This window comes from Leptidea sinapis, chromosome 17 (genome assembly GCF_905404315.1).
Source record: "Leptidea sinapis chromosome 17, ilLepSina1.1, whole genome shotgun sequence".
Lineage (NCBI taxonomy): Eukaryota > Metazoa > Arthropoda > Insecta > Lepidoptera > Pieridae > Leptidea > Leptidea sinapis.
The window spans coordinates 2737718-3891150 of NC_066281.1; the positions used below are offsets into that span (position 1 = coordinate 2737718).

The 1153433-nt window shown below is 34.8% G+C and overlaps 9 protein-coding genes, 1 long non-coding RNA gene, 1 other non-coding gene and 1 pseudogene across 15 annotated transcripts in view; 7 read left to right on the plus strand and 5 right to left on the minus strand.

The window, feature by feature from the left end:
* The first annotated feature begins 3409 nt into the window (after positions 1-3409).
* Trnag-gcc (transfer RNA glycine (anticodon GCC)) lies at positions 3410-3480 on the plus strand. The gene has a single exon. It is a non-coding gene; the product is annotated as a tRNA-Gly (tRNA).
* An 89733-nt stretch (positions 3481-93213) lies between these two features.
* LOC126969156 (nephrin-like) lies at positions 93214-663269 on the plus strand. Its single transcript, XM_050814479.1, has 13 exons — positions 93214-93388; positions 205119-205265; positions 339613-339748; positions 492271-492479; positions 505349-505462; positions 515783-515986; positions 519051-519211; positions 601942-602086; positions 603064-603194; positions 644277-644436; positions 661313-661508; positions 662606-662709; positions 663202-663269. Exons 2-13 carry the CDS (start codon positions 205187-205189, stop codon positions 663267-663269), a joined length of 1707 nt encoding a protein of 568 aa, XP_050670436.1. The 5' UTR covers positions 93214-93388; positions 205119-205186.
* On the plus strand, positions 358959-360890 carry LOC126969102 (uncharacterized). Its single transcript, XR_007730345.1, has 5 exons — positions 358959-359593; positions 359699-359899; positions 359987-360061; positions 360159-360230; positions 360659-360890. It is a non-coding gene; the product is annotated as an uncharacterized LOC126969102 (long non-coding RNA).
* LOC126969097 (putative nuclease HARBI1) lies at positions 361015-362539 on the minus strand (annotated as a pseudogene).
* On the minus strand, positions 393431-398038 carry LOC126969090 (mucin-5AC-like). Its single transcript, XM_050814391.1, has 2 exons — positions 397720-398038; positions 393431-396901 (listed from the first exon to the last, which is right to left on the minus strand). Exons 1-2 carry the CDS (start codon positions 398012-398014, stop codon positions 395046-395048), a joined length of 2151 nt encoding a protein of 716 aa, XP_050670348.1. The 5' UTR covers positions 398015-398038; the 3' UTR covers positions 393431-395045.
* Positions 663270-761676: 98407 nt separating the features above from the next.
* LOC126968878 (arrestin homolog) lies at positions 761677-779419 on the minus strand. Its single transcript, XM_050813999.1, has 8 exons — positions 779283-779419; positions 774491-774681; positions 769690-769868; positions 768123-768258; positions 765755-765912; positions 764362-764505; positions 763394-763523; positions 761677-762029 (listed from the first exon to the last, which is right to left on the minus strand). Exons 1-8 carry the CDS (start codon positions 779389-779391, stop codon positions 761931-761933), a joined length of 1146 nt encoding a protein of 381 aa, XP_050669956.1. The 5' UTR covers positions 779392-779419; the 3' UTR covers positions 761677-761930.
* Positions 779420-789710: 10291 nt separating this feature from the next.
* Positions 789711-814043, plus strand: LOC126969245 (glutathione hydrolase 6-like). Of its 2 annotated transcripts, XM_050814614.1 has the most exons (10): positions 789711-789825; positions 790732-791012; positions 796570-796727; positions 797804-797955; positions 800178-800378; positions 803555-803691; positions 805893-806061; positions 809658-809771; positions 810063-810178; positions 811022-814043. In XM_050814614.1, the coding sequence occupies exons 2-10, from the start codon at positions 790979-790981 to the stop codon at positions 811327-811329; spliced, it is 1389 nt and encodes a 462-aa protein (XP_050670571.1). In that variant the 5' UTR covers positions 789711-789825; positions 790732-790978; the 3' UTR covers positions 811330-814043. The 2 variants fall into 2 exon arrangements, with proteins under 2 accessions (XP_050670571.1, XP_050670572.1); XM_050814615.1 differs by lacking the exons at positions 789711-789825; positions 790732-791012 and having other exon boundaries at positions 796596-796740.
* Positions 814044-864998: 50955 nt separating this feature from the next.
* Positions 864999-909430, plus strand: LOC126969201 (uncharacterized). Its single transcript, XM_050814519.1, has 12 exons — positions 864999-865322; positions 873931-874019; positions 886224-886270; positions 887020-887479; positions 888363-888984; positions 892108-892327; positions 892886-893079; positions 895414-895677; positions 897434-897645; positions 901695-902900; positions 903520-903697; positions 905007-909430. Exons 2-12 carry the CDS (start codon positions 874015-874017, stop codon positions 905103-905105), a joined length of 3507 nt encoding a protein of 1168 aa, XP_050670476.1. The 5' UTR covers positions 864999-865322; positions 873931-874014; the 3' UTR covers positions 905106-909430.
* Positions 909431-913344: 3914 nt separating this feature from the next.
* LOC126969204 (putative neurotrophin receptor LTRK 1) lies at positions 913345-924141 on the plus strand. 3 transcript variants are annotated; one of them, XM_050814525.1, is made up of 7 exons: positions 913345-913505; positions 916787-916967; positions 918640-918870; positions 919067-920297; positions 920337-920551; positions 921122-922324; positions 923426-924141. In XM_050814525.1, exons 1-7 carry the CDS (start codon positions 913415-913417, stop codon positions 923583-923585), a joined length of 3312 nt encoding a protein of 1103 aa, XP_050670482.1. In that variant the 5' UTR covers positions 913345-913414; the 3' UTR covers positions 923586-924141. The 3 variants fall into 3 exon arrangements, with proteins under 3 accessions (XP_050670482.1, XP_050670483.1, XP_050670484.1); XM_050814526.1 differs by lacking the exon at positions 918640-918870; XM_050814527.1 differs by lacking the exons at positions 918640-918870; positions 919067-920297; positions 920337-920551.
* Positions 924142-928099: 3958 nt separating this feature from the next.
* LOC126969251 (signal transducing adapter molecule 1) lies at positions 928100-940538 on the minus strand. Its single transcript, XM_050814621.1, has 6 exons — positions 940194-940538; positions 936105-936523; positions 935040-935277; positions 933222-933332; positions 929262-929685; positions 928100-928245 (listed from the first exon to the last, which is right to left on the minus strand). The coding sequence occupies exons 1-6, from the start codon at positions 940240-940242 to the stop codon at positions 928239-928241; spliced, it is 1248 nt and encodes a 415-aa protein (XP_050670578.1). The 5' UTR covers positions 940243-940538; the 3' UTR covers positions 928100-928238.
* Positions 940539-1029533: 88995 nt separating this feature from the next.
* LOC126969247 (zinc finger protein chinmo-like) lies at positions 1029534-1124854 on the plus strand. 2 transcript variants are annotated; one of them, XM_050814618.1, is made up of 7 exons: positions 1029534-1029643; positions 1084450-1084595; positions 1109774-1109997; positions 1111744-1112060; positions 1113977-1114173; positions 1115954-1116142; positions 1120154-1124854. In XM_050814618.1, the coding sequence occupies exons 2-7, from the start codon at positions 1084475-1084477 to the stop codon at positions 1120372-1120374; spliced, it is 1269 nt and encodes a 422-aa protein (XP_050670575.1). In that variant the 5' UTR covers positions 1029534-1029643; positions 1084450-1084474; the 3' UTR covers positions 1120375-1124854. The 2 variants fall into 2 exon arrangements, with proteins under 2 accessions (XP_050670575.1, XP_050670574.1); XM_050814617.1 differs by lacking the exon at positions 1029534-1029643 and adding an exon at positions 1052906-1053170 and having other exon boundaries at positions 1084447-1084595.
* A 28405-nt stretch (positions 1124855-1153259) lies between these two features.
* Positions 1153260-1153433, minus strand: part of LOC126969269 (cuticle protein 16.5-like) — a 1179-nt gene continuing 1005 nt past the window's right edge. Inside the window, exon 2 of the mRNA XM_050814652.1 lies at positions 1153260-1153433. This exon is cut by the window's right edge and continues 773 nt beyond it. Coding sequence (XP_050670609.1) covers positions 1153352-1153433 — 82 coding nt within the window. The 3' untranslated portion in view covers positions 1153260-1153351.

The following is a 1153433-nucleotide window of genomic DNA, read 5'->3' on the forward strand; positions in this document are numbered from 1 at the left end:
AAGGTGCGTGTTACTTCCTCTTAGCTTGTGTAGAAAATGGGATTTTGCTTGGCGTTACACCGAGAACTTAACGATTAGGTCTTTTAAAGAATTTGCTTAAAATATTAAGCTTATATATATGCGTATATTGCGGTTATGCGTGAAAACTATGTTGCTCGATGATAAGTCATTCTTATCGCCTTATATTGGGACGCGTGAATTGCAATTTCCATACAAACTTCTATTGCTGGTAAGCTATTCGTCGTCCCATTGACAGGCGGCGTGTACGGATAAGGTGAGTTACCGTCGATAAGCTTATTGGGACAGAAAAGTCCACAATATTTATGATTTTTTATCTCAAGTAAGCCACAACCGGAGATAGACTGAATATTGGGAACAGCCGTTTGGCGACGCAAGAGACAACTGTCATACATTTCGCCTCTCAGATGACATCCGTCTGTTGTGTATGGTATTTCTATATCTACAGAAATCTTCGGCGCTATAAATTGCCAAAATAAAGAAATAATAGTGGCGCATCCAAAGCTGCTGAAAGCTTATAAGATGGACCAAAAAAATAATCACATTTACGATAATTGATTTATAATCCTCTCACACAAATATTAATCACGTTCGATATTTGAATATGCACCGGGATCAAAACCTCGCTGACTCGTTAATCCATAATTCGATCAGGAGCGTGCACTAATCACCGGTTCATTTACATACTATTCATTTGTTTTCCGACGCGAGTCGCGCCAACGACCGAACCCTACAATCCACCCGCCGATTGTTTGACTGCGCCATTTTAGTGGTTTATGAGTTAGGCTGCAGACACATATGGTGGGATATTTCATGTACAGCGTCGTAAAGTAATAATAAGTCAAGTGTTCCGATCGGTTATCGGTTCATCGTAGTATAGCCGAACCGAACGAACTTTACCAGTGGGAGGCTCGTTTGCACCGGATGCCGGCTAGATTATGGGTACGGCGCCTTTTTGCTTCACGGCAGAGATAGGCATGTGTAAGCATTACTATGTTTCGGTCTGGAGGGCGCCGTAGCTAGTAAAATTACTGGGCAAATGAGACATGACATCTCATGTGTCAAGGTGACGAGAGCAGTTGTACTCAATCAGAATTTTTGGGTTTTTAATAATCCTGAGCGGCACTGATTGTATGGGCAGGGCGTTCAGTCGATGGTAATGGTAATTACCATCGACTGAACGTCCTGCTCGTCTATCCCTTATTTTCATAAAAAATACCGCTATCCGTTTATTAATATAGAAAACTCCAAATTTTACAATATCATCATTAATATTTATATATTACTAGCTGACCCAGCAAACGTTGTATTGCCGATATAAAAATCGCGATACAAAAGTAACTGTTGATCGTAGATAGGTGAAAATTTGAAGTTGTATGTACTTTTAAATATCAAACATAATCAAACAGATTTAAAAAATAATGTAAAAAAAATTAAATAAATAAATTTCGTGTGGACTACCCTTAACATTTAGGGGGATGAAAAATAGATGTTGTCCGATTCTCAGACCTACTCAATATGCACTCAAAATTTCATGAGAATCGGTCAAGCCGTTTCGGAGGAGTTCAAAGTTTAACACCATGACACGAGAATTTTATATATTAGATATATGTGTGTTAATGATCAATATGTTCATAACATTACCGCAACTGTTTCTTTGCTTATTTGCTTGAATATTATATAACCAAGATATTTGCCGAGTACCTACCTACTTATGTTGGTGCAAAAGTAACATGGCCTTTATAATATAATCCTTACGACTTTCTAGGTGGTCGAACGTGATCAATCCGTATATGATTATATCTAATACATAAAATTCTCATGTCGCGGTGTTTGTAGTTAAAGTCTTACGAAACGGCTTGACCGATTCTCATGAAATTTTCAGTGCATATTGGGTAGGTCTGAGAATCGGACAACATCTATTTTTCAACCCCCTAAATGTTAAGGGTGGTCCACGCCATTTTTTTTTTAATTTGTTTGATCATGAGTCAGCATTAAAAAATACATACAACTTCAAATTTTCACCCATCTACGATCAACTCAACTATTTTTGTATCGCGATTTTAATATCGGCAATAGAACGTTTGCTGGGTCAGCTAGTTTGTATATATAAAAACATTTTTGAATAACTATTTTTACCGGCTTTTAAGGACAGTGAACGCCCTTTTTTGAAGGCACCCATGTGGTATTGTCCTGGAAACACTGCACTAGCAATCCCATTCCATAGTTTGATTGTACGTCGAAGAAAGTGCCTTGAAAATCGTAGAAAAATGCAAGATATCCAGATGGTGGTGTCTGGGGATAATAGCGGCAGGAAGCAGGTTAAACAGAACTTTGAAATTAATAATAATAATAATTAAAAGGTTTATTTGGTATATAAATGATTTGTGTTTTCTTTAGTGTTAATTTGAGTCTCGTGCTAGATTTTGGCGAAACAACACGTCCTGAGGTTGCCTCGTGTAGAGGCGAAACACGTGTCAAATTGTTTAAACTCAAATCATTTATATAATTATGGGTTTCCGCAAATGAACACCTCCTTCAATAAATTTTCTAGGTTTATTTAGTTCAAAAATACAGTAATCTTATGAATAATAACTATTATATTATGGACATTACAGAACCAAAATGGTGTCTAGTCAGCATTATGTTGGGAAGTTTACTTCTCAATGCTGGTATTCTCTAGATACCGTAGAAGCCAGATTTATTCAATAAAATAGATATCCAATTCCCCAAGTCTACTGATACCATAAACATTGGCAATGAAAATAATCTAATATACAAAGTTCTCATGTCGCGGTGTTTGTAGTTAAACTCCTTCGAAACGGCTTGACTGATGCTCATGAAATTTTGAGTGCATATTGGGTAGGTCTGTGAATCGGACAACATCTATTTTTCATCCCCCAAATGTAAAGGGTGGTCCACGCTATTTTATTTTTTTGACATTTTTTTTTAAATTTGTTTGATTATGAGTCAGCATTAAAAATACATACAACTTCAAATTTTCACCCATCTACGATCAACAGTTACTTTTGTATCGCGATTTTAAAATCGGCAATACAACGTTTGCTGGGTCAGCTGGTAAAATTATATAATATAAAAAATATATAATGTAAAAAGAACATTGCCAGTGATACATTCGATAGAATACATACAACGAAACGTCTACTGTACGCAACCCTGAGTGATCGAGCGGTTCGGAGCACTGGATCTCTAAGAATTCGAGCCAAATATACAGAGTGCAGAGTAATGTCTCTCGTGTGTATGAGTATATTTGTATATGTGTACATATTATGTCTCCGTGTGTGGATTTATGTATACACAAGTGTTAAAATCAACTGAATAACATCGTCATGTATTTAAATTTATTACATAAATTAACCTACCAACACAAGCATCGGTGGTTCAGTGGTAGAATGCTCGCCTGCCACGCGGGCGGCCCGGGTTCGATTCCCGGCCGATGCAGGTTATTTTTTAATAGAATTGTAATGGCATTTAAATTTTTGCTTGAAACTATAACTCCAACTTCTCATAAAAATAACTAAGAAGTAACCTACATTTACTTTTTTACATAAAATCGGTCCGAGTCATTTATTATGACATAAATTACTTTAATATTTTAAGCAATCCGGAGATCAGCCGCAAAAAAAATGCAAACAGACATAATGAAAACGCTTTTTTGAGACATAACCGAAGTTAATTAGTTGTTGTTTTGACATCATTACAAACATGTACCTCATAAACCTCCTCCTTTTGAAATCGGTTGATAAACGGACTTGATGAACGATAAAAAAAATTAACAAAAAAAACAACCGACTTCAAAAACACTATTCCAAAACAAAAGATATAATATGCACTAAAAAGTATAAAAATAATTGCGAATTTTTTTACAATCTTATTAATTAATCTAATTCTAGTTACAATTATTGTAATTTTTGGAGTCCAACTAGAATAGAAGTTCTTAGGATTCGACTAAGTTTTTTTAATTTATTGTATCTTGCTCATGTACATTATATTCTTCGATAATCACATTAAGCACGAGCAGAAAACATAAACTTATACCTACTACCCAGGAAAATTGGTAGTGGTAGTGGAAAATGGTGTTTCCAGTTCTATACATCATGGGTATCTTCAAATAAACGCGTACACTAAAAAGGCCGGCAACGCTCTTGTGATTCTTCTGGTGTTGCAAGAGAATGTGGGCGGCGGTGATCACTTAACACCAGGTGACCCAGGCGATTGTTCTCTCTTCTATAAAAAAAGTTGATTTTCAGTTTGAACCCTATGTACTTACTAAATACTAGCTTTAAAAACATGCTGGCGAAAAAATATCTCTAAAGAAAACTATTGCTACTGTAACTGATTTTGATTCACAAGTAGTAACAGTCAGCCACCCTTCGCATTAGCACAAAGAGGAGGTAAATACTATGTAATAAGCGGCGGGACTGCCCTAGTAAAAATTGAAATTTAGTTTAGTATGAAACGTGCAGTGAGTTTGAAATAGTAGATAGTAATAACAGTATAGCGATTGGCGATGAAGAATAATGTGGTAAGTGGATGTCGGCTTTGTCCGTTTTTTAAAAGATTATGGCCGTCATATTCTATCAATCTAGCAATGTGCAGTACATTTGACATTTAAATATTATGACTGTTCATTGTCAGTACATTTATGAAAATTTAATATACGTTCACAAAAATCGTCACCTTTTTGCTCTTAATAGTGATTTTCATTATTATAACACTAGAAATAAGGGATTGCTTGTAACTAATTCTAGTGGGCTTCATAAGATACATAATAGCTTTAAGGATAAATGTATACACTTCTATAATAAAGTCCCAGCCACTGTTCAGGCATTATCTATAAATAAATTTAAATATTTTATAAAAAATGGCTCTGTCGTAAATCCTATTACTCCACTGCTGAATATCTAAATGATCGGACAGCCTGGGACTAGATTGTGATTATTTTATAGCGATAGAAATGACTGTAAAATATTGTATATTTTTATTGAAAAGAGCGCAAAAAAGAATGCTGGGAGAGTTTCTTGCGCCCCTTCTTCTCTCTCAGAGCGCCTTTTTTTTCCGAAGCGGTAGTAGTATCTAGTAGTTATTAGAAATGACATCAAAAAGAATTCTAAAGGAATCAATTTTGAGAAAATAAATGCCTTTTTTGCCTTTTTTATGCCTTTCATACAATCGCTTTTTTCTTAGAGAGTATCGCTAGACTGGGGATTAGCTTCATAGTTTTTTGAATATTAATATAGCCAACGTAATTTGACAAATCAAAATTGGGCACGAATAATTGAGCTCTCAGGTCGTCTAAATACTCTATATGCTAGTATATTCTGTGTCTATGGCTTAAGCTAGTTCACTTTAGTTATTTCCATAGTATTATGGCCCATGGTATATTGTAATGTGGCAACGCTGCCGTTATTAATACAATATTTGTACTGTAGAAGAGGGCTATTCGCGTTATTTATAACCTAGGCCCTAAAGAATCATTAAGAGAAAAATTAAAATAAATTAATATCGTGGCTGTTGCTTTTGAATATATTATTCATCATAATGTTCAGTATGTACATATAAGTGAATTTGCTAGAAACTGTCATGACCCTAATGTTAACACCGGGAACAGACATAAACTTATAATGCCTACTACTTGGCTAAATCGAGTTAGGAAGTCTTTTGTAGGGCGATGTATATGCTTTTACTACAAGATCCCAGAAGATGTTCAAAACAAAACTATTACGATATTCAAAAACGTTTGTATGGTAAAGATTACTATAACATAAATGTCTTTCTCACTGATACCACAGATTGGGAATGGAGCAACCACGCTAAGGCTATTAAATAATAAAAGTAATTTTAATTCTACGATATTACTTTGCAACAATTTTTTTTTATAAATAAAAGCCCGCTGAGTTTGTTGCGCCCGTTCTTCTCACGTCTGGGGCATTCTTTTTGGAATGGGTTTTTGACTTTCAATAAGTGATGTCACTTCCTATTTTGAATAAAAATAACTGAATTTGAATTTGAACGTTTGTGGCATCTCTATCAGTAAAATCTAATTGGCAAAACAGGTTAAGTGTGACACGACCCTTACTGATTAACGCTGTGTTATGTTCTCCGTGAGTTGTATAGATAAGTTTGGTAAATATCAGCCTTCATTTGCTTCGGGAGGGGTTGTTGATTTGAAATATTTGTCAGGCAAATTATTATATTTAACGTAATAATTAACATTCATTTAGTAATTAGTTATTCATATAATTATTAACACCACTAATCCGAGCTGGGGTAGTATTAATAACATCTTCGTTATTATTTTTATTTAGAAATTTAAATTACTATCTAATCCGACAGAATTTTGTTCAACGCAGTTATTAGAGATATTGTGATGATTTCATTAAATTGGTCAAAAGTTATTGGTAATTTATTGAAAAGTGTGGCCGTAAAGTTTCTTGTATGTTCTTATTACTAGCTCTACTTTTTCCGAACATAATATAGAAGATTCAGTACTTAATTCAAATGACCTAAATAATAATAATAATATTGACACTTACACAAATAATTATCTTTCCCCAAACTAGGCAAAGCTATGGGTGCAAGACAACGATATATTTAATACAATATATTTACTTACAGATACATAAATACGTTTAAACATACATGACTTGGAAACAAACATTGATGTTCATCATCGAGTGCACTGCCGGGATTCGAACACGGGATCTCTGAGTAGGCAGGGTCACTAACCACGGGGCTATAAGTCTCACCAGTTAGTTTTGTATATATTTGAATTAAACTAACAAGCTCTTGCTGTTTGATTCCATTCGATAGCAAAAAAAAACCTTCAAAGCTTCTATTCCATTGAATACTGAGCGATTTTAGCGCGCGACTTTTACTTACTTATTTGACTTTGACTTTGACTTTAAATTTTCATGTTTATCAATAGCTATATCAATACTGTAACCTTTTCTATGTTCGACAAGGGCATGCGTTAAAGCACAGTAAACAGCGCACGTGAGAAGTTAAGGCGACACTAAATGCCAGCGACCTTGAGCGATATGAGTTCACGGCTGCCGGCCCGCCATCTATGTAACAAAGCCAATATTTTAAAAATTCTTGCGTGGAAAACAGTTTATATGCTTACAATCCTCGTTATTCACTACTAATCTGAATAAATGAACCTACACAAAAAAGTACAAGCTATAAGAATAACTTATCTGAGAGAAGTACCAAAAAAATGCGTCACGCCATGCCAAAAAACTTGTTTAATTTCAAAGAAAAGTGGTAGTTCAAAAAGGCTCGGCAGTGTTAACTATAACCAACAGCAAGCATTAGCAACCTACAAATAAGACTTAAGGATATGTGTAACAGGATTAAGTAATGTTCATAGCTCGAAATGCTATACTTTCACCACAAAACTTGCCTAAAAACACCATGTTTGCGTGTTTTCTGCTTACTCTTCGCCTTAAGGGTAATCCTTGTACGATGTACGCGAAGGGTGCGGTGTGATCTTGTGTGGGTCTTGCTCCAAAGTACACCACAGGAATGTTCTGAACTTCTGGAAGGAAGGCTGGGCTTGTTGGAATAACTCGCCAATACTGCGCGCAAAATGGATCCAACCTTTTTTGATTGCGGAAACAGGAGCCCCTATACCAAACGAGTACCATATATATCAAATTTTTACATTCTATTCATCCTACTGTGGCTTCTGTGGAAGGTATACCACAAGTTAGGCAATATCACGTTAAGGTAGACCTTGGTGGTCTACCTTATAAGCTTAGAGTATTTGTTTTCTAATTTTAATGGTAGTGATCGGTGCTTAAGATTGAAACAAGTTTTATTTTCTACTGTTATGTTTTGTTTTCTATGAAACATCATAACATAAAAACAGTCTAACAAGACTATACAAGACATACACAAATATAATTACTTAAATTATTAAATATTATCTAGATAGAGTGTGACAGCTGTGAAAACGTCGAAAATAATTGAGGTTTACAGTTAACTTTTATTTTGAGCAATGCACGCACACTAACATAAATTGACATACAAATCGCGAATGTAAGACATAGCTTGTCGCACACTAAAGTAAAAAACTTGGCCTATTTTCATCGGTTGTCTAGCAACAAGAAGCTCTATCTAGACGTACAAAATGTCTTAGTACTAAGCAAATATTATAGTCCAATGCTATCTGTCAATAGGTTGTTGAAATATAACTAAGCGTAAAAGGATAGATTTGTCTTTCTCTAGTAAGTTAAACTAAGGATAGATACGTTATTGAAAACGGCCGTATATTGAGTCTCTTGCTGTTAGACAACCGATAAAAACAGACCAGGAATATTAGTTTAGTGTGCGTGACAAGCTACGTCTTAGACCCGCGATTTTTATGACATTTTGTATTAGTGTACGTGCATTGCTCAATGTAGAAGTTAATTCTAAACTCAATTTATGTCAACGTTTTCACAGCTGTCATAGTCTACCTAGAGTCTAGACGTATTAATGATCTAAGTACTCAAGTATACTTATAAAACAATTATTGAAACAGAATCATAAATAACACAACTAATTGCCACAGTGCAGTAATTTTAAAGCTCAAAATTTGCCGCTTCGGTAAAATTCTTTTAGTGCGATTCTTCCGAAGTTTTCATTGCTGTTTTTAAAAGTTTAACTAAGGCGAGTAATATAAAATACTGCGGGTTAATGAGTTCAACTTAGTGTGAGTTTAGTCTGCGAAATTTTTACTTTGGAGTGAATATTTTTAAGTTGCTCACTTGTTTTAGCATCTGGATAATTTTGTTTAAGTGTATAAACAGCGAAAGTTGAAGTGTTTTTTCATTAGATTTTTTGAAATGTATGTAGAATTAGAATTACGAGCGTATTTGTATTTTAAGTAGAGGAATGAAGAAAATAAAGAAAAATGATGAAAGAATTAAAAATGATTGAGTGTGGGTAGCGAGAGCCATGTTTTTCCATAATATAACAACTGTATATTTTGTTAAAAAGAAGGCAAAAAAATATTCTGGGAGAGATTCTTGTGCCACTTCTTCTCTCTCAGTTTGCAATTTGATTCCGAAGCTGTATCTAGTATAAGCGGTGTCTAGAATCTAGTATATTAGAAATGACATCAAAAAGAATTGTAAAGGAATTAATTTGAAAAAATTCATTCCTTTACAAGACTTTCATCACCTATATTACACTCTTAGTGGTTGAGTTTTATAAAACGCTGAAAGAAGTAACTCATTATTTTTGCCGTACACAATTCATACGAAATTTCCTGCAAATATATTCAAGGAATAATAAGTTTTATACAAACTCTCATTCCCTATTTCACGAGACGAGACGGAACGAGCAGGACATTCATCTGATGGTAATTGATACGCCCTGCCCATTACAATGCAGTCCCGATCAGGATTCTTTAGAAACCCAAAAATTCTGAGTGGCACTACAATTGCGCTCATCACCTAGAGACTTAAGATGTTAGGTTTCATTTGCCCAGTAATTTCACTAGCTACGGCGCCCTTGAGACCGAAATACAGTAATGTTTACTACTGCTTACATTACTGCTTCACGGCAGAAATAGGCGCCGTTGTGGTACCCATAATATAGCTGGCATCCTGTGCATAGGAGCCTCCCACTGGTTAAACTTTTTCTCACTAAACACTTTGTCATTGCGTAGCGTTGTATTCAAAACGCTTTCAAAAACAACTGAACTAAAACTCTGCCTAGTAGACGCGTAGGCAGAGTTTTGCTTCAAAAAATACGAGAGTTAGATACTTTCTAGGTAAAACGTAAATGGAACGCAAGTGGGAGATATAATGTTATATTTAATCACTAATTATTATTTTGACAAAACACAGTGATTTATAATGCATAATTAAAATGAATTCAAATTAAATATCAAAGATTAGATTCCTGTAGATATTTTATAGAGTTGTTATAACGATATTACATTAATTAAGCAAAGTTTACAATGATCATAAAATAATAGCGATATACTAAAGTTAATTGATGTTGTGTTTTAATTATAGCAAATATTTTTTCAAATTAACTTTGCGTGGGACAGCCCACGCAAACACCATTTTGTTAGACGGGCCTGTGCCCGTGTATTGACTTTTCAACTGTTTAGGATTTCAATAACATTAACCATTTAATGAAAATAAGGGACGAGAAATACGTTCAACTGATGGTAATTGATACGCCCTGCCCATTACAATGCAGTGCCGCTCAGGTTTTCTAGAAAAACCCAAAAATTCTGAGCGGCACTACAATTTCGCTCGTCACCTTGAGACATAAGATGTTAAGTTTCATTTGCCCAGTAATTTCACTAGCTACGGCACCCTTCAGACCGAAACACAGTATTTACATATTACTGCTTCATGACAGAAATAGGCACCATTGTGGTACCCATAATCTAGCCGGCATCCTGTGCAAAGGACCCTCCCACAGGGATATTAATTTCGCTGAAAAGAAAAAACAAATAGCTTGTATAACTTCGAGGTATACAAAATCCAATAATAGGTATAATATCATTCGCTGCCTAATGGCATATCTGCGTACAACTCTATAGCGACTCCATTATTTGAGTGCCAAGTTAATGAGTCCTTTTGAAGCTCCCTTTTGTTTGAGTTTTGTAGCAGACGTTAGAATTAACTGCGCACCGTCGCTAATTTTGCACTGTACGTACGCCAATTAGATAACGTTCGGTTTGCTCTAAGATTTTATGTCAATCGTTTCCTTGTTTCGTATTTAATTGAAGGCCTCTCTGTTTACCTTATTGTATCTTTGTATATCTCTTTTAGGTTAAATATATCTGTAAATTAAATACTATTACTTTTAAAAGGCATAAAAGGCATTTATTTTCTCAAAATTGATTCCTTTAGAATTATTTTTGATGTCATTTCTAATACACTAGATACTACTACCGCTTCGGAAACAAATGGCGCTCTGAGAGAGCTCTCTCCCAGTATTCTTTTTTGCGCTCTTTTCAATAAAAACATACAATATTGTACAGTCGTTTCTATCACTATAAAATATCATTATCTAGTCCCAGGCTGTCCGATCACTTAGATACTCAGCTGTGGAGTAATAGGATTTATGACAGAGCCATTTTTTTTTATAAAACATTTAAATGTGTGAAATGACTGAACAGTGGCTGGGACTTTATTATAAAAGTGTATACATTTATTATAAGACTTAAGACTTAAGCGGCGGTGATCACTTAACAACAGGTGACCCATACGCTCGTTTGTCATCCTATTCCATAAAAAAAAAACGACTTAGTTACAAGCAATCCCTTATTTCTAGTGTTATAATAATGAAAATCACTATTAAGATCAAAAAGGTGACGATTTTTGTGAACGTATATTAAATTTTCATAAATGTACTGACAAGTAATAGTCATAATATTTATTTCTTTAAATTTTTCTGTGAGAGACTGTCTATTTTAAAAGTTTTTATCATAAAAAAAGACTTCACATATTGCCTATAATCAAGGACCCAGTGCTCTGTGAACGGCTGGATCACTTGGCGTTGCGTAGAGATTTCGCTTCATTGTGACTTCTACCGAATTATCACGGGAAGTGTTTCCAAGAGCTGTTAGACCTCATTCCTGCCACCGAATTCCATCTCTGCAAGATACGCCACAAATTAGGATATCAACCCCACTGACTAGATGTGTAGAGTTTCTCCACAGTGTGGTTTTTAAGGAACTTTATTCCACGTACAACCAAGCTGCGAAATGAGCTTCCTGTGCGGTGTTTCCGGGACGATACGACATGGGTACCTTCCATAACAGCGCTTACACCTTCCTCCAGAGCCGTTAACGCTCCTGTGATTCCTCTGATATTGCAAGAGAATGTGGGCGGCAGTGATCACTTAACACCAGGTGACCCACACGCTCGTTTGCCCTCCTCTTCCATAAAATAAGGAATCCTGCGGGCGGTACTGCGTTATATTGGGCAGAGCGTCACTTACCAACATGTGAAATTATTGGTTGTCTCACCACTTTTTACTAATAAAATAAATATATTAAAATGAAAGCTGATCTTGAACTCTCTTTAATAATGGTTCTAAAATCAGAGTAACCTTTATTCAATTTGGTTTTCGTCCACTATAAATACTTATTATAATTTACTAAATCTACCATATATTCGGAAAAGGAAGAGTTTGAGAGAAGAACTTACAAGAAACTCAACGGCCACTCATTTTAATCAAATATAGTATTTTACAATTGCTGAAATATACAAAACAAATTAGTTTGTGGGGTACTGCATCCAATATATGAATCATTTTCATAGTTAAAAGCGTTTTTAATATCAAATATTTCATTAAAAGTAAAAAAAATCAACTGTGTAGATATGCATTATCGTATGTTGGATGCACCAACCCTGAGAACATGATTTCATTGTTTGTATGAGGGTGTTCCATGAACACAGAACAGATAAAGTGTTCGTGAACATGATATGTGTTTATAGATTGTAATGCTTAGTGATCTAAAAAAAACCTACTTTCATCTTTAACTTCAACTAAAAATAATTTGGTATCTCAAATTCTTTCGAAAAGAAGACTGAATCGTTAGATCATTTATACGTCTAGATAATCTATGGCAGCTGTAAAATGTCGAAAAAAATTGCGTTAAGAATGAACCTCTATTTTGAGCAATTCACGCGTACTATCACAAAGTGTCATACAAATCGCGAGTGTAAGACGTAGCTTGTCACGCACACTAAACTTATATTCCTGGTCTGTTTTTATCGGTTGTCTAACAGCAAGATACTCTATCTAGACGCATAAATTATCTAAGACTGAATCAGTTATAAATCTAAGATTGTTCTTGATTGAAATTTGTTTTATAGAGGAGAAGGAACAGCGATCCATCAGGTCAAATAATGTTAATTGATCACGGCAGACCACATTTTCCTGCAAAATCAGAGGAATCACAGGAGCCTTGCCAGCCTTTAAGGATTCGGCGGCAAGATTGAGGGCATACAGCTCTACAGCTCTTTGGAATTGAATTAAGTTATGAATGCATTTTAAATAAGATATCTTAGATTAAGGTGACATGGGTATCTCCAAAAAAGATCGAACGAACCCCTTATCGGCTTTACAAATAAGCTTGCTATTATGATTATTTTATAGCAATAGCATTGGCAGTATAAAATTGTATATTTGACTAAAAAGAGCGCAAAAAAAATGCTGAGAGAGTTTCTTGCGCCGCTTCGTCCCTCTCAGAGCGCCATTTCTTTCCGAAGCGGTAGTAGTGTCAAGTATTTATTAGAAATGATATCTAAAATAATTCTAAAGGAATCAATTTCAAGGCATAAAAGGCATTTTATGCCTTTTATGCCATGGTATAATATTCTAACTGAGAATAGACGAAGAATATGCAAAATGTTGACTAACGGCCGTTCCCAATATTCAGTCTATCTCTTACTTGAGATAAAAATCTAAACTATCTTTGGCTTTTCTATCCCAATAAACTTATCGTCGGTAACTCACCTTATCCGTGCACGCTGTCTGTCAATGGGACGACGTATAGCTTACCAGCGATATAAAGTTTGTATGGAAATTGCAATTCACGCGTCCCAATATAAGGCGATAAGAATGACTTATCGGTTATATTAGGACAGCTTCAGATTACTGACAGTAGAAGGTAGTAATAATCTCTATCTGTAGATAGTATATTGGGAACGGCCGTATATCGATGACAACACTGTCAGTACAATGATAAATCTGAAGTTCTCCGAATGTCAAGCGGCTTTTTAAAAAGTAATTTATTTAAACGCTCGCCTTAATCAATGAAAAATACTATAAACCTAACGCTTTCTAAAATAAAATGGAATTATATCTAATATCTATGATAATAAATAATTCAAATTGTAAACATAAAACTAAAGTTCAGTTCTGAAGGCAAACAAGCATTGTAAAGTTTTGCAAAGTATGGCATGTTTATAGTGTTAGGATAGATTTGTGATGCACCTGCATTGAAAGGCGGTTGGCTAAGGGGCTATCGCTTACCGCTCCGACAACAAGGATCTACGAAAATATGGTGGATGTGTGGATATACTTTAAAAGGTATATTACGGCGCCTATTTCTAAAGCAGTAACGTGTAAGCATCACTATGTTTCTGAAGGGCCGTAGCTAGTGAAATTACTGGGCAAATGAGACTTAACATCTTATGTCTCAAGGTGACCTGTGTCGGGTCACACCGAACAATAAGACAAATTATAATGCTGTTAGATAAGACACCTTAGCTATTAATAAAAATGTGTAAAAGTTTGGAATGAAAAGGCTTTATTATTATTAATGGGCTTCTCGCTCCAAGTCCTGAATGGATGTGGTGGTATTATTAAGAAAGTCATCAATTTATTCAGACAGTCAGTCATCATTTTATAGTAACTTTTACCATTAGAACAAATGTTATTTAGACGTATAAATATACGTCTTAATAGAGACTATGACAGCTATGAAAACGTCCACAAAAAAGGGTTGATAGTTTTCTCTATTACTCTATTCTCTATTACTCTACTCACAAAGTGACATATTAATCGCGAGTGTAAGACTTAGCTTGTCACGCATACCAAAGGAATAAACATGGCCTGTTTTTATTGGTTGTGTAACATCAATATACCTAAACGAATATAGTGTTTTTTTACCTTTAAATTATTAGCACATCCAAATTCTTATAGTTCGTAGTTCACCAGCACAATGCTTATACAACTCCGCCCATTGAAAACGGCCAGCGATGAATATCTTATATCGCACAGATAATATTTCACTCATTCTACATGTTATTCAAATAATACGCTGGAACTTTGGAAGATTTTATGAAAATATTTTAAAAAATTATTAGTTATGAAATATTTAATGAGATGGCAACAACTCACTTTGAAAAATGCCTAAAATAATTTACGGTAAGTTTAAATACTTGGTCTCTGATTTTTATTTTAATAATAATCTTTATTTTATACCATCTGTCAATCAGTCCATATTTATTTCCGAATCCATCTAGAAAAAGCTCAACTGTCACATTCACGCAAATACTAATATTATGTCATTTCATCAAAGACGTTCTATACATATGGACATATCATTCGCAGTCTTAAAGACAATGTAAGCACACTTTTCTATTTAGTCGTGTCTCAACTGTGTATCAATCAACAAGCCTAAGTGTGCTATAAAAAGTGCTTAAATAATACATTAACGAATCAAAAAAAAGATTGTCTGAGTTATCATCGGTAAGGTTATTTTATTTATATAAGATTGATATGCAAAAAGCTTAAGTAATTTAATAAAATGAATAATTTTTCATTTAATATAGTATTAATTATTGACAAGTCCCCAGACAAGACCCGCTTGTCAGAATGAGACAGATGAACGGATACAGTCAGAAATGAAAACAATAGAGTCGCTCTTTTTAACTTACTTCAAAAAAGTTGGAGGTTCTCAATTCGTCGGTATGTTTTTTTATGTTTGTGACTTTCGACTGGGTGAACCGATTTTGATAATTATTTTTTTATTTGAAAGCTGATGCTTGCATGTTCTATGTTACTAGAATTAGATCTTTTAATTAGATTGTATAAAAATACGCAATTATTTTTATACTTTTTAGTGTTTATTATATCTATTGGTTTGGAATAGTGTTCTTGAAGTCGGTTGTTTATTTGTTAAATTTTTTTAAAGGGCTAGTGAACAATGAGTGCTATTTACACGTTATCACGGAAGTATCGTTACCTAGTGATAATTGATACATATTAGCATCGCAAATATGTAAAAGATAATATTTTTCAGCTTTCCCGTACACGAGATAATTAAAGAAAATTGGCGCCAGTTGGTAGCAAGAGAGAGATTTCAAGAAATTAACAAGCTAAATAAGCATATTTATATATCACCACTAAACGATTTAAGTTTATTGGATTTAACTTCATTTAAAATTTGAGAATAGCTGTCATACATACAAATGTTGATGATTGATTACGCTACATATAATAAAAAGATACACTAGAAAAGATATCGAAGTCTAAACGACAAATTAATTTAATTCAAGGAACTCAACATTTAAATAACCAGTTTACCAATTATTTTATGTAAACCTTACCTTAACTTATTAAATCCAAATGCATTTAGAACGTAAAGAAGTAACAAATATAAACTCAAGCCAATAAATAAACATACAAACTTTCCCCTTAATAATATCAGGGTTATGTTTGATTAAAAACGTAAAAAGCCTCCGACTGAACAGATCTTGATCGGACAATGCGCAGACTGACGAACGTAAAACTTATAGCAATCCACTTTTTTGTCTGAATTTAAAAAAAATACCTAAATGCTACTCCACTGATGTCACTGTCCAAATCGGGTTCTAACTTCAAAATACGCAGCTGAAATAGTGTTTACATTGCTGCCTATTGACCAATTATATTTTAAACAACTGGAGTAAACGCAGAAATGTATAGACAAAGCAGTCGAAGGTTATTAAGGTGTCATTCGTGGCATGTGCCATATTTCGGCTTTGATTTTGTATGAGGTGCATTGTCTATATGTATAGAACGTCATTGCATTTCATACATGTTTTACAAAAACAATTCGGTTATTGGAGTTAAAAATAATCGAAACTAATTATCTCCCAACACCATTTCAAGGATTTCGAATGAATGCACAAAACACGTCGTCCATAAATTTTGATTCAACTTAAATTTGTACATTTTAATACCAGAAAAGAGGGATATCACTTAAAAAAATCCACTAGAAATGAAACATGGCTTCACTATTATGAATATGAGTCTCTAAAGTCTTAGCAAATGTAGTGGCATAGAGAATATCCTACACCCTAGGATGTCCAATGAGTCGTAGTTCATCAGAAAATTCATGGAGACTGTTTTCTGGGATAGTGAACCTACTATGATTTTTAGAGTAAGGGCGAGGAAAATAAATAGAAAGTGTCTTGCGATTACACTATAATGCACGACAATTCTCCAAAGCCGCATCGGCTTGACTGCCTGATCTTAATTGTCTGGATGTCAATATTGTTTTTTGCATATTATGACATTTACCTGTGGGAGGTTCCTTTGCACAGGATGCCGGCTAGATAATGGGTACCACAATGGCACCTATTTCTGCTCTGAAGCAGTAATGTGTAAGCATTATTGTGTTTCGGTGTGGAGGGCGCCGTAGCTTGTGAAATTACTGGGATACAAATGAGACTCAACATCTTATGTCTCAAGGTGAGAAGCGCAATTGTAGTAATGGGCAGGGCGTATCAAATACCATCAGCTAAACATCCTGCTCGTTTCGTCACTCATTATCATAAAAAAATTACATCTTGCACTTAAAATGGTATTTTATTTCAAAATAATTTTATTCATCAGTCAATCTGTGGTTCACATCTTGTAAAATAGATAAATATATAGACACTTTACAACAATAATACAAAATGTAACGACACTTTATAAATAAATTTAAAATATATGTTAACATTTTCCTCACAAATAAAATTGTAACATTATTCGTTAGTGTTCGTAACGTTCAAAACTTTTCCAATTCGTGCGTCTAAAATGCAACCATTAAAATACAGTAGCTTAGTTGAGTTTTGTTATTCAAACAAGTGGAAGGACAGTTTGTTAACATTTAGGTGTTTCAGCGGGCCAGCAAGTCTAATAAACTGAGAGGAGCGATAAAGCTGGGAGCGTGCTGTCGTCTCCCAATTTACACTACTACGGCACTATGGCGATAAGGCTTGAGACACACCGAGGTCTTTTAATAAATTATTTAAAAATCAGTCAGTCTAAGTGAGCGACTGATTTTTTAATTTTATCATTATTTTTTTTTACTTTAATTAAAAAATAATAATTATTCCCAATTATTTGCGCAATATGCATACAGAGTTAAGAGGCCGACTCACGCTATATGTGAATGAGATAATCTTAAATATGTATTTTTATTAATCCCACTCTAAATGGATCATTTCTAAAGTACAATTGTTCCTGTATATGGGCGCCGTAATTTTGGAAGCTACAATAGATTTAAAGGAATAGATACACAAAAATTAGTACTCTTAAAATTCTTATTTTGCTTAAACTCCCATTTTTTGAGGAATACGACTCATCTTATTAAAAAAAACTTTCCCATACTTTTAATGGTGCGCCTCATCTCTATGGGTACTATTACCGCGGTACCGGTCTTTAACATACTTCCACTAGTTTGGTTACTGGTCGTTTGTGGGTCACAGATCCGATCGTAATCCCCATTAACCTTAATCACAAAATATAATGTTGAATGAATTATATTAAGTGCGTAACACAGTGCCCTTTTTCTCGACATAAAACAATTATTTGCAAGCATAATTGAGTTTCGGTTAGAAGAGTGCCATATCTAGTATAATTACCGGGCCGATGAGACTCAACGTCTTAAGTCGCAAAACAGACGAGCGAAATACCACTCAGGTTTTTGGATTCAATCAAGAATACTAAGCAGCACTGCATTGTAATGTGCAAGACTTTCCATTAGGTGAGCGTCTTGCTTGTTTCGATACTTTTGCTTATAAAAACATAACTACTTTTTTTTTTCATAGTTATGTCATAAAATTACTACTACTAGATACTATACACTACTATCGCTTCGAAAACAAATAGCGTTCTGAGAGGGAAGAAGCGGCGCAAGAAACTCTTCCAGCATTATCTTTTTGCGCTCTTGTTAATGAAATAACAACAATTTTTAATGAAACAACAAGCCAACGCAGTAGATTCAAAACTCAATACTAGGTTCACCTGAACCGTGTGCCTCGTAAAGCAGATGTTCGCACTGTGTCCACACCCTAAGTAACCGGACAGTTTCATCTGGGGCGGAAAATGGGGCGATTCTTAGCGCTAAGTTGGAAATGAGATGGGAATCCTAATTCAATCCTCTTCCTCCACAACATATATTAAACTTTGTTTCACTAACGCTTATGCTGTTCTATGCCAGCCATTTTGTTTACTAACTTTGACGCATATGCAGTGAATTTATAAAATCATTATCAGTATTTTTACGATTATGGCTTGGTTTTTCCTCTATACCAGAGATAGTTTAAATAAAAAATATATAAAAATAACTACACAGATTAAGATAAAATCTAGCCAAGCAAGCCAGTTAAGTTTGATTGCATCCAAATATATATAAAAAAATGTTTTTCGAATTACTTCAATACCGTACAACTAACCGCGATGAAAATTGGCGTGGTTTTTCGTAATTGACATTTTTTGTGCAAATTTCTTGAAGTAGGCGTTACTTTGCGGCAATCCATAATTATCCAAATGATTTGAGTTTTCTTTAGTGTTAATTACTGCCAAAATCTACCACCGTTCAACGTATTTTTAATCCACACCCCCCTAGGAGATTCCACAAGATAGCTGCTTCTATACATATTATCTTTGATACATGATTCATATATTGGATGCAGAACCTTACAAACTAATTTGTTATATAAAGCTTGGCCCAACCAAAACGCACGATGTTAATCGTACATAAAAAAAAGTTTTCGATTGTGGACACATCTGATCGATTATGCTGTCCAAAAAAATCAAAAAGTGCACGAAATGCATTTTGATTTGAACACTCATTTTCTTAAAAGGCTTCAACAATTTTAACGCGCTCCTTAATTGTGTACCTCTCTGGTTGCGTTTGTCAAACACCGAAACAAAGAAATGAAGTCAAGTTGGGCAAAATCTTTAAGATGTTAAGATGTGACTCACACTTAACATCGTGCACTATGGTTGAGCTTTCTCAACCAACGTCTGCGTATCGTAAGTCACACTGAAACACACACTGGTTCAGAAAAATAAACCTTCGTCTTCAGACTCTGTGGTATTTGGGACGAGAACATTCTACGGAGCTTTTAAAACTCTGCCCATCAATGATGCAATGATTGCGACACTGAAGTGGTATTGGGTAGGGCACATAGTTCGACGGATGGCCATTGGGGCAGTAAAGTCCTCGAATGGAGACCACGTACCGGAAGACGCAGTGTTGGTAGGACCAATCTTAGTGGAAATCTTTGAGGGAGGCCGTTGTCCAGCAGTGGACGTCTTCCGGGTAATAATGATGATGATGGTGACTATGGTTGAACCACCCGTTATGTCAGAGCCATTATAAAATACTGTATTTGATTGAAAAAAGTGGAAGAGTGGCCATTGAAGTTCTTGTATAAAAAAAAATACTTATATGGATGATTCAAAAGCGCTTAGTTTAAGCCAAATTGAGTGACGTTTATTCGAATTAAACTTTGACTATATGTCTCTTAGCCGTTCGTTTATTAGAACAGGGCGAATCTATTTGCTGTATTCATAACTGGTAGAACAAGTCTGCCAAGTTCGACTAGTAATATTAAGAAACTGAAAGTGAGTTTGTTTCCGTTTTATGAAAATAAGGGATGAGACGAGCAGGACGTTCAGCTGACGGTAATCAATTACCTGAACGACCTGCTCGTCTCGTACATTATTTTCATTATAAAAAAAATCTAGTAGGCGCCATACAGGAACTGACAATTTGATATTTGGATTTATCGCTTTTCTCCTGAGGCTTAACAGAAATGCATTCTATATTTACATTTGGCAAGTACGTGAAATGCCTCCATCTTCTGTTAACCATTTTTCGTACATCAACGTACAATGTTTGTCTTGAGGCTGCTTTTATTATTTGATCTCAATGATTACTTAGAATCCAGATATCATGTCAACCGTCAATTAAATCGAAATCTGTATTTCAATATGTCAATCTTGGTCACTATAATGTTCCAAATATATCGGTAATTGAGATGTCAATAGCAGGAAAAAAAATATCACTTTCGGATAACAAAATTAATATAAAATCATAAGATTGAGACATAAGATGTTAAGTCTCGCTTGTCTGGAGACGAGCGCAATTGTAGTGCCACTCAGAAGTTTTGGATTTTTGATCCTGAGCGGCACTGCATTGTAATGGGCAGGGTGTATCAAATACCATTGATCAGCTAAACAGGATGCTCATCTTGTAGCATGAGGTAAACAAAACTAAAATTGTAATTTCATTTCCTACTTTAACCTAGTTTTATAGCATACACAGTAATTTATATCAATAATTATGATACGCCATGCCCATTACAATGCAGCGCCGCTCAGGATTCTTGAAAAACCCAAAAATTCTGAACGGCATTACAATTGCGCTCGTCACCTTGAGACATAAGATATGAAGTCTCATTTGCCCAGTAATAGCTGCGGCGCCCTTTAGACCGAAATACAGCAATGGTTATACATTACTGCTTCATGGCAGAAATAGGCGCCGTTGTGGTACCCATAATCTAGCCGGCATCCTGTGCAAAGGAGCCTCCCCCTGGTAATAATAATAAGCAATGCCTTATTTCTAAAGTTGGTACTAAAATTGATGAATTTTGTGATCGAAACACTAATACCTCCATATTATCATCAGTTTTTATGATGGATATTATGTTATTATTATACCTGAGATATATTTCTTTAATTACAGAAAATTGTATATTTGAAAGTTTGTATATTTGTTACACAAGTTCGCCAAAGCTAAATTAATCTTAATAAATAAACACGCACGTGGATATAGCTTGATTAACAAAAATAAAATGTATTATCACTCGATACGTTTAGGAATATTCGCCAACATTTTTTGTAAATTGACGCCACTGAAATGGCTGTAAATTTGCGGCCATTACCTACAAAGCTAAAACATAGAATTTTTGACGAGCACTTGGGTCGGATGTTCTACGTGAAATATGTTTTTCAAACAAATGGTACGAATTTGAAACATTATATTTAATATTAGGTAGGTTTTCTTGTCGTTATTCAAGTATGCTTCGGGTGGTACGATTGTCTTATAAATAAATTTCGACGGGTATCGAACCCTCATTTTCAAATATGAATTGCAGTGTTCTTCTTTTGTTCTAATCTTTGAAGTCTCAAAATCCGTCAATGACTGACAAAAAAGTCCAACCTACTGCAATGATAAAAAGACTTTAAGAGACATAGCTTTTTAAATTGATTTCTTTAAATTACTATTTGATGTCAATTAAAACATTAGCATTATTTTGATAATCATTTCCCAGGCTGTTCGTCATCACTTAAATACATATTTTTTTTTATCTGAGTGACCGTTTACAACTAAGTTTATTAGTTATTTATGCAACTGTTGTGTAATAAGGGGTATTGTTGGTATTCGAATGTGGGTGCTAATATTATCACATGAGTTAACACATTATTATAACTAATACCTAATAATCAACAGTTGCATACAAGACGTTATCTACATCCATAATACGAATACTCTATAAAAGATTCTGAAATATTTAGCTTACTGCTAACATTAAAAAAGCCAGTCATAGTAACCATTACATCACCCAAACGAGTGTTGTAATGTTCTACTGAATGTCACTACAACACTCATTTAGATGATGTAATGGTTATTAGGACATTGGATGCTTCAACGTTCGCAATAAGCTAAATGTTTAAGAATATTTAATAAAGGGTTTAAATCATGGGTCTAGATAAAAATTATAACGTGAACAGCTCTCTTCTATTGCAGCACCCAGCAGTATGACCATAAGTTATGAAGCTGTCAAAATACACTGCATTTGGCTGTAGCATTATGTATGTGTGTTTGCTCATCATTCTGACATATGGATATATGCTAGACGTATACAGTAGTAGTACGCCATTTGTAATTGTGCGGCCACGGTGGATCTTTTTAATAAAGTACCGCAAGTAACCTTATTTTTTTACATCACACATTACGTTATTAAGTACGTTGGCTTGTACTTTTACCGTGTTTGGTGTAAAAAACCGTTAACCCTTTGTATATTTGCTAACACCGTCGTCAATATCTGCAAGTCATTTCACTTTGAAAATAAGAGAATTATCGCGAACCCACTACGCTCACCCTGATAAAGGTCCTCCTGGTAACCTCCGAATGGTCCGACCTTAGTTGGTGCCCACACCGACAAATCGTGAGTTTATTTTTAATTAACTAAAGACCGTATTACTAAATAAGAGAATTATCATCAGCTAACAAAATAATCTCATTGCTATTCTTTTATTTATTTTATGTAAATAAGGGACGATACGAGCAGGACGTTCAGCTGATGGTAATTGATACGCCCTGCCCATTACAATGCAGGCATTATCTACCACAAAGATAAGTAGTTAATATATGAAATAAATAAGAAAGGACCGAGAATAGAACCCTGTCAAACACCACTTAAAGCTTTAAGGGGGTATTTTATTTTCATCAGGGAAGCCTATTGTCCATGTTCTTCATTTTATAAAAAATATATACATAGATTAAGAGCTGCATTTAATACTTAATAATGCATTATTTTTATAAACGTAATTTTTTTGGTCTGATTTTACCCAAATTTATAGCTTTTTACGTAATATTATGTGAATTTGCCCGGAATTGAGACACATTATTATCATTTGAATTTTTAATCTAACTCCTAGCACATTTCTTAAAACACAAACCAACTGGCCCATCATGCAGTATTCAAACGATTTATGCTGAACCTTGAATTCACAGATGTAGCACACTTGTCCGGCGACTCCAATATTATTTACGGCCAGAACAAATCGCTTTCAATGTCAAAACGTATAGCCCCTATTTCCAGTTGATGACAGTGTCCTGTGACGAACGAGGGGATACGGCGAAATAGATTGATCTGGTTTTACCTAGCTGTTTCCGCTTTGCACCAAAAATGATGGCAGTGTATAAAAATATTTAGTAAGCCATTTCGAGCGGAATACAACAATATTTATGTTTAAAATGTATAGGTTTGACAGTATTTATCAATAAGCATGAAATTCGCCTTAATTTATGTAAAATACTTTTCAAAATAATTGAAACGCGTGTAAACCTGCCTTATTTATTTATACTGACATTTCGTTGTTTTTCAAATGAAACGGAAATAAATATACTTACTCTAACCAGGGTTTTAGTTATATTTTTCGGCAGTGACTGACATAATAGGCGTCCACTAAAGTAAGTGCCACGGTTGTAATTGGGTAGCTTCCATATTTTGAAAGCTTGGAGTTAGTGTTAAATGTTAGTCGGATGGGTTTCCGCAAGAGTGCCTGACAGTGCCCTATTAATTCTTAGGGCCTGTTTCGCAATGTGCATATTATAAATTATCTATTGGTATATATCTAAATACACATGGATACATGTATGACTCACATACGCAAGCCAAACATAGGTGCACAGAATGAAAATTAAACATAACACAACATACTTATAACACAACCTGCCATGGAGAAAAGTATCTTGAGGCTCAGAAAGATACATAAAATCCGAAACAAAATTATCAGGAAAAAAGCCAACCTAATAGATGTCTTTGAACATGCATTTAAAATGAAATGGTAATGGGCAGGACATGTGGCTAGGTTCCCAGATCAAAGATGGGCTTTAAAAGCGACAACATGGAGTGGTTAGGTCAGGTAACAGATACTGAGGCAGACCCACAATGAGGTGGAGTGATGACCTTCTTACAGTGGCAGGTAAAAACTGGCTGGAGAAACGAAAAACTAGAGAGTTGTGGAAGAAGATGGAGGAGGCATATACCCGGATGGGATCAAGATTATAATTTTAGTAGTAACATTAGCGTCAGATATAAGTTATGAACATAATATTAAAATCTATAATCTATATCTTGAATAAATATGCTTATTATTATATTTCTAAACTATTAGCACTTCTACAACTACTTTTCCAATAAAATCAATTGTTTTGCACTTAAGTATAATGTATTTGTGAAAATCAACTAATAAAATGTCATGAGCCTCTAATAGTTTTCTTAAGTCCAGAGGCGTGCATTGGTTTTTCTAGCAAGGTAGGCACTGTGGATCTAACTAGTAGTAGTTGAGCTTTGTAATAAGCAAATATTGCTTACCGTAGGTATTTAGTATCTAGTGTAAGGATAAATTTTATATGGTTTTATGGTGTTCAATAGAAGTTTTTCTAATTAAACTAAATAAACTTTGAACACTAGTGCAATCTATATTTATGTAGGTTCATAACGAGGTAGGCACTGCCTAATTGCTTATAATATGATATGCACGCCCCTGCTTAAGTCATAATATTTCTGGCACATAAGTATGTTGTTCGTAACAAGATCGATCTTATAATTTAATAGGCTCTTCAGTTGCTCGTTAATTCTTTTGTACATTGTAAACGCAAGTGATTTCCGTATTCGATAGATGAGTCGCCAGTAAAATATCGTAACTTTACTTGTACATTATGAAACAGGGCAATTCCTAATGCTTAATGCTTCGTGAAATTATTGGAATATGTTCATGTTACAGTTAGCATAAAATTGACCATTTCTTTCATTAAAATTTGTGTTACTTATGATGGTATTTGTACTATTTATCAGTATCCATCGTTATCTAATTAAAATGATTATAATTATTGTTTGGCACATTTTGTGAATTTTTTTTTAGAAAAAAAAATATTTTTGAAAGAAATGAGATCACATTACTATTACTAATTACTATGGTAAAAATTTATAATATTTTTGACTATTTAGCAAAATAGTCACAATTTCTCGTACAAATCTGAAAAAGCTGCGATATCACAAATCACGTTGTTTGTTTACAATAACCAAGCTAGTTTATCAAGCAATCCGTAACATAAACGGCATAATGATACCGCGGCTAATATAAACACAAGTGGCTATAGCATCTCAAGCAGCCGCGCCGGGTTTGGCGCCAAAACAGCTGAGCGGGAGGCGTCTACGGGCGGGCTGGACGTGAGAGCATATCTTAGGTTAAATGTGGATTATAATTATGTGTAAAAATATATTATCATTTTAATTAATAATTTTAATTATGTCAAATGTTAGGAAAACAATGACTTTCAAAGGACTTAGGCTGAGATCTAAAGAGCGTACTTAGACTTTGCTCAGACTTTAATTACGTTAAACTTAGCTCAGTGTTAGCTTAGCATAAGCTTTGATTTCGTTTTTATAGTCATTTGACAGCTGAAATTATACTGAGAATAAGGTAATGCAAAAAATAATTAAGTTCGTGTTTTATCACACTTAGCTAAATTTTACTTTTTTTTATGAAAATAAGGGACGAGACGAGCAGCACGTTCAGTTGATGGTAATTGATATGCCCTGCCCATTATAATGCAGTGCCGCTCAGGATTCTTGAAAATCCCTAAAATTCTGAGTGGCACTACAATTGCGCTCGTCACCTTGAGATGTAAGATGTTAAGTCTCATTTGCCCAGTAATTTCACCAGCTACGGCGCCCTTCAGACCGATGTTATGTTTACACATTACTGCTTAACGGCACAAATAGGCGCCGTTGTGGTCTTCATAATCTAGCCGGCATCCTGTGCAAAGGAGCCTCCCACGTGAGTAAAGTCTGACAAAGGTCTAAGCTAGTCTACGATCTCAACCTTTGAATAGACTGTTTAGTGCTTCTGCTTTAGTGCAATAGACAGGCTATACGCGGCTCTTTCGCATGGCAATTTCAAGCATTCGTGTTGAGTGATGAAAAGTCAGCTAACACAAAAACTTTGTCTAGCCTACATATAACATCTTATATCTTCAAACGAGCAATTCTTGTACATATATATATATACATACAGGTGAAGCTTATAAAGAGTGTGTAAAAAATGTCCGACGTGCCTAAGAAATTTTCACTTCAAAAATTACTCGCCGTCACAATAGAACTGTACACTGTCAGAGCTATTTTGCAGAGCTTATAAATTTTAACCTCGATTTCAACAATTTAATTACGCCAAAGATATCACAAACAGACTAAGCTCTAGTTAATTGAGAGGATTGTCTCGAAGTCATTGGGAAAGTTTAAAGAATGTCTGCATCCAGCTGCGATTAGTGGCAAGGGTTAATGCTGAGTAATTAAACTTGTTCATCCCACTTCCCACTTTACTCCGATACATAAATGGAAACTCAATCCAAGCTATTAAGACTTGTCTTATTGCTTTTGCAATGCGATCTAAGTTACTCCATTGTTTTAATACTATGCTTGCATATCCCCGGGTCTTTCAGTTAATCAATTCTAGATTTATAAATATAGCTATATATCCAACTTTCTTGGCGTGCGTTCGTGCAGAATGGGATGTCGCTATGCCAACTTAATGGCTGACAGGCTTGCCCTGCATGTGTCAGCATGACAACTCTCTCTGTTATCCCTACTTAAACATTTTACTAAGATAAAACCTTTAGTTGCGAATGCAATAGGCAACTTCTAGTAAAGTATAATAAAGTATTTCGTTTTAGAAAAAAAATCAAATAACATAATTAAGGAATGTTGGCGTAAGACTAAACTTGATATTAAGTTATGAGAAAGTTCACAGTTACTTAGAGGGTGATATAGAGGGCAATGCTCGGAATTTCCCTGCTAAATCAAATGAGAAATAAGGAGATCCGTAGGAGAACCAAAGTCACCGACAAGAGCCCGGATAATTGTGAAACTGAAGTGGCAATGGGCAGGGCACATAGTTGGAAGATGAAAAAGGCTCTGGGGCAGTAAAGTCCTCAAATGGCAACCACAGATTGGAAGATGCAATGTTGGTAGGCCCCATACAATTTGATCTGTTCAAGATCACCGGAAAAGGTTGGATGAGGGCAGCGCAGGACTGATCGATAAAGAGGTCTTTGGTGGAGGCCTTAGTCCAGCAGTGGATTTCGGCTGGTAAGTAATACACACACTATATAAAGACATTAAGAAAGTAAATTAAGGTTGTTATTTTTATATTACAGTGTTAAAATAAATAAATAATAGTAATAAAAAATAAAGAATATCATATATAAATGTCGGTGTGCACTAAAATTCAGTAAAACTATTATATGAATCTCATTCGCGCCATTCTGTGTTAATTATTATTGTGATATTAAAATAGCGTGAGGTACTAAATATAATCTACTTTATGTGATAGCATTACACAAAGTAGGTATGGAGCTACATGCACTTTTTTAATTCTTCATCTGCTTGGTATTTCTCAAAAGTCTGTTTATGAAAACCTTCCCAATTTGAAGCAAATCATGAGATGAATACAGCCTATTGATTATCAATTCAAAACGAAGAAAATTCCAAATAAGGGTTGAAAGTGTATAAGTTCAACGGTTTTAGCCAAAATTAATAACCAACTAGTATTTAGGTTATTTGTTATAATAAAACAGAAAAAGCAATAAATATTAAAAATTATCATAGTTGTTATTGCAAATTCATCATAATTCAGCACTACTCATTGCCTCGAAGATCGTATTTGCTGTAATAGTACATATTTTGTGTATATATTTCTTTATCACTGGCTAACATCAAATGTTAACGTTTTTGTCAAACTCATGACCCACTTTCGATCATGTTTCTAATCTAGTTAAGCCCTCAATTCTTAATTGCCTTAATTATATTTATTACAAGTGATTGGATTTAGAATTTCCTTATGCAGGCTATCGGTGTAAGTATGAAATGCCGTTTTTGTGGAATTTTAAAATGTACAACATTAGAATGATATTGACTTTCACTTGATTTTCATTCAGTTTCAAAAGTTGAAAATATGATTAATTCTTAAATACGAGTTTTGGCATGGAACTAACGCAGTAGAAACAGCTTGCAATATCAATGCTGTGTTTGAAGAAGTTACCCTTATAAACGCACGGGTCGTTTTTCAAACAAAAATGAAACAAATATAAGGAAGTTCAATGAAATATATAAATCAAATCTAGTTACGACAAGTATCGAAGTAGTAATTACTATTTTTTTTTCTTTTTTATCGTCTAGGTGAATCCACAAATCCAGAATTTTTATTCTGTTGAGGAGAATTTTTAATATTTTGATGAGAGAATTAGCTTAATTTATCGTCTTTCATAAAGCAATATGCACCTCTTGCCGTTGCACGGGTAAAAATTGAAACATTTCGAATACTATATTCAAACGACAAAGTTGTATTAGTTAGGTATTCATATTAATAATTCGATTAAATTGAATGAGAAAAAAGTCCAGATGAATAATTACATTGAGAGCAAAGTACTTTATATGAATTCCTTATCAAGAACTTTCCTTTACATTTAAAGTATTTAAATTGTAGATCTTTCTTAGCGCTTTTTCTTCGCGGAGAATTTTAATAAAACTGCATAATACTTTTAACATTAACTTTGCGGCAGGCTATTAATGATTGCATATTATTAATTTCTGATTAGTTTTATCGACTTTGTGCCATAAGTATATATTATAACTTGTCTGTTGGTCTCTATCATAGGGGGTATATGTGTATTATGAGTTGCGGTTATAAAGTAAACAAATTATATTATGTTAGAAGTTGAGTATGCAAGTGTATTATTATGATGTTGAGATTGGGTTGTTTTAAGCTAAGATAAAGATGAACAGGTGCATAGGGGCCATTCTAATGATTATTGAAGTAATTTAGTTTTTTGAACTTTTCATTTTATCCCATTCCGCGACCTTTTCAAGAGAGGACTCTATATAAGACACAAGTTTGTTCCAGCACTGATTGACATTTCGTGAAACAGACCTGCATAGTCCGTGTATTAAGCATCACCAGTACTGTCACCCGCTCAGCAATGCAATTTGCTGACTATTCGAGTTCAAAATAAACATTAATTCATCATCATATTATTTCTGTTGGAAGACTTTCACTTCTAGAAAAAGGCTTCCCCTAAGAACTGCACGATGATCGGTCTTGTTTGAGGTCATCCAACCTATTCAGTGTACGTTATTACTTCTGGTGTACCCCAAGGTACCCATTTGGGCCCGATAGTTTTCTTAATTTGCATTAAACAAATAAAAGGCATTGTTGATGTGGAATTATTTGTACTGCCATTAATATTATATCGTAGTCTCTCGCGCTTATATTACTGTTTTATACAAAAAGTGATGATAGCTTTGCTAATACAAAAAATAATTAAGTTATACAGCGGCAATTGTCTGAGGCTTCAGAATGACCTTCTTATATTCGTATTATTATTCTTGGTTCTAAAGTAAAACTAGATATTATTGTAAAAATAAATCTGAATGTAATATTTCGCATACATTTCTTCGATTATGCTATTACAGGATTTGCATAGATTACTGAATTCGCATCATTTTAATGAAGTTTTTCCAAAAATATTTGTATTAAAGACTACTATCATTAAAACGTGAAGAAGAAGAAGATATTCAAACTTTATACACTAAACTGGTCAATATTATCAACACCAGCCTTGTACGTAATTCAAAAAATAAAGAATCAAAAACCACCCACAAAATACTTAGTGAATCTACTCGAACCCTCCTCACAAGACGAACTGAACTTTTAAAAACAAAACAAAAGTCGAAAGAAATGAAGGAAGAATTGAGCAGATTATTTAAAGCTACAAGCAGGGCTATTGATAAAGACTACAAAAACCATAGGAACAAAATAATTGAGACTAGTCTAAAATAATACAGAAGCACAAAGAAAGCCTATAAGAAACTGACCACGCACAAAAATTGGATTACAAACTTAAAAACAAAATCAGAAGAAACCAAGAGTAGACTAGACATCATAAACGTTGCCACAAATTTCTATAAGAAATTATATGAAACATCATCAAACTCAGCATATTGTACCACTACAATCGATAAAACAATAGGATATCATCCAGAGAGAAGCAACCCAACGCCAGTAAATATTACGGAAGTCACCAAACACATCCTAAAACTCAAGGCAAATAAAAGCCCTGGTCCCGACGGTATACAAAATGAAGTCTTAAAAACTGGAGCTACCCTGCTAGCCCACCCACTTACATACCTATTCAACAAAATTCTTGACACCGGTAAGGTACCAGATCAGTGGAAGAGATCAGACATAATACTTCTATACAAGAAGGGAGATCCCCGAGATATAGCTAACTATCGCCCTATAAGCCTTTTATCATGTGTGTATAAACTGTTCACGTCAATCTTACAAAGTCGATTAAGTCCGGCAATCGATAAGCTCCAGCCGATAGAACAAGCGGGATTTAGGTCCGGATTTTCAACAACGGACCACATACAAGTAATGCAACAAGTGTTAGAGAAATACAAGGAGTTCAACAGGCCACTATATATCGCTTTTGTCGATTACGCCAAAGCATTTGACACGATTTCCCACGACTCTATTTGGGAAGCTCTGTATAAATGTCACATAGACGAAAAGTATATACGAGTGCTAAAGAGCATCTATAAGGGTAGCGTAAGCCAAGTCAAATTAGAGACACGTCAAGTCAAATTAAAAGGAGAATTTCCCCTCCACCTAAAGAAAACCGTTTTAGATACTTGTGTTTTACCTACTCTCACATACGGATGCCAAACGTGGACGTATAATACAAAAATTAAAACTAAACTTGTCTCATGTCAGAAAGCAATGGAAAGGAGCGTACTGAAAATAAAAAGAATACATAAAGTAAAATGTGAAGGGATACGACGAGAAACAAAGGTTGTAGATGCCTTACATTACGCTCTGAAACAGAAGTGGAAGTGGGCTGGACATATAGCAAGATGTAGAGACAATAGATGGACCTCAGAGGCAACTATGTGGGAAGGGCCAATAGGAAAAAGGAAAATAGGACGTCCTAGGAAAAGGTGGATAGAGAACATTCAAGCGACAGCAGGACACTTATGGAAAAAGATAGCAATGGACAGAGAGGCAAGGAACAAGCTGGAGGAGGCCTATACCCAAGAAGGGGTTCCAATCAATAATGATGATGACAGTACATAACAACAGTAATGAATACAAATAAAAATTATATATATATTTTTCTTATCTATGTAAATAATGCTAACAATAAGTAATATTTATTATAATAGATGTAATCATAGACATAACTGTAATATAACTGTAAGAATGTAATTTAATAGTAGATTGGAAATAAATAGGTTTTATTATATTATATTTATTATTATCATTAAAACGATAGAAAAATTAATGGATACAACAAAATTTATACGTTTGGAAATATTATTACTTTCATAGTATAGACCGGAAAGTGTATGTAGGCTTGTATGACTTTATTATATATTATTAGATAAATTATTTCCTTATAATGATCCCAAATTAAATATTTAATGTTTTTATGAATTATGGCAATATCTGCGGAAGCAAAGTGACGTCATATATAGTATGATTGTAGCGTTAAAACGCAGTTGAGGCTAAAATAATATGTTAAGGAAACCTTCATTTATAATACTCACGGGGCTATCAAACCAGCCCTTATGCAATTTTCTGTAATACGATGGCATAATAATTATATGTTATTCGTCAGGCTTTAATGTGACTTTATAGTAATTGCAGCAAAAATAAGCTCTATTCATTTTCTTCGGAAACATGATTTTGATTTTAGTTTTGAGCCAACTATTAAATGTTATGCAATATCTAAAGCTGCACTTTTAATGAACCCTTTACTTATTCGATTAAGTAGTATTGAAGTAGGTATTATATATGTATAATATGTGTGTACATATTATACATATATAATACCTACTTATATACTTAATACCTACTATAATATGTACACACATATTATACATATATAATACCCCGTGTATATGGGACGTGTTATGTGGAGGCTGTATGGCCCTAAAACAGCTTAAAACAACACGGCGCCGGGTGATGATGGAATCTTAGTTGAGCTTCTGAGAGCTGGTGGTACTCCTGCACATAACATCCGCCAGAAGCTATTCAATTCCATCCTCGAGGGCAAAACAACGCAAGCATGGCTAGAAGTATAGTGGTGCTGTTCTTCAAAAATGGCGATAAAACGCTTTTGAAGAATTTTAAACCTATATCACTTCTGAGCCATGTAAATAAGCTGTTTTTTAGGGTTCTCCCGAACAAGCCGGATTCCGAAAAGGCTTTTGTACCATAGTCACATACATGCGCTGCGATAGGTTATACAGAAGACGGAGGAGTATACTTGACCAGCCACTACGCTTGGCGTTCGTGGACTATGAGAAAGCTTTTGATTCGATCGAGATCTGGGTGGTGCTTCAGCCTCTCGGGAGGTTCCACATTGATTATCAGTATATCGATGCGTTGAAGTATTTGAATGAAAACGTCGCTATGCCAGTCCGTCTCTAGGAACAGATCTCAAAGCCTATTCAACTGCAGCGGGGAGTCAGAGAAGCTGATATCATATCGCCAAAGCTATTCACCGCTGCGTTAGAGGATGTCTTTAAGCTGCTGGACTTGACCTCAATATTAATGGTGAATACATCACATATATTTGATTCGTAGGCGATCATGGCTAAGACCATGGAAGACTGAAGCCATAATTTGCTCGATTGCCTGAATACAGCTTCCCATGGAGTAGGTCTCAAAATGAACATGGGCAGTACGAAGATCATGTCGGAGTTTCCCTGCGAGATCGAATAAGAAATGAGGAGATCCGTAGGAGAACCAAAAATCACCCATTTAGCCCGAATGATTACGAAACTGAAGTGGCAGTTGACGGAGCACATAGATGGACGGACAGATGGCCTGACCGATCGCCGTGGAGATCTTTGACGGAGGCCTTTGTCCAGCAGTGGATGTCTTCTGGCTAATAGATGTATCTAAAATGTTTGAAGAATTGCTCTTCCCAAAGTGATGGTATATTTACGCATTAAAGGACCACATTCAAAGAGGATGTATTTCATCTGCATGATTACATAATCTACACGCTCTGCAATATCTGAGACCTAAGATTGAGAGGTGTTTGTTTAATCTGCAGTGCTCCGTTAGTGTCCTGGTTAGAATGCGTAAGTTTTGCCTACATAGCCTTACTGACTCATGCACATATATATTATAATATAATAAAAATAAATCTAATAAAATTTATTTTAAAATCACGGGAATACACATAATAAAATTATTAGATTAAATTTTGGAATAATAATATGAATTAAATACGAAACGTTATTTAGCAGTTTCGATAGTTCGAACACTCAACACACTCATTTCACCCAATTAAATACATATATTGACTTAGTGATCATTAAGTTCGTAGTTCAGTAGCGTCGTATTGCCTTGGGATAAACTACTAACTTGTACTTGAAACATTTAACTAAACCGATGTTAGAGAAAGCCTGTTATACCTGAATACAACCATGTTAATTAAATATTAATTAAGGGTTTAAGTATGAAATTGCGAAATTGCCTATTTCGCGTTCTGGCATGTATTTAAGAGGGGACGCTAGCAGCGTTATTCCATACAAACGTATTCCCCTTTTTACTCCTTGGATAATTCTTCTAGGGAGGAGATGTTTTGTCAAAAAATCTAGATATGGTAAAGCTGTGTTTGATTTTGATCATTGAACATTGAACATTTTGATTTTTTCAATCAACTAACGACATAAGACGACCGATATAGCCAAATAGTTAGTAACCCTGACTACTAAGCTAGAGGTCCCGGGTTCGTATCCCGGTAGGTGCAATCATTTATATAATGAATATGGATGTTTGTTTCCGAGTCATGGATGTTGTTTATGTATTTATGTATGTTTAAGTAAGTATATTGTATTAAATATATCGTTGTCTTGTACCCATAGTACAGACTATGCCTAGTTTGGGACAAGATAATTTGTGTAAGAGTGTGTCAATATAAAATAAGAAAATATGACTCTTCAAACAGCGTGGAAAATAGCATTTTTATACCGCCCTGTTCAGATGACAATTTTGAAAGGTTTTTAAGAAAAGGAAATCGTACGGACATATACTCGTTCTTCCTGAAAATATTGTATCAAAAATTTTTTTGGTTGGTTCAGTATTCTATTGGAAAACAGGGGAATACGAAACTAATTTCTATCATTGATATCACCTTGTTATAATACGATGTTATTAAAATCATCAAAGAGTCACATCTTTGAATCTATTATATGAATATTTTTTTTTAAATTTATAAACTAAGGAAGATTAAGTTAAAAAATAAATTGCAATGCAAATAAACAATTTTAATCGAGGATAGAAACATACCCAACAGTATCAAGAGTAAGTTTATGGCGAAAACAATAAAAGTTAAAGGAAAAATGCATGTATTACCCAGAGTTATAATTTTATTTAAATCAATTAGTTTAATATAGGTTTGTTTTATAAATATGATAGGGTTATAAGTGGGTGATTGGGTCGTATAGCGTACGATTGATCAAACTTATCGCCTATTTTTGCTGTGAAGCAGTAATGTGTAAACATTACTGTGTTTCGGACTAAAGAGCGCCGTAGCTAGTGATATTACTGGGCAAATGAGACTTAACATCTTATGTCTCAAAGTGACGAGCGCAATTGTAGTGCCGCTCACAAAATTTTGGTTTTTTCAAGAATCATGAGCGGCACTACATCGTAATGGGCAGGGCGTATAAATTACCATTAGCTGAACGTCCTGCTCGTCTCGTACCTTATTTTAATAAAAAAAGAAAATGCGAATTTTTAACATAAAGCTTATATCGACGATTTTTGATTTTAATTGATGAGATTGTTAATTTAATTTAGTGAATGTCATAATCTAATGCTAGAAGCAGGTCAAAAGGTATTAATTTGAATATTTAAAATACTTTTCGAAGTTTTGTTCAGTTAAATTAAGTAACCAAATTGTTAATTCGATTATATCGAATTAGATTTAAGTTCAAACGAACAAGTTCACTGTGAAAAAAAACTGTAAATGAATTCTTCATCAGGAACTTTCCTTTAATTTAAAGTACTCAAATTGTCGATCTTTCATATCGTTTCCTGATGGAAGCAATTTTTAATAAAACTGCACAATCATTTTTACACTAATAAGTATATTCACCGTTGGGTATTATAAATTGCTTAGTATTACTTGGTAATACAATATTGGATTAGTATTATCGAATATTTAGTTAGTCTTATAGCACTATTAAGTGAGCACATTAATGAATAAAACACACATTTCTATTCACAAAAAGGAGGAGGTTCTCAATTCGTCGGTATTTTAATTGGTGTCCTCCCGCCACGGCCCCACCCTCACATCTCGTCTTGTTACGTTGCGCGTGCGACACAAGCGCATCTCACTTACAACCTTCCTACAACTATTTATATAGTTATAAGTCTACCGTGGCTGACACCTACTACAATAATAACAATAATTGTAACTAGAATTAGATATTAAAATTGTATAAAAATACGCAATATTTTTTTTATAATGCATATTATATCTATTGTTTTGAAATAGTTTTTTTTTAAAGTCGGTTGCTTTTTTATTTTTTTTATAAGTAGAGTATCTCCCATTTGCACAGTAATTTTACTAGCTACGGCGTCTTTCAGACCGCAACACAATAATGCTAACACATTACTGCTTCACGGCAGAAAAAGGCGCTTGTTGTACCCATAATCTAGCCGGCATCCCGTACAAAGGAGCCTCCCACTATCGTGGTATACATAGAAGGCTTTGGCTGATTCCTCTTAAATAAGTTAAGGTCACTTGATTTTCACTAGAGCTCAGAACAGCACAAACTAAATATTGTAAAGTGTTGACTCGTTTACAGTAAATGTTATGTCAATTAGTTTGAGTGCCATTAATATCTATCGTAGGAGGGTCCTCGTGCGATTCGCAACTGCTCACTTATATTGAGTGATTGTTATGTAAGCTGGGTGTTAACAGAGAGAATTTATAATAACTAAATAATGTTTTTAAAGTGAAACTTTTGTTACATCGTCTCAAACTTGTTCGTCTGTGTGTTGCATGTGGCGTAACGGTCGGGCGGCGCCTATAGTTTGCAGCAGCTGACCGTGTAGTGTATTGACAATTTACTCATTTATGCCAGTGCTCCACGCTATTTTGTTTGTTTTTGTCTATTTTGTTGTTTGTGTTTGAATATTGTTCCAAAAAATTTTAGTTAAATGTCTATAATGTGAAAAAAAAGATTCACTTTTACCGTGGTTTCATAAAACCACACAATCCTTTTTTTTGAAGTTATATTCCTTAAAAAATTATGAGAGTGAAATTTAAAGATGCGCGCGCATCACTGTAACACATTAGCAACAGGGTGAAGTTGGTTCCTAAAATTTTCTAACGTTTGCGTCATTCGTTTTTTTTTTGGTTTCCTCGTCCATTATTAGGACAGGCAAAGGGTTCAAGCCTATACAGCCGTATTCATTATTAAATGTCAAAGCTTCTTTGCAAGATTTTTACAAATCTGGTCTTTCTAAAAACGTGGAATAGCATGAGGAATAAATCATTTTAGTGATTTTTGCTTCGTTAAGCCAAAGAAGTATAACTTCTTACGTGCATACATAAGTACACACATACTTTTTTTATTTATCAATCATGTAGTTCAATGAGGTAGAAAAATATTTTTAAGTAGTTTATACTGACTGCTTATGGCAGAATCGTGTGCCGAGTCATCTCCTTACCTCAAATGTATGCGGCCTAAGCGATGGCTGGTCCATGCGTCAACTCGTGGACCAATGTTGCACGGTCGACCTGGTATAGTTAATAATTCAATGTATTTGTTTGATGTTATTACTAATTAAGTCAACAAACAATGAATTTAAGGCCTCCAATATACGATTTTTTATATTCGAACAGTAATTTATTCTTTATGACTTCTTATATAATGTTAAAATATTATATAATGTTAAATATATTATTTATGATTTTTTATTTATTTATGAAAATACGGAATGAGACGAGCTGGACGTTCAGATGATCGTAATTGATACGCCCTGCCCATTACAATGCAGTGCCACTCATGAATCTTTAAAAGCCCAAAAATTCTGAGCGGCACTACAATTGCGGTCGTCACCTTGAGACATAAGATGTTAAGTCTCATTTGCCCAGTAATTTCACTAGCTACGGCGCCCTTCAGACCGAATCACAGTAATGTTTATACATTACTGCTTCACGGCAGAATTAGGCACCGTTGTGGTACCATTAATCCAGCCGGAATCCTTTGCAAAGGAGCCTCCCACTGCTACATATTAGTTTAGTTACCATCTTATTTGAAAACTTTAAACACGATTCATATATTGGATGCAGCACCTTACTAACTAATTTGTTATATAGTTACCTATATTACAACTATTGTAAAATACTGTTTAAAAGACTTGCCCTTGCTTTTCTTGTATATTCTTCTGACGAGCCCTACATTTTCCGAACTGTATGGAATAGTAATAATAATATGGAAGATTCAATAATTGAAGTTGGAACCATCTGGCGGTCCTCCACAGTGCGGTTTTCAAGGAGCTTTCTTCCTCGTACTACAAAGCTGTGGAATGAGCTTCCTTGTGCGGTGGTTCCGGGACGATATGAAATGGGTACCTTCAAAAAAAGCGCGTACACCTTCCTTAAAGGCCGGCAACGCTCTTGTGATTCCTCTGTTGTTGCACGAGAATGTGGGCGGCGGTGATCACTTAACACCAGGTGACCCGTACGCTCGTTTGTCCTCCTTTTCCATAAAAAAAAAGTTAAATAGTGACAATTCAAAAGCGCTTAGTTTAAGCCTATTTGAATAAAGTTTATTTGACGTTGAAATTGAACAGCGAACCGTATTTTAAAACATTCTTTTCTGTTCAAATTTAATTTTAAAATATTACATTTTAAAATTAGGCAATACCTCGCTATATCGATCTGATTCCCAAATCTTAAATAAAATATATTTTATGTAGATAAAAATTTTTGCAAACATCTACTTAACAATTAAGTCAGTGATACATATTATGCTTATGATGATAATTCATATTAAAGTCCCCTCAATAGACAACTGGTTTAATAACCTAATAACTTTGATCAACGGTAGGCTTTAAAAGTAAGCCCGATCTCATGTTGGCTGTCCAACTTATGGATCCCAGATAATTTGATCAATAATCCAATCGAGGTTGCGTTTAAAAGTTTTTTTTTATGAAAATAAGGGACGAGACGAGTAAGACTGATGGTATTAATACGCCCCGCCCATTACAATGCAATGCCGATCAGGATTCTTAAAAAACCCAGAAATTCAGAGTGGCACTACAATTGCGCTCGTCACCTTGAGATACAAGATGTTAAGTCTCATTTGCTCAGTAATTTCACTAGCTACGGCGCCCTTCACACCGAAACACAGTAATGACATTACTGCCTCATGGCAGAAATAGGCTTCGTTGTGGTACCCATAATCTAAACGGCATTATGTGCAAAGGAGCCTCCCAATGTTAATTCTCTGACTAAAACATTTAAATAAAACACTATTCAAAGGATTAAAACGCGTGTCTCCCTGTGTCGTGTGTTCTGAACAGGTCATGAAACGACGTTACCTAAAATAATAATAAAAATATAACTTTTACGCAAAAACTATTGTAAAAATATAGTTACGAGCGTTTAATACACGCGTCTTTATCCTTTAAAAAATGTGTTATTTAAAATCTGCGTCTTTTATGCGTATGTGTACTTATATTCTTAAAATTAATATATTATTCATGGATGTAATCAATCTTATGATTAATTAGTGTAATTTTAGGAAATCCAATTGGATTATTCTCTTAACATAGAAGTCATTATCATACATTAATAATACAAAGATCGCCAAAAATTGCACTTCATTGAGTTTTCATGTTATATTTGCCTAATTGTAAGTTATTAATATAGACTCTCGGGTATCTCGAGAATCCTAGCAACTATTCCACTGTAAAAAATGTTTTATTTTAAAAAACTCTGCTTACTGAAACATCTTCTAACTGAGTAAATAATTCAACAAATCATTGCTAAGTAACTTTTAAATATGCAAAAATGTTAATTAAATTGGAAGAAAGTCCTTAAAATTTTTCCACCTTCGCACGACACGCCAAAAGTTAGGATATCATCCCCACCATCTGGATGTGTGGCGGTCGTCCACAGTGGGGTTTACAAGGAGCTTTCTTCCACGTACTACAAAGCTGTGGAATGAACTTCCTTGTGCGGTGTTTCCGGGACGATACGACATGGGTACCTTCAAAAAAAGCGTGTACACCTTCCTTAAAGGCCGGCAACGCTCCTGTGATTCCTGTGGTGTTGCAAGAGATTGTGGACGGTGATCACTTAACAACAGGTCACCCGTACGTTTGTCCTCCTATTCCATAAAATAAAGTATTTAAATGATCGTATAAAGAATAATATTTACTGTGCTTCGTCTATGGATAGAGGGCGACCATTAATTTGAGCGTGGCGGAATGTCGATACAAATATTGATAAAAGGCTCTCGCTAAACGTCGACGTGTCAAAACCGGCGCAATGCCTGCAGCCGTTTCATTACGTGCATAGCCTGCTGACGAGCACTACACACAGGTGTCAACAATGTTCTGTTAGCAAAAAAAAAATTTATTTCGTTTTGTTTTAAATTTTTATATTTTATTTCTCACAGTAAAGTCAGTGATTTCTGGACTTGGTTTATTATAATCATATCGATTACAATGATAAAAACTAATATTATAAAGAGGAAAGATTTGATTGTTTGTTGGTTGCTTTAAAAACGCTCCGAAACTACTGCACTGATTTGAAAATTTTTTTCACTGTTGGGAAGCTACACTATTGCATTATTATTATATTATATTTAAAAACTTAGGGATCTTTACTAACTGTCCAATAACCTGAGATAAGATGTAAAAAAATACCCTAAATATTCGTTACATCGCGTGAACTGCGAAAACTATTGATGATAGAATAAAATAATGTACCGACTTTTCAGAACACATAATGATTTACAAAAAAGTTTCGCAACAGTTATAATATTATGTTATTGTTCTTTTCAAATTCAAATATTTTTATTCAAAATAGTATTCAAAATCACTTACTGAACGTCAAAAACTACCATCCATTAAAAAAAGACTGCCTCAGACCTGAGAAGAATGGGCGCAAGAAACTCAGCGGGCCTTTTTTAATTAATCAATTTTATTTTAATTTAAAAATTCAAATTGAAATGTAGCTACTACGAGTACGTGAGGAGTCCTGTGTATACACGGGCAAAGCCGCGGGGTATTTTATAAGTATACCTGATATCACGTTACATCCATGTCTACCAATAATTTTAAGGAAACTTCTGAAGGTTTAAATAATTTATTCATGTATCTTGTATTTTTTTTGGTTACCTAGAAGATATCGCTTCAAAAGATAACTAAAATAACCATTGCGTAAGTATCACTTCAAATATTTCCTTTTTCCTAGGGTTATTTTTTTAATATATCGTCTTCCCATCTAGATTATGGGTTGGGAGCTTTATATAACCTTAATATATATAAATTACGTGACACGTTGTTTGTCCGCGATGGACTCTTAAACTAATGAACGGATTTTAATAATAATTTTTAATAATTACTTCATGGAGTGCAGTTTGGTCCAGCTTGAGAGATAGGATCATTTTTATTTTGATTTGGGACCCATAATTATTTTTATTTTCAATATTTGTTTTGTATGCATATCTTTTCCATGAGAGAATCAAGTGACGCACGGTTTGACAGTTCCACTGTGCAACGATTTCATTATAACAACAGGGAGCATTTTTTACGAAATAACTCTTGATGTTTTGAAATATTATTGGCAAATTCCCATAAAACAGTATTTTATTTATTATCTACACAACAACATCTGTCGGGTCAGCTAGTATAATATAAAAATCAAACGAGCATAATAATTTTACAAGTGAAAGAACATTGTCTATTATTTTCAACCCAAAGCTATGTTTGTGTCCGAGTGAACACTTGGTGTAACATGACAGTGTGACCGGGTGCTTGCATAAATCATCCCCTATCATAAATGTGAGAATAACAAAACACTTATTCATGAATGTTTATAAACTCCGTAATTTAATATATTGATTATTTTATGTTGAAATAGTTTTCTAATATTATATATTAAATATTTTTTTATCAATTAACATACAAAAATACGTACAAAAGTACCCAGATTTGAGATTTTTCGAACCTTTAAAAATTCATATCTCTAAAAATATTTACTATATCTATCTATATAAAAATATTGTCCGTTAAAAAAATAACAATTCCTTGCAGTTGTTTAAACAGTATGGCACGGGGTTGGCCCATGGCTATATGCATTAATATCATCAGTAATTGTCATACAATCTTTTTCGTGCAAATAGAAACCTTAAAAATTTTATCATTTAAAGAAATATAAACAAAGTCGGTCATGAATCAATTCATGTAGATGGTACATACGGATTAGGCGAATGTTTGAGCATACTTGGCTGTATCTGAAACAGTAAAACAAAACAACTTAATAAAATGTATTTAATTCATTATTATTTATTTAAATAACATATTTAAATAATTACCTTCATAGATCCTATTTCCGACTTATATAAGAACACTGTGTATTAGTAGTACTATGACAAAATATATCCCAATAAATAATAATATTAAAATACAGTTAAAACAAATAATGAACTTTTAAATGCTTTTTTATATATATTGCATAATATATATATTTTTTATATATATTATATAACATTGCTAATTTTATATATAAATTTGATAATTTTAAAATTAAACAAAATATTTAGTTAAAGTTAAGAAAAAATGCATCACGCGACAAAGCAGTGTGTATTAAAATGTAAGGACGCGAGTGACGTCGGCCGAGTGACTCTGAAGCAGAACGAGGGCAGAAAATTAACGAGCCACCGTGAACACGACTTAATTGTACACCTGGTTACTTGATTAGCTTGTGTATTTATTTACTTACGTTCATTACCTGACGTGATTCAGTTTGTGGGCTTACATCAGTCGTGTACTATTGATGAATTGGTTTTGTTTGTTTATTTAAATTTTACTAACAAACATTTCCTGTTTGTATCCATCCAGTAAGAAGAAAATACTTTGCTTCCTTCTCTTTTAAATCAATTAGTAACGACCCTTCTAATAATGCTTTTGCTAAAAGTAGGGATAATTAGTAAAATTATAATAATATTTTATGAATTATTTTCAGAAAATTTTAGATGATTGATATAAGATTATTAATGACGAAATAATTGACCTCACCCTGCAATCTAGAATGCAAAAGTTCTGTTCCGCTATATTCCTAGACACTAGCCAAGCCTTTGGTAAAGTGTAGCGTGATGGGCTCCTTTCAAAATTAAACTGACATGCGTCTTTATTGATTAATTCTGATGCTTAACATCATCAAATCTTGAAGGTATTTTCTTTGGGGTGCCACAAGGTAGACTATTTGGTCCCGTTTTAAATATCTAATATATATTGCTGACCTGCTAACACATAGAAGATAATAATATAACATATATGCAGATGTCACGACCTATCGCCTCTCTGTCCATGAAAACCTAACCATAGCTACACACAAGTTACAACCGCATGTCTATAAAGATGAATAAAGCAAATAACAGTAAATCGACTCATGTTACATGAGATCACACCCAGAGAAAACATATCTGTCCCCGAATAAACCTCTAAATAAGGATATTTCTCAAACTGAGGACGCCAATTATTGAATGAATCTCGATCGAAGGCTCACCCAATGAAAACTCATCAAGGAAAAAGTGTAAACTTGACTAGATGAAATATTTCTCGTGAAAAGAAAATAACAGTTTAAAACTAAAACTAAATGGACTATAGTAAAACTAATCTGGACATACGGGATACAATTGTAGGGTACTGCTAGACACAGCAACATCAAATTACTTAAAATATTTGGATACAAACCTATCTTTGTGAGCAATAAATACATACAAGAGAATCCAAACATCAGTACCAAAATAAGCTAATAAAAATCCTTGAAATTTATACTTACGTTTGGGCGGAACGCTAGGGTTTGCTACATATAAAGAGATTGAGACTGTGGTTAATAGTTCTGTCTTCCCAAGATTGCTTAGTGGTCGTGTAAATCGGGTGTATTCGTATGCGTGCATCGATTCGGGCACTCTAGTATGAAGTTACTATCAAACAAGAGATCGCTAAACATAGTAAATGTAACCGTGACTATAATATGAACTCACATAAATCAAACAACGAAGTGGCGCGCTCAGCCAACCCTCGCTATCTACGAGGTATGTATATAAACAATCAAAGGTTGTGCGAAAAAAATTGAAAAAATTCTTGTGAGAACACAGTTTGCCATGTCACTGATTTGAATGATTCACATGACTTAAAATTAATTGTATTTAAATTTGACTCCTTTGTGAATAAATAATACTATCATGAGATAGATACCTTGCGTACCTTAAGGTAGCCAATGAAAATGCCGAGAATTTAATCTGACTTCAAAAGAACATAAAAATTAAATCCTTCAACATTTTAAAGTGATATTCACCGGATTGATAAGGGGAATTCGTAATGATGGGGTGAGGTACCGAGTAGTAAAGTGGAAGAGGTGATCCTGGATTAAATAATTAAGAATACGACCCAAAGTTTCCGAGATGTGGATTGATGGTTGCCTCGAGAATAATCGTAAGCTGTTTGGAGTTGGCTGTTTAGATTTGTGATTAATTTGAGTTTATTGTTATATATGTTCTATATTCGTAAATATAATAGAAACTTAGGATGGCGGCTCGTTTGAGCGAGTGTAAACATTGACTTAGTGTTTAAAAATTGAAATAAAAAGAAGTAGTGTACATACATAACTGAATTATGTTTTAAAATATAATTTCCACTCCAATAAAAAATATGTATTATTCGCAAAACCTAATAATCTTTAAATAACGTAAAAAGTGCAGTTAAAATTTAGTGATGTTGTGCTCGGAACTATTGCATCATCCTACATCCTCAATTACTGACTTAATTAAATTAAGTATCTATATAGGATCCGACGCAAGTTCCGAAACTTACGCGAGAGCTGATCGCCGATATAATTAAACCAAATAAAATAATTATTTTCGTATTTTCTTAAATGTATGTGCAATATGTTTATCTGACTATAAATCATCAGGTATTATTGTTATAATAACTATAGTGTAAAAACTTGAACTTACTGGCTGAATTTCGCATTTTGTGTATATAAACTAGTTTCGAGCCTTGCTAAAAGTTAGACAATCTTGCAATTTTTTTAAACTCATAATATAATATAAAATATATGCTTGAGGTTGATCACATTTAGAAGCACATTTGTAAATTATAAAAAATACAAGGTGAAAAAGGACAATTTAACTCATAATAAATAATAAAACAAAACACAAGCATCAGAATTAGTCTATCAATCGATCCGTGGAGACTACTTGTTATGATTTTTCCTCTTATGACTAGAGGGCACTAAAACGAAACTACAAACGAATTAAATAAAAATTCGAGTCAAATATTTCTGTATTATAATAATAATATTCTAGATTATTATTAAATAATGGAATATTATTTTACGATGTCTTCCATCACCGCTAGAAAGCTTACATCTCGACAGCTGGAGAGCAAATTAGGGCAAACGCTAGACGAACTAAAAAAATACAAAAGTCAATGTGAACAACTTTTATTAGAAAGAGAAGACAGCGAAAGAGAATTTTTAAAAATTCTGGATCAAAATAAAGCTTTGAAAATAGAAATGGCAGACATATATAAAAAATCGACTGAAATTGAAGAACAAAGAGATAATTTACAGAAGCTGTTAAATAAGATGGACCAAGAAAGCAATTTATTTGACAACACTTTACAACGCTGTAATTTTCTAGAGCCAGAGCTGGGCAATGCCCGTAGGCACATATTGGCGCTTGAGGCTCAAAACGAGGATTACCAATCCTCACGAAGACAATCATTATTTGATGAGCTAGTTAATACCGGAAATATTGTAAATAATATTAGTTGGGGCAAACCTTTGGGGCAAACATTCAACAATGACAACTGCTTATAGAGCTATTTAATACTTAGCAAAAATAAACTGAGAAAATACTCTAGAATTAATAGATATATTAAAAAAAACAAATAGATTAATAAGAAAAAATAAAATTTTCTGTAATAACACAGTATTACGCAAGGAACGCTTGCAATTATTAAATTTAATTGAAAAACATGAAAAACAATTACAACTGCACAAAGAGAATAGCCAACACATTATACTACAACTTGAAGAAAAACTAAATACTATGTCGGAAGATTATGAGATTCTAAAAAGTAGATATGAGCAAGCTCAACTGGAGACCGAAGAACATATTCTTAAAATGACTGAACTTTGCGATCTCAGTAAATATAACTACGATAGGTTCGAATCCTTGACAAATAACTACATATGTAACTGTAAGAATTCCTCTACCACACAGCCTACGCAGCCTGTTGACAGCTCGTCGGTATCCAGACAGCCGGTGAATGCGTCACCCATTACTAATGATGAATCCATATGTAAACCTATTAGATGTAAGGACCAAGTCAAAAAGCATAATTCAAATAATCAGTATTCTCAACAAAATAATAGTTGTAATGTTGTTATGTTTAGTGACGAAGTTGGAAGACATATGTGTCATCCACTGAATAAATATTTGAATTATCAGATAACTAACTACTGTATGCCTGCCTGTTCTTACCAGGGCATTGTTAAGAATATTTGTAATTTTAAATTTTCTCCTAACAGCATTGTAATTGTATTTATAGGAGAGACAAGGAATATGAACAAAAAAATGTACAAAAACTGAGTTTATTAAATGTTAGGCAATTAGTATTGTTCACTTTTCCATATAGTAGAAACTTGTCCTATGAACAAAATTATACAACATATGCATTAAATTTATCACTGCATATGATGACCCAATATAATAGCAAATTACATGTAATTGACATCAATAATTATATAAATAATAACTATTTTATAGAAAAGTACAATTGTATTTCCAAATTTCACAAAAACAGAATAGCTGTTGCATTATAATACTATATAAATAACTCAACCAAAAATTTGGTTAGCCTGACTGCCTCTTTTGGGCAACATACTAGTTGTAGTTTACAGACATGTATGGAAAATTGTCCAACTAATGATTGCCAAATTGCCTCTATTGGGCAAGCAAATAGTTTGAAGACTTTGGAAAGCATTCCAAACATTTTTTTTTAGATAAGTGTACAATAGAGAATGCCTCTAGCTCAGCCTTGTTGTTAAATAATTATTCTTTTAAACATTCAAATGTTAAACAAAATACAAAAAATGTTATATTTATAAACTTAGTTCACCAAAATATACAGGGTATGCTAGGTAAAGATTTAGAAATAGAGTTATTCTTGAACTGTGACAACATAGACATACTGTGCATTACAGAACATTGGCTGTAATTCTGAAAAAACAAACATTGGTTGAAATGTCATCAGTTAATTTTTAATTTAAATAGTCACCAGATTGGTAGTTCATTCAGTAGAGAACAGGCCATACATGGTGGCTCTTTAATACTGATCAGTAATGAACTGAAATATAAGGAGCGGAAAGACATTGTCAGACTCTCAATAGATCGCTAAACATAGTAAATGTAACCGTGACTATAATATGAACTCACATAAATCAAACAACGAAGTGGCGCGCTCAGCCAACCCTCGCTATCTACGAGGTATGTATATAAACAAAGGTTGTGCGAAAAAAATTGAAAAAATTCTTGTGAGAACACAGTTTGCCATGTCACTGATTTGAATGATTCACATGACTTAAAATTAATTGTATTTAAATTTGACTCTTTTGTGAATAAATAATACTATCATGAGATAGATACCTTACGTACCTTAAGGTAGCCAATGAAAATGCCGAGAATTTAATCTGACTTCAAAAGAACATAAAAATTAAATCCTTCAACATTTTAAAGTGATATTCACCGGATTGATAAGGGGAATTCGTAATGATGGGGTGAGGTACCGAGTAGTAAAGTGGAAGAGGTGATCCTGGATTAAATAATTAAGAATACGACCCAAAGTTTCCGAGATGTGGATTGATGGTTGCCTCGAGAGTAATCGTAAGCTGTTTGGGGTTGGCTGTTTAAATTTGTGATTAATTTGAGTTTATTGTTATATTTGTTCTTATGACGTGAGCGACTCATTCTATTCGTAAATATTATAAATATATTTACGAATAGAATGAGTCGCTCTATATTCGTAAATATAATAGAAACTTAGGATGGCGGCTCGTTTGAGCGAGTGTAAACATTGACTTAGTGTTTAAAAATTGAAATAAAAAGAAGTAGTGTACATACATAACTGAATTATGTTTTAAAATATAATTTCCACTCCAATAAAAAATATGTATTATTCGCAAAACCTAATAATCTTTAAATAACGTAAAAAGTGCAGTTAAAATTTAGTGATGTTGTGCTCGGAACTATTGCATCATCCTACATCCTCAATTACTGACTTAATTAAATTAAGTATCTACATAGGATCCAACGCAAGTTCCGAAACTTACGCGAGAGCTGATCGCCGATATAATTAAATCAAATAAAATAATTATTTTCGTATTTTCTTAAATGTATGTGCAATATGTTTATCTGACTATAAATCATCAGGTATTATTGTTATAATAACTATAGTGTAAAAACTTGAACTTACTGGCTGAATTTCGCATTTTGTGTATATAAACTAGTTTCGAGCCTTGCTAAAAGTTAGACAATCTTGCAATTTTTTTAAACTCATAATATAATATAAAACATATGCTTGAGGTTGATCACATTTAGAAGCACATTTGTAAATTATAAAAAATACAAGGTGAAAAAGGACAATTTAACTCATAATAAATAATAAAACAAAACACAAGCATCAGAATTAGTCTATCAATCGATCCGTGGAGACTACTTGTTATGATTTTTCCTCTTATGACTAGAGGGCACTAAAACGAAACTACAAACGAATTTAATAAAAATTCGAGTCAAACATTTCTGTATTATAATAATAATATTCTAGATTACTATTAAATAATGGAATATTATTTTACGATGTCTTCCATCACCGCTAGAAAGCTTACATCTCGACAGCTGGAGAGCAAATTAGGGCAAACGCTAGACGAACTAAAAAAATACAAAAGTCAATGTGAACAACTTTTATTAGAAAGAGAAGACAGCGAAAGAGAATTTTTAAAAATTCTGGATCAAAATAAAGCTTTGAAAATAGAAATGACAGACATATATAAAAAATCGACTGAAATTGAAGAACAAAGAGATAATTTACAGAAGCTGTTAAATAAGATGGACCAAGAAAGCAATTTATTTGACAACACTTTACAACGCTGTAATTTTCTAGAGCCAGAGCTGGGCAATGCCCGTAGGCACATATTGGCGCTTGAGGCTCAAAACGAGGATTACCAATCCTCACGAAGACAATCATTATTTGATGAGCTAGTTAATACCGGAAATATTGCAAATAATATTAGTTGGGGCAAACCTTTGGGGCAAACATCCAACAATTACAACTGCTTATAGAGCTATTTAATACTTAGCAAAAATAAACTGAGAAAATACTCTAGAATTAATAGATATATTAAAAAAACAAATAGATTAATAAGAAAAAATAAAATTTTCAGTAATAACACAGTATTACGCAAGGAACGCTTGCAATTATTAAATTTAATTGAAAAACATGAAAAACAATTACAACTGCACAAAGAGAATAGCCAACACATTATACTACAACTTGAAGAAAAACTAAATACTATGTCGGAAGATTATGAGATTCTAAAAAGTAGATATGAGCAAGCTCAACTGGAGACCGAAGAACATATTCTTAAAATGACTGAACTTTGCGATCTCAGTAAATATAACTACGATAGGTTCGAATCCTTGACAAATAACTACATATGTAACTGTAAGAATTCCTCTACCACACAGCCTACGCAGCCTGTTGACAGCTCGTCGGTATCCAGACAGCCGGTGAATGCGTCACCCATTACTAATGATGAATCCATATGTAAACCTATTAGATGTAAGGACCAAGTCAAAAAGCATAATTCAAATAATCAGTATTCTCAACAAAATAATAGTTGTAATGTTGTTATGTTTAGTGACGAAGTTGGAAGACATATGTGTCATCCACTGAATAAATATTTGAATTATCAGATAACTAACTACTGTATGCCTGCCTGTTCTTACCAGGGCATTGTTAAGAATATTTGTAATTTTAAATTTTCTCCTAACAGCATTGTAATTGTATTTATAGGAGAGACAAGGAATATGAACAAAAAAATGTACAAAAACTGAGTTTATTAAATGTTAGGCAATTAGTATTGTTCACTTTTCCATATAGTAGAAACTTGTCCTATGAACAAAATTATACAACATATGCATTAAATTTATCACTGCATATGATGACCCAATATAATAGCAAATTACATGTAATTGACATCAATAATTATATAAATAATAACTATTTTATAGAAAAGTACAATTGTATTTCCAAATTTCACAAAAACAGAATAGCTGTTGCATTATAATACTATATAAATAACTCAACCAAAAATTTGGTTAGCCTGACTGCCTCTTTTGGACAACATACTAGTTGTAGTTTACAGACATGTATGGAAAATTGTCCAACTAATGATTGCCAAATTGCCTCTATTGGGCAAGCAAATAGTTTGAAGACTTTGGAAAGCATTCCAAACATTTTTTTTTAGATAAGTGTACAATAGAGAATGCCTCTAGCTCAGCCTTGTTGTTAAATAATTATTCTTTTAAACATTCAAATGTTAAACAAAATACAAAAAATGTTATATTTATAAACTTAGTTCACCAAAATATACAGGGTATGCTAGGTAAAGATTTAGAAATAGAGTTATTCTTGAACTGTGACAACATAGACATACTGTGCATTACAGAACATTGGCTGTAATTCTGAAAAAACAAACATTGGTTGAAATGTCATCAGTTAATTTTTAATTTAAATAGTCACCAGATTGGTAGTTCATTCAGTAGAGAACAGGCCATACATGGTGGCTCTTTAATACTGATCAGTAATGAACTGAAATATAAGGAGCGGAAAGACATTGTCAGACTCTCAATAGATCGCTAAACATAGTAAATGTAACCGTGACTATAATATGAACTCACATAAATCAAACAACGAAGTGGCGCGCTCAGCCAACCCTCGCTATCTACGAGGTATGTATATAAACAAAGGTTGTGCGAAAAAAATTGAAAAAATTCTTGTGAGAACACAGTTTGCCATGTCACTGATTTGAATGATTCACATGACTTAAAATTAATTGTATTTAAATTTGACTCTTTTGTGAATAAATAATACTATCATGAGATAGATACCTTACGTACCTTAAGGTAGCCAATGAAAATGCCGAGAATTTAATCTGACTTCAAAAGAACATAAAAATTAAATCCTTCAACATTTTAAAGTGATATTCACCGGATTGATAAGGGGAATTCGTAATGATGGGGTGAGGTACCGAGTAGTAAAGTGGAAGAGGTGATCCTGGATTAAATAATTAAGAATACGACCCAAAGTTTCCGAGATGTGGATTGATGGTTGCCTCGAGAGTAATCGTAAGCTGTTTGGGGTTGGCTGTTTAAATTTGTGATTAATTTGAGTTTATTGTTATATTTGTTCTTATGACGTGAGCGACTCATTCTATTCGTAAATATTATAAATATATTTACGAATAGAATGAGTCGCTCTATATTCGTAAATATAATAGAAACTTAGGATGGCGGCTCGTTTGAGCGAGTGTAAACATTGACTTAGTGTTTAAAAATTGAAATAAAAAGAAGTAGTGTACATACATAACTGAATTATGTTTTAAAATATAATTTCCACTCCAATAAAAAATATGTATTATTCGCAAAACCTAATAATCTTTAAATAACGTAAAAAGTGCAGTTAAAATTTAGTGATGTTGTGCTCGGAACTATTGCATCATCCTACATCCTCAATTACTGACTTAATTAAATTAAGTATCTACATAGGATCCGACGCAAGTTCCGAAACTTACGCGAGAGCTGATCGCCGATATAATTAAATCAAATAAAATAATTATTTTCGTATTTTCTTAAATGTATGTGCAATATGTTTATCTGACTATAAATCATCAGGTATTATTGTTATAATAACTATAGTGTAAAAACTTGAACTTACTGGCTGAATTTCGCATTTTGTGTATATAAACTAGTTTCGAGCCTTGCTAAAAGTTAGACAATCTTGCAATTGTTTTAAACTCATAATATAATATAAAACATATGCTTGACGTTGATCACATTTAGAAGCACATTTGTAAATTAAAAAAAATACAAGGTGAAAAAGGACAATTTAACTTATAATAAATAATAAAACAAAACACAAGCATCAGAATATTGCAAGTACCTTCATATTAGTCTATCAATCGATCCGTGGAGACTACTTGTTATGATTTTTCCTCTTATGACTAGAGGGCACTAAAACGAAACTACAAACGAATTTAATAAAAATTCGAGTCAAACATTTCTGTATTATAATAATAATATTCTAGATTACTATTAAATAATGGAATATTATTTTACGATGTCTTCCATCACCGCTAGAAAGCTTACATCTCGACAGCTGGAGAGCAAATTAGGGCAAACGCTAGACGAACTAAAAAAATACAAAAGTCAATGTGAACAACTTTTATTAGAAAGAGAAGACAGCGAAAGAGAATTTTTAAAAATTCTGGATCAAAATAAAGCTTTGAAAATAGAAATGGCAGACATATATAAAAAATCGACTGAAATTGAAGAACAAAGAGATAATTTACAGAAGCTGTTAAATAAGATGGACCAAGAAAGCAATTTATTTGACAACACTTTACAACGCTGTAATTTTCTAGAGCCAGAGCTGGGCAATGCCCGTAGGCACATATTGGCGCTTGAGGTTCAAAACGAGGATTACCAATCCTCACGAAGACAATCATTATTTGATGAGCTAGTTAATACCGGAAATATTGCAAATAATATTAGTTGGGGCAAACCTTTGGGGCAAACATCCAACAATTACAACTGCTTATAGAGCTATTTAATACTTAGCAAAAATGAACTGAGAAAATACTCTAGAATTAATAGATATATTAAAAAAACAAATAGATTAATAAGAAAAAATAAAATTTTCAGTAATAACACAGTATTACGCAAGGAACGCTTGCAATTATTAAATTTAATTGAAAAACATGAAGAATAATTACAACTGCACAAAGAGAATAGCCAACACATTATACTACAACTTGAAGAAAAACTAAATACTATGTCGGAAGATTATGAGATCCTAAAAAGTAGATATGAGCAAGCTCAACTGGAGACCGAAGAACATATTCTTAAAATGACTGAACTTTGCGATCTCAGTAAATATAACTACGATAGGTTCGAATCCTTGACAAATAACTACATATGTAACTGTAAGAATTCCTCTACCACACAGCCTACGCAGCCTGTTGACAGCTCGTCGGTATCCAGACAGCCGGTGAATGCGTCACCCATTACTAATGATGAATCCATATGTAAACCTATTAGATGTAAGGACCAAGTCAAAAAGCATAATTCAAATAATCAGTATTCTCAACAAAATAATAGTTGTAATGTTGTTATGTTTAGTGACGAAGTTGGAAGACATATGTGTCATCCACTGAATAAATATTTGAATTATCAGATAACTAACTACTGTATGCCTGCCTGTTCTTACCAGGGCATTGTTAAGAATATTTGTAATTTTAAATTTTCTCCTAACAGCATTGTAATTGTATTTATAGGAGAGACAAGGAATATGAACAAAAAAGAACTACAAAAAAATGTACAAAAACTGAGTTTATTAAATGTTAGGCAATTAGTATTGTTCACTTTTCCATATAGTAGAAACTTGTCCTATGAACAAAATTATACAACATATGCATTAAATTTATCACTGCATATGATGACCCAATATAATAGCAAATTACATGTAATTGACATCAATAATTATATAAATAATAACTATTTTATAGAAAAGTACAATTGTATTTCCAAATTTCACAAAAACAGAATAGCTGTTGCATTATAATACTATATAAATAACTCAACCAAAAATTTGGTTAGCCTGACTGCCTCTTTTGGGCAACATACTAGTTGTAGTTTACAGACATGTATGGAAAATTGTCCAACTAATGATTGCCAAATTGCCTCTATTGGGCAAGCAAATAGTTTGAAGACTTTGGAAAGCATTCCAAACATTTTTTTTTAGATAAGTGTACAATAGAGAATGCCTCTAGCTCAGCCTTGTTGTTAAATAATTATTCTTTTAAACATTCAAATGTTAAACAAAATACAAAAAATGTTATATTTATAAACTTAGTTCACCAAAATATACAGGGTATGCTAGGTAAAGATTTAGAAATAGAGTTATTCTTGAACTGTGACAACATAGACATACTGTGCATTACAGAACATTGGCTGTAATTCTGAAAAAACAAACATTGGTTGAAATGTCATCAGTTAATTTTTAATTTAAATAGTCACCAGATTGGTAGTTCATTCAGTAGAGAACAGGCCATACATGGTGGCTCTTTAATACTGATCAGTAATGAACTGAAATATAAGGAGCGGAAAGACATTGTCAGACTCTCAATAGATCGCTAAACATAGTAAATGTAACCGTGACTATAATATGAACTCACATAAATCAAACAACGAAGTGGCGCGCTCAGCCAACCCTCGCTATCTACGAGGTATGTATATAAACAAAGGTTGTGCGAAAAAAATTGAAAAAATTCTTGTGAGAACACAGTTTGCCATGTCACTGATTTGAATGATTCACATGACTTAAAATTAATTGTATTTAAATTTGACTCTTTTGTGAATAAATAATACTATCATGAGATAGATACCTTACGTACCTTAAGGTAGCCAATGAAAATGCCGAGAATTTAATCTGACTTCAAAAGAACATAAAAATTAAATCCTTCAACATTTTAAAGTGATATTCACCGGATTGATAAGGGGAATTCGTAATGATGGGGTGAGGTACCGAGTAGAAAAGTGGAAGAGGTGATCCTGGATTAAATAATTAAGAATACGACCCAAAGTTTCCGAGATGTGGATTGATGGTTGCCTCGAGAGTAATCGTAAGCTGTTTGGAGTTGGCTGTTTAAATTTGTGATTAATTTGAGTTTATTGTTATATTTGTTCTTATGACGTGAGCGACTCATTCTATTCGTAAATATTATAAATATATTTACGAATAGAATGAGTCGCTCTATATTCGTAAATATAATAGAAACTTAGGATGGCGGCTCGTTTGAGCGAGTGTAAACATTGACTTAGTGTTTAAAAATTGAAATAAAAAGAAGTAGTGTACATACATAACTGAATTATGTTTTAAAATATAATTTCCACTCCAATAAAAATATGTATTATTGGCAAAACCTAATAATCTTTAAATAACGTAAAAAGTGCAGTTAAAATTGAGTGATGTTGTGCTCGGAACTATTGCATCATCCTACATCCTCAATTACTGACTTAATTAAATTAAGTATCTATATAGGATCCGACGCAAGTTCCGAAACTTACGCGAGAGCTGATCGCCGATATAATTAAATCAAATAATACTAAATACTATGTCGGAAGATTATGAGATCCTAAAAAGTAGATATGAGCAAGCTCAACTGGAGACCGAAGAACATATTCTTAAAATGACTGAACTTTGCGATCTCAGTAAATATAACTACGATAGGTTCGAATCCTTGACAAATAACTACATATGTAACTGTAAGAATTCCTCTACCACACAGCCTACGCAGCCTGTTGACAGCTCGTCGGTATCCAGACAGCCGGTGAATGCGTCACCCATTACTAATGATGAATCCATATGTAAACCTATTAGATGTAAGGACCAAGTCAAAAAGCAAAATTCAAATAATCAGTATTCTCAACAAAATAATAGTTGTAATGTTGTTATGTTTAGTGACGAAGTTGGAAGACATATGTGTCATCCACTGAATAAATATTTGAATTATCAGATAACTAACTACTGTATGCCTGCCTGTTCTTACCAGGGCATTGTTAAGAATATTTGTAATTTTAAATTTTCTCCTAACAGCATTGTAATTGTATTTATAGGAGAGACAAGGAATATGAACAAAAAAGAACTACAAAAAAATGTACAAAAACTGAGTTTATTAAATGTTAGGCAATTAGTATTGTTCACTTTTCCATATAGTAGAAACTTGTCCTATGAACAAAATTATACAATATATGCATTAAATTTATCACTGCATATGATGACCCAATATAATAGCAAATTACATGTAATTGACATCAATAATTATATAAATAATAACTATTTTATAGAAAAGTACAATTGTATTTCCAAATTTCACAAAAACAGAATAGCTGTTGCATTATAATACTATATAAATAACTCAACCAAAAATTTGGTTAGCCTGACTGCCTCTTTTGGGCAACATACTAGTTGTAGTTTACAGACATGTATGGAAAATTGTCCAACTAATGATTGCCAAATTGCCTCTATTGGGCAAGCAAATAGTTTGAAGACTTTGGAAAGCATTCCAAACATTTTTTTTTAGATAAGTGTACAATAGAGAATGCCTCTAGCTCAGCCTTGTTGTTAAATAATTATTCTTTTAAACATTCAAATGTTAAACAAAATACAAAAAATGTTAAATTTATAAACTTAGTTCACCAAAATATACAGGGTATGCTAGGTAAAGATTTAGAAATAGAGTTATTCTTGAATTGTGACAACATAGACATACTGTGCATTACAGAACATTGGCTAAAATGTCATCAGTTAATTTTTAATTTAAATAGTCACCAGATTGGTAGTTCATTCAGTAGAGAACAGGCCATACATGGTGGCTCTTTAATACTGATCAGTAATGAACTGAAATATAAGGAGCGGAAAGACATTGTCAGACTCTCAATAGAACGGATTATTGAAATAGCCTGTGTTGAATTGGAGCAATTAATTATTATGAGCATATACAGACCACCCTCGGCACTATATGACAGTTTTGAAAATGTAATGGAGAAAGGTCTATCAATGATTTGTAATAAAAACAAAAAAATATTCATATGTGGAGACTTCAATGTAGATTTATTATTGGAAAATTCCTCTTTGTGCATCAAATTAAAAAGTTTGTTTCAATCAGTTAACTGTAAAAATATATTTTTAGAACCTACTAGACTTACATCTTTTTCAGCAACATGCATAGACAATATTTTTACAGATTGTAATACAATAACTAATAAGTATATTATAAGTAAGCTTACTTCTGACCACTGTGGTCAGCAAGTACAATTTAAATTGCCTAGTATTACAAATAAATCTAAAGAAGAATGTACTGTAATAAAAAAAACCACAAAACGCTTTGAAATGTTTAAACATAACTTGATGTTAAAACTTCCACCACTTAAGGTATGTGAAAACCCTAATACACATTATAATGCATTTTTTAAAATTGTTAGTGAGGAATATAACTCAGTATTTACACCCAAGACTAATTTTATAAATAAAAGGCCATGCTTTAGTGACTGGGCTACTGTAGGCATCCATAAAAGTAGAAAACGACTGTATGAATTATATACTTAGTGAGAAAAAATTTAACACAAGTGTTAAATTCATTACTTATGTTAAAAAATATTCCAAAATATTTAAAATAGTATGTAGAACGGCTAAATCTTGTTTTTTAAGTGAAAAGATTAAGAATAGCAATGATAAAATAAAAACCACATGCAGCATTATTAATGCTGAGACAGGAAAGTCTAAATCACATAAGACTGATTATTGCCTACAATATAACGGGAAAACGGTTAAATCGGAAACTGAAATAGCTTCATTATTTGACAATTTATTTTTGAATATTCCAATGTCAACAACTGAGTCCCTAAATTCTTCACTAGCTGAAACTATGTTGAAAGAAAATGTCGAAGAATGTTCTAAATATTTTAAATTTCAATATGTGCACTATGCTGAGGTCGTTTAAGTATTTAGCTCTTTAAAATTAAAAAATACAATTGACCTCTGGGGTCATTCTGTCAGTTTAATTAAAACTATAATCTCTGTCATAGCTACACAATTAGCAATAATATTTAATAAATGTATTGACTGTGGTACCTTTCCTGATCTGATGAAATACAGTAAGACAATACCTGTTTTTAAATCAGGTAATACTAGTGATCTCTCAAATTTTAGACCTATATCTGTTTTGAAAAACTTATTTTAAATTAAATTCAGACACACTTTAGTACTTTGCTGACGTGTAAACAGTTTGGATTTACGAAAGGTCGCTCAACAACTGATGCGGGTGTTGAGCTTATTCATCATATCTATGATGCCTGGCAGGATTCAATGGATGCTCTCGGTGTTTTTTGTGACCTATCTAAGGCATTCGATTGCGGCCAACACGAGACTCTTATCAGGAAATTACAACACTATGGCATCAGAAACAATGCGCTGATACTTATTAGTTCTTATTTAGAAAATAGAATTCAGACTGTTGATATCAATGGAAAGCGCGCTCCTGGATCAACCATAAAAATGGGTGTCTCACAGGGTTCAATTCTTGGTCCATTTCTATTCTTGATCTATATAAATGATTTGCCATATGTTGTTAAGGATAATCATGAAATTGTTCTATTCGCTGATGACACATCCCTTTTATTTAAGATTAAAAGACGTGAATCAGTCTTGGATGATGTAAACAATGCTTTGTCCAAAATTGTTCATTGGTTCAATGCTAATAATTTGCTTTTGAATAGTAAGAAAACTAAATGTAATAAATTCATAACCCCAAATGTCAGTCAGGTGAATTCAAATGTACTTGTGAATGGGGAGTACTTGGAACTCGTAGACACCACAGTTTTTTTGGGTACTTTAGACGCAAAACTCCAATGGCGTCCACATATAGCTGGTTTGGCGAATAGACTTAGTTCTGCAGCATTTGCTGTAAGGAAAAGTCGCCAGCTCACAAACGAAGACACGGCACGTGTCGTATATTTTAGTTATTTCCATACTGTTATGTCTTACGGTATATTACTGTGGGGACACGTTAGTGATATTCAAACGATTTTGTGCTGCAGAAAAGAGCTGTTCGAGCAATCTACAATCTGTCCAGTAGACATTCGTTCAGAGATAAATTTAAGGAGATCAACATATTAACAGTACCATGTCAATACATATTTGAAAACCTAATATTTGTGCATAAAAATATAGATCGTTTTAAAAAAAACAGTGACATTCATAACTGTTTAGAGACTGAGCGTTTGGCAATTAAATAAAACAACTGCTTGACTGTGAGGAATATGTGGAAGATATATGGAAGATATGATTTATTAAAAAGTTACACGATATATATACAAAATCCTTAAAACTAGTTACCCAATTACAATCGTTACTTAAAAAATATTTACAAGTTCAGAAAATACACACCAATACACCCTTACATTTTAACCAATAGTAAAACGTTTCATTCAATAAGAATTGAGAATAATATTATGTGTTCTATCTCGGTCTAAAACCAATGCTATCACAGTTTGTGTAAACTCGCGTCTAAGCTCGATCATACGATGTCAATGAGCATTCCACACCTACGCTATTGCTCATTGATTAAAATTGCATAAATAGCGATCGAGTCCCGATGCTTCACTCGTCAGTCGAGTCAGCTCGGCCTTGCTGTGCGGTTGTGTAACGCGGAGCATATGACTGATCACGTGAGTATATCTGCGATCGTCGAGAGAAAGTACGATGCTCGAAACTTCACAGAGATGATGATTCTACTGGTGATCTGTATGATTCTATGAGTTGATGTACAGCATTATGAAATGGTTCTTATCAGAGCTAATATTACGTTACATAAAATAAAATGTTCTTGTCACAGCTAATATTACGTTATATAAAATAAAATGTCCTTGTCAGAACGAATCTTTCGGCATACGCTTATTACAGTTATTATGCACGATTACTATTTCTACGATCTATAATGCTACGTTACAAGTTAGATATTAAACATTTGTATTAATTGATATTATTGGTTGCAGGTACAGCTACAGGAGAATACTAGAAATAAACATAATCTTGCTCTGATTCACACAAGGCTAACGAAAATAGACAAATCATTCAGAGGACAATGTGTCCGTTTTTATAATAAAATCCCTGAAGAAATTTGCAAACTACAATCTGTCAGAATCTCTCAACAAGCGCGCGTGTGCCGCCGAAGTTTTTATGTCTATTTAATTTTAAAAGTTCATTATTTACAATAATAACGTTTGTTAAATAAAATTATAATATTGATTAACTTGTACAAGTATTATCAAAGTGAAAGAAAATATAATTTGATTAAATTCAGTGCAAAGAAGTTCATACGTATTTAAAATATTTTTTTTTTCTACCCTCATTAAATAAACTAGATTTTTTTTTTAGTGTTGTTGAGGCATCTGATAATGCTTCAATAATTGCTATACATCCTGTTAACTGACCAGTTATATTCCTTTCGTGTTTCTCAAATTTGTTTGGGCCGGTGCAGTAGTTGTATCAATGTCTATTGATTCACTTCAAAAATCGTTGGTCGATATGACCACAGCTTTCGCCACAAGATTCGAGCAGTTCGAGAATAACCTCCAAAACATTAAAAACACAGCAGCTGCTTCAAATAATAATTCAAACGTCAACGACGTAGTCGGGGACTTTTACGCTTTTCGGTCATTTGTAATTGCGTCACTGTCGACGCTTCACAGGCAAGTAGAATTACTTCAGAAAATATCTGACCAAGCGGAGATGAGGTCCAGACGTAAAATGCTACTGGTGCACGGAATACCAGAGCATAGTAAAGAGGAAACATCGGCAGCTGTCGTTAAGAACCTAACCCAACATCTTAAAACCCCCAAGCTGGATGTGACTTCCATTAGTAGGTCACATCGTGTTGGTAAAAATAAAAGTGATAAGCCTCGGCCCATACTTGTAAAATTTGAAGACGTGGATTTAAAAAAATCAATATGGTTTAGTAAAACTGCCCTAAAAGGGTCTGGAATTACTCTGTCTGAGTTTCTTACCAAATCTAGACATGAGACTTTTATGACTGCCCGTCGAAAATTTGGGGTGAACAAAACCTGGACAAGTAATGGTACTATTTTCATACTTGATTCAAAGGGATCGAAACACAGTGTGAATTCTGTCGCTGAATTAGATGCTATTACCACCGACACAACGCACGAACAATTGAGAGCTGGAGAGTGTGGTGCTGATCAGAAGCAGGAGGCTGCAGGTAACACCAGGCCAAAGAGAACTAACAGGAATAAGTAAATAAGCATAAACTAAACTAAAGTAATAATTACACAAATCAAATCCTAAGTTCTTTTTCATTTAAATTACTTGAATTAAACTCCTTGATCTAGTGTTTCTATAATGATTTGCAGTATGTATGGCTAGGAATTTGTTAAATCTAAGTATCAATCTCCATCTAATTCTATTTTGTTTAATGTCTCCCTACTCCTCAACTTGTATGTCTACTTTATAAGGCTAGCAACATTTTGTAACAAACTATTTGTTATTATTAAACACTGGACTCTTGTTTATAATACTAATCTCAATTTATTCAATGTTAAATTGATATCTAATTTCTAACTTAGACTTCACTTATTTGATAGAACTGAAACTGAAACTGTGAATCTTGAAATAAGTTTGTACTTTAAAGTAGTATATGATAAAATTTGTACAATATGTAAGCATTACTTGATTATATGTGCCTAGTCAACATAATATAATATTAGGTAATATTGTTTACATTTTTGTGTCACTATTTACCTACAAGAAATTTAATTAACTATATATTTAATAAACTTAAAATCAAATATTAAGTTTAGAGTTAAACTATATACTTACTTTATACTACTTTTTGGTGAACAATAAACTGCATTAAACTTTATTTATAGTTTCTAATTGTTTGGTTCATAATATAATATATCAGTTAATCCAATTTAATAACTTCTATTCATAAAACATATGCATAAATTGACAATCTTTGTAAGTCTGTTTTGTATCTTCATTTATATTTACTATACATTTCATTGTAAAATTATATACATTTGATATTCTAATACTCTTGGTGTAACATTGTAATTATAAAACATAATAATACTAATACATTGACAATGTTTGTAAGTCGGTTCTGTAATTGTATCATCATTTTACTATACATTTCATTGTAAAATAATATCAATTTGATATTCAAAATACTCTTGGTGTAACATTGCATATCATTATATAGCAACATAATCTATAAATTTTATAATGTTATTGTTAATTTGATTAGTTGTAATAATTTGCGCTAGTAATTTCTGTTCAATTAATTCATGCGAGACTGGCGTTAACAGGATACAGTTTTTTTGAATAAAACCACTAATATATTAATTTCAAACACATTAATATAACTTGAAAACGCAATATAATATATACATATATTTTTCGTTGGATTTAGATACATAACATTTGTTATAATTAATCTAAGTATTATTGTTTAGTTAGTTAGTTTAGTTATAATTGATCTAAGTATTATTGTAACATATCTACTTATTAATTATTATTTATTTGTTCTGTACTTTTTAATCTTGATAAATTGTAGCTGGTAATGGCAGATACTAGTGATAGCAGTGAAGTTGATTTTTTGTCCTTGAATTCCTCAAGCAGCCAAAGCTGCGCTGATGAAAGCTACTACAGCATCTCACCTACCTTCTCTCTTCGTAGTGAACTTGAGAAAGCTTTTATAGATTGTGTTAATAATTTCAATGTTTTACATATAAATGCTCAGAGTGTGCCTTCTAGCTACACTGATATGCTTGCTTCATTTGATTGTAATAATATTCATGCAATTCTAGTGTCTGAGAGAAAAAAACATTATCTGTCCTCTATTTGATAGAATCTATCTGTATGTATCCACCAATATAATTCAACAATTCTGAAATGTTAATTATTGTTCCTACTTTTTACATATTTTACTTTCTTATAAACGTATCTATATTTTAGTATAGTATATATTATGTGTGTCTATATTTTTGACACTTCTTACCCTTTTAATGTTCTGCCTTTCTCTTTAATTGTATTACAAATGGTTGCCTGGAAGAGATCACTATATAGTGATAAGGCCGCCATTTGCACCATATCATGTAATTATGTATGTTAGTAATTAAGTTATATTTTGTTAATGTGGTGTCAAAAAAGTGTAATAAATAAATAAAAGTTTTAAATATTTGTTAAACAGAAACTTTTAAAAAAAGCTTATTATACAATTAAAGATTATATAACAGATAAAAGTGCATGGGATTAAAGCAATGTAAATAATTTTAAGGTCTGCATACTATTTAAATTTATAAGCAGTACGACTGTATTATTCTATTATTTGTATATTTTCTTGACTTCAAAAAGTGATGCGGTTATCCTATTTTGAGAAATAAACAAACTTCTAAACTTCTAAAACTTCTATAGTATATTGTAATTGACGTACAATAAAAAAAACTAAACTCACAGTCACGCTCATAAATTTTCTGCAGCAAAACTCTGCCTACAAGTCTATTAGGCAGAGTTTTCGTTCAGTTGTGTTTAAGCGGTTCTTTGAATACAACGGCACGCAATGATAAAAATAGTTGTTCTGTAAAATACAGAAGGTTTATGCTCGATTACATCAGGTAAACTATTAGTTTTTATTGCTTTATATTGCAAAATATTAAATAAGCATTTTTAGTAGTAGTATGGGTAGCTCCACGAAAGGTGTCGCGCGAGTCAAGGAATAACTGAATGGTTACTTTATAAAAAAATAACTTTATTCAATAAACCCGATTAACAATGTTTACGGAGCTAAGACTAAACACAGAATACTTAATTTTATGGAAACTTACATTATATAGCTTATTCTAACAAAGAGAGTCATATTTCTGTGGGAAAGTAATTTGGTACATCAGCAATAATTTCTGTGGGAAAGTAATTTGGTACATCAGCAATATTGTTTCCAGAAGGTTCTACACGTGTAAAGTAAATGTACCTACGACTTGTTGCTATGCTCTACTTTGACTGACAAAGCATAAATCTATAGGGTTAGCACCCTTAACTCCTCCCCCCTTAAGAGAGAAATCAGCTGGAGACGAATCTTTTGGTTCCAGATGATTGCGACGTATCTGAAGGATTTTCTTAAACAACTTTAATTTAACAATTACAAAGGCTATTAAAAACAGAAACATTATTACTATAATACTTATTGTCCATACACTTATATCCTGGGTCACTGAAATTTTATTTTTATCACCACTTTCACTATTGTATTTTGCACTATTGAGAATATCTTTGATATTGTTAAGGTCTACACCGCGAAGGTCGACCTGGCTGTCTTCTATTCTGATTTCTTGTTGTAGCTTTGGCATCGTTACAGGATTTAGCAGCAATTTCACCTCGGGTGTCCTTGTTTCAGCTACTTTACTGATAATCTTGTCGCCAATTTGTGTTTCACAGCTTCCATTGGGAATTACCAAAAATGTTCCTTTTAGGTTGTATTTTCTGGCTTCCTCTTTGCAGGTCTCAGTAAGAATTACGTTTTTCCTTGTGAAAAGTAACCATATTCTATTTGCTACTAGTGACTTCTAAGGTCCTCTATTTGTACAACATTCTTATGACATGAAGAATAGTTTTTAAGAAGCATTATTTGTTCTATGCACGTAGTGTCAGCGTATTGCACGATGTTATCTTCCTTACAAAGTACTCGATCATTCTCTATTTGCTGGCATGGAGTTGACACGGGTCTGTATTTCAATTCATTCACTATGAGGTAAGGATACTCGGGAATTATAACAGATGTTATTAAAGAAATAGGATTATATATAGGTATCGGGATAATTTTGTGATCGTGTCTAACAGGGGAACTTCCAACACAAAAACTAACTTATTATTATCAGAATACGATTTAAGAACTATAGTACTTTCTAATTTCATTAGGTTGTCTTTACCTACAGTATACACTAATCTATGATATTTTTCTATTTCTAATAATATATTAAATAATTCTGTAGAATTGATTATAGATTGGTGAAGTATATGTATTTTACTAAAGGCTATTGCTGTTTCTTTTTGTTGTATTACATTATAGATAGTTCGAAAGTTATTTGAGATTTGATAAAGAGTATTCATTTGACTGACTATATTATGTATTGTTGACTGATTATACTGCAATGTTCGTAGCTGCGAAGTTTTAATATTCAGTCGAAGTAAGTTATGTTTTAAATCATCTGAAACATTAACAAGCTTATCGAAAGCCTTTTGCATAAGTGACAGTTTTCTTTCTACCGAATGTTCTCTGTCCTTGAGATGAGTAATCTCAGAATTATATCTAATAGCATCATCATTGTCTAAATTGCCTGAAATTAATTTAATAATAGAACCTAACGGGTTTATTAAGCCTCTTTTTAACCTTTTACTGGGCATAATTTGTTTAAATCTATCTTTTGTAAGTTGCATAAAAGATTCAATCTGTGAAGCTAATCCTACAAGTTCATTATGATACTCATTTTGCGAGTAAATCATATCTTTTAATCTAAAATATTGGTTTATATTAGTTTCTAAGTATTTAGCTAAAGTTTCTAAATCAAACGTCTTAAAAATAGTCCACTGGCTATTCTGAATCACTGCTGTACTTATCTGTAACGGCGCTATTCCCGGATTCTGATTCATATCTTGCAGGTTTACGCTGCTTGCTGATTCCACTAGGACCAGGAGCGTCAAGACTGCTTGCCACCACCTGTGGAGGGCGTTTTACGTTTTTTATTGCTACTTTTGTATTCCTTTTCCCTAATTTTACCGGTACAATATTCCTATCAATTTTCCCTATAACTTTGGCTTTTTCGTACCGTGGCATTTCCTTGCCTTTTCGATTCCTAGTTGTTTTCATGAAAACTTCGTTTCCTTCCTGTATCTCTGGAGGCTTTTCACCGCCTTTTTTCTCTACCACTTTACTTTTATTCTCTATAATCTTTTCGCTTACATATTCATATAATACCTTGAGTCTTTTTCTATGATCCTGAACTAATTTCTGTAATAAATTTTTATCTCTATCTATATCAAACGCATTTCCTGATTCTGTATGTCCAAATACTATTTCAAAAGGTGTGAAATTCGTTACGCTATGAATAGTGTTGTTATATGCCATAATAGCATATGTCATTACTGATGCTGCATCTTGGTCGCTTTTTTCATATTTTGCTAACCTATAAATTTCAAGAATTGTCGAATGAAAACGTTCAACAATACCCATTGAATTGGGGTTGTTTGGTGTCCCTACATGCATTTCAATTTTGTACAAGTTCAGTAATTCTTTAATTAGATTATTATTGAATTCAGTGCCGGGGTCGCTATTTATCTTTTTTGGGACTCCATAGATACTAAAGTACTTAATTAATGCTTTAACAATGTCCGGCGTACTTCTATTGGGTACATTAAATGCTTGCGCTATCTTACTAAACGCGTCCACTATAGTTAAATAATAATAATTTTCTATATACAAAAGATCCATAAAAACTTCTTCAAATGGCATACACTGTGTTTGAGTGATTTGTATTGGGGGCTTAATAGGTTTTCTATCATATTTCATTTTCCTACACTGCTCGCATGCATTTATTATGGCAGAAATCATAACTTTCATGTTAGACCACCAATAGTGTCTTCTAAGCTTTGTGAATGTTTCTCGTATACCTCGATAAACAGTTTTGCCCTCATGATATTTAATAACAATCTCTCTTTGCTCTTCTTCATTTATTACATTAACTACTCTCTCTGTACATTCTATTAAATTTTGAGAGCCTTATTTATATAAAGCTGTTACTACTTTATTAAAGATTTTCCTAAATATTTCCTCTTCGAAATAAATGAAATACTTTTGTTTAAAGTCTATATACTCTTTTAAAAACTGTTTAACTAAATGTTCATTATTAATAGCAGGCATGTGAACCTCAATAATTTTTTGGCTATTATTAGAAATGTCTTTTACACTGATGTCATTTTTATACCAAATGTAGATAAGTATTTGTCTAGGTTTGGTATCAATGGCTTCATTTAAAATTGGTATGCCTTCATGTTCCCTATTCGTTATTGAGTGAGCAGTAGCTCTGTCGTCTGATTCCGATATCTCTATGACAGGAATCTCTTTTCTATCTATACTCATCCTATCTGAGTCCGATTCTGATAAGCAAATTGTTACTTCACTTTCAATTTTATCTTCTAAAGTTCTAGTAGTTTCTTTATCATCTATATTAACTTGCATTGATTCGCTGTCATTATCTAATATATTAACCTTTATTTCCCTAATTTGTCTACCATTTAAACTAACTACGATATTATTACTATCCGCTCTTAAGCTGTTTATTTTTATACGAGATAAAGCATCTGCATTTGAGTTCTGTGACCCTTTTTTATAATTAATTTCAAAATCATATTCCTCAAGTCTAAGGCGCCATCTAGTGAGTTTACTATTTGGTTCGTTAAGTGAATAAAGCCAGGCTAAGGGCCTATGGTCTGTATAAATGTGGAACTTCTTACCCCACAAATTCGGTCTGAAATGCTTTACTGCCCAGATGACTGCTAAAAGTTCCTTCTCTATGGTGCTATACCTAGACTCTGTTTCACTCAAAGTTCGGCTAGCATATGCCACAGGTTTGTCTGAGCCTATAGTGCCTTGTGAAAGTACTGCCCCGATTGCATAGTTTGATGCATCGGTGGTCAAAATAAAAGGCTTATTGAAATCTGGGAATTGCAATAATGGAGCATTTGTGAGAAGTTTTTTACAAGTTTCAAAGCTTTCTATATAATCAGCATTTAAATCGATACTTTTACCTTTTTTCAAACAGACTGTTAGCGGCCTTGTAATTTTCGCAAAGTCTTTAATAAATTTCCTATAATATCCTATAAGGCCAAGAAAACTTTTGATTTCCGTTGTGGTTTTCGGTATAGGATATTTTAATACGGCTTCTATTTTATCATTATTAGGTTTTAAGCCCTCGCTAGTTATCGTGTGCCCTAAATATAACACTTCCTTACGTAAAAAATTCGATTTATCTAGTTGCACTTTTAAGTTGGTTTCGCGAAATCTTTCAAATACAGCCCTAAGTTTTTCGTTATGCTCTTGAATACTTTTAGCAAAGATTATTACGTCATCAAGGTATACGAGGCAATGTATACCTTGTAATCCCCTTAGAACGTTGTCCACTGCTCGCTGGAATGTAGCCGGTGCGGTTTTTAGGCCAAATGGCATTCTATTAAATTCGTAGTGACCAAAAGGGGTCCTAAATCCTGTCTTGGCTTTATCCTCATTTTCCACCTCTATTTGATGGTATCCACTCGCTAAATCTAAAGTTGTGAAATATGTACTCTTGCGTAACATATCAAAAAGATCATTGATGTTCGGAAGAGGGTATTTATCGTCAATAGCTATTTCATTAAGGCGTCTGTAGTCTATGACCATTCTCCATTTCTTTATGCCTGAATTATCTACTTTCTTGGGTACCAGATGAACTGGTGCACTCCAAGGTGAAAAAAAAATTTTGAATCACGTTATCTTTGAGCATTTTCTCTACTTGGTTCCTAATTTCTGCTGTTTGTGTAGGCGGTAACCTATGGGCTTTAATATGTATTGGATCTTCATTTTTAGTCCTAGTTTTGTGCTTTACCTCATTAGTAAAAGAAAGAGGTACGTCCTCACAATAAAAAATATCTTTAAATTCTTTGCAAATATTAATTACTGATTGCTTTTCCTCCTCATTCATATGATCTACTCTTAACTTTGAGAGATTATCTGTTAACAGCTGATCTATGTTATAATTAAACTTATCAGTAAAATTTAAATTTACCCTATCAAATTCTAAATTCGTTCCTGAGTACTGTTCGACTTTAAAAGAAGAAGTCACTGTTAATTCCATTTGCTCGGATCTGGAATTTTGAATAACAGTTGTCGCGTAACCATGTATACAGTTTACTAAAGCTGTTGGCATTCTAACACCTTTAGTAAATTCTGTGAAGTTTAATATGCCCTCACCATGTAACAAATTTACTGGAAGTTTGACCCTTAATTCGCTACGTAGAGGTAATACATAAATTTCACGTATTGGCGGACTATAAATAATCGGTATGCAAATGCCCTTTGTAAATAATTTTTTATTTTTCATATCGATATTTGCGTGAAGTTGAGTCAATAAATCACTACCAATTAAGCCGTCATACCTATCATCAACACAGTAAATATAAAATTTGTGCCATTCATCACTTTTAAATAATCTAGGTAAAGGTATAAACACTACGTCATTATGCTTACTACTAGCATGAGTACTAACTACTTCAAAATTTTCGTTTCGCTTGAAGTCGCAAAAATATTGATTCGCTAACTTTGGGCTTATAAACGAGCGTTGACTACCGGTATCAATCATAAAGATAGCATTAATTTCTGGTATACGTATATGCGGGAGATTTTAATATATTACAATTTAATTTTATCCGTTCTCGTGTGTAGGGGACCTTATGTAAAAATTTCCTACTTGTTCATTATCATTAAAAGTACTTGGTAACACATTATTTTCATTATCATTATAATCAGTATAGTTCACACGTCTCGAACTTGCTGTTCTCATGGTTACATCGGTATTGCAACCTGATCCCGTCGCCGGCGTTGGCTGTACGTGTTGCGAGCCGCGACGAGCGTTTCAGCATTTTGCCGATGTGGGAACTGCGGCCTCGCTTGTTCCAATGTATTATAATTATTATAGGATGGATTATTTTGATTCAAAGGATTATTCTGGTTCCTGTTATTGTTTCTTAATTGTAATGAATTATGCGGAGAAAAGTTATTACGGGGCCTATTCCCATTTTCTGTTTGAAATGCATAATGTGGTGAATTATTACGATGAGAGGTGAAATTATTAATAGACCGTTGCAATTTCGGCGAGTTATTGTATGTTCTTGTCGATGCTTGTTGATTAAAATTATATTGGTGAATGTTTCGCCGTTGAAAGTTTTGATTAATTTGACCTTGTTTGTTTTTGATCATAAACTTCTTGAAAATATTGTTCCTCTAGAACAGCTTTTAATGCGTCTTCTAATGTTGAGACATTTTTCAATCGCACTAACCTTACTAAATATTTCGGCAAATTAAACAAGAAAATTTTCATAGAAAGATCCGTGTATATATTTTGTTAAGATAACCTAACAGCTGCATCATCGACAGTTTCATTAATTTTGGCTATTAAAATACTCCTTATTTGTTGTATTCGGTTACAAAAATCTAAATAACTTTCGCCTCTATTTATTTTCAAACTTTCTAACTCAAGGACAAGGCAATCCTCCGTCCTTGGATCCCCAAAATGATCCTGTAATATTTGTTTTAATTCAACCCAAGTCTGTATTGATTCTCTTTCACCAATTAAGTTAGCTGCTTCCCCGCCTAATCTACTAGTAATTGCATTAAAAAGATATTCATTTTGTACTTCAGTTCCTCTATATAAACTAATAATGTATTCTGTTTTGCGGATGAACAACGATAAGAGTCTTGTCTCTCCACTGAATACTGGAATTATTTTCAAAACTTCCGAAGGTACAACTACGATTCCTTCCATTTTTATTTATTAAATAAATTCAAATACAAAATAAGTAACTAACGTGAGATTTTAATCACTTTACTAACTAAATTATATATGCAACGTGCTGGACGGGCTTTTTCTAATCCCTATTATTACACGAAACACATATAAAGATCACCAGGAAAATATAAAAGGAAATTTGACAGGATAGTGAAAAGATTTACTCACATAACCCGCTTCTCCGCTCTCCTTCTGTGATCAGTGATTCTGGTCAGCTTGCTCCGCGCCGTGTCTTCTCTTGACAAATTTATTTTTGGTTCATTGATCCGATTAATCGTTAAAACGAACGTTAGGAGTCTGCTTTGTTGCCCGAAAATTTTTATTCGCGATGCCACAGAGGACCCAAACGACAAGGTCACTTACCGGCTGCGCCAGTCAAGGAATAACTGAATGGTTACTTTATAAAAAAATAACTTTATTCAATAAACCCGATTTACAATGTTTACGGAGCTAAGACTAAACACAGAATACTTAATTTTACGGAAACTTACATTATATAGCTTATTCTAACAAAGAGAGTCATATTTCTGTGGGAAAGTAATTTGGTACATCAGCAATAATTTCTGTGGGAAAGTAATTTGGTACATCAGCAATATTGTTTCCAGAAGGTTCTACACGTGTAAAGTAAATGTACCTAAGACTTGTTGCTATGCTCTACTTTGGCTGACAAAGCATAAATCTATAGGGTTAGCACCCTTAACTCGCGCCTTAAACAATATAAAAACTACCACCCATACCTCAGACCTGAGAAATGTTAATTTTATTGTTTTGGTAATATTGTCTTATACTCATACCTAATTATATATTTAGATCATTAGAAGTCTAGAGTATTAAAAAGATTTTAATTCATTCACAAATTTACATTTTTTCATTTAAATTCCCGTTCCGAACATACGAGTGCAATATTTTGGGAATTTCAGCATGATATTAAAATCCAATTGGCAAACAAGAAAAACGGGCCAAAATAGTAACAGAATGGTATCCTAAAGAAGGAAAAAGACAGAGAGGGAGATCGAGTCGTAGATGGAGCGACGATTTAAAACATGCCGCTGGTGTGACGTGGAGCAGATCATGTCATGACCGACAACCAGGAACAGCCTGGAGGAGGCCTATGCGAAAGCAAAACAATCTGTGCTGATGTCTACTGCAAACTAAATGTAAATCTAAAACTATGTAAAGATTAAAGATATTATTATACAAAAATTATTAAAGGCTATTATTATTATTATATTATTATCCGAATTCGTGTGTTTGTAGCCTTAGAACGAGCTAGAGGCGAAAATAATATAACTTCCCTTTTATAACACTCACGGGACTATCAAATCGACTGTTATGTAATTTTCTGTAATACAATTGCTTAAAAATTATATGTTGTTACTTGCGGTTCGATGTATATTTATAGTAATTGCAGGTGATGTGCATTGTGTTATTAATTCAAATGTTCAAATTAAAGATTGTTGGGAAATTAAAAAACTGGCTTTTAGGAAGGCCTATTTTTAAGGGTACTCTTGTCGTCACGTCCTGGAAAGATGATGTCCTAGAAGCTCATTACATACTTTAATTGCACGTGGTAAAATTAATATCATCATAATCATTTCAACCGGAATATGTCCACTGCTGGACAAAGGCCTCCCCCAAAGACCGTCATGACGATCGGTCCAGAGCTACCTTCATCCAACGTATTCAGGCGACCATGACCAGATCGTCGGTCCAACTATAAGTTTAATATAATCAATGAGAATATATTTCTTATTAATTCAAATGTTCAAATTAAAGATACTACATTTTTTTGTAGCAAATATTGCGTTACAAAAACAAAAGAGGAAGTTATTAAATAATTAGTTTAATTGTACAATGTTACTTTGTAATATTTGTTACTTTGTAAATGTTACTTTAATTGTAAAACATATTTTTGATGAAAAAAAAAGCCCGCTGAGTTTGTTGCGCCCATTCTTCTCAGGCCTGAGGCATTCACTTTGGAATGGGTGGTAGTTTTTTTGACTTTCAATAAGTGATTTCACATCCTATTTTGAATAAAAATATTTGAATTTGAATTTATGTTATAAATATTGTGAATATACTTATATTATTATTTGTTGAAACTTGACTACATAAAATTAAGACTCGTTACGGGGAAGTGTACCACGAATACTGACAGCATTTCCGCGTTGGATAGACAAGACTGATCCGTTGACGTAGTTATAAATTGATTTTAGAATGTTTTAAATTAATGTCAAGATTACCTCCCAAGTTTGATATTAATTAATTACAGATTAAATAATGATAGGCCCTTTTATGTTATGAATACCACGACCAATTAAGCTCAAAACGGCTTGCTGTCCAAAATGTGTCACGGACACAACAACACTCTCTGTAACGTTAGTAATATCAAATTAATAATATCACACAAATAAACCTAAATCAAAATTTTGTGAACTATGCGGGACTCGAACCCGCGACCCGTCACGTTCCGAACTATATATCGTGAGTACCCATTACCCATACCCAGTATTATGATTATAATGTTAAACTTCTGCGATGATAAAAGTTTAAAAATGTAATTATAAAGGAATTCCTTTTATTCTAGGTAGAGAAATGACAACGCTGCTCAAAATATATATGTTGATATATGTGGTTATATCGACAGCGTTTGCGATAAAAATTTAATAAATATATATCACACATATATATATTTATTATTTTCATTTCAATAACAAAAATAAAGTAATATAGTTTATTTTTAAACTTATACTTTGCCAGCCTCCCACGAGCGTAGCCGGGGCCAGATTATTATTTGTCGAATGACGTTCTTTTTTTGTAATTGTAATAAAAATAACACCTAAAATGTATTTTCAAAATAATACAATAGAGTTTCAGCCGTTTGCTCAACTAAGTAAGCGTGCTTTAATTATTTAGAATTATAATAAATTAAAATACGAATCGTTGGTAAATATCAGTTTAGCGAAACACATTACTCAGTCATTTGACTCAAGTAAATACACAATTTCTAATTCGGGAATCACAAACTTCGTAGTCGCGTAGCATCGTAGTACCTTCACCAAACATCGGTAATGTTACATATCTTAAGGTGCGTACAGACTGGTGAAACGTAGCATGAAATGTATCATTCTACCTTTCATTGCATGTTCGCTGCAAGCCGCTCTCATACCGCGCGTTCACTTCAAACCTCCCGTGTACGTCTGTTTGCCATTCAGCCGCGAACGCGCCCCTTTGTGTTCGTTCGAAAAACCGACAAATCACGGGTTGGTCCGCCCATGGCTTGTAATGCTCGTAGTGTGCGCGTGAAATGCTCATTTTGTGCGCACAAGACTTCCAAGTTATGAGAAATTGATACAAAGCGTTACCTTTCATGATACATTGCACCAATGTGTGCGGCGAATTCAATAATTGCATGATACATTTAATGTAACGTTTGACCAGTCTACACGCACCCTTAGAGAAAACCTTTATTAAATTTAATCAGACGACTTAGTAAGAATAATATTATGAAATTGTATAAAACGATTTTTGTTTTCAAGTTAAGAACACACAGGATGCACTTGATGTTAAGTCATCACCGCCGCTCACGTTCTCCTGCAATAAAAAGATTGTTGGGGAATTAAAAGGCTGGCTTTTAGGAAGGCCTATTTTTAAGGGTACTCCTGTCATAACGTCCTGGAAAGATGATGTCCTAGAAGCTCATTACAAACTTTGATTGTACTTGGTAGAAAGTTTAATATCATCAAAAACATTTCATCCGGAATATGTATTTAAACTTAAGATCGCATACCTAAATTTAAAAAATAATCTACATAATGGAAGTGCAGTAAAAATTTTACGATCGACAGCAATTTGTTTAGACTTAAATTATTCTCAAAATATCTTATAAAATTATGAATACCAAAGTTATTGGCTTGATAAAGAACTTTATGAGCTTCTAATAATTGTTACACGATTCCGGAAGGATTTCCATGATCGTAAAGTTTAATTGGCTTTGACTATAAAGTAGGTAGGCAAATCTTTTGACTGGCTTAATTTCTTACAATAATAAAAATTAGTAAAATTAATTTTATTATTATTAAAATATAAAAAGCAACCCACCGCGGCTTTGTACAGGTTAGTTAGAAAGAAGTACTGATTTTGTTGTCACTGTGTTCATAATCTTGGAGTTCTTTGGACATATCGCCAGAAAAGATGGCCACAACCTCGAACAACTGATGGTCACTGGGAAGGTAGACGAACGACGCCACAGAGGTCGCAGCCCTATAAGATGGTCTGACCAAAACCACACATCTCTGGATACCTTACTTCATGTCAGTGCGTGCAGTGGCACGTAGCCAAAAATAGACACAGATGGCGAACTATTGTCAAAATGTCGAAACCTCAGAGAAATCACTACCCTCAGCAATAAGGATTGCGACGCGAGGAGGAGGAGGTATTTACAGTCCTTGTTTTCGTTTAATAAATTTCAAAATCTTCATAATCTTCCACAGGTGTGTTTCTGTCCTCACATTTTCCTGCTAGCCCTTAAAGTTCGGTTCGGCATTCTTGGAAGTGTTGCACGGACCATATTAGATAGTCTTCATAGAAACGAAATTGATAGTCAATAAATAATTAAAGACCATTGAGAGAAATCGATGTCCATTGCTTTGATGTCATTCTCGTGTAAAACTGTTAAGGATGACTGATTTTGTTTATTTAACCTTTTCGTATTTTTGTTTCTTTTACCACATCCCTATTGGCCAATAGTGTGCTCTTCTCTCTTTTTTTTTCTTCTTTTATTTCGGAAACATACAGTATTTAACAAATATGACAATAAGTATATGAAAACAAATAGACGTAGAGTTCCACATTTTGTAACAGAAATTATAAATTGTATAGTGCTCGAAAAAGCTAGCAACTAAAATACTTATATTAGACCAATTCACATAAACCGAAAAATGAGTCAAGTTTACATAATTTGCCGATACAATCAATTAACTTGTGAAGGGTATTATTACACGAAAGGATATAAATTGTGTGTACAAAAATGTACAAAAAAGTTAGCAATAGATCATATTTTTATATAAAATGCGGCAGCATAATACAAAGAATAATAAAAATAAAGATTACTTTCATTATAAAACAAATCTTATTACTATATTTACAATAACTGCGACTACATAAAATTAAAACTATCATTACGTGGAAGCGTACCAAGAATTCTGGCAGCATTACCGCGTTGGATAGCAAGGCTGATCCGTTGACCGAAATATCTGCCAGCGCTTGGGTTTCCAGTAGCCTTATTGAGGCGCGAAGATAGTATTTTGAACATTCTCCGCGCGTCTGGGCCCCACGGGCCAAGTGTCTCGACACCAAACGGCACAAAGATGTATGACTCACTGAGAACAACATATCTGCAACGCTTGCTATCTTCGGCAGTCGAAGCAGCAGCCCCAGCACCAACTGACGTAACTTGGACATGAGAAGTAGCCAGAGTGTCAACGCAAGAAGCGTCCCACACCAGCGCCCTTCCCCGTGCCCAAGCCACCAGCGTCATTCCATCAGGCCGCTTGCCATCGCGGCGGGTAATACCATTTGGCTCTAAAACAGCTGGTATATTAAGAGCGGCACATGCCCTGAGGATGACTTCATTAATGCTGGCGTGACAACTGATACGGCCTGCCGATTTTAGGCAGGATAACCCGTGGCGTCCAAGAACATCTACCTGAACGCCACATCTACATTGATGTGGCGTTTATTATAATATATTCTATTTATAATTCAGTTCATTATTCATTTGCACATTTTAAAATGTTCACTCATTAATAAAGTAATTGATAATAAGAAATTGAAGGTTATATGTTATAGGTTATCAGCACATATGACTTTGTTTTTGAATATTAACAAATATGGCTGTATAGGCTTGAACCCTTTGCCTATCCTAATAATATGAACGAAAAACAAAAACCAAGAACAAATTAATGAATGTCAGAAAATTCCTGAAAGCTTATATTATATTATTTATTGCAATTTTAGTAATACTAATAAGCAATAAAAACACTTGGAGATTTAAAAAAAATACTACTAGGCAATTTGAAATATTTTTTTAAATCATTAAATTATAACGGATACAAAAATTCTTTCAATTGACTGCTGAACGTTACTTCCGTCAGAAAAAAATTCTGAGAATCAGAAAATTCAATAATTGATTGTATAAAAATATGCAATTATGGTTTTGGAATAGTTTTTTTTAAATCGATTTTTTTTTGGTGTGTGCGCTTATTTTGACTGTTTTTCATACCTATTATAATAGAATAATTATGCTGGGATGTATCGTCTCTGTTAGCACTAGGAGCTTGTCAAAAATATTTTTTTTTAAGATAAAAATGAATAACTTGAATCTTCGAATCATAAATATTTTCTGAAATCTAAAACTATGTAAAGTTTATTTATATTCAATTTATCTGATCGTTATAACAGAATTTTTATGTTAAGGTCTGTCATATAACTCGACCTACGAATTAAAATTGTCTTTCACTATTAACAGTCATGACTATAGGTTAAGTCTAACCTCGGCAAGGCAATCAAAGAGAAGTACAAATTCGTGTATCAAGACTTCATTTCATTTACGTTCGGCAGGTCACTTTTTATAGCAATGGATTGTATTAGAGTGAAAATAGGATATATGCTACTAGTCACGACATATTTAGTCGTAAATGGTATACTATCGGTTAATGATTTTTTTTGGTATACAACGATAACAAGCCTTTCCGTTCCAGGAAACTCTGAGCGCAGCGTATGCCTCAGATCGGCGTGATATTGGCGCTCGAGCAGCGTTGCGTCAATGTGTATTATTTTACGTGTATCAACAGATTGCATATACTTATGATTTGAGTGTATCAGAAAGCTAATCAAACAGGCTTTAAGACCATGCAAAATAAACCATCTTATAAACAAAATAAGGGTCAGAGCTTGGTGAAATATTGTGCCGTGCGGCTCTCTCTCAGAGACGTGGACATTGCGACAAGCCGAGAAAAAGAAAATTGATGCTCTGGAGATGTGGTGCTGGAGGAGAATGCTAGGAGTTTCATGGACCGAGTTTCGCACCGACGTCTCCATTCTCCAAGATCTTGGTATAAAACAACGCCTTTCGGTGTTAATACAGAGTCGCATTCTTAAGTTCTTCGCACACGTCTCCCGGCGCGAGAGTGAATGCATTGAGCGCCTTGTCGTTCAGGGCAAAGTGGAGGGTACCAGAGGGCGGGGACGGTCACCCATGCGTTGGATCGACCAAATTAAGTCCGCTGTGGGCGGTCCATTGAATGAGTGCACAAGACTGTCGGCCAGCAGGGAAAAGTGGCGAAGTCTCGTGGGGCGCATCACATCTGCCCCAAAAGATTCCACTTCGTGATGACCACGACCGCTCTGTCAAGAGTGTAACGACGAAGAAGACGGCTCTCTCGGCATTGGTGTATTTGAAAAATCTAGCGCCTAGAAGGAAAGTGAGATATTATTGTTGTATTTTTGTTTATATTATACTAGTTGTTGACCAGTTTACTTCGCTTCATTTGTAAATTTGAATTTACAAAATTTGTAGAAGTTCTATCATTACAATATTATTTAGTTTTTAATTATATCAAAGCCTTCCAAAGAAATATCAAATTTCCTTAAGAATTTTCCCTTCACATTTTTTCTTTCTTTTTATGAAAAAGCCTGCAATACCAGAGGACTCACAGATTCACAGGAGTATTGCCAGCCTATAAGGAAGGGTTACGAACTTTTTTTAAGGTAAGCGAGGTGGTGGCGAAGAGCGGTGACACGGGGGTTAAATTGGACAAGGTACATTTTACCCCATTCTGCGACCTTCTCAAGAGAGGACTCGATAGAAGACAAGTTTAATCTGGAATATTTAACTACGCTGTTTTGTTTTCTATAAGCTCTGGTTAGTTTTATTTTTATAACAAATTCAAATATTTTTATTCAAATAGGATTTCAATAGAAAACATATCAGTGTAGTTAAATATTCCGGATGAAACTTGTGTCTTCCATCGAGTCCTCTCTTGAGAAGGTCGCGGAATAGGCTAAAATGTACCTTGTCCAACTTAACCCCAAGAAGACTCAAATTTTGCCACAAAGAAAATCAAATTTTTCGAATCACCGCTCTTTGTTAACGCCTCCCTTACATTCAAAAAGCGCGAAAACCTCCCTTTTAGGCTGGCAATACTACTGTGATTCTGTGATTCCTCTGAGAGTGTATACGACGGTGATCACTTACCATCAGGTGACCAGTATGCTCGTTTGTCTTACCCTTCTATAAAAAAGCAAAACTTGTTTTCAAATTTAATTTGTGTTATTATTCCCAGAAGTGAGGGTTATCAATTTAAAAAACAGAAAATATAGTTATTTATGCAACTTTTGTATAATAAGGGGTATTAAAACACAAATGTGGGGTTGATAATATGTACATGAGTGTTTTAATACCTAATTATCAACATTTGCATACAAGACTTTATCTACACCCATAATATGAATCCTCAATAAAAGATTCTCAAAGAGTTAGCTTACTGCTAACATTAAAAAAGCCAGTCCTAGTAACTATAATATCATCCAAAGGAGTGTTATTATGAAAACGGATGATGTAATGTTGTACCGAATCTCATTACAACACTCTTTTGGATAATGTAATGTTTATTGGGACATTGGGTGTTTTAATTTTGGCAATAACCTAACTGTCTTAGAATCTTTAATAGAGGATTTAAAGCATTGGTGTAGTAAAATTGTTTAAAAAGCAAAACATTTTTGAAAAGACGACGTTAAAATCAGCTACCCATAAATAGAAAATGAGAACATATATCTAAGTAACTAAAAATAGGTCAACAATGTAATAAATTGGAGAGTTAAGAAGTTTCCTCGGACCGGTAATATTTCCCAAAGGGTTAGGTTTGAAAAATAAGTCGTCCAGCTTCCTAAGCAAGGGTGAATATATTATGTACCTTGGATTTAAAATACGTGACTCGTTCTAGTCACTTCTATTAAATTTATTTTAAGACATTTTTAAGACTTAATATCAGTATAGAAGGCTTTCAATTAATTATCACGTGCTTGCACATTTTTTTTTATGAAAGTAAGGGACGAGACGAGCTGGACGTTCAGGTGATGGTAATTGATATGCCCATATATTACAATGCAGTGCCGCTAAGGATTCTTGAAAGACCCAAAAATTCTGAGTGGCATTAAAACTGCGATCGTTACCTTGACACTAGATGCTAATTCTCATTTGCCCAATAATGTCACTAGCGACGGCACCTTCACTGCTGAAATAGGCGCCGTTGTGGTACCCATAATGTAGCCGGCATCCTGTGCAAAGGAGACGGGGTTTTAAAAGTCCCGAGTGGCATTGTAATACAGCTGAACGTCTTGCTCGTCTCTTCCCTTATTGTCATAAAAAAACGAGAAGAGGTAGATTACGTCATTGAGTAGCTGCCGCCGAACGGCGCGGACGCACATGAGCTGTGACGTAGACACTTACCATCTACAAACTTATGACGGAGATGTTATCCCACGTCACAGGTCACATAAAAATATTGTGTGCAGGGGAAACCTATTTTATATATTTTACAAAAACTTTGTAAAGTTCTTAATATTAAGATAAGAAAAAATACTGAGCCTGAGCGGCACTGCATTGTAATGGGCAGGGCGCAATAAGTACCATCAGATGAACATCCTGCTCGTCTCGTCCATAATTGTAATAAAAAAAATTAATTCGGAAAAACTGCGCAAATAAAGAATTACTGCTAAAGAGAAACTACAAAGGGGAAAATATCAAAGTGTACGCTTATTGATATTACTAAAGAACCTTCAACAATTTGGTCAGAGAAGGGTAACTTGGGCATCGAATGTAGTTCAAATGCAAAAAATTTTTCCACATCATTATATTGCTATATTTTAACCGTTTGAAATCTTTCAAACAATCAATAATTTGTTTTGATAAAAACCTATGTATGAGCTGTCGAATATAAATTTTCAAAGTTAAACAATTTGTTATTTATTAAACTGATAACCCTGACTTCTGGGATTAATTCCACAAATTTAATTTGAAAACAAATTTTAATTTCTGTAAAATTTGTGTCTAGATTTTGTTTCAAATTTAATTTGTGTAATTTTCAAAGTTATTTTGACTAAGTTCCAGACGTCAGATTTACTTCATTTGCACATGAATCAAGTAATGATGGCTAGAGATATGATGGCATTGCATCTCTTGATCTTTGGTGCCATAGATGTCTATAGCGGGCTGGTTATTGAGCCACCTTTTGCCACCTATAATTTAAAAATGTAAGTCAATTTAAAAATCATCACGATTATAAAAAAATATTGACAAACAAACGATATAAAGATAAATCTTTAAATCATTTATACGTCTAGATAGACTATGACAGCTGTGAAAACGTCGAAAACAATTGAGTTTACAACTAACCCTTATTTTGACCAATGCACGCACACTAACACAAAGTGTTATACAAATCGCGAGTGTAAGACGTTGTCTGTCACGCTCATTAAAGTATCAAACCTGGCCTGTTGCTATCGGTTGTCTAACAGCAAGAGAAATCCAGTCTTGTTAGTAAATTTCATTCTGCTATGGGGCTTACTTAAAAAAATATCATCTAAAAACAATGAAGTTCTATACATATGGACATATCATTCGCAGTCTGATAACGGAACGGCAAAAGTGTGCTTAAAGTCAATGTAAGCACACTTTTCTCCTTAGTCGTGTGTCAAATGTGTGTCAATCAACAAGCCTAAATGTCCTATAAAAAGTGCTTAAATAATACATTAATGACTCAAAAAAAAAGTGTGTGTGCAAAAAGCGTATGTAATTTAATAAAAACGAATATTTTATCATTAAGTCTTCTCAGAATGGGACAGATAAAAGGACACAGTCAGAAATGAAAACAATAGAGTCGCTCTTTTTAACCGACTTTAAAAAAGGAGGAGGCTCTCAATTCTTTGGTATGTTTTTTTATGTTGGTCACCTCAGAACTTTCGATTGGGTAAACCGATTTTGATAATTCTTTTTTAGCCACGAGAAAGCCATAAAATTCTTAAGTTTGCTATAAGTATGTGCGCAACAAATTTACGAATAACTTAATATCGCGCAAACCGATTTCAATTATTCTTTTTTTATTGGAAAGGATATACTTCAAAGGTAGTTTGGTAATAGTTTGGTTAGGTTCTGCTTACTGCTTCTGGTTAGATTCCGTTACTTTATCATGGATCCCATGACAAAGTAACGGAACTTTTCAATTCTTAGGATCAACGATACTAGGCCGAATTTATCCGGATATTTGAATCAGCTACCGTAACGTCGCTATGGTCAAGTAATTGTCGTAGTAAAATATGATGATCAATGAAACTCCTTAACGACTTACAGTAAGGGTGTGATCTGTGGCCGAATTTCTTACAGGCTGTAATAATATTGCAATGCGCTTAAGTTCATTGCTGCATTGCAACATTTAGTAGATCTACACAAATTTAGTAAAATCATTAGTTAGTTTAGTTCAAATTCACTAGAAATCAAAAATAAAAAAAAATTAACAAAATCCAACCAACTTCAAAAACACTATTCCAAAACAATAGATATCCACTAAAAAGTATAAAATAATTCAGTATTTTTATACAATCTAAATCTAATAATGATTATTGTTATTTTTGGAGTTGGTGTCAGCTAAGGTAGGTTTGTACATACATAGTTATAGGTTACAAGTCACTTACGCGACGTGAGGAGGCAAGAGGTGAGAGCGGAGCCGCGGCGGGAGGACACCGATTCAAAAATAACAATAATCATTCATAGATTACTAAGCTAGGCTAACAAGAACGTGAAAATTCTAGTGCTATTAACACGTTACCACGGAAGTATCGTTACCAAATATTGATCGATACGTAGTTACATCGCAAATATTATGTAAAAGCTAATATTTTTCTGCTTTCCCGTACACGAGATAATGAAATAGAATTGTCACCAGTTGGTAGCAAGAGTGAGATGAGACAAACCAAATATGCATATTTATATTTCACGACTAATTTAAACACTTTTAAAATATTATATTTGAGTATTAGTTTCTCTCATTAAAGGTTACCTTAACTTATTAAAACCAAATCCCTTTAGAACTTAAAGAAGTAACAAATATAAACACAAGCCAATAAATAAATACAAACTTTGCCCTTTATAATATGAAAGTTATTTATGATTAAAAAAGGCGCCTATTTCTGCCGTGAAGCTGTAATGTGTAAATATTACTGTGTTTAGGTCTGAAGGTCGCCGTAGCTAGTGAAATTACTGGGCAAAAGAGAGTTAACATCTTTTGCCTCAAGGTGATGAGCGCAATAATTGTAGTGCCGCTCAGAATTTTTGGGGTTTTTCAAGAATCCTGAGCGGTACTGCACTGTCATTACAATGCAGTGCACGCTCTGCCCGTTGGCAGGGCGTATCAATTACTATCAGCTGAACGTCCTGCTCATCCCGTCCTTTAATTTTATTAAAAAAATATACAAATTATCTCGCCCCAAACTAGGCAAAGCCTGTGCTATGTGTTGCGAGCCAACGATATAATTAATACAATATACTTACTTAAACGTACATAAATACAAATAAACATCGATGACTCGCAAACAAACATTCATATCCATCATATAAATGATTGCACCTACCGGCATTCGATCCCGGGACCTCTAGCTCAGTAGGCAAGGTCACTAACCATTCCGCTATATGGGTTGCCAATATGCAATAAATTAAAACAATAACCCCCTTATTAGTCTGCTAACTTAAAGCATTGCTAATTCTTTATCTGACCATACTCAGAAGGAGAAAAAACACTCCTTAGCGGCTGTTTTAAGTTAGCGGATCATTATGAATAAAGGGGTAAAACTTTTTATAAAAGTTACCTACGTTATGAAAAGGCTAAAAATTATTTCAACTCCAATATTAAGTTTATGTAACTTATTGTTTCAAAACAAAAAATAAACCTCTATTCATTTTATTCAGTGAGTACAAATTAATGATGCGGTACATATTGAGTTAAATATTACAAGTGACAGAACTCGTGCTAAAATAAGACTCGCGAGAGAATTGTGTACGTTTATGTGGCAGGACAAACACGTATAGTGTTTGCTCTGCAAAAGAGAGCTGTTCGTGCTATATATCAGCTTGGTTATAGACAGTCTCTCAAAGAAAAATTTCAAGAAATAAATATTATGACTGTTCATTGTCAGTACATTTATGAAAATTTAATATACGTTCACAAAAATCGCCACCTTTTTGCTCTTAATAGTGATTTTTCATTATTATAACACTAGAAATAAGAGATTGCTTGTAACTAATACTAGTAGGCTTCATAAGATACATAATACCTTTAAGGGTAAATGTATACACTTCTATAATGAAGTTTCCAGCCACTGTTCAGGCATTATCTATAAATAAATTTAAATGTTTTATAAAAAAATGGCGCTGTCGTAAACCCTATTACTTCACAGCTGATTATCTAAATGATCGGACAGCCTGGGACTAGATTGTGATTATTTTATAGCGAAAGAAATGACTGTACAATATTGTATATTTTTATTGAAAAGAGCGCCAAAAATTAATGCTGGCGAGTTTCTTGCGCCGCTTCTTCTCTCTCCATTTGTTTCCGAAGCGGTTGTAGTATATTAGAAATGATATCAAAAAGAATTCTATAGAAATAAATTTTGAGAAAATAGATACCCTTTATGCCTTTATTTTAATATTATTATTAAAACGCCAAAATTTAAATTCAGTATTTAATATAACTCAGGAACAATAAAATTTATAATATATTTTATGGAAAAATTCGATTTAGTAATCTGTGTTGAGTCTAATATTATGAAATAAAATAGAATTTTAGAAGCCAGAAAAAATACACACAGCCAAACATTTCCAATCTTAATATATATAAATCCAGTGTCTTGATGTTTGTTTCCAGTGAACTCCTAAACTAAGTAACGGATTTTAATGGGTATTTCGTCATGGAGTGCAGTTTAGTCCAACTTGAGAGATGGGATAGTATTTATTTCGATTTGGGTAAAAAACTGTAGACAAAAAGATTTGTCTTAGGCCTTAGAATAACGTTTGCCAGAAATTCAGCAAGACCTATGCACCTAAAATTGTATAAATATGAATTCTTACTTACAGTATTTTCCAAAAAAATCACATTGATGAACAATGTAAAAAAGTCGGTAATTAATTTGGTAATGCCTGTACGGAAAACAAATTAAAATCAAATTTTCCTATTTCAACATACCGAGATATTTATAATTTTATTTTTTTAATGGTTTTGAAAGAAATTTGAAGCCATATAAATTTTGAACGTTACGCTTTTTGTTACGCTATTTTCTAGTGCGAAATGGTAATCAAATGAGTATATTAATTAAATCAAGTGGTCCCGCCATTCCAACGTTCTCGTTTAACTTCCAACCTTCTTCCCAGGAGAATCCGATGGTCTTTTTAAATATGCTTACGATGTCTCCTATACAGGAACACTGTAATATTATAATATTATTACATGTGACACATACCTTATATCTTTAAACGAGCAGTTCTTGTATATAAATATCTATATAATCTGAATCTCGGTTACGGCTCCAAAGATTTTAATAAAATTTAGTATACAGGTAGTTTCGGGGGCGAGAAATCGATCAATTTTAACAGATGCAGTTTTAGCCGTGTTTACAAAGGTAAATTTCGCCACTATATACAAGACTATAATAGCTCAAATGGGACATTGGGTGATCCGGAAAGCAGAAGACCCCGGTTCGAATTCAGATGTCCTATTAGTTTTTTTTTGTTCAAGTTTTAGACCTTCATAAAAATCCAAGCAAGGATCGGTCGTCCAGGTACTATAATTATATTATCTCTTTATGTTCACTTAACTTCTTGATCCTTTGTGAATGTGATTACTTAATATCAGATGAACCGTACGCTCTTTTTTCGTCCTCAATAAGAAATACTAGTTTTTTGATGTTAAATATTTTATTTACATTATTGGGTGGTGGTGCGACATATATTTCCTTAAATTTAATTTTTTATATTATCATTACATCCGCAAAGATAATATGAATAAAAAAAATTTAAACAAATCAAAAACCTGGAAGGATTATTTATAAAAACGATCGGCAAATCGTAGCCTGAAAAACATTAATGTTACCAGAGGTGGTAAAACTGTGTTAAAGTCAATCTCATAAAAGGCACATGCAGAATCAATGAATAGATTGTGTGGAGTTGTATCGCGAAAATACAGAAAAATATTCAGTTCGTACGGAGACATGAGATTGAGAGAAATGTTTGAGAGGTTTACATCTTGCAGAAGAGGTCCTCTAGTCTCGATCTTGGACTCGGGGGCTCTAGTATGGATGACGTTCTTCTTATCTCCCATCAAGTACATTTGGAATTTAACATAGTCGAAGCGAAATATTCTACTTAATCAAATTCAAATTACTATCAACTTATTTATTTGAATGTGAAAATTATTTTTTTTACCATATTTTACCATCACTTCGAGAAAGGTGCGAGCTTTAATAAGAAGAAGTAGCAAAAAACTCTTTGCGATTCTTTTAAATCAATATTTACAGTTAGTTGCAACAATCCAAATACTTACAGTGTACATCAATGAAGGTAATATGCCTGCACGATGATTAATAAACGAACTATTATTAAGAAAAATTTAACTATAGATATATACCATAACTTAAATTATATGTATTCAAACAAAACAAATCATAAAACTATATTTTCAATACAATGATTACATAAAATTAAAACTATCAGCAACCAGACAAACAAGAATACTGGCAGCGTTTCCACGTTGGATTCTGGGGACGCGCCGCGGACTTTGAACGAGTTTGTCGCCTACAAAGGCGAGCCGTTCGCATACTAGCTGGTATACCGTCGGACCAATGCGTAATACCTTTCTTCGCTTCACTAAATATATTAACAATACCAAGCCTCCTGATACTACAGATAGGCTTATACGCCCGAGCGCACTTACACCAGTATAAAAAAAGAGGCGACACCAGCCAGTACTAGCTGCGACACACGAATCGCCTAAATGCAGTCCCACATAGCCTGGAAAAAGGTTCCCGCACAATACACGCTATGAGCCCTCGGGTTTATAATAAACTCCCGGACTATATCATAAGCGTGTTTGTAAGTGTTTGTAAACTAATTTTAACACTTTTAAATATAAACTCAAATGGTCATTGAGCGCTCGTTCTACTCATATAATGAATTTATAAATTAATAATTGAATTATTATCTTAAGTATGTATGACGTGTAATAGTATTTACGAATAAAAACTTGAACTTGAACTTGTTGGATAGCAAAGCTGATCTGTTGACCGAAATAGCGGCCAGCGCTCGGGTTGCTTATAGAGTAGAGAAGAAAGTACTTTGTACATTCTCTCATTCTCCATCCTCCAACATCTTCTTTAATTTGTATAATTACTGGCAGAAGTGAGGGATATCACTTTAAATAACAAATTGTTTAGATTTATAAGTGTGACATCTCAAGTCAATTTTAAGGGATGGCCTCCGGTCCTCGACACTAACCTATGCGAAACATAGCGGCGCTAGGCCGTTACTTCACGCCGGTATTCTATGCGAGTGTGGTAAGTAACCGGGACGAGTCGAGCCCGATTGTGCTGACGTCATAAGACGGCAGCGTGACTCTCCCACTTTCAAAAAGCCCGTAGTCGCCTCTTACGACACCCTTGGGCCTGGGACTGACCTATTCTTTTTACGCCCCGGGGAAGCACAGGGCGCTTTCCAAGGAGCTTTCTTCCACGTACTACAAACTGTGGAATGAGCTTGCTTGTGCGGTGTTTCCAGGACAATACGACATGGGTACCCTAAAAAAAGCACGTACACCGTCCTTAAGCCGGCAACGCTCCTGTGATTCCTCTGGTGTTCCAAGCGGCGGTGACCGCTTAACAACAGGTGACCCGTACGCTCGTTTGTCCTCCTTTTTCCATAAAAAAAAACGAATCTCTGAATAGGTGTACGCGGTTTTCATAATCGCGACACAGGTGAATTGATCCCCAAAATATGCTTCTCTGTGAGTGTATAGGAGATTCGGAGATGACTATCTGTATCAGATACAATGTTTTATGCGAACGAAGTCGCAAAGCACGAGTTGTTAATGATAAATGTGAATAAGCTCGGTAATCCGCTAGCAATCGCGTGCTCAAAGGAAGCTCTGTCAAGAAGTGATAAGGTCAGCTGTCTGTGCGGCTAATATTACCTTCTAAAGAATTTAACTTGAATTTCTTAACGTTAACCCTGTTGTTTTCACCATTTGACTACAGTTTTCAGAGAGAATGGAAATAAAGAAAGAAAATACATTAGGTCAAAATATAGTAAGACGTAATTCCATGTACTGGAAGACGTAGTGTTGGTAGGCCCCCCACAAGATGGACCGACGATCTGGTGAAGATCGCCGGAATAGGTTGGATGAGGGCAGCGCAGAACCAATCGCCATCGGATCTTTGTGAGAGGCATTTTTCCAGCATAGGACGTATTTTAATTAATTTTATTTAAATTTAGTTATGAGATTTGTTGTTTGAATAAATTTTTACAAATAATTGTACCAAAAAAATTAAAATTATACTTTTATGTTTTATTTCAAGCACAATCGGTCATGCGCTTTCCTCGTACAAACAATCATTTAATTAATTTTAATTGTTTAACATAAGTGATTGCGAAACTGAAGTGGCAGTGGGCTGGGCACATAGTTTGACGGACTGATGGCCGGTGCGGAAGTAAATTCCTCGAATGGCGACCACGTACCGGAAAACGCGGTGTTAGTAGGCCCCCCACAAGATGGACCGAAGATCTGGTCAAGATCGCCGGAATAGGTTGGACGAGGGCAGCCCAGGACCGATCGTCATGGAGATCTTTGGCGGAGGCCTTTGTCCAGGAGTGGACATCTTCCGGCTGATAATGATGAATTCTTTAAAACATTATTTAATTATTTTTATAAAAAGTGTTTTTATCGAGTCAAGTCTATCTATTCAAAAACGCATATGACATAATTTGGTACTAACCAACAACATTAGATCCTTTAATCGTTTATTATTTAAAAGATATATTACTTACAAATAGTACACAAAATCTCGTCTCACACGTTGACTTATATTAAAGCTTTGAAGGAAAATATAAATAAGTTGACACCTCATTCAAAACACCGAAGTATTTACTAAAACCCGAGACCTCGCTAATTTTCCATTCACTAAGAGACACTGCTATCTCTATTTGCATCCTATTTAGGGCTGCAACGGGCAGATAAAAAGGAGTCAAAGAAAGCCTATCTTTTCCGTTTGCACGTCGCTGTGCTAACTTTGCTAAATAAACATCACTGAATGCTCGAGCTTCCTACTGTCTATGTGTGTGTACTATACTAGACGCTGATTGGTCAGATGTGTGTGAGCGTGTGTGGAATGCTTTGTAAATACGAGGGTCATCATAAAATTTTCATTTGTCAATCTGTTTGTTGGGTCTAAAGCGTTGGTAGAAATGATATTGAAGTGTGATATTTTAAGCTGTGACCTACTCATTTGAATTTGGAATAAAACGTTGTACATATCATCATTTCAGCCGCATACGACCACTGCTGGACAAAGATCGCCACGACGATCTTCCCTGTACTGCCCACATCTATTCTATTCTGGCGATCTTGACCAGATCCTTGGATTTTTCTTACGGAAGGGCCTACCAACACTACGTCTTCCGGTACATGGTCGCCATTCGAGGACTTTACTGCCCTAACGGCCATCTGACTGTCGAGCTATGTGTCCTGCCCACTGCCACTCCAGTTTTGCAACCAACTGGGCTATGTTGATAACTTTGTTTCTCCTACGGATCTCCTCATTTCTGATTCAATCTCACAGATCGTCTAAACTAAACGTAAACTTTACACAATATACGAATGCAATAAATAGCTCAAGAGCTGCACGTAAAGATTTTATTTCGTGAAGAATTTTTTGGATCATTAAATTTCCTTCTTTTTAAGAATACGATGTTAATCGAGCTGGTCACATGATGATGAGATCGAAATAAAATCACTTATTACTTGATAAAAAGCAGTTAAATTGCAAATGCATAATAGGAGAACAGTTCGTATTTTATTAATAATCAATATAAAATCTTATTTGGCTACTATTATTAATCATAATAATATGTTAGTACCAAGGCTTTATAATTCTATCCAGTCAAATTTAAGGTATTTTTTACTGACATCTGACAGTTTTATTTTAATGATTTGGTTGATCCGAATAATAAAATATTCAGATCAGGAGGGGGATCTGTCGTTACACATGTAAAAGCCAGATAAAGTTAAGTGCGGTTTACTCGTTTTCGAGTTGGTTAGTGAATGTCATCATTCGAAACATATCTGATAAATAGTAAGACAACAACAATATTTAATTCTTGACTACAGGATACCTTTAATTGCAGTTTTTTTTAATGGAAAAGAAGGACAAACGAGCGTACGGGTCATCTGGTGTTAAGCGATCACCGCAGCCCACATTCTCTTGCAACACCAGGAATCACAGGAGCGTTGCCGACCTTTACGCGCTTTTATTGAAGGTACCCATGTCGTATCGTCCCGGAAACACCGCATGAGGAAGTTCGTTGCACAGCTTTGTAGTACCTGGTAGATAGCTCCTTGAAAAACGCACAGTGGAGGACCGCCACACATCCAGATGATATCCTAATGAGTTACTTGTACAAAATGATCCCAGAAAATGTACATAACAAATATGTTACCATATGCAACAGAATTGTTAAGAATAGTTTCTGCGGTATTCGTTACTACAACATAAATGATTTTCTTAGTGATACAACAGCGACTATTCCTATAGTGAAGCAGTAATTTGTAAGCATTACTGAAAAGGACATAGCTATTGGGATTATAAAGTGGGAGGCTTCTTTGCACGAGATGCTTACTTAATGAGTAGCACATAAGCACCTTTTTCTGCCGTAAAGCGGTAGTTTTATTGTGTTTCTGTTTGTAGGGCACCGTAGCTAGTGAAATTATTGGGCAAATGAGACTTAACATCTTATGTCTCAAGGTGACGAGCGCAATTGAAGTGCCGCTCAGAATTTTTGGGTTTTTCAAGAATCCTGAGCGGTACTCCATTGTAATGGGTAGGGCGTATCAATTACAACCAGCTGAACTTCCTGCTCGTCTGATCCCTTATTTTCATTAAAAATATACTCTTGATTGCAGTTGCTTGTACAACATGATCCCAGAAAATGTACGGAACCAATTTCAATAGGCTTCATAAGATACATAATAGCTTTAAGGGTAAATGTATACACTTTTATAATAAACAGCCCAGCCATTAATAAATTTAAATGTTTTATAAAAAAATGTCTGTGCCGTAAATCCTATTACTCAACAGCTGAATATCTTAGTGATCGGACAGCCTGGGACTAGATTATGATGATTTTATAGGTAATAGAAATGACTCTACAATATTCTATAATTTTATTAAAAAGAGCCTTATTGTTTCCGAAGCGGTAGTAGTATATAGTATATTAGAAATGACATCAAAAAGAATTCTAAAGGAATAAATTTTGAGAAATTTGTGTGGTATTATTTATAATGTGGTATTATTATTGATACAACATAAATTATTTTCTAAATAATACCATAGACTGGGAATGGAGCAAACGACTTCGGTCTATTTAATTATAAATTTTATCGTACGATACTGCATAATATATTGGGTTGATACCGCAGGCGTACTCGAAAAGTTCGGCAACCAATAAATACAACGCCCAAGAGGACATACTCGAGCCAGTCACGAACAATGTGTGACGTTGACATGCCACATGTTCTGTTAAACTTTGATAATTATTGAAACTAAAATGCCGGGTTGTGTAGTAAAACTTTGTAAAAATAATACTACAAGAAATAAGAAAGACACTGAGATCACATATGATCAGTGAGTATTTTGTATTTTATTAATTTGAATGTAAAATAACACGAAGCGTATGTTACAAAATTTTAAAGATGCCATTGATTGTCAAGATACCACGCACACAAGCATCTAGTAGTTGCCGTAATAAAAAGCTATTGTTCTTAGGTGGTGCAGTATCTAGTTAGAGCGCAGCGGAGACCAATACTAAATCTAAGATTAATTAATTATTATTGGTCTCTTAAATTAAACTCTTAACAATAGTAAAATAATAATAATAAAACTTTTTCATTCCAAACTTTTACACATTTTTCTTAATAACTAAGGTGGCTCATCTAACGGCATTATAATATTATGTTTCTTTGTTTGGTGTGTCACCCCACATCCAACTCAAATATCTTCCACTGTTTCCTATCCATCACCCCCCAAAGGGTATCTTAAGTCATTTAAAACTTATTTTCGATAATATCATAATCAAACAAAAACACTATTTCACCAATAACTCTTTTTTAGTTTGTTAAGTTAAGAATTTTGTTTTAGAGTTAATGTACTTAGATTATTATGGAGCTGACATGTACATACATATAAAACCCCTAAATAAATAAAGAAAAAAAAGAAACAATGCACATTATATACACACACAAACTTTTCACTAAATCCATTCTATCTCACTTATAAGATATACACAGCACTAATGTTGCAAAATACGTCAGCTGTATAGCTACAGATACACTGCTATAGCTATTATTATTACGGTGACGTGAATTCACGAGATTTCACCCATCCAAAAAGTAACCGTATATATATATATATATATATATATATATATATATATATATATATATAATTAATATTTGAGGCTCAATCACGCCTAAGCCACTGATCGTATTGACATGAAACTACCACCATTCGATGTGAAATTTATCCTAGTTGGCTTATCGCTGATTTTTCAAATTCCAATGTTCCTTTAATTTATTTCCTTTTAAAATTCGTCCAGTGAAGTGGGCGGAAACGGCTAGTATAATAATAATAATAATAATAAAGCCTTTATTAATGATTTTCCATTTGATTTCTACATTTTAGTGTTAGTATGTTAGTACGGTTAGTCGACAAACATGATTATTTTATTATTAACTTTTATGTTAGTAAGTTATAATGCATGCACTATGTTAGTTTTCTTGATTATTTTCAAATGGATCCCAGTTGGGTAAAGGCCTCCTCCATTCCTTTCTATTTTTTCCTTTTTCGAGCCAGTTAGTTCCGCCAATCTCTCTAATCTCATCGGTCCACCTTTTATGTGGTCTGCCCACATTTCTCTTTCCTACAGGTCCCTTCCATGTTGTGGTCTGAATGGTCCATCTAGCGTCTGTTAGTCTGAGTTGTAGTAGTCACTACATTCAGACCTGTAGTATATTCATATTTATTTTTAATTATTTATTTTTCGTAGCGCGCCTTAAGCATGTCTGTGACGCAAACCAATAAGATTAACCTACTATAAAGTGTCCACCGCGACTAAAGAAGTTTTCACCGCAAAAATATTTTATCAAATTCGAAAGTCATTTTGCTTAACTTCAATAAATCTATGACAATTCGACTCTATTCAAAGATGCTTAAATTACAGCGAACTTGAAACAACATTGGACCACGATAAGATTGTAAGGTCCTTAATATCTTATGAAAATGCTCTTGGTGCTAGCGTCCGAGACTATCTGAAAAGCGTGAAACTCAAAGTCAGAGAGGCTTGCGCTGTGAAGGCTTAGTTGTAATCGAGGTTTCGGGGCGGGCGGACGTTCGTCAGTTGCTCCATATTACCGTGTCGCGAGTATATAACATAAATTTGTGTAGTGTTTCGTGTTGTGACTCAGTGTTATCAGAAATTATCATCTAATTATATTAACAACACAGATGATTTCAATAGTGATTTGTGCGTAAAAGGAAAAAATCTAAGATTGGTAAGTGTGTGAGCCAATAAAACATTAAGAATATTATATTAATATAGATTTAATAAATATCTCAAGTAATGATATTGAATAAACACAATTTAAGAAAACTAACAATTTACTAGTAGCTACGAAATGCTACGCGGCTACTCATTAGATTTTTTATTTGCGCGTGTTAAATAAATGTATTTATTACTAACATCATGATAAAATTAATTGTTGCAAAAAATTATTAACCAATTCGACACGTGTTTCGCCTTTATACAAGGCATCCTCAGGAGACGTTGACTCGCCAAATTCTGGCATGAGAAGTGGTTAAGACTTGAGCTAAGACACGAAATTAACACTCTATAAAACAACCATGGACTATCACCAAATATGATAATCAAATTAATACGAGTGTAATTGTAACTGTGTTTTTACATTAGATTTTTGCGTAAAAGTTACATTTTTATTATTATTTTAATTAACCCGACGTTTCAAGACCTTTCTAGATCTCATGTGTAGGAAGACTACAGATGTAATGAGTCGAAATGCTACACTCATAAGGTTTTTTATTAGCGCGTGTAAAATAAAAGTATAGATTTATTTTTAACACCATGATAAAATTAATACTTGAAAATATTGATTTGTTATTTTTAAATAATCAAAAATATCTGTAACTATTCGTGGATCTTTAATATTTGTTGATTATAGTGTAATTATAATAGAAAGTAAGTAAATTAAGATATTTCATCAATATTTAACTTGTTAAAGCACCAACACGTGCAAATATTAGGACTCCGGTCAAATTATTTATGCTATGGGTATAGGGGAATACGAGCAATCCATGAATATGCGAGAGTTTGGCCTTCGGGCAGCCCAAAACAGTAAATAACAGAATATTTTATGCACTAATCGTAGATTAAAGGCAGCTGCTGCCAACCAAACCTTTTATTTTTTTTACTAATTTAGATTGTGAAATCTGCGTGATTTTATAGAAATTACTAGCTGACCCGACAGACGTTGTTCTGTACATAATAAATTAAATACTGTATTTAAATATCAATAATATTTCATAAACATCAAGAATTATAATGTTGTTATAGTTGTTATAATGAAATTGTTTTACGTCAGAACTGTTAAACCGTGCGTCAATAAATTCTCTTATAGAAAATAATATGTCCATACAAAACATATATTGGATATAAAAATAGTTATGGATCCTAAATCGAAATAAAAATCTTTACTATCTCTCAAGTTGGACTAAGCTACACTCCATGAAGTAATCACCATCAAAATCCGTTCATAAGTTTAGGACTTCACTGGAAACAAAAGTCAGGATACTGGATTTATTAAATTAAGATTAAATTAAAAGAAATACCTAATAATTATTGTCATTGTTGATTTTGAAGACATTTTAAGCTGCTAGATGGTCATTAGAACGAAATGATTAGAATCTATAGTTTATGAGCTATGCTACGTAAAGAAAAAATACGAGAACTTAAGGTTTTCAATATTAATGAAAAACAAAACAACTTATTGTTTCTTAATTCTTACATTGCTGAATAACTCTTAACTTCATTTCTCAGAAGAATATTATTGAGTACTTATAGAGAAAATATATTCTAGTTACTATGTTATAGTATTTGACCCGTGAGAATATAACAATATCTATATATCGATAATTTTTCTTGTTTAAATAGGAATAATATCGCTGTTCATTTTGGATTTTTTAAGATCACTAGAAGAGTTTCATAACATAATATGAATATAGCAACTAGAAAATTATTATCCAAATATATTTTTTTTTGTGTTTATAACTCTAAGATTTGTATTTAACCAATTCGACACGTGTTTCGGCTCTAGACAAGGCATCTTCAGGTGACGTTGACTCGCCGAATTCCGGCACGCGAATTATAATACGCGAATAATAAGATACGGAATTAACACTCTAGAAAACCTATCATTTGGATTATCGACAAAATATGACAATCAAATTAAAACGCGTGTAACAATAATTGTAACTTTGTTTTTCATATTCGATTTTTGCGTAAAAGTTACATTTTTATTATTATTTTAGTTAACCCAACGTTTCAAGATCATTCCAGATCTCGTTTTTAGGGGGACTCCAGATGAAATGAGTCAAGATAGGACTTTTATGCAAAAATCTAATTTAAAAACAAAGTTACAATTACACACGTTTTAATCCTTTAAAAAGTGTTTTATTTAAATGATGATCTTTACCTATTTAAAAATTTATTCTAGGTTTAGTCTATAATAGTCATACATATTGCCTCAATGGTGCAATAGGTAAGCTCTCATCACATAGCCCTCAGTTCAATCCTCAATTTTCGTTTTCGACTTCAAATGTACGTTTATGCGACTATTTATAAGATCGGCAACGATTTTGTCATTCCTATTATAGAATATTTATTGAAGTAGGCGTTACTTTGCGGAAATCCATAATAATTCAAATATTTTAAGTTTTCTTTAGTGTTAATTCCGCCAATATTTGTCTTTAAACAATTCGACACGTGTTTCGCCTCTACGCGAGGCATCCTTAGGACATGTTGACTCGCCAAACTCTGGCACGAGACTCAAGTGCAACATTTGGATTCCTATTGTATTCCAATAGAGAAAGGGTCGCGGTGATTACATACAATCATATCACGCATTTTCTATCCCTAACATACTAGGACTTACAAAGCACAAATTCAAGAAATATATTAATGTATCATTGACAAACAAGACTTACTATAGTATAGTAGATTATATAGAGGATAATGATGCAAGGTTCTTGTATGGTTCTGTGCAGGCCACCTAAAATTGTATAACATTACTAGCTGACCCAGCAAACTTGTATTGCCGATATTAAAATCGCGATACAAAAGTAACTGTTAATCGTAGATGGGTGAAAATTTGAAGTTGTGTGTATTTTTTAATGCTGACTCATAATCAAAGCTTAACACCATGACACCAGAATTTTATATATTAGATATTAAGTAGGTAAAGTTGTTATATTATCATGTAAAAGATGGGCTAGGGGTTTCTTAGATAGTTCTTCTCCTTTTATCAAAGCCCCTTTACGAACTTTATTAATGTAATACTTACCAGTGGGAGGCTCCTTTGCATAGGAAGCCGGCTAGATAGAAGCAGTACTGTGTAAGCATTACTGTGTTTCGGTCTGAAGGGCATAGCTAGTGAAATTACTGGGCAAATGCAACTTAACATCTTATGTCTCAAGGTGACGAGCGCAATTGTAGTGCCGCTCAGAATTTTTGGGTTTTTCAAGAATCCTGAGTGGCACTACATTGTTATGGGCAGGGCGTATCAATTACCATCAGCTGAACGTCCTGCTCGTCTCGTCCCTTATTTTAATAAAAAAAAATGTATCAATATTTTATGTTATAGGAAGTGATCCTATGGTAAATATATTTTTTTCTATTCTATTCTAACAATACTGATCCAAATTATATCAAATAAAAACACTGAGTTATTTTTAATTTAAATTTTAATTCGCAAAAGAAATACCACGGTAAAATTTAAATTATATAATACAACAAAAGTGAAAACAACAAACGAAACAAACAGATTCGTTTGAGATGTAAAACTTTTCTATTTTCAATCGTTATAAAGCTTGAGGCTCCGATAATTTCCCATTGATATTACCTTTTGAAGCACTTCAAGCTGAAAGAAGTTGAAAATGTTCCGGGAAAGTTTCGTTATGAAGAAAGTATGTTCAAGTAACTCTTCAAAAAATTTATTGTTACTGCGCTCATATTTCCAAGTTGAATAAGATTAAAAATGTAGTTTCCATTTATATTGAACTTGATAGCTACCTGTTTAAAAGTCTATCGTGTTTTCTTTTTAAATTATTACTTAAATTTAAGATTTTTTTAAATTTTCTTCTTTTATCTTATATTAAATCGTTTTAGATAGTACCGAAACATTTAAGGGAAGAAATATATTCTAACACGAAAACTTCTGAAACTGTGCTCTACAAAAGTGCTCTACAAAATTGCCTTTTTAACATTCTTAAATATTTAAATGCTTGAAATGAAATGAAATGAAATATATTTATTGCGTCGAATACAATATAGATCTTAAATTTACTGTTGTGTCTTCTACATGCAAGAAGTTTACTTAAAATCTAAAAAAAATCCTTAAGGTTAGTCTCAAATACACCTTATATCCTAATCTGATTTAGACCTTACATATTATTATAATATCCGGACGACCGAGCCTTGCTCGGATTTTTAAGAATGTACAAAACTTGAACCAAAAAAAAAACTAATAGGACTTCTGGATTCGAACCGGGGTCTTCTGCTTTCCGGATCACCCAATGTCCCATCTGAGCTATAATAGTCTTGTATATAGTGGCAAAATTTACCTTTGTATTCTAATGTTATTGTAGCTATTTCTGGTTAAAACACGGATAAAACTACATTTTTTAAAATTGAAAACTAGCTAGATCGCTTTCTCGCCCCCGAAACTACCCGTATACTAAATTTCATTAAAATCGTTGGAGCCGTTTCCGAGATTCAGATTATATATATATAAGAATTGCTCGTTTAAAGATATAAGATATGCAAATATTTCTTTATGTCAGAAATTATTCTAACAAAATTAGATTTATCTTTCACAAAACATTAATAATTCTGTAGAAAATTTTTACAAAATATTTATTGAATTAGTCGCTATTTTTGTGCAAGTCTATAATTATCGAAATGTATTTTTGAAGTAAAACTTCTTTAGGTGCAACTTACAATTAACTTAGAATTTTTTTCTGACGGAAGTAACACTCAGTAAATTGAATCAAATTTTGAAATTAAATGTATTTATTGCGTCGAATACAGTATATATTATAGATCTTAAATTTATTATAGTGTCTTCTATTCGGCTAATTTAAATTAGCATGCAAAAAGTTTACTTAAAATTAAAAGAAAAATCCTTAACACTAAAAAAATTTTGTCGATTAACTATTTAAACAGGAGTCCAGTAAATCGTTTTTTATTTCTAGAGGTAGTTGATTAAATAATTTTATTTTTTACTTAAGAGTCAAATATTTGTCCTGCAATAATTTCATTAATTACTTCTTGCTTATCTTTTATTATTAATTTCATCTAGAAATTACCAGATTATTGCATAACCGAAGTCGTGAAATCTTTTTTATAAATTTCAATTTTTTTTAAACTATCTATATTTTTATGTTGATCGCCTTAAATTTATCTCTCAGTGAATGTCTATTGGATAGATTATAGATTGATTGAACAGCTCTTTTCTGCAGCAAAAAAAATTGGAATATCAGTTATATTTTTTTATATATAATATAGTTTTTGTCATGAATTATATTTTGTACTATGTGGAATCCCATACGCAAACATTTCTTCCAAACAGTAGAAAGATAATAGAGAATTTATTTGCAAGCATAGTACAGTATGAAAATCCTCATCCAACTAATCCCTTACTATATAAGGTTTTATAAGAATATATCCCATCTCCTTTCAATGTGTGTGTCACATCGTGCTCTCAGACCAGCCAAGGGTCTCTATTGAAGCGGTTATAAGCGCCTCTCAACTACACCCGTCTAGCATTTTCTAAGATTTAATTCCTGTGTGTAATTCCGCTTTCATTCTCTGATTGAAGTTGCAGACTTGTAGGTAAGTTTGAAGTTTTTCGCGTGCGAATTTCATTTTAACATTATATTAAGGATTATACGTTTATGTGATAATAAAATCCTAAAATCTTTTGTTCACTGCTCACATTTCATTTCTTTTATTTTTGAAAATTTAAACTTTAAGTTTTTATTTATGTTTATTTTATTCATGTAAATGCAGGTTTCTGTCAAAGCCGTGATATTACAATTTCACTAGTGATAATATTATAATGAAACGGTAATTGTCAATCGACTTACGGCCGTTTTCAATAACCTATCTATCCTTAGTTTTACTTACTAGACGTAGACAAATCTATCCTTTTACGCTTACTTACATTTCAATTATATATTGACATATAGCATTGGACATAACTATGGATAGATAAGATCTTGTCATTAAACGGTAACAGCAATGTATCCGTAACTTTAACTAAGGGTAGATAGGTTATTGAAAACGGCCGTTATTTTTTTATTATTTAACGGCCTGGTTTTAGTGATATTGTAATGTCACGGGTACGGTACGCAAGGTAATATCTCTACACTGTACGGTGTACAGTGTAGTCGTGCGAAGGTCGGATTCGGCGGCAGGAATCATGTTAAACATCTCTTCGGAACACTCCCCGTGATAAATGCGGTAGAAGACACACAATGAAGCGACGTCTCTACGCAACGCCAAGTGATCCAGCCGTTCACAGAGCACTGAGTCCCCGACAATTCGAGATGCTCTGCGTTGCACGCGGTCAAATGTATTAACTTATTACCGAAAAAAAACATCACAATGAAATATATATAATTATTTCGTATTTCCCTGTTCATGTAATGAAATAATAATAATAACAGTTCTACTGAACTGTGAAACAGTGCTTCAAAAATCTTATAGAATTATCAAACAGAAACCGAAATTAAAATTGTGATATCTATTCATTCGTTTACGGTTCATTAGTTTAGGAGTTCATCGCGGACAAAGAACTTGACGGAAATGTTTATATATATAATATCCGTTCCCACCCTCTTCGCTGGACGAATTTTAAAAATAAATAAATAAAATTTTATTCATTTTTATTACAAATACAAAAAAACATAAGTAGCCATCCAGGATAAATTTCGCATTGCATGTAATGGTAGTTTCATGTCGATACGATCAAAGACGTGAGCCTCAAACAAAGACCATTTTCATTATACACTACCATATATATATATATATAGACATGCCCGAACAGTGTAAGATAAAAGAAGAGGAAAGAGAATTTTGTTTTTTTATTGATTTAAAAGATTTTGATAAATTGAAAGAAGAAGAAGAAAGAGATTGTTTCTTAACAGTTTTTAATAAACTAGCTGACCCGACTGACACTCGGGAATAATGTAGTATGAAGCCATCGGAAATGTGTAATAAAGTAAAAGTTAGAAATGAAACAAAACGTATTCCCGAATTATTTTATAATATAATAGTATGTAGTAATAAAATAATAAGGTTTAATATCGTATTTGTGTAAATAGCTTTTATATAACAGCTTTATACTTGCCAATTTTTTTTAAAGTATTAAAATGGATAAAGTATGTTTTCCTCAATAGATAGAAATATACCATCGCGGGCTTTTCTGAAGACTTATATAAGATACACAATTCAAGCATACATTATTGCTGAAAGCTCCCGGATGGCGTAAGTTTTTCCGACATCTCTAACAAAAACAAATATTGAGTATCGTGCCAGATTTTGGCGACTCAACATGTCCTGAGGAAGCCTCGTCTAGAGGCGAAACACGTGCCGAATTGTTTAAAGACAAATATTGGCGGAATTAACACTAAAGAAAACTCAAATCATTTGGATAATTATGGATTTCCGCAAAGTAACGCCTACTTCAATAAATTTTCAAAAACAAATATCGTTAATATATACAAGAATGTACACAAAACAAATTAAATTCCAAAACCTAACTCGAGAACCACGCTATTCATTGCTGAAAACACTATGAAAATCGGTGCAGTAATTTTTGAGTTTATCGCGAACAGATAGACCGACTCGGTGGAGGATTTTGTTTTATAATATTAAGGCGCGGACTGACCAGGATTGTAAACGCTAAAACCAATAGTACAAAATTTGTGTTGATCATGTGGCTAAGCTGCAAATGGGCATTTATTTTACGGGTTTTCTTTTGTTTATTCAAAATGTAAATATTAAATTTAATAATTGTCCGGTTTAAGTTTTAGACATAGACTAATTCTATTAAATTCTTCAACAAAAGAATGTTGTTATCGTTGAAAATTCAGAGGATTTTTAACTCCAATGATTATTTTTGGGAAGCAACTTCCAAATTTTTTTTTAATATTTGAAATTATATATAAATACTATATTCGGTTAAAATTTTTCCTTAAGTCCTTTTTTTGTAATGTTTTTTTTGCGTCGAAATATTTTAATTGCGTTATGTTGTAATCGACTCTCTAAGACACCAATTTTTTTGGATATTGACTTATGACCGCGTCTTAAGTAGGGATATTTATAGGAGACAACAACTTAGTGCTCCCTATTTGTTTTTTTTTGCAGAAAGTTGAAGTGTTGATTGAGTCCACCCAGAGCTCAAAATAAGATTCCGTACCTTTGCAAATTATGAATAGCGAACTGGGATACCTGCAAATGTATCCTATTCATGACAAATAAGCGGAAAAAGTAACAAAGAGATAAAAAACCATTCAATCACATATATGGTTGCATCGGCAACTAACACAATCGTCATAATTAACTGCTCTGATTAATATACTACCTGAAGATATTTTCTGCAGTGAGGAAAGTATATTATGGACATACCAAGCAAATATTATTTTACGTCAAACCGATTGTACTTGGTTATGAATCGTGAATTAAAAAAAATTTTTTTTAATGATATTATTAAAGTATGAATAAAGGTATATCTTAAATAAATGCATTTTATTATTTTTTTTCTGATAATGTCCTGCCATAACTGGCTTATTGACAAATATTTTGACTATATTATTCAAATATTAAATACTTACTACTTATTATATTATTTAAACGACAAATAAAATTTGAAAAACAAAATTTTATGAACGATGCGGGATTCGAACCCACGTCCTCCGGCGTTCCGTGCCGGTGCACTAAACCACTGAGCTAACCGTTCTCGCCTCGTTATAAAATTCTGTTTGCTTTGTTCAACTCTCAGGTTGTGGCTTCATGTACAGGATCTACTTTACAGTTGATAACCTTCGCATCGTTCATAAAATTTTGTTTTTCAAATTTTATTTGTGTATTAATCCTAGAAGTGAGGGTTATCACTTTAAAAAAAACGTTATAAATTGTTTATTAAAACGAGTAAAATAATCTATATATATATAAAAATTAATTGCTGTTCGTTAATCTCGCTAACACTCGATAACGACTGGACCGATTTGGCTAATTTTGGTCTTGAATTATTTGTGGAAGTCCAGAGAAGGTTTAAAAGGTGAAAAAGGTTAAATATGAAAACGTTCTGAATTAAACAACAATTTTGTTTTCACTTTGATGTGTCCCCCGTCGTTCAGAAATCAAATTGAAAGAATAGCATAAAATAAATAACTAATTAGAATCTTTATATCTTTCTCAGGAGGTAAAATACAATCTAAATTTTAGCTATCTATAGTCAGTAGATTAACTACAATTGTTAACTATGATGGCAATACAACGTTTACTGAGTCAGCTAGTATTTTTATAAAAATAAACACTATACTCTTACGCCACGATTTTAGAGTATTACTTTGTTATTTTTACTAAAAATTGAAGCCAAATGGGTAATTTATATGTTACAAGGATAGTAATTATCAGGCGCTAGGCGGTTATGTAATAACCATCGCACCATCTTCCTCACCAAGTCTTGGGGTAAAAGAGATTAATATTAATTTAATAGATTAAGCAGGTAAGTCAGTCAACCTCAATCAATTCTCTATTGGCTCAATTTATTTGAATGTAGGCCAGAAGTTGATTTAAATTTTTAAAAAGAATAAAAAAATATAATTATAATCATATCCACATTAAAACTGTCATAATATTAACATGAGTATTGCCTATTACCCTCTGACCTACATAATAGTAATCTATAGCTTACATGGAACGTATACTAATGCTCTTATTGTTACTTTGTTGCTGTTTCTGTCTCAGATTTTACAAAAGAAAATGTTTTGTAGTTGGCGGATTTAAAAATGTCGTTCATTATTATAAATTAGTGTATTTTTATATGTAAGATACACAGTGTTCATAATAATGGTATGTTACTGATCAAGTAAAGACTTTCTGAAAATGTTCGTTTTTAACGGACATAACATTGAGTAATGTGATTTAACCCACTGGAATGCATTATACTGAGACAGATTGCACCAAGAATTTAAGTATTCCATTTAAAAGATTTTTGGATTTTCAACAAACGCACAAAACCACTTCTACCTCATCCGGCTTAGTTGTGATATTTTATTAATATAAAATAAACTACATCTCACCAGTGGGAGCTCCTTTGCACAGGATGCCGGCTAGATAGATTATGGGTACCACAACGGCGCCTATTTCTGCCGTGAAGCAGTAATGTGCAAGAATTATTGCTTCGGTCTTAAGGGCACCATAGCTAGAGAAATAACTGGGCAAATGAGACTTAACACCTTATGTCTCAAGGGGACGAGTGCAATTTTAGTGCCGCACAGAATTTTTGGAAAGAATCCTGAGCGTTACTGCGTTATAATTGGCAGGTTGTATCAATTACCATCAGCTGAACGTCCTGCTTGTCTCGTCCCTTCTTGTCATAAAAAAAATCGTTTATCGATACTTTTGATATATTCAAGATTTACTTGAAATTGACATACACTTCGATAGCTAATGGAAGTACTGTTGTCTTTTTATGGCGATTATTATTGCGATCCTCATGTTATAGTACTTTTGATGATATTTTGATACGTTATTATATGAAAGTAAAGTACAACTTAAAAAAAAAACGCTTGAATGTGAAGCCCAGTGAAAAGATCGAAAGTTGTTTTTTTAATATAGAGAGATCATTCTGAGGCAAAACTTTTATGGTCTTTGATGTTTGTTTTAACCAATTATTCATTTACATAAAAGTATCAGGGGTAAAATGTACCCTACTTACTTTGCTTTGACAAATATCAAAATGACAGCGTAAAAAACAAACTAACATTTATAAATAAAAATATTATTTAGGTCTAGATAAAGTCTCTAGCTGTTAGACAACCGATAAAAACAGGCCAGGATTTTTTCGATGTTTTCACAACTGCGATAGTCTATCTAGACGTATAAATGATCTAAGAGTTATGTTTCCAAAAAATATGTGAAAATGTGACGAGGCTAGCAAGATGGTAATTGGTACGCCTTGCCCATTGAAATTATTGATTGAACCTAAAGTTCAAATCGCAATTACGCGCGTCTTATTGAGACAAATGATGTATACTGTCATTAAAATAGTAATTTCTCAATTCACAGCTGAGATAGGCGCCACTGTCGTTACCGACATTCTGTGTTAATTAGCCTCCCACTGGAAAATTTATTAACTGCGCATACATACACGGGTACACGGGACTAATTATTTCTCTTATCTAGTTTAGACTGTCACGATCTAAAAAAATAATAAAAAAAAAACTAAGTTTGAAAATACCGACTCCAAAAACCGAAAAGTATTAAACAACTAAAAATTTAATTTAATACACCTCTTATGTACAACTTTACCTTTAATATTAATAAAATACTGTTATTTATATGTGCTACATATTGATAGGTTTTAAGTCGGTGCCAAGCCACCTGGTATCTACACTATCATTTATACTTTTCAGGTTATTGAAGTCGGTTTTTTTAAGCATTGTTTTTTTTTTTAATTTTTACTTTTTGTGCCAGTGTATAATAATAATATACAATCAACAGGATCGAAAACTCCTAAAAAAGCCGTACACAAAAAATTATTATATCATCGAGGTAAATAAAAATTTTTCATACAAAGTGCTCATAAAATGAGAACTATTGGGCCAAACTATGTAAAATTTTTATGTGACCAAATGGCATTTGTTCCACATCTAACTAAAAAAATACGTAAATCGGATCATAAATCTGAGAGTAATCGGTGAACATACATAAAAAGAAATATCGATCGAATTGAGAACCTTCTCCTTTTTGAAGTCGGTTAAAAAGGTAAACGAGCACCTGAATAAAATAATATCAACAATATTCCTTAACAAAACATTTATGACAAAGCTCCTAGTCTATTGACAAACAAATTTCCGTTAGTTATAATTAAAATGTGTTATGGAAAATTCCACGCGACAGATACGTAATTCAACTTGTTAAAACTTCGCCATGTAAACTTTTAATTGGAATAATACCAGATATTGACGCTGTAGTTTCAAAAACATTTTTGTAATTTATTTTCGGTTTACTCGACCAAGTTTTCTAGAATGCTTTGAATAAAATGCTAGTGCATTGCAACGTACTAACATTTTGTGATGAGAAATTTCTCATATAATTAGAAGAAAGCATTATGAGCCAGAATACATTCAAGTAAGGTAAAAAAAGTGTGTCTGTACTTATGTATGCATGCAAGAAGTTATATTTCTTTGGCCTAATGAAGCAAAAATAATTGAAATGACTTATTCTCGTGCTATTCTTCGTTTTTAGAAAGAACAATTTTGTAAAAATCTTTCAATTGTCAAAGCCATTTGACAATTAATTATTAAATAATGAATACGGCTGTATGGGCTTGAACCCTTTGCCTATCCTAGTTATGGACGAAGAAATAAAAAAAAATAACTAATAAAGCAAACGTCAGAAAATTTTAGGAACCAACTTCAACCTGTTAATTTTTTGTTACAGTGATGCGCCCGCATCTTAAAATTTCACAATCATCATTTTCATAACGCGCCTAAAGAAGTATAATTTCAAAACATTTTCTTCTGAGTGATAACATAGTGCTTCATATTACGCCCTTGAAGAATTGAAAAGAGGATAATTTTTAAAATATATAAATTTTCCAAATTAAACTGATACAGTTGGATACTTGTACCAGTCGGCGTATCTCCTCGGTGGTCTCGGATACAACACTCTAGAAACCAACCCTTTCTTTGTCCACTAAGACCCATTGAAAAAATCCATTGATGGATATTTTTCCACTTTTATGTCCAATTTGGATCCATTTATCAAAACCGTTGAATACAATGGATTTTTAAGCACAAATGAGTGTCAAAAAATCCATTGCACATGTATGGGTAGTGATATACTAAACTCCAATAATTTCTTCAGACTTTTGCACCATTTGAAATTCTAGGAATTTGCATTTTCCCCATGCTAGCATACATTAAATTGATTTTTAGAGCGATCAATGGATTTTTTTAAATTGAACTTAGTCGAGTTAGGATAAAGGGGAATCCAGACGGGCTGTCGACCAAGCAACTACCTTACTTAAAGTAATCCGGGCCTTAATAGATGCCCCTGATATTCATAATGAGCTGATTCGATTGTATACACCTGACAATTATAGTCGTAGCAGAAATCACCGTTTTCTGGCGGTACTCGCGTGTCGCACGGTAGCACGTACTGCGGCGCCCTTGCCACGAGTCTTGAAATTGTTTAATCGCCTCGTAGAAGCCCGCCCTGATTGTGATCTATTTACTAACAGAGTTGAAGTGTTGGTGCAGTTGCTGCCCCAACTTTGTGAGCCCTCGCAAGTGTCTAGCAATAGCAATGAACTTGATTAATATTATTGGTCCTGTAACCGTTTTAATAAATAAAAAAATAGTAAACAAAATGAATTTTTTTAAGAAAAGTTAGAGCTGTCACTTTACTTTAACCAATGTGTTGCTTCTTTGAACCACATCGGTGACTTTGTCTGTCGTGAAGCAGTAATTTGCAAGCATTGCAGTGTTTGTTTTTGGATTCGCACGCATGATTGCTCTCCAAGAACGTCCATAATTTCAACCTATCCACACTAAACCTGTTCAAAAAACTGCCACCTTAAGTTGTATACATAATTAAATTTTACCCAACTTTTTCGTCATACTCCTGGCCTTGTGCCTAATCAAAAGAATATGTCTAACATCGAGGATGAGGTACTCCCGCAGGGCTCAATAATTGGTCCCATACTATTCTCTACAAAATATTTACAAAAGCTTACCTACATTAGATAATATTCCTGTCTCTTCATATGAGGACAACATTGCCTGCCTCTTATGGCCTATTTTTATAATTAATTATTATCTACCTAGTACAAAACAGCACGTTGTTTAATAAAATGGCGGATTAAAATCAATTCAATTCATTCCAGTATCTGCCCTCTCAGTAACTAGGTAATAATATCTTGCCTTTATGAAATAATATCAAAGAGATTAATAGACATTCAATGAACAGATGGGCTATGAAATGGGCCAGATCAAAAATTTCAAGAAAAATAAACCTTTAATCGTATTTAAACTTGGAGCCTTTATTTTAACCGTCTCACCAAAAACCGCAGAAGTAACAAAGGTAAGGAAAATATAAAATCAGTCACAATATATATTGTTCAAGGAGTTGGTAATTGGTGTAACCAAATGCTTATAGGGCGTATCGAGTTTCTGAAAGCTGAATAGTGTAGAGGCAAGTATAATGATGCATCGGGCATGTCTGTCAGAACTTGAGCGATTGAGAGCCATTTATAATGTTCTGTGTGCTGTAAGTTTCAAATTCAGCATGAGATTGAATTTTCGAACAAGATGCTGAAATTCATATTACTTTCTCAACATGGACTGCTCTCACTTGGACTTTGAAATTTGTAGATTTTTGTTTTCAATTCAAATTCAAATATTTTTATTCAAAATATGTGAAATCACTTATTGAAAGTCAAAAAAAAATACCACCCATTCCAAAATGAATGCCTTCGGCCTGAGAAGAATGGGCGCAACATACTCAGCGGGCCTTTTCTTTTTTCATCAAAAATATGTTTTACAATTAAAGTAACATTTACAAAGTAACATTGTACAATTGCATTTATTATTTAATAGCCTGAGGGCGGTCGCTCCATTCCCAATCTGTGGTATCATTAAGAAAGTCATTTATGTTATAGTAGCCTTTACCAGACAAACGTTTTTAAACAATTTTTTTGAATAACGTTGTACTTTTGCTTTGAACATTTTCTGGGATCTTGTTGTAAAAGCATATACATCGCCCCACAAAAGACTAGCTAACTCAACTTAGTCGAGTAGTTGGCATTATAAGCTTATGTCTGTTCCTGATGTTAACATTATGGTTATGACAGTTTCTGGCAAATTCATTTATGTGCCTATGAACAAACATTCCATTATAAAGAATATATTGAGAAGCAACAGTCAAGATGTTAATTTCTTTGAATTTTGCTCTCAATGATTCCTCAGAGCCTAGGTTATAAATAGCGCGAATAGCCCTCTTCTGTAGAACTGTGTCGGCAGCGCTGCCCCACAGCAATACCCAAATCAATAAGATTACAGAAGTAAATCAATTGTCAATAATAATGCTTGATACAGGTAGTTAATTATTGTGAATATTGATTTAATGTTTCTGAATTCTATTGTTAATTAGATAATAAGAATAGCTTTATCAATACCGGAATATATTTAAAAACATTGATAGCACCTTGAATCTAGAGAGAATGTAAGGTGAAGAACAACCAACTTTTACACTTTCTCCTATAGCAAACATATTGTTGCCAGAAAAAGCGGTACAACATATGTTATAAGTAAAGATTTTTTAAGTTTCTATTTTTATTTCATTAATATGATCTATTGCTTTATGAACAGAGATTTATTTCAAACGTGCTTACATAATAATTATTGTTCCAGTTATGGAGATGATAACTAACCGGAAATTTAATTATGGATGGAAATGGATTAAATAGCACTCCTACGTTTACGTAGAAGTTCAGTTCACAACAGTGATTTCTTAGTACCATCTGTCTGCTTTTGCTATTATTTATTTTATTATAAGCTTAAAGAAATGTATCCACTATATTTTGTTTTATTACATTGATAAAGTACCAAGTTAAGTAAAAATTATATAATATTATAATTTGCAACTAATGTTTAGGTTGTCGGAGATAAAAACATAATAATATAATGAAGTGGGAATCCAATGTTCTGCGAATTCTTACATGCCAATAAATTAACTTGCCGCCGAAAATAATCACAATTTGCTGTAAAAGCTTTCCTCTAAATCGGCCCCTCAATGCTGAGGATCGTGACGCCGTTTGCTCATTTTCCCAATTACCACACTCCACAACCCTCTGTTTGTTTTTAGTGGAAACCGATACTAAGAAGGATCTCCTTCTAGGTTTTCTAGACACACTTGACAGTTGAGCTTCTTCCTTTAGGGCTGATTTCGTATGTTTTTCCCATCACCATAAGAGGGTCTTTTAAAGTATTGCATTATATTTCTCAGTTGGTTTCCAGTATGAGCTTTCGCCCCACCCACATGTCGAAAGTATCAAATTTTTCCAAAGAGTCGCTTTAAGAGAATCTACGTTGCATTATCCTAATTGCGTGATTTAAATTGTTCCAATCCCACCATATCTTCTTCAACTACGACATAGCTAATTCATCCATGCCAGTTCTTCATCAAATATCAGCTTCACATCCACCCTTGTTACTCAAAACTGCACCCTGCTAGTACATGAAGTGTTCCACGGTTTCATAGTTATCAATGGTATCAGTTTGCTGACGATTGTTAAACCTATAATTATCATTATTTTCATCTTCGTCTTTTTTATGTTTTGCGAATATTCCAGGCCAAGTTTTTCTGGGTGGTCTAATAATGCTCTCCTTTCGCATTGTGGAGGTTTGATATCTTTTGTACTTTTACTGTAGCACCACCCTTCCAGATTTCCCACGTCTCTTGATGTGTTCTCATAGTGTAGAAAGGTCATAGTGCTTTCTAACTTGACTAGTTCCGTACCATAATTCTACAGAAAAAGGGATTCATACAGAAAAACCCTAAGTAAAATAAAAATATGCAAGCAATCATTGAAAGAAATACCATACAAAAAAAGATAATAAAGTATTTAAAGAAAATGTTGAAGTATAAAAAAACAAGCAAAATTAAATTTAAAAATAGTTTCAGGATTGGTAAACTTAAAACATCCTCACAGCAAAGTCATCCATTATCCTCACATTCGGCTAAGGTAACGAATGAGTTTTTGAAGGCTGCTAATACTGATGTATTCACATTGTGTTTTTTATTTCCGCAAACTAAAGAAATCTCATCATTTTTAAATGCATGTTTAGAACTACTTCTTTATACAGTGGTTCCAAGAAATAAAAGTGTGTAAATATTGAAGGAATATACTTATAATAACAACAATAAAAATATCATTAACATAATATGTGTCTCTATAAACGAGATTGCAAGATGGTACAATATCACCTAAGTTTTCATTAAAATCTCATTCATTTTATAATTCTCGAAATTGTCGAGGAGTCTTCCTCGGACAAACAATCCAGTTAGGCAGGTCCAATTTCGCGAAAGAGGTCACTCGTCGAATCCAACTCGGATCGGCAGCGTTTGAGAAATCTTCTGCTCCGTAAAACCTCACCACGTTAGAAGATAACCCATTACTATCCCAAATACCGGTACGGTACTGAAGGTACCAAATATGGTGTCTGAAGATGAAGGTTTTCAACCAGTGTGTGTTGCCAGACTTACGGTATGCAGACGACGCTAACTATGGGCCTTATGAGAAAGCTCATGGTCGCTCAGAGGGCAATGGAGAGGGCTATGCTCGGTGTTTCCCTGCGAGATCGAATCAGAAATAAGGAGATCCGAAGGAGAACCAAAGTTACCAAAATAGTCCAAATGATTGCGATACTGAAGTGGCAGTGGGCAGGGCACATAGTTCGACGGACAGATGGCCGTTGGGGCAGTAAAGTCCTTGAATGGTGACCACATACCGGAAGACGCAGTGTTAGTAGGCCCTCCACAAGATGTTATGTGATTACGGTGGCAAAACGCAAGCAAAACGACAATGAACTATATTGCTTAAGTTTTTTTTATCTTAAGGTACGAAATTCTAATCAGACACAAACAAAAACAATATATTTGAAGGGTATAACAAGGTGAACAATAATTGAGGTGAAGGGAAACTTTGAAAATGAATCAGTTAACAAAAATTATTCGCGTGATTAAAATTAATAAAGTTTCACAAAAGTATAAGCTGTACAATAAACAATCTCTAACAAATTTTAACTCTTAAACCTATAACGAAATTTGTTATGAATATAATCGAAGATTGTATTAACAAATTTAGAATCATCATCATCATCAGCTGGAAGACGTTCACTGCTGGACAAAGGCCTCCCTCAAAGATTTCCACGACGATCGGTCCTGCGCTGCCCTCGTGCAACATATACTGGCGATCTTGACCAGATCGTCGGTCTATCTTGTGGGGGGCCTACCAACACTACGTCGTCTGGTACCATTAGAGAACTTAATCGCCCCAACGGCCATCTGTCAGTCGTGCTATGTGCCCTGTCCACTACCCCTTGAGTTTCGGAACCATCTGTGCTATGTTGGTGACTTTGATTCTCTTATGAATCTCCTCATTTCTAAATCTCTGAGCATAGCCTTCTCCATATCCCTCTGAGCGGCACTCAGCTTCCTCATACGGCCCGTAATAAGCGACCACGGCTGCGTTCCGTCATGTCATTACTGGCAACACACACTGGTTTAAAAAAAGAAACAAGACTTTTATATAATTATATCATGTAGCGCGTGAGTCCTCCCTCACACGCGGGATCGTTGTACAATAAAACATTCTTCTTCTAAAACTGTACGATCCGTAGTCAAATCACTGCAAAGTAAACTATAGGCCAGTATCGACCGGCAGTTTTTCTTACTTGGCGTCATTACTCGTATACCTTCGGGCTGCTTAGGTGATTTGTGTCGTACGAATGCCGGGGTGCCGATAAATCATTGATATAATAACCATTACCCTTCCTAAGGCTTGAATTACTATTTTTAATACTATACGCCGCTCCCAAAGGATAAAAGATCATAATATAATATTTTCTTTATATTATAATTATGTTTCATATTATGATTAACTAGTGGTCGCACTGAGATCGAAATTCGACCATAATTTACTTAATTTTTAATGACTTTACTAGGGTTTATTTATCAAAGATCTCTATAAATTATCTATGTGTTTGTTATCTGACATTCAATCAAAAGTGTGTAAAATATTCATTTAACATTGAATATATTTATAAAGCATTTTATATAAAGAATATTTTAATTTTTATTTTATTTTATTTATTTGGAAAACCAACAGCTTTAAAAACTAAAACGATACTTAAGATAATTACAGAGAGCCAATTATAGGTTTCCATAATTAGTGCGAGAGTAGAAAAATTTTACTGACAACGTGAGCATATACAATTCGAAAATTACAATTTACATTATCATTAAAGTTAAAGTTAATGTAACAACTTAAGAAGATATAGGGTTATTAGTAAAGAATTTGTTGGGTAAGGCACGTCTTACAGAGTCTACGCTTGAACAGGAGAGATCTAAATTATTATCACTACTTGACAGATTGTTGAAGCTATTACTTGCTCGCCAAGTGAAAGTATTTCTTTAATAGTTTAGGTTAGTGTGATAAAGTCTTAGTAAATCATGCTGTCGCAGTAATCTAACAGGGGTATTGAACTGAAGCTTAGCAAGAAGGTCTTGACAGTCAATTAGCCCTTGGGCTATTTTTAAAAGGAGAGTAATATCGGCCATTTCGCGACGATTCTTTAAAGGCAGGAGGTGATGTTTACTGCAAAGATTGAGGTAGTCATCAGAGCGGTATGTGACTTTCACACGATAACAAAGATGTTTGAGGAATTTCCTTTGAATATTTTCGATGCGGTTAACATACTTCAAGTATAATCGGTTCCAGGCCTGAGAGGCGTACTCTAGATTGCTCCTGACAAATGAACAGCACAGAATTTTTAAAGTTTTGATATTTTTGAAGTCTTTTGAGTTACGTATGATGAAACCAAGAGCTCTAGAGGCTTTATTAACTATTGTATCAATTTGAGTGTCAAAAAGTAACTTTGAGTCATGGTGATACATGACCTTTAAGCAAATAATCATACAATAGGACATTACGTTTACGAGTGAATGTCAGAATGTTGCACTTAGACGCGTTCAATTCTAACTGATTTTGAAGGCAATAGTGTTCAAGGCGTTTCAAATCAGATTGCAAAGACAAAGCAACAGATCCTTATCTGATGCTTTGTCTTTGCAAAGTGATTTTCATGTATATTTTCATGTCATCCGCAAAGCATAGAAGCTGTGAGTGATGTAGGCACCTGTATATGTCGTTTACAAATATTACAAAGAGCAAAGGGCCCAAAAGGGAACCTTGTGGGACGCCACTAGGGATAGGAACCCAACTAGATATATAGTTGTTAATGACCACTGCTTGAGTTCGGTTATGAACATATGATGTGAACCACCGCAATAAATCACCGCTGATGCCTATTTTTTTGAGTTTATCAATAAGTATACGATGCTGTATCCTGTCAAAGGCTTTACTGTAATCAGTGTAAACTACATCCAACTGGTGACCATCAGCCATAGCATCGGTAATACAGGAATTAAAGAGAATTAAATTTGTTGTAGTTGACCTATTTTTTAAAAATCCGTGTTGTTGGGAGTTGAAAGATTGTTTTAAGGCAAGACTGACCTGAGAATAAATTATTTGTTCGAAAACTTTACATAATTTGGAATACTATACATAATTTGGAAATAGGACGGTAATTTTCAATATTGTTTTTGGAACCCTTTTTATGAATAGGTGTAATAAAGGCGCGTTTCCAGATGGTAGGGACAATGCCATCAGCTAGTTAGATCGTTGGAACAGAATTGCCAGAGGGACGGCTAAAGTACTAGCACAATTAATTAAAAAGATAGCTGGCACAATGTCTGTACCTGCAGATTTAGAGGGATCCAAATTTAAAAGAAGATTTGTTATTCTACGAGCGTCTACCTCAATATTTGATATGGATGAAACATTTTGATTATCTGAGGTATTTAGAGAAGTAGCAGTAGAACCTGCAATAAAATTACTTAGGAAGAAGTCAGAAAAACCATTACATATATTTTCATTTAGATTTTGATTTATTTTTAAAAAATGACCAAAAGTTTTTTGGGCTAGAAGCTTCAACTGACGAAATATATTTACTATAACATTCTTCTTCTACACTTCTATCTCGAGTCCGTAAATAGCTTGTTCATCGGCCTTATTTCCATATAGTCTTAATTTTTTTAGATGTTTATGTTTCTCTTTGATTAGTTTTTTAAGACTCGAGGAGTACCACTTCGGGAATCGACCATATGAAACAATTTTAGAAGGAATGTGCTCGCTGATCACTTTACTACATGCTTCATAGAAATAATTAACTGCGTCATCGATACTCCTAGAGTTTAGTTCGTAATACCAGACCGTGTACTCTAATTCACAGTTTATTGAGGTATAGTCCCCTTTATTGAAAAACGTCTTAGTAAATGGATTAGTAAGCAGAGGTTTGTATACTAAAAAAAATATTTATATTAAGAGAGCACCATGATGGTTGTCTATGGGCACAAGAGGATCATGACTAAAATCAGCCACCTGTACTGAGTCGTTTGACAAAACTAAGTCCAGGGTACGGCCGAAGCAGTAACGCACACCATTGAATTGATTAAGCCCAAGAGAGATCATCTCGTCAGTCAATAAGTACTCGTCATCAGATGATACGTTGGTAGGCACCAATGAACCATCGGGACCCGGTAGCCAGATAATATTGCTAAGGTTGAAATCACCTACTAATAAATATTTATCGTCCGGATGGGCAGCAATAATATTGTTAAGATTGTTTAAATAATTTGATAATTGCAGAGAGAATGAGTTTCCCAGGTTTTGAGTGCAAATATAGACCACACAAACATGTAGATTAACAAATTTGTTACTTGAAGCTAGTTTTACAGCTAGTGTAATCCATAAGTCTTCTGCCGAAGAGCAGAATGCGGGCTGTGGCCGGGCTTGTAAATCTTTCCGCGTTGCTATTAGGACGCCGCCACCAAGGGTCTGACCCGTACTCGAATAGTCACGGTCACGGCGCCATACTGAATACCTGGTATCGAATAATTCACCGTCACATATACTATCCAGAAGCCAAGACTCAGTTATGATAACAATATCGAATTCCTGTGCACATACGTTTCTGTAAAACAAATTAGTCTTAGTCCGTAAACCCCTTGCGTTTTGATAATAGATAGACATGTCGTTCAACACGTCTTTAGCTATTACTTTAGTATTCAACATTTATAAAAAATGAAGCAAAAACAATCAAAATACATGCTATATAAACAAAACGATAATAAACTTCCCACATATCGTTATAAACAATGCAAGTGAATAAATAAAGTAATCAAGCTATAACGTTGAACAGGGTAATTAGCGAGCCGTAGGTAATATAAAATACTTAATACGCACAAGCAAAGTAGTAACATCACAAATGAAATACTAGTGCGAAGCGCGGTCACTCGGTATAAAAACTGTTTTGATTGCGACGACGCAAGACGTGCTAGCCAGGAATGACAAACATTTCAAAGCAGCGAACATTTTCTAATAACAAGAATTGATTAAACTGAAAAATAGAAGTAATGAGTGCGTTCATGTAAACCGAAAGCAACACAGATTTAAAATAGGCTATGAATATTTGTTTAAATCAGTATCTTTGGTTATAACTTTGACAGGTGACTCGTCGTTTTTGCGTATATGGATCTTGCAGAACTTCACCCACACATATAGATATCCTTTCTCTTTGGCATATTGTTTAACTTTATTGAGCAGTGTTTTGCTATCAGCTGTTAAGTGATCGTTAATAAATATTCGCTTCTGGATGTACTCACCGCGATAGCCTAGCACCTGCAACTATAATTTTTTTCAATCTTGCCGCAGCTATAACATCTTCCTTTATATATCGGTTTAAGAAGTTAATCACAATATTTTTTTCTGAAGAATTAGGTGTTGGAACCCTAGAAATATAGTTAATCTGTGTTTTCGGAACACTGTAATTTACAGTACTACACAGGCTCTCAACAATAGTGTAAAGGTTCTCACTTTTGTTTACCGGCACGCCCTTTACCTCGACATTATTGAGTCGTGCCCACTGATCTCTATTGGCAAGGTCTTGCTTTGCTTTGCCGATTTCCAGTAGTGTAGCATTTAGGGTATCTTGAAGTATTTGCACCTGTTTTGAAGTTTTTTCGGACTCTTGTAATCTGCTTTCTAAGTCCTCCAATTTAGCATTGTTAAATTCACATGCTTTTTTCAATTCCGCAAAGTCGGATTTAATGGATTTAATTTCCTCGACTAGTTTTGGTAGAACAGTGAGTTTTTGTTTTACCTAGCTTAACTCGTTCAAAATAGCGTCTAACTTCTCGTCTCTACCTGGCGACGATAAATCTTCTGATTTACATTGACATCGAACACCTTCACCGACACTAGCCTTACATATTTTGCACTTCATTTCAAAAGAAAATGTTAGGCACCTCTGATAACTTTACGATCGGTAATTTCGTTTAGCGACGTCGTACAAACGTTTGCTCTGTGTGACTTTTGTCATATCCGTATAAATTTTAAGTGTGTTAAATTTTACGTTCATTCGTTCACGGCACAATGTTTTTGCTTTACGTATTAATATATAGTTTATCAGATTAATAATATTCTATCATTCATGATTATTCATAATATTTAATCATAATAAGCTATGTATTATAGTGTAAATAATAATTTACTTTTTCAGTTATGTCACAATCTAAGACTTCAAGTCTTCTACATGGGGCTAAAATAAAAATATTGTCGAGAGGCATTTTAATATCGTATAAGCATCGCATTAATATGAAAATACTTTCAGATAATATGCGTTTGAAAACAATATTCCTATAGATTTATCAGAATGCATTGTCTGTAGAAAACAAAAGAAAAAACTTTACACGAAATGGTTTCATACCATGATCTTTTTTTTAATAAGACTAACTGCCGATGCTATTTTGTTTTTCAATATCTTCGACAAAGCCTCTCAACTATTTTGTGGCCAGTTAAATACGAACCCGTTAAAGTTAACTTAACCTTTCTGTTTTGCTCCCTAATTGTCTTGAGCAGAATTTATTTTTATATTTGCATTGCGGTCCATTAGGAATTTGAAATTTATAAGAAATTTGTAGGTATTAAATGAGATTGAGCCATATGAAACGCTCCTTCGGGAAAGGCAGATCGGTTTGACTAATGAAGTCTCGCTGAGCGTGCATAGTTGTGTTGCGTACCGATTACGACAGTGACAGACACACAAGTGTACAACAAAGTGATCCTGTAAGGATTCCGTTTTTATACGCTTTATATTAGCTTCACCTGTATGTTTGTAACCGACTTCTTTGGGCGCGATTTTGACCCACTTTAAAGGGCTAGATTTCGATAAAACTTTGTAGATTTATTGAGGGCCGATGACATTACACTAATTTGAACTAAAAAAAGAAAAATAAATAATAATTAAAAAAAAACTAAAAAGCACGCTTTATACAAAATTCAACTAAAAAATAGAAAGTAAATTTAAATTGAAAATACTGTAAAAAAATATATATAAAAAATATATAAAAAAAGCGTGGGGTGCTTTTATGATATTATTAAAATAATAATTCGTACACCCCACGCTTTTTTTACAATAAAATATATTTTTTACACTATTTTCAATTTAAATTTATTTTCTATTTTTAGTTGAATTTTATATAAAGCGTACTTTTTGTTTTTTTTTAAACTATTATTTTTTCAACACTTAATCCTATAAAGAAGCAAAATATAATACTAACGCAATTTTGCCTTTAAAGTTATTGTAGTGTCTTGACATCTAGTTTGAATTAAATATGTGTTAACAATCATTGTCACTGTCATGACATCGACAGTGACATTAAATGCTATATAAAGAATGCACAGCATAACGGGAGGAGTTCTAATTGGCCATCGGATGAGAGCGGACGTCCCTGGGTGTAGTGCCATTTACAGAACAATGGTTGTTTTAACCGTGACCAAACGTGGGCATTACAGTTATCAAACTCGTTAAATACATAAATAATATTCACAAATAATTTTATTTAACACAAAATTTAATGAACGATGCGGGTCTCGTTCATAAAATCGAACCCACGACCACTCGCGTTCCGTGTGAGTGCTCTTCCAACTGAGCTATCCATTTGAGTGACGTATTGTCATAAAATCTTGTATGCTTTGTTCAACTCTCAGGTTGTGGCTTCATCTACAGGATCCTAATTTACAGTTGATAACCTACTCTACCCCAATATTTGTAGATTAGGAAATTGACTTGAGATGTCGCTCTTGTAAATCTAAACATTTTGTTATATTTTTACATTGATATCGCTCTCTTCTGGGATTAATTAACAAATAAAATTTGAAAACAAATTTTTCGCATTGTTCATAAAATTTTGTTTCCAAATTTTATTCGTGTATTAATCCTAATTAAATATTTTTGTATAATAATAGTATTGAAGATTTATTAATGTATATTAATAATAATATATAGATGCCAATATACGGATTTGAATTTAGATCACAAAACTTTATTGTATAAATAACTTATCTTTCCTACGACGACATTATTGACATGATTATAAACGGAATAATATCCTGCTAATTAAAACTTTATCGCAAACTCATCCAGATGTATAATTTGCAAAAAACTTCAAAGTGCTCAAGATTCTTTTAATGAGGACTATTTCCGAGAAATCCCTAGCACGATTTATTTACATGTTAATACTTATTTGAGTATTATTGAGTGGGTTTCAAAATGTTACGTATGCAGTTATTATAACATTTATAAAGTTATGTGAGGACCCATATAGCCTAACGGCTAGTGACCCTGCCTACTGAGCTTAGAGGTCCCGGGTTTGAATCCCGGTAGGTGCAAATATCTATATGATGAATATGGATGTTTATTTCAGACTCATGGATGTTTTTATGTATCTTAATATATATATATATATATATATATATTTCTTTAGTGCGTCTGTTGTAACTGAATAATCCTCCTAAACGGCTGGACTGATTTTGATCATTTTTGTGTGTTCCAGTGATTGGTTTAGATGCTCTATTCCGTCCATATAATATATTCCTCCTGCTCATGTGTATGTTAGTGAACTCCTCTAACGGCTGGACCGACTTTTTATTTAAATTTAAGACGTGTGTACAGGACAACATCTGTCGGGTTCACTAGTTTATGTATATTTAAGTATGTATATTGTGTTAAATATACTGTTGTCTTGGTATACATAGTACAGGCTATGCCTAGTTTGGGAAAAGATAATTTGTGTAAAAGTTTATTTATTAACAAGCTGACCCGACAGACGTTGTTCTGTGCATAATAAATAAAATACTGTTTTTTATGAATATGTCAATAATATTTCATAACATCAAGATTTATTTCGTAAAATATGCTCCCTGTTGTTATAATGAAATTGTTTCACAGCACAACTGTCAAACCGTGCGTCAATAATAAAAACTATCCTATCTCTCAAGTTGGACTAAACTTTTTAACATTGACAGAATTAAAATTTTCTTATGTCGTTGCAAAATATCTGAAACCTTCAAACATTTTGTAACATTAAAGGTTAAAATTAATCCAAAATATTTCTCTAACGAGTGTCATGATACCATAAATTTGACTCATATGAGATTTTGGGTACAATTTTATTAAGGACACGAGTTATGGCTTTTGTACATCGAAACCCTACATATTTGAGATTGCATGGAATATTAGATACCTAAACAAAACTTTAGATATGACATTTTTGCTATTCCTTGTAAATCCTATTTCAATTGCTGAAATTAATGAAGTAAACTTAGATTAAGGATTGGCTCCGCTGCGATATAACTAGATACCGCGTTACCTAAGAAAAATAACTTTTTTATGACGGCAACTATTAGATACCTTTGTGCGTGGCATCTTTGACACTCAATGGCATCTTTTAAGTTTTGTAACACACGGTTCGTGTTATTTTACATTGAAATTAATAAAATAAATCTTACATATTATTTCTTGTAGTATTATTTTTACAAAGTTTTACTACGCAACCCGCCATTTTGGATTCAATTATTAACAAAGTTTAACGGTTTAAGTTTAAGTCGGTATTTTTTTTTATTTTTGTTACCTCAGATTTTGATCATTTATTTTCTATTTGATAGCTGGTGCTTCCCGTGTGGCCTCATTATAATTTGGTTAAAAATAATAACGTATTCTCAGACAATCTAATTAATAAATCAATTCTAGTTACGATTATTGTTAGTTTTGGAGTCTGTGTCAGCCAAGGTAGCTTTGTAACTACATAGATATAGGTTAGATGTGCTTGTGTCGTACGCGCGACGTGAGGAAGCGAGAGGCGAGAGCGGGGCCGCGTCGGTAGGACACTGATTCCAAAAGTAGCAATAATCGTAACTAGAATTGATTAATTTTTATACTTTTTAGTGTATATTATATCCATTGTTTTAGAATAGTGTTTTTGAAGTCGGCTATTTTTATGTTACATTTTTTTGTATTTAAACTATTATTTTCTAAATCAATTTATATTACATTTAGATACTTCAGAGTACTCATAATTTTCATTATTTGTATCATGGTTAAATACATTCGACAGAAAAGCGACCAACACAATATTTGCTGAATCTAAATAATGTTTGTTTACATATTCATGCAATACAATTACTTATTCAAACATATCGATATGAAAAAGAGACATTCACAAACAATTTACATGAAATAAGAATTGAGCATTTCAGATACAGTTCGTAAATTATTCCTGCATTATGTAACTAACTATATGACTTACTTTATCTTTTTGTTTTTAATAGTGATTTTCATTATTATAACACTAGAAATAAGGGATTGCTTGTAACTAATTCTAGTAGGCTTCATAAGATACATAATAGCTTTAAGGGTAAATGTATACACTTCTATAATAAAGTCCCAGCCACTGTTCAGGCATTATCTATAAATAAATTTAAGTGTTTTATAAAAAAATGGCTCTGTCGTAAATCCTATTACTCCACTGCTGAATATCTAAATGATCGGACAACCTGGGACTAGATTGTGATTATTTTATAGCAATAGAAATGACTGTACAATATTGTATATTTTTATTGAAAAGAGCGCAAAAAGAGAGAGTTTCTTGCACCGCTTCTTCTCTCTCAGAGCGCCATTTGTTTCCGAAGCGGTAGTAGTATCTAGAAGTATAAATGACATCAAAAATAATTCTAAAGGAATCAATTTTGAGAAAATAAATGCCTTTTATGCCTTTTTATGCCTTTTATCGTCTTATACTAAAGTTAATGATCAACAATGAGTTTTTCTTTTTAATGAAAATAAGAGACGAGACGAGCAGGACGTTCAGCTGATGGTAATTGATACGCCCTGCCCATTACAATACAATGCCGCTCAATATTCTTGAAACAACCCAAAAATTCTGAGCGGCAGTACAATTGAGCGTTACCTTGAGATATAAGATGTCAAGTCTCATTTCCCCAGTAATTTCACTAGCTACGGCGCTTCAGACCGAAACACAATAATGTTTACACATCACTGCTTCACGGCAGAAATAGGCGCCGTTGTGGTAGCCATAATCTAGCCGCCATCCTGTGCAAAGGAGCCTCCCACTGGTAAAGTCACTTTTGTATTCAAAATGTTATTTCCTAATTTGCTCTTTACTGCACTAACATTATTATTTACTTCCGAATACTTATAATTTTCAGAGTCAAACTTTTTATTTGCATCAACATGTTAGATTGATGTTACATAAATATTAATAAGTACATGTTTGCCACATATATGACGTGCAAATTTTACAAAATACATTTCTAAATCATTACTTACAATGATATCAATATAACAAAAGTTTAGTAGATTAGTATTATATAGTATATAGTCAAGTTTTTAATTTAAAATATTCGCCTAGTGAATATAAGCAGTTTTTAAAAAGGTATATTTTCAATTTAGATGAGAAATTCCTATATGACGATAGCTCTCTTATTATCTTTGAGATGTGATTATAGATTTTTATGCACATACATAAACAGCTTCTCTGAAATAATGTAGTTCTACAGCAAGGTACTTGTAGTTAATGTTTACATACATTCGACACAAAATCGATTACCTGATGATTAATTGATCTAACTATATAATTTGTTTACATATTCATGAAACACAATTACTATTACAAACATACTGACAAACACAAATAAAAATTTGAAAACAAAATTTTATGAAGAATGCGGGACTCGAACCCACGACCTCTTGTGTTCCGTGCGAGTGCTCTGCCAACTGAGATGTCAGATTTACAAGAGCGACATCTCAAGTCCATTTCCTAATATGCAAATATTGGGCTTGAGTAGGTTATCAACTGTAAAGTAGATCCTGTAGATGAAGCCACAACCTGAGAATTGAACAAAGCATACAAGATTTTATGACGGTACGTCACTCGAACTGCTGGCTCAGTTGGCAGAGCACTCGCACGGAAGGCGAGAGGTCGTGCTTTCCAGTCCCGTATCGTTCATAAAATGTTTTTATCAAATTTTATTTGTGTATTAATCCTAGAAATGAGGGTTATCACTTTAAAAACATAACAAATTGTTAACATACGAACATTAACAAAAAAGCATAGTTACCGGGTTCGAATCCCGGTAGGTGCAAGCATTTATATGATGAATATGGTTGTTTCCATACCATGGATGTTTAAATGTATTTATGTATGTTTATATGTATTTATGTATGTTTAAGTAAGTATATTGTATCAAATATATAGTTGTCTTACAACCCATAACACAGGCTATATATGCTTAATTTGGGGCAAGATAATTTGTGTAAAAAGTGTGTCATTATTATTATTAATATAGTTAGAAACAATTTAGAAATATATTATTTTACTAGAAAAGGTAATAATAATATATCCCCGTATAATTCCATAAAAAAGCTTTCCGCTGATAAGAGCGAGTTGTTTCTCGATTGACGTGCGTGATAGATCGGCTCAATCAATTTTATTGCGTCACCATGTCATGGGAGACGACAATGTCTCCCAAGAATTCCTCCATGCTTTATATTCCTAATATACTTTACACAGTGTGGGTTCATAAATATTTTCGTTGCGGAGTTCTATTATTTTTTCGCTACAGGATAAATCTCTTTATAGCTTCATAGGTTTTGTATTGAAAATATTCAGTTTGGAATTATTAACAAGTTATCAATATTTTTTTTCCACTAAAGTACATAATAGTATAGTTATTATAATTCAAATATTTTTTATTCAAAATAGGATTTAAAACCACTTGTTGAACTTCAAAAACTACCACCCATTCAAACTAGACTGCCTCAGACCTGAGAAGAACGGGCGCAAGAAACTCAGCGTGCTTTTTTTTAGAAAAATATGGATTACAATGTAATATCGTACCATAAACATTATAATTAAATAGCCTGAGAGTGTTTGCTTCATTCGCAGTCTGTGGTATCATTAAGAAAATCATTTGTGCTATAGTAACCTTTCCCATAAAAACGATTTTTAACAATTCTTTTAAATTCCGCAACACATTTGTTTTGTACATTTTCTGGGATAATATTGTAGAAGCATATAGAAGGCCCAATAAAAGACTTACTAACTCGACTTAACCGAGTAGTAGGCATAACAAGTTTACGTTTGTTCCCCGTGTTAGCATTATGATTACAGTTTCATGCAAATTCCTCAATGTGCTTATGAACATATTACAGAACATTTAGAATGTTGCCCTACTTGCATTATAATCTAACATTAACTTACGTTTATAAGTAATTCTTTTAAACTTAAACAGCTAGATAGATTAAACTAAGAATGTGTCCATTAACACATTTTTTAATGTCTCTATTAAGAGGAAGCCACTTTTTTGACCACGTGCATCGCAGAGCAGCTCGAATTGTCGGGGACCTAGCGCTCTGTGAACGGCTGGATCACTTGGCGTTGCGTAGAGACGTCGCTTCATTGTGTGTCTTCTACCGCATTTATCACGGGGAGTGTTCCGAAGAGCTGTTCAACCTGATTCCTGCCGCTAAATTTCACCTTCTCACGACATGCCACAAGTTACGATATCATCCCCACCATCTGGATGTGTGGCGGTCCTCCACAGTGCGGTTTTCAAGGAGCTTTCTTCCACGTATTACAAAGCTGTGGAATGAACTATCTTGTTCAGGGACGATACGACATGGGTACCTTAAAAAAAAGCGCGAAAGGCCGGCAACGCTCCTGTGATTCCTTTGGTGTTGCATGAGATTGTGGACGGCGATGATCACTTAACACCAGGTGAACCGTACGCTCGTATGTCCTCCTTTTCCATAAAAAAAGTCTATGTTGATCAACTTCAGCGTATTTTTGGATAATTTAGTCATCGAATTCGATTTTAAGGCCCCGATAGAGATCGCTGTATCGAATATATCAAGGTGCGTTCCCTATTTTCCTTAATACTTTATTGAAGGAAGCATTGTATGATTTGAATATTTATTTGTTTGGGGCAGTCTCACAGCTGGATCCCATAAGCCCACACAGGCATAAGGACTTGCTTGTACAAACAAACTTTATTTTGTAGTGACATGGATCTTGGTGTGTCTTCTTAGAAGCCAGTACATAATTATGAAAACGAAGTTCTAATTGTTCTCTTATGTGCAATTTACTTTTGCATATGAGTGCATACTATTAGCTTCAACTATATTGAACAATATTATGAAAAATATTAATGCATGCCTTGAAGCCTCCTTTGAGGTCTGATCACTGCTTCGTGTGCTTTCGTGGTCATTACTTATAATAATAAAATAATTAGTTAAATTAATATTTGCCTCTAAAATATCTGCATGATATCATTTATTTCTATCCCGGTTCAACATGGTTAGAAAAGCTTGAACATGTGCTTCTCCCTATAAGTCATTTAATTAAATATGGGGCATCAAGCACGGACTAGTAAAAAAATAAGGACTCCGTGTCACCTTATATAACAGTGTAGCACCAAAACATGCCGATAAACGAGTAAATACATAGCCCCACGCACACACTTACACTACTACAGGCCGATAGGCGGCCATTATGAGAATTGTCATCGTCTGTGACAGATCAGTTTGCGTCTCAATAAAATATTTTAAAAAATGCCGTCGTGCGTTGTAAAAACGATACTTTATAAGTATTTGTGGCCATATATGATTATTTAAGGGAGAAAAAATTGTGTAACTAGTATCCCCCGTAACCACACACACACTAGCATAACGGTGCTTCACTTGCTAATATCACGGCGCGGAGTCCTTCTTTTTTACTCGTCCATGGCACCAAGCTATTTTGAAAATTATGGGTATATTCACATCAAATTATGAAATGAAATTATTTATTTTTCCAAAGAATAGGGTACGTCCAGGTCGTTTAAATTACAATGAGTCCTTTATCCAGCTTATATTAAAAGCATGCAAAAACTTATCACTAATTTAAATATTTATTTAAACTATAAAAATTATTTTCAATCAGCCATTTAAAGAGTTTTGGAATAAACATTTTATTTGACAGTATTTTCAAGTCCTCAGGCATTTTTTTATATAATTTTATACACATATTATGACTGTTTTTAAGAAAAAGTGTTGTTTTAGAACAATGTTTCAACACCAGTCTATGTGGCTGTTTTGTTGCTCTAGCATTTACATCACCAGTTAACGGGAATAGATATCTGTGGTTACGCACAAATTTACAAGCCTCGAAAATGTACATACATGATAGATTTAATGCAAACATCAAATTATGCCGCTAAACCCTTGGTAGTTTGGTAGGAATCGGCTTCGGTTATCGCTCTCATCATTATTTACCTGAGTGTCTGATCTTCCTCAGGTAGCATTGATCATTATTCATGTCAGTTGCATGGACGGAAGCCGGACCAAAAATACCCGTTGCGTTTATTAATTGTCAAAGTCAAAGACATATATTTTATTGACTGAAATCAACAGATTGCTCGTCAACGTTAATCACCAAAAATACAATTCAAATACATGCATCAGCATGTTTTTTTGTGTAATTATACACAAAAGTTTAAACATATATTTATACATAATGCAATCCAGTAAAACAATACAAGGCTGAACCATAGAATCCATAAAAATAATAACTATAATAAATACTATTCAATTCCACATTGTAATATCGTTTACGTAATCTTCAATATTGTAATAAAACCTTCAACATAAGTCTGCGTTTAACATAAGATTTAAATATATTTCTTGTTAATTCAGATACATTTATTGTAAAAGTTAATATCATTGCATACAAATGAATTTTTATTAATGTATCCTCGTAGAAAATGGAGGTCTAACTTGTAATTTAACTTACCTGTAACCGATTCTATTGAAAAGTGATTAAAATATTCACCTTATGGTCTAAAAAATAGGTCTCATGTATAAGAAGTTCAAGTATTACAAAAACTACGAAATCTCATAGCCAGGAGGTTTTAAATCGTTAGCATATCCGTGATAATTTCCGGAATTAAAATTACATAGCCTCACGCACACACTTACACTACTACAGGCAGATAGGCGGCCATTATGAGAATTGTCATCGTCTGTGACAGATCAGTTTGCGTCTCAATAAAATATTTTAAAAATGCCGTCGTGCGTTGTTAAAAAGTATAAAAACGATACTTTATAAGTATTTGTGGCCATATATGATTATTTAAGGGAGAAAAAATTGTGTAACTAGTATCACCCGTAACACACTAGCTTAACGGTTTAAATATATTTCTTGTTAATTCAGATACATTTATTGTAAAAGTTAATATCATTGCATACAAATGAATTTTTATTAATGTATCCTCGTAGAAAATGGAGGTCTAACTTGTAATTTAACTTACCTGTAACCGATTCTATTGAAAAGTGATTAAAATATTCACCTTATGGTCTAAAAAATAGGTCTTATGTATAAGAAGTTCAAGTATTACAAAAACTACGAAATCTCATAGCCAGGGTTTTAAATCGTTAGCATTTCCGTGATAATTTCCGGAATTAAAATTACATAGCCTCACGCACACACTTACACTACTACAGGCAGATAGGCGGCCATTATGAGAATTGTCATCGTCTGTGACAGATCAGTTTGCGTCTCAATAAAATATTTTAAAAATGCCGTCGTGCGTTGTTAAAAAGTATAAAAACGATACTTTATAAGCATTTGTGGCCATATATGATTATTTAAGGGAGAAAAAATTGTGTAACTAGTATCCCCCGTAACCACACACACACTAGCTTAACGGTTTAAATTTATTTCTTGTTAATTCAGATACATTTATTGTAAAAGTTAATATCATTGCATACAAATGAATTTTTATTAATGTATCCTCGTAGAAAATGGAGGTCTAACTTGTAATTTAACTTACCTGTAACCGATTCTATTGAAAAGTGATTAAAATATTCACCTTATGGTCTAAAAAATAGGTCTTATGTATAAGAAGTTCAAGTATTACAAAAACTACGAAATCTCATAGCCAGGGTTTTAAATCATTAGCATTTCCGTGATAATTTCCGCAATGAAAGCAAATAAAACATGACCAAAAGAACCATTAAGATGTATATTTTCCGATTTTATCAAAGCAAGTTCGGAATGAAGAAAAATATTGTTTTATAACCATTAAACACTACAAGTGCGATATTAGATTAAGGTTTCGCGTGTACTGGCTAAGTGTTTATTAAGAACCTAACCTAAATTAATAGTTTTATGCGTTACGTTCAACGCTTTAGATTTCTCAAGGCTAGTTATTGTACCGACTCATTATGATACTAATGGTTTTGGGCTATTTTTATGAAATAAATTCTCGTTTGGAAGTTTTAAGGGTGTTGTATGTAAGATTAAACGTAGTCTTCCTACTTGTGTTTAGAGATCATTCTAGTTTGAGGCTTACGATTTATTATTTTTGTCCGATGTGTTATTTTTTTACATAATGACATCAAAAACAATTCTAAAGTAATCAATTTTGAGAAAATAAATGCCTTTTATGCCTTTTACCTAACTGGTAAACTTATTTCACAAATGAGGAAACAGTATAATATGATAAACACAAAAAAACTTGAATACCATAATAAAGATGTTTATTAAAAATTTAAAAGTGCTTTATTTATGTATCAATCTCACAAAAAAGCGAAGAGGGATTCGACAGGCCTACATCAGACAACTAATTGATAGAAAAGACATTGAAATACCGTAATTAATATGTATCACTTGAATGGCATAGACCCAACTGGCAGGAACCTATTCTCATGTGATTTAGCCTATCATAGACATTTGTCGTAGAATGTAACATTATTCCTAAAAAAACCTGTGGGTTGGTGTTTTCTGAAATATTTAGTATTACCTAAATACAACTATTATAAATTCAGAATGATAATCATCGAAAAATACATTGTTTTGCACCAATAATTGAAAATAATATCTTTATTAAAAACACTTTTCACAATAAATTTAACGCATGCCGCAAATGTCTCCTTTAGAATTTCGTCATACCAAACTACAATAATGTGAATAAATGGTCACCCCTGTCAGTCAAACAAAACTAAAATATTATTGATTTTTTTATAGGTGAGATTATTACGAAATCTAATAACATCAATACTAAGAAGTAATCAATCTTGTTATTTTTGTAATAATTCTTTGTAAAAGCTGGGTTATAATTTATATATATTTCAAAATTAACGTGCACCATTAAAATATTTCATACATAATATTGCTACTTTTTTGGAATAAACTAAATTTCAATTGAATATCTACGATTTGAGAGTCGCAACTCTTTTAGTATAAATCAATGTCTAGGTAAGCTAGCGAACATTCCAGCAAAAAACTTTCTACATCTCTTTTCGGCCGTCGATCGGCACGCGAAAAGACTATCTAATATTTATAAAGCAGCCACGGATGTGTCACATTGCGAATGGTTCGTGCTTTTAAGCTGAACCTTATTGCATTAAATCATCATGCTTTTAAGCTGAACCTTATTTAAATAGCAGACAATATAACTATTTCATGTGCTTGTTATTGTAAGCTTGATGATCATGAAAGCCCAAAGAGAGATGCTTTTGAATATATTTCGTAAAGAGGGAAATATTTTTCTCAAGGGCATACTTATGTATGAAAAGCAAAATGGTAGTACGTACATTCTAGATCGTGCTACTGCCGTTGTTTAGACCTGAAAACCACACTCATAAAACGTATATAAGGTTCACGAGTTTTTTATTACTTTTAGCTCCGGTCGGGCCTCCTTATGTTGTTATAAACCGTTCACCAGGCCGCGCCACAGGTAGGTAATTGGAAAGAAACAAAAAAGGTGGAAAATTTAAGGTCGGATAGTTTGCATGTCCATACAGTGTGTTTACATTAATTAGGATCAACGAGCGTACAGGTCACCTGGTGTTAAGTGATCACCGCTGTCCACATTCTCTTGTCGCACCAGAGGAATCACAAGAGCGTTGCCAGCCTTTAGGCGTACGCGTTTTAAAAGTACCCACAATGTATCGTCCTGGAAACACCACACAAGGATGCTCATTTTACAGCTTTGTAGTACGTGGAAGAAGGCTCCATGAAAACCGCACTGTGGAGGATCACACACGCCCAGATGGTGGGGATGTTATCCTAATTTGTGACGTGTCGTATGAAGGTGGAATTCGGCAGCAATGTTGAAGTTGTTGTTGAATGCTCATGGCAAACAGTAGTACTTTCAAAATAACAATTTACACTAAAGGTTGAAGGGCTCCTCTGATTGATCTTGTATTGTAAAAGATCTTGAGTGTACACTTTTTTATGAGACATAATGTCTTAGATAGTTTTTGCATCCCATTAAAAATCTACTATACACATATATATATATATAATAAATCACATATTAACGCGCGTCTAGTTTAGTTATTTTCAAATTTAATTTGTGTAATTAATCCCAGAAGTGGAGGTTATCACTTTAAAAATAACAATTTGTTTAGATTTGAAAGAGCGACATCTCAAGTCAATTTCCTAAAAAGTTTTTAATTTGAATTGTATCAAACGACCATTTTGTTTTTCACACTTAATTACAATAACAATATTCAGAGAAGAGCACCAATTTATCATGTTGTCTCCAGCTAGGCTCCATTATAATCCTGCGGTATTCAGAAACCGCTGACCAGCTTAGACACCCCTTCAAATATTTCGTATTGCTTACGTGTAAACGAGCTCACATATACTCGTATGCGTGTCCTGTCTCATTTGCCATACAATGTTGGTATAACGTTACAAATGGTTGCTATTAGTTTTCTGAGACGCGGACCCTTCATCTTGGTTGTGTTGTTACGACGTATGCCACATAGTGTTGGCAAATGGGTTATGCAATATTTGCAGGTAGTGGAAATTCTACTACATCTTATTAAATTAAGTAAAATTATGCCGCACGTATAAAACAACAAATTTAAATTGACTTTTAAATATATATTTATTTTAGTCTAAAAAAAATGACATCTTATAATCTATATATATATATATATATAATGAAAATGGTCTTTGTTTTTGGCTATTTTAAGTCTAAACCACTGATCGTATCGACATGCAACTACCACCATTCGATGCAAAATTTATCCTAGATTCCTTTTTATACGCTTTATATTAGCATCACCTGTATGTTTGTAATCGACTTCTTTGGGTGCGATTTTGACCCACTTTAAACGGCTAGATTTCGTTCAAACTTTGTAGATTTATCGAGGACCGATGACATTACACAAATTTGATAAAATTATTCAATTTTTCAATTTGCAAAATATGATTTTTGTTAATTTATATAGTTTTCATCTATATTCGATACGGCAGGCATTGATGTTAAAGTACTTAATAGTTTCAAAAATACGCTTTTATAGAAAATTTAACTAAAAAATGAAAAATAAATACTAGTTAAAAAAACTAAAAAGCATGCTTTATATAAAATTCAACTAAAAATAGAAAATAAATTTACATTGAAAATAGTGTAAAAAATATATTTTATTGTAAAAAAAGTGTGGGGTGCTTTTTAAGATATTATTAAAATTATAATTCTTCTGCACCCCACGCTTTTTTTATAATAAAATATATTTTTTTATTGTATTTGTAATAAGATGAATAAAATTTAAATAATATCCTTTTAAAATTCGCCCAGCGAAACGGGCTTAAATTCTTTTAAATGAAATTTAAATTGACCTAAGTACATGTTAATATAGAGCTAATTAATGTTAAATGAATTATAATAATAAATAGAATTTCATAATGAAAAATGAATTAATACTTAATAATAATTTCACATCCCAGAAATGGCCAATTACATTTGAATTGTTTACATACCTTTGAATTGTTTACACCCATTTTTACATGTTTTCTGGCAAAATAAAGGATATATATGTTTATAATAATAAAGGATTTATATGTTTGTACGAGTAAACCTAGATAATTTATACGTCTAGAAAGAGTATCTTGCTGTTAGACAATCGATAAAAAGAGGCCAGGAATAGTAGTTAAGAGTGCGTCATCCTACGTCTTACACTGGTACGAAAGAACCTGGCAGTGGAGTCACTCTATTTACTAATTGATGCTTATAGATCATGAACATTCGAAAATGATTAAAGGATAGCAGTGTTACAATTAAAACTTATATTAATTTGATCAATCGGCTCAATTTTTATATAAATATATAGCTGACCCAGCAAACGTTGTATTGCCGATATTAAAGTCGCGATACAAAAGCAACTGTTGATCGTAGATGGGTGAAAATTTTAAGTTGTATGTATTTTTTAATGCTGACTCATATATATATATATATATATATATATATATATATACTCAGATATATATATCAAATAAATTTAAAAAAAAAAATAAAAAAAAATGTGTGGACCACCCTTGACATTTAAGGGGATGAAAAATAGATGTTTTCCGATTCTAAGACCTACCCAATATGCACTCAAAATTTCATGAGACGAGAAGTTTAACACCATGATACGAGAATTTTATATACGAGTATTAGAAATAGCAAGTGCTAATTTAGAATACATTTGTATATCATGTTTGTTTTTAATAATAATGATTGAATCATGTCGAAATTCAAAATTATGTCTCGACAATAACCTAGGAAATTTCGAAAGCTTTCTATAAATTATTTTTTTTTTAAATCGGTCCAGAAATGGCCGAGAAACTATTTAACACAGAAATCAATTGCAGTCACCCGGTGGCAGATCCGCTAAGCTTCGCTTCGCTTCGCTCAATTAAATTATTGTAATACTGTTTTTTATAGTATATACTCATATCATTAATTTATTTTTTTCAATTAATACAATATTTACTATACTTAATATGATAACAGTATGAAGTTGAATACTATAACTACGAAGTATACACAGAATACTGTCAGCATTTCCCCGTTGGATAACTATGCTGATCCGTTGACCGAAATAGCTGCTTGCGCTTGGGTTTGCAATAGCACTATTGCGGCGCTTAGATAGTACATTGTACATTTTCTGCGCCCCATTTATATATTATAACAAAAGAGGAATCGAAAGAGCGTTGACAGCTTTATAAGGCATGGGATAAACGTTTAAATTATGAATTCCATAACCACAGATGGGAACGTGACGAGCGAGGATGGAACCGAGGCACTGTTGTAAGAGTCAACAGTTCTAACTATTGAACCACTGGTTATATCTATAAGAATTAATAAATATCTAAAGCGATGAGCATGCTCTTCCTTATTTCTAGTTTATGCAATTGTTATGTTTTTCTTTAAACCTGAGAGTTAAACAAAGCATACAAGATTTTATAAACGATACGCACTCAAACGGTTGGTTCAGATGGAAAGAGCGCTCGCACGGAACGCGAGAGGTCGCGGGTGCGAGTCCCTCATCGTTCATAAAATTCTGTTTTCATATTTTATTTGTGTATTAATCCCAGAATTGAGAGTTATCACTTTAAAAAAAATAGCAATCGTTTAGATTTACAAGAGCGACATCTCAAGTCAATTTTCTAATATGCAATAATTAGGGTTTAGCAGGTCAACTGTAAAGTACATTCTGTAGATGAAGCCACAACTTAAGGGTTGAACAAAGCATACAAGATTTTATAAACAATACGTCACTCGAACGGTTGGCTCAGTTGGAAAGAGCGCTCGCACGGAATGCGAAAGGTCGCGGGTTCGAGTCCCGCATCGTTCATAAAACTTTGTTTTCAAAATTCATTTGTGTATTTCTAGCCCTACCTTTAACTTCACATCGCTTGAACATAATAAATTAATGAGTCAGCGAAGGCGAAAAGTTACAAGAAAACACATTCATCTTTCGATACTAAGAAAGTTAGACAACTAACTTGTGTTAAAAACTTGATCCAAACTCGTTTATCTTTAGTGTTGAAAACTTAACTTATATAGGATAGTAACGATGCTATATTTATCAGTGTGAATAATGGAAAGTTTTGCATTTCATTACTTAAAGTAGTTTTGTTGTAGCTCAAGATATTAAAGAAACAATTTGAAAGTAAGTTCAATAGTTATTTAAGTGATTTTCGTTTCATATATTCGCCATTGTCTGGTTTTTCTTTGCGCTCTAGATATTTTGGTGATATTGCGTATGTCATGTTCCTCAGATCTTTTTATTGGATTCACTGTCCATCAGTCACTGTCTTTCTGTCAGCTGTCTGTATCAAATTAACTCCAATAGTTAGACAGCATAAGATTTGACAGCGTATATATTATAATTGTAGCTATATATTTATATATTTTATACTATAATAAAACAGCGTGAGCCAATTACAATATTAAAGTAAGTACCTAATTATTTTCAAACAAACAAATTAAACATTTTACACAAATAATAGAAAATAAAGATAAAATTTTACTGTTTTTAAGTAACAATTAATAAACATCCAAATACCGTTCATCCAATCCTCTCACAATAACACAAGCACTCTGTTTAAATCTTCTGCTATCCATCCGCAAATATATCACAAAAATAGTATTATATTATTACTAGCCGCTCCCGCCCGCTTCGCTGGGCGAATTTTAAAAGGAAATAAAATAAACAATAAAAAAACAAGTAGCCATAAATCATCTGGGATAAATTTTGCACCGAATGGTGGTAGACTCATGTCGATGCGATCAGTGGTTTAAGCGTGAAAGAGCCTCAAACAAAGACCATTTTCATTATATATATAGATAAGTTTATTATGAATTTATGCAACACGGGACGGATGTATTTCAAATCGCGTGGCATTTTGCTTTTTGAGATGACCTTATCCACTCCAAGACTGCGTATACTATTTTTTTTCGCATCTGTAACGGAAAGTTCACTTTTTTAACAGGAAAACATCCGGGAGGAAAGTGGCACTTGAAGACAAACCCTCTAAAGTTGATGTATTGTTTCGACGCATGCGTTAACAAATTCAGAGGGCCGAAAGGTTCAAGCAGGGTAAAAAATCAAACTTTCCGCGGTACAGTGCCTACTCTTTCATATTTGTTTTTTTTTTATGAGCGATAGTACGGAAACTTTTTATTAAGGTTCCGACTTGTAATTGACCGTTATTTTTTTGTCTTTTGGTAAGCTCATTATTAGATATGGAACTCGAATATTAGTCACAACAAAATATAGCCACAGTATCATTTAATACGTAGGGTCTTTGTTACACAGCTGATGTATTTTGCGTTTAGATTTTTCTATTAGTAGCGAGTAAAGTATCGCTAAGGATTACAGGGATTGAAAGAACTAAACATGAAATCTTAACCATTTTTTTTTTAAGTTAATTGAAGGTATATGCTTATCAACTTAATATTATGAATGTAGAAGTTTCACTATAATTTCTAAAATAGTTGTGAATTCATGCTTAAAATCTAATCGCCAGCAGCGGTGGTGTCTGCATATTTTGACACGGAGGCGTACAAAACCAACCTAAGTCATATATTTTTATGACAATATGGGATTTGACGAGCAGAATGTTCAGCTGATGGTAAGTAGTAGTTCAGTAATTTCTCTAGCTACGACGCCCTCCAGACCAAAACACAATAATGCTTACACATTACTGGTTTATGGCAGAAATAGGCGTCGTTGTGTTACCCATAATCTAGCCGGCATCCTTTGCAAAAGAGCCTCCCACTGGTAGGGTGGTATTCTGGTGTAACAATATTATAATATTAAAAATGAACTTATTATTTATAGTCAAGATAAGAAATAGATATTTAAAGTCTAGAGAATAGATGCAGATAGAGTATTTTAAGGTACATTCGCTAGCGTTTTATAATATGTAACCTATACGTTTTCTCGAGCTACTCGTATTATTAATATTAGTGCAAAATTATAATCTCAATATATATAAATTACGTGACACTTTGTTTGTCCGCGATGGACTCCTAAACTAATTTAATGCCGCACGGTTTGACAGTTGCACTGTGAAACAATTTCATTATAACAACAGGGAGCATTTTTTACGAATTAATTATTATAAAAAAACAGTATTTTATTTATTATGTACAGAACAACGTTTGCATGGTCAGCATAATCATTTTCTGTTTCATACAGTCATACATATTATATGTTTGACTGTATGAAACAGAAAATAATTGTACAAAGTGTTTTCGAGTCGATATTATTTTTAAAACACACAGCTTCTTTATTACTTAATAAAATATTCGGTGTTCATACAATTTTTAATTTCGTATGATTTTATTATATGTAGGTATATAAAATATTTGTCAACTTTCGTGTTCATTTTAACATTAAGCAATACTTATTTTTCAAAACGGTGGCGGTTTGTTTTTCATCGTTATTTATTCGCTTAACTTTCCTACCATTTATAATAAAAACAAATATCAATATATTATTTAAAAAAGTTTAAAAAGGTTTTTAGCGTTTGAAATAAAGAGCGAAAATAACTTAAACTATTATGCAATATACTCCCAAATTGATTCTTGTTTTAAAATCTTGAACTATCACAAAACTACTTGAAGTAAAAGGCAGAACTTTCCATTATTCACACTGATAAATATAGCATCGTTACTATCCTATATAAGTTAAGTTTTCAACACTAAAGATAAACGAGTTTGGATCAAGTTTTTAACACAAGTTAGTTGTCTAACTTTCTTACTATCGAAAGATGAATGTGTTTTCTTGTAACTTTTCGCCTTCGCTGACTCATTAATTTATTATGTTGAAGCGGTGTGAACTTAAAGATACTAGGAATTAATTCTAGGCTCAACGTTTCAGGTATTCATTAATTTTGTCAGTCGAATTGATACATTAAAATCGTAGGTGACGCAGTCGGTAATACCACCAGTGGGAGGCTCCTTTGCACAGGAAGCCGGCTAGATTATGGGCACCACAACGGCACATATTTCTGCCTTGAAGGAGTAATGTGTCAGCGTTTCTGTGTTTCGGTCTGAAGCGCACCGTAGCTAGTGAAATTACCGGGCAAATGAGACTTAACATCTTATGTCTCAAGGTGACGAACACAATTGTAGTGCTGCTCAGAATTTTTGGCGTTTTCAAGAATCCCGAGCGGCACTGCATTGTAATGGGTAGGGCGTATCAATTACCATCAGCTGAGCGTCCCGCTTATTTCGTCCCTTATTTTCATTAAAAAAACCGTTGATATTGTAAACAATGTGTGTTCGGTTGTCAAATTAATAATATGCAGGTACAGATATCGCGTAGATAGAATAGAGTCGAATGCTGTCGGGGCCTGAAGTAAAGGGCGGGAGTATCATTTAATAATTATTGGGAATGGAGTGACCGCCCTCAGGCTATTATATAATAAGTTTAATTGTACAATATTACTTTGCAAACATATTTTTGAAATCACTAGGAACACTCGGCGACAAATCACCAGGAATATGAGGATTTCCTGGACTTATGATTAAAAGTTCTGGTGTTCCAACTTTGCGTGCTGTTACTCGACACAATGTGTTCAAAGCCATCATCGAACCGCGACCATAAATGTCGCGGTTTGCAAATTATTCTTTAGTTGTACCGGCTAAGTTGGCAATGATGAAGGTGTTATGGGTTAGAGAATAGGTTTTATCTTATGTGTGCAACTGGCGCTACCAATTATCGAACTACATCTTTTTGACATACACGTCAAATTGACCAAGTATGAACATATTTTAAATAATAGGACAGTAATACTTATATTCGCGCCTTATACGTCCATCCTAACAAGAGCTGCCACGCTTTTTTCATCCTGCTTTCACTGGGAGCTCGATGTCGCCTCAAATCTAATAAATAATAATGAAAACTTAAACCAGCATAACGTCTAGAATGTTCAAATCTAAGAATGTTTAAACGCAATTTAGGTCAACGTGGAGTCTGTAACTAAAACAAGGAAAAAAATATTATCTCCATTATCCCAGCCCTACTTTTTAATGATAATACTTGAAAATCCATTAAAGTGTCCCCGTGTGTGAGTGCACTCGGGTCAGCTCGTACCGTTAAATTCGGGGCGTGTATCGCATACTAACTGAACGACCTTGTCCCAACCGACCCTCACGTGAACGCATTAGTTAGACCTGAGTATATTAGGTTATGTTAAAGGAGCTTGTTATATGCTTAAAGAGGGAACAGGGGAAAGTGAGTTTTGTAGAACAGAAAATATTTGTTACAGTTAAAAATAAAATACTTGAATCATTATTTTATAGATAAAAGTTATTGTAGTGGTATTGACCACTGGTATTTCGGTCTGAAGGGCACCGTAGCCAATGAAATTACTGGGCAAATGAGACTTAACATCTTATGTCTCAAGTTGACGAGCGCAATTTTAGTGCCGCTCAGAATTTTTGGGTTTTACAAGGATCCTGGGTGGCACTGCATTGTAATGGGCATGGCGTATCAAAAACTTACTTATGTTAATTCTTGAGCCACAAACACAGTTAAATACACAATTGCAACGATGGTATGGAAGGCATCGTGTGCAAGTCTGTCTTGATCAGGTTTTTCTTTTGAATAATAAAACTCTAAGATTTTAATTTAATTGAACATTTTAATGAAGAATTGTAGACGTGAACAACTAGTCTTGAACTGGTGACCTGAATGAGAGAATTGAACGTTTCCACTTCAACATCAGGTGAATTTTAATGCCCATTTAAGAGTTAAGAGTGTGCTGACAGCTCGAGATTAAAATCGTAGTAAGTGATTTTTAATTTCACTCGACTTGGATTGAAAGTAGTACTTAATAATTTAAGCTTAGGAGATGGAAGATTTGAATGGATAGTTGTTCTGTCTTGATTAGTAACATTAATCTGATTTCTACAATGAAGTTCTATTATATATAGATATATAGACAATGCACCTCATACAAAATCAAAGCCGAAATATGGCACATGCCACATATGACACCATAATAACCTTCGACTCATATCAATCATCTTCGACGACATATTTTCGTGCTCCCCTGCTGTGTTCAGACACAGTTTAGAATTAAAATTAAAGTCGTTGTTATCGTTGCCCCAAGTTTAATTAATTTCATTTTTCTTCATCTTTTGTATCAATGTGCATAATCAAATTAGTTACTTCTGTGAATGTTTGCGTTTGTGACTGTATACCTTTGATTTTTCTTTTTGTTATTATTGTATTTGTGAAACTACTATATTTTGTATCTCTTTCCTATATTGTTCAGTTCTTGTGATGTGTTTGTTATGTTTCCTTGCAATAATAAATAAGTAAATAAATAAATAGACTGCTATGTCTATACATTTCTGATTGTGTCCTTTCACCAGTCCCATTCTGACAAGCGGGTCTTGTCTGGGGACTTGTCAATAATATTGTACCATATTTAATCAAAAAAATATTCGTTTTATTAAATTACTTCCGCTTTTTGCATATCAATTTTGTATAATAAAATAATCTTACCGATGATAAGTCAAACCATCTTTTTTTGAGTCGTTAATGTATTATTTGAGCATTTTTTATAGCACACTTAGGCTTGTTGATTGACACACAGTTGACACACGACTAAGGAGAAAAGTGTGCTTACATTAGCTTTAAGCACACTTTTGCTGTTCCGTTATCAGACTGCGAATGATATGTCCATATGTATAGAACGTCATTGTATTTCTAGATTATACTTACTAATATCTTGTTAATAAAATGTTTGTTCCGTCATTTCTATTATAATACCAAAGTTGATATCAAAAAGGAGCAGTTTATCATTCATAATTTCAGCCGAAAGACGTTCTGTGCTGCACAAAGACTTCCTTCCACCAAACATCTCCACGACAATCGGTTCTGCGCTGCCTTCATTCAACTTATTCCGATGATCTTGACCAGATCATTAGTCCATCTTTTGGGGGGCCTACAAACACTGTGTCTTCAGGTACATGGTCGCTGCTCGATGACTGTATTACCCGTCGAGCTTGTGCCCTGCCCACTGCCACTTTAGTTTCACAATCACCTGGGCTATCCCAGGGTTCTCTATCTATCACTTTGGTTCTCCTACGGATCTCTCAATTTTATAATTATGTAATTGGATTGGTTTCGAGTCCCACATCGTTCATAAATTTTGTTTTCAATTTTAATTTGTGTAATTATAGAAGCTTCGCAATCTATGTGTATTGTAAAAAAATATTTTCTCACACTTTTGCACAAAAAAGTTTATATGAATGTGGAATATCGATTGTTTTACAAACTATTAATGCTCTACACTCACAAACTATTTATCTTTGACATCGGCTCTGTTTGGGTGTGATTGTCTCTTATACATTGTGTTTTTACGGAGTTAATTGTATATTACAAACTGAAAATTTCTTTGAAGGTGGGATTAATTAAACAAAATACATTTTTTTTAGTATACAGTGATATTAAATAAGCGCACAAATAGAAGGTAAAGCTATTTAACTGTCATCATAAAATCAAAAATAAAAATACATAAATCACTTTAATAATATAATAATTTTAACAACAGCAACCTGTAAGTAATCTAGAAAACGTGTGCTATCGTAGGCGTAGCGTAGCATAGCGTAGCGTTGCCTAGCGTTACTGACACCTACTTGTCCCACGCCGGTCCATAGCCGTTCCGAACTCGTAGGTGAGTAGTGTCCATGGAGGCAAGATTAAAATCTTGTTTCTTAAATGTATTAATTTTTTACTTTATTATAAGAAAATATGATTTATTTATTCTTTACTTGTTGTTATTCTACATACTTGTTCGATATGTTTTTATGAATACAGTAAAGTTCTACCCATGAGTTCATTTAATTTCGCAATTGCAGCACCATGCTCTTTTATTACTAAAGTAATAATATATGAAATATAATATCTTAATATATATAAATCCAGTGTCCTGATGTTTATTTCCAGTGAATTCCTACACTAATTCGAATTCAAATTAAAAAAAAATCTTTATTCACTTTATTAAACTTTATAAGTTATTTAGTGCCACTCAGGATGAAGTACAAAAGTAACAATAGCATTTAAATGAGTATAACAATATTCATTAACAAAATGTAGAAACATTAATCCCAACTATCTTTATCATTCAAATAATCTTTCACATTATAATAGGCCTTAGATGTTAATTTATTTTTTACGATACAATTAATTTTTTAATAGGTAACATTAAAGATCATTTGGGAGTTTATTATTATAAAAGATTTGGCAGTTTTACGGAGCCTAGTAGATAGAATTGCGAGTTTATGATTGTTTCGAGTATTGACATTACGTACATCACTATTCGTTTTAAATTGGCTAATATGTTTATGAGCTTACAGGAGGTTCTCGTATATGTACGTAGGCAGTGTACTGTCATAATATTAATTTCACTAAAGTTTTCTCTCAATGAATCATTTAAACGCATTTTATAGACTGCTCGAGTTGCCCTTTTCTGCAGCACAAATATGTTATCAATATCTGCGGCCCTACCCCACAATAAATTTTGAATTAATAATGAAAGGATTTTAATGAGGTTTACTTCATAGAGTGCAGTTTAGTCCAACGTGAGAGATAGGATAGTTTTTATTTCGATTTGGGACCCATAATTATTTTTATTTCCAATATTTGTTTTGTATGGACATATTTTCAATAAGATAATTTATTGACGCACTGTTTGACAGTTCTGATGTAAAACAATTGGACAGCAGGGAGTATATCTTACGAAATTATTCATGACGTTATGAAATATTATTGACAAATTCATAAAAACGGTATTTTTTTTATTATGTAACAACGTCTGTCGAGACAGCTAGTATTCAATATATGATTATAATTGTGTATACAAATTATTGTGGTACATTCTTCTGTGATTGATCGCACTTTCCTTAGCCGACTCGAGCCGTATTTACCCGAGTGAGCGTAACTAACCGAGCGTGACAGCTCAGTCATTCAATACCCACGAAATGAAGGCTTTACTTCAATAACTTCCGCGTATAACAGAGCTGAAACTTTAATATTAACGGTTGCGTGATTTTAGCACGCAGTCTGTTTGCAAACGATACTTTTTATTGGTGTTTTTTGAAGTGTAAGCTTGGCGTCACTATGACGCAAGCAAGATGGCGGCTTGACCCATTTTCAATTTGCGGGGATTTATTAAGATTTTTTTTATCAAAATTAGGGATGAGACGAGCAGGACGTTCAGCTGATGGTAATTGATACTCTCTGCCCATTACAATGCATTGCTGCTCAGGATTCTTGAAAATCCCAAAAATTCTAAGCAGCACTTCGTCACCTTGAGACATACGATGGTTAGTCACGTTTGCTTATTAATTTACGGCACCCTGCAGACCAAAACACAGTAATGCTTACACAGTACTGCTTCACGGCAGAAAAAATCGCCGTTGTGATACCCATAATCTAGCCGGCATCATGTGCAAAGGAGCCTCCCTCTGGTGATGTATGTAAGTATGATACATATTATGATATTTCGTAGAGTTATCACAGAAGCGTCACATTTAAGGTCAATTTTCATACACTTATAAATGAATAAGTTTCATTTAGTCAGATATCAGAATAATGTATGGCTTCTTATGAACAATCTTAATTCATAATAAGAAGAAAACGCTTTAGCAATTTCTTCAATAATGTGAGTATCAAAAACTATGATAAAGTGCATTTTAAAAGATAAAATACCCATTTATTATATATTTCTATCGGTATATTATAATAATTTGAACATTAATTATTATAAAGTGATTTTTTTTTATACGGTCAATACACTGACTATTAATATGTTTACATACGTCTGAGTCTGTTATATAGGCGTTTAGTAATTTTTTTATTCTTATGTTATGAGATGAAAAGAGTACGCACGAAAAGTGTATGTGATTCCTGTCCATTATAATTTAGTTCCGATGATGATTATATATTTGGAATTCTTGTAAAATCCAAAATTCTGCGCAGAGTTTGCACTCATCTAATTGAGACATAAGATATTACTTAGTCTCAGTAGTTCATTAATTTCACTAACGCACTTCAAACCGACCAACCCTTAGAACTCAAATAATGCCCGAATACAACTGTTTGACGGCTGAAAAAGCTGTTACTCTGGTACTCACCTAGCTGGCATTGTAAGTTAAAAAAGTGTTGCAATTATTAAATCAAATCAAAAATATTATTATTTCGGAGGTAAATTGCATTTTACTTAAAATATCTCATTTTTTCATACAGATCGTTCGGAAGGCAGATTTCCTTAGAGAAGAACGAGCAAGAAACTCTAAGGTTGCTTTTTTCAAAACAGAATTATATTGCAAGTGCTTATTTTCAATAAAATTCATAAATCATTTTAATTACAATATATGCAAAGTGATGCAACAATAATACTCAAACTTCAATTACCAAATACCTTACACGAGGAAGTCAAAAAAATGTAAACTAATAAGTAAAAACATAGTTATAGATATTGGGTGCATAAAGGCATTATGTGATTTATCTAAATAATAATAATCAAAGGAAAAATAAATGAATCAGATAAAAAGTTAACCCGTCACTGGCTAAGCTGCCACAAAGCGCGTGGCGCACATGCCCGTCTTAAGCCGCCGCGCGTTACCGACGCCAATTTCAACGGGCTCGTGTTACAATAAAATTTATTGCTTTTGAAGTGTTTCGGCTTGTTTATAAAAACGAACGTCAATGCTTTTGTTATTAAACAAACTAGCGCTTTGTTAGATTACATAAACAATAGATATTGCGTAATTTAAACAAATTTCGTTTAAAGTAAGGCTAAACGGCTCACCGCATTTTGACGGCTTGTCGTATTTACACAGATAAAATTTTAAAATTAAATATTCTTACTTTTATAGTCTGTTAAATTACCTTTCTTGTGGTATATCGTGTACTTGTCTTACTCTGTGTATATTTAACGAAAAAATATCTGCTATCGTTGTGTGCCAAGCAGACGTACGACGTCTGGTTTGGCACTTAACGGTAGTTGTGATAGCAGACGTCAGGCGTCTGATTGGCACCTCGCGGGTTAAATGCGTTATCATATGCAAATACTATAACATCTAGATTCAGTTAAGCTAAATAAAACTTTAATAAAAACGTATAAGTTCATCTGCCCTTCGCCGGGTCAAGCGTCTGACAATCGTAGGAACTAGGTCAACTCATAGCGACGCCACGTGACAGAAATGTGGAAATTAATACTTTTCTATACAAGAGTGTCTAGTGAAATAAATTTCACCGTAGTTCTTCGGCTAATTAATTCACGTGAAAATATTTCACAATTCAAATAATGTAACGCTGTCGTTTATAAGGTAAAGAATAGCACGAAACAATTCGACTTATTAAATTATATTCTGTAGTTCAACAAAACACACTTAATGTACTTGTGCTCTACAGAACTCATATAATATGTGACGCAGCAAATATGAGTAACGATGTCATGGCATCAAACTTCATTATAATTAAAAGTTTCACTAACGAGATAGTGAGTTGGATGTTTTCTAGTGTGGCAGTACGTATGACAAATGTAGAGTTACTTTTCATTAGAGTAATAAACAAATTATGAATTCATCATTGAATTTCTTAAGCTTGTTGGAATTATTTGCGTAAATCTTTAGTGGTTGTGTAATCCTATAAAATATGGCAGTAAGTATAAGTGGGGTAGGAGATAAACATGAAACATTTTAATATAAACGTTTAGAAGTTGTAAGAGCTTAGAAATACCTCTTAATTATCTATGCAACTGTTGTGTAATAAGGGGTATTAAAACACGAATGTGAGTGATAATTTTTCATTGCCTCATTGAAAAATTTAGTATATCTATACATATTTAGACAAATTGTTGGTTAGTGTACTTCAAATTCACAAAAAATCATAAAATAAAAATATTTCAACCGACTTCAAAAACACTATTCCAAAACAATACATATAATATTCAAAAGTATAAAAATAATTGCGTATTTTAATACAATTAAATTAATTAATCTAATTCTAGTTACGATCATTGTAATTCTTGGAGTTGGATTCATCCAAGATAGGTTTCTAACTACATATATAGTTATAGGTGAGATGTGCTTGAGTCGTGAGGAGGCGAGAGGCGAGAGCGGGACCCGGCGGAAGTAGGAAGTACATCCCTAGAAAAGTGCTCAACTCAAGAAGTTTTCACTTCAAAAATATTTTAATTCAGCTATTTCACTTTCATTCCTAAACCCAAAAGGAAAATAACTCTTCCAATTCTGTTATCAAAAAACTTATAAACATTTTCTACTCAGCAAAATATTCTTAGGTACACCGATTCCAAAAATAACAATATTCGTGATGACTTGCGTAATAGTAGTGCCGCTCAGAATTTTTGGGTTGAAAAACCCAAAAATTCTTGAAAAAGAATCCAGAACGGCATTGTATTACTGTTCAACTTTTGCAATTTAAGCATTACTGTTTCACGGAAGAAATAGGCGCCTTTGTGATATCCATAATCTAGCCGGCATCCTGTGCAAAGGAACCTCCCACTGGAGAGAAAAGTCTAGACTATGAATCCAATAACAAAGATTATATTCACATATTTTGTCATAGTCATATTTCTTTACGAGATACATTGTCCAACAAAGAAAACCTACAAGAATATTAAGCCTGAGTCCAAAAGGATTTACCTACATTCAAAGATGTAATTCAGATAGACCTATTCAAAATGAAATCAGTCATAACAGATTTTTATATGCTTAGAGTAAATTTGGAAAGATTTCTTCAAAATTCTGCAGTAATTTTATATAGCAGATTTAATTTTATTAATGAAACCCGCGTATTATAGAGAATTTCAGTGGTCCGGCGTTAAAAGTTCCACAACTTCTTTAATTTCAGTTCACGGATAAAGGTTGGCGATGAATGTGGTTCAATTTATGCAGGTATATAAAGTTTTAGATGATTCTTTTGAGTGATGCTTCAGTTTATAATTTTCCTAACATTCTTTTTATAATTCGTGAGGAAGAAAATCAAAAGCGAAGATCAAATTAAACTTTGGAATAAGCTTTGAGTTTTAGGGCTCAAGCCATTGGTCAACCACGTGTTATAATAACGCAGTAGGTATGATAAAATAAAATATGTTTGCGAGAGCGATAGTAACCGGCTTTTTAGCAATAGTTCTTATTAGACACTTAAGGAATGGACTTTTGACGGATGACTCTAAAAATTATGAAAATTATATTTAAAAAAGATACAGTGAATAGAAAATTGTTTTGTATAGTACTCAATTAGATTAGTAAGATACTCTTGGGCATCACGTGTTATCTTGCCTAAAATCGGCAGGCCGTATCAGTCGCGACGCCAGCATTAAGGAAGTCATCCGCAGGGCATTTGCCGCTCTTAATAAACCAGCTGTTTTAGATCCATATGGTATTATCCGCCGCAATTGCAATGCCCCTGGTGGTTTTACACGGGGAAGGACGCTGTTGTTGGATGTAATTGTGTCCACACTTAGGCTCCTTCCCATGTCAAGGTTGCGTCAGTTGGTGCTGGGGCTTCTGCTTCGACTGCCAAAGACAGCACAAAACGCAAATATGTCGGTCTCTGTGAGTCTTGAGCATTTGTGCCGCTTAGTGTGGACACTTTTCTCGTGGGGCCAGAAGCGCGGAGAATGTACAAAGTACTATCTACGCACATCAATAGGGCTAGTGGAAACCGAAGCGCTGGCAGCTATTTCGGTCAACGGATCAGCCTTGCTATCCAACGCGGAAATGCTGCTAGTATTCTTGGTATACCTCCCCGACATGATAGTTTTGATTTAATATTGATAAAATATTATAGTTATAAGATTTGTTTTGTTTGAATAAATATAGCTCTATATACATATACGTACTCAATTAACTATATACAAGTTACAAATATGACGTTTGAGTATTTTTGTTACATTATTTTACATTTAACTATAATTAAATTAATTTGTAAGACGAAGTTGATGAAGATGAAGCTACAAATGCTGCTTAATAAGAGTGGAAATTAGGTTCTCGCCACTTTTTCACATTGAAACTTTTCCGAAGTGGTGGCAACTGGTAAAAAGAAAAAACACATAAAAAATCATATGCGTCATTTCCTCAACCTAGGTGAATAAAGTCATTTTGATTTGATTTGATTCATTTTACTTTTGTCTAAATAAGTTCATTTTGATATTTCATAATAAGTAAGTAAAAGTCCTTGAAAATTATTGTACTGTGGACTAACGCCAGTCATTCAACTCAACACAATAAAAAAAAAACATTTAATCACACTCCGGATTTCGAGAAAAAGGATGCATAAACGTTGAGTTAATTATCGAGCCTTCTGGTCACTCTAATGGTACAGGAGGTTAATTATTGTTGAAACAGCCTTCTAAGTAGGACACTCTACGGCCTTACTAGGAAAGCTTTCCACTTTAATATTAACATTTAAGTTGATAAAGTTACGTTAGCGTTTATGAGTAATAAAGTTACTTACTATACTTCAGTATGTTTAATATAACAGTTTTTTTCTGCGATGTTATTATTCATCACCAAATAATCAGTACGTGTTTCTCACATGATCACTTACTGTTATAATTAACTAGTTATTTGCTAAATTTAAATAACATTTAAGTTGATAAACTCAGAATTACTTTAGCGTTTATGAGTTACCGCTCTAATATTTTAATATGTTAACAGTTATTTTTTCTGCGATGTTATTATTCATCACCAAATAATAAATACTTGTATCTTATATGAAGAACTGTAAGAATTAACTAACTATTTGCTAAATTAGAATAACTGGTCGATGCTTGCAACATGTACTAAATAAATAATAAATGATAAAAAAATAAAATTCTTTATAGGTTATGTTAGGTAATAGGTACACACATTTATACTTTTTTCTACAATATTAAATTTTATTCCAATACTCTCAGTAGAAGAATTGAAACTTTTATTTATTTTACAAAGATTAATGCGATTAATTTAATTTAATCCGTATAAACATTTGAGGAAACAACATCTCACCTATTCAATGAACGCTTTACAATATAATATGACCCAGTATTAACAAGAGATTTTCCTTTGAATTAAATTCGTTTACATTTTCATCCAGTGCTCCCTGTCAAAAGCCTCTGGCTAATTTTACCTTGTAATGTAGGTTTACTTTGAGAAATGTTCTCATAAGATTTGCGAGTGGCAAAGATTAGGAATGTGAATATTATGTAAACGTAAAGGTAGGCCATAAAATTACTTAGACTGGATACTTATTCACCATAAAATATTGAATTTTCTATTTTTTATGGAAGAGGAGTTAATTGATCATCGCCGCCCACATTCTTTTGATACACCAGAGGTATGACAGGACCGTTGCCAACCTTTTAGAAAGGTATATGCGCTTTTTTGAAGGTAACAATAGTCTTGAAAACACCGCACAAGAAAGCTCATTCCACAGCTTGGTTGTGCGTGGAAGAAAGTTCCTTAAAAACCACACTGCGTAGGAACGCTATACATCCAGAAGGTGGTGGTGATATCATGATTTGTGGCGTGTTGTAGAATCAGGTTTGCTTGAGGCTAGTAAACAATAACGATTTTAATAAATATTACAGTTACCGATCACTATGCTGTGTATTCTATGGGATTCATGGTATTTTAGAGAATACTGCTGATGCATGAAACAGTGGATAGTGATGAATATGTATGAATTGAATAGAAGTATATTTATTACCATAAGGAGTGACAAAAACATAACATATTGCAACAACACTTGGTACGTCATGAAGCAACATCAGTTGGTAAAGGGGCTATCACATGCAGAGAAAAACTGATAAGAAACTCCCAGCCCATCTTTAAATAACATTACAACTTAGCCTAAAATGATTTTATACAATTTAAGGTGGCTTGCGCAAAACCAGACAATGACAATGCATCATATTCATTGTGCAAGAAACCTTAATATATATATATATATATGGTTTTGTGAATTTTTATTTGAATTTGCGATCAGCGAGTCCTAGTATTTATGGCTGAATATTCCCTGTGAAGTCTTTTAATGTATAACAAACGGAGGACGTAGACTTATATTATTTATTTATATACTGCCAGTTTCACATCTACCAGTGTGGGAGGAGAGATAAGGTATATGTACCAGCGGTCTAGTTTAATGGGGAAAAATTATGGGCCTTGACATTATCCCTATGTCTCAGTGTAACGAGAATTCTGAGCGGCACTGCATTGTAACGGCCAGCGAGTTTCACTTACCATGAGGAGATCATTTTCCTCCGATTCGAAAGAAGAAGAATTGATATGATTGATTAAACATAATAAGAAAAAAAAAGAAAAAAATAATAATATGAACACTATGTTGAATTACCATATTTATAACTTTTGTAAGAACCATAACTTTATAAATGCTGTTGACTTTTGATTGATTCGTTGCCACCTCATCATTATTAAGATCAATATTTAGCGGGATTATACAAGAAAAGCTTTCATTGAAATATTACATTAACATTAAGTTTAGTCTTATTATTTCTAAATTTGTCGGGGCTAATAATAGGTATATTTACTTGTCTGTCTCTTAGGACACTATTTCAGAGGTATCGAGTTCAATTTAACCAATACCTGACGCTGGTGTGGGACGCGACTTGCGTCGACACTCTGGCTCCTTCTCATGTCCAAGTTACATCAGTTGGTGCTGGGGCTGCTGCTTCGACTGCCGAAAACAGCGTCGTAAATATGTCGGTCTCAGTGAGTCTTATATCTTTGTGCCGTTTGATGTCGAGACCCTTGCCCTGTTTTGCTCAGAGGCCGAGAATGTACTATCCACGCGCCTCAATAGGGCCAATGGAAACCCAAGCGCCTGCAGCTATTTCGGTGAACGGATCAGCCTAGCTATCCAACGTGAAAATTCTGCCAGTATTCTTGGTACATCCCCGCCATGATAGTTTTAATTTAATGTAGTTTTAGTATTGTAAACATTGTTTGAATAAAATATATAGTAAATACTAACACTCAAATATTTGATAGTTTAAAACTGGAAAAACTATTTCGAATTCAAAGTATTAGTGCAATTTATGCGTCATTGTTACATAAAGGGATTGATTATTTGAATCACGTTTAGCAATCTTTGACATAAGCAGCACAAGTTGAAAGTCTCATCCAAAATCTCAAACGACGGTTTTGGTTATTCTCATCCGATAATACAAAGAACCGCGGTGTTTGGTTCGCTCGGTTTTCTATTGTCCATAAGTTACAATCCATAAGTGATTACTACTAGCTCAATAATTATATATATATTATATATTAATATTATCTAAATAAACTATTGCAGCACGGTATGGAGTCCAGGGTTTCAAGTTCATTCCGATAGAATAGAACGAATTCAAAAACGGTTTCTACACCATCTATCTTACAAAGACTTCAAATGTAATAAATTGTTTTCGTACGACTCTCGTCTCTCTTACTATAAAAAGAAATCACTTAAAGACGGCAGAAAGATTGCAGATGTTATTTTCTTGGCAAAGCTAATGAAGGGACACATTGACGCGCCTGAATTACTTGAACGCTTAAAGTTCGTTGTGCCTCTTGATTGTAGCCGCTTACATAATCGCAAGACTTTCTGTTTGCCACAAAGCAGAACCAAACTCGGTGATCATAGTCCGCTATATAGAATGCAATTTTTTGCAAATTATTACAGAGATGCTATACATATCTTCTGTGACAATACACCCAAAATAAAAAATAAATTAAGTACATAGATAAGTTAGCAAGTAAGTAATCTATTAATTTTTTTTTATTCTTGTTATTGGCTGTTAGAATTAGTCCTGTTTTTATCAAGCTTGTTTGTTAATCGTGTTTTGTTGTGTTGTAGTTACTACTTTGCAATCCATACAGTTGAAGTCAGTTTTGTGGACTAAATAAGAAAAAACTCGCAATTCCATCTACTAGGCTCCGTAAAATTACTAAATCTTTTAAAGTGGATTGTGTTATATTATATAATAAACTCCCAAATGATATTAAGACATTACCAATTCAAAAATTTAAATGTATCGTAAAAAGTAATTATCATCTAAGGCCTATTATAATGTGAAGGATTATTTGAATGATAAAGATAGTTGGAATTAATGTTTCTAAATTTATTGTTAATGAATATTGTTACACTCATGTGAATGCTATTGTAACTTTTGTACTTCATCCTGACTGGCCTTAAATGACCTATAAAGTTTTACAGTGAATAATGTTAAATAATATTATAAATTCAATTACTAAGAAAATAACAAAATACACAGCTACATGTATTAATTTGAAGAGCATTTGTTTTGAATGAACACCTAGATGATTATATTTTTCATGATGCAGATTTTAGGAGGTTGGTCTTACATAATAAATTCCTAATTTTTCTTTATAAAATATAGGCCAATATTAAAATAAGAATTACGTGCAAAACAGATATTTATTTTTTTAAATATTTACTATAAGCCACAGTTTCATCAGGAAATAACCATTTTCGTATTATTTCAATAATTTTTTTTATCACCTCGAATATAAATTTTATAAATCGAATTGTAAGAAACCGCTTTTTTCTAATAAGAGTATGACCTGAAAAAATGTCTTGATCTCCCCTTCTTATTCCTTGTTCACCTGGAAAATCATCTAGGTCTCGCCTTATTATTTCCAGATCATCTGGAAAATCATCTACGCTTCGCCTTTTTATTTCTGTAACATCTGCAAAGTTATCTTGATCTTGTATTTTATGATTATCTAAACCATTTTGCTCCCTCTTATCTTCAGTGTTGATCAGTGGATGATATAGCATCCTTTTTTCTCGCGTGTTTTCACTATGCGGTGTTTTAACATCGTTGCTCGGTTCAATATGATTCAATAAATTCATAAGATCTCCGATATTCGTTTCATATCCCATAGTAAAATCATGATGTAATCCTAACAGTATAGGAACAAATATGAATAAAATTCTTACCATGACGTGAATGTACAAGGAAATTGTCTATGTAAGAAAAGTTTTAAAATAATAAATCTATAAACTATTTCTATTTCGATTGAAAAGAAAACTAAACAAGTACTAACTAATTCCTTACCAATATAAAATATATTGTGAAATCTATGTTATAACTGTTCTTTTATATATGTATAGGTAAATCATACCTAATTGTTCGATCATGTATTTCTTATTACATGCCTATATTGCATGGTAATGTATACTAGGGCTGCTACTTATTAGCGATACACTTTTAAATGTGGGACAGTCACGCTGCCGTGATATGACGTCAGCACAATCGGGCCAGACTCGTCCGGTAGGCCGATTCACGTATATTCTAACGATCCAAAAATCGTTGTAGTTCAGAAGTCGTCCTATTGAAACTTGGTCCAAAATTGGTATTCACGTACTGATTCGATAGGACGACAACTCAATAGGACTGAAACTCAGCGACTTATCGACGACTTGCGATAGGACATTGCCAGTCTAATTCTACTATTCCTTTATTTTCTACCTTATTCTTTTAAATATGTTTATTATGATATCAGAGTCTTTTACTCAGTTACTAGTACTCAACATAACAATATTTGAAGCCTTAGAGCAGTAAAAAGGTAAGGTATAATTATTTTTATACAGAAATTAATCGCCCTAGTGTAGGTAACTCTTTCTCGTCTCGTTTTGTTCGATTAAACAAAACGAGCTTGAAGAAGATTGTAACCGTGCGTAAGCTTGAATTACTTACTGAGTTATTTTAGTTTTTTCATAAAAGCTGTAATAAGTACCTACAATATTTAATAAATAATTAAGTAGGGTATTTAATTAGTCCAATAACATAGGTAAAGGTAAATGAATACCTTCTCTTTATTCTATCTCTCCCATCCCGAGTAAGAGGAAAATAAATATGTTTTTTTGAATAACTCAACATCATTGAGTGCTTTAGTCACCTGTCACACTGCTGACTGCTCTAGAGTCTAGATACTGTAGGTTGAGATACCTACTGAGTTGAAATTACTCTGACCAACAATGGTTTAGTAAGATACTGTAGCATAAAATGCTAGTGCTATTAATACCTATAATGTAAAAAAGCACATTTTATAATTTATTTAATTAGTCTTAAATATAGTAAATATCTAGTCAGTTAAGTACCTACTAAGATCTTTCTTGGTAACTACTAACCTAAATAGGAAACAGTAAGTACAGTATTACGCTTTCCTGGAATTAGAGGAACGAGGTCTTTAATAAGACCAAGGACTAAATCCTTGGTAAAGCGAAATGTTTTCACGAACTCCGTATCTGTCATTTCGAAAGCATGATATTTGTTGATCCTCATATTATTTCGGCGTCGACGTTCTCTTCGCCGGTCTTCCCTTTCGGAAAGATCCAAAAGTAGCCAAGACAAGCTGATATTTATGTTTATGAAAAAACTTTCAACAGCCAACAACTGCAAATTACTAACTTCAGTTCAGCGACTTCTCGGACGTTCGATTTGACATTAAATCGTTTGTAACCGATTGTAAAAATATAGCAGAATACCACTGACACAACGATTGAAGTCCGTCTAGCTGACGTGAATACGCTTTAGCGATTTTTGGATAGGATCGTTTCTCGAACGTGCGATTGAAATCACGTGAATACGAATCGTAGGTGAACGAAAGATGTCGCTGCGATATTGCTCGTGTAAAATTATACGGCCTAGTGCCGCTATGTTTCGCATATGTTAGTGTCGAGGACCGGATCCCCCCCCTCTACCAAAATATGACAGCGGTACTCAAAGACTCGGGCTGCCCGTCGTATTCTGGGAAAGGCAAGGGAACAGACCTTCAAAAAAAGCGCGTACACCTTCCTTAAAGGCCGGCAACGCTCTTGTGATTCCTCTGGTATTGCAAGAGAATGTGGGCGGCGGTGATCACTTAACACCAGGTGACCCGTACCTACGCTCGTTTGTCGTCCTATTCCATAAAAAAATGTTAATGTTTAGTAGGGCTGATGGTTTTATTTCTATATTTTCTTTATAACAGTGATACACTTTTTTCTATAAGTTGTACCTATAGTGCGCTGGTCTACTGGCTGCCTAGAAAAGGAAAATCAAATCATTTAATGAAATAATGACGAGATTATAAAACTTAACTCTCGTGAGCATATTTCAGTGGTAGCCCTAAAAGTGACGTTAATTTAAATATAACCCAGCGTGCAATTTAATTTATGTCAGTTATAGAATATTTTACAGTTACACTTTTGATATGGTGAGAGGTATAAATAAATAATAATTTTTCATTGGATCAAGAATGTCTAGAAACGAATTTTGCATTTTTTTATGAGAAACGTTACGAGATGAGTAAAACTTTGACCAGATGGTCAATTATATGTATTGTCAATACAGCCGTGCAAGATTTTTGCAAATCCCAAAATTCTTAACGACATGGTAATTGTGCTCATCATCTTGAGAAATGAGATATAAAAAATTGGCAGTTGTAGAGACTGCTGGTAGAAGTACTCACTTAGAACTTTTAGTATTAAAATTTGAAATTTCTTAATATTTAAAAACAATTAAATTATTAATATCAATTTATTTTTGAAAACTTATTTTCAATAATATCTTAATCAAACAGAAACACTTTGTCAACAATGCAGAGTACATACATATTAAACTTTTCACTAAATCCGGTCAATTTTACTAATAAGATATACACAGAACTAATGTTGCACAATACGTCAACTATATAACGACAGATACATTGCTAAAAATAAGCATTTCGGTGACGCGAACTCAAGAGATTGCACCAATCCAAAAAAATATGTTACTATATATATTTACATTTATTTTAATTATATATTTAACGCGTACGCCAGTCATGAGCATGTTGGTGACGCGAGCCTATAAGATTCCCCTACCAAAAAGTTTTTACTTCAAAAATTCAATAGTTTATTTTGTCATGTGATATACTCGTATGCGTTCTCTTTTACACTTGCCATATATTAATGAAAGAAATAAATAATTTCAATATCGTTCCCAAATACGAGCTTAATATTAAAATATATTTTCATTAGATTAAAATTTTAACATCATTACATCTTATTACATTCGTTTAGCAAGACTCAGGGTTCAGCGAAACGCGAAGATATTGACTACTGCTTATGCAAAGATGGTAATAAAAATCTTAACGGTAACTGGGATTTCACCGGTAAGTGAAAACGGTTTAAGGCGTGCAGGAAATATTGCAAATTGCATTACCGTTTAAAATGCGGTGTTGCCAGGCGCTGAGCACAAAAAGTGCCCCGGGAAAGAGCATTGTAGCGAAAAAATCACATTTCTAGCGAGTAATATTAAAAGTCAAGATCGTGCAAGTGGAAAAACGGATTTCTTGCCTTTACATAATATTGTCGTACTGGGAACGAGAAGATAAGGATTTGTTTTCCTTTTCTATGTTATTATTATATTGAGTACAAGTTTCAATATCGTTTTAAGTTTTCGAATTGTGATAAATGTGATTAATGTTGCACCGAGCGAGGTAACATTTAGTATAATCCAGGCATATATTTTTAATGTCCTGCTAAAAAAATTGTCAATTTTCGTAAATTCGGGACGAAAACCGAGTTTTCAACAGATCTCGACGTTTTAAGGTCCTAGGAAGGTCCTTTTTTTTTCTCTGAGGGGAAAATACTTTTACGTATCATAAGCTCGTGATCGTATTGATCTGAAGAGCAATACCGACTAAAAAACCGCCTCTTCTTCTATCTCCCTAGCCCCCTGGAATCGCCGCAAGGCATTCCTTCACGGGGGGAGAATCTAGCTTTTGCTATTTCCAACTAAAAACTATAAGTTTACTGTAGTGGCTTTTTTTGCCCTCTCTTACCTACGTAAGTCTTATGTGTGTGTGTATGTGTGTGTTTAAACCTCTTATACCTTTTGAACAGCTTGAGCAATTTCATCGCGGTTGGTACCATTCGAGTAGGCTTTACAATTCGGATAGATTTTAGTAAATTTCAAAAAAATACGTGTTCCATAAGTGGTTGTTTTGGAATAACTTTTAAACCGCTTTGCCTTTTGTTGATTCCAAAAATGAATCAGCTCATTACATCAAAAAACCACGTCGATTGCCGTTCAAAATCGGTTGATTCTTTTGTGAGTTATCGTTGACAAAAAAAAACGGTGTTTTTTCGGAATTACTTCTAAATTCCGAGTTCAAAAAACTGCTTCGACCGACTGCTACCGCCAACCGCGTGAAAAAAAAAATAGGTATGAAATTGTAGGGATGGCCTTTAGGGTCAACCGTTTTCCTATATTTTAAGACGTATTGATAAGGTTCTCATAATTAATCTAATTTTTGTTTATTGTTGTATTTTTCTTTACTTTTTGGTAATTTAACTTATGGACCAGCTAGTACATCGGCTGAAGCACACCATACGATGTTGCGTTTATTGATTTATATACTTTAAATATTAGGATATTTACATGTTCAGACTTGAAGTCAATGGTACCAAATACCCGGGAGGCTCCTTTATACAGGATGCCGGCTAGGTTATGGGTAGCACATCAGTGCTTTTTTCTGCCGTGAGGCAGTAATGTGTAAACATTACTGCCTTGGTATTTGCCTATGTGTATTTAGTGAAATTACTAGGCAAATGAGACTTAACATCTTATGTCCCAAGGTGACAAGCGCAATTGATGTGCCGCTCAGAATTTTTGGGTTTTTCAATAATCCTGAGGGGCACTACATTGTAATGATCAGGGCGTTTCAATTTCCATCAGATGCTCGTCAAGCTCGTCTCGTCCCTTTTTCCATAAAGAAAAACATGTTTGGACTTAGGTTCCGTGCTTTAGAATAGTCGTTATCTTGACCCATCTTTATTTTTACTGTAAAGATTCTGGAAAATTATCGTCTTTAAATATTGGCTTTAAATGTGGTAAAATAACAATTATTTTGGGTGGCCTGCGCCAAACCAGACAAAAGTCACATACTATACTATAGCACGCCTTCTTTGTCAAAGAAGCTTCAATATTATATTTCTAATGCAGAAATAAAAAAAAAATATGATTGATGCAAATAAAAATGGTAAAATAATTAACATGAATACAAACTTATGTGACTCGATTGCTTCGGCTTATTTATAACTTTTGTAAAAGCCATAACATTCTATAGTGCTTTTGAATTTTGATTGATTCGTTACCATTTCATAATTATGACATCGTTTCGATCTATATTTAGCAGAATTATATACGAAATGGTATCTTTCAAATATAACATCGTAATAACGTTTAGTCCTATTCGTTTTAAAAGGTCACGGGGCAATAATAGGCACATTTAATTTATAATAATAACTTTTTTTTCTCACCATCAACCAAAATTACAATATAGCGAAAACTTAAGAAAATACAGGGGACACATAAGTTTTGGTCGTGCATCGCAGGTGCCTGTGGTAGGTAATAAAATACCTGTATTACTGGTCACCAGGATTCCACTTACACAGTGACTAAAAAGCTTGAAATTCCAAAGGATAGAGGTAAATGTGTGTGTGTTTGTGTATGTGTATGTGTGTGTGTGTGTGTGAGAGAGAGAGAGAGAGTATGTGCAAACATGCGTACGATAGGGTGTTCTCGGTGTATAGGTGTGTTAACTATCTAAGACCTCCAGAAGTCTCTCTATGTGACAGTAGTCTTGCAAAAGGAGCCATTCATGTGCAGTTGACCGACATTTGTACATGTTTAGACCATACAAATATTATAATACCTTGTGTAGCTTATTATAAAGGTACGGTCCCAGAAACAGAAATTGAGCAACAGAACAAAAATTGTTTGTCTCTCAACATGCTTATTCAGAGTATTGATTTCTAATTAACTATCACTATATCTTTGATAGATTAGAACAGTAAAAATAAATTCTAATTTATATTATTAGCATAACTAATATGCCATTGTTAGTTAAGTATATAGAGATATTTTATATTTAAATCATGCTTAACAATTCTTGACACAGGGAGTATAAATTATAAGACATATACAGGAATACTTGTAACTCTCAATCAACGGTAGTAATTTTAGTATTTCCTTTGATTAACGCGAGTGTTACACATTTAAATAAAACACTTTTAAAGGATTAAAACGCGTGCAATTATTGTCTCCCTGAAAACGAGATCTGGAAAGGTCTTGAAACGTCGTGTTAACTAAAATAAAAATGTAACTCTTACGCAAAAATCTAATGAAAAACTGTTTCAATTCCACGCGTTTTAATCCTTTAAAAGTATTTTATTTAGATAGTAATTTTTCTCGACAGATAAGACAAAAAATCGCGGTGTTTTGTTTACTCAGTTCACTATTAAAAAGCTTTATAAAGAATAAAACAGTTACATCCATTTATCATCCATTATATGATTACGACCAGCTTTATTATATAATTCTATCATTTTATAATTTTCATTACTACATATTGATATATTTTTATTATTTCTTTAAATTTTACTATTGCAATTACAATTTGTTGAATCTTAGTACTAAAATCGTGTAAATAAGTATTTTTTAGTAAAGAAAATTTGCTTATCAAGAAAAATAAACAAAAAAAGGATTGTGTGGTTTTATGAAACCACGGTAAAACTGAAACTTTTTTTCACATTATAGACTTTTAACTAAAAATTTTTGGAATTATATTCCATTAAGGGTATAAAAATCGCTTTATCAATCTTAATTTTATACCTGGAAAATTGGAATGATAATTCAAAGTCATTTATTTTTGCACTATTCTTTGCTTTTTCCTCGTTGATCAATTTTTTGGACTCTACTAGCTGTGTCGTTGTTTACCAAAAGCAAATAAAAGTTTCACTTTTATAAATAACAACATTTATATTAACCACTTACAAACAACATTTACATTAAACACTGACAAAAACAAACAAAATAGCGTGGCGCAAATGAGTTATAGTGTATACACTACACGGTCAGCTGCTGCGAACTATAGGCGCCGCCCGACCGTCACGGGACATGCAACACACAGATGAAAAAGTTTGAGACGATGTAATAAAAGTTTCACTTTAATAAACAGCTACACACTGTCTTAAGTTAAACAGCATTCGTTATAAAAGCACATCTAGATGAACATATTTTACATGATGTAATTTTTGGAAGGTTAATGCTTCATAATCAATTAATATTTATGAATAATTAATATAATATGACACTTAAATATCATTAAACTACAACTATACAATCAAAATGGGAATGATGTTATACACTGGCCTTCAAAAGTAAGTATCACACTTTTAAAATTGGGATAACGTTTTAAGTTCACAAGATATACTTTCGAAATAAAAAAGACTCCAAAGAAAATTTAATTTTGTACATAAAAACTTTATAGTCGCTAACCTACTTTTAAGAATTGGCTGAAAAAAGACATCAAAAACAAAACCATTCCTTTTTCAAAGTAGACGTTTCCGAATTACAATTTTACCATTCACATTTTTCTTCCTGTTTTAAATTTTTTTCAAGATCGATGGGTCTTGTTTTAAAAATTTATGCTAAAAAGCACATAACATTTATTTATCATGCCTCTTTCAGTTGAAGAATGTGCTAGGATCATGGCTTTTCTGGAACTAGGCATCAGTATGCGTCGCACTGCAAGAATGGTGGGTGTGACGGTACGAACGGTCCAGAAGGTAAAGCGAAGGTACGAAGAGACTGGACACCATCTGAGGAGACCTTGTAATGGCAGACCCAGGTGTACCAGTACCCGAGAAGATCGTTATATTATTTCCACTGTGTTAAGACATCGCCACCAAAATGCAGTTGAAGTCCAGCAACAGCTACTTTAGACCCGGAGGGACTACATTAGTAACAGAACAGTGAGAAGAAGACTTGCTGAAGCAAATTTGAAACCCCGAAGATCAGCGAGTGGCCCAAAACTCGAGAGACAGCATCGAGTAGCGAGACTGCGATACGCCCGTGAACACATGCAGTGGGATGAAGAAGAATGGTCAAGAATTCTGTTAGCAGATGAGTCTCGATTCTCCCTTTACACTTCTGATGGAAGGCGAAGTGTTAACAGGCGACCTGGTGAGCGATACTTTCAAGCCTGCATCTCAGAAAGAGTCCAATACGGTGGAGGCAGTGTACATGTATGGGCTGGCATATCTTCAGAAGATCGCACTGAGCATAGAAAATGGCACTCTCACTGGGCAAAGATATGCTCAAGAGATTCTCAATGAGTATGCAGGGGCGTATTTACCAAATATCGATGCTGATGCATGATAATGCCCGGCCACACACGGCTCATATCGTATAAGAGTATATTCAGGAGGTCGGTATCAGCGTGATGGCTTGGCCATCAAGGAGTCCTGATTTCAACCCGATTGAACACGCCTGGGATGAGCTTGGGAGGCTAGTCAGAAATCGCAGACCACCACCCTACCCTCAGGGCACTAAAGCAGGCCCTGGTAGAAGAATGGGAGAATATTCCCCAACATCGGCTCCAAAACCTAGTGTTCAGTATGCCAAACCGGCTCGAAGCTGTAATCACAGCTTGAGGAGGCAATACCATTTATTAAAAATTAAATAACATGTAATATATTTTAGTTGAATTTTTTTACACTAAACTAAAAACGTCTATTTTCATTGTTTTATCTTTTTTAAATTAAAAATGTTACAAATGTATAATTTTAGTTTCTAAGAATTAAAGCCTATAAAATTTGCAACAAAACATTTTTAATCTTAAATCTCTACCTTCTATAGTTAAGAAAAAAAAATTAATTTGAAAAGTGTGATACTTACTTTTGCAGGCCAGTGTATATAGAAAAAATAAAAATACAGATATTTTTTTTAATATTTACTATTATGCCACAGTTTCATCAGGAAATAAGCATTTTAGGATCATACCAATAATATTTCTTATCACGTTGAATATAAATTTTATAAATTTAATTGTAAGAAACCGCTTTTTTCTAATAAGAGTATGACCTGAAAAATTTTCTTGATCTCCCCTTCTTATTCCTTGTTCACCTGGAAAATCATCTAGGTATCGCCTTATTATTTCCAGATCATCTGGAAAATCATCTACGCTTCGCCTTTTTATTTCTGTAACATCTGCAAAGTCATCTTGATCTTGTATTTTATAATTATCTAAACCATATTGCTCCCTCTTATCTTCAGTGTTGGTCACTGGATGATATAGCATCCTTTTTTCTCGCGCGTTTTCACTATGCGGTGTTTTAACATCGTTGCTGGGTTCAATATTATTCAATAAATTGATAAGATCTCCGATATTCCTTTCATAACCCATAGTAAAATCATAATGTAATCCTAACAGAATAGGAAAAAATATGCATAAAATTCTTACCATGACGTGAATGTACAAATAAATTGTCTATGTAGGAAACTTTTTGAAATAATAAATCTATAAATTATTTCGATTGAAAAGAAAACTGAACAAGTACCAAGTACTTCGACACCCATATAAAATAAATTGTGAAATCTATATTATAATTGTTCTAATATATATAATATATATATATATATATATAAAGGTAAATCAAACCTAATTACATGCCTATATTGCATGGTAATGCTTAGTAGGGCTGATGGTTCTATTTCTATATTTTCTTATGACAGCGATAAACTTTGTGTTACCTAGTGCGCTGTACAGAAGTAAGCTGCCAAGAAAAATTCTGATGATGAACCCCCAGTATATTCCAGTCGAAAATAAAAATCAATAAATTATATATTGTCATAAATAACATTACATAAATGAAATGTAAAAAAAAGCGATGAAGAACGAGATAAAAGGAGTAGGCTCAGCTTCATCTGACTTGGATTCATGTTTTTCAGCCATCCCCTCCTCCCTAAAGTATTGAGTGGATGTGGATGTATATAGCTTCGCCTTATAAATTCATGCAATTCCAGACGCGAAGTTTAGAAGATTGTCTTAGTGACTTTGAACTCTTCACGGCTCTCACCTCCCCTACTAGAGGGAGGCATCTTTGCACAGTATTCCGCTTGATTATGGATACCACAGCGGCGCTTATTTCTGCCGTGAAGCAGTAATGAGTAAGCATTATTGTGTTTCGGTCCGAAGGGCGCCGTAGCTAGTGAATTTCCTGGGCAAATAAGACTTAAGATCTAATGTCTCAAAGTGACGAGCGCAATTGTAGTGCCGCACAGCAAAAAAGCGGTTTTTCATTAATCCTGAGCGGCACTGTATTGTAATGGGCAGGGCGTATCAATTACCAGCCGCTGAACGTTCTGCTAGTCTCATCCCATACTGTCATAAAAAAACATCGTTTCATTTAATGGCATACTGACGAGATTATAAAAATTAACTCTCGCGAGCATTATCAGTGGTAGCCCTAAAAGTGACGTTAATTTAAATATAACCCAGCGTGCAATTTAATTTATGTCAGTTATAGAATATTTTACAGTTACACTTTTGATATGGTGAGAGGTATAAATAAATAATAATTTTTCATAGGATCAAGAATGTCTTGAAACGAATTTTGCATTTTTATATGAGATATATTACGAGATGAGTCGAACTTGGTCAAAGTTCGACTCGATGGTCAATTATATGCATTGAGAATACAGCCGTGCAAGATTTTTGCAAATCCCAAAATTCTTAACGACATGGTAATTGTGCTCACCATTTTGAGAAATGAGATATAAAAAAATTGGCAGTTATAGAGACTGCTGGTAGAAGTACTAACTTAGAACTTTTAGTATTAAAATTAGAAATTTCTTAATATTTAAAAACAATTAAATTATTAATATCAATTTATTTTTGAAAACTTATTATTATTTCATTATATTATTTCACCAATCCAAAAAATGTCTTACTAAATATATTTACATTTACAATTAAATTAATATATAATTAACGCGTACGCCAGCCATGAGCATGTCGGTGGCGCGAACCTATAAGATTCCCCTACCAAAAAGTTTTCACGTCAAAAATTCAATAGATTACATTGTCATGTCATATATACGGTCTCTTTTACACTTGCCAGATATTAATGAAAGGAAAAAATAATTTTAATATTGATCCCAAATACGAGCTTATTATATATTTTCATTAGATTGAAATTTTAGCAGCACTACATCGTATTACATTCGTTTAGCAAGACTCAGGGTTCAGCGAATCGCGAAGATATTGACTACTGCTTATGCAAAGATGGTAATAAAAATCTTAACGGGAACTGGGATTTCACCGGTAAGTGAAAACGGTTTAAAGCGTGCAGGAAATATTGCAAATTGCATTACCGTTTAAAATGCGGTGTTGCCAGGCGCTGAGCACAAAAAGTGCCCCGGGAAAGAGCATTGTAGCGAAAAAATCACATTTCTAGCGAGTTATATTAAAAGTCAAGATCGCGCAAGTGGAAAAACGGATTTCTCGCCTTTACATAATATTGTCGTACTGGGAACAAGAAGATAACGGTTTTGTTTTCCTTTTTTATGTCATTATTATATTGAGTACTACTTTCAATATCGTATAAAGATTTCGAGTTTTTTTTATAATTGTTATTTATTTTGTGATAATTGTGATTAATGTTGCACCCAGCGAGATTGCATTAAGTGTAATCCATGCATATATTTTTTACTTCCCGCTAAGAAAATTGAAAATTTTTCGTTAGTTCGGCAAGTTATTGGTTTTACCCCGTTTTTCGAAAATCGAGCTTTCGTCAGATATCGTCGTTTTAAGGTACTAGGAAGCTTCCCTGACTATTTTCGTTATGGTGTCCGTACATTTGTATGTGTGTATATATATGTGGGTGTGTGTGTGTGTGTGTGTGTGTGTGCATGTATGTAAACCTGTTATAACTTTTGAACGGCTCGACCGATTTCATTGCGGCATTTTAAGAAATCTCCAAAAAACTACGATTTTTTTTGTCATCTGTGGTTTTTTTGGAATAACTTTCAATATTCTTTTATATTCAGTTTTTCAATTCTGATACAACTTATTAATCTTGCACTACCATAGTGCGATTGCATTAAGTTTATTCCATGCCTGGATTAAACTTAATCGCAATCTTGATTCATTTTTACAGTTTCAACATTAACATATTTTGTCATGCCCGTCTTCTAGCTTTTGCGGTAAAGCAGATAATATTGTAATTAACATTATAAATATAATTTTGAAAACATCAATTATTGTGATGCCGATTCTTCTTAACATAATCAGCTTTACGAATCGGAGATAAGGTTCCAAATTTAATTAACATTTTAATAGTGTTTTTTGAGTTCACCTCAATGACGTTCTTTACACATATAAGGACATATCATTTGCTGTCTGATAGTGGAACGGCAAAATTGTACTTAAAGACAATGTAAGCACACTTTTCTCCTTAGTCGTGTGTCAACTGTCACTGTCCGAATGAAAACTGAACTGAATAAATGTTTTACACTGCTGCTTATTAACCAAGAATATTTTAAATAACTGGAGTAAATGCAGCAATGAGTCGATAAAGCAGTCAAAGCTTGTTAAGGTGTTATTTTAGTTATGCTTCATATTTTGTCTTTGTTTATAAGATGTTATTTGTCTGAATGTATAGAACGTCATTGGCCAACTTGGAAAGAATAATTTGACATTGACAGTCCGCTGACAGAAGAACGAATGATCAGACTGTTAACAGAGTCTCAGTAATATAATTCCCATGTAACATTTATTCGTTAGATTAAGGATTTTTCTCCGCTGCGCTCCCAACTAGATACGGCAGGCGTAGCCGCAAAGTGCTGCAACTAATACTATGCCGAAGTGAGCGTTGTCGAACCAGTCTCAAACAATGTGTGACGTTGATGTGTCACATGTTCTGTTAAACTTTGCTAATAACTGAAACTTAAATGCCGGGTTGCAAAGTAAAACTTTATAAAAATATTACTACAAGAAATAAGAAAGACACTGGGATTACATATTATCATCAATAAGCATTTTGTATTTTATTAATTTCAATGTAAAATAACACGACGCATATGTTACAAAATTTGAAAGATGCCATTGAGTTTCAAGATGCCACGCACACAAGTATCTAATAGTTGCCGTAATAAAAAAGCTATTATTCTTGGGTAGTGCGGTATCTAGTTGAAGCGCAGCGAAGACCAATCCTTAATCTAAGACTAATCCCGTGAAAAAAATTTCGGAATGGAATCCTTAAATAAAATAAAAAAAGTAATTTTTGAAAAAGGGAAGATATATATAAATCTAAGTTGGTATGCCTCCAAATGAAGTCCTGTTAGAGTAATGTATTAAAAAAAGTGATTGAACTTGTTTTGTATGGTAGGGATATGCCATGGGCCGCGGTGATCATTTACTTTCCGCAAACATTCCGTTGTTTTATATATTCTCAAAATAAAATAAAAAAAAAACATAAGTCAATCAATCATTTATTTTTCATTGAAACGCAAAAGTGAAATCAGAACCTTTACGTATTAAAAAGAGCATGACTTGTGTTGCCTTACAAATTTGTTGAATAAATGGAACATGATTGAGCAAAAATATTTTAAAAGGTAACTGCAGAAGTCAAAACTGTCATTATTGAAAATAAATTACAGTGTAGGAAAATTTTATCAATGTTCATGAATTATTTTAGCCACTTCTTCTTTTATGTAAAATACTGATATGTTTGAGAATACAATATGATGGTAAATATTATGTTGACGAGCCTGCCAAATGAGCTACAGGTCCCGGGTTCGAATTTCGGTAGGTGCAACTATTTATAATGAATTTGGATGTTTGTTCAGTCATATATTAACTATATTATTATGAAAAGTTTTTATAAAATTACTCAATCGTTTTGGCTTACTTAACAAAGTAATATAATAAAAAATAAACCAAAAATATCGAGTATGTACAGCAGATGTATCAATAGTTTAAAATATAATATCGCTTTTATAATAAAAATAAAAATATAGTAACCTGTGTATAGGTTCAAAAATTGTCTGAGACAAAACTTTGCCTAAGCGTCTATTAGGCAGAGTTTTTGTTCAGTTGTGTTTCGACCGCGCTTTGAATTCAATGCCACGCAATGACAAAGTGCTCAGTGAAAAACTGTTCAAATAACAGCATAATATCCAATCTTAAAATGTATGGAGTGTCGTATTTCAGGTAAGTCCCCTTTAAATTAACACAATTATGTAACTAAATTGAATTTTAAATCATTTTCCTAAATAATTACATTTTAATTGCTTAAAAAAAATGTTTCTGCCTAGATATCGCGTCCGAGCTTCTAATGATCGTCCAGAACAGATTTTGAACATAACTGCCACGAAATAAGGTGCTAATTTGAATGAATGTTTTAATGTCATCTATAAAACTTAATATATACAGATATACAACACCGCTCGGTAAATTTTTGACGACCTTTTAATAGGCGATTGGGAGTCTAGTTGATTATTTTATGTCAATGTTCACGGCAGTAAAGAAAATAGCCATTGCATATAAGTTTTTTTTGGCACGCCAATTTTCATTGAATATGACAACCATTTCCCTGTAAAAAATATGTAAATACTTATGTGACAATGTGTTAGATGCTTTATGCTTCTTCATATTTGACGCAGTGACAAAGAGATCAACACACCGTGACAGACGTATGTCAAAAACTATTAGTTGTGCGGATAGTAAAAGAATAATATAATCTTTAATTCTTAGATTGAGGATTGATCTCCGCTGCGCTCCAACAAGATACCGCGGGCGTGGTCGCAAAGTGGGGCAACTAATACTGCGCCCAAGTGGGCGTATTCGAGCCAGACTCAAAGAGTGTGTGACGTTGACGTGCCACATAATATTCTGTTAAACTTTGCTAATAATTGAAACTAAAATGCCAGGTTGCGTAATAGAACTCTGTAAGAATTATGCTGCAAGAAATAAGAAAGACACTGGGATTATATATCATTAGTTAGAATTTGTTTTTTATTATTTTCATTGTAAAATAACATGAAGCGTATCTTACAAAATTTGAAAGATGCCATTGATTGTCAAGATGCCATGCATGTGTGCGTGGCATCTAATAGTTGCTCAATAAAGAAGCTATTGTTCTTAAGTAGTAAGGTATCTAGTTGTAGCGCAGGGGAGACTTATCCTTTAAGGCAATTCCATCGTGAAAATTGACCCTTGAATATACGATTTACTCTCAATATAAGTCGTAAATAAAATCGAGACTTAATCGAGTACTTATTTACGAGAACGTATCGAAATTCAGTTCAGGTAAGCCTAGAAAGGTAACAATAGCCTTACAAATAGACTGAAATTTGTTTTAGCGCTTTCTAAAAAGCTCTTGAGTGATGTACTCAGTCGGCCGAGCGTTCTAGTGATGTCTGTCGATTAACTCGAGACCCCAATTAGAGTCGATTTAGCTCGATTTTATTGGACGTAAACAAATTGATGAGATGGCTTCTCGATTCTTCGGCTTGAATAATGGCTTTATATTTTATTGTTGCTGGTTATTTTTAGTACAAAAGGCTATTTTGTTTTGAAATTGGCTAGTTAGGTATGAAATGTTACTGTCTTATTAATAAACCCAGTATAAAGTTACTACAAGTATTACCAGTGGGCGGCTCCTTTGCACAGGATGCCGGTTAGATTATGGGTATCACAACGGCGCCTATTTCTGCCTTGAAGCAGTAATGTGTAAACATTACTGTGTTACAGTCTGAAAGATGCCGTAGCTAGTGATACATCTGGGCAAATGAGACTTAACTTCTTACGTCTCAAGGTTACGAGCGCAATTATAGTGCCGCTCAGAATGTTTGGGTTTTTCAAGAATCCTGAGCGGCACTGCATTTTAATGGACAGGGCGTGTCAATTACCATCAGCTGAACGTGCTGCTCGTCACGTCCCTTATTTTCATAAAATAAAAAAATACATAGTAAGTTTAAAATTACTGTCTCCCTGTCATGTAGTTCTGTTATGATGAAGGTAAGATAAAGATTTTAAAGAGGTTTTGAACTTAACTTTGCTTTTATTAATAACTATATTAGAATATTAATCACTTTGTTTGTCTGTTTGTACGACAATTTTTGTTCATATCATATTTAGGATCATAAAAATTTGATAATTATTTTAATTATGTCGCCCTAATATTACAATCTAAATATAACTTAGGCTAAATAGTAATTTCACTTTGACTTCAACTGCTTGACTGCCAGACTAAACAGAGAATGTGTCCATTAACACTTTTCTTAATGTCTCTGTTAAGGGGAAATCACTTTGTTAATGTCTCTCTGAGCGATCATAAGCTTTCTCATTAGGCCCATAGTTAGCGACCACGTCTGTGTACCGTAAGTCATCACTGGCAACACACACTGGTTGAAAACCTTCGTCTTCATCACACTGTGGTATTTGGAACGAGAAGATTTTACAGATTTTCCTGAATGCTGCCCACACACACACACAAACATACTCACGCCTTGTTCCCGTCGGGGTAGGCAGAGACAATAGAATGCCATTTGCTTCTATCCTTACAAACCTCACGCGCTTCCTCTACATTCATTACTCTTTTCATACATGCTCGCTGGTTGCGGGTGCTTCGGACCTCTCCTTTTCTCAAAACGTCCCCAATTTGATCGACGAATGTTCTACGAGGTCTCCCGTGACCGGCTTGCCCACACACACTTGCCTTATATATTTGATGCGTCATTCTTTCTTCACTCATTCGCTCCACGTGTCCAAACCATTTAAGCATTCCTTTTTCAGTCCTTGTCACAACGTCCTCTTTCAAATCACAGCGCGCTCGTATTACCGCATTCGGAATTCTATCAGTCAGTCTTACCCCACACATACTACGCAGTGATCGCATCTCAACTGCGTTAATTCTGCTTTTATGCTTCTTCTGCCATACCCAACTCTCACTTCCATACATTATGCTGCCCACCCGAGTTGAATTCGACGAGTGACCTCATTCGCTAAATTGGTCCTGCCTAACTGGATTGATTGTCCAAGGTAGACGTACTCGTCAACAATTTCGAGAGTACAGTTCCTAATTGTTACGGGATTTTGACATTTGACATGAACTTTGTCTTATCCATGTTAAATTTGAGACCTACTTCTTGGGAAGCTATATTGAAGCTATCGAGCATATTATGGCTTTAGTCTTCCATGGTCTCAGCGATGATTATGATATCTTCTACGAATCGAACATGAGCGATATATTTGCCGTTGATATTGATGCCCGAAAACTAAGCTATGCCAAGCAATCTAGGCTAAGCTAAGCTAGAAATAAATAGCGTGCACACCAACAGCTAAGCCAAAGCTCAGTCAGTGTCTACTAAACGACCGTGCGAACAACAAAGAACACTGGACAGCACTGGCGAAGGATGTGCAAAGGGTGTGCGGGGTAGCGGGAGGGGCTTAGCTTAGCTCGTGTAGCTGCGCATTGGCATACATAGCTAACTTAGCTTCGCATATTTTGCTGCAACCCGTATTAAGATATCTTCCAAGAGTTGGTATCAGTACTTTCGACTTGTAAAATCATTATTTCTCATAAAATTTCACAAAAAAAAATTACAGCGGAGGCTACAGTAAATAGATACACAAACACACAGACAAACAGACAAAAATTAAAAGTCGTAGAATCGAAATTTGTCGTAATATAATGTGCATTACATTAACTTTATTTGTTTTTTACTTTATTAAGCATTATAAAAATATATACCTACAAAGTAATATAATATATTAAGATTATGTAACGAAAATTGAGCTGCTTTTTTAAACATTTATACGTATTTGTCTTATACCTATTTAAAACATCAAACAGCACTGGAAAATCTATTAAATCAATTTAAACGCCTCAATTTAACTGGTACTATTACCTCAAAGCAAACAATCCACCTTTTGGTCTGGAACTAAAATAGTATTTTCAACTTACTAGCCTAACTATGCGCATGTCAAGAGCGTACTTCAGGAGTCGTTGATCCGCAAACCAGCTCTGACCTCGGAACACTATTATAAAATTTAAATCTAAAAATAGTGAATTTTTCATAGTGCCCAGAAATGTTTGTAAATAATTACAGCTATTTGAAAAATCCCTACTAATATTATAAATGTGTATTTCAGTTTGTTTGTTACGTTTTTACGCCAAATCACTGAACCAATTTTGATGAAATTCAGTACAGAGATAAGAAAGCAGAAAGAACATAGGCTATTTATCGCAAAAAAAGTCATGGACGGGTTGAAATAGGGGATGTAAAATTGTATGGAAGTTAGTCATTATCGAAGATGATACCATGAATCTTTGTATTCAGGCACTTGATAAGAAATAATAAATTTATGGTCTAGCGTTATTGAAATTTCGACCTGTGTGGGAATGAAAAAGACAGTTGAAAGTTCTTTAATTGGTAGTTAATAAAAATGCGTTACACAAATAAAATTTGAAAAACAAAATCTTATGAACGATGTGGGATTCGAACCCACGACCTCTGGCGTTCCGTACCAGTGCTCTCCCAACTGAGCTAACCGATCGAGCGACGTATGGTCATAAAATCTAGTATGCTTTGTTCAACTCTCAAGTTGTGGCTTCATGAGATATAAAGATAGATATTATCTATAAGATATCACGAATATATATACGAATTATCACTTTAAAAACATAACAAATTGTTTAAAAATGCATTAATCACAGTAGTTTGTATGTATATTATTTGCAATGACAGTATATGAAAAATTGCATTGCTCCCCAAAGTAACTATTCCACGCAGACAAAGACGCGAGTAAAAGCGAGTATAATATTGACATATTTTTACATAAATTATCTTGCCTTATACTAGGCATTGTACTATGGATATAAAGACAACGTTGTATTTAATATAATAAACCAGGTATTTGATATGCCCTTCCCCTTTATAATGCAGTGCCGCTCAGGATTCTTCACAAACCCAAAAATTCTGAGTGGTACTACAATTGTGCTTATCACCTTGAAAATGAGACATAAGATGTTAAGTCTCATTTGCCCAGTAATTTCACTAGTTACGGCACCTTTCAGACTGAAACACAGTAATGCTTAAACATTACTGCTTCACGCCAGAAATAGTTGTAATATCCATAATCTAGCCGGCATCCTGTGCAAAGGAGCCTCCCACTGGTTAATTAACGTTTGTTTATTCTAAGTTTGGTCAAGGCCTTTCTAATGTTGCGATGAAGTCGGTCGAGCCGTTCAAAAGCTATAAGAGGTTTACATACATTCATACAGACACACACATACATACCCACACACATACATACAGACGTACGGACACAATCGCGGGAATTGTCAGGGAAGCATACTAGGACCTTAAAACAACGCGATCTGATGAAAACTCGATCTTAGAAAAACGGAGTAAAACCAACCGATTTTTGAAAATTTTCAAGAGTAAAGTTAAGAATATATACCGATTTTATATCACCATTAAGTTTACCTCAAGTGAAAACATAAAAGCAATTCACATAATTAATGTAAGGAAGATTGCTTGTTTTAATAATTAATATAATGTGTTAAAAAGCCTGCGGTGGCTTATAACGCTGTAAATCGAATTTTCGTACGAGAATAATTTGATAATGGGCTCTCATTTTACGTACGCGAAGATCAGATTTATGATCTATTTTGAAAATATCACGACGCGTACTTTGTTTATCATTCAACTTGCAAAGGAGACAATTTTTTTTGTTCGACGAATAGGCCCACTTCGAAGTGTTTTCTATAGAATTCAAACATATATTGATATATTCCTTACTAGCTGAGCCGATAGACGTTGTTCTGTTCATATTTAAAAAAACTCTTGCGGGTGGAATTTTGCAAATGGAATCTTAGCTGACCTCTACTCGGCGAAAGGAATATTCCTACCAAATTTCAAGTCTCTACGCCTAATGGTTCCAGAGATATCGTGATGAGTGACTATATACGTGGAAATCTCTTATATATATATATATATAGATAATCTCTAAATTACAACGGTATATTTAGTTACAAATGATCTAACCGGAATACGGAGAAATACGACAAAAAATTAAATGTCAAAATAACATTAAAATCATAAAGATATTTTAAAAATAAGATATTATGTTATATCTTGGGAAAGCACAAACGGTCGAGTCGGTTGAGCTACTTCTTCTCATTAGCTCAACCCTTTACGAAGTAGCGGTAGATTCAATAAGAAAATACTTTTTTGACATTTATAAGTGTCATTTCCGTGACCTACATGAATAAAGTTATTTTGATTTGATTTGGTCATAATTAATTAGGGGCTTTCTGATATCAAAATAAACAGAGCCTATAGGAAGAGTAAAGATACAGCTGATAAAAGATGGTTCACAATGATGCACAGAACAAAAATATTCATCACACAAGTATGCATAGTCCCAGGCTTGTGTACACTGACACCCCAATTCCAGATATAGTCTTTGTCTTTGTGACTTTATTCCATTGCACGGTAATATTAAACTAAGTACTTATTGTTAAATTAGTTTACCCTCTAAAAAAATAAATTAAATGAGGTTCATGGATCCAATAGATATTTGTTACTTTACAAAAACCGATAATCACTGTTATCACCACGTTTTGCAGTAATACCTATGTTACAAAGGTTTCATTATATTTTTTGTCATGGTGACCATAACTGAACACAGGAAATGTTTCAAGTGTTTACCTTATTATAATTTCATGATCCCTGTTAGATTTTACAAAAAAACATGGCCTGCTGACAATAATACATTTTATTAGTTACAATATTAATAGCATAATACGATTAATAGACATCACTATATCTAGTGGGCCCAAAAAAAAATTGTCTCTTTTGTTCGTTAACCACTAAAAATCACCTCCTCTTGTGTCATGAGCTGCTCGAATTGTCGGGGACCGAGTACTCTGTGAACGGCCAGATCACTTGGAGTTGCGTAGAGACATCGCTTATATGTTTTGTGTTCCGAAGGGCTGTTTGACCTTATCCCTGAAACCAAATTCCACCGTCACAAAAAAAGTTGTTAAGAAAGAAAGAAAATGTTTGTTTGTCAGTCGTCAAAATTTGTAAGTCGTAATAAATAAAAAACAGAAAGACAAATTTATTTTCAAAGATATTCTAGTCTATTTTGTTATTATACTTCCGCGACCACATAATGTGTTATCGACTTTAAGTGAGTTGCAGTTAAGGCGCGGTCATACCTCAATATTCAAAAAAATTGTGTGTTAGAGAGTCGATTACAACATATCGCAATGAAAATATTTCGACGCAAAAAATACATTACAAAAAGAAGGACTTAAGGAAAAATTTGAACCGAATAGAATATTTATATGTAATTTCAAATATTCAAAAAAAAATTTCTGAAGTTTTTTCCCAAAAATAAACTTTGGAGTTAAAAATCTCTGAATTTTCAGCGATAACAACATTCTTTTGTTAAAGAATTTAATAGAATTAGTCTATGTCCAAAACTTAAACCGAACAATTATTAAATTTATATGTACATTTTGAATAAACAAAAGAAATCCCGTAAAATAAATGCCCATTAACAGTTTAGCCACATGATCAACACAAATATTGTACTATTGGTTGTAGCGTTTACAATCCTAGTCAGTCCGCGCCTTAACATAAATTTATTTTCGACGTAATTGGTGGAAGTTAATTAGCCTACGATATCACTAGCTTAACCGACTCATGCATTGAATATGAATTCATATTTAGCTGTTAAATTACTATTTATTTATTTACTTATATATTTATTAGGAAGCCAACAAGAAAAATAAATAATAACTACGACAATGACTAACCATCTTGCAATACTTTCATTATTTTTTTGACTACTTTTTTGAAACATGGGGCAGAGGGCCGAAAAATATCTATGCCAGCTCTTTTAACCAAATTGTTGTAGGTGACAACTATTCTACTCATGGGAGCGGATCTGCCTAGATTTGATCTAGCTAATCTAGGCCTGAACGTTAGTTTGTTCAAAATAACCTACTCAACAGATTTGAGCAATCGACCCCTCCATCTATAATATTTTTCAGGAAAGAGAGATCATTAAAGTCCCTGCGATCAGACAGTGACGACGCTTTGTAAAATTTTAGAAGATCGGTATAGGTGTTAACCTTTTAAAATTTTATCCTTGTATGCTAGGTGCTGGAAAAACTTCTTCTGGACTCTCTCTACTCTATTCTTATGTATTTGATAATATGGATTCCATGCAATAGAACAGTATTCTAGTCTGTTTCAAACAAGCGAATTAAAAAGTGTCAGTCTCATAGAAGACTTTCTAAAGGCATTTGTATTCCTGATGATGAATCCCAATAATTTCAGCGAATTTTTAATTATATATACCCTTAGGCTTCGAAACATGAATGCTTAATGTCTTATAAATTATAAAGTCTATTACGAATAGAGCTTAAGGCAACCTTGGAACTAAAACAAGGACATTTGGTAGACTGGCTTTGAGCTCCTTAACATAATAATAACAGGAATAATCCTTATTCTAATCGTGGCCTGACTAAGAAAAGATAAAACAAAGTAAAGCCTATGCAAAAGATAAAGTAAAGCCTGTTTCAAATTATTAGTAATTGAACAAGTATTTTATTTTTATGATGAAGCTAAAAAAATATAACAAAGTAACGTAATAAAGTAATGATAATTTATTACATTCTGGACAACTGGAGTTGTACCTCATAAAAATTCATTCTATCAATCTAGATAAAGCTTTATCTTATAAACTTCAAGGTTATGAAATTGGAGTTGAAAAATGTTTAGGTATAAAAAAATAAGATTAATAATACTTGTGTGCTTTTTATGTTAACTATCAGTTACTTGATCGAATAGGTTCAATATTAAAAAATCACAAATAACATATTATAAAATAGTACAGGTTTGCAATTAATCAGAAAACGAAGGATTTCCGATCTAACAAATAAAATTGGTATAAAGTTACTCCTGAGAATAAACCAAGAAATAAGCAAAATGTTGACTATATTGCTGACAACACTGTCAATACAATGATAATTCTGAATTTTTTGCGAATGTCAAACAGCCTTGCAAATAAACCCGGGAAACGTTATACGTTCGCATAAACCAATAACTAAAATGTTTATTTGTAAACATTTTACAGATACTTGATTTATTCTCAGGTATAACTTTATACCAAGTTGAATTGTAAGGCCAGGAAAACAAAATAACAAATTTCAGTGATGTTACAAGAAAACAAAATTTGTGCCAAACGGGCCACACCATTTTTCGTGTAAGTAAATTTTGTAAATCTATCAGCATCCCAGTTAGGTATCTAAAAAGAAAACTAGAAGGACAAGACTAGCTATAATATAATAGCTGGGCGGATGAAGTTTTCATGCTACCTATCAAATTCTAAATTCAAATAAATTTGTTCAAAATTGGATATAAAAATCAAAAACTGCCCATTCCAAAAGTATGCTTCAGACCTGAGAAGAACGAGCGCAACAAACTCGGCGGGCTTCTTTTCTTTTTACAGTTTACAACTTTTACCACAAAAAGATTTACAAAAGTTCTTTTGAATTTCGTAATACATGTGTCTTGAACATATTCGGGGATCTTGTTGTAAAAGCATATTATACATCGCCCCACAAAAACTTACTAACTCGACTTAGCCTAGCAATAGGCATTATAATTTTATGTCTGTTCATGGTGTTAACATTATGTTTACGACAGTTTCTAGCAAATTCACTTACGTGCCTATGTACATACATAACATTATAAAGAATATATTGAGAGTAAAAGTCTCTTGAATACTAATTGTATCTAATATATTAAAAAAGATACGCGCTATTTCCATGTTACTTTATCAGGAGAGTACCGAAGCCAATTACATTAATGATTGCGAGAAATAGGATTGATATTTTCATTCTTCATCTCAACTGCATCGAAGTAAACCACTAGGGAAATCGGGAACTGTAATTGGAACATCATTTAACCGTTGAAAACCTCATACTTTACAGGTTGTTACATTTTTCAGTGAATATTTTTAGTTGCGGAAAATGATAAAATTATGCTACAGATGTTTAATAAAATTTTAATTTACATTCAATATTATGGGTACTACAACTGTGCTTATTATTTTGCTTCGGTCAGAAGGGCGCCGTTGCTAGTGAGATTACTGGGCAAATGAGACTTAATATCTTATGTCTCAAGGTGAGGAGCTAAATAGTAGTGACTCACGCTCAGAATTTTTGGGTTTTTCAAGAATCCTGAGCGACATGTATTGTAATGGCCTGGGTTTATCAATTACCATCTACTCAACGTCCTGCTCGTATTGTCCCTTATTTTCATAAAAAAATATTATTTCATGTTGTCTTGATATGAATTAAAATTTTAGCAATTTACCTTAGACTATATAGAAGCATGTTGCATGACACTATCCTTGTCACTGTTAACAAGCACAAAAATTATAGTTTACGTGATTTCATGATAAAATTTATTAACTTTTGGACGAATGATTATAGAACTCAAAATAACGGGGGTCTCATAAGAGTGCCCGATTTAAATTTGACGTAATTTTTTTTCTGTGCAAGTGGCAGCTCTGAAACTTGACAGCTGTCATCTATGATTATTCCGTTTATTAAATATGGGGCGTTCCATAAAAGAACAACGCGTTATCATTGTGAAACCCCATTACAAAAATGGGGAAAGCTACGCTGAAACTGCTCGCAGACTTCGCGTAATTTTCGGTCGTGAAAGTGCACGCGATATTTCGAGAGACTGACCGGTACGCCAACGCACAGGAGACTTGCCATCGATAATCAACCCAGTTTTCTCAAATTTATTGATCACTCATGGAATTGTTGACACATTTCAAAAATTACGCGTAGTCTGCGAGCGGTTTCAGCGTAGTTTTCCCCATTTTTGTAATGGGTCTTCACAATGATAACGCGTTGTTCTTTTGTGGAACGCTCCATATTTAATAAAAGGAACAATCATAGATGACAGCTGTCAATTTTCAGAGCTGCCACTTTCACGGAAAAAACATGCTGCCAAATTTAAATCGGGCACTCTTATTGGGACACCCGTTTGGGCTTGGGCTGCTGCTACGATTGCGAAGATTGCTACGATAGCCTCGCAAATTTATCAGCCTCTAAGATTCCAATATTGTCGGTTGGTGTCAACACTTGGCCCGTGGAGCCCAGAGGGGCGGGAATGTACAAAGTACTATATATAAGCCTCAATAAGTCTACTGGAAACCCAAGCGCTGGCAGCTATTTCGGTCAACTGATCAGCCTAGCTATCCAACGCGGAAATGCTGCCAGTATTCTTGGGACACTTCCTCGTTGTCATAGTTTTTACTATATATATACATATGAAGTTATAAATGTTTTCAACTGTAAAATCATCAATAAGTAAGAATAATACCCCCACAATACACGGTGGAAAAAGAAGGAATTCAGTGGTCTGCCGTACCAAAAACTCGTCAGCAACAGATATACTTGTTCATACTAAAAACTTTTTCAAAAAGCAAATAATTTTAAATATATTGTAAACGAGTAGTTGATAATTACTTTAGACATACGTACATATACATAAACATTCACCAACATACACAACATAGTTTTGTAATGAGTTTACTTCTAAAGAATAAAAAACAAATCACACCCGTAAAGAGAACTTAACTGCTCTAGCAACAGATCCTCAAACACACTTGCAGGGTTTTCAGTTAAATAAGAAAGAAAAAAACAATTATTTCAAATCGCTCTGCAAGTTAGGTATTTATAGATCTACAATTGGAACATGAACAGTGTATCAGGCTGTATATAAAGTAACACGAAACCATTCACACTTTACGGTATCTCACTCAATTTATCTAGAGGCCTGATAAAATGGAGTACACGTCAAAATTGAGTTTACGTCTAAAAACCAATTTGGATTATCTGATTTGCAAGTATACGTAAAAATGGAATTTCCTCTGTGTATTGGAGTTAGTTTTGAGGTAATATTTATGGATAAAACATTAATTTGGGTAAGAGATGCCTAGATAATATTTATTTAATACGAATAATATCATTTTAATAGGGAGGATGGGCTAAGACTAGCGCAAATATGGAATCCCGTGGTCTTACTCTGCAGTACAAATGCAACAAAAATACCCGAAAGTATGGACGTCGTTAGTAGTGTGTGTCGTGAATTAGGGAATCAAAGATCAAAACGAATTAGACACCACGTGGACAGTTTGATGTACTATTAGTGTCAAGTGTCAATGTGTCAAGAGTTTCTCGCCGCCTCCGTAGTTCCGCCGCGACCACGATTCATGCAATTGCATTGAAATATAGGCACCAAATTAATAAAATATATATCGTGAGTACTCGTCGTAATAATTACAATGTTAAAGTACCGTAATGATAAAAGTTTAAAAACATAGATTACATTAATAATAAATGTTTTATAGTGGCTTCGCGTTTGTGTGTCTTCTCCCCTTTCGAATCGATTCACCATTATTGCTCCATCATAACGTGAGACCTCATACAGCATCAGAAACTGTTTTAACTCCACAGTAACGGCAATTAAAAACTATTCGTCACCCTCCATATTCACCAGACGTTGCTCCAACGGTCTACCATTTTTTTCGTGATTTGGACAATTTTCTACGTGATAAAAATTTTTCTTCTCAGAAGGCAGTACAAAATGCTTTCAAACAGTTTGTCGAATCTAGATCACTACAGTTCTATTGCAAAGGCATAAATGACCTTCCTATTTGATGGCAGTAATGTAAAGATAATAATGGTAATTATTTTGAATAAAAATAATATATATAGATATATCATTTTACATTAAACAAAACGAATTAAAATTTTTCAGTACAAATCGGCAATTTCATACTTAACCCCTAATATTTAAACACGATTCGTATATTGGATGCAACACCTTACTAACTAATTTGTTATAATTACAGCCATTGTATATAGGCAATATATTTATGGAATAATTTCAAGATTTCATGTAAAAAGTAATATAAACTCTAATGATAATAACAGAATAACCACATTTCGTACCCCAATCACTAAAACAGGCTTTGCTCAGTCACAATATGAATTTAATTCGGCATACGCTTATAAGTACTTCAGTAAATATAATAAAAAATATAAGTAAAATAAATAAATACTCTTTAACAAAATCCTTAAAATCATGGCTAGCAGTATTATAATACGACGATACAGAAAACGTTCTTAAAATTAAAACTTAAGCATCAATTACTAACATTTATATAATCTTATACACAGTTTGACACACTAACAAAGACTTAATAAAAATAAAAAACAAACACACATACACGCAAACACAAAAACACACACACTTACACACATACCTCTTTTTAGTGAGTTTGCTAATTATGTTTAATAATGTATTTTATATGCCTTTCGGAAGGACCTAGCCTCTGCAACTCAGGGTATCCTATCGCAGAGGGTAGGGCACAAAACAATCTGTACCACATATTATTAGTTGAATAATTAATGATTATTATAATTATTATTATTGTTAAATACTCTATTTTATTGAAAAGAGTGGCCGTTGACTTTCTTATATGTGCTTCTCACCAGCTCAACTTTTTCCGAACATATGGTTAATCAGTATTTTCTTCATGAAAATTTTCATATTCAGTTATTCGAAAGAAATATTTACAGTGACTATTCAAAAGCGCTTAGTTTAAGCATAATTGAATAAAGTTTATTTGACTGTGAAAAATAATAGTCCAAACTCTTCATCACAGTACTCTACCAGCATTAGGGGATTACAAAGTGTAAGACAGTTATAGCAAGGTCACCAAGATGTGGGTAAGGAAACGCGTTCCTTTTCTATACGTAACCACACTTGGTCTTCTACCACGACATGCTGGAAAGAGTTTAACAGCCAGCGATAAAGTATATTCGAAAAAAAGACGTGTGGCACTCGGGGACTGCCGCGGTGAAGCTATTGCTTAGCATTTTTTATCAACTTATGCAATTATAATTATTTATTTATTTTATTTATGCAGTATTTTTTTTAATAAAATTAATTTTAAAAAAGCAAACGGGAACTGAGAACAATTTAACTTGCAAGTTTTGATTACAGACAGACAACGGGACAGGTGAAACTAAATAAAAATGCTTGTCAAAATAATAAAAATTAAAAAAACGTGATTAAGAAATAAAAAAAATCAAGATGTACCCCAGGCTCGAACCTGGGACCTTCTGCCCAACAGCATACGTGATAGCCACTGTTCCGCGGCAACTGTAACAAGCTTGCCGAAATATCTATGTAAATGTAGTAAGTAAGTGTTTGGTTATTTTCGTTACGGAATTTCTGGATTCGGTCCCCACGCTCAAAGCTATGCAATAGCTTAAAAATGTCTTCGTCCAGTGGTTTATGACATTTCAAATTCAGGTAGGTGCAATTTCAGGTGCATTTGAATGATGAATTTGATCCTATTATTTATTTCCAAAAAATGAGATTAATGGCACCCCATAGTTCAGTCCTCAGAATAATAACGCTCAGAAGGTGAGTAGGCCCAAGCGAAATGAAGCAATGTGGCCTTTTAAGGCTACATACGTTTCTCGCCGCGTCAGTGGCACACCAACTAGCGTCGCGTGCTGATTGTCAAGGAACTTGACTTGAAAGATTGAAAAATTACTTACTGTTCAGTGAAAGGGTCACAACGCATCTCATAATAAAAAAAAAAAACTATAATAAAATCACATTTCACACCTGTACGGTACAGTACGTGATGCTCACGTACACATTAATTATAATGTTACTTCTATATTGACAGGAACTATGAATGAAACTATCGTTCTGAGCGTTGTTATTCTAAGGTTCAATCTATGCATAGAATACCTGATTTAGGGTTGCATAAATTAACCGAAAGTCATTCATAATTATTTATTTCTTTATCATAATTTAAATATTTTCTTATTATATAATCATTAATTATTATTGTATATTTTATTATAAAGAGCTTGGGTTAGGAGCTAAAGAGCTTAGGTTAGGAGCTAGTGCAATTACTAGGCAAATGAGACTTAACATATTCTAACTCAAGGTGACGAAACCAGTTGTAGTGTCGCTCAGAATATTTGGAATTTTCAAGAATCCTAAGTGGCACTGCATTGTAATGACCAAGGCGTATCAGTTACCATCACCTAAACGTCCTGCTCGTCTCGTCCCTTATTTTCATAAAAATATTTTCATAAAATAAAGACGATTCGTTTTTACGTATTTGAACAGACATCAAAAATAATTCTAGATGAATCAATTTTAAGAAAATAAATGCCTTTTATGCATTTTATTATAAACGAGATCCTAGTACTTGTTTATTTTCTAGTGAAGTAACAAGCTTCATAATATATTAGATGTGAAAATTGTGCGCAAGTAGATTGGGTCCAGGATTGAACTCGCTTCCAGCATCGTCCGTCACTAAGTAATACTCCGCTTTAGCAAACCAAGTCACGTTTTAAATAGCGTAACCAACATCTCAACGCTTCTTTCGATTTTATGTTTTAATGAAACCAAACATGTTTTACCAAATAATACTTCCTCTGAAAAGTATCATCGTTAATAATATTTTTCGCTGTTTTTTCATTACAATAAGAGACGAGACAAGCAAGACTTTCAGCTGATGGTAATTTATACGCCCTCCAAAAATTCTGAACGCCACTACAATTACGCTCGTCACCTTGCGACATAAGATATTAAGTCTCATTTGCCCAGTAATCTCACTTGCTATGGCGCCCTTATGGCTGTAACACAATAATGCTTACATTACTGCTTCACGGCAGAAACAGGCGCCGTTGTGGTACCCATAATCTAGCCGGCATCCTGTGTAAAGGAGCTTCCCACTGGTCATTTTTATATCTCTTGTTACTATCTCATCGTCATCATAATTTACTATAATACCACTATTTCGTAACAAAATTAACGACGAAATTCTAGGCAAAGTGAAACATCCCAAAAAAATATTTTTAGTAAAATCCAAGAACTATTAGAAAGTGTTATGTGATCACCACAACCCACATTATCTATCAACACCAGAGGAGTCACAGGAGCGTTCAAGGTATCCATGTGGTATTGTCCCGGAATCACTGCACAAGGAAGCTGATTCCACAGCTTTGTAGTACGTGGAAGAAAGCTCCTTGAAAGCCGCACTATACACAGAAACAGATGGAGAAAAGCTGTGTAACTTAAGCGGAGTCACGATCGTCAGCAATGGGGGAACGACTGTGAAGAGAGAATACTTGTACCATATGATACAACGTGTTTTGGAGAAGGTTTTTGTTTATAATTTATGGTAATTTCTTATCCGGAGCCTGTATTTTTTTACTTATAAATTCCTATATATTCCCAATACAAATAAGTCAATAACACTTCATTACATATGACAATTCATACAATGGGCGGGCGCGGGGTGCTTAATTTATTTCAAAGCAACGATTGCCGGGTCAGCAGATGAATGAATAGCATTTTTTCGCTCAGAATTTTTGGGTTTTTCAAGAATCCTGAGTGGCACTGCATTGCAATGGGCAAGGCGTATCAGTTACCAGCAACAGAACGTCCTGCTCGTCTCGTCCCTTATTTTCATTAAAATAAGTCAGCAAAATGCTAAGCTGCAATAATGGTACCTTTTATTTTTTGAATGATTGAACTTTAATCAACTCATAGTTTTACATATTCTCTATCTGTAATCAGATTCTCTTTGGCTCAGTCTTCGGCTAAGACAATATTTCTTTTCTTTCTTTATTAAACTAAGGAATTCTTTTCATTGGGCCACCAAATGTCGTCTTTTGAGTTGAGAGAGTAGTTTTTGGCTTGCCTTCACATACATCTAAATAGTAATAGATAGATTGATGGTAAATAGTAATAGGCAACGAGGATTTAAAATTAATTATAGAAATAATTGAAAATTAATTTTCGAACAATTGAATGTGTAATCAGACAAATGAAATACAATCAATCATGTGTAATCAATTGTTAACATTACTTTATTAATGCAGATGATATTCAAAATCAAAGTATTAGCCACATTAAAATCTTTCTTATTACTCAAATTTTCCCATTTATAATAAACTAATCTATAGATATATTTAAAAAAAGCGGCCAAGTGTGAGTCGGATTCGCCCATGAAGGGTTCCGTACCAGCAAATAAGAGAATATAAAAGTTCTTGTTTTATTATTAGAGTATTTTTTTCAATTAAGTTACGATAGTTATAGTACGATTTATGACGTATTAAAAAAATACTATCTAGATCTCGTTCTAACCAATTTTCGGTGTAAGTTGGCATGGGAATGTTCATTACATATTTTTTTTTTGGTTTATCATTCTCTTATTTTAGAAGTGAAAGGGGGGGATATATTCAGTTTTGAAAAAAATGATATAGAAACATCAATATCATTTTTGAAGACCTATCCATAAACACTCCATACGTAACATGGGCTTGATGAAAAATAACTTTTGAGTTTCAGTTCTAAGTACCTATGTTACGTAAAGTTACGTTACGTAAATCCCCAAAATTTATTGTTTTCTTTTTCTTAGCTTACCCAGTTTCAGCAGTATAGTTCTAACAGTTTCGGTAAAAACTGTGGCTGTGACATACGGATAGACAGACAGGCAGACATGACGAATCTATAAGGGCTCCGTTTTTTGCCATTTTACTACTGAACCCTAAAAAACCATGCAATGCTAAAATTATCTTGTAATTTTGATGATATTCAAATATCAAAGAAAGCGGCACATTAAAACATTTCGTATTTGTAGTTAATGTATCTAAAGATATAATATATCAAAAAACCATCCAATATTTTCAATACCATTCTGAATGTCGACGCGGTATCAGTTGTACACGATGCAATAAAATTTGTCATGAGAATTTAGTTTCTGGCTTTGATTTCACAGTTTTGTATTCATATTGTGAGCCTCTCAATTTTTGTTATTGTTCTATTTGTTAAAACTAGCGTTTTTAATTCGACGTCCATTGTATTTTTCAATGGACTGGCGTAGGGATTGAATTGGCGGTGACTGAATTGTTTCATCAGTATTTGAATGAATTGAGGAGTGACTTTATTGATCATTTCAGAAGTTTTAGTGAGCTAGGTTACTTTAAATTAAAGATATTTCCATTGCGAGTCAAACATACTTAACAATCTATTTTGAAAAGAGTTTAGTTATACAAATAAAATTTTATGAACGATGCGGGACTCGAATCCACGACCTCCGGCGTTCCGTGCCGGTGCTCTAACCATACTGAGCTAACCGTTCGTGTGACGTATCGTCATAAAATCTTGTATGCTTTGTTCAACCCTCAGGTTGTGGCTTCATCTAAAGGATCTACTATACAGTTGATAACCTGCTCAACCCCAATATTTGCATATTAGGAAATTGACTTGAGATCGCTCTTGTAAATCTATACAATTTGTTTTGTTTTTAAAGTGATAACTCACACTTCTAGGATTAATACACAAATGAAGTTAGAGTTTAGAGTATAGTTATTAAATTCATTATTTACTAGTCACCAGTCTTAGATTAAGGATTGGTCTCCGCTGCGTTCCAACTACACCACACTACCGAAGAACAATAGCTTTTTTATTATGGTAAGTGATAGATGCTTATGTGCGTGGCATCTTGATACTCAATGGCATCTTTCAAAATTTGTAACATTCGCTTCGAGTTATTTTACATTGAAATTAATAAAATACAAAATACTTACTGATGGTATGTGATCCCAGTGTCTTACTTATTTCTTGTAGTATTATTATTTTAACAAAGTTTTACTACGCAACCCGGCATATTAGTTTCAATTATTAGCGAAGTTTAACAGAACATGTGGCACGTCAACGTCACATTGTTTTAGACTGACTTGAGTACGCCCACTTGGGCGTAGTATTAGTTGCCGCACTTTGTGACTACGTCTGCGGTATCTAGTTGGAGCGCAGCGGAGACCAATCCTTAATTTAAGTTAACATTAACTTATTAAGTACATAGGTATCATTGCCGGATATTTTTATCCACATTGCATAAGATTTAAGCAAAGGAAAACCACACTTCAAGTTTCTATTGCTAGAAAATGATGTAATTTTACCTCCAAACCAGAGGAGGGTACTAATATAAACCTTATTTGAACTAATGAAGCAACTTTAACTCTTTGTGTGGCGAAACTTATCCTTTGACAGAAAATAGGAAAATAGTAACGACCTTGTCCTGCTATTCCATAAAAAAAAAAAGAAAAAAAAACGACCCACATGATATACAGGGTTGCAATACCAAAAAGTGTTTGTCAGTTTATTTACATTCAGCTATAACAAAAAAAAATATTTTTTTGTGTATGTTATCTAGATACATATTCAGTATCAAATTAAATTTGTAACCAAAATGTATGTAACGATGCGGTACTCGAACCCGCGACCTCTTGGATTTCGTCCGAGCACTCTTGCATTGAGCTAACCATTCGAGTGACTGAATTTCGAGTGAATTTAATTTAATAAGTCCCGGAATCGAGGGATATAGGACGCAGCAACACAAGATGCATGTCGCCGAGATGAAAATGCTCAGATGTGGCTCAGTCTGGTGGCGTCACGTGCTTGGACAAAGTGAGGAATGAGCACATCCGCGGCACTTTTAGAGTCAGGCCAATCCCAGAAAAGCTGTTGGAGACTAGATTGTGGTGGTATGGGCATGTCACGAGGCGTCCAAATGATCATATGACCAAAAGAGTTGATATTAACACCGGCTCAAGAGGACGCGGAAGACCCCGATTAACATAGAAATCAGTTATAGACAAAGATCTACAAAGAGCCCAAATAGATCCGGAGACCACCCAGGATAGAACGTCCAGGCGAAGGCTGATTAGGAGAGCCGACCTCAACTAAAATGGGATAAAGAAAAAGAAGAAGAAGAAGAGGGATATAGGACGAAGGACGTAGCTTGTCACGCTCACTAAAGTTATAAACCTGGCCTGTTTACATCGGTTGTCTAGCAGTAAGAGGCTATATCTAGACGTAAAAATTACCTAAGCAGCCTCTTTATTATAGCAAACCTGACATTTTACTGTTTAATTACTATTTTTATTTTAATACTAGCTGACCCGACAGACGTTGTTCTGTATATAATAAATAATATAATGTTTTTTATGAATTTGTAAATAATATGTGACAACATCAAGAATTACTTCGTAAAATATGCATCCTGCTGTCGTAATGAAATTGTTTCACAGCAGAACTGTCAAACCGTGCGTCAATAAATTATCTCATAGAAATTATGTATGGAACACACACATCAAAGGAAAAACATTTTTTTTTATTTAATTCCGATCATTTTCCTATTTATTCACCTTTTAAACCTTCTCTTGACTTCCACAAATAATTGAAGACCTAAATTTTCCAAATCGGTCCAGCCGTTCTCGAGTTTTAGAAAGTCTAACGAACAGCAATTCATTTTTGGATATACATAGATTATTCTATAAACATACGATATTCAAACCAGAATCCTTAGTTTAAAAAAAACAAAAAGCAGTGAAGTATGAAACTTAAAAGGTTGCACGAGTTTGAGCTTTTGCCTCTTCCACGTGGAATGTACCAAGGGAAATACGAGAAAATCCGTCTGAGCCCGCTTTACTTACTGATATGTCAACTGAACAAGTTTCAGCTTTCAGCTAAGAGCTTAGGCAAAAAATAGTTCAAGTGCAAACAACGTATCGTTTACATAGTAAGATTGGATAAAGAAATATCTTCGTATTTGGAGCCCAGATTTTGAATAGTTTTGCTTATATTTTTAACCGAGTTCAAAAATGAGGAGGTTCTCGATTCGTCGGTATGTTTTTTTTATGTTTATTACCTCAAAACTTTGGGAGACTTTTAGACTGGGTGAACCGATTTTGATAATTCTTTTTTTATTTGAAAGCTGGTACTTCTCGTGTGGTCCCATTGTAATTTGATCCAAATATAACAATGGCATCCATGAGAAAATTAATAAAAGTCTTAAAATCAGCGCTGTGTTGGTATTATACCAACGTAGCATGACGCCGAGTCAGCTCCTTTTAATAACAATAACTGCTACACAATACTTTTAAATTAAGATAATTCCTATAATATTATACATAATACTTGTTTTTTTTTGTCATTTGTATTATTTTTATGTTATTAGTTCTTAATTTTTTTTACCTCTGTAAGTTCTTTTTTACTTTTAATATTCTGTGTGGTTTGTGTTTGCTTTTAATAAAGTTTTCATTCATTCATTCATTCATTCGAAATTCTTAAAGTCGGTGTCATCTAAGATACGTTTGTAATTACATACATAGTTGTAGGTGAGATTAGCTTGAGTCATGAGGAGGCGAAGGCACCAGAATAATAATATAAATACCTATATTAGCATTATACAACGGTCAGTTAAATAAAAATAAATATAAGTAATTGTTAAAAAATATTTTTTACAAATCCTACATTAATATAATTTATTACAAATGATTTACATATGACTTAATAATTAATAACACTATTTATATATAAAAAAAATTAAATTAAATAATCTTATAAAATTAATTAATTACAAATAGTAAATATCATTAAGAACGCTGTCGGCAGGTAAGGTGCCCATGAAGCTGGCAACTTTAACTCTTTGTGTGGCCAAACTTATCCTTTGACAGAGGTACGTACCAGATCTGGGGTCACCTGTTAAATCGTTTAGACGCCTGGATAACTCTTTTCTGAGATACCCAGGAGTAAACCATATATTTAATATAATTTTTAAATAGTTTAGTCGATAATTGCGCGAAGGTGGATTTGATCTGTATTTTAGTAACTATATAATAAAATTGAAATTTATTTTTTACTTTTGAAATACTCGTATTTATGTCATTTAATTATAGCGGCTACTTTAAGAAGCTTTTTTGTATATAAAAAAGCTTCTTAAAGGTTTACGTATATTATTGTTGTTGTATTTTAAATTAATTATTTAAAAAAAGTAAGCAACAACACCTACAACCTAGTAAAAGTGTAAAATTTTGATAATATATAACATTGATCAGATTTCCATAGCCGACAGCTGTAACAAAACAAATACTGAAAGGAAAACTTTAAATGGAATTTTGATTTGATTTCTTCGCGAGGAATTATAATTTCAAATTGCAAAGATGAAAAATCTCGATCGGACCATCAAAGTTCCGGAGTTCCGGGACGTGAGCCGTTGTTGGCAGAAACTTTGCAGTTTTTAAATTGTTCTATAATTTTGTCATCAATACTAATCACTTGATTTAGACAAGATAGTTTTTGTGGTATTTGAGATATTAATTCAGTTAACTATTAATACAGCTTTACTCACGTTTTTGTCGGTGTCGATACCGACTAGTTTCGGACCATTCGGAGGTCTTTCATCAGGGTGAGTGTGGTGGGTTCGCGATAACGTCCCACCTCCTACTGACACCGACAAAAACGTGAGTAAAGCCGTATTTATAGATAATTTAATAATGACTCACGAAAGATTTAATTATTTAATTAATTCAGGTTTCAGAAACTTTATTTATCTCAAAAAGAATAATTACAAAATTCACTTACTGAGCTATATATATGCTACATAAATTAAAAATAGAAGATACATTCAAAATATTATAGTTATTTATGCAAAAGTTGTGTAATAAGGGGTATTAAAAGATGAATGTGGGTTTTGTTTTGATGATAGTATCACTTGAGTGTTTTAATATCTAATTATCAACAGTTGGATACAAGACTTTATCTACTCCCATAATATGAATCCTCTTTATAAGATTCTGAAACAGTTAGCTTACTGCTAACATTAAAAAAGCCAATCCTAGTAACCATAATATCATTCAAAGGAGTGTTATTATGAAAACGGATGTTATTATGGTGTACTGAATTTCATTACAATGGATGATGTAATGGTTATTAGGACATTGGAAATTTTCACCTGTGGGAGGCTCCTTTACACAGGATGCCGGCTTTACATTATGGCGATTATGGGTACCACAACGGTGTCTATTTCTGCCGTGAAGCAGTAATGTGTAAACACTATTGAGTTTCAGTCTGACGGACGCCGCAGCTAATCAAATTTCTAGGCAAATGAGACTTAACACCTTATGTCTCTAGGTGACGAGCACAATTGTAGTGCCGCTCAGAATTTTTGGGGTTTTTCAAGAATCCTGAGCGGCATTGCATTGTAATGGGCAGGGCGTGGCATGGGCGTAACGTCCTGCTCGTCTCGTCCCTTATCTTCATAAAAAACATTGGGTGTTTTACTAATAATAATCTTTAATAGAGCACTTAAAGCATGGGTGTAGATAAAGATAGACATATTGTATCGTGTAATTCTATAACTAAACTCTATCGTTGAACATCATGTGTGTTAGTTCTGCCACTTCTCAACAAATTATCATAAGGGAGCACTTAAACTTCACGATACCGTGCTGCTTCAGTATATGATGCCATTAGCTGCACTTTGCACCAAAGCAATCAAACTGCACTGTACATTTTATGAGGTACATGCTAGTTTTAGGTGTTTTATGTGCGCCTGTCAGTTGTGAAATTGTAAATACATTTCAGCAGTTGTCATAAATGCCTCGAGTAATTTTTTTATTTGTTTTTGACAATCTTATAACTTTAAACGAGCAATTCTTGTATATAAATATATAATCTGAATCCTGGAAACGGCTCCAACGATTTTTTTTTCTGGAGAAGGTGGACAAACGAGCGTACTGGTCACCTGGTGTTAAGTGATCACCACCGCCCACATTCTCTTGCAACACCAGAGAAATCAGAGGAGCGTTGCCGGCCTTCCACATCTTTGTAGAACGTGGAAGAAAGCTCCTTGAAAACCGCAGTGTGGAGGATCGCCACATATCCAGATGGTGGCGATGATATCCTAACTTGTGGCGTGTCGCGCGAAGGTGGAATTCGGTGGCAGGAATCAGGTGAAACAGCTCTTCAGAAATGATGAAATTTGGTATACAGGTGGTTTTGGGGGCGAGAAATCGATCTAGCTAGATTTCAATTTAAAAAAATGTAATTTTATCCGTGTCCTATTAGTTTTTTTGTTCAAGTTTTGTACCTTCTTAAAAATCCGAGCAAGGCTCGGTCGTGCAGGTACCAATAATTATGTTGCGAATTGAAACGAAAACGAATGAATACAAATTAAACAGGGCTGCTCCACCAGCTTTTTTTTATCGAAAAAGACGACAAACTAGTGTTCGAGTGATCTGGTGTTAAGTGATCACCGCCGCCCATCTCTTACAACATCAAAGAAATTACTGGACCTTTGCCGGTTTTAGAAAGGTGCACATGCTGTTTTTGAAGGTACCCATGTCATTTCTTAAAGGACATGGGTACCCTAAAAAGTACCTTAAAAGGAAGCTCAACCTTGGTAGTACGTGGAAGAAAGCTCCTTAGAAACCGCACTGTGGAGGACCGCCACACATCCAGATGGTGCAGGTGATATCCTAACTTGTGGCGTGTCGAAGGTGGAATTAGGTACAGAAATTATATAGAAAGTTATTAAGTTATGCTGTTTTATTTTATATCTATTTTTTATGGAAGGGAGGACAAACGAGCGTACAGGTTACCTGATGGTACTGAATTAAAATAGACTATACCTAAATGAAATTTATGAACGATGCGGGACTCGAACCCGCGTCCTCTCGCGTTCCGTGTTTCTATAATATTTAAACTAGTGCTTGAAATGAGATATTCTACTAGAAGATATTACAGCAATGACAAAAAAAAAAAGAATGAAGAAATAATTTTCTTACATAAAAATATAAACAGAGCCTACGTTTAATTCAAACATTCCCTTCGAATTACAAAACAAAAGCCAACAAGACAATAGCTAACAAAAGAAATCACTCGGAACGCAACTAAATGAAACCGGAGATGAAGAGAAACAATTAAGAGTTAGCAAAGTTGAGAATGAAAGTTTCGGCAATTCACGTAAACTCAAAACCCGTTAAAATCTTAACAAATTATGAGTTGGATGGTTTGATCAATTAAATTCGATTGACGTTAATGATCGCTGGATGGATAGAACGCGCCCTTCAATATAATAACTTTTAAGAAGTTTGTATCGTCTAATATTTGATTAAGATTTTTGGCAATAAAATAACTTCAGAGACTTACAGCAATTTGTTAAGTTACGCGTTCAGTGCTTACTTTTAGCTAGCGATAATTGTAATAAAAGAAAGAAAAGATACTCAATGTAATGCTGGTCATCCATTTCCCATTAAAAGCTAGATTTTTTTCTAATATGACACTTTATAGATTACCTGTTCAGAGCACGTTTTAGGGGGACTGTGGCTAACAATAGTTGAGATTGAGTAGGTTCATCTAGTCAAAAGTTCTGAGATAACAAACAAAAAAAAATATAAAACATACCGCCGAATTGATAACCTCGTCCTTTTTTGAAGTCGGTTAAAAAACAAACTGAATATGAGTGGAAATATATATCAATATAAAATATATATAAATATCTGTATTAGACCCACACACATTGCGGATATCCATTACTTAACTCGCAAATTGAAAGGTACTCACTCACTCATGTCGATCGATTTTTTTTTGCCATATACAAACAGACTCACAGATTGTAGATAAAACTGTACTTTTTTATTGTAATATTTTTATGATACAACTAACTCGTTCCTGTGGCTTCACTCACGCACGTTTATTTTTTAAGAACTTCAAAAAGACACCTACGTCATAAGTAGAATACGCGTGTGCGAAATTTTAAATTTATAGCCCTTAGAGCTAGAAATTTAAAATTCCTGTTTGACCTGTGTGTTTATTAAGAACTACCTCCTATTTTACCCCCTGAGGGGTTGAATTTGGGAAAACGCTGAAATACATAACTTATTATTTTTGTCGAGGAGTTGCAGGAGATGGTAACTGCTATGAATGGAGCTTTTGGTAGAAAGGGAATGAAGATGAATGTTAAGAAGACAAAAGTGATGGTGCTTGAAAGAGATGAGGTAGTGACAGACTGCAATATCGTAATTGGAGATGAAAAAATTGAACAGGTGAATGGGTTTGTGTATCTGGGTTCTAAATTTACAAGAGATAGAAGAGTGATATTGAAAGAAGAGTGAATGCAGGATAAATGGTGAATGGAGCTTTGCACTCCTTTATGAGCAGGCAGAAGGTGTCTAATAAGGCTCCCTTGGCTGTGCATGAGGGGGTGTTGGTTCCAACAATCATGTACGGAAGTGAAAGTTGGGTATGGCAGAAGAAACATGAAAGCAGAATAAATGCAGTTGAGAATAGAGCGTTAAGAAGTATGATAATTTAATTAAACTGAGTGACAGAATAAGAAATAGTGAGATAAGGAAACGTTGTAGTCTGAAAGAAGATGTTGTGACAAAAATTGAGAAAGGTATGCTGAGATGGTTTCGACATGTCGAGAGAATGAATGAAGAACGATTGACGAACCATCAAATTTCATCAAAATCAGTTCAGTAGCTCCAGCGTACAAGCGTAATAAACGAACCTTCATTTGCATATATAATATTAGTAGGGATTATATACAGATAAGTATGTAAATATAGTTTTAGGGCCTAGTCTTTTCGTAATATCGTTGTCCCTCACAAACTCTACTCGAGTGAGGAAAGCCCCAATAACATAGATGCGTGTTGAATGCTAATGCCAAGGTTAACACTTTATTTCATCTTTTACACAAATTTACTTTAAAAATGATGAAAAATTTCTACAAACACATTTACACGTATACAAAACCTCACGGTTTTTGAGATGCCTTTTCTCAAGATTTGTACTACGCATGCGCGCACAAACACGTATTAACACACGTAAAACGCTGAGGCCCAAGCAAACTGTGGGAGTTTGCCTCGATAAACACGAGTGGAGGGGGACCAAGGAACAACGAGAACCGTGTTTACACCAGTGTAATAATTTTAAGATGTGCATTGTGCATGAACCTCTAAGCTGCATATAAGGTCCTGGTACATGTTGCTAGGATGACACATGATTTCATTACTATCACCGCTACCGTATTGGTGTTCTCGTGTCTATGTAGTGATAAGTCGTGCGCATGAAGTCACAATATTAAGGTATACTCGCGTCATACATAAGACAATCTCTTTTTAAATTATGATCGCTTGGTATCAAAACACTTAGCTTTCTATCTCATTTTCTCCCACGTTAAATCTGATGAATTTATGTGTCTGTCCCATTCTCTCGCCGGCTGAATACTATACATTTACCTGTTTATGTCTCTATCGTCTCACTTTTTCGTTTCATCGAGTTTCAAATCACAACGATTCTAAAGAATTTTCACTTTAAAAAAAATATTTACAATATGAATGTACTTCTTTTTCTATTTAACGAATAGAATATGATATAATATGTATAACATGTTGGTTTATAGCAGTTTTCTATAACAAATAGTGAAGCCTTTATTTTTATATCAAATTCAGCCAGAGACACTTAAATAAAACGTATTTGCTTAACGATAAAACAGAGATGAAAAGTAATATAAGATTCAGGTCGTATTGTTGCGGATTGCTCAGGAAAAGTCAACAGTAATTATGTATGATGAAACGAATATATAGCCATATTATCGTGTTTTCTCTTAAAAAAGTCAGCTTAACGGCTTCCAAAAATATCGGTAAAGATACCACAATATGGACATAATAAGATACATAGGGGTGACTTAGGGCATTTATCAGACATCTTTGTACAGGATGCCGGTTAGATTATTAGTACCACAAATGTTTTTTTTTCTGCCGTGGGGCAGTAATCAGTAAGCATTATTGCGTTTCGGTCTGAAGGGCGCCGTAGCTAGTGAAATAACTGGGTAAATGAGACTTAACATCTTATGTCTCAAATTGACGAGTGAAATAGTAGCGCCGCTCTGAAATTTTAGGTTTTTCAAGAATCCTGAGAGGCACTGCATTGTAACAGCCAGGGCGTATCTATTCCATCAGCTGAACGTCCTGCTCATCTCGTCCATTATTGCCATAAAAAATTGCTTTAAAATTAATGCGTTAAAAGATGTATATTTTTCAAAGTAAATAAAATAATTATAGTCATATTATATTCTCGACTAACTACTTATTTTAGTCAGATATAAGTGGTGTTAACTTAGCATGAACTTACAAGCGTAATAAACTGAGTTAGCGAGTGTACTGGCTGTACTCTATTAGATTATCGTAGCGAGGGTTCAAAGAATATTTTGAAAAGATGATTTATTGACGTCACGGAGTAGTTTGATGAATTTCCTGCCAATATGTCTATTCACGGGCATCAAGCGCGTCGATTTGATACCGTATCCATTGTGATGGGTTTTTAAATGACTTCCGGGTAATTTAGTGTACGTATTGATGCATTTTCGTTTATCAATTTCGACAAACGCTTTGCTCGAAAGAGCTGAAACATTCTGTTTTGTTTGGGGTAAATTAGAAAGTTTTAATTTAGCCCTGAAGTATGAATTTGATTTTATAGTTTTTGTTAATTGCTCCTTTCATACATTCCTTTTGAGGACTTTTTAACAAATGTACCAGTTTACCAGTGGGCTCCTTTGGCTCCTTTGTAAGGCATGCCGGCTAGATTATGGGTGCCACAACGGCGCCTATTTCTGCCGTGAAGCAGTAATGTGTAATCATTATTGTGTTCCTGTCTAAGCCGCGCCGTAGCTAGTGAAATTACTGGGCAAATGAGACTTAACATCTTATGTTTCAAGCTGACAGCGCAAGTGTAGTGCCGCTCAGAATTTTTTGGTTTTTCAAGAATCCTGAGCCGCACTTTCAATCAATTTCAATCAGCTGAACGTCCGGCTCTTCTCGTACTACCTACCTTACAGTCAAAAAAAAAATTACAGAAAAGTAAAAGAACATAGATGAAATGTAGGTTGGTTTGACTTAAATTAACAATCGTTCGCTATCCTTGAATCGAGCTGTGTGTTCACTTCCTTCCATGTTATGACCAAGAAGCCACTACTAGACTCCGTATTGGACATACAAATTAAAGTTCTTCTTCTTCGTCGAATGACGAAACATTCTACGCCAGTTATCCCTGGCTGTTGCTTCTCTGGCACATGTGTTGAGGGGAGTTAAGTTACATTAAATTACATACGAAATCTGAAAGAAACAAATATAATAAATTGCTTGTTAGTTGAGTGTAATTCTTATTCTAATGTTAAAAGTAATTGAAATACATAATATAAAAGATCGCTCAAGTATAGATGAATTTGAACACTTGAATTTTTCCAAATTATAGATCTATGATATAAACATTTGTAAAACAGTGTGGTCAATAATGAACCCCCAAGTTAAAAAGCGACATCAAATAGATGAATAAAAATGTAGTATCGTAGAATAAAATTTATAATATAATATCTTGAGGGCGATCGCTCCATTCCTAATCTCTGATATCATTAATGTCATTTACGTTAGGTAAAGGTATCCAGTACAAATCATAATTTTCAGATAAAATACATATGGTACACTATTTATTATATTATTGCTATAAATACATTTAGAAAGTATACTATAATATGAGATCAACAGAATTCAGGAGGGTTTTTGATAGAAGTAGGGATTCGTATTTGTTTAATGTTTTAAGAGAGGTTGACGTTTGACGTTTTCCGTCACAAAATTAATATAAAAGGGAGAAATGACAAACCCACGGGACATTTGGTACTGATCAGTCCTGATTGATTATCGCTTAATTGCAATCTAAATAGAAGATAGACAGACCGACAGAGATCGGATTGATGCCTTTGCGATGTGGTGCTGGAGGAAAATGCTTCAAATCCCTCTAGCGCTCTAAAAAGCGTAGGTCCAGCCACACATGCAGTATTGCTATCATCTCTGGTCTGGCGCACCCTAGTATTAGCTTGACTCATTTGACCGCGTGCAACGTAGAGCAGCTCGAATTGTCGGGGACCCAGTGCTATGTGAACGGCTGGATCACTTGGTGTTGCGTAGAGACATCGCTTTATTGTGTGTCTTCTACCGCGTTGTGTTATCACGGAGAATGTTCCGAAGAGCTGTTTAACCTGATTCCTGCCGCCGAATTCCACCTCCGCACGACACGCCACAAGTTAGGATATCATCCCCACCATCTGGATGTGTGGGGGTCTTCCACAGTGCGGTTTTCAAGGAGCTTTCTTCCACGTACTACAAAGCTGTAGAATGAGCTTCCTTGTGCGGTGTTTCCGGGACGATACAACATGGGTACCTTCAAAAAAAGCGCATACTCCTTCCTCAAAGGCCGGCAACGCTCCTGTGATTCCTTTGGTGTTGCAAGAGATTTTTGGCGGCTATGATTAATTAACACCAGGTGACCCGTACGCTCGTATGTCCTCCTATTCCAAAAAAAAAAATTGCACAGCATTCCGCACCAACCAATCCATCCTTAACACTCTGGGTGTAAAAACCAGACTTTCATCAATCTGCCTCCGTAGAATCTTACAGTTCTTTGTACATATCGCCAGAAAAGATGGCCACAACCTCGAACAACTCATGGTTACTGGGAAGGTAGACGGACGACGCCCCAGAAGTCGCAGCCCTTTAAGACGGTCTGACCAAATCTGTACATCTCTGGATACCGGACTTCATGACGAACTGCACGTAGCCAAAGACAGGCACAGATGGGGAACTTTTGTCAAAAAGTTGAATCCTCAGAGAAATCACGACCCTCAGCAATGAGGAAGTAGGAATATGTTTAAGAGTTTAAGTTTTCAAGGTAAATCAATTGAAGAAGTCCCTGCTATAAAATTCCTTGGTATCAGATAAAAATTTAGATTGGAAGGCTCATATAGAATCACTAGTTAAAAGGACAAATAAATTTGTCTTTGCTCTTAGGCGAACCAGAAATACTATATCTAAAGAAGCTGCAATCATTGCCTATCACGACTATATAGCATCTAGTCGTGATATAAATAACGATCCTCAGCAATGAGGAACACGACGCGAGGAGGAGGAGAAGATAGAAGTGTACTAGTATACTATCAGTTTTAAGCTAGGTTAGCAGTATTGTGCATTTAACTTACTCAAACAAGTAGTGAACGTGTTTAATTGTTCTACCATTTTACATCTAATAATCTCATTTCAACATCTAATTATTATGTATACATATAAATAAAATTGGAGTGTCTGTTTGTAATATTGAAATAACAGTTTTTTACTAGATGTATGTGAATATATATACGGTATACCAAAATAACATTATTTACATTTTTTTCTGTCTGCCGGTCTGTTTGTTCCGGCTAATCTCTGAAATGTCTGGACTGATTTTGACGGGACTTTTATTATCAGGTAGCTGATGTAATAAAGTGTAACTTAGGCTACGTTTGTTTAAGAAAATTAATTTATATGGCAATACAATGTTTGCCGGTTCAGCTAGTATTGATATAATAATAATAATAATATTGACATATTTTTTACACAAATAATCTTACCTACAAACTAGGCAAAGCCTGTACTATGAATACAAGACAACGATATATTTAATACAAAATACTTACTTAAACATACATAAATACAAATTAACATCCATGGCTCGTAAACAAACATCCATATTGATCATTTAAATGATTGCACCTACCAGGATTCAAACCCGGGACCCCTAGCTTAGTCGTCAGGGTCACTAAACATTCATATGGGTCGTCTTAATTATTTCTTAATTATAAGAACTGTGAACTATAGTCCGGTCAATTTAGACCAAAAAATGAGAGTGAAGTTACATAAAGTCCCAACAAGCTGAAAATCAGTGAAATTGTTCAAAACATAATTATAAACAATGTTTAAAAGTTCCCCATCATTCCCGTGTATGGAAAATTTTTTATTCTAGGTCAAAGGTAAAAAAAATAGTTTTTCGCGATTTTCAGCAAAACGGTAAGTTTTATCATAAAAGTACCTCGTACAAAAATTGTAGATCATAAAATTTTCTATAAAAATGTATCAATACTTTTTTTCTTACGAGCCACCGTTTCTGAGATATAACGATTCAAAAAGTTATAAAAAAACGCGCTAAGTACACTACCTGGTCGCGTGGAAACGTGTGCATATTATGACGATAACAACTTTTATAGCTTATTAAATCGTTATATCTCAGAAACGGTGGCTCCTAAGAAAAAAAGTATCTATACATTTTTTATAGATAATTTTATGATCTACAATTTTTGTCATAGGTACTTTTATGATAAAACTTACCGTTTTGCTGAAAAACGCGAAAAATTCATTTTTTTGAACTTTGACCTTGAATAAAAAAAAATCCATACACGGGAATTATGGGGAACTTTTGAACATTGTTTATAATTATGTTTTGAACAATTTCACTGATTTTCAGATTGTTGGTACTTTATGTAACTTCGAATGTCTAAATTGACTGGACTACTACGTAATTTCAAAACTCGTTTTGATTTTAAACTCGTTTTGAATTTGATACGAAAAATTCTTCGTGAGAAAAGGACTGATAGAACGCGAGCTAAACGCATCCGTTCCACGTCATTTGTTTTGTAAACTACTGTAGGGTAACGTTCGGTGGCCGAATGGACATTGCATGCTAGTTAATTCAGCTCAAAAGCCTTGATGGCCCACATATATACGATTTTTGGTAAAGTTTTAGACCCAGTTTCATGTTTAGAATAGTTACAGTTGACTTTTAGTGTTCCCACCAAATGTTGTTAATCTGTTAGTTTGTAAATATTTTTAATGTGCATTTACACAAATTAAATTTGAAAATAAAATTAATGAAAGGTGTGGGACTCGAATCCGCAACCTCTCGCGTTTCGTGCGAGTGCTCTTCCACTAAGACAACCGTTTGAGTGACGTATCCATGATAAATCTTGTATATCTTGTTGAACTCTCAGGTTCAGGGTTACGGGTTCGAGTTCCGCATCGTTCATAAATTTATTTTGTGTAATTTAAGCCAGAAGTGAGGGTCATCACTTTAAAAAATAATGTGTGCATTTAGTTAACAGCATTCAATTTCACATAACAAAAAGATATTACTAAGTAAATTTAATATTTATGTAATATGTGGAAAAATATGAAACATGGAAATGGAAGTAGATCTGCGGCTTACACTCAGAATACTAGCGTAATAGACGAACCCTGTGTAAGAGTGATAACTATTCTTACATAAATAACTAGGTGTGAGAAAGAGACGGAATAGATGGACCGTGAAACCGTTCTGAAACTTAACTTAACTTTTCTGTTTTTTTTATGGTTATTGTTTTGTTCACCTATTTCTTAAAACATCATAAATAATTAACTTACAAATTATCCAATATTGGATGCATCAGCCTTTAGAGCTTAAATTCATTGTTTGTGTAAGGATGCTTCGTGAACATGATGGTCGTGATTACTGTGAGTAATTATTAATCGCATCCAACGACTACAAACATTTCGTTAACTATAACTGGTCAAAAGGTAGGACCCGGCACTCGGCGCCCCCGCAAGCAATGCCATTTCAGTCAAGGAACCCGATTGCAGTTTCAATTAGTAGACATTTACTCGTTCATATCTTATCACTATATTCGTGCCATTCATATCATGACAACTTAAACATAACTCAAAAACTTATCAACCAGTGGGAGGCTCTTTTATACAGGATGCCGGCTAGATTATGGGTATCACAACGGCTCCTATTTCTGCCGTGAAGTAGTAATGTGGAAACATTACTATATTGCGGTCCGAAGGGCGCCGTAGCTAGTGCAATTACTGGTCACATGGGACTTAACGCCTTATGTCCCAAGGCGTCGAGCGCAGTTGTAGTTCCGCTAAGAATTTTTGGGTTTTTCAACAATCCTGAGCGGCACTGCATTGTTATGGGCACGGCGTATCAATTACCATCAGCTTCCTGCTCATCTCGTCCTTTATTGTCACAAAAAATACTATTATATTCTCGTCCTTATAATCTGCAAATAGGTTAATGTATAAATCGATATATTCTGTACAATATACACAAAATTTCAATCCAATAAAAGTTATTTTGAACCAAATCAACAATAAAACCACTTGCCTGGTATTCAGCTCATTTTAAACGTTTGCTTCTAAAACCTTTTAGCGTAATAAATTAATTTGGAGTTCCATGTATATCCACCCTAAGTCGGTGGCCGAGCCCGGACGTTGTTACTCCAGTTTAGCTTAACCGTAGCTTAATTTAACTTTGTTAAATAACTGTATCGCTGTATCGAAATTTAGTAATTGTAGTCGCTCAACCATTCTGCTTAAATTTATAATATAACTTAAACTATTCACTGCATTATGAATAAATAATTCTGCTGAATTTTCCACATACTATCTTGTATCGAGTTTTAAGTGACTTCCGGACAGAAAATAATAGTTATTGATCCTTTGTCCCTTATACAGTTTGTTACAAATATATTGTGGTTTTTATGGAAGAGCAGGATAAACTGCCACAGGTATCACAGTAGCGTTAAACAAAGGTGTACGCGCTTAGAAAGTTCCTTGAAAACCTGAAACTAAAGTGGAACGCCAGGCATCCAGATGAGTTTTATTTATGACAAAAAGGGACGAGACGAGCAGGACATTCAGCTGATGGTAAATTGATACTCCCTGCCCATTACAATGCAGTGCCGCTCTACTACAATTTAGCTCGTCACCTGAGACATAAGATGTTAAGTCTCATTTGCCCAGTTAATTTACATCAGACCGATACATAATAATGCATACACATTACTGCTTCATGGCAGAAAAAGGCGCCGTTGTGGTACCCACAACCTAGCCTGTGCAAAGGAGCCTCCCACTGGTGGTGGGTATGATATCCTAATTTGTGCCATATCAGGACTCAGGTCAAGCAGTTCTTCGGAAGACTCCATATTTTAAATGCGGTAGATGACAAGGAGCGACGTCTCTACGCAACGCTAAGTTTATTTTTTATTTTTTGTTCAAAATATACAAAAAACGAACTACAAAATAATTTAAGCCATACTCATGAAACTTAAGTGGAATAGCCGTTCATATTCGCATTCATAAGATTGGTTAAGGGACCACTGTTTCCTAAAAATTATCTTTTATTTTTTTGTAATACTTAAAACATATTAAATCATAAAATTTTGCTGTGTTCTACAGAGTCTACAATGTCACAGGGGCGTGTATATCATACAGACAATTAGGCGTTTGCCTGCCTCGTTATCAACCTAAATGAACACGAGTATAGCACTAGTGTTAAAGGTAATTTACTACCTAAAGCAGGCAGTCATACAACTTGTACTGTCGACTAGTTAGATCTACAGTGCCTTCCCTGCTAGAAAACCATTGCACGCCCCTGAAATGGCAGTATAACTTACGATATACCACAATAACTATTATAATGCCACTGTAGAAAAATATATTGAGCACAATAAATAAATTGAATATTAAGATATTCAGATAGAACTATATAAGTACAAAATTTCGACCTTCAGACACTACAAAGAATTGCCACGCGCCATTGCTACTGGAAATGTCATTTTATGTTTTTTTTTAATTCATAACCTAACTTAACCTATCTATCCTTACTTTAACTTACTAGAGGTAGACAAATCTTGACATAAAGCATTGGACTGTAACTATATTAGACATAACTATGGATAGATAAGATCTTGTAATTAAACTGTGAGAGCAATGTATATGAAAACGGCCGTTAGTGTGCGTGACAAGCTACGTCTTACACTCGCGATTTGTATGACACTTTGTGTTAGTGTGCGTGAATTGCTCAAAATAGAGGTTAGTTCTAAACTCTATATTTTTCGATGTTTTTACAGCTGTCATAGTCTATACAGACGTATAAATGATCTAAGCTAGAATATTTATACGTTATTTATGAGGGAGAATTATTTTATCAATACGCATATGTCATTGAAATACATATGAAACAGAGGTGCTCTAAAAAATTAATATTTCACGCTCATATTTATAAGCATTGTATTTGTATGGCTTGAATTTGAATACTGTAACAAAAAGCAAAAAGATTTGAATATAATGAAATATATTCTATTGGGTTGAAAACTTTGATTAAAATGATCACACAAATTCTATCAATGCCGCGTTTACATACACGTAATTGGTAGGAAGAGGATCAACTCCATTGGCGAAAAGTTTTTAACAGATGTCGATGAGATGGTAGACTTTGTTTATACTTTAATTATAATTAACAAATTCATAAATATTGGAATTAACAGTTTCTAAATTAATAATACCGATTTATAAAGAGAATTATGATTACAGAGTTCGAGACAGTACAATATTGTACATTTTATTAAAAAGTGCACAAAAATAGAATTCTGGCAGAGTTTCTTGTGCCGCTTCTTCTCTCTCAGTGCGCCATTTGTTTGCGAAGCGGTAGTAGTATCTACTATTTTAGAAATGACATCAAAAAGAATTCTAAGGAAATTTTGAGAAAATTCATGCCTTTATGCCTTTTATATGATGTGAATAGTAATTACTCCTGAATTTAGAAATCTGTTTATAGATTAGATTTACTTTGAAAACTATTGTTACTTGACAGTCTTATTTATAGTCAGTAGACCATTAAAGTTCAGCAAATAATTTATTACTCGTTCCAGCTCACAGTAAATAGCATCTTACTGAGTACCAACTACTCGTAAGACTAAATAATAAACAACAAAGACGAGAGAATAAACATGTAAACAGGTTGCTTACGAAACAGTTACGGATATGATACTCGACTTTAAAGTTTGAGACGTAAGGTCGAGAATCCGTTACGCTGGTATCTATCGAAATTTAAACTCTCGCTAAAATTCAATGTGACCTTCGTGATGAAATTTCGCAACAATAGCCAAAAATTCGTAAGCATTAAAGGTCAAAATTTTTTTAAATTTCTTATATAGCAAGGGAGCCATGGCAGCGCCAATAATTTGCCATCAGATGACTACAAGTACTTTCCTGTCGTCCGATTACATAAAACATTCGACAATAAGGAGATTGATGGCTTCTTCGGTGCAAAGTACATAGATTAAACCGAATAGCATGAAAGAACTAAACATTATATTTTTTCTCTGAAATCATACGATGCATAGAATGGCTTGTGCTCTGAGTGCAAATTTTGTGTTTTATGCAATTTGACAGTTGATTAGTTTGATACCTTACCAGATCATCTACTCTAGCCCCCTTATTCATAATAGTCTGCTAACTTAAAGCATTGCTAATTCTCACCCTGTCTTCTTCTATTGACCTAAGTCAGAATGAGAAAAAACACTCCTTAGCGGCTGTTTAAAGTAAGCGGACCATTATGAATAAGGGGGTAGACATTTAGCTCCTAGTAATACAATTATTAGTATCAATGGGATGGAAGTAAAATTTGCATTAGATTACCATGAGTGATTTTATAACGCAGGACGTTCAACTGATGGTAATTGATACTCTCTGCCTATTTCAATCCAGTGCCGCTCGGGATTCTTGAAAAACCCAAAAATTCTGAGTGGCACTACAATTGTGCTCGTCACATTGAGACATGAGATGTTAAGTCTCATTTGGCCAGTAATTTCTCTAGCTACGGCACCCTTCAGACTTAAACAAAATAATGCTTACTCATTACTGCTTCACAGCAGAAAAAGACGCCGTTGTGCTACCCATAGTCTAGCCAACATCCTGTGCAAAGGAGCCTCCCACTGGTAAATGCTCTTAGTCGCCTCTTACGACACCCTTGGCCCTGGGACTTCCCTAGTATTTCACATTTTCAAACTTTTAAGAATATTGTCCTTATCATATCTAAGTATGGCACCAAAAGTGTTGAACCGATACTTCAGCTGTTATAAGTTTTGATATATTCCTACATTTTGCCAAAAATATTTTTACAAGTGTAAACATTTCCTTTTTTTTTATGAATAATGTGTGAAAATATCCTGCCATCATATTAGCATTTACAATTTCGCCTATAGTTGGAATTTGTACTATCAAATGTGGCCAATCAGTTCGTGTATATTTTTTGGTCCTTTTTTGATTTTGGACCCAAGTTAGTACGAAATTTGAATGGTCTCCTTTAGAATCGAAATGTTAGAATATCATACATAAGAATATCCGAAGATAGCCTCTATTCTATAGATAGATCTGTTTGGATGCATTAATGCAGATTACCTTGATGACGTAGAAGATGCAAAATATGCAACAGCCATGAAATCCCCCAATAGCTCATGACTAGGGCGTGACCGCTCGTAAACAGTGAAATAAACATGTAACTTTCACATAAACAAGGTTCTAAAAGATAAGGAATAACAAAATTTTATAATATAAAGGACGCTGTAAACTTTTACGTACCAAGTTAGCTTCAAACGATACGATATATGGTGGTTTCATTTTGCTCGTCATTCGTTGCTGGGTAGCCACTACACCCGCTTAAACCATAACGTGTTAAAGCATCACAGTAAATCGTCGTGAAACATGGTTATAATATACGAGGTGCGATCCGACGTCCCAGTGGTAAAATTTATTCATGGTTGTAATAAAATCTGTCGCGCGACAGTCCCGGGGAGTCTGCCTGACCAGGTTAATTCCTTTTTGAAATTTAGCTCGAGATACGACTTGGCAACGTACAGGGTAATAAATAAGGTAGTAAATATACCCGGAAAGATGCAATGCTTTTGGTCTGTTGTTTTGTGTACGATTATAAAGAGAAATGTTGTTGGTTTCTTAATGCAATGCAGTGCATTAGGTTCTTTATAACATTACTTCTCATTATGTTTGTTTGAAGAATTTTTGTACTCGAATTGTGGGTAAGACTCGCTTAAATAAAGATGTCCGATTAACTTAAAAGTTTGCAGAGGTTTTATTTTTAGTGAGGAGTTTTTTTTATCAAAATAAGGGACGAGACAAGCAGGACGTTAAGCTGATGGTTATTGATACGCCCTGCACATAACAATGCTGTGCCGCTCAGGATTCTCGAAAAACCCAAAATTTCTGAGCGGCACTACAATTGCGCTCTCACCTTAAAACGATGCTAAGTCTCATTTGCCCAGTAATTTCACTAGCTACGACTCCCTTCAGACCGAAACACAGTAATGTTTACACATTACTGCTTCACGGCAGAAATAGGCGCCTTTGTGGTACCCATAATCTAGCCGGCATCCTGTGCAAAAGAGCCTCCCACTGGTAAAAACTGATTACCAGGACATTAAAATGTATATGTATGTAACGTTATCATTGAACATGATTATGACCCTACGAACAAACTTACAATTATAAATTTTTATATTATAAAATATGATTAACCATACGTATTGATACATACATTATATTCCTATACTTAATATTCCCAGCTCTTTTTCTTTATATTACCTCCAATTTCAGCTTATTAATTTAAATCTAATATTTTATTACGCCTAGTAATATTGTTTGTTTCAATAGTACATCGTGAATTAGTTTTCCCTGCTACCCGTATTATTCCTACAATGATACACTTTTATAAATAATGTCTTCTATTTTAGGCATTTCATTTTTATATTAATGAATCCTGTAACAGTATTCAATACTGATAGCATATTTACAATCATTTTACTATTCTACATCGCCAAAAGTACTTATTTAGATAATTTACGAGGGCTTTATGTGTAGATCAATATACACGTAAATAATGAAATATTTACAATAATAGATCTCGTTTTAACATTATACTTGAAATATAAATTTAATTTGTACCAAGATTCGAACCCACGCCTCTCAGGTTTCGTCCAAAAGCTCTTACCAACTGAGCCAACGTTTGTTACAAATTAAATTTGTATATAAAATTTCAGAAGTGTGGAATATCACTAAAATATCAAACTGTTAATATTATAATTGATATACATTTTAATTTTACAGGAACACCAGAACATGTGCCGTTCGTGGCGAAGGCATGTGGCGTGGTACACTTGAGTGGTGTGACCATCATGGCGTGGCAAGTTGGCCTGTTCCTTCTGCTGTGTCTAGTTCACTGCGACACCAAGACCGTGCTGCAAGATAAACTTGGTAAGTGTTTAAATTCCACTAACTCTTTTACCACCAAAACTCGTAACAAAGATATATTATGACGTCTTCCGGCTGATGATGATGACAGCAGTGAAAGTGGCAGTAGCAGTGCGGCAACAGAGCTATACAGGAGCCTGGCCAATTTGACAGATGATCTAAGGTCTGGTACTTACCTCTGTCAGACGATAAGTTTGGCCATACAAAGAGGTAACGCTGCCAGCTTAATGGGCACCCTACCTGCCGACTGTGACAGTGTTCATAATTAGAAAATTTACTATACATAATTAGAAGATGTTAAAAATAATTTTGAATGGTGTGAATCTAATTTAAAAAAACCTTCGTTTATTTTTTGACAAAACCATTGGTAGAAAAATTGCCTAAGCAGGAATCAACAAAAAAATTAAGAAATGTCATAATAAGAATCAAATTAATATAATAAATAAACCAATAAGAGCATGATTTAAATATATTATTAATTGCATAAAATTTGAATTTGGATCATTAATATAATATTATAACGAACAATTACGTATCATAAGAATAATAAAAGTTACATCCTACCGTCCTAAGAACATTGCTTTTAGTTCTTACGACTTCACATTAACAATCTGGAACGAACTTGTGTCGTTTATATAGAATCTTCATATTTAAAACAATTATTAACTGTAATGCGTGAGTCCTCCCTCACACGTGGGATCGTTGCGGAATCACACAATATAATTCTTCTATTAATTTATTCTTTCTTATATTACTTTATTCTTATTAAACATCTGTTCTTATCTCACTTCATGATCTATTCTCTTCTCTCTATTCGACTGTTCGTTCTTCTTCTTTGCGTCAGTTCAATCTATTTAAATTATATTTTTAATACACAAATAAAATTTTAAAAACAAATTTTATGAACGATGCGGGATTCGAAGCCACGACCTCCGGCGTTCCGTGCCGGTGCTCTAGCCAATTGAGCTAACCGTTCGAGTACCGCCTCGTTATAAAATTCTGTTTGCTTTGTTCAACTCTCAGGTTGTGGCTTCATCTACAGGATATACTTTACAGTTGATAACCTGCTCAACCCCAATATTTGCATATTAGGAAATTGACTTGAGATGTCGCTCTTGCAAATCTAAACAATATGTTATGTTTTTTTTTAAAGTGATAACCCTCACTTCTAGGATTAATACACAAATAAAATATGAAAAACAAAATTTTATGAACGATGCGGGATTCGAACCCACGACCTCCGGCGTTCCGAGCCGGTGCTCTAGCCAATTGAGCTAACCGTTCGAGTACCGCCTCGTTATAAAATTCTGTTTGCTTTGTTCATATATATTTTTAATCTTTACGGTCAACCGCATAACATTGAGTTCTTATGTACGAATAAGAATTTCTTGTTTCAATACTATCTTCGCGCCTCAATAGCGCTACTAGGAAACCCAAGCGCTGGCAGCTATTCCGGTCAACAGATCATCCTAGGTACCCAACGTGGAAATGCTGCTAGTATTCTTGGTACACTTCCCCGTTCTGAGAGCTTTAATTTAACATTATCCTAGTATTGTTAATATAGCTATCAGCATTATTTAGTTTAAATAATACTTATAGAATAAACTAAAATTTACGATGGAATGACAATGCAACGTCTTGAATTTTTATGTCTTAAATACAACATCGTAACACGTTACACCGTCCCAACTATAACATGTGCAACTAAATAGCGTTGTAAAACGGGACCTTTTTCAGAAACACGCGATACTTGTACGTGATATATTTACCTTGATGATTAATTGACTTTTTTTCTATATGAAAAAAAGGGACGAGACGAGCAGGACTTTCAGCTGATGGTAATTGATACGCCCTACCCATTACAATGCAGTGCCGCTCAGGATTCTTGAAAAACATCTGAGTGGTACTACAATTGCGATCGTCACCTTGAGACATAAGATGTTAAGTCTCGTTTGCCCAGTAATTTCACTAGCTACGGCTTCACGGCAGAAATAGGTGCCGTTATGGTAGCCATAATTTAGCCGGCTTCCTGTGCAAAGGAGCCTCCCACTGGTCGATAAATAATGACTAATTGATTAATTAAACTGATTTCGTTTGATATGTAACACAGTTGTATTGTATATTTATTTGGGTACACTTACAACAATGCATATCAGAACTTTGACAATATAATATTTTAACTCAGGCCTTAAAAATAAAAGGCATGAAAAGCAATTATTTTCTCAAAATTGATTCCATTAGAATTCTTTTTGATGTCATTTCTAATATACTAGATACTACAACCGTTTCGGAAACAAATGACGCTCTGAGAGAGAAGTAGCGGCGCAAGTAACTCTCCTAGCCGCATGCCTGCCTATTACAAGTATACACCGCATTTACATATAAAGACAATCTATTTTTTTACATTTCTATGAGATCTTGAATATAAGTATCTAAATTAATGCTATTATATATAAAATTAACAAATGAAAGCATTAGAATTGTACAATAAAGAACAGGTATTTATTAAACAATATGAAAATTATTGTTTAGATTTGAAAGAGCACCATCTCAAGTCAATTTCCTAATAAGTATGCAAATATATTGGGGTTGAGCAGGTTATCAGCTGTTATGTACTAATTTAAGCAAAGATTTGGAATATTTTCCAAAAAATTAAACAATAAGACAATAGGGGACTCCTCTAGCAGTGTAAAAACACAATGTAATATAACAAGTACTAGAATAAGTAATAATTGTAAAATTGCAAACCTGATGCACCAAAAAATGCAAGGATTATTAGGTAAAGAACTTGAACTGGAGTTATTTATAAATCATAAAGATTTATACATATTTTATGTTTAACAGAGCACTGGCTCAGAAAATATGAGCTCATATTTAACTTCAGTGGTCATCAGGTGGCAAGTGCGTTTAGTAGAGAAAAAGCTACACGTGGCGGCTCTCTTATTCTTGTAAGTAAATTATTTAAATTCAAAGAACGAGAAGATGTTGTGGGCCTCTCTGTTGAACGTACAATTGAAATAGCCTGTGCAGAGCTCAAGTGCGCCATTGTTGTTAGTATATACAGACCCCCAGATGCAGTATATGAATTATTTGAAAGTGTATGATTTAACCAATATTTTCTTAGAGCCTACTAGAGTAACTGGCACCTCCAAAAGCTGTATTGATAACATATTTACCAATTATAAACCCATTTCTCAGGCAATAATTAACAAACTGAGTTCAGACCACTTTGGTCAGTTAGCCTCTTTTAATATTGAGGTCAATAAATGTACTAAAATTAACAAGTTTACGTTTGTTCCTGTGAATAATAGGCGAATGGAGAAATATAGAGGCAATGTGTTAGTTAAACTCTCAAATTTGGATTTATTCAAATATAATATTAATCCAAATTTAATGTATGATATGTAATTTAAAATAATTAAAACAGAGTTTGCTTCTATATTTACTTCTAAGACAGTCAAATCAGGTGGTTTCCTGTCATTTAATGATTGGGCAACAGCTGGCATTCATAGGAGCAGACAAAGGCTATATGAACTGTATAGTGAGAGATCATTGTATAATCATGATACATCTTTTCTGGAGTATGTTAAAAAATACTCTAAATTATTTAAAAGTGTTTGTTCGATTGCAAAGTCTATGCATATCAGACAAATAATTAAAAATGCACCAAATAAAATAAAGATGACTTGGAATGTTATTAACTGGGAATCTGGAAGATTGAAAGACCGCAACATTGAATATAATCTATCAATAAACAATACAATAATTCAATCTCAGCAGGAAGTTGCTACTGCTTTTGAGAATTTTTTTTCTGGGATTCCAGTTTCTATCACAAACACTCTTGTCTCCTCCACCAGTGTTGCTGAGTCACTTCTTCTGGAACAAAGTCAACAAAGTTTCAATTTTAGTTTTGTTAGCCCTGGAGAAATAATTAAAACTTTTAAATCTCTAGACATGAAAAAAACTGCTGATATATGGGGCATTTCTGTTAAAGTAATAAGTTCAATAATTGATGTCATAGCACCATATCTTGCAATAGTATTTAATAATTGTATTAATCGTGGCGTGTTTCCTGACCTTCTGAAACATAGTAAAATGACACCAATATTTAAGTCGGGATGCTCTTCTGACCCGAACAACTATCGTCCTGTGTTGGTTTTGCCGACCCTTAATAAAATTTTTGCAAAAATAATTTTAAGCCAAATGCTTACTTACTTTAACTCTCATAAGTTACTTCATTTGAAACAATTTGGCTTTACTAGGGGACGTTCAACAACGGATGCAGGTGTTGAGCTGATCAAGAATATTTTTGATGCCTGGGAGGAATTGCAGAATGCACTTGGCATCTTCTGTGATTTATCTAAGGCTTTTGATTGTGTTCAACATACAACGCTGGTCAGGAAGCTATACCACTATGGCATAAAAGGAAATGCGCTCGATCTTCTGACTTCATATCTAAACAATAGAATTCAGAGGGTCGACGTGAATGGCAGGAGATCTCCTGGGACTCCTCACAGTATGGGGTACCACAAGGGTCTATTCTTGGACCGTTCCTCTTCCTTATCTATATAAATGATCTTCCTAATGTTATAGAGAAAAAACATAAGGTAGTATTGTTTGCGGACGACACTTCACTGATTTTCAAAGTGAAAAGAAACCAAGCTATGTATGACGAAGTGAACGATATTTTATCTGACATCGTGTACTGGTTTAGCGCTAATAACCTATTGTTAAATAGCAAGAAAACTAAATTCATTAAATTTACCGTACCAAATGTCAAAAATGTAAATGCAAATGTTTTGTTAAACGGAGAGGTGATAGAACCGGTGGAATCTGCTATATTTCTTGGCATAACTCTAGATTCCAAATTAAAATGGGGCCCCCATATTGAAGGATTGGCGAACAGACTTATTTCTGCAGCATACGCGGTTAAAAAAATTAGACAATTAACTGACATAGATACGGGGCGACTAGTATACTTTAGTTATTTCCATAGTATTATGTCCTATGGTATATTGCTATGGGGCAACGCTGCTGATATTAATACAATATTTGTGCTGCAGAAGAGGGCTATTCGCGCTATTTATAACCTAGGTCCTAGAGAATCATTGAGAGCAAAATTCAAAGAAATTAACATCTTGACTGTTGCTTCTCAGTATATTCTTGATAATGTAATGTATGTTCATAGGCACATAAGTGAATTTGCCAGAAACTGTCATAACCATAATGTTAACACCAGGAACAGACATAAACTGATGATGCCTACTACTCGGCTTAGTCGAGTTAGTAAGTCTTTTGTGGGGCGATGTATATGCTTTTACAACAAGATCCCAGAAAATGTTCAAAACAAAGCTGTTACGTTATTCAAAAGAATTGTTAAAAAACGTTTGTGTGGTAAAGGTTACTATAACATAAATGACTTTCTTAATGATACCACAGATTGGGAATAGAGCGACCGCCCTCAGGCTATTAAATAATAAGTTTAATTGTACAATGTTACTTTGTAAATGTTACTTTAATTGTAAAACATATTTTTGATGAAAAAAAAAGCCCGCTGAGTTTGTTGCGCCCATTCTTCTCAGGCCTGAGGCATTCACTTTGGAATGGGTGGTAGTTTTTTTTTTGACTTTCAATAAGTGATATCACATCCTATTTTGAATAAAAATATTTGAATTTGAATATGTAGATCCTGTAGATGAAGCCACAATCTGAGAGTTGAACAAGACAAACAAGATTTATCAAAGATACGTCACGAGAAGGGAAGAGCGGAAGAGCGCTCAAACGGAACGTGAGAGGTCGCGTGCTCGAGTCCTGCATCGTTCATAAATAATGTTAATAACCATCTTGTAAACAAAATAAGGCTCAAAACTTGATAAAGGAAAAGTGTGCCATACGGCGTTTTCATATGTGTCATATGACTCTTTCCATTTCGGAAGGTTAAACATAATGGTGAATGGGTTATTCTTATTGTCTGGTGAATCCCGGGTAGTCAAAAGTAATAAATAGTAATAGTAAGTCCCAGGCTCATCAGTTTCATACAAGGTAATTGTATTAGTATTGCGACGACAGCCAGGACCAGACTTGACACTTTTGCACTGAAACCCTCACTTTAAGGATGCGTAGTGCGTTCTTTTTTTGCCAACCAAGTAGTATTTGGCATAAAAGGCATTTATTTACTCAAAATGAGATTCCTTTAGAATTCCTTGTGATGTCATTTCTAAGACTACCAGCGCTTCGGAAACAAATGGCGCTCTGAGATAGAAGACGCGACGTAAGAAAATCTGCCAGCATTCATTTTTTGTACTCTTTTCAATAAATTAAACAATTATTGTTCTGTCATTGTTATTGCTATATAATAATCATAATCTTGTCCCAGGCTGTCCGATCACTTAGATATTCAGCTGTGGTGTTGTAGGATTTACGACAGAGCCATTTTTTAATAAAACATTTAAATTTATTTATAGATAATACCTGAACAGTGGCTGGCCCTTTACTATAAAAGTGCTTATATTTACCCTTATAACTATTATGTATCTTATGAAGCCTACGAGAATTAGTTACAAGCAATCCCTTATTTCTAGTGCTGTTTGTTTCCTTTCTGACGATACGAGTGCTATTGAGCCGTAAGTTAGTATTACGTTCATATTTAACAACAAAGCCAGCATTTTCTGGACTCCTCCATTTTTATTTGATTTGAATAACAATCACAACAATTTTAACTTTGGATAAGAAAAATGTACATTCAGACGGCCATGTACCAAAGCATCAAATGGCACCAACCAATCCCTGATATAAAATAAAACCCCGCCATTGTCTCTCTATTCAAACATATAATATTATTCGGGTGCAGAATTCAATAGGATTCTACTCTGGTTACGGTTTCATTATGAAAGAATATTTATGTGGTAACCTACTTAACTCGGCCGATTTTCTGTTCCACGAATGCTTTCATGTTTTTAAATTTATGGGGAAGCACGTCATTCATTGATAAATGAAATGTGGCTGTCACGGTAAACAAAGCGTATGGATTACGGACTTATTATTTAGATCAAACCGTCTGTGTAGCTTCATGGATGAATGAATTAGTAATATTTTGTTTGTAAGCCGGAATGGATTAGTATGTAATGTTATCATAAAATTAGGTGGAGTATTTTTAATACACAACATTTTGTAATCCTCTTATATAAGCAAGGCATGTTATAATATTAATTATGAATAGGATACAGGATGCCTAGATTATGGGTACCATAGCGGCGCCTATTTCTGCAGTGAAGCAGTAATATGTATTGTGGTTTGGTAAGAAGGGCGCCGTAGCTAGTAAAGTTACTGGGCAAAGAATCCTGAGCGGCACTGCTTTGTAATGGGCAGGGCGTATCAATTACCATCAGCTGTAAGTACTGCATGTTTTGAACTTTATTTTCATTTAAAAAAATACTATTTCAATGCTGATACTTCGACTCCCTCCAAATTAAACTTAAGTCACTTTGATACGACATACGATACGAATTTGTATTATTGTCAGCTGTAAGCTGATGCAGAAATCGAACATGCAACCTGACATAATTAATACGTAAAGATAGAGCCTCTTGCTGCTAGACAACCGATGAAAACGTGCCAGGTTTATTACTTTAGAATGCGAGCTACAACTTACACTCGCGATTTGTGTGTCACTTTGTGTTAGTGTGCGTGCATTGCTCAAAATACACGTCACCTCTTATCTCAATTTTTCCGACGTTTTTCCACGTCACAGTCTCTACAGCACAGAATACCGGCGTGAAGTAGCGGCCTAGTGCCACTATGTTTCGCATAGGTTAGTCTCGAGGACCGGTGGCCATTCCCCCCCTCCCCCTCCACCCGAATATGACAGCGGAACTAAAAAAGATTTTACCCCAGGAGGGTACCGGCTCTACCAGAGTTGGAGAATCCCTCCCCGGGCACTCTTGCTCGGGCTGCCCTTCGTATTCTGGGGAGGGCACAGAAACGCGCATGACCAAGGACAAACGAGGCAGTATCACCACGGCACCCCGCTCCACACTCAACGTGGACTTTTGCAATATCAGGGGAATTCACTCCATTTAAACGCCGTCCACCACCTCCTTGAGACGGCGCAGCCGGCCTTGTGTTTCCTTACTGAGACGCAGATATCTCGACCTAGCGATACGTCATATTTAACGTATCCCGGGTATAAAATTGAGCACAATTTTTTGCCTCATACCGGGGTATGTGTGTACGTTAGGGAGGATATCTGCTGTCGCCGTCTCGGCAATTTTGAGGGTAGGGACCTGTCCACTCTCTGGCTCCGCGTAGATTTAGAGGACCGCGTCCGCATCTATGCGTGTGTCTACAGGTCCCATAGTGGTAACGCAGAAACCGATCATCTCATGGGCTGCGTTCAAGCGGCAATTGACGACGTACTTGCACAGATCCCCTCCGCTGAAATCGTAGTCTTGGGTGATTTCAACGGGCACAATGCCGAATGGCTTGGATCACGTACCACAGACTACGCAGGGCGATCTGTGCATAATTTTGCATTGGCGTATGGTCTGTCCCAATTGGTTGAGTCGCCAACGCGGCTCCCGGATGTGGATAGCCACATGCCGTCCTTATTGGATCTTCTGCTGACTACACATCCCGATGGTTACCAGGTAATTGTCGACGCCCCTCTGGGAACGTCCGACCATTGCCTGGTCAGGAGTGTAGTGCCTATCCGACGCCAACGTCGCAGACCACCAGCGACCCGCCACGTTTTGCACTACAAGTCAGCAGATTGGGATAGGATGCGTTCCTTTTTTGCATCCTACCCTTGGGGCAGGGTTTGTTTCCCTTCGGATGATCCTAGTGCCTGCGCCGTTGCAGTAGCCGATGTGATACTACAGAGTATGGATATTTTTATACCAAACTCTGTAGTTCCCATCGGTGGCAGATCACAGCCCTGGTTCGATGCGTCAGTTAAAGCAGCATCTGACTGCAAAAAACAGGCGTATCGAACTTGGGTTGCGGCGCTGAGCACAAAGGATCCGAACTGCACAGTTCTTAAGAGGAAATACAACCGTGCCTCCAGATTTTTTAAGCGGCAAAACGCCCGTGCAAAGTCAAAACACGTCGTCAAAATCGGCGAACAGCTTTCCAGTTACCCGAACGGAACACGCAAGTTCTGGTCGTTGTCGAAAGCTGCTCTTCGTAACTACAGCCAGCCGTCCATGCCGCCGTTGCACATGAGGAATGACACCCTGGCCCATACGGCAAAAGAAAAAGCCGATCTCGATCTTGTGCACTCTTTTCGCCTCTAACTCGACTCTTGACCACAACGGAAAAACACCGCCGACCATCCCGCGGTGTCAGAGCTCTATGCCTGAAGTACAGTTCAGACAGAAAACTGTTAGGCGAGCTCTGTTTTCGTTGGACGTCAGGAAGTCGTGCTTAGAACGTGTGCCCCTGAGTTGACGCCAGTGCTAACGCGTTTATTTCGGCACTCTTATTCTAAAGGCGTAGTCCCTGACTCATGGAAGTCTGCCCTTGTCCATCCGATCCAAAAAAAGGAGACAGTTCGGATCCGGCAAACTACAGGCCTATTGCTATTACCTCCCTGCTCTCCAAAATCATGGAGAGCATAATTAGCCGTCAGCTCTTGGTAAACCTAGAGGGTCTCCAGTTGATCAACGACCGACAATACGGGTTTCGCCATGGTCGGTCGGCAGGTGATCTTCTGGTATACCTGACACATAGATGGGCTGCGGCTATTGAAAGCTAGGGGGAAGGCTATAGCGAAGGCCTTTGATCGTGTATGGCACAAGGCGCTCCTCTCCAAACTTCCATCATTTGGGCTTCCCGAGAGCTTATGCATAAACGATTTTCTTAATGACACCACGGACTGGGATTAAAGCGAACACCCTCAGGCTCTTTAACTATTAATGTTTATTGTACGATATTACATTGTAATCCATATTTTATATAAAAAAAAAGCCCGCTGAGTTTCTTGCACCCATTCTTCTCAGGTCTGAGGCAGTCTCTTTTGAATGGGTGGTAGATTTTGGTAGATTTTGACGTTCAATAAGTGATTATAAATCCTATTTTGAATAAAAATATTTATATATTGGATATTGCTCGAACCCGAAGCCCGTGAATTCAGGAGTGCCCCAAGGTTGTGTGCTGTCTCCCACGCTGTTTCTTCTGCATATCAATGATATGTTGGACACCTCCAACATTCATTGCTATGCAGACGATAGCACTGGTGATGCCGTATACACTGGCCATGCAGGTCTCTCTCGGGAAATCGTCGACCAGTGCCGGGAGAAACTTGTGTCTTCTATCGAGTCCTCTCTTGAGAAGGTTGCGGAATGGGGAAAATTGAACCTTGTCCAATTTAACCCCCAGAAGACTCAAGTTTGCGCGTTTACCACTAAAAAAACCTCATTTGTCGTATCACCGCTCTTCGACAACACTTCCCTCAAAGCCTCGCCTAGTATCGGAATACTGGGTCTCGAAATCTCGAGCGATTGCCAATTTCGTGGTCATCTGGAAGGCAAAGCCAAATTGGCTTCAAAGAAACTGGGCGTCATTAATAGAGCACGGCAATACTTCAAGCCGGCCCACATACTAGCGCTCTACAAAGCGCAGGTCCGGCCACACATGGAGTATTGCTGTCATCTCTGGTCTGGCGCACCCCAGTATGAGCTCGATCCATTTGACCGCGTGCAACGCAGAGCAGCTCGAATTGTCAGGGACCCAGTGCTCTGTGAACGGCTGGATCACTTGGCGTTGCGTAGAGACGTCGCTTCATTGTGTGTCTTCTACCGCATTTATCATGGGGAGTGTTCCGAAGAGCTGTTTAACCTGATTCCTGTCGCCGAATTCCACCTTCGCACGACACGCCACAAGTTAGGATATCATCCTCACCATCTGGATGTGTGGCGGTCCTCCACAGTGCGGTTTTCAAGGAGCTTTCTTCCACGTACTACAAAGCTGTGGAATGAGCTTCCTTGTGCGGTGTTTCAGGGACGATACGACATGGGTACCTTCAAAAAAAGCGCGTACACCTTCCTTAAAGGCCGGCAACGCTCCTGTGACTCCTCTGGTGTTGTAAGAGATTGTGGGCAGCGGTGATCACTTAACAACAGGTGACCCGTACCCTCGTTTGTCCTCCTATTCCATAAAAAAAATATCTAGATCTAAGAATTCAACCTATTTCTTGCAAACACTCTTTCCTTATATCGAAAAAGGAATGTAATGGAATAATATAAAATGGTTGCCTTTCTTTGAGCTAATAACTGTCGGCCTCGTATGTAAAGTTTGCTCGTGAACCGGACCGTATAGGGGTATGTAATTTATGCATTTCTTGGACGAGCGCCAATCCCTTGTGTTGATATCTCTTCACTTATGATGACGTCATATCTTAATAACGCTGTGATTAAGTCCCGGTCTCTTTGTGAGTTTAAAAAGATACCCTCAGAGATATTAATGAACTGGGTATCGATACTAAGATATATATATTTTAGCAAATAATATTAGGGTTGCAAATGCTGGTAAAGATAGGTGTAACCTTAGATAGTTTATACGTCTAGGTAGAGTCTCTTGCTGTTAGACAACCGATGAAAACAGGCCAGGAATAGTAGTTTAGTGTGCGTGACAAGCTACGTCTTACATTCGTGATTTATATGATGCTTTGTGTTAGTGTGCGTGCATCGCTCAAAATAGAGGTTAGTTCTGAAGTCTATTGATTTCGACGTTTATGAAATTAATAAGACTAATATTTAAAAATTTGTTTTAGGCATTTATTGCATATTGGGTGGGTCTGAGAATCGGACAACATCTATTTTTCGCGCCAATTTTTTTTTGACATTTTTTTAAATTTTATTGATTATGAGTCCGCATTAAAAAATACATACCTACAACTTCACATTTTCACCCATCTACGATTAACAGTTACTTTTGTATCGCGATTTTAATATCGGCAATACAACGTTTACTGGGTCAGCTAGTAATATATTATAATTGAAAGTATTTGTAAAACGGTGAAGCTGAAAATGTTGAAAGTGGCAATGAATTTTTTGCCACTTCTTTTCATTAAAGTTCAACCTTTTTCGAAAAGGTGGTAACTTAAAAAATATTAAACTAAACCTATGACATTCATAAGTGTCACTGCCTTGATCTATATGAATAAAGTGATTTTGATTTGATTTAATTACTAACAACTTGTTTCTTATATTCGGCGTAAAATTATCTCCTTTTGTCATATTTTTATCCTGTGGAGGCTTCTAAGATTTAACCTGATGAATGTTATTTATATATATTATATTTTAATGCATACACAACAAACCTTTATACAATATTTTAATTGGATTTGTACGCAAAATAGAGGGTCCGATACAAACTAATGTTGTCTTTGAAGTAGAGGTGCCAATGGAGAGAACTCTTAATTAAACTTTCAAGTTATAGTTGGATTAACTATTAGTCAGCCGTTTGAGTGGTTGATTAGAGGACTGAGCAGTTATTTATTACATGAATATATTACCATAATTAACGGCACGCATACATGGTCGCTTACTATAGGCCTTATGAGGAAGCTCATGGTCGCTCAGAAGGCTATAGAACCACAGTCACTGATATAGCCCAGTTAGTTGCGACACTGAAGTGGCAGTGGGCAGGGCATATAGCTCGGCGGACAGATGGCCGTTTGGGCAGTAAAGTCCTCGAATGGCAGCCACTTATGATGCAGTGTTGGTGGGCCCCCCATAAGATGGACCGACGATCTGGAATAGGTTGGATGAGGACAGCTCAGGACCGATCGTCATGGCGATATTTGGGAGAGGCCTTTCTGGACGTCTTCCGGCTGAAATGAATGGAGTGGTTATTTTCACAAGTAGTCATATACATCATAATTTGATCTTAACACTCGGAAACAGTAATTTAGTAAGCAAATGATTCGAGTGTTTTATATTCATGGGTATCTTCAAAAGACGTGCACGTGTGTTCACGTATGCCTTTAGAAGGCCGGGAAAGCTCCTGTGATCCCTCTGCTATATACTCGCTCGTTTGTCCCCCTATCTTATTAATAAACAAATAAAACCATTTCCATACACATTTATGGATATTTAGATATATTTTCAGGAAGAGAACTAAGGTTACAGAACTCTACATTATAATATAAATAAGTAAGAACTGTTTACTATATCTGGCGCCACAGAATACCCAAGCATCTGTTCGCATAAAATCTCGCGTCTATCACAAACTGTTTCGAAAATAACATAAAAATATTTTCTATCTTGTCGATACATAAAATAGGTATCACAGAATAAAATGCCATTGTGAAACCGTGTCAAAATCCTACACTCGAAATGTATTGTGGCCCGAACATGAATACCCCTTCACATCCACAATAGCCTATGCGCCTTTGACTGCTCGCTCGGAATACCACAGCGATGCCTGCATTAATATTATTATTTATTTTACAGTTTCCGGCAAATATTTCAATAATATTCTATTAATGTTTTACTTGGCGACCCGTGTAGGCTAGTGGTTAGTGACCCCGCCTACTGAGCTTCAAGGTTCAAATCCCGGTTGGTGCAAACATTTATATGATGAATGGTGGAATGGTGTTTATATGTATGTTAAAGTTAGGTATACAGGGTCCCAAAGTTATGGGACATGAAGGGAAAGTACCTTAAATATCGAAGATAGGCTATTTTACTGAAAGAAGACTTTATGTTATTTTTAAAAGTTAGTTAGTACTTCTGCATTCAAAGATTTTCTAAAAATTACTTGCCTCGTCTGGGAATCGAACCGATTGAAATGTAAAAAAAAACATCCCTGCTTTTATAATGCCAATCGAAAGAATGGCCAAAAACTAATAACTGTTCTTAAGTAACGTAGTATTTTAAAAGAAAGGAACAACGTAAAACGAATGTTTTACTTGGATTGGTGCGAATGGACCGATTAGATGGCCGGCCAGATCCCCGGACCTTACACCATTAGATTTCTTCTTTATTTATTTATTTATTAAAGCACACCACATCATATACAATACAATTTTCTTAATCTAATGTTACAATTAGTAGTTCTAAAGTATACGACAATTATGGTGAACATAAAAATACAAAAAATACTCCCCAATTACTTCTGAAAAATAGAACTAAAAATACTATCTAAGCTATAATAAAAACAAAATAAAAAAATTAAAGTACAAATTATAACTTTAACTTATTAAAATAATGAAGACGAAAAAAAAAAAGAATTATTTAAGACTATTTGATTATAACACTTATTTGACAAATGCAGATTGAGTACCAGCTAAGTGTTTAACAACACTTTCTTTAAACCTGACCAGCCCACCACCGAATATATCAAGTTCTGAATTGGTATCGTTTAACTTATTGTACTCGCGAAGAATTCGAGCGAGAGGTGCCTGAACTCCCAGGTTGGTTTTTACAGAAGGAACTTGGAAGATTCTCTTGATTTTGAACCTTGGGAATAAATATGGGACAGCAAGGTTAATATTCTGTAAGAGGTTACTACATTGTATTTGACCGTTAAAGAGTTTGTACAAAAATATTTCTCCGGCAAGAGATCTCCGATCGAGCAATGAAATCATATTAAATTTCCTGAGGCGCTGGTGGTACGGGTGTCTATGAGAGAATCCAGTACTAATGGATGCAAGGTGTCGTGTGAATGCTCTTTGAATACTCTCGATGCGTTGCGAATGGATCGTATATAGGGGATTCCATATAATGCTACCATATTCGATATGACTGCGCACTAGAGCGTTATATAAAATTGTTTTCGTTTTGGAGCCGAAACAATTCGAGTATCGCTTTAGAAATCCTAACATTCGTGCGGATGTGGTAACTACTTTATTAACTTGTGCAATAAACGTTAGTTTGCTATCATAGTTACCCCCAAGTCACGAATTTCCTGCACTTCTTTTAATGGTGCGCCATCGAGCTCATACACTGTAACAACCGGTTTTTTTTCTAGTGTACTTAATATGAAAACATTTGCTTGCATTTAGGATCATACCATTTAATAGGCACCAATCTTTTATACCATTGAGATCACTTTGAACAAAAGCAGCCTCATAGGCAGAATTGATAACTTTATAAATTTTTAAATCATCGGCAAAGAGAGATGCTTTACAATATTTGATATGATTCCTAACGTTATTCACAAATATCAAAAAGAGCAACGGTCCTAGGTGGGATCCCTGGGGAACACCAGATTGCGCAATGTATGAAGTAGATTCAGTGCCTCCAACAACTACTGACTGTAGTCTATTATGAAGATATGACTCGAACAATTTCAGTAAGTTTCCTCCAATTCCATAATTACTTAGCTTCTGAATCAATAAAGGGTGACTGACTTTATCGAAGGCATTACTAAAGTCTGTATATATTGCATCAATCTGGCGCCCATTGTCCAATTCTTGACATACTTCGGTGAGGTTCGTTTGAATTGAACGGCCCTTTCTGAAACCATGTTGTTCATCGGAGATCAGACTGTCAATATTTTTGGAGTTAATAGGATGGAGGACGGATTCAAAAAGCTTGGAAAAACAAGACAAAATGCATATAGGACGGTAATTTTTTACGTCGGTAGCATCTCCCTTTTTATATCCTCTTTTGGGGATACGTGAAAGACATGCTATACAAAAAACGATACGAGAACGTGGGCGAGTTACAAACAGAATTGTGCCATATCATATCGAGTATTCACCATAAAATGATAAGAAAATCAACAAAAGTGGACTCCTTAAAAGATTGGCGATTTGCGTAAGACAAGAGAGATCACATTTTGAGCATTTAATTAATTAATTTACAAAAAAAAAAACACTTAATTGACTACTTTCTTTTAAAATACTATGTTACTTACGAAGAGTTATTAGTTTTTGGCCATTCTTTCGATTGGCATCATAAGCGTAGGGGTGTTTTTTTTTTTACATTTAAGTCGGTTCGATTCCCAGACGAGGCAAGTTGTTTTTAGAAAATCTTTGAATGCAGAAGTACTAACTTTTAAAAATAACATAAAGTCTTGTTTCAGTAAAATAGCCTATCTTCGATATTTAAGGTACTTTCCCTTCATTTCTCATAACTTTAGGACATCCTGTATTGTATTAAATATATCATTGTCTTGTACCCATAGTACAGGCAATGCCTAGTTTGTGGCAAGATAATTTTTGTAAGAGTGTGTCAATATTATTAAAATGTTTTTCTATAATTCTATTAAATCATAAAAATTTCTTATTATACATAACAATAAATACAATACAATATATTTGGGAATAATTTAAAGTACTTTTGTTTTAAAGAAAATATTGTTACGAGCTAGGGGTTTGTGTGTATGAAAGCAGTTAAACTCTAAGTATTTATTTAAAATAAATATAAGAATCGCTTGGTCTAGAACGTTCGTTCCAGCTTCTAGAAAGCGTTTATCTTCCTTCTCTTTCGCACATCATGCCATCCTAGCCATTCTAGAGCATTCACTTTAGAGTGTTCCTTGACCATAAGGGGAATGAGCAGTGCTGAAATTGCCTGGTTTTCCGAAACCGGTTTCTTGAAAATCATTGTAGGTAATAATAGGCTTGATCTAAAACTGCATGAAAAACAGAGGAAAACAATGAATAATTTTCAATTTTCAAGTATGTGTTGGAGCCTCTTTCGAAATCATGTTTCAGCTTGCTGAAAACCTTGAAGTTCTAGAAAAGTCGAGAAAATATTTCGGCTAACCCGTTTCCGTAACAATATTATTATAATACAGAAGTTATCTTGAAAATATATAATATCTACCATGTACTGGTGGGAAATAGAAGATTAATGTTTATATCTTAATAGTACTTAGGTAGGTAATATACTTAATAGGTGGCTTACTTTGATTTTAAAAAAGCATTCGATACGGTCGACAACGATGTTCTGTTACATAAGCTGGCGTGTGTAGGCTGCACTCCTCATACCCTGGAGTTTTTTGCAAACTATTTACGTGACAGAAGTCAGTACGTTGACTGTAACGGATATTATTCAGAGCCCTATGCCACAAACTCAGGTGTCAGTCAGGGTAGTAATTTAGGGCCATTACTATTTATTTTGATGATAAATGTTATCTTGTTATCTATATGATAAATGTGAATCTACCCCAAGTAGTTACAAAGTCAACACCATTGATATTCACAGATGATTTAAAATTAGTTTACAAAATTGAAAACAAATACTATAAGCCCCTTCAACAGGATATAAACAACGTTCTAAAGTGGAGCATAGAAAATAAACTATATTTTAACACAAGTAAATGTTCAATATTATCATTTAGCAGATCACATATTCCACATCATCATCTAGATCATATGGGAGGAAACTTAATTGAAAGGGTGACTGAGGTCAGAGACTTAGGAATGTGCTTTACAGCTGACTTGAACTTTAGGACCCATATTAATGATATTTGTAAGAAAGCATATCGTAACTTAGGTTTAATGTTACGGCTAGCAAACCAATTTACAAATATCGGGGCTTTGAGAGCATTGTACGATGCACTGGTTAGAAGCCACTTGGAATGTAATTCTGCAATCTGGTCTCCCCATGAGGCTAAATATAAATTTATGCTTGAACGTATACAGAATAAGTTCCTTAGATTCATGTATCTCAAGCAATTTGGGGTATATCCGGGCTACCCATTATTGTATCCTACTTTGTTTCTGTTAGGCATGGTGGGTTATTACAAAATTGAGGTTAGAAGAGAAGTCGCTTTAGCTATGTATTTACTAAAAGTAATAAGAGGTAAGATACACAGTCCTAGGCTCCTGGAGTCAGTACTGCTGTGTGTCCCTGACGAGTACGTAGGACGGCGGCGGCGACCACCACTGCAATTGGTGCCTCGTGCACGCACCAACCTTCTGCAGCGCGCACCGCACACGCGTGCTCTGCGGGTGCTCAACGCGATGTCAGAACACTTAGACCTGTTCTCTTGTTCGATAAGTGAACTCACTAGAGCTGCGTATTGTATAGTTTGTAATCTATTAGAGTAACATTATCTAGTTAATTAAGTTTTTCTTTTACGAAATATGTTTTACAATTATAGTATTGTTATAGCTTTATTTGTTCATTACTCTGTCGCATTAGGTTAAACCTGTAATGATGGATGTAGTGTGGTTATAAAAATAAAAATAAAAAGAATGACCATTTATCTTCCCTTAAAGTACGCAGTACTTACGAACTATATCATTATCTTTGTTTCTTCATAGAATAAAATAGAAATATACCATATATATACCATACATAGGGACTGACAATAACATAACATATTACAAGAATACTTAGTAAACTACATAAAGCTACATCAGTTTGTAAAGGGTCTATGATATGGGGAGAAGAACTGATAAGGAACTCCCAGCCCATCTTTTAAATGATATAAAAACTTAGCCTTGAAATAATTTAATCTCGTAAAAATAAAAATTGTTAAAAATTTTAATAGCCCAAATAAATAACAAAACAGGTGCACGTACATTATTATATTGAAAGAATTAAAAATGTAACATCACTTATACTGCTCATAAACGTGAGCTTTCAAGCAGATGTTCGAAGGAGAAGTTTAGAAAAAATTCAGACTTAAATTACGATTGTAAACGTCTGTTTTTATGACTAAGGACACGTTTGCAGCACTTACTTGATGGCTTTACGACGTCTGCAACCGCGTTGTAAAATTTGCCGATATTTTCCGCGTCTCTAAACGTTATTGTTCAAATTTTATGGACTCTTGGATAAATCATAACTCAGCTCCTTAGAGGTAGTTGTGATAATTTTAGCAAATGATTATTTTAAAATTTAAACTTATTCTTCTTGTAATTGTTTAGGAAATGGCTTTAACTGTCGTTAATTTTTTAAATTACACTTGTATATTTACTATTTGATAATATTTACTTAATCTAAATTACTAAATTAGTAAATATTAAAAAATAATTAATAGTAATAGTTTAATTAGTAATTTACTAATTACTTACAGTGCCATCAGAATATAGCTATCAAAATATTATGTATACTAGGAAAAATATGCATAAATATGTTAAAGAGTGTGAACAACATAACTTTGATACCAGACATAAACATAAAATTGCTATACCCAGTTTTCGAACCACTAAGGCAAATAAGTCATTTTTGCGAAATTCTGTTAGATTCTATAATAAGCTCCCCACGACCATAACAGAATTGCCTGATAAAATATTCAAGACATATATATATATATAAAGTAAACTAAACTAAATATAAATATATATATATATATATAAACTGTATATAAATATATTGAGGATAAAGAAGTTTGTAGTACGGTACCATGCATATCGCGAGTCTCTGCGACCCTGTAGAATCTACTGGCGTAGTAATTTTATGACTATTTACAGATGCTTTTTGTAAGTTTACGTAAATATTTTTTTTCATTTTCATCTACTGTATCTGTGAATAATTACTAAATTGCAGCTATTAAATTTTATGCATTTATTGATAATTATTTATAATCTAGATGGAAAATTCCAAAATGGCTAACATGAAAATTAAAAAAATATTATTGTATTATATGTATTGAATCTAACAGAGTAAGTATTATTGTTGCAACAACAATTAGTACCAATCTAGATTGCAAATTCCATAGGTAATAGCAGTATTTAAAATAATATAAAAATATATTTTTGCAAATAGTTTTAATTTCACAGAGTATAAAACAAAAAAGTTGTTTTTATGTAACTGTATATAATTAGTACATTATTAATTTTATTAATAGTTTAAAAAATATGTCAGTAAATGAAACTTTGTAATTTTTTTAAATATTTTGTGCTTTTGGAATATGAGTTAAAACGATCGCACCACAAGGTTACCTAATGTAGAAATACAATGTAATATTCTGTGCAAAGTTTGTTGCACGGTGCGCACATAAAGTTCTTGCACGTAAAATCCTGGCCAGGGAATGTGCCTTATGCTTAAATATGCTAAATTTGCTTCTAAATAATACGGGGCTTAAGAGTTTAAGTGTAGCCATATTGCTCACTATGTTGAATAATTTGAGATATATTACTAAAGACGAACATTTAAGAGAAATAGAAACATGATTTTGATTATATTAATAATATTATTTTTTTTAATCGTCTTTGCTCAATCCGTGCTTTTCGGCTATACATAATATTATTAGATAACAGATAATATATTAAAAGTGCATTAATAAAGAAAAGAAATATTTAAATCTTCTTCTTCTTGGTCGCATTCTTCATATTTTCTGAAGGTCATCTTCAAAGTTTTTGTAAGTTGTTCACTAAAGCCTTTCTTCTTCTTTCTACTCCTTTCAGTCCTCGGCTTTCCTTATTGCGATCGTAAGTAAGGTAGGTCAGTGAATGTCTGGTCTGACCAGCGGCTGGGTGATCGTTTGCGTGGTCTTTTGCCCTCCACCTTGCCCATGACTATCAGTTTTTCTAAATTACTGGAAAGGTGAAGGCATTGGCCAATATAGCCCAAGATCTTTTGATAGCAGACTGTGGACCATCTAGTGCCAATGCGAGGTGGCTCTAGGATAGAGTTGTTTGTTGTTTTAGGCATCCATGGTATGCAAATCATCCTACTCCAACACCACATCTCAAACGCGTCAATCTATTTCCTCTCCGCCGCTTGGATCGTCCACGCGTCAAATCCATAGAGGAAGATTGAGAAGGCTAAGGTATTCACGAGTCTCTTTTTGGTTGTATTAGAGATCTTCCTGATTTGCCAAATTCTGATCAATTTACTCATCGCGCTTTTCGCCATTTGAATTCATCTTTTGACATCTAGTTCACTCCCTTCTTTGTCCGAAAGTAAAGATCCGAGGTACGCAAACTCGCTTACAAATTCAAGGTCCGAAAGATCCTATATCCACCAGTCCTAGCAATTTCACCGGCCCTGTCGATTTGCATAACTTTTGTTTTTGACTTGTTGATACTAAGACCAATCAGTTCACTCTCCAGTTTTAGTCTGCGGTTTCTTTTGCAAATTCTCGTATCTGCGGTATTTTAGCACCTCCAATGATAATTCCTCTATCCCATCCATCTTGTGCTTATCTCATGATATATTCTCCATATATAATAAAAAGAATGGGCGAGAGAATACATCCCTGCCGTACTCCCTTTTTCAGCTGGAAAGGTCCAGAGATGACGTCGTTAACTCTGATCACGGACTCGCTTTCTTGGTATAGGTTTGAGACCAGAGCATTGAGATGTTGGGGTACGCCCATTCTCGCGGTATTTTCCATAGAAAATCCCACTGCACGCAATCAAATGCTTTTGAGTAGTTAATGAAGCACATAAACATTGGAACGCTAAATTCTCAGCTCATCTCAAGTATTTGCCTCACGTTCACAATCTGTCCCCTTGTGTGGGAATAAGGGAATATTAAAATAAATCTTTCATATTCAACCTTCAAAACCGTACATTTTTATACAAGGTGGTAAAACTCTCCTGTAATTTCTCTGGTCTTGTAGGAGAGTGTAGGCGGCAATGAACTCATAACCATTTCGGCCTAAATTTTGTTACTTCTTACATATATTAAATATAATTTTGGGTTGGTTAACTTTTAGGTATGGATCGTTGATAGCTCCGTACTGATTTAAATATTTCGGATTAACGGTCTTTCAATAAAACTATATTGGTTACTTATTTTGCGGGGTGGAGATCAAATCTCTGGTGTCACTCATAACCTCGGAGAGAGTCCTCGGTGACCCCAAGTGTTTGGTCCGTTGTGTGGCCACACTCCTACAGTTCAGAACGATGTGTGCGGCCAACTCTTCTGCTTCCTTGCAGACCCTGCACAGTGGTCTGTCAATCAATTATTACATGAGTTATTCTACGCAACCTCGGGCATGAGAGTTTTACCAGCTTACGAGAGAGCCTGAAGTCTATCTGAGGTAGAGCCTCTTTTACTTGTCTGTACCCACTCACTTCCGTCCAGTATTTATTACTAATGTAGTTCCTTGGTGTATTGACGTATGATCATATTATATAGAAATAGTTATTGAATAGTACATCGGGAAACTAGACGAAAAATTTAAATTCCAACAAATAATATACCTATGGGAGGGATGCTTCTTTGTAGAATGCTTATCGGGGTCACATTATTATATGGACAAATGTCTATGTGACTATAGATTAGTCATTGTGTGTTCTGCAAGCTCTGACCAGAAACCTTTTCTTAGAATAATATTATTAAAATCTAATAAACGGCAATTAAAATATTTGATACTAATAATCAACAAACTTAAGCTGAATCTGTATTTCGGTGCCCAATCAATGATAACTAAAAGAGATTCATGTCAATTATACTGCTATTCATATCTCAGTAATAAATTTAAAACAGTCAGTATACAAAACGATTCATTTTGAAAACCAAGCAGCAAATGTAATATGATGTAATATTGCCTGTTAGAAATATATGCAGAAAGAGTAATGATTATATGGCGTGATCATAAGTAATTGAGTTCAATCAGGTTATGGCACTTCAGACAATCTTTAAAAGCGAATGCGCTTAATAAAAAGGCATAAAAGGCATTTATTTTCTCAAAATTGATTCCTTTAGAATTCTTTTTGATGTCATTTCTAATAACTACTAGATACAACTGCCGCTTCGGAAACAAATGGCGCTCTGAGAGAGAATCTCTCCCAGCATTCTTTTTTTGCGCTCTTTTCAATAAAAATATAAAATATTGTACAGTCATTTCTATCGCTATAAAATAATCACAATCTAGTCCTAGGCTGTTCGATCATTTAGATATTTAGCAGTGGAGTAATAGGATTTACGACAGAGCCATTTTTTTATAAAACATTTGAATTTATTTATAGATAATGCCTGAACAGTGGCTGGGACTTCATTATAGAAGTGTATACATTTACCCTTAAAGCTATTATGTATCTTATGAAGCCATAATATTATTAGGGGTTTTGTTTTCATACGTTTGCGAAAATTTCCATTATTGAGTGATTTTGAAGCCCCCTACAAGAATACATAAGAAAAAAAATACGGTTTGCACTCGGGAGTGCCTGCAGAAGTGAAAACTTGAACATTAACGTTGTGCATTTCTGAATATTTTAGAATGGTTAGGGGATCATTTTGCATAAATTGCTTTATTTATCAGTATAAAAGTACTAGCATTTGTGTGGTTAAATGCAATATTAATTTATTGCGCTATTGTACACAAAAATGACAATTTATATTATTTACATAAAAAATTGAACACTTCAGAACTATTAAAATTATTTTAAATTAAAAAGTTTTTCATCCATAGTAAACCATAAAAATATTTCAAGAGAATCTGAGATTTGATCCATTTAGACTTATATTTTAAAAAATATTGCTTTTTAGTTAAGAAATAAATTTTCATAACAAAATTTTTCAGTCAAGTTAAATGTAAAAAATGCGATATTCATTTTATTCAAATGTTATGTTGGTAGGAAATATAAATAGGATATCGTAGAGAAGAATTTCTTAAAGTAATACAGATCCAGTCCACTGAATAATATAAGCATTTGCATAATTATTCAAACAAAACAAATCTTATAACTATATTTACATGACTACATAAAATTAAAACTATCATTACGTGAAAGCGTACCAAGAATACCGCATTACCGCGTTGGATAGCAAGACTGATCCGTTGACCGAGATAGCTGCCAGCACTTGAGTTTCCAGTAGCCTTATTGAGGCGAAGATAGTGCTTAGAACATTCTCCGCGACTCTGGGCCCCACGGACCAAGTGTCCAATGGGCAGAAAAATATATGACTTACTGAGACCAACATATTTGCGACGCTTGCTGTCTTCGGCAGTCGAAGCAGCAGCCCCAGCACCAACTGACGTAACTTGGACATGACAAGGAGCCAGAGTGTCGACGCAAGTAGCGTCCCACACCAGCGCCCTTCCCCGTGCCCAAGCCACCAGCGTCATTCCATCAGGACGCTTGCCATCGCGGCGGATAATTTGCATATTAAATTATTATTAAAAGTAGAGCAAACAAGTGGTAGTGATACGTAGAAATAAAAAATGCTCACATGATAATTTTAATAAGATGACACATAAAGAAATTCTATATGAGTATTTCACTTATATTGATACTATAGCGATATTTGTTATGCCTGAAAAGGTGGCAAGTGAAATGAATTAAGTACTTTATTAAAGTGAAACTTTTATTACATCGTCTCAAACTTTTCTGTCAGTGTGTTGCATGTCGCATGACAGTCGGATGGCGCCTATAGTTCGCATATTCGATGCAATTGCGTTCGGGTGGAAGAGTAGGTTCGAACCCCACACACTTGATAAAGGTTTTTTTATTTTATGAAAATGTAAAGCATAATATATATTTGTTTTTTTTTTCTATGCTGATATTAATACCTACGTTATTTTGTTCAAAAAAGTTTCATTTGCATCGTGGTTTCATAAAACCACACAATTTTTTTTTATTAAATAATTTTTTCTAAAGCTAAAATATTAGCAATATCACCCGAGTGCGCCAGAAGACCAGAAGACCAGCGCTGATCCTACCACCTATTATCTGGATGCTGAGGTGAAACCCAACTTTGTAATTAAACATTAAATAATAACCATAACAAAAAATATAAGATGGGTTAAGTAAACTGCAAAATTAAATATTTTTCGTTCTCTATTTCTTGCAGAATGATCAATGTAACTACTTAGTCCTCCAAATAAATCTTTTGTATCTCGTACTTTAACATCAAGTTATAATTTCTGTATAAAAATGCTTAACCTGCTAAAAAATGCTATAAGTATACCAATAAAATTTGAGGAGCTCTCTCCATTATACATAGATTCAATTGTCAGACAACGGGATCAATTTAGGAGTTGCCTTTCAAACGATTTTTCAAATTGCTTTATAAACGTTGGTGTTATTAGATAACAATATATAAAATATACACACGTATTGATAACCTATTGCTATTATTCATAAACCTTAGAGTACATCCACTCGAATAAAATAAATATATGAATAATGTTTATAACATTTATTTATTTATTATATATTTATTAGCGCCTATTTCTGCCGTGAAGCAGTAATGTGAAAGCATTACTGTGTTTCGGTCTGAAGGGCGCCGTAGCTAGTGAAATTACTGGGCAAATAAGACTTAACTTCATGACGATCGCAATTGTGGTGCCGTTCAAAATTTTTGGGTTTTTCATGAACCCTGAGCGGCACTGCATTGTTATGGGAAAGGCATATCAATCACAATCAGCTGAACGTCCTGCTCGTCTCGTCCCTATCATAAAAAAAAACGTTTACGAGAAACCATAGCTAATACAGCAGAAGGAACGCCTCGATTTGCGTACATTCCAGCATTCTTAGAAAGAAAATTATTACACCGAGGAAACATGGATTGCTGTAGCGAATCTCCGTAAGCACGTCCTAACAGTAAATTTAAACAGTCGTAATAGTAACGTAAATAAAGAAGAATTGTTCCGCTTGCCCGAGCCGCTGGTGCGGTACGCTTGAGTTGTGTGAATTGCCCTAATGAAGTGTTCTTTTAACTGTAATATAAATGCGGGTTTGACGCTATAGTTTTCCATTTAATCGTCTGATACGGATCTCTTCATAGATATAAAATGGATACAATTTAATTAAGTAAAGCTTCATCGCGCTGGCTTTAAGTGAAGATATCGTGTGTGAATAAGTTTATAGAACAAGTGGACTATTAATATGTTCTGACAAGTTAAAAAAACACTTTAATTTTATGGAATAGGAGGACAAACGAGCGTACGGGTCACCTGGTGTTAAGCGATCATCACCGCCCACATTCTCCTGCAACACCAGAGGAATTACAGTAGCGTTGCCGGCGTTTAAGGAAGGTGTATGCGCTTTTATTGAAGCTACCCATGTCGTATCGTCTCGGTAATACCGCACAAGGAAGCTCATTCCACAGCTTTGTAGTACGTGGAAGATAGTTCCTTGAAAACCGCAATGTGGAGGACCACCACACATCCTGGTGGTGGGGATGGAAACCTAACTTGTGGTGCGTCGTACGAAGGTGGAATTCTGCGGCAGGTATCAGGTGACACAGCTCTTCGGAACACTAATGATAAATGCACAACGCCAAGTGATTGTTTGGAAATTTGTGTACTTATGTTTAACATGAATTAAAATGGTGATTATTAGGGGGCCTTTTGTTCCATTCAGGGCTGACATAAGAACAGAGCTGAAGTGAGTGAAATTTAAAATTTTTGTAATTATCTAAAATTCCTTTAAATTCCTAAAAGATGTGGCTAAGAAATAGAAATCATGAATATATAAAATCTTGGTATGGAACTCAAACAGAGAAAACATAATATATATATTAACATACTTAATGATTAAAGAAACAAGATTTTTATATAAAATGGGAAAACTATTCATATTAAATCTAATTATACTTTTATTTATAATCTATCGAAGTAAAACATGTCGTTTTCTGGCAACCAAACACATAGCTAATATATATATTTAATTACTTTTACTAATCATTAATGTTAATATTTGTTAATGTAAAACAGATTTAAAAACAGGAATGAATCTGATTAACTAGCGTTAAAATCAATTTAATTTAAAATCGTATGCTTCCATTCTGTAATCAAACACAAATGTATATTATTTTATATAATGTAGGTGTGTTCATTATAAAGAGGTACCTGGACGACCAAGCCTTGCTTGGATTTTTAAGAAGGTACAAAACTTGAACAAAACACTAATAGGACATCTGGATTCAAACCGGGGTCTTCTGCCTTCCGGATCACCCAATGTTCCATCTGAGCTATAATAGTCTTGTATATAGTGGCGAAAATTACCTTTGTATTCTAATGTTATTGTAGCTGTTTCTCATTAAAACACGGATAAAACTACATTTTTTTAAATTGAAACCTAGCTAGATCGATTTCTCGCCCCCGAAGCTACCTGTATACTTAATTTCATTAAAATCTTTGGAACCATTTCCGAGATTTTTATTATATATATATACAAGAATTGCTCGTTTAAAGATAATATCCGGACGACCGAGCCTTGCTCGGATTTTTAAGAATGTACAAAACTTGAACAAAAAAAAAAACTAATAGGACATCTGGATTCGAACCTTGGTCTTCTGCTTTCCGGATCACCCAATGTCCCATCTGAGCTATAATAGTCTTGTATATAGTGGCAAAATTTACCTTTGTATTCTAATGTTATTGTAGCTGTTTCTCATTCAAACATGGATAAAACCATTTTTTTTTAAATTGAAACCTAGCTAGATCAATTTATCACTTAATTTTATGAAAATCGTTGGAGCCGTTTCCGAGATTCAGATTATATATATATATATATATATATATATATATATACAAGAATTGCTCGTTTAAAGATATAAGATTAAGCGATCTAGTTGTAACTAGTTATAACAACATGTTATTGTGTTACATGTTGTTTGTTGGTCCTAATAAAGTTTTGATTTATATATTTGTACAACCAACAAATTGCTTAGGCCTTGGTTTAAGTTTACATTGAATTATGAATATTATTATTATTTCTAGTGCAAACTTATTAATGTATATTAATGTGGTTCTATACACTGTATGTTTAAATGTATTTATGTATGTTTATATGAATTTATGTATGTTTAAGTAAGTATATTGTATTAAATACATCGATGTCTTGTAACCCATAACACAGGCTATATATGCTTAATTTGAGGCAAGATAATTTGTGTAAAAAGTGTGTCAACATTAATATTATATTATTATTATACACATATAAAGACACATCATTCACAGTCTGATAGCGGAACAGCAAAAGTGTGCTTAAAGTCAATGTAACCACATTTTTTTCATTATTCCAGTGTCAACTGTCAATGTCCGATTCAAATCTGAACCGAATAAATGTATTACATTGCTGCTTATTGACCAATTATACTTCAGAAAACTGGAGTAAGCTTGGCAATGTATGGATATAAAAGATTTTGATATATATGACTCGGTGACAACTCTGAAAAAAAAAATTAACCGCACATTTCTCATCTTATGAAGCCTTCTAGAATTAGTTACAAGCAATCCCTTATTTCTAGTGTTATAATAATGAAAGTAAGTAAGTAAGTAAGATCTTTATTTGTTGACTAGGGTAATACATTATAGATGATTTAAATACATTTTAGCTCTCCAAGTCGTGCCCGTTATTGAGCATACAAATATTTGACATATAGATATTATAATCAAATCATAATAATTATCATAAATTAAAATTGATTACATCATTAAATAAAGTTAAATTAAATTAATTGCATCATGAAGTTAAAGATAAGAGCGACCATATTATCATTATTAAGAAAAATTATTATAAATGTCATAGTTAAATTAAAAATTATGTTCAAAATACGCAGCTACTAAATAATTATTTGTCAATGTTACTTCAAGGCTTCAAAGTCATTTTCTATTAAAGATTCTCTGATAATCACTATTAAGAGTAAAAAGGTGACGATTTTTGTGAACGTATATTAAACTTTCATATTTCGCCTTTATTTCTATAAGTCGTGATTTGTTTAATGTAGAGACCGTCATTGCTATTGTATAATACTAAGGCTGAGTTGCACCATTTAACAAATTTTATTATAATGCCTACTACTTGGCTAAGTTGCGTTAGTAAGTCTTTTGTGGGGCGATGGGGACTCTTTTACAACAAGATCCCAGAAAATGTTCGAAACAAAAGTATAATGTTATTCAAAAGAATTGTTAAAAAACGTTTGTGTGGTACTATAACATAAATGACTTTCTTAATGATACTACAGAATGGGAATGGAGCGACCGCCCTCAAGCTATTAAATAATAAGTTTAATTGTACAATATTACTTTGTAAACATATTTTATGATGAAAAAAAAGCCCGCTGAGTTTGTTGCGCCCATTCTCTCATCTCAAGCCTGAGGCATTCATTTTGGAATGGGTGCTAGTTTTTTTGACTTTCAATAAGTGATGTCATATTCTATTTTGAATAAAAATATTTGATTTTTAATTTTGAATTTAGAAGACGTCATAACTGTTAATTGTAACCTAAAAAGCGACCAGTCAAAAGTTTCAAATAAACATTCGTTATTGACTTGATATTATACTCTTTTACTTTAACTATGCCAAAGAATACGATAGTGCAACACATTCTGCAGTCTATGTTAAAGTTTGTGTTACTGTTAACGTTAAATTTGACTTAAACGTTAACTACAACAGCTAGTATGACGCAACTCAGCCTAAATTACTTATTTATACGCAATCATTCTCTCTCATTGTAAACTTCAAAGCCTTCTAAATATAGTTGACAGATATTGATGATATCCTTTTAGTTGTAGTCAGAAATCGAAAATGCCTCTATTTGAAACATGAAAGTCGGCATGTGCCTGAGGCTATCCAGAATCCATCGCCAGAGATAATAGAATAGTAATACACATCAACCTCAATGTAAGGTAAAATAAATATCTAAAAGAAAATGTATGTTTTTTCTTGGTAGGAACAAAGAAGATATTATACAAATTAATAAATTGAAACTATACTACATACTGTAAAGACTTTGAGACACATAATATTATTTGTTGAAATTTTTATGCTATATTTATTTTTAATAGATATAATAAAAAAATACGGCCTATTTTTAATAAAATCCTTAACCAATAGAAATCTATAATTGTACTAGTGAACCCGACAGACGTTGTCCTGTACACACGTCCTAAATTTGAATAATCGGTCTAGCCGCTAGGAGGAGTTCACATACACATGAGCAGGAGAATTGTATTATATGGACGGAATTGAGAATCCAAGCCAATCACACACAAAAAATCATCAAAATCGGTCCAGCCGTTTAGGAGGTAGTTCAAATGTGAATCCAAACCGTTCTCGAATGCACCTGAAGACACACAGAAAATTTCATTAAAATCGGTCCAGCCGTTTATGAGGAGTTCAGTTACAACAGACTCTCAAAAGAAATATATGTATTAAGATGTAATCTATAAGTGAGAAAAATTACGAAACTTACATTAATATAATGTCCGACCCTATGTATTAAAAATTTACCTATAAAATTCTTTATTGGGCCTACGTTCTAAAAACTATTGATGATAAATAAAATAAAGTGCCTAAACCATTTGTTACGTTTTTAAAGTGATATCCCTCACTTCTAGAATTAATACACAAATAAAATTTTAAAAATAATTTTAATAATATGAATGATGGTAGATGAAGCCACAACCTGAGAGTGGAACAAAGCATACAAGATTTTATGACGTTACGTCACTCGAACGGTTAGCTCTGTTGAAAGAGCACTCGCACAGAACGCAAGAGGACGTGGGTTCAAGTCCTGCATCGTTCATAAAATTTTGTTTTCATATTTTATTTGTGTATAAAGTACCTAGTTCATATTTATAGTGATATGTACGAGAACATTAACTACATTATAAATTCATTGAAATGTGTAAATAAAAATGTAACTGTCATCGATTTTGATCAACGAGTCGTAAACAATTGCGCTGTGACTTAGCTCGTTAATATTTTGATAATTAAACTAGCCAAAACACACGTTGATAAATCAAAATTGGTTACACATTGTCAGGTGGTATATCCGACAGTATATTCTTAGTCTACTGTAACTATCAGCTATCTATATAACTATCTTCCTCAAAGATCTCCATGACGATCGGTCCTGCGCTGCCCTCATCAAACCTATTCCGGCGGTACTGACCAGATCGTCGGTCCATCTTATGGGGGGCCTACCAACCTGGGGGTTTTCCGATACGTGGTCGCCATTCGAGGGTTTTACTGACCCAAAGGCCATCTGTCCGTCAAGCTATGTGCCATTTCAGTTTCGCAACTATCTGAGCTATGTCGGTGAATTATAATAAGTATGACTATTTACTCAGATTTTTTTATTAAAATAAGGGACGAGACGAGCAGGACGTTCAGCTGATGGTAATGATACGCCCTGCCTATTACAATGCAGTGCCGCTCAAGATTCTTGAAAAACCCCAAAAACTCTGAGCGGCACTACAACTGCGCTCATCACCTTGAAGAAGTTGTCTCATTTACCCAGTAATTTCACTAGCTACGGTGGCCTTCAGACCGAATCACAATAATGCTTAAACATTACTGCTTCAAGGCAGAAATAGGCGGCGTTGTGGTGTCCATGACCTGGCCGGTACCCTGTGCAAAGGAGCTTCCCACTGGTGATTTACCGAACTCAACCGGTTTCTGTTGTATTAATGACACTGAAAGCAGTTTCAAACAATTATAGTTTCCACTAACGCCTCTATAGATTCATTTCACACAATATCTCTCTTAAACGCTGATGCATGGTAAAGTTATATTAACTTGTTTGTTTGCGACGATAAATCTAAACACAGTTATATGAAAGGCAAGCTCTTAAATAAATTAAATTGAAATTCAGCGACTAAATTGAAACGTCCGAGCTAAGAATAGGAACACTTTGACTATTTCAGCTCACCTGCAGTGAAAACTTTACTATACGAAACAAATTTCAGACACTTTTGTTTTGCTGTAAATGTCGCTAAGCTTGGACGCGGGATAAATTGGATTAAATTTTTGGAATAAGGTGCGATATTGTTTACGATAACAATTTTGTTAAGCGTATTAATTACGTATTAAAGCTCGGCTTAACATTTAAAGTAAACTGTATTTTTTTTGTTCGTTAAAGTTTACCAGTGGGAGGCTCCTTTGCACAGGAAGCCAGCTAGATGGGTACCACAACGGCGTCTATTTCTTTCCTAAGCATTACTGTGTTTCGGTCTGAAGGGCGCCGTAGTTGTAAAATTATTGGGCAAATGAGATTACCATCTTATGTCTCAAGGTGACGAGTGTAATTGTAGTGCCGCTCAGAATTTTTGGGCTTTTTGAGAATCCTGGGCAGCACAGCATTGTAATGGGCATGGGGTATCAATTACCATCAGCTGAACGTCCTGCTCGTCGAAAAATTTCGATTGAGACTTTTCATGTACGATCAATCATGCAGGGAGATCTTTTCACGTCTTTGCCTTAGTTAATATGGTGTGACAAAACTAGTTATTGTGCCAACGTGAATCCCAGATGTGGAAGATCATACACCTTCACTGTTGGACCTTCTGTTGACCTCATCCGGACGGCTTCCTTCTTTCCGTTGACGTTGAATCTGGATAAAATTTTTGGAATAAAGTGCGATATTGTTTACAGAAACAGCTTCGTATGGCGTATTATTGACGCATTAAGACTCGTCTTAACATTTAAAATAAACTGTATTTTTTTTTCGGATATTTTTCAAATGCTATAAGATTAAAAGTTCCTTTCTTGATAGAAATCAAGTCCTCCCATTTCAATTTTGTGAAATTTATTACTTATAATATCAGAGCATAGGATATTTGAAAAATACGTATTGATTAATAATATACGACCCTTAGCTTGTCTCCCTATGCACTACTTTGAAGAAAAAAATATGTATGGAGCTGTTACTTAAAAACTTGGTTTTCAAAGAATTTTATTTTAATAAAAACATGTCGTTTTTTATTTCATGAAATATATGAACGATCGAAAACTCTACCAAGCCACACAAAACCGTTCGAGTGACGTAAAGCTTATAAATCTTGAACTACAGGATCTACTTTACAGTTGATAACCTGCTCAACCCCAATATTTGCATATTATGAAATTGACTTGAGATGTCGCTCTTTCAAATCTAAACGGTTGGCTCAGTGGTAGAGCGCTCACATGGAACGCGAGAGGTAACGGATTTGACTCCCACATCATTCATAAATATTGTTTTTAAATTTAATTTGTGTAATTAATCCCAGAAGTGAGGGTTATTAATTTAAAAACATAACAAATTGTCCACCAAACCATTTGGTTTGTAATTAAACAACGGAATTTCTGAATAAAGACAACGGCTAAATAGCTATTTAGCCGTTGTCTTTATTCAGAAATTCAGCCTATTCATCATAAGTAGCCATAAAAAAATGTTTTTGAATTTTATTATTCAGAAATTTTGTTCCTGAGAACTTGAACAAGCAAGAGATTATTCGCGTCAGAAAATATTCGCGAGGAAAATCCTTGTAAAAATATAACTTTATTAAGAACGATTTTCCTACATCCGTAATATTCTCAGCTAGTCATATCCTGGATCTCAAAATGCTAAGAATCAACGGATATGACCTCTCATCACAACGTATATTGCATTCGTCGCGAATTTCAACTCTAACGGCATATCGAGATGAGAGGAAATTGGTATGATTCCGTAAAGATGTCCCGAATAATTGAGATTAGTTTTTCTGCTTCACTGGAGATCACGTCAGCTTGACGAGTGTGATAATCCGGATTTTCCATTTGAATCCTGGATAATTCATGTTAAGACATTTTCCAAACGCAAACGTCAAGATGGGATTCGCCCGTTTTTTGTGTCTATTGAGAATTTGTTAGACATCTGGTAACAATAAATTGCCATTAATTTACCTAATTGGTTTCTTTACGTTAATTAAGTAAAAAAATATAAACACTTATATTTTCTTGTTTTTCTGACAAACCATAAAGATCTGTCATATACTCAGTCACTAAAATTTTTGGACGAATCCGCACCTCAATTTTTTGACAACTTTAGTCTCAAAATATTTTAGAACGCAGCGTTGCTCATTTGCATTGTACTTAAAGTCATTAAGTCTAGGTATCAGCAAGGTCTCAATTAATATAATATTTAATATTTTCTCAAATAAGCCCTGCAGCAGATATAATAATAATAATAATAAACTTTATTGGCAACATAATTACACTGCTAAAATAGGTCATAGTTTATAATATAATAACTTTAACAAACAAGTAATTTTAACATAAAATATTAGATTAAAATTATAAGTTAACAAAATTATGAACTTAAACTATAAAACCACAAAAAAATAATAAAAACAGACCTAGTAAAATTAAAATAAATAAAACAATTAGATTGAGGAGGCCCACTCAGTATACGTCGAGCCTTCAGAGACTCGACACTGATTTTCAGTAGGCACCGTGTTACGCAGCACGGACAGCGACTGCGGTATACAAATACTTCCTACATCTTCAATTACAATTTAAATACATATTTCTACACTAAAAGCAAAATTTTATAACTATATTAGCAAAATAAATAATAAATTTTTATAACACAGCTACAGTCATAGTTTATTGTTGAAAAATGTAAACTTCGCGATGTGAAGATATGTAATATGACTTTAATTACTAAAATATTTTAAACAAAGTCTAGAACATATTTTACAAATAATGCAAAAATAAGTATCACATGACAAGTGAAACATTTTGAATTATAATATCATAAGATTCTCTAAAACTTACGTTACCAAGCACGCCATTTGTTCAAACAGAATTTGAAATATTCAATTCAGGTCTGTCTAAGTAAATAAGACAGTGCGGTCGCCAACTCCCCGGGAACATTTGTGAAAAAGATTCATTCAAAATCAAATCTGGATTCCATTGGACCACAGCCAACCTCACCTTTGCCCTGTGTGTTCAATAAAGTCAAGTTAAAGCATCGATCTTCCTCGTATCTTTTGTTATAAGTTATTCATATACTCAATAGAAAATCTACAGAAATTTTATTACAAAGATATCTATGTGACGATGTGTGTGTTTGTGAGTAAGTAAGTATATGGATGTGCTTAAAAACATTACATACATACATTTCAGCCTGATGTTGATTACTAGCTGTTTGCTAGGACAAATCCATCGTAATTTAAATAAATATGTTTTTTTTTTATTTAACCCTGTAACTATATAATTATAAGAAAATTAAAATTATAAGTAGTTATAGTACTTTTTGTTTATCTAGTTGGTAAGACTTTTTAATAAACCTTAAAAAAATTATCCTAACTAGCTGAAACATCTGTATGTTTTTTTATGAATTTGTCAATAATATTTCATAACATCAATAATTAATTAGTAAAATAAATCCCGGTTGTTAAAATAAAATTGCTTTACAGCGGAACTGTCAAACCGTGGGTCAATAAATACTGTCATAGAAAATATGTCCATACAAAACAAATATTGGACATAAAAATAATTATGAGTCCCAAATCGAAATAAAAGCTATCCTATGTCTCAAGCTGGACTAAACTGCACTCCATGAAGTAATCCCCATCAAAATACGGTCATTAGTTTAGGAGTTCACTGGAAACAAACATCAGGACAGTAGATTTATAAGTATATATATTATTCTAAACAACAAACGCAAGCGAGCTTGAATGAATTGGAAATCTCAATTGAAAACTCTTTAATAGCCTAATATTTTGTTTCTAAAAGCATCCCTAAGCCTTGAGTTATAAATTCAAATTGATATTTTATGCATTTTACGAGCGTTAATAATGCGTTAATGGTGGGTGTTTACCAGGACATTAAATAACAAACGGTTAAAGGATTTCAATTAAATAAAACGGTAACAGACACTTATTAACTCAATAAAGGCCAAGTAACCGTCCAATTATTATCAAAGCTATGTTCTTAACGAGCTCATTAATTACACATCTAGCACGACTCTGATGCTCTTTATTGGGAATAATAATTTAAATACAAGCTTATGCTGTGACTATACCTATGTATTTTTTGAAGTGAAGACTTCTTTAGTGGCGTTGAGCAGAGAGGGAGGTTGGCACATACGAGGCTGACACTGAAAGTTTATAAAACCGGCCACTTGTAAATAAAATGATAAAAATAAGCTTACATTTTGAAAATGGAACTGTTTGCCAATATAGTTTAGTATGAGTTATTGATTTGTCATAATTTTTACGATTTTGTCAGACTAGCGAAACTCTCTAAGAAAAATCTTAGGGTGGGTATAAAATGTTAAACTCGCGTCCGGATGTGGTGATCGAAAATTCGTAAGACGCTCGTTGAAATTATGTATTAAATATTTGTACTTGTAACTAATAATTATAGTTCGTATATTTCAATTTACCGATCATACGGTCATTGGACCAGTGGTTGAATTATTGTGATTGGGAAGCCGAAACACCGCGAGGTCGAGGGACCGAATCTCAGCCATGAAATATTGTTACCGATTATAATGGATAAAAGTTGATTTTGTTAGAGAGATACATTTTTTAATGTAATAGTTCTGGAGTAATAATTTTTTGTTGTTAGTTAGTCTTAGCCTTAGCCTTAGCCTTGTCATTTAGGGGTGTGAAAAATAGATGTTGGTCGATTCTCAGACACAAAATTTTATACAAAATCACCTTGGCCGTTTCGAAGGAGCTTGGCAAACACCGCGACACCAGAATTTTATATATAAGATGATAATAATTATTTAGCAGATTTGTGCTAACTTTAACAAGCAACATAAATTATGCGCCGAAAAAACTCAACACGATATTTAAAAAAAAAAGACCAGCAATTTCACCTCCATGCAGAAACAGAGCGGATAAAGATTGGAAAACAACACGGCGTTATAAAGGCTCGAAACACCCGGACAATGCATATTGCGACCGACTAAATCCGCGACCGAGGGGCCTGACTTAAATAGACATTTGAAATATTACAATTGTTATTATAATAATTAAAGTTTGTATTTCATTTTGTCACGCTCAAAATTAAAAATGCTGCAATGAATGGTCCATTGTGAGAGATCATTCAATTTAGGCATTTAGTTTTTTGAAAGGATTATTGTTTGATCAGAAATAATTGGGTGGAACATACGAGGGTGACACTGAAAATTTTTAGAACAGGCTACTTGTAAACAAAGCATAAAAAAATAAGTTTAAATTTTGAAAATGGAACACTTTGCAATATAGTTGAGTAATAATTCATTTGTCATTAGTTTTACGATTTGACGGGGAGCTGAAAATTGTGTGTCACGTCCGCATGAATTTAACGCGAGATTTTTTTTCTGCAATGATCTTTTATTACTTTCAATGTCAACAAAACAAATATTTTTGCGCCGTGTATTCTCTCTCAAAGCGTTTTTGTAGCGGTGGAAGTGACATCAAAAAAAGTTCAAATGGAATCAATTTTGAGAGAATAAATGCCTTTTATGCCTTTAGGGCATCGGTCAAATTATGAGGTATCCATTGGACACAATATCCTGACCACTGAAATGTTCATGGAGGATTTTGTACACTTGACTAATACCGATGACTTAGCTTGTACGATCTTCTGATGGCTCACAATGATATTATAGTATTAAAAGAGGTTAGATTACTTATAAATATCATTGATGGCTCACTGATTTATGTAAAAACAAAATTCGCATATTGACGAGCGCATCCGCCAGTAGAATGCGCCGTGAAATGTACGCGCCCGCTCGCACTCCGGACAAACATGTCGAACATTCGTTTAAGGCTGGGGACCGAGCCAAAGGCCTTGAGGAAACGAGCAGAGCTAGGTTACCTCTCTCGCACAAGATCGCCATAGTGTTATTCAGATTTTTAATTTATTACAAAAATAATACAATTTTCTTTACAAAACTATGTCATGTTAAATAGTATTGTTGTACAATTAATAAGTTTTTGTACAATTTTTATCTAGATTGAAAGATTAGCATGGCTCCATCTGTAAAAGTTAGGGGTAGTTTGGTGATTTTATGTCGCACTGTCTATAAAAAATAGAATTAATGTAAAGAAAAAATGAATTTTCGTCTCATATTGTGTAGATAATTTAAAATTTGTAAAAATGTAAACTTTATATAAACCGTCAAGTAATATCTTCCATTATGAGCGATTAGCGATTTCTTGGGATTCCACATACGCGAAGCGCTGCCACTTAGGACGGAACCGTAGTGAGTACCGTACGCGCTGACCATGTTGTGTTTAGTGCTCAGTTGACAACAAACTTGAATGGGCGTGTAAAATTGCGAAGAAAAATGAATCCATTTTAAATCTCTTTATATTTGCGTACTACTTACGCAAACGATTACGGAATAAAAGACGGATAAGATATTATCATGTTTACCCAATTATTATAGAGCGTCAAATTCAAGGAGAAATTTATACAATAATATATTCGACCATGGTAGAACACGAATTTTTGTTAACGATGTTACACGCGCGTACGGTCGGTCGCTCGGTCAGCGTTGCACTGAACGCACTAATTTATCGCCATAGCTCGTCAGCGAACCGATGTACGCCAGACCGACGATTATCATCAGCGCAATGTAGCTCTACGCGCGTAGCAATTCATCAGCGCTGGACTGAACGCGTTCATATGTATTCATAGGAATAGCTACGCTCGACCGACGTCAGCGCTGACCGTCGGTCGAGCAAAAATGCTGCCGTAAGCTCTTCCAACTTAAATTAAAAGTAAAATGTAACACATATTTCTAAATAAGAGTATTAAGAAGCGTTATTCTCAGTAATAAGTTTAATAACCTCAAAGTATTCACTCGAGTACGTCAAATACTGATTAGCGACACAGCAAAATGAAACTTCGTATTTCAAACGCAGCTTGTTTGCAATGAAAATAACTAATAACATCTTATTTGCGACCGCATCCTCTGAACCGACATAACGAAATTGCATTCTGATTGTGCTTGACGCTGAACACGTGGTTGGACGCAATACTTAAATATTATTACATTTTATCACAACTCCGAATGAAATTTCATTACATTTATTACATTTCTCTCGCTGGAATACTTAGGGCTTTACTTTAAGGCGATTACAGTTCGTTCGTTTGTACAATGTTGTTATATTATATTGGTATTTCTTTATAATATTTTGTGGAATTTCATTTAATGAGTTGATTTTTTTATTTACTATGGGGTATGTATTTAAAAAAATATCAATGCTATTTTTGACAAAGAGGATGTAAATACTACGTAAGTAGAGGCGAGACTGCCTAAGTAAAATTTAAATTTAGTTTAGTATGAAACGTGCATGAAATATGTTTAAAATAGTAGTAGTTACAGTTTGCCGCTTTGCGACGAATTATAATCCGGCTAAGTTTCAAAGCGAACACTTGCTTAAAACTTAGTGCATTTTTTTTATGGAATAGGAGGACAAACGAGCGTACGGGTCACCTGGTGTTAAGTGATCACCGCCGCCCACATTCTCTTGCAATACCAGAGAAATCACAAGAGCGTTGCCGGCCTTTAAGGAAGGTGTACGCGCTTTTTTTGAAGGTACCCATGTCTTATCGTCCCGGAAACACCGCACAAGGAAGCTCATTCCACAGCTTTGTAGTACGAGGGAGAAAGCTCCTTAAAAACCGCACTGTAGAGGACCGCCACACATCCAGATGGTGGGGATGATATGCTAACTTGTGGCGTGTCGTGCGAAGGTGGAATTTGGCGGCAGAAATCAGTTAAAACAGCTCTTCGGAACACTCCCGTGATAAATGCGGTAGATACACACAATGAAGCGACGTCTCTACGCAACGCCAAGTGATCCAGCCGTTCATAGAGCACTGAGTCCCCGACAATTCGAGCTGCTCTACGTTGCACGCGGTCAAATGGATCGAGCAGATACTGTGGTGCGCCAGACCAGAGATGACAGCAATACTCCATGTGTGGCCGGACCTGCGCTTTGTAGAGCGCTAGAATGTAGGCCGGCTTGAAGTATTGCAATTTGGCTATCTCCGTTTTTTATAAGATTATAGCCGTCATTTGTCAATCTATCAATGACTGCACGTTACATACAATCGAGTGAATCGCTTTTTTCTTAGAGAGTTTCGCTAGGCTAATTTATGAAATCATTGAACAATACAATACGGGACCCGCTCAATGAAATAAAAATTAACGTTTTGTACGTTTCCTGTGCAGAAAAACCGAAACCTCGCTCAAAAAAAGAGGAGAAATCCTTTAATTTAAAGTATTTTTCACGCACATATATACAAAATATATTATTATTTCATTTTATTAAAAAAACAAACATAAAATAAATAGGTAATTAAATATACGTTTATGCATAAAATATTGTTTAAAAATCAGTTGTTTTTAATAAAAAAAAGTATCATAAACTTCTTTAATTAGTATCAATTTTAAATGAGAAAAAATTAAAAATATGTTGGTTTGACCTACCTAGTCGGATCTGGTGTATAGAAGTGTCCCACTGGGTTATAATAGGTAGGTTACTTCACAAAGTTTTCGAAATTCGAAAAGTCATTAAAACCTGGCAGGCTGGGATTGAACTGGCACCTCCTGGATGAGAGGCATTTTTAAACATATTAATTTCGAAAATTTTGCTCATAATTTTGGGTATTTTAAGAATCCCGAGCGGCCCATCAATTAGTGGTACTTGTTCGTCACTTGTAATATTAAAAAAAAAAATGTGTGCTCTTATGTAGAAAACAAAAAATCCTGAATATAAAATATTTCTCGTGCGGTTTTAAGTTTGTAGAAAACAATATTATAATAAGGAAGGTATTACATGCAACCAATGAAAGTATTATTAATACCGCATTTTTTAGTCTGAAATATGATACAAATGGTGTAGTTGACCTACTAACGTTAGGTTGCCGAAATTGCCGAACAGTAAAAGCGCGCATCGTAAAAATTAACTCTGATAATTTTTCACTAACGCGCCTTAATAAGTATAACTGAAAAAATCTTCGACTCTGCAGTATTCGCACAGTAGGTATTGGAACAGACATAAACTTATAATATCTACTACTCGGCTAAGTCGAGTTAGTAAGTCTTTTGTGGGGCGATGTATATGCTTTTACAACAAGATCCCAGAAAATGTTCAAAAAAAAAACTATTACGATATTTAAAAGAATTGTTTAGAAACATTTGTGTGGTAAAGGTTACTATAACATAAATTACTCTCTTAATGATAGACACAGATTGGGAATAGAGCGACCGCCCTCGGCTATTAAATAATAAGTTTCATTGTACAATATTACTTTGTAAACACATTTTTTGGTGAAAAAAAAGACCGCTGAGTTTGTTGTGCCCATTCTTCTCAGGTCTGAAGTATTCGTTTTGGAAGTGGGTAGCTTTTGACTTTCAATAAGTGATGTCACATCCTATTTTGAATAAAAATAATTGAATTTGAATTTACACAGTGAAACATCAACTAATTTGCTAAATATACGCGAAGACATTTATTTATAACGTAACCACTCACCACGTTTGCGGTATTTTTACGATTCCCAACGGAATCATCAATTATGTCTGTTACAAGAGCAATTTGTTTTACACGAAAACATTTACCATTCATTCGTTATGTGCTAATATTATAACAATTATGTATCTATATGTCTTTCAAATGTGGCTGGATGAATTTATTGAATTTAAATTCAAATGTTTTTAATCAAAATAGCAATTAAAATCGATTGTTGAGCGTCATATTCTACCACCCGTACAAAATAAAATACCTCAGAAGTGAGAAGAACGGCTGCAAGAATCTCAGTGGTTTTTTTTATAAAATAATAGAATAAAATGTACAATAAGAAATTGTAATTTAAGAGCTCAGAGGGTGTTCGCTCCAGTCTGTGGTGTCATGGAAATGTCAGTCGGTGGAAAAACATTTATGATATAATAAGCTTTCCCAAACAAACGTTTTGTAACAATTATTTTAAAGTAATTTCGAGCATAATTTCACGGGTTTGCCGTGAGTCTCTATGTTTATGGGAAAGGAGGAATAAGTAAATACCATCGCCTTTTTGCACGTTTGCAAAAAAAATAACGTTACCTGCTTTGTAGCCTATCGCTTTCGCCCTCGTTCATATTGCACTGCGCCCATCTGAAACTTACAATGGAAAATATGATTTACAGAAGAGTTCTTGTAGAACACATACAAGTAGGAGGCTCCTTTGCACAGGATGCCGGCTAGATTATGGGTACCACAACGACGTCTATTTCTGCCGTGAAGTAGTAATGTGTATGCATTAAGTCTGAAGGGCGCCGTAGCTAGTGAAATTATTGGGCAAATGATCCTGAACATCTTATGTCTCAAGGTGACGAGCGCAATTGTTGTGCCGCTCAGAATTATTAATTTTTTCAAGAATTCTGAGCGGCACTGCATTGTAATGAGCAGGGCGTATCAGTTACTGTCCGCTGAATGTCCTGCTCGTCTCGTCCCTTATTATCATAAACAAAGGACATACGCATGAATATTTTTCATCTAAATACATACTTTGGGTATATTTTAAACAAAATTCTTGCGGAAATCTCGAAGCTTTGGTCTTACCTCGAAGTCGTAAATTATATTTATGTTTAACATGATTGTACGTGCATCTGCAGTCTCAGAACTCATTTGAAATTCATGGGGAGTTGTTTGCACCGATTCAGATTACTTTGCTTCCCTCATCTATCAGCTGTTTGTCTTCGGGCTTACAAGACACTACAGTAACTTACTACACACTCTGTTTTTTCCAAACTTTTTGAAGCCAAAATTATTTAATGAGCCATTCATATTTAGTTTTTTTTTATTTCATGCATTGTTGTATTGCCCAAAATATTTATTTTAATGGTTATCCTCAAGAAATTCTGTATAGAATGGAAATTACTATGTAAAGTCGCAAATATGTTGGTCTCAGTGAGTCTTACATCTTTGTGCCGTTTGGTGTTGAGACACTTGGCCCGTGGGGCCCAGAGGCGCGGAGAATGTACAAAGTACTATCTTCTCGCCTCAACAGGGTTACTGGAATCATCCCGGTAATGATAGTTTTAATTTATTGTAATCGTAGTTTTGTTAATATTGTTATAAGATTTGTGTTTTTTGTGATTAGATTATATAAGTTTTGATAAAGAACCTTATAATTATAATTGTAATATATCTAAGAGAATTCCACCTATGTTCTCATCGCGATATCTCTGGAAATATATGGCCCAGAGAATTGAAGTTTGTAAAAAAATTTTATTTTCGTCGAGAATTAGAAAGTACGTAATTTCAACCAAATTAAAAAAAATATAATTACTCAAGGTCGTGATGACGTCATATAGACTAAAATATATTATCGAGCTAAAAACAGGCAAAATATTCTATATTTTATAATTTTCAGCTTGACGAAATTGCAGGCAGTAGTATTCTAATAATATACTAGCTGACCCAGCAAACGTTATATTGCCATATAAAGTAATAAAATAAAAACAATAATCAAATTTTTTCGGGTATAAATGGGGGACCAATTCTCAGACCTACCATTAATTCGATTGCCATCTTGCAACTCTATTGCGTATCTGTGGATGGAATTGAATGATATTAAAATCATTAGTTGATCGTAGTTGGGTGAAAATTTTAAGTTGTATGTATTTTTTAATACTGAATCATAATAAAATAAAATAGAAAAATGTCAACAAAAATAAAAATAATATTTAAAGGTGGTACTTATCATTTAGGGATATGAAAAGAAGATGTAGGCCAATTCTCAGACCTACCCGATATGCACAATTTTTTTTAAACAAATTTGTTCAGCCGTTTCGGAGGAGTTTGGTAACAAACACCGAGACACGAGGATAATATAAAATAGTAGTATCTCTCAACCCATTTTATCTCTTTTAATTAATAAATATTAATCATATTTTTGTAGTGGCAATAAAGTTATTTTATAGGCGATATTTTAACAAAGCCTTTTGAATAAATAAATTTCGATCTACTTATAACACCACGATTCTGTTTCCTAGTACCCATAAACGCTGAAACAAACGCGCCCATTTGTAAGCAACGAACAGAAGCATAAATAATAAATCTCTGTGGGCGAATAAAAGATATGGACATGAATAAGAATGGACAGATGTTATAACAATATAGAATTAATACAGACTAAAGCGGGTCTCGATGTTACATATGCCTTTGTATCTTATGTGTCGTCATATTTTTGTATTATTCAATGAATTTCGAGATTTTTACTTTATGGCAGAAGGATGTTGTTATGTGATCATCGCCGCCTACATTCTCATGCAGATTAACACCAGAGAAATCACAGAAGCGTTGCCTTTTAGAAAGAAAGTTGCCTTTTTATCGTATAGTCTTGGAAACACCGCACAAGGAAGCTCATTGATCAGCTTAGTTGAGCGTGGAGGAGAGTTCCTTCAAAACCGCACTGTGGAGCGCCACTCATTACCTAGATGATGGGGAGTTTTTTTTTGAAAATAAGGGACGAGACGTGCAAGATGTTCAGCTGATGGTAATTGATACGCCCTGCCCATTACAATGCAGTGCCACTCAGGATTTTGGAAAAACCCCAAAAATTCTGAGCAGCATTACAACTGCGCTCGTCACCTTGAGACGTAAGATGTTAAGACTCATTTGCCTAGTAATTTCACTAGCTACGGCGACCAATAGACCAAAACACTGTAATGCTTACACATTACTGCTTCACGGCAGAAATAGGTGCCGTTGTGGTACTTATAATCTAGCCGGCCTCTGTGCAAGGAGCCTCCCAGTGGTAGAAGTTATTTGGTGCTAATTTGACTCCAAGTTTTGCGGATGTCCATGGTGCACCTCCAACTCTGGAGGGGAACTCTGGGAACTCTCCCATCACGTGGGTCTGTTACCCGTTTGCCCCTCTTATATAAAAAACTACAATAGGTATTATATGATAAAACAATTCAGTGACACCGGGCTTGCTATGCGTTTAATTGTCTTTTGCCATAGCAAATATTAAAACAACCCTACTAATATTACAAATGTGAATCTTTGTTTGTTTGTTACGCTTTTGAGCCGGAGCTACAGAACCAATTTTGAAGAAATAACTGTACCAATAGTAGATTTAGTTTCCCATAGCAATCTTCCTCGAAATAGATTGGATGAGATTCCTAGATTCATATAATATTTTGGTACATGGTATAATCTTCAATTCCAAACTTCCCTATTATTTTTTAAAACCTTTTATCCACGTGGGCGAAGTCGCGGGCAACAGCTAGTTAAATTATATGACTGTCTTAACTTCACTGTCTAAAATCGAATTTGCCAATATCAGTTCTATTCTCTCAATAAAGCGGTTCATGTGATGTGATTAAACGTTTAGGAACTAAAGGTCGGTGTCTAAGTTAAAAACTGTATTATTTAATTTAATTTAATTTGATTTGTACAATATTTCTTCTTCTCTTGACATCAGTTTAATATAATAATAATAATAATAAATTTCGTTTATTTCAAAGATTACATATACATTTTTAGTGGTTGAGACTTCCCAATAAGTTGTCTTAGGACACTTGTATTTGGAATATCTCGCAAATTCCTTAAAATATTATTTAATAAACTATATAGAAATAAACATAAATGATTAAAAACTAAATGTCACAATTATCACACAGTGAAAACAAGTCGGAAAACTCTGTGTGTGTGTGTGTATGTGTGAGTGTGTGCATGTGGGTTTTTGTTTGGACCTTTATTTTGGGTCCATCCATATAGAATGCGTGTGTTTGTCATGTCTGTCTGATCAGAAGATTTTCCACTTCATCAAGCAAGACAACTTAGCCAATAATTTTAAGCTTTTCTTCATAGATGTAAAGTCATAGGATATATATTTATTTATGTCAATAGTAAAAATTAATGAACCCGTTGAAGTAGGTACCTAGAAAAACAACGTGGTCCTTTGATATCGTTCAAATACTTTTATGTTATTTTTACCTATATGGAGTATTGCTGTTATCTCTGGTCTGGCAACATCAGTATCAGCTCGATCCATTTGACCTCGTGCAACGCAGAGCTGCTCGAATTGTCGGGGACCCAGTGCTCTGTAAACGGCTTCAATCACTTGGCATTGCGTAGTCGTGAGCTTCCTTGTGTGGTGTTTCCGGGACGATACGATATGGGTAACGCTCCTGTGATTCCTCTTGTATTACAAGATAGTGTGGGCGGCGCTGTTCACTTAACACCAGGTGCGCTCGTTTGTCCACCTTTCCCATAAAAAATATCTATGGAAGGATTAAAAAGCTGAAAAAAAAAGTTCAAAGTAACTTTAATTGGATACAATTTGTGCGATGATACGTTGCTAATTTTTTTTTATTTATTATTGAACAAAAGGCTGCTCACATGAAATGCCAGAAATCACCAGAAAACCACTCGAAAGAAAGCTTCATATTATTTATCGAAAACACGAATTTGTTCCTACGAAGTGGCTGCTGCGTAAACATACAAACAAACCATCAAAATGGCAAAAATTAAAAAGATTTTGAAGTTATATTCCATTACTTACTATTTGCTGCCTCCAGATAAAGTAGTCTCCAGTCCAAGTAGATAAAATAATAATAAAAATGTAACTTTTACACAAAAAAATAATGTAAAAACATAGTTACAATTAGCTGGCTAAGGATGGAGCTTCATCTCCCTTCATAGGCCCAGAACCCTTTTGTGGAGCCAGTGGATCTCTTATCCGCAATGCCCTAAGGAATAAATAAATGCTAGAAGCAGCCTGTCAATGGGTCCTCGCTACCAGGCCATCGGTAAGCTAAGTTGCTCCTAGGCAACTATCAACGTAACCATGCCAAACAATGGATAAGCTAGGAGAGGAGACAACTAAGAGCCCTCACGGGGTTCTTATCCGGCCATTGCAGGCTGAGTGGGCACCTAGCCAAAATGGGTCTGAGTGAATCAAATCTGTGCAGATTCTGCTGCGAAGCCGCTGAAGACCCCAAAACACATCCTTCTGGAATGCGAGTCCATTGCCAGAATGAGACTAGGGTGTCTTAAAACACCCTCACTCAATTTTTTTTTCCTTTTCTAGTCAGTAGCCTCAATTTTCGCTCATTGTTTTTTTAGACATAGGAAGTCGAGGGTAGGCGCGCTAGCAGGGGACACAATAGATCCTAGGATTTAAATGCATCTAAATCCCCTATTTATAAAAAATAAAAATAGTTACAATTACACGCGTCTTAATCATTTAAAAAGATATAATTAAATAAATAAAATCTTATAACTATATTTACAATGCTATGATTACATAAAATTAAAACTATCATTACGTGGAAGTGTACCAAGAATATTGGCAGCGTTGTCGCGTTGGATAGATAGGCTGATCTGTTTACCGAAATAGCTGCCAGCACTTGGTTCGGCCATTCGGCCATACATAGTACTTTGTACTTTCTCCGCCCCTCTGGGCCCCACTCGCAAAGTGGCTCGACACCAAGCGGCACAAAGATGTAAGACTAATTGAGACCGACATATTTGCGACATACTCGTATATATATAAGTGTGTGTCTACTTATGTATGCACGCAAGAAGGTATATTTTTTGGCCTAAAAAAGCAAAAATCCTTCAAATTATTTATTCCTCGTGCTATTCTACGTTTGTAGAAAGAATAATATTGTAAAAATCTTGCAACGATGGCTTTGACAATTAATTATTAAATAACGTATACAGCTGTACGGGCTTAAACCCTTTGCCTATCCTAATAATGGACGAAGAGATCAAAATAAAAATAACCAATGTCGCAAACGTCAGAAAATTTTAGGAACCAACTTCAAGCTGTTACTTTTGTGTTACAGTGATGCGCGCGCATCTTAAAATTTCACTCTCATCATTTTTTCATAACGCGCCTAAAGAAGTATAACTTCAAAACTGTTTTGTTTAAAAGAAGTAAGAAAATCAAATTCCACTCAACACACAGCGAGATGACGACACAAGACTCATGTGATTGCTCTAACTAGCTGCTCTAATCACCGCCTATCACTTAGACCGCTCGTGTGGCTAGCCTTGCGCCCAACACTCGCACGAGATAATTAAACGGGTAGCAAAATGACCTCCTGTTTGATTTGACTGAGCTTTGTGGGGCCACGCCTCAGACATTCTGTATAGATTGCAATTTCATTCCACACAGTCTCCCATTTGTTATAACTAGATTTCCTTCTCACGGGATAAGAAGCTTAGAATGAAAAAAATACGGGTTACACACCGGGAGAAGTGAAAACTTGAACATTAACGTTGTTTTTTTGAATATTTTGGAATGGTTAGGGAATAAGTTCGCATGAATTGTTTTTTTTTTAATGGTCACATGGTTAAGACGTGATCACCGCCGCCCAAAATCTCTTGCAACACCAGAGGAATAACACGTTGTCGGCCTTTAAGGAGGGTGTACGCGCTTTTTTTGAAGGTTTGATATTTTTTTTTTGATTTATTTATCAGTATAAAAGTACTAGGCATTTATGTAGTTAATTACAAGATTCATTTATTGTGCTATCTTACACAAAAATGATAATTTATATTACATAGAAAATTTAACACTTTAAAACTATTACAATTATTTTACATTAAAAAGTTTATCTCTCAGTAAAATCAACTTTCATAATTTCAAAGACTGTCTTACGAATTTTCGATCAGGTCACGTGTCCTGACGTGAGTTTAACATTTTATACCCATCACAAGAAAAGTGCTCAATGCCGTTATCACTTTAATAAAGTGATTGAAGAATCATGTTCTACTCGTATATGTTCATAAGCACATTAAGGAATTTGCTAGAAACTACGATAATCTTAATGTCAACACGAGGAACTAACACAAACTTGTTATTCCTACTACTCAGTTAAGTCGAGTTAGTAAGTCTTTTCAATAAAATCCCAATGGCGATGTATATGCTTTTACAACATCCCATAAAATGCACAAAACAAATGTGATACAAAATTTAAAAGAATTGTTTAAAAACGTCCGAGTGGTGAAGGTAATGATTTTCTTAATGATACCACAGACTGGGAATGGAGTGAATTCCCTCGGGCTTTCTGATTATAAATGTTTATTGTAGCACAATACATTGTGACCATATTATTTTTATGAAAAAAAGTCCGCTGAGTTTCTTGCGCCCGTTCTTCTCAGGGCTGAGGCACACTATTAAGAATGGGTGAGTAGTTTTTGACGCTCAATATGTTATTTAAAATACTATTTTGAAAAACACAAATCAAATTTGAAAAGCCAAGGTATTAAAGGTTGATCCACATATGCCCGGCGGCACTCAAAAAAGCCGCCGTAAAAATATTACTCGCCGTTCGAACGGTCATTTTGCTCGCGGCTTCGGATATCCTTCAGATAATCACAGTGATACTGCGGCTTCTGTGGCCTACAGAGGCAATGCTATAAAAATTGGCTCCATACCGCCGGATAGCAAAGTGTGGATCCACCTTAACATAAAATGTAGATGGAGGATCGCTTTCAGATATGTGTCAAACACAAAATTAAATAACTTTATATCATACTTGAATGACGTGTACTAAGAGAAAATATATTGCATATAACAATAACAGTCATTGAAAATGGAATGTTGAGAACATAGACTCAGAATATACAATAGTATAGTACTATATAATAATATAGACAATCTGACAGCATGATGATGCGTAAACAATTTTGATTTGTCAAAGTGTGCGTTAGATAATAATAAGGACATTTATTAAAGAAACAAATCGACACGTTTTTCGCATCTACACGAGGCATCCTCAGGAGACGTGTACTCGCCAAACTCTGGCACGAGACCCAAACACTAAAGTAAACTAAAAACATTTGAATACTAAGGAACTTGTGTTAGGGGTGGGTGACGTCTTAAGACTTGTCAATCGAAATTGGTAACAGTAACAAAAGATTCGCTTTCCAAATCTATCTATCTCCTGAGAGATATTCAACTCTCTGGCACGCTTTGTTACTCTATACGCTAGTATATATTAAGTCTTTGATTACGGCGAAGAGTAAGCAGAAAACACGAAAACAAGGTTTTTTTAGACAAGTTTAATGGTGGAAATATAGCATTTGGAGCTATGAACACTACTTTATTATTATATTAAATAATATATTAAATAACAAGGATAAATCTCGCATCGAATAGTTATAAGTCGATACGATCAGTGGCTTAGGCGTGAAAGAGCCTCAAACAAAGACCATTTTCATTATACTGGGTGGCCGAGAAGTTGACGTCCAAAGCTAAAATTTGAATTTGACTCATTTTATTGGCCAATGTTCTGGGAAGTTTTTAAAAATAGTTAGAAGCCATAGGCTCCCCATTTTTTTTTGATACCTTGAACATTTTCATGAATTTAGCTGGAGCAGTTATCTTGAACTTACAACTCAATTCTAAACTAGTTCCGCATTGTCTAAACTATTCATAGTTTCTTATGTGGTTATTGCAGCTGCAGTTAATAATTATCAACAATAAAATTAAATAATAGTGTTCAAAAAAATTAGAAAAAAGTCCTAAACCACAAATAGGTGAAAAAAGCGGATAAAAGGGGAAATAATTATTATCTACTAAACTACGCAAAATCGTAGAACATACATAGGGGTGATTCGGATACTCATCACCATAAGGCTTTCAAATTTTAGCTTTGGACGTCAACTTCTCGGCCATCCTGTATATATGTAGATTAGATTATACTAAAAACGACGGCTAAATATCGTTTCAAATCACCAAACATTATTTTATATAATCTAAAACAACGCAAATGAGCCTTATCATCAAACATCATACAATAGTAACAACATTTCGGTAATAAAATAACAATTCATCGGCATTCTGATAATATTTCGATATTTGCAGTAATGTATGCGCGGTCACGCGGCGGTTGTTGCATCGCCGATGGCTTTGCGAAGCAATAGCAACTCTGTCAGGATTACTACAATGGCCCCTTCCTTTTGTTTACACGACGCTAAAGCTACGGATTTGTCGAAGCTGGCTTATTTTCATTTTACTGCAGGGAACGGCGATGATTTAGAATGTCTCTTTCCTTGGACAGATATATTTATACCAATTGGTCGATTCATCGCCCGTGACATTGTAGGTTGTAAAGATATTGAAAATCCTGATAGACTTATAATATAAATTTAGTGTGTGCTTTAATCCTGTTATAAATATTTATGTAAAATTTCTCCGAATTCCTGGGAGTTTTTGTCCAATCCAATACTGGACAAAGGCCACCCCCAGAGATCTCCACGACGATCAAGGCTGCACCATCCTCATCCAATCTATTCTGGAAAGCTTGACCAGATCATCGGTCCTCCTAGTGGGGGGCCTACCAACGCTACGTCTTCCGGTACTTGGTCCCTTCGAAGAATTTACTGCCCCATTGGTCATCTGTCCCTCTAAACTATGTGCCCTGCCCACTGCCACTTTAGTTTCGCAATCATCCGTCATTGAATAAATATTTTGATAGTTCAAAAGTTAGGACTTAATGAAACCTGATTTCATTCTGATATAAAACAAGGTGATTTGGTATGCTCAATTTTGGACTGAAAATTTGAAATACAAAAGCATACCAAATATTCGTATAAGCCCGCCTCAAACGCAGAAACAATACAGAACGCTCGGTTTTACTTTTTCTTTTATGAGCGACAGCCGCAGAGTTGCAAATCCCGGTCATATTTCAGGCGGGCTTTATCGGGAGCACTCGTAAAAAACAAACCTTTGAACATGCTCAACTCGAACGTGATTGAGCGATGTTTGCGTAGGCAAAGTCGATTTATACGTACCTTTATTGGCGTTTATGACCACATCGAAGATCTTTCGTGACACTACAGATGTTTAAAGCGTAATAATGGAATGTTGACAAATAATCTACTATGATTCCTTCAAACTTACCTTGAGTCTTGAAAAGTTGTTAATTGAATTGAAAACTCCTTTTGCCGTGTTGGACACTTTTTGGTACGAGAAAATCTCGTGAGTCGTGCGTCGTGCGTCACCGAAATGCTTATAGCGGTATATCTGTAGCTATACAGCTGAAGTATTGTGCAACATTACTGCTATGTATATATGAGTAAAATTGAATGGATTAAGTGAAAACTTCGATGTGTATATATTGTGCATTGTTGAAATAGTGTTTTTTTTTTATAGAATAGGAGGACAAGCGAGCGCACGGGTCACCTGGTGTTAAGTGATCACCCCCGCCCACATTCTCTTGCAACACCAGAGGAATCACAAGAGCGTTGGCGGCCTTTAAGGAAGGTGTACGCGCTTTTTTGAAGGTACCCATGTCGTATTGTCCCGGAAACACCGCACAAGGAAGCTCATTCCACAGCGTTGCAGTACGCAGAAAAAAGCTCCTTGAAAACCACACTGTGGAGGACACACATCCAGATGGTGTGGATGATATCTTAACTTGTGGCGAGTCGTGCGAAGGTGGAATTCGGCGGCAGGAATCAGGTTAAACAGCTCTTCGGAACACTTCCCGTGATAAATGCGGTAGAACACACACAATGAAGCGACGTTTCTACGCAACGCCAAGTGATCCAGCCGTTCGCAGAGCACTGGGTCCCCGACAATTCGAGCTGCTCTGCGTTGCACGCGGTCAAATGGATCGCGCTGATACTGGGGTGCGCCAGACCAGAGATGACAGCAATACTCCATGTATGGCCGGACCTGCTCTTTGTAGAGCGCTAGAATATGGGCCAGCTTGAAGTATTGCCGTGCTCTATTGATGACGCCCAGCTTCTTCTAAGCCAATTTAGCTTTGCCCTCTAGATGGCGACGAAATTGGCAATCGCTCGAGATTTCGAGACCCAGTATTCCGATACTAGGCGAGGCTTTAAGGGAAGTGTTGTCGAAGAGCGGTGATACGACAAATGGGTTTTTTTTTAGTGGCAAACTCGCAAACTTGAGTCTTCTGGGTGTTAAATTGGACAAGGTTCAATTTACCCCATTCCGCGACCTTCTCGAGAGAGGACTTGATAGAAGACACAAGTTTCTCCCGGCACTGGTCGACGATTTCCCGAGAGAGACCTGCATGGCCCGTGTATACGGCATCACCAGTGCTGTCGTCTGCATAGCAATGTATGTTGGAGGTGTCCAACATATCATTGATATGCAGAAAAAACAGCGTGGGAGACAGCACACAGCCTTGAGGCACTCCAGCATTCACGGGCTTCGGGTTCGAGCAGTATCCGTCGACAACGACCTGTATGCTGTGCCCAGTGAGGAAGCTGGAGGTCCACTTGCACAAGCTCTCGGGAAGCCCAAATGATGGAAGTTTTGAGAGGAGCGCCTTGTGCCATACACGATCAAAGGCCTTCGCTATATATAGGCTAACTGCCAGGCCTTCCCCCTAGCTTTCAATAGCCGCAGCCCGTCTCGGTCGTTGATCAACTGGTGACCTTCTAGATATACCAAGAGCTGGAGGCTGATTATGCTCTCCATGATTTTGGAGAGCAGGGAGGTAATAGCAATAGGCCTGTAGTTTGCCGGATCCGAACTGTCTCCTTTTTTGTTTGATTAATATAATATTATTGAAAATATGATTTTTAAATAGATTGAAATTAATAATTTAGTTGTTTTTTAATTTTTTGTTTTTAATTTTCACTTCTATCGGCAGTATCTACAACTGCCATTTTTTTTATTGTTGAAGCCATAATATGAGCGTACATAGATACGGGTCACGGTTCAAGGCTCCGCGGATTTGTAATGCCATGCAATTTGAGATTTGCCGACTTTAATTACAAAGCGTCAATTAAGTGTCCATATGAATTCTAAAACTGAAAACATATTGGTACCATCGACAAAATTGAATCATGACTTTGCTGATAATTCTTTTAAAGTAATAAAAACAGGTATATATATGCTCGAAAAAGATGACAATTGTTGGACTCTCACGGCCGTTCCCAATATTCAGTAAATCTCTTACTTGAGATAAAAATCGTAACTAACGTTGACTTTTCTGTCCAAATAAATGCAATAAGTGCATGCTGTCTGTTAATGAGACGCCGTATAGCTTAACAGCGATATAAAGTTTGTATGTAAATTGCAATTCACGCGTCCCAATATAAGGCGATAAGAATGACTTATCGTGTATATTGGGACAGCTTCAGATTATTGACAGCTAATTTACTGACAGTAGATCTCTATCTGTAGATAGTATATAAGGAACGGCCGTTAGTTTCTAATAAAATGATAACAGTTACTTAATAAATGTAGGTTCAAACGAAACCTACTTGTTTATTACGACTGCAGGAAATTGGCATTAGTTGGTCACATTTAAATTTTGTTGATAATAAATACATGGCGGGAGATGAGCCTACCTGTAACACTATCAAAGCTTTTAAGTACTTTGCTTAGTTTCTAATTTTAAAGTAAAGTGCTAACAATGTGCGCAATATTTTTGCTTTGCTCTGATCTATAACTTTCATAATGTTATAAACGTTTTCCTAAGAAAAATAATTGATGTCAACCGAAGGGTTCCCATAAGGGTCCCTTTCAAATTTCACGCTACGCAACCCTTGCAAAAGGTTTCAAGTTTAATTGTAAAAATATTGAAAATGGAAGAAAAGCAATGGTTAAATTATCTCGGGACCTGATGTCGATGACGTCACATAGTCGCTTTGTTACGGTGTGCAAAACAAGCATCACTAGGATTATTAATAAATAAACTACGATTTATTTGTGGGTATTAATGATTGAAGTAAAAGTGTTGTGTTATGATGATGATTATTATTATTATAACGATGAAGCATCTAATAAAGAATCTGGGTTAAGGACACAATATATTTATTTGTCTGACAGAATTGAGACAGAACAACAGAAACTACAGAACTTTTAACAACAAAAATAAAAAAAAGCAGTGATAGCACGAAAATATCACAACATGTACCTAACGGTAATGAAACTGCAAACCGTACTGACGCAACAGGATGAGCATGAGGGGGTGAAACGGGAACGGGAGAGGATTCACGTTCCAGCGAGTTCCAGAGATTATGTGGCCGTTTAGTGTGTATTGTTTAAATAATATATATATTATTACAATTATCATAGACTTAAAAGTCTTTTTTTTAATGAAAATAAGGGACGAGTCGAGCAGGACGTTTAGTTGATGAAAATTGATCGATATAATGGAGTCCCACTCAGGATTCTTGAAAAACACAAAAATTATGAGCGACAATGCAATTGCGCTCGTCACCTTGAGACATAGCACCCTTCAAACTGAAACACAATAATGCTTACACATTACTGCTTCACAGCAGAAATTGGCGCCGTTGTGGTACCCATAATCTAGTCGGCATCCTGTACAAAGGAGCCTCCCACTGGTATAAATAATATATTATAGAATTTATTATATATTATTTAATTTATTCATTAAATTAAATAAAAGTAAAAAATTTAGGACAAAGAAAATCAATCATCGAAATTCATAGATAGTTAAACCTTTTGTCTTCGAGAACAATTCTTGCAATTATAATATCTACAATGCCACAAAAGCCGGGAATTTCATTTTTCAAAGTGAAGGTTTTGAATATTTTAATTATACCTCCAATCCACGTATGAAGCGATGCACAATAATGATGCACAAAGTCATATACTCTCTCATTATCCGTCATAAATATGATATGACAAGTTCCACTCCAAAGAGACCTCATTATTTCGATTTTCGCGTTGTTTTTATCTCACGCCTACTCTGCTTCAGAGAGATTTTCTCAAAGCTTTATGGGGGAACATTAAATTTTGTCGTAATGCTATGTTTGTGATTTCGCATCAGTGCGAAATCCCTTTTTATCGATGGTGTGTTTATAAAAGTGCCTTCCTCTGATATAGGCAATGTTTCTTTGAATCAAACTCGTAGTGTGTTTTAGTATAAATGGTGCATCAGAATTTTGTACCATTAACACAGTTTGCGGTTTTAGTAGGGGCAGGCCTGTCTCACTTCCCGTGTAGGTGTCAAAATCGTAAGTACGTGCGGCGGCCACTACACAGTAGGCCAGTGAGTAGGGACTCACAAGCGGGAAGTTAGCTGTGTTGACTTCACAGATCTGACCAATATTTAAAAAATGGAGAAACATAAATAAAGCAAAGCATATTAAAGGTCATTGCGATAAAAATTTAAATTTTTTAAGCTTTCTAAAAGAGCTGAAACAATCTAATTTAAAGTGATTATTATTATGATAAAATTACCATTCATGATAGCTTCCTATTTATTTCCTATATAATAAGAAGATTTGACTGTGTCGTGATTTCCAACGCATACGTTACAGATGTAGGCTTGACAATGAAAGAATATTGATTTAAAATTACGATTACATACCTATTTTTATTATAGGTAAAGTTTTAGGTAAAAATGTCAACCCTACTGTCGCCAGAAGAGTTAAGAGTCACGCGATAGAAAGAGAGGCAACTTCTAGGTGAATAAAAATGTAGGTTAGTAGCGCTGTGCCATCTGAATTACACCTTATTGTACGACGATAAGAGTCCCTATTTCTTTAATTGATTTTTCGGAGTGAGACTTCCGTACTTGTACTATTACGTCATATTCTTTGGTAGGGTTGGCAATTTTGATTTATACATAGTGCTCCTTGTTTTATTAATATACTAGCTGACCCGACAGACGTTGTTCTGTTCATAATAAAAAAAAACTCTTACGGATGGAATTTTGGAAAATCCGTTCTTAGCTGACCTCTACTTGGTGAAAAGAATATTCCTACCAAATTTCAAGTCTTTCGCTCTAGTGGTTCCAGAGATATCGTGATGAGTGACTATATACGTGGAAATCTCTTATATAGGTTGAACTTCGGAAATAGATTGTCTTGATTCATACCACAAACTTTCAAGGATTGGCCTTAAGATTTGAATGGTCAGGGCGAATGCGAGACGGATCGGAAATTAAAGATTTGCGGGCTAACTCATCATGCAAAATGTTCATTAAGTAGTTGCTGCAGATCTGAAGAATTGCTATTATCATTGCTGCATTGATCTCTTGACATCGATCAAGTTATTTGTCCATGTTGCCCATGAAGTATAAATTGTAAAAATTTAAGCTGTGTGCATCTTCGAGAGGTTGCAGTGATCCAATACGATGGTGAACCTGTCCTTATATCTACAATATCAAAAGCAAAACCCGTATTACTGATTTATAAACCCTTTTTTTAGAATTAGCATACACAATACATAGGAATAAGTATACATAGTACGTATGTTATTCTTTTACTGTATTGTGTGTAAGTATTTAAATAAATAAATACCTTGAATGTCGGATTAAATCCTCGTTCTAAGATGTCTGCCCCAAATGAGATCATTTGGAAACAAACACTGTATTTTTGAGTCTTTTCTAGAACATGGCAGCACGATTCTTGCGTTTCTCCGCAGAATACTCGCAAACAACGTCCATCGGCCCAATGCGAAAACTAGTATGCAAGCAGTACTACAGTACAGTATAAGTACTGCAATCGTATCGAAACGCTGCTCGATTCAAATCAGTACTTCATAAACTTCTTCTTGTGCGTCGAAAATTATCTATGAGTTGTTGATCTCTGAGGTTTTACTGGATGATTTCGTATTGCCAGCCGATCCGTTTTACGGGCTGCTACGCTTTGCTCTTGTGATTCATAGAACGAAGACGATCCATACTAACGCGGTTCTTTTCACCTGCAATTTCTTGTTCTTCTTCAGTCCTTTCATTCGCAATATTTCGAATCCTAGTTGCATTACGTCTTTGTCAGGAATAATTTGATCGTCTTGGACGTGACATTGTTAATGATAATATCGGCACAATAAGCTAATACAAACTCGAAACAAACACTCCAACCGGTCAACTTGAATAACATGACGTGCACTGTCAGTTGTATTTTATAACTCATGTAGCGTGAAACTAACAAAAAACTTTATTGAATTGTTTCTATTCTCGAGATGTCATCAAAATCCATACAAAATGTATCAGAAAATAATTATTTTTATAATAATATTTTTTCGTATTTTTTTGATATTTTATGACTTCTTATATCCTATGTCCATCGCCTGGCTCTAAGCTACCTCCTCACCAATTTTCAGCCATATCGGTAAAGCTGTTCTTGAGTTATAAATAGTGTAACTAACACGACTTTCTTTTATATATATATATAGATAGTGGACTGTAAGTAAAACTTCGATTTATTTTTTCTATCTGTACGATGAGGCTATGGACTATGAGCAGCGCAAGCGATCAGTGATAAAACAAGATAAGTCCATCCGCAGTAGTCGGTTTCTTGAATGCCCCCCGCGATTCTTCTCGAAACCGGTCATACTACCTATCGTTTGAGCTCAGCACCATACACGTCCACATGATGCAAATGTTTTAATTTTCATTGTAACTGTTACAATTAAATAGTATTATTAATTATTACAATTTATAATATTGTCGTGCACACATGGTTCAATGGAAATTCAGAATGTAAGAACTAAAACATTCAAATATTATGTAAGTTATCATTATTATATCTACAACAATAATGTATTTTTATTCAAATATTTGCAACGTTTACATAAATATTTTACATAATATTCCATTTTAACCCCACGTCTATTTAAGCACTGATTATATTATAACGAGCTGTATTTCCTTACATAATTCATTTTCGCATTAGTCGGGTGGGCGACCCTTGTCCGTCGCTAAACTGGCCAGTCACTCCCCAAATATATGAATCTTGAGATTGTGGAACTTTCCAGAAAAGAAACTTGCGTAAATGTGACTATATATCTGAGAGTTTTTTCTTAATTTATGGAAGAGGAAAACTAACGAACATACTTATATGGTCACTTGATGGTACGAGTCACTTGGTGATCACCGCCCCCCATACTCTCTTGTATCACCACAGGAATCACAGGAGCGGTGCTGACTGATGATATTTATTTCCGAGTCATGGATGTTTAAATGTATTTATGTATGTTTATATGAATTTATGTAGGTTTAAGTAAGTATATTGTATTAAATATATCAATGTCTTGTAACTCATAACACAGGCTATAATATATGCTTAACTTGGGGCAAGATAATTTATGTAAAAAGTGGGACAATATTATTATTATTATTATGCAAGTCCAATAAACGTACATAATATGAATTCGAAAACCGACAACACATTTGTACGAGGCGTACTAGGATAACAGATCATGGCCTTGTAAATTAAGTTTTACATAGATGCAGTAAGGTTTATTTTAATTTAAGCGTAAATTTTATATAGATATGTGTTGTATCTTAGGTATTTTATCATAATATATTGACGATTCGAAGTTAAAGAATTTTGAAAATATTTTATTCCGAAATAATGTACCTTTGAGAAATCTATAATAATAAATGGAGAGCCGGTTTCTTCCTTCGATTTTACGGCGTATTTGAAGAAAGCTTTACTATGTAATAGGTTGGTGATTACTTTTCCGCAACCTATATTTTTTGGCATAGAAATACCAGTGGGAGGCTTCTTTGCACAGGATGCCGGCTAGATTACAGGTACCACAACGGCACCTATTTTTACCGTTAGCCAGTAATGTGTAAACATTATTGTGTTTTGGTCTGAAGGGCGCCGTAGCTGGTAAAATTACTGGGCAAATGAGACTTGACATCTTATGTCTCAAGGTGACGATCGCAATTGTAGTGCCGCTCAAAATTTTTAGGTTCTTCAAGAATGCTGAGTGGCACTGCATTGTAATAGGCAGGGCGTATCAATAACCATCAGCTAAACGTCCTCCTGGTCAAGTCTCTTATTTTCATAAAAAAAACTACGTGATTCACAAGAGCGTTGCCGACCACATGAGGCCTCGAATATATATGAATTCGAAAACCCAACACATTTCTACGTGGTGGATGAGGATTACCTATAGCGATCATAGTTTTAATCATGGCATTGTCATTTGTGTTTAACATTAATGCAGTAAGGTATAATTTACCAGTGGGGGCTCCTCTGCACAGGATGTCGGCTAGATTATGGGTACCACAATGGCGCCTATTTCTGCCGTAAAGCAGTAATGTGTAAGTATTACTGTCTTAAGGTCTGATGGGCGCCGTAGCTAGTGAAATTTCTAGGCAAACGAGACTTAATATCTTAAGGTGACGAGCGCAATTGTAGTGCCACTCAAAATTTTTGTGTTTTTCAAGCAACCTCAGCGGCACTGCATTGTAATGGGCAGGGCGTATAAATTACAATCAGCAGAACGTCTTGCTCGTCTCGTCCTTACTGTTATAAAAAAAAAATCTAAAGGTATTTTTTATATGGATATGTGTATCTTGGATATTTTAAATATATTTATGTTAATAATATACTTTGAGTAATCTATGCTATATAAATGGAGAGCCGGATTTTTCCTTCTACTATACGGGAAAACTAATCAACGGATCGGAATAATACTTATACAAATGATTTGAGTTTTCTTTAGTGTTAATTCCGCCAATATTTGTCTTTAAACAATTCGACACGTGTTTCGCCTCTACACGAGGCATCCTCAGGACGTGTTGTCTCGCAAAAATCTGGCACGAGACTGAATGAAATGAGCCGGAAGCCGCTCTTTTATACCCTCGTCCCATGAAATGACGCGATGTGATTGGTCGGCTGTTGTGACGTATTACCCCCGGAAGAGATACGTAACAAAGGTGATGGGACTAAATTTGTTTGTTCATTCAACAATGTAAACATGTTATTTTTGTGTTTTATTATTTCTAATTGCTCTACCACATTTAAGCTTAATCCTTTTTCACATGTATGTAAAATATTAAAATTATTATTGTTTCCGAGTGAGTGACCGGTATCAATTAAATGTTTCGAGAAGTGTGATTTTTCGGGATGATTATTCCTAAATGCGGCAATATGTTACTTTAATCTAATAAATAATGCTACTTTATTTTAACTTAATAATTAATAATAATTATACTATAAGATGCAGCGTGTTGCGGAGAAGGTTTTGGTATATATTATAACATTTGAATGATAAAGATAGTTGGGATTAATGTTTCTAAATTTATTGTTAATGAATATTGTTATACTCATTTGATTGTTATTGTAACTTTTGTAGTTCATCCTGACTTGCACTAAATGACTTATAAAGATTTACAGCGAATAAAGATTTCTTTTAATTTAAATTTGAATTGATATGTTTGCGATTACTCGTATTCTATATTTTTTGACAAAGAAATACCTTTATATTTGTACTAGCCGTTCCCGCCCGCTTCGCTGCGGCGTATTTTACAAGGAATAAAATTAAATTTTATTCATCTTATTACACATACAATAAAAAAAATAAGTAGCCATAAACCCTAGGATAAATTTCGCATAGAATGGTGGTAGTTTCATGGCGATACGATCGGTGGTTTAGGCTTGAAAGAGCCTCAAACAATGACCATCTTCATTATATAATATATATATAATACTAAATCATAATTGATAATGATAATTTATACAATGAGAAGGTATGTAATTTATATAGCAAAACATCGTTTGCCGGGTCAGGTTGTAAAATACTATAGAAATTGACTAAGAAACCTTGTACATTAGACGGTAATTTATTCGTACTTTATTTTTCACATTCATTAATGTTTAACAAATACTAGGATGTATTATTATAGGCACTTTATTTTGTAATTCATTAAATTCCTGTATCCCCTAGCTGGGGCAGAGGGTATCCACAGTGCATCTCCATCGCGATCGGTCCTGAGCATCTCTCTTAATTTCACTCCAGGTCTTTCCGATGTCTTTTGCTTCGTCAATGACAGTCCGCCGCCAGGTTTGCTTTGGACGGCCACGTCTGCGTTTTCCTGAGGGTTTCAATCTAGGGCTTGCCTCGGTATATGGTTGGGATCCCTCCAGAGTGCCTATCCAGCTCCATTTGCGGCGTTTTATTTGCGGTTAAACATGATATTTTATAATATAATGTTGTATTTATTATAATGTTTTCTCGTGTAAAGTTTACTCAAGTCAATGAAGGAAGCGCGATCTTTCAGAGCAAAAAGAGATATGCACCAAAAGTGATTATAAATAAATGTGTTAAAAGGAATATTTAAAAAAAGTTAATTTTTTTTAGATATCTACTAGCTGACGTACAGGCATTGTTCTGTACATAATTAATATATAATACTGTTATGAATTTGTCGATAATATTTCATAACATCAAGAATTATTTCGTAAAATATGCTCGATGCTGTTAGCATAATGAAATTGCTTCACAGCAGAACCTACAAATCGTGCGTCAATAAATTCTCTCATAGAAAATGTATCTATATAAAAAAAATATTGGAAATAAAATAATTATGGGTCCTAAATCGAAATAAAAACTATTCTTTGATCCATGAAGTAATACCCATTAAAATCCGTTCATTAGTTTAGCAGTTAACTGGAAACGAACATCAGGACACTGGATTTATTAATATTAAGATTAAATTCACTGTACCAAATGCTGAACAATAACTCTTAATAAAAAGTATTTATCTGTTTGATTTTACTCATAAACTGTTGTGTATACAGTTTGTTCACATATTATAATATTAACCAAGAACAGAACAGGGAAAAAGTAACTAAGTTCAAACACCTAAAATGTAAACTATTCATAGCTTACTGTGACTTAATATTTAATACATTATTATAATTTTTTTTATGTATTTTAATCAAGAAATCAACAAAATAATTATATTTGGTATTGTTTACCTCACTCCGATATATCTTTCATTTCTGTCATACAGTCAAATCAAATCAAAGTCACGGAAATGACACTTATGAATGTCAAAAATTTTTTTTTCTTACTTAATCTACTGCTTCTTCGTAAAGGGTTGAGCTTGTGAGAAGAAGTAACGAGAAAGTCATTGCCACTCTTGTAAACCATAATTTACACTTTCATCGATTTACAAATAATTTCAATTACTATATAATATAATATGTAAAGTGATGCAACAAACGTAATCAAACGTCTAATAGTCAATACCTTACACTCGTTTTAACTTTACTCCATTTTTTATATTAAGCATAAGCAAAGTAAATTAAGTATTTGAGAACTTTTAGCAGGTTTTGAGGTAAAATCTGCAATAATGAAGTACCAGTTATTAAATTGAAAATTGTGATGTCAAGTTGTAACTTCACTACTTTGACGTCATTTATGTGGAAAGGACATGTTTATAATTTTATTAACAGAAACAAAAATACATATAAAATTTTAAAATTTAACTTTATATCACGATTTTATCAACCACAGTTAACAAAAACTTCATCTAATAGGTCCGATACGCGTATATAGAATAGCGCGTATTATTTTTAACCGACTTCAAAAAGGAGGAGGTTCTCAATTCGATCAGTATTTCTAATGTATGTACACCGATTACGCTGAGATTTATGATTCGATTTACGTGATTGTTCTTTAGCTTGATGCGGAATATTGCCATTTAGTCCGATAAAAATTTTACATAGTTTGGCCCAGCAGTGGCATTTAGTGTCAAGTATCCTGTATTTAAAAAATTGCCATAATAAATAGGTTTTTCGGGTACTAGGTTTGGCGTTAACAGATACACACAAAAAAAAAATCTAGTTAAAAGGAATATCTAAAAATATACAGAAAGATATTCTTACAATTGCATTGTATTGTCTTTTTATCGTAATTCTTAGGTTAATATATATATTTCTGTCACGGACTAGTAAAAAAATAAGGACTCCGTGTCACCTTTCATAACTGTGTAGCACCAAAATCGTCTTGATTAACGTGAAAATACATAGCCCCACGCACACACTTACACTACTACAAGCCGATAGGCGGCCATTATGAGAATTTTCATCGTCTGTGACAGATCAGTTTGTGTCTCAATAAAATATTTTAAAAATGCCGTCGTGCGATGTGAAAAAGTGTAAAAACGATACTATATAAGAATTTGTGGCCATATAATGATTATTTAAGGGAGAAAAAATTGTGTAACTAGTATCCCCCGTAACCGCACACACACTAGCATAACGGTGCTTCACTTGCTAATATCACGGCGCGGAGTCCTTCTTTTTTTACTCGTCCGTGATTTCTGTAATGTAATATATATCTACACAAATCATCAAAACGTCGCTAATCTGACAGTCTGTAGAGATACCTTCGTACTTATCAAAGATATCAGAGCCCTCGATTTGATTGATCTCATAAACGTCCCCAAATACATAACGATTTAATTTACGACCGAAGATATTCCGTGACAAAAAAATATGGCCTCAATCCTTATTAACAGCGATTGAATATTCTAGAAATCGCTATCAGTTTAAAAAAGAACGCCAAAACGGATCGCATAAATTTGCATGACAAACGTTCGCCGCTGGGGGACATTACTTTTTTTAAGAAAAATATGACGACCTCCCTCGATGGAGTTTCCAGGTCTATTTCCATAAATAATAAATAACGGGCGACGATTCAACGAGTATACGATATTTATTCTGTTCGCAAATTTTCATCCACTTATCAACTTCTGTGAGTTGTGATATTGGTTCAGGTTTTGAAATACAGAAATTCGATCTTTTATTTGTAAATATTGATGGTAAATGTTATGACTGAATTTGGCCGCCCATTTGGACTATATTCCAGTGGTTAGTGAACCTGTGTATTGTGCGCTAGATGTCCCGGATTCAATTATTGGTGCAAACTTATTTAATATGAATATTATGGCCAAATTGCGATACTGCTTATAACTTGTGGGAGGGAGTGGGAGGCTCCTTTGTACAGGATGCCGGCTAGATTATGGGTACCACAACGGAAACTTCTGCCGTGAAGCAGTAATGTGTAAGCATTACTGTGTTTCGGTCTGAAGGGCGCCGTAGCTAGTGAAATTACTGGGCAAATGAGACTTAATCTCTCATGTCTCAAGGTGACGAGCGCAGTTGTAGTGCCGCTTAGAATTTTTGGGGTTTTTCAAGAATCCTGAGTGGTACTGCATATTAATGGGCAGCTGAATGTCCTGCTCGTGTCATCCATTTTTCATTAAAAAAAACTGTGCAAAGAAGCCTTCCACTGGTAAATAACCTTAGTTGCCTCTTACGACACCCTTGGGCCTGGGACTTCACTATTCTTTTTATACCCCAGTAAAGCACAGGGCTATAAAATCTATAAAAAAGATCACATAATATAAGATAAGAACCCTAGGTGTTTTAACGTTTGTACATAATCCTTCAACTAGCCCGGTATTGTTTCATTGGCTCAATTCAAATTCATATATTTTTATTATAAAATAGTCAAAAACTACCACCCATGCGAAAAAGAATGCCTCACACCTGAGAAGAATGGGCGCAACAAACTCAGTGGGCTTTTTTTATCAAAATATATGTTAAAAAAGTAATATTGTACAATTTAACTGATTATTTAATAGCCTGAGGGCAGTCTCTCCATTCCCAATCTGTGGAATCATTAAGGAAGTCATTTATATTATTATCTATTATATTTTACCACATAAACACTTCTTAACAATTAAAGTCATGTTTCACTTCTAAATCGACACAACTGTAATCCTTTTATGTCAAAAGCCTTTCTTACGCCTTCTATGTCACCCGAGTGCCTCTGACGTTTCAATTATTTACTTGTATACTTTGTGAGAGTCCCATCAACAACTCAATTTAAATATTTAACGATGCATGTTTGATGGAAATATAATTTAGATTACTTATACACGAACCGTATTTGCTCTTCTAGCTTGCCAAAGAGAGATATAAGACCAAATTAGATTATGATTATTCGTGAAGTTATATTATTTAATAGGTTATATTATTTGAAACACATTTTCAGGGGTTCAAAATATTTTCATCAATATCTTTGAATATTGAAAAGAATTCATATATTTCGAAGGTCTTCTAGAGATACCAGGCAACAATAACAGCAAAATTCAACAAGAAACAGCAAAACTAACATTAACGGATTAATAATAGCAAAAAAAATCGAATTAAATACGGAAACGAAAACATAATATTATGTATATACAAACAGGAATCAAAGAGGATGTAAATACTACGTAATAAGAGGCCCCGCCTCTTAAAATTGTAATTTAGTGTATGAAACATGTAGTGGGATTTGACATAAGTTTGAAATAGTAATTACATTATGGCGACGAAGTATAATACGGTTAAGTTTGAAAGCGAGAGTTGCTTTAAACGTAGTGGATTTTGGCTATCTCCGTTTTTTACAAGATTGGAGCCGTCATCTGTCATAAATAAATAAATAAATAAAAATCTCTCATTGACTGCACGTTTCATACAATCGAGAATACTTTTTTCTTAGAGTGTTTCGCTAGGCTGACAGGAATGAACTTCTTGATGAAATGGCAGACCAAATGTTGAAAACTGCTGTACTGACTGCTGCCCTGTACCACGAAACACGCAACGACAGCTATCGTCGACTAATTGACGCTTACGTGTGATAAGGATATAGACAATAATCATTCGCTATCGCAATTTATCTCAGTAACGATCCGTTTGTTTACATTATTTATCACCTCTTGTTGGCCTTAGTATAGTTAGCTACTTTGAACTGAGACGTAAAACACCAAGGTACACAATATATTGTGAGTTCTGTTGCGTTACAACTGTGTGACGATGTCATGCCTTCATCTGACCCAGTTTGGTGTAACTGTGATCAAACTTCCTGGTTTATTGTTGCGGCATTGTTTACGTGAGGATTACGATCCGGAATTAAAATTATTGTATTCACAAAAACTGTGTAACGTAGTGTTTGGTAACTTTCAGACCTTAAAAAAAATATTGAGTAGAAACAAAAAAAGGTTTACCTTATTGGCAATGTGAGTTACAATATTATTTAACATATTCAGTCAAATTAAATAGTTTTTATTTAAACATGTGTCTTCTGCTGATGAACAAACTTATTTAATATTCTGAATGGTATGGATGTTAAACACAATCTGACTGACCTACAAACTAAGTCTTTTTTATAAATATAAAAAGCCTAGCCTTTCCCAGTGGGAGGCTCCTTTGCACAGGATACCGGCTAGATTATGGAAGCATTACTCTGTTTCTGTCTAAAGGGCACCATCACTATTGAAATTACTGGGCAAATAGGACTTAACATCTTATGTTTCAAGGTGACGAGTGCAGTTGTAGTTCCACTCAGAATTATTGAGTTTTTCAATAATCCTGCATTGTTATGAAGGGCGTATCAATTACAATCAGCTGAATGTCCTGCTCGTTTCTTCCCTTATTTACTTAAGAAAAGGCTGTCAATACTCGTGATGTTAAGTAATGATTTAAGTGGTAAGTGGTGATTTCCTTACATCAAGTGAGCCCCTTGCATGAGTTCACCAATCAGTTTATTCTTTCTTTCTTATTACGAAATATTAGATATTTAAAACGATTTTTGCTTAAAATAGGATTTATATATTGGATGCAGCACCTTACAAACTATTTTTTTGTGTATTACTGCCATTGTAAAATACGCTATTGATTGAAAGAGCCCATTAAGTTTCTTGTATGTACTTCTCACGAGCTATTTTTCCCGAACCTGATATGGCAGATTCAGTGATTTAAATGAAGTACTTATAGTGACGATTCAAAAGCACGTAGTTTCAGCTTAATTGAATAAAGTTTATTTGACTTTGACTATGCAATGAGCTTTCTTGTGCGACGTTTGTGTTATGGGTACCTTCAAAAAAAGCGCTTTTTTCAAATGCAATTATCCTGGGATACCTCTAGTGCTTCAGTAGAATTTGGGCGTCTGTGATCACTTGAAATAAATTAACACTCGTTTATTCTCTTCCCTAAAAAAAGATTAACAGTAAAATAACTTCTAAATGATCGTCGAAAATAAAGATAAATATACCAGCGAAACGATTATTTAAGCTTCAGAAACGTAAATCCGACTACAAGACTAATTAAAGTTTACAAGAATTGAGTACTGAGCCGACGCGGACGTAGGAAAAGCAATTCGGTGCGCGCAGTTCTGAACTTAAATCAGAGCGGCACTGATACTAAATACCATTCATCTGTTAGAGTATATTGCTTGTTTGTCAAGTCGGAAAGCTTTGTATCGAATGAAACATGGAGTGTTGAGTATGTTTTGAAAATAGCAGTTTTCAAATTGCAAAATTATTGTAGACATTTCCTTTCAGTTACTAAAAAAATGGGGTAAAATGCTCGAAATTCGTGATTCGGTAAAAGTTATACTCTTGAAAGTATTAACTCTACTTTTAGCTGCATGAATTGATTTTTAAATATTTTATTTTGCATTAGGCATTTCCTCGACCTAATATTAATTTAATTTGATTGGATTTAATTCGATTGAATTTAATATGATTGGATTTAATTAGATTTGATTTAATAATTTAAATTCTATAATTTAATATTAATATAGTATTAATTCCGCTAAGTTTTTTCAAATCTACATGTGGAATGCAACATCCGTTCGCCCCTACGCGACTGCTTAGACTTTGGGGTTAAGCGCGCCCTCCGCCGAAGGATCGGTAGGCCCACTGAACGCTTGAATGAACGAACGGGTCAGTTGGTAATATGAAGCCCTGATAAAACAATTCAGCTCGTATTTCACGACTACACGAGGCATCCTTTTTGCTGCTTGCGAGCTGTTGACTTGTTACGTTATCACAAAAGATATTTATTTATTCATAACATTGAAATAGAAACAGACAAATTAAAAAAAATACTTTGAAATAAGGTTACTTACTAAAAATTTAAATCAAATCACTATTCTTTTTAACATTGAAACTTAGCTTGCCTTAGACCAAAAAACATTACATAAGCGCATAGAAATGCATAACATCCTCCTTTTAAAGAAGATGGTTCAAATGGGCATCTGACACCTTATAATATTTATGGAGCACTAAATTTCTTAGTTTCACACTCCAATATTATCCGTTTAATATTACAAATCTTAATGTTTGTTTGTGTGTTACGCTTTTACGCTGGAAGTACTGAACCGATTTTGATGAAATTTGGTACAGCGACAGACTAAAGCTTGGAAAAGGTTAAAGTTACATTTTGTCCCGGAAAATCCATGGCAATTCACGTCGATTAGCTATAACTACAGCAAGAGAAGATTTATTTTGCCATAGCAATCTTCCTAGAAATAAGATTCATATAATATGTTGAGAACAACCCTTCATCTACGCGGACGAAGTCGCGGGCATCAGCTTGCATAAAAATTAATTAAAGCAATTCGTAAGTTGTACTGTAATACTTTGTATACGTAGTAATATTTCATTTAAACATATCAGGGATCCGTACTGTCGTTTGTCTTCCATAGTCATGTCTTATAGAGAAATACGTTATAGATAAATGGAGATTTGACAGCAATTTCATTAAATTAAAATTGCCAATTCCAGTGTATATTGTTCCGTGATCTGGGATCTTCCTAGAGTTCTAATTGCTGCCCGAGGCGATGACTTACACTACAGCCCTTACCCCGACAAAACGTTTTAAATTCCGTTTGTTACAACATCTCAAATTTTATGTTTGGTTGTAATTCTACGGAATAGAAATTTACATCCATTTTAATTACTGCTATGATTAGATTAGCAAAATTTATTATTATTGTTGTTAAAGTTCTGATTTACGTGTTTTGACACGAGCAAAGTGATATTTTTACAATTTGTAGGAATTTGTAATTCTTTGATCATATTGTGTAAAATATACAATGCATAAAACAAAATGAAGTCAACCATAAACTTAAGAATATATATTGGCTTATGGGACGGAACTCAATTCTCTCCCTAGTAAATAAATTACTTATATACAATGCAGTCATCAACCCCGTGGGGACTATATATATATATATAATATATATGGCACTCAACTACGGTGAACTGCCGGTGACAGCAACATATGTCTGCAAAGAGCACAATTCGTTTTAGTACGGAAAATCGAAAAAGTACTCTGATTTGCTCACAGTGTCTACTAAAAGAGGAAATAAAAAAACACTAGAAACTACTTCGAACAGTTAGCCACTCATCCAAATCCCTTGACTACCAACCTGCTTGACTCCTCTTAAGCCGGGAGAAGACTAAAAAGAGCAAGTCTCATTCGATAAGGGCTGGTTGAGGCGATGCCCTCCAAAACCCAAATATTTTCATGAAACCTTACTTATTATAGTCGTTATCAACTGATGGCAGTTATACATATACAATGCTAAGTATCTGTTTATTACATAATTATTTAGAGCAAATTACAACTAAAATTTCACCACCGAATATTTTAAGAAAATGCGGAAGTTTACTAGCATCACGATGGTGTCTGGCATTCTTGTGTAGTTTTCTTCCTCGCTCAGCCACTTAATGGACTCATATAGCCTCTCAAGTATTCAACAGTCTTCAGCACCTTCAAGCGTAGAGCATACTTTGACTCTATAGGATGGTAGAACATATCTCTTAATCTTCAAATCATATCCAATCCAATCATATAAAATAAAAATCCAATCCAATCAAATCATATAAAATCAAATCACTTAATACATGTAGATCAAGGAGATCGTATAGAGACGTCGCTTCATTGTGTGTCTTTACCGCTTTTATCACGGGGAGTGTTCCGAAGAGCTGTTTCACCTGTTTTCTGCCGCCAAATTCCACCGTCGCACGATACGCCACAAATTAGAATATCTTCCCCACCATCTGTATGTGTGGCGGTCCTCCACAGTCGAGTTTTAAAGGAACGTTCTTCCACGTATTACAAAGCTGTGAATGAACTCCCTTGTGTTTTGTTTTCGGGACTATCGACATGGGTATTTCCAAAAAACATCGCCACTTGGCGTACATCTTCCTTAAAGGCCAGAGGAATTACAGGAACGTTGCCCGTCCTGTAATTCCTCTGGCGTTGCAAGAGACTGAGGGCGGCGGTGATCACTTAACACCAGGTGACCGTACGCTCGTTTGTCCTGCTTTTCCAAAAAAAAATGTAGATGAATGAAGATTTATTGCACAATTATTCTACATAATTAATAAAGTAAATTCTACATAATTATGAAAGTGTAAGAATAGGTCTTCCTAGGCGTACCTACGTTGCACTCTATAGTACAGTTGAGCTTAAAAAGGTTTGTAAAGCAATAATTCTTCATCGAAAATATAATAAGATGCCTTAAATTTGACTAAAGCATTAAATTTAACAAAAAACAGCACATGTTCCACCATCTGAATCATCTTATGTAAACAGCTTACGCAATCAATTTACTAGGAAATTGCTTCCCCAAAAAGTGTCATCAACCTGAGTTTCGAGACATTTATTTTAGGAGCAAAAAAGGTTGGTCTCTCGAGCAAAATATTTTAGCATCCGCGCGGCTTGTCCCTCGCTCACAAATCTATTTTCAGATACTTTGCTGTGTTCTGGATTCAATATTCTCGTCTGATCTTAGAAATCTCTAATCCTAGCGAGGACTGAGCTTTCATTAAATAAAGAGTAGTTAAAAAGAAACTAAAAAATTCGCTTTTTATAGAAAACCGAACTAAACAATTGAAAATTTATTTTTAATTTAAAAATTAACACAATTCCTGCCTCATATGAAAATTATATAAATTAACAAAAATCTTATTTTGCAAATTGACACATGAAATTTAACTTTATCAAATTAATGTATTGTCATCGTTCGTCGATAGATCTACGAATTTTCAACGAAATTAGGCCGTTATAAGGGGGTCAAAATCGCGCTCAAATGAGTCGGTTACAAACAAACAAACATACAGATGAAGCTAACAAAAAGCGTGTAAATAAAGTCACTGACTGTTAAACTATTACCGGTTAAAATAGAAAATCACTTAGAGGCTTACAGAACCGATATTGTCACGTTAGATTATGAGTGATTGTTGTCACGCGACACTCGTCACGGCTGACACGGTAATCGATGACGTGACTCGTTAATTTTACACAACATTAATGTATGAGATATGTGGTGAGTGACGTGAAATATTATCATTTAAGTGACAGAGTTACTGTTTCGTTTATAATGTCTATTATGATTCGGTTTGATAATAGGGTTGTGCTAAGTTATACTTATTGAAAACTATTAACTTACATATTAAAATTCATCAATATTTGTCTGTGTATAGCTTATTATCGTCTTTAATATAATTTTAATAAAATAGTTAGCCTTAATTACTCACTAAATCGTATTGAACCATGACCGTGCCAGAACCCTTTCAGACAAGAAATTTTTCATTGTAACTAACGTAAGCGTAACGTAAACGTAACGTAAACGTAACGTAATCGTAACGTAAACGTAACGTAAACGTGACGTAACGTGACGTAAACGTAACGTAAACGTAACGTAAGCGTAACGTACCCGTAACGTAGTAAACTGTTTCTGTGTGTGCTTATGTGCCGTTCTCTAAACCTAAATCCCGAAAGTAACCACTTTGGTTGAGCAATGGCTTGATAAAAACTCTAAATGGTAAGCAAAAACTCTGGTGTCGTCCCAAGACCTATAAAAACTTGTGAAACTACCAGGAGTTCTCTTTACTAAGAGCACGTGTGAAAAGTCTTATGAAACTTTGCTATTATCTATACAAAGAAGGTATTGAATTTTCGCTAAAAACAAATATCAAACATTTTTGGAAATACACTAACCCAGGATACCCTAAACTTATGAAATATGGTACTATGTACGGTATTACATCTGACAACCTTAAACAAACAGCAGACATGTTTTAAAATTATTTTCAGTTAGTTTTAAATCTCAGACTCGCTCAAGTCGAGACACTGGTTACACCGTTGATGAGAGTAATTCCAGTGACTCGCATATCCTTATAAATAATTTATGTTTTTGTAAAGAGGGAAATTGGCAAAGAATTGCTAATAAATATGCTTGACTCTAATAAAGGCCCTGGCCCAGATCAAGTTAGGCCAGGTTTTTCTCAAGCGCACATATCGGTCAATATGTATCCCTTCACAAATTATATTCAATAAGTGTCTCTCCAGTGGTGATTTTCCTCATCAATGGAATTCCTCTTATATAACGCATATGTTTAAGTCAGGTACTAAGAGTGATGTTGAAAATTACCGCCCAATCTCAATCCTTTCCGCAATTCCTAAGGTCCTTGAAAGATTAGTGCACCTAAGCATTTATTCCTGCCTAAATCATTTTATTATAGACCAACAGGATGGCTTTGTAACGGGTAAATCTACTCTATCTAATCTCATTGTTTTTATTAATTATATTTTTAGTAGTTTTGATAGAAAACATCATATAATGCTTTAACAAAAGTTGTCTGTTAATGGTAGGTATTAAAGGAAATCTTTTGCGATGGCTTACAGCTTACCTACATAATCGTGTTCAATCAGTGATTTTAAATAGGTTTACTTCATCTCAAGTATTAGTGACATCCGGCGTCCCGTAAGTATATAAAGATAATTTATTGTATAGGAAATTTATTTTGGTAAATTTTGCTCTGACTGGTCGCGGACCCTTAGTCTTGAAGATTTTGAGCATTACAGGTTAGTCTTATTAAATACCTACAAAATATAGTGCTCAGTATGCTTAACTAAATTTCACTTCAAAAATAACGCTAACAACATACTCAAGTTATCGCATCAAATTTATCCTTACGATATTCTAAGTGCATACGTAATTAATTTGAGAAACGAGTAGCACCCATCTATATTCCATACACCTATTTAAATTTTAATTGTACATATCTCCACTTCAAATTACATAATTTATATTCAAATTTGATATAACATTCAAATAGACGTGTGTCTCATGAAGCGTAAACATTTCTACGTGGGGCTAATAAACATGAAACGTAATACAAATATATTTCAAATTGTTGCGTCGCGTTTGTTTAGGGTTGTCACTTTGACAAAACTCCCTTTTGCGATGCTAATTTACACGGAACTCGTGTTGCTTCATATTATTATTAATCATCCTGTTAGTTAATTGCAATCTTATTATATTGAAATAGTTGAAGTAGAAACCACGTGTATATAATTGACATATATATTGACACACCTTTTACACGAATTATCTTGCCCCAAGTTAAGCATTTTTGCCTGTGTTATGGGTTACAAGATAATGATATATTTAATACAATATACTTACTGAAACATATATAAATTCATATAAACATACATAAATACATTTAAACATCCATGACTCGGAAACAAACATCCATATTCATCATATAATTGATTGCCCCTACCGGGATTCGAACCCGGGACCTCTAGCTTAGTAGGTAGGACTGCTAACCACTCGGCTAAACAGGTCGTCAAAATTTTGAATATCTATAATTATAAAATTGACTGTCGATTATGCGTCATAACTTTTTGAGTTAGGATTATGCCCGATTGTGGAATACAATAATTAGTTTTTGAGGAAACTTAACCCTTTTATATCATAGATTATTTTAGCAGTTATTGCGTGGGAATAGAACAAATACGCAATATGTGCTATGTAGATGTAGAAGAATTAAAAAGATTTATGAACAATATTCATTGCGCTATTCCATTTTTATATTAATCTGTGGAGAGTTTCAATTTGAATTAATGCTTTGTATAGTTAGCTAAAATGCCGATAAACAGCTCAAAAACCGATCTCAACCAGATTATACACATTCCGGGGGTAATGAAGTATTTAGTTTCATGGGTGTTTGACCTTAAAATGTCTCTGCTATTACTAAAAATCGCTTAAAATACCGTGACTCTTGGGTCACTTTGACGTAAGGTTTTTTTGACTGCTCACATGATATGTATATTAGTGGCATTTTTATTGATGTGGTACTACAATCTTTTATGTATTTTTGTAAAATATTTTAAGTACTATTCGTTTCCCAAAAATAAATAATTTTTCGGATATAGGAAAATATTCAAATTAGTGGCAACCCTGCAAGCTGTTCAACTGTACACACATGCACATTCAATATGTATAACTAAATGCATAGCAAAATAAGCTGCCTGCGTTTAGCCTCAAAATTCAAAATGGCGTGTGCTTTTAGTGAATATTTACTATACGGTTGTAGATTTATTTTAAAGTACAGTCGCAAGCAAATTAGATTGATTTGCAAGTGCTAAATGCGTGGCCTTTAATATTTCCCGTTACCTTTTTTCCAAGAATAGTGCACGTACAGAGAAGGAACATTTTCACCGTATTAGTTTTATATTGACAGATTTCATTTGCTTGTTTATAATCTTGTATATTTGCTATGCCATTTTTGGAAGAGCAAAATTTTACTTAAATTCTAATTGCAGTAATAATAATTGGTCACCATATAATTTTTTCAAGAGAGGGTTTGATACAAGAAACAAGATTTTTATCCGCTCATTTTAGAGATACCTGCTTGGTGTATACGAAATCTCTCGTGCTATCATCGGTAGAATAATGTGTGATGAAGATATTGAAAATATCAGTGATATAGACATGAAACTGTACACGGATAGCATAGAGCGATCACGAGCGTTCACAGACTTAAGGGCTAGAAGAAAGCTGGCTGGAAGAATCCTGTTTCAATATTTTCAGGGAGCTCAAATTTTTTATTTTTTTTTATTTTTATGGGATAGGAGGACAACCGAGCGTACGGGTTATCTGGTGTTAAGTGATCACAGCCGCCCACATTCTCTTGCAACACCAGAGGAATCACAAGAGCGTTGCCGCCCTTTAAGAAAGGTATACGCGCTTTTTTTGAAGGTACCCATGTCGTATCATCCCGGAAACACCGCACAAGGAAGCTCACTCCACAGCTTTGTAGTACGTGGAAGAAAGCTCTCTTTATTTGAAATATTTATAAACTTTAAAAATTATTTAAGTTTGGATAGAAGAGCTTGTGCCATACATGTATATACATCGTAGGCATTCTATAGAGAAAGGTTAGGTTTGGAAGTAAGTCCGCATAAAGATGTGGACTCACCACACCAAATCTACTCTATGTATGATATCTATATGTTATATATTATTATATCTATATTTATATGATGAATATGGATGTTTGTTTCCGAGTCATGGATGTTTAAATGTATTTATGTATGTTTAAGTAAGTATTAATATATATTAATTATAATAATTGTAGTATTAATATATATAATTGTATTAATATATATCATTGTCTTGTAACCCATAACACAGGCTATATATACTTAACTTGAGGCAAGATAATTTGTGTAAAAAGTGTGTCAATATTATATTATTATATCAATATTATTATATACTTATATGTATACTAGAAGATCATCATACTTAGGATTGTGGATCTAATGGTAGCCATACCTCGAGCTTGTGTAATAATTTTGATTCATGTAAGTAAGAAAGGAATTATATTTTTTTTATTACTATTATTTATTATTTAGATTTTATTCATCGTGTCTTACTAATCAGACTCTACAGAACAGAATGATTTTCGAATTGAATGAAGAATAATGGCCACCACAGATTAGCTAACCCAAAACAATTTAACTTGATAAACACAGATCTCCATGATTTTGCAGAATATAGAGGTTATAGTTCGAACCTGTTTTGGAATCAGTTTTACATGCTTACTTCTATGAGATTCAAATCCTTACACGAGTAAGTAAAAAAAAAAATTTAATGTAAATTATTACGTAAAAATAAAAGTTATTGAGTAAATGCATCAACTCACACACACCGTAAATAAATAAAGGTATTTGGCGAGCATTTTATTATACATATTACCTTTCTTACTTGTATATAATATTATAAGATAAATGTATAGAAGAATAAATTCCATTATAATATGCCCATAAATAAAATTTTAAAACAATTTTTTATGAACGATGCGGGACTCAAATCACGACCTCTCGCGTTCCGTGCGAGTGCTCTTCCATCTGAGCTAACCATTCGAGTGACGTATCGTCATAAAATCTTGTATGTTTTGTTCAACTCTCAGGTTGTGGCTTCATCTACAGGATCTACTTTAGAGTTGATAACCTGCTCAACCCCAAATTTCGCTAATAATCCTAGAAGTGAGGGTTATCACTTAAAAAAAATGTTTAGATAATATGCCCATTTGTAATTCTACACAAAGGAAGCTGCGGGCAGAAGCTAGTATCGAAATAAAAGTAGGAGTGATGTTAAATTGGCGTGACAATCAAACATCACGTGCATACCAAATTGCATCCACTCAGACATCCACTCAGCCGACATTAAAGCTCGCATACGATTTCTTAAGAGCTACAGTTATTCGTGTATTCGCTGAGAAATGAAAGAAAGTTATAATTTAAAAGTTTGATGTAAATTTAATCTCGACCTTAAGTATTTTTTAGTAAATTTTTTGTTATATTTCAAATCATGTCTTACATTACATCTTCACATTTCCATTATTGCAGGCCTCGAACGCGAAGCGGCGAGGTTGTGCTTTATAACCGACCTGTGAAAGTCACACGATTTCCACTCTTTAAACTGAATATTTTTTTTTCTATTACTCTTACACATTACAAGAAGCACGTCAATATAAAGCTGAGATACTAATAAATAATCCTGATACTTTTTTTAAGTTATCGAATACGCATTTATATAAAAAAAATCATTCATTTTTTATTATTATTATTTCAAAAAAACGGCGTGGTACGGATATCTCAAGAACGACGTGACGAAATGACTTATTTTTTTTTTTCACAATTTTCAGAATTACGCAGAGAAGGTTCCTTTTGAAAAACTCTACTGTAGGCCTTCTCAATTTTCTTAAAAATACGCAGGTGGTTCGATTTTATTCGAAATTTAACTTTAAAAAAAATATATCATGAGCGTTCGAGGCGTGCACTTTTGTATTTTCCATTTTTTTTTTAATTTATTATTATATTAATTATTTATCAAACAACTATAATATCTAAGCTCGTCTTAGATTACATACGACAGAAATAATTATAGTAATTACATTATTTTCCTCAATATTTTATTCTGTAAGTATTAACTTTTGTTAAGTTAGCATATTAAGTTGAAATCAAAGGAGTTAAATTATACTAGATAAGAGGTAACCTGATAGGTGGCAATAGAAAATATACAGTTACTATACATAAACGTGTGTATATCACAACCATTGTAAAATACTCTATTTGATTGCAAAGAGTGGCGGTAGAGTTTCTTGTATGTTCTTCTCACGAACTCTACTTGTTATGACCATAATTCTAATTCAAATTAAAATAAATTCAAATTCAAATATTTTTATTCAAAATTGGAAGTGACAGCACTTATTGAAAGTCAAAAAAAAAAACTACCACCCATTTCAAAATGAATGCCTCAGGCCTGAGAAGAACAGGCACAACAAATCATAATATCATAATATTTTACCTTAAAAAAAAGAGTGTACACCTCCCTTAAAGGCCGGCAACGCTCCCGTGTTCGTCCTCTGGTGTTGCAAGAGAATGTGGGCGGCGGTGATCACTTAACAACAGATGACCAGTACGCTCGTTTGTGCTCCTTTTCACATAAAAAAGACAGATTTTAAAATATATTAAGCCTACTATTCACTAAATATCATCTACGTACTTCGCAAAATAATATCACTAAGTCATTCTTGACTACACTTGCCTTAAGTAAGCGTGCCTACATCAAACAGGTCATTAATACGAGCGCAAATTTTCAAGTAAATTAGTCTTCCACAAGTGAGTAAATATTACCTTTATAGATTCCGCTACATACGTAGATACAAACAGACGTAGCTCATGTAAAGCGCTTAAAAATGAAAATAACCAACTGGCGAAAGAAACAGTACATTACTGGCCTTAACATCTTACAAAATAATTCGTAAAAAATTCGAGGATCGCCCCAACTATAAATGAAATGACCTGCCGATTTACATACAAATGATCTCACAAAATGTGGAAAGCGGCGTAACAGGCACTGCGAGCGATAATATCGCTACCAACCACTTAATTGTACCAACCTAACATCCATATTTCTTTGCGGATATTTTTATGTTTATGACTTCTTAAAGTCAAAATGTGTGGATATTATTTCGTTCGTTTGCGTGATAGTAGTAAAATGTTTAATTATTTTTAAATAGCACAAACGGCCATATGAACATTCCAACTACTAAACCAGGGAGGCTTCTTAGCACAGAGTGCCATTATTTTTTATGGAAGAATAGGGCAAAGGGCGTAAGGTTCACTTGATGTTTATAAATCTCCGGTAATGCCATAGGAATCAGCGTTGCAGGCTTTTTAAAAAATGTACACCTTTTTTTGGATGAGTATAAAATGTTAAACTCTCGTCAGCACACGTGGCCTGATCGAAAATCCGTAAGACAGTCGTTGAAATTATGGATGAAAGATACTTGTAACTAATTAAAGTTTAGCAATTTCAACTTCATGATCATACGGTCATTGGACCAGTGGTTGAATTATTGTGATTGCGAAGCCGAAACACCGCGAGGTCGAGAAATCTAATCTCAGCCGTGAAATATTTTTACAGTTTATCATGGATGAAAGTTCTGAGAAATAAACTTTTTAATATAAAGTAAATGTATTAATTCTTAAGTGTTACATTTTTAATGTAATATAAATTGTCATTTTTGTGTACGATAGCGCAATAAATGGATATTATATTTAACCATAGTACTTTTATACTGATAAATAAAGCAATTCGTGCGAAATTATTCCCAAACCATTCCAAAATATTCAAATCATTACGCACGTCGTCCGTTTCCATAGTCATCCCTCGCCATGTTTTAGTAAAACTAATCCCGCGCTACGATAACGCCACAGACTGAGGGCGAGGTATTCCCAACACTTTAGGCAAAAAGCGCTCGAACCTATATTGTAGCATTAGATAGGTACACATAAACGTACCGAGCGATGCGGGTCAACGACCCCCATTCCGGAAGGACTGCGTAATATTTTTTAAAACTTATAGTTGCGCAAGAGTACGAAATGCTGTGATATTTTTATGCATTTTTTACTAAAATGATATATAAATAATAATTCAATAACTTAGTTAAAGAAATGAAAATAGACATGTCAAAAAACTGGAACCGTAGTATTTGTAGAAGTATTTTGAGTAAATTTTCAATAATGTTAGTTTTTAAGACTATAGTGCCTTAATCCCTTTATCCCTTAGCTCCCGCTAGTTAACCGTACAGAACATCCAAAAGCTCGAATTATACTTAACCAAGCTTTGAAATCTGGTATAAATCGTGGACACGACGCAAACAGCAATATCAAAGAACGTCTAAACACAGTAAGCGTCTGTAATTGGTTTTGTTTCTTAATCCGACTCTCGTTTCAAGGAAATGTTACGGAGATAAAAACCGGATGTATTACGCTGTGTCGTTAGTGCCACTTGGGTGCTGTCTAATGGGAGACGCCTCCAATTTGTATGAGTAACGAGCAAATATTATGTATACTGAGGAGCTTAAAACGTAAGAAATATGAGTATAATTTTATTATTATATTTTTTTTATATATTCACTTTGATGTGATTAATTTATAAATGCGGTTTGGTAGATCGTATTATTGCGGCTATTTTTTTTATGAAAATAAGGGACGAGACGAGCTCTTCCTCATGTTCAGCTGATGATAATTGATACGCCCTGCCTATTACAATTCAAATTGCACTAAATAACTTATAAAGTTTTATAGTGAGTTAAGATTTTATTGAATTTGAATTAATATGTTGGTGACCACTTATCCGGATTCTATATTTTTTGACATAGAAATACCTTTATATTCGTATACAAATAATTGGGTCAACGAGATTTCATTACATGTGACAATTCATACAATGAGCGGGCATATAATTGATTCTTTTTTATGAAAATAAGAGACAAGACGAGCAGGACGTTCTGCTGATGGTAATTGATAGGCCCTGCCCATTACAATGCAGAGGCGCTCAGTATTCTTGAAAAACCCACTAGAATTGCGCTCGTCTCCTTGAGACATAAGATGTCAAGTCTCATTTGCTTAGCAATTTGACATGTTACGGCACGGCACCCGTCAGACTGAAACACAATAATGTTAACACATTACTGCTTCATGTCAGAAATAGGCGCCGTTGTGATTGATACCAATAATCTAGCCGGCGTCCTGTGCAAAGGAGCCTCCCACTGGTAAAGCCAACACAACTTAAATATTATACTATTGTAATTTTATAAAACTTGATAATAGGATTAGATAAATATACTTATTATATTTTAAATATCTTTTTGTCTAAATAAATATTTATTTATTTATATAATTAAAAGAATACCTTAATTAGCATTAAAACCCGAGTACTACTAAATATTAATACTGTGTTTCAGTGTTTACTACTAATTAGTATTGACATTCACAAAGCTGTATGGTAACTAAGTCAGTATGGAAAAAAGTTATCAAATGTTATTTTGCCTAAATAAAAATCATATAAATTCTAGGTTACACATCAGTCATGTATCCCACAACGACCACATTCTTATTTCGGTACTAATTGGAACAAAAAAAAACATGCACAAAAAGTAGCTGTAGGCTTAAACTGGACCATAAGGCAAATTTTGTCTTTAATTTGTTTCTTTACCATGTATACATTCCGATATGAAATAATAATATGCAAATACTATGGAATTTTTAAGTTAACTGTGATTAGAACTTTTCCTATTAAATATGCTTTGTTGAATTCTTTTTTTTTATGTGGGTATGCCCGTGTATTGTTTCATTATTTGCTACACGAGAATGCGTGAAAAATTGGAAATATGAAATATTATCCATATGAGCAATGCATCTCAGGCATGTTCGTAGCTTAGACGTAGCACTGTTATGTTCAATCGTAGCCATCACTTGGTTGATTTGTAGCCGGTAGCCGAAGTTTTTATTTGATACGGCTGTCTGAAACTTCACTCGCATAAATTTACGCGATACGATTTCGGGTGCGTTTACATTGTAGTCTGTATGCTGAAACGTTAATATATTTATATTTTTGTGCCCATTATTTCTTTTTTTATTATTCAAATAATCTTAAGTTATCGAACCTCAGTGTATGAGATAACTGTAAAATTTTCGTCGAAATAGGTCGAGCTATTCTGTAAATTAGATCGGAGAAAACAGATAAGTAGACACAAATGCAAGCCCGATTTATGCTGTTAATATATGTGGGGTATAGGACGAATTTAATAGTATTTGTTCGTTTTAAAACTTTTATCATTGTGAAATTTTAACATAGGTATTATTATTATGGGTAGTTGAAGTAAGACCAGAATGATTAAGATGCGACAAGGACTGATTGATGTACTATTAGTGTCTAAATATCAAGACCTTCTCGCCGCCTTAGAAGTTCCGCTGTGACCACAATTCAGGCATTTTAGTCAAAATATCGGCTTCAAATAAATCTTAATATTATATATTTAAATCCAATGTTTTTTTTCCAGTGAATTCCTAAACTGATGGATGGATGTTAATTACTTAATGTACTGCAGTTTAGTCCAACTTGAGAAATAGGATTGTTTTTATTTCGATTTGAGACCCATAATTATTTTTATTTCCAATATTTGTTTTGTGTTGACATATTTTCTATGAAGGAATTTACTGACGCACGGTTTGACAGTTCTGCTGTGAAACAATTAGAATACCAGGGAGCATAGTTTACGAAATAGTTCTTGATATTATGAAATATAAACTATAGTATTAACAAATTCATAAAAACAGTATTTTATGTAATAAGTACAGAACAACATCAGCTGTCGGGTCAGCTAGTATAAACGTGAGTATTTTTACAATAATAACTTTAAGTCTATTATGTTTGCAACCAAACCTTTTCCTTCCGCCGAGTTCCACCTTCGCACGACACGCCACAAGTAAGGATTTCATCCCCACCATCTGGAAGTGTGGCGGTCCACTACAGTGCGGTTTTCAAGCTTTCATCCACGTGCTAAAAAGCTGTGGAATGAACTTCCTTGTGCGGTGTTTCAGGGACGATACGTCATGGGTACTTTCAAAAAAAGCGCGTAGACCTTCCTTAACGGCCGGCAACGCTCCTGTGATTCCTCTGGGGTTGCAAGAGAATGTGGGCGGCAGTGATCACTTAACACCAGGTACGCTCGTTTGTCCTCCTTTTTCCATAAAAAAAAATCATATCAAGAATGACAAGTTTATGATCTATCTGTAAAGAAATGTAGTTTTATGATCCTGTTTTTTCTAGTTTTCTGAAATAGTAAACATATTCCGCTTCTACAGTAGATTGGGTACTAAATCACCGTAAGTAACAACAATATTGTGCAAAAAGTCAAAGCGAAATGGAAGAATGACTGAACAATTTGAATGTGAAAAATTCCGAGTATAAGGCTTTCGCTTATTTTGAAAAATTGGCAGTTGTAAAGACTGTGTAATAGAAGTGAAAACTTAGAACTTTTAGAATTTAAAGCTGTTTTAAACAATTTAATTATTAATTTCAATTTATTTTTAAAACTTGTTTTCTATGATATATATATCAAACAAAAAAATACTATTTGAACAATGCACAGTATATACACATTGAACTTTTCACTAAATCCATTCAATTTCACTTATAAGATATACACAGCACTAATGTTGCAAAACACGTCAGCCGTATAGCAACAGATATACTGCTACAAGCATTTCAGTGACACGAACACACGAGATTTCACTCATCCAAAAATTGTCTAACTTCATATTATATATTTTTTTTTATTATTTATTTATCCCGTACGCCAGTAACGAGCATGTCGGTGACGCGACCCATAAGATTTTCCCCTAGCAAAAACTTCCGAACGCGGCTAAAGAAGTTTTCACTTTAAAAATAGCAAAATATCAGATGTATTGAAATTAAAAAAGTAATTCTTTCGATTAACTTAAATATATAACTCTGAAGTCATTTTCACAAATATATAGTTAAATAATAGATTACATTAAGCCAGTTCCCATCGAGTCAATACCAACGCATCCCATAACTAGAAATAGGCTAATAGAGTCTCGACAGTATCATCGTAAATATCCACTAACTGCCGTCCCTCGACCCGCGTAACGATCGTTTTAGGGATCCCAGAGTTAACAAAGGTGAAAACGAAAAACAACGTGATCTATTTTTATATTATAATAGAATTACAGCTCATAAAATACACTGAGAAAAGATAATATCATTGTACTGGCTACTTAAGATTTCACCTCAATAATGTTTGTTTTGTACCGAATAGAAAATTCAAATTAAGTCAAATTTCATATATTCATTCGGATCGAAAATTACACTTATGAATGTCAAAATCATATCAAGCGATAAGAGGCTTATGGTAACTAAACTATGAATTAAATACTTTGTTCTTAAATTGTCCAAATATCTTTGGAATACTGCGTCAATTATTGTTTTAGGTCTTGTTGTTGATACACTGTGACTGATGCACATTTTCAAATTTAATTTGACGTCTTAAACCTCAATCAACGGAATTGCTGAATCCTATGCATAGTTTTCATTAAATATCTAAACTGCATATGAAGTCCTGGTGCATGTTGCTAGGGTGCAACATCATTTCAACCGTTATGAAAGACATTACTATCTCTGCTACCATATTTATGTTCTTCTGGTGTCTATGCAGTAATAGGTTGAGTGCATGACGTCAGAATATATTAAGGTATACTCGCGTCATACTTAAGAAAATCTGTTCTTAAACTATGATCGCCTGGTACAAAAACACTGTACAATATTTCCTATCTCATTCTCTTGCCGGATGAACCCTATACTTCTTATATTCTTTATCGTCTCGCTTTTTCTTAACTAAACATCAGATTGCTATAATCTTAACATTAAATTTTATACCTACATACAATTATAAATATCATTAGTAAGAAACAATCGGCTACAAGTACGCTACTTACATACTTATACCTACAAGAAATCAACTACATATAATATGTACCTTACTAATATTAATTTAATAATAATATTAAGTTAAATAATTAACTTTGTGAAGTGAATATTGGATTTAGTAATTGTACTAAAATTTCATGCAAATAAATAATAAATATTGTACTTGCACGGAACCCAATTCAAAATAGACTGAACTCACTTTTTAAACGTATATTGTGATTTTTGCTAGGCACGTTGAAAATAATGGCTTGTGACGTTAATGGCTCTTGTTTTTTTTTCAAAAACAGGCGCATTCAAAAAGATGCTGTATATTTTGTATTTAAAATGTTTTATTTCAACTTTACCAAGCCCATTAGTGTAATGGTCAGATTCCCGTTTTTGACTGACCAGGGGTAATTTCACCCGAGTTTAATTAATAACGTTTTTATTTTTTTTTATTTGAGATTGTAGGAATAATAATATAGCCAATAAACTAGATTTAGAAGTTATATCGTCTTACTAATATTGTAATTATATTCGATAATTATTAATGTAGTGAATTCAATTATTTTAAGCAGTAAATTAATATTGACGCGTTGCAGATTGAGATTCAAACTTTGCAGTAACAGTATTTTAAAAGAATAAACTGTAAATGGATTGCATCTTTTAAAAATATTTTTAAAGAATCTCCAGAAATCAGAGGAGTTTTTCGGGAAGCCTTAACTTCAACGCAAATCTTCATCTAAATTGATGATTCAAAGACCATATTTTATGATTGCCATCAAAAAAGTAAAAATGATAAGTCAACAGTGCTATATTAAATTGATCGCCTACTAAACTAATATTGTGTAGTGTTAAATAAGAATTATGCGCATAGACAATTGTAGAATGCTGTAGTAAAGGATACTAGGATATGTCTACATATAATAATTTTGTTAAAAATTTGTACTTTAAAATTTAAATATTACCCAAGTGAACCCCAGTCAACTAGTTGAATAATAATTGTATTTATATAATTATAATACATATATTTAAAGGACTAATAATATACGAAGCATCATGAAGAGAGGCCAGAATAGCTCATAATAAACATTTAAATAAGTTTGTTAGAATATTAGTATCGAAACCGAATTTTGGTTCCAACAACTTTTTAAATTATTTAAAATTCGCTAGATGTTACGATCTTGCTCTACATTTTCAACATTTCATATGCAAAACTATACGAATTCCAGTTTCTTGAATCGAAGAATATATTCGCCTTGCACATGTCGCATACTTTCATGAACTCTGCTCCAGACGGGTGTCTAAAATGTGTATGCACTGACATTTATATCACCGACTGCAGAATAGGGTTCAACGAGAATAGACGCGAGAAATTCCCACGACAATATTACCTTGCATAGCGAACATTGTTATAGGTTTGGAGATGTTACATCTTAATACAACTATAGGAGAAATGTCAAGTCAAATTCATATTTGTCTCCGATGAAATTTAGAATATTTATCGAAGTTTTTGGTGTATTTTCAATAAGCGTTCAAATATGAGAAATCATTGAATACAAATAAATTTTGTGGTGTTTTCCTCGAGTCTAGTAACTAAAGCTTTCTGTCTGTAATTCCTATCTGTGATAATTTTTTTCGAGGATTTACTTAAAAAAATAATGTTAGTGAATAAGAATTTAAGTAAATTGGTGTGCAGCGGCATCCACTTTTTAGAAAAGGGACACCGATGGATCCAGAAAGATATTCAGGAGAGTTTTGGTGCTGTTAATTATATACATTTATAATAAATAATGGTCAATCATTTTGTTAGTTATGTAATATTATTTTTGAAGTTTCTTATGGGAGGGTGAATCGTTTCGTAACGTAACGCGTTACGATGCCAGTATGTCTTTTCTTCCAGCATACGGCAGCGATAGTCTCTTTCTCTCTCACTCTAACCAATTGTTTATTTTATTGGATTGAATAATTATATTAATAATGTACACAATATATGATATTCTAAAATAACATATTCAAGAATTTTAACTATAAATAAAACAAATTTCATAATTTATAAAATAATTTATTATTAAATTACCTTTTCTTACATTATGATATTAATAAACATAAAATTTGAGTAACCTAAGCTTTTCTCAAGTTTAACAATTTCAATATTAAATAGTTAAACTTAGATTAACCTAAGCTATGCTCTCACGACCCGCGCGCCCGCAGACGCCTCCCGCTCAGCTGTTTAGGCGCCAAACCCGGCGCAGCCACTTGAGATTCTATAGCCACTTGTGCTTACATTAGCCGAGGTATCATTATGCGGTTAACGTTACGGATTGCTAGATAAACAAGCTTAGTTATTGTAAACAAAAAACGTGATTTCTGATAGATTCGGGCTGTGATATCGCCGCTCTTTCAGAATTGTACAAGAAATTGTGACTATTTTGCTAAACGCGTCATAATAAAAATAACGCAATTGAATTATTTGAATTATTATTTAGTATGGCGGACACGTTATAATATGATCTTATGATTTCTTAAAAAAAAAATCTCAAAATAATGTTTTTAAGTTATCACTTCTACCTTGAAGACTTAAAGAAGACTTTTGTTACGAGACACATACTTTTTTGTCTGTTTTGTATTGAACTTTATGAAAACCACAAGATAGAAATTAAAAATTTACAGCGCTAAGTCTACCCTGCATCAGATTCTAGCATTGGTGTCAATAGTTTACGGTGTTGTTTAAGGTGTCTATTAATAATTTATTGGGACTGTGTTCGCCTGGTTGTTTCAGTCCTTCGTTAAACTGCTCAGAATGATTTTTGCGTGTTTTATTCGTATTATTTGAGCTTTGTTTTCAAATTAAAGACCAAAGAAACGGTATACATGTGAGCCTGAGTGTGATAAGTAATAAAAATCATCATCATCATCAGTTGGAAGACGTCCACTGTTGGACAAAAGCCTCTCCCAAAGAGCTCCACGACGATCGGTCTTACGCTGCCTTGACCAGATCGTCAGTCCATCTTATGGAGGGCCTACCAACACTGTGTCTTCCGGAACGTGGTCGCCATTTGAGGACTTTTCTGCCCCACTGGCCATCTGTCCGTCGAACTATGTGCCCTGCCCACTGCCACTTCAGTTTCGCAATCATTTGGGCAATGTTGATGACTTTTGTTCAGGAGAAGATCTTCTCATTTTTGATTCAATCCCGCAGGGAAACTCCGAACATAGCCCTTTCCATTGCCCTCTGGGCGACCATGAGCTTTCTCATCAGGCCCATAGTTAGCGACCACGTCTGTGTACCGTAAGTCAAATAAAGTAATAAATAAAAGAGATGTTAAATGAAATATTTTTTCATAAAGAAGAAAACAAACGAGCTGATAGTATATAATCACTGCAGCTCATACTCTATTGTATTAAGAGAGGAATCACAAGAGCGTTGCTCAACTTATGAAACTTCAAATAAACGTACACAAAAATTTGACAATCGAATCACATTAGTTCGTGGTGGGTGAGGATCGAACCGGGAGCGTCGTGGTGAGAGTCAATGGTTGAACATATTTATAAATTATTTAACATATTACATATTATATTTTTACATATTTAATTACACACCAGGGAGGCTCCTTTGCACAGGATGCCGGCTAGATTATGGGTACCACAACGGAGCTTATTTTTGCCGTGAAGCAGTAATGTGTTTCGGTCTGAATGGTAACGTAGCTAGTGATATTACTAGGCAAATCAGACTTAACATGTTATGTCTCAAGGTGAAGAGTGCAATTGTAGTGCCGCTCAGAATTTTTGGGGTTTTTCAAGAATCCTGAGCGGAACTGCATTGTAATGGGCAGGGCGTATCAATTACCATCAGCTGACGTCCTGCTCGTCTTGTCCCTTATTTTCATAAAAAAAAACATTTACAAATAGACATTTTGCATTTGATTGGCTTATTCGGACGTATACCGTTTCCCGCGTTCGCAAGACTTCTTGACATTTGGAAAACTTCAGAATTATCCTTGTACTAGCTATTACCCGCGACTTCGTCCTCGTTGAATAGTTGCTTTGGGCATTTTTGTTTATTTTTAGGATACTTTTCAAATGATACACATACAAACTGCTCTTCTATGATAAAGCGCATCATCGTGTCATTATGGACAGTCTCTTTAATAGTATTTCCCTGTGAACTTCAATCCTCTATTTCAAACCGATAATGACGAATTTCCATACAACATGCCATCCCCTATTGCAACCCTTCCATTTATTTTTTTGCAATAAAAGGTAGCCTATGTCCTTTTTCAAGCTCTTGTCTATCTCTGTACAAAATGTTATCATAGTCGGTTCGGTAGCTTAGGCGTGAAAGCGTAACAAACAAATTTACATTTACATTTATAATATTAGCAAGGATTGTCAACAGCTAGCTTGATAGCGATAAAGTCAACACTTAGCGTATTCTTAGTTTATTCTAAGGTATAACTTTTTACCAAGTTTATTAATTATAAGGCCGCTCAAGTACGGTGACGTAGAAAGCGACCGTACGTCAATCAAATAGAAGTGTTTGTCTTACAAGATATAGTTGTAAATTTTGATATTTATTGCTGTACTTATTCCGTGGGCCGTTAAAAAGTTCGCGATACAAGGGCCCCTTACAAGATGTAACAGAACCTCTTAGAATCCCGAAACAATTTATGGTTATATCGATAAGATGCGAAGGCAAACGTGTTCTACAAAGTTGATCTCGATACGGTAAAAATATATGCCGCCTCCACGCATAAATTACTCCACGTCTCACCGTTTATTCTATTTGTATGGTAATAATATACTACTACGCTGTTTTTACATAGTCTGGCCATGTTGTTGAAATGGCTGTTAATGGTTTTCAATATTAGTTAACTTAAGGCGACACTAAATGCCAGCGACCTTGAGCGATATGAGTTCACGGCTGCCGGCCCGCCATCTATGTAACAAAGCCAATATTTTAAAAATTCTTGCGTGGAAAACAGTTTATATGCTTACAATCCTCGTTATTCTGTACGAATCTGAATAAATGAACCTACACAAAAAAGTACAAGCTCTAAGAATAACTTTTCTGAGAGAAGTACCAAAAAAATGTGTCACGCCATGCCAAAAAACTTGTTTAACTTCAAAGAAATGTGGTAGTTCAAAAAGGCTCGGCAGTGTTATCTATAACCAACAGCAAGCATTAGCAACCTACAAATAAGACTTAAGAATATGTGTAACAGGATTAAGTAGTGTTCATAGCTCGAAATGCTATACATTCACCACAAAACTTGTCTAAAAACACCATGTTTGCGTGTTTTCTGCTTACTCTTCGCCTTAAAGTGTTAAACTTAGATTAGTTTAAGTTATCACTTCTGTCGGACGCCCCGAGACACATACTTTTTCAAAACTACAAGACAAAAAAAACTACATGATAAAAATCTACGGCTCTGAGTCTAGCCTGCAGTTGATTCTTGCATTGGTGTTAATAGTATACAGCCAGATGATGGTTTTACTTTATAATAAGGTCTATTTATAATTTATTGGGACTGTTTTCGGCTGGTTACTTGAGTCCTTCGTTACACTGCTCACCAAGTTTTTTGAGTGTTTTATCCGTATTGTTTGAGCTTTGTTTACAAACTAAAGACCAAAAAATAATAGTTAAAACCGTGCTTTTTACCTTCTTTTAACTATTATTTATTTTTCATTTTTTAATCAAATTAGTGTAATGTCATCGGTCCTCGATAAATCTACAAAGTTTGAACGAAATCTAGCCGTTTAAAGTGGGTCAAAATCGCGTCTTAAGAAGTCGGTTACAAACATACAAACATACAGGTGAAGCTAATATAAAGCATATAAAAAGAAGGCTGAGTGTGAAAAGTAATATATATCATCACCATCATCAGCTTGAAGACGTCCACTGCTGGTCAAAGTCCTCTCCCAATGGTCTCCACGACGATCGGTTCTGCGCTGCCTTCACCATGACTAGATTGTTCATTGAGTTTTCTCATTTTGGCGCCGATACATTGTACAATATTTTGCGATATTAAAATGGAGTGGGGTGTAAAGAGAACCGAATCGCTGTGACTGCATTACACAAAGTAGGTTTGGAGCCAAATGCAATTTGAAAACTCTCCATACGCTTGGTGTAAAGTAATTAGCAGTTCTATTCCCATATTTATTATTTATTTTTGGTAAAACATACCAACAGAATGTATTACATTCTTGTAAAACAGGCTAAGTGCTTTATATAACACTCCCATAAATAACCCGAGTCTTGAAATTGGTCGAAAGTCATGGGTTTTATATGAGGGTTAAGGGTTTTATATGAAGGTCCACTCAACCTACAGCATCAATGATGCACAATCTCCCAAATTTATGTGTAGCTTGAACAACTGCGAACAAATAAATTTAATAGAAATATATGAGGTTACCAAGACTAGTATGAGCTGAATTTTAAAGATAATAAAATAGATATGTAATAAATAAATAAAAACTATATAAAAAACAAGTCCGAGTCCTAATTACAAATATTATTTTGTAATCTTAACTAAAAATAATTTAAATTTGTCGAGATAGAAAATGTGAATTTAAAAACACCTTATTGACTTATGATTGCTACCGGTAGGTTTATTTTTCATCCTAACTTGTTTTATATAAACAGTTTGTTATTTTTTAAATGAATCCCTCTAGGATTAAATAATCAAATTTAATTTGTACTAAAATGTAAGATGATGTGGGATTCGAACCCGCGCCTCTCGTTTCCGTGCGAGCGCTCTTACCACCCAAGCTACCCGTCCCAGTGACGCATCGATCGTAAATCTTGGTATGTCTTGTTTGACTATCAACAACATTAATTTTGGTACAAATTTAATTTAATCGGAATAACTTTAAGTACGGAAAGTATATGATAAAATACTTTAAAATGTATGATAATCCTCATAATCGAAAATCCTCAATAATACAGAACTACTTCTTAGACCGTATTTTCGAGATTTTCACGCTTAATATTTCGGTGCACTTAAAATTGAATAGTCACAACAACAAAAATCAAAATAAAAAATTGTTTTCTTCTACTTATAATACTATTACCTACTGTTTATTAATTAAGGCGCGGTCATACTACATAAAAATTGGTTTGTTAGAGAGTCGATTACAACAAAACGCAATGAAAAGAAGAAGAAGAAAGAAGAAAAAAAGTTTATTCATGACGATATAGTACAATAGAACATAAAACAAAATTGAGAAATATTATTTTCTATTCGTCACAAAGAGTTCCCAACTCAGCATATTTGCTGGTTTGAAAACCATCGCTGGTCTTCCGTTGGGCTATTTGGTGACGTCGCCTAAAAGATAATTATATAGTAACTAATGCGTAGACTGAGTAAACAAGAGATGAAGATACTCCGACGCAAAAAATACAGTGCACAAAGAAGCACTTAAATAAAATTTTGAACCGAATGAAATATTTATATATAATTTGAAATATCCAATAAAAAAATTGGAAGTTGCTTCCCAAAAATATACTTTGGAGTCAAAAAAACTCTGAATTTTCAGCGATAAGAACATTCTTTTTATAAATAATTTTAAAGATTTTGTACTTTTCTAAAACTTAAACCGAACAATTATTCAACTTATTATGTAAATTTTGAATAAACAAAAGAAATTCACTAAAATAAATGCCTCATTTGCAACTTATCCACATGATTAACACAAATATTGTAGCGTTTACAATAATTCTAGTCAGTCCGCGCGTTAACCTAATTCATTTATTTTTTACTCATTGAAAGATTTATTCCTACTTATATTATGAATGTGAATGTAAGTTTGTTTGTTACGTTTTTATGCCTAGCTACTGAACCGATTTTGATGAAATTCAGTACAGAGATAAACTAGAGCTTGGAAAAGGACATTATCTAGGACTATCAAAGGCTTTTATCGCTAATAAATCTTGGGGATGTAGAAATAGGGAATGGAAAATTGTATGGAAGTTCGGCACTATCGAAGATGATACCATGAAACTTTGTATTTAGGCACTTGATAAGGAATAAATAAATATTTGTTCTAGCGTTTTTGAAATTTGACCTGTGTGGGGATGAAAGTTCGATAATGTTTCTATAGGGTAGTTAATAAGCAAAGCAGTTTGTATTTGCAAAGTAAGTATATTAAAAAATAAAAAAATGCTGCCCAAAGTAACTATTCTACGAGGACGAAGTCGCGAGTAACAGCTAGTATTATATAATTCAAAATATTGTACAGAATAGGTATTATTCAAAATATTTACTTGTGTTCGAATGTTTCATTCATGCCTTTTTGTGGCGTTGAATAGAATCGATTGAATTAGTTAAAAGATAACTTGAATTAATGCAAAACATTGACAAAATTTGAGAAATCACTCGACTTCCTACTTTACTACTCCAAAAGATTGTGACCGCTTTAAAATATGGAGCGTCCTCGCAAAATGACAGATAAAAATTGCCGAGATAATGTAGGAGCTTTCAGCGTAAAATATATTAAAATGATACTCTGGTCCACAGATTCAATTTTACTGATGAATCTCAGCGGTATTGTAAGAATATTTTCCCAGTGATATCTCTTATCCCTTTCAGTCTTGTAGTAATCTGCATTTTCTTGACGAACCATGCTCTATGGTAAAATCAAAGTAATGAAAAAGATTTGCTGCTTTCTCAGGAAAATTTCTATTCTATTTAGCAGATACCGGTATAAATAAAGGTGGCAACTTTTAGCATTACTGCCTACAGTTTTGTCGGCTGAAGACCAACTATTTCTTTAAATTTATATTATACAAAATATTATATTAATCCCGATGGACATACAAATAAAAACCTATTGTTTTAAGTGTATATAATATATATAATGTTGAAATTGCTTTCAGATAATATCTCTAACTTTTACAGTCGATGGATTAATATATCTACTAAACTCAATTACTCTGGCATTTTAAATTAAATAACAATAATTAATTTTTCAACTCATTCGTGTAAATCATGCTTTTGAGTATTTTTACATAACTATGCATATATTGTAATTAAAATAATTAGTAAAATGATAATGATGTAAATATTTATTTAAAAGAGTGGCATAAGTTTCTGACACTTCTTCTCACTAAGGCCTAATCATTTTCGGAAGTGATAAAGTTAATTTCCATTAACACCAAGCAATTTTTATAAATTGGTATATCCGATTTTCATATATTTAACTTTTAACTATTTTACATATTATGTCATTGCTTATTACCAAAGTTGGTTTATTTTGATCTAGTTAATTGCTTTTATACGTTCTAACTTCTACGACACTAGAAAAAAGGCCATAGCTTGCTATTCAACTAGAAAAGTATCGTTGTTAGCGATAGAAGCACAACTTTTGGACAATCTTCCAGCAAAACATTCTGGGCACGTGACATGATAAAATTGCAACTGAGATTAGAAAAGTAGAAGGCATTTGGGTATCTCAGAAGAAAATATTCTGAAAACACAAAAAAAGTTACAGGTATAGGAATTAAGAGCCCATGCTGGCATGCATGGACCTCACTGCACTCAGTTTTTTTTTATGGAAAAGTAGGACAAAAGTTTTAATTGATCACCGCCCATATTCTCATGCATCACAAGAGGAATCAGAGGAGCATAGTAATCCCTTAAGGACGGTGTACGCGCTTTTTCAGTATAGAAATTTTCATTAAAATTCATTTGGTTTCGGAATTCATCTCCAACAAATATAGTGACACGATATTTTTATATATATAAGATAATATAAGCAATTCAACTTTAAAAAGTAACCATTAAAATTAAAACTTATGTCATAAATTTTAATGCAACATTATATGCTTTCTAATCAAATTTTAAATAACAAAACATTACTTAACGTGAATATTATTATAATACAAATATCATAATGTACAGAACGCAATGAGAAAGCTATTATGATACCAGACTCAATTATTTGGATACGTCCATCACAGAACACGTGCATAATTTACACAAAGGAATTTTGTTGACAGCTAATGGGTTTTCATAAAACAATATTGGCCGGTAAATTTAGGTTTCGCTTCAGAGACTTAGCTGGAAGCGCAGAGCTGCTATAGTGTGCATTAATGTAAAGTAGTTTAACTTTAGAGCTCTGTTTTAGATATTTGAATATATTTCGTGTGAGCGCAACAGACTTAAATGACGGGTAAAGGTCTGCCATATGATTTGGAGTGTTCTCGAAAGATCTAAAAATAAACAAAGTCGCATCACAAGAAGCTCATACTCTTTCATGCAATGGCTTAAAACTCTCTGTGGCTGAAGTGGCAGCGATGCCACTGTCTACCAGGCGTGGCCTAAGAGATAATAGCAATGAGACCTAACTTTTCTGCAAAACTGATAAAACAAAAGGCATAAAGGGGAAATTATTTTCTCAAAATTGATTCCTTTAGATTTTTTTAGTTGGTGTTATTCAGATAGGTGTGTAACTACATACATAGTTATAGGTGAGATGTGCTTGAGTCGTGAGGAGGCGTGAGGCGAGAGCGAGTCGCGGCGGAAGGACACCAATTCCAAATATAACAATAATCGTAACTAGAAATAGATTGTATTAAGATGTGCAATTATTTTTATACTTTTTAGTGCATATTATATCTATTGTTTTGGAATAGTGTTTTTGAAGTCGTATGTTTTTTTGTTATTTGTTTTTTGCGCTCTTTTCAATGAAATATACTATATTGTACTGTCATTGCTATAAAATAATCATAATCTAGTCTCAGGCTGTCGGATCACGTAAATATTCAGCTGTGGAGTAGTAAGAATGACGACAGAGCCATTTTTTAATAAAACATTTAAATTTATTTATAGATACTTGAATAGTGGGACTTTATTATAAAAGTATCCATTTACCTTGAAAGCTATTATGTATCTTATGAAGCCAACTAGAATTACTTACAAGTAATCCCTTATTTGTAGTGTTACAAGGCGTACAATAAATATATCGTTAAATAATTATCCGAGAAAATAACATAAATAAAAAATCGTCATGCTGCAAGAATACACAAAAAGGAAGTTATATAAAATACAAAGAATAACAAGCTACGTCATTCCCCTGGAGACGCAACACGATCAATTTCATAAAATAATCACAATGAAATCTAAAACAAAGCATCGCTTTGTAAACGACTGTTCTTTGATCTAAGTCTTTATCAGTGGTCTATCATAGTGATTGACATACCGCGCCTGGAAAAACCAAGAAAAATATGGCTTTCAACCATTTATTAAGATTGATGGCGCCGCGCCCTGCGTATCAACCGTATTTGCTTTTAGCTTGCGAATTATGTTTATTTTTAGTAAGTGATATCCGCAGTAGTGGAACATATTTAAAATGATTGTAATACCTCAGTTTATAAGTGGATGAGTTTAGGAATATTTGTAAACGCCTAGAACAGCAAAAGCTACTCATTCCCGCTTCTTTCATTCGCGTTTTCACTGTTCGTGAATTAAAAAAATGCCACCCAATTCCAATATTCGCGGCTAAGGATTTCTTTATGCTCTTTTAATCGGTACAGCGGTACATACATATTAATAAAAAGGATTCCGATAGGCATCTAACCCAATACCATTTATAAACGCGTCGTGAAATGGACTAGTAAAAAAGAAAAACAAACCTTATTACAACCAATTGAAGGGTGTTTAAAAAACTACCAGGCAAGAAAAAATTAGAATATTATTTAAACCATTAAGGTATATACCAGTTTTAGACCAATATGGTCATAAACTTCAATAAAATTTACATTTACCATATCCCCTATAATCCCACATAAATTCCATTACCATTCTATGTATGTTACGGTTTCTGTATTCAAGGCATATTTATGGAACATTTTATACTCCGCGAATAAACAGGCTTTACTGTACATTAATATTAATTATTAATTGGTAGAGTATACTTAATCGATACAGTAAGGCTCTTTATTTCTCTTCACTGAATACAATAATTGTTTGTGTATTAAAAGTATATAGATCTTTTTGACAAAGATTCAAATCTAATCCCCGTTCAGTCAAGGAAAAGCTAGAAGAAGAAAAATTATTCTACTTATTCTAATTATTCTACAGCGGAATGAACAATATATTACGTCGTTATTAAATCTACGTCTGGGCGGAGCGCTAGGGTTGGTACATACAAAAAGATTGACGATGCGGACGGCGCGGCGCAGCTAATTTAACTCGGACAGCGACCAGTCTCTGTGGCGAACGGCGTGGCACTCAATAGTTTTATCTTCCCAAGATTTCTTAGCGGCTGTATAAGCCGTGTGTATGTGTGCGTGCGACGATACGGGCGCTCTAGTATGAAGACGAAGAGAAAGTACTGTTCTATTACAGTATTCTGCTTATAGTGAAGATTAAGGTAAGTTAAGACGACTTACTTATTCTTCTTCATATGCACCTACCTCTATCACCACACGCAAAATATTTCGCGTTTTTTATTATTTAAGAGCGCTCGAACGCGAGAGGTTGCAGGATCGAGTTCCGCATTGTTCATAAATTTTGTTTTCAAATTTTATTTGTGTAATTAATCCAGAAGTGAGGGTTATAACCTTAAAAAAAGTGTGTGCGTGTAATCTTTACGCGCGATTGAAATAAAACTTAATTATAATTAACTTTAGTAATATTTAACAGATACATATTCATATTTATATATTTTTTGCTTCTCTGAAAGTTCATAGACAAAATATGTTATTTTAGTTTACCCTTGTTTGTCCCACCTATTCTAGGACATTCAGTATATAACAAATATTCTTAAAAAGTTGAAAGACAAGAAGATTTAATTTATACCATTAAATATATACTTACATTAATTAAAGCCGTGTTATTAAATAAATAATGGAATAAAAATAATTAAATTATTAATATCCCACATATTAATATAACGTTGTTATTGAATATTAACGAATATGGTTCTATGGGCTTGGGCCTTTTGCCTGTCCAATGGACGAAGAAAAAGTAAAAAATAACGAATGTCGTAAACGTCAGACTGAGAACTTTTACACTTGGAGATTTTCAAAAAATATGACTGAGCAATTTGAAACAATTTTTTAAACCATTAAAATATAATGGTTAAATATTCTGACGGAAGTAACGTTAGTACTTCCGTCAGAAAAATATTCTGAGTCACCCCCAAGCCACGCCCAAAGAAGTTTTACTTCAATCTCTATTATTCGGACATATCACTTCTCCTCCCCTTTGTGGTACGATTTTTGACAGTAACGTATTTGTTTATACAGAGATGTAACAGCCCATCACAATTTATATTTGTATCATCAACAAAATTTATTCATGACCCACCTTAGGTAAACACTGTAAGCTTTCTATTTGCAAGAAAAATATTGTATGGCAGTTGGTGGACTGGCAGTGTCTAATAAAATAATAACAGTTACTTAGAAAATGTATGCTCAAGCGAATATCGACCTACTTGTTAATTACGACTGTGGGAAAATGACCTTAAGGCGTGTCGCGATTGTCGATAGTACGAATATTTCTATTAATTTATATAACCTACAGAAGCCTTGCAAATAACTTCTTTTTTTTATGGAATAGGAGGACAAACGAGCGTACGGGTCACCTGGTGTTAAGTGATCACCGCCGCCCACATTCTCTTGCAACACCAGAGAAATCACAAGAGCGTTGCCGGTCTTTAAGGAAGGTGTACGCGCTTTTTTTGAAGGAACCTCTGTCGTATCGTCCCGGAAACACCACACAAGGAAGCTCATTCCACAGCTTTTTAGAACGTGGAAGAAAGCTCCTTGAAAACCGCACTGTGGAGGACCGCCACACATCCAGATGGTGGGGATGATATCCTAATTAGTGGAGTGTCGAGCGAAGGTGGAATTACTTACTTCGTTCGGAACTTCTTACTTCGTTTTCGTATAAATTTTAGTACATACTTATATGCTGCTAAAATAGTATCTTATTATATTTACGAAAATAAACGTAACCTCAATAACATAATTAATACAAAGCCAAAAGAATACTCAACAGATTACAACAATAACGAAATGAAATCAGTCGAAAATATAAATGACAATTATGATGAAGGGCGAATATTTATAAGACAAGCCGTGCTTTATCTCCTATCTTGATGTGAGGGTCCTTGAATTGTCCTCCTGTAATAATTTTGCTTTTGCTCTAAATATGAGCGCCTTTTACATTCACAAGGATGCTATTTGAGAAATGTTTATTGTTACGGAAATCATTTTGATTCAAACTTAGTAAATTATGCATTGTTTTTTTGCAGAGCTTTTTGAGCTTTAGCGTGACGCCACCAAATAGCCCAACGGCAGACCAGTATTGGTTTTCACACCAACAAACATGCTGAGTTGGGACCATTTTTGTATCGTATAGGTAGTATTTATATTTCAGATTTTGTTGGTTTCTTTTATCGTCTTTTTGAAAAGTTATTTGTATTTATATATACCCGTTTACTATACGTTTCAAATAAACATTATTTCATTTCATTTCATTTTTATGGTTCCGCGGCCAAATGGCAAAAAACAGAACCCTTATAGATTCTTCATGTTGAAACTTGATAAGTAGATGTATTCTGTGAATCGCATTAACATTTTCATACAATAATAGAAAAAAAAAAATTTGGGGGTCACTAACTAAAACACTTAAAACTAAAACTCAAAATTGTTTTTTATGTATTTATATTATTTACCCAACGTGGGTATCTATTGATAGGTCTTTAAAATAATATTGAGGTTTCTAATATCGTTTTTTTCCAAACTTCATAGTTTGCGCGAGAGACACTTCCTATGTGGTAAAATGGGTGTCCCCTCTGTAACTTCTAAAATAAGACAATGACAAAACTAAAAAAAATAGCATGCACATTCCCGTGCAAAATTGGTTTGAACGAGATCTAGTAAGTAGTTTCTTTTAATACGTATAAATGATGAGAGCTCATTTTGCACTGTATGATTTTGAGCAAAGATTTTTTGCATTTTCATTTTAATAATTTAATATCATTTTCCTTTCTATATTACTTTTATATAATGTTACTTGGTGCTACATTCCTACAATAAATACATTCATGGGCGAGTCGCACTTGGCCGCTTTTTCATTCATTTTTTGAAATCGTGAAAAAGTTTTTCTTACGAAATTTATTTATTTTCATTTATTCATAACATTGCTTTTAAATTAAAATACAACTATTGTTATAACTAAGTGCCATTCTGAATGCAAATACTTATTTAGTTTCGTATTTTGCATCGCATTTCGAGAACAATTTCCAAATGTCTAAGTGAGTTTGTGACTGTGACAGTTTCTATTTACTCCTTTTAGCATAGCCTTTGTTGTTGGTGATCTAAAGTTGAATGTTATGACTGCTATATATATATATAGCTATATATATATATATATATATATATATATATATATATATATACATATATTTATTTATATATATATATATATATATATATATATATATATACATATATTAATATATATACATATATATATTTCTTTTGTGCGTCTGTTGTTTGTAACTTAGGTGGATTCGGTAATGTTTTAGATTCACAATTGAAACTCCTAAACGGCTGGAACAATTTTGATGATTTTTTTCTGTGTTCCCGAGAATTAGAGATTGGTGTGTGTCTTCAGGTGGATTCGAGAATGGTTGAGATTCACAATTGAACTACTTCCTAAACGGCTGAACCGATTTTGATGAATTTTTTGTGTGTTCCTGTGAATTTGAGATTGGTTTAGATTCTCAATCCCGTCCATATAATATAATTCTCCTGCTTATATGTATGTTAATGAACTCCTCCTTACGTCTGGACCGTGTATATATATATATATATATATATATTATGTATGTACAAATATGACTAAACATCTGATGACGAATTTTGGGTTTAGAAATTATTAGGTAAATTTGAAAAAAAAAATTGTGTAATGAGCTTCCTTGTGCGCTGTTTCCGGGAGATACGACATGACTTAGAAAGGAGCGCGTACACCATTCTTAAAGGCTGGCTGGCTGGTCTGGTGTTGAAAGAGAATGTGGGTGGCGGTGATCACTTAACATCAGGTGACCCGTACGCTCGTTTGTCCTTCTATTCCATTATTTTGGGAGGATTGTCACATTAAACAATTAAAATGAATTCTGACTCTATTGTGAAATTCTAGTAGACAGTGGCTCAACTCTGGTAAACCTTGTCTGACACTTTGGTAAATATATTTAGTGAGCATTTCGAAAAGTTGTATTTAAGTTTCTGCCAGTTTCATGAACACGATGTTAATTACTATCGTGTTTACAGAATAAATTTCAAGAAACTTTCACAGTGGAAAGATAAACGAGAACTGAATTTAATAAGGTTAACTTTTTAAAGTGGAGTACCATAGTAACCAACGCAACTCTGCGATGAGTTTGACTGTCGGTGCTTCATAGAAGTTAGTATGGTAAAATTCTGTTGAGGCTTAGGCCCGGTTTCCACCGAAGCGGAGAAGAGAGGAGATGCGTTTTGACAACCAATCAGATTTCGTTATTAACATCTTTGATTTCTAGCTCACACAGCTCACATCTCCGCTATGCAGAGCTCACATCTCCTCCTAGCTACACATCTCCTCTCCGCTTTGTTGGAAACTGGGCCTTAGTCATGCTAGCTTAAATGTCACTGTCATATGGTCGAGGGAGGCGATGGCTGGCCCATGCGTCATGCTCGAGAACGGGCGCTACTTGTGGTGGCAGGATGATCCTCTTACCAGAAACTCTGCTTTATGTTCTTAAAATTAAAGTTATTGTATATTATTATAGCCGCTAATAAAATGCTCGCAAAATACCTTTATTTACTTCCGCTGTGTGTGGATGACGCAACAAATGTACTTATTAACTTTTGTTTTGTATTAATATACATTTACTTTTTTGACTTTCCCGTGTAAGGCATTGACTATTTACCGTTTGAGTATTTTTGTAGCATCACTTGACATATAATTGTAATTGAAATTATTTGTAAAATGATGACAGTGTAAATGTTGATTTAACAGAGTGACAATGACTTTCTTGCCACTTCTTCTCATTAAAACTGAACCTTTTGCGAAGTGGCGGTAAATTTAAAATAAAAAATTAACTTTTGACATTCATAAGTGTCATTTCCGTGACCTACATGAACAAAGTGATTTTGATTTGATTTGATTTGATTGAGTCAAAAGCTGGTCGTTGAAAAGAAATCTGGTAATGCTTAAGTCCCTTTTGACAATTTAAAATGCATTGTATGCTTTTACAACAAGATCACTTAAAATGTGCAAACAAATATTTTACGAAATTCAAAGTAATTGTTTTAAAACGTTTGTGTGTGTATTATTACAAATAACTATGTTAATGGTAACGTCCTCAGATTATTTAATGAATAATAGTAATGAAACTCTTTTTCAAAATTCTCTTTTTGCCGCCCGTTGAGTTACCTACGCCCGGTAGTAGAAATTAACGTTCGATAAATGATTTATATAATCCTTCATTGAATTTTAATTACAACAGAAACCGACCAGATTCATATAAAAACTAATAAACAAGTACATTGTCATTTCAAAAGACTAAAGAAATAATACGATTACAAAAATTCTCCTTTATGCAAATAATTCACAAACAACTACGAAATGTCTACTTGCAGGAAATCCACTTGAACTTTATACATGAAAGATTTTTAACAAACAGTAACTCACATGAAAGGATGTAAAGGAAACAGAAACCTTAAGACCCTATTGTGAAACTTAGTGACCTACAAAACAAAACTAATCCAACGGATGTCGTTAGTAACGGATATACTTATAACGAAGCTGGAAATGTTTTGATGTAAACTTTCATCATTATTCTTTGGACATTGTGTGTTTCTTTGAGCTTTTACATAAAGAGTTTCTAGATGATGTTTACACATTATTAATGTATTTTGCCGTGGATACTATTATTTACTTTTCTAGAAATTTTTGGAGTAAGACTTCTTTAGGTGCGACTACGAGGTAACTGGATGACAATGCAACGGAAGTCCGTTACGTCAAGATGGCGTCACGTTTCTGTACCATCCGGTTTTTGGTTTCTTTGTCCATTATTAGGACTAGCAAAGGGTTCGAGTCCATACAGCCATATTCATTAATATTCAATAACAACAATAAAAATTGATATGTGGTCATGAATAACCTATCCTTCGTTACCATACCTTCAATTTTCAATTATTTTATTTAATGAGTGAAATTTTCAAAATAGAGATATAAAATTATGTTGACTCTATTCATGTCACCATCTACAAATTATGTTTTAATTCGCACAGATATAAAATATTATTAGTTAACAAAAAATACACTCTGTATTAAAAGCAATAAAAATCAAATAAACCGTCAGAAAACTTAAGACGCAAAGATACATAACGGCAAATGATAACAAGAGACGGACATATTATATGCAGTATTATACTTTTATTGTTAACATTGAGGGTATTCGTAAATTCTTTAGTTTGTAATGTTGTTTTTATGTCTTAGCACTTAATGTTTAAATGCTTTTTTTTACCAACTTCGAAAAGCAGGAGGTTCTCAATTCGATTTGTTTCTTACGCTGAGATTTATGATCCTATTTTCGTTGTTCTTCTTTAGTTTGATGTTGCCATTTAGTCCCATAAAAATTGTATGTGCTACCTATTGATAGGTTTGAAGTCGGTGCCAAGCCAAATTTATAAATAGCAGGTACTTAGACTCGCCACGCGTGACTTTGAGAGGGATAGCTCCGTCTTGAACCAAACAACCCAAGCAGGCAGGCACCGACTAATAATAGTATTTTATTAATATTAAAGATATAAGAATTGCATAAAAGGTGTAATAAATTAAATCTATATTAAATTATATGATCTCCTCAGTTTTTCAAGTCGGTTTTTTTAAACGTATTTTTTTTTAATATTTTTTATATTAAGTGGTTTTAAGTTAAGGAAACCTTTTTCTTTGACATTACACTTAAAATTTAAATAATATTGTGTATTATAACGATATTTGTACACGGTAAATCTCGAATGAGTTTATATTTTTACATTCTTTAATCAAATCAAATCAAAATCACTTTATTCATGTAGATCACGGCAATAACACTTACGAATGTGTAAAAAAAATATTCTTATTGAATTTACCGCCACTTCGTAAAGGGTTGAGCTAATGAGAGAAGAAGTAGCAAGAAACTCATTGCCACACTTTTAAATAAACATTAACATTTTCATACAAAAGATTTGAGTTTTCTTTAGTGTTCATTCCGCCAATAAGTCTTTAAATAATTCGACAAAATCTGCCACGAGACGTGGTCTCATGCCAGATTTTGGCGAGACAACACGTCCTGAGGATGCGTCGTGTAGAGGCGAAACACGTGTCGGATAGTTTAAAGACAAATATTGGCGGAATTAACACTAAAGAAAACTCAAATCATTTGTATAATTATGGATTTCCGCAAAGTAACGCCTACTTCAATAAATTTACATTTTCATCGTTTTACAAATCATTTCAATTACAACATATGTAAGTTTATGATATATTATGTAGTTTACAATAAATGAACAAATGTATTTTCGAAATTAAATCCAGGATTAAATTGCGAAGTAATAATGACCCAACGAATCAAACAATAGGAATTAAGTCTCCGGATGTTTTCAAGCGATATCATAACAATTAATTACTCAGAAAATTGCTGTATCATAAAGCATCGATTCTTTAACCGGTATGAATATTAATTACTGGAACAAAAGCAGCGCTTGAATTGTCTAAATATTTCGAGAATTATGTCTTTCACAGATGTTCTGCCCGGGAAATGATTAAACGCTCACCTTCTATGTCTTGTTCCCGTATTTTGTGTTACGGTGATTTATTCGTGTATTACTCTGGGGGATTGAATTATTTGATTGTAATTTCTATCTATGTTTTGAAATATTAAATTTGTTATATATCTCTACAGTTACTAGCTGACCCTACAGACGTTGTTAAAATTGGAGTGTCTGTTTGTTATATTGAAGTAACCGTTCTTTACTACATGTATATTTATTTATTTATTACTCCAACAGTGTGAACACCAACACAATTCCTTAATAACTAACACAGATTATTTCAGTGACAATTATAGGTGCAAAATCGAGAACAATTAACAAACGAACACAAACAGAGTTTTAACAAAATTAATAAGCAATATATATTAAAAAAAATAGTATTTCAAAATTTTAAATTAATTAAAACTATGAGAAATTAAATTTAAATTAAAATAAATTAAATTCGTCCTATGGAAAAAGAGCTCATCAAATAAATTGTTAATACATTAGAAGTAAAACGATTACAATTGCAAAATTAGACATATTACACAAATTAGCGAAAGCTAGTACATAACAGAGTGTGAGGACATAACAGAGTGCTGTATTTTTCTTTTGTAGCTATGAAGGTTATCAGAGAAGATATCAATAGCTTGGCCACCCTTCGCCATTAACAGTGCAGTTATGAACAGCGTTGTAAGTATTGTAATTCTGTTCAAAGGAGAATTGAGGCCCAGATTAGACCGTGCTGGACTCATTATAAATAGGGTGTATTTCTTGGACCTGGGCAGTCTTCTTGGAACAAAAATGTTTAATTTTGAAATTAGATAAGGACTGTCGATTGTGCTGTTGACCAGTTTGTGCAAACATACAACATCATGCATTTTTCTGCGGTTATTTAAGGAAACTAAACCGAAGCATCGCAAACGATCTTTATAGTTTGGGAGTTTCTTGGCCAAATTACACGAATAAGATAGGTGCCATAAAAATCTCTTTTGTACACTCTCCAAGCCCATATTGAAAACATCGTAGTGAGGGTTCCATACGACACTGCAATACTCCAGAGAGCTACGCACTAAACAGTTGTATAATAATATTTTAGTGCTGGGTAACTTAAACTCCCTGATGCTTCTTATGACAAATCCAAGAGTCTTGCAGCTTCTCTTTACAATGTTATCAATATGTACATTGAATCTCAGCTCACAGTCAAGGGTGACTTTGGGAGTCACCCTATATCGCAAATATGATCGACCTCAGCCAACGGTGCGCAGTTGATGTAGTATGACCTGGGTATTTTTGTTTTCTTTCTCGTGAAGCTTATAACATAACATTTCTGATTATTTAGGGACATGCAATTTATACTACACCATCTACATCTATCTTTTTTACTGCAAAAATGGACGGTATTTCATCCGATCCGGCGCCCTTACCAGAGTCAAGTCTTTTTAATAATCTGTAAACCTGATTCTTAGTAACAGATATTGACACCAAAAAATTTGAGGTGAGAGGTGTATTAGGGTCAACAAAAGTATGTAATTGGTCTCTGTTGTAAACTGATGAGAACTGAGTGGCAAAGAGATCACAAATTTCAGGTCCATTTCTTGCAGTGCTGTCAGTGTTAGAGTAATTTGACCTGGAAAATATGTATTGTATATATATACACTGGCCTGCAAAAGTAAGTATCACACTTTTCAAATTAATTTTTTTTCTTAACTATAAAAGGTAGAGATTTAAGATTAAAAATGTTTTGTTGCAAATTTTATAGGCTTAAATTCTTAGAAACTAAAGTTATACATTAGTAACATTTTAAACTTAAAAAAGAGAAAACAATGAAAATAGACATTTTTAGTTTAGTGTAAAAAAAATCAACTAAAATGTATTACATGTTATTTAATTTTTCATAACTGGTATTGCCTCCCCGAGCTCTGATTACAGCTTCGAGCCGGTTTGGCATACTGAACACTAGGTTTCGGAGCCGATGTTGGGGAATATTCTCCCATTCTTCTACCAGGGCCTGCTTTCGTGCCCTGAGGGTAGTAGGTGTTGGTCTGCGATTTCTGTCTAGCCTCCCAAGCTCATCCCAGGCGTGTTCAATCGGGTTGAGATCAGGACTTCTTGATGGCCAAGCCATCACGCTGATACCGACCTCCTGAATATACTCTTGTACGATATGAGCCGTGTGTGGCCGGGCATTGTCATGCATCAGCATCGATCCATCACCCATATTTGCTAAATACGGCCCTGTATACTCATTGAGAATCTCTTGAGCATATCTTTGCCCAGTGAGGGTGCCATTTTCTATGGCTAATAGCTCTGTGCGATCTTCTGAAGATATGCCAGCCCATACATATACACTGCCTCCACCGTATTGGACTCTTTCTGAGATGCAGGCTTGAAGGTATCGCTTACCAGGTTGCCTGTTAAAACTTCGCCTTCCATCAGAAGTGTAAAGGGAGAATCGAGACTCATCTGCAAACAAAATTCTTGACCATTCTTCTTCATCCCACTGCACGTGTTCACGGGCGTATCGCAGTCTCGCTACTCAATGCTGTCTCTCGAGTTTTGGGCCACACGCTGGTATTCGGGGTTTCAAATTTGCTTCAGCAAGTCTTCTTCTCACTGTACTGTCACTAATGTAGTCCTTCCGGGTCTGAAGTAGCTGTTGCTGGGCTTCAACTGCATTTTGGTGGCGATTTCTTAACACAGTGGAAATAATATAACGATCTTCTCGGGCACTGGTACACCTGGGTCTGCCATTACAAGGTCTCCTCAGATGGTATCCAGTCTCTTCGTACCTTCGCTTTACCTTCTGGACCGTTCATACCGTCACACCCACCTTTCTTGCAGTGCGACGCATACTGATGCCTAGTTCCAGAAAAGCCATGATCCTAGCACATTCTTCAACTGAAAGAGGCATGATAAATAAATGTTATGCGCTTTTTAGCATAAATTTTTAGTACAAGACCAATCGATCTTGAAAAAAATTTAAAACAGAAAGAAAAATGTGAATGGTAAAATTGTAACTCGGAAACGTCCACTTTGAAAAAGGAATGGTTTTGTTTTTGAAGTTTTTTTTCAGCCAATTCTTAAAAGAAGGTTAGCGACTATAAAGTTTTTATGTACAAAATTAAATTCTCTTTGGAGTCCTTTTTATTTCGAAAGTATATCTTGTGAACTTAAAACGTTATCCCAATTTGAAAAGTGTGATACTTACTTTTGAAGGCCAGTGTATATATAATACTAGCTGATCCAGCAAACGTTGTATTGCCGATATTAAAATAGCGATACAAAAGTAACTGTTAATCGTAGATGGGTGAAAATTTGTATTTTTTAATGCTGACTCATAAACAAACAAATTTACAAAAAAATGTCCAAAAAATTTAAAAAAAAATTTGGCGTTTACCACTCTTAATATAAATCATTAAGGGGATGAATAATAGATGTTGTCCTATTCTCATACTTACCCAATATGCACTCAAAATTTCATGAGAATCGGTCAAGCCGTTTCGAAGGAGTTTAACTACAAACACTGCGACATGAGAATTTTATATATTAGATACGGTACATACACCAAAATAACAATTTTACATTTTCGTCTGTCTGTCTGACTGTTCCGGCTAATCGTGAAATGGCAGGTCCGATTTTGACTGGACTTTTATAGGCAGGTAACTGATATTGTAATAAATAACTAAGGCTACAGTTATTTAAGAAAAATTCATTTATTTTAGAAAAATAAAGTGATGTTGCAATGTCCAAGAAACGGTTTAACTCTAAAAATAATTTATGCCATATAAAACAACGCTTGCCGGGTCAGATAGTAATAAATAAAATACTGTTTTTATGAATTTGTCAATAATATTTCATAACATCAAGAATTATTTCGTAAAATATGCTCCCTGTTGTAATAATGAAATTGTTTCACAGCAGAACTGTCAAACCTTGCGTCAATAAATTCTCTCATAGTAAATATGTCCAAACAAAACAAATATTAGAAATAAAAATAATTTTGGGTCCCAAATTGAAATAAAAACTACCCTATCTCTCAAGTTGGACTAAACTGGACTCCACGAAGTAATCCTCATTAAAATCCATTCATTTGTTTAGGAGTTAACTGGAAACAAACATCAGTACACTGGATTTTATATATTTAGGATAGGAATAACAATTCTAAGATTGATAAAGCGATTATGCGGTAATCGAACCTCACTGAGAGCTTTCTCTCCCAGCGCTCTAACCCTAAGGTAAGCTAATTATGCGTGTCTAATAATATATCATAGATAATATATAAAAGATAATAACCGTAAGTCTTTATTTAGGCCAAATTAAAAAAAGGTCTCCTCCTCCTCGCGTCGTTTTCCTCATTACTGAGGGTCGTGACTCCCCCGCTGCATCAGTTTCTCCCGTACGATTCCCCTCCATCTGTTGCGATCCTTAGCCTTATGAAGGGCATCATGGAAGTTGATGTTTAGAGCAGATCGTATTTGGTCCGACCATCTCGTGGGACTGCGTCCTCTGGAACGCCTGCCATCTACCTTGCCTGTCACCATCAGCTGTTCCAAGTTCCAAAAAAAGGTCTCAACTGTTACTTATTATAAATTAAAAAATAAATAACTCAAACTGTCGTGATGACATGTACCAATACTGTAGATATTAAAAAAATACAGGTCTAATTTGCAACAGCAGACATCTCGTTACAGGTAAATTGCTTTCGAGACGTTTTTACATTTGTATATTTACCAGGAAATCCAAACTTGAAATTTAAATTTCTTTGTACAGTCAGAAAAAAGGTTCGCTACATTTTGAAGGAGTAAATATTATGTTGACAATCAATGGTGAAATGGTGAATGCAAAATAAATAATAATTATATTTATAAACAGTGCTAATTGTTTAAGGTCTCACTATTTGGTTTTATATAACAAACAAACAAACAAAAATGTCTAAATTGATTTTATTTAATGTTTATTTTTATAATGGCTTATAACATTTATTTTTAGGGGTTATTATTGTTAAGTACGATGAGTGCGAAATGTATGGAAGAACGATAAATTTAAAAATTATGTTAATTATTAATATTCACTATTTTAATATCTTTTTATATTATTAGTTCCGTGTGATGTACCTGGCTATAAATTAAAAAAATATATATAAAAGTATTGCTTTTTTATGCTGACCATACACGTACACACACAAATACAAAAACGTCTCGAAAGTAATTTACTTCTAACATTAAATGACAGCGCTTCATCGCCCTCTAAAAATGTCAATACATAAATGTGATAAATCCTTATATTATTATGCTTAAAAATATCAACAGATAAAGTATTTACAAATTCACAAAAGGCCCCAACGAAAAGTAAAATAATAAATGGCTTTATTTAACGCCGTGTTATTGACTTTACGAGTTTTATTTATGCATTGAACAAAATTATAATTTGCTTAATTGGAAAATAAGTTGACAGGTAGTATTATTACGTTAATTAAAGAGATAAAACTGTAGTTATTTTTGTAATAATAACTGCATTTCACCTGGTTAAATGTGGCTTTAAATTAATTATTGAGATTGTAAGCACAGCATGACTCGTGGCATTTACTCCTAGTGCGTTAATTATAATGTTTGTCAGATGTACTTACTGAGAGCAAAATTTAAAAGAAAAAATTGCGTGCGTACAAAGTACACATGTCAAAAGTGAAACCTGCATTGTGTATAAACCTCTAAACTGTATATGAAGTCCTGGTACATGTCGCTAGGGTGACACATGATTTTAACCGCTATGAACGAACGACATTACTATCACCGCTACCATATTTATGTTTGCCTGGTGTCTATTTAGTAGTATATGTCGTGCGCATGACGCCAGAATTTAATAATTATTAAGGTATACTCGCGTATTACATAAGACAATCTCTTCTTCAACCATGATCGCCTGGTACGAAAACACTGTATAATGCTCCCTATCTAATTTTCTCCCACGTTAAATATTTTTTTTTATGGAATAGGAGGACAAACTAGCGTACGGCTCACTGGGTACGGGTTAAGTGATCACCGACGCCCACATTATCTTGAACCACCAGATTAATCACAAGAGCGTTGCCACCCTTTAAGGTAGGTGTACGCGCTTTTTTTGAAGGTACCCTTGTCGTATCGTCAGGGAAACACCGCACAAGGAAGCTCATTCCACAGCTTTGTAGTACGTGGAAGAATCATATAAATTTATGTGTTTGTCTCAAATATCTCGCTTTTTCGTTTCATCGACTTTCAAATCACAACGATGCTAAAGATTTTTACACTCCAAAAAACGTTTTAACTTTAATATTGTTTAATACTGTTTCTTAATTTTAATATTGAGAGGCAACAGTTATATTGCTAAATATATTTCAGTTTTAAATGACATTTGTCATGTTCTAGACCACCGTCTATCGAAATAGGCCCTATCCGCAAAGTGTCACCAAACACAAATCAACCTCAAATAAGGAGTAAGACAAACCTGCCACTGCTTAAACCAATTCAAGTTATAAAGGAATTAATGAAGATTGATGTTGGTGATTACGAGTTTAGATTAAACACGGTGATATCTTTCCTCCTTTGAAGTTGATATTGTCCTATGTGGGCGCAAAACGCAATTATAAAAAGAAATAAATTAATTTCTAAAATATTTGTTTATTCACTGCATGATTTCAAAGAACAACTTTAAAACAATCTGTACTGCCCCTTATAAGCAATTACACAAATAAAATTTGAAAACATTTTTTTTAACGATGCGGGTCTCGAACCGGTGATATCTCGCTTTCCGTTCGAGCGCTCTACCAACAAAGCCAACCGTTCGAGTGAACTATCGTAGATAAATCTTGTATGTCTTTTTCAAATCTCAGGTTATGTCTTCAGAATCTACTTTACATTGGATAACCTGCTCAACACCAATATTTGTATATCAGGAAATTGACTTGAAATGTCGCTTTTGCAAATCTAAAAATTTAGATTTGGTCTAATGGTTGGCTCAGTGGAAGAGCACTCGCACGGAACGCGAGAGGTTGCACTTATAGTTAACCTCGCTTATGCCACGAATGTTACAGTAACTATTAAAGTACGAAGAAAGAAACTTCTGGAAAAGGCTTGCTTTGGCTGCTATTACCATCAAAGTGATAATTTTTAAACGACTTCAAAAAAGGAGGAGATTCTCAATTCGTCGGTATGTAAAAAACATATGTTACAAACCTATTTTGGATGACACCGACTCCAAAAATAACAATAATCGTAACTAGAATTAGATTAATAAATTAGATTGTATAAAAATACGCAATTATTTTTATAGTTTTTAGTGCATATTATATCTATTGTTTTGGAATAGTGTTTTTGAAGTCGGTTGTTTTTTATGAAAAACTATGAGAAATTAAATTTAAATTAAAATAAATTAAATTCGTCCTATGGAAAAAGAGCTCATCAAATAAATTGTTAATACATTAGAAGTAAAACGATTACAATTGCAAAATTAGACATATTACACAAATTAGCGAAAGCTAGTACATAACAGAGTGTGAGGACATAACAGAGTGCTGTATTTTTCTTTTGTAGCTATGAAGGTTATCAGAGAAGATATCAATAGCTTGGCCACCCTTCGCCATTAACAGTGCAGTTATGAACAGCGTTGTAAGTATTGTAATTCTGTTCAAAGGAGAATTGAGGCCCAGATTAGACCGTGCTGGACTCATTATAAATAGGGTGTATTTCTTGGACCTGGGCAGTCTTCTTGGAACAAAAATGTTTAATTTTGAAATTAGATAAGGACTGTCGATTGTGCTGTTGACCAGTTTGTGCAAACATACAACATCATGCATTTTTCTGCGGTTATTTAAGGAAACTAAACCGAAGCATCGCAAACGATCTTTATAGTTTGGGAGTTTCTTGGCCAAATTACACGAATAAGATAGGTGCCATAAAAATCTCTTTTGTACACTCTCCAAGCCCATATTGAAAACATCGTAGTGAGGGTTCCATACGACACTGCAATACTCCAGAGAGCTACGCACTAAACAGTTGTATAATAATATTTTAGTGCTGGGTAACTTAAACTCCCTGATGCTTCTTATGACAAATCCAAGAGTCTTGCAGCTTCTCTTTACAATGTTATCAATATGTACATTGAATCTCAGCTCACAGTCAAGGGTGACTTTGGGAGTCACCCTATATCGCAAATATGATCGACCTCAGCCAACGGTGCGCAGTTGATGTAGTATGACCTGGGTATTTTTGTTTTCTTTCTCGTGAAGCTTATAACATAACATTTCTGATTATTTAGGGACATGCAATTTATACTACACCATCTACATCTATCTTTTTTACTGCAAAAATGGACGGTATTTCATCCGATCCGGCGCCCTTACCAGAGTCAAGTCTTTTTAATAATCTGTAAACCTGATTCTTAGTAACAGATATTGACACCAAAAAATTTGAGGTGAGAGGTGTATTAGGGTCAACAAAAGTATGTAATTGGTCTCTGTTGTAAACTGATGAGAACTGAGTGGCAAAGAGATCACAAATTTCAGGTCCATTTCTTGCAGTGCTGTCAGTGTTAGAGTAATTTGACCTGGAAAATATGTATTGTATATATATACACTGGCCTGCAAAAGTAAGTATCACACTTTTCAAATTAATTTTTTTTCTTAACTATAAAAGGTAGAGATTTAAGATTAAAAATGTTTTGTTGCAAATTTTATAGGCTTAAATTCTTAGAAACTAAAGTTATACATTAGTAACATTTTAAACTTAAAAAAGAGAAAACAATGAAAATAGACATTTTTAGTTTAGTGTAAAAAAAATCAACTAAAATGTATTACATGTTATTTAATTTTTCATAACTGGTATTGCCTCCCCGAGCTCTGATTACAGCTTCGAGCCGGTTTGGCATACTGAACACTAGGTTTCGGAGCCGATGTTGGGGAATATTCTCCCATTCTTCTACCAGGGCCTGCTTTCGTGCCCTGAGGGTAGTAGGTGTTGGTCTGCGATTTCTGTCTAGCCTCCCAAGCTCATCCCAGGCGTGTTCAATCGGGTTGAGATCAGGACTTCTTGATGGCCAAGCCATCACGCTGATACCGACCTCCTGAATATACTCTTGTACGATATGAGCCGTGTGTGGCCGGGCATTGTCATGCATCAGCATCGATCCATCACCCATATTTGCTAAATACGGCCCTGTATACTCATTGAGAATCTCTTGAGCATATCTTTGCCCAGTGAGGGTGCCATTTTCTATGGCTAATAGCTCTGTGCGATCTTCTGAAGATATGCCAGCCCATACATATACACTGCCTCCACCGTATTGGACTCTTTCTGAGATGCAGGCTTGAAGGTATCGCTTACCAGGTTGCCTGTTAAAACTTCGCCTTCCATCAGAAGTGTAAAGGGAGAATCGAGACTCATCTGCAAACAAAATTCTTGACCATTCTTCTTCATCCCACTGCACGTGTTCACGGGCGTATCGCAGTCTCGCTACTCAATGCTGTCTCTCGAGTTTTGGGCCACACGCTGGTATTCGGGGTTTCAAATTTGCTTCAGCAAGTCTTCTTCTCACTGTACTGTCACTAATGTAGTCCTTCCGGGTCTGAAGTAGCTGTTGCTGGGCTTCAACTGCATTTTGGTGGCGATTTCTTAACACAGTGGAAATAATATAACGATCTTCTCGGGCACTGGTACACCTGGGTCTGCCATTACAAGGTCTCCTCAGATGGTATCCAGTCTCTTCGTACCTTCGCTTTACCTTCTGGACCGTTCATACCGTCACACCCACCTTTCTTGCAGTGCGACGCATACTGATGCCTAGTTCCAGAAAAGCCATGATCCTAGCACATTCTTCAACTGAAAGAGGCATGATAAATAAATGTTATGCGCTTTTTAGCATAAATTTTTAGTACAAGACCAATCGATCTTGAAAAAAATTTAAAACAGAAAGAAAAATGTGAATGGTAAAATTGTAACTCGGAAACGTCCACTTTGAAAAAGGAATGGTTTTGTTTTTGAAGTTTTTTTTCAGCCAATTCTTAAAAGAAGGTTAGCGACTATAAAGTTTTTATGTACAAAATTAAATTCTCTTTGGAGTCCTTTTTATTTCGAAAGTATATCTTGTGAACTTAAAACGTTATCCCAATTTGAAAAGTGTGATACTTACTTTTGAAGGCCAGTGTATATATAATACTAGCTGATCCAGCAAACGTTGTATTGCCGATATTAAAATAGCGATACAAAAGTAACTGTTAATCGTAGATGGGTGAAAATTTGTATTTTTTAATGCTGACTCATAAACAAACAAATTTACAAAAAAATGTCCAAAAAATTTAAAAAAAAATTTGGCGTTTACCACTCTTAATATAAATCATTAAGGGGATGAATAATAGATGTTGTCCTATTCTCATACTTACCCAATATGCACTCAAAATTTCATGAGAATCGGTCAAGCCGTTTCGAAGGAGTTTAACTACAAACACTGCGACATGAGAATTTTATATATTAGATACGGTACATACACCAAAATAACAATTTTACATTTTCGTCTGTCTGTCTGACTGTTCCGGCTAATCGTGAAATGGCAGGTCCGATTTTGACTGGACTTTTATAGGCAGGTAACTGATATTGTAATAAATAACTAAGGCTACAGTTATTTAAGAAAAATTCATTTATTTTAGAAAAATAAAGTGATGTTGCAATGTCCAAGAAACGGTTTAACTCTAAAAATAATTTATGCCATATAAAACAACGCTTGCCGGGTCAGATAGTAATAAATAAAATACTGTTTTTATGAATTTGTCAATAATATTTCATAACATCAAGAATTATTTCGTAAAATATGCTCCCTGTTGTAATAATGAAATTGTTTCACAGCAGAACTGTCAAACCTTGCGTCAATAAATTCTCTCATAGTAAATATGTCCAAACAAAACAAATATTAGAAATAAAAATAATTTTGGGTCCCAAATTGAAATAAAAACTACCCTATCTCTCAAGTTGGACTAAACTGGACTCCACGAAGTAATCCTCATTAAAATCCATTCATTTGTTTAGGAGTTAACTGGAAACAAACATCAGTACACTGGATTTTATATATTTAGGATAGGAATAACAATTCTAAGATTGATAAAGCGATTATGCGGTAATCGAACCTCACTGAGAGCTTTCTCTCCCAGCGCTCTAACCCTAAGGTAAGCTAATTATGCGTGTCTAATAATATATCATAGATAATATATAAAAGATAATAACCGTAAGTCTTTATTTAGGCCAAATTAAAAAAAGGTCTCCTCCTCCTCGCGTCGTTTTCCTCATTACTGAGGGTCGTGACTCCCCCGCTGCATCAGTTTCTCCCGTACGATTCCCCTCCATCTGTTGCGATCCTTAGCCTTATGAAGGGCATCATGGAAGTTGATGTTTAGAGCAGATCGTATTTGGTCCGACCATCTCGTGGGACTGCGTCCTCTGGAACGCCTGCCATCTACCTTGCCTGTCACCATCAGCTGTTCCAAGTTCCAAAAAAAGGTCTCAACTGTTACTTATTATAAATTAAAAAATAAATAACTCAAACTGTCGTGATGACATGTACCAATACTGTAGATATTAAAAAAATACAGGTCTAATTTGCAACAGCAGACATCTCGTTACAGGTAAATTGCTTTCGAGACGTTTTTACATTTGTATATTTACCAGGAAATCCAAACTTGAAATTTAAATTTCTTTGTACAGTCAGAAAAAAGGTTCGCTACATTTTGAAGGAGTAAATATTATGTTGACAATCAATGGTGAAATGGTGAATGCAAAATAAATAATAATTATATTTATAAACAGTGCTAATTGTTTAAGGTCTCACTATTTGGTTTTATATAACAAACAAACAAACAAAAATGTCTAAATTGATTTTATTTAATGTTTATTTTTATAATGGCTTATAACATTTATTTTTAGGGGTTATTATTGTTAAGTACGATGAGTGCGAAATGTATGGAAGAACGATAAATTTAAAAATTATGTTAATTATTAATATTCACTATTTTAATATCTTTTTATATTATTAGTTCCGTGTGATGTACCTGGCTATAAATTAAAAAAATATATATAAAAGTATTGCTTTTTTATGCTGACCATACACGTACACACACAAATACAAAAACGTCTCGAAAGTAATTTACTTCTAACATTAAATGACAGCGCTTCATCGCCCTCTAAAAATGTCAATACATAAATGTGATAAATCCTTATATTATTATGCTTAAAAATATCAACAGATAAAGTATTTACAAATTCACAAAAGGCCCCAACGAAAAGTAAAATAATAAATGGCTTTATTTAACGCCGTGTTATTGACTTTACGAGTTTTATTTATGCATTGAACAAAATTATAATTTGCTTAATTGGAAAATAAGTTGACAGGTAGTATTATTACGTTAATTAAAGAGATAAAACTGTAGTTATTTTTGTAATAATAACTGCATTTCACCTGGTTAAATGTGGCTTTAAATTAATTATTGAGATTGTAAGCACAGCATGACTCGTGGCATTTACTCCTAGTGCGTTAATTATAATGTTTGTCACATGTACTTACTGAGAGCAAAATTTAAAAGAAAAAATTGCGTGCGTACAAAGTACACATGTCAAAAGTGAAACCTGCATTGTGTATAAACCTCTAAACTGTATATGAAGTCCTGGTACATGTCGCTAGGGTGACACATGATTTTAACCGCTATGAACGAACGACATTACTATCACCGCTACCATATTTATGTTTGCCTGGTGTCTATTTAGTAGTATATGTCGTGCGCATGACGCCAGAATTTAATAATTATTAAGGTATACTCGCGTATTACATAAGACAATCTCTTCTTCAACCATGATCGCCTGGTACGAAAACACTGTATAATGCTCCCTATCTAATTTTCTCCCACGTTAAATATTTTTTTTTATGGAATAGGAGGACAAACTAGCGTACGGCTCACTGGGTACGGGTTAAGTGATCACCGACGCCCACATTATCTTGAACCACCAGATTAATCACAAGAGCGTTGCCACCCTTTAAGGTAGGTGTACGCGCTTTTTTTGAAGGTACCCTTGTCGTATCGTCAGGGAAACACCGCACAAGGAAGCTCATTCCACAGCTTTGTAGTACGTGGAAGAATCATATAAATTTATGTGTTTGTCTCAAATATCTCGCTTTTTCGTTTCATCGACTTTCAAATCACAACGATGCTAAAGATTTTTACACTCCAAAAAACGTTTTAACTTTAATATTGTTTAATACTGTTTCTTAATTTTAATATTGAGAGGCAACAGTTATATTGCTAAATATATTTCAGTTTTAAATGACATTTGTCATGTTCTAGACCACCGTCTATCGAAATAGGCCCTATCCGCAAAGTGTCACCAAACACAAATCAACCTCAAATAAGGAGTAAGACAAACCTGCCACTGCTTAAACCAATTCAAGTTATAAAGGAATTAATGAAGATTGATGTTGGTGATTACGAGTTTAGATTAAACACGGTGATATCTTTCCTCCTTTGAAGTTGATATTGTCCTATGTGGGCGCAAAACGCAATTATAAAAAGAAATAAATTAATTTCTAAAATATTTGTTTATTCACTGCATGATTTCAAAGAACAACTTTAAAACAATCTGTACTGCCCCTTATAAGCAATTACACAAATAAAATTTGAAAACATTTTTTTTAACGATGCGGGTCTCGAACCGGTGATATCTCGCTTTCCGTTCGAGCGCTCTACCAACAAAGCCAACCGTTCGAGTGAACTATCGTAGATAAATCTTGTATGTCTTTTTCAAATCTCAGGTTATGTCTTCAGAATCTACTTTACATTGGATAACCTGCTCAACACCAATATTTGTATATCAGGAAATTGACTTGAAATGTCGCTTTTGCAAATCTAAAAATTTAGATTTGGTCTAATGGTTGGCTCAGTGGAAGAGCACTCGCACGGAACGCGAGAGGTTGCACTTATAGTTAACCTCGCTTATGCCACGAATGTTACAGTAACTATTAAAGTACGAAGAAAGAAACTTCTGGAAAAGGCTTGCTTTGGCTGCTATTACCATCAAAGTGATAATTTTTAAACGACTTCAAAAAAGGAGGAGATTCTCAATTCGTCGGTATGTAAAAAACATATGTTACAAACCTATTTTGGATGACACCGACTCCAAAAATAACAATAATCGTAACTAGAATTAGATTAATAAATTAGATTGTATAAAAATACGCAATTATTTTTATAGTTTTTAGTGCATATTATATCTATTGTTTTGGAATAGTGTTTTTGAAGTCGGTTGTTTTTTTATTAAAATATTTTTTTTCAACATGAATTATGTATATTGTACAGTCAGCTTTAAGAGTTCTATTATCAAATAACTATTAGCTTAAATTAATTCCTGGAAAGAAAATAGCCTCAAAGACTTAATTTACAAACTTGTCGTATGATTAAAATATTGTGTTTTCAACCGACTTTAAGAACAGAAAATTTCGACTTCAAATATTCTAAATTCAAATTTTAAGCAATTTGTTATGTTTTTGAAGTGACAACCCTCACTTCTAGGATTAGAATACAAATAAAATTTGAAAAACAAAATTTTATGAACGATACGTCACTCGAACGGTTAGCTCAGTTGGTTAGAGCACCGGCACGGAAAATCGGAGGTCGTGCGTTCGAGTCCCGCTTCGTTCATAAAAAAAATGATCTTCTAATTTTATTTGTGTATTAATCCTAGAAGTGAGGGTTATCATTTTAAAAATATAACAAGTTGTTTAGATTTACAAGAACGACATGTCAAGTCAATTTCCTAATATGCAAATATTGCAGTTGAGCAGGTTATCAACTGTAAAGTAGATTCTGTAGATGAAGCCAAAACCTGAGAGTTTAACAAAGCATACAAGATTTTATGACGATACCTCACTCGAACGGTTAGCTCAGTTGATTAGAGCACCGGCACGGTTCGAGTTCCGCATCGTTTTATTTGTGTAATTCAAATTTTATTTTACTTTGGAACTAGGTAAAGTTGAATGGTCCCATATTATAATTTCTTGAATTGGAAAATCCTATTTATTAAAATCGGATCTAATGATGGTTGTATTATTATACATTGTTTTTCATAATATCGTAATTATTATGTTTAAACTAGCACCAAACTCGAAATGTTATAAACGCGAATCATTTTTTAATTTTTCAATTAATTTAACTTGTTATTAAATAATAATTTTCACACATTCTTCCACAAATTATCATGCCAAACTAGACATAGCCGGACATATGGGTACAAAACAAAGACTATTTACAATATACTTATTTAAGTATGTATAAATACTTATCAACATCCATGACTGAATCGGGGTACCGGGAATCGAACCCGGGACCTCTAGCTCAACAGGCGGGGTTACGAACCACTGGGCTATATTCTAAGCGAATCGGCGATACCTCCGGTATAGATCGTCGTGATTTTGGCGCTCGCGCAGTGTTCTGTCAATACGTATTATTTTACGTGTATTAATAGATTGCTTATAGCTAGGATGATTTGAATGAATGTATCAGAAAGCTATTGAAGCGAGCTTTAAGACCATGACCAAAAATAAGGGTCAGAACTTGGTGAGGGAGTAGGGTGCCGTATGGTACCAGTGGGAGGCTCCTTTGCACAGGATGCCGGGTATATTATGGGTACAACAACGGCGCCTATTTCTGCCGTGAAGCAGTAATGTGTAAACATTACTGTGGTTCGGTCTGAAGGGCGCCGTATCTAGTGAAATTACTGGGCAAAAGAGACTTAACATTTCACGTATGGTGACGAGCGCAGTTGTAGTGCCGCTCAGAATTATTGGGTTTTAAATACTGAGAGGCACTGCATAATAATGGGCAGGGCGTATCAATTACTATAAGCTGAACTTGCTGTTCGTATTGTCCCTTATTTTCATAAAAACAACACTGGGTTTTAGTGTATCTGAAAATCTAGTGCCCTGGGGCACATCTGATTTGGGAACGAGATGGGTCGTCATGATATGTTTGTATTCTTTTTTTGTAAAACGTCATTAAGTTGAACACTTTACTCCTGTACCCATAAAACAAGACGTAGGCGTCTGGCAGAGTCTTGATCGTAAGTAATATTACGAAATAGGACATCGGTAAATAATTAGTTCGATCGTTTGATTGATTGTAAATTGCGGCGATAGCGGTCCTTAATTAATTATGGTCCTTCGAAGAACTTTGTACGCGGCGAATATTCTTGAAAAATTTTTATCACTTTTGTAAATGCCGGGATTTATATTTGCCGGGGTTGTTGGGCCTTTCGTGGCTTTCACTTCGTCTCACATTTTGTTTAATGGATTTGTGATGAGATGTTTCTTTTAGATAAAGTACGAAGTATCCACTTTAGCTTAAATTGACTTTTGTGATCAACTTTGGAACGCAGGTGTGTTCGCGTAAACGTGGAGTATATATTCTTAAATATTTAAAAAGAATTTTAAGCTCAGGAATGTTTACATTGATTTGCTAGGGGCCGATTTTAATAATTTCAAAAACTCTTATGTTAATACACATCAGTGGGAGGCTCCGATGCGTTGGATGCCGGCTAGTTTATAGATAAGACAGCGGCGCCTATTTCTGCCGTGAAGCAGTAATGTGTAAGCATTACTGTGGTTTGGTTTGAAGGGCTGTAGCTAGTGAAATTACTGGGCAAATGAGACAGAACTAACTAATAAATAACACATTTCTTGAACTCCGGTGTTGCGAATGTAAAAGTAACTATTGTTTCACCACTTATTTACAAATTGATGGTGAACATTTAAATTGCATTTCGTAGCATAAAATAACGCTTATATGTCTGATATTGTATTTGTTTCGGCCATTTTGTTTTTACTTATACAATCCTAGAAGGACTTTCCTGAGCTTTACTGGAGGCCTTCGGCCTGCGTAAAAAGGAACGTCGATTTGAAGTTGGCGCTCGTTTCTTTTTCGTTGTTTGGTGATCGTTTTTATTCATAACACAGTGCTACACTCCAAAATGCGACATATTTTTTACGATTCGCCTGCCTGAAGTCGTAACCCCGGAAAGTGAAGAAAGCTGTACTGAAGAACACTTCAAGTAAGTGCATCCATTCTTCTTTGGTGAAGGGTTGATTTCGGGGTTGTGCTGGGGATAACGAAACGGCCGATACTGGATAGGGAAATAAAAATAGTAGTTGTATAAAATATGGACTTCCTCAACTCGTTATAACTCAACTCGTCAATCGCTCCCTTAAGAGCCTAAAATTGATCTGGAGCTCAGTATACCCACCATAAGTAGCGCGTACAGTATTGGTTATATAATATCTAATAGAAAAATGAATACTAGAAGTAAAAAACCATAGACCATAAGTTAGTATTTAATCAATTCAGAATTATAAATAATGAATGCGTCAATGTAAAACGTGAACCAATGACAATCTATTGACCTATACCAAGTTACATTACGACTTGCAATACTGAAAGCTATACCTCGTACATGTACACTTTTGATGGTAACGTATACTAAATGGACAGTTGTTGTGCCGCAATGTATGCTGCAACAATTAGACTTGGCATGTAAGTGGCCACTGCGGTAATTAAAAGCATAACCGTACACTGGTGTCACTCCATTTGTTAATTGAAGTAGTCAAAGTTATACAAAGACGAGGGTGCGTTGGTTTGATTAGAGGACATGTTTGTGGTGAAATGTTAGATCGTTCCATTATTTGTAGGTATTATTATAGGTACAGGAAACATAAATCACAAAGAACTATCATGGTTACACTTTCTCTGAAACTTCTCTGCAATATATCGCATTTATTGTAATAATGGGGTGATCACCAGTGGGAGGCTCTTTTGCACAGGATGCCGGCTAGATTATGGGTACCACAACCTATTTCTACCATGAACCAGTAATATGTAACCATTATTACTTTACATTATTCTAGGGCTACACGCGCTCATTAACTTTTTGCCTTAAGGCGAAGAGTAAGCAGAAAACACGCAAACATGGTGTTTTTATACAAGTTTTGTGGTGAAAGTATAGCATTTCGAGCTATGAACACTACTTAATCCTGTTACACATATCCTTAAGTCTTATTTGTAGGTTGCTAATGCTTGCTGTTGGTTATAGTTAACACTGCCGAGCCTTTTTGAACTACCACTTTTCTTTGATGTTAAACAAGTTTTTTGGCATGGCGTGACGCATTTTTTTGGTATTTCTCTCAGAAAAGTTATTCTTATAGCTTGTACTTTTTTGTGTAGGTTCATTTATTCAGATTAGAAGTGAATAACGAGGATTGTAAGTATAAACTGTTTTCCACACAAGAATTTTGAAAATACATTTTGGCTTTCTTACATAGAGTTGAAGAAGGTCGCTGGCATTGAGTGTCGCCTTAAAAAAGTGTCGTCCAATAGCTGACATGCCCTCTCCAATTCATAGGATGGTCTCGTCTTACCACAGCATCTTATACCCAAAACTTCCTTGACATTGACATACTAGAAACAAGAGTACCTTTAAGAAACTGAAATTTAACAAGTTGCATAAAATAATTACGTAATCTTTGACTAATATTGTTATATAATGTGGACAGTATTTGTATGATTCTATGTTTATGTATATGTATGTATTTTAAAACCTTTGTGGTAAGGTGATTTTAGTGGATTTGTTTCTCTAACACAAAAAGTAATATGTGGATAACGTAGTTGTTCATTGATATTTATTGATTCTTGTTCCCAATAAAATAAAATAAAATTATTGTGTTTCGGTCTGAAGGGTGCCGTAGCTAAATTACTGGGTAAATGAGACGTAACTTCTTATGTGTCAAATTAACGAGCGCAATTGTAGTGCCTCTCAGAATTTTTGAGGCTTTTCAAGAATCCTGAGCGACACTGCATTGTAATGGGCAGGGCGTATCAATTACCATCAACTGAACGTCCTGCTTGTCTTTTATTTGTGTAACCGTAATAATCATGTACGCTAATAGCATTCTTTCGAATAGTAACAAAAGTCGAGGCTATCTTAGATTCAAATTTAAAATTTTCAAAGATTCTTTATATTTTGTACTCATTCATTTACAAATCACTTAAGGAACTCTCCTGGTAGATTTAGATAATCTGTGTTAGGAGAGTTAATTGCATGTTCTCTGATATATTCTAATTATCTGATATTAATTCAATAAAACATAAAAATCTCATCTTTTTAGGGTTTCAGACCGTCTGTCTGTCAACGATCTGAATCTTTAAAACCGCAACGTTTTGTCATATAACATTCTTATTATAAATACGTATTTTAATATAATATAAAAAAAAATGCGTCATCTATATATTCTATCAGGACACCAAAAAGAATATATAACTTAAACTAATCTAAGTTGATCTATTTTAACTTAACTTTTTTAAACTTTAGGGTACCTACTACTAAAATTTTATGTATATTAATGTGATAATGTAAGGAAAGATTATTTATTGAGCGAAGCTGAGCGGAGCTCCCACCGGGTGACTCCAATTGATTTCTGTGTTAAATTGTTTCTCGGCCATTTCTGGACCGATTTGAAAAAAATTTTGAACTCATAGAAAGCTTTCAAAACTTTCTAGGTTATTATCGAGACAGAATTTTGAATTTCGACTTGATTCAATTATTATAATTAAAAACAAACATGTTTTACAAACTATTCTAAATTAGCACGCGCTATTTATATTTATTTAAAAATTGAGCCGATTGATCAAATCACAATAAGTTTTAATTGTAACACTGCTATCAATCAAGATTCAAGAGTGATTCGACTGCTAGGTTCTTAGCTATTGAATTTGGAAATCAGCACAAGTTTCTCATGTGACCAAATAAGGCGCTAATTTCAAAAGATTATTTTTATTATTTTGTTTGGAATTTGGATTAATTTTGTTTTGTTTTTGTACACAGACTTAGTTTACCTCGCTTTGCTCAAATATACGCCTCAACGAAGCGGCACAACGAGCGATTGCGGCATCCTTGTTAATAAAATGTCCATTATTATAATCATTATTAATTCCTATAAAAGCAACAATTGGTTAGAGTGAGAGAGGAGGAGCCTGCCTATCACTGTCGTATACGTGAGAGAAAGGGAAGCCAGACAGGATAGGGCCGTAACGCGTTACGTTACGAATCGATTTACCCTTTATTAAGAAGTTAACACTTCTATAATAATATTTAATAATATTGACACACTTTTATACAAATTATCTTGACCAAACTAGTCATAGCCTGTACAATAGGTGAAAGACAACGATATATGTAATACATATAACTATGACTCGGAACTAAACATACATATTCGTCATATAAATGTTTGAACCTACTGGGATTCGAACTCGGGACCTCTAGCTCAGTAGGCAGAGACACTAACCTGTTAGCTTTATGGTGTTGTTAATTGTAAGTATGCTAACTTCAAACCATGCTGGTACTTTTTTTTTTACTTTACACTATAAACGCGGATACTTACCACTGCGAGGCTCCTTAGCACAGGAAGCCGGCTAGATTATGGTTGCGCCTATTTCTGCCGTGAAGCAGTAATGTGTTTCGGACTGAAGGGCGCCGTAGCTAGTGAAATTACTGGGCTAATGAGACGTAACATCTTATGTCTCACGGTGACGAGCGCAATTGTAGTGCCGCTCAGAATTTTTAGGGTTTGAGCCTTTATGGGTGGGGCGGTTCAATTACCATCAGCTGAACGTCCTGCTCATCTCGTCCTTATTTTCTTAAAAAGAAAACCTCTTGCTCAGTAGACAGGCTAGTAAGCTCAAAGTCAGAGTAGACAGAGTCACTAGCTGACTATTCCAATATAACGCAAGAGTATTTCTAATGTTACTGACAAATGAATATATTTAAGTTAATTTGCCTTCATACTCCATGGAACATGCGAGAAAATTAACCAAACAATTCCACATTACACGTGCAATTTCACGTGTTAATAATATAAACCCCAGTTTGACACTGCGGTTATATCCTGCCCGTTGTGTACCGCTACAGAAATAACCAAAACCAATCTTGGACACAACACAATATGGGCACTACGTGAAAATCCATTGACGGCGGACACGAATTAATCATTCATTAGCCTTAATTACTGTTCAACAGAACATCCCAAAATTAGCGGAATGCTATTTGCTGTGTTTGAGGTAATATATGTTTATAGTCACAATTATTGAAGTCATTTGAAGTTATTATTATTAAACTAGCTCTTACCCGCGACTTTGTTTACGTTTACAAGTTACTTTGGGCAGCTTTTTTCTTTTTTTTTTTAAATTTGCTAATAATACACATACAAACTGCTGCGGTTAACTATTAATTGCTTATTTTAATACATTTTTATAAACAACTTTCTTATCCCTTGTTAAAACATTTATTTTTATAAGATTTTGTGGATTTGACACTAGTAAGTACGCCACATAAAGTTGCCGATGGGAAACACAATTATTTTCTTAATTTATTTCTGTAACTTCAAAGTGTTATATTTTTTGTATTTTTTGTACCAATATAATCAAAATCGAATTCGGACTTAGGGGTGAAAACTTGACTTCGTTTGGGCTTCCATACGAACTTTGATCCCCTATTTCAACCCCGTACAGGTCGAAATTAAAAAATGCTAGAACTTCAATACAAACTTCCAAACCTCATTTCAACTCAATTCATTTTTTCGCAATAAAAGGTAGTCTATTTCCTTTTTTTGTAAGCTCTAGCCTATCTCTGTACAAAATTTCATCAAAATCGGTTCGGTGAGTTTCAACAACTATGAGTTTGGAGCAACGTTTTTCTTGCCATTTCTTTTCAACCTTTTCCGATATGGTGGTAAATGTTAATAGAAAAAAAAACTTTTCAAATACATAAGTGTCGTTCGTTTTCTTGACTAGATTTTAATAAATAAATTTTGCAAGGAACGCTGGTCCAAATTTGAATTGAGTTAACCCTATAATGTGGGCTATCGTATGAAAGGGCTTCATAATATATATAATATATAATATCGACACACTTTTTACACAAATTATCTTGCCCCAAGTTAAGCATATATAGCCTGTGTTATGGGTTACAAGACAATGATATATTTAATACAATATACTTACTTAAAGATACATAAATACAATTAAACATCCATGATTCGGAAAAAAACATCCATATTCATCATTTAAATGCTTGCACCTACCAAGATTCGAACCCGGGACCTCTAGCTTAGTAGGTAGGATCGCTAACCACTCCGCTATACAGGTCGTCATATTGACACAAGCTTAAAAGATTTTTAATTATTTTTATGATTTTTAGTTTTCCACTTATTTAGGAAGAGTGAAAAAAACATTTTCTCATGTTTTATAAGTATAGGTAGGAACCTAATAATGTTATCTATGGAATCCTCGGTGGGCGATTCGTACTTATCCGGTTTTTTATGAAATGGAGGACAAACGAGCTTTTGGATCACACATCCACATATCAGGACGATATTTTAATTAAATATGCGTTTCAATATTTGAATTTGGAAGGAGTCAGGCCAATTAACTAGTATGAAACACACGCCGTGATAAATGGCCTAGGTAGGTAGGTAGGTAATAGCAAGCGACGTCTCTACGCAACACAAAGCGATAAAGGTGTTCGAAGGCTGTAGGTACTGTGAGTGTGATCATTTGTCAGTAGTAATTAGTTTTGGAGTTTAGTCCTTAAAAATCAATTGAGTTTGTAAATTTTATGAGGAGTTAAATCAAGCGTTGCCTAAAAGTAAACAGAGATACCAGTGGCAGGCATCTTTTGCACAGGATACCGGCTAGATTATGGGTATCACAACGGCAACTATTTCCGCCGTGAAGCAATAATGTGTACGCATTATTGTGTTTCGGTCTGAAGGGCGCCGTAGCTAGTGAAATTCCTGAGCAAATGAGACTTAACAGCTTATGTCTCAAGGTGACGAGCACAATTGTAATGCCGCTCAGAATTATTGGGTTTTTCAAGAATCCCGAGCCACACTGCATTGTTATGGGCAGGGCCTATCAATTACCATCAGCTAAACGTCCTGCTCGTCTGGTCCCTTATTTTTTATATGATTATATGTTATAAAGTTTTATAAGAAACAATACTAAAAATATATTTTAAATATTTGAATACAAGCGCTTGAAACACAATAATCTTTTCCCTTCTCTGCGTTTTACTCGGTCAAATCGGTGCTGGAAATTGTATCTAATTAAATTGTAAATGTATTGGCATGTCTACACCTAAGATCATTTATACGTCTAGATAGACTACGACAGCTGTGAATACGTCGAAAAAATTGAGTTTAGAACTAAAAACTCTATTTTGACCAATTCACGCACACTAACACAAAGTGTCATACAAATCGCGAGTGTAAGACGTAGCTTGTCCACACACTAAACTTATATTCCTGGCCTGTTTTTATCGGTTGTTTAACAGCACGAGACTCTATCTAGACGTATAAATTATCTAAGGTCTACTTTTGACTAGACTTGGCTCATTATTGTATCAGAAAAAAATATATATATATATATTATGAAAACTAGGGACGAGACGAGCAGATCGTTCAGCTGATGGTAATTGATACGCCCTACCCATTACATTGCAGTACCGCTCAGGACTCTTGAAAACCAAAAATTCTGAGCGGCACTACAATTGCGCTCAACGTTAACATCTTTTGTCTCAAGGTGTCAAAAGTTGTTAACTCTCATTTGCCCAGTAAATTCACTAGCTACGGCACCCTTCAGACCGAAACACAGTAATGTTTACACATTACTGCTTCACGGCAGAAAAAGGCGCGCGCAGAAACAAGTACATTGTAGTTATTGTGTTCCTTCAGATGAAGATAATTCTCTCACAACAGTTTCCTTCCTTAACTCCCGGCACTCATTACAATATCAAATTAATTGCCTAACTTCCAGTGGCACCTTCCAAGCATAATCCACATACTAACCCAAATCAAGTTCAATTTAGATCAAAGCTGCGAAGACAAACGATTCAATATGGATAATTTATGCGTAATCTATAATTAATCATACCTCGATCCAATCCAGTCTGTTCGCAGTAATCCGGAACAGAGCAAACCCACAACCCACAGCCCTCCCCCTGCTTTGTGATCTAGATATTAATTACCGCGTTAGTTCTCGCATTGAAAAGTTACGAGTCTAATAATAAGGATAGATAAACCCTAATATTGTTGTGATTACTAGCGGTGGGGATTTATGATTCATTAGTGTTGAGGCTTTGGTGTTAAATTTATAATTAGCAAATGAGAAATTCTAATACATATGGCATGCTCTTAATTAAGTTTATTTTAGTTACTAGATGATTTAGAGTAACCCCCTTATTCATAATAATAAAACAGCCGCTAAGGAGTGTTTTTTCTCATTCTGACTTAGGTCAATAGAAAAAGACAGAGTGAGAATTAGCAATGCTTTAAGTTAGCAGACTATTATGAATAAGGGGGTTAGTATTTAAAGTGAAACTTTTATTACATCGTCTAAAAACTTTTTCGTCTGTGTGTTGCATGTCGCGTGACGGTCGGGCGGCGCCTATAGTTCGCAGCAGCTGACCGTGTAGTTTATAGACTATTACTCATTTGTGCCAGTGCTCCACGCTATTTTGTTTGTTTTTGTCAGTTTTTCATGTAAATGCTGTTTGTCAGTGTTTAATGTAAATGTTGTTATTTTTAGTTAAATGTCTACAAAGTGAAAAAAAGTTTCAGTTTTACCACGGTTTCATAAAACCACGCAATCCTTTTTTCTTAATCATGATGTTTTATATAAGAACGTAGAGCGTTTATTAAATAGCGAGATTAATATGCAAACTCTTTGCAAGTTTGTTTTACAAACATAAGGGATGAGACGATCTGGACGTTCAGCTGATGGTAATTGATACGCCCTGCCCACTAAAATGCAGTGCCGCTCAGGCACGGGCGCCGTAGCTAGTAAAATTACTGAGCAAATGAGACTTAACATCTTATACCTCAATGTGACGAGCGCAATTGTATTGGCAGTCATAATTTTTGTGTTTTTCAAGAATCCTGAGCGGTACAATTACTATCAACTGAACGTCCTGCTCGTCTCGTCCTACTTTCTTTAAAAAAAACATACGATAGATGGGCGATGAATTTGAGGCGTTGTAATAAAAGTTTCACTTTGATAATCTTCAAAGATTCAATTTATTTCAATTCAATATAACCAGTTTGGCAAAATGGCAAATTCATACACCCGTAACATTATTTCAGAGTAGACTAATATAGCTAATATAGCAAAGATAATGATACAATATCCAATCTATATATATAAAAGAGAATGTTTGTTTCTATGTTCTCTAATAACTCCTAAACTATTCGAGCGATCTCAATGAAATCTTTTGTAATAGATTCGTTGAAACTCAAGGAAGGTTTACATATATAATTTATATGGCAAAACAACGTTTGCCAGGTCAGCTAGTATATATCATAACATGACAAAACAACTCTGGATTCCAAATTACAATGGGGCCCCCATATTGGCGAACAGACTTAGTTCTGCAGCATACGCGGTTAAAAAGATTAGACAATTAACTGACATAGATACGGCCCGACTTGTATACTTTACTTACTTCCATAGTATTATGTCCTATGGTATATTGCTGTGGGGCAGCGCTGCCGATATTAATATAATATTTGTGCTGCAGAAGAGGGCTATTCGCGCTATTTATAGCCTAGGCCCTGAGGAATCATTGAGAGCAAAATTCAAAGAAATTAACATCTTGACTGTTGTTTCTCAATATATTCTTGATAAGGTATGTTCACAGGCACATAAGTGAATTTGCCAGAAACTGTCATAACCATAATGTTAACACCAGGAACAGACATAAGCTTATAATGCCTACTACTTGACTAAGTCGAGTTAACAAGTCTTTTGTGGGGCGATGTATATACTTTTACAACAGGATCCCAGAAAATGTTCAAAACAAATGTATTACGTTATTCAAAAGAATTGTTAAAAAACGTTTTTATGGTAAAGGTTACTATAATATAAATGACTTTCTTAATGATACCACAGATTGGGAATGGAGCGACCGCCCTCAGGCTATTAAATAATAAGTTTAATTGTACAATGTTACTTTGTAAATGTTACGTTAATTGTAAAACATATTTTTGACGAAAAAAAAAAGCCCGCTGAGCTTGTTGCGCCCATTCTTCTCAGGCCTGAGGCATTCATTTTGGAATGGGTGGTAGTTTTTTTGACTTTCAATAAGTGATGTCACATCCTATTTTGAATAAAAATATTTGAATTTGAATTCACTGTCAACTTTGATACTTATCGTAAATCCTAAAACGAAAGTAGGTTACATACTACTTGCAAGTGTAGAAATTATTTTAAGACAATGCTTAACAAAAGTTTCAAAACATACATACTAATACAGTCCACTCATTAATCCTTAATTGGGGCGGCCGGACATAACAATGACACCCAACGAGACATGTAAATCTACCGTAGAGTTGTCACATCTATTCAGCAACTACAAAGAAACGATACAATGCTAGAGGGTCTGTGGAAGGCTTCCACTCGTTACCATACTAATGGCTCCCGGGGCATTATTATTGTATTGTTATTGCCCCTTGGGACCTGCTAACCCGTCTGTATTGGAAACTATTGTCTTTGAAGCTTTATATTTGTGTGGCTTTGTAAGTTCTACTTCTCTAGGGGCCTAATTAGGTTAAGGTATTCTATGTTTCTCATCTTATATTTTAAATTGTTTTTAAAGAAATGCGGAGAGCTGAGCATATTATTTTGTGGGCATTGTTGGCTTGAATTGACCAAGGGAACTTAAAGAGTCAGATATCATCATCATCATCAGCCGGAAGACGTCAACTGCTAGACAAAGGCCTCCCCCAAAGATCTCCACGACGATTGATCCTTGCGCTGCCCTCATCCAACTTATTCCGGCGATCTTCACCAGATCTTTGGTCCATCTTATGGGGGGCGTACCAATACTGCGTCTTCCGGGACGTGGTCACCATTCGAGGACTTTACTGCCCCAACGGCCACCTATGTGTCCTGTCCACTGCCACTTCAGTTTCGCAATCATTTGGGCTATGTCAGTCACTTTGGTTCTCATACGGATCTCCTCAGTTCTAATTCGATCTCGCAGGAATACTCCGAGCATAGAATCACTTATCTCGCTTAATTCACAATTATAATTATTAATATAGAAATTGTTTACATTGCGAATATAGAACAAAAAAATGTGAATGGCTGGAAACCAGCGTTGCACGAAATAATATTTGAAGCATAGGCTGAGTCTACTCTCTCTGTCTAAATATATCACAGTATATTATGTTGATTTTATATAATTTGTACCTTTTTTGAAGGAAATAAATATTGTAATTTTTATGACGGGTACTCACGATATATATTTTATTAATTTGATATTTGCCGATATTTCGATCCAATTGCGACAAAAAGGGTGTAAATACTACGTATTAAGAGGCATGCCTGAGTAAAAATTGAAATTAAGTTTAGTTTGAAATGTGCAGTGATTTGACATATGTTTGAAATAGTAGTAATTATAGTATGGTGAATGGCGACGATGTATTATCCGGCTAAGTTTGTAAGCGAACAATAATTTGCTTAAAACCGACAGCAAATTTTTTGTGCCTACTTGAGGCGACACTGTCGAGTGTCCAGAGAACTAATTTTGACTTATAATACAAATGGCTGCGAAGGAACGTAAAATCCTTTGAAGTATTTTTGTATTTCCAATTAACTTCGTTCGTTTTCCGTGCTATTTATACTTCAAAAATCAACGTGATAAAGTACATGTTTTTTAATAGTTTTAATGACGAATATCAAACAGTCACAAAAGGACTTTGACAGCCGCCAGTCCAGTTTAGTTTAAAGTAGTGCTTAAAACGTAGTGGATTTCGGCTATCTCCGTTTTTAACAAGCTTATAGCCGTCTTCTGTCAATGTATCATTGACTGCACGTTACATACAATCGAGTGAATTGCTTTTTAGAGAGTTCCGCTCGGCTGGCGAGAAAATCTTGACACATTGACACATGACACTAATAGTACATCAATCTGTTAACGTGGCGCCTATATCGTGAGTACCCGTCATAATAATTACATTGATCAAGTTCCGCGATGAGAGAAATAGAAAGAGATTTTTTTTTTTATTAATAATTCGTATTATTAACCTTGCCTTGTCGAAATAGAATTACCTCATTATTTACTATTTCTAAGCTAAACAATATAGATGCGACATAGCAAGTACCTGTTGATAAATGATACAATATTTTCCAAATTTTCTTCGTATAAAGGAGAGTGTCGCATTGCAGACAATAGCCAATGCGTCCAAGCTACTATACTTTATTTTTATGGAAACAAGATTCCATTTTTTCTATATTATTTCTATATAAAAAATAACATTCTTTGGATAGGTTAGAAGTTTACTATAACAACGAAGTATACAAATTTGTACCCAAATTTATGGACGATGTGGGATTCGAACCATTCGCGCCTATCGTGTTTTGTCACAGTGCTCTTACCACTGACAGTTGACTTAGTTGGTAAGAGCACTGTGACGTAGCTCAATAGGTACGGGTTTGAATTCCGCACATCCGTCCAAAATTATTATTTTTAAATTTATTTTGTATACCTAATCCCAGAAGTGAGTGAGGTCACTTAAAATAGCAAACTGTTTATATATATAAGTAAGCCACTAATATAATATTAAGGGCTATCGTCGATATGCCTCTATCGACAGGCTAATATTATTTCCACTGAGATGCAGGTGACGTTGTATGAAAGGTATTTAATATTAACTTCATGACCGAAAGCCTCATCGTACAAGAATACCACATTATATTATATATGATTACGGGCAGCTTTTTTTTCTATGAAAATATGGGACGAGACGGGTAGGACGTTCAGCTGATGGTAATTGATACGACCTGCCCATTACAATGCAGTGCCGCTCAGGATTCTTGTAAAACCCCAAAAATTCTGAGCGGCACTGCAACTGCGCTCGTCACCTTGAGACATAAGATGTTAAGTCTCATTTGCCAAGTACTTTCACTATTTATTTCACACCGAAACACAGTAATGCTTACACATTACTGCTTCACGGCAGAAATAGGCACCGTTGTGGTACCCATAATCTAGCCGGCATTCTATGCAAAGGAGCCTCCCACTGATAAATGGACTGACCTTGATACTGGAGATGAAGCCACTACCCGAGAGTTGAGCAAAGCATGCAAGATTTTATGACGATACGTCATTCGAACGTTAAGTTCAGTTGGAAGAGCACTCGCACGGAACGTGAGAGGTCGTGGGTTCGAGTCCCGCATCGTACATAAAATTTTGTTTTCAAATTACATAGATCTCTCAACTTTTTACGGTACAAGAACTAAGTTGCGAGACTTGGTTTTTTGACAAGTAATGATTTATGAATCTTGTTATAATAAGCATTATTATGTTGTCAATAAAATTTTATTTTTTACTTAAAAAGCGCTACCAACGTCATGAACTGTCACAAGATATCCCAATTAATAATTACATTCAATTGACTTCAGTTAATATTTAAATTATATTTAATTTAAATATCACTATAATTAGAAATAACTATAAAAGCGTATTATATTCAGATCTTTAGTTAACTTGATTCATAAAAGTTAGTTTGCACTACAGTAGTGTCAACTAACAGGCGGTAGACGGTCGTGCCTTAAGGCGACACTAAATGCCAGCGACCTTGAGCGATATGAGTTCACGGCTTCCGGCCCGCCATCTATGTAACAAAGCCAATTTTTCAAAATTCTTGCGTGGAAAACAGTTTATATGCTTACAATCCTCGGAATTCATTACTAATCTGAATAAATATACCTACACAAAAAAGTAAAGCTATAAGAATAACTTTTCTGAGAGTTGTACTAAAAAAATGCGTCATGCCATGCCAATAAACTTGTTTAACTGCAAGGAAAAGTGGTAGTTCAAAAAGGCTCTGGAGTGAAAACTATAACCAACAGCAAGCATTAGAAACCTACAAATAAGACTTGAGTATATGTGTAACAGGATTAAGTAGTGTTCATAGCTCGAAATGCTATATTTTCACCAATAAAACTTGTTTAAAAACACCTTGTTTGCATGTCTGCTTACTCATCGCCTTAAATAAGAGCGCTCAGTTCGAGGGAACACTACAGAATGTGAATTCTAAGGGGTTACGCTGCCCTAACTGTCTTTTAATAATAAGTATATTGTAATACTAAGTGCGGAAACTAAAACTCAGATGTAACAGTTTTATTATGTGCGTTTAAATTACCTACCCATTACACAGGTATAGTCTTACTTTTTTTATTTTTTTAGCTGGTGTACGCACAGTGGACGTGCAGGCAGTGGAAGGCATGACCGCAAGGTTCCCGTGTGATCTGGGCACTGCAGCCAACGACAAGGTCTACATGGTGTTCTGGTTCCGAGATGATGCTGGTATTCCTCTGTACAGGTAAGTACTTATTTACAATATGTTCATGCTCTAAAGGTTGATGCATCCAAGATACGATAATTTATATTTAATATCCGGACGACCGAACCTTGCTCAGATTGTTAGGAATTTACAAAACTAGAACAAATAAACAAAAATCTACGATTAAAAAAACCGACTTCAAGAACTGAAAAGTATCAAATAAAATAATTTAATACAACTTTACCTTTAATATTAATTATAAAATCCTATTATTTATATGTGCTACCTATTACACAAAATAAAACTTAACGTTGTCGGGCCACGCGTGTCTGTCCGATTGGGTTGTTTTGTTCTAGACGAAGCTATCCCGCTCAAAGTCACGCATGGCGAGTGTAGGTACTCACTATTACATTTGGCTTGGCACCGACTCCAAAGCTATCAATATGTAGCACATACAAATAATAGAATTTTATTAATATTAAAGGTAAAGGTGTATTAAATTAAATTTTTAGTTATTTGATACTTTTCAGTTTTTGAAGTCAGTTTTTTTAACGTAGTTTTCTTTATTTTTTTGCCTTTTAGTGTCAGTTAATAATTATAATATATATTCAACATGAATGAAAACTCCTAAAAAGCCGTACACAAAAAAAAAACAATTATATCATTGAGGTAAACAAATATTTTCATAAAAAATGTTCATAAAGTGAAAACTACTGGGCCAAACTATGTAAATTTTTTATGGGACCAAATGGCATCTATTCTGCATCGAACTATACAAGAATTACGTAAATCGGATCATAAATCTGAGAGTAATCGGTGTACATACATAAAAAAAATACCGATCGAATTGATAACCTCCTCCTTTTTGAAGTCGCTTAAAAAACTAATAAGACATCTGGATTCAAACCGGGGTCTTCTGATTTCCAGATCACCCAATGTCCAATCTGAGCTATTATATTCTTGTATATAGTGGCGAAATTTACTTTTGTATTCTAATGTTATTGTAGCTGTATCTCATTAAAACACGGATAAAACTACAGTATAAACTGTAGTTATAAAACTACAATTTAACGCCCCTGAAATCCCCTGTATACTGAATTTTATGAAAATCGTACAATAATTGCTCGTTTAAAGATATACGGCCTTACAAATAAACTTGGCATAAATTTATATCTGAGAATAAACCAAGAATATTCAAATTGTTGACTATATCGCTGACAACACTGTCAATACAATGATAATTCTGAAGATTTCCGAATGACAAGCTGCCTTGCAAATAAACGCGGGAAACGTTATACGTCTGAATAAACCATCTTAAGCAAAATGACTACTAATAAACATTTAACATAATATTCTTGGTTTATCGTATATTGTCAGTTATAACTTTATGTCATTTTTATTTGTAAGGCCGATAAGATACATATAATTCTTAATTACTTTTTATGAAATAATTTATATTATTTAAACACGACTCCCATATTGGGTGCAGCACCTTACAAACGAATTTATTATGTATTACAGAATTGTAAAATACTCTAATTTATCGTTGAGACATATGGTGTTAAGTCTCATTTGCCCAGTAATTTCACTAGCTACGGCGCCCTTCAGACCAAAACACAGTAATGCTTACCATTACTGCTTCACGGCAGGAATAGGCGCCGTTGTGGTACCCAAATCTAGCCGGCATCCTGTGCAAAGGAGCCTCCCACTGGTGTATTAAATGTAGATTATAATTATTGTCTTTAACATAATTATAATTAATATTTTAGCATATATCAAAGGTTAAAATAACCCAACATTAATTAACGTTGCAAGCTTAAACCTGAGCGTCGAGTGCTTTCAGTAGATAATACAACAATTTCTGTGAGGTAGTCAGTTGAAATTTTAAATACAAAACGCTCGCACAAAATATAAAAGAAAACGCGTCCTTTACGGCACATAAAAAAACTAAAAATTTAAGATAGGCAAGGTTAATTATAGGAAGCTAGTGTCCGTAAGCTACCAAACTAGAGACGATACCAACATTTTTAATTTGGAACCGTTATAGTCGAGAAATAAATATTGTTTGCGCGAGATATGTCTCGATTTAATTTTCTCCCTTATTAGTGAAGAATCACCAATGCCTCTGAGGTTATTATTTTCAAGTTGATCATTAGCTACTTGAATTATATATCTGTCATCGTAACGCTCACAAAAATATGATGAACATGAACTTGTTGCCACGCGCAGCCACTTTGTAGAATCAATGATTTCCGGCTTCAGTTTTCTGGAACAGATACGACTAAGGGACCTTGAAGCATAGAGCATACTTCCACCTTCAAGGCCGACACCACATTTCTTGCTGTTGCACTTCCAACCACGTGTGCCTTCTGTTCTCCGTGTGTTTCGTGATCTGCCAAAGAGGATGTAAATACTACGTAATAAGAGGCGGGATTGCCTTAGTAAAAATTTAAATTAAGTTTAGTACGAAACGTGCAGATATTTAACGTAATTTCGAAATAGTAGGAATTACAGTATGGCGATTGGCAACGAAGTATAATCCGGCTAAGAATGAAAGCGAACGGTTGCTTAAAAACGTAGTGGATTTCGTTTTTTACAAGATTATCGCCGTCAATATATCAATGACTGCACGTTTCATACAATCGAGTGAATTGCTTTTTTCTTAAAGTTTCGCTAGGCTAATCTTTGCTTCCGTTGTATCAAATCATGTCATTTAAATGTTTCACATTATTTTACCAATGGGAGGCTCCTTTGCACAGGATGCCGGCTAGATTATGGGTACCACAACTCCGCCTATTTCTGCCGTGAAGCTGTAATTTTATATCACCCATTCATGTTAAATTTAATATATTCAATATCAATTTTTAATATCATTAGGTATCGCACGAACGTAAAAGTCCCTCGTCCATGAAAAAACACTTCGTGTAAAAAATGTTCCCGTGATTCGCAACCCTTTTACTCTAAAAACTTGTGAGTCGTATAAAACCAATCCCTAGGTAAGTAGTACATCATGGGCAGAGAAACTTACAAGGTTGGGTACTTCGCTTTTTCATTCAACTTATCTTGACAGATGATCTAGTGATCAAACGAAGGAACAGTTTACGTCAAAATATTTTTACACAGTTTGAAATTTCTCGATGTTTTTATGTTGAAATGTTGTCGCAGATTTTTCAAACAAAGATATTATTTCTAATAAAAAAACAATTTACTTCAAAAACACTATTCCAAAACAATAGTTAAAACAAAAGTTGCACTAAAAAGTATAAAAACAATTGCGTATTTTTATACAATCTAATTAATTAATATAATTCTAGTTACGATTATTCTTATTTTTGGAATCACTATTATATAGTATGTGAAGCACCAGCTTTCAAATAAAAAGAATTATCAAAATCACCGAGTCAAAGTTTTGAGTTAACAAACATAAAAAAACATACTTCTCCTCCATTTTTGAAGTCGGTTAAAAAAGGAAAAGGGAACAGACGAGCTAACATACGGGTCACCTGATGGCATTATCACCACGGCTCAAACTCTATTGTACCACCAGAAACAAATCATCAAATAAATGTACTCAATAATTCAAAAACCGTAAACACGTTGTTAAGCCCTGTTCAAACTGACGCGACTTCCCGCGTGTCATTTTTGGTTCTTCAGTGGAGAAACATCATGCATTGTGAGATCAAACAAACCCGCTCATGTTTTGCTTCAACTTGAGCGACTACTCACGTCAATTTGAACACGAGCGACTTCCGTAGTAGTAGCCTCATTTTGAACAAAGCTTTACGTGGCGGGTTCGAAACGGGTGCTCCGTGGTGAAAGACAACGGCTGTAACTATAATTCGTTCTATATGTACGTTTCTTTATTGTTCTACGCAGACGTAAATAGATAGTAAATGTATATAAGGTTTGGAATAGGAATAGAATTAAATAAACCATTTCAATGCCGATGTTGCATGCATTCGTTTACATTTCATTCATCCGCAGGGCAATTTCCACTCTTAGTATACCAGCTATTTTAGAGCTACATGGTATTTACCCGGTGCGATGGCAAGCGTCCTGATGGAATGATCCTAATGGTTGAGCACGTGGGAGGGTTGCTGGTGTGGGACGCGACATTTGTCAACACTCTCGCTCCTATTGCTCTTAATAGCGATTTTCGTTATTATAACACTAAAAATAAGGGATTGCTTGTAACTAATTCTAATAGGCTTCATAAGATACATAGTAGATTTAAGGGTAAATGTATACACTTTTATAATAAAGTTCCAGCCACTGTTCAGGCATTATCTATAAATAAATTTAAATGTTTTATTTAAAATTGGCTCTGTCGTTAATCCTATTACTCCACAGTTGAATATCTAAGTGATCCGATAGCCTGGGACTATATTATGATTATTTTGTAGCAATAGCATTAACAGTACAATAATATTGTATATTTTTATTAAAAAGAGCGCAAAAAAAGAATGCTGGGAGAGTTTCTTGCGCCACTTCTCCTCTCTCAGAGCGCCATTTGTTTCCGAAGCGGTAGTAGTATCTAGTATATTAGAAATGACATCAAAAAGAATTCTAAACGAATCAATTTTGAGAAAATAAATGCCTTTTATGCCTTTTATTCATGTCCAAGCCAGTTGGTGCTAGTACTGCTATTTCGAATACCGATTGTCGCAAATAAATATACTGACATGGTCTATATAAGTCTTACATCCTTGTTTTTTTTTTTATGAAAATATGGAATGAGATGAGCAGGACGTTCAGCTGATGGTAATTGATACGCCCTTCCCATTACAATGCAGTGCCGCTCAGGAGTCTTAAAAAACCCCAAAAATAAGATGTTAAGTCTTATTTGCCCAGTAATTTCACTAGCTACGGCGCCCTTCAAACCGAAACACAGTAATGCTTCACGGCAGAAATAGGCGCCGTTGTGGTACCCATAATCTAGCCGGCATCATGTGCAAAGGAGCCTACCACTGGTAACCCTTCGGTTTCGACAGACTGGGCCCGTGAGACTCCAAAGGACGGACAATGTACAAAGTACAATCTAAGTGTCTCAATAAGGCTAGTGGGAATCCAATCGCTGACAGTTATTTCAGCCAACGGATCAGCCTAGCTGTCCAACACGGAAATTATGCCAGTATTCAAGATACACTTTTCGTGATGATAGTTTTCACTTATGTACTCATAGTTTTGTTTTGAACAAAGCTCTGTTAATTTTATTTCAAAAGGACAAAAAAAAATCAATCAACAACCAAAGTCGTGGTAAATATTTTAAACGCAAGGTTCTTGTTGCAATCTTTTAAAGCTAACAGTAAAGTTATATTTTGAGCATCTTATTCCTAAGACTACTCACTATAAAACATTCAGGCTCTCGTTGTACGATCTGAAACTTCGAAATGTATGGAGTAATTAATTCATGAAGCCATTGTTACAACCCCTTTGCGGCTGGTGATTCAACTTACACTCGCAAATTAACTACAACGACTAATTTATAATTTAACCAGATCTCGTGCTATGAATACTTATAATTGTCGAATGAATTTATTACTAAGTGTATAAAAATAGGCGAAGTGACAACTGCTATAAGAAATTATATCTTAAGAGCTGGTAGTAAGAAGGTTTTTCTGAATTAACAAAGTAATTGCTGTATCAAGAACAATTGGATGATTTCATTATGTTGAAAGGGTTTAATTATATAACATTTTGACGAGTTTTTACAAATAAACGTAATATCATATTAAAGAGAAATTGAAATATTATAGTATGAATTTTCAAACATTATTCTCCAATTCCAAATCTGAACACACGATTCAAAAAAAATTAAATAAAAATCAAAAAAAAATTTTTTTTTAGTGAATAGAATTTGGAGAAAGGTGTTAGGGAAGAACGCTTCTTCCAACGGATTAGAAAACTTTCATATTTAAAAAAAGATAATTACTTAAATAAACTAATCTTAAGCATAAAATAAATTAATTAAAAGTGGTTTTAATATTTACTATACATTTGAAGGTAGTTTAATATTTGCGTTACTCGCACTAAACTTGTAAACAATATACCTACATAAAAACACTTGTTATCGTCTCAAGAATGTACGACCACTGTGACTATGAACTAAGGTAATTTGTACTTTGACGAATCTGTATTTAACGGAAGAAAGATTAACGAAGACGGTCAAAGTATGATATTTAGTTAATTATTTATAACAAAAATAATAGTTATTAACGATTGGAAGATATTTTGTGTTATGCTTTTTTTCTTCGAATGCGATACTTATTTTTTACATAGCTTACATTTTTTGTAAAACTCATGTTTGGTTATGACTGAAATCCTATTCAATGGTCAGATTGCGACGTAAATGAAATCTATGCGGCTGCTTGTAAGAGTGATTAACTTTTTTATATATTTCACGGTGAGGCAGTGTTACCCTTTGAAATATCAATGCCCTGGTACGGTGGACTATACAATCACAAACAAACAAACGCATTCAATTTAAATTTCCGTGAAAAAGACAATAGAAGAGAAAACGCCTTCTAATCCCTTAACGCACTTTGAAAACAAAACAATTTCTCTTTCGGACATAATATTTGTTGAGTCCAGTAACAACATTTTTCATTTCAACCTTTTTTAATTTTTCAGGAAAAATCTCCATTATATCGTCACAACCATATTGTTTTGTGTGTAAATTAAAAAAAAAAGTCAAATAAATTAAAAATAAAATTGGCGTGGACCACCCTTAACATTTAGGGGAATGAAAAATAGATGTTGTCCGATTCTCTACCTAATTTGCACTCAAAATTTCATGAGAATCGGTCAAGTCGTTTCGAAGGATTTTAACTACAAACACCGCGACATCAGAATTTTATACATTAGATATATATACTAAATTTCAGCGATTTTCAATTAATCTTTATGTAGGTCTTGGAATTTTGTCTTTAAGCAAAAATAATATTTGTCCTGCAAACGAGCATACTTACGGGTGGCCAGATGGTATGTAATCACCGCGGCCTCGAATGACGCCACCGATGCCTCATAAAAGATAAATTAGCATTAAATATTGCTTTGTTAATTATTAGTGGGAGGCTCCTTTGCACTGGATGCTGGCTAGAATATGGGTACCATAACGGCGCCTTTTTGTGAAGCAATACCGTGTAAGCATTATTTTATTTCAGTCGAAAGAGTGCCGTAGCTAGTAAAATTACTGGGCAAATGAGACTTAACATCTTATGTCTCTAGGTGACGAGCGCAGTTGTAGTGCCGCTAAGAATTTATGGGTTGGCTGGACGTCCTACTCGTCTCGTCTAAAAAAATATCAAGAAACTGTTTTTGGGTAGAATATAATCTTGATTTTATAAAATAATTTTGATCAAATACATGCAAAATTTATGCTTTAAATTAAACTATACAAAACTTGATAAAATTAGTCGTATTAGGCGCCATCTTTCGTTAATCCATAATGATCTAAGAAATACTTTTATCTGAGGCATACGCAGGAAATGGTTCCTTGAGTAATGCGAGAGTTTCTTCGTAATTAAAAAAAAAAATCCGTAATAAATATATAGCGTCTCTAACTTTGTTATTAATTTTAACAAATAATAGGATGTAAAACTAGTCTTAATTAGTAAACCTACATTCCATTATCATAATCAAATCTGGAGAAACTCTGGCTACGATCATTTGAAGTGAAATAAAAGCAACCCAAAAAGTGACATTTACACAAGTAGCGAAAATACTTTAATACGCTTTGGAAGTTTCCAAATATTTCACCGTTCCACCCACTTCAGACAAATTGCTTCGGCTACTTGGGTTCTTTCCCAATGGCCAAGCAAATCTCACTTTAAAGTCAGACTACATTCTACTAAAGTTTTATTATTGGCCGGAAGATGACTGGCTGAAATTATTACTTTTAAATGTTATCAACTTATCACGTAGACTATATTATTAACTTATAACTCGATTGTTTGTGTATGTGACAATGAAATATCGCTCTTTTTTGCTATCGATATAAGCACCTTTTTAATCACCTTTGTAATTAAATAATTATTAATAGTGATGTATGATATAATGGTGCAAATTGTAATGTAAATTAAAAATTTAACATTTACAATTTTAACATTGTAAATTGGTAACATGATAAAATCTTGGTAAATTATGTATATTTTCTATTTATGACCTATAATATAATTAGTAAAACCATTAACCAAAAATTGGCCATAGAAGTGAAATGTTGAAACTGTAAAATACAATAGTTTGTTTAAATTTTAAGATTATCTATATAAAGTAACAATAAATTTAACTTCATAATATTATTATAAATTTGTTAGTAAAAATTGTGGCAGGAATTATTAATGCTAGATAACGTCAGTCTTGTCAAATCATTTTAGATAACCTTAATAATGTAGAGTTCAGTTTATTAAATTTGTAAAACTCGTCATAAAATTGTTTCCAGTAATGTTGAAATTCAGCAGTTGACATCGAAATTTGAAAAAATAAAACAGAAAAGCCTCGTTACATCGAGACTATTAGCCCTTTGACAAAATCGTTACCCACTTTCCATTAGCCATCGAAATATATCCTATAAATTCGACAAATTATTCCAATATTCTCATCGCTGATGCAGTTGGATCAACACTACCTCGACAGCATAGGGACTATTATCCCACAGCAAAGCTAAAATATTACTTAGCTTGCCAATTGCCAGGCAATACATACGTGTATTGTAACTCAGCGTTATTCCATTGATATAAGGTATATAATACGCTAACATAGATGAAACGTAGTTTTGGCAAGCGAGTATGTAGTTGAGTCGATAGTTTGCGATAATTCAGGATGTCCGCGATTCGACTCTCAAGAGCGTTTCGCTTGAGTTCTATATTAAATTTTATCGGATTGTAATAAAGACAAATATGCAGTTATTGCTATATAAACCTTTCTAATCCGCTTCTGCACAGTACAAGAACAGTACTTTAAGTTCACATTAGGACGCTCGAATCGAACCACGCACACATGCACACGAATTACATGCCGTTAAGCAATCTTGGGAAGACAACACTATTGAGTGCAACGCCTTACGCCGCTGCCAAGACTGGTCGCCGTATGTGCCAACCAAGAAGTAGGTACAAATTTCAGGTAGATATTACAGATATTTTTCTCAAAATAATACACGATTCAAATTACTTCTATGCGACTACAGCGCATAGAAGAAACAATGTTTGTCTATGGTCGAATACATAGTCTATGCACATTCTTCGTGGTTTTTGTCTTATTACTCCTACTACGACCTTATCTACTAAATCAATACTATGCCTATATTACTAGAGTTTTATTTAACACTAGTTGGCCCGACAGACGTTGTTCTGTATATAATAAATAAAATAATGTTTTTTATTAATTTGACAATAATATTATATCATAACATCAAGAATTATTTCGTAAAATATGCTCCCTGTTGTTATAATGAAATTGTTTCACAGCAGAACTGTCAAACCGTGCGTCAATAAATTCTCTCTTAGAAAATATGTCAATACAAAACAAATATCGGACGACGGGGGACACATCAAAGGAAAAACAAAATTGTTGTTTTTATTTAATTCCGAAAACTTTCATATTTATTCACCTTTTAAGGCGAGCTTAAGTAAAAATTGCGCGAACGTTAGATTCGACAGGTACGCATGGACACGGGCGTCGGGCATGACTGAGAACGAACCGAGCGATGCGGGTCAACGACCGCCGACCCAGAAGGACCGCGTAATATTTTTTAAAACTTACAGTTGTGCTAGAGTACGGAATTACTGTGATAATATTTTTTATGCATTTTTGAAGTAAATCTTTTTTATCGACGTATGAGAGAAATGTTATATTACGCGCAAAATTATGATTTCAACATTATGGATATCGTATCCGAGATTCTCGAAGGTGCAGAGAACTAATTTGGGATCATTTTTGAAATCCAAGATGGCCGCCGCGCAAAATTATGATTTCAACAATATGGGTATCGTATCCGCGGTTCTCGAGGGTGCAGAGAACGAATTTGGAACCATTTTTGAAATCCAAGATAAAAAGGCTATAAAGTAATAAGTTTAATTGTACAATATTACATTGTTAAAATATTTTTTGATGAAAAAAAAGCCCGCTGAGTTTGATGCGCCAATTCTTCTCAGGTCTGAGGTATACTTTTTGGAATGGGTGGTAGTTTTTGACTTTCAATAAGTGATGTCACATCCTATTTTGAATAAAAATATTTGAATTTGAATATCGCAATTACAGAATCAAAACCACAATTCAGTTTATTTTTTATTTCCCGCTGCTGTAAGTAGAAATGACCTTAATGATGTAACGGAACTCCCAACGTTAATATTTGTCCAAATTATTCGTAATGTGGCAACACCGGATGGAGGCCTAAGCGTCGCATCCGGTACCGGTTTCTACCGGATGTCAGGTAAAACGCTAATGGTAATTCAGTTGGGACAGTTTCCTTCTACCCGCTCTGTGTTTGAGAGTCAGCTACAGTATTATTTTGAAATATAACTATCCAAATGTTTTGAGTTTACTTTAGTGTTAATTCCGCCAATATTTGTCTTAATGTCCGCCAATATGTGTTTCGCCTCTATACTCAAGAGACTCATTTACTCAGTCTCAGTCACTCAGACTTTTTTTAATGATAATAAGGGACGAGACGAGCAGGACGTTCAGCTGATGGTAATTGATACGCCCTGCCCATTACAATGCAGTGCCGCTTAGAATCCTCGAAAAACCCAAAAAATTCTGAGCGGCACTACAATTGCGCTCGTCATCTTGAGACAAAATGTTAAGTCTCATTTGCCTAGTAATTTCACTACAGCTACGGCGCCCTTCAGACCGAAACACAGTAATGCTTACTCATTACTGCTTCACGGCAGAAATAGGCGCCGTTGTGGTACCCATAATCTAGCCGGCATCCTGTGCAAAGCAGCCCCCCTCTGGTAAAGACTCAAAACATTTGGATTATTATGGATTTCGACAAAGTAACGCCTACTTCATTTTTTTTTTAATATAACGCTGTGTAGAAATGATTTAAGTTTTCTTTAGTGTTAATTCCGCCAATATTTGTTTTCAAAACAATTCGACACGTGTTTCGAGGCATCCTCAGGACGTGTTGTCTCGCCAAAATCTGGCAAATTATGGATTTCCGCAAAAGTAACGCCTACTTCAATATTTTTTTAATAAAACGCTATGATTAATAAGTTTTATGTAAATTTATATCGAGTATAAAAAAAATTGTCGCTGAAATTAAAGTAATATGTAGGCATAAGCGCTAAGCACCTGCAACCTTCTCTGAAATTCGCGGTCCTCCGACGAGGATAGTATCACATACTCCAGGAGGGTACCATGTCTATAGGAATCTATCCAGAAAAACCTACCTATTAACCATTTCAGTCTTACCCGTTTACAGTTTACCTTTTAACCCGTCGTATTAGTAATTTCTTAGTATCTATAAGTAATAACTGGCCAGTATAATTTGCCGTCAAAGTGTTTAATTAAAAAAGAATGAAGAACACAATAGAAATAGATTTTCTCAAGACTTGCTGTAACGACATAAATCACGCGTTCGGCCCTGTTGTCACACTTACATAGTCACAATACGATGGCACGCTTACATAGGCTACACTAAAAGTATCGGGAATGGAATATTTCTACTGTTCCTGTCATATTAAAATCTTTTAAATTGAAAACTCCTTGTTTTTAAAAATCGAGTACCATTTATTTATTTAAAAAAAGATTCTCGGTCTTGTCACAAGGTCTTGTCAAACTTGTTTAGTCGTTGAGAAAATGGAATTGACTCGAGAAAATTCTAGAGCGATGATTTATTATGACTTTCGAAGTGGTTTAACACAAAAACAGTGTGTTGAGCGGATGATTTCTGCATTTGGTGATGAAGCCCCATCGAAAACCACAATTTATCGCTGGTTTGCTGAATTTCAACGTGGACGTGTCAAGCTCAGTGATGGTCATCACTGCCCGTCAAGGTCGTCCAAAAACTGCAGTCACGAAAGAAAACGTTGATGCTGTGCGTAAGCTGATAGAGGAAGATCGACATGTGACATACCACGAAATTCAGGCAACTTTAGACATTGGCATGAGAAAATTTATTGAATTAGGCGTTACTTTGCGGAAATCCATAATTATACAAATGATTTAAGTTTTCTTTAGTGTTAATTCCGCCAATATTTGTTGTTAAAACAATTCGACACGTGTTTCGCCTCTACACGAGGCATCCTCAGGACGTGTTGTCTCGCCAAAATCTATCCAAGTCTCGTGCCAGATTGTACACTGGCATGAGTCAATACAAATAATCTTGCATGAACAATTAGGTGTAAAAAAGTTGTTTTCCCGATGGATACCGCATTTGCTCTGTGAAAAGCAAAAAGCGGCTCGCGTTACTTGGTGCGTCAGAACTCTCGAAAGATTCCACGCAGGATCCTCAAATGCTGTATACTACATCGTATAAGGTGACGAATCCTGGATATACGCGTACGAACCCGAAACAATAACCAGTCATGAGTTTGGTTGTTCGAAAATGAGTTAAAATTGTTCGTTCATGGAGTGTTGCAAATAAAATGTGGCCACGTTTGACTTCAAAACCGGCCATTGTGCGACTATTCCTCTTGAGAGACAAAGAACGGTTAATGCAGAATGGTATGTTAGCATTTGTTTGCCACAGGTCGTTTCTGAACTCCATAAAGAGAACTGCAACAGCCGCATCATCCTCCATCACGACAATGCGACTTCTCACACCGCGCACGGAACAAAAGAGTTTTTAGAGCAAGAAAACATAGAATTATTAGACCATCCGCCGTACAGCACCGACCAAAGCCCTAATGATTTCTATACTTCCCCTAAAATAAAGAATAGATTGCGTCAATCATCACCTGAAGAAGCTGTGGACGCCTACAAAACGGTCTTTTTGGAGACCCCAACTTCCGAATGGAATGGTTACTTCAATGATTGTTTCCATCGTATGGAAAAATGTGTCAAATTTCGCGGAGAATACTTCGAAAAGCAATAAATACATTTTTAAATAGTAATTTTGTGTCACTTCCTTGATTACCGAAATTTTCAGTGCCGCCCTCGTAAGCACATAATGAGAATAAAGCTTAAGACATGTTTTTACTGACATTACAAGCAGACAGACTAGTCACTAGAGTTTGTGACTTTTTTTTTCAAATTCAATACTCATAAAAGTACAAATTTCTCACAATATATTCTTCGATCAAAATAAATTTAATCTTAACAATATTTATGAATATAAAAAATCAAATTAAATAATTTAACAAATTTGACTTGTGAAATATAAAAATAATTCACTAATTACGCTGCAAAGCCGTAAACGTACAATCGGCTGGAAGTGGAAAACATATAAGCTACAAACATTAACAACTTTATTATAAATACTTCAAAATAATATTTTTTATTCACATAGTCGAAGATATTAATGTTTTCATAAACTTAAATGAGTTTACATAAGAGAGTTGATTTTTGTTACAGCGCCATCTATTAAAAGGTTTATACTATTTTTATTTTCCATGCGCAAAAACATTCGACAAAACGGGGTCTTTTGTGTTAAGCTCTGTTTATACAAGTGTTTAATATGTAAAGCATTTTCTTGTAGGATGCCGTACCTATTATTATCTACACATCTGTACATATAAGTAAAATTGGAGTGTCTGTTTGTAATATTGAAATAACCGTTTTTTACTACATGTATATACGGTACATACACCAAAATAACATTTTTTACAATTTTTGTCTGTGTGTCTGTATGTTCCCGCTAATCTCTGAAATGCTGGACTGATTTTGACGGGACTTTTATTGGCAGGTAGCTGATGTAATATGGAGTAACTTAGGCTACGTTTATTTTAGAAAATCCTTTATTTTAGAAAAATAAAGTAATGTTGCAATGTCCAAGAAACGGTCTAAATAATCTATATGGCAAAACAATGTTTGCCGGGTCAGATAGTGTGCAATATATCGAATAACATATACATGTCTTTCGAATGTAAATTAAATCACAAAAAACGTGATTAATTGTATTAACGAAGTGTACACAGAGAAGCTTACGATAAGCATAACATACGATTTAAATATTCACGTTAATAACAAAAGCAATCTCACCGGAACGAGGTCCGTTACGTGAACTGTTTCATCGGCTTATCCGAAAAACCTTCGGATCGTGAGTGTAAAGCTAAGTTATTGGCGTAAAAACTCCTAGCGGACTGTCGGTTCGCCGCGCAAATTGGAATCGTCCGATGTCGTAACGGAGGCTTAGCTGCGTACCAAGTATTACATTTTTAAATGAAAAAGCAATGCTTGGATGTTGGGCCATCTGAAATGGCCTGGCCGTATGTGTTTGTTTCTGTAATTGCTGGCTATTGTTTTCTTCGATTTTTGATGTTGTCATGGTGTTGGAATAAATTTGTTTTTATTCTGCTGAAGGTTTTTTTATGAGAATAGAAAAATGAAATAAAATAACGGGTTGCATTCAAGGAGTGCCGGAAGAAGGGAAACCTTCAATATTGACGTTGTGCATTATTGATTTTTTTTTTAAGAAAATAAGGGACGAGACGAGCAGGACGTTCAGCTGATGGTAACTGATATGATGTACTTGAAAAACGCAAAAATTCTGAGCGGCATTACAATTGCGCTCGTCACCTTGAGACATGAGATGTTAAGTCTCATTTGCCCAGTTACTTTTCTAGCTACGGCGCCCTTCAGACCGAAACACAGTAATGATTACACATTACTGCTTCAGGGCAGAAATCCGGCTTCCTGTGCAAAGGAGCCCCCCACTGGTAATTGTAATGGTTAGGTAATAATTTCGCTCGAAATAATTTATTTATCAGTTTAAAAGTACTTATGTGGTTAAATACCATAGTCAATTATTGCTATCGTACACAAAAATGACAATATATATTTCATAAAAAATTAACACTTCAGAGCTGTTCAAATTAAAAAGTTAACCTCTCAGAAAAATCACCTTTCATCAATAATTTCAACGAATGTCTTACGAATTTTCGATCAGGTCGCGTGTCCTGACGCGAGTTCATCCCAAGAAAAGTCCTCAACGCCGCTAAAGAAGTTTTTACTTCAAAATTATTCATAAAAGAGGGCCAATGACTTGATGCATAATTGAGGTGATGCATGGGAAAAGTTCAAGTGCAGCTATTTCGTACAACGGATCAGCGTAGCTATCCAACGCCGCAACGCTGCCAGCATTCTTGGTACGCTTCCCCGTAATGGTAGTTTTAATTTAATGTAATCATAGTATTGTTAGTACAGTTATTAGATTTGTATTGTTTGAATAAATATCTAAAACATTTATCAATACATATAATTCAACAGTCACATATTATTGAAATCTTATATAACAATAGCTATGCCCTAAAAATGATTGCGAAACTCGACGGACAAATGGCCGTTGATGCAGTAGTGTAGTAGTAGTGCAAAGTCCTCGAATGGCGCCACGTACCGGAAGACGTAGTGTTGGTAGGCCCCCCTCATGATGGACCGACGATCTGGTCACGATCATCGGAATACGTTGGATGAGGGCAGCGCAGGACTGATCGTCGTGGAAATCTTTGGGAGAGGCCTTTGTCCAGCAGTGGACGTCTTCCGGCTGATGATGATGTTGCCCTAAAAAATAATGATTCGATCGTTACAAGATATCACAGAGTCACCCAATGGACTAATTTGAAGTTTTCCTGCCAAATTTAGCCAAGTTAGTCCAGTCGTTTAACATATGTACATTTTTTTTTTATAAATAGAGTACGGCCAACTTATCCTTTAATGTTAACGTCATATTTTCATATACGATGGTGAAATCTCTGGGTAATTAAAATTGAAAAAGATCGCACACCTTCGTTAAAGGTCGGCAATGCTCCTGTGATTCCTTTGGTGTTGCAAGAGAATGTGGGTGGCGGTGATCACTTAACACCAGGTGACCCGTACGCTCTATTGTCCTCCTTTTCCATGAAATAAAAAAAAGTTGAATTTTTTTTCAGTTATATTTATAGGTACATCATATTGCGTTTGTAGTTTTTCCTCAACGAAATAGGCATTTCGATATAGCATATGGCAAATATAGTTAGCATAGCATATAGAAAATATAGTTGAGTGAAGTGAAACTCATCAAATAGCATGAATAAATAATAATAAATAAAATTATTTATTGGTTTTAACAAATTCTCCATAATAAATAGTGGCAAGAACCTCCATTTAAGCATATAAAGAATGCTTGTGCCAGGAGGCTCCGCTCTTTCTTAGCCTTAAAATAACATACTTAGAGAACATAATAATATTTTAAATGTGCGTATGTGTGTGTGTTAGTGTGTGTTTGTGTATGTGTGTGTGTATGTGTATGTGTGTGTGTATGTGTGTGTGTATGTATGTGTGTTTTAGCGTATATGTCGTAAGAGCAACTCAGTATCATCATAATTTAGTGATAGTATCCAGGCGATCAATGAAATTTTACATTTATGGGCGTTCCTATATATGTAACCGTTTGTTTATCTATATATATAAAAATAAATTGCTGTTCGTAAGTCTCGCTAAAACTCGAGAACGGCTGGACAGATTTGGCTAATTTTGGTCTTGAATTATTTGTGGAAGGTTTGAAAGGTGAATAAATAAGAAAATGCTGCTAAATTAAATAAAAACAACAAATTTGTTTTTCCTTTGATGTGTCCATACATAATTTCTATGAGAGAATTTGACGCACGGTTTGACAGTTCTGCTGTGAAACAATTTCATTACGACAGCAGGGTGCATATTTTACGAAGTAATTTTTGATGTTATGATATATTATTGACAAATTCATGTAAAAACATTATTTTATTTATTATATACAGAACAACGTCTGTCGGGTCAGCTAGTTTCATTATAAAGAAATGCCGCACGACATTTATACTTCATGACACAACTAGATATTATAGTAAACAATTTTTATAAGTGTCATTCCTAATTCAAATGGCATCTTGAAGGTGCATTCGTAAAACCACGTATTCTAGCCATTAAGCTAATTGGATTTGTCATCAGAGCCACTCTTTCTATAAAATGTAACGTTAGACTTTCGGTTGATATTTTTACTCCTTGTATTGACGACCTGTATAGCCGAGTGGTAAGCGATCCTACCTACTAAGCTAGAGGTCCCGGGTTCGAATCCCGGTAGGTGCAAGCATTCTTTGCAAGCATTGGATGTTTATTTCCGAGTCATGGATGTTTAAATGTATTTATGTATGTTTATATGAATTTATGTATGTTTAAGTAAGTATATTGTATTAAATAGTATATCATTGTCTTGTAACCCATAACACAGGCTATATAATATGCTTAAATTGGGGCAAGATAATTTGTGTAAAAAGTGTGTCAATATTATTATCATTAATATTATATAAAAAAAGAAGAAATTCTTCTCAGTTCTGAGGCATAAGTTTTCCAATGGGTTGAAGTTTTTGACGTTGAATATGTGGTTTTAAATCCTATTTTAAATAAAAACATTTAAATATAAATTTATTATCCGAAAACAATTACCATAATGCCACCCCATCATCTCAACCCATTCGACCACGTGCGACGCAGAGCTGCTCGAATTGTCGGGGACTTGGTGCTCTATGAACCCTCTGGTGTTGCAATAGAGTTTGGGTTGCGGTGATCACTTAACATAAGTGACCCGTTTGCTCGTTTTTCTTACGTCTCCCAAAAAAAAACATTTGATTTTTTTTTATATAGAGAAAGGCAACAACTTAAACATTTTGTACTATTTCTTATTGTTATTTGTTACACAAGGAATAGAACGTAGTACGCTAGTAAAAAAATTAAACTAGAAAGTATGAAACTAAAATGGCGCTGGGCAGGTCACGCACTAAGGGACAGTAAAGGAAAATGGACAAAATATGTTATTGAATGGTATCCTAGACACGGGAAAAGAAATAGTAGAAGACAAATTAATGGGAATATGATTTAAAAGAGGTGGCAGGAACCACCTGGAGAAGAACTGCTATGAATAGACAGACATGGAAGAATCTGGAGGAGGCCTATGTCGGAAGACAAGCGGATAATGAAGAAACTAGAGAATAAAACAATTGCCGTGTTAATGTTACTGTATTCTATGCAATTTTTTTATGGAAAAGGGGACAAACGAGTGTACGGGTCACCTGGTGTTAAGTGATCATCGCCGGTCACATTCTCTTGCAACACCAGAGGAATCACAGGACCGCTGCCAGCTCTTAAGGAAGGTGTACGCGCTTTTTTTTGAAGGAACCCATGTCATATCGTCCCCGAAACACCGCACAAGGAAGCTCATTCCACAGCTTTGTAGTACGAGGAAGAAACCTCCTTGAAAACCGCACTGTGGAGGACCGCCACACATCCAGATGGTGGGGATGATATCCTAACTTGTGGCGTGTCGTGCTAAAGTGGAATTCTGCGGCAGGAATCAGGTTAAAAGCTCCTTGAAAACTGCACTGTGGAGGACCGCCACGTCTCTACGCAACGCCAAGTGATCCAGCCGTTCACAGAGCACTGGGTCCCCTACAATTCGAAGTGCTGTGCATTGCGACCTTCTCAAGAGAGGACTCGATAGAAGACACATGTTTCTCCCGGCACTGGTCGACGATTTCACGAGAGAGACCTGCATGGCCCGAGTATACGGCATCAACAGTACTGTCGTCTGCATTGCATGGAGGTGGCCAGCATATCATTGATATGCAAAAGTTTGCTTGCAAATAAAGGCTTTCATTCATACATCTAAGAATGTTTTTGAAATATTTGCTGTTGATTCAGATGATAAGCTTCATCTTCAAATCAAAATACGATTTTGTCCTCATCTTATAATTTTCTATGAATACAAATTACGATTTCGTCTCAAGACAAAAAGATTAATCTTTGAATTACGTGAAATTCACTTTGATGTAGTCGTTTCAATGACACAAATATCAACCTAGCGAAATATACAAGGGATAAAACATTAATCTTATAATTTATTCGTATTAAATTACATACATATCTGGATCCCTTAATTATGTTAAAACATGAGCCGACAAAAGACACGAGCTAATTCAAATCTTGGGCTCTCGGCAAGTTTAATTGGAAAGGAGACGTAATCAAAGTAATTAACTTAACTAGACGAGGATCAATATACAGCCTCCGTAGACATGTTGTACTTATATAACTTGAGCAATATTATTCCGTGGGATACATCATTGGCATATCATGTGGCGTCTTACACCCATATTCTAAGTCGTTACCTCGAAAGTCCCTCGACTCGAACTCAGTCGAGGAGGCCTCAAGGAATGACTTGAAAGGAACTCAAGTTTGGTATTCATAGTTGTCAGTTTGAGGAATTCATGAGGTTCCTCGAATGAGTGTGAGTCGAGGTAAAACTCATGAATTACGTCATCGTTTGGAGGAATGCTAACCTTATTATTGACGATTTTTTATCTGTGGCTTTCAACTTCTTGTGTCAAGTGATTAGTGAAGTGTCAAATGAAAGCGAACACATAAATAAACAAATATTAACGTAGCGTAATTCGAATTCCTTAAATGCACTTGAAAACAAAACCCATGTTTTGCGCAAAAAATACTGTGATATTTGTGAAGTGGGTGGCTTGGAGAAGAAAATATTTTGTTCGCTTCGCAGTATACAAGTGAATTCAATCGTGTGTTGTTCTTATTGAGCAATTATTTAAAATGACTGCAACTGGAAGACAGCTTTTCAATGAAGCCGAAAAGATTTGTCTGCAGGAGTTAGTGATCAAATACAAATTAAATTCGATAGCCACTATGGGGAGCGCAGTGGCTAAAAAAAATCCCTGGCTTAGCCTAACAGAGGAGTACAATGCCATAGAAACGAATTCAAAAGTAAGTACTTACTGTAGTTGAAAATATATTTTTTTCTATTATATTCACTTAAGGCAAACTTTACGAAACATTTGAGCAATTATTTCTTTATCACTTTATTTTTAGAGGACTGAAGCTCAACTTAAAAAATGTTGGGACCAGGCGTAAAAGTATGTTGGCCTTAGAGAAAAGGGAAAGGATGAGGACCGGTGGTGGTTCCTCTAATGCTTACATACCTAGTACCTGTACTAGAGGATGCTCTCGCTGAACAGACAGATGTGGAGTTGGCAGATGTAATCGACAGTGATAACATACCTTGTAGTGCAGGTAAATAACATTAAAGTACTTCTGGTACTTACTGCTTTAAGTTTATAGACATTTGTGATTTTTTATGACTGTTTTTCTGTTTGGCAGTAATCCAAATTGATGATGTGATGTTGTTAGACATGTCATCTCAAGTACCAGCAGTTGAACATGTGTCAGAAAGAGGTAAAATAACCAACCTTTTTAAAATTATAAAAAATAATATTATGTTATTATATATTATGTTTATTGTTAAGTATTAATGTTATACATAATTTTACAGAAAACATTATAAACACTCCTCCACATTTGACAGAGTCCCGGTTGACTGATTATAGTGCAGCTCCATCACAAGGTAGTTATAAAAATATTTTGTCAAAGTTTAAAATGAATGTACATTCAATTAAATAAAAAAATGTTATACCTGAACACATTATAATAGGCAAAATAGTTGCCATAATCAACCACTTAATTAATGTCTGACTGTTCATCACTGGTGTCTTTTCTTATTATTTGAAGATAGGGGATATAGAGCCTCAACTCGCCATGCTGATTAAATACTGGTTGATGGGCTTAGATAACTTATTGCAACTCTTTACATTTATTATCAGTTGCTAGTGGTAGTGACTGGGTCGACAGTTTAACTTGTTCTCTATTGATGGTATGGTTAGAGAGACGGAGACCACAGGCCTATTGTTATTATTTAAAAAAAAAATCAATAAATGTCTGAAATTGTTGTTTTACATTTACAATATAGGTCTTATTATATGATTTACATTTCAGAGTCAAGAAATATACGGACCATAGTGATTTAAGAAGAATTTCATATCCGTCAACAAACATATGGAAAATCTCAGAAAAGGGAAGAGGAGCTCCTCTATTCTTGCTTCCTCTATGCAGCTGCATAAGCTCAGAATACCTGAGAAGGAGTGGATGGTGAAGGCAGCAGAGGAGATTTTTCTCAAAGCCAAAACTGAGAGAGAAGCTGCAGAGGAACTTCTCCTCTGCAATAGAGCCAAAAGAAAAGAGGCTGAATTAAGTTTAAGAATATTAAAAAATAAAAATTTTGAAAATTAATTTAGTATTAGGTTGTATGTATATGTTTATTTCAATTCTATTGTGTAATAAAAAACTTTATTGCTTAGTATTCATTCATTTATAAATCATCCAAAAATTTAGTTGTGAACAGTATTTAACAAACTTATTAATAGAACAATAATAGTAAAGATTAATATTTAAATTTTCCTTAAAGTAACATTTAAAAAAATAAAGTAACATATAAAAAAATGTATATATAAAAACATAATAAGATGTAGGTGTTAACTAAAATGTCTTGCTATAAATGCAGCCCTTATAACACTACCTCGTGCTGTATCACCAGTGTGAGGTACTGGAACTACAGCAAGATTGGTTAAGGGTTCAATCATTTCTTGATTGGTCTCAATACTAATATTATGTAGCACAGCACATGCCACTATAATATTACATGTATTTGACAGATTATTTTGCAGTTTTCTATTCAAACATGCAAATTTTCTTTTCCATACACCATTAAACCTTTCTATAATATTTCTAGTACTGATATGGGCCCTATTATATTTGAATTCAGGTTGTGATTGTGGATTCTGGACTGGTGTATACATGTATGGTGACTGTGCATAACCACTATCACCAATCAGTAAACCTGCAATTTCCCCTTCTTCAAATCTCATATAACACCTGCTATTATTAAATATTCTAGAGTCATGGACAGATCCAGGCCAGCGTGCTACGATATCATATATTTCCATCCGAGGGCCACATACTATTTGCACATTAATTGAAAACCAACCTTTACGATTGGGAAATACTTCGCCGTTTTGTCGGTTTGGATTTTTTATTGGAATATGGGTACAATCAATGCATCCAATATCCCCAGGAAATCCAGCAACACGATGAAATTGAATCTTCACATTAGCTCGCTCAGGGACGTCAGGAAATTTAATGAAGCGCCTTATTTTTAAAGCTAAAGCTTTCGATACATTGGCCACAATCTTTGAAACGACTGATTGACTTATTTGGTGCAAGTCGCCGCAAACAATCTGTAAAAATACCGATTAAAGTAAAAATGTATACATACAAAGCTTTGTATTGCAATTTTATGAATGTAGACAAGTTATAAGAATACTTACTTGAAAGTTTCCAGTTGCGTAAAATCGTAAGGCTGCTAGCATTTGGATCACGGGTGGAATCGGCAATCCACGATTGCTGTCTCCAGTATTTTGGAAGAGCAGGGGTAACAAAAATATTGTGATTTTTGGTGACGCGGAATCTTATTCGAAATTCATTTTCATCATAAATTTCCATCGGATTTTCTGCATCTCGTAAATATCGTCGCGATAAGTAGTCGTAAGGACTATCGTACATATATTCAATAAAACTTTCGAAAGACATTATAAAAAATTAATGAAATAATGTCTTTTGTAGCTAACAATTACTTATAAACTTCCTCAAGGTAGATGGCGATCAACCTTACATTTGACAGTTGGTTCCTCGACTCAAACTCGCCTCGAGTGAGGAAGGTGTTTGAGGTAAGGACAAAAATTACAACTGTGAATATGAAAACCCCTCAGTGAGGTTGAGTCGAGTCGAGGAAATCATGAGTTTACGACTTAGAATATGGGTGTTAGATAATTTATCTATCTACATCTTTATATATATAACTAGCTGACCCATCAAACGTTGTATTGCTATATAAAGTAATAAAAAAAAATTTGGGGTATAAAAAGTAGATGCAACCGATTCTCAGATCTACCAAATTTAGCGTACTACAATTATTGTAAGTATTGATCCATTGCCATCTTGCAACCCTATAGCGGATTTGTGGATGGAAACAGAATAATATTTAAATCGCGATACAAAAATAGGGGTTGATCGTAGAGGGTTGAAAATTAAAAATACATACAACCCGTATGTATTTTTAATTCTATATCATAAAAAAAAAACAATAATTTGCGTCCCAAAAATAAACAATAATTTTGGGGACCACCCTTAACATTAAGGGGGATGAAAAATAGATAGTAGCCAATTCTAGCCGATAGACCTATTGAATATGCATATAAAATTTGGTAAAGCCGTTTCGGAGGAGTAAGGTAACTAATATTGTGACACGAGAATTTTATATGTAAGATTCTTCTGACGTGTGTTGTCAGGGAACTCCTCCTAAACGGCTGGACCGATTTGAATGAATTTTTCTGTGTGTGTTCAAGTACATTCGAGGATGGTGTAGATTTATAATTGAACTACCTCCTAATGTCTGGTCCGTTTTTTCTAATTTAACTCGAGCGTACAGGAAAACGACTGTCGGGGCGCTAGTATCTATATATTTATGCCACATGGTACCTATTTCTGCCGTGAAGCAGTAATCTGTAGGCATTATAGTATTTGGGTCTAAAGGGCGATGTAGCTAGTAAAATTACTAGGCAAATGAGACTTATCATCGTATGTACCGTTCAGAATTCTTGGGTGTCTCAATAATCCTGAGCGGTACTGCATTGTAATAGGCAGAGCGTATCAATTACCATCAGCTGAACGTCCTGCTCGTGTCGGCCTGTCATAAAAAAAACAGACAAAGCCTCTTGCTGTTAGACAACCGATGAAAACAGGCCAGGTTAATTACTTAAGTGTACGTGACAAGCTACGTCTTACAGGCTTTGTGTTAGTGTGCGTACATTGCTCAAAATAGAGATTAAATAGAATGAATAAGTACCACCGTATAAATCGTTACCATTAAATTTCGAAAAATAAAGAAATAATTGTATTGTCATAAGAACGTGTTACGATTGCAAATATTCAAGTAAATCGGATGATTTCAAGTGGCCAAAAATCACGGTCTGAGATTTTTTAAATAAGGGGTAAATCGGCAAAAGAAGATGGGGAGTGGTAAGGCAACCGCCAATGGACATCCGCAACCCCAAGGGTTAAGATATGTGTTGTCGGCATTTAAATTGGGAGTATGATCTACTATTGTAAGTCCCTAAGTCGTATCGGTTCGGAAGACAGCAGCCGGTATTTGATTCTCCAAAGTGGTAAGGCAGGAAGTTTCTTGCAAAATTTCGTGGTTATAGAATGCCATTCTTCCCGAGATAAATGAGGTAGAAGATGTAGAGATAGCCCATATCTCTACGAAACGCTAAAGAATCAAGCCGATCGGAGATAACTTGATCGCCGATGATTAGAGTCGCTCGTTCCTCCGTTGTTTGTAGTCAAATGGAAGAAGCTGGTACTGGGGAGTGCTCGCCTAAAAAAGAAAACTAATGGAATTATTTTTGAATTAGGCGTTACTTTGCGGAAATCCATAATTATACAAATGATTTAAATTTTCTTTAGTGTTAATTCCGCCAATATTTGTTTTTAAAACAATTCGACACGTGTTTCGCCTCTACACGAGGCATCCTCAGGACGTGTTGTCTCGCCAAAATCTGGCACGTCTCGAGCCAGACTTTTTAAAAACAAATATTGGCGGAATTAACACTAAAGAAAACTTAAATCATTTGTATAAAACTAATGGAGTTTTCATTAGTTATTTATTATTAATTACCAGTTTTACCAGCGGGAGGCTCCTTTGCACAGGAAGCCGGCTATATTACGAGTGTGGTTACTCATAAACGGCGCCTATTTCTGCCGTGAAGCAATAATGTGTAAACATTACTGTTTTTTGTCTAATGGGCGTAGCTAGTGAAATTACTGGGCAAATAAGACTTAACATCTTTTGTCTCAAGGTGACGAGCGCAATTGTACTGCCGCTCAGAATTTTTGGGTTTTTCAAGAATCCTGAGTGGCACTGCTTTTTAATGCGTAGGGTGTATCAATTACCATCAGCTGAACGTCCTGCTCGTCTCGTCTCTTATTATATAAAAAAAACTCACATATGCAATTATTTTCCCTGAAAAATATTGACTTCAACTCAAGTGAGTCAACTAGTTAACTCCATAAACAATGAAAAATAAGGAAAAAGTATCCTTTAACTGAATCTATGTTCAAGGAAAACTGTTGCAAAATAAGGATTATGTTTGAGTCGCCGACACCAAACTGTATTCACTGAGCGTAACAAAGCCGGGTTAATGGACATCAAATAATACCAATAAAAGGCGGAAAGCCTAAATACGATTAATTAAGTAAAAAAAGAATCACATTGAGCAATTCTAATTACGAAATGTACACAAATCGAACGGGCGTTTCAGCGTAATTAATAGGATTCAGGTTTAACTGGTACAGAGCCACCCTTAATCGTTGAGCGTTCACAGCCGTGTGGTAAATTATAAGGGACGCTAAAGGGATAATAGTGCTTTGAATTGATGGCGGCCTTTTTGTGAAATTACATGAAATTTTTGATTGGTGTTCAATCAAACATGGGGTTCAATGGACACCTTGGATTTGTTAGTAGTTTCCCGGCCTCATTTTTATTAGCTACATAGTTGTGACGTTGTTAGAAATTAATACACACTTTATTTTATTAGAAAAGTTATGAGATAGAGAAGTTATACTTACACCCAGCCTATCGCATTGCCAAAAGACATTTATTTATTGATTTACTAGCTGACCCAGCAAACGTTGTATTGCCGATATTAAAATTGCGATACAAAAGTAACTGTTGATCGTAGATGGGTGAAAATCTGAAGTTGTATGTGTTTTTTAATGCTGACTCATAATCAAACAAAATAAAAAAAAAATGTCAAAAAAATTTTAAAGAAAAATTTGGCCACCCTTAACATTAAGGGGGATGAAAAATACCTACCTAATTTGCACTCAAAATTTCATGAGAATCGGTCAAGCCGTTTCGAAGGAGTTTAGCTACAAACACCGCGACATGAGAATTTTATATATTAGATTCATTTCGTAATATAGCCTATTAAATCAATATAGCATAATATTGATAAGTTGATTTGTTAACAAGTGCTATCAACGTCATGAACTGATATATTAAGATATCTCAATTAAGAATTACATTTATTTAATTAACTCATTACTGTGTTAGTAATGTTATTTTATATAATTATCACTGATTAGAATTAACGATTAAATCAAATCAAATCAAATCAAAATCAGTTTATTCACGTAGGTCACGGAAATGACATTTATGAATGTCAAAAAAAAATCTTTTTGAATATACCGCTACTTCGTAAAGGGTTGAGCTAATGAGAAGTAGCAAAAAACTCATTGCCACTCTTTTATATCAAGATTTACATTTAAGTACATCGATTTACAAATCATTTCAAATTACAATATAATATGTAAAATGCAACAGACACACTCAAACGTCAAATAGTCAATGTCTTACACGAGTAAGTCAAAAAAGTAAATGTAAATTAATATAAAAGTTATTGAGTACAGTACATCAGGTACAGCTGCATCATCCACATACACCACAAATAAATAAAGGTATATTATAGAATATAATATTGAGATCTTTAGTTAACTTGATTCGTGTAAGTTAGTTGGCATTACAGTAGTGCCAACTAACAGTTGGTAGCACCATCACGGTAGACGGTTGTGCTATATAAGCTAGAGCGCTAAGTTCGAGTAGACATTACTCATTGTGAATTCTAAGGGGTAACGCTTATAACATTATTAGTGGAAACTGTAAAATACAGATATTTCAATTTTATTATGAGTGTTTAAATTACCAACCCCTTCTACGCACATTTAAAATTACAATAGAAGGCAAACTGTTCCTATGCTGTGTTGCATGTGTATTTTTTTCCAGATTTATGTACATATTCCGACGAATGAAATAGAGCTAGTTTTCGAACATAATTCATCTTTAATTATGATATTGGAAATAATTTTGTGTGTCGTGTTCGATACTTGAAATGATATATTCACAATTCATCAACAGCCGGAAGACGTTCACTTCTGGTCAAAGCCCCCCCCCATAATTACGTAGAGCCTCTTGCTATTAGACAACGCATGACAACAGGCCGGGTTTAATACTTTAGTGTGCACGACGGTTACGTCTTAGAAATACAAAATAGAGGCTATTCGTTCACCGCTATTTTTTGACGTGTTCACAGCTGTCACAAAATATCTAGACCATAAATTTAGTATATACTAGCGTAATAGACGAACCCTGTGTGAGTCTCAGATAAGTATCTTTACACAAAAACGTAGGTGAGAAAGGGACGGACCGTTAAACCGTTTTGAATCAATTTAGTGTCCATTAGTCTCCTGTCAGTTTGGATCACATTGTAATTTTTGTATTTTTATCGAAATTTTTCTGTGTTTTAACGGATATTAATTAAAAATATATAATGCTATCGTGTTTTGAGTTAGATTGTGTTGTTATCTAGCAACAATCCAAGTAAAGAAACATTTCACAGGTAAATACTGATTCTTCAATACTGCTTTCTCGATGCCTATTTTCGTAGAACATAATATTATTATTCACGAAAATATATTGTATTACATTGTATATACGCAGTAAGCACTATATTTTCTAAGGATTATGTTAATAAAAAAGTATGTGTTTGATAATAAAATATTAAAATTAAATGTCAAAAATGTAAGTGCAAATGTTTTGTTAAACGGAGAGGTTATAGAACCGGTGGAATCTGCTATATTTCTTGGCATAACTCTAGATTCCAAATTACAATGGGGGATATTGAAGGATTGGCGAACAGACTTAGTTCTGCAGCATACGCGGTTAAAAAAATTAGACAATAATTAACTGACATAGATACGGCGCGACTAGTATACTTTAGTTATTTCCATAGTATTATGTCCTATGGTATATTGCTATGGGGCAACGTTGCCGATATTAATACAATATTTGTGCTGCAGAAGAGGGCTATTCGCGCTATTTATAACCTAGGTCCTAGAGAATCATTGAGAGCAAAATTCAAAGAAATTAACATCTTGACTGTTGCTTCTCAATATGAATATATTGATAATGTAATGTATGTTCATAGGCACATAAGTGAATTTGCCAGAAACTGTCATAACCATAATGTTAACACCAGGAACAGACATAAACTGATGATGCCTACTACTCGGCTAAGTCGAGTTAGTAAGTCTTTTGTGGGGCGATGTTTATGCTTTTACAACAAGATTCCAGAAAATGTTCAAAGCAAAAGTATTACGTTATTCAAAAGAATTGTTAAAAAACGTTTGTGGGGTAAAGGTTACTATAACATAAATGACTTTCTTAATGATACCACAGATTGGGAATGGAGCGACCGCCCTCAGGCTATTAAATAATAAGTTTAATTGTACAATGTTACTTTGTAAATGTTACTTAAATTGTAAAACATATTTTTGATGAAAAAAAAAGCCCGCTGAGTTTGTTGAATGAAATGATTTCACATCCTATTTTGAATAAAAATATTCGAATTTGAATTTGAATTGTATAGGTAAATATGACTCCATTTATGAATATTTGTCATAGGGATTGTCTAAAAGCAAAATACTACACACTTCACTAACTCACTAACACATACGTAAAACTATCACACGTGAACATTTTAAATTTAGTCTCGCCCTAATGAGGAGAGTGTTTGTCTCTTACGCTAGTATACAAAGTTTATGATCTAGAGGGCCGGTTGTTTCAGACAATTGGTTAACGTCACATACGTTCGTCAAATATTGACGATTACGAACGATATTTAACGATAGTTAAATATGAAGCGTTGTTTCATTGTATAGAAACGTGATTGTCAAAGTTATTCGGGCTGCCAGTAAAAACTAGTAGTTTTCCCTGATAAAGTTTGATGGGAGATATTTCTATTACGGCAAAATCGAGTATATATGCATCAACTTGTGTATTTTTGCAAATTGACATCCGTTTATCGTGCGTACATATTACTGCGTAAGAGCAATAAAAATACCTATTACCTATTCATTGTTTTAAAATTGTTATTGCGTTTCATGTTGTTCGTTTTGAAGGAAGTGTTTTTATGGTTTTGTGCTTTATTATTTATTAAAACTGTTATGTTAAAATGGATACATTTCCTCCAAGGAACGTATCTTAATAATAATAATATTCTTTGTAAAAGTCTTCTCCTTTTTCCTAATGAAGCAGTAGTCACGAGGTATTTTATACATAGAATGAGCTGTTACCTTTAGAAGTGACGAGAAAGTTCGTTTTTAGAACCATATAGAAAAATACATGGGTGTTTCATTTAAATAAAAACAGAATTACATAAACAATCAAATCAGTTATTAAAAATAAATAATTAAATGAATTGATTGCATGAAATAAACTAATATAAGTACACAAACATGAATAAATATCTATCAATATTACGCATACTGCAAAGTATTTGAAACATTCAGTTAAAAATACTGTTAAATAAACTGCGATAATAAATCCAAATGATTGAGTTTTTTTTGTGTTAATTCCGCCAATATTTGTCTTTAAACAATTCGACACGTGCTTCGCCTCTACACGAGGCTTCCTCAGGACGTGTTGACTCGCCAAAATCTGGCACGTGACTTAATTATTGATGAATAACACACGATTGGCCTCATCTTCCATTAAAATTGCGTGCGCAAAAATTATACATGTCAGTAGTGAAACCTACATTGTGCATGAACCTCTGAACTGCATATAAAGTCCTAGTACATGTTGGTAAGATGACACATCATTTCAATCGCTATGAAAGACATTACTATCACCGCTACCATATGTATGTTCTCCTGGTGTTTCTATGAAGTAATACGTTGTGCGAATGACGTCAGAATATATCAAGCTATACTCGCAACATACATAAGACAATCTCTTCTTCAACTATGATCGCCTGGTACCAAATGTATAATTCTTTCTATTTCATTTTCTCCCACGTTAAATCTTTTGAATTTATGTGTCTGTCTCTTTTTTACTGCCGCGTTTTTCATTTTATCGTCTTTCAAATCTCAGCGATGCTAAAGAAGTTTCCACTTCACAAAAGAAAAATAATACACTTAGTCCAGCAAATAAATATCTTGTATCTATAAGTTGGATTCTAATATAATTTTAAACCTATAGGGAGTTCCGATCCTCAGTAATTTTGCAGAGATCCAATCGAACTAAATCAGTAATCTCATTTTTGTATTATTATTTGAACCTACAGTTCATTATTGCTATCGGTATTTCATTATTGAACGAAACGAATCTCGGAACGAAGTTAATTTTTCAGTAGCAATCAGCTTGTTAGCTTAATATATTACGTGTAATAAATTTACGTTTTAATATAGAGTTTAATACTTGCTTAATTTTATGTTTATTACATGAAATAAAATGTTTCCTCATAGAGTGGAATAAAACCTTTAATTAGGTGAAATTGAGTGTAGCTTATGAGTTGATTTATTGAGATTCCAATGAATGAATAAAATTTGTATTAATTATTATGTTTAATTGTTAACGCAATATTTAACATATAAATAAAATTGAAGCGATTGCTTTTTTAGTTTTCAATTCAATATATATATACAAAGAATTTACTCAAAAAAAAAAAAAAAAATTATTGGTCCTGTGTGTTTTCATTCAACTAATTTCCAAATCAACTAGAGCTATTTTGAATTTGAATTAATTTCGCTTTTTTGAGAACTGAGGGTGCAGGTAAGATTAAACTAATGATTTTATAGGTTGAAATTATTGAATCTTCTTATCAGTAGTTTTTTTTAAATAATTTTACGCTGTTGGTCTTCTTATATAAATTCAATATAAATAAAAAAATGTCGCTCAGAGGGCAACGGAGAGGGCTATGCTCGGAGTTTCCCTGCGAGAACGAATCAGAAATGAGGAGATCCGTAGGAGAGCCAAAGTCACCGAAATAGTCCAAATGATTGCGAAACTTTAGTGGCAGTGAGCAGGACACATAGTTCGACGGACAGGTGGCTGTTGGGGCGATCACATACCGGAAGAAGGCAGTGTTGGTAGGCTCCCCATAAGATGGACCGACAATCTGGTCAAGATCGCCGAAATACGTTGGACGAGGGCAGCTTAGGACCGATCGTCGTGGAGATCTTTGGAAGAGGCCTTTAGCCAGCAGTGGACGTCTTCTGGCTGATGATGATGATGACGTTGATGAAAAAAAAATATCTTGAGAGGCTGAAGTATATTGTTTGTTAAAACTTCAATCCAACTTCATCCAATCTTAATCACTTAAGGCGAAACTAAATGCCGGCGACCTTGAGCGATATGAGTTCACGGCTCCTATGTAACAAAGCCAATATTTTCAAAATTCTTGGGTCGAAAACGTAACATTTTAACAGGCGCAAACAGCTTAATAGCTTACAATCCTCATTATTGACTACTAATCGGAATAAATGTACCTACATAAAAAAGTAAAATCTATAAGAACAACTTTTATGATAGTAGTATACTAAACAAATGCATGATGCCGAGAAAAAACTTGTTTAATTGCAAAGAAAACTTTTAGTTCATAATAGCTCTGGAGTGCTAACTTTAACTAACAATAAGCATTAGCAACCTACAAGTAAGACTTAAGGGTATGTGTAACAGGATAAAGTAGTGTTCATAGTTCCAAATACAGTATTTTCACCACAAAACTTGTCTAAAAACACCTTGTTTGCATGTTTTCTGGTTACCCTTCGCCTTAAGTAAAAATACATTTACTTATTAACTTAAAAGTAAAAATATAAATAAACTCCAAAATTGTTGTAGAGGTTATGAGAATATAAACTGATAAGTATATGTTCCATTAATTAACGTTAATAATAATATGTTAACGGAAATCTGTGTGCAATGATCGAATTTTATTCGTTCACTTTAATTCTGATATTAATATTATATTCATGTTAATTAGATTTGTAATCCTGAATAATATACTGGTAAATATTTCGGCCCGTAAATGACAATCTCTTTTAGTATATATTGTACGCTATTTTTTTAAGAAAATAAGGGATGAGACGAGCAGGGCGTTTAGCTGATGGTAATTGATACATATGATTGAATTACGCTAAAACGCGTCCCGCTTCGCGCGTTAATCGCCTCAGTTTGAACAGAGCTAAATTCTGAGCGGCACTACAATTGCGCTCGTCTACTTGTGACATAAGATGTTAAGGCTCATTGGCCCAGTAATTTCCGACCGAAACACAGTAAATTTACACCCAGGTTTATAAGCTAGCCGGCTTCCTGTGCAAAAAAGCCTCCCACTGGTTATTTTATTTTAGTCTAAAGCGTGTAATTTTGTAATTTTTTGCTATCTTTAGATCATTTATTATACGTCGAGATAGACTATGATAGAAAACGTCGAAAAAAATTTAGACTTTAGATCTAACCTCTATTTTGAGCAATTCACGCACACTAACACAAAGTGTCATACAAATCGCAAGTGTAAGACGTAGCTTATTACGCACACTAAACTAACATTCCTGGCCTCTTTTTATCAGTTGTCTAACACCAAGAGACTATCTAGACGTATAAATTATAAAAGTTTATTACATTGATTGGTGAGGTAACCGTTACCTGACTCAATGTTATGTCTTATTATGTCTTCATAGATTATCTATTTTGAAGTGTCTAGAAAATGACCGATGGCTTGATACCCACTTTGTGAAAGGCAATGGTTATATTTCAAATCAAATCAAATCAAAATCACTTTCAAATTCAAATTCCATTTTTATGTTTACCGCCACTTCGGGAAAGTTTGAGCTTTATTGAGAAGAAGTTTCAAGAAACTCATTGCCACTATTTCAAATCAACATTTACAAAGTTCATCTTTTTACTGTTCTGTTTTCTTTAACATCTCATTAATGTAGTTTAATTATAAATTCGAAAAAAAAATGTGATAGGCCGGAATACAATTAAACACATTTCACAATTGAATTAAAAAAAGTAGTTTTTATTTTAACAATGTTTATGGCCATAATAGTTATATATGTGTTATTCCTATGGCTGAAGTGATCACTTAACACCAGGTGATTCGCACGAATATTATCCACCTCTTCTATGAACAATAACAACAGGCACCACTTGAATGATAAATCCCTAGGGTTTAACCCGTCCCTTGGATCCTTAGTCCGCTAAACATGTTATTAGCGCACGTAGACAATTGTATTTGAGTAAACTCAATTACATTGAAACCTATTATATATTTGTTTGGTAAACATACAGAAGGCGATATGGTATCTAGTCTTCGGAAATCGGCAGTTCCAAAGGGCACTACATTATTCAGATAAACCAAAACCGAGAGTGCCGTACGGCACACTGTCCCTCACAAAGTTCTGTCCCTTTTTTTTGTTTATAAGATGGTTTATTTTGCATGTTCTTATAGCTTGGTTCAGTAGGTATCAGATATATTCACTCAAATCATCCTAATTATAGGCAATCTATTAATACACGTAAAATAATACGCATTGACAGAACGCTGCGCAAGCGCCAAAATCACGCCGATCTGAGGCATACCGCGCGCGATGAGAGTTTCCCAGAACGGATAGGCTAGTATGGTATAGTTTAAGTAAAACACACCAGTTATACCACAGAGAATATTCATTACTATTGATGGCTCTCTTCTATTCTCTACTACCACTGGTATGAGAAAAGTTTAGACGATCTCATGGAAGGCTATCTTTTACAGCGAGGACTTCTGGCATATAAACTGTTATCGACATTAAAACTAGCCCTGTGCTTCCTCGAGGCGTAAACGTGATAGGGGAGTCCCTGGCCCAAGGATGTAGTAAGAGGTGACTAAGGGCTTTTTAGAATTGGGAGCGTCACGCTGCCGACTTCAGCACAAGCGGGCCAGACACATCCGGGTTAATTTCCACACTCGCACAGAATACCGGGGTGAAGTAGCGGCCTAGTGCCGCAATGTTTCGCATAAGTTAGTCTCGAGGACCGGAAAACCTGCAAAAGATAGGCGTATCGGACTTGGGTTCCGGCGCTGTGTTCATAGGATCGAACTGCAAAGTTCTAAAGAGGAAATACATCCGTGCCTCCGGATTCTTTAAGCGGCAAATCGCCCGTGCAAAGTCGAGGGACGTTGTCAAAATGGGCGAGCATCTTTCCAGTTACCTGACCGGAACACGCAAGTTCTGGTCGCTGTCGAAAGCTGCTCTTGGTAACTTCAACCAGCCGTCCCTGCCACCATTGCACATGAGGAATGACACGCCGACCTATACGGTAAAAGAGAATGCCGATCTTCTGTGCGCTCTTTTTGCCTCCAACTCGACTCTTGAGGATAACCTAAAAATACCGCCAACCATCCCGCGGTGTCAGCGCTATGCCCGAAGTACAGTTCAGACAGAAAACTGTTCGGCGATCTCTGTTTTTGTTGGACGTCAGGAAGTCGAGCGGGCCAGATGGAACTTCTCCAATCGTGCTTAGAACGTGTGGTCTTGAGTTGACGCCGGTGCTAACGCGTTCATTCCGGCACTCTTATTCAGAAGGTGTAGTCCCTAACTCATGGAAGTCAGCCCTTGTCCATCTGATCCAAAAAAAAGGAGATTCGGATCTGGCAAACAACTGGCCTATAGCTATTACCTTCCTTGTCTCCAAAATCATGGAGAGCATAATTAACTGCCAGATCTTGGTATACCTAGAGAGAATTGTCGAGGACCCAGTCCTCTGTGAACGGCTGGATCACTTGAAGTTGCGTAGAGACGTCACTTCATTGTGTGTCTTCTACCGCATTTTTCACGGGGAGTGTTCCAAAGAGATGTTTCACCTGATTCTTCCACAGAATTCCACCTTAGCACGAGACGCCACAAATAACGATATAATCCCCACCATCTGGATGTATGGCGCTTCTCCACAGTGCGGTTTTCTAGGAGCTTTCTTCCACGAACTACAAAGCTGTGGAATGATCTTCCTTGTGCGGTGTTTCCGGGACGATACGTCATGGGTACCTTCAAAAAAAGAGCATACACCTTCCTTAAAGGCCGGCAACGATCCTGTGATCCATCGGGTGTTTCAAGAGAATGTGGGCGACGGTGATCACTTAACACTAGGTGACCCGTACCTTCGTTTGTCTTCCTTTTCCATTAAATGAAATAAAAAATTGTAAAAAACTCTTGAAAGACGATTGCTTCATTCTATGTGGGTGGGTGGGTACAACGCTAGAGTTTGTCTCATATTGTATGTAGGTTGAATTAGCCAACAGGTTTTAATTTATGATTATAACACTTTCTACACATTTCGCTTATGTGCCTATGTACATAATTGTGTAATAATATCATTGGCTTTTAGCGAAACTGCCATCCTATGGACTGCCCGAACAGTTGTGCAGATGAGACACTAGCTTTTTGGCTCATCGGAGTATCAAGGTTGATATCGATAAGTCGATTAAATCCCATGAAACTGGTGTCCCATAAGGCTGCGTACTATCCCCTATACTGTATCTTCTGCATTTCAAAGAAACTGCAAGTCAGCAGAATGTATTGCTATTTAGACAACAGCACAGTGCAAGCGAGCTGCTTCATCTTCTTTTTCTGCCATGCCATCATCTCCTGGGTAGATTTGACGAAAATCAAAACAATTTGTGTCGATGATCGAGACTATGCTTTGCAAAGTCTCATAGGGCCGGCAAAATTTATAGCAATTTAACCCTCAGAAGATACCAGTTTTTGAATTCTCCGCTAAGTCTGTGCTGCATCTCATCAAACGCTCCTCTAACTGCCACAGCCTGTATCGGCATACTCGACGTCGATATATCTATAGTGACGTTGAGTTCCGTAGTCACTTGGAAATTGGAAGAGAAGGCCGAACTGGCCATTAATAAGCTTGGCGTACTCAGTAGGCAAAATATTACTTTACTACATGCCACAACCTGCAACTATATAAGGCGCAACTTCGGCCTCACATGGAGTAAGTGTTCTAACCTCTGGGCGAGTTGTCCGCAGTACCACCTTCTTCCATTTGACTGCATATGAAAAAGAGCAGCTCAAATCATCGAAGATCAAGTCATCTCGTCTCAGCTCACGGAACATACTTCGGAGAGAGTACAGAGAAGTCGTTCGGGTTAATACTACCATCCACATTTGACCACCGAATATTACGTAAAACTAGTACGTTTGTTAGTAAAAATTATCTTTTGTTAACAAACTTTAATTTAAATTCATTCTTTTGATGTATCTAAATTTGTTTAAGTATCACAGATCTGTATTTCAATATCTCCGATATAGCAGAATTTCACTAGACCATATAACCACACTTTTTCAAGAGTTCAAAGAGAGAATAAAAATAAAAAATACAACGACAAAATTCAGACGATAGAAATCACACGAGCAATCATAAATAAAAAAACACTTAGACAATCCAATTTATTTTTTCAAACAACCGTTAAATTAACAAAATAAAGTTCGAAGTTAGTATTACGTGCATCATCATCATTCGCCAAATCCAATTTTGCGATCTCGCAATACGAATCAATAAGATTTTATTTGCAATCTGATTCCTCTTAATATGCATCTCATCAGCTGATTGCAATCAACGTAACGTTATAATTGGCTATCTGTTAATTATTTATAATCCTCACTGCAAACCGTATCATTGTTATGATTTTGATTGATTTACGGATTTCCAACATTTCGCAGTAATTAGCCGAAATCATAATATGATATTTCGCAATTTTTTGTTACATTTTCGTAGAGTGCTATATTATATTTCTCTGTTATAGACCTTTATAACATTAATAAAACAAAATAAAGGTGTACAACTTTTTTAAGTGGTGTTCCCTAATATCACTGTTTCTTCTACATTTCAATGATATGTTGGACGCCTCCGAAATACATTACTTTGCAGACGACAGTTACTGGTAATGTCGTATCCTCGGGCCATGCAGGTCACAGAATAGAGTAAAATGAACTTTATCCATAGTAACCCCCAGAAGACTCAAGTTTGCTTGGTTACTAAAATAAAAAACCGCTCTTGGACAACAATTCGTTTAAGGCCTCGCCTAGTATCGGAATTCTGGAAGGCAAAGCCAGATTGGCTTCGAAGAAGCTGGACGTCATATATAGATCACGGCAATACTTCAAGCTGGCCAATATTCTAGCGCTCTGCAAAGCGAAGATCCGGCGACATAATATGGAGTATTGCTGTCTTCTCTGGTTCCGCGCACACCAGTATCCGCTAAAACTATTTGACCTCGTGCAACGCAGGTCTGCTCGAATTGTCAGGGACCCAGTACTCTGTGAACGACTAGATTACTTAGGGTTTCGTAGAGACGTCGTTTCATTGTGTCCCTTCATTATCCTCCACGGAAAATGTCCTGTGGAATAAGCTTGTGTTGTGTTTCCAGGACGATACGACATGAGTACAAAAGCGCATACACCTATTTAAAACGCTAGAAACGCTGAAAATAGAAAATCTTTTTGCATATTTTCTACAATGTTTTAGCTTAGTGGACTTAATTAGCTTCTTCTCTCTCAGAGCGCCATTTGTTTCCGAAGCGGTAGTAGTTAGACTGACTGTTAACCTCTATTTTGAGCAATGCACGTACACTAACATAAAGTGAGATACAAATCGCGAATGTTAGACGTAGCTTGCAACGCTCTCCCACTGGTTATTTTATTTTAGTCTAAAGCGTGTAATTTTGTAATTTTTTGCTATCTTTAGATCATTTATTATACGTCGAGATAGACTATGATAGAAAACGTCGAAAAAAATTTAGACTTTAGATCTAACCTCTATTTTGAGCAATTCACGCACACTAACACAAAGTGTCATACAAATCGCAAGTGTAAGACGTAGCTTATTACGCACACTAAACTAACATTCCTGGCCTCTTTTTATCAGTTGTCTAACACCAAGAGACTATCTAGACGTATAAATTATAAAAGTTTATTACATTGATTGGTGAGGTAACCGTTACCTGACTCAATGTTATGTCTTATTATGTCTTCATAGATTATCTATTTTGAAGTGTCTAGAAAATGACCGATGGCTTGATACCCACTTTGTGAAAGGCAATGGTTATATTTCAAATCAAATCAAATCAACATTTACAAAGTTCATCTTTTTACTGTTCTGTTTTCTTTAACATCTCATTAATGTAGTTTAATTATAAATTCGAAAAAAAAATGTGATAGGTCGGAATACAATTAAAACGCATTTCATAATTGAATTAAAAAAAGTAGTTTTTATTTTAACAATGTTTATGGCCATAATAGTTATATATGTGTTATTCCTATGGCTGAAGTGATCACTTAACACCAGGTGATTCGCACGAATATTATCCACCTCTTCTATGAACAATAACAACAGGCACCACTTGAATGATAAATCCCTAGGGTTTAACCCGTCCCTTGGATCCTTAGTCCGCTAAACATGTTATTAGCGCACGTAGACAATTGTATTTGAGTAAACTCAATTACATTGAAACCTATTATATATTTGTTTGGTAAACATACAGAAGGCGATATGGTATCTAGTCTTCGGAAATCGGCAGTTCCAAAGGGCACTACATTATTCAGATAAACTAAAACCGAGAGTGCCGTACGGCACACTATCCCTCACAAAGTTCTGTCCCTTTTTTTTGTTTATTAGATGGTTTATTTTGCATGTTCTTATAGCTTGGTTCAGTAGGTATCAGATATATTCACTCAAATCATCCTAATTATAGGCAATCTATTAATACACGTAAAATAATACGCATTGACAGAACGCTGCGCAAGCGCCAAAATCACGCCGATCTGAGGCATACCGCGCGCGATGAGAGTTTCCCAGAACGGATAGGCTAGTATGGTATAGTTTAAGTAAAACACACCAGTTATACCACAGAGAATATTCATTACTATTGATGGCTCTCTTCTATTCTCTACTACCACTGGTATGAGAAAAGTTTAGACGATCTTATGGAAGGCTTTCTTATACAGCGAGGACTTCTGGCATATAAACTGTTATCGACATTAAAACTAGCCCTGTGCTTCCTCGAGGCGTAAACGTAATAGGGTAGTCCCTGGCCCAAGGATGTAGTAAGAGGTGACTAAGGGCTTTTTAGAATTGGGAGCGTCACGCTGCCGACTTCAGCACAAGCGGGCCAGACACATCCGGGTTAATTTCCACACTCGCACAGAATACCGGGGTGAAGTAGCGGCCTAGTGCCGCAATGTTTCGCATAAGTTAGTCTCGAGGACCGGAAAACCTGCAAAAGATAGGCGTATCGGACTTGGGTTCCGGCGCTGTGTTCATAGGATCAAACTGCAAAGTTCTAAAGAGGAAATACATCCGTGCCTCCGGATTCTTTAAGCGGCAAATCGCCCGTGCAAAGTCGAGGGACGTTGTCAAAATGGGCGAGCATCTTTCCAGTTACCCGACCGGAACACGCAAGTTCTGGTCGCTGTCGAAAGCTGCTCTTGGTAACTTCAACCAGCCGTCCCTGCCACCATTGCACATGAGGAATGACACGCCGACCTATACGGTAAAAGAGAATGCCGATCTTCTGTGCGCTCTTTTTGCCTCCAACTCGACTCTTGAGGATAACCTAAAAATACCGCCAACCATCCCGCGGTGTCAGCGCTATGCCCGAAGTACAGTTCAGACAGAAAACTGTTCGGCGATCTCTGTTTTTGTTGGACGTCAGGAAGTCGAGCGGGCCAGATGGAACTTCTCCAATCGTGCTTAGAACGTGTGGTCTTGAGTTGACGCCGGTGCTAACGCGTTCATTCCGGCACTCTTATTCAAAAGGTGTAGTCCCTAACTCATGGAAGTCAGCCCTTGTCCATCTGATCCAAAAAAAAGGAGATTCGGATCTGGCAAACAACTGGCCTATAGCTATTACCTTCCTTGTCTCCAAAATCATGGAGAGCATAATTAACTGCCAGATCTTGGTATACCTAGAGAGAATTGTCGAGGACCCAGTCCTCTGTGAACGGCTGGATCACTTGAAGTTGCGTAGAGACGTCACTTCATTGTGTGTCTTCTACCGCATTTTTCACGGGGAGTGTTCCAAAGAGATGTTTCACCTGATTCTTCCACAGAATTCCACCTTAGCACGAGACGCCACAAATAACGATATAATCCCCACCATCTGGATGTATGGCGCTTCTCCACAGTGCGGTTTTCTAGGAGCTTTCTTCCACGAACTACAAAGCTGTGGAATGATCTTCCTTGTGCGGTGTTTCCGGGACGCACAGTGCAAGCGACCTGCTTCATCTTCTTTTTCTGCCATGCCATCATCTCCTGGGTAGATTTGACGGAAATCAAAACAATTTGTGTCGATGATCGAGACTATGCTTTGCAAAGTCTCATAGGGCCGGCAAAATTTATAGCAATTTAACCCTCAGAAGATACCAGTTTTTGAATTCTCCGCTAAGTCTGTGCTGCATCTCATCAAACGCTCCTCTAACTGCCACAGCCTGTATCGGCATACTCGACGTCGAATTATCTATAGTGACGTTGAGTTCCGTAGTCACTTGGAAATTGGAAGAGAAGGCCGAACTGGCCATTAATAAGCTTGGCGTACTCAGTAGGCAAAATATTACTTTACTACATGCCACAACCTGCAACTATATAAGGCGCAACTTCGGCCTCACATGGAGTAAGTGTTCTAACCTCTGGGCGAGTTGTCCGCAGTACCACCTTCTTCCATTTGACTGCATATGAAAAAGAGCAGCTCAAATCATCGTAGATCAAGTCATCTCGTCTCAGCTCACGGAACATACTTCGGAGAGAGTACAGAGAAGTCGTTCGGGTTAATACTACCATCCACATTTGACCACCGAATATTACGTAAAACTAGTACGTTTGTTAGTAAAAATTATCTTTTGTTAACAAACTTTAATTTAAATTCATTCTTTTGATGTATCTAAATTTGTTTAAGTATCACAGATCTGTATTTCAATATCTCCGATATAGCAGAATTTCACTAGACCATATAACCACACTTTTTCAAGAGTTCAAAGAGAGAATAAAAATAAAAAATACAACGACAAAATTCAGACGATAGAAATCACACGAGCAATCATAAATAAAAAAACACTTAGACAATCCAATTTATTTTTTCAAACAACCGTTAAATGAACAAAATAAAGTTCGAAGTTAGTATTACGTGCATCATCATCATTCGCCAAATCCAATTTTGCGATCTCGCAATACGAATCAATAAGATTTTATTTGCAATCTGATTCCTCTTAATATGCATCTCATCAGCTGATTGCAATCAACGTAACGTTATAATTGGCTATCTGTTAATTATTTATAATCCTCACTGCAAACCGTATCATTGTTATGATTTTGATTGATTTACGGATTTCCAACATTTCGCAGTAATTAGCCGAAATCATAATATGATATTTCGCAATTTTTTGTTACATTTTCGTAGAGTGCTATATTATATTTCTCTGTTATAGACCTTTATAACATTAATAAAACAAAATAAAGGTGTACAACTTTTTTAAGTGGTGTTCCCTAATATCACTGTTTCTTCTACATTTCAATGATATGTTGGACGCCTCCGAAATACATTACTTTGCAGACGACAGTTACTGGTAATGTCGTATCCTCGGGCCATGCAGGTCACAGAATAGAGTAAAATGAACTTTATCCATAGTAACCCCCAGAAGACTCAAGTTTGCTTGGTTACTAAAATAAAAAACCGCTCTTGGACAACAATTCGTTTAAGGCCTCGCCTAGTATCGGAATTCTGGAAGGCAAAGCCAGATTGGCTTCGAAGAAGCTGGACGTCATATATAGATCACGGCAATACTTCAAGCTGGCCAATATTCTAGCGCTCTGCAAAGCGAAGATCCGGCGACATAATATGGAGTATTGCTGTCTTCTCTGGTTCCGCGCACACCAGTATCCGCTAAAACTATTTGACCTCGTGCAACGCAGGTCTGCTCGAATTGTCAGGGACCCAGTACTCTGTGAACGACTAGATTACTTAGGGTTTCGTAGAGACGTCGTTTCATTGTGTCCCTTCATTATCCTCCACGGAAAATGTCCTGTGGAATAAGCTTGTGTTGTGTTTCCAGGACGATACGACATGAGTACAAAAGCGCATACACCTATTTAAAACGCTAGAAACGCTGAAAATAGAAAATCTTTTTGCATATTTTCTACAATGTTTTAGCTTAGTGGACTTAATTAGCTTCTTCTCTCTCAGAGCGCCATTTGTTTCCGAAGCGGTAGTAGTATTAGAAATTACATCAAAAAGAATTCGAAGGGAAACAATTTTAAGAAAATAAATGCCTTTTATGCCTTTTAGTTCAGTGATCCTGTCAGTAGACTTCGGCTTTGTTAGTTATGGTTGTTTAGCTATTTTATATAATCCTCGGTTTTACTTTGTGGTAATTTTTACGACTCAAGAACCTCTTTATTTTGGAAGTCAATTAGAAATGCAAGATAACATATTATATTGATGGTTTTGTTCAACCTTCCCATAGTATCGTTGTCAATTTATTGCAAATGTTGACAAGTTAAATCCAGATTCGAAGATGGATTTATTCCCAATTAAGGTCAGGATAAATATTACAGCAATGTCATGCCTAAATAGTTTGTTCCAGAAATTCTCTATATTGCCGGTGATTATGTTGTCCCGTATCAAAATACTAATACGTGATGCGAAAACTGAAGATGCTGATTTAGATTTGTCGGCTACAAATGATGACACAAAAAAAGTCTTGGGATAGAGATAGTTAGCATAAAGAAGAAACACAGAAGGCTAAAATGAATATTAAAAAAAACACATTCATCTTAATGAACTTCAAACAAGACCCAGTGTGCTAGAAAAATTGTAAATCGCAAGGTTCAGTATTTAATGATTGGATAGGTAAGTTTTCCCTGCTCAAGTTCTCAATATCAAATAATTAGAATTATGACTTTAAACTTTTGCATTCATGTAGACTTCCCAATAAACCGGATCTTATGTAAAAAAAAGATCGCTATGACGATCGGTCTTGCGCTGCCCTCATACAACCTATTCTTGACCAGATCGTCGGTCCATCTTGTGGGGGGCCTACCAACACTGCGTTTCCGATACGTGGTCGCCATTCGAGGACTTTTCTGCCCCAACGGCCTTCCGTCCGTCGAGCTATGTGCCCTGCCCACTGCCACTTCATTTTAGCAATAATTTGGGCTATGTCGGTGACTTTCGTTCTCCTACGGATCTCCTCATTTCTGATTCAATGTTGTAGGAAAACTCCGTGCATAGCGTTCTCCATTTCCGACTGAGCGACAGTGAGAATAAATAATACGAGTAATGACAATGACAATGACAATGTAATTAATCTAAAATAATGATGTTTGTAGTTTTTGAAGTTATACTTCTTTAGGCGCGTTATGAAACTATTATGATGAGAGTGAACTTTTAAAATGCGCGCGCATCACTGTAACACAAAACCAACAGGGTGAAGTTGGTTTCAAAAATTTTCTGACGTTTGCGACATTCGTATTTTTTTTAGTTAATCGTCTATTATTAGGATAGGCAAAGGATTCAAGCCTGTACAACCGTATCCGTTATTTGATAATTAATTATCAAAGCCATCGTTGCAAGATTTTTACATTATTTTTCTTTCTACAAACGTAGAATAGCACGAGGAATAAATCATTTCAATGATTTTTCTTCGTTAGGCCAAAGAATTAGTATAACTTCTTACGTGCATACATAAGTACAGACACACTTTTTTCTATAATATAAAGAGAACAATAGGAAATATGAAAGCCACTCAAATACCAGGATATATATTATTATCATCACCCTCGTATCACTAGATTGCCTCTGTGACACGCGCGACACGCACCGAATCGACCGTTTTCCTAAATTTGTCACGTCCTGTGTACACTGAGGAAAAAGGTCCAACACTCTTCAATGCCTTTGTAATAGTAGCTCTTTAATTGCGGTATCAGTCACATTTTTACAAGAAAATATCATTTCGGAAATGTCTTTTATTGTTACAAAAAGCCTACAATCGAAATATTTACAAGTGACATTTTAGCAATCTAGATTTGAACACTAAGCAAAATATTATGACTAGCATGACATTAAGGGATGAGACGGGCAGGACGTTCAGCTGATGGTTATTCATACGCCTTGCAAATTACAATGCAGTGCCGCTCAGGATTCTTGATAAACCTAAAAATTCTGAGCGGCACTGCAATTGCGCTTGTCATATTGAGACATAAGATGTTAAGTCTCATTTGTCAAGTAATTTCACTAATTACTGTTTGACGGCGGAAATAGGCACCGTTGTGGTACCCATAATCTACCCTGCATCTCATGACATGACAACTCGAGCACAAAACCGATAACATTTGAGCAGTAGGTGCATGTGATAAGGCGCAAATATTTGTTGAATTCCTGACAACTGTCGTGACGCCGAACGCTGATCTATCAGGGACCCTCCTATGAAAAGGATCCCTCAAGACCAAGTAGAGCAAGCAATTATTAAACTCGATCACAATAAGGCTCCTAGTAATGACTTGATGAGGGTAAAAATTTTGTCCGAATTACCAAATGATGGATAACTATTTCTTACATAATATATCTATAACTACATATTTGGAAGAACAATCACATTAGTTAGGTAACCCTAAGCAGTGGAAAGTAGCAAATTATAATAGTCAGAAAGCCTGGCAAGAACTCAGAAGATGTAATTATCTTACAGACCTTACAGCTAGCTGCCGATACTGTCGAAAGTAATGAAGAATTATTTTGATAAGATTAACGCAAATATTATACCTACTGTTATGATACAAAACGATGCGAGAGCGCAAGTTTTACCACTAGGAGGCTCCGTTGCACAGGGTGCCGGTTAGATTATGGATACCACAACGGCACCTATTTCTGCCGTGAAGCAGTAATGTGTAAGCATTACTGTGTTTCAGTCTGAAGGGCACCTTAGCTAGTGAAATTACTGGGAGTTAACTGTGACTTAACATCTTATGTCTCAATGTGACTTTTTGGGTCTTTCAAGAATGCTGAGTGGCACTGAAGTGGCATTACCATCAGCTAAACGTCCGGCTCGTCTCGTCCCCTACTTCAAAAAAAAAGTTTATCCTAAAATCATTTACATGTCTAGATAGACTGACTGTTAACCTCTATTTTGAGCAATGCACGTACACTAACATAAAGTGAGATACAAATCGCGAATGTTAGACGTAGCTTGCAACGCTCTCCCACTGGTTATTTTATTTTAGTCTAAAGCGTGTAATTTTGTAATTTTTTGCTATCTTTAGATCATTTATTATACGTCGAGATAGACTATGATAGAAAACGTCGAAAAAAATTTAGACTTTAGATCTAACCTCTATTTTGAGCAATTCACGCACACTAACACAAAGTGTCATACAAATCGCAAGTGTAAGACGTAGCTTATTACGCACACTAAACTAACATTCCTGGCCTCTTTTTATCAGTTGTCTAACACCAAGAGACTATCTAGACGTATAAATTATAAAAGTTTATTACATTGATTGGTGAGGTAACCGTTACCTGACTCAATGTTATGTCTTATTATGTCTTCATAGATTATCTATTTTGAAGTGTCTAGAAAATGACCGATGGCTTGATACCCACTTTGTGAAAGGCAATGGTTATATTTCAAATCAAATCAAATCAACATTTACAAAGTTCATCTTTTTACTGTTCTGTTTTCTTTAACATCTCATTAATGTAGTTTAATTATAAATTCGAAAAAAAAATGTGATAGGTCGGAATACAATTAAAACGCATTTCATAATTGAATTAAAAAAAGTAGTTTTTATTTTAACAATGTTTATGGCCATAATAGTTATATATGTGTTATTCCTATGGCTGAAGTGATCACTTAACACCAGGTGATTCGCACGAATATTATCCACCTCTTCTATGAACAATAACAACAGGCACCACTTGAATGATAAATCCCTAGGGTTTAACCCGTCCCTTGGATCCTTAGTCCGCTAAACATGTTATTAGCGCACGTAGACAATTGTATTTGAGTAAACTCAATTACATTGAAACCTATTATATATTTGTTTGGTAAACATACAGAAGGCGATATGGTATCTAGTCTTCGGAAATCGGCAGTTCCAAAGGGCACTACATTATTCAGATAAACTAAAACCGAGAGTGCCGTACGGCACACTATCCCTCACAAAGTTCTGTCCCTTTTTTTTGTTTATAAGATGGTTTATTTTGCATGTTCTTATAGCTTGGTTCAGTAGGTATCAGATATATTCACTCAAATCATCCTAATTATAGGCAATCTATTAATACACGTAAAATAATACGCATTGACAGAACGCTGCGCAAGCGCCAAAATCACGCCGATCTGAGGCATACCGCGCGCGATGAGAGTTTCCCAGAACGGATAGGCTAGTATGGTATAGTTTAAGTAAAACACACCAGTTATACCACAGAGAATATTCATTACTATTGATGGCTCTCTTCTATTCTCTACTACCACTGGTATGAGAAAAGTTTAGACGATCTTATGGAAGGCTTTCTTATACAGCGAGGACTTCTGGCATATAAACTGTTATCGACATTAAAACTAGCCCTGTGCTTCCTCGAGGCGTAAACGTAATAGGGGAGTCCCTGGCCCAAGGATGTAGTAAGAGGTGACTAAGGGCTTTTTAGAATTGGGAGCGTCACGCTGCCGACTTCAGCACAAGCGGGCCAGACACATCCGGGTTAATTTCCACACTCGCACAGAATACCGGGGTGAAGTAGCGGCCTAGTGCCGCAATGTTTCGCATAAGTTAGTCTCGAGGACCGGAAAACCTGCAAAAGATAGGCGTATCGGACTTGGGTTCCGGCGCTGTGTTCATAGGATCAAACTGCAAAGTTCTAAAGAGGAAATACATCCGTGCCTCCGGATTCTTTAAGCGGCAAATCGCCCGTGCAAAGTCGAGGGACGTTGTCAAAATGGGCGAGCATCTTTCCAGTTACCCGACCGGAACACGCAAGTTCTGGTCGCTGTCGAAAGCTGCTCTTGGTAACTTCAACCAGCCGTCCCTGCCACCATTGCACATGAGGAATGACACGCCGACCTATACGGTAAAAGAGAATGCCGATCTTCTGTGCGCTCTTTTTGCCTCCAACTCGACTCTTGAGGATAACCTAAAAATACCGCCAACCATCCCGCGGTGTCAGCGCTATGCCCGAAGTACAGTTCAGACAGAAAACTGTTCGGCGATCTCTGTTTTTGTTGGACGTCAGGAAGTCGAGCGGGCCAGATGGAACTTCTCCAATCGTGCTTAGAACGTGTGGTCTTGAGTTGACGCCGGTGCTAACGCGTTCATTCCGGCACTCTTATTCAAAAGGTGTAGTCCCTAACTCATGGAAGTCAGCCCTTGTCCATCTGATCCAAAAAAAAGGAAATTCGGATCTGGCAAACAACTGGCCTATAGCTATTACCTTCCTTGTCTCCAAAATCATGGAGAGCATAATTAACTGCCAGATCTTGGTATACCTAGAGAGAATTGTCGAGGACCCAGTCCTCTGTGAACGGCTGGATCACTTGAAGTTGCGTAGAGACGTCACTTCATTGTGTGTCTTCTACCGCATTTTTCACGGGGAGTGTTCCAAAGAGATGTTTCACCTGATTCTTCCACAGAATTCCACCTTAGCACGAGACGCCACAAATAACGATATAATCCCCACCATCTGGATGTATGGCGCTTCTCCACAGTGCGGTTTTCTAGGAGCTTTCTTCCACGAACTACAAAGCTGTGGAATGATCTTCCTTGTGCGGTGTTTCCGGGACGCACAGTGCAAGCGACCTGCTTCATCTTCTTTTTCTGCCATGCCATCATCTCCTGGGTAGATTTGACGGAAATCAAAACAATTTGTGTCGATGATCGAGACTATGCTTTGCAAAGTCTCATAGGGCCGGCAAAATTTATAGCAATTTAACCCTCAGAAGATACCAGTTTTTGAATTCTCCGCTAAGTCTGTGCTGCATCTCATCAAACGCTCCTCTAACTGCCACAGCCTGTATCGGCATACTCGACGTCGATATATCTATAGTGACGTTGAGTTCCGTAGTCACTTGGAAATTGGAAGAGAAGGCCGAACTGGCCATTAATAAGCTTGGCGTACTCAGTAGGCAAAATATTACTTTACTACATGCCACAACCTGCAACTATATAAGGCGCAACTTCGGCCTCACATGGAGTAAGTGTTCTAACCTCTGGGCGAGTTGTCCGCAGTACCACCTTCTTCCATTTGACTGCATATGAAAAAGAGCAGCTCAAATCATCGAAGATCAAGTCATCTCGTCTCAGCTCACGGAACATACTTCGGAGAGAGTACAGAGAAGTCGTTCGGGTTAATACTACCATCCACATTTGACCACCGAATATTACGTAAAACTAGTACTTTTGTTAGTAAAAATTATCTTTTGTTAACAAACTTTAATTTAAATTCATTCTTTTGATGTATCTAAATTTGTTTAAGTATCACAGATCTGTATTTCAATATCTCCGATATAGCAGAATTTCACTAGACCATATAACCACACTTTTTCAAGAGTTCAAAGAGAGAATAAAAATAAAAAATACAACGACAAAATTCAGACGATAGAAATCACACGAGCAATCATAAATAAAAAAACACTTAGACAATCCAATTTATTTTTTCAAACAACCGTTAAATGAACAAAATTAAGTTCGAAGTTAGTATTACGTGCATCATCATCATTCGCCAAATCCAATTTTGCGATCTCGCGATACGAATCAATAAGATTTTATTTGCAATCTGATTCCTCTTAATATGCATCTCATCAGCTGATTGCAATCAACGTAACGTTATAATTGGCTATCTGTTAATTATTTATAATCCTCACTGCAAACCGTATCATTGTTATGATTTTGATTGATTTACGGATTTCCAACATTTCGCAGTAATTAGCCGAAATCATAATATGATATTTCGCAATTTTTTGTTACATTTTCGTAGAGTGCTATATTATATTTCTCTGTTATAGACCTTTATAACATTAATAACACAAAATAAAGGTGTACAACTTTTTTAAGTGGTGTTCCCTAATATCACTGTTTCTTCTACATTTCAATGATATGTTGGACGCCTCCGAAATACATTACTTTGCAGACGACAGTTACTGGTGATGTCGTATCCTCGGGCCATGCAGGTCACAGAATAGAGTAAAATGAACTTTATCCATAGTAACCCCCAGAAGACTCAAGTTTGCTTGGTTACTAAAATAAAAAACCGCTCTTGGACAACAATTCGCTTAAGGCCTCGCCTAGTATCGGAATTCTGGAAGGCAAAGCCAGATTGGCTTCGAAGAAGCTGGACGTCATATATAGATCACGGCAATACTTCAAGCTGGCCAATATTCTAGCGCTTTGCAAAGCGAAGATCCGGCGACATAATATGTAGTATTGCTGTCTTCTCTGGTTCCGCGCACACCAGTATCCGCTAAAACTATTTGACCTCGTGCAACGCAGGTCTGCTCGAATTGTCAGGGACCCAGTACTCTGTGAACGACTAGATTACTTAGGGTTTCGTAGAGACTTCGCTTCGTTGTGTCCCTTCATTATCCTCCACGGAAAATGTCCTGTGGAATAAGCTTGTGTTGTGTTTCCAGGACGATATGACATGAGTACAAAAGCGCATACACCTATTTAAAACGCTAGAAACGCTGAAAATAGAAAATCTTTCTGCATATTTTCTACAATGTTTTAGCTTAGTGGACTTTATTAGCTTCTTCTCTCTCAGAGCGCCATTTGTTTCCGAAGCGGTAGTAGTTTTAGAAATTACATCAAAAAGAATTCTAAGGGAAACAATTTTAAGAAAATAAATGCCTTTTATGCCTTTTAGTTCAGTGATCCTGTCAGTAGAATTCGGCTTTGTTAGTTATGGTTGTTTAGCTATTTTATATAATCCTCGGTTTTACTTTGTGGTAATTTTTACGACTCAAGAACCTCTTTATTTTGGAAGTCAATTAGAAATGCAAGATAACATATTATATTGATGGTTTTGTTCAACCTTCCCATAGTATCGTTGTCAATTTATCGCAAATGTTGACAACTTAAATCCAGATTCGAAGATGGATTTATTCCCAATTAAGGTCAGGATAAATATTACAGCAATGTCATGCCTAAATAGTTTGTTCCAGAAATTCTCTATTTTGCCGGTGATTATGTTGTCCCGTATCAAAATACTAATACGTGATGCGAAAACTGAAGATGCTGATTTAGATTTGTCGGCTACAAATGATGACACAAAAAAAGTTAGCATAAAGAAGAATTACAGAAGGCTAAAATGAATATTAAAAAAAAACATTCATCTTAATGAACTTCAAACAAGACCCAGTGTGCTAGAAAAATTGTAAATCGCAAGGTTCAGTATTTAATGATTGGATAGGTAAGTTTTCCCTGCTCAAGTTCTCAATATCAAATAATTAGAATTATGACTTTAAACTTTTGCATTCATGTAGACTTCCCAATAAACCGGATCTTATGTAAAAAATATCATCATCATCATTTCAGCCGGAAAACGTCCACTGCTGGACAAAGGCCTCCCCCAAAGATAGCTGTGACGATTGGTCTTGCGCTGCCCTCATACAACCTATTCTTGACCAGATCGTCGGTCCATCTTGTGGGGGGCCTACCAACACTGCGTTTCCGATACGTGGTCGCCATTCGAGGACTTTTCTGCCCCAACGGCCTTCCGTCCGTCGAGCTATGTGCCCTGCCCACTGCCACTTCAGTTTCGCAATAATTTGGGCTATGTCGGTAACTTTCGTTCTCCTACGGATCTCCTCATTTCTGATTCAATCTTGTAGGAAAACTCCGTGCATAGCGTTCTCCATTTCCGACTGAGCGACAGTGAGAATAAATAATACGAGTAATGACAATGACAATGACAATGTAATTAATATAAAATAATGATGTTTGTAGTTTTTGAAGTTATACTTCTTTAGGCGCGTTATGAAACTATTATGATGAGAGTGAACTTTTAAAATGTGCGCGCATCACTAACACAAAACCAACAGGGTGAAGTTGGTTTCAAAAATTTTCTGACGTTTGCGACATTCGTATTTTTTTTAGATAATCATCTATTATTAGGATAGGCAAAGGATTCAAGCCTGTACAACCGTATTCGTTATTTGATAATTAATTATCAAAGCCATCGTTGCAAGATTTTAACATTATTTTTCTTTCTACAAACGTAGAATAGCACGAGGAATAAATCATTTCAATGATTTTTGCTTCGTTAGGCCAAAGAATTAGTATAACTTCTTGCGTGCATACATAAGTACAGACACACTTTTTTCTATAATATAAAGAGAACAATAGGAAATATGAAAGCCACTCAAATACCAGGATATATATTATTATCATCACCCTCGTATCACTAGATTGCCTCTGTGACACGCGCGACACGCACCGAATCGACCGTTTTCCTAAATTTGTCACGTCCTGTGTACACTGAGGAAAAAGGTCCAACACTCTTCAATGCCTTTGTATTAGTAGCTCTTTAATTGCGGTATCAGTCACATTTTTACAAGAAAATATCATTTCGGAAATGTCTTTTATTGTTACAAAAAGCCTACAATCGAAATATTTACAAGTGACATTTTAGCAATCTAGATTTGAACACTTAGCAAAATAATGTTATTAGTATAGTACCTTTGTTTTAGACAATAAGGGATGAGACGTGCAGGACGTTCAGCTGATGGTAATTAATACGCCCTGCCCATTACAATGCAGTGCCGCTCAGGATTCTAGGACCCTCCTACGAAAAGGATCCCTCAGGACTAAGTAAAGCAAGCAATTATTAAACTCAATCAGAATAAGGCTCCTGGTTATGACTTGATGAGGGTAAAATTTTTGTCCCGAATTACCAAATGAAGGATTACTATTTCTTACATAATATATCTATAACTACATATTTGGAAGAACAATAACATTAGTTAGGTAACCCTAAGCAGTGGAAAGTAGCAAATTATAATAGTCAGAAAGCCTGGCAAGAACTCAGAAGATGTAATTATCCTACAGACCTTACAGCTAGCTGCCGATACTGTCGAAAGTAATGGAGAATTATTTTGATAAGATAAACGAAAATATTATACCTACTGTTATGATACAAAACGATGCGAGAGCGCAAGTTTTACCACTAGGAGGCTCCGTTGCACAGGATGCCGGTTAGATTATGGGTACCACAACTGCACCTATTTCTGCCGTGAAGCAGTAATGTGTAAGCATTACTGTGTTTCAGTCTGAAGGGCACCTTAGCTAGTGGAATTACTGGAACTTAACTGTGACTTAACATCTTATGTCTCAAAGTGACGGGCGCAGTTGAAGTGCCGCTTAGAATTTTTGGGTCTTTCTAGAATCCTGAGTGGCACTGATATGGCATTACCATCAGCTAAACATCCGGCTCGTCTCGTCCCTTATTTCTAAAAAAGAGTTTATCCTAAAATCATTTATATATCTAAATAGACTGACTGTTAACCTCTATTTTGAGCTATTAACGCACACTAACACAGTGAGATACAAATCGCGAGTGTAAGACGTAGCTTGCAACGCTCACTTAAGTAATAAACCTGGCCTGTTTTCATTGATTGTCTAGCAGTAAGAGTTTCTATCTATACGTATAAATTATCTTAAAGTTTATCTTCTAACGAATGTATTTAGTTAAATCATTAGTGACAGTTGACAGTCGATCGGCCGCTCGAGGTCGAATGCTGCCAAAAATGAAATTAACTCTTTTCTGTAACTACGCTTATATTCATTTGAAATATAAAATCAATTATAAATAGTTCGGTTTGTTAAAAATAATATATAAAAAAATTATAATGTAATTATTATAATTATATTATTATTATTTAATGTCATATTTATTTACGGTAAGTTATGAATATTTAACATTTTGGGCTGCTTATGAGTTTCGTTAGTTCTTATCTGTTGTGCTCTTTGTTGATATCGTATGGCAAGGTTGAGGGTTTACGAGTAAAATGCTGTTACTAAGAGTTTTTATTCAACATCTGCTATAGTGAATTAATAAGATTTTAAAATACTTAAACTTTTTTAAATTTGTAAGATATTTCTTCACATTGGTGCACATTTTCCATATCTTTTCAACCAGGAATCCTGAGCGTCACTGCAATGTAATAGACTGGAAAATCTTAACTTTTTCTCATTAAAAAATACAATAATTAAAAAATAAGTGGCATTGCGTTGCAATGGTCAAAACATTACAAATTATTAGTCTTGCAGCTTATCTCATGACCTTTTTTATTCATCAGCTCTAGTCACTTCATATTTCAAGGATTTATTTAAAAACATGTAATGAGGTTGACTTTTGCTATCAAACATATCTGCAATTTAACTACTTTTTACTATCCGTGGAACGTCAACGTTTCATAAAACAAAAAGTTAAATTATTAAAACTTTCGTGAGTCATTATTAAATTATTTATTAATACGGTTAATATTTGGGTGAGTGTGGAGGGTTCGCGATAACGTCCCACCTGTGACTGAATCTGTTATTACTGTAATCGCGAACCCACCATACTCAACCTGATGAAGAACCTCCGCAAAGTCCAAAATTAGTCAGTACCGACACCGACAATAACGTGAGTAAAACCGTATTAATAAATAAATAAAAAGTTATAAAATATCATATTTAAATGAAATATTCATTAAGATAACTTGATTTGCTAATAAAATAAAACAAAGAAATAGATTTTAATATTTTTATTTGATTACAGAGTAACACATAAGTGTATTAATTTCGTTGTAGGTTGAAGTTAAGTTGAATACGATGCCTATAAATTATGTTTGTCGATAATAATTATTTATTTTCTAATATCTTCAATTACCTCGATCAATCTTTTTTGTGAGGAACAAACAATTACAATTATTGTAGTTAAGTGAAACACAATATGGTTTTGAATAGCAATAAACAATTTTATTAAAATGAATTATATTATAATGAATTATTGAACTTCATAACGATCGAATATCCATGTGTAATAAAGCTATAGGTACCATTATGAACGTTAAGGATATTAAAGCGAATAGGTTCGTTAGTCACGCTTGTTAGGACTCCTATGATATTGGAGTGAGTGATCTTGAAGAACGTGCACTTCCTTTAAATCTATACTATACCTTTATATTGTGGTCCTCCGAGGATAAAGTCCTATTAGCTATTGCTAATAATTAAAAGCAATAACCATTCAGAGAAATAGATACCGAAACATATTATAGGAAAAAACTACAAATACGTGCAACTTGTATTTCCTCACGTTTTCAATCTGTTTTATTGATTGTATAAATTCTAATTTACTATTTTATTGTTACAGGTAATCAATATGATGATCATAAAATATCAACGTGGTGAGGCATATAATTATGGAATATCAAAAAATTGTAAGGAGGCACAAGTACTCAATATGAGGTTGCGATACAATAATTTAGCTGTCGCCCAAGAAAAATTATTTTGCTGTTTTTTTTTTGTAGGAAAAGGTTTGGTGGCCTAAATTGAAAGAATAAAAATTATGAGATTTAAAGATACATTGTAACCTCTTTATATAATAAACCCTGGTGTATTATGCGAATAAAAAGCCCCTCAGTTCATTAGTGTTTTTTTTATTGTTACAACTATTCTGTTTATTCAAAAGGTATCTTTGGCGATACGTGGGCAAAGAGAAATAGCACATTGTTTATTTAACTGCACTACTTTGGGACCTTCAACCTTAGAGCATACTCCTTAAAGGCCAGAAACGCATCTCCTGACTTCATATTGCGGATGTCCTTGAGTTTCCTCATCACTTTCCATTACGCCAGCCTTTTTTCCGCTTTCCCTCTCATATATAAAACCACCAATGTTAGCACATCAAATTCACGTCAAATTTTCACTGTCTGTATAACAATAAAATAATAATTGTAACCTTACTAGATTTAAATTTACCATTACATTCTTTTGCTCATTCGTAAAATTGCTGCTATTTAAAAGTTGTTAAAAAGCAGTTGTTCGAAACTTCAACGGAACACGCAATGCAATTTTTCGATCTAACAAATTACACATACAACCTGTAATAAAGAGCAGCAGTAACAAATTTATACACCCGCAACGTAATAGCCATCGCTTAAACTAAAACTAGTGAAATGTATAAATTCATAAGCATTCCGCTTGTGTTATCGATTGTTATGTCTTGAACGTTTACGATATTAACCTTTCGATATCACCTTTTTTTACAACAAGCAAATGAGGCAGTACACATTCTTAGCGATTAATATGAACTATACTTAAACAATTACTTATGATTAATAACTACTTAAAATTTACAAATTCTTAGACCGCTATGAACAAAGACATCCACCAGGGAGGACTCGACAGCCACGATTTTAGTTTTTCTCTTGATGGAATATTAGATGTGGGCTCTCGCTTAGGTTCTGGCATTTTAGAGTATTCCATTAAAGTTCCACAGTCAACTTTTGTTTTTAGCCGATGATCCCTTGTTATAATTTCTACTTCACATTTCATAGCATTCGGATTTGGTGGCGGACCCGTTAAAGCAAGAGGGTCTTTGAGTACTGACTCTGTCACACAAGTTGAATTTAATACAGTAGTTATAGTTGTTACGTTTGAAGTGTTCGATTTAGGTTCACTTGTTGTCGTTGGCATAGCGGTTGTAGATGTAAATGAAATATTTAAAGGCGTTGAAATAGTATAAACGGAAATAATCGCTGAACTCGTGTCATTTTTTGTTGATGTAGAATCAGTCATTTTTGTATTAATATTTGCATCTGTTGTTGAACTTGTCTCCGTTGATGTTGATATGTTTCCTGTTGGTGTAGATTCAAAATTTCCTTTTGTCACGTTTTGTATCAAAGGTGTTGAAGTTGTATTTATTGCTATATTTGTAAGCTCAGTTGTTGTTGCATTGCTCTGGGTATAAGTGTTGTTATCAGACACATTCAAGTTTAATGGTAGAACTGAAAGAGTTTCAGACTGGTTTAATGCTTTTGTTGAAACAGTTACTATAGGTATGGCTGTAGTTGTCGGTCCGGTGATTACAGTAGGCGAGACTGTAGAGCTAGAGGATGAGCTATCTGATTTTTCGTTAGTTGTTGTTGTATTATAACAGATAATTCTATCCACTTTTATTGATTCCTTTGGTAATTGCTTACTGCCGTCAGTGAACGTTGAAACTATCTCACAAGGAATCTTAAGAGTTTCTTCATTGTTATATTCTTTTATTCTTAGTAAACAATGAGCTTCGTCCTTCGGTTTATAACTATTCTGGTGGCTTTGAACATATCCAGGAGTATCATATCTTCGCCTATAATAATCATCATAATAATAATGTTCATGATAGTGGGAGTGAGAGCGTCCCAAGTTATATAATGTAAGTCCAGTCAATAAATCCCCATACCGACTTCCAGAACTTCTATACTCTGTTATGTATACATGTTGGGGCATTGTATAGTAACTTGGTACATGGTAATTACTACCATAATAGTTATTAACATACGTGGGACCAGTAGGATTATGAGAAGCCCCCATGTTGTTGCTATAATGCTTATTAGAATGAGATGTATGGCTAGGATGCCGGTATGATGATGCCCCATTCCCTGTTCCGGACGCTGCTAATCCTGTTGATGAAGGAGGGTAATATTTTGATCCATGACTAGAACCACTGGTTCCCGTTGAAATTGGATACTTACTTCCTGAATTAGATCCCGATAAACCAGTTGATGCAGGATATTTACTTCCTGAACCAGATCCAGATAGGCCAATCGATGTAGGGTATTTACTTCCAGAGCTAGAACCCGATAAGCCAGTTGATGCAGGATATTTACTTCCTGAACCAGATCCAGATAGGCCAATCGAAGCAGGATATTTACTTCCAGAGCTAGAACCCGATAATCCAGTTGATGCAGGATATTTACTTCCTGAACCAGATCCAGATAGGCCAATCGATGCAGGGTATTTGCTTCCAGAGCTAGAACCCGATAATCCAGTTGATGCAGGATATTTACTCCCTGACCCAGATCCAGATAGACCAGTTGATGCAGGGTATTTACTTCCAGAGCTTGAACCTGATAAGCCAGTAGATGCGGGATATTTACTTCCAGAATTACTGAATGGCCATGAACTTCCTGCTCCGGACAAACCGATGGATGATGGATATTTACTTGCTGAACCTAGAAAACAAAATTAAAATAAAATATCTAACAGACATAATATACAACTTCCTGTAATCAATGTACATTAAGGTAATTAAATTATGTTAGTAATAAGAAAAAAATATATATTTAACTGAGCAATGTCTTATGTTAAAAAAATTACTTTTCGTCTTTACTTTACTGTCGAAAGTATTACTTTTTATTTTATTTCTTCCAGATTTATTTAATTATCTTTGAAAAAAGTTTATTCTGTTGCTGGAGTTATACAATATTATATCTACACATATAATAATAAAATCGTTACAAAGTTCAAAATGTATATTGATATTTTTTTAAAAGAATACTTGTTGTGTGTCTTACAAACAAAACCGAATTGTGTGTGCTAAAGACAAAAACATATTGAATAGCTGTTTTGCTGTTTCATAACATAGTGCAGACGTGGTGATGAACAGCAGCTAGTATTGAAAAAAATAACAACATTATTGCATTACTAGCTCATGCCCACGACTTCGTCCGCGGAGATGAAGGCTTTTTAAAAATAATAAACAAGTTTGGAATTGAAGATTATCTCATGTTCCTATTATAACATATAATATAAATCTTATTTCGAGGAAGATTTCTATGGAAAACTAAGCCACATATACGTGGATTTTAGTTGTTCACAAATCCCGCTGGAATCATGGATTTTCCCGGGACAAAATGTAGCCTATGTCCTTTCCAAAGCTCTAGTCTATCGCTGTACCAAATTTTATCAAATCAGTTCAGTAGCTTCGGCGTAAAAGCATAACAAACAAACTTACATTCACATTTATAATATTAGTAGGGATTATAGGTACCTGATGAAGAACCAGATAATCCTGAGGACGATGAAGGGTAGCTATAGCTTGGTTTGCTTGCACTTGAACCCCATCCCCAACTCGAACCCGATGACTTCCCAGAACTTCCCCAGCTCGATCCCGAAGACTTCCCTGAGCTGCCCCATCCCCAACTAGATCCTGATGATGATGATCTTCCAGAACTGGAACCCCATCTTGAACCCGAACTCGATCTTGAACCACTACTACGCCATTTGCCGCTCACATGTACAACGATTAGAATTAAAAATAAGCACAATAAATATTTCTTAGCCATTATACACACATGACCGCGGTCGACTCCGTAAGCAAACTGGTTGAGAGAGGATAATGTGGTGACGCGTTATAATTCCGAGAACTGATAGGCGGGTCAGAGATGAGGTAAATATTGATAGTTGCGGCCATACGCAGAAATACGACTTGTGACAAATGATAAGGGTCTTTCGAGCAAATAGCTGCATTTAACATTCACTATTAGTTTTTAATTGGAGTAATATTTATTATATAAATAAAAAGTGTGTGTGTAGGTCATACTTCTTTGGCCTAACGAAGCAAAAATCATTAAAATGATTCCTCGTGCTATTTTAGGTTTTAAGAAAGAACAATAATTTTGTTTAAAATCTTGCAAATATGGCTTTGACAAATATTAAATAATGAATACGGCTGTAGCCCATACATTCCAAAACTAACAATAATCGTAACTAGAATTAAATTAATTAATTAGATTGTATAAAATGAATACACAGTTATTTTTATACTCTTTAGTGCATATTATATCTATTGTTTTGGAATAGTGTATTTGAAGTCGGTTGTTTTTCTGTTATTTATTTTTGTTATTTATCATTATTTTTATGTGCTATTTTACTTTCATTATTCTGATCTTTTTGTTTATGCATATCTAAGCATGAATTAATGTCACTATCTGGCCATTCTCTCTATACTACAATCTGTGAGTCCGGTAACCGGTTAGAGCAGCGTGAATCTATTACCTTGCCGTAACGGTTTTATAACTCGCACAGGAGGTAAAGATTTTGTCATGTATGTACTCTCGATAAACCAGTGGGAGGCTCCTTTGCACAGGATGCCAGCTAGATTATGGGTACCAAAACGGCGCCTATTTCTACCGTGAAGCAGTAATGTGTAAACATTACTGTGTTTCGGTCTATAGCTAATGAAATTACTGGGCAAATGAGTCCCACTCAGAACTTTTCGAGAACCCTGAGCAGCGCTGCATTGTAATGGGCAGGGCGTATCAATTACCATCAGCTGAACCTCCTGCTCGTCTCGTCCCTTATTTTCATAAAAAAATACATATTTTAATTTTATGCTTGTTAGACTTGTAATTTTATGTTACTTAAAACACAATTTCATTACATTTCATTTCAATATGGTACGTAAATCAAAATATCATATTATGCTCGAATTTATTATTATGTTCGAACTAATTTGGATACATTAATTACATATATGTTTGTATTGTTTAACGGAAAAAAAACGGGTTGCACTCCGGGAGTGCCGGCAGAAGTGAAAACTTGAACATTAGCGTGTGCATTATTGAATACTTTGGAATGCTAAGGGAATAATTTTGCACGAATTGCCTTATTGACTAGTATAAAAGTACTAGTAGTTAAATACAATATTCATTTATTGCGCAATCGTGCACAATAATAACAATATATATTACAAAAAAATTGAACACTTCAGAACTATTACAATTATTTTACATTAAAAAGTTTATCTCTTAGAAAAATGAACTTTCATACGTAATTTCAACGTGTGTCTTACGAATTTTCGATCAGGTCACGTGTCTTGACGCGAGTTTAACATTTTATACCCAACCCAAGAAAAGTGCTCAGCGCCGCTTAAAATGTTTTCTCTTCAAGAAGTTGTTCTGCTTCTTAGATACTTAAATTGTTAGCAAACCTTAGCAAAAATGATTAGGCTTAAATTTGTGACAAAAATACAGCTAGCCAAGAACTAAAAGAAAAGAAAAAATAATAATGTTAATGAAGTAACCTAAAATTAACAGTTACTAACAACTATTGTTTTATTAGAACTTTTAACAGAAGCGGAAATTAGAATAATTACTCTAAAAATAACTTGTTTCTTATTATTATGAGTACTAAGGATTACTTTATGAATTTCGTATGATACTTTGTTTATTCGCCTACAATTTCAATTTGATCCGTTGAATAAACAATACATTTGGGAAGAAACAGAAAGTAATATGCTCGATATTATTATTTGCTAACATAGATGTACGATATAATATGTCTGTTTTTTTTTAAATAAATATATAATTAAGTTTCTAGCGTGAAGCAGTAATGTGTAAACATTACTATGTTTCGGTCTGAAGGGCGCCGTAGCTAGTGAAATTACTGGGCAAAAAGACTTATTATTTTATGTCTCAAGGTGACGAGCGCTATTGTATTGCCGCACAGAATTTTTGGGTTTTTCAAGAATCCTGAGCGGCACTGCATTGAAATGGGCAGTCAATTACCATCAGCTGAACGTCCTGCACGTCTCGTCCCTAACTGTCATAAAAAAATTACGTGAGTAACCGATACTCCTTAGGGGCAATCAAACTAACAGCATATCCCCACCTCAAAAGGCCAGCAATGCGCCTTATAACCTCCATCCATCATCTATGAATTCCATCAGATATGCCACGTGTCCGTGGTGAATATTTGTATAAAATACATTAGAAATATATTTACTTACCATAGAGAGTGAAATTACATAAGACTTGCTAAATTTTATGAATCTACAAAAATTCGTAAAGGGGTTATAACATGGGGAGATGAACAGATAACTATTAACCCATTTTTAAGTCAAATAACAACAAAATTCCTTAGCTTACTAAATATAATACTTAACAAGTTTAAGTGGTCTGTGGCGGTCAGTCTAAAACAATGTATCTTCTTATAGCCTTCTTTGTCAAAGAAGATTTAAGGCTGAGTCTATTAATATGGGTACTGTACGAATAATTTATAATTATTAATACGGGTACTGGACAAACAATTTATTATTAGGCTGTTGCTATTCGTCCGGCAACTGGACGAATGAATTTAATTAGTCGTCCGATATACCACTACTATTACAACGTAATACACAGTTTTCAAGAAAAAATAAAATAAAAGTCCACCCTCACCCCTCCCTAATTTGCTAATGGGGGGAAACGCCTGCAATTTGGTTCTGGCACTCGCCGGCTGCTGCCGTGGCACGCTACGCTCGACTCGTGCGTTGTTTTAACTGTTCTAACATAACCTAACCTAACCAATTTTTATAAATCATAGTGATAGAGATTTGGTCCATGTTTATATTGCTACTAATCTTATTACAATACACAATTTTCAAGAAAATAACCAAAATAAAATTACAACCTCTGAACGGGTAAACACGTAAATAAAACACAGATCATACATTTGAATAGGTAATTAAAAAATCAGACAAATGTGTTATGATAAGTTTTTTAATACATAAAAAAGGAATCATAAAATTAAAAAAAAAAACACTTTCCGAACTTTGTACGAATAAATATAATTTATTCGTCCAGTACCCGTACAAATAGCCAATGCGAAGATTTAATGTATTTCTTAAATTTGTACTTAGTGAGTACATGACGATTCATTTTCGAATTCGAGCGTTTGAATCACAAAAATTGCCTCTTCACAAAATATTATTTGATGATTTTTTTGAATTATCTTTCTGTTAGTAAGTCTTTTGTGAGTCGATGTATATGCTTTTACAACAAGATCCCAGAACATGTGCAAAACAAATGTATTTCGAAATGCAAAAGATATATTGAAGAATATATACAAGATCAATGACTTTCTTAGTGATACTACAGATCGGGAATAGAGCGACCACCCTCAGGTTATTAAATAATAAGTTTTGTTGTACCATATTACATTGCAACCATATTTTTTATAAAAAGCTCGCTGAGTTTCTTGCGCCCGTTCTTCTCAGGTCTAAGGAAAATTATTTTTGGAATGGGTGGTAGTTTTTGGCTTACAATAAGTTATTTCATATCCTATTTTGAATAGAAATATGTAAATTTGAATTTGATATATTCTCTCTACATGAGCACACCACCTCCAATTTTTATTCTCAAAATCCTTCTCAAATACAGTTCTTTATTTCTGATTATAATTAATTATAGAACATATATAAAATAGAGTCAAGTTCGATCATTTTCTTTTGTTATTTGCATAGAATCGTGATTCAAACTTTATTCAAATTATATATAAAATATATTTGATTGAACATTTCAGTAGACCTAAGTCTCGTGTTCCACTATACAATTGGAAGCTATAATTAAATCTGGAAGATAGCTCTGTTTTCAATTTACTCTTACATATAGAGTATGAAGTATATTATTTAATAATCTTTTAAGATAAGTAAATCAAAAAGAAGTTACTTATAAATACTTTTAATAATCTATTCGATTTTTTCAAGAATAATATTAAGAACAACAAAACTGCTGTTTCATGGCTAATGTTTGTAAGAAGTTAAAGTTATAATTTTATATTAACTATTCAACTAACCAAAAGCGCCAAACAGTTCATTTCATGATAGAACCTATTACCCAAATCTAAATTCAGAGGCTAATCAGAACCTACATCATATTTTGCTCAAAATACTCAGGTACTTCTATATCCTTCACGACCGCTGATACCGAAAATTGCGATGAAAAATATTTGGCATCGACAGTACGTTGACTTCCTAGAGGTATTGAAGCCCAGTTGAACAAAACAGACCAGTGATCCATATATAAACCGCGCTCTTAGATGGTTTCACTTTGGTAGGCGTTGGTTTGTACTAAAATATTCAAACTGTCAATTGAAGCTTCCTTTCTGGATCATATCGATAAATCCTACATTCTTCACCGACCCTAAAGCACGCCGCACGCCGAGACATTCCATCTTGAAATTTGTCACTCATGTCATGGAACCATGCAACATGGGTTTGGCTTCTGTTTTTTCTGCAAAACTCCTCCTCACATATGGATGCTCTTGTAGAATTTCATGAACTGTAACACTTCCCGATTCAATCTGAAGTTGATATATAATTCGCGTATTTTTTCGTAACTACCGTCAGGAAACGGACGACGACCTCTTCCTTCTTCCCTCAAAGTTGGTTTACTGCGGTTAATGTATTATACCAGTGGTACACGGCTACTTTAGGTGGATCTTTATCATTAAATGCTATATGAATGAGCAAACACAATATACATAATATACAACTTCGAATTAATGTTATAATTTTTCTCTTATTTTACTTCCAATAATTTTTACTGATTCTACTAAACTCGAAGATATCATCGAAATCATACGCGAAGCTATCGCTGGATTTGTAGTTTAAGCCGGTTACACAAAACAGATAAAATCACTAACAAGCAGGGTAAAGGTAAGAATTCAATGAAGCAGAATGAAGCCATAACGAAATTTTCGAATTAATATTTGATTTTTCTTTTCGTGATTATTTTAAAGTTAGAAAATATACTTTTGAATTCAAAATATTAGTGATTTTATTAAATTATTGTTATTGCGTTTTGTAAATGGTTCAGAAGTTTACGTTTGAATAGTTAATAGATATTAATTATATTTATTTACTATTTAAATATACACTGAATAAATAGCATAATATTACTTATAGTATATTTTTATATAAAATCGTAATAAAGACATTTAAATGTATTTTTTAAAGAATTCTTGCTGTGTGTTCTTCCTAAGATACCAAAAACAAAAAACCGGCCAAGTGCGAGTCGGACATACTATTAACAAGATCGTTCAAACCAATTTGCGGTTGAAGTTTGCTTGGTAATGTATATCATATATTTTTTTTAGTTTTATCATTATCTTATTTTAGAAGTTACAGGGGGGGGGGGAATACATTTTCCCACTTTGGAAGGCTCTCGCGCAAACTATTCAGTTAAGAAAAAAATGATTACAAACCTCAATATAATTTTTGAAGACCTAACCATAATATGCACGTATGGGTTTGATGAAAAAAAATATTTTTTTTCTATTTTCGTGTAATGTGGTTGACATACATCTACATACAGTTTCAACCGTATAGTTCTTATAGTTTCGGAAAAAAGTGGCTGTGTCATACGGACGGGCAGACAGACAGACATGACGAATCTATAAGGGTTCCGTTTTTTGCCATTTGGCTACGGAACCCTTAAAGCAAAGGGAGACTTCTTAGGAGTGACTCTCGTTCCAGAGATTGGCGACTCAACATCTGCTGAGGAAAGCTCGTGCAGAGGTGAAACACATGTCGAATCGGTTGATGCTCTATGATGATTAATATTGACACACTTTTACACAAATTATCTTGCCCCAAACTAGGTATTGCCTGTGCTATGGGTACAAGACAACGATATATTTAATACAGAATGCTTACTTATACATAAATAAATACATATAAATATCCATAACTCGGACACAAACTTCCATATTCATCATATAAATGATGCACCTACCGGGATTCGAAGCCGGGACGTCTAGCTTAGTAGTCAGGGCTACTAACCATTCGGCTATATCGAACGTCAATATATGCTAGTTTATGTTTAAACTTTTAATCTTTGATACTAAAAAGTTAATAATACTTAAAAGTCACTTAAAAGTTGTAACTGGCATTAATTTTACTATTGATATTATAACCAGTTGGAGGCTCATTGGCACAGGATGCCGGCTAGATTATGGGCACCACAGCGGAAGTTTTTGGAATTTTCAAAAATCCTGAGCGATACTACAATGTAATGGGCAGGGCGTATATATTACCATCAGATGAACGTCCTGCTCGTCTCGTCCCTTATTGTATATATATATATATTGTATATATAAAAATTACATAGTGTGTATTTATACCTCAATTATGAATTGTGGTTGTTGAGTTGAATCTATATTTTCAAAGCCACCCTCTGTCTTTCTCTTGCGCGAATCACGCATGAGCTAACACGTCAAAAAGCTAACCGTCTAACTTTCTGCTCTTAAATGCGGTGCTTCTGAAAATGCCGAGATCAAGCACTACCTGCAACATGATGTACGCTACCTTCAACTAAACCCCGTAAATAATATTTGTATGTAAATAATTTCTGTCGAACATTTAGTTACAATAAAGACACATGTACACCATAGTGAAATAATTTCAGTCTCCATTAACTCTGATGCTTAGAAGCAAGAGACAGTGAGTGGCGGGATTCATTTATCATCTCCTTTGCTACTCTTGGGAAACATAACATGATTGTTGTAACTGTTTAGTTTCATCCGTGTTCCTATCAATGATTATAGTTTTACGTTCAACATAAATCGTTTATGAACTATACTATCACATATCATAGTTTTATTTTAGACATTATCGGCCTTACAAATAATCTTAGTATATCACATCAAATCATTTATTAATAACACCATTGTTACAAGTCAAAGGAAAAATAAGTTAATTAAAAATTATCATTATCATTTTAGATAGGTATGGAAGTACCTAACTCACAATAATTCATTATTATGTAATTGTTGTCATGTTATGTAAAGAAAATAAATATTTTTTACGTATTGTAAAATAAGTATTCTTATTAAGTGTTACTTAGGTCATATAACTGGCATCTTGTAAAACTCCTCCACTGAGTAAAACGTATGTTCGACAAGCCACTTTCGAAGTTGTGTCTTAAACACCGCTGTGGAAGTTGCATCTTTCTTGATCGAGTTTGGCAGCCTGTTATACACAGATGGACCCATTATGTATCTCTCCGATTTTCGCAGCTTATGGGTCTGGCGTGATCAGTAAGTGTGCGAGATTGTTGCTGCGTAAATATCTGGATGTATTAACACCTTTCTGTCGGAAGAGGTTTATATTATTATACGTGTACAGTGCTATTTGATAAATCAGCTCGCAAGGTAGAGTCATGATTTATAGTTCTCTAAACAGCTCTCTACAAGTAACATTGTCCGAGATGCAAAATGTTGCTAACTATATTGCTGACAACACTGTCAGTACAATGATCATTCTGAAGTTTTCTGAATGTCAAGCAGCCTTGCAAATAAACGCGGGAAACGTTATACATCCCAATAAACCAATCACACAGATAAGCAAAAGGTCTGCTTGGAAACATTTTGCATATTTTTGGTTTGTTCTAGGTTATAACTTTATATCAAGTTCATATGTATGTCCGTATGAGTATTGATACACATATATAAGAAATAATAGCCTTGAAGCTCAGCCAAGCACAGTTATTTTCTTCTATTGACTTCACTTGATGGTTCAAGTTCTATTTCAAAAAGCATTGAATGAATGAATGAATAAATGAATGAAGACTTAATTGCAAGCAAACTAAAGTTACATTTTTAACTTATGATTCAACTTAATATACTAAATGATTATAATTATATTTTGTCGATCAATCCTTTTGAAATCATCTTCCCATCGTATCTTTTGTCTCCCTTTATTTCTATTTCTATATATTGGATACCACTCTATAATGTATTTTGTCCATTTATCTTGTTTGCTTCTTTTCAAAAATGATACTGCCTCGTTGCTTGAAAGTATAGTAATAACATAATTGCTACTATACAAAATAACTAAAATTTATGAAAGAGGTGGGACTCGAAACCGACCTCTCAGGTTCCGTCCTAGCCAACCGTTCGAATAAGCATTTATAGTAAATTTTGAAATATCATGTTCAACTCTCAGATTGTGGCTCCATCTACAGGCTCTACTTCAAAGCTGATAACCTGCTCAACCCCAATAATTGCATATTTAATTTGTATAATTATTCCCAGAGGGATAAGAGTGAATATCATTTTAAAATTACAAATTGTTTAGATAACTGCTACTTATACGTGGACAAATTAATAACGCATTATGGACACACATAACGTTGGCTGAATGCCCCGGCTCAGAGTCGTGATAAGTCAACGAACCAAGACGAGGCATAAGGGACTACGCGCACTTATTCAGCTCCATTCGCGTTTCGCTGAACGATTTTGGTCACACTTATACAGCTCTGCTTCTATCAGCCGCGTACGGCGTCGTAAGAATGAGAATAATAACTTTGAATCACGTCTGCACTCTTTAATCTTTGCGTGCATAATGATTACGTCAAATCAATGCAGGAACAATACAGGTCGCAACTTGTCGACGAGGAGTCACGAACCATCCCTGTAAAGAGCTGTTCCGCCGCATTCGACGGCGAACAGCGCTGTACGCGGCGGAACAGCGCCGAACGCGTTCGCATAATAAAAACACATTTATCCTCATTTTATGCTGGTTTGCCGCGAAAGCAGAATGGACGCGGAAAGCTGAATCGACGCGTACACGTCTCCATACAAAATTGTTGTTTTCTATGGACAAAAGCTGAAAAGAGCTGAATAAGTGCGCGTAGTCCCTAATGCGTCATCGCAAACCATGAGATAGCAAAAAATCTCATTAGTAACACCACACTTTCGAACGACATGCCACAAATCCTAATTTCTAATTCCAAATCATCCCCATCTTCTGGAGGTATGGTGTTCCTCCACAGTGCGGTTTTTGAGGAAATTTCTTCCACGTCCAACAAAGCTGTGGAAAGCTTCCTTGTGCGATATTTCCGTGACGATACAACATGGGTACCTTCAAAAAAAGGCGCGTACACCTTCCTCAATTATATTACCCCAGGAGGGTACCGTCTCTACCAGAGTCGGAGAATCCCTCCCCGAGCACTCTAGCTCGGGCTGCCATTTGTATTCTGGGGAGGGCACAGTACCGCGCATGACCAAGGACAAACGAGGCAGTAACACCACGGCACCCCGCTCCACACTCAACGTGGACTTTTGCAATATCAGGGGAATTCACTCCAACTTAAACGCCGTCCACCACCACCTTGAGACGGCGAAGCCGGCCTTGTGTTTCCTTACGGAGACGCAGATATCTCGACCTAGTGATACGTCATATTTAACGTACCCCGGGTACAAAATTGAGCACAATTTTTTGCCTCATGCCGGGGTATGTGAGTACGTTAGGGAGGATATCTGCTGTCGCCGTCTCGGCAATTTTGAGGGTAGGGACCTGTCCACTCTCTGGCTCCGCGTAGATTTAGAGGACCGCGTCCGCATCTATGTGTGTGTCTACAGGTCCCATAGTTGTAACGCAGAAACCGATCATCTCATGGGCTGCGTTCAAACGGCAATTGACGACGTGCTTGCACAGATCCCCTCCGCTGAAATCGTAGTCTTGGGTGATTTCAACGGGCACAATGCCGAATGGCTTGGATCACGTACCACAGACTACGCAGGGCGATCTGTGCATAATTTTGCATTGGCGTACGATCTGTCCCAATTGGTTGAATCGCCAACGCGGCTCCCGGATGTGGATAGCCACATGCCGTCCTTATTAGATCTTCTGCTGACTACACATCCCGATGGTTACCAGGTCATTGTCGATGCCCCTCTCGGAACGTCCGACCATTGCCTGGTCAGGAGTGTAGTGCCTATACGACGCCCACGTCGCAGACCACCAGCAACCCGCCGCGTTTGGCACTACAAGTCAGCAGATTGGGATAGGATGCGTTCCTTTTTTGCATCCTACACTTGGAGCAGGGTTTGTTTCCCTTCGGATGATCCTAGTGCCTGCGCCGTTGCAGTAGCCGATGTGATACTACAGGGCATGGATATTTTTAAACCAAGCTCTGTAGTACCGATCGGTGGCAGATCACAGCCCTGGTTCGATACGTCAGTTAAAGCAGCATCTGACTACAAAAAACAGGCGTATCGAACTTGGGTTGCGGCGCTGGGCACAAAGGATCCGAACTGCATAGTTCTTAAGAGGAAATACAACCGTGCTTCCAGATTTTTTAAGCGGCAAATCGCCCGTGCAAAGTCAAAACACGTCGTCAAAATCGGCGAGCAGCTTTCCAGTTACCCGACCGGAACACGCAAGTTCTGGTCGTTGTTGAAAGCTGCTCTTGGTAACTTCAGCCAGCCGTCCATGTCGCCGTTGCACATGAGGAATGACACCCTGGCCCATACGGCAAAAGAGAAAGCCGATCTCCTGTGCGCTCTTTTCGCCTCCATTTTGACTCTTGACGACAATGGAAAAACACCGCCGACCATCCCGCGGTGTCAGAGCTCTATGCCTGAAGTACAGTTCAGACAGAAAACTGTTAGGCGAGCTCTGTTTTCGTAGGACGTCAGGAAGTCGAGCGGGCCGGATGGCATTTCTCCAATCGTGCTTAGAACGTGTGCCACTGAGTTGACGCCGGTGCTAACGCGTTTATTCCGGCACTCTTATTCCAAAGGCGTAGTCCCTGACTCATGGAAGTCAGCCCTTGTCCATCCGATCCAAGAAAAAGGAGACAGTTCAGATCCGGCAAACTACAGGCCTATTGCTTTATCCCTGCTCTCCAAAATTATGGAGAGCATAATTAGCCGTCAGCTCTTGGTATACCTAGAGGGTCACCAGTTGATCAACGACCGACAAAACGGGTTTCGCCATGGTCGGTCGGCAGGTGATCTTCTGGTATACCTAACACAGAGATGGGCTGCGGCTATTGAAAGCAAGGGGGAAGGCCTGGCAGTTAGCCTGGATATAGCGAAGGCCTTTGATCGTGTATGGCATAAGGCGCTCCTTTCTAAACTTCCATCATTTGGGCTTCCCGAGAGCTTGTGCAAGTGGACCTCTAACTTCCTCACTGGGCGCAGCATACAGGTCATTGTCGACGGACATTGCTCGAACCCGAAGCCCGTGAATGCTAGAGTGCCCCAAGGCTGTGTGCTATCTCCTACGCTGTTTCTTCTGCATATCAATGATATGTTTGACACCTCTAACATTCATTGCTATGCAGATGACAGCACTGGTGATGCCGTATACACGGGCCATGCACGTCTCTCTCGGGAAATCGTCGACCAGTACCGGGAGAAACTTGTGTCTTCTATCGAGTCCTCTCTTGAGAAGGTCGCGGAATGGGGTAAATTGAACCTTGTCCAATTTAACCCCCAGAAGACTCAAGTTTGCGCGTTTACCACTAAAAAAACCCCATTTGTCGCATCACCGCTCTTCGACAACACTTCCCGAAAAGCCTCGCCTAGTATCGGAATACTGGGTCTCGAAATCTCGAGCGATTGCTAATTCCGTGGCCATCTGGAGGGCAAAGCCAAACTGGCTTCAAAGAAACTGGGCGTCATAAATAGAGCACGGCAATACTTCAAGCCGGCCCACATTCTAGCGCTGTACGAAGCGCAGGTCCGGCCACACATGGAGTATTGCTGTCATCTCTGGTCTGGCGCACCCCAGTATCAGCTCGATCCATTTGACCGCGTGCAACGCAGAGCAGCTCGAATTGTCGGGGACCCAGTACTCTGTGAACGGCTGGATCACTTGACGTTGCGTAGAGACGTCGCTTCATTGTGTGTCTTCTACCGCATTTATCACGGGGAGTGTTCCGAAGAGCTGTTTTACCTAATTCCTGCCGCCGAATTCCACCTTCGCACGACACGCCACAAGTAAGGATATCATCCTCACCATCTGGTTGTGTGGCGGTCCTCCACAGTGCGGTTTACAAGGAGCTTTCTTCCACGTACTACAAAGCTGTGGAATGAACTTCCTTGTGCGGTGTTTCCGGGACGATACGACATGGGTACCTTCAAAAAAAGCGCGTACACCTTCCTTAAAGGCCGGCAACGCTCCTGTGATTCCTCTGGTGTTGCAAGAGAGTATGGGCGGCGGTGATCACTTAACAACAGGTGACCCGTACGCTCGTTTGTCCTCCTATTCCATAAAAAAAAATATGTTTAGTTAACGGTACTTGGAGTTACGATGCGAGATCGAATCAGAAATTAGGAGATTCGTGAATGAACCAAAGTCACTGACATAGCCCAAATGATTGCGAAACTGAAGTGGCACTGGGCAGGGCCCATAGATTGACGGACAGGTGGCTGTTGGGGGAGTTAAGTCCGCAAATGGCGACGAACTGTTGGTAGACCCCCAAGATGGACAGACGATCGGGTCAAGATCACCGGAATACGTTGCATGAGGGCAATGCAGGACCGATCGTCGTGAAGATCTTTGGGGGAGGCCTTTGTCCAGCAGTGGACGTTATCCGGCTGATTATGATGATGTACAGATTTTCTGTCTCAGTCAGATCGTAAGCCAGCGTCCTATATAGCTTGAAAGCATTCCAATCAAATCTCATATGCCGAAGAATCGCAAACAACGTGTTGAGCAAAGGAAAAGGAAAGGAAAGGGAAAGTTCATTATTACTACAGTTATCGCTCTGTACGTAAATAATGAAATATGTTATCTTTCCCTTGAACAATAATTGATTTATATATAATTCCTTAACAAAAGAGAAACATAAATTTTGAGATTCTCTGTTATAGTTGATATTATCTTTCTTCTTTATGTCTCTAGATATCCCAAAACATTAAATTCGACTATTTAAAAAAATACGGAGTGCACTCCGGCAGTGACAGAAGTGAAAACTTATTTTGGCGCGTTAGACATTTTTAGATGGGTACTGGGGTTATTGGGTTATGAATGCATTTTATTTATGAATTTTATTAGAAACTTTGAAATACCATTAATATTCTTTTATGAATCATCGTTAACAATTTCGACAACTCTTGCATCATCATCACAATCGTTAAAATTATTTCAAACTAAAATAGAAACTATAGGTGCATAGTAACTAAAATATGAGTTAAAAAAATTTGGTTCGAAAAATATATAATGATAACTACATTTCATTAATTATTATTATACACACTATATCTGCGTCTCGTAATGGTGTCGCGAGTCCAGAGATTTTATCTCATCGAAAAATGTGCGAACCGCGCTAAAACAGTTTTCACTTCAATAATTGTAATATTTCAAGTGAGCTTTAAAAGAATTTAACTATTTAACGAAATATAAGAATATCTTAAATTTACCAAATATATTGTACAATATAAAACCTTAAATGAAAAAATCTCACAAATCATGGTAAAAACCTTTGCAGAGAAAATTACTCGGGTAAAACATGACAGGTCAATGGAAGCATGACATAAACATGACAGCAGCTCGTATAGACAACCAAACGTGATTTCATATTAGTTTTGTTTGTTTTATATAAGTGTTTAATATTTTAACCGACTTCAAAAAATGAGAGGTTCTCAATTCGTCGGTATGTTTTTTTTTATATTTGTAACCTCAGAACTTTCGACTGGGTGAACCGATTTTGATAATTCATTTTTAAAGCTGGTGCTTCCCGTGTGGTCCCATTGCATCAGTCAGTGTCAGCCAAGGTAAGTTTGTAACTACATACATAGTTATAGGTGAGATGTGCTTGAGTCGCACGCGTGACGTGAGGAGGCGAGAGGGGGAGCGGGGCCGCGGCGAGAGGACACTGATAACAATAATCATTACTAGACTTAGATTAATTAATTAGATTGTATAAAAATACGCAATAATTTTCATACCTTTTTATGCATATTAAAACTATTGTTTTGAAAGTCTTATTGAAGGCGGTTGTTTTTTGTTAAAATTTTTTCTGTACCTCATAGTGTAGCGAATGATAACTTTGATGTACATAATATGTTTTATCATATAATACAAATATATACACTGCGTTGAGATGCAAGCCGAACAGCAGATGAAATGTCGAAAATGAAACTGGATAATCAACACACTCTCAGAAGATTCTGATCGTATATACCTAGGCAAGCCGTAAATTTCGAATCGCAAGGTAAAACGGAGGACTCGAAATAAATTAAAACATGAAGCGCAAGTGTTGACGCCCTCTACCCATCTAGTTTATTTTTCATTCCTTTTTTATGAAATTGATACGCCCTGCCCATTACAATGCAGTGCCACTCAGGATTCTTGAAAAACCCAAAAATTCTGAGCGGCACTACAATTGCGCTCGTCACCTTGAGACGTAAAATGTTAAGTTTAATTGTTCCAGTAATTTCACTAGCTACGGCGTCCCTCAGACCGAAACACAGTAACGTTTACACATTACTGCTTCATGGCAGATATAGGCGCCATCGTCGTACTCGTATCGTACGTAATCTAGTCGGCATCCTGTGCAAAGGAGCCTCCCACTGATAATCCTACTAAGCCAAATTAAAAGTAACTTTACTTTTTCCATTTCCTTGCACTCAATGCTGACGATATATTATATGCCCTGCAAAATCAATAAAATCCTCTACTGAATTGCCCTTATAAGGAAATTTATTTATTTTAACCTTCCTTATTTATTTACATTTACTTTTTTTTTACTTTCTTGTGTAAGGCATTAAGTATTTGACGTTTGAGTATTTTTACACGTTTTTTATTAGCTTCATCTGTTTGTTTGTAACCGGCTCATTTGGGCGTTTGATCCACTACAGATGCCCAGATTTCGTTCAAACTTCGTAGATTTATCAAGGACCGATGACAATACATTAATTTGATAAAATTATTCCATTTTTCAAATTGCAAAATAAAATTTTTGTTAATTTACATATTTTTTTATCTATCGTCTATAAGGTAGGAATTTGTAACTGAAATGATTTTTAATACGATGAAGCTGTAATTTATGTTGATTTACATGAGTTGTAATTCATTTCGTGCTACTTCTTCTCATTCTTAAAAAACTTCTTATTCAAAGCTTAACCTTTTCAGAAGTGGTGTTAAATGTTAAATCAAAAGAAACCTTTTGAAATCTTAAGAATAATTTTCTAGGCCTACATGAATAAATTGATTTCGATTTGATTTGATTTATTCTATTTCCTTGCACAAGTATCCACTCAATGCTGTCGATATGAATGCCTAGCAGAATTACTCTTCCTGAATCCTCTTTTGAAATAATTACCTTAATGGAAACGGAAGACACAAAAGGATATAGAGAAGGTTACCAGTTACAGGAGACAATTATTGTATTCTTACTCCATGTTACCCACTTCAAACTTGTTCGCTAAGCAGACATGACATTTTTTTTTCCAGAGAAGAAATAAACATTTGTTTGGGCGTGTGCGTTGTTAAGGCGAAGAGTAAGCAGAAAACACGCAAACATGGTGTTTTTAGACAAGTTTTGTGGTGAAAGTATAGCATTTCGAGCAATGAACATTACTTAATACTGTTACACATATCCTTAAGTATTATTTGTAGGTTGCTAATACTTGCTGTTAGTTATAGTTAACACTGCCGAGCCTTTTTGAACTACCACTTTTCTTTGAAGTTAAACAAGTTTTTTGGCATGGCGTGACGCATTTTTTTGGGACTTCTCTCAGAAAAGTTATTCTTATAGCTTGTACTTTTGTGTAGGTTCATTTATTCAGATTAGTAGTGACTAACGAGGATTGTAAACATCTTAAGATATCATTATATTATAAGCATTGCCTAATAAGTTAGGGCTAAAATAATATCCCGACGTACCTGGTATTCTAGGACGCGATGGTCTTCAGCCGGGATCCCCCGCTAGTCCTTTAGGAACTCCTGGTGGTATGGTGCGTGCGAAATGCGTTACACCGAGAACTTACCGATTAGCCAGTGGACCAGTGATGAAGTCATCTGAAGGACTTGCGTAATTATATTAGAACCATATTGCTCAGTGACAATTTTGGTTATATTATTAGGCGTCGAAATAGACAAGTGTCACTATGTTAACCTCACAGATGACAATGCGTCTGTTGTCTATGGTATTTATTTGTCTACAGGAATCGTCAGCCATAAATAAGCCACAACCTAATAACATTAAAAACAATAATTGCGGCGCATCCAATATTTACGTCTTGAAAACCTATATGGGACACCCCCTACTGACTAAAATCTCCTCTATAAAGTCAGCCCTAAAGGTTTCTACAGTGACATAGCACGTGAGCCGTGTAGGCCGCAAAACTGTCGCGGGGCGTTTCTTAAGGAGACTCGAACCTCGGACCGGCTGTGTGCATGTGGGACACACGACTTATTGAAGAAAATGGAATATTAAAGCAATTAATAAGTCAGTTTCATGTAACAAAATTAGATTATAAATGTTTTTTATTTATAGAGTCTTTACTTTTTACCATGAGAAAAACAAAATCAAAATTGGACGTCAGGAAGTCGAGCGGGCCGGATGGCATTTCTCCAATCGTGCTTAGAACGTGTGCCCCTGAGTTGACGCCGGTGCTAACGCGTTTATTCCGGCACTCTTATTCCAAAGGCGTAGTCCCTGACTCATGGAAGTCAACCCTTGTCCATCCGATCCAAAAAAAAGGAGACAGTTCGGATCCGGCGAACTACAGGCCTATTGCTATCACCTCCCTGCTCTCCAAAATCATGGAGAGCATAATTAGCCACCAGCTTTTAGTATACCTAGAGGGTCACCAGTTGATCAACGACCGACAGTACGGGTTTCGCCATGGACGGTCGGCAGGTGATCTTCTGGTATACCTAACACATAGATGGGCGGCGGCTATTGAAAGCAAGGGGGAAGGCCTGGCAGTTAGCCTGGATATAGCGAAGGCCTTTGATCGTGTATGGCACAAGGCGCTCCTCTCAAAACTTCCATCATTTGGGCTTCCCGAGAGCTTCTGCAAGTGGACCTCCAGCTTCCTCACTGGGCGTAGCATACAGGTCGTTGTCGACGGATATTGCTCGAACCCGAAGCCCGTGAATGCTGGAGTGCCCCAAGGCTGTGTGCTATCTCCTACGCTGTTTCTTCTGCATATCAATGATATGTTGGACACCTCCAACATGCATTGCTATGCAGATGACAGCACTGGTGATGCCGTATACACGGGCCATGCACGTCTCTCTCGGGAAATCGTCGACCAGTGCCGGGAGAAACTTGTGTCTTCTATCGAGTCCTCTCTCGAGAAGGTCGCGGAATGGGGTAAATTGAACCTTGTCAAATTTAACCCCCAGAAGACTCAAGTTTGCGCGTTTACCACTAAAAAAACCCCATTTGTCGTATCACCGCTCTTCGAGAACACTTCTCTTAAAGCCGCGCCTAGTATCGGATTACTGGGTCTCGAAATCTCGAGCGATTGCCAATTTCGTGGCCATCTGGAGGGTAAAGCCAAATTGGCTTCGAAGAAGCTGGGCGTCATCAATAGAGCACGGCAATACTTCAAGCCGGCCCACATTCTAGCGCTCTACAAAGCGCAGGTCCGGCCACACATGGAGTATTGCTGTCATCTCTGGTCTGGTGCACCCCAGTATCTGCTCGATCCATTTGACCGCGTGCAACGTAGAGCAGCTCGAATTGTCGGGGACTCAGTGCTCTGTGAACGGCTGGATCACTTGGCGTTGCGTAGAGACGTCGCTTCATTGTGTGTCTTCTACCGCATTTATCACGGGGAGTGTTCCGAAGAGCTGTTTAACCTGATTCCTGCCGCTGAATTTCACCATCGCACGACACGCCACTAGTTAGGATATCATCCCCACCATCTGGATGTGTGGCGGTCCTCCACAGTGCGGTTTTCAAGAAGCTTTCTCCCTCGTACTACAAAGCTGTGGAATGAGCCTCCTTGTGCGGTGTTTCGGGGACGATACGACATGGGTACCTTCAAAAAAAGCGCGTACACCTTCCTTAAAGGCCGGCAACGCTCTTGTGATTCCTCTGGTGTTGCAAGAGAATGTGGGCGGCGGTGATCACTTAACACCAGGTGACCCGTACGCTCGTTTGTCCTCCTATTCCATAAAAAAAAAAAAAATCAATATTCAATTAATTATCTGTTTGTCACGACATGACCGAAAACCACTGATATGGACTATGAAAGGTCATTTTTATTTGTATAAAAATCAATTTCTTTGTTTATGTCATGTCAGAATATAGTAAGTTATACTGTATAAAATTGTCTTTGAAATTTTCGATCAAGACACGTGTCCTGACGTGAGTTTAACATTTTATACCCATCCCAAGAAAAGTGCTCAACTGCAAAAATACCAGTTGCCTATTGAATATTTACGAGTACGTTTTAAATATCAAACAATATCTTAATTATTAATTACCACAATACCGATCTACTTTGGATTTTGCACAACAATATCAAACGACCCAATAATCGTCTTCTACATTGTTATTTAAAATATTCCATCATAACAGAAGCCAGCTTAGCAATGAAATATTATTATAACAGCGAATGTAAGTTGTATTTGGTTCATTTAATCACAACATTTGACTTGTTATACCGTAAGCAGATTTACCGAAATGTTCATAAACATTTCTAATTTACAAGCTGAATTTAATTTCACAATCAAGAGTTTACATGTAACATAACATGGAACACAATTATTAATGTGAATTAGGCGAAAGTTTGAAGAGCTATTGACAAATACAATACTATTTTTTAGTTCTATTAACCGTGGTGAGTGCTGTTGAATAGTTCCCGAAAAAGTGATTGTAGTCAGAAATATGAACGAAATTAGAAATTTTTAAAGTTATACTTCTTTAGGCGCGTTATGAAAATATGATAAGAGTGAAATTATGATGCGCGATAATCACTGTAACACAAAATGGGTGAAGTTGGTTCCTAAAATTTTCTGACGTTTGCGACATTTGTTATTGTTTTTTTGGTTTCTTCTTCCATTATTAGGATAGGCAAAGGGTTCAAGCTCGTACAGCCGTATTCGTTATTTAATAATTAATTGTCAAAGCCATCGATGCAAGATTTTTACAATATTATTCTTTCTACAAACGTAGAATAGCACGAGGAATAAATAATTTAATGATTTTTGCTATGTTAGGCCAAAGAATTGTAACTTCTTGCGTGCACACACACTCTTATTTTACTACATTTTTAAATTTATCGCAATTTAAATAATATATTCCTCTACCCAAAAATATTCCACGCACTTTAAGTAGTTTTGGTAAGGTTTGGTTACGCGTAGAAGAAAGTTCCTTGGAATTGTACTGTTGAGGAACGCCAGACATCCAGATGGTGAGCATTCTAATATGTAGTGTGAATGTGGGATTTGTCAACAAGACTACGTAATGCTAAGTAATCTAACTGTTCACATAGTAGTCCAAAAGTTCGAGCTGATACTGAGGTGCACCAGACTACAGATGACACCAATACTCCATACATGGGCCTACCTGAAGTATTACATTGCTCTTCTTATGACCACCAGTTTTTTCACACGTAATTTGGCTTTAGCATCCAGATGACCCATATTATTATTATTATTTGAAGAGGGTGGCTATTTGTCTATTCCTAATGAATGGTTGATGATGACGAGGCGTTTCGTCAGCCTCAAGGCAAAATCTGCAAGTTTTATCGTCTTTGATGCCGACCACACTGAGGTGCTTGTTTAGGCGACAGTGCCCAGTTAGCATCCTGGTGAGTATGCATAGATTTTTCCTGTTCAAAGCTATCTTTGAAATTTGAAATAAAGCCCTATGGCTTCATTCGCATATCTACTGTTGAATGCCCTTATCAGTGCTTTGGAGTGGTTTAAACCTGTAGAGTGGGATAGGCAATGGTTTGAGATTTCGAGACCAATTATTCCGATACCAGGCGAGGCATTAAGGGATCGTTGCAGAAAAGCGGTTAATCAAATGGAATTTTTTTATTTATATTTTTTCTGAGGGTAAAACTGGGCCAGGTTCAAAACAGGACTCAAAAGTAGACACTAATTTCTTCCGGCATTGTTTGACGATTTTTAGAGAGAGAGACCTGAACATTATATTATACTATGTAACGGAATCTCCAATACTGTATCCGCGTAGCAATGCATGCTGGAGGCGTCCAATATAATCAATGATATGCAGAAGTAACATATGGATAAACCATATAGTCTTGAGGGATTCCAGCGATGAGAAAGCTTAAGTGAAAGAAAGTTTAAATGAAGTTTTCTTCTCTCTTGCTTTCGATAACCGCTGCCCATCTATGTGATAGGTAAACTAGAAGATCGTCTCATCATGACAAAAGCCATACTGTCGGTCGTTGATCGACTGTTGACTTAGTGAAAATGGTCTTTGTTTGAGGCTCAATCACGCCTAAACCACTGATCGTATCGAAATGAAACTACCACCATTCGATGCGAAATTTGTTTCGAAACGTTTCTTTCTTTTAAAATTTACCCAGCAAAGCGGGCGGGAACAGCTAGTTGACTATAAAGCAGTAACCAATGATTAAGCTAAACTTAGTTTCAGCTAAGTTTTACGTAAGTAAAAACTAAGTATATATTATATATCTCAGCCTGATTGCTGTTTGTGTAAGCTTGATAATCAATCCTAAGCTAGAAAACATTTGGTGTGGCGACTTTTGATTAATGACTATTTGTGTTTTGCTAAATGAATCTTTTCACTTTTATAAATATTACTTGTGAGAAATGTTGGGGTTATTAATTGACTAAATTTTCCCGTGTTTCTTTTATTTATTTTGGTATGCTCAATGAAATTATTACCACAAGAAACAAATTTACTTACATACATCTTTTCGGATACTATAGCTTACTCTGTCGTATAATATTGACACACTTTTTACACAAATAATCGTGCCCCAATTTAAGCATATATATAGTCTGTGTTATGGGTTACAAGACAATGATATATTTAATACAATATACTTACTAAAACATACATAAATTCATATAAACATCCATGACTCGGAAACAAACATCCATATTCATCATATAAATGCTTGAACCTACCGGGATTCGAACCCGGGACCTCTAGCTTAGTAGGTAGGATCGCTAACCACTCGGCTATACAGGTCGTCGTATTATTGGACGGTACAAAAGGCAGTGTGTCTCGGTGATTGATAATTCGCTCTCTTTTGCTGCACTCTTCGATTACGTAATCGTGTTCCTGTTAAGTAGTCGTATTGCTTTGAAACTTTAGCATTTTGAACGACTAAGTTGTATAATAATTTTTAACAGTAACAAATGTTAATCGGTTATATATTTCATAGTCTTACTTATGAAAAAACTGCACAGCTCCTGATCGTTTGAAGATAGAAAGCAAATATACAAAATATTTATTATTTTTTATTTACTATTTTTATTAAGTCATAAAACCGTATCTCATTCATTAACATGTATACACACATACGGCCACAAATGACACTTACTCCCAACTATTTTTTTTATGAAAATAAGGGACGAGACGAGCAGGACTTTCAGCTTATGGTAATTGATACGCCTTGCCCAAACCCCAATTAAGCTCCGTCACCTTGAGACATAAAATGTTAAGTCTATTTGTAGAGTAATTCTACTAGCTACAGCGCGCTTCAAACGGTAACACAGTAATGTTTACACATGACTGCTTCACCGCAGAAATAGGCGCCGTTGTTGTACCCATAATCTAACATCAGCTGAACTTCCTGCTCGTATCGTCCCTTACTTTCATAAAAAAAAACATAGGGACCTTTAAACTTAGAGCGTACTCCCAACTGTTAGGCTGGGAACGTATCTTTGACCCCTGCGGATGTCTATGGGCCTACCTGTGCCTGTCCGCGTTGCCTTACAACTTCTGCTCACGTGAACCTCTTGTCCGTTTGCCCCTCATTTAAAAAATACAGGGAAATAAAACGTATGTTTTGTTTTAGGAAATAAATCAGATCCCAAATGAATCAGAGTTCAGTGCAAAGCAATTTCAATTTATAATTAATGATATCTACGCAGGCGGTCACTTGTATAAAATATATTATTCTAACTTTCAAATTACATACATTTGTCATATAATGTAATTTAAAACAAAGTGCAACTCGTCGACTTTATAAACTGCAAGAGACATTTAATTTTGTTCTTCATTATCTGTTGATGATGTGAGGTTTCAATCTGCTTTGAAGTTGAGACATAATTGCTTTTATTTCTGGTTCTCTACATACGGAATGGACTGCAGTTAGTTAATCAGAACATGCTTAGTCCTTTGACAAACAAATTGCTTGTCATTTTATTATCTCACCCTCCCTATCAATATAACTCAAAAATATTACAAGTTTCAACATAAATTTTAGCAACGCAAAAATGATTGGTACATAACTTACTTAATTAATTACCAGTGAGAGCCTCCTTTGCACCGGATGCCGGCTAGATTATGGGTACCACAACGGCGTCTATTTCTGCCGTGAAGCAGTAATGTGTAAGTATTACTGTGTTTCGGTCTGAAGGGCGACGTAGCCAGTGAAATTACTGGGCAAATGAGACATCACATCTAGCTACGTCGCCCTTCAGATCGAACCACAGTAATGCTTACACATTACTGCTTCACGGCAGAAATAGGCGCCGTTGTGGTACCCATAATCTAGTCGGCATCCTGTGCAAAGGAGCCACTGGTAAATTATAGTTATCTTAAAATTTAACTCTTGAAAGCAAATAGGTGTTATACAATCACAAACGTATTTATAATATTATTAGTCTCAAAGGATTTCATAGAATGTTTGCAGAGTTGGATTGTAAAGGTACCGTCATTGAGTTATCAGCACCCTTGGGATGACCTTCTGTCAAAACAAACACCTTTATCTTATTCCAACAAATAACATTACTCACTTAATTTCCCTTTATAAATCAGCTTATCGCGAAATCAGTGTGTTCTGTTGAATAACGAAAAAAACTTAAGCTAACCCTTAAGATTTTTTCGTAAGCTTCATCTAATTTTAGCAATAACAAACATGTTAAAGTACCGGTTTAGCCAGTTTTACCAGTGGGATGCCGGCTAGATAATGGGTACCAAAACGGCGCCTATTTCTGCCGTTAAGCAATAACGTATAAGCATTATTGTATTTTGGTCTGAAGGCCACCGTAGCTAGTGAAATTACTGGGCAAAAGAGTTTAACATCTTATGTCTCAAGGTGACGAGCGCAATTTTTGGGTTTCTCAAGAATCCTAAGCAGCACTGCATTGTATTGGGCAAGGCGTATCAATAACCATCAGCTGAATATCCTGCTCGTCTTGTCCCTTACTGTCATAAAAAAGCAAAAAGTGTTCCACCGTTTGACAATTTTAGATGACGTTATAACATTAACTGTAAACGATAATCGTGAAGTCTTCGCTGGTTAAATCTATTGTTAATGTTAAATAGCTAAATAGAAACATATCAAATTTCAAATAAATATGCGATATTTACTCAATATTTCACTTTTTAACTTTAACTACTTATACCAAGGAACACGATGGTGCGACACATTCCGCAGTTTAAATTAAAGCCAGCGTTACTGTTAACACTTATTTGAACTAAAAATTTAACTATAACAGTGATATATGAAGCAATCCAGCCTTAAAAGAACTTGACTAAATTAAAGTGACAATTTTTTTTTATATTTTTAAATTCGGCCAGGGCTTCGATTCATATTATGAACCAAGTATGTATGTATTAAACTAAATTTTTCTTTTTTTTTTTTGTTTAATTTTCACTTAGGGCATTCAAGAGAATTACAACCTGGAGTATTTAACTATCCGAGATACTAATAAATTTATACTAACTGTCCGGACGGACTTCGTTCTGTCAAAAGTATATAGCAAAAAATAAATAAATATAATTTTTTGCTTTCCCGGCCGGTACCTGCAATTTTTTTTCTGAAAATAAGGGTCGAGTCGAGTAGGACGTTCAGCTGATGGTAATTGATAAGCTCTGCCCATTACAATGCAGTGCCGCTCAGCCCTCAGGATTCTTGAAGTACCCAAAAATTCTGAGTGGCACTACAACTGCGCTCGTCACCTTGAGACATACGATGTCAAGTCTCATTTGCCCAGTAATTTCATTAGCTGCAGCGCCCTTCGAACAGAAACTCAGTAATTACACATTACTGCTTCACGGAGCCTCCCACTGGTAAACTATAAGCCTTTACTTTAAAACAAAACTCTTTTATTTAATTACCAACACCCTATACAGTAGATGTATTTTAAATAAAATATTTTACAAACAAAATAACAATCACAGTACATTAGCTCGGAGGATCCAACTCAAAACAAAACATGACAGGACAATGAAAACATGACAACGGCACGTGATCATTCTACTGCACTCTGGATATTATTTGTGGGAAAACAAGAACCAATTCCTTGAAAGCAGCGCGCGGGTAAAAACTCGGAAATCCAATTTAATTTCCGGCGCAAACAGTACAAGTGTCTGACGTCACGATGTTCATACTCGTTAAGTTATACTTTCGCCTGCTTATACTACCGACTTTAAACAATTGCTTAATGATATACTATATTGACGAACGCTATAGCCCAGTGGTTAGTGACCCTGCCTACTGAGCTTAGGGGTCCCGGGTTCGAATCCCAGTAGGTGCAATCATTTATATGATGAATATGAATGTTTGTTTCCAAGTCATGGATGTTAATTTGTATTTATGTATGTTTAAGTAAGTATATTGTATTAAATATATCGTGGCCTAGTTTCGGGCAAGATAATTTGTGTAAATGTGTGTCAATATTATTAATATTTGTAGTTCACATAATGAAGTTTTTGTTTTTGCAACTCGCTTAAAGCTCAGGGTCACGCCAAAGACCTTCAGCGACCTTGGGCGGAGCTAACTATTTCGATTCAAGCTCGAACACCAATCCCAAGCAAATATAATTCCTGCAAAAGTCGTGGACGGCCGTTTGTAGTGATTTTTTTTTATGGAATAGGAGGACAAACGAGTATACGGGTCACCTGGTGTTAAGTGATCACCGCCGCCCACATTCTCTTGCAACACCAGAGGAATCACAAGAGCGTTGCCGGCCTTTAAGGAAGGTGTACGCGCTTTTTTTGAAGGTACCCATGTCGTATCGTCCCGGAAACACCGCACAAGGAAGCTCATTCCACAGCTTTGTACGTGGAAGAATAATTATTATTTCTTTACTTTCATGATAATTATTATTGTTTTATGATGATTCATCGCTATGAAAATAAATAGAATTGAAACAGAAACACACAAAAACGTTCAAATATTGTTGTTAGGTACTAGTGTGATATGAATAACTGAAGAGTACTTTTTGATAGTAATTAGATCCAATATTCTGTTTAGATATTTGATATTAAATTCAATTTGATGACATAAAAAGCGGCCAAGTGCGAGTCGGACTCGCCCATGAAGGGTTCCGTAGCAGCAAGTAACATTTAATATAAAAAGTTCTAGTTTAAAAAGTTCGTTGTAGCTTTGATCGATGTTTTAATAATAGTGTATTTAAAAAAAACAACTTACTAGATCTCGTTCAAACAAATTTTCGGTGGAAGTTTGCATTTTTTTAGTTTTATCGTTCTCTTATTTTAGAAGTTACATTTTATCAACTTTGGAAGTGACTCTCGCGCAAACTATTCATTTTACAAAAAAAAAACATATTTGACCTATCTATAGCTTCCCCACACGTATAGGTTTGATGAAAAAAAAAATTCGTTACAATATTTATTTTTTCTATTTTCAAAAAAGTGTCAAAATCTTAATGCGTTTTACAGAATATATCAACTTACCAAGTTTCAACAATATAGTTCTTATCGTTTCGGAAAAAAGTGGCTGTGACATACGGGCGGACAGACTAGAATCTATAAGGGTTCCGTTTTTTGCCATTTGGCTACGGAATCCTATTAAGATGTGAAGAATATTTGTTGGGGGCAGTATACATAGATACGTAACATGGATGGGCAGATACAATGCACCTCGCAATTAGTCACCATCTCTCTCTGTTAAACGTCATTCAAGTGCACTAATGCACAGGACCTCCCATAACAGATTTGATTTGTTACGTCCATGTAAATAGTTGAGCTTCCGCGTGATGTAGTTCCTTCCAATTTACCCTGGATAAGGAAGTGGCTGCCCCGTCTCGTGGGACTCTATTATGACAACAGTATATCGGAAATTCTCTAAGCATCCTCCAGCACTACCTATCTATCTACACACACACACACATACTCACGCCTTGTTCCCGACGGGGTAGGCAGAGACAACAGAACACCACTTGCTTCTATCCTTACAAACCTCACGCGCTTCCTCTACATTCATTGCACTCATACATGCTCGCCGGTTACGGGTGCTTCGGACCTTTCCTTTTCTCAAAACATCCCCAATTTGGTCGACGAATGTTCTACGAGTGACTTGCCAACACACACTTGCCTTATATATCTTGCTTTGTAAGTCATTCTTTCTTCACTCGTTCGCTCCACGTGTCCAAACCATTTCAGCATTCCTTTCTCGGTCCTTGTCACAACACATTATTTCAGACCACAGCGCGCTCGTATTATCCATCGTCCTATCTACCTCTTTCGTGTTAATCTCAATGTGTTTTTTAAGGTTATTGCTTTATAAAATGAAGAGGGCTGTTTAAGTATAAATTTTGATAAAATATTTCATGAAGCAGGCAATGCTCAAATTGCTGAGAAATCATCAAAAACAATAACAAACGAATAAAATACATAACAATAATATTGGCAAAGTGTTCCATTTTTAAAATTTAAGCTTATTTTTTATTATATTGTTTATAAGTGACCAGTTCTAACTACTTTCAGTGTCACCCTCGTATAGTAATAAATGGCTGTAAGACTTTGTGACTTGTCACGTCGATATTTTCTCACAGAGCCTTCTTCCTTACCGTTGCACAAGTTCACATGATTAATGATCGATGCCTGAAATATTATATAAATCTTATACATGCCTTAAGCTAAATAAAATATCGTTAACTTAGATTAAGGATAGGTTTCCACTGCGCTACAACTAGATACCGCACTACCCAAGAATAATAGTATTTTTATTACGTCATCTATTAGAATGCTTGTGTGCGTGGCATCTTAACACTCAATGGCATCTTTCAAATTTTATAACATACGCTTCGTGTTATTTAAATTGAAATTAATAAAAATACAAAATACTGATGATTTGTGATCCCAGTGTCTTTTTTATTTCTTGTAGTATTTTTTTTTTACAAAGTTTTACTATACAATCCGGCATTTTAGTTTAAATTATAAGCAAAGTTTAGCAGAACATGTGGCACGTCTACGTCACACATTGTTCGAGACCGGCTCGAGTACGCCCACTTGGGTGTAGTTTTGTTCGTTACGATAAGTTTATCTTCAAAAGTATTTTATTAGTATATATTTATTTTTATACAGAGATACCGACAGCAAACAAAGTTATAAAGTACAGTGCACATATAACAACACAGGTAAATACAACATTAAATAAAAGTATAGTAAATTATTAAAGTGGAACTTAATAATAATAAGATGTAGACAAAGGAACAGTGGGCAATAGAATCCTGAAGATTACTGCCAGATCAGACTGCACCAGACTTCCACCTTCGCACGACACGCCACAAGTTAGTATATCATCCCCACCATCTGGATGTGTGGCGGTCCTCCACAGTGCGGTTTTCAAGGAGCTTTCTTCCACGTACTACAAGGCTGTGGAATGAGCTTCCTTGTGCGGTGTTTCCGGGACGATACGCCATGGGTACCTTCAAAAAAAGCGCGTACACCTTCCTTAAAGGCCGGCAACGCTCTTGTGATTCCTCTGGTGTTGCAAGAGAATGTGGGAGGCGGTGATCACTTAACACCAGGTGACCCGTACGCTCGTTTGTCCTCCTATTCCAAAAAAAAAAAGACTAAATGATATGCATTAAAATAAGAACAAGTAATAGTACTTACATAGGATAAGCAGGGAAATAATTATACTAACCAATAAATCAAAAGTGAATTGAATAAATGTTTTACATTGCTGTTCATTCACCAAGAATTTTTTAAACATTTGGAGTATATGCGGCAACGTAAATGTAAATTTGTAGCATGTTCCATATTTTCGTTTTTATTTTTATACGACTCGATTTAGTAATACGTCGCGCGCATAACGTCAGAATATGTTAAGGTTTACTCGCGTCATACATAAGATAATCTCTTATGTTTACCAATACACTGTATAATGCTTCCTATATCATTTTCTCCCACCTTCTATCTTATGAATTTATGTGTCTGTCTCATTCTCTCGCCTGCTGAATCCTATACATTTACCTGTTTGTGTCTCTATCAATTTCTATCTATGTATGTGTCTTTTAACAAGCGATGCAAAAATTACAACAGAAATCTTAAATCTTCAATAAATAAAGCTCGCACAAGGACTGCGGCGTTTTAGTAATTCCTCAGAGCATGAGATTTAGTAGTACTGATCACAAACAAATTGAAGTTTCCCAAACTCTATTATACATACTCTGTCCTCAACAAGTTTACTGCAAAAATATTACATTTAAAAAGCGATATGATATATAACAATATTCCTTGTACATTCAGAACCATTAAACTTGCAACTGTACGTCTTTGAAAGCATTTCCTCAAGCAACTGGGGCACGAGAAAATAACAACGCGGGAACGTTCCAATATCTCGCCATTCATGTGTGAACTGACCATCAGTCGGTTCTTATCGTCTTCACCACTGCGTCAGAATGATTAACGACCTACATGGACAAAGGCAACTTCCACGACAATGCTTCACAAAAATATACTTGTCTCCTTTGTTCAAACTAACCGCTTTATAAAACCTTCCAGAATCAATCGTTTAACAATTTTCAAACATCGATCAGTCTAGTAGCGCTTGCTGAAAAATGCATTGACGCCATCTATCATTATTATGGGCTTCGTAAAATCGATTACGTTATGCAGTCGCTTTATCAACTCGCTTTAGAATGGAGTAGTTGTTCTTGTATACTTTAAAAGGAAGCAATGTATAGTAAATTATTAAAAAATCCAGTTTTTGTTTTGATAATAATGACGATAACGTTGATTGTAGACCAATACATATTACGTTCTATAAAAATTTGTATTTAGTTTTTATGTTGTCATTAGTCGCTCGGACCTGCTAACGATCATACGTTCTTTGCTCGTATCGTGTGCTGTGCTGATTCAGTGCTTGTCAAAGTTTGCTTATTACAATTTTTACATGAGTGTGATATGATTCTTGGGCTAGTGATGCTAGCTAGCGACCAAAAATGCTTCTTCTAAGTCTTTTCTTGTGCTGGAAGCACGATAGGAATCTAGGTGTTCGTAAATTGACAAATCAAATCAATGATCAGAATATATTTAAAACAGACATTAACATAATTTGAGCTAGTGTCCTTCGGCAAGCAATTAATGCTTGTATTGAAAGACAATACTCTTCCTCCATTGCAATTCTTAATGTATTAATTAAAAGGTAAACGATCTTATTCTTTGTATGCATCACTACAAACTTTATTTATTGATTTAAAATTAATGTATGTGTGTGTTGGTGTTGGTGTGCGTGCAAGTGTCATGAAAATGTGCTTTTCTTAAAGCCAACCTCTAGTGCAAGCACCTCGTCATTAATAAAAAGGCATAAAAGGCATTTATATTCTCAATATTGATTCCTTTAGAATTGTTTTTGATGTCATTTCTAATATACTAGATACTACTAACGCTTCGGAAACAAATGCCGCTTTGAGAGAGAAGAAGCGGCGCCAGCATTCTTTTTTATTGCACTCTTTTTAATCAAAATAAACAATATTTTACTATCATTGCTATTGCTATAAAATATCATTCAGTTATAATATAATCCCAGACTGTCGGATCACTTAGATATTCAACTGTGGAGTAGTAGGATTTACGACAGAGCCATTTTTTAATAAAACATTTAATTTTAACCAAATCACTTTTAAGACAATATCACATAAACATGGTACCCGAAACAAACATAAACTACAACTAACTAAAGCTAGGACAAATTATGGTATGAAAACTATACAGTTTGAGGGAGCCCTACTATATAATGACTTGCCGAAAGATATATTTGAGGAAAAATCTTTTTCTAAATTTATAAGCTAAATTAAAAAAGCACTGTCAATCACAATAGATAGATTGTTACCTTAGAACATAGCGTGTTTTTAATTTATTATTGTTTAACTTTAAAGTCCCCGTAACTATAAAATTTATGTTTTCTTTTATGGAATATGGAATCATTGTTCTCATGTAAGTGAACTTTTGTTCTTTTTGAGAAATAAACTCTTTAAACCTAAACCTATTTTTTTTAATGATAATGCCCGAATAGTGGCTGGTAATTTATTCAAAAAGTGTATATATTTGTTGTAATCAATACCTCTTCCAATTCACCAACTAATGTGTCAGACAATTGGTGGATGAAATAAAAAATGAGAAGTATTAACTTGATCCAATTAGATTCCTGACTGATACTGACACTGAAGTAGGATATGGCTGATTCAATTGAAATGATTTATCACTTCTTTAACCCCTTTAATCAAAAGGATCAAAGAATCGACTATAATCAGTGTAAAAGAATAGTTAGATGGCTTCACAGAAAATCCAACTGTTCTTTTCAAAATAGTTGAAAAGAATAGTTAGACATTAAGTTGTATGAGACCATAACTTTCATATTATAATTTTAGATATTTTATACGTCTCATGCTGCTAGACAACCGATGAAAACAGGCCAGGTTTATTACTTTAGTGTATATGACAAGCTACGTCTTACAATCAATATTGAAATAAAACGCATAGTACTATCACAAAATGAGGATGTTCTTGATATTATTATTAAAATTTGTTCCAAAATTAACTGTTTAGTTACTTTGAGTCAATTTCGTTGCGAGATTAATGATCAACAATCACCTCACAGTGATAAATAAAAAGCTATTTTTCATTAATTTCTACAAGTTTGAGAAATGCTGTTCGTTCATTAGGTCCCAATATAACTACTATAACCGGTTTGACTGGGCATAATATGCTGGGCAGATAAACAAGATCGCTCATTCTTGAATCTTGCATCTTAATTCGCTATTTGTAATATTTTTTATTGTTCAAGTTTCGAAAATTTTTTCGAAATTTTAAAATATTTCTTTACCCTGTACCAAGAAAACTTGAATAATATTTTAAGTCAAGTAAATTCTGAGCAAAATCTAAGTACGCTCTATAGATGTCAGCCATAAAAGGCATGAAAGGCATTTATTTTCTTAAAATTTATTTCTTTAGAATACTCTTTGATGTCATTTCTAATATACTATTACCGCTTCGGAAACAAATGTCGCTCTGAGAGAGATGAAACGGTGCAAGAAAACGCTCCCAGCATTCTTTTATTGCGCACTTTTTAATGAAATATACAATATTGTACTGTCATTGCTATTGCTATAAAATAATCATAATCTAGTCCCAGTCTGTTGGGTCACTTAGATATTCAGCTGTGGAGTAGTGGGATTTACGACGGAGCCCTTTATTAATATAACATTTAAATTTATTTATAGATAATGCCTGAACAGTGGCTGGGACTTTATTTTAAAAGTGTATAAATTTAACCTGAAAACTATTATGTATCATATGAAGCCTACTAGAATTAGTTACAAGGAATACCTTATTTCTAGAGTTATAATAATGAAAATCACTACTAAGAGCAAAAAGGTGACAATTTAGAGCATTGTTGCCTGTAAATAATAATTTTAAACGTGTGAGATCTTATTGGCATTCTATAACTACGAAATACAATAAAATGAAATATATTAATAAGCATTGTGAATGTAGTTACAAATAATTTTAAATTGTAATAAATTTACCTATATTTTTTTTTTAAGGTCCGCTCAAACGTTCCAAACACATTAATGCTTCATATTTCATGATGCTGATCAAATTTCCATTACAAAACCGAATAAATTAAAATACTTATCTCAATAAATTATATCTAATTAATCCGTTTCTAATCCACAAAAGTGCCAATCCCAGACCTTGTAAATTCGACATGAAAATCTTCCCCAATATCTCTTCGAGTTAGGATGAAATTTGGCCCTTCATAATCTAAAATCTGAATTAATTTATGGAGTACCCGTGCCAGTAGAAATTTTATGTAAAATATTAAGGCCATCCCTGTGCCAAAACGCAAAATTATGCGGAAATTTAAAAGCCTTCTTCTACATATTGGTAATAATTTATATGAAAATTACTTATAATAATTATAAACTAAGCTATATAAGCAATATGCAAAATGGTTAATAGACATTTTGGTTATTCATTATATTATACATTTTGATTAATTTGGAGGTATAATGTATCCCGCATTTATTCAATTCGCTTATTAACTTCTGAATTATCATTGTATTCACAGTATAGTCAGCGATATAGTCAATATGTAGCAAATTCTTGGTTTAATCTCAGGTATAACTTTATGCCCAGTTTATTTGTAAGTCCGATAAGGATTAAGAGATAAATACGGCAAACCCTTAAACAACAACAATAAAAATGAAAAGAAATCTAATATCGCAAGATTGATTCCGGCAAATGTCTGATAAATTATAATATTATCTTTACATTTAATTAAATGTAATATCAATGGGAACAGCAGGTACCTACACCTGCCACGCGTGACTTGGAGTGGGATAGCTTCGTCTAGAACAACTAACCCATTACATTTGTCAAGGCACCGACCTAAAAAGTAACATATACAAAAATAGTACTTTATTACTATTAGGTTTAAAAAATAGATGTATTAAATAAAATATTTTTTACTTTCGCTCGCTTACTTAGATACTAGATACTAGATCTGAAATAGGTTGGTCTGCAAGCTACAGTAAGATTTTTGATTAGATTACATCATACAAATTAAATTTTAATTCCCAGAAGTTAAGGTTATTACTTCATATATTAAAAAGTATTTTTTTAACACGCTATGGGTAGGCCATGTATGGGAGGTGCCTTAAACCTATAGATCCGACAAAACGGGAACGGAAAACAGGAATTGGCCCGAAAGATCTCTATGAAAACAGGTCCTGTGCTTTTCTGTGCCTTCATCCAACCTTTTCCTGTGATCTGGACCAGATCATCGGTCCATCTTGTCGGGGGCCTACCAACACTACAAACTATCAAAACTAACACCTACGTCTTTCGGTACGTGGTCGCTATTCGAGAACTTTGCTGCTCCAACGGACATCTGTCCGTCGAGCTATGTGCCCTGCCCACTGGCAGTGCCAGTTTGGCAGCCATCTGGGCTACGTCAGAGACTTTAGTTCTACTACGGATCTCCTCATTTCTGTTTCGATCTGGCAGGGAAACTCAGAGCTCTCTCCATTGTCCTTTGACCTACCATGACCTTCCTCATAAGGCCCATTGTTAGCGACCACGTTTCGTATGCTGGCAACACAAAATGGTAAAAAACCTTCATCTTGAGGTACTGTTCTATTTGGGACGAGAAGATTTTACGGAGCTTTCCGAACGCTGCCCAACCACGTTGGAGTTCATTACAAGTAACTTATATAATACGTAATTTTATTTCTGTCCATAAACAAGTGTTTTATTACTTGAAATATATCTTTTTCACTACTAAGCATTTGTTTAAAATACTGTAAACTTAGCCAGTAGAAATCATTGTGTTTTCGGCTATATTACATACTGTGACACAAATTTTTCAACCTTTTTAATCATATTTTGTCCTGTCACTACTAGTATTGGCGACCCAAGCGATATTATGTATTTAATGCTAGTTCTTAAACGTTTAAATGCGCACACGAACTTGCAATTGTAGAAAACGTTGGAGTATTTACACCTAAAGCAGTCTGTAAATCTTGATAAACGTCTTCCATACTGAAATTTTACAAGCACAGACACTCAATAAGCGCACGCAATTCAATTGTTTCCATTTTCGACAGCGCGCTCCGATAAACTGAAACTAAAAGTTTTCTATTTCTAAAAATGAAAAGATATTTAATTTTTTTTAATATTTACTTTTTTGGTTCCAAAGAGTTTGCACCTCATTCTTACTTTTTATCAAACTCCTCGTATTTTTTTTTATATGAAAGTAAGGGACGAGCCGAGCAGGACGTTTAGCTGATGGTAATTAATGCGCCCTACCCATTACAAGCAGTGCCGCTCAGGATTCTTGAAAAACACAAACATTCTGATTGGCACTACAATTGCGCTCGTCACCTTGAGACATAAGTTGTTAAGTCTCATTTGCCCAGTAATTTCACTAGCTACGGCGCAAATAGGCGCCGTCGTAGTACCCATAATCTAGCCGGCATCCTGTGCAAAGAAGCCTCCCACTGTTAGTCGTAGGTTAAACAGCAAATAAATTAAACTTGCCATATATCACGACCTGTATAGCCGAGTGGTTAGCGATCCTACCTACTAAACTAGAGGTCCCGGGTTCGAATCCCGGTAAGTGCAAGCATTTATATTATGAATATGCATGTTTGTTTTCGAGTCATGGATGTTTAAATGTATTTATGTATGTTTAAGTAAGTATGTTGTATTAAATATATTGTTGTCTTGGTGTTGGTATATCAATTTCGTCACGTACGCTCCCTTTCAATATCAGACAAATCACAGAAGCGTGTCCGGCCATCCGCGTTTTTGTCAGTCAATTAGTAAGTATTAAACAATATTCAGTATTAACAAACGTTCTATACATACAGACAAATCACTTCGTATAAAAACAAAGCCAATATATGGAACATTCCACAAATAACACCATAAGTTACTTCAACTGATATATCTATACATTGCCACACTTACTCCATTACACTTACACATATTTAAAATATTCTTGGTCAATAATCATGAATGTAAAATATTTATTCGGTTCTCATTTGATCCGGACAGTGACAGTCGACACATGAATTCGGAGAAAAGTGTGCTTACATTGTCTTTGAGCACACTTTTGCTGTTTCGCTATCAGACTGCGAATGATATGTCCATGAATATGACGACCTGTATAGCCGAGTGGTTAGCGACCCTACCTACTAAGCTAGAGGTTCCGGGTTCGATTCCTGGTAGGTGCAAGCATTTATATGATGAATATGGATGTTTGTTTCCGAGTCATGGATGTTTAAATGTATTTATGTATGTTTATATGTATTTATGTATGTTTAAGTAAGTATATTGTATCAAATATATCATTGTCTTGTAACCCATAACATAGGCTATATATGCTTAACTTGGGGCAAGATAATTTGTCTAAAAAGTGTGTCAATATTATTATAATTATTATATTATTATGAATGTGTATAGAGCGTCAGTGGCATTAATTAAAGTACAGAATATAACATTTTCTTCTTATTTTTTAACTATTTATTCAAAATTTTATAAACTTTATAAACCTTACCTTTATTCTGTATCACCTGTTTGCAATATCGCCACATTGGTAACGCTAAGGTCATGTAGGTAGTAAAAGTCAAAGTCAAATAAACTTTATCTAATTAGTCTTAAACTATGCTCTTTTGAATCGTCACTATAAATATTTCTTTTCAATGAAAAATTAGAGCTCGCCAGAAGAACAATCAAGAAACACAAGGGCTACTCTTTTCAATGCACGCGGGCCGTCACTTGGGGCCGTTTACGCTCCGAGCGCGCTTAATAGGTATGGCGAACGAACGAATGCTTACCTAGTTCCTCGCCTAATTAATTAATAACCACTGATGTATGGAACTGTATAAATCCTCGTAATATTAAGAAAAAACTGAAATCATACTTTTTAAGTCACTTAAAATAAATATATTTACACAATTTATCTAACTGGCACTAATGTTCTGTAGTTAATGTACCTAGATTAAACTCTTTGTTAGCATATATTACAAACCCGTGTGGTTTTCTGATGCAAGCTTTAAGTATTTTCTTTTGTAAACTTTAATGTAAAAAAATAACTAAAAAATAAAAATAATTAAAAGAGTATTTTACAATGGCTGCAATTTACAAAACAGATTAGTTTGTAAAGTGCTGTATCCTATGTATTATGAATCGAGTTCAGAGTTAAAAGCGATTTAGATATTTAATAAAAAGTAATAAAGAATAAACTGTATAAACATAAATTATCGTATATTGGATGCATCAACCTTTAGAGCTTGAATTCATTGTTTGTTTAAGCATGGTTTGTGAACATGATGGTCGTGATTAATGTCATAATTAGTAATCGTATTTAACTGACACAATGATTGACTATAACAGGTCGACCTGGCACTACTAGCAGCACCCGGTCACGTGTTGACGCATGGACCAGCCACCATGATCTGGCACACGACGCTGCCGCAAGCAATGCCATTTTAGTGAGCATGACGAACCCCGTTTTAGCAGTGGGAGGCTCCTTTGCACAGGATGCCGGCTAGATTATTGGTACCACAACAGCGCTATTTCTGCCGTGAAGCAGTAATGTGTAAGCATTACTGTGTTTCGGTCTGAAGGGTGCCGTAGCTAGTCAAATTACTGGGCAAATGAGACTTTACATCTTATGTCTCAAGGTGACAAGCGCAGTGCCGTTCAGTATTTTTGGGGTTTTTTAAGAATCCTGAGCGGCACTGTATTGTAATGGGCAGGGCGTATCAATTACCATCAGCTGAACGACCTGCTCGTCTTGTCCCTTATTTTCATAAAAAGAAATAGCATACATATTATAACTAATGTTACCAGAATATATCTTGAACTATAGTTGTGATATATCTCCATAAATATATATTCGTATATATTCAAATTCAAATATTTTTATTCAAAATAGGATTTAAAATCACCTATTCAAAAGAGACTGCCTCAGACCTGAGAAGAATGGGCGCAAGAAACTCAGCGGGTTTTTTTTTTTAAATAAAATATGGATTACTATGTGATATCGTACAATAAACATTTAAAATTAGAGAGCCTGAGGGTGTTCGCTTTATTCCCAGTCCGTGGTGTCATTAAGAAAATCGTTTATGCTATAATAACCTTTCCCACACAAACGTTTTTTAACAATTCTTTTAATTTTGGTAACACATTTGTTTTGTACATTTTCTGGGATCATATTGTAGAAGCATATACATCGCCCAACAAAAGAGTTACTAACTCGACCCAACCGAGTAGAAATATTATATGTATATTATAATATATATAAATAGTATATTATATGTATTTTTCATTAACTCGCAGTATAAGAGAAGTGTAGCAATTAATCTAAACTAAAGTTTCACATACTAACGGAAAGCGTAACTCATCAACGTACGTACTTCCCTGATCCTTTGTTTAAAATTTGGTAGCTGCTTGCGATTCGAGCAATAAAATTTAACATGAATTATTTCATTCAACAGTACTTGAGATTAATAACGACAATTATATTGCCTTTGTGACAAAATCGTGTGTTATGCATATTTTTGGAAGTTCACCAATGGGAGGCTCCTTTGCATAGGATGCCTTTGCACAGTCTAGATTATGGGTACCAACGGCGCCTATTTCTGCCGTGAAGCAGTAATGTGTAAGCATATTTGTATTTTGGTCTAAAGGGCGCCATTTCTAGTGCAATTACTGGGTTATGGGACTCTACATCTTAAGTCACAAGGTGACGAGCGCAGTTGTAAGTTCGATCAGAATTTTTGGGTCTTTCAAGAATCCTGAACGGCACTGCATTGTAATGGGCAGGGCGTATCAATTACAATCAGCTGAATGTCTTGAACGTCTCGTCCACTATTTTCATAAAAAAAATCATACTTATCCTACTCCAAGGAGTCGCAGTCGTATATGATCCTAATAACAACAGGAATGTCCCACACAGTCTTGAGAAACAAAAGTTTAACAAGAGACAGACAACATAATGCCCTATCAGAGTCATTTTTGTCTTTAATTGTCAAAAGTCAAAGTTCTTTATTTGCCAGAAACATTCACAAGTAAAGTTGTTACAAATTTAAAAGTAGGCACATGTTTCGTCTTGACAGACATGCAAATATTTCAGTGGTTTCGTTATATAATTATTATTATACACTAACACAAAACAATAATTACTGGTACATCTAATTTGACCTGCGTAATGCCATCCCTAAAAGACCCTACAATACACAATTACAATAATTAATAATAATGTTAAGAGATAATAGAAAAAATAAACATAAGATATTATTATATTAAGAATTGGTCCCAGTTACCACTTCGTGTGATAATATACGGTATTATCACACGAAGTAATAACACATCTTAAAATATGTCTGTCTGTCTGTTAGTTTGTTCCGGCTAATCTCTGAAGTGGCTGGACCTATTTTGACGGTACTTTTATTGGCAGGTAGCTGATGTAATAAGGAATAACTTAGGCTACGTTTATTTAAGAATAAGTCTTTTATTTTAGAAAAATAATAGTAATGTTACGATGTCCAAGAGATAGCCACGGTCTAACTCTTAAAATAATTTATATGGCATAACAACGTTTGCCGGGTCAGCTAGTATATTTTATTATTTATATATTCATCTATACCATTAATGCGAAAAATCTTTATGAAAACATATTCGCATGAAAAAGTTAGAATAATTATGTACACGTTCAGTTAGTTGGAAACAAAGTACCTATCTCATAACTAGTATGACGCATCAAGTTTGGGAACAATACCCTGGCTAATATAAGTTTTCTCTACACGTATAGACTTGTTTAGTAAAGGGCTGTTAAACGGGGAATTTATTTAAAAAATTCAAGTAAAAATGTACTCAATCTATATATATAAGAGATTTCCACGTATATAGTCACTCATCACGATATCTCTGGAACCATAAGGCGCAGAGACTTGAAATTTGGTAGGAATATTCCTTTTACCGATTTAAGATCAGCTAAGAACTTTTTAACGGATTTTACGAAATTAGACCCGCAGTAGAGTTTTTTTATTAACAGAACAACGACACACAACCAGTGGGAGGCTCCTTTCCACATGATGTCGGCTAGATTATGGGTACCACAACGGCGCTTATTTCTGCCGTGAAGCAGTAATGTGTAAACAATATTGTGTTTCGGTCTGAAGGGCGCCGTAGCTACTGAAATTAAATTATTGGGCAAATGTGACTTAACATCTTCATAATTTAGCCGACTTTTGTGCAAAGGAGCCTCCCGCTGGTAAAATATTGCCTAAATGAATTGAAGTGGTCGAATAAACTTAACAATTTTTATTATTTCTTCCATCAATCTATGCCAATTGCCAAAAGCTAGATGCCAAACATAATATTGACTTGCAATGCTCTTTGATTCAGAAGTCAATATTACATTTGTGTGTTAACAAATATAGATTGATATACTCCACTGCGCGGTCGTAAAGGCCACGCTTTGCACAAAGTTAGTGGACAGAGAACCAACATACTAGTAGCATTCAACTTATAATATATATGTTCAAATATATGGAGATAAAAACACATAGCAAATATACAAAAACCATACATCTGGGACATTATATTTTCGAATAGGTGGTAGTTTTTGACATTCACTAACGGCCGTTCCCAATATTCAGTCTATCTCTTACTTGAGATAAAAATCATAACTATCGTTGACTTTTCTGTCCCAATAAACTTATCGACGGTAACTCACCCTATCCGTGCACGCGTTTTGTCAATGGGACGACGTATAGCTTACCAGTGATGTAAAGTTTGCATGGAAATTGCAATTCACGCGTCCCAATATAAGGCGATAAGAATGACTTATCGGGTATATTGGGACAGCTTCAGATTACTGACAGCTAATTACTGACAGTAGAAGGTAGTAATTTATCTCTATCTGTAGAGAGTATATTGGGAACGGCCGTGAATATTTATAAATCCTATTTTGAATAAAAATATTTGAATTTGAATTATACTAATGCTTGCTCTTATTAAAAAACGCTATCTATATACCTATAAGACTTAAGGTGTCCCCTCAATTTTTTTAATGGTTTCGAATATTATTTGGTTAGAGCGTAAAGCACTTTAAAGGACCGGCACCTCATGGATGGAAAGGAATCAATATCTTTTTACCAACATATTTACAGTTCGATAGGACATCACAAGTCGAAAAAGTAACACTTTGTGCATATTCAACATTTAAGGGTTAAATTTAAATGTTGTTTTAAAGAAGGGTCTTCTGTAAATCTTACCACTCTACAGCAGAATATCTTAACATTCAGACAGTCTTGATTCTTGTACTAGGTAATGATCAATTCATAGCAAAAGCAGTATTGTGTAAATTGGAATGCAAAAATGGCACTGGTAGCGTTTGAGTCGATATCAAAGCGTATTCTAAATATAAAAATGATTTATGTTTTCTTTAGTGTTAATTCCGCCAATATTTGTTTTTATACAATTCGACACGTGTTTCGCCTCTGCACGAGGCATCCTCAGGACGTGTTGTCTCCCCAAAATCTGGCACGAGACTGCTCTTTGCAGTCTCTTGCCAGATTTCAAACCTAAATCATTTGTATAATTATGGATTTCCGCAAAGTAACGCCTACTTCAATAAAAAAGTATTCTAAAGTCAAATCAATCTTTAGAAGAAATACCTTTTATTATTGAATTTAAAATATTATTATTTTATTTTTTGGACTATACTCAGGAACCCTTCGAGTCATACTCACATTTAAGTGGCTTTATAAGGTTGTTAAACGATATAAGAAAGATAAGAATGGTGAATGTAAATATAAATAATCCATCCTTTAAGAAAATAAGATCATTGTTATAATGTTCATAAAACTAATTAATATAAGCTATTCATGGGGAAATTTAGACATATCTTAGTATATATAAATTACGTGACACGTTGTTTGTCCGCGATGGACTCCTAAACTAATGAATTAATTTTAATTGGGATTATTTCATGGAGTGGAGTTTTGTCCAACTTGAGAGATAGGATAGTTTTTATTTCGATTTGGGACCCATAATTATTTTTATTTCCAATATTTGTTTTGTATGGACATATTTTCTTTGAGATATATACATAATATTGAACGTCATTGACAAGGAGCATATTTTACAAAATAATTCTTGACGTTATGATATATTATTGACAAATTCATAAAAAAACAGCATTTTATTTATTATTCACAGAACAACGTCTGTCGGGTCAGCTAGTAATATATATATTTATTTATTTTGTGCGTCTGTTGTACATGAACTCCTACTAAAGGGCTGGACCGATTTTAAATAAAAATTTCTGTGTATCTTCTGGTGGATTCAATGGTTTAGATTCACAATTGAACTACCTCCTAAACGGCTGGACCGATTTTGATGATTTTTTTGTGTGTTCCAGTGAATTTGAGTTTGGCTTAGATTCTCTCTTCCGTCCATGTAATATAATTGTCCTGCTCATGTGTATGTTAGTGAACTCCTCCTAACGGCTGGACCGATTTTTTCAAATTTAAGACGTGTGTACAGGACAACGTCTATCGGGTCCACTACTATAATATAATTATAAATTTTATTACCAAAATTAAGATAAATACAAAGTTATTAAAGCAAACAGGATTCACTTAATCTTAATTGTGAATATTTGAGTGCATTGTAGTCTATTTGTACTGAGTGTTGGCTCTGCACTAAGCAAGGTGCTTGTGACATAGAAGCCGAAAACACAGATAAGTACTAAAAAAATAGGTTATATCTATTTGAATCGCGGCATGAAGATAGTAGAAAAAAAATAGTAAATTAGTAAAATAAATGATCAATAAAAAATTCTTAACAAACAATCGTTGATCGTAGATTGGTGTAAATTTGAAGTTGTATGTATTTTTTAATGCTGAATCATAATTAAACAAATTAAAAAAAAATACAAAAAAAGTAAAAAAAAATCACCCTTAACATTTAGAGGGATGAAAAATAGATGTTGTATGATTCTCCACCCTAGCCGATACGCACGCTAAGATTCACGCAAATCGGTTGAGCGGTTTGGGAGGAGTTCAATTACGTACACCGTGACACGAGAATTTTATATATTAGATAGAACTATTATTAATAATAAACCTAGCCTCTGCAACTCAGGGTATCCTACAGCAGAGGGTAGGGCACAAAACCAGTGGGAGGCTCCTTTGCACAGGATGCCGGCTAGATTATGGGTACCACAACGGCGCCTATTTCTGCCGCGAAGCAGTAATGTGTAAGCATTACTGTGTTTGGGTCTGAAGGGCGCCGTAGTGAAATTACTGGGCAAATGAGACTTAATATCTTGTCTCAACGTGACAGGCGCAGTTGTAGTGCCGCTCAGAATTTTTGGGGGTTTCAAGAATCCTAAGCGGCACTGCATTGTAATGGGCAGGGCGTAGCAATTACCATCAGCTGAACGTCCTGCTCGTCTTGTTTTTCATAAAAAAAAAACATTCTGTACCACATATTATTAGACTTGAATAAATGATTATTATTATTATTATTATTTGAAGATACTCTAAAATAAAAATTTAATTAAATATATACAAGTTTATTAATACTAAATTTAAAAGAAGTAAAAAAGAAATAAAGTAACATCACCTGTGTGTATGTGTGTGTATGTGCATATGTGTGTAGTATTTTTTTATGAAAATAAGGGACGAGAAAAGCAGCACGTTCAGCTGCCCATTACAATGCAGCACCGCTCAATATGATTGAAAAACCCAAAAATTCTGAGCGGCACTAAAACTGCGCTCGTCACCTTGAGACATAAGATGTGAAGTCTCATTTGCCCATCTACTGCTAATTTCACTAGCTACGGCGCCCTTCAGACTGAAACACAGTAATGCTTACACATTACTGCTTCACGGCTGAAATAGGCGCCGTTGTGGTACCCATAATCTAGCCGGCATCCTGTGCAAAATAGCCTAGTAGAATAATGTTGAGGAATATATTATAATATCTTTACAGGAAAGAAAGAAACCTGGTAGTCTTTTGAACTCATGGCATCCTAATTTTCTTTCATAAATGCACAAATTGTACCTAAATGAATAAAGAAATTCCATTTCATATTATTTTATGAACATGCATTTAATACGTTAAATTTTCTCTATCATCCAATATCCGCTCCGGAAGATAGGTTCAAGAAATTAAATTAAATATCCTTTGCTTACTTGAGTGGAGGAAATTAATATTAGTTTCAATTACTTTGAAGCCATTTTGAGTAAGTCGGTTCATGATATTTTCATCGCACATTATTAAAGTACGAGAGAAAACATTTTTGTAGTGTTCATTTTCGTTTAAAAATCCCAAAAATTTAAACAATTTGCTATTTTTTTAAAGTGATAATCCTCACTTCTAGGATTAATTACACAAATTAAATTTGAAAACAAAATTTACGAACGATGCAGGTTTTGAACCCGGAATCTCTCGCGTTCCGTGCGAGCGCTCTTCCACTGCGCCAACCGTTCGAGTAACGTATTGCTGATAAATCTTGTATGTCTTGTTCAACTCTCAGGTTGTGGTTCATTAACAGGATCTTTACAGTTGATAACCTGCTCAATCTCAATATTTGCATATTAGGAAATTGACTTGAGATGTCGCTCTTCCAAATCTAATCAATTTGTTCTTTTTTAAAGTGATTACCCTTACTTCTGGGATTGATTTAAAATTAAATTTTAAAATAGAATATAAGAACGATGCGGGACTCGAACCCGTATCACTGATATTTCGTACAATTCTACCTTGCTCGTGTTCAAACGGTTGAGACCATAGACGAGCACAATGAATCTGCACTTATTTATAACTAAGACCATGTTATCAGCAAATTTTGCAACTTAAAACAAGGTGGGAATGTCCCGTCATATAAACCCAATAAAAAAAACCTTCACTAATTTCGCTGTTAATAGCACACCTCAGGAAAGGTCTAATGTGTGTGACCAATGAAAATATAAACAATTTGTTATGTTTTTGAAGTGATAACCCTCACTTCTAGGATTAATACACAAATAAAGTTTGAAAAACTTAATTTTATGAACAATGCGGGACTTGAACCCACGACCTCCGGCGTTCCGTGCCGGTGCTCTAACGAACTGAGCTAACCTTTCGAGTTACGTATCGTTATAAAATCTTGTATGCTTTGTTCAACTATCAGGTTGTGGCTTCATCTACAGGATCTACTTTACAGTTGATAACCTGCTCAACCCCAATATTTGCATATTAGGAAATTGACTTGAGATGTCGCTCTTGTAAATCTAAACAATTTGTTATGTTTCAAAAGTGATAACCCTCACTTCTACAATTAATACACAAAGAAAATGAAAATATGTTTTATTGCGATTCATAATTAAATACAGAATTTGGCAACACTAACTCAAGTCTAATTAAGTCTGTGGACCTTCATCGTACTATTTAATAAATTCAAGGTAATTTATTTTAGACTGAATGAAAAACCTTTTCTACCTGACTGTACCGGTGTATCCTTTTCACCCCTATCGAAGCTATAAACATGATAGCGTCTTGTATTTCGCTTTTCCCAATAACTGTACATAACACACTAGTTTTTACGATCCTCGAGGGAGCCGGTATATGACTCTTGTTCGGTTATGTTTATGGTTAACGTAACAAATAGCGCCCTATATAGCATCTGACGTGTGACGTGGAATGTTTTATAGCTTTTTTTTATAATATATAATAATATTAATAACTAGCTGAGCCAGCAAACGTTGTATTGCCATCATAGTTAACAACTGAAGATAATCTACCAACTATAGGTTGCTAAAATTAAGTTTATTTTTACCTCCTGAGAAATTAAGATAGATACAAAGATTCTAATTCGTTATTCATTTTAAACTATTCTTTCAATTTGATTTCTGAATGACGGGGGTCACATCAAAGGAAAAACAAAATGTGTGCGTGTTTTTTTTTTTAATTCCGAACATTTTCATATTTATTCACCTTTTAAACCTTCTCTGGATTTCCACAAATAATTCAAGACCAAAATTAGCCAAATCAGTCCAGCCGTTCTCGAGTTTTAGCGAGACTAACGAACAGCAATTCATTTTTATATATATAGATATTGACACACTTTTTACACAAACTATCTTGCCATAAATTAAGCATATATAAGCCTGTGTTATGGGTTGCAAGACAACGATATATTTAATACAATATACTTAAACATACATAAATACATATAAACATATCTAAATACATTTAATCATCCATGACTCGGAAACAAACATCCATATTCATCACATAAATGCTTGCACCTACCGGGATTCGAACCCGGGACCTCTAGCTTAGTATAGTAGGTAGGATCGCTAACCACTCGGCAGGTCGTCATATGGCAAGCTTAATTTATTTGCTGTTTAACCTACGACTAACAGTGGGAGGCTCCTTTGCACAGGATGCCAGCTATATTATGAGTACCACAACGGTGCCTATTTCTGTCGTGAAGCACTAATGTAAAAACATTATTGTGCTTCGGTCTGAAGGACGCCGTAGCAAGTGAAATAACTGGGCAAATAAAGCGTAACATCTTATGTCTGAATTTTTGGGTCTTTCGAGTATCCTAAGCGGCACTGCATTGTAATGGGAAGGGCGTATCAATATCCATGAGCTGAACGTCCTGCTCGTCTTGTCGCTTATTTTCATAAAAAAATATCTACATGATCCTATAATATGAAATGTAACAAAAAAATCATTAATGTGTGTGTATGCTGGTATGCTGTGGCTACACTTCCATAGCCTTTCGTCACATATTATTTGGAGAGTATTTTTTCTTAAACTTTTAAAATTTTCTTTAATGTAAGGCAAGTAATACCTGTATAAAACATACACTGTACGAAATGTTTCCTTTTCTGCTCAAGTATAATTAACTATTTTGTTGTGATAGGCTTTCTTTTAAATAAATTAAATTATTACTTCTGCTGCGGTGAGAGTTTTATGTTTCAAAATTAAACATTTAGCTGTCAGTTGATCAGGTATAATCCGGCTAAGTTTGAAAGCGAACAGTTGCTTAAAACGTAATGGATTTCTGCTATCACCATTTTTTTACAAGATTATAGCCGACATCTTTTTTTTATGAAAATAAGGGTATAGACGAGCCGGACGTTCAGCTGATGATAATTAATATACTTAATATAAATTAGAATGTAGTGCCGCTCAGGATTCTTGAAAGACCCAAAAATTCTGAGCGGCACTACAACTGCGCTCGTCACCTTGAGACATATCATCTTGTCTCATTTGCAAAGTAATTTCACTAGCTACGGTGCCTTTCGGGTCGAAACACAGTAATGCTTACACATTACTGCTTCACGGCAGAAATAGGTCCGTTGCGGTACCCATAATCTAACCGGAATCCTGTGCAAGGCCTCTCACTGGTAAATCTCTCAAACTATCAATGATGCAGTCATTGCAAAGTCGTTTCATAAAATCGAATGAATCGCTTTTTTCTTAGAGACTTTCGCTAGGCTGGAATTCTGAAACGAGACTGAGAGGAGAGTCTCATATAGCGACGAAACACATGTCGAATTTGTGAAACACAAAACGAATTAAAACTCAAGAAAAACTATAGACTTTTGTGATTTTATAATTGATTTTCAGCTGAAAAATCGCTGCTGTGGTACCCACCTAGCTTGCATCCTGTGCTGTAGAGGCATCCCATCGTTATGACCTTGCTAGTAAGCATGGGTCTGTAATAACATACCCTAATAGAAATATTTAATTTATTTATTTATATTTGGGAAAAAAATAGTATTTAAAAACATTAAATTTACAAAAATACATTAAATACTGTACACACACCAATAAAGTTTCCAATAATACACACATCACGCGAGAAGTCAAACAGAGAATGAACAAAAAAATAATTACAGAACTTTCGAAAAAATGTAACAAATAGATTATTGCTAGCTTAAAATTTATAATTTAAGATTCATGACAAATATGTGCTGAATAAACTTGTCGGATTTAAAAATAAGAGTACGTAGTAAATAACTTTTAATCTACATTATTAGTTTAAGCTATAGAGCCAATTGTTAAGTTATTGTTAAGAACTGTTGTTAAAGAAAAAAAACAAATCTTCCAACAAGTTTTGAATCAACTGATATATTCATTGTTAAAAACATTTCTTAAATTATATTTTATTAAAAAATAAATTTCTCATGAAATAAAGTATATCTATTTAACCATAGCATATCGTATATGCCAAAAATAAAATCAAATGTCTTAGTGCGCTTTCCCAAATAAAAAAATGTGTTAAAGTTAGTGTCAACAAAATATTGTAAATAATATATTTATATCCGGACGACCGAGCCTTGCTCGGGATTTTAAGAATGTACAAAACTTGAACAAAAAACTCAAAACTTCTGCTTTCCGGATCACCCAATATCCCATCTGAGCTATTATAGTCTTGTATATAGTGGCAAAATTTACCTTTGTATTTTTATTTAATTGTAGCTGTTTCTCATCAAAACACGGATAAAACTTAATTTTTTTTTTAAATTTAAACCTAGCTAGATCGATTTATCGCCCTCGAAATCCTCTGTATACTAAATTATATGAAAATCGTTAGAGCCGAGATCACATATATATACATATACCTATATATACCAATATTTTTAACAGTAGACACAGTAGTACATAGTATAGTATTTACACAAAGATAATAAGCACATTTCTAATTCCAATATCCACACAAATTTTTTGCACATCAAAAAAAACATTCTTCTGAATCAAATATGCAAACTTTTGTGACGAAATATCCTTGACAATATGTTTGACGTTTGAAGGTCACACAAAATTATATCAAGATTATAACACATTATAAGCTCCTTGAAACTTGCTTGGAATAGTTAATGCGTACTAAAAACTTGTGAACTAATCATAAACTGGGGTAATTTTGTATCTGGGGTTAGTGTAATTTATGTATTACTCTAAGTTCTTAAAGCAAGGTCTACGAAATGTTTAATTACATTACCACACGTGGTAATACTCCCTTAAGGAATGCTTAGTTTTGAAAGAGAATAAGGCAAAATGAGCAATCTGTTATTCACGTAATATCGACGATTTTAATCTTAATCTTACAATTTTGTAGTTTTCTCTGGGTTCATTATAGAAGTCCTACTAAATCCATCAGTCTAACCTAAAATGCTATCAAAACGTATAGATAGATCGTGACCGCTATGAACACGTTGAAAAAATAGCGGTGAACTGTTAACCTCTATTTTTAACAACGCACGGACACTAAAACAAAGGGACATACGTATCGCGAGTGTAAGTCGTAGCTTATTATGCACCCTAAAGTAATAAACTTGGCCTGTTTTCATGCGTTGTGTAACAGTAAGAGCTCTATCTAGACGTATAAATTATCAAAATTCAAATTCAAACTCATATATTTATTCAAAATAGAATGTGATATCACATAATGTAAGTCAAAAACTACCACCCATTCCAAAAAGCATGCTGCAGATTTAAGAAGCACGGGTGCAACAAACTCAGCAGGCTTATTTAGTCATAAAAAATATGGTTACGTAATATAGTCCAATAAAACTAATTTATAATAGCCTAAGGGCGGAGGTTCCATTCCCAATCTGTGGTATCATTAAGAATTGAGATTTATGTTATAGTAACCTTTACCACACAAACGTTTTTTAACAATTCGTTTGAATTGCGTAATACATTTGCTTTGAAAATTTTCTGAGATTTTGTTATAAAAGTATACATCGCCCCACAAAATACTTACTATCTTATATTTTTACCCTTCCGAGTAGTATAATATTTGTACTATTCACATAGTTTGTAGCAAATTTCTTAATGTAATTGTGTACATATAGAATATTTTTCTCTTTTTATTTATCTACACCCATGCTTAAAATCCTCTATTAAAGATTCTGAAACAGTTAGCTTATTGCCAACATTAAAACACCCAATGTTCTAATAACCATTACATCACCCAAAAGAGTGTTGTAATGTTGTACTGAATTTCATAACAACACTCCTATGTTTTTTTTTATCCCTTCATGCGTAAAGAGTTTAAACATACAGCCACATTCTTATTGCTCGATGCGTGGTATCTATATGAATTTCAAAAAAAGAACATTTTCGTTTACGCGCGCTCCACACTCCCAGAACGTCGCGCGAAAAAAAAAGTAGGTTATTCGAATCCCCGCCATTTTTCTTCGATATTTTTATTGTTTTTTTTACAAAAAATGAGCGATTCATTTTAAATGCTGAAAAAGAACATTATATTCAAGTGAATTTTAATTATTGCACTATACAAAATGTAAATTACTACTAAAATAAATAATTGTTTCATTATTACTTATTTTATTTGTATAAAATCAGTAATGTAATATTAGGTTACTACTAGGACTGTTATTTTAATGTAAGCAGTAAGCTAACTGTTCCAGAATCTTTTAGAGGATTCATATTCTGGGTGTAGATAAAATCTTGTATGCAACTGTTGATAATTAGGTATTAAAACACTCATGTGATACTATTATCATAAATAACTATTATTCAATTGTTGTGTAATAAAGGGCATTAAAACACTAATGAGGGTTTATCACACCAGGTGAAGCCTAATAGTGATACTATAACTATAATCACATAAGTGTTTTAATACCTAATTATCATTAACTGCATACAAGACTTTATTTACATCATCCAAACGAGTGTTGTAATGAAATTCAGTACAACATTATATCATCCGTTTTCATTACAACACTCGTTTTTAATGTTAGCAGTAAGCTAACTGTTTTAAAATCTTTAATGGAGGATTTATAGCATGGTAGATAAAATATAGAACACCATGATTAACAACATAATAGTCAAGATTACATCTGTTTCCGCCGCTCTTCACATTCCGTCTATTAAAACAGCCACAAGCACTTCCATGATTTACACCCGCAGTAATACCAAACTGTCTTATTCTTAATGGCGGAATGTTTGCCCTTATCGCTGGAGTTCATAATACTCTATTGAATGGTGAGCTTTATTTTATCGCCGGGCCGTATTGAGTTGGTGAAACTTTGATAATTATCTAAGTTTGGATTACGATTGGAATGTATAATGGAAATTGCATCCGGGATCGTGAAATTAAGCTGAGATCGTATTTGAAATTACTATTTTTACTGGTATTTCTAGCCCTAATCTCTCCTCTTTAACTCTCGTAATTCTATGCTTAAATATTGTCCTCATTGCAATGTAGAATTTTTGCGAGACTCATAGAAATCAATACTTATCGGCCTTAAAGAACTCATCCTATCAGATTTGTAAGCAACTTGTTTGTTCTTACTTGTTGTTTATTAGTACACTGTTCGAGAACATTTGAGAATAATACTTACATAATAAATAGATGATCACTTGATTGATTTGCGTCGAGTATCTGAGTGAATTAAGCGCTATAGCTATAAGACTGTAAATTGTGATCTCTTATAGTAATACGGCCTTACAAATAAACTTGGTATAAAGTTATACGTGAGAATAAACCCAGAATATGCAAAAGGTTAACAAATATACACTTTACTTATGATTGGTTTATGCAGACGTAAAACGTTTCCCGTGTTGATTTGCAAGGCTGCCTGACATTCGGAAAACTTCTAAGTTATCATTGTATTGACAGTGTTGTCAGCGATATAGTAAACATTTTGCATATTCTTTGTTTATTCTCAGGTATAACTTTATACCAAGTTTATTTGTAAGGCCACGCAATTGCGCCTAGTAAGAAGTTTCCACTGGCTGCTTTGACGTGTTCTTAATTATTTGCCCAATTATACTGTATTCTCCGAACCCTGTAGTTCTAACACGAAAATTGAAAAGGTATTTCAATTATTTATTTAGGCTAACCAGCTTAAAACATAATTAGACATATACTACTAAACTTAAAGGTATACACAAGATAAATAAACATCGAATGCTAATTACAATTTAAGAGAATACAAACAATGAAGTATTAATTATAACATATTACTTACTATCTTTATTTATTCTAAAGAACCCTGTTTATGTAAAATGAAAATTCTAAAATATATCTTTTTTATGATTTAATTTAAATATATTTGTATTGTTAACATGATTTGAAAGGGAGAGTTTAAGCCGTGGTTATTTCTATGAAATTTAATAAATATTGGCTAATAAATCCTTACGTATTATGCCAGTTAAATACTGGGACACAAATGCCGACATTTTGGAAATGGTCTTAACAGTCTGTCTAGAAGGCTATTTACGTATTTGTAAATGGAAATCAGCTGGACCGCCATTCTAATCATAAATTTATAGTTAATTTAGCCTTTTTATTATAATTATAAATATGATAAGTTTTATCGATATAAGTAAATCTAGACAGATTTTTTTTCTAAACTGATTCTATTCGTGTGAACACAGACTCAAGTATTTTTATTAAAAATCGCATTTTACGACTTTTTTCTGCAATGTGGCAGTTAAAACTTAGATTATTAAGTATCACACCAGTACATATTAGCTTTGGATTCCAAGTTGAATTTATTTACTTATCTTGTCCCCATACAAGTAAAACTGTTATCTTTCTTTCGGTAATTTTAAATATACTACATCTGTCGAATGAACATAAAACATCTTCCTGCGTAAGGCAGATTATAATTTATGTTGTGGCCGACTTGAGTAACGATTGTTTGACTTTAAAACTCGAATTCACACGGACAGATAAATCTTTGAAACTTGATTTACATCATTATAAGTTTGATAAATTATATTTTGCTCTCATTTTTAATTTTAGTCTGTTGCTAAATCAAATATTATAATATACTTTTTGTATATTTTTAATGTTTGATAATCAATGTTTTTAAAATCAACTGATGTTTTTTTTTACGAAAATTAGGGATGAGACGAGCAGGACGCTCAGCTAATGGTAATTGATACGCCCAACCCAGTGCCGCTCAGGATTCTTGAAAAACCCAATAATTCTGAGCGGCACTACAATTGCGCTCGTCACCTTGAGACATAAGATGTTAAGTCTCATTTGCCCAGTAATTTCACTAGCTTCAGCGCCCTTCAGACCGAAATACAGTAATGTTTACATATTACAGCTTCATGGCAGAAATAGGTGCCGTTGTGGTATCCATAATCTAGCCGGCTTCCTGTGCAAAGGAGCCTCCCACTGGTGAAATTTTTGGTATTAATATCTGTGTTACATATTATATAATTTTCAAGTATCTTATGTTTATTTGGGATAGGTTGTAAAACTACTGAACGGACTTTATGAAATTTCAAAACTGAGCGTAGTTCGGTCCATATTTGTAATTTTTATTTCGAAACGAGACCTATAAATATTTTTATTTCATATTTTATTTATGTGTGAATATTTACGAAAAATTTTTGACGCGTGGTTTGCCAGTTCTGCTATGATATTATCTTATCTATATATATAAAAATGAATTGCTGTTCGTTAGTCTCGCTAAAACTCGAGAACGGCTGGACCGATTTGACTAATTTTGGTCTTGAATTATTTGTGGAAGTCCAGAGCAGGTTTAAAAGGTGAATAAATAGGAAAGTGCTCTTAAATTAAATATAAACAACAAATTTGTTTTTCCTTTGATGTGTCCCCCGTCGTTCAGAAATCAAATTGGAAGAATAGTTTAATATGAATAACTAATTAGAATCTTTGTATCTGTCTAACTTTCTCAGGAGTTAAAAAAACAAACTTAATTTAAGCTACCTATAGTTCATAGATTTACTACAGTCGATGATGATACTATGATGGCAATACAACGTTTGCTGGGTCAGCTAGTGTAATATAAAATTCCGGTATCGCGGTGTTTGTTACCAAACTCCTCCGAAACGGCTAAACCGATTTGTTCGAAATTTTGTGTGAGTGTCGGGTAGGTCTGAGAATCGGCCAACATCTATTTTTCATGCCCATAAATGATAAGCGTAACCCCTAGGTAATAATTCTTTTTTATTGTTTTGAATTTTTTTTTTATATTAATTTTATTATGATTCGACATTAACAAATACATACAACTTCAAATTTTCAAACGTCTACGATCAACACTTTTTTTTGTTTCGCGATTTTAATATTATTCTATTCCATCCATAGATACGCAAAAGGGTTGCAAGATGGCAATCGAATACAATAATTATAGTACGATATATTTGGTATGTTTGAGAATCGGTCGCATCTATATTATGTACCCCAAATTTTTCTATATTTTTTTATATCGCAATACAACGTTTGCTGGATCAGCTAGTTTCATTATAAGAACAAGGAACAAGGAAATCATTATTGATGTATTGATAGAACATTTGACAACAGATTGATTATTTCGTTTATGATTACATTTGAACAAATAACGAATGAAAGAAGTTGTGAAATTTTGGGGTAATTTGTTGAAGTTTTGGCTTTGTTTAAAATGAAAAAAAATCACCATATCTAATCTACAAACATTTCATTATTGAAATAGAAATAGAAATAGAAACACACTTTATTAGCAATAAAAAACACTCACACAAAAAACAATAATTTACAATATGAATTAAAATATTAAAATACTAAATTAAATAAAGTAACAAGTATTATAAAAAATAATAATAAATAAATAAAAATAACAGTGTGAGCGTGATTCCCTGCTAAAAGGAGCTGACTCAGTATATTGTTGTGTCAGTGCAGAAGACACCAACACAACACTGGTTTTCAGCAGCCCTTCGTGACATTAGAAGTAGAAAGTTCTTTTAGTCTTCCCACTGCAAATTAATTTGCGTAGGTATCAAAGTAAGTAGTGTAATAAAATAAAAATAAGTATAAAATTGTAATCATAATAAATATTAAATCATACTATAAACTGTAGAAAGAAAGAAAGAAATCATTTATTCTGCAACTTAAACCTAGTATACAAGTAAACTTAATTATTAATTTACATCAACATGCAGAATTGGAGTTCACCTCAGCATAATACTGATCAAACCCACAGGTGATATGATCAGCGCTGGTCTTCCGGAGAACCCCAGGTGGTCTAGCGGATTATCAAACTACTTAAAGGTTATACATATTATATGAAGGGTTACAATTACTACAACTAAAATAATAATAATATTACAATAAAAAAGTACTAACACAAAACAAAAATTACATAAAATTTCATGACCTAATTCAATAATTAGTAATATAAATAAGAACACTAAAAGCAAATAATAATAATAATAATAATAATAATAATAATAATAATAATAATAATAATAATAATAATAATAATAATAATAATAATAAGTGAGTATAATTGCGTGATTGATTGGGTGCTAATTCTGCCGATATTAATAAGAATCTCTCTAAAAAGAAATGACAATAACAGGTCGTATGATTTATTTTTAAATAGCACTAGTGTCAAGTAAAAGAGTTTCCTGTACTTTTTGATGAGTATTAAGGAACACTTTAAGTTTACTACGAAAACCTAATTTATATTGGAGGTTCCTTATTGGAGGGGGGATATTATTCCATATTTTGGCTGACGCGAATCGGAAATTTCCTCTGAAAGTAGCTGTGGCATGACTCTGTGTCAAAAGCTGCGTTGCGCATTGTCGTGTGCCTAGAGAACAACGACTTGATGCCCATGACAACTTATCATACAAATATGAAGGAGCTTTATACTTAATGACATCAAAGAGAAGACAAGCGACATGGAATTTGCGCCTGTGTCTCATTTTAAGGATTGAGTGTCTATTTAAGTAAGGTGTTACATAGGCTCTCAAAGGGATATTAAAACAGAAACGGGCGCACGCATTCTGAACCCTTTGTATTAATTTTTGTGTTTTTGCGAGTAAACGTGGACCGAACACTGAATCCATATAGTTTAGTTTTGATAACACAAGTGACTCAACCAATTGAACACGCAAGCTTTCTTTAAGGTATGGTCGCATTTTGTACAAAATTTTTAATTTATAAAAACAGCTCCTGATTGAATTAGATATGTGCTTTTCAAAGCGAAGATCACAATCCATGTGCAGTCCTAGGTTACGTGCTTCATACACACGTTCTATAGGGTCATTCTTAAGTGTTACACAAACGGAGGGCGATAATTTTGACAGTTGGTACTTGCTACCAAAAATCATGTATTTAGTCTTAACTGGATTGAGTAAGAGACTATTTTTAACAGACCAAGAGCATATTCTCAAAAGATCTTCATTTAGTTTTTAAATAGTCTATTTCAGAAGGTTTGAATGAAATATATACCTGTAAATCGTCTGCATATATATGATATTTGCAGTGTTTTAATTCAGTCGTAATATCGGCTGAATATAATATAAAAAGAGTTGTTCCTAGAATTGATCCTTGCGGGACTCCATTTTTGACAGGCATCTTCTCAGATGTTAGTAATGAGCCATTTTTACATTTTAACTTTACATACTGGTAACGATTTCTAAGGTAACTATTGAACCATTTTAAGGCATTTTGATCAAAACCGTAGTAATTTAGTTTTGATAATAACAGGTCTCTATTCAGAGAATCAAATGCCCTAGAAAAATCTAACAACACTAAGATTGTACACATGCCTTCATCTTGAGAGCAGAGAATATTGTCAGTTATGTCAAGTAATGCGGATACTGTACTGCGACCTCTTCTGAACCCAGATTGTAACTCAGGCAAAATATTGTTGATTTCGAGATAATCAGTCAGCTGAGAACACACAACTTTTTCAATGATCTTTGATAAACATGGTAAGATGCTGATTGGCCTTAAATCAGTCAAGCTAACAGGGTTTGATATTTTAGGCAAAGGACGCACAATTGCAAGTTTCCCAGCACGAACAGTGTCGGGTACATAAGTGGGTAAAATGGGTATACTCCATATAACTTGAAGTATAGGTGCCTAAAGAATTTGTTTTGGACACGCTCTAACATCACAATCTGTACTTATCCTCATAAGGGGCCCATATCGCCGAGTTGTACTCCAAACGACTCCTTACCAGTGAATTATAAAGTACTTTGTCGGTTGTGATATTAGTAAACTCTTTAGAGTATCTCAAAACAAACCCTAAATTCCTATAGGCCTTAGTATTTTCTTTGATTCACGCGAGCGTTACACATTTAAATAAAACACTTTTAAAGGATAAAAACGCGTGTAGTTTTAACTGTTTTTACATTAGATTTTTGCGTAAAAGATACATTTTTATTTCAGCTAACCCGACGTTTCAAGTCATTTCCAGATCTCGTTTTCAGGGGGACCCAGGGTTAACTAAAAAAAATTAACTTTTACGCAAAAATCTAATGAAGAAACAGTTTTTAAATTCTCTCAGCATGCCGCTAAAAGCGACAAGTGCAGATGAAATTACTTGATTAATTTATGTAATGGAGTCCGGAGTATTCGTGGGCACAGGAGCGCAGTTCTGTGATGTTCTTTGGTAATGAGAAATGTGGAGACATTTCATTAATTACGAAAGACCTTTTTACTTTTAAAAGCGAATTGAAACAATTTAATTTACAGCAAAGAGGAGATACACAATGATGAGCCCTTTGACCATTTCCTGTCTTGGTTATTAATAATATTGTATTCTAACTCTATTTCTGTTAACAATACTATAATTACATTAAATTAAAACTACCATTACGAGGAAGTGTACCACGAATACTGGCAGCATTTTCGCGTTGGAGAGCTATGCTATCCGTTAACCGAAATAACTGCCAGCGCTTATTCTTGAAAGACCCAAAAAGTCTGAGCGGCACTACAACTGCACTCCTTGAGAGATAAGATGTTAAGTCTTATTTGCCCAGTAATTTCACTAGCTACGGCGCCCTTCAGATTGAAACACAGTAATGCTTTCACATTACTGCTTCACGGCAGAAATAGGCGCCGTTGTGGTACCCATAATCTAGCCGGCATCCTGTACAAAGGAGCCATCCCACTTGTCTGTTTGAACTATAAGCAATAGATATTTAGTCTGATTATCAAAGGCTGAAGATTTGGAATATTAAGTTTTACAATTAGAAAATTTAAACAAAAGTTTTACAATTTATCAAAATTAATTATTTACCCACTGGTGCAATGCACTGTGTATGCCCTCTGCCCCAGCCAATGTATACAGGAACTTGAAGGAATTGAATAATAAATGAAAATGAAGCTATTATAATAAATCAAATCGGTGACCCTCCATTACTGATAAAGTTCGTAGAAATTATTCTTAATCCAGCAGCATTTAACCTTGTCTTTTAACAGCTTGCGTAGTTTACAAACGATATATTACTCTAGTTATTAAATAAACCATTAAAATAATCGTAAAATCCTCGAGTGAAGTTAATATATGGGAGAAATAAAAGAAAGCCATTAAGGAGAATATTTATGAAACCTAATGTTTGTTACCTCTGAACATATTATAATGAGCTGTTAAGAATATGGATCTGTATGAAACCATTTCTAATTGTTAGAAACTTGAAACTTTTGCATTAATGACATTGTTAGTTTTACCATCTGTTTGCTTTTTTATGACAATAAAGGACGAGACGAGCAGGACGTTCAGCTAATGGCAATTGATACGCCCTGTCCATTACAATGCAGTGCCGCTCAGGATTCTTGAAAAACCCAAAAATTCTGAGCAGCACTACGATTGCGCTCGTCACCTTGAGACATTAGATGTTAAGTCTCCTTACCCAGTAATATCACTAGCTACGGCGCCCTTCAGACTGAAACAGTAATGTTTACGCATTACTGCTTCACGGCAGAAATAGGTGCCGTTGTGGTACCTATAATCTAGCCGGCATTCTGTGCAAAGGAGCCTCCCACTGGACTGTTTGCAACTATAAGCAATAGATATTTAGTCTGATTATCGAAAGCAGAAGATTTGGAACATTAAGTTCAGTCTTGGACACCTCGGATATTGATATCTCGCAATACCTCAGTCATAGTTTGATGAAAAAGGCATCACTTTTTACACGCTTTTGATTAACTTCACCGTTATGTATGTTTGTCTGTAACCGACTTTTTGGGCGCGATTTAGACCCAGTTTAAACGGCCAGATTAAGTTCAAAATTCGTAGATTTACCTAGTACCGATGACAATACATTAATTTGATAAAATTATTCCATTTTTCAATTTAAAAATAAGATTTTGTTAACTTAATAATTACTTCATTTATCATCCATACGACAGGAATTGATGTTCATTTTAAATGTCAACCATTATCTTTTCAACCAAAGCGTGTTTTTAGTATTTTTAAACTACTTTTATTTAATGTGAGATTAAAAAAAATATATTAATATAGATTAAAAAAAATATATTAATATAAATAATTTAAAGTAATTATTATATTCCTTTCAGAAGTTTTGTACAACATTGTGAGACATAAAAATCGAGGCACAGGCTCCGTTGTAGCCATCCCAGTCAGCTTGGATTAGTTCATCTGTAAGGCACTATGGACTTCCGTACTAAAGAAATAAAGCATAAATTAAAGCTTATATTATATACTAAAGCTTATATTTGCAAATACAATTTATCAACGTAATTAGTCCCATTTGAATAATTTGATAGCAAGATCTTGTTTACTAATGTCATTCTGGTTATTTTGCCTTTTTAGTAAGTTATTTTAAAACGTTATTTACAAGTTAATTTTCTTATCAATTCTTGCAATATTTCGACGTGTTTCCGAAGAAAATCGCAAAATTACGATATTTATATAAAACTGTACAGCAACAAATTTCAATGGAATCCTTTGAAAATGTTAGCAACATTGAGAATTAGAATGTGGTATGTGTTCCATGTTACTTTGCAAGCCAGATACTTCGCAAGACTGTTTCCAACCAATAATGTAAATAAGTTCGCTCCATAAAGACAAACATCTAATGTTCTTTTAATGATTAATATACATGGGTACCTTCAAGAAAAGCGCGTACACCTTCCTTAAAGGCCGGCAACGCTCTTGTGATTCCTCTGGTGTTGCAGGAGAGTGTGGGCGGCGATGATCACTTAACACCAGGTAACCCGTACGCTCGTTTGTCCTCCTATTCCATAAAAAAAAAAAAAATTATGTGAATACTTTATAGCCTTGTTGGGTACTTTTTGGTAGGGGAAAATGTTATGGGTTTGCGTCACCGAAATGAAGCAGTATATCTGTAGCTTGTGCAACATTAGTAGAAGGACTCCGCGCCGTGATATTAGCAAGTGAAGCACCGTTATGCTAGTGTGTGTGCGGTTACGAGGGATACTAGTAACACAATTTTTTTTCCCTTAAATAATCATTATATGGCCACAAATACTTATATAGTATCGTTTTAACACTTTATCACACCGCACGGCGGCATTTTTAAAATATTTTATTGATACGTAAACTGATCTGTCACAGATGATGACAATTCTCATAATGGCCGCCTGTCGGGCTGTAGTAGTGTAAGTGTGCGTGAGGCTATGTATTTACACGTTAATCGGCTTGTTTGGTGCTACGCTGTTATGTAAGGTGACACGGAGTCCTTATTTTTTTACTAGTCCGTGTGCTGTATATCTTTTAAGTGAAATTGAATAGATTTAGTAAAACGTTCAATGTGTATTAACTGTGTATTGATTTAAAATAGTGTTTTGTGTGGTTAATATATTGATTTAAAAATAATTTAAAATTAATAAATCAATTGTTTTTAATACATAAATTAATTGGTTGACTATAAGTTCTAAGTTTTCACTTCTATAGGCAGTCTTTACAACTGTCAGTTTATTTGTCTGGTGCAATATTGAGAGACTAGAACAATTACTGTCAACTCTCCAAATGTCACGGGGGCTGCTGAAAACCAGTATTGTGTTGGTGTCTTCTGCACTGACACAACAATATACTGAGTCAGCTCGTTTTAGTTCACTTAATTTTTTTATTTATTTTAATATTTTTTGTTACATTTCATTTAATTTATTATTTTAAGATTTATACTGTAAATTGAAGGTGTGATGTTGTATTGCCATACTAATACTATGAAGTGTTTCTATTCTTTCTGTTAATATTATTTATTTATTAATTAAGTAATCGCCAATTGAGTGATAGGTGACGGGCTCAATCCCTGTTGAGGACATTAGTTTTGAGAAAACTAAGAGTTCTTTTTCTTTATGAAAATAAGGGACGAGACGAGCAGAACGTTTTGCTTATGGTAATTGATACGCCCTACCCATTATAATGCATCGCCGCTCAGAATTCTTGGAACATCGAAAAATTGCGCTCGTCACCTTGGGACATAAGATGTTATGTCTCATTTGCCGAAACACAATAATGCTTGCTCATTACTGCTATATGGCAGCAACAGGCGCCGTTGTGGTACCCATAATCTAGCCGGCTTCCTGTGCAAAGGAGCCTCCCACTGGTAAACTCATTATGATATATCTATTATTTACCGCCCTGCTGGTTATAGTTATTAATAATAATGATATATTTGTGAAAGAACAAACCTTAATAATGGTACTGTGATCCAATAAATAATGTCCTGTGAACATCTGTGTTAGAGATGTTGTAGAAAGTTCTCGAAACACCCAATTGCAATTATATGAAGGGTTCGTAACAAAATTTCATTAGGAAATGGCTTTTGTTGTAATGAGTACCTTACACACTGGCTTTGAGGTTTGACAACAAAGTTTTGTAAGGGCAACTTGTTAGTTTTAGTAACAAAATAATTTAAAAACTTTTATATACATTTCTATGCTCTGACATCTGCTATCTAACATCTACTACAAAGCTGTGGAATGAGCTTCCTTGTGCGGTACTTTCAAAAAAAGTGCATACAACTTCCGACGCCAGAAATGCTCCTGTGATTCCTCTGGTGTTGCAAGAGAATGTGGGCGGCGGTGATCACTTAACAATAGGTGACCCGTACGCTCGTTTTTCCTCCTTTTTCCATAAAAAAATTGAGATAAATTCTTCTTTATTTGAATAAAATTCCTTTAGGACTAATGTTAGCTTAAGCCTTTTGGTATTTTTTTCAATACTAATAACAATTTTACTAATTTTGATGATATATGTAAAAAAATATAGATATATTTAAGAAAGTAATTAATGTTATAGTAAGCTTTACCACTAGCAATTCTTTTGAGTTTCGTATTACATTTGTTCTGAACATTTTCTGGGATCTTGTTATAAAAGTATATTATATCACCCCACAATATACTTACTAATTCGACTTAACCGAATAGTAGGCATAGCAAGACATCTACTGTGTTATTAATAAACGCGAAGTAAAGTTAATCCAAATTTAAAACGTTTCGTTTTTTTTTACCTCTGTCACTACAGAATTACATAACAGTGCTTTTCCCTTATTAATATTAAACTTGGAGTAACATTTCATTGCGTTCATTAATAACAAAGTTATGGTATGTTTGTATGTGTTGTTAACATTTTGGTTATGACAGTTTCTAGAAAGTACACTTACCTAATATGTCTTATTCAAATACACATTCACTCATAGCTATATAACAAAATATATTATAATACTATCAGACCCACTAAACGTTGTATTGCCATATTATAAAGGAATAAAAAAAATCAGTAATAAAAATTTTTGGTGTATAAAAATAGATGACGTCCGATTCTCAGACCAAATACATCGTTACCACACTAATCATTATATTCGATTGCCATCTTGCAACTCTATTGCGTATCTGTGGATGGAATAGAATAATATTAAAATTGCGATACAAAAATATATTACATAATTAATAAAAAAAAAATTTAGGGGTGGTTGACTCTTATCATATAGGAATATAAAAAATAGATGTTGCCCGATCCTCAGACCTACCCGATATACAAACAATATGGTTTAGCCATCTCGGAGGAGTATGGTAACAAACACCGGGATACGAGAATTTTATATAAAAGATGTAAGATATGATAAAATATAAATAATATAAATAAAAAGTTAAGGAAGTAAATATTTTCCTGGCTGCAGCAGTTACGTGAGAGTGAAAAGTTTCACATTTCTATAAAGTACGTGGATCTCCGCTTGAAAATTTCTATATTTTCACATTATATATCCGAAGTTTTGTGGTACGCTTGTGAATTGTAGTGTAAATAAGACAATAGTGTGTTTGAAACTAAACAAAGGAAAGCTATTCAGTGCGAAGCGACGAATATGAGTTTACAACTATATGACAAATGGAATTAACTTATCAACTATGCAAGAGTAAAATCTCGTTAGGGTACGATTTATATATAAAATACTATTCACTAAATGAGTCGGGCTTTTGGTTACAAGCCTTGCCTTCTGCGCCGATTGGAACGCTACTTGACAATATGACATTGTCAATATGCGTATCACTCCGACTAGGTATAAAACTGAATGAACCACATCAATGTAGATGTGGCGTTCAGGTAGATGCTCTTTTACGCCACGGGTTATCCTGCCTAAAATCGGCAGGCCGTATCAGTCGTCACGCCAGCATTAATGAAGTCATGCGCAGGGCATTTGCCGCTCTTAATATACCAGCTGTTTTAGAGCCAAATGGTATTACCCGCCGCGATGGCAAGCGTCCTGATGGAATGATGCTGGTGGCTTGGGCACGGGGAAGGGCGCTGATGTGGGACGCTAGATGCGTCGACACTCTGGCTCCTTCTTATGTCCAAGTTACGTGAGTTGGTGCTGGGGCTGCTGCTTCGAGTGCCGAAGACAGCAAGCGTTGCAGATATGTTGTTCTCAGTGAGTCATACATCTTTGTGCCGTTTGGTGTCGAGACACTTGGCCCGTGGGGCCCAGAGGCGCGGAGAATGTTCAAAATACTATCTTCGCGCCTCAATAAGGCTACTGGAAACCCAAGCGCTGGCAGCTATTTCGGTCAACGGATCAGCCTAGCTATCCAACGCGGTAATGCTGCCAGTACTCTTGGTACGCTTCTACGTAATGATAGTTTTAATTTTATGTAGTCGTAGTATTGTTAATATAGTTATAAGATTTGTTTTGATTAAATAAATGTATTCACAAAAATCAACACTTTTTTGCTCTTAATAGTGAATTTCATTATTATAATACTAGAAATAAGGGATTGTTTGTAACTAGTTCTAGTAGGCTTCGTAAGATACATAATAAGAAAAAAATCATACCGGAATATCTCCTTTATTAAGTCTTAATTATTATTAAAAATATATTTTCCTCACCTGAAGAAAATTGTGGAAAATGAGATTATGAGGCGTATAGTTTTGGATTTACCAAACCTCTTGGATTTATGCGATTCAGCTAGGTAACATATATACTGGAGAGGTTTCAAAGCAAAATTGTCAGAAAAATTCCTAATATTGTCAACAAACTGCTGTACGACCATATAAAATTAAAACAAACCAAATATAACACTAGAAATAAGAAACTGATTCTAGTAGGCTTCATAAGATACATAATAGCTTTAAGGGTAAATGTATACACTTTGATAATAAAGTCCCCGCCACTGTTCAGGCATTATCTATAAATAAATTTAAATGTTTTATTAATAAATGGTTCTGTCGTAAATCCTAAAATCTGAATATCTAAGTGATCCGACAGCCTGGGAGACTAGATTATGACTAATTTATAGCAATAGCAATGACAGTACAATATTGTGTATTTGACTATAGTAATAATAAAATAATAATAATAAGCCATTTTATTCCGAACTAAAAAAACATTTAACATTTGAATAACCAATAATCTTAAGCTATAAAGTATAAACTATAAAATGTTTCTTAGTTCGGCGTGCCGATTGGCAGAGGCCAACTCCAACGATTTCCACTCTTTTCTGTTTTGGGCAACTCTTCTCCAGTTAGGTCGGTATTTGATTAAAAAGAGCGCAAAAAAATGCTGGGTGAGGTTCTTGGGCCGCTTTTTCTCTCTCAGAGCGTGATTTGTTTCCGAAGCGGTAGTAGAGTCTAGTATATTAGAAATGACATCAAAAAGCATTGTAAAGTAATCAATTTTGAGAAAATAAATGCCTTTTATGCCTTTGACGTGATACTTACAGGTTGAGTACCGGTTTACATTCGCCATGTAGGTATGGTATTTTTATATATTGACACACTTTTTACACAAATTATCTTGCCCCAAGTTAAGCATATATAGCCTGTGTTATGGGTTACAAGACAATGATATATTTAATACAATATACTTACTTAAACATACATATATTTATATAAACATACATAAATACATTTAAACATCCATGACTCGGAAACAAACATCTATATTCATCATATAAATGCTTGCACCTACCGGGATTCGAACCCGGGACCTCTAGCTTAGTAGGTAGGATCGCTAACCACTCGGCTATACAGGTTGTCAGGTATTGTGGTGTGGGGTCATGCAGCTGACATTTATAAAATGTTTGCTCTGCAAAAGAGAGCTGTCCTGAAATTTATATTCTTCAAAGCATACAGATTGAATGATTTTTTTTTGCGCTAAAAAATTTTATTGACAGAACTCAATGATAAAAATTATTTGTGACATTATTGATTTAAACCATATCAATCAATCAATCAATCAATCAATCAAATTCTTTATTTGCGTATAAACATGGTATGTTACGATGGTATAATGTTACAGTTTCACATGTTGCGCCAGGCTTAACTAGGCATGCAAATTCATTTAATACAGTAAATAGTAAGGTAAATAACACATTATTAACACAAGATTAGATGATATTATATGTCTACATGTCAGAAACAATAAATATTAATTATCATAATACTGAAAAATAATACAGAACTACAGACTCACATAATAATAAAGTAATAACAGACTAACATAATAATAATAAATATTGTCTAATTAATTATTAACAAAAATTTTCACATTTTATGTTATGACATTACTCGCGTTCAGAAATTCATTTATCGTATAAAATAGTCGCTCACATAACCAGTGTTTAAGTTTTTTCTTAAAAAGTCATTTATTAAATAATTTTAAATTAATGTGCATTTTATTGTATATTCTGACACTCATGGCAAGACAACTCTTGTCATACTGCAAGGTCAGTGGGATTTCGTCGAAAATTAGTCTATTTGGATCCCGGCGGTTTCTTTGAAGGTTAGTGTCACAAACATTCTTGAATAAATCACTATTAAATTTCACAAATACACACAGTTCATAGATATAAAGACAAGCAAGTGGTAATAGTCCAAGATTTCCAAACAGAGGTCTGCAAGACTCATCAGGTGGCACGTTGCAAATAGCTCTCACACATTTTTTTTGCGATATGGAAACCCTAGAAATATTTGTACAATTACCCCACAAGAACAGTCCGTAACGCAAAACAGACTCAATGTAAGCGTGATAAGCTAATAATGTTGTTTGTAAACAAGTAACTTTTTTTATTTGCCGAAGAGCATAAACAAATTTGTTGATCTTGCTACAAACGTTAGAAATATGTGATTCCCATCTAATGGTGTCATCCAGGAGTAATCCCAAAAACTTTGTTTGATTTACTGTGTTTACAGTGGTGGTATTATAATTAACATTTAGAATTGGGGTTTCGCGTTTAGTTGCATTAAATTGAACATAATTTGTCTTTGCCAGATTTATCTTAAGGTTATTATGTCTAATCCATTGAATAATTGAATTCATCGTCATGTTTATGTCAGCTTCATGATCACTTACGGAGGCATTTTTGTCAGAAGCCACAACTATGGAAATATCGTCTGCAAAGAGGACACATTTGTATTTTGTTATTTTTATAATGTCATTAATATAAATTAGAAATAGAAACGGGCCAAGAACACTTCCCTGAGGAACCCCGTATTTAGTTCATTTATGGTCAGATGCGTATGACTTCATCTCGTTATTTTCATCAGGTTTCGAGATGACAACATATTGAGGTCTGTTTGAAAGGTATGAAGTTAACCATTCAAGGGTGGTTCCTCTTATACCATGACCTTCAAGTTTTTTAATTAATATAGTATGAGATACTCTGTCGAAAGCCTTTGAAAGATCAAAAAATAGCCCAGTAATCCAGTTTTTCTTGTTCAGATTAGATAAGATATACTGTAGTAGTGAAAACATTGCTTGAGTCGTAGACTTCCCTTTCTGGAATCCATACTGATCAGTATTAATTACATTAAATTTGAGACAAAATTTCATCAATCTTTTGTGAATGCATTTTTCAAAAACCTTTGAGAAGTTTGAGATTAATGATATTGGACGATAGTTGCTAATATCAGACTTATTACCTTTCTTAAATATAGGCTTTATCACTGATAGTTTAAGTAAATCTGGGAATGTACCACCGGCGAAAGATAAGTTTATTAAAAATGTCAGAACAGTTAATAGACCACCACAACTTGCCTTCAAAACCTTTGTACACACCTCGTCATACCCTTCGGAGTTAGTATTTTTAATGACATAATCTCGTTTAAAACTTCAACTTCCAACATAGGTCTTAAGAAAATAGTTCGCAAAAAGTTTTGATTGATAGGTGCTTGTGGATGTCCATTTGTAGTCAAAACGTCGTCAGTCAATTCGATAAAGTAATCATCAAATTCATTTGCTATTCTGTAGGGGTTAGATACGGAATTATTTTTAATATTAATGTTCTCTATAATCTTATATTTGTTTGCAGTACTTATTTCATTGTCAATTACAGCCCATGAAGCTTTACACTTATTTTTACTATTCATTATATATTTAATGTTGACATTTCTTTTTGAATTATAAATACAGTTTTTTAAGATTTTTGAATATGTTAGGTATTTATTTTTGTCTCTCTTGGTTTTCAGTTTGTAGTAAATATAACGCAGTCTTCTTTTTGTTTTACAGCTTTGCTTAAGACCTTTACTAATCCAGTTTTGCTTTGAAGATTTATCACCGGAAATTTTAATTTTAATTTTGAGAAAGCATAACTTATATATGATGCAAAACAACTCGTGAAATTCGGTAAAACCAACATTAACATTAGTTGCTTTGTAGACTTCAGACCATGATAAGGAACCTAAATAGCTTATAAATATCGAGATATTTTCGTTACTATAATCTCTTTTATAAATGTAGTAAAATTTATATTTTGTGATTTTATTTTTTATGGGAAATTTTAACATTTGTGCTGTATTGTGGTCAGACAGGTAAAGGGGCAATACTTCACACGATGAATTTTTAATGTTGCTCAGTATGTAGTCAATACAAGATTCTTTCCTTGTAGATTCTTGGATGTGAATTGTTAGATTATGACTTTGCGCTAAATCCCGTAAATGATCGGTAATTTTATTTAGTTTTAAAGTATTTATGTTGAAATCTCCAGCGATGATAATATTTCTTTTAACTCTGTATTTTATGGATATATCGTGTAGTAGACAATCAAGTTTAATCAGGAACTCAGTTGGGTTTGATTTGGGGGTTCTATGGACACATATAATTAGGAGTTTATTTGAAGGGATTTCTATACCACAGCATTCAAAGGCTTGTTTCATCGCATGATTATCCTAAAAAGTGAGTCTGTTGCATGCTAATCCTATTTTGACGAGTATACAATATACATAGTCTTCAGATAGGGATTGGTCTCCGCTGCTCTCCAACTAGATACCATAGCCGTAGTCGCAAAGTGCAGCAACTAATATTACGCCCAAGTGGGCATACTCGAGCCAGTCTCGTACAATGTGTGACGTTGACGTGTCACATGTTCTGTTAAACTTAATACCGGCCAATTCTTAATCTAAGCCCTAGTTTAAATCTTATTATTGCGGCTCGCTGTCATGGAATTTACCTAATACTTACACATTTGGATCGCCCGGGTCCTAAACAAAGGAAATATTTTCAATTTAAGCCAAATGGTATTCGACGCGCACTTCGTATAAGAAGTCCCGGGTTTAATGCCATGTTATTAAAAACGGGTGTGAAACCCAAGGGTTTCCAACCTTAAAATATATTATATTTATTTATAATATAATATGCATATTATAATAAAATCATAAGCGTGCCGTATTATTCAGAAATTGGACTATATCTCTACTGAAAATCTTCTACACTAATAGTAACTGAGAGTAGAGTACGCCCACACAAGCACACACACACACACACTCACACACAACACACACACACAATCACACACTCAAAAACACACACACATTATATTACTAGTAATTCACAAATTTAAAGTCATCTATTGTTATTAATGCTCTTCGAGCTACTAGTACAGATGTATACTATGTATTTTAATCATTTAAAATCGGTATTAAATTTAAATACGTTTTTGACGTTCATAGGTGTCATTTCCTTGATCTAAAAATTCTAAGATCTAAATGAATAAAATGGTTTTGATTTTACCTTCTACTAAAGGCCCTTAGATTATTTACACGTCTAGATATACTATGACAGCTGTGAAAACGTCGAAAAAATAGACCTTTGATCTAACCTCTATTTTGAGCAATTCACGCACACTCACTCAAAGTGTCTTATAAATTGCGAGTGTAAGACGTAGCTTGTCACACACACTAAACTAATATTCTTGGCCTGTTTTTATCAGTTGTCTAATTCTTTCGAAATTGATTCCATGATACTACTACCGCTTCGGAAACAAATAGCGCTCTGAGAGAGAAGAAGGGGCGCTAGAAACTCTCCCAGCATTTTTTTTGCGCTGTTTTCAATAAAAATATACAATATTGTGCAGTCATTGCTATCGCTATAAAAAAATTATAATCTAGTCACAGGCTGTCCGATTACTTAGATATTCAGCTGTGGAGTAATAGGATTTACGACAGAGCCTTTTTTTTTATAAAACATTTTAATTTATTTATAGATACTACCTGAACAGTGGCTGGGACTTTATTATAAACCTTAAAACTATTATGAATCTTATGAAGCCTACTAGAATTAGTTACAAGCAAGTCCTTATTTCTAGTGTTATAATAATGAGAATCACTATTAAGAGCAAAGATGTGACGATTTTTGTGAACGTATATTAAATTTTCATAAATGTACTGACAATGAACATTCATAATATTTATTTCTTTAAATTTTTCTTTGAGAGGCTGTATCTAGACGTATAAATTATCTGAGTCGAAGCCATAATTGTATTTAAAATTGTCAGTTTGCATGTTTTGATTATGCACGTTAATCAAAGATATTTTGAATATTACCTTGAATTTTTTTTTGAGACCTCTAAAGTATATGAAATATACATATTATAATATATTTGTAAATATTACACCTTTTTTACGTAACAATTTACATCTGCGTACTTAACCGTTACGAACCTCTTGTCATGTTGGCTTACGTACGACAAATAAAATCCCTGCTTAAAGTAATGCTTGAAAAGTTGGAAAGTATGAAGAATCTAAAGTTGGGAGTACATTAATATGGGAGCTGGCTACATGCATGGCATATGCATGTGTGCGCGATGTGCATGCATGCGGACAGAGGAGTGTATGCGTGCGTGACGTGACACCGGCGTTCCTGCGGGTCTTTTCTGTCACGTTTGTGGCTTTACGAAAGTTGAATTATATCCGGGTTTGTTGGAATTCTTGTTTTAATTCTTATTTTCACTTCACTGTTGAGTGCAGTGATCTCATTATTTTGATTTGGATGTTTCATTTATAAAATATAAAAGCTTTTTGTTAAGGAAGATAAGATAAGCTAAAGAAGAAAAATTGAAACATAAAACAAATACCAACACTAAGACTTCCGGTACGTGGTCACCATTCGAGGACTTTACTGCCCCAACGGCCATCTGACCGTCGAGCTATGTGCCCTGCCCATTGCCACTTCAGATTCGCAACCGTCTGGTATGTCGGTAACTTTGGTTGTCCTACGGCTCTCCTCATTTCTGATTCGAACTCGCAGAGAAACTCCGAGCATAGCCCTCTCCATTGCCCGCTGAGGTTTTGTTATTACGACTATATTAATAGCTGCTGTGCAGTATTTTATATATATCTATCACTATGTGAGTGTTGAGATGGAGTCTTCTCGTCGAGTATAACTCTTCAATTTAGTTTTACCTATAATATTATTATCACATCATGAATGATATATTCGTGATAATGTAATGTATAAACATAGTCACATAAGTGAATTTGCTTGAAACTGTCATAACCATAATGTAACCTAATCATAAACATAACCAGATGTCATAAACATAACCAGGAACAGACTAAATAAACTTATAATGCCTACTACTCGTCTAAGTCGAGTAAGTAAGTCTTTTGTGGGGCGATGTATATGCTTTTACAACAAGATCCCAGTAAATGTTCAAAACAAAAGTATTACTATATTCAAAAGAATTGTTAAAAGCGTTTGTTGGGTAAAGGTTACTATAAAATAAATGACTTTCATAATGATAACACAGATTGTGAATGGTGCGACCGCCCTTAGTCTTTTAAATAATAAGTTTAATTGTACGATATTACTACTTTGTAACCATGTAACCATTTTTATAAAAAAGAAGTTTGAGCTGAGTTTTTTGCGCCCGTTCTTCTCGTGTCAGAGGCATTCTTTTGGATTTGGTAGTAGTTTTTGACTTTCAATAGGTGATTTTATATCCTATTTTGATTAAAAATATTTGAATTTGAAATTGACTTTGATAATAATAATACTTTAAATAGTAACAATGATAACCAGATTTATAAAAGCGTGATAAAAGATGACGGAAATTATATTATTTACTAGCTGACCCAGCAAACGTTGTATTGCCGATATTAAAATCGCGATACAAAAGTAACTGTTGATCGTAGATGGGTGAAAATTTGTAGATGTATATATTTTTTATGCTGACTCATAATCAAACAAATATCAAAAAAAAAATATCAAAAAAATAAAAAATAAAAAATTGGCGTGGACCACCCTTAACATTTAGGGGGATGAAAAATAGACTTTTTCCGATTATCAGACCTACCCAATATGCACTCAAAATTTCATGTGAATCGGTCAAGCCGTTTCGAAGGAGTTTAACTACAAACACCGCGACATGAGAATTTTATATATAAGATAAAAAAGGGGATAAACGGGCAAAAGACTAAAGTGATGGCAAATGTTGCCTGTTCAAGGATATCAACAACCAGGAGTTAAGAAATACATCAAAAGACTTTAAGTTGGGTATGCTCTAAAGAAATAAACATTTTGACTGTTGCTTCTCAATATTTCGTTCATTCCCTCATTTCTGTCCAATAAAAATATTAAACAAAAACTAAAGGAACATTTCCTAGGTAATTTTTGATCGCAATTGTAATTAATAAGATGGTCATGGGATGCCTGAGAAATGTTTGAAATATCTGTTTTTTTCGTTTCGTGTTGAAATAAATATTAGTAAGGAACATATTATTTGTAATTGATTTCTTGAAGGTATGTAAGTAATGTATTTTCTATAGATATTAATAATTGTATGTTGATATAGAATTTAATGATTTAAAGTAATGTACTTTAAGTAATGTACTTTCTATAGATATTAATAATTGTATGTTGATATAGAATTTAATGATTATATTTATTTTGTAAAAAACTAAAATAAGGCGTTAACTAAAATAATGCATTGTTCATTTTATTTGTTCACATTTTGTAAAATATGTATTTCGATAAATAAATAATATATAATATATTCTTGATAATGTTCTATATGTTCATAAGCACATTGAGGAATTTGCTAGAAACTGTGACAATAATAATGTTAATATGAGGAACAAACATAATTTTGTTATGCCTACTACTCGGTTAAGTCGAATTAGTGTGTCTTTTATTGGGTGATGTCTGAAAATGTACAAATCAAATGTGTTACGAAATTTTAAAGAATTGATAAAAAACGTTTGTGTGAAAGTTAATTATAATGAAAGTTACTATAACATAAACGATTTTCTTAATGATACCACACACTGGGAATGAAGCGAACACCCTTAGGCTCTTTAATTATAAATGTTTATTATACGATATTGCATTGTAATCCATATTTTTATAAAAAAAAGCACGCTGAGTTTCTTACTTTTGATCTGAGCTTTCGTCTCAGGTCTGAGGCAGTCTATTTTAAATGGGTGGTAGATTCTGACGTTCAATAAGTGATTTTGAATCCTTTTTTTAATAAAATAAAATTGAAGGTACCTAAGTCGTATTGGTTCGGGAAAACTGCAACCGACCGTACTCGACAGTGCGGTTTTCAAGGAACTCTCTTCCTCGTACTACAAAGCTGTGAAATGAGCTTCCTTGTGCGGTGTTACCGGAATGATAATACATGGGTACCTTTAAAGAACTACACTTTCCTTAAAGGCCGGCAACACTCCTATTATTCCTATGCTATTGCAGGAGAATGGTGGCAATGGTGGTCACTTAACATCATGTACGCTCGTTTGTTCTCCTCTACTATATAAAAAGTATCAATACTACACAATGAAAGGCATAAAAGGCATTAATTTTCCCAAAATTGATTCCTTTAGAATTCTTTTTGATGTCATTTCTAATAACTACTAGATACTACTACCGCTTCGGAAACAAATGGCGCTCTGAGAGAGAAGAAGTGGCGCAAGAAACTCTCCCAGCATTCTTTTTTTGCGCTCAATTATTACTAATTATAATATTTTAAATATTATAACTATTTATTGAATGTTTTTACTGATTTAAGAACATTAAACATATTTCGCTTTATTTAACTCGCTAAACAATGTTTCTGCAACCATTTTATTTTAATTTTTAAATTAAACTCACTCTTGACTTGATTTGATTTTATTGAACTGATACTTCTTTAGGCGCGTTATGAAAAAATGATAACAGTGAAACTTTAAGATGCGTGCGAATCACTGTAACACAAAAGTAACAGATTGGAGTTGGTTATTAAAATTTTCTGACATTTGCGTCATTCGTTATTTTTTTGTTTGGATTCTTCATCCATCATTAGGACAGGCAAAGTGTTCAAGTCCATACAGCATCATTCTTTCTAGAAACGTAGAATAGCGCGAGGATTAAATCATTTTAATGATTTTTGCTTCGTTAGGCCAAAGAAATATAACTTCTTGTGTGCATACATAAGTACACGCACACTTTTTTTATTATTATTTTGATATTTAATAAACAGTATCAATTAGTGATGAGTCTATTTAGCAATGTATTCAATTACAAACGTAATAAATATCAAAAGTAAACAGTAGTAAGTATCTAGAGCGGCTACAAACAACGTTGTTCACTTAATTGTACACTCTAATGGAGGTGGAGAGCTTAAGGCTCGGTACACACTGTCGGATTGTAATATATAATATAATACAAATCATCTTGCCCCAAACCTAGGCATATATTTAATACAATATACTTAAACAAACATATTATTATTAAAAAATATATTATTGAACCCTTTAATTTAAATTGAATTGCTAAACTAAAATAACAAAAAAGCAATCGACTTCAAAAACACTATTGTATACATATATATAAAAACATATATACACACATAGATTGTATAAAAACACGCAATTATTTTTATACTTTTTAGTGCATATTACCTATATCTATTGTTTTGGAAAAGTGTTTTTGAAGTCGGTTGTTTTTTTGTTATTTTTTTTATTTTTTGATTTTTAGTGAATTTGAAGTACTCTAACTAACAACTTGTCTAAATATGTGCAGATATACAACATTTTTCAATACAGCAATGAATGTAAGCGCTTAATTGAAAAGTTCCGTTAATTTGCCGTGGATTCCGTAATCAAAACCTGACCAAACTCTCACCAAACTATCTTTGAAGTATTGTAAAGGATCCAATAAAAAAAGGATCATCGAAATCAATTGGCGCGATATTGAGTTATTCGTTAATTTATCATCCAATTTGCTTTACGTATGAATAGCAAATTTAAGACTTTTATGATTTTTCTCATGGATGCCATCGTCAGATCTGGATCTGGCTTTCAAATAAAAAAGAATTATCAAAATCGATTAACCCAGTCAAAAGTTTTGAGGTACAAACATAATAAAAAAAAACCGACTAATTAAGAACCTCCTCCTTTTTTGAAGTCGGTTAATAAATACGTGCAACGCTATGCATATCTAATAAGTTAGACATATTAGTAAACATACGAAATTAAAAACTATACGTATTTATAGTAGTTATTGTATATCTAGCCTGTTAGACTTCTAATAAAAATATTAATAGATTATCTTAATATTACAGTAGGAACTTCAAAAATAACTTAAGTTTAGTAGAAATTGTAATTTAAAGATTTGTTTAAAGTTAATGTATTTGTAACATGATTTATATGTTACAAAAACATGTGAAAGCAAAACTTTAATATTAAAACTATACCCAATTCCATCCCATGCTAATTATACAATTTTGTTTTGTTATTATTATATTTTATTTACGCATCAACACGACTTGACGAATAAAACTTTATGACCTACAAAAAAACACATTTTTATCGTTTAGTGTGTTACTACCCTTAGACTTTCACGTGAACCTTTAAAATAAATCTATGCTAATGGAGCGGCTCACAATAATTTGGTACATCGTTTGCTTTAACATACATTAGGCTATTGTAACGAATCCAATTCTATATATTAGGGGTTAATGTATGAATTTGTTGTTTTGTACTCAAAACTTAAAATATTTTTTGTAAGGTAAAATATTTTTGCTTTATTTACCATCATGATCTATAAATTTCTGCCATCTCAGCATGATAAGATGGGTAAGTTTTTAATGCGTTTGTGCTAGAATATTGGCGACCTGGACACAACAAACTCTGTGAAGTCACTTTATATTGATTCTTGATATTCTTCTTCTTAAAAATAGGGCTCTTGTATTTGTTTTGCCCGTTCTTCTCAGGTCTGAGGCACACTATTTCGAATAGGTGGTAGCTTTTGACGTTCAATAAGTGATTTTTAATCCTATTTTGAATAATTACATTTAAATTTGAAATTACCACGTAAAAATTTTCACCATCTTTTCTATGGGTACCTATGGTTACCAGTGGCAGGCTCCTATGCACAGGATGCCTCCTAGATAATAGGTACCACAATGGCGCCTATATTTGCTGTGAAGCAGTAATGTGTATGCATTCGGTCTGAAGGGCGCCGTAGCTAGTGAAATTACTGGGCAAATGAGACTTAACATCTATGTCTCAAGGTGACGATCGCTATTGTACTTAGTGCCGCAAAGAATTTTTAAATTTTTCAAGAATCTTGAGCTGCACTACATTGTAATGGACAGGGTGTACCTCAGCCCTTATTATCACAAAAAAAACTTTGGTTTTGGGCGGCGGTTAATTTTGCGGCGTTTAAACTGGAGTCACTTCACTTTTACTCCACTCTTCATCAAACGTCAAAAACACCCCAAAATCTCATCATTTCTGAGCCTATTCAACACGGTAAGGCAAACTTCAAAGTGTGCGTCTCTCTCGTAGGTCAGTTAAGTTATGGGCCACCCTGAATTGATGCTTTGGTCAATATCGTGGGTATGCTTACATCAAACCTTGCCGCTGCTTCCTTGGTAGTTTGATTCAAATCGACTTCTACCATGGTATTCAAATTCATCATCATCGCTTCTACAATACTTACCTTAGTGGCTGGTGTGCTTTGGGTTCTATTTTTCAAGTCCACGTTTCACTTCAGACTATAATATTTTTTCCAAATACATTAATGATATCGCGAGCTGATTCTGTTGTTTAATTAATAAGTGAATGATAAAAGAATTGAGAGTCAAACCATCCAATGCTGACCATTTAAAGTGAAACTCTTATTACGTCGCTATAAGTTTATAGCCGTCTATCGCATGTCGCATTACAGACGGCCGCGGAGTTGGGGTGAAGATGAATCATTAATTTCAGCAACTACTTTCAATTGAAGTTGGACGAGTTGTCTAAGGCGCCAGATTTAAGCAAGGTTCCTGAGGGTAGGTGCGTGGGTTCGAACCCCTTTTTTTTCGAAGCTTTTTAAACATTACATTTTAAGAGAATTTTCAGTGGGCGTCATTTTGCGGATATTTATCAAAATGAGTTTTTCTTGAGTGTTGATGAGGCATCTTCAGGAGACGTTCAATCACCAAACGCGACGGGTCTCGTTTCAGAATTTGGCGAGTAAGTATTTTACAAGTAAGTATTTATTACTAAACTGCTACATTTTATGGTAAAATATATGGTGATCATTTTTTCCTATGGGATTCATTTTTCATTCATTTAGGAGGCATTTTTCAGGAGCGTTGCAAGTCTACGCAGTAATGTATTAGTAGGATGTATAGGTGATAGCCGAGAAGACAGACTTTTGGTCTCGAAATCTCGAGCGACTGCCAATTCCGCGGCCATCTGGAGAGCAAAGCCAAATTGGCTTCGAAGAAACTGGGCGTCATAAATAGAGCACGCCACAAGTTAGGATATCATATCCACCACCTGGATATGTGGCGGACCTCCACAGCAGAGAAAAAGACTTGCAAGGAGTTTGCACTTATAACATTTCTAATTATTCCTATCACAAATAAAACTGTAAACAAAATTTTATTAACGATGCGGGACTCGAACCCGCGACCTCTCCCGTTCCGTGCGAGCGCTCTTTCTAACCGAGCCAACCATAATTATTTGTAAGTGTAATTAATCCCAGAAGTGTGGGTTATCACTTTTGAAACATAACAAATTGTTTAGATTTGCAAGAGCGACATCTCAAGTCAATTTCCTAATTTGCAAATATTGGCAGGTTAAGTTGAGCAGTTTATCGACTGTAAAGTAGATCCTGTAGATGAAGCCACAACCTGAGAGGTGAACAAAGCATACAAGATTTATGAACGATACGTATCCTTGTGACGTCACTAAAACGGTTGGCTCAGTGGAATACGAGAATTCGCGGGTTCGTGTCCCGCATCGTTCATAAAATTTGTGTTGTCAGTTATATTTGTGTAATTAATCCTAGAAGTGTGGATTGTCACTTCAAAAACATAACAAATTGTTTCATTATTCCTTTCAATTTAGATTTTTATGTAGCTTATGTTGGTACGAGCAGTTAAGAGTCAAACTTAACATCATAAGTTTATAATTTATACCATTTAAATCATCAAAGAAATACTGCCAAATACAGCATTTCAGTGCCGAAATTATTATTAGGTCAGACAAAACAACTCAGAACTTTTGAAAGCTTTTAATTATTTAACCCAACTACAATACAGTACACGTTATTACCTGCGAAAGGTTATATTTTAAGCTACAACTAACTAAAGCATGAACTTTACGAGTTTGCAAGTCGCGTGCTCAACTTGATGAGGCCAGCTCGGGAACTGCGGAAGTAGTGTGTGTTCTTAATTCCCACCGTTATACGTCGGGGGCTAATAAATTTGAGACTTAAGGAAATTAACGCTCATTTTTATGCCGTTTACCCGATGTTAATGGTTACGCGAGCTAGGTGATTTAACTTATGATGTACATGGATAATATACCGCTTGTGGTCGTTCGATCTTTGTGATTGTTAATTATAAATTCCAAATCAAATCAAATTCACTTTATATATATATATATATGTAGGTCAAGCAAATGACATTTATGATTTTCAAGTGTTCATTTCTTTTATACATTTACCGCCATTTCGGAAAAGGTTGAGCGTCGAGAAGAAGTGGGAAGAAACTCATTGCCACTATTTTCAATCAACATTTACTGCTTTATCGTCTGAGAAATTTTTTCAACTACAATTCCTTTTATTCTTATTTCAATTTAAATAACAAAAATAATACTATCCTAGCCAAGACTAAAGACTTATACTAAAGAAGATTTTCATTTAATTTTAAATAAAATATCAATCTGTTAATCCCTTTAAAATATGGTTTCAAAACCTGTTCTAATTCTATAATATCGTCGTTCAAAAGTATTTATTTATTACCATTTTAAACAAATAAAAAGATATTTATTATTGTGTATATAATGAATGCAATTAATTACTTGTATAAAAAAATCTATTCTTAAATAATAATATATATATATATAGTAAATGTTATGTAGGGGTTTTGGCCACGTAATAATTTGAAATAGAATAATTATATTACACACTCATAAATCCTTATCTGAGGCACTAATGGATGGACCCGAATTATGAAGTAACTCAAAGCTGATAAAAGGCTTGACGAAGGTTCGACTTTAATTACAACACGAATTTTTCAAATTAATATAGAAGTCAGTTAATCCAAATTGAATTCTCTCAAATATGTCGGTCTCAGTGAGTCATACTGGGTGGGGATACTGGAAACCCTAGCACTGGCTGCTGTTTCGGTCAATGAATCAGCCTTCCTATCCAACGCGGAAATGCTGCCATTATTCGTGGTACCCTTCCCCATAATTATAGTTTTAACATATTCACTGCCAACAAAATAAATAAAAATAATAGCTGGGAACCTACTTACATATGAATGTTTGAAAATATGCTTATAATATACTCGTTTTCGTAAGTTGACTATATTGCCAGAGTTGCCGCACAAAGCAAAAATTGACTCGCCTCAAACCCCGGCAATTTAGATGTCTACTACAATATGAACGGGACGCTCGCTCGGATCCGAGTGGTGAGCAAGGAATGTGTTAATTTAATGTAATCATAGTATCGTAAATATAGTTATAAGATTTTTTTTAAACTTATTTTCAATAATTTATTCTCTCATATTGTCCAATATTCAAAGTAACGAAAGATATAATGATTGAGTTTAATCGGCTGACATTGTAATAACTATATGAATTGTGAGGTTATCGAGGATACTCTTCGAAGTCTTGGGTGACATCATAATCTAGAACGGCTGTTCTGAGGAATTGGGATAATAAGCCACCTACCCCACCTTGTAAAATAGTAGGCATTGATTTCTGTAAAATATTGCGAGTCATTCACCAATTTTTGACCCCGGAAACGTATAGGCACTATTAGAACACTTTTATATGATATGATTTAGGCGCTCGCGCAGCGTACTGTTAATACGTTTTATTTTACGTGTAATAATGAATTTCTTAAAATTAGAATGATTTGAGTGAATGTTTCAGAATGTTAATAAAACAAGCTATAAGACCATGTAAAATAAACCGTCTTATAAACAAAATAAGGATCAGAACTGGATTGACAGACTAGGGTGCATTACGGCACACTCGGTTTTGGTATATCTTTTAATCAGATGAGCCTTTAGATTCAATATGGTAAGTCTTGTCAAAAATATTTTTATTCGAAATTAAAACAACATTTTCACTTCTCATGCTCTGAAATTGCTTATTTGTACACAAATTCGATTTTTGTGCACAAGTGCACAAAAGGATCTACTCACTAATGTGTCTATATTAAGGCAAAGAAAAAGAGCCACACAGCCAAACACAATAAAAAGTTCAGAGATAGAATTTGATATTTTTTAATATATACTTTAATTTATTTGCCTCATGTGTTTTTAAGACATAAAAGATAATAAAATTTAAATTAAAATACGGTAGGTTATTTAAGTAATTTAAAAAATATATTACCAAATTAATTCAATAGTAGGCTGTATAGGTCTGGAGCCCAAGCCTAATTTCAATGTCGTAAGATTAAGAAAAAAGCGGCGGAAAACAGGTCTTGTTTTTTCGTGCGTTTATTAATTTCTTAAAATTTCTTCAAAATTCCTAAAATTGTTAAAAATGTCCATGTTATACTACTGTTTTATTTCCTCGCAATTAAAATGAAAAGCAGAGTTTATAACTCGTCCACAAAACCTTTTCATCCTCGACATTACTATCAGCCCTCGCCTTCGGCTCGGGCCGCTAAAATTCTCGGATACAAATGCTTCTTTTTGTGCACTCGTTGTAAAATCTACTATTTAATGTTAACTGCCAATCTTTTCATCTATTAACAAAATGGATAAGAAAATAGCTTATCCAAATATGGCTAAATAATTGAAAAGTTCAAGCTCTTAATTATATTATCCCTGTATAATTTTACTAATAAGCTAAAAGCAATAAAGTGAGGCATGTTAAATCAGGATAGATGTTACTGTCATCCCGGCCGGCCGCTCCCAATATGGCGGGATTATCCTAGCGTAATATTATGCTAATTTAAATTGTACGCCAGTTAGTTTATTGGTTTTTAGGGATTAGGGTAGTTTATAAACAGGTTGGATTAATTTGTGGAGTTCTACCGTTATTTATGGCGCGTTCGATTATTGGAAGGGTTGGTACTTATTGTCTAGTATTGTTTTGGAGGTGAAATATTTAATCTAATGTTTTTGTTCATAACATTACACATATACACATATACAGTACATAATTTCAATACTCGAAACAAACATAAACTCGCAATTCCATCTATTTTGCTCCGTAAAATTGCTAAATCTTTTAAAGTGGACTGTATTTTATTTTATAATAAACTCGCGAATGATATTAAAATGTTCCAATTAAAAAATTTAAATGTATCGTACAAAATAATGTATTCTCTAAGGCCTATTATAATGTGAAGGATTATTTGAATGATAAAGATAGTTGGGATTAATGTTTCAAAATTTATGGTTAATGAATATTACTATACTCATTTGAATGCTATTGTAACTTTTGTACTTCATCCTGACTTGCACTAAATAACTGATAAAGTTTTACAGTGAATAAAGTTTTTTTTTAATTTCAATTTCTTAAGAGGTAGGGTGCGAATGAAGAGACTTTTTACGTTTGCAAGTAATGGAAAATTTTAGAATTTGATTTCTAACATTTACTTTTGAAATTTTTCAACCCAAGTTATTATTACTTATATTATTATTACTTTGTCTGTTGTAGCCTAGAATATTATGATAGTAAATACAATAAAAAATGCAAGAAAAAGGAATAAATTAGACGTTATCAATAGAGTTTTTTAGATTTTAGTAGTACGTAAAACCTAATTGATTTAGTGATTATTACTCTGCTTACTATTATTTGGAATATGATGATAGTATTTAAAACAATAGCGCACAAAAAAGGCAAAGATAGAACCTATGCGATGGAAATAATACTAATTGAACACCCAAGTTGTGAAAAGGATGAATTTGCAAAGCAAGTTCCGATATCTGGAGAAGAAATACTGAATCTATTGATTAAGTTGTGTAAGTCAACTTGAGTAATTGAATTTGATAAAAAAAATAACATCAGCAGTAGAAAAATAGCATCAGCCTATAGGTACATGATAAATAAATAAAAATATCATGTGAATGCACATGCCACATACGGTACCATAACGTGAAATAAGAGAATACATATAAGATAAGTAGGTTTAATATTGACACGGGAGTGGGTCAGGGAATGGAAATAATACTCCGCTTATAGGAACGAGTCTTTATTTGGGTTCACTTATTCAGAACTTGCACTTCGCCGGTCTGCCGCTGTTCCTCCCGTGGGCGGCGGTACATTCAACGCGTCACACCGCACCGAACACTAAGTCTCTTCTAGCTTCTTCTTCTCCTGGATCACTTGGCACTTTTCACTACTTCTTCTTTTCTTCTTCTTCTTCCTTAACACTTTCGAGTCAGAACTAGAACTGCCGTAGGCCACGCTTAGTACGGCTTATATACCCCCGGATCTGTTCTATTTTCAAAATGATTCCCCCATTCCATCTTTAAATTTAAATTGTACTAGAAATTTCTTTTAACTATTGTTATCCTGCTTACACATTTTCCATCCTCTTTACTCTCTTCGATTTGATCTTGAACTTACTAGAAATTTCCATTAACATTACAAAACCCAAAAAATCCATACACTGGTAGGTGTAAACACTTTTCCGCTGAGCTACGAGTATTGCTGACGGAGCTGTTGAAATTAACAATGTCTTGAAGTTTGACACTCTCGTCATTTACGTTGCTGCGCGATATTAAATTTGACACTCTCGTCATATACGTCGAAGCGTTGCTACGCAACAATATTATGTTATAAGAAGCAACGAACTATATATTATTTAGAGTTAAAATTTTGAAAACACAATACATTAGAGAAACGAATAGGATAATGCCGTGCAGCTGATAGAGACCCTTACAGATTATTAATGCAATTATATATTTCCATTCAACGACTTGCATGAAATTAAAAAATAAATTGCATGCGTACAAAATACACACGTCAGAAGTGAAACCTGCATTGTACTTTCTTTCCTCTAAACTGCATATGAAGTCCTGGTACATGTTGCTAGGATGACACATGATTTCAAACGCTATGAATGACATTACTATCACCGCTTCCATATTTATGTTCTCCTGGTGTTTATGTAGTAATACGTCGCGTCATACATATGACAATCTCTTCATCAACTATGATCGCGTGGTAACAAAACACTGTATAATGCTTCCTATCTCATTTTCTCACACGTTAAATCTTATGAATTTATGTGTCTGTCTCTTTTTGCTGTCGTGCTTTTTCGTTTCATCGACTTTCAATTCACAACGTTATAATAAAAGTTTTCACTTCTAAAAGCAATTCTTATTTTTCATATTCGATATATTGGTTTTTATTTTAAAGATTCCGCGATGTATTCGCCATTCCATTTCGATAATTACTATCACTGCATTTCGTAATATTATTTCTGCATCTTGCTTTATGAAAACCTATGCTTCAGCTGCAGTATGCAAATATTCTCACCTATACAAATCAAAAAATAAAAATGCAACAATTTCAAAGCGTATCTCGAATGTAATATCGCTGCGAGTGGAGTTTTGAACGGTGTTTTGAAGTTATGGCGTTAGCGTGGTGCCGCGTTCGCACACAATAATAACTGGACAGGAGAGTATTCGCTGTATTATGTATTTAAGTTTTACGAACCCTGAAACACGAAATTGCCCGTAAATTTGGAGTTGTTTTGGAAATATGAATTGTCAGTAATATGTAATCCTTAGATAATTTATACGTCTAGATAGAGTATCTTGCTGCTAGACAAGCGATGAAAACAGGCCAGGTTATATACGTTAGTGTGCGTGACAAGCTATGTCTTACACTCGCGATTTGTTTGTCGCTTTGACAGCATTGCTCAAAATAAAGGTTCGCTGTAAACCTCAATTTTTTTGACGTTTTCACAGCTGTCACAGTCTTTCTAGACAAATAATTATATAAATGATCTCAGATTCAATCATTACCGCATTGCCGGTTGTACTATATGTGTGTTTAGGATTGATAGTGATGATATTAATATGATGCATGGAGAACATAGGTATCAAAAACGGGATTCGAAATTTATTACGATGTCTACTGCTCCAGGCACCTGCTTATTTAGTTATTTAACTAAATTACGCGCTATAATAATATTTTCATTGGTTGTATTTCATACCTTTAACGTCAAAGTCAAAGTTAATTTTTTGGTACTTTATATACTCGTATTACCTGGACGACCGAGTTTGCTTGGATTTTTAAGAATGCACAAAACTTGAACAAAAAAAAAGTAAAACGGCATCTGGATTCGCACCGGGGTCTTTTGTTTTCCGGATCACCCAATGTCCCATCTGATCTATTACAGTCTTGTATATAGTGGCGAAATTTACTTTGTATTCTAATGTTATTGTAGCTGTTACTCATAAAAACGGGGATAAAAGTACATTTTAATTGATTATAAATATAGTAAATAATAATGTTCCTCATGGACAATAAGCCTGATATTGTGTTGGTAGATTGGTTAGAGCGTCGGGCATTTATTGTTGATATCACCGTTCCTTGTGAAAGCTGAGATAGACAAATTGTGGAATTACATAGATCTAGCACACGAGGTTAGTTTCATGTGGGATGTTGATTCAACAAAAGAGTCTAATAGCAAAGACCCTCGACCATTATCTCAAGAGGCTCTCACTTAATAACTGGGTTAAGGGTCAGGTACAGAAGGCAGTTGTTTTGGGAACGCATCGTGCGGAATTACCTCAGATTGTTGCCCTAACCACCGGCAGAATTTTCGTGAACCTACGCCTGTGGAACTCTATTTTTTATATTATGTTACATTGATTTTTAAATATATCATATGTATAGAAAGTAAGTTTAAATTGTTATATGATGACAATAAAATTAAAATAAAAGAATATAATATAATTTGCACTCCCCGGAGTGCGGGCAGAAATGAAAACTTGAACGTACATGACGTTGTGCATTTTTGAATATTTTGGAATGGTAAGGGTAATAATTTGGCACAAATTGCTTTATTTATCAGTTTAAAAGTACTAGCATTTATGTGGTTAAATACGATTTTCATTTATTGCGCTATCGTACTCAAAAATCACAATTTATATAACATAAAAAACTTTACTTTAAAAGTTTACCTCTCAGCGAAAATCAACTTTCATCCATAATGTCAAGGACTGTCTTACGAATTGTCGATCAGGTCACTTGTCCTGACGCGAGCTTAAAATTTTATACCCTTTCCAAAAAAATGCTCAACGCCTCTAAAGATTTTTTTTACTTTAAAAAATAACACGATGTCTAAGTACCATAAGCATATAATATACTAACGTATAGACAAAGCGTACCATAGAAAAGAACATCTCTAATGGAGAAACAGCAAGATAGAGAAGGAAAGTGAATCTATTGTTATATAGCCACGTATGGCATTAGCTCCTTAGTATAAGTTAGATTACCACACACCACCAGTGGGAGGGTCCTATGCACAGGATGCCGGCTAGATTATGGGTACCACAATGGCGCCTATTTCTGCTGTGCATCAGGAATGTGTAAGCATTACTGTATTTCAGTCTGAAGGGCGCCGTAACTAGTGAAATTACTGGGCAAATGAGCCTTAATATCTTCCGTCTCAAGGTGACGAACACAATTGTAGTGCCGCTCAGAATTTTTGGGTTTTTCCGAGAATCCTGAGCGGCACTGCATTGTAATGGGCAGAGCGTATCAATTACCATCAGCTGAACGTTCTGCTCATCTCGTCCCTTATTTGCATAAAAATAAACATTGATGAATCAAAATTTCATGCAGTATTGGGCTATATATCATTATTTTGTCAAGACAGTGCGTGGTAACTAGCGCTAGTGACTAGGTGATTGTGAATCAACTCAACGTTGGTATCGCAGACAAATGCCTGACAAACAGACAGGAAGGGATAACCCACTTCTGCAGAGATTTGTTTCAGCCAGTTTGCTGCACACGCGCCGCGTTGTAACAATAAGAAACTTTTGTTACTATTGTAACTCGATTTTGTTATTTAAAGTGTTTAATAAAACCGTACATAGTTTTATAACAATATTACATATTGGAATTGAATTGCACTTTTTGATTCAGGTTTTTTATGACGTAATTGATATAAATCCTTAAACTCCAATGATAATTCTGAATTTAAAACCTTTTCAAGACTCGTGGCTCTAATTAAAATCCTCATTCGTATTAAGACATTCAACGACTTTACTTTTAAGTTTCCATGTTCATTATTTAATTTAACAATAGGTATCAAGTTTATTGTTATAGTTAGTTAACAGCCTTATAGAAAAACATGTCTTGCAATGTAATTACTTGCACTATCAAACAATATCTTTGCCATTGTAAAGAGTAAGTTCTCTTCATTTATATTAACGGGTGCTTACTGTGCTGTCTGTGTGATTCTATATATTATCGGGAACTCTATTTCATGTTTTCAAAAATAGAGTTATTAAATATTATATATATACTTAAATATACAATACTAAATATAATATATAAATGTATGATAGTGAATAAAATAACCGTACTTTTTTTTTATTTGTTTATTTAGGCCTTCCAAACAGTTTACAATAATTTCTAAACTAAAGCCTTACTTAAATTACAGCCTTATTGCAATCCTACAGGGTCGCACAGCACGAATAAGATAAAAATCAAATCAACTACAAATTTCCTCATTTACTAAGTTATTTTACACTGTTTATAAAAAAAATACGAAAACTTGAATCGAAAACACCTATGTCTAATTTGGCTATTTCATTGTATGAGCGACACATTCTTATAATTGGTTTATAATACGAGGTGTTATTTGAATAAAATGTCTAAAGTAAAGGGTTTTGATCTTCGGCCAATTTGTCTTATATTCATGTTTATCTTTTTTTTATGAAAATAAGGAACGAGACGAGCAGGACCTTCAGCTGATTCCAAAAACAACAACTGTGCTCGTCACCTAGAGACATAAGATGTTAAGTCTTATTTGCCCAGTAATTTCACTAACTACGGCGCCCTTCAGACCGAAGGAGCCTTCCACTGGTGTTATCTGAGACAGCAAAGCGGGGGAGTCTTAGTTGGAATGTAGTACTTTTTGGAGGGCTAAAAAATCTTGTCGCTTACAACGAATATGGGGTGTGATCATATGACATTTGGCAATAACTTTATTCATTTACAGTGTGTGGATTGATGCATCTACTATTACTCTATAACTTTATTTTCTAATTTACATTAATTTTTTAACTGACTCATTTGGCATTTTCAATGGGTACCTATGTGACGTTTGAGTATTTTTGTTGGATCAATTAACATATTATATTGTACTTAAAATAATTTGTAAGACGATGAAGCTATAACTATTGATTCAAAAGAGTGGCAATGGATATCTTGCAATTTCTTCTCGTTAAAAATATACCTTTTTCGAAGTGGTTGTAAATGGTGAAAAGAAAAAAACTTACACAAATAAAATTTGAAAAACAAAACCTTATGAACGATGCGGGACTCGAACCCACGACCTCCGGCGTTCCGTGCCGGTGCTCTAACCAACTGAGCCAACCGTTCGAGTAACGCATCGTTATAAAATCTTGTTTGACATCGTGTTAAAATCCTGTTCAACTCTCAGGTTGTGGCTTCATCTGAAAAAACCTTTTGATACTTAAGACATTATCTTGACCTAAATGTAATAAGGGATTGTGATTTGATTTATTTGTTTTATTCAAATGGTAACATTTACCGTGCCGTTTGAGACTATGTCGACCAATAGTTCAAGTTTGGTCGCTGAAAGTGAGGCGGAAACGGTGACGAAGCATGATTAATTATTCGTAAACGCTTCAAGGCCCATTTGGGTCATTAATGGACTCTAACACAAACTCAAATTATAATTACATGAGTATTAATATTATAGTAAACATATGTAATTTGCTTCTGCAAACTATGAAAATAAGAATTCAGATTTTTTATAATTTTGAAGTAACTGGGTCTTCTTTAATATTTTAATAAATTGTATTGTTTATTACTTTATTATTTTATTAATTTTCGATTTGAAAAGTGTACTTATAGTAGGGGACAAAAAATGTACGACGCCAGCGGTTTGCAGCGTCGCCGGCGAATCTGATCGTTTTGAGCGAATCAACGAAGCGAACTTTTGTGTCCTAAAACCAGGATTTACCAAATCCCCTTGTATCCAACATGTCGGTAGTCCTGGATTGCATCTATACAACTCAATTTGTGCGGAATTAAGGGGGTGTGCGACGTTGCCACTTGAAAGAGTTTTATTTGAAGACAATCTATTTTCGTTAATTAACCAGACTTAAAGATTTATGGTTCGCGCTTACGACTAGCCGATGAATTTAATTCGTCGCGATTTAAAGACGTATAGTTACATCAAATCAAATTATCTTTATTTGCAGGATAAGGTAATAGTGATAATATAAATAAAAATTAAACATATTGTATTCTTGTAAGCATTTGTGTCATATATAACTTTTTTTTACGAAAGAGGAGAAGAAACGACTGTACCTGATGTTAAGTTCTCTTGCAACATCATTTGAATCACAGGATCGTTGCCGATGAGGCCTCTGTCCAGCAGTGGACGTCTTCCGGCATTAGCCAATGTAGATCTCAATAAAACTGTAATATATGGAAGACAGGACAAACGAGCGTACGGGTTACCTGATGTTAAGTGATCACCGCCGCCCACAGTCTCTTGCAACACCAGAGGAATCACAAGAGCGTTGCCGGCTGTTTAAAAAAGTTTATGCGATGTTTTTGAAGGTACCCATATCGTATCGTTCTGGAAACATTGCATAAGGAAGCTTATTCCACAACTTGGTCGTGTGTAATTTTTTGAAAACCGCACGTTATTACACGCATTATCATTAGGACTTAAGTGATTAACTTAACTGAATTTAAGGTGATTGCAGATCCGTAAAATTAATATAAATACAAAATGGCCGATCATAAATCTAAAATACCACATAACTTAATGCTTCCTATATGTTAACAGAAATCGTTAGACCCCAACACATTTGAGCAAATGGCTTTAGTTGTACCTGTGATGGAGTTCCGAGATCGATTGTAGGCTATTCCATACATAATTTAACAGCGTTATTTAACAGCGTTATTAACAGCGTTATTTAAAGCGGTATGTTTAGTAATATAAGCTACAGTCTTACAATTTACTTATAGTTTAAAAAAATTAAAGCTCTGATTTTATTTATAAGCCATTTTAGTGTTCATATTAAAATAAAATCACCCTAGAACACGGCTATATGAATTCTACTAACTGATCACGATCGTCTTGAAGTTGGCAAGCCGATCATGAGTGGCATGTGAGTTTTGCAAATAAATTATTAATGCATGAAATTATATTTAAAGATGTGTGATTATCCTTATTTTAACATTGATTTTTTCTTTCGGATAAATAAATAAAAATGATATTAATAAGTAATTAATGTAAAGGTTAAGATATACACGCTTAAATAAATGCAAACATTTTTTTATCGATAAGTGTACCTTTAACTTTGTTCTATTACAAATCATCAAGATTTAAGTGCCTCCCCTCAGATAATCTACCTAACCTATATCGACTTAAAAGCTGTGAACGCATCGAGAAAAATAGGGGTGAACTATTACTCTCTATTTTCAGCACCACATGCTGACTGGCCTGTTGCCATGCGTTACCATCTGCCTAGCAATAGTTCTACAAGGATAATAAAATAATAAAAGTAAAAAATCCTTTTCACCACTTTACTTATTACCCAACACTTACTTTGTACCAAATTACATTTACTTTGTACCAAATTAGATAATTATACAAAACTTAATTTAAAAATTCAAAACTTATAATTATTATTAGTAAACTTCACTTCACTTAAGCCTAATATTATAAAAATTAAAAAAAGGGGAAAAGTTTTAAGTTAGTAAGTTTTGTCTATTTCTTAATAATTAATATTTTAGTTAGTAGTATGAAACCCTGTTTGGGTGAAGGCCTCCTCCATTTTTTTCCACACCACACGGTCTTTGCCCAATATTAAGCAGTATTTATCAGCGTATTCAATCAAATCATCAGCTCACCTCTTACATGGTCTTCCAACTTTTTTAATGCCCACCGGCCCTTTCCATTTCGTTGTCATCGTCCATCTCTTGTCTGTGACTTGTGATATATGATCGGCCCATTGCCATTTTAGTTTCAATGCGTGGGTCAGTGCATCTTTTATTTTTTTCTTTATCTGATTAGAATTATAGATTGTATAAGGATACAGTTGTGATATTTTTTTATCGTAAGAATACAAATTACCTTCTCATATTTTTTTTGAGTCTATCTCCCTCGCCTTTCTTAGCCTTTACATTGATATATACCGAAATACTACTAAAATAAAAACCTTTATTTATTAACACGTGAGTAAATCACGTTTTATCGGTCTGAGTCAAATTCAAAGTGAAAGTAAAAAAAAAAGTTACAATGTCTCACGAATATTTTAATAATTTAAAAAATAGCCGTTAAGAAAAACTAAAAAACACGCGTTTAATAGAATTTCTAGTTTGGTTTATTTATAAAAGCGTGTTTTTTAAGTTTTTTTTAATATACTTAATTTTCTTTGGTATTCGAAAATTTACTAATAGTTAGATAAATCGGTTAAAGATAAGATATAGACGACAGATGAAAATTATATAAATTATCAAAAAATCTTATTTCGCAAATTGAAAAATTGAATATTTTTTTCAAATTAATGATCATCGGTCTTCGGAAAGTTTGAAGGAAATCTGAACGTTTAAAGTGGGTCTAAATCTCGCCCAAATGAGCCGGTTACAAACAAACACACATACAGGCGAAGGTAATAAAAAGCGTCTAAAAAATAGAAACCTTGTACAGTTACAGGCACAAAAAGAAATATATTAATATATAAATCAATAAACCAGCAGCTGTCAGAATTAATCAAATCCCAAAAAATCAGAGCTCTGATATAAAGTGCGCGCCAACGTTTCAATATTCTGTAGCACATTATCAGAAAATAAAATATTGAATTCATAATATTTGCGCTGTCAATGCTCATGACATGTGACGAGCCGTTTGGTTTTGCAACATTCACTGTATGATCGAATGGTTCATCAAAAAATAACAATATATTTCACATTACTTTTTAGTTATAACTTTACTTTCTAATTCATGTAAAAATAATTGCGAGTTTTATACAATCTAATTAATAAATTTGGAATAGGTGTCATTCCGCCACGGCCCAACTCTCGCCTCTCGCCTCCTCACGTCGCGTGTGTGATTTAAGCACATATCACCGGACTAAAAAATCACTACTACTAGAATGTATCGTCGAAATCAGTTGGCGCGATATTGAGTTATTTGTAAATTTGTCGCGCACCTTATAGCAAATTTAAGACTTTTATGGTTATCTCATGGATGTCATTGTTAGATCTGGCCCATTGCAATGGGACCACACGGAAAGCACCAGCGTTTTTGTTTATTTATTTAGATTCACCAGTGGTAATTACAATATTACATTTATAATAATGCTTATTCACAAGGGTCTTATTACTAAATGCATTATTACCTTTGAAGGTGAATACCGCATGCTAAATTATGTGTGAAATAGTTATTTAAAACAAGTATAAGTTATAAAACAATAATTCTATGATGTAATGAAATTAGGAAGTTAACAAAGTCAAAGAATACTTATTAATTATTTATTTACAATATATTTTTTTACATTTTTGCGAAACCTTGGCAACGAATCACTGAGCATTTATAGTCATTTATAATTCTGCATAATCGCGACACAGGTGAATTGATCCCCAAAATAGTTCTGCGAGAAGGTTATTCAAATAAGTTCACAGGTTTACGTGGGCATCTAGGCACTCTAAAATTAAACATAGACACAAGAACGGAGTTGTCATAAATTATCTTAATACTTTTGTATAAGAAAAGTAAATCCAATATGTCCCTACGTTGTTTCAGAGTTTGTATATTAAAATATGTAAGTCATTCAGGAGTATGTTGCGAGTGATCTAGATTTCCCCATTGAGAAAGCCAAGTGAAAAAGAAAATGCTTCTGGATTCTTTCGATTCTGAGACAATGGCAAGCGTAGTGGTCTTCAGACGGTACTGCCGTATTCCAAAATACTCACAACCAGACTTTTAAATAGGATCACTTTCGTTCGCCAGTTCCTAAAAACTTTGCCATTGCGAATTACAAATCCCAGCATTTTAGAGGCTCTGCTTACAATAGAGTCTATGTGCGGTATAAACGTAAGTTTTCTATCAAATACAACACCCAAATCCTTAATAGATACTATTAAATTTACTGTACTGAGAGGCATATTATCTAATTAGTATTTAGCTTTCAAAAAAAAACTATCAAAATCGAGAATTGAGAACCTCCTCCTTTTTTGAAGTCGACTAAAAATAACAATTTATTTCCCAACACGTTTTAGTTATAACTTTACTAACTAGTACTTTTATTTAAAAAAATATTGGTTATGGTTTTACGTGAGAGCCATATACTAGCTATAAAAACCAAGCAAGCAAGCAATCTATAGTGTCTGTTAGGGCGAAAATCTTAGTACTTATTTTTATTTGTGTAAAAAAATATGATTTTTTTGCGTGACAGCCTGACATCTGTACTCGCTGTTAAGACGAAAACCTAAACTCACGCATTAAAACAAAATGGCTATTTACAAAGCCATTCTCAAACCTATTGCACGTCTCAAAAGAGAAGCGTTGAGGTAGCGCTCTACTCTCAACATCTCAAAAATGCAGTTTTCTCGGAACTAAAATTGATTTTTAACTTCCCGCTAATAAAATTGAAAATTTTCAAAAATTCGGGAAGTTATTGGTTTATGCCCCCCTTTTCGAAAATCGAGCTTTCTTCAGATCTCGATGTGTTAAGGTAGGAAGTTTCCCTGACTATTCCCGCGATGGTGTCCGTACGTCTGTATGTATGTGTGTAATGTGTGCGTGTATGTGTGTGTGTATGTGTATGTATGGATGTATGTAAATTTCTTATATCTTTTGAACGGAACCGACAAAAAAATCTCAAAACTTAGATTTTTTTTTACATTTGTGTTTTTTTTTGGAATAACTTTCAAAACTAATCAGCTCTTAACATCAAAAAACTTCGTCAATCGCCACCAAGCCGGTTAAAATCGGTTGATTCGTTGGTCACTTATCAATTGACGAAATAGAATTTCCTGAAAAATCTGAGTTACCCTCAAGTCACTGCTAAAGATATTTTACTTCAAAAAATTGTAACCGCACGTTCATAAAAACGAAGTAATGATCATATACATAACTCTAAAGGTGGGTTAGTAAATTGACAAAGGCATGCCGAGTGGCTCATTGCCTTGCGTCTGACAGGCGGTACGTAACTGGAATACGTGATGAAACTGGAAGATAAAAACAACATGACTTTGGAGAAATATTGTGGCGTGAGGAATTGTTTGCGCACACAAGGAAAAAATATGTTAATCAGCATCAGGTTAACAAAATAAAACTCGTGCTATCTTTAAATATAACGTTGTCTTGAAATATTTAACAATAATATTATTAACATCATCATCATCATCAGCCGGAAGACGTCTACGGCTGGACAAAGGCCTCCCTCAAATAACTCCACGACGATCGGTCATGCGCTGCCCTCTTGACCAGATCGTCGGTCCATCTTGTGGGGGCCTACCAACACTGAGTCTTCCGGTACGTGGTCGCCATTCGAGGACGCCCCATCATCCATCTCTCTGCCACTTAAGTTTCTCAATCATTGATTGTAGACATACTTTTACACAAATTATCTTGCCCTAAACTAGGCATATTATGAGTGTAAGACAACGATATACGTACTTAAACACATATAAATACACATTTATATGCATATAAATACATACATAATGCTTGCACCTACCGGGATTCAAACCCGGAACCTCGAGCTCAAGCTGTTTTTATTTGCTATTAAGTAAATTTATTGAATTAGGCGTTACTTTGCGGAAATCCATAATTATACAAATGATTTAAGTTTTCTTCTTTCTCACGAGTCTCGTGCCAGATTTTGGTGAGACAACACGTCCTGAGGATGCCTCGTGTAGAGGCGAAACACGTATCGAACTGTTTTAAAGACAAATATTGACGGAATTAACACTAAAGAAAACTTAAATCATTTGTATTGCTATTAAGTGTCTTACGCACATCATTCAACTAAGTTTGTTTTTGTTTTTTATTTGTTATATATATATTATTGAAAAGATAGATCCTTTGGTGGGAAGATTGTCTCAGCAAATTGCAACTTACGACCACAATAGGTACCTAGTTATACCTTTATGTGTGTATACCTTATGATAGAATTACAGTTCATTTGCATTTTTTAAAAATTAGTCCCAAAAAAATCTCAAAAGTGTCGACACGTCGGATTACTGTGCTTTAAAACCAAAAACGCATAAAACAACCTTATGACAGTAACCATATTTCAACAGGTTTTTTACTAACATTTGAACTATATGAGTTGTCATTTGTTTAACCTACGTTCAGTCAGTTTGTAACTATTCGAGCTATTCGAACTGTTCTTTGAAAGGGGCATAATATTTTTAAGGATTCTAACTACCAAAATTACATTACGGCATTACTTGAGTTCCAAAAGAGGGACAGAAAAACTATCATATTAGATTGATTATGTAGTGTTTTATACTTCCAATTTATCTAAGGCACAGGATCCCGGCTAGTTTATGGGTAACACAACGGCGCCTATTTCACTGCTTCATGGCTCATTCGGTCTGAAGAACGCCGTAGCTAGTGAAATTACTGGGCAAATGAGACTTAACATCTTACGTCTCAAGGTAACGAGTACAGTTGTACTGCCGCTCTCTTTTCTTTCGCTTCGAATTAAGTTATATATATGTTAAGTCTCATTTGCCCAGTATTTTCACTTGTTACGGCGCCCTTCAGACCGAAACACAGTAATGCTTCACGGCAGAAATAGCTGCCGTTGTGGCACCCATAATCTAGCCGGCATCCTGTGCAAAGGAGCCTCCCACTGGTATACGTAACGTAACGTGCTGCTCGTCTCGTCCCTTTATTTCATAAAAAAAGCCTTTTACAACTGCACATCTAAAGCAAAAACAATATACAACAGAAAAAGCATCAAGCTCTGCAAATACTGATAACTATTTTTTTAACAGAAATTTTTGTTGTTACAGTTTTGACGTACGAGGCAAACATCTGTCAGAGGCTCGTCATTGGTCAGCGCCAGAGGTGTTTGGACCACGAGCCCACTTCTCCACGTCACCACCACCGGCGTCTCTTCTCGTAAGAGATGTTAAGAGAAGAGATGAAGGCGTCTACAGGTGTAGGATAGACTTTCGGAACACACAGACAACTAGTTTCAGATACAACTTAACAGTTGTTGGTGAGTCACTATAACTTTTATGAATTTGCGACTTCTTTACGAAATAAACAATTTTTGTATAGGAGAAAATATATTGAAAATCCGACTCGCATTAAGAATATGTAGAATATACATTTGACGATGGCTTGAAACTCACCTACAAACACTACGCCTTCCGGTACGTGGTCGCCATTTACTACCCTAACAGCCATCTGTCCGTCGAGCTATGCGCCATGCCCACTGCCACTTCAATTTCGCAACCAATTGGCCTATGGCAGTGACTATGGTTCTCCTACGGATTTCCTCATTTCTGATTCGATCTCGCTGGGAAACTCCGAGCATAGCCCTCTCCATTGCCCTCTGAGCGACAATGAGCTTACTCATGAGTACATATTCCTAAATACAATAGTGTAATACGTTATATCAAGACAACAACATTGAAATGAATTCCAGCCGAAATAGGAGGCCACGCTATTGGAGTACGAATGTATTCATAAAGTAGGTCCCGCTTAATTGTTCGGTTTCGACTTCGGAATGCAATGTATTGTTGTCGGCAGATATATGGGAATACAAGACTGGAAGCCTTAAACTTAACTGAATTTGGAGGAGGAATACTTCTTGCGCTATTGTTAAGTTTGTCACAGAATTCATTTTACTTTTCCATTAATGCAACTTAGTAGAATTATTATTCTGTGAATTTATAATGCAAAAGTTTATGAATTTACAGTTTTATTAAGGTAACTTTATCATGTATTACTGAAATAGTTTTTAAAAGAGATTATGTTGAGTTTTTTTGCCGATTCTTCTCAATATAAGTAGCTCTATTAATTGGTAACTAATTATAACTTTAATATTAATCATCTATGCTAATATATTAAGGAGGCAATGGTAAATATCAATGCAGCACCAACCAATGGCTTAGTAATGGTATCCCACAAATACAATGATTAACTGTCTACAAGAGGTCGAACTCAAGTTTGAAAATGGCATATGGCAAAAAGTACTAAGTAAGGTGACGGGCTCTGTAAGTCGAAATACAGGTTCTTCCTAGTTCGGCTTCAGCTGCAGAAACGTTTATGTAAATACTAAACTTTGTTTATTGCATTTATTTCTTATTAATTAAGATAAGTTTTTTTGTGAAACACATAAATTATTATGATTTTTATAAGAAAATATTAAAAAACCAAAACACATTGGTAAGTGAGTGGCAGGCGAGAATCGAACCAAAGTAACCATGACGAAATTCAACGATTGTACCTATTGTGCCACCGACGCTTAACGTCCTTTGAAATTTCTGTTCACTAAAATTTATTCATTGGAAACAAACAGTAATATGATAAATATTAACAGAACTTAAATCTCACACTTTCACCAGTGAAGTTTCCAATAATTTTACGATACTTTTAACGGTAAGATAAAAACCGAAAATCAAAAGTAATACAAATTAACAAATAATTACAAGCTATATTAGTTACACAATACTACACACTCCTATTATACAATACTACAATGAATTAGTAACAATGAGTTAAGGAATCAGAAAAATAATGAATGGGGTAAAAAAAACAGTAATTATTTTAAATTATCACAAACCACTGATCTGAAAACATTTAACTTTTCATGAAATATGGCAATATGAATGTATACTCTAATAAAACAGTTACATGCCTGAATTATAAACCTGTTCTTTCCGTGCACTGTTCTCAAAAAATTATGAAGATTGAATACATGGAGAAAATTCCAATACGACTCTTTAATAAAGTTTTTAAATTACGATCACATTAAAGTAAAAGAGCTTTGAGAAGCTCCCAGTTACTTATGAGAGCGAACGAGCTCGAGCTTTGGGTCTTATTACTACTCTCAACGAATGCACTGCAGTCGTAACTTCACCTGTCTTATGAATTGGTAGCCAAGCAACAGCAAATAATTATAAATGATAATAATTATTATAAGTCTTATTTATTCCGAAATAGTTTTCACATTTAGTGCATTAGTATAAGTTAATAAGCTTGCTGTTAATAACGAAGTATTGTTAATTCTTATTGATTGAATACTGACTCTTTTCAGGTTAAAGCCTTTTCCATCCATTCCATTTCTATCTTTCTCTATTCTGGATTGCTCCCGTCCTTTCCCTTCTTGGGTCTTCCGACTTGTCTTTTCTCTTATGGTCCCTTACATTTTGTTATTTTCAACGTCCATGAATTCCGTTATTTAGGATATTCGATTTCTAGCGACACATAATTATCTATAAATAATAACAATTTAATTTCACTGAAAGACTATTGAGTGCTTTGTCTTTTTAGTTTCAATCTTATAAAAAAGCACTATAGACTATTCAGGTATTGAAAATAGCTGGAATTATAGCAACTTATTTGTTTATTTGCAAAGGACATCTTAGAAATAAAACAACTTTCATTTCTTAGACTACTACATAAGTGAAAACTTCTTAGATTTACATATTTTTTTTTATGAAAAAGGAGTAGAAACGAGCGTATGGTTCACCTAATGTTAAGTCATCACTGCCACCCACATTCTTCTGCACCACCAAAGTAATAACAGGAGTGTTGCCGACCTTTATGGAATGGACTCCCCAACACTAGCCGGTATTTCACACCGGTATTATGTGCGAGTGCGGTAATTATGTGCTTCCTTGTGCGGTGTTTCCGGGACGATACGACATGGGCACCTTCAAAAAAAGCGCTTTCCTTAAAGGCTGGCAACGCTCCTGTGATTCCTCTGGTGTTGCAAGAGATTTTGGGCGGCGGTGATCACTTAACAACAGGTGACGTACACTCGTTTGTGCTCCTATTCCATAAAAATTTTTTTTTATCCCGGACGAGTCTGCTCCGTTCATGTTAATTAATAATAAATAATAATTTTTTCATTTCCAAATGGAAAATTTTCTAAATGGAATAATAATTTATAAATGAAAAAATTACGCTTCCCTGGGGCCTGGGACTCCCCTATTCTTTTTACGCCCCGAGGAAGCACACATTTCGGGGAAGCATACATACTTACAAAGCTTATACATTTGTTACAAAATATTAAGGAAGCATTTTTAACAAGAAACTATTTTATCAACGAACAAGCGGCATCACCAATTATGTTTAAATAGATAATAATATATCTTCAGTAGTTTGTTAAATTTTCATCCATTCGGATTTCGAAATTTCTTTATTCAATTCAACTCAGCGGAAAAGAAGCCACGAGAAACTCAGTAAGAAAAAATATTTTTGTGATTACATAGTCGATATAAATGAATAAAATAAGAATCAATTTAATCGATTAATAACAATGTATTTCACTGTTAAGCAGCCCAATAAGGCTGTCTTAAACTGGAATAGGTATAATAACCCAATTCACTTTTAAAGTACAAAAAATTTTAATACCGTGCGACAGAAACAGAAATTTTAATTGTGATAATAAAATAAAATATTTCCAACTATATATTATAACGATAAATCTCACACTAAAATCAATACGATATTTTTTAATAATTATCTACTGATAGCATTACAATAATGTAATTATTCTAATATCATAATAGTTATTATGCAACTGCTGTGTAATAAGGGTATTAAAACACGAATGTGGATTTATAATAGTTTCACATGAGTGTTTTAATACCTAATTATCAACAGTTCTATACAAGACTTAATCAACACCCATAATATGAATCCTCTATAAAAGATTCTGAAACAGTTAGCTTACTGCTAACATTATAAAATCCAGTTCTAGTATCCATTACATCATCCGAACGAGTGTTGTAATGTTGTACTGAATTTCATTACAACATTCGTTTGGATGATGTTATGGTTATTAGGATATTGGGTGTTTTAATGTTGGCAATAAGCCAACTGTTTTAGAATCTTTAATGGAGGATTTAAAGCATGAGTTTAGATAAACAAATAAATGCATTTTATTAGATACAGAAGTCGTGACCAGACTATACATATTAAATTTGAAAATAATATATCATACAGGTTGCTCTTACTGAGGGAGTATCTAGAGAGTATCCCTTAGTTTTAGCCGACTTTATTCAAACGATCGTTACAAATCAGCCCCATCTCATTCAATTCCCACAAAATAAAGTACTAAACGCGCTTATTAACATAGGATTATAGTTTAATTATTTAACTGATGTGTAATAAGGGGTATTAAAACACGAATGTAGGTTCATCACACGAGACGAAGCCGAGTGTGATAATAGTATCACATGAGTGTTATTACCTAATTATCAACAGTTGCATACAAGACATTATGTCCATATAACGATTAAATCATCCAAACGTGCGGTGTAATGAAATTCAGTACAACATTACAACACTCGTTTGGATGATGTAATGGTTACTAGGTCTGGCTTTTTTAATGTAAGCAGTTAGCTAACTGTTTCAGAATCTTTCATAGAGAATTCACATTATGGGTGTAGATGAAAACATTAAATTTGCATTAAAATAATGTCAATTTTCAATTTAATTGATTATGTACAGGTAAAATTATTCGATAATATACATCTATATCGGTGTTAAGTTCTTGATGAAAGCTTATAATTGTTGAGTTTGAGTTTAGACTCATCAGTGGGAGGCTCCTATTTCTACCGTAAAGCAGTAATGTGTAAGCATTACTGTGTTACACACAAGGGACGTGCGGGTCGTCACTGGTATTTTAATAAATCTTCATTATTCCGTCGTAGTTCAGTAATCTTATAATAATAATAATTTAATTTAGAAAAAATAAATCCATAATAATTGTTAGTAAAATGTCCTAAACTATGTTAGTTTAATTATAACTAAACAGGTACATGAAGCCGCATAAATGCCTTTATAATTGGCGCATCATAATTATTAGCAATGGTTTGCAGAATGATGTTAGGGCTACCCCGCAACCTTCTCAGCAATGACGCGGTTCTTTTGCGTTGGATGGCATGGAAGGCGTCCACCCTCGCATCCGCGATAATATTGAAAAAAAAAAAGTACTCCAATGAAGTATAATACATATTATTTTAACAGTTTCTTAGACCCAAAAGAAATATGTAACTATTAAGGTACCTACGGAGCTTGATCTGTAATCCGGTGCTAATTTAACTCTTTACTAAATCATCAAATAGTTGTTTGTTTTTCTTATTTACAATTCTATCCTGATTAAATATAGTTTAAACTTTAAGTATACACTCTTAATGAATGTATGTTTGTACTTATATTCAAAATAATATAATTATTATACTCGTAGTTGGGAAACTCAGTATTAATGCATCAGATGGAATGTTTAATTTATATTTTCGAATTAGTCAGTGTTAATTGTGTTTCAGTTATTACAACATTAATTAATTTGTGATTTGGTATCTCATGGTGTGTATAGAATAGCTGATAGAATTATTAACATGGTATGCAATTAGATTATGTACTACAACGTGTTTCTCTGTTAGAGCGTTAACAGTTAACATCGATAGCAATATGTTACTATTCTAATTTAAACGCACATAATAAAAATTAAATATCTGTATTTTACAGTTTCCACTAATAATTATAATAATAACTGACTCAATAAAATTTGGGCAGCGTTACCCATTAGAATACACAATAAGTAATGCCTGCTCGAAAAAAAATCAAATTCCAAATTTCTATGTTTGATATAAAGATATATATACAAAATTACTTATAATCTACTTATTAAAGCAATTTACAATTAAGCCTTATATATGTAGGTATCAGAAAACTTATTTCTACAACCCTATCTACGTGTTCAGGCATAAAACTTTATTATGCTTAAAAACTAATATATAAGGTTTGTGGGGAGGGAAATCCAGGAAACTGGGTATGCCTGCTCGAACTTAGCGCTCTGGCTTATATAGAGCACGTCTACAGTGATGATGCTACCAACTGTTAGTTGCAACTGTTAGCATTACAGCAGTGCCAACTAACTTACACGAATAAAGTTAACTAAAGATCTGAATACTACAAAGTCAAAGTCAAAGTCAAAAAATCTTTATTCACTGTAAAACTTTATAAGTTATTTAGTGCAAGTTAGGATGAAGTACAAAAGTTACAATAGCATTCAAATGATTATAACAATATTCATTAACAAAATTTAGAACATTAATTCCAACTATCTTTATCATTCAAATAATCTTTCACATTATAATAGGCCTCAGATGTTAATTTATTTTTACGATACATTTAAATTTTTTAATAGGTAACATTTTAATTTCATTTGGGAGTTTATTATAAACACAATCCACTTTAAAAGATTTAGCAATTTTACGGGTATGGTACATGCTATTATAGTTAATTCTATTTATAGTGATAGTCATATAAAATAACATTACGAACACAGTAAGTAGTTAAATAAATGTAATTTTGAATTGGGATCTCTTATAACAGTTCATGACGTTGGTAACGCTTGTTTAACACATCAACTAATGAATATAATATTGCTGACACTGTACTCATAAATTCCTTTTCTATTATTTTGTTAATTATGAACCTAATTTCAAAATATTTTTAACACTTTTTTTGGGATAAAAGAACAAACGAGCGTAAGGATCACTTGATCGAATGTAAAGTTGTCAATTTCGACCACTCTCCTGGCATACCAGATAATTAATGAAATAAATTTTTATTTTGAAAACTGTAGTTTGGTGGAACGCCACGCATCCAGATAGTGAGAACCATATTGAAAATTTCAGGCATGTGGTACCACTGTGGAACTCAGCGGCACCACGTGCCTATATTTTATTCAAAAACTTTTTTTTTCTCCGGAAATCATATGTTCACCATGGTAGACGCGAGGGGTTTTTGGAAAGTTTTCTTATGTCAGTTATTTATAGGATCAAACTGTAGGCGTGCCTACATAAGAACTTGATTTAAAAAAAAAACGATTACGCTCGTGGCATTATTCGGACAGGAAATACGAAAACATATCTATATGAAGACAGGAAGTTTTTTAGTTTCGTAAATAACCTGTGTCTACGTTGTCATAGTGTTTTCACGAGTCGCAAGAAACATTTTTTTTATGGAAAAGGAGGACAAACGAGCGTACGGGCCACCTGGTGTTAAACGATCACCACTGCCCACATTTTCTTGCAACACCAGTGGAATCACAGGAGCGTTGCCGGCCCTTAAGGAAGGTGTACGCACTTAAAATGCGAATTAAACTAGTTCTAAAAACCTAAAGACTTTAATGGACTACTAACGTGGAGGTTGCTTTTATAATAAAGCTATAAATAATCTATAAGTATACCATCACCCTCCTTAATCATTGCATACAAAAATAAAATAATTGACCTTACATCGAAATGCCATGAAAATGCTAATAGCTTCCATTCCAGGCACCTCCATGAAGGTGAGAAGGTTTTAATAGAACAAATGTCAGATATACAAAAATAATACTCACTAATAATGCGATAGTCGTTGATAAAATATTATAATGGTTTTAATTTCTTGTTCTTACAAGCCGTACATCACATTGGTTATGTCGGCGATAACTAGTGATACTGTTTTGTTAAACATTGAAATCATAATTTCACCCGGAAGACGTCCGCTGCTGGACAAAAGCCTTCCACAAAGATCAACATGACGATCAGTCCTGCGCTGCCCTCATCCAATTCGGTTTCGCAATGGAATGGACCATTACGAAACTGAAATGAACCCATCATGGACTAGCGGAACAAAGACCTCCCCCATAGATTTCCACGACGATCGGTCCTGCGCTGCCCTCATCCAACGTATTCTGGCGATCTTGACCAGATCGTCGGTCCATCTTGGTCACCTACCAACACTGCGTCCTCCGGTAGGTGGTTGCCATTCGAGAACTTTTCTGGCCCAAACGGCCATCTGTCCGTCGAACTATGTGCCCTGCCCATTGCCACTTCAGTTTCGCAATCATTTAGGCAATGTGGGTAACTTTGGTCCTTCTACGGATCTCCTCATTCCTGATTCAACTTCGTTGTCCTTTTAGTGACCATAAGCTTCCTCATAAGACCCATAGTTAGCGACCACGTCTGCGCTCCGTACATCATCGCTGGCAACACACACTGGTTAAAAATCTTTGTTTTCAAACTTGCCATGAAATTTCTCATTTTATGCATTTAATCTGACTTGTACCTTTTAAAGCAATTTTTTAATTTTCATCACCTTCAAAACGAATCTACTTGCACAAGAATCAATAACCGGTGAAAATACAATATATTATAACTAAGTTCATATTATATAAGTATATTATTATGATCTAAGAGGGGGTCGAGTTTTTTAAGTTGTTTTAAAACTAAAGAGAAAAAATAGTTATTAAACTAAAATAATCATAAACCAAAAAAATAGTCAAGCTCAACTTAAAAGACGATTAGCTCAAATAATTGAAAGTATGGCCGTTCTATAGCGAGATTCCATTGGTTCGCTATAGTTAAACAACTTTTCAATGCAATTTATGTACAGTTATATAAGTATTAATTAATTATCAGTTGGTGCTGGGGCTGCTGCTTCGACTGCCGAAGACAGCAAGCGTCGCAAATATGTTGGTCTCAATGAGTCATACATCTTTGTGCCGTTTGGTGTCAAGACACCGTGGGGCCCAGAGGCGCGGAGAATGTTCAAAATACTATCTTCGCGCCTCAATAAGGCTACTGGAAACCCAAGCGCTGCACTGGCAGCTATTTCCGTCAACGGATCAGCCTTGCTATCCAACGCGGTAATGCTGCCAGTATTCTTGGTACGCTTCCACGTAATGATATTTTTTAATTTTATGTAGTCGTCTATAATAATCTACCGTTTCTTCGTAAAGGGTTGAGCTAATGATAAGAAGTAGCAAGAAACTCATTGCAACTAGTTTAAATCAAGATTAACATTTTCATTGTTTTAAAAATCATTTCAATTACAATATAATATGTTAAGGCGAAGAGTAGGCAGAAAACACGCAAACAAGGTGTTTTTAGACAAGTTTTATGGTGAAAATATAGCATTTGGAGCTATGAACACTACTTTATCCTGTTACACATACCCTTAAGTCTTACTTGTAGGTTGCTACTGCTTGCTGTTATTTAAACTTAACACTCCAGAGCTATTATGAATTACCAGTTTTGTTTACAGTTAAACAAGTTTTTTCTCGGCATGATGCATTTGTTTAGTATACTGCTCTCATAAAAGTTGTTCTTATAGCTTTTACTTTTTTGTGTTGGTACATTTATTATGATTAGTAATCAATAATGAGGATTGTATGCAATTAAACTGTTTGCGCCTGTTAAAATGTTAAATTTTCGACGCAAGAATTTTGAAAATATTGGCTTTGTTACATAGGAGCCGTGAACTCATATCGCTCAAGGTCGCCGGCATTTAGTGTCGCATTAAGTGTTGCAACAAACATACTCAATCGTCAAATAGTCAATGCCTTACACGAGTAAGTCAAAAAAGTAAATGTAATTTAATACAAAAAAAAGTTATTGACGATATTAAGGATATATATTTTACATAAATATTATGTAGTGCAACCTATAAGCAAACTTATTAGAATATGAAATCACAATCTCCTGTCAAAATAATATAAAACCTATCATCTACCAACCCCAATTTTGGCATTTAATTGCTTCGCCTGGCTTAACAATAAAAATAAACTCAAATTAATGAATAGTCCCCTAAATGTCATCAGCACGACCAATAACTTCGATCGCGATTGACGTTCCAGTCTTGCTCCAAACGGGTCCGCCTGATTACATTTCGACACTCAACACACTAATTGAATGGTTCTTTTTAACAACCTTCGTTTACTCATTCGTTCCTTTATTGAAATTCGATCACTCAGTTTACTGCCGTCCAATTTCAGATGATTTAAATTCCTCGCTTGTTCCGAGGATGTTTTTCCTCCCTGGAGCGTTGCTGACGTAAACGATTGAGTTGTTACCAACAATTGCTGATATCTTCATAATTCTAAATAATTGGCATCGCAAAGTAGCAAGTGTATGAAAATAAGTAAAATTTAACGAGAATTTAGAATTTTTCATATTGAGTTGTGTAAGTATTATTATGTTTTTTCCAGTTCATATAAAACAGCAAATGTAATGCGATTAAAGTTGAAAATTGTTGATTTAAAATTTTATAACCGGATTGAAATATTGTTGTGTTTCTGTTAATCGCTATCGGATAAAAATTTTAAACAAAATCACATTAGTTTGCAGTTTTGTAGAGCCTTGATAAAACCCATAAATCTGGTTAAATTCATAGCTAGCATAAAGGTAAAGATAACGTACAAATACATAACCAACATTATTGTAACCTACGCAACGATTTTCATTTGGACCAATTTCAAACACAATTGGGCTTGGGCATTACCCACTGAAACAAACCCTGCTAGATCTTCGAAATATACATTAAATTTTCCTTGTAAAAGTGAACTTTATTGTTAAGACTGGGGACCAAGCCAACGGCCTTAAGGAATCGAGTGGAGCTAGGTTACCTGTACCGTACAAGATCGCCTTAGCTTTAATTCAGAATGAAAAGCATTTTTAATTTATTACAAACATAATACAATTTTCTTTACAAAACTGCAGAACTATTTCATGTTAAAATAGTATTGGTGTACAATTAATAAATTTTTGCACAATTTTTATCTAGATTGAATGATTAGCATGGCTCCAACTATAAAAGTTAAGGGTATTTTGGTGATTTTAAAAAAATAGAAATGTAATAAAATATTTTCATATTCTGTGGATAAATATAAGCTTTACATAAACCGTCGAGAAATGGTTTCAACTATGCGCTAAGTTGGCGGTTTCATGGAATAGCAGCCTCAAGATAGTACTAAGATAAAAATTTTAGTAAGCGAGGAAGACGAACGGTAGTTAACTGATGCTAATGCAACTGTTATGTTGGCAATCATCTGAGTTGGATCATCCTGATTAATTGCATTCAGCTCATCTCCTATTATTGTTTATTGCATCTGGTTTTAATAAGAAACTACGTTATTTGATTATTCTACTAGTTAATTAGTTATGACAGTTATATTGTGATTATTATCTAATATTTGGTCGACTGGTCGGATGCTCGGATTTTTAAGAATGTATAAAACTTGAACAAAAAAAAAAACTAATAGGACATCTGGATCCGAACCAGGGTTTCTGCTTTCCGTATCACCCAATGTCCCATTTGAGCTATTAGTCTTGTATGTAGTGGCGAAATTTACTATTGCTTATATATATATATATACTTATTGTAGCTTTTTCTCATTAAAACTACATTTTTTAAAAGTGAAACCTAGTTAGATCGATTTCTCGCCCCCAAAAGTACCTGTATACTAAATTTTATGAATATCATTGTAGCCGTTTCCCAGAGTCAGATTATATTTGTTTAAGAATTGCTCGTTTAAAGATATAAGATAAGATAATATTGGACCATTTAAGTTTTATTTGGGATCTATTTATAGAATTTATAGAAATGTCCCGACAGTTTTAGCATTATAACGAAGAGTCTCGACCAATGTCTGAAGAGGCTTTATCTCATTCGCTAGTTTAAGGTTCATATTCAGAAGGGATCTATTTTGGGAACGGTACAAATTATGTGGACGTTATTCAGTCCGTCACTCTAATTATCGGCAGAATCTTCTTGGACCAAACACTGGCGGATGCCTATTCTTTATATTTAAGTATTTTAAAATGTTTAAAGTCAAGCAAGCATTAGTGTTATATTAAGCATAAGATATAATTGAATTAAAGGATCACAATAATAATTAAGGGTAATTTCAACCAAAATTATAAGATAATCTTCTTAATAAAAACTAGGCGATAGACAAGTTTCTTGTTTCCTTCGAATATATAAATATCTATGTAACCTTTACTTTCATTTCCCCGGAAGCTTAAAACTAATGTAATATTTATCATTACAACTCTTTATGTACAAAATTAAGAAGAAAACAATCTTACAGTCCAGTACATTTCTTCAGTACAAATTCGTATATCTGAATCGTTATAAAGTTTCAACAAATTCCAGTTCAATTTCCACGTATCGGTTGAGTATCGAGCAAAAACTTGTGGAAGAAACCGCACTGCGCTGAAGTTTAAGCCTCTACGCTTTCTTCGTTGTTTCAAACTTTTGTCGCGATTACAAATAAATCTGCTGATATTTTCTCTTTACACATGCGAAGATTTTTAACAATCGGATGAAATTGATATGTTTGTGCTTTGAAGAATATAGACTAGTCAATTTTACGCAAATCGTAAAGATTTCCACGACGATCGGTCCTCCTCTGCCCTCATCCAACGTATTCCGGTGATCTTGACCAGATCGTCGGTCGATTTTGTGGAGGGCCCTACCAACACTGCGTCTTCCGGTACATGGTCACCATTCGAGGACTTTACTGACCCAAAGGCCATCTGTCCGTCTAACTATGTGCCCTGCCTACTGCCACTTTAGTTTCGCAATTATTTAGGCTATTCAGGTTACTTTGGATCTCCTCATTTCTGATTCGATCTCGCAGGGAAACTCCAAGCATAACCCTCTCCATTGCACTCAGAGCGACCATGACCTTACTTATAAGGCGCATAGTTAACGACACGTCTGCGTACCGTAAGTGATGACTGGCAACACACACTGGTTGAAAACCTTCGTCTTCAGAAACTGCTGTATTTGGGACGAGAAGATTTTACGGAGCTTCCCGAACGCTGCTCATACGAGTTGGATTCGACGAGAGCGCTATACAATAATATTTAAATTTCTAATTTCCAGCTAGCTGTTTCTTCTTCCTTATATTTATGTCGGTGTTTTACCTTGGATATGAAAAATATAAAGTAATGAATACTTAATAATTTTCCATTAGTTCCAGTAGTCAACCTTTGCATTAAAATGTACCAGCCCTTTTTTTCATCCATAAATATTTCGTCTCCAGTAAAATAATTAATTTGTTTGTTTTAGTGCCACCAGAAAAGCCAGTAGTGGTCGATCGATGGGGTCGAGTAATAAACACTACCACACTCGGACCACATGAGGAAGGTGATGACGTGCTTCTCACATGTCGTGTTCTTGGAGGTAAGATGAAGACCATACAGAGACGTAACGTAATATTAATATTGACTATATTCTAATAAACTTGGAGATTATAAACTTGTACAAAAATTTATGTAAGATTCGGAATTTCGTTAAACATTTGTTTTGAACATATTCTGGGATCTTGTTGTAAAAGCATATACATCGACCTAGTCGAGTAGTAGGCATGATAAGTTTATTTGTTCCTGGTCCTTAACATTATGTTTATGACAGTTTCTTGGAAATTAACATAATATATGTCTGTGTACATACATAATATATATAACATATTAAGAGGCAAGAGTTAAAATGTTTATTTCTTTACATTTTCCTCTAAATGATTTTTTATATCTTTATCCTTGATATCCCTTAAAAATAGCAAACTGTTTAAACTTGGATATTGTTGAGAAATAGGTGTTCCATATACAGGTTATCATTAAAGTTTTTTTTTTTATGAAAATAAGGTACGAGACGAGCCGGAAGTTCAGCTGATGGTAATTGATACGCCCTGCCCATTACAACTCAGTGCCGCTCAGGATTCTTGAAAGGCCCAAAAATTATGAGCGGCACTACAACTGCGCTCGTCACCTTGAGACATAAGTTGTTAAGTCTCATTTGCCCAGTAATTACACTAGCTACGGCGCCCTTCAGACTGAAACACAGTAATGTGTTAGCATTACTGTGCTTAACGGCAGAAACAGGCACCGTTGTGGTACCCATAATCTTAAGCCTCCTCTAAACCCTCTAGCCTATAGATTTTTATTGAGTAAGGATACGAGTAAAAATTTCTTCTGATAGTAAGTGATAGGCCTTTTTTTTTTTTTTTTTGCGCCCAAGCAAGGGAATGGGCTACCCTCCGGGATAACGACGGGAGGGAGGTGGTGAATGCTCATGCATACCAACGCAGCCTAAGTCTGCGTTGGTTATGTGGGACTCACGTGAAACCTAGGTGCCTACCCACTAAACACCACCTGCAGTTGGCTTTGGGCAGGTGCCCTCTAAGCCTACATCGAAGGCGACCTTCTCATGGGGAGAGAGAGGCGCAAGCGGCACTCCCTATGGAGTTTCCGCTGGGATATTGCACAGAGGGTGCTATCTAATTGGGACTAGTCACATCAGAAGGATGATCACAAAATAGAGGTGAGTGCGTCTGATTGTCCCCGGATGCCAAGAGGCGTTCCAGGTCAGACGAGAGTTTGTTAGGGGGATCGGAGAGGGCGTGTCTGGGCCTCCTGACTTGATGACGTGAAGGAGGGGAGGCGGTATAATCCGCTGCCTCCTTAATCAAGGGATTTGGGTGATTGTCTGAGGACTTAAAGAAAGTTTCAGACAAGCACTTAAGGTGTTGTTGGATGGTGGGGAGCTCTAAGTCCCGGTGAAGGTCTGCGTTTCTGACACACCAGTGGGCATTGACAGCCTTACGGCAGAAAATGGATTGAACTGTTTGTAATTTGTCTATAATATTGGGTTTCGCATGAGCGAAAACTGGAGCGGCGTAAGTCAAAACCGGTCGCATGCAAACCTTGAAGAGTGTTCGCTTGTTCCTAAAAGACATTTTACTGTGCCTACCTAACATACTGTTTAGGCGGTACAGATAGAAGCGGGCGGTTCCGGTCACCTTCTTGACGTGAGGCCTGAAGGTGAGTTGGGAGTCGAGGGTCACACCCAAGTACTTGGTTGTGGACCTGAAGGGGATAGGGGAGCCTAATAGATGAATGGGTCGATCCCGGCAGAAGCGTCTGCGCTTAAAATCAAAACGGACTGCGGAACTTTTATCCGGGTTGACCTCAATACGCCATTTCCTAAACCAGTCACCTAGCTCATTAACTGAGCGTTGGAGCCTGGAGAGGACTGAAGAAATCTGTTGGGACTGGACGTAGAGAGCGGTATCGTCAGCGAAAAGAGAGAGTTGGACTCCATTTCTAGGGATGGGAATATCGTTGGTATACGATATGTATAGAAGTGGTGAGAGCACTGAGCCCTGTGGTACCCCAGCCGTGAGCAGGCGAGGGGAGGAGAGGACACCTTCGTGTCTGAAACGAAAGGTACGTTTGTGAAGATAAGAAGCTACTATGCGGACTAATCGGGATGGGAGGCCTAGAGCGTGGAGTTTATATATTAGGCCTTCGTGCCAGACTTTGTCAAAAGCCTTGGCGACGTCGAAGAAGACAGCGATTGTCTTCTTACGTTTGGGATAGAACCCGCTGTAGATGTACTCTACAATGCGGTGGACTTGCTGAGGACAAGAGTGTTTAGCACGAAAGCCGAATTGTTGGTTTATTATTAAGGGAGGGCCGTCCGTTGGAAAGAGATGCTTTCTCATACGGAACAGAATAACCCGTTCAAAGACTTTCCCCATTGCCTTGAGGAGGCTGATGGGGCGATGGTTGGAGGGGATATTGAGGGGTTTCCCTGGTTTAGGGATCCTTATAACTATGGCCTCTTTCCAAGCGGTTGGAAAGAAGCAGTGGTCGAGGCAGGCGTTGAAGAGGAGGACAAGAAAGAAGATCACCTGCTCGGGGAAGTGTTTGAGCGCCAGGTTGGAAATACCGTCGGCTCCTGGAGCTTTGCGAGGTTTTAATCCACGGATGATGGATTTAACCTCCTCTACAGAAGTTGAAATGGGATCGTCGGTGATGGCATTGAGTTCAGACGGCTGACCTCATTCTCCACCGACGCTACGTGGAGGGGTTCGAAAGAAGAAGTGCTGGGTGAGCATTGTGAAGCAATGCTTTCAGCAAAACACTCCGCTTTATCCCTGTCCTCGAAAGCTGTACTGCCGTCGGGGCGTATCAAAGGCGGAGTGTGGAATATTGCGTCAGTACGAAGGGCTTTCGCCACTTTGTAATACGCCTGGTGTGAAGGGGATATGTTCTCCATGAGTGAATCCCAATTGGAATTCCTCAATTCGGAGAGACGTAACCTAACTTGGCTCTGGAGGAAGTTAGTGCGGGACCTATAGTTGGGCGTTGGGTACTTGGCGGCTCTTCTGAGAGCTGCATTCTTGGCTCTAATGAGGTTCATGACATCAAGCGGGAGCTTATGGCTGTTAACCTTAACCACCCGCTCGTTGTCATGGAGAGCGGACTGCACTGTTTGAGTAAGTGCTTTTACCGTGATGTCAATCTTATCCGTACTATCGAAATAGTTGGACGAGATTGCATACGGTGAATTGTGGGCATCAAAAGTTGATGCAAGAGACTCCCTATAACCCTCCCAGTTGGTGAGGGTTTTAGGGTGTATGGTGGTAGGAGTGGGGGCATGGGGCCCGAGCTTGAGGGAGACTGGACGATGGTCGGAGCCCAGGTCATCGAGTGGTTCAATCGCCCTTAAATTAAGAGCGACACCCTTGACCAAGGCGATGTCTAAAATATCGGGGGAGTGTGCTACGTTATCCGGGTAGTGCGTTGGAGAGGTGGGACTTAGGACGTCTAAGTCCATAGACCTTACTAGACGGCGGAGCTTGATGCCATTCCCGTTTGTGGATAGGCACTTCCAGTCAGTGTGTTTGGAGTTGAAATCCCCAAACAAGATGACTGAGTCACCTAGAGAGAGGAGAGTCTCAAGGTCGCTCTGGAGAGGGATCTTGAGAGTAGGGAGGTAGATTGAGGCTATGATCAGAGACGGATGACCTGACATGCCCAACTGACAGACGGTTGCTTCCATGTTGGTAAGCACTGGAGTAGCGATTTGCGAGCAATGAAGGGATTTCTTGTAGTAAATGGCTGTGCCTCCGCCACGACGGTCGTCGGCTCTGCCATTGTGTACAAGAGAGTAGGAAGGGATCGATAATCCCTTTGAAGCGTCAGGTTTAAGGAATGTTTCTTGGATAAGCAATAGGTCGATGTCCTTATTGCGAACAAATTCCTTAATCTCTGGGAGGTTGGTGCGCAGGCCGCGCGTATTGAATGAGACAAGTGATAAGCCCTGAGGCTTCACTCGCCCCATGTTCGATGATGAAGCGTTACGCGATTGGGACATTAGTACAAAGAGTTCACCAGGTCTTGGTGCTCTATCATTGCAACTAGGCGCTCAGCGGGAGACCTAGCTGATTTAAATTTGTTGGCGAGAATGTTGAATTCTTTAATATCGAATTCTCCATTCTTCAAGAAACTCAGGGGGTTTTGCACTCCTGAGTCTGGTTTGGTAGGTGTTGCCCATCTGCGGCCACTCGGGGTGACTTGCACAGGGCGGGAATTGACATTGGATGTCTGGGAGATCGGGGCTGCTTGTCTCCAAGAAGTGGAGAGTAAAGGCCCGGTTGTCCTCTTCCTCAGTTGAGGGAAGTTCGTGCCAGTGGCCGGAGGTGGCCCTGGTTTGGAAGCCTGCTTCTTAGCAGGCTTCGATGTTGAGGGACGAGGGGCGCGGGGACATCCGCGGTAGTTCGCGGGATGTCCTTCCTGCCCACAAAGGACGCAAGCTGGAGGAGTCTCCGCATCGCGGGTGCGTTTGCACTCCTTGGTTGTGTGTGGCTCTAGGCACTTGACGCACCTAGGCGGGGCTGAGCAGTTTGCAGCTGCGTGGCCATAAAGCTGGCAGCGATGGCACTGCCCTGGGAAGCCCCTTCTGTGTGGAGCTTCAACACGGATGTTTGAGAGCCCACATACGATGAGCTCTCTCTTGAAAATTTCCCTCGACTCGGGGACATTGGTGAGGATGACCAGAGCCAGTGGGGTGATAGGCCCTTCCCCATTACAGTAAGGTACTCAATAATATACCTATGGAAAAATTTATAATGAGATCTCATTCGTAATTTGATAGCGGAACGGCAAAAGTGTGCTAAAAGACAATGTAAGTTTACACTTTTCTCCTTACGGCCGTTCCCAATATTCAGTATATCTCTTACTTAAAGTCGTAACTATCGTTGACTTTTCTGTCCCAATCAACTTATCGACGGTAAGTCACATTATCCGTACATGCTGTCTGTCATTGGGATGACATATAGATTACCAGCGATTGAACTTTGTATGGAAATTGCAAATCACGCGTCCCAATATAAGGCGATAAGAATGACTTATCGGGTATATTGGTACAGCTTCAGATTATTGACAGCTTATTACTGACAGAAGGTAGTAATTTATCTCTATCTTTAGATAGTATATTGGGAACGGCCGTTAGTCTTGTGCCAACTGACTCAAGGTACAAAGGAGAAAGTTATATGGACATTGATGGCGTCTTTTCATCAAATGAAATTTTATCAAATTTTTCTTCATGAGTGAACCTTAGTGTCATATTGAACCACCTCAACATCTCCTTACTAACTTCTTCCAACCTTATAATTGCAATAATTTTAAATAAATACTTATTCAAAAGACGAAAATTATGAATAACCGAATTAATGTCCATGAAATTTAGTTAAAATTTCAATGTTAATTTGTTAATATCTTCAAGTTCAAAAGTGGCGTGTTGGCTTGATTCGATTACAATAGAGTTTAAATTGACGCGGGTCGAAGTATTTGCATAATCAAGAAATAGATTGAAGGGGACTTGGATACGGCGTAAAAAATCAATTTCTCTTGATTTAGATCGTTTTTAAGATTTGGAGAAGGAATTGGGTTATTTTTGCAAACTCTAGACGCCTGTTGCATCTTTGGCTGAGATGTATTGCGTACTGTTATACTCTTAAAATGTAGGGCATAATGCTGATTTAGTATTTAATTGTTTCTTTATTATTTTACCAGTTTGGCTCCTTTGCACAGGAAGCCGGCTAGATTATGGGTACCACAATGAGCGCCTATTTCTGCCGTGAAGTCTAAACATTACTGTTTTGGTCTGAAGGGCCCCGTAGCTAGTGAAATTATTGGGCAAATGAGACTTAACATCTTATATCTCACGGTGACGAGCGCAATTGTAGTGCCGCTCAGAATTTTTGTGTTTTTCAAGAATACTGAGTGGCACTGCATTGTAATGGGTAGGGCGTTGCAATTACCATCAGCTGAACGTCCTGCTGGTCTCATCCCTTCATTTTGTTTTAAAAAAATGTAAGTATTCATTAGTCAATATTTTCTTTACTATATAGTGTATATACACCATAACCTAACGGGAGGAAGGGCAAAACTTAGTCAGTCAATCATCGATCTTCTATCATAATAAACGTGTTATATTTTTTAAGTACTAAATCTTCCATATCTATTTTCACTGTATCTTTTCCACTGTTTTAATAATTGATAGATTTTCTTTTCCGTGTAATACTACCTACTTAGATCCTTTTCTCAGACTTTAGTTACGTAAACATAGCCGAGTGTAAGCTTAGCATAATCTTTGATTTCGTTTTTATAATCATTTGACAGCTGAAATTATGGTGAGCTTAAGCTAAAACAGCTCAATACAAAAGTCAAGTTGACGTTTTGTCACACTCAGCTTAGTTTTACGTTCAGTTGATGCTAATTGATACGCCTTGCCTATTATAATACAATGCCGCTCAGGATTCTTGAAAAACTCCAAAAATTCTGAGCGGCACTACAAATGCGCTCGTCACCTTAAGACACAAGATGTTTATTCTCATTTGCCCAGAAATTTCACTAGCAACGGCGTCCTTCAGACTGAAACACAGTAATGTTTACACATTGCTGCTAAACGGCAGAAATAGGTGCCGTTGTGGTACTCATAACCTAGTCGGCATCCTGTGCAAAGGAGCCTCCCACTGGTAAGGTCTGAGCAAAGTCAAAATACGCTCTATAGATCTAAGCTTTAATCTTCGCTCTCACCTGTTGAGTTACACGTCCTTTTTTTACAATTATCTGTTACTTAAAATGTATATTACAATAATTTAAAAGAAATATCTCATCCAATTACAAAAGTAATCAGAAATTCTTTTGTCGGATAGAATTGGAAGACCTTAACTGATCATGAATTTGATCGAAAAGGTTTGAAAGCTATTGTAGTGATCGTGGGAATTATTTCAACATTGAAATATTTCGCTCGCATATGCTTGAATTATAGGGGACCCAGTGCTCTGTGAATAGCTGGATCCCTTGTCGTTGCGTAGAGAAGTCGCTTCATTGTGTGCATACCGCATTTTTGACGGGGAGTGTTCCGAAGAGCTGTTTCACCTGATTCCTTCTGCCTAATTCCACCTTCGCACGACAAGCCACAAACTAGGATATAATCCCCACCATCTGAATGTGTGGCGCTCCTCCACGGTGCGGTTTTCATGGAGCTTACTTCCACGTACTACAAAGCTGTGGAACGAGCTTCCTTGTGCGGTGTTTTCGGGACGATACGACATGTGTACCTTCAAAAAAAGCGCGTACACCTTCCTAAACTTCCAGCCTAACTCCTGTGATTCTTTTGGTGTTGCAAGAGCTTTGAGATTTAGAGATTTTTGAGATTTTAGAGACTTTTGAGATTTAATTATTGGTATTATTCCAGTTAGTAGAATTCTACATATACCCCTTATTAATTTACTATTTTGTCTAATTACAACTCCAGAGTATTCACATTCTAAGTACGTAATCAATTAAATTTATAATTAATTGAAACAAATTAAAACAATTTTGTCCAAAAGATTGCATCAATACGTTAGTATTGATTTGATATTCAATCTAAACCATCTAGTATAGGGACTATGGTATAGGAGGATTCTAGAGATCATCATTATCACTATCATCATCAGATGGAAGACGTGAACGGCTAGCTTTGTCTAGACAAAAGCGTCCTCCAAAGATCTCCACGACGATCGGTCCTGCGCTGCCCTCATCCAACGTGTTCCGGCGATTTTGACCAGATCATTGATCCATCTTGTGGGGGCCTACCAACACTACGTCTTCCGGTACGTGGTCGCCATTCGAGGACTTTACTGCCCCAACGGCCATCTGTTCGTCGAACTTTGTGTCCTGCCAACTGCCACATCAGTTTTGCAATCATTAGAGCTATGTCGGTTACTTTGGTTCTCCTACGGATCTCGTCGTTTTTGATTCGATCTCGCAGGGATATACCTATATCGTCTAGAGATATACCTCTCGAATAATAATACAATTTTCAAGGTCCTACCTTTAGAAACAACCGGTCAGGCGCTATTAGCCTTTTCCTGCCGTGCTGCAGTAATAATAATAATAATGTTTATTATTCTAATAAATAGATATATGCTATTTCATTCTCTGTCTCGCTCTTTTGTAGTATTAATTGTGAAGTTATTACAATAAACTAAGTGTCCAGAACCAGTGTGATTTCAATCAGACAATATTCCCAGTGTATTAGATTCAATATTAGTGCAAGTAGCATATTAGTGCAGTGCAAGTAGATTCAATATTAAACATAATTGTGGTCCTTCGAGCCGGATTTGAACCAGCGACCCATGGATCTACAGTCCACAATGTATATTGACATACTTTTACAGAAAATATTTAATTATTACCTTATATTAAAATTAATATAATTTATTATTATTATTATGATACACAATATAAATAAACATATAAGCATCCATGACTCGGAAATCAACACTTATAATCTCATATTTGTATATGTTTGTACATCCGGTATCCTGATTCGAACCTAGGACCTTTAGCTCAGTAAGCAGAGTCACTAACGACTGGGCTATATGTGTCGTCGGTAATATTAAAGCAATATCGTGTTTCGGTTCGAAAGACTAATGATACTCAGCATCTTGTCTCAAAGTGACTAGCGGAATTGCAATGCCGCTCGAAAATTTGGGTTTAGCACGACATAGAACACAGTCTCTGACAAAGTCACCCCTCCGAACACCTGTCCAATTCCCATGAAAAGTTGAAATTTCAATTATTCCTTTCTCAGCAGAATCCTTGTTAAACTTTATGAACTTGCCTTAATATTTACTATGGATAGTTATAAAAATTCGTATGCACTTACATTTCATAAGTCAGTTTTTTTTATGACAATAAGAGACGATACGAGCAGGACGTGGAACTGTTGGTAATTTATATGATCTGCCCATTACAATGCAGTGCCACTCAATATTTTTGAAAACCCCATTATTTCTTAGCGGCACTACAATTGCGCTCGTCACCATGACACATAAGATGTCAAGTCTCATTTATCCAGTAATTTCACTAGCTACAGCACCCTTCATACCGAAACACAGCAATGCTAACACATTACTGCTTCACGGCAGAAATAGGCACCGTTAATAATGAAATATTAATTTTATGTATTTTTCTAACTATAATGTTATATGTAGCTACATCTCAATAGACAAATATCTGAAATGTTCCTGAAAGCAATTCCCGTCTATTTCACGCTCAGCTTTGTAAGATCTAGTCGACCACTTTACCTAAATTAAATCACGAATAGTGTTAGTGCGTCCAATCTAATTCGAAGTGTCAATAGATTCAATTTGGATTTGAGTTCCTAGAAGTTGCTCGGGCATGCATCTGTTGAAAGGAACTGTTAACACATGCTCAAGCCTCACTACTATTTGGCTGATTGTAAGCGAATAATTACGTGACCCTGGATTTAATTGTTTGTGTGGATTTAAATACGTTGTAGAAATTTCTTTAACAATTCTTTATTTTTGTATAAGTTGAGACAAAGTTTCTTCCTACACATTTCATCCTTCCCGTAAATGTTTTTAAGTAATCTACATTTTTTTTAAATAAATGGGAAGTTATATAAAATTGATCGCCATTACTATATTAATTATTTAATTACTAAACGCACATACATTCAAATTCAAGTATTTTTATTCAAAATAGGATGTGGCATCACTTATTGAAAGTCAAACACTACCAGCCATTTCAAAATGAATACATCAGACCTAAGAAAAATGGGCGCATTTTTTCATCAATAAAAAATGTTTGCAAAGTAATATTGTACAATTAAAGTTATTATTTAATAGCCTGAGAGCGGTCGCTCCATTCCCAAACTGTGGTATCATTGAAAAAGTCATACATTCACAGACCTCTGCTGTTGCAAGATAATGTAGGCGGTGGATCACTGAACACCAGCTACCCGTACGCACGTTTTTTTTTAATAAATTAATTTAATTTCGTTTATTTCAATGAATGCTTATACATTTTAGTGGTTGACACTTACCGGTAAGTTAGTAGTCTTAGGACACTTATATCTCACAACTTCCTTAGCAGATACATAATAATTGATAAACAATACAGAAATTAACAAAAATGATTAAAAACTAAATTTTACAACTATCGCACCTGAACCTAAATGGGTTCTATTTAAAGACTTCGATTGCCGTATTGTATCCCATAAAAAATACCGCCCCGAAAGAACACAACTAAAACAATTTCTGTTATATTTGTATATTTTGTAGAACTGCGCTGACTCTCAGAAAACTGACGTAGTTACAAATTTAAAAAAAAAAATATGTTTGTCTTTGTTTCGCAGGAAGACCAGAGCCATCAGTGAGGTGGCTTGTAAATGGCGTCTTAGTTGACGATGAATATGAACATAATACAGGAGACGTAATTGAAAACAGATTAGTCTGGGCATCTATCAGAAGAGCTGATTACGCAGCAGTATTTACGTGTCAAGCAGCAAACTCGCATCTGGTGCCGCCTAAAGAAGTTTCGTTGGTACTGGATATGTTCTGTAAGTATAACATTAATTGTAGCAATTTTTTTTATTTGTGTGTTTTTGATATAGTATATGGTTCTTATATTAAGGCCGAGAAATCGCCAAAATAGCGCATTGTTGAAACCATCTCTTAACGAATTATATAAAACTTTTATTTAAAAAAAATAAGTATCTACAAAATATTAGAAGAAAATTCAATTTTTCTTTACATTTCTATCTTTAATAGACATAGCGAAAAAAAAACCCCCAAGGTAAGTCTTACCCTTGGAGCCATGCTAATCATTCAAACTAGATATTAATTGTATGAAAAATTATTAACTGCTTACCAATACTATTTAACATGACATAGTTTTGTTAAGACAATTGTATTATGTTTGTAATAAATTAAAAATGCTTCTAATTCTGAATTGAGACATTCGCGATCTTTTGCAAGAGAGGTAAGCTAGCTCCGCTCGATTCCTCAAGGCCTTATGGTTGGGGACCGAGCGAAAGGCCAGAAAGACTAGGACCTGCTAGCTTTTACTTGCAGCTTTGTTCGTATTACTTTTAGAACTCCATCAGAAACAATTTAAAAATTTAGGAAGAGCAAAGCACCATTTTTATGGTGCACTGGTGATGCAAAAGGCAGCACATATTACAAATATTTTTAAATAAAAAAAAATTACGTTTAAAAAACCGACTTCATAAACTGAAAAGTATCAAATAACTAAAAATTTAATTTAACACCCCTTTACCTTTAATATAAATAAAATGATACTATTTATATGTGCTACCTATTGAAAGGTTTTAAGTCGGTGCCAAGCCCTAAACAAAATAATACTTAATATAATAAACTTACTGTAATTATTAAGGTTGTCTGGCCACGCGTATCTGTCCGCTTGGGTTGTTTTGTTGTAGACGAAGCTATCCCGCTCAAAGTCACGGGTGTCAAGTGGCTTGGTACCAACTTTAGAGCTATCAATATGAAGCACATACAAATAATAGTATTTCATTAATATTAAAGGTAAAGGTGTATTAAATTAAATTTTTAGCTATTTGATACTTTTCAGTTTTTGAAGTCGGTTTTTTAAATGAGGTTTTTTTTTCTTTACTTTTTAGTGTGAGTTAATAATTATAATACATAATCAACCTGAATGAAAACTCCTAAAAAAGCCGTACACAAAAACAATTATATCATCCAGGTAAATCAAAATTTTCATAAAAAATGTTCATAAAATGATAACTTCTGGGCCAAACTATGTAAATTTTTATCGGACCACATGGCATCTAAACTGCATCGAAAAAAAGAAAAATTACGTAAATCGGATCATAAATCACAGAGTAATCGGTGTACATACATAAAAAAAATAGCGTTCGAATTGATAACCTCCTCCTTTTTGAAGTCGGTTAAAAATAGTTAACTTTTTTAAGTAAGTAAAAGAAAGAGATAAAAATGAAAGTGAATCATAATAACACTCAACAGGTACTAAGCGAACATATTTTAGTATGTAAATAAAATGTAGTTTTAAATTTAGCAATAAGCTTTTGAAGCCTGGAATCCATTGAAATATGAATTATCAATAGATTTTTGCCTGATATAATCTTTGAACATTTCATTATTCAAACAAAACAAATCTTATAACTATATTTACAATACTATGACTACATAAAATTAAAACTATCATTACCGCGTTGGATAGGTAGACTGATCCGTTGACCGAAATAGCTGCTGCTTGGGTTTCCAGTACGCCTCTGGGCTCCAGCTTTGAAATTGTTGAGAGATAGTTCTAATATGTTTTCAGGAAGTTTATTATAAAATCGAACTTAAAAATTATCTGTTGACCTCACTTAGCCCCCGAGTGGGTATTGACAGTTTTATTATTTGTCTTTGATTCTGGTATTTTTTTGTACAAATACGAAAATTGCAAATATAGTGATAATATACATCTAAGTGATTCGTTTCGTCCCATATTTTATAATATTTTAGACTTAACAGCTCTCTTCTGAAGCACAAAAAACAAAATCAAGAGCTGCAGTAACGGTAACATTAATTATTGCAGTAATGGGAGTTAATACTGATGTTATTCTTACCATTTTCTGTAAAAAAACATTTTATATAAATATCTGTAGTTTCTAATTATAATAAGGATTAGCTTTGTGCTAACTCAAATGAAAGCTGGACACTGAATACTTTAGCATTCCCTTCTAGACTATCAGATATTTCGCAATCAGCCGGAAAAGCGTTTTGCAATCAAGGTTGTTGCCATGAACATCACAGATCATGCATGATCCGTACTACAATTTTATAATTCTTGGAATACATAAAATACATGGTAACCATAATAGTAATATTGCTAACGAACACGTTTTAAGATTATAAAAGTGTCTAGTAGATATAATGAGTGTTACCAATGACGTACTTTGGCGAGGTTCTGTTGAAGAATCAACAACAATGCCTATTGCTTTGGCAATAGGCGCGAAATTGGTAGTCAGCAAAATAGTATACCTTACTAGAACTGGACACCCAAAATAAATATATAATAGGTCAGTACCATCCATATGACGAAGAATACATTCCTACTATTATTACAAATATATGTGAATGTAAGTTTGTTTGTTACGCTTTCTCGCCTTAACCACCGAACCGATATTGATAACATTTAGTACAGAGATAGACTAGAGCTTGAAAATGGATATATGCTACCTTTTATTGCAAAAAAATAAATGGAGGGGTTGCAATAGGAGATGGCAGTTTGTATGGAAATTCTTCAATATCGAAGACAAACCATGAAATTTTGTATTAAGGCACGTGATAAGAAATAATTTATTAACATTTGTTAAATAATTTTTTAAAGTTTGAACTACATGGGGATGAAATAGGAGATTAAAGTTCACAGGGAAATACTATTAAACAAACTGTACGAAATGACAAGGGATATGCGCTGTATAACAGAAGAGTGGAAAGAGCAGTTTGAATATTGTGTATTTTTAAAAAGTATCCTAAAAAATAAAAAAATGTTGCCCAAAGTTCAATGCAGATGAAGTCGCGGGTGAATACTTATATTATAATAATACTTAATGGGTAATATTTGTATTTCAGTGCGCCCTCTGACGGTAGAAATCAAGAAACCATCAGAAGTGGGTGACGTTGATGTGCTGACGGCAGAGCGTCGTTACGAAGTTGCCTGTGAGTCTGCAGGAAGCAGACCACCGGCGATCATCACGTGGCACAAAGGAAAACGACAGCTAAAAAGGATAACTGTAAGTTTAGCTATGTTATTGACTTGCAAAAGTAAATAGTATTCCAACATTGACCAAAAGTATCTTCTCAGAGATGAAATAGTTTGTCTTGCTACAAATCCTGAATTATTAAATTTTTATCAAAATTATTTCATTATCATAATCATTTCAGCCGGAAGATGTCCACTGCTGGCCTTTGTCCAGAGGCTTTTGCCCCTCCCAAAGATCGCCATTACGATCGGTCCTGCGCTTCCCTCATCTAACCTATTCTGGTGATCTTGACCAAATCGTCTGTCCACCTTGTGTACCAACACTACGCCTTCCGGTACGTGGTCGCCATTCGAGGACTTAACTGCCTCAACGGCCACCTATCAACAATAGGCAGATAGACACAGGTTAAAAACCTTCGTCTTCAGACACAGTGGATTTTGGACGAGAAGATTTTACGAAGCTGCATCAAATTTATTTACTTAAATATAACATACAAGAATTCTACATTCAAACATAAAATATGTGTAGTTTCTTATCAATATTTGTGGGTCTATTAATCTATGCATGAAAAACGATCACAATCAAAAATTTACGTACACTTTTGGCACGCAATTTCACCTGTTATCACTAGAATCATTGTTGCAATTCGATTTTGCAACATAAACTCGGTAACGCAAAGCTTTATCCTGCAAAATAATAATTTTAGACCGATAATAATCATGAATGCGGTGCTATTATAACAATGGCTGGAAAGAAAACTGGCGACTGGCCAATGCCTGTTCCCAAGTACTAGCGGAATCACGGAATATCGAGATACGGTGGATCGAAAATCGATGTGATAAGAGTAGTATTTGATCCAATTCAGATTTGGCCTTACCTGACAATGAGCTTGAGAATCGTTTTTAAATGTGTATCAGGCAAAAAATGGAACATAAGATAAAAAGGCATAAAAGGCGTTTATTTTCTAAAAAAAATATTTCCTTCTTTTAGATGTCACTTCTAATACTACCACCGCTTCGGAAACAAATGACGATGTGAAGAAGCGGTATATGAAATTATATATAGATAAATCAAATAAGACTTATAATATTAAAAGGTAATTTATAATAACATTTAATACATAGGCCCATAAAATAATTATTTGAAAGCTAGATAATATTATGATCATTTATAATAATAGTTGATGTACACATTAAGGAAATGGTTGGTAAGTAAGAAGCCAATTATAGATTCCTCTATTTTTTTAAGTCACATTCTGTAGCAGTTAGGTGGCTTTTGGTTAACCATCATGTCTAAACGTTAAATGTTTCGTAATGGTTCATAATCTTAGACATTCTTATCTTTATACTTATTTGCATCAAAACTTAAGGTTAATTTTTTTGCGTTATAATATGTTCCAAGTCTGTGGGGTTAACAATCCTCACCTCTCACCTTCACACCGAAACACAATAACGCTTACACATTACTGCTTCACGGCAGTAATAGACGCCGTTGTGTTACCCATAATCCCGGCATCCAGTGCAAAGGAGCCTCCCACTGCATAAATGCATGCATGCTGGAGTGGTACACTACATTCGGGTATTTCTATACCTACCTGCAAACGTCATATGCACGTAGCATCTACAGTAGAGTGATCTAGAAGTTTGGTGAGAGGTATAATTGTCTCTCTTAATGTCTTATTCGATCTAAAAATGTACCAAAAAATAATGCAGTATTCTCACCCTAGAAAGTTGACATTACCAGTGACGTCTTACGAACGACGTCTTGAATAGGAATGATTAATAATAATTATAAGGCTTTCAATTTGATGGATAGCAATAACCACGACTTCTGTTATTTCTTACAAGCTAGAGAAGGTTATTAGCCTTTTTAACTATGTCAATCGCCAATGTCTGTGCAAATATCATTTTAAACTATTTTTTTTTGGTATGTGTCAAATAATGTATATAATTATTATGAATAGTGACACCTAAGACTAAGGATTCGTCTCCGCTAGCTCCAATTAGATACCGCACTAACTAAGAACAATAGCTTTTTTAATAATATTGGCAACTATTAGATGCTTGTGTGCGTGGCATCTTGACACTAAATGGCATCTTTCAAATTTTGTATCATACACTTCGTGAACATTGAAAATAATAAAATACAAAATACTTACTGATGTTATGTGATCCAAGTGTCTTTCATATTTCTTGTAGTATTATTTTTACAAAGTTTACTACGCAACCCGGCATTTTAGTTTCAATTATTAGCAAATTTTAATAGAACATGTGGCACGTCAATGTCAACGTCACACATTATTCGAGACTTATATTAAGTATCTAGCGGATACCTATCCTTAATCTAAGAGCGACACTAAAAAAAGTTTAATTTATTATTCAAACAAAACAAATCTTATAACTATATTTACAATACTATGACTACATAACATTAAAACTATCATTACGTGGAAGCGTACCAAGAATACTGGCAGCGATAATGCGTTGGATAGCTAGGCTGATCCGTTGACCGAAATAGCTGCCAGCGCTTGGGTTTTCAGTAGCCTTATTGAGGCGCGAAGATAGTAGTTTGAACATTCTCCGCGCCTCTGGGCCCCACGGGCCAAGTGTCTTGACACCAAACGGCACAAAGATGTTTGACTCACTGAGACCAACATATTTGCGACGCTTGCTGTCTTCGGCAGTCGAAGCAGCAGCCCAAAATATACATAAATAATAAAAATAAACTTCATCTTTTTTGAACATCATTTTAATTATATATCCAAAATTCTATGTCTTGTCGATGCAACTTTCTCACAAGGTCATAAGTAATTAAGAAAAAATCTAACTTTAAACTATAACTACTAAATAATTAAGATGAAATTCGCTTGTAGTGCTGCTCTCATTTACACAGCACTTGGGAAATCTCAAACAATGTCCGCATCAAGAGTACTGTACATATCCAAGATGGTTTATGTTGCAATTAACACGTCTGATAACCAAACAGATATCCGTTGGACCGTATGTCAAGTACGTCTCGATTGAGATTTAAGTGACCGCTATGAAGGGGAATGTCCTATTAGTTTGTAACTGTAGTGTAATGCCTCCATTCAGCTAATGACACTACCAACTCATGGGAACAATTCTCCTTTATCTTGTGTGTTTAACTTAATTAATAATAAACAATTTGCTATTTTTTAAAGTGATAAGACCCTCAGGTCTGGGAATTTTTTGTTTTATTATTATTCAGCATTAAAAAATACATACAACTTCAAATTTTCACCCGTCTACGATCAACATCTATTTTTGTATCGTGATTTTAATATTATTCTATTCCATCCACAGATACGCAACAGAGTTGCAAGATAGCAATCGAATATAATAATTGTAGTTCGATAAATTTTAATGTATAGTTTAAAATTAAAATTGACTTTATAATTAAATTATTAATTTCTTTTTTGTTTTTACACTTATTTAAATAATGTATATGGCGAAAGAGCATTTGCCGGGTCAGCTATTTATATAAAGTTCTTATTTGAAGGATTACCAAGAAGACTAAAGTCAGATTGATGAAATGCCTTGTGTTTCCAATCTTTCTCTATGGAGCCGAAACATGGTCTCTGAGACTGCAGGACCGCCGTTAAATCGATGCATTAGAGATGTGGTGCTGGAGACGCCTCCTAAAGATCCCGTGGACGGCATTTCACACCAATGTATCCATCCTCAAAGAGCTTCGTATTAAAGACAGACTATCGTCAATTGTGCAACTAAGAATACTGAAGTTCTTTGGTCACGTCTCTAGAAATGAGAACTTGATAGAGAGACTGGTGGTTCAGGGCCAGGTGGAAGGCAAGAGAGCACGCGGTCGATCGCCAACCCGCTGGATAGACGCCATCACAAAGGCTACTGAGTCCACCATAGTCCAGTGTACTCGCCTCTAACCGTCAGAAATGGAAGCACATCGCCAGATCTACCCTCAGAAAGTATATTGACTCACCGAACACCCCACCATGTACCTCGTCAACGCAACCACGACCACTCTGACAAGAGTGTCCGACTAAGACGAAGATATTTGAAGTAGGACTTAATAATATGTCACATATACGTAGTGCCTAAGTAAAGTGTTAGTTGAAACTAATACGCTTAGCAATTTACCAGGCAATGTATCATAGCTTATCTTACAATTACAGGGTTTGGTAACCATTGCATTAACCATTAACCAAGACGCAAGCCCACAAGCACGGCCTAATCGGCGACGTAGTGATACATTGCTGCTTACGTACCAACATCACTGTGGACCGCAGATGTTGTCACGATAATATACTACAGTCCTGGTATTATACATGTTTAGACGGAGTAGCTTATTGAAAATACTAAAATTTTAATTCTAAAGATGCGATACTATCTATTGCAATCATTCGTGATTTGATAGTTAATTTTTAGGACGACTTTTTCATAAAATGCTCAAACCTTTTGAAAAAACTAATTTTTTATAATAATAAGGAACGAGACGAGCAGGAAGTTCAGGAGTTGGCAATTTACACGCCCTGCCCATCACAATGCAGTGCCGCTCAGGATTCTTGAAAAACCTATAAGCTCTAAGCGCACTACAATTGCCCTCGTTACCTTGAGTTATAAGATGTTAAGTCTCATTTGCCCAGTAATTTCACTAGCTACGGCGACCTTCTGACCGAAACAAAATAATGTTTACACATTACTGCTTCACGGCAGAAATAGGAGCCATTGTGGTTCCCGTAATCTAGCCGGCATCTTGTGCTAAGCAGCCTCCTATTGGTAATACTAATACAACTTTACGAATATTTGATGAGCTCTTAGTACATTACTGTTTGATGATAACATTTCAAATAAATACTTCATTGAGGAAAATTTATATGGTATTGAACAAAGATATATAGACGTTCCATCTATTTCTCTTGCACGACGCAGTCTCAGTTATGTTATAAGTAGGTCTACATTTAGTCGGTAATTATCAGCAATGATGGAGACTTGTTGGCACTAGGCCAGCGCCGCTAGTTATCGAAACCGAGGGATGGTCGATACAATATTTCATATCGATGTTATCGATCTTTTCGACGGACCATTAAAATTGTGGCACAATCGGAAGTTAATTTCGCGTCGGATACGCTGCTGATAGCTGATACATGGATATCGAATTTATACAATATTTTTGCTGATAAATTGAATCGGATTAGTTAAATGCTATGTTACATTACAATAGATATATTACAATAGATTATATATTGTTTTTTATTTGCTGTGATTTGTACATTTAACGATTGCTAATTGTATCAAATTTAAAATGCTTATTTTAAAAGAGGAGTATTTTTTAAAGTTGATGACTAGTTCTCAATTCGTGGGTAGTTTTTAAAGTTTGCTGCGTCGGAATTCTGTCATTAATAAAATAATTAAACAAGGTATTATATTGATATAGTATGATTTTGTGTGTGTTAATATTGCTTTGGTGATTTGATCCATATAGAATTGAGGGAACTCCTCAAAATCATATTTATTTTATTTATTTATTCATTTAATTCACAGAGATCTCCATATATATTAGTAAATGTATTAGTAACAACTATTTCTTATGAACTATGTATATTAGTTAAATATATTTATAAACCTAGAACTGACTGTATCCAGTTTTTTTGGAAGGAACAGTCAGCTCTAGCAGCAATCATCTTGACACTGCAACATGGAGACCGCTTATTTGCGCATTATGTCTCAGCAAACATTTCAGAAGCACTACAAGCCGCTCGAGTAAAAAGACTGGCAGAATTCTTTGAATAATAACACTTCAACATTATTTGTTCTTGGTGCAAACCTGCGGGCAAGCATATTACTCCTCACTGACAGCTCTCTACGCTCCCGCTCTATGTTATAGTCATCTCTTAAAGTCATTCGAAATGAATCGACCTAAATATTTGAACTTATCAACAATCTTTAGCTTTTTATTTGTGAGAAATAAGCAAGGATAATTTCGTGACTTCTGTTTTGTAGTTTGGAATATAATATGAGCATACATAATATATCGATTACTAGTACTAAGAGTATTTTTAAATTGATTATGAATTAACGGGACTTCTCAAGGGTAAGCGCGACACCAGTTTAAATTAAGATTTTTAAGCGATGATTTCTAACCAGTTTTGATAGAATAGTTGTTATTGAAGTGGGCTGGGTCTCTTATTAGTTCTTCTACCCTAGTCAAAGACCATTTACAAAGTCATGTATTTCATAACGTTTCAAATCCTGTTGCGTTGTGTTATTGTCACCCCCTATGGTTAATAAATATTATTCTTTTCTATTCTATTTTTGAAGTTTATTCTTCGAAATAATCTGAAGATAAAGGTTGCTATTGGATTACCCAAATAAAACGATACTAGTAGTAATAATATTAATTCCCGCAGTAATATTAATAGCATAAATATATAACCGATCACCAAAGGAATTATCCGTGTAGAGAGTTACGAATCCCACATAATAGATATCTATGTTCCCCGAAGCGAAGGAAATCACTAAATAATGTATCAAATACTATTTAATTTTGTATAATACAAAATAATAACCTATAATGTTAGATAGTCGAGCTAGGAGCCTAGAAGCTAAAAGATAATTATCAAAAAATAATCAAAATTCATCGATATGAACACTAAACGTATAACAACACTAGTGCAAAGTGACTTTAAAACTAGCACAAGGAAGTTGTAAGAGCAAGTTTAGCAAAGCCGTCGACTGTCGCTGAATCTCAGCGTTGCATTACTTAATACTGTCAGACGATATGCGAAAATGAGAATCGTTAATGAGTCTGCTTTTAAACTACAATCTATTCTATATCAAGAGTTTTTGTGATATAGTAGCCATAGACAATCAAATATATCGAATTACATTTTGTTAGGCGCAACTCTGCTGAACCTCTAGACTTCTTGTCCAATTGTATTTTTTTCATAGATTATTTTAGCATTTTAATAGGGTAAATTTATTATGGTAGAAGGGTAATAGGTATTATGTTTATTTTGACTGCACATAAGTGCATGAAATAAATAAGTCTGCTTACACAAATGATTTGAGTTTTCTTTAGTGTTAATTCCGCTAATATTTGTCGAAACACGAGTCGAATTATTTAAGGACAAATATTGGCGGAATTAACACTAAAGAAAACTCAAATCATTTGTATAATTATGGATTTCCACAAAGTAACGCCTACGTCAATAAAAAAAGTCTGCTTACAATCAACTATGAATACGCCAGTGCAATATATTATGATAACTTTTCAATGATAATAACCTGTGATTTATAATATACTCAAATAACCTTTTTTTAAGCTGGCTTCAGTAAAGTGCTTTTAAATTGTCATTTAATTAAATTTTTTGAATTTATCAAAATATTATGGTCATAAGCTTGGATTCCGTATAATGAAAAGACAGAAAATTTATACGAGCATACCATGCGGGTCGCCTTATCACCGCGGCCCATAATTTCTTATAACACCAGAGGAATCACAAGACACTTGCTGATCTTATTAGTCATCGAATAATACATAATATGAATTCGGAAACCAAAAACAATCTATTTATCACCGTCTTTATATCGCAAAATATTGTACAATGTATTGGCCCCAAAATGAGAAAACTCAACGAACAATCATATAAAAATGACAGAATCCAAATTCAAATCTAATTTTTTTTCTAGTTTATTTTTAATTGTAGCAGTATTCATGGCCAAAATAAGTAGATATGTTGTGCTAGGGATCTACAATAGCTTCAATTACAGCTGGTTAAATATTCTAATACTTATTTTTGAACTACACTTCTGCCCGCAACATTTTCCGCGTGAATTTTGGTCGCATCGCTTAGATCTCTAGATACTTTTTGTTGGTCCTTTTAAATCACACAATAATGTCAATAGTAACGGCAATATCCTTAGTTTAAGTTTAACAGAAAGACATATTTAGCACATTTGCCTAGTATAAATAGTCACCAACCCTTGCTCCCGCTGAATTTGATAAGAAATAAAAATGTACCGCTTGCTTTTTCTTAACAAAGAGTTATCATAACCAACAATGGCTGCGACTTTACCTACTTTCAAATTGTTGGTAGTTATGTAGGCATCTCTAACGTTTTCTTTAAATAAAGCCCAAGTTACCTTTCAAAAAGATATAATTCTGCGGCCAGAAGAATAAAAATAAAATTTGGTAGTTTTTTAGCTTATTCACAACAATAAAAAAGGAACAATAATATTTTCTCATTATAATATTATTTCAGTATGAGCCTAGATAAGGAAGTAATTGTGGTAGAGAATGGGAGAAATAAGAAGCATTAAATAAATTCCTTAAGCGAAATGCAGATGTCAATTTTTGTAAATATTTTCCATGCTTACATTCTCGGAGAGTTCATGAGTACGTGGCTCTTGTACCTTTCTTGACGCGATCAATTAACCTTTCGAGATACATTCTGGGATATTTTATTTCTTATTGTATTATTTTTATCATATTCAGAATGAGTTGTAACTTCATTGATGCATTGCGTAGTTTTACCAGGTTAGGCTCCTTTGCAGGGGATGCCGGCTAGATTATGGATACCACAACGGCGCCTATTTCTGCCGCGAAGCAGTCAAGTGTAACCATTACTGTGTTTCGGTCTGAAGAGACCGCAAATTAGACTTAACATCTTATGTCTTAAGTGCAATTGTAGTGCCACTCAGAATTTTTGAGTTTTTCAATAATCCTCAGTAGCACTATATTGTAATGGGCAGGGCATATCAATTACCATCAGCCGAACGCCCTGCTCGTCTCGTCCCTTATTTTCATGAAAAAGACTAATGTATTACATCTTTTAAATTCACAAACCACTCTGATCTTAAGTATTTAATCAAACATAAAATACTTAACAGTATTAATTAATAAATGTAGACGGAAAGCACATTACAGAAATACTTCATTGCAATGTGTGTAAAGTGCTTTACTGTTCTTTGTACTGGGATCGTAGAAAAATGAAGCAACAAAACCTTATAAAAGAATAACAATTCTGAAGCCTTCACAGTCAAAGTTAAATAAAAGGTGATTATTTAATGAAACGCTTTTAAACTATAAAAGAGCATTAAAGTAGGTTAGACAAAGAAACTTGAAAGTTATTAAAGAAGTTCAATATTAAATTTGAGAAATATGATTCTTTCAAGCGAAGCATGGCGTGGCGGGTGGTTCTTAGCAAAAGGCTTTTGTATGGTTAACAATATAGACAATGAGTTGTTGATGTTTTGTTTTTAATTATTTTTTTAAGCCTGTTTACTTTTATATACTTAAATATTAGATTTATTGATTATTTTGTATAATTTCTTGATTCTAAGTTCTTGAATTCTGTTTACTGTTTGCTTGCTAGAGTAATTTAAGTGCAAATGTAAAAAAAAAAAAATATATATATATATATAAGGTGTGAACAACGTGAAACTATTTAATACTGTATGATGATAATGAATATTGTATACCAAAGGCCATACGAAATGGCATTTGGTATACAATATTCATTATCATACGGTGGAATTCACCCATATAGGATCTATTAATTATTGACCACCTATTATGATCCTATTTCTCACGAATACTTAGTATGTATAATGTGGAAATAAGCATAAAATATAATATAATATGTATGACTCAAATCAAATCAAATCAAAAACAGTTTATTGAAAGTAGGTATTTCAAAATACACTTTTTCACGTCAAATAATGACAATAATAATTTATACGACATCATTAAAAAATACAAATAATATGTATATAAAATATACGAATGTCATACATTACAAATTAAATTAAAATTTATACAATATCGATATAGACTACACTCATTAATGTCAAACATATATATTAAAAACTAATCAAGGGCACTTGAGAGCAATATAGGTATGATATTTTTAGGACCAAGCATTCTTGTCATTAATATAATCAACTGCCTTATAATAAGCTTTCTCAATTAGTTTACTTTTAACATGAGATTTAAATCTATTTAGCGTTAAGCAAGTTACGTCATCAGGAATTTTATTAAAAAATCGTATGCAGTTCCCCATAAACGAGTTGTTCACTTTTGTTAATCTTAAATAGGGATTAACTAATTTTTGCTTACTTCTTATATTTACATTATGTACATCACTTTTCTTTTCAAATTTTTTAATATTTTTATATACGAACATAATATTTGAATAGATATATTGTGAGGGTACTGTAAGTACATTAATTTCTTTAAATTTCTGTCTAAGAGAGTCTTTGGAACCCAACTGAAAAATTGAGTGGATTGCCCTTTTTTGTAACACAAATATATTGTTTATATCAGCCGCATTACCACACATGAGGATACCATACGACATGACACTATGGATATAAGTATAATACACAAGACGTGCGGTCGGTTCGTCAGTCAGTTGTCGTATTTTATGAACAGCGTAAGCAGCTGAACTAAGCCTTGTTGACAGAGCTGTTATATGAGGTCCCCATTGGAATTTTTTATCAATTGTTACTCCTAGAAACACAGTACTATCAAGAATTTCTAAGGTCTCGTCGTTAATATTTATGATTGATTCATAGTCTTTCACATTTGGCAAGGCAAATTTAATGCAGTTTTCTTTGGATTAAGTACAAGATTATTTATGCTGAACCAATTCATTATTTGAGATAGCGAATTGTTAACATCGCTATAGCTTTGTTAACACCTATCAGTTTTAAAAATTAAAGAGGTGTCATCAGCAAATAGTACTATATCACAAAAAGATTGAGCATAAAACGGTAAATCATTTATACATATTAAAAACAAGAATGGACCCAAAATAGAGCCCTGTGGAACTCCCATTTTCATTAAAGATCCATCTGACCTAGAACCATTTATGTCTATAGTTTGTTATCTTTCACTGAGGTAGGATGACACTAAATCTACTGATTTATTTGATATACCGTAATATTTCATTTTTTCTAATAAAATTGAGTGTTGTACACAATCAAAGGCCTTTGAGAGGTCACAGAATACACCAATAGCATCAAAAATACGTTTCATAAAAGTTGTACCCGCATCTACAGTTGATTTTCCTTTTGTGAAACCATATTGCTCTTTATGTATAATTGAGTTTATATTAAAGTGACTCAATAGTTGGTCCAATAAAATTTTTTCAAAAGTTTTGCTAATAGCGGGAAGAATAGAAATTGGTCGGTAATTAGTTGGATCCTCTGAATTGCCATTCTTGAATAAGGGAATAACTTTACTACATTTCATCAAATTTGGGAATGTGCCACTTTCAATGCACTTGTTAAATATTAATACTAGATGTGGCGCAATGATATATATTATATGACTAAGGTCTTTTACCGATATTCCCTATAGGTCTTCAGTATTTTTTTTTTTTTGTAAAGAATTAAAGGCGCTGATTATTGTTTTAGAATTGATATGGTGGAAAGAGAATTCTAATTCACATTTGGGAACATTATCTTTAACTATATTCAAAGCACGAATGGGGCACGATTTTAATGATGAAGTAATTGGAAAAGAATTCTTGAAAAATATTGGCAACTTCTGCATTTGAACTAGTTTTTAAGTTATTATGGGTTAAAATAATATTTTTATCGGTGGATTTAGCTTTTCCGGTCTCTGAGTTGAAGTCTTTCCAGGAGGCTTTAATTTTATTATCAGACTGTCTAATCTTACTACCTAGATAAAGAGCCTTAGCCTGAAAGCATACTTTTTTAAAAATTTTTGAATATTTCCTAATATAATTTTGGAAATTATCATTAAAAATAAATGTTTTCATTTCATACAGGTCATATAATGTTGCCCTACTTTTATGAATGCCCACAGTAGCCCATTCATTAAATGTGCACTTCGTTTTTGAGATTTTGGTTTTTTTAGGGAAAATAATATTAAAATCATTTTGTAGTTTGCTAAATAAAGCCTGGTATAAGATATTAGGGTCCTCACCGACATTAACCAAAGTGTGTATAGTGGATTCCATAGTATTTTTAAATCGAGCAATGCCCTCGCTTGTGATATGTCTGTAGGTTACTCTCATTTTCTTATTTCGGTCATTAAAAGGGAATATAGCTAGTTGGCCTGTGTGATCGGACCTTAATTTATGAATAATACATTTTTCTATGCCAGAGTTGTCAATGTTATGAAAAATATTATCAATACAATTCGTGGATAAACTTGTTATTCTAGTGGGTTCAATAAAGAGGTTTTGCAAATTAAACGATTGAAACAAACTCAAAAACCTTATGCTTAATGAATTATGCTTAAGTAAATTAATATTAAAATCACCACAAACAATAATATCTTTCACACTCTTATTTAATTTTTTAAAGGCATCTTCTAGTACGAATTCAAAATTTTCATAAGAACCGCTTGGGGGTCTGTATATACATATTATAATATATTGCTCCAGCTCCACACATGATAATTCTATAGTTTGTTCAATAGACAACGCAGTTATGTCATTACGGTCTTTATTCTTTATGTTTTCTTTTATAAAGATCATTGATCCACCTCTTGAGGCAATGTTTCTAGTGAACGAACTTACTAATTTAAAATGTTCAACATTGAATAATAATTGAGTTTTATCCAACCAATGTTCTGTAAAACATATGACATCCACATTATAATGGTGTAAAAATAAACTAACTTCTAACTCTTTGCCAAAGAGGCCTTGTATATTTTGATGAACTATTTTGAGTTTATTTATTGGCTTCTTTGTTGTCTGATTTAAAAGTTTAAATTATTGGGAATATAAGTATTGTTAGAGGTATTTCTAACTTGTATACAATTGGTAGTTATTGTGGGAATAACTGGATCATAAATATTAAATGCTAATAAAGAAGCAATTTGCTTCTTATAATATTTAGACAGGTACATTGTATTCTGAGTCAAATTAAAATTTGACATAAATTTATTTATGTCAAATAAAAATATAGCATTGCTATGATGATTTGTTATAACATCTAAATGCAAATTCAAGTTATACACAAACCTATTATACTGTCTATTTAAGCTGACTAAACTCTTGAAGCTGCAAAAATATTCTGGATCCATCAAATTAAAAGACACAGTCAATTCAGACAAAAATTGTAAGGGTTTGCAGTAAATTAAAATGTTTTATTTAAAACAAGTTTCATAGAATTGCATTATGGAAGACCTAATTAACAAACATACAAAATCAATTTTATATTTATGGGCTAAATAGATAGAACAAAAATAAGCATTATTTCACAAAATGTGAAACCACCGTGTAATTACTTCGACAGCTCTTACGCTAATGTTTCACTCTGGTATCCAATTATCGTTGCGCTCATTGAAAACTTGCCATTGAACTAACCACACTAACTTTGCCCATAATAAACGAAACAATAAGAAAATATTTAACGCCTTTGTTGCACAATGGCCGGGAAAGGGGCAATTTTCACTGGAAAATTGAAATCTGCCGTGAATAATTTTGTATAGAAGTATGCTTTGCTTGTAAAGCTTTTTATTATGCAGTTAAAGTGAAAATTATTTTCAATTTTGCTGACCGGCATTATAACTCCATTTTCATTTATATTGAAAAATAAGATTAAGTATATAAACATTTTAATAACATATGTTATGTTAGGTTATTTTTGAGTGATTTTGCTCGCTTCTGGGATAAATAATACAAATTTAATTTTTATTCCAAAATTTATGGATGCTGTATTCGAACCCGCGTTTGTACTGTCATCGTAGATTCGATTCCGGTTTTGATACAGACTTATTAGAATGCCTGATGAAGAACATGTATATATTTTTTTTATTGGAATTGGAGGACAAACGAGCGTACGGGTCACGGGATGATATCCTAACTTGTGGCGTGTCGTGCGATGGTGTAATTCGGCGGCTGGAATCAGGTTATAAATGAAATTTTATGTTTTTATCGTAAAAATAATCTAAAATGTGGGTGAAAGGATTCGTGAATGCGGAAGAAACAATTACATATTATATTAAAAAAATATACGAAAACATATCACATAACTGTTCTATTCAATGTTATGTTGCTTTGATATTATGTCCATATGGATAGTAATGAAATACATCTTTATATCTATACTAATAACGGAATCAACGGAAAGCCAGTTTATTCCTTCGGTTATACTGCGAAAACCACTGAACCGATCGGAATAATACTTATACCATAAGATACATTGTGTTTCGGAAAATATTTTGGTATTGATATGTTCGTGATTACTTATCTCGAACATCTATTTTTTGACTTAGAAATACATCTTCATTCGTAATATAAATAATTCAGTTAATGACATTTCATTTAAACACAATAACAATTGTGGTCAGAACTGATAAGTAAGTATATATTCAGAACTACACAATTTCTTCGAAGATGATAAAATAGGGCTCTCTACTATATACTACTGGACTGGCGGATGTCAAAGTGCTTTTGTGCCTGTTTGATATTCGCCATTTTGGCGCTGTTGGTCATGTAGCGAGAGTCTGCGGTACTAAAACTAGTGATGATAACCTGGTGGACAACATAGGTGGTGGGAAACTATTTACAAAAAAAACGTGTACTTTATTACGTTGATTCTTGAAGTATAAATTACACGGAAAACGAACGAAATTAATTCAAAATGTAAAAATACTTCATAGTATTATACGTTCCTTCGCAGCCCTTTGTATTATACGTCAAAATTAGTTCTTTGGACGCTCGCTAGTGGCGCTTCAAATAGGTACAAAAAAATTCTGTCAAACATATGGAACAGCCTGTCCAATGGTATTTATACAGGTGAAGGTTCACAGGACATATTATATTTTAAAAAGAAAGAAATATATTTATTTGTAACAAACACAATATTTACATAATATAATAGACAAAACATATAAGTATACAAAACAAATGACAAATTGGTCACACTTCAGCATAATGCTGATTACTGTCGCAACCAGTGCTGATCTTCCAGTGGGACCACTAAATGACGCCACACACAAATGTTATAAGTGTCCTGCCGCCGAATTCCACCTTCGCACGACACGCCACAAGTTAGGATATCATCCTCACCATCTGGATGTGTGGCGGTCCTCCACAGTGCGGTTTTCAAGGAGCTTTCTTCCACGTACTACAAAGCTGTGGAATGATCTTCCTTGTGCGGTGTTTCCAGGATGAGACGACATGGGTACCTTCAAAAAAAGCGCGTACTCTTTCCTTAAAGGCCGGCAACGCTCCTGTGATCCCTCTGGTGTTGCAAGAGAATGTGGGCGGCGGTGATCACTTAACACCAGGTGACCCGTACGCTCATTTGTCCTCCTATTCCATAAAAAAAAAAGTAGCGCACTCCTTTCTAGTTACACTTCTTACACGTCATATCTTCGTTACCAGGCAATGACGTTCTTCGTTAACCTTACCTCATGTAACTATAGTTCAAACAAGATATTATACATTCAAAAATTTCAATAAGCAAACTACATATTATTGGGACGTTTATAGATTCCATTTAGTTATTCCGCGATTCATTCAAAATAGAATAAATAAACAAGAATCATTCTGCGAATAACTCCTTTGCGGTACAAAACAAAATTTCAAGTCTGTCTAGTATCAAAGTGCGCGGCGAATCCAATTATTATCCCTTGCACTTTGTTACGACCGCAAGCCGCATCGACTTACAAGACGCGTCTAACTTTCAGCCGCATTATTAATTTTACTTTGCCTAAACGTATTCCAGAAATTTCGATTGGATAATTGTTTTTAACTTTAGAAAATGTATCCAAATATAGTCTCTTGCTGTTAGACAACAGATGAAAGCCAAGTTTTTTACTTCAGTGTGCGTGACAAGCTACGTCTGACACTCGCAATTTGTGTTCAGAAAAACTCCAGAAATTTCGATTGGATAATTGATTTTAACTTTAGAAAATGTATCCAGATTTAGTCTCTGGCTGTTAGACGACTGATGAAAGCCAAGTTTTTTAACTTTAGTGTGCGTGACTAGCTACGTCTGACACTCGCAATTTGTGTGTCACTTTGTGTTATTGTGCGAGTATTGCTCGAAATATAGGTTAAAAGTAAACATAATTTTTTTTCGACGTTTTCACAGCTATCACTGTCTATCTAGGTGTATAAATGATATGAGATTTTAACGCTATAGGTGATACTATTTGTAGAATGACTTTATGCCTTAGTCGCTGTGTTGCGCAGGAAGATATGACATGGATACCCTTACAAAAGGGCGTACACTTTTCTAAAAGTTCTTGTGATTCCTCTGGTGTTGTACGAGTAATTATGTGGGTGGTGGTAGTTACTAAGCATCAGATGACCCTTACGTTCGTTTGTTTGTTGAAGGTTCTTCAATAATAAAAGATATTATATGGATACAATAAATAGTATATAATAAATAGTAAATGAAAATGAATTGTGTTATTTTGTTATTTTTGTTGCAAAATAAATATATCTTATATTATGTAGTACACATAAAATTTTTAAATTTTCTATCATTAAATTTTACGAGTATATGCAAGTTTTTTGGATTGCTGCACTCTAAATTTCAAATTCTTTGGTCACCTTGTGTCTACAAGACAGACTTCTTATGAAATAATTAGACAGTCAGTAAGATAATAGTTAAATTTTGATATTTGCACGTTGACTCATTGATACACTCACGCCGTGTTCCCGTCGGGGTAGGCAGAGACAATAGAATGCCACTTGCTTCTATCCTTACAAACCTCATGCGCTTCCTCTACATTCATTACTCTTTTCATACATGCTCGCCGGTTGCGGGTGCTTCGGACCTTGCTATTTCTCAAAACGTCCCCAATATGGTCGACGAATGTTCTACGACGTCTCCCGCGACCGACTTGCCCACCCACACTTGCCTTATATATTTGATGCGTCATTCTTTCTTCACTCATTCGCTCCACGTGTCCAAACCATTTGAAGTTGACTCATAAGTATCTTTTTTATTTTAGGCAATCTAAGTGGTCAAATATGCAAATTTCATGAGTGTAGACTATTTTAGGCTTAATAACTCAAAATTGTTCGTGTTAGTAAAAAAAATATTTTATTAAGCTTAGAATATAATTTACTCTTTTATATTCTTCTATGTAAGCCTAACAATGAAATCGGTTGAGAGTTTAAGTCGCAAAAACATAAGAAATGAAATTTTACTAATAACTAAAAAATCTCTTCGATCGCTATCGAATTTCACAGTATCATTTCATGATATATCTGAAGATTTCCTGAAATTTCTTGGAAATAAGTCCAAAAATATTAAAAAATCCATAGAGACACATAAAATATCGACATCATTTTTCTTGTCCTCTTATCAACACGGAACACTCGAAGTTAGACTTTCATTTATAAGCTTTTCTCGTACTTGAGTACTACCACGTGTGTTGATATTATGTTTTAACCTTAGATTAAGGATTGGTCTCCGCTGCACTCCAACTAGATACCGCAGATAACTGCAGGCGTAGTCACAAGTGCGGCAACTTATACTAAGCCCAAGTGGGTGTACTCGATCTAGTCTCGAACAATCTGTGACGTAGACGTGCCACATTTTCTGTTAAACTTTACTAATAATTGAAACTAAAATGCCGGGTTGCGTAGTAAAAACAATACTATATGAAATAAGGAAGACACCGGGATCACATACCATCAGTAAGTATTTTATATTTTATTAATTTCAATGTAAAATAACACGAAGCGTATGTTACAAAATTTGAAACATGCCATTGAGTGTCAAGATGTTACGCACACAACATCTAATAGATGACGTAATAAAAAAGCTATTGTTCTTTGGTAGTGCAGTATCTAGAGCAATTCTTAATCTAAGGTTATTCCGTATCTTGTGAAACTCCACGTATCTCGAACATTCCCTATCCTCAAGATAATTATCAAATTTACTAGCATAGTTAGCATTTTATCGGTGTTCATTTGAGCATTAGCCTTGTTTAGTGTAGTGTATGTGCCAACAATTAGTAGGCCAAGTGCTTTACTGGAGCGATTAGTGCATTCAAGGCTCCAATCTCTTGGGAGGCAACAGTTTAGATCAGGCCATATTGTGATGGGTTGTGTAATCAGGAAGTGCTCTACAAATAGTTTTGCTAATGTTTTTAGAACTGTTTATGCTTAAGATCTTTCAGAGTTCTACTAGCAGCAGTAAATATTTTTTGTTTGTTGATGTTAGTATCATTTTAAATCGCTGTTTGTATTGAACGAATTTCCTTCTTACTCTCAATAGTCACCTTTTTGCATATGTTTTCATAGTGAATTGTACAGGATAGGACTTATGAATGTATCACAATTGTTGAACACTTGAAAATACTGCGAAATATGCCTAGGAACTCAATTTTACCGACTTCAATAAAGGAGGAAGTTCTCAATTCGTCGGTATTTTGATTTAAGTTTGTTACCTCAGAACTTTCGACTGAGTAAACTGATTTTAATGATTTTTTATTTGAAAGCTGGTTCTTCCCGTGTGGTCCCATTATAACCGCCAATCGATTTCGATTATTCTTTTTTTATTAGAAAAAATGTACTTGAAGGGTAGTTTGATAAGGGTTTCGTGAGGTTCTGACTATACTCTAGCAAATATTTTTTATGCTATCCGGATATTTGAGTTGCCTAATTGTTCTGTTAATTAAGACCAATTTGTAAGTGTAAAAAAAACAACCGACTTCAAGAAAAACTATTCCAAAACAATATATATAATAAGGTTTACTAAAATTATAAAAATAATTGCGTAATCTAATTAATTAATCTAATTTTAATTACAATTATTGTTATTTTTGATGTCGTAAGTTCGCTCGAGTCGTATCAAAGTGTATTTCGTTTTTGAATTCAATTTATACAGGTGACTCATAAGGTCGGTAAAGCTCATGTAATTTCTCTAGCGTTACCATGGAGTATGGGCAGAGGTGATCATATATCATCAGCTCACCACATTTGTCCACCTAGAGAAATAGATAAACATACAAAATACTTAAATGTCAATAAAGTCATTATTAATTTTCGTCATAAATACTTCTGTTAACGAAACTAAATCACTATTTATTCAGTTGAGTTACTCAATAACAATAACGAGTGTATTAAATATCATAATTATAGATAATTTGACGGAATAATGCTAACATGATGCTCTAGGGAACCGATAATGGCGTATTTCCATTACAGACTGATGGGTACCTCACAATGTGTATTATATTGAGAGAATATTCGATAATTACTCGGAACACTGTTCAAAATTACTACATCGTTACCGCTGCAGGCGACTAAGATTCTGAGAACCCTTAATCAACTGAATATAACATTAATTATTGTGAATTTAAATTCAACGTGAATTGATTAAGAATAATGATTCGGTAGGTGCAAGCATTTATATGATGAATATGGATGTTTTTTTTACGAGTCATGGATGTTTATAATGTATTTTTGTATGTTTATATTTATGTATGTTTAAGTATGTATATTGTATTAAATATAACGTTGTCTTGTAACCCATAACACAGGCTATACATGCCTAATTTGGGGCAAAATAATTTGTGTGTGTTAATTCAAAATTCACAATTAGACACTTTTAAAATCAAATTTTAAAGAGTAACACTTAATTGTGAAATGATTATAGTTTAAAAAGAAACTCAATAACTTAGAAGATACATATGTAGAGTTAGTAGTAAATAAAATCTACTAAGATTTTTTTTAATGTAATAAAACAGTAGGTATGTACAATTTTTATCGCTCTAGAAAATAGTGTCCATTTTTGCGTGTTTTATTTGTTGTTTTAAACTGTAATTTATTTTATTTATTTTCTTGTATTAAAAATTAATAAAATAATTTATATTCTATACTTAAAAGCTACATTTCTTCGTATATCTTACGTGTGTCTAAATTCTCTCTCTTTGTATATTTTTAAAAAGGCGCAAGAAGAAAGTTAATACCTCAATAGTGACAATGATTTTCACTTGTGTTTTCAAATTTAAAGAAGTATAATATATAGACTTACTAGCTGACGCAGCAAGCATTGTATTGCCGATATTAAAATCGCGATTCAAAAGTAACTGTTGATCGTAGATGGGTGAAAATTTGAAGTTGTATGTATTTGTTAATGCTGACTCATAATCAAACAAATTTAAAAAAAAATGTCAAATAAAATCGTGTGGACCACCCTTAAAATTTAGGAGGATGAAAAATAGATGTTGTCCGATTCTCAGACCTACCCAATGTGCACTCAAAATTTCATGAGAATCGGTCAAGCCATTTGCCTTTAATGGCACCATTAAATTTGCCCATATTTGCCCCTTATAATGCCTTTAATGGTGTTAATTTCCATGACACGAGAATTTTATATATTAGAGATATTAAAATAGAACAAACCACATATCTCATCCAAAAAAATTCTTGTTTCTATTTATATAACACGGAATAGGCCTTCATCCAAACAGGGGCCTATACTAGTAATTAAAACATTAATTATTAAGAAATAAACAAAAACATACTAACATAACATACTGTTTCTCTTTTTTAATATTTATAATATTAGGCTTAAGTTATGTTAAGATTACTAACAATAATAATAAGTTTTTAAAATTTCTTTAATTTAATTATGTTAGTAATTTAGTATGGGAATTTTAAGGCTTTTTTTATTATTTTATTACTTAACTAGCGGACCCGACAGACGTTACTGTACACACGTGTTAAATTTGAAAAATCCTTCCAGAACACGTCCGATTGCAGCTAAATTCAAAGTGCTATTAAATCTATAATATCTTCGAAAATATTCATTTAAATCATATGCTGTAAAGGGCCATATAGATCTAAATTAAATCAACAATGCATTTATGGTATTTAATCAGATAAGGATTAATGCTGTATTGGTTAAAATTAGCCATTATTTGTCGTAAAAAGAAAATGACGAAAAAAAATATTGTGAGGTATCCATAAGAAATAGACATATACCATAGCGGAGTTTTCTGTAGACCTTTTCAATGTGTACAATACTTAGTACATTATTTTGATAAATCTTGTAGGGTTCAGCCTGCGTTTGCAATGTACGCGCAAAAAATTTAAGTATTCACGACATCACATTAGAAACCTCAAAAATAACAGTATTTCTCCACTATTAAATGGATGTTATTATACATATAAACCTTCCTCTTCAATCACTCTATCTATTAAAAAAAACCGCATCAAAATCAGTTGCGTAGTTTTAAAGATTTAAGCATACATAGGGATAGGGACAGAGATAGCGACTTTGTTTTATACTATGTACTGAATACCATATATGATAGGTTGATATACTTGTTAAATATATCTGAGCTAATTGAAACAGATATTTTACACAAAAGAAACTTACAATAGAGATATTAAATTATTACAAATCGTATCTCATACGGCCCAAGACGCGTCTGTTGGCTGCGAGCCACGCCGATAATTATCTTCCAATTAATTTTTGGCTCGCATAGCTGGGAGCGTAGAATATATCTGAAAATAAATATTTAAAATGTAACTGAGAAGTTCCTTTGTATAAATTTTTATGATAAAAGAAAATGAAGGTAAACTAAGAACTGTTGGACTAATTAAAATAGATAAAATTCGTTTGATGTCTGAGTTATCTTGTTACTGAAAGATATACTACATTAAATATGAAACTGAAAGTAATGAAAATGTAATTACTATTCCCCTTGCCTACATATTATAAATAAGTAGTGTATACTTGGGATTTTTTATAACTATTTTATGTATTGCCCGTATCTGCTGATCGGTCACTCTTATCTTCCTATATCATGCGTCGCATAGCACTGATGTTATCTTCAGTAGTCGCTGTTAAAGGACGTCCCTCACGCGGATCATCATTGAGATTGCTACGTCCACGCTTAAATTTGTTAAACCAATTGCAAATAGTAGAGTTTTAGATTTGCCGCCAATTTACAAAAACAAATGACAAATGAATGCAATATACTACATGAGGTTACCAAAGAGTTCTAAAATTGAAATTCAAAAAAAGTTTTCATTAGCAATGTAGCTGGCCAGTTCTAAATATTTTCAGTCAGTTGCCCACGTATATTATATTGTTATGCCTACTACTCGGTTAAGTCAAGTTCGTAAGCCTTTTGTGGGGCGATGTTTGCTTTTACAACAAGATCCCGGAAATATTAAAACACAAATGTGTTATGAAATTAAATATAATTGAATAACGAAACAAAAATATAAATGTTCATATTATAACGAAAAGTATTTTGTTATATGACCATTAATAGAAAACTCAGATGTCGTGAAGTTGTGACTTTATTAAAAAATAAACAAGTTTGAAATAAAAATCTTAAATTCTGTATTTATTTGATTATCAATCTATCTGTCTATAAATCAGATTGAATAACCTCAAACATAACCTTAATTTACAAAAGACTGAACAAACACAACCGACCACTCAGAGAGATCAAAACAAAGTGAAATTTACTTTTATATACATTTCTGTTATTACTTTCCTTACGATGAAACAACTCTAAATGAAAGTTCAACTGAATGCGGTGAACTTTGCCAAAGTCGCTTCAATTTTCAGAATGAATTTCTCTCGACAGGTCTTATATTAAAACTTGTAATAATAATATACATAGTTTGTGTAAAACGACGCTAGAGGGCGGTTCCAGATTGATGCACGTTTTTGCTGTAGTTTCAGAAATGAAACCTAAGTTTATTTAAGCGTCTAGATAGAACATGACAGCTGTGAACACGTCGAAAAAAATAGCGGTGAACAGTTAACCTTTATTGTCAGCTACGCAATATTCCAATACCCCTGGCCTGTTGTTATGCGTTGCCTTACTGTAAGAGGCTCTACCCAGACGCATAAATTATATTTAAACTCATATTATATAAGATTTATAAATTTTTGTAAGTTGTCTGAAAAATCGCCACTCACAATATCATTAGAAATGAATCACAAAACTTCTTTAGGAGCATTGAGCACTAAATTTGTGGTTATTGAATGACAATGAGCCGTAACGCTTGGATTTGTAACAGCCCTTGGAGAAAATATCGGCAGGTCGACTAAGAAAGTCTCGCATACCTAGTTGTATTTCGTATTATTAACATCACCTTGAAATTTTTACTTCTGCCCTTTGTTTTCACACACACCCCTTATTTTTTACTAACGAGTGTTGAAATTCAAAATTAAATAACGATCAATGCCTTTCACTGCCACATCGGATTTAAAAGTTCTTTGTTTTTCATTCATTATTCATTTTGGACAAAGAAATGACACTTATGAATGTCAAAAAATATTTTACCATTTACCACCACTTAGGCTCATCGCAATGCGAAATATTGCCATTATTTTAAATCTACATTTACAGTTTCATTGTTTTACAAATTATTTTATTTCGTGATGCAACAAAAATACACAAATAGCACGATTAAGTTATATTCTTTGCCAGGCCCTTTCCCATTTTATTTGGGGTCGGCCCTCCGTATCCTATGTCTCCAGGTGGCTCGTGTCTGGGTCGTCTCTTTGTTTATTTGGGCTTCTTCGAGATTCTTATTTACTTTAGATCCATGTTATTCGGGGCCTTCCTCGTCTTCGGGGCTTAGTTTCTATATAAAGTTCTACTCATGTGGTTGTATGGTCGCCTCATATCGTGTCCGTGCCCACCGCAGACGGATCTCCTGCAGCTTATCTGGGATAAGTCTCACTTTGAAGGTGCCTCTTATGTGTGTGTTTCTGATCTGATCCAGCCTAGTTACACCTGTGCACCTGAGGATCTTCATCTCCATGCAGTGCTGCTTTTTGAGTGGCCAGCATTCGGCTCCGCATGTCATGGCCGCTCGGACGGCTTTTCTGTATACTCGTCCTTTTATGCGCACGGGCATTTGGCTGTCAACAACAGTAATATCTACTGCCATATTAATCAGAGATCAGATGAAATGATGAACCTGATCTATGTCACCTATATATTTAGTGAAATTAATATTATGATAGTGCACTGTCAGTACATATACGAAAAGCTCCTATACGCTCATAAACATATTAGCCAATTTAAAAAGAATAGTGATGTACATAATGTCAATACTCACAACTAACATAAACTCGCAATTCCATCTACTGGGCTCCGTAAAATGGCTAAATCTTTTAAGGTTGATTGTGTTATATTTTATAATAAACTCCCAAATGATATTAAAATATTACCAATAAAAAAATTTAAATGTATCGTAAAAAATAAATGAACATCTAAGGCCTATTATAATGTGAAAGATTATTATTTTGAATGATAAAGATAGTTGGAATTAATGTTCTAAATTTAGATAATGAATATTGTTATGCCCATTTGAATGCTATTGTAATTTTTGTACTTCATCCTGACTTGCACTAAATAACTTCTAAAGTTTTACAATGAATAAAGATTTTTCTTTACTTTGACTTCGGCTTCACCGAATGTCACTATCGCACCACACCTCAAAAACTATCGGGAGCACCACACGGGAGTATGTGATACTCCCTCCCAGGCTAGCGAAACTCTCTAAGAAAAAAGCGATTCACTCGAATGTATGAAACGTGCATTCATTGACAGATTGACAGATGACGACTATATACTTGTAAAAAAGGGAGATAGACGAAATCCACTACGTTTTAAGCAACTGTTCGCTTTCAAACTTAGCCAGATTATAGTTCGTGGCCAATCGCGATACTGTAATAACTACTATTACAAACTTATCTCATATCCCAGCACGTTTCATACTAAACTAAATTTATTTCGTCGACAAACTGTGGAATGAGCTTGCATGCGCTTCGTTTCACAGTTCATACGATATGGGCCTTCAAATATTTCTTATGGATACTAAAAAAAGATAAAAATCCTATAATTTCATCAAAATTTCAATTCGTGATCACTTCGCATCTGATTATACGAACACTCATTTGGCCGCCTCTTCAAAACTGTAACTTTCTAAAAGGCCAGCAACGCTCCTATGATTCCTCTGGTGAAAAAGAATGTGGGCGGCGGTGATCACTTAGAATATAAAATAATACAAATATATTTATTTACCATAGGAAGTGACGAAAACATAACATATTGCAAAAACACTTGAAGAAATAAACGTCATGGAGCTATATCAATCAGTTCGTAAAGGGGCTTTAAAATGGGGGAAACTGATAAGAAACTCCCAGCTCATGACCCGTACGCTCTTTTGTCTTTCTCTTCTACTAAAGAAGAGTTAGAGAGAGTTAGTAGAGACTGCTGATAGAAGTGAAAACTTACAACTTTTAGTATTAAAATTTTAAATTTCATAATGTTTAATAATAATAATTAATTTCAATTTATTTTTTAAACTTATTTTCAATAATATTCAAAAAACACTATTTCACAATGCGCAGTCAATAAACATGGAAGTTTTCACTTAATCCATTCAATTTTAAGTAAAAGATATAAACAACACTATTTACTATTTAATCCACCAGTGATAATTACAAACAAGCATCAATACAATATTTAATCTAAAGAATGAAGTACTTATCCTTAATTTAAAAACGTATTAACTTATTACCGAAGAATTGTTGCACAATACGTCAGCTGTATAGCTACAGATATACTGCTATAAGCATTGCGGTGACGCGAACTCACACGATTTCACTTATCCAAAAAGTCTTAATATTCATCATCAGCCGGAAAACGTCCACTGCTGGACAAAGGCCTCCCCCAAAAATTTCCACGACGATCGGTCCTGCGCTGCCCTCATCCAACGTATTCCGGCGATCTTGACCAGATCGTCGGTCTATCTTGTGGGGGGCCTGCCAACACTGCGTCTTCCGGTACGTGGTCGCCATTTGAGGACTTTAATGCCCCAACGGCCATCTATCAGTCAAACTATGTGCTCTGCCCACTGCCACTTCAGTTTCGCAATCGTTTGGACTATGTTGGTTACTTTGGTTCTCCTACGGATCTCCTCATTTCTGATTCGATCTCGCAGGGAATCTCCGAGCATAGCCCTCTCCATTGCCCTCTGAGTGACCATGAGCTTTCTCATAAGGCCCATAGTTAGCGACCACGTCTGTGTACCATAAGTCATCACTGGCAAAACACACTGGTTGAAAACCTTCGTCTTTAGACACTGCGGTATTTGGGACGAGAAGATTTTACGGAGCTTCCCGAACGCTGCCCATCCAAAAAGTCTTAATATATATTATATTTATTTTTTTATATATTTATTTATCACGAGCGTCAATGAAGAGCATGTCAGTGAAGCCAAACCATAAGATTTTCCCTACCAAAATGTGGTTAAAGAAGTTTTCACTTCAAAAACACATTTTCAACCAAAACTATATAACACATGAACAGAATTCAATCTTATTGTAAAAGTATAATCTTATATCCGCCATGAGACCCCCATCAAACAATTGTCTGCACCTCAAGTGTAGTGGAATGGGCAGCGAGTCCCTGATATGATATCACAAACAGTAACCCCAGGGGCCTGATAGCGAACAACTTTACTCGATCGCAAGAGTTGAGCTTTTTATATTTAATATGAGTCTAGGGTTTGCTTTAAAGTGTGAAATGTGTAGGAAAATATTTGTTAATCTTTATAACGTTCTTTTCTGAATATCTATGTAGCAATTATGTAATCAGGAAGGAAAAAAACAAAAAAAAGGCACAAAAAAAAAATTCAATACAAATATTACAATACTCAGAAAAAAAATCTGCTATTTCTTTTTTTAAATAATATCAAGCTTCCATATCGTATCTAAGAATTGGCTTCTACTGAATTCTCAGCTGAACGATTGAGTTTATTGTGACGACCCATATAGCCAAATGGTTAGTGACCCTGACTACTAAGCTAAAGGTCCCGGGTTCGAATGAATGATGAATGAATATGGATGTTTGTTTCCGAGTCATGGATGTTTTATATGTATTTATGTATGTTTAAGTAATATTCTATTAAATATATCGTTGTCTTGTACCCATAGTACAGGCTTTGCCTAGTTTGGGGCAAGGTAATTTGTGTAAAAGTGTGTCAATATTATTATTATTATTGTTTCGTCTCTACGCGAGGCATCCACAGGAGTTGTTACCTCGATGGAACGAAAGCTCACCCTGCTCGTAGAGTAGGAAAACATTAAAATTACCTCTAAAATGATTAATAAGTTCATAACAATTTTAATAAAGGCGATTGCCCAAAAATGCTGCCTAGAATTGCGTCAAATTTAAAGTTCTTTTGAATGATATGTAAATGTCCATTAAATAATTTCTGGCCAAATGATGGTAAAAATTAAGCATATAATTACAAATATGTCGCTCACTTCTGGGATTAATTACACAAATTAAATTTGAAAACAAATTTAATTTATGATGCGGGACTCAAACCCGTGACCAGTCACATTCCGCGCGAGTGCTCATTCCACTGAATCAATCGAGTGACGTATCGTTGATAAATCTTGTATATGTCTTGTTCAACATTCAGGTTGTGCCTTGATATATAGGATTTAATTTACAGCTGATAACCTGCTCAACCCCAATATTTGCGTATTATGAAATTGACTTGAGATGTCACCCATTGAAATCTGAATAATTTATTATTTTTCATTTTTATAACAAACTAAGTGACCTGGCAGACTTCGTACTGCCTCAATGCCCCAATAAAAGACCAAAATTTTTGTATAAAATAAACTTAAAACAAACAAAAGGAATCTTTTTTAGGTGATTACCCGTGTTTTAAGGAATTTTATTTTTTAACTCCTAAGAAAGTTAGAAAGATATAAAAATTCTAATTAGTTATTCATTTTAAACTATTATTTTTATTTGATTTCTGAACGACGCACGGGGGATACATTAAAGGAAACCAAAATTGTTATTTTTATTTAATTCCGAGTATTTTCATATTTATTCAACCTTTTAAACCTTCTCTGGACTTCCACAAATAATTCAAGACTAAAATTAGCCAAATCGGTCCAGCCGTTCTCGAGTTTTAGTGAGACTAACGAACAGCAATTCATTTTTATATATATAGATAGATTTGCTTAATTATTTGTTTTCATTTTGACGCATGAGAAAAGCCTACCCTGGCATTCTCCTTTTGGATATCTGCAAATAACGCCTATGACCTATTTTTATATTACGTCCGGGAATTAACTCAAACATCGATATGTCTCCCATAAACACGAATGCAGATGTAAAACTACCGCATCCATAAGGCAAATAAAGTATACTGCAAGTTTTTTACCAAAAATATAATAAAATATTGGTATCATCTCATAACGTGCATCTGTGGTGATTGGCGCTACGCCAAACTGTGTCAGGCTTGTTACATGATTTGAGACCAAATGACTAAGTAAAACTTTTGTTAAAATTATTTTATAGTTAAAAATTTTTAATTATAATTTCGGTGATGCATTTAGTCTAACACTTTTACATACCAGTGGGAGGTTCCTTTGCACAGGATGCCTGCTAGATTAGCAATGTGTAAGCATTATTGTGTTTCGGCCTGAAGGGCGCCGTAGCTAGTGAAATTACTGGGCAAATGTGACTTAACATCTTATGTCTCAAGGTGACGAGCGCAGATGTAGTGCCGCTAAGAAGTTTTGGGTCTTTCAATAATCCTGATCGGCACTGCATTGTAATGGGCAGGGCGTATCAGTGATTATAAATTGAAGTCCTGCTCGTCTCATTCCTTTTTTTTTTAATTAAAATAATATATGTTTGGATTTAAGCCCATGAAAATGTTGGTTCGAAGTATGAAATATACTTTCAACCAAAATTTATGGACGATGCGGGATTCGAGCCCCCGCCCCCCTTAGCCAACCATCCGAATGACGAATGATCCATAAATTTTGGTATGTTCGTTTACTAAAGGTTACTTAAAGGCTTCATCTAAAGAATCTACTTTACAGTTGATATCCTACTCAACCCCAATATTTGCATGTTAAGAAATTGACTTGAGATGTCGCTCTTGCTAATCTAAACAATTTGTTATGTTTTTAAAGTAATAACCCTCACTTCTGGGATTTATTACACAAATAAAACTGAAAACAAAATTTTATGAACGATGCGGGACTCGGACCCGTGATCTCTCGCGTTCCGTGCTTTCCAAATGAGCCAACCGTTCGAGTGACGTCATAAATCTTGTATATGTCTTGTTCAACTCTCAGGGTGTCGTCTTCATCTAAAGAATCTACTTTACAATTGAAATCCTGCTCAACCCCAATAATTTCAGATTAGGAAACTGACTTGAGATGTCGCTCTTTCAAATCTTAAAAGTTTGTTATTGTAATAATATAATATTTAATGCAACAATTGTTAGTATTTTTATGAAATAAAGTGGCAAGACGTGCCCACGTTTACACTTTTTGAAAGGTTTCCTTATTTAATTATATCGGTCGAAATCTACTGCACCACTAATAGTAGTTGTTTCTGGTTTCAAGTAATTGTATTACAAATGGCCACTCTAGAAGCTTTCGTCATTTCCCACGTATATACCTATGTGTCAGTGAAACTGCCACCATTATCAATTCAGCCGTTGCGGAGATTTATGAGACAAACAGATATTTGGACAGCGGTAAAATGAATTCTAGTAAAACTGTTTTTATATTATGATTTTCTTAACGAGCGTTGGTGGCACAATATAACACTAGAAATAAGGGATTGCTTACTAATTCTAGTAGGCTTCATATGATACACAATAGCTTTAAAGGTAAATGTATACACTTTTATAATAAAGTCCCAGCCATTGTTCAGGCATTATCTATAAATTAATGTAAATGTTTTATTAAAAAATGGCTCTGTCGTAAGTCCTACGACTAGATTATGTTATAGCAATAGCAATGACAATACAATATTGTATATTTGTAAAATGTAATTGTAAAAATGCTGGGAGAGTTTCTTGCGCTGCTTCTTCTCTCTCAGAGCGCCATTTGTTTCCGAAGCGGTAGTAGTATCTAGTATATTAGAAATTAAATCAAATAGAATTCTAAAGGAATCAATTTTGAAAAAATCGTTAAGGCTCAATTTTCACCCGCCACGTACCTATGTGATTTCTGTTTCGAATTCACAAGTAGGTTAATTCGATTCTTTATAAGATCAACAATGCTCTTGCGATTCCTGTGATGTTGCAAGGAGTATTGGCCACGGTGATCCGAACCGTCAGGTGACCCATTATTATTATTATTATGATTTGGGGATTAAAATGTACTTAAATCCTAGGATCTTATTGTGCCCCCTGCTTGAGCTAGCGCACCTACCCTCAACTTCCTATGTTTAAAAATAAGATTAGGAAAACAATCGAGGCTACTAACTATGAAAACTTAAACACTGGTTAAGTGAGCGATTATTTTATACGACTAATGAATTTTCGAATGCGAGTAATGTGATGACATGAAATGTGAAACTTTTTATTAACAACTAGCTGACCCGGCAACATTCGTACTGCCTCAATCGATAAATAAAAGACGTAAACTTTTGTATAAAAAAAACTTAAAACAAACAAAAGGAATCCTTTTTTAAGTGTTATTTACCCGTGTTTTAAGGAAGTTTATTTTTTACCTCCTGAGAAAGTTATAAAGATATAAAAAATTCTAATTTTTTATTCATTTTAAACTATTATTTTTATTTGATTTCTGAACGACTGGGGACACATCAAAGGAAAATCAAAATAATTTTGTTTTATTTCATTCCGAGTATTTTCATATTTATCCAACATTTTAAACCTTCTCTGGACTTCCACAAATAATTCAAGACCAAAATTAGCCAAATCGGTCCAGCCGTTCTCGAGTTTTAATGAGACTAACGAACAGCAATTCAATTTTATATATATAGATTAATTAAACAATATTTATCAATTATTTTATTATTATGTTAGGCTGTAATTTATTATTCTTTTTTATTTTTTATTATTATGTTAATTAAAATTTTATTGCTCCTGATGCAGATATATTTCATCACCTAATTTTGTTATGTGTTTAAATTAATTTGCATGTCTAAGTACGATCTATAATATTTAGATCCAGTTCCCACAGTGGTTGGAATATAGCTATTACTGTCGGCCGATTACTGTCTATGATAATAGAATATCATATGTCTCAAAGTGTAGATGCTCTTATAGTGTAGTGCAGACTCTGATCTGCTGCCATACTATCCGGCAAGCCAGATCTCAAATGCATTCAGGAATATTATCATTACTATCGCAGGTATATTGTCAAAGCTGTGATATTACTACTACTAACTAGCGATAATATTATAATTAAACGGTAAATTGTCAATCGCCTTCATTTCTCACAATTTAACAGCCTGGCTTAAGTGACACTGTATTGTCGCGGGTACACTATAGTTACATCTAATATCTAAAATTTTCATGTCGCGGTGTTTGTAGTTAAACTCCTTCGAAACGGTTTGACCGATTCTCATGAAATTTTGAGTGCATATTGGGTAGGTCTGAGAATCGGACAACATCTATATTTCATTCCCCTAAATTTTAAGGGTGGCAAGCCATTTTTTTTTTAAATTTGTTTGATTATGAGTTGGCATTAAAAATACATACAACTTCAAATTTTCATCTAGTTATAATAGGGTCAGCTAGTTATAATATAATAATAATAATCATTTATTTCGGATTCATTCATGAGATTACATCGATATTTGTTAGTACAATTTGCAAACTTAGAAAATAGTGTTAGTAATAACTTATTAAATCAACTATTTAGAAAATAAAATAACAGGCTGGTCCGAGTGGACTTCCCGAAGATGACGGTAAATTACTGTACGACTGTGTGCAGCCGTATCCAACGATCCAGCATCGGGGAGTCCCACCGGTCCGACAGCGTACGCAGTATGGTGTTGGGACTGTCGCGCATGGTAGAAGCACACCGCTTGCGCATGATGGCCGCAAAGCCATCTGTGTGAGCTGCCGCGAACATAGCGGAGGCGCTGCAGTGGCGCGGCAGTCCCATCAGCACCCGGAACGAGTAGTATTGAACAGGCAGATCGCTGTATGTCCGCAGTGTATAGTCAGCCCATAGGCTGCAGGTGTAAAATGACTGACAGTACGATTTAAAAAGCGCAACTTTAACAGTCTCATTATAAGGCCGTCTCTGATTGATCTGTTCGAATGTCAATATTGCAATCATAAATTTAAAGGTAAATAGATGGAGCTCAACTTGCCAATTGTGGCCTAATCCCGCATTGCAAACTTTTCTATGATTAGTCCTTTAAGTATTGTGGATCACTTCAAAAGTAACAAATTGTGCGCTGGACTATAGTCCGCCAACTTCGTGCGCGACCGTCCCACGGGGTTACAGAGGGTGGCGGGGCGGGGTACTAAAAATATCAGCGGGTAGTACCGCTACCTGGTATTGCGGGAAGAGCAACACGTGAGACTGCTGTAACCCGCTGATATAATATATAATATTTTTTCATTATCAAGAAAGGTTTTGTTGTTTTTTTTTTTTTGGTGGAAAATATTATTAATACATATAGTGTTACAATGCAGGGGCAAGGAACTTGCAATTTATGAATTAAATTGAACGAAATTTTTTACATGTATTTTTAATTGTTCTCTTCTTAAACATGGTGTTTTTAGACAAGTTTTGTGGTGAAAGTATAGCATTTCGAGCTATGAACACTACTTAATCCTGTAACACATATCCTAAAGTCTTATTTGTAGGTTGCTAATGCTTGCTGTTGGTTATGTATATATGGTTATATATAGTTAACACTGCCGAGCCTTTTTGAACTACCGCTTTTCTTTGAAGGTAAACAAGTTTTTTGGCATGGCGTGACGCATTTTTTTGGTACTTCTCTCAGAGAAGTTATTCTTATAGATTGTCCTTTTTTGTGTAGGTTCATTTATTCAGATTAATAGTGAATAACGAGGATTGTAAGCATATAAACTGTTTTCCACGCAAGAATTTTGAAAATATTGGCTTTGTTACATAGATGGCGGGCCGGCAGCCGTGAACTCATATCGTTCAAGGTCGCTGGCATTTAGTGTCGCCTTAAATGCTTTCAGTAATTGTAACTGATAAAGTGATTTTTAATTGTAATTTTTAATATAGCAATGAATATAATATAAGTAATTTGAAAAATAAACTCAAACTTATAAAAATCACGAAATGTCATGCCAAATTTGTACTAATAAAAGTAACTTTTAAAGTAATTTATCATCCTACTTACATTTGGTAAAGTATAATGCATTCAAAGTTGTTTAGTGAATGGGTCCTCGAGGGAAATTCTACAAATGCGAACTTGTCTTGAGTCGGACAGATGTCCGTGATTTAAATGGAGTATATTTAGCGAAGCGCGTACAATAGGTACTGCTTAGACTAACTAGCTCGACTCTCGAGAACTCTGGAACTCGGTTTCAAAAACAAGATGTCACTATAATCAAGGGAAAGTTTCTGAACAGATTAAACATTAATAGACAATTTAAAAGTTTATAGTCTTATTTTATATACATTTGTAGTATTGTAGTTTTGCCGTGACTATGCAATTGCGACGTTTTATGTATCTACGAGGACATACATAATCCTAATAGACCAAGGTCGATAGTTTTTGAAACCAATAAAGGAGAATATAACAAATGAAAGGAAAAATATATGACGGATAAACGAAAATAAGGATTCTTTTTCGATATTTGAGTCAAAATAAGGTGAAAAAATAAATATTTACAATCAAACAAATTACAGTGTATTTGGGATATTCAAAGGTAATTTTTTTACTAAATTTATGAAAAAAAAATATTTTGTATAAGATAAAAATAAAAATCCAGAAACTTGTTATTTATTTTATTTGAATTTTTCATATAAATTTGGTCACATAAAAGTTGTAGATCTTTTTATTACCTACAACTTTGCGACTTAACTTTTTTTCATAGGACTTGTATTTTCGCCGCAAATCAAGATAAACCATTTTTTACCCTTAAAAGGGGGGGCCTTTTCCACTTTCCGACCTCAGATAGCACGTAATTTGCTTTTCCTTTCATTTTAAATACATTCTCTTCCTTTTTTCAATAGGTTTTGTTCTACTTAAATATTTTTATCACTTTTCATCATTTTCAAAGGCTTCAGCACTGGTTTAAAATGAGTTGTTACTTATTTCATTAAAAATGTATAAGACTAGCAAAAAGAGCATAAAAATTTCGTATACAGGGTTGTAAATCGTAATTTATTATGAAATATTTCAAGCGCCCTTAAATGAATATCGGAGAGAATACCCATGTACCTATCTATCTATCGTTGTGCCTACCGATGGAATTCAGGCGCCATCCCTGAGACCTAATACGGTATATAGAATAAAAAAAATATAAATACATATACTCGTACTGAGTAAAATACTTATTTCGAACAAATTTTGTGCTACTTTGATACTAGCAAGAAAAAAAAAGAGATTATTAAAATTATAAATCTTTTTAATAAGTCTCCGTATCCAAAAAATATTTTACCTGTGCTGCCACATACACTGGCCTGCAAAAGTAAGTATCACACTTTTCAAATTAATTTTTTTTCTTAACTATAGAAGGTAGAGATTTAAGATTAAAAACGTTTTGTTGCAAATTTTATAGGCTTTAATTCTTAGAAACTAAAATAATACATTAGTAACATTTTTAACTTAAAAAAGATAAAACAATGAAAATAGACATTTTTAGTTTAGTGTATAAAATTCAACTAAAATGTATTACATGTTATTTAATTTTCAATAACTGTTATTGCCTCCTCGAGCTCTGATTACAGATTCGAGCCGGTTTGGCATACTGAACACTAGGTTTCGGCGCCGATGTTGGGGAATATCCCATTCTTCTACCAGGGCCTGCTTTAGTGCTCTGAGGGTAGTAGGTGGTGGTCTGCGATCTCTGACTAGCCTCCCAAGCTCATCCCAGGCGTGTTCAATCGGGTTGAGACCAGGACTTCTTGATGGCCAAGCCATCACGCTGATACCGACCTCCTGAATATACTGTTGTACGATATGAGCCGTGTGTGGCCGGGCATTATCATGCATCAACATCGATCCATCACCCTGATTTGCTAAATACGGCCCTGAATACTCATTGAGAATCTCTTGAGCATATCTTTGCCCAGTGAGGGTGCCATTTTCTATGGCTACTAGCTCTGTGCGGCCTTCTGAAGATATGCCAGCCCATACATGTACACTGCCTCCACCGTATTGGACTCTTTCTGAGATGTAGGCTTGAAGGTATCGCTCACCAGGTCGCCTGTAAACACTTCGCCTTCCATCAGAAGTGTAAAGGGAGAATCGAGACTCATCTGCAAACAAAATTCTTGACCATTCTTCTTCATCCCACTGCATGTGTTCACGGGCGTATCGCAGTCTCGCTACTCGATGCTGTCTCTCGAGTTTTGGGCCACTCGCTGGTCTTCGGGGTTTCAAATTTACTTCAGCAAGTCTTCTTCTCACTGTACTGTCACTAATGTAGTCCCTCCGGGTCTGAAGTAGCTGTTGCTGGACTTCAACTGCATTTTGGTGGCGATTTCTTAATACAGTGGAAATAATATAACGATCTTCTCGGGCACTGGTACACCTGGGTCTGCCGCAGATGGTATCCAGTCTCTTCGTACCTTCGCTTTACCTTCTGGACCGTTCATACCGTCACACCCACCATTCTTGCAGTGCGACGCATACTGATGCCTAGTTCCAGAAAAGCCATGATCCTAGCACATTCTTTAACTGAAAGAGGCATGATAAATAAATGTTATGCGCTTTTTAGCATAAATTTTTAGAACAAGACCAATCGATCTTGAAAAAAATTTAAAACAGAAAGAAAAATGTGAATGGTAAAATTGTAATTCGGAAACGTCCACTTTGAAAAAGGAATGGTTTTGTTTTTGAAGTTTTTTTTCAGCCAATTCTTAAAAGAAGGTTAGCGACTATAAAGTTTTTATGTATAAAATTAAATTCTCTTTGGAGTCCTTTTTATTTCGAAAGTATATCTTGTGAACTTAAAACGTTATCCCAATTTTAAAAGTGTGATACTTACTTTTGAAGGCCAGTGTATTATAAACAACAGATTTCTTGGTAAACTTCCCGTAATTATAGTTTTAATTTCATATAATTATTTTATTAAATATTGTAATTAAAACAATTATTTTCTATATACTATTTATTCAGTATATTTATAATTTTGGCTTGGTCTTTTAAGCTAATTAAAAATCGTTAATTATTTTCTTTATTCATCCTATACAAAAATGGGACATACCTACCTATACTTACTTCAGTGGCTGCTACTGGAAACCTAAGCGCTGGCAGCTATTTCAGTCAACGGATCAGCTTAGCTATCGAACGCGGAAATGCTGCCAGTATTGCTACAGAACACACTAAACACACATTTTCTTGGTACACTTTCGGTAATGATTATTTTAATTTAATATAATCACAAAATTGTAAATATAACTATAAGCATTGTTTGAATAAAATACATAAACCGAATATTAAAAAGTAGGGCATACAAAGTGACTTATATTTGTTAAAGATGGGCCGCTGCAATATAAGAGCCGTTTCTACTTTATCCGATTACGGCCCTGTCTGTAAAGCTGAGTTTGTGAAGTAAACAGTCGCTCCTATAGTGTGTTTGCCAATCCATTCGCAAAGAACCCTGCCAAGGGGATGGCTTAATTCCGATACATTTACGAGATTTGAGACATCGTCGATTTTTGTGTCGCTCAACACTATTTCTAGGTTCAAATTTTGCTCGTCATGACATTTTTGTGGGAGTGTCTAATACAATTAGACAGGGCCATTAGTAGACCTTCCTTAAGCCCCGTACCCACCAAAGTGGAGAAGAAAGGATATGTATTTTTATAACCAATGAGATTTCTTTATTTCCACATCTCCTCTCTGCTTAGCTTCAGTGCAAATGGATCAAGCAGAGATGAGAGGAGATATCTCATTTGTCTATAGAAGTAGCGGTAGATTCAAAAAGAAAAGATATTTTTTTAACATTCATACGTGTCATTTCCGTGACCTACATGAATAAAGTGATTTTGATTTGATTTAATTTGATTTTATTATAGAATTATGTGTCGCGCCCCTTTCTCCGCTGCCTTCTCTCCGCGCCTTCGCTCATTATCTCCTTTCGTCTCCTCTCCGCTTTGGTGGATACCGGGCCTAATTCCTTATTTTTCCATTGCTTCCATACACAAGCTACGTGCGTTCATAATTCAAATATTTTTTTTATTCAAAATAGGATATGATATCACTTATTATGTCTCAGTCCTGAGAAGAACGGGCACAAGAAATTCAGCGGGCTTCTTTTTTTTATAAAATCTACCTGGCCGACCGAGCGAGTCGGATTTTTAAGAAGGTACAAAATTTGAACAAAAAAAACTAATAGGACATCTGGATTCGAAACGGGGTCTTCTGCTTTCTGGATCACCCAATGATGGGACATTGCTGAGCTATTATAGTCTTGTATATAGTGGCAAAAATTTATCTTTGTATTCTAATGTTATTGTAGAAGTTTCTCATTAAAACACGGATAAAACAACATTTTTTAAATTTGAAACCTAGCTAAATCGTTATCCCGCCCCCGAAACTACCTGTGACATACATACTCGTCGCTCGATTAAGGATATAAGATATGTTCATGATGTAATATCGTACAATAAAATTTATTAATAAATAGACACATAGCGGCTCCTTTTGCAATCTGTGGTATCATTAAGAAAGTCGTAAATATGGTATAGTAACCTTTAATATCGTAGCTAACATTAGAACGTAAAAATGGTTGACAATGCTTCTTAAATAAAATAAGGTAAGAAATATTCAACTTGTAACGTTTTTAATAATAGTAATACTGTTTCGTATTGTCTCCAGAGAGCTCCCGTTAGAATGATGTATGGCCGATGTCAGACCGACACTTTGTGCCTTCTTAGCCAAATTATATGAACTCCCACGGTGGTGCTGTCGCTAAAGTTGAATATTGAAAGGGAGAAGAAATTGTATTATATTTCTACATAAATCGATTTATTATTGTCATTGGGAAGTTGGTTAATGGCTATGTTGATTCATATCATAAACATTTTTTTATGAAAATAAGGGACGAGACGAGCAAGACGTTCAACTCATAGTACTTTATACGCCCTGCCCATAAAAGTGCAGTGCCGCTCAAGATTATTGAAAAACCCAAAAATTCTGAGCGGCACTACAACTGCGCTCGTAACCTTGAGACATAAGATGTTAAGTCTCATTTGCCCAGTAATTCACTAGCCATGGCGCCCTTCAATCCGAAACACACACTAACACAGTTTACTGCTTCACGGCAGAAATAAGCGCCGTTGTGGTACCCATAATATAGCCGGCATCCGATGCAAAGGAGCCTCCCACTGATAAAACAACAAAAAACAAACAAAATAAGTACAATATACTAACGTTTAGAATTCCTGACAAACCAATAATGCGTGATCAATTCTGATTTGTTAATGTGTGCATTAACTATTGGTTTGCCAGTGCCAATATTTACATGCTTATTTGGAGCTAGGCTGACCGTTGACGACTTGTCAATCAAAATCGGTATCAGAGACAAAAGATTCGGTTTCCATTTCTGTCTTTTACGCTTTGTTCGTCTGCACACACAAATTCTATGATAATTATGCCAATAATAACCAAAGAGGATGTAAATACTACGTAATAAGCGGCGGGACTGCCCAAGTAAAAATTTAAATTTAGTTTAGTATGAAACGTGCAGTGAGAGATAATTTTGAAATAGCAGTAATTACAGTATGGCGATTGGCGACGAAGTATAATCTGGTTAAGTTTGAAAGCGAACAGGTGCTTAAAACGTAGTGGATTTCTGTTCATTCGTAATCATTCATAATCGCTTTTTTCTTAGAGAGATTCGCTAGGCTGATAATAGCGTTTTTGAACTTATGACGTGCAGTGACAACTGATAGTTTACATAACAAATACAGACATTTTGTGCGCCCCTCTAAATAATTAAAGTAGTAAGTAGTTGTCAGAAGTTTAATGGAGAATAGATTGCTATAAAATATCTAACGAAAATATTATAGTGTCATCAGTTATACCCATAACTTGATCAACCACAGATCTTCGCAAATTATAGTCAACTTTTGAACTGTTGTTAACTCTACAATACGCGGCAAGAATCAACATTGGTTTAGAACACAACTTAAGCAAATATTCCGACGAACATTGATATAAGGAATGACGCAGCAATCCAAAGTGACCAAGGGCTAATGCAGTGCGACGTACTGGCTTCGAGCCAACCGCTGCTAGGAATGTTAGAATTACTGCTGTAATCAACTCTCGAAAACGCGTTTTGAATTTTGTAATTAGAGACGGCGCGTTGCATGTGCTGCAACTTCATGAAGTAGGAGCATTCTGTGGTTTTCATATGAGCCAGTTTTCAGAGGTTTTGGTTCTATTCTTCGATTAAGTACTAGATTACTGGTAACGGCTCTTAAAACGGTCTTAATGGCCGTTATCAGCCCCTATATCTAAAAATAATGCTCCCATAAGGATACACAGACTTCAAATATACTAGTATACTAGCTGACCCGACACACGTTGTTCTGTACATATTATATATAAAAGTCTCGGGTCTCGGTGGTTTTTACCAAACTCCTCTGAAATGGCTAAACCAATTTGTTTGAAAATTAGTGTGTGCGGGTAGGTCTGGAACTCGGCGAATATCTATTTTTCATACCCCTAACTGATAAGGGTTTTTTATTTTTATTTTATTATCATTCGGACGGACGGAACTTCACACTTCTGGCATAGTTCCTTATTTTTTCTTTTATTTTCCCTTTTTTTCTTTGCTACATACCAGAGCCGGTGGAGTTGCAATCTACTATAATTTAAATGATTCAGCCCGTGTTTTTACTCCACATATGGAACTCAATTCACAGTTCAATGTTCATCTCTCTCGAACAATTTGTTTATCTTTACGCTAGTATTTTGTTAGTCTAGGGTCGAAACATAGTCAACGTGCGGGTATGGTAGCGCTCTACCTTCGTTAAAAATCAGACATCTAGCATCTAGTTTGACCAGATCGTCGGTCCATGTAGTGGAGGGCCTACCAACACTACGTCTTCCGGTACGTGGTAACCATTCAAGGACTTTATTGCTCCAAAGGCCATCTGTCCATCGAACTATGTGCTCTGGCCTTTGCCACTTAAGTCTCTCACCGGATCTCCTCATTTCTGGTTCGATCTCGCAAGGAATGTCTGAGAATAGCCATTGCCTGCATTAAATGTTAAGGGTTGTCCACCTCTAAATTTTTTTTGACGTAACTTTATGTTTTTATTTTTTATGATACAGAATTAAAAATACATACAACCCTAAATTTTCAACCCTCTACGATCAACCCCTATTTTTGTATCGCGATTTTTATATTATTCTGTTCCATCCACAAATCCGCTATGGGGTAAGATGGCAACGGATCAATACTTACAATAATTGTAATACGATTAATTTGGTAGGTCTGAGAATCGGTTGAATCTACTTTTTACACCTCAAACTTTTTATTATTACTTTATATAGCAACACAACGTTTGCTGGGTCAGCTAGTTTGTTCTAAATTTAATCTCTTAATTTATTTGCGTTTTCCGTTAAGCAAAGTTTAAATTATACGGATAGCATAGCAAGTAGCAAGGCACTCTCAACAAATATATACATATTTTAGTCCACTTTGTCTCCGAACTAATAAAATATTAAGCTTAGTCGTCGACAATCTCTAGAGCTTTACTAATCTAATTATCTAACTCTTTGTTCGTCCCAACAAACTTAAACTTTGCAGGTACGTTAGTTGAGTTTAAAGTAGTTTTGTTATTATTAAGTTATTTATATTCATTATTACGCTTGGGAATAAGCTTTTCGCGAAAATCATTAATTATATTGAAAAGAATGCGTTAGGAAATTCGATTCGAAATGCAATCATGTATATTATAAATTATTAAAACTTTCCTGAGACATTTTTATTTTTATAAAATATGTATTTTATTAAACGCAGACTTATGTCGAGGACTTATTACAGTATTTAAGATTACGTAATAGTTATTTATGCAACTGTTGTGTAATAAGGGGCATTAAAACACGAATGTGGGTTTATCACACGAGGCAAAGCCGAGTGTGATGATAGTATTACATGAGTGTTTTAATACCTAATTATCAACAGTTGCATACAGGACTACACCCATAATATGAATCTTCTAAAAGATTCTGAAACAGTTTGCTTACTGCTAACATTAAAACAGCCAGTCCTAGTATTAACCTAATATCATCCATTATTGATTATTTACAAATAAACTAAGTATTAATGAAAGAATTATTTATTTTAATAGTAATTTACATTTTGTATAGTGCAATTATTAAAATTCACTTGAATATTATGCTTTTTTGCAGCGTTTAAAATATCTGGCGGTGTGCTGTCAAAACTTTAATCGCTCATTTTCTGTAAACAAAACAATAAAAATATCGAAGAAAAATGGCGGGGATTCGAATAACCTACTTTTTTTTACGGAGCGCCATGTTCTGGTAGTGTGGAACGCGCGTAAACGAAAATGTTCTTTTTTGAAATTCATACAGATAGCACACATCGAGCAATAAGAATGTGACTGTCTGTTGAAACTCTTTGCATGAGAACGGATCGAAAAAAAAAACAAAGGAATGTTGTTATGAAATCAGTACAACATTACAACACTCGTTTGGATGATGTAATGGTTATTACGACACTGGGTGTTTTAATGTTGGCAATAAGCTAACTGTTTTAGAATCTGTAATAGAAGATTTAAAGCATGGGTGTAGATAAACGATATTACAATGTGTAATTGAAGAGTATTATAGTTGTTTTTTTCTGGATCTTATTGTTCAGCCTTGTATTGTTTTACTGGATTCATATACTTATCAATAGTAACATAAAGATACGTATTTTATTTTATCTTTGGTTGTTGGACCGCGGTTATTTTTTTTTTATGAAAATAATAAATTGGTTTGATTAAATACTTAAGATTAAAGTCGTTTGTGAATTTAATAGATGTACTATTTTCATAAAAAAGACTTAAATGTATATTAAAGTCTTTTTTATGAAAATAAGGGACGAGGCGAGCCGGACGTTCAGCTGATGGTAATTGATACGCCCTGCCCATTACAATGCAGTGCCGCTCAGGATTCTTGTAAGACCCAAAAATTCTGAGCGCTACAATTACGATCGTCACCTTGAGATATAAGATGTTAAGTCTCATTTGCCCAGTAATTTCACTAGCTACGGCGGTCTTCAGACCGGAACACAGTAATGCTTACACATTAAGCTTCACGGCGGAATTAGGCGCTGTTGTGGTACCAATAATCTAGCCGGTATCCTGTGCAAAAAAGCCTCCCACTGGTATTGCTTTACCTACCATTATATGGATAGGCAAATTAGGCTACATAGAGCTCTCAGCTAGCCCCAAAATATTAAATATTGTGCAGTAAGTGGAAATAAATTACGCTCCCAAAGTTATTTTCCGCGAGTACTGATAATATGGTTTGTGATTGTGAAATACAATCTAAAACAAATTTAAAAAACTTTGTAATTTTAAGAGTTTAGGATACCATATGCCTATTTAATAAAACCACCATAGGTAATTTGTAACAAAAATATTATAGTCTCATAATTGCTGAGTTGGTGACAGCAGATATCCTCCATAACGTACACAAATATCCCGGCATGAGGCAAAAAATTATGCTCAGTTTTGTACCCGGGGTACGTTATATATGTATATGTGACGTATCGCTAGGTTGAGATATCTGCGTCTCCGTAAGGAAACACAAGGCCGGCTGCGACGTCTCAAGGTGGTGGTGGACGGCGTTTTAATTGGAATCATTTCCCCTGATGTTGCAAAAGTTCACATTAAGCATACAGCGGGGTGCCGAGGTCTTACTGCCTCGTTTATCTTCGGTCATGCATGGTTCTGTGCCCTCCACAGAATTCGACGGGTGGCTCGAGAATGTTCGGGAAGGGATTCTCCGACTCTGCTAGAGCCGGTACCCTCCTGGGGTAAAAATCTCTTTGAGCACCGCATGTTAGCGGTGCTTCTGGTCGACGTCTAGATAGTCTCTCTGGTTCTCAACAGTACCGCACTATGCGAAACATAGCGGCACTAGGCCGTTACTTCACACTGGTATTCTGTGCGAGTGTGGTAATAAATCCGGACGAGTCTGGCAGCGTGACTCTCCCACTTCAAGCACTTAATCACCTCTTAAGTCACCCTTGGGCCCGGGACTTTCCCATTCTTTTAATGCCCTGGGGAAGCACAGCTATCCATCATATAGGAATAGCATACTTGTCGTTGGTAGTCGTAGACGATATTTGATTTCTGCCTACATTAGCAACACATAAAAAGGCCCCGAAAAATGATATCTCTCCTGATAATAAAACCTAATAAAAGCAATCCCATTCGTGGAAGGACATAAAATACTATTGCAGAAGCGAACGCGAGAAGTCACTATCATCATAGTCATATTCGAGCCGTTTGTGGCTTGATAAGTTCGTTTTAAGGGTGATAATGAAAAGGTCGTAAAACTAAGCGACTGTTACGATCGCATAAAAAGATTTACTGTGCCCAGTTCGGCCACTAGTGAACAGTTAGCCTTTAACCCCGCTATTTGAAAAAACTGAGTAGGGAAAGATAATATTTAACGTGTTCTATATTTAAGCAGTTTACTTCTTAGTTTTTGAAAGTATCGTTTTCTTGAGACAAGTTAGTTATATATTTTATAAATCTCTTTTTTTTATAATAGAAATGTATTTAAGTCATTTTTTATCATCATATTTGTCTAACTCTTAATTTCTTTAATTTTATTATGTTTAATTGTTCAACTTTGTTATTCTTTTCGCACTATTGTAAATGTTATTTACACCTGTAAAGACATGTCGTATTGTACTTGCTAAAATTTTAACTGTATAATGATGTGTTGTTGGTGTAACTATCTAAACAAATAAATAATTAAATAAATCACGAATATTTATTTACAACTAATTTTATGCTCTAGAACAAGCAATTAATATGGTAGCCATGGATTGAATGGCATTCTTTTTATTTACTAATGAGATTAAAATACATAAATTATTCATATTATTAAGAATACGTTATAAAAATATATGTATTTTCGATTGGATATATTGGATTGGAATTAAAGATTATCTCATATCCTATTCCAGTTCTGTTTCCTGTTTTCGCTCCCGTTTCCCACATATTATATGATTTTTATTTCGAGGAAGATTGCTATGGCAAACTAAACCTACTATCGGTATAGTTATAGCTCATCGACGTGAATTTTAGTTTTTCTAATGTATTACGATATTCAAAAGAATTGTTAAGAAACATTTGTGTGATAAAGGTTAGTATAACATAAATGACTTTCTTAATGATACCACAGATTGAGGATGGGGCGACCGCCCTCAGGCTATTAAATAATAAGTTTAATTGTATGATATGACTTTGTAACTAATATTTATGAAAAAAGAAGCCCGCTGAGTTTGTAGCGCCCGTTTTTTGCTGGTCTGGGACAAATCCCGAGGGAGCCATGGATTTAACCGGGATAAAATTAGCGTAGAGGTTAGCATGAATAGTATGTTCATTCCCAAGATCTATACACTAGATCTGTACTCCTAATAGATCGCTGTACCAACTTTCATCAATATCGGTTCAGTAGCTCCGGCGTAAAAGCGTAACAAACAAACTAACATTCACATTTATATTATTAGTAGGGATCTAATGTCTAGACTAAGTATAATTGAGATTGATTTGTTTTGTATTTATTTTCTAGCGGTACTAATTTATTAGTAATAACTACTCTTATTATTTACTAGCTGACCCGGCAAACGTTGTTTTGCCAAATAAATTATTTTTAAACTAAAAAGTTAAACTAAAACTTACTTACTTAACTTAAAGTTAAACCGTTTTTTGGACATTGCAACATTTCTTTATTTTTCTAAAATAAACGTAGCCTAAGTCCTGCCAATAAAAGTCCCGTCAAAATCGGTCAACAGACAGACAGACAATAATTGTATATAATGTTATTTTGTTGTATTACAGTATACATGTAGTAAAAAACTGTTATTTCAATATTATAAACAGACACTTCAATTTTATTTATGTGTGTTTGGATGTCTGGATAAATCACCGAAGTCTAAAAGCCGTCAAAATATCAATAAAAATACTTCACATTCATGTTTAACCCTAATCAAAGTCCACTAAAATGAATCTTCATAAAAGCTAATAACAGTACAAAGGAACACTTCCCGAAAACAGTTCATCAAAAGGATGAGAGATACAGCTACGATAACCTTAGTCAAAATTAAACCCGCTTCTATATTTTTAAGCTTTGCCCTCTTGTCAGTTTTTATTACTCCTTTCAGCATGTTTCGTCACCGCGAGTCCGTTTAATTAGTGCCAGCGTTCATTTTCCTCTTTGTATCGTATTGTAATTTAAAATGCATTCCAATTTAACATTTTATTGGATCTTTGTGCTTAAATACCGTGTCTAAAGACGAAGGTTTTCAACCAGTGTGTGTTGCCAGTGATGACTTACGGTACACAGACGTGGTCGCTAACTATGGGCCTTATGAGAAAGCTCATGGTCGCTCAGAGGGCAATGGAGAGGGCTATGCTCGGAGTTTCCCTGCGATATCGGTATCCGAAGGAGAACCAAAGTAACCGACATAGTCCAAACGATTAGGAAACTGAAGTGGCAGTGGGCAGGGCACATAGTTCGACGGACAGATGGCCGTTGGGGCAGTAAAGTCCTCGAATGGTGACCACGTACCGGAAGACGCAGTGATGGCAGGCCCCCCACAAGATGGACCGACGATCTGGTTAAGATCGCCGGAATAGGTTGGATGAGGGCAGCGCAGGACCGATCGTCGTGGAAATTTTTGGGGGAGGCCTTTGTCCAGCAGTGGACGTTTTCCGGCTGATGATGATTGTGCTAAAAAATCTAATAGCGTCGTTGGTCTAGCGACATCTATAGAGACTTCACAATTTTAAAATTGATCGTTTAATTGTAAACTTAATGATTTAGAATCACATTGTGTCATTAAAATTCAAATATTTCTATTCAAAATGGGATGTCATATTACTTATTGAATGTCAAAATCTACCACCCATTCCAAAAAGTATGCCTCAGACCTGAGAAGAACGGATGCAACAAACTCAGCGGTATTCTTTTTTCCATAAATAATGGTTACAAAACAATATCGTACAATTCAACTTATTATTTTTTATCCTGAGGGTGGTCGATCCGTTCCCAATCTGTGGTATCATTAAGAATGTAATTTATGTTATAGTCACCTTTATCACAAAAAAAAGAAGACCTCTGAGTTTGTTGCATCCTTTCTGTTATGTATCAGTTATATGCCGCATATACTAATGTATTCGTGCATTAATTCGGGATGACACTGAGGAGAATAAGTCTGGTATGATAAACGTCTGGTATTCCACAACCGCGCGTTTTGCAAGAAATTTCTTGCCACAATTACCGGCTGCTGTTTTCCCGAACCGATACGACTTAGGGACCTTCAAGAAAAGAGCATGCTCTCACCTTAAGGGCCGGTAGCGTATCTCTTGACACTGTTGTTGCGGATGTGCATAGGCAATTTCCTCACCACTCCTCATCCTGTGAGCCTCTTGCCTGTTTGCCTTCTCTAGTATAAAAAAAGTAAAATCGTATCGATTATGACAAAATATATCATACAAAAGCATAGCAAGTAGTTGAGTTTGTCGTAAATTGAATTTGATATAAATTATATTTTTTCGTATAATTGCGAGTTAGAGAACGCTTACCAACTGTGGTTATTAATGTTATCTTTCTTAATCCTACTAATATTATAAATGTGAAAGTTTGTATGTCTGGATGTATGTTCGAACTTCTTTAACGCAAAATCTACTAAATAGATTTTGATGACACTTTACAATAATATAGCTTACACACCAGAATAACAAATAGGCTATAATTTATAAAACTATCGAGTGAATTATACAAAATATAAAAGAAGTGTGATTGTTACTAATGAATACAACTAGCGCCATCTCTTATCAACTAGCAAACAAAAGATCAATAAAATTTATATGGCAAAACAACGTTTGCCGGGTCAGCTAGTATTAATATATATTCTTCCCTTAATCTCGGTAGGTTAGTACTGGTACTGTCTAGACAGACATACAGACCGACAGACAGACGGATAGACAACAAAATGATACTATAAGGGTTCGCTATTTTCCCTTTGAGGTACCAAAACCTATAAAATAGCAATTTGCTTATAAAATATGCATTTAAATTGATTTTAACTCATTATAACCTCATTCTTGTTCAAAGTCGTTTGAATAGCTTGTAGCACGTATTCTACTCCTACGACTTCTCGATGACTACCCCTGGCTGAGCTAGGGATGCTATGATATTTGTTTGAAGCGAAGTAAGAATGAAAGATTGAGTCAAAGATGAAAGGTTGAATTTACTACTAATTAAAAGAAATACTTTACAAAATGTAGAATGAAATGAGCGTCTATACAAAGCAAAAATAAAGCAAGCGGAAAGCTGTGAGCGCGAGGTAAATAAATGTGCAGAATGCGTGGCGCGGGCGATCGCCTCTGGTATTTATGCGACGCGCGGGGCGCGGGCGCGGGAGGCCTAGCTGTGGCGGCGGGCGCAGGGCCCGCGGTGTGCGGCGGGAGCGCGGGCGCGGGGACGCGCACGCGATGCAGCCGGTTCGCAGCTCGCACCACCCGTGACGTAGGCTGTCGTCATAGATCGTACGATGTGGCGTGATGTCGTGTGGTCCAAGAACATAAGCGGCGGTGCGGAAGTAAGTAGCGGATTTGGCCGCTACAAGTACTCCCCCACTGAGACCGTGACTACGGGTGATAGTAGTCGGGAAACTTGACTCTTCGTCCACTTCTTGTAGTTCTGATGTGTTCTTCTTCCGTAGTTTCCTTTTGTGTAGGTACAGTCTGTGTTTGTGTGTCTTTTCCTGATAAGTTGTCATCTGCGATATATGCTGGTTTGAGACGGTCGATCGTTACTGTTGACGTCTTACCCTGGACTTCTATGTCAAATGACTTGGAGCCCCGACGTAGTACCTTGTAGGGTCCGGTGTACGGGGCTTGTAGCGGCCGTTTTACAGGACCCTGGCGCAGGAACACGTGAGTGGAGTGCTGTAGGTCTTTGGGCACGTAGAATGTACGTTGTCCGTGCCATGACGTAGATGTTGGTGACAGCTTAGTGATGTGCTGTTTCAGTCTGCTGGCGAAGTCGGTAACGTCGATGTGGTCGTCCCGTATGGGCTGAAGGAACTGTCCAGGTAAGCGGAGTGGCTCGCCGTAGACTAATTCCGCGGTAGACGCCTGCAGGTCATCTTTGCACGCGCTGCGTATGCCCAGCAGCACGAGAGGTAATGCCTCCGTCCATTGAGCACTGGTGTGGCAGGTTATAGCGGCCTTGAGCTGACGGTGTAGCCTCTCTACGAGGCCATTTGCTGCGGGATGATAAGCTGTTGTGGTGCGGTGGTCGGCGCCTACCAGCGCGGCGACCCTCTTGAACAGCTGGCTGTCAAACTGGCGGCCGCGGTCGGTTATGATGCTCTCGGGGCAACCGAACCGCGCAATCCACCCAGTTACGAAGGCGGCAGCGCAGGATTCTGCAGTGATGTCCTGCAAGGGCATGGCCTCCGGCCATCGAGTGAAGCGGTCGATCATGGTGAGGCAGTACCTGTGACCAACAGAAGAAGGTAAGGGACCTATTATGTCCATATGGACCTGACGGAAGCGAGCTGAAGGCATTGTGAACTTTGCTAATGGAGCTGATGTGTGGCGAGATATTTTACTGCGCTGACATTGTTGACACTCTTTGGCCCATTGTCGACAGTCCTTCTTAATACCCGGCCAAACGAAGCGTTGTGCTACCAATTGCGCTGTGGCTTTTGCTCCGGGATGACTTAGACTATGTAACGTGTTGAATACCTGACGTCGGAAAGCTGAAGTAACAAAAGGTCTGGTGTATTGAGTAGAAGTGTCGCAGAATACCTGAATATCAGAGTTCTCTAGCATGACCTTTTCTAATTTTAGGCCTGACCCACTTACGAGTAAGTTTTGAAGTTCAGCATCAGAATCCTGGGCACGGGCGATCGCCTCTGGTATTTATGCGACGCGCGGGGCGCGGGCGCGGGAGGCCTAGCTGTGGCGGCGGGCGCAGGGCCCGCGGTGTGCGGCGGGAGCGCGGGCGCGGGGACGCGCACGCGATGCAGCCGGTTCGCAGCTCGCACCACCCGTGACGTAGGCTGTCGTCATAGATCGTACGATGTGGCGTGATGTCGTGTGGTCCAAGAACATAAGCGGCGGTGCGGAAGTAAGTAGCGGATTTGGCCGCTACAAGCTTATCAAACGTGTACGTTAATCGTTAAGAATGACAAGTAAGCTGCAGCCACTTTATCACGTTTTGAAATCGAGGAAAAATGGCCAAGTATTGCATTAGGCTAACGAGGGACCCTGGCGAGGCTCAACTTGACTTAAGGGCACTTCACACTGAAGCTAAATAGGCGAGTTGATAACTATCGTACGAAACCTTGTATCCGGACTCTGCAACATCCCTAAATAATTTTAAATTTTTCGTAGAGTAAAGATTTATAGCTTTCGAGTTTCAATTTCTGTCTTTTTCATAAGAATTGTTGCAGAAGAAAGGTTATTCCAATTACACTGCGTTATTGAAGAATGGAATTTCAAGAATTTCTTTATTTTATTAACAATTCACGGATAAAGCAGAAGATTTATCAACAACAAGCTTTGTCGTTGTGTTAATACCACTAGCGACAATTAAATTGAATACGTTGAATAATATATTTATCCGGGCAAACAAAATATATACAAAAAGTTAAGGAATTTGTGTATGAAGTTTAATAAATATTTGTATATTCCATACATGTGGATTGGGCTACTAAATCATGATGTCATTTAAAGAGTGACAGTAGGGCTGTCATTTTTTGACAGTCCGTTAATATGAATCACCTGACCAGTTTTGTGTTCTTAACTCACTTTCGCATGATTTGTGGTTTGGAACGTTTTTCTAATTACGTCCAATTTATATTTATATTACAGTTTATTATTTATTACTTTTTATGAAATATAATTTAAGACGCTTTTAACTTATAACATGATACATATATTGGATGCAGCACCTTAAAAATGAATTTATTTATATTACAGACACTGTAAAATACTCTACAAAAAAAAAATAAGCAGGCGTTACTTTGCGGAAATCCATAATTATATAAATAATTAGAGTTTTCTTTAGTGTTGATTCCGCCAATATTTGTCTTTTAACAATTCGACACGTTTCGCCTCTACACGAGGCATCCGCGTGTTGTCTCGCCAAAATCTGGCACGAGACTAAAGACTACTAGACTACTTTGAGTAAGTTAAAGAAAACTCAAATCATTTATGTAAATACTCTATAGATTGAAAAGAGTGGCCGTTGAGTTTCTTATATGTTTTTCTCACGAGCTCTACTTTTTCCTAACATATGGAAGATTCAGTAATTTAAAAGAAATATTTATAGTGGCTATTAAAAAGTACTTAGTCTAAGCCTAATTGAATAAGGATTATTTGACTTTGAATTTGAATAATTATTTACAAATACTTTAAATTATTCAAGTTTGTAAATTTTAAATTATCATCTTTTTAACTTAAATAAAAACAGTTTGACATGACGATTCAGTGGTTTAAAAAACAAATACAAACTTGTTATGCCTACTACACTGTTAGGTCGAGTGGGGAAGTCTTTTGTTGGGCGATGTATATGTTTTTACAATACGTTCGCAGAAAATGTACAAAAAAATATTTTTTTATGATAACGAAAATATATTACCAGTGGGAGGCATTTTGCAAAGGATGCCGGCTAGATTATGGCTGCCAAAACGCCGCCTATTTCTGCCGTGAAGCAATAATGTATTTAAACATTACTGTGTTTCGGTCTGAAGGGCGCCGTAGCTAGTGAAATAAGTGAGACTTAACATCTTATGTCTCAAGGTGTAGTGCTGCTTATAGTTTTTGAGGTTTTCAAGAATTCTGAGCGGCACTGCATTATAATCGGCAGTGCGTATCAATTACCATCAGCTATTTTTATAAAAAAAAAACGTTCCCAGAAAATGTACTAAACATAAATATTTTTTTAAGGTAACGAAATATTATTTAAAACAAACCCCGCTGAGTTTCATGCGCCTTTCTTTTCAGGTTTGGGGTATAAATATTCCAAAGGATCATAGTTTGAATTTGAATTTCTTTTATAAGAATAATCAGTTTACGGTACGTGATAAATATGAATGAATAAAATGTTCATCAAACAGTTCATTTAAAATGAAACCACAGTAATTACAGTTGCAAGTATAAACAAAGCACATTTGGTAGCACTGTGATGAATTGTTTGTGGGGTTGGTAACATTGATTATCTATGGACAGTTGAACATAATTAATGATAGTGTTTTCCAGTACAAATGAGGTGATTTATCCAAAAATTTCACTTTTAAATGTAAATTTTTTAAACAATTTGTTATTTTTTAAGTGATTTTACTCATTTCTGGGATAATTTAAATTATATTTGCAATCAAAATTTATGAACGATGTGGGATTTGCGGTATCGAACTAGCAACCTCTCGGGTTCCATACGAGCGCTCTTCCAACTAAGCCAACCGTTCGAGTTTTTTTTTATGAAAATAAGGGATGACATGAGCAGGACGTTGAGTTGATGGTAATTGATAAGCCCTGCCCATTACAATGCAGTACCGCTCAGGATAATTGACCCGAAAACCCGAGTCTGAGTGGACTACAATTGCGCTCGTCACCTTGAGACATACGATGTTACGTCTCATTTGCCCAGTGATTTCACTAGCTACAGCGCCCTTCAGACCGAAACACAGTAATGATTACACATTACTGCTTCACGGCAGAAATAGGCGCTGTTGTGGTTCCAATAATCTAGCCGGCATCTTTTGCAATGAAACCTCCCACTGGTAAAAACAAAACTTATATTCATGTACGTCACGGAATTGACACTTATGAACTTCGTAAAGTGTTGAGCTAATGAGAAGAAGTAGCAAGAAACTCATATAGATCTTTATAAGATACGCAATGCTCTTGTAATTCCACTGATGTATGAGAAAAATGCAACTCCCACAACGGTATTTAAGATATAACTTCGAAAGTGGCTTCTCTAACATACGTTTTAGTCAATGGAGGAGGAGATTTACAAGATGCCAGTTATATGACCTAAGTAACACTTAATAAGAATACTTATTTTACAATACGTAAAAACATATTCTTTTTTTATATAACATAACAATTACATAATATAATATATCTAAAATGATAATAAGAAATTTTAATTTACTTATTTTTTGACTTGTAACAATGGTGTTATTCATAAATATTTAGATTTGATTTGATTTGAAATGGCCGCGGTGATCCTACACCTATTTTACCCTCCTACTGTGTTAATGAAATATATGCTTGAAAAAACAATACTGAATTCAAGAAAAATTGTGGTTTGAATTCATTCAATTCAAGAAGTAAAAAAAATCTGTACGTGCCCTGTAATAGGTTAGCTAGAGTTAAGGACTCCTAAAAATATATACTGAGACTCACTGAGCACAAATTCAAGTATTTCAATTCAAATTTATTAAACATTCTTCAAAACTTCTTTTCAAAACTATATTTTTTGTAATTACACAGTTAAAGTATAAGGCTTTAAATCATAAGTATAAAAGTGATTATGAATAATTTACATGATTATCGAAAACCTAAATACATAACACCACCTTACAATTAATGCTGTCACCTAACGGCCGTTACCAATATACTATTTTCAGATAGAGATAAATCACTACCTTCGACTGTCAGTAATTAGCTGTCAATAATCTGAAGCTGTCCCAATATACACGATAAGTCATTCTTATCGCCTTATATTGGGACGCGTGAGTTAAAATTTCCATACAAACTTATATCGCTGGTAAGCTATGCGTCGTTCCATTGACAGACAGCGTGTACGGATAAGGTGAGTTACCGTTGATAAGTTTATTGCATCAGAAAAGTCAACGATTTTTACGATTTTTATCTCAAGGAAGAGATAGACTGAATATTGAGACTTTAATGATTTCGCTCAGACCTTATAATGTATATACCTGTTATTACAGACTGTAGCTAGGCTTTACAGATATTCCGAAATTTAAGCCAATAAATTAAAATAATATAAAAAATATTTCACGTCTGAGACTTGATCCCTCGACCTCGCGGTGTTTCGGCTTCGCAATCACAATGATTCAACCACTGGTCGAATTACCGTATGATTATTAAGTTGAAATAGCCGAACTATAATTAATTAGAAGTATAAATCTTTTATCATTATTTCCATGATAATTTCAACGACAGTCTTACGACTTTTCGATCAGGTCACGTGTCATGACGTGAGTCTATCATTTTTTAACCATCTCAAGTGCTCAACGCAATACTTTAAAAATCTTTTACTTAAGCGATTTCTTCAAATAAATTATCGTCAAATCCTACAAAATACTTTATGTTTTAAATAGAATTTGTTAATATAAACCAGTTTAATATATTTCACTTTCATTCCTGAACCCAAAAGGAAAATAACTCTACCAATTCTGAAATCAAAAAACTTGTTAAACATTTTCTACTTAGCGAAATATTCTTATTGAAACCGAAAAACAATCAACACTTCTAAGGGCCTGAGGATTTCTGATCTTTGTGAAATCAATCATACAATAAATATTCCGACCTTTTTACGGATTGCTTGGTCGAGCTTATTTGGAATGGAATAAGAATTCAATTTACTTTATACGAAAGTCCAATTTCCTTTAAAGCCGTGTTTATATTTACGTTGCCTGCATCTCCAGACACAATTCAGTTTGTAATACTATTAGTTATTTCTTCAATACTTTAGATATTTAAATACATTTCTCTGCACTCTATTTGATATTTACTTTATACCTAATTATACAAATTTGTAACATCGTCTTGTTTTCAAAATTTCGGAAAAATGGAAAAAATCCAAACAAAGTAATAAATAAAACCAATTGTTTTTACTAAAAATACTCGCTTAAAAATATAACTGTTTTTTAATTTTTCGTCTTAAGATTGGTCTGTGTTATCTGAAATAAAAACACAGTATTAATAATTAGTACTATGTTATTAAAGAATGCTTCAATAGGTTTCAGATACTGAAATCATTCTAATATATAAGCTTTCTTTAGCTACACAGAAAATAATACACGCTCGCACGCGCGATGACGGGCGCAAACTTGGGCGGTACTAAGGCGACACGCAACTGTCAGACAACGGGTATCGGGCATAACATAAGATTTTTTTTATATAAGGGGCAGCACACGGGCAATAGACTCACGGGATGGGTAGTGGTGACGCAACCACCAATGGATCATCAGCAATAACATGTGTCATGAGATGCGTTGCCGGCCTATAAGGTGGAAGTATGGTGGCTGGATGATCTTGTTACCGGGAGGTCTGCTTGATGTGTTTTTTATTATTATTATTTCCTTTAATGTTAAAGTTATTGTATATTTTATTTTATGAACGGTATGTGTGGATTGATGCATCTACTAATATGTATTAATTTACTTTTTTTTCTTTTTTTGACATACGCGTGTAATCCTTTCAGTTTTTGACATTTGAGTATTTTTGTTGCGTCACTTTGCATATATTGTAATTGAAATGATTTGTGAAACAATTAAAATGTAATTCTTGACTTAAAAGAGTGGCAATGAGTTTCTTGCTACTTCTTCTCATTGGCTCAACCCTTTACGAAGTAGCGGTAAATTCAATAAGAAATAATATTTTATTTTTTTTTGACATTCATAAGTGTCATTTCCGTGACCTACATGAATAAAGTGATTTTGAATTTGCTCGTATGGAAGTTTGGGAAAACAGCAGCCGGTAATTGATTCCACAAAGTGGCTGTACGAGGCAATAAATTTCCAGCAAAACGCGCGGTTGTTGAATACCACTCGTCAACGTGATGCGGGTGGTATTTTGCATTTTGACGTAAAGTCCGCTGGTGGAATTCGGCCGGTGGAATCAACCCGAATAGCTCTATCCGTGATAAATCCAATAGAAGATGCCAAAAGAACCCATACGCTACTCAACGCCAAATAATCAAGCCACTCGGAGATGACTTTTACTAACATTTTGAACTACAATTTTTTTATTCAATTGTGTTTATATTTTCGGAAAATTGTGATAATTTTTTCATATCAATTCAAGTAAGATACAAGTGTGATTTCCAATCCATTTAAACATTATTACCAGCTTTACAACACTAAAATGAGTAAGCATATCTGTTTCGGTCTGAAGCGCGCCGAGGCTAGTGAAATTACTGGGCAAATGAGACTTAACATCTTACGACCCAAGGTGATGAGCGCAGTTGTAGTGTCGCAGAGAATTTATGGATTTTTCAATAATCTTGAGCGGTACTGCATTGTGTATCAAATACCATCAGCTGAATATCCCCTTATTTTCATTTAAAAAAAAGATACAAGAAATCTTACACTATTTGTACGAGTACACACGTACAATTCAGTAGTTTAGGTTTTATGTTGACATCCACGCGCAGCGAAACACTTATCTAATCAAACTATAAATCTGCTCAAATAAAATTTAAAAAACAATTTTTTTTTTTTGCCACAACCTAAGAGTTGAACAAAGCAAACAGAATTTTATAACGAGGCGGTACTTGAACGGTTAGCTCAGTTGGTTAGAGCACCGGCACGGAACGCCGGAGGTCATGGGTTCGAATCCCGCATCGTTCATAAAATTTTGGTTTTCAAATTTTATTTGTGTATTAATCCTAGAAGTGAGGGTTATCACTTTAAAAACATACCATATTGTATAAATCTGCTTCTTAGTTTATTATGCATATTATTTTATTCTATCAGTTAACCATTTAATTATCATACAAAACCGTTCAAATTTATGGTCCTTCGAGCCGGATCATCTCCTCCACGACATTCAAACAACCAATACATAATTTAATGCCCAACTTTAACCACAAATGTTATTCAAGAGTATTTGCTCTAATTTTAGTATAAGAAATCCATCAGCTGAACTGTTAGAGTGAACTCCCATCGCTACAATATCGAGAGTTCAATTTCCTTTAAAGCTGTTTGAGTTTGTCTCCTCCGTGGACGGTCGCAATACTTCGTTGCTTCAAGCTTCATCCAAGATTATCTTCAATAAATAAACCCTTATTCTTCAAGATTAGTTTTGAAGAGATGTTTATTCTTTATGGCTATTTGTAAAATTAACTTTAGTTTTATATATAAAAACTTTTTTTTATTTGTTGTGCTTATTTTACGATGTGCCCAGTTATTATAACAGGTAATTTTTAATATAATGATTTTTTTATGATAATATGTTAAATAAAAAGATTAAAGTATTAATATATAACATATTAAATATTTTCTGGACGTCCGGGTGTTTATAAGATATGTAGCAGGGATTGGTCAAAAAAATAACTTTCCAAGGAGAGTTTCGTGCGCCTCTTATTCTCTCTCAGAGTGCTATTTGTTTCCGAAGTGGTGGTAGTAATAAACAATATTATAATATAAATAATATAATAATATTGACACACTTTTTACACAAATTATCTTGCCCCAAGTTAAGCATATATAGCCTGTGTTATGTTAGGTAGTGTTAGAAATGACATCAAAAAGAACTCTAAAGGAATCAATTTTGAGGAAATAAATGCTTTTTATGCATTTTAACACACTGTGGACTTTCTCAATTAATATGAGCCTTCAATACACATTCATTTGATTATCTTATATATAAAATTCTCGTGTCACAATGTTAGTTACCTTACTCCTCCGGAACGGCCTCACAGATTTTTACCAAATTTTATAAGCATATTCAGTAGGTCTGAGAATCGGCTACTATCTTTCATCCCCCTAAATGTTAAGGGTAGTCCGTCCACCCCAAATTTTTTTTTAAATTTTTTGACATTTTTTTATTTTTATTTTATTATGATTCAGCATTAAAAATACATACAAATTTCAATTTTCGCCCTTCTACGATCTACAACTATTTTTGTATCACGATTTTTATATTATTCTGATCCATCCACCAAACCGGTATAGGGTTGCAAGATGGCAATCGAATACAATAATTGTAGTACGATATATTTGGTAGGTGAGAATCAGTTGCATTTAATTTTAATAATTGATTTTTTTTTAATATGTTATATGGCAATACTACGTTTGCTGGGTCAGATAGTTATTTATAAAAAACTATATTTTATTAACTGATATCAATTACACTCCTTGCAATATTGTTAACAATCGTCACAATTACTGGCAATTATTACTGACACTTTTAAAAATAATCAATTTTATTGTGGAAAATGATATTTTAAGGGGTGCACTTTTGGATTTTCCAAACTATTTTACCTATTAAGGTAAACAAAGTGCTGTCAATTTACCACCTCAACAGAACCAAATGCAAGCGTATCTTGACAGAGTGGTTACAGAAATTGGACTATACCTTTACTGAAAACCTTCTACACTAATAGTAACTGAGTGTAGAGTACGCCCACACACACACACACACACACACCCACACTGAAAAACACACACACATTATATTACTAGTAATTCACAAATTTAAAGTCATCTATTGTTATTAATGCTCTTCTAGCTACTAGTACAGATGTATACTATTTTAATGATTGTGATCCTTATATCTGGGGGTGAGGTCCTGGTGATCTGTAATACAGGGTCAACCTACTTCAGACACCAGCTCATCACAAAATACTAGCTGTTAAAAAATGTAACACTACTGTACTGTTTTAGCTTTAAGATCTTTGTGAGGAGAAAATAAATAGATATTTATTAATATTATATACATTTTATAACCTAGGTCCTAAAGAATCACTAAGAGAAAAATTTAAAGAAATAAATTGACTGATGCATCTCAATATATTCTTGATAATGTTCTGTAATATGTTCATAAGCACATTGAGGAATTTGCTAGAAGTTGCGACAATCATAATGTTAACACGAGGAACAAACATAAACTTCTTATGCCTACTACTCGGTTAAGTTAAAAGAATTGTTAAAAAACGTTTGTGTAGAAAAGGTTATTATAACATAAACGATTTTCTTTATGATACTACACACTGGGAATGAAGCGGACACCCTCAGGCTCTTATTAATAATAAAAGTTTACTGTACGATAATACATTGTAATATTATCATTGTAATATTAATATTTTTATAAAGCCCGCTGAGTTTCTTGCGCCCGTTCTTGACAGGTCTGAGGCAATCTATTTTGAAAAGGTGGGAGTTTTTGACTTTCAATAACCCCCTTATTCATATTAGTCTGCTAACTTAAAGCATTGCTAATTCTCACTCTGCCTTCTTCTATTGACCTAAGTCAGAATGAGAAAAAACACTCCTAAGCGGCTGTTTAAAGTTAGCGGACCATTATGAATAAGGGGGTTAGTGTTTAATGTTGAATTCTATGTTGAATAAATATATTTTCTTCTGAATTTAGTAGAGTTTCTAATTGATTTACAAAAAAATGTAATATATTCTCTGAAAGTACCCAATAAGAATTATTCAAAGTGGAGATGCAGGAAGAAACAATTAAAGTAAAGGAGTAGTTTCATGCGACGATGAACAATCTCGTTTTAATTTGCATCGTCTGGAAAATAAGGCAGATAAAGTTAAGATCAAATAAACTTTACAGAACAGCTTCATTCGGAAATGCAGTCGCGACAAAAAGTTAAATTATTTGTTAGTCAGTGTTTTAATTAAACGCGGCACTTTTGTGTATTTTAAACAGCAGTTTGTGTCAAAATTGTGATAAATTTATCTTATTATTTTTAACAATATTATCTATTATGTCAGTTGAATTAATATTTTATTAGGGTAGTCCTACAAATTTTATTATCAAAAAACATATTTAAATCTATACAGGTACACATTCTTAGATGTGGAACTTATTATAGGAGTCACGTCATTCCACGTTCCAAAAAAAGAAAAAAAAAAGTAAAAATATATCAATATTAAAAATAAAAAAGGATTGTGTGGGTTTTTGAAACCACGGTTTAAGTGAAACATTATAGCCATTTAATTAAAAATTTTTCGAATAATATTCCATTAAGGGTATAAAAATCGCTTTATCAATCTTAATTTCATACTTGGAAAATTGGAATGATATGAGTAATATTCTATACACTACACGGTCAGCTGCTGCGAACTATAGGCGCCGCCCGACCGTCACGCGACATGCAACACACAAACGAAAAAGTTTGAAACGATGTAATAAAAGTTTCACTTTAAAATACTTCATATTTTACAAAATTAGGTAAACTACGAAAATAGGTATACATACAATTAATAATGTAAAGAAACCTTAATATTTTTACGGGAATTGCAGTTTATGAATTACTGATCTGCGGCTTGTCTTTAAGTAATAATAAGAAAGTCTCATTAACTCCAAAACTGTTTTTCTTCTTCTTCTCCTTCAACCTTGATCTTCTCAATTCTGAATAAAGGTTTCTTCCATTTTTGACCATTTTGTGCGTCCGTTAGTTTTCCACGTCCAGTCCTTCCCAGCCGCTCGCATCAAATCGTCCGTCCATCTTGCTAGCTGTCTCCTAACATTCCTGACCCCTTTCGTGGTCTCCACTCCAACAACTTTTTACCCCATCTTCCATCGGACCTACGACAAATATGGCCCTCCCACTTCCACTACCTAGAGGCTATGGTTTTTGCTATGTCAGTTAGTACCGTTCTCTTGCAGAGTTCGGTGTTCCGAACGCTATCACGTAGATAAATCCCCAAATAGCTCTTTCCATTGCCCTTTGGGAGACTTGTATTCGGTGGACGGGCTGCCGAGTCTCGGCTCCATATATCATTACGGGTAGGACGCACTGTTCGAATGTGCGGCGCTTGAGGTTTAAAGGCACTCGTTTGTCTCTGAATACATCGGAAAGTTTGCCGAAAAACTGTTTTTACATAGTTTTAATTATTAGTAATATTAGAAGGTAATTTCAATTTCTATTTGATTGGTGTTAGTAAGATTTATTTCTAATGCTTCAATTTTCTTGAGTTATGGATCTCGCTAAAGTCCCACTTCTGCTTCTTCCATAATGTTAAATTTTTGGTATAAAAGTAGTACTTTACTTATTTATAATACGCCATCGAGGTTACAATTATTTGTTAAATTCTAATTTGTTTTATTTGAAATAACTAAAACTAATTCTACTGATTATCGATGAAAACTCACACTTCAGTTTAACCATGAGTTTGCTCTTGCCTCAGTCACGACTTAACAAAGCCATAAATCGATCATCGATAGTTTTAACTCGCTGTTACGAGAACCCAGGTAAGGGTCACGATCAAACGATAAATTCTCAGCATTTCCGACGTTCCTCCGCGACTATAAGCTATGTTCTACACGTATTACGATGTTCTAAGTGCATTCGTTGCATTCTTCATAATGTCTCCTACACACTAGGAATTCTTTTGTTATATTATCTCTAGTATATTACTGTCGTATGTACTTATTACTTGTCCTACTTCTTCTGGGTTCCGTTGTTGAAGGGTTATACAAATTCAAAATCAAATATTTTTATTCATATATGATATAACTTATTGAAAGTCAAAAACTACCACCCATTCGAAAAAGTATGTCAGACCTGAGAAGAAAGGGCGAAAAAACTCAGCGGGCTCCTTTTTTTTTTTTGAAAAAATATGAATAAAACTTATAACTAATATACATATAGATTTCCACATATATAGTCACTTATCACGGTATCTCTGGAACCATTAGAGCTAAAGACTTGAAATTTGGTAAGAATATTCTTTTCACCGAGTAGAGGTCAGCGAGGATTTTACGAAATTCCACCCGCACGGGTTTTTTTTTTTATTAAACAGAACAACGTCTGTCGGGTCAGCTAGTTACTAAATATTTGAGGGTCGCTCGTTATCCAATCTGTGGTTAAGAAAGTCATTTATGTTATAGTAACCTTAAACAAACGTTTTTTAACATTTTTTTTAATTTCGTAATAAATTTGACGGGGCAACGGCACACGGTCACATGATCAGTATTTTCTTGGTTCACCATTAGGTGCTAAGTCCTTCGGCCCATCCGTTATTTGTTCGTATGTCCACCAGTCTATCATTGTTTCGTATCATAAACCAATAATCAGATAAGTGAAATATTAACTGAATTAACTGAAGAAATTCTACCCAAGCGTCCTGAGGGAATGACCCTAGTGGCTTGAGCACTGGGACGGCTCCTTCTCTTGTCCAGGTTTCTTCAGGGCTGCTGGTTCAAGCGCAGAAAACAGCATATGACGCAAACCACTGGCTAAAAGACAGCCTAGCAATGATACAACCTTTAATGTTCTGCTGCTGAAAATAAGTTTTATTTAGTCCATATTTAAATCTTTAATTTTTGCCGCAAAATAGAACAATGTCATACAAATTATTAACCAAGAAACTCTACACTAATTAGCAATGAACATAAAAAAGCTTCTAAAAAGTCCTGACCTTAAAGCATTGTTTTAATGAAAGCCAAGTTTTGCGTTGCTTGGAAGTAAGCTATGTGTATAAAAGTTAAATGTGAAATAATGTTTTGTTTTTCATTGTATAAAAACCATGCTAATTAAATATAAAACCAGTCCAACTTACAAGTTAAATTAAACTAGGGCCAGTAGATGTTTGTCCTTTAGCTTGTTTTGCCTTTTTTATGAAAATAAGGGACGAGATGAGCATGACATTCAGCTGATGATAATTGATACGCCCTACCCTTTACAATGCAGTGCCACTCAGGATTCTAGAAAAACCCAAAAATTCTAAGCGGCACTACAATTGCGCTCGACACCTGATGAGACATATGATGTTAAGTCTCATTTGCCCAGTAATTTCACTAGCTACGGCGCCCTTCAGACCGAAATATAGTAACGTTTTCACATTACTGCTTCACGGCAGAAATAGGCGCTGTTGTGGACCCATAATCTAGCCGGCTTCATGTGCAATGGAGCCTCCCATAGGTGAAACTGATGCCTACGAGTAATCTTTTTAACTTGTACATATTTTTGCTTTTTTTAGTCTGAAATCAAATTTAGAAGGAAATAATCTTTTTCGTGTTCTTGTACACTTGCCTTGGTTTTTGGTATACATATACTGCCTTGTATCGGACGTAAAAATCCGTCCAAATTCCGTCAGATGAACCACTTACCCCAATTGCCTTCAATAATATAAAAAGCCTTTACATAAGTAAAGTGTTCGGTATGCCTAAACATTTTTTTCAAATTCAAAATCTTTATAAACAAAAACTGAAATCGAAGAAATTCCAAGTTTCTTATCAGTTTTATCGATACTTCTATACTTAATATAATATAGAGTAAAGATTTGTATGTTTGCATTGAATAGGTTCCGAAACTACTCAACCGATTGGAAAATTTTTTTCACTGTTGGAAAGCTACACTATCCCCGGGTGAAATAGGCTAAATAATATTTTAAAATAAATTAGGGATCCTTACCAAAAAAGCTCCAATAATGTAACTCACGGTGTAAAAAAATACCTTAAAAAAATTACCTTAAATTCCACGTATATAAAAATATTCATAAAACCAAAAGTACTGGGCCAAACTATGTAACATTTTTATGGGACCAAATGAAAAACATTCCACATCAAAATAGATATAAATCATGTAAATCTCAGCGTAAAATACATAAAAAATACCGACCAAATTGAGAACCTCCTCCTTTTTTGAAGTCGGTTAAAAAGTATCGTGATAGCATTTGTTTTAAGTGTTCTGTTATTTTAAAATAATAACCGTAATATCACTTCTACGCACACGCAGTACGCAGTCGTGTATGTACGCGAACGAAGTCGCGGGATATCAGCTTGTTATATGACTAGTAGCTCAAAGATAGGTTTTCCAGCGTAGCCAAGTCTGATAAGCGTTCAGTAAAGGGGCGTTTCCTGTGATACTGCCAAGCTGTAAGCGTAAATGAAACGATTGCCATTCACCGGTAGTTTCATGCTATCAAACATAATTTTTTTTATGACATTAAGGGATGAGAAGAGCAGGATGTTCAGCTGATTGTATTTGATACGCTCTGCCCATTACAATGCAGTGCCGTTCAGGATTATTGAAAAACCCAAATATTCTGAGACTACAATTGTCCCCTTGAGGCATTAGATTCTTGCCCAGTAATTTCATTAGCTACGACTCTCATAACGAAACACAATAATACTTACACATTACTGCTTCACAGCAGAAATAGGGACCGTTGTTCTACCCATAATCTAGCCGGCATCCTGTGAAAAGGAGCCTTCCACTGCTATAAGTTTTAGCAGAACAGCACATAGCACCAATAGGGTGCAGTATAATGATAAACCGCAATTTAATGAAATTGCGAAGGTACAATAGTGCTTCGAGCATGTTTGCATCCGCTCGTGTCAACGACTTTTTTGCGATCATCCAATCCAGGATTGCCTCCTTTGAATACGCATTCGCTCGTCGGCTATCCTGAATACCCTCTCGGAATACTTGAATTGACCCATTTTTAAATACTGGATAAATGCCCATCGCAGTGGGAATAGCAAAATAGTATTTAGTATTGTTGTAATAATACTGTAATAAAGCGATCAATATGCGAAAACTTTTAAATGGTGTCAAATGTTCACACTATTTTATAGTAATTAAGTTAAACACTGTAAGTTTTCCAAGTAAAATAAACAAACAAAATAAAATAGTACGTAGGTTATCATAAGACATGTACAAGTGTTATCTTTATCAATTAGAGTAACGATTGCAGTAGATGTATTGATTCGCATACACTGTAAGTAACTTTATATCAATTCCAATATTATCAAATTTGAGGGTAGATGTAAGTCGAATTTTCAAAGAGATTTTCCAAAGGAAATACTTGAAAATCCAGTATGCTATACTTCACGTCGTCACTTCGCTGCACGTGATGACCGTTTGTTTTTGTACGAGTCTGGTTTTTGCCCGCCAACTGCGGCGGACGTTACCGATTTAGCTCCACCGCAAAAACTAAAGGAGCCGTCTTAAAACGAACTTATAGTTAGTGCAAGTTTGTTAAATAAAACAGGTATTATACATTCATGTGGTTGCTTAGACTTATCTGTTAGTTTTTTTTTTCAATATGTAAATTAAATTATGTCTACTTTAGGGCCAGATAAGTTCGTCGTTATTGATTGGAATTAGTTGTTATGTGATTGTAGATGCGAACACATCACCAGTGTGCTCCTTTGCACAGGAAGCCGGCTAGATTATGGGTACCACAACGGGGCCTATTTCTGCCGTGAAGCAGAAATGTGTAAGCATTACTGGGTTTCGCTCTGAAAGGCGCCTAGTGAAATTACTGGGCAAATGAGACTTAACATCTTATGTCTCAAGGTGACGTGCGCAAAAAGCGCCGCTCAGAATTTTTGGGTTTTTCAAGAATCCTTAGCGGCACTGCATTGTAATTGGTATGGCGTTTTAATTACCATTAGCTGAACGTCCTGCTCGTCTCGTCCCTTATTTTCATAAAAAAAACATCAGATGATGATTCGCAGTTAAAGACGAAAATGGTGAGTCTGTGTTAGAAAAGTATTTTTATTAGTATAACACTACAAATAAGGAATTGTTTATAAATAATTTCAGCGTGCTTAGTAAAATAAAAAAAGCTTTAAGGAAAAGTTATACAAAGTTAGTATAAAGTCCAGCCACTGTTTAGGTGTTATTAATAAATAAATTAAAATATTTTATTGCAAAATGATTCATGTTATAATTACTCTACAGCGAAATATCTAAAAGTTCAGACAGTCCAAGACTAGTATGTCACACTACAATATTGAATACATTGTATTTTTATAATAGTTGCAAGGTTTCTTGTGCCGTTTCTTGTCTCTCAGCACGCCACTTATTTCCGAAGCGGCGGTACTTTAATTTACATGAAAAGGATTTCGAAATGAATCAACTTTGAGAAAGTTATTTAGTCCAGGATCCATCGTCCAGATTTCCAGTTAATTTAGTTTTTTAAACATTAATCAATGTTTGAGAATCGTCAAATCAACTAATTTTATCCCTGCTACCCTTATTATCTACCACAATCGAGAGTTTTCGTACAGGAAATTGCCGGGCGTCTAATCAAAATGAAGCTACTCCCGGAAAATTAGTTTGATAGTTATCAAATTCAAAAATGGACCATCGATCCCGGACTAATTCTATTTTAGAAAAAAAAATACTTAATATAGGAATTTTATGTTTGCGCCAAACACACTAACGGCCGTTCCCAATATACTACAGATAGAGATAAATTGCTACCTTCTACTGTCAATAAACTGAAGCTGTCCCAATATACCTGATAAGTCATTCTTATCGCCAGTTCACTGTTGCAATTTCCATACAAACTTTTATCACAGGTAAGCTATACGTCGTCCCATTGACAGACAGCGTGTACGGATAAGATGAGTTACCATCGATAAGTTTATTAGGACAGAAAAGTCAACGATAGCTGCTACGATTTTTTATCTCAAGTAGGCCACAACCGGAGATAGACTGAATATTGGAAATGGCTGTAAACCATACACTGCGTAAAATAATTATCAGATAAACATAATATTTAAGTGCAAACTTGAAAATTCTAGAAATAACTTCAACATGCCGCAAGAGTTTGTTAATTTTGTTTAACCTCGAGAATCTTATGTCATGGAAGTTTCGAGAACCCTAATGACGTATTCACTGAGTCACCACTTTCCTACGAACAGAACTTCCTTAAATTTATACTTTCAAGGAATAATATCCTTCACTTGACTTGATCGAACACCCACTGGTGTGAATAAATGCAGCAGAGTTTAAAATTATTGTGCATGACTCTGATTTATGGAGTGAAGCGTATGACTACAGAAATATAGAACTCAATCTTAGATTAAGGATTGTTCTCCGGTGCGCGACAACTAGATTTTTTGTTTATTTATATTTATGAAAATAAGGGATAAGACGAGCTGATCGTTCAGCTGACGATAATTAATATGCCCCGCCCATTACAATGCAGTGCTCAGTATTCTTGAAAAACCCAAAAATTCTGAGCGGCACTACAATGGCGCCGTTGTGGTATCCATAATCTAGCCGGCATCCTGTGAAAAGAAGCCTCCCACTGGTAAAACCGCACTACCTAAGAAGAATAGATTTTTTATTACGGCAACTATAAGATGATTTTGTGCGTGGCAACTTGACGCTCAATGGCATCTTTTAAATTTTGCAACATACGCTTCGGGTTATTTTACACTGAAATTAATAAAATACATAATACTTACTGATGATATGCGATCCCAGTGAATTTCTTATTTCTTGTAGTATTATTTTGACAAAGTGTAACTACGCAACCCATTTTAGTTTCAATTATTAGCAAAATTTAACAAAACACATTGTTTGACACTGATACGAGTGGCGCGTGTAGCGGCGTAGTATGGGCGTAGTATTAGTTGCCGCAATTTGTGACTACGCCTGCGGTATCTAGATGGAGCGTAGTGGAGACGAATCCTTAATCTAAGAACTCGATATTAACATTTCTTTTGTCAAATGAAAATACTCGTTGATGTGACATTATTATTATTGGTATTAATATTAACAGTAGCACAATACAAATGTTTAAACCTTAGATCATTTAGATAGATAGACTGTGACAGCTGTGAAAACATCGAAAATAATTCAGATTGACAGTTAACCTCTATTTTGAGTAATGCAGACACACTAACACAAAGTGGCATACAAATCCCGAGTGTAAGACGTAGCTTGTCACGCAAACTAGAGTAATAAACTGGGTGACATCCATGCAGTCTAAATGTTGCGCGAAATATAACGTTCAGAGTCTTTCAACAGGCGGCGCCTATTTCTGCCATGAAGCAGTAATGTGTAAGCATTATTGTTTTTCGGTTATTAAACAATTCACTAGTTAAAGCTTTAACTTCTGCCTACACTCCCTGAGTGCAACCCGTTATTTTTTTAAATAAAACTTCCGCATCATCATATTATACTTAATTATTTTCTTTCTTTTGTTGTTTAAATTATAGAATTAAATATAAAAACTGTCTACAATGTGTTAAATTATGCATATTTTGTCTGCAAAAATATTGAGCTGAATTTTTCCAACGAATAATCATTCATAAGATATCGCTATCCCGAAAGTTGGATAACTCCTCGTCTGCATAATACACATTTCTGCTCCAACTATTATGAGGTATCCTACTTGGCGGACTTTCTCACAATATGTTTTCTCAGTTGGTTTCAAGATTATGATTTATTCGTTCTCTCGTTGCGTTACAGATAGTAACGTCACATTTAAAATTGTTTTAGCTTCAATCACATTTTTGGTAAGTAAGTACGGATTATCATTTTTTTTTATATGATAATAAGGGACGAGACGAGCAGGACGTTCAGCTGATGGTAATTGGTACGCCATGCCCATTACAACGCAGTGCCGCTCATTATTCTCAAAAAACCCAAAAATTCTGAGCGGCATTACATTTGCGCTCGTCACCTTGAGACATAAGATGTTAAGCCTCATTTGCCCAGTAATTTCACTAGCTACGGCGCCCTTCAGACCGAAACACAGTAATGGTTACACATTACTGCTTCACGGGAGAAATAGGCGCCGTTGTGGTACCCATAATCTAGCCGGCTTCCTGTGTAAAGGAGCCTCCCACTGGTAAAATCTGTTACTAGCTAACCCGACAGACGTTACATATACGTAACATAACAAAAATAACTCGAATAAACAAAAATTTATTGAATTAGGCGTTACTTTGCGGAAATCCATAACTATACAAATGATTTAAGTTTTCTTTAGTGTTAATTCCGCCAATATTTGTTTTTAAAACAATTCGAAACGTGTTTCGCCTCTACACGAGGCATCCTCAGGACGTGTTGTCTCGCCAAAATCTGGCACGAGACTCACGAATTGTCTTAAAAACAAATATTGGCGGAATTAACAGTAAAGAAAACTTAAATCATCTGTATAAAAATAACTCATACCGGTGGACTTTTGTAACATCCGTTCTTAGCTGACCTATACTCGGTGAAAGGGGATATTTCTACAAAATTCCAAGCAAGAGTTCGAGAAATATCGTGATGAGTCAATACATAGGTGAAATCTCTTATATATAGATAAAACTAGCTAGTATTACTTTTTATACTAATAGCTAGCAATAGACGTTGTTCTGTTCATAATAAGAAAACCCATGCGGGTCGACTTTCGTATAATCATTTCTTAGCTGACCTCTACTCGGTAAAAGGAATATTTCTACCAAATTACAATTTTATTCGAGAGATATCGTGATGATTCAATACATAGGTAGAAATCTCTTATATATATATAAAATAATTACTAAAACACCAAACATTAATTACTGTCAATTTTATGTGATACTAATATAAAGGCATTAAAGGCATTTATTTTATCAAAATTTATTCCTTTAGAATTCTTTTTGATGTCATTTCTAATACTACTACCGCTTTGGAAACAAATGGCGCTTTAAGAGAGAATAAGTGGTGCAAGAAAATCTTGTTTTGCCCTGTTACTATTATTTATTTGCCGAGACACTATTATTAATGTAACACTTTCACAATTAAATGTTATTTCGTTATTCCTCAAGTATATGGTAATAGGGAATTTATTAATATATTAACTAATGAATTTTAAATGATTATTTTGTGTAGGAGAAGCTAGGACTATGAAATTACAATAGGGCTGCCAGGTGACTCTCAATGCATAAATAATAAAGCCTACAGGTGCTTTGTCTGACAAGAGTAGGGTTACGTTCATTTGATGATAATTACCGTTTTCTTAAAAATATTTGAGTGAGTTTCTTTCAATTTTAATAAATGTAGCATGATATTTTATTATTTATAATGTTCAATTGTATATAATTCTAAAATAGTATATTTATTTGATAAATTATTTTCTTCTTTTTGAGATGATTTTCTGATGAATGCATGCAATTAGAGTAAAAATTATAACATACATGAAGAATATTATATTTAATTAAATACAATTGCATCTTTCTTTAAAGCGTTATTATATCGAAAGTCATCCCCTCGATCTGGATATCTAGCGTTTCTCAAGTAAGGGCTCTACAGTGCGGTTTCAAGGAATGAGCTTCCTTGTCTGTTGTTTTCGAGATGATACGACATGGGTACCTTCAAAACCAAGGTACCTTTCGAATAGGCGATTTCTATAATTCCGCGAGTGGCAAGATAATGTGATCACTTGACATCGGTTATTTATCATCCTCTTCCATAACAAAATATATATTATTTAACCGCCTGTATTATGTGACTCCCCGCATCTCGTGCATATTATAGTCTATTACAAGAATGTATCAGAAAATCTATACGTAACCTCTTTGCCACAGCACCCCAAAGTTATAAAAACTGGAAACCGAACATTAAAGACCATATAATTTTTGCAATGTACGGTGTTTGACTAAGACTTTAGGGAACTGAACAGTTTCGCAAGAACAAACGCCACATTAAAAGACTGACGAACTTGTAAGAATTGGTGCTAAGAGTACTCAATTTGGCCATAGACCCTTTTGTGGTGTCCCAAGGAGTCTTGTTAAATCAATCTTGATAAATCATGTTCAAGAGTTGTTGTAAACTCTGGAACAACACTCCGGGTTAACCCATTCCAACACCCTAATCCAAGCCTTCAAGAATAAGGCTGCGCACAAGGCACTAGGGCTAAGTAGGGAAAACTTACGCATTCTAAATACTAACGGGGCACTTCAGATTAAACAAACGCCTCTAAATCTTAGGCCTCAAAGATTGCTGGTCGTGTAGATTCTGTAATAGTGCAGATGGAACCCCGTTACACATCCTCTCTGAATGTGGTCCTTTAATGCACGATTATATTTGGGCGCTTTGGGAAGTCCAAATCTGCAAACACTTGAGATACGTCAGCTATAAAACATATTATAAGATGCATAAAAGGAATCAATCTTAAAAATGAGCTAAATCACATGGTCGCAGTAAAACAGAGCGGAACTGCACTGAAGCCGCTTTACAAACCAATAAAGTAACCATAACGTTAAAAGCAATGAAAATTCGTCCCACTAAAGCCAAAAGTATGGTGATCCTAAGCATCGCAAGTTGTACGACGCTCACTAACAATGGCACTTCACACTCCTCGGTTGAAAAGTTGAACGTTCACGCTTCTCTCCGCTACCAACTTGTTCCTTATTCCTTCGTTTTATATAATTTCTAAACTTGCTTATTATTATTGCTTCCTTGTGCTAATTAACGAATGGATTTTTCTATATATCTATTTAAATTCACTTAATTAATCTATCAATGACTACCGAAGCCTCACAAATATGTCGGTCTCAGTGAGAAAATAAATGGCTTATTTATTCGTAATAAAACGGATCAAATATTTAAGTCATATAACACAAAACCAGTTTCTAGTTCACCAAGTTTAAAATCAATTAGGTGATCACCTTCTGTACCGCGCACGATTTTTAGTATAATATAACTCTTCCAAAGTCCAGATAGCGTGTTGCAATATTTATTTTAAGCAACAATATTTGCTATCTAACACTTTAACACGTAAATTAACACGTTACGCGATAATCTGAGAATGTTTTGTGTACATCGATCGCCGTATTAGGTATAGTTCCAAGACTGACATGCACGATTCGTCATTGTCATCAACGTGAATTAAAATTATCTATAACTTCAATGATATATTTACTAGAAGTAATTTATAAAATCTGTCCATACTTTCGGTGATACATAGAATCATTTACAACTCTATCCTTCAGATAAACACTACACATGAAAGAATAACAAACCTAATAGTATTATCACAAAAACCGCACAAATTCAAGTTGGACTCGCCCATCTAGGTTTCCATACATATTATTAGGTACTTATACTTATCATCATCATCATCAACAACAGCTGGAAGACCTCATCTGCTACAAAGCCCTCATCCAACGTATTCCGGTGATCTTGACCAGATCGTCGGTCCATCTTTTGGGGGCCTATCAATTCTGCGTCTCACGGTACTTGGTCGCCACGGTACCTGTCTGTTGAACTATGAGCCCTGCCGACTGCCACTTCAGTTTCGCAATCATTTTCGCTATGTTGGTGACTTTGCTTCTACGGATCGCCTCATTTCTGATTTGATCATGCAGGGAAACTCAGAGCATAGCCTTCAACAATAAACAGTACTCTAGCACTTACAAAAATAAAAATATATAAAAAAACAGAGAGACACAGATATTGATGATATTGATCTTTTGAAAATAATTTTGATAGATAGATTAAGGATTGGTCTCCGCTACGCTTGAACTAGATACCGCACTACCTTAGAACAATGGCTTCTTTATTTCCGCAATTTAAGCTTATCTTGACACTCAATGACATCTTTCAAATTTTATAACATACGTCTTTTCTTACATTGAAATTAATAAAGTACAAATAATTACTGCTGATATGTGATCCTAGTGTCTTTCTTATCTCTTGTAGTATTATTTTAACTAAGTTTTACTACGCAACCAGGCATTTTAGTTTCAATTATTAGCAAAGCTTAACAGAACATGTGGCTCGTCAACGTCACACATTGTTCGAGACTGGCTCGAGTGCGCCCATTTGAGCGTAGTAAAAGTTACCACACTATGCGACTACGCCTGCTAGTTAGAGCACAGCGGAGAACAATCCTTAATCTAAGGATCTAGGGTTAAGAGGAATGGCAAAAAAGAGTCGAGAACGTTTTAATGGAAAAATAGCCACAAAGGCTTTCTCTTAACATTAACACAAGAAGAAATCACAGCATGCCTTGAATGCTTAGCATACAACAGCTATCATTCTCAAAACAAAACGCGATTTATGCAAGAAAAATGCGGGGAATACGGTTGAAATGCAAATCTTAATCAGAGCCGAGTTGCGCGTGTACTGCACAGTTTCATAATTCGGTGGCAGCCGTGGCCCGCTGCCAAATGTACCACAGTTAATAAGCTCGGCGATCACCACATATTTGCCTTCCCCTAGTGTATAGTAGGTCCATAGCTCTCAGCTCTGTACCGCCGTTACTTCACTCCCAGAGTTGATATTTCAATTGTTTACCATTTGTTAGATAATATTGAATCTTATACTATTAAATGGAAGTTTATTGTTATTTCAAATATCTGCGAACTGGATCTTACAAGTTTGAAGTGAATTTTACTGAACCGTGAACTTTTTTATAGTGAAAAGTCAATCAAGTTACGGTGCTGCTACTGTACGTGGAGAATATAATTCTGGCCCCTATACACTTTCTTGTTATGCACTGTAATTTTTTACTTTGGGGTCATACTGCTGACATTAATGTAGTGTTTGCTCTACAAAATAGAGCTGTACGTGCTATATATACGCTTGGTTATACACAGTTACTCAGAGAAAAAATTAAAGAAATAAATATTATGACTGTTAATTGTCAGTACATTTATTAAAACTTAATATACGTTCAAAAAATCGTCACCTTTTTGCTCTTAATAGTGATTTTCATTACTATAATACTAGAAATAAGGGATTGCATGTAACTAATTCTAGTAGGCTTAACAAGCATATTATAAAATAATATTATACATAATAGCTTTAAGGGTAAATGTATACACTTTTATAATAAAGTCCCAGCCACTGTTCAGGAATTATCTATCAATAAATTTAAATGTTTTTTTGAAAGATGGCTCTGTCGTAAATCCTACTACTCCACAGTGTATGTGTAGTGTCACACAGTGACATCGCGCAGTTCCGTCCACATTTTATAGATTATTTCTCTCATCTCTGCTCTGCATTTTCTGCTGTTCCGTTTTGCATCCCATAGCAATGCCCTTCGCTATTTCATCGTCACCAGCGACACCCAATCAGGACGCTTTCCATACTAACGAGCACTAGACCAACAGACTTTAACAATACAAAGACAAATTTCTAACATTAACAATACACAATTGGACTTTTACACATCAATCATGCCCTTATATAATAAATACTAAACAAGAACAAGTAATATAAAGCTCAAGGCCCTCCATTTGAGTATTAAATGAAACACATAAAAACGACCTCAAAGGAAAAAGGCTTGACGAAAAAAGGAATTCAAAGTAATTCGCAGAATTATAACATCCATTGAAGCGTGTACGTGACAATCGCGACTCGAGGGGAGAGTGGGGAGCACTCGCGACGATTTATCGTGCACGCGTGATCGCTGTGGTGATGAAAAAGGGTTGGATAAGCAAAGTAGGAACGATAATCGCTGCATTATTGATAACAGTCGGCAAATCCGTCGGTATAGCCGACTGGGCGAGTTATATAATCTTTGCAAATGGCGAGAGAGGTTTATATTATTTAATCTTTTTAAAAGTGAAACGGTGTTGTATATTTTTACTTCCGTTTTTATATCTTTAAGGCTTATTAGGTCACTGTTATGATATGAGTTTTTTTAACTCGGGTTACAATACATTAACGTTTATTCTGATAACTTCTTTGCAAACTCGTTAATTAACGTATATTAAAAATAGATCTCAACAGGGTTTGTAACCAAGGCCAAGTGCGAGTCGTACTCGTCCATGAAGGGTTTCGTAGCAGCCAGTAACATAATAAAAAAGTTCTTATAGTCCGTTCTAAATTTGATCGATGTTTTAATCTTAATATATATAAATTACATGATACGTTGTTTGTCCGCGATGGACTCCTAAACTAATGAACGGATTTAAATGGGGATTACTTCTGGGTTGCAGTTTATTCCAACTTGAGAGATAGGATAGTTTTTATATCGATTTCGGACCCATAATTATTTTTATTTTCAATATTTGTTTTGTATGGACATATTTTCTATGAGAGAATTTAGTGACGCACAGTTTGACAGTTCCACTGTGAAACAATTTCATTATAACAGCAGGGAGCATTTATTACGAAATAATTCTTGATGTTTTGAAATATTTTTGGCAAATTCCTATAAAACAGTTTTTTTTTTATTATCTACAGAACAAAGTCTGTCGGGTCAGCTAGTAATAGTATATTTTTTTAAATAATTAAGTAATTTACATCATATATTTTTTTTTTTAGTTTTATCATCCTCTTATTTTAGAAGTAACAGAGGGGGGGGGGGATACACATTTTACCACTTTGAACTGTCTCTCGCGCAAACTATTCAGTTTAGAAAAAAAAATTATAACATTCAATATCATTTTTGAAGACCCATCCAAAGATGATAACCATGTATGTCTTTGATGAAAAAATTTTTCATCAAAGCCATCAAAGTTTCAGTTCTAAGTATGGGGAACCACCAAAATGTATTGTTTTTTTTTCTATTTTGTGTGAAAATCTTAATGCGGTTCACAGAATACATCTACTTACCTAGCTTCAACAGTATAGTTGTTATAGTTTCGGAAAAATGTGGCTGTGACGAACGGACGGAGAGACAGATAGATATGACGAATCAATCAGGGTTACGTCTTTCGCCATTTGGCTACGGAACCCTAAAAATGTTACATCACTATCAGACCAGCAGTCATAACAGCAATTGCAACCTAGAGCGCAAGTTGGCTAAACACGTGACAACTTAAAAGAACTTATTGAAGTAGGCGTTATTTTTGCAGAAATCCATGACTCGCGATACCCTGGCACGAGACTGAATTGAATGAGTCGGAAACCGCTCTTTTACACCCTCGTCACATGAGTTGCGATTGTAGTAGAGCGCGCTGTGATTGGTGAGCTGTTGTGACGTATTACCCCCAGAAGACATACGTAACATTGGTAAAGAGACTAAATTTGTTTGTTCATTCAAAAATAAAAAAAATGTTATTTTTGTGTATTATAATTTCTAATTGTTCCAACACATTTAAGCGGAATTCTTTCTTTGTATCGCTCGCGGAGCTCAGAGCTACATTTGCACATGGGACAATAGTCTGCAAGTCCTTTTATACACGCTAATCAAGTTCAATGAAAAATAGAATTGAATAATTTATACGGGCAAAAAAGTGATACCACTTTAAAATCAAGAACAACGTCTTTTTAAATATTATCCTAACAATTAAAGAATAAAGCGGATTTAATTTCATTTATTGTTTCATTACAAAAAGCCGCAACAACACTAACTTGATTCCTGATACATGATTTTGTTATTTTACAGATTATTAATCAATCATAATAATATTATATACCTACTGATTTGCAATAATTTTAAAAATATCTAATATATAAAATTCTCGTGTCATGGTGTTAAACTTTGAACTCCTCTGAAACGGCTTGACCGATTCTCATGAAATTTTGAGTGCATATTGGGTAAATTTGAGAATCGGACAACATCTATTTTTCATCCTGAAATGTTATTAAATTTGGTGGTCCACACGAATTTTTTTTTTTTAATTTTTTTGACATTTTTTTAAATTTGTTTGATTATGAGTCTGCATTAAAAAATACATACAACTTCAAATTTTCACTTATCTACGATTAACAGTTACTTTTGTATCGCGATTTTAATATCAGCAATACAACGTTTGCTGGGTCAGCTAGTCTATATACTCGTATATATTAAAATGTGCTAGTACTCAATCTCAGTGCCACTTCTGTGATTGAGTACACAAAATATGAAAATAAATAAATTTGCCCTTTGAGAAGGAGTTCAATAACAAACATAAGCACAAAAAACTACATAATAATTGAACTACAAATAATATATTGTTACTATAAACATATGCATAGTAATAATAAGTAAACGGACGCACTCCCATGTGTCTTACATATCTTTAGGGGTCAAATAATTTGCAGCTGATCAACAGAATGCCTCAATATTATGCCATAAACTGATACCTGAGATAACGCTACATTTACATGTAATTTTCAATTGCATTTGGACAATTAACAGCGAACGTGTACAATACTTAGAAGCCCCTATTCGATTGTAAACTCAAGCAAATTGTTGGCCGTTGGGTCACGTGAGCGGCCGCAGATTAATGGCACCAACACTACACAGACATTTATTGTGCCAGCATTCTATAGGCTCCTTGTCGTCTGTTCTAATAAATAACCTGTGTCGATTTTGCCCCAGTCGCCTCGATTTAACTTCAATTTACGCATAGCTTGAGTGTTTGTATCGAATGGAATCTGTTTATAAACCAACTATATTGGGATAGGTGTATTAAGACCTTCGAATTGAAACATAATTATGTAATAAGATAATAGCTGCTTCTCTCAAGGTAAGTTGTATGTGGCATGGTCCACAGTACGCGCACTGTAGCCTGGTGATTTCTGGTGGAAAACAATGTTTATTTAACACTGGTTAGACGTTCAGTTCATTATAATAAAAAAAAAAACTTGCGGGCGGATATTCGTAAAATCCGTGTTTACCTGATCTCTACTTGGTCAATGGAAGATATTCCTACCAGAATGCAAGACTCTAGGCCTATTCATAAAAACAATAATATGTTATGTAAATATTAACTTTACCTTACCAGTGGGAGGCTCCTTTGCACAGGAGTCCGGCTAGATTATGGGTACCAAAATGGCGCCTATTTTTGCACACGACACGACACGCCTATTTTTGGAGCAATGTAGAACCGCTCTTAGCGGCACTGCATTGTAACGGACAGGGCATATCAATTACCATCAGCTGAACGTCCTGCTCATCTCGTCCCCTATTAACATAATTTTTTTTAACATATTGTGATTAAATTCGACACAAATCTCATTAGCAATAAACCGTGTTTACTGGTGAATCTCCAATGTAGGTAGAATTATGAACAACGTACACTTCTGCTCCGACAAATGCTTTGTTCATGGAAACTATAATATCTAAAACTGCTTTTTGGGAAACAACGTGAAACGTTATTATGGAACTGAAACCTCATTTAATCCTCCACGTTATTCATAATGAAGTTTTCGGGAAATTTTAATGTGAATTTCATCAGGAATTGTATCGTTGCAATATATAAATTTAACATCTTAGATGAAGGATTCCAACTAGATACCGCAGGCGTTGTCGCAAAGTGCGGCAACTAATACCACGCCCAAGTGGGCGTACTCGAGCCAGTCTCGAACAATGTGTGCAACTTTGCTAATAATGAGTTGCGTATGTAGTAAAACTTTGTAAAAATAATATCTACTACCAGAAATAAGAAAGACACTGGGATCACATATCATGTTATTGTAAGTTACAAAATTTTAAAAATACGATTGAGTATCGAGTGCCACGCACACAAGCAGCTTATATGTAGTTGACGCCATAAAAAAGGCTATTGTTCTTAGGTAGTGGGGTATCTAGTAGGAGCGCAGCGGTGACCAATCCTTAATATACTTTTAAAGTAGTCCTTTTTAAACATCAGTTAACATTAATTTTCAAGTTTTTAGAAGTTATAATAAATAAGTTAAGTCTTTCTTACTAATAACATATATTTGGAAATCCGCTTGCTACGTCGGAATTTAATAATGATAGTACCTCAAAACTCAAAACGTTCTTTGAAGTCCTCGTTTTTATTTCATTAATAATATGCCATTTCAGATTTCAAAACATTTTCGAATTTACAACATACCAATAACAATAACCTGCTGCACTAAAAGAAGTTATACAATTTTATATACTCGTAAAATACATGTTGTATATTCTGATTCTATTTAAAGTCAAAGTCAAATAAACATTATTCAATAAAGCTTAAATCAAACACTTTTGAATTATCACTATAAATATTTCATTTAAATTACTGAATTTACCATTTATGTTCGGAAAAAGTAGAGCTCGTGGGAAGAACGTACAAGAAACTCAACGGCCACTCTTCAATCAAAGATGTACTATGAGCTGTTGCATCCAATATAATGTGCTGTGTTAGTTAAAAGAGTTTTAAATACCAAATATTTAATAAAATGTGTGAATATAAGTTATCTTATATTGGAAGGATCAACCTTTAGAGCTTGAATTCATTGTTTGTGTAAGGTTGCTTCATGAACATGATGGTCGTGATTACTGTTATAATTAGTAATCGCATCTAACAAATACACAGATTTTTCTAACTATATATTCATAGTCTTAGAAAAACTTATTTATTACGGGAAGAGTTCCGAAGAGCTGTTTTACCTGATTCCTTCCGCAGAATTCCACCTTCGCACGACGCGCTACAAGTTCGGATATCATCCCCACCATCTGGATGTGTGGCGGTCCTCCACAGTGCGGTTTTCAAGGAGCTTTCTTCCACGTACTACAAAGCTGTGGAATGAGCTTCCTTGTGCGGCGTTTCCGGGACGATACGACATGGGTACCTTCAAAAAAAGCGCGTACACCTTCCTTAAAGGCCGGCAACGCTCCTGTGATTCCTCTGGTATTGCAAGAGATTGTGGGCGGCGGTGATCACTTAACACCAGGTGACGCCAATGCACGTTTGTCCTCCTATTCCATAAAAAAAAAACGATATCTTCGAGGGTTCAATGTTACCTTTGGACATTGACTCACCATTTGGCTTGCCGCCTGACTGATGCACGGCTCAGTAATTGCATGTATTTCAAATTACTACAAAAGCGTGTCTTCAGGCAAGCAAATATACGAGCTGTATAATATTGTGAATATCACCTGAAACACACCCTAAGCCATCTCTGATCAGTTTCTTGAGTCTGCGGGAATGGCAGTTAGTGTAAGCTTCTCAAATCTGTAATTCATGCCCACTATTCGCCTGTATCCTTAGTTCTTCTTGGCGCTGACGTCCTGAATGTATCTATATTATTTATATTTGCTCTTAATAGTGATTTTCATTATTATAACACTAGAAATAAGGGATTGCTTGTAACTAATTCTAGTAGGCTTCAAGTTCCAGCCACTGTTCAGGCATTATCTATAAATAAATTTAAATGTTTCATAAAAAAATGGCTCTGTTGTAAATCCATAAAGGACTAGATTGTGATTATTTTATAGCAATAGAAATGACTGTACAGTATTGTATATTGAAAAGAGCGCAAAAAAAGAATGCTGAGAGAGTTTCTTGCACCGCTTCTTCTCTCTGAGAGCGCCATTTGTTGAGGTAGTAGTATCTAGTAGTTATTAGAAATGACATCAAAAAGAATTATAAAGGAATTAATTTTAAGAAATAAATGCCTTTTATGCCGTTTTATGCCTTTTATTGTGTATTCATTTGTAACATGCTGTAGGACTCGCAGGTCTTAGGGTAGGCATTATTAGACTGGTAGGTCTAAGTAGGTCCTTTTAACTCGTCATATATTTTCATGTACAGTCACACCCTTAATACTACTGCGGACGTACGTGGCGTTTGTTAAGGTATGCATACATCAAGGAAACTAACTGCTTATTACAACGCAGGCTTAAAATGATAATTATAATGATAATGCCAAGTAGCAATCTTAACCTCTGATCTGATGGCACCCGTGGTCACGTGATCCTTTGCGCCGCGGGGCATTTGAAACTCGACTCTGCACGCACTTACTATGTTTTATATTGTTGCTTGTATTGAGAAAAATACTAAATGGATCTTTATCGGGTTATCTTTATTAGGTTGACAGACGATCCAGGTTTATAATTACTAACTAATAATGTCAGTTTCCTTAAATAATTATAATGAACAACGCCATTGTCTCTGGATAACGAAATATTCTGAGATTTTTTTTTTTTATGAAAATAAGGGTCGAGACGAGCAGGACGTTCAGCTGATGGTAATTCATGCGCCCTGTCCATTACAATGCAGTGCCGCTCAGGATTCTTGAAAAACCACAAAAGTTCTGAGCGGCACTACAACTGCGCTCGTCAGCTTGAGACATAAGATGTTAAGTCTCATTTGCCCAGTAATTTCACTAGCTACGGCGCCCTTCAGACCGAAGCACAGTAATACTTACACATTACTGCTTCACGGCAGAAATAGGCGCCGTTGTTGTACCCATAATCTAGCCGGCATCCTGTGCAAAGGAACAAACGAAACAAAAAGGAAAAAACATTTTAATAAAAATATGTATTTAAAATGATATACTATTGAAAAGAAGATTAAATTTCCTTGCACATTAAATCAAAAACAAGCTAAAGTTACAAACCCAAAATGTTTAAAAAAAAGAAACCGTGATGGCAATGATGGTGCTTAAATGGTCTTTGAATAATTATATCAAAGTTTGAGAATATTAAATTAATTAATAATATTAATATTAATAGTAAAATCTTCTCGTTCCAAATACCATAGTGTCTGAAGACGAAGGTTTTCAACCAACCGGCAACAGCCAGTGATGACTTACGGTACGCAGACCTGGTCGCTAAATATGGCCCTGATGAGAAAACTCATGGTCGCTCAGAGGGCTATGGAGAGGGCTGTGCTCGGAGTTTCCCTGCGAGATCGAATCAGAAATGAGGAGATCCGTAGGAGAACCAAAGTCACTGACAACAGGCCAAATGATTGCGAAACTGAAGTGGCAGTGGGCAGGGCACATAGTTTGACGGACAAGATTACCGTTGGGGCAGTAAAGTCCTCGAATGGCGACTACGTATCGGAAGACGCAGTGTTGGAAAGCCCCCCATAAGATGGACTGACAATCAGGTTAAGATCGCCGGAATACGTTGGATGAGGGCAGCGCACTACCGATCGTCGTGGAAATCTTTGGGGGAGGCCTTTGTCCAGCGGTAGACGTCTTCCAGCTGATGATGATAATTAGAATATTTGGACTCCAGCACGTTAAGTTCTTATTAATCTATTTACTATTCAACCCAAAATAACAAGAGCTACTCTAGCCTTGACTTTGCCCACTTGAACATTTTGTTACACATAATCCTGAATCGGTGATCCATTTCCTGCACTACACAGCAAATCTCCAATATTAAATTAATTACTATTTTAATACGTTGTTTTTTCGGTTTGTTTTGTACTTTTATCTTATTATATTAAGTATATCCTGTGAGTGTTTTGTGAAATAAATGTTTTCCTTCTTCTTCATTGCGGTTGGAATATTTCCAAATTTCGATTGTGCTGGTGGACACTTTTGATTCCAATTTTCACAATGGTTCCAATTCTTTTGAGCTTCAATGAAGAAGATTATTTTCCCAGTCATTTCAGGCCAAAATTTTCAAGTTCTCCAAAAAATTATCTCCATGTTTCGGTTAAAAGCTCAAAGCTCAAGTTGTCGTAAATCCTACTACTACTACTACTACTCCACAGCTGAATATCTAAGTGATTGGACAGTTCGGGACTAGATTATGATTATTTAATAGCAATTGCAATGACAATGCAATATTGTAAAATTTTTGTTAAGAAGAGCGCAAAAAAAGAATGCTGGGAGAGTTTCTTACGCCGCTTCTTCTCTCTCAGACCGCCATTTGTTTCCGAAGCGGTAATTAGTATCTAGTATAATAAAAAATGAATAAATTTTGAGAAAATAAAAGCCTTTTATGCCTTTTAAAAATGTTACATTCAAAAATAATATCTTGAAGCATTTATTTCAATAATTTGAAACGAAAATAGAACTCTGAATTTACAGAATATTCAGACAAGTATACACGCTTATGTCCAACGTAAACCGGGCGTATGGTAAACCTTACAGATGATTTAATATCACACGATGCAATGCGATTAACAGCACAAACTGCGGATTCAGAATTTGGTATACGTCAGTCAACCAATGATATTTTATGATTGAATCGTCCATGAGTCGGGACTCTGAACACTGTGACATGTTTATGAGTTCCGTATATTGCCAATGAGGCGCTAGGAGTTATTGGCCAATGTTTCGATTAATTTCAAGTGGGTTTTATATCAGTTTTATTTGATGTCGTTTTCAGATAACACTTGATAATTATTAATCGAATAATTAATGTGCCAATCCCCGTTGATATTGGTTGATTAATGGTGATTGTTGAACTTTTATTACTTCATTTAAATACTTGAATTGACGATCCATTATCAGCTTTAATAATTATATATCTTTGATACCTGTGGAAGGAAGTACAAAATAAGCACTCAAAAAATTGTCTCATAATGTCTTTATTTTGTCAAGTACTTAACTATGCACAATTACTTGAAGGGCATATCAATATTTGCCACATTGGTGATTTAAAAAATGTTAAATAAAATATATTGCTCTTCCTTATTCTTTATAAGTTAATTCACTTTTAATGTGTTATATTGACGAGTGGGAGGCTCCTTTGCCTGCTAGATTAAGAGTGCCACAACGGCGCCTATTTCTGCCGTGACGCAGTAATGTGTAAGCATTATTGTGTTTCTGTCTGAAGGGCGCCGTAGCTAAAGAAATTACTGGACAAATGAGATTTAACATCTTATGTCTCAAGGTGACGAGCGAAATTGTAGTGCCGCTCAGTATTTGTGTCCTTTTCAAGAATCCTGAAAAGCACTGCACTGTGATGGGCAGGGCGTATCAATTACCACTAAATTTAGGTCCTGCTCATCTCTTCCCTTAGTTTCATAAAAAAAGTTACATCTCAAACTCGTTATTCTATATCTCTCGATTCGAATATAAAAAAAAAAATTTATTAATTCAAGATTTCTATATTTGGTATTAAATACATTTTACAAAATTACTTAAATCTACTTATTAAAGCAATTTACAATTAAGCCTTATATATGTAGGTATCAGAAAACTTATTTCTACAACCCTATCTACGTATTGAGGGATAAAACTTTATTATGCTTAAAAACTAATACATGAGGTTTGTGGGGGGGACATGAGGTTTGTGTGTTTCGATTCGAATATTGGTACGAAATTCTTATTTATTTGATTTCTTCATTATGTTGCTGCAGGAGGAACTTCGAGACAACTTGACGGTTAGCGTGATGAGCTTCGTCCCCACGTTGGATGATGATGGCAAGCCAATCACCTGCCGAGCTGAGAACCCCAACGTGACCACTTTGTTCATAGAAACTTCTTGGACTATCAACGTTGTATGTAAGTAACAGAATTAATTTAAATCATTTATAATCACGACATTAGAGATACTCCTCTATATTGTGAGTTTTCTTTCTCGATTGGAATAGATTTTTTTTGGTACAGATTGAATAGAACCTTAAAAGGTTGAAGAAAAAAGAAAATACTGTAAATATTGTTGATTTGTATTGAACCCACTCAATTTTAATTTTATTAACATAATATAACTCAAATATTAAATTATATATAAAAATATATAGTAAGACAGGTAACGAATGATGTAAATGTAAATTTATTGGACACTTAGATCTCAGATCTTTTATACGTCTAGATTGACTGACTCTATATATTATAGATAGTCAAGACAGCTGTGAAAACGTCGAAGAAGCAGCTGTGTCTCAATCAAAGTCAGTTTTTATTCAAATGATTAATAGTTTGTATACAAATGAATTTCTATTCAGACCCTTTACCCCAAAGGAATCAGAAGAGCTTTACCGACCTTATAATAACCGTACATATGAATTAGAAAACCGAAAATACATTGGCGGGCGAGAATCGAACTGGGGCTCCGTGGTGGGAGTCATCAGTTCTAGCCCATTGCGTCACTATTTGATTAGATTTTTACTTCTGTAAATTGTTGTTCAAGTAACAAGGAGTGTTATCTCTCATTAACAAAACAAAACATCATTTAGTGATGAGCTTCCTTGTGCGGTGTTTCCGGGACGATACGACATGGGTCCCTTCAATAAAAGCGCGTACACCTTCCTTAAAGGCCGGCAAAGCTCTTGTGATTCCTCTGGTGTTGCAAGAGAATGTGAGCGGCGGTGATCACTTAACACCAGGTGACCCGTACGCTCGTTTGTCCGCCTATTCCATAAAAAAGGCAACAAAACACCCACACCCCAAATTCGTGTTGTGGTTCTTTTGAAATGAGTGGTTTTTCATTTGGTCTTTGAGCAAAACATACACTGGTATATACCAAAGTGTGACCATTACAGATCCTCCGGTGGTTAAGCTGCGGTTAGGAAGTTCCCTGGCTGCTGGTGATATCAAGGAAGGTGATGACGTGTACTTCGAGTGTCACGTCAGAGCCAATCCACCCACCAGGAAACTGTCGTGGCTTCACGATGTAAGTATTCCATTAATACTTAGCTTAGTAGTTGTGTGTGAAAAAAGCGAAGTGATTACAAAAAAGAGATTTAATTAATTATGTTTTGTTGTACAAAAAATTTAAAAGTATGTTGGAGCAGTGAAATTTCAAAAAATATATAAAATCTTTCCAAAAAATATATTTTTAAAACACGCATTTCATAAAATGCTGTTTTAAAAATAATAAAAAAAATATTCCAAAGAAAACAATCAATAAAATATTGTTTAAAAATATTCCGAAAAAATAAACGAACGCTTTGTTTTTTTATAAAAATTTAAATATAATGTGATAAAAAATCTTAGTCAGAGGTGTGGAGTTCGAACCTACTCTCCCTCTTTGGAACCAGAGCTTAATTCTGGCGCCTTAGACCGCGCTGCCAAAATGACTTTTGAGCAGTTGTTGAAATTAATGGTGAGAAATTCACCGCGGCCCTTTGTAATGCGACATGCGATAGACGGGTGATGTAATAAGTCTCATTTTAAAATATTCTGAAGATAATAAAACAACAAAAAACGCCAGCAGCGCCCCCATTTCTGACCACACAATATGCTGACGCAGTGTGTGTTAAATATATTTTGGTGTCAAGTCAGTCTTTCAATAAATAATTTTGATGGACATGAAAGTCACAGATGATTTGATCAAAGTGATTGATTATGATTATAAAACGTTATGATAATAGTACTCCAGTCACTTAGATCATTTTGTACGTCAAGATAGACTGTGACAGCTGTGACAACGACATTTCAGCTTGACAGTTAATCTCTATTTTGAGCAATACACGCACACTATCACACAAATCGTGAGTGTGAGACGTAGCTTTGTCACGCACACTAAAGTAATAAACCTGAAATATTTTCATCGGTTTTCTAGCAGCAAGAGGGTTTATCTAGACGTATAAAGAAACTAAGTCCAGTAATTACTGAGAAAAATTCAGGTGTTATAAAACACCAATACAATATACCTTAAGGCTGTTTTTCGTAACTCTAAACTTGCTGTAATGTCAATACAGACGTAGTGATATCTAGACACAGTGGTGGCTCATTAGGTCATATTATGATAAGTAATTTTTATAATGATTTATAGTATAAACAAGTCCCCTTCAAGATCAGATATCGAGAATTAAGAATACGATTTCGTGGGCTTTCGACCTGGCTTGAAGCCATGAGCCCATACCATGTAAAGAAATAACTAATTGTCACATCTTTAATATTGTAACTGTATTGATATTCTTAGATCTTTTGTGAAACTAAAAATTTTGAAAGCAAAAGGAGTTTTCTTAAAAGGCATTTATTTTCTCAAAATTGATTCCTTTAGAATTCTTTTCGATGTCATTTCTTATATACTTGATACTACTACCGCTTCGGAAACAAATGGCGCTGAAAAACTCTCCGAATTTTTTTTGCACTCTTTATAATAATATATACAATATTGTACTGTCATTGCTATTGCTATAAAATAATCATAATCTAGTCCCAGGGGATCACTTAGATACCCAGCTGTGGAGTAGTATGATTTAAGACAGACTTATACCGACAATCTATTAATTACCAATTTTCATTACCGGAGGCATTTTTCAAATTTCAGTTAATCAAATGTCTGAAGGATAAATTCTAAAAAAATTTATCCTTTAAAACCGGACAAAGGCGATACAATATCAAAGTGAAGTAATCTCCCATCGATGTTAACAATAGCTGTGTTGTAGCACAATCTCGTTTTACGACATTTTACAAGAAGACCGGGTTTAGTATCAAAAGTTATATACAGGTCATCCCTTTATTTAAAGAAAACGGGTTATAGAGATAATCCCCTATTACGCGTTTTTACGACCTCTCAATTAATAATAATAATAATAAGTCCCAATTCGCAAAACTCGACTCAACCGAGTAGTAGGCAATTTTTGTGTTTGTTCCCGGCATTATGATTATCACAATTTCTAGAAAATTGCAAATGTTCCTATGAACATAGATATAATACATAATAAAGGGTACATTTATGTGAAAGTGCAAGTAATGCTCGTTCATTAACATGGCGCATAGACAATGTTTTATGCAAAGTGTGTTGCACCTACGTTTTACTTGAAAAAATAAAAATATTTACATCTCATTATAATATATTTAAAACAGTTTGAGTGCAGTTTGCTTTCTCAGAAAAATAAAATGCGTTAACGTATAAATAGAATAGATATGTATATCTTAACATATATATATTACGTGACACGTTGTTTGTCCGCGATGGACACCTAAACTAATGAACGGGTTTTAATGGGAATTACTTAATGGAGTGCAGTTTAGTCCAACTTGAGAGATAGGATTGTTTTTATTTCGATTTGGGACCCATAATTATTTTTATTTCCAATATTTGTTTTGTATCGACATATTTTCCGTGAGAGAATTTATTGACGCAGGGTTTGACAGTTCTGCTGTGAAACTTAAAACAAAATTTATGAATGGGAAGAAACATTTGGATCTTAAGTATCTTAAAAAAATATCATATTTTGTTTACTCTTAATAATTTTGCTTTTTTGGCTCCAAAAAGATTGCAGCTTGTCACTATTTATTGCAAGCCCTTCATCGGTATTTATGAACTATATCATAATAATATACAAAAATATATTCAAGCAAATAAGTATGCTAAACAGCTATATTTTATGTTTCTGAACACGGTTAAACTTACAGGAAATTGAAATCCTATAAAGTGACATTTAGCCGACTTAAGAGTTTTCCTTTACTTGCTTCATATTTTATCCCTCAGAACCCTGTAGATATTTTTCATACTAAAGCACGAGCATTTTGTTTTCAATTGTATAGAGCACATTCTTATGGTTCCAATTTATTTATATTAGTATCGTAATACGTATTTCTTAAAAATTAAATTTATAAATAAAATTTGTGAACGATGCGGGTTCCTCTCAGGTTCCGTGCGAGGGCTCTTCCACTGAGCCAACCGTTTGAGTGACGCATTGTTCACAATTCTTGATATGTCTTGTTCAACACTCAGGTTTTCTTGCTCAGGTGTCGTCATTGATCATAAATTTTGTTTATAAATTTAATTTGTGAAACTAATCCCAGAAATGAGAGTTATGACTTTTAAATATTGCAAATTGTAACTATAACCTGAAAATAATAATTATGAATGACTAATAAGTCTTCCATCTCTATTACCTCGTAATCTGATGAGCATTTATATACTATGAATAATAATAAATTTAATATTTTTATAAGAACATCTACACTATAAATACTCGATATATTAATAATAATATTATATTAAAAGAAAGAAAATGTTCAGGACTTTTTTTAGTATGATTGAATTATCAAAAAAAATATTCTCATGAATTCGAAACAAAAAAAATGCTAAGAAAAATCGAAAGAAAAAACAAATATCTACTTAATTATTATACATTACACAATAAAAATAAACAAATTTTATGAACGATGAGGGACTCGAATCCGCGACCCATCCCGTTCCATGCTTGTGCTCTTCCACTGAGCCGTTCGTGTGACGTATCCTTGATAAATCTTGTATAAGTCTTGTTCAACTTTTAATGTTCTTATTAATAATAAATGTAATATTACCTAGGAGTTTTCTTATTTGGCCGAATATCGAACTGATCCACAACCTTGTACAATGTACGGTCCGATTATCGCTTTGTACTGTCGCTCGTATTTTAATCAGCAATGTAGGCTGTTATTTTTTGTTTTGCTTCACCCTTCAGGCTTTCAGGGGCAATCAGTCGCGCGTTGTTACACGGATCGTGTTTCGCATCACCGCACATCCGGTCCGCACTTTTGTTTACGCTTTCTGTTCTTTCTTTATTTCCTAATAATATTATAATATTGACCATGGTTTATGTTTTAAATGGTTTTTCATGGATTGGTTTGTTGTTTAAAAATGATTAATACTAATAACACAGTTTCTCTAGACGAAGGTTTTTGGCCAGTGTGTATTGCCAGTGATTTTACGAGAAGGCTCATGATCACTCCAAGGGCAATAAAGAGGACTATGCTCGGAGTTTCTTCCAGATCGAATCAGAAATGAGGAGATCCGTACGAGAACCAAACTCACCGACATAGCCTGGATGATGGCACATAGCAAGAAGGATAGTAGACAGTAAAGTTCTCGAATGGCGACCACGTACTTTAAGACCCAGAGTTGGTAGGCTCCCCTTGAGAATCCCCAGGATTGACTGATGATCACTGATCGCCGTGAAGATATTTTGGGGATGCCTTCGTCTAGTACTGCACGTCTGTGGTTGAAATGATGGTGATGATGATGATGAAAAATGATCATCATAATAATTAGATAAATCCGTTTTAAATATCAAAATTGAAAGTTGAAATATTTTAAATCTCCTTGTAATAAATAAACAAAAATCGTCAGTAATACGGCCCATCTACTTCTATTGCTTAACCAAATATTTAGTATTGCTAGTCAAGTGATAAATCTAATAGACTTCAGTGCGCGCCGTACCTATTTTTGGGACTCGATTAGAAAATTATGCAATTGATAATCATTGCTGCCGAATTCCACCTCCGTACAATACGCCACAAATGTGGATTTCATCCTCACCACCTGAATTTGGCGTTCTTTCACAGTGCGGTTTTCAAGTACTTTCTTCCGCGTACAACCAAGCTGTGAAATGAGATTCCTAGTGCGATGTTTGCAGGACGATACGACATGGGTACCTTCAAAAAAAGCGCGTACACCTTTCTAAAAGGCCGGAAACGCTCCTGTTAATCCTCTGGAATTTGGACTACTGTAATCACTCAACATCAGTGACCCGTACGTGTCGTGTACGTGTCCTCTTCCATAAAAATACTAATCAAATATTTACATCCAGTTCGTTGCGATTATTTTACGTCTAGTACGAATATTCATATGTTAGACGATTGGCTTGTCTCTTATGCGTAAATCGTAAACGGGAAATGTTCACGTAAATACCAAAAGTTGAAATTCGTCAAAATCGAAAATTCATACTGCACACAAAAAATATGACAACATTTTTTCTACGTACAAATCCACATCACTTGAATAAATTAATTTCATCCATTGGCAAAACAAGAACAATTGATCTACCATTTATCGAAACGTATAATCGATATAAACTTCCCCATCACTATTTTCTAAACCAGTTTGATGAGGACAATGAAATATGCACAAGCTAATTACCGCTTTGAACAAATCGTTACAAGTATTTTATTTTAAACCTACCTTCAATTAAATATTGGGATTAACTTATTACCTATACCATCAATAATAAATTAATGATTGCTTAATACGAATACAAATGATTTAAGTTTTCTTTAGTGTTAATTCCGCCAATATTTGTTTTTAAAACAATTCGACACGTATTTCGCCTTTACACGAGGCATCCTCAGGACGTGTTGTCTCTCCAAAATCTGGCACGAGACTGCAGATCATTTAAAAACAAATATTGGAGTAATTAACACTAAAGAAAACTTAAATAATTTGAATAATTATGGATTTCCGCAAAGTAACGCCTAATTCAATAAATTTTGCTTAATACATTTTGAATATTTTAGTAAAGAAGTGTTACCTACATTTCCAAAGGTACACATTATAATTTCAAATATCTGTTATTATTTTAAGTTTTATAAATGTCCGATTTTAAAACATACTCATTGAACACATCGTTTCTATAAGGCACTGTCGCCGTTGACATGTCTTAAATTTGGTTTGTTATTTCTTTGACTGTGTCAAGTAATGTACTTTCTATATATATTTTTTTCTTAAATAAAGAACTTTTAAAATGAAATGAAATGCACCACTGAATGTTTGACAAGAAATTCTTTGCTTCGTAACTAAAAAAGTGGGTCTTGAAATCTCGAGCGATTGCAAATAATTCTGCGTTTTTCGAAGAAGATAGGCGTCATAAATAGTGTTATCAGAGGTATGGAGTATTCCTATCATCTCTGGTCTGGCGCACCCCAGTTTCATTTCGAACTATTTATCGCGTGCAACGTAGAACTGCTCGAATTGTCGGGGACCCAGTGCTCTGTGAATGACTCGATCACTTGGCGTAGCGTAGAGACGTCGCATCATTGTGTGTCTTCTATCGAATTTATCACGGGAAGTGTTCTAAAGAGCTGTTTCACATGATTCCTGCTGCCAACATCCATCTTTGATACTCGAGAAATTAGGATATCAACCTCACCATCTGGATGTGTGGCTTTCTTTCACTGTGCGGATATCAAGGAACTTTCTTCCACCATCAAGCTGTAAATCGTGCTTCCTTGTGCGGTGTTTCCGGGACGATTCAAAAAAGCACGTACACCTTCCTTAAAGGCTGGCACTATTTCAAGAATAAAAGTTATCACCACCCCCAAAGAAGTTAATTTCACTTCAAAAATATACGATCAATCTGATTTATTATTTAACATATTATTAACTAATTTTTTTGCTCTTATTGTTCTCTAATAATATTAAAGATAAATAAACTTATCAATGATAACTAATAAGTAAAGATTTCTTAAATGTAAGTAATTCAAGCCAATGTCAACCAAATTGTGAGTAAAACTGGCCTCTAAGCTCCACTTTATCATGTTAAACGAAGTTTACTTTTATTCTTTGATATCATGATGCTTAATCCACCCATTTATCCGTACCCCGGGAAGCGGTGACACGCCTCATTCTTTTATATGTGATTGTTTTTGAAAAATGGCCCCGTCCCACGATACGGCCGAATTAAAGCGTTGAATTTACAAGCGCTTGTTTACAAAATGCCTCTGTTTGGATTTTGCACGTAACAAAATACCAATGTTCGCTTTGTTTGTGTAACGCGAAGGTCTTTCGGAAACGTTTCGACGTTTGTACAGCCGGATTACTGTGATCGTTTAAAACGTTTTTATCCATGCGATGCATTTTCTTGTTTTACTTTTCGGCCCTCTTTCTTTTTACTTATTTACCGGAAAATTTCTAGGCTTAACCAACACTGAAGTATAGAGTATAGGTGCTATTACAAAAAAGATTTTATATATATAGACGCATAAATCGTATTATACGTCGCACTCTTTGACAGCTTTGAACACGTGGAAAAAATTTAGCTGTGAATAGTTAATCTCTATTTTCAGCAACTCACGTATACTTAAACAAAGGGACAAATATATTGCGAGTGTAAAACGTAGGTTGTCATGCACACTAAAATAGAACCTGCCCCGTTTTCATGCGTTTCCTAACGGCTAGAGGCTTTATATAGACGTATAAAATATTTTTTTATACGTAATTAACAGCTGTAAATTAACAAATCTGTGATATTTATTACAGCGACAAATAGTATAGTATGAACCAAGTAAATTTCAAATTGCATTTTCTTTTTCAAAAGTTTTTAAAGTAAATAGTTATACGGATTTTTACTGCCATATACTCAGTTTGAGGTTCTAGAATATACAGCTGGAGTCAAAAACTTACTTATAATGCCCTTCCATAGAACATAAAATGTCACATGAAATACAGACCAAATTTTTCGGCTAATGTGAGCGGTGATAATGATAAATATCGGAACATCAGAGGCATGGAGGGTTCAAATAGCCCTCCTGCGAGATGACCGCCATTACTCGCTACAATTATTGCACCATTAGGACGCTAAGACCAAATTACTTCCAAATAAATCAACATTAACTGACTGTGTAAATAAAAACCTATGAAAATAGCTTTTTAATTTACTTCTCCGACCTTTTTTTGCTATGTTTCATTGGGCACTTAAAATCTCTTATTTTTTTTATAAAAATAAGGGACAAGACGAGCAGGACATTCAGCTGATGGTAATTGATACGCCTTGCCCATTACAATGTAATGCCGCTCAGGATTCTTGAAAAACCCCAAAAACCTTGAGACATACGATGTTAAGTCTCATTTGCCCAGTAATTTCTCTAGCTACGGCACCCTTCAGACCGCACACAGTTTTGCTTACACATTACTGCTTCACGGCAGCAATAGGCGTCGTTGTGGTACCCATAATCTAGCCGGCATCCTGTGGAAAGGAGCCTCCCACTGAATAAAAATAATGTCTCTTAAAATTATGTTTCTTTTTTATATTTACGCGTGTGTTACACATTAAAAAAAAAGTACTTTTTAAAGGATTAAAATCTCTTCATCATTAAAAAAAGAATCATCTGTCGCATATACCAACCACGAGGCAACAAAAGGCGCAAAACTTCACAATGACAACTATGACAAATACTATCTCGACTCCTAAAAACGTGCTCTGAAAAGGTCACGAAACACCGAGTTGAATAAAATAATATTAAAAGTGTAACTTTTCACAATATCTAATGTAAAAACACACATAAAGGTAGGTTGATGATGATGGTGGTGTTATAGGGTACACGGAGAGTACGGGGCCCGTTCTAGCGTGCTACACGCCGTGCGGTGTCATCATGTCATGCTTATATTCAGGATCGGTCTCCGCTGCGCTCCAGCTAGATACCGCAGGAGTAGTCGCAAAGTGCGGCAACTAATATAACGCCCGAGTGCGTATACTCGAGCAAATCTCGAAAAATGTGTAACGTTGATGTGCCACATGTTCTGTTAAACTTAGCTAATAATTGAAACTAAAATGCCGGGTTGCGTAGTAAATCTTTATAAAAATAATACTACAAGAAATAAGAAAGACATAGACACCTTGAATAAGGTAGACGAATTCAAATATCTCGGGTCCATTATTAACAATAAAGCCAATATCGAAAGTGATATTCAAAATAGAATAAAAACGGGATGGCTGAAGTGGAGATCTTACCGGTGTTCTATGTGATGCAAAAATGCCAATTAAAACTAAGGGCACCGTGTACAAACGAGCAGTGAGACCAGCTTTGCTCTATGGATCCGAATGCTGGGGAATGAGAAAGTGTGACGAACAAAAAATGCATGTCACCGAAATGAAAATGTTGCGTTGGTCTGGGGATGTTACATGGTCAGACAAAATTCGTAATGCGTCACCTTTAAAATTACACTTATACATCATAAAATGCAGGAAGGCTGATTACGCTGGTATGGGCATGTAATGCGTAGGAACGAACACCATATGATGAGATGAGTCATGGATATGGATGAGGCAAAGAGCGACAGAGGCCGCCCACCAACTACCTGGACTAGAACTGTTAACAAAGACATGACGTTGATACGCCTGACGCCAGTAATGACCCAAGATCGCAAACAGTGGCGATCTTGTATCAGGAGGGCCGACCCCAAATAGGGAATGTGCCAGGGGAATATAATATAAGAAATAAGAAAGACACCGGAATCAGATATTATCAGTAACTTTTTTGTATTTGATTAGTTATATTGTAATTTAGAGGAAAAGGGCTGCAACTGGAGTGAATTCTGGGTATTCAAAGTCAATTACCGCGTTTGTGACAGAAGGCTTGATGTCGTATTATGGGTACATACACCTAATATAATACATACCAAAGAGTTACTGAGTAATGTCCCAGAATATATTTACCCTAGTTGCCATTACATTTAAATATTTAGGTGCACGCGTGGTAGTTACAAAAAGTATTTGGCTAAAGTACGTTCCCGGAATTCAGAATATCACGATCGTGACGCATTTTATGTAGAAGATGGCCATTTCGCGCGATAAATTGTAATATTCAAATGGCCCCCTATTTTCGGTTTATATTTACATACTCATATTTATTGTTACACCAACGCTTATATGTACTTTTATTTTGTTCATTTTTCAGGATACGTAGCTTACGTTAACGTCACTCGAACGGTTGGCCCAGTTGGAAGAGCATTCGCACGGAAAGCGAGAGGTCGCGGGTTTGTGTCCCGCATTGTTCATAAAATATTTATAAAATAGAAATCACTATTTGTTTATTATAACGCAATAATTCAGATAATCCTTCGAACGACCAAGTGATATTTTAATGTTATGACTAAATATCGTTTTAATATGACAGTAAGGGACGCCACAAGCAGGACGTTCAGTTGATGGTTATTGATACGCCATGCCCATTACAATGCAGTTGCGCTCATGATTCTTGAAAAACCCCAAAAATTCTGAGTGACACTACAATTGCGCTCGTTACCTTGAGATATAAGATGATAAGTTTCGTTTGCCCAATAATTTCACTAGCTACGGCGCCCTTCAGACCGAAACACAATAATGCTTAAATATTACTGCTTCACGGCAGAAATAGGCGCCGTCGTGGTACACATAATCTAGCCGACATCCTGTGTAAAGGAGCCTCTCACTGGTCTAAAGTATTTATTGCACTAAATTTAGTTACTTTTCATTCAGAATGCTGCACAAATTATGTTATGTGGAGTATTAGGCGGACGTTTAGGTTTAAGCTAAATTTGGGTATTCAAATGTTGTGAGCATCTTGAGTGTAAATTCCAATAAGATTCGTCTTCAACCATTTCGATACGTGTTTTACCCCTACACGAGGCATCCTCAGGAGATATTGAGTCGCCAACTTCTGGCACGAGACTCAAGAAGGCTAACAACATTTGAATAATCATGGATTTCCCCCAAATAATAATAATAATATAAGCCTTTATTCAGATAGTATTATTTACATATATACTTACAAACTATCCTTAACTAAGTATCTATCACTATCTGGTTGTCTATTGACAAAGGCCTCTTCCAACTTCTTCCACTCTTTTCTATCTTTAGCTAACCTATACCATGTCTTACCTGCTATCGTGCTAAGTTCGTCTGACCATCTCCTGTATTGTCCCCCCGGTTTCCTTTTTAAGTTCCGTGTGTGTCCCGTCCAGCGCCATTTAAATTTTCTTATAACATTAGTGACATTAGTGATTTTTGTTTTCTGTCTCAAGTCTGTGTTTCGAACTTTATGCGTTTTATTAATATTCAGCATACTCCTCTCCATGGCTCTCTGGCAAGTCTCTAGTTTTTTAATCTCTCTTTGCGTAGGCGACCAAGTCTGACAACCGTAGGTCAACACAGGAAGTACACAAGTAATATAGAGATTTCTTTTTATGTTTATTTTGATATCTTACTTCTTTGAGTCCCCAGTATTTTTTTCCAAGCATGTCCTATTCTTGTATCAATTTCTTTGTCTTGATCTTTTTGTGATATAACTTGTCCTAGGTAAGTGTATTGATGTACATATTCGATATTGTTATTGCTTACTAAAATTGGTTGTTCTGACCTGTTTGTCATTGCTTTAGTTTTGGCAATATTCATAGTCAGACCCACTAGGCGACTTTGTTTTTCGAGGTCATGCATCATTTCCACTAGTTCCAAATGAAAGGAGGCAAAAACTATTAAGTCATCCGCAAATCTTTGATTGCTTAATTTTATACCATTAATATTAAGGCCCTTTTCCATCCAATTAAGATTTCGGAAGATATCTTCTAGAACTGTGGCAAAAAGTTTTGGTGATAGGGGGTCACCTTGGCGTACACCACGCTCTATATTTATTTCTTTTCCTTCTCTGTCTAGCTTTACTTTAGCTTTACTGTTTTTGTAAATATTTCTTACAACTTTGATATATTTGTTCTTCCCCAAAATAACTGCTAATTCAACAAATTTTCAACCATAAGATATTTAATCGATGTACAACTTAGAATTACTTTAGCAGTATGCGTCGTATCTTTCCTTCAAAGCAATGCGTCGGAAATAAATCTCTACGCTAATATTTCTATGACAAAAACAGCATTTTATCTACAACTCATAAATAACTGCATGCGAAGTGACAAGGCGCGATGCATTAAATTCCCGCTGTGATAGAGCATGACAACATAATGAAAAATGTTCACAACTCCTGAGAAATATTCCAAGAATATCATCAAGCATGTGAGAATGTTGCGAGTTTTGAATAAATGTTCGTAAAAGTTTAGGTTTCGCAGGAGTTATGATTGCGAAACAATTTTAATTACAGGTTTACGATACCTGCATCGTTTTTATTCGCCAAAAGAATTTTAAACGTCAGACCCATAATTATTAGATTGTTTGTTTAAACTCTGAAATTTTTAGGACGTATTTTATGTACAGGATGTACTCGTTACGTGTAACCAGACGATAATTAATAATAATAATTATTTATTTGCGAAAAACTGCCACCAAATTTTTTACAATTACAATAGATATGAACAATTAATATTAAATAAAGAAAAGAAAAAATAACAATACAAATGTTAAAAAACAATAAAGACTAATATTAATGCTTTAAAACATGTAAGGATTATTTAATAACTTGAAAACGAGGCAGCAGCGCGATTCGCAAAAAGGAAAGTTCTCAGCAAACGTTAGGACGTATTTTCCTAACACTGATATTATGAACTTCCTGATTTATTTTTTCCGTGCAAGCTATTTTGGCAGTAATGTGTGAAAAAATAATTATAATATTTAAATATTACAAATTAATTAATTCTGTAACTATTACAGATATCAAGGAACTTTCTACTGATATCGAAAGTACGTTACCTAAACAGTAAAATGACATAAATAGCATTTCTAAGAACAAACGAGAATTATCCAAAATTTTGATATTTAACAGTCCCATACATACATTATAGTTATAGTATAGTAGAGTAGTAGCAATATTAAAACGCTTTTAAGTAACACGACTAACACCAGTGGGAGGCTCCTTTGCACAGGAAGCCGGCTAGATTATAGGTACCACAACGGCGCCAATTTTTGCCGTGAAGCGGTAATGTGTAAGCATTATTGAGTTTCGGTCTGAATGGCGTCGTAGCTAGTGAAATTACTGGGCAAATGAGACTTAACGTCTTATGTTTCAAGGTGACGAGAGCAATTGTAGTGCTGCTCATAAATTTTGGGTGTTTTCAAGATCATGAGTGGCACTGCATTGTAATGGGCAGGGCGTATCAATTACCACCTTCAGCTTAACGTTCTGCTCATCTCATCCCTTATTGTCATAAAAAAATTGTAACTGGTATCTTAATATATTACTTAGATATTTTCAGAAATTTATCAAGCTTTATCAACAGGTTAAATTAACAGTTAAATATTAAATTTCAGCTGGATAAAAGATTCTAATTCAAATATTTTTATTCAAAATTACATTTTAAATCACTTATTGAATGACCAAAACTAACGCTCATTCAAAATAGTGTGTGCCTCAGACTTGAGATGATTATTTATTTACCTATTCTATCCACCAGTGATAATTGCATTAATTCACGCAACAATACAATATTTAATTTATCACTTAAAATTTTACTACGGAATGTTTTGAGTGAGTACCCCAAAAGGATCCAAATGTGTGGCAACTATCGTTTATTATTTTAGACATCCTGGAAATTGGTGAGTTATTACAATGTCATATCGTAAAGTTTTATAATTTTTCGTTTCCGTAAATTAAATTTTAATTTACACTTCGTACATTTCCAATGTAACATTAACAACATTTCGCAAATACAACTTCAATATACTTCAAGTATAGGTAGTGGCGCCAGTGAACCGTGAAAATGGACTTGTCATGGGAAATCTACTTCGCTGCTCGTCGTCGGCGTCGTGACATCTTCAACGACAGCAAGCCAATTTTATTTCGTATACGCTATTACCATATTTTGTTTACAAATATTGGTGAGAATACGATTCTTGGTATATATTGCTTTATTAAATATTCTCGACTATTCAATACTCTTGGCATTCTTTTATGTCAAAGATTTTTTATCTCTTTTAGATTTTATGGAATGGAGCAAATACCTTCAGGCTATTTAATTATAAATTTTTATACGATATTTCATTGTAGTCCATATTAAAAAAGTCGTCAAAAAATAATCTTTACGCGTCATTGAAATAAAACCAAATTATAATTAACTTTAGGAATAATTAACAGATACATATACGAGTATATACTTTATTTGCTTACCTGAAAGCTCATAGACAAAATATAAATTAAAGCCGTGTTATTAATAAATAATTGAATAAAAATAATTTAATTATTAATGTCACACATATCAATATAACGTTGTTATTGAATATTAAAGAATATGGCTCTATGGGCTCGGACCTTTGCCTGACCGATGGACGAAGAAAACGAATGTCGGAAACGTCAGACTGAGAACTTTTATTTATTATTTATTACAAAGTAGTCATAAATGAAGAAACACACTTGGAGATTTTCAGAAAATTTTACTGAGCAATTTGAAACAATTTTTTAAACCATTAAATTATAATGGTTAAAAATTGTCACAATTTACTTTTTTCTGTCGGAAGTGCTAACGTTACTTCCATCAGAAAAATATTCTGAGTCACGCCTAATGAAGTTTTACTTAAAAAAATCCCTCTGAGATTCTTGCGCCCGTTCTCCTCATGTCGGAGTCACACTATTTCAAATTAGTGGTAGTTTAATCGATATATAGATAGATTTAAATCCTATTTTGAATATTTTATTGAATAAAATATTTGAATTTGATTTGTTTTTACAGCTGAAATTTAACTGTCACTACAACCTTTATAATATTAAAATAACTAACATGTATCAATCTTAATAAATTTCTGCACATATCTTAGTAATCTACGGTACCAGTTACATACTTATGGAGATAGGTAACAACAATATAAATAACCGTATGTTACGTATGTAGAAGCCTTCTAGAAAACAGTTCTAAAATTGACCTTATTCAAATTCAAAGTTACAAATGGATAAATCTTAATATATATAAATTACGTGACCTACTAATTATGGACCTAAACTAATGAACGGATTTAAATGGGGATTACTTCATGGAGTGCAGTTTAGTCCACCTTGAGAGATAGGATACTTTTTATTTCGATTTGGGACCCTTAATTATTTTTATTTCCAATATTTGTTTTGAATGGACATATTTTCTGTGAGAGAATTTATTGACACACGGTTTGACAGTTCTGCTGTGAAACAATTTCATAACTGCAACTCCTTGTTTGCATTTGCTACGAAATAATTATTCTTGATGTTTTGAATTCCTTAAATTTCCTATAAAACTGTATTTTTTATTATCTACAGAACAACGTCTGTCAGGTCAGCTCGTAAAAGTTACATTTTGAGCACGCCTTTAGGGGCACTGACTAACAGTGCGTTACTCAAAGGAAAATACTATGTATACATATACTATATTTGGGATTCAATACCAGGGATTGTCCTCCGTAATGAACGCGAATCTCTCGTATCTACAATGTTATTTGAATAGTTGTTTCATCTTTTGTTAGTTACTTAAATCTAAATGGACTGAGGAAGCTTCATGATAATTTTCATTAATTCCGAAACAGACATTCAAATTCTTGAGATATCATCGATTTTTTTTTAAATAACGGACGAGACGAGCAGGACGTTCAGCTGATGGTAATTGATACACCCTGGCCATTACAATACTTCTTGATTAACCCCAAAAATTCTGAGCGGCACTACATCTGCGCTCGTCACCTTGAGACATAAGATGTTAGTTCTCATTTGCCCAGTAATTTCACTAGCTACGGCGCAATGACCTAGACCCTTCAGACCAAAACACAGTAATGTTTCCACATTACTGCTCTCGGCAGAAATAGGCGCCGTTGTGGTACCCTTAATCTAGCCGGCATCCTTTGCAAAGGAGCCTCCCACTGGTACATTCAAAATTAGCGTGTCATACAAAGATCATCAGAATTCTTTAAATCAGTAGCATGATAAGCGGCCATGATAATGATGATTATTGTGAAGTTTGCCAATAAAATATTACACTGAATACCGTTACTCGATATACCACATACATTGAATCTATTTGTTTCAATTTGGAAACAATAAAGTTGTCATTTCCTCCGACACATTTATTATATTCAATATAAGCATTCATCCCTTAATAGGCCTTGTTTTAACAGCCAACCCCTTTACACACGTAATGCTTTTTACTCGACGACACCAATGGGAACCAAGCGTCACGAAATACCTTATAGCCTAAGAGCTGGTGGATTTTTGGTAACCTACAAATATTTTATGAGAGCCCCATTTTCATTAATAATTTTGTTAATGTAAGATATTCTTCATTTTGGCTTATTGTGAAATAGCAAGGCGAACAGTTTCATTAATTTTATTGTATTTATTTTGTCCTTTAAAAACTACAAGAATGAAAATATTAAAAGAAAAAAAACTGTTAGTTAAAAAATGAGTCAGAAATGAAAAGTTAGAAATAAATGACCACGAAATTAAATAATAAACAAGTAATTGTTTAATTGTTGAATGACAAAAATTTAAAGGTAAATGAATAATAAATAAATGCAAGTAAAAATAAACATAATAAAGAGAAAAACGAAGATGAAATGAAGTATTATTACATAATACAAAAACAGTGTGTGAGTCAGCTCCGACGCACGACTGGAGAATACTCCTCAAGAACGATTGTTTTTGAACAGGTACTAAACAAAATGAAGTCCAATGGAATCGGTTAGAAATACAACAAACAAAAATGCGTATTTGTTAAAAAAGATCGACATCATATGTAAGGGTAAATTAACGCATTAATGAAAATTCTTAAAGAATATATATATTTTTATTTTATTTAAATCTTTTACAAAATATTATTTATTACATATCATTATAATTTTACTGAATCATTAATTATCATAACCGAAACTACAAAAATAGTTAATAGAAAATAATCATAATAACTTTAAAAAAATATTAAAAAAATTAAAGATATTAAAAAAATAACAAATTGTCTATTTGGCGTGAAATGCGCTATATAAACTCTCCATATTAAATTAAACATTTAATTATGTGCATAGCTCATATGAATTTGTATGAACTATATTGATAATTCAATATTTAATAAATACAAAGCACACATGTTTATATATACAATACATGTCATATTAATGTATGAATTGTAACTAACTAGTGCTTACCCACGTGCGTATCAGATTTTCTGGCACTATTATTTACACCACTTACTTCCATAATTTATAGAATTTTCACATAACTTTATGAAAGTATAAATAAGTATAAATCAATTTCAATAATATAATAAAGCTTCAAAATACAAGAAAGTGAAAAATGCGCGAGAATGATGCCATTTGATGAGTAGGTTTTACTCTCCATATTTTTCTCATACCGGGCTCCTAATATGAAAATTGATATATATATATAATGTAAAAATATATATATATATATATATATATATATATATATATATATATATATATATATATATATATATATATATATATGTATATATATATATATATATATATGTATGTATATATATTTTTTTACATTACATTATTTGTTATTTTAATATTAGATAACAAATAATGTTTAGTATAATAAGGAAAATAGTAATATAATATGAGGATAAAAATCTTACATTAAACTCTTAATTGTATATTATTTGATTTATTCATTCTATCGTAAAAGTAAAATACTCTATGACGTCTATAAATTTCCGTAATCTTTTCATGACTCTTAAGCTATTATAACTATATAATGATTATAATACGTCCGCGTGTGACATGTTATTTGTTTTATTGCTACTTTCGTCGGATTTAATGTGTTCAACATTCTAAGTACGGGTGTTATATATGCATGTATTCAGAGTATGGAAGGCTTTATTGGATTCCTTTGTGAAACAATAAGGGAAACGAAATATTAATGGAAAATTTAGCGAACAATTGTGTGGTATCAATATATATTTTATGTTAAGAAGTTTGAAATTCGATTATTGAAGTGCTTCTTTGAACGTGCTTAACACTATATATTGTGTGTATCTAATAAGATTAAGCTGCCACGCTAGGTTTTGTAACGTCGCAGAAAAGTCGGTAGGTACGATTTAGCACGATCAGTCAGAGCAAAATTTATCAGAGCAATTTGTTCAGGATTATAATTTTAAGATTTTATTATGGTGGATGATACGAGCTTGAGAAAGACTGAAAGAAAGCTGGACATCCAAAGTTACCATGAATCGAATCTTTCTCAGCTTCATGTCCGAACCCAGCTCTCTGCAATTAAATCAAAATCACTCATGTAGGTCACGGAAATGACACTTATGAATGTCAAAATTCTTATTGAATCTACCGCCTCTTTCTTTAGTTCTTACAACTTTCTTCCTTTAGAACCCTTTAGCTAAGCTAATGAGAAGAAGTAACAAGAAACTCATTACCACTCTATTAATTCAAGATAGACGTTTTCATAGTTTTAAAAATCATTTCAACTACAATATAATATGTAAAGTGATGCAACTAACATACTCAAACGTCAAATAGTTAAAATGCCTAACACGAGTAAGTCGAAAAAGTAAGCTGTCCGAATTCTCACCTGTTTTGGTCAAATAATGAATAGGGCAAAATATGAGAGCCTTAAAAAGCTAATCGTAGTGTTGAACACTGGCGGCAAACGAGCCCGCGAACGATCTGCTACCAGATGGACCGTTCATCTGAAAGGCCCGCTCTCGACTAAGATCTGTTCGGTTTCAGAGTAGCAATGGCCAGGCACCGATGGTGGGATCAACACATCTCTGGTCTGGCGCACCCCAGTATCAGCGCGAACAATTTCTCCCCATGCACCACAGAGCTGCTCGAATTGTCGTAGAACCAGTGGTCGGTGAATGACTCGATCACCTGGCGTTGCATAGAGACGTCGCACCATTGTATGTCTTCTATCGTATTTATCACGGCGAGTGTTCCGTAGAACTGTTTCATCTGATTCCTGCCGCCGAATCCCACCTTCGCACAACAATGCCACAAATTAGGACATCTTCCTCACCATCTGGATGTGTAGCGGTACTCCACAGTGTGGTTTTCAAGGAACTTTCTTCCACATACCACAAAACTGTGGTATATGGAGTACAATACGAAATGGTTACCTTCAAAAAAAGCGCGTACACCTTCCTCAAAGGCCGGCTGTGATTCCTCTGGTGTTGCAAGAGAATGAGGGCGATGATTATCCTTTAACTTCAGGTGACCAGTACGCTCGATTTTCTTTCTTTTCCATAAATAAAATGTACAGCATCATCACCATCCGACGATGATCCTCAGTCAAATGGGAGCGTCAGCAGATAGTCTTTGGTTATACTGTTTAAGTTTCTGGATTATTTGTTTTTCAAATATCGACATATAATAATTTACTAGGCTCACAATTATTACACTTGTAGGCAGAGTTTTATACAATACACTTTGAACATTAATTTCTTGTCATTAATTTAATGAAATAAGGTGTTATTTTGAATGAATGTTTTTAATGCTATCTGTATAAGCTTGTATAAACCACGCCACTCACACATTTCTACTAACACACTTATCAAGATGGCAATACAATACATAGTCAATACAATAAACACTCTGTCCCATTTTCATTACTAATATTTCAGGATAAGCGATTTTTTATGTACAATACTCGGTAGTATCTTGTTTACTATGATACAATTACACAACAGTAAGTCAAAATTATTTAGAGTAAGCGTAGACGAATTTCGAATTGTTTTAGTGCGCCACTAAGCAATGGTGTATAGGTTGGAATAGGTATTCACGGACTACTTCCGTAGGGTTGGTTTGCTAATCTTGCCATCCCAACTCCTCAAAGAAGTTACTATAACCTCTGATGTCACCCATGACCTTGGAGAGAGTCCTGGGTGACCTCAGGTGTTTGGCCCGGTATGTGGCCACACTACGGCACTCCAGTTTGAGGTATGTGGCCGTTTCTTCTGCCTTCATGCAAGCCCTGCACAGGGGACTGTCGGTGACACCTATATTATACAGATGCTTCTTAAAGGGGCCGTGACGCGTTATTCAAATTCAAATATTTTTATTCAAAATAGGATTCAAAATCACTTATTGAACGTCAAAAACTACCATTCAAAAAAGACGGCCTCAGACCTGAGAAGAATGGGCGCAAGAAACTCAGCGAGCTTTTTTTTAAATAAAAATATGGTTTACAATGTGATATCGTATAATAAACATTTATAATTATAGAGCCTGTGGTGTCATTAAGAAAATCGTTTATAGTATAGTAAGCTTTCCCACACAAACGTTTTTTAACAATTCTTTTAAATAGTACCAAGTAGTAGGCATAACAAGTTTATGTTTGTTCCTCGTGTTAACATAATGAATGTCACAGTTTCTAGAAAATTCCTCAATGTGCTTATGAACATACAGAACATTATCAAAAATGTATTGAGAAGCAACAGTCAAAATGTTTATTTATTATATGAGCTATTTTATGTAATTTTGATCGTGTGAGTTTCACCAGCTTGCGAGAAAGCCTTTGATCTATACATGGTAGAGCCTCCTTTGTCTGTCTGCATCCACTCATTTCCGTCCAGTATTTATTATGTAGCTCCTTGTTGTGCTACCTTATTAAAGTAACGGTGTAATGCTTCAGTTAATTTATAAGAAAACTCCACGATGATTGGCGGGGTGTAGTTAGTTAGTACGTTATATAATATTAACAAAAGATACGATCAAATACATTATTGGTCAAGGTATCATATTATATCATATCATATCATATCATATCATATCATATCATATCATATCATATCATATCATATCATATCATATCATATCATATCATATCATATCATATCATATCATATCATATCATATCATATCATATCATATCATATCATATCATATCATATCATATCATATCATATCATATCATATCATATCATATCATATCATATCATATCATATCATATCATATCATATCATATCATATCATATCATATCATATCATATCATATCATATCATATCATATCATATCATATCATATCATATCATATCATATCATATCATATCATATCATATCATATCATATCATATCATATCATATCATATCATATCATATCATATCATATCATATCATATCATATCATATCATATCATATCATATCATATCATATCATATCATATCATATCATATCATATCATATCATATCATATCATATCATATCATATCATATCATATCATATCATATCATATCATATCATATCATATCATATCATATCATATCATACCATATCATATCATATCATATCATATCATATCATATCATATCATATCATATCATATCATATCATATCATATCATATCATATCATATCATACCATATCATATCATATCATAATGATACGTCATGACCATTACAATGCAGTGCCACTCAGGATTCTCTAAAAACCCAAAAATACTGAGTGGCACTACAAATGCGCTCGTCACCTTGAGACATAAGACGTTAAGTCTCATTTGCCCAGTAATTTCACTACCTACGGCGCCATTCAGACCGAAACACAGTAATGCTTACACATTACTACTTCACGGCAGAAATAGGCGCCGTTGTGGTACCCATAATCTAGCCGGCTTCCTGTGCAAAGGTGCCTCCCACTGGAGTATATAGGTCATATCCTTGATTTTTCATGTAATTGAAATAGTAATAATAAATGCAAGATACCAATAGTTTCTCCATTAATTCCATGACATTAGAGACAGGCATTCAAAGACATTTTACATAATACTCAAACTCTATAATTGCAGCGCGCTTAGCATAGAGCTGTAGTTATAGAAAATACGAACTTAGTAGAGCTAAGTTTGGAGCAAATTTCAATGGGAATATTGTTCTCGAGTCAGAGCCACGACGCAATAGCTGCGAGTTTCAAAGCGTTTCCAATATTCCATAAATGAATTTTCAATTAAATTTTCTTCGTCATACTACGGTTGCTAAGAATTTATTTAAGGGGGAGATCGATTGTTCGATACATTATTTGTTGTATCTTACATCAGAACACATATTATGTTTGAAGCGAATAGTTCCTTACATGCGTTGAACACTTTAATTTGTAGGTAATAAAGCCTAAAGCGTGACGTTCGGCTATGTAGCGGTCAGTTGAGTAATAATAATAATAATTAATCTTATTTACAGTCATAAAATCACATATCACAACATTTAATAACGCAAATCTGAAGAGCTGTTTCACCTGATTCCTGCCGCCGAATTCCACCTTCGCACGACACGCCACAAGTTAGGATATCATCCCCACCATCTAGATGTGTGACGGTCTTCCACAGTGTGGTTTGCAAGTAGCTTTCTTCCACGTACTACGAAGCGGTGGAATGAATTTCCTTGTGCAGTGTTTCCGGGATGTTACGACATGGGTACCTTCAAAAAAAGCGCGTACACCTTGCTTGGGCCGGCTTAAAGGCCGCTCCTGTGATTCCTCTGGTGTTGCAAGAAAATAATTAAATAAGTCAATAAAATAGCTAGAATTAGATTGTATAAAAATACGCAATTATTTTTATACTTTTTAGGGCATATTATATCTATTGTTTTAGAATAGTTTTTAGAGTAGTTTTTCAAGTCGGTTGATTTTTTGCAATGCAGCAATGAACGTAAGCGCCACTGAAACTGCTACAAAACGCACCCTTACTGTAAGTCGTTAAGGAGTTCATTGTTACTATCTCATGGATCCCATACTCAGAACCGGCTGTAAGGTCATCTAATACGCCTCACGATAGAAGTATTGACGAACGGCCGTTTTCAATAACCTATCTATCTTTAGTTTAACTTACCAGAGGTAGACAAATCTATCCTTTTACGCTTACTCACATTTCAATAACCTATCCACATAAAGCATTGGACTATAACGTTATTGGACATGGATTGGTACGATCTTGTCATTAAACGGTGACAGCAATGTATCCGTAACTAACTATCCGTAAGAGATACGTTATTGAAAACCGCTGTAAGTGTAATTACCTCAACTAAAATCAACGCTGATTAAAATCAACGATTTGTCAATTGCTTTCTCTAACATATCAGTACATTGTAAAAAATTATAAGAGCGATTTTCAAGAATGTGAGCGGAAAAACTTATGTTTATTGGAACACGAACTATGACTACTTTTTTATGTTAAGCAGCGTCACCTGCCCATTAGTTTGATATTATTATGTAATGATATTATTGTGATCAAACTAACTTAAGCGCATCGTATTGCGTTATAACCCTTGAGACTATAGCAGTCTGCTCACGATATCGTGCAATGAACATCAGGCAGGGATAGAATCACGGATTTATCCCAGAAGTGAGGGTTATCACCTTAAAAAAAACAGATTATTTAAATTTATTATATTGTTTATAGCCGCTAACAAAAGGTACGCATAATACCTTAATTTATTTACGGTGCGTGTGTATTAATGCATCTACTATACTCAATAACTCTTTTGTTTTTACTGAGTTGTTTACATGTATTTTTACTTATTCGTTCAAGACATTGAGTTATCGACGTTTGGGTATATTTGTTGCATCACTTTACATGTATTGTAATTAAAATCATATTTTGTAAAATGATGTAGCAGTAAATGTTGATTTAAAAGAGTGGCATTGAGTTTCTTACCACTTCTCCTCATTACAGCTCAACCTTGTCTGAAGTGTTGGTAAATGTAAAAGGAAAAAAAAACTTTTAACATTCCTAAGTGTGATTCCCTAGACCTGCATGAATTAAGTGATTTTGATTTGATTTAATAATTACGATGCTGCAAAATACTGAGCGGCTACGAGATAATGCTGCTACCATAAGATATAACATTTAATACTTCCACAGTGCCTATTAATTTTACTTGCACACTTCAGTTTGTCAGCCGGGAAAAGTAGAACACACTTTATTACTATGATACAAATTAAATTTGAAAACAAAATTTATTTTGTTCAAATTTAATTTGTGTAATACAAATTGTAAGTGAGGGTTGTCACTTTAAAAAATAAAAATTGTTTAGATTCGAAAGGCATCTCAAGTCCTTTTCCTAATAAGCAAGTATTGGGGTTGAGCAGGATTTTCAACTGCAAAAGTAGATCCTGTAGATGATGCCACAACCTGAAAGTTGAACAAAGACATCAAGATTTATTAACTCTCCCTCACTCGAACGGTTGGCTCTGTGGAGGAGCTCTCGCACGGAACGTGAGAGGTCGAGGGGTTCGAGTCCCGCTTCCTTCATAAATTTTGTTTTCAAATTTAATTTGTGTAATTAATCCCAGAAGCGAGGGTTATCACTTTAAAAAATAACAAATCGGAAAAGTCGGAATTAAAAGATCCACAAATACAGATCACTGATAACCGCACATATACCCAGACTCAAGAATTTTCATTTAAAAATGACATACAGCTAACTAGAGCGATGAGTTTTCGAGGCGATGAAACGGAACATGGAAATTGAATGAGTGAGGCAAACAAGGGCTCCCCAGTGTTATCGACGTTAGATTAGGGTTCAGAGACTTTGAATAATCCCGCTTTGATGTCTCGTAGTAATTCCGCGCAAAATATTCCAAACTCAGAAACGAATATTTTGTCAATAATTGGAAGTTCGTAGCAAAAATAAACAATTTTGTAATTCCTTCTTAAGATGCTTGAAGCTTTTGATTTTGAGCCTATTGATCCGTTCTGTTAATATCTAGGTGTAACACTGTTCAGTTATTTATATATTTTGAAATAATTTAAATGAAATCATTCTTATTTTAATCATAATAATACCTTTTTTTTATTTAACAAGTACAAGGCGAAATAAAAAATTGGTTTTTGATTACTTTTTTTTATTTTTTTTTTATGGAAATGGAGGACAAATGAGCGTACGGGTTATCTGCTGTTAAATGATCACAGCCGCCCAAATTCTCTTGCAACACCAGAGAAATTACAGGAGCGTCGCCAGCCCTTAAAGAACGTGTACGCGCTTTTTTTGAAGGTTCCCATGTCGTATCGTCCCGAAAGCACCGCACATGGAAGTACATTCCACAGCTTTTTTTTTATGGAATAGGAGGACAAACGAGCGTACGGGTCACCTGTTGTTAAGTGATCACCGCCGCCCACACTCTCTTGCAACACCAGAGGAATCACAGGAGCCGGCCTTTAAGGAAGGTGTACGCGCTTTTTTTTAAGGTACCCATGTCGTATCGTCCCGGAAACACCGCAAAAGGAAGTTGATTCCACAGTTTTGTAGTACGTGGAAGAAAGCTCCTTGTAAACCGCACTGTGGAGGACCGCCACACATCCAGATGGTGAGGATGATATCCTTACTTATGGCGTGTCGTGCGAAAGTGGAATTCGGAGGCAGGAATTAGGTAAAACAGCTCTTCGGAACACTCCCCGTGATAAATGCGGTAAAAGACACACAATGAAACGACGTCTCTACGCAACGCCAAGTGATCCAGCCGTTCACAGAGTACTGGGTCCCCGACAATTCGAGCTGCTCTGCGTTGCACGCGGTCAAATGGATCGAGCTGATACTGGGGTGCGCCAGACCAGAGATGACAGCAATACTCCATGTGTGGCCGGACCTACGCTTTGTACAGCGCTAGAATGTGGGCTGGCTTGAAGTATTGCCGTGCTCTATTAATGTCACCCAGTTTCTTTGAAGCCAATTTGGCTTTGCCCTCCAGATGGCCACGGAATTGGCAATCGCTCGAGATTTCAATACTGGTATTCCGATACTAGGCGAGGCTTTTAGGGAAGTGTTGCCGAATAGCGGTGATGCGACTAATGGGGTTTTTTTAGTGGTAAACTCGCAAACTTGAGTCTTCTGGGGGTTAAATTGGACAAGGTTCAATTTACCCCATTCCGCGACCTTCTCAAGAGAGGACTCGATAGAAGACACAAGTTTCTCCCGGCACTGGTCGACGATTTCCCGAGAAAGACGTGCATGGCCCGCATAGCAATGAATGTTGGAGGTGTTCAACATATCATTGATATGCAGAAGAAACAGCGTAGGAGATAGCACACAGCCTTGGGGCACTCCAGCATTCACCGGCTTCGGGTTCGAGCAATGTCCGTCGACAACGACCTGTATGCTGCGCCCAGTTAGGAAGCTGGAGGTCCACTTGCACAAGCTCTCGGGAAGCCCAAATGATGGAAGTTTAGAGAGGAGCGCCTTGTGCCATACACGATCAAAGGCCTTCGCTATATCCAGGCTAACTGCCAGGCCTTCCCCCTTGCTTTCAATAGCCGCAGCCCATCTATGTGTTAGGTATACCAGAAGATCACCTGCCGACCGACCATGGCGAAAGCCGTACTGTCGGTCGTTGATCAACTGGTGACCCTCTAGGTATACCAAGAGCTGGCGGCTAATTATGCTCTCCATGATTTTGGAGAGCAGGGAGGTAATAGCGATAGGCCTGTAGTTTGCCGGATCCGAACTGTCTCCTTTTTTTGGATCGGATGGACAAGGGCTGACTTCCATGAGTCAGGGACTACGCCTTTGGAATAAGAGTGCCGGAATAAACGCGTTAGCACCGGCGTCAACTCAGGGGCACACGTTCTAACTACGATTGGAGAAATGCTATCCGGCCCGCTCGACTTCCTGACGTCCAACGAAAACAGAGCTCGCCTAACAGTTTTCTGTCTGAACTGTACTTCAGGCATAGAGCTCTGACACCGCAGGTTGGTCGGCGGTGATTTTCCGTTGTCGTCAAGAGTCGAGTTGGAGGCGAAAAGAGCGCACAGGAGATCGGCTTTCTCTTTTGCCGTATGGGCCAGGGTGTCATTCCTCATGTGCAACGGCGGCATGGACGGCTGGCTGAAGTTACCAAGAGCAGCTTTCGACAACGACCAGAACTTGCGTGTTCCGGTCGGGTAACTAGAAAGCTGCTCGCCGATTTTTACGACGTGTTTTGAGGCGGCAAATCGCCCGTGCAAAGCACGGGCGATTTGCCGCTTAAAAAATCTGGAGGCACGGTTGTATTTCCTCTTAAGAACTGTGCAGTTCGGATCCTTTGTGCCCAGCGCCGCAACCCAAGCTCGATACGCCTGTTTTATTGCAGTCAGATGCTGCTTTAACTGACGCATCGAACCGGGCTGTGATCTGCCATCGATCGGTACTACAGAGCTTAGTATAAAAATATCCATACCTTGTAGCATCACATCACAGGATGCAAAAAAGCTTTGTAGTACGTGGAAGAAAGTTCCTTGAAAAACTAGTAACTACTTACAAGTAATTCCTTCGTTAGTAGTTGCTTGTTTTATATTTATATCATCGAAAGTAAATATTTGATGATTGACTCCTTTATTTTTATTTCTCATCCTACTCTATGCAGTAGGGCAAACCCATGGATCACCTTAAGGTTAGTGATCACCTCTACCCATGCCCCTTGCAACACTAGAGGAATCACAAGTGCGTTTTTCGTATGAGAGAGGCTTGGAACGCTCTCAAACACTTTAAGCGTGGCATAAACCTCGATGTACGGAATATGAATTAGAAAACTGAAAACACGTACGTGGCGGGCATAGATCGAAATGGGGTTACCGTCATGAGATTCAACAGTTACGTTCAATTAATTTCTACCCACACACACACACACACACACACACACACACACACACACACACATACTCACGCCTTGTTCCCGTCGGGGTAGGCAGAGACAATAGAATGCCATTTGCTTCTATCCTTACAAACCTCACGCGCTTCCTCTACATTCATTACTCTTTTCATACATGCTCGCCGGTTGCGGGTGCTTCGGACCTCTCCCTTTCTCAAAACGTCCCCAATTTGATCGACGAATGTTCTACGAGGTCTCCCGCGACCGACTTGCCCACACACACTTGCCTTATATATTTGCTGCGTCATTCTTTCTTCACTCATTCACTCCACGTGTCCAAACCATTTAAGAATTCCTTTTTCAGTCCTTGTCACAACATCCTCTTTCAAACCACAGCGCGCTCGTATTACCGCATTCGGAATTCTATCAGTCAGTCTTACCCCACACATACTACGCAGTGATCGCATCTCAACTGCGTTAATTCTGCTTTTATGCTTCTTCTGCCATACCCAACTCTCACTTCCATACATTAACGTGGCGACAAGCACTCCATTATGTACAGCCATTCGCGCTTCTATTGGCACAGTCTGACCATTTATAAAGGCATGCAGCGCTCCATTCACACAATTTCCCGCAGTCACTCTCCTTTCAATATCACCTTCATATCTTCCGTCTCTTGTAAACACACATTTCTACCCACGCTCTTAAGAAACAGTTCCTTAATGAACACACCATCAGGTATAGCTAGATTTGTTATGTTATAGATTATTACACAAATTAAATTAAAAAAATAATTACGAACGATGCGGGACTCGAACCCGCCACTTCTCGCGTTCCACTGCGAACTTACCACTGAGCCAACCGTTCGAGTGACGTATCGTTGATAAATCTTGTATGTCTTGTTCAACTTTCAGGTTGTGGCTTCATCAACAGGATCTAATTTACAGTTGATAACCTGCTCAACCCCAATATTTGCATATTAGGAAATTGATTCAAGATGTCGCTCTTTCCAATCTAAAAGTCACAAACAAGGAATAACAGTTGTATATATATAACCAAGAATAACAAGTACAACGTCAAAAAGTAAACAAGATAGCACTCGTCAATCGAGAGGTGTTATTAAATTCACAGGAGGTTCAAGACGGACAGTTTATTAAAATTTCCCACGCTCCATTCTTATATCGAAGTTATCTAGGTGCACGTACCTCGTGCCTCAGTTTACTTCCAGAATTTAATAAGATCCCATGCTTTAAGGCACCAAGGAGATTCAAATTGCCTCGCAGTATTTTTCGTAATTTTTCCTTATGCTGTTATATTTTGTCCTTTGAAAATCCAATTTCACCGATGGTGTGTTTGCTCGAGAATAACTATACCAGGTATAAAATACGCTGCATTTATTCACGGAATAACTCATAGTACGTTTCGCCACTTTGTTAAGACAACAATTTACTCCTAGTATAACTATTATTTGATAAGTGTTATTCAAATCAAATCAAAATCACTTTATTCATGTAGGTTAAGGATGTTTTTTACTGATACTTCGTAAAGGGTTGATGAAGAAGTAGCAAGAAACTCATTGCCACTCTTTTTAAATCAAGATTTACAGTCTCATCGTTTTAAAAATCATTTCAATAACAATATTATTTGTAAAATATTATTATAGGAAACGTAGGTGTATTATAGTGAGTACTATTATAGGAAAGGATTGCAAATGCAGACAAATTAGATAGGCTTGTGTTTGTCTCAGTACAGTATACCATAACAGGACATTTTTAATTAAGTCGTAACTTTGAACTTGTGTCAATGTGTCAAGCGCTATTTTTTCAAACAAATTATCTGTAAAGTCGCACTACGTGATATTTAAATTACGGTCAATTTTCTTTGTGTTTTATTTTATATTTTCTCAAACGCTGCATTTTTAATAATATTTTCTGTGAATTTCAATTCAATGTGTACTATTATGAATCAATGGTCGCTCAGTAATAATTAGAGCGCTTAGAGTACTAAGGGCTCAGCTGACATAAAAATTGAACGCCATTTTGATTTTATCCGAAGAATAAGCCAGTTCCTTAAAAATTGGTAGTTTAAGAGTTACTCTCATATAACTGTGTTTTATTCTCAGGATAAGTAGTTGGTGAAATGAAAACAAGTTTATCTGAGAGTAAATAACAGCTTTATCCTAGGATTAAAACTTATTCCAATTTAATGAAATCCGACCTTATAAATTTGCATTATCAAAATTATTGTACATACATATAAACTCATTCGAGTTTTACCGTGTACAAGAGGTCGTCGGAGTACCTTATATTATTTACATTTAAAGTGTTGAAACTAGTAATAAAACTTATAATAAAAGAAAAAGGAAACAACTTTAAACTACATACAAATATTAATTATATAGAAACAAAACAAAAGCATATGCACTCAGGTGCTAAGGCATATGAACAACATTACAAACTAAATCTAATCTAAATATTATATAAATATGAATTGCTGCTAGTCTCGCTAAAACTCGAGAACGGCTGGACCGATTTGGCTAATTTTGGCCTCGAATTATTAGTGGAAGTCCAGGGAAGGTTTTAAAGGTGAATAAATATGAAAATTCTCGGCATTAAATAAAAAAAAGATTTATTTTTCCTTTGATGTGTCCCCCGTCGTTCAGAAGTCAAATTGAAAGAATAGTTTCAAATGCATAACTAATTTGTTTTTTTACATTTCTTTCTAACTTTCTCAGAAGGTAAAAAATAAACTTAAACTTAATTTTAGCTAACTATAGTTGGTAGATTAGCTACCGTTGTTAACTATCTATAAGATTATTTTTATGTAGATAGATAAATCTTAAGTTTTGTCACAAATTTAATTTCGCAACCCTAATATTTGACATTTGACAACCAATATGTCGATTCATCCTCTATGTCGATCGATATCTTAGACAAAGGGTGCATCCTTCTATCTTTGTGAATGAGAATTACGGCTATGTGCGCGAGAACTTTCTTACTTTGCTTATCCTTTCTGATAGTGACATTTCAAGTTATGTGCTCTTTTTTACACGCTTTTTATTAGCTTGACCTGTATGTATATTTCGTCGTAACCGACTCATTTGGGCGCGATTTCGACACACTTTAAACGGCCAGATTTCGTTCAAAAAATTATTTTTATTTCCAATATTTCTTTTCTATGAGAGAATTTATTGACGCACAGTTTGACAGTTCTGCTGTGAAACAATTTCGTTACTACATCAGGCTGCATATTTTACGAAATAACTATTGTTGTTGATATATAATTGACAAATTCACAAAGAACATTATTTTATTTATTATACAGAATAACGTCTGTCGGGTCAGCTAGTTAACAATAAAAGTTATTTTGTTTTTAAAATTTTAATTAAAAGTTAGGCAAATCATTCTTACCGTGTATGTTTAGACTAGAGAAGAATATTACGAAGAACGATTATGAAATCCTAAAATAATCACTAGAGAGATAATATAATTAATCAAGCCGCATTATTATCATTAGCCTACAGGTGATTTTGTTTTAATTTAGGTTTATCATTCCCTCTAGCCTAAAATTGATGATTCTAATAATCTCTTACAATATGAACTAAGCTGGTCAAGACTGTAAATGAAAAAATAATTGAAAAGGGGTGCACTTAGGTGTATATATATATATATTGGTTTTATGGTAAAAGTATTTATTTACTTAAGGTACTAAATTAATCTATGACACTTGCTAAATAACTATAATTAATGGTTCTACTTGTGAGTACGCAGATCTCTACTATTAATTGGTTAAAATGGTTACTCGGACAGGTCCTGTAATGGTTATAGACCAATGGTTAGTGGTAACTAGGACCGAACTGATCAATGGTTACTTGCGTACTGCATCTCTACTATGCATTGGTAATAATGGTTAAATGGTTACTCTTGCCGGTCCTTTAATGGTTATAGATGAATGGTTAATGGTAACCAGGACCGGCCCGATCAATGCTCACCCGCGTACTGCTTTACTATGGACAACACATGGTTTTATTACAATTAATTTTATCTACTAAGCAATATTTGTACTATAATGCTGTTCGATGGATTTACTTCGAACAATAATGAAGAACCCCTCCTAAATTTATTGTGTTGTGCCTCTACCAATTGTTAAGAACTATGTTACCACAATTTATTTCATTTCATTTGAACCGGTGGCAATTTGTCAAATTTATTTTTTAAATTTTACTCAAAATTTTTACTACTTTTAGTCTTCTGCACATCATAATCATTTTTTATTGCTATTTTTAACAACGACTGGACTAACAAATCGTAATCTTGACTTAGAACAAGCATTTGAAAGTTAAGCTCATAACACGTTTATATTTACGTCAAATAGAAAGCATTTCCGACGTTACAAAATACATTGTTTACGAAATCCATAATCTTACATGCAAATTACACTCATCAATTAGGCTCGTAGATGGCAAAATATACTGGTTGTATATTTTGGTGTAGAATTAGTACACGATTACTTGTTGGTTATGGAAATTACAAATTATGAATACGATTAGCGTCGTCTTGTTGGAACACTTATCCAATGGAAAACTTAAGAAAGAAAACACACTAAAAACTTAATATTTTTCTTCTAAAAGGAGACATCGTCTAGAATTTATGCTAAATCAGCTTTAATTGAGCCTTATTTCGGAAAATTTCCATATTTCCAAGAACGATTTATAATCATCTATGTTGTAACTATTCTTTATATTAAGTTATTTTACACCCATTTTGTTTTTGATTGACTTGAAATGGATCCAGATGCTAGGAAAGATTTTCAAACTAGATACGGATTGTGAAACTAACAGCTACCACTTTATGTTCGCCTAGTAGATTACCTACCGCCACTATATCTATTTCTAATATAAAACACTTGCAGTGTGGTGTTGCTGTATATACAGACACATTAATAAACATTCCAACTCAATTCTTACTAAGCCCTAGGATGTTTTTTGATATATAAGAATCTATTATTGAAATTATATTGTAGCTGCTATAAACTGTTTCACTTAACAGCTCACGTTTAACTTTCTAACTTTACCTCTCACTTACTCTCATAAAAAATTCATCCCCGTGCTCGAAGGTACATCAAAGACTAAACTTTGGTTTATTATAATTTAAAAAGCTTTCAGTGGACTTTATATCGTTATGAACGAAATCGCCATATTTAAAAATAATTTCATGTATTTACCTAAATGGTGTGCAAAGTTTCAAATTTATCTATGTATGTAACAAATTATTCTGTTACATACATAATATTGAAGTTTACCAAACATTTAAAAAATCAGTTATAATCACAATATTTTTTAACTTGTATATATCTATAGGTTTGGCAACGACTCCGTGATTGCACTGGTGTTGCAAGAGAATGCTGCTATTTGAATAATGTTTTTAAGTTAGACTTTGATTTTGAATATAGGTGGCGTGAACTTAACATCTGAACCCGTACGAAGTGAACCCGTACGGTGCACCCTAGTCCCTAACTATATACTGGGGCGGTCTATCAGTACTCTGTCAACAGCTCAATTCAAATTCAAATTCAAATAATTTTATTCAAAATAGGATTTAAAATCACTTATTGAACGTCAAAAACTACCCATTCAAAAGAGACTGCCTCAGACCTGAGAAGAATGGGCGCAAGAAACTGAACCGGCATTTTTTTTAAATATAAAATATGGATTAAAATGTAATATCGTACAATAAACATTTATAATTAAAGAGCCTGAGGGTGTTCGCTTTATTCCCAGTCCGTGGTGTCATTAAGAAAATCGTTTATGCTATAATAACCTTTCCCTCACAAACGTTTTTTAACAATTCTTTTAAATTTCGTAACACATTTGTTTTGTACATTTTATGGGATCATATTGTAGATCATCGCCCAGCAAAAGACTTACTAACTCGACCCAACCGAGTAGTCTCTGGTGTTGCAAGAGAATTTTGACGGCAATATCAAGTGAACAGTATAACTCGCTTAACTTTCTCTTCAATAAAAAAATATTTATAAAAATGTTTCAACTCAAATAATTTACATGTGACTCTGTTCATTCTACTGTTAGAAGTAACTCAAGCAAATTTACATTGCAAGTTCAACTGAAGGGCAATTATAAAATTTTTAATTAAGATAACATCAACCAAAACGGTTGTATAAATCTGTTTTTGAGTAATTTCGCGTCGCATAATTTTCGTGTGAATTTCGTTCTTGATTAGTATTCATTGTGGTGTTTGTTGAGCTGACGTAATTAGAGCTAGGGACGATACGAGACGATGGCTGGTTTATCTCTGTATCTTATTATTTGCTTTAATTAAGTTAATAATATAATCTTTCTAGTTTGTTTGGGATTATGAGACTTGCTTTGATATTGTGTAGGCAGATGGACTAATGCCTACATACTTTTGTTTAGTTTAAACTATTTTGTTTTAAATTATGCTATTTGTTCGCCCTTTGTTAGTTTTGTATTTTTATCTTTTTAGTTTAACTTTATAATATGATAACCAAGTACACTCACCAGGATCACAAGAATAATATTAAAATTGACACACATGATTTGATATAAGAAAAAATCTAATGTAAGGTAAAATAACAAGTTATTTGATTTTACATTTAATGAGTTACTTAATGTTAATAGCAAATTATTTTGAAATACGGAGAGTTTCTTCTGCAACGATATTAGCTTCACTTTTTATTGCAATTAAAAAATTCTTAGTACAATTTATATCGCTACATGTCACACTCTCGATATTTTATTAAAGCATCTTTTTCAACTTAATTTTTAATTTTATATATATTTTTTTATGAAAATATGGGACGAGACGAGCTGGACGATCAACTGATGGTAATTCCAACGCCCTGCCCATTACAATGCAGTGCCGCTCATGATTCTTGAAAGACCCAAAATTCTGAGCGACACTACAACTGCGCTCGTCACTTTGAGACATAAGATGTTAAGTCTCATTTGCCCAGTAATTTCACTAGCTACGGCGTCCTTCAGACCGAAACACAACAATGCTTACACATTACTGCTTCACGGCAGAAATAGGCGCCGTTGATGTACCCAAAATCTAGCCGGCATCCTGTTCAAAGGAGCCTCCCACTGGTGAATACATGGAGCATTACTACTATATCTTATGTACTGAGAGTACGTGTAGAGCACAGAATTGCTAAAATTGTTAGGGATCCATTGTTCTGTAAACGCCTCCATCCTGTGATGTTGCATTGAGATTTCATTTAATTATTCATGGCACTTATCACAAGAAGGTAGTGTCCCGAAGACTTGTTTGTTCTGATTACTACTGCCTCAAAGTCCAGCAATGCTTTTGTGTTTCCTCAAGTGTTGCAAAAGAGCACAATAGTAAGATTATAATAGTAAAATATGTTTATTGCATCACTTTACATATTATATTGCAATTTGAAATGATTTGTAAAACGATGAAAATGTAAATCTTGATTTAAAAGAGTGGCAATGGGTTTCTTCTCATTAGCTCAACCCTTTACGAAGTAACAGTAAATTCAATGAGAAAATTTTTTTTTTGACATAATGTCATTTCCGTTACATACATGAATAAAGTGATTTTGATTTGATTTGATTTGAATAACCTTATTCACAAACAAATATATCACACACCTGTGTGATATATTTGTTTGTCTCCCTATTACATTAGTAAACCCTTAGATTAAGTGGCAGAATAGATGTTGACCATTGCCATGGTGCCCCCGGTTAGATCCTCACCTCACATTATTTTTTTTTGATTTTCGAATTTATAAGTAGCTTTTTTCGACACTAGTAATTCCTCTGGTATAAATTTATTATAATTAAGTTACCAGTGGGAGGCTTCTTTGCACAGAGTGCCGGCTAGATTAGGGATACCACAACAGCGCCTATTTCTGCCGTGAAGCAGTAATGTGTAAGCATTACTGTGTTTCGGTCTGGAGGACGCCGTAGCTAGTGAAATTACTGGGCAAATGAGACTTAACATCTTATGTCTCAAAGTGACGAGCGCAGTTGTAGTGTCGCTCAGAATTTTGGGTCTTTCAAGAATCATGAGCGGCACTGCATTGTAATGGGCAGGGCGTAGGAATTACCATCAGCTGATCGTCCAGCTCGTCTCGTCCCTTATTTTCATAAAAACAAGTTAAATTGTGAAATACATAAGATGATATTATTCATAACTTGGTTTGTTTCTCTACGTCTAATCTAAGGATAATCTAAGTGTAGTGGCAAAAGCGAAGAATTTCATTATCTCTTATTCCAAACAGTATTATAGCGTCCATCTGCCTGTGACGTCTAGCTAAGTGAGTTATAACGGTAACAATAATAATTATAATAACATTTCTCTCGAAGGATCGTCTGTGCTGACACGTGGTCAGATAATGTGATTCATGAATTACTATTTGTTATTAGATTATAGGAAGACCGGACTTGAATAATAATGTAATAATCAAAAGTAGATTTGGTTGAGGCAAAATGATTATATTTTGTGCTTAAGTTTAGTTGGTGGTAGTACATCAAGTGGACGAGTGTCGATTATAAATACTTTTTGAATTGAAACCTTTTTTAGCACCGTTGTGATTTGAAAGTCGATGAAACGATAAAGCGCGACAGTAAAAAGAGACAGACACATAAATTCATAAGATTTAATGTGGGAGAAAATGAGATAGAAAGCATTGTACAGTGTTTTGGTACCAGGCGATCATAGTTGAAGACGAGATTGTTTAATGTATGACGCGAGTATACCTTAATATATTCTGACGTCATGCTCACGACGTATTACTACATTGACACCAGGAGAATATAAATATGGTAGCGATGATAGTAATGTTAGCATAGCCGTTGAAATCATGTGTCATCCTAGAAGCACATACCAGGATTTCATATGCAGTTTAGAGGTTCATGCACAATGCAGGTTTCACTTCTGACATATTGTATACTTTGTACGCACGCAATTTTTTATGGAAGAGATTTTAACGAGCATACGGGTTCCTGATGTTAAGTGATCACCGTCGCCAACATTCTCTTGCCTCACCACAGGAATCAGAGAAGCATTTCCAGCCCTTTAGAACGGGGTATACGCTTTTTTTATATCGTCGTGTCGTATCGTCCTGGAAACACCGCAAAAGGAAGCTCATTCCACAGCTCCTTCCATATATATATTTCTGATTTGCAGATTATCATTGGTATGGAGAAGAATGATTGTAGGAGATAGGATGTTGTAAACTCTTGTAGCATGATGTTGTAAAGCTCATGCTACAAGAGTGTACAACATCCTCTCGGAAAGCTCATAGAATAGCAGTTTTTTTTTTTCTATTTAAATTTTTTCCTTAACTAAACCAGCTGATAACCTTGACAAATGTGAGACCTTTCTAATAATCGGTGAGCCGGTGGTCTGGTGATCTGGTGTTTCTCTAGTTAGCCACCAGCCGACGGTTGATAATCTACGTGATAACTTCAGAAGGACAGTTCAGGGGGACTAAATAAATTGACTGACTTGACTTCATGGATCTCACAACTTTTTACAACAAGAATAACTGAATTACGAGACTTTCTTACAAGATACGTTTTTGTTTGTTCTACTCCAAGTAAGCCCAAAACTTAACATTCAACAGTGTGTGTTGAAACATGCAACCAGACCCGTTACCAATGTAAAAACCTACAACCTGTTGATCAGTACGGTGATTCATGTTGATAAGCCCGGTACTTCTATTCATTCCCAAGCTTTTTGATAGGTTAGTCAGTAAATTCAAAATCATATTCTTGATAAAGGTCCCAATGGAATGGATCTCCAGGCTATTAGAGGGAAGCTGCTTTCCACAGGATGCCAACGGCGCCTATTTCTGCCGTGAAGCAGTAATGTGAAAGCATATTTGCGTTTGGTTATATATTTGCGCCATAACTAGTGAAATTACTGGGCAAACGAGACTTAACATCTTATGTCACAAGGACACGAGTGCAATTGTAGCGCCTCTTGGAATTTTTGGAATTTTTAAGAATACTGAGTGGCACTGCATTGTAATGGGTAGGGCGTAAAAATTACCATCAGCTGAACATCCTGCTCGTGTAGTCCCTTATTTTCATTAAAAAAAATTTGAATGTTCCAACGTCGGTTACTGAAATGCCAAAAGCAAAAAAATATATAATTATGCTACGATTTTTATCAAGCTGACGAATATTGAGCGATAGGCAGTATAGATTTTGAGTTGAATATGCCTTATGGACTGCCATGCTTAAACGCCTTTTTGCATTCTCGTGGAAATAAATGCTATCTGTTAATTCTTCGTTCAATTTCGAGGCTTTGTGGCAGTAGGACACATGCATGACATATGTTAGAAGCAGGTTAATGGATATTGTGTGGCGTGGTATCAAACTTGTGGTTTTCGTTTGAAACGAACAGCTGAGTGACTCGACATTGTTAAGGAGTTGCTTCTTAGTTAAAGCTTTAAGCTTTAGTTAAAGCTCACTTACCAGTGGGAGGCTCCTTTGCGCAGAATTCCGGCTAGATTATGGGTGACACAACGGCGCCTTTTTCTACCGTGAAGCAATAATGTGTAAGAAACGGCGCCGCAGCTAGTGAAATTACTGGGCAAATGAAACTCATGGACGAGACGAGCAGGACGTTCAGCTGATGGTAATTTATACGCCGTGCCCATTGCAATGCAGTGCCGCTCAGGATAATTGAAAAACCCAAAAATACTGAGCAACACTACATGCTGTCGTCACTTTAAGACATAAGATGTTAAGTCTAATATTAGTGAAATTACTGGGCAAATTGAAATTTATATATATTACTGATGCCAAAGCTTCTAACATTGATAATATGTAAGACTACGCATGTCTGAAGGCTTATCTCTCATACTCTCTCACGACTAAATAAACCAAACAAGAAATTCGTATTAAGCAGTATGAGGTAAAGGCATTGATGACGCACGCGGACTAGCTCCGCACGTGGATTTTCATCCGCGTTCCATCTTAAGAAGTCCGAAATACACTACACCGATTTCGCCGGATTTTTAATACTAAAAAAATTGTAATTGCTACCAAAACAAGTGACAACTTAGGACTTTTAGCATTACAATTTGAAATTTCGTAATGTGTAAGAATGTAAGCACTAATGTTACACAATACGTCAGCTGTATAGCTACAGATACACTGCTATAAGCATTTCGGTGACGCAATCTCACGGGATTTCACCCATCCAAAAAGTGTCTAAGTATACATATTTATTTTATAACTAGCTGACCCGGTAGATTTTGTACTACCTAAATCGATTAATAAATGAACTAAACTTTTGTATAAAATAAACTTAAAACAAACAAAAGGAATCCTTTTTTAAGTGTTATTTATTACCCGTGTTTTAAGGAAGTTTATTTTACCTCTTTAGAAAGTTAGAAAGATATAAAAAATTCTAATTAGTTATTCATTTTAAACTATTATTTTTATTTAATTACTGAACGACGGGGGACACGTCAAAGGAAAATCAAAATTGTTGTTTTTATTTAAATCCGAGAATTTTCATGTTAATTCAAACCTTTTAAACCTTCCCTGGACTTCCACAAATAATTCAAGATCAAAATTAACCAAATTGTTTCAGCCGTTCACGAGTTTTAGCGAGACTAACGAACAGCAATGCATTTTTATATAAAATAGATTATTTATTTATAGCGTGCACCAGTCATGAGCATGTCGGTGACGCGTACCCATAAGATTTGAAAGAAGTTTTCACTCTAAAAATACTAACTCGCATAAAACTATGGGGACCATAGCTAGTAATTATTATATAGGTGAGGGTTGTCTCCCGCAGTTTTTCTGATGGTTTCCCAGACTATACTACAATCAATTCTGTCTGTACCATAATGGACAGCCGTGATTGAATTACGCGCACTCCTTTCATGCCAAATTGATTCACAAATCAAGATTTCCCCCGAGGTCCTTTGCAATGAACGAGATTCAATTATAAATGAAAATATTTAAGAGTTTTAGCTTCAAGTAAACCATTTCTTTTTTTTTAATATCTTAATTAATAGATTTTGAAGTTAGATTCCTACTTTGCGTTTATCATTATTTATTTTTTAATATTGTCAAAAGCTTATACGCATATTTTTGTCGCCGCAATATATTTGAATGAACGAAATTTAATATCTGTATTCCTAGCTTCACCTGCTACCCTAAATCTCCACTTATCTAAAATAATTAGAGTTTCTTTTGTTAAAACAAGAAATAATCAGGCTTTTGGAGCGGCCCCTTTGTCCACGAGGGGATCTTTTGTATGAGGAACAGTTAATGGCTACCCTTTTGTGTACATAATCATATTCTACTAAACGCTCTTCACGAGAGCGTCTCTCAACTTTATTTGGTGTTTGTTTTTAAAAAGCCCGAGCTGTTTTCATTTCGTTTTACGCCTTAGCTGCTGACGGTTTGAAGTTTGAACTGCTTTATGTCCGAGAGTTTACACTCACTGCTATATGTATAGCTAAAGTTTAACACAAAGTTTCTAAAGAAATTTTTTTGGTTTTCGTTTATGATTATAACGTTGAATGATCTAATAAAGATTTTGAAATCGTTCTTAAAAATGCAAAATTAAGACAAACAAATATTTCATGAAATATGAGTAATTCTAAAATTTTATAAAGCAAACTGCCTCCCCGAGTTTCTGCCCAGCACTTTTCTTACAACCGTGAGGAATTTGGATGTCAAGTCTTTAATTTGGTAGGTACATTTTGTTGAAGTACGATCGCGCCTTCGGTATTATTTTTTCAAACGACAATTAGTTTTTCTAAACTTTCGTCGCATCTGCGCATTGTGAGGCCATAATTGGAAACAATACGTTATCTGCATAAGGTGGACAAGCAAGTCTTAATTCGGGGCTAGTTCAGGATCGATGCATTAGTGCGTTTCTATTTATAACCTAGGTCCTAAAGAATCATTTAGAGAAAAATTAAAAGAAATAAACATATTATTGTCTGGTGCATCTCAATATATTATTGATAATGTTCTATATATTCATAACCACATTAAATTTGCTAGAAATTGTGACAATCATAATGTTAACACGAGGAACATATATAAACCTGTTAGTTAGGAAGTCTTTTTTAGGATGATGTATATGATTTTACTACACGATCCCAGAAAATGTACAAAACAAATGTGTTACGAAATTAAAAAGAATTGTTAAAAACGTTTATGGGATAAGGTTTATTATAACACAAATGATTTTCTTAATTATACGACTGACTGGGAATGGAACGTACAACCTCAGGCTATTTAAGAATAAAAGTGTATTCTACGCTTTTACATTGTAACCATATTTTTATGAAAAAAAAAAGCCCAGTGCTTTTCTTGCGCCTGTTCTTCTCAGGTCTGATTTTTTTACTGACATTCTTTGAAACGCGTGATAGTTTTTGATGTTTAATAAGTGAGATATTTGAATTTGAGTTTGAATTTCGCTGTCCAAGGTATTCTTAGCCTTCGCCTCCAACATTATCAGTGGGAAGCTCTTTTGCACAGGATGCCGGCTAGATTATCGGTACCACAACGGCGCCTAGTTCTGCCGTAAAGCAGTAATGTGTAAGCATTAATGTGTTTCGCTTTGAAGGGCGCCGTAGCTAGTGAAATTACTGGCCAAATGCGACTTAACATTTTATGTCTCAATGCGACGAGAGCAGTTGCAGTGCCACTCAAAATATTTGGAGCTTTTAATAATCCTGAGAGGCACTGCGTTGTAATGGGCAGGGCGTATCAATTACCATCAGCTGAACGTCCTGCTCGTCTCGTCCCTTATTTTCATAAAAAAAATATCGTAACCATTATCTGACTATATTTAAATTTTGATTACAGGACCGGCCATTGGCTCACAACGCAACAGCAAGGGTGTTTCACAGCAACCAGAGTCTGGTGCTGCAGAAGGTGACAAGACAGAGCAGCGGAAGATATGCTTGTTCTGCACTCAATGCTGAAGGAGAAACAGTCTCCAACGAACTACATTTTAGGGTCAAATGTAAGTTTTTTTTTTCAGCTTTCATTTGTGTGTATCTTTTTAAGGTGCTGTACCCATAGGGCAAAAACGGAACCCTATACTATTACTTAGACTCCGCTGTTTGTCCGTCCAGCCGTCTGTATGTCTGCCTCTCTGTCACTGGGCTGTATCTCATGACCCGTGATAGACAGTTGAAATTATCACATATGATGTATTACTGGTAAAAAAGCATAAAAGGCATGTATTTTCTCAAAATTGATTTCCTTCAAGAATTCATTTTGATGTCTTTTCCAATATACCAGAAACTACTACCGTTTCGGAAACAAATAGCGCGCTGAGAGAAAAGTAGCGTCATAAGAAACTCTAGCATTATTTTTTCGCGCTATTTTTAATCAAAATATATACAACATTGTACTGTCATTGTTATTTCTATAAAATAATCATACTTACTACCAGTAATTGGTAAGTATCCTCTACTCTCCCCCTATTATTTCAAAAACCTACATTTTGTAAAGCCCTTTTAATTTTAAAATATGGTGATATCAAAATGCCCGGAAAATATGTCGAATGCAAAATCTATGATATTTTCCATGCAATATTTTCTACTAAATCTAACAGCGTGATAATGTATATTTTCATAGGAAAATTCGTTCGTACAAGCGGTCGTATATCATGGACGTTGTGATTTACAACTCAAGCACCAAAATTCGGAACACTTTTCAAGCCATTATTTGTTTGATGCGTCCTATCTTAAACGTTCGAAATTTGAAAAAGATGACGTATTTATGGTCGTTATTTTAGGGCTTACTTTGTACATACAAAGTTTCGTTTAATAATGTTTGTACTTTAACCGACTTCAAAAGAAGAGGAGGTATGTTATTTTTGAGTCGATGTCAGCCAAGGTAGGTTTGTAACTATATGTGCATAGATATATTTAAGATGTGCTTGTGTCGCACGCACAACGTTACAAGGCGAGAGGCTGCGGCGGGATGACACCAATTCCAAAAATAACAAACTAAAAATATAAATTAGATTGTATTTGAACTAGATTATATAAAAATACGCAATATTTTTTTTACTTTTAAGTGCATATTATATCTATTGTTTTGAATAAGTAAGTATGTTAATTTTTTTTTAAAGTCAATACTGTTTTTATGCATCTGTAACAGGTTCTGGTTAACGTGGTTGGCTAAAAAATGCTTGTATTACCACATTTTTTAATAAAAATATTTACGAAATTTACAACTCAATGTCACTCAGGATTCTTAAAAATCAAAATGGCTGAACAGTATCGCCATTGCCCTCTTCGCCTTAAAAATGTTGTTATTTAGTTTCAAACTTTTGAATCCGGTTTTAATACAACGCTCTACAAAGCGGAGGCCGGCCACATAAAGAGTATTGCTGTCATCTCTGGTCTGGCGCACCCCAGTGTCAGCTTGAACCATTTGACCGCGTGCAACGCAGAGCTGCTCGAATTACCGGGGATCCAATGCTCTGTGAGTGATCTAGCCATCACTTGGCGTTGTGTAGAGACGTCGCTTCATTTTGTGTCTTCTACGTATCTTGGTAGATGAGTATTCCGAAGTGCTGTTTGATCTGATAACCTTCGCACGACACGCCACTAATAAGGATATCATCCCCACCATCTGGATGTGTGGCGTTCCTCCACAGTGCGGTTTTCAAGGAACTTTCGTTCAAGTACAACCAAGCTTGAATAAGCTTCCTTGTGAGGTGTTTCCAAAACGATAGTAGATTATCCGAACATAAATCAACCTTCACCGAGCTGATAATAGAATAAACTTTATTATATAATAAATTTAGTATATACGAAAATATGTTAAAAATGGGTTACCAGTGAAATCCTCGACATAATATTTTCATTATACCTATACTAAATTTATTATAAAATAAGTTTATTCTTTTATCAGCTCGGTGAAGGTCGATTTAGGTTCGGATCTTAGACCAGTTGTACATACAAAAGAAGCGCGTACAACTTTCTTAAAAGCCGGCGACACTCCTGTGATTCCTGTGGTGTAAGATAATTTTGCAAAAACTACGTACACCTTCCTTAAGAGCAAGCAGTGTGTTCGACTTTGATTACTTACGAACAGCTGAACCTTCCCCATTAACTCTTAACTAAAATTATTTTAATGAGTTTTGTTCAACCCAATAAGACGCACAAACAAAACGCAGAGTCCCGCATCGTTTCAAAATTAATTAATGAAAGGAAACAAGATATTATGTTATGATACTTCCACGCAAAGGGTTCCTGTGGAAGAATTATTATTCTTGCAACACTACGTTTGTTACAAATTCAAAGTCGTCTTATATTGACTTTTCGTCTATAATTGAAAGGGCTTTTGATAAACCTGAGATTAAGGATCAGTCTCCACTTCGGTCCAGCTAGATAACGCACTGCCTAAGAACAATAGCTTTTTCATTACGGCAACAATTAGATGCTTGTGTGCGTGGCATATTGACACTCAATGGCATCTTTGAAATTTAGTAACATACGCTTCGTGTTATTTTACATCGAGATTGAGAAAATACAAAAATTTTAACAAATCAACAACCGTCTTCGACAACACTATTCCAAAACAATAGATATGCACTAATAAATATAAAAATAATTGCGTATTTTTTTGCAATCTAACTAATTCTAGTTACGATTTGTGATATTTTTAGTTTGTTAAATTTCCCGTTCGACAATGCCTGAATGCGAATACTATGCATTGTCAAAGAAAAAGAAAGTGTTTGTGTTATGTATAAACGCTAAAAGTTATACATCTTTGGCCTAACAAAGCACAAATCTTTAAAATTAATTACTCGTGCTATTCTATGTTAGTAGAAACAACAATGTTGTAAAAATATTGCAACGATGGCTTTGACAATAAGTTATTAAATAAAGAATACGGCTGTACCCTTTGCCTGTCCTAATAATGGACGAAGAAAAAAATAACGAATGACGCAAATGTCAGAAAATTTTAGGAACCAACTTCACCCTGTTACTTTTGTGTTACTTTTGTTTGTGTGTGAAATTTTAAGGTGCGCGCGCATCACTGCGCGCGCACCTTAAAATTTCACTCTCATCATTTTTTCATAACGCGCCTAAAGAAGTATAACTTCAAAATAAAAAATTAGATTCCATCCGTGTGTGAGCGCCCTTATAAACTCTACAGCATGGCAGTACTATAGCTATCTACTCCCTCTACAGCGTAATAATTGTTAAAAGGAGTTATCATCATTATATAACACGGATAGGCCTGGCTGTTCGTTCATTAGATCGCCACGTGCAACAATTTTCGGCAAAATGTTTTTGTATAATTAGTACCGAAGAGCAACATTCACAAATTGGATAGGATTGAAATTAATTCGTTTCGCTGAGTGAAATAATTGTTAACGAAACAGATTTGGAATTCATATCGCTTTAAAGTACAATAATAATAACCCATTCTTAATTAACAATTTATGATATTTCAAAGGTATGCTCAATTTTGGATTAATATACAAAATACTTTTTGAAGTGAAATCTTCTTTAGCGTTGTTGAGCTATTTTAATATAAAATGTTCAACTCGCGTGGCTGACGCGTGGCAACACGTGGCCTGATCGAAAATTCGTAAGACAATCGTTAAAAATATGGATGAAAGTTTGATTTTTCTGAGAAATAAACTTTTTAATGTAAAATAATTATACTAATTATATTAATGATTGGTCTCCGCTACGCTTCAACTAGATACCGAACTACCTAAGAAGATTTATCGTGTTATTTTACACTGAAATTAATAAAATACAAAATACCTACTCTTGATATGTGATCCCAGTGTCTTTCTCATTTCTTGTCCTTAGTATTATTTTTAAAAAAGTTTTGCTATGCAACCCGGAATTATAGTTTCAATTATTAGCAAAGTTTCACAGAAAATGTGGCACGTCAACGAACCATATTGTTAGAGACTGGCTCGAGTACGCCCACTTTTCAAAATTTCACGTTTGCCGGTACTCGGTATTTTTTTTTGTGAACATAAACATCGGGGTCATATCATAATGTATTATACCTACTTCATACATATTTTATCGATGGTAAAAAAAGCCCGCTGAGTTTGTTGCGCCCGTTCTTCTCAGGTCCGAGGCATTCATTTTGGAATGGGTGGTAGCTTTTGACTTTCAATAAGTGATTTCACATCCTATTGTGAATAAAAATATTTGAATTTGAATTTAGGTCATTTTTGTATTGTATTAAGACACTGTTAGGGATAGGTTTGTGACAATTAGTATTATTTTGGATTTATTGGATCATTTTATCGTAATCATTTATTGCCATAAAAAAGAAATTTCGCCGTATTTCCGGTCATAGAAAAGTTTTAAAATAAATTCCGCATCGTTCACAAATGATATAATTAGGTGAGAGTATTAAAATAGATTTTGACGCGGCAACAAAATATAATTTTCATGAGTTCCAATTATTATATAATAATTATTAATAACTTTAGGTATTAAAGTATTAAATACTGTGGGACTAAAAACATAATATTCAATATAATAATAGCTAAGTATGTCAAAACTGAGATGACAAAAATAATATAATAACTTCCTTAATAATTGTTGCCCTACCTAATAATGACTTATCGAAGGTTTAAAACGTCTGTAATATACGCTTGTTAAAGATTAGTATTCACAATCGTATATTAGTGCTAAAACACACTAACATTACCTCTTCGATAAAGTTGATACTTAAAGAACCTAGGAGCCTTCTATAAAGACAGTCTTAAAAATGGGTGCGATAAAATTTATTTTTTTAATGAAATTCGATAAAGCAAATCTATTCGATTCAATCTATTTATTTCTGCTTTAAAATAACTAAAATAAATATTATCTAAAAGCAAAATAATATCGGCGATACTACCCCATGAGAGATTTCCGCGTTAATTTGAATTACTTTCGTTTATTTCCATTTTTAACCGACTTCAAAAAATGTTATCAATTCGTCAGTATTTTTTTTTATGTTTGTTACCTCAAAACTTTCGACTGGGTGAACCGATATTGATCATTCTTTTTTTATTTGAAAGCTGGTGCTTCCCGTGTCGTGTCCCATGGTAATTAGGTCCAGATCTGACAATGGCATTCATGAGAATACCATAAAAGTCTTAAAATTAATGAAAGTGGATGAACGAATAACTCAATATCGCGCAAACCGATTTCGATGATTCTTTTTTTATTGGAAAGGATATACTTCAAAGATAGTTTGGTGAGAGTTTGGCTAGGTTTTGATTACGGAATCCATGGCAAAGTAACGGAACTCTTCAATTAAGCGCTTACGTTCATTGATGCATTGAAAAATTTAGTATATCTACACATATTTAGACAAATTCTTAGTTAGTGTACTTCAAATTCACTAAAAATCAAAAGATAAAAAATATTTTAACAAAAAAAAACCGACTTCAAAAACACTATTCCATAACAATAGATATAATGTGAACTAGATTAAAAAGTTTTAAAATAATCGCGTATTTTTATACAATCTAATTAATAAATCTTATTCTTGTTACGATTATTGTAATTTTGGAGTCGGTGTCATCCAAGATAGGTTTATAACTACACACATAGTTATAGGTGAGATGTGCTTGAGTCGTGAGGAGGCGAGAGGCGAGGGGGGGTCGTGGCGGAAGGACACCGATTCCAAAAATAACAATAATCGTAACTAGAATTAGATTGTATAAAAATACGCGATTATTTTAATACTTTTTAGAGGACATTATATCTATTGTTTTGGAATAGTGTTTTTGAAGTCGGTTGTTTTTTTGTTAAAATTTTTTTTGACATTGTGATTTGTCTTTTTTCAGAGATAAAACCACTTTAAATAGATTAAAATCACATAATATTTAAGAAATAATAATGAATTAAAAACTTTTTGGAACGTTCGATAGGCTTTAAACCATAAAGTTAGTATAATAGAGTAATAGACAACCACTCTCTCATTAACGCGAGACTAAAATTAAAATGTTTATGTGTGCTAGTTTTACAGATGTGTTAGTGAGTTAGTGAAGTGTATACGACAAACGGCATTATATGCACGTATAAGTACAATATTTTAATATCCAACAAATATTTTCTTAAATTATTATAATCTTAAGAAAATAGAGTGTTTACTACGTATATAAAATGTAATATTAAGTATTTTAGTGTTATTTTCTACAAAAATAATCATCACGAAAGTAGTATCGAAGAATCGGTATTCGCCTGTGAAATGTTTTTTTCGTTGGATTGTTGCTATATGTAAAACACAATCTTATACAGAACACGACACCATTATATTTTTTAATTAATATCCGTTAAAACACAGAACAATAATGATAAAGACGCTAAAATTAAACGCGGTCTGATTTGACAGAAGACTAATGGACACTAAATTGTTTCGCAACGGGCTCATGGTGTTCATCTATTCCGTCTCTTTCTCACATCTAGGTTTTTATGTAAGGATAGTTATCTCACTATCACAAAGGGTTCGTCTGTTACGGTCGTACTCGTACTAAGTACGATACTTTTATTGTTTTACGAAGTAATCTCCATTCCTCTCTACACATCGTCGCATTCGATGGAACCACTTAGAAAAGCAGTGGGCCCATTCTTCCTTAGGGGTCTCTTCTATGGAATTTTCTTACGCTTTCACCGCATCTTCAGGGCTCTTAAAGCGAATACCTCGAATTTTATCTTTCCGTCAGGCGCCAGGTCAGGACTGTATGACGAGTGACTCATTATCTCGACACCTGCCATAGTCAAATATTCAACAGTCCGTTTTGCGGAGTGCGCTGAAGCATTGTCGTAGTGAAGGAGGATCCTGCTTCGAGGGCACTGCTGTCTATGTTTTTCCAAGACAAGATCGATTGACATACCAGTCTCCAGTAACTCCTAATCTTTACTTAATCTTCTAGCACAACTGTCGCAAAAAGACCTTTCCGACCAAAGAATGAGGCAATCATCTTTTTTCCTTGACTTCTTCCTTTCTTTACCTTAGTTGACCGATCCTCGATAGGAAACACCCACTGAGCTGATTGTCTTTTGGCTTCGGGTTCGTAGCAATATATCCAGCTCTCATCACCTGTGACGATGTAACTATCAAATACAGCATTTGAGCCACCGCCGTTGAACTTATCTAACATTTGGCGACACAAGTCCATGCGATGGTGTTTCTGGTCGTCGGATAAAGTATGAGGAATCCATCTGGTACAATGCTTCCTGATGCTTAAATGTTCGTGTAATATCTTTTGAACTTGACTTATACCATTGCCTAGGCTTGCCCGTATCTGCTGATAGGTCACTCTCTTATCTTCCTCTATCATGCGTCGCACAGCACTGATTTTATCTTAAGTAGTCTTTGTTAAAGGACGTCCCTCACGCGGATAATCATTGGGATTGCTACGTCCACGCTTAAACTCGTTAAAGCAATAGTAAATAGTGGCACAAGATGGGGTTCATTAAGAAATGCTAATCGCAGCTTTGTTGTTGAGTAAGCCCACAACGAAAGTCATAATAAGTCATTGACCGAAAATTTTCTCGCGTTTGTTTCATTTTCACGTGTAACAAGAGTTTTAGATTTGCCGCCAGTTCAATAAAACAAATTAATGCAACATACTACATTAGGTTACCAAAGAGTTCAAAAAAAGTTTTCAGTAGCAATGTTTCTAACTGGCCAGTTCTAAACATTTTCAGTGTTACCCACGTATAGGTATAATATATTTGATATGCGTTTTATTATGAATTAGCGGAATGTTTAAATTTATTATTTATTTAAAATGTTAAATACTAAATGCTGTCTGGTAAATTAATATTTTCTTCCAAGGTAGTAAAATAATGGTTCTAATGAGTTGTATCTATTGCTATTGGAGTATCTTAAGGAAAGCTGAATTGAGACAAAGTAACCAATACGTAGCATGGAAGCAGGTGACTTTTTCGATCGTTACTCTTAAGTCTAAAGCGTCTCCGGAGCTAACAGCATCCATCCATTTATCCAATCGCAAGATGCCTCGAAACTAGACGGAAATTTTTAATGGACCATACTAAGGAATGTTGCGATGTATTTCAACTCCGCAAGAAAATTGTTTTGTAACGAAGTTCTTGTTTCGTTGTAACAATTTTAAATCTCAGTTGAATGTGCAATTTGTTGCGGACTTTTATAAGAATAGCAATTAAGTACTCCAGCCGCGGATGTACTTTTAATTATTAAATTTATTACTACTTTGCATTTTCATCTGCATTTCTTAAAAACCATATTGAAAATTTAAATGCAGAATTGTAATTGTATTGCAAAGATAAATTGTTTTTCTTATTTTGTTGGCATTCTTAAGTTATATAAAGTATTAAGTGTTTTTCACTGCCTTTTTCCGTAAAATTTCTTTTAATGGAATAGAAAGACAAACGAGCGAACCGATTTTAAGTAATCTCCGCTGTTCTCTTTCAACACTAGGCGAATCACAGGAGCGTTACCGGCGTTTGGAAAAGTGTACGCGTTAATTTAAGGTTTAAACTTGTAATGTTTTGGCGTAATTGGAGCAAGGACTTTTTGTTTAATAATATTATGTAGTGCAGAACCTCAAAGAATAAACATGTTCCATTGCACTTTCGAATTTGCATATTTTTATTCAAAATAGGATATAAAATCACTTCAAAAAAGTATGCCACAGACCTGAGAAGAACGGGCGCAACAAACTCAGGGTGATTTTTTTCATAAAAATATAGTATCGTGCAATAAAAAGTATTATATTATAGTCTTAGGACAGTTGCTCCATTCCCAATCTGTGGTATTATTAAGTAAGTTATTTGTGGTTAGCTTTGACCAAACAAACGTTTTATAACAATTCGTTTGAATTTCAAACGTTCGAACATTTTCTAAGACCTTGTCATATCAGCAACTGAGTCCATTGGTCCAATAAAACAGGATGTAATTTTTAAGAAAAATCATTCGGGTTGATTTCCACCAAAAGTTCAGGAAATTTAAAAAAACTAAATATGCAGTTATTGGTTTCTTATAGATCCAGGGCATGACTCCTTTCACGACATTCCTCTAAGTCTTGTAGTATCCGATTTGGCCATCACCGCCCTTCTCAAAAAACCACCTGTATATCCATTATTATTCTCGTTTAAATATAAGTATTAACAAATTTAGTAAAGTGAAAAAAAAACAGTAAACAAATTTGGTACAGCGATAGACTAGAGCTTGGGGAAGGACATAGGCTACCTTTAATCACGGAAAAATCCATGGCTCCAGCGGAATTTGATTCCGATGAGCTATAACTATACCAAGAGTAGGTTTAGTTTGCCATAGGAATCTACCTCGAAATAAAATTCAGATAATATTTTGGGAACGGGAGCGAAAACGGATCTGGAATAGGACATGAGATAATCTTCAATTCCAACCTTGCTTATTATTTATTTATTTGGGCAACTAACAAATTACACTCTTTACATGCTTAAACTTAAAATATAATAATAATATGGATAAGAGTTAATTCACTTAAAAGCTACCACAGCATTCATAATTTTTACAACTTTTATGAGAAAAAATAAATAAAAAAAAGCCTTTATCTACGTGGATAAATGCGTGGACACCAGCTAGTTGTTAATAAAACAACCAAATCATGGTATAATATATTTACAACAAAATTGACATACAAGGCTCTCTAAAGAACTTATTACATTCCTCGTAGGAGTCAAATAAATACCTATTTAATTTCACGAAAAGGTGCGATGAAAGCATTTGAAATGAGAGCTATTCTCTAATAAAATTTCATTGTTCTCGGCAAAATATTTTTCTTTTTATTTTTCGACGAGCTGTGTACAAGGAACTGCACTCTATTGTATTGTATTTCTGTTACGATGTACTCGGGTAAGCTGCTTTTTATTTTATTATCGACAATACGGGTCGTTATTGATGTCAATTTACTTTTTAGAGTCCAAGTGACATGAAATTTGTTTGAAAGTTTCAACGTTTCATCTGTTAATATTATTTAATAGCTCCGTGACTAAGTCCTCATGGAAGTTTTTTAAATACTTAGTCTGAGACCTATAGAGCCTACTTAGACTTTGCTTAGACTTACGTAAAACCTTGCTGAGTGCATTTTTTGATTAACGCAAGCATTTATATAAAATTCTTGTCAAAGTATTGAAACGCGTGTAACTGTGTTTTTAGAGCACGTTTTCAGAAGGAATAACGTTGGATTAACTAAAATAATTAAAAGCGTAAAAGTGTTGAGAACCTCCTCCTTTTTTGAAATTGGTTAAAAGGAGTTACATTTACACGCATTTTAATCTCTTAAAAACTGTTTTATTTAAATTTGCTGAGTGTGATAAAACGCGAATTTGACTTTTGCATTGGGCTCAAAAAACGAAATCACACATAATACTAATCTTAGACTCATCATCGAATCAAAGATAATTCTATCCCTACACTCAGCTCTCTGTTATTAATAAATGCGAAGTAAAATTATTCCAAATTTAAAACTTTTTGTCTTTATCTTACCTTTGTCACTACAGAATTACTTGATAGGAGGAAGTAATTTTAATCTTGGAGTAACTTTACATCGCGGTTCTTAATAAGTCAAAGTAGGTTTAACGTATGTAAAGTCTAAGCTAAGTCGAAGTATGCTCTATAGATTGGTCTTCTTTGGGAAACTTTTCAAAGTGTAGTGACAATATGTTCATAACTTTAACTCTACATATTCTTCTTAAATATACTCAAAATAAGCATATTATTAAAAAAAATTGTGTGTTCTACAAACAATACCGAATGCAGAATTTTTGTCTGTTTGTCCGTCTGTCTGTATGTATGTCCGGGTAAAAATAAAAACTTCTAATTAGATTAATTTATAATTTTGTATTAACATTAACAAGAGGTTGGGACAATATATAGGCAACATACTATTACTCTATATGCATAGTGTTATGACTGTTGAGTTAATTGAACGATGCGGGACTCGAACCCGCGACATATCGCGCTCCGTGCGAGCGCTCTGAACCAACCGTTCGAGTCATATAAGGTTCATAATTCTTGTATGCTTTGTTCAACTCTCATGTTGTGGCTTCATCTAGTTGATAACCTGATCAACCCTAATATTGAAATATTAGGAAATTGACTTGAGATGTTGCTCTTGCAAATCTAAACAATTTGTTATGTTTTTTTTTAAAGTGTTAACCCTCACTTCTGGGCATTAATTACACAAATAAAATTTATTAATCCCACAAGTGAGGGTTATCACTTTAAAAAAGAAACCAACATAGTGTAAATTCAAATTTTTATTCAAAATTCCCATCAGTTATGTTCGTGAGATGTTCAATTGTTTAGCACGACAACGAGTAGAGGTTGACGGCAATAACAGCAATGTTTTGGCAACAATCTGGGCGAATTTGCAAAGATGTTCCCAAATTTTCTACAGACTTTGCGGGTTTGCTGAAGTTTAAAGTAAATTAATGTATGCATTTAATTATGACAACACAGAACATTTGTACATAGTAAAATTAACAAAATTAAAAATACGACGTCATGAAAAGGATATCCACTCAGCATTTTTGGAATTGAAATTAGTATCACCCCAATTTCAACACTGATTTTCAGTACGTACCTACCAAGTTGACCTGTTGACAGCAGTCGTAGACAACACGGTTCCTTTTGTTATAGGTCTTAAAAGTGACCATCTAAAAATAGTAGAAAAAGAGAAGAAACTGATAAGATTGAATTCTGGTTTGAGTTTTAAGTTTTATTTTATTAAATAGGACATATTTTGATTTTCTATTTATTTAAGCTGTTAATTTTCTGATTATTATTATTTTTATGCCTCTTTTTTTTGGTATATTGCGCACAATTCTCCCGATAAAAATCACGAAGTGCACGAAATGCAGTATGATTATAACGCCCATTTTCGTAAAATGTTTCTATCCATAGTTGAATTTGTCAAACACTGAAACAAAGAAATGTCAAGTGAATTTGGGCACTTAGTTGGCAATGCTGTAGTGCCAACTAACTTACTTACACAAATCAAATTAACTAAAGATCTAAATATTAAATTATGTTAGTATAGCTATTTCTTATCATAGTCATAATTATATGAGCAGCCGAGAGCTTGGGTTTTGGTAGAATTCCCTCCAACATGGATAAGTTCTCCTTGCGTCTTAAGTAGTTATAGTCCTTAGCATTAGTTTAGTTTAGATAGAGTAAGGTGAAATAAGGCTTCAGTTTGTTCCTTTCAAGAAATATAATTTATCATTTACCACAGGTGTGTCATTCAAATAATAAAACCCGTAACAATATATATGTTTAAATGGGAATTTTAAACCTACAAAATTAATGCTATATAGAACCATAAAATCAATCCAATATCTTCGCGTGATTCTGGCCGATTCCAATCAATGCATTGCACCTTCAATCTTAGTCGCATGTCGTCTCTCATTTATACTAAATTGCTCCACCCTTCATCGAAAACCTCACAATAATAGGCTACATGCCCACGCCAATTTAACCCTTCAACTATTGTAATAAGCAACAAGTTGCCTTATAAGCCGTTCACAATGAACACAAGTTTCCTTCAAGGTAGTAGGCCCACCTCAATCCTGACAATGTCTCAGTTTCAATCTTCGGAAAGCGAAGACTATTACATAGATAGTTCTATTGCGGGATTGGAATACGGTAATGTTTTCTCATTTACAAAGACGTTATTGAAGTGAGTTATTGAAGCGTTTCTCTACTGTTGTATTGTGTCAATCTGAATAGGGTGCTACGGAAAAATATTCTTTATTGCTAAGGGTACTGTCCTAACAAATCTCTAAGGAAAATAATGGCTTTTAAATTATAATAGGAGCTTATATTAAGGATCGGTCTCCGCTGTACTCTAACTGGAACCCGTACAACTTACTATTAAGAACAATCTTATTACGGCAACTTTAAATTTTGGTGTGTATTGGCTATTTGTAAAGATGATTGTGTTCGTAGCATCTTCACACTCAATGGCATCTTTTAAAATTTTGTAACTTATATATACTCTTCGTGTTATTTTATTGAAATTAATTAAATACAAAATACATACTGATGTTATGTGGTCCCAAAGTGTGCTTTTCACAAAGTTTTACTACGCAACACGGCATTTTAGTTTCGATTATTAGCAAAGTTTATAAGAACATGTGGCACGTCAATGTCACACATTGTTCGAGACTGTCTTCAGTACGTCCGTAGTATTAACTGCCGCATTTTGCGACTACGCCTGCGGCATCTAGTTGGAGCGCAGAGGAGACCAATCCCAAATTTAACAATATGAGTTATTAATGACTTTTCTGCTATATGGATGGAGTCAGCACGACTTGCATTGAAACAATAACTATTATAATATAAATATAAATTTATCTTATTATATTTGTTTACTTGTTAAATCCTATTTGTTTCTTCACTTTTGTGCGTAGGTACGTAATTTTAACAATTTAAATGTACGTTTTGTGTTAATTTTATAGAATACAAAAATTTTATTTGAAAACAAAATTTATGAACCAACCGTTCGAGTGAGATAAGTAAAGTTCATAAATTCAAATTAGGAAATTAACTTGAGATGTCGGTCTTTCAAATCTAAACAATTTGTTATTTTTTAAAGTAAAAACATAATTTATGGATTTTGTTCATAAATTTTACAATTGACAAACAAACAACTACTACAATTATTTTATATAATTAATAAGTCGATGTCTCAGAAAAATCAACTTTCATCCATACTGTGGAAATGTTTCACGGCTGAGATTCGATCCCTCGACCTCGCGGTGTTCAACCACTGGTCCAATGACCGTATGATCAATAAGTTGAAATAGCTGAACTATAATTAGATAGAATTATAATTCTTTGATCCATAATTTCAACGAATGTCTTACGAATTTTCAATCAGGCCACGTGTCCTGATGCGAGTTTAACATTTTATACCCATGAAAAGTGCTCAACACCGCTAAAGAAGTTTTCATTTCTTTAATAATAGTTTGTTTGAACTTTTAAATTATGTTCTGTATGAATAAAAAAAATTTAACAAAAATCAACCGACTTCAAAAACACTATTCCAAAACAATACATTTTAAACTTTTTAGTGCATATTAGCACTAAAAAGTTTAAAAATAATTGCGTATCTTCATAAAATCTAATAATAATTAACTAATTCTAGTTACGATTATTGTTATTTTTGTAATCGGTGTCCTTCCGCCGCGACCCGCTCTCGCCTCTCGCCTCCTCACGACTCAGCACATCTCCCCTATAACTATGTATGTAGTTATAAACCTATCTTAGCTGACACACTCCAAAAATTATATACATACACACTCATAGGATAAAAATCTAAGTTCATAGCTATAGGTACACTATTAACATTTTTATGTATTGTAAGTGCGGAACATAAATTAAAATATATCAGTTATAGAAATATGTGTAAAGAAATAACTAAGAAATTAAAAATAAATTATTATCAAAATAAACTCCGGCAACAAAATGGTAAGAAAAAAAAACCTGGGATGTTATAAAAGAAATATGCCAATTAAGCCCGCAAAAAACCTCGGCTAATGAATTATTAAACTTGGCTTCCAATCCACTGGAATCCCTAGTTCTGGGGAACCTAAAAATTCGCTGCGCACCTGGCGATGATGGCGTACCTACGAGTATATTGAGAAAGTTCCGGGATATCCTTTGCTATCCTATTGATCATCTTTGTAACCTCAGTATGATGACAGGTACTTTCCCATCATTATTCAAGCAAGCGATAGTTGTTCCAATTTATAAGAGTGGTGATAAGCTGTCCATCTCAAACTACAGGCCCATCTCACTACTAAGAGCCTTGAGTAAGGTATTGGAAAAGGTGGTTAATTCAAGACTAATACGCTACCTTGAACAACATAACCTGATAGCAAGTAACCAATATGGTTTCAGGGCTAAAAAATCTACAGAAGATGCTGTGATCTCCTTTTCCAATACTGTCACCAAGCACTTGGACCAAAGAAACAAATGCCTGGGAGTATTTCTTGACCTCAAAAAAGCGTTTGAAACCGTGTCCATACCTCTCCTACTCCGAAAAATGGAAGGCCTTGGTATACGAGGAATCGCACTTGACTGGTTTAATAACTACCTATTAGGAAGGACGCAAAAAGTAAAAGTAGCAGAATACATTAGCAAGAACCTAAATGTGACACACGGCATTCCACAAGGTAGCACGTTGGGACCGACGCTTTTTTTAGTATACGCTAATGAAATTTGCAACATAAAACTAGATAATGCCCAACTTATTGCCTTTGCCGATGACACTACCATAATATTTCATGGGAGAACGTGGAATGAGACCCGCACAACAGCTGAAATTGGACTTAGCAGGATCACAAAAACATTGGAAAATAATCTACTCACCATAAATGCTCAAAAAACCAAGTACATTTGCTTTAGCATAACGCGAGTCACCCAGCCCCCTTCTAATTTCAAACTTAAGTTACACACGTTTCCCTGTAACTAATTAGAAGTCACTCCTAATGACTGCTCCTGTGAAGTACTCGGTAAAGAAGTAACCATGAAGTACTTGGGAGTTGTCATCGACGAAAACCTAAAATGGCATCCCCACATCACAGCACTTGCTAATAGAGTCAGGAGGCTAATCCCCGTATTTAGAAACCTCCGTGACGTTGCTGACACCAAATTGATAATACAGGTTTATAAAGCACTATGTCAATCTCTACTGATCTATTGCATATCTGCATGGGGTGGAGCAGCCTCCTCACACCTTATCGAGGTAGAAAGAGCGCAAAGAGCTATCATAAAGGTGATGCTCGGTAAACCTCGTAGATTCTCTACTGAGGAACTATACAAAATCACTGAACTTCTTACGGTACGTCAGCTGTATATAGACAGAAGCGTTACACGTTACCATCGGATGCACCGAATCCCACCACTGGACAGTACTCCCCGACGTCGACCTGTAATACACATTCCCCGAACAAAAAGTTCATTTGCACAACGCCAATATAACTATTTGGGACGATTACTTTTCAAAAATATTAATACAAAACTTAAAATTATGCATTGTAATATATATGAACTTAGACATAAACTCAAGAACATGTTAAGAAACCTAAATTACGAAGCTACTGAAAATCTTATTCGATAACCACTACTTAATCCAGGTATAGCATTTGAAAATAAAAAGCTAAACACATACTCACACACATACACACATACACACACACACACACACACGCACACACACACACATATACAAACACATATACACACACACATACACACACAAACACACAATACACGCCCTAAATAATATATAAAATAGTTTCTGTGTTCATAATTTGTTGCATAACTTCCATTGTTAGACCTTAAAATATGTTGATGTTTGTTATTTGACATTTTAGAATGCACAACTGGGAAGAGACTGACCCCCATGTCACGGGCTGTCCTAGTTTGGGGGTCGAGGGTAATTTTAAGCAAAATTGTATTTTTTTCTTTTGCAACAAATAAAGATTTATTATTATTATTATTATTATTATTATTATTATTATTATTATTATTATTATTATTATTATTATTATTATTATTATTATTATTATTATTATTATTATTATTATTATTATTATTATTATTATTATTATTATTATTATTATTATTATTATTATTATTATTATTATTATTATTATTATTATTATTATTATTATTATTATAGCTATAGGTACACTATTAACATTTTGTATTGGTAGGTAACGTGCTATAAATCGCTTAATTCGCCTTTAGCAGTTTTCACTTCAATGGGAAATAATGGGCGGGCGTTTAGTCTCCCTTAGTCGCCAAAAGTCAAAGGCGAACCCCTAAACTGCTCCTGGTAATATAAATAAATTGTCAAACAGATGCGCCCTCATGTCGGACCGGGAATGGCGGTGTGTCAGTAGTGGGTGCAGCCAGGGGGGAGTCAGTCGTGATTGTTTGCGAGGTGGATGCTGATCCCCCCGCCGCAGTCTTCAAGTGGAAGTTCAACAACTCGGGAGAGACAATTGACGTAGCAGCTGACAGATATACCTCCAACGGAAGTGCTTCTAGTCTCAAGTATGTATTTTGGAATCTAACATCCTTTGAGCTTCACAAACTTTTGCTTTTCCACATACTCTATAAAATAAGACATCTAGGCATTGTAGTTAATTTTTAGAACTATTCTTTAAAAACTTTTTTATGTAAACCATTAAAAATAAAAGATATATGATATAGTGACATAATTTTATATTTAATATTAGTTGACCCGACAGACGTTGTTCTGTATATAATAAATAAAATAATGTTTTTTATTAATTTGTCAATAATATTTCATAACATCAAGAATTATTTCGTAAAATATGCTCCCTGTTGTTGTAATGAAATTGTTTCACAGCAGAACTGTCAAACCGTGCGTCAAGAAATTCTCTCATGTAAATTATGTATAAACACAGAAAAACAAATTTGTTGTTTTTATTTAATTTAGCAGCATTTTCCTATTTATTCACCTTCTAAACCTTCTCTGGACTTCCACAAATAATTCAAGACCTAAATTTGCCAAATCGGTCCAGCCGTTCTCGAGTTTCAGCGAGACTAACGAACAGCAATTCATTTTTATATATAAAAGATAAGATAGATGACATAGCCCGGATGATTCGTAAACTAAAGTGACAGGGAGCAGGGCACATTGCTTGAAAGACAGTTAAATTAAGTCCTCAAATAGCTTACTCGCACCGGAAGACGCAATGTTGATAGGCACAAGATGTACCAAAGATCTGGTCGAAATCTCCGGAATAAGCTGGATAAGTGCAGCGCAGAATAGATCATAGTTCAGATTTTTAGTCGATCTTTGTCCAGCTGTGGACGTCTTCCACCTGAAATATCTATAAAAATCACGTCTCATATTATAATATCTTTAATTTTCAATTTTATAAATATTAATTATACCACTGTGAAATCCGACATGTATCAATATAACAGTAGTGATAATTGGATTATCAATAATATTATGTTAACACCTTAAGTACAATGTTTCTTGCAAATAAAATTTCATTTCATTTCATTAAAATGTTCTTAGAGAAAATGTTTATTAGATTTCGTGAAATATAATACTATTTAAATATAGGTAACTATATAGTTAAAATTTATAAACTAATTTTTTTCATTATTTTCAGATATACCCCCGTGGCAGATTTAGATTATGGGACACTATCCTGCTCTGCATCAAATGAAGTTGGTTCCCAAATAATGCCATGTGTTTTTCAAATGGTCGCTGCAGGTATGAATTACGTTTGTATTCATTTAAAATATGAAATAACTACTTCGTGATTAAAAAGCGTCAAAGCGTAAAGGTTTTAATAGATGGTTTTGTTTTTTAATATTTCAAGTAAGAAAACACAATACACATTCTTAGAAATATCTCGGGAAAGTATTGCTAATAGTTTCTTTCAATCACAAATGTTTATCTCATTTCCAACTTTGGGTTCCTCTCGTATTATGCGTATATTATCTTCAATATAAACAACAAATAATATTAAAATGTATCATGTTTTTACTACACAATGCTAGTAGCATTTTATAGTTTCGCCACCACCAATTAATGCTATAGTAGGACACTGCACTATGTTAAGGCGACTCTAAATGCCAACAACCTTGAGCAAATGGGAGGAACTGGCATTGAATACCGAGAAATTGTACTCTCTGGAACCAATACAATAATATATTACTTAGACACTAACAAATGTTGAATTAATATATTTGTAGTCCGTAGGGAAGCCTCACGCACCGAGAAATCGTACTCTCTGGAACCAATACAATAATACTTTAGTTAGGCACTGACAAAATGTTGAATTGATTTTTTTTAATCCGCAGGGAAGCCTCACGCACCGAGAAATTGTACTCTCTGGAACCAAACGTCAGATTCCGTGGAGGTATCATGTGTAGCTGGATTCGACGGTGGTCTTCAGCAGCATTTCCTGCTGGAAGTTTATACCGGCGACGAGTCCACTCCAAGGTAATTTCTATTTAAAATCTCATATTTATATTTATTTTTTTCAATATTTCATAATTTGCAATTTATATTTATACGTCCGCCTAAAGAGTCATTTAGTAAAATATTTAAAGAAATAAACATTTAAGCTATTGCCTCTCAATATGTTCTTGATAATGTTTGCGAATTTTCTAGAAACCGTGACAATCATAATTTTAACACCAGGAACAAACATAAAATTGTTATGCCTACTACTCGGTTAAGTCGAGTTAGTGAGTCTTTTGTTCGATGGTATATATGTTTTTACAACATGATCCTATTAAATGTATTACGAAATTCTAAGGAATTGTTGAAAAATGTTCTAGTGAAGGTCACTGCAACATATACTGCAATAACTTTCTTAATAATACCACAGATTGGGAATGAAGCGACTGGTGATCAGTAAATTTAATAATAAATTAAGGTTATGAAATTTTATTAAAACAAAGAAGCCACCTAAGCTTTTTAGTCAGTCAGCGTTCAATAAAAAATTTAAAGTCCTATTGTTAATAATAATATTTGAATTTCAATTCAAGTGAATAAGGAGATACCTTTCTATAGCGAAATAAATTCAACAGCAATATATTTAAATTATAATATATCTACCTGGGCTGCACACATACAAAGAACAAAAGACGAAAGATGGTCCAAATTCGTAACGAACTGGTACCCTATAAATAGGAAAAGAAATCGAGGCAGGCCTAATAAGAGATGGAGCGATGACATAGTAGAAACAGCAGGAAAGATGTGGACAAGAATTGCAAGAGACAGGAACAAGTGGAAATCAATGGAGGAGGCTTTTACCGCTAAAGGCGGTCCTTATGTCGAAAATAATAACTAATTATAGTAACAAAATTAGTATTTTTTATTTAAAATAGTGAAATACTAACACATACTAACAAATACAAGTTATAAGTAAATATCTAAATGTATAGATGTAAGTAAATAAAGCCATAAATAAATAAAAATAAAACAAAAATACCTTCCACCAAACAAGAAACTCATCCGTAGATGATTGTTATGAAAATATTTATTTCAAACGTTAGTACACAAAATAATTTGCCGCTGTTGAATCGTAAATATGTTCAATATACGAATAAAAAATGTTCAGCGAAAATAAACATTGTGTCCACTTAATTACTGGGACAAAATTCAGCTAATGAAAATATCTTCCCTTTAATCATAGCTCTTGAATTCACGTCTCGCAATAAAAAGCTACATTTTAACTTATAAAAGGTCTTTTAGAAGAAGGAAGGTTGTAAAGATAGGGGGGACTAATGAATGTTGACATTACTTTTAATATTGTAAAGAACATTCGCTCACACGTGTAATTAGAATGTTTACAAAAAACAATTCATTTTAATTAATTAGTAGTTAGTATATTTCTGGATGAAAGGCATGCTTACCACATAAATTCTACATATATTCTTTATAATATTTTGTATGTTACAGAAATAAAATTTGAAAACTAAATTTTATGAACGATGCGCGATTCCTCCGGCGTTCCGTGCCGGTGCTCTAACCAACTGAGCTAACCGTTCGATTACCGCCTCGCCATAAAATTCTGTTTGCTGTGTTCAACTCTCAGATTGTGGCTTCATCTACAGGATCTACTTTACAGTTGATAACCTGCTCGACGCCAATATTTGCATATTAGGAAATTGACTTGAGATGTCGCTCTTGTAAATCTAAACAATATGTTATGTTTTTGAAGTGATAACCCTCACTTCTAGGATTAATACACAATGAATCCCGCATCGTTCATAAAACTTTGTTTTTCAAATTTTATTTGTGTATTAATCCTAGAAGTGAGGGTTATCACTTTAAAAACATAACATATTGTTTTGTATGTTCATAAACACATTAACGAATTTGCTAGAAACTGTGACAATCCTAATGTTAACACGAGGAACAAACATAAACTTGGTATGACTACTACTCGGTTAGCGGCCGTTCCCAATATTCAGTCTATCTCCGGTTGTGGCCTACTTGAATAAAAAATCGTAACTATCGTTTACTTTTCTGTCCCAATAACTTATCGACTGTAATTCACCGTACACGCTGTCTGTCAATGGGTCGTATAGCTTACCAGCGATAGAAGTTTGTATGGGAATTGCAATTCATGCGTCCCAATATAAGGCGATAACAATGACTTATCGGGTATATTGGGACAGCTTCAGATTATTGACAGGTAATTACTGACAGTAGAAGTTAGTAATTTATCTCTATCTGTAGATAGTATATTGGTCAGTCAAGCTAGTCAGTCTTTTATTGGGCGGTGTATTTATGGTTTCACAGAGTAATACCAGGAAATGTACAAAACGTGTGTTACGACATTCAAAAGAATTGTTATGAAATATTATGTGGTAAAGGTCACTATAACTTTAATGACTTTCGTATTGCTACCACAGACTGAGAATGGACCGAACGCCCTCAGGCTTTTTAATTATATATTTTAAACTACGATATTACGACATAAGATATTACACTACATATATTATAACTAAATTAAAAAAAAGCCCGCTGAGTCTCTTGCACCCATTCTTCTCAGATCTAAGACATTCTATTTCGATTGGGTAGTTTTGACTTTCAAAAAGTCATTTTAAATCCTATTTTGAATAAAAATATTTTAATTTTGAATTTGATTTACATTTAACATTTGAATTTGGGCCAAAAAGTGCAAACTGTGACTCATATGTGATATAATTCGCAAGGGTGACCTTAGAACAAGAAAGATTCATCCGTTCATTGCTCCTAAATTAGACAAAAAAGATGTTTGATCGTTGAAACATAATACAATAATTTAATTCAAGGCTTTGATTCTAGGCCAAATGTCAGAACCGATAAATGGATTTTGATTAAATAATTAGAAAACGATTGGATTACGTTCCCTAGATTCCCCGCTAACATTTCATTGAATGAATGTTTGTTTTGTAGTAGAATTATCGCACCTTTTGCAATTTTATTTTACAATATCTCAATTAATTTATTGCGATTACAGTATAATTGATTAGCAAAAGAAAAACGAAGTTCCTTATTATAAAAATAATAATATTAAGTTCTAATCGAGGTATAAAGAAAACAATTATACGGGTATACTTTTTTATTATGATATTTTTTCGTTATAAATAAAAAGACTACTTAACAAAATTATCATTATTATGATTATTTTAAGCCTTTATTTGATTTACAATGATTTATAAAAATACTACCTACTTTTTTGACGGGAGCAACGCTAGATAAAGTTAGTTGGATTTTAATTGTCTTATACATATAACAGCCGATACAGAGATGACAAAGAATATTGTTCACACTTTCCAAAAATAACTTTTTGACAGGAGTGAAGCCGCCGGGATATAGTTACGAATAAGGCAGATATAAATATCATTATGTCATATACGGAATTAACATTCCCGAAAACCTTGATGATGATACCCACATAGATTTTATTGATAAAGTTACATGCGCCATCTTGGATCTCAAAATAGATGTCATATTCAGAATCGACACTCCCGAAAACCTTAAAAATGATATCCATATTGATTTTATTGAAATAGTCACATCGGCTATCTTGAATCTCGAAATAGACGTCATATGCTTAATTGAAACTCATAAAAATATCGAAAATGATAATCTATGTATATATATAAATGAATTGCTGTTCGTTAGTCTCGCTTAAGCTCGAGAACGGCTGGACCAATTTGGCTAATTTTGGTATTATTTGTGGAAGTCCAGGGAAGGTTTAAAAGGTGAATAAATATGAAAATTCTCGGAAAAAAATAAATATAAACAAAAATTTTGTTCTTCCTTTGAGGTGTCCCCCGTCGTCCAGAAATAAAAGTGAAAGAATAGCTTAAAATAAATAACTAATTAGAATCTATTTATTTATTGTTAACAAGAACGGCCTATAACCAATTACACTTATTAACACAGCATATAATATTGTTTACAAATAAAATTAAAAATAACATAAAATTAATTGATAAACAATAAAATTTAAACAATGTCAAAAGTAATAAGCAAATTTTAAATATACACAGATGTTGATACAACACACGAATCAAAGTCGTCTCAACCGTTGTCAATCGTCGTCTTAAAAAAATAACATAATGGATTAGTCAAATAGAACTATCTATATATCTTTATATCTCTCAAGAGGTAAAAAATAAACTTAATTTTAGCTAATAGTTGGTAGATTAACTACGGTTGTTAATTATCTATCAGATTATTTTTATGTAGATTGATAAATCTTAAATTTCGTCACAAATTAATTTATGGACCATTAGAATCCATCTTCTATGTCGATCGATACTTTAGACAAAGAGTGCATCCTTCTGTCTTTGTGAGTGACGATTACCGCTACGTGCGAGAACTTTATTTCGGTTATCCATTATGATAGTGACGTTTCAATTCTTAAAAACATAATTTTATTTATTACTAGCTGACCCGGCAAACGGTGTTTTGCCATATAGAGTATCATTCACGCGATAGTTTTATAAATAATAGCCTATGTGTTATTCTGGTGTGTAAGCTATATTATTGTAAAGTTTGATCATAATCCATTCAGTAGTTTTTGCGTTAAAGAAGTTCAAACATACATCCAGACATACAAACTTTCACATTTATAATATTAATAGGATATTCAGAACATCTGTCGGGTCAGCTAGTATAATATATATATAATTATACTATAATTAAATTTATTGGTGCAGGATAAACCTTACATCAGAAGAACCTTCATGGACAGTCAGAGGACTGGAGTGGGATGTCCGGTTTCGGCTGACCGCTGTTGCTGTTAACAGTAAGGGCCGATCACCACCGACGCCTCTTGAAGACATACTCTTCAGAGATCCTGAGAAACGTACTGGTAAGAGTATTAATGTAATATCTATTGAAATAGGCATTGTTGTGCGGAGAGGATGAGTGGTATTGGCGACTTACTTCGCGCAACTGTTTGCGAAATAACCCGTCACTGGCTAAGCTGCCACAAGCGCGCGTGGTGCACATGCCTGTCTTAAGCCGCCGCGCGTTACCGCCGCCAGTTTCAACGGGCTCATGTTACAATAAAATTTATTGCTTTTGAAGTGTTTCGGCTTGTTTATAAAACGTAGAACGTCAATGCTTTTGTTATTAAACAAACTAGCGCTTTGTTAGATCACATAAACAATAGATACTGCGTAATTTAAACAAATTTCGTTTAAAGTAGGGCTAAACGGCTGACCGCATTTTGACGGCTTGTCGTATTTACACAGATAAAGTTTTAAAATGAAATATTTTTACTTTTATAGTCTGTTAAATTACCTTTCTTGTGGTATATCGTATTGCTTGTCTTACTCTATGTATATTTAACGAAAAAATATCTTCTACCGTTGTGTGCCCAGCAGACGTACGACGTGTGGTTTGGCACTCAACTGTAGTTTTGATAGCAGACGTCAGACGTCTGATTGGCACCTCGCGGGTTAAGGGATGGTTGCCATATAACATGTAACAGATTATTGTGGAGATCAGGCGCATCGAGACGTCCACGAATAATTTTACACGTTGTCACTACCTGATCTAGGAGTCCTTCTTGCTTTCATGTATCGCAGACAACATACAACTTTATATCAACAACTACAAAAATAGTTGGCATTATTGTGCCGACGAAAATTGCACATTGAGATTTTGATATTTTACCTTTAGATTGATGTTACCTGTTCCTAGGAATAGATAAAGAAATACAAATAAATAATAGATTATTCTGGTTAATTCTTTACAGATACATATATATTATTTTTAAAACAACATACAAAAGAAAGTGTTGGAAATTTCATAAGGCATTTAAAAGTTCTAACAAGTACAGCACTCGAGCTTTGAGTAAACACGCAAAAAGCTTAGAAAGTTAAAAAAGTTGTTCTTTTACAAATAAATTGATATAATAAGCTTTAAGTAGCACTTAATAATGATAGTAAAGGCTTTTTAAAAATCAATATACATTTTCTACAACCCTTTGACCTCGTACGTGGGCTATCCTAAATACGTTAGCAAATCAATCATAACTTAATTTCTTGGGTAAAAGTCGTCCCTAGAGTAACCTCGTAAGTGACAGGCTGCGTTTACGTCCTTATCCACCCAATTATGGGCCGAGAGAAAAACATTAGGGTTCAGTGCTCTCCAGAGGATATGGCTGAGGAGGAAAAGTGGTTCGAACGTTTGAAAGATTATGTAACGATGGACTGAGATTGGGCGTATTACGTTACGCTCGCTTACAGGGCTGGGAGAAAATAAAATGAAATACTTACAAAACTGTAGCTTCGTCATGTTTATATTGTCAATAATAATAGTAATAAGTTATTTATCACGTAATTTCTCTCACTTGTGGAATAAAAATTTATAAATTTTATATATATCTAAAAAATTCGTACGCTCGTGTGTCCTTCTTTTCCATAAAAAAAATGAAATTTGTTGACGTTACGTATTTAAACTCACGCCTTTGAGGATACGACATAGCGCTTTACGGCCGTTTTCAATAACCTATCGACATAACTATAGATAGATAAGATCTTGTCATTAAACGGTGATAGCATATATCCGCAACTAGAGATACGTTATTGAAAACGGCCGTTAACCACTAGACCAATCGCCGATATAAATAATATCTGAATAATAAAAGCAAACTTCAAACTTAGTTTGACTTTTAAGGATCAGTGCCAGTAATCCAGATTCACCAAGAACGCATTTTGTTGAAATTAAAATGCGAATTTTCTGTTACTAGTATTTAAGAAATAAGGTAACTAAAATTTAAGAATCGATTTTTATTTGCCATTTATGATGGTACTCATATTGCTAAATAGTCAATGACATATTTATTTATTATTATTATTTAATTAATATAATTGTAATTTATTTATTTATTTTTATTTATTTATTTAACAGGAAGCCCACGTTGCATACAATGTATTACCTTATAGTATATTTACACATTAATTACTTATATTATTTAACATCGTATACCCCATTTACGGGCTAACTCGACATGCAATTAATTACTTAATTAAATTACAAGTACTTAAAAACATTATTAACATAATATGACAATTTCTTCGTTTACTTGCTACTTATCTAATTTACTCAATAAATTGGTTACCTAAACAAAAATATAAAAAATTTATCACTCTAAACAAAAAAAAAAAAAAATTTTATATAAACTAAATTTAAAATACAGCAACTATTATTAAATACGAAAAGAAAAACGAATGATGTTATTTAATTAAATGATTTTTAATTTTGCGCTTGAAAATCGATGCAGAGTTCCAAAATATGTCCAACTCTGCTATTTTAAATATATTGTTATAGGACATTACAATTCTGTTAATAGGAGCGGCCCTACCTAGGTTACTCTTTGTAATTATTGGCATAAAAGTAATTTTATTTTTAATATGTGACCGTGCATTTTGTCTTGGAACTGCTAACCTTATTCTGTTTAATAAGTTCGGGCTATCAATAGCTCCATTTACAATTTTATGCAAAAAACAGAGATCTATTGAGTTTCTACGATTGCATAGTGATATAGTTTTATAAAGTTTTAAGAGATCGTTGGTATTATTAATTTCTTTTAATATATTGTCCTTGTAGGCTAAGTGTCGTAATAATTTTTTTTGTACTCTTTCTATTCTGTCTTTATGCACTTGATGGTTAGGATTCCATACAACAGAGCAATATTCAAGTTTACTTCTAATCATTGAATTAAACAGCGTTAATTTTGTGGATGATCTTTTAAATTCTTTTGTACTTCTTGTTATGAAACCTAACAGTTTAAGAGCATTACTCACCAGATTATCAATATGTGGTATGAAACTCAACTTACAATCTAGAATGATCCCGAGATCATTTATTTGATTGACCGTTTCTAATATGTTGCCATTTATACTGTAATCAAAATTAATATTTCTTATTTTTCTGCTGAAGGTGATACTGTAACATTTCAAATGATTTAATTAATAATTGTAATTATGGACATACTCTTTCACAAATTATCTTGCCACAAACTAGAGCTAGCCTTACTTTTACTTAATTAGACTTAGACTTATGGGAGCGAGACGATATATTTAATACACAATACTTATTTAAACATACACCAATAGATATAAACATCCATATTTATCTATATAAATGTTTGCACCTACCGGAAGTCGAACCCGGAACCCCTAGCTCAGTAGGCATGGTCACTAATCACTTGGCTGTAATTATGGATCTTAGAAAAGGGTGAGTTAGGCATTAACGAAATCACAATTATCATAATATTAACTTAAAGTTAACCAATTTAACGTTATTAGAATCATCTCCGATCGGCTTGATTCTTTCGAGTTGCGTTGCGATGTGGGTTCTCTCTGCATCTTCTACCGCATTTATCACGGGGAGTGCTCAGTGGAGCTGTTCCGATTGATTCCAGCGGCCGAATTCCACCACCGGACATTACGTGCAAAGTACCACCCACATAACGTTGACGTCTGGCATTCCACAACCGAGCATTTTGCAAGAAATTTCTTGCCTCGCACAGCCACTTTGTTTAATCATATACCGGCTGCGGTTTTCCCGAACCGATACGACTTAGGGACCTTCAAGAAAAGAGCATACTCCCACCCTAAAGGCTGGCATCACATCTCTTGACACCTGTTGTTGCGGATGTCCATGGGCCGTTGCCTTACCTCTCCCCATCCCGTGAGCCTCTTGTCCGTTTGCCCGCTCAATTATAAAAAAAAGTTAACGATGAATATTTCTTGTAAATACATAACTTTGATATTGATATAGCACATTACTTTCAAATGCTTAAAAAAATTCCACGTGATTTCCCTATTTTAATTATCCTCACTGAAGAGAGATTCATATCTACTAATCATTCATTCTAATAATCTAAAATTTTATAAGACACATAACTAACGTTTTATTATACAAAAAAAAACATGTGAATAAGATACAAGTTATACATTGAGGGGATGTGATACAGCGAGATTAAACTAATTCTTCCAAGAAAGCCACTTGAACCGAGATTTCCGTAAGCACATATAGGCTAGTGCAAGCCCGGGCTAATCCCATTTTAATTAAACTCAGCCTTGAACCCAGAAGCGTGATTAATCATTCTCTCAGGATAGCCCAACTTACTCTACAATTTGTGTGCTCAACAAATTTGCCGGACCAATATTTTTGCTCTAGTAAATGATTTGAAACATAACTTTTACATTCCTATAAGTAATCCAAAACGTCAAAAACTACCAATTACAGCACATTCGAAAATGTATACATCAGACCTGAGAAGAAAGAGCGCAAAAAACACAGGAGGCTTCTTTTTTTTTTATTGAAGTGAAAACTTATTTAGCACCGTTGTGATTTGAAAGTCGATGAAACGTAAAAGCGAGACAGTAAAAAGAGACGGACACATAAATTCATAAGATGAAAGTGTGAGAAAATGAGATAGGAAGCATTATACAGTGTTTTGGTACCAGGTGATCATAGTTGAAGAAGAGATTGTTTTATGTATGACGCGAAAGAACCTTAATATATTCTGACGTCATGCGCACGACGTATTACTACATCGACACCAGGAGAACATAAGTATGGTAGCGATAGTAGTTATGTCTTTCATAGCTGTTGAAATAATGTGTCATCCTAGCAACATTTGCAACACAACGGTAGCACAATTTGAGAGAAACCTGACACTCTGATTAGTAAAATGTAATGACCTAATATATAATAAAAAACGCATTGACAAAATATATTGTATATTGTATTTTAGTGATTATATTGAAGTGACTGTAATGTAGCTTGTAATAATTTGTGGAATTAATGTATCTTTTTATATTGTTTTGACATGTTAACGTTATAGGACTTCAATTTGATTTTATATAATTAAGAACTAAATTATTTGTATGTTTATGTGCATGATGTGTTCACCTGTAATTGCAGGAACACGATTTTTGAAATTTATGTTACAATCTTATGAATTGTCGTGTGTATTCTGTGTTGGTGGACCTTGAATAAATAAATAAATAAATAAATAAACATGTACCAGGACTTCATATTATGCAGGTTATATGTAAATTTTCCATCGGATACAGCGATACCGTTGATTGAATTTTTGGACGCCAAATTAAATTTGAAAATGTGCAGTAGTCGCACTGTATCTACAACAAGATCAAAAACAGTAATTAACGCAGTATTTCAAAGATATAGACCAAGTTATTTAGTTCATACTTTAGGTACCACAAGCCTTTTGTATCATTTATCCAAAGTTCTGAGTCTAAATAAACCTATGTAATAAATATACCAATAAATTGTAAAGTAATTATCAAACTTTGTAACACTACGATCCTTATTAAAACCTACAATTATCCTCTTCCTGAAATTTTACATTCGTCGCATTATCTGATTGATGATATGAAGGCAAAATTTTCGAAGGTTTCACTTCTACCACGTCTGAATTGCACACATGTGTTTTTTAAGATTTCGTCACAATATTATTGCGTAGCAGTCGCTTCATTCTCATCTGTGGTATAATTAAGAGAGTAATTTACTTTATAGTAACCTTTACCACATTAACGTTTCTTTAAAATTTCGAAACACGTTTGTTTTGTAAATTTTCCGGGATCATGTTGTAAAAGCATAATATACATCGCCTAAAAAAAGACTTACTACCACGACCAGGCCTGTCTCATTCCCCGTGTAGGTATCGAAATCGTATGTACGCGCGGCGGCCTCTACAGAGAGGCTATTCAGTAAGGACTCACGAGCAAGCAGTGAAGCATGCGCGAGCTTTGTTGGTCACCTCCGAGTGATCATTTAAAAAAGTTAAAACATTAAATAAAAACAAAGTATATTAAAGGTCATTGTGGTCCAAAATTATTTTTAAGCTTCCTAAGGACGCTGAAACAATCTAATTTAAAGTGATTATTATTATAATGAATTACCATTAATGATAGCCTATTTATGTCCTATACTAAGTAGGTGGTATGTCGTGGTCTTGCAACGCATACATTACTATCTACAACTAATGCAGGGTTGACACCGAAAGAATATTTTTTTATAATTACGATGACATACCTATTTATATTATAGAAAAGCTATTTTTATATGTTCACTTTATACTAAGTAGGTACAGTTTTAGGTAAAGAAGACAACCCTAATGCCATCAGAAGAGATAAGAGTCACGCGATAGAAAGAGAGGCAGCTTCTAGGCGAATAAAAATGTAGGTTATTAACGCGGTGAGTGATTGAATTATACTTTATTGTATGGCCGCAAGAGTCCCTATTTCTTTAATTGATATTGCAGAGTGAGACTTCTGTACTTGTACTAATACATATTCTTTGGCTCGATTTAACCGAGCAGTAGGCATAATCAGTTTATGTTTGTTCTGGTGTTAACATTATGATTATCATTCCTCTTCGCAATCGGTGACTCTTGTTAGAGTGGTTGTGGTCACTGAGATGATGCAACATTTGTCACCATTGGTCTTCTTAGTTTTGGGTCACACTGCTTTCCTCACGATGCTCCTCCAATTTGATGTTTTGCATCATTGCAGGAGCACTCCACCACAGTAGTCTGGGTACTACTTTGAGTAGATCCGTCCATCGCGTGGGTGGGCGCCCTCTCGCTCAATTCCCCTCCACCTGGCCTAGCACTATCAACCACTCAGTCAATCCTTCATTTCTGGAGATGTAACGAAAGAACTTCAAAATTCGTGGTTGCACAGTCGACGATAGACTTTCTTTTATCTCCAGTAAAGAATGATAATCATACTTTCTAGCAAATTTGGTAGAGTGCCAATGAAGTTCTGTACATATCCATTATTTATTCCCATCATAACAAGCGCTCAAAGTATTATTATTCACAAAGATCTCTGCCCGTTGGAGCAAACATTTCTGAAGTGATGCTGAAAAAAGCCTATCAGTTACATGACCAACGTTATACACGTCGGACCTTTAATTTCTCGCTTGACAGACGCCGAACCTTTATACATTTGGGAAAGCTTTTAATACAGGTTTGATTCCTTTTAGACGCCTCAAAGATTTCGGAGTGGCATCTTTATCGATTGGGATTAATATTTTAATATCGCTTTCAATTTTATTTAGGTCACAATAATAATTATTCACTTCATTTGCTATGCCCAGTTTAAGAATAACAGTTTGTTCCACATCAATCAAAAGAAATACAATCAAATTTGTGAATCAGCATTACGGAAATGACACTTATATCAAAAGTTTTATTTTCTTTTTATATTTCCCACCACTTCGCAAATGTTTGGGCTTCAATGAGATGAAGTGGCAAGAAACTCATTGCCACTCTTTTAAATCAATAGCTGTAGATGTATAATATATTATACACTATTATTTGCATAAGTAGAAAGACATATGGAAGCGTCTTTTCATCAAAAAGTCTCTGGAGCCTCTCGTTAAATTAAATACTGAGGAAAGGTATTATTCAAATTCGAGTGGTAGGTACAGAGATTAACAAGTGTAAACATACAAACAAACTAAAAAACTTTGCAGCCTTACAAACTTTATAACACAATAATTTGAAACAAATTAATTACGTATCGTTGGTAAATCTTGTATGCTTTGCTCAACCTTCAGGTTGTGGCTTCATCTACAGGATCTACTTTACAGTTGATAACCTGCTCAACCCCAATATTTGCATATTAGGAAATTGACTTGAGATGTAGCTCTTGCAAATCTAAACAATTTGTAATGTTTTTATAGTGAAAACCCTCACTGTTAGGATTAATACACAAATAGAATTTGAAAACAAAATTTTATGAACGATGCGGGACTCGAACCCACGACCTCTCGCGTTCCGTGCCAAGCCAAATGAAGCCACAACCTGTTAGAGTAGGTATACAATAAGCCAATGAATCCATCAAATGATGAAGGAGTTCACGACTGTTAATGTTTGCGAATGTTAACACGTACATATTCAAAGGTATCCATCTATTAAAATATATTATATATTAACCTCTACAGGTTGAAGATTCCCTGACAATATATTGAAGCGGCAAGGTATAATTTGCATTTATTTTTATGAATATTGACACACTTTTTACACAAATCATCTTGCCCCAAATTAATTATATATAGCCTGTGTTATGGGTTACAACACAATGATATATTTAATACAATATACTCGCTTAAACATACATAAATACATATAAACATGACTCGGAAACAAACATCCATATTCATCATATTAATGCTTGCACCTACCGGGATCCGAACCCGGGACCTCTAGATTAGTAGGTAGGATCGCTAACCACTCGGCTATACAGGTCGTAATTTGCATAAAATTTTTGTTGATTGTGTTGATGCGGTCAGTTTTAAGTGTAGAGTTGTAAATTATATTAATGTACGATGAATTTATATTAATATTGATACTGACTTTGACATGTTGATGAAAATTATTAAACAACCAATTTGCTACCAAAATTCTTACAACAAACAATACTTAAGAGCACCAGTTTCAGAAACCAAAATTTTCAACTTTATTGAAACATATACCGTTCTTAAAACGACATCAAACAAACCGAAATCGCCGAACTTCGTGACTTTTGTCCAATTTCGCTGAAATCAATTTAGAAAAGTGCCTAAAGGATTAGATTGGTCGGAACGACGGTTCGCTATCTCGTATTTAAACTACGTCGTGCCATTCCAAACATTGATAATTTTTCGTGGAAATTGAAAACAAACAATCCGTTTCAGGTATATTGATCAAACGAAAATACTGTAGAGTAGTTGTATAATATGAAGAATGCTGCAGTTTTAAATTAAATACTTTTGAAATGTAATAAAGGCATAAAGGCATTTATTTTCTCAAAATTGGATTCCTTTAGAATTCTATTTGATGTCATTTCTAATAATTAAATAGAGCTCGGAGAGAGAAGAGCGAAGAGAAGAAGCGGTGCATGAAACTCTCCCAGTATTATTTTTTTGCGCTCCTATTAGTGAAATATTGTACTGTCTTTGCTATTGCCATAAAATAATCATAATCTTATCCCAGGCTATAAAGATTGTGATAGCTGTGAACACGTCGAAAAAAAAATCTGCGAACAGTTAACCTCTATTTTCAGCAACTTACGCTTACTAAAACAAAGTGGCTCGCGTATTCCAAGTGTAAGAGGCAGCTGTCAGGCACACAAAAGCAATAAACCAGGCCTGTTTTCTTGTGTTGCCTAACAGAAAGAGACTCTATCTAGACATATAAATTATCTAAGTGACTCCACTAAGTGATCTCGATCTTGCTCGATCTCTTATATATAATCATTTTACATATTACATATTATATTGTAATGTAAATGATCTGTAAATCTTGATATAAAAGAGTGGCAGTGAGTTTCTTGCTACTTCTTCTCATTAGCTCAACCCTTTACGAAGTAGCGGTAGATTCAATAAGAATATTTTTTTTATTATTTTTTGACATTCATAAGTGTCATTTCCGTGACCTACGTGAATAAACTGATTTTGATTTGATTTGATAATAAGTATAGAGTTGATCAAAACTTATAATTGTATTGAAACAAAAAAAACAACGTTTAAAAAAAAAGAAAATTAGAATAAAAAGAATTGTGTGGTTTTATGAAACCACGGTGAAAGACAAACTTTTTTTAACATTATAGACATTTAACTAAAAAAAATTTATATAATATTCCATTAAGAGTATAAAAATCGCTTTATCAATCTTAATTTTATACTTGGAAAATTGGAATAATAATGGGAAATAAAAAAAAAACAAACAAAATAGCGTGGAGCACTGGCACAAATGAGTAATAGTCTACTACACGGTCATCTGCTGCGATCTATAGGCGCCGCCCGACCGTCACGCGAAATGCAACACACAGACGAAAACGTTTGAGACGATGTAATAAAAGTTTCACTTTAACACTTTAAAATAACTTAGTAAAGATTTAATTTAATACACCTCTTATGTTAATCTTATACCTTTAATATTAATAAATTACTATAATTATTTGTATATGCTACCTATTGATAGGGTTTAAGTTGGTGCTTGCCCGCTTGGGTTATTTGGTTCTATACGAAGCTATCCTGCTCAAAGTCACGAGTGGTGAGTGTAGGTACCTGCTAATTAATTTGGCTTGGCACCGACTTCATATACATATATATAGTAATTTATGACTATTTAATTAAATATTTATTAAGTTATTTTACTTTTCAGTTTTCGAAGTCGATTTTTTTAAACGTAGTTTTTTTTTATTTCTTACATTTATGTGTCATAAATCATGTAAACTATAAGATTTCGTTGTTTTTATTACCATATATTAAACAGTAATTTTTTAAGTAGCTAATATGTGCAGGCCTTCGAAATGTTTCACGTACCTTAAACAATATAGATCCCCTATTTCACGTTGTTATTGAACGTTTGTTAGCTATGAATGACAGGTAGCCTAAGACCCACTTCTCGACAAATGGGTTAATAATAATAATAATATATAATCAATCTAAATGAAGGCTCTTTAAAAATCAATACACAAACTATAATAACATCATCGACGTAAACAAAAATATTCATAAAATGAAAAATGCATGGCAAACATTTCGAATCAAACTAGAGAAGAATCATGAAAACCGAATCACAATCCTCAGCGTAACATACATAAAAAAGTACCAATCGAATTGAGAACCTTCTCCTTTCGAAGTTGGTTAAAAAACATGAAATGGCAGCCCTAGCAAGGGGGACAAGGTGGTAGTGCAAAGTTGTGTTAGCGTATGTGCTAATAACAAGGTGGCAAACATTAGACACTAATGAGAAAGAACTGCACAGAGTGTGACAATTAACTTAGTTGTAATTTAGAGTAATAACATGAGTTAAATTTTGTCACTGAGGGTAAGTATTAAGGCGGGTTATTACATTCAACATCATAAGTTGTTTCCTGGTTAGTCGGAATTATCGCGTCCTTAAACAAAACATTATTCATATATAAAATTTAACATATTATAAGCATATATGTTTTATACATACCAGCTGTTTTAGAGCCTAATGGTATTACCCGCCGCGATGGCAAGCGCCCTGATGGAATGACGCTGGTGGCTTGGACACGGGGAAGGGCGCTGGTGTGGGACGCTACTTGCGTCGACACTCTGGCTCCTTCTCATGTCCAAGTTACGTCAGTTGGTGCTGGGGCTGCTGCTTCGACTGCCGAAGACAGCAAGCGTCGCAAATATGTTGGTCTCAGTGAGTCATACCTCTTTGTGCCGTTTGGTGTCGAGACACTTGGCCCGTGGGGCCCAGAGGCGCGGAGAATGTTCAAAATACTATCTTCGCACCTCAATAGGGCTATTGGAAACCAAAGCGCTGGCAGCTATTTCGATCAACGGATAAGCCTTGCTATCCAACGTTATAATGCTGCCAGTATTCTTGGTACGCTTCCACGTAATGATAGTTTTAATTTTATGTAGCCATAGTATTGTAAATATAGTTATAAGATTTGTTTTGTTTGAATAATAAATTGCTAAATCAGAATCAACATATTATAATCTTAGATGATTTATACGCCTAGACTCTAGATAGACTATGACAGCTGTGAAAACAACGGAAAAATTGAGGTTGACAGTTGTCTATTTTGAGCAATGCACGGACACTAACACAAAATGACATACAAATCGCGTGTGTAAGACGTAGCTTGTCACGCACACTAAAGTAATAAACCTGGCCTGTTTTCATCGGTTGTCTAACAGCAGGAGGCTCTATTTAGACGTATAAATTATATAAGGTATATATGTGCGAACAGTTTCAACTCAGTTTGAACTTTCGAAGGCTCAAAGTAGTTTTTATTAATATAATAAAATATTAATATTATATTATTATTCAAAATAGGATTCAAAATCACTTATTGAACGTCAAAATGTACCACCCATTCAAAAGAGACTGCCTCAGACCTGAGAAGAATGGGCGCAAGAAACTCAGCGGGCTTTTTTTTAATATAAAATATGGATTACAATGTAATATCGTACAATAAACATTTATAATTAAAGAGCCTGAGGGTGTTCGCTTTATTCTCAGTCCGTGGTGTCATTAAGAAAATCGTTTATGCTATAATAACCTTTCCCACACAAACGTTTTTTAACAATTCTTTTAAATTTCGTAACACATTTGTTTTGTACATTTTCTGGGATCATATTGTAGAAGCATATACATCGCCCAACAAAAGACTTACTAAGTCGACCCAACCGAGTAGTAGGCATTACAAGTTTATGTTTGTTCCTCGTGTTAACATTATGAATGTCACAGTTTCTAGAAAATTCCTCAATGTGCTTATGAACATACAAAACATTATCGAAAATGTATTGATAAGCAACAATCAAAATATTTATTTCTTTAAATTTTTCTCTTAATGATTCTTTAGGACCTAGGTTATAAATCGCGCGAATAGCCCTCTTTTGCAGCACAAAGATAGTATTAATATCGGCCGCACTGCCCCATAACAATATACCATAGGACATAATACTATGAAAATAACTAAAGTATGCTAATCTCGCCGTATTCGCCAATCCTTCAATATGGGGGCCCCACTGCAATTTCAATTTTCAATCACAAATTTCAATCACCCAATACTTGTTCGTTGATAATAATAATAATAATATTGACACACTTTTTACACAAATTATCTTGCCCCAAGTTAAGCATATATAGCCTGTGTTATGGGTTACATGACAATGATATATTTAATACAATATACTTACTTAAACATACATAAAGTCATATAAACATACATAAATACATTTAAACATCCATTACTCGGAAACAAACATCTATATTCACCATATAAAAGCTTGGGACCTCTAGCTTAGTAGGTAGGATCGCTAACCACTCGGCTATACAGGTCGTTGATGGCTGACTTGAATAAATTTAATTAACTTGCAATATGTATAACTTATCAAGTGGAGACTCTTTGGTGCTCATACTAAAATGCTAAATTAATATTGGGTTTATTTATACATTGAATTGAGAATCCCTGAAATTGTTAATAAATTTGATTTAATGATCATTGCAAAGTAAACAGAATGCTTACAGGCGAAGTCGCAGGCCTACGCTCGTTTGCAATAATTTAGATTGTCGTGACCATACTTTAGAAGAAAAACATCTAGGGCCGTAAAAAAGAATCTTTGACACGCTATTCTGTCACACAACTCGGGTCAACTGCCAAGCCGTATCGTGAAGCCACAACCTGAGAGTTGAACAAAGCATAGAAGATTTTATGACGATACGTCACTCGCTCGGTTAGCTCAGTTGATTAGAGCACTGGCACGGAACGCTAGAGGTCGTGGGTTCGAGTCCCGCATCCGTCATAAAATTTTGTTTTTCAAATTTTATTTGTGAATTTTTTTTTTTATTTTTTTTTGTTATTGCATAATATTACATAGTATTGTGTATAACACACATACCACAGGGACCATTATATTCGGCTATTCGGCTCATAGTTTATGGTTAGTTTTTGATACAGAGTTGATCCGAGTTGTGTGACAGAACAGCGTTTTTGTGTAATAATCCTAGAAGTGAGGGTTATCACATTAAAAAAATAACACATTGTTTAAAAAAATATAGTAAAAAAGTAAACCCGTATCCATCAGAGATTTAAAAGGAGCGGTAACTTCGCCATGTCGCTCTACGATTTCTTAAAAAGATATGCGTTTGGATTAAAACTATGGAGTTATAACAAAAATTTTATTCCAATAATATGTAAAAAACTACTTATCCCGAAATAATTATTGCTCTTACTAGTGATTTTAATTTTTATAACAGGAAATAAGGGATTGCATGTATATAGTTCTAGTAGGCTTCATAAGATACATGATAGCTTTAATGGTAAATGTATACCCTTTGATAATAAAGTCCCAGACACTAACACTAACATATAAAATTCTCGTGTCATGGTGTTAAACTTTGAACTCATCCGAAACGGCTTGACCGATTCTCATGAAATTTTGAGTGCATATTGGGTCGGTCTGAGAATCGGACAACATCTATTTTTCATCCCCCTAAACGTTAAGGGTGGTCCACATGATTTTATTTTTTTGACATTTTTTTTAAATTAGTTTGATTATGAGTCAGCATTAAAAAATACATACAACTTCAAATTTTCACCCATCTACGATCAACAGTTACTTTTGTATCGCGATTTTAATATCGGCAATACAACGTTTGGTGGGTCAGCTAGTAATAATATAATAATCTAAAATCAATACAAATATGCCAGCTTCATGGGCACCTTACCTGCTGATAGCGATCTTAATTATATTTTCTATTTGTAATTAATTAATTTTGTTAGATTACTTAAGTTTTATTTTATTATTATTTATATAAATAGCGTTATTAATTAAGTCATATTATGTTCATAATTTGAAATTAAACTTAATAAATAAATATATCTAAAATAATAAAATATTAGTTTAGATTATTGTGATATTATATAAATCCTGATTGTATTGTCATTTTTGCTTATCGTTTTTTATACTTTAAAAACCAAGAGACAATGTTTTTCTTATTTGTGTAGTACATGAAACCTCGTAAAGAACTTTACGGTACACGAGTTAAGTGCACTTTACTAAATATATTATGATGTAAACCACTTTATGATGACTTATATTAGCTGCTGGAAAGTGTAATAGTGTGTAGTAAAAAGATATAAATTCATACCATCGCAATGTAACCTGGATGCTTACGTAGTGGCTACAAAATACAAATTTGAACTCATTTTAATACTATTAATCTTTACTAAGATTAAAAATGTTACATTACTTTGCTTTTGCGTTAAAAATCCATTTTACTAAGCTCCGTAAAATAACTAAATCTTTTAAAGTGTTTTATATGTTTTAATAAAATCCCAAATGATATTAAAATATTACCAATTAAAAAGGGAAAGATTATTTGAATGATAAAGATAGTTGGGAGTAATGTTTCTTAATGTTTGAATTTGATTATAATATGAATGCTATTGTACTACTGTTGATGACAATAGAAAGCGCTAACATTGAACGAAAAATAGTGTGTAGAAATCCCATGAAACTTCTACCAGGAAATACGTGATTTTGAGTAATCCTTCCAAAATAAATGTTTAACATATAGAATCTCCATTACATGCGCAAGATTTCTATGGCAATATATTCTTTATTTTAACAATTTATTTATACATTAAGAACGGCCAAAGTTCAAGTTAAAATTTGTTCAAAACAGCGGAAATTTAGAGAGTTATACTGAATTTGTTTCTTCAAATTTGTTTTTTCTGCTTCGATAGAAACCTACATGCAATACAGACGATATCTATCAGTGTTTTTTTTTAAAGAAAAAAGCGTTAAATCGCCTTAATAAGGTACTAGAATTGTACAAAAAATTTGACGGGTTGTCCGCTTTTATAAAATCATTATGAATTTATGTACACAGGTTATTAGGGTTACAGGAAAAGCCCTTACACCAGGCAGAAGACCTACCCCACTTGAACCCCGGAGCGTTCTGCGCCTCTTAAAAGTTTTGAGGATGTGATTTAGATACAATTAATTCAGCTAGATATCAGCACCTCATAATGTAATACGGACTGTCGCAACCGGGTAAAAAATACCACAGTGGATTTATTGTAAAAAATGGGAATTTGTTATAGGTATTTTAACGTAATAAATTTTTCTAAATATTTTAATATAAATTTAACAAAACAATGTGTCAATAAAATATTATTTATCTACTAATTTATAATATTTTCTTTTAAATGAAATTACAGCATAAAAAATAGTGGTTTTTTGCACATGGCTTATAAAGAAACAAAAATTAGAATCTAAATCTATTTAAAAAAAAATAAAAAATGATGTCAATATCAAACAAACATATCATATTATTTCTCTTAATAAAAATAGTAACAAGTTTCAATTTAGCATTTCTTTTGTAAAAAATACCTGGATAAAAATTACCCGTCAAACTCGCCGCATTTTCAAAATGGCGGACAGTCGCACGTTCCTCGAAAGGTACCTAAAGCGTCGCGGTACAAAGTTAAGCAGAAATAAAAATACGAATTTTAGGACTATATTGTGGTAAATTTTACCCAATAGCTCCTCCTGCTGAGTTAAGTGCTTCGATTGTGCAAGGGAATACTTCTGTGAACATTATCATAAACTACCTCATCACAACTAGCCTTCCGAAATCTGCAAGTTCACAAGCACTCATATCGGCGTGATTATAGCGCGCGCGCAGCGTTCTGTCAATGCGTATCATTATACATGTATTATTAGAGTGCTTATAGTTAGGATGATTTGAGTGAATGCATCTGAAAGCTATTGAAACAAGCTAGAAGACCATGTAAAATAAATCATCTTATTAACAAAATAAGGGTCAGAACTTGGTAAGGGAATAGTGTGCCGTACGGCACTTTCGATATTCGTGTACCTGAAAAATCTAATGACCTGGGGCACTTGCTGGTTTTGGAAGGCTAGTATAGCCATCATTAGGGCATCACAGTCACTAGAGATTCCCTTTCTTTCCCATCTTCCTGTATCACCGTAAGAGATGTTCTACTCTCTCGTACGCATTGTTGGTTTATTTGCTAGTATTTTCTCTGTTATGCCAACAAGTCCCGCGCGCCCGCAGAAGTCACCTGCTCAGCTGTTTTGGTGCCAATCCTGGTGCCGGCTACTTGAAACGATACCTACTTGTGTTTATAAAACTCGAGGCATCATTATGCGGCTTATGTTAAGGGTTGCTACAAAAACAAGCTTGGTTATGGTAAATAAGAAAATTTATGATAGATTCGTGCTGTGAATGACGTCACTCTTTCAGAGTTGTACCTAATGTCACTACTTTGTATTATTTTTACTATATTGGACGTTACAATATGTGTATGTTTATAAATCTTATACTTTCTTTTAAAAAAATTCACGATACAATGTTCCCGGTGAAAAATTCTCTCTGGTGTTTTTGTCATAGTAGCATAAGGCCATAGAAATGCTTTCCGTGTACTATTACTATTTGTAATTTATTATCACATGCTCATTCATTTTTTTTACAATTCAATTGAAAAGTCAAATTCACATGACAAACGGATTCATTGGATAATTTTTCGTTTTGTAAAATGAGTGTGTGTGACGGACCTATAGGGCTATTATAAAAAATCGTTCAGAATTGATGATTTATACCGAGCCATTGTATTTTTCCGCGGCGTAATTAATCCAACGGCACCGCGTTATATTGCATTTATTATTCGAGACTGAACGATTTACGTTACGTGGAGCGATTATGTAATATTCATCGGTTATCAATAACTATTCAACTAGGGTGATTAAATTGATCGTTATTGTTTGGGTTGATTGTATTTCATTTATGTTTTTCTGGTATTTATCGACGTTTGATGAAGGTGAAATATCTCAAGATCAATCAATCACTTAAGGCGACACTAAATGCCGGCGACCTTGAGCAATATAAGTTCACGGCTCCTATGTAACAAAGCCAATATTTTCGAAATTCTTGGGTCGAAAATGTAACATTTTAACAGACGCAAACTGCTTAATTGCTTACAATCCTCATTATTGATCTGACTAATCTAAATAAATGTAGCTACATAAAAAAGTAAAATCTATAAGAACAACTTTTATGATACTAGTATTCAAAATAAATGCATGATGCAGAGAAAAAAATTTGTTTAACTGCAAAGAAAACTGGTAGTTATAGCTCTGGAGTACTAACTTTAACCAACAATAAGCATTAGCAACCTACAAGTAAGACTTAAGGGTATGTGTAACAGGATAAAGTAGTGTTCATAGCTTCAAATCCTATATTTTCACCACAAAACTTGTCTAAAAACACCTTGTTTGCATATTTTCTGTTTACCCTTCGCCTTAAGCGCTTATTTTAGTCGTCTAAATTCAGAAGCAACTTATAAATTAGAAGCTTTTGATCACACGGTCCTAAATATAGTTACTGAATCAGTTACCACTAAAGCGCGACGAATTTGGACGTATCGTATACGAGGATGGCTTCAGACACCAAAAAAAAAGTGGCCTTTGCTTCTATTCAACTAAGGTGATTGATTAAATTGATCGTTATGGTTTGGGTTGACCGTATTTCATTTATGTTGTCCTGGTATTTGTCGACGTTTGATGAAGGTGAGAAATATCTGAAGATCAATCAATCACTTACGGCCGTTCCCAATATTCAGTCTATCTCTTACTTGAGTTAAAAATTGTAACTACCGTTGACTTTTCTGTCCCAATACACTTATCGACGGTAACTCACCTTATCTGTACACGCTGTCTGTCAATGGGACGACGTTACTTACCAGCGATAAAAGTTTGTATGGAAATTGCAATTCACGCGTCCCAATATAAGGCGATAAGAATGACTTATCGGGTATATTGAGACAGCGTCAGTGGTATGCAGGTGTATATTAATTTAACACCTTGTGTAGACATAACCTTAACCTTTTACCATAAATAATAAAGAAAGGTCAAAGCTACCATTAACATTCGTTTTCACAATTACCAAAAAGCATAGTCACGAAATAACTTCTAACTTTGCGTTTCCTACGATTTTGTTAGGGCATAATAATAGATAGTATTTTCTTTTATTAACACGTGTCTTAAATTACTTACTTTATGGGTACCACAACGGAGCCTATTTCTACCCTGAAGCAGTAATGTGTAAGCATTATTTGTGTTTCGGTCTGAAGGACACCGTAGCTAGTGAAATTACTAGGCAAATGAGACTTAACATCTTATGTCTCAAGGTGACGAACGCAATTTGTAGAGCCGCTCAGAATTTTTGGGTTTTTCAAGAATCCTGAGTGGCACTGGATTGTAATGGGCAGGGCGTATCAATTACCATCAGCTAACGGTCCTGCTGGACTCGTTCCTTATTGCCATAAAAAACACGTTTATTTAAAGAAATTTTAATAAAACAAAATATAACTTTAACACAAAAACCTAATGTGTAATTACAGCTACAATAATTCTATAAAGTTCAAAAGAAATAAAAATTAAAGTCATTTATTCTAGTGCTTATTTTACATGTTTTTTTTTTAATGTTTGAAATAACTTAATTAATTTACTCAAAGAAAAAAAAAATCAGTATGTCCAAACAAACATAACTAATTGAAATGGTATTAGAATTGAATAATCAAAGTTTATTTTAAATTTTCTTAAAATTAAAGCCGAATTAAATAAATGAAATCTCAATTAAAACATAAATTACAGAATTTGTTATAAATAAATAAATATAAATAACTTCCATTTTAGTTTTATCTCTGCCATTAGACATCCAGTGCGATTCCACAGTATAACGTGTAGCAAGGGTGCAATGAAAGGAATGAACGTTCGAAAATTAAACATTCCTGGAGTATTTTTATATGTTTATGAGGGTATTCCTCAAATTTTCGTTTTTCAAAGTCATCTAATTCAATTTAGGCGGCTCGATTATGTGACATGCCTCAAGCTCGCTTAATTTATTCGTTTTGTGCTGTCAAAGCTGCCCTTCTACCGTCTACGTGGAGAACTCTCATTTGCAAGAATATACTCCTGTGTGAGTGTGACGACTAAGGGAATGAATACATAATGGTGTTTGGCCACGCAGTAAGCGAATGACGCGCTTAACAGAAATTAAATCTGAGCAACTTACAAAAATAATAGTTATTTCTCTCACTATTATAATTGTAATTATTATATCATGCTTGCAGCATTTCAATAATTGGAAAATTCATTTTTACCAGTGGGAGGCTTCATTGCATAGGCTGCTGGCTAGGTGGATACCATGGTTGTGCCATTTTCTTTCGTGGAGAATTATCGTGCAAACAGTGTTGTTTTGAATTGAAGGGTACCGTACCTAGTGAAATTACCAGTAATAAGACTTAATATCTTATGTCTCAAAGTGCTGTGCTTAATTGTACCAATGAAAACACCAAAATAAGAAGAATAACTTTTCCACGTAATATAAGTAACTTTAAATTTATAGTGCACCTTTCAATGCTTTTTGATCTATTTTCCCTGAACGGGCTTCTATAGTGTTTTGAATATTTTTTAATAATATAAATCATAATTAGTAAATCATTGCTTTATAAAATTTATCAGATTATATATATAAATAATATATTTGTGCCGTTTCGTGGCAAGACACTTGGCCCATGGGGCCCAGAGGCGCGGAGATTGTACAATGTATCTTACGCAAATAAAACCTATTTATCGTATATCTTAATAAAGTTAGTTGAAACCCTATCGCTAGAAATTATTTTAGCCAACAGATAAGCCAAGACATAGAACAGAATACAATATAAATAACTTTATTATAAGCAGCCGAAAAAGACAATGTCTTTAACTTACAATATTAATAAAAAATCTTAAATACTTAATAAAATTTAAAAGACCGTACGGCGCGTGACTTCTTGCTATAAGTAACTGACTCAACACAATATAATTGTGTTAATGCAGAAGACACCAACACTGCAATGGTTTTCAGCGGCCACTCGTGGATACAATGAGAGAAGCAACCACTTGGATAGAGAGTTGCTGTAATCTTCTCATTGTATTAAGTTTTGTATCCTTAAAAATGAATATATATATTATTATAAGTTGATTTTGTCTTGTATTGTTAATGTATACTCTTATAATATATAATAACATTAATAATTAATATTAAATTTTATACGAAATGAATCTGATATGCACTTGCCTTCAAAAGTAAGTATCACACTTTTGAAATTGGGATAACGTTTTAAGATCACAAGATATACTTTCGAAATAAAAAGGACTCCAAAGAGAATTTAATTTTGTACATAAAAACTTTATAGTCGGTAACCTTCTTTTAATAATTGGCTGAAAAAAAACTTCAAAAACAAAACCATTCCTTTTTCAAAGTGGACGAAACCTCGTGTTCAGTATGCCAAACCGGCTCGAAGCTGTAATCAGAGCTCGAGGAGGCAATACCAGTTATTAAAAATTAAATAACATGTAATACATTTTAGTTGAATTTTTTTACACTAAACTAAAAATGTCTATTTTCATTGTTTTATCTTTTTTAAGTTAAAAATGTTACTAATGTATAATGATAGCTTCTAAGAATTAAAGCCTATAAAATATGCAACAAAATGTTTTTAATCTTAAATCTCTACCTTCTATAGTTAAGAATAAAAATTAATTTGAAAAGTGTGATACTCACTTTTGCAGGCCAGTGTTTTATAGGTGGCAATAGGTTCTATTATATATAACTATTATATGTAACTATTATATAGGTAAACATAATAATACAAAACTATGCTAACATTTATAAGATACATGCAATCCAGTTCCAATTATTATATAGGGAGCCTAAAATATTTTTAATATAATGTACATCCAACGTAAATATTGTTATAAGCATTATTATATTGTAAATAAAAAAAATCCTATGAAAATCTTAAACTTTAAAAGTATTACCACCATTGAAGATTTGACAAAATAAAACTGTGTTTTGGACTGAAGGGCGCCGTAGCTAGTGAAATAACTGGGCAAATGAGACTTAACATCTTATGTCTCAAATTCTTGGGCTTTTTAAGAATCCTGAGCAGCACTGCATTGTAATGGGCAGGGCGTATCAATTACCATTAGCTTAACGCCTTGTTCGTCTCGTCCCGTATTTTCATAAAAATCATAAAATAGTAAATCCTCTCCCTAATTGCGGATTGTACGCCTAGATCGACTTGGCCTAATATTTCTCAATATAGTGTAAGTTTGTACAGTTAAGTTATAAAACGAACCTTAAATGCTGCTACATCACGATAAATTATATACGACAGTTTACTAACTTTTGTGCTCAAAACATGTTTAATCACTTTGTTTCTAAACGACAATTTCAGGGCCACACCTTGAGCCGCGAGCAACTTTAATCATTAATACGCTCTCGTGATTAATATTTATAATAATTTCATGCAAACTGCCGGTTCAACGCTAATTTATCGCAATTTACGAACTACGCACGCTTCGGTGACTGAATTGCTTGACGTTGACAAATGGCGTGTTTCAAACAGTCAATTTTTGTCTTAGTTCCAGGTTTAGAGTTTTTAGGAAAAATATAGAGATGGTTGTGTATCACTACATATTATAAAACGAAGTCCTCCGCCGCGTCTATCTGTATGTCTGTTCGCAATAAACTCAAAAACTATTGCACCGATTTTCATGCTGTTTTCACCAATGGATAGCGTGGTTTTCGAGGAAGGATTTAGTATACAGTTGTTAAGTTTTTGTATATATATTTGCATACATTAACGATATTTGTTGGAGGTGTCTGAACAAACAAACCGTGCTTTCAACGAAAACACTGTCTAAATCCTTTGAGATATAACAAAATAATGTATTATGGAATTCTGTATCGTATATAGCTCTACAGAAAAGCCCGCGATGGCATATGTCTATCTCTTAAGGATGTATGTATGTATATCTATTAAGGATGTAAGTGTGTTAATACTACATCCATTTTAATACTTAAAAAATTTGCAATCGCAGTAGAGTAAATAGATAAAATCATTCAAAATACTTATGTATTTTTTTTCTGTTGACAGAACAGCGTCTAGTTAAAAATATATAATTTTGACAATCTGAATTTTATCTGACATTCATAAAATTTTAAGCTGAACCGATTCAATAGAAAACTCAATCGGCGATATATTTTTAATGATGTAAATGGATGAGAGTTTTGATGACTGAAATAAAAAATAACGATTTCTTCCATTGGTTTTCTTAAGTGTCTGTCGGTTTGATTATTGACCAATTGTACCAAGAGGCAGGACTGCCTAAGTAAAATTTGAAATTTAGTTTGGTATGAAACGAAGGTTTGAAACTGTCGTAATATAGCGATTGGCGACGAAGTATAATCCGCCTAAGTTTGAAAGCGAATATTTACTTAGAACGTAGCATATTTCGGCTATCTCCGTTTTTTAAAAGATTATGGCCATCATCAGCTGTCAATATATCTATGACTGTCAATCGAGTGAATCGCCTTTTTCTAAAAGAGTTTCGCTAGGCTGGGATAAGTGAAATTCTGTATTATGTTAGACATGTTCTATTTTTTTGCTTGGTGTAAAAATCACATGTATTCGTTATCAAAACTGGAGCAGTATTAAAGATACAGTTCACTGAGAGACTTTGCATGAAGAATATACCTGGATGTGAAACAACACACAACCTATTAAGAATAAAAAGGAAGAAAACAGTTTTTTGTGTCATTGTCAGAATTTCTGTATTACTTATAGTTCCCAACCTTCACTTGTGACCTACTCATTGGCTATCATCGTTATTTATTTGTAAATTTGATTGGTAATTGAGTGTTGTATATATTGCTATAGTTAAGAAACATGATGATTATTTGAAATGTGCAAAAGCCGTACTGTACGGAAATCAAAAAACATAACCATTACCAGCCAAGGAAGGCTTCTTTGCACCGGATGCCGGCTAGATTATGGTGGTACCCATATTATATCAACGGCGCTTATTTCTGCCGTAAAGTAAAGTAATTTGTGAGCATTACTGTGTTTTGAAGGGCGCCGTAACTAATGAAATTACTGGACAAATGAGACTTTACATCTTATGTCTCAAGATGACGAACGCAGTTGTAGTGCCGCTCAGAATTTTTCAGTTTTTCAATAATGCTGAGCGGCCACTGCGTTGTAATGGGTAGGGATTCTGTACATCATTACAACGGTTACTTAAGGGCAAGCATTGCTAAGTAATACTAGATTTCAATTTATTGCAATTATCTCCCAAATTTCTGTCTGTGAATTTTTATTTTTTTCATCTCTAAGCAAACTAAGTGAGATTCAATTTATCACAAGGTTCTCCCACGAGCAACACATAAAAGTGTAGATATGAAAAGACCTGCGCCAGTTCGGATATGAAACTAATTAATGTAGGTCTAAGCGCGCCTAGATGCGCCTATTAAAACTTCTTCAGTTTACAACAGCTATTCGAGTTTCCTAATTCTAGTTTCAAATTACCTCATAAAATACCCGACGTGTCCGGAGTTTTTATATATTAAGACTAGCGACTCGCCCCGGTTTGTCACGGGTGTAAATATTTTGGAAGTGAGTCGCGAAATGACTACGTACAACTGAAATACATCCAGCTTTTGTATTTATTTTATGATCTGACAGTGTAAAATCCAAAAGAACCGAGCTTTCTGTTTTCAGTTGTATAAAAAACAAAGTATTTTCTTTATTCTACTCCCTCACAAACAAACCAAATAAATAGAATTATCGCTAGCTACGAATGATAGGTACAATTATGCGTTAATTATTATTAATTCCCCCCCCCACCCCCCCACCCCCCATTGATAAAGTAGGCAATAAGTATATACTTAAATTAGGATTATATTGTAATATGGCGGAAGGAAGGCAACGTACCTACCTTGTTTGATGAGCTCGTTCTGTCTCCAGCTGATCTCCAAGTAGGTAACACTATGACTAAAACTTAACACATACACAGGTATTTATTTCTTTTATAAAGTTAGTGCGGTGATTGCGCGAATTTCAATATAATGCGTGCGGCGGCGCAGCGGTGTCACTCAGAGGCACTTCGAAGGCAATAATGATCGTCCTTCAATTCACCTCGCGTAATTAGCGTATTCGAAGGCTTTTGCCAACGACTAGCGCCATCTATGTGGCCTTGTACGCTGCCATAAGGAAATGGAATATAGAAGCGGTAAAGAGGATACTGAAGGAGGAGTAGGATAATAGGAAATAATCTTCTTCTTATATATAAAAATGAATTGCTGTTCATTAGTCTCGTTAAAACTCGAGAACGGCTGGATCGATTTGGCTAATTTTGGTCTTGAATTATTTGTGGAAGTCCAGGGTAGGTTTAAAAGGTTTGAATAAACATGAAAATGCTCGGAATTAAATAAAAACAACAAATTTGTTTTTCCTTTGATGTGTCCATACATAATTTCTATGAGAGAATTTATTGACGCACGGTTTGACAGTTCTTCTGTGGAACAATTTCATTACGACATCAGGGTGCATATTTTACGAAGTAATTTTTGATGTTATGATATATTATTGACAAATACATATAAAAACATTATTTTATTTATTATATACAGAACAACGTCTGTCGGGTCAGCTAGTATACAATATAAATACATATATTCCGCGCAACCATCCATGACTTGAAAACAGACTTAAATATAATTTATCTTAAAGATTGTATCTACCAGGATTCGAATCCAGGGGGTCAAATTTAGGGGTATTAGAAGTTAGGGTACAAATCTCTGGGCTGTCAAAATTTTACCAATCTTTATTCAAATGTAATACTTTGGTATATTCGTCTTTGTATAGCAGTTATTAGCACGACTTTTTAATTTGTAATCGACAATGTTTATTAATTTTTTTATAATATCAAATAATTTTACTACCGGCACAATTACGCCTGAAGGAAAATCGCCCTTCCTTTCTGTCAGTATATTTTGTGAAATATTCATTGGATTTATAAAGTCCTACACTTTGTTCATTAAACAAAATGTTTCCTTTAATTAATTAGTTAATATAATAAGATATTTCTGTTGATAAAAAGTAGATGAAGCTTAATTTGATGAAATTTATATTTATGTAGGTCCAAAATTAAAACTTTTATATAAGATTACTTTTATTATAGATTAAATTAATTTAATATTTCTTGATTTGATTTGATACTTTTATATAATTTGATTTATAAGGATCAAAATTAGGAAGATATTCAACTAGTTTTATAACATGGGAGGGGGCGGCTCTTTTGCACAGGATGCCGTACCACAACGGCGCCTATTTCTGCCGTGAAACAGTAATGTATAAACATTACTGTGTTACAGTCTGAAGGGCGCCGTAGCTAGTGAAATTGCTGGGCAAATGAGACTTAACATCTTATGTCTCAAGGTGACGAGCGCAATTGTAGTGCCGCTCAGAATTTTTGGGTTTTTTGATAATCCTGAGCGGGACTGCATTGTAATGGGCAGGGCGTATCAATCACCATCAGCTGAACGTCCTGCTCGTCTCGTCCCTTATTATCATAAAAAAAAGATACTCGCTGACCCGATAGACGTTGTTCGGTGCATAATATATAGTTTTTTTATGAATTTGTCAATAATATTTCAAAACATCAAGAAATATTTCGTAAAACTCCCTGTTGTTATAGTAAAATTGTTTCACAGTAGAACTGTCAAACCGTGCGTCTATAAATTATCTATTAGAAAATATGTCCATAAAAAACAAAAATGGGTCCCAAATTGAAACTAAAACTATCATCTCTAGTTGGACTAAATTGCACTTCATGAAGTAATCCCCATTAAAATCCGTTCATTAGTTTAGGAGTTCACTGGAAACAAACATCAGGACACTGGATTTATATATATTTAGATTTTTTTATTTTAATTTACATTAAATAAAATTACGATAAATGTATAGATTTGTTACAAAATATAAAAAAGAATTATGCATACTTTCAATATTTTCAGCTAATTTGATTGAATTAGGCGTTACTTTGCGGAAATCCATAATTATACAAATGATTTATGTTTTCTTTAGTGTTAAGTGTCTCGCCAAAAAAGTCTGAGTTTGAGTCTTGTGCCAGATTTTGGCGAGACAACACGTCCTGAGGATGCCTCGTGTAGAGGCGAAACACGTGTCGAATTGTTTTAAAAACAAATATTGGCGGAATTAACTCTAAAGAAAACTTAAATCATTTGTATATTTTCAGCTTTTTATTCTAAATACAACTGGTCCAAATTTTCTTGTAGTTGATATTTTGCTTTTGGAAGCTAATCAGCAGAGTGACCAAACCGCAATGTGCATTACAAAGAGACAAAGCGTAAATTTATTCGGGAACAAAGCGAAATCCCAAGAAGATATTTTAATTAAGCCACCAAAGACAATAAAATATCCAGGCAATGAAATTTACATAGTTTGAAACTACGCACCTGCTCGCAACGGCTCGCTTCATTAATTATTGAGGTAACAATTCTGATGGAGTGCCTACAAGGCTCCGGATATATTGTGTCTCTCGTTGATCGCTATCTTCATATTGAGTTCGGCCAATAAACGGAATATGTTAATATTATGGCAATACGCCATTACTTGACGACCTGTTTAGCCGAGTGGTTAGCGATCCTGCCTAATAAGCTAGAGGTCCCGGGTTCGAATCCCGGTAGGTGCAAGTATTTATATGATGAATATGGGTGTTTATTTCCGAGTCATGGATGTTAGTATGTATTTATGTATGTTTAAGTAAGTATATTGTATTAAATATCGTTGTCTTGCGACTCATAACACAGGCTATATATGCCTAATTTGGGGCAAGATAATTTGTGTAAAGTGTGTGTCAATATTATTATATTATTATTATTTAAATTACTGAAATGACGAAATTTAGAAATAATGACAAAAAAAATTAACAAATTCCTGAGGAAGACAAAAAATATTTGAGTTTTGCATGTTATTACAGGACTTATAGATTTAAATAAGAACTACTTTCTGGAAGCTCATCGGGATTTTTTTTTAAACTATACAATAAATTACTAAAATTTTATACGGAGTGGACATACATTTTGTTGTTGGTCAGTGAGCAATCTCACTAAGAACGCCATTTTTCAATGACGAGATATAAATAAAATCAAAAAACAACATTTATGAAAGATGCGGGACTCGAACTCGCGACTTCTCGCGTTCCTTCCTCGCTCTTCCGCTGAGCCAAATTGCTTAGATTTGAAAGTTTAGCTTTTAAGAAAGCTTTTTATAAAAGAATTATTGTGCAGGAAGCGATTTAGATTACGACAGTTACCAACTGTCTGGCAGCTCGAATAATGGTGTGAGAATGTGTAGAAAGTGAAAAGTTGAAGTTCTCTCTAGAAGTGTACCGTGTTGGAGTTGCGTTCGACAATGAAACCGGTAGTAGTGGAGATAATGACACAGTAAAAGACTGACAAGAAGCATTTCAATATAACTGCCAATAATAACCAACTATTTACTAATAATCTAATAAACTCAAAAATCAAGAAAGATATCCCGGTAATATGCTTATGCTTAAAAACATTGTTTTGTTCAATGATTAAAGTCAAAGTTAAATAAACTTAATTCAATTAGACTTAAACTAAGCGCTTTTGATTCGTCACTATAAATATTTCTTTTAAATTACTGAAAAATGTTGAGCTCGTGAGAAGAACATACAAGAAACTAACTGTTTAAGATCTATCCTGCTGCTTTCATCGTGTTCAAAGTAAAAAGTTGTTTAAAATATGAAATATTTCATAAAAAGTAATAAAAAATTAACATTATGAATATAAATTATCGTATATTGGATGCATCATCATGTGTCAAAGTCAGTGTGTAAGGCTTCTTCGTGAATATGATGGTCGTGATTACTGTCATAATCTTATTCTTGTTCTGCCTCTCCACTACTGATGGTTGGCCGTCAGCTCAGCAAATTTTCCCGGTCTTGCGCCAACCGAAATAGTATTTCTACGCTGGTGATCTTCGTCCATTCTAGGATGTTATGCAACCAGGCCTTTTTTCTTCTTCCAGCGCGTCGTTAGTCCTCTACTTTGCCCATCATTATAAGTTGGAGCAGTTGGTATCTCTCATGTCTTAAAACGTGGCCAAATTATTCAAATTTTCTGTGTCCAGCTGCTACGGAGCAGCATTCAGCGGTAACCCCACATCTCAAAGGCTTCGAGAAGTTTCTGGGTGTCATATAGCACTACTGGCCAGACTTAGCAGTAGAGTATTCTCTGTCTGGGCTGTATAGATAGTTTACGGTTGAACAGAACCTTTTGAGACTCCGGATTTGAATTTCTGGCTCGCTATCCCATTCTTCATTTACCCAAGCTGGTATTATTACATATTAATAATACATATTAGTAAGAAACCCTTGCTGTGCGATTCAGACGCAATCTTTACCACTTTTAAATGTATATGTCGTAGGTATGTACTTATGAAGGCAGCTACAGCTATGACACTTATGAACAAAGGCCGGTTCGCTTAGATAACAATTAGTTGATTACTCTTTTGCCTAACTAAAAATAATAACTATTCAATAAATAAGAGAAACAGACCAATGAGAGACGGCCTCATATACTTACGACCAGTAAAATTATCAAAATATCATAGCCTTACAATATCACTATAGTGTACCCGTGACATTATTTATTTATTTATTATTTATTTTGATTAAAACGGTTACAACACCAATTACAATAATCAAGTACATTAAACTATAATTGTTAGACGCTATTATGCGAGGACTCACAAAGTTGGAGCAGCAACTGCACCAACACTTCAAGTCTATTAGTAAATAGATCACAATCAGGGCGAGCTTCTACGAGGTGATTAAACAACTTCACTATAATGCCACTAAAAAGTTAAATTGTAATAAATGAAGTCGATTGACAATCTACCGGTAAATTATAATTTAAAAGTGAAATTGTAATATCACGGCAATATAGATACGATATATATACTACCAATATTGATATTTCTTAGATATTCATTAATTTCAACACCATTAGAATCGCAGCGTAACTCTGGACAGAAATACGGACTTCAGCAGTACACCTAGAGACATGAATATTCATATTCATAGAAACACCTATTCATGATTTACACTGAAGGATTAAATTTGATTCTCTGTGACTGGTAGGAATCTAAAGATATGTATTGCAATTAATAATTAAGCACAGTATATACACAACAGAAGTCACGAAGCAATTCAATTATACTGAATGCAACTCAACCTTAACGAGTGTGTGAATTAATTTACGACCGTTTTTAATAACCTATCTATCCTTAGTTTAACTTACTATAGCTAGACAAATATATCCTTTTACGCTTATTCACATTTCAGTAACCTATCGACATAAAGCATTGGACTATAACTAAATATTATTGAAAACACTATGGATAGATAAGATCTTGTCATCAAACGGTGACAGCAATGTATCCGTTACTAGCTATCCGTAAGAGATACGTTATTGAAAAAGGCTGTTAGTCTGTACAGATACTTTGTGAGTGACAGAAAGCCAACAACCTTAGATAATTTATGCATCTAGATAGGCAGTGACAACTGTGAAGATGCAAAAAATAAATTGGGGGTGACAGTTAACCTCTATTTTAAGAAATGCACGCACACTATTACAAAGTGACATACAAATCGCGAGTGTAAGACGTGTGACAGCGCACACTAAAGTAATAAATCTGGCCAGTTTTTATCGGTTGTCTAGAAAGCAAAAGACTATCTAGATGTATAAATTATCTAAGCCAACATCACATCCTGTTAGAGTATGAGATTATTGCTAGCGTAAAAACGTATACATTAAAGTTAGTAATTATAAAATTGAATATAAAGTAAGACTGAATAATATAATAGATTATGTCAGCACTAGGCGATTAACTGATTAGGTCGATCAACCTTTTTTTTATGAAAATAAGGGACGAAACGAGCAGAACGTTCAGCTGATGGTAATTGATACGCCCTACCCATTATAATGCAGTGCAGCTGCCGCTGATTCTTGAAAAACCCAAAAATTCTTAGCGGCACTACAATTGCGCTCGTCACCTTGAGACATAAGATGTTAAGTCTCATTTGCCCAGTAATTTCACTAGCTACGGCGCCCTTCAGACCGAAACACAGTTATGTTTACACATACTGCTTCACGGCAGAAATAGGCGCCGTTGTGGTACCCATAGCCTAGCCGGCTTCCTATACAATGGAGCCTGGCTTTTGTCTCACAAAATATGAGTATACCTTTGTAGTATAATGGGCTCAGGAAAAGAGTCGGTCAAGCCATGCTGTTATTTATTAATCAGACGAGGAATTATTTAGGATGTTGCTCTTTCACCAAATGCGTTGACTACTCGTGGGAAGAGCTACATACACGTCTACCCGGGGTGATAAATTATAGGGAATTGCGTCAGTGCTGTGCAAAATGAAGGGCCATAATCTATCCCTATCCCGACAGACTGTAAAATATTATCTGGCGTAGCTCAAATCAAAAGTACTGAGTTCTTAACCCGCCTTATTCCAGATATGTCTCTTTTTCCTCTGCATGAAGTTGAACTCATATCTTGAACTTCCATATCAAACTTTTTACTAAGCATGAATTTTTAGTTAGCTCCGTCACCCATGAAGGTACTTGTATTAATATGAGTATCTGACAAAATGCAGTATTTAAATATTTTACTTAACTCTTAACGAGAATTCTGCTCTATATGTTCATTTGAACGTTGATGAAAAAGACCTAATCAAAGAAACTAAATTAATACGGATTGAAATCAAGGGAGAGGACGAAAATGGACTGTATAATATGCCATTTTACTATGGTCCTAAAAATAAAGAGTTGTTTTAATAGTAATACTATAATATTATAAATGTATAACTTAATAACATACACTACCCTTTCAGTCACTTGTTACTATAGAAGAACCTGATTCTAAGGGTCGCTAACCCAAAATATACGTCTCGAAGGACCAAATGTTTAAGTGATTAAGGTCGGGTAAGTTGATTGATTAACTTTTACTTGAATATAACGCATGTAGTTTTCTTGATAATTTATTGTAGACTTACTTTACAAAATAAAACATAATACATTTATAATGGATTTTATTAAGCACATAGTAATCGTCACAAACGTAGAAGGTTTTGGACTAAAATAAACATGCTTTGGTTTTTTTCGGTAATACATATACGAACCGGTAGCAATAACTATTCACATAATGATAATCTTTGCTAAGTCTTACAAGGAAACTCACTTACATTTATTAAAATAATATAATATATATTTTACTTCCCAAATAACAAATATCTTGTAAACAATATCGCCGTCGAAAAACTCATCACGTTAAAAAGTGTATCACAAAATTCTCAATTACATAATAGCAGATAATTTGGACGAATTTCAGCAATTTCCTTTAAATTCTCCGCGCGTTGGGACATTCTTACCGCAGTGATATTATTGTGGAATAAATATGTTGCGGGTTCGTAATGTATTGCGGGTCATTATTTGGGAGGCGATCCATAAATCGAACAATGTTACCATAATATGTGGTTAACAGTCAAAAGTTTAATGTAATGAAGTGGAAGATTAATATCATAAATTCAATTAATATAAATCTTAATTCAAACACACCCAAGCAACTAGAAGCTAATTAAAAATTTTGAGATACTTTATACAAATTTCCGTGTAATAATTATCAAGGAATGACCGTTCCAATAAATTAACATACGGCTGGAAACCAAGGTTTTATTAAAGAGATGCGCTACATGTCTTCTGGTATCACTAAATCAGTTCAGTAGTGTTATATGTTCGGTTATAAAAGCTGAATTCTCTTTAAGCCACCCTTGCTTTTTTGTGAGCGATTTTTATGAATCACATTGACGTAGATTTTCTTTTATTTGGTTTCTTGCATAGTCGTTAAAAGCAAAGCGTTAATCAAAAGTAATTGTAAAATACAACAAATGAAGTGCTAAAGAAATAATTGTATCTGAGTAATCAAGCTGGGTAGGCTCTTGTAAAACGAAGCTTAACAAGATAAGTGACGAGCTAGATGTGCTCATTTATGAGGCAGTATAACTATCACCTTCAAGGAGTCGTGGGTTTTTCCTCGCTGGAAATCGCATTAGCTGACGTTTGATGCAATCTTTGCCAATCGTCTCATGCTTAAAATCCCTTTACATTGTGCAGAGAGTTTTCTTCAACATACTTAATAAAAATATAAAATTAACTGACGCTGTATGAACATCGCAATGTATAAATATATGTAACATCGCAATGTATGTATATCGTATGCCAAAAACCAAAATGTTGCCCCTGCCATCTTGCCAGGTGTGGTATGCCTCCACAGTGTAGTTTTCAAAGAAGCATATTTAATGCACAATGAAACTATAGTATCCAGGAAGTACGCCTCGCACGGTGTTTTCTGATCAACATGACATTGCAGCTTAAAATTTCCATCTAAATCTAAATCAGCTCGAGCTCAAACCCGAATCCTGTAAGCAATGGAGTTCCCCAAGGCTGTATCTATCTCCCACACTGTTTCTTCTGCATATCAATGATATGTTGGACGCCTCCAACATGCATTGATATGCAGACGACAGACTGTTGATACTCGCGAAATTGACGACCAGTGTTGAAAGAAACTTGTGTCTTCTATCGCGTCCTCTCTTGAAAAGGCCGCAGAAATAGGTTAAAAGAACCTTGTCCAATTTAACCCCCGCGAAGTCTCAAGTTTGCGTGTTTACTGCTAAAAAAATCCCATTAATCGTCTTCTTCGTTTATCTTCGAGAACACTTCCCTTAATGCCCCGCCTAGTATACTGCGTGTCAAAATTTCAATCGTGTGCCAATTCTGCGGTCATCTGAAAGGCAATGCCAAATTGGCTTCGACGAAGATGGGAGTCCAATAGAGGACAGCAATACTTTAGGTCGGCCCACCTTTTAGAGCTCTACAGATCGCAGGTCCGGCCACATATAGAGTATTGCTGTCATCTCTGGTCTGGCGCATCCCAGTATCATCTCGAACCATTTGACCGCATGTAACGCAGAGATGTCGAAGTGTCCGGGACTCAGTGCTCTGTAAATGGCTCTATCACTTGATAATGCGTAGAGACCTCGCTCCATTGTCTGTCTTCTACTTAATATGACCTAATTCCTGCCGCCGAATTCAACTTTCGCACGACACGCCATAAATTAGGATATCATCCCCACCATCTGGATGTGTGGAATTACTTCCTTGTGCTGTGTTTCCAGGACGATTCGCCATGAGTACCTTCAAAAAAAAGCATATACACCTTTCTAAGAGGCCGACAACGCTCCTGTGTTTCTTTTGGTCTTGCAAGAGAATGTAGGTGGCGGTGATCACTTAACATCAGGTATACTGCTCGTTTGTCCTCTTCCATAAAAAAAATCTCAGAGTGACGGTGAACAAGTCAGCAATTGCAGGTACTTCAGGATAAATGCAAGGCTACATGTGTCCCGTACGTCTAGAGTCTACCCTGATCGCGTTCTGGAATTGCCCACTATTTCTCAACATTACAAAGAGTTTTTACGACGATTTTTCAACAAAGCGAACCGAACATATAGCGGTATACAATATTATACTTTGTTACCGACAAAGACGACCAAGACGAACACAATATCTCGAATGCGATAAGAATACCAACACAAGCGCTATAAAAGTCAAGCCCTAGCGGTAGATCACTACTCGGCCATCGACAGCAAAGGTTAGATCTCCCTTTTCCGATCACACTATCAAGACTTGGCTCTGTCAGTTAGATTTTATTATCCATCCTTCACTTTCATTTAGTGACACAGGCTTAGTTTTGAGTCCCGCAAACTCTAGACGGGCTTATTTTTGCTAAACACTAAGATTTTATGGAAATCCTATCCAAAATGTAGATATTTGGCTTTTAGTCGCGCGTGGCATGAAATTATTATAATCAGTTCACGACTTTCCAGCGTCTTTACAGCGCCATAAAGGAACGAACATACAAAAACGGATATATTTCTTTCGTTGCCGTAGGCTATTCGAGTAATAAAATTCCACACGGTCAACCGAGTATAATAATACTATTTCTTGCCTAAGTTACCTATTTAATAAATCCTTCTCTGTAAACAGAATTACGTATAATTCCATGATTTCCTTTATATTTGGTCCGTGTCGTGAGTGTCGACCGCAGCGACATTGTGGCGAGATGTGAAATGTCCCATATTTCGTAATCCGCAGGCGACAAATTATTCAGAAAAGTGGTCAATATGGTCACGTGCAGCTCGCGTTGAATGTTAAATGGAAAATTGGATTACGAGTTTAATTCACCTGCTGAATAATATAACTAATTTGAATATGAGAGGAATTTAGGCATCAATAGTTAAATCGCAATTAGGATAAAGTCTAAGTTAATTGTAAAATTTTACTAGCGTGAGGCTCCTTTGCACCGGGTGCTGGCTAGATTATGGGTACCACAACGACGCCTATTTTTGCCGTGAAGCATGTAGATGTGTAAGCATTATTGTCTTTCAGTCTGAATGACGCCGTAGCTAGTGAAATTACTGGGCAAATAAGACATGACAACTAATGTCTCAAGGTGACGAGCGCAGTTGTAGTGCCGTGTAGTTGTAATTGTAATGAGCAGGGCGTATCAATTACCATCAGCTGAACGTCCTGCTCGTCTCGTCCCTTATATTCATAAAAAAAGCGCGATCCTTAAACGGGTATATAAAGAGATATTGATAACAATATTACTTGTATCTAGAATAAAATAGGATCACTGATACACAAAAACTGAACTGCTCACATGCATGATGGTTATAATATAACAAATAAAAAAAAACTCAATTATGTTTGAAATTAGGAATCATTTAATCATCTTTAGAAAAACTTCCACTTTGTGCAATATTCGTCTGGGGCAATACTACCGTCAAACCAATTTCTGACGATCACAACGATGTACTTGTTCTAGTATAGTAGAAGCTCCAATATGAAAATTGTGAGCACCAATGTAATTACAAACACAGGATTCATTTTTAAAAAAAATGAAAAAAAAAACTTCTTAATATTCAAACTCTATGTGTATTTTTATTAAGTGAACAACAGTCCAAATTTACAAAACGAAAATCCAGTGAAATGTGTTTATTGTATAATAAAATTAATATTTCTCAGTTATCTGAACTCAATTAAGGCAGTTACCGAATTTCATCCCGCAATGTCCAGAGACAGCACAGAATTAGTTCTGAGCTAATTAATACTCAAACACCCAAAGAATTTGGTCCAAATTTCCAGTCCCCGAGTTCCGGGCCGGTGTTTGGGCTGCATAACTCCAACTTCTATAGCCGGAAACTTTACGCGTCGCTGCATTTTGTAATGTTATACTTTATATTGTCCTGTATTACTTGTTTGAGCTTAAGCAGATTACGAAATTAACGTATTTTCTTTTGTTTTGCAGAATTTGTTTGAAATGATTAATCCAGATTATCAGTGCTTATAATGTTTTTTTTTTAACATTTGAATAATTATTACTCACTGAAACCCATTCTTATGTACTAGACATATGGTGTTCGTCTACATACCTAGGTAACACTGAAAATGTTTAGAAAATGAATTACGGCTTAATGTAGGAAGTTGCCAATATTTTTGTTGTTTAAGAAGTAATTTCCGATCCTCTCTACACATCGTCGCATTCGATGGAACCACTGAGAAAAGCAGTGGGCCCATTCTTCCTTAGGGGTCTCTTCTATGGCATTTTCGAACGCTTTCACCGCGTCTTCAGGGCTCTTAAAGCGAATACCTCGAATTTTATCTTTAGTTCTTGGAAATAAATAAAAGTCGCAGGGCCCCACTTGTTATATCAATACTAGCTGACCCAGCAAACGTTGTATTGCCGATATTAAAATCGCCATACAAAAGTAACTGTTGATTGTAGATAGGAGAAAATTTGAAGTTGTATGTATTTTTTAATGCTGATTGTCACTAAAATTAAAAAAAAATTGGCGTGGACCACACTTAACATTTAGGTGGATGAAAAATAGATGTTGTCCGATTTTCAGACCTACTCAATATACACTCAAAATTTCATGAGAATCAGTCAAGCCGTTTCGAAGGAGTTTAACTACAAACACCGCGACATGAGAATTTTATACATTAGATTTATATTATGGTGATATTATATTAAGAGTAAGAGATAAATGTTTTATGGTGTATGCAGTCAAACGCTTTGTACAAATCATAAGAAATGGCCAATATATCCCGTGATCTTTGCAATGAGCCAATTTGCAATAATCATTCATAAGCCCTTAGTGAATCGGTATCGATTGTTTTAATTGACTTTAATGCATTTAGAGCTGCTAGCAAAAGTTTTTCATAAATTTTACTAAAAACAGGAACACAGAAATAGGCCTAAAACTGAAAATATCAAAAGGACTTAAGCAATCTCAATTATATTCTTTACAAGATTAGCCGAATAACCTTATAAATCTTTTACAGTTTATGAAAATAAGGGATGAGACGAGCAGGATGTTCAGCTGATGGTAAATGATACGCCCTACGCATTACAATACAGTGCCACTCAGGATTCTTAAATAACCCAAAAATTCTGAGACGTTTAGTCTCAGTTGTCCAGTAATTTCACTAGCTACGGCGCCCTTCACACCGAAATACAGTAATGTTTACACATTACTGCTTCATGGTAGAAATAGGCGCCGTTGTGGTACCCATAATCAAGCCGGCATCCTGTGCAAAAAAACCTCCCACTGGTAACGTTACAGTTTATAAAATCAATCAAAATAGACGGCCATTACAGCCAACATTCGGATTTATCAAAATCAATAGGATACTTTCCAATGATCAAATTTTGAGGTGTATGAATAATTTAATTTATTATATACTTTTGATTTAGCATCAGATAACCCACTGGGCGCCGGAGCAGCTGGTGCGGCCGGGGCTACGGTGATTGGTGCTGGTGCTGCCCTGGCGCTCGCTGTCGCAGCCTGGCGAGCCGCAAGAAGACGACGAGCGCCGAGGAAACCACCTCCGTCGCAGCTGGACAAACCTGCCGAGCTCGATGATGCAGAGCCAGACTTAATACCTAACAATTACTGTAAGTAATCATAGTAATATGTGCATGTTGTATGCTTCTTTGAATCCATAATCAATTAATTCACTAAACCTCTTAAAGAAAATATAAAATTAATCAAGTAAATTAATATTTAAATCTATATTGAGCTATGCAAATGTGTTTCAGATGTAAAACATATTTTTGATCCTTATTTTTGGGTCACAACTAAGAGAAAAATATTGGGTTTTTATTTAAAAAACCATGAAGCTATGGCGGGAGCGTAGCGAGGTGGAACTCCCAGTTAAGAACTCTAACATACCTAAGACTATAATTATAATTTAATGATAGTTATCACATACATAAATAAGGTAAATAATATATATGTGCCTAAACTAATCAGTCTGCCTAGAATACAGACCAAGCTTTTTGCAGTAAGGCTGGTTTAATTCTCCATGTGAAGCAGTGGTAGGGATGGCTGGCAGAAAATTCCCAGGAGAAGTTTTCGACAGCTCCCAAATACTTGCGTATTCCGGAGTAACGAATAGTTATTATTTTAATGAAATAATACTAGGAGTTGAATGTTTAATTATCGTGTGATATAAATGATGTCTTAAGATCAGAAATAAGAAATACTTCATTTAAATTGAAGAACGAATAATTAATAGCTATTAACAGTTTATTTCCCTATTTCACAAATACAAAATGATTTATTGCAATAAACTATTCATCGGTATTTAACAGGTGACAATTGAGTCAGAAAGACATTCCACTTAGAACGTGAATATTTTATGCTATCATTACAAAACTTTCAGTTTATATCGGCTTAACAAATTCTCATACAGCTAATTTTAATAATTATGGAAATGGTTTTAAATGTAAAGAAAGGAAACTTAGGATTATAAAAATAACTTTAAGAGGGCAATGTCAAGGATTGCAAATTTAATGACCAGCGTATCAATTATGGAAATGAATACAGTAAAAATTGTAAAGTATTTATCCGAAAGTTCCTATTGAACTACTAGGCTACTTTCAAGCAAGAATTTACATTCAAGTACAACCACACCATAGTATGCATTTCCGTGGAGAAAATCAAACGAGGGTCAACTGATGGTAAGTGATCATCGACTCCAATAGTGTCTTGTAACAACAAAGGAATGATATGAGATTTGCTAGCGATGTAAGTCGTTGAACCCCCTTTTTGACGGTTCAAACTACGGGATGAGCTTCTTCTGCTGCGTTTCCTGGACGATAATGACCCTCAAAAAAGCAAATACACCTTCATAACAGGCCAGCTACGTCATGTTATTCCTCTGGTGTTGCGTGAAGAATGTAGGCGTAGGTGACCGCTTAACAACCAGCAGAACCCCTCTTGTGTGTCCTCTTCTTCCATAAAAGAGGTACCTACCGTTTCGTTTCAACCTGAAAACACCACGCAAGGAATTACATTCCACTCTGGTTGTGCTTGGATGAAAGTTATTTGAAAACTATACTATATTATAGGAACTCCACATATTAAGAATGTGGAGATGAGATTCTGTGGAAGGAACCTAGTAAAACTGTTTTGACAGGGCAATCACAGATTGATACGACAAGAGTATCTTAAAAGACACACTTTCCTTCTTCAGCGTTGTTATATAATTATATATAACCTAATATTAATCTCTTAGTCTCCGCCGCTCAGATTCTCCTGTAAGACCAGAGGAAACACAGGAGTGTTGGTGGTATTTCAAATTTCCTTGGTGTTCTTTTGTTGCATTTTTCTGGTATTGGATGCGAGCTGGGACACTTTAATTATTTGCCATCAGGGTGTTCGCAGGATTGTCGATCCTGGTATTTCAAAATAAGCGGGAGCGTTATTGTATAATACGTGCAAAATTACAAGTACATAAAAGGAATTAAGGAAAGGAAGGAGAACCAAACTTGTTATAAAACAACAAAAAGCCTCATTCCTTTACCAGCTGTGAGAACTTTTAACTCTCTAAATTTAAAAAAGTAATCATTGCTGGGAATAGATTACTACAGATTTTATTTTACTTGCAATTGTAAGGCTCCTTTGTACAGGATGCCGGCTAGATTATGGATACCACAACGGCGCCTATTTCTCCCGAGAAGCAGTAATGTGTAAACATTATTGTGTTTCGGTCTGAAGGGCGCCGCAGCGGACTGGGCAAATGAGACTTAACATCGCATGTCTAAAGGTGACGAGACATACGATGGCAATTGTAGTACCACTCAGAATTTTTGGGTTTTACTAGAATCCTGAGCGAAATTGCATTCTAATAGGCAGGGCGTGTCAATAACAATCAGCTGAACGTCCTGCACGTCTACCCTTATTTTTATGAAAAAAATTGATGTTATAAGAATCTTAGGTAACATGTATAAAATTATAATTATGGAGTTTTTTTGGATTAAGTAGTTTCATAGTCAACAGTGTAACGGCAAAACTAATATAACATTGAAAAAAGTTCAGCTTGAATTTTGGGTATACGAGTAATAATTACTATTCTGCGTGCGTATGGAATAAATACATAGGGCGTTCAATAAACCGTTAGAACGCGAATGTGGCCAATAGCTTATATTAAATCTTATTGTATGTTTCGATATATTTGGCTTTAAGCATATTATATCATTTGAAATATCAAAGTCAAAGAAACTTTATTCAGACAGGCTTAAGCTAAGCGCTTTTGAATAGTCACTCCAAATATTTCTTTTAAATTACTAAAATTACCATATGTACGTTAAAAGTTGAGCTCGCGAGAAGAACTTATAATATGCAACTCAACGGCCACTCTTTTCATTCACATAGAGTATTTTACAATGAAAGTAATATACATAACAAATTAGTTTGTACGGTGCTGCATCTAATATATGAGTTGTGTTTAAATAATATGAGTTATTTCTTAAAAAGTAATAAATAATTAACTGTAAAAATATAAATTATCGTATATTCCAATATATCCTTTAGAGCTTGAACTCATTGTTTGTGTAAGGATGCTTCGTGAACATGGTGGTCGTGATAACTGTCACAATTAGAAATTGCATCTAACAAATACAATGATTTATTAACTATAACAGGTCGACCTGGCACCACAGGCAGCATCCGTTCATGAGTTAACGCACGGACCAGCCATCATATTTGAGGGAAGGAGGCGATATTGATAGAAGGCATATCTTAATTTTAAACTTAAAATTAAATTCTTAGTTAACTCCTTATCCTGCACACCTTGGGCAGTGACTACGGGTTCATCGTCTTCGAATTTATGTCTTATAAAATAATCTCTTAACTTTGAATACAGATAGAAATCACTGAGGACTACGTCGGGTAAATATGGAGGATTCTCAAGTATCTCGAAGCTAGCATCTTAAATTGCGGCCATAGCAACGGCTGACTTGTGGAGCATTACCTTAATGAATTTTTGCTAGTTTGCCTTGCCGTTTCTCATAAATTTCGTTACATGCTTTGTTTTAAGTGATATCATCTACTCGTATAGCCGCGTAGGGCCATTCTTAGGAGGTGAAAATCTTATGGGTTCGCGTCACCCACATGCTCACTGACTCGACTCGACTAAAATAAATATTAATATATTTAGTAAGATACTTTTTGGATGGCTGAAATCTCGTGAGTTCGCGTCACCAAAATGCTTATAGCTGTATATCTGTAGCTATACAGCTGACGTATTGTACAACATTAGTGCTGTGTATATCTTTTAAGTCCAATTGAATGTATTTGGTGAACAGTTCAATACTGTGCATTGTTGAATAAGTGTTTCTGTTTTAATTATTAATATATTGTTGAAAATAAGTCTTAAAAATAAATTTAAAATAACATTTTTTTACAAACATTATGAATTTTAAATTTTAAAACTCTTGTCTCTACAACTGCCAATGTTTTTTTAATTGTTCTGCAAATTAAGAGCCAAAAACGGAATCTTCATGGTCACGATATATAATCATGACTTTACTAGAGCTAGTTAGACCCTTGTTTCCGCCTTTATTTCTTAGGAGTTGGAAATGATGATCTCTTTCAGATTGTAATTTTGTTTCTGAATCATAATAATGAAGACACGTTTCGTCCATGATTATTAATCTTCTTCTTCTTCGCGTGCCTCTCCGACTAGCGAAGGTTGGCGATCAGCTGTGTAGTTTCAATTTTTTTGTCGTTCGCGAGGCGAAATAGTTTTGCCGCACTCGCGATGCCAGTCCACTCTCGGATGATGCGTAGCCAAGACTTTTTCTTTTTTTCCGGGGTTATCTTCTTCATGATTATTAATAGAGCTAAGAAATGTCCAGGGTCTTGTTGTAACAGTTCCAAAGGAGCTCGAGAAATGTTCAGTCTCATTTGTTTTTTCCATCGGCAAGGAATATGAATTATTTCACGGCATCGGCAAGGATAACTGAGAACCCAGTACATTTTTCTTGCATCTAAAATATCCTCTAAATCTTACTTATATTTAGAATAAAACTGTTATATCAAATGAAACTGTGATTGGATATTATGTTATGTTTCTGTCAATAAGAATTCGCTGTCGATATAGTTCTTACTTCAAATATTTGTATCCACAAACTAGGCTTGCCCTTACATATTTTGTGTGTAATGATTATGAAAATGGTGTGAGCTTTCTTGAGTGTAAACTCCGCTAAGATTCGTATTCAATCAATTCGACACGTGTTTTGCCTGTACATGAAGCATCCTCATGAGATGTTGACTTGCCAGATTCTGACACGAGACTTGAAATTGAATGAGCCGGTAACCGCTCTTTGATACCCTCCTCCCATGAATTGGCGCGCTGTGATTGGTTGTCTGTTGTGACGTATTATCGGAAGTGATACGTCACAATGGTGAGGAGACCAAATTTGTACGTTTATTTCACAATGTAAACATGTTGATGGTTTGTTTTAAGATTTTATTTTTCATTCGTTCTCATCACAGAGAATAACTACAAATATCTAAAAGTGAAAAAATGTAAATTTTTCTGATATATACGATGTTCGTTCGAACGGGATGGATTATGTGTCTAATTGGTTTAATTAACAAAACTATTGTTTCGCTACGACGCACTATTACTGAAACATATCCTCAGGCATATCTAAAAATAAAAATAGACAATTATATCGCATAACAACATTGTGAACATCAAACAGTATTTATTCAGGTTACAGTTGGAATATGATATCTTTGGTCCTATTTTCTGGAACATTATCGAAAACAATGTTATTGTTTTATTAGGATGTATTAAGGACACAATATTAGCTTAGATATGGATGCGATATATTTTTGTTTACGAAAATAGCAAAGGGAGTTATTATATATGTATTTTTGGGTAAACACTTGAAACATTATTCTTAAGCTTAAGCATTATTTAGAACCTTTTGTCTGTTAGAAAATTATATATTATTGCTATGTTACTGTGTTCTAAAAACATTTAAAACGCTTCCCTATGATGCAAGCATTTTATTAAAAAGAGGAATGGATATTATTGCAAAAATTCCTACAACCAAAACCGGATTTGCAAATCGCCAGTGCAGCAAGCTCTCAGCCATGCTTTATAATAGGGTAAACAAGGAAATATATATCCATTCAAAATAACTTTATGAATGTAAAAAAATGCTAGTAAGTTGGATAAATTCACTCACTTATACAGAAACTGAAGAACTTTTAACACAATCATATTAATTTAACAGTAACACAAATATTTCATTATAAACATACTTATACAAGATTCATTCATTTGGTCACAAATACACACTGACTCACACACACTTCATAATACCTCTCACACCTTACTTATCACTCATAACACACCCAATGCACACATACACCTTATTTCTTAGTATACATACTTTTTAGATATACTTCTTAGCAATTAGAGTTTGATTGTCTGTAAATAATGCAATAAATATTAATAAGCTATGGAAGAGCGGAGTCTTCTAACACATGCGCTATAGTGCTTAAAAGGAGGCTTCAATCATGAGTATTGATATATGTACATACTTGATAAAGAAAATAAGCATTTTGTAGATGTATTTGTATTTGTAAGCTATTGTGTGGTATTTTATGTGTAACACAAGTAGATGTGTGCAATTACCGCGTGATGTTAAATAGCAATAAAACGAAATATATAAAATTTACCGTACCAAATGTAAAAAATGTTGATGCAAGTGTTTTGTTAAACGGAGAGGTGATAAAATCGGTGGAATCTGATAAATTTCTTGGCATTACTCTGTATTCCAAATTGCAATGGGGCCCCATATTGAAGGATGGGCGAACAGACTTAGTTCTGCAGCATACGCGGTTAAAAAGATTAGACAATTAATTAATTAGAAAATGGTATATTGCTGTGGGGCAGCGCTGCCGATATTAATACAATATTTGTGCTGCAGAGGAGGGCTATTCGCGCTATTTATAACCTAGGCTCTAAGGAATCATTGAGAGCAAAATTCAAAGAAATTAACATCTTGACTGTTGCTTCTCAATATATTCTTGATAATGTAATGAATGTTCATTCATAGGCACATAAGTGAATTTACCAGAAACTGTCATAACCATAATGTTAACACGAGGAACAGACATAAGCTTATAGTTAGCAAATCTGTGTGTGGGGCGATGTATATGCTTTTACAACAGGATCCCAGAAAATTTACAAAGCAAAATTATTACGTTATTCAAAAGAATTGTTAAAAAACGTTTGTGTGATTAAGGTTACTATAACATAAATTACTTTCTTAATGATACCACAGATTGGGAATGGAGCAACCGCCCTCAGGCTAATAAATAATAAGTTTAATTGTACAATGTTACTTTGTTAATGTTACTTTAAGTAATTGTAAAACATATTTTTGATAAAAAAAAGCCCCCTGAGTTTGTTGCGCCCATTCTTCTCAGGCCTGAGGCATTCATTTTTGAATGGGTGGTAGTTTGTTGACTTTCAATAAGTGATTTCACATCCTATTTTGAATAAAAATATTTGAATATGAATTTGATGGCGGAGTGGTTTAGTGCTAAGAAGGGAATTAATGGACAGGCAAATGTAAGTAAGGACCTACCTGGTTTTCCTCTGATCTCTTCTTGCAAGCGGTGTTGGTGTGGATTGTATTTGGACACACACTGTATTTTCAACTTATCTCGGCGTAATTTACTCGTGGTGCTGTAGGTATTTTGACTAGGTAGCAATCGAATTTGTTCGGGTAAAATCAACTCGAGTCGACTAAGGGAGCGAACAGTCAGATAAAACTTTACCATAGTGGTTTATAAGCAATTATAAGTTTATATAAAATTCCATATGTTATTGCTTTATGCACAAATCCGAAATAATAGTTTTAATTTGTTTTATTAACTTCGGCTTAGTGAAGTTATCATTAAATACTATAGTTCAGTATTATTTATAGCATATGGCTATTATTACGAGTATTAGACCAGTCCTGAAGCTTTGAAAATGATAAAAAGTGAAAAAAAATAGTAGGATTAAACCTATTGATTAGAAAAGGAAGAGAATATAACAAAAATGAAAGGAAAATAAATTACGGGCGATCTGATGTCGGGAGATGGAAGGGGGGGGGGCTATTCATTTCCAATGGGTTTCATCCTAGTATTATTTTTTTGGTTTCTAAATTTGTAGATAACACTGGTCTATATCCCTCGGTGCGAAAGTAAACTCGCACTTGTCCGAACTTGTTCCAAAGCAGGCACCTCGAAACAATTCCATACATAAAAGAGTCTGATATTCTTATAATAAAAACAGAAATACAACTTGTATTTGTGTGTTGCGGAGTAAATTGGAGTGAGCCGGCGAGAATGGGGGTTGACTTTCATGCATACGTAATGTATCTAATGTAGAGGCTTATTCTAATGGCGTATTTATTATTCAGGCCTCTAAGTACCCGCTAGATTTATTATGGTGTTTAGTATCTGACCATGTCTCTACACGCTCTGTTTCTTCTTCAAACGCTTCTACGTTATTTTCCGCTAGAATGAGGCCTTATAATCGCAAATTAGTTCGATAGATTACTTTTTTTTCCAAAACTCAGTCGCAGATTTGTTTGTAAAGCACCATATTTTTCCGGGACACCGGGCTGGCGCAACCAGTCGCTACTACCAACAAAATACACACAGCTCTATATATAGTTACCTACCGCCGTCCGGCGCGATCAGCTCAGATGCGTGCACGGAATGGTCGCGCTGCCACGTCGGTCGCGCCACCACTAAGTACTATAGAGGTGCATGGTGTCTCACTCACTCGGCCACCAGTCCGCTCGCCAATAACGCTCCCACCTCATTGTATGCAACAAAATATGTGCACTGTTGTTTTTTTATTGCGTTTGTTAATTCCATTCGATGTATAATTTAGATACAGAAAGGTTTATTTTCGAAATTCAAAGTAAACCATCAATTTAGGATAATTCCTCAGCAAATTATTTCCTTTTTCTCTTGATCTTTATTTTCCTACTTACAGACAACCTAAGTGTTATCTTTTCGAAATACATTTTCATACCGTCTCAGTGTGATGTGGCGACTCTGGTGTCTAGTTTGGTAGCTTACGGACACCACGGTGGCGCTACCGTGGTGTCCCAGTGAAATTTAGCCCTTAAAATCGATCGATAGATCGGTCGGTCAATGTCCACGACCGGCATTTGAAGATGACTGCGCTAATGATCTAGCGCTGTGAGTGATGGACAATAATAGTCACTAACTTCAATCATATCACATACTTTCACGTGCGACTGCCACTTTCGAATATGACAGTGACAGCTTCAAACTGTCTTTTAGAGATGACTTTCGCGCAGTTTTGACGTTTGATATCAGGATAAATTAAGACATTTTAAATAAATATCTGACAACTATATACGCAGAAATGCTAGATTCAACGCTGATATTGGGACTGGTTGAGAGCGCTAATAATATACGAGGCTTAAAGACTATATTGGATCTCCAAAAGACCTCAATGACTATTCTATTTTTTGTTCTTTAACGGAATAAGTACCTGATTGTGAAGATGGACAATGTGGTCTGGGAAACTCGAGATTATCAGAAATTTCAAAAAATTTACACGATTGAAGGTGAATAAAGCATACAAGATTTATCAAATATACGACACTCGAATGGTTGGCTCAGTTGGAAGAGCGCTCACATGGAACGCTAGAGGTCGAGGGTTCGAGTCCCGCATCGTACATAAATTTTGTTTTCAAATTTTATTTATATAATATACATATATTTTTACTTGCCATCAATTTCTTTTAGTGTTTTGTTTTTCTGATATGTAAGTCAAATGAGCAAGGCTGAGACAAGAACATTACTAGCTTTTGAGCAGAGACTGAAATTAAACTGACCCCATTGTTAAAAAAAAAACATGTCAAAACATGTAAGCTCTTATTATTTATTTAAATTTAAACACCATTGTATACTATGTTTTTTGCAAATAAATATATTATTATTATATTATTATTATTAAAAGCATACAAAGTATTAATACCATTAACGAATTTCGTAAATCACTAATAATTGAAGAATTGTATGGGACACGGAAACAAAAATGTCATACAATAAGAGATATACGAGGATTAAAAATATCGTATTTCGTAGAACCCGACACATAGGAAAAGAAAATATGATATGAAAAAAACACGGACAACAAAAGTGTTTGAACAGAACAGGATGGAAAGAAATGAAAGAGAGGTTTTTGCCAAAGTTGGGCAACAACTGGGTATGGTCGAATTCTTCGACTCAATGTTTGTCCAAATAAGAGCGAATATTATTTCAAATATAACAATAATTTTTATTATTATTAAATAACTTGAAATATAATTACATATAAAATCATGATACCGGTCTTCCAAAGGGGCTGGCAGAAGTCACGGACAGACGATATGTGTAAAACAAAGTAATTACTTACTAGATACGTGCTGTTATACTCAAAGGTATATAAAAGACCTAGCAACTTTTAATATCTGGATTGATTGATCTGACTATCCTCATTGAAGCAAAAATAGCCCTAAAATACATTTCAGACTCATTCAACCCTAAAGCACTTATACAATTACTATCGGTAAAAGACCTTAAAACCGGTCACAGTTACAGAGTTACTGAGCGTAATGTATTCAACTTATAATCCTCCAGGGATGTTAACGGTCGGGAAGTTATCGAAAATGTACGGAACTCGTTTTATCGCTCCGTTTCCACTTTGCTATCGTCTTTTTTATACTCAACTACTAACTACTGCGATCAGAATGTATTGAAGCTTAAATCGTGCAATCCCCTTTAATTTTACACATAGATAAAATAACTGAATTAGACGGTACTAAGGTTTTAAATAAAATAGTTCTGAAAGGAATAAAACACTTCTTGATTTTTTCATGTTACGGTTACATTTTATTGAAATCAAAATGGTCGCGATGATGACTTTCCTTATTTTGCAATAAAAAAGATTGTTTTAATTCAGTTTTAATTGCATTATATTATTCTTATTATTACCATATAATATGTAGATTTAGTTAATACGGCGATTGCTTTTTATTTATCAATTTTATATTAAAAATATTAACTTTATTAATTTTAATTTAATGACCAAGAGTCGTTCATATTTCTTCTATTTCTGCTACATTTCTTAGCCCTGTTTATTATCTTTATTTATTTTAGTAGTAAAGTTTGTTTTTATCTTCTTCCAGTCTTTAAATTTAAATTTTAAGCCTTTTTGATTGATGATAGTCGTAATCATCAGGTTATATTAATCTTTCCTTATTTATGGAGGGTTTGATCACAGATTGAACATGCCACGCTCATAATGTACTCTAGGTAATCTGTTAGGATAGATGTTAAATTATTGGCTGTAACATAAACGGCGATAATGTAATAGTTCAATTCACCACATTACTACATCAATTCAAAGAACAATTGGTTAAAACTCAACATTTCCTATAATATACAACTCGTTCCATAAACTTTATAATTTTTGTTAAAAAATTGTGGAAGAGGTACACTCACCCGCTAATACAAGTTAGCGCATCACATGGTCAGTCGCAATCACAAGGTGTGACCTTCTACTTATTCCAACGCGATCGCTCTCGAGATACACGTGAGAACACAAAGTCATACTCATATTGCCTTCGCTTTATACTTAGAACAGCTCAGTATTCAATCGAGGCATTTGTACAACACTAACAGCCTTTCAAAAGTAGCTCCTTTATCTGCCGTGAAGCAGTAATGTGTGAGGATTGTGTTTCGGACTGAAGGGCACCGTAGCTAGTGAAATTACTGGGCAATGAGCCTTAACATCTTATGTCTCAAGGTGACGAGCGCAATTGTAGTGCCGCTTAGAATTTTTGGTTTTTCAAGAATCCTGTGTGGAACTGCATTGTAATGAGCAGGGTGTATCAATTTCCATCAGCTGAACGTCCTGCTTGTCTGGTGCCTAAATGTCAACTAAAAGCTTCCTTCGACATGCTGGTCAGCAGCAGACTAATTCCTGTACAAAAACTAAATACCACGTCCCTTGCATTTACAAAGAGAGCATTCGGTAAAACGAATTCATGTCAACAGATGTCGTTGTTCGCAAGTGATGAATTACAATATTACCGTCTAACTAAACTTGATTTACAAATTCTATATGCTCTTTCGTATAAATTAGTTTCGAATTTATTACTCCAGTTTCGGACACATTGACCATAATAAAGCAATGCATCCTCAATCTTAACGCATTCTGAAGAAAAAGGTGAAATACCTTTTTACTCATTCATACGTGAAACTATTGAGTGGAATATATCCGGATCGAAGTCTCAAAGCTATAATAATGTCATTCCTAGTCATATTTACATTTTCAAACCAAACTTGAGTAGCTATACTTGGTTGCAAACAGGATAAGGAAAGATAAACAAAAAGCGAGGGATAGAGAACTTTAAATAACGAAAGATGCTGAACTTTATATGCATGAGGGCTTGTTTTCGATTTGCAAGAAATGTTAAATCTTATAATGTGTATTTGTTCCTACTACTCCTGTATTTTTTTCTAATATATTAAGCTATTGTTAGGACAGCACCAAGTGTTTGGTACCAATATATTAATTGATTACCTATCTTAGGTATATAATTAAAATTTATACCCGGATATGTGAATAGATCTTGTGCCTTTGTTATAAGAAATCTCTTTTGTTTTTTTACAGAAGTTTACGAAAAATTATTATACTAGTGGTACTTTTGTTTGTACAAAATTCTGGCTATTTGGACACCACAACAGCGCCTTTTCATATTATGTAGCAATGTACAAGCAATATAATATGGTTTCTGGATTGAAGCGTATCTAAGCCGCTAGTTTACTGGGCTACTGAGACCAAACATCTCTCGCTTCCTGAGCAGTACTGCGATTGCGCTAATCTTAAGACTAGCGCCAGCCATCAGAGGTATTCTGTAATAATTCTTCTCGTGAGTGTTGCCCACGCTTAAGTTATATACGTTTTTACGAGGGATCCCATGTCAAACTAACCACCACAATTTATAAATATTAGGTCTGTGAAGTTCGGGTCGTTTCAGATTCAGCTCTTATTAGTAGAAGTAGCTCAAGTAGAAGAAAATCAAATTCAATCATTCAGGGATTCACAAACAATGCTTTTATAAAAGGTAATGCACTTATAGCATTTATAAAAGAAATGCACAAAAAAACCGTTGCATTTACTTATCTTCACACACCATCAATAAAACACAGAAAGTACGAAATGCGGGTAGGAACAAATAAAGTCGGATTCCAATTATCGCAGCCGTCAAAATAATTTGTCAATCATTGACGTGAGCTGCGTTATGCGGTTATTCGCACGCGAATCGCTAAGTGAAAAGCGAGACGTGGCGTGTTGCATGCCACTCTACAAACCACGGGCTCTGAGCTGTTAAATACGCGAGCTAATTCATCGAGTAGTAATATTATGGTAACAGATATATTATGCATGTATTATGTACCAAATTATTTCAATCTCCAATTGCCACATTTGTTTTTAATGATATTATAATAACATAGACCCTAAATAAACCAGTGCCGAAGCCTTTGAAAATGATAAAAAGTGAAACAAAATAATAGTAGGATGAAACCCATTGCAAAAGGACGAGAATATAACAAAAATTAAGGGAAAAATAAATTACGGGCGATCTGAGGTCGGGAAGTGGAAAAGGGGGGGGGGTGTTTTAGGGTAAAAAACGGCTTATTTCGATTTCCGGCAAAACTACAAGTCCTATGGCAAAAATTTAATTGGCAAAGTTGTAGGTAATAAAGAGATCTACAACTTTTGTAATTACACTTTTTTCACATAACCTCAAAATTTAGGTGAAAAATTCAAAAAACCAAGTTTTTGGTTTTTTATTTGAATCTATTACAAACATTTTTTTTTTCTACGATATTTGGTGAAAACTTACCTTATGATGTCCCAAATACACTGTAATTTATTTGATTTAAAATATTTATTTTTTCGCCTTATTTTAACTTAATATCAAAAAAGCACCCTAATGTTCAATCAAAAATTCTGACGTCAAAATATCAGCTTTTTTCAAAAATTATTACCTACAACTTTGCCAATTAACTTTTTGCTATAGGACTTGTAGTTTTGCCGGAAATCGAGATAAACCGTTTTTTACCCTAAAACACCCCCCCTTTTCCACTTTCCGTCCTCAGATCGCAGGTAATTTATTTTTCTTACTTTACCAATGGGTTTCATCCTACTGTATTTTTTTTGGTAACCCCCAATTTTGGGATTAAATACACAAATAAAATTTGAAAACAGAATTATATGAACGATGCGGGACTCGAAATTAACTTTGTATTGACGGGACTTTATTTCCAAATTTTGTTTATTTTGTTTTAAGTGATTACCCCACTTTAAAAACATAACAAAATGTTTAGGGTCTCTGTTATTCTCTCATGCGTTCCATGTGAGCACTTTTACACTGAGCCAACCTCTCAAGTGACGTAGAGTTTATAAATCTCGATATGTCTTTTTTCAACTCGCAAGTTGTGGCTTCATCTACAGGATCTACTTTACAGTAGATAACCTGCTCAACCCCGATATTTGCATATTAGGAAATTGACTTGAGATGTCGCTCTTGCAAATCGAAACAATTTTGCAATTGCAATGTTTTAAGTTGGGTAATCACTTAAAACAAAATAAACAAATAAAATTTGAAAACAAAGTGCCGTCAAGTCAAAGTAAAGTTCGAGTCCCGCATCGTTGAAAAATTTTGTTTTTAAATTTAATTTGTGTAAATCTCACCATATTTTATACCCGTTGTCTACCTAACTAACTTACTAATCTGACAGATATACCAAGATTCACCGTCATAGTTAGATATATAGTTTTACCATACATTGCCTTCCTAATACCATAAGCTATCGCTCTATTCAATCTAAAAACTCACTATTTGGTCCACTTCTGGTGACAATATTAAAATTTTTCTACAAAACAAGAATTACAGCATGCAAAATTGTGCTCTACAGAACTATGGAGAAGTCATATAAAATATCGCTACTGAATAATGAAAGATTAATGTAAAACTCGGGCACGTTTCTCTTTCGAAGAATGAATAAAACGGTCACGCCAGTTGCATTTCGTAATTTTCGTATTTTTTCTAAAAATATTTTCCATGCCTTTCAACTCCTTTCGTGACGGAACTGTTATTTTGTCAATTATTGTGAGTGTAAATATTTATTTAAAAATGCTTTTGTATATTTTCTGAATTGATTTATAGATGCTATGAATAGCGAAAAACTGGCAATGGACTTTGAATTTTTACTATATAGTGTACAATTTTAAGTGACCTCTTTTGTTATAAGAACTTCATCAAAGCGATGTCAATCATCATCATCAGCCGAAAGACGTCTACTACTGGACATGTGCCTCCCCCAAAGATTTCGACGGCGATTGGTCCCCTTCTGCCCTCATTCAACGTATTCCGGCGGTCTTGACCGGATCGTCGGTCCATCTTATGGGGGGCCAACCATCACTGAGTCTTCCGAGTAGATCTTGATAACTGAAAGGTTGGTAAGTCCATGGGAAGGGAAATGTCCCAATGGCCATCTATGTGCTTGTCCGTCGATCTATGTGCCCTGCCCACTGCCACTTATTTATGGCGATGTCAATAATAAGATTTAATTACATTTTTTTGTTCTACATTCTTAAACTACGTAATAACTAATAACGTACCTAAAGCTAATGTACCTACTTAGAAATATAACATAATCAAGAAAATATTGCCCAAACAAATTTTTAAAAATAAGGTTTGCTCCATTACTGTTTCAACGCATCCGCAACATTCATAGGTTATAATGTAAACCGATCGCGCACAAAAGGGACAAAATAAATCGATTACGCCGGGATAAATGTTAATGTAAACAATTAAAAAAGGGGAATGTAAATCAGTGTAATGTCGTCGGCGGTTTTTGTACGTGTTTGGAACGAGGATGGCGTGCTACGGACCGAACCGCTACGCTGCTACGCCGCTACGATACACCGGGGTGAAAATATTGCTGTCATAATTCCCAACGCCCACCGCGGCCGCGACGCGAACAAAGAATCGCGTAAATCTGAAAAATGCGAAATGTTAACATATAATATATGGATACCCGCATTTTCAAATATACATTTTTATTACTCGACGTGCGGCCAACCGCGAATTAGACGTATATGCGTGACAATCTGACTATTAAACCGGCTTTTATTTAGATTGCTATTGGTTGTATTTTTTTAATCCTAGATCAAGTTGCTCATAACATAATAAGATTAATATTTCAGTGAAAATCACTTCGAATTCAATACAGACGTTTCGTAGCTTTGCAAGAACTAACAGCTAGGACATCAAAATTGCTTAGAATTTAACTGGTGTCATTATTTTGTACAGAACCGTAGCTTAAGTTCCTCATAACATCATGAGAAATATGCCACTGAAAAACTCTTCAAAATCGTTGTATTCAATCAAATTCTTTATTTGCATATAAACATGGTATGTAACGATGGTACAATCTGATAGTTTCACATGTTTCGCCAGGTTTAACTAGGCATGCAAATTAATTAAACACTAGAAATGGTATGAATAAATAAAAACTCATAACAAAACTAAATAATTAGGTTGAAACGTGTTAGCATGTCAGTAGTAATAAAATATTTGTTAATTAAACAATAACAGGCTCACATAATAATAAAATAAATAATAAAATATATTGTTTAAATAGTAAAAAAAAATACACATTTGATGTCATCACATTACTCGAATTCGGAAATTCATTGGTCGTATAAAATAATTGCTTACTTATCCAGTGTGTAAGTTTTTTCTTAAAAAGCCTTTTATTTAATAATTTTAAATTAATTTGCAGTTTATTGTATATTCTGACACTCATAGCAAGGCAGCTTTTGTCATATTGCAAGGTCAGTAGGATTTCATCGATTATTACTATTATTACTATTTCAATCCCTTCGGTTTCTTTCAGGGTTAGTGCCATTCGTGCAATATCTACCTGGTGTTTTTTATAATCAATGTTTATTGTCATAATAAAGCTGAGTTTTCGCATAGGCATAGTTTTTCATAGTTTTCATAGTTCATAACAAAAAAAAATAAACAACCCTTTGTCATCACCCACAAGAAATTATATTACGTAACAATACTTAGTTTGACTCGATTTAGGTGTAATTATAAGATCAACAAATTATAATTATTTTTAAAAAGAATATCTCTCTTATTTTTTAGTTTTATTAAAATAAAATTATATATAAGTGTTTTCTTATTACTACCAATGTATTGTTCTTAACGTATCAATCAATGAAAGTTACGCAATACCTATTCTTGGGCTTTTCTTTCCAGTTATAATTTATTATGGGCTATTGCTTGATTGATACGCAATACATCTTCTTGGACCTTTCTTTACAGTTAATATTTATCTTCTACCGCAATTGTTACGGGGAGTGGGAAGCCGAATTCCAAAGACTGATATTACGTCAAAATTCTACCAGCACAATGTTGACGTCTAGCATGCTACAACCACGCGTGTTGTGAGAAAGTTCTTGCCTCGTACAGCCACTATGTGGAATCAATTACCAGCTGCAGTTTTCTGGAACTTATACAACTTTAAGCATACAGAATATAAACTTAAGCTACGTTATTGTTTCGCTTCCTACTCCTGGAGGCCGCATTATTTTTGCTGGACGATCCAGTAATTACTTAATACTGCAAGGTATGGAACTCTTTATTCAATATCCTCGGTGCCTATCTATGGTCAAAATGTAAAAGTTTTCCCGAATCAATGAGACTTAGAGACCTACAATATTACAGCATACTCTCACCTTAAAGGCGGGCAACGCATCTCTTGACCCCTGTTATTGCGGATGTCCAAGGGCGATTTCCTTACCATTTCCCATCACATAAGCCTTTTTCTCGTTCGCCCCCTCTTATATACTAGTGGGAGGTTCCCTTGCACAGGATGCCAGCTAGATGGATTATGGGTGCCACAACGGCGCCTATTTCTGCCGTGAAGCAATAATGTGTAAACATTATTGTGGTTCGATTTGAAGGGGGCCGTAGCTACTGAAATTACTGGGCAAATGTTACGTCTCAAGTGACGAGTGAAATTGTATGTCTCAGATTTCTTAGGGTTTTCAAGAATCCTGAGTGGAACTGCATTGTAATGGGCAGGGCGTATAAATTACCATCAGCTTAACGTATTATTCTCATAAAACATATATATATAAAAAAGTATAAAACTTTACTAACAAATCATGTCTGTCAAAATCCAAACATAAAAGGCCTATATCTCAGAGGTCAGCGATAAAAAGTAACAAAAGCGTTAAAGCTATCACTTTCCCGCCCCTATATTATCGCGATTTCGGAACTTAACAACCAATGAAATAAAAGGTCGTCTCATATTCATAACGATGGCGGTCCGAGTCATAAATTGTCATGTAATGAATGCCTTGCCGCTTCAATAAAACCTCCCTTTATTTGGCTTATTCACGGTTCGGTTAAGAATATCCACTTATATTGGGTGCAACTTGCGAAGTAATGTATCAATAATCAGTCATATTATATTATGATATATCATTGTACTGAAAATCAAATCATGAATGTTTTTAGTTTCCTTCAGGATTTTTACTAGCTTACTTTAGGATTTTTTATGAAAATAAGGGACGAGACGAGCAGCACGTTTAGCTGTGATACGCTATTATTCACTAGCTACTGCGCCCTTCAGACTGAAACACAGTAATGTTTACACATTACTGCTTTAAGGCTGAAATAATTCAAGAAATATCGCAATAATTTCAATCAAAAATGTCAAAAACTCCCACACCAAGGATTCCCTTATACTCCAGGCAGAAGACCTATCCCACTTGAGCCCTTTGTTGCGGAAACTGTGCCTCTTGAGTGTTGGGTTGTTATTTCGTTACAATGAGAACTCCGATTGTGCTAGGGAAAACTTTCTCTAAACGTTTGACCACACTATCTCATCACAACGAGTATAGTCATCACTAGGGCATGTGTCCGACATATGTCGGGGACACAATAGATTTAAAGATTTAAGTGGTATTTCCCCCGATACAGTGTTCTTATAGTTAATAGTTATGTTTCGTATTATAAGCACTGCCATGTATTTACTTTTGTCGTGTGATGTCTTAATCACTCACCAGTATAATTTGGTATTAATATAAATCTCGATAAAATAACACAAACAATTAAATACCCAAAGCTTTTCACGATCGTAAATATTGAACTAACAAATTCAATTCATTGTCCATTCATATACATGAGATACACATCAAACGATACAGTAGATAAGTGGTTGCGACAAACGCCCAAGGAGTTTATTGAAAAATATTTTCATAAAGCCGAGCGTGGACGGTAGTCATGAATATTGATCAAGTCGTGAATATTCAGGCGACACCAGCAATTGAAAACACGCCGAAGGCTGCGATTGTGTCGCGTCGACTTGCAACTTGCAACCGCCCAGCTACCCACTAGTGTATCGTCAAATCCGACCGAATATGCGAATACGGAATCAGCATTTAAAAGTCAACGAGCTCAGCTTTATTGCTGGGGAATCAATCACGTTTATATACTCAAGCGATTAATGTGATAAGAACAAGTTCAATGAATAGGGAATCGAATTCAATTTCGCTGAATAAGGTACCTTTCCTGTATTATTTCATAGTATTTTCTTTGATAAACGCGAGTGGTTTACTATAATTGAAACAATTTTTAAAGGATTAAAATGCGTTTATTATTATTGGTTATTAGCGCGTGCGTTGGAAAATATATTATTGAAAATCAGTTATGGCTATTTAGCTCTTTTTTTAATAGGCCGACGTAGCTGAGATTCCGAGGTGCGATGGTCTGCAACTGGGGGCCCCCGCTAGTCCTCTAAGAACTCCTGGTGGTAAGGTGCGTGTTACTCCTCTCGGTGTGTATAGCAAAAAGGATTTATGCTTGGCGTTACACCGAGAACGTAACGATTAGGTCGTTCATCACTGATTTAGTCTATTGAGACTTATATTAAGCGTTATTTATGCGTATATTTCGATTTGCGAACTGTGACAATTTTGTTATATTATTATGCGGTCACAATTTTGTTATATTATTATGCGGTGCAAGAGACAACTTTAATTAGATTCGTCTCCCATGCGACAATGAGTCTGTTGTCTATGGTATTTCTCTATCTACAGGAAACCGTAGGCACTATAAATTGAGACAGAAAATAAATAGTTGCAGCGCATCCATGCGTGTAACTGTAAATGTGTTTTTACGAGGTTTACGAGACCTTTCCAGACGTTTTAAGGGGGACTGTGTCGGGTTAACTAAATTACTAAAATAAAAATATAATTTTATTAAAAATCTAATGTAAAAATAGTTACAATTACACGCATTTTAATCCTTTCAAAAGTGTTTTATTTAAGAGTGTTATTTCAATTTCATTTTCGTCATATAATTGAAAGTTATTTTAAATTTTTGTTTCATCATATAATTACTTTATTCTTATCCCATACAATTCCTTTTTAGTGTGTTATTTAATATAATGTTTATTAGTGATATTGTTGTAGGAAAATTTTAATGATTTGTTGACTGTATTTTTTACCACATCTGTCACGAGCAGTGTTCCGAAAATCTATAAAAACTTGCAAGCTCAGTACGTAACGCAGTTCCACGATGGACAAGGTAAAGCAGATTTTATACGAGCGCAGATGTCTATTTGATAATAATATATAAGAAGGGGCAAACGAGAATGTAGCTCATCTGAAGGAAATTTCAAGTGATGCGATGTCGGGCTTTGATGTGTGGTCTAAACTTAAAGCTCCTTAAGTCTGATCAGAATACTGCAGCTGAGAGATAATTCCACAAAGGTGCTGAACTAGGCAAAAGTTTCTTGCAAAACCTCAGCTGATGGTAATTGAAACGCCTTGCCCATCACAATTGAGTGCCGCTCAGGATTCTTGAAAAAACCCAAAAATTCTGAGCGGTACAACAATTGCGCTTGTCACCTTGAGAGATAAGATGTTAAGTCTCATATACGGCACCCTTCAAACCGAAACACAGTAATGTTTACACATTACTTTTTCATGGCAGAAATAGGCGCCATTGTGGTATACCCATAAACTAGCCGACATCCTGTGCAAAGGAGCCTCCCAAATGGTAAATGCCATAATGCCAGACATCGATGTTTTGTGGATGAAGTTTGATGAAGTTCAGATGCTCGTATGACCTAAGCATTTCCTACGAACATTCCGAGCGGAGTTTGTCTTAGAAGATACACAAAGCCCACATTTGTAAACAAAGCCAAAGAATCAAGCCAATTGGTGATGATCTGATTGTCAATGTGTGCTCTTCGTTGTGTGCGTTTGATTTGGAAAAATGGAAAAATCTGGTACAGGGAAGCCCTGCCCAGAGGTGAGAATAGTACTCTATTTAAGGCCGAATCTGCAACACCAACATTTTTAGCATTTGTTAATTGACGCCCTGTATGCCCATACTTTGGGGTGTTCTCAAATGGAGCAAGGACAACTTTTTAGCAGTAAAAAAAGATACAACTTTGTGTGTCCAACACAAAAATGTATCTTTTTTTTATTTAACTGCACCCGAATGATGGTCTTATTCCAAAACAATCAACGACCGGCGGTGGTTTTCTCTGTCCTACGCTGCCTCGTTGGAGTGCCAGCCCAGACTAATTTACGAGGTGTGCTCATCGACACGGGTTTCCTTACTAATTATTAGTATAATGAAATTTCACACTAATTCAATTGGCCCGTTGTGAAGCTTGTCCGCTATAAAGACTATCATTGATGATTTTTATACTTTTATACTTTGATTGATATTAGTTTTACTATCCTTCTAACAAGATGTAAAATAGCAACAACTTCGTTATTCTTAAAATCAGATTCTGACTCTGAATTCTGAACAAATGATGCTCAACTGCTCGTCAACTCTAAAATATCTAGGAATCTCTATCAAGGAAGAGTCTCTCTGATTCTGTTTGTCAATGCAATACAGATTGGCTATGAAGCTTTGTAAGGATTTTTTATTTAATTATAAATATAATATAATCTACAATTAAAAATAACAAAATCCATCAAAGGTAGTTGGACCTACGAGATCATAATTACATGAGCCTGCCAGAAATAAATCCTTTCAAAGCGATACCCAACAATGATTATTTCTTGACGGGCTTCTGCGAGTGGGCAAGTTCAGCATTCATTTGTTTCAATTATTCTCCAAACCACTGCACAAAAATTGAATCCACCCTGTTACACAGCCGACACTAATTACTATTCATAGCACAATAGGCAGAGAGCATGCCGCACTTAAAGTGCTACTATTAATGAAAGCAATTTGAATAAACTTGGTAACATTAGCGAAACTCCGCGCGCTGAGTTTCGTCTATTAATTATTTCTTGTATCCTTAGTTATGCTTTCCCCCGTCTTTTGTTTGGTCATTAAGCTTCGACCACCTGATTCGAGGCGGTTAAGCGACTCAAGTAATAAACGTAAATACTGCTGCTAATGACGTAATTATCTTATGGCGTTCAGTTGTGAAATTAGTGGTTATTAATTATTATTATGTTTCGTTTGTTTTGATTAAGGAATATCTTAGTGTCAGTTGCTTTGTGCGTGACAGTTCATTTGTTTTGAGCTGCGTTGGATTATCTAACAATGGATACAATGTGTTAAATGGTTAATTTTGTGTGTTTATCATCCCCATTCATTATGATGTTTCTTTCAAAGAGTTGTTATACTTCAATTCGAGTTTAAACTTTAAAATTCAAAATCTCTTTATTTAATCTGTGTTATTATTACCTCTGTCCACTCCTATGTTATGCCAAAGATTTTGGTGAATGACTGTGTTAATTCCACTGTTTCATCAATTTTCATAGTGACCATCGTGATGTCCTTAAAACTGAGTAAAGCGATAATAATGATTGTCGATGTGAATAATGGTTGAATCATGTTCTATTTCTTAGTTTTTTGTGGATTCTTCTCAGCTGAGTCGTAGTAGTGAAGCCGTAGTAAGCTTATCATTTCAGCCTGATGATTCAAGGTGATCACAAGCTTCGGTGACGCAATATTTTGTACCTTTGACTCTCACCATGGAGCCCCCGGTTCGATACTCGCTTACCACGTCCCAATGTGTTTTTAGTTTTTGTTAAGGTTTGTAATCGAACAGTGCTTGATATTGTTCATAGATGTAGCCATGTAGATGTCCCTAAGCCATCAAGGACGCGTTATCTAAGTTTATTATAGAACTGTGGCCTTACTTATTATGTAACTTGTGAATTATGATTGGAACGCACCTATTAAGTGTTTTAATACCTTGGTTAGTTGGATATTTTTGGGATTTGTATAGTTTTCGAATTCATATGTACCTTTATTCGACGTTTTATAAGTTTTACAATAATGCTGTGATTTTTCTGGTGTAACGTATGCTTGTTTATCCTTCTCTTCTATAAAAAGAACTACGTCGTTAAATTTTAACACTGGCTAGTGAGCCAACACATAAATGTATACTCACAACGTTCATCATAATCTTTCTTAACAAATGTTTTACAGTCATACAATTTATGATCTCTAGAACATAATATAAGTTTTTGTGAAGCAATATGAAAAGATTTGGCATTATCACTAGCAATATGCTGTTTATTAGTTTCAATAAATGTTATGAACGCCTCAAACTTAGATAAATCATCACTAATACCAGAACTAATTCTTAATTCCCACAATTTACGTGATTCGGTATCTAACTTTTCAGAGCATAAGAATACAATAATTGCTTCCTAAGGGCTGACATCAATACCTAGACTGCGTAACCCATGCAAAGAATCAACAGTCGTGTCTTATAGTGTTTTAATATTTTTTTATTTATCTTCTTTTGGTCGACGATTCCTTAGTGATCCCCGATTGATGGTCAAGCCGTTTGAGCTTATAATAAGCCAAAAACCTTTTATTGTCAAATCTTTTATTCAGAATCGACAAACACTCATCTTAATTAGATGCAGTCACAGGTATATTTCGGAGTAATAGCTCAATTTCGCCTGATAGGTGGCTCTTTCAATATATTCTATGCATCACCACACGACATTGTCACTATCACTTTCGCGATCCGACTCGAATTGTATAAATTTGTCAGTGGACTTGACTGTTATATGACCTAGGTCTTACATATCGGGTATTGCTGTCAGGTCCAATCTTCTTCCTTTATGTGTGGGTTAGTTTTATCTGTTGTATAGAAACATTTCATTTGACGACCTGTATAGCCGAGTGTTTAGCGAACCTAAGCTAGAGGGCCCGGGTTCGAATCCCGGTAGGTGCAAGCATTAATTAAATGATGAATATGGATGTTTGTTTCCGAGTCATGGATGTGTAAATGTATTGATGTATGTTTAAGTAAGTATATTGTATTAAATATATCGTTGTCTTGCAACCTAACCTAACTTGGTGTAAGACAATTTGTATAAAAGTGTGTCAATATTATTATTACGAGTATTATATTATTTCATACAACACTTAATGCAAATTAGTCGTCTTATCAATTGTCCCTTGGAGCAATATAGTGTTGTCGATCTTTGAATTCAAATTCACATATTGTTATTCGATTTCCCTTTGTTTCCTTTGAATATATAAATCTTTGCAAATTGACATTTCCTTCGAATTAAACGTCATCTCGATTGATATTAAAATAGAGGTCATATCATATTTCTTTGTTTTTCAGAGATGTTCGTAATTTGAATGAAATTTTATAATCGAAATCAATATTATTATTTTTTTACAGATAAGAAATTTGTTCTAAAAAAACAGTCTACTCTTAGATTAAGGATTGGTCTCCACTGTGCTCCAATTAGATACCGCAGGCGTAGCCGCAACGTGGGGCAACTAATATTAATTTGACGACCTGTTTAGCCGAGTGGTTAGCGATCCTACCTACTAAGCTAGAGGTCCCGGGTTCGAATCCCGGTAGGTGCAAGCATTTATATGATGAAAATGGATGTTTGTTTCCGAGTCATGGATGTTTAAATGTATTTATGTATGTTTATATGAATTTATGTATGTTTAAGTAAGTATATTGTATTAAATATATCATTGTCTTGTAACCCATAAGACAGGCTAACTTGCTTAACTTGGGGCAAGATAATTTGTGTAAAACTGTGTCAATATCAATACTACGTCAAGTGGGCGTATTCGAGCCAGTCTCGAACAATGTGTGACGTTGACACATATTCTGTTAAACTTTGCTAAAAATGGAAACTAAAATGCCGGGTTGTGTAGTAGAACAGTAAAAAATTATATGAACGAAAAATAATAAGAAATTAGCTTAAGCATGTTTAGTTTAGGAATTTTTTTTTTTTCTTCTTTTGGCAAGTTTAGGAATTATTAACTTGAAAAAAGTCACTTCACCTACGGGTTTTATCGAAAATCTTGTAAGGACTCTAATGAATGGGGCTAGACGTGACGTAGCAAGGCGAGGATCCCAATTAATTATTTGTCCCTCGCTCCATTCCCTAGATCAATCAAGCCATGCCGCTTTTATCTCCCTAAATCTTGTTATTCTTTGGATTTTCTTAAAAGTAATTATGTTCAGTAGTAATTTATAATTTACTTAATAAGCGCAAATTTAATTCATTACTTATTTTACTGTGGTCTATAGTCTACAGTTTCACTTTATTATTATTTATCTTAGCTTTATCAGTACCAGTGGGAGGTTCCTTTGCACAGGATGCCGGCTAGATTATGGATACTACAACGGCGCATATTTCTGCCTTGAAGCATTAATGTATAACCATTACTGTGTTCCGGTGTGAAGGGCAAATCAGACTTGAAATCTTAAGTCAAGAAGAAGTTTCGGGTTTTTCAATAACCCTGAGTGGCACTGCATTGTAATGGGCAGTGCGTATCAATTACCATCAGCTGAATAGCATTAAAAAAAACCTTACAAGCAATTAAATGAAAATTTTGACGTTGGCAAGCGTTGACTTAGATTATTGTGACCAATGTGTGACGTGACCAGTTTTGATTTGTCAGTGTGTGCGATAGCTAGTTGTTTAATATTCAAATAACTAAGGAGCTAATTCCAAGCGTGGCTGCTTACGACTAATTGTCAATCAAATTCGGTTACAGTTACTTGCTTTGTCCGCTGTAGTTCGAATTATTATCGTCAAGCGCTTTATTTATTCATTCGAGTTTTTTTTTTATGAAAATCAGAGATGAGACGAGCAGGACTTTGAGCTGATGGTAATAGATACTGTCCTGCCCATTAATATGATTATTGTAAAACCCAAAAATACTAAGCGGCACTACAACTGCGCTTGTCACCTTGAGACATAAGATGATAATTGATAATATATATAATAATCTCATTTGCCCGGTAATTTCACTAGCTACGGCGCCCTTCAGACCGAAACACAGTAATGCTTACACATTACTGCTTCACGGTAGATATAGGCGCCGTTGTTGTACCCATAGTCTAGCCGGTATCCGGTATATTCTGTTAATCTTTGCTAATAATTGAAACTAAAATGCCGATATGTAGTAAAACTTTGTAAAAAAATACTACAAGAAATAAGAAAGACACTGGGATCACATATTATAATCAGTAAGTATTTTGTATTTTATTTATTTCAATGTAAAATAACACGAAGCGTATCTTACAAAATTTGTAAGATGCCATTGAGTGTCTAGATTCCACGCACACAATCATCTTTACAAATAGTCAACATAAAGTTGCTATAATTAAAAAGCTATTGTTCTTAGGTAATATGGTATCCAGTTGGAGCGCAGCGGAGACCAATACTTAATCTAAGGCTTAACATAAAGCAGTCATCAATATGCCAATTATTAGGAAGCAAAAGCAAAATCAGGTTCAAAGTAAATAATTAACCGTCAAATTTATTAGTTTTACGACGGGATTGCATAAATCTCTCCTTCGTCCGGCATTTTTCTACTCCGGAGAGGAAAGAGATTGATTAATGAACCAACGAGGGCAAAGCGACAGATTAAGCTTCGGTCCTGCTTGTTCGTAATTGAACATTTTGATCTAGGACTTCTGTGATCATAAATGTCTGGTGTGGTCGCAGCTTACACAGCCATAATATGTGCTTCGTAATTGCTAGATTTCATTTCTCGGAAAACCAGAATTACACCAAGTTTTATCTCTCGCTTCGCTGAATCCTTTTCGCTTTCATTTTTAATCTTGATTTAGTCTGTCTTTACATTTTAGAGATTTTCAATGTAATTAATGTGGTTAGTTTGCAGATAGATAACCAATTTAATTATTAATCAATTCAATAATCATATTACATTTTTTCATAAAGATATTATTATAAAGCATTAACTTTTTAGAAAAAATGTGTAATATCTATATCTTAAGTTGATTGATCATCATCATCATCAGCTGGAAGACGTCCACTGCTGGACAAATGCCTCCTCCCAAGATCACCACGACGATCGGTCTTGCGCTGCCCTCATCCAACGTATTCCAGCGATCTTGTGGAAGTCCATCTTGTAGAAGGCCTACCAACATTGCGTCTTCCGGTACGTGGTCACCATCCGAGGACTTCCCCACCGGTCATCTGTCCGTCGCGCTATGTGCCCTGCCAACCTCAGTTTCGCAATCATTTAGGCTATGTGGGTGACTTGTGTTCTCCCACGGATCCCCTCATTTCTGATTCGATCTCGCATTGATTTTCCTAAATCTATCTATAAACATTTCTTTTTTTTTTTATGAGAAAATGTGTCCAACCGATCAAGAGATTCCCTAATGGTAAGTAATACGAGCCGCCCATTACAATGCAGTTTTATTTTCCACCGAATAAATCAAGTCCATCGTTTTCACGTGTGATGTTCTTATACAAGTATACACTTTCAAGATTCGTTGGACAGGAGGATTGTATTCTCATTTCATTTCAGCAAATTTCTGATATCTTGAAAGTTTCAACCCGTGCGATGGCACTTGAAAACCAATTTGGCAGAGAAGTGAAGGACAATCTAGAAATTCATTGCATATTTTGAAAAGAGAACCAATTTGCAAAACATGTCTTCGAGTTTCGATATAATGAAAGAGATGTTTACTTCCTCAGGTGAAACTTCGAGCGCACCGTGCTTGGCTGTGTCATCACCAATTAGGGCAACGCAGACACCAATAACTACTGCTGTAAGTAATTTATGAGTCTTATTATCGTTTACATTAAATGTTGTACATCTATACAAATTATGAACAATTTAACAAGTTAATATAGCACAAAGTGAGTTCATCTCGGCTAGGTCATACTCTTTTTTTATGAAAATCGGGACGAGACGAGCAGGACATTCAGCTGATGGTAATTGATACGCCCTGCCCATTACAATGCAGTGACACTCAGGATTCTAGAAACTCAAAAATTCTGAGTGGCACTACAAATGCGCTCATCACCTTGAGACATAAGATGTTATGTCTCATTTTCCCAGTAATTTAAGTTCAGCATTGTCCCAGGCGAACAATGCATATAAAATTGATCATAATATAATATAGTAAATAGTTGGTATTAAATGTTACAACACTCATTAAACTTTTTAACAAAGATGATTCTCTAATGACACATCAAAAGCATATCTAAATTGAAAGATATGAGAGAAATCAAAGAAAATTTGAAACGTAAGAGGATTTGTAAGATCTAAAAGATCATGGGCTCAGGGAAGCATTTTATATCACTCCGTTATAATGCTTCGCTTTAAGCAATAATAAAGGGACAAAGCTGCCTCATACAGATTCAGTTACACCACACAATACTATGGCCATTGATTTCGTCATTCACTATTATTATAAGATTGTAATAACTGGAGTGATTTTGTGATATAATAATACAATAATAAAATTTATTCATGAATGTTACAGAGACATAAAAGTGTTAGTATTACCTAAATTGAATGAACAGCCAGGGGCATGCATTGGTTTTCTAGCAAGGTAGGCACTGTGGATCTAACTAGTCGTAGTTGAGTTTTGGTATATGCAACGTTTGCTTACCGCAGGTATCTAGTAACCAGCGTATGGAAATTTTTTTTGAGCGGGTGTTCTATAGAAGTTTGGTTATAAAATAACGGAACTAAATCAAACTAAATCAACTTTAGCACTAGTGCTATATTTATTTCAGTTTATAACGAGGTAGGCACTGCCTTATTGCCCATATATAATTTAATATATTGATATTGACCCACTATTACACAAATTATCTTGCCCCAAACTAGGCATAGCCTGTACTATGGTTGCCAGACAAAGATATATTTAATACAATATACTTACTTAAACATACATAAATACATATAAACATCCATGACTCGGAAACAAACATCTATATTCATCATATAAATGAATGCACCTACCGGGATTCGAACCCGGGACCTCTAGCTTAGTAGTCAGGGTCACTAACCATTCGGCTATATGGGTCGTCGAATTATATATATATGACAATTATTAACATATTATTTGTAATCTAGTATGCCTGCTATCATTCCGAATATACCACAAGTGCTCTCCTGCTCACGAAGCACCAGGGAGGTGTACCTTGCTCTCATTATTCTATAAAAACAATTTGATCGTGCTTCTGCAAACACCCCTAAAGCACTGACAACCTTACCAATATCCTGAATGCATTGTTGTATTATTAGGTTTGACAGCGAGCTATGGAGCGCAGTATTCTGGAAGTCAAGCTCGCATTGGAAATATGTACATGCGCACCAGAAATGGCTTTGCTGATGTGGAAGATAAAAACTTGGCTAGGCATGTATGTCAGATGCACACAGACCGATGGGCATGGTGATCACGCGTTGGGTGCCTCAGCAAAGAATTTGAAGCAGACCCCAAAAACGATGGCGTGAAGATCTGCATGCTTATAACAAGACCTATAACAAATGGAGTAAAGCAGGAGAGGCCTTTGCCCCGCAGTGGGATCTAATAAGCTAACAAAAAAATGTATTGAATTCTAAGAGTGTTATACGTCTTTCGAGGATAGTTGGCTCACTTGTAACTCTTACTGCTTCTGAACGCCATGTAAATCTTCTTGCCAACATGTCCGCTCTCACTGATAACGCGCTTCGCTCTTAGTCTATGTCGCCATCGTGTCTAACATTGACATATAGAGGATAGATAAAAGTAGATTGACTGAACTTACACAGCCTTACACAGCCTTTGTAGATGGAAGTTTTGCAAAATATCGACCTTGGTGTACATAACAATACCAAGATAATAGAGCATGTATGAGGTTTGATGCTAGTGGAGGAAGCCACGGAAATATTTCAGGACAGAAATCTTCTTTTAACGGCCGTTCCCAATAAACTATCTACAGATAGAGATAAATTACTACCTTCTACTGTCAGCTAATTAGCTGTCAATAATCTGAAGCTATCCCAGTATACCCGATGAGTCATTCTGATCGCCCTGTATTGGGACGCGTGAATTGCAATTTCCATACAAACTTTATATCGTTGGTAAGCTATACGTCGTCCCATTGACAGACAGCGTGCACGGATAAGGTGAGTTACCATCGATAAGTTTATTGGGACACAAAAGTCAACGATAGCTACGATTTTTATCTTAAGTAAGAGATAGACTGAATATTGGGAACGGCTGTAAGGCGCTCACTGCTAATGATCGTAATTACGTTTGCCAAATCTTTACGTCGATTTCTTCATGACAAATGGTAATTGGTAATACCTGCCTCTCTGGACTAGGATTATATGTATATATGTAGTTCCAATATTATAAATCTTTCAATTAAAACAAGTGTCACATATAAATGAATTTCGCCAGTCGTCGTAGACCACACTAACAACAAACTAAATGAGTCGTCGGAATAAATAAATCTGAAATAAGTAATGATATATGCATTTTTTATAAAATTATAAAATATTAAAATTGACACACTCTTACACAAATTATCTTGCCCCAAACTAGGCATAGCGTGTACTATGCGCACAAGACAACGATATATTTAATACAATATACTTACATAAACATACAAAAATACAAATAAACATCCATGACTCGGAAACAAACATTCATATTCATCATATAAATGATTGAACCTACCAGGATTCGAACCCGGGACCTATAAAAATAATTATATAAGATAGTATTATAATATAACATATATTTAAATAAAACTTTCAAACATTCTATTTCAAGCTTACGTAACAAGTTGTCGTTCAGTGCTTCACCGTAGCTAATCTCATTAAAATTAACAATTTGTCTAGATATATAAAGAGGCTAATGAGGGTTCTCAATATTTTTCCTCTTAGAGGTGGTAAAATTTTGAAAAATGCCTTAACATGTCTACTGATATTTCTAATCAGCATCAAAGAGGAGGATAAGAAATAAATAGAAAATCCATTCAAAACCCGTCAAAATCAACTTCCCCAATTAAGTAAGAAACGCTTAGATGAACTCTATTCTACCACTTTAGATGGTTATGAAACAGGAAAAATAAAACACCAATTCAGATGAAATTAACTTATTTAGTTAACTAGCCTGAGTTAAGTGATTTAAAATTATTACTATTTAAACAGATCATTACTAGATTTAAGTCTATCTCATTAGATAAAACCATTTCTATTTCAGTAGATAAAAATATTTAAGAAAACGATTTATTATAGTGCTACCATAGCGACAGCTTCAATAAAAGATTTAGATATGAGAATATGCAAACTTCATAAATTTATTATAAATACAACCCACATTTATGCCTTAAGTGATGCATAGTAATTTCCTAACCTTACAACTACATTATCCTAAGCTAAATCAAAACACTCCCATAAATATGATTCGCAAGAGACAATAACAATATTTGGCCAAGCCAAGCCGCATTGTGCTAATTTGCTTTAAGAAAATAATTCTACATCTTGCCAACGGTGAAGTTTATCGTGTTTGCACGAGCGGCACAGAACGAATCACGAATTTACTTTGCCAAGTCCTCGTCACATGATGGAAACATCCAACTTTTAGTAAGTGTTTTAGTGAACGATAAGTGAGTGAATCTATGTAGATATCTTTGACCTAGTTCACTTCCTATTATCAATCTTAAGCGATTGATTGGTGAGATATGTGGATTGTTTTATAAGATAGATGAAAATTCTCAATGTTATAGTTAAAGATGTCGTTTTAGGAATATGAGATGTTTTGCGTTGTTAGTTTCCGAAATATATTTTAATTTCGTCATAATCTGAGTATTTACAGCTAATATTTAGAGTAATTCTCAATCACACACACACACACACACATACACACACGCACTCTCACCAAACCACACACGCACAAATATCATGTCTTACAAAATTGTATTATTATAACCTAATTTAAGTTCTGTGGATTTTGTGATGTTTTAAATAAAAAAATAAAAAATAAATAAAATATCTGTATTGGTTGTGAGTTCCGATGTATTTGGCATTTATACAATGTATAATGAATGAAATAGTTAATTAACTATTTTGTTCTACAATAGTTAACTATACTTATTAATATAGTTTTAAATGATTAAAGCGTAATATAGTACTAAAAGATTAAATCTTATACTGGGTGGCCGAGAAGTTGACGTCCAAAGCGTAAAATTTTTATTTGGCTCATTTTATTGGCCAATGTTCTGGGAAGTTTTTAAAAAAAAATAGAAGCCATTTTATTTAAGCTCCCCATTTTATTTCTTTTTGAACATTTTCATGAATTTAGCTGGAGTGAATTTAACTTTAGTTATCTTTAACTTACGACTCAATTCTAAACTAGTTCCGCACTGTCTAAACAAATCATAGTTTCTTATCGTGGTTGTTGCAACTGTAGTTATTACTATATAAATATGAAATGAAATGTACAAGGGTTTAAATAAATAAATGCCAAACACGAGAAGCACTATCGACAAACTGTTGTGCAAAGTTCAAGATAATAATATGTATATTTAACACTGTTATTGTGTTTGTGAAGTAAGAAAATTTATTGAAGTAGGCGTTACTTTGCTGAAATCTGAAAATATTGGCGGAATTAACACTAAAAAAACTCAAATCATTTGGATTTGTGAAGTAAATAATAAACAATACTTACATAATATTATAAACTTATGCGATAGCTAACATAATAAACAAAAAACCACTGGGGATAACAATCACAGAGACAATAGACCTTCTACGATAACAAATCAACACACAGGTTAATCTCCAAACAGCCATCATCCCTATTCTAGCTAAATAAGTAATTGCGTCGCGGTTGCAAAGTGGAACATAACTAAATCCCCTGTTCCCGATCGGCTCGTTCTTCTGGTCTGAGGCATACTTTTTCGAAGGGGTGATAGTAGTAGTTTTTGATTTTCAACATGTGATATCATATCCTATTATGAATGAAAATATTTGAATTTAAATAGGTACATTACAAATATTGTAATTACAAACTTCAAGCTCTAATTCTCCCAACAAACTGGATGCAATCTTAATTTTTGTAGAACATACTACTAGACGTAATTTTGTATTCGATTAATTTTAATCTGATGAAAAAATAAAGCTTAAAACAGTCCCTTCTAGATAATTATTTGAATAATTAGCTACCAGACTACTGGTTATTGGAAGACTGCAGGACCTGAGAACATTTCATAAAGGGTGTTTTTTTAAGCCCGATATAACTTGAAATTGTAAAAAATAACACAAAAAATTAAATTGTAATCAAATTTTTTTTTTTATTCGAAAGATCAATACGTGACATTAACATTTGAAAATGATTTCGGGCATATGGGCACCGCGGCTGACCAAGCGCATTCTGGACGTCCAATTTTGGGCCACTTTTTCGAGCACTGCTGGCCGTATGTCACGAATAACACGAACAATGCTGGCCTCCAAGGCGTCAATTGTTGCTGGTTTATCAGCATAAACCAGTGACTTCACGTAGCCCCACAGGAAATAATCGAGAGGTGTCAAATCGCACGACCTTGGAGGCCAATTGACAGGTCCATTTCTCGAAATCAAGTTATCGCCAAATTTTGATTTCAATAAGTCGATGGTTGCGTTCGCCGTATGGCACGTAGCGCCATCCTGTTGAAACCACATCTCCTCCGGATCAATGTCATCCATATTTTCAAACAAAAAAACATTGATCATGGTGCGGTAACGATCTCCATTGACCGTAACGCGAGCTCCGGCCTCATTTTTGAAGAAATAAGGTCCGATGATGCCACCAGCGTGAAAACCGCACCAAACGGTGCATTTTTCTGGATGTAATGGAGTCTGTATGGTCTCTTGTGAATTGGTCTCACTCCATATGCGGCAATTTTGCTTATTAACAAACCCGTTAAGCCAAAACTGCGCCTCATCGCTGAACACAATTTTGCGATAAAACAACGGGTCAGTTGCCAACTGCTCTAGAGCCCAATCGGCGAAAGAACGACGCATATAATGGTCTCGTGGCTTCAATTCCTGCACCAGCTGGATCTTATACGGGTGTAGGCCGAGATCTTAGCGCAAAATTTTCCACGTAGTGGACGGACAGAGCCCCAATTGCTGCGACCGACGACGAATCGATAAATTTGGATCTTCTTCCACACTTTCGTTTACAGCGGCGATATTCTCTTCACTACGCACATTCCTTCGACGTGTTGGTGTTATTGCATCCTCTAGAGAGTATGTGGTACGAAATCTATCCACAGTTCGACGAATGGCTTGTTCAGATGGACGATTATGTACGCCATAAAAATGACGAAGTCGTCTATAAGTTGCGCGAATCGACGACTGATTTTCAAAGTAAATTTGGATAATTTCGTAGCGTTGTTCAAGCGTGAGTCTATTCATGATGATTTGTCAGAGTATACTGAAACAAATAAAAAAAAATGTTTTATCAAAATTTAATTTTTTGTGTTACTTTTTACAATTTAAAGTTCTATCTAGGTTAAAAAGCACCCTCTATAACTGACGGTATCATCTCGGATTGGACTTTCAAGTTGCCAATAGCTTAAATCATTTATATACGTGTGTTGATTCCAATCTGAAAAGATCATATTAAGATTGTATTCCAGTTACCTGAACTATAGCAGTGTAAAGTGAGTTGCGAAGGACCAATACAATAGAAAAATCTAAACATTAAACTGAAAATTCCAATGCAAAAATTTGAAGATATTGATGACGAGACTACAAAATATAATCATTATACTTATATAATTCTCCAATAACAAAAACGTGAACTCCATAATAACCCGCACTTAAGAATTTAAAAAAAAATACGTAGAAGAGTTGTAAAAGTGTTAGTATAATCTCAAATATTTTTAGGTGACACGTATATAATAAGACGCTTCCAAATCTTCAACTTATCAAAAGTGAATTTAATACGCAATCCAAGAAAAATTCCATCAAATTGAATAGTGTTCTCAATTTTCAAGTTGGCGTGAACTATTTTAGCTCTTGCCCCCATAATTTACCCTCCATACTTCCAACAGATCACGCACCGAACCACTAAAATGCATCTGCTACACCGATATCGCATCCATTATTACAATATTCCAACATAATATATTAGAGAAACTATTTCATATTACTTGATGCCTTTATTACTATGAAATATTGGATTCATCAACGAATTTTTATTCTACAATTCCTTTATGTTCTTTCAACACTGGTATGAAAATATGTGTCTAAAATATTTGTGTAATAAAATACACTTATTGAATTCCATTTGTTCGTCTGTGTCACATATTCTGCAAAAATAACTAAAATTCTATAAATTTCAAAATATCAACCATGAAAATATACATGGTGCATGGATACATCTTAGATACTTAGTTTTTGCATTTGGCCGAATTCTTGTGACTGGTGATTACTGCTATCATGAAAACGTAGAGGAGCTTTACCAGCATTTAAAGATGAAAAACCAAGAAAGAATTCTCATTCATCAGTCTTGTCTGGAAGAACTTTGTTTGCGAATCGTACTGATTGATAGACATCCAGAGAGTAAGGAAGATATGTGAGAATCTGAATCTCGTTGAGGACTTTCTTATAGAGCTATGCGTGGCATAAATAAAAAACATGTGGGTACGTCATCAAAATATACCACGTCATTTTAAAAGTGCTCATTGTACATAATAATATATAGCTGATGTTGCGTAACTAATTTAGTTTCATTAAATGTATCACTCAATCATTCCCTTGTGATTTTTATTTCGTATAGAGCTTAAAACACTGCTGCCATTATTTGACAATTTAAATTACCATCCTCGGAAATTGATCGATTGTGATTTCATATTTTATTTTTAAGTTTTGTGTAGGTACCTTAATTTTTACACGGTACGAAATCTGCATCAAGCAATGGATTCTGAAACCAAGATAGTCGGCAATGTCGTTCCATAGTCAAAACAGTCTAGTTTGGAGCACAAAGACTGCCAAGATATCGATAAATAAAATGATGTATATAATATATAGCGGTGCAAGGCTGGTCAAATCATCAGTATCTTCGTGGTTGTCGATTTTTTCTCGGCGTTGAAAAAGTAAGTAAAACAGAGTCTTAACAAGATACGTTTCACTTAACACAAACAACTGTAATAGATTACGTAATAAGACTGTGGTGTTTCCGGCATGCTCGTGCAACACAACCGCCTTGCTCGATAGTTTTTCCCTGACTGCCTGAGTGCCTGCTCAGAGCTCGCCCAGCCGGTCTCTTCCGCAATCGCACCGCACGTCGATTAAACCCGGGCTAAAACGAATACCGAATCATCTTCTTGCTTGCGTCTTTGCACGACATTCTTGATTATGACAAACTACATAATGATATATAAATGAAACGCCTACTATTATAAAATAGCAATACCTCTATTTGATCGATAACAATTTACAATTAAATCATTTGAATGTAACGAGAATCAACACAATAATAATAAAGCCATTTTATTCCGAACTAACAAAACAGTTAACATTTGAAAAAACAAATAATCTTAAGCTATAAAGTATAAATTATAAAATGTCTCTCAGTTCGGCCTGCCGATTGGCATAGGCCTCCTCCGACCATTTCTACTCTTTCTTGTTTTGGGCAACTCTTCTCCAGTTAAATCAAAACATACGTTCACATAAATGGAACAAACAATGTGCTTAACTGACCCTTAAATCGGAGCTTACTTCCTCAAACCGGTTTTTATGTACTGTCTTTCTCTTTTACTCCTGATAAGAAAGTCTTTGGAGTTTGATTCAAACATGGTCTCCTCAGTAAAAACTTTAATGTAATACAACTCATTAATGCTGAGATATAGAAGATACAAGGCAAAGCTAATATGCACTTACTTAGTGGATAAGGTCATTCTAATTAAAAGTTCCTAGAAAAGTACTAAATATATGCGCAATCGTAAACGTAGTAGACTTAAGACTTAGACTTAGACTTACTCCCTTCTCCGATGTTAAGAGTTTAGACATGGTTTAGACGCAACTACGGAATAGATTCACGACTCCGACCCCCACTGCACAAACACCGGTGTTAACTAAAATAAACGCAACTGCCACTTACGTCTGACTATTTTTCTTTATACTAAGATGAATAGACGTATCTACGCAGAAGTTAAGAAACTTCTTAGTATAATCCAGAAACGTTTTTTCATTGTAGGATCACTTTAATATTTCGTAAGAGACTAAGACGTTTCTAAGTAAACGCGTTTTTTCAACGTCGTAAAGACCGAAAGCGGTTTTTCTCCTACCTAACTCCCATGATACTGCAGATGTGCCTTATTTCACAGTGAGTTTAACGGACTTCTAGTTGTAATAGAAAAGAAATAAAAATATCAGCAGATGCGCCTTTTTTTACTGATTCCGAATATATATGTAACTTAATTTCGAGAAAAATACTAAATGCGCCTTTTTCTTATGACGGCAGTATTGTTATTCAAATTATACTCGTAATATCTCCTCGAAACAATACAAGCAACAAATCCAAATGTAATAGACTACTGACAAACTGTAAATTGAACTAATCTTAAACAGGTAAAGACTAAGAAGTTGAAACGATAAATCCACGTGGCCGTTGATTAACCGTGTCGGTGAGACGCAACCGGAGGGCGCTTTTCAATTAACGCGATTGCTTTATCAGGAGGGCCTTTTGTCCACACCCACCCTCTGTCTGCCGGCTGGATTATTGTGGGAAAATATAATGGAGTAAATAGCGTTTAAATATACTGACAAAAAAGAGGCCACCATGACATTCGTAACACACCATTAATAATTTAGTGTGTTCCAATAATATACATTATACAATACAGCTAGTCTAAATACATAAAGAAATAAATATTGAGGGTCATAGGGCCTTTTAGAGGCAGGTGGTATGAATGGTAATAATATACAAAATGAACATGAAGTAAAGGCATTTAGTAAGTATTGCGTAATATATCAAGTCAGGTGAAGTCAAATCAAAAATATTTTATTGACATAAAATCAAAAGATTGCTCGTCAACGTCAATCACAAAAAATTCAATTCAGATACAAACATATTTAATACACAAAAGTTTAAACATATACATATTTTTAAAATAATGCAATCCAGTTAAACAAAACAGGACTGAACCATAAAATTCATAAAAAAAAAAAAAACAACTATAATACTATTCAATTCCATATTGTAATATCGTTTACGTAATCTTCAATACTGTAATAAGCCTTCGACATAAGTTTGCGTTTAATAAAAGATTTAGATGAACATTCTTTTGTTATTTGGTAGATTTCTCGTAACAATTATAGTCATGCTCGCTTTAATGCCACTGTTTGTGGCGGCGACGTGGGGCGGGTCGTTCCCTTCCCTAAAATAATGGTCGAGGGAGGCAATGGCTGGTCATATGCGTCATGCTCGTGAACGGGCGCTACTTGTTGTGGCTGGATGATCTTGTCCGGGAGGTTTGCTTCATGTTTTTTTTTATTTCTTTTATTTAATTATCTTAAAATTAAAGTTATATTTAGTAAAAGTTTCGCATAATGCCTTTATTTATAAATAAATATATACATTCCAAATGATGCATCAATCCACACATACCGTAAACGGTATGTGTGGATTGATGCATCTACTCAATAAGCCTTGTGTATATATAATTATTAATTTACTCTTTGACGTTTGAGTATTTTTGGTGCATCACTTTGCATATATTGTAATTGAAATGATTCGTAAATTACATTAATTATAAGACCTTGTAATACCTAATCTGTTTTGAAAAACGCTAGGGTTGGTGTATACAAAAAGATTGACGACACGGACGGCGACGAATTGTTTTGTCTTCCCAAGATTGCTTAGCGGCCATGTAAATCGTGTGTATGTGTGCGTGCGGCAATTCGAGTCCTCTAGTTTGAAGTTAATGTACTGTTCTATTACTGTGTCGTGTTATTAATGTCTATAAATCAAATAAAACTACACATTCGTACACATTTTCTTCTAACCTTAGCGTATTTGATTGCCAGGATATTTTACTTAAAAAGCGTGAGACTGCTGATCTTACTTACCTGGTCAAAATTGCTTCTGAAGCAGATGATTGTCCTATCCTTATAGAAAAAATAATACTCAAAATACCTGCATTCCTATCCCGGTTTAATTCTCATCTATATCTACCTATAGTCTTCACCTATTACAAGCAAAATTCATTTATATGGCGAGCGAGTTATATCAACTCTAGAGCTCAAGACTCATCGTTTGATGCTTTTAATATGTGCGTATGGCTAAGCAGTTGCTGAGCCAGGAGTTCTTCATGTTAAAATCAAATTATTTCACCTGATTTATATACTTTTTCTCAGGGGCGAAGCCGCCGTATCAATGATACGTGCCGTAAACAAAAAATTGATAAAACTTTTGCTGCTTGCCGAAAAAAAGGCAAAAGGCTAAGACAGTGTTTATTTAATTTGAATTGTTTGTAAAAATTTAGGTAAAAGTGACAGATAGACAATTATAATGAATAAATATTTCTTTTAATTTTATGCAAACATCTTTTTTCTTTTGTGAGAAATCATTACCCTTCATAGGGGCCCCAAGCAAATTTTTTTGCCAAGGCACGCTACGCCACTGCTATTTCTTCTCTTAGTTTTGGTAATGTGTTTAATTCATACTTTGTATCTAACAGTGTGTGTTGCGTTTTACTGTCTTTTTTTTTCCTTTCTGTTTCTTTTTCTTCAAACCGTTAATTAGCTGTAGGTTTTCCTTTAATAAATAAAATCAAAAAGTCACTGAAGTGTTCACAATTATCAACAATGCAGCGATTCTTGTGCAGATTTTTTCATCCAGTTATTCACGAGTATTTTTTAACTTTTCAGGCATGTAACGGTCCAGGTGCTTCCTGGACTTGGGGAGCCCGAGCGACAACTCCGGCAGTATCCCTCGGAAGAAGTGCATCGGCTTCGCTGCGCGCTCCCCACGCACCCGTCGACTTGAACGTCGATGCAATCAAGGAAAAGCTATTAGATAATCGTATACCAGAATCGTGTGTATGAATTCAATATAACAAAGATTAACAATAAATCTTACCAATTTGTAGAACGAGTTAAATTTTATGTTTTTGTTATGCCGGGTCCACATATTACGAAGAGAGAATGAGTATGTTCTAAAGGCGAAGGCGAGTGAAAGAGAATTGAGACCGTCCGGTGGAGTTCGTTCGCAGATCTTCTTAGTATTTGGAGTAGGCATAACAAATATTTATTTAAAACTTTATCTGTTCGTTGCCTGCTACATTTATTTCATATCACAGGGTTTTATGAAGTCAGCTAAAAAAATTATAGCATTTACCATTCACGACATATACCATAAGAAGGACCTCAAACTTTCCCGTACATAATTATCAGTTCTAATTTATTACTGACATTATTACAAGTCAATACATTATTATAAAGAATAAACGACATATTTGTACATACAATATTATCGCCTTGGATTGGGATTTCTGAGAACGGTCTAATTATAAAGATAAAATCAATAATATTGAGACAGACAAGACATTGATGTATAACAATTCTATTAGCAAACATTCCTAAATTTGAATTTACGTTCAAATAAAGATTAGGAAGATACTGCGCAAATATTTAGATGTATGGTGACTTTAAATATACTAAGCCTAACGTATTTTGACTTGACTACAATTATCATAGCTAAATTTAATTCATAGATAATGATAGTGTAAAATTTATTTGGTGGTTCCTGCCTTGTATAAAGTATATTCTAGAGAAATTTTAATTAATTTAATTTTGTACTCTTGTAAACTTGCTGGGTATTTCTATAATGTTATTATAACTAATGAAATTATGTTATATTATGCATAATTAAGCTTTATACTTTTATTAGATTTTCTTTTACACTACCTACACTATTTTTCAGTTCAACGAATATCCGATTTTTAAAAATCGTCATTCAAAGTTGGCAAACGATTGGTAAAAGCATAAAACTTCAAACTTTTTGTCAATGTCAAATTTGTTCGAATTATAGAGTACTTTCGAGAACGTTTTGAATGCATTGAAAACCCGCAGAGTTCGATATTCAAATATTTCAGAAACAAAAAGTTTTAATAACTTGATGTATATAGTAGGATGTAAGTGACTGAGTCTTTGCCACATTTTTACATGTCTGTAATAGATTAGTGAAATCGGACTTATCGGTGAAAAACATTGTAAATAGTTAATATTACTTGTTAAGCCACAGTCAAACCATTAGTCAAACAATACATTATTTTATAAATAAAATTGCAAGCATTTTGATAATACCTTCCCCGGAGGCATATATCATTCGTACACGTATTTTTTCAAGAAATAAATAGTAAAAACGATTCAACCTGAATTACAAATTATATTGCTACATAGTTAGTAAAGTTATTAAAACAATTTCAAATTCTATGACAACCTTCAAGAAATTAAAATCATTTGTCATTTCATCATCAAGCAATGGTTTTACTGAAGCTTAAGTAATTTTACTAGGAGTCATAAGCCGATGGACTTACATTGTATATAAATAAATACCTGTACAGATTTAATTTAAATGTAGTAATCTATTGATGACTTGAGAATGTTGCGATAGTTATGGACTGACGCAGAAATGCCAGTCACAAAAAACCCTTTTAATAATTAAATGCGTTTTTGTGTTCGTTGTTAAGGTCGATTATTGAAGTGAAAACTAATATAGTTTGAGCACTTTTCTTGAGATGGGTATAAAATTTTAAACTCGCGTCAGGACACGTGGCCTGATCGAAAATTCGTAAGACAGTCGTTGAAATTATGCTTGAAAGATTTATACTTCTAACTAATTACCTATAGTTCGGCTATTTCAACTTTATGATCATACGGTCATTGGACCCGTGGTTGAATCATTGTGATTGGGAAACCGAAACATCACGAGGTCGAGGCATCGAATCTCAGCCGTGAAATATTTTTGAAGAGAAAACTTCTTTAGCGGAGGCAATCATACTGCACTGACACGAGAATTTATCAACCACCCATATTATGAGAAATTCAACGAATTGAGACAAACGAAATAAATGTAGATATTCCTAGTAACACATTTGAATTTAAACTTATAATATAAGTTTGATCAGATAGATTTTAAATTTATTTGTCTAGTTAGCAATACAAAAATAAAACGTGATTGATTTTTTTTTATGGAAGAGGATAGGTACACGAAAAATGAAAGGTAAGCACGAGTAACCTTTGCATGGTATCGATCCGTATGGCAATCACGGAAACTGACACGGAGAGTTAAGCTTAAAATATTCCGATCCAACGTGAAGACCGTATTGCTGTATGGGTGTGAGATGTGGAAGGCCACGAAACCCATCTCCCATAACTCATCAACTTCAGGATTTCGTTAAACGATACCTTTGTATCCGCGGTATTCACTGGCCCTAACTATTCCTTTAACTGGAACGAATAAAACGCCGCAAATGGAGCTGGAAAGACCACACACTCCAGAGGGATCCCAATAATATACCGAGACAACCCTTGACTTGAACCCTAAAGGAATGACGCTTGTTCTGAATTAAATTTACATGTTTATACTATAAACTTAGTATACTAGCGTAATAGATGAAGCTTACACAGAGACCTAGGTGTGAGAAAGAGACGGAATGGTTGGACCGTGAAACCGTTTTGAAATAATTTAGTGTCCATTAGTCCCTGTCAATTTGGACCGCATTTGAATTGTAGTGTTTATGTCGTAATTGTTCTGTGTTTTAACGGATATGAAAATTTTAAATTTAGTCTTGCCAAAATGAGGAGAGTGTTTGTCTATTACGCTAGTATACTAAGTCTGTGGTTTATACTATTCAAGATAGCGTCTATTGGTCGTCACAAGCCGTAACAATAGAGAAAATAATAAAAATCCTCTTTCATCCTATTGCTATCTATACTACATGCGAGCAAAAACCAGAATTAATTAGTAACCCAAATTTTTAGTTCAATTGAAGAGGAATTGTTTGTAAACGCTGCTGGCGTAATTGTAAGTAATAGTCGCCATTTTGTTTTCTCTATTGACTATAGGAGAATAGAGCCGTGCAAGAGAGAAGAAAGCATTATGCGCACTTACTCGCGCAGCTTGCGAACACCACGACTTCTCAATGACTTCTCATCCTAGTATCTAAAAGTGACATATCACAATCATATCAGTTAAACTATCATAAAATTTATTAAGATATTATTATTAGTCTCTTAAATATGGTATCTATTGTGAAATTTCTTAAGTCATCAACGAGAGAAACTATGTCACGAAACTAATGATCTACTTGACTAGTATATAGATATAGCTTGTAAGCGATTTGTTAATGTAAAGTTTAAACTCAAAGAGTTGTCGCACTACTGTTGTTTATTTTGGACAAGAATAAAGGTTGTCTTAAACTAATCATATGTTTTATTTTACTTATATCTATGCTATAATGAGTCCCGGATTTGAATGATGAAATAGGATATAGTTTCGCTTCATGGATGTCTATTGCTATATATATATATGCAGGCAACGCAACGCAGCAACAACGCAATGCAAGGGCATCCATAGTACATACAGTCTATACGTAATTTGCCTTTTTTTATGAAAATAAGGTACGAGACGAGCAGGACGTTCAGCTGATGGTAAGTGATACGCAGCCGTTGTGGTACCCGTAATCTAGTAGGCATCCTGTGCAAAGGAACCTCCCACTGGTAAACTGTAACTGGTTGCCTATTTTGGGGCTAGATATTTTGTGTTTTATTTCATCAAAATCACTTTATTCATGTAGGTCACGGAAATGACACTAATGAATATCAAAAAAAAATATTTCTTTTTGAATCTACTGCTACTTCGTAAAGGGTTGACCTTGAATTTGAATTTGAAAATGGTTCAAGTCGTATTTTCAGGGTAGTGAGAATTGTACCCAAGTAACTTTTCTTGATAATACAAATACAGTCACTACTTACCAATCAAACTGCCTCTATAATAATCGTGGAGTTCCCCAGCGAAGTGTATAAGGGCCACTCTTGTATTTATTTTATGTAAATGACTTTTCTATAGTGACTGATTATCGATCAATAATGTTTGATGATGACATTGCAATTCTTATATCTTCTGACATTACACATGACAAAAATATTGAGCATAATAATGAGTATGAATTATAAATAAATATGACATTGGACAAAATAATCAAATAGCTTGACATGAATAATTTAAATGTTTAGTTTATTTATCAAATACTAATTATGTACAGCTTAATATAAAAGGACGTCAACAAATGCAATTAAATATAAAATATAATAGTACAGCTATAAATGAAATTGATAATGGACTTTTCTTGGAATACATATTGATAAATATATATTTCAACTAAACTAGTCATATTGACAAAGTTTGCAACAAAATTAATCGTTTTGTCTACGTACTCAATAGGTTAAGAAGGCTATAATGGCTATAATGGATGCGTTGCATCAGTTTTACGCTGTGAACTACTAATATACTATCTAGACATACCCTATTCCAAGGTAAAATAAATAATTTTATTTCATTTCATATGAAAGAGTGTCAATTATATGCAAGCCAAGATTTGTTGACAGCAATTCATTTTTGTATATATAGATTATACGACGCAAGTCTTGCATAGGATCAAATTCTTTAAAGGTAGTTAAATCATAAATGACAGCATACCACGCGTTTGCGACAATCTTACTATGTGGGATCAATTTTACCAGCTGCAGTTTTCCCAAAACGACTTAAAGACCTTCAAGATTAATTCAAATTCCTAACTTAAAACAACGCAAATCTGATCTGTTTGCCCTCTCTTACATAAAACAAACACTGTACGTCTTACACTTTGAAAACACAGAGAAATGAAGAATATAACTTCAAAATATTTTTGCATATAGTAAAATAAATGCGATGATTTTTGAATATATATTTAACACTCATATGGCAACGACATTTATATTACAAAGCCTGTAATCCAATGAGTTAACAAGCGCAAATCCTGATGGCTACAGCGAGTTGCTTCCGCCCAAATGTCGCACAGTCCATATATCATCGAATATACCGGAATACCGCTTCTTTACTACGATCAAAACCCAATCATGGGAAATGTGAATCCGATTTTTATCGTGCAATTTGACTTTGAGTATCATTTTGTCTGAAAAGCATTTATTTGTACGTAATCACTGTATGTAAGTAAGAGCTAAAACAGTTTGCAATTCAATATCCGACTTAATTTGACGTCAACCTAATTTTGATAACTCTAATGTCGTGGTATGAAATAGCAAAGCAGTTCATTTATGGTTGTCGATTGAATCGCAATAAAAGTTCATGGTATCCCCACAGGTCTTATTATAGGCATCCAGATCGTTATGCCATCGTTTTTGGGGTCTGCCTCAATGACTTTTGCACCTAAGGCACCCAATGCAAGAGAACTCTCCGCACGGACGTCCGCCGTATTCAGTTCTTTGGGCACATTCCGGAGAACTACTCAAAGTCGCTTCTCCTCTGGGAGATTGCAACTGTTTAATCACAGTTTATTTGTAACACAAAAACCTTTCATTATAAATCTTTAGTCCAAATAACCTATCTGTCTATGTTAAGGATCGTATCGTAGTTTTAACTCCCACCGTTAAACAACTTATGTAAATGAGACGTGCTTGACATCAAAATCATACAAATAGTTCAATGGCTACCTATCTGGTCATCCTATGCCAAGCCCATCAAGCCTCGCACTGTTCTTGAATAATAATAAAAAATACAACACGAACAGAAGACGAGAGGAGTGGCGCAAAATGAGATTAAAACAAGCAACTTAAGATACACGCATTATAATAATTATAATGTTAAAATAAAAAGAAAAGTAATTCCATGAATGTATTCATTATCATTGTCGTTACAGTAATTGGGATAATCATTAAGAATTAGAAGCGTCTCCAAAAGTGTATTCAACATCTGCAAATTGTTTTCAACCTTATTCTTATTTGCAGGAACGCCTATAATTCTATGAACTAATATAAAAATAGTAGGGAGGCGTCGTTTGGGTGGATGTCACAAATGATTCATAATGGCGTCAAGCCTTGTAGAGGGTTTTATTGTCATTTCAGCACAGGGGTGAACGCAATCGAGGTTTCTAGAAAAAATAGAAAAATTTCTTCTTGATTTAATCAAAATACACCAAAAAGCCTTCTGTTTCATGAAATGCTTATGTTATTCTTCTAGTGTTGCAAGGAAGATTGGGCAGCAATGATCAACAAAGGTATAGGAAGGGTCATCTAGTGTTTTAAATTTAAATTGGCTATAAAAAAGTGTGTTTGTACTTATGTATGCACGCAAGAAGTTATACTTCTTTGGCCTAACAAAGCAATAATCCTTAAAGTTATTTATTCCTCGTGCTAAGAACAATATTGTAAAAATCTTACGACGATGGCTTTGACAATTAATTATTGAATAACGAATACGAATGTACGGGCTTGAACCCTTTGCTTATCATAATAATGGTCGAAGAAACCAAAAAAAACGAATGTCGTAAACATCAATTTTTTTTTTAATTTTTTTTTTCACTCTGTTACTTTTGTGTTACAGTGATGCGCATCTTACAATTTCACTCCCATAATTTTTTCATAACGCGCCTTAAGAAGCATAACTTCAAAAAACTTCTGATTATTTTTTCAAATTTCTATTGTTTTAAATAAACACAATAATATCTGTTATATGTCACATATATCACAATAATATGACAACCACGAATGGCTCGGCAGTACCTCATCCGATCAAGCCAATTTTTCTGTAATTTTCGATTGTTTTGGCTTGAATCTCTTCAATGACAACTTCGATTTCACGTTTCAACACTTCAATTGTCACTGAATGATTTGCGTTACATTTATCGTTAATGGTTCCCCACAGAAAATAATCCAAAGGGCTCAAATCACGGCTCAGTACTTAAAATTTAAATCAATAGATTGCCCACCCTTTATTTCCGTGCGCTCGTTTGTACTCCAGGCTTGTAAATAAAAGAAACCTATGCGTCTCGGGATGTCCGACAGAAGAGATAACTTAAACTAATCTAAGTTGTACTATTTAATATTGAAATTGTTTAAGTTTAATAAGAGCTTATGTTATAACTCATAGGAAACGGATACCCTTTCGTACGTTATTGGGCCAAGATGTAAAAGGATGAAATTGGTGTTAATAAATAGCTTATAAATTTAAAAAGCATCACTGAGAATTTGAGGATTTTTGGCAATCTGAAAGCAGAGTTATAGGAGGTTTTGTAAAGTTGAGGTTATGCAATATATGGGCAATAATCTATATTAAAACAGCTGATTTTTGAAACGCGATTGTTTTTTTGTTGTACGATAATGATCGTACAAGTATAACATTATCAGAAGTCAAATAGAAAGAAGGAAAATATGAATAAAACAACGGGAAACACTCAAATAACAATCGATACAACAAACGAGTGATTGACAATTGACATTCTACACAATTCTGTAGCTGTCACTGTCAGCACAGATAAAAAATACCGAACGAGATTCAGAGTCGACTTTTTCTTCGATCGATTTCTTTGTATGTAATATTAAGTTGATATATTTTTTTTTAACTAAAGACATTAACGTAGCGGTGCTAGTAGACGGCCATGCATCAATAGTTGGCCACTTTCCCTAAACAACTTTCGCTTATAACAAGAGTTTTATATAACATTTTTTACGCATTGTTAGCTTATAGGCTAGTGTGATCATCTGGCAACACAAAAATAGACGCCGTCATGTTGGTAACCGTGATATTCAAGATGGCGAATTTTGACTTTTGAATCGGTGGTCGTCAGATTAAAACAAGGTAATTTCTTGTGTAATTTATTAAGCAAAGAGGTCAATCATTCGAAAGATTTTGATGGCAAATCATGTTTTTTGTTTGGATAATTTGGTTTTAGGACTTATAATGGGTTTGAGTCAAGATTTGTTTTAAAAATTAAAAATGCATTTTTGCTTACATTATAGTTTGTTGGGGTGGCCCATTACTAGCATCTCTTAGTCAAAATAATATAATAGTTGCCCGTCCGGGCAACTACTAGGTATTTTCTATTTCAAGTTTATTTTGCTTCATTATTTTTTATCTAACCTAAAAAGTTAATAAAATTAAAATGCATTAACATTTTTTGGGTTTTATTTTTAATTTTCAGTAATGAGCCGGGTGGGCAACTACTGAATATTATTTCGGCCAATTACTAATTCTGTCCATGTATTCCATTTTAGGTAAGTACTAACTATATTTTTTATTTTTTAGATGCCAGGAAAAAAAGAAGCGTTTTTAAGTTATAGTGAAGAGGCCATGACCCAAGCCGTTAACGACGTGAGACTCCATGACACACCGATACGTGCTGCCGCCAAGAAATTTGCAGTCCCTCGGCAGACTCTTGCAAATACACTTTATTTGCCGGGAAATCTCCTCTTGCAAGGAAGATGGGCCCAGCCACTATGCTGACAAAAGAAGAAGAGGAGAGAATATGCCAATGGGTGTACGAATCTGCAGCGTCTGAATTCCCCATTACTCACGAGCAGCTGCTCTTCAGTATTCAGAAATAATTGAATGATTTAAAACGAAACTGCAAATTTTTTAAGGCGAATAATAAGCCAGGAAAAACATTTTTAAAACTTTTTATGAAGAGGAATAAAGGAATAGCCTCAAGAACCTCGCAAAACTTGACGTCTTCTAGAGCAGCCGTCAACAAAGAAGCAATAAGGGAATGGTTTCGAAACCAACTTTTCGACAACAAAGAAGAAGACAAATTAAAAGAAAAAAGTTGGGCTGACATTCTCCTTGACCCCAACAGAGTCTTTAACTGTGACGAGACGGCTTTCATGTTAGCACCTAAAACACCCAAGGTCCTCGCAAAAAAAGGAGACAAAAACGTCTACCAACATGTTAATGCTGACGACAAAGAGTGTTTGACTGTACTTGTTACAGGAAACGCTGCCGGCACCTTTGCTCCTACGACAATTATATACCCTTACAAGCGAATTCCAGCTGAAATTTCCGACAATTTTCCATCAGGGTGGGGACTGGGAAAAACCGACTCGGGTTGGATGATCTGTGAAGCTTTTTTTGAGTTCATAGCTGACATATTCTTCCCTTGGCTATCCTCTCAAATCCTCATGTTACCTGTCATACTCTTCGTAGATGGACACAAATCGCATTTGTCTTACCAATGCAGCCAGTTCTGTCATGAGAAAGGCATCGTACTTATACCCCTCTTTCCAAATGCTACTCATTTGCTGCAACCACTTGACGTGGCCGTTTTTAAACCTTTAAAGGAAGGCTAGGAGGAAGCGAGTGCACATGTAGCGGATTGAAAAAATTCAAAGCGAGGAGGGGCACGCTTTAAAGAAGAAAGACTTCGCCGAATTACTTAAGGAGGTGATGGAAGAAAGCTTAACCCCTTCCATACCAGTGAATGGTTTCCGCAAATGTGGGCTTGTTCCTTGGAACACCGAAGCAGTTACGATCCCTGGGAAAACTATTGAGAAGAAGGACAACACTAAAAAAATTTTGTTCTTAAAGAGAGGCTTACATTTTCTAAATGAATCAATACCTGCTGACACCTTGATTGCATTTCAATCTACAATTGGTGATTGGTCCGGTGACACCACTGATAAGTCATTGTTCAACTTATGGCACAGTACCAAAACTGAAGTAGAAGCCCCCCAAAAGGAAGATAGTGATCTAACGCACGAGGATCGGACAGCATCTCCACTTACAGCTGACTTCAACATTCCAGCACCGATTTCCGACTTAGCCACTGCGGACATGGAGCTTGTACATGAACTACCAGGACCCTCATCTACTAGCACTGTGCCTAGTCCCTTTAAAAAGCACTTTTTTTATGTACCGACGGAAGTGAGCAAGGATACAAAAAGGAAGCCAAAGGAAAAATTGCCCACCGTAGCTTTTGGAGAAGATTATGTGATCTACTTGAAACGGAAAATGGAAAAGAAGGAGAATCTCGCAAAGCAGAAGTTAGAGCGAGCCAACGAAAGGAAACGGAAGAAGGCGGAAAAAGATGCATTGATGGAACAGAAGAAATTGGAAGGAGAAGATCGAAAGCGCCGCAACTTTCAAGACACCCAAGCCAAAAAAACCAGAAGACATCTGAGTTATTCTTCTGATTCTTCTGACTCAAGTGTTAAAGTCTCATCGGCAGATAGCGACATTGACGATGAAGAAACGGATGAGGATGATAGTGACAGCAAACTTATCCCTCCGAAAAAAGTGAACGGCGAATTCGTCATCGTTCGTTATGACGGCAGGTTTTATCCCGGAAAAGTTATTACGGCGCTTCCATTGGTCGCTTCAATTTCTGCCATGGTGAGAGTGGGGCGGCTATGGAAATGGCCAGTTCGGCCCGACGTTTGTGAATACGAGTGGAAAAACGTCATCACTACCATAAAGGAGCCTCAGAAAACAAGCAAAACGCGAGACCTCTTTAATGTGCCTGAAATGAAACACTTTGAAGACTAGACTTACTTAAAATAATTAAATAAATTTCTTATGAAGCAGTCTATAAGGCTTATTTTTATTTAGAACACAGAACATAGCATTGAAACTGGGTAGGCTACTAGTGAGAAAGTGGCCATCTACTAATTTTTCACTTATCTCAAGTGGCCATCTACTAGTATTTGTATTTGTATTTCTTTTTAATTTTTTTATCTTCTTGAATTTTTTAAACTGGAGTAATCTGTTGATTGATCTTAATAAATCCGAGTTTAAGTTATCGCAAAACGCCTTCACCGAGTGCATAGACCGATTAACAACACAGTGTTTAAAAACAAAAACTACTGCATTAAATGGCCATCTACTTATGTAATGTTAATTAGTGTATTTTTTTCGGTACATTTATTGAATCAATCATCTGGTGCAAGTGGTTTTGGGTTGAATTGTTTTAACTCATTCAATTTAATCGATTATAGTAATCAATATCCCATTTTAATCGTGAATTTTAAGATAGTGAAATCTTAATTTACAAGATATCTCGTTTTCTAGATTGTGAGTTAGGGAAATTTTCAATAATAAGAAATAGAAAAATATGACAATTTTTTCAAACCATATCTCAACTTATTACATTTTGGCCCTTTCAAAATTTAAATTTCATTCATTTTATGAGTGAAAGAACTATCGATGTTGAAATCTGTCTGTTATGTCGTCTTATCAGTAATTAAGATCGTTGGAATATAATACTGAAGGAATGGAGCTCCATCCAGAAATTCTTATTCAAAACAACCAGTACAACAAGTAAAGGGGATATAAATTATATCATCCCGATCTGTGCTTTGATATTTTTACCGACTTCAAAAATGAGGAGGTTCTCAATTCGACGGTATAGTAAAATTTGTTAGAACTTTCGAGTGGGCTTTTTGATAATTCTTTGAAAGCTAGTGCTTCCCATGTGGTACTGACAACCATCCATCATGTTCATCCCTCCATTGTAACATGACGCAAGCATTCTATCTATTTTTGCAAGTCTCTTTTGACATTGTTGTCGAGGTAGATCTCCTCTGGTGAGATCCTGGCGTTTCCCTGACTTCATTTGTTTCATTTAAAACGGCGCAGTCTCATATCAGCAGAACGATTAGGAAGTCGACACTGTTTTATACTTATTCGTTCACATATTATTTAGACGAATTAGTAACTGTACTAAAAATATAAAAAAAACTAACAAAAACCATCGACTTCAAAAAAATACTATTCGAAAACATTACAATTTTTAAAACTTTTCGCTATAGTCCGTAGCATCTAGTACATCATAAGATACATAATAGCTTTAAGGGTAAATGTATATGTCGCAGGGATATGATAAAAACAGAGATTTGGTCAATTCCCTAAATGATTTGATCAAATACCAGAAATGGTTCCGTGAAATGTCAAAAAATATTTTCTTTGGTAGGTATATTTTAAATGGTTTATCTGGTACGACTAAGACATAATATATAACAATAAAGCAACGGTAGTATCAAAAATCACACTAAAAAAAATCTTAAGAACATTATAGTTACGTCCTAGGTACGACAATTTTTAATATTTATTTATTAAAACAGACATCAGATTTGTGTAATACAAAGTACATTACTTTTCTTACAGCCACATTAACCTATTTGTTTTGCATCGTATATTGAATTGTTGCACTATTTGAACCCTTGCCGTCGAAAGGTGAACATTTGATGAAAGGAGGTATTCTTCTGAACATCTTCTGACATGAAACATAAATCTATTTTGAGAAAATAAATGCCTTTTATGCCTTTTTACAATTATTGAATATCGTTTTTGTAACATCTAAAAAGGTATATTTTAAAACTATATACAATAACCAAAGCAAACGTAACAAGATTTACTTGGATGTTGGAACAAACAGGGCCGGATTTAAACTTAATGCCACCCCTGGGCACCGGAAAAAAATCTGCCCCAATACTGGAATTTTACTTAAAGTAAAAATATAAAATACTTATTAAATTTCTATTATACCACAAAATAAAAAAAATCTATTATTATTCGAATCTCCAAGGAAATGATTTGATTAAATCTTTTTTATTATTAATTTTGACTAAACGTGCCAAAATTATAATTTACTAATAATGGATAAATTGAATTTCTTAAATTATCAATAAAACAAAAAATTATTATTTAACAGAATTCATTAATTATATTGAGCAATCTCGATACGACTAAAATTTTTTTTTCACTTTCAAGATTTTCCGCCCTGGGCACTCGCCCAAACTGCCCCTAGTGTAAATCCACCGCTGGGAACAAAGATATCTTTTCCCTCTCTTTCATCCAAAGCATTAATTAAATGTACACTGCCAAGTGCAAATATTATGCTCAAAGGAACATTATTAGTAAATACTAAGAATTTCATATTTTCCAGAACAATTTTTACATTGTTTGCATTTGTTTTCATCGCTTAATCAAAGGGCTCTTTATCTTCATTTAATTTTATGTTTCGCTTTAATTAATCGTTATAATATTTAAAATGTATTTAAGTTTGAAAATTTAGACTTAGGATAGGTTTAAGGATATTTATTTCTATTTAAAAACATAATACTGTCACTTATATGAGAACATAATATGATGTAATAATTTATCCGCCGTTCTTTACATGTTTTAATTCATTTTTATCTAGGTTTTTTGTATTTATTCTTCTTCACAAAATTTGTAATGACTTTTACAGGTCACTGTCATATAACAAACTATTTCAGTCATGTTTCTTATAAAAACTTTGGAATAATATATTATTGAATATCGTTTTTGTAACATAACGTGAGTCAGACTATAGTCTGTTATTAAATGTTTTAAACGACTTAATCTTTTTGATAGATGAAGGTTGACTATTAAAAAGTTGTGCGCCCTCGTAAATATACATACAACGTTTAATTTCTATTTCTTAAAAATGTGCGGTACTTAGTAGTGTAAAGTGTAAGTGTGTGTGTGTGTGCGGTAGCACATCTATTAAAACATGAGACTGAAATCCAGCTATTTACTAATTCTAATTAAATGTTTTTTCTACATAGCGCCCAAAAAATAATATAGGCATCGGCAAAAAGTACATTGCCCCCCCCCCCTTGCTTTTATTTATCAGTGATTTATTAAGGGGCCTCCACATAATATCAAAAATTTGAAACCACAAATTAACTTAAAACATTTAAAAAATGATAAAAAAATAACGCTTTACAATTTATGAGTAGCAATTTTTTTTCTTATCAACATTTGCTGGGAGATATTCAGCCTTTTTCCTTTTTTCTCACCTTATGTTAATTTTGGATAAGTATAATATTTTTGTGGAGAATTGGACTAACCTCATCCATTTTCTGACTACAGTTAATTCAAATCATCAAAGTCAATAAATGTAGTTTTTCAACACTGTTTCTGAATTACATTTGATGTCAATTAGGTATGTCACTACCACCGCCTAGGAAACAAATGGCGCTCCGAGAGCGCGTAAATAAAGGTGAGTAAATGCAAAAGACAAAATTATACCTATACAATAATATAGTCCCATTCAGGCCAAATTTTATACCAAAAAACCGTGTTAAGAATTATTCATCTTAATCAATACAATCTAACTTTACATAACTACAGGATATATACAATTTTAAGGATAACCTGGCATTAATTACACAAATAAAACTGAAAACAAAATTTTATGAACGATGCGTGACTCGAACCCTCAACCTCTCGCGTTCCGTACGAGCACTCTTTCCAACTGAGCCAACCGTTTGAGTGACGTATCGTTTATAAAATCTTGTATGCTTTGTTCAACTCTCTGGTTGTGGCTTCATCTGTGAAGGATTTACTTTACAGTTGATAACCTACTCAACCCCAATATTTGCATATTAAGAAATTGACTTGAGATGTCGCTAAACAATTTGTTATGTTTGGCTCAGTTGGAAAGAGCGCTCGCATCGTTCATAAAATGTTGCTTTCAGTTTCATTTGTGAAATTATGGAAATTATGAAATGATATAGTTATTTTAATATTTAAGATAAAGTGAATTTGTTATTCATAAAAAATAACATATATTATAGAGAAGAATTAGCAATGAATAGATTCCGTAGTAAGTCTATAAGCGATCTTATAAATTCGTTCACATTCACCCCTACTTATCGGATACCGTGCTTGATTATAATAACAAACGGTAGGCGATTTAATGGATTAATTATTGAATAACAACAGATTTTTATATTTAATAGAAATATTAAAAAGCTTAAAGCGTCTCGGGATTATAAGGATTTGATTAAACATTTAGGTACTCGCGCATAGAAACATGTTTGAAAAGGATATCGAATAATAAAACTTGTATTTAAACTGAACACAATAGATAATCTTTTAGCCTAGCAATTTGAACCTGATGTTAAGTCATCACAATAACAAGAATTGACACGAGAAGGACCTTCAGCTGTTGGTAATTGTTATGCCCTGCCCATTACAATGCAGTGCCGCTAGATTCTTGTAAAACCCAAAAATTCTGAGCGGCATTACAATTGCACTCGTCACCTTGAGACATACGACGATAAGTCTCATTTGCCCAGAATTTCAATAACAACCACGCCCTTCAGACCGAGACACAATTATGCTTACACATTTCTGCTTCACGGCATACAAAGGCGCCAGTGGTACCCATATTCTAGTCGGCATCCAGAGCAAAGTAACCTCTCACTGGTAAATTCGTAATTCTTCTGCTATGCACTGTGATTGCTGGTGTACCAGAAGAATCACAATATTGTTGCCTATCTTTCAATGAATTACAGTAATAACTAAAGAGGTAACATGAGACCATAATATTTCCACTTGTTCCGTTCCAATTTAATATTTCGCGCCACGGATGAACGACGATTGGCACTTGAATTTGGTGCAATGACAACATGCAGCTAAAACTAGCTGTTATGCACGACGTTCTTGACGTATGTCAGATGTCACACACTCCGACGTGGCACCGCGAGTCTACACTCGTCTGTCAACGCGAACCGTTAAAAAAAACCGCGCGCGCATCATCTCCAAGATCCTATCGACCACGCGAGAATCCCTGTAGCTGGTGGAAGATCATCGAGTGTCAGTAGCAGTTCAAGTTACGTACGTGCATTGTATTGTTATTGTCTAGTTCGAAGTGTTAATATCGTCATCGATAGACCCCGCCGGTCTAAATTCCCAATGTGGCACGGGCCACCAAGTTGCGGGTTTGCCACACCACTATGGGATTATTATTATTACCATATTTGTGATTTTACTGAATAAAACAATATGTTATTCATGCAAAACTTTATATTATTATCTACACATCTAAATAAAAATATGTCATTACAATATCTTGTAAATCTATAATATATCAACAGATAACTTTATTACATACTTTGATGATAAACATGAATAATTAATTCACTACATAGTAAATAGTTTTTAAATTCTAATAAATAATATTAAACATTGTTATCAGTTGCAGTTAAAAAGTCGTAATGTTTAATTGAGTATTTAGTCGTCTTTTTCCTATTAACTATTATCTTCAGTTAGTATACGTCAATGCTTTCCTGATGATGTACCGTATCCTGGCGGAACATCTCCACATCCACCTGGCTGTCTGCCTGGATCAGCTTTCCTCTACCTTCCTGTTGGCATACTCATTATTACTGTCCAGAAAATACAGAAAAATTAGTCAAACAATCAAAATATTTATTTTTCATTAAAATAAATAATTTACTTAATAATAATAACATTATATGGTAAATTAAGTAAATTTTATGAAAAAAAAATGTATTAAGTATATTTAGATACATTAAGGCTGCATTATATAAATTGTAAAAAAAGGCATTTATTTTCTCAAAATTTATTCCTTTAGAATTCTTTTTGATGTCCTTTCTAATAACTACTAGACACTACTACCGCTTCGGAAACAAATGGCGCTCTGAGAGAAAAGAAGCGGCGCAAGAAACTCTCCCAGCATTCTTTTTTTGCGCTCTTTTCAATAAAAATATACAATATTGTACTGTCATTTCTATCGCTATAAAATAATCACAATCTAGTCCCAGGCTGTCCGATCATTTAGATATTCAGCAGTGGAGTAATAGGATTTACGACAGAGCCATTTTTTATAAAACATTTAAATTTATTTATAGATAATGCCTGAACAGTGGCTGGGACTTTATTATAGCAGTGTATACATTTACCCTTAAAGCTATTATGTATCTTATGAAGCCTACTAGAATTAGTTACAAGCAATAGACTTTGCTCAGATTTTACTTACGTAAAACTTGGCTAAGTGTGATAAAACGCGAACTTGACTTTTGCATTAAGCTGTCTTAGTTTTAGCTCAGTATAATTTCAGTTATCAAGCGATTATAAAAAGAAATCAAAGATTATGCTAAGCTTACACTCAGCTAAGTTTTATGTAAGTAAAGTATGACCAAAGTCTAAATACACTGTGTGTCACCTGATGCTCAAGTGATAACCGCCGCCTACATTCTCTTGCAACATCAAAGAAATCACAGGAGCGTTGCCAGTACAAAAGAGCAAAGCAAAAAAATGTACGCTGTTTCTTTGAAGGTACCCATGTCGTATCGTCCTGGAAACACTGCACAAGAAAACTCATTCCACAGCTTGTTCGTAAGTGGAAGAAAGATCCTTGTTAACCACACTGTGTAAGAACGCCACACATCCAGATGATGGGATGAAATCCTAATTTGTGGCGTGTCGCGCGAAGGTGGAATCGGGTCAAACAGCTCTTCAGAACACTGATAATAAGAAACTCCAAGTAATCACAACGCACTTAGTCCCTTACAATTCGAGCAGCTTCGGTCAAATAGTTCGAGGTGATACTGGGGTGCGCCAGACCAGAGATGACAGCAATACTATATGTGGCCAGACTTGTGATTAGTAGAGCGCTAGAATGCGTTTTTTTTTTAAACATATCAGCAACTTAATATAAGTGAATAAAGGGGGTATAGGATAATAATAATTATAATAAATATGTAACCTTTGGATGCATCAAGATGAAAGGCAGCTCCGCACTGAGTTCTCCATTCAAAGCGCCGAGATAAAGCTTCACCTTGGCGCTGTAGCTTACTATAATGCCAAAGGCGTCGCGCTGTTCAGGCTCTAGGAGACTGAAAAATACAATTGGTCATTAGATGAATAACTCCACCCATCACATAATTTTCTTCACGCTCTGAGAGAGAAAAAGCGGCGCAAAAAACTCTCCCAGCATTCTTTTTTGCACTCTTTTTAATATAATATACAATACTTGCTGACCCGACAGACGTTGTTCTGTATATAATAAATAAAGTACTGTTTTTACGAATTTGTCAATAATATTTTAATATGCTCCCTGTTGTTATAATGAAATTGTTTCATAGCAGAACTGTCAAACCGTGCGTCAATAAATTCTCTCATAGAAAATATACAAAACAAATATTGGAAATAAAACTAATTATGGGTGCCAAATCGAAATTAAAACTATCCTATCTCTCAAGTTGGACTAAACTCTATGAAGTAATCACCATTAAAATCCGTTCATTAAGACTTTAAAGAACGAAGACTTAAGATTGTACCATCATTGTTATTGATATAAAATAATAATGATCTGGTTATTGTCTCAGACCTGGGAAGAACAGGCGCACGAAATTCAGCAATCAAATTTATTTATATAAAATTTATTTAAAATTTGTTTTATACAGCTGTTCCACTCCCAATTTGTGGTATCATTAAGAAAGGCATTATGCTATAGTAACCTTTACCGCTCAAATGTTTTTTAAAAATTATTTTGAATTTGGTAAGACTTACTAACTCGACTTAATCGAATAATAGGCATAACAACATTATGCTTGTTCCTGGTGTTAACATTATGATTATCACAGTTTCTAGCTAATTCGCTAATGTACTTATATGTACATACTAAACATAATTAAGAATATAATATAGAGATGCAACAGTTGAAATACGTACAGCGTGGTTGAAGCTAGAGAAGAGTCCTGTCGTTTAAGCTGTGCGTCCAGAGCAAGACCACGACGATCACGGAGCGTGGTTAGTTCTGGACGGAGCTGGACCACCTTCTGCATGCTGGCTCCTGGCTGCAGTGGACACCCATCTCTGAAATATGAATATTTATATGAGATTAGATTTGAAAGAGCGACATCTGAAGTCAATTTCCTAATATGCATATATTGGGGTTGAGCAGGTTATCAACTGTAAAATAGATACTGTAGATGGATCCAAACATACCAAGATTTACGGAAAATGGGTAATGTGGAAGGTTGGCTTACTTGGTAAGAGCTCTCGGGGGACAGGTGCGGGTTCGAATCCCGCATCTCCTTTAAATTTTGGTACAAATAAAATTTCTATATAATGAAAATTTATAAGAATAACATGGGGTCTAAGTAGGAAAATCAAGAACAATAAGCCTATTTTAGATAATAAATGAGCATTATGCAATATGCTTCCAAAAACACCACAAAAATTCAAGGTCAACTCAGGCATCAACTCAGGGGCACACGTTCTAAGCACGATTGGAAAAATGCCATCCGATCCGCTCCACTTCCTGACGTTCAACAAAAACAGAACTCACCCGGTTCTGTGCCCTCCCCAGACAACGACGGGCGGCCCGAGTGAAAATGCTCGGGGAGGGATTCTTCGACTCCGGCCCATGACACTAACCAATGCGAAACATAGCGGCACTAGGCGTCTACTTCATGCCGGTATTCTGTTTGAGTGTACCACACTTAACCTGGATGAGTCTGGCCCGCTTGTGCTGACGTCATAAGACGGCAGCGTGACTCTCCCACTTCTAAAAAACCCTTAGTCGCATCTTACGACACCCATGGGCCTAGGATCGTTTTGCGCCCCGGGGACGTGAAGGCCAAATTTAATGGAGACGGCTGAGTTATGCTTTTTTTCTATCGCCTTATTGTAATTCTACCTTTGAAAACCAACGAGAGAAGTGAGACAGACTTTGCTCAGACTTTACTTACGTAAAATTTAGCTGGGTGTGATAAAACGTGAACTTGACTTTTGTCTTAGTTTAAGATCAGCATAATTTCAGCTGTCAAATGACTATAAAAACTAAATCGAAGATTATGCTTAAGTATAATCTGAGCAAAGGCTCTATAGATCTCAGCTTTAGTGCGATATACGATTGGCTTTGAATGGAGATGGATTCCCCATCTATTTTGACCTTCATGAGTTTTCCACTATTAATCAATTTTAATGAGTTTTATTTTCATTTACCACCTAGATTATAAAAGCTTTCAAATTTCAGTTTTTTAATTTTTTTAGAATTATTAAAATTATTAATTAGCATTTTAACCCGAATTAATTCTAGTAATCCAAATATATTACTAACTGTGTCTCAAGGCTGCAAACAACGTTCCTGTATTGGCCATTCTGGAACAGAACCACGTCGACAGCCTGAAGGATGCAAGCTTTTATCTTCTTCACAACTTTATTGCTATGGTTACGAACGCATATGTTAATAGCCAACGTCTCGCCATGGATGTAAAGCTGAAAAAATAAAAGAAACAAAAAAAATATCAAAACCTTTAAATCTCGCACATCACATCAACTAGACTGAAAGATGACCAAAAATTTTAGGGGTTATTAACTTTGAATAAAATATATTAAAATTGCTCCCAGTAATTATTAGATTTGTCTTCTTTTTGGTTTCAGAAATGTTTCTATCTATATAATAAAATAGTAACAAAGTTAAAACTGTGAATATTTTATAAAAGAATATTTACTCTGTGTAATATATAATGTAGAATGCAAAAAATTAGTTTTGATGTCGCCGAAAAAGGAATGTAATAACATTTGATTACGATTAAATTTCTCTTTTGGGCAATAACTTCATAAAATTTAGTCAATTGTAGTTATAATATATAACTAACATCACAAGTTATTAATTATTATTATATTTTAGTTATTATTATTAAGAATACTTTACTTTACTTATTTATATAATCTATTCACGTATAAAATCATAACAAAGCAAAAACTGTACAAAGAATATTCCCTGTGTGGTCTACAAATAAAACAGAATGCAAAAAAGTACTGTATATAGTTTTTGTCTATTTGTCTGTATGTATATCCGGTCAAAACGCAAAAACTGCTGAATAGATTTAATTCTTGTATTGTGTAGTTAATGAATATTAAATAGAGGTCGGGCTGACTTATATTTACTAAGAATATAATATAAATTTTGATAAATATACATATATATATACATTGTCGTCCAAAGCCGTCTAGACGGTTTGACTGGGGGATCGTACAGTAGTAGTAAGACTATATTATTTAATAGCTTTAGGTTATAATGTAACAAGAAATAAACATTTTAGCAACAAATACTTTCCCATAGATATTTTTTAGCATATTTTTAAATTTAATTTTGTTAGACTCGTTTCTAATATCCTCGGGCAAGCAGTTAAGTAAATAGGGATGACTGTCGCCGCCAGATTTCCTATCGTCGACTGGATTAAATTAAATTTTATTATTATATCGAGCCATACACTTAACCTATCAAACAATTACTCTAATATTACCATTTACCTCCTCTGTCAATCATACATACTTCATACTTCATCTATCTGTCAAATACAACATTCATTCATTCGCTCTTCTACTTCAACTACTTGCACACGACACCTCAACTACACAATAACTATTTTATCTAATCCTATTAAGACAGACGAAATATAAATCTTTAAGATGATATCAATCTTTCTTTTGTTCATCGCGAAAAATGACGTTTTTATTAGTTCTATGTATAGGCCACATATTTTATGCGTACAAGCGAACGACGCCGCGGGCAGCAGGTAGTATGTCAATAAAACCTCTGGGACGCCTCAAGTTTATTTTAACGGGTACAAGGAAAGTTTATATTCCGAATAGACAATGAACCACCATTTATAATAGTAAGATTCGTAAAGTATATCATTGTTCATACCATGATGTGCTGTGCACATTGCCATATAGTTAGGACCTATAGATATAGTTAGGTTTAGACCTAAGCTCCATATCCAGCTGATACTAACTGACATAAAAATCACAATCTACCTACATATATTTAATTTTCACAATTCACTTCTCTATATTTATTCAAGACCAGCTGACCCAACAGACTTTGTTCTGTATATAATATATAAAATAATGTTTTTTTATGACATAATGAAATTGTTTTACAGCAAAACTGCCAAACCGTGCGTCAACAAATTCTCTCATAGAAAATATGTCCAACTTGAATATATAATTGATATACTTGGTTGTCAAATGTCAAATATTATAGTTGCGAAATTTAATTTGTGACAAAACTTAAGATTCATCAATCTACATAAAAATAATCTGATAGAGAGTTAATCTACCAGCTGTAGTACCTAAAATTAAGTTTAAGTTCATTTTTCACCTTCAGAGATAGTTGAAAGAAATGAAAAAAATCTAATTAGTTATTAATTTGAAACTATTCTTTCAATTTGATTTCTGAACGACGCGACGGGGGACATATCAAAGGGAAAACAAATTTGTTGTTTTTATTAATTAATTCCGAGCATTTTCCTATTTATTCACCTTTTAACCCTTCTCTGGACTTCCACTAATAATTCAAGACCAAAATTAGCCCCATCGGTCCAGCCGTTCTCGAGTTTTAGCGAGACTAACGAACAGCAATTCATTTTTATATATATAGATATTAAAATCGATAGTAAATAAGAAATTTGTGTCACCTGCTTATCCAAGGTAAGCTCAAGCTCCAACTGCCCTGGAGAGAGCACAAAATCTTTCCTGACAACTGTGCAGGGTTGAGGTCCTGGTTTGTTAGGTGCGTACTGCACTTTCCTGATTCCCAACGCCACAGTGCTCCTAGAAATTAATCCCGTTAAATCAATTACTTCCCCTATGATCATATATACGTCTAGATAGACTATGACAGCTGTTAAAACGTCGAAAAAAATAGGATTGAAAAATAACCTCTATTTTGAGCAATTCAAGGACACTTACACACATTGTGTGATACAAATCGCGAGTGTAAGACATACGTTGTCACGCACACTAATCTAATATTCCTGGCCTGTTTTTATCTGTTGTCCATCAGCAAGAGACTCTATCTACACGTATAGATTATTTAAGATAGACTGAATATTGGGAATGGCCGTAAGACTCACTAACTATAAAAGCTATATACATTTCACTCGCTAAATCCATTTCACTCACTAAAAGCCGTTCCCAATATTCAGTCTATCTATTACTTGAGATGAAAATAGTAACTATCGTTGACTTTTCTGTCCTAATAAACTTATCGAAGGTAACTCACCTTATCCGTACACGGTGTCTGTTAATGGGACGACGTATAGCTTACCAGCGTTAGAAGTTTGTATGGAGATTGCAATTCACGCGTTATAATATAGGGCGATAAGAATGACTTATCGGGTATATTGGGACAGCTTCAGGTTATTGAAAGCTAATTACTGACAGTAGAAGGTAGTTATTTATCTCAATCTGTATTGGGAACGGCCGTTAGACGTAGCTTGTCACGCACAATAAATAAATTCACAAATACTTAATAATTTCTTCAAACCTAGAGTCCATTGGACTAACAGATATATTAGATTGTTAGTGGTCTTTTCTTTTTTTTTTTTATGGAATAGGAGGACAAACGAGCGTACGGGTCACCTGTTGTTAAGTGATCACCGCCGCCCACAATCTCTTGCAACACCAGAGGAATCACAGGAGCGTTGCCGGCCTTTAAGGAAGGTGTACGCGCTTTTTTTGAAGGTACCCGTGTCGTATCGTCCCGGAAACACCGTACAAGGAAGCTCATTCCACAGCTTTGTAGTAAGTGGAAGAAAACTCCTTGAAAACCGCACTGTGGAGGACCGCCTCACATCCAGATGGTGAGGATGATATCCTAACTTGTGGCGTGTCGTGCGAAGGTGGAATTCTCTCTCCATCCAGCTTAGTGAGCCGCCTGCTCACTAGATTCGAGTCTCCTTCCAAGACGCCCCGCGCCAGTGAACTTCGCCCCGTCCGGCTTCGCTGTAAGAGCCTTTAGGGCTATCAGCACAGAGGAGGTTTTTAGTCGGTAGGGGGTGTTAACTGACCTCAACATATGGACCCCGTTTCGGGGTCTTCAATACGTAAATTTATTTTCCTCCTCTACAGAAAAAAAACACAATATAGTTATAAACCTGGCCTGTTTTCATCGGTCGCTTATCAGCAAGAGAGCTCGATAGCTATGAGCTCATCTAGACGTATAAATAATTATCTAAGAGTAAATGTTATAAGTATACGAACCTGCGATGGGATCGATCTATTTCAGTTTCTCCAACAAACAGTTTTATGTAATAATGCACGCCGCATGGTTCTCCTTCATCTTCAAGACCTGGCTGCAAGGTCACAGAGCCAGGGGATCCAGCTGGCACTGATAGACGGAATGGCAGCGCCATATCTCCCAGTTTCTTCACCAAACGCTCCTTTAAGAACCAAGAAGTATGTTCATTTCTTGTTAAAAGGCACTTATTTTTTTCTCAAAATTGATTCCTTTAGAATTCTTTTTGATGTCATTGCTAATAACTACTAGATACTACTGACGCTTCGGAAACAAATGGCGCTCTGAGAGAGAAGAAGCTGCGCAAAAAACTCTCCCAACATTCTTTTTTTGCGCTCTTTTCAATAAAAATATACAATATTGTACAGTCATTTCTATCGCTATAAAATAATCACAATCTAGTCCCAGGCTGTCCGATTATTTAGATATTCAGCAGTGGAGTAATAGGATTTACGACAGAGCCATTTTTTTTTTAAAGATTTATATTTATTTATAGATAATGCCTGAACAGTGGCTGGGACTTTATTATAGAAGTGTATACATTTACCCTTAAAGCTATTATGTATGTTATGGGGATACATTCAAATTCTTTTTACCTATTTATAAAAAGTATGAGGGAAGTGTAAAGGGTCATGAAGTAATTGACTTTCAATTTTTTTTTGATAAAAATGACGAGAAGAGCAAGATTTTCACTTGATGGTCAATAATACTGCCCTGTCCATTAATATACAGCGCCACGCAGGATTTATTTTGTATGAGAAATACAAAAATTTTCCACTAGTAAAAATATATTCATACTATTATAATACATCTCTATTTGTTAAGTATCTATTATTATTTTAATATTTATTTCTCTACAAACTGTATTCTAAATGACCAGGCATCATGGTATCTAAATTTTAGTCCGTAGTTCACTATCTACTAGTACTCTGAACGAAACTGTCAATGTCAAATATTCAAGACTGTCAGTGACAGACATGCGAGTGTACGCGTTCTCGTTTTCATTCTCAGGACATATAACCTTTTTTTACATGGACCGTGAATTACCTCATTTATTTTAATTTTAGTTATAATTGTGGTGAGGCGTATGAAGTTTTTAAATAAGATTAAATTAGTAAGTTGTGCGAGAAGTTCAAAAAAATATGTTATTAAAACAATAAATAAATAAAATACTGTTCATTTTTCTAAAATACTTCACAGATCTGAATATACTTTATTTCTTGAAAAAAAAGTAGGCAACCCTATGTACGACAGAAGTCTTGTGTGTTACTGAATTTATTGTTTTACCTAAACAAAACGTTAACTACACGAAACTTGTTGTAAGCAAAATAAAAAAATGTGTGTGTACTTATGTAGGCATGCAAGAAATTATTCTTCTTTAACGTAATAAAACAAAAATGATTCCTCGTGCTATTTTATGTTTGCAGAAAAAACAATGTTGTTATAAAGAATGTATGACAACCGATGAAAAGAACTGCATAATTTAGTTAAACAAAGAGTAATTAAATATCATTATTTTATTTTACAGTAAGAGAAATTTTTTGTACTTGAACATATATTGAAATAACATCATGAAATTTATTTAATTCTTGTCCATTGTGGTTCAGTAGATATATTAGTCACAAGAGGCTTGGCGGCACTACAATTGCGCTCGTCACCTTGAGACACAAGATGTTAAGCCTCATTTGCCCAGTAATTTCACTAGCTACGCCGCCCTTCAGACCGAAACACAGTAGTGTTTACACAATTCTGCTTCACGGCAGAAATAAGCGCCGTTGTGGTACCCATAGTCTAGCCAGCTTCCTGTGCAAAGGAGCCTCCCACTGGTAACGGTGTGCGCGAAAAAATAAATATTGTTACTTTAAAAAGTAAATAAATGGAAAAATATGCACATTAGTAATTAATATGACGATAAAAAACTAAATCTGTTGATACAATTCTTATAAGAATCGAGTAGTAAACAACACTAAAATTATATAAGATAAAAATCTTATTCTGAAATACCCTTGTGCCCTTTCATCTTTGATTTATCCCATTCTCTTTGAAGAGGGTTAATTGGCAGATTTTGTCCGCTCAAGAAACTACAAAGCATTGAACAAACATCATTACATAATGATAGAAAGATTTATGATTTAAATCAACGAAACTGTCATGAGACGTTATTAATTAATAATCATTAGAGAGAGTGGGACTTTCAATTGATTGGAAACTAGTCGGTATTTATCCCCATTGGGGGTGATTTAAGTCGTTTTTCTTATTAAGATATTTACAAAATGCTTAGTGTTATTCCAATTGCCGATATTAATGCCATCTGTGTGCAGCTGAACTGGGCTAGTGTGTAAAGAATAACTAAGAGAAATATTTAAAAAAAAATACGTTTTAACTGTTGCCTCTCAATATAATTTTCATAATGTAATTTATGTATAACAACTGTGACGGTTAAAATGTTAACACCAGGAAGAAATAAAATTTGAAAACAAAATTTTATCAACGATGCGGGACTCGAACCCACGAACTCTCGCGTGCCGTACGAGTGGTCTGCCAACTGAGCTATGAAACCACAACCTGAGAGCTGAACAAAGCATGCAACATTTTATAACAATACGTCAGTCGAACGGTTAGCTCAGTTGGCAGAGCACTCGCACGGAACGCAAGAGGTCTTAAGTTCGAGTCCCGTATCGTTCATAAAATTTTGTTTTCAAATTTTATTTGTGGGTAATTATAATGTTAGCACCAGGAAGAAAGAAAACCCTGTTCCAAATCCCACAAAAGTTTGCATAAGCCATAAAACTTTCGATGCAATACAATTAGAAAAGCTTAAATAAGATTACCGTTCGCCTTAAAAACCAAATGATAATCTCATTAAGATTTAGCCAAGTCGAGTCCGCGGTAAGATGAGCACAGCGGATAGGAAGCGCGGCTTGATAATAGACTGCGGTAGGCGGTAATAAGGATTAATTATTTAACAACAACAGCTTATATTAAATACAGCTCAAACTCGATTTATTGAGGAAATGAAAGATAATTGTGTAGAGTTTCTTTTATACTGTTATATTTTGCTCTGGAGTTCGCTGTGATTTGCATTAGACCACTAAGTTTATTACAGTAAAAATCATAGGTAGAACTCCGCGCCGTGATATTAGCAAGTGAAGCACCTTTATGCTAGTGTGTGTGCGGCTACGGGGGATACTAATTACACAATCTTTTCTCCCTTAATCATATATGGCCACAAATTCTTATATAGTATCGTTTTTAAACTTTTTCACATCGCACGACGGCATTTTTAAAATATTTTATTGAGACGCAAACTGATCTGTCACAGACGATGACAATTCTCATAATGGCCGCCTATCGGCCTGTAGTAGTGTAAGTGTGTACGTGGGGCTATGTATTTACACGTTTACACGGCTTGTTTTGGTATGTATGTACACTGTTATGTAACGTGACACGGAGTCCTTATTTTTTTACTAGTCCGTGAGATAGAACATCTGCGCGATAAATGGGTGATACAATTGTGAAGAGGTAAATATTATACATTTCACTGGGATAAATATTGCATTTGAATAAATCCAAATTTGAGAGTTTTACTGACACATCACCTCTATATTTCTCCATTCGCCTATTATTTACAGGAACAAACGTAAACTTTTTAATTTTAGTACATTTATTGATCTCAATATTAAGAGAGGCTAACTGACCAAAGTGGTCTGAACTCATTCAACCTGAGAAATGGGTTTATAATTGGTAAATATGTTATCAATAAAGCTTTTGGAGGTGCCGGTTACTCTAGTAGGCTCTAAGAAAATATTGGTTAAATCATATGATTTGAATAAAGATCTAAATCGGATATGATTTGAATATAGTACGGACTTCTAAAGAAGAGTAGGTTTAATTTATTTTATATTTTATAAAAGATTCTTTTTGCAGCACATAACAATTTTACTTAGTTTTTAAAAGAATTGCGAAAATAAGAGTAATTTGTAATTTAATATACTCTATCTGTGTTATAGATTATAAAGTATGCCTACAAGGTATAGAGTGCAATACTCTATTATAGAGTACGGCTGACAACCCTACTAGGCGGTGAGGTATTGTAGGGATTCTCACGTAGTGATCGTTGGCAGAGCAGTCAGGGTTACTTCTTAGTTAAAAAATCAAACCAATTTAATAATTAAAACATATCTATAAGTTAGTACTAAGCCTGCTTAATTCAAAGCTAGTGGGGAAGATGTTCTACTAAGTTGTTAGTTTGGTTAATCGAGCATAATACCAGCGACCTGTAAAATCTACACTTTTATTTATTTTTTGCCTACTGATTACGTGATTCTATACAACACTTGCAAATCCGTGACACCTACCTAGGAAAGAAATACTTACTATTAAAAATCTTTTTTCTACTCCTCTACTTTTATCTGTCATTTATATCACTGTCAATAATATAAATTCATACTTAATACCAAAAAAAGCACAGTTTTTTGATGCCACAGACAACTAAATTTATACCAGTGGCGCCTTTGCAAAGAATGCCGGTTAGATTATAGGTACCAGAACGGCGCCTATTTCTGCCGTGAAGCAGTAATGTGTAAGCATTACTGTGTATTGGTCTGAAGGGCACCGTAGCTAGTGAAATTACTGGGCAAATGAAACTTAACATCTTGTTTTTCAAGAATCATTAGCGACACTGTATTGTAATGGGTAGTTCAGTTAATTACCTTCGGCTGTCCTGCTCGTCTCGTCCCTTATTGTCATAAAAAAATATAGAATCACCTGAGTTCGTGTCAGTTCGTAAGGTCGTTTTTCCGGCGCAGGGTAGATCTGCTCCGAAGCAAGATACAACTCCTTGTAGAAGTTGACTCCCATGACCTCATCCTCCTCACGGCCGTACCTGAAGGTACACACCACCTGCGCGTACACCTTCCTGCCACGCACATATTCTTCGTCTACCACAACTATGCCATCTGTTGGAAACATGTTATTACTAATCAAATCAAATTACTTAGATGAATAATATAGGTCAAGGCAATTACACTTATGAATGTCAAAGGTTTTTCTTTTAATCAGTCGCCACCTACCGAAAAGTGTTAGAGAAGAAGTGGCAAGAAACCCATCAAAAAAAGGAAGCTGTCCGTTAATAGGATGAGCCAACACCTAATCTACGAATACGTACTGTTTGAATTGTCCGAAAGAGATGCAGAAATCAGGGAGATGCGGTTATTTACTTTGATTGCCATAGATATATGGTAATGCGGACTATAGGGTTAGGAAAACACCTACTAGTGTTTTCAGTATTGATTCTCTTAAGGCGAAGAGTAAGCAGAAAACACGCAAATATGATGTTTTTAGACAAGTTTTGTGGTGAAAGTATAGCATTTCGAACTATGAACACTACTTAATCCTGTTACACATATCTTTAAGTATTATTTGTAGGTTGCTAATGCTTGCTGTTGGTTATAGTTAACACTGCCGAGACTTTTTGAACTAACACTTTTCTTTGAAGTCAAACAAATTTTTTGGCATGGCGTGACGCATTTTTTGGTATTTCTCTCAGAAAAGTTGTTCAAACTGTTTTCCACCCAAGAATTTTGAAAATATTGGCTTTGTTACATAGATGGTGGGCCGGCAGGCGTGAACTCATATCGCTCAAGGTCGCTGGCATTTAGTGTCGCCTTAAAGGATTATTCTTCAATGATATCGATTCCCTTACGCTGGTACCTATTTAATTCTATTTAACCCGCGAAAGTTTGGCGTGGTCTCCGTATATTTCTTCGTACATATATATTGATTGATATAGAGTGTTATTTGTTAGTTATAAGTTGATATTTAATAAAATAGTTGATATTTAATAGTTTGGGCACGTGGAGCGAATGCGTGAAGAAAGAATGACGCATCAAATATATAAGGCAAGTGTGTGTGGGCAAGTCGGTCGCGGGAGACCTCGTAGAACATTCGTCGACCAAATTGGGGACGTTGTGAGAAAAGGAGAGTTCCGAAGCACCCGCAACCGGCGAGCACGTATGAAAAGAGTAATGAATATAGAGGAAGCGCGTGAGGTTTGTAAGGATTGAAGCAAATGGCATTCTATTGTCTCTGCCTACCGCGACGGGAACTAGGCGTGAGTGTATGTATGTATGTAAGTGGATATTTATAAAAATATACACATGCTGATAAAATAATCAAAAACACAAATACAACACGCATCCAATCTACAAAACACACTTTCAAACAAACTCCATAATTTGGAGCGAACGTGATTAATTCGAAGTGTACTTTAAAACAAAGTTGAGGGAACAAACATCGTTTATGGAGGCTATTAAAGTCGTATCAGCTGAGGCAAGAAACACATCAGTCTCGGTCTTGGAGAACGTGGAGCATGATGGATAGCTACAGCTGTTGCAGTGGGATGGTAACCGCATTGTGTGCTTCGACAATGAAGAATCAGGTTGGTTTGATGTACACATTGATTGGCCTAGCCGTGAGAACTTGGAAAATTCTATAAAATTTTTATAAGAAAGCTTACTGCACTAAATGCACACTGCATTGCTATTAATCTTTGAAGTTCTATTACTCTGATTAAATATACCTATATATATATAATATTGACACATTTTTACACACATATTATCTTTTTACTACGCATAGCCTGTACTATGGGTGCAAGACAATGATATATTTAATATATTATACTTACATAAACATACATAAATACATGTTTATCATCCATGACTTGGAAACAAACATTAATATTCATCATATAAATTAATGCAGCTACCGGGATTCGAATCCGGGACCTCTAGCTTAGTAGTCAGGGTCACTAACCATTCGGCTACATGGGTAGTAAGAATAAATAAGAATAATTTATAAAGAAGAATAAAGAGGTTATCTAATTATTAAGAGTTTAAAATATATTTATTCAAACAAAACAAATCTTATAACAATATTTACAATACTATGACTACATAAAATTAAAACTATCATTACGTGGAAGCGTACCAAGAATACTGGCAGCATTTCCCCGTTGGATAGCTAGGCTGATCCGTTGACCGAGATAGCTGCCAGCGCTTGGTCTTCCATCAGCCTTATTGAGGCGTGAAGATAGTATTTTGAACATTCTCCGCACCTCTGGGCCTCACGGGCCAAGTTTCTCGACACCAAACGGCACAAAGATGTATGACTCACTGAGACCAACATATTTGCGACGCTTGCCGTCTTCGGCAGTCGCAGCGAGATTAAGATTCATCTAAACAATTAATTCAGTTCATTCTCCAGTGGGAGGCTCCTTTGCACAGGATGCCGACTAGATTATGGGTACCACAACGGCGCCTATTTCTGCCGTGAAGCAGTAATGTATAAACATTACCGTACCGTACAAAAATATAAATTTATCATAAAATACATTTACCAATGGGATGCTCCTTTGCACAGGATGCCGGCAAGAGTTTAATGGTTTTTCTGCCGTGAAGCAGTAATGTGCAAGCATTACCGTGTTTCGGTCTGAACGGCGCTGTAGCTAGTGTAATTACTGGGCAAATGAGACTTGACATCTTATGTCTCAAGATGACAAGCGCAATTTTAGTGCCACTCAGAATTTTTGGGTTTTTCAATAATCTTGAGCGCCGCTGGATTGTAATGGGCAGGACGTATCAATTACCGTCAGCTGAATGTCCTGCTCGTCTCGTCCCTTATTTTCATAAACAAAAATTAAAGATTTGTTAGCCTACACGATAGGGTCAACATCTCCTAAGGAGACCTCGTCTAGAGGCGAAACAAGTGTCGAATTGGTTGAAGCAGGGTTTTAATCGGTCTTGGGTACAGCGTGGGCCGATTCTTCAGTGGAGAGAAGAATCACAATGTGTTGGAAATATGAGTTTAAATGGGTGAAGTAAAGAATGTTTTCAACTTGATTTTTGTTATTTTCCAGCATATTTTCAATTAATTCCATCTGTTGCAGTAGTTGTATCGTCCGCGTCGTGCACTAATAGTACGGCAGACATTTATAAAAGATTCTTCTTTTTTTCCAGTTATTTTCAGCAAATATCATTGATGTTAGCCTTCTTTATGTTGCCCCATCATATAATTCTATCGTCAGCTATAATATCAAGATTTCCCGGTCACCTGTTCTATGTCCTTTTTCCAGAGAATTTCCTGTCTTCTTAGGCGCGTGAGGTTGCCATTATAGAAACGTCTCGCACCAGAAACCATCTTTAACAGTAACATTACCAGCCTACTGCCACTTCAGGCTTACGGTATGCATTGCACGATATTCTACACTATTGTTATTAATGCTCTTCTAGCTACTAGTACAGATGTATACAATTTTAATCATTGTCATCCTTATATCTCGTGGTGAGGTCCTGGTAATCTGTAATACAGGGTCAACCTACTTCTTTAAGACCTTTGTGAGGAGAAAATATGTGACTTGGCTTTTCTCACTTAGCCATGTATTAGTCTTTCGGACACTCAGTGCCATTCTCTCTCAATTTCTCTCTTCTATTTTTATATTGTGTGTCGACATTAAATTGATACATTTTCGTTTTTCTTTTATTTTCTAAATGATAAAAAGTGACAACATCTTAATCTATGTGGTGAATGATATATCCTGTCTATTACTTATAGCACTTGGATTCATGATAAACCCAAAAATATAAGATTCTATGTCAGTAGCTCAGTTACCATCGAATTAATATGCTCGTGTTGTTATATGAATTAGCTGTAAATATCGATCGGTATTTGTGGGCTTTCAACTACTCGTTAATAACTTCAGTCGCTCCACGATTATGACAATAAACTAAGGAGAAGTATTCAAATCTAATGATGATTTAGGATAAAATCATGACAATTATTAATATTGATTACAGAAAGGACCCTATACGGAATTTGATACATATTTTTTTTATAAAAAAGGAGCACTTGCAAACATATCTGATGGTATATGGTCACCTCATCCATAACTCTCTGAAGTAATATCAGGTGGTGGGATTCGGCCACTGGAATCAACCCGAACAGCTTCACTGAGCACTCCCCGTGATAAATGCTGTTGAAGATGCAAATACAACCCACATCTCTACGAAACGTCAAAGAATCAAATCGGTCGAAGATGACTTGATCGTCGATTTATCACGTTTTGGTAATATAACAGTTAAAAAAGTGTGTGTGTACTTATGTTTGCACACAAGAATTAATACTTCTTTGGCGTAACAAAGAAAAAATCCTTAAAATTAATTATTTATTCCTCCTGCTACTCGTTTGTAGAAAGGACAATATTGTAAAAATCTTGCAAAAATGCCTTTGACAATTAATTATATAACGAATACGGCTGTATGGGCTTGAACCCCTTGCCTGTACTAATAATGGACGAAGAAACCAAAAAGAAAATAACGAATGTCACAAATTTTAGGAACCAACTTCACCCTGTTACTTTTGTGTTACAGTGATGCGCGCGCATCTTAAAATTTCACTCTCATCATTATCTCATAACGCGCCTAAAGAAGTATAACTTCTAACATAAAAAGAAAATATTTCATAAAATAAAACACACGGATTCTTTGAAGAAGATACTAACCTATGGGTTCTACGAAAGAGATATGATCGACAAAGTCCCGCTTTGGCATGTAAAGAGTTATTTTGCCATTAGGAGAACACTTTTTAAACACTTTAAAATTATACACCATCTTGTCTCTTTCAATCACTATAGCTGTCTGCAATGGAATGCGATGTACAGCATATTACTCAGCATTTATAGAGGATTATGAACATGCAGGGTTTCATAAGTATGTGTAATCGTATTATGTCGTTAGAGGGTCATGAACGAACCAACTAAGGAGGAGAACTCAAACGTGCTTTGTAGATTTTTCAATCTATACGTGAATATTTACTGCCTACAAATACAAGCAGATATTTTTTTGTTATAAAAAGTGTTGAGAGGCAAACAACTTGTTCATCTGATCTTAAACGATAGAGTAATGAGCCTTAGTGAAAAGTAGTACAGCGCAGTATTCCCTAAATAACATTACTATTACTAAAAGGCATTAAAGACATTTATTTTCTCTAAATTGATTCCTTTAGAATTCTTTTTGATGTTATTTCTAATATACTAGATACTACTACCGCTTCGGAAACAAATGGCGCTTTGAGAGAGAAGAATTGGTGCAGGAAACTCTCCCAGCATTCTTTTTTTGAGCTCTTTTAAATAAAATGTATGTCATTGTTATTAGTATAAAATAATCATAATCTAGTCCCAGGTTGTCCGATCACTTAGATATTCAGCAGTGGAGTAGTAGGATTTACGACAGAGCCATTTTTTAATAAAACATTTTAATTTATTTTTAGATAATGCCTGAACAGTGGTTGGGACTATTATAAAAGTGTATACATTTATCCTTAAACCAATTATGTATCTTATGAAGCCTACTAGAATTAATTACAAGCTATCCCTTATTTCTAGTGTTATAAAAATGAAAATCACTTTTGAGCAAAAAAGGTTTTATGTGAATGTGACTTTTTATGTGAATGATTATTAAATTTTAAAAATATACTGACAGTCAACAGTCATAACATTTATTTCTTTAAAGTTTTCTTTGAGTGACTGTCTATAACCAAGTTTTTATATAGAACCAACAGCTCTCTTTTGCAGCGAAAACACTATATCAATGTCAGCAGCATGACAGCACAGTAAAAGGCCGTACGTCATGATGCTGTGAAATATGACTTTTCTTCTAGGTCCTACCTAGGTTATAAATATCGCGAATAGCCCTCTTCTACAGCATGAAGATGGTATTAATATCGGCTGCATTGCCCCATAGCAATATACCGTAGGACTAAATACTTTAAATAACAAAAGCTAATTGACTAATTGCGCCGTATCTATACTAATAAGATTACCAGTGGGAGGCTTACACGAAACCAAGCTTACACCCAGCTAAGTTTTACTTAAGTAAAGTCTGAGTAAACTCTATAGCTCTCAGACTAAAATCTCAAATACAAAAACTGTTCAGTGTCCACGCTTGACCACAAACAACTTATTATTACTATCTCTCCGTCTATGAAGACTAAATAAAATCATAAACAATTCAACAGAAACATGAACGAACTTCAGTTTACGAGGGTATGTTGGTTTATTGTTATTTCATTGAATACATGCAGCTTTACGACGGGGTCTTATTCGATTGTGCGTTTTCAATTTACAATAAAGTTAAGTCGTTTTGTTAACCATGTATTTTAACATGGTTAACTCTTGATTTTTATCTGAATTTCTCCTCGTAATTACGTCAGGGAATTATAAAATATATTGTTACATGATATTTAACTTAATTAACTTAACATCTAAATTATCGACCTAAGATTAAGGATTGGTCTCCGATGCACTCCAACTAGATACCGCAGGCGAAGTCGCAAAGTGCGGCAACTAAACTACGTCCGAGTGGGCTTACTCGAGCCAGTCTCGAACAATGTGTGGCGTTGACGTGCGACATGTTCGGTTAAACTTTGCTAAGAATTGAAACTAAAATGCCGGGTTGCGTAGTAAAACTTTGATAAAATAATAATACAAGAAATAAGAAAGACATTGGGATCACGTATCATCAGTGAGTATTTTATATTTTATTAATTTTAATGTAAATTATCACGCAGCGTATGTTACATAGTTTGAAAGGTGCCATTGAGTAGCACACAAGCATCTAATAGTTGCCGTAATCAAAAAGCTATTGTTCTTAGGTAATGTGGTATCTAGGTGGAGCGCAGCGGAGACCAATCCTTAATCTAAGTTATCAACTTTCATTAATTAAAGTCATATACGCTAAAATGTCAATATAAAAAGATAAATTAATTTCACAAATAATTACAAGCTACAATGTCATTTAAATATAATTACCCAAATATATTATCCCTACTAATATTATAAATGTGAATGTAAGTCTGTTTGTTACGCTTTACGCCAGAGCTTTTTTTGATGAAATTTTGGTACAGCGATAGACTAGAGCTTAGCAAAGGACATTTTCACAGCTATAACTATTCCAATGGTAGGTTTCGTTTGCCATAGCAGTCTTCCTCGAAATATGATTATAGGACATCATCTAAGTGATGTAGTTCTTCCTAGATCCCCACCATCTGGATGTGTAGCGGTCCTCCACAGTGCAGTTTTCAAGGAGCTTTCTTCCACGTACTACAAAGCTGTGGAATGAGGTTCCTTGTGCGGTGTTTCCGTGACGATACGACATGGGTACCTTCAAAAAAAGCGCATACTCCTTTCTTAAAGGCCGGAAACGCTCCTGTGATTCCTATGGTGTTGCAAGAGATTGTGGGCGGCGGTGATCACTTAACACCAGGTGAACCGTACGCTCGTTTGTCTTGTAACTGCTACTTGTGTTGTGAAACCAGTGCTTTATTGTAATATTTTGTTTTATGAAACGCCAACAGATTTACAAGTGATTCATTATTTTAAAACAAGGCTTAGGTGCTGCGTATACATATATAAATTACATTTATAGGCAATATACAAGACAAAAGCTTAAAATTACTATAATAAGTAAAGCCCGAATAAAGTATTAAAGTATCTAAAATATATATTGAAAGTCTTATGTTATCTTCAATCTAAACATCTGTGACATCTACCGATTCAAGTGATTCTGTAGCAGTAGGTATGAAATAAGTTTAACTTAAAATTTCGTTAGATTATTCGATAGACTTAAAGTTAGCATTATTTTAGTTGTATAGTCTATTTTATATAAATCTTATCCCTATCATAACCCAATTAGCAATGTTACTATAGAAAACGATGTAGGTTCCACCAAAAAAAATCCCCCATCGTTAAGGGTCTCCTCACGTATTCGCAAAAGAGTATTATTATCCATACAAACTGTCTTTCATCATTCTTACTAGTCTTGGTTTCCTCGTAAAAGGTTACAAATACTATATTATACGGACGCAACTAACAAGATACAAGAGATTATGATTGATCGTCAAGGCTTCACGTATTTACCATCACACAGTTAAATACTACAAGCTATACTATATATATAGCTATACTATATTATTAACTCAGACAAAAGAATGAGATTATATATAAATAGTACATCATAATCTCTTTTAGTGGGTGGAAATACTTCGATTAGATTCTAGAAGTTTTTAATCTTGTGTTTATAGCTCAAAATATTGTTAAACATTTTATGTGTCTTCAGTGTACCTACTTTATTTTACAGTGAAATTCTTAGATAATCTTAAGTCAAGGAGGTATTTAACAATGCTTTTATGAGAACAACTATTTCGTTATATATTTATAGTATTTCCCAAATGTACGTAAAAACAGTTTTAACGATATCATACACAGTTTTACCAGTGGGAGGCTCCTTTGCTCAGAATGTCGGCTAGATTAAGGGTACCACAACGGCTCCTATTACTGCCGTGAAGCTGTAATCTGTAAACATTACTGTATTTCGGTCTGAAGGGCGCCGTGGCTAGTGAAATTATTGGGAAAATACGAGACGAGCGCAATTCTAGTGACGATCAGAATTTTTGGGATTTTCAATTATCCTGAGCATTATTAATATTTTATTTAAATTACTGAATCCACCAAATGTTCGAAAAAAGTAGAGCCCGTGAGAAGAACTTACAAGAAACTCAACGGCAGCTCATTGAAATCAGTGAGGTTTTTTTCAATAGCTGAAATATTATACTGACAAAAAATTAGTTTCTGAGGTACTACATCCAAAATTAGAATCATGTTCACAGTGCTTTCAATATCAAATATTTCATGAAAAGTAATTAAAATTAGAGCTTTAATTCGTTGTTTGCGTAAGGATGCTTCGTGAACATGATGGTCGTGAATCTTACTGTCATAATTAGTATTGTATAGTGAATATAACATAAAAAATAATATTATATTATATTTAAAACATCACAAAATCCACAGAACTTAAATTAGGTTATAATAATACTATTTTGTAGGACTTTCGGATACTAACGGATACTTACGGATACTAACGGATAATAACGTATTTACAATATTTATAATAAGACATGATATTTGTGCGTGTGTGCTTTGGTGAGAATGCGTGTGTGTGTGTGTTTGTGTGTGTGTGTGTGTGTTTGTGAATTACTCTAAATTTTTCCTTCCTTTAGATTTTTATTAACACTCCTTTTAAAGCAGCCTTTACTGTTATTAAAAAGTTCAGTACTGTTGAATTGCTTATTATAGTTGCATAGAGTGCGACAAGTTACCGAATTTTCATAATAATTAGTGTGACTCAGCGGGACTTGGAATAGAGACGTGTGTCTAGTGCGAACTGACGGCACTCGTAATTTTATGAATAGTTCAGTTAGCTCTGTACTGTCGATCCTACCATGAACTAATGTGCCTCTATAGCGTTGAATCTAGGTGGGATCTACTTAGCAAAAAACTGTAGCTCCTTAAGAATTCCAAAGTCTCTGATAAGCTGTAGCTGTAGAAATTCAAGGGTTTTACAAGTGATTTTTTTTATTAAAATGATTTCGACCCACAGATGATATACCTATCTCTTTGTCTATTACGGTCTGTTATGGCAAATGGCCACGTTCTTGATATTATTCCTGTTCGTGACACTCTTTACAGAGCGGTCGTGGACATCTCGAAGTGACATCTTTTGGGGCAGATGTAATTCGTCCCACGTGCATTCGCCACTTTTTCCTGCTGGCCACTGGTACACTCATTCAATGGACCCCCGACAGCAAACTTAATTTGGTTGGTCCATAGCATGGGCGACCTTCCCTCCCGACCTACCTTCCACTTTGCCCTGCACGACAACGTGCTCGATGAAATCACTCTCGCGCCGGGAGACGTGTGCGAAAACTTAAGTATGCGACTCTGTACTAACACCGAAAGGCGTTATTTTATGCCAAGCTCTTGGAGAATGGAGACGTTTGCGTGTTGGTGCAAAACTCGGTCCTGATATACGATCTTGATATACATTAATTTTTTTCTACATAAGCCACATCTGCAACACCAGGGGCCAAAAGATGCGTTGACGGCCTTTACAGAGAAGTATGGTGGTAATTTCTGGTCATTGATTGCACAAAGTGGCTGTGAAACTCTCGGTGGTAGAATGTCAGGAGTCAATATGATACGGCTATTTCATTTAACCTTAATAAGTATGTTTAGATACGCCGCAACTATCTATTCTCATTCTTGTAATTTGTTTTAAACAATGTGCCATAATATGGCAAATTATAGTGCAGACGATTACCAGTAAATAGAGAAATACCATAGACAACAGACTCATTGTCATCTGAGAGGTTAAACTTATGACAGTTGTCTCTTGCGCCGCATTATAAAATAACCAAATTGTCACCGACCAACATCTAACATCAACAATATACGAATAGTATCCGCTTAATGTAATAAATAAATTCAGACTTCATCAGTGATCAATGATATAATCGTTTTGCAATAAGTTCTCGGTGTGACGCATCGCAAATTATTTTTCCTACACAAGCCGAGAGGAAGTAACACGCACTTTAGCACCAGGAGTTCCTAGAGGATTAGCGCGGGGCCCCCAGCTGCAGACCATCGCGCCTCGGGATTTTAACACCTGACTTTCGAATTTTCAATCAGGCCACGTGTCCTGTCGCGAGTTTAACATTTTATATCCATACCAAGAATAGTGCTACGTTGAGCTTCTAAAGAAGTTTTCACTTCAAAAATAATTCACGGCTAAGATTCGATCCCTCTACCTATATTTTTTTTATGGAATCTGAGGACAAACGAGCGTACGGGTCACCTGTTGTTAAGTGATCACCGCCGCCCACAATCTCGTGCAACACCAGAGGAATCACAGGAGGTACCCATGTCGTATCGTCCCGGAAACACCGCACAAGGAAGTTCATTCCACAGCTTTGTAGTACGTGGAAAAAACCTGCTTGAAAACCGCACTGTGGAGGACCGCCCCACATCCAGATGGTGAGGATGATATCCTAACTTGTGGCGTGTCGTGCGAAGGTAGAATTCGGCGGCAGGAATCAGGTTAAACAGCTCTTCGGAACACTCCCTGTGATAAATGCGGTGGAAGACACACAATGAAGCGACTTCTCTACGCAACGCCAAGTGATCCAGCCGTTCACAGAGCACTGGGTCCCCCACAATTCGAGCTGCTCTACGTTGCACGCGGTCAAATGGATCGAGCTGTGTTTCGGCTACAATGATTCAACCACTGGTCCAATGACATCATGATGTTTAAGTTGAAATAGCCAAACTATAATTAGTTAGTACTTAAAATGTTTCATCCATAATATCAACTGACGCGAGTTTAACATTTTATACCAATCCCAAGAAAGTGCTCAACGCAAAAGAAGTTTTGAATTGTTCCGCTCTGTGCCAAAGCGGAAGAATTTGAGTAACGGAAAACCGACGCGTAAGAAGCTAGCCTGTAAAGCAATGACCTTGTAGCCTTCTACTGAGTCAGCGCACGCGTCTGATGTGAGTTCATTCACCATCTTGCATCCCTCACATTCCCTGAAGAGTGACGGAGACAGCGCATCCATTATTATACTGCTTTCTTCATACTTTTGCATATACAGACATTAATAGCCCAAACACATAGTCGGATTTGGTACGGCCCGGCCATCGAACGGTACGGTGGGCGCACCAATTGTTATGACGTCATAATCGATGCGGTCCGAACGGTAATAATAATAATTTTGTGAGATGGACATTATGACATACCATCCAAATGTTTCGCTACCAGATCGCGTCCGAGGGTTCAGCCGAACCAGATCCGATCATGTGTTTTGGCTATAAGGCTGAGATCTATAGAGCGTACTTAGATTTTGCTGAGACTTTACTTACGTAAAACTTTGCTGAGTGTGATAAAGCGCGAACTTGACGTTTCCATTGGGCTGTCTTAGCTTGAGGCTCCTTTGCACAGGATGCCGGCTAGATTATGGGTGACAATGAGACTTAACATCTTGTCTCAAGGTGACGAGCGCAGTTGTAGTGCCGCTCAGAATGTTTGGGGTTTCAAGAATCCTGAGCGGCACTGCATTTTAATGGGCAGGGTGTATCAATTACCATCAGCGAAACGTCCTGCTCGTCTTGTCCCTTATTTTCATAAAAAAAAAAAATTCAGCTGACTATAAAAACGAAATAAAAGATTATGCTAAGCTTACACTCAGCTAATTGTTACGTAAGTAAACTCTGAGCAAAGTCAAAGTACGCTCTATAGATCACAGCCTAATATAATAAATATTTCAATATACTGCAATAAATCTCTGAAGACACAAAGATCTGTAATTTTAAGATTCCTAATAACGAAGATGTATTTAATCGTCTTCACGAGTTATTATCACTTTATGCCTTATCTATTTATATACAAATAATAAAATCGTAATAAAGTTAAAAAACTTTTTTGTATGGAAAAGGAGGACAATCGAGCGTACCTGGTATTAAGTGACCGCCGCCCACAGCGCCAGCCTTTACGGAAGATGTACGCGTTTTTTTTTGAAGGTACCCATGTCGTATCGTCCCAGAAACACCGCACAAGGAAGCTCATTCCACAGCTTTATACAACTGCAGTATGTTGTAGAAAGAGACATTCATTATCATCATCAGCCGGAAGACTTCCATTGCTGGACAAAGGCCTCCCCCAAAGATTTCCATGATGATAGGTCCTGCGCTGCCCTCATAACATACTATATCCATTTTAACACTTAAAAAAAAAGACAATTATACTGATAATATAAAAGCTGTTAACACAAATACTATATATATTCTTATCATTTTATTACTACATACTTCAGAAATACGTTATTTGTTTACTTACACATTTCCGATTGTTTTAGGACACTGACGATATTCCATATTACCAACAATATGATGGAAGGAAGAAAATGAATATAACTTTTTTTATTATTAAAAATTCGTAAAATAAAAATACCATTTAAAAACTACATACCTTGGTTATATACTCAACAACTGATTCTGCGTTATTCATTTAAGAATAATACGAGAAAAATTACGTACAGCTTACCTAAATATCGATAGAAATCTTAATAGTGCCATATTATTAAAATGTCTATGTAAATATCCAATCGAATCTAGTTACGCCGAATGCCGCACGTGCATCGGTCGTCGAACGAGGGTACCAGGAGGGATACCAAGACCCACATTTAAATTACATAAGTACCGAATAAATATTTTTTTTTCTATTGACAAAACAGCTTCGGTCCGCTAGTAGGTAATTAATAAAACATTCTCGTCAAATCTTGTAACATTTACCGAAATGGCAATTCGAATTTAACCTATTATAATATTGTGAGTTGGATTTTCATGTTATAGAAAGATATGAAGATGAATTTAATTTATAATAAATTTAATTGAATGCATAATAAAATTCCACAAAATTTTGTAAAACAGTTTTAACCGCTTGCAGTGCACCAGCTGTTTCGGAAATGAATTCACTGTTATTTATTTTAATATGGTACGGTTTCTTTTTATTTTTTCATTACAATAAAGTACGAGACGAGCAGACATTCATCTGATAGTCATTGATACGCCCTACCCATTACAATACAGTGTTGCTCAGGATTCTTGAACAACCCAATAATTCTGAGTGGCACTATGATGTTAAATCTCTTTTGCCCAGTAACTTCACTAGCTACGCCATTCAGATCGAAACACAATAATGCTTACACATTACTGCTTCATGCTAGAAATAGCGCCGTCGTAGTATAGTAATCTAGCCCATTATCTAGCCGGCATCCTCTGCGAAGAAAGCCTCCCAATGATTAAAACTAGTAAATCGGTGCAGAATTATTAAAAATATTATATAAATTGTTATCATTCGATTTTTGTACAAGAGGCAGGCTTATGAGCGCAGGATGCTGGCCAGACTGGTTTTCAAACTATCTATTCAAATGCAAATCAAGGATCAAAGTTAAACAATGACGTGAGCCTTTGCCCGTTACCTCTTATTAAAAAAAATTTGTGCATCAATATTTGTGTTTCAGTTTGAAGGGCGAATGAGACTTACCCCCTTATTCATAATGGTCCGCTTACTTTAAACAGCCGGTTAGGAGTGTTTTTTCTCATTCTGACTTAGGTCAATAGAAGAAGACAGAGTGAGAATTAGCAATGCTTTAAGTTAGCAGACTATTATGAATAAGGGGGAAAATATCTTATTTATCAAAGTGACAGACCCAATTACGACGCCGCTCTATACCAAGGAGGATGTAAACACTATGAAATAAGAGGCGGGGCTGCCTTAACGTTCAGTTATTTGACATAAGGTTGAAATAGTAATAATTACAGTATGGCGATCGGCGATGAAGTATAATCCGGCTAAGTTGGAAAGCGAGCAGTTGCTTAGAACGTAGTGGATTTCAGATTTTACAAGATTACATCCGACATCTGTCAATCTATCAATGACTGCACGTTTCATACAATCGAGTGAATCGCTTTTTTCTTAGGGAGTTTCGAAAGGCTTCAAATGCAAATCAATAAAGGATCAATGTTAAATTATGACAAGAGCCTTTGCCCGTTTGGTTTTATTGTGCAAGTACTATTTGTGTTTCGCTTACGATGCAGCTCAGAACATTGGGTTTTGAAGAATACTGAGATTGTCGTGACCTTCATCTTTGGGACTTCTCCTGTGACATAGAATTAATAGCCCGTTTTCCTTAATCCAGAGATCTGGGTTTCAATCTGCCGATATCCACAACCTACATTCAAACCAGACTGTGATGGTCCCATGGGTGTGTTATGGTTATTTGAGATTCCATTTAGTACCAACATTCAGTTATGATAAAAAATATTAATAGAATAATTTGTAACCTTTAAATATTATATTGTTCTAGTTATTATATTTGGTATGTTTTTAGTAATTGTAGTATTATAAAATCATATGCAAAATCTTAGTAATGTCACTTTATTATGATGTTGGTAGTTTCGTATTATTAAGATTGGTAATAGGAGTGTTACTAATTGCTCTCAGCTATTGGGCACTTCTTGTTGGGCAGTCGAAAGTATCAGACGTGCTGGCTTTTGGTCACCCGACTGCCGTATTGTTATAAATCATTTAGTGTTACTTGTTTAAATAGTTGTGATTATAGTGAAATTATTGAATATATATTCTATTCATCTGGTTCGTAAAAGTATTTTATTATAGGTGACTGTATCGGAAACCGTTGTCTAAATTTGTTTGCGATTGCTATTGGTTCATTGACTCAAGCAACACACTTAACCTATTGGTAGCTTTTCAACAACTTTTCTTTTGTGCAATGCCAAGATATCCATCTTTATTTACTCAATTATTATTCTGACACCATTTAAGATGTGACTTGAAAATTCGTCTGCTCCTCTGCATGTCTTCCCATACTCTATCCTGTCGTGGTCTACCATACTATACCCATATATGAAATTTATGTATAGATTCTCTATGAAAAATGAAAGACGCATTCAATTACCTATTCCATTCAGTGACTGTTTTGAGAGACACAGGTAATGATGATCTTATCTGAAAATATTAATTACCTAACTAGTATTAAAAAAGAAGAGGAAAACAGTCGAGAACGGAAAATTTTTATTAACATGAAATGACCATCTGTCTCGTACCAGACACGAGTCATCATCTCCTGAGGATGCCTCGTGTAGAGGCGAAACACGTGTTGAATTGTTTAAAGACAAATGTAGGCGGAATTAACACTAAAGAAAACTCAAAACATTTGGATAATTATGATTATCCGTAAAGTAACGTCTACTTCAATAAATTTTCTAAAATTGTAGACAGATAATGTACAAACTACTAATATACAAACAAACCTAAATAAACATAACCTTGACAATGATTCTAGTTTACTCAACATTCTCGTGTTGCATAATTCTGTGTATGCTGACGGTACACAAGGAATGTCGGTAAGTAAAATCGATGCTTACGTCACTACACTCCCGCGCCGTCTCCGGTCTCACAAAACACTAAACAGTCACCCAAGCGATACACAAACAGACAACACGGCTGTTCTTATACTTAATTTGTTACTTTAAACTTGAGATTATGACAACTGGGAGGATCGTTACATAATTTAAGCGGGAATGTACTCATTAAATAGTTTAAAAACAGGTTTAAAGTGAATGTTTCAAATAAAACGTGACATGAATAAATAATTTATTAGAGTGTGAAGTGACAGAAAGTAAATACTTTTTCGAACAAAGTATGTTTTGTGAAATTAAAAAGAGTACAGTGTAAGAATCGTGTGGTGTTTTATGTAACTTAAGTTTATAAAAGTGTCAATTTAAACATGTCTCTTAGCACAGAACTTCAGTCAACCCCAGGTAAGCCTCAAGTTATAAGCTAGTTACTTAAGTAATAATACTTATACTAGTTATTCAAATATCCTGAGGAATTCTTAAAATGTAATTATTCATGGTTATTATAATCCACAGTACTATGTAAGTAGATTACTTTTTAACACTTTCTATAACTTTGAGATTCTTGAAAGTATTTATTGTTGCTTTTGAGTGAAAATTAGGTTTTCACTTTATTCGTGACTCAAAAAGGTCTAACGGCATTTATATTGTGTTACGATGTTTGTCAGTCTAAGTGTACACAAAATTAAATACAAAATTTACGAAATGGTTTTAATGATTATTTGCTGCGTGATTCCTTATATAACTTAAGTGACACTTAATAACATGTTAATATATATTTTGTCAAACTTCGATCTTGACGGTCATTAATTTCTGTGATAACAGCTTATATATATATAAGAAAATTTGTTTAAAAGTTATTATATCATTATATTATTATAATTGCGAATTATTCACATTTTTCAAAGGTCTTTTTTTGTATGAGAGTGAGTTCATTTTACAGGTAATCACAGTTTTATACGTTCATTATTGTAAATTAAGTGCCTACTTTTATTACAAAATACCTGTATCTATTTATTTATTTATTAAAGCCTATTACAATATTAAAACTATTACTAATTTATTTACAATATTTTTTATATATCATCCCACTGCTGGGCAAAGGCCTCTCCCTTCTTTTTGCATTGGTCCTTATTGTATGTTGTGCGTGACCACATCACTCCGTAATTTACTAGGTCGTCTCTCCATCTCGTACCAGGTCTACCTCTTCTTCTTTTGGCGTCTAATGGGAACCAGTTTGTTGCTATACTCCATCTTTCGTTACTGGCCCTTTATATATGGCCTGCCCAATTCCATTTTGCAGTTTTTGCGATTCGTATTATGTCTTTAAGTTTACTTTTTTCCGTAATTCATTCTTTGTTATTTTGTCTTTTAGTCTAATACATAATAAGTTTCTTTCCATATTTCTTTGCGTCACTTTTAGTCTCTTGTTACTGTTTGACCGAGGTATTTGTATTTATTTACTTCTTCTAATGTATAATCATCTATCTTTAAATTCATATGTTCTTCCACGTTTTTCATTACTTTAGTTTTATCCATGTTCATTATGACTCCAACTTTCTTGCTTTCTTCTTTTAGATCTTCTAACATTGACTGTAAGTCTTTAGGTGTTTTTGAGAAAAAAATCTTAGATTGGTAAGGTTTTGTCCACTTATATTAATTCCTAAGTTTTCCCATTTATCTTTGAGTCGAAAAAATATTTGCTGTAGAACTGAGTTGAATAGTTTAGGGGACATTGAATCATCCTGTTTAACACATCTTTGGATTTTGAATATATCACCTTTAGTTTCCAGCTTAATCAGTGCCGTGCTGTTCTAATAAATATTTTGTATAATCCTTATGTATTTATTTGGCACTCCATCCGCCTTCAACGCATTCCATACTGCACCGTGCTCTACAGAGTCAAAGGCCTTATTAAAGTCTATGAATGCTATGTAGATAGTTTGTTGGTACTCCTTAGCTTTTTCTATTATTTGTTGGATACATTGCAGGTGATCACTTGTCGAGTATGCGCTTCGGAATCCAGCTTGTTCTGGTGGCTGTTGTATGTCTAGATAGGTGTTTATTCGTTTTGTTAATATCTTTGAGAAGGTTTTGTATAGGTTTTTTAATCATACTTATGGGCCTGTAGTTATTGATGTTATTGAAACTACCCTTTTTATGTATTAGTGAGATTTCTGTTGTTGTCCATTGGATTGGTATCTTCTCTTCTTCAAGAATTTTATTGAAGAGTTCTGTTACGACATCCAATATAACATGTTTTCCCACCTTTAAGCTTCATGAGCTAATATTATCCGGTCCTGGTACTTTGTTTGTGTCTAGTGAATTCAGCGCACTTTCTACTCTTTTCTCATGATACTTGGTATTTCATCGCCAACCTGTACCTATTACATAGTAATAAAAAAAAAGTTTGCATCTCGGGACGCCCGAGAGACTAAGTTGAACAGCTATTTAATATTGAAATTGTTTAACTTGAAAAAAACTTAAGTAAGGTATTACTTAAATCTTATGTATATTAATATGATTATGAAAAGAAAGGTTATTTATCAATAAAATCTGTTATTGATTTTAAATTGATTTTCCTATTCCTTTATTTGGTATGAGGAACTTCCAGATTTTATGAAACAAGATAGTCAAATTCAATTCAGCCCATAGTTATTTTAAAACTAGCTGACCTGTCAAACGTTGTTTTGCCATATAAATGATATATAATATGTAAATCTTCGTTGAGCTTCAACGAATCTACTTTAAAAGATTTCTTTGAGATCGGTCGAATAGTTTAGGAGTTATTAGGGAACATGCAAACATACATTCTCTTATATATATATAGATAATATCCGAAATTGACACGAGTAAATGAACTGTATATCGGGAATTGAACTAAGTTTTATTTGTCAACTTAAAATCGGGCAAATATTGTAAGAAACTAATTTAAAATACATTTTCGATACAGTTTTGAAAGTTATTACAGTTGTTATTTCAGAGGCTATAATTATGATTCGAAAATGAAATCTTCTTTCTTTTACGCGGTCGTGACTCTCTATAACAAGCTTCATCATTAATTTTGTAGTTTAGTTTTAAATTTATAAGTCGATAAAAAAGTTAAGTAGCAGGGAGATTTCATACATTTTATAAAATCGAATAGATTTCATCCGAAGAAAAATTAAAGACTCCGTACGTAGTAGTACACCAGTAGCATTGAATTCTCAAAATACTACCTAATTTTTATTATACGTAATAACCACACTTAATTTATTTATTTCTATGCCAAAATTAATCAAAAATAGAATAGCCTGTAGGCGTAGGCGTACTACGACCCCCGTTGCCTTTCTATCCATATTCTGAAAATTTTCATTTTTTTGTGTCATAAATTGATTAGGTATTTGTTATTTGTCTATACACCTATGTACATATTATGTATGTTAAAATAAACATATTACTTAATACTTGATTTGTTTTTTACTATTTCCCACAACTGTATCGAAAAACGTGTGACACACGGGTGCGAAACTCTAAACATTAAAAACCTTCGCCCTCGGCTTGGACTCGTTAAATTACAGTTCGTTTTCAATAAGCTTTCCACTATTGCGCCACAATGTACTTTTTTAATTTATACTTATGTTAAACTTAAATCTCAACTTTTTCCCTGTGCTTCCCTGAGGCGTAAAAATAATATGAAAGTGCCAGTGCCAAGGATGTCGAGAAAAGGGAACTAACTAGTGGGAGGCTCCTTTGCACAGGATGCTGGCTTGACCTTGGTACCACAACAGCGCCTATTTCTATCGTGAAGCAGTAATGTTTACACATTACTGCTACATATCCTATGTCTCAAGGCAACGAGCGCAATTGTAGTGCCGCTCAGAATTTTAGGGTTTTTCAAGAATCCTGAGCGGCACTGCACTGTAATGGGCAATGCGTATCAAGTACCATCAACTATACGCCCTGCTCGTCTCTTCCCTTATTATCATAAAAAAAACATAAGGGCTTTTTGAAGTGGGAGAGTCACGCTGCTGGCTTTTGATGTCAGTACGAACGGGCCAGACTCTTCTGGGTTAATTATCACATTCGCACAGAAAACCGGCGAGAAGTAGCGGCCTAGTGCCGTTATGTTTCACATAGGTTAATATCGAAGACAGGTCAGGACCGTTATCGAAAACTGCTCTCAGTAACTTCAACCAGCCGTCCTCGACGTTGCTGCCCACAAGGTATGATACTTTGGCCCATACGGCGAAAGAGAATCTTTTGTGTACTCTTTTTGCCTCCAACTCGCCTCTTAAACGAAGATTAAACACCGCTGACCATCTCTCAGAGTTTTTGAAGTACAGTCCAAGTAGAAATCTGTTCGGCGAGCTTTGTTTTCCTTAGAAGTAATCAAGTCGAGCGGGCAAAATGGTATTTCCCCTACCGTGCTCATAACGTGTGTCCCTGAGTTGACGCCGATGCTAACGCGTTTATTCCAGCACTCATTTATCAGTTCTTCCGTTGAGCTTTTTGACCTGATTCTTGCCTGAATATCATTCCACCATCTGGATGTTCACAGTGCGGTTTTGAAGGAATTTACGTCCACGTACAATCAAGCTGTGGAATGCTGAATGAAGCTTCCTTGTGTGGTATTTCCAGGATGATACGACATGAGTACCTTATAAAACCGTGTATACTTTTAAAAGGCCTTTAACGCTCCTGTCATTCCTCTGGTGCTGCAAGAGAATATGGGCGGCGGGGATCACTTAACATTAAGTGACCCTTAAGCTAAAAAAGTTACCATTGAGTTTGTCTTACATATATGGGACACACCAGTGCGAGGGTCCTTTGCAAAGGATGCCGGCTTTATTATGGGTACCACAACGGCGCCTATTTCTGCCGTTAAGCAGTAATGTGTAAACATTACTGTGTTTCAGTCGGACGGGCGCCGTAGCTAGTCAAGTTACTAGGCAAATGAGACTTAACATCTTATGTCTCAAGATGACGAGCACAACTGTAGCGCCGCGGCCGCTCAGAATTTTTGGGCTTTTCAATCATTCTGAGCGGCACTGCATTGTAATAGGCATGGCCTATCAATTACGATCTGCTGAACGTCCTGCTCGTCATATACGTATGTTTTGTTAACAACGTTCAAAATCAATTTCTACCGCTGCGTCATATTTTCAGTGGCAACATAAAGGTACCAATATCGTGGCGATTTGTCGCCACAATCGCTATCCGACAATCTTTCATTTCCGCACACTCGGCTTCGACACAAATAGTTTCGTTTCGATTTTATTCTCACGGTACACTTCAATTTCCTAATATTATTTCTTGACGTAAGACGGAATAAGGCTTGTATATAATTTTTAAATATAGGTAATATATAAATATGGAATTTCTATTTGTTTCTACAGTATAAGCTTATATATTCAATCAAATCAATTTAGATTTATTCAAGTTATACATTTTACCATTTACCACCACTTTACAAGGTTGAGCTTTACTGAGAATATTTGACAAGAAACTTATTGCCATTTATGAACTATTTTAGTAAGAAATTTATGGTAAGCGATGTAACAAAAACGTGCTCTCCTTCCCACAAGCACACAGCCGGTCCGAGGTTCGAGTCTCCTTAGGAGACGCCCCGCGACTGTTGTTGCGTAGTCTTTGCAGCCTCCACGGCCCACGCCCTGTATCGCTGTAAATGCCTTCAGGGCTAACAGCATATACGAGGTTTTTAGTCTGTAGGGGGTGTCCTCGAGTCCGACATATGGGCTCTGTTTCGGAGCCTAAATAATAAATAATTGAAAAAAACAGGCTAAAAATAAAATGTAGATTGACTTAATAACACCATTAGAATTATTGCTCCAAGCACGTATGCGCGTGCTTAGGGCGTTATTACCATTGTATGAGGCAAGATTTTTTTTATGAATAGCGTGGTTATGGAATACAAGAGATCAACATGGTGTGGGTGATCTCATGACTCCGTCTCTTCCAGGTGTAGTGGAGCTCCGGGAAGATGTTCCTCTGAAGCAGTACTCGACATCAAGCAGCCTTTGTACCAGCGGCCCGAGGCTCATCATCGGTGCATTTGGAGTACTCACTATAGCTGTGACAGTGGCACTTCTTACTCAGATACACTTCGGAGACTACCAAGTAACACTATCATGTACAATGCACTTTATAATTTATGCACATAAAATACTATTTAACTTCGACTTGTATAATGGTTTTTGAGTTTTACCAGTTGTGTGTGAGTGGCTTTTTTGCACAGGATGCCGGCTAGATTATAGGTTGGTATCTAGCAGTAATGTGTAAGCATTATTGTGTTTCGGTCTGTAGGGCGCCGTAGTTAGTGAAATTACTGGGCAAATGAGACTAAACATCTTATGTCTAGGGCAGGGCGTATCAATTACCAACAGTTGATTATCCTGCTCGTCTCGTCCCTTACTGTCATAAAAAATGGTATACTGAGAAGTTTTATAGTAGATTACTGAGGTAATCTTATAGTTACAACTTATAGGTCACAAGATTGAATGTGATCACCGCGGCCCACATTATTTTGTAACACCAGAGGAGTTACAAGACGAACAAGGCTATTTTACGCAAAGATGACATAAAATGATACATGTGGCCCAAGATAAAATGGTATACAACACGACAGTTACAGGAGGCCTTATGGAAAAGATTTTTAAAACCTTTGAATGCCTCTCTACTTTTTTCCAGTGCTGTTTCAATCTTAAGGCGACACTGAATGCCAGCGACCTTGAGCGATATGAGTTCACGGCTGCCGGCCCGCCATCTATGTAACAAAGCTAATATTTTATTTTTTAAATTCTTGCGTGGAAAACAGTTTATATGCTTACAATCCTCGTTATTCACTACTAATCTGAATAAATGAACCCACACAAAAAAGTAAGCTATAAGAATAACTTTTCTCAGAGAAGTACCAAAAAGATGCGTCACGCCATGCCAAAAAGCTTGATTAACTTCAAAGAAATGTGGTAGTTCAAACAGGCTCGGCAGTGTTAACTATAACCAACAGCAAGCATTAGGAACCTACAAATAAGACTTAAGGATATGTGTAACAGGATTAAGTAGTGTTCATAGCTCGAAATGCTATACTTTCACCACAAAACTTGTCTAAAAACACCATGTTCGCGTGTTTTCTGCTTACTCTTCGCCTTAAGGCATAAAATAATTCAATTGTCTTAATTGTCTGGTAATGCCAGGTGGTGCCACATGGTTCAGTGTCGTCTTCGGCGGCGGAATGTTCCAGCGTCGGCACGAATGTGATGCGGGACGGTGGTGGAGCCATCGATGCCGCCATCGCTACCACCCTGTGTCTAGCTGTGGTGACACCACACAGAACATCTCTTGATGCGTAAGTATACCTCTACTAACTTTTTCAGCGACGTAAAAAAGATACTATGTTACGAGCGAAGTATAATAACTGATGTTATTTTTATTTATTTATAGATTCCCCTGTGGTAATAACAATATTACATTTATAAATATGCTAAGTTACAAAGGTATTATTACTAAATGCATTATTACCTTTTGAGGTGAATACCGCATGCTAAATTATGTGTGAAATAGTTATATAAAATAAGTATAAGTTATAAAATAACCATTCTATGATGTAATGAATTTAAGAAATTGACAAAATCAACAAAATAAGTCAAGATATAGGTACCTACTAAACGATTATTTATTTACATTTTTGCGAAACGTTGGCAATGAATCTCTGAATGGGTCTAAGCATTTATAATCGTTAAGTCCAGTCATTTAAGCTTAAATTAGGTAAGAATCTCGGAATTCGAGATACTCAGCTGTAAATACTTGTATATTGACACCCTAAAAGTTGTTTCAAAACCTACATATGGTAGGGTGTACGCAACTATTAAATTTCAAGGTCAAAGGTCACAAAAATCGGTTATTTGCGCTTTTTTTGTAAATCTCTCATTTCCTATGGGTTTCAATATACAAGTATTTTCAGACTTACAGCTGGGCATCTCGAATTCCAAGGTGAACATACTATAATGACTGGACTAGTTTATAATTTTGCATAATCGCGACACAGGTGAATTGATCCCCAAAATACTTCTGCGAGAAGTTTATTCAAATAAGTTCACAGGTTTACGTGGGACCTCTAGACACTTTAAAATTAATCATTGACACAAGAGAGGAGTTCTCATAAACGTTGTTAATACTTTTGTGCATGAAAAGTAAATCCAATATGATTGTTTTCCTACGTTGTTTCAGAGTTAGTATATTAAAATATGTAAGACTTTCAGGGTGATGTTTACTGGTACTGGCATTATTAAGTTGAATGTTTCGGAATGATGAACATTAGAAACAGAGTAGTTGAATATAGTGATTGTTAGGATGGATAATGTTATGAAAAACATTTTCGGAGGCCTTATTATAGGAGTGAAAATTTAGGTGATCACAAGAATACAGATCTTTATTTGCACATGCGCTACATTTCAATTATGAATTACCAAGGAATAGTACAATACTATAACATATTACTAACATAATAATATTACTTACAATAACGTGAACTTTACGTAATGATAAAAAGTGGTCTTTACGACTTACTTCACAAGAACCAGTTATAAAATGGTCACATTAAGAATGCTCTAAATAAATAAATAAAAAACTCTTGAGTATTTATTTATAATATATATTTTAACATTATAATTTACTATGATTCCCCTGATATAAATATAAAAGAATAAAGCAGTTTTTCTAAGTAACAAACAAAGAAAATTCAATTTTATTATAAGTATTAATTTACTGGATAGATAGTATAATTCTATCTTTATTGTACCGTCAGTTTCGCTCTAACTTCTACTAAAATTCATAATGTTTTTCTTATATATTATTTATTTTAACTACTACTATTTACCTATTTTGGAAGGTTTATATGACGTACAACATATTATTTTAAATTTTATTTTAATACAAGAGAAAAGTCTACAGTTTGAAAATAATAGAGTTTTTATGTAATGAAGTCGATTTATTGAGCGAAGCTGAGCGGTGCTCCCACCGGGTGACTCCAATTGATTTCTGTGTTAAATTGTTTCTCGGCCATTCCTGGACCAATTTTAAAAATTTTTGAACTCATACAAAGCTTTCGAAATTTTCTAGGTTATTGTCGAGACAGAATTTTTAATTTCGCCTTGATTCAATTATTATAATGAAAAACAAACATGATTCACAAATTATGCTAAATTAGCACGCGCTATTTATATTTATTTAAAAATTGAGTTTGATAAATTAAGTTTTGTGTTTGTACAGACTAAGTTTACATCACTTCGCTCATATATACGCCACAGCTAAGCGGTACGACGAGCGACTGCGGCATTTTGATAGTCATTTTAGTCTTATCTATTACCTTTATTATTTGATCAGAAAGGTTTTCGATAAGTTGCCATCTACAAAATATTTTGTGAACCGCTAAACTGCAATACACTGCTAACTGCAGCATATGTTTGTACTTTGTAGAGTTGGTGTTAAACATGAGAACTTTTTCAACTATTACTTCAAATAGTTTTCTATATTTCCAACAGATGGCAGTAATTATGTAATTCATTTTAGGAGTGGTTCGCTGCTTTACTGGGAATATCGACAATCTAGGACAACAGAGCCAACACTCATAGAATGGGGAGGCGTTGGAAATGCAGCAAATATTAACGCGACGGGGCCTCCACGTCTCCTAGTCGGGCTGGCAGCTCTACATGCGAAGCTCGGAGTTTTGTCATGGTCGAAGTTACTACAACCTGCAATAGATGTCGCTAGGTAGGTACACTAAGTTTAATTAAATTTCATTTTAACAATAATAAATTAAATTATACAATATGCATGTTTGATGAAGCATATAAATCAACCAAACCATTGAATCTCCAAAAAGTTCTCTCAAAAAGCTGTGTTCTGATCTGTTAACGAAGTTTTAACATGCTCACAATGAGTACTGCACGTCTTAAAACGGGTTAAGCGACTCTTTTTAAATTTAAATATAACAGAATACTAGATGTCGCTAGGCACATATTCACGATGTAAGCACTAACACGCTAGAGATATTTATTATCGGATATACCAACTACTTCCCTGCCGGCACGCGATTGACAAACAAACAAACAGTTTATAACTTTTGCCCGCGATTTCGTTTGCGTATTTTTTGCTAGTCCCATTGATCTCAACTGGGACTTGAATTAGTTATAAATAATTAGTAAATTGTAATTGTTAAAGACTAACGGCCTTACAAATAAACTTGGTATAAAGTTATAACTGATAAAAAAGAAAACGCAAAATGTTTATAATGACAAGCTGCCTTGCAAATAAACGCGGGAAACGTTATACGTCTGAAAAAACCATTCGTAAGCAAAATGTCTAATTGTAAACATTTTACATATTCTTGGTTTATGCTTAGTTATAACTTTATGCCAATTTTATTTGTAAGGCCGTTAAAGTTAGACTTAAAAGTAAACCTGAAGAGGATGTTAATACTACGTCAATGAGGTGGACCGTGGAAATCAAAACTTCCTAAGTATAAAATGGAATTTAGTTTGGTCAAAGAACATATTATTAAAATAGTACAATTAGTTTAGCATGAACTATGAAACGCGCAGTGATTTGACATAAGTGATAAATTTGAAATAGTAGTAATTACAGTATGACGATTGGCGACGAAATAGAAGAAGATTAGAAACCGTCCATTTTGAACAGTTGCTTAGCGGCCGTTTTCAAATACGTATCTCTAGTTACGGATACATTGCTGTCACCGTTTAATGACAAGTTCTTATCAATCCATAGTTATGTCCAATATAGTTATAGTCCAATGCTTTATATCGATAGATAAAAAAGTAAAAGTAAAAGTAAACGTAAAAGGATAGATTTGTCTACCTCTAGTATGTCTAAGGTTAGATAGGTTATTGAAAACGGCCGTTAATCGTAGTGGATTTTGGCAATCTCCGTTTTTTACAATATTGTTACCGTCATGTGCCAATCTATCAATGACTGCACGTCTCATACAATCGAGTGAATCGCTTTTTTCTTAGAGAGTTTCACCATGCTGGTTATATCAATAATATTGTATTATGTAGTACGTACTGCGTATTGAGGTAGTTAATAATTGATTGATATTTATTTTGTAGTCTTGTTAGTTGTAATTTGTTCTATGAAACTACATCTGTATTCCGACATGGGACGGGTCCCCTTCCCTAAAATATGATTGAGGGAGGCGATGGCTGGCTCATGCGTCATGCTCGTGAACGGGCGCTGCTTGTGGTGGCAGGATGATCCTGTTGCCGGAGACTCGGTTTCAGATTCTTAAAAGTTATTGTGTGTATATATATTAATGGATATAAAATTCTCACATAATACCTTTATTTATGGTGTATGTGGATGATGCAGCTACTGTACTCAATAACTTTTGTATTAATTTACATTTACTTTTTTGACTTACTCGTGTAAGACATTGACTATTTGACGTTTGAGTGTGTCTGTTGCATCATTTCATATTTTTCATATTATATTGTAATTTGAAATGATTTATAAATCGATGTACTTAAATGTAAATCTTGATATAAAAGAGTGGCAATGAGCTCCTTGCTACTTCTTCTCATTAGCTCAACCCTTTACGAATAACGGTAGATTCAATAAGAAAAAAAATTTTTTTTTTGACATTCATAAGTGTCATTTCCGTGACCTACATGAATAACTGATTTTGATTTGATTTGATATTATACCATTATATAAAGTACATAGTATAGAAATAAAACCAATCTACCATTTTGAAATAAACTACGAGTAAAGACGCTGAGCGTGTTTAATTACCGCGTCATTTTTAAAAAGATAAATTTAGGGATAGTTACTATGACTAATTATAAGTATACATATATATAAGAGTTTATATTATTATAATATTATATAAATATATATGAGACTTTTAATAAATTTTATTCATCTTATTACAAATACAATAAAAAATAAGTAGCTATAAACCATCTAGGATAAATAATCCCATTGAATGGTGGCAGATTCATGTCAATACGATCAGTGGCTTAGGCGTGAAAGAGCCTCAAATAAAGACCATTTTCATTATATACATTTTGATATATAGAAGATTTCCACCTAAGAGACTTGAAATTTGTTAAGAATATTCTTTTCGCCGAGTAGAGGTCAGCTAAGAACGGATTGTACGGAATTCCATTTGCATTTTTTTTTTTATGAACAGAACTAGGGTCAACTAGTTCATAAATATTTGCATTTAGTGTATATGTAATATGGATATAGTACATAGTTATTATAGACTAACTAGTATACTTTAGTTATTTTCATAGTATTATGTCCTATATGGGGCAGTGCAGCCGATATTAATACCATCTTTGTGGTGCAGAAGAGGGCTATTCGCGCTATTTATAACCTAGGTCCCTAAGAATCATTAAGATAAAAATTTAAAGAATTAACATTTTGACTGTTGTTTCTCAATATAAGAAACTGTGACAATCATAATGTTAACACGAGGAAAAAACATAAACTTGTTATGCCTACTACTCGGCTAAGTCGAGTTAGTAAGTCTTGCGTGGCGATGTCTACAACAAGATCGAAAAAATGATCAAAACAAAAATATTACTATATTCAAAATTATTGGTAAAAAACGTTTGTCTGGTAAAGGTAACTATAACATAAATGACTTTTCTTAATGATTCCATAGATTGGTAATGGAGCGACCGCCCTCAGGCTATAAATAATAAGTTTAATTGTACAATATTAATTTGTAAACATATTTTTTGATGAAAAACAAAAGCTCGCTGAGTTTCTTCCGCCCATTCTTCTCAGGTCTGAAACATTCTTTTTGTAATGGGTGGTAGTTTTTGACATTCAATAAGTGATGTTACATAATATTTTGAATAAAAATATTTGAATTTGAATTTGTCAGATTGCATACATGTCATTATATTTCACTTTTACAGAATAGGCTTCAACGTATCGACCGGTCTCGCCATGGCAGCTGCTTCTCGAGAGATTCTGGAATATACCGCAGGCGAACACAGAACTGAACCACCATTGGCCGAATATTTACAATCGTTACAGCGTAACACTAGTGAAGGTAAGTAAATCGATAATTCTACAACTATTTGTTTATTGAAGTGAACTTCTTTGAAATTGGGCATTTTTTGAGATGGCAAAAAGCTATTGTTCTTGTAACATTGTTACAGTTACCTATACCTCTGTAATGTACGCATATTGTGTATGTCCGTACATAGATACAAATGCATGTTGGTATTTTTTCGGATGGGAAAAAAGAACAGGGAGTCATTAATAGAACTCGGAAATACTTCAAGCCGGCTCACATTCTAGCGCTCTACAAAGCGCAGGTCCGGCCACACATGAAGTATTGCTGTCATCTCTGGTCTGGCGCACCCCAGTATCAGCTCGATCCATTTGACCGCGTGCAACGCAGAGCAGCTCGAATTATCGGGGAACTCGAAGTGCTCTGTGAACGGCTGGATCTCTTGGCGTTGCGTAGAGACGTCGCTTCATTGTGTGTCTTCTACCGCATTTATCACGGGGAGTGTTCCGAAGAGCTGTTTAACCTAATTCCTGCCGCCGAATTCCACTTTTGCATGACACGCCACAAATTAAGATATCATCCCAAGCGGTCCTCCTCAGACTGTTTACCAGGAGCTTTCTTCCACGTACTACAAAGCTAAGGAATGAGCTTCCTTGTGCGGTGTTTCCGGGACGATACGATATGGGTACCTTCAAAAAACGCTTCAAAAAAAATTCCTCAAAGCCCGGCAACGCTCCTGTGATTCCTCTGGTGTTGCAAGAGAATTTGGGCGGCGGTGATCACTTAACATCAGGTACGCTTGTTTGTCCTTTTCATATAATTTATATTTATACAGTTAATTCTTTATTACTTCTTATGAAATAATTTATATTATTTAAATACGATTCACATATTGGATGCAATACCTTACAAACTATGTATATATATATTATGTATGTTAAATCCATTGTAAATAAAACTCTAATGCGTTTATCTGTATGAAACGAAATTACATTTTTTTATAAATTAAAATGAAATTAAATTATAAATTAAAAGATTCATAATAAATGCCTCGTCCAATATGAATGTAAATACAAATAAAAAAAAATGATGCACCATTAGTATCCTTTAAGCATAATTCTTTGAGAAGAACATACATTGAAATCTGGCCACGCTTTTAACTCATGAAGTAATTATTTCATAGCTGCCCAGACAGACTTTGTTCTGTCAATATAGTAAAAATTTAATAAATATATTGTAACTAGCTGACCCAGCAAACGTTGTATTGCCTTATAAAGTATTAAAAAAAAATCAATAATTAAAATATTTAGGGTATAAAAATAGGTGAAGACCGATTAAAAACCGTATAAAATTTTTCGTACTACAATTATATTCTTATGCCATCTTGCAACCCTATTGCGGATTTGTGGATGGAACAGAATAATATAAAAATTGTGATACAAAAATAGGTATTGATCGTAGACGGATGAAAATTTGAAGTTGTATGTATTTCTTAATGCTAAATCATAATAAAATAAAAATAAAAATTTTCAGACTTATCCGATATGCACACAAAATTTCAAACAAAACGGTTTAGCCGTTTCGGAAGAGTTTGGTAACAAACACCGCGACACGAGAATTTTATATAGTAGAAGATTTCCGAGTGACCCAGTTATTTATAACTTAACATATTGTGGGTTATCCATAAGAGATAGGCATATACCATCGCGGACTTTTTTATAGACCTTATTAAGGTGAACTATACTGTAGTACATTATTTTCATTTATCTCGTAGGTTTGCAATGCGCAAATGAGTGTTTATTGACGACATCATCTTAGAAACGTCTAAAATCGTCAGTGTTTTTCTCTTATATTATCCATGTATATATATATTATACATATATAAACCTTCTTCTTGAATCACTATATCTATTAAAACAAACAGCATCAAAATACATTGCGCAGTTATAAATATCTAAGCATATTGACTGATATAATAATAATAATATTGACATACTTTGACACACACTATCTTGCCCCAAACTAGGCTTATCCTGTACTATGGGTGCAAGACAACGATATATTTAATACAATATACTTACTTAAACATACATTAATGCATATAAACATCCATGACTCGGAAACAAACATGCATTTTCATCATATAAATGATTGTACCTACTGGGATTCGAACCCGGGACCTCTAGCTTACTACGGGCACTAACCATTCGACTATATAGGTCGTCTATATATTTCAGAGCTATGTATTATCTGGTCGTGTGAGAGTTCTGTGTGGTGGAGCTCTGTGGCGTCAGTGCTAGCGGGCGGGTGGCGCGTATGGACAGGCGGAGCGGGCGCTCGAGCGAGCGTTGCTCTGGCTGCAGCGCTTGATCCGCTGCCACTCACTCCGCTTGAAGCGTTCAGAAGGTAGTGTTAGAAGCTTGTTTATTTTATTTCCTCTAGGGAACATAATAACATAGTAATTATAATGTTGCCCCCTTAAATAATTAATATTGTAATAAAATAAAAAGAAATTTTTATTTGTATAGAATTAACTATATTCTCTTAAAGGGAGTTCCTCTTGCGTTCCGTGCCCCTCTTACCAACTGAGCCGACCGTTCGAGTGACGTATCGTTGATAAAATCTTGTATGCCTTATTCAACTCTCAGGTTTATCTGATAGCTGCTAGATAGATTTAAAATAAGAATGCGTCCATTAACACATTTCTTAAGATCTCTGGTTTCCTAAGTATCCATCCCTCCTCCGTGGCTTTAGTTTTCTTATCCGTGTTGTCAAAGAGCTGGATTGCATCGATATTCACGCTTTTAATGCGTTTATTAAATAAGTCATAGTTACTTCACAATTTTATTATTTTTAATCTATTCTATTATTCTTTTTGTTCTGACTTTTGTGGAAAGGTCACCACAACTGATCCAATGTCTGGTTGAGGTAGGCTACCCAGTAATGAAAAGTAAAGGTGTGGTGTTGAAGAGCATACCAGTTTTAACGCAATGATATTATAGTATACTTTTAAATATCATTGTTTTAATGGTTATGATCAGTGTTTATATACAACAATTTTATCACTTTATTTTAAATTCTGAAACAAATATACGAGCTGTCAGTAAAATTAGAAAATGACTTAAAAAAACACACAGATATATTTAAATGCTAATGTTAGTGCTAAGAATGGAACATAAAGGTTAATCTTATTTTCCCTAATATATTTACATAACATATTTACAAATGGACTGAAAACCAGGGGATGGAGATACAGGATGTAGGACGGGGAATTCCTGGAGGTATTCAATGGTATAGGGACGAATGCATTAATTGCAACATGGTGTTTACAAAACCGTGGCTTCGCAGTGACTGTCGCCATTACAGTGACAAACTTTCATGACAATTAAAATTCCATATGATATACGGACACGTATTTATTGCTGTTTTAACACGCTTTTTATTAGCTTCACATTCACCATCTGCATGTGTGGCGGTTCTCCACAGTGCAGTTTTCAGGGAGCTTTCTTCCTCGTACTACGAAGCTGTGGAATGAGCTTCCTTGTGCGGTGTTTCCGGGACGATACGACATGGGTACCTTAAAGGCCGGCAACGCTCTTGTGATTCCTCTGGTGTTGCAAAAGAATGTGGGCGGCGGTGATCACTTAACACCAGGTGACCCGTACGCTCGTTTGTCCTCCTATTCCATAAAATAAAAAAAAGCTTTACCTGTATGTATGTTTGTTTGTAACCGACTCATTTGGGAGCGATTTTGACGGCCACTTTAAACGGCCAGATTTTGTTTACATTTTTCCATTTGCAAAATATGATTTTTGTTAATGTGTATAATTTTCATCTGTCGTCTATAAGGCAGGAATTGATGTAAATTATAACTTTCAAAAAAAACTTTTCTATTTTTTTAGTTCGGTTTTCTATAAAAAGCGTGTTTTTTAGTTTTTTTTAACTACTATTTATATTTGTATTAGTGTTGTATTAATAGGCAGTTAACAAACTGATTCAGTTTGACTATTTGATTCTGAAAGTTTTATGTAAATTATTTGGTTTTTGAACATCACACATCAATGTCATGCGGTTAAAATTTCGTTTAATGAAATTATGTGAGATTTTTACTAAGCGGCCGGTGCTAACATGAATATTTTTTTCGAACAGTATATTAGGTATGTGCTTAATTTGTAAGATCATTTAATTATTGTACTATACTAAATGAAATCTTACTTTTCTTCAATCATGTTGGAAATTTGAAAAAAAAAACTGCAATATCTTTGTTTATTGATAGTGCAGATAAATATTGATATATGTATATGATGTTCAACGTTGATAAAAAAGTTATATGTATAAAAATCACTCATGCAAGGCTGATCACACTAAATCTTACTTCATACAATACAAATGTAATTATTTATCTTTTAAAGTTATTTTGATAATTTACATTACCGTAACTATACTAGAAAACCAAGGAAATTTCCGCTTCGGTTGCTTTTATAATAATTAGAATATACAAAACAAATATATCAATTTTTGCACACCCAAATCATAATTACAATACTTTAAATGATTTTATTAATATTGAAATAATTTTACTTCCACCTAACCCAAACACATATATTTCATATGTACGAGTATATATGAATAAATTTTATTTTATATTAATTGTAAATTATATCTACAGCTTTATCTGTTTTCTCTGATCCGTTCTTTTCGATTCTTATCCGTTATATAAGTATATTGCGTTGCTATATTAGCTCTTGCGTTAAAGATATATTTAGTTATCATCAAAACGCACTAGGACCCAGGAAAGAGGAATATTTAATTCAAATCAAATCTGATTTATTCAATTAGGTCAAAAAACTGCTTTTACAAGTCTCAAAAGTCGTAAATTTTACCATTAATTATCACCACTTCGTTGAAAAGTTTGTCGCAATCAAGCAATGATATGCAAATATGACGAAGCCTAATTCAGTAACTCAACAGAATAACAAGAAAAAATATGTATTTCAAATATTGTTCAATGCTCGCTAAATACATACAGGTACTTACAATAAAGTTGAGAACTTTGAATAAATTTGAATTTCATTTATAATGATAAATCAATTAAGTTAGGATATCATCCACACCATCTGGATGTGTGGCGGTCCTCCACAGAGCGGTTTTCAAGGAGCTTTCTTCCACGTACTACAAAGCTGTGGAATGAGCTTCCTTGTGCGGTGTTCCCGGGACGATACGACATGGGTACCTTCAAAAAAAGCGCGTACACCTTCCTTAAAGGCCGGCAACGCTCCTGTGATTCCTCTGGTGTTGCAAGACATTGTGGGCGGCGGTGATCACTTAACAACAGGTGACCCGTACGCTCGTTTGTTCTCCTATTCCATAAAAAAAAAATTGTTTAAATATAATAGAAAGCCTTTGAGGCAATTTAGATCCAACCATTTTTATCATTTAAATAATTACTTAAGATTTTTCTATAAATTTTCGATTGATATAGACTTTGAACTTGTTGCGGGATATTTTCTTTATAATTTCAGGAAGCACATTATAATCGAAACAAATTGCTCATAAATCTTCTATCGAGGTACAAAGCGTGGATATTAATGATATTAATAAACATTTTTTTTTCAATAGAGACGATGGTGATATAAGTTTGAGGCGTTCCGTATACAATTACATCTTTAGCTGTTTCCAACTTTTACTTTTAATTTTAATCAAAATTGACTCTCTCTTAATTGATATTAGGACTCACTATTGACTTATTTTAATAATTCAATCCTGAATTCTAATGGCCCAGGTCGGTCGGCTAAAAAATAATAAGATATGAATAAAATAAATAATATCCAGGCAGATGCTGAGAAGCAGCGCAGCAGTCAGTACTGGGTTACAGCACAAGCTGAGCTTAGTTAAGTTACGATGAGGAATATATTATTAAGTATTTAGATTGTAATTTTATGTGTGTGACATGGATTTATGATTTTCACTCTGTAACTGGTACTAAAATCTTGATTTTTTAGAGTTGTAGCCAATCTAGAGAAGCAAGCATCCATAGCAGAAGACACCTGGCCAACGGGAGTTGCGTCAGGCCTAGCTGTTGTAGATCCTCAAGATACATACGTTGCATTGTCATCGTAAGTTTATGTCTTAGTAATACGAAATATTAAGATACTCTCCAAATAGCTACATATCTTAAATATACTCATTAGAAAAAAAATATCTTACCTTTTTTGATAAATATTCTAAATTAGAGTATTTGTAAGAATTTGATAATAATCTTTCATAATACTTGTCACACTAATTCAAAACAACAGTGAAATATACTGGTAAAGTAAATACAGCATTAATGATACTAAATTCAAGTTGAAAATAATAAAAACAGACAAAATAATCACATGAATCTAAAATATTTTATTTTACTTTAGCGGTTTATCAGTGGCTTTTGGATCTGGTAACATCACGAAAAATGGTTGGAGAGAGGACATCCCGAGTGCACCCCTCGATCTAGCACCGTCTATACTTGTAGATGAGACTGTTTGTGGTAAGTTAATGCTGATTCTTACTCTTACTACCCACAATTAATATAAAGAAGCTGATATTTGGATCTCCAACATAAAACATCATTTGTGTGTCAGTTTAAATTAATCTTATGATAGCGGATTGAAGAAACGGTACTCTTGCAAAAGCAATACTGTATATTTACTGAGCTCAAGAAAAAGTATCTAAGTAATTCCACCTTCGCACGACACGCCACAAGTTCTATCAACCCCACCATCTGGATGTGTGGCGGTCCCCCACAGTGCGGTTTTCAAGGACCTTTCTTCCACGTACCACAAAGCTGTGGAATGATCTTCCTTGTGCGGTGTTTCCGGGACGATACGACATGGGTACCTTCAAAATAAGCGCGTACACCTTCCTTAAAGGCCGTCAACGCTCCTGTGATTCCTCTTAAGAACAGGTGACCCGTACGCCCGTTTGTCCTCCTATTCCATAAAAAAAAAGTAATTTGTCTAATGCTTATGATATGGCTAATGGTTTGACTGCGGTGCCTGGTGGTGATAATTTTATTTTGTCATCCGTTAATCGACAAGCCACTTGATGGTAGAGTTTAATTTTAAGTGCACAGATGAGATTAAGAAACTGAAGCCAAGATGGCCCCTAATATTTGTGAATAGATTATTGAACCGTTGGAATTCGATCTTGAGGAAACACTACAATTTTCCAAATTGGAATTGAATCCGCAGCTCGGTGTCCGTGAAACAGATACAATCACTAGAACACCTTAAACCTTATAATTTCCTGTGCTATGGAAAACCATAAAAGAGTAGGTTAGAAATATATCCAGAACTACAATGATTTTATTTATGTTTTGCTTCGTGCACAGGTACAAGATATATAATGGGCGCTGAATCTTTGTCAGCATTAGCTGAGGGAGCAGCTGCGGTACTAGTCAATGGTCCACTACTCGTTGTCAAATCGGTGGAAAGCGCCAGAGTTCTTGTAGAGACAAACGGTTTCTTAGCTTTGGAGCCTGATCGCCTATTACCACCCGCTGCGTTATCCACGCTACAACTGGGGCCACCGGTTAATGCATCACTACCACTGCCTGCACTCAACGTGATACAACAGACCGGAGATACCTTACTCTCACACGCTGACAGTCGGGGAGGCGGTGTTGCGTCTAGATTTTAAAGTTTTTTTTGTCCTGGAACTATATTCACTATGTATATATTGGATTCAATATTTATATATAAATAGTATGGAAGCAATTAATATTTTAGTACAATCGAAACCGGTGTACCGCGCCTTAGGTGCATGTATAGAGTGTCAGTCCGCATGCCGCAATGAAGGCTTATTGTCTTTGTTAGACACACACGAGAAAAATATCCAGAGAAGAGTTTGCAATACGAGTATTTAATATAAAGAAAAAACAGAGGTGACATAATTACCTTAACATACCACATTACTTATTTCACCTACCATTGTACCAGTAAAATATTATGAATAAAGCGACAAATCTCAACCTCGATATTATAAGATCTGTCCGACACTTTGAATCTCATGTATGTACCTCGCCGAGCATGCCTAAGGTGCGGTGCCACTGTATCAGTCAAGCTATACTTAACAGTTTATTCGCAATCACATCGTAACGGAACTATTTGTATCTTTTATTGTTTTTTATTTATATTTATGTCTGTATAATTAAGCCTTAAAAGGCGAGCGAAATGCGATGTGATCGGAACAGTATCAAACTACGTATACTTATCTCTGACGTTAAAAGGTCATATTGTAACTGCTATGACAGATGATGACGCTTATCATAAGGTCATCTGCTCGGTGTGTCGTTCATTCAGTAATTCTTATTAGGATAAACTATGACTTTAATGTGTCAATATGACTGCTGAATATTAATCTATACTATAATAGGTATTTTCGCATTTTTTAAGTTCAATGAAAGAATGAATGTAGCGATATATCACAAATTTAAACGACGTTAATATCATGTTTTGACTTCGACTAAATCCAATGCTTGAGGTAAAGAATTTCGATTCACCCCGTTGCTGGAGTGATGGCAAAAGTAAGCCTAGTAAGACTCAAAGTAAGCCTAGACTAGTCGGAAATGGTTTTATGTATTAAGCCAAGTAGGAAATGTATTTTCATGTAAAGAGGGAGGCTTTTTTACATAGGATGCTGGCTAGATTATGTGTACCACGACGGCGCCAAGTCCTTCTGCCGTGAAGCAGTAATGTGTAAGTATTATTGAGTTTTGGTCGGACGGGCGCCGTAGCTAGTGAAATTACTGGGAAAATGAGTCTTAACATCTTATGTCTCAAGGTGACGATCGCAATTGTTATGCCGCTCAGAACTTTTGGGTTCTTCAAGAATCCTGAGTGGCATTGTAATAATGTAAAATACCATCAGCTGAACCCCCTGCTCGTCTCGTACCATATTGTCGTAAAAAACAATTATAGTAATTCACTTGTACACTTTGTAAAATGATGTGTTTAGATAATGTGATGAGAACAAACTTATTTTCATTCATTAAGCGGGGTTTTCACTGTCAGAGTACACTCAGATGACTGCTCGGACTAACTCGTACGGTGTGACTCATGTGCCCTTACGGCCGTTCCCAATATACTATCTACAGATAGAGATAAATTACTACCTTCTACTTTCAGTACTTAGCTGTCAATAATCTGAAGCTGTCCCAATATACCCGATAAGTCATTCTTATCGCCTTATATTGGGACGTGTGAATTGCAATTTGCATACAAACTTCTATCGCTGGTAAGCTATACGTCTTCCCATTGACAGACAGCGTGTACGGATAAGGTGAGTTACCGTCGATAAGCTTAATGGGACAGAAAAGTCAACGATAGTTACGATATTTTTATCTCAAGTAGGCCACAACCAGAGATAGAATGAAAATTGGGAACGGCCGTTAGAAGACTCCTCCTATTCTTTCCAACTCGTACAGTCGGTCCAAATCGACCCGGACAGTGAAAACCACGCTTTATGAAATGATATTTACATAAATATACTTATTATTCATAGAAAAAAGCTTTCACCATAGACATACAATATCTAGTATATAGACAGACAAATCTTGCGAGAGAGTATATCTCTAACGGTGATACAAGGAAATCGAATCTATATAAACCGATTTCGATTGACAAATCGTAAATATGCAGCGACGATTGGCTCCTTAGTATTTTGTATATAAAACTAGCTAACGCACACAATGAGAAAACAAAAATAAAACACGCATTAATATTGGACTATCAGGTGGTCAAAGTCACTGACATAACCCAAATGATTGCAAAAAACAAGATTGCCGGAATAGTTGGACGAGGCCAGCGCAGGACCGATCGTTGTGGAGATCTTTGGGGGAGGCCTTTAGGACTTTTTTAGGACGTCTTCCGGCTCATGGTGATGGTGATGATCAGATTGTGTATACGCTAGTAATAAACTTGTTATAAAGTTATACCTGAGAATAAACCAAGAAAATGCAAAATGTTGACTATATCGATGACAACACTGTCAATACAGTGATAATTCTGAATTTTCCCGATTGCCAGGCAGCCTTTCAGAAAAACGCGGGAAACTTTACGTCAGAATAAACCAATAAGCAAAATATCTATTTGTAAACATTTTGCATATTCCTGGTTTATTCTCAGTTATAACTTTATACCAAGTTTATTTGTGAGGCCATAAGAAGCTTTCACAAAAGGGTGAGCTTAACGAATATTACTTTAACAATTATTTCCAGAATTGAGAGATATCAATTTAAAAATAACAAATTGTTTAGATTATTAATTGGACATTTATTGGCGAATTGTACTTAATGTAAACTAACGCAATAATTAATAAACCTTACATGTAATAAAACAATTATGCTCAATGAAATAAAATAGTTTTATTTTTAGAAATCGAATATTCCACACTCGTAATATTTAAATATGTATTATTTGAACCTTCCGACTCTTGCATTGAATAGTAATAACAATGATGTAATAAAATATTATTATAACTATTGTCTTCTGTTGTTCCTAAAATATGACATACGTAGGGGAATCCCCATGTATTGTAAGAGAATTTATAATTTTTTTTTTATGGAATAGGAGGATAAAATGAGCGTACGGGTTACCTGGTGTTAAGTGATCACCGCCGCCCACATTCTCTTGCAACACCAGAGGAATCACAGGAGCGTTGACGGCCTTTGAGGAAATTTTACGTGCTTTTTTTGAAGGTACCCATGTCGTATCGTCCCGGAAACACCGCACAAGGAAGCTCATTCCACAGCTTTGTAGTATTTCATCTACAGCATCTACTTTACAGTTTATAACCTGCTCAACCCAAAACAAATTTTGTTTTCAGTTTTATTTGTGTAATTATTAATCCCAGAAGTGAGGGCTATCACTTTAAAAACATAACAAATTGTTTAGATTTGCAAGAGCGTCATCTGGAGTCAAAAAAAATAATATGCAAGTTTGGGGTTGAGCAGGTATATCAACTGTAAAGTAGATCCTGTAGATGAAGCCACACCCTAAGAGTTGAACAAAGCATACAAGATCTTATAAACTTCACTCGAACGTTTGGCCCAGATGGAAAGAGCGCTCGCACGGAACGCGAGAGGTCGCGGGTTCGAGTCTCACATCGTTCATGAAAATGTTGTTTTTAGTTTTACAAGAAGTAAAGCCTGACCTAGGTAAATATAAAATTTTATCTTAATCATTATATTTTGTTTGTATACACAATGTTTATATACAAGGATAATTTTAATAGTTTTAGATTATTATAAAAATATTCGGAGAGTTTACTAAGTCGATGACATACAGAAGTGGGAGCAGCCACGATTTTTCCGCCTGTGTGACGATACATTATAATTATACTGATGGACCTACTCAAATTAGTGATGCAACCATTCGGCCATTTGCGCAGTTAATGAACTCAATAAACAACCAATACACGTGGAGTTATCCGATATCCACAAACATAAAGTTTATTATTTACTGCCGTCGCTATCGACAAACACGTCATATTCTATCGTTGTTATTGATCTATTGCACAAGTACAAATATAGATAGAAATAAAAGTAGGAACTACAATACATTTATGTACCAATTGAAAGATAATCAATAAAGATTTTTTTTGTTCAACAGGCAAAATGTCTTGGGCCATTCTCCGTTGCAATATTTACAAAATACTGCTTTGCTGCTATTTCAGTTTTTTTTAAGTCACCAACGATTCCCTGGCACCGAATTCCACCTTCGCACGACACGCTACAAATTAGAATATCATCCCCACCATCTGGACGTGTGGCGGTCCTTCACAGTGCGGTTTCAAAGGAGCTTTCTTCCACGTACTACAGAGCTGTGGAATGGGCTTCCTGTGCGGTGTGCACAGGAAGCCCGGGACTTCAGGGACTATACGACATGTAACTTTCCTCTAAAGCGGCCTTTAGACCTTCGACGCTCCTAAGATTCCTCTGGTGTTGCAAGAGAATATGGGCGGTGGTGATCACTTAACACCAGGTGACCCGTACGCTCGTTTGTCCTCCTTTTCCATCAAAAAAAACGACAAGCACTGGGCACATCACCTTCGCGTATTATTATGTAATTAGTCCACAGCCATACCAGTCTTTATTTTAGCCTAAATTCATATACTTACATTAATTGAAAACATTAATTTTGATTGGCCTTGAGTTCTTGCGCTCGTTCTTCTCAGGTTTGAGGCATTCTGTTTCTAGTGGGTGTCAGTTTGTGACGTCTAATAAGTGATTTTAAATACTAGTTTGAATAAAAATATTTGATTTTGCCTCATCCTATACCAGTAGGAGGCTTCTTAGTACAGGGTGACGGGTAGACCCACCACATAACCACAACGATTTTTTATGCCGTAAGAATTACTATGTGTTGATTCAAGGCCCTACCGGTTCATGAAATTCCTATATGGAGCACTACAATTTTAAAGTTTTCTATAAGATTTATTAAAGTAATCGAAAATAAAAAAATATATGATACTCTTTAGCTTTTTAAATAATGAAATCATATATTTAATACACAATTCGAAATACTTCACTCAATTAAAAAAGGATTGTGTGGTTTTATGAAACCACGATAAATAAGTGAAACTTTTTTTCACATTATAAACATTTAACTAAAAATTTTTGGAATAATATTCCATTAAGGGTATAAAAATCGCTTTATCAATCTTAATTTTATACTTGGAAAATTGGAATGAATTATAATTAATAATTAATGAAATAATAAAAGTAGACTAAGTCTCCCACTAATATTTTTATTGAACTCTGTGTCTTAGCCCTGGTTAAAAATATCGATTGAAAAGGATTACATTAAACACTGACAAACATTATTTACATTAAACACTGACAAAAACAAACAAAATAGCGTGAAGCACAAATGAGTAATAGTCTATACACTACACGGTCAGCTGCTGCGAACTATAGGCGCCGCCCGACCGTCACGCTACATGCAACACACAGACGAAAAAGTTTGAGGCGATGGAATAAAAGTTTCACTTTAAAAATTCTTAAATATCCCTTTTTTTAATATTTAATATAAGACTTACTTCTTACATGTTTTAATTTTTGGAACATTTACTAAGGCATTATGTATAAATTGACCTAATGAATTCGTCAATAAAAAATTAACAAAAATAACATGGTAATGAGACGTAATATATTATGCGGTCATAGTGATGATCAATCAAATCAATCAAGAATATTGAGCGATTTATTTCTAAGTGCCTTCACAACACCGTGAGGCCGTAACACCTTTTCCTAGAATGAGCTAACGCGTTGCATTTACGGGGAAAAACTTAATCTTGATTACACTTACCTAGAAATAAGCATAACAACGTGATTCACAACTGACAAGGTTCATGAGGAAAATCTAAGATTTTACTTTATCGAAGCGATTAGATAATCTATTTTCACGGAATGATGTTTGAATTGAATGTATGACTTCCGTCATAGTTATTCGATAACATTATAATATCACAGAGATACAGATTATTTAATATTAATATTATTTTAATATTTTTTTATTTAGTTTAAATTCTCTTCTTAAATTAAATAATTGTATGCCGATTTATTGGAGAATTATTGAAACTATATTTAAAATAATGAATTTATTTAACTACGATTCATGCAAATTAATAAGATTCATTTCATTTCAATAAATTAAATATCAATAAATTTTATTTAATTGATTTAAGATTTAAGAAACAATTACACTCACAATCTCACTCAAAAATTGTCTGAAGCAAACCTCAGCCTTCGCGTCTATTGTGAAGACTTTGTGTTTCAACCGCGCTTTGAATACACACCGCGCAATGACAGTGTTAGTGAAAAACTGTACAAATAACAGCATATCCAAATTTAAAAAGGATAGTGTCATATATATATATTAGGTCAGTGCCCCTTTAAATTATTAAAGTTGTGTAACTAACTTGACGTTTTTAATCATTTTGCTAACACTTGTGAAGCTTCTTTCGAGCTCATGGTCATATACACTTAGTCATGTTACTTGGTGTAGCGCTCTTAAATTGTGACTTTTTTTATCTAATTTGATTTGATTTGACACCTCTAGCGCTCTTCACCGTTGTTGTTGCACCGCTGTTGTTGTAAAAACGTAAGACATTATTTATACGGGAAAAAGAACGGTACCTGAAATAAATTCAGTTCATAAGTTACTGTTAACACCATAGACAAACATAAAATTGATATGCCTTCTACTCGGTTAAGGGCCGTTTTCAATAACCTACTCGTATCTATCCTTAGTTTAACTTACGGATACATTGCTTTTACCGATTAATGACAAGATCTTATCTATCCATATTTATGTCCAATATAGTTATAGTACAATGCTATCTGTAAATAAGTTATTGAAATGTAAGTAAGCGTGAAAGGAAAGATTTGTCTACGTCTAGTAAGTTAAACTACTGATAGATATGTTATTGAAAACGGCCGTAAGTGGAGTTAGGAAGTCTTTTGTTGGGCGATGTATAATTTACAACATGATCTCAGAAAGTATTAAAAACAATACAATATATTTGGTACGAAATTCAAAAGATTTGTTAAAAATAACTTTGTGTGGTCTTTATCACTATCATTTATTTTAAGTACCTTTGTTACTATGACAATATAAATCACTTTCAATGAAACATTTGTGTGGTAAATAACATATTATTGGGAATAGAGCGACCGCCCTCAGGCTATTTAATATTTTTATACGATATAATAATATTGTAACGTAATTGAGTAAAAAAGGAAGTCCGATGAGTTTTTGCGCCCGTTCTTCTTTTTTTTGTCACCTGGTGTTAAGTTATCACCGCGGCCCACATTCTCTTGCAACAACAGAGGAATCACAGGAGCGTTGACGGCCTTTATGGAAGTTGTATGCGCTTTTTTTGAAGGTACCCATGTCGTATCGTCCCGGAAACACCGCACAAGGAAGCTCATTCCACAACTTTGTAGTGGAAGAAAGCCCCTTGAAAAAACTTTTCCTCCTTCTTAGGTCTGAGACATACTTTTTCGAATGGGTTTTAGACGTTTAATAAGTAATTTTAAATCCTATTTTGAATAAAAATATTTTAATCTAAATTTTCAAATATGCAATTGTTGTGACTCATCCGGTTGTCAACTGCAGATGTACCCAAGACTGAAGAGATGAACGTAGGTTATTGAAGATGGCTCACGAGTGCCAGAGGCTCCTGGAGGCGATGCCGATGTTTCGAATCTCAATTTGTCCATATTTGGTGTAAATATAAATGCCCTCAAAAACATAACTTATAAAACAAACCAAGTCTTGCAACTCAGTTCCTCTACCGTAAGAGTTATGAGATAATACCAAATCATTCAATTTATTCAGTCCCTTCTGACTTAAAGTATAAGGTAATTAGCTAACCTAGGAACATCCTATAATCTATAGTGACGGTATTATAAAAAATATGAAAAGTCTTTTATGTTTTAAATAAACAGATTGATTTTGCCTCTAATAATGGTATTCTAAATTTGTAGCTTCAATGTCCGCTAGAAGTGCCTAAGGCTGCATTTAGCGCTCGACCGACGGTGAGTGTTGAGGTCGGTCAACCGTAAGCGCAATCAAGTTTGCTGTCAGATGAGCACTAAACGCAACATGGTCATCGCTTACGGAGACGCGCTACGCTCGACTGACGTCATCGCTGACCGTGAGTTAAGCGTAAAGCGAGGTTGAGACAAGGTTAGTAATTGACTTCGATTTCGAGACAGGTCAGCGCTGAACCGAAAAATACCCAATGTAAACTGATTTGAAGTCAGTACAGGGGGGGGGAGTCAGCGCTGACTTCAAAATTCGCAGACGAATATTTTGAGGTCAGTCGGCGCTCACCGCCACCCGCGCCCGTGGAATAAACCCCGTGTAAATGGGGAAGTCAGCGCTGGGTCTGTCACTGTCGATGTGTTGTGGGTTGACGTTGCATTGCGTAGACACTAAAATGTCTTCTAAACTAAGCGACTGACTTCACAAACGTGTGCTCAAAGTACTCAGCTTACCACGACGACTTACTCCATGTAAACGAATGAAGTCATGGATGGCGGCAGTGTGGCACCGATACTGACTTGCGCACTGACCCTGTCTAAGCCCGGCTTTACTATAACAATGAAAACATATGATTGCGTTCAGTCCAGCGCTGAGAAATTGCTACGCACGTACAGCGACGTCACGCTGACGAGAATGGTCAGTCGAAGTCATCGGTATGTCAGTCCGCTGACGCGCTATGGCGATAAATTTGTTCGATCACTGTGACGCTGACCGAGCGACCGACCGTACGCACGACTCGTATCATCGTATAAAAATGGTAAACAAAAATTTCGTGTTTTGGCATGTTCAAATATAATGTGTAAATTTCTCCTTCAATTTGACGCTCTATAATAATTGGGTAAACATGATATCTTCTCCGTCTTCTATTCAGTAATCGTTTGCGTAAGTAGTACGCACATAGTAAAGAGGTTCAAAATGTATTCTTTTTTTCTTCGTAACTGTACACGTGCAATCAAGTCTGCTGTCACCTGAGCTCTACGCAACATGATCAGCGCGTACGGATTCGCACTACGCTCGACCGACGTCAATACTTAAGGCTGACCGTCGGTCGAGCGCTAAGTGCAGCCTTAGGCACTTCTAGCAGTCATTGAAGCTACAAATTTGGAATACAATAAAAGCTCCCCCACGCAGACACGTTATTGTAGGTTGATAATATCGCATGCGTTATTACACATACGTTAACAGCTTACAAACTTAACAGCTGCGTTTTCATCGTCCGATATTTCTTTGGAGAGAGCGCCGCGCCGGTACTAAACCATCTCAGGTTTGCAAAGAAAGTCTGATCTCTGATGATATATTAATATCCATATAGATATTAGAAAAGTTTTTCCTAAAAACTCACTCGTACACACTCGTACAGTCATATAACCACTCTCAAACTGTCGATAATATCAAACGTCTTACAAATACTAACGTTATTATCGCATGTGTGTGTACGGTCGTTTGAGTCCTGATACAAAACATTCTAGAAGTCATGTTTGAATATCGCAGCACGGAGAAACGCACTCCTACTTCCATTGCGGCGTTAATTTCGTGTAATTCCATGGCCATCCTCATACAAAATGTACTGAAAACAGATATCGCAATAACGCATGCGATATTATCGACATATAATAACGTGCCTGTGTGGGGGATCCTTTAGTGGCCAGGTCTTTCCGGCCATAGGCTGCATTTAGTCTTTGGCCGACGTTTTGCTCCACTTGGTGGTGGCACTGCCATTTAGTAAAATAACTAAATCTCCTAAAATTAAAAATTCATTGAATTTGTTTCATTTTAAGGTAGGAATACTCACAAATACGAGTAGTGATATAGAAAGTAGTTATCAGTTTTGTGACTCAAATTATAAGAGTCTACACTACTCATCGATAATTATCATATTTTAATCGAAATGAGTGATAATGGCAAAATTGCTTTTCTTTACAAAAACTTGAAGTAATTTTAGTACTTTTACAACAATGCCATGCAAATTATTGTAACGATAAATAATTTAGTTTTAATAAATAATTTACTAGTTTCCAGACAAAGAAACAAAAATTCATGTCAAAATTAATTGCGGAAGTTAAAATATATTGCGAATCTAGTGATAGTCATTATAAATAGTTATTTAGTCGTGGAGCGTAGACTAGTTAAGAGCTAACTGTTACAGTTATATTCCAGCATTAGGGTGCGTACACATTACGTGCGATAGCGAGCCCATGTTTGACCCGAGTTGACGTTAATTTGCCGCGTGAGCCTATATCCTTATCCTTACTAATATTATAAACGTGAATGTAAGTTTGTTTGTTACGCTTTGACGCCGGAGCTACAGAACCAATTTTGATGAAATTTGCTACAGCGATAGACTAAAGCTTAGGAAAAGACATAGGCTACATTTTATCCTGGAAAAATCCATGGTTCCCGCGGGATTTCTGAAAAACTGTAACTCACTTCGATTGATTCACATATAACTATACCTATAATAGGATTAGTTTGCCATAGCAATCTTCCTCAAAATAAGATTCGTATAATATGTTGAGAACGGGAGATAAAACGGGAACCGGAACTAGAATAGGACATGAGATAATCTTCAATTCCAAACTTGCTTATTATCTTTAGAAACCCTATAACTACGTGGACGAAGTCGCGGGCATCAGCTAGTGTTGATATAAATTTAGTAGAACGCCACTGCCACCCACATAGTCGATCTAGCTTAACAGCCCGCGGCGGCCAGATAGGCCAGTTCATTATTGTCAAGCAAATTAGCAATAACTTTACGTATTCGCCGCGCGAGCCAATTCAACAAAACTATAACCGTCCCAACTGCGCGCGAGCGAACGCTAGAAGTTCCTTTGATGCAGTTTCAAAAACGGAGAGCGAGCGGTCGCCCCGCGGCACGTTCGTGCTCGGCAAAGCTCGCGTCTACACACGGCACATGTTTGGTGGATTGCCGCGCGTAATTTAGATGCACCTTTATTGTATTTTAATTTAAAGAGCGCCGTAGCTGAAGAAATTACTGGGTCAATAATAAGACAACATCCCGTGTTTAAGTGAGGAGCGATTCCGCTCAGAATTTTGGATTCAATCAAGCGTCGTTGTTATAGACAGGGCGTATTATTTACCAACAGGTAAATATCTTGCACATCTTGTCACTTTTTTTCATAAAACAATATGTTCGTATTCCCTCTCATACTGTTCCCATATTAATACAACACATTATCATTCACTCGCCAACAATAAATGGACCCTGCGTATAAATATTTTATACATTCTACAAGTCAATGCTTACATTCGACTGCAGTTTTTCTTTTAGTATGGAGAAAATTGACGCAGCTGCGTTCGTCTGGTAAACAACATATCGTCCATAGACTTGTAAAATGCCAAGATGGAGTGTTAATTTTTTAAATAAATAAATAAATAGACTATTGTTCAGCTATATTATTATTTATTTAGCATTATTAATAAAGCATTAATAACATTTTATAAGATTAAATAATACATACAACTTAAATACAGCGGTAATTATTCAGTACCTGTTTGGTATATATAGTACTGCGTATATATAGATAATATAGATATTATCCGATAAGCTAAAACAATCTATTATGCTAAAAAAGGGTACTTTACTGGTACACGTGCAGCATATTAGATGCTTCTAACAATGCCTATTTGAAATCAGTTGTTAGAAATAATAAATTATGAGGCCAATTCAATCAATTTGAATTATTATTAGAAGTAGGTACAATAGCAATTACTCTATGGGCTATGCCGGAAACACTAAAGCAGTAGGTATTTTGTGGAATGAAAATGATTGAAAACACATCAGATTAGGTATAATATTAATATGAGGTTTTATTATATTACTTACATTGATAGATTTCATAGGTATTTCTTTTCTTTACAACACACCAAACCGTTGATAGATAAACCACAGCTGTTGTGTTTCAGCACCTAATGTGTACACATTTGGTGTTGAAACACCAGCTGATTTTTTATACAGATTTTGGAGATAAAAATTTTGGAATCTAGGGCCATTAAGACTACCTGGCGGTTCCACAGAATCAAAATGTTTAAATTTTTATAGCTAGTTTTATACATACAACTCAGAATTGAAACCATTTCAGCTAAGAAGATGATTTTTAAGAGTCCTAGACTGACAGAATGCCAGTTGGAGGCGCCTTTGCACAGGATGCCGGCTAGATTAGGTGTACCACAACGGCGCCTATTTCTGCCGTGAAGTAGTAATGTGTCAGCATTACTGTGTGTTGGTCTGAAGGGCGCCGTACCTAGTGAAATTACTGGGCAAATGAGACTTAATCTTATGTCTCAAGGTGACGAGTGCAATATTAGTGTTGCTCAGAATTTTCGGGTGTTCCAAGAACCCTGTGCGGCACTGCATTGTAATGGGCAGGGCGAATCAATTACCATCACCTGAACGACCTGCTCGTCTTATCCCTTATTTTCATAAAAAAATAATTGCAAGACCCTCCAAACTCCACCAGAGAAGTTTACTCCTGATCACTGTTCTGTTCTTAAACGAATATATAATACCATAATTTTTGAGGAAGTTACCATACCGCCTTTCTTCCATCAAAGAGGGTAAAGTCCCTTTTTGATATTTCTATATAGAATAGCTTGATAAAAATAAACTCTTAATTCACATAACCACTGTGTAAAGCTATGATATAATTTTTCATGAGGCGGCAGTATAGATTCCTGAAGCACTCATTGTTCCAAGCTATATTGCAGTGGGGCCCCCATATTGAAGGATTGGCGAATAGGCTTAGTTCTGCAGCATATGCGGTTAAGAAAATCAGACGGTTAACTGACATAGATACGGCGAGATTAGTATACTTTAGTTATTTTCATAGTATTATGTCCTATGGTATATTGTTATGGGGCAGTGCGGCCGATATTAATACTATCTTTGTGCTGCAGAAGAGGGCTATTAGCGCGATTTATAACCTAGGTCCTAAAGAATCATTAAGAGAAAAATTTTAAGAAATAAACATTTTGACTGTTGCTTCTCAATACATTTTTGATAATGTTTTGTATGTTCATAAGCACATTGAGGAATTTTCTAGAAACTGTGACGTTCATAATGTTAACACGAGGAACAAACATAAACTTGTTATGCCTACTACTCGGTTGGGTCGAGTTAGTAAGTCTTTTGTTGGGCGATGTATATGCTTCTACAATATGATCCCAGAAAATGTACAAAACAAATATGTTACGAAATTTAAAAGAATTGTTAAAAAACGTTTGTGAGGGAAAGGTTATTATAGCATAAACGATTTTCTAAATGACACCACGGACTGGGACTAAAGCGAACACCCTCAGGCTCTTTAATTATAAATGTTTATTGTACGATATTACATTGTAATCCATATTTTATTTTAGAAAAAAAGCCTGCTGAGTTTCTGAGTCAATCTCTTTTGAATGGGTAGATTTTGGCGTTCAATAAGTGATTATAAATCCTATTTTGAATAAAAATATATGAATTTGAATTTGAATTGATACAATTCTAAAAAATATATAATAATCTTGCAACGCACTGTTAAATACTATTGTTTGTGATGTTTTTGTCTGGTCTATATATTATTGAGCTATAGAACTCGATTCACCTTACCAAGGTTGTTAGGTTATGTTATAGCCTTCACTCGATTACTTTTAAAATATTTTTACACCTACCACCACAAGCACATTGTTTGAACATGTGTATTTGATAAAATATTTGCAAAACATATCCAAGGTTTTAAAGCAATTACCATATTATCATGATTAAAACATAAAGAAAGTAAATTATTAATAAATATTGTGGACTTTTATTATTTTACCTTTTCAAATTATAATTTTTTTGGTGTTTCAAAGTCAGGAACCCTGTAACTAAAGCCCGTTTGTCCGTCTGTCTGTCAGTATGCAATATCTTATCAGCCACAATAGTAAAACTACTTTTTATTAATTTAAATAAATAGTTTTAAATCTGTATGCTAAAAACAGATATCATTCTTTACTCTATGATATTTTGTTCTCTTTATTTAATCTATGGTTAGAGCTGTCGCCTTGTCATGATTTTTGCAATTTTTAACGCGGTTATTAATCTGATGTCTTGTGATCAGTTAATAATTAGGTTTCTTGTTTCTTCGACTTAAAGAAAATGGCAGTTAGCCATGTAATATATTAAAAAAAGTGTGTGTGTACTTATATATGCACGCAAGAAGTTATACTTCTTTGGGCTAACAAAGCAAAAATCCTTAAAATTATTTATTCCTCGTGCTATTCTACGTTTTGAGAAAGAACAATATTGTAAAAATATTGCAACAATGGCTATGACAATTAATTATTATTAAATAACTAATACGGCTGTACGGGCTTGAACCCTTTGCCTATCCAAATCATGGACGATGTCGCAAACGGACAAAAATGTCGCAAACGTCAGTTAATTTTAGGAACCAACTTCATCCCTGTTACTTCTGTGTTACAGTGAAGCGCGCGCATCTTAAAATTCCACTATTATCATTTTTTCATAACGCGCCTAAAGTATAACTTCAATAAATATATATTTCACATTCTTGCACTGCACAAATCTCTGTGTTTTACTTAAAACTTTTGATTGATTATGTAGGTAGGTAGAGTATCACTTCAACCGAAAGACGTCCACTGCTGGACAAAGGCCTCCACAACGATCGGTCCTGCGCTGCCCTCATCTAACGTATTCCGGCGATCTTGAACAGTCATAAATGATCTATCTTGTTTAGGGCTTACTCTGCGTTGTCCGGTACGTGGTCCGCATTCGAAAACTTTACTGCCAATACTAGAGTAAATAATAACAATAAAATTTAAAAAAAAATGGCATTTGTAGATACTGCCGTCAGAAGTGAAAACTTAGAACTTTTTAGAATTAAAATATGGAATTTCATAAAATTTAAACACAATAAAATTAAAAAAGACAAATGTGGTGTCGTGGGACACCAGGTAGGAACGAAGTTCCTTCGGCTAATGTAGAATCGACACAAATTGTAAAAAAAAAACGTTCTAATATTGCTATAATCGTTATCATATATTAATATAATAATATTGATAATATATACACTACTCGCTTGTGTATGTGCATGTCGCGCCTGCGCACGTCTCATTTAACGGTTTTATTCCACGCACTTTTCCACGCACTTTTTTCCACGGATTTTTTCTTACGGTTTTACTATCACATTTTTTTCAGTTCGGTCGCGCAGCAAAATCCCTATCCCCTCCAAGCCTGCTGTAAGGAACTTCGTTTCAATAAATAAAGTAACAATAAAACAAAATCACTATTTCAACAATGCACAGTATACATTGAACATTTCACTAAATCCATTCAATTTCACTAATAAGATATACACAGCACTAATGTTGCAGAATACGTCAGATGTATAGCTACAGATATACTGCTATAAGCATATCAGTGACGCGAACTCACGAGATTTCACCCATTGGAAAAGTGTCTAACAATATATATATTGTCATGAGCATGCGGTGACTCGACTTTGAAAAAGGATCTCTCAAAAAAGGGCTTAACGCGGCTAAACAAGTTTTCGCTTCAAAATTAAAGACCAAATTCCAAAATTGCTGCCAGATATATTATTCAAAATGTGTCTATTAGAATAAAATCTATGTACACGTGCTTAAGACCACAAGAATGAAGGTAAAACTTCATCTTGATTAAATTTTTTAATAATACAAAATATAACAATTCCTTATGTTTTAAAGTGATTACCTCCTCCTCTGGAATTAAAGACACAAATAAAATTTAGAAAAATTTGATTTGCAAGAGCGACATCTCAATTAAATTTTCTAATATCCAAATGTTGGGGTTGAGCTGGTTATCAACTTTAAAAGAAGTAGATGAAGCCACAACCTGAGAGTTGAACAAAGCATACCAAATATATGAATGATACATCACTCGAACGTAACGAAAATAACGTTTACAGTTGTTTCTCGGTCGAAATGCTTTTGAAAAAGTGGTTGTCGTTATCACGAAGATTAATTACATCTTGTACAGTAGGTAAATAATTAAATTTGTGTATAAATAACTCCACTTATTGCCTCGCACAGCCACTTTGTGGAATCAATAATTATCGGCTGCTGTTTTCCCGAGCCGATACGAGTTAGTGACCTACAGGTGTTGCGGATGTCCATGGAAAGAAAGAAAAAAGAAAGGAAGATAAACATTTTTTTTAACAAAACACTCCCAAAAAAGATAACAGTACAAAACAAAACAAAAAAGAAGGTATTTATATAGTAATTGATTTAATATTGGAGAGTTTCTGTGCAGTGCAGGAAATGGGTCACCGACTCAGGATTATCTGTGACGCGGCCGTGCATATGAAAAAGCACATGGGCGATTCTCTCTCACTCCCCATGAGCCGCTCCTATATAAAGTGCGATAGTAGATGTTCTTTCCAAGCTGTTAAAAAGCTTTTTACAAATTGTATTATATTCTTATATTTGTACATTGGAAAATATAAGATTACAATTATAAACAATAATATTAATTAAATATATAATAAGTATTTTTACCCGCTACTTCACGCGCGTGCAAGCGATAAAAGGTTCTTTCCTTTCCCAAGCTCTTGTCTATCTCTGTACTAAATTTAATCAAAATCGGTTTTGTGGTTTAGGCGTGAAAGTGTAACAAACAAACTTACATTCACATTTATAATATTAGTAGGAAGTACATATAAACTAAATGGTAAAATCGATTACATTTTTTTATGATAATAAGGGACGAGACGAGCAGGACGTTCAGCTGATGGTAATTGATACGCCCTGCCAATTACAATGCAGTACCGCTCAGGATTCTTGAAAAGCCAAAAAATTCTGAGCGGCACTACAATTGAGCTCATCAACTTGAGATATAAGAGAGTAGAGTAAAGTTTTCAAGTTACTGCTTCACGGCAGAAATAGGCGCCGTTGTGGTACCTATAATCTAGCCGGCATCCTGTGCAAAAGAACCTCCCACTGGTTAAATAATTACCTGTATAGGTACCTCAGATATATTTTTTACTCGTATTAACATTCCTCACGGGCATTGCTAGGCATATATTCATCATTATAGAACATCTGCCAACTTATTATTTACAAATGTACTTCAAAATTACCGACAGTTTTATTGTGGCTTCATAGTTAAGTAAACATAATATCTTCTGAGAACAGGTGCCTATCCGGCGTGTTATTATTTTGCAAGTGTATTCCTACGAATATTACAATTAATGCGAATGTAAGTTTGTTTGTTACGCTAAAAAAATATAAATAAATTTGGTATAGCCATAGCGTAGAGCTTAGGCAAGTCCTTATGTCCTTACATAAGCTATATATACTTTTAACCCTGGAAAATCCATGGTTCCCGCGGGATTTGCGAAAAACTGAAATTCACGTCGATGAGCTATAACTATACCAATAGTAGGTTTAGTTTGCCATAGCGATCTTACTCGAAATAAGATTCATATAATATGTTGGGAAAGGGAGCGAAAACGGGAACCGGAACTGGAATAGGACATGAAATAATCTTCAATTCCAAATTTGCCTATTATATTGACATGGGAGTGGGTCAGGGATTGTAAATAATACTCCGCTTATAGGATCGAGTCTTTATTTGCGTTCACTTTTTCTAAACTTGCACTTCACCGGTCTGCCGCTGTCCCTCTTGTGGGCGGCGGTACCTACTAAGTCTCTTCTATCTTCTTCCTCTTAGAACACTTCCACTTTTCACTACTTCTTCTTTTCTTCTTCTTCTTCTTTACACTTTCGAGTCAGAACTAGAACTGCCGTAGGCCACGCTTAGTACGGCTTATATACCCCGGGATCCGTTCTATTTTCAAAATGATTCTCCCATTCCATCTTTAAATTTAAATTGAGCAGCTCGTTTGTCTTCCTATACCATAAAAAAAAATCTACGCGAACTTAATCGCGTGCATCAGCTCAGTAAAAATTGTGTGAGTAGGTACTTTTGTAAACACGAAAATCTTTAACGACTTTTGCTCAAATAAAAATATCGCTAAAATGTTGTTTTACCCATGATATTAAGACGATTTGCTGGTCCAGATTGTTGGGAAATAGCATATATTCACCTTATCGCGACATTGTTCAAGCTGATTTGAGATTATAACTCTGTAGTAGGTACTATGGCTTGATTACCTTAGTTTCCTGTCGCTATACATTGATACTGCCACTGATAACAAATATTGTGAATAGAGTTAATATCACTTCACACTATACTACAGGGCGTTAATTATCGGCTAGCATCGTAGTGGAAAAAACGACGTGCAATTTTACCATCAGTTCTATTATTTATCGCACTTTATTTTAATTAAAGGCACTCATTTTATTAAAGGCTTATATAAATATATTCCTTGGAAATTAGTAGTCATTCAGAATTTTTGGATCTTTGGGCAAGGCGTATCAATTACCATCAGCTAAACGTCCTGCTCGTCTCGTCCCTTATTGTAATAAAAAAATGCATGGTGGATTTGGAGAGAATAAACGCCCTATACTGGCAAAAATTGATAAATGAAGTAATTTATGTATGTATTTAACTATTGGAATGCTATAGAATCTCAATCAAAAGTTTTATAAGCATATTGGAATAGTAAAGGTTCACTGCAGGGATTCGTTGCGTGGGGAGTAAGTTACCCTTAACCTCCCCAAGATTACCCGCATTTAGTGTTACCTTAAATACCAACTTGATAATACGATTGAGATACGGCGCGACTTGTATACTTTTGTTACTTCCATAGTATTATGTCCTATGGTATATTGCTGCGGGGCAGCGCTGCCGGCTTTAATACAATATTTATGCTGCAGAAGAGGGCTATTCGCGCTATTTATAATCTAGGTCCTAAGGAATCATTGAGAGCAAAATTCAAAGAAATAAACATCGTGACTGTTGCTTCTCAATATATTCTTGATAATGTAATGTATGTTCATAGGCACATAAGTGAATTTGCCAGAAACTGTCATAACCATAATGTTAACACCAGGAACAGACATAAGCTTATAATGCCTACTACTCGACTAAGTCGAGTTAACAAGTCTTTTGTGGGGCGATGTATATGCTTTTACAACAGGATCCCAGAGAATGTTCAAAACAAAAGTATTACGTTATTCAAAAGAATTGTTAAAAAGCGTTTGTGTGGTAAAGGGTACTATAACATAAATGACTTTCTTAATGATACCACAGATTTGGAATTGAGCGACCGTCCTCAGGCTATTAAATAATAAGTTTAATTGTACAATGTTACTTTGTTAATTTGTAAATGTTACTTTAATTGTAAAACATATTTTTGATGAAAAAAAAAGCCTGCTGAGTTTGTTGCGCCCATTCTATTCAGGACTGAGGCATTCATTTTGGAATGGGTGGTAGTTTTTTGACTTTCAATAAGTGATTTCACATCCTATTTTGAATAAAAATATTTGAATTTGAATTTGAATTGTATTTGGGGTACCAAGATGTTGAACCCCTGTAAGTCGCTACACCTGGACAATGCAGAAGTAAGTATAAGTAAGTACAAGTGCGCAGCATCAACCTCTGCCACCATGCAGGCCTTGCACAGGGGGCTGTCAGCTATGCCCGATGCCGACATTATAAAGCGTCAAAGTTACATATGAATTTGAAATCCGAAATTCTGAACCCACACATTGGTATAAGGCGGGCGAGAATCAAACTGGGGGCTCCGTGGTGAGTGTCAACGGTTCAATACATCTACAAACGCTAAAATTAATTCATGAGCTCTTGAATACATATATTTATCTATGTATGTATATATGTCCCACTCCAAAACTCGGAAGACATTTAAGAACGCATTATTAATAGCAAAGTCGGCCATGTTGACCCACTCAAAATAGTTCGCCAAATTAATTCGAATGCATTAAAATACACCTACGAAGACCACTATATCGAACTTATGTGACAATCAATCAATTAACACAATAATTGCATGACATACTGAATTAATTATGAGATTAGCAATGTATTAATTATCAAGATAATGTTATGAAGTAATAGCAACGCACTTAAATATTTATATGAAAATAGCTTTAAGCATTGTACGGACGTGGGCAAGTATATACAGAAAGCTTATTTATATCTCGATATCTAATAAAAACTAAAATGACCCATTTCAAGAGAAGTCTAATTATAAATTATCACATACCGTAAAAATGCGAAAAGCATTTATATTTTGCTAATAACAATAACGATAAATTGGTAGATATAAAAATACAATCTTAAGTCTTTTGTTTAGAAAATGTGACTATACTAGCAAGACAGATCTTTACGGTGCAGTGGCTTCTTGAAATAAGCAAAAGTTTAGCGGTCTTTCGATTGCGGTATTCACTTTGAGGCAAAAGATGTTAAGTCTTACTACCTCAGTAATTTAACTAGCTACAGTAGGACGACGGCAGATCAAGACGCCATTCTGGTATTCATTTAGCCGGATGTTGCTAACGTAGCAATGACAATTGACAACTAATGTCAAAGCCACATAATTTTGCAATTATTTTTATGCAATCCTTGCAGAGAAGAAATATAAATGGCACTGAAATATCAGTGATTTCGTTTGAATATTAGAATTATGTGATTATCAAGAATCCTGAGCGTGACTGTCTTTTATTGGAGAAGGTGTATCAATTACTATTAGTTGAACGTCTTGCTTATGTCATCACTTTGCTATGAGAGCATCATCAAAAATCTTCTATAAAAATGGCAAAGCTCAGGAATACTTTTGGAGGACGAAAAACCGGCATACGGGTCACCTGGTGGTAAGTGATCACCGCAGCTCATACTCCCTTGTAACACTAGGTATACTTTAAATTCAGAAAAATACTGTTTTAGTTGTCAGTTTTAGGTCTGTTTCATTCATTATTAACATTAAATAAAATTACATAGCAGATGGTAATCATTGGTTGGCCATGTACCGGATTTCCTATTGAGCCATCCAGAGGAATTTATTACATTAAAGGTGCCTCTTTGTTTCTGTTGTTGAGACTGACACTATAAATTTATATTAGGCATATAGAGCAATGTATGTAATTACACTTAATAATAAATAAAACACCAGAGGAATCACAAGATCGATGCCGACCTTGGTATGGTATTATAATAGGCCAAATTTCCGCAACTCGACGAATATGCGTTTATTTTGCGTGTGTGGTATTACATTTGCTATTCCTGCTACCCCCAATTCCTCCAGAAACCTTGGCAACCTCCTCGCCTTCCGGGAGTATGTTTGGGGTACCAAGATGTTGAGTCCTGTAAGTTGCTACTCCTGGACAATGCAGAAGTACTTGCGCAGCAGTATCCTCTGCCACCATGCAGGCGTTGCACAGGGGGCTGTCAGTTATGCCCGATGCCGACCTTAAAAAAGCGTCAAAGTTACATATGAATAGAAATCCGAAATTTTGAACCCATACATTAGTATGAGGCGGGCGAGAATCGAGCTTGGGGCTCCTTTGTGAGAGTCAATGGTTCAATACATTGCGCTACAAACGCTAAAATTAATTCAAGACTTCTTCTCTTGAATACAGATATTTATCTATGTATGTATGTATATATGTCCCACTCCAAAACTCGGAAGACATTTCAGAACGCATTTATTTGGAATCGCATAAACGTCGTTATGTTAATCACTTCACCTTCGAAGAATTCATACTTCTGAGAGCAAAAACAAATAATGTAAATAAATCAGTTTTGTTTATCTTCAAGGGTGTCCGCAAAGGTGAATGTATTGGTGATATTTAAATCGACTTCGAAATCCCAATGTTCGCTGAATACTATCGTTTATCTCTTGTTCTTTATAACCTTCATAAGGTTCCATCAAATTCTAAATAAAATATTTTTAATACTAATAAAATACTCGCATTAATTTTTTTACAGTGTTTGTGTAAAACTTTAAGCTTTAGTGGCATTGGTCACTTTTTTTGGGATGGGGATAAATTGTTAAACTTGCGTCAGGGCACGGGACCTGATCGAAAATTCGTAAGACAGTCGGTGAATTTACGTTTTAACTGTGTTTTGGTACCAGGCGATCATAGTTGAAGAAGAGATTGTCTAATTTATGGCACGAATAAACCTTAATATATTCAGGCGTCATTCGCTCGAAGTATTACTCCCTATACACCAAGAGAACAGCGGTGATAGTAATGTCTTTAATAGCGGTTGAAATCATGTGTCACCTTAGCAACATGTACCAGGACTTCATATGCTGTATAGAGTTTCATGCACAATGCACATCTTAAAATTATTATACAAGTACTGACTCGTGGTTTTTTCTCTGCTTCATTCCCCACTCCACTCGTGTTTTTTGACTTACTCTTGTAAGGCATTGAGTGTTTCATCATTATCATCATTTCAGCCGGAAGACGTCCACTGCTGGACAAGGCCTCCCCCAAAGATCTCCTCGACGATCGGTCCTGCGCTGCCCTCATCCAACCTACTCCGGCGATCTTGACCAGATCGTCGTTCCATCTTGTGGGGGGCCTACTAACACGACGCCCTCCGGTACGTGGTCGCCATTCGAGGACCTTACTGCCCCAACGGCCACCATTGAGTGCTTGACATTTGAGTATTTTTGTTGCATCACTTGACATAAAGTATAATAGAAATTATTTGTAAAACGAAGAAGCTCTAAATTTTGATTTAAAAGCACAAGCTTTTCCGAAGTGGACTTAGATTTATAAAGAAAAGAAAACATTTGGCATACATAGGTGTCACTTCCTTGACATACATGAATAAAGAGATTTTGATTTGATTTGATTTGTAATTTATTGCGATTGGATAAGTTACCTATAATTAAGAGAGGAGGAATTAATAATTAAGTAATTATCATTGTTTCGAAATGTAATAAAAGTGTTGATCCTTATTTTTAAAAGGTATTATAAATATGCAATGAAGCTCTATACACAGATAAAGAAAGATAAAAGAGTGGCAATGAGTTTCTTGCTACTTCTTCTCATTAGCTCAACCCTTTACGAAGTAGCGGTAGATTCAATAAGAAAAAATATTTTTTGACATTCATAAGTGTCATTTGCGTGACCTACATGAATAAAGTGATTTTGATTTGATTTGATTTAATAACGCAGGACATTATATATTTCGCAGTCAGCAGAACGGCAAAGGTGTGCTTAAAGATAATGTAAGCACACTTTTCTCCTCAGTCGTGTCAATTGTCACTGTCTGAATCGTGATGTTAATTGTACGTACGTTTTACATTGCTGCTAATTCATAATAATATTTTAAACACCTGGAGTAAATGCGGCAATGTATAGCAACAGCAGTCGAAGCTTATTATGGTGTAATTTGTGGCAGATTCCATATTTCCGCTTTGTTTTCATACGGCGTGATTTGTCTATATGTATAGAACGTCATAGGTTTATATTATCATTGTTTACTATTATGTGAATTGAAGTAAAAGACTTATAACCGTGCCAGGGTCACAATAGAAAAAAACCCGTCACTTGTATTTAAAATTGGTACAACGCGGTTATAACGCGTGTGATTAAAGCTAAACTTTAACAATAGGTGTCAGGTAAAAATATTTTTATTTATTTTAACTACATTTTATCCAATGTTTCGAGGTTGAATAAATAAAATGGCAGACCGAGTTTAACTGCAGTTAACTGCAGTCACGTATAAACCTTAGCGCTCCAACTAGACACCGCAGGCGTAGTCGTAAAGTGTGACAACTAATACTACTCGAACCAGTCTGGAACAATGTGTGACGCTGACGTGCCACATGTTCTGTTCAACTCTTACTAATAATTGAAAACAAAATGCCCTGTTGCATTGTTACTAAATCTTTATAAAATAATACTACCAAAAATATGAAAGGCACTGGGATCACATATCAACAGTAAGTATTTTGTATATAATTAATTTTAATGTAAAATAACAAAAGCGTATAGTATAAAATTTGAAAGATGCCATTGAGTTTCAAGATGCCACACACACAAGCATCTAATAGTTGCCGCAATCTGCTATTGTTCTTAGGAAGTGCGGTATCTAGTTGTAGCACAGCGGAGACCAATCCTAAATCTAAGCATAAGGCAGTTATAAAAACAAAAACAGATGATACAAAAACAATTATAATTATACACAGCCAAAATGCTTAATACAATAATGAATTTTAATGAGTAATTTTATTTACCTAATTTTATTATAGTTTTAGTCAATTTTCAATTTCAAATATTCTTAATTACAGATAGATTAATTACAGACTTATTAGCTAGTATGTGTAACCTATTTAATAAATATGTTAATAATTTTAAAATACATATTTTTAAAAGTGCCAAGACTCAATTAAAATTTATGAGAGGAAATTATTATAATAAAATCACATAAAGGATTTTGATTTTGGTAATTTTTTGCGTTTTCTTGCCAATAAAAAGTAAATTTTGGCAAAAAAATAAAGGTAACTCGTTTTAACCCGGGTTAGTTATAAAAACAAAACGCCACTAGTATAAATTCCAATCTCTATGCAATTTAGTACCAAGTCGATAATTTACCAGTGGGAGTCCTTTGCACAGGATGCCGGCTAGATTATGGGTACCTCAACGGCGCCTATTTCTGCCGTGAAGCAGTAACGTGTAAGCATTATTGTGTTTCGGCCTGAAAGGCGCCGTAGCTAGTGAATTAACTGAGCAAATGAGACTTAACATCTTATGTCTCAAGGTGACGAACTCAGTTGTAGTGCCCCCCAGAATTTTTGGGTTTTTTCTGAGCGGCACTGCATTGTAATGGGCAGGGCGTTACAACTACCTCCAGCTGAACGTCCTGCTCATTTTTGCCATGTCTTATTGTCATAAAAAAATCAATTCCAATCACAATGCAATTTAGGACCAAGTCGATAACTTGAGGCCGTTTCCAAAATACTACAAATGTTTAATCTTATTAACATAATCATTGACAACCTACACATAATATTTGCATTAAATTGAAATGCTATCAGATTATATTATAATATGCAAAAAAATGCATAACAGATATAATACTTTGACAGAAATATTCCAGGCAGCCCACTCGCGACAATTTTAACATAATATTAAATTTGATATAACATACTTCTCATCGATTAAACGCATTAACGTACTGTAAATAATCAACTAGATTCTCAATCGCTCATTAAATGACGTTAAAAAAAGTCCGAGCGACGTTGTATATAATTCACAGTAACATTCGAATATTTTATGAACGATGCGGGATTCGAAACCAGGACATCTCGCGTTCTGTGCGAGCGCCCTCCCAACTGAACCAACCGTTCGAGTGACGTATCGTTATAACATCTAGTATGCTTTGTTCAACTCTCAGGTCAATTTCCTAATATGCAAATATTGGTGTTGAGCAGGTTATGAAGTAGATCCTGTTATATATAATAATATTTAAAAAAAATTGTTTTAATTTTTATTTGTGTAGTTTGTTTATTTGTATAAGTTGTTTTAAAATTTAACACTTTAAAATTTTCGTATTTTCAAAAACAAATCAAGCAATCGTATGCGAAAGTGTTGAATATAATGAAAATGGCGAAGAAGACTGCAAAACTGTTACCAAATCATACTCGAATATTTTTTGTTATTTTTTTTATTATTAATTGTTATTAACTTCTCATAACTTAATATTAACGGTTGTGGTGGTGACAGTATATATCAAATCCAATTATTTTATATATTATATTATGTAATAAAAAAATAGAGTGTGTGCTTAAGATCGCACGGCAGGAGTAAAAACTTCAATGGCAATCGCAATGAATTTATTTTTATATTTCTTATCTATTTTATATATGGATCGTATTAGTAGAATAAATTAAGAAACATGTCAGAAATTAAAGTTATAATTTTCTTAATTCTATATAAATCAAATAATTTATCAAAATCATTTTTTTTTTTCGTAGGTAAATTGCATTACAATTAAAATATATAAGTTTTTCATACAGCTCATTAGAAAGGCAGATTTCCTAAGAGAAGAACGAACAAGAAACTCTAAGGTTGCTCTTTTCAAAACAGAATGGTATTACACGTTCTTATGTTCAATTAAGTTTACAAATCATTTCAATTACAATAAATGCAAAGTGACTTAACATGAAGCCGACTTCCCGGTGAGACGATCATCCAGCCATCAGAAGTAGGACCCGTTCACGAGCATGACGCATGGACCAGCCATCGCCTCCCTCGACCATATTTTAGGGAAGGGAACAACCCGCCCCACGTCGACGCCACACGCAATAGCATTAAGCGAGCATGACGATGCCTGTCACGAGAACTCTACGAAATAACAAAAAATATTGTCCATCTACATAATATATTATGCAATACTCACTAAATGCGTTTACTTACAATTACATTTTGTTTTTTACATAAAATATTTCGTTTCTTATTCAACAAAGAATACAATTTGTCCGTGAAGACTAAAATAAGAAATAAATAGAATTATTATATATTAATTGAATATACGAGTACTAAACATAGCGACAAAACAGCGAAGAGCAGCTGACTGTACCTTTAAAAGGTAAAATTGGAAATTTGATCTGTACATCATTGTTGCCTGATGTTTCACAAATGTGTTATTAACTGACACCACGATTTTATTCTCCTGTTAAATAAAAAATGGCAGCAGTAAACTAGCATGCGTGATGGACTATAATATACTATACTACTTCTATGAGGATACTATGGGAAAACTCTCAATTCGATGTATGTTTGACCTAAATTCTGCCCCAGATTCTGCAAACATTCCTAATATAACATACGCTGTTTCATTCACGTAATACTGAATCATATATCTTCAAACACAGAGTGACTTTCAATACAAACAAGACCATCGCGATTACGAGCATGGTATGAGATTATGATAACAATAGCATATTGCTAATAATATGAATCAATAAAAATTACGAAATCATTCTGAAAATATAAAAACAAAATATTGTTTATAATAGTAAGGTACTATACATGTTATGTTAGTAAAATAGTACTTAGAGATAAGTTGATTGTCATCTTTGAATAATAAAATTCATAATCAAAGAACTGTTTCCTCTGGCTTAGTTTGCAGGATTGTCGGTGCCAGCTATATTAAACAGATGCTTAGAAGCCCATTATCAAATGAGTTACTTTACGTAACTTTGACCATGTTAGTTTCACCAGCTTCCGAGAAATCCTAATCACTATGCATGGTTGAGGTTTTTCTCCTTCGCCTGTCTTCATCTACTCTCCTCGACCCAGTATTTATTAAAAAGGTCATATAAGGTAGGTATATTATATGATTTTTACTATTTACTAAGGAATCAAGAAATTCTGGAAGCAGCTAGTTACTGCTCCTCGCTACCAGGCCACATGCAAGCTAAGCTGCTCCTAGGCAACTATCAACGTAAGCGTGCCAGTGCAAAATCTGGACAGGAGACAACTGAGAGCCATCACGGCGTTCCTCTCCAGCCTTTCTTAGCTGAATGGGCGGAGAGGAATGGGATGAGAGAGATGAGAGGATGGGAATCAAACTTGTGCAGATTCTGCTGTGAAGCCACTGAAGACCCCAATCACATCTTACTGGAATGCAAGGTCATTGCCAGAATCACGCTGCGACAGGCAATCAAAGGACGTACCCTGCCCAAAACCTCTGAAAATCCTACGCCTCCTAAAAGTAATAGGCCTTGAGGATATAATTTAAATTTGGGCACAGTAACACGTTGTCTAGCTAGTAGCCTCGATTCTTCCTAATCCCATTTTAAGACACAGGGAGTTGAGGGCAGGTGCACTAGCGCATGCAGGGGGCATAATAGATCCTAGGATTTATGTGTATTTCATTCCAAAAATCTTAGTAAAATTAATTATATGTTTGGTGAAATGCCCTATGACTGATACATGATATGCAGAGGGCAGGGGGATAAAAGTCTCCGTCCAATTCTGGATTCTGTGCCGATAGCTATCATCTCCGAGCCCCTTCTGGCTAGTTACTTTTCATAAACTACTTTGATCCAGGAACGATGACTGTACACTATCACTTTGACTTTGAGGTGATAATGTAGTTTTGTAACTGACTTTTAATCGTAAAACTGAAACAATTAACTAAACGAAGTAAATTCCACTTGAAACATACTTACATGAAAACAATAGACAAATCTCGTGGTAATATGGCTTACATCGTACATAACCAATAACCGCTTGAGCAAACTTGCATTCAGGGCAAGATTGCAGTGAGATAGCCGTACAAGATAACATGCTTACAACATAACGTACAACTGTAATAGCCGAAACATATGGTCGGATTTGGTACGGCCGGACCATCGGACGGTGCGGTAAGCGTCTCGCACCGTTTGGTCCGGCAAATAAAGATTGCTTTTAATTAATCTTAATAATAATAACATTATAAATAACTATGAGTTATAAATAGGTAAATTAAAACAAAATTGTCAAATTGTAAGTATAGGCTTAAGTGAGTTTTGCATAATTAATATATAGATGAACATTTTTTTTTGTTATTTGTAGAAATCTCGTGACAGGCATCGTCATGCTCGCTTAATGTCACTGCTTATGGCGGCGACGTTGGGTGGGTCGTTCCCTTCCCTAAAATATGGTTAAAGGAGGCCATCGCTGGTCCATGCGTCATGCTCGTGAACGGGCGCTAATAGTGGTGGGTGGATTCACCGGAAGTCTGCTTCATGTTTTTTTTATTTCTTTTTTTATTAATTAAAGTTAATATGGTTTTTTTTATATAATAGCTAATAAAATGCTCGCATAATGCCTTTATTTTATTTACAGTATGTGCGAATTTATGCATCTACTGTATTGTACTATGATGTACTATTGTACTTAATAACTCTTGTTTTTACTTATTAATTTACATTTTTTTACTTACCCGTGTAAGGCATTTGGTATTTGACGTTTGTGTATTTTTGTTACATCACTGCATATATTTTAATTGAAATTATTTGTAAATTTATTTGAAAAAAAGAACTTTTAATACACAATCTTTTTTTTAAATAGAGCAACCTTAGAGTTTCTTGCTCGTTCTTCTCTAAGGAAATCTGCCTTCCGAATGAGCACTATGAAAAAATGACATATTTTAAGTGTAAGGTAATTTTCCTATGAATTAATATATTTTTGATTTGATGACGTGATTTTTTTGCGATGAAGAATACAACATATTATCATCGAATATGATCCGGTACCAGACCGTGTCAGAGTGTTCGGCCGGACCAAATTCGATCATGTGTTTTGACTATAACACAGCTACGTGGTTAATCTACTTTAGCATTTTTAGTTACATATTGTCGAGCAATCGTATTAATGTATTGTGTTCGTGTGTTCGCCTTATTGGTTCCGCATTGATACAATAACAAGATTGACTACTTGAACTTAAGCAACATATTATAGAAAATGTAAAAAAATATGTGCGAGTAATCTTTACGCGCCATTAATGTAAAATTTAGTAATAATAATTAACAGATATATATCGATATATACATAATTACAATATTTTGTATATAACAATTATTGTGGCACAATTATCTAAAGGTATAGGAGATTTATATATTTATGTATACGCTCGGAGATCCGTAGGAGAACCAAAGTCACCGACATAGCACAAATTACTGCGAAACTGAAGTGGCAGTGGGCAGGGCACATAGCTCGACGGACAGATAGCCGGTGGGGCAGAAAAGTCCTCGAATGGCGACCACGTACCGAAAGACGCAGTGTTGTTAGGCCCCCCACAAGATAGATCAACGATCTGGTCAAGATCGCCGGAATACATTGGATGAGGACAGCGCAGGACCGATCGTCGTGGAGATCTTTGGGGGAGGCCTTTGTCTACAAGTGGATATCTTCCGGTTGATGATGATGATGATAGGAAATTTTATTTATATTTAACTTGACCTTAGACAATAAATCAACATAATATAGGATATACTATGCATATGTGCATATTTACTTACATACAACTTATATGTTAGATATTTTCCGTAAAATTCGTTTTTTTTTTTATTTTATTTATTTTACACACAAAAAAAGTATTTTACAATTTACTTAAATTTAAGTACAAATATAAACCCATTCGGATTTTACCGTGTACTACACTCGTCGCATGTTATAAATAACTAAGAGAAAACTAAGAATATACTTTATGACATAATATCAGTACTTCAAACTAATTACAATATGACTTCAAAGCATTAATAACATGAAACACTTATTCAAATTTTTACAAACTTATTATATAAGATTACAAACAAACAAACCTTTCTTACCGCATACTTATTTACAAGTACCCTTTAATTCACTAACGTTTGTGTATTATTGTTCTCTGTTGAGGGTAAGGTAGTTTTATTACGACATATACGTTTAATATTTTTTTAATTTCACTTTTATATTTTTTATTGTTATCTCCTGTTTTAAATATGTAGGAAGTTTATTTATTAGAAATGGTACCTTGTAATTTAGTTTATTTCTACCATAGCCATTAAAAAATCTAGGTAAAAGTAGTTTTGACTCCCGAATACTGCGGGTACATACTTTGTTATTATCGTTTTCTTTTAATCACTTTAAGATTTTCGTTAAAATATTCTTCACTTAATATCGCAAGTTTTATCTTTTCATGGCATGGTAGTATTTTGCAGAATTCTAATAATTTAGGGTCTAAATTCTTAAGTTTTTTTTTAATATTTTTTGGAACAATAGTTTTAACTATTCTAAGTTGCAAAGTGTATATTCTGTCTATGTGGCTTTTATAAGTTCTTCCATAGCTCGAGAGCCCGTAACTGATAATTGATTCAGCTAGTGAATTGTATAGTAATAGAAGCGTTTTAAATGGAACCCTATTCCTAATAACAGCGAACTTTGCAAGAAGGGCTCTTAGCTTGTCACATACTGTATCAATGTGCATTTTCCAGATCATTTTGTTATCAATGACAAGGCCCAGGTATAATTGATTACTGACAACCTCAATAGCCTCACAGTTACAGCCTTTGTGTAAAGTATGTTTGTTGGTGTGTAAGCAATTGTGGCTATGTAATATTAGTTTAGGCTCGTATTTTGTTCTATTATGGCTTGAACTTATATACATAAGCTTGGTTTTTTTATCATTAATTACTAGGCCACAGTCATGTGACCATTCAATTATTTTGTCAAAGTCAAGCTGTAGTTTCTGCATTGCATCTTTCGGATTATCCCCGTAGGCTAGCAGACAGGTGTCATCCGCGAATTGGAACAGGTCACACTGTGTAACTACATTTGGTAGGCTATTTACATAGGTTATGTAGTGTAATGGCCCGATTACTGAGCCCTGTGCTGTGCCTTCAGACACAGATATTGAGTCGCTGTATGTGTTGTTTATTTTAACAATAAATTTTCTATTGTCTAGGTAGCTTTTGCACCACTCAAGCATATTACCGCGTATACCACTGTCCTCAAGGCAGTGTAGTAATGTGTGATGCTGTAAAGTGTCAAAAGCCCTGCTATAGTCTAGAAATGCGACCATTATGTGTCTTTTTTGTCTAGCTGTTCGTATATTTTGTCCGTAAATGCACTGAGTAATTGTCTCGTATTTTTTTGCGGCACGAAGCCATATTGGGTGCTGTTTAAGATGTTATTTTTTTGAAAAACTGTTGGATTTCGTTACAAATATACTTTTCGACTATTTTGTCTACTATTGGAAGTATTGTTATTGGTCTATAATTTTCATAAGACTTATGACTTCCTTTTTTGTAGATTGGTCTTACTACACCAATCTTTAAGTAACTAGGATATACGCATTCACTTACACTTTTATTTATTAAATTCGCTATAATTTTACTAATTTTTGTACATATTTTTTTAATGTCTATAGCTCTTATACCATCGAAACCGGGAGATTTATTAACATTTATGGATTTAATAATTTTTTCTACATCTGTTGCACTTGCTGTTCTCATACGCATTGATACATTTGCAGCATTGTTGTATGTAGATTTACTAAGTAATGTTTGTGAATATTTTGGTATAAGATCTTTAATACTATTTTTAAAGTTGTTTGCCAAATTATTGGCTAAGTCAGCGTTATTTATATTTTGATTTCCAAAAGCATTATTTATTGCATCATCAATGGATTTTTTCCTTCTTCCAGTCATTTCATTAAGAATTCCCCATAGCTTCCTATGGTCTTTATTATTCATGGCTATTTCTGATATTTGAAATTTATTTGTGGTTTTTTGTATTAATTTATAAGCTTTATTTCTGATTTTGTTGTAGACTTTTTTTAATTGTAGGTTGTTACTATGTTTTGTCCATTGATTAAATAATTGATCTCTGTATGAACATAGTTTTATTATTCTAGGATTGATCCAGTGGTTTTGACGGCGTATTGAATTATTTTTTAATTTAGTTTTTACTGTCGACTTTTTTTTTTGGAATAGGAGGACAAACGAGCGTACGGGTCACCTGTTGTTAAGTGATCACCGCCGCCCACACTCTCTTGCAACACAAGAGGAATCACAGGAGCGTTGCCGGCCTTTAAGGAAGGTGTACGCGCTTTTTTTGAAGGTACCCATGTCGTATCGTCCCGGAAACACCACACAAGGAAGTTCATTCCACAGCTTTGTAGTACGTGGCAGAAAGCTCCTTGTAAACCGCACTGTAGAGGACCGCCACACATCCAGATGGTGAGGATGATATCCTAACTTGTGGCGTGTCGTACAAAGGTGGAATTCGGCGGCAGGAATTAGGTAAAACAGCTCTTCGGAACACTCCCCGTGATAAATGCGGTAGAAGACACACAATGAAGCGACGTCTCTACGCAACGCCAAGTGATCCAGCCGTTCACAGAGTACTGGGTCCCCGACAATTCGAGCTGCTCTACGTTGCACGCGGTCAAATGGATCGAGCTGATACTGGGGTGCGCCAGACCAGAGATGACAGCAATACTCCATGTGTGGCCGGACCTGCGCTTTGTACAGCGCTAGAATGTGGGCCGGCTTGAAGTATTGCCGTGCTCTATTAATGACGCCCAGTTTCTTTGAAGCCAATTTGGCCTTGCCCTCCAGATGGTCACGGAATTGGCAATCGCTCGAGATTTCAAGACCCAGTATTCCGATACTAGGCGAGCCTTTTAGGGAAGTGTTGACGAAGAGCGGTGATGCGACAAATGGGGTTTTTTTAGTGGTAAACGCGCAATTTTGAGTCTTCTGGGGGCTAAATTGGACAAGGTTCAATTTACCCCATTCCGCGACCTTCTCAAGAGAGGACTCGATAGAAGACACAAGTTTCTCCCGGCACTGGTCGACGATTTCCCGAGAGAGACGTGCATGGCCCGTGTATACGGCATCACCTGTGCTGTCATCTGCATAGCAATGAATGTGTGCAACATATCATTGATATGCAGAAGAAACAGCGTAGGAGATAGCACACAGCCTTGGGGCACTCCAGCATTCAAGGGCTTCGGGATCGAGCAATGTCCGTCGACAACGACCTGTATGCTGCGCCCAGTGAGGAAGCTGGAGGTCCACTTGCACAAGCTCTCGGGAAGCCCAAATGATGGAAGTTTAGAGAGGAGCGCCTTGTGCCATACACGATCAAAGGCCTTCGCTATATCCAGGCTAACTGCCAGGCCTTCCCCCTTGCTTTCAATAGCCGCAGCCCATCTATGTGTTAGGTATACCAGAAGATCACGTGCCGACCGACCATAGCGAAAGCCGTATTGTCGGTCATTGATCAACTGGTGACCCTCTAGGTATACCAAGAGCTGACGGCTAATTATGGTCTCCATGATTTTGGAGAGCAGGGAGGTTATAGCAATAGGCCTGTAGTTTGCCGGATCCGAACTGTCTCCTTTTTTTTGGGATCGGATGGACAAGGGCTGACTTCCATGAGTCAGGGACTACGCCTTTGGAATAAGAGCGCCGGAATAAACGCGTTAGCACCGGCGTCAACTCAGGGGCACACGTTCTAAGCACGATTGGAGAAATGCCATCCGGCCCGCTCGACTTCCTGACGTCCAACGAAAGCAGAGCTCGCCTAACAGTTTTCTGTCTGAACTGTACTTCAGGCATAGAGCTCTGATACCGCGGGATGGTCGGCGGTGTTTTTCCGTTGTCGTCAAGAGTCGAGTTGGAGGCGAAAAGAGCGCACAGGAGATCGGCTTTCTCTTTTGCCGTATGGGCCAGGGTGTCATTCCTCATGTGCAACGGCGGCATGGACGGCTGGCTGAAGTTACCAAGAGCAGCTTTCGACAACGACCAGAACTTGCGTGTTCCGGTCGGGTAACTGGAAAGCTGCTCGCCGATTTTGACAACGTGTTGTGATTTTGCACGGGCGATTTGCCGCTTAAAAAATCAGGAAGCACGGTTGTATTTCCTCTTAAGAACTATGCAGTTCACACGCCTGTTTTTTGCAGTCAGATGCTGCTTTAACTGACGCATCGAACCAGGGCTGTGATCTGCCACCGATCGGTACTACAGAGCTTGGTATAAAAATATCCATGCCCTGTAGTATCACATCGGCTACTGCAACGGCACAGGCACTAGGATCATCCGAAGGGAAACAAACCCTGCTCCAAGGGTAGGATGCAAAAAAGGAACGCATCCTATCCCAATCTGCTGACTTGTAGTGCCAAACGCGGCGGGTCGCTGGTGGTTGCGACGTGGGCGTCGGATAGGCACTACACTCCTGACCAGGCAATGGTCGGACGTTCCGAGAGGGGCGTCGACAATGACCTGGTAACCATCGGGATGTGTAGTCAGCAGAAGATCTAATAAGGACGGCATGTGGCTATCCACATCCGGGAGCCGCGTTGGCGACGCAACCAATTGGGACAGACCGTACGCCAATGCAAAATCATACACAGATCGCCCTGCGTAGTCCGTGGTACGTGATCCAAGCCATTCAGCATTGTGCCCGTTGAAATCACCCAAGACTACAATTTCAGCGGAGGGGATCTGTGCAAGCACGTCGTCAATTGCCGCTTGAACGCATCTCATGAGATGATCGGTTTCTGCGTTACCACTATGGGACCTGTAGACACACGCATAGATGCGGACGCGGTCCTCTAAATCTACGCGGAGCCAGAGAGTGGACAGGTTGGTGAGCCTGTATACAATCAGGCTCACCAACACACGCGAGGATGATTGCACGGTGATCAGCCAGTGTTGTGCCTATTGCCGATGTAAATAGATCCTGTGTATGTGATTTAGCGTAAATGTGATCGATACAAGATCTTCTTACATGACCGTTTGATATCTCAATTCTAGTGTATTCCTTAATTCCGCATAGAAGTCCTAAACTATGAAGGCTATTATTGTAATGGTGTTTTGTAGGACTATCCTGTTTTAGATTAATATTTATGTCGCCAAACAGGTATAAATCATTGTTCGTTATCAATGGCTTAAGTGTTGTACAGAGTTCATGAATGAAAAGATGTTTACTTGTGTTGGGTGGTCTATAAACGGCACATATATTGCAAGTGTAATTGTGTTGTGTAGCTATGGAGCAAGTCATATTTTCAAAATGGTAAGTAGGAATGTTACGGGTGTTACATTTATGTTTATTATTTACCTACATGATTATTCCCCCACCTCTTCGAAATTTGCGTAGTGCCGAAAACATCTGAAATCCTGGCATATTAAATAAGCAACTAATATTATCAGATATATTCACCTCCGTCAATATACACACATCAATACATTTTTTTGAATTTTTTATGCAACATTTCAGAGCAGCAAAGTTTTTAATAATTGATCTTATATTAATATGCATGCATAATACGTTTATATTCGTGTTAGGTATTTGATTTGTAAATTAATTTATATCTATGCAGTTTGATAATTCTTTGATATCGTTCATATTCATGATTTTACACATTATTAATGTATGTTAATTGATTTATAAAAGAAGCTATTAAGTTAAATACGTACAATATATGATTCACGATGCTTTGGAATATTTTTTGACAATTGATTGTAGGTCATTCATATTCCTTATAGTGTAGACCTTTCCATTGTCATCCTTCCGAGCTCATACCACTCCTTTCTTAAACCAGACATATTTAAATTGACGCTCCTTTAATAATTCTTGCCTTGCATGCCAGAATAACTGCCTGTTTAGTTGAGACATTGCCTCTCTTATATAAACCGTACTGCGGTTATTTTTTGTACTTTGTTAATGTCAGATACTATAATTTTGCTAACTTTTGATGCCACTATCCATTTTTCTTTTGTCTCTTCGTCATTTAACTTAACCAATAATTTTGAGAGCAAGTCATTTTTACTTCGGATTCTTTTTGTTAATTTTATTCCTTCTATGCGTTGTTTGAATTTGTTAGCAATATTTTTAGTACGTCATTTGCTTCTTCGTTGGTTTCAGTACTCACGTTGGAGATTACAATAAATTTGCATAATTTGTGTTGTTCAAATTCTTCCACACGTTGTTCTAGTGCACCAACGCGTATTTCAAGGTTAGTATTTTTATTAGTGAGTTCTATATTTTTCCTCTCGAGTGTTTTGATAGTGCTTCTGAACATTTCAATGCATTTCGTTACTTCATCAAGCTTAGCGCTTTGGAATTGTAGTGAGTCATTTAGTTCCCTCATTTCTTTCATAATCGCTTTTTCAACTTCTTTAGAGATGTTCGCTAGTAGTTTTTTTGTGTTAATATTTACTTCACCTTCATCATTATCATCATCAGGCTCAATTATGGACGTTCTTCGCCTTGGTGATTCATTCTGGCACTGTAAGCAGGTCCACTCCAGACTAGGCGTAGCCTTTAGCGCTGCGATTTGTTTATTGCTTAGGGCTGAGCATTTGGTGTTGAGGTGAACAGTCCTTTCACATTTACCACATTCAACACCTGGTAGTGTTTTCGTGATGATTTTATTACACATGTCACACTTTTGCACCATTTTTAATAATAAAGTGATAGATTTTTTATTATGAGTGAGGGTAGACACTATTTTAGAATGGCAAAAAGTATACGTGTTGGTATAACGACTGTAAGACGACGAATCGACGAAAATATACGCACAAAATAAGAAAAAAGTAATATAATATATATAATATAGAGGATATTATTTGAGTTTGCGATATATATCTCCCTATATATAATATCCTTAAAGCAGCAGCTGGCAACGCTCCTGTGATTCCTCTAGTGTCGCAAAAGAATGTGGACGGTTTTTTAAACTTTAAGAAAGTTTTCACTTCTATCGGTAGTCTCTAGAACTGGCAATTTTTTTAAGGCGAGGGTGTTCCAACACTTTAGGCAAAAAGCGCTCGAACGTATATCTATAGCGTTAGTACGATCGAAGCGGGCATGGCTAAGACACGAGCCGAGCTACGCGGGTCAACGATCAACTTATAGTTGCGCAAGAGTAAGAAATGCTGTGATATTTTTATGCATTTTTGAAGTAAAAGTGGAACTTCTTTAGCCGCATGAGGGTATTTTTTTTACAAATGAAACGGAATAGAGCGTCACGGAAATTTGAGACGTTTTTGTTCAAGACGAGGAGGAGATTTTTGTTCAAGGGAGAGAGCGATTGACACCGATTGAGGAAGAGTATTTCTTACTCTCGGGCTTCCCTACTAGCCTTGTATCGTGCAGGTTTAGCGCGCGGCCGCTAGTACGTAGAACATCATCATCCCTACTAGCCTAGTATCTATGATTTCAACAATATGGATATCCAATCCGTGGTTCTCGAGGGTGCAGAGAACGAAAATGTGACCATTTTTGAAATCCAAGATGGCCACCGCGCAAAATTATGATTTCAACAATGGATGGAACAACACATTGGATTTCAAAAATGTTCCCAAAATCGTTCTCAGCACCCTCGAGAACCTCGGATACAATACCCAGATTTTTTAAGTCATAATTTTGCATGGCGGCCATTTTGGATTTCAAAAATTATCCCAAATTCGTTCTCTGCATCCTCGAGAACTGCGGACACGAGATCCATATTGTTAGAAACATAATATTATGCGGCGGCCATCTTGGATTTCAAAAATGATCCCAAATTCGTTCTCTGCACCCTCGAGAACCTCGGATACGATACCCATATTTTTGAAATCGTAATATTGCGCGGCGGCCATCATGGATTTCAACAGTTATCCCAAATTCCTTCTCTGCACCTTCGAAAACCTTGGATACGATATCCATATTGTTGAAATCATAATTTTGTGGGGCAGCGTGGCATAATATTCAAAATTATGTTACTAACATTTTATATTAGTACTTTCCGACTTCCATTTACCTATATATTTTAACAAATACGATGTCGCATCATCATCATTTTTTACTATGATTCCCGATTTGTACTTATTTGCTAAAATCTTACGTAATGTGAGCCCGAGAGAAACGAACGTAGTACCGTCCTTGACAGCGGTCACGGGCGTACTGCTGGCATGAGCGAGCATGCAACCAAGGCGTCGAGTTTGGTTTATTACGAAAAAAAATAATATAAAATAATTCACAAAGCGTATTGATAAAACCCACGAGGAATATTTATAAATACTAATAAAATATCAAATAAAATAAGTTTTGTGTTTACAGCTATCATAGTTTTATGATAATATAAAATAATTCAAATAAAAAAAGACGTGTGGCACTCGGCGACTGCCGCGGTGAAGATATTGCATAGCATTTTTATCAACTTATGCAATTATAATAATTTATTTATTTTGTTTATACAGTATTTTTTTTAATAAAATTAATTTTAAAAAAAGCAAACGGGAACTAAAAAAAACGTGATAAAAAAATTAAAGAAATTTAAATAAAATTCAAGCTTTACCCCAGGCTCGAACCTGGGACCTTCTGCACAACGATCATATGTGATAACCGCTGTTCCACGGGAACTGTAAAAGTATGCCGAAATATCTATTTAGATCTAGTAAGTAAGTGTTAGGTTATTTTCGTTACGGAATTTCTGGATTCGGTCCCCACGCTCAAGACCCGCGATAGATGCTATGCAATAGCTTAAAAGCCTATTTTTCAAAAAATAAATCTTTCGAGATTATTTTCGTTATCATGTTTTCGAAACTGCAATAATTTAGATAAAGAAATGATGATAAACATGTCAAAAATTGGATCCGTAGTATTTATAAAAGTATTTTAAGTAGATTTAAAAAAATGTTAGTTTTTAGGACCATAGCGCCTTAATGGTAACTATATTGAAATCTTTCAACTTGTTATTTAATTTTTTTCATTTTCATCAGGACGGAACCGCACCTTTCCGCCGTCTTGCGCGTTGATAAATATATTCATCGTATTCCGTGTTTTTAAACATCTGGTATGATTTAAAATTGTAAATATTTTTGTGATTCAAGTGTTTTATGTTTTCATTAACGCTCAAGTATTCATAATCTTTTTTGTGTTTTGTTTAACATTCTGTCGGACTCCATTTTTTGTATTGAGATAAAATTACGTGTTATCTTCTTAATAAATATAAATCCAGCGTCTTGATGTTTGTTTCCAGTGAACTCCTAAACAAATGAACGGATTCTAATGGGGATTACTTCATGGAGTGCAGTTTAGTCCAACTTGAGAGGTTGGATAGTTTTTATTTCGATTTAGGACCCATAATTATTTTTATTTGCAATATTAGTTTTGTATGGACATATTTTCTATGAGAGAATTTAGTGACGCACGGTTTGACAGTCCTGGTGTGAAATAATTACATTATAATAACAGGGAGCATATTTTACGAAATAATTAATGATGTTATTAAATATTATTGGCAAATTCATAAAAAAAAAGTTAATTATTTTTTATGTACAGAACAACGTCTGTCGGATCACCTAATTATTTTTGTTTTTTCATAAATATTTAATTGATATAACTAAGATTATATTAGGCCTTCATCGACAAAGAAATAAAGCTGTTTAAAAATCGTATAGTATATTCTGAATAAGGCCTTATTCATATGCCTTACCATTTTCTACGTCCGTAAACATATCGTAGTATGGAACAACCCTAATCTAACATTTGGCAATTTTAAAAAATACGCTTTCAACCCTTATAATTTGGATGTATAAACTTATAGTTTTAGTCATAGTAAACATACATATTGTAGTAGTATTACTTAACTTACAATAATAAATGAAGGCAACGCTGTGCATACCTATAAGTTAGATATATAAGTATTAAATATAAGAAATTTTACATTATACGTAGTCATAATATTAATTGTATATCTAGTTGGTAAACCTTTTTTTAATAAATAAGTAAACCCTGGTGAACGATTTTAGGGAGGCTAGTGCGGAATGTTATTGTCATTGCTAAGGACTGGTTGGTACACTTTGGTTATTATTATTGAATATATTTCTGTCTGTCATCATTTATTAAAGCCGAGGACACACGAGCCATGTGCGCTCGTTTAAACTAAATCGCTTCAACGGATTTCGTGTCACATGTTCTGTTGTAACACCAGAGGAAACACTAGAGCATTGCCGACCTTAAAAAGAATCGAGTACTTTGCCCTGTGTTTCCTCAGAGCATAAAACAATAGGGAAGTCCCAGGCCCAAGGGTGTCGTAAGGGCATTTACCAGTTGGAGGCTTCTTTGCACAGCATGCCAGCTAGATTATGGGTACCACAACGTCGCCTTTCTGCCGTGAAGCAGTGACGTAACTAGTGAAATTACTGGGCAAATGAAACATTTTATGTCTCAAGTTGACGAGCGCAATTGTAGTGCCGCTCAGAGTTTTTGGGTTTTTCCAAGAATCCTGAGCGGCACTGCATTGTAATGGACAGGACGTATCAATTATAATCAGTGAACGTCCTGCTCGTCTCATCCCTTATAGTCGTAAAACAAGAATACACGTACATACTTATATTAATTCGAAAACCAAAAGGGCACTGGTTTCTGGCAGTCGATGATGACCAAAAAAGTCGCGCCGATAATACAGTAAAACACAATTCTAATATTTTAAATAGTTATATTGTACATGATACAAATGTATTGAGTAGACCACAAACAAGTAAACAAAATATGTAAACATATTCTTTTTAAATCAAATGTACTCTTAAAGTTATAAATACAGCAATGTATTCAGTCAAGTGTGAATCAATAATAAACAAAATCTTTAAACCATAACTGGTAACGATACGACTTAAGATACAGAATATAAAAGAGGCTATTTTTTGTTGGTATAAGTAATGAAACAGGCAGATGTCATCTGAAGATAATAGGGATCCTCTGTTTGTAACAATAAGAGCAATAAAGCATCAGAAATAATTTTTCTACACGCTTTTGTTTATAATAAAATATATTTTTTTACACTATTTTCAATTTAAATTAATTAAAATTTATTTTCTATTTTTTAGTTGAATTTTATATAAAGCGTGTTTTTTAGTATTTTTTAAAACTATTATTTATTTTTAATTTTTTAGATTGAATGTAGGGATTTTCATATCTGCGAATAAAAATATTTTAGTTAATTGGCAGATCACTTAATTGAGCGCCATCTATTCGCTTCTAAACGAATTAGATACTATAATTTTGTGGAACTGTCTCGACATTTCGCGCGGTTCCTTTGTAGTTTACAATAAATTACTAGATGGTGCTTATTAGTGCTTTATTCATTCTAAAATTATATAAATTGGTAAAAATCTTATTTTGCATATTGAATAATGGAATAATCTTGTCAAATTAGTGTAATGTCATCGGTCGTGGATAAATCTACAAAGTTTGAGCGAAATCTAGCCCTTTCAAGTGGGTCAAAATCGCGCCCAAAGAAGTCGGTTACAAACATACAGGTGAAGCTAATAAAAAGCGTGTAAAATCACTTTAAGAAATAATATTTGATACTATCCGCCAAGAGTGTCTAGACTTCGCTACGACCGACGCGGTGAGGTATAAAGAAAAGACTTACTGGTTCGCTGGCTTGCGAACCGGTACTCGTATTTGTGCTTGTAAAGTTTTGTCCAGGTACTCTTGCCACAACGCGAGTAAGAGAATTTAAATATCAAATTAGCACTTTTTAATTTAATTTTGTTAAAAATACTACCACGTGCTATATAAAACATTGTAACTGAATCAATTACTAATATATATGGAAAATTACGGTACGCAGACGTGGTCGCTAACTGTGGGCCTCTGAGAAAGCTCATGGTCGCTCAGAAGGCAATGGAGAGGGCTATGATTGGAGTTTCCCTGCGAGATCGAATCAGAAATGAGGAGATCCGTTGGACAATTAAAGATACCAACATAGTCCAAATGATTGCGAAACTGAAGTTTCAGCGGGCAGGGCACATAGTTTGACGGACAGATAGCCGTTGGGGCAGTAAAGTCCTCGAATGGCGACCACGTACCGGAAGACGTAGTGTTGCTAGGCCCCGCACATGATGGATCGATGATCTGGTCAAGATCGACGGACTACGTTAGATGAGGGCAGCGCAGGACCGATTGTCGTGGAAATCTTTGGGGGAGACCTTTGTCCAGCAGTGGACGTCTTCCGGCTGATGATGATGACGATGATGGAAAATTATCTGAAACAATAAATAAAAACCTGGACTTACGCTATCTTACGTTATTTTCAAACCTTAATGATTAATCTCATGTTTAAGCGAAACTCAGCAAACGGCGACCAGACTTTATTTAAGTTTGTTGATGTTCAACCACACCAAATTACTCCGGTTTTCCGGTTACATAAGATAAAATAATTTATCTTTTTAATTTGTTTTTTATTTCTCTTACAACTTACGTGAATTCGTCTAGGTTAGTTTTAGAATAATTTCTCTATTGACTAGCCTTATACATAAGAATGCTACGGTATATCCCGCTTTGTTGGATCGCAGTGTTATTAAGTATTTATCGGAAATGGAATTATTCAATAAATAAATCTCGGCGTGAATATGTTCCAGTTTTTAAAAATATAACTGTCTGTATAAATCATTCTTGATATAGTTTTTTGGTTGCACCAATGTTTTAAGTCACTTAACTCCGCTTGCGTTACTTCACTTACGCAATCACGTAAATACCACACATAAAGGTTTCATTTAGTGCAAGTACAGTGCGAAAAAACATAACTGCGGGTAGAACGGCAAAAGTTTTATCGCGTGCATAACTATTCACAATATTACCAGTTACAACATTAGAGTTAGTTGTACGAGGAATATTACAAGCTCTTTCGCTTGTATGCGTTGTTACTAGGAACCGTTTTATGATGTTTGCATATCTATTATGAGACACTGATTGTCTATTTACTATGGACGATTTGAAACTGTTTTAATGAGACACATGTACGAGTTTAGGACCGCAGTTGTAACCCGTTTACACCAAGATATTATATACATATGTATTTGACAAGTCGTAGTCAAAATTTATATGAAACTTGTCTGATTAAATTGTTTGTCAGCCTCTAGTTGACAACATGTGTATGATCTCATGTTTTTTACTTGTTGTGGACTTGTAGCTAAATTTATAGAACTAAGACACATCAGTTCTGAACTTAAACCCCTCGTTTAAAACAACGACGAAAGTTCAAAACATGTTTAAAACAAATAAATATGTTTTGACAAGTATTCTACAATTTATGTATAAAACAAATTTTTGACTTGTTTCTTGGTGTAAACGATGATGTGGAAAGCAGTAAGAGATATTTATGGAATTTGTCTTGTTGTTGACATTGTCTGTCTTTATATAGAGCTAAATCATGAGAACTGATCTATTTCCTGGCTTAGTTTATAGAGAACACAGGGTTTATTTTTTACTGTCCTGATAAATCATAATAATTTTTTTTTTAAGTATTAACCCTCACTTCGGGGATTAATTATTGTACCACTCCATTACGCGAATCGATCGAGTGACGTCACGTTCATAAATCTTGATATGTCTTGATCAACTCTATAATATACTATAGGGGTAGAGCAGGTTGTTATTTTAGATGAAGCCACAACGTGAGAGTTGAACATAGACATATCAAGATTTATAAACGTGATATCACTTGAACTATTGGCTCAGTTTAAGAGCGCTCGCACGGAACGCAAAAGGTCGCAGTTCGAGTCCCGCATCGTTCATAAATTTTGCTTTCAAATGGTACAATAATTAATCAAAGAATTGAAGGTTATCACTAATTTGTCTGATAAAACATTTAAGTATGTGAAAGAGGGTAAGAAATGTGCAGTGTTATAGAGCGAAGAAAGAAGGGACCCAACCTCAATGAACACCCCTGATGCACTGCAGTACCTAGGTAGTCACATAAAGGCTCTGTATGTATCATTTCACTGGATAACTATGCTGCTAAATGCTTTGTGCGTAAACGTAACCCACACCTAACAGATACGTATTAAGTCGAAATCACCAAAATAGCGCATAGTTGAAACATTTTCTTAACGATTCATATAAGGCTTTTATTTTACAAAAAAAAAATTATGTGTCTACAGAATACGAGAAGAAAATTCATTTTTTTTCTTTACATTTGTATCTTTAATAGACATAGCGAAAAAATAATAATTAAAGTAACTCTTACAGTTAGAGCCATGCTAATCATTCAATTTTGATATTAATTGTATGATAAATGATTAACTGTTTACCAATAGTATTAACATGACAAAGTTTTGTTATTTTTGTAAAGAAAATTGTATTTTTTTGTAATAAATTAAAAATGCTTCTAATTCTGAATTGAAACTGGCGATCTTATGCAAGAGAGGTAACCTAGCTCCGTTCGATTCCTCAAGGCCGTTGGCTCGGTCCCCAGCCTTAAGTTTCGGAGAGCAAATCGGCGTGCTAGCATGTCTTCTCAAACAGCGAAGGCCCTTCGTTCGCGCACGACATCTTCGTCATCATGTAGACGCTTCGTTAGCAGTTCTCCTAAGTATTTGAACTGCTTAAAAACATTAGAAACGCAATAATAAACATCTATCCCCTTAATTATATTAATTGAAGAAGGCTGTTCATGAAGCAGTTCAAAATATGTCCTATGAAGGTACAGAATGATTACTAATAGTGTTAAAATAATCATCATCTATATTTTATTTGTATACAGGGTGTCCCAAAGTTATGGGACATGAAGGGAAAGTACTTTAAATATCGTAGATAGGGTGTTTTACTGAAAGAAGACTTTATCTTATTTTTAAAAGTTAGTAATTCTGCATTGAAAGATTTTCTAAAAATTACTTGCCTCGTCTGGGACTCGAACCGACTTAAATGTAAAAAAAAAACATTCCTTCTTTTATGATGCCAATCGAAAGAATGGCCAAAAACTAATAACTCTTCTTAAGTAACATAGTATTTTAAAAGAAAGGAGCAACGGAAAATGTTTGAGTCAAATTTCAAGAAAGTTATTTACTGCCGACGACGACGTTCGAATAATGAAAATACTTTATAGCATAGTTTTTTTTACTTTAAAATCGATACGAGAACGCGGGGGAGTTACAAACAGAATTGTGCCATATCATATGGAGTATTCACCATAAAATGATAAGAAAATCAGATAAGGTACTTTCCGTTCATGGCCCATAACTTTGGGTGTCCCAATATTATTAGTCCCTGTACTTATTAGATAATAATCATTACATTGAAGACATTTTTAACTTATATACTTAAACTTCACTTTGTTTGTTTTGCATGCTAAGTCATAGAAACCTAAAGTAATATTATATTGTATATTTATGTAAAATTCTCATGTAAGTGATTTTATGTTAAATCTTATGAGAATAAATGTCTTTAAACCGAAACTGTAGATTAATTTATACCTTTTTACTTTATTAAGTTTTTCCGTTTTTGTGATTATTTAGTTTCAATATCAGCTCTTTACGCCTGAAACACAGGATTACCTAGTTCAGCCACAGTGTTAACTAGCTTTTAAGTAAGATTTTTGTATTATTATTTTTATTTCGTAATTTAATAATCTTTTAATAAATAAATTGAAAAATTTAAATTAGAAACTGTTCCATTCAGGTACACGTCAGGTAGCCTTTCGGACCACTCGAAGGGGACGCCTTAATTGATTTTAGAAACGTTATATTTCAGTCCAAGTCATAAGCATAATTTGAATGAGAGCAGCTTCCTCCACCCCTGAGGGTCACCGCGCTCCGAGGCTCCCTTCATGTTGCATCGCAAGCTCACTTAGGTCAAGGGGCTGCTGAGGGCTAGTCTGATGATATGGTGCTAAGGGGCCTCAGTAGACCAGTGCTTCAAGCCTTTGAAGATGATGAAAAGTGAAAAAAATAATAGTAGGATGAAACCCATTGGAAACGGAAGAGAATATAAGAAAAATGAAAGGAAAAATAAATTACAGGCAATCTGAGGTCGGGAAGAGGAAAAGGCCCCCCCTTTTAAGGTAAAAAATGGTTTTTCTCGATTTCCGGCAAAACTGCCTGGTAATAAGTCAAATAGCAAAGTTGTAGGTAATAAAAAGATCTACAACTTTTGTTCTTGCTTTTTTTTGACATAATCTCAAAATTTATGTGAAAAATTAAAAAAATCAAGTTTTTGGTTTTTTATATTTAGCTTTTTCAAAGCTAAATAGGAACTAAATAGAATAAAAAGGTAAATTTTTACCAAATTTCGTTAAAAAAAATAAGTTTTGAAAAAAATCAAAACAAAAAACCACAAACTTCGTTTTTTACCCCCTTTCCACTTCCCGAACTCGACCGTAGTTTATTTTTCTTTTCATTTTTGTTATATTCTCTTCAATTTCCAATGGTTTTCATCCTACTATTATTTTTTTGGTTCCATAAATATTTATTCTTTATGGTAAATGATTATTCTTTCTTCATATCATCACAAAATATTTGACTAAGCCTAAGACCTGGATGAGTAGAATTGTCCAGCATATATTATATTGGACGTCGGATTTCTCAATAATTGTATGAATTTAAGTCAAACACTCCGTAACCTCTTCAATTATATTAAAGACATATTCACAGACATATTTTTCGTTTCCGATGGCAGAACAATAAGTTGTTAAATTAACAAAATCCTGTTGTAATTTGCTGAACACGAGCACAGCCATAAAACCAGATGATTGAAGTACACTCAAGCAAAATGATTTGTCATATTTATAGCACAAAATATTGTACTCTACTTTCAAATGAGCTTTAGCGATTTCATGTTTAAACCGACTTCAAAAAGGAGAAGGTTATCAATTCGATCGGTATTTTTATTTACGTATGTACACCGATTACTCTGAGATTTATGATCCGATTTACGTAATTTTTCTTTATAATACTAGTATTTTATTAATATTAAAGTTAAAGGTTTCCATAAGAGGTGTATTAAATTAAATTTTTAGTTATTTGATACTTTTCAGTTTTTGAAGTCAGTTTTTTTAAACGTAGGTTTTTTTTATTGAATGTTGTGGATTGGTTATTGAGTAATTTCGCACGAATAGCTTTATTTATCAGTATAATAGTACTAGCATTTATGTGGTTAAATACAATATTCATTTTTTGCGCTATCGTACACAAAATAACAATTTATGTTACATAAAAAATAAACAGTTCAGAACAATTACAAATTTTTTATATTAAAAAGGTTATCTCTTAGAAAAATCAATTTTCATCCATAATTTCAACGACTGTCTTACGAATGTTCGATCAGGTCACGTCTCCTGACGCGAGATTATTAGTATAATAGTACTAGCATTTATGTGGTTCAATACAATATTCATTTATTGCGCTATCGTACACAAAAATGACAATTTATGTTACATAAAAAATAAACAGTTCAGAACAATTACAATTTTTTTATATTAAAAAGTTTATCTCTCAGAAAAATCAACTTTCATCAATAATTTCAACGACTGTCTTACGAATGTTCGATCAGGTCACGTGTCCTGACGCGAGTTTAACATATTATACCCATCCCAAGAAAAATGCTCAACGCCGCTTAAGAAGTTTTCGCTTCAAAAATATATAGTTAAATATATTTTAAGGCCATAGATATTTTAATGGTTGCCTTTCAATATACTTATGCGTATGCAATGCATGTCCGTCAGAATTTTAATTTGTTTGAAAAGAAAAGTTACATTTACACCTTCAACACAAGACACAAACATTAATTGCGTATTGATTATTAAGGAATGGGTGTCCGCATTTATAAAAAAATACCAATTTGCCTGCAAGAATTGGCTTTTAATTATGTCAGTAATCAAAAATAATTTAGTATTTTCTTTAATTAACGCGAGTGTTGCACATTTAAATAAAACACTTTTAATGGATTAAAACGCGTGTAATTTTAATTGTTTTTACATTCAATTTTTGCGTAAAAGTTACCATCTACAGTCCCCCTGAAAACGAGATCTGGAAAGATCTGGAAACCGCGTCGGGTTAACTAAAATAAAAATGTAACTTTTACGCAAAAATCTAATGTTAAAACAGTTATAATTACACTCGTTTTATTCTTTTAAAAGTGTTTTATGTAAAATAATATTTTAATTAAAAGGCTTATTACACTGTGAATGTGATTACCAGAATGACAAAAGCGCGTGGTTAGTCCAGTCATTAAAGCTTAAATTAGGTAAGAATCACGGAATTCGAGATACCCAGCTGTAAGTCTGTAAATACTTGTATATAACCACCCTAAAAGTTGTCTCAAAACCTACATATGGTAGGGTGTAAGCAACTATTAAATTTCAAGGTCAAAGGTCACCAAAATCGGTTTGTTGCGCTTTTTTTGGAAATATCTCATATCTCATCATCTACAATATAGATAATAAATACAAATAGCAAAAATCCCATAGGAAATCCAATAAGTTTTGTAAAATTTTGTGAGTATTTTATTTTGTTTTTCCTCGTTTTTGACTGCTCACCATGATATGTTTATTAGTGCAAACTTTATTGGTGTGTATACAATTTTATATGTATTTTTGTAAAAGTTTTAAAAACTGTTTGTTTCCCAAAAATCGATAAAATACTGCCACCACAGAGTAAGGAGGTTACTACTAGTAATTCAATTTAGATTTAAATTATTGTTGACAGTTTTTGACAAGTATAAGTGTATGGACCTAAATACCCAAGTACTATATCATTGTTTCATTTGGACTACGCAAGAGAAGTTGTTGAAACAGTGAGGCATCCTCCTACAGTCTGACCTTGTGAAAACGACCAGGTTATTCCACCATTACATTTCTATTTTTGGAAGAACTCTGACAATAATTATGAGGTGCCTTAAGGGACTACGCGCACTTATTCAGCTCCATTCGCGTTTCGCTGAACGATTTTGGTTACACTTATACAGCTCTGCTTCTATCAGCCGCGTACGGCGTCGTAAGAATGTGAATAATAACTTTAAATCACGTCTGTACTCTTTAATCTTTGCGTGCATAATGATTATATCAATGCAGGAACAATACAGGTCGTAACTTGTCGACAAAGCATCGCGAACGGCCCAGAGAGCTGTTCCGCCGCATTCGCCAGCGAACAGCGCTGTACGCGTCGGAACAGCGCCGAACGCTCTCTATAGCATTCGCATAATAAAAACACATTTATCCTCATTTTATGCTGGTTTGCCGCGAAAGCAGAATGGACGCGGAAAGCTGAATCGACGCGTACACGACTCAATACAAAATTGTTGTTTTCTATGGACAAAAGCTGAAAAGAGCTGAATAAGTGCGCGTAGTCCCTTAGGCAGTGCTATGTAATTGTGAATTAATGCGTTCGACATTCCTCTTTCTGTATATGTATTATTATATTTCTGGTTACATATCTGATAAACAACATATTTTTAGTATTCATTCTATAAATCGTACAGTTTAGAAACATGATTCTTTGTTGCTTCTTCTAAAAAAAATAATATAAAAAAAACCCGTACCACAGTAGACAATGTCTACTATGCCCGTACGTAGGTAGTATGACGTATACTGTCTGGTCATTAGATTTAAATACATCTAACATTGTTAAGCTATTTATATTTTTTATGACAATAAGGGACGAGACGAGCAGGATGTTCAGCTGGTCGTAATTAATACATCCTACCCATAAAAATACAGTGTATTCTTGAAAAACCAATAAATTCTGAGCGGCACTACAACTACGCTCGTCACTTTCAGACTTAAGATGTTGAAAAATGAAAAAATATCTATTTCAATAACAAAAATGGTACAATCATAATAGTGGATGTGACCTTCTATTAAATGAGGAATACCTGTGCCAGAAGGCCACGCTCTTCCATATCAATTACTATTAATAGTACCAAAAACTAGGGATCACAAATTAAGTCTTTAAAAATATAATATAACAAAAGAAGAATATTATACGAACAGGATGTCTGTGTGTGTGTGTGAGTAAACATGTTTACGTGTGTGCGCGAAATGTATCCTAGATGTTTTATGGCTAGTTTTTATTCGAATTCCAACGTTCCTTCATTAATTTATTTCTTTTAAAATTCACGGGAACGGCTAGTGTATATAGGTATATAGTGAAAATCGTCTTATCTGTTCGTATCGACATGAAACTACCACCATTCGATGCGAAATTTGTCCTAGATGGTTTATGGCTACTTATTTTTCGAATCCCGACGTTCCTTCATTTTCTTCTTCACGAATCGAATATGAGGAAATTTGGTACAGCGACAAACTAGAGCATTTTATCCCTGAAAAATTCATGAATCCCGCGGGATTTTTGAAAAACTGAAAGTCACGTCCAAGAGCTTTAACTATACCAAGAGTAGGTTTAGTTTGCCAAAGCTATCTTTGTCAAGGTTCATATAATATATTGGGAACGGGAGCGAAAACGGGAACCGGAACTGGAATAGGACATGAGATGAGCTTCAATTCCAGGTAGTCTATTTATAATTTATTAGTAACAACAATGTATATGTATATTTTTGTTAACACAAACGAGAGTACTTTTATGTTTAACTTTTGTTTCTTCGATAAATAAATAAATAGATTCCAGGTAAATTACTCTCGAGACTTTTTTGCATTCGTGTGTGTGTATATGTACGGTCAGCATATAAATGAATAAACTAATACTTTTACATTTTTTTTATCATTGTTATAGCCAGCAATTATGATTATTATGAAGTATATATGAAAACTAAAAATATTAAACATAAATTTAATTATAAATTTCATCAACTTTTCACACTCATCCTAACTTTGATCCGTTTGAGTGATGTTTGATGTCTGATATTATGTCTAAAAGATATTTAGTCTTATCTGTGCCTTGAAATTTCTAATACCTTTAAAAATAGTAATAAAACTGAAAAATAAAAAAATAATCAAAAATAAAATCAATTCATTAATTTTTTTTATAACTAAAACCTTAAAAGTTAGACCTTACAAATTAGCACTCTCTCAATATATAATATATATTGGCTATGTATATATATATATATATATACTGGGCTATATATTCTATATACCCCTACTCTTATAATGCCAATCGAAAGAATGGCCAAAAACTAATAAATCTTCTTAAGTAACATAGTATTTTAAAAGAAAGTAGTCAATTAAGTGGGTATTTTTTGTAAATTAATTAATTAAATGCTCAAAATGTGATCCGTCTTGTCTTACGCAAATAGCCAATCTTTTAATGAGTCCGCCGCCTGTTGATTTTCTTATATATATTCTATATAGCTCAGTGGTTAGTGTCCCTGCGTCCTGGGCTAGGAGGTCCTGGGTTTGAATCCCGGTAGGTGCAAACATTTATGTGTTTCATATAGTGTGTTTAATATGGATGTTTCTTTCCGAGTCATGGATGTTTAAGTAAGTATATCGTATTAAATATATCGTTTTGCACCCATAGCACAGGCTATGCCTCGTTTGGGGCAAAATAATATTTGTAAAAAAAATTATTATTATTTATCTGGCATTCATCATTGACTTTTATTTATGATAATTTATTCTTAAAAATGCAACGAACCTCTTTTTTCGGACTGTACAAGGAACTTCGAATTTTAAGTTTAGAATTTCTGTAAATATACAAGTACTACTACAAATGCGTCTTGAAAGTAATTTACCGGTATAAGAAACAACAACAAGGTACTTTAATATTTAAAACAGTGCGTTGACGTCATTTAGAATGTAGTAATGACGTGGAGTTATGTTTCATGTTCCGAAATTCAAGGACTGTTCGTAAATAAGCGATGTTGTTTCGTATTCAGAGAAATGTTGAAAGCAACTTTACCATTTTTATGGGTTGTAGTAATGTTTTTACTTATCAATCCAATTTAAGATACAAGTCTGGCTACATATTTTTATAATAAAACGTGACGACTTAAGGATTCTTGATTGAACCGAATATTCTAAACGGCAACGCAATGGCGCTATATATATATCTTGACACATAATATGTTAAGTCTCATTTGTCCAGTAATTTCTATAGCTACTAATAACTACTATGCTACTATCTATAGCTACTAATTACAATAATGCTTACACATTACTGCTTCACTGGAAGTATCCACCTGGCTGTCCTTTATACAGAAGTCTTCCACTCGTAAAATAACATGCATACATAGATACGTACACAAACATACATACATATAAACACACATACATTACACTTTACATTACTGCACTCGTCGGCGAGTGTGCTATCTTCTTTATCAAAAGTCCATTAGACTATCAGATCACATTAGATCGTAAGCGATGTTCTCTCCTTTCCACAAGCACACAGCTGCTCCGAGGCTCGAGTCTCCTTATGAGACGCCCCGCGTTGTTTTTAGCTTTCTTTCACCTAGATTAAAGCTGTGAAATGAGCTGCCTTGTGCGGTGTTTCCGGGACAATACGACATGGGTACCTTACAAATAAGCGCGTACACCTTCCTTAAAGGCCGGCAACACTCTTGCGATTGCTCTGGTGTTGCAAGAGAATATGAGAGGCGATGATCACTTAGCACCAGGTGACCCGTAAGCTGGTTCTTTCGGTCAATGGTTAGCTATCCAACGCGGAACTGCCGCCAGTATTCTTAGTGCACTTCCTCATTGCGATAGATTTTAATACTTGTAATCACAATAATAATTATTGTAGTTATAAGCATTGTTATGTTGTCAATAAATCTTTAACAACTTGTAACTAATTATTATGTAAACAAAAATGTTTTACACATAGATGGTAAACAATCCGCTACTGTTTGCATCATTTGAATTATTGATCAACTAGGTATAACTTATTAACTTCTAGTTTAGTTGATGGATCCAGAATCTCTCATCAGAGCTGAATTCATTCATTTATATTCTTATATCGCCTAGCTGGGGCAGAAGTCATCCACAGTGCATCTCCGCCGCGATCGGACCTCAACATCTCTCTAGATTTCACTTTACAAATTGAAATACCTAATTATTTTCTCTCAGTGTCTTATGCTTAACTAAAACACATTTTAGGTAAGTATTTCGAATTCGAAGAATTTTTAACAGTTTAGTCATTTCCGTGAGAATTAATTCTATCGAAATACAATTCATTCAAAACAGGTAAAAACGTATTCCCACAATTACCTAAATAAATAAGATTTTCAACATAATATAATAAGATATTTCATGTAGGTACTTAAAACATATCATTGCTAGGAAATCAACCAATATAACCAAAAAAAAAATACTTAAAGCAATAAATCTAGGGTAATTCGGAACATAGCCAGAATCAGTCACGTAAAAAACCAGTTGTCCGAAGAAATAAAATTATCAGATTACAAATTTATTTATCCTCTCTAAAAGCAGACATACTAGGTACATAAAAATATCTAGCAACCCTATTTAGAACATTAGACGGCGCCTCGATAACAAACATAAAACACCATTGTAATTAAAAACTAATAATTGATTACCTACTTCACGTTAAAATGGTTGCGAACGCGACGCGCGCTCCGAATGCTTACCAACTTGTTTACGTCTTATTGTATAGGTATTTCCAATTTCCACTCGCACTGGCAGTAAACGTTTGTATTCGATACAGTCAACGCGTGTATTCTGTTTTATTTATCGCATTTAAAAATAAAAACATTATCGCGAACAAACTTGATAATATTATAAACAGTGACGTGCAAAAATTTTTACAATCAGATCTGTTTATCAGAATAAGTTTTACGCGCCAATTTACGTCGCGAGTTAATAATACTACTCGAGTACAAAGTTCTCAATGAGTAAATGTTATCAAATTCAGTGACGATTTGTTTGTGTTGTGATAAATGTTTGGATGTTTACGATTTAGTGCGTCGATGTATGATACGAAAACACATTTCAAGGCGCAGGTGATGTAAATGTTGATAAGTAGTTAAGCATGTATTGTAAACATGTTTGTTTGCCAACTGACAATTATACGATAATATAATTTATCATGTATACTATCTAAATGTCTCATAACATAGTTAATGATTAATAATTCGTAGCAAGTAAACATAAAAATATATTGATTTTTCAAATTAACTGGTAGGTATATTTTTAACGTAATTTTTATTTAACTTCTACGTATTCACTACCTAGGTATAATGTTTAGTTTATTATCTTACGTTCAAAGTGCATTTAATTTTTATTCTGTAAACTTATGTACATGTAGTAAAAAACACAAACAAAGTACCTATTTATTTTAATTGTATAAAATATAATACTGACAACAGTAAACATAGTTATGAATCATAATAATATATATTTTTTAACTTTTACAATATTATTGTGATCCCAGAAACTGTACAAAACTTTTGAGTCTTACGAATTTCAAAAGAATCATTAAAAATCGGATACATAGAGATAATTCAGAAGAACATTTCGTGTTTATTGTATTAGTATTCAGAAATATTTTGTTCAGAATAAATAAATGCCACTTTTACAACACAATTAATGTTTACCTTTCGTATTTATAGTAAAGTATTTTTCAAATTAGGTAACTGAAGTATTTAATTTAAATGTATGACCACTTGAGTATTATTTAAGTACGGAAATATTTAAATATACTACCTATTTATATATAAAAATATGAATATATTATATTTTTCAACTTCTACACTTATTTATATAAAAATATTCACAAGGTGATTTAATTAATAGTTTTGTACATTTATTTTGTTTATTATCTTATAGAAGTGTTTCGAGTTTTCGACACATATAATATTATTCTGAATAAAATCGTCTTAGATTATCCCCCTTATTCATAATGGTCCGCTAACTTTATACAGCCGCTAAGGAGTGTTTCTTCTCATCTTGACTTAGGTCAATAGAAGAAGACAGAGTGAGAATTAGCAATACTTTAAGTTAGCAGACTATTATGAATAAGTGGGTAAATATTTAAGAAAATTAGATTAAGATCATGCAGGCAGGCTACATAATGAAATAAGTAGAAAAATTGACGGCATTCAATAGAAACCTACCTAGGTACCTACTAATATAATTCGACCGCGGGTTTAAAAGTAGCGACATAGCGACCACCCATCTTACGTGGCAATTTAAAGATTTTTTTCCTGTTTACACCTGCAATCAGCCAAATAGATATGTGCAGATGATCAAGAATTTTTATTAAATCGGACAACTATTTATTCAAGTCCATCATTGCGTCCACCATCAGGCGCTTTAATCTCCTTTTGTGGTCAGCTTTTTTTTATCAGTGCCTATCATTGCATTGATTGGTTTTGAAACTTCATATTGAGCTCGAGAACTTCACTATTATGTGTGGTCCGGGTGAATAGACGATCAAGTTTTATTCCAAGATAATTATCCTCATCGCTATGTGGTAGTACTTGATCTCCTAATTTAAGACCTGGGTAATTTCCCTGGTGGAGAGCTCATTTTACTGGGACAGATTTGGTGACACTTTATTTTATTCTTCACTACTTCAGCCAACTCTAATGAATCATGATCTATGAGTAGAAAGTAAGCAAAATTTGCACTTGTAACGTTTATAGTTTTGCCAGGTCTGCAGTGTAAATAGAATACAACATGGGACCCAGCACTGAGCCTTGAGGGACTTTTACACCGATGTCATAAAAAGAAGATGTACACTAGCCTTCTCCTATATGAAAGTTTGTAATTGTTTGTGAGTTAAGACCTAATCATTTTAAAGAATGTGTGCGGCACATGATGTTTATTTTAATAAAGCAGTCCCTCATGCCATACTTTATCAAAGGCCTGTCGTATTTCCAGAAAGACTAAAGCACAGTATTCGTATCCTCCAGAGATTGTCTTTTTAATCACACAGTCTCTGAACTTGCTTAATCGTACCATATTTTTGTCGGAATCTGAGTTGATGATAAGGTATTATGTGTCTTTGTTGCATTATAGGTAAGATCTTCATCGAAAACTACATAATTGTGTTGTAGTGTGTTCTGCAAAATTCCTTGAACACGATATTGTAGAGGAACGCCACATAACCAGATGCTGAGGGTGATATTTAAGTTAATGTTGCTTGAAGAGTTTAAAAACCCAGTATTCCAATACTAAGCGGAGTATTGTGAAAGAACAGTAAAGAGACAATAAATGAGGTTATAATATTTCAGTCTCCTCACGTCTTCACAGGAGTTAAACTAAACTCACAACAAACAGGATTCAAATTACTCAGTTTCTTTAAACTTTTCTTATAAGTCTATGTATTCTAATACAAATTGAAATTTGTATATTCTAAATGTTATCTCACATTTTTTTTTATTGAAAAGGAGGACAAGCGAGCGTACGGGTCACCTGCTTAAGTGATCACCGCCGCCCAAATTATCTTGCAACACCAGTAGATCACAGGAGCGTTGCCGACCTTTAAGGAAGGTGTACGCGCTTTTTTTGAAGGTACCCATGTCGTATCGTCCCGGAAACACCGCACAAGGAAGCTCATTCCGCAGATTTGTAGTACGTGGAAGAAAGTCCCTTGAAAACCGAACTGTGGAGGATCGCCACACATTCCGATGGTGGAGATGATATCCTAACTTGTGGCGTGTCGTGCGAAAGTGGAATTCGGCGGCAGGAATCAGGTGAAGCAGCTCTTCGGAACACTCCTCGTGATAAATGCAGTAGAAGACACACAATGAAGTAACAATCCCCGACAATTTGAGCTGCTCTGCCTTACACGCGGGCAAATGGATCGAGCTGATACTGGGGTGCGCCAGACCAGAGATGACAGCAATACTCCAACTGTGGCCGGACCTGCGCTTTGTAGAGCGCTAGAATGTGGGCCGGCTTGAAGTATTGCCGTGCTCTATTAATGACAAATTTAGTTCTATCAACTACGTTTCAAAGTTAACTGAAATGGATTGTCCTGTACTATTTATTTATTAGATGTAAAATGTACATGCAAATTAAAAAGTATGATGTGGCATCAAGATGCCGAAATAATTTTTTTTAAATTTTTTTTTTAAATATTCAGTCAACTAAATAAATATAACGGTTTGTACAAAACAAAAAGTAAATAATTAATTTATTGGTATAACAAAAAGATTTCGCATAAAAAACTGTGTTATAAAACATTAATCTGTATGCTAGAGGCCTCTTACATATTCGTGTTATTGTTCGTAAAAACTATATTCTGAGACAACATCCGGAAATAATATATCAAGCATAAAGATGAATCATAGGCTCAAAACATTATCTTTACGAATAAAAGTTATCATACCGCACAAACAAGAATATTATTGAGTCGAAATTGCTTTAAAATTTTATAATGAGTTGCCTGACATTAAATAATCAATTAATCAGCGAATGATCAAGGTTTGAAGAGTGGACAACTTTCGTTGCTTTTTTTTCCGTGCGTCTATGTAAAACGTAAAAGGTAAGGTTTTATATCTCGTTCTTATTATCTTACTAGCTGACTCGGCAAACTTCGTTCCGCCTAACAGTCGATTCTTTAATTAATCGTAGCCTAAGTTACTCCTTATTACATCAGCTACCTGCCAATAAAAGTCCCGTCAAAATAGGTCCAGCAATTTGAGAGATTAGCCGGAACAAACAGGCAGACAAAAATTAAAAAAAATGTTAATTTGGCGTATATATATATTCATATACATATAGTAAAAAATGGTCAATATTACAAACAGACAATCCAATTTTATTTAAATGTATAGATAACTATTTTTACAATACTATGATTACATAAAATTAAAACAATCGTGATGGGGAAGCGTACCAAAAATACTGGCAGCAATTTAATCTCTAATTTTCAATAATCTCGTTCTTAATTAAATTTTTGTATGCATAGAAACTTTATTCATTGTCTTATTATTTAATTCCAAATTATTCTTTTATTATTTTTAATTTAATTCCAAATCTTATAATTATTTTGTGGTCTATTTGCGTCACTTATAGCAAATTTATTGTAGTAGGCGTTACTTTGCGGAAATCCATTATTATCAAAATTATTTGAGTTTTCTTTAGTGTTAATTCCGTCAATATTTGTCGTTAAACAATAATTCGACTCGTGTTTCGCCTCTACACGAGGCATCCTCATTACGTGTTTACTCGCCAAAATCATTTTGATCACTTATAGCAGATTATTACTTTTAATAATTTATTATTATTATTCTCTTTATTACAATTTTATCTTATTTTCTACATTTATATATATAACATATTTATAAAAAACAATATTACAAATATAAATATAAAAAATAGAGTCCCACCGGCGTTGGTTCACGACAATTCCGCCGGTGGTTAGGGATGGTTAGGTTACAGACTGAGGAACTTCCGCACGATGCGTGCCGTTCTCAAAACAGCTGCTTTCTGAAACTGACCCTTTATCCAGTTATTAAGTGAGAGCCTCTTGAGATGATGGTCGAGGCTCTTTGCTATAAGACCGTTTACGGAAACGACTATTGGGACAATTATTGTTGAATCAACTTCCCACATGTCAGTACCCTCGTGTGCTAAGTCTAGGTACTTCGACAATTTGTCTATTTCAGCTTTCACAAGGTTATCATCACGTTATTATTATTAGTATGCTAAATTTAATTATTTTTTGATTAATGAAACCAACGAAGTATCTAACGTACCTAAATATAAGTTTTATGTCTCATTCTTAATTAAAATTATGTACACGTACATAGAAATAAATACTCTGTGTCTGAGTTTTTTTAGTTTACCATTTATTTCAATCGAAATCTAATAAGAAAATAAAAGAGTTATATTAAAATTGTTTTCTATTCAGTCGCTCTAAGTAGGATAAATGTATTGTTTTTTTTAAATGAAGCTAACGCAGTAGGTTTTTAATATGCAGAAAAATCCATTGCTATTTAAAATGTTATAAATTATGTCCTTTGGTATTAATTCCGCTAAGTTACATAAAATGACTTCGACACGTGTTCTGAGACTTCTTCACGTTGAGAGAGTCAACAGCTCTTGGTCATCATTCATATAGATCATCACAAGCAATTTGTTATTTTTTAAAGTGATAATTCTCACTTCAAAACTCACCAAGGCCTCCGACATTGTTTAGTACTTGGTGGAGAAGACAAGGTACCGGTTGGGGGTCGAAAAGTTGGTGACGCGTCACGCTGTAGACTTTAACTCTTTTGTTGTTCGCGTCCCGACAGAACATATATCGACCTTCCTCGACGTGAAGCTGTGGCTGAAGGGGGTTGTGTTCCGCAAGTATCGCGGACGTCCCCAACTGTCGGAAATTATCGAACCCGTGCTTCACATCGCCGCGAAAATGTGACGTAGATTTAAGTTATCTATATATGTATGTTAGATTATAACGTATTTATTTTATGGGCCTTGTAGCCTGAAATAAAATGATTTATTATTATACTCTTTATTACAATTTCATCTTATTTTCTACATTTATATATGTAACATATATAAAAAACAATATTACAAATATAAATATAAAAAATAGAGTCCCACCGGCGTTGGTTCACGACAATTCCGCCGGTGGTTAGGGCGACAGACTCAGGAACTTCCGCACGATACGTGCCGTTACCAAAACAGCTGCTTTCTGAAACTGACCCTTTATCCAGTTATTAAGTGAGAGCCTCTTGAGATGATGGTCGAGGCTCTTTGCTATAAGACCGTTTACGGAAACGACTATAATTATTATGTATTAAGAACGCGGTTTTCAAGGAACTTTCTACCACGCACAACCAAGCTGTGGAATGAGCTTCCTTATGCGGTGTTTACGACATAAGTACCTTCAAGTCCTGTATAGTACATAAAAAAGTCAAATATGCAAGTCAGTCAACAAACTTATTACTTTATATTAACTATACATGTTTATTATACATTATATCTATTTATTTTTTATTTTTTTTTATGAAAATACGGGACGAGACGAGCAGGACGTTCAGCTGATGGTAATTGATACGCCATGCCCATTACAATGCAGTGCCGCTCAGGATTCTCAAAATACCCAAAAATTCGGAGCGGCACTACAATAATTGCGCTCGTCACCTTGAGACATAAGATGTTAAGGCTCATTTGCCCAGTAATTTCACTAGCTACGGCGCCCTTCAGACCGAAACACAGTAATGCTTACACATTACTGCTTCACGCCAGAAATAGGCGCCGTTGTGGTCCCCATAATCTAAACGGCTTCCTGTGCAAAGGAGCCTCCCACTGGTAAAAATTTAAATTTACATAATTTTAAATAAAAAATTTACTTTCAAAATGATCATTTACCTTATCGTATTTAACATTAATTACTTCAGTCGATATTACTTTCGCTGTTTACTGACTTCCACAACATAACAGTACTTTGTAAGGACATAATATAATATTATTTAACATTAAAATTTATAACTATTATGATAAGAGTATAATTAAGTATGTTTTTAGTAGTATAGTGCAAAAATAATTAATTTTTTATTTTCTTACTTTAATTTTGTACTTATTATTTTTTGTCCAATTTTAGTATATTGTTTTTCTTTAACTCAACAAGTTTCCACGTCTGTTATTGTTCTCATTCTATTAAAATTAAATTATTTTCTTTATTCAGCATTTTTTTTATAGCAGAATAGAAAGAGATTAAACCATTTTCATTGTATAAATATGACATTATATATTCTTTATAATGTTATATTTACACAAATTATTTTGAAAACAAAATTTATTTACGATGTGGGACTCGAACACGCGACCTGTCGCGTTTTGTGCGAGTGCTCTTTCCAACTGAGCCAACCGTTCGAGTGACGTAAAGTTCATCATAAATGTCTTTGTTCAACTCTCAGGTTGTGGCTTCATCTACAGGATCTACTTTACAGTTGATAACCTGCTCAACCCCAATATTTGTATAAGAAATTGACTTGAGATGTCGCTCTTCCAAATCTAAACACTTGTTATTTTTTTAAAGTGATAACACTTCTGGGATTTATTACACAAATTATATATTTTATATAGGAACTTCAGCGAATTTTCTAGAAACTGTGATAACTGATTATAAAAATGTTCACACCACAAACACTTGTTATGCCTACTACTCTGCTGGGTCGAGTCGGTGTAAGTCTTTTGTGGGGCTATGTATTTTACTATGCTATAGTGTCCTTTTACAAAATGACACCAGAAAATGTTTAAAACAAATGTATTACGAAATTCAAAATCTATACTAATATTATAAAGCTGCAGTGTTTGTTTGTTTGTTTGAACGCGCTAATCTCTGGTACTACTGGTCCGATTTGAATGATTCTTTCAGTGTTGGGAAGTCCATTTCTCGAGGAAGGCTATAGGCTATGTTTTTTTTTTCAAAATTAGGGATCCGTAATAAAATTGCTATTTTGTAACACAAGGTGTAAAATCGAAAACCTATTTTTGCGTGCGCTGCAAAAACTATTGACAATAGAACAAAATTATGTCTATAATATAGGTAATATTTAATTACTTATAAAACTATCCCGTGAATTATACTTTATATGGCAAAACAACGTTTGCCGGGTCAGCTAGTAATTTATAAAAATACGTTTATGTGGTTAATGTTACTATACTTAATATAAATGACTTTCTTAATGATACCAAGGAATGGGAATAGAGTGACCGCCATCTTTAAAAAAGAAGGTCAGCTAGAAATACATAAAAATCCAGTGTCCTGATGTTTTTTCCAGTGAACATTTCATGGAGTGCAGTTTAGTCCAACTTGAGAGATAGGATTGTTTTTATTTCGATCTGGGACCCATAATTATTTTTATTTCCAGTATTTGTTTTGTATGGACATAATATTTTCTATGAGAGAATTTATTGACGCACGGTTTAACAGTCCTGCTGTGAAACAATTTCATTGTAACAAAAATTTCAAAAAAAGCGCGTACACCTTCCTTAAAGGCCGGCAACGCTCTTGTGATTCCTCTGGTGTTGCAAGAGAATGTGGGCGGCGGTGATCACTTAACAGCAGGTGACCCGTACGCTCGTTTGTCCTCCTATTCCATAAAAAAAAAAGGGAGCATATTTTACGAAATAATCCATGATGTTATGAATTATTATAGATGAATTAATAAAAAAACAGTATTTTATTTATTATATACAGAACAACGTTGGATCAGCTAGTAATACATAAAAATCCAGTGTTCTGATGTTTTTTTCCCAATTGTAATGGGGATTACTTCATGGAGTGTAGTTTAGCTTGAGAGAAAGGATATTTTTTGAAATAAGAAATAATTCTTAATAATAATTATAATATTGAAATATTATGAACAAATTTATAAATAAACAGTATTTTATATTTTGTTTGACGACCTGTTTAGCCTAGTGGTTTGCAATCCTACCTAAGCTAGAGGTCCCGGGTTCGAATCCCGGTAGGTGCAAGCATTTATATGATGAATATGGATGTTTGTATGTATATTGTATTAAATATATCGTTGTCTTGCAACAACTTTCACAAATTTGTGAAAAAAGTGTGTCAATATATATGATTACATATTATGTACAGAACAAAAAAATCTTATAAATTTTTATTTCTTTTATTTACAGCTGGGTTCTTGGTGCACAGTGTGATGGTAGCAGGACGTCACTCCTCGCTTGCTCAATTGCTTCTCGGCATCTGCTTTCTCTCACATGTGGTACGTAACCTTGACCATTTCAAAAGTTAAAAAAAAAGGTTGTAAACTGTTCGTTATGTTTTTAAAGTGATAACCCTCATTGCTAGGATTAAAACACAAATAAAATTTGAAAATCAAAATTTTATGAACGATGCGGGACTCGAACCCACGACCTCCGGCGTGCCGGTGCTCTAGGTCTCTTTTAAATTTTTTTATGTTTCTTTATTGTTTAAGTTTAGTTTGCACATTATATATGAATAATTATATAGTTTTAGTTTACATATTATTACGTCTTAATTACTTTTTTGTTCAAGATTCCTTTTTTATATCATAGTTTATGATCTATTTTTAGCAGTGTAAGTATGTGCCCAATAAACTTAATTAGTATTGTTAGTATCCCAAGATTTTGTTGTTTTTACATGGTGGCGCGTACGATAATTTATAAAACGACGTATCAATCTCCTTTTTATTATCTTATCAATACCATTGAAATAAAGGTGAATTCGCAGATTCGAATGATCAAATAGTTTAATATTTCATTATTTGATTTTTCTGTTGGTACAATAACTTATCTTAATAACTTTGACCATAACCTTGACCATAGGTGTAAGATATACAAGCATTTAAACAAATCGTGTGTTTACACTGCTACAAGTCTATGATTTTGACTGTACTTACGCTTGTAAACTGAGTATCACGGAGCTGAGGTTAAGGTCACTGGATATATAGATACCTATATGTGGCGTTGCGTAGAGACGTCGCTTCTTAAATGAGGGACGAGACGAGCAGGACGAACAGCTGATGGTAATTGATACGCCCTGCCCATTAAAATGCAGTGCCGCTCAGGATTCTTGAAAAACCCAAAAATTCTGAGCGGCACTACAATTCCACTCGTCACCTTGAGACGTAATCTAGCCGGCATCCTGTGCAAAGGAGCCTCCCACTGGTAAAATCATGGCTTCATTGTGTGCTCCTGTCACGTTTGTCACGGGGAGAGTTCCAAATAACTGTTTCACCTGATTCCTGCCGCCGAATTCCATTTCCACACGACACGCCATAAAATAGGATATCATCCCCACGATCCATTTGTGTCCTCCACAGCGTGGTTTTAAAGGAACTTTCTTCTATATAAAGAAATAAGTACCTTAAAAAAATGCGCATACACCTTACGTAAAGGCCGGTAAAGTCCTCCTGTGATTCCTCTGGTATTGGGAGAGAATGTAGATATATAGAATCCTTAGATACTGAGGTCATCCACAGCTCCATGGCAATCGGTCCCGGGTCTCTCACTTGAATTCACTCCAGGTCTTTCCGATGTCTAAAAAGACATACCAACAGACCATGAGAAAACTCAATGTCCGTCGCCAGATTTGCATTGGACTGCTTTTTTTAAGTTTTCTTCGAAGATCTAGAGTTGTCCTTCAGTCTAGAGCTTGCCTCGGTATACATTTATACTTATAATCCTATCGGAGCCTGTAGCCATACAGTTCCATTTGAGGCGTGTAACCTATTGACCTATTGGGACTTCGTGAAATCGTTCCCAAAGACAATACAATTGAAATTAGGCCAGTAAATAACGAGGATATTGCGTAAGAGCGATGCGTTGAAGCGAGATGGATGTGGTGACGTTCTAAGGCTGACACCTGGTTTTCACCTTGAGCCAGGAATATTTTGAGCTTAACTTTTATCATGGGATATAACACCAAATCTATACAGGAAGATTAACTGTATGTTGCCAAAAACTGCGCAGTTGTCGACAATTCAAAGAATTATTAGATAATTCACGAGGTTTTTTGTTGCCTTATAATAGTTTACGCCAAATTGACATGACTGGCTTTTGCATTTGCGCGTGCGTAGGAAAAATTATCATAAGACAGATATACCAGAGGTTCCGAGGAGAGCTGGTCTGCTGAGGGCCCCCGCTAATCGTCTAGGAACTAGCGTAGGTGCTAAAAAAATGAATATGCGATGCCAATATCGGCCTGGCCCAGTGATTGATTGATTGATTGATTGATGATTAACCGGCGTGAGAGTCACAATTTGCATTAGATCATACAATCAGAAACAATTCGTCTATTTTCTATAGGTCTCTCCCTATTTCCTGTAGGTTTGCCATAACAAAAAAATACAACAATAGACAATTGCGGCGCAAACATATTTCACTTTCACTCCATACTTTGTTTCACGGAATTCCTTATATCTTGACCGGCCATAATCGTAAGCATATATCGACCGTTGAAGGAATTTCGGTCCATAGTATGATTGGGCATTAAATTATATACATTAAATGTTCGAGACTGTTCCAGAATGTGTCGTGAGAAAGTTTATTTTTATTTTATTTTTCAGTGCCGCTCATGGTTCTTGAAAAGTCTAAAAATTCTGAGCGGCACTACAATTGCGCTCGTCACCTTGAGACATAATATGTTGTCTTATTTGCCCAGTAATTTCACAAGCTACGGCGCCCTTCAGACCGAAACACAGTACAGCTTATACATTACTGCTTCACGGCATAAATAGGCATCGTTGTGGTACCCATTTCAGTTTTAATCCGTATCGTGTTGGGAACGAGAATTTATGCAATGTGGTTAGCTATCAGCATTATCTTCTAAGATGAAAATATGATATGTTACGTTTAGTTAATTAGCTACAAATTCAATTAAAATATGTGTTTGGTTCTAATTCTAACTGTGATTTTATTAATTCATTACTATTTGTTACAATGTGTATTGTAAGTCAAAATGATGATAAGAAATAAATTGTTTACAACTAAATAAAACTTGTTTGGTTTGTCCAAGTTATGCTTGTATTTTCTCAAGACTTGAATGTTTTTTATAAAGAACGCCATTATAGTAGTTACTTGTTAAAATTATATCTTTTTAAGCTTAAAATATTTTCTTATGAAAAAAGAAATTCATTTGTGAGCTTTTTTATAATTTACTCCAATCGGAGATTGCAATGTCTATCATATGATATGTTACGTTTAGTTAATTAGCTACAAATTCAATTAAAATATGTGTTTGGTTCTAATTCTATTTTGTTTTGTTGTTTTCAACTGACAAACCAAAACGCTAATCTGGTGCTTACCAGGAAAAAAACTTGAAAACAAAATTTTATGAACGATGCGGGGCTCGAACCCACGACCTCTGGCGTTCCGTGCCAGTCCTATCCCAACTGAGCTAACCGTACGAGTGACGTATCGTCATAAAATCTTGTATGCTTTGTTCAATTATCAGGTTGTGGCTTCATCTACAGGATCTACTTTACAGTTGATAACCTGCTAAATCCTAATATTTGCATATTAAGAAATTGACTTGAGATGTCGCTCTTGTAAATTTAAACAATTTGTTATGTTTTTAAAGTGATAATCTCACTTCGAGGATAGGCGTTCCGTGCTAGCTTAGTTGGGAGAGCACTGGCACGGAACGCCAGAGGTCGTAGGTTCAAGCCCCGCATTGTTCATAAAATTTTGTTTTTAAATTTGTGTGTTTATCCAAATAGTCAGGGTTATCACTTTAAACCATAATAAATTGTTTCGGAAAAAATCTATTAAATTACAGAACAAAATATATATTACCTTATCTATGATATTTTACAATACTAACAAGGATTTATATACATAATTATAAGGGTTGCCCATCGTACTCAAAAATAGGGCAATGTACTCTATTTTAGGTGTACAGCATGGTGCAACAATGGCGTTATTAAATCTTAGATAATTTATATGTCTAGCAGATGTGAACACGTCGAATAAAACAGCGGTGAACCGTTAGCCGTTAGCCACCAACGCTCGCACGCTAATACAAAATGACCGTCGTATCGCGAGTGTAAGACATCGCTGCCATGCATACTAAAGTAATAAACCTGGCCTGTTGTCATTCGTTGCCTAGCAGCAAGAGGTTCTATAAATTATCAAAGCATTAAATAAATACATGGGTAAAGCACGGACGAGTAAAATAAGAAGGACTCCTTGTCACCTTACATAAAAGTGAGACACCAAAACAAGCCAGTAAACGTATAAATACATAGCCCCACACATACACTTACACTAATACAAGCCGATCGGCCGCCATTATGAGATTTGCCATCGTCTGTGACAGATCAGTTTGCGTCGCAATAAAATATTTTTCAAATGCCGTCGTGCGTTGTGAAAAAGTGTTAAAACAATACTATAAAAGTATTTGTGGATATATGATTATTTATGGGAGAAAAAAATGTGTATCTGGTATACCCTGTGCACACACAAGCATAAAGGTGCTTCACTTGCTAATATCACGGCGCGGAGTCCTTCTTTTTTTACTAGTCCGTAGGTTAAAGCTACTTAACCGTTATGATAAAAAAAAATTCACGAGAACAACGCTACGTGAAGAAATAAGAGTAACACTAAAGTATTAAATACTCTGGACATACAAAAATACATTCTTTTTGAAATAATTAGTTTTCTAAAACTATATTCCATACTGACATACGTATAATTATTATATGGTGTAACGCTAAAATCTGACGCTTAGCTCAGATAGAGAGGCCGCGCAGTTAGCGCCGAATGTCCGTATAAAAGATTCGCTTCAAACCGTTATTTTGATTTGTTCAGACTGTTTCGCCCCACATTCCTGTTTCGTGCCACGATTATTTTTATTTCTGTTTCGGGTCACTTCATAAAATGTTATTCTAAATATATATAAGAGCAATAGCTTACCCGAGACCAAACAATAGCATGAAAGGAGTTCATAAACCTATTACAGGATATTATGGTCCTGCAGATTGCGGCACAACTATCTCAGGTTGTCTCAAAAGTAAAACAATAAAACTTGGCACAAACATAAACGGACCAAGCACATAAAATTATCTCGAATCCGAAGTCCATTCATCAAGATGAAAGTGGAGAAAGTAGTAGTACTATTTTAAGCATAATTAAAATAAATATTCTATCGACAATTTAAAATTATCATCCTAATATAGACAGCTATAGAAGTAAAAAAATAAAATGTAAAGTTTCATAATATTGTTTACTTATTAGCTATCTATTTATTTAATATCAATCACAATCAAAATCACACATCAGTTTTAAAATATAATGTAGGTAAATAGTAATCACAGATCACCTAAATTAATTATTAAGTTTTAGAATATAAAATAAATAATAACCACAGATCATTTACATTAATTATAGACCACATAAAATCACCCAAAGTCATTTATTATTTAAACATAGTTTTATTTATTAAAACTAATTTAAATATTACAATTTGAGTTGAGTATATTTAGTTATTTTAATTTTAAATTAAACAATAATATATAATAAGACTAATTAAAAAAATTGTACGCTGTCCGTACAAAACATGTTGTAAGAACAAAAAGTGGGACTAAACAAGAATAAAATAATAAATTATTCATTATTCTTATTTTCGAGACGAAACAGGAATAAAATCTAGGTCGAAAAAAGAATTTTTGTGCGGGTCGAAACATTGCGGGGCGAAACAGGAACAAATCGTTATTTTAGTTATTTATGGAGGTTTTGTTTTTAAAAATAGACAACTCCGAATTTCAAAAAGTTTTCAATCATGTCATTTTGGACACAAACATTGCAAACAAATTAAATTTACGCGGGAAACTTCAACTTTATAATTCTCTTGAGTATTATCACCGAGCTAGAAGTTGAGAAGTTCAAATCTATTAAATTTCAATCATGAATCAATTTTTTTCGATTTAAAATTATTATTTCGACGCTAAGCCTTATGTGACCCCACCTTATGCTAGGCTTAACATTATGAACTGACTGACATCGATAAACCCTCGGCCATGATTTTGCTATCAAAAGCTTATAGGTTCCTTTATTAGTCACATTTTTTATCGCGGACATAATAAATACAATACGATTGATATCGTACTAATATTTTATATAATACGTTTTAGCACTAATATGGTATTATGGATACCATTTATAAACAAACGTATATTTCCGACGTTTTAAACCTCCGATAAGCCGTTGTGATTAAGGCTAGTTTCACAGTCGTATATTATATCTATAGTCGGAATGAAACTATACATTTAAAATACTTAATTTCTTAAAGAAAGAAGAGAGCAATTTGGGCTTCTTAGGCTGGGTTGCATCATACTATCTGTTATAGTTATAGTTTAAATCAAATTTAATGTTAAAAGTAACGCTGACTTTAACATAACTTTAACATTTTGTCAGGTCGCTATTTATTATACAGTATTTATTTATATGTAACATTAACAATAGCTTTACGGCCGTTTTCAATAACCTATCTATCCTTAGTTTAACTTACTAGAGGTAGACAAATCTATCCTATTACGCTTACTTACATTTCAATAACCTATTGACAAAGAGCATTGGACTATAATTATATTGGACATAACTATGGATAGATAATATCTTGTCACTAAACGGTGGCAGCAATGTATCCGTAACTAGAGATACGTTATTGAAAACGGCCGAACCGACGAAGATTTGACAGCTACGATTAACAGTTATGACGTCATCTTAAAATTGTCAAATGATGCAACTCAGATTTTGCTTAACCAGTACTTTAACATGTTTGTTATTGCTAAAGTAAGTAAGTGCTTCCAAGCCTACCTACTCTACCAGTGGGAAGCTCCTTTGCACAGGATTCCGGCTAGATTATGGGTACCACAATGGCGTCTATTTCTGCCGTGAAGCCGTAATGTGTATACATTACTGTGTTTCGGTCTGAAGGGCGCCGTAGCTAGTGAAGCAACTGGGCAAATGAGACTTAACATCGTATGTCTCAAGGTGACGAGCGCAATTGTAGTGTCGCTCGGAATTATTAGGGTTTCTAAGAATCCTGAACAGCACTGCAATGTAATGGGTAGGGCGTATCAATTACCATCAGCTGAACGTCCTGCTCGTCTCGTCCCTCAATTTAATAAAAAAAGCTTTACAACTATAAAATTACCTCACATATAAACTTACCTTATATTATTACTAGCTGACCTAGCAAACGTTGTAATGCCGCTATTAAAATCGCGATACAAAAGGACTGTCGATCGTAGATGGGTGAAAATTTGAAGTTGTATGTATTTTTTCATGCTGACTCATAATAAAAACAAATTTCAAAAAAAAATAAAAAAAAAATCGTGTGGACCACCCTTAACATTTAGGGGGATGGAAAATAGATGTTGTCCGATTCTCAGACCTACCCAATATGCACTCAAAATTTCATGAGAATAGGTCAAGCCGTTTCGGAGGAGTTCAAAGCTTAACACCATGACACGAGAATTTTATATATTAGATTAACGTACATCTTAGTTTTACCTGATAGTATTTATGATGGGTTTATGTATGAGTCACTTATTGCGAGAGGTCAATGAATTTTTAATACGTTTGATAAACGATTGGTTCACTTATAACAGAGGTTTTGACATTCTTGGGTGGGAAATAGAATCGAAATTACAAGTAGGTATACGCTCTTGTTAGTATTTGCAATAATATATCGTTTAAGATATTTAATTTGGAATCTGAACCCGCGAAGGTAATAAGTATTCTATGAAATAGAATATAATAGAATAAAATTTTATTTATAGAAAATCCCCACAACACAATTAAATAACAAAACATAATGGATAATTAAGTCTCAGACTAAAACTAATTAAATAATACAATTGTTCATTCTTAGATCATTTATACGTTTAGATAATAATAATAATATTGACACACTTTTTACACAAATTATCTTGCCCCAAGTTAAGCATATTATATAGCCTGTGTTATGGGTTACAAGACAATGATATATTTAATACAATATACTTACTTAAACATACATAAATACATATAAACATACATAAATACTTTTAAACATCCATGACTCGGAAACAAACATCCATATTCATCATATAAATGCTTGCATCTACCGGGATTCGAACCCAGGACCTCTAGCTTAGTAGGTAGGATCGCTAACCTAGCTAGATAGACTGTGACAGCTATGAACACTGTCGAAAAAAATAGCGGTGAACTGTTAGCCTCTATTTCCACTAACGCACGTTCACTAACACAAAGTGACATACAAATCGCAAGTGTAACACGTAGCTAGTCACGTACACTAAAATAATAAACCTGGCCTGTTATCATCGGTGTTCTAGCAGCAAGAGGCTTTATCTAGACGTGTTAATTATCTAATAATTAATTACTTAAAAATTACGTGGCGCCAATATATTACTTGTTTTCAGAAGCCCCAGTAATTGACTCGTGGAGTAGCAGCTAATAGTCATTTATCATTTTATAGTTATTGTTGTAAATACTTTGTAATAATATTTATCGTTATTTCATATTTTTTTATGTTTTTTTTTTATTTATTATATTACGACGAGCTCTGACAGCCGCTGGTCTGCCTGTCTTTGTGTTATTATTAATATTTTGATGAACAGCAAGTATTAATATTTTCATTTGGATTTTTTTTTTATGGAATAGGAGGACAAACGTATGGGTCACCTGATGTTAAGTGTGGTACGTGGAAGAAAGCTCCTTGTAAATCGCACTGTGGAGGACCGCCACACATCCAGATGGTGTGGATGATATCCTAACTTGTGGCGTGTCGTGCGAAAGTGGAATTCGGCGGCAGGAATCAGGTTAAACAGCTCTTCGGAACACTCCCCGTGATAAATGCGGTAGAAGACACACAATGAAGCGACGTCTCTACGCAACGCCAAGTGATCCAGCCGTTCACAGAGCACTGGGTCCCCGAGAATTCGAGCTGTTCTGCGTTGCACGCGGTCAAATGGATCGAGCTGATACTGGGGTGCGCCAGACCAGAGATGACAGCAATACTCTATATGTGGCCGGACCTGCGCTTTGTAGAGCGCTAGAATGTGGGCCGAATAAAAGAATCGCTAGAATCTGTCATTTTTAAATGATTGTTCACTGAGTTTTGTCATTTTGGCGCCAATACATTGTACAATATTTTGCGATATTAAAATGGAGAGAACTGAATCGCTGCGATTGTATTACACAGTGTAGGTATTGTTGTGAATCAAACAACCGCTCGCTGAGAACTGACTTTATTTAAAGATACATATTATTATAGTGTTAACAAAACATCACAACAGTTATTATCAGTATAACTGAAAAAATAAATAATGGGAAGGGTGCTGGTGTGGGACGCGACTTGCGTCGACACTCTGGCTCCTTCTCGTGTCCAAGTTACGTCAGTTGGTGCTGGGGTTACTGCCAAAGAGTATAATAATATATAGGGAAAAGAGAGCCCTCTCTACGCATTATCAGCTCTCTATTTGAAAACTAGCGCCATCTGGAGATTGGCCCCGAAAATAACTATATATAAGCTCGAAATTATAAAATTCATTTTTAATATTGTGACGCAATTAAATAACTAACTACTTTTTAATGTAGGTATTGCAATTTTTATTATAATTAATGTTGACATTGCGCGTAGAGTTAGTTATTTAATTTTGTCCCAACATAGAATATAAAGAGTAGATTTAGTATTGTAAATAAGCGAAGTGGAACACGAGAGCTACGTACATGCGCAAACGCTAGAAGTAGCCGCCATTTTATGACCAGTGGGCAGTGACACAAATAAAGAAAAGTTGAAAGGTTTCAAAGCGAGTGACAGCTGACAAAGCTTTCATTTTCGGGCCAACTAAGAGATGGCACTACAGTCTTTTGAAAACGTCAGTTGAAGGCGTCTGTCTCACCCCTGGTTACTGCCGAACACAGCAAGAGTCGCAAATATGTCGGTCTCAGTGAGTCATACATCTTTGTGCCGTTTGGTGTCGAGACACTTGGTCCGTGGGGCCCAGAGGCGCGGAGAATGTACAAAGCACTGTCTTCCTTATCCTCAATAAAGCTACTGGAAACCCAAGCGCTGGCAGCTATTTCAGTCAACGGATCAGCCTAGCTATCCAACGCGGTAATGCTGCCAGTATTCTTGGTACGCACGTAATGATAGTTTTAATTTTATGTAGTCAGAGTATTGTAAATATATTTATAAGATTTGTTTTGTTCCAATATATTGAAAAAATAAAGTAATAATATTATGAAGACAACAAAATATATACTTTCGTGTGATAATTAGTAATCTCATAACGTTATCATAATTATTTGATGGCCAATAAAATCTAATGAAACATAACAATGTTTTAATTGAAATATCGATATCGATAATCCCCTTCAATTGATTGCATGGTGACTATTATCTATATAAATAAAATGATATTAGAATTTTAAGTTTTATTCTATTTACACTTGGCCCTTATCTAAAAAAAATGCGATATCTTCATTTAATGTTATCAAAGTTTTAAGAAACCATGAATTTTGTAAGTGCTTAGTCGTGCTTGATCTAATATATAAAATTCTCATGTCGCGGTGTTTGTAGAATTAAACTTCTTCGAAACGGCTTGACCGATTCTCATGAAATTTTGAGTGCATATTGGGTAGGTCTGTAAATCGGACAACATCTATTTTTCATCCCCCTATATGTGAACGATGTGGTCCACACGATTTAATTTTTTATTTTTTTGTATTTTTTTTTAAATTTGGTTATGAGTCAGCATTAAAAAATACATACAACTTCAAATTTTCACCCATCTACGATCAACAGTTACTTTTATATCGCAATTTTAATTTGGCAACACAACGATTGCTGGGTCAGCTAGTATAAAATATATAGTCATAATATTATAATATATTGACTAAGATAGCATATTATCCGTTTGTTTTCAACTTTAACTGTATATCATACAATTAATATACTTACAAGGAAAATATCTTTTTTTTCTAATGCTTAAAAACATTTATTGCTATAGTGTCTCTTAACTTATACATTAATATATAAAAAAGTGTGCGTCTTAGGACATCTGACAGAAGTGATAACTTAAAGTAATCTAAGTTGAACTATTTAGTATTGAAATTGACGAACTTGAGAAACGCTTAGGATATTACTTATATTTTATGTATATTAATATGATAATGTAACGAATGGTTACTTATTAGTAAAATATTTTATTGATTATAAAATATATTTTTTCACCTCTCCAGCACGAAAAGGGCGCTATTGCTACGTGAAAACTCGCAGCAAAAACGCTTTCTGCTGCGAGCGTGAGGCGAATAGATTTAAATTTCGAACCCCACATGACCATACATCCGGGAGTTACTCCGCGTTAAAGAAATAAACCGGTGCGTTCCGAAACTCATTTTAGCCTAGCGTATTATCTCATTGTCAAAAAAATTAATATGTTACGAAATTTAGATTTATAAATTTTACTTTTGCCTTTTTAAAAACTTAATATTTAAAATAAATACTAGTAATGATATTTATAATAAACATCGTTAAATATTATCTTAATTGTTTCTCTTACTATAACCTATAACACTTTTCTCGCTAGTCGAGGTGAAAAGTTGTATGTTTCACACGAGAGCAAATTTTTTTTTGTCTCGTGCCTTTAAATCACTTACCTCAGTAGTCTATATTAGAATCACTCGCTACGCTTGTGATTCAAGTTAAGACTACTTCGCCAATTCGTGATTTAAAGTCAGCACTCGCAGCAAAAAATAACTTGCTCACTTGCTGAACAAATAACTTTATTCTTAGTTACAATTCTTCAATTTTGTGTATATGCACATTTTTAGTATCATTATTTAATACTATAAAAGTAATAATTGGCAACAAAGTATAACTTAACTCGGCCAGTGACCAGTCTCGGTAGCGTACGTTGTGGCACTCGATAGTTTTGTCTCCCCAAGATTTCTTAGCGGTCGTGTAAATAGTGTGTATGTGTGCGTGCGTCAATTCGGACGCTCTAGTATAAAGTTAAAGCACTGTTTTATAGGGCGATGTATATGCTTCTAGAATATGATCCCAGAAAATGTACACAACTAATGTGTTACGAAATTTAAAAGAATTGTTGAAAAACGTTTGTGTGGGAAAGATTACGAAAGCATAAACGATTTTCTTAATGACACCATAGACTGGAAATGGAGCGAACACCCTCATCCTCTCTAAATATAAATGTTTATTGTACTATATCACATTGTAATCCATATTTTTATATAAAAAAAAGCCCGCTGAGTTTCTTGCGCCCTCTTCTCAGGTCTCAGGTAGTCTTTTTTGAATAGGTGGTAGTTTTTGACGTTCAATAATAAAAATATTTGAATTTGAATAACTTTATTCTGATTCTTAGGATAACAATAAATTTGGTTTTGTTTCCGAGACTAATGACACGTTTTATTTACAGGTGGAGGATTCTGGCGTGCACTCTGTTGCTCGCCAGCCTTATTAGAGGTAAGACTACATAAATTTTTTTGAACTTAAAGGCATAAAGGCATTTATTTCATATCATGATGTCATTTCTAATATACTAGATACTACTACCGCTTCGGAAACAAATGGCGCTCTGAGAGAGAAGGAGCGGCGCAAGAAACTCTTCCAGCATTCTTTAAATGTAGCCCCAGAAATTTCGCTTGCAAAATGCACTTGTAATCGAAACACTAAATATAGTGCTTAAACACAACTACTTGGCAATAAACATAGATGCCCTTGTGGTATCCAACTAGACGGAATTTAATAAATTATTTGTAACTACAAATATCTTAGGATTGCCATTAATTATTATGCCGGATTGATTATGGGTACCACAGCGGCGACTATTTCTGCCGGAAAGCAGTAATGTGTAAGCATTAATGTGTTTCGGTCTGAAGTGCGCCGTAGCTCTTGAAATTACTGGGCAACTGAGACTTTACATCTTATGTCTCAAAGTGACGAGCTCAGCTGTAGAGGCGCTCAGAATCTTTGGCATTTTCAATAATCTTGAGCGGCACTGCATTGTTATATGTAGGCGTATCAATTACCATTAGCTGGACGTCCTGCTCGTCTCATCCCTTATTTTCATAAAAAAAAAGTTGGCAAGGAGTAAGGACATACACCCAACATACAACTCAAACTATCGCGTACTTCGCGCATAACCAATTACTCTCAGTATTTCCATTTTTTTAATGAAGAAAATGTATGTAGTTAAAATTATAAATTTTCAGGCGAAAACACAACTATCATCAAAGAAACGTCATTAGCGGTAACAGCATGCATACCAGGAGGAGAAGACGTTGCACCAGCTTTAGCAGAGCTAGGTGCTCTTATCATGAGAACAGCTGGAGTCAAAGCACACGCTGTTCCCCCTCCAGCAGAATGCTGGTCACCATACAGAGCTGACACAGAGATGTGCCGAATTGCCACTATCAGGCAGCTAATTGAGGCCAAAATCAATGTAGTATTTCTATCATTGCCGACAGCAAATTTATTGCCAACCAATTCATTGCACGATTTTGGATTGGATGATCTTGGTGATATATCTGTACCGACTAGAAGAGTTTGTCTTGCTGCACCTCCAGCCAGATCTATTCTGGACTTTGCTGACTCGACTATTGCAACAAAATATCATGTTTCTATGGCTGAAATAGTTGGTTCGTTTACGAATGACAATAAGTCGAATGATAGGTATGTAAAGTTTACACAAATTTTAATGTTTAGTTTTGCATGATTCTTCCAAAAATATAAAATTATTACCCACTAGCTGACCCGGCAAACGTTGTTATGCCATATAAATTATTTTTAGAGTTAAACCGTTTCTCGGACAGTGCAACTTTACTTTATTTTTAAAAAAAAATTTTTTTCTCAAATAAACCTGTCAAAATCGGTCCAGTCATTTCAGACATTAGCCGGAACAAACAGACAGACAGACAAAAGTTTAAAAAATGCTATTTTGGTGTATGTACCGTATACATATTCATAATATACATGTAGTAAAAAATGGTTATTTCAATATAACAAACAGACACTCCAATTTTATTTATATGTATAGATGTGTGGAGACAAAACATTACTTTGTTCTTCTTTTAGTGCTTACGCATTGCAATCTCTTAATTTTTATCTATAGGTAGCGCCTGCATATATACTTTTGGGCTCATTATAAAAATTGTAAATATTTTTTATGAGCTATTATGTGCACAAAATATATAATAGTTATATTCTTTTTTTTATGCATTGAGGATAAAAAACAAGCGTACAGATCACTTGATGTAAAGTAATCACCGCCGCTCCTCAGTTTCTAGCAACACCCGAGGAACACAGGAGCGTTGCCGGCCTTTTATGTCTTTTTAGTTTAGACAACCTCGGTTTTTTTACTTTATTTTTATATATGGGTATAGTCGAGATATATATAACTGAATAAACATTTCACTTAAGTATATCTCAACTATCCAAGACTCTATCTTCAAATTAAGTTTTTCACGTAATTTCAGTTTCCAAACTGAAGTGTTATGACTACCAGAAATGCTCTAGCCAAGTTTTTTGTTTCTATTACTTATCATTTTTGTTGCAGTATATTGTTACCAGAAAAATTCACATCCTTAAAACCGGAATGGTGTAACTCGACAGAATGTGCTATAATATTTACAAGTGATGAAAGCGAAGGACTACTTTTGTTTGAAATTGTACTCACCTATAAACTCTACAGCATTGTGGTACCGTTAGGAGCAGAAGTGTATAGAATAGCCACTTCGTTTGGAAACCGAGCATTATTATGTGACTGGGCTCCTAAATATAAGGATCTAGCAAAAAACTTATTCCCACTCGGTCCTCCGCCATGTATAGACTCAGACGCAGATAGGTGCTACTTCGAAAGTCGCCGATTAGTGAAATTGATAAATACAAGGGCTCTAGCCAGATCGCCAGCTGCAGTTAGAGCGTTGATAAGATTGAATTTAAAAGTGTCCGAGATTCATGAATTAGCTGAAAGGAAGCGTATTAAAGGAGCCCAGGATGCAGCTTTGGAGTTTCTTTCAGCACATCCAATAAGAAATGTACACTTGGAAGTCCGGGTGGCTGTGCTAATACCAAAGACAACGAAAAAAGAAGTGTATGATGCATCAGCTCTTGCCGCGGCGGCGGCCTTAGCCGAAGCAGATCTAGAGAAGGAGTCCGTTGGAATTGCAAGATTTAAGGTAAATTCAATATTTTTATTCAAATAGGATATGATGATGCATTCGAAAAAGCATGCCTCAGACCTGAGAAGAACGGGCGCAATAAAACTCAGCGGGCTTTTTTACTACATATGGATTACTATGTAATATCGTACAATAAACATTTATAATTAAATAGCCTAAGGGTGTTTGCTCCATTCCCAGTCTGTGGTATCATTAAGAAAATCGTTTATGTTATAATAACCTTTACCACACAAACGTTTTTAACTATTCTTTTGAATTTCAAAACTCATTTGTTTTGTACATCCTCCAATAAAAGTCTTAACCGAGGAGATATAAAGATTCTAACAAGTTAATGTTTGTTCCTCGTGTTAACATCATGATCGTCGCAGCTTCTAGCAAATTCCTTAACGTGCTTATGAACATATTAAAGAACATTATCAAGAATATATTGAGATGCAACAGTCAAAATGTTTATTTTGCTTCTTATGCTTCATTAGAACCTAGGGTATAAATAACGTAAATAGCCTTTCTTTTGCAGCACAAAGATGGTATTTATATCAGCTGCACTGTTTAAACTAATTAAAATTTATTACAGCGGTTTATATCAACATAAGATAGTTGATATCCGGCTTATTGACACACTTGTAGCGAATCTGACGTTCATCGGTTCAAGTTCCCATGAAATGTACTTGTTATTTCAATTGACACCTTGGTCCACTGGTCAACTGGTACATTGTACATAAAATAATATATTATGACTCTTATAGATTAAGTACAGACGAAAAAATAATCCGAGGCTCGTCTTTTTATTGAATTTTTTATCTGTCAAATAGGCTGCACTTTATAAAACTTTGGAACGTTAACATTCAGTAGTTCAATCCAAAAAATATAAACGCAGATTTATTAAAGATTTACCTGAAATTTTAGCTGTTTAGTCCTTTTAGCTTCAACTGTATGTATATTTGTTTGTAACCGTCTCATTTAAGCGCGATTTTGAACCACTTTAAACGGCCAGATTCTGTAAAGATTCGTAGATTTATTGAGGACCGATAACAATAGAAATAGAAATACTTTATTAGCAATAAAAAAACACTCACACAAAAACACAACAATTTACAATATTAATTAAAATCTTAAAATACTAAATTAAATACCGTAAAAATATTATAAAGATTAAAAATAACAGTGTGAGCGTGATTCCCTGCTAAAAGGAGCTGACTCAATATATTGTTGGTCAGTGCAGAAGACACCAACACAACACTGGTTTTCAGCAGCCCCTCGTGACATTTGAAGTAAACAGTTGCATTAGTCTTCCCATTGTTATTAATTTGTGTAGGTAGGTATCAAAGGGAATTAATAAATATTATATTAACTACACAATTTGATAAAAAATTTCCATTTTTCAAATTGCAAAATACGATTTTTGTTAATTTATGCAATTTTTTTCTATCGTTTTTCTATTTTTTTGTTCGGTTTTCTATAAAAAGCGTGTTTCTTATAATCGAAGTTATGATAATCATCATTCATATATATCGTATTTTGAATATCTATATTGTATTATGCAGGTCAAATATACATATATCTAAGGAATAGACTTAGTTGAAAATATTTATATGATGAATTTCTTTCCGAATCGTTGTATGTTTATTCGTATTTATGTATGCTTAAGTTATTATATTTTGTATTATATATGATATTACCGCCGCCCACATTCACTTTAACACCAGAGGAATCACAGGAGCGTTGCCAGCGTTTAAAGTAAAAAAAAGAATAGAAGACTAATTACGCAGTAATCAAGAGATTATTAAAATACATACATTGTTATGAATTGTATAGTAATATAGAAAGTCTCAGTTGAGAATAATAATTAGTTTGATAACATTGAGATTAGTTACATTACTTACATTGGTGCTGTTTACTGATTTGAATTGTAAATGGGATCGACCTATTATTAAGTCAATAAACAGAAAAGAAGATACAATAGTTTAAAGATAAGCTGGTGGCAATGAACTAAAACAATAGCACAATTTCAATTTATTGCAATTCCATGAATACATTCCTTAAATATAACATTTGGAGTAAATACTATAATTATACAAGGCAGTATACATTAGAGGAAGTCTAGAAAAAAGGTGGTCAGAGCTTGTTGAAGATGATGAAGATCCTGGTGATCGAATGAAACCTTTGGAACTGCTAGATGTCTCATATGTAGATTTTGATAAAACAAAGCCAGTCCAACGACAACTGGTTGATGGGCTACCAGGCTCGTCAAATAAAAAAATTAATAAAAAAAAAATTAGTGATACCCAGTTTGGGTGTCGCTATTGGTCTGACCGCAGCAGAACGTAGGTGACCCATATTTTTATTTATTTTCGTTTGAGTCGTTTAATAAATCATTAATGGCGTAGTAGTATTTTTCTAATAAAAAGTTTTTAAGTATTTTGATAAATTCATTTTAGTTATCTATACAGAATTTTGTCTGGCAGATTATTATATATTTTTATAGTCATTACGTAAGGACTCGAGGTATGTAGTACTAATTTTGATTGCGGGAAATCGAGAGCACAACGAAATATCAAAATATAACTATTTTATAATATAGTGAAATAAATAATAAAAATTTAAAATTTCTTAAAATAAAAAAAACCGTCGTCGCAGTAGAACTGTTGAGTCTAACCACGGAGAACAAGGTTCGATCCTCGCCCGACACGTTCCAAAATGGTTTCGGTTGATGAATTCATTGAATACTAGCTGACCTGGCAAACGTTGTTTTGCCTTAAAAATTATATATGTAAACCTTCCCTGAACTTCAACGAATCTATTACAAAAGATTTAATTGAGATCGCTCGAATAGTTTAGGAGTTTATAGGGAACATACAAACATACATTCTTTTTTATATATTATATAGATGATTTATTCGACGCTTTATAAGGTATTAAGTAAGAAAATTTAAGGTGTCTTTTAAGCAAAGAGGGCTTCTATTAATTTTTTGTCGTTTTTGTGTTTTTCAGTTATGTTAGGAATCTAACCATATAATATTATGTCGAATAGCATGAAAACCTTCGTTATAACCGGCTTCACGACTTTTAATCATAAATGTAACTCTATGTCAGTAAAATATTTTTGCTTTGACTTTTCAGGTAGAGACTTACGATGATCATTGTGACGCAGCCCGAGCTTACCAATACATGATCGACGCACTCGGTACAGGAGAGTACAGCATGCTTTCTGCCGTGGTCGGTCCGGCTTGTGGCTCCGCGTTCGCAGACGTAGCACGCCAGGGCCCAACGCATGGTCTGCCAGTCCTTGCGTACACCGCTCAAGTTCCTACATCTCCTGCTGCACCATTTGCTCTGCTAGGTAACTAACCAGATTGTCAAATAAATTTTAACTATGCCGCAGTCGCTTGTGGTATCGCTTCGCTGCGGCGTATATTTGAGCGAAGCGAGGTAAACCAAAGGTAAACTAAGTCTGTGTACAAAAACAAAACAAAATTAATCAAACAAGATTTGATCAATGGGCTCAATTTTTAAATAAATAAACTTTCTTAGCACTGTTGTGATTTGAGAGTCGATGAAACGAAAAAGCGACAATAAAAAGAGACAGAAACATAAATAAATTCACAAGATTTAACGAGGGAGAAAATGAGAAAGGAAGCATTATACAGTGTTTTGCTACCAGGCGATCATAGTTGAAGAAGAGATTGTCTTATGTATGAGGCGCGTATACCTCATTATACATAGACACCAGGAGGACATAAATGTGGTAGCGGTGATGGTAATACATTTCATATCGGTTGAAATCATGCGTCATCATAGCAACATGTACCAGGACTTCATATGCAGTTTACAGGTTCATACACAATGAAGGTTCCACTTCTGACATGTGTACTTTTTACGTACGCAATTTTTCTTGAAGCTGCCGGTGACGCTCGCCTGGCAGCATCAGCGCTCGCTGCTCTCATGTCCCATCTGGGCTGGCGCCGAGTGGCTGCCGTGACTGAGCCAGCTACTCGATCAGCTCTGTCCACGGCCAGCCTTGGTGTCGACTTTATCGTTCCACTCGACCTACCCGAAGACAGAACAGATCTGGAGCCAGATATATTCTCATCGGTGAGTTACGTATCAAACAACTTTATTTGATATATAGAACAAACAGTATTTAAATTAATTCATCCTACTCTCAACAAGGCAAGAAACTCACGTGGTGAGGCAACCGTCAATGGACAACCGCAACAACTGAGGTTAAGAGATGCATTGCTCTATGCTTGAATTTATTTATTTATTTAATAGGTACACACAACAGAATTACAACAAATACATAATAAACAAAAAAAAACAGCTAAATACAAGATAGGCTGCAACTCCACGAGGGTGTGTACTCAGCATGTTTAGCATAAATTAATAACTATTAAAATACGACAATAACTAGCTTTAGGTAATGTAATATTATAAAAGAAAAAGACAGATGAAATATATATTTGGACAAATTGAAGTGAATAATTATGATAATAATATTAAGTTTTTTTTAAATAATTTAATCTAATTAAGGAATTTATGTAAACTAGATTTCCATTTACAATGTCCCTAAGTCATATCGCTTCGGGAAAGCTGGAACTAGTAATTGATTCTACAAAAGTGGCTTGCTAGGCAAGAAATTCCCCGCAAAATGCGCGGCTATAGAATGCCAAACGTAAACATGATGATTTTGACATAATCACAGCGCAATCTATATATATATATATATATATATATATATATAAGAGATTTCCACGTAGAGAGTCACTCATCACGATATCTCTGGAACCATAAGAGCTAAAGACTTGAAATTTGGTAGGAATATTCTTTTCACCGAGTAGAGGTCAGCTAAGAACGGGTTTTCGAAAATTCCATCCGCAAGAGTTTTTTTTTTATTATGAACAGAACAACGTCTGTCGGGTCAGCTAGTTATCTTCTATCTGTCTATATATATAAGAGATTTCCACGTATATAGTCACTCATCATGATATCTCTGGAACTATAAGGTGTCTACACCTTATAGTTCCAGAGATATTGACAGATTTGATTGATATAGACTTGAAATTTGGTAGAAATATTCCTTTCGCCGAGTAGAGATCAGCTAAGAAGCTGGCGATTTAAAGAAATTCCATCCGCAAGAGTTTTTTTTTACAACAGAACAATGTCTGTCGGGGCAGCTAGTTTACAAATAAATCGATAGAATCCGGGAAAGATTCTATTGCAATATAACATTTTATCAGTCTTACAATTTTAATAACTTTTGTATTTTAATTTCGTAGTGATAGGTTACAACAATATAAAGTAGGATGGCGAGAATGGACTGAATGAAATTTGATTAAAAATTAACGAAGCATCGTTCATGTACAAGTTTATATTAATTATAAACTTAAGCTTATAGGATGTTTATACAAAAAATATTGAGGCGGTAAGATATGGGAGACAAACGAAATAAATTATTATAATTTAACTAGCTGATCCGACAGACGTTGTTCTGTATATAATAAATAAAATAATGTTTTTATATGAATTTGTCAATAATATATCATAACATCAAAAATTACATCGTAAAATATGCACCCTGCTGTCGTAATGAAATTGTTTCACAGCAGAACTGTCAAACCGTGCGTCAATAAATTCTCTCATTGAAATTATGTATGGACACATCAAAGGAATAACAAATTTGTTGTTTTTATTTAATTTAGCAGCATTTTCCTATTTATTCACCTTTTAAACCTTCTCTGGACTTCCACAAATAATTCAAGACCTAAATTTGCCAAATCGGTCCAGCCGTTCAATTCATTTTTATATATATAGATAAAAAGTAAATTATCTTGCACTAACGGAACGTTTTGCGCAATTGAATATTGACGTCTACATTTCTTTGACATGACAGTAATTTTTATGTGGATGTTCCGACACCATCAAACTATCTTTACCTACCCAATTCAGTAGTAATTCACAATAAAATTCAATAAGATTATTATCGTTTTTTGATACCTACTAAAATCAGTGGGTAAGTCAGAGTCTTTAAAAGGTTCGATACCTGCTTGAAAAAAGAATGAATTATGAATCCTCAATTATTCAACAACAACCTTCCACATATAATATATTATATTATCTTTTAGCAGACAGTAATTAGGCATAGACATAAGTTACAAATTATTGATTGAACAATAGATATTGATTAATAATTTTAGGTTATATTTTATAAGCATATCTTTTTTCTCCCACTTTTTTAGACTTACTTACGATTTACTTTTTTCTTAGTTTTGTTACGTTCTACAATTATTTAAAAGTTTCCATGATGTACGCCACTTCATTCAGTGGGTCCCAAAATACATGCATTCTCGCAATCCTCCTTTGGCATTTAAATTGTTTTAGTTCTTCAATGTTTCTTTATGTTCATGTTTCTCATTTTCTTTTTAACAGTGGGCAGAGCGTGTTGTACGGAAAAATGCTCGTATAATATTGGTATATGTTGAAGACGCTAGAGCAGTACGAAGCGTCCTCTGTGCGGGTTACAACGCTAGTCTGACACCAGATTCTGGCGCTGTGTGGATGTTGCCAGCTACTCTCCCACCTAACTGGCATAAACCTGGACCCTATGACAAATGCTCCGCAGAACAACTCGAGCAGATGATCTTGGGCCATATTTCTGTTGCATCTGAATGGCTGATAAACTGGTCGAGTGAGGTAAGACTTTTAGTTACTCAGGCATTCCACCTTCGCACGACAAGTTAGGATATCATCCTCACCATCTGGATGTGTGGCGGTCCTCCACAGTGCGGTTTTCAAGGAGCTTTCTTCCACGCACTACAAAGCTGTGGAATGAACTTCCTTGTGCGGTGTTTCCGGGACGATACGACATGGGTATCCTCTGGTGTTGCAAGAGCTTGTGGGTGACGGTGATCACTTAAGAAATGGTGACCCGTACGCTCGTTAGTCCTCCTATTCCATAAAAAAAAGGCATTAAAAATTATTTCAAATTTCAACCGACTTCAAAAAAAAGGAGGAGGTTCTCAATTTGACTATTTTTTATGTTTGTTACCTGTGGTGATTCATAAATTACAATAATTGTAACTTCATTATACTGTCTTAATTATTTAATGTACTTTTAGGTAGTCTAATCTTTTTCATTAAGTTTTACTTAAAAATCTAAAAATAAGCTGATTATTAACTTGTAGAAAATAATCAATTTTTATTACTGAGGGGTAATGCTGCTGACATTGATATAGACAGTCTCTCATAGAAAATTTAAGAAATAAATATTATGACTGTTCATTGTCAGTACATTTATGAAATTTTAATATACGTTCTCAAAAATTGTCACCTTTTTGCTCTTAATAGTGATTTTCATTATTATAACACTAGAAATAAGGGATTGATTATAACTAATTGTAGTAGGCTTCATAAGATACTTAATAGCTTTAAGGTTAAATATATACTCTTATTTTTACTCTAAGTTACTTCACTCTAAGATAGATTCTTCTAAATTAACATCACAAATTGGTATCAAAGCGCCCAATAACTACACCAGGACAAAATGTACTCTATACGTTCCTCATTGCAATACTAATTACAGGCAACATTCATATTTTATAAGGTGTCCACAAGCAATAAATCAGATATCAGTAGACTTGCCTGATTTCGATATATTCAATACGTCACCAAACGCGTTAAGAGGTACATTGACGAGGCGTTGGATGAGTGTGTGTTCTCTTGATTGCTGAATACCTGAATACTATAATATCCATTCAGTTTGTCTTCGTGTATTTATATCTATATACTTTTACTGTATTACTTCTTGATCTTTTTTTGTATTTTTGTTCATTATTTGTAACACGCTTATAGTCTCTTATATGCGAAAACTGTAAATGGTTAATAGATGTAGACTTTTTTAACCTATTTATGTCATGTAATACTGTTTCTTTTCCTAATAAAATAAAATAAATAAATAAATTATTATAACGTCCAAACCACTGTTCAGGCATTATCTATAATTTTTTTTATTTAAAAATAGCTCTGTCGTAAATCCTATTACTCTACAGCTGAATATCAAAGTGATCGGACAGCCTGGGACTAGATTATGATTATTTTATAGCAACAGAAATGACAGGACAATATTGTATATTTTTATTAAAAAGAACGCAAAAAAAAAGGCTGGGAGAGTTTCTTGCGCCGCGTCTTCTCTCTCAGAGCGCCATTTGTTTCCGAAGCGGTAGTAGTATCTAGTATATTAGAAATGACATCCAAAAGAATTCTAAAGGAATCATTTTTGGTGAAAATAAATTCCTTTTATCTAGTATATGACAAGTGCATGTTCTAAAATGAAGCACTTACCGACATCTGGTAGGCTGAAAGGCTGGTAGCTATTTTCTTACCACCAGGTCTTACCTTTACCAATATTTCCTAAATAGTTTATCATATTATGTATTTCTTATGATTGCAGAGATCACTTAACACAAGTTTATCAAATCAAACCACAGCCTGGGAGAGTCGATGGAAGCAACAATGCAATTTTCTTAAAGTACAATGCGTTGATCCCGGGCCTCACGCCATGCTACTCTACGACACCGTCACACTCTGGGCTAACACGCTCAAACAGCTGATAAATGAACGACCAACAGCAATGGATGATTTACATGATACTAGATTGATAAGGTGAGCTGTAATTACTAAAAATTTATCTAGCTATCCATACATTGATGTACTCTAGATAACTAGACTCCCCATCACCTACTAAAAGTTCATCATTATACATACATTAACTTATACAGATAACATTGACACAGTCATTCAAATTAACACCTTATTTCGTGGCATTAATGTTCAAAGTCTATAATGTATAGGCTCATAAGAAGCTCATTGATTTATGGTGCGAAAGTATTTATTTTCAGAAATAAATATTATTATGATCAGTTCTTACCCTTTTTTCAAATATGACTCGAGTATGTTGTTATGTGATTAACACTGCACATACTATTTAGCAACACCAGAAGATTATGATCAGTTCTTTCCCTTTTTTCAAATATGACTCGAGTATGTTGTTAAGTGATTACCACTGCACATACTCGTACTATTTAGCAACACCAGAAGATTATGATCAGTTCTTTCCCTTTTTTCAAATATGACTCGAGTATGTTGTTATGTGATTACCACTGCACATACTATTTAGCAACACCAGAAGATTATGATCAGTTCTTTCCCTTTTTTCAAATATGACTCGAGTATGTTGTTAAGTGATTACCACTGCACATACTCGTACTATTTAGCAACACCAGAAGATTATGATCAGTTCTTTCCCTTTTTTCAAATATGACTCGAGTATGTTGTTATGTGATTACCGCCGCACATACTATTTAGCAACACCAGAAGATTATGATCAGTTCTTTCCCTTTTTTCAAATATGACTCGAGTATGTTGTTAAGTGATTACCACTGCACATACTATTTAGCAACACCAGAAGATTATGATCAGTTCTTTCCCTTTTTTCAAATATGACTCGAGTATGTTGTTATGTGATTAACACTGCACATACTATTTAGCAACACCAGAAGATTATGATCAGTTCTTACCCTTTTTTCAAATATGACTCGAGTATGTTGTTATGTGATTAACACTGCACATACTATTTAGCAACACCAGAAGATTATGATCAGTTCTTTCCCTTTTTTCAAATATGACTCGGGTATGTTGTTATGTGATTACCACTGCACATACTATTTAGCAACACCAGAAGATTATGATCAGTTCTTACCCTTTTTTCAAATATGACTCGAGTATGTTGTTATGTGATTAACACTGCACATACTATTTAGCAACACCAGAAGATTATGATCAGTTCTTTCCCTTTTTTCAAATGTGACTCGAGTATGTTGTTATGTGATTACCGCCGCACATACTATTTAGCAACACCAGAAGATTATGATCAGTTCTTTCCCTTTTTTCAAATGTGACTCGAGTATGTTGTTATGTGATTACCGCCGCACATACTATTTAGCAACACCAGAAGATTATGATCAGTTCTTTCCCTTTTTTCAAATATGACTCGAGTATGTTGTTATGTGATTACCACTGCACATACTATTTAGCAACACCAGAAGATTATGATCAGTTCTTTCCCTTTTTTCAAATGTGACTCGAGTATGTTGTTATGTGATTACCGCCGCACATACTATTTAGCAACACCAGAAGATTATGATCAGTTCTTTCCCTTTTTTCAAATATGACTCGAGTATGTTGTTATGTGATTACCACTGCACATACTATTTAGCAACACCAGAAGATTATGATCAGTTCTTTCCCTTTTTTCAAATGTGACTCGAGTATGTTGTTATGTGATTACCGCCGCACATACTATTTAGCAACACCAGAAGATTATGATCAGTTCTTTCCCTTTTTTCAAATGTGACTCGAGTATGTTGTTATGTGATTACCACTGCACATACTATTTAGCAACACCAGAAGATTATGATCAGTTCTTTCCCTTTTTTCAAATGTGACTCGAGTATGTTGTTATGTGATTACCACTGCACATACTATTTAGCAACACCAGAAGATTATGATCAGTTCTTTCCCTTTTTTCAAATATGACTCGAGTATGTTGTTATGTGATTAACACTGCACATACTATTTAGCAACACCAGAAGATTATGATCAGTTCTTTCCCTTTTTTCAAATGTGACTCGAGTATGTTGTTATGTGATTACCGCCGCACATACTATTTAGCAACACCAGAAGATTATGATCAGTTCTTTCCCTTTTTTCAAATATGACTCGAGTATGTTGTTATGTGATTAACACTGCACATACTATTTAGCAACACCAGAAGATTATGATCAGTTCTTTCCCTTTTTTCAAATGTGACTCGAGTATGTTGTTATGTGATTACCGCCGCACATACTATTTAGCAACACCAGAAGATTATGATCAGTTCTTTCCCTTTTTTCAAATATGACTCGAGTATGTTGTTATGTGATTACCACTGCACATACTATTTAGCAACACCAGAAGATTATGATCAGTTCTTTCCCTTTTTTCAAATGTGACTCGAGTATGTTGTTATGTGATTACCGCCGCACATACTATTTAGCAACACCAGAAGATTATGATCAGTTCTTTCCCTTTTTTCAAATGTGACTCGAGTATGTTGTTATGTGATTACCACTGCACATACTATTTAGCAACACCAGAAGATTATGATCAGTTCTTACCCTTTTTTCAAATATGACTCGAGTATGTTGTTATGTGATTAACACTGCACATACTATTTAGCAACACCAGAAGATTATGATCAGTTCTTTCCCTTTTTTCAAATGTGACTCGAGTATGTTGTTATGTGATTACCACTGCACATACTATTTAGCAACACCAGAAGATTATGATCAGTTCTTACCCTTTTTTCAAATATGACTCGAGTATGTTGTTATGTGATTAACACTGCACATACTATTTAGCAACACCAGAAGATTATGATCAGTTCTTTCCCTTTTTTCAAATGTGACTCGAGTATGTTGTTATGTGATTACCGCCGCACATACTATTTAGCAACACCAGAAGATTATGATCAGTTCTTTCCCTTTTTTCAAATGTGACTCGAGTATGTTGTTATGTGATTACCGCCGCACATACTATTTAGCAACACCAGAAGATTATGATCAGTTCTTTCCCTTTTTTCAAATATGACTCGAGTATGTTGTTATGTGATTAACACTGCACATACTATTTAGCAACACCAGAAGATTATGATCAGTTCTTTCCCTTTTTTCAAATGTGACTCGAGTATGTTGTTATGTGATTACCGCCGCACATACTATTTAGCAACACCAGAAGATTATGATCAGTTCTTTCCCTTTTTTCAAATATGACTCGAGTATGTTGTAATGTGATTAACACTGCACATACTATTTAGCAACACCAGAAGATTATGATCAGTTCTTTCCCTTTTTTCAAATGTGACTCGAGTATGTTGTTATGTGATTACCGCCGCACATACTATTTAGCAACACCAGAAGATTATGATCAGTTCTTTCCCTTTTTTCAAATATGACTCGAGTATGTTGTTATGTGATTAACACTGCACATACTATTTAGCAACACCAGAAGATTATGATCAGTTCTTTCCCTTTTTTCAAATATGACTCGAGTATGTTGTTATGTGATTACCACTGCACATACTATTTAGCAACACCAGAAGATTATGATCAGTTCTTTCCCTTTTTTCAAATGTGACTCGAGTATGTTGTTATGTGATTACCGCCGCACATACTATTTAGCAACACCAGAAGATTATGATCAGTTCTTTCCCTTTTTTCAAATGTGACTCGAGTATGTTGTTATGTGATTACCGCCGCACATACTATTTAGCAACACCAGAAGATTATGATCAGTTCTTTCCCTTTTTTCAAATATGACTCGAGTATGTTGTTATGTGATTACCGCCGCACATACTCCTACTATTTAGCAACACCAGAAGATTATGATCAGTTCTTTCCCTTTTTTCAAATATGACTCGAGTATGTTGTTATGTGATTACCGCCGCACATACTCCTACTATTTAGCAACACTAGAAGATTCATAAGAGTTTTGCATTTAACTGCTACATTATATGTTTTATGCAAAAGGAGAACAAACGAGCATAATGGTCACCTGGTCACCGCAGCCCATAGTCTCTGTTAGTTAATTAATTAATAAATTATAATTCTTTTCAGATCTCTTGTTATGAACGCAACTTTAACCAACTATGTGGGACTTACCGGACAGTTTAACTGGACTCGTCTTGGTACAGATTCTGAAGATGCCGCATACGCAAGAAAATCGCCATTAATTTTATATCAATGGGATGGGCACAGGCGTAACGTTATAGGCAAATGGCTTGATAACACATTGGATGTACAAGATCATTTAATTAAATGGTATACCTCAGATGGACATATGCCTGATGATGGGGGAGAAATATGCGGAATACAACCTCTGGCAGATTTTCTGAGTACTGATTGTCGAGCCGCTTTTTTTCTACTTTTATCTATGCTATTAGCTTTAACAGTGGCGGCAATAACTGGTCTCGCTTATTATTGTAAGCGACGAGCTGAACGTAAATATAGAGTACGCTTAGAAGCTCTTCGACTAAGATCCCTTCCAAAAACAATAGGTCTTGATAAATGGGAAATACCCCGAGAAAGGGTCGTCATTAATCGAAAGCTTGGAATGGGAGCATTCGGTACTGTTTATGGTGGGCATGCATTAATCGCTGAAGATCGGGGCTGGACTGCCGTAGCCGTTAAAACATTAAAAGCCGGTGCAAATACTGAGGAGAAATTAGATTTTTTGTCTGAAGCTGAAGCAATGAAGCGTTTTGACCACAAAAACGTAGTACGCTTACTTGGAGTTATAACAAAGACTGAACCGGTATGTACTGTAATGGAGTTTATGTTGTATGGGGACTTGAAGAATTATTTGTTAGCCAGACGGCATTTAGCAATGGCTGATACCAGTGATGATCCTGAAGAACAAGTCTCTGCTAGACGTCTGACCGGGATGGCCTTAGATGTGGCTAGAGCTTTGTCTTATTTAGCACAATTAAAATATGTTCATAGAGATGTTGCAGCTAGAAATTGCCTAGTTAGTGCTAGAAGAGTTGTTAAATTAGCTGACTTCGGTATGACTAGACTAGTGTTTGAAAATGACTATTATAGGTTTAGCAGAAAGGGAATGTTGCCGGTTCGTTGGATGGCACCAGAAAGTTTAGCTTATGGGGTGTTCTCACCTGCTTCTGATGTGTGGTCATTTGGTGTGCTTTTGTACGAAATTGTGACATTTGGTGCTTTACCATTCCAAGGACTTAGTAACAGCGAAGTGCTTACTAAAGTAAAAGATGGAGAGACATTGGCTTTACCAGCTGGACTCAAACCACAATTGTGAGTATTTGAATTTGATAATGTCGTATTTGAAAAATAATGTTTGGATTATAAATTATATATATAAAAAAAATTATATCAAACTATCCTTACCCCGACGTGCCATGCCGTATCTAGTAGCTCTTAATGCATGTGTTGATCATAATGTTTACGCGGTTTTTTCATTTCTACCCACTTTGTTTTGTATAGACTCGCAGTACTACGAATAAGATACCTAATGTTTATATTGTTTTCTCATGTAAGTGAATATGTTCTGTTCTTATTGAGAATAAAGTTCTTTAACCATATAAAGATGCTCGCATCTTTAGTTTTCTAGGTGATTAATATTTTGTTTAGAACTGTTAGTCTTGTAAGGCTGATGTAGTTGATAGATTTTGTTTACATTCCACTAATGGCAACAAAAAATTAAAAATACAAAATAAAATAACTGTCATTTTTGCCTTTTTGTTTGACAACTATTACTTCAATCTTTATTTTTTGTTGCGTCCGATGATACTAAAGTTTCGATTTTTTTTTTATAATTGTCTGGTATGTGTTTTAGAAATAAATTTAAAATAAGGCAAAGTTAAACAAATTAGTTTCATATTATGTCCTTTATATCAACATTAAACATTTTCAGGGAAGGTCTAATAAAATCGTGCTGGAAGACGAGCTATAAAGCGCGTCCAACCGCTTCAGACGTGGCCGCCTTTCTGGCCGATTCACCACGTTTACTCACACCCTGTCTGGACATACCATTAGATTCCCTGCCACTCGACGCGGACTCTATATGGCGAATGCCAAAAGATAGAGCAGAGGTATTTTATCAGAATTATATTATACTAGCATGATCACCAACAGAAACAAATATTAGCTTCATTCTATTTCATTTCAAAGGATGAAAGTAATTTTATTTTTTTTTCAAGAAATAATCAGATGATTGTAAAATTTGAACACATCGGAAAGAAACTTTTTATTTTTTGTGTGTTTTGTTTTGTGGCACTTTTATTAGGGATTGACTTTTGTAATTGGCTTGACTTTATCCGATTAACGACCGTTTTCAATAACCTATCTACCCTTAGTTTAACTTACGGATACATTGCTGTCACTGTTTAAGATCTTATCTATCCATAGTTACGTCCTATACAGTTACAGCCGTTCCCAATATTCAGTCTATCTTTTACTTGCGATAAAAATCGTAACTATCGTTGACTTTTTTGTCCGAATAAACTTATAGACGGTAACTCACCTTATCCGTACACGCTGTATCTCACCAGCGATATAAAGTTTGTATGGAAATTGCAATTCACGTGTCCCAATATAAGGCGATAAGAATGACATATCGGGAATATTGGGACAGCTTCAGATTATTGACAGCTACTTACTGACTGTAGAAGGTTGTTATTTATCTCTATCTGTAGATAGTATTTCGGGAACGGCCGTTATAGTCCAATGCTATCTGTCAATAGGTTATTGAAATGTAAGTAAGAGTAAAAGGATAGATTTGTCTACCTCTAGTAAGTTAAACTAAGGATACATAGGTTATTGAAAATGGCCGTTAGATAGTTCGGGGTCTACAATATTTTTTTAGATTAACGCGAGTGTTACACATTTAAATAAAACACTTTTAAAACCATTAAAATGCGTGTTATTGTAACTGTGTTTTACCATAGACTTAGTATAGTAGTCTAAGTTTATGGTTTTTATATTAGTTTTAGCAAATTTATTGAATTAGGCGTTACTTTGCGGAAATCCATAATTACACAAATGATTTAAGTTTTCTTTAATGTTAAATCCGCCAATATTTGTTTTTAACTCAGTCAGTCTCAGTCTCGTGCTAGATTTTGGCGAGACAACACGTCTGAGGATGCCTAGTGTAGAGGCGAAACACGTGTCGAATTGTTTTAAAAACAAATATTGGCGGAATTAATACTAAAGAAAACTTAAATCATTTGCATAATTAGTTTTAGCGTGACCTTTTCAATGCACGTTTGTCTTTCCTTCTTCGGGCTTCTTAAAAGGTCGGGTTAGCTAAAGTTCGGGGTCTTTTAATTTGATGATCGATAATATCTTTTGTTAGTCTTGGAAATATATTGGCCATTGAGAATTTATTTCTTGAACTTTCAGGCCCGTTGGGTGTCCTGGGCAGCACCAGCTTCAACAGCCACCGATACAACGTATCTAAGTACAGATGGAGTAAGAGAAAACGATCGATTCCTACCATAGACACTTGTATATATGAAAACAATGACATCTGAAATCTTTGTATTTTTTTTTAATTTGATATTTGAAGACTTCTTAAGTTTAACGTTTGCAGTCTGTTAAGATTCAGTTCTGTCTACCCACACTAAATCTAGGGTCGCTTTGTAATGCACTATGATTGTGATATAATTATCAATTATGGATACATAGATTATAACGTTTTACATCTGTTGAGACCATAGACTTATATTACTGAATACTAGCGTAATACACAAACACTCTCCACATTATGGCGAGACGACATTTAAAATTCATGTTTGCTGTTTTTACAGATGTGTTAGCGAGTTAGTGAAGTGTGTAGTATTTTGCTTTTGGTCAAATTTATTCACGGATACAATATTTTATTATCTTACACATATTTTTAAGCTATTGCATAGCTTCTATCGCGGGCCTTGAGCGTTGAGACTAAATCCAGAAATTCCGTAACGAAAATAACCTAACACTTACTTACTAGATGTATATAGATATTTCGGCACAGTCATTACAATTGCCGTGGAACAGCGGTTATCAGGTATGCTTTTTGTGCAGAAGGTCCCAGGTTCGAGCCTGGGGTACATCTTGATTTTTTTTAATTTCTTTATTTTTTTTATCACGTTTTTTTTAATTTTTATTATTATGACAAGCATTTTTATTTAGTTTCACCTGTCCCGTTGTCTGTCTGTAATCAAATCTTGCAAGATAAATTTTACCCGTTTGCTTTTTTTAAAATTAATTTTATCAAAAAAATAATACTGCATAAATAAAATAAATAAATAATTATAATTGCATAAGTTGATAAAAAATGCTATGCAATAGCTTTACCGCGGCAGTCCCCGAGTGCCACACGTCTTTTTTTAAATTAATATAATCCTTGGAAAATAGAGTGTTTACTATTATTTTTGTGAATATGCTCTACGAAAATAAACACCACGAAAGTAGTATTGAAAAATCAGTATTTACCTGTGAAATGTTTCTTTATTTGGATTGTTGCTGTATATAACAACAATCTAGTACAGAACACGACGAAATTATATTTTTAATTAATATCCGTTAAAACACAGTATAATTACCCTAAAACACTAAAATTTATCACACATTATTACACGGTCCAATTTGACAGGAGACTAATGGAAACTAAATTGTTTAAAAATAGTTTCACGGTCCATCTATTCCGTCTCTTTCTCACATTTAGGTTGTCGTGTAAGGATAGTTATCTCACTCTCACACAGGGTTCGTCTTTTACCCTAGTATACTAAGTTTATGGTTGAGACTGGCACAGCCACCAACATCAGGAGACATTTTTCTAAGCTTTTTTATTAACATTGAATGTAATTTGACAAGGATCTTCTGATTCTCTATATTTAACAATTTTCGAGACAATTTATTGAAGTAGGCGTTACTTTGCGGAAATCCATAATTATACAAAGGATTTAAGTTTTCTTTAGTGTTAAATCCGCCAATATTTGTTTTTAAACAATTCGACACGTGTTTCGCCTCTACACGAGGCATCCTCAGGTCAGTAATATATTCCATACATGTGAAAAAGGATTTCGCTTATTTAAGCGTAATGTGTCAGAGCAATTAGAAATAATAAAACATGTTTACATTGTTGAATAAACAAACAAATTTAGACTCATCACCTTTGTTACGTATCTCTTCCGGGGGTAATACGTCACAACAGCCGACCAATCACAGCGCGTCATTTCATGGGATGAGGGTATAAAAGAGCGGCTTCCGGCTCATTTGATTCAGCCTCGTGCCAGATTTTGGCGAGACAACACGTCCTGAGGATGCCTCGTGTAGAGGCGAAACACGTGTCGAATTGTATAAAAACAAATATTGACGGAATTAACACTAAAGAAAACTTAAATCATTTGTATAATTTTCGAGACTTATTTATCTATATCTCTCTGTTCTGAAAACACAAGCTGCCGCCAAGTCGTCCAAGAAATTAGGTACTATAAATTTTTCATACAAACTGGAATAAGACATTTTAACCAATAAAATTGGGGCTATTTTAATCTTATCAATTTAAGTCCATATTTTTCCCTTATTATGTGTCAGTGTATTGTCACGTAGTATTAATGTATACTTATATAATCTAGACGGGACAAAGAACCACCCTAAACCAATCTGATTACCGAAGTAATGCAATTGCATGTTTTGGACTTTCGATAACTAACCCAATATTCGCGATAAGAAGTATAGAATTTATTGTTATGCAATTTAGCGTAATTTTACCTAAGAATTTCGACTGATTATGATTTCCTTTCAATATGAAATGTAAGTTTTATCACATTTCATTTCATAATGTACAAATTAATATTTCAGGTTACTTGTCGAATACTTAGTCAATAGCAATACTAAATAACTAGATATTAAGACGGGTGTATTAGTTACCACAACAAACTTATAACTTAATATAGTACGTACATACCTAGTTATATTATATACCTATTACATAATTTCAATTTTAAGAGTTTCTTGCGCCGCTTCTTCTCTCTCGGAGCGCCATTTGTTTCCGAAGCGGTAGTAGTATCTAGTATATTAGAAATGACATCAAAAAAATTCTAAAAGAATCAAATTTGAGAAAATGAATGCCTTTTTAATAAATCAGTAGGTACTTAAACTTCATACTAGAGTGCCCGAATACAACTCACGCACACATACACATGATTGCCGCTAAGCAATCTTGGGAATACGAAACTATCGAGTGCCACGCCGCCGAGACTGGTCGCTGACCGAGTTAAATCCACTGCGCCGCGCCGTCAGATTAATCAATCTTTATGAAATTAAATTTTATTTGGATGAAACATTGTAGTTAAGATATTAACATAATATTATGAATAATACAATATGTTTCGTTAAATGACATGCATAATGTGTTATAGAGTATCTTAGTACCAACACACTACTGTTATACTGAAACATGTCGGATTTCACAATTAATTTAATAAAATAAAAATTTAAAGATATTGTATTATAAGATGTAAATAATTTATTAATTGATTTAGTACCTATGTATAATGTCAACAAATTTAATCTCACAAAAGTATATTATAAACATTCACACACACAAGTATATATATTCATTTTGTAATGAAAAATTAATTTAATTAATTTATGTATGTGCCAACCCTAGCGCTCCACCCACAAGAAGGTATAAATTTCAAGGAGACCGCTAAGTTAAGCTACTGTTCTATAACTTGTATTGTACTTGTAGCTGTAAGCTGCCCGCGACGTGGTACGCGTAGAATGTAACAGGATGTATAATTAAATTATTAAAACTTTCGTGAGTCATTATTAAATTATTTATTAGTTATTAGACTAGTATCGGGCCATTCGCAGGTCCTTCATCAGGGTGAGTGTGGTGGGTTCGCTATAACGTCCCACCTCTTACTGCGGACCTGGGCTCGCAGTGCGCGGCTGGACAGGGCGGGGTGATGACGAGCACGGTATCACTGACACTGTATCACTATTGGTGTCCACGGGTGCACAGAATGTACTCACAATGTCCACCACTACGTGATCATCGGCACTATGGGTCTTAGGGTGTACAATAATAATTACCTATTAGTAATATTGCAAATGATAAGTATTAATTATCAATTGTAAGTATATTTTTAAGATTTGTTTTGTTTGAGTAAATTATATTATAAGGAGTGTAAAAAATTAACAGTGTGATTTGTAATGTATTTTGATACAATTGTGTTCTTATAAGATAGGCAAATTGAAATTGACTAAATAAATTAAAAACATCTTAATTTATTCACATCAAGATGTTTTTAATATTACTTTTATTATTACTTTAATTAAGCCTTAGTTGGACGTAGTTCCTGAAAAACGTTCCAAGCCACAAACATCACATTTTAAGGAAGTCGCGTTTAAAGTTTAATGAACATTAGTGTATTCCATACATGTGGATTGGGCTACTAATTCATGGTGTCATTCAAAGAGTGACAGTAGGGATGCCATTATTTGTCAGTCCGTTAATGTGAATCACGTGACCAGTTTTGCGTTCTTAAATCAATTTCGTCATGATTGTGGTTTGGAACGTTTTTCTGGAATTACAATTTCTGGAATTCCAGTTAAGCTATGGAATTTTATAATTGAGTGGCTATTCTTACCTTTATATATATTTGTTGAAGCCAAATCTAGTAATAAATATTTATAGTTTATACTGATTACATTCCGAAACAATCTAGTCATTAGATTTAGTTTTTCTTATGTACCTATTATAGTCTCAAATTTAATGTGTATGAGGTGTGTGAATCATTTGTATGAATGAAAGAAATATATTTTGTTTAACAGTTTGTGTTTTCTTTACCATACTATGACAAGGTGTTTTAGTAACGCACAGACATTTATCTTTTTTAACTTTAGCAATAACAAACATCTTAAAGTAATGGTTTAAGCAAAAAATGTGTTGAACAAGTTCACAATGTTTAGATGGCGTCATAACTTTAACTATTAACTGTAACCGTCCAATCTTCGCCGGTTAAACCTATCGTTAATGTTAAATAGCTAAATAGCGACCTCTTAATTTTAACTTTGCCAAGGAATACGATGGTGCAACACATTCCGCAGGCTATGTTAAAGTCAGCGTTACTGTTGACATTAAATTTGACTAAAAGCTTAACCTTTCTAAGTAAAGCAAAAATACTAATAATAATATGAGGCCTTGATGGCCTACATTTTGTTTCAATATTAATTTGTGGTTAGTAACAATTAAAATTAATCATTTTGTTAAAACTTCCATGGTCGGGGTGATTAAATAAAATGTAATAATATAATTTTAATTAAGTTACTTTTCCTTTATAAAGGAAAAGTCATAAATTGACTCAAATATATATATTTGAGTAAATTTGTTATGTTTTTAAAGTGATAACTCTAAAGTGATAACATGCCTCTCTTCCAACTCACTTGGAACATTGAAAACAACAAATTGTTTAGATATGCAAAAGCGACATCTCACGTCAATTTCCTAATATGCAAATATCATCCTGTAGAGTGTAGATGAAGCACACAACCTGAGAGTTGAACAAAGCATACAAGATTTTATGACGATACGTCACTCGAACGGTTAGAGCAGTGGTACGGAATGCCAGAGGTCGTGGGTTCGAGTCCCGCATCGCTTAAGTTCTCATTACCTCGTCTTATATAGTTTAGTTATGAATTTTTCTTTGAAAAAAAGAAAAATTGAGAGATATTGAGAGAAATAGAGCAATGATTAAAATTACAAGTTACATGTTTAAAACAGTAATTTGTCGTGGACAACATAGTCAGTGAACACGCGAGGAGTTAAACTTGTATCCATCTACAAAAAAATAAGTTTGCATTTTTTTATATTTCCAACTCAAATTGTCTGTAGATTATAACTGTTATATTTAAAAGTGTATACTTCTTAATTGGTACAATAAAGTTCTCATTATGAAACCAAAAAAATTGGGAATTAAGCAAATTAATATTTGATTTAGCTATTTTAGTAGATACAATAAAAAAGAAGTCTCTTTTAATGTCGAATACTTGACTTATTACGACATGACAATATATATTACGTTATTAGTAATAATAATAACGGCTAAAAAAGAATGCTTAGAGAGCAAATTTTTTAAATCTAATCTTATTTGTCTCGAGGCGGATATCCATAGAGATACAATAGAGTAAACACGGAGCGGGCCTGGCGCATTCACAGTGTAGATATCGAAGACGTAAGAACGCGCGGCCACGCCAGCGTGGCTTTTCCAGCAGGGACTCATGAGCGAGCAGCGAGCTTTGTTTTTCACATATTTTCACCCGACAGCTTCCGATCTAAGATTTTTTAAGCTTTCTAAGGATGCTGAAAGGTAAGATCTACTGTAAAGTGGACAGTGGTAACTGGTTGGTATTATTATGAAATTATCATTCATGATAACTACACTGAGTTGGTTTAATACCTAACTAGTAAGTACCTAATAAGGTTACGGTAATATGTAAAAACGTATTCTTTCACGAATTTAGAAGAAATAAAGGAAATACTGGAATTTAAGATTGACGATCTGTTTCGTCATAAGTATATGCTGAGTACCTATGCTTACATTGTAAATAAAATGTTTTGTGATCTAAGTACTTAGGTGCATACTACCACACAGTACATAATAGAATAGAACTAGCTTAGGTTTATGTAATCTAGGTTAACCTATTTGGTAGGTACTTAAATAATCTGATAAAATTATTACTTACTTAAAAGATGACAACCCTAACATCGTCATAAGAGGTAAGTAAGAGTCACACGATAGAAGGAGAGGAAACTGCGGTAGTTAACGCTGTACGATCTGAATTGCACTTAATTGTATTAAACCAAGAGTCCCTATTTCTTCAATTGATGTTGCGGAGTGAATTTCTGTGCCTGTACAATAGTATAATACATAATAGTGTATTCTGTGACGGAAGGATTTTGTGAAGTTCTATCACCACGATAGTTGAATCTCGGGGTTACTTTAACATAACCAACCGACACCGACCTCGACTATGTTTCGAGTAGGGGAACCTGTTGTACCTAGGACAGTTTTTAGATTTTTATTTGACGAACTGTACTCAAACCACTTTTGCATATTTTGAAAGGTCACTTAAATAATAAATAATATACTTAATTATAATATTGACACACTTACACAAATTATCTTGCTCCAAACTAGGAGTAGCCTGTGCTATGGGTTGCAAGACAACGATATATTTAATTCAATACACTTACTTAAACTTACATAAATGCATATAATCATCCATCCATATAAATGATTGCACCTACCGGGATTAGAACCCGGGACCTCTAACTCAGTAGGCAGGGTCACTGGGCTATAGGGGTCAAATTATTTGAGTACTCACCACCGAAGTATCAAAAATGTATATTTCATACTTACATATGTTTTAATAATTCAAACTATACAGGATCAACATCAACACCCGACGTATACATCATTTGAGATTTGCAATTGACCATGTTATCCTGGCAGAAACTTCAGAATCGTTGCTGAAGATCTTACAAGAGCTAGAGATATAGAGAACAAAAAAGTAGGTTTGCATATGAACACCCAAAAAACTAAAATTATGAGTAACAATACACATGTAAGTATAGAAATAGACAACAAAGCCATTGAATATGTAGATGAATATGTGTATCTGGGCCAGATAATTTCTACTAAAGATCTTATGAATATGGAAATTGAACAAAGAATACCATGTACTTGGCCAAGGTACTGGTCACTCAAACAAATAATGAAAAGCGGTCACATATCCCAATCCATTAAGACAAAACTTTTAAATACGTGTAATACATACTTGCATGACTTATGGGTGTCAAATTTGTGAGAGAAAAATAAAAATTTAAACAAATTAAAAGTTTGCAAATGGGATCAAGCGCAGCATGTTGAAAATAAGAAAGCAAGATAAAATAAGAATAACAAACATAAGAAAGGAAACAAAAATGGGAAGTGTGGAATAAACAATAAAGCAGCTAAAATGGCGTTGCACAGGACATGTGATAAGAAGCAAACAAGATAAATGAACAAAAGACATTATAGAGTGGTATCCAAGATATGGAAAAAGAAATAGAGGGAGACAAACGATACGATGGGAAGATGATATCAAAAAGATTGCTGGACCAATATGGAGAAGAATAACTTAAGACAGGAAAATGTGGAAAGATAGAACTACTAAAAACTATGATAATTATGCCGATTAAACAAGTCAACAAAAACAGCACGTTCACCTTCGCTCCTGTGATTACTCTGGTACTGAAGGAGAATGTGGGCGGCGATGATCACTTAACTCACTAACTACCTTACGCACGTTTGTCCTCCTTTTCTGTAACAAAAAAACTAAAAGAGGCCAAGTGCGAGTCGTACTCGCCTATGAAGAGTTCCGTAGCAGCAAGTAACATAATATAAAAGTTCTTTTAGTCCATTGTAACGATTTATGACGTATTAAAAATAACTACTTACTAGATCTCGTTCAAATACATCTATTTACCAACAGTATAGTTTTTATAGTTTTGGAAAAAAGTGGCTGTGACATACGGACGGACAGACAGACAGCCATATTTATTTATATATTATATTATTATACATTTTTTATTTATCATTGTAATAATGTCATAAAATGTACTTAGCTGATAATAATGTTAAGTATTTCTCAAGGGAAACAGGAAAATGACCACTAATATATATCACACGTTATTTATAGTTAGTACTGCGTATTTGTAGCATAAGAATAAATGCTAATTCCTTGTAAAGTGTGTAATTTTAATTTAAAATATTATGTGCATCAGATTTATTATAATATTGACTTTACTTGTGCCAGTACATCCACTTTCAGATTCCTGCAAACAGCTTAAAAGCAAATATCCAGGTATTTTAATTGATGTTAATTTATTATAGTAATCCATTTATTTGCACAATTATATTTTATTATGTTAGAATCTTCGCTGTTAGTATACTTAGTCTGGCCATATATACTGTTACAATTAAAAATAAACAAATGATTGCATTCGAATTTGGAATCTGTCATTTTTATTTATGATTGTTCATTGGGTTTTCTCATTTTGGCGCCAATACATTGTACAATATTTTGCGATATTAAAATGGAGTGGGGTAGCGCTGTGTACTCGTATGTATTACAAAACGTAGGTATGGAGCCAAATGCAATTTTTAAAACTCACCATACGCTTGGTATTAGTAAAATGTATGTGTACCGGGCTAATAGGGCTAATAGTAACAATGAGACCAATAGAAATTTTTTGTTTTCCTTTGTTTCAGTATTTATGGCAAGACTAGGTATAGGTTGGTATATAATAGCTATTTTAAAAGCTAACTGTTATTTGTCGTCGCATGATGGCAAGCGTCCTGGTAGTATGACTGGTGATATAGACACATCACACAGGGAAGGGCGCTGATGTGGGATTCTATAGATATTATTATAGTAATTAAATTTATAATATACTAGCTTAAACTCACGACTTCGTCCGCGTTGAATAGTTACATTGGGTAATTTTTTTTATTTTTGGGATACTTTTCAGATAATATACATATAAACCACGGACGAGTAAAAAAATAAGGACTCCGTGTCACCTTACATAACAGTGAGGCACCAAAACAAGCCCGTTAACGTGTAAATACATAGCCCCACACATACACTAATACAAGCCAATCGCCATTATGAGATTTGCCATCATCTGTGACAGATCAGTTTGCGTCGCAATAAAATATTTTAAAAATACCGTTGTGCGTTGTGAAAAAGTGTAAAAACAATAATATAAATTATTTGTGGATATATGATTATCAAAAGGAGAAAAAATTGTGTAACTGGTATACCCCGTAACGGCACACACACTAGCATAAAGGTGCTTCACTTGCTAATATCACGGCGCGGAGTCCTTCTTTTTTTACTAGTTCGTGATATAAACTGCTTTTTCCGCTGCTGGCAGCGTTCTTCTATGATACAGCGCATATCCTTTGCCATTGTGGACAGTCTCCTTAATAGTATTTCTCTGTGAACTTTAATTTTCTTTTTCATCCTCATGTAGGTCAAAGTTTCAAAAATGCCCGAACAAATGTTTATAAATTATTTCTTATCAAGTGCCTAAATACAAAGTTTAATGGTTTTATATTCCATAATGACGATTTTCCATACAAACTGCCATCCCATTTGCCATTTATTTTTTTTGGCCTATATCCTTTTTCAAGCGCTCGTCTATGTCTGTAGTAAGTTTTATCGAAATCGGTGCGGTGGTTTAAGCGTGAAAGCGTAACATACAAACTTACATTGACATTTTTAATAATAGTAGAGATACAAGTGACCGTTTCTCGTGCCTTTGTTCGTACGTTCTATGGGGAATCCTCATTTTCAATTTAACTCTATGGGAAATGTTTGAATCTGAATAGCTTTTAATCCTGCCTTGGAGCCAAACTCAATAATAATAAGTCAAGACCTTTCCAATATTTACGTATAATGGGGATCTGTACCTATTGTGGTTGCTCAGGATAAAATTTCCAACGCAATCTTTTTTTATGAAAATAAGGGACGAGACGAGCAGCACGTTCAGCTGTTGGTCATTGATATGCCCTGCCCATTACAATGCAGTGCGGCTCAGGATTATTGAAAAACCCAAAAATTCTGAGCGGCACTACAACTGTGCTCGTCACCTTGAGACATAACATGTTAAGTCTCATTTGCCCAGTAATTTCACTTACAGCGCCCTTTAGACCGAAACACAGTAATGCTTACATATTACTGCTTCACGGTAGAAATAGGCGCCGTTGCCCATAATCTAGGCGGCATCCGTTGCAGAAGGAGCCTTACTGGTCTTTATGCTTAATATACATAGATATATATTGGTTATGAAATGGTTAGCGAAAAGCAAAACTCTGACTGATCACATCTCTAGTCTGTCTATTCAAGCCAACCTTACCCGAACGAGCATTTATACGGAGCTGAGCGTGATAACAGTCCCTTCCGATACCAAGTGCTAAGAGCGCTTAAAGAAGTTATCTTCTGATACTGCAGGGTTTTCTTGGATATTTTTCCATTGATGACAATGTGGCTACGAAATTCAATGAATGAGATCTTATTCAGAATGTGAGTAACACACATAAAGGAGCCCTAAGTGAGAATGATAAAGACAAAGAAGAATCAACTCCGATTTTGTCAATCGCCCAGATATTATCAGCTGTTAGTGATTTAAGACGCCTTGCAGCTTCTTCAAATCAAAGCAAAGCCGCACTGCAAAAGTTCAATTTTGTTGAAAATCTTGTAATTCTTAATGCACTTTAGATAATGTAATTAAAATTACAAATTTATAAATGTGTAACTGCTTATGCGATATTAGAACATAATATTATACAAATTATTTCCCTATCCCGATTAATACGCTTTCTCGTTTAAGACGCGTTGTTGGGACTTCACAGAGTTTCAATTTGGAACTTGTCATTCATTTTATTATTGTGTTTCCTCATTTTCGCGCCAATTTGTGTGTGTGTCAATTTAGTGTCTGGGCCCCACGGGCCAAAACGGCAAATTCAAACTTTAGTCCGTACTTTGCACTCAAAAATTTCAGAATGAAAAAAGAAAATTTTTACTCTGAATGGAGTTCTGATGTGTGTCAACTATGAATTTATTGTGTCCCAAAATATTAGCGTTAGCGATATAATAACTTGTTTATATACGAAATTCAAATTTTAAAACATAATATATTCAACCATCGTGACCTCGGAAACGTGTTTTTGTAACAATCTACCTTTCTTTGTATGTTCGCTGCAAGCGTGGACACAAGACGTCAAAGCTATGAGAAATTGTGAAAAAGTCCTTTCATGATACATTGCAGCGATGTTTACGGAGAATTCTTTCATTTCATGTTAGGATGGCCTCCGGTCCTCGACACTAACCTATGCGGCACTAGGCCGCTACTTCACGCCGGTATTCTGTGCGAGTGTGGTAATTTACCCGGACGAGTCTGGCCCGATTGTGCTGACGTTATAAGACGGCAGCGTAACTCTCCCACTTCTAAAAAGCCCTTAGTCGCCTCTTACGACACCCTTGGGCCTGGGACTCCCCTATTCTTTTTACGCCCCGGGGAAGTACAAACATATAACACAAATGATTAAACATTAACAAACAATTGATTACATTTACAGGCGATGAAAGATATGTCCGAGTAGACGGTGAAAGAGTGCCGTTGGTAGTCAATGGTGGAGGAGGCACGGCTAGAGCTGCCGCGGCACTTCTTCATGTCGCTGTTAAATATGGCTTGCATTATTCAGCAAGTTTAGATGAAACTCATGCTGACCCATGTAATCTACACGATAATTCTGACGAGTAAGTATTTTAACACGGTTGCCGAATTCGATACCCACTAGAAACACTGTATCCAGGTGCGATAACACCAGCGACTATTCTGTAGCTATAATTACGGATATCAAAAAACTTTAAACTGATATCAAATGTACTCGAAACTTAAAACTTAAAAATCAAACGAGAAGTATCCAAGATATTGATAGTAAACACTTCCATACATTTAGTATGAGATTAGTAGAAAGGTCAAAGGTCTGTGTTGTATCGCACAATATGGACGTCACTTCGAATACAAAATATTGTACTTACTAAGAAGTAAACGCTTATAACACTTCACTGAATTTAGTCACCTAAATTCAGAAGCAACTTACTAATCAGTTACCATTTAAAGCGCGACGAAGTCAGACGTGTCGTATATGAGGAGGGCTCCAGACATCAAAACATTGGCCTTTGCCTCGCCCTGGCAGATGGCTCAATTCAAATAAAAAAAGAAGAACATGGGTGAACACAACACAAATAGATTCGAGATCGTTTTACATATTACTAAATCTTAATACACCGTTTATTTTAAAGCAAGCTATCCTACGAAACAGTTTTAATGCAAAAGAAAGATTGGTCGTAACCTTAGAATATTATATTATTCTAAGGTCGTAACACTAAGATTTATTGCAACAGAAAATTCATGTCAAGATATAAAATTCAGTTCATTAATATTTCAAAACCTGTTGACAAAAATTATTCCTGAAACTTGTTGGGCTATTACTTTCATCCGAGAAAACAAAACAAAATGAGATACGTCCTCCATGAACGAAGAGACACGAGCGACAGAAATCAGTTACTTAAATTCGATTATACCTTCCTAAATGCGTTTCTAATTAAGCGTCAAAATGATAGCATCCTAAATTCAGTAATCAACCTTATTTCTGAATTTAGGATGCTAGATTGCTGAATGCGATTATATTTATCTAAATTCAGTAGCGACTGAATTCAGAAGACTAAATTCAGTGTAGTGTAATAAGCGCTTAAATATTATTATCGATTACGATAAAATAACCTTTTAAAATAAGGAAACTAAATCTTTTCTACTAATTTCATTCAAATCTCGTCGATGACGTCACATCGTTGCTATGTTACGGTGTGCAAAACAAGCATAGGATATTATTATTATTATATAATGCTTATTATTATTGAAATATTGAAAATAAATGAAAGCATCTAAGTAAGTTATCTATAAAGAGTATATTATACTTTTCTGGCAGAACTATTATAGCGACACGCAAAAGTCAAATCACATCAATGAAAACTTCAAAAACAAAGCAGTGATAGCACGAAAATATCACAACATGTACCTAACGGTAATGAAACTGCAAACGGTACTGACGCAACAGGACGAGCGTGAGGAGGTGAAAGGGAAACGGGAGGAGGCATTACCTTCCATTGAGGTCCAAAGATAACGTAGTAACAATGAACACAATAGCGAATTTTTTGTGTCATCAAACAAAAACTTGTAAATTCGAGTTATTAAGTCTTCAGTTGGTCGTTGTCGATATGATGACAAAAGTACAAGAGAAATATACAAAACACAAAATATATGGTTGCGAAATTCAAAAGAAATGTTAAGAAACGTATACTTATGATGATGAACGCACAAATTTTGGAAAACAAGAATATGTACTGACACGATTCTTTTTTTCAGGGCGATAATTTTATCTCCAGCGGCAATTTTGAGTCCAAACGGCTGTAAAAATTTTGAAAATAGCTATTTTAATCAGGATACATCTCTCACAGCTGCCGCTGTGCCCCTCGATGTCAAACTCAAAGTGCGGACCTCGTCAGATGATCTACATTGCAGATATGTCCAATGGCATCACTTTTCAAACTCAAATACAATTGAGAAGTGTGGCTATTTGCGATCTAGCGACGCTTGGTATGAATTTAAACTTGTTATTTTGTATAGTTTAAAGAAAAATAATAAAGGTTATTTATAATAACTGATTTAAATACATTGATCACCGCGATCCCTTCATCACTATCACTTGACACAATTACCTAAGTAAAACTCACTGATACCAACGTAGTCTCATTTTTGCTATTTAAATTCATCTCGGTGTTTTATTTTCCAGGGTTTCAAACCAATTTTACTATTCTACAAACTGTGCTGAGAAGTTCTGCGGTATAATGCTTGTAAGAAATGAAAGCCGTTATGATACACAGGTCATTACAGAAATCTTGAAAAAAGCGAAAAATTCTGGACTACAGTTTCAAATTATTATATTTGAAAACGATAAAGATTTTCGTAGTAATGTGTATAAGCTTCGTAAAAGCAATGCTACTTTTGCATTCATTGATGAAAATCTTTGGGAAGGTGAAGATGATGTCACCGATGTAGCAATACTGTGCGCTGATGATATTTGCAGTAATAGCATTGTGTTTGATCCTGTCAACGCTATTCGAATAGGAGATGGTTACATTATGAAAACGTATGCACCCAATATTTTCAATACCGTAAATAATTTTAGTGCCAGCATTAAGGATCTACACGACGTCCTACATTTCGCATATTCATATAATACAAATATTGAAACCGCAGCTTGTGATTGGGCATTACATAATGAGCGAAAATTTACAAATTTGTTTAATATGACAAGCGTTTATCAATACGATCATTGCATAATGACATATCTATGCAAAGGGGATAAGTTAAATAATGATTATTTAAACATGATTAGGCTGGCAGGATACGCAATGTTACACGAACAGCTTCCATATTCTTTAAATTTCAAGTATACTAATTGTACAGATTCAGATAAGCTTAAATGGGAAATAAGCTCCTTACAAAAAAATCCTCGTATAGCTGGAGCCATTGCGTGGAGTTGGAATGCTGGTATAAAAGAAGCTTCAAGTATGGCAACATTGAATCAAATTCCATTGATGATATCTGGTCCTTCTAACGACGAAGTTCTTGGGCCAGCGGTATATGCTTCTTCGGGAAGACTTTCATCGTGGATATTAGCGCACTCCTATTTTTTATCTCAATGTAGCTGGAAACGAGTGATTATCCTCTCTGATAAAACGCCCTATTCGAAATTGTTCATTGAAGCTATTTCAAAACACATTAACACTCGAATTAATCACAAAAATGAAATTGTGACACCAGACACTATTCAAAACGCATTTTATAATATTAAATATTGTGACGCACGAATAATTTTGATTAATGCAGAATGCGAAATAGCTCATAAAATTATTTATAGTGCAGAAGACTATGGATTGACCCCTAAGCAAGGATATGTGTGGATATCTCGCGATTGGTGTGTGTCAAATATTACGGAATCAATTAAAAATATGTGGCATATTTTTAATTGATTCCGTAATATATAATAATATATTCCGTATACGATAGGATTTTCTTGGCGTGGTGGGTATGTTCCGATGAGTTCATCCAAAAATTTTACAAAGGGAATAGCAAAATTACACGGGAATTCTACAGTTTCCGCTGGTATTACCTATCTCGTAGACGCTTTATTACAACTTGGTCATGGGTTCGCAATGTATCGCAGAGAGTTTCCAGAAAATCAGTACGATCTTCATGGCTATGAAACTGCTTCGTAAGTAAAATATAGGCTTGAATACAGGATACTTATAGTAGGAAATTAAAATAATATAGAAACATCTTTTTAGTTAGTATTCTACACATTCAGTCAGTCAGGCATTATTTACTTTTTAGTAATACGGCTTTACTCACGTTTTATCGGTTTGGGTAGTGGGTAGACGGGACTTTATCGCTAACCCACTATACTGACCCTGATGAAGGACTTCCGAATGGTCCGAAACTAGTCGGTACCCACACCGATAAAACGTGAGTAAAGCCGTATTACTAAATAAGTAATTACAAAATATTATAATTCTATACTAAGACTTAGGTACTTATGCTTGCCTGTGGTGACATCCTGGGTTGGACCCTAAATCATGTCGATGGACGCATCATGCGCATGAACGACTACTAACGACTTTAAGTAATTGTGGTGCCTGGTCGATCCTGTCATCGATAACTGCTGTTTTGGGGATAAAATGTTTATAACTTCAATATTAATTTTACATAGATATTTTTAAATTTTATTTTATCGATGGTATTTGTTAGACTTCACTTTTCCTTAAATTTGTAATTATATTTGCAGTAACTTCTCAAGATCACTCAGCAGCATAAAAATACAGGGAGTAGCCCAAATTATGAATATTAAAAACTACAGCTTAGAAAACCCAAGAGTTTTTATCGACAAATGGCAAGGAAATAAACATAAAACGACAGCTGTATGGGAAATCAGAGACAGTACAGTAGTTGAATTGTGGTCACATTCAAATTATAAAGACAAATGTGGTGTCATTTTAGATGCTGAGTGTGTACCTGATGGAAAAAGATGTCTCACTTTTACCACTGGTGACCCTTTTACACCACGCTGTAATGACATAGCTGTGACATTGTTTACTTTATCTATGCTACTTGTTGCATTGGCTTTAATGTGGACTAGACGTATTCTTAAAAGATGGCAGCATAACCGTCGACTGGAGTTAGTCGTAACAATATTTGAAAATAATCAGAGAAGAACGTCGCCTCTTATTGATTTTATGGTCGACAGAAAATCGATAAGAATTTTACATGAAATTGGAACTGGATGTTCTGGTCGGGTGTACTTTGCGGAACTAACCCAAGGCTCTAGCACATATGTAGTAGCTGCCAAAGAGCCGCGAGATAAAACTAGCGATGTTAACGATTTTTTAAGAGAAGCATATGTTTTAGCGCGTCTAGAACACTGCAACGTAATAAAGCTAATGGGAGTTTGTTTAACCAATGGGCCACCTATAGTATTAATGGAACATGCTTTAAATCTTGACTTGCAGCGTTATCTTATTGAAAGACGTCAAGCTGTTATATCGACACGGCAAGGCAAAATTGTCATTGATGATATAGAGGAACTGTCCGATAAAAGCCTTACACGTTGGGCTGCTGAAGCTGCATCAGCGGTGGAATATTTAGCAAATCTGAAGTTTGTCCACAGAGATATTCGCGCTGCCAACTGCCTTATCGATAGGATGCATTCCCTAAAACTTGCAGATTTTGGAATGGCGCGAGAAGTAGACGAAGAAGAGTCCATATACTCAACAAAACGCCGAAGCCTGGTACCTGTATTCTGGGTGGCTCCTGAGGGCTTAGACAAAGGCGTTTTTACTTCTGCATCGGATGTTTGGTCTCTAGGCGTGTTGCTTTTAGAGATAACAACGTTAGGCCTACGTCCATACGGAAACTGGTCGACAGATAAAGTTATTCACCATGTTCTAAATGGTGGTAAGCCACCCTTACCTCCAGATATATCAATTCAAACGTAAGTTCTATTCATTTTATTTTCTTTAAGTGGTTCTTTTGCAGCCAGGGTTCACACTGGCCTCTGGTAGGTGTTGGTATACCTAGTTTTTTATCAGGTATACTCATTGACATGATCACTACGTAGATAAACTTTGCATCATGTTGACGTCTGGCATTCTACAACTGCGCGTTTTGCGAGGAACTTCTTGGCTCCCACAGTTCCAGTTGAATCCAGAAAGTTCTGGATTCAATTACTGGCTGCAGTTTTCTCCGAACAGATACGACTTAGGGACCTTCAAGCTATTCCTAACTAACGGCCAGCAACGCATCTCTTGACCCATGTTGTTGGGGATATCCATGGTCGGTTGCCTCACCAATCCCCATCACGTGAACCTCTTGCCCGTTTTCCCTGTTATATAAAAAAACTCTGTTCTCATAGTAAACAGCTTTGCGCTTTGTTAGGCGCGTATTTGTGTCAACTTAAGGCAATAATTGCCTCAACCAACGCACGGATTTCGCATTTTTTATTATAACATCGGAACCAATGAAAGTGTTTTGTTTTGAAGATAGAAGTCGATAAATTTATATTATGCTGTAGTTAGAATACAATTAGCACATTCATTGCTAGCTTATAAATTACCGAGTACGAACCCTTAAATTGTGTAAATGTACATTAAATAGCCTATGACTTTACCAAGTTAATTTATATTAAGGGCCATAGACAGCTTAAGTATAATGTGTTTAAAAGAAGATATTTAAATGACACAATTCAGATCTACACTGGTACAGAGGTTGTTTAAAACTAACCACCAAAGAGAATTTAAACACTACATTCACTAAGAACGGCTAATGGCTTCCCGCTTCATCCTTCAAAATTGTCTGCCACTTTTCTTATTTTAATGCCTTGAATTGAACAGCTTTAAGAAGAAAAAGGTTGCAAGCCACTGCGTGATTGGAGGACGTATTGAACAGACGTATTGGACATAAAATTCGTCCACGTTTCCCTACCGCCTCTATTCAACTAGGATATGGAAATACGCCGCACGTTAACACGTACCTACTTACGAAAAACTAACGATTCTACAAAAATTTTAAGATGCAAACCTCCTAATTTTTACAGACAAAACGTATTACAGCAGTGTTGGTATAAGAACCCAGATCAAAGAATAACGGCCTCAAAGATTTGCGAGTATTTCAAGAACCACCCGCAAGCGATTTCGCCAGCTCTATTGGCACCGGTACCCTCATTTTTAGACCCTCCTGTTCATCCCAGCTCGTGATGACCTCTCCATAGATAACCGAGATTTGGCAAGGATTGATTAATGCGCCAAGGCAGTGAGGAATCTATTTTCTCCGTATCGTGAGTGAATCCGAATTACATTATGTTTCGATTAGTACCTACCTACAGAACCAACTTTACCCTGTTACTTTTGTGTTGCAGTGATGCGCGCGCATCTTAAAATTTCACCATCATCATTTTTTCATAACGGGCCTAAAGAAGTATAATTTCAAAAAGCTGTCATTGCTAAGACTTTTCAAATTAATTAGTGAATATTATTGTATTGATAGAAAATGTAGATACTAATAGTGATTTATATTAGTTGAAATTCGATTCAATGGTTTACGAGCTATTATTGCAGGAAATAATTCAGGGGCGCATACATAAAACTTTATTTCAATGGTGTGGTGTCATCATTCTATTGTGGTTAATGGCTCAAACACTATGGAATATACTTCCTTCCGCAACCATTTTTCCAAGACCCTTTCCAATAATTAAGAACTAAGCAGTTTCATTGTTGTTTTGTTTTGTGTGAACTATATAGAGCTGTTAAACTATTTTGCTTTTTATTTACTCCTTTTCAATATGTAAGTATAATAAATACCATTGAAATAAATAAAAATATAAACAAAATAAAATAACTGTTCAACAGACTTTAAAAAAAAAGGAGGTTCATATTATGTTTGACACATCGAAATAATTTGAGGTCAAATGTTTTCAATTTGGTTAAATTCCGGATGATATTGTGGCAATTGTTAAGTGGAATGGCCATGTTCTTCGATGATGAGATAAAAAGCATACTTTAATTCGATCTTCAATTAGTTTGAGTTACTAATCTTATGTGACTGATATTATGATTGGTCATAGTATGATGCATTATCTGCTACTGAGACACTATTAGGGGATAGGTTTTTGTATTAACTGATGACGCGGACAAATTTGATATCGATCAAGATTGATTTCTTTATGATAATCGCCAATAATATGAATACTGTTGTGCATTTTCTTCTTACCCTTTATTTTTATCTGTCCAAGTTTTACTCTATCTTACGACGTATGCACATAAAATATATTTCATCAATCGCTGTGTGTTTTCTACCTCATTTATCACGGGGAGTGTTCCGAAGAGCTGTTTAACCCAATTCCTGCCGCCGAATTCACCCTCGCACGACACGCCACAAGTTAGGATATCATCCCCACCATCTGGATGTGTGGTCCTCCACAGTGTGGTTTTCAAGGAGCTTTCTCCCTCGTACTACAAAGCTGTGGAATGAGCTTCCTTGTGCGGTGTTTCCGGGACGATACGACATGGGTACCTTCAAAAAAAGCGCGTACACCTTCCTTAAAGGCCGGCAACGCTCTTGTGATTCCTCTGGTGTTGCAAGAGAATGTGGGCGGCGGTGATCACTTAACACCAGGTGACCCGTACGGTCGTTTGTCCTCCTACTCCATTAAAACAAAAATCAAGACAGTATATTTGCCTTCGGCCTTCATCCATTGAATTTCCTTAAAATACTTAAACCATTTAAGACGAATATAATGTTTTTCGATTAGTGTCCCTAATTAGCTTTCTTTATTTCAAAATAAATATCTACCTTCTTTATTTTAAATACCAATATCTTTTTTTAGCGGCTCCAGATAGCCATCTAATTTGACAACCTGAACCATATTTTAAGTCCTCACACAAGGTAACTACTTAGAGCGCAAAATATAATGGTAAATCATGTTACAAATCACAAAACAGTATAAATCGTTCAAAACGAAATTGTTTCTTTTTAGTTAGCCCGAATGATCTTTTTTTTAATTTTCTTTTACAATGTTTTTCATATCTGACTGAAACTCTTTCTATAATACATCGGCTACCTGTGTAAAAAACAATTAGATATATGCTCAAAATTAACAGTCATGCCAACGGCTTTAGCAGTCTTCTCAATTTTATACTAAAAATCATAATAAAGGTATTTAAAAATAAAGTAGTAACAACTCTATATAGGTACTTAAAAGTTGACTGAGCAACCGATATAATTTCTAACGACGAAACACAAAGACGAGTGCCAAGAGACAATCTTAAAAGCCGGCATTGCTCCTGTGACTGTTCTATTGCAAATGTCAGAGTAAATCATCATCATCATGTCATCAAGATATTAACCTTGCAAAAATTCCACCTTCGCACGACACGCCACAAGTTAGGATATCATCCCCACCATAAGGATGTGTGGCGGTCCTCCACAGTGCGGTTTTCAAGGAGCTTTCTTCCACGTACTACAAAGCTGTGGAATGAGCTTCTTTGTGCAGTGTTTCCGGGACGGTACGCGCTTTTTTTGAAGGCACCCAACCTTCAAAAAAAGCGCGTACACCTTCCTTAAAGGCCAGCAACGCTCTTGTGATTCCTCTGGTGTTGCAAGAGAATGTGGGCGGCGGTGATCACTTAACACCAGGTGACCCGTACGCTCGTTTGTCCTCCTATTCCATAAAAAAAAAACAAATAGTGTGGCTCGGTATGTTCACTCATAACTGAAATATTCTAATAGAGGATTATTGAATAATTTCACTTACATTTTATAATACAATTAATTATAATTAAGTAACAACAAAGTATGTTCAATAGAATTCTCATTAAATTAAACAATATTAAATGCACAGTTAACGTTCCGACGATATTAATGGTTAGAAGTCTGGCTAATAATTGTTTTTAAAAAGGCGCCGTTGTGATACCCATAATCTAGCGGTCAGCCTGTACAAAGGAGCCTCCCACTGGTAAGATGTTGTTAGTTAATAATTAATGCTGAGACGGGCGAAAGAGCTCATCGTAAGCTCGGGTTTTAATTACACAAAAAAAATTGAAAACAATTTTTTTTGAACGAGGTCGAGGTCTGAGTCGTTTGAGTTCGTTCCGTGCGAGTGCTCTTCCAACTGAGCCAACCGTTCGAGTGACGTATCGTTAATAAATTTTGCATGCTTTGTTCAACTCTCAGGTTTGTTTCTCGTCCTCAACAGATTCAAAACCCGTTGCATAGAGAGATATACCTTAAAACCTTAGATTATTTACACATCTAGATAGACTGACAGCTGTGTGTCTTAATGATACGACGGATTGGGAATGGAGTGACCGCCCTCAGGCTATTAAATAATAAGTTAAATGGTACAAAATTACTTTGCAAACATACTTATTTTTTTGAAAAAAAAACCCCATTGAGTTTGTTGCGCCCATTCTTCTCAGGTCTGAGACATTCTTTTGGAATGGGTGGAAGTTTTTGACTTTCACTAAGTGATGTCACATCCTAACTTGAATAAAAATATTAGAATTCGAATTTGAATGTGTGAAAACGTCGAGGTTGATAGTTAACCTATATTTTGAGCAATGCACGTACACTAACGCAAAGTGAGATACTTATCGCGAATGTAAGACGTAGTGTGTCACGCACACTAAAGTCATAAACATGGCCTGTTTTTATCATCCGTTGTTTAGTATCAAGAGGCTCTGTCTAGACGTATTAATTATATAAGACAAACGGCCGCTTCCAATATACTATCTACAGATAGAGATAAATTACTACCTACTACTATCGGTCAATAATCTGAAGCTGTCCCAATATACCCGATAAGTCATTCTTATCGCCTTATATTGGGACGCGTGAATTGAAATTTCCATACAAACTTCTAGCGCTGGTAAGCTATACGTCATCCCATTGACAGACAGCGTGTACGGATAAGGTGAGTAACCGTCGATAAGCTTATTGGGACAGAAAAGTCAACGATAGTTACGATTTTTATCTCAAGTAAGCGATAGACTGAATATTGGGAAAGGCCGTAAGACAATAAAGTTACCGGCTCTAAGTGACACGTGGGTATGGGACCCATGTCCGTTAATGATTTGAGCCCGACACTCCGTCGAACGCATATAATATATAAAACATAATATTATGTATAAACAGCACTATTCTTTTCGCTAATCTCGAACTACCCTCCAAGTTGTTTTAGATCATCATCGGCCGGAAAACGTCCACTGCTGGACAAAGGCCTCAATCCAAAAATTTCCACGGCGATCGGTTCTGCGCTGACCTCATCCAACGTATTCCGGCGATCTTGACCCGATCGTGGGTCCCTCTTGTCAACACTGTGTCTTCTGGTACGGGGTCGAGGACGATACGAGGACTTTACTGCCCCAACGGCCATCTGTCCGTCGAACTATGTGCCTGCCCACTGCCACTTCAGTATCGCAATCGTTTGGACTATGTAGGCTACTTTGGGTATCCTACGGATCTCCTCATTTCTGATTCGATCTCGCAGGGAAACTCCGAACATTGCCCTCTGAGCGACCATGAGCTTTCTCATAAGGCCTATAGTCAGCGACCACGTCTGTGTACCGTAAGTCATCACTGGCAACACACACTGGTTGAAAACCTGCGTCTTCAGACACTGCAGTATTTGGGACGAGAAGATTTTACGGAGCTTCCCGAACGTTTCCCTAGATATCATAAAATTATAACTAGGTTTTAACTCAAACTCCTAAAGTGGAAAATGAAATAATATTTATTAAAATGCGTATATATTATATAATACAATTTATATCTGCTAAAAATAAATGGAATAACATTAATAATCTAACTTTTTGGACATCGTATCTATTATTTACATTACGTTTATGTAACTTTCAACACCTGAAACAAAAAATAAGAAAAGGGTAAATAGACTTGATAGTGTTAGAAATGAATTTTAAATAGGGACTGATATCAAATCGAATCAAATCATAATCAGGTTATTCATGTAGGTCTCGGAAATTACACTTATGAATGTCTAAAAATAATATATTTTCTTATTGAATCTACCGCTATTTCGTAAAGGGTTGAGCTAATGAGAAGAAGTAGCAAGAAACTCATTGCCACTCTTTTATATCGAGATTTACAGATCATTTCAATTACAATATAATATGTAAAATGATGCAACAAAAACACTCAAACGTCAAATAGTCAATGTCTTACACGAGTAAGTCAAAAAACTAAATGTAACTTAATACAAAAGTTATTGACTACAGTAGCTGCATCATCCACATACACCATAAATCAATAATAAAGTATTTTTTTGTCATAACCCCTCAACTTGGACCCAGACATTATATGGCTGGCACCAGACATATTATGTTCGATCCGCTATGGTTTCAGATTTGCTTTTTCTTTATTTTAATTCATAACGAACGCGCCGGTATAAGTTACATGCCTATACTCCTCATAGTTTGTAAAAAAATATTTATATTGTACCCGGACCCACTCAAGTGCCTGCGACAAGTGCGCGGCAGACGCTGTTGCGCCATTTTGAATTCAACGTGCGTCCCAGCTGAGGGGAATATAAAAACATTAATTTGAATAAATGAAAGCCATCTTTTTATTTATTTATTTGTGTTTCGTATTGGTGAACCAAAACTTGCAAGTACAATTGGACGTAATTCCAGAAAAACGTTCCAAACCACAATCATGTCGAAATTGAGTTAAGAACACAAAACTGGTCACGTGATTCATATTAACGGACTCACAAAAATGGCAGCCATACTGCCACTCTTTAAATGATATCATGTCTTAGTAGCCTAACCCACTAAACACGAATTCCTTAAAGTGTGATGGTTGTGGCTTGGAACGTTTTTCAGGAACTACGTCCAATTCTCCGATAGACCCTGACTCACCTTGGCTGGTTGGGCTGACTGGGTCCCATGGGTCCGTGCGGCGGCATCACTTGCGGCATGCCCTGGGGCACCTGCATGGGCATGGGTTGCATGTAGACGGGCGCGGGAGGGAACATCGGTTTGGGGTCCCGCATCAGCTCGTGGTAGAGGTTCAGAGCGTCGACCAGGTCCGCGCTGAGCTGCGTCAGGCGAGCGTGGCGTAAGTCTGCCCGCTCGAGCGCCGCGTCAACGAGCGGGCCCATGGCGTAAACGCGGCCTTCGAGCTCAGGCAGGCGCGGGTGATCTGCCGTCTCGCCCGTGGGGTCTGCGTCGTGCAACATGCCGAGCGCCTCGTCCATAGTTGACTCGTCGATATGCACCGGAGTTTCGGCCGCGAATTGCACAGATTTGCCGCCAGATCCCGCCGCGGCTTGTGGCTCAGATTCTGCATTAAATAAAAATAAGCCGTTTAACATTCCACATCTACAAGTTTCATATATAAAAAACCGCAGCCGATTGTTATGCGACATGCGATTGGTTCATTCTATGTATCAATATAACACCACCACTAATCATTATAGACTGACTGTGACTGACGCCAGAGTCGCATTGCTTGGAAGTCATTTCTGCGTCAGAGATGCTTCGAGAGTGGCGTTGTTTTGAAGTCTAGCTCAAAGCCTTAGATTATATACATGACTCGATTGCCAAAGGCGCGCGAGTTAACGTCAAAATATTCTACAGTTGGCGCCACGCTCACTCTGGCCCGTTTAGTCGCTGTGTGCGCACGACTTAATAAATAACAAAAAGATCTAAAATGACCAGATGCGCGATTAACGTGTGCCGAAACTATAGGGGACGATTAAAAAGTGATGGAACAGTAATGGAACTGCCACCGATAAGTATCTATTATTTGTATTATATATAAATATGACTGTCCAGTCATTATAGTAAGTTCACCTCGGAATTCGAGATACCCTTAACTACTAAATTTCAAGGTCAAAGGTCACAAACATCGTTTTCTTTTGCGCTTTTTTTGTAAATATCTCATTTCCTCTGGATTTTTTGCTATTTGTATTTACTATCAGTATTGTAGAATACAAAATTCTCTACAAATTTTGTTTACATTTTTTTTATACGGTGAACCGTTTCCGAGAAAGAGGGCCGAGAGAGCGCGGTCACAGCATCACTTCAGGTCAACCGGTGCCTCCGGTCGAAAACGCGCCAGATATATATGACGGAAATGAGATATTTAAAAAAAAAGCGCAAAAAACCGATTTCTGTGACCTTGAAATTTAATAGTTGCTTACACCCTACCATATGTAGGTTTTGAGACAACTTTTAGGGTGTCAATATACAAGTATTTACAGACTTACAGCTGGGTATCTCGAACTCCGAGATTCGCTCGCGCCATTGTTTCAGTGTTGCAATTCATTCAAATTCAATACTCCCCAGATCAGTACTTGTGAAATAGGTTGATTGGTATGCTTATTATAAGATAAATATATATTTACTAGTGGACCCGACACACGTCTTAAATTTGATCAGTCCAGCCGTTAGGAGGAGTTCACTAACATACACATGAGCAGGAGAATTATATTATACGGACGGAATTGAGAATCTAAAACAGTCTCAAATTCACTGGAACACACAAAAAAATCATCAAAATCGGCCAATCCGTTAGGAGGTAATTCAATTATGAATCTAAACCATTCTCGAATCCACCTGAAGACACAGCAATCTCAAATTCACGGGAAGGCACAAAAAATCATCAAAATGGGTCCAGCCGTTTAGGAGGTAGTTCAATTATTGTGAATCTAAACCATTCTTGAATCCACCTGAAGACACACATAAAGTTTCATTAAAATCGGTCCAGCCGTTTAGCAGGAGTTCAGTTACAACAGAAATATATATATATTAAGATTTTTAAGAACCACGCAGATGATTGACATGTGAAAAAGTTAAAACAAGAAACGTAAGATTTTTATGTATAGTCTATGTATGCTGGCCATACAGTGTCTAATGTTTATACTGTGATGAAATACAACATTTGCAAGTAGATTTAGCCCATTCTTACATACATATATATACAACAAGGTAAATTTAAAATTTTCTATTAAAAATTGCTCGGTCCATCAGGTCAAACTTAAAATACAGAGATGGTATATATATGGTGATACACACACTCACTTATGCAGACATGGAAGCTATTCTTAAAGTGATAGCTTAGCATTCATATAATGTTAATACTTTGTAACATGATTAATCAGATACTTACACTCACTCACACCCACCTACACACACACACACACACACACACACACACATACAGAGTGCACTTTTTGACCTTTCGGTTCATATTGCTAACCCTAGAATGTAAATTGGTTGCCAACAGGACAGGCTACGCCTAGTGTAGGGAACAAATATGATATAATATTATGTGATAAAGTGTCTGTATATAATAAATAAAATAAATAAAAAATTAAATGTTTGTTATTTAATATTTCTTATATATTAATATATTATATATTAATCAACATTTTATCGAATGTTTTCTTAGAAATATTTTTTTGGGATTATTATTTTTTTAATTTTTCTTTGAAATATTTTATTTGAAATATTGACGAGAAACTTTGAAATATTTGTTTTTAAACGTTGTCCGTTAAAGTTTCACTTCTACCACAGTCTCAAGAAACTCTTCCCTACAGTCATCCAACGACCATGTCTAGACGAGGCAATCATCGTTTGCCGGGAGTATCAATTATTACGAAAATGGCACCTATTTTGAGATCCAAGATGTTATATCCGCCATCTTGGATCTCAAAATAGATGTTATACTCGTAATTGACACTCCTGAAAACCTCGAAAATGATACACATATTTATTTGATTGAAAAAGTAACATCCGCCATCTTGGATCTCAAAATAGATGTCATATTCGTAATTGTTGACACTCTCGAAAATTATACCCATATTGATTTTATTGAAAAAGTCACATCTGCTATCTTGGATCTCAAAATAAATGTTATATTTGTAATTCTGTAAAAATTTCAACTTACCTGTAGCGGTTAAAGTCTATAGTCTATACCTTTTGTATAGACCCCCGAGACAGACAGATGGACAAACAGAAAGTGCATACATTATAGTTATAGAATCCCGTTGGTATCCATGGGGTACGGAACTCTAACAAAACCGAATAGCTTCCTTAAAAACCATGAACAAAATCACATTTTACAGGTAAATAAATGTCCTAATTTGGGTTCAAAATCGTCATCAAATTTGAATTCAGCGCCTTCAAAAAACCCATATTCAGGGTGGTCGCTATAAAATGGTATCATTCCACGCACGCAAAAATACGTGTACAGATACAAGCGTACGCAAACACGTCTATGGAAATAGAGCTGTCTGTGACACAGCGAAAATAACGAAACTCAATCTAGACATGTATATAATCTAAGCTCAAAGCCACGGACGAGTAAAAAAAGAAGGACTCCGCACCGTGATATTAGCAAGTGAAGCACCGTTACGCTAGTGTGTGTGCGGTTACGCTGGATACTAGTTACATAATTTTTTCTCCCTTAAATAATCATATATGGCCACAAATACTTATATAGTATCGTTTTTACACTTTTTCACCTCGCACGACGGCATTTTTAAAATATTTTATTGAGACGCAAACTGATCTGTCACAGACGATGACAATTCTCATAATGGCCGCCTATCGGCCTGTAGTAGTGTAAGTGTGTGCGTGGGGCTATGTATTTACACGTTAATCGGCTTGTTTTGGTGCTACACTGTTATGTAAGGTGAAACGGAGAGAGTTTTTTACTAGTCTGTGGCTCAAAGCATTAGGTATCACTCGACGAGAAAGTGATTCCACAACTCAAGTGCATGGAGGTAGTCGAGTTCATCTCGTTCAGGCAAATTTCACCCACATTGCTTACTTTCCCTTAGTGGGTAAAGGACAGTTTTAGTATAAACATACCAGGCGGAGCTTGAGTGAGATCACAGGTGACGAAATTGGCCGGGAACAATCCCTCCCCGCGCTCGTTGTAGCCTTTCCACCAGTTGGGATCGCTTGAGTCCGTAACGTGTACTGCAATAATAACACATACTATAACAGCTTTAAGTTCTTCCAACATTAAGTTATTGTGAATTGTATTTATGTATCTTGTAGGTTTTTTTTTATTAACAATAAAGGACGAGACGAGCAGAAAGTTCAGCTGATTTACTATCATTACAATGCAGTGCCGTTCAGGATTTTTGAAATACCTAATTCTTCTGAGCGGAACTACAATAGCGCTCGTTACCTTGAGATATAAGACGTTAAGTCTCATTTGTCCTAGTCACTAGCGGCACCCTTCAGACCGAAACGCAGTAATGTTTACACATTAGTGCTTCACGGCAGAAATAGGCGCCGTATACCCATAATTTAGCCGGCTTCCTGTGCAAAGGTGCCTCCCCCTGGCGGTGTAAAGTTAGTGTAAAGTTCCGCCAAGTTTAAAATTATTTCGCCCTGTCATGCAATTCTGTAGTGACAAAGGTAAGATAAAGACAAAAAGTAGTAAATTTGCAATAACTTTACTTCGAGTTTATTAATAATACAGACGAAGTTTAACACCACTAGAAGTATTTGCTGAAGATATTATTTCAGGCGAAATTTATTTTTTCTAAAATGTTTTCCTTAACAAGTGGGGTATTTTATATATTACTAGCTGACCCGACAGACGTTGTTCTGTATATAATAAATAAAATAATGTTTTTATATGAATTTGTCAATAATATATCATAACATCAAAAATTACTTCGTAAAATATGCACCCTGCCGTCGTAATGAAATTGTTTCACAGCAGAACTGTCAAACCGTGCGTCAATAAATTCTCTCGTAGAAATTATGTATGCACACATCAAGGGAAAAACAAATTTGTTGTTTTTATTTAATTTAGCAGCATTTTCCTATTTATTCACCTTTTAAACCTTCTCTGGACTTCCACAAATAATTCAAGACCAAAATTAGCCAAATCGGTCCAGCCGTTCTCGAGTTTTAGCGAGACTAACGAACAGCAATTCATTTTTATATATATAGATGTTTTCGTTTATTAACCTTAAACGTTTTTTTTATTTCAAATAACTTCATTATTATGTGTTAACTTGCCCATAACTTTAGTTTTGCGTAAAGATCTACCCCCTTATTCATAATAGTCTGCTAACTTAAAGCATTGCTAATTCTCACTCTGTCTTCTTCTATTGACCTAAGTCCGAATGAAAAATAACACTCTGTTTTAAGTTAGCGGACCATTATGAAATTGGCGCCGTTCAGAAAACACGGCAGAAAAAGGCGCCGTAGTCGTACCAATAATCTAGCCGACATTCTAGGTTTTGCCTAGGTACTGCAGTGCCTCAGTGCAGTGAATCGAGGGTGCCTGATTTCTATGCTGTGATGAGAAAAAGAGTTGCTTCCTTCTGGGATAGACTCCGCAAATCTCAGAACCGTATTCTCCAAACGGTTTGTGACGGGATGCCTAGCAATATTATTTCATATTGGCTATCTGTGCATAAAAACAAAAATAGTAAATAAATGACGGTGCCTGGACCAAGACGCCTGGGAAGAGCTTTATCAACCTTTCCAGATAGATTATAAGTTTTATGTATATTTTACTTTTTGTCTATATATAATGTATTAGAATATTAGTACTTATTTGTTTACTGGGTAATTTTGCCTTTAATAAAAACTTATTATTATTCTGTACAGACAAGCCTCCCACTAGTCAACTAAGTAACTAAGAAAAAAATGATCACAAACCTATTTCGCCTGCCATGAAGGTGAGTTCATTATCCTCGGCCGCCTCGAAGTCGTACAGAGCGCGTACTTTCTTAGTGGGCTGTGCGGGGGGATCGGCCGCAGACGTGTCCATACGCGGATACAGCGCGCTTGAACCGCTAGAGGGCGCCGCAGTGGCGTTGGATTCCTTAAGGGAGAGCGCTATGGCTCGAGCCAGTTCCTCTTGTTCACGCTGAGCGGCTGCCTCTTTAGCAGCTAGCTGCAAATGACAAACAGAAAGACCTGTCAAGACGGCAGATTCATTAAGTTATTTATTCATTTGATGTGGCTATTTGACTAGTTCATTTATTTATTTCCTTTATTGGTAGACAAAAACAGAAACAAAAGATTCAATACACATTCAAATTATAACTAACTTTGATAATTACAATTGCTGCCTTGGGACTTCTCACCGACAACATAGATGTTGAACAATTGGTTGGCATACAAGATTTATCAACGATACGTCACTCGAACGGTTGGCTCAGTTGGAAGAGCGCTCGCACTGAACGATAAAGAGGTCGCGGGTTCGAGTCCGGCATCGTTCATAAATTTTGTTTCCAAATTTAATTTGTGCATCTACATCTTAATATAATCTGTATGGCGGATACGTCATCAGTTTGAGGTCATCGCCCATTGGATATTTTGAAGATAAAATTGGTCTGTACCTATATCATCCTTACTATTTTATAATTAAATGTAACTATTCTTCTCCAAACAAATAAATAAATAGTATTCCTTCAAGTATTCTCGTTATTCTCCGTTATCTTAAAGCTTAAAATTATGCAACATTGTGTCGTGGTAGCTTTTCAGCAGTCCAAGACTGATTCGCTTTATTACCTGAGCTTAAATCAATTGCCATTTTGAAACTCTAATTCAAATTTAACAGAACATTTTGCAAAATATATGTACTGTTCCTTTGCCTATAAGTGGCCAATTTCAGAAGCGAAAGGAAATCGCTGCAGGCAAATAACAGTGAAAAAATCACCTTCCGTGGGGTGGCAGAAGGAAAGCATATACAATCATTATGCTTTAAACATACTTTACCTGTGGGTCAACGGCTGGAACAGCTGTAGTCTTCTCGCCGGCTTCAGCACACAACTTAGCATGCAGCGACGGTATCAGATCTAACTGTGGATCATTCTTAAATTCGCCCTCCGCCCATTTCCGCAGCAGTGCTCTTAGCTTCTGCACAATCTGCGCATGACTCCTCGAGAGCATCCGCCTAAACTCCACCTCAAAATCTCGTGACGCAACTTCAAGGTGGAACACCCGGCCGCAGTTTGAGACACAGGCATCGAGTAGGGTGATGCAGTGCGCCTGGACATGTGGATCCGGATGGCCCAGTCTTCTGATGATGGATCGGAGGCAATCACGCGCACTGGCCGAGCTGCTACCGGCACGATCACATATCTCAAGAATCAAACCCCATTCTTCACTTGTATTGTTCTCACTTGTGACACGATCTGTGAATTGAATGAAGTAATTTACAGTAAAATACATAAACTAAATTTATCCTTAGGTAAATAGGTATGCTGAGTGGGCACTCAACAATGAGCACTGAGACAGGCTTAAGTACTGCCAAAGATCTATCGAACGAAGTATGACGGGAACACATAGACAAGACACAATTAGAAATGAAGACCTGAGACAAAAAAGTAAAGTAACCAACACACTTAATTTAAAAAGATCAGCAGAAGTGGAAATGGACTGGCCACATGTTGAGGGATGGCCGGGAGAAATGGAGCAGAATTGTCACAGATTGGTATCCAAGAGGTTGCACATGGAGCCAGAGACCTCGAACAAGATGGGAGGATGAACTCAAACTCACAGCGGGCCCGAACTGGAGAAGAGTGACCCATGACAGACTCCAATGGAAAGAGCTAGAGGAGGCCTTTGCCAAGTGGCACACTGAGTTAAGAGACATCCTCTAACTCAGAATAAAAAGGGCTTAATTGATAATAGAAAAAGGTATGCAGGGGGCTATTCTCCGCAACTCAATGTCATGCATGAATAATTATCCTTAGTTTTGCATCTTCATGAATTTCAATAAAAAATTTCCGATATTTCATCAAGAAATTCACTCTCCTCGTATGATCTACCACACTCGTCTTACTTGTCAGTGGCCTCCATATTTTTTTTGCTTTAGAGATAATTGTGTCCATGTACAAAATTGCAATAATTAAAGGCTTATATTAATAGCCAAAAATCAATTAATCATTGACAAGCCAGAATGAGCATAGACTAGGCCAAACCAGTTACTCCTGAAGTTTACTAATTCATGTTGGCTCAACTAGTTCAGCCTAGGCAAAGCGAGTTTGTCCTAAGGCCTATAGGAGAAACTAGTTTAACCTAGTCTGTGCTGGTTTATCCTATCATTTAAAGCATGAACTGGTTTCGCCTAGGAAGAACTAGTTTGTCCTATAATCGGATTTTTCTAGTAACATATATATGTAATTCACTCATTTAAGGTGAAGTTTCTCACTATAAGCCATCCATACTTGAAATAAAAGGAGAAAAGACGATGGACCACTCTTCCCACAAAATTCTAGATATCCAACACATCTGTTCATAGTTTGGAGACCGATTGCACATATTAAAAAGGGAAAAAAAATTAGAGGGGATTGAAAATGGTGTTATATGATAATTAGTCTCTTGCGCACAACATATTGTAGCAAAATAAGATGTCATGAGGAGCGGTTGGCACATGTTTTTGTCACAGGTTGTCAAGTCTGCTGATTTTGTTTTATCATTACTTAGAGAATCATTTTTGTAATTATTGTATTATATAATTAACTTATGTTTGCAGGCAGTATGACACTTTATAAATGCCTCTACAAGGTGACAACTAATCTCTATATATTAAATCTACTTCCGTAGCTTAGTAAACTTTGAAACATAAATAATAATTAAAAAATTGGTCATGTTTCATTGATATTTCAATTAAAACTACTTCTGTAGCTTAGTAAACTTTAAAACATAAATAATAATTAAAAACTTGGTCACATTTCGTTGATATTTCAATTAAATTCTTCCCTTCACCTTTCTCAATCAGCACTTTACCCTACACATGCCATATTAACATCAGTATGATTTTGTGAGGAACACTTACCCCGCGTGCTCATTAACATCAACAACAATTTCTTTTTAATTTATATATTATTTGTAATTCCTGAACCACATCTTTTATTTGACTCTCATATCGTAGCAACAGCTAGTACAATTAATGTATAAAAAAATAATTTGAGATGTAATGTATCTATAGAGTGTACTTAGACTTCGCTCAGCATCTACTTAAGTTTTTTTTTATGAAAATACGGGATGAGACGAGCAGGACGTTCAGACGATGTTAATTGAGACACCCTGCCCATTATAATGCAGTGCCGCTCAGGATTTTAAGTCAAGATTTCAAGATGTTAAGTCTCGTTTGCCAAGTAATTTCACTAGCTACGGCGCCTTTCAGACCGAAACACAGTAATGTTTACATTACTGCTTCAAGGCAGAAAAAGGGGCCGTTGTGGTACCCATAATCTAGCCGGCATCCTGTGCAAAGGAGCCTCCCACTGGTAAATCTACTTAAGTAAAACTTAGCCGAGCTTAAGCTTAGTGTAATCTTTGATAATATTTTTATAGTCAATGGACATCTGAAACTATGCTGAGCTAAGACAACCCAATGCAAAAACCAACTTTGTGTTAATTTTATTTATTTATTGGTAATCAACAGTGTTACAGTAAACATTAATAAACAATACTATATAACATAATTCTTAAGGCCATTATAGATTACTCATATTGACAATATTATTTTACAATAGTTTTACTACAAGATATATTACAGAACAACTGCCTCTTGTGTTTCTTATTTACTGTGTGTATGTTTGTGTGTGGGTGTGAAAGTGTGTGTGTGTGGTTAGTAGATAACAATATGTATATATTTTAAACAAATGAGTAAGGCACTGCTTTGGACTGGTGTAATTTAATAATTTCACACTTCAATTTATCCTTTTCTGACATGAAGATATCTAGAATATCATAGTTATTATTGTAATTATTAGTTTTATCACACTCAGCTAAGTTTTACATAAGTAAAATCTGAGCAAAGTCTAAGTGAGTTCTAAGTGAGGTCTATAGAACTGAGCCTCACTAGTTCCAAACAGTTCAACTAATTTCATCAATATTCAGAATGGATCTTCATGATACATAAAATCTTTACATGCTTGAACTATGGAATGAGTCTTCAAGGTCACCAATCTCGTGAGATCATTTAGCAAATCGGAGGTTAATAGGTAACTGGTAGTTGATGAAATGAAGTTTGTGTCATTTTTTTTTTTATGGAATAGGAGGACAAACGAGTGTACGGGTCACCTGTTGTTAAGTAATCACCACCGCCCACAATCTCTTGCAACACCAGAGGAATCACAGGAGCGTTGCCAGCCTTTAAGGAAGGTGTACACGCTTTTTTTGAAGGTACCCATGTCGTATCGTCCCGGAAACACCGCACAAGGAAGCTCATTCCACAGCTGTCATTTGAGGACAAAAACATTGTTCATGAAGTGAAAGACTTTTAAAATGAATGATAAGATAAAAATATGATGTACATAACTATATTTATTGTGTTATTTACCAACATTGCCCATACAGACATAGACATCTTTCTTGATCTTGTTACTTATAATTAAATTATTATAAAAATGTATGCGTTTTCATGGATTCTCTCTTTATTTTAATAGGAGTTGTAAATTTAATTTTAATAATATTTAATTAACTACTGTTCAACTTATTTGTTACAGGCACATGTTATATACTAAAAAACAAACAAATAAAAAGTTACTAGCTTACTTTACTTATAGGCTAAAATAAGTGAGTACTAGAAATTATTTCCTTGACTAATTAATTCATTTTATAAAACTTTGTAAACTGTATGTGTTATATTTGACTATTTTCAAGTGCTTATTATTGTAGAAATTAATAGCAAAAAACAATTAATTTGAGAAACCCGATAAAGGTAAAAGCAAGTCTTGTTTTATAAATTATTGAGACATAGATAAGCAAAAACACAATCAGTTCAATCACATAAATACTTCAATATGCAATATTCGATTCCAATTAAGAAATGTTAGAATTACAATTACTTACCAACATCCTCGTCAAACGGTGATCCCTGAATTCCAAAAAAGCCCATCATTTTAAAAATATAATCTGAATTGCGATGTTCTGAATACCCTTTGGTCTTTGTCACTATTTTTTATTGAAAGTAAAAGCAATGACTAGCATAAATGGACAACGTATTCACACTGTAATTAAAGTACTTAACATCACTGTAATTTGCTTTTGTTCTCTTTAATTATCGGGAAGATAAAGTATGACTGCGTTTTCAACTCATAGCAATTAATTTGAGAAAAATATAAAGAAACTCTCAGAAATCCCCAAACAAATTACAATTTACAAAACAATTTTTATTTTCTGATTTCTCACTTGACATTTCTGTCAGCTGTCGGAGTTCCAGCCTCTGACAATGACTTTGGGTTATGCTTCTGACTTTGACGGCTCTAAAGAAATATAGGTAGTTTATCTGTGTGTCCCAAGATGTCGCAGAACAACATTGACAACCACCACATATAATATTCTTGTGACACACACTTCTATCACAAAATATACAAAAATAGCGTTTTACCTAGTCCACTTTTGTAAAGTAACTATACTTTACTAGACGTAATAATAACAACTTAACAAGTTGTATAAAGTCTGCTTCACGAGACAAGACCGTGGCAATATGTGGAAGTATAGGTATCTAAATATTTGGGGCTACTAGCCTTGTGAAATTTAGCACTCTAATTGGTATTTTAAATTGTTTGTTTCACCTTATAAAATAATACCCTTGAAGATTTTGAAAGAATATTAGAGAGCAATTTGAAAAAACTATTTTAAAACCATGTAATAAAATTAAAGGTTAAAATGGTTTTTCAATTGATTTTTTGCGAAAAAATCTGGGTTACCCTCAAGTCACACCTAAAGCAGTTTTACTTCCAAAATCTCCCATTACTTAAAAAATTAAACTTATACTCATTACTAAATGCAACAGAGAGAAGATGGCGCTGATCAGTAAACTCTGAAAATTATACCGTAACTCGTTCCAACTAATGAAAACTACTGCTATCTAGTTATAAGAATGAGATACTAATTCTTCGTCTTTCTATAATGGTAACAGTAAAGCTCCGTAGCTCAGTAGCTTTACTATTTAAATCACAAATACACAAACACACATACAAATAAGTTATACAAACACACATGCGTAGGTTACAGATATCCTATTAGTTTTTCAATAAAATATTCCCTTTTCCATCCAGAGCCGGACCGTGACTTGAGTCCCGTCGGGTGACACTCCGCGGCCGTGAAGCGTCATAATGGCCGCCTTGGCTGCGCACGTTCTCGCTGAAAAGCTATCTAAGCTACTGTTGCTCGCAGGCAATAATGACACTATAAATATTCTAAGCTCGCAGGGGATATACAAAAGCAACCCTCTTCTCGGACCGTAGTTATAGCTACTAAGTAGTCTGTATTAGCGTGCTGCATGACTGCATGGCAATAATTTTAATTAGCATGTGACTAGGTATGTTTTCCACACGGAAGAGATTTTTCTGTTCTGTGGTTCCTCATGTCAGTTAAAATATATTTTGAAATTAAAATAAGATGTTAACTGCTGCCATCTATGTTAAGTTCAAAATATTATCTTGACTGGTATTTGCCTTTCAGAAATAATTGAAATGTACTATTTGTAAGGTATAAAATTAATACCTAGATGGCGCTTTCAATTTTTGCTTAATAATTAAACTGAGTTAAGTATTTAATGGCTTAAGTCTTACTTGTTTCATTAATAAATTTTGCTCGTCAATAAATTACAATGAAATGCTGGGGCAGACAATTTGAACGATCGACAATCACACGCTCTGTACTTTACCGTCACATTTCGAAAATCCCTAATATTATAAACCTGGTACCACAGAGTATGGATGGATACTTACGGGTAGTACAAAATATACTAATTAGTATTATTGTTTTATTTACTGACAAAAAATGCTCCATAACACGAAAATATTTATATTATATGGTTTTTACCAGTAAATCACGTGCCTAACACGGCCCCGCTTCTAAGGCTGTCGCCGCGTGTGGCACTATACCGAGTGGGACGAGATGCGCTGCTTTTTTGCATCCTACCCGTGGAGGCAGATGTGGTTTTCACTGGGCGATCCAGGTGCCGCTACTGACGCTGTTGTTATTGTGGTACTGCAAGGCATGGAACTCTTCATTCCATCCTCCTCTGTGCCTATCGGTGGCAGGTCCCAACCATGGCTTGACCGCTCCTGCAAAATAGACTCTCGCCGAAAGCAGGACTGCTATCAGGCTTGGGTCAATGCGGTGGTATCTAAGGATGTGAAATCCAGCGAACTTAAAAAACACTTCAATCATGCCTCCAGGTCCTTCAAAAGAGTTATTTCTGACGTGAAGTCGAAGCACATTGGCAGAATTGGCGAGAGACTTGCACGCCTTCCCTCAAGAACTCGTGCGTTCTGGTCGCTGGCCAAGGCTGTCCATGGAAACTTCTGCCAGCCAGCCATTCCACCACTGCATAGGGATGATGACTCGCTGGCCCATGACGCGAAAGAGAAAGCTGATCTCCTGGGCTCCTTCTTCGCGTCCAACTCGACTCTGGGTGACCAAGGTGCACCACCACCGCATATTCCGCGGTGTGAGTCATACATGCCGGAGGTAAAAATATGGCATGGCGCCGTGCTAAAGGCGCTTCTCACCTTGGACATTCACAAATCGAGCGGGCCCGATGGCATTCCCCCGATAGTGCTGTGGACATGTGCTCCGGAAGTGGCACCGGTCCTTGCCCATCTTTTCCGGCTCACCTACTCATCAGGCACAGTCCCGAAATTATGGAAGGCGGCTTTAGTGTACCCGATCCCTAAAAAAGGTGTACGCTCGGATCCGTCCAATTACCGCCCCATTGCCATTATCTCCATTTTCTCCAAAGTAATGGAGTCGATCATCAACCGCCAGCTCTTGTGATACCTAGAGGAGCAACAGTTGATTAGTGACTGCCAGTACGGTTTCCGTCAGGGTCGCTCAGCTGCTGTTCTTCTTGCATACCTCACCCATAAATGGGTGCAAGCGGTTGAGTCGAAGGGAGAGGCGTTGGCGCTGAGTTTGGACATAGCGAAGGCCTTCGATCAGGTGTGGCATAAAGTGCTTATAGCGAAACTGCCATCCTATGGGCTTCCCGAGAAGTTGTGCAAATGCCGCTAGCTTCTTGGCCGATCAATGTTGTTATCAACGGTGCATGCTCCGACTTAAAACCCATAAACGCTGGTGTCCCGCAAGGCTGCGTGCTATCCCCTACACTGTTTCTTCTGCATATCAATGATATGCTGCAAATCTGCAGTATTCATTGCTATGCAGACGACAGCACAGGGTATGATTCCTACACCGGCCGTGCCAACATGTCCCGGGATAGCTTAGACGAGAACCGGAACAAACTTGTGTCTGAAATTAAGACTATGCTTTGCAAAGTCTCGGAATGGGGCCAACAAAATTTAGCGCAATTCAACCCCAAAAAGACACAAGTTTGTGCGTTCACCACTAAAAAGTCTCCCTTTGTCGTATCCCCTCGATTCGAGATCACTCCTCTAACTGCCACAGCCTATATTGGCATTCTTGGCGTCTATATATCGAGCGACGTTCAGTTCCGTGGTCACGAGAAGAGAAGGCAAAACTGGCCTCTAAAAAGCTTGATGTACTCAGTAAGGCGAGACAGTACTTCACTAAAAGCCACCTCCTGCAACTTTATAAGGCGCAAATTCGGCCTCACATGGAGTACTGTTCTCACCTCTGGGCGTGTGCAGTACCAGCTTCATCCACTTGACCGCATACAACGAAGACCGGTTCGAATCATCGACAATCAAGCCATCTCCGATCGGCTTGATTCTTTAGCATTGCGTAGAGATGTGGGTTCTCTCTGCATTTTCTACCGCATTATCACGGGAGTGCTCAGAGGAGCTGTTCGGGTTGATTCCAGCGGCTGAAATTCCACCACCGAACATTACGTGCAAAGTACCACCCGCACCACGTAGACGTCTGGAATTCCACAAACGCGCGTTTCGTTAGAAATTTCTAGCCTCGCACAACCACTTTGTGGAATCAATAACCGGCTGCGGTTTTCCCGAACAGATACGACTTAGGTACCTTCAAGAAAAAAGCATACTCCCACCTTGAAGGCCGGCAACGCATTTCTTGACACACCTGTTGTTGCGGATGTCCATAAGCGGTTGCCTCACCTCTCCCCATCCCGTGAGCCTCTTGCCCGTTTGCCCCCTCTTACAAAAAACAAAATAATATGAGATGACTATAGCGATCACAGGAACTTACCAAGCCTTTAAGTTAGATACCCATGTCGTATAATGTCCTATAAACATCTCCGCCCGGTCCGTGATTTGTTTGAGTCCCGTCGGGTGATTCTCCGCGGCTGTGAACCTTCGTTACGCCGGAATAGTTATTTATGCAACTGTTGTGTAATAAGGGGTATTAAAACACGAATGTGGGTTTATCAGGCGAGGCGACGCCGAGTGTGATAATAGTATCACATGAGTGTTTTAATACCTAATTATGTTGCATACAAGACTTTATCTACACCCAGAATATGAATCCTCTAAAAGATTCTGAAACAGTTAGCTTACTGCTAACATTAAAAAAGCCAGCCCTAGTAGTAACTTAATATCATCCCTTACCGATTATATACAAAAAAACTAAGAATTAATGAAAGAATTATTAATTTTAGTAGTAATTTACATTTTGTATAGTGCAATTATTAAAATTCACTTGAATATTATGTTATTTTGCAGCGTTTAAAATATCCGGCGGTGTGCTGTCAAAACTTGAATCGCTCATTTTTTCAAGAAAAATGGCAGGGTTTCGAATAACCTACTTTTTTTTACGGCGCGCCATGTTCTGGTAGTGTGGAACGCGCGTAAATGAAAATGTTCTTTTTTTTGAATTCATACAGATACCACGCATCGAGCAATAAGAATGTGGCTGTTTGTTGAAACTCTTTGTGCATGAAGGGATCGAAAAAAAAACCAAGGAGTGTTGTTATGAAATTCAGTACAACATTACAACACTCGTTTGGATGATGTAATGGTTATTACGACATTGGGTGTTTTAATGTTGGTAATAAGCTAACTGTTTCAGAATCTTTAATAGAGGATTTAAAGCATGGGTGTAGACAAAAGCTATTACGCAACCGGCATTCCGGAGTTCTTTAGTCGGTTGGGGATGTCTGCATAATTGGACCTCCGAAACCGACATATGACTTGAGTATCCCATAAGAAAGCTTTGCTCTCAAAGATGATCACAGAATATTATGGTATTCATAACATAGTAATATATATAATTGAAGTTATACTTCTTTAGGCGTTATGAAAAAATTATAAGAGTGATATTTTAAGATGCGCCCGCATCACTACAACACAAAAGTAACAGGGTGAAGTAGGTTCCTAAATTTTTCTGACGGTTGCGACATTCTTTATTATTTTTTTGTTTCTTCGTCTATTATTAGGATAGGCAAAGGGTTCAAGCCCGTACAGCCGCATTTGTTATTTAATAAATAATCATCGTTTCAAGATTTTTATAATATTGTTCTTTCTACAAACGTAGAATAGCACGAGGAATAAATAAATAAGGATTTCTACTTCGTTAGGCCAAATAAGTATAACTTCTTGCGTGCATACATAAGTACACACACACTTTTTTTTATGGAAGAGAACGTACAAAAAAGCTGACTGGTTATCTGATGTCAAGTGATCACTGCCGCAAAAATTCTCTTGCAATACCAGAAGAATTTCAAGAGCGATATCATTACGACCTGGAAACACCGCACAAGGAAGCTCATTCCACAGCTAAGTTTCACGTGGAAGAAAGATCCTTGAAAACCGCATTGTGAAAGAAGCCACAACGAATTTCCAATTAATAATTATGAAACAAGGAAACACCGCAGTTAAAACAGACTGCATCTATAATTGAAAATTTTTCTATTCGATTTTTGCTGGACGCGATCCAAACAGACGGTGATTTTGTGTAATTTGGCAAAGATTTCCACTTCACCAACACCTGTCGTCATCAGCTTGTCTGCGACTTTAGTATACCACGTGCTTTTATACCTATACCTATTATATATACATATTCTACATATAATACATACATGGCTACTTAGAACAGCAGGCTTATATATAGGTACGTGAAAGTTTCAATACCTTGACCACCGTAAAACAATTATCAGAAATCACTACTTTATTAATTTAGATTGAAAAAGACAACCTTTTGTGTGGTACTTTTTTTGATAACACGAATTTTATACATTTTTTTTATTACCCAACTGCAAAATTATAGCTAATGCTGATGACACAGCTCTAATTGTTCATGGTAGGGACTGGACTGATACTTGCCTCAACTCCGAGTATGCCTTGACCACAGTTATGAGGTGGCTGACCAAAAATCTCCTTGCTCTAAACGTCAATAAAACCAAATTTATCACTTTTTCTAATACAAAATCTAGTCAGCCTTCTACACCGATTGAAATTCGTGCGCATACCTGTCCAAACCGACACGGAAACTGTGGTTGTCAACAAATAGAAAACACTGCTAATATTAAGTATCTTGGAGTTACTCTTGATAGCAATCTGAAATGGAAGCAACATATTGATTAAACTGTAGCTCGTGTAAGAAAACTAATATATATATTTAAAAAGCTCAGAGCCGCAGCCGATTTCAGCTGTTTAATAACTGTGTACTTTGCGCTTGCCCAGTCTGTTCTGGGGTACTGCCTTACGGTATGGGGTGGTGCCGGTAAAACAGCCATGCTAAGGGTCGAGCGTGCGCAGAGAGCAGTTCTGAAAGTGCTAGCAAGGAAACCAATCCGATATCCGACAACCGATTTGTATACCCTTTGCCAGGTCCTCTCAGTTAGGCAGCTATTTATATTTCAAACTGCTCTTCGCAAACACTCCGAAATTACCTTTGACCCTAAATGCTGTACCACACGCCGCTCAAATAGGGTATGTAATATTGATTCACGTAGAACCATAGCTGCAAGTCGCCATTACAAACACATAAGCTCTAAAATTTATAACAAAATCAACAAAAGCTTAAACATCTACCCACTGACCAAGAGGAAATGTAAAGCGAAACTTGACTCCTGGTTAAAAACATTAGATTATGAAGATACAGAGAAACTTGTGGATGTGTAAAATATTCATCACTCCCTCACACACCTAAGAAAACCACACACAGCACAAATGTAACAAACTTCACTTACTATATACGTATCTCTAACACTCACCCACACACTTCACCCAAAACTAAACACATAATATAATAATAATGATGTATATATTTCAAATCACATGTCCTGTACTATTTTTTAATGTCTTTTATTAATAACCGTACTCTGTTTACTATTTAGATCTTTGTGCATGGAACATCATTCCTTATTGTATTCGGAGAAGGGCGTTGTTAGCAGCGCTGCAGTTTATACTTTTGCAGCTATCATCGTTTTTACTTGTTTGTATTATTTTTGTTAAATTGTTCCAAATAACAGTTTTATTATTTATTATTATTATTATTTATTATTACATACATACATACACTCATGCCTGTGTAGGTGTAGGCAGAGACAATAGAATGCCAATTGCTTCTATTCTTGCAAACCTAACGCGCTTCCTCTACATTCATTACTCTTTTCATACATGCTCGCCGGTTGCGGGTGCTTCGGACCTTTCCTTTTCTCAAAACGTCCCCAATTTGGTCGGCGAATGTTCTACGAGGTCTCCCGCGACAGACTTGCCCACACACACTTGCCCTATATATTTGATGCGTCATTCTTTCTTCACTCATTCGCTTCACGTGTCCAAACCATTTCAGCATTCCTTTCTCAGTCCTTGTCACAACATCCCCTTTTAAACTTTTAGATTTAGATTTATTTAATTAACAAATTAAAAAGAATTTTAAGGGGTTAAAGCGCGGGTAAACTAAAATCTGATGAAGCAAAAAATACTACACCTGCGGAAATAAAATGCGATGAACTTAACCATAACAACTTTGAGAATTACTATCTCGACTCCTATCAACTTCAGTCCCCCTGAAAATACGATCCTGCAACGGTCACAAAACGTCGGGTTAAATACATAATAATAAACTGTAACTTTTATGCAAGAAGCTAGTGTAAAAATGTTTGTTACAATTAAACCATTACAAATTTACACGCATTTTAATCCTTTAAAAGGCGGCCAAGTGTAAGTCGGATTCGCCTATGAATGGTTCCGTAGCAGCAAGTAACATATAATAATATAACAGTAATATAGAAAGGAAAATTATATTATATTATTTAAATGGAAAAGGCAAAAAATCTTTGCTCAGATGAAATGAGCTCTCATCATTTATATGTATTTAAAAAAACTACTTACTAGATCCCGTTCAAATAAATTTTCGGCGAAAGTTTGCATGGTAATCATATATTTTTTTTACACAAATAAAATTTGAAAAACAAAATTTTATGAACGATGCGGGATCGTACCCACGACCTCCGGCGTTCCGTGCCGGTGCTCTAACCAACTGAGCTAACCGTTCGAGTACCGCTTCGTTATAAAATTCTGTTTGCTTTGTTCAACTCTCAGGTTGTGGCTTCATCTACAGGATCTTTACAGTTGATAACCTGCTCAACCTCAATATTTGCATATTAGGAAATTGACTTGAGATGTCGCTCTTGTCGCTCGCTAAGCAATATGTTTTGTTTTTTTAAAGTGATAACCCTCACTTCTAGGATTAATACACAAATAAAACTTGAAAACATATTTTTTTTAGCCTTATCATTCTCTTATTTCAGAAATTATTCAGTTTAGAAAAAAAAAATGATATTGGAACCCTCAATATTATTTTTGAAGACCTATCCATAGATTTTGATTTGATGTTTGGGTTTTATGAAAAAAACTTTTTTAAAGTTTCAGTTCTAAGTATGGGGAACCCCCAAAATTATTATGGTAAAAATAATGAGATATTTATTTATTTATTATATATACACTCTTGACATATATATACATTTTATTTATAATTTAATTATAAAAAAATAATAATATGACTTAATAACTAATAACGCTATTTATATAAAAATTAATAAAATAAAACTTAAATAATCTAGTAAAATTAATTAATTACAAATAGAAAATATCATTAAGATCGCTATCGGTAGGTAAGGTGCCCATGAAGCTGGCAACGTTACCTCTTGTTACCAAAATTATTGTTTTTTTTTTCTATTTTTGTGTGAAAATGTTAATACGGTTCACGAATACATCTACTTACCGAGTTTCAATGTATAGTTATTATAGTTTTGGAAAAAAGTAGCTGTGATATACACGGACAGACGGACATGACGATTCTGTAAGAGTTCCGTTTTTTGCTATTTGGCTATGGAACCCTAAGAAGTATTTATTTGAATAAGTTTAACTTTTTAATGAATTATAATAATAATAATTCTCTAAACTCACTTGAAGTGCAAGCATGTCAAGAGAAAATTATTAATTTAAATTTCAGGAATAAAAAATATTTGGAAATAATCTATGTTCAATAAGCACAGTAATTCCACAACACATATTTGTCTTGTGGAATTACGAAGGGATCACTGATATAAATTCATTCATTTGTTTGGACTTACGAGTTGTCATTCGATTGCCTAGAGGCGTCTCTTTGACAAATAATCCTTGGCCTAGATTTTCGTAAGTAAGAAAACTTTTTGTCTGTCCACAACAAAGTTTTATGCCTGCCACGATGAAAGCTTATAAGTTATATAATACTAATTAAATTCTCTACATAAATGTTTGAATGATTACTAGTGGGAGCCTTCTTTGCACTTTGCACAGATGCCGGCTAGATAATGGGTTCCACAACGGCGCCTATTTCTGCTGTGAGGCAGTAATGTCTAAGCATTACTGTGTTTCGGTCTGAAGTTCAGTCATTTCACTAGCTATGGCGGTAGCTAGTGAAATGACTGGGCAAATGAGACTTAATATCTTATGTCACAAGGTGACTGGCGCTCAGCGCAGTTGTAGTACCCCTCAGAATTTTTGGGTTTTGCAAGAATCCTGAGCGGCACTACATTGTAATGGGCAGGTCGTATCAATTACCATCAGCTGAACGTCCTGCTCGTCTCGTCCCTAATTGCCATAAAAAATTAATGTTTTTGAACTTTGAATCAAAAACTGTGATATAAATAATAATTTGACTGCCTCGCATAGGTTTCAGTGTTTTTATAATCGCTGCATGGACTTGAAATGTGAATATTTAAGTTATGATATAAACTATCATGACCAATGCATGCTGAACTCGATGTAAGAAGAGGTTTTCGGCTTGAGTAGCTTCAAAAGAAGCACCTAAATTGGATAGCGACTTCTTATTTGTACACACTTTTTCTTCGCTGCATCTGTATTGTTTGTTTGCAACCGACTCATCGACGATTTTGACCAATTTTAAACGGCCAGATTTCGAGGACAGATGACAAAACATTTTTGATGAAATTATTCCATATTTTCCAAGATTTTTATTACTTTTTATAATTTTCGTCTATCGTCTATAAGGCAGGAATTGATGTTAATTTTAAATTTCAACCATTATCTTTAACCGATTTATCTAATATTAGGAAATTTTCGAATACCAAAGAGAATTTTTAATTCATCAATGCAAATTAAGTGCAAGTTTAAAAAAAACACGCTCTTATAAATAAACCAAAAATAAAATTCCATTAAAAGCGTGTTTTTCAGTTTTTTTAACTACTTATAATTATTTTATTTTTATTCTTTTCGGAAAACTTACAGCTAGGTTTTCAAGAATTACGTAATTAAATTCTAAAAGCTGATAACAAATATTCACTCATAAAATTGAAATTTAAACAAATTAATATGTAAAGTAGCCAGGGAAGTTGTTTAATTGTTCTAATATAAATAAAATTAGGTATGTATTTTTTATATAAGACTGGTATGAATGAACACTACACTTTTATGTAGTAAAATAACTGCAAATTAAAGATAAACTATATTTTAATAATATAAGTAAAAACAAATAGAAGGATGATAATACTAATAAAATTTGAATGAAATTAATTAAGCAGTGTTTCCTGGACGATACGACATACAGTGATCACTCACCAGCAGGTGACGCGTCTGCTAATTTGTCCTACTTTTCCAAAAAAAAAGAAATACGAGCTGGTGTTATTCTTCTGTTGTTCCAAAATATTGTGGCTATGGCGACGATCGCTTACAACCATCAGGTATAAAGTTATAATAAGTTAAGTCTAATAAGTTGTATCGTGAACACAGCTTAGATTTCATGCACACGCAGTTAATTCAAATTCTTTCATTAAAACAAAAAAGAACTAAAAAACCCAGACAAAAGTTCTGAGGTAACAAACATAAAAATAGCCTAACGACGAATTGATAACCTCTTTCTTTTTTGGAGTGGGTTAGAAGTATGATGAGAAAATCTCTTAATGAACGTCTAAAACTACCACCACTATTCATAAATGTATGCTTAAGACCTGAGAAGAAGGGGTGCAAGAAACTCAGCGGGCTTTTTGTAGTAAAATTTCGTCATAATATAATTTCGTATAAAAAAATATTTTTAAATAGCCTGACGACGGTCGCTCCATTTCCAATAATTTATTATTGATATTGGGCTGCCAGTTCCTCTGTACGAGAGTATATTCTAATTCTATGCTTCATTCTGTCAAAAATATGACAGACAATATAAGACCCCGGGCCCCAGTTCCCGGCAACCCCGCTCGTGGTGGCCACGGTAGCAGCCACATAAGTGACGGGATAGGAGGTACTAAGAATACCCGGGCTGGCCCGGAAACATTGGGGTATCTGAGGTCCGAAGACAGGGTGAGGACTCGACAATTCAAAATATCGGAGACCTGCTCTACTTCCGGGAGCTGTCCCAAGGTGATGTCGGGTTCCTCTTTCACAAGTCTCTCGTCAGTAACGTAACTGACGTGGGGGGCGTGTTAACTAGAGTAGTGTACCTAATACTCAGAATTACTGAAGGGTATTCCCTTAAAGTCATTCAGTGTTACGCTTCGGTATTGATACACTCAGACGGTCAGGACGTCGAGGCCATGTGTGAGGACACCTCCACAGCCACATTCCTAGACCCATTTCAACGTTGTAATGGGAGACTTCAACGCAAAACTGGGCAAATGTAGCGGTGATGAGTTGAGAGTAGGGTAATTTGGTTATGGAAATCGGACCGCCCGAGGCCAGATGCTGACAGACTTCATGGAGAAGGAGGATCTCTATATGATGAACTCCTTCTTCATGAAGCCAGAACAACGCAAATGGACTTGGAGCAGCCCCGAAGGTGCCACAAAAAATTAAATTTATTTCATTATGTCGACCATATAAGACATAATATTCAATGATGTCTCCGTGATCAAATCAGTGAAAACTCCCAGTTTTCATCAGTGACCGCATAGTAAGAGGCCGATTAAATATCAATCCAAAACTGGAGCAGTCTTGACTGGTGATGTCTACGCTCCAACCTGCACCCATGTAGATCCGAAACCCGGAAACCTTTTAACTCGAATTGCATAACCGCTTCGAATGCCTCGGTGACTGCGTTCACGTGGATGAGTACAATAACAGGTACGTGGCAGTTGTTCAACTGAACGGGTCTAAGTTCTATAGCTCTAGCAGTTAAAAAGAACCGAATAATCTCAGACTGTACTCTAAAATTGATGAATGTAAGACACCAAATGGCCCTTCAGTCCCCGGACGATGCATGCCAGTATAGACAGCCAAATAGACAGATCTCCAAGTCATTGACTCGCGATATACGCCACCATAACACAGATTCTGTTAAGGCGGCCATAGAGCGTAACAAAGCCTCAGAAAAATTCGCGATTCGAGTGTTGTCTATTGGGCAGAGCCAACTTACGAAGTTGAAGACCGGTGATGGCACGGTCGTTTCGTCTAAGCCACTTTTGATGGAAGACAAGAAGTTCTACGGACAGTTATATACGACCGCACGGCCAACTGTTACCAACAAGGCTGCAGATCTAAGAGCCAAATTAACCCGACACACTAAACGCTTTTGAAGAACTTAAGACCCATATTACTTCTGAGACATGTATATAAGATGTTTTCTGGGGCTATCACGAATCGTCTCGTGAGTAGGTTCGACAACTTCCATACTCGCGAACAAGCCGGATTCCGAAAAGGCTTTAGCACCATAGACCACATGGTATGGTATGGTAAAGGGGCTCCTGTTTCCGCAATTAGACCACTTAGTTTGGTCCATTTTGCGTGCAAAAATACTTCTGGAATGTCGAACGACCTCGTATTCACTAAGGTTTTTGCCCGTTGGTTGGCCATCTGCACATTCCAGGACTACATGAGTGACGGTTTCGTCCTCATCCAGAAAGCCTCTGCACTTAGAACTGTCTGACCAGTTAGGGTGCCCACCATGATTCGGATATCGTGTCTCTTTAGGCTGATAAGTTTGGGCGATAGTGCAGGAATCGCTTCTTTCGACTATCTACAGCTTAAGACATTTATCCATCGGGTGTTGTGTAGGTTATTGATGAGAGAGCGTATCCATGAACGCATCTGGCTGAAGGGCAGCGGCAGGAGTAGATCATAAAAGGCATTATTATTATTTTCTCAAAATTGATTCCTTTAGAATTCTCGGAAACAAATAGTGCTCTGAGAAAAAAGAAACGGTGCAAGAAACCAGCTCTCCCAGCGTTCTTTTATTGCGCCCTTTTTAATAAAATATGCAATACTGTACTATTATTGCTATTGCTATAAAATAATGATAATCTGTGGGCCTACCATGAACTCTTATTGCGATTCAATTGACAACCTAAAATGAACTGCGTTGCTATTTCGTATATTAGGTTGACGTCAAATCACTTGATTAAATCGCAATGATGTCAATTGAATGTCAAAAATTATGTCAATTAAATCACAAACAGGTTTAGTTCGTCATTCATTCGTACCATGAGGTAATATTTCAACCTAAACTGGATAGCTTATGTGTCAAAGTGAGAGATTCGAAAAAAGTTGCTACTTCCTTAGAGGAAAGCGAATCGTGTTGTTAATAACTTTTAAAAAATAGTGAAAACACACAGAAAAGGAAAATTTTATTGATGAAAGATGAGATGAGAATACATTATTGGACTTTTTGATGAAAATACTAAGGACGAGGCAGTAAGGGCCCGGGCCCCGGCCTGTTCGCAAGAACGGATTAAAAAAATGTACTATGTGGTCCTGTCAAATCAAACATCAACGGAGGTGCGTTCATAACTCTGCGTTAAAAACACCTAAGCAAAAATTTTATTTGTAATTCAAAGAACTATATTTATTTATATTACTATTATTTAATAAATACAAAAAAGGGCTTATAATTTGACGCTAGAAAGCGCAATTTTAAAATGTATTTTTAGTATTTTGAGCGCAAAAAAACCGCTAAAATCATATCATTTTAGGTTTCGAAACGCAGCACATATGGTTCGAGTAAGAGAGACAAACTTATGCAACGACTGTGGAGCGTCATCTCTTTCTCAGACCGCGGACCACAGACAAATTTATTTTGTTCATTCTTCATAAGCGATCCAAACGCCATTCAGTAAAAGGCACCTCCTGGTACGAATTTTAATGATTCAGTTAACGTACCTAAACTAAAAAACTAAGGTACTAAAACTTATTAAAAGTTGATGGTTGGCCGTCTGGTCCCAGGCTGTCCAATCACTTAGATATTCAGCTGTGTAGGACCGAGCCATTTTTTAACAAAACATTTAGGTACGACCACATACATACGCTGCGGCGGGTTATACAGAAGACGGAGGAATATACTTGACCAGCCACTATGCTTGGCGTTAGTGGACTATGAAAAAGCTTTTGATTCGATCGAGATCTAGGCGGTGCTTCAGTTTCTTCAAAGGTGCCACATTGATTATTGATACATTGAAGCGTTGAACTGTTTGTATGGAAACGCCACCATTTCAGTTCGTCTCCAGAATCAGATCTCGAAGCGTATCCGACTGCAGCCGGGAGTCAGACAAGGCGATGTCATATCGCCGAAGATGTTTACTGCTGTATTGGAAGATGTCTTTAAGCCTCTGGAGTGGAACGGGCTGGGCATCAATATCAACGGCGACTACATCAATTACCTTCGATTCGCAGACGATATCTTAATCATGGCAGAGACCATGGAAACTTAAGCTATATGCTCAATAGCCTAAATACAGCTTCCCAAAGAGAAGGTCTCAAAATCAACATATATAAGACGAAGATCATGTATGTCCATGTCGCAACTACTCCCGTAACAGTTAGGAACTGTACTCTCGAAATTGTTGACCAGTACGTCTACCTTGGACAAATAATCCAGTTGGCAGGTCCAATTTCGGGAAAGAGGTCACACAGGCAGCGTTCGGGAAGCTCCGTAAATTATTCTCGTCCAAAATACCACAGTGTATGAGAACGAAGGTTTTTGCCAGTGATGACGTACGGTACGCAGACGTCGCTATGGCCTTATGAGGAAACTCATTGTCGCTCTGAAGGAGATGGAATGGAGAGAGCTATGCTCGAAGTTTCTCTTCCAGATCGAATCACAATTAATGTGGAGATCTGTAAGAGAACCAAAGTTTAGACTTAGCGGGTTGCGGGGCGGGGCACATAGCTCGATGGACAAATGGCCGTTTGGGCAGTAAAGTCCTCGAATGGCGACCACGTTCCGGAATACGTAGTGTTGGTAGTTGTCTCACAAGATGGACCGACGATCTGGTCAAGATCACCGAAGTAGGTTGGATGAGGGCAGCGCAGGACCGATCGTCATGGCCATCGTTGTTGGAGGCCTTTGTCCAGAGGTTGACGTCTCCATCTGATGATGATGTTGATGATGTTACCGACGAGGTTGATGAGCTTTCTCATCAGAATGAACCATTATCGAAACAACAGTTAAACATTTCGAACATCACGGATTGAACTTTAATATATCTCAACGCATTAATCAATAGAGTCGACTTTGGGATCTGTCACGCTCGCGCCGCCGTTGTCATGGCAACCGCCGCCGAACCCGAGAAGGCCTGTTACTGGTCTACTTTTGTCTAATTTCCTTTACACGCTCTGTTTAAGATAATTTTATCGTCGATATGAACATTTTGGCTAATAATTATATCTTCTATCATTATTTAATATTTATTTATAATTCACACAAATAACAACAATTAATGAAGCTTCTATCCTGACAGAGTGATCTATTGCGATACAGAGTTGCCTTAAACTTGAGTATTTCAATTGCATAAGCCTTGGATAATTTTACGTCTAGATAGACTATTACAGCTGTGAAACTTTCTAAAAAAATTGAGGTTAACTGTTGCCCTCTATTATGAGCAATGTTCTCTAGGAGCAATAAGCTCTATATAGACGTTTAAATTATCAGACAATTTTTTACATCTAGATAGAGCCTTTTTCTGTAAGGCAACTTGACAACAGGCCAGGTTGATTACAGGTGACACCTATGTGTTACACTCAATACTTCATTCGCTTTGTTTTAGTGTGCTAGCCTTGCTAAAAATAGGGTTTAACAGTTCGCCGCTACTTTTTGCATCGTACACAGTTGTCACAGTCCATCTAGACGTATAAATTATTTAAGCAAAAGATGCTAGAATTCTCTAGAATCTGTACATACTTTACTATCTAGTTTGTGCTTGGGTTTCCAGTACCACAGAATTGAGACGCGTAGATTGTCCTTTGTATATTCTCCGCGCCGCTGGGAATCATTATAAAAGTGTATACATTTACCCTAAGCTATTATGTATCTTATGAAGCCTACTTAGCAACTAGAATTACCTAGTTACAAGCAATCCCTTATTTTTAATGTTATAATAATGAAAATCACTATTAAAAGCAAAAAGGTGACGAATTTTGTGAACGTATATTAAGTTTACGTATACTAAATTACGTATGAACGTATACTAAAATCCCACGTACAAAGTTTCTGGACACCAAATAGCACAAGGATCTAAGACTCACAGAGTACGACATATTTGTGACTTTTGCTATCTTCGGCAGTCGACCTGCACCAACTGACGTAACTTGGGCATGAGAAGGAGTCGACGTAAGTGGCGTCCCACACCAGCACCCTTTCCCGTGCCCCACCAGGATTATTCCATCAGGACGCATTTTTGATATGATTAGACGAGCCTACTGCCCGAGTCTTTGTTCGCTTTGCGTGAGAGTTATCAGTTAAAAAAAAAACAAATTGTTAACATATTTATTCCTAATGTAATTAAATATTATGCAAACTGAAATTAAATATACTATCATAGATTCTAAGAAATACTAACACTTTATGGGCCAACAGTCTGAAAAAAACAGATTTTATTTAATTTTTTTATTTATAAATTATTGTTGTATCAAAGCTTTATTTCTGCCTAGTTAAGATACATAAATACAATTCCGAATGGAAAGCATCTATCTACAAAGAAGAAGCAATGAACAAGGCAATTAATTAATATCATAACCTTTAGGTTACCTGGAAGAGATCGCTGAATAGCGACAAGGTCGCCTAATGGTGCTACTAAATTGTAAGTTGATGTATTTTTAGTGCTATAAGGAATTATCATTTATTTATTAATTCAATGAAAGAAAAAATGATAGAGAATGGAAAGTCCACACTATAACTACTTATTCAGTGTGACATACAACTCGAGCGAATCAACATGACACCTGGCTCAAATGTCGAGTCAAGTACAGTGTGCAAAAAAGTTTTTGTTTCCATTTGACTTTCTCGTACGAAAACTAATCATATTTTAATTTTTTTAACGTTTTATGTACGTATATTATTAAACTACATAGATTTATCGGTTTTAGGTAGTAGCTCGTAGTTGTCATTCGATTTATATGGATATAAAACAATAATAAATAGTTACTCGTATTAGATTTACTCATTTACTATATTTATAATGTTTTATTTTTACTATCACGCTGAAGCGTCACATTCATAAATTTCTACAATTCCAGATACCATATCTACTTATATATTTCAAGACAAAACCTCAAAACGTTGCAATGACCACAAAATTTTTAATAAAGTACGTTGTAATACCTTAAAAAGTATTAATTTTAGCAAGAACTTATATATCATTAAGTATATCTAATAACAAGAACCTATACATAACAGCGAAAAGAGACGTGCAACGGTAACTGCGATGGTATCGTTTAGTGTGTTAAAATTTAAACGGTTAATATAAACTGTTACCCAGACAATAAACATTTATTAAACGGTCTAATGAAATAAATTTAACTTCCAAGTTAATTATGCTTATTTAAGTTAAGTGTGATCTATGATCAGTGACATCTATTAAAAACCGATATTTCCTAGTAATATAATCGATAGAATGACTGTTCGATTTGGCAATACTAAATATTTTATTAATGTGACACTAGACACAGTAATAAAACTCCACACTTCAGCGCCCGAATCAACGCACGCACATATATTATATATATATATATATATATATATAGAATATACATACACATGATTTACATATAAACGATATTGTTTAGTATTCAACGCGTTGTAGCTACGTCGAGACTTGGCTAAAGAGCCCACCTCCCAGGAATCGATCCATAAATATGAAGAAAAACCTAATATGTATATTGTAGTTGATAACATAAATAAAATGTTGTGCTAATATTAAATTAATGAAAGGTGATATATAACTATGCAATAAATATTTAATGTTGATGTTACGTTTAATATTTAACAGTGTTATTATAATTAACGTTTTAAATTAACAGTTTTAACGACAAACTCTGCTATCGCTACTGCCCTTGCAAGGCGAATGTCACTATCCAGCGAGGTGTCGCGTTAATTTGCCCCAGTAATATCTTCAAATATATGTAAATAATATATAAAAACTATAAACGATGTAGAGTTACTTCATTATTTAAAAATGAATCCAATTCATTCCTCACCCGGGCGTGCAGGTTGGAAATCTAGAATTTATTTAAAGCACTGCGTATAGTACGCATAAATTGAATGATTGAAGATTGATCATTGAGGTTGAACGTGGTATGGGAAGGGTGCCGTGTTGAAGCCCTCCAAGCAAACAGGCGATACCGCCCTCACGAAGCAGACTGTAGAGCCGTTTTGAGGTCAGAATTATTTTATGAATTCAAATTGTGTTCGATTCGTCCTTGTCAAACCGCTATTGCTAATTTTGTTGACATTCTGTCAAAACATCTCTACGTTCATGACTAAACTAAAACTGATTTCTTTTTAAATAGCAAACATTATCAACACAAATATTAGAACTTATAAAATGACTTATCAAATACAAGTGCAGCAGCAAATGTTGTTTTGCCATATATTATTATATAGTTGCTTGACTGAATAATTTGAATTGCGAATAAATAGGTATTTTGAAAATTAAAAAAAAATAAAGGTTCCGGGTAAGTAATCATTTACAATCATAAACTAAAACCTTTTTTTTTCACTTTTTTTTTCTTAATGATACCACAGATTGGGAATAGGATGAACGTCCTCTATTTAATTATAATGTTTATTGTACGATACTACATAATATATTGTAACAAAATTATGAAAAAGAGCCCCCTGAGTTTCTTGCCCCTCAGGTTTGAAGCATACTGTGTATTTCGAATGGGTGGTAGTTTTTGACGTTCAATAAGTGATCTTAAAAGCCTATTTTGAATAACAATATTTGAATTTTAATATCTATCTACCACGGATAAGTAAAGCAACTTATGTTGTGAAGAATCGACAAGAAATCTTATAATTATTTTTGTAAATGTTGATGATATTAGTAGAGCATTGAACAAAATTAATATAGCCTTGAAATAAACTAATCCCTACTAACATTATAAATGTGAATGTATTGTTTCTTACGCTTTTACGCTGGAGCTACTGAACTGATTTTGATGAAATTTTATACAGCGATAGACTAGAGCTTGGGAAAGGCTACATTTTATCTATGAAAAAAACTATGGTTCCCGTGGGTTTGTGAAATTCAAGTCAATGAGCTATAACTATAGGAAGGTTTAATTTGCCATAGCAATCTTCCTCGAAATAAGATTCATATAATATGTTCGGAACGGGAGCAAAAACGGGAACTGAAAACTGGAATAGTATACAATTCAAAACATGCTAATTTATTACTATTTTTAAAATCCCTTTATCTAGTAGTAGTTGCGGAAATCAGCTAGTAGTAAATAAATAAATCAAATAATAACTAATGAGAAGAACCGATAAGAAAATTTATTATTATTGAAGTAAAACTTCTTTAGGCGCGACTTGCGGGTAACTCAGAATATTTTTCTGACGGATGTAACGTTCAGTACTTCCGGCAGAAAATAAGTCAATTGAAAGAATATTTTTAGCGTTATAATTTAATAATTTAAAAAAATTGTTTCATTTTGCTCAGTCATATTTTCTGAAAATCTCCAAGTGTATTTGTTTATTTAAGACTAGAAATCTCAGTCTGACGTTTGCGACATTCGTTAATTTTTCTGGTTTCTTCGTCCATCGGACAGGCAAAAGGTTCGACCCCATACAGCCATATTCGTTAATATAACCACAACGTTATGTTATGTGATATGTGTGATAATAATAATTTAATCTTCAATTTCTTGTTTATTCAATTATTTATAAATAACACGGCTTTAATTAATGAAAGTATATATTCAATGGTATAAATTAAATCTTCTTGTTTTACAACTTTTTAAGAATATCTGTTATATACTGGGTGTGTCATAATAGGTGGGACAGGGGCAAATGAAAATAAAATTTGTCTATGAACTTTCAGATAAGCAAAAAAATAAAGTATATTATATAAGTATCTGTTAATTATTCCTAAAGCTAATTTTAATTAAGTTTTACTTCAATCACGCGTAAATATTACAGGCACACACTTTTTTTTAAAGTGAAATTTTTATTACATCGTCTCAAACTTTTTCGTTTGTGTGTTGCATGTCGCGTGACGGTCGGGCGGCGCCTATAGCTGACCGTGTAGTGTATAGACTATTACTCATTTGTGCCAGTGCTCCACGCTATTTTGTTTGTTTTTGTCAGTGTTTAATGTAAATGTTGTAATTTATTAAAGCGAATCTTTTATTTGCTTTTGGTAAAATTTTAAATTACTTTTATTATTTCCCATTATCATTCAAATTTTCAAAGAATAAAATTAAGATTGATAAAGCGATTTTTATACCCTTAATGGAATATTATTCCAAAAATGTTTATTTAAATGTCTATACTGTGAAACAAATTTTCACTTTTACCGGGGTTTCATAAAACCGCACAATCCTTTTTTTTTGTTAATGTTGATGATAAACATTGAGCAAAATTAATAAAGCCTTGTAATATTTAGCCTAAAAATAAACATTTACTCAACGCTGTACTCCTGGTACAATATTTGTCGAGCTTTAGAGTATTGAGACGCTCTGTGAGCTCCTGAGGGAGGCAGGGAGGAGGTGGTCCCGTCACTATCGAAACAGCGCCCACACGATCACCATGACTACCAGGAGTCAGGCCCTGGGTCGCCTCGCATGGTATGGGAAGGGCATTACCCCTGCCTGCAAGAAACTGCCAACTTTCGGAACGTTTTAATCATTCCACGTCTCTTTTGTGAATCAAGCGAAATTAAACCTTTTGAGTTAGTGTAGTGAAAAACTAGTTTAATATAAAGTCAAAGTCAAATAAAATTTATTCTGAATAGTCACTACAAATATTTCTTTTTAATTAAGTACTGAATTTACCATTTGTTCGAAGAAATTTGAGCTCGTGATAATAACATACTCCACCGCCACTCTTTTCAATCATATTGGGTATTTTACAATGTCAGTTATATACATAAATTAGTTTCTAAGTTGCTGCATCCAATATATGAATCATGTTAATAATCTAAATTATTTCATAAAAAGTTATATATAATTAACTGTATAAATATAAATTATCGTATATTTGATGCATAGACCTTTAGAGCTTGAACTCATTGTTTGTGTAAGGATGCTTCGTGAACATGATGGTCGTGATTACTGTCACAATTAGTAATTGCATCCATCAAATACAATGATTTATTATTAATTAACAGGTTGACCTGGCACAAGCAGCATCCCTTCACGAGTTGATGCATAGACCAGCCATCGTTCCCTTCGCGCATATTTGAGGGAAGGAGACGACACGGAACACGAAGCCGCCGCAAGCAACGCCGTTCAGTGAGCATGACGAACCATGTTATAGCATACCTACACATGATGCAGTGCAGTGAATAATGAAACTAACATGTACTAAGTGTAAAGAACACAAGAACATATTAATGTCTTTCCCTTAATAGTGACAATAAAAACAGTGCTAATGAAGTGCTAGAAAATGTCCATTCATTTTGATAGTTTTACCTTTCTAGATGACAGCTGTGAAATCTTTGAGAATATAGACATTAGAACTAACCTCTATTTTAAGCAATTCACGCACACTAACACAAACTGTGATACAAATCGCGAGTGTAGGACATAGTTTGTCACGCACAATAAACTTAAATTCCTGGCTTGTTTTTATCGGTTGTCTGACAGCAGGAGACTATCTAGACATATAAATTTTCTAAGATTTTATAATGATAAAACTTAGGTTGTTTTTTCAGTTTTACAAAAATACGCCTTTATAGAAAATCCCACTGAAAATAAGAAATAAATCTTAATTTATTTTGAATTAAAAATAGTGAAAGAAAAAATGATTTTATTTTAAAAAAGCGCGGGGTGCATGGTATCAATAGCTATAAATATTTTATCAACAGATATGAGTAGAAGGGTTATTTTGATAATATCCTGAATAGCACCCTATGCTTTTTTTTTACAATAAAATAATTTTTTCTTACACTATTTTAAATTCAAACTTATTACGAATTTCTATAAAAAACGTAGTTTTTTTAAGTTTTTTTTGTTGTTGTATTGAATTGTTATCAGTCCTTAAGAAATATGCCAAATTTCGAGTTAATCGGACGTTTTGAAGGGGGTCAAAATCATGTTCAAAGATTCCGTTACATATGTATGAAGCTAATAAAGTCGTATTTAAAACAGTTATAATTACACGCGTTTTAATCCCTTAAAAGTGAAACAAAAATATTAAATACAATCCAAACAAAAAGAATAATATCGTTCTTGTTTATTTCAACTTTTACTTTAAATAGATATAATCTAAGTTTAATATTAGTTATAATAGTTAAGATTAGAAAACCTACTCCAAATATTATTAACAGTCATTTAGTTAAACCCAGCCTGCTATATAAGCTGTTACAGTTAAGGTTTAAGTCAAATTAAACGTTAACAGTAACTCTAACTTAAACATAGGTGCAGAATGCACCTTCGTATTCCTTGGCATAGTTAAAGTTAAAAAGTGAAATATCAAGCCAATATCGAATTTTTATTTGATACTTTTGACAGGTCGCTATTTAGCTATTTAACATTAACAATTGCTTTGACCCGCGAAGATTGTACGGTTACGATTATAGTTAAAGCTATGACGTCAAATAAAAATTGACAATATTTTTATTGATAAAGTTAATTGGTGTAACCTAGCCTTAACTGATGAAAGAAATTTTATTGATTGACCGCTAGTTGCAGGAAGCATGTTAAAAGTTAATGTTTCATTAAATAAAACACTGTTACTTTCTTTTTAATTTTGACAGGCAAAGATAGCATGTGATATAATGAAACATTAACTTTAAGGATGCTTTCTGCATCTAATGGTGAGCCTACTTCCTAACAATATTAGCATTTATTTTAATTATTCGACGGCCTCCAACAAAGCTAAGCAAAATTCATCAGAACTAGATATCGAGGCTAACCGCTGGAAGTTAAGGATAATGGTAGCAGTTAGCAGTATCCTGTGAACAAAAGAGGACCCAAATGACACATATAGAGCTAAATGTGTATCATTGATCGCATACTTGGCATTGCCAAAATCTAGGCTACAATAAAGCCTCTACAATAGCCCAGGGAAGCTTTAGACTCAAATTTTGAATAATCAAGCAATTGTAACACTTAACTGAATGCAATACAGGCTAAACTTGCTTGTGCGATCTAACCTTTTGCAAACAACGCTAATGCAAAAAGTAGAGTTCATATAGAATCGAAATGCAACGGTAACATTTTTGTGTTCATAATCCAAGTCTGTTTTTACAGGCTTGAGTTTGACATGACATAGAAGTGAACCGGTAATGTACTTCAGTTTTTGTAGTTATAATCAATGTAGTAGATTTAGATTTGAAAAACTGGACTTGCGTGTGCCTTTGTGCGTGCTTATTGATAGTTTTCTTTATCAGACGGAGTGGCCTCAATTTCTAGAACTTATGGAGGATAAATTTAGCTATAAGCTCTTCCATTCTGCATTTCATATACTGACATAGGCAAAATGTAGCCTTATAATATATTCAACAATGAATATAAAAACACTGTGCTATTTAACAATTTACGTTTTTTTCATGAAAATACGGGACGAAACGTGCAGGACATTCAGCTGATAGTAATTGGCACGCTCTGCCCAGTACAGTGCAGTTCAAGATACTTGAAAAGCTCAAAAAATTTGAGCGGCACTACAATTGCGCTCGTCACCTTGAGACATAAATTGTTAAGTCTCATTTGCCCAGTAACTTCACTAGCAACTGCGTCTTTCAGACCGAATCGCAGGAATGCTTACACATGTCTGATATGGAAATAGGCGCCGTTGGTACCCATAATCTTGCCGGCATCCTGTGCAAAGGAACCTCCCACTGGTAATGTACGTGGTACGCTTCTCTACGCCGTAATAAATGAATTTTGCCTTATATTAATATATTGGCGAGAATAATATATTTTAATTTTGAACCCTAGGTGACAATATTGAACATATCCCGCAGATGTATTAACACAAGAACTACTGTATATATTACTAGTTGGTGTTTTTCACTCAACCTAAACAAATGCATCAAACATACAAAAATTATATAAAACTTTAGATTTTTTTTGTTATTTACGATCTTGTTATGAAGTAATGTCACAGTAACACTGTCGAACTGTGCGGTAAAGAATATCTCATAGAATTATTCATACAGAAATAAAATCTTAAAATAAAAAAATATTAATGAACTTTCAAATCATTCGTGAATCGAAATGAAAACTATCTTATCTCTCATGTTGGATAAAACTGCACAAACTGTTCAAAATTTGATTTTAAGCGGTGATGTAGTTTAGGAATTCAACAACAAGCAACGTGACATGAAATTTTTATATATTGAGGTTGACTGTTAACCTCTATTTTGAGCAATGCACGCACACTAACACAAATTGAGATACAAATGGTGAGTGTAATACGTAGCTCGTCATTCAGATAAAGTTATAAACCTGGCCTGTTGTCATCGGCTGTCTATCAAGAGTCTCTATCTAGAGTGTAGACGTAGAAATAATCTAAGATATAAACATGTTTTACACATATTAACTACTAGCTGACCCGGCAAACGTCGTTTTGCCATATAAAGTATAATTCACGCGATAGTTTTATAAGTAATAAAATATTGCCTATATTATAGCCTGTACATCATTTTGTTCTATTTTCAATAGTTTTTGCAGCGCACGCAAAAATAGGTTTTCGATTTTACACCTTGTGTTACAAAATAGCAATTTTATTACGGATCCCTAATTTTGAAAATTGAATTTTGATCCCTAAAAAAAAAACATAGCCTATAGCCTTCCTCGATAAATGGACTACCCAACACTCAAAGAATCATTCAAATCGGACCAGTAGTACCAGAGATTAGCGCGTTCAAACAAACAAACAAACACTGCAGCTTTATAATATTAGTATAGATATGTATCTTATTGTCTTACTTACAATGCTAATACTGTTTCTCAGATGAAAATAATTATCTTGCGCCAAACTGGGCATAGCCTTTACTATGGGTACAAGACAACAATATATTTAATACAATATACTTACTTAAACATACATATAAATATCCATGACTCGTAAACAAACATCCATATTCATCATATAAATAATTGCACTGACCGGGTTTCGAACCCGGGACCTCTAGCTTACTTGTCTGGGTCACTAACCATTCGGCTATATCGGTCGTCAAAGTGGAGTTTTGCTTAGAAGTACTTGTTATAAATTAAAATACTCAGAAGCGGCCCTCCCACAGATTACCAGCCACCCAAACGGGGGCGCCGCGGCCGGTCCATTCAGGATCAGAACACGTGTAGCCTTGTTAACGAAGGTCGTTATACCAGACGTTTATACCTAATTGTAAGATGTATATATTATATACAGGCACATAAGTGTTTTTGCTAGAAACTTTCATATCCATTGTAATAAGCATTTAACCAGTGGGAGACTCCTTTTGCACAGGAAGCCGGCTAGATTATGGATACCACAACGGCGTCTATTTCTGCCATGAAGCAGTAATGTGTAAACATTACTGTGTTTCGGTCTGAAGGGCGCCGTAGTTAGTGAAATTACTGGGCAAATGAGACTTAACACCTTATGTCTCAAGGTGACGAGCGCAATTGTAGTGCCGCTCAGAATTTTTGGGTTTTTCGAAAATCCTGAGTAAATAATTGTAATGGGTAGGGCGTATCAATTACAATCTGCTAAACGTCCTGCTCGCTTCCCTTATTTTCCTAAAAAAAAAACCGTAATGTTACCACAAGTAATAGATTATGCTACTAAACTGTAAATGCTAATAAACTTATAATGCCTACTACTCGACTAAGTCGAGTTAGTAAGTCTTTTGTGGGGCGATATATATGCTCTTAAGCTTCTTATGTATAATACAGGTATATTATAGAAGAAAATCCATTTATAGCTGATTTTCCACTGGAATTTTCTGTAAAATTCACGAAAATTTATATGCTTTCAATAATGATAAGGTCTATTCCTATGAATAATGTCAAAGTTTCTTTGACCTTTGTAAATGAAAAGGTTAAAGGTAGAGTACCTTAACCCTTTCCTCTTAAAACCGAGAATATTGAAATTGATTTAAAATTCAATTCGATCACTCATTGCCTGTTGGTCTCAATACCTTAGGCTTGGGCGATCGGCCAGAAAAAACTCTATTAAATTTTTTATTTAATTGTAATGCATACCACAAAAAGACTAAATAAGGTTACCGGTCAATTGCCTTATTTCCAATATCCGCTTTCGTATATAAAGTCAATACTTACCCGATTACATTTCGCTCTGGATTTAACAGGATAAGGAAGAAAAATATATACAAAAGTAAACCCAAAAAAAATGGAAAAAAGTAGAAATCTTAATAAAAAAGTATTAGAACTAGTACACTATTCAACTTATGTGAAATCATCCGTCCACAATACTCTCAATATGATCTAAACTTTAGCATTTTGAAACTATCTATATATTTATGCCATATCACGGGTAGGTCATTTTTGCTTTTCGGAAGAACTGCGAACTATGGACCTAATCTCTGATCTCTTTGAAGTCATATTTATTGCCTCTTGAGATGAAATTTTTATCATTTTAAAAAATGTACCAAATCCTCGAATGACGACCACGTACCGGAAGACGCAGTAGGCCCCCCACAAGATCGACCGACGATCTTGCTAAGATCACCGGAATACGTTGGATGGTTGCAGCGCGGGACCGATCGTCGTGGAAATCTTTGAGGGAGGCCTTTCTTCAACAGTCTTCCAGCTGATGATGATGATCTTGAATTTCGAATGAAAGATGATATATACGATAGAAACGAAAGAAAAATTGATCCTAGCTGCTATCACTGTAACAAACATAAGCTGTGATTAGGACCACAAAAATATTTATTCTCGAAACACACATTTCATCAAATTGTCTGCCCAAGCCCTTTGTCCACAACAAAGATTGCCCTCAATCCTACTCACAAAGGGCTTCATGGTTTGTATCTGATATCGTTGTTATATGCAAATTAGATACAGGTATTCATTTTTTTATTAATTCATCGTTCAAGGGCGACGACTTTAAGTTGCAGGCACATTAATATGCTGTTAAGTGAAAAAAATATTCTTTTATTGCTTGACGTACCGGTTTTTTTGCTTTATCCAAGTATCGGCAATCTTTAATTTTATAACCCAGTCGAAATTTAAATTTAAGTTTATTCCATTTAAGTTGCTAACTGAATTTCTAACACAATCATAATAATCAATTAATACCAAGACAGTGGTCTGAAGAATATTTTTATTCTCTGTTGATTATGATGGAAATATACATTGAAAATGAAGAATTTTCAAAATTTTAAGACGGACTTAAGTCACTACCTACAAGATGGCAAAAACTCATCGAAGAAATTGACACATAATAAATATACTGTAATTATTTTTTATTAAAAGTCAAAAAACAAAACATATATTATTACAGATATTAATTTTTAAAGGTTAGAAAAATCTAAAATTTGGCTACTCTTGACCCATGATAAATATATTGATTTGAAGAGGGTCGCATAAAAAAATTGGTGGTATAATTTTCGGTACTCATGCAATTCCTTTTAGCTTTATTCTTTTATAAGTACATAATATCAGTATTTTATTAATTGTCCACCGAGAGACAGGAGCCTTTACGGAGCGACTACCTGATGTGTTCTGGTAACAATGGCTTAGTGACTGATGGTGATGAAGTGGTATGTAGGTTTTGTTCTTGAATTGCATCAACAGTGACAAAAATATTGTCTGTTAATGATGCCAGTGATTGATTATTATTAACATGAAAAATATACCGACCATCCTCGGCCAAACTCCCCATTAAAAATCAAACTGTCTGAACGAATCCAAACCGTAACCTAGTGTTTCTTGCGGTACGGGAGAGACGGGTATCGCAACTTAATCCATCTTCAGGAAAGTCCATAACAACCAAGAGCCTCCCTTCATCATGGTCATCAGCCCGCTATTACGTCTCCCCTTGTCTCTATGATTCCGAATGTCTAAGGAGAGACCACACGTTTGGCCAAAACCAATTACAAATGCACTCTGCTAAAAGTGTTCTGGTTGTAGCAATAACTCCAGTTACGACAGCTCACCAAGCCCATGTTAGCAATGTTGGTTGCTGCAGGCTGATGGGGACTTTTCTCTCCATCCGTTTGTAACTGGGGCGTCCTGAAGCTATTCTGCTACAATCTCAGTAGTGCTAAACACTATTGTCTAGGAAACTCCCAAATGGAGCTAGCCTAACAGTGAAGTACATGTGGGGTAGATCCAGCTCTTAATTACTGTCAGTAAAAATATATTATTAAGAATTTAAACGATTTGTAATGTTTTAAGGTGATAACCCTCACTTCTGGGATTAACAAATAACTAATTGTTTAGATTTGCAAGAGCGACATCTCAAGTCAATTTCCTAATATGCTGATAAATATTGGGGTTGAGCGGGTTATCAACTGTAAAGTAGATCCTGTAGATGAAGCCGCAACCTGAGAGTTGAACAAAGCATACAAGATTTTATCAACTATACGTCACTCGAACGGTTGGCTCAGTCGGAAAGAGCGCTCGCACGGAACGCAAGAGGTCGCGGGTTTGAGTCCCGCATCGTTCATAGAATTTTGTTTTCAATACAAAGACTTATCTTTATATATATATTTCTGGTGTGCGTGTGTATGTCACTGAACTCCTCCTAGACGGCTGGACCGATTTTGATGAAATTTTTTGTGTGAGTTCAAGGGGAATCGAGGATGGTTTAAATTCACAATTGAACTACCTCCTAAACGGCTGGACCGATTTTGATGATATTTTTGTGTGTTCCATTGAATTTGAGATTGGTGTGTGTCTTCAGGTGGATTCGAAAATGGTTTAGATTCACAATTAAACTACCTCCTAAACGGCTGGACCGATTTTAAGGATTTTTTTCTTTGTTTCAGTGAATTTGAGATTGGTTTAGATTCACAATTCCGCCCATATAATATAATTCTCCTGCTCATGTGTATGTTAGTGAACTGCTCCTAACGGCTGGACCGATTTTTCAAATTTAAGACATGTGAACAGGACAACGTCTGTTGGGTCCACTAGTAAATTATATAAATTATAGATATATAATATTAATTACAAATTAAAGCAGATTTGTCAAATTGTATTAAAAATCTTTTATTGTTGTTTAGTTGAGTTCTCGTAACAGGCTTCGTCATGCTCGCTTAAATATCACTGCTTGTAGTTGCGACATGGAACGGGTCGTCCCCTTCCCTAAAATATGACCGAGGGAGGCGATGCCTGGCCCATGCGTCATGCTCATGAGCGGGTGCTACTTGTGGAGGATGATTCTGTTACCGGAAGCTCTGATTCAAATTCTTAAAAGTTATTGTATATTTTTTTTATATTCGCTTATAAAATACTCGCAAATAAGGTTTATTTATTTACGATGTGTGTAGATGATGCAGCTTCTGTACTCAGTAACTTTTGTTTCGTATTAATTTACATTTACTTTTTTGACTTACTCGTGTAAGCATCACTTTGCAAAATTTTGTGTAATTGTAATGATTTGTAAAACGATGAAAATGTAAATGTTGATTTAAAAGAGTGGTAATGACTTTCTGGCAACTTCTTCGCATTAGCTCAACCACTTAGCCCATGAATAAAGTGGTTTTGATTTGATTTATACCTTTCATTTGACACTTCCATCCCAAACCTTTTAGAGAGCAAATCAGTGCAGAAAATTGGCCGTGATTACCTACCTATATATACCTACCTATATACTATTACCTATACCTATATACTTAAGGCTTATATTAGTACCCTATGAGTACGTTGCCCTAAAAATAATAATAATAATGTAGTTTTTTAGCATAAATGTACTAGGACATCATAACAAGTGATAGCTGCCGGAAACTTTGAATGAGTGGAGTGCTATTAAAGAAGGCGCTGAAAGTCTTAGAAAAACTCAATGAATTCGCGATTCGCATCTGAATATACAAATTGTAATTGAACTAGACCCGAAAAGGGTTCGAAGGTGTGACCCGTCTAGACATGCCACGACAAGCACTGATAAGGGTTTCCGCGGCCTTGAACTTTCAAACTTATTATATTATTGTCTCCAATGAATTATATTTCTTCACAAAATCTACGACCGTGTTCAAGTTACTGCATGGTAAGTATGTATTGATAATTACTGAACAATATTTGACTAAATATGTTGTTATTTTGCAGTAATAAAAATAATGCAGTACAAAATTGTATAATTTATAAAATTTAATAAAATGTAAAAACATGCAAAAAATAGCAATCTTTCTGAACGCGTCATTTGTTTCTGAAACGGTGGTATTAATTTAATTTACTTCAAAAATTATTCGAAAGGAATACGTTTTAAGAACATAAATGCCTTTGTTATGATAATATGTTCGTATCATTTTTATTTTTATGTGAATATCATCGTGAAACATTGTGTTTTAGTTAGTCTAGATTAACCTTGTTGGATTTGGAGCGTTCCAAACTCAAAAATCATATTCTTCGCAGGAAGGACAATCCAGTGGCATATCAGTAAACATATTTTGATGAAAATGAAGATCTATCATTCTTTTTTTATCATACTTGACCATAAATCCAATTAATATACATTGATAGAAAATAAAGATCTATATAGAGATATTTTTCTCTTTTACAAATCATCTTACAGATACTGATGGACTATCTAGACTGCTTTAATTACAAAATCAATAGTAAAGGGCTAGAATAAATTATTCTTCTACTACTTAGCATATACATACAATGTTATATACTCCTCTTTAGTAGGAATAAAAAAAACAAAAGATCACTACAGAACTTTACCAAAACAAGCTGAGCATAAAGTTCAGCCAGTTCCAAAACAAAAAGAAAGTGAAATAAACAAGGTCGGGGAATCAACGCGTCGCCGCCATAAAGACCGACGGCCGTCCTTGAAAATGGGGGGTTCTTACAAATTGGGTTACTCTGAGGGTGTGGGCGAGGAGACGGTGTGTGCGAGCGAAATACGAGATGTTTTAAGCAGGGTTTAGTGTGGGTATGAAAAGGAGGGAATCCAGGTGGGCGTACCAATGCGCCACCCGGTGAAACGCCCATTCAGGAAGGAGATCCAGTCTAGGGTTCCGGCGCCGATCATTATAATTAGTCTCCAAGGTGAGCCGGGAGCTACCGCCGACTAATCCAGCCTCTCCTTCGGGAGGCTGTCGATACTGAGCATATTGGGGTCACCGAAATACCAATTACAAATCTAATTAAATGCTTCTTTGATTTACAAATGATTTTCCGTTGGATGTTTTAGAAAGCGTTGACATACATTTGGGCATTAAATTATTGAAACGAATATTTCACTTTAACCTTAAATAGACAAACGACTATTGGATTTTCTTTTCCAAATTCAAATATCAGTATAAACTTCACAGCTCTAACATGTCCGTCCGAATTTGTTTTCCATTAAACCGCTCACATATTAACTGCTATAATATACTTAAGCAGACAAACAAAGATATTTAATTAAAATATTTTTTTGATGTATGATCACTACATATTATAAAACAAAGTCCGCGTCTCTCTGTCTGTCTGTTCGCGATAAACCCATAAACGACTGCAGCGATTCCCATGCTGATTTCACCAGGCTCCTTTGCACAGTAAGCTGGCTAGATTATGGGTACCACAACGGCACCTATATGTGCCGTGAAGCAGTAATGTGTAAACATCACTGTATTTCGGTCTGAAGGGCGCCGTAGCTAGTAAAATTACTGGGCAAATGAGACTTAACATCTTATCTTTCAAGGTGACGAGCGAAATTGTAGTGCCGCTCAGAATTTTTGGGTTTTTCAAGAATCCTGAGTGGCACTGCATTGTAATGGGTAGGGTGTATCAATTACCATCAGGTGAATGTCCTGCTCGTCTCGTCCCTTATTTACATAAAAAAAAAACAATGGATAGCGTGGTTCTTGAGGAAGGTTCTAGTATATAATTTGTTAAGTTTTTGTAAACATTAACGAAGCCGTATGGGAGCTTTCAACGAAATCGCAACGAAAACCCTTAGAGATATAACCAAATTATGTATGGTGGAATTGTGTATCTTATCTAGGTCTACAGAAAAGTCCGTGATGGCAAATGTCTATCTCTTAAGATAAGATACTATATCCTATTATTTTAATACTTTACAAAATTGGCAATTATAATGCGGTAGATAATAATTTTTACACAAATACAATATAAATACTTATCTATTTATAATAACATAATATAAAATCATTCAGAAGTACGTTTTAGTTTCATTTTTAACTCAGTAACTTGGATTTCACATTTCCAATGGCTTTAGGCTACAATATTCCCGCATACTTACATAGTCTGTGATTTTATTATAGAACAACGGATGTCGGGATGTCGTGTTATTATTTATTTGACTTTTCAAACCAACAATTTTCTGGAGGAATGCGGTTACTAAAGTCGAGAAACTAATTATCTCGGTTTATCAACTGCTCGCTTTCTGTTCAATTAATTATTACTATTACCTCGAATGTGGTATTTACTGAAAATGGTTTAAATTATGGCAAAATTGACTGAGAGTGTATTTTAGTCAATGATTCATGAAAGTTTATTTTTACAAAACAATCTGTAGAGCTGATACTGGGGTGCGCCAGACCAGCGTTGAGTAGAGTTTTAAGTTATTTACTAAATGTGTTTGCTGTATCCTCGTAATCATTGTCTTAAATTGAAGACAAATGCGCTGTCAGTCTCATATAGCCAAAATACCTCAGGAGGAATCAAATCTATCTGCGCCCTGAACAATGTCAACATCTAAAACCACTTCATTTGTTAATAACCTGGATATAATTATAAAAATTTGTAAGTCTAATTGTTTTATTACCGAAACCGGAAACCAATCGGCGTGTTCGTTAATTGCCGCTATAAAAACTTGTTTTGGGTGAGGTAGCTGTAGAATAACGTGACATAATTTAACAATCGACCGCCCGTGACTATGCCTAATAGAATTTGTATACTTAGCAATTTTGCCACTGAATTAGTTATTGTTGTAATTGCAATGATTATTAGAATTTCAATCTTCTTGCTAACCTAACGAAATGAAGCCGCTCTCAGAACATCTAAATTTTGCACAAATATTCCTTAAGTGACGTAGACGTGCACTAAAAAGGATTTTTGAAAATTCAACCCAAACAGGATAGTGAAATAGGAAATAAAAATTTATATGAATCTTTTAATTCCTTGGAGACGTTTCGTATGAATTAAGTACGGCAAAAATAAAGAGTTAAGTATTTTTACGTTTTCTAAAAATAGAAATGGTATAAAATAGAAATGGTAGATGGTAAAATAGAGGATGAAAGCTTTTAATAAACGCACAAGCCAAACCCTTTTGACTAGAAACTTAAAATTGCAACGTCGATCGAAAACATTGGAATCCCAACTAATATGGTTACACTGGTAAATACGGATGAAGTCGCGGATAACAGCTAGTTTATTATTAAAAAGAAAAGCCCGTCAATATTAGCTAAGATATTTTGGCGATAACTGAAACAAAGAGACCCTTGATAGGTTTCATGTGCTATATTGCAATACTGTTCTAATTTGTTACTATGATAAAGCAAAATGAATCGTATTATTTATATGTATTGATTATTGTCAACGGCAAATACTGTCGGTACTTTTTACGCCATAGGAGAAAAAACGATTTTAACTTTATGTTCCACGTATTTAAATTGTTGCTTATTTTTTTTTAGTTTTCTCCTTCATATGACTACTTCTCCATCTTTAATGTACTCCTTTATATCCAACTACAATATCCGATAAATTTTTATACTTTATGTATTCATATATTCTAATAATATATTCTAATAACTACAATAAAAGTGAAGGAACGAGAGTCGTAAAAACCAGTTTAGTGATAGCTGAAGAATGAAGTGCACAAAATTAATGCTTTAGAGATTCGCTCTCTTCATCAAATAAAGGCTTTTCCTTTTAACCAAATACACAGAAAAAAATATTATAATATACAATTTGTCTGGCTCCAAGTATTAATTACTTTAAAATAAAAAAAAGGAAAATAAAATCGATAGAAGAAACGAGTGTATCACCATGTTTGTTTTCCCTTATCGTAGCAAAAAATCCACTCAATATTTGTAACCTGACTACATTTTTAAAAACTTGTTCGACGATAGAATTATTTATGCGTTGCCAAAAAACTAATAACTGATTAGCTTTTTTGTCCATTCATTCAGGCTACTACGTTTCATAAACATCTGGCTTCGCAAATTTGCAGAAAAAAACAAAGCTGTTGTACTAGGTCTAGCTATATTAACAAATAAAAATGAACTTATTTTTTATGGTGTAATTTAATCTTATATCAATAAGCAATATTTATTGCTGAAGGTAAAAAACAATCAATTCAGTTCAAAATGACCTTCTGCTATATCTCAATCATAGATGGGTATATATGGTATTCTGCATAATATGCTTAAAACCACACGACAAGAGTAAAACTAACACTGTCACTAGTATAAATAAGTAATGTTATTACAAGAAATCATTTTTCTGCGACACAATTCACTTCAATGTGTATAAAGAACAGTGTTGGCCCTAGCACATTGCCTTGCGGAGTTCCAAAATAGGTCAGATTGAGCACTCACATTGTGCTCAAAAATTGTATTGTAATTGTATGTGTAGCACTCACAATTTTTGAGCACATTGTCAGTGCTCAGCAGGTTGACTCTAGCGCTATTCCACGAATACCAATGGTTTCTAATCTTGAAAAACGAAATGAAACAGAAAATGTATCGCAGGCTTGAGCAAGGTCTATTGATGATGTATCGATTGGTAGTTAAAGTATTGGTTATCGATTGTAAAAAAAGGTAACAGTTTGATTATTTTTAATGTAATTTTGTTCAAAATTTGACGTTTAAAATAAAAAAAACTGCAGGTCATTTTACCGTCATGACGTAGAAGAAAACTGAAACCATATATTTCTTTTTTTTTTCAAAAAAAATTAAAATCAAAACATTTTATTCACATAAGTCACATTGTACAATAGTGTGGTACATTAAATGGGTAGACAATATGTGACGCCCTGCAAGGGCACAGCAATGTTATACATAAAATAAATAAGTCTTATACATTTTATATATTCTTATGATATTTGAAATACAGACAATACCACTATTATTATTAGTATAACTATTTATTTCTATATTATAACTAATTCTCACACTTACTGTAATTAAAAAATTCGGGTAAATCGTAGAAGCATTTTGAAACTAAGAAATTTTTAAGATGTCTTTTAAATAGAGAAGGCTTCTCTTTATTTCTAATTTTGTTTGGGATGTGATTATAAATTTTTATTGCCATGTGGTGAGGGCTCGATGACACTAATGACATACTTGTTTGAGGTATTTTTAATTTGTTTAAATTTTAATTATTTCGCTCGTTATTTAGTAGTATTGAGTAAAAGTCCGAATGTTTTTTTATCAAATTTACATGCTTCTAGGATGTAAATTGAAGCAAGAGTTAAAATTTTGTGTTTAATAAAATATGGTCTACATGAATCCATCTGCTGAATATTTTCTAAAATTCTGATACATATTTTCTGTTGAATAAATTATCTTTTATTTCACTACAGTTTCCCCATATTAATATACCATATGATAATCAAGAATGTGTAAAGAGCTCTTTACTTATGTAAAAGAAGACATTTTGCTTTTTAATTTCTGTAGATATGGCTTCCATGTCAAGTGTAAGTTTAAATCAATTCCCAGCAGTGTAGCTGTATATTTAAGTATATTTAAGGGGGATTTTTGGTAAGGTTTAAAAGGTATAATTTTAGTTTTATTTATATAAAGTTCAAGTTTATTATTATTTAGCCACAAGAGATTTTGTCTATTGTAATATTTAATTTTTCTTCAAGTTGTTTTAAATTAGAGCATGGGATAAAAATAGAAATGTCATTAGCAAAAAGAGTACAATCATCGTCTATTAAGTTTCGAAGATTATTTATGTATATGAGAAACAATATACAACCCAACACACTGCCCTGTGGAATCGATCCTTATAAGTGAGCTTTATTAGATCTTATGTGGTCTGTCTTTCCAGTCTCGAAATTAGTCTTTTCTATTTTCACATATTGAAAACGATTATTAAGGTAAGATTTGAACCATTTGTGGGCAATTCCTCGAATTCATGAGAGAAATAATTTTTCTAATAATATATCCTAAGAGACTCTATCGTATGCTTTGCTCATGTCAAGCAGTAGGCCAACTGAATATTTTTTTTATTATTAATTGAATCAAATATTTTTCGTATGTATTTGTACGAGGCTAAAGTTATGGAATGGTTTTTCCTGAAACCATTTTGGCTTTCATTTAGGATATTATATTTTTCCAGAATACTATTTAGGCGTATAGCCATTGCAGTTTCAAATATCTTCGCTGATGTAGGTAGAAGGGCAATAGGTAGGAAATTGTTTACATCTGATGTGTTTCCTTTCTTATATACCGGTTTTATTATGGATAACTTTAGATCGTCCAGAAATCCTTCACAGAATGATTGATTAATAAGTTTAGTGTGCGGGTAGGGTAAAATATCAGCACATTTTTTTAGTTCGTTTAATATTTCTTATAATAAAAAAGCAATCTTATAAATATTTAAATTTTTTGCATTAATACAAGGTTAAATATTATTTACAGTAGTACATTAAATGCGTAAACGTTTATCTCCTAATTATTTGGAAGTGATCGAACTCATATATCCTCAATAGGGTTACCAATCGTACCAATGCATAAACATTGTTTTGGTAAAAACTTACTTGTGTTGGAGCTTTAAGTATGAAAAATTGTTTTTAATTTGGAAATTTAAAACTATTGCCTAGTAAATTTTCATTTAATTCAGTCCTTCTATCTCTTTAATAATATGACGTGTAGACATTTCGACAGACAGTTCGATCTCGGTATGTGGAAACATTTATAATATAAAAATAAATATTTATTTCGCAGTCATTTATGTTTTTAAGTATGTGTTCATGTATGTATGTTTAAGTATAATTATCATAATAAAAATATCGTTGTCTTGCACCCATCTTATAGGTGATGCCTAGATTGGGGCAAGATAATTTGTTGCATTATTCATTAACTCAGGAAAATACCAGAATTATCATTAAACTAATACTTATATAAAGGTTTCATGCGGTTGTATAAAAAATACTGTGTATTGCATTTGGTTACGCATTTTATTGATATTTATGTTGAATCTTCAATCATGATTTCATTTTGGATGGTGAAATCATGATGGAATTATGAAACCTGAGTATAATTTATACTAATTCTTTCTTAATGTTTGCAGTGTGTGTGTTTTAATCGTGGTATGTGAATTCTTAATACATCGGCTTGATCATGACACTCTCGTTTTACACTCTCTTAGTCGGTATAATGCCCAACTCATTGACTTAATTAGTCAAGCACACTAGTTAGTAATATAAACTTATGACGTATTGGATAGCAACAAAATATAAAATAAAATAAAATTAACAATTAAATAGCAATCATAATAATTCAACAGTCAGTCGCAAAGCGTAGAAATAATCGCGAAAGAGTTAAAAATGATTATATGAAAAACCTACAAAATAGTAAAAGTAGTAGTATCTTATTATTTATACTTCATTTTATAATTTAAAAATTATTATTAATAATGATGATAAATATGTCGAAAAAAAAATCGATGGCAACCCTAGCGCTAGGTAGGGGCGCGGGCGATTGGGTTCAATGTATTCGTCAACGGATACATTCCGATAGCATAGCGGTGACGTAATACTGCGATGCGTGAACTTCGCATAGCAACCGAGTGCGTTTCGTCGACATTGTCGTAGGGCTGCCAATCGGGCAAGATCTACTACTATCTGTTACTACTTGTTACATATTTTTAACTTGTAATATTATTCTTTATTGTAATATTTGAGAAATAAAGTTTTTATTATTATTATTATTAAGCTGAGATGGTTTGGACATGTCGAGAGAATGAATGAAGAGCGATTGACGAAGAAAGTGTATAAGGCCAGTGTGAATCAAAGTGTTGGAAGAGGTAGACCTAGGCGGACGTTTCGAGAGCAAATCAGAGACGTCTTGAAAAAAGGCCAGGTCAAGAGTATCCTAAGCCTAAGAGCATGTATGAAAGGATTATTCATTTTTCATTATTGAAAGTGGACGAAGCGAAACAAGTATGTAAGGATCGTAGCAATTGGAAAGAAGTGGTCTCTGCCTACCCCTACCGGAAAGAGGCGTGATTATGTGTATGTATGTATTATTATTAATTATTTCACGTATGAATAGGCTATGTAATAATCTATATCTGTTAATATCTTTTGAAATACATTGCAAGCTTACATTTAATCATCATCTCTATTAATTGTTGATTTCCTCCAATGCAGTTTTCTGAACACCAACAAAATATAGACTAACCTCCATAGATGTATCATCTTCGACATTCATCTCTAGAAGGGCTTTCGTTCATATAATAATGTAGTTTTTTTTTATAAAATTTAGAATGAAATGGCCATGGACCTCTATAAAGATTTAACTCAAATCAAATCTCTTTATGAATAGTAGTCTAATCAACGAAATTACGCAATGTCATAGTTTTTACAAACACTTCATAATACTTATCAATTTTATAACATTTTATCATTCGCTACTACTTGGGAAAAGGTTGAGGTTGATGAGAAGAAATATTTGTAGAGTAATGGAACACTCAAACGTCATAACTAGTAAGTTAAAATAAATGAAACTTAGTTTAAAAACCAGAAGTTGTTGAATACAGTAGATGCGTAAATTAACGTGGATAGTAAAGGTTTTGTGCAAGCGCCACTTAAGGATGTGATGCTAGCATATAACGTGTATGTTCATTCTTATCTTTGATATCAGACGTAAAAACCAGTGGGAGACTCCATTGCACAGGATGCCGGCTAGATTGTGGGTACCACAACGGCGTCTATTTTTGCTGTGAAGCAGTAATCTGTAAGCATTACTGTGTTTCGGTCTGAAGGGCGCCGTAGCTAGTGAAATTGGTGGGCAAATGAGACATCTTATGTCTCAAGATGACCACCGCAATTGTAGTGCCGCTATGAATTTTTGGGTTTTTCAATAATCCTGAATGGCACTGCATTGTAATGGGCAGGGCGTGTCAATTATCATCACGTCTCGTCCCTTATTTTCAAACACAAAAATTATTTTTTCATAAAGTTCAAAAAACGACTCATGAGTTTTAAATATATTATTTTACCATTAACCACCATTTCGGAAAGCTTTGATGAGAACAAGTGAAAAAGAAAAGTGAAGAATTGTAATTATTATGACGGGTATTCACGATATATATTTCACAGTTACGAAACACATTAGTGCAGTCAAAAATAACGATCCTAAAAAATCTGCAATAGCCGAACACTTGCTTAAAGCCGGTACCAACCACTGGATCGAGCTGCATAACCCACGGGTGATTTCTGCTGGACGCCAATACATCCCATCATGTTAGAGAAGCTATTGAAGTTAAAAAGCATCCTAGCAATTTTAATAGGGAGGATGGTTTTAGACTAGCGCAAACATGGAATCCCGTGGTCTCTGCAGTACAAATGCAACAAAAGAACCGAAAGTATTGACGTCGTTAGTAGTGTGTGTGTGAATTAGGGAATCAAAGACCAAAACGAATCAGGCGCCACGTGGAGATATTGATGTACACGAGTGTCAAGTGTCAATGTGTCAAGAGTTTCTCGCCGCCTCCGCAGATCCACCGCGACCACGATTCATGCAATTGAATCGAAGTATCGGCACCAAATAAGAAAATATTGAAGTACCCGTCATGATAATTACAATGTTAAAGTTCCGCTATGAAAAATGTTTAAATGTGAAGAAATCAGGTTAATCCGAGTGATAATTTACAATAATGTAGTGAAAATAAAAAGGGCTACTTAAACTTCATCAAGGGTCAAAGGTACTGAGAGAGTTATTGTATCTGTAGAACTCTCTCGAACTATTATAACTGCTTTACAACTTAATTTAACATTACTAAAAGCCATACCTTGTTAAAATCACGGTGTGCTCACTTGGTATAGAAACCTGTAATCATAGATAATAATAAAGATAAAATATTTTATCGAGGTCTTTATTTCGTAACGGTTACGTTGCCTATAGTGACGATGTGAATATAGGAGTTACTAATAGATAGCAATCAATAGTATTAGATACATTAACTCGACACGTAAACAAAAAGTTTTTAAGACTATCAAAACAATTATTAACCTGTCCTTACTGACTGAGTCATCAACAATAGTGATTATCACCATATAAACATAAGAGGTAGAAATAGACTTGCTGTTCCAACTTTTAGACTTCATAAAACTGTCAAAACCATAATATTAATACCAGGAACAGACATTAACTTATAATGCCTACTACTCGGCTAAGTCGAGTAAGTAAGTCTTTTGTGGGCGATGTATATGCTTTTAGAACAAGATCTCAGAAAATGTTCAAAACAAAAGTATTACGATATTGAAAAGAATTGTTAAAAAACGTTTGTGTGCTAAGGCTACTATTACGATGTGAGAAAAATTAGTCGCCAATAGAAGAAAATTAAGTTTCTTTTCTACATCGTTAATAAAACTATATGTTGTAATTTTCATTCAGCCAGAATATCTGTAACCTGATGGTACGTGATCACCTCAGGCTCAGCCAATTCTCTTTTGCAACACCAGAGCCACGCATACAACGCCTTGACGTTTCTAATCATTTTGCTAAATAAGTACATTTCAATTGCTAAAATAAAATGTTCTTGCCTCGTGCTATAATGAGCGTATTCTATTGACTTTGAACATTACTACCTCCAAAAAGGTGTTAATTTGAATGAATGTTATCTGTTTACTTATGTACAACGCCGCTCGGACATTTTTTGACAACCTTTTAGTAGGCGATTGGGAGTCCAGATGTTCATAGTACGTAGTACATATTATTATGATAACCTCAAGCTTCATAGATATAAAAATAAAATAAGATCTACTTAATGTCTAAGATAAAAAGTCTTTCATATTGTTATATCGTTTTAACACAACCGTTTTAAACTTCATAGATATAAGTACATGAATATGTCGTTGCAAACAATACTAGTATTTATCTCAGTCATTCAACTGTTGCATCGTGCGTCAGTTCTTCCTAGTTCAGCGTTAGTCATCACCAAATATAATCATAGTCGAAAATAGCGTGTGACGTTGCATGTCAATCGAAATATGTTGTAATTCAAATTATGCACACAATACAAACATTAGTTAGTTTTCATGGATTGAAGTTTATTTCATCTTATTATAGATTAAAACAAGAAGTGATTTAAAATAGAAAACTTTCTAAAGGCTTATACTTTTTAAAGGATTATATTTTACGCGTGTACTTATAATTGTTTACATATGTTATTTGTGTAAATGTTACATTTTTATTATTTATTTATTTAAGCCCATGTTTCGTAACCTTTGCAGAAGCTCATTTTTGGTCAAATTCGTGGATTTTTTCCTCAAATAACTTATGTAAAAATATAAGTATACGCGTTTTAATCCTTTAAAAGTACTTTATTTAAATATGTAACACTCGAGTTAATCGAAGAATTTTCATTATTTTCAAAACAAAAGATGATAAAATAAAGCTAAGTATACAATTTTATATTGAATAACAATGTTTCTTATAGTAACCTCCTCTACAACATTTACATTATACATGATACAAATCCTAAGGACAAAATATAGCACAAAACTTATGTACATAGTTAGATGTCCTTTTTGTATTTTGGTCAGTGGACATCGCCTTAATGATGAAACCGGTTTACTGGAATTTCGTGTTTATGTTGCGTTGAGTTTGTGTTCTGTGTTTATTTCGTATTATTTTTCAATAAATAATTTAATTTAATTTTTCTTACGATTTTAGACATGTAATAATTCATTTGCATCCACTTCAGTTTTTACATTGTTTGCTGTTATTATAGTATTTTATGTTCGGGCAGGACAACGTTTATCTGTTTGCAAATATACATAAAGCTTGATGGTCGAGTAAATATATTTCTAAACTATATATTTAAATTTTCTTCTTAGTTCTGACGCTAAGTCTTTTGGTTACTTCACGTATTGTTAATTATGCATCATATAGTATTGAAAGATTGGCTAATAGGCTTAGTTCTGCAGCATATGCGGCTTATAAAAATTAGACAGTTAACTTATGAATAGATACGTCGCGATTAGTTAGTTAGTCGGTATATAAATACCGTCTTTGTGCTGCAGAAGAGGGCTATTCGCGCTGTTAATAATCTAGGTCCTAAGAATCATTGAGAGAAATTAAAGAAATAAACATTTGGACTCATGGATCTCAATATATTCTTGATAATGATCTATATCTTCATAAGCATATTGAAGAATTTACTAGAAATTGCAACAGTCAATATTTTAACACGAGGAACAAACATAAATTTGTTATGCCTACTACTCGATTTAAAAAAGCCCGCTGAGTTATTGCGCCTGTTCTTTTCAGGTCTGACGCATCCTATTTCGAATGGGTGGTAGTTTTGACTACCTTGAATTATTTATTGAATTGAAAGTATTTGAATTTTATCCTAATTTTCAAATTCAAATTCAAATATAAATTTATTCAAAATAGGATGTGACATCACTTACTGAAAGTCAAAAACTACCACCCAAATGCAATCCAAAATGAATGCCTCAGACCTGAGAAGAATGGGCGCAAAAATACTGTCTAAAATATGTTTAATTGTATCTGGTTTTTCTTTGTTATTGATACCAGCGTTTATGTAATTTCTATCAGAGAATTAGTTGTAGAATGTATTTTTGTATATTTATATTATAAGTACTATTCATTACATTGTTTGTTTTCTTAATAAATAGATGATCATACCATCATTGCTCATGCTGTATGGCAACACAAAAGTGTTGCCAGCATTTGTCTGTCACCCATTTTTCGAAGGTACCGATGTGAAATATCTAAAACACCACGCATGCAACTTCACTCCATAGAGTAGTTGAACGTAAAGGGAGTTCCTTCAAAACAGCACTATGGAGAAATGCAACACGTCTAAATGGATTCCCCATAATTAACAATGTTAAATATAATAATAATATTAAGCCGCTTCAACTTTTAGGTTCAATCAAGAAAGAACAGGGACTGCATTGTGATGGACAGGGCGTATCGGTCACCATCGGTTGAAGGTCATGTTCGTATCGTCACGTCTCATAAAAAAATAATAGTAAGTAAGTGTGTGTGTACTTATGTACGCTCGCAAGAAGTTATTAGTTTCTTTCTTGTAATAAAACAAAAATCCTTAAAAAAAACATTCTTAGGGCTATTTTACCTTTTCTAGAAAAAACAATATTGTAAAAAAGAAGGTATTAAATACAACCAATTATTATCATACCGCATAATTTTGTTAAATATGTATCATTGAATTATTTTTATACAATAAGAGAGAAATATTTTTTTATATTTTAAAAATGTATATTATATATTTAACTCTGGTCCATTGGTTGTGATTCAGTAGACATATGAGTTACAAAAGTCTTGGTGGCTGAAGTATGATGACGAATGAAACGGTCTAGTTGACCAGGTAACGTCAGGGTGTCGAATTTGCGTGACGGTGTGCGCGCGCTTCGTAAATATTCACTCTGATAATAAGTATAACTTATAAACTAATAAGAAAAAAATGTGGCTATGGAATATGGCGGAAATGATACAACTGAAAGAAGATAGCAAGTGTTCTGATGGAATGACCGTGATGGGCACGGGGTAGGGCGCTGGTATGAGATGCGACTTGCGTCGACATTCTGGCTCCTTCTCATGTCCAAGTTACGTCACCTGATGCTGGAGCTGCTGTTTCGACCGAAGACAGCAAGTGTTACATCTTACATCTTTGTGCCGTTTGGTGTTGGCCCGTGGGGCCCAGAGGCGCGGAGAATGTATAAAGTACTATTTCGCTGGCAGCTATTTCGGTCAACGGATCAGCCTAGCTATCCAACGCGGAAATGCTGCCATTATTCTTGGTAGGCTTCCCCGTATTAAAACTATCAGAGTTTTAATTTTATGTAATCATAGTATTGTAATAAGATTTGTTTGGTTTGAATAAAATTAAAAGAAAGTTTATACACTAGATTAATTAAACGCTCAGGAAGGAAGAGACGTACAGGACTAAAATGATACCAGTACAAGAATATGATATTTATAAGCCCACGTTATACTATTTATATAATACCACGAAGTGATACAGGCCAAGAAGCATGCAAAAATAAACTGAACAGAGTTCGTTAGCCGGGACTCAGCTCCCATCAGGAACCTTGAAACTAGATATATTTATCTTGACTGTTCGAAAATGTTTGTTATGATTTAAGCCGCCATAGAATTAACAGAATTATTATCTATTTAATGTCTTAGTAAGTAGTTTTTTTTAATGAAAATAAGGGACGAGATTCGTGACCTTTTCAGAGCACGTTTTTATGGAGACTGCGTCCAATTAACAATTATAATCGTTTTAATCCTTTAAAAAGTCTTTTATCTAAATGTCTTCTTTTATTAGTAGTAGTTTTTTTAGTAGTTAGCCTTTTATTTTACTCGGGTTAGTCAAAGTAAATACAATAGATCTAACAGTTTCAATGAGAATGCCGTTAAGTATGGATTTACTCTTAGTTTATAAATCTCCCTTGCACTACCAGTTGGAGGCTCCTTTGCACCGGATGTCGACTAGATTATATGTACCACAACGACGCGTATTTCTGTCGTGAAGCAGTAAACATTACTGTGTTTCGGTCTGAAGGGCGCCGTAGCTAGTGAAATTACTGGGCAAATGAGACTTGACATCTTCCGTCTCACAGTGACGAGCGCAGTTGTAGTGCCGCTCAGAATTGTTGGGTTTTTCAAAAATCCTGAGAAGCACTGGTCAGGGCGTATCAATCAGCATCAGCTGAACGTCCTACTCGTCTTGTCCCTTTTTGTCATATAAAAAGTTTTCTGTACCGTTGTGCTCAGGTCTGAGACGTATTAATTACGAATGGTTGATAGTTTCCTGTTTTGAATATTTTTTTTAAATAATAATAATATTGACACACTTTTACACAAATTATCTAGCCCCAAAATAGGCATATAGCCTCTACTATGGGTACAAGACAAGGATATATTTAATACACTATACTTACTTAAACATACATAAATGCATATAAACATCCATGACTCTGAAACAAACATCCATATTCATCATACGAGTATAAATGATTGCACCTACCGGGATTCTAACCCGAGATCTCTAGCTTAGTAGTTAGGGTCACTAACCATTCGGCTATATGGGTCGTCAAAATTGAATTGAATGAATATTAATTTTAATTTAAAATGAATTTAAATTTGAATTAGTGATATAGACACACACAAATAAAGTCAAAGAGAAAGCCAATCGTGTCCATCTATTAGGAAGGTAGTCAAGGCCAACAGTTATCGGTCAAAGACTATATTAAATATTTTGAAGGATACTGTGGCCTCTTTTAAAGCCAGCTGCAATAGGAAGCAGCTGGCAACACTTGTACGATCGTGTTATCTTGCCAATGTTGCCAGCTCAAGCTGTAGAGATGGGTAATATAATATACAATTTTATTTTAAACTGTTTTCATAGAATATAAGAAGTAACTTGCTTTTATATTTTTATCAAGTCTAAACAAAGAATACTGAAACTCTGAAACGTACGTTTAAAATGCGCTAAGCCTACTGCACTTATGTGTTTTTAAGATGGTAACTAAGCCTTATTACTTTGAAGAAACTTTGAATATATTTCATCAGAACCAATTCAATTTTAATGACCCATAAAGCCGAAAGGCTTATGACCCTGACTACTAAGCTAGAGGCACCGGGTTCGAATCCCAGTAGGTGCAATCATTTATATGATGAATATGGATGTTTGTTTCTGAGTCATGGATGTTTATATGTATTTATGTATGTTTAAGTAAGTATGTATATTGTATTAAATATATCGTTGTCTATATTACAGGTTATAAAAGGTTTAAAAAAGTAAATTGATAAGGGTTATTTAATAAATGCTACGAAGTGCATTAATGCTACGTTTTGCTACAGTGCAGTTGCATCGTAGTACTGCAGCTACATCCGCTACGACGTAGTATCGCTACAAAATTGCATGTGCAAATTTCAATAATCTGCAATATGTATGACATCATATAAAACTCATACACGAGAATTAAACGCATGATAGATAGTGCGAATGTGCATTTTATATTCATGAGTTGACGATTATAGGTTTAAACTATTCAAGGTTGCAAATGAAAATTCGCAACTTAATATTAGATAATACATAATATTCTTGGGACTTCACTTTAATTTAGATGAGGCTGAAAAAAATTATAGAATGTATAGTGAATCAGAGTATCTATTAATGCGTCTCTACAGCTTTTCGTATAGTGTTTAAAAACCCTAGAGACTTTAGATTGTTATATGTGTGTATTTGCACTTCAAAAATATTTACGAAAAACTTAAATGTTTACTCCTTCGGTTTATAAAAAAACCTTAAAAACATTTTAAATAAATTATATGACGAACTGCTAGTTAAGAAATCTATGTAGTTATGATATTTTGGTTATTATAGTAAGTTTTACTAGGAGATAAATATCTAAATACAGATTTCACTGTATGATATACTAAAGGTAGATTTGTTGACTAACTCCACGGTCTCGAAACTCTTATCGCTTTTGGTGCATTTAATGGAAAAAAAACTTTTCCCAAGTGCACCATGTCTTCAAATACGCATTACACAGTATATATAGTATTACTAGCTGACCCAGCAAACGTTGTATTGCCGATAAAAAAGAGAATTTGTAGTTGTATGTATTTTTTAATGCTGACCCATAATCAAACAAATTTAAAAAAAAAATTCAAAAAAAATTCAAAAAAAATTTGGCGTGGACCACCCTTAACATTTAGGGGGATGAATAAAAAATGTTGTCCGATTCTCAGACCTACCCAATATGCACTCAAAATTTCATGAGAATCGGTCAAACCGTTTCGAAGGAGTTTAACTACAAACACCGCGACATGAGAATTTTATATATTAGATTTACTTAATTAATCAGCGTATAATACTAAAACCTTATTATTAAATATCTTATTATCTGAATCTGAAAATATTTAAAGGTTTACTTAGTAGAACCTATGTTAAAGATGCGCTAAGGTTACTGCGCCTATGGGTTTTCTTCGCCTCATTACTTTGAGGAAACTTTGAATATTTCTCATCTCAGAAGGTTCTATTCACGCTATTTATAACCTAGGTTCTAAAGAATCATCAACCGAGATCTCAAAAATCGTATCGCTATTAGCGCTCTCGAGAAAAACATTATTTTTTCCAAACACGCCATATCTTCAAATACTTTAAGTATAAATGATGTTATTTCCTCAATAAATCAGCCTATAATACATACTGCAACACATTGCGTAAAAATATATTTAAATATATATAGATATATTATATGTGGAAATGTGGACAGCAGATGCTAATGTCAATGACATTATAATTGCTCGCTTCGGTTTTTCGCACTTGTTATATAAAGTTTTAAAAGCGCAAGCCAATAACGATACAACTAATTTGAATACTTTTGGTACACTACTAACAACTAGTTTGGCTGATAATTTTAGTTCATTCAAAAGAACTGTTGTCTTGTTATATTTATTTATTTATTTAAGCAAATTTTATAGAATTTCTATTCTACAAATTAATACTATTAACTATATACATGTATTGCCTTTAACAATGTTTGTTATAAATTATAATGAAATAATAACGCTATATATATATATATATATATAAATAAATAAATGGTAACTGTATCAACAAAAGAAGAAGAAGTCCTGAGTAATGCGTGCATGTGATACATAATTATTAAATAGATATGCATGTAGTGTGTATGAATATGTGTTCCGAATATGTGAGAATGTAGTGTGTAGTGTTCAGTCTAATGGCCATCGTTCTTTGCTTGGGAAATATTGCTAAGCTAATTTATTTTCATAATTCATTACACTTAAAAGTATTAAATTTATAAGTAATTGCCGTAGTTCACATGCATAAAATTTCATAAAGTACCATGGACAGAATAGATTCATGACAAACTTTGCTGGTAATTCATATTATCATAAAAACAGTTAGGTTTATATTTGCACGAAAAAGATTGTAAGGCAATGGGACTGTCAGTGTCTAATAAAATGATAATTTTAACATAGGAAATGTATGTTCAAGCAAATTTAGACCTACTTGTTTATAATGACTGTAGAAAAATTTCATTAAGGTGGGTCACGATTAAATTTAGTCGATTTTACCTATTGTGGCATATACCATAGTGGGAGGCTCTTTTGCACAGGATGCTGGGTAGATTATGGGTACAGTAATATGTAAGCAATATTGTGTTTCCGTCTGAAGGGCGGCGTTGCTAGTGAAATTACTGGGCAAATGAGTCATGAGTGATCACCTTGAGACAGAAGATGTTAAGTCTCATTTGCCCAGTAATTTCACTAGCTACGGCGCCCTTCAGACCGAAACACAGTAATGCTTAGACATTACTGCTTCACGGCAGAAATGGGCGCCGTTGTGGTACCCATAATATAGCCGGCACCCTGTGCAAAGGAGCCTCCCACTGGTATTTTTGAAATTTACGACATTACCATTACGGCATTAAAGTCACATATCAGTAGAAAAGTTGTAATCATGAGTATTATTTTAATAAATATCAATCTGTGTGAAAATTCAAAATCTTTATTAAGAGGTTTAATTAACATAGACATATATTTATAATCAAAATAAAAAGAATTTGTTAATGTAGGTTAAAAAGTGACAACTTTATGTCAAAGTTTAACATTTACATTTACATTTTACCTTTTAGCACAATTTCGAAAAAGTTTAAAAAAAAATCATTAAAATTATTTTAAATAGATGCAAAGTGAATGTACAATAATATTCATGTGTTTTAATTTTCTAAACTTCAACAAATCATGATAAAACTTCAAAGATTATTGAGTACAGTACATACAATTCTATTTATTAAATTTTTATTTAAGATATGTTTTAAGGTATTGTTTAGAAGTAGACCATTTATTCTAATAAAACTTTTGAATTTAATATAACAACATGTACCTTTACATCGAAATAATCGGAAGGGCCTTCAAAACTTCGAACCTCATTTGTGCGTAGCAAGTTATTCCTACAAAGGTGTTCATAATCGGATGATACCGGTTCTGTAACTAGTTTGGTGTCCTTCGTATGTAAGGTTTTCGGAGCTCCATCGACTCATAAAAGATTAAAACTCATTCATTTGAAATTCAAGCCATAAAGTTTATTCATTTATTACTAAAATACTATTATGTATTAACTTTATCAAGTTGTAATTTTCTTCTTATTTTTATTAATACTATGATAATTAACTTAATAAACTAACTCAAAATATATAAAGCAACTCATTTTATTTAATACCACGTCAACCTGCTTTCGTCGTAATGTCACTGACTCCCTGCGTAAGGGAGATAGTTTGTAGGAATCACTATAATTTTTGTGACACTACTTAAAATTATCTGTATATCTCTAAATCTTTTGTACATGCCAGTTATTGATATTTTTGCTATGTGTCTTTTAGTTGTAAGTCTCCTTGCTTATTGTCATTGCATGAATATTATTGTTGGTTTGTCAAATAAAGTAAAACATAATTAAAATATGGACATACTTTTACACAAATCGACTAGCAACAAACTACACTGGCCTTCAAAAGTAAGTATCACACTTTTAAAATTGGGATAACGTTTTAAGTTCACAAGATATACTTTCGAAATAAAAAGGACTCCAATGAGAATTTCATTTTGTACATAAAAAATCTTATAGTCGGTAACCTTCTTTTAAGAATTGGCTGAAAAAAAACTTCAAAAACAAAACCATTCCTTTTTCAAAGTGGACGTTTCCGAATTACAATTTTACCATTCACATTTTTCTTTCTGTTTTAAATTTTTTTCAAGATCGATGGGTCTTGTTTTAAAAATTTATGCTAAAAAGCACACAACATTTATTTATCATGTCTCTTTCAGTTGAAGAATGTGCTAGGATCATGGCTTTTCTGGAACTAGGCAGCAGTATGCGTCGCACTGCAAGAATGGTGGGTGTGACGGTACGAACGGTCCAGAAGGTAAAGCGAAGGTACGAAGGCCAGCAAGTGGCCCAAAACTCGAGAGACAGCATCGAGTAGCGAGACTGCGATACGCCCGTGAACACATGCAGTGGGATGAAGAAGAATGGTCAAGAATTTTGTTTGCAGATGAGTCTCGATTCTCCATTTACAATTCTGATGGAAGGTGAAGTGTTTACAGGCGACCTGGTGAGCGATACCTTCAAGCCTGCATCTCAGAAAGAGTCCAATACGGTGGAGGCAGTGTACATGTATGGGCTGACATATCTTCAGAAGGTCGCACAGAGCTAGTAGCTATAGAAAATGGCACCCTCACTGGGCAAAGATATGCTCAAGAGATTCTCAATGAGTATGCAGGGCCGTATTTAGCAAATATGGGTGATGGATCGATGCTGATGCATGATAATGCCCGGCCACACACGGCTCATATCGTACAAGAGTATATTCAGGAGGTCGGTATCAGCGTGATGGCTTGGCCATCAAGAAGTCCTGATCTCAACTCGTTTGAACACGCCTGGGATGAGCTTGGGAGGCTTGTCAGAAATCGCAGACCACCACCTACTACCCTCAGACCACCACCTACTACCCTCAGGGCACTAAAGCAGGCCCTGGTAGAAGAATGGGAGAATATTCCCCAACATCGGCTCCGAAACCTAGTGTTCAGTATGCCAAACCGGCTCGAAGCTGTAATCAGAGCTCGAGGAGGCAATACCAGTTATTAAAAATTAAATAACATGTAATACATTTTAGTTGAATTTTTTTACACTAAACTGAAAATGTCTATTTTCATTGTTTTATCTTTTTTAAGTTAAAAATCTTACTAATGTATAATTTTAGTTTCTAAAAATTAAAGCCTATAAAATTGGCAACAAAACGTTTTTAATCTTAAATCTCTATCTTCTATAGTTAAGAAAAAAATTTAATTTGATAAGTGTGATACTTACTTTTGCAGGCCAGTGTAGTTATGACCTGTACTATGGCTGCAAAATAACGATGAATTTATTATTTATTTATTTATTTATTTATTTAATAGGTACACACAACAGAATTACAACAAATACATAATAAAAAAAATAAACTATCAGCTAAATACAAGATAGGCTGCAACTCCACGAGGGTGTGTACTCAGCATGTTTAGCATAAATTAATAACTATGCAAATACAACAGTAATAGCGATTTTAAAACTAACTTTAGGTAATGTAGTATTATAAAAGAAAAAGATAGAGAGAATATATATTTGGACAAATAGAAGTGAATAATTATGGTAGTTATATTAAGATGCTTTTTTAAAAATTTAAACTAATTAAGGAATTTATATAAACTAGATTTCCATTTACAAACAGATGAACTGTGGATATCAGGTACTTCACTGATTTCGGCTAGTAGTGCATTGTATTGACGACAAATTCTATAGATAGGGTTATGGAAGGACACGTTATTATTGCAGAACGGAATGATGAAAGGCTGTTCATGTCTTGAAGACCGATTGGGAACTCTGAGATGAATATTCGACAAGAGGGAAGTAGAAATTGTGCCATCCAGTATTTTGTATAAAGTCGTTAGGCCATGCAATTTGCGACGACTCTCGAGGCTCAGTAACTTGAAGTGAGATAGCCTTTCCTCATATGTATTTAATTAAACAGGGTACATAGCTTGACGGTCAGGTGGCCGTTGGGACAGTAAAGTCATCGAATGGCAACCACGTACCGGATGACGCAGTGTAAGCCCCCCACAACATGGACCGATGATCTGGTCCAGATTGCCGGAATACACCGGCTAAATTCCACCTTTGCACGACACGCCACAAATTAGGATATCATCCCCACCATCTGGATGTGTGGCGGTCCTCCACAGTGCGGTTTTCAAGGAGCTTTCTTCCTCGTACTACTTAGCTGTGGAATGAGCTTCCTTGTGCGGTGTTTCCGGGATGATACGACATGGGTACCTTCAAAAAAAGCACGTACACCTTCCTTAAAGGCCGGCAACGCTCTTGTGATTACTCTGGTGTTGCAAGAGAATGTGGGCGGCGGTGATCACTTAACACCAGGTGACCCGTACGCTCGTTTGTCCTCCTGTTCCATAAAAAAGAATACGTTGGATGAGGGCAGCGCAGGAGCGATCGTCGAGGAGATCTTTGGCGGAGGCCTTTGGCCAGTGGACGTCTTCCGCCTGAAATAATGTTGATGATATGATTAACATACATAAATACAAATAAACATTAATGATTCGGAAACAAACATCCAAATTCATCATATTATAAATGTTTGCATCCTATCGATTCAAACCTGGATAATCTAGCTCAGTGGGAAAGCGTCACTAACGTCTGGGCTATATGGTTCGTCAGTAAGATAATAAGTGATACGCCCTACCTGTTACAATGCAGTGCCTCTCAGGATTGTAAAAACTCAAAATTGCGCTCGTCACTTTGTGACGTAGGATGTTAGTTACATTGTAATTTCACTAGCTACGGCGCCATTCAATCCGATCCACAAATAATGGTATTGGTTCCGAAGTTTCTTCTCGAACGATAATTCAAAGTCAAATAAACTTTATTCAATAAGGCTTCTACTAAGCGCTAGAATCGTCACTACAAATATTTATTTTAAATTACTTATTTACCATATGTTCGTAAGAAGTTGAGCTTTTGAGAAGAATATACAGTTTTTTACAATAGCTGTAATATACATAACAAATTATTTAGTAAGGTGCTGCATCCAATATATGAGTCGTGTTTAAATAATATAATAGTCATAAAGAATTAATTGTATAAACATAAATTATCGTATATTGGATGCATCAACTTTAAGAGCTTGAATTCATTGTTTGTGTAAGGATGCTTCGTGAAAATGATGGTCGTGATTACTGTCATTAATTGTTTGACATTTCGATTCTCTTAACGACTCTAGATGCTAGCACAACTGTTAGAAAGGATAAAGGTACAACTTTATCTTACCTATTCCTTTCTAACAATAGAAGTATTCCTATCATTAATTACATTTATAATAAGTTTCATTTTTATAAATTTTTCATATTAATTTTTTTTTGTCCTTTTCTTCATTAATAAAAGAACAAAATTTATTTCTTATTTTGTTTTACCAGGAAAACTTACAGCTAAAAAAGAGCACTCAAACATATTAAGTGATAAGGTATAGTTTCATCATCGTTTGTGCAGCCATTTGAAAATATGTACCTATAAAATGATGGTATTATGTTGAGGCATATCTTCAGAGAAAAAAGAAATAAGTATTTTACTGATATTTACTTGAAACTTGATTGTGTCATGTGTTAAGAAGCACTTTAAAAGTTAATTTGTTAACATCATACTTAAGAAACAATTTCATAAAACTTTTAAAAGAATTAAAAATAAACTCGTAAATACTAAGTTGACATGTTTAAATTGCATATGTAATACAGATATTTTTGATTGTCATTAGTTACTATGCATTACTACCAATCATTGGCATTTTTTAAGAGCATAAGGGTCAAAACGAGCAGGACGCTCAGGATTAATGAAAAACTCAAAAATTCTAAGCTACAATTGCGCTCGTGTCCTTGAAACATAAGATTTTAAGTCTCATTTGCCCAGTAATTTCACTAGCAGCTCCCTATGGCGTCCTTCAGACCGAAACACAATAATGCTTACACATTACTGCTTCACGGCAGAAATAGGCGCCGTTGTGGTACCCATAATATAGCCGGCTTTCTGTGCGAAGGCGAGCCTTCAACTGGTACAACATGAATTAGTACTCTTCAAATTAGTCGCATACCTATGAGATTCTCTTCTATCGTTCACGAAAATATTCTTTGGTTCCGAACTTGGCCAGTGTGTCCGAAAACAAGAACGAGTAGGGTCGCTGCGGAAACTTAAGGTTCATTCGGTCACGAAGTTTCATTTGGGAGAAAGAGAGAGACCTCCTATTGCTATATATGCTTAACTTGGGGCATGATAATTTGTGTAAAAAGTGTGTCAATATTATTATATTTTTTTTTTTATGGAATAGGAGGTCAAACGAGCGTACGGGTCACCTGGTGTTAAGTGATCACCGCCACCCACACTCTCCTGCAACACCAGAGGAATCACAAGAGCGTTGCCGGCCTTTAAGGAAGGTGTACGCGCTTTTCTTGAAGGTACCCATGTCGTATCGTCCCGGAAACACCGCACAAGGAAGCTCATTCCACAGCTTCGTGGTACGAGGAAGAAAGCTCCTTGAAAACTGCACTGTGGAGGACCGCCACACATCCAGATGGTGGGGATGATATCGTAACTTGTGGCGTGTCGTGCGAAGGTGAAATTCGGAATCAGGTTGAACAGCTCTTCGGAACACTCCCCGTGATAAATGCGGTAGAAGACACACAATGAAGCGACGTCTCTACGCAACGCCAAGTGATCCAGCCGTTCACAGAGTACTGGGTCCCCGACAATTCAAGCTGCTCTGCGTTGCACGCGGTCAAATGGATCGAGCTGATACTGGGGTGCGCCAGATCAGAGATGACAGCAATACTCCATGTGAGGCCGGACCTGCGCTTTGTAGAGCGCTAGAATGTGGGCCGGCTTGAAGTATTGCCGTGCTCTATTTATGACGCCCAGTTTCTTTGAAGCCAGTTTGGCTTTGCCCTCCAGATGGCCACGGAATTGGCAATTGCTTGAGATTTCGAGACCCAGTACTCCGATACTAGGCGAGGCTTTAAGGGAAGTATTTTCGAAGAGCGGTGATACGGCAAATGGGGTTTTTTTAGTGGTAAATGCGCAAACTTGAGTCTTCTGGGGGTTAAATTGGACAAGGTTCAACTTATCCCATTCCGCGACCTTCTCGAGAGAGGACTCGATAGAAGACACAAGTTTCTCCCGGTACTGGTCGACGTTTTTCCGAGAAAGACCTGCATGGCCCGTGTATACGGCATCACCAGTGCTGTCGTCTGCATAGCAATGCATGTTGGCGGTGTCCAACATATCATTGATATGCAGAAGAAACAGCGTGGGAGATAGCACACAGCCTTGGGGCACTCCAGCGTTCACGGGCTTGGGATTCGAGCAATAACCGTCGATAACGACCTGTATGCTGCGCCCAGTGAGGAAGCTGGAGGTCCACTTGCATATGCTCTCGGGAAGCCCAAATGATGGAAGTTTTGCGAGGAGCGCCTTGTGCCATACACGATCAAAGGCCTTCGCTATATCCAGACCAACTGCCAGGCCTTCCCCCTTGCTTTCAATAGCCGCCGCCCATCTAAGTGTTAGGTATACCAGAAGATCGCCAGTCGACCGATGGCCACCGGTCCTCGACACTAAACTATGCGAAACATAGCGGCACTAGGCCGCTACTTCACGCCAGTATTCTGTGCGATATTGCTTAGTTCGTTAGATATGACCTCTAGTAAGAGATTCGTAGTTTATTCGTATTGCCGTCATTTTTCGTACCATTGCTGCATTAGTCCTTCAATATCCGGAGCATTATAAGCGTACACAGCAATGTATTTGATAATAGGCGACAGCCACACTGAAATTTTCTATCTAGATTTCTATGGAACTTGTACATGATACAGTCGGATGGACAATACATGCTTAGTTATTGCTTTAATATATGCATCGGTACAAATACTAGATAAAAACGATAATAATTAAGTTTAATGACTTAACTCTAAAGTTAGTTCATAAATTATCATTTCATTACATTGTGATGTGAAATTATTGTTAAAAAGCATGCAGTGCGCTGAGCCATATAAATACGGCTGCACTGTCGAAAATCGAGGCAAACCCAAAATAACTAATGACCTCTCTCAACGTATTGGAAGAAGAAGTGTAGTAATGCTGACGTCGCACTTTTTAAAAGCAATACGGAGGTACTTTCTTCGTCATCGATTGAGGCGTAGATTTTGTGACAGTCCCAAAAGCATTCTAATAAACACGCATAATAGCAGACAAACATAATGCACCCTTTTTGCGACACTGGGCGGGTGGACCATAAGAGCCTTTAGTATTAATAGCTAAAAAAATACTCGCATGATGCCTTTATTTTATTTAAGGTATGTGTGGATTGAAATTATCAGAAATGAGGATATCCGTAGGAGAACCAAAGTAACCGACATAGTCCAAACGATTGCGATACTGAAGTGGCAGTGGGCAGGCACATAGTTCGACGGACAGATGGCCGTTGGGGCAGTAAAGTCCTCGAATGGCGACCACGTACCGGAAGACGCAGTGTTGGCAGGCCCCTCACAAGATGGACCGACGATCTGGTTAAGATCGCCGGAATACGTTGGATGAGGGCAGCGCAGGACCGATCGTCGTGGAAATTTTTGGGGGAGGCCTTTGTCCAGCAGTGGACGTTTTCCGGCTGATGATGATGATGTGTGGATTGATGTTACTGTATTGTACTTTAGGTATGTACTCAATAACTATAACTATAGTTTTACTTAATAATTTACATTTTTTTACTTACTCATGTAAGGCATTTAGTAATTGACGTTTGAGTATTATTTGCAACACTTTGCATACATTGTAATTAAAATGATTTGTAAATTTAATTGAAAATAAGAACTTGTTATACCATTCTCTTTTGAAAAGAGAAACCTTAGAGTCTCTTCCTCGTTCTTCTCTAAGGAAATCTGCCTTCCGAACGAGCTATATGAAAAAAAGACATATTTCAAGTGTAATGCAATTAACCTACGAAATAAAATATTTTTGATTGATTGATTGATTGATTTGATTATTAAGTAATGTTCAATAAGTGAATACTAACATAAATTTAAGTAATTTTACTAACATATCTTGTATTATGTAGGATATCTGTGTTTGATATTAATAAATTATTATTATTATTTACAATATAACTATATACGTCATAAGGTATATAATATTATTAGAATACCGTCGTACCAGAGACGATCAGAGCGGTCAGTTTAGTGAGAACCTTATTGTAATTAACCTCCGAGGCAAAATAGGCTTTTGTTAGTTTCAAATGTTTATCTGTGTATGTGTCGTATATGTGTGCATCGTAGCTCAAAAACGAATGAACCCTTATTGACGCGGTTTTTTTTTGTTTCAAAGCTGATGTTTTCTTTTTTTTTTAATTTTAAGTCTTGTGTCGTATATGTGTGCATCGCAGCTCAAAAACGAATGAACCCTTATTGACGCGGTTTTCTTTTGTTTCAAAGCTGATGTTTTCTTTTTTTTTTAATTTTAAGCCTTGTGTCGTATATGTGTGCATCGCAGCTCAAAAACAAATGAACCCTTATTGACGCGGTTTTTTTTTGTTTCAAAGCTGATGTTTTCTTTTTTTTTAATTTTAAGCCTTAGTTAATTACTTGTCTAGATAGTGCCTCTTGCTGCTAGCCAACGATGGAATCTTTTTTTTTAATTTTAAGCCTCAGTTAATTACTTGTCTAGATAGTGCCTCTTGCTGCTAGAAACCGATGGAAACAGGCCAGATTTATTACATTAGTTACAAGTCCCTTTGTGTGAGTGTGCGTTCATTGCTCAAAATAAAGTTTAAAAGTCAACCTCAATTTTATTTTGGACGTTTTCAAGTCTGTCGCAGTCTATCTAGACATACTTACTTGACTGAAATATCAGTAAACATAATAATAATAATATTATAAGAGTTGAAACACTTCACAGGTATTGTCTAGCCCCAAAATAGGTATATAACGATAAGCCTCCCCTATGGGTGCTAAACAACAATATATTTTTAATACAATTACCATATCAAAACCGAAATGCGAGGTGAAATTATTATATTTAGATAAATTAGTAATATTAGTAGACCAAGATATATTTTCTACATCTTGCACAAAACTAAAAAGAACTTTAACTAAATAATTCTTCCAGAGTAAACAATAATTGTAGTTAAGTTAGTTTTAAAGTGTAACATTACATCTTAACAATAGTTTTATTTAAATTTGGAAACTTTTAAGTAGTCATCATTAATTTTAATTATTTCATAATTTATCATTGTTAACTTGCTGTAAGTTTCCCAAATAATTATAAAAATTAAAATAAAATAAACATACATAGATATGTATATAAAAATCCATGACTTGGAAACAAACATAACAAAAATAACGGGTTGCACTCCGGGTGTGCCAACAGAAGTGAAAACTTGAATATTAAAGTTGTGCATTTTTGAATATTTTAGAATGGTTAGCTAATAATTTCGCACGAATTGCTTTATTTATCAGTATGAAAAGTACTAACATTTATGTGGTTAAAAGTAATATTCATTTATTGTACACAAAAATAACAATTTATATTACATAAACAATTTAACACTTCAGAACTATTACAATTATTTTACATTGAAATAATTTCTGTCAGAAAAATCAACATTCAACGACTGTCTTACGAATTTTCGATCAGGTCACGTCTGCTGACGCGAGTTTAACATTTTATATCCATCCCAACAAAAGCTTCTCAACGCTGCTAAATAAGTTTCACTTCAAAAACCCGATACCCGTCAATGATCAGGGTCACTAACCATTTCCCTATATGGGTTGTCAATATGAACAATAACAATATATTCAATAATGTTATCAGCTCGTTTTTGTTACAAGGAAGGCATTATCTAAACCGTATCACATATCATGACGTCATCACTTCCTCGTTACTACTAAAGGGACTCTGTTGCCATGCAAGATATTGAGCTGACCTTTAGAAGCAATGACCATCACTGCGGCATTAAGATTCTTGTGTTACGGAGGCGGTGTGACATTGATGAATAAACCTTGTTCTTCAGTGGAGGCTACGCAGAGCGATGCAAATATAGGTTATAACGATTTAAGTTGGTAATATTGTCCTTAACCCACTTAAGAACTGGTCAAGTACGAGACGCATTACTTAAGGAACCAACAACGAAACTCTTATTTATTTATTTAAAACATCACAAAATCCACAGAACTTAAATTAGGTTATAATAATACTATTTTGTAGGACATACATCTAATAACGGATTTACAATATTTATAATAAGACATGATATTAGTGCGTGTGTGGTTTGGTGAGTGTGTGTGTGTGTGTGTGTGTGTGTGTGTGTGTGTGTGTGTGTGTGTTTGTGAATTTCTCTAAATTTAACCTTCCTTTTCATTTTTATTAACACTCCCTTTAAAGCAGCCTTAACTGTTATTGAAAAGTTCAGTACTACCACTACTACTACTTATAAATATATGTATTCTATACTAGCGGATGCCCGCGACTTAGTCCGCCTAGATAAAGGATTAAAAAAAAAATAAGCATATATATAAGCAAGTTTAATATTGAAGATTATCTCATGTCCTATTCCAGTTCCGGTTCTCGTTTTCGCTCCCGTTCCCACCATATTATATGAATCTTATTTCGAGGAAGATTGCTATGGCAAACTAAACCTACTATTGGTATGGTTGTAGCTCATCGTGAATTTCAGTTTTTCACAAATCCCGCGGGAATAAAATGTAGCCTATGTCCTTTCCCAAGCTCTAGTCTATCGCTGTACCAAATTGCATCAAAATCAGGTTCTGTAGCTCCGTCGTAAAAGCGTAACAAACAAACTTACATTCACATTAATAATATTAGTAGGGATGGAAAGTTCCAAGCAGTAATTACTTAAGTAATTTAACAATATTTTAATCTTTTATACTAATTAATTGCTGAAAATGCGAGTTTCTCATGACGCACAGCCTAGATCTAAACGGTGTTATTATGAATAAGTTAAACACGTGTTGAACACTTGTTTAAAAAAATTCTATTACAAAAACTCTGTGTCTTTCTGTTATTTAGCATCAATCTTTAGATTTCACTTGCATAGTTAGACACTGTTTAAGAATACACGTTTCTAAGCCATGTTTTAATTATTTTTTGTAATAGCACCGAAAGTGTTTCGTAAGTTCACGTAATCAAATAAAATCAAAATCATTTTATTATATTATAATAAAATAATAAATATAATATAAATAAATAAAACATAATATACAGGTAGACAATATGTGACGCCCTGCAAGGGCACAGCAACGTCTTATATGAAATAATATTATGAAGTATAATATAATACAACTATTTTTATTATTATATCTATTTATTATTACAATATCAGCTAGTTCTCACAAGTCACAGTTAGTATAGTTAAAAAAATGGGGTAAATCATAGAATCATTATTGATGGCATCGAAATTTTATTTAAAAAAAAAATTGAAAAAGAACCTAATTGAGTTTCTTGCGCCCGTTCTTCTTACAATTGAAGCATTCATAAAAGGTATAAAAAGCATTTATTTTCTCAAAATTGATTCCTTTTGATGTCATATTGAGACAAAAATCGGCGCAAGAAATTTTCCCAGCATGTTTTTTTGGGCTCTTTTTAATAAAATATACAATACTGTACTATCATTGCTCTTGCTATAAAATAATCATAATCTTTTTTTTTTTTATGGAATAGGAGGACAAACGAGCGTACACCAGGGTCACCTGGTGTTAAGTGATCACCGCCGCCCACATTCTCTTGCAACACCAGAGGAATCACAAGAACGTTGCCGGCCTTTAAGGAAGGTGTACACGCTTTTTTTGAAGGTACCCATGTCGTATCGTCCCGGAAACACCGCACAAGTAAGCTCATTCCACAGCTTTGTAGTACGAGAGAGAAAGCTCCTTGAAAACCGCACTGTGGAGGACCGCCACACATCCAGATGGTGGGGATGATATCCTAATTTGCGGCGTGTCGTGCGAAAGTGGAATTCGGCGGCAGGAATCAGGTTAAACAGCTCTTCGGAAAACTCCCCGTGATAAATGCGGTAGAAGACACACAATGAAGCGACGTCTCTACGCAACGCCAAGAGATCCAGCCGTTCACAGAGCACTGAGTCCCCGACAATTCGAGCTGCTCTCCGTTGCACGCGGTCAAATGGATCGAGCAGATAATGGGGTGCGCCAGACCAGAGATGACAGCAATACTCCATGTGTGGCCGGACCTGCGCTTTGTAGAGCGCTAGAATGTGGGCCGGCTTGAAGTATTGCCGTGCTCTATTGATGACGCCCAGCTTCTTCGAAGCCAATTTGGCATTGCCCTCCAGATGGCCACGGAATTGGCAATAGCTCGAGATTTCGAGACCCAGTATTCCGATACTAGGCGCGGCTTTAAGAGAAGTGTTCTCGAAGAGCGGTGATACGACAAATGAGGTTTTTTTAGTGGTAAACGCGCAAACTTGAGTCTTCTGGGGGATAAATTGGACAAGGTTCAATTTACCCCATTCCGCGACCTTCTCGAGAGAGGACTCGATAGAAGACTCAAGTTTCTCTCGGCACTGGTCGACGATTTCCCGAGATAGACCTGCATGGCCCGTGTATACGGCATCACCAGCGCTGTCGTCTGCATAGCAATGCATGTTGGGGGTGTCCAACATATCATTGATATGCAGAAGAAACAGCGTAGGAGATAGAACACAGCCTTGGGGCACTCCAGCATTCACGGGCTTCGGGTTCGAGCAATATCCGTCGACGACGACCTGTATGCTACGCCCAGTGAGGAAGCTGGAGGTCCACTTGCACAAGCTATCGCGAAGCCCAAATGACGGAAGTTTTGAGAGGAGCGCCTTGTGCCATACACGATCAAAGGCCTTCGCTATATTCAGGCTAACTGCCAGGCCTTCCCCCTTGCTTTCAATAGCCGCCGCCCATCTATGTGAATGCCGTAATGTCGGTCGTTGATCAACTGGTGACCCTCTAGGTATACTAAAAGCTGGCGGCTAATTATGCTCTCCATGATTTTGGAGAGCAGGGAGGTGATAGCAATAATCTAGTCTTATCCAGGCTGTCCGATCACTTTGATAATCAGCTGTGGAGTAGTAGGATTTACTATAGAGACATTTTTTAAATATTTCAATGGGTACATAGGCTTCGAAATTCAATATATGTAATTTGATATTATCCAGTTTCTAATTCGAATTAAATATTATTTATTATCCTCTTGCAATAGCGTTGTGTTTTATTTTTTTTTTATTTTAGCAACCAACAGTCATATGTACAAAAAAAATCTTATTCTAATACAATAGTAAACAACTTGAGTGCCCTCAAGTTTTAATATGGTTGAAATTTATTGCAAATAATCAGGAACTATAAGGAAATTAAAAATAACAGAACGTAAATTCAAAAAGAAAACAATAAAGAGGAAAAAAAGGAACATTAATTATTGATTTTTGCAAATAATTTAATAATTAATGATTTTTAAAGATTTCATTGGTAGCAAAAGGATATAAATTAGACAATTGATTGTCGTATATGAAGCAAAATAAGATTTAATTCTTTGAAGCGAATAAATCATTAGTCCTGATACGTAAGTATCCATCTCTACTCTGTGGTCGTACGAATACATTTACATCCGTATTCACAAATGTTACTATGAGAACTCATAGTGCACAGGCTACAGAAAACGGGTTATGTTTTTTTGTTATGAAAATAAGGGACGAGATGACCATTACGTTTTTACATCTAGCACAAAACCAATTTCAAACCTGCAGCAGAAGATGACGGTATTTGATATACCCTGCCTATTACAATGCAGTGCTGCTCAGCATTCTTGTAAAACCCAAAAATTCTGAGCGGCACTACAATTCCGCTCGTAACCTTGAGACGTAAGATGTCAAGTCTCACTTGCCCAGTAATTTCACTAGCTACGGTACCTGCCAACCGAAACACAGTTATGTTTACACATTACTGCTTCACGGCAGAAATACGCGCCGTTGTGGTACCCATAATCTAGCCGGCATCCTGTGCAAAGGACCCTCCCACTGGTATTTTTTGTCTTGTTCCACCTGTTTGCTTGGTGATTGTCACTTGCCATTGATTTTTCTTATTGTAATGCTTTTAATATAATGAATTACAATAATGAAGAGCTTGATAAATATATCCGTGAGAGATTGAACGGGAATTCAAATGACGATATAGATTTCTCAAAGATATAGTTTTAAATGCTATTCTGCCTTTAATAAAGGCAGACCTTTTGAAATTAACCAGCAGAGGCCTTCTTGTGCCCCTATTTACCAGTGCTATACAAAAAAACGTGTGTGTGTACTTATATACTTATATATATATGCACGCAAGAAGTTATACTTTTCTGGCCTAACGAAGCAAAAATCATTAAAATGATTTTCTGGTGCTATTCTACGTTTGTAGAAATAACTATTATGTAAAAATCTTGCAAAGATGGCTTCTTTTTCGACCTTGATCTACACAATGCTGAGTAAAGGTCTCTTCCATTTTAGACCATTTTGTGCGGTCTAGAGTTTTCCCCATCCAGTCCTTCCCAGCCGCTCGCATCAAATAAATCGTCCGTCCATCTTGCTGGCTGTCTCCCAATATTCCTGGACCCCTTTCGTGGTCTTTCACTTTTTTTTTTCAAGGCCATATACCTTCGCAAAGATGGCTTTGACAATTAATTATTAAATAATGAATACGTAGGATGTAGGGGCTTGAACCTTATCCTAATAATGGACGAATAAATTTAAAAAAAAATTGCAACGAATGTCGCAAACGTCAGAAAATTTTAGAAACCAACTTCACCCTGTTACTTTTGCGTTACAGTGATGCGCGCGCATCTTAAAATTTCACTGTCATCATATTTTCATACATACATACATATAATCACGCCTCTTTCCCGTAGGGGTAGGCAGAAACGACTTCTTTCCACTTGTTACGATCCTTACATACTTGTTTCGCTTCGTCCACTTTCATTATTCCTTTCATACATGCTCTTCGGCTTAGGGTACTCTTGACCTGGCCTTTTTAAAGACGTCCCTGATTTGATCTCGAAACGTTCGCCTAGGTCTACCCCTTCCAACACTGTCATTCACACTGGCCTTATACACTTTCTTCGTCAATCGTTCTTCATTCATTCTCTCGACATGTCCAAATCATCTCAGCATATTTTCATAACGCTCCTAAAGAAGTATAACTTCAATATAACGGGTGTTAGTCGGGACAGTGTTTTGTTTACTTATCGTAATACATCAAAGGTCATTTGCTCATTGTACACATTAATGTAACAATCGGCTTCAAATTTCTTGCTATGCTATGGAGTTATATAGGAAGTGTTGTTAATGTTATGCAATTGGTCGGTTTCGGTTGTACTGCGGTGACGTCATCCCTTGAAGGTGGCAGGTTCACGGACACAAGCCACGTTCATAGATCGCTGTTGAGTTTTATTTGAATTTGAATTGCGTTTAATATATTTGTTAATGTCGTTTGTTTTTAGAAACTTGTTTGCGATAAATGCTTTATCTCTATATGTTAACTTAGGACTTTTATATGTTACTTTGAACTTATATATTGTATCAATAAACATGTTGCTTTAATTCTAGAACTTAGATCTATGTGTGATAATAATTGCTTATTATGTGTTGCTTAAAGTAAAAACATTGGAGTACTATTCCATACTAGCTGACCCAACAGACAATGTTCATAATAAAATAAACTTTCTGGTGGATTTTCAATAAGTCCTCCTTTTTAGCTGACCTCAACTCGGCTCTACGCTTTAAGGTTCCAGAGATATTGTGTTGTGTCAATTCTTCTCAATCGTTCACTCTTGTCAGAGTGGTCGTGGTTGCCAAGATGACGCAACATTAGTCGCCGTTGGTCTCCACAGTTATGGGTCGCACTGCCTCCCTCGCGATGCTCCTCCAATTTTGACGGTTTGCAGCATTGTGGGAGCACTCCACAACAGGTGTCTGGGTCACTGTTTTGATAAGGTCCGTCCATCGCGTAGGTGAGCGTCCTCTCGCTCTTTTCCCCTCCACCTTGCCCTGCACTATCAACCGCTCAATCGATCCTTAATTTCTGGAGATGTGACCAAAGAACTTCAGAATTCGTAGTTGCACAGTCGACGATAGCCTTTCTTTTATCTTCAGTTCTTTTAAGATGGAATTGTTGGTTCGGAAAGTCGTCCAAGGGATCTTCAGGAGTCGTCTCCAACACCACATCTCTAAGGCATCAATTTTGCGGCGGTCTTGAAGTCTAGGGGACCAGGTTTCAGCCCCGTAGAGGAAGATTGGAAACACAAGACACCTCATAAGTCGAACCTTGGTGGTTTTGGTGATCCTTCTGTCCTTCCAGATCTTATTGAGCTTGTTGTGTCGATACATAGGTTGAAATCTCTTATATATGTAAATATTGTTCTGTCTATACCATAGTTACTCTAGACGAAGGTTTTTAACCAGTATGTGTTGCCAGTGCGGAACTTATAACTTAACCATTACTCCAACTAACGGAACGCAAAAGAAGTCGATAAGCTGTTAAAATCAGAAATGAGGAGATTCATAGGAGAACCAAAGTCACCGATATAGCCCAATGATTGCGAAACTGAAGTGGCAGTGGGCAGGGCACATAGCTCGAAGAACCGATAGATGCCATTGGGGCAGTCCAAAGTTCTCAAATGGCGACCAGGTACTGGAATCTGGAAGAATCAGTGTTGTTAGGCCCTCCACAAGACGGGCCGACGATCTGGTCAAGATCACCGGAATACCTTGGAAGAGGGCAGTGCAGGACCGATCGTCGTAAATCTTTTGGGGAGGCCTTTGTCCAGCACTGGACGTCTTTCAGCAGAAAATTATGATGAAAATGATTCAATCTTTAATTTTTTTTATTATTTAAAAAGGACACTGACGATGATATGATATTTGCAATCGTTTGAATTTTTTACATCAGAATCGTTCAAGACGCGAATTTTAAACGATATTTTATTTTAATATATTTAATAAATGCGGAAGCTTGAATATATTTAAATAATTTTACTACTTATTCGAAGAGTTCAAGAACTGTATTAAAATTGATTCTTTCATACAAATGTATCTTTTACAATATATAATTTAGAATAAAATATATATTGGATGCAGCACCTTATAAACTATTTTGTTATGTACAACCGCTATTGTAAAAACCTCTATTTGATTTGAATGAGTGGCCGGTCAGTTTCTTGTGTGTTATCCTCTCAAACTCTACATTTTCCGAATATATGGTGGATTCTTAGCCTATTTGAATGAAGTAGATTTGACTTTGACTTTGAACTGCAACGGCAAATATATTTAACTTAAGTGTTAATTTTAAACGGTAACATAGTCGTACAAGCTCCACGTACAACAAGACCTAGTGTACTTTGTACGAATGCTGTTATCACTTTCATAGCAAAAATTCCTTGTAGTTAGTTCTTCTTCTTCTTCACAGTCGTTCCCTCGTCTTCAGCTTTCCTCCATTTGTTTCGGTCTGTCGCATGGTGGAGTGCGATGCTGATGGGTTGGTTAGTCTGCTCGGATATTTGTTCTGACCAGCATCGTGGGCTCCGGCCTCTTGGTCTCTTCCCCTCAATTTTCCCGGTGACCATCAAACGTTCGAGGTTATCAGCACCGCGTCGTCGTGTAGTTAGTAGTTATTATAAAATCGTAAAGCTGCTTTAGACTTAATAGAAGAGTTGCAAAACATTGGTGAAAATTCGTGCACGTCAAATTGTATATTGCCTTATATAAAACTATATATTATATTAACATCAATTTAAATACATCATTAATTCATGTAGGTCAAAAATTACACATATTAATGCAACAGTAGATATTATAGTTAATCAATATTGTCACTTCTACAACTTCGGAATTGATCTTCACCAGTGGGAGGCTCCTTTGCACAGGATGCCGGCTAGATTATGGGCACCACAACGGCGCATATTTCTCCCGTGAAGCAGTAATGTGTAAACATTATTGTATTTCGGTCCGAAGGGCGCCGTAGCTAGTGAAATTACAGGGCAAATGGGACTTAAAATCGTATGTCTCAAGGTGACGAGCGCAGTGGTAGTACCGTTCAGAATTTTCAGGGTTTTTCAAGAACCCTGAGCGGGATTGCATCGTAATGGGCAAGGCGTATCAATTACAATCAGCTCTTCGTGATGTATGTATGAAATGTCACTATTTTAGATAGATAGTAAAAGCTATTGCATTTGAATTTTTTTCTTAATATCAATGATGTATTAGGAATGCTCTTGGAGCTGCAGTGGCGCTGTAGCGCCTCTAAAATGTTCGCAGACGCACGTACAGATAACTTTTTTGCCATAATACCCAAAAATTAGTATCTCTGCTGCAACGCTTACTTGGCAGCGACAAAAACATCCTAAAGATGATTGCTGCCAGGCCCGACTAGTCTATCCAGCGTCACTGGGCTGAGGTAGCCATAGGCTTAGATTAATATTCAATAGCTTAATATTCAATTCATTTCTTTTTTCACTGAAAACTATCACTATTATTTTTAAATTGGTTTATAATATATTTATGAGCGTACAGGAGGTTCTTGTATGTCATAATATTTATTTCACCTAACTTTTCGCTCCATGAATCTCTTGAACGCATTTTATAGACTGCTCGAATTGCCCTTTTCTAACAATACCTATGGATGTTTTACGTCTGAAATAAACGTTTATTTATTTATTTAATTTGTAAATGTCTAAAAACTTATTTAAACCTCCATTACTTCAGTCTTAGACTAGACTTTATCTCAGAACAAGATATAGTATAAAGCATATAAAATACCTTCATAGAAGGCGTAACAAATAGTAAATAATAATTTGAAAATATTGTCGGTTAAGCCGTTAAGTTCACTGGCTTAAAATAATAAAAAAAGAATCTCAGTCGATGGTTGTTTTATAAAACAGAAAAAAAAAATAAGAATTTTTGTCACATAATTAATAGAATTTTTGTAGAGTCCCCTTAAAATCGTGCTTTTGCAAAGGTCACGAAATATTGCATTAAATAAATGATTAAAAATTTAAATTTGCGTAAATAACTTATGTAAAAAATTTAAGTACATACGCGTTGCAATACTATAAAACGTATTTTATTTAAATGTGCAACAATCGCGTTAATTAAAGAAAATTCTCAAATTTATCAGCCCAATTTCCAGAACGCTGAAATACTGTCAAACCGACATATAGGTAGGTAATGAAAGATTATTTTAAGTTTTATTTAGTTGTTCTAAAATTGCGTTTTGTACAAACAAATTGAAATAGAACACAGACATTTATTTAATGCAAATATTTTCGCTCCAAACACAAACAGATATTCATTGTAAATTCTTCCGTGTTTCCGTTCGAAATATGACCACGATTAGATAAAAACAAACAAATCAATTACATCTGCGATAAATAAAGTTATCAGATATTTTAAAGCGCCGTATTTATTCATTTTTCTTCCTAGATATTAGTTTATATATTGATATATAGATATTTTTGCAGTTAATAGATATACTATGTTATTTACTCATAGCATATCTATTAAAATGGTATATTTTTTTTATTAAAATTTGGCCTATTTTGAAGCATATTGGCACACTTTTACACCTGCACTATGGGATATATACAGCAAGATAACGATATATTTAAATACATACTTAAACATACACATAAGCATCTATGATTAGGAAAGAAGCAGTCATATTCATCATAATCATCCCGGGTTCGAATCCCGGTAGGTGCAAATAATTTATATAATGAATATGGGTATATATTTTTTCCGAGTAATGGATGTTTATAATATTCTAGCTGCCCCGACAGACGTTGTGCTGTTCATATTTAAAAAAAACTCTTGCGGATGGAATTTCGTAAAATCCAATTCTTAGCTGACCTCTACTCGGCGAAAGGAATATTCCTACCAAATTTCAAGTCTCTACGCCTTATGGTTCCAGAGATATCGTGATGAGTGACTATATACGTGGAAATCTCTTATATGCTCGTATATATAGATTGTATTTATGTATGTTTAAGTATGTATATTGTATTAAATATATCGTTGTCTTCTACCCGTAATACAGGCTATGCCTAGTTTGGGGCTAGATAATTTGTGTAAAAGTGTGTCAGTCAATATTATTATTATTATATAAATGTTTGCATCTACCGGATTCGAACCCGGGACCTACAGCTAAGTATTCAAGGTCACTAGCCACTTGGCTATTCTGGTTGTCATAAATGAAATGCCGCGCAGGACCGATCGTCGTGAAGGGCTTTGGGGGAGGCCTTTGTGCAGCAGTGGACGTCTTGTGGCTGTGATGTTGATGATGATGACTCTAATTTAAATTCAAATATTTAAATTCAAAATAGGATTCAAAATCAGTTATTGAAAATAGACCCATTCAAAATAGACTGCCTTAGACATGAGAAGAACGCAAGAAACTCGCGGGATTATTTTTTATAAAAATATGGATTGCAATGTAATATCGTACAATAAACATTTATAATTAAAGATCCTGAGGGTTTTCGCTTCAATCCCTTCTTTTGTATCATTAAGAAAATCGTTTATGTTATAGTAACCTTACCCACACAAACGTTAACAACAAAACAACAAAAACAACAAACTCATAAGTGTTAAGCATCTTAATGCCGATCAGAATTTTGCATTTTAAATATTTCAAGGCCAAAAATGTTTTTCAGTGATAAAGATACAATAAACATATTATATAATTATAATTGTGTATAAATTACTCTGGTTAATTTTACTCTGACTGTTGGCACTCCAACAGTTGACTCGAGCCTACTTTACCCGAACTAGCATTACATAATCGAGCATGACATTTCAATCTCATTCAATGCTTATACAATTAAGTGTCCGAAATAAGTTGTCACTTCAAAAACTATCCGTTGCTGAATGAATTTAAATATAATGTAACGCGACGAAACTCAGTCATAAAAGTTAATTTGGAATTAGTAAGATATGCGTATTGCGGATAGCAGTAACTTTATATTCAATGTGCGTTGGTAGCGGGCAGCCTAGAAGAAGTCACAATTGACGATGAGTACCTACCCGAAATTACAATTAGCTAGTTCTATGAACAATTGTATGCCTGCAATTTAAATATAAAAATATATACACATATTTAATTCTCGAAGTCTGTGCCTCGGTGTCGAGAAGTAAAATTCCCAACATAATTCTGATAAGACACAATTTTTGTTCGGTAATGTCCATAATATTGTTATTACTAATAAGATTTCTGTATTTTTGAACCAAATAAACCTTTTAATTATTATTATTATTATAATTTATATATATTTTTATTACATCTATTAGCTGCTGTTAATTTTTGTAGATATAGGAGTCCAGAACCTCGTAATAATAATAATAATATTGACACACTTTTACACAAATTATCTTGCATAGGCATAGCCTGTACCATGGGTACAAGACAACGATATATTAAATACAATATACTTTTACTTAAACATACATAAATCACATAAACATCCATGACTTGGAAATAAATATCCATATTCATCATATAAATGATTGCACCTACCGGAATTCGAACCCGGGACCTGCAGCTTAGTAGTCAGGGTCACTAACCATTCGGCTATATGGGTCGTCATAGTTTAAGTTTTCATTAGGCGGAGACAATTATACAGTGCATAAAACTGAACTTAACTTACTTAATAGTTATGATGAGAATCCTGTGCACAGAACAGGTAAACGAAGTCTCGTAACAACTGATAAACCCACACAGTCGTATGGGATTTGCCTTTGCACAGGATCCCGGCTAGATTATGGGTACCAGAACGAAGCCTTTTTCTGCCGTGAAGCAATAATGTGTAAGCATTATTGTGTTACGGTCAAAAGGAAGTAGCTAGTGAAATTTCTGGGCAAATGGGACTTAACATCTTATGTCTCAAGGTGAAGAGCGCAATAATTTGTAGTGTCGCTCAGAATTTTCGGGTTTCTCAAGAATCCTGAGCGGCACTGCATTGTAATTGGCAGGGCGTATCAAATACATAATCACATATAACATCACATTAAAAACACTTTAATTACACATTTCCAATGGCTTTAAACTATATTTTCCTCGACTTCTTATATATTTTCTATAGACAGAACAGCGTCTGTCGGGTAAGCTAGTATACAAAGGAAGCAAAGTTATACTTACATTAAATATATAAGATAAAACTGAGATATTATATTTTACATTTACACGTGTATCGTTTGATGTGGCTGACTAAATTTTCAAATACGATCCAAGCCCCAAGGCGATATATAACGGTTAAATTCGAGGAGAAAAAGGTATTATATTTAAAGCCTATTTTCGGTAAGGCACTATGTTTTGTGTACCGAATGATTAGAAGTTATAAAAATCTACATGATCTACCAGTGGGAGGCTGATTTGCACAGGATGCCGGCTAGATTTGGGTACTACAACTGCGCCTATTTCTGCCGTGAAGCAGTAACATGTAAACATTACTGTGTTTCGAACTGAAGGGCGTCGTAGCTAGTGAAATTACTGGGCAAATCAAACTTATGTCCCAAGGTGACGAGCGAAATTGTAGTGCCGCTCAGAATTTTTGCGCTTTTCAAGAATCCTGAGCGGCACTGTGTTGTTGGGGGCAGGGCGTATCAATTACCATCAGCTGAACATCCTGCTCGTCTCATACCGTAGCGCCTGCCTGACATTCGGAAAACTTGAGAATTATCATTGTATTGGCAGTGTTGTCAGCGATACAGTCAACATTTTGAATGTTCTTGGTTTATTTTCTATATATATATACATTTATATATACATTTGGAACTTACAAATAAACTTGGTATAAACTTATAACTCAAAATAAACCAAATTTATGCAAAATGTTGACTATATCGCTGACAACACTGTCAATACAATGATAATTCTCAAGTTTTCCGTATGTCAGGTAGCCTTTCAAATAAACGCGGGTAAGGTTATACGTACGAATAAACCAATCATGTGCAAAATTTCTTTTTGTAAGCATTTTGCATATTCTAAGTTTATTCTCGGGTATAAGTTTAAACCAATTTTTATTCCGCAATGCTTAAGGCATACCACGATTAACGAAAATATGATATATAATTATGATTTATAGTTACTTTGCTCTTTCATTTATAACTAACATACTATATGTAAATATTAACTAAAAGTTACAGGAATTTGTATTGTAATGTAGTAATGTAAGGATCAAATTCCTATCACTAATTCTAACATAATATGACATTATTACAGTTAAATTTAACACTGAACAGGTAATTTGTCTATTTACTTCCAACTAAAACTCAGGGTCAAATTATGCTCAACTTTAGGTAAGAAATATAATTGAAGGTCGCCCATATTTCCTATTATGGTCGAATATAATAATAATTATAATATTGACATATTTTTACACAAATTATCTTGCCCCAAACTAGGCATAGCCTGTACTATGAGTACAAGACAACGATATATTTAATACAATATACTTACTTAAACATACATAAATACATATAAACATCCATGACTCGGAAACAAACATCTATATGATCTTGTTTTTTATGCATTATTATTTTTTAAATATGCATTTCCTTTTCAGTTAAGCGCAGCCCTGTTTCTCTGCAAGCAATGTGATCTATTGTGAAAATCCTATATCCATACAAAATTTGCAATTTCGATATTTTCATTAACAGCAAACCCTATTGGTTTTTCCTTTGCTTGAAAACCACCTGTATTAAGGCAAGCATAGAAAATAATAAAAAATATTATATTCGGTTAAGCCAATTCTGAGTTTCAGCTTGTTACTTTTCAGATTGTTAAATATATATATAGCAGAAAAAAAATCTTAATAAAGATTTACTAAAAGTAGTATTAAATTTTTTCACCTGTCATAAGTCTAAAATTCTGGCTAGTATTAGGTATAATTTTGCAGTAAATGTTACATTTTTTTTTTATGGAAGAGGAGTTAAATCATACTCCTGCAAGACCAGAGGAGGATTGTCAGGTTTCCAGAAAAGTGTACGTGCTTTTTTTAAGGTACTTATATCGTATCGTCCTGGAAACACCGCAAAAGGAAACTCATTCCCGGTTAGCTTTCTGCACTTGTTCAAATAAACAAACTTAAACAAATAAAAAAATATGAAAAAGGTGTGGATCAGTTTGCGCAATAATTTTCATTTCTTGCAAACGATTGTGATGATGCAACGAAACAGACAAGAAGGTAAATAAATGTAAATTTATTGCAACGATCGCATGCATATTATATTTATTCATTTATACTCTATGGTATTGTTCATGTTACAAGGACTTTCGTATTACTATTATAAATTCAAATTCAAACATTTTTATTCAAAATGCTTTATTAAAAACTACTACCCATTCGGAAATTAATACCTTAAACCTAAGAAGAACGGGTGCAAGAAACTCATTGGGCTTTTTATATATATAATTTCTATACAGTCAAGTTTATCATTTTAATAGCCAGACGGCGGTGGCTCCATTCTCAATCTGTGGTATCAATAAGAAAGTAATTTATGTTATAGTAACCTTTACCACACAAACGTTTTAACAATAGTATTGAAATATTTTGTGCGTAATAAAGTTTGGTATTATAAAAATTAACTCTTTTTTATTATTTACTTACTTATAATTAATGAATTTACGTTATAATAATTAATGAGTTTATGATAAGAAATATTAGTAAATTGCCTATCCGTTATTCTGTTGTTTAGGGTAAAATATAAAAGTCGTAATTATGTGTATGTCTTAGGAAGGTCGAGGTCAGGTGACGTCATGCAGCCAGCTTGCTTGTCCATCGCTCTGTCTTCAGGTTGCACAACTCTAGGTGCGGTCAGCGCGGAAGTCGAGAATTTTCCCGTTTGCATGCGAGTGTGTTAGGGTTGCCATCGAATTTGTAAAACACAATTCAACAACATTATTTTAAATTGGATAACATTGAAATACGTCATTGCTTACTAAATTTTCATCAACTTACTGATTATATTCGTCTTTTAGATGAATATTTTTGCTGAGCGTTCCAGGACGATAAAATATAGGTAACTGTACGTAAGTCCAACTTAACCGGAAACGCTCCTGTGTTTCCCCTGGTATTGAATAAGAATGTGGGCCGCACTTAACACTCGTTTGTCCTCATTTTCCCAAAAAAAAAACTATTTGTGAACTGGTAGATTTTTAGGTAACTGGAAATTTTTACTTTTTCAGGTGTTATAAATCTATATTGTTATATCTCTGGAACCATAAGGGACTTGAAGTTTGATAAATATATTCTTTTCATGGAGTAGAGGCCAACTTATATCAGATTTTTGGAAATTTCAACCGCAATTGGGGCGTTAATTGAATAAATCTATTTATTTTCTTTTTTTTTTCTTTTCTATTTATTTATTACTATTTTTTTTTTATAGCATAGTATAAAACTTTGCCAGGTAGTCTACTAATATAGCAAATATCTCGTTATATGCAGGCATAGTATTTTAGCTGCTTATAGTATCTACGTGGACGGCATTGAGGGAAGCATAGTATGTTATTTTAAGCCGACTTCACAAAAGGAGGAGGTTCTTAATTCGTATTTTCTTTATGTTTGTTACCTCAGAACTTTCGACAGGATGAACCAATTTTAATGTTTTTATTTGAATGCTGGTGCTTCTCATTTCAATTCGGTTCTGTTCTGACACTGGCATCCATGAGAATACCATATAAGTCTTAAATTTGCATTAAGTATGTGCGCGAAAAATGGACGGATATTACAATATCACGCCAACCGATTTCGATAATTCTTTTTTTATTGAAAAGGATATACTACAAGCGTAGTTTGGTGAAAGTTTGGTTAGGTTCTGATTATTGGATCCATAACAAAGTAACGGAGCGCTTCAATTCTCACGAGCAAATTAACAATACTCAGCCGAATCTTTTTTATGCTATCCGGATATTTGAGTCACCTACTGTACCGTCATTATGGTCAAGTAATTATCGTAGTCAAATTTGATGATCAAATGAACTCCTTAAAAGCTTACAGTATGGGTGCCACTTATGACAAAATTTCTGTCTGTTATCAAATTGCAACGCGCTTACATTCTATCAATTTTTAAGCTCTTTGCAAGCCTCTTTTCAAATTGTCCTCGAGGTTGATTTCCTCTGATTAGGTAGGTGTTCCTCCCTGAATTCGTTTGCTTCATTAAAATGGCGTTGTCTCATATGAGCAGCACGTAGTAGGTCTATACATTTGGTCCTTTCACGATTGTTACGTATCTCTTCCGGGGGTAATACTTGGCACAAGCGTAAATAGATTTTAATTATTTTTTATGATGATGATAATATTTCTATCTAAGTATTTCCGTTTTTGATAAGTATCTAGGTAGGTATTTAATGATTTTGTCCCGCAATTGTATGGTTTTTTAGGATATAATTTTGATTACTTAAGTAATCATACGTTGTAAATGTATATATGTAACTTATTACTTACTCCAAATTCTCACTTAATTTTCAATGCCGATTTTGTTACGGATATTAAAATATATTATGTCTGTGAGCACTGATAACGAATGTTTTTGCGTTTTCTGATATCCGACGTTATTGCATACACTAGGTGATTGCATCCTGATCAAAATCCGTTGGATCATCATCATTATTAGCTGGAAGACGTCCACTGCTGGACAAAGGCCTCCCCCAAAAATTTCCACGACGATCCGTCCTGCACCGCTCTCATCCAACGTATTCTGGCGATCTTGACCAGATCGTCGGTCCATCTTGTGGGGGGCCTACCAACACTGCGTGTTCCGGTATGTGGTTGCCATTCGAGGACTTTACTGCCCCAACGGCCATATGTCCGTCGAACTATGTGCCCTGCCCACTTCAGTTTTGCAATCAATTGGACTATGTCGGTAATTTTGGTTCTCCAACGGATCTCCTCATTCCTGATTCGATCTCGCAGGGAACTCCGAGCATATGCCTCTCCATTGCCCTCTGAGCGACCATAAGCTTTCTCATCAGGGCTAAGTTAGCGACCACTTTGCGTACAGTAAGCCATGTCTGGCATCATACACTGGTTGAAAGCTTTCGTCTTCAGACACTGTGGTATTTGGGATGAGAAGATTTTCGGAGCTTCCCGAACGCTGTCCATCCGAGTTGTATTCGACGAGTGACCTCTTTCACGAAATTTGACCTGCCTAACTGGATTGTTTGTTCGAGAGGTACTCATCAAAAATTTCGAGAGTACAGTTCCCCATTGTTATACATTGGATTATAGTTAATAGAAAATAAATTAAGACTCCAGGTGGCCTTTAATGGTATAAATCAAATATTGAGTCGATATTCAACCGCAGGGTAATTAATAGCGACAAGTAATTTTACGCATGTTGAAATAGTTATATATGTGTGCCGTCCCGCGATGATAAGCGTAGCTTAAATATTAAATTTGTAAATTATGCTATTATTGTCTTCCAGAAAATTTATTTATTTATTTGTTTATTTATTAGGAAGACCAACATCTATTAGCCGCCTCCGCCAGTAGTTACAGAATAATTAATTTCAACGATACTAATAAACACTAAAGTAAACTAATAAAATACAATGCACAATTTAAATCAATTAAATAAATAAAACAGTTAATACACAAGTAAAGATACAGTGACATTACAGTACTACTTTTAACTACTATCTTAATACTTATTAAAGAAACGCCGGCTTAACATGCTCCTCGCTGACGTAAAGTTAGTCTGGAAAAGATCGATTGTGTTATCCCTAGATAATTTATTAAAATTATTACTTGCTCGCCAAAGGAATGTATTTTGTCTATAGTTGGTACTAGTATGAGGAAGATATATATAATATTACCAAGTACTAATTCTTGTACAACGCTATTAGGTTTTACTATAGTGTATAGAGTACATAAAAAACTACGTTGTTGATAAACTTGATTTTACTATTTCAATGTAGTAACTTGAATTTACAATCGATACTCAATTATTGTGAAATTCAAATGGAGCCGTAACGCGTAATTCGTAGTAAGACTAATTGCTTGTAATATTTCTACGACGCGTAAATAATAGTTAAGCAATATTAAATTGTCTTGAATTTTGTGTAAAATGCCGCTGAAAATAGCATGCTATCAACCCTGTCTACCTATTTGCTAGTGTTTCTGTTTTCTACTCGTGCAACTATTCGTTCGAGGTCGCCCACATTTTGATCTGTGCAAATTTTGTGCGCTAAGGTCACTGCCCGAGTCCATGGTCGCACGGTCGTATCTCTCGATTTTTGCTTGTTAATTATAAAAATAATGCGTTATATAATACGTCTAGCGTCCCCCTCGCACCAGCTAGCTAACGATATGTCTGTCGCCTCCGCTCAACGCACACAGCGACGCGAATAGAAAAATACATCCACAAATTTCGGCTATTGCACGCCTGTGTGCGTGAATGACGTTATCATACAATGCGATTACAGGGCCGCATTGGACTAGTTCTTGTTTTAATCTACTCTACAAATGTAACCTCTCATTCCCTTGTATATCCTTCAATTATCAACCTTAAACTTAAACAAAATGATAGAACATATTTTGATGTTATACACTGTGTAAAAATTGTAGACTTTAGAAGGGGTTTGTAGCGTTGAAGAGCGTTTTAAGTACGAAGTGCATTGATAAAACTAGTGGGTTAGATTCGTCTCTGGACTTACACGTGCCGAGTTTTCGAGGTCCCTGATGCGATCTTTGGCAGTCATTGTATGCAGGCATCGTGTATTTGCGCACTAGAGTTCCCCCTTGCCCCGTTCCACATACCTCGCCGCCTCCACGACGAATCATGTTCGGTACGTTGCAAGTAAGGATAGTACATGCCGAATATTTGAAACAATTATGTCGGCGCTATGCGGTTGCTTGTTATTCTAAGATATATTTATGATGAACATTCATTTGCGAGAATTTCTTAGGGTTTGCTTTGAAAACACAAGCTATTCGGAATGGGTTTAACTACTAATACTGTCAAATAGATTTTTTATTGCAACGCATTTAAGTCAATGCATAATGTATGATTTAGTTTGTTCTTCTTCTATTTGGATGAAATAACTAATTATGACTATAATCTATGTATTATTTTAAGTAATCACGACCATTAGGTTCACGAAGCATCTTTACAGAAACAATGAATTCAAGCTCTAAAGGTTGATGCATCCAGTATACGATAATTTATATTTTCACACTTTATTCTTAATTACTCTTTAAGTAATATTTTATATTATTTTAACACGATTAATATATTAGCTGCCACACTTTACAAATTAATTTGTTATGTATATTACAGCCATTGTAAAATACTCTATTTAATTGAAAAGAGTGGCCGTTGAGTTTCTTGTATGTTCTTCTCACGAGCTCATCTTTTATCTAACATGTGGAAAATCAGTAATTTAAAAGTAATATTTGTAGTGACGATTCAAAAGCTCTTAATTTTAGCCTAATTGAATAAAGTTTATTTAACTTTGACTTTGAATCATTTTATACCCATTCTTTTTAAAGTTATTACGCGTCTTAACTGTTGGAGCTAATTTGCAGTAGAAAGATACCTTCCGTGGATTGAAACTGCTAAGTCATAATGAGATGCAACTTTTTCGTAAATATTTCTCCGTTTTACTTTATCTAGATTGTAAATAAAGTTGTTATATGGCCTTACAAATAAAATTGGCATAAAGTTATAACTACCAAGAGAATGCAAAATGTTTACAAATAATAATTTTGCTTACGATTGGTTTATTCTGACGTTTAACGTCATTCGGAAAACTTCAGAATTATCATTGTATTGACAGTGTTGTCAACGATATTGTAAACATTTAGCATATTCTTTGTTTATGCTTAGTTATAACTTTATACCTAGTTTATTTGTAAGGCCGATAGAGTTTACAAATATAAATTTTGTTTATGATTGGTTTATTTGAAAGTATACGTTTCCCGCGTTTATTTGCAAGGCTTGTTGACATTCGGAAACCTTCAGAATTATCATTGTATTGACAGTGTTGTCACCGATATAGTCAACATTTTGCTATTTAATTGGTTTGTTCACAGGTATAACTGGATATGCGTTGACTTGTAAATTGTTACTTCAAATGTAATTCGGTAAGACCATTGGTCGTATTTTTGAATTTTTTTATGTCATTTACATTTGAATTTTCTTTGGGCGAGGATCGAACCGGGGTACCATATTTAGAGTTAACGGTGCAACTTCAAATATCGTGTAGAAAATAGAGAGATATTATTATTTATGCTACATATATTTTTCAAATGAGGAGACCCCGGATCCAAAGTCACCGATATAGCCCAAATGAAAACGTGCGGAACTGAAGTAGCAGTGGGCAGGGCACATAGCTATACGGACAGATGGCCATTGGGGCAGTAAAGTCCTCGAATGACTACCACGTACCGGAAGAAGCAGTGTTGTTAGGCCCCCCACAATATGGACCGAGGATCTGGTCAAGATCGCCGGAATACGTTGGATGAGGGCAGCGCGTCGTGGAGAACTTTTGGGGAAGCCTTTGGACGTCTACCAGCTGATGATGATGAATTTTCAATCTTAATAAAAAACATAAAATATTTGTTTATGTATATTTATATATTGCAAAAAAACAGATTGGCCGTGACTGAAATCCATCTTCCCTTTTTTTGTACAACAATTTGGGTAAATAATTATTTTGCAAATAATTTACCCAAATTGTTACCCAAAGTATTATCTTTTATTCCCGCGAGTATAACAATTCATTCTTTTAAATTTAATACTTAATATTATGTGTGCTGAAAAGCACTTTAATAATCAATAATATAATTATTAAATATCTATCTATTATACAGTTTTACAATATTTAATAATGGATGTTATTTTCCTTTTTATAATTCATACAAATGAGAGTGACGACGATTGCATCTGTGAAACATCAGCGTAAAAAATAACTGGGTCGACCTTCCTACCTACTACTGCGAACCCCTGGCTTACTGCGTACTCTATTCCTGACTCATTCATATTAATATTTGTTTTATTTGCTTTTAAATAGGGTGGCAGAAATTTGGTCTTACAACAGCTTAAAGCATCTCCTATTTAGCCATTACCAATAGCATGCAAACTTTGTCTTGGGCAAAAATTACAATGTAAATAAATTTATTTTATATAACACAAAATTCACACATCAAAATTATAATTTGATATAATATAAAAAAAAAATATTCAAGTCAAGATAAGAATTATCCACTTAGAATGCAATGTCAAAATCCTTTACTCTTTGTGGTCAAAAAACTCTTCTATTGAATAAAATGTGTTTTCAAGGAGCCAACTGTGTAGAGATACTTTTATTCTTGAAAAAGGTAACAACTTAAATAAATCAGGGATCTTATTGAAAATTTTCATGCCCATCCAGAAGCAATTTTTCTGTAATAAAGTGCTATGTGGAACGACTCTAGTCACTAACCTATCACCTTTCTTAAGTATTCTAGTACTGTGGGTGTGTGTGTATTTTCTGTAAGTATATATATTGATGTGTATATTCTGTCTGCTAATGCAACACGGGTCCTAGGTTCGATATCCACTAGTGACTAGAGTTTGAAATTGCATTTCCATAATTCCTTTAAACATTATATATATTATCTATCCATAATTACTGTTATTTTACTTAAAACTTCAGATCTTATGGCCATTTCTCAGTTGGGTTGCATCATATTAGCTGTTATTGTTAAGGTTTTAGTCAAATTTAACGTTATCAGTAACGCTGACTTTAACATAGACTGCGGAATGTGTTCCACCATCGTATTCCTGGGTATAGTTAAACTTAAAGTTAAAAAGTGAAATATCAAGTCAATATCGAATATTTATTTGAAGCTATATAGCTATTCAACATTAACAATAGCTTTAACCGGCAATTATTGGACGGTTGTAGTTAACAGTCAAAGTTATAACGTCATCTAAAAATTGTCAAAAGGTGGAACACATTTTTTGCTTAACCTGCACTTTAGAGTTAAGTTATTATTATTTATTATTTTTTTTATGGACAAATGAGTGAACGGGTCACCTGGTGTTTAGTTATCACCATTGCCCTCATACTCTCGAAACACAGTAGCGTTGTCTGCCTTTAAGGAAGGTGTACGCGCTTTTGAATCCGCTGAAGGCACCCATATTGATGCTAACATTTCAAATATATTATAATATTAAAATCAGTTAATGAGTACAATATCATAGGCATTTTTTATCATAGGATAGGATTAACTAGCGCATTTGAAAACTAATAGCTATATTATCATGAAATGGCAACTGTACTAACAATAAGATATTTGATAAAAATTATCTAAGACTGATAACATTCATAAACTGAATGTATTTGTTACATTTCCTAGTCAGATTGTGGCATTGAATGAATTTTATTTAAACTGAATACCTATTAGCTCCTTTGAACTGATATACATGACAATGATCAATATATAATCTTGAATTCGTTACATCAAGCTGTATTTTTATATATTTATTTTCCATTTTCGTGTTGCATTGAATACTGTCTTGCACACAGGACAGTTTAAAGACATATATTTTACTTAATCTGTGGTCTTGCGTCACACAGTGTACTTTTGTAAAAACTTAATCTATCATTATTTTTTTTATTTACGATAAGGAAAAAGGACCGATGGTGAGGCAACCGCTCATAAACAAATCAAATCATCTTTATTTGCAAGATAAGGTAATAATAAGATGTTGTTGGCTTATAATTAACAGATGCTCCTATCCTATCCCATAAGGCATGCAAACTTATAGTGGAATACATAGTCAGTTCACGTTTTAATTTCTGTAACAATTATAATATACTGTACTATACTAAAAAAAGGTAGACATCCCAAACAAACTTAAATTAACATCAATCATACAATAGTTATTATTTCATAGGCTTATTCATTTTAATTTATAATATAATGTCATTAGCTACACAATGATATTGAGTTCAGTCGAAGTTAATTTTTATTATTTACCATTTTATCGTCAAGAAAATCTTTTAATGAGTAGTATGATTTTTTTATTAAGTAAGATTGGAGTGACTTTTTAAAGTAGTTTCAACATCTGCAACAACAGCGGACAAGAGATGAGTTGCCTGCCTTTATATATGTTTGCCCAAGGTGGCTCTTGAACAGTTCAGTGCAGCCCTATTTCAATGAGACCAATGTCATCTATTGTGAAAGCCACTGTTAATTATAGCTCACTGCTAAGATTTATTATTTTGCTGACATCTCTCAAGTGGTTGAGGATTTGGACTTCCCAGAAAGATGTTACGTTTACGCATTAAAGGACCACATTCAAGAGAGGATGTGCAACTAGGTTTCATCTGCACGGGCCGTTAGAGATAGTTCTCGCAAAGAAAGGACAGAAAAAGTGCTAGGCAGACAAGTGTCATGGCGTGGCAGAGAAATGTGACAACACCTGGAGAGGACATATGCGTCGGAGAAGGGGCTGATTTGCAAATATAGCTTTTTTAAATGTAAGAGGGGGCAAACGGAAAAGAGGATCAAGGATAGGAATTGGTGAGGCAAAAAAGATGATTGGATGAGGGCAGCGCAGGACCGAACGTCGTAGAGATCTTTGGGGGAGGCCTTTATCCAGCAATGGACATCTTCCGGCTGATTATGATGTTTAGGCAAAAAAATAATAGCGCGCTGTGGTCTAAAAGAGGATGTTGTGACAAGGACCGAGAGAGGAATGCTGAAATGGTTTGGATACTCCAGCGAATGAGTGAAGAAATAATGACGCATCAAATATATAAGGCAAGTCTGTGCGGGTAAATTGGTTGCGGGAGACCTCGTAGAACATTCGTCGACCAAATTGGGGATGTTTTGAGAAAAGGAAAGATCCGAAGCACCCGCAACCGGCGAGCATGTATGAATAGAGTTATGAATGTAGAGGAAGCGCGTGGAGTTTGTAACGATAGAAGTAAGTGACATTCTATTGTCTCTGCCTACCCCGATGGGAACAAGGCGTGAGTGTATGTATGTATGTACGAATATAATCAATAAACGAGTCACGAATATACTCAGTCGATCAATAATTTCGTTCTAAATCGAAAAATAGTGATACAATACTATTCCTACGCCCACTGTCTGTAGGAAAAAACGCAGCGCATCATTTAACCTAGTTATCGAGTCTATTTCAGAAACAGAACAACAGCTGCATTCGATTTAGGTGTTCAATGCTGACCCGATTTTTCTTGATCGTCTATTTGTCCTCAAAATTGTTTCAATCCTGTCTGTAGGACATCAATGAAGCAGTTATGTGTAAGCATTACTGTGTTACGGTCTGAAGGGCGCCGTAACTAGTGAAATTACTGGGCAAATGAGACTTAACATCGTATGTCTTATCGTGACGAGCGCAGTTGTACCGTACCGCTCAGAATTTATGGGTTTTTCTATAATCCTGATCGGCACTGCATTGTAATGGGTAGGGCGTATCAATTAACGTCAGCTGAACATCCTGTTCGTCTAGTCCCTTATTTACATTAAAAAAAACATATCGAACAGTGGGACAATTTTTTTTCAATGTTCACAAAAATCGTCACCTTTTTGCTCTTTATGGTGATTTTCATTATTATAACACTGGAAATAAGGGTTTGCTTGTAACTAATTCTAGTAGGCTTCATAAGATACATAAAAGATGTCTTAAGGATAAATGTATACACTTTTATAATAAAGTCCCAGCCACTGTTCAGGCATTATCTATAAATAAATTTAATTGCTTTATGAAAAAACTGCAGCCTGGGTCTAGATAATGATTTTTCATAGCAATGACAGTACAATATTGTATATTTTATTAAAAAAAGCGCAAAAAAAGAATGCTGGGAGAGTATCTTGAGCCGCTTCTTTTCTCTCAGAACGCCATTTGCTTCCGAAGCGGTAGTAGTATCTAGAATATTAGAAATGCCATCAAAAAGAATTCTAAAGGAATCAATTGTAAGAAAATAAATGCCTTTTGAATAAGTCCAAGATACGACTCTGTTTGAATTATTTTTTCCAAACCAAAAACTTATTTTTCATGTGCGTGCTTGACGTCATTCTTGCGGAATTCCTACTGCATGTTTATTAATTTACTAGCTGACCCGTTCTATGTTATAATTAAAATTGTGAAAATCTGAACCAATTAATATACTCAGTGAAAAAATTCTGAACGATGCATATACCTTGGCTTTTAGCCTTGCCACAAATACTGAAACAAAGAAAAAAAAAAGACGTGTGGGACTCGGTGACTGCCGCGGTAAAGCTATTGCATAGCATTTTTTATCAATTTATGCAATTATAATTATTTATTTATTTTATTTATGCAATATTTTTTTTGATAAAATTAATTTAAAAAAAAAGAAAACGGGTAGTGAGTAAAATTTAACTTGCAAGATTTGATTACAGACAGACAACGGGACAGGTGAAACTAAATCAAAATGCTTGTCATTATAATAAAAATTAAAAAAACGTGTTAAAAAAATAAAGAAATTAACAAAAATCAAGTCGTACCCCAGGCTCGAACCTGACCTTCTGCACAAAAAGCATACGTGATAGCCGCTGTTCCACTGCAACGGTAATAATGGTTGCAAAATATCTATGTACATCTAGTAAGTAAGTGTTAGGTTATTTTCGTTACGGAATTTCTGGATTCGGTCTCCACGCTCAAGGCCCGCGATAGAAGCTATGCAATAGCTTAAAAAAACTTTTACAGTGTGTTAGTTTAATACATAAATATAAAACAATTTAAAACATAAAAAGCTTATTCGATTGTCTGCAATACAGTCCTTTAAACATTGAGGCCGGTTATCAATCGAAGCAGGCACTCTTTCCAGGGGAAAAGTACGGATTGTTTTAGGGACTTCAAAATTACCATGAACTAACTCCTGAAATAAAACTTTTGCTTTCGTAGGATTTCTTCAAAATCTTTCCCTTACTGTTTTGAACACCTTTTTCGTTCAGTTTCCGATCTTTTTCTGTTACAAACAGAAGAGGTCTCATTGTACCCATTAATAACCCGGTACACATTCATTACTAATACAAAGCGTATGAAGAGTTTTAAAAGTTGCATTTGTCTCCATACCTACTGTGTGTAATACAATCACAGCGATTCGATTCTCTTTATCACCCCACTCCATTTTAATATCACAAAATATTGTACAATGTATTGGCGCCAAAATCAGAAAACTCAATGAACAATCATATAAAAATGACAGATTCCAAATTCAAATAAAATATTTTATGGATTTTTAAATTTTAACAGTATTTATGGCCAGTATCTGTATAATTTTGAATTTATACATCTACATCTCTTGTAAAATAAATGTTTATTTCAAGCCGAGACAAACCCTCATAAAATAACTTTAAAATGGCATCAATCTTGATATATCCGGTTTTTCATTCATGTTTTCTAATGGCCCCAGTTTTAGTATACTTAGTTTTTTACGTTTTAGTATACTTTTGCACATAGATGTGTATTATAACTTGATCAATAATTAATTCAATAGGATTCTAGTATAAGTCTCGTCATGTTATGTAAATTCAAGTTTAACTTTTTGGTGAATATAAAATCACTAAAGGTTGATAATCGTCACGGTGATGTACTAAATTTGCGGAAATCCACAATTATTTTAAAGTTTTGAACCTTTAGTGTTAATTCCGTTAAGTTTTTTTTTAATTTCTTAGAAACAAAATCAAATGATTTTTTTTTTAAAGTTTACAACATGATTACAGAGAATGAATTCAAAACGCAAAAAGCAAATTCTAAAGCTTTATTTCTATAACATAAATGACGTTCTTGGTGTTAACACATATTGAGAATGGAGCGACAGCTGTCCGGCTATTTAGATTATAAGGTTGAATGTCTCGAAATTTTATTAAAAGTAAAAGAAAAAGTCCGCTGAGCTTCTAGTGCCTGTTCTTCTCGCCTCTGAGGCATTCATTTTCGAATGGGTAGTAGTTTTTGACTTTCAATAAATGATTTCATATCCTATTATGAATAAAAATATTTAATCCTATCCCTAACTCTCGTCTCAAATTTTTTAGTTTCTATGCATGGTCAGACCACTCAACTAAACGACCGGGTAGGTTGGTAATGTGAACCCTGCTGGTTTTTTTAGTCCAATTTGTTTCAACAAGGTTTCACATTATTAACTGATTCTAGTTCATGAAATTCAAATAAAAACAATTATCATTTTTAGAAGTATTGTGTATTGTAGTGTGAGTGAACACTGTTCATCTAACACGAGTTTCAATAGAATTTTTGAGACGCATATGGCCATACCGTGCTTGGCAGATCATCACTAAAAGAATGGACAAGATCTTAAGAGAGAGTCTACAACAGAAGAGTGACAACTCACATCCTTGAGGAATGGAAACAAGGAGAAGTATTTGGTTTTTATTATAAACTATAGTATGTATTTGTGTAATATGTACATATGTAAATATGTACACCAGCGTCTCCATTCTTCAAGAACTTGGCATAGAACAACGCCTTTCGGTGTTAGTACAGAGTTGCATTCTAAAGTTCTTCGGACACGTCTGTCGGCGCGAGAGTGAGTCCATTGAGTGCAGGGCAAAGTGGAGGGCACGAGAGGGCAAGGAAGGTCGCCCAAGGGGGATGGACCGACTGCTGCGGGCGGTCCATTAAACGAATGTACCAGGCTGTCAGCCAGTACAGAAAAGTGGCGAATGCTCGTGGGGCGAATCACATCTGTCCCAAAAGATGTAACTTTTTTTTCTTTTTTTTTTTTATGGAATAGGAGGACAAACGAGCGTACAGGTCACCTGGTGTTAAGTGATCACCCCCGCCCACCCACATTCTCTTGCAACACCAGAGGAATCACAAGAGCGTTGCCGGCCTTTAAGGAAGGTGTACGCGCTTTTTTTGAAGGTACCCATGTCGTATCGTCCCGGAAACACCGCACAAGGAAGCTCATTCCACAGCTTTGTAGTACGAGGGAGAAAGCTTCTTGAAAACCGCACTGTGGAGGATCGCCACACATCCAGACCTCAGACTTCAGATGACCTTTGGACGTGACGTCATTTTTGTCTTGTCTCGTTGACTATGAAGATATAGAGAGGGAATGAAGTGTTCTGGCTGTTAGATGCAACATGCCTGCACGTCGCTTCGCAAAGTGCAGTGACGAAGTTAAGATGACATTGTTTAGAGCATATTGTTTATGTTTTTATACATGTCAATTTTGGGTCAAGTAGACCAGGCGTGCTGTCAACAACCTCATGGTGCAATACAATGACGCGTATCGTATCCTGGTGAAGTTGCCACGGTACTGCAGCGCGTCGGACATGTTCGCTAAGGCTGGAGTACCGTACGTCTTCGCGATTATAAGATTTTAGCATCTTTTAAGAATCGTCTGCATACCTCTAGTATCTAGATTCTCAGTACATTGGCGAAGGATCTGAACTGTTCCATTTTCGAGTACTGTCACTCAGTGCACCGAGAGGCGAACAATAAATAAAGCCCTGATACAACACGTACCTAACAGGTCCGACCAATTTGACTGAGCATGACGAGGGAAGACAAAATATGAATTATGATAAGGTTATTGCCATTGGCGATTCCTAATTATTTATTTTCATTTAATTTTTTAGTACAATGTATTTGGTGGTATTGGGCTTATAACTTTTAGTAAATACTATTATTATTATAATTATCATGTGGTGGCAATGACGTGCTATACATATAGAAAAATCACGTCATATTAAAATAAAACCGACATATGGAACACGCTACAAAGTACACCATAATAAGCTGCGACTGCTATATACGAGTATGCTATACATTGCCGCGTTTACTCCAGTTGTTTTAAATATTCTTGGTGAATAAACAGCAATGTAAAACAATTATTCAGTTCAGTTTTGTTAATAATTGTGTATAAAACGTCATAGTGGGGTGGCTATACATCTTATCAGTTGGGGGCTTTTTGGAAGAGGATGTCCTCAACTGATGGTAGATACTGTGCGAAGCAAAGAGTTCATTGTCAAGTTGATGCAGGTGCAATTTTCCGGTGCTGGAATTGATGAGAAAATCCTACTTTTTAATGCCGATTAAATAAACATCTCGTCTACATACTGTCTTCCAAATTTTCCACGACATTTTATTTAGCCTACAGTGCCGAATCACAGTACGTAACATTGCTTATAATGAATAAATCACAATATATTATATTGGTATCGACGTGTATAATCACTGGAGCCAGTAGGGTTGTTACGCAATGCATTTTTTAGGGCCTGTCAGGGTGGCGGGCGCTTTTCAGAAATTGGAGCGGAGGGTAGTAGGCGAGGGGGGGAGGTGGCGGGATATGACGTTCGATTTAAAGGGTAGGTTGGGGTGGGTTGGTTGCCGCTGCAGGGCTGTTGACGGGCGGCCCGCGCCTGCGCCCTACAGCCGCAGCCTGGCCCAATTTCCGTACGAACAGACAGTTCGTTGGGACTTCCGACACCGCGCGTCCACGGCGCTTCTACAGGGCTCGTATAGCCCAGCGCCGGCTTCGAGCCACCCACGTTTCTCCGCCGATGGCTGCTTGAAGTGATCACGTAAGTATTTGCACAGCCCTATTACCCAGTGCTTTGTGTGTGCAGTGCTTCTGTGTTCGTGTTATGTGTTACTCTGTGTCGGAACCGCTGGCCATATCAGGTTTATTGTTGTTATGATGCTCTTGGAAATTTTTTAAGAACATTTAAAAATTTTGTTACAAAATTGTGATTTTTCTTTTTTTTATTATAATAAGGGACGAGGCGAGCAGGACGTTCAGCTGATGGTAATTAATCGATATTCCCTGCCCATAACAATGCAGTGCTGCTCAGGATTCTTGAAAAACCCAAAAATTCTGAACGATACCAGAATTGCGCTCGTCACCTTGAGACATAAAATGTTAAGTCTCATTTGCCCAGTAATAATTCCTTTACTCGGCGCCTGTGACTTTCGGCGTACTATTTCAGTTGACTTATCGTTTTGATGGGAATGAAACAAATATTAAGGCTGGGTTATATTTAACTAATAAATTTAACTAAATAATAATAAAGCGCTTTTATTTCTTTAACTAACATAACATAAAAAATAAACATTTATAAAATATTTACGTAGCTAAGGCCCCTGGCCATATATAGGCCTCCTCCAACAATTTCTAGGTTGTTCTTCACTTTGCTTTCAGAGTCCAGTTTTCTCCAGCGATTTTGATGATCTCCAGCAATGCTCTCATCAACCCATCTTTCTTTAGGACGTCCTCTGGCTCTCTTGCCTCGTGTGCCAGACCAATTGGTAACCAGCTTTGTCCACCGTCCATCTGTTGATCTGGCCACATGACCAGCCCATTTCCACTTCAGTCTTTCAGTTCATATGCTGAAGAGCAACTATCACTTTCGCTTTATTCAGTTAACAGTTAAGGTTAACAGTAACTCCTCCTTTAACATAGACTGTGGAATGTGTTGCACCATCGTATTCCTTTATGTTAAAGTTAATATCAAGTCAATATCGAGTATTTATTTAAAACTTTTGACAGCTATTTAGCTGTTTAACATTAACAATAGCTTTAGCAAAGATTGAACGGTAACGGCTAACAGTTAAAGTTATGACGTCATCGAAAAACTGTCTAATAGTCTGACAATTTTTTCGCAACCCAGCCTTAATGTTACAGGGATCTTGCCACAATTGCATTATTTTTTACTGCATCAAAACAGGTTTTGTCGTCCATGGTAAGGGTGCCCAAATTTTTACTACCAGTTGGAGGCTTCAGGATTACGGCTAGGGTACAACAGGGGCGCCTTTTTCAAAAATTTTCAAGGGTGTTTAAAGAATTCAGAGTTTTGTATTAAATGGAAATGCAACAAAAATATATTTCTTGATGAATTCCCTCCATTTTTGTAGTAGTGTTCTTAAAATCCTTTAATATCTTAAATATTAACTGACAATTTTTTTTACAAATTCATGCTGGTTTGCTTCAACCAACTTTAGCAGTAACAGACATGTTAAGGTTTGTTTTTATGAAAATAAAGGACGAGATGGGCAGGTTGTCCAGCTAATGGCAATTGATACGCCTTGCCCATTACATTACAATGCAGTGCCGCTCAGGATTCTTGAAAAACCAAAAACGCAAAAACTCCGAGCGGCACTACAATTGCGCTCGTCACCTTGAGACATAAGATGTTTACTCTCATTTGCCCAGTTATTTCACTAGCCACGGCGCCCTTTAGACCGAAACACAGTAATGTTTATACATTACTGATTCAAGGCAGATATAGGCGCCGTTGTGGTACCCAAAATCTAGCCGGCATCCTGTGAGTTACCGCGGATAAGTTTATTGTGACAGAAAAGTCAACGATAGTTACGATTTTTATCTCAAGTAAGAGATAGACTGAATAATGGGAACGGCCGTCAAGCATCTTGAGAGTTGAACAAGACATACCAAGATTTACGATTGATGCATCACTCGGACAGTTGGCTCAGATGGTAAGAGCGTTCGGACGGAACTCGAGAGGGCACGACATCTTCCAAAACATGAACCGCGAGTGTAAAAAGAAATGGCTTCATGAAAATTATACGACTCTTCTTAAGAGACTTAATATCTATAAGACGTTTAGAGCAGGACATAATTTGTATGCCATGGAGTCCAGAAATGGGCTAAATGAGGAACGGTAGGATTGAGCCAAGCCTGGGTGGTTTATGACTTGTGACTACGTGCGGAATCTTGCTGGAAAGTTCACGATACATTTTTAAAAAGGATATTTGTGAAAGGCTTCTCAATACCGTCAAAGACATTCTTTTGAGTCTTGATACACTTTGGTTAAAGTTTTGACTCCTTTTTCATAAAAGTGATGTTTGCACTTTGAACAGCGCTGCAACCCTCCGACCATTTGCGAGGCTTCTTTAGGCTATAAGCGTACATTTTATTATTTTGCTTTTGTGGGGCTTTCCAATGAGATTATTTTTATGAGTAATGAAGATATTTTTATGCTTTGCTTTCTCGTTCGGAACAATAAGTCTTGATTGCTTAAATGCAGGGCCTGTATATTGACAATTAGCACTGATGTTTCATTTCATCTCATACATCTATCTATCTTTCTTTATATATAAAATGAATTGCAGTTCGTTAGTCTCGCTAAAACTCGAGAACGGCTTGACCGATTTGGCAAATTTTGGTCTTGAATTATTTGTGGAAGTCCAGGGAAGGTTTAAAATGTTTGAATAAACATGAAAATCCCCGTTTTTATATAAAAACAACAATTTTGAATATCCTCCGACGTGTCCCCCGTCGTTCAGAAATGAAATAAAAATAATAGTTTAAAATGAATAACTAATTAGAATTGTTATATCTTTCTAACTTTCTGAGGAGGTAAAAAATAAACTTCCTTAAAACACGGGTAACACTTAAAAAAATGATTCCTTTTGTTTGTTTTTAGTTTATTTAAATACAAAAGTTAAGGTCTTTTATTTATCGATTGAGGCAGTACGAAGTCTGCCGGGTCAGCTAGTATTATATAAATATTGAAATTGGTCTTTGTTTGAGGCTCTTTCACGCCTACACCACTGATCGTATCGACATGAAACTACCACCATTCGATGCGAAATTTATCCTAGATGGTTTATGATTATTTTTTTTAAATTCTTTTTTCTTTTAAAATTCACCGGTTGGCAACGGCTAGTTTATTATTTATTATAATTACATTGTTCTTCGTGCCTAATATAAATAAATATACAGTCTCAGTCTCAAAAACAGAAAGAAAGAGGTACCTTTAATGTATTAAATTCCTCTAGATGGCTCACTAGAAGCCAAACAGTGATTACTGTCTGATATGTAATTTAATATTAATATTGAATGTATAGAACTAAAACTAAAAATATTTATCTGACTTCATCATCCACTCTTGGACTTTTGTCCGAAGCCTTTTGCCTTCCCCAAAGATCACGACGACAATCTTTTTTTCAAAGAAAATAAGGGTCAAGACGAGCAGGACGTTTAGCTGATGGTAATTGTTACGCCCTGCCCATAACAATGCAGTGCAGCTCAGGATTCTGTAAAAATCCCAAAAATTCTGAAATTCACTACAACTCCGCTCGTCACCTTGAGCCAATCGTCTGAGTGACACATCGTCCATAAATCTTAGAATGTCTTGTTCAACATTGACGTTGTGGCGTCATAATATTGTCTAGTCAATAATAATTGTACATTTTTATATGACTCTGTAATAATTTTATTCTGTTGTTATTAAAAAAAAAATGTAAATTTTTATAAACATCCATTCCGTATTTCTTACATCGTACAATTTAAATTTAAATTTTAAAATTAAAAGCATCTAATGCTTGCATGTGCTTGTTGGGTGTAAGTGCAGTTATAATAATATAACTATTAGGTGTAGATATTTTTGATAGACGACGACAATCTTTTTTTTATGATAATAGGGGACGAGACGAGCAGGACGTTCAGCTGATGGTAATACGCCATGCCCATTACAATGCAGTTCCGCTCAGGATTCTCAAAAAACCCAAAAATTCTGAGCGGCACTACAATTGCGCTCGTCACCTTGAGAAATAATATGTTAAGCCTCATTTGCCCAGTAATTTCACTAGCTACGGTGCCCTTCAGACCGTAACACAGTAATGCTTACACATTACTGCTTCACGGCAGAAATAGGCGCAGTTGTGGTACCCATAATCTAGCCGGCTTCCTGTGCAAACTAGCCTCCCACTGGTAGTTTTATAATTTTTATAATTTATAATAATATTTTATGTAATTAATACGTAGTTAATGTGTTGGCGATGCTAAGTGATTTTTGCGTATTAAACAATGCATAAACACCAGTTTCTGCTAAACTGAAGTGGCAATGGGCAGGGCACATAGCTCGAAGGATAGATGGCTGTTGGGGCAGTAAAGTTCTCGAATGGCCCCTCCCAAGATGGACAAAGTCAAAATTGTCGTGGACAGGAGCGATTGCCAGTGGGAGGCTCCTTTGCACAGGATGCCGGCTAGATTGTGGGCCGTGAAGCAGTAATGTGTAAATATTACTGTGTTTCAATCTGAAGGGCGATGTAGCTAGTAAAATTACTTGACAAATTAGACTTAACTTCTTATGTCTCAAGGTAACGAGCGCAATTGTAGTGCCGCTCAGTATTTTTAAATAATCCTAAGCGGCACTACATGTAAAGGGCAGGGCGTATCATTCACCATCAGATGACAGCCTTGCTCGTCTCTGACCTTATTTTGTTAAATAAGGCACAATAACATGGTAAATAACAATAGAAAAGAAGAGATAATGGAAACAACTTCGTAACTTATAAAAATAATAACTCAACAGTCAATACTACTGAATGAGTTTTGGAAGCACAAACCCTCACAGAGTGAATTTTATTACATTACTAGCTTTACTGGCAACCTATGTAAGCGTGGACTTAAGTTTACTTCGGATTGTTTTATTTATTTATTAAAGCACACCACATCTTATACAATATAATTTTCTAAATCTTATGTTACAATTTGTAGTTCTAAAGTATAGGACAATTATGGTGAACATAAAAATTACAAAAAATACTCCCTAATTACTTCTGAAAAATAGAATTAATACTATGGCTTCAATAAAAACAAAATAAGAAATGAAATTATAAATTATTTAACTTATTAATTGAAGGAAAACCAAAAAAAAAAAATAAGAAAAACTACTAATTTGACTAATGCAGATTGAGTACCAGCTAGGTGCCCATTACCGAATATATCAAGTTCTGAATTGGTATTGTTTAACTTATTGTACTCGCGATGAATTCGTTTAATATAAAATAAATCGAAATATCACTTTGTATGTCGGTTACTGTGATAATTTACACAATGGTTTTGGTGTTCATATATAGTATATGCCTATGACACTTACAAATAATGTGGCTTTCTATTGATGGCCGAATTTTCAAAATCGGTTCAGTAGATCCAAAGATTTGTCCCTATAACGTCACACAGCTTACCGCTCTATACAACTATATAATATAACATTAGTATATATTTATTAACTTATATAAGATAAAAGGGATTCATCATCATCATCAGCAGGAAGACGTCCACTGCTGGACAGAAGCCTCCCCCAAAGATTTCCACGACGATCAGTCCTGCGCTGCCCTCATCCAACGTATTCCGGCGATATTGACCAGATCGTGGGGGGCCTACCAACACTGCGTCTTTCGGTATGTGGTCGCCATCCGAGGACTTTACTAACCCAACGGCCATCTGTCCGTCGAACTATGTGCCACTTCAGTTTCGCATCCATTTGGGCTATGTTGGTAACTTTGGTTCTCCTACGGATCTCCTCATTTCTGATGCGGTCTCGCAGGGAAACTCCATAAAAAACTCCATAAAGCATAGCCCTCTCCATGCCCTCTGAGCGACCATGAGCTTTCTCATATGGCCCATAGTTAGCGACCATCAATAAGGGATTGCTTGTAACTAATTCTAGTAGGCTTCATAAGATACATATCGCTTTAAGGGTAGAATTGATGAGGGTAGGGCACGGGCAGATAGACAGACATGACGAATCTATAAGGGTTCCGCTTTTTTGCAGCTTTTTTGCGCTACAGAACCCTAAAATAGCTCTATTTTAAATCCTACTACTCCACAGCTGAATATCTAAGTGATCGGGCAACCTGGGACTAGATTATGATTATTTTATATCAGTAACGATGACACTGAAATATTTTTTATTATTTTATTTAATAAAGCGCGAAAGAAGATTTCGAGGATAGTTTCTTGCGTCGTTTCTACTCTCTTAGAGCGCCATTTGTTTCCGAAGCGGTGGTAGTATTTAAATACTACTTAAATGCTTAAGCTGACATCAAAAATAATTCTACAGGAATCAATTATGAGAGAAATAAATTCCTTTCAAGATAATATCGTATAATACTTACACGAATCTGGTAGTTATGTGTTATATATATGCGCAGTCAGTGTTCACTTGGTATGAAGGTCGCGAAGTACGTTTTCCATTCGGTAGGCGCCACATGCAGCCTACGACTGTACTGTGACTAATAGAATACATAAAAGGTAGCTATTACTGCCATGAAAATGTATAATCGTCTTCGAATAATTATTCAAATATTTCAATGGTGTATATAGTAATTGGTTGGTAAGAATATTTTTTTGTAAATTTATTTGTGTATTATTCATTCAACGTTTGACAGCAAGGTCTTATCTAAAATCTTAGATTAAGGTTTGGTATCCGCTGCGCTCCAACTAGATATCGCACTACTTAAGAGCAATAGCTTTTTTATTACCGCAACTATTAGATGCTTGAGTGCATGGCATCTTGACACTCAATGACATCTTTCAAATTTTGTAACTCTTATACGCTTCGTGTTATTTTTCATTGAAATTAATAAAATATAAAATACTTACTGTCGATATGAAATCCCAGCGTCTTTCTTATTTCTTGTACTAAGTATTATTTTTACAAAGTTGTACTACGCAACCCGGCATTTGAGTTTAAATTATTAGCAAAGTTTAACAGAAACTGTGGCACGTCAACGTCACACATTGATCGAGACTGGCTCGAGTGCGCTAATTTGGGCGTAGTATTAGTTGCCGCACTTTGCGACTACGCCTGCGGTATGCGGATGAGTCAATATTAAATTCAAATAATCATTATTTAAATTTGTTTAAATTTTAAACCATAAACTTAGTATATACTACTGTGAAGAAGACCTGACAGCCTAATGTTCCTAGCTAGTCGCTTCACATTCAAAATACTAAGGAGCGGATGTCAAGCGTGGCTGACTGTTTACGACATTTTCAATCAAAATCAGTTACACTAACAATATATTCACTTTTCATCTCAATCTCGCTGTATTTTTATTATCTTTTAAGCACGCTTTTCTGTCAGGTGCTCTCTACGATAGTATGTTCTAAGCCTTTGGTAAAAACAAATAATAAAAACCCAGCTAATTCCGAAATTGAGAATATTTAAAAAAAAAAATTAATTAGAACGAACTCTAAAAAGATAATAAACAAAGTAGGTAAGACAACTTAAGATCAGTTTGATTCCCTTCACTTCGTATTTAACACAGAACGAATACATTGTCACGCAACAATGAACTCTCGATTCAATGTATAAGGCTTACTTCAGATTGATAACATCACATTCAACTTCCCATTGATGTTATGTAGAAATCGGTAAGGGTGGCAGCACACTTGCACGCGCGAGAGACTAAAATTGAGATCCATAGTGCGTATATCGACTTTGATCAGACCTTACTTAAGTAAAACTTAGTTGAGTATGAGCTTAGGATAGTCTTTGATTTCGTTTTTATAGTTATTTGACAGTTTAAATTATGCCGAGCTTAAGCTAAGACAGCCCAATGCAAAAGTCGAAATCCCATTTTATTACAATTAATTAATTTAAATTAAGTTATTTGACAAGGGAGGACAACTCTTGCAATATCATACAAAATAGGCAACATTCACCAAATATAAATCTTACTGCTATAGATAATCATAATATAAAGCTCATAAATATTGTTCACCAGAATATACAAGGTATCTCAAGTAAGGAATTAGACATTGAACTGTTTTTGAGCTGCTGTAATATAGATATATTATGTATTACAGAACATTGGCGTAAGAGTCATCAGCTCCAGTTTAGTTTTAGAGAACATAAAGTAGTCACTTCGTTTTGTAGAAGTAGGGCAATACATGGAGGTTCCCTAATTATTATTAATAATAGATGAAAATGTAAAAATAGAAGAGATATTGTTAATCTCTCTATAGAGCAACTAATTGAGATAGCTTGTATAGAACTAGAGCAATTTATTATTGTAAGTGTATACCGCCGCCCCCCCCCCCACTGCATCATATGAACTATTCCAACATAGAATGGAGGAGGTACTATCAAAATTTAGCAAAACTAGCAAGTCAATTATAGTGTGTGGAGATTTTAATATAAACTTGCCAATTGTACTAGCCTTAAAAATTTATTTCAATGTTTTAATTTGTTCAATGTATTTTGGGAACCTACTAGAATCATATCTACAACAGTAACCTGTTTAGATAACATTTTTACAGATGTTACTATTACTAGTAAACTCATAATTAATAATCTTCAGTTCGACCATAGTGGGCAACTTATAAAAGTAAATACAAGATTGGACAATGTCAGACCAAAAAAGGTGACGATTATACCAGTTACGGGTTGACTTCTTGAGAGGTTTAGAATGTGGTGAAACTGCTAATTTTCACTATAACTTAGTCTTCAATTCCTTCTGTGAGGAATTAGACAGGATTTTTACTCCAGTAACGGTGACAGTAATCAACAAACATAGTTTTAATGATTGGGCCACAATGGGTATCCACAAAAGTCGTAAACGCTTATATGACCTTTATTATGAGAAACATTACAATAATAGTGAAGAATTTAAAATATATGTAAAAAAATACTCCAAGCTCTTTAAAGTAGTTTGGCATGAAGCGAAAACACGTTTCATTGCAGATAAAATTAAAAACAGTAATAATAAAGTAAAAGCGACTTGGAGTGTAATTAACAATGAAACTGGTAGATCGAATTGCTGTAAAACCTCTATCTGTTTAAATATTAATAATCGCGTTATAAATTCGGAAATAGAAATTGCAAATGAATTGATAAATACTTCTCCGAAATCCCGATTGTCACGACCAAAGACCTTAACTCTTCGCCAAAAGCTGGATATGATATGCTTAAATTACACGTACCACTATCTTCCACTGATTTGAAATTTAAGTATGTTACAGGTAGCGATATAATAAAAATCTTCAAATTAATTAACCTAAAAAATACAAAGGACCTATGGGGCCATTCGACTAATATTGTAAAATACATACTTGACATTATAGCACCTGAATTAGCAATAATATTTAATGAATGCAATGTAAGATGAGGGTGTGTTCCCTGACCTCATGAAATACAGCAAACTTATACCTTTGTTTAAATCGTGCAGTTCTTTTGACCCTGCTAATTTCAGACCTATTTCAGTGCTGCCTGTTTTAAGTAAAATTTTTGAAAAACTTTTGCTTCAACAGCTACAAATGCATTTTTGTAAATTAATGAACAAAAATCAGTTTCACTAGGGGCTTATCAACAATTAATGCGGGTACTAGACTTATTGAGCACATCTTTGACGCCTGGGAAGAGTCACAGAATGCATTGGGCATTTTTTTGTGATTTGTCAAAAGCATTTGACTGCGTTCACCATGAAACTTTACTCCTAAAACTAAAGCATTATGGAGTGAAAAATAGAGCCCTAAATCAGTTAAAATCATATTTAAGCGAAAGAGTTCAGATAGTCGATGTAAATGGCAAACGGTCTTCGGGTAAACCTGTGCGAATAGGTGTTCCACAGGGTTCTATTCTCGGTCCTTTCTTGTTTCTTATATATATTAACGATCTACCGTTTGTGGTAGATGATAGCCATGAGATTGTATTGTTTGCTGATGATACTTCACTTATTTTTAAAGTGAAGCGACGTGCGGATATTGATGACGAGGTAAGCAATGCACTCTCAAAGATAGTGCGTTGGTTTGAGACGAACAATCTGCACTTAAACAGTATAAACACAAAGTGTTTACGGTTCATTACACCAAACACAGCGGAGGTAGAAACCAACGTACTTATAAATGACCAGAGATTGGAACTTGTGGACACTACGGTCTTCTTGGGTATCACGTTAGATAAAAAGCTTCAGTGGGGTCCACATATTACCCATCTAGCAGATAGACTCAGCTCTGCGGCACATGCAGTTAGAAAGATAAGAGAGTACATGAATGTTGCGACCGCTAGATTAGTGTACTTTAGTTATTTTCACAGCATCATGACGTACGGTATATTACTATGGGGTCATGCTGCTGACATTGATATAGTGTTTGCACTACAAAAGAGAGTTGTTCGTGCTATATATCAGCTTAGTTATAGACAGTCTCTCAAAGAAAAATTTAGAGAAATAAATATTATGACTGTTCATTGTTAGTACATTTATGAAAATTTAATATATGTTCACAAAAATCGTCACCTTTTTGCTCTTAATAGTGATTTTCATTATTATTACACTAGAAATAAGGGATTGCTTATAACTAATTCTAGTAGCCTTCATAAGATACATAATAGCTTTAAGGGTAAATGTATACACTTCTACAATAAGGTCCCAGCCACTGTTCAGGCATTATCTATAAATAAATTTAAATGTTTTATAAAAAAATGGCTCTGTCGTAAATCCTATTACTCCACTGCTGAATATCTAAATGATCGGACAGACTGGGACTAGATTGTGATTATTTTATAGCGATAGAAATGACTGTACAATATTGTATATTTTTATTGAAAAGAGCGCAAAAAAAGAATGCTGGGAGAGTTTCTTGCACCGCTTCTTCTCTCTCAGAGCGCCATTTGTTTCCGAAGCGGTAGTAGTATCTAGTAGTATAAGAAATGACATCAAAAAGAATTGTAAAGGAATCAAATTTGAGAAAATAAATGCCTTTTATTAAATAAGTTTTTTTTAAATGCCAATACGAGACGAGCAGGACGTTCAACTGATAGTAATTGATACACTCTGCCCATTACAATGCAGTGCCGCTCAGGATTCTTGAGAAACCCAAAAACTTTGAGCGGCACTTCAGTTGCGTTCCTCATCTTGAGACATAAGATTTTTAGTCTCATTTGCCCAGTAATTTCACTAGCTACGGCGCCCTTCAGAACGAAACACTCATTTTTTTTTCGTTTTTTTAATAGTTTTACATAAGTAAAGTCTGAGCAAAGTTTATGTATGCTCTATAGATGTCGGCTTACCTATAGCGATGGCTTCAGAGATACCGCGGTCTGTTACATGACAATCAAGGCACTGGTGACCAAGTAGGGTCCACATCTGAACATCGAACTGAAGAAGTTTGACAGAGTGCAGATTTCTAAATGCCATTGCCGAATAAAAGGCCAGATTGGAAGTTACGAGGGGACTGCCATGCAATTGAATGAAACGGTGTGTGATTAAGATTAAGACCACACGACAGAAGTGAAAGCTTTATCAATACGAGTTTATAAAAATTTTATTATTTTTTATTAATTTTATAAAAAACAATTACTATTTTTATGTTTTATAATATTCATAAAATTTTACACAAATTATCTTACCCTAAACTAGGCAAAGCCTGTACTATGAATTGCTAGACAACGATATATTTAATACAATATCTATTATAACATACATAAATACAAATAAACATCTATAACACTTCCCATATTCATCATGTTTTCACCTACCGGTATTCTGGTAACCTGGGACTTCTAAAGTGAGCTCTGAAAATTCTTAAAAAAAAATATTCTATTCTATCTCTGCTATTTTACGATTGTAGAAAGAACAATATTGTAATAAAAAGGTATTAAATACAACCAATGATAAAAATAATGTACCGCATAATTTTGTTAATTTACACTGAATGGAATACAAATGGTCTAGTTGGCCAATCAACTTTAGGGTGTCGTATTTCCATGGCGGTGTGCGGGCGCATTATAAATATCACTCTCATAATTCTTATAATAACTCTGAGAAAACCATAAACTAAGTATACTATCATAATAATAAATGAACCCTGTGTGAAAGTGAGATAACTGTCCTTACGTAAAAACCTAGGTGTGAGAAAGACCATGATACCATTTAGAAACAATTTAGTATCCATTAGTCTCCTGTCAAATTGAACCACTTTTTAATTTTAGTGTTTATATCGTTATTATCCGCTGTTTTAACGGATATTAATGGAAAAATATTATATTGATGTCGTGTTCTGTATTAGATTGTGTTATTATCTACAGCAACAATCCAACTAAAGAAACATATCACAGATAAATATTGATTCTTCAATACTACTTTCGTGATGTTTATTTTCGTAGAAAATATGCACTGAAATACTAAATATTACATTTCTATTTTCAGAAAATATGTGTTAGATAATAAAATGTTGTATACGTGAACATGACGCCGTTTATCAATATCTGTCATAGGGATTGTCTAACAGCAAAATACTACACTAACTCACTAACACATCTGTAAAACTATCACATTATGAACATTTTAAATTTAGTCTCGCCGTAATGAGAAGAGTGTTTGTCTTTTACGCTAGTATACTAAGTTTATGGAGAAAACACTCGAGAACGTTTTTTGGAAAAATTACTACCAATTTTTCCTTTTATGATGTTTTCAGTTCAAAAATATCTACTAAAAAAAATTTATTGAAGTGGGCGTTTACTTTGCGGATATCCATAATTATCCAAATGATTTGAGTTTTCTTTAGTGCTAATTCCGCCAATATTTGTCTTTAAGTCTCGATTTAGAGTCTCGTGCCAGATTTAGGCGACTCAACATGTCCTGAGGATGCCTCGTGTAGAGGCGAAACACGTGTCGAATTGTTTAAAGACAAATATTGGCGGAATTAACACTAAAGAAAACTCAAATTATTTGGATAATATCTACTAAAACATACTACAGGGTACGGAATTCTAAAATTAATTACAAAACATAATATTGATGCAATATTTTTTTATGTACACTATCACTGTTTTTGTGTTTTAGTAAAATTGATATGAGTATGCAGCGATAGTACAGATAAGATTATCCTACGGACTCGTTGGCCCTCGTACCTTTTTATACAGGCGGATATAAATCCAAGGTAAGCTATTATGGGCGCAACGATACTCCGACACCCAAACACTTTCATTCATTTGTATCATTTGGATTTAAATAGGTACAGGAATCGCTTAAATCACTGTTTGTTTTGTTATTTTATCACAATCAGGGACGAGACAAGCAGGGCGTTCAGCTGATGGTAATTGATACGCCTTGCCCATTACACTACAGTGCCGCTCAGGATTCTTGAAAAACCCTAAAACTCTGAACGGCACTACAATCTCATTACCCCGTTTGCCCAGTAATTGCACTAGCTACGGCGCCCTTCAGACCGAAACACAATTATGCTTACACATTACTGCTTCACGGCAGAAATAGGCGCCGTTGTGGTAGCCATAATCTAACCGGCATCCGGTGCAAAGGAGCCTCCCACTGCTAAAAATATCTTCATATATATTAATCCAGCGTCCTTTTGTTTGTTTCCAGTGAACTCCGAAAGTAATGAACGGATTACTTCATGGAGTGCAGTTTACTTGAGAGATAGGATAGTTGTAATTCCTATTTGGGACAAATAATTAATTTCCAATATTTGTTTTGTATGGAAAAATTTCTATGACAGAATTTATTGACGCACAGTTAGCATATTTTACGAAATAATTCTTGATATTATGAAATAATATTGATAAATTAATAAAAAACAGTTTTACAGACTCAACGGGTCAGCTAGTCAACGTTCATACAATTCTACTCATTATTTATATTGTAATAGGAATGGAGCGATCGCCATCAGGCTATTGTTACCATATTTTTATGAAAATAAAGAATCTCACTGAGTTTCTTGCGTTCTTCTCTCGCCTGAGGCATACTTTTTTGAATGGGTGGTAGTTTTTGACTTACAATTTTATCCTATTTTGAATAAATGTATTTGAACTAAGATTAAGGATTGGTCTCCGCTCGACTCCAAATAGATCCCGCGCTACCAAAGAACAAAAGCCCTTTTTTATTACGGCATCTATTAGACGCTTGTGTGCGTGGCATCTTGACACTCAATGGAAACTTTAAAATTTTGTAACATACGCTTCGAGTTATTTTACATTGAAATAAAATACAAAATACTTATTAATGATATGTGTTCCCAGTTTCTTTCTTAATGCTTGTTGTATTATTTTTACAAAGTTTTACTACTCAAACCGGCATTTTAGAGTTTTTTAGAATATGTGCACGTAAACGACACACATTGTTCGAGACCGGCTCAAGATTTCATCTAGCAAAAGCACGCGCCGCATAGTTCTTTTTATTTATTTTTTTAATTTCTTATTAATTTTTGTTCCTTTCTTCATTAAATTAAGTATTTTAACATTGTAAATTGAAGGTGTGCATTTTTTATTGCTAATAAAGAGGTCTGAAAAATGGCGACGTAAAATTAGCGAAATTGAAAAAAAAAACACTGAAATTTGTTGCTTTTTTGTTGCTAATTAGTTACAAAAAAAATAATTTTTTTGCTCTAATCGATCGCAAAAAATCGGCAATAACGCTAACTTTACATTACAACGTAATACACAGTTTTCAAGAAAAACCAAAATAAAAGTCTACCCTCCCCCCTCCCTAATTTGGTAATGGGGGGAAACACCTACTATTTGGTTCTGCCACTCGCCGGCCGCTGCCGCGGCACGCTACGCTCGGCTCGTGCGTTGTTTTAACTGTTCTAACATAACCTAACCTAACCAATTTTAATGAATTGTAGTTGATAGAGCTTTGGTCCACGATTATAGTGCTATCACTCTTATTACAATGTAAAACACAGTTTTCAAGAAAAACCAAAATAAAAGTCGACCCTTCCCGCCTCTACCAGTTTTTATTTTGTTGCTGACTCTCCCGGTGTGTGGTAGTGGCCGGTTTTTTTGTAACCCGATCTCCAACTTCTATTGACTTCCGGTTTTTATTTTGTTGCTGACTCTTTCTGCTAAAGCAAGCTGCAGTATGAACAGCAACAAATTTTCATCATAGTTTTTCCACGGAAAAATCGTTAGTTAAGCTAGCGTGGCCGATTATTTTGTTTTTGGCATAATTAAAAAAAAAAAAATATTTTTTTCTTCTTAGCATCTTTCAGTAACAAATTAGCAACAGATTGACCCCTATTTGCTTGATTAATCAGTCTACATTCAGTAATTCCCACGCTATCTTAATGTAAAGTTAGCGTTATTGCCGATTTTTTGCGATCGGTTAGACCAAAGAAATTAATTTTTTAACAACTAATTAGCAACAAAAAAGCAACAAATTTCGGTGTTTTTTTTTTTCAATTTCGCTAAATTTACGTCGCCATTTTTTTGACCTCTAATAAAGTGTTTTCTATTCTTTTCTATTACTATTCTTACGCACCCATTGATAAATCAAAAAAGTATAAACTAAAGTAGCTAATTCTTAGAATTAATGCTTTAGTTCGAATCCTATTGATCGAGCAAACACAAAAATTGTATCACAAGATAAATTAAGATATCTGTCAACAACAAAACAAGTTTGGCTAATTGATATTATAATGTATATCAATGCGTCAGACCAACGACATAACTAGAAACATTTTTTTTTGTAAATATATTTTAGGAGCTAGACGAGTAGTATATTAACTGGTATATGTAAATTTCTTGCTTGCTAATTGAACTTTGTGATAAGAATGATTGAATGGGAATATTGGTATTATTTTAGATTAAGGATTGGTCTCCGCTCCAACTAGATACCGCACTACCTAAGAATAATAGCTTTTTTAATACGGCACCTATTAGATGCTTGTGTGCGTGGCATCTTATTATCTGGCTCCTTTGCAGTGCAAAGTTTGCACAGGATGCCTGCTAGATTATGGGTACCACAACGGCGCCTATTTCTGCCGTGAAGCAGTAATGTGTAAGCATTACTGTGTTTCGGTTTTAAAGGCGCCGTAGCTAGTGAAATTACTGGGCAAATGAGACTTAACATCTTATGTCTCAAGGTGTCGAACGCAATTGTGGTGCCGCTCAGAATTTTTGGGTTTTTCAAGAATCCTGAACAGCACCGCATTGTAATGTACAGGGCGTATCAGTTATCATCAGCTGATCGTTCTGCTCGTCTCGTTCCTTATTTTCATAAAAAAAATCTTGACAAACAATGTAACATACGCTTCGTGTTATTTTACATTGAAATTAATAAAATATAAAATACTTACTGATGATATGTGATCCAATTTTCTTTCTTATATCTTGTAATATTGTTTTTGCAAAGTTTTACTGCGCATACCGGCATTTTAGTTTAAACTATTAGCAAACTTTAACAGAACATGTGGTACATCAATTTGTCTTACATTAATTTGTATTATGCTTTAGTGTGAGCGGCGACAGAAAAAAAAATATAATTTTATTCACGGAAATATAATTAACTATTTGTTTCAATGAACAGGCCCTTGGCAACTAGATAAATAACGTGACAACCCTTTAAGGGCACTTCTAGTTTTTGCGGTTTTTTTTTTTAGATTTGACATGACATAACGCCTAAGATTTTTTACATCATTAATTAGCTTAATATAATAGTTAAATCAAATTAAATTTATTTTATACATTTAGATCAAATAATGACATGTATGAATTTTTTATATTTTACTATTAATAGCTTTTTATTCGGAAAAGTTTAACTTTAATGAGCAGAAACGAGAAAAACCCATTGCAACAATTTTTTAAGCAATATTATCAGCTTTCATCATCTTCATCATCAGCCGGAAGACTGTCAACTTGTGGACAAAGTCCTCCCCCAATGATCTCCACGATGACCGATCCTGCACTGCCCTCGTCCAACGTATTCCGGCGATCTTGACCAGATCGTCGGTCCATCTTGTGGGGGGCCTACCAACACTGCGTCTTCCTTTATGTGGTCGCCATTCGAGGACTTTTATGTCCCACCGGCCGTCTGTCCGTCGAACTACATGTCCTGGCCACTGCCACTTCAGTTTGGCAATCATTTGGGCTGTGTCGGCGACTTTGGTTATCCTGCGGATCTCCTCATTTCTGATTTGATCGTGCAGGGAAACTCCGAGCATAGCCCTCTCCATTGCCCTCTGAGCGACAATGAGCTTCCTCATAAGGCCCATAGTTAGCGACCACGTCTGTGTAACAGCTTTATTGTTTTAAAAAATATATATTAGGTGCAATTCATAAAGTGATTGGATTATGTTGAAAATAAGTAAATAAATTAAAAAAATACTTCCATTAAATTATTGAATACAATAGACAAATTAAGCTTCTGCAAATACATTAGGTATTATTTAAAGTAGGTATTTTTCTAACGCTTCTCTAATCATATTTATTGGGACAAGACCGACCCGCCCCCCCACCGCCACAAACAAATGACATCTATGCAAGCATGACGAATTGTGCAAATATAAGTTGACATGAGGAAAAATAAATTACTTATGACTTATTTTATTTTAGTAACTGATGTTAAGTAGAATATATATAAGTATATTTCATAACATCATAAAGTACACAATATGTTATGTTTTTAAAGTTATAACCCTCACTTCTAGGATTAATACACAAAATAAAAGATTTACAAGAGCGACATCTCAAGTCAATTTCCTAATATGCCAATATTGGGGTTGAGAAGGTTATCAACTGTAAAGTAGATCCTGTAGATGAAGCCACAACCTGAGAGTTGAACAAAGCAAACGAGGCGGTACTCGAAGGGTTAGCTCAATTGGTTAGAGCACCGGCACGGAACGCCGCGCCGGTGGTCGTGGGTTCTTATCCCGCATCATTCATAAGATTTTGTTTTTCAAATTTTATTATGTGTATCATAAAGTACATAATATAATAGATATATATCAACATCGTAATGCGAGAGTGAGAATACCCGACTTTTTCGCAATAATTCGCACAAGAACTGTATCTTTTTGGGAAACACATTCCATGCTTACCACTCGGATCCCAGTAAAACGGGGCTATAGTAGCAGCGCCCCCCACTCGGATCCGAGCAAGCGTCACGTTCATTTTGTAAAAGTAAATAAATTGCCAGCGTTTAAGGCGAGTCAATGTTGCTTTGTGCGGCAACTCTGTCAATCTGACTTACGAAAACAAGTATAAATTTATCCATATTTTCAAACATTCATATGTACCAAAAAATGTAATAAAAATTCGCCTTAAGTAGGTTCCCAGCTTTTATTTTTATTTATTTTGTTGGCAGTGAATGTGTTAATGAGACGCTCCGACAACCAATTTCTGATGACTGTCTCTGTCTATTAGCAATGGTAACAATTGTCTAATATAAGTATTTGTAATTCATTTAATTTATTTTTTCGTAACTTGTTATTTGCATTAATTTAATTGTAATTTAAATTTTCAAATTATATCTTTATTTCAATTGTATCGATTGATTATGTCCGAAATGAATGATTATTATTATTAATAGTGTCCGACAAAAAGACTTGTAGAAGTCAATATTTTTCTTGTAATTCAAAGGGAACGCCTAGACTTCTACCGATGATTTTCAATAATAATAATTTATGAGAGGAAACTCTGATATTTGGAGCAGAGGTGATAGGTGGTCTAGGTACCTAGCACCTCTGCTCTCCTACCTACCTGATGACGGGTGACAACAATGCGTAAAGAAAAAAAAACGTATGTGTGTACTTATGTATTCACGCAAGAAGTTATACTTCTTTGGCGTAACAAAGTAAAAATCCTTAAAAATAATTTATTCTACGCGTTTCTAGAAAGAACAATATTGTAAAAATCTTGTAAAGATGGAATTGACAGTTAATTATTAAATAACGAATACGGCTGTATCAGCTTGAACCCTTTGCCTGTCCTTATAATGGACGAAGAAACAAAAAAAAACGAATGTCGCAAACATCTGAATATTTTAGGAACCTACTTCACCCTGTTACTTCTGTGGTACAGTGATGCGCGCGCATCTTACAATTTCCCTCTTATCATTCTTTTATAACGCGCCTAAAGAAGAATAACTTCAAAAACAGAGTAACAGAGCTTAATTTAAATCTGTAGATAATACTACACATTAAACTTCTAAGTTTTAGATAATGATATAATAATATTATTATTACTGATTTTATACACCCTGTGTTCTAATTCTGAGTCTTATCATAATTCGTGTGGCCTTGCCAAAAAAGTGATAACGAGAGCTCGCTCTATTGAAATTATGTTTTATTGTTACTGAGATGCAACATTTATAATATGTTATAATATTATTTTACGTTGCTTAAAGCGGCCTGACTTAAGGTACACAGACGTGGTCGCTAACTATGGGCCTTATGAGGAAGCTCATGGTCGCTCAGAGGGCAATGGAGAGGGCTCAGCTCGGAGATTCCCTGCGAGATCGAATCAGAAATGAGGAGATCCGCAGGAGAACCATAGTCACCGACGTACCCCAAATGATTGCGAAACTGAAGTGGCAGTGGGCAAAAGTCCCCGAATGGCGACCGTGTACCGGAATCTTCCGGTACACGGTCGATTCCGGTACTGGATTGGTAATCGAATCCGGGTGGATTACGAACACTGCAGATGCAGTGTTCGTAATCCACCCGGTGACCCACAAGATGATCCGATACGTTGGAGGAGGGCTGCGCAGGACCGATCATCATGGAGATCTTTGGGGGAGGCCTTTGTCCAGCAGTGGACGTCTTCCAGCTGATGATGAGGAAAAGCTGCCTAATACAAATATACATACTAATAAACACTACATAAAAATGAATTGCTGTTCGTTAGTCTCGCTAAAACTCGAAAACTGCTGGACCGACTTGGCCAATTTTGGTCTTGAATTATTTGTGGAAGTCCAGGGAAGGTTTAAAAGGTAAATATATATGAAAATGCTTAGAATTAAATAAAAACAACAATTTTGTTTTTCCTTTGATGTGCCCATATATAATTTCTATGAGAGAATTTAATGACGCACGGTTTGACAGTTCTGCTGTGAAACAATTTCATTACGACAGCAGGGTGCATATTTTACGAAGTAATTTTTGATGTTATGATATATTATTGACAAATTCATATAAAAACATAATTGTATTTATTATATACAGAACAACGTCTGTCGGGTCAGCTAGTAATAATATAAATAATGACACACTCTTAAACAAATTATCTTACCCCAAACTAGGCATAGTCTGTACTATGGGCGCAAGACAACCATATATTTAAAACAATATAATACTTATATACATATATATATATATATATATATATATATATATATATATATATGTCCCCCGTCGTTCAGAAATCAAAGTGAAAGAATAGTTTAAAATGAATAGCTAATTAGAATCTTTGTCTCTTACTCACTTTCTCAGGATGTAAAAAACAAATTTTTGTTATATTTTATAATAAACACCCAAATGAAATTAAAATTTTACCTATTAAAAATTTTAAAGTATCGTAAAAAATAAATTAACATCTAAGGCCTATTATAATGTGAAAGATTATTTGAATGATAAAAATAGTTGGAATTAATGTTCTAAATGTTGTTAATGAATATTGTTATATTCATTTGAATGCTATTGTAACTTTTATAGTTCATCCTGACTTGCACTAAATAACTTATAAAGTTTTACAGTGAATAAAGATTTTTTGACTTTGACTTTGACTTAATTTTAGCTACCTATGTTGGTATTTTAACGACAGTTGTAAACTATGATGGCAATACAACGTTTGCTGGGTCAGATAGTTAGTAAGTAAATAAATAACTAAAGGATATTCCACTGTCATCCTGCAGTATCTCAAACGAAAAGTAGTACTTCGTTCTGTCCACACAATGATGTAATGTTCAAATCAAATAGACTGACAATAACAATGATGCATCGCATTGTGCGGCTGAATGTAATGACCTTGTACACTACGTCGATGATAAAAAAAGATATTATGCAAAAACGTTTCCTTGAGCCTACGCTGTTTCGCATCAAATTTAATACACAAAGCAATTAATATAATAATGCTCTCATTAGACAACAATATTATAATTAAATATTAATTTTATCTTTTTTAATTTTGTTTTTTTTTTTTAATTTGCCTCTATGGTTTTCAATATTTTTTTTATTATAGCTGCAAAAGGCTGCAACTATACAGACATAGTTGAAATATAATCTGTCATTGCGATTAATGAGAATTATTTTTACCACAACGGCGCCTACTTCTGTCGTGAAGCAGTAATGTGTAAACATTATTGTGTTTCGGTCTGAAGGGCGCCGTAGCTAGTGAAATTACTGGGCAAAAAATACTTAACAACTTATGTCTCAAGGTGACGAGCGCAGCTGTAGTGGCGCTCAGAATTTCTGGTTTTTTCAAGAATCCTTTGCATTGTAATGGGCAGGGCGTATCAATAACGATCAGCTGAGCGTCCTACTCGTCTCGTCCCTTATTTTCATAAAAAAGAAATACCAAATTGAACTGAATCAAGAGATCAACAAAACGTCCCAATATTCGGTAATATGCGAAAAGGATGATGGATTAAGATAATAATCTCCGATAACCGATTTAGGATTGCGATTTAATATAAATAACGGACAAGTGCTAGTCGGACGTTTAATATAAATATACCTAAGTATGTACCTAAAGTAAATGTAAGACTAAACTTTATTTTTGCCCAGGCATAAGTACATACTTAAACAAACAGACAAACAGATAAAAATACAAATCAAAACAATGAATATCGTAATTTTTTGGATTTGCCAATGGGTTTAGAACACAAAGTTAAATAAAACCCTATTTTATCAATTTTTAAACCGCAAATACTTTTGATTGAATAAAATGATTTTCACGCAGTTTTTAGTCGATCGGTAAAGCCGTTTAAAAACTTTTCCAAAAAAACACATTTAGAATTTTTTTCAAATATTTGTTTTGAAGTTTCTCAAAACCGGTTCGAATCCGTCCGATTTGAATTGTATTCAAAATCTAAGTTTGGTGAAGCCCTTTCGAATGGCGCCAACCGCGATGAATCGGTCGAGCCGTGCAAAAGTTATAAGAGGTTTACATACATCCACACACACACATAGGTACATACAGACCTACGGACACCATCGCGAGAATAGTCAGGGGAGCTTCCTAGGTTTAAACTTCTAGATCTGATAAAAACTCGATTTTCGATAAACGGAGTAAAACAAATAATGAACTTCACGAATTTTCAAAATTTTCAAGCGGGAAGTTAAAAATATTCAATATATATAAAGGTACCGGAACTAATAAATAAGGTAGGTCTAAGGCTGGTCTCTATAGAGCTTACTTAGACTTTGCTCAGACATTACTTACGTAAAACATTGCTGAGTGTGATTAAACGAGAACAAAAAGATTTTTGCATTGGGGTGTCTTAAGCTCAGCATAATTTCATTTGTCAAATGACTATAAAAATGAAATCAAAGATTATGCTAAGCTTACACTCAGCTAAATTTTTTAAGTAAAGTCTGAGCAAAGTCTAAATAGGTACGCTGTATATCTTAGCCTAAGATCGTCTACCTACTACAAAAATTTAGGTCTTAGTTATTGAATATTTACAGATATTTTGAAAAATGAATCCAAATACCAAATTTCATTACCGAGTAATTAAAAACAAACTCACATAAATTAATAAAACTACACTTACTATTATAATATGTATTATAATACTTAAATAAATTTGATATAAACTTTGAATTTACTATTCAATTAATGACTTTGGTACCAACTATTTACTTAATTATTTAATATATTAATTAAGAATGTAAGTACTTCCTTACCTACCTACTTATTAAGTATTAATTATTATAAACTGAAGAAACTAGACTACTTAATATGCCCAGTGTCTCAAACTCGTATTAAAATACACCGTCAGGGTTACGTTACGAAGTACTCGTATCCTATTTAAAATGATCTATCACTTCTAATATCATACTATCGAAACTATTTAAAAGATACAATAGAATATGTGCGCTGTACGAGTATCTACCAATCTAAAGTAGTAAGTTGGTAGGTACATATAAGAAATAATAATAGACAAAGATAGGTATTTATATTGATATAGATTCGGCCTCCACGAGCTGCACTGTGGCGACCTGCGAGGGGCACCGATCTAGGCGTCTTTACATATTATTGTGTGCGTCTTTTTTTGGCAACGCGCGTTAACCTTGAATTTTTTCATAGCAACGCGTTGCACGTACGCGCACAAGTTTCGGATAGTCGTAGACCGTCCCCCACTCAGTTCGTCCGAATTTTCTGCATTCGGAACGCGTGAGGAGTTTTCGGCAGTCGCATTCGCGAGGCCCCCGACGATTAGGCGCGTCGCGATTGACAGAGCGCAGAGAACAGACGCAAGCCGCGATCGTTGCAATATGCGGAAGTGAACACATCACGGACAACGACGCACCAAGTGAAGTGGCAGTGTTCTGTGCTAACAAACTATGCTATTGTGCCCCGACTAACTCAAGGACTGTGCAATTTGGACTTTCATGGAATCCAGGAAAGTATTGTTCGTTTATTTAAATTTATTTCACACAAGGCTAACTGGTAGCACAGCCTCATCTGCGAGTCAAGCTAGCCTCCAAATACGTAGTCATTGATAAGTATCTGTTGACATCCACGAGCGTAGTATTGGCTACATTTTAATCGCGCTATAGTACGCCAGTTTGCGCCTTAAAATCTAGTGTCGAGGGGATATATTTGCACAATTTTCCGCCACCTCCCAGTTTTTGCATACACGTGCTGTCTTTCGGGGCTATTGAACTTGATAATGAGACAACCGTATCTGCTGTTTTTTGTTCACCTATATTGCATCACGATCTTTTTGCTTCGTTCGTTATCAGAATTCAGAGCTGGTTATAGTATTCTGATAACAGAACTCAAACATCACAGCAGTTGACATCGCAGTGTCCATTCGCAACTCGTGTTTAATGAATTCATCGAATCTAGTTTGGGAGCTATCGTTCACGAATAATATGGGCGTGAATAGATGCGTAAGTAGGCCCGGAACCGCTTCACAGCGAAAACTGGTCTTATGTCGCGTTCACATTTGCATAGAAACTGTCGGACTGGCCCCAGGGCTTGCGAGCAATTATCAGCCTCGCCAGTTGCTTCTTCATCTTGATTTATCTCAACGGCCGCTTTGATTGAAATATAATAATAATTAAAATCATTTAAATAAAACAATTTTTAAAGGATTACAAGTAATAAACACTCCTCCTGAAAACGTGCTCTAAAAAGGTCGCGAAATCTAAAATAATTACGAATAATGATAGCAAAAAATTTACGCAAAAAAAAATATAAAGTCACAGTTACAATTACACTTGTTTAAATCATTTAAAAGTGTTTTATTTATTTATTTATTTACTGACACACCAACAGAATTACTACAAAATATTACAATAACACAGGTTATACATAATCTAGTATGAATGCCAGTTACTGTTGCATAGATCACTCTAATTGGAAGACATTATATAAAATACAAAATAAAGTATTAAAATAATGATAAAGTAATAAATATTCAAATTAAAACAAAATAACTAACACGAGCAATTGTTGTATGGTGCAACAATTTGACAATTTAGGAGATGAGACTAATTTAATAGGTACTCAAATATATGAAGCTCTGTAAAATTCCATAGTAGATTAACATACGCATGGCACTATTACCCATGAGGACACAATATGTTCGCCGCGTAAAATATTCCAAATAATTTAAACCATTTTGTCATCATATTCTTACTCACCTGTTTAATTTATGATATTGATATACTTTTAGACTTAATTATCTTGCCCCAAACATATACGATACACAATCATATAAACATCTATGACTCAGAAACAAAATATATTAATTTAAATACGGTACAGCCAAACTTAACTGCACCGAACTGTATTCGAACTCAGGACCTCTATCATAATGGAAAGAGTCACTAACTAGGCTATATCCGTCTTCGACTAAATATAAATAGTTCTACAAGTTACTACATACATACTTATAATACCTACTACAACAGATGGCTGTTGGGGCAGTCCTTGAATGGCGGCCACGTACCGGAAGACTTAGCGTTGGTAGGCTCGTCTATAAGATGGACCGACGATCTGGTCAGTATCGCCGGAATACAGGCCGAATAAACGACTGTCGTGGAAATCTTTGGGTGAGGCCATTGTCCAGCAGTGGACGTCTTCCGGCTGAAGTAAGATTAAGAATAACTCTACATATTTAAGTTTGGTAAAGGCATCTAAAGAAGAAGAATTGAATAATAGATAATTTTCTTTCGATGTCAAAACTATTTATGGTAAAGTTATTATAATGAAAAATCGTAAACAAAATATAGTAATAGTAGCTGACCCGACAGACGTTGTTCTGTACATAATAAACAAAATACTGTTTTTAAAAATATGTCAAGAATATTTCATAACATCAAGAATAATTTCGTAAAATATGCTCCCTGTTGTTATGATGAAATTGTTTCACAGCAGAACTGCGGCAATAATTCTCCCAAAAGAAAATATGTCCACACAAAATAAAAACTGGAAATAAAAATAATTATTGTTCCCAAATCGATCACACTTATTGAAAGTCAAAAAACTACCACCCATTCCAAAATGAAGGCCTCAGGCCTGAGAAGAATGGGCGCAACAAACTCAGCGGGCTTTTGTTTTTCATCAAACATATGTTTTACAATTAAAGTAACATTTACCACACAAATATTTTTTAATAATTCTTTTGAATAACGTAATACCTTTGTTTTGAACATTATCTGGGATCCTGTTGTAAAAGCATATACATCGCCCCACAAAAGACTTGTTAACTCGACTTAGTCGAGTAGTAGGCATTATAAGCCTATGTCTGTTCCTGGTGTTAACATTATGGTTATGACAGTTTCTGGCAAATTCACTTATGTGCCTATGAACATACAACAATTACATTATCAAGAACATATTGAGAAGCAACAGTCAAGATGTTAATTTCTTTGAATTTTGCTCTCAATGATTCCTTAGAGCCTAGGTTAAAAATAGCGCGAATAGCCCTCTTCTGCAGCACAAATAATGTATTAATATCGGCAGCGCTGCCCATCAGCAATATACCATAGGCCATAATACTCTTGTTCACGATTGTATTATAGTACAAGTACAAACAAACCAATGCATGAAATACAAACACAAGCGTATCAGTTCTAATATGACGTCATGTTTAAGTACCTACTATGTTGTTCTCAAGGCGCCACTTAGATTCCGAGGCTGTGACAGTTTTAGCACCAAGTCTAAGCACACTGAAGTCAAAACTCTTTGTTTACTAAATTTAGTGATTGTACATAAAACAAATATGCTCTAAAGTGTACAGGGTTTTAATATATAATAGTTATTTTTTCAAATACTTAAATATTAACTATTGAATGTTGTTTAAACTTTCTTAATTTACTAAGTCTACTCTGAGTTAAGTTAGGCTCATGAAAATATACCAGAAAGCCTTAGAAAATGTATATGATACTAAATATATTGTGTTGTTGAGCCCTAATCAGAAGAAGTAGCGAGAAACTCATTAACCCTCTTCTAAATCAATATGCACAACTTCCGTATTTTAAAGTTTAATTTATTTTTAATATTGAATAAGTTGAAAAATAAAATTATACAGTAATAACCTAAGATTGCAAACAGTACATGCATCAATCGACAGACACTGTAACTAAATGAAGTGAACATTTCTTAAACTGTAAACTAAACTAAATACAAATAATTGTATATATTATGAAATAATCACGAAATATCTCGGCTTACAACTTAACACATAAACAAAGAAATTATTTTAAAAGATCTAAATACAAATAAAAACAATGTTTTAAAATACAATCAGTTTCAAATAACTATACAGCCATTAAGTTTGAATGATTATCTTACGAATAATATTTAACGTAAGTCCATTCATAAAAACGTGTAGTAAAATAAAACGGAATCTTATCAGGTCCGTAAAACGGCTGTTTAAATCTAGATCTTAGCACATAAAAATTAAGCTTTATTTTTATTTATCTCATATCAAAAACGCGAATCCATATGAATCACTACTCACGAAATTTCCGGTAGACATTAAATGCTTAGATTCCTTTTCTTTAGAAAGATAATTGATTTGGGAGTTTGGTTGTTCAACAATATGGGTTCAAAAGTTAGCTGTGGAAATCCCAGTATCATTCCTGCAATTTTTTCCTTAAAAGTCCAGAGTTGACTGCTGATATCAATCGCTCGTTAGAATTTTTTGATATTTTTATTTCGATGATTTTAATGATTTATAAATTAGTCTTAAGTCTGAAGGTTATAATTAAAGACATTCCATACCGCCATTAATGTGCACAGCAATGCCTAGGAAGAAGCGTTGTAGGCGAAGCGAATATTATATAAACATAATTCCAGTGGGAGGCTCCTTTGCACAGGATGCCGGCTCAATTATGGGTACCACAACGGCACCTATTTCTACCGTGAAGCCGTAATGTGGTTAGCATTATTATGTTTCGATCTAAAGGATGCCATAGCTAGTGAAATTACTGGACAAATGAGGCTTAACATCTTATGTCTCAAGGTGATGAGCGCAGTTATAGTGCCGCTCAGAATTTTAGGGTTTTTTCAATAATTCTGAGCGGCACTGCATTGTAATAGGCAGAGCGTATCAATAACCACACCAGCTGAACGCCCTGCTCGTATTGTCGCTCATCATAAAAAAGTAAACATAATTTTATTTTTTAAAGAATTGTATTGCCCAAGCTATGAAATTAAAATACCAGCTCTGGTGGCAACTATTGCGTAAACTTATATATTATTAATATTTCCATGTGTTTATATTAGTTGTTATATAAAATATATCAATCGCCCTTATCTTTGCAGTCTATGAAAAAAGGTTATCTGCAAAGAAACCAAGTGGTTTCCTACGAATCTAATCGTGTTTGGTAATTCTAAAACGAGTACTTTGGACGTGAATCAATTTTGGTGTAAAAACAATGCTCTTTGTGTTTTTGCTTCAATGAGCAGTAAATACAAGATGGTTTATGGCGGCTATACGACGTAGGTTCAGAAGAAATATTTTATTTATTTTTAGTAGTTACGAATTCGATGCATACAACCAACGACATTCTATACATATATATCATTCGCGGTCTGATAGCGGAACGGCAGAAGTTAGTGTTCTTAAAGTCAATGTAAGTAATATACTATCTACAGATAGAGATAAATTAATACCTTCTACTGTCAGTAATTAGATCTGAAGCTGTCCCAATATACCCGATAAGTCATTCTTATCGCCTTATATTGGGACGCGTGAATTGCAATTTCCATACAAACTTCTATCGCTGGTAAGCTATAAGTCATCCCATTGACAGACAGCGTGTACGGATAAGGTGAGTTACCGTCGATAAGATTATTGGGATAGAAAAGTCAACGATAGTTATGATTTTTATGTCAAGTAAGAGATTGACTGAATATTGGGAACAGCCGTTAGTTGTGTCAACTTTCACAGTCCGAAAAATACCCGAACTGATCAAATGTTGTACATTGCTGCTTATCGACCAAGAATATTTTAAGCAACTGTAGTTAATGCGGCATTCGATTTTATACATCGTGATTTGTCTATATGTTTAGAACGTCATTACATGCAATCCAAGGTAGTATAACATAGTGTCACCTAAAGGATCACTCCAGCGTCTTAAATATCATTAATTACTGGCTGACCCAGCAAACGTTGTATTGTCATATAAAGTAATAAAAAAAAAATAATGTATTGTCATTGATCCTCGATAGATGTACGAAGTTTGAACTAAATCTGGGCGTTTAAATTGGTCAAAATCGCGCCCAAATGAGTCGGTTACAAACAAAAATACATACAGGTGAAGCTAATAAAAAGCATGTAAAAACCAGAACCCGACATAATAATTATTTCATTAACAACGTATGTGTTTACATGCAATCTCTGATTTACTAGTAGTGATGTGCTTATTAACGAATATATCAACCAATCAACCGAAATAATGAAAAAAATTTTCATTATTAGTTCAAAACCTTCAAAGCCTACATGAGCTCGAGATATTCTAAATATTTTCCCTGAATTCGTCTAGTCCCGTTCTCACCGGGAGGGGCGGAGGATCAAGGACACCTCGGAGGACCCCAGAGGCTGAGACGCGACGGTTACGTAACCAAGGCCGCAAACCCACGCTATTATATGTGCTTATGTGTGCATACTACGCTACGTGTGTGTGTGTATATAAGCTACTTACGATATCTTGTTAGGTATTTATACACGTCTAATCAGGTGCCCTTTAATTATTTTTATGACAGTAAGGGACGAGACGAGCAGGACGTTCAGCTGATGGTAATAGATACGCCCTTCACATTACCTTACACAGGATTCTTGAAAAACCGAAAAATTCTGTGCGGCACTACAATACCTTGATAGTTGAGGTGATGAGCGCAATTGTAGTGCCGCTCGGAATTTTTGGGCTTTTCAAGAATCCTAAGCGGCACTGCATTGTAAAAAAAGGTACGAAGTACATTTCCCCATGTTATTCTGTTAATTATTGATACATCTATAAAAAATATTGCTTTAGCGTTTTGAACTAAAAGAATAATCAATACACGAGAATATTTGTAGTATAATTGTACAGTCTCCTGGCGATTTTCGCTTGTATCTTATTGGAATAGGAATTAGTATTGCATAATAGATATTGTATTAAAATCGTGTTCCAGTACACAATAAGTAATTTAACCTGTGTGGGACACAATGTCTAGAACTGGTTACTACAAATAGGTCAAGGATTGCAGAGACGTCGTATTATATGAAGTGTCCCTACGCTGAACCCTAGTCGAGGGGCCGCTAGAGTAGTGATCGAACGTACTTATAATTTGTATGAAGTCACCACTTTTAGGGTTGCCAATATATTTGTTAAGTTCTAGGGTTGCTACTTATAACAATTATCTTGACAAAATTAACGTGTAGGAAATAACATCAACTCTAAATTATGATAATTTGCTTTAAATAACAAAAAAAATATAATAACATAGTTTAATCAAGTGGGACTGTTAAAAGCACGTAAACAAATGGATGAATCTTGAGCGGTAAGCCAAACCACTGCTTAGTTCTCTAAGTTGTGACGGACATTGTTTTACGAGCCAACATGACTTCTTAGTATCTATCTTCATATCTGGATATAGAGAAACAATATACAATTGATAACAGATTAACGTATATACCGACACGTACCTCTTCAATCCGGAACTGACGGTGTTTTATGTGCGTTAAATATCAAATATCTACTGATGATTGAAAATAGTTACATATTAAGTAAGCGCTACGTCTTAATCTTTTCAAACAGGACGTTGATTCTAACTCAATAAATAAAATAATCATTCAAATTAAACCAATTGTGTTTGTTACTACCGAGTATATGTATGTGTAAATTAAAATAAAAGAAAGATAATGTTTGATCTTAAAATTCTAAATCAGGCAAATAGTACTCTATATAATGAAATTGGTCTTTGTTTGAGGCTCTTTCACGCCTAAACCACTGATCGTATCGACATGAAACTACCACCGTTCGATGCGAAATTTATCCTAGATGCTTTATGGCTACTTATTTTTTATTTGTAATGAGACGAATATTCAAGGTGTTTTTAGACAAGTTTTTTGGTGAAAATATAGCATTTCGAGTTATGAACACTATTTAATCCTTTTACACATATCCTTAAGTCTTATTTGTAGGTTGCTAATGCTTGCTGTTGGTTATAGTTAAAGCTCCAGAGCCTTTTTGAACTACCACTTTTCCTTGCAGTTAAACAAGTTTTTTGGGATTACATGACGCATTTTTTTAGTAAAACTCTCAGAAAAGTTATTCTTATAGCTTGTCCTTTTTTATGTAGGTATATTTAGTCAGATTAGTAATGAATAACGAGCATTGTAAGCATATAAACTGTTTTCCACCCAAGAATTTTGAAAATATTGGCTTTGTTACATAGATGGCGGCCGGAAGCCGTGAACTCAAATCGCTCAAGGTCGCTGGCATTTAGTGTCGCCTTAAAAACCGCAGTTTGATTTGCAAAACTTACCGATGTCATATTTTGATTGCTACAGTTTTAGGTAGCAGAATTTCCTCAGTTAAGTTTAGGCTGGCAACGCTCCCCTAATTTCTCTGGTTTTGAGAGAAAATGTGGGTGGCGGTGATCACTTAACACCAGGTGACCCGTGCGCTCGTTTGTCCTCATTTTCCATAAAAAAAAAGTTAAGCTGCGTCCGCTGCGCCGTGTTTTCGTGTTTGTTAACACAAAAACATGTTTTATAAACAGATTAGGGGCGTGGCTTAACAGTTTTGTTAAATAAAACATCTTAACATGTTTACCGCAAGTAATGGATAACATCACCCGCGTTCGCCTGTGGGGAGGGAAATTAACGCATAATTTGTTAGTGTTCACTGAATGAAGACGTACCTATCATTCGTAGCTAGTGATCATAATTCTATTTGTTTTGTTTATGATAGAGTGGAATAAAGAAAATACTTTGTTTTTTATACAACCTATAACAGAAAGATTGGTTCTTTGGGATGTTACAAAAACCTGGATTTTCTTCGTCGGAAATCATTTTTGAAATGAAACAAAAACAGGTGTAGCAGTACTAAGGCCAAAAAGGACATATCATCATCAGCCGGAAGACTTCCACTGCTAGACAAAGGCATCCCCCAAAGATTTCCACGACGATCGGCCTGCGCTGCCCTCCTCCAACGTATTCCGACGATCTTGACCAGATCGTCAGTCCATCTTGTGGGGGGTCTTTGTATATATATATATATATATATATATATATATATATATATATATATATATAAACGTGAATGATGAATATAATAGCTTAACCAATGATGCAAGTGACGAGCTAAAATGCTTACATAAAGGAAAATAGTTCAGTATATATTCAATCATATATATTCATTTGCGGTTTGCAATAAATGCGCATGAACTTTAGGAGTACGTGACCTTAATAGTACATTATATTATATCTAATATATAATATTCTCGTGTCATGGTGTTAAACATTGAACTCCTCCGAAACGGCTTGACCGATTCTCATGAAGTGTTGAGTGCATATTGGGTAGATCTGCGAATCGGACAACATCTATTTTTCATCCCCCTAAATGTTAAGGGTGGTCCACACGAATTTTTTTGTTTTTAAATTTTGACATTTTTTTTTAAATTTGATTTGATTATGAGTCAGCATTAAATAATACATACAACTTCAAATTTTCACCAATCTACGATGAACAGTTACTTTTGTATCGCGATTTTAATATCGGCAATACAACGTTTGCTGGGTCCGCTAGTATTTATATATAATACATTTATTGCAAACTTAGTATGGTCTAGGATCATTTACGGCAGTTCCCAATATACTATCTACAGATAGAGATAAATTATTACCTTCTACTGTCAGTAATTAGCTGTCAATAATCTGAAGGTGTCCCAATATTCCCGATAAGTCATTCTTATCGCCTTATATTGGGACGCGTGAATTGCAATTTCCATACAAACTTTATATCGCTGATAAGCTATACGTTACGATTTTTATCTCAAGTAAGAAATAGACTGAGTATTGGGAACGGCCGTTAATCGTCTAGATAGACTATGACAGCTGTGGAAAAGTCGAAAAAATAATTAAGAACTAATCTCTATATTGAGAAATTCACGCACACTGATACAAAGATTTATACAAATCGCGAGTGTAAGACGTAGCTTGTCACGCACACTAAACTTATATTCCTGGCCTGTATTTTTCGGTTTTCTAACAGCAAGAGACCATCTAGACGTATAAATTGTCTTAGATTATGGTAAATTACAGGTGTACTCTTGCAGTTAGGTACAGCATATGAAACCCTAATTTGCCATTTGAACTGTCTTAATGAATTATGTAAAGTATTTAAGAAAATGCACGCAATAAAGATGGTGATTTATTAGCAATAAACCTAGAAGCTTGCTTAACTTGTATTTAATAATAGCCTTGGAAATTATGAATGATGTCGTAACGATACGATTTTTGCTTCCTAAAATCGATATTCGATATATCGTGGCATTAGACGTGTCGAATCCTACTCTTAGTTACATCGTATTCAGTATCGAAACGATGATTGAACGAACGAAACTTTTTCGATATCATTGGTCCTAACCCTACTCTTAGTTGAAAATGTCAGAGACGAATATTCGAATTCGACAAACAATCAAACGTCATTTTTACGATAATCTCAACGACACGTTATAAGCTGTCGTTGCTATTATCGTTAGAAGTTGTATAAATATATTTGCCATACAATATACATACTTAATAAATAAAATTAAAATAATTATTTGTGATTTACTATTCAACAGGATTTATTTACTACCAAGTAATATAAGTCATTTTGTTGATCGTTAAAGTAATGCAAATGGCGGCCTGAGAAATAGGAAGTCAACGAGAAGGGTTGAGTTACATTTTTTTACATTTTATTATCCGTTAAGTTTTGTATTATTTATTCAATTCTAAATGGTAATATTATATTCATTACATAATTTTTAAATATTTACATTTTGTGTAAATGATGCAAATTAGTGGTGCAGAGTTTGGTATGGTCCTAAGCGCCTAAGGTATGTTTTGACTTTTGACACTTAGCGGCGACATAGCACAGATTATACATAGTTAGCGCATAATTCATTCACTCTAACATCGTAAAAAATCAAAATATTAGTCTATGGTTACGATGTTGTAAACGATATGGAATACGAACATTTGTTAGAGTAGGGTAGGTGCGATATATTCGGGTTATCGTATCGTTCCTAATATATCGTTGTAGATTTTGCGAGTGGGTCTACCAGTCCCAGAACATTATTTTTACTTTTTAAACTTTTATCATCGCGGAACTGTAACATTGTAATATCGGCATCATATTAATAAAATATATATCATGAGTACCCGTCATAATAATAACAATTATATTTACTATTCTTTTTCATTCAACATTTTTCATTTCAACGCATGTGGCGTTATATTTTCAATAGATCTTCTTTTTGACTTGTTGGCTACGCGCGTTGAGCGTTTGGGCCAATTTTTATTGCCAAAACTTATTAACCGTGGAAAAAAAAAGTTATACGAATAGCTCTTAAACTCATATTTTTTTTTGTGGCTGTATACGCATGTGCAGTGCCAGAAAGATTAGCAGCTCTAGTAATCTATGGTTCTCTAGTGATGATGTTATCAGTGATGGTGCTATGATGCATGCGCATTGCGTAGCTTCTCTGTAGCCTCCAATCAAATAGCAAATACCTTTGTAACTTGCGATAAACCACAACACAAAGGAAGGAAGGATGTTAATATTACGTCATAAGAGGCAGGACTGCCCAAGTAAACATTGAAATTTAGTTTATTATGAAACCTTCTTTGAGATTTGACATAAGTTTGAAATAGTTATAACAATATGGCGACGAAGTGTTATCCGGCTAAGTTTGAAAGCGAGCATTTGCTTAAATCGTAGTGGATTTCGGCTATCACCGTTTTAACAAGATTAAAGCCGCCATCTGTCAATCACTGCACGTTTCATACAATCGCTTTTTCGAGTTTTTTGAAGTGAAATCTTCTTTGTCGGCGTTGAGCACTATTCTTAGGATGGGTATAAAATGTTAAACTCGCGTAAGGACACGTGACCTGATCGAAAATTCGAAAGTCGCTGAAATAATGGATGAAAGTTGATTTTTCGGAGAGAAAAACTTCTTAATGTAAAATAATAATTGTTCTGAAGTGTTAAATTTTTTATGTGATATAAATTGTCATTTTTGTGTACCTACGATAGCGCAATTAATGGATATTGTATTTAACCACATAAATGCTAGTAATTTTATACTGATAAATAAAACAATTCGTGTGAAATTATTCCCTAATCATTCCAAAATATTCAAAAATGAACAACGTTAATGTTCAAGTTTTCACTTCTGCCGGCACTCCCGGAGTACAACCCGCTTCAGTAACAGATAATACATACAATCTTGAAACCGTTTTATAAATATTTTATTGCATCAAGTACATAGTATGTCATTTTAACAATAATAAAGAGAGCTGTTCGTGCTATATATCAGCTTGGTTATAGACAGTCTGTCAAAGAAAAATTTAAATAAATAAAAATTATGGCTGTTCATTGTCAGTACATTTATGAAAATTTAATATACGTTCACAAAAATCGTCACTTTTTTGCTCTTTAGTAATTTTCATTATTATTACACTAGAAATAAGGGATTGCTTATAACTAATTCTAGTAGCCTTCATAAGATACATAATAGCTTTAAGGGTAAATGTATACACTTCTATAATAAAGTCCCAGCCACTGTTCAGGCATTATCTATAAATAAATTTGAATGTTTTATAAAAAAATAGCTCTGTCGTAAATCCTATTACTCCACTGCTAATTATCTAAATGATCGGACAGCCTGGGACTAGATTGTGATTATTTTATTGCGATAGAAATGACTGTACAATTTTGTATATTTTTATTGAAAAGAGTGCAAAAAAAGAATGCTGGGAGAGTTTCTTGCGCCGTTTCTTCTCTCTCAGAGCGCCATTTGTTTCCGAAGCGGTAGTAGTATCTAGTAGTTATTACAAATGACATCAAAAATAATTCTAAAGGAATCAATTTTGAGAAAATAAATGCCTTTTATGCCTTTTAATATTCTATTTACATATCTATTATAGAAAAAAAATAGCCTTGGTATATGCCTTTTTGTTGTCTTAAAGCGTGACCGTGAAAATAATGAACTAAATCTTATGTTAAACAGCCGAAAGAATTCTAAATTCTTTAATTAGACTTAGCAGGTTATCAACTGTAAAGTAGATCCTGTAGATCAAGCCACAACCTGAGAGTTGAACAAAGCATACAAGATTTTATGACCGTTCGAGTGACGGTTAACTCAGTTGGTTAGAGCACTGGCACCGCGTCCTTCATAAAACTTTGTGTATTAATCCTAGAAGTGAGTTGAAGTGGGTTATCACTTTAAAATCATAACAAATTGATTATATGTACATAAAATATTTCTTCAAAAAATATTATTTCTACAATTCGAACTACATGTTGTACTTATGCTTTCGATGCCAAAAAAAGTTTACATTAATTTTGTCTGATTATTTTATTGTACACGCTTTATTCAAGAACGGCTTAACTGGTTTTTATAGCGGACAAGCATTATTTCAATCCGAAAAATAACCTGAGTTACTCCCAAGTCGCGCCTACAAAAGCTTTACTACAATTACCAGTGGGAGGGTCCTTTGCACATGATGCTGGCTAGATTATGGGTACAACAACGGCGCCTATATCTGCCGTGAAGCAGTTATGTGTAAAGATTATTGTGTTTCGGTCTGAAGGGCGCCGTAGGTAGTGAAATTTGTGAGTAAATGAGATTAAATATCTTAAGTCTCAAGGTGACGAACAGTTGTAGTGCCGCTCTGGATTTTTGGGTTTTTCAAAAATTCTAAGCGGTACAGCATTGTAATGGCCATGGCGTATCAATTACCATCAGCTAAAAGTCCTGCTCATCTCGTATTATAAAATTAAAATAATAACTTCGTTATTAGTGTTACTATAAATTACAAAATGGCGTACCTTTCGTTTCCTCATCAAAACGTTTTACATAAACAATAATATCAATAAATCACAAACAATTGTTTGAGACGCCGACTTTCTTAGTATCCAAGCGTTTTGTTAACTTATATAAACAATACGTTGAACAGACGAAGTAGGTCATTTCTACGATCGTGTTTCACAGACGGAGCGGTGCGTGTACGCAATGCACAGAGCCTGCAACTTTCTAATCGCTTTGTGTGTCGCCGCGCTACAGAACTGCACTAGAAAGTTTTGTTAGCTTTATGTGTTGCACGTTACAAGGTGTACAACTAACTATTGTGTGTATCAGGCCTTATTTAGCGAACATTGTAGTTAACTTTGGGTGAAAACTATATTCAAATTCAAAAAACTATCACTCATTCGATAAAGTATGCCTCAGAACTCAGAAAACGCTCAGCTGATGGCAAGAAACTCAGCGGGCTTCTTATCTTTTAATAAAATATAGTTACAATGTAATATCGTAAATAAAATGTATTATTTAATAGCCTGAGGGCGGTCGCTGCATTCCCAATCTGTGTAAGAATTAATAAGTTATTTATGTTGTAGTTGAATTTCGAAATGCATTTCTTTTGAACATTTTCTGGGATCTTGTTTACAACAAGCATATAAGTACATCACCCCACAAAAGACTTAACCCCTTATTCATAATAGTCTGCTAACTTAAAGCATTGCTAATTCTCACTCTGTCTTCTTCTATTGACCTAAGTTAAAATGAAAAAAAAAAACACTCCTGTGCGGCTGTTTAAAGTTAGCGGACTATTATGAATAAGGGGGTTACTAACTCTACTTAGCCAAGTAGTAGGCATTATACGTTTACTAGAATTCTGTCAACTAGAAGACGTTTATTCTTCAGACGACGTAAATGTGTTTTGCTATTTCGCAGCATATGCTCGTGGTCTATATCTGACTCTCCTGCCCTGCCATGCAAAAACTGAACTGTGCAGTGCTGCGTCCTAGCATACGCCTCCTCTAATTGTTGTTCGTTTTGAAAGGCACCGCAGCTAGTGAAATTACCGGACCAATAAGACATCATCTCATCAGTAAAGTGCGGAATTGTAATGCCGTTTAGAGTTTTGGATTGGAACGGAGAGGAGAATACAGGAGAGGGTCGTACGAACTAAGGACGATAACAGGCACGATATGATTTAGGATAGCTAGACAGAAAAGGGTGGAAGAGGTTGGAAGAGGCCTTTGTCAATAGACAAACAGATAATGATAGATATTTAATTATGTTATTATTATTTCATTAAAGCCTTATATTGTTATTTTTTTTTAAAGAAGAATTATAAATCACTTTTTGAATTGCACCACTGGGAGGTTCCTTTGCAAAGGATGCCGGCTAGATTATGGGTACCAGAACGGTATCTTTTTCGGCCGTGAAGTAGTAATTGTGTTTCGGTCTGAAGGGCGCCGTAGCAAGTGAAATTACTGGGCAAATGGGACTTAACATCCTATGTCTCAAGGTGACGAGCGCAGTGCCATTCAAAATTTTTGGGGTTTCTCAAGAATTCTGAGTTGCACTGCATTATAATGGACAGGGCGTATCAATTACCATCAGCTGAACGTCCTGCTCGTCTTGTTTCATTTTCATAAAAAAAACATGGTCGAGGATAGCTAAAGATAGAAAAGGGTGGAAGAAGTTGGAAGAAGCCTTTGTCAATAGACAAACAGATAGTGATATTTATTTAGTTAAGTTATTGTTATTTGATTAAAGCCTTATATTGTTATTTTTTTTAAAGAAGAATTATAAATCGCTTTTTGAATTGCACCAGTGGGAGGTTCCTTTGCAAAGGATGCCGGCTAGATTATGGGTACCAGAACGGTATCTTTTTCGGCCGTGAAGTAGTAATTGTGTTTCGATCTGAAGGGCGCCGTTAGTAATGAATTTACTGGTCAAATGAGACTGAATATCTTATGTCTCAATATGACCAGCGCAGTTGTAGTGCCACTCAGAACTTTTTGGGTACCCCAAGAATTGAGGCACTGCGCATTACAGACAGGGCGTATCAATTACCATCTGCTGAACGTCCTGATCGTATTATAAAAAACTAATTCTACCACAGATACGAAAAGTATATACCTATATGGAGATAAAATCTTAAGTTTTAAATAGGTTGGGCATGTCAATTACTAACAGGTGAACGTTTCTCGTCTCATTTCTCATAAAATAAATGCAAATTTCATTTCATTTATAGTTTCAAATCAGCATAAATCTGTCGTATGACAAAGAATCGGCCACGGCATTCGAAGTACATCTAAAACGTAAACGTAACGTATAGATGCATCAAACACGTTGAAAATTTAGAAAACTGGTCGTTGCTATGTCGATGAGTGCGTGTCGCCACAAGTTGCGTAACATGAACAATTTGAACGCAGCTCTGCTTCTGTTTATTCTCGTGTAGTTATTCAGTCCCCTCGGACTGAGTTTAGGAGGTCGATTCATATAACATAATCAGCTTTTGACATCAATAATGCATGCATATTGCTCATTCAATCTTAATTATTGCAGTTGCATCTAGCGATATTAAATGTTAATAATTTTGGCAGTGATTGTAGATAAAATAGTGGGAGGCTCGTTTGTACAGGAAGCCGGCTAGATTATGGGTGCCACAACGGCGACTATTTCTGCCGTGAAGTAGTAATGTGTAAGCAATAGTGTTTTTCCATCGGAAGGGCGCCGCAGCTAGTGAAATTACTGGGCAAAGGAGCGACGTGACGAGAGACAAATTTCGGGGTTTCTCAAGAATCCTGAGCGGCACTGCATTGCCATTACAATATATTACATTCGCCCTGCCCATTGGCAGGGCGTATCAAATACCATCAGCTGAACGTCCTACTCATCTCCTCCCTTACTTTCATAAAAAAAAGTTTAAGAGCGTTTTTTCTTCCAACTATACAAAATCAATATTTAAACGGGCTGATAAGTTAGACTTTTACTAGATGGTGTATTTTGATCCAAAAGTCCTTATGATAATAATAAAATCATTATTCAAATCCGACTGGAAATAAAATTATTAGCTAGATCAAACAAACGAACAGAACAACTCTATAGGATCACAAAATAAATAAATTTTTTATTCACTTTGAACATTCGAAGCCCAGCTCACACCGGAACATATTATGAAATACTATCTTGTTTTTCTATGAACTGCGTTCTACAACAAAAATCGGTTTTCGACACAAATACTTATTCTGGCCATAAATACAGCTACAATTAAAAATAAACAAAATATTTCATTTCAAGTTGGAATCTGTTATCCTTATATTTTCTTATTTCTATTCTCTTTATTGTTCATTCACTTTTCTCATTTTGTCGCCAATGCATTGTATAATAATTTGCAAAATTAAAATCTTGAGTGTTAATTCCGCTAATTTTTTATCTTTTTTTCTTCAATTCAAACAATTCGTCACGTGTTTCGCCTCTACACGCGGCATCCTCTGGAGATGTTGTCCAAACTCTGGCACGAAAGGGACCGATATTGGTTGTTCATTCAACAATGTAAACATGTTATTTTTGTGTTTTTCTCGTCAATAATGGTGACCGAAAATAACGGCGGAATTAACACTCAAGAAACCTCAAAACATTTGGAGAACACACAATAGTTAAAAACAGCTTAAGACGAAGAGTAAGCAGAAAACACGCATTAAAGGTGTTTTTAGACAAGTTTTATGGTGAAAATATAGCATTTCGAGTTATGAACACTACTTAATCCTTTTACATATATCCTTAAGTCTTATTTGTAGGTTGCTTATGCTTGCTGTTGGTTATATTTAACACTCCAGAGCCTTTTTGAACTACCACTTTTCCTTGCAGTTAAACAAGTTTTTTGGCATGGCATGACGCATGTTTTTAGTACAACTCTCAGAAAAGTTATTCTTATTGATTGTACTTTTTTGTGTAGGTATTTTTATTCAGATTAGTAATGAATAACGAGGATTGTAAGCATATAAACTGTTTTCCACGCAAGAATTTTGAAAATATTGGCTTTGTTACATAAATGGCGGCCGGAAGCCGTGAACTCAAATCGCTCAAGGTCGCTGTCATTTAGTGACGTCTTAAGATATCATGAGGTTCTGCTTATAACTTAGGATAATTTATGAGGCTTTGAATTGCCTAGTTCTCATATACCTACACTTGAACTTGTGTTGTCACACTACGTCTCATAATGAAACCACAGTCTTTAAGTAGTTATTGTAATAGAAATCTAAATAAGAAGATATTAAAAATGTTAAAAGTAGTATTTCCTTGTGGGATGATCGTCGCATATAAATACATAGGTATATTACTATGCTACGTAGACTTGCAACGCCCCGGATATTGAGGGAACAAATTAAGAATCTCATCAATGAAAAATGATCGTAATATAAAAAAAAAAAACAGTAATTTAGTTTAAAAAGACTTACATTCTCCGGTAGTCTATCAGTCATTTCTGTGAGGTGACATTTTTTAAAAGGGCACTCATTTTGTCATTTTTAAGACCATCTGATCAGGAATTGTATGTTTGTAGTGCTGTACTGTCAAATTTTTTACAAACATTATGTCGAGAGTTGCGATTAAGTATCTCTTATTGTCATTGATCACGATATATGCAGTCCTTTGCAGCTCGCAACAATATTTTCATGCAACTTTGGTACTACAACCTTTTTTTATGGAAAAAGGAGGACAAACGAGCGTACGGGTCACCTGGTGTTGCAACACCAGAGGAATCACAGGAGCGTTTCCGGCCCTTAAGGAAGGTGTACGCGCTTTTTTTGAAGGTACCCATGTCGTATCGTCCCGGAAACACCTCACAAGGAAGCTCATTCGACAGCTTTGTAGCCTGGCACCATTACAGTGGAATAAATATATTTAAGTCAGAAAGTTTCTTAAAAATGAATTAGAAAGTTAAGCCTTTACAAGCTTTGAAGTCTTGAAAAACTTCCATTTAGGTCAAATGAAATTCTGACCCTTATATAAACAATTTAGCTTAACACTAATGTCATTTGTGTCTTAAATTACTGTATAGTTTATTATTAAATAATAATTAAATAAATTCTTTATTGCCTTACAAAACATTACAAAAATAAATGCATAATTCTGCGATGAAACAATAGGCAACAGGAAAAATTCTTTTTTTTCTGAAAATTGATTCCTTTAGAATTCTTTTTGGTATGCTGTCCGATCACTTAGATATTCAGCTGTGGTGTAATAGGATTTACGACAGAGCCATTTTTTTTATAAAACATTTAAATTTATTTAAAGATAATGCCTGAACAGTGGCTGGGACTTTATTATAAAAGTGTATACATTTACCCTTAAAGCTATTATGTATCTTATGAAGCCTACTAGAATTAGTATTTTTTCTAGAATTAGTAGTTTCCATGCATGCTGTTTTTCAGCCATCCCCTCCTCCCTCTACGGTGTTGGGTGGATGTATTAGGGCTCCCCGATTACCTACTTCAGCTATCTTTTTTATCCAAATGTTTTAAGTTTTGAGTTTTTTTTCTCTTGAGTTGAGTCTCGTGCCAGAGTTTGGCGAGTAAACATGTCCTGAGGATGCCTCGTGTAGAGGCGGAACAATCGAATTGCTTAAAGACAAATATTGGCGGAATTAACACTTATGAAAACTTAAAACATTTGGATAATAATTATGGATTTCCCCAAAGTAACGCCTACTTCAATATTTTGTCTATCCTTTTAAAAAAAATTAATATTTAAAAAAATTGTTGTTATTACCTTTGCAAGTGCATGTACGTGTTTGTGTGTTTGTGTATATTTCCACCTACAGAAAAAGTCTTTTAGAGAAAGGAATTTCCAGTGGGTGTTTATTTATTTTTCACATTAATTCCAATTTTCCTTTACAAAGGTGTTTCTAGACTTATTGCATTCTTACTTTCAAGAGAATCTTGGTAGGAATGTATTGACTTGATTGCTCGACTGTAATCATCGATGCGTAGTAAACCGGGGAATCTAGCATTGTTATGCGTAAGTTACTAATCTAGATGGCGCTTCTACCAAAGCATTTGGAGAATGTAATCAGCATGTTTGGAACAATTTTTTGGACATATTATAATAATAATAATACTGCCACACTTGAACACAAATTATCTTGCCCTAAATTAGGTAACAAGACAATGATATATTTAATACAATAAACTTACTTAAACATACATTAATACGTATAAACATCCACGTTTCGGAAACAAACATCCATATCTATATATATTATATAAGATATTTCCATGTATATAGTCACTCATTACGATACCTCTGGAACTTTAAATTTGGTAGGAATATTCTTTTCACCGAGTAGAGGTCAGCTAAGAACGGATTTTTACGAAATTCCATCCGCAAGAGTTATTTTTATTATGAACAGTACAACGTCTGTCGGTTCAGCTAGTTCATCATAAATATTATAACAGTAAAGAAAGTATTATTTATTGACATACTTCTTTCAATAAAATGTACGTCAAAGGCTTGAAATTGACAGCCCCGAGAAAAACAGGCCACATGCTTGAAGGAAGGAAAAGTAAATGGACAAAAATTTGAACTGAATCGATAGGAATGTGATATACACATAACATGCAGCGTGTTTTCGGAGATAGTTCGGTCTAGAAAGACTAAGAAAGCGGTGAAAACGTCGTAAAAAAATTTAGTTTAGAGTGACCTCTATTTTGAGCATTGCACGCATACTAACACAAAGTGTCATACAAATCGCGAGTGTAAGACGTAGCTTATCAAGTTGTTACGCACACTAAAGTCTTAAACCTGGCCTGTTTTTATCGGTTGTCTAACAGTAAGAGACTCTATCTAGACTTATAAATAATCTTAGGTTAATTCATAGAATGAGCGGGCGTGGGGTACGATAATTTATATATTTATTAAGTAAAATAGGATTACACTGCAGAAGGTCTACATCCCGATGTAAAGATGTATTAGATATTGCCTACGGGAGAACAGTACATGGAAAGAACAGGTTTATAATTCGGGCATGTAGCTGTTATAATAGAGCTTACAGTCATATTGACATATTTCATGAAAAGTTAAATGTTTTCAGATCAGTGGTTTGTGATAATTTAAATAATTACAGATTTTTTTAACCCCAGTCTTATATTTTTTTTCTGAATACTTAACTTATTTGTAACTAATTCATTATACTATTGTATAATAGGCGTGTATAGTATTATGTAACTTATATAGCTTTTAATTAATTGTTAATTTGAATTACTTTTGTTTTGTGGTTTTTATCTTACCGTTGCTTAACTTTCTACTAAATGTGTTGAAAACTTCACTGGTGAAAGTGTAAGTTTTAAGATTTGTTAATATTTAAGTATCATAATACTGTTTGTTTCCTATACATGAATAAATAAATAAATAAATAAATTAGTATTCATTTTATTAAGTCAATATCGAATAGTATATATTAATATGGTTTGCTTTTCATGCACATGATATCAGAATCTGATTCATTGCATCATCATATGACGAATGGCGACCGTTTTATTCTTAATGTATCAAATATTTGTACTCTCGTAGTGCACCGTTACAGCTAAGTGGCCGTAAATTCATGTTATTTCGTGCGATCATTTACGTCACTATCCCGTTGCGTAATATGAACGCATATCTTTTCCTCATAACGAACTTTTTCTGCTTTTAACAATCATTTGGTTGCGGAGATAATATCTTTTGGGTACGCTTGGTAACTCGTTAAAATTTATTTATGCAAAGATTATTGGGATGCCATTTAAAAAAGTGTAATTGCTAACATTGGTGTAGCGGAAATTCATATTCATATACATTCATATTCATATTCATTTATTTGCTATTAAATAGGGTGGTACAAATTTAGTTTCACAATAGCTTAAAGTATATCCTATTTAGCCATTAAACTTTAATTTATTTTATATAAAAACACAAAATTATAATTTTATACAATACAAAAAAAAATATTAAAGTCAAGATAAGAATAATCCACTTACAACGCAATGTCAAAATCCTTTACTCTTTGTGGTCAAAAAACTCTTCTATTGAATAAAATATGTTTTGAAGAAGCCAACTGTGTAAGGATACTTTAAATTTGGAAAAAGGTAACAACTTAAATGAATCAGGGATCTTATTGAAAATTTTCATACCAAATAATATTAAAAACTATTTGTTACAAATAATGAAAATTATAAGTTTTCGCATAGAGTGAATCAATCTACATTATTTAGTTATAATTCTTACAATCTAAATTAAATTTTTAATAAATAAATCATAAAAAAAAATATTACCTATCTATATAATTTTCGTTACAACAAAAGTTACATCTGTCGCTGATACACAGACGCAAATAAAATCACTACTTATATTATAAAGAGGTAAATTTAGTGAGGTTGTGGGGGTTAATCTTTTTTTTTAAATAAGGGACGACGAGCAGGACGTTCTGATGGTAATTGATACGCCCAGCCCATTACAATGTAGTGCCGCTCAGGATTCTTAGAAAACCCAAAAATTCTGAGTGGCACTACAATTGCGCTTGTCACCTTGAGACATGAGATGTTATGTCTCATTTGCCCAGTAATTTCACTAGCTACGGCGCCCTTCAGACCGTAATACAGTAATGTTTACACATTACTGCTTCATAGCAGAAATAGGTGCCGTTGTGCTACCCATAATCTAGCCGGCATCCTGTGCACATTAGCCTCCCACTGGTTATCTACTGAACCGATTCTGAAAATTCTATCACCAATGGAAAGTCACATTATCTGTAAGTGTGATGGGCTATATTTTAACCCGAGAAATGAAAAGGCTTTTTCGTGGTAGTTGGATATGCAAAGTAAGTCGGAAAAAAACTGTCGTGTCTTACGAACGCTGACTTAACGATGAGGGATATATGATTGTTTTGTATGTATATGTGGCAGCAATAAAACACCAACTTATATGGGAACACCGCTAGCTAACACAAAGTCGCTGGTAACAGCTAGTATAAATAAATTAGGTGATACTTATTCAAACAAACCAATCTTATCACTATATTTACTAATTACATTAAATTAAAACTATCATTACGGGGAAGTGTACCAAGAATTCTGGCAGCATTTCCGCGCTAGGCTAAACCGTTGACCAAAATAGCTACTAGCACTTGGGTTTCCTTAACCTTAATAGAGGCGCGTACATAGTACTTTGAACATTCTCCGCGCCTCTGGGCCCCACGGGCCAAGTGTCTCGACACCAAACGGCACACTCACTGAGACCGACATATTTGTGACAAAAGTTAGTTGAGTGTTCCGAAGAGCTGTTTCACCTGTTTCCTGCCACCGTTTCCACCTTCGCACGACACGCCACGTGTTAGGATATCATCCCCACCATCTGGATGTGTGACAGTCCTCCACAGTGCGGTTTTCAAGGCGATTTCTTCCACGTTCTACAATGCTGTGGAATTGGAATGTTTATACGATCCACATGGGTACCTTGAAAAACAGCGCTTACACTTTCCTTAAAGACCGACAACGCTCCCGTGATTCCTCTGGTGTTGCAAGATAATGTGGGCGGCGGTGATCACTTAACACAAGGTACGCTCGTTTGTCCTCCTTTTCCATAAAAAAAGTGATACTGTTTCTAATAATAATCACTAATCAAAACAAGTTGCTACCAACAATGAGTCGCCTGCATCGAATGCATATACTATTCATTTTGTAATCTCGATCTGTGGCACAGATTATAGCTATCGCTCGTTCAGGCAGTAAATAGGTTACTGGGTCGAATGCATTGCGTAGATCGATGTCGAATGAGTCGTGGGAAACTTCAAATAAGTTTTGGTTTATTTTTGTAATATATTAGTATTAAACTAATTTTTTCCTTCGGTTTTTCACTCGTAAATAAATCATGCAATTTAATAATCTATACGTTCGTGAGACCTTGTTAACATTATTTATTTAAATATTTAATTACCAATCTTTGGTGTTGAATTGTGTGTTTGGTCATATGAAGGACCTCCGAATTGTCCGAAACTAGTCGGTAACATCAAAATTTATAGGGAATTTTCCTTTGACCTAAAACTATGAAATTTGACAAGTAAAGTCTCATTTGACACGTAGGTATAGGGAAGAGAGAAAAAGCAAGACACGGTGGTCCAAATTTTGAATTAAGTTACCTATGAATTAACTATGAAATTGCTTCATTGGCACAAGTTAATACAGCTTTTTAATTATGTTTCCGATTTACGACGAAGAATGAAAAAAATCTTTTCCATTTTTATAAGTACTGTACTACCTAACACTGTACCTAACTTATAATATGTACGGACCCCACGGTGGGCGATTAGATCCGGTTTTTTTTTTATCTAATCGTTAGCTACAGTAACATAGATTAGGGATAGATTTGATAAAAAAGATCTATCGGGTTCAACATTTTTAAAGGCATAAAAACACATAAAAGGCATTTATGTTCTCAAAATTGATCGCTTTAGAATTATTTTTGATGTCTATCTAGTAGTAGGTGATTTCTAATGTACTAGATACTACTATCGCGCACTATTAGACACAAGCAATGCCATTTTTCAAGTGTTATAATAATGAAAATCACACAACAGGTGACGATTTTTGTGAACGTATATGAAATTTTCATAAATGATTTTTCATGAACGAATCAGTTTACTCGGTTTGTGAAGCATGTAAGCCGAATATAAAGTAGCTATTGCAAACCAAATACACATATTGTTAGTCTCTTCGTGCGTCATTACATAAAAAATATTATTTTAATCACTTTGATTCTATATTTCTGTATGCACCTATTAGAGATTAATTTAACTGTCGTGGACTATTATTGTTTATTCAGATAATATTATATTCTGAAGATAAGATGAAATAGAAAACCAAACAGCGGAAGTCCTTAAACAAATGGCCGTTCAATTTGTCTTGCGCTGCTTTAGAAGTTAATAAATAAACTATGTGGCAAAATACCTTGCGTCATCTATCGTAAAGAAACCATGACGCTTACTCAGAGAAGGATCTGCGGTAGGACAAAAGTGAAAGAGGAAGTGATGATAATTAAGGCGAGGAAGAAGTGGAAGTTGGAACAATGCGACAGAAGAAAACTTAGGCAAGAGTCGCTGGACGAGAAGAGTTCTTGGATGAAGAGTAAATAAATTTTTGACGTAAAACTTCTTTACGCACTCTTGACTTGGGGAGTACTTGACGTTGGGAGCTGGTGAATGCGTGAAGAGTGCGTTACGAACAACGCTAGTGTTACGCGAACGGTGATTTCTTGATAACTTCGTATAACTTATTTGTTATTGTTATATTTTGTTGTTGAACAATTTTTAAATTAATATTTTGTTTTTTAATTGGGGAAAATCGTTTTATGGGAAACAGTGAAAAGAGATGAGCAGGACATTAACCTGTTAAGTTATACGCTCTGCTTTTAACAATGCATTGCTGCTATTCACTATATCAGTAATTTCAATGCTGCTTCAGGGTCGAAAAAGGTATCCATTGTATCGAACCGCACATTGGTACAAATGGATGGAATCCATAGGCTACGGCAGACGACCGCAGCGTTTAATGAACGAAATCTATCGATCGACGATCGGTCATGACTGCATCAAATCGAAGTCGTCAGCCAGTTAACATTGGATCACAAAAATACCCTGAATAGAGTTTATAATTGTGTGACAACTATTGACTAATTTTTGTCTTAAGATATCTTTAGCATCGAATTCGTTGTCTGAAATCCCAATGGTTTTACTGCACTTTACTAATGACTCGACTTATGGGTTTTTATTGATCTCCCAATTGCACAGTTGCTAACTGCCATGTTCTCGAGTTGACTGTATAACTCTTTCATTTTCTTTCTACATCTACTATTGGAACACGAACTTCAACAAAAGTGACAATTAACGCGTTGACGGTTTCAAATGATTTTTACAATTCTTACATAGTTTTATATTGCATTCTTTGATATAATCAAAGATTTCTTTTTATCTTGATTACAACTGGATTACGATTCCGCGAACAGCTTCTTGATTAAAGTTTTTTCTATTGGTCATTTCAATTTCTTCGTTAACTTGGAGTACGTCTAATATATTCTCAATAACGGACCAGCTGCTAATAAAATCCGTGACTTATGAATCTCAATTCATATTTGGTTCCATTCATTCCAACATATTTATTCAAGGTCCACCAATACATGCCAATTCATAAGCTTATATAAACATGATGCACATAAACATACAAAAAGTTTTGTTCTTAAATAAAAAAAACTAAATTGGAATCCTATAACGCTAACATGTCAAAACAATATAAAAAGATAAATTAATTCCACTAATCATTACAAGCTAAAATACAGTCACTTCAATAGAATCACTAAAATACAATATACAATATATATTGTCAATGCGTTTTTATATAATAAACTAGCTGACCCGACAGACGTTGTTCTGTATATAATAAATAAAATAATGTTTTTATATGAATTTGTCAATAATATATCATAACATAAAAAATTACTTCGTAAAATATGCACCCAGCTGTCGTAATGAAATTGTTTCACAGCAGAACTGTCAAACCGTGCCTCAATAAATTCTCTCATAGAAATTATGTATGGACACATCAAAGGAAAAACAAATTTGTTGTTTTTATTTAATTTAGCAGCATTTTCTTATTGATCCACAAATAATTCAAGACCAAAATTAGCCAAATCGGTCCAGCCGTTCTCGAGTTTTAGCGAGACTAACGAACAGTAATTCATTTTTATATATATAGATTAGGTCATTACATTTTACTAATCAGAGTATCATATTGCTGTCATCATCAGAGTGCTATCTCGGTAACTATCATCTCTCCTTCTTTAACCCACATTTCTCTTTAAAATGTCTTTTAAATATTGAATTAAGGCCGGTTTGAGTTGTTGTACTTCTGGATTTCCCATACATTACTTATAACTCTTATGAGTTAACTCTGATTTACGTAGTTAAGTTTTAGTTGATAGACATATTTCACTTACTATATGTAAATAGTATGTTAAATCTTAAATTGATGATGATCTATGCAATGAAACAATTAAGATACATCACAATTCATCATATAATTATGTATACCAACTATAAACTTATTCATTTAAATGTTCACTTAAAATGAAATTTGTTTGGAAAGATAATTTTTATACAAAGTTCACTGGACATTTTAAATAAGCTTGAATTACTGGAATAAATTATCGCAGGAATTATAAAGACTCACACTATGCATATTAAAATATTTGTATGAGATTTCACTTAATACTATGGAATCATATTGAGTAAAAAGCTCTGTAATTTTAGCAGAAGACCGTAAGATAAAATGGACTTATTATTAACTGTACCAAAGATGACGAATAACCTAATACTAATTTTTGTGTTTATAAGTAACTATTTTAATATTTGTGATTTTCCTGTTGTTATAGATAGTCGGTCCTATTATGAAATGCAATGTAGTTACTCCAAGTTTAAAATTGCTTCTCCCTGTCATGTAATTCTGTACAAAGGTAAGATAAGTTTTAATCTTGGAATAACTTTACTTCGCGTCTATTAATAACACAGAGTATGTACTGATATTTTAGTCTCAAGTTAATATTTTAAATTTCTATAGTAATTTTTTTCTTGTTACGCACAGGTACCGCTTAAGTACTCAAATTTGAAAGCCTGTAACACAAGACGCAACTCAAACTCCCATTCTAATACATAACCTCGAAACACGATATCTAGCCTCGCATTAGTTTTTAAAACGTAACTTTATACGCCTTAACCTACTTACGCCGTATCTATTATGACCCCTGCAACTGACCGTGCGCTTTGCGCAACTCGCTGCAAGCCCACGCCCCCTTCTCCCCTCGTCTCCCCCCCGGTATCCCCCCTATTACGCGTGCGCGTACTGCATTCCGGAACCAGGTCGCAGCAATCTATCCACCGTAACTTGACCTCCCCCTTCCCGTTAATGATACCGAAAATTCGGCAAATAGATGGACCACAGTAAGCTGGCGGTGGGTGCACGCATGCAAATATACAGTTAGGCAGCCGAATCGATATGGTATTGGTTTGCAGGTATGGCGTCTAAAGCGGCCAATTAATATAGAAGCTTTGTTAGATAGATGTTAATAATCGCGAAGTAAAGTTAATCCAAGTTTAAACCTTTTTGTCTTTATCGTAACGTTTGTCACTACAGAATGACAGTTAGAAGTAATTTTAAACTTGGAGTAACTTTAAATTACGTTTATTAATAAGACAGACAGATATAGATTCATAATTTCATCCTTTACCTATTCATCCGTTTTAAGAAACAAAATATTGAAGCTCTGACAGCGGAATAAAGTGTGACCAATTTTAATTTGTAAGTGTGTGCATTAGCTAGCAATACACACTAAGGAAGTGATATCAAGCTGGCTGACTTTTTACGACTTGCCAATAAAAATCAGTTACAATAATATTACATTTTATAAAAAAAAAGATAGCTTAAGTAGGTAATCGGGGAGCCACAATACATCCACTCCCACTCAACAGCTTAGGGAGGAGGGGATGGCTGAAAAACAGCGCTGCATGGAAACATAAATCCATGATTCCATCTCAGGTGAAGCTGAGCCTTTTCCTTTTGCCTTTTGTTTCATCGCGTATCCTAATTGTTCATTTTATATTTGTAATGATTTGTATGGCAATAAAGAGTTTATTATTATTATTATTAATAACACTAGATTCGCATACCCTTTCTATCTTACATATTATTCCATTAGAGATGTTTACTCTCGCAGGCTTTGTTCGTCTTTACGCTAGTTATTAGTCTATGCATTTTATTGTCATACTTTCTCTTCCATAATCGTTTCTTCAACTCTTATTGTTTCCAGATTTATACTAAGTTATGTTAAAACATGTAAAGTATGGAATACTTTTTCTACTTTTCTTTTTATGCCAAGGTATTCATTTGTTCTGGATTGAAATAGGACTTTACCTGTACTATGTTTGCAATTTATTTGATTAAGATGTCATAATCATAGAGTTTTCAATATACTAGCGCTTAGACAAACACAGCGTTAGAAAGAGAAGAGCATCTCTAACGGAGTGACAGCACGATAGAAAATAATATACTATAACCTGTTTTTTTTTATGGAATAGGAGGACAAACGAGCGTACGGGTCACCTGGTGTTAAGTGATCACCGCCGCCCACATTCTCTTGCAGCACCAGAGTAATCACAAGAGCGTTGCCGGCCTTTAAGGTACCCATTTAAAACCATGTTAACATGTCAAACCATGTTACCAAGTACCCATGTTGTTAAACTTTATCATAAGAAAATCTTAATTTTTTATATTATATTACATAGTTTGATGTAAAATTGAGCAAGAAAATTTCTATCATAGACATTACACTTCTTGCATTAAGTTTTGTTGATAGATAAAGCTAATCATATCAACAGATACATAGCTTTTATTGACATATAAAGCTGTTCTATCAAAATTAACTGCTTGGTATGTGCAATTAACTTGTAAAAACCATTTCCGTAAACATGTAATTGTAAATCAATAAAACTATCCGTGGGAACTTATACGTGGCATTTAAATAATTCATGTCTTACGCTACGAATGACGATTTGAATGAGATAGCATATTATAATATTGGAGAGAATTCATTAATAAGAAATAGTCATTTGTTTCAAGCATGCTGACTCTTGCATGAAAAATAATTAATATGGATGAAACAACAAAATTGTGAATGATGTTTAATTGCCTCGTCAGCATTTACAATAAATACGTAGATGTTTGACTTGATGTTAAAATAAAGCGCCGAAACATATCCCAAAATCTGGCTCTGCGATTGTACTCGTCACTTTAATATATAATAATATGTTGTCTCGTTGGCTAGCCCAGTAATTTCATCAGCTACAGCGTCCTTGAAACCGAAACAATCCCATCCCCACCATCTGAATGTTTGTTGTTTCTCCACAGTGCGGTTTTCAAGTAACTTTTTTCTACGTACAACCAAGATGTGGAATGAGCTGTCTCGGGTGGTGTTGACATGGGTATCTTCAAATTACAGCGTGTACACCTTCTTTAAAGCCGCGTAACGATGCAACAGTATTCCGTCTTGTGTTGCAAAAGAATGTGGGCGGCTCATTTGTCCTCCTCTTTCACGAGAAAAACTTAAGTACTGCCTAAGGGCAAATTAATGTTTCACTCTGGTACATATATCCCTAACTAATATTTAACGAAAATATTCTATAAATCTTTCTGTTTGTGTACCAGCAAAAGTTAAACTGCTTGATGCTTTTAAAAAATGTTTTACCAAAATAAACATTTAAGGTGTAGATATTTTAGAACATGACCTATATTAACTTAGTTCTAGTAATGAAACGGCAAGTTAGAAGTCTTACGTCACGTCAACAATATTTTACGCAGTCATTTCCGGATTACTTCACGCTGTTTATGCCAAAATATTTTTTGTTAAATTTGATACTTTAAGAAATAGTATAAAATTTATTCAAAACAAAGCAATGCTTGCAAACTATATTTATAATATGATTACATGAAGCAAGAACTATCACTAATTACACTAGGTACCAAATATATTGGCAGCAGTTCCACGTTGGATAGTTGGCTGTTCCGATGACCAAAATATAGCAGCCAGAGCTTGGATTCCCAGTAGCCCTAACGAAGCGGGTAGATAGTACTTTTCACAGTAGAAGACGGAATAAAATATTTTTCACTTCTCATGCTCTAAATTGCTTATTTGTGCACGATATAGGCTGCACAAAATCGATTTTTGTGCACAAATGCATTAACGTATCTACTCATAAATGTATCTATATATCAAGGCAAAGGAAATGGGCCATACAGCCAAACACAATAAAAAGTTCAGAGATAGAATTTGTTATTTTATAATATTTACTTTAATTTATTTGTCTCATTTGTTTTTAAGACATAAAAAATATTAAAATTAAAATTAAAATACGGTAGGTTATTTAATTAATTAAAAACTATATATACTACAAAATTAATTTAGTAGTAGGCTGTTTAGGTCTGGAGCCGAAGCCTAATATCAATGTCGTAAGATTAAAAAAAAAAGCGGCGGCAAACAGGTGTTGTTTTTTCGTGCGTTTATTAATTTCTTCAAATTTGCTAAAAATGTCCAGTAAAGAAGGGAATTTAGCTCTCTCTTCTAATACGCTTATGGAAATTAATGCACAGAGAGTTGTGCAACAGATATAACCGCCAAAGTCTCGGGAAAAATATCTCAAAGTTTACGATAATTTTTTTAATTGGAGAAAAGAAAAACTAGTAATTACGTTCTCAGAAAGTGTTCTTATGAGTTATTATGATAAATTATCCAAAAAACTTCAGCCGCCTGCACTGTGGTATATATTTTCCATGCTGAAAGCAACATTACAAATGAAGGCCATCTTCTCACAATATGTCATCTACACAAATTCTGTAAAATACCGTTAATATGCAGGGAAAAACAATTTCCTGCAGTATTCAAAACTGTACTAATTTTACTTTGAATATTAATTAAGGAAATGTTATGTTATAACTAAATGCTAAAAGTCTCGGATAAAAATGGTTCGTTTTGTGCACTCGTTGAAAAACCTACTATTAATTAGTTATATCAGCAGTACATTTAAATAATTCAATCATTGTCAATGTTAAGCAATTTTAAATTATTGTACGTTACACGTATTCTGCACTTAGTTTCTTTTTTGTTTCTTTTCATGCTTCATTTTCTTTTTTGCTGTAGGCTTTCGCAAGATTACATTTTTACATTAAAATTTACATTTAAATTAATTCTTTAAAATATTCTTTACAACTGCTTTGTGAGTTTTGAATAAAGAGTCAAATTTAAAAGCTATTATCATGTGGTTCCCTTCGATACTAGAAATACCACTTGGGTTTGGTGTGAAGAATTCCGCTAGTATAAATAATGCGATGTATGTTTGTTATAAAGGTCTGAAAACACAAAGAGTGTACATCCTGGATTATAATACTTTTTCATTAAACCTGTCATTAACTGGTTGCATTAGTCTTTGGACACGCTAGAAGAAATCACAGGCTTACACGAGTAATAAAAAATTGTTAATGAAGAAAAATGATTATTTGATAAAAATAACGTGATTTTGAATTGTGGTATTTCTCCCACAGGGCAGGTATCCGAAGCGGCCTGGGCATGGACTCCCAGCAGCAGCAGTACTGCTTGAAATGGAACAGCTTCGGCTCCAACCTGGCGACCTCGTTCGCGAACCTCTGGAACTCAGAGAGTCTTGCCGACGTCACGCTCTACTGTGAAGGTAGGTTCATCTAAATCTAATCATTATAAATTGTATCTAAATCACTTTTATTATTTTAAGTCACTACCCTCACTTCTTGGAGTATAACCATTTATAGGCGATGAGAGCTTCGAACCTGTGCTTCCAGACCTGAAGCTTCTCCCAAGGCTTCGCTCTAACCCAAGGCATGTTACCTCTATGCTACTCACGCAGTCATTCTCATGCTCGCACCATTCGTAAATTTTGGTAATTTTGTTAATTTCTCAAGTTGTGGCCTCAACTTCATAATCTACTTTACAGCTGTTGATGGACTGCTCAACACCAATAATTGCATATTTGGAAATTGAATTTATGTATATAGATAAATTTTGATGATCTGTTTCGTTCTCTGCGAATCTATCGAATTGCGCATCGTCCATAAATGTTGGTATAAACATAAATTTGGATAATATTTTCCAATCGGGAGTATTAATTTCGGAGAAGGTCCTTCGACGTCTTATTCCAAGTTTAAATTATTAGATATGAGACCTTTTATTAAAACATATCCGTATGATTTGAAGTGAATTCTTTTTATATAAAAAAGAGTAATATGGGCTATGTTTCTGCATTCTTTAGCTTCCCCGCTTAAATGCCGGCAACTCTCTTGATTTCTCTCGTATTGAGGATGGAGGCAGTCCATGGGAGGCAATTTTTCCCGTTCCATCAGATGTACCTCTTGTCTGTTTCCCACTTTTTTATAAGAAAATAAGACTATAACGTAGTTTTTTGTTTGTGCATGTCTATGCGAATACTCAGCTCACTTTTCTACCAGCTATCTAAAGCAATTCTTTTGTTCCCAGAATTATGTCCAAAAGTACAATGGGAGGCTCCTTTGCACAGGATGCCGGCTAGATTATGGGTACCACAACGGCGCCTATTTCTGTCGTGAAACAATAATGTGTAAACATTATTCTGTTTCGGGCGCCGTAGCTAGTGAAATAACTGGGCAAATGAGACTTAACATCTTATATCAAAAGGTGACGAGCGCAATTATAGTGCCACTCAGAATTTTTGAGGTTTTTCAAGAATCCTGAGTGGCACTGCATTGTAATGTGCAGGGCGTATCAATAACCATCACCTGAACGTCCTGCTCGACTCGTCCCTTATTTCATAAAAACTAAAAAACATTTTCTGCATGATTTTGTATGTGTGTTATAGTACACTATACCAATCACCCCAGCTGTCCGGAAAGATCAGAATTTCTATGTGATTAGAAGCGACCTCATTAATTCCAAAACTTAGGAGAAATTTGCTTATTATTGTAGTTAGTTCTAACTTCAATTTTTTCGACGTTTTCACAGCGGTCATAGTGTATTTATACGTATAAATAAAGTAAGGTTCCAAAATAATTTTGGAAAAGCTTCAGTTTTGTATCCAGAACACTCACGATCGATGATATATTTAAATACTATTATTGTATCTAACCTATACATCTAACATTCCTTTATAGCCCGGAAGAATTTTTAGTCATAACGTTTAAAAAAATACTGTATTACAAACGAACAAAAATAGACGTCTTGTAAAAAACTATTTAATACACGAATAATAATTAACACATGATAATTAATATGTGAATGAACCTTCAATAGCACCTAGCTGCAAATTGCTTTAATATCCATATGACAGGTGTAAATGCTAAAATATTCTAGTATATGTTTGCCTTCACTTCACCCGAATTGAATTTGAAATAGACTTAGATAATGTACGTCTAGATAGAGCCTCCTGCTCTGTGTGCGTGACAAGCTTCGTCTTACACACTGCGATTTGTATGTCACTTTGTGTTAGTGTACGTGCATTGCTCAAAATAGAGTTTAACTGTCAAACTCAATTTTTTTCGACGTTTTGACAGGTTCGCAGTCTATCTAGGCGTATCCAATAGGTAAAAATTTCTGAGTATTTTTGTAACTATACATATTATGATTTTGCGGACTTATTTCTTTATGAGAGTGAACATTTTATCAACGCAGCTGTCAAATAACTTTTTTTTAATGACGAATGACCACAAAAAAGTTCCGTTTTGATGAATAAAAAACGAATGAAAAATCAATAAAACAACACTATTATCATTAAATCAATTTGAAAATTGTTTGTAGTTTCTAGATCACAAGTTTACGTACATATTATTTTCTTTCCTTTAAAAATGGTTTTAAAACCGGTTAAGTGTACTAATAATAATAATAATCTTTATTTCACTAAAAGAGAGGTTCACAACACTTATTTATATATGTAGTACATCTTAAAAATTAACTTAAATAAAATGCAGTGTTGAATTGAAACTCTGATACCCATGACAAGATCTAACTTGTGTTATGGGTATCATGCCAGTGTTATATAAATAATAAATAAATAATTAAATAAATCAATTAATCAATACCATGTGCTGTAAAGGAAAGGTAAAGGAAATGACACGTTATGAATGTCAAAAGTTTTCTTTGCGGAAAAGGTTAAGCTGTAATGAGAAGAAGTGGAAAAACCTCGTTACCACTCTTTTAACGGCTATTTTAAATAACATATCTATCCTTAGTTTAACTTACTAGATGTAGACAAATTTATCACATTACGCTTGCTTACATTTCAATAACCCATCGGCACATAGCATTGGACTATAACTATATTGGACATAACTATGGATAGATAAGATCTTGTCATTAAACAGTGATAGCAATGTATCCGTAACGACTAACTAGAGATTTAACATTTACAGCTTCACTGCCTTACAAATTATTTAAATCGAATATATAAAATTCTCGTGTCATGGTGTTAAACATTGAACTCCTCCGAAACGGCTTGACCGATTCTCATGAAGTGCAAGTGAAGTGCTCAATGACTGCGTATTGGGTAGGTCTGAGAATCGGACAACATCTATTTTTCATCCCCCTAAATGTTAAGGGTGGTCCACACGATTTTTTTCAAATTTTTTTGACATTTTTTTTTAAATTTGTTTGATTATGAGTCAGCATTAAAAAATACATACAACTTCAAATTTTCACCCATCTACGATCAACAGTTACTTTTGTATCGCGATTTTAATATCAGCAATACAACGTTTGCTGGGTCAGCTAGTAAATATATATTATGTAAAGTAATGCAATAAAAATACTTAAACATCCAATACTCAATGCCCTAGACGAGTAAATCAAAAATGTAAATTAATCTTAATACGTAAAAACAAGAGTTATTGAGTACCTAGCAGCTACAGTAGATGCATCAATCCACACACACCGATATTTCTACAAGATTCAATACAATATCTGTTGGGTAGGGTCAAATGGGGAAAGAGGTATAGAGAAAAAAAAATTATAAAACTCTATCAAATATATAAAAATCGAGTCGTCATGATTTCTGATAAATCATTCGACATATACAAATGATTTTGTGTATTTCCATGCATGATTTAATATGATTATGAATATGAGTTTTGGAGGCTTTTAACTGCTTTAATATTAATAATTTACTACTGCATACATAGAGCTTAGGCAACAATCATTAGAAAGAACGTAATAGACATTATTTAAAATCTATAGTTATACTAGCTGACCAGACAGACGTTGTTCTATACATAATAAATAAAATACCGTTTTTGATGAATTTGTCAATAATTTTTCATTGTAACATAATAATATGCTCCTTGTTGTTATAATGAAATTGTTTCACAGCAGAACTGTCAAACCGCGCGTCAAAAATACTCTCACAGAAAATATGTCCAAACAAAACAAATATTGGAAATAAAAATAATTATGGGTCCCAAATCGAAATAAAAACTATCCTATCTCTTAAGTTGGACTAAACTGCACTCCATGAAGTAATCCCCATTGAAATCCGTTCATTAGTTTAGGAGTCCATTGAGGACAAACATTGTGACACGAGATTTATATATATTAAGAAAGATGACTACCTGTATAGCCGAGTGGTTAGCGATCCTACCTACTAAGCTAGAGGTCCCAGGTTCGAATCCCGGTAGGTGCACGCATTTATATGATGCATATGGATGTTTGTTTCCGAGTTATGGATGTTTAAATGTATTTATGTATGTTTAAATGAATTTATATATGTTTAAGTAAGTATATTGTGTTAGATATATCATTGTCTTGTAACCCATAACACAGGCTATATATGCTTAACTTGGGGCAAGATAATTTGTGTAAAAAGTGTGTCAATATTATTATTATTATATGTATATGTAGCTATATGTTAAATGTTAATACTGGCCTACCAACCTATTCCTTTTTATAAAATTATAAATAGATAAAGCGGGTACCTAAGCAGGGAACAAATTTTTTGGTTCTATTCATTTCTTAGATAATTTTATGTTTTGTATGGAGGCAGTAACCTAATTACTGCCTGAACGAGCGATAGCTATAATCTGTGCCACAGATCGAGATTACAATATGAATAGAATGCATTCGATGCAGGCGACTCATTGTTGGTAGCAACTTGTTTTGATTAGTGATTATTATTAGAAACAGTATCACTTTTTTTTATGGAAAAGGAGGACAAACGAGCGTACGGGTCACCTGGTGTTAAGTGATCACCGCCGCCCACATTCTCTTGCAACACCAGAGGAATCACAGGAGCGTTGTCGTCCTTTGAGGAAGGTACGCGCTTTTTTTGAAGGTATCCATGTCGTATCGTCCCGGAAACACCGCACAAGGAAGCTCATTCTACACATCCAGATGGTGAGGTTGATATCCTAACTTGTGGCGTGTCGTGCGAAGGTGGAATTCGTCGGTCCTGCCGCCAAGTGAAACAGCTCTTCGGAACACTCCCCTTGATAAATTCGTTGGAGGACACACAATAGTAGTTTTAATAAGGGTAATCATCAGCTGAACGTCAGTAGAATATAATGTATGATTTCAAATTTTTTAAGGATTTCTATTAACATATCCATAGAAAAAGTAGTAGTTCTTTAGCTCTTATGTCATAAATACATTAAACGTCTCATAGAAAAAGCTAGAACAGTCAAAAATTATTTCTTATATCTAATAGTTTGTCCCAAAATGCTTACACGAAAACAGGCCCACAGGAAATAGCGCGTACATAATGCATGCAAAAACAACAAAAAACACGAAGCGAATAGGTCAGATGTTGTCGAAAATATCAAGGCCTCTACCGACACGTGTAACCTATCTGCTATGCAACAACACTAAAAACATATCGCGAAGTCAATGAACTTCTTATCAAAATCGCAATTCGCGAGCTTAGTTGCACCGGTGAACCTGCGTTTGATAAGTCTGAAACGTTTCCTAGTGGACGATTTTATGTGTAGATTTTGCAGTCTTTAAGCAGCCGCTAAGTAAAGCTTTAAGAAAATATGTAAAATGTTTTTTTTTTATGAAAATAAGGGACGAAACGAGCAGTATATTCAGCTGATGGTTATTGAAACGCCCTGCACATTACAATGTAGTGCCCCTCAGGATTCTTGAAAAACCCAAACTTCTGAGCGGCATTACAATTACGCTCGTCACCTTGAGACATAAGATGTTAAGTCTCATTTGCCCAGTAATTTCACTAGCTACGACGACCTTCAGACCGCAACACAGTATGTTTACACATTACTGCTTCACGGCAAAAAGAGGCGCTGTTGTGGTACCCATAATCTAGCCGGCATCCGGTGCAAAGGAGCCTCCCACTGGTACATTTTATTCTTATTGTCAGCAATATTATTATAATAATTAATATGTGTTAATAAACGACTAACGTCGTTGAGGCATAAGATATCCCAATTAATAATTACAATTATATTACTGTGTTAGTAATTAATTTTATATAAGTATCACTTCAGTTTAAATATGATTATAAGTATCTATAATATTCGAATCTTTAGTTTAATTAACAACTTGATTCGTGTATGTCTGTTAGCATTAACACGGTTGGCAGTCGTGCCATATATAAGCCGGTGTACTAAGTTCTAGTATTCATTTCGTATTGTGATTTTCAAGTGAAAACTCTGCCTAAATACAGTGATAACAAGAATTATGTGTGTTTAAATATATAAATGTAATTAATCCATTCCATTTCCATTTCATATAGTCTTAACGATATAAAGTTAAAAAAAAGTATGTGCGTGTGATCTTTACGCGCGATTGAAGTGATGACAGAAATATTAATAGATGCATAGTTATATATAATATTAAATTTACATTAAATAACGCCGTGTTACCAACTAAGCATTCACGTATTACTGAAGAGCTAGGAGTATTGTTAGATTATTTGCTATTTTACCTATAAAGGCGACACTAAATGCCACCTTGAGCGATATAAGTTCACGGCTGCCGGCCCGCCATCTATAAAACAAAGCCAATATCTTCAAAATTCTTGCGTGGAAAACCTAATATTTTAATAGGCGCAAACAGTTTATATGCTTACAATTCTCATTATTCATTACTAATCTGAATAAATGTACCTACACAAAAAAAGTACAAGCTTTAAGAATAACTTTTCTGAGAGTGGTATTAAACAAATGCGTTATGCCGAGAACAAACTTGTTTAACTGCAATGAAAGGTGGTTGTTCAAAATAGCTCTGGAGTGTTAACTATAACCAACAGCAAACATTAGAAACCTACAAATAAGACTTAAGGGTATGTGTAATATGATAAAGTAGTGTTCATAGCTCCAAATGCTATATTTTCACCATTAAACTTATCTAAAAACACCTTGTTTTTAGACAAGTGTGTGTTTTCTGCTTATCCTTCGCCTTCAATAAATTATACATAACAGCGTGTTTCAAAAGTTGAAAACAAAATGTAAGTAATGATGACTCATATAATATATGCATTGACAAAATTAAAACGCAATAGTGTTTACAAAAACTCAGTAATATGTTATGCGCATTACGTTACGCATTCTCAGAAATATTTTTTATCATCGATCGATTATTTTATCAATGCCACGAAGAATCCTCAATATATTGTCGTTCAAATTATCAATTAATTGATAAATATTATTATTTTGCATTGTAAATGAAATCGCAATGGCTTAGCGTAAATATCTTTAATCTTATCTTTTAGTGGAAGTGTAGCAAAACAAATGACGAATAGGAGTTCATTATGAATGAACTGTCCGATTCTCTCCTGTTTTATAAATCTAAATCTAAGCAAAAGTAGATTAAGGATTGGTCTCCGCTGCGCTACAACTAGATACCACACTAAGTAAGAACAATAGCTTTTAGCACTCAATGGCATCTTTCAAATTTTGTAAGTTGTAATTAGTATGCGCTTCGTGTTATTTTTCATTGAAATTAATAAAATACTAAATACTTATATATACAATATTTTTACAATGCAACCCGGCATTTTAGTTTCAATTATTAGCAAAGTTTAACAGAACATATTATGGTACGTCAACGTCACACATTATTCGAGACTGGCTCGAGTATATTCGGGCGTAATATTAGTTGCCACAATTTGCGACTACTCCTGCGGTATCTAGAAGAGCGCAGCGGAGACCAATCCTTAATCTAGGATGACATCGTTGTATATAACAGTGAATTTTTGTGATTGCGATACTTAAGTGACAGTGGGCAGTTAAGTCCTCGAATGGCGACAATGTACCGGAAGACGCAGTAGTAAACTTAGTAACGGGCTCTATTTCAGGCATAGTAAGAACCATAGTTGTAAAAAATTTGAGACACTGTATAGGGGTTGCCAAGTTAAAAGTAAAATTAAATTTACTAAAACTGTATATTGCACATATTTGTGCAGTCATTTTTTAGTGTTGGGGGGTCTACCCCTACAAGATGGACCGTCGATCTGATCAAGATCGCCGGCATAGATTGGATACGGGCAGCACAGGAAGCCGTGATGGATCTTTGAGGAAAATGATCATGATGAACACAAATCCATCTTAGATAGACTTACGTCGTACGTAGATAATTTTTACGTCTAGATAGAGCCTCTTGCTGGTAGCTCACAACCGATGAAAACAGGCCAGGTTTATTATTTTAGTGTGCGTGACAATGATTTGTATGACACTCAGTGGTCGTGCATTGCTTAAAATAAAGGTCAAACTCATTTTTTTTCGACGTATTCACAGCGGCTGTAAACGCATCTCTGACTTAGTACTACGGATGTCCATGAGCGATTGCCTCACCACTCCCCATCACATCAGCCTCTTGCCCGTTTACCCCATCTTATATAAAAAAACGTATAGTAGGTACTCGTTAAATGTTAGTATAACAATAGCTGATAATTTGCACAGAAGTCAGTTTGAAGAAAATTCTCAACAATTATAAAACATCCGTCAACAATGTAAACTAATTGAGCCTCACCTGCTATATAACATTTAGCTGAATCTGAAGTTTTCGAGGTCGGCCTGGGCCAGACGGCAGGGGGGGGGACGGAGGTTACAGGGGGTCTCCCCCCTCCCGACCCTCACCCGGCTCGTGCGTGAGAAACGGGGCTTCAGCTTTTCAGGGCTTCAGGTGGTTTGCACACAGCTAACGATTGCGTTTACTCAGTATCAACGTACTATATTCATTAGAAACTTACGAATATAGCTATGTTATACATAACAAAGTGGGTTAATTTTTCCGCATTAGTTTTGATTAGTACACTCTGCGCGATATTATTGAAGTGAAACTTCTTTATCGACGCATGAGATAAATTTTATAGCAAATCGTCACGATTTTCGGTTACGCGCCATTTTGTTTTTGTTGTTTGTCATTGTGACAGTGTTGACAGCTGTTAAACATGGCTGAGACACGTATTTTGTTAGACAGTGACTTAACTATAACAGCGTGGGTGACATAGCCATAACGACCTCTAAAATGGAGATTATCTTTTTCTATTATAAAACAGGGTTTAGCGTGCATTTAGCTAAAACGTCGTTAAGCACAACATAAATTAAAGTGTACAGTTCCTGTACTAGAGGAACGGAACGCAATTTTTGAAAGCTGTCTATCTATCTGTATATATAAATATGATTTATCCGTTAGACACACCTTAGATTAGCTTCGACTCGTATTTTATGCAATGAAAGTTTATAAGCAATGTCGAAAGATTGATGAACGTTAAACCACAAAAGATATTTTAAAACAAGTGTTCAACACATGTTTAACTTTTTTGTAATAAATATTTAATTGCAATTAAACATTATTTAGGTTTAGTGCGGGTGAGTTCAATAGTCTTAAACAGTTTTCACTCATATAAAAAAGCTTCGTAAATGTGCACTAAAAAGTAAATAAAAATTAACAAAAAAACAATCAACTTCAAAACTCTATTCCAAAACAATAGATATAATGTGCACTGAAAAGTATAGAAATAATTGCGTATTTTCATACAATGTAATTAATTAATCTAATTCTAAAATATAGGTATTGATTCTAACTTTCTTAATATCTCATTAAATACTTGTTTCTGACATGTTACAAGAAACCTGAGGGGTACTCCTTACCATCACAGTTTTGCATGTCTCCTCGCAATAAAAGTATCGGCCAAAGTATTCATTCAACGAGACACATTTAATAACACATCTCATTGAATTCGCGCTCTACCTAAAGAATTGATACGAAAAATACTATACGAATCTATAAGATATTTTTTATTCACCCGGCATAATGCACTGAACGTAATAATGCGCACTGTGGCACTGATAGTTTCGTGTCACTATTGCCTTCACCTGTGTACAAAATGTCCATCTATCATAACATCTGTCTCATAAATAAACGCAGTGTTAAGTTACTCCTAGTTTAAAAGTGGAAGGCTCCTTTGCACAGGATGCCGGCTAGATTATGAATAGCGCCTACGGTACGGCGCCTATTTCTGCTGTGAAGCTACTGCTTCACAGCAGAAACATTACTATGTGCAAGCATAACTGTGTTTCGGTATGAAGGGTGCCGTAGCTAGTGAAATTACTGGGCGAATGAGACTTAACACCTTATGTCTCAAGGTGACGAACGCAGTTGTAGTGCCGCTCAGAATTTTTTGGTTTTTCAAGAATCCTTAGCGGCACTGCATTGTAATGGTCAGGGCGTATCAATTACCATCAGCTGAACGTCCTGCTCGTCCCGTATTTTCATAAAAAAATAAATAAAAAGAAATGACTTCTCCCTGTCATGTGATTCTGTAGTGACAAAGGTAAGATAAAGACAATTAAACTTAGAATAACATTATTTCACGTTTATTAATATCACAGTATGGGTCTAGTTGGTACCAACACTAATGAATTGTGAGTTAAGCCGTTTTAAATAATTAATGTTAAGAATGTCTTACGAAAGTTTCAATAGCTTAAAGATATAATAATTATTATTTATTTTCACAAAATATATACAAAACAAACACTCTCAGGTAGAAGAAACGGCGCGAGAAACTCCCGGTTATATTTTTGAGATCTAAAAAATATCATAATTCCATAGTAGACCATCAATCATTGTGTGTAATCTTATAGTAAAATTTATATCAAAGGAAAGATCATTTTGATAGTCTTTAATAAATTATAACATTTACAGTAGATTCTTTGAATAAAATATTGATACTTATTCATAGATAACATCTTAACATCGGCTGAGCAGAGAAGTGATCATTGGGTGAGAAATATTGGGTAAAGTTACTACATAACTTTTGATACAACACAGGAATTATGATCTGAAATCAAATACGTCATATATATTGCGTTGTTGAAGTGCTTGACATCAAACCCGTGGCTCCTGAGTCCCGACTCATAAATATTAAGAATATCACTTGAACGGGAATGTCATTGACCTCGAGTGTGAGGTAACAAATTGGATCGACCATGCGCGAACGATAATCCTCATTAGTGATGATATTATGGGATACTTATATTTCCTATACCTGTACTTCAGTTGTTTTCGGTTGGCAGCGCATTTAATTTACTCTTTATTTTACTTTTATCTGTATCTATATAGATACTAGCTGACCCGGCAAACGTTGTATTGCCATATAAATTGCAGATTTATTTTCTACTTACTTCACACTTATTTTATATTTTGGATAATTCACACTATAGTTTTATAAATTATAGCCTATGAGTTATTCTGGTATGTAAGCTATATTATTATAAAGTTTCAACAAAATCCATTCAGTAGTTTTTGCGTTAAAAAGGTACAAACATACATGCAGACATACAAACTTTCACATTTATAATATTAGTAGGATGTATCCTACAACAGAATTATTGAACGTGGTTTTCAACCAATTGAAAATGTTCGGTTTTCTTGAAAATTTGCGCAAGGTCAAGTAAAAATTACAACCTTTTTGATGTATAAACTTATTTAGCATCGTTGTGATTTGAAGAGCGATGAAACGAAAAAGCGATAGTAAAAAGAGACAGTACACATAAATTAATAAGATTTAACGTGGAAGAAAAGGAGATAAGAAGTATTATACAGTGTTTTGGTATCAGGCGATCATAACCGAAGAAGAGATTGTCTTTAGTATGTCGCGAGTAAACTTTAATATATTCTGTCGTCTTACTTCATAGACACGAGGAGAACATATTTATGGTAGCGGTGATAGTAATGTCTTTCATAGTGGTTGAAATCATGTCTCATCGTAGCAACATGTACCAGGACTTCATATGCAGTTTAGAGGTTCATGCACAATGCAGGTTTCACTTCTGACGTGTGTACTTTGTACGCACGCAATATTTTTAATGCAGGAGGAGTACTCTTTTGTAACCTCAGAGGAATCATAAGAGTGTTGTCGACGTTATAATGCTTCGAATAAACGTACATATGAATTCAAAAACCGACAACACGTTAGTACGTGGCGGGCGAGCATCGAACCGGGGCTCCGTGGTGAGAATCAACGGTTCAACCTATTGCCCAAAGGAAGTTATCAACTGCACTGTAAAAAAATATTGACGCATTTAGGATATAAAAAGGTAACTTAGAATTTATACATAACTAATAGTAATTTAAAACTCTCCAAGATACTATTTTTAGATATCTATATTTTATTTTTATTTGACGAATTGTACTCAAACGATTTGTGCATATTTTAATGTAATCTGTATAAGTTAATGTGTTATTGCAAACGTAATATGCGAACGAGCGTTAGAGTTGAATAAAACACACAAGATTTATCAAAGATACGTCGCTGGAACGGTTGGCTTAGTGGAAAGAGCGCTCGCATGGAAAGCAAGAGGTCGCGGGTTCGAGTCTCGCATCGTTCATAAATTTAATTTGTGTAATTACTCCCAGAAGTGAAGGTTATCACTTTAAAATAAAATAACAAAACGCAATATATGCCACGCCGCTCGGACATTTCTTGGTCACTTTTAATAGGCGATTGGCAGAGTAGTTGTTTTTAGTACTTACGTCAATGAATTAGGACAAATATAATAGACTATAGTTAAAAAAATCTAAAAATATTCTTTAAAAGAGTATAAAATATATTTTTAAATAATATTGTTTTTTATGAGAATAAGGGACGAGACGGCTGATGGTAATTGATTCGCCCTGCCCATTACAATGAAGTACCGCTCAGGATTCTTGAAAAACCCAAAACCCAAAAAACGGCCGTTCGGATAGTGCCGTTCAGAATTTTTGCGGTAAAGATACCCCGTTTGCCAAGTAATTTCACTAGCTACGGCACCCTTCAGACCGAAACACACTAATGCTTACACATTACTGCTTCACGGCAGAAATAGGCGCCGTTGTGTTACCCATAATCTAGCCGGTATCCTGTGCAAAGGAGCCTTCCACTGGTATGAATTCGTGTTCGATAGAACAATAGAGGCTGCATCCAGAAGGAATCTGAAATGTCTGTTAATGTCTCTTATAAGTAACGACTCTATGTATAAAAGGTGTGAATATTCTTTAGAATAGTATTAAAATCAGTCTAGCGAAACTCTCTAAGAAAAAAGCGATTCACTCGTATGCATGAAACGTGCAGTCATTGATAGATTGAACGGAGATGGCCGAAATCAATCGACGTTATTAGCAACTGTTTGCTTTCAAACTAAGCCGGATTTTACTTCGTAGCCAATCGCCATTCTGTAATTACAATGGTGAAGCGTCTAAAGAATGCTTTCATATCAACAATGTCAATTTAATATTAAATGTTTTCATAACAACAATGGACATTTAGTTTGTTATCTTGTTTGTTCTCAAAACGTCAAAATTTTTTTTTTTTTTTGGATAGAACAACTCTGCTGAGTCAACTTGTATTTTGAAATACCGCGTTCTCACAATTCATCTTTAGGTCAATATCGGGATAGAATATTGGAAGTGTGGCATGAAATTTTAATGCGTTCCTCAGTTGTAGGCTCCGGTTTAAATTCGGAACGCATAGCTCGGTGGTATCGACCGCCCTGTATGTGTGCCACCTGCCTCCCCCTCCCAAACTCCCCCATCCCAGCAGCTGACACGATCACACTTGACTTTTAATTCCCCCTTCATTTTGACACACTGCAGTACTGTGATAATGATGAAAGAGGCAACGGAGGGCTCTGAAATTTCATTTTGTTACTCCCTTTACCTTGTAGCGTTGCTTAAATTTAAATGATAATAAATGTATTATATATATACTAGCTGACCCAGCAAACGTTATTTTGCCACATAAAATATTTGTTATCAAAATAAAAAATAACATTGTTACTTAGTTGACAAAATAACTTAACGATTTGTAAGTTTAATAAAATAAATAAGCAGTGGGCCATCCTTATGCCATAGGGGTAGGCAAATACTTTACGCCCTATTCTCAGACCTATCATATTAACACAAAAATTCAATAAAATTGATCAAGCTGTTTCGGAGGGGTTTGTTGATAAACACTGACACGAGAATTTTGTGAACCTATTTGATAACTGCACACCTTCAATGCTGTTAACTCATTATAATTCGATCCGTAACAGGGAATGTAGAGCTCAAGCCAAACCAATCTCTCAGGTTTTTCAACTATTATGTTCGCCTGGTCTCCGTTTCCCTGCATGATGCGTCGTAGTAGCTGTCCACGATATTATGGCTAAAGTATCTGGCTTGTTTATATTAAACGTTTTCAGTTTTACCTTAAAATATACTTTTGAGACAGCTATTGATATGTATAACTAGCTGATACTTGCGACTTCGTCCGCGTACACAAATGACTGAGCACGTAGTACTTATTTAAATCGTTGTTTCTTAAAACTTTAATGACTTCATATAAACTTCCACGTATAATAAAGCTGTGGAATGAGCTTCTTTGTGCGGTTTTTCCGGGACAATACGACACAGGTACCTTCAAAAAAAGAGCGTACACCTTCCTTAAAGGCCGGCAACGCTCCTGTGATTGTTCTTCTGGTATTGCAAGAGAATGTGGTCGGCGGTTATCACTAAACACCAGGTGACAAGTACACTCGTTTTTTCATCGTTTTCTATAAAAAAATATAAATAAAGGAAGACATCGCAATAATTTTTAGGTAAGGGCCAAGTGTCTAATGAAAACCTCTATCATTTTATAGATAATTCACACTCATACAATGAAGCTGAATAAAAAGACGTACAGTTTTACATTTTATAATTAATATCTAATTTACAAGTAGTTTACCTACTATCTACTTAGTACATAAACATAAATAAATACATATAAACATCCATATTATTCATATAAATGGTTGCATCTACCGGAATTCGAACCCGGGATCTCTAGCTCACGGGGCAGGGTCACTAACCACTGGGCCATATGGTATATTAATTTGGTTACATTTAAGGTACACAATAGTATAATTATACAGTATATGTAAACTAGAATGGATAAATAAAATGTTCATTTTTTCCGAAGGCATAAAGGTGCTTTACCAGGGTTTAACAAAGACTATTCCAGAGTGGTACCTTCCTAAACCAAGGTATAACGGGCGGTGATTACAAAGGGGGTGAGGTGAAAATGGGCCGGAGCCCTTACGTGTACTGCACTATATCGTACGCCACACATTCGTAGCACATATTGATCACCCTAAAGGGTTACTGCCTTCCTGTGATTCATTATCCTGCACCATGTAATTTTGACAAGCAATATAGAATAGCTCGGAAACATGCGACGCTGAAAGCTATATTTTTCTCAAGAGTATTAGCAGTAGAAGAGTAGAGAAATATATCTATTTACCATAATTATCCATAATCATTTATACGTCTAGATAGACTGTGACAGTTGTGAAAATGTAGAAAATAATTGAGTTTAGAACTAACGTCTATTTTGAACAATGCACGCATATTAGCACAAAGTGTCATACAAATTGTGAGTGTAAGGCGTAGCTTGTCATGCACACTATACTAATATTCCTAGCCTGTTTTTATGGTTTTCTAACAGCAAGAGACTCTATCAAACTAAAGAAGAAACTCGTAAATCGGTTCATAAATCTCAGCGTAATCGGTGAACATACATAAAAAAAATACCAATTGAATTGAGAACCTTCCCCCATTTGAAGTCGGTTAAAAAAGTGGCATAAGTTTCATGCCATTTTTCCTATAACTTTTCCGAAGTGGTGGTAAAGTCGATGACGTTCATAAGCGTCATTTTTGCCAAAATCAATAAAATGATTTTTCTCTCTTTCTGTAATAAGGCCCCTTCACTAATAACCGGAACAAATACAATAGGGTTATGCGACAAAAGTACTCGTGGTTGCTACCACGATGCTGATACTGATCTGCCATGGATGAACACAATTTTTACCAGTGGGAGGCTACTTTGCACAGGATGCCGGCTAGATTAAGGGAACCGCAACGGCACCTATTTCTGCCGTGAATCCGTAGCTAGTGAAATTACTGGGCAAATGAGACTTAACATCTTATGTCTCAAGGTGACGAGCGCAAATGTAGTGCCCCGAAATTTTGGGCTTTTCAAGAATCCTGAGCAGCACTGCACTGTAATTGGCAGGGAGTTTTAATTACCATCATCTGAACGTCCTGCTCGTCTCGTCCCGTATTTTCATAAAAAAAACAATGTGTCTTACTCTAATAATATTTATTGCATGCGTAATGCAAATCTAACAAATCCCAGATAGTGTTATAGTCTCTAGTATAATATTCCATTTGTTCTCCCTGAAATAGGCTTCACCTAGTTTTTCATTGGTCGTGCATGATCGATTTTCTCTTGCACTTTCGTTGCTAGCTGTCCCGCTCTAGGGGGGCACCCCCATACACCCCCGACCTTGAATTTGGGAGGCAGACGCACACGAGTAGGGTTGTCACGGGCTTAATTACTTTCACATAATATATTATTCATGTATTGCTCATATTTGAGACTTCATTTTGGACTTGTGTTGCCTTTCTAGTAAATCTATAATATAATATTTTTTGATTAATTCAACCGTTAGAATGTGAAACTTATATAAGTGCCCGTTATGTAATCAAATTCATCCGACTTTTCCCTTTTTTCCTTATTTTCTTTCCATTAGTTTTGTGATTATAACATTTTATACAAAAAATAAACTTATAACCTTCCTTTTAAAAATACTTGATGTAAATGTTAAGCTTACTAAGTACGTGTATTTAATATCACTTTAAATGTTAAACTTTTATAAGATATTATTAATTTACGTTATTTTAGTATTATGTAATTCAATTTTAGTTTTATCGTTATCAGAAAGTTTAATTAAAAAATATTAAATTCGTACCAACATTATTTTAAACTTAGTTCTAAGATTATTGTTTATTGAACTAACCTTTATTAAAATATTTTTTTTATGTATGTAGTAAGCTTACTTAAATTTTGCCCTATTAATAAATTTATCTATTTTAAAACTTGTTTTGGCAGCCCTATCGCACACTACGTTGGTTCTGGTTTGAGTGAGCTAGATACAGCGTTGTTCAGTCCCTCCCCTCACACTTGCATCCTGTTCAGTGTAACGCTACAACCTTCTACCTATAGCCTATGTGATCAATAACTTACATAAACTAGAGCCTTGCGACTGCGCTCCAGGGCATTTCACAGTTAAAGCCTGAATTCAATTGATCCCAGAAATTTGGGGCAGATTTATATACTTACTCTTATATATAACATACCCACGATTCTGTGATTTAAATTTGAACCTGATAGTTTGGTTCTTTGTTTTAATAAAGTTCAAATATGTTTGGCTTCTTGTCATGGCTTTGGCTGCTTGGATTTAAGCAAAATTGCACTGTCTCAGGAACATATCTAATCTTTGGGATAAAATGTAAGGTATTCTTTTCTTTAAGAATAGTAGTTTAGGAGTAACACTTTAACAATAATAACCAAAGAGTTGAACAAAGACATATCAATATTTATGAACTTTACGTCACTCGAACAGTTGGCTCAGTGGAAGATCGTTCATAAATATTGTTTTTAATTTAATTTTGTGAGATTAATCCCAGAAGTGAAGCCCCACTTTAAAAAATAAAATTTGTTTAAATTTGATCTCAAGTCAATTTACTAATATGCAAATATTGTGGTTGAGCATGTTATCAACTGTAGATGTAAAGTAGATCCTGTAGATGAAGCCGCAACCGGAGATTTGAACAAATATATATCAAGATTGATGAACTTGATGTCACTCGAACGGTTGTTTCAGTGGAAGAGCGCTTGCACGGAACTCTAGACGTCGCGGGTTCATCGTTCATAAATTTTAATAGACGACCGCCTTTTAATATTAAAGTCTATAAATTTTGGATGATAGAATAGTTAAAAGTGTTTTACAGCTAGCTTAATAACCCTGCTTTGTCTGCAACAATTGCCTTGTTTGACGCTTTTCAGTAGCCCCAATATTAATGATGTTCTATTTATTGTGCTCAGTAAAAATAACCTTTAATGGCTTAGTTCTTTTCAAGGTTAATTGACGTAACGTTTCAAAGAATTGAAACACCTTTCTGTTTGATTCAGAATGTAGTGAATTTAATAGAAACGTTTATTGTATAAAATTCTAGCTTACATACCTACTTGATATCTGATTGATGGGATAGCCGCATTAAATTATAACTTAATTAGTGGTGTTGGAGGAGAATGGTGGTCAAACGCACCAATGCGCTGATCCTGTACCAGCTCGGAATAAAAACTAGTTTATCCTCCTTATCAACATGAGCCGGAAGATGTCCAATCGTGGACAAAGGCCTCCCCCAAAAATTTCCATGATGATCGTTCCTGAGCTGCCCTCATCCAACGTATTTCGGCAATCTTGACCAGATCGTAGGTCCATCTTATGGCCTACCAACACTGCGTCTTCTGGTACGAGGTCTTACTTCCCCAACGGCCATCTGTCCGTCAAAATATGTGCCCTGCCCAATGCCAGTAAGTACATTTGTCCTCCTTATGCAGACAACGTATTCTCTCTTATTTTGGCCACTCAATACGCATAGGTGACTAAATTTGGAAAAATAATTGTGTTTGAAAATACCGAAGGACCAAATGCAAATTTCCTTAAAGACTATGTAGAAACTAATGCAATATCACTATTTGCTGTTGCTCTTTGCACAGGATGCCGGCTAGATTGCCGGTCACAACGGCGCCTATTTCTGTAAGTACTAGCATTACTGTGTTTCGGTCTGAAGGGCGCCGTGAAATTAGGAATTACTATGGAAGCCTCTATCTACGCGCTTTTCGTTTTCCCTTTAAACATAGTTTTTAAAACAGCTGTTCTGTCACATTATTATAAATAACTACATAGCTCTATAATATTAATTATACAGAGCAGCCCAATCTAAACAAGGAAATTAAATGCTATTGGATAACACAAGTTGCCACACAACATTGGCCTAGTTACAATGATCCACTTATCGACCACTATTTGGGTTATTGTTATATTTACATGCAGACTACTCTGCTTAAAAGAAATATATTTGGATTATTTGTTAACAAATGAAAAGAAAGGTTCCAAAATATAGGTGGTATAAAATTAAACAATATTTAGGTTTACCAAACAGATATATATCGGTACCTAAGCTCCAATGAGTAATAATTCAGAAAAGGGTTCTAAAACAAAATTAAATAAACACAACTCGAGTTGTAACTGTGTAAAACGAAAATATCCTAGCTTTTTTTGTATTTAATATTTGCAATCAGTCCCCAAACTATGAGCAGATGTGTTGGACTTCTAGAATTTTGTGGGAAGAGTGGTCCATCGATCTTTCTTCCCTTTACTTCAAGTCAAATTCTACAATACTATTTCGCTTGAGTCTCTTTGGATGGTCTATAGTGAGTAACTCCACTGCCAGTGGGTTTGGTTTGATTTCTACCTTTACTGTTTTAAATTTAAGTTCTTCATGAAGATCATTGTTTTTTAGAAACCATGGGGCGTGCTTGTATTATTGCAATGTTGGTTGCTGATCCCCAGAGCTGGATACCGTACCGGAGCTTTTGTAAAGCATGGTTGCGATTGTTATTACTTACAAGGATAGCGGTATCGTCGGCAAACGTAGCCGTTACTATATCAGGTGCTTCTGGCAGTTCACATGTAGATTGTGTACACTACTGGACCCAGAATCGATCCCTGGGGTACTCCTGCCTTAATATCATGCAACAAAGTTGTGTATTCACCGTCCTAGACTATACTCCTAGACTTATGAAGAGATATTGGAAGTAACAACTAAATTGCATTCACTTATCGACTTGTTTCTTTTTGGTATCGTTTATGGAACAATTTCTCATACTTATCTCAAACTTACTGAACTGCAGACTTGTTACATTTTGAAGCTGAGGTATCGATATTTTTATAAATATCTACTAAACTTAATATTTATTCAAAACAACACAATACTTATTCGTATATTTACAATATGAGATTAAATGTAGTAATAACATCACTACGAAAAAGTGTACCAAGAATACTGGCGGCAGTTCCGCGTTCTATACCTAGGCTGAGCCGTTGGTTTCGAGTGGCGTAGATAGTACTTTGTACTGTGTAAGCGTCTCGACATATTAAAATGGAAAATCCCTCAGTTCCGTTGTAAAAAAGCATAAAAGGCATTTATTTTCTCAAAATTGATTCCTTTAGAATTCTTTTTGATGACATTTCTAATACTAGATACTACTACCGCTAAATGTTGTAAATATCTATTCCTATCGAATTCTTTTGAGATCACTTTTTGCTCGTAAAATAATGTTAAAATCAAAGAGTGTAAGTATAAAACTTGAGTGAGAAGATATAGCGTATTTTAAAAATTATAAATCTCCATTGATATATCTCTTGGATTCCTAATCGAATCTTAATTAAATACTCTTTAAATAATACTCCGTTATGTTTGGTGTATGTTGAATTACTTGAAAACGAATAGTATGAGGTAGGTAGATGATATACGTAACAGCAGTGGCGAAAGTCCCGTACGCATTGCAAGTGTCGAAAGCAAAAACACGAGACATCGCAACGCAAAGTCCAGCACGTCACGCAAAGTCCCGCTTACCAAGCAAACGCAAACTCGAGCTACGACTTGTTCAGGACTTTGAAATGTATGATTTTCAACGCTATAGAACACGTTATATGGAATTTTTCCTGTCTTACTAGATTAGATCGATTTATTTGCAATTTCCGCGATTCCGAGGCTGTTGACCCTCGCACAAGGTGTTGTCGTAGAACAAGGTCTTGCAACAAAAAGAGCAAAAAATTCGCATGAATGTTTACATTTCCTTCATAAAAAACAGCTATTATTAATGTCATAGACGTTTGAATCGATGGTCTAGCAATCCTGTTATAATTCATTAAATATGAATAATCTCAAAATAATTATTATTTACTGCGTTTTAGTTGGATTCGTTCAATGGCCAGGAAATATGATTAATCATAGTATCTACTATCTAATGGACCTAGGTATACAATCGCAAGGTTGAGCAACGACACCTTTTTGTTATGACATTGAGGGAAGAGACGAGCATGCTGATGGTAATTGATACGACCTGCAGATTACAATGCAGTGCCACTCAGGATTCTTATTAAACCTAAAAATTCTGAGCGGCACTACAGCTGCGCTCGTAGAGACATATGAGACATAAGATTATAAGTCTCATTTGCCCAGTAATTTCACTAGCTACGGCGCACTTCAGACCGAAACAGAAAAATGCTTACACATTACTGCTTCATGGCAGAAAAAGGCGCCGTTGTGGTACCCATAATCTAGCCGGCATTCTGTACAAACGAACCTCCCACTGTTTTTTTTATATATGAACGCCTTTTAAGTTAAGTTACCACGTAAGTACTTTCTGTTGTGGATGTAATTGAATTTAAAGTAGGTACTTGGAAAAAATGCATAAATTTTAATCAATGCAAGAACATAACGCGATTTTTTTATGGTTCTCCAGTGAGTAATGAGTTCAGCGAGCTATTATGGTTTAAGTTCAGTTTTATTTATTTAGAGCATTGGTAACAAGAACATCAGCTCAAACTAAAATACAATAAAAGAAGAATATTTAAATCATTTGACAATATACTTAATAACTAGAAAACTTTTGTTAAGTTCGTGGGTTTTTCAAGAATCCTTGTAATAGACGGGGCATATCAAATTCCATCAGCTGAACGTCCTGCTCGTCTCAACTCTTATGGTCATAAAACAAATATAATCGCCTGGGATTTGATGTGTTTGGAGGTACTTAGATAATTTAAAAAAATAAAGAAAGAAAAATTATATATTTATTTAGTTCAAAATGTGAAGTGTTAAAAAACTTATTGGCACTCTTTTTGATCTATATTTCCTGCTCGTCTCGTCCCTTGCTGTCAAACAAAAACAAAAATCGTATTTTTTTCTGTTCACCGTTTTTTCTCCGACTCACTGTGCAAATCCGATTGCCAATTACTAGTCTTTTCATTTTTCTGGTTATTATATAGCTTTTGAAACTCACAAATAATGTGGCTTTCTATTACTAACAGAATTTTTCAAATTACCTCCCCTTTACCTTCCATTATCATCGTCATTACCGCCTCCAACCTCACTACCTTTACGTATTTATAATATTAATATTGACGAGCTGTTATTCATACAAAATGAAATGAATAGTTTTAAATCTATTAAAATGCATAAGTTAACATCGATTTCGACAAGAGCCTTGAAAGTTTATTAGTATGTATTATGTACTGCTGTGCAAACATAATAGGTATTATGTGCCTACCACGTAATTGCGTTCACAAATACGGACTTTAGACCTTACTGTTATTGTAATAGATGAGTTAATTGAGTAGGACAATGAGGGCAAAAATTGATGGAGTATGGCTAAAGTCTTGGTTTGGCTGCGCTTACAAAGAAAATATTCTAAATGTGAAATCTTCTTAAAACTATAGATACGAGAGGCGTAAGCGTAGTAAATAGAAATCTGTGACTGCCCAAAGATAAAACTAATTATTAAGAAGTGAGTATAAATAAAAATTGAGCCAAATTAACTTGTAAAGTAGAAACGCAAGTCCATAGTTCTACAAAAATTCTTAAATAACCTCTATGCAATAAAATACTGCAAAATAATAAAAACTAACTATTATCAACTTAGAACAAAGGGTTCCTTATGCACTTTGTTGGAATAAAAATAAAATCTGAGCGAAATTAATTTGTAAGGTAGACCCGCAAAAAATTTAATAGTTTTACAAAATTCTTAAATAACTTCAATGCAATAAAATATTGTAAAATAATAGTATATTTCGTATGTGACACAATATTTGGAACGCGTTCATCGGCTTCACTTCCTAGCCCCCATAAATTGTAATAACACACTACAATATCTTTTATAACATAGAGCTAACATCTGTTGGTGACGTCATGCCAGCAGCGCGGAACAAAATATAGCCTTGGACCTATGGCCGAATGTTTAAGCTGTGTACTGTAATGCGATTAGCCGACAACGCGGCGACTGCGACACTTTTAATACAGCAGATGTTATATTGACACCTCTTTGGTAGGGCTACTTATTTTAAAGATTACTAAGAGATATATTCAGCTTTTGTCATGGCAATGAAGTGGCTAAAATACATCCTCAATACTCCATTCAAATTTGCCCGTACCTTTACTATATATGTATATTTACTATATATGGAAGAAAATTTTCATTACTATGTTGGCTTATAATATATATTTTGCAATATTTTTATTCAAACAATACAAATTTTATAACTATATTTACAATACAATGATTATATTAACATTAAAACTATCGTTACGGGAAGTGTACCAAGAATACTGGCAGCATTTCCACGTTGGACAGCTAGGCTGATCCGTTGACCGATATAGCTGCCACCGCTTGGATTTTTAACTTCAGCACAACATTCAACTATTACCAACAACCGATGTATGGGTTTTCATTAAAAGATGGAAGGGGCAATAGAAGCGTTGCTGGCAAAGGCCAGAACCTGAAGAAGATGGGAGAATGCTCTTAGCTTGAGAGGCCCTAAGTCGTACTGGTCCGGGAAACTGCAGTCAGTAATTGATCCCACAAAGTGGCTGTGCGAGGCAAAAAGTTTCTCGAAAAACGCGCGTCTTAGAGTTGTAGAGTACTAGACGTCAACAGAATCCAGGTGGAACTTTAGCATTTTATGTAACGTTCTACTCAGCTGCTGCCTGAATAACTTGACCACCTTTTAAAAATGCTACAAGACACGATTTCAAAATGGCCGACATAGAAATGACAAAAACACACTTCTTTCACAAAGGCACTGGATCCTTCGCATGCAAGTTTGACTTAACCGGTCTTTTATACTTACCTATACCTAGTGACGTCAATATTTTTTTGTGAAAGAACATTGGACTTCATACTTGACTAGCTGCTGCCCGCGACGTCATCCGCGTGGACGCTATAAGACAGTTAAAATACTATGCCTGCATATACTAACGTGATTATATTTAGTCGTTACATTGTCCCGGCGTCTATTTGATTATTCATGCAAAATTTGCATTAAATCTATTCAGTACTTTTTGCGGACAAACATTCACATACTTTGTTGGCTTAGGTAATGTTTATAGGGCACACGGCAATATATTTTTCAAATATGAAAAGTAAAGTTGTTACTTTGTTACAATTTTATTATATTATGAATTGACATATTAAATAATAGTGTTAATAAAAATAAAATCGATAGTGTGTAGCATTCCTAATATATTATGCAAGTACCGACATTGGAACGAAACTTAGATATTTTATTTGTTATTATTTCCAACAAATATTGTTGATTTATACAAATAGTAAAATATTATGCATTTAAATACAGATTGCATGTATGCATTTCGTAACAGTCCTGGAAGTTTTGTACAAAGAGGATGTAAATACTACGGAATAAGAGGTGGGACTGCTTAAGTAAAAATTGAAATTTAATTTACTATGAAACGTGTTGTTATTCGACATAAGTTTGAAATAGTAGTAATTACAGTATAGCGATTGACCACGAAGTATAATCCGGCTTAGTTTGAAAGGGAACAGTTGCTTAAAACGTAGTGGTTTTCGGCTATCTCCTTTTTAGCAACATTATAGCCGACATCTATCAACCTGTCAATGACTGCACGTTTCATACAATCGAGTGAATAACTTTATTCTTAGAGAGTTTCGCTAGGCTGATTCTGTGGTCTTTTTTCATTCTTAGTTATCCATATGACGTTTTGTAAATGTTTATTTAGCTGTTTTCTGTTACTAGCCCGATTAAATTTGATACCAAAATAAATATATTTGGCCTTCACTTTGATTATGCTTCCATGCTTTAAGTAATCAAACGGTATTTTTAACACGAATTTTGCACACAGATTAGTGCAGCTCTACATTCTATATTGTCATAACGTAAATATAATATAACACTTGATCGATTTTGAACACAATCAAATACCTAGTTTGTATAAGTTTGCTAATTTCAAGTACACGCACCTAAGTATCGCTGATCTAAGGACGATGAATACTATCTTTTCGTGATACAGTTTTTACTAGTATGAAACGATGATAGGGTTAATCAGTTTAATGACAGCCACTAAGTTACCTATAATAATGAAAGTTAACTTTGAATAATAATTAGTTATATTGTGTTTAGTTAATTGTATAGATTAAGAAGCTGTATACTGGTTGTTTTCATATTTTAATAAAGATTATTATTATTATTCGAAGCACAGGTCCGGCCACATAATATGGAGTATTTCTATCATCTCTGGTCTGGCGTACAACAGTATCAGCTCGAACCATTTGACCGCGTGCAACGCAGAGCTGCTAACTTGGCGTTTCGTAGAGTCGTCGCTTGATTATCCCTTCAACGACGCTACACAACAGGGATGTGCACCGCTTACACATAATTATAGAAATAAAATAAACCAAATAATTACTGTCCACAGGTCGCCAGTTCAAAGCCCACAAAGTGATTCTGGCAGCATGCAGCAAGCATTTCCAAGAGCTGTTCGACACAGCGCCTCCCAGCCATGCTGGTGCATGTTATGTCATCCTCGAGGCAACAAGTGCAGACAACATGCAGGCACTCCTGGAGTTCATGTACAAGGGGGAGGTACATGTCAGCCAGGATGCGCTCTCCAGCTTCCTGAAAAGTGGAGAGAACTTACAGGTACATAATTTATTAATTTAATATTATTTAGCATATCATATTATTGTGTTACGGTCTGAAGGGCGCCGTAGCTAGTGAAATTATTGGGCAAATGAGACTTAAAATCTTATGTCTCAAGGAGACGAGCGTTAAATTGTTGTGCCGATCAGTATTTTTGGGATTTTTAAGAATCCTAAGTGGTACTACATTGGTGCTGCGCGTACCAGTTACCATCAACTGAATGTCCTGCTTAACTCTTATTGTCATAAAAAATATAATCGCTGGTATTTTATGTGTTTGGATGTAGTTAATTTTAAAGTAAGAAAGATATTTTATTCACTTTGGTCAAAATGACATTAGAATGTCAAAGACTTTCCCACCACTTCTGAAAAGTTGAGCTTTGAAGAAGCGCCAAGAAACTCATTGCCACTCTTTTTAATAATATATATTTACAGTTTCAGTACAATGTGTGTACAAAGTGATGCACCAAAATAACTGATAATACAATTTAAATAACAACAATTTGCAACACTAGCTGAATTTCAGAAGCATTGTCATTCTTTAAATTATGTGTAATTCTATTAAGACCAGTGCAGAACTCTTTAAAAATGATAAAAAGTGAAAGAAAATTGTTGGATGAAACCTATTCAAAACAGAAGAGAATACAACAAAAATGAAAGGAAAAATATATTACGGCTGATCTAGGTTTAGAAAGTGGAAAAGCTCCCTTTTCCAATTTCAATCGGTTTCATCCTACTATTATTTTTTATAAGTTCAAACTGAAATAGCATTTCTTTGTAACAAAACAAAGCTAGAAATCAAATGAGTTCTTGTGATTTCGCAGTGAAGTCGATCAATTCGTGGTCGTCTGTATATAACAGGTTAACATGAGTATACACATTTTTTTAAAGTACAATAATTGTATTAAAATTCCACGTTTATTTTAGATGATTCTCGATCTCTTTCTCTGTATGAGCCACAGAATCACCGTTAGTGTAACGAAACACTCCACGTGTCGATGATAATTCTTATCATAATCTAAGATATCATGTGACATGATCATATCGAGGAAATAAATTCAAGGTGGTCTAAACATTGGAGGTATGAATATAAATGAATCACATTATTGTGTACGATTCAAAAATCCTAATCTAATCTGCACAAATAGAGTGGCTATTAATCAAATTAAAGATTTCTTTTTTATATCAGTTAGTCGCCATCGCTTTACAAATAGAAGTCTTGGAGAGACGACATGACACGAGATACTTAGTCTTAAATAAAGTTACACGAATTAAATTTGAACAATTAAAGAAGGTGTACCCGTTTTTTTCGTTAGAATTCAGCTGATGGTAATTGATACGCCCTGCCCAATACAATGCAGTGCTGCTCAGAATTCTGAGCGGCACTACAACCGCGCTCGTCACCTTGAGACATAAAATGTAAAGTCTCATTTGCCCAGTAATTTCACTAGCTACGGCGCCCTTCAGATTGAAACACAATAATGCTTAAATATTACTGCTTCACGGCAAAAATAGGCGCCGTTGTGGTACCCATAATCTAGCCGGCATCCTGTGCAAAGGAGCCTCCCACTGGTTTTTTACTCGTTGCACGTTGTGTTAAGTTACATTAAAGATAGGCAATGCATCTGAGAATCGTCTTGTGTTACAAACAGCTTGGCTGCCCTTACGTTGGCTATCCTCCTATTAAAGAAAAAACAATTAAATTGGTAGCTCCCATTTTCTCACAACGATTACCTTATATTTCCAGGTTAAAGGTCTGTCAATGGAGATGTCTCAAGATGCATGGGTGAAGCAACAAACCCAAGCATCGAACGAACGTCACCAAGCCAGAATCAAGACCAGCCCGACCTCCGGGACAGCGACCTGTGAGGCCCAAGAGGGTCCGCAGACACACACAGCGACATTCGCACCGATATTGCCACAGTATGGAATGCCGATTCATGGAGGAGGGTCGATGGGGAGATATGCTCCTCCTGCCCATCTGCCCATTCACTCGACCACGCACCGCAGACCACCGCCTCCGAAGCCATCTCCATCGCAGAGTCCTCATCCAAGAAATTACAGGTATACGTTTTACACATCATTTCAATTACTATATATTTATTTATTTTATTTATTTGTTTATTCAGGAACAAAACAGTCTTTTACAATAGTGAGTTACAAATATACATAAACTAGAAGACAAAACAGTTCCATAAATTAAATACTAATTATGTTTATAATGGACAATAAGGCAAAACAAAAAACAACAAACAACATAGATATTTTAAACCAAAAGTAAAAACTACAAAATTACAATGCACAAAACGAAAACTTAAACAGTTATAAGAATAAAGTTAAGAACACGACACAACAACAATGATTTCATTATTTAGAGTTATTAATTTTTTAAATTGAGTATAATATCACCTACTATTTTCTTATATTTTTGTTTATTTAATGAAAATATATCAATTTCAGTAAGATGTTTATTGTACTTACAAACAACAAGAGCGCCTCACAAATGTATTTCCTGCATAATTGCTTTTAAGAACTTCCTACCAAATCGGGTGGTGAACATTAACTAGAATCTTTGATTCAAATCAATTGAAAATCACTTTTATTCATGTAGCTCAAGGAAATTACATGAATGTCAAATTCTTACCATGACTTCGGAAAAGATTGAGAAGAAATGGCAAGAAACTCGTTGCCACTCTTTTAAATCAACATTTACAGTTTCATTTCATTGTTTTACACATTATTTCAATAACAATATATCTAAAATGATGCAAAAATTCTCAATGCCTTACGAGTAAGTAAAAAAAGTATATCTTAACTAATGAGTTAAAATATAAGATTTATTCAGTACATTATATAGTGTGAGTACATACATCAATCCACATACACCTTAAATAAGTAAAGCTCTTATAAACAATATGATAATTTTAATTTTAAAAACATGAATATTAAAATAATGGATCTAATGATGGAACTGATTAAAATTCAACGGCAGTAACTGACATGTGACAACTCCGATGCTAGGAGTTTTTGTTTTTAGTTTCGATTCAGTCAAATCTGATTTTCAGGGAACTCTCGTTCACATACCATAAAGCTCCTTGTACGATGTATGATACGACAAAAAAGCGTGTACACCTTTCTTAAAGGCCCGCAACGCTTCTGTGATTTCTCTGGTGTTGAAAGAGAATGTGGGCGGTGGTGATCACTTAACACCAAGTGACCCGTACGCTCGTTTGTCCTCCTTTTGCATTACAAAATGTAAGGTTGAAACGTATAAAAAAGAGAACTTCAAACGAAGTAGATCGTCCACAAGACTCATTATAACTTCATTCTGTCTTAAGACGGTCTTAGATAATATAACTTTAATTATTCATGCACTTAATATTATTCATAGCTTAATAGTTTTTTAGTATTAACCTTGTAAGAGAGGAAGTCAAGTCATATTGGAGTAATTATCACTCAAGGATGTTAGATGTGCATAAAATTGTAATTAATAATATAATAGTAATATTGACATACTTTAACACAATTAATCTTGCTCCAAACTAGGCATAGCAAAGTATAGGTGCAATACATATGAGAATATATCCTATATTCAATACGATATATATACTTGTATGCTATGAGTCGGAAACAAAAATATTCATCTTATCTGTATTTGAAACGACACGGGGAAGATACTCAGTGGGCTTCTTTTTTTATAAAAATATCGTTACAGTGGTCGTTCCATTTCCAATCTTTGGTATCATTGAAAAGCAATTTAACACATGAACGTTTCTTAACAATTGTTTTGAATTTCGTAACACATTTGTGTTGTAAATTTTCTGAGATCATGTTGTTACACGACAGACTTACTACCTCGCCTTAATCGAGTAGTAGGCATAACAAGCTTACGTTTTATTTCTAGTATTATGAGGATCATAATCTCCGCTTTAAGTATTCTTCTCTAGATGTCGTAATAAAAGTCCCAAATTGAATTCCAGGCAAAGTTCATCATCATCGCATTGCGGCAGCGTCGCTGATGAGCCGGATACCCGCTCATCACCTGGTGCCAGCGCCAGATACGAGGAAAACCCTGACTCAAGCATGCCCAACGCGATCAAGAACAACGGCTACGACAGATCTGCTTCAGCTAACGAGGAGATGGGAGATCGATTGAACAATGAACAAGGCGCCGAAGGTATTCCTTTCAAAATATCTTAATTTTTATCATAAACAACACATCAAAAGACAAATATAGACAGATTTTTTTTTGTTTATATAATCATAAAATCTTCTATAGTTTAAACGGATTAAAGATATTTCGACAGTTTAAATAATTTTACGACCGAAAAATGAAATAGGATTTGCATCGAAGACATTTTATGATTATGATATAATCTTTAGCGGAAATTAATTTGCAGTATCATTATAATGCGTCACAGCTTTGAAATTTAATATTAGAAAATAAATAATATGTGAATTTCTTGTGCTGAAATTTTATCGGCAAAGTTTAAGAAAAAATATGTAAACATATACTTAATTCGATCTTTGTTATTGCCACCAATCTAAAATTTATATGAAAGTGTTTACACCTTCCACCTTCGCACGACACGCCACAAATTAGGATATCAACCCCACCATCTGGATGTGTGGCGGTCCGCCACAGTGCGGTTTTCAAGGAGCCTTCTCCCTCGTACTACAAAGCTGTGGAATGAGCTTTCTTGTGCGGTGTTTCCGGGACGATACGACATGGGTACCTTCAAAAAAAGCGCGTACAGCTTCCTTAAAGGCCGGCAACGCTCTTGTGATTCCTCTGGTGTTGCAAGAGAATGTGGGCGGCGGTGATCACTTAACACCAGGTGACCCGTACGCTCGTTTGTCCTCCTATTCCATAAAAAAAAATGTATTGGACTTCAAAAAAAATCGATTATTTAATATTTACATACACACGAATCAGAAATTAGGAGATCCGTAAGAGAAGCAAAGACATCGCCTCGATCGATGATTGCGAAACGGAAGTGGCAGTCAAATCATGGCATCCAAATTTCCTTAAAGGCTATGTAGAATAGAACAGGTAGCCTCTAAGGAAATTTAGATGATTTTAATTTGGTCCTTCGGTATTTCCAAACACAATTAAATTTTCCAAATTAAGTCGCCTGTGCGTATTGTGTGGCCAAAATAAGAGAGAATACGTTTTTTGCCTGAGGAGGAGAAATATACTTACTGACAGTGGGCAGGGCACAAATTTCGACGGACAGATGGCCGTTGGTGCAGTAAAGTCCTCGAAAGGCCACCATGTACCGGAAGACGCTGTGTAGATAGGCCTCGACAAGATGGACCGATGATCTGGTCAAGATCACCGGAGTAGCTTGGATGAGACCAGCGCAGGACCGATCGTAGTGGATATCTTTAGGGGAGGTTTTTGTTCATCAGTTGGGTGTCTTCCGGCTGTTGACTCCTTCCAGCTATATTCCAAAGTAATGAGGCCAGCAAGACCTGATCGTATACGTCCTGCGCATTACAATGAAGTGCTTATCAGGATTCTTACTTTTACCCATTAATTTTACTAACGGCGCCCTTGATACGTATACAAAAATGATCGCATACCGTACCTTCTATATAATATTACAATATTCTGTTATATGCTGCTGAAAATCAGCGCTGTGTTGGTATTATACCCAACGCAGAGTGCCGCTGGGTCAGCTCCTTTTGATAGCAATAACTGCTCCAAACACTCTTAAATTATAACCACTATAATGTTATGCATATTTGTTTTTTTTATGTTATTAGTTCTTTTTTTTTACCTCTGTAAGTTTTTTTTAACTTGTATAATTATGTGTGGTTTGTTTTGTTATTTTATAAGTTAATTATAAAATAACAAAATTATGTTATTATATATAGTTTTGTTATAAGTTTCCATTCCTTCATTCATTCATTCATATTATACATTTTTCAGTAAATTTAACTTTGTATTTCAGATTTACGGATAAAGAGTGAGATAGAATACACGGGATACAACAACTCGCCGCCGCCACCGGTTCCCATCCCCACCAGTAACTACCACGAGAAACCGCACGAGACATCGCCCGTCACGCCGAAACCTAGCCCCGACATCTGGCCTGCTAAGATCATTACAAGCAAATCTGGAGGAATCGCTACACCCGACGGTAAACTTTTTACAAACTGTTTTGTCAAAATGTACCGTTTTTTTATGAAAATAAGGGACGAGACGAGACGGACGTTTAGCTAATTGATACGCCTTGCCCATAAATTCTGACTGGCGCTACAATTGCGGTCGTCATCTTGAGAATGTTAAGTCTGATTTGCCCTGTATTTTTCACTACCTACGGCGCCCTTCAGACCGAAACACAGTAATGCTTACACACAGTAGTGTGAAGCAGTAGCTTCACGGCAGAAATAGGCATCGTTGTGGTAACCATAATTTAGCCGGCATCCTGTGCAAAGGAGCCTCCCACTGGTAAACCGTAACCGTAAACTTTTTTTTAAAGTTACAATTATAGGAAAAGTTATGTTTTCAAAAAATATACTAAAATCAAATAAGTAAGCCATTTATTTCTTGCTTTTACAAAGTTTTTTAAAAATTGTAAGTAGATTTAGTTAGTATGAACCTCAGATTGGGTAAAGGCCTCCTCAAAAGATGCCTATGCGTCTCTCTCCTGTTTGTCTATGCGTCTATCCAGTTTGGGCCAGCTGTCCATCTGAGGTAGTCTTCCCATCTGTTTAGTGGTCTCCCTCGGCTTCTCTTGCCTGCTGGGCTGCTACACGATGTTACTCTCGCAGTCCATCTCTGGTCTGTCATCTCGCGACATGGCCAGCCCTTTTCAGTCCAGTTTTAATGCATAAGTATGGTCCTTAGTTTTAATGCATAAGTTAGAGCGCCTGTGGCATTCATGGTTTTTCTTATCTTAGTATGTCTTTTTTATTTACACGCTTTTTATTAGCTTCACCTGTATGTATATTTGTTTGTAACCGACTCATTTGGACGCCATTTTGACACACTTAAAACTATCAGATTTCGTTCAAACTTCGTAAATTTATTGAGGACCGATGACATTACATTAATTTGATAAAATTATTCCATTTTTCAATTTGCAAAATAAGATTTTTGTTAATTTATATAATATTCATATATCGTCTATAAGGCTATTAATGATATTAATTTTATATTTCAACTATTATCTTTAACCGATTTATCTAATATTAGGAAATTTTCGAATACCAAAGAGAATTATTAATGCAACAATGCAAAAAATAGTTTAAAAAAATCATGGTCTTTTATATAAACCAAACTAAAAAGCAGGAAATATTTTAAATTTATTAGTTCGCTTTTCGATAAAAAGGGTGTTTTTTAGTTATTTTTAACTACTATTTATTAGTTGATGATTTTGTTTGGTGTTTGTGTTCGTCGAGATTGTGATTTTCTTTGGAGGGTTATAGTCACGGTGACCAACCAGGTTTAGGATTTATTATGTTTTTTTTGTATTGGAATATTTCTTTGTTGGATCTGTGTGAAGAGTAGCTAATTACTATGTATTGTTTTAGAGATTCTTTATTTTTGCAGTGTTTATATTTATTAAGAAGTTTATTGTATTAATTGATTGATTGATTGAATGATTTCGATTACTTCTTCTAAGAACACACAGCATGTGTGTTATTCTCGCCGTGAAGTCGTGCTTTTGTGATTTGATTGTGTGTTTATTTCCGTTGGCTTGTCCTAGGTAGATTATTGGTGATGGAGAAAGCTTTCATTTAGATATTTGTTTAGGTATGATCAGTTTGTCATATTTTAGGAAAGCCATGTTTTTTTTCTCTCTCTTTTTTTAACTGTTCCTGTAGTTGTTTCCTCTTTTTTAAAACGTGTTTAGGGTAGTCTTCTTTTATATGTTAGCTTGTGTCTATCGTTTTTCTTCCCTAGCTTTTTAACTTCTTGTAGGTCACTATACGATAGTTTGACTGAAAAAACTGTTCTAACCATTTGAGCATATTTTTTCTAGAGTATCATATGAATATTCCAGTTCTTCAATGTTGAAGAAAACTATACTTCTTTGTCTCGCCTGCTTTTCTGCAAAGTAAATTCTTTTCTCTTAATCATCTACTATTTCCTTTAATTATTCATGTTTCTCTTCTAATGCAAAAAATTTTTAATCTTATATATTTTCTATTTTTTTTGTGTAAGTCGTTCCGTCACGTTTTTCCCACTTTCTCTGATCGCTTTTTTGTGATCATCTAATTCCAGTTGGATTTTTTTGAGAGCTTTCATAATTTCGTCCATGATTGTTATTATGGTTTTTCAGTAATTGTTTGTTTACATGGATCTGTCGCCCTCTAGTGCCGTGTCTTAGTATTTATTTTGAGCTAAACGTTAAATCAATGCGCTGTCTCAGAATCCAAGTAGTAGTGCGTGCTTGTATTAACAGATGGCGTTGCTAGGACCAGAGTTTTGTTGGATGACTGAAATTCGTGGTTTCTAATTTCAAAAGAGGTTATCTTTTCAATAAAATGAAATTATTAGCACTATTGTTTGTTCTTAATCACTCCTGAGCGCCAAATAATGGTAATGGACGAAAAGTTCACAAGTCACAAGAATTTTGTCGTTTAACTTTCTTCGCATGTTCCAAGACAAGCTCCCTTCCACAATATCTCTTTATTTTTATTTAATATCCTTTTTTAAATATTTTATTTTGAATGGTTTTAACGGAGCCGATGTTAGCTGTGGCACGGCACTATAGCGCCCTCTCTCATTCATAAAATATCACTTATTATTTATGTAGATTCTGAATGAAAAAACTGTAAGTATATATACATTATAACATATTTCAAAATAAAAATAGAAACGGATACTATATTACTTACAGGATGTTCCAAAATGATGTTATGGAAAATTTATTAATTGAGGTGAATTATGTATTTTTATTTTTGAATATATTTTTCTATGGTAAAGGTTAAGTAGCACTACCCTTCTGTTCATTTTATGTCGCCATTATTGCGCCACGCTATATATAAACATAGCATACATACAAAATAATACATTAATTATACATATAAGTTGTAACAATGGAATAAAGAAATTCTTATATAATTATTTAACCTTCAATATAAGACGTAACGTAAGTATTTAACTGTATAAATGAAGCAATGCTTATAACTATACTAACAATGCTTAATTATGATAGCATGAGGACAAAATTGTTGCTCAAGAGGACAAAATTGACCTCATGTTGCTTAAGGTTACCAAGATAAGTGGTAGAATTTCCGCAATGGACCGCTAGGCTGATCCGTTGAACGAAATAGCTGACAGCGCTTGGGTTACCAGTAGCCCTATTAAGGCGCCAAGATTTTGAACATGTTCCGCACCTCTGTGCCCCACGGGCCAAGTGTCTCGACACCAAACGTTATTTAGAACTTTTCATAATATTATGGTAGCTTGAGAAACTTGAAACTATGCTTACAAATCATTGTAGGTATAATAATATATAAATCATTGTATTTGTTAGATGCGGTTACTAATTATGACAGTAATGACGACCATCATGTTCATGAAGCATTCTTACACACACAATGAATTCAAGCTCTTAAGATTGATGCATCATTTATATTAATACAGTTTATTCTTTATTACTTTTTATGATATATTTGATATTGTAAACTTTGCACGCAAACGACTCATATACAGATGCAGCACCGTACAAATGAATTAGTTATTTATATTACAGCAATTGTAAAATACTCTATTTGATTGAAAAGAGTAGCCGTTGAGTTTCTTATATTATATTCTGCTCACGAGCTCTACCGATTAAGAGGAAAAAGGTGACGATTGTTGTGAACGTATATTACATTTCAATAACCTTTTGACGGATAGCATTGGACATAACTATGGGTAGATAAGATCTTGTCATTATACGGTGACAGCAATGTATCCGTAAGTTAAACTAAGGGCAGATAGGTTATTGAAAACGGCCAATATATCAAGGTGAGATATTTATTTATTTATTTATTTATTAGAAAAGGCTTACCAACTAGACACACAATTAATATTATGACTACTTATAATATAAAATTTCTTATATTTATATTTGTATATCTAACTTATAGGTATGCACAGCGTTGCCTTCATTTATTATTGTAGTATAATAAAGTCAAATACTTTGACTTTACAGGAAAGAAACTAAAGTGTCCATACTGCGAGCGACTTTACGGATATGAGACCAACCTGCGCGCGCATATCCGGCAGCGACATCAGGGCATCCGTGTGCCATGTCCTCATTGCTCCCGAACCTTCACTCGCAACAACACCGTACGCCGCCATATTGCCCGGGAACACCGTCACCAAGTCACTCCACACCTCCCCCAAGGGCCTCTCCCGAACCACGCGCCGTAAACCCTTTTACGTTATCCCAAACCTATCAACCAATCTACCTCTGTTCTTTCCGACCGGTTCGCTCTTTTCATCCGAACCGCGTCCCTTGTAACACGTGTACAATAATAATACCTCGTTTATGCATATTTTACGTAACGATAATCTACCTCAAAATTTGATCTTAAGGATTATTTAAGATTTTGACATGCGATTATTATAATATTGTTACTTAATTATTTTGTATGTGACATTAATTATTCTGTGTTCATTTCTTGGTACCGTGTTTTAAACATATTTTTGTACCTATTCACCCCAAATTACGTACCTTATTCGACTGTGAAATGAAGTTACCTTTGTAGAAGTTTTATTTTGAGCTCTCGCTCATTGTGACAAAGCTTATTTTGTATTCTGAGCTGGTGAATCGAATAATTATTGATGTTGAGACTGATGGTCATAGGCTTAGAATGTAAATAATAGGAGAATGTATATCGCCGTGGCCTAGGTTGAGACAAACATTAAACTGTGGCAATCATTTTGAACAACCATAGGTATTCTATAACTTAATGATTCAATAGAACTTAGAACCAGGTTAAGTTTTATAATTTTAACACATAACTGTGATACAACAGAACATGCTTTTTATTTTAGTCACTGGCCACGCTATCTAACAACAGTTTTTATTTTGTACAGTGAATGGTTTTAGTTTGTACAAAGTACAATTTGCCCTAGAAACATAAGTAGTTAGGTAAGAACGTTATTATTTGCTGTAAGTTTGTATGTTGTGTGCATGGATTCACAATTGGTTACCGTCGTCAACCCTGGCGCGCCTCTAGGGGTGTTACTATTGAGACCAAATATTATATGTTTTTGTGTGATGGTATCGATTTAACATTCCGTCGTGATGTGCATTTGAAAGGCCACTTATTTTGTACCTAGTCATGTCGAGTGCAACCTATTGAGATTCGCAATATTTAAATGGAGCTATCAATGTCGTATGTGCTATATCGTTGGGCGACATTGCGGCTTTTAGAGTCTGCATTTTAATGAAACAAAATATGGGAGAGTGCCAAATAACTTCAATATTAAGTTGACATTTATTTATTTTTATATTTTTTACGTTAAGTGTGGATGTGGCGACTGTGTGCTATTCCTGATATTTAGGAATGAGTTGCATTCATATTAATAATATTTATATTTTAGGTTACCTACAGTTTATTTAAACAAAGGCTTTATGAAGGCTCAGTGATTGCGTCACACATTACGTGTATATTATAATCAGCTTAACGTTACCTGGTTTAGTGTCGGTATATAAGAATATCATATAATTAGAGGTTCCTTATTGTAAGGATATTAATATTTTCGAATAGTAATTGTTGTCTCTACATATTCTTCATTTACACAAAGAAGCTATTTTACAAATACCTCAAAGATTTTATGCAATAGTTTTATATTATTATCTATATTTTATATATTTACTATTTATAGTTTGTCATTAAATGGTTCCTTGTTCAAATCATCTTATTAAGGGTATGTAGAGTTGGAACGGTGATGGTGTAGTTCAAAATTATAGTTTGGCCTAAATTATTTGGAACAGAATTGATCTGTTCTTGGGATTTGGATTTTAACAGATTTTTTGGCGGATTATCTGTAATTGCGATTGCATAACTCTCAAAGTGTTAAGTTTTTACTTTATTTAGAAAGTGCGACTTTTTGTTATGCACGAGATCCCTTTGTATTTTGTGGGTATTGTTTGTAATGTAATTTCAAAATATTAATTGAAACGTTTTGCTAATGTGGTTTAGGTAGCTAAATCTAATACCACATTGTGGTGAATTTGTCTACTTACTTAACAAGATAGAGGGATGATTGTTTGCTCCTAAACCGTTAAAACTAAATAATGGCATTATTTCGTTAACCGTTGTTAAGTAATGTTTTCTATCGATTGTATTGTTAAATTTATTTTTGATTATATTTGATTAACATTAGAACGTTTTATTCTGTTTTTATAAGTTCGTTTGTTTCTTATGAATTTAGAATTCATAAATGTGATTTCTTTTTGACATTTAATGTTTTTGTGATACACTAATGCATGATGCATTAATGCATAATGTTCAAAAGCGGGGTACAGAATCATGTTATGATTATTTTGTCTTCGTAAACACTCAGTACCATTATGCCATTGTTTGATGTAGTTTTGAGATGTACGAGAAGATGGTGGGCAATTTTAAAATTTCTCAATGTTAATAATTTTAAGTGAATGTGAATTCTTCATCGTTTATAGAATTGATGTGTTAGGATAATGCAAGCACCCCGCTTGGGCCGATCTCTAGCACTACGATATTTTGAAATTTGTAGACAAGCTTATACATTGAATGTGTTGTGAAGTTCTGTTGTTAAAACTGAAACCTTATTCAAAAACAAATCATTGTTGATGAATCGCTTTGAACTGAATCGCATCCGACTTACATGTTCGATTTCCATTTTATTTCTAACGTGCAATAGTCAATGACTCAAAGCTGCATTTATTGTTTATGCTACACATTCATTTGGGTTTGTATTAGGTAAGTTATAAGTTAGTTTTAAGTGTAAATATATCGCGATATGTCGTGATGGTAAAGCCAAAGATTGTTACGGGTATGGTGACCCTCTGCCGTCACAAGAATCGTGTTGTATTTATTCATTCAGAAAGTTCTAGAATGTTAATTCAATGCAATTCATCTTCTGAATGTTAATTACAATACGATTCGATTAATTGTAAGTTTATCTACCTCGAGGTTTATAATTAGTTTAAGATAGATTTTTTATGAGAAATTAGTTTAAGTGAGACTAAAATAACAAAGAAGTACAAATGTACTGACTAGCTCAGGGTTCAATTTCTGTTAGAACACTTTTCTTTATGCGTTTTGGAATCGTCTTCGATTCATTCTTTAATTAAAGTGATCCTTATTGACACAAACCTAATATGGTTATAGAATTCTTTCCTGTATAAAGATACAAGAACAGTAAATGAAACAAGTTTTTCTTCTACGTTTCAAAGTCCGGAAATACAATAATTTAACATACTTTTCACAGAACAGATTCAAAATAGAACGCTGAGAATTTTATGGGGAATTCTTAATTTAAGTCATTTAATCAAATGGAATTTTGTGTTCGAACAATAGCCTTATAATATTCTAGAGTATAGACAAATAAAAAAAAAACAAAGCGAGAGAAAAGGTTTAACGAATCTGTTGTGACTATTACCCACTTTGTTTGACAGGTCATAAACAGTCCGCCATGCATGGAATTCGCTCCATAGTACTTTTAGGCTGGGTTGCATCATATTATCTGTTATAGTCAAGGCTTAAGTCAAATTTAACGTTAACAGTAATACTGACTTTAACATAGACTGCGGAACGTGTTGCACCATCGTATTCCTTGGCATAGTTAAAGTTAAAAAGTGAAATATAAAGTCTGGATCGAATATTTATTTGAAACTTTTGATATGTCTCCTTTTAGCTATTTAACATTAACAATTAACTGGCGAAGATTGGATGGTTATGGTTAATAGTTAAAATTATGACGTCATCTAAAATTGTCAAATGGTGCAACACATTTTTGCTTTACCAGTACTTTAACATGTTTGATATTGCTAAAGTTAGTAGGTGCAACTCAGCCTTAATATCGAACCACTAGCTAACCCACACATTCATAAATCAAAATTGGTATTGCTGTATCAGGCTCTCAGGTCGGCTATACTCTAGAATATTTTAAATCTGGTTTGAACGAACGACACACATCGGCGAGTATTTGTTACAAAAAAATTATGAAGATGGATCTGTGACAAGTTTTCACAATTTAATTTAATTAATCCTAGAAGTATGGGATATCACTTTAAAAATAACAAATTTTTGATTTGAAAGAGCGACATCTCAAGTCAATTTCCTAATATGCAATTATTGGGCTTGAGCAGGTTATCGACTGTCAAGTAGATCTTGTAGATGGAGCCACAACCAGAGAGTTGAACAAGATTTACGAAAGATACGTCACTCGAATGGCCCGAATTGAAGCGAAGAGCGCTCGGATGGAAGCCAAGAGGTCGCCAGTTCGAGTCCCGCATCGTTTATAAATTTTGGTTACAAATTTAATGTAATATTGAAGATATTGCATCACTGAGTTAGTCTTTAGTATGATTCACTTGGTTGTGCTCAAGAATTATATTAATATCCGTCGTTGTACTTGAGCTGAGTTGAGTCTTCTTTTTAAGTGTTAATTAGAGTAGTTATTATAATCTCATTCACTTTCTACCTCATTTTAACCTAAGTCGGAGATCGGCCCTAGTACCTCACTCTTCGAGAGTATAAAAACAATTATTATTATTATTTCATTATTTTTTAATCTTTTCCCCAGTTATTTCTTGTTTTGCGTAGATGTGATGTTACTATGTTTTAAGGAGACGAGAAAAAAAAATATTATTTTGTTTGTTTCTGCGAATTAAAAATGTAACAAAAATAATTTTTAATTTTGGTTTTGTTTTCTTTTTGTTTCCTTTATTTTCCTTTCACTCGACAAGTTACACCCGTCCATGTTTAAAGTTTATTGTAAGTTTAAGTATTGTTTAAGGAATTAACAGGCATTCGTATTTACATTTAGAATCATGCATTGAATTGTTTTTTAGTAAATTAAATGAGGCTTCACAAAATAACTCGGTCAGAATATTTTTTTCTCAAGTTTTGTTACTGAAAACTAATATTTTATGGTAAAGTAAAATAAATATAGAAATATACTATATATTATTACGATAGGCTTTATTGAAACTAATTTTAAGAATCTTAAACAATAGCCAGCACCCACTAGTAGAAATGTATGCACTGTTGTTATCTATATTTTGATCAAACGATATCTACTTATATTGTTTCCAATCCAAAATACTTTATGTTAGCCTAGTACATTTATTTGAAGCTCAGAATAGCTTACACCTGATTTATATCATTTAATCATTAATATTTAATTTATTTTTCCATTTTCGAAATAATAATTATTACTTTCACGAAATCGTCTTCATTTCTGTACATACTACATTTTCCATAAATGATCTATTTAACATCATAAGGTGTTTCGATGTCATTATATTCTTGATGTTAAACAGTGCGAGAATAATTCTCCACTAAAAAAAAAGTAAAAAATTAAGAAAAAAAAAATATAAAAAACAACGAGCACGGTTATTATTCAAAAACTAAAGTACAAATTCATGTCTTAAGGTCAAGTACAAATTTAAATACTTACTAGTAAAAGTTTCGGGTTAAAATTAAAATTTAACGGATTTTATGTAAGTGTTGCCAAAAATTCTATTTTGGAGCAGTGAAGCAATTATTTTAGTTAAGTGTTGTCTGAATAAAGTACAAAATCGAATGTATGGCAGCCCGCTTTGATGGTAAAGAATTCAGAGAAGTTATTAAGGGGACATCGAAATCACAATACTAAGTTTTTATTGGGTGGCAATCCGAAATCGACAAGTGCCATATGGCACTAGATTTTTCAAATACAACAAAATCGGAATTGCCGTACGGCACACGACGCCCTGACTAAGTTCAGACCCTCATTTGGTTTATTTTGCGTGGTCTTATAGCTTGTTTCAATAGTTTTCTTATACATTCACTCAAATCTATAACTATAACTCAAATATTTATAAGCAGTCTGTTGCTACACGTAAAATCATACGCATTGACAGACCGCGGCGCGAGGGTACTTGCCGATTTCGGAGATTGAATGACACTTTATTGTTTTTTTTTTTTTTTACTTCAAATATGACGATGACTTTATTTCGAGGAGCAAGGGTATACTCGTACTCAATTGAGTACTGAACTAGAGAATAGGGATAAGGATGTATGTAAACCATCATGGTTATAAAACTAAGTAAGGTTTTGTACTCTAAATGCTTAGTGAGGATATAAACGGACGGCGTGTATGTAAAGGAAAAGTGATTGTCTGTGATTTTTTAAGCGACTTTTTATAAATTGAAACCCTTAAGTATAGATGTGATTTTACATAGGTATTTAATTAGTTTGACTTCTTTTTTGTACTGTATAGTAGAGGGTAGGCAAGCAGCGGGTTGATGTACATACATATATACTTTGGCGTATAAAACTTCAATTGGTATTGCCATATTTCGGTGTACAAATGTCGCGTAGACATCAGAATTTGCCCCGAAATGATCTCGGCTCGTACGAATTTATTCCCATTTGAAGTGACGCGGCGGTAGTTAATTTGATATTGATAAATTAATGTTCTAGCGAATTTTTTAGTGTGGTAACATTTTGCAAATAATTTTGTTAGTACAATGATTAACGTAAGTATACTTGTTATGTTTGCTTTACTGTTGCTTATGTGGCAACATTTATAAAACACGATTGTCGTAAGCCTGATAGAAAATCTCTGAGTACCTAACTAGCTTTAGTAAATCTGTGGTTTGGATATACGTAGTATTAAACAACTTCAACTAATGCTTTTCATGCCTGAGAACAATTAAATAAAGAATCTAAAGTTCCTTTATAATAAACGTTACCTATTATTTTTCCGTGCGTTTTTGCTAAACAACTACATAAGGCGTTAAACTTTACATACTTTTATATATGCGTGTATTCAAATTAAAACCAGTGTATTTTTATTAATGATAATTACAGGTGTTGTAATAGTCTATTTGCACTTATTATGTTTATTGGTGTAAAATCAGATATTAACCACTACTTGTACCTACAATCTGAATTAGGCATAGATATTATTATATGGATGAATTTGTTCCATTGTGGAATACTTAATAAAAATGTTGCTAAAATAATAAAAAAATCTGTAGTTTTATTTTTCCATAAGCCAGTATTTTCCTTAAAACTTATTCATCGTAAATTGGTATGTACTAAATAAAGATTTTTTATGTACATCAATGGTAAGAGGACCATTAATTTTTGATTTATGATTTTGATTTGATTTATGAACTAATTATAGAAATTTAAATAAGAGGCTTGTTGCTTCAACACAAACAATAAATATATTGAATTATATGCTTTCCAGCAACCACCATGTCGTGCAAAAATGGGTAACTTCCATAAAAGCGCGTACACCTTCCTCAAAGTCCGGCAACGCTCCTGTGATTCCTTTGGTGTTGCAAGGAAATGTGGGCGGCAGAGATCACTTAACACCTTGTGACACGTACGCTCGTTTGTGCTTGTTTTCTCCCTTTCCATAAAAAAATATATATTATACATACATACATACCTACATATAATCACGCCTCTTTCCAATAGGGGTAGGCAGAGACCACTTCTTTCCACTTGCTACGATCCTTAAATACTTGTTTCGCTTCGTCCACTTTCATTATATACTATTTAATCTAAATCGTAAAAAAATAATACTAAAGTTTAAACTAAACAGTTCAAATTTTCAAAGTAACAAATTATATAGTTAGGACACATAATTTAAATCATCCTTACGTGGTCGCGATGGCACGAAACAGATGTCAGTGTCTGTGCTAGACCAAGGCTACCAGTTTTTTTTTTCTTTTATGGAATATTAGGACAAACGAGCGTACGGGTCACCTGGTGTTAAGTGATCACCGCCGCCCACATTCTCTTGCAACACCAGAGGAATCACAAGAGCGTTGCCGGCCTTTAAGGAAGGTGTACGCGCTTTTTTGAAGGTACCCATGTCGTATCGTCCCGGAAACACTGCACAAGGAAGCTCATTCCACAGCCTTGCAGTACGAGGGAGAAAGCTTCTTGAAAACCGCACTGTGGAGGACCGCCACACATCCAGATGGTGGGGATGATATCCTAACTTGTGGCGTGTCGTGCGAATGTGAAATTCGGCGGCAGGAATCAGGTTAAACAGCTCTTCGGAACACTCCCCGTGATAAATGCGGTAGAAGACACACAATGAAGCGACGTCTCTACGCAACGCCAAGTGATCCAGCCGTTCACAGAGCACTGAGTCCCCGACAATTCGAGCTGCTCTACGTTGCACGCGGTCAAATAGATCGAGCAGATACTGGGGTGCACCAGACCAGAGATGACAGCAATACTCCATGTGTGGCCTAAACGCGCAAACTTGAGTCTTCTGGGGGTTAAATTGGACAAGGTTAAATTTCCCCATTCCGCGACCTTCTCGAGAGAGGACTCGATAGAAGACACAAGTTTCTCCCGGCACTTGTCGACGATTTCCCGAGAGAGACCTGCATGGCCCGTGTATACGGCATCACCAGTGCTGTCATCTGCATAGCAATGCATGTTGGAGGTGTCCAACATATCATTGATATGCAGAAGAAACAGTGTAGGAGATAGCACACAGCCTTGGGGCACTCCAGCATTGACGGGCTTCGGGTTCGAGCAATATCCGTCGACAACGACCTGTATGCTACGCCCAGTGAGGAAGCTGGAGGTCCACTTGCACAAGCTCTCGGGAAGCCCAAATGAAGGAAGTTTTGAGAGGAGCGCCTTGGCCATACACGATCAAAGGCCTTCGCTATATCCAGACCAACTGCCAGGCCTTCCCCCTTGCTTTCAATAGCCGCCGCCCATCTATGTGTTAGGTATACCAGAAGATCGCCAGTCGACCGACCATGGCGAAAGCCGTACTGCCGGTCGTTGATCAACTGGTGACCCTCAAGGTATACCAAGAGCTGGCGGTTAATTATGCTCTCCATGATTTTGGAGAGTAGGGAGGTAATAGCAATAGGCCTGTAGTTTGCCGGATCCGAACTGTCTCCTTTTTTTGGGATCGGATGGACAAGGGCTGACTTCCATGAGTCAGGGACTACGCCTTTGGAATAAGAGTGCCGGAATAAACGCGTTAGCACCAGCGTCAACTCAGGGGCACACGTTCTAAGCACGATTGGAGAAATCCCATTCGGCCCGCTCGACTTCCTGATGTCCAACGAAAACAGAGCTCGCCAAACAGTTTTCTGTCTGAACTGTACTTCAGGCATAGAGCTCAGACACCGCGGGGTGGTCGGCGGTGTTTTTCCGTTCTCGTCAAGAGTCGAGTTGGAGGCGAAAAGAGCGCACAGGAGCTCGGCTTTCTCTTTTGCCGTATGGGCCAGGGTGTCATTCCTCATGTGCAACGGCGGCATGGACGGCTGGTTGAAGTTACCAAGAGCAGCTTTCGACAACGACCAGAACTTGTGTGTTCCGGTCGGGTAACTGGAAAGCTGCTCGCCGATTTTGACGACGTGCTTAGACTTCGCACGGGCGATTTGCCGCTTAAAAAATCTGGAGGCACGGTTATATTTCCGTTTAAGAACTTTGCAGGTCGGATCCTTTGTGCCCAGCGCCGCAACCCAAGTTCGATAGGCCTGTTTTATGCAGTCAGATGCTGCTTTAACTGACGCATCGAACCAGGGCTGTGATCTGCCACTGATCGGTACTACAGAGCTTGGTATAAAAATATCCATGCCCTGCAGTATCACATCGGCTACTGCAAAGGCGCAGGATCATCCGAAAGGAAACAAATCTTACCCCAAGGGTAGGATGCAAAAAAGGAACGCATCCTATCCCAATCTGCTGACTTGTAGTGCCAAACGCGGCGGGTCGCTATTGGTCTGCGACTTTGGCATCGGATAGGCACTACACTCCTGACCAGGCAATGGTCGGACGTTCCGAGAGGGGCGTCGACAAAGACCTGGTAACCATCGGGATATGTAGTCAGCAAAAGATCTAATAAGGACGGCATGTGGCTATCCACATCCGGGAGCCGCGTTGGCGACTCAACCAATTGGGACAGACCATACGCCAATGCAAAATTATGCACAGATCGCCCTGCGTAGTCTGTGGTACGTGATCAAAGCCATTCGGCATTGTGCCCGTTGAAATCACCCAAGACTACGATTTCAGCGGAGGGGATCTGTGCAAGCACGACGTCAATTGCCGCTTGAAAGCAGCCCATGAGATGATCGGCTTCTGCGTTACCACTATGGGACTTGTAGACACACTCATAAATACGGACGCGGTCGTCTAAATCTACGCGGAGCCAGAGAGTAGACAGATCCCTACCCTCAAAATTGCCGAGACGGCGACAGCAGATATCCTCCCTAACGTACACACATACCCCGGCATGAGGCAAAAAGTTGTGCTCAATTTTGTACCCGGGGTACGTTAAATATGACGTATCGCTAGGGATAGCTGCGTCTCCGTAAGGAAACACAAGGCCGGCTGCGCCGTCTCAAGGTGGTGGTGGACGGCGTTTAAATTGGAGTGAATTCCCCTGATATTGCAAAAGTCCACGTTGAGCGTGGAGCGGGGTGCCGTGGTGTTACTGCCTCGTTTGTCCTCGGTCATGCGCGGTTCTGTGCCCACCCCAGAATACGAAGGGCGGCCCGAGCGAGAGTGCTCGGGGAAGGATTCTCCGGAGGGAGAGCCGGTACCCTCCTGGGGTAATATCTTTTTACGGACCGCTCTCATATTTTGTGGGGGGGGGGGGAAGGGATGGCCTCCGGTCCTCGACACTAACCTATGCGAAACATAGCGGCACTAGGCCGCTACTTCACGCCGGTGTTCTGTGCGAGTGTTTTAATTAACCCGGACGAGTCTGGCCCGATTGTGCTGACGTCATAAGACGGCAGCGTGACTCTCCCACTTCTAAAAAGCCCTTAGTCGCCTCTTACGACACCCATGGGCCTGGGACTCCCCTATTCTTTTTACGCCCCGGGGAAAGTACAGGGCAGGTTCTTACAGGTTGTTCCGAAATGATATCATGGAAAATTTATTTATTTTGGTGAATTACGTATTTTTATTTTTGAATATTTTTTTATGAGTATGGTTAAGTAGTTCAACTAGTGTGTTTATTTAATGTCGCCATTGTAGCGCTGTAGCGATTTATGTATAAAAAAGAAATGCGGCAAAATATCAGAAGCAACATCCGAAGGAGTTAAGAAATGTTGAAGAACTATTATGTAGTTTCCGTAGAACCTTCACAGATTCACTACCGAAGATAATGCCACCAAAGTTTCATCTTAAGTAAGAAACATACCATTAATAATAGTTATGAATTTTTAGAGACTGAGCGTTTGGAGATTAAATAAAACAACTGCTTGAGGAATATGTGAAAGATGATATTTATTTCAGTTACATGATATATATACAAAATCCTTAAAACTAGTTAACCAATTACAATTGTTACTTAAAAAATATTTACAAGCTTAGAAAATACACACCGATACTAAAGCTTACATTTTGACCAATAGTAAAACGTTTCATTCAATAAGAATTGAGAATAATATTATGTCTTCTATCTCGCTCTAAAACTATTGCAATCGCAGTACCGGCCAGCGTGCGCTGGCTTGTGTGAACTCGCGTCGAACCTCGATCATCCGATGTCAATGAGCATTTAGCACCTACTCTGTCGCTCGTTGATTAAAATTGCATGAATAGTAATTGACGCCCCGACGCTTCCGTCGAGTACGCTCGGCCTTGCTGTGAGGTTGTGTAACGCGGACCATATGACTGATCACGTGAGTATATCTGCGGTCTTCGAGAGAACGTGACGATGCTTCTACATCGATGATATGACTGCTGGTGATCTGCATGATTCTATGACTTGATGTACAGCATTATGAAATGGTTCTTATCAGAGCTAATATTACGGTATATAAAATAAAATGTTCTTTTCCGAACGAATCTTTCGGCATACGCCTATTACAGTTGATATGCACGATTTATATTTCTACGATCTATAATGCTACGAAGGTATTACGTTACAAGTTAGATATTAGACATTTGTATTAATTGATATTATTGGTTGTAGGTACAGCTACAAATTCCTTCAATGGATATCAAAGAGTTGACATAGTACATTTTTTTTATTTTGTATTTTAATATTAATATCATCATTTCATCCGCCAAACTGCCACTTCAATTTCGCAATAATTAAGGCTATGTCAGTGACATTGGTTCTCTTACGGATCTCCTAATTTCTGATTCGATCTCGCAGGGATACGCTGAGCATAGCCCTCTGAGAGAACACGAGCTTTCTCATCAGGCCCATAGTTAGCGACTACGTTAAGTCATACACTGGTTGAGAACTTTCAAACATAAATACTTCACTTCAGATAGATTCAAAGAATTACTAAATTTCCCTTTACCATTAAATTTTGCAATAGCCGCAGGCCAAACTACAAAGTTGGCGAAACATAAAGATTAATAATTAAAAATGTAAAATTTCCAAAATTTACAAATTCAGTGTTATAAAATATACGTGTTTTGAACACAAAATGTTAACCATAAAGCTTATTTGCATTTCAAACATCAAAGAAAACGCAATGAATATAGTTTTTATAAGCTTTTATTCCTTTTAAAACTAGAGGCTATCTATCCAGCTCAATTCACTGGGTTTTTAATTACTTTGATTTACTTTGAATTCTTTTTGACTGCGTGTAGCTTTGATAGCAAACCGTATGAAAGCAAATATTACTGTGCAGCTATTTTATACGGTGTTACGTCTATGCGGATTGAAAAAGCTAATAAAACGCTAGAAGGTCTTGCTATATGTACAATATATTTAAATCACTGTAAAAAGGAATTGCATAAAAACTTAAAATATTTATATGTATTAAACATTTACTAGGTACATGTGTGTCTCTGAAGTTTATAACATTATCAGCTTAGTAGTATGTGACTGGAACTGAGCCGTAGGCGCTGTAGTATGGGGTGTTGTAGGCCTGGGAGTAGACTGTGGGAGCTACGAGAGATCTGCCATAGACTGGAGTGTTGTAAGCAGAGACTACGGGAGACGCAGACGCGTAGTAAGTTGGAGCAACAGTACGAGCGTAATTGGATGCAACGAGGGGAGTAGCGTATCTGGAAGCTACGACGGCTGGAGCAGCAACAACGGCGGGAGCAGAAGCAACGGGAGCAGCGACAACACTGGCGGGGTCTTTCCTGACGACAGCGTTGAAGCCGTTGACGTCATCAGCTGTGTAGTCGACGGTACGCTTGGTGCCATCAGGCTCGATCAGCGAGTACTGGCCGCGCACGACACCGCCGACGCGGCTCTCCACTTGGCTCTTGTAGTCGCCAGTGTTGGGGTCGGCGACGCCGTACTCGAAGCTGGATGCTTCGTTGTCGACGACTACGGAGCATTGAGCAACCGCTGCGAGGAAGACGACTGCAACGAACTGAAAACGAAAATTAATCCGAATTATAAATATATCTTTCACTGAAGTAGAACTGACTGACCAATTAATTATTTATTTATATATGTTAATTCAGTCTTCTTTTGACCACTTTTTAATTGTGATTTATCGGAAAATATTAAGCGAATATTATTAATGGATACCTATATTCACTACGGAGAATTATTATCATATCAAATCGTGGAAACTTTAAGCACACTTCCGCTGAGAAATTAATTTGGCTCATATTGGCCATGGGCTTAGATAGTTAATATGTCTCTAGAAAGAGTCTCTTGGTGTTAGACAACCGATAAAAACAGGCCGAAATAGTAAGGCTCAGTTTTTTTTATGAAAATAAGGGACAGAACGAGCAGGCCGTACAGCTGATGGTAATGGATACGCCCTGCCCATTACAATGCAGTGCTGCTCAGGATTCTTGAAAAGCCCCAAAAATTCTGAGTGGCACTACAACTGCGCTCGTCACCTTGAGACAAAGGATAATAAGTCTCATTTGCCCAGTAATTTCACTAGCTACGGCGCCCTTCAGAGCAATACACAGTAATGCTAACAAATTAATGCTTCACGGCAGAAATAGTTTAGTGTGCGTGACAAGCTACAAGCTAGTAAGCTCTTACACTCGCAATTTGTATGAAACTTTGTGGTAGTGTGCGTGAATTGCTCAAAAAAGAGTTCTAAAATCTATTTTTTTCCGACGTTTTCACAGATGTCATAGTCTATCTAGACGTATCAATATAATCTATGACCATGGGCACATTTGCGTCACAAAAAACTGTGCTTGATTCCAAATTTAAAAAGTGATTATGAAACAACTGTTGCTGACAGTGATAGAAATCAATGATATCTACAGAGCTACAAATGAAATCCGCAAACACAGGCTTACCTTGGATGCCATGATGTTCTCTATGAAACAATCTGTGTGAGTGATACTGCTTAGACCATTTTAAGATCTTTTATACTAAATTTGAGGATATGTCGTCATAAGTTGTTGAACTTTAAAACACCGTACTTGAGCTATTAAAATAAGGAAACACTAGTTGAGTCTCTGTTCAATGAGAGCAAGTACTCCTTTCTTCTCCAATACACTGTGTTTTTTTTTGCGCACAGACAAAGGGAAATGGGCTACCCTCCAGAAACAAACCCCTCCTTGGCGAATGCTCATGCATACCAACGCCTAGCTGCGTTGTTTATGTGGGACTCAATCAGCGAACGAACCCACTTAATACCACCTGAGGTTGGCTTTGGGCATGCGCCCACTAAGCCTTCATCGGAGGCGACCCCTCTTGGGGAGAGAGAGGTGCAAGACTCCTTCCGAGTATCCGCTGGGATATTACAGAGAAGGTGCTACTGTTAAGGAGTGTTAGTGACATCGGAAGGTTATTCACAAACGGAGGGTGAGTCTTAATGTTTCTGGCTATTCCCGGATTCCAAGAGGCGGTCCAGGTCAATGAAGGTTTGTAAGGGGGATCAGTAAGGGCGTTCCTAAGCCTCTGAACTTGGTAACGGGAGGGGGAGCGGTATAATCTGCTACCTCCTTAATCAGGGGATTGTGGTGATTATCTGAGGAGTTGAAAAAAGTTTCAGACAAGCTTCTAATGTGTTGTCGAATGGTGGGGGAACTCTTAGTCCAGGTTTCTTAGGGTCAGGTTCAGGATCTGTGTTTTTGACGTACTAGTGGGCGTTTAATGCCTTATGGCATAGAATACCTTAAACAGCTTGGAGTTTCTCCATGACTTTGTGATTCGCGTGAGCAAAGACAAGGGCATTGTGGAACGGATACTTTCATTTATAGTATCCGGAAACACGAGAGTGGATATTTAAAACGCGTTCAAACTAATAGGAGCGCCGTCTTTTTTGTTACGCCTGTGATGTACCGCCTACCATTTTGATGAGCCTATACAAGTAGAGCCAGTCGGATTGGTGTTAATCACAATTTTGTTTGCTTTTTTCAATCATTCTGTTTTCATTGTAGTCTGATAGATCAAAGTTGTACAAGAGAGGCAACAACTGACGTGGAACAGATGAACAGAAGTTTCTGGATTTCCAGATGTTATAACTCATCATTGTCGCTACATACAGTGATGCTCAGAAATTGTCGGCAAAGACATGAACTTGTGTGATCTAGTTCATATTCTCCTCACGGAATAAGTTCCGGGCACGGCTTCGACCCTTATGTGCTGTTCTATTATTAAAAGTTAGACGTAAAGTAGGTGTTCCCGGTCAGCCTTAAAAAAAAATATTTGTGAAAACCTATGATAAATTGACACTTAAATACATTAGGGCAATACACAACTTTTCAGGAGGACAAGAAGGCAATTTTTTTAATTTATTTGCTTCTTTATTTTATGTTACATTTAAACAATACCTGTAAGATTTCTTGTATCTTTCGTGCAAATAATCTCAGTGATTTTAATAAATTTGCTAGTCATCAAGGTTAACAGTCCAGCTAAAAAATTAAGACTGTACTCAACTCATAATCTAGCCGGCATCCTGTGCAAAGGAACCCCCCACTGTTGAAGTTGGTAGTTCATAATTTACATATTATTAAGGACAGGGTAGGTAATCTACGTTTTTAACTAGGAATATCGACAGATCTTAAATATTTATCATTACTTAAAACTAAAACTATTTGGTAGTGAATATGTAGTCGACTTTAGTATAGAATATTATTTTTTTATAAACCGTCTTGCATGTTCTTATGAAATACGAAAGAAAGTTGTCCTCGCTAGTTTTGATGATATCAATGTAACTAAAATGTATTCTTCATGTTTATAGAAATCTAAGTAAGAATGTTATACTTGTGTAGCAATAGTGTGCTTGAAGACGGAAATTCGAAAAATTAAAAAAATTGCATGGCGAAAACGTATCGGATATATTTTATTAAAACCAAACAAAAAAATGCTTTCCAATAAAATATTGTAATGTAGGATTGTTGTAGAAGCATTTCCACTGGTTTTCACGTCCACTGTTGTGATGAATACTAAATCACTACTTATTCGCTAATCCATAAGTCACCCCTGAGGTGACTTTTTTTTAATATTAATAGTATTGACACACTTTTACACAGATGATCTTGCCCAAAACTACGAACAGCCTGTATGTACTATACAACGTTATATTTAATACAATACACTTACTTAAACATACACTAATACATATATAAATATATCATGTTTGCACCTACTGACATTCGAACCCGGAACCTCTTGCTCAGTGGGCAGGGTTACTAACCACTGGCCTATATAGGTCGTCAATATGCTTAATTTTTACATAAACGTTTAACGTTGCTTTATCACTTTTATTACTTTCTAATTTAGATATCTATGGGTTCATTTGACCGGTGTTTAAACATAGACATATCAAATTGTCTAAAATATATAGGAAATATTGTAGACCTTCATAAAGTTATCATTCAGTATGTAATGTTCGAACCCTTTCAGCTCTGTAGAAGCCAGATGAGAGTCTCAATATAATTAATGACAAGTTCGCTCGAGCCTTAGCAATTATTGTCTCCGGATCTGTAATGATCGAACGGGTTTACTAATTGCTTTGTAGTATAAGTGTCCGTCGCGGTTATGTAGAGCGAAGGGTGCGGTTAATTATTAATAATTGAAGGCATCGTAACTTTATTTATTAACTATTGTATTGATAAATCAATAATTAATTAACACTTTCTAAGTCCTTTTATTTATTTCATTATTTCACTTTATCTTTTTTATTAGTTTTCAATCTAAAACTAGTTATTATTTATTATAAATGTTTCCAATTCATTGATGTTTATTTGTATTTATGTATGTTTAAGTAAGTATAGTGTATTAAATATATCGTTGTCTTGCACCCATAGTACAGGCTTTGCCTAGTTTGAGGCAAAATAATTTGTGTAAGAGTGTGTCAATATTATTATTATTTTATATTTTAAGGTTACGTCAGCAAACATGCTGCAGTGGGACCACTTTGTGACGTATAGAATATATTTATTTTCACGACACAGATACTATAGGTTACAAATAAACATTTTGCTGTCTTTCTTTTCTTCTTTTTTCTAAAACTAATAAATTAAATCCATATCTTAAAAAACGGAGGAATGTTAAATGTTAAAATTTTGTGGAACTCTGTAACAATGCGTTTAACAGGACTTATAAGACTGTTAATGGAAATTATTATGCTTAATGCAATTAAAAAGCTCTTTTGTCCTACAAGGTGGGATTTTCAAATCCCGCTGAATCCATGAATTTGTGAATTTTTTTTAATGAAAATAAGAGACGAGACGAGCAGGACGTTCAGCTGATGGTTATTGATACGTCCTACCCATCACAATGCAGTGCCATTCAGGATTCTTGAAAAACCCAAAAATTCTGAGCAACACCACAATTGCGCTCGTCACCTTGAGACATAAGATGTTAAGTCTCATTTGCCCAGTAATTACACTAGCTACGGCGCCCTCCAGACCGAAATACAGTAATGTTTACACATTACTGCTTCACGGCAGAAATAGGCGCCGTTGTGGTACCCATAATCTAGTCGGCATCCTATGGAAAGTAGCCTCCCACTGGTGTGTGTGTGAATGTGAAGAAGAAAAGAGATCTTTCCAGATATAAGTAATTTTTTAATGAGGTGCTGCATGTAAACTATGGAATTCATTATTATTTGGATTTTTTAGTCGTGGCTACGTCTCGGGTAAAACGAAAAAACTGAGAAATACTTGTGCATTAATTCAAGTCGTGTGAATCAGTTTCCGTGAGATATTTGATTAACGATGACTTGGATTATAACAATATGTAAATTACTCATAAGATTTAAACCATTATTTAATTTTCTTAATATTTTTTCTTTCGTTTTTAATCGGATTAATTTATAATAAAGCAGTTATTGGATAGACCAAGGCTTGTTATTTTTATAATACACAGTTTTATGAATATCAGTTGGGATATTATGGGATGAATCAAATGTAAAATCCAGCATTGAAAGGGATTTTTTATTATTATTTATTGTATTTACATGATTTACAAAAATAATAGATAGTTATTTACATGTTTGTCTCTGTAGGTTAAAATATTAATTTATTAGTAGTATGTGACAGGAACTGAGCCGTAGGCGCTGTAGTATGGGGTGTTGTAGGCCTGGGAGTAGACTGTGGGAGCTACGAGAGATCTACCATAGACTGGAGTGTTGTAAGCAGACACAACGGGAGATGATGACGCGTAGTAAGTTGGAGCAACAGTACGAGCGTAATTGGATGCAACGAGCGGAGTGGCGTATCTGGAAGCTACGACGGCTGGAGCAGCAACAACGGCGGGAGCAGAAGCAACGGGAGCAGCGACAACACCGATGGGGTCTTTCCTGACGACAGCGTTGAAGCCGTTGACGTCATCAGCTGTGTAGTCGACGGTACGCTTGGTGCCATCAGGCTCGATCAGCGAGTACTGGCCGCGCACGACACCGCCGACGCGGCTCTCCACTTGGCTCTTGTAGTCGCCAGTGTTGGGGTCGGCGACGCCGTACTCGAAGCTGGATGCTTCGTTGTCGACGACTACGGAGCATTGAGCAACCGCGGCGAGGAAGACGACTGCAACGAACTGAAACGGATATTCTTATTATATATATTTCTATATTTATAATAATAGTGCTTTGGACCATGTTCTAACTATGCATGAACGTGGTATAATATGTTCAGACATAGATATAAAAACCTTACACACAAAATATTTTAAAATAAGCTATTTTTTTACTTTAAATTATTTGTGTTATAAAAATTTACTCAATCGATCATGAAACAATTTTGCTAAAATAGTAATAAAAAAAGTATTTTATGAAAACATGTTGAATTGATAGTTTTCTCAGATTTTACTGTTGCCAAAATTTTCTGTACTTACTTTGGATGCCATAGCGTCTAATATGATACAATCTGTTTGAGTGATACTGCTTAGACCATTTCAAGATCTTTTATACTAAATTTGAGGGTGTGTCGTCATAAGTGGTTGAACTTTAAAACACCGTTTTTTAGCCATTAAAATCCGGAAACACTATTCGGGTCTTTTCAAGCGCTTGCAGGGCGAATAACGTGTGGGTCTGCTTATCCGCTTAGTTAGGTGTTAACTTACTTAATTTATTGCAAAAAATCTGCTTTAACAGTAAGTATATGGAAATAGTTCTGTTGGTGGTCATTCGGAAATATACGTGTTAATATTTAGTTGACAACTTTTTGGTGACAATAAATTTGCATATATTCAGTATCATGTATACCATTTAACCGCTGCCACAAAATGGCCGATTACACATTTTTACCCAAACCCAGGCTTTTAAATGAAAGTGCTTAATTAATAGAATTCAGCACATCATTTCAAATACAAAATGGCGAATTTCATATTTGTTTCAATCCCCGTAATGTAGGTAGGTAATTAGTATCAATGGGTATCCAAATGAAAGGACTTTACAAGTAGACAACATTGCATGGCGAATAAGTCTGCTAAATACGGCTCACAAGTACATTTCAAATTAAATCTATGCATCTAATCAAAAGAAAGAACTTTAAGTCTTTGAAGGGATTATGTATTGAAATGTTGGACTGCAGCAAATGGGCCAAAATGAAACTTTTACACTATGAGGCACTTATGAACTTAATACAATAAGAAATATCAATAAAAAATAAAAAACTAATAATTTTATAATAAAAAAGTGTGGTAAGTTAAACAAATTGGAAAAAGAATTTAAAATAAAAAATAAAACATGCATAATAAAAGAAAATTAGAGTAAGTAAATAAAAAACCGTGTGGTGTCGTGGGACACCGGATAGGAACGAAGTTCCGTTTTATAAACATATTAATTTTACTGATTTTCTAAAACAAATGGGCAGTTTCCAATGAATTCCACTGTCAAAAAAAATTGTGTATACTCATGTATGCACGCAAGAAGTTATACTTCTTTGGCGTTGCAAAACAATTCCTTAAGATTATTTATTCGTCGTGCTATTCTACGTTTGTAGAAAGTACTATATTGTAAAAATTGTGAAATAAATTATTGAATATTAAGGAATACGGCTGTATTGGCTTGAACCCTTTGCCTGTCCTAATAATGGACGAAGAAACCAAAAAAATTGTCGACGTCTGTCGCAAACGTCAGAAAATTTCTGAAAACTTTTCTGTTTAGATGTCGTTGTGCGCACGCAACGTATAATAGTTAAAAAAGTTTATCTTCAATAACATCAAAAACGTAAAGGTAACTAACTGTAAACGTCATTATGTTTTGCTTTTATGTCAATGTACTTTTGCAGTTATAAACCTATTTTAATATGTTTGAAATATTCGTTTATTGTATTTTGGTTTGATTTGGCCTTGTTACCAATGCCCTAAATAAATAAAACAAACAATCAATGTAATTTGTCAGAAATGTGTCAAATATCAATAATTGTTACATGTCAATTATTTATAATATATCAAAAAGTGTCGTTACAACTTTTGGGCTTAATTTTTTCCGTCTAGCCCCCTTTCGCAACGCGCGATAAAAGAGTTCGTTCGTTACAGAAACTTCGTTCCAAAAAAGCATAAATACGACATATAACTTTTCTTTACTTTATTTTACTTTTGATTTTATTTCTTTTGTTTCTTTAATTTCATAATATTTTCTTCCTATCATTGTTTGTTCTGGAATCGATATCATTCTGTTAAGTTTCATTGTATAGAACCATCTCCGATTTTCTTGTCGACCAATCTCTCTAAAGTCGGATGCTATTTATCGGCTTCTGTATATCCGTTACTTTCATAGAGGTTGTAATACAATTCTGTCCCACTGCGATAATATTGGATACTGTGTATTTATGAACAGTTACTATGTGAATATGACACGACGAGTACACTCTCCGGAACAACTTGTCATCAAATAGCTGATTATCGATCATAATTTATACCACTCGTTTTTACAAGGTAACTTCAACGCGCAAAGGTCTTCGTACTACGGTGACATTATTAAACTTCTTTGTATGGCACATGTTATCAAGCAGGTACAATATCGATAGGGCTGCGTCATATAGATGGCTTTTCAAATCTTGTTGAACAGATTGCTTCAAGTTTTCAGCTTTTACACTTACATAGGTTTTTTTTATAGATTGACTGAAAAGTTAATAAATAAGTAGTTTCATTAATTGTTTATTTACTAGTAATTTATTGTTTAATTATAGTTTCTCCCTCCCTCCATTTTATTTTAATTTATAAGATCATAGTTAAATTTATTAATTCAATTATGTATAGCATATTCTCTTCCAACTTCGATATAATGTGTAATTTTGTAGAATTGGGAACTGGTAAGTTAAGTTGGTTAAGTTTTATTAATGTATTTCTATTCTATATTTATTGTTAATACTGTTGTATTGTGTATGTGCATCTGGTATCGCACATAGCTTTGTTTCAGTTTATTTTTGTTCTTTTTTTTCTTGAACAGGGAGAGGTGAGTTATATATTTAAACAGGCATTTGACCAAGCTTTCCAAATTGTCCTTCCATATCTTAAATCAGCTTCCACCGTTTTCTGTGATCTTTATGTCGGTCATCTGGCTGAGGTAAGGAAAATTGAATAGGAGGGCTTCCAGTTAAGAAGTGACCATGAGTGAGGCAGTTGTAGAAGTCATCCGGACCTTCAGTTGGTGGGCAAGGAGTGCGTGAGTTCATGAATGAATGGCCATGCTTCTATTTTTGCTCAAAGGGTTGTAAAATTTATCCAGGTCAGTTTTTGTTCCCCTAGGACGCGCCGTAAATGGAAGCATCATTGATTTTACCACTGCTTCAAACAACCCCCCTGCATTAGGCCACGATGGTTCGGTACCCGATTGTACATTTTCAGTCAAGAATCATTATATTTGCATAGACTTAATTCCAGCTAAGTGATTTGACAAATTGAATTGAAAAGTAGCCTTAAAACTATTAAAAGAGTGTATTTCTTCCTAGAGTCTTTCTGATCTACAAGATTCATATTTAGTACATCGATTGCATCATATTCAGCCTTCAGCTCAGAAATCTATTCGTTCACTATCCTGATCTCATCTTCACATTCATGGTGCCCCAAATTAAAGAAAGGAATATTCCTCTTTAAGCATCTTCAATTCAAGTAATGATGTCTTCAGCTTGATTTCGTGGCTTTTATTTTACTAAATTAATTAGTTAAATGTAATTTTCGTCTATAACTGAAGCATTACTTACCATGTAAATGTTATTGTTGTTATATTATTTTTGCTGTGTTTGTCAATAATGTATGACTTATTGACGAAATTTTTTATATACATAAATAAAGAAATCTACACATTTAACGTGGATTTTGTTTATTGTTCTATTGTATTTACACGATTTACAAAAAATTTGTTATTTACATGTGTGCCTCTCAACTTCATTATATAATAAACTTAATAGTATGTGACTGGAACTGAGCCATAGGCGCTGTAGTATGGGGTGTTGTAGGCCTGGGAGTAGACTGTGGGACCTACGAGAGATCTGCCATAGACTGGAGTGTTGTAAGCAGAGACTACGGGAGACGCAGACGCGTAGTAAGTTGGGGCAACAGTACGAGCGTAATTGGTTGCAACGAGGGGAGTAGCGTATCTGGAAGCTACGACGGCTGGAGCAGAAACAACGGCGGGAGCAGAAGCAACGGGAGCAGCGACAACACCGACGGGGTCTTTCCTGACGACAGCGTTGAAGCCGTTGACGTCATCAGCTGTGTAGTCGACGGTACGCTTGGTGCCATCAGGCTCGATCAGCGAGTACTGGCCGCGCACGACACCGCCGACGCGGCTCTCCACTTGGCTCTTGTAGTCGCCAGTGTTGGGGTCGGCGACGCCGTACTCGAAGCTGGATGCTTCGTTGTCGACGACTACGGAGCATTGAGCAACCGCGGCGAGGAAGAGGACTGCAACGAACTGAAAAAACAAATAAAATTTAATTTCTATTGCGTTTCCAATGTTTTCAAAGTAATGGCCGATTAAAAATGATACTCTCCATCATCATGATCATCGAATTATGATCTTATTTGTACAAAATCTAAACAATTCACTAAAGAACAATCTGGATATTGAATAAATGATCAGAAAGGAATGTTTGCACAAAATATTATTAGTAAACTACAGTTTATTAAGTTTTAAGCCTAATTTAAAGTAAAAAAAAACACGTGTGGCTTATTTCATTCAAAAGAAAATTGGTCGAATGATGATAATAAAATATTTAAAAATATGCAAAAGTTTGTGTTAACGTCGATTAATAAAATTTTTAGTTCTTTGTTGAATCCAAAATATTCTTCATCTTACCTTTGATGCCATGGCGACTTAGATGATTCAATCCGTTTGACTGATGCTGCATTGACCATTTCGAGGTCTTTTATACCAAATTTGAGGGTGTGTCGTCATATGTGGTTGATCTTTAAAATTACCTTTGAACACTATATTCTAGCCATTAAAATCCGGACACACAAGGCCGGCAAACTTTAAAATAATTACTCATAAAAAGACTATTACCATAAATAACAAATACATTACATTAATTGCCTGAATAGACAATTAGATCTGGCTGATTTGTTCTTGGGCGATTTTATCGATGTTATAATTATAAAGGTCCTTGATAAGAGTAGTAGGATCCTCTAAATTCCATGGAACTTCATCTAAAATTCAGTTTCACAATCAAAAATATCTACTATATCAAAAGTTATTTTACACTTCATTCAATGTCACTCTTTCATAATAATTAACTATTTACAGCTTCATCATTTCACAAATAATTTAAATAAAATATATGCGAAGTAAAAAATACTCAAACATTAGAGGATTATAAGACTAACTTATTTTTTTTTAAAAACACCATAAAAGTTCTAGAAAACAGTAGAGGCTTCAATCAAAATTGGTAAAACTAAACAATTATTCTACGTGAAGCAAAGAACATTAAGAACGATGACAGGATAATCCAGCCACTATCAGGAGAACCACCATGGCCTCCCTCGACTATATTTTACAAAAGAAAATGACCTGCCCCACGACCTCGCAAACAATGTCATTTAAGCGAGCATTGGAGTTTCATTTCTATTTAGATCTATGTATCTAACTGGAATAAATGTACCCTTTTTACATTTTCTATTCGATTTGGTACTGTCAAAAGAAATCTGTTTCTTGTTGGTTCGAACTATGGAGGTAATACCGTGATGCCATCTAATCACGTAACAAGAATCCGACCCAATCCCACGTACAGACATTAATTTGACTTTTGGGAGTATACTATGAGCTTGAAGGTCTTGATTAATATTAAAGTTAAAACTGGCTGTTAATATTCATATGACAGTAACGTCTGTCTGACATAGTGTATAGCGATCACCAACTTCCATTTGCTACTTCCACTCGTTCACTTCATCAAAGTTCATTTATTCTTGGTATTCTTTAAGTTTCTCTCTCAGAGCACTATTTGTTTTGTTATACATGAAATCAAAATAATTCTAAACGAATTTATTTTAAGAAAATAAATGCCTTTTATGCCTTTTTTAACCGGCCCCTTTAGAGTCAAGCCAACTTAGCTTAGCTTTTTCCAGCGTTTACTACCACATTTTCTACTGTATAAGCGAACTCAACATTACCTTTTCATTAAGTGTTAGTGAATCTACTTCAACTACACATGTTAGCTGACCATTTTTACTGTTTTCGGTTTACATGTAAAGCGTATGAATAGAAATTTATACGAGGAAATACTTTTAGTTTACATAGACAAAAGAGAGTTGAACATAGCATACTTTACTTTACTTACGAGATTTTATGACTATCGTTACTCGAACGGTTAGTTCAGTTGTGGGTTTGAGTACCGCATCGTTGATAAAATTTTGTTTTTCAAATTTTATTTGTTTAAAAGAGGTATCGTTATCATTTGATAATAAATGATCACTGCAATACGAAAGATGCAAGAACTGGTTTGGACCAGATCTATACTAGATTGATTAAAGCAGTTGCTATAGTCATAGTGAACTAGCAGCTGCAAAATGATTGGCGCAAGATTCCAGTCAGGATATTGTATTTCAACACCGGAAATTTGACTTCCGATCAAACAATATGTTGAATTAATGTTTGAATAACTTAACCGTTTCTCACAGTAGTTATAATTAATGAAGTGATATATTTGTTTATGTGAATATTTTTAGGCGATAGGAATATTAATTAAAATATGAATTCTACAGGATGAACAAACCAACTACTAATATACCATTGTTTTTGTTTGATTATAATTATTAAAACATAACAAAAAAATTTAAAATTGTACACAACATATAGTTTCGGCAAATAATTTTTGTGCAAAAGTAGATGATACAAAATTGTATAATTCTACTTCCACGGGTAAATTTTGACATAAGTGTAAAAAAAAAAGACTTAATTGACAAAATTTTATTTACATAAAGAAAATTTATATCTGTGGTGTATTGACCCAGGTTAAGTTTTAAGTATTCTTTCAATCTAATAAATAAATAAAAACAAACATAGTAAAGCAGAAAAGCATTATATTGTGAACATAGAGAAATCCAATGTCACAGAATAAGTACCGCAAAGTCTTTGATGTGGGGCTTTGTCGCCTCGGGCATATATTCGCGCTGTCATATGCATATATGCAAGGGTTATCATAATATCTATACCCATGATAAAACAATCGCATGAATTCCGTATCTGTTTCCGCATCACGTAGACGACTGTCATTCCACAACCACGTTTTGTTAGAAATTTCTTGCCTCGCACAGCCACTTTGTGGAATCAATTACTGGCTACGGTCTGCCCGAACAGATACGACTTAGGGACCTTAAAAAAAAGCATACCCCATATTGGCGGAACAACAATATTATGGACCGATTCGGGAAACAGTAGATTTTACGAGTGCACAAAACGAACCATTTTTATCGGAGACTGTTCGGCTCGGGCTGATAGTAATGTCAAGGATAAAATGGTTTTTTTGGACGAGTTATAAACTCTGCATTTTTATTTCGATTACGAGGAAATAAAACAATAGTATAACAGGGACATTTTTAACAATTTTAGCAAATTTGAAGAAATTAATTAATGAACCAAAAAACAAGACCTGTTTCCCGCCGCTTTTTTTTTAAATCTTACGACATTGATATTAGGCTTGGGCTCCAGAATTATACAGCCTACTATTAAATTAATTTTGTTATATTTATATTTTTTTAATTAATTAAATAATCTACCCTATTTTAATTTAAATGTTAATATCTTTTATGTCTTAAAAAATACATGAGGCAAATAAATTAAAGTAAATCTTAACTTGGATTGTCTCAACTATGATGCTAGCAATATCGATTGGACTTTAGTATATAATACTGACTCATTTGATACCAAAACAGTTTTTTTAACTCTCTGATTTTACAGCTTTATGACATGCATGCGCCTCTAAGACCTGTTAAAAAGAAACATCTCCCCGCTCCTTGGCTCACAGATGAAATTAGAACATTAATAAATGCAAAAACTCGGGCATTAACAAAGTAGAAAATTAGTAATTCTAGTTCCGATCGAGTTAAATACAAAGTATCCGAAAACGTTGCAACAGAATATGTAGGGGATGCTCAACAACGTCACATATTTAAATCAGTCGATAATCCCGATCCTGCTAAAGTTTGGAAATTTTTAAGATCACTTGGTGTTGGGAAACAGCAACAAACAGGTCTTCCTGCTTCACTTAACGTCGATTCTTTTAATAGGCACTTTTCAAGGTCTCCTGTTCTTCTTTATCACAATACAAAGCTAACTACACTAAATTCTCTCTCTAATTTCATGAAACAAGCTCCTGAACCTTTCTTTTTCGTACCTTTTACTGAAAGTGATGTCAGGAATAACTTACTATCTATTTCTTCAAGAGCCATCGGAAGTGACTGTGTAGGCCGAAACATGATTGTTCCAATTATTGACATTCTTCTTTCTATAATTACCCACATCCTTAATTTTTCAATTAAATCTAATACTTTCCCAGAAACATGGAAAAAAGCTCACTTGATTCCTTTACCAAAAATTTCAAAACTCTGACTTTTCGCGACTATTGCCCAATATCTATGCTCCCTTTCCTTTCTAAATTACTGGAACGGTTATTTTATAAGCAACTTAGTTATTTCCTCAATAAATACTGTCTTCTAAGCACCGTGCAGTCAGGTTTTCGTCCTGGACATAGCACCAAGACCGCTTTTGTCAAAGTTACGGACGATATTCGTCTAACTATGGATAACCAACAGCTTACAATCTTAACCTTACTTGACTTTAGTAATACATTTAGTTCTGTTGATTTCGACATCTTAGTGAAATCATTATCTTCTTTTAATTTATCAGCAGAGGCCGAGAGTTGGTTCCATAGCTATTTGGTAGGGCGTCGGGTTGATGAATCCTGGGTTGATGTTTCTGCCGGTGTTCCACAGGGAGGTGCCATTTCTCCCTTGCTTTTTTCAATATTTATAAACTCCATCACTAGCAATCTAACTTCTTCGTTCCACTTATATGCTGATGATGTTCAAATTTATACACACACCACGTTATCTGATTTACAATTTACAGTTCATAGTCTTAATAAGGATCTCGCTGCCATATGCGAGTGGTGTAAAAATTATGGTCTAATGATAAATCCAGGAAAAACGTAGGCAATTATCATAGGCAGGCAACATCTGATCTCTAAAATTGACTGGGATGTACTGCCTACACCTCGTGTCAATGATGTTTTAATTCCTTTTAGTAGTAATGTCAAAAATCTAGGCTTACATATAGATTCAAATTTATCTTGGCAGACGCAACTGAATGAAATAAGTAATAAAGTTTTCTCCGCACATGGAGTCTTGCGCAGACTTGCCTGCTATCCATTCTTGATTATGCAGACATTTGGTATCCCGACCTTACCGAGCCTCAGCTGGATAAACTCGAACGTCTACAAAATTTATGTATTCGCTTCATTTTTAACCTACGTAAATACGATCAAGTCTCCTCCTTGCGAAAAAAACTCAACTGGCTTTCTATACGTCTACGTCGTAATTCCCACATTCTACACTTTCTTTATTCCATTATTTTTCACCAAAACACTCCTCTTTGCCATAAAGACAGATTTGAGCTACTAGGGTCTCAGCATGAGCTCTCGTTGCGCTCTGCTGCGAAACAAATACTTAATGTTCCTTTCCATAAATCTGATAGCAATCACTCTTCTTTCACCATTAATGCCATTACTCTTTGGAATCAACTGCCGCTTACTATCCGTCAAGCACAATCATTAGCATCGTTTAAAAATAAACTAGAAAAACATTAGCTGTCCTCTATTTGATAGAATCTGTATGTATTGTATTCATCAACATAATTCAACAATTCTGAAATGTTAATTTTTTTCTACTTTTTACTTACGTATTATTTTACTTTCTTATATATTTTAGTATAGTATATGTTTTGTATGTGTATATTTTTGATACTTTTCTTCTTTTAATGTACTGTCTTTCTCTTTTTATTGTATTACAAATGGTTGCCTGGAAGAGATCACTATATAGTGATAAGGCCGCCATTTCCACCATGTGATGAAATTATGTCCGTTAGTAGTTAAATTATATTTTGTCAATGTGGTGTCAAAAAGTGTAATAAATAAATAAATTAAATATTATAAAATAACAAATTCTATCTCTGAACTTTTTATTGTGTTTGGCTGTATGGCTTATTTACTTTGCCCTATTATAGATACATTTATGAGTAGATACGTTAATGCACTTCTGCACAAAAATCGATTTTGTGCAGCCTATATCGTGCACAAATAAGCAACTTCAGAGCATGAGAAGTCAAAAAATATTTCATTAGGGTTTCCATTATTTCCAGTTAAGTTGCCAACTGACAATAAATGAACTTATTAGCGCGCAACAAACGTATAAAACAGAGAACAGACAAAAATTCTTATTTCCATTTTTTGGCCTTGGTTACATAAGGACAACGTGTTCATATTGTTTTTTTTGCAAATTGAAAATATTTAGTGTGCATGAGGCTCACGGGATGGGGAGAGATGAGGCAACCGCCAATCAAGAAATGCGTTGCCGGCCTTTAAGGTGGGAGGGAATATGATTTATTTGAATATCTTCTTTTTGCTCTTGAGTCTTGTGGACTTAAAACTCCTAATTTAGCCTAGTTATCAGATAAAACCATGGCAAGGTAATCTTAAATGTAAAAGTACAGTTAGCATAAAAATAAATACTAGGTTTGCTTTGCAACTGCACTCCTAAGGATTATGTGGCATTAATATATTACTGATTTTTGTTGCACGTAGTACTGCCGCGTATGTTAGTATACATAGCAATAGAAAAGTTAGCAATGCCATATTTACGTTTCTAGTTGCAGAACCTTGGATTGCTGTAAAGGTGGGTACTTACAACTGTTTGTGTACTCTACTTGTGGAATAGTACCAGACATACAGAGTTATTTTCTCATGTATAATAATGCATAATAACGCTTTTATAAATCATACTCAAAGAAGATAGATGAATTAAAACTGGCATTGGGACTATCAAACAGACTCTATTGACCTATCTAAGATTTTCAGATTTAAAATATGTTTAATAATTATTTAAATCTTGTTCTTTAATTATGTTTATCGTATTTTTTAATTAGAGGGGCCAACGGTCAATTGGCTCGCCTAGTAGAAAGAGAAAACCAGCCACCCCGGAGAGTAGTTTAACCAGTGGGAGGCTCCTTTGCACATGAAGCCGGCTAGATTATGAGTACCACAACGGCGCCTATTTCTGCCGCGAAGTAGTAATGTGTAAAAATTACTGTGTTTCGGTCTGAAGGGCGCCGTAGCTAGTGAAATTACTGGGCAAAGGAGACTTAACATCTTGTGTGTCTTAACCTTGGTGACGAGCGCAATTGTAGTGCCGCTCAGATTTTTTGGGTTTTTCAAGAATCCTGGGCTGCATTGGGTAGGGCGTAATAATTACCATCAGCTGAATGTCCTGCTCGTCTCATCTCTTATTTTCATTAAAAAAAGTAAAGGGACATCAGCAAAATCAGATGTTAAGACATGTATTGCTGGGCTATGAAGTGAAAGTATGCTTTAAGCTTGAAAGTTCCTGAGTTGTAAAAGATGGCGAATACTGCAGCCGGCAATTTATTCCTCAAAGAGGCTCTGCGTGGCAAAAGTTTCTTGCGAAAATCCCTTTTGTAGAATGCCAAACTACAATGTGATGAAGATATTTTGTATTTTTCTTAAACACTTACAAATAAGTAATATTAATAAATATGTATAATTTATTCAAACAAAACAGACTATATATACAATACTATGATAAAATAAAATTATAAATATAATTACGGGGAAGCGTACCTAGAATACTGGCAGCATTTCCGCGTTGGATAGCTAGGCTGATTGATCCCTTGACCGAAATAGCTGCCAGCGCTTGGGTTTCTAGTATCCTTATTGAGGCGCGAAGATCGTACTTTGTACATTCTCTGCGCCTCTACGCCCCACGGGCCAAGTGTCTGGACACCAAATGGCACAAACTCACTATAAGACTGACATATTTGCGACGCTTGCTGTCTTCGGCAGTCGAAGCAGCAGCCCCAGCACCAACTGACGTAACTTGGACATGAGAAGGAGCCCGAGTGTCGACGCAAGACGCGTCGAAAACAAATAAATCACTTTCGACTATCTCATACGAAAATTACAAAGAATATGTCTTGTTCAACAATAATGCGTCTCATTTTTTGTATAACCATATTTAACATACATTGTAGCAAAGTGTAAAGTCGTTTATCAAACTTAATAAGTACAATATCATTAACATAATCTAGTATGGAATTAAGACAGGTGTCAAAGGAAATATTGAAGGTCTTAGATAGGAAATGATACAATGAATCAGTCTCATAACTAGTTGTCCTTTTTAAAATGTCATAATGAGAGACGTCATAGTAATTATAGACACGTAAGCTAATATGACGTGCAATGTCGCTATCGGTATATTCTCACATATAAATTTAGGACCTTAGATTAAGGATTGGTCTCCGCTATACCGTAGACAAATAACATGTATAATATAAGACATAATCGCAAAATGCGGCAACTAATAATACGCCTAAGTGAGCGTATGCGAGGGAGTCTCGAACAATGTGTGACTTTGACGTGCCACATTTTCTGTTAAACTTTGCTAATAATCTATATATATAAAAATGAATTGCTGTTCGTTAGTCTCGCTAAAACTCGAGAACGGCTGGGCCGACTTAGCTAATTTTGGTCATGAATTATTTGTGGAAGTCCAGAGAAGGCTTAAAAGGTGAATAAATATGAAAATGCTCGGAATTAAATAAAAAAAACAATTTCATTTTTCCTTTGATGTGACACCCGTCGTGCAGAAATCAGATTGAAAGAATAGTTTAAAATGAATAACTAATTTTAATTTTTTATATCTCTAACTTTCTCAGGAGGTAAAACAGAAACTTAATTTTAGCTAACTATAGTTGGTAGATTATTTACAATTGTTAACTATCTATCAGATATTTTTTATCTTAATAATTGATAAAATATGGCGATACTTTCATTTAATATAAAGTTTCAAGAAATAAAGATTTTTAGAAGTACTACGTGCTTAGTATGTGTGTACGCAGACGAAGTCGCGGGTATTAGCTAGTTTAATAAATATATAAAATTAATAATAATAATACTACAAGAAATAAGAAAGACACTGACGTCACATATCATCTGTATGTATTTTGTATTTTATTAATTTCAATGTAAAATAACACGAAGCGTATGTTACACAATTTGAAAGATGCCATTGAGTGTCAAGATGCCACGCTTATATGAATCTAATAGTTGTAATAAAAAACTATGATTCTTAGGTAGTGCGGTATCTAGTTGGAGCGCAGCGGAGACCAATCCTTAATCTAAGCTTAGAACATTGAAGTTAATTACCAGTTATAGAGAATAGAAGTTTTTTACCGGTTTTATTCTGTCACGAGGAGCTAGAACTTTCTATATTCGTATTGCACGACGCATATCCTATCTTACTGAGCTGGAGGACTCGGGTTCGAATCCCGGTAGCTGCAAAAATGTATATGATGGATTGGATGATTGATTTTGAGTAATGGATGTTTAACGTGCCTTTGGGTATGTTCGGATACAGGGTTAGCTGGAAATTAAAAAAGTCAGGTAATTAATCTCATTTGATTAGACCCAGACTTAACAGACACATATAAAAAAGTGCGATTTAAATAATATATTCAAACGCTATTTTATAAGAATTTGTATTGTCAGAGTTGCGCAATATTACCTTAATTTGTTATTATACCAACATGGTACTAAAACTACATTAATTCGTAAATTATTATGCATTTGGGGAGCAGATCTACTAACAAAGTATTGATAAGTCTACATCTGAATGTAGAAGTTATTGAATATTTAAATTTGTTTATTCAGTTTGGTCCTTGATATCCACTACTAATATTCAACAACGATACTTTATCCAGGGCAAAATTTACATAGTAGTAGTACAGGGACTATATATTGTATAATTCATAGTTTAATATATTATAATTTCTTTAAACATGAATGAATTGAACTTATCAAGTTGTTGATATTTCTGTTCAATATTAACAAATGTCAATAAAATAAAATACTTTTCCTCGAATTAATAATTGCATTTACCCAAGCACTTTTGAATTCAAGATAAACCAGTAATACGATGGTTGTGAGTTAATTGATCTTAAACTATCTTAGTAGAAACTTAAATAAAATGAAAATCTTCTCGGCTATATTGAAATATTTATTGGTATTAATATGTACATATTAAAATAATCTCGCAAGTTATTTACAATTTGTTTAAGATTTGGTACAGTTTATGTTTACTTCTTCCAGAAACCGGAGTAGTAAGGTGATGCGTAACGGGCGTACACATTGGGGGCAACGAAAGAGTGTCCAGCGTAC

Bases quoted from the DNA above. Each gene is read 5' to 3' on its own strand.
- LOC126969247 (XM_050814617.1), top strand. The intron at 1,112,061-1,113,976 runs GTATACGTTTTA...ATTGAATTCCAG, and splicing joins CCTCATCCAAGAAATTACAG to GCAAAGTTCATCATCATCGC. The intron at 1,114,174-1,115,953 runs GTATTCCTTTCA...TTTGTATTTCAG, and splicing joins CAATGAACAAGGCGCCGAAG to ATTTACGGATAAAGAGTGAG.
- LOC126969204 (XM_050814525.1), top strand. From the start codon at position 913,415: ATGTGCATCAGATTTATTATAATATTGACTTTACTTGTGCCAGTACAT. The intron at 913,506-916,786 runs GTATTTTAATTG...TTACATTTACAG, and splicing joins GCTTAAAAGCAAATATCCAG to GCGATGAAAGATATGTCCGA. The intron at 920,298-920,336 runs ATTTTTAATTGA...TAATATATTCCG, and splicing joins CAATTAAAAATATGTGGCAT to TATACGATAGGATTTTCTTG.
- LOC126969251 (XM_050814621.1), bottom strand. From the start codon at position 940,242: ATGATGGGCTTTTTTGGAATTCAGGGATCACCGTTTGACGAGGATGTT. The intron at 936,524-940,193 runs GTAAGTAATTGT...TTCAATTCACAG, and splicing joins ACCGTTTGACGAGGATGTTG to ATCGTGTCACAAGTGAGAAC. The intron at 935,278-936,104 runs GTAAAGTATGTT...TGTCATTTGCAG, and splicing joins TTCCAGCCGTTGACCCACAG to CTAGCTGCTAAAGAGGCAGC.
- LOC126969245 (XM_050814614.1), top strand. From the start codon at position 790,979: ATGTCTCTTAGCACAGAACTTCAGTCAACCCCAG. The intron at 791,013-796,569 runs GTAAGCCTCAAG...CGTCTCTTCCAG, and splicing joins AGAACTTCAGTCAACCCCAG to GTGTAGTGGAGCTCCGGGAA. The intron at 809,772-810,062 runs GTAAGTTTATGT...ATTTTACTTTAG, and splicing joins ACATACGTTGCATTGTCATC to CGGTTTATCAGTGGCTTTTG.
- LOC126968878 (XM_050813999.1), bottom strand. From the start codon at position 779,391: ATGGTGTATAATTTTAAAGTGTTTAAAAAGTGTTCTCCTAATGGCAAA. The intron at 764,506-765,754 runs GTTAGTAATATA...TTCATATTTCAG, and splicing joins GTTTGCAGCCTTGAGACACA to AGATGGGTGTCCACTGCAGC. The intron at 763,524-764,361 runs GTACGTATTTCA...TGTATTTTTCAG, and splicing joins TCTCTAGCTTCAACCACGCT to TCTCCTAGAGCCTGAACAGC.
- LOC126969090 (XM_050814391.1), bottom strand. From the start codon at position 398,014: ATGGCTAAGAAATATTTATTGTGCTTATTTTTAATTCTAATCGTTGTA. The intron at 396,902-397,719 runs GTACCTATAATC...TTTGTTTTCTAG, and splicing joins ATTATCTGGTTCTTCATCAG to GTTCAGCAAGTAAATATCCA.
- LOC126969156 (XM_050814479.1), top strand. From the start codon at position 205,187: ATGGCGTGGCAAGTTGGCCTGTTCCTTCTGCTGTGTCTAGTTCACTGC. The intron at 339,749-492,270 runs GTAAGTACTTAT...TTGTTGTTACAG, and splicing joins GCTGGTATTCCTCTGTACAG to TTTTGACGTACGAGGCAAAC. The intron at 505,463-515,782 runs GTAAGATGAAGA...TTTGTTTCGCAG, and splicing joins CACATGTCGTGTTCTTGGAG to GAAGACCAGAGCCATCAGTG.
- LOC126969201 (XM_050814519.1), top strand. The intron at 886,271-887,019 runs GTAAGACTACAT...ATAAATTTTCAG, and splicing joins GCTCGCCAGCCTTATTAGAG to GCGAAAACACAACTATCATC. The intron at 887,480-888,362 runs GTATGTAAAGTT...TTTTTGTTGCAG, and splicing joins GACAATAAGTCGAATGATAG to TATATTGTTACCAGAAAAAT.